This window comes from Lepus europaeus, chromosome 17 (assembly GCF_033115175.1).
Source record: "Lepus europaeus isolate LE1 chromosome 17, mLepTim1.pri, whole genome shotgun sequence".
Classification (NCBI taxonomy): domain Eukaryota; kingdom Metazoa; phylum Chordata; class Mammalia; order Lagomorpha; family Leporidae; genus Lepus; species Lepus europaeus.
This window is the reverse complement of record NC_084843.1, coordinates 40,866,104-41,949,099: the sequence shown is the minus strand read 5'-3', so window position 1 is coordinate 41,949,099 and position 1,082,996 is coordinate 40,866,104. Positions and strand designations below refer to the sequence as shown.

At 41.3% G+C, this 1,082,996-nt stretch overlaps 8 protein-coding genes, 1 long non-coding RNA gene and 2 pseudogenes across 22 annotated transcripts; 4 read left to right on the top strand and 7 right to left on the bottom strand.

The window, feature by feature from the left end:
- Nucleotides 1-44,064: 44,064 nt before the first annotated feature.
- ASAH2 (N-acylsphingosine amidohydrolase 2) lies at nucleotides 44,065-104,769 on the bottom strand. The gene is made up of 20 exons (XM_062214882.1): nucleotides 104,643-104,769; nucleotides 100,817-100,986; nucleotides 98,892-99,041; nucleotides 91,108-91,284; nucleotides 89,656-89,783; nucleotides 88,475-88,552; nucleotides 74,866-74,986; nucleotides 73,230-73,355; nucleotides 67,715-67,801; nucleotides 65,158-65,262; nucleotides 64,968-65,049; nucleotides 59,705-59,820; nucleotides 58,288-58,382; nucleotides 56,429-56,468; nucleotides 55,099-55,194; nucleotides 52,126-52,221; nucleotides 49,930-50,076; nucleotides 49,045-49,104; nucleotides 46,160-46,248; nucleotides 44,065-44,254 (listed from the first exon to the last, which is right to left on the bottom strand). The coding sequence occupies exons 1-20, from the start codon at nucleotides 104,767-104,769 to the stop codon at nucleotides 44,065-44,067; spliced, it is 2,280 nt and encodes a 759-aa protein (XP_062070866.1).
- Nucleotides 104,770-155,097: 50,328 nt separating this feature from the next.
- SGMS1 (sphingomyelin synthase 1) lies at nucleotides 155,098-620,231 on the bottom strand. Of its 9 annotated transcripts, none has more exons than XM_062215295.1 (12): nucleotides 620,169-620,231; nucleotides 618,480-618,847; nucleotides 458,731-458,825; nucleotides 376,797-376,888; nucleotides 322,421-322,463; nucleotides 314,060-314,201; nucleotides 281,949-282,029; nucleotides 200,057-200,910; nucleotides 179,080-179,197; nucleotides 161,162-161,315; nucleotides 157,444-157,610; nucleotides 155,098-156,825 (listed from the first exon to the last, which is right to left on the bottom strand). In XM_062215295.1, the coding sequence occupies exons 8-12, from the start codon at nucleotides 200,695-200,697 to the stop codon at nucleotides 156,646-156,648; spliced, it is 1,260 nt and encodes a 419-aa protein (XP_062071279.1). In that variant the 5' UTR covers nucleotides 200,698-200,910; nucleotides 281,949-282,029; nucleotides 314,060-314,201; nucleotides 322,421-322,463; nucleotides 376,797-376,888; nucleotides 458,731-458,825; nucleotides 618,480-618,847; nucleotides 620,169-620,231; the 3' UTR covers nucleotides 155,098-156,645. The 9 variants fall into 9 exon arrangements, with proteins under 9 accessions (XP_062071279.1, XP_062071282.1, XP_062071281.1 ...); XM_062215298.1 differs by lacking the exon at nucleotides 620,169-620,231 and adding an exon at nucleotides 619,784-619,801; XM_062215297.1 differs by lacking the exons at nucleotides 618,480-618,847; nucleotides 620,169-620,231 and adding an exon at nucleotides 501,159-501,335.
- Nucleotides 563,508-564,299, bottom strand: LOC133775744 (histone H2A.Z-like; annotated as a pseudogene).
- Nucleotides 620,232-620,295: 64 nt separating the features above from the next.
- MINPP1 (multiple inositol-polyphosphate phosphatase 1) lies at nucleotides 620,296-661,027 on the top strand. 2 transcript variants are annotated; one of them, XM_062214454.1, is made up of 5 exons: nucleotides 620,296-620,944; nucleotides 622,996-623,193; nucleotides 629,597-629,694; nucleotides 632,918-633,051; nucleotides 659,658-661,027. In XM_062214454.1, exons 1-5 carry the CDS (start codon nucleotides 620,323-620,325, stop codon nucleotides 660,052-660,054), a joined length of 1,449 nt encoding a protein of 482 aa, XP_062070438.1. In that variant the 5' UTR covers nucleotides 620,296-620,322; the 3' UTR covers nucleotides 660,055-661,027. The 2 variants fall into 2 exon arrangements, with proteins under 2 accessions (XP_062070438.1, XP_062070439.1); XM_062214455.1 differs by lacking the exons at nucleotides 629,597-629,694; nucleotides 632,918-633,051 and having other exon boundaries at nucleotides 659,658-659,761.
- Nucleotides 661,028-745,134: 84,107 nt separating this feature from the next.
- On the bottom strand, nucleotides 745,135-748,468 carry LOC133776218 (uncharacterized). The gene is made up of 2 exons (XR_009868363.1): nucleotides 748,379-748,468; nucleotides 745,135-746,196 (listed from the first exon to the last, which is right to left on the bottom strand). It is a non-coding gene; the product is annotated as an uncharacterized LOC133776218 (long non-coding RNA).
- Nucleotides 748,381-830,530, top strand: PAPSS2 (3'-phosphoadenosine 5'-phosphosulfate synthase 2). Of its 2 annotated transcripts, XM_062215021.1 has the most exons (13): nucleotides 748,381-748,507; nucleotides 798,628-798,745; nucleotides 802,070-802,305; nucleotides 803,732-803,870; nucleotides 804,662-804,780; nucleotides 804,907-805,020; nucleotides 806,592-806,703; nucleotides 811,400-811,414; nucleotides 817,331-817,536; nucleotides 825,268-825,403; nucleotides 826,726-826,994; nucleotides 827,939-828,168; nucleotides 828,736-830,530. In XM_062215021.1, the coding sequence occupies exons 1-13, from the start codon at nucleotides 748,481-748,483 to the stop codon at nucleotides 828,875-828,877; spliced, it is 1,863 nt and encodes a 620-aa protein (XP_062071005.1). In that variant the 5' UTR covers nucleotides 748,381-748,480; the 3' UTR covers nucleotides 828,878-830,530. The 2 variants fall into 2 exon arrangements, with proteins under 2 accessions (XP_062071005.1, XP_062071006.1); XM_062215022.1 differs by lacking the exon at nucleotides 811,400-811,414.
- Nucleotides 830,531-836,654: 6,124 nt separating this feature from the next.
- Nucleotides 836,655-878,349, bottom strand: ATAD1 (ATPase family AAA domain containing 1). The gene is made up of 10 exons (XM_062214641.1): nucleotides 878,279-878,349; nucleotides 873,749-873,923; nucleotides 867,405-867,503; nucleotides 865,675-865,795; nucleotides 860,094-860,294; nucleotides 858,914-859,020; nucleotides 852,558-852,647; nucleotides 849,301-849,351; nucleotides 839,935-840,068; nucleotides 836,655-838,305 (listed from the first exon to the last, which is right to left on the bottom strand). Exons 2-10 carry the CDS (start codon nucleotides 873,908-873,910, stop codon nucleotides 838,185-838,187), a joined length of 1,086 nt encoding a protein of 361 aa, XP_062070625.1. The 5' UTR covers nucleotides 873,911-873,923; nucleotides 878,279-878,349; the 3' UTR covers nucleotides 836,655-838,184.
- Nucleotides 877,777-895,160, top strand: LOC133775789 (uncharacterized). The gene is made up of 4 exons (XM_062214284.1): nucleotides 877,777-878,104; nucleotides 878,439-878,866; nucleotides 879,030-879,157; nucleotides 894,840-895,160. Exons 1-3 carry the CDS (start codon nucleotides 877,777-877,779, stop codon nucleotides 879,117-879,119), a joined length of 846 nt encoding a protein of 281 aa, XP_062070268.1. The 3' UTR covers nucleotides 879,120-879,157; nucleotides 894,840-895,160.
- Nucleotides 895,161-915,041: 19,881 nt separating this feature from the next.
- Nucleotides 915,042-933,973, bottom strand: LOC133775788 (eukaryotic translation initiation factor 3 subunit G-like; annotated as a pseudogene).
- Nucleotides 933,974-933,992: 19 nt separating this feature from the next.
- On the bottom strand, nucleotides 933,993-934,384 carry KLLN (killin, p53 regulated DNA replication inhibitor). Its single transcript, XM_062214283.1, is given in 3 exon segments — nucleotides 933,993-934,142; nucleotides 934,144-934,356; nucleotides 934,358-934,384. Coding segments are annotated over 3 exon segments (390 nt in total).
- Nucleotides 934,385-934,445: 61 nt separating this feature from the next.
- PTEN (phosphatase and tensin homolog) lies at nucleotides 934,446-1,036,386 on the top strand. Of its 4 annotated transcripts, none has more exons than XM_062214638.1 (10): nucleotides 934,446-934,529; nucleotides 936,292-936,386; nucleotides 961,131-961,215; nucleotides 986,102-986,146; nucleotides 992,159-992,202; nucleotides 993,973-994,211; nucleotides 1,013,658-1,013,799; nucleotides 1,019,929-1,020,095; nucleotides 1,023,986-1,024,210; nucleotides 1,029,829-1,036,386. In XM_062214638.1, exons 2-10 carry the CDS (start codon nucleotides 936,308-936,310, stop codon nucleotides 1,030,012-1,030,014), a joined length of 1,212 nt encoding a protein of 403 aa, XP_062070622.1. In that variant the 5' UTR covers nucleotides 934,446-934,529; nucleotides 936,292-936,307; the 3' UTR covers nucleotides 1,030,015-1,036,386. The 4 variants fall into 4 exon arrangements, with proteins under 4 accessions (XP_062070622.1, XP_062070620.1, XP_062070623.1 ...); XM_062214636.1 differs by lacking the exon at nucleotides 934,446-934,529 and adding an exon at nucleotides 934,846-934,936; XM_062214639.1 differs by lacking the exons at nucleotides 934,446-934,529; nucleotides 1,023,986-1,024,210 and having other exon boundaries at nucleotides 935,793-936,386.
- The last annotated feature ends 46,610 nt before the right edge of the window (nucleotides 1,036,387-1,082,996 follow it).

The following is a 1,082,996-nucleotide window of genomic DNA, read 5'->3' as shown; positions in this document are numbered from 1 at the left end:
ACTCTCATGCCAGAAACTGTGAATACAAATACGTACAAATGTACTTGAAAATTTTTATGGAAAATGTTTTAGTGCAAAAAAAAAATCTTGAAACCCATTCATAGCTTTTCCATAACATGCATTTCCATGGATTTTTGAGACATCATGTTTCTCCTTCCTTACCTTAGTGGGGCACATGGTCAGGTGAACCATGTGAATTTTTTTCAAAACTGGGCATAAGTTCATGAGCTCATAGGCTTCACCACTTAGAACCCCAATTCAACTCTGACTGAAGCCTCAGGTTTCCACTATTATTGTCAGACACTGAGTTGGCACCGTCCTTTCAGAATGACTTAAAGATGGATTTGATGATCGATTTAACACCTGCACTACTATTGTCATTTAGGTAAAATGAGTTCTCAAATAGCTTCTCCCAGGAGAAATATAAGGGACTAGACTACACAAAAATTGGAGAAGAAGGTTTAGTTAGACATCCAAAGGAGTTTTAAAACATGGAATTGAAGAATTCACATAATGACTTTTAATGTTAATGAGTGGGCAACCATACTTTTAATTTACTTGAAAACATTTTGATCATTAGCTAGTTCTGTTTTCTGAATATATTTGTCTTTACAAAATCTACTTAACAAGCCTTATCCATAGCTATCTTTTCTCACAATAAATGACTTGCAATGAAATATATGTACTTTTTTATAAATGTCAAATTTGGCATTTTCTGTTCTAATTCCTAAGATATTTTTGGGCTCACAGATTTCAGAGAAATCCACTTAAATGAATCATCATTACCACTGGTTTAGATATTTAATAGAATTGTTGTATTTTTTTTCCCTATTCTTTCATGGAATTCTTCTCTTTACCCTATTTTTCTGACAGCAAAATAGCAAGACATTATTATACCCCCTTTATTATCCCCCATCTCTTCCTGCAAGGCAAGCAATCACCAAAAATGCATTTCCAGTTCCAGATGTTAAAAAATCTCTTGCTTCTTTTCCTTTTTGTTATTTTTATTTATGTGAAGTTAGCTAGCTAAGGTACCAGTGAGAAAAAAAAGCAGTATTAAATAATGCACATAAAGCATGTATTTTTGTACTTTGAGTACAATGTTTTATAGAACTCTGTGGTCTAACAATGTTAAATAAAATTATACTACTCATTTATTGGGAAAATAATCACTAGTTTGGATGATATGAACAAAATAGTCACTTTAGAATCACAAATCACACGAAAGGAGAATGCAATGCTGTGTAATTCCAGGATGATGATATGATTTTAATGGAATCTGCAAGTACCATTATAAAGTTTTACAAACCACCAATATGAGTTTCTGACTCATTTTTTCTTTCCTAAAAAATAAAGTTTTGCATTCTTGTCTAAGTAGCTGAATATTAATAATCCATAACTACAATGTGTTTGGCATAGCTTCTTTGCATCTTTTGTGTATAATTCCCTCTGAGAGTAAATGTAAGTAAGTGTGTTGTTTTCTAATCAATAAAGCAAACAAGAGAAATACTCGGATACTGAAATAACAACAAACCAGGACTCCAGAAAGGGAGCTGGGCGCTGAAGTCAACATGTGTGCTGGGCTCATCTGCTGCTCCATGATGGAGGAGGGCAGGAGGCTGCACACAATGACCCCTGCCCCAAATCCAGCTGCCTCTTGCTGACTGCATTTGAGCTGAAAGTGGCTGTTGTGGCTTTAAAGGGTGGAGCTAAGAATGTTTCCTGTTCATTGTTGAAAAGTTGTTACAAACAATAAATGGAGAATTTTGTGACCAAAACCATATATAGTCCACAAAACCTAAGATATTTACTGTCTAGCCCTTTAAAGAAAAAGCATGCTAACTCTGCACTAAGCCAGTACTACTTATTTTCCTGTCAGTTGCATGTAGCATCCCACTTATAGTTACCAAATTCTGAATTAGCTAGATCAAGTTCAGCTGGCAGTGACAGAACCCTCAAACAGCAGAAGTTTAAGAGCAATTTTTTGTCTCTTACCCAAAAAGTGATGATTCACATTGTCATGAGCATGGATTAGTTGTGGTTTTCAAGAATTGTTTGCTTAAATTCTATTTTTTGTAGAGGCAGTGAGATGAGAGAGAGAGAGGAAGAAAGAAAGAGAAGAAGAGGAGGGAAAGAGAGACAGAAAGATGCTATTCTCTGTTTTATTCCCCAAATGCCTGCAATGGCTGGGGTTGGACCATGCTGAAGCCAGGATCTGAGAACTCCATCCAGGTATCTCATGTGAGTATCAGGGACTAAACTACAGGAGCCACTACCTGCTGCTTCTTAGAGTACACATTTGCAGGAAGTTGGATCAGGAAGTGGGGTCAAACTCAAACCCACACAGTCTAATATTGTATGCAGGCCTCCTAAGCAAATGTCCATGCTAGACTGATTCTTACTGTTTTACTTCCATGGTCTCAATCTCATTGTCTAAGATTTATATCCCAAGTGAAAGGATGGAGGAAGGACAAAGAAGAGGAAAGAACATGTACTAGCTTTCCCTTTAGGAGAACTACTGGAAACTGCCACACAACACACTGGTTAAAACTTAAACACCTGATCACACCTAGCCTCAAGAGAGGATGGGAAGTAAATCATTTATCCAAGCAACCACAAAAGTTTTTTTTTTTTTTTTTACTATGAAAGAACATAAGAACAAATATTGAAGGAAAACTCTTAGTCTGCCATAAACATCTACAAATGAGGAAGATGTAAACAAGATGATGCGATCATGTGGCACTGGAGTTGGCACATAGTAGGTGCTTATTAATCTTGGCTTGCCCTCATCCTTTGACAGACTAAAAGAAAGCTGCCAACTCACACTCGAGTTTCCTGTACTACTGTCACCTACTGAAAGTACAGCTACAACCACCGACCCTCCTGGCATGAACGTCATTGTGTAATCCCCACCCCTTGTGTGAAGCTAGGCCTAGGCACTCCATTTTAATCAACAATATGGCAAAAGCAATAGAATACCACTTCCCACGTTAGACTGTTAAAGATTTGATTTCCATCTTGATGGCTCTTCTTGCTTGTCCACTGGGATGAAGCAAACTGCCATGTTGTAAGCTCTGCTTTTGATAGGGACACGTAGCAAGGAACTGAAGCAGCCTGCAACCTGCAGCCTGCAGCCATCAGCCTGGGGAACACCGAGTCCTGCCAACAACCATGTGAGGGAGCTTGGAAGCGGATCTATCCTCAAGGGGGCCTTCAAGGGACTGCAGCCCTGGCTAATGCATTAAGTACAGCCTGTGCGCCTCCAATGCAGAGCTAGCTGTACCTGGCTTCCATCCCAGAAACTGTGAGAAAACAAATGCTGTCTTAAGCTGCTAAATTTCAGAAGAATTTGTTAGGATGAAACAAATAAGTAATACAACAGTGAGAAGTTATAAAATTGCAAGGAATGAATATATGTTTATCACCTGAGAATGACAGCAATCGTTAACTATTCTAACAGTGAAAACATACAATGTTATAGTCAATGCAATTGTGCTTATCATCTGGCAGTTACTGAAGTTGTGCAAAACCAGAGAAAGGAACTCAACTTGAGTTTATGAATATAATCAGTACATGGGAGCATATGCCCAAGACTGGAGGATAAAAGTTAAAGAAATTATAACTACCTGATAGAGAAGAGGTACTCAAAAATGTTGGTTGAGTGGAAAGAAGAAAGGAATGGGAAAATGAATGGAGAGAGGGAATAAAGGGAAAAAATAGAGGGAATGGGAGAAGAGGAAGAGTAGAAAAGGAAGGAAATGAACAGAGGGCAAAGGGGACTTTGTGAAGACTCAGGATGATATTAAGTAATGGCTGGTGATTAATGCCTTTTGCGCCCATATTTAAAACAATCCTGAACAAATTTCCACTCGTTGACCAATGTCATGGTATGACTATCTTTTAGATACAAGAAGGTTTCACGGAGAAAAATAGGTCTAAAATTTCCAAAGACACCTGCCCTAGTCTTAGTGAAGAGAATAAACTCTAAGCCAAGAGTCCAGGATTTCAGGCCCAGTTCAGTCACTTGCTGGCTGTTCTTACACCTGGCTCAGGGTCTCAGATGCTATAAAGGAAATTATCGATTAAAACATGTGCTAACAACGACAGGCAGGCCAATAGTGTTTCAGTGCACAAAGTCCACATATTATTACCACAATCCTTGCTTCCCTGCCACTTGACAAATTTTGTCCCCCTTTGAATTCTCCTCCAAGAATCAATATGATAACACATTCCAGGGAATACAAAATCAGACACATGGGCAGGCACCCTTCCCTCCAACATCCTGGCAGACTTTCATATCTGACTCACTGGTCTCCCACTGATCTAAGTAGTAGGCTCAGAAACCCTTTCAATACACAGGGCTCCAGGTAGTAATCGTCATTGAATGATACCACAATAAATTTCTGCCTTCCTCTAATGATACATCCAGAAAGCTAACGTTCTTATTAATACAACCATTCACAGATATCTCATTTTTAACAGTAAAACCTTCCCACAAACAATAATCAAAGTGTTGTACTACTGAATTAACTACAACTTTTTTAGCTTGTGTGGCTACACAAATATTTTAGGTATTACCTTCCAGCTCTTTCACTGTATTGTCTTCCTTTCTCAGCATGTCCATCTTTCTATCATAACTTCAACAAAGGTATTAGGCAAACATCAAACAGATTTCCTTCAAACTTTTCTGGTTGTGAATTTTCAAAAAAATTAACAATTCAAAAAAAATAGGCAGAGTTTTTGAAAGAAGTGAAAAAGTAAAGAAAGTGATTCATGCTGGTGCCGGCACACTGGGTTCTAGTCCTGGTTGGGGCACCGGATACTAGTCCTGGTTGCTCCTCTTCCAGTCCAGCTCTCTGCTGTGGCCCGGGAGTGCAGTGGAGGATGGCCCAAGTGCTTGGGTCCTGCACCCGCATGGGAGACCAGGAGGAAGCACCTGGCTCCTGGCTTCGGATTGGCGCAGTGCGCTGGCCATAGTGGCCATTTAGGGGTGAACCAACAGAAAGAAGACCTTTCTCTCTGTCTCTCTAACTAACTCTGCCTGTCAAAAAAAAAAAGAAAGTGATTCATGACAGAGGCACTGCATCATGGAGAACCAAGAGAAACATGTGCCCTCATCCCTAAAATAAGATGAGTAAGATGAAGATGGGGAGAGAGAACACTAAGAGATCTGAAGACCAAAGCATGGGGAGTCTGGATCCTATTTTCAAGGAGAATTTGTTATGATAGCCAGAAGGTAATCAGATCTCAATGAATAGCTACAGCACAAGTTCAAGCAGCCTTAAAAACATGTCCAAGTCCCAAACATGGAAGGTCTTCCAGAAGGGAATGAAAGAACCATAGGGACAGAGACTTTGGCCTTCTCAGATACAGTCACTATGGCCCAGTACGGGGACCAGATTCTCCATTTCCACTACAAAACTTGTAGCCCAATCTCAGGATTGCAGGGGAGAATCTTGATCAGTTTTAATTTTACCCACTGCACAAGTTGAGAGCTCAGGTGAGCTTAGTTGAGCTAAAGAAATACAAAGTGACTGCTTCTCTCTCATGTTTGTGTTGTAAAATGAGACCTGTCACCTCAACATGGCTCCCATGGGCCTTTTTAACCCAATGCTTTCTTGCAGAGCAGCATAAGCAAGGCTTTGGGGCCATTTAGAACTGAGTTTGCTCTGCCAATTACTAACCTTACCTCGGGACAATCATTTAAACTCCCTGATTTGGTTTCTTATCTGCTGAAGAAAAACTATAATACCTCCCTCATAGGGATACTGTGAGGACTGAATGAGGTTCTACCTCATCATCATGGCTGGCATGGTAAGCACCAGGTAAAAATAAAAGGCCTTCGCAGAGTTCATGAAAAAAATGGTGCATGGATTTCAAAATATTTTGTGTCAGAATAAACGGATTTTTAAATTCTATTTTCCGCAAACTTTTTAAAGTACCCTTGCAAGGGTACTTTTTGTTAGAAAAAAAATCTATCAACAAAGCCTAGTAAGATTCTGATGACAATTGCCAGACTCTTTTCTTCAAGGAACAGGTTAAAATGCTCACAGACTTCTTGTGCTGTTTACACTGAAGTAAGTTCACTGCAGCCTTTTTCCCACTGATTTTGATAGAAAACTTTAGCAGGCAGGTTGGGGTGGAAAGTCAAAGCATGACGATTCAACCAAAATGGTAGTGACTTTCCAGGGGGATTTCTCCTCTATCTCCATGGGATTTAACCCAAGAGTGACCTGAGTCCCAGAACTGTACAGCAATGCAAACACTAAGACCACGGAGGGAAAGCTCCTTTTCTGCTTGAAAGATGAGGAAGGGGAGCTTCTGAGAAAGATAACGCGATGGGAGAAGAAGCTGCACGCAGAGAGAGAGGGGGATCTGTTCCCTTATTTGTTCCTTTCTTCCTCCCCGCTCCCTCCCTTCCTTCCTTTGTTCTTTCTTCCTCTCTTCCTTTTTCTTTCCCCATCCCTCACCTGGCTGCAGAGCAACACTGCTGAGGTGATGGGGTGGTGGTAGCAGCCCAGGCACCTAAAATTTCTAGGCAAAGGAGTTACAAAAGTTGTCCTGTGAGCAGGAAAGCAAAAGTATGAAGGCACTTCAAAAAGTGGGTCAGAAAACAGGATTAAGGGTCTGATGCTGTGGTTAACATCTGGCATAGAAGGTTAAGTCTCCACTTGCAGCACCAGCATCCCATATGGATAATGGCTCAAGTCCTGACAGCTCCACTTCCCATCCAGGTACCTGCTAATACACCTGGGAAAGCAGTGGAAATTAATCCAAGTTCTTGGGAGACCCAAGAAGAAGCTCCTGTCTCCTGGATTTGGACTAGCCCAGCCCTTGCCTTTGTGGCCATTTGGAAAGTGAACCAGCAGATGGAAGCACTCTCTCTCTCTCTTTCTCTCTCTGTGTTTGTGACTTGCAAACAAACAAAGTATTTAAAAAAATAGGGGCCAGTGTTGTGGCATAGGGGGTAAAGTTGCCACCTGTGGCACCAGCATCTCATATGGGTGCCAGTTCAAGTCCCAGCTGTGCCTCTTCTAATCCAGCTATCTGTTTATGGCCTGAGGAAGCAGTAAAGGATAGTCCAAGTGCTTGGGACCCTGTACCCACGTGAGAGACCTAGAAGAAGCTCCTGGCTCCTGGCTTCAAATTGACCCAGCCCTGGCCATTGCGGCCATCTGGGGAATGAACCATTGGATGGAAGACCTTTCTCTCTGTCTCTCCCTCTCTCTCTTTTTAACTCTACCTCTCAAATAAAGAAAATATTCTTAAAAAAGTAATTAAAATGTAAGATTATTATTGTGAAAAAATTTCAAATTCATGAGTTAATTTTAAATGTTCTTACCATTGAAAAATAGTAAATATTTAAGGTGATGGTGGGCATGTTAATTAGCATGAATTAATTATTTTCACATTGAATTCATAGATCATAATATAACTTTATATCCCATAAAATAATTATAAATTGTCAATTTATAATAACAATTTTTAAATATTTATTTATTTGAAAGGCAGAGTTACAGAGGGGCAGAGACAGAGGGAGAGGGAGAGGGAGAGGGAGAGGGAGAGGGAGAGGGAGAGAGAAGTCTTCCATCTACTGATTAACTCCCCAAATGGCTGCAATGGCCAAATCTGGGCAGATCAAAAGCCAGGAGCCAGGAGCTTCTTCCAGATCTCCCAGGTGGGTGCAGGAGACTAAGGACATGGGCCATTTCTGCTTTCCCAGGCCATAGCAAAGAGCTGGATAAGAAGTGGAGCTGCCGGGATTAGAACTGGCAACCATATGGGATACCAGCACTGTAGGGGTGGCTTTACCTGTATGATACAATGCCGGCCCCTATAATAACAATTTTTAAAAGGCATAGCAAAGATTTTTAATGGGGATAAAGAAGTGAATTTATAAAGAGTTAATTAGCAAAGAGATAACATTGTTAAACATTCATGTAACAAATAACAGAACCTCAAAATACATGAAGCAAAAGTCGATAGAATTGTAAGAAGTAGACAAATGTATAATGACATTTGTAGACAAATGAATAATGACATTTGGAGAATGAAAATACTCCAGTAAGAAATAAAGAGGGACAGGGGACCAGCGCTGTGGCTCACTTGGTTAATCCTCCGCCTGCAGCACCGGAATCCCATTTGGGCTCCAGTTCTAGTCCCAGCTGCTCCTCTTCCAGTCCAGCTCTCTGCTGTGGCCTGGGAAGGCAGTGGAGGATGGCCCAAGTGCTTGGGCCCCTGCACCTGCATGGGAGACCAGGAGGAAGCGCCTGGCTCCTGGCTTCAGATCGGTGCAGTTCCGGCCGTAGTGGCCATTTAAGGGGAGAATCAATGGAAGGAAGACCTTTCTCTCTGTCTCTCCCTTTCATTGTCTATAAATCAAGAAATATACCTCACCAACAAAGACACATGTAGACTGAAACTGAAAGGATAGAAAAAGATATTCCATGCTAATGGAAAGCATAGAAGGGCAGGTATAGCCATCCTCATATCAGACAAAATAGCCCTTAATAGAAAAACTGTTAAAAGAGTTGAAGAACTACACTATGTAATGATTAAGGGATCAATTCAACAGGAAGATGTTATTATAATAAGTGTATATGTACCCAATTACAGGGCACCTGGAGAAGAATTACCCCTTTTTAGGCACTGCCCCAGCTTATGCTAGATAGCACATGAAATGAAGATTTGAGAAAATTTTGACTTTTGGAAGTATTATAGGGACTGAATTGGAAAATTGTATCAGTGGAAAACCTGGGGCAAACCTCAATATTTGATGTTAGCTGGTGCTATCTAGAGCAGAAGTATCAATAGGCTCAGAGAAAAATAACAGACCAAATGGAATTTCTAGAAGGATAGCTACAATATAAGCCAGATGGCTGTAATTAGTCCTTCAGTGAGCAGAGGAAATCACACACCAACAAAGATCAGGAACTTCCATGGAAACAAACCTAAAGAGTAAAGTAAGGGGCCAAAACCAGCCACCCAGAAACTAAAAATTTCAAATGCTCAGATAAAGATTTCAAATAACTGATTTAAGGAAACTCAATGAAATGCAAGAGAACACAGAGAAATTTTTGATATTCTAACAGAGATCTGAGAGAGAAATGAAAATAATGAAACAAAATCATAATAAAATTTTAAAACTGACAATGAAGTTAAAAACATGAAAGAAGGCATCAGTAGCACACTAGATCAAACAGAAGAATCATTGAGCTCAAATATAGACCATCCAAAAATACATAATTGGAGAAGAAAAAAAGAAAAAACAAGAAGAATGAAGAAGGCTTATAGGAACTCTGGAGCAGCATGAAAAAAGCAAACATTTGGCCGGTGCCGCGGCTCAATAGGCTAATCCTCTGCCTGCGGTGCTGGCACACTGGGTTCTAGTCCCCGTCAGGTCTCCAGATTCTGTCCCGGTTGCCCCTCTTCCAGGCCAGCTCTCTGCTATGGCCCAGGAAGGCAGTGGAGGATGGCCCAAGTGCTTGGGCGCTGCACCCCATGGGAGACCAGGAGAAGCACCTGGCTCCTGGCTTCAGATCAGCGCGGAGCACCGGCCGCAGCGCGCTGGCCGTGGTGACCATTGGAGGGTGAACCAACGGCAAAAGGAAGACCTTTCTCTCTGTCTCTCTCTCTCTCTCACTGTCCACTCTGCCTGTCAAAAAATAAAAAGAAAAAAAAAAGAAAAAAAGAAAACATTTGAGTTATTTGGGTTCAATAGGAACATGACAATTCCAGAAGCATATAATGTTTATTCAAAGAGATAATGACAAAGAACTTGCCAAACCTAGGGAAAGATACAAGGTCACCAGTCAGATCCAACTCAACAAAGCTCCCCAAGCTTAAGGAGAAAAGGGGTTTTCAATGCTGTAAGATAAAAGAAGCAAATAACACAATTCTCAGCAGACTTTTCAGCATAAACCTTACAGGCTAGGAGGGAGTGGGATGAGACTTTTATACCACTGTTGGAAAAACATTGCCAGTCATGAATGCTGTATCTGGCAAAGCTATCCTCCAGATATGAGGGGGAAATAAAGCCACTTCCAGACAAACAAAAACTGAGAGAATTTATCACCATCAGCCATGTCCTAAAAGAAATTTTAATTGCATCCCAGATCAACTGGGCCTAACAGACATCTACAGGACAGTACATCCAACCACAGAATACACATTCTTCTCAACAGAACTTGGAACATGCTCCAGCACAGTTCATATGGTGGATCACAAACCAAGTCTCAACAAGTGTAAAAGAACAGAAATCATAGTGAGTGTACTTCTGAACACCATACACTACAAGCAGAAGTCAATAATAAGAAAACCTTTAACAACTAACTAAATACATTGAAATTAAACAACTTACTCCTGAACAACAAATGGATAAAGGAAGAAATCAATGAGGAAAGTTAAAAGCTTCTTGAAATAAATGAAGATGGAAACACAGCATACCAAAATCTAAGGGACATAGCCAAAGCAATAATAAGAGAGAAGTTTATAACAATCAAGGCTTATCGGAGAAGGAGGTACCTTTCTCTGAAGGGAGGAAGGAACTTCCACTCTGCTATGGCCTTGTCTAAATAAGATCAGAGTTGGCGAACTCAAGAGGCTTCCATAGCCTTGGCAGCTCATGACAAGAGCCTTGGGTGATTACTGTCATAAATAAGAGTGTCAATTGTTAAATCAACAACGGGAGTCACTGTGCACCTGCTCCCCATGTAGGATCTCTGTCCTTAATGTGTTGTACTATGAGAATTAATGGTAAAACTACTACTTGAACAGTACTGTGTGACAGTACTACTTGAACAGTATCTTGTGTGGTTGTGTGGGTGCAGTCTGTTGAAATCTTTACTTAGTATATACTAAGTTGATCTTCTGTATATAAAGATAATTGAAAATGAATCTTGATGAAGAATGGGATGGGAGAGGGAGTGGGAGATGGGATGGTTGCGGGTGGGAGGGAGGTTATGGGGGAAAAAGCCACAACAATTCAAAAGTTGTACTTTGTAAATTTATATTTATTAAATAAAAAAAATCAAGGCCTGCATCAAAACCAAATGAACAAAAAAAGGTGGGAAGGAGGGCTGCAGAAAGATCTCAGATAAAACAACCTATCACAGCCCTTCAAGGAACCTAGAAGAACAAAAACAAATCAAATGCAAAATTAGTAGGTAGGGAGAAATAATAAAACCCAGAGTACAAATAAATAACATGGAGAAATAAAAAATACAAAAACCCAATGTAATAAACACAGTTTCCTTGTGAAGATTTTAAAAAAATGATAAACCCTTAGCTATATGAACCAAAAAAAAAAAGAGATATAAAAGGTCCAAATATATAGGATCAGAGATGAAAGTGGAGACAATATAACTAACACTACAACAATGCAAAGGACTGTTAGAAGTCACTATGATCAACTACATAGCAACAAATTCAATAACCTAGAAGAAACGGAAAAATTCTTAGAGACATATACCTTACACTTGAATAAAATGGAAACAGATTATCTAAATAGACTAATAAGGGTTATTGAGAATGAATTAGCTATTTAAAAAATCTCCCATCAAAGAAAAGCATGGAACAAGATGCCTTCACTGTTTAATTATACTATTTAAAGAATTAACACCAGTCACTTTTTAAAAAAAATCATTTTTTAGTGTTTAACAGGTTCAATTCAGTACATAGACATAGTTCTGAGAATATAAATATGTTCCCTTTCCCTCTCCCTCCCTCCCCTACTCTGCATCCCCCAATTTCCACCCCTCTCCCTTTCCACTTTCTCATCAGCACTTTGGAGATAACATAGTGATTTACATTGCAGTAAAGGACTTAATGCTCTAGTAAATAAAAATTTAACAAATAAAAAGCAAAAAGACCCTAGTGTAGCAGAAATGTAGGCAAGGGCTATAAACAATAATCAAATGGAAAAGTGACTGTTTCAGCCATATGCAGTAAATTTTAATGTAATCACAGATCATCAAAATTATAGTATAATATTCTCTTTTTTAAAAAAATATTTATTTATTTGAAAGTGAGAGTTACACAGAAAGAGTGGCACAGAGAGAGATATTCCATCTGCTGGTTCACTCCCCAGATGTCTGTAACTGCCAGGGCTAGGACAAGCTGAAGCCAGGAACCATAGCTTCTTCTGGGTCTCCCATATGGCTGCAGGGGTCCAAGCACCTGGGTCTTCTGCTGCTTTCCAAGTCCATCAAAAGGGAGCTGGATGGTGTTCCAAGTGGTGGCTTTACCCAGTACATCACAGTATAACATTCTTAACCATTAGTTTGACAAATGATAAAATAAAGTTTGACGAAACTCTATTTGCAGTAGTCCTGATACAAGCAGACATTTCTCTCTCTTTTTTTTAATTTTAACTATCACGTGTAAGGGAGAAAACACAGTATTTGTCTCCTCTGCATTTGGCTTATTTCACTAATAAAAAGCTCTAGTTGCACCCATTTTGCTGCAAATGGTAGAATTTCCTTCTTTTTAATAGCTGGATAGTAGTCACTCGTGTTTATATGCCACATTTTCTTTAGTCATCCATCTGATGATGGATACCTTGGTTGAGTCCCTATTTTGGCTACTGCGAACAGCGCTGCTGCAAACATGGTGGTGCAGGTATCTCTCTAATACAACATGTCCCTGCTTTTTGGTTAAAAACCCAGAGGGGGATGCTGGATCATACGGCAAGTCTATTTCCAGATTTTTAAGAAATCTACATAGTGTTTTCTACACTAATTTTCACTCCCACCAACAGCATATAAGTGTTCCCCTTTCTTCACATCCTCACTAGCATTTGCTAATCTCTGTATTTTGGATTTCAGTCATTCTGACGGGTCAGGTGGTATCTCCATTGTTGTCTTGATTTACATTTTCCCTAAAGACTAATGACGTTGAGCACTTCTTCATGTATTTGTTGGCTATTTGTATTTCTTCTTTTGAGAGCTATTTGTTGAGGTCCTTTACCTATTTCTTAATTGGATTCATTTTTTTTGTTGTTGTTGTTGAATTTTTAAGTTGCTGGTATATTCTGGATATTAATCCTTTGTTAGATGGGTGGCTCACAAATATTTTTCCCCATTTGTTGATGTCTCTTCACTCTGATGATTGTTACTGAGATTAATAAAATCCCATTTGTTTTTGTTTTTAAAGATTTATTTATTTGTTTATTTATTTGAAAGGCAGAGTTGCAGAGGAGCAGAGGCAAAGAGAAGTCTTCCATCCACTGGTTCACTCCCCAGTTGGCCGCAACAGCTGGAGCTGCGCCGATCCGAAGCCAGGAGCTAGGAGCTTCCCCCAGGACTCCCATGTGGGCCCCTGCCACAGCAGGGGGAGCTGGATCAGAAGTGGAGCAGTGGGTCTCAAACTGGCACCCATATGGGACGCCAGTGCTTCAGGCCAGGGAGTTAACCCATTGTACCACAGCACCGGCCCCAAGGACGAGATTCTTACAAATGTATTCTATGAGGCCAGCATTACATAGATACTACAATCAGACAAGGACACAACAAAAAAGAAATCTACAGAAAGCTACATCAATATCCCTGATGAACATGGATGCAAAAATCCTCAACCAAATACTAGCAAATAGAATCCAACAGCACTTTAAAAAGGTTATTCACTGTGATCAAATGAGATTCAGGATGCAGGATGCAAGGATGGTTCAACATATGCAAACCAATAAATGTGATACACCTCATCAACATAATGAAGGGCAAAAACCAAATGATCACCCCAATAGATGCAGAAAAAACATTTGATAAAACATAACATCTTTTGATGACAAAAACTCTAAAAAAGTTAGGTATAGAAAGAATCTACCTCAACATAATAAAGGTCATATTTAACAAGCCAATAGCTAACATCATATAGAGTGGGGAGAAGATGAAGACTTTACCTTTAAGATCTGGAACAAGACAGGGATTCCCATTTTCACCATTTTAATTCAACATATTCAACTCAGTACTGAAAGTCATAATATAAGCAATTAGGCAAGACAAAGAAATAAAGGGCATTCAAAGGAGAAAGAGCAAATCAAATTGTAATTGTCTTTAGATGGCATGATCCTATGTAAAGAAAACCTTGAAGACTCCATACAAAAGCTGTTAGAACTAAAAATTAACAAAGCCTCAGAATAGCAAGTCAATGTACAAAATATTATTATATACCAATAGCGGACCAGCTGAAAAAGATCAAGAAAACAACCCCATTTCCAACAGTTACATAAAAATACATGGGAATAATTTTAGCCGAAGAGCTGAAGGAACTCTACAATGAAAACTATTAATCTTTGATGAAAGAAATTAAAGAGGACACAAGAAAAGGAGAGTCATATGATGGTCACAGACTAAAAATTAAATTAAAAGATATATACTACCCAAAGCAATTTGCAGATTCAATTTATTCCCTGTAAAAATCCAATGATGTTTTTTCACAGAACTAGGAAAAATACTACTAAAATTTCTATGAAACCACAAAACACTCCAAATAGCCAAAGCAATATTGAGCAAAAAAATGAAGAACGCTGGAGGTATTACATTATTTCACTTCAAAATATATTAAACAGCTACTATAACTAAAATAGCATGATTTTGGCATAAAACAGATCCATAGATCAGAGGAACAGAGTCAAGAACCTAGAAGTAAACTCAAGTACATTCAGAAAACTGATCTTTAAATAACAAAGTTCCTAAAAACATGCATTGAAAAAAATGCCAGTCTTTAATAAATGGTGCTGGAGAAACTGGATATCCACATGCAGAATAATGAAACTAGGTCTCTCTCATCAAGTACAAAAATCAACTCAAAATGGATTAAAGACATAAAATAAGATCTGAAACTAAAATTATTAGAAGAAAACAGGAAAAACACTGCAAGACATTAGAATGGGAAAGACTTTTGTATTAGACTCCAAAATAAAGAAAATACAAGTCATACATCTGAGAGAGGGCTAATATCAAGAATATACAAAGAATTCAACTCAGTAAGAGATAATAATAATAATACAATTTAAAAATGGGAAGTACATGCAAACATATGTCACATAGGAAGACATACAAATGGCCACTAGGTACATGTAAAACATGCTGAATATCACTGATAATCAGGGAAATGAAAATAAAAACCTCCATGAAATATCACCTCACTCCAGTAAAATTATCTATTATCAAAAAGACAAAAGATATTGTTTATAACCACTATATATATTCCCAATAAACAAGGCCCTTTTGCTTTTCACTTCTTTAACTTCTTATTTGGTGAAGTAGTCTTTTCCCTGTAATATTATTTAAAATGTTATATCAAAAACAAAGGGAAAAGAAAAGAGGGTGGGAGGAGGAGGAGAGTGAGGGAAGGAAGAAGGGAATATCATATGTTCTTTTTTTTAAAACTTTTATTTAGTAAATATAAATTTCCAAAGTACAGTTTATGGATTAAAATGGCTTTTTCCCCCAAATAACTTCCCTCCCACCCACACCCCTCCCATTTCCTGCTCCCTCTCTCATTCCATTCACATCAAGATTCGTTTTCTTTCTTTCTTTCTTTCTTTCTTTCTTTCTTTCTTTCTTTCTTTCTTTCTTTCTTTCTTTTTTTGACAGGCAGAGTGGACAGTGAGCAAGAGAGAGACAGAGAGAAAGGTCTTCCTTTGCCATTGGTTCACCCTCCAATGGCTGCCACGGCTGGCGCACTGTGGCTGGCACACCATGCTGATCCGAAGGCAGGAGCCAGGTGCTTCTCCTGGTCTCCCATGGGGTGCAGGGCCCAAGCACTTGGGCCATCCTCCACTGCACTCCCTGGCCACAGCAGAGAGCTGGCCTGGAAGAGGGGCAACCGGGACAGAATCCGGTGCCCCGACCAGGACTAGAACCTGGTGTGCAGGCACTGCAAGGCGGAGGATTAGCCTGTTGAGCCACAGTGCTGGCCAAGATTCATTTTCAATTCTATTTATATACAGAAGATCAAATTAGTATATATTAAGTAAAGATTTCTTCAGTTTGTACCCACACAGAACATAAAGTGTAAAATACTATTTCAGTACTAGTTATAATATTACTTCACATTGGACAACACATTAAGGACAGAGATCCCACATGAGGAGTAAGTACACAGTGACTCCTGTTATTGACTTCACAATTTGACACTCTTGTTTATGGCGTCAGTAATCTCCCTAGGCTCTTGTCATGAGTTGCCAAGGCTATGGAAACCTTTTGAGTTCGCAGACTTCGATCTTATTCCAACAGGGTCATAGTCAAAGTGGAAGTTCTCTCCTCCCTTCAGAGAAAGGTATCTCCTTCTTTGATGGCCCGTTCTTTCTACTGGGATCTCACTCATGGAGATCTTTCATTTAGGTTTTTTTCTTTTCTTTTTTTTTCCCATAGTGTCTTGGCTTTCCATGCCTGAAATACTCTCATGGGCTCTTCAGCCAGATTCTAATGCCTTAAGGGCTGATTCTGAGGCCAGAGTGCTGTTTAGGACATCTGCCATTCTATGAGTCTGCTGTGTAGCCCGCTTCCCATGTTGGATCATTCTCTCCCTTTTTTATTCTATCAGTTAGTATTAGCAGACACTAGTCTTGTTTGTGTGATCCCTTTGACTCTTACACCTATCAGTGTAATCAATTGTGAATGGAAATTGATCACTTGGACTAGGGAATATCATATGTTCTTACTACTTGTCTACAAATCACATTGAATCTGTTAATAGCTAGTTGAAATTGAAATAACAAAAGATAACAAGTGTTGGCAAGGGCATGGAAGAAAGTGAATTCTTTCTCATTATTGTTGGAAATGTGAATTCGTATAGCTATTGTGGAATATCTAAATATATAATATCTAAATATATAATATCTAAAAATATAACTACCATTCAGCTATCCCATTTCTGGGTAGAGATGCAAGCACAATGAAATCCACCTGTCAAAAAGACATCTTCATGCCTACGTTTATTGCAGTACTATTCACTTAGTTAACAAATGGAAATAACCTAAGTACCCATTTACTTATGAATGGATGAAGAAAATATAGTACATATAAACAATGACAGCAATAAAAAAGGATGCAATCTTCTCATTCACAACAACACAGATAGAACTGGAAGTCTTTACATTAAATGCAATAAACCAAACAGAAAAAGATAAATATCATATGATCTGGCCGGCACCGTGCCATAACAGGCTAATCCTCCACCTTGTGGCGCCAGCACACCGGGTTCTAGTCCCGGTTGGGGTGCCGGATTCTATCCCAGTTGCCCCTCTTCCAGGCCAGCTCTCTGCTATGGCCCGGGAAGGCAGTGGAGGATGGCCCAAGTGCTTGGGCCCTGCACCCGCATGGGAGACCAGGATAAGCACCTGGCTTCTGGCTTAGGATCAGCACGCTGTGCCGGCCCCAGCGGCCATTGGAGGGTGAACCAACGGCAAAAAGGAAGACCTTTCTCTCTGTCTCTGTCTCTCACTATCCACTCTGCCTGTCAAAAGAAAAAAAATCATATGATCCCACTCAACTTTGAAGTTTCAAAAAATGTGATCTCATAGAAGTTAAAAAATGCAAAGATGGCTTCCAAGAGACTAGGGAGGACAGTGGAGGAGAAATATGGGGGAAGACTGATTGATAGGCACTAGGTTATAGCTAGACAGGAATTAAGATGTTCTGGGTTCTTCTGCATAGCAGGGTGACTATAGATAATGTTAATGTACTGTATATTTATCTATAAAAATAAAACTATAAATTAGGATTTTGGACATTTTTAATATGTCCAAATAAGAGATGTATGAAGGGATAAATATATTTACCTGACTGGACATTACACAGTGTATACATGTATTGAAAGAACACATAGTATCATATAAATATGTATGATACTTATGTCTGTTAAATTTTTCTAAATAATTAAAATAAAAATAGGAAGATATTTCAATGGACATTTCAATGAAAGAGTTACACAGATGGCAAACAAGCACCTAAAAAGAAAGCTCAGTATCATTATCATTAAGAAAATGAAATTAAACTCATAATGAGTTAACTCTATACATGTATTAGAGTAGCTAAAGTTAAGTATACTTACCCTAAAAAGTGTTGGCAATGATCTGGATGAACTGGAACTCTTGAAGCCTGCTCTTAGGAATGTAAAATGATGCAATGACTTCAGTAAGCATTTTGGCAGTGTGCTAGAAATTTATATGGACACTCAACTTGTGATCCAGCCATTCCATTCGTATATATTTACCCAAAAACATGAAAGCACATTTCCATACGAAAATTTCTACATGAATTTGCTAGCAATTTTCTATGTAGTAACCACAAATTTATGCATATAATGGAATACCACTCATCAAGAAAAAAAAGAGTGAATGAAATTGCAAATAATTTGAATGGTTAAAAGAAGCTAAACATAAAATAAAACATAATACGTCATTGTATTTTATTAAATTCTGGAAAATGAAAACTAAAGTGAAAGAGAGCAAAATGGTAGTTTCCTGAGTTTTGAGTTGGGAAGGGCAGAAAGACTACAAAGAAACATAAAGAAAGAGCTCCACATAATGATAATATTCACTATCTTGAATGTGGTGACATTCTCACAGGTATATACATATGCCAAAACTTATGAAATTGTGTGTGATTATATATGTAGAATGGTAATATATCAACTATACCCCAGTAAAACTGTTTAGAAAGTTAAACATATTCCTATAGTATAATCCATTCCTAGATATTGACCTGAAAGAAATGAAAGTGCACAAGTACACACACATACACACACAAACTTTCTGTATATGAATGTCCATGGCAGCTTTATTGTAATAGACAATAACCAAAATAAGAAACAAAACAAACAAACAACCCCAAAGATCCATCAGATCCATCACCTAGTGAATTAAAAAAAAAAAATTGTGGTGCTTTCACGCAATGAAACTTGACTTGACCAACGCACAGAAATCAACAGCATTCGTATACACAGATAATGCCAGGGCCGAGGAAGAACTTCTAAGATCAATCCCATTCACATAGCCACAAAAACAATAAAGTACCTTGGAATAAATTTAACCAAGGATGTCAAAGACCTCTATGATGAAAATTACAAAACACTAAAGAAAAAAATAGAAGGTGACACAAAAAAATGGAAAAACCTGTCATGCTCATGGATTGGAAGCATCAATATCATCAAAATGTCCATTCTCCCAAAAGCAATTTACAAGTTCAATGCAATACCAATCAAAATACCAAAGTCATTCTTCAAAGACCTAGAAAAAACCATGCTGAAATTCATATGGAGAAACAGGAGACTGCGAATAGCTGAAGCAATCCTTTATAATAAAAACAAAGCTGGAAGCATCACAATTCCAGACTTCAAGACATACTACAGGGCAGTTATAATCAAAACAGCCTGGTACTGGTACAAAAACAGATGGATAGACCAATGGAACAGAATAGAAACACCGGAGATCAATCCAAACATCTATAACCAACTCATATTCGACAAAGGACCTAAAACCAACCCCTGGAACAAGGACATCCTCTTCAACAAATGATGCTGGGAAAACTGTATGTCCACGTGTCGAAGTATGAAGCAAGACCTCTATCTTACACCTTATACAAAAATCCACTCAACATGGATCAAAGAACTAGAGATACACCGCGACACCATGAAACTAATTGAGAGTGTATGGGAAACCCTTCAAGATATTGGAACAGGCAAAGAATTCCTGGAGAAGACCCCAGAGGCACGGGTAATCAGAGATAAAATAAACAAATGGGGTTACCTCAAATTGAAGAGTTTATTTACAGCAAAGGAAACAGGAAAGTGAAGAGGCAACCAACAGAATGGGAGACGTTATTCGCAAATTACACAACAGATAAAGGATTAACAACTAGAATCTACAAAATGATCAAAAAACACCACAGAATCAAAACAAACAACCCAATAAAAAATGGGCCAAGGACCTTAACAGACAGTTTTCAAAAGAGGAAATCCAAATGGCCAACAGACACATGAAAAAATGTTCAGGATCCCTAGCCATCAGGGAAATGCAGATCAAAACCACAATGAGGTTTCACCTCACCCCGGTTAGATTGGCTTACATACAGAAATCAACCAACAACAGATGCTGGTAAGGATGCGGGGAAAAACGGACACTAATCCACTGTTGGTGGGAATGCAAACTGGTAAAGCCACTATGGAAGACAGTGTGGAGAGTCCTCAGAAACCTGAATATAGCACTACCACAGGACCCAGCCATCCCACTCCTTGGAATTTACCCAAGTGGAATTAAAGCAGAGGAAAAAAGAGCCATTTGCACCTCAATGTTTGTTGCAGCTCAATTCACAATAGCTAAGACATGGAATCAACCTAAATGTTCATCATTGGATGACTGGATAAAGAAACTATGGGATGTGTACTCTATGGAACACAATACAGCAGTAAAAAACAATGAAATCCAGGCATTTACAACAAAATGGAGGAAGCTGGAAAACATCATGCTAAGTGAAATAAGCCAGTCCAAAAGGGACAAATATCATATGTTCTCCCTGATCGATGGCAACTAATTGAGCATCTAAAATGATATCCATTGAAGTGAAATGGACGCTATGAGAGACAATGACATGATCAGCCCTTGTCATGACTGTTGAGGAACAACTTACTATTTTATTCCTTTTAGTATTTTTGTTGTTGTGGTTGTTGTTGTTGTTGCTCTGTTTGTTCTACATAAGACCACTGGTTGAACTCTGTAATCAATGCACAATCATTCTTAGGCGTTTAAAATTAACAGAAAAGTGATCTCTGTTAAACATAGGAGTGGGAATAATAGAGGGAGGAGATATATAGGTTGGCACATGTTCACTCGGACTTACCTCCAATGGTGGAACTAGAAATGTGCCAGGGGATTTCAAATCAATTTTACCAAGGAGGCAGGTACCAATGCCAGCACACTTGGTAAAGTGATAAGTATAAATACACAACCGATCAAAAAGATAGGGTATGTGTCGAAGAGATTTCACAAATAAGACCAGTGTAAGCAAATAATGAAGGATAGAATTAAAAGGAGAGAATGATCCTGAGGGGGAAGCAGGACACACACCAGACTCATAGAATGGCAAACGCCCAAAACAGCACTCCTGCCTCAGAATCAACCCTTGGGACATTCAGATCTGGTTAAAAGGTCCATGAGATTCTCACAGGCATGGAAAGCTATGACACGGTGGCAAAAAACAATCTAAATGAAAGACCCTGGTGAACAAGACCCCAGCAGAAGGAACAGGCCATCAAGGAGAGAGGCGCCTTTCTCTGAAGGGAGGAAGGAACCTCCACTGTGACACGGCCTTGACTAAACAAGTTCAGAGTCGGTGAACTCAAGGGACTTCCATAGCCTAGACAGCTCATAGCAAGAGTCTCGGGTGATTGCTGACGTCACAAATAAGAGTGCCAATTGTTAAATCAACAACGGGAGTCACTGGGTACATGCTCTCCACATAGGATCTCTGTCCTTAATGTGTTTTACTATGAAACTGAAAAACACTACTAATCGAACAATACCCTATACCTTGAGCGGTTGTGTGAGTGCAGCCTGTTGAAATCCTTGTTTAGTATATACTAAGTTGATCTTCAGTATATGAAGGTAATTGAAAATGAAACTCGATAAAGGGTGGGATGGGAGAGGGAGAGGGGAGGGCCACAGGAGGGAGGGAGGTTGGTGGGGGAAGCCACAAAAATACAAAAGTTGCACTTTGTAAATTCACATTTATGAAATAAAAAAAGGAACTTGACAATAAAAAGAATGAACTATTGATATTTGCTATAACATATATGTACCTCAAAATAAGTATGCTGAGTGAAAGAAGCCAAACAAAAGCGAGTACATACTGAATGATTCTATTTATATAAAATTCTAGAACATGCAAACTCATCTGGTGTGAGAGAAAGCACATCAGAAGTTATCTGAGGGAAGGCTTAGGAGGGAAGGATTACCAAGCACCACTAGGAAACTTTCAAGGGTGATGATTTTTTTTTAATCATCTTGACTGAAATGATGGTTTTGTCAGAACAGATATATGTCAAAACAAGACAAATTGTATGTACAATTTTATGTGCAGTTCATTATATATCAGTAATACTTCAATATAAAAATACAGACTTTTTTTATGAAATAATAAAAACACCATGGTAATTAAAGAAATGAAGGGGTGAGGATTCTAGTGATCTTAATACTTGCAAGCAGCAGCTCATGGGCCAAGCATTTGACCTACCAGTTAAGACACTGGTAGGGACCCCATTCCACAGTGGAGTACATGGGTTCAATCCATGGATTTGGTCTAGCTCTGGATTCCAGCTATCTACTAATGTACACCCTGGGAAGCAGAAGTGATGTTCCAAATTATTGGGTTAATGGCACCCATGTGGGAGATCCGGATTGCATTCCTGGTTCCTGGCTCTGGACCCAGCCCAGGTCCAGCCATTGTGAACCAGTGAATAGGAGTTCTCTCTTCCTCCCTTTCTCCCTCCCTCCTTTCATCCCCCTCTTCCTTTCCCTCTCCAATAAATAAATAAATAACTTTGAAAATATTTATTTGTTTCAGAGTGACACAGAGGGAGAAGAGACAAAAGGAAAAATCTTCTAATTACCGGTTAGAACCGCCAGTTCACTCTCCAAATGGCCCCATCAGCAAGGGCCAAGCCAAAGCCAGGAGCCCAGGACTCCATCCTGGTCTCCTACATGAGTGGCAAGGAGCCAAGTACTTGGACCATCTTCTTTGCTTTTCCAGGTACATGGCAGGAAGCTGGATTGTAACCAGCAGCTGGGACTGGAACCAGCACTACAACATAGGATGCTGGCATCATAAGCAGCAGCTTAACACACTGCCTGACAACGCAGTTTCTATATAAATAAATTTATACAAAAGTAAACTATTGGCTCAGCCACATGGCTGTGTAACCATCAGTAGGTCCCCCATGCCTACTTCTGTGACATGAAGTAGTTGGACTCGCTCTCTAATACTTGTTCTAACAATCTATGCTACTATTTTTAACATTTAATGTGTAGTTATTCAAAATATTCAAAACAGACTTCACAGAAACTGCCATGGAGCTTCCTTGGGAAACTTGAAATTTCCTGTCAACTAAAGAAATAAGAAGACTCGTCCTCCACATTTCCAGGTCCTTGGGGAAGGGACCACATCCTCCCTGAACTGGACAGGCTCCCAGAACAAGTGGCTCAGGTAGTAACGTGATGTCAAAGGAAACTTGATTCACTCTTCTCCTGGTAGCTTCTACAGGTCTGCATTTTCACTACCACAATCCCACAAACAACTTTCTACTGTTTTAATGAGAATACAACCAAGGAAATCTAGAATTTAGACATAATTCCTCCCTCTGACCTCTTCATCCTTTCCAAAGGCAGTGAGTAGTATGAGCAATGCTAGCCTATATCCTCCATCTAAAAATTTAAAACTTCCGTGTGTGTGTGTGTGTGTGTGTGACCGCGCATGCACATGGGGTTACATTACGACTTATTAGCACTCAAAGTGAGCTCTCTTGGCTTGCTTTTTCTGATAAGAGCTGGATTAAGTCATGACCCTGGCTTGTCTTACTGATTTCCTGTTACAGATTCTGGACTTAATTTTCAGCTTAATGTGTCTCTATGAAGAGCCTTGGGAATCGCATTCCGTTGTTCAACCACAGTCCCATCCCCTCAGCCAAATTCATGAGATAAAACATTGATGAGATAAAACACTCGATCTAGCCTTGATGTGAAGGCCAACATATTTTGTGGTCTGCGATTAGTTCAAGTGTAGGACAGAGTCAAAGTCAGATAATGATTCTTCTCAGTGCTGCTGCATAGTAGAAATTTCCTAAACACATGTAAGGTGGAAATAGCACTACAGTGGCTGGCTAATTGCCAAGGACCAACCTAATAAAGTGACCCAAGTTCTAGTTTCAGGTTTGCTAGCAGCTTAACCTGTGTCATTGGTCAAATTATCTTAGGTATGTTTGGGTGATTGGATTCTTCCGTCATAAAAATGAGATCAAGCAATCCCAGACTCCTTTGCCTTACGGAATCTGGTAGGTAACTCAAATGAGTGAAGCACCCAGTGGGCCTCTAGGGAGTCTCAGCTATGATCAAACTGAAGACTATACCTTCTGCCCAAATGCATTCAAGTTCAATTAAAACCGAGAAACATAAAATATGTGTAAAATAGAACTCACTGACCAGAGCAGACAGTTCTTGGAGCCTGGTCTCAAACTTAGAAACAACACTACTAGTCAAACAATACCCTATACCTTTGTGAGGGCAGCCTGTTGAAATCTTTGCTTAGTATATACTAAGTTGATCTTCTGTATATGAAGGTAATTGAAAATGAAACTCGATGAAGGGCGGGATGGGAGAGGGAGTGGGAGAGGGGAGGGCTGCGGGAGGGAGAGAGGTTGGGGGGGGGAGCCACAACAATACAAAAGTTGCACTTTGTAAATTCACATTTATTAAATAAATAAATAAATAAAAGATCAATAAGAGTCATTCCAGTTCTAAAAGCCTCAGGCTGCCCAAGTCCAGGTGCATTGGGCAGTATGAGTACAGCAGTTTAGATCAAGTGTGACATCCAGTGGCCTCCTTGGCTAATGACACGTAAAGGCTTTCAAATATCCTGGGAAAGTCTGGCCTCACTGGCACAATTCTTGCTGAAAACTATTTCAATCAAAGAAAAGAAACTGAAAGTAACAAGCACTCACCACCGGATTGCAGGAACTGCAGAAAAGACTCTTACCATCTGTTCTACCTACAATCCATAGGAGCTGTGAGACCAATATTGTTATCTACCAAAATCATAAGGAAACGGAGCAGTGGGCATTTGGCACCATGGCAAAGCCATCACTTGGGAGGCACACATCCCATTTTGGAGTGTGTGGTTTGAGCACCGGATCAGCTTCTGCTCCAGCTTCCTGATGGTCTGCACCTAGAGGCAGCAGATGATGACTCAAGTGAGTGGATACCTGGCACCCACATAGGAGACTCAGACTGATTTCCTGGCTCCTGACTATCGCCTGGGCCAGTCCTAGCTGTCGTGGGCATTGGGGAGTGAACCAGTGCATGCGAGTTATCTCTCTTTCTCTCTCTCTCTCTCTCTCTCTCTCTTTCACTCCTCCTTCCCTCCTATCCTCAAATAAAATAAAAATAATGACAGAAAAAAAACATCTTTAAAAGAAACAGAAAGACACATAGAGGATAAATAAGTTGCCCAACCACCTTACCAAGCCTGTAAACTAAAAATTTTTAAATATAATCTAACTTCACAAACCACGCCAAGCATCTCCCTGAGACTTCAGAGAACATGTTTTAATTCTATAAATAAACATTAAGAAACAATGTTAAATGATGCCAAAAAATAAATAAATAAAAAATACATAGCTACTTAAGAACAGAGCTGGGACTGGAACCCAAAACTCACAAAAGCTGAGTCTATCTGCCAATTAATTACATTTCCAGTCCAGTTGAGATATATCCTTTACCTGCAGACAAGGCTTCTAAAGCACAAACTGTGGTCACAAGGATCTGTTACCTCTCCCGAAAAAAGAGGAAGAGTTACCAGTAAACCCCCTTTCTGACAACTAGGAGACTAGAAGTGAGCCCAATTACTTCATGCTTACAATTGACAGCACAAAGAAGACAAAAAATAATAATAACTTTAGAAAATAAATTTTGCATGGGAAGCTACTGCTATTACCACAGGGACAAATTAGCTACAAAAGTTTCATCCTATACAACTTGGCACAATAGTTATCATCCATAATGATGACTCTAGGTCGTTAAGACATACTCAATTATTTTTAGAATCTGAGAGTCCTATGTTTAATGAAGTAAAAAAAAAATAATCTAATTTAGAAAGATTTAAGTTTCAAAATTATGAGAGTGAACATTCTCCTTGCAGCTAAATTGCTTATCTTGAAGACTGTCTTTGGTTTGCTGCATTCTAAACCCTTAAGCATAGTCTATAGGAATAATCAGAAGTCACATCCTATCCAGGCAGAAATTTTTATGTCATTAGTCATTGGATTAGCCACAGATACTTGGAATACTTTTCCCAGATAAGAACTATTTGCAATACCCACCTCCTGTTTTGCACTGATAAAAACTAGTCCCGTTCAATTTAGTCTCAGAGGAAAGTCACATTGAACAAACTAGTTACATGAAATTCATCTTGACTTATATTTCCCATGTGATTTTGAAGAGTATTCAAATACCAAGCCCCAGTAACCTTGGTAAGAAACAAAACAAACAAACAAAAATCTCTCCTCTCCATTTGCTTGCCTCCCATACTGCATCTTCACTGGAAATTACTCCTTCAAAACCCCCAAGAATGCTTTCTCTGCTTCTCTTGCAACCATGCCTTTTCCTCTGCCTGGAATTTCTCCCTGATGTCTACCTCTTTTCTTGTCCCCTTTATCTTCTTAGCCATTCCATTTTGTCAAGAGTTAACCCCTGCTTTAGAATGCAACATAAATACAATAACATCTCCTATTCAAAGAATCCCCTGATCCTCCCACCTGAAAATGGATTCCTTTCTATTGCATTACCATGACATTTTTAGTTCCTATGCAAGAACACTAGGCAGCCTCAAGGATAACAACAGATTGAGAGCTGCCAATTTTATTTTTTTTTACCTACCGTTTATTACACCCTTTCTGTATGTCAAGCAATGTCCTATGCATTTCTTATGAATTAACTTAATGAAGTCCCACATTTTATATGAATTAACTCATTGAGGTCCCACAGCTTCCCTATGAGATACTTACTTTGAAACTCATGATTTAAGATGTGATACAGAGGGCTGAGAGATATTAAGCGCCTTGCAAATGATCACATAGCTAATAAGTGACACAGCCAAGCTTTAAACCCAGGAACCCTGACTCCAGAGCTCAGTTATTAACCAGTGTGGGGCCATGAAGTGATGCCAGTCAGAGTTCCTTTAAGGGAACTTGTCATGGTGGGCATAGCTGGATCCACTATGTTACTCATGCCAAAAGCACACTCCCCCACCCCCCACCCCCCGAGTTGCACTCAGACCGACTAGGCACAGGAAAAGTACTAGAACTGAGCCATTCTGGGCATCCTGGCCCCATGCAGGATCTGCTTTATCAAGTATTCTTTTGTGAGGGACTCGTTATCAACCTGTCCAATACTTTCTCAAGGCTGCACTCGATCTGAGGCTTTTCCTATTTAACCGTTCCTTCTCCCTGTCTCTCCTTTCACAAACACCAGATCTGCACTGCAGCCTGCAGTTTCACTAATCTGGTTCTGATCCTTTGCCACTTATCCTTAACAGGTATGTTCCCCCCCAGGAAACCTCCTGCGTGTCTAATCTCATCTTGGCTTCTGATTCTGGAAAGACACAGTTAGTACGAGAAGTGGTGCAGGGAAACAGGTGATATAATAGGTTTCAGTATTTGCTTACTTGCCGCCTATCTGGCAAGAAAGACTCCACCCCCAAATAGATGCAGTGCACAGATGGTCCCTGGAACCAAGGTAGCAGCCCAGTTGCTGAAGATTTCACTGGTATTGACGTCAGAACGTGTCCTTGTTGGGGGAAGTGCTCTTGACAGTTCAATGATTCAGGTATTTGAAAGATAAAAGGACAGGGAATAATTTCTACAAGGACACCAGAGTTGGGCAGTAGTTGCCAAGATATGTAACACTCCACATGGTGAGGGTGGCTGACAAAGAGCTCCAGGCTGAGCAACCCAGAAGGCCTCTCTGGTAGCTTACCTCTCACAGTAGGAAAGCAGATGGGAGTGGGGATGTAGAATATAAACTATATTGTATAACATATGTGAGACTCTCAAGCACCCTCTTCCAGGTTCACAAATTATGTCAATTGCTTTCCTATGTGGTTATCTTTGTGTTTATAGGCTTTGTGTTTATAGGGCTTATAGGCTCACAGTAAGTTGAAATAAGGGAAAAAGATATTCAGTACCTAATATGGGTCTCAATTCAGTCCAGAAAAGTAGGTTATTTCCTGTTGAAATGTGGAGAAACTGAGACTCAATGTCACATTGAGGGAGGAACAGAGCCAGGATTCAAAGAGCCCTTCTTGCCCCTTCTCATATGCTGAAGACCTGCTCTCAACCACCTCATATATTAAGGACCCAAAATGGTCCACCTAAACACAGCTTCTGGAAAAGTGACCTTCCAGAGTTGTCTGCACTTTAATATCTGTTCCTCTTTAGCAAAGTACAAAATCTATGATCTCTGCATGAGAGTGACTTTGAAAATTAAATTCTGCTTTAATGGCTAGAAAACAGAGCCTAGTACAGCTCTGGGGAAGGACTAGAGGTGCTCTTAATCTTATACAGATTAAGAATTCTCCAGAAATGCCCTTTCTTCCCAGGTGCCCTTCCAAACAGAATCAAATTTAGTAGTACATTGTGTGGACTGTGTTTTTGACGAGAGACACACAAAGACCACCTTTCACAAGCAGGACAGAATTTCTAGGATCGAGAATGAGCAAATCATCTGATTCTCCAAGAAGAGCCTTTGCAATGTCTCTAACCCAGGACAAGGCCAGCGGACACAGAAAGTTCTTGTGAGCTTCCTTGTCAAATAGAGCACACTGTTCTCGGCTATGTGAAAACTAACAGGACCTGCTGAGAGGCTGTGTATCTGGTGGGGACAACATGAGCTCAGGCCACAGGGAGGCCTGGGTTTCAGGGCCAGCACTGAAACTCTCAAACTGTATCCTCTGCACAGGTCGCTTCCAGTCTCTCAACTCCAAGTCCCTTCTCTGTGAAATGAGGATAAAATCACCAAGCTTTAAAAAAGATGTAGATAAATTAGCATATATGAAACACCTAACATAGTGTGTGTCATGTAAAAGATCAGTATTGGAAATGCTTCAACTATATTTAAGAAGCAGTAAGTTAGACACACACACACACACACACACACGTCTTGCCTCCAGAGTTCTTCAAAATCTATGCTATCTGCATAAGCACTGTGAATCTGTAGGAGGGACTGAGTATACAGTAGTCCCCCCAAATTACTCAATCATGGAACATTTTTCATGGCTCTAAAGTAAGCAATGCTGGGAACACCAAATTGGAGTAAAAGCTAATCAATCTTCGATAAACATTACCGTCTCCCTTCTTCTCCCACCCAGACTGCACCTCCTAAAAGCTTAGTCCTAAGAAAAGGTCAGCCGAAGTGAAATTCTGGGTTTGGGGTTTCTAATATTTAACTCCTTCATGTAAAATGCTAATTTTAAAGAAGGAAACAAGTGATTCAACAAGCATTGACAATATATGCATGATTGTTATTGATATTAAATGAAAAATCATTGGGGGATCTTCTCAAAATGGTGCAGTCAAAACATTGTGCTGTAAATGTAGCTAAATTATAAGATTTAAATATGTGGCCTTGAGAAGGGCATCATGGCACAGCAGGCTAGGCCACCACTTGGACATTGTCTGTTGTATCAGATTTGAGTCCTGATTATTCTACTTTCCATCCAGCTTTCTGCTGATGCAACCTGGTAAGCAGCAGATGATGACCCAAGTCCTTGGGGCTCTGCCACCCAAGTGGGAGACCTGGACAGAGTTCAGGGATCCTGGCTCCAGTCCTGTCTGTTACAAGCATTTGGGAAGTGAACAAGTGGAAGAAAGATATTGGTATTTCTCCCCCTCTCTCCCCCTCTCTCCCCCTCTCCCTCTCTCCCTCTCTCCCTCTCTCTCTCTCTCCTTCTCTCCCTTTCTCTCCTCTCTCTCTCTTCAAGTAGATGAAAATAAACATTAAAAATGCAGCCTTAAATCAAAGCAAAAGATTTCTCCTTGTTGTCACCTGGCATACTTTTACATCCTTTATATTAGTTCCTGATTGATTCAGTAGATGGCACTACAGATTTAATGTAGGGAAAATTCAGCAACTGTAGATTAATCCTGTGGTGACTATCCTGCTTTTTCTACCCTCTCCAGAGTTTCAAGCTGTCCATCTGCCCAAAGGGAACATGTGTATTTTTATCTGGTATTAGTGTAGATCAGTGTTTCTCAAATCTTTTCAGGAATTTAATAATTATCTGTAAAATTTTTATAGTGTTATATCTTGATTCCAAGAAAAGTCTTAGAATATTTATTTGAGCATACTATAGACTTTATTGAGTACATCCTCTATGCTAGGCATTTTGATAAATGTTTAATGCATATATTTCATTAATCCTAACCACCAAGAAATAAAACATTATCTTATATTAATGATGAAGAAAAAGCATAGAGCACTTATAAACTTGCCCAAGGATGCACAGCAGATAATGGATGAGGATGATTCCCAAACCCAAGCCACGTAGCTTCCAGGTCCACCTTTGTAATCACCACCCCATTCTACTCCTTAAAGTAGTATGTCTCTGGTACAGGTTCCTGAAGAACGAACTGAGAGGAGTTCAAATGTTGATGCTTTGTGCTGTGCAATGACCAACTGATGTCAAAGCATCTTCTCAGATGTGAACTTTGCAGTGGAACAAACCAAGAAGATAGATTAATAGGAGTCATCACAATTCAGAAGGACATCAAAAGTAGACTCAGAAAAACCCACACAAGAGCAGCCAGAACTATAATCACAGTACAAGTGGCAATTTCATTTCAGCAACACAGCATCATGCAATCACATTGAACAACTGCTACTACTTGATTCTTACTGGTTCATGGTTTTCAGTGTATTTAATATTTTTTAAAATCTACTTTGCCTTCATAGTTATTGAAGATTGATAAGTAAAACAAATTTATGCCTAATTTAACAAATAATTTAAGAATTTTATGGGAAGATAAGAAAACCATGAGGATTATCTTTTCCTGTTAACTCTAGTTCATTTCTCATTCACTTTTGAATGTAGACCTAAGGACAAAGATGCACCAACAGACCCTGTATATCCCAAAGTGTGCATTTCTGGTCCCTTGAGTGTAATGTCCAAAGACCGGTGTTCCTTGACTTGCCTGGTGCTCTCTGGCTACTTCTGTCTACACAAATTAGACAGATAACCATGCATACAGGTATTCCAGGATCATAACTATTTTTCTCTTATTTTCTTAACTCCAGAAATATAACTAACTTGTCCTCAGACCTAGCCTACCATCCCAGGTGACTATCCTTTTAAATTAATTTCTTTTTGGTTAGAAAGCAAAACTTCAACCTCAAAGATACACTAAGGCCTGAACAAAAGATTTACTTCTCTCTTCTATGGAAAACTAAAAATCCTTAACGCCTTCCTAGAGAGAATGGCATAAAAAGAAATGACAAGAAGAGTGACAATGGTCCCTTCTCCCAACTTGTCATTTGATTCTAGATACACAGCAGATTCACTTATTTTATTTCGGAAGTAATTCTTAAGAGTTCTTCATCAGAAATAGTTATTAGACCATGTTCCAGGCACTGAGACCATAATAGGGAAAAAACAATGCCGTAGGTCAATTTAATAAGTTGATAATTATTTGGAAGGAAATAACAAAGCCTTGAGACTCCAGAGGAGGGAGCTTCTTTAGATTGCATTGTCAAGGAAGATGCCTCTGAGCAGGGAGCTTTCTGCTAAAGTATAAGGAGGATGCAGTAGAAATATTGGAAAGAGCATTACTCTTAAAGGAAACAACAAATGCAAAATCACATTATTGAAAAACCAATAGAAACTATGAAATATAATGCTACCATCTTTCACAGTCTTATCAGATAAATGGAGTAACAATCAAAAGGTAACAGCCTAGAAAGAGCAGCTGATTTTCTAGGGAATCAATAGAGACAAAAAGTCTAACTAGAACGATATTCATCAAACAGACAAACAATATCACTAAAGAGCTTAATCCCAAATTAAATACATACACACATATACACACACACACAATCGAAACCACCAAACCCAGATGGCACCACAGGGGACTTCTAGATATCTTTAAAGATCAGATAACTCCAAAGAAACTTAAAATAGTCCAAAATATAAAAAAGAAAACCATCAAAATATATAAAATATGTATAATATTGACACCAAAACCTAGCATATAATAAATATACTCAAAACACAATGCAGGCAAATATCACCTACAGATATTATTGTAGAACTCTTATACATTGAAGGAGAGCATTCAATAATAGTCTAAAGAATACACTACTACAAAATGGATGTTATTCCAGGAATGCTAAGGTAGACCAATAATAGATGATACATTAATATTGATTATCACACCATTAAAGATAAGGAAGAAAATTATGCAGTTACTTCATACATGTCAAGAAGACATTTGACACAAAGCAACACCCAGTCATTTTAGGAAAACTCAGTAATTTAAGAACTGACGGATAGTCCCTTAATATGATAAAGATAAGTGCCTCAGCCAAAAGCCAACATAGGGAAGCACAAGAACAAGACCAGAATTCTCTCTGTCTCCATTACTCTTCAGTACTATACTGGAGAGCTTAACTAATACGATTAGACAAATCAAGTAGAACAAGAATCAGAAACAGAGAGCAAGTCCTATCTCTACCTGTAGGTGGTATGTTTAGAAAAGTCAAAATAGTCCATGGAAAACCAGTACAAACTATAAGAAAATTTGGTAAGGTAACAAGATATAGTTATCATAGAAGAAATCAAGTTATTATACACAGAGATAATAAATTGTTGGAATATATATTGAAAGAGAACAAAAATAACAACAAAAGCTAGATATAAATTTAGCAACAAATGTGAAAAACTCGTATGAGGAAAACTAGAAACATATGAAAAGATATTTAATAAAATTTTCTTTTATATTGTGGATAAAAGGACAATATCATAAAGATGTTGATTCTACTTGGTTGATGTTAAAAATTATTATGTGTCAATAATTTGCCTTCAGTCTTTTCAGAAACCTAAATAAAAAAAAAATCCCAGCAAAAAAAAAGAAATAGGTTAGTTAAGGGAGGAGAGGGGAAAAAAATGCTTGAAACATTCATTGGAAACAAACTTATCCAGCAGTGATTAAAGAAGTCTCAATGTCAACAAAGAAGAAAAAAAAAAAAGAAACCTAAATGAGTAGATTTTAGAGTTCATACGGAAGACGAGAGAAGTTTGAATATCCAAGAGTAAACAGAAGAAGAGCAATTAAAAAAAAAACAACCCTAGCAGATAGTAAAATATACTACAAGTCTCTATATTTAAAATTGTGGTATTATCACATTAAAAATGCTGTATTTTAAGAATGACATCAAAGACAAATAAACCAAATGCTATGTATAAAATTTGTTCATCCTCTGATTAGATAAACCCAATATAAAAAGACACTTTATAGGCAACTAATAAAATTTGAACACAAACTGAGTAAGAGATGAAATTCAAGGATTATTGTTAACTTTGTTAAATATGAGAATGGCCTTGTGTAAAAAGAAAAGCAAGTATTTCTCTATTAAAGACTTAGTTATTTACAGGGAAAATATTCCAGTATGACCCCCTGATGCCAGAGAACAGTGAAGCAATAGATGAAGGTGGATGATGAGGTAGGTAGGCAATCAGCACACTCCTCTCCCTACCCATGATCCCTTGCTGGCTTTGTCTCCATGTAAACACGAAGACTAACTACATGATGGCATTTTCATTATTTGCAGCCAAGCTTATAACACATGTGTAAATTTTCCCAAATAAAAGGTTTTCTTAGTTCTCAAAATAGTCCATCTCAGTTCAGAATCACGGTGTGATTCTCCCAATGCTCACACCATGGCGGGGGCCCAGAAAAAATAATCTCTAGGTGAAGATCATCAGACTCCTCTGATTGGACTTTACATCCTCCAACCAAGAGGAAACATTTCCCACAGGACCCCGGTAAATTTTATGTGAAAAGATGGACATTGAGAGCTTGATGTTGTGGCATAGCAGGTTAGCCCATCACCTGAAATGCCTGCCAATTCAAGTCATGGCTGCTCTGCTTCTGATTCACTGCTAATACACCTAGGGAAATAGAGGAGAATGGCTCAAGTACTCGGGTCCCTGCCACCCCTATGGGAGACCCAGATGGAGTTTCTGGCTTCTGGTTTTGGCCTGGCCCAGTTCCAGCCATTGTGACCATTGAGGGAGTGAACCAGCAAATGGAATACCTGTGTGTGTGTGTGTGTCTCCCTCTCTCTTTTACCTCTGCCTTGCAAAAAAACAAGGAAATAAATCTTAAAAAAAAAAAAAAAAAGATGGACACTGAAGTGTTAAGAAAATAGAGTGTCCTGTAATGATTTTCTCTTCAATAGGGTTTATAGAAAATTTTCTGTTCATAAAAGCATTTCCTGTAATAGGAACTAGTCACCTATTTAAATGTGAAGCAAATTGCCCACAAGAAAGAAAACCTCACTGTTAACTACTTTGAACATTTATAAAAAATCTACCTTTCTAGAGTGTTAGCACAGTCATCACAACCTTAACCTGGCCTACCAAATTTTTAAAGTCAGTCATGATTGTGGCTTTGTCTGCACGTAAACACAAAGATGAACAACACAGTGGCATTTCCACTATTTTCACCTGAGCTTATCCCACATGCATAATAAATGGTAGAGGAAAAGACAAATTCAGTTCAAATGCCACTGAGAGTGAACACGCATAATTACATTGGTCCTCATTCTGTCATCTTACGTGTATACAGAGAGTTATTCATTGTCTTACCTACAACCCATGGCAGATCAATTTCCAAAACTGTTGAATGCTTACCCTGTATGAAATAGAGAGATGCACCCAGCTGATGTATTTGGCTTTTATGATATGGTAATTTGTTTCAGAATGTCCTGACAGTGATAGATGCTACTCATAGGTAACCAATGACAAATGAGATCAGTAGCCATAAAATGCCCAAATTATTCTGAAAAGTAAAGAACAGACAAAATCACTAGGTCCTCTAGAGTAGGAAGCACCCGGGGGCTGGCACCGTGGCGCAGAAGGTTAATGCCCTGGTCTGAAGAGCCGGCATCCCATATGGGAGCCAGTTGGAGACCCAGCTGCTCCACTTCTGATCCAGCTCTCTGCTGTGGCCTGGGATAGCAATGGAAGATGGCCCAAGTCCTTGGGCCCCTGCACTCATGTGGGAGACCCAGAGGAAGCTCCTGACTCCTGGCTTCAGATGAGTACAGCTCCGACCATTGTGGCCAACTGGGGAGTGAACTATCAGATAGAAGACCTCTCTCTCTCTCTCTCTCTCTCTCTCTCTCTCTCTCTCTCTGCCTCTCCTCTCTCTGTGTAACTCTGACTTTCAAATAAATAAATAAATCTTAAAAAAAAGCACCCAGGAATCTCTTTTGGTAAGTGCTTGAAGGGCTGAAGGGTGGGGAATTAATCTACTGACTAGTATATTAGCTTTCTAATAACAAAGCACTACAGATTGGGAGGCCTAAATAACAGAAATGTATTATCTTTTTTTCTGGAAGCTAGAAGTCCAAGATCAAAGTATTGGGAGGGCTGGTCCTTTCTGAGCACTTCAAGAATCTGTTCCCAGCTTGTCATAGTTTGCTGGTGATCTTGAGCATTGCTGTGGAGAACCCACTCCAATCTCAATCTTCATGTCCACATTTGGTTCTCTCTCTGTGTGTCTCTCCCCAAGCAAACTTTATATAGAGACATCAGTCATAAACTCACCTTACTACAGTGTATGACATCTTAACCAGTTAAATCTACAGTGACTTTATTCCCAAATAAAATCTTCCTCTGAGCTTACGACTTCAACATATCTTTTTAGGGGGATACAATTCAATCCTCAACAGCCAGAGTGTACAAAAAAAATCCAAAAAGCAAAAAGAAGTCAGCACACAATTTTGCACAGGTCAGTTAGTAAAGATCTGCTTTCTGATTTTATACAAATATGTTGATATTCCTCCCAGCCACAATAGAAGAAAGTAAAAATTATAGCTTTCATGGGGGTGTAATCAGTGTATTATTTAGAATAGAGGTTCCAGCTCCTCAGATAGTGAAATGTTATTGTAAGAAATGAGATGGGCAAAGAAGGAGGTACCTTTCTCTGAAAAGAGGAGAGAACTTCAACTTTGACTATGGCCTTGTCTAAATAAGATTGGAGCTGGCGAACTCAAGAGGCTTCCATAGCCTTGGCAGCTCATGACAAGAGCCTCGGGTGATTACTGATGTCATAAATAAGAGTGTCAATTGTTCAATCAACAACAGGAGTCACTGTGCACTTACTCCCCATGTAGGATCTCTGTCCTTAATGTGTTGTATTATGTGAATTAACGGTATAACTAGTACTCAAACAGTACTTCATACTTTGTGTTTCTGTGTGGGTGCAAACTGATGAAATCTTTAATTAGTATATACTAAATCGATCTTCTGTATATAAAGACAATTGAAAATGAATCTTGATGAAGAATGGGATAGGAGGGGGAGTGAGAGATGGGATGGTTTTGGGTGGGAGGGTGGTTATGGGGGAAAAAAGCCATTATAATCCAAAAGTTGTACTTTGGAAATTTGTATTTATTAAATAAAAATTAAAAAAGAAATGAGATGAGGGGCTGGTGCCGTGGCGCAGTAGGTTAATTCTCCGCCTGCAGTGCTGGCATCCCATATGGGCACAGGTTATAGTCCCGGCTGCCCCTCTTCCAATACAGCTCTCTGTTATGGCCTGGGAAAGCAGTAGAAGATTGCCCAAGTGCTTGGGGCCCTGCACCCACATGGGAGACCGGGAGGAAGCTTCTGGCTCCTGGCTTCAGATCTGCATAGCTCCAGTCTTTGTGGCCACCTGGGGAGTGAACCAACCGAAGGAAGACCTTTCTCTCTGTCTCTCCCTGTCTGTAACTCTACCTCTCAAATAAATAAATAAATAAAATCGAAAGAAAGAGAGAGAGAGAGAGAGAGAGAGAGAGAGAGAGAGAGAGAGAGAGAAAAGAAAGAAGAGAAGAAAGATAGATGGAGCTTCATTTTCCCTCAGTTAATCATCTGAGAATCAGCAGCCAGCGGATGATTTGATTAACTTAAGCTATCAAGGACCCAGACATGTGGTATATTGTTGCCACCTTTAACGTGAAGCTTCCTCTCTGGGCTCAGATGGCTGCTTTAGCTCTGGCCATCTTGCTCATCCCACAGCTATTAGGAAGGGAATTGGGGTAGGGGATGTTGCACATCCCTTATTTTTGAGAGCACAAGTGGGAAGGAGAACACAGCATTTCTCACCCCTTTTAAAAGAACTTAGCCAGATGGCTATCCTCAGTTGTCAGGTGCAGTCCTGGACTATAGCCCCCATAGGAAGTACAGTCCTATTCTCACAGCCAATCAAAATCATCACGATGGTGGTCATCATTTGGCATGATTGTTATGATACCACTTGGAACACCCACATTCAATATTGGAGTGCCTGTGTTGGAGTCCCAACTCTGCTTCCAATTCCAGCTTCCTGCTAATGTGCACTGTGGGAGGCATCACATGATGGCTCAGGTGCTTCAGCCCCTGCCAACCATGTGGCAGACTGAATTCCAGGCTCCTGGCTTTGTCTGGCCCAGCCCACCTGTTGCAGGCATTTGGAGAGTGAACCAGTGGATAGAAGACCTCTCTCTATTTCTGAAAGACAGAGGGGAGGAGAAGGAGGGGAGGGGGGGAGAAGAGGGGAGTGGAGGAAGGGAGGAAGGGAGCAAGGAAGGAAAAAGGAAAGGAAAGGAATGGAAGAAGGAAGGAAGAAAGGAAAAATGAAAGAACATTAAAGCAACACAGACTTTAGAAAATTAAGAAATAAAGCCATCACTGTGGAAGAATGGAAAAGTAGCCATGGTGGGTCATCTCCTTACAAACTCTCCATTCTTGTAAACTTGCTCACCTTCACATTGTAAAGGCTTGTGCAGTCCTTATTTCTTAAGTTTCTCCCTAACACTTGATATATATTTCACCTTCTTGATATTTTCTCTCAACTCTCCTAATTATCCTTACTGTTTCTTCAGTGTTTTCTGGTTCTCTTCCTCCTCCTTCCTAAAGTAGTTGTTTCCCAAAGGCCTCTCAACCCAATCTTTTCTTCCTATGAGCTCTCCTTTACAAAGTCATCAATTAGTTTGAAGTTGATGCTTCCGGTATCTCTGATCTTGTGCTGCACCTTCTCTGCAATGTCCCCATTCCACGTTTCACACTCTGTGTTGCATTCTGCTAATTCCTCAGAGTCTCAGATACCTGAAGCTAGATTAAACAATAGCTTCCTGAAATCTGCTTCCTTTTGCCCCTACTCTCATTCATATTGTTACTGTTGCCCAAACAATGTTTCACGTCCAATAAGTTATGTTCATTTTAACTCCAGACATTCACACCCCCAAACTATTCTCATTCACTCCTGAAGTCATTATTCTGGTTCTGAACTCCGTTATTTCAGTCTTGCCTGCTTAGCTTCAGTTCTGTCCCCATCCTAATTCTTCCTTCACTAATATCTGAGATTTCAAGGTACCACTTTGAAAAAAACAAATCAAGGAGAGCATAGTGCCATTGGAGCCAGTTATGATTCAGTTCTCAATGGAAAAATTTTTATTTCCTATGATTTTTCAGATACTTACATGCATCATATTACAGAATGCTCAGTGACAGTTAAGGAAATTAAGAGCTGAGTAAATCAAGCACATACCATTTACCAGGAATTGTGCCAACAGTTTTACCTCATTTTAATTTCATAACCTCAAAACATAAGTGCTATTACTATTCTCTCTTTAAACATTAAAAAATAAGTTAATATATAAAGCATAAAAATTGTATGGATGTCATATCATTAGGTATATAGTAATAAATATGCCTTCTCTGAATTATGCCACATCTGTCAATATACCCTCCTTTCTTCATGGTATGATCATTGTCATGAATCCCTCATTTTATGATATTAATATCCGTTTTCAAAAAATAGTATATATGTGTATGAATATAATATATAAAAAGAAAATGAAAGTCTAAAAAACATGAAGTTGCTTCCCTCATTTCTTAAATAAAAATAGAAAGAAGGAAGGAAGAAAAGAAGGGAGGGAAGAAGGGAGTGAGGGAAGAAGGAAGACATTAGTTGAGATGAAGAAACTGAAGCTTTACAAAACTAACAAATTTACTCAGAACCTGATAGTGGTCAAATGGTGACACTAGGATTTGAACCAGTTATTTTCCAGATTATCTTCTCTTAACCATGAATTTAATCTCACAGAATTTAGGTCATTATTACTATAACCATTTCAGAAACTAATAACACTACATAGTCTTCTCAAAGTCACAGCCAAATTCAATCTCGTATGAACCAGACTCCAAAACCCATATTTTTCCTTCTACTTTATACAACTTCCCATGTATGCTCTATGGGTATAAGCTATTCCTCAGGCTTTATGAGACTTACTGCATCTGAACCACTGAGGCCAAGAGGAACTGACAAAAAGAGGCAATGAGTCGACGCAGCACCATCCACAGTTCTGGAAAGACATCCAAAGAGTTTGCATTTCTCATCATGGTAGCTTCAACTTCATAAAATCACACATGCTAGCGATGGGAATATCACTTAAGGATATCTTTCTCTGCAATACCATCTCATTCCATTGCCACTTAGGGGATACAGTATCTCCTGCTGAACAAGCTTGCTCTAAACTTGTTTTGCTGGCATATTAAGTTCTGGTGTCCATTTAGCTTTTTCTGGTTTGGAGCAAAAAGTAATTCTGATACAGTCAATATTCATCAAAACAGAGAATATGGGAAAGTCCATGTTATCAGATACCCAGTCCCAGTGAACGAAGTAATAGATCACTATTCTTCTCTAGCTAGTGTTGAGCCATTACCGCTGCCACCACTCCCAGGTTCTAGTTTGTTCTGTATCTTAAAATACCGCTGCAGTAACATTATGCAGGCAATTAAAGTACATGTCAATGGCTCAATTTTTTAGTATTTACAAGTATGAAGGATTTCAAAGGTACTCAGAAAATGGAAGTAAAATATTAGTTTATTTTGGGTCAAAACAATTTGAAATCCATGCATAGTTTTTTTTTTTTCAATATATGCATTTTCCATTAATTTTTTGAAGAGAGTCAGGCTGGGATACAGGATCTCATGTAAAGGTGCCTTCACTGGCAGTACTTGCCATTTCAGTGGGTCTTAAATAGCAAAAAGGTGTCACATATTTAGCTAGATGAGATAGAAAGAAGCAGAAGAAGTCCCTTATACAGTCAATTCAAAGAGACTCAGTTACAGGCCACCAAGACAGCCAATATCACTGGAAACTTGGGACCAAAATCAATTTCCTTGGTTCTAAAAGTGGATTATATTATTTGAGCAAAGGACAAATACATTCAAGAACACTTGTGTTATAGGCAAACAGTCTCAAGGAGGGAAAATACTAACACAAAGTATAAAACCAAATTATGATTTATGAAGACAAAGTTCAATGCTACATATCTTCATGTATAATCTAACTATAGCCTTGAAAAACTACTTGATAATCTATTGTCTACTTGTGCTGTCTGCTTGTCCAGCACACATGCATGTACACACACACACTCCCTCTCCCTTCCCTTCCCTTCCTCCATTCCCCCTTCCCTTCTTCACTCTGTCTCATCCAACCTTTCAAATAAATCTTAAAAGAAAAACATCAATGACATCCCTGATTGGCTGTATCAAACATGAATTTCAATCAAACCTGAATTTATCACCTCAAGATTTCTTGCAATATGAGACTGTAAATATCTTTATGTTTAGATCACTGATGATCAGGGATTTTCTATTCTAACAAAGGTGTGGAAAATATGTACATTTCCCTCTCTGGCATCATATCAGCCTGAAATTCCAAAAGCCAGTATGAAACAGCAAGTTTGATTGGATACCCAAGAACCAAAAGCGTCATCGGAAAGAACTAAAATTCTTTCATCTAGTGATGAAAACATTTGAGAAAAAAAAAAATCGATGTGCTAATATGAGAAAAAGACAATAAGCTTGCCTATATTAGAGGAGAATAAAAAAGAAGGAAGACTGGAAAAGATTATTCACAAGTAAACTCATTTTGGTCGCTTTGTCATAAGTAGCTCATAAAGCAATGTTATAATAAAATGCCTGCCTAGAACACTAGCAGTTGTCCTTACAGTAAAACAATGCCAACATATGAGCATATTTTACCTGCGGTAGATCTTCAGAAATTGAGGAAACACTAACAAAGAAGTGATTCCATTATGTTGGAGTGGCTATTCTTAGTCATTTTTGTCATTTTCCACACTGACTTACATATAAATCATCATATTTTGTTCCTCCTATTTTTTGAAGCAGATTGTTCACTTGCGTATTTCACCACTCATTAGAAAATACTCTCAAGTGTAATTCTTAATTTATTACTAAATATTCTACTGAATATTGAAAATTTAAAGAATAGTCATTGAAAAATATAGACCTAGAAGTGGAAATATTCACTACTCTTTGAAGAAGTCACAGTAACCTAAACTTTAAAATAAGCAGGGTACAAAAAATAAAAATTTTGATAAGAGAAACAACATCTGCTTGAAAATACTCAGTTTTCCCACCAACGGAACCCACTACTATCTACCCTCTCCACCAGTTTCAGCAGTTTCCTTCCCATAGTTTTGCTCCAATGAGCCTCTCTCCAGCAGCAACCACAGATGCAAAATAAGGTCTAAATTTTTATATTAATATATGAAGTCAGTTGCTTTGCAGTGTTCTTTTATGCTCAAGTGAATAACTGTGGTATCTACAATGCATGGATTTGGTTTTATTTTTATGCAAAAAAAAAATACCCACAGAACTGTATGGTCTGGAAGAGGTGAGAGCCAGTACAAAAATAGGTACTATTGGTTCTCTGTGGCTGAGAGTACCAGTCGACAGAGGGTTGGTACACAAGAATCAATAGATGTAGTGGGATACAAAAATATCAGTAGGGTACAAAAAGACCGGTAGGGCACAGTAGGGTGCAGAAGGTTCTGTAGGTCACAGTAGGATACAAAAGCATCAGCAGGATGCAGTACAATCAGTAGGGTGCAGAACAATCAGTAGTACACAGTAGGTTTCAGAAGTATCAGTGGTTGATATCACTGGTGCCTTGATATAGATGTCAGCAAGAGGGAATCTTGGGCAGATAGAAAAGCCTCAATGAGAGGAATGGAGATAGTGGAAAATAATTCATAAATTTTTCTGCATAACAAGAAATAATGTTTAAGACCATTCCATATGTTCTTTTGTATCTAGATTGACTATTGTCAGAATCACCTGTTCTTTTAGGCCTCTGAACCTTTACCCTAAAGTTGGTGCTACTATTAGATGAAATGCTCACAACTCTTAGAAATCTTGGTTAGCTAATTCTCCAGCAGTTAACTTGCATAGAAAGAGCCTCTAGAGTACTGATTCAACAAATTCTTTCATGTTCTGGAATCATTCTAATTCAAGATACAGTTAAGCCAAACATCAATTGATGTTAGTATTATCATTATTGCTATCACTATCATTTCAAACCTTAGAGTTTATTTTTTAAGTAAAGGTTGTTTTTTCCTTAAAATGCTAAAGCTTTTACACACATAAAAAATGTTACTTGGGGCCGGCGCCGCGGCTCAGTAGGCTAATCCTCCGCCTTGCGGCGCCGGCACACCTGGTTCTAGTCCCGGTCGGGGCACCGATCCTGTCCCGGTTGCCCCTCTTCCAGGCCAGCTCTCTGCTGTGGCCAGGGAGTGCAGTGGAGGATGGCCCAAGTGCTTGGGCCCTGCACCCCATGGGAGACCAGGAGAAGCACCTGGCTCCTGCAAAAATAAAAAAAAAAAATGTTACTTGGAGTTTGGAATTTGAATGTGCTAGCTAACAGGTCATTTTAAGTGCAGTTATCACTTATAGGCAATCAGGTCAGATTGTCATATCTCATTCTTTGGTACATTAGGCTAGGTATAATGTTCACTGCTGACAAATAATTTTAAAAACTGTACAGAATTTGCCTCCAAATTAGAGTATCCAACACAAATGATATACAACTTGAAGATTACTAATTTTTAAATGTCTCTCTGGAATTATTATAAAAAATTGAATATTTTTCCATTAAAATAGTCACTTTTGACACAACATAATCTCATTGCTTATCAAGACCTAGGAACTAGTATAATACAGGGGGTGTAAGTCTAAATAAATATACTATAATTGAATGATCCACAAGTGAATGAGTGAGCAAATGAAAAAAGAACAGATAAATTAGTTTAGAACCTCCCCATTTTGGACTGCTTTCCCAAGCCAGTAATACTGTCATTTTACTATCAGCACTAATGCAAAAGCTTTATGGTTTTAGGTGAACTTGATTTATGAAAAGAGTAAAAAAAAATCACTTAGAATAAGTCCTGGGAATGAGAGACATAATCCAGTGAGATAAGGACACTTAAGGAAACAGAAGGCATGATCAAAACATTACAAATGTGACTTTTTTCATAATTGGGCTCTGAAGACAATTTCAGTAATGACTTGAGAATTAACAACTCTAGACCAAGCAAGTCAACTCCAGGGTAACTGCTTTGAAGAGCCATGCTCATCTGAATATAGAAAAGCTAGCATGCTAATTTCCTGTTTGTCTAATTGGGTGAATACATTTATGGTTAAGGTTTATATAATATTTTTCAAATGGAATTGGAAGAAAAGGTCCTAGAACATTATTGTAATTTTAATTCCACAAACCTCATTTTTCCTATTTGTAAAATACAGGATCAAACTATACAATGTCTATAAAGGTTTTCAGGGTGAACATCCAAGGATTCTATAAATAAACAGGTTAAATATTGTTCACACAGCTTTGAATACTCTAACATTTTGGAAGTTTCATATTCAAGGGAACTGTTCTTCAAACAATCACAAGACCTCAAGATAAACCATGCTTTAACTTGTAGACCACAGGGTACAAGGCTGTTGGGCAAGAAAAAAGTGCATCAATGGGATTTTTCTCTCCCAGTCCCTGTCCCTCCTCCTATCAGTCTCCCTTTTCCTCTCCCTCTCTCCCTCTGTCTCCCATCCCCAGTCCCATTAGCAGTAAATTATCTGTCCCTACACAGGGACAATTATAGAAGTCAACATGGTGGTTCACACTCATGTGAAATCATATAACATACACAGAGAAAAGCTAGCCTTTAAATGACATGTCAACTTTCCTCTAAGTAGTTACAACTTCAAAAGCAGAAGAAGTGCCTTCAAAGGAAAGTATGACAGCTGGCTTCAGAAGTTCCTGCTTCCGATTGTGTCCGAAATATCTTATTCTGTAGATCCCAGGCTGGGCAGTGTCAGGAATATGCCATTCTATCGTTGCATTGCTCTGACCCAGTAATCCCTTGTGCCAATAAAAACTGTTGATAGAAAACAAACAACAAGCACAACCCAATTTTACTCTTAAGAATGTGTCAGTAGAAAAATGTGATTATTCATTCAATGAAAATTAAGGGAATCCATACAATGAGCAAGGCACACCTCTAGACATTGAGGATACAGCAATAAATAAAGACATAAATATTTTTCTATAAGAGGAACTTTAAAGAATAGGTATTTGTAGAAACATCTTTGTCTTATCTTTCTGACAACCTAACTCTATCCACTCACAAAGTCTCACTCGATATTCAGAACACAGATATCTCCTGCTTTGAACAGCCCTTATCATACTCTGTATAAACCTGACACTTATTTTCACATCTAGATTAATGCATTAAAATGCGTATTTGATGAGTACATGCACCACCCTATTCTGAAAGCACTAAGAACATAATAGCGACCAAGAGAGAGAGATGATCTAGAGATGGCCTAAAGCGTCATAAAGCTTGTGTTCATGTATTAGTGCGGCGAGTATGGCAATAAACAAAACTACCAAATAAACCAATAAATCTTTACGCAAAGGAAAAAATAAGATAGAAATCTCCATAAGAAGGTATCATTTAAATGGAGTCCATAGAGGTCTGGAGGAAGAATATTTTAGGAAGAGGAACAGAGAATGTGTCTGAAGTAGGAATAAACATGATGTGACCAAGGAACAGAAAGCGGGTCAGTAGAAACAGGGTATCCTGAACCAGGGAAGAGTGGCTGAGATGAGATAAATGAAAGAAGCAGAATCGTATTAACTCCTGTAGAGCACAGCAGGAGCTCAGATTCTCTTCTGAATGTAGTGAGACTCTACAAGCTATCAGCTAATATCCTCAGTTAGGCAAAAAGCAAATCCTGAGAGTGCAGAGTGTTTGCTCAATATATGACATTTCTCAGTGATAGCTCAGTGCTCTCAATAAATAGTAGTTGCTTTTGGTGCTGATAAACAAAATGTATACCTATCCTTAGCATTGACTATTACTCTGATTTTAGCCTTTGAAACTATATCACCTTTTTTATTATCTGTATAACATTTTTTTTTACCAAAATAGTACTATTTTTCAAAGTCACCTATCCTCTAGAATCCTAAAGACAAAGCTATACCTGTATAGCTATCAAGTGTTCACAAATGGTCTCATGCCTATTTCCAGTTAACCACATGAGCCAAACCAACATAGAAATAATCACTTGGTTTAAGGCAATCTGAATTAGACATCAGGTGCCAAAAACTTCACCTACTTCCACCCCACTCTCTTGTGGTATGAAATGTACAGATTTGTGAGCAGATATATTTTCTTATTTGACACAATGTCAACTCTTCAAAATATTACTTTGCTGACAATTTTGATAACAAAAGATCAATCTCTGAGGAAGCTCCACATGAACCTGTGACCTCCTTGCCTGAGTCACTGATAGTTAAACATCAAGCCTCCTGTGTTTCAGTGTCCCAAGTGATGAATCACTGGATATACAAAATATGCACCACATGTTGGGAATAGATTCACTATTTTCCCACTTGCATTGCCAGACTCTGCAGAGCCACCTCAGCTTCTTCACCCAACATTCCTTTCAACCAATTTGCAAGAAGGCTAGGGAGATTTGGGGATAATATCGTAACCATGGAAAAACAAAACTAACAAGATGTCTATAAGAATGGAACTATAAGCTCAATAGCCCCTATTCTGACAAAAGTATGTACAGCACATTGTTTTGTTTTGTTTTGGAGAAAAATATAACCAAAATGGAGTTTAATAAATCAACTAAATACAGTCAAATTGCCTTCTTGAAAATTTATTATCATTAATACCAGGAATTAAATCAGTCCACTCATTTGTGTTCCCTGCACTATTAACAAATGATGTTCAGGGCTTGAAATACAAATATTCAATAGATACACTCACCGAGTCTCCCATGAAGCATCATTATACACTATGTGCCACGTTGCTGAAGCATCCTCATATTTTTCTACAGTGAGGAAGGTTGAGTGGGTCTGAAATGTAATTGATATAACTGATCAGGAAGTGCACACTCACAAAAAAGGATGACCTCTACAGATGCTCCTCTTTGTGATCATACACTAAACAATCGACACCAAACAGTCTGTGCAATGTCTTCAGAATGCCAATTTGCCAGCCTATTAAAAACCATAACATTTTTAGAAATGTGAAAGAAGTATAATTAGGGAGCTGATAACCAATTTTAGAAACTAGAGCAGAGAAAAAATTGGGAATAAAACTTAACTTTAAAAAGATATAAGCCATACCTTTTCATGACATGCTTATTGATTTATACTCCGAGATTTTCTCTAGTAACTTGAAGATATAGGAGGGAAAATGCTAAAGTTTCTTTATCTTTCTATCTCTGGGTAAGTGAATTATTAGTTATTCCACCTCCCCAAGTGAAAGAAATCAAAAGAACACATAAGTCTTCCTTGTCCTGGGATGCATTTTGTCACAAGTTCCTACAAACCACACCTTAAACAGAGTTTATTTCCCTTGCCATAATAGAGCAATTGGTTTCAGTTTCAAATAAAGCACACATTTGAACGATGGACAAGTTAGTAAATTTAAGAAGCTATAAATCTCCAATTTACCTCAAAATCTTCCAGAGCATGATCCATAAAGACAGGACTTGTGCCTAGTTCACCTGTAGCCATCACAGTCCTTTTTACCTGTCATTTACTGGTCCTCAAAATAACCACTTTCAGGATGGATCATTTATTTACAACTGGGCCACGGAATTGTTCAAGATTCTTCTCTAATTTTTCAACCAATAGATTATATTCAATTGAGAAGTTTTCATAACCATGGTGACTTGTAAAGAAACCTATTTCTGTCCATTAAGATAGGCATGACATTGGGAATGCAATGGATGGAGCAGGAGATACAGTGGGCTCTACTGATTAGGTCTAGATACAGATGGGAGAACAAGTCTAGACCACTGAGTATCAGCAGCAAAATGGGACTGTCCCTTTCCCACCTCCTTAACCACAATTTCTCCCAGATGCATAATTACATAATACAAGTTAATTAATCTCTCTAGAGTACAGTTTATACATCTGTAAAGTACCCTAAAATGCAACTCACTAGGTACAGGTGAGGATTAAAATAGATTGATGACATACTGTACAAGGGAGCTGCAAAAAGTTTGTGGAAAATGGAATAGAACAATAATGCGCATTTTCCATGAACTTTTTGAAGCTCCCTCCTACATAAAGCACTTCGTACCTGCAAATGGTGACCATTAGATAGTAATGATGATGATAACAATGACAAGGACGATGAAGATGATGCGGTGATTGTTGGTAATATAGTATGTTGGAAACTATTTTACACCAAGTTCCAGAGAATTCTTAGAAATTAATTCTGTTCTCATTATATTGCTTTAAGCATTTTGTTTTCTTACCACCCCACAGCAATAATGATAGTGATGTTTCTCCATCCTAAGGATAGTAGATGGCAGCTAAAACTGTGGTTTTGAAACAGTACTTTTATGTATTCAGAAAATAGTATTACAAGCATGTCGATATTCAGCTACAGCTTGACTTCCCAGAAAAATTATTTCAAATAGGTGCATACTGATTCTCCAAGCAATAGAACATTTCTCCCCAGTGTTATGCTTGACAATGTCATATTGCTGCAATTGTTACCATGGCAAGAGTGATATTTTAACAGAAATGAGAAGGCCCATTCTGAGTGAATGTGTCCTCAGCTATTGTAAAATAATATAAAATCAGTTTCATATGGCCACTCTCTTTTTCTACAAATTTCCTTATTGTTTGAATTTTTACAAATATAATGTGTCCAGTTATTGTTTGTGTAGTTATAAGAACAGTTAAAGCCAACTGCAGAAGACTAAAATTGCTTCTTTTTATTACTATACATATTATGTATGCATATTATTTACAATATACACAAGAAGAAACAAAAAAAGCCTGAAATGCTTTGTCACAAACATTAACAATGATTATCTCTGAAAAGTAGATGTGGGGAGAAGGGTACTTTCACAATCTACTCTAAGTACTTCTATCTTGTTTGGTTTTACATTGAACACATATATCTCAGGTAATTTTTCAAGATTAATATATAAATGTCATATTACTGCCAGTAGGAAAGAGTGAGGAAATAGTTACTATAAGATAAAGCAAAGCAGATGGACTAGGACTCCCAGACCATAGAACAATCATTGAGATATCCAGTCATTCCACAGCTGTAGAGGTTAAGACCAGCGGTGGCAGAGTGGGGGCAGAAGCACAGGACTACACAGGAAAAAGCCAAAGACACAATTCATCTGTCTTGTCTCTTGACTTTTTTTTTTTTTTACCAAATTTAGAAGAGTTCTCTGTTTGTATACAAAAATGGGACTATGTTGAAGTTAACATCGTCTCAAAAGATGATGCAATCCCATGACAGGTCTTCAAAAGATTTCTGAGAATATGTATTTTTAGAAATTATGCATGAACTTCAAATTTTTCAGTGCCAAAATAATCTTTTAAGTTCACTTTCCATAAGCTTTTAGAAGTTCTTTCATATATGCATTGTGCTATACTTATAGGTGATTCTAAAAAGAGCAAGCTAAATGTTTCCTATGTGCTTTATTCTAGACTCAATTCCATATCAGCTTTGCCCATTGAATATTTTCTCACATCTGAAAAATAATATAGAAAATAAGTTGGCACTTTTTACCATTATGTTGTTAACCTTTACATGGATGTTCTCTAGAGTGAAAGAGAAACTAAAAAGGATTCAAATTTCCAAAAAGATAATCATTGATTCTCAATTCTTACCTGGTTTTCTGCTGAATTCTTTGGGTTAGCACCTACAAATACAACTTCAACAACTTCTCCCTGAAAACAAAAACTTACTTAATGACTTCTAATAAAAGCATTTTTGCCATACTCATATTTGAGGCATTATCTATTATCTGTTCTAGGATTCTGGATTCCTGTGAATATTCTTTTTTATTTAGTCAAAGAAGTGTAAGAATATTAGAGAAAATACCCTTGCAACAGTGGGCACAAGACTTTTTGGCCAAGGAATTCACTCTCAGCTGATCTGGTTACAGATCTAGAGCTATCATTACAAAATACATGATCAAAAAAACCCTATTAGAACTAATGAATGATTTATCAAAGTTACAAGATACAACATAATATAATAATACAGATGCTGCTTCATTTTTATGTGCTTTTCCTATCTTTGATTTAAAAGACAGTTTCTCTTAGCTTCAGTTAATGGTTCCATGACTGTACATTTGAGAAATGGAATCTGATTACAAAATAATTCATTTTAAAAATTAAAAGAACAAATAATAAAGGAAGGAGGAAGGAGGGCAGGAGCATGGACAGAAGGGAAGTGAGGGTGAGAAGTATCACCATGCTCCTGAATCTGTTTATATGGAATATATGCAATTGTTTACTTTATATAAAATAAATAAGTAAATAGATAAAATAAAAAGGGCATTATTTGAATTTTAGAAATCCAATTTTGCATAATTACCCCCATAAAAATATTTTTTCCAATCACCACTGTAGAGATAAATACAGATATCCAAATGAGCATTGTGAATGCACAACTGTGGTATAATTAGAATCAGCTACATTAAATAACACCCCTGCCCTCACCCCTCAAAACAGGCCTCTGAAATATTATAAGACCCCTCTGAGTCTTACCACTCTGTATTCAGGTTTTGCTGGCTGTAGGACATCCCCAAAATTTCTGCCTAGTGGTGCTCTATCCGCAATATTAGCAATTAATGGGCTTATAAGCTGTGTGAAAAACGGAGGCTCGGGGCCTCGGCTCAGGTTGGCTACTGTGTCCTGGAAGAGAAAGCATTTGCTAAAGTAGTGCACAATATCAATGCGAAGACCCTTTACCCAGCCCTCTAACCCCTAAGAAATCCTTTCACCAAAGGAAGTATGCACACACAGACACACACACAGGCTCACACTCCAAGAGCTAACAATTTTGAACAAAATGAGGTGAATCTTGCTAGGATGTGAGCCTGTAAGTGCATAATTTAAACTTTTGTCACTATTCCCCTAGACAGAACAGTCCAGCAATCAGAGTATAAGCTTCGAATCTGTACTACTCAGGTGTGAATTTGGGGCAGCTCTTTTTAAATTTTGTGACTTAGGAAAGGAGCCTAACACATGATAAATCTTTACAAACCAATACATAATTAGCCTTCTAATTTTTAAAAAGGATTGAATTTCTTTCACCTAGAGTTAATACCAAGGTTTTTCCTGAATCCTTTTATGCTAATTAAGAAATATAATGAATATACTTTCAAGATCTACAATTAGTCTACATCTTGATGGATTTAATCTGTTTTCTATAAAATTTACCTTTTTGACTTTGTCATCAAAATGCAAATCTTGATTATTAAATAACACATGATATATTTATAGTTCTTTAATCCTCATATTATATATTTAATCTTTATAACGCCCATATGAGATGGATGTGTATTGTCATTTTCAGTTTGCAAATGAGAAAATAGCCTTGGAGATACTTAGTGAGTTGCTTCCAAGATTACATAGCTAGTCCTAAGATGTATGACCGTGAAGTTGACCATGGAACAAATTTATGCAAAATGAATCACAATTTTCTTTACTTCATTTCACTATAAAATGTGAAGAATCAATTTCTACAGTAAGAATGTCAGCTCTTTGTCCATGAAAGTTAAATAGCATAGTTATGTTCAAGGATGGGGTAAAGGTTTACACTTTTTTGTACAACATAGATATCCTACAAGTAAGTTGAGCTTTTGTGATAAAAATAAAAATAGTTCTATTTCAAAGAGAAAGTAACAGACCTGAAACTGAGATGAACAGTATGACAAAATAATAGCCAAATCATTAAAATACCAGCAGAGTAAGTACATTGTCCTGAAATTTCAAGCACACAATCAGCAGGTAATGATGAGAACAAATGAACTTCCCAATATTCAACTGACTTGACTGCAGAAACAGCAAATTCATTTGTTCCAATCTAACATATCCACACTTGCTTTAAATGAGCTTAATTGCTTTAGCTATGTCATATTTATGTCTCCATTTTTATTTCGGTGGATATGTTATTATATAAAGGCCTGTTTATTACTGTAAGCTTTTTATCGTGTTTGTTGACTAATCTTCTGAAACCACAACTTCAGCTTCATAAATAATTACATCCCAATTGAAGATTTCTTCCACTGTGTTCCTTTAAATCAAGTTAACTCATTCAGGTGTATACATTTTAGGAATATATAAGGTGTGCATTCCAGGGTGCTATAGTATTTCACCAAATCTAAGCCTCCTTAGATTATAGCAACTTATTTTTTGGATCATCAAAGAAGTAAAAGCATACTACTAATTATAATAATATTTCTGATTGGAAGATGGATCTCAGTTTCAGAGATGCTATAATGTGTGAAATGAGCATCTTAGGATTAATCTACTCAACTCTTGGTGTGACTGGACAGAATCTGGTGAGGATTCAATGACAGTGGTTCACCTCCAAGTTACAATTACACTGAGCCTGATCGCTTATCACCTTCAAGTCCATGTGCTCATCGGAAAACTGGAGGTAATGATATCTTCTTACTTTACATAATGGCTATGAGGCATAATGAGATAATATATATGAAAAAAGGCTGCCACACAAAAGGATGTTAATAAATCTGAATTTTACTATCAGTAAGATTTTTCTTTTCTTAAAGATTCTGTATAGTTCCAATTTTTTAACTACAAAGATTGTCAGACATACTGAACACTCAAAGCTAAGGTTCTCTTCTGCTTCTCTCTGTATTTCCTCACTCTGAAGCAAATACACACATACACATACATATACACATACACATATCCAAACATACAATATTATCTTACTGTAGCAATGGCCTTAGCAAGGCCTCTGAACAGCTGGATGTAAGCAGAAAGAGTATGTGGTCCATAAATTGTAGATGCTGCCTCGTATCGCTGAGCCTGCAGGATAAGCAAGGAGAGGTATCTATAGTTCTCCAGATTTCAACCCACTTACAGTGGTGTAACATTTCAGGAAGCTAATGCCTGAAAATTCCACATTACTCTAAACCAGCGTAATCTTCAAGATTATTGTTGACAAAAGAAGGTATAGGCATTTCCATTTATCCACTAAAGTAAGCTGCTCCCATCAACTACTTGTTAAAGGCAGTGGGTCCTCTTTGCTTAAGCAATTTGGACCTTCACTCCATTTTCTCTGGAAGATGATGTGAGTTTCTGAGCTTTCACCCACTATAAGTACTTACATAGTAAATGTTTCCCCAAGGGAAACATCAAGAAGAGAGAGAGTTAATGCCAACTCTCAGGTTAGCTTGAAGTTGGTGGTCCTCTCTGGAGGACATGGAACCCTTCAGAGAGCTATGAAAAGAGTCAAATGCTTCTCCTTTAACCTGGGGACCAAGACCACAGTTCTTTCACATGAACCTCAAAGTCATCAATTCTAAAAGGAAATTCATGGCTCCAGACATATCAGCTTCCCCTGCAACATTCTGCATCATGGACAATGCCTATCTCTCACACAAGGAAATTGCATTAGAAATAATATTAGACTTGTCTTTCTCTTTTTTCCTATATCTTATAAGTTTCCAAATCAAGTCATCTGGGCTCCTAAAAAATCTCTTGAGGGGCCAGTGTTGTGGTACAGTGGTTTAAGCTGCTACCTGCAACACCAGCATCCCATATGAGTGCCCCAGCTGCTCCACTTCCAATATAGCTCTCTGCTGATGAACCTGGGGAAGGTGCAGAAGATGGCCCAAGTGCTTGGGCCTCTGCCATTCATGTGGGAGACTTGATTGGATTTCTGGGTTCCAGACTTTGGCCTGGCTTAGCTCCAGCCATTGCAACCACTTGGGGAGTCAATCAGAAGATGGAAGATCTCCCTCCCACTCTTCTCCCCACTCCCCCATAACCTTAAATTTCAAATAATTTTTTTTAAATCTCCTAAGTTCATCCATTTTCCTCTGATTCTACTACTTTTAGTTTTGCCTAAACCCTCATCTCCACTCAGATCTTAACTACAGCATCTTATTCTGTTCTCTCTCCTGGCAATTCACTGCCCACATGGCCATTCTAGTGACTTTTCCAGATCTCAGGTATGATTACAGCATTCTCTCTCCTACTGCAATACCCCAAAACCTTGCCTACCGAGTCAAATCAATATAGCATTACATACAAGACAATTCCTCAACTCACCCCCGTCTCACACGCTAGCCTCTGTCTCATAACCATTACCCTCATCAGACTTACTCCATGATACTCAGTGAATTATGGTTACGAAGTGCCAATGTTGACCTTTGCATGTATAGTTCCCTCTATAGAGAACATCCTTCTCATTTGTATTTGCCTGACTAACCCTCACTTGTTCTCAAGGACTCAGATTGATGTTTACTTTCCCTAAGGTCTGCCAGTCCCCATCCTTAATACCCAGCCTGGCCTGGTAGTCCTGCGCTGTGGTCGTAGCACCTGTGCATGCCTTTCATGGAACCGTAATCATCTGCTTTTCTCTCTATTAGACCATGCACTTCTAGTGGTCTGGGCAGCAATGCAGATTATTTTCAGTGTTCTACCCCAGAAAGTATCCAGTGCAATGTCTCATAACATACATCTGTGCAATTAATGTGTGAATTAAGCTATTAATTAATTAATTAGTAGTTTTTCTGGTAGGAGCTTGTCCCTCAGCCAGAAGGCAGCTAATAAGGGTTCTTCATTTGGGGAAGGCAGTCTGCTGAGATTTTTGGACACCTCTCAGAATAGTTGTTCTAAATGCATAAAACACCTAAGATTGATAAAGAGAATCGACTAGATTGAAACATATTTATTAAACTACAATAAACCAAGCTTGTGATATTTTAAGGTATGTGTTTCTTTACTATGCGAATGAATAACAAGATCTAGAAGCAGATCTAATAACTGCTTTGATTTTAAAATAATAAAAGATATTTCCAGATACACAAAAACTGTATGTGACACAAAAATATTTGTGGTTCCTACTAGTGACAAAGTCACCGCTAATATTGTTGGCTGTCTATATTAATAATTGAAGGAAATGGTAAAAACAGAGAATCATGAAGAAAATTTTGTCATTGTCCCTATCCAAATTTACTCCAATTAAGAAGCTATATTTGACAGGATTTTCTAGAAAGCAGTGACCCTCAGAGAGCAGCAGGCACAGTCCTCTTTTGGTGTCAGTGAATTCTTGTCAAGGGGCCCACTATATGCCTATGTGCTGCTATATCAGCAAGTATGTCAGAAATCATTACTGTTCCCATGCTTTTAACTACTATTGTTTAAAAAAAAAAAGTACTTTTGTTGTTCAACGGACTATTTCTAAACAAAGAAGCATGACCAGCCACAAGTCTCACCTAAACTCAGGGAGTCCGTTTTCAAATCTAAACTGTAGTTATGGTAACATCTTACTGCAAGGCGAGCTGTAAGGATTGCTTAATATCATACCGTCAGCGTACTGAACTAGTACATTCAATAAACCGCAGCTGCCACCAAGAGTGTTGTCCCAAGGTTTTACTGAAGAGCAAGACACCAGATGCTTTATGGATAGATTTAGGATGTTGTACGTCACAAGCCAGGCTTGTTACCAGTGCCCCTGACAAAATAGCCAATTTCAGGAAACGTGGAAGTCAGTGGAACCAGGATTCTAGCCTGAACTTGGAAAGGATGAACATGGAACTCCAAAAACCAAACTGTGACTTCTCATTCCCTAACTTTCCTACCTAAAACAAAATCATCTCTCAGAAACATGACTGGGGACATAATTGTGTTGACAAAGGTATAATTCATTTACATGATGAGAAGTTTGTACTTTACCTGGTATTCTTCATAAGTGGTAATGTAATGTGTATAAACATTGCATAGTCCTGAAATAACAATAGTCATATTCTTCATGCCATAAGATGCAAATTCCTAGGAGGGAAAAGTAGAACTAAGTAAAATCACACCTTATCTGAAAGTATATTATCATCCTAGAATACTAAATTCACAGTTATTGATGTGAATGGCTAATTTAAGATGATACTCAACCAAATTCTCCCCAATGGCTAAAAATGCCTAAAAGCAGAGGCATCCAAAAATCCCTGAGGAGAGGTATAATCATACCTCTGCATTATTTTCTGGTAATTCAGTGGCTCTTTGAACATCTTAATGATCATATTTGCAGATGTAGGACCTTATCATCAAAAGAGAGATTTTTTAAACCCATTTCCTAAAAATATATAACAGATGTATAATATCTAACCAGAATGGTTATTTCAATGTCCAAGAAACAAAATATGAATTGAAATGTCAGTTTAGAAGTATTTACAATACTCTTTGAGCACAAAAAAATCATTACTAGAAACAAAATAAAGCACTCCCAAAATGTCAAGCATTTTATTGGTACTATTCACAGAGCTTTAAGATTTTAAGGTACTTATGGGACTACTTACTATTTTATTCACAATATTATTACCAAATTTTAAATTATTAATACATACATTCTAATAAAATATTTTTAACTTGATAATGATTTCTTGTATTTTTAAGTCTGGCTCTCATATCACCAAAGTTCCCTATCCACTTCTAGCCACTGACTTCAAGAAAAGTGAAACTTCCATCATGTTAGGAAAGATTAAAAGGTACCAGACCAGGGCCAGCCCTGTGGAGCATTAGGTTAAGCTGCTGACTACAACACCAACATCACATATCAGAGCACTGGTTTGAGCCCAGGCTGCTCCACTTCCAATCCAGATTCCTGCTAATGCATGTGGGAAAGAAGCAAATCATGGCCCCAGAATCTTGGCCCCTGCCATCCATGTGGCAGACCTGGCTGTTGTTCCCAGCTCCTGACTTCGGCCTGCCAAGATCTGGCTGTTGTGGCCATTTGAGGAATGAACCATCAGATGAAAGATAACTCTGTGTGTGTCTTTAACTCTGCCTTTCAAACAAACAAATAAATAAATATTGTTCAATAGAAATATCAAATCAAAGGAATAGGGAATCCTTTCTTCTTACCTGAAAATTAAAGTGTAGCTATTTCACTTAATTTGTACAAAATTACCTAAAAATTATCTCTATTTGATCTTAAAGTTGGAAGCATATTATCCTTAGGTTCACATTAAAGTTAACTTGTATTTCCAAATCTTGTGAATTATAGACTTACTGCTTGAACTGCCTCTCGAAGTCTTCGTCCAGACATGGTTCTGGGTTAAGAAAACAAAATTATGGTTCCCTATTTAGAATGTGTGCAAAATATGCAGAAAGAATTGTAGTGAAAGCCAAAAAATTACTCAGGATCATTACATGGTAGTAAAATATGTAGGAATCCAATGATGATACAGAGCTAACGTAGAGCTTTTTTCTCCCTGACTATCCTATCCTCAAAGTCAAATCCGAAGCTGGAAACAGTTAACCAGACCAAAGGAGGGAAACAACCAACACAGTCACTGACAAAAGATTACCATCATTTTCCATCTGTTGATTCAACAAAAGCACATCAGGTACTTCTGTATTAGTAACAGCTCAAGCACATGGAGAACATACTAGTCTGTCTTCAAAGAACTTATCATTTCATTAATTCATCCAAGTCTTCAATAAAACATTGAGCACCTACTCCATCCCAGTCCACTTCTGGGTGTTAAGCATTACACAGCTTGGGGCTTACATTCTAAGGAGGTGAAATGGCCAACAGGCAAATTAAAAGTCAGATGATGGTAAGTTCTATGGAGAATAATAAAGCAGAGTGAGGATGAAGGAAAGCGGGTGGTGGCAATCACTGGGATGAGGATAGTGGTGTTGTGGTAGTGGCAAAGGTAACGGTGGTAGTAGTGGTGGTGATATGGTCATGGTGGCAGATGAAGGCTACTTTATATATTGTGAACAGGGCTCAGGGCACCACTGAGATTTGAGCAAAAATCTGAAAGGAATGAAAAACTTGGCCATGGCAATAGCTGGATGGAAAGTACTCCAGGCAGAAAAATCCTTAAGTTCAAAGGCCCTGACACAAAACCAACCTTGGTGAGTCAGAAAAGTGCAATGAAGTCAGGGTGGCTGAAATGGGAGCTCGTGAAGAACTCAGGTGGAAGAGTTTGCTGAACAGCAGATCAGGTAAATGTGGATTTACTCCAAGGGTTTTCAGCAACAAGTAGCATGACTTCACTTATGTTTTAAAAACATTAATCTGGCTGAAACGTTGAGGAAAAAATTATACATGAGTAAAAGAGGAATCACATAGACCTCCAACATAGCAAGCTACTGCAATGATCTGGGTGACAAGAGAGTGGAGGCTTAGGCAAGGGCACTAGTGATAGAAAGTTATGGGTAGAATATTTACAACTTGCTGAAGAATCAAAAAGAGAGAAAAGGAGTGTGGGGGGGCATTCAGGGAAAACTCCAAGGTATACAGCCTAAGTAAGAGAAATACATAAAACTGTCACTTACTGAGATGGAATACTTCATAAGATGCAGATTTTAGACATTCTCCATGCTTTTAATACCTAAACTGATTGCTTCAAGTACCTATATTATTTTAATATGGAAGGATACATTTTTAAACTTTCATGTTTGCTTCAAGTTCCCCATTAGTAATAAGCATAGAGAGAATTAGCCCTCTGAAGCCCCACCAGAAGAGGGTAGAAATACTTGTCACTGGTGCTGAACATAGCACAATAGGATACAAAGGGGTCAGTACTTAACTATCTTCCCAGAGAAAGAAAGAGGAGAGAGGGAGAGGGGGAGGAGGATGGAGAGGGAGAGGGAGAGGGAGAGAGAGAGGGGGAGGGGGTTAGAGGGAGAGGGGGAGGGGGAGGGGAGGACAGGGAAGAGAAGGGGGAGGGGGATAGAGAGAGGGAGAGAGAGAAAGGAAGGGAGAGGGAGGGAGGAAGTATCATATTAGAACTCTGCAATGAACTGCACTGAATCTGTTCTCTTTGTATTAATTTAACATTACTTGAGAATTGATTAAAAACAAACCCAAGCAATAATGCCAACAGAAACATACACACACAATAAACATGAACTTACGTAAACTCCCCAGGGATGGCAGTTATGGCCAAGGACCCAACAGTAATAATCTGAACATCAATGATTTCTGGATGCCAGGGGTGAGGTTTTGATAGCTGAGAGCCCAAAACAAAGAGAGTTGTGTTAGGAATACTATTCTTTCTGTGGTCAATAGATAGATGCGGGTCACAGATGTTCCTTAATTAAAGGATTTCAATATTTCAAGCTAGTTTTTGATTTTTCTTCTTACTATAATATTTATTTCTAATTTATGATATTTATGATATAATATTGAGTATTCTACATGAGTATTTATGTCCTCATTAGAACATGTAAATCTCTTTTTTTTAACTTTTATTTAATGAATATAAATTTCCAGTGTACAGCTTATGGATTACAATGGCTTCCCCCTCCCATAACTTCCCTCCCACCCGCAACCCTCCCCTCTCCCGCTCCCTCTCCCCTTCCATTTGCATCAAGATTCATTTTCAATTCTCTTTATATACAGAATGTGCTGTACATTGTGATTTAATGCTATAACTAGTACTCAAACAGTATGTTTCACTTTGTGTTTCTATGTGGGTGCAAACTGTTGAAATCTTTATACTAAATTGATCTTCTGTATATAAAGAACATGTAAATCTCAAATGCCAACGTCCCATTAACCTAGATTTAAATGAAGTTTTCAATGGATTTTCAAAGTCACAACATATAACAGATAAGCAAGGGCACTTCTACAGTATTATGTATGACTGTCTTTATACATAAAGAATAAATGAATTCCATTTAGAATAGTGTCAGATTAATGATTTATCTTTGTGCTGCAATAGCACTTCAAGTTTACAGTTCCCAAGTCTTGCCTTATTTTCTCCAAGAAAATCTATCCTCTTCTAGAATCTGTCTCTCCGTTCCTCTTTTCTCTTTTCCCTAAGAACTTTAATAGAATATTAGAAAAAAATTTTTCTACTTTTCAAATTTTCTACCTTAATAGTCTGATTTTTATGAATACCGGAATGATCCTTTGGCATTCAGAATGTGGAAAATGTATGCTCAAAGGAATGGTAAAAGAAAAGTCACTTCAGTTAAAAATGTTTCCTGAATTATGAGGAACCTGAGACATGAACATGTTTCTCTTTATATAACCTGAGATTTTTTTCCCTCTATATAGAATTTGGTATGGATCTCCCTCCTGGAGCCCACATAAATGAATGCTGATTAAGGCAATGTTAATTATATTCTTCTTTTGCTGCTGTTTCAATTTTTCATTTACTTATTATACATGTAATTAGGTAAATGAGTATTTTAACAATCATACTCTTATTCTTTAGAGTTAGACTCATAGCATTCATATTTTACTATTAAACTTACCATTCAATATTGAACAGTTCAGAAATAAAAAAAATATAATAATTTAACTACAATCATCAAAATACATTACCTCACCAGTATGAAGAAGGATTGGCTTTGGTTTTTGACATTCTTTGATTTCTTCAGATGGCTTGCCCAGGAGCTGGTCTCGAATGGTGTCCCAAAAGGGATCCCCTTCTTTCATCCCTATTAGGAAATTCTATAATTAGTAGGATTCCTTGAACCACCCCTCTGGAAAAAAAGGATCAATATTCAGATAAATATTGTACAACAATCCTTTCAGGAGTTTCAAAGATTTTATTAAGGTGTTGCTGAATGATTTCAAGCAATAACAGAAAAATAGAAGAGGCAGAATTTCCCAAAGATAGCCATTATTTTAATTAATCCTCAGAGTGCTTAAGAAAATAATAGAATATCCTTTTTCAAATCCTTAAATCTTTATTTCTGTTGCTCTTGCTCATCCATATTGCAAGTAAAACCAAACTGATATGAATAACTGTAGATATGTAAACTAAATCACTTTTGCCTTTTTTGAAAACTATAAATGACACCTTCAACTCACAGTACTGGTTTTTTGGTTCTTAGTACCTGAAAGAACCTTCCCTGAATCTCTATTAGTTAATCTACACACATACACCACAAGCAATAAAACAAAAAACTAGCCTAAAATGCAAAATCTGAGAAACAGTTTTGCCATCTAACAAACTATGAATTGAGAATCCATAATCCATCATGAAAACAGAACAATTACAACATCTATGTATTAATGAAGGAGCACCAAGTACAAGAACTAAAACTGACAGAAATGAAGGGAAAAATAAAAAATTCAACAATAATAATGGAAATGTCAATAACTCATTTTCAATGACTAGCACAATAATACAGAAGAGCAAGAGGAAAATAGAAAACCTGAACACTAGGAACACCTAACAGAAAGCCTTTGGGATGCTCCCCTCCCAAACCCAACAACAAAATACACATTCTTCTCAGGTTCACATAGACCATTACCCAAACAGGCAGTGTGCTGCTCATAAAGCATGACTCAGCAAGTTTTACAGGGTAGAAATAATACAAGGTATTTTGCCCAACAACAACAGAATGAAACTAGAAGCAAATAACAGGAAAAAATGGAGAAATTTGCAAATACGTGAAAATTGGGCAACATGACCCCCAAAAAACTAACGATGAGAAGAAATCAAAATAAAATATGAAAATATTTTATGATAAGGGAAAAGATACAACACATCAAAACTCATTACATGAAGTGACAGCTGTGCTTAGTGGCAAATTTATAATTATAAATGTCCACATGGAGAAACAAAAAAAAATCTCATATCAATACTCTAACTTATACAAGATTGAAAAAGAGGAAGAGGAGCAAATTAAACCAAAATCAAGCAAAAGGAAAGAAATAATAAAGATTAGAGACACAATTAAACAGAGAATCAAAAAAGTATTTAAGGAAATGAAACTAAAATTGAGTTCCTTAAAAAGTCAACAAAATTGACAAAGCTTCAGCTAGACAGAGAAAGGGAAAGAGAAAGAGAAGACTTAAATAATTAGAAACAGAAATATGAGAAGACATTACCACTGACTTTAAAGAAAAAATTCACATACATATGCATAAGATAGTATGAGTAGTTTCATAACATTATACATAAATAATATGAGTAATTGTATACCAACAATTTAGAAAGCATAAATAAAATAGACAAATGTTCAGAAAAACACAAAATACCAAAGGTGATTCAAGAAGAATTAGGTGGGGCTGGCGCTGTGGTGCAGCAGGTTAACACCCTGGCCTGAAGCACCGGCATGCCATTTGGGTGCCAGTTTGAGATCCAGCTGCTCCACTTCCAATCCAGCTCTCTGCTGCGGCCTGAGAAAGCAGTGGAAGATGGTCCACATCCATGGGCCCCTGCATCCACATGGGAGACCTGGAGGAGACTCTTGGCTCCTGGCTTTGGATCGGCACTGCTCTGGCCATTGCAGCCAATTGGGCAGTGACCCAGAGGATGGAAGACCGCTCTCTCTCTCTCTCTCTCTCTCTCTCTCTCTCTCTCTGCCTCTCCTCTCTCTGTGTAACTCTGACTTTCAAATAAATAAATAAATCTTTAAAAGAAGAAGAAAAAGAAGAAGAAGAAGAAGAAGAAGAAGAAGAAGAAGAAGAAGAAGAAGAAGAACTAGATAATCTAAATTTAAACTCCACAAAAAGTAAAGAGATTAAATTAGTAATATTGTGTATAGCACACTACACCCATCAGTGTGACTAGAAATAACAAGTAAGATAATAACAAGTATCAGAAAATTTATGAAAAAAATCAGAACCCTATAAGCTGCTAGTGAGAATGTAAAAGGATACAGTCATTTTATAAATAGTCTGGCAGTTCCTTACACAACTAAACACAGAATTACTGTATGATGCAGGAGTTCCACTCCTAGGTATACACCAAAGAGGAAAAAATGAAAATATATGCTCACACAAAAATCTGTATGTGAATATTTATAGTAACATATTTGTAATAGCCCCAAAAATGGAATGATTCAAATAACTATCAACAGAGAAACATATAAGCAAAATCTGGTATTTTGCTTTAAGTAATATCACTTTGATTTGTGAAATATCACTCAGCCATAAAAAGGAATGAGGTACTGATACATGCTACAGCACAAAAGAACTTGGAAAGCATGATGTTAATTGGAAGCCAACAAAAAATGTCACATATCATAATTACATTTACATGAAATATTTAGAATAAAAAATGCAGATACAGAAGGATTAGCGGTTGCTTAAATCTAGGGAAGATGGGGGAGTGAAGAAGTACAATAGCTACCAGATACCATCAAATTACTCAAGAACATTGGAGACACTATGCAAGACATTGGCATAAGCAAACACTTCTTGGAAAAGACCCTAGAAGAACAGGCAATCAAAACCAAAATTGACAAGTGGGATAACTTCAAGATGAAAAGCTTCTGCACTGCAAAATAAACACTCAGCAAAGTGAAGTGAATGGGAGAAAATATTTGCAAACTACACAACTGATAAAGGGTTAATATCCAGAATCTATAAAGAGATTATAAAATTCAACATCAACAAAACAGTCCAGTTAAGAAATGGACAAAGACTTGAATAGGGATTTTTTTTTTTGACAGGCAGAGTGGACAGTGAGAGAGAGACAAAGAGAAAGGTTTTCCTTTTTTCTGTTGGTTCACCCCCAATGGCCGCTGTGGCCAGCACGCTGCAACCGGTGCACTGTGCTGATGTGAAGCCAGGAGCCAGGTGCTTCTCCTGGTCTCCCATGCGGGTGCAGGGCCCAAGCACTTGGGCCATCCTCCACTGCACTCCTGGGCCCCAGCAGATAGCTGGACTGGAAGAGGAGCAACCAAGACAGAATCTGGCGCCCTGACCTGGACTAGAACCCGGAGTGCTGGCACTGCAGGCAGAGAATTAGCCTATTGAGCCACGGCACTGGCCCTGAATAGGGATTTTTAAGAGAGGAAATTCAAATGGCCAACAGACACTTAAAGCATAAAGAATTTCTTTGCAAGTGATGAGCATGTTCTTAAACTGATAATGGTGATGACTGTGTATACCTGTGAATTGGACACTCTGAGTGGACTATATGGTACATGAATTGTAACTCAATAAAGCTGTTTAAAAATAAACATATATTATTACAGAACATTAAACCAGTCTGGATGACGATTAACAGGAAATATGACACTGAATATATCAAATTGCAATTGTATTCATTAATCTTTAGTTTCAAAATATACATAAAAATAGGGGCTGGTGCTGTCATAGTAGGTTAAGCTTCTGCCTGTGACACTGGCTTACCCTATCGGTGCTGGTTCAAGTCCTGGTTGCTCTACTTATGATCCAGCTCCCTGCTAATGGCCTGGGAAAGTAGTGGAAGATGGACCAAGTGCTTGGACCCCTGCATCCACATAGGAAACCTGGAAGAAGCTCCTGGCTCCGCATTGGCCAATCTGTATTTGTTGTAGCCATTTGATGAGTGAACCAGTAGATGTAAAACTTCTCTGTCTCTTTTTCTCTCTGTCTATAACACTGTCTCTCAAATGAATGCTCTTAAATTTAATAAAAAATAAAAACAAAAAAGTTAGGACAAAAATACATAAATAAAAGATAATTAAATAAGTCAAAATGTTTCCTGAAGGAGATACTCTTTAATGTTTTCTACTTTCTCTATAATAGATATTATTACAATGATAATCAGGATAAAGGTGTAATAGCTAAATAGTCAGTCATAAATGTGTGAAAATACGCATGGGAAGAAGACCTGATCCACAGGCCACAGTCCTGAGCAAATCCTGAATCCATTAAAGGAATCTGAGACACACTAAGTAACCAAATGGAAGAGCCAAGTCATAGAGCTGAAGGTTCCTATTTATTGAACAATAATTCTCTTCCCTCCCATTAATTCCTGCATAGCTCCAGCCCAGTTTACAATTATTCATCTTGCCTGGCATATTTATAGCAACACTATTCACAAAAGCCAACATATGGTATCAACCTGAGTGTCCACCAACACATAAGTGGATGAAAATATGGCAGTTATATACAATAGAACCCTATGCAGTCACAAAAATGGGTGAAATACTGTCATTTGTGGCAACCTGGATGGACCTGAATACTATAATGTGAAGTGACACACACCAGGCAGAGAAAGACAAGTGTCACCTGATTTCACCCAGAGGTGGAATCTAAAGAGGCTGAGTTTGTAGATGTTGAGTAGTGGCTACCAGAGGCTGAGGTGCAGTGGGGAGAGAAAGCCATGTGGGAGACCCGTTAATGGGTACAATGTCACAGCCAGACAGGAGGGATAAGTTCTGGCATGCTATCACATGGAAGCGTGACTACAGTCACCAATACTGTTCCAAAATTCAAAGTGACTAGAAGAGAGGGTTTTGAATGTCCTTGTCACAGAGAAGTGGTAGATGTTTATGATGATAAATGACCTAATTACCCTGACACAAAGTATAAATGAACTGAGACTTCACACTGAACCCCAGAAAGATGTATAAGTATTGCCTTTCAAGGAAAAAAAATCATTTTAAGAATAAGTAAAATAATACATTTGAATTGACTTCCATTGAAACACCCTGAAATAAAAGAGCATTTGTCTCTGGTTATATCCAGATGGAAGCCATCTCAGGTTATTGGGCTTGTACATACAAACCTGGAAACACTGCAGATGCCTGGGCTTAAAAATAAAAATAATAAATGTACTGGCTACAGTGAAATCTCATTAAACAGACCCTGCAGGTTCAGAACCCAACAGCAGAGGTCTCGGGGGATTTCATCTCACCCTGTGTAAAATTGAGGCCTCCAACTCCGTCAATTGTGCCAGCCGCAAAACTGTAGCCCAGTGCCGGTTTACAGGTTTTTACCTAAGGAAAATTTTCCAAAACAAGAAACAGAATTTAAGGTGTGTGTAAATGAGGTCAACCCAGAGCCTTACCCTTGTGGCCTAATCAGGGTGACTCAGTGATACTTACTGCATGTGTGGAATTGAGCCAGACAGTCACGTCTGTCATATTGACCCACTGGTGGGCTGAGGTCACTGGTCCCCTCACCTCCTGGGAGGCAGAGGTATACAGATCCTGAAAAAGCCACACAGGTTTACTTTCTCAGGCAGAAAAGCTGTAACCTGATTAAGTAGCAACTTGAAAAAGCATCTCGCAGCAAAGAAGTAGTCACTACTGCTGTGGATCTTCTGACCAACCCCAACGGCTCCCTATGATTTAAAGCCTCTGAGACTGTGCACCTGCGTCTCCTCCCCACAAATTGATAAAGGCTGTGGCACAGAAAGCCCCAACCCCAACTGAAAGACAGCCAAGAACATCTAAGATTAGGAGTAGGTGAGCCAAATTACTTTCTTTATAAGAATGAGGGTGTATTTTCAGTTATTATTCTTTATGTATTTGTTTGGTTTGTCTTTTTGAGAGGCAGAGAGAGCCCCTATCTGCTGACTCACTTCCCAAATGCCCACATCAGCTGTACCTGGGTGGGGCCAAATACAGGTGCCAGAAACTCAACCCAGGTGTCCCACGAAGGTGACAGGAACCCATCACCTGCTGCCTCCCAGGGTAACACCTTAACAGAGAGCTGGAGTCAAGGAGCTAAATCTGGGACTTAAACCCAAACCTTCTGATGTGAGGCATCAATATCTTTTTCTTAAGATTCATTTATTTATTTTGAAGGGAGAAACACAGAGAAGGAAAAAGGGTTGGGGGATAGAGAAGCATCTTCCATCTGCTGGTTCAATCAACCACAATGGTCGGGACTGGTTCAGGCTGAATCCAGGAGCCAGGAGCTGCATACTTGGGCTATCCTCCACTGCTTTCCCAGGCACATTAGTAGAGAACTGGATCAGAAGTGGAGCAGCCAAGGACTGGCACCCATATGGGATGCCGGCACCGCAGGTGGAGGCTTAACCTTCAATACCACAGCACCAGCCCATGAATATCCTCACTGGTATCTTAGCCACTAGGGCAAAAGAGCATCCCTCAGGTCGCATTCTTACTAGACTTCTCCTCAGAATCCCAGAGTCCACCAACAGGACCGGTAACATCTAACCCCTCATCTAACATCTAACCCCTCATCTAACGACTCCCTCATCCCTGTCTCCACAGCCACGTGTGGCTGTCCAGACAAGTCGTTGGCAACACCAGCTGTGACCGGCCTCTCCAATTATGAGGGAGAGTTGTGCCCTGCTGTGAATGCAGAATGTGGGACAAATCTCTCTGGCTCCCAGGCCCAGAATAGCAATAAAATTTCTGACACTAAAGCGTGTCATGGACACACACCTTAAATAGAATCTCTTAATTTAGAATAATCCACTCTTGATATCACAGTAATTAAAAAGAAACTACAGCAATTAGGCTGGCTGCTGTGTTTTTCAAGGTGCTTTTGTTCTTCCTTAATTGCTCCTGAAACAACTTGGAACCCTTGGAATAAATTATTAAGCACACACACACACAACAAAGGTAGAGGTGAGCTAAAATATACAGCGATTTAACTGTCTCTGTCAGGGACATCTCCGTCTGAGATCACCTTTTCTCTTTTCTCTCAGAAATTTGTTTCCGCAGAAGCTGATACGAAATGTGAGAAGCGGAAGATAAAATTTGGGAGATGGAAGAGAGCAGAATTAGTTGCTGTAATCTCACCACAGATCAGATTCTCCCTTCGTCAGAAAGTTGTTCTTTCAGAGGGAAAGAACTGATGGATATTTTTATCACATTGGAGAAGAGTACAGACTGGTGGAATCCAGGGTCCACGAGCATGGACTTAGTTCACTCCGTTTCACCTTAACACCAAAGGGAAAATCTAGAAGTGGACAGGTGACTTTTTTTGCAGAAAAAGGCCCAGAGAGTTCCAGGACTTTAGATCAGTCCGGCCTATCTGATGCCATGTTCTTTAGAAATCTTAGAATCCACCCTGCTGCTGTCTAAAGCAATCCCCCTGGCTTTCTAAGCCTCCTATCATGGAAAGATTTCCAGATGGCTTGGTTTTAAAAGCATTTCCTATCAGAAGTCACACCCAGGCAGTGACAACTCCTGTGTGGCTTGAGAAGGCGACCATCCAAGCAGACACCTCCCAGACTCCCTGCTGCAACCCGAGCTGTTGCTGTCTTCTGACAGTTATGGGCTTCCTAGTGCACGGTGTCAGTGACTTTGGAACAATTCTAGGGGCTGCCATTGTGGCGCAGTGGGTTAATCTGCTACCTGCAATGCAGGCAACCCACAAAGGTGCCAGTTCATGTCCTGGCTGCTCCACTTCCCATCCAGCTCCCTGCTAATGTGCATGGGGAAACAGCAAAAGATGGCCCAAATTCTTGAGGCCCTGAAACCATGTGGGAGACTAGGAAGAAGCTCCTGGCTCCCGGCTTTGGCCTGGCCCAGCCCTAGCCATTTTAGCCATTTGGGGAGTGAACCAGCAGAAGAAAGATCTCTCCCCACCCCCCTCTTCCCCCAACTCTGCATTTCAAAATAAATAAATAAACCTTTTAAAAAATTTTAAGTGAAGATGAAAGGAGTTCAGTGTATGCCATACCTTTGCTCTCTGATATATGATTTGTCCTATAATTTGTGTGCTATCAAACATATCCTGGCCAGGTCCCGTTGCTATACACATATTAGGCTGCAACAAAATGAGAGAAGATGCATTTTTAGGAAAATAAGGGATTATTTTAAGCAATGGAAAATTACAACTGAATATAAGCAAATAGTTTTTTTAAGCCACAGTCTAGCATTTCTTTTCAGATATTTTCTCAATGTAAAACAAAGAGATACAAAATCATATAGGAAATGAAAATAGTGAATGTCTGCAGCAAGTATTTATTTCAGAATGTTTTTTAAGTTAGGAAGTTGAGGCCCAAGTTGGTAAAAGATTTGTGGGACATTATACAGTCAGTATCAGAGACAAAACTGGAAGCCAGTCCTTCCCATTCACGCATCTTTCTACTGATTTGCTCTTACCTAGGACTCCTGCTCATGACTGTTTTAAGTTGAAACACAATCAAAATGATATCGGAGCAACTAGCTGGCCCCCTGGAGAAAATAATAAATAAATCTGGCTCTACATCCTACTTCTGACCTGTGAAAAATGTTAACTAAATGATTAAGTATTACAGGTGGAATAAATATGCTAGAAGAAAATTCGAGTCAATGTATTTTATAGTCCGCAAGTATGGAAGATACTACTGAAAATAATAAACAATAGGCTTAGTAAATTTGACAGTTTAAACATTTCCAATGTCCCTTGTCAGGGTGGGGGACACAAGTTAGGCTGAAAGACAAATGATAAGAAGGGGACTAGGAGGATTGCAATGATTATAACAAAACTAAGACTTTAGCATATTCGGAGCTTTAAAAACTCAAAAAAATAACCTTATGAATACCTTTTGATTCATCCATATTAAGTTGGAGTTTCTCTTATTTGCATAAAAAAGAATCCTAATGGATGCACCATGGAATAGTATCAAACAAGCAATTACCAAACAAAATGCAAAAGGCCATTTGACATTAAAATATGTTCAATCTCATGAACAATAAAATGAATATTCAAATTGTGTTGGCAAAGATTATAACAATCTTGGTTTGGGTGAAGCTCTGGAGAAACTGTCATTCACATATGGTAGGTGGCAATGTCATTGAGGGAGTGCACTTGGGAAAAAGTGCAGGACATGTTAATCATGCTTTATCTTTGACAGCAAATGCCCCTTTAAGAATGTGTCCTAAGCTGAGACTCACACATGTGGAAATACGTATGACAAGGATAGGGATCTTAGCATGCCTCTATGAAGGAAGAAAAGAAGGGAGAGAGGACTTGCGAAAGAAAGGAGGGAGGGGAAGCAAACACCATCCACAGAGGACGGGTTAATGACACTGCAGTACTTTAGATGGGAAATCAGTTATTTTAAACAGTGTTGCACAGCATGGTTATTGGAAATAAGCTAGCAGGTCACAGTACAGTTTTCAGTGTGATCTAATTGGTGTAGAACTGTATGTGTTATCTACATAATGGAAACAAAAACTCTCTAAAAGATCACTCATAAAACTCTAACAGTAGTGAGCACTGTGTGCTGAAGGTTGCTGCTTTAGGTTAAAATTTTATTCTCTGAATTTTTCAATATTAAGTTTTTTTCGCAAATGTCATTTTTCAAAAGATTCAAGCTATTTTCTAATTTAAAAAAAAATCCTTCCTAAAGAATCCACATCAAAGCAGAAGGTGTGGCAATGTCTGCCCATTTCCCTGTTTCTCTTTCCTAAGAAAATCCTGATTTTCAGAGAGACATCTCTCCCGGTAGCCAGTATGACTCAGAAGGAGCTGACCCCATTCCTGGGCCCAGATCAATCTAAGCAATCCCAGCAGCTCCCTAGATGTAGCCAGAGACTGCTTCAGGAACTCCAGCTTATGCCAAGTAAAACTACCATTGCCTCTAGCAACTGTTTAGACCAGAGATGGGCAAGTGACATAAGTTGCCCCAATCAGGCTGAAGAGAAGAATATTTATTCCATGGCTGGATGAGTGGTTTTCTCTCTTTCCCTCTGTAGTTGAGGGGAAGGCCCAAAGTCTGTCTTACACTGCCGGCCATCCTGCAAACACAGGGAAGCCAAGAAGACACGTGGAAGGAACAAACTTAGAATTCTGGTTCATGGGGCTGTGGTGAGGGTGATATTTTTGTTTCATTTTTCTGATTATAAAAGTAAAATATACCCACCATAGAAAAAAATAGAAAAATTCATGAACAATAGCAGAATAAAAGCCATCCAAAATAGTGCCAGAAAGAAAGACAGTAACAGTCCAGATTGTTTCATTTTGTCTTTTGACTATATTTACTTTCAAAACAGCATTCATAATAAATATGCAAAATGTTTGCTTACTCAGCATTGAGCAGTATGAGTCCTTCTCTCATACTATTCAATATTTCAATATGACATTAAATTTATGCATAATTTTCTATTGCAAACAAGTAACACCATTTGTTTAACCATTTACCTACAAATTTTGGAAGCTCACAGATGATCTTAAAATTTACTGCAAATTAATAATGTGTGAAAGTTTGCAAATAAAGAGCAATAAAAAATTTATAATAACAGTAGCAATATATAATATGAAATATAAATTATTGAAACTATATTGCTCACTGGGTGGGACTGACCAGGCTGGAAATAGTATATTAAAAAAGTAGTATCACAGGTGAAATGTCCTGTAAACAGAATGAATAAGACCCCAGTGTTAGTAAAATGGTGCAGTAAAGTGAGAACATAGCCTTCCTCTTGGGCACGGTCTACCTCACGGAAAAAAAAAAAAAAAAAAACTATCAGAACATGCTTGTGACTATAGACTTCCAGTTTAGACCACCAAAGATTAGAGATGGGACTTGAGCATCCCCTTGATTTGCATCCTCTTAATGGTTTCCTCTGGTCTGCTTTAAAAAACCAGGAGGAAGAGAAGGCTAGGCATCAGAAGCAATGTAAAGGTAGGTGGCAGGCCAATTAATGGCTGCTTTGCACAGTGATCTGCTCTCAAGGAGACCTAACAGCCAGTCCACTGTGTTGGTTTTCAATGTGGAAAGCCAGGGCTTCAGCAGAAGTCAGCTTATGAAGAGCCCTGGCAGCTCTGCCAGCCAAGAGTTGGGTCACTGGAAATGGACCTGCCCTGGAGTCAAAGGGTGCCCAGGTCAGAGCCACAGATCTTCTGGCTCTAAGCTAAAAAGCCCTTCACTCTGCCCAACTTCCAAAGTGACCAGCGCTGCTGAGGGATGGCCAAGTAGGGTCAGGAACATGGCAGGCAGAACTGTAAATTTCCTGTTAGAAATGCCACCTGCCTTTACCTGGCCAGCTCTCCTCCCAGGCCAGCCATGTAATGGAAGTCAACAGTGTGCCTTCCTAAGGAGATTCACACCTCCCTTATGATGGACCCCATGTGGAGAGACAGATAGCTCTGTCTTAAAGCTCACCTTTAATGATTAATTAACTGATTAATATCAGTTCCCTTCTGTCAATTTATTTGCCTTTCAATCAGAAAACTTATTGGTGGTTTAGACAACACCTTTCTTAGGACCTCCAATAATAACTCTGTCCTTTGTTCTAGACCCTGTCTAGCCCACTTGGGGCCTCATTCCTTTGGAATCATAGCTTCTTTCTTGTATTAATGGTTTTACTCCCAACCCATGTGTATTGATGGTCCTCTCTCCAACTTAATGTTGTATGATTGTTCAGAATTTTTCTACAGACAAACCCCTCTACCCATAAGAGAGTGGCCTTTCTCCCCGTCTTGGTTGGGGTCAGCTTCATAGCCTCTCTCCTCAATGGTGATCTCGGGAACAGCTTTGGGCCACAGTGTTATCTTGTCTCCAAAACAACTCCAACAGTTACCAGAGGAGGTCACTAGGTCCATCAAGACCTCAACTGATGCCATCTGACATCTCCAAAACCATATCAATTCAGCAACTGGTGTGGTACTACAGAACAGACTGACCTTAACTCTGTTGTTAGTATGTTAACCAATCGGGCCAGGTAAAACCATGTCCATCAAACAGTCTTCTCTAGGGTCCAGCGACGCCCCTGATTCCTCTCCTCTGTGAAATCCTCTCATTACTTAGTTAACGTCACTCTTAGGACCTTTGGCAGCTATTGTCACTCCTGTCTGTTTAAGTGTTTACATGAGGTGATAATGGAAAAAACCAAAGCCTTCACTCATCAGGCGGTCAACCAAATGCTGCTACAGGCATATACTTGGTTCCCCACCCAGAGATTGCGACTTGAGACATCGCCCCATGCCAGCAGAAAGTAACTCGTCACTCCATGTCTGCAGGAAGTAGCTCTAAAGACAGATCATCATCCCTCCACTCCTCCTGGACTTTTGGGGCTGATGTAATCCCATATAACACTTGCTTCATAAAAGGGGGGGGGGGTATGTTAGTAAAATGGTGCAGTGTTGTCTGTGGCACAATTTACATCGCAGACACCATCCTAGGCGCTAGTCCCCACTGCCATTGCTAGAATCCAGGTGACCAGATGGCCCAACAACTAGTGTCAGTTCTACCCCCACCCTAATTTGGTTTGCTGCTCCTACTTCTCTGCCTCCCAGGCCCCGACAAAGGTAAAACAGGACCTGCTTCCCACATATGTGCTCTCTTGATCTCTCTCTGTCTCCTGCTCTCTTTCTCTCCCTCGACTCCTCTCTTCTTCACCCCTCCCCTCATGGCCAGTAGGAATTTCCCAATCAATAAACTCTATACCTTACCTCTGGTGTTGGTATGGTTTGTAGTGGTCTTACAACCAGAAACTAGCACCTGCTGCTCATGTCAACTTGAAAACAAATCCAAATGAACACTGGGTAAAAGCAGTTAATAAATGATCATATACTCATACTTATTGTTTCTAAAAAATTGACCCATAGATCTGGATATAGGAATAAAAGCATTGCTAAGATACATTAGGCAAAAATTTCAAGTACTAGGCTAATAAAAATCCATAAATAAGTCACCAAATTTTGTTTACAATATATGTACAAATCCATAGGAAAAAATCTTAAGAACAGTCACCTCTGGGAAGGAGAGAGGAAAGAGGATGAAGAGAGGTTTTCAATTTTTACCTCTCATTGTCCTTCTACCTTGTTGGAATTTTTACAGCAAGATTTCTTTGTAATTTTAAAAGGAAAAAGAATTTTGATTTTATATTTATAAAAAAACCTACAAACTTTATAATCAGTGAGAAATGCCTCAGCAGGCAGTTTTTGGCACAAATCTAAGCATTTAGATATGCCAAGCAAAATGTTTCAGACTGTCTGAGCTTGAGGAAGGATACTTAAACTCTGACATTCACTCAATTATCTCAGCATGCCAAAAAAAAATCAATTAATCACATGTCTTATGGAAAAGCATTACTTTACACACAAAAAATTTAGTGAGTTTGGTCAGGTACATTTGAGAAAGCAGATGCTAGGAGTAAAGAAAACAATGCATACGTGAAGACAACATATTAGCATATGTGATTAGTCAAATATGAAGCATATATGAGTTGCAAAACCAAAGATTTCATATACCATAGTTACCTACCCCACCAATAGGACAACTACTATTGGCATTATCACAAGACTCTCCCGTGTTGATGCAATGTGGGCCAACAATGTTGGAGGACACATCTCCTAGGTTTGATGAAGCAAAAGCTGCTACAAATGGTCCCTGTCAAAAGAAACATGCAAGTGCCTTTGATTCTCTTACTTCCTGCAATGACTTCCATTAAAAATGCAAATATTCAATCTGCTCTGGCAAACTATTCAAAAATCATTTGCAGACAATAAAAAAAGATGTACACTATTCTGAGAACTTATTTTATTTCTCAAAGGTTCTCCTTGAAGTCATTGTATATATTATTATGGAAAATAATCCAATTATCAACAAAATTGCTTTAAGGAGGAGAGTTTCAAATGTATGCATCAAACAGAAATATTTTGACAGGAAGCACACTATGTAACAACAAATTATAAAGTGCTGACCCATCAATCTAATCTCTGGTGATTTATCTGGAGCTCAGAGATCCATTCGGCTTTTAAAAATAAACATCCTATTGGCTTGAAAAGAGAAGAGCTAATGCAGATTTTCCGGTTGCAAAACTAATCCTAAATATACTACCTGCCATCTGGACCTGCCCTATGTATATCTTATCTCTAACTCTTCAACCTGATTAGAGTGGTGCAGACGAACAACATCAACCAAGCTGGCCTTCACCTTAAATGTCTTAAATTTTCTTAGGGAAACAAATTATTAAGAATTGGAGATAAGTTTTCTTTTTTTGATACTAAAAAGATAATTTACCACAAAGTGTCTAGCATCCAGTGACCATAAATGAGAACTTCTTTTCTTTTCCCTGTCGTACAGACTACAGTGAGAAAATCAAGGGAGTATTGTCAACAAAGGATCTAACGAGCAGACTGAATGCTAAAGGAGTTAACATCTTTATGATGGAATATTCTAGGCAAGCACTTGGGACTCCATCCCATCAGGATGCACAGCGAGCATCAACGCTGGAGTCAAGTAGAACAGGGTCTCTCTCCACTTAGCTATCTTCCTTTACTAATTTATCCAAAACTGAGAATCTCCTGGACTATATGGACTGGTTTCCTGGCCTCTCTTGTCTTACCTCATCACTCACCGAGTTTCAGAGTTACAAAAACAAGTCTGACAGATTAAGACTGTCTCTGACTTAAATCTAATTGCAGAAAAATAGAACAGTCCTTGAGAGGAATTTCATCAAAGAAGAATGTTTTGGACCAGTGAAAATAACTCATCACCTGTCCTCATTCAACGTTTTTACACCAATAAGAAAATGCATAATAGCTTCATAGCTCTAAAAATAAAAGTAAAATTTGGCACATTTTATCAAGCCTCCAACTTGATCAGAAACTTTTACATATTACAGAAACCTTGAATTTGCCCTTCTTTACCCAGCTAATTATAACTTCATGAAATCATCATTATGTATAGCATCTGCCACAAAAATAAAATGGTTTATCACTTTAAATTTTCTTTCTCCTATTAAGCAGGACAATGTATTCTTTCTCTCCAAGCATATATGTACATGAGGTCCATGATGTTACTCTATTCTATTGATTTTATTCAGCTATTCTCAATACTGCCTGAATGATGGCACTCAATGGACAAACATGATTCTTTCAAGAACACAAAATCTCACCTGCCCAGGTAGATATCCTCTGTTCTTCTCCTGCTCAAAAAGGTAAGATGCATAGCCCATATTGTCACCATTTACAAGATGGTTGCTGTTGTTCATGCTGACTGGATGGATGGCAAACCAGCTATAAAAGAGCAAGAATCCCTAAGTCATCAAGAAAACAAGAGAACTAGGGCCAAAACAGAGAGACTGGAAGTTTCCATATTTTCCAGCAAGAAAAAATACATTAAATAATAGACATTCCACATTTAAATTATTTTGTTTTCAATGAAAATGAATCACAAATACGGTACTAAAAATTCTTGGAACTTGCTTAAATAATACTATAGGACTCTGTTTTCATTAATATTTCATCTTCTTGTTCATCACCATATGCTTTTCACAAGAACCAAGGCTGTTGAGTTACCAGATGACATAATTACAATTATCCAAGTGAATCGAATCCAATTCACTAGAAATTTACTGAGGGTCACCTGTCTGCCAAGCAAGGAATAACCTGTGGTTAACTTACAGACTCTCACAGGAAAGAAATGTGAACAAATGGATTTATTACAGTGTGACAAATATTATGAAGAAATAGACATAGTGTGTTTGGAGAGCGCAGATGACTAGCCATCAATTCTTAAAGGCATTACAGGGAGATGGAACATTGGAATAAATGCACAGAGGTTAATTCTGTATATCCTCAAGCAAAGTAATACTTTGTTCAAGTATAGGGCTGTGCAGTTTATAAACTAATTTTGCATCTGTTACTGGCTTTTAACTTTACAACACTGAGGGATAAGCTGTTTTACCTCCAATAGATGAGTCAGAGAAGCAAAATGATAAACCATTTGTCATAGAGGACAAGGACTCAAGTCTTAGTCTCAGAATAGTTTCTCCAGTGACCTTGTAGGATCAAACCTCCATACAGGTGAAAAGGGAATTTACAGAATGAAAGTCAGTAAAGCAGACTAGCTGGAATGCTTAAGGAAAGAGAGACACCAATTCATGATCATTTAGGAGGTTTTTTTTTTTTTTTTTTTTTTAAGGTCTATTGTTGATTCAATTCTTTGCTCAAAAAGTTTAAACATTTTCACTTACATTCCTATCTAAGCAATATAATGCACCCAAAATAAACATTTACTTAATGCTTAAGGATGTTTTAGGACTTTAAGATCATCTTTCAGGATTTAGTTGTTACTGCCTAATAGTCTACATAGGTCAGAGGCAGACACTCCATAGCTCAGTAGGAATGAGCAGGCAACAAAACTGAGTTACCGTCATTGGTACAATAGAGATTAGTATGGCATTTGGAGATCTCCAAGCACTTGAAAATTCTAAAAGCCACAGCCTCTATTCAACTTCAACCAAATGATGCCCATATGATAGGATAAGCCATTGCAAGTGGCTATTAGAGTTTTTTCAAAAAGAGCCACAAATTCATGTTAAAACCTTAAAAATCTTCAAGAGGTAAAGGACACAGAAACCAAGGAAAGTAATGGCTACAAATTAAGAGACTTAAGACACATACCCAACAAATACAGTCTGAAGACTATTTTTGGATTCTGGTTCAATTAAAACACCAGTAAACAAGGACTGGCTCTGTGGCACAGTGGGTAAAGCTGCCGGCGGCAGTGCTGGCATCCCAAATGGGCGCCAGTTTGAGTCCCAGCTGCTCCACTTCTGATCTATCTCTCTGCTATGGCCTGGGAAAGCAGTGGAAGATGGCCCAAGTCCTTGGGCCCCTGCACTCACGTGGTACACTCCAAAGAAGCTCCCAGCTCCTGGCTTCAGTCTCTGTCTTTCTCTGCTCTGCCTATCTGTAACTCTGCCTTTCAAATAAACAAATAAATCTTTAAAAAAATACAGTAAAAGGCAAAGACTTCACCGATATGATCAGAGAAAAATGAACACATACTGGGTATTAAGTCCTATGAAGAAATAGTTTTAATTTTGTTGTGTAATTCTTGTGGTTACATTTTTAAAGGAAGCCTTTATCTGATAGAGATGCACACTGAAATATTCATGAATCAAATGTATGATACCTGGTATTTGCTTTAAAATACTCTGGCAAAACAGCAAAAGAGAGGGTAGGAATGAAACAGATGGCAGAAGGTCACTAATTATTGAAGCTAGACAATGAGTACATGGAAATTAATCACACTAATCACTCCAATTTGGCATGTACTTGAACAATTCCATAAGTTTTTTTTTTCATGTTGGCATCCTTTCTGAATTTTTAAAAATATACTGTCAAACCAAATCACTACTGAGTTGGCTGAAGTCAGTCCCCTCAATGCCTGCTTGTCACTGTGCAAAGGTATAGAAATTGAGACTGAGGGTATTCTAACATCATGCCCTAGAAGTTAATTGGCATAATTTTTATATTTTAGATCTTTCTATTAGTTGTGGTTTTTTTTCTTGTCTTTTTTGTGTGTGTGTGTGATTTGTCTCTTAAAACTCAAGTACAGGAAAAATTCTAGTCAACTACTATTTTCAAGTTAGGTAGACTTGGCTTTTGGGAGTTTCACCCAGTTAAATTTGTAAAGAAAATATGGTAATAGCCATGGCAGTTCCAGGTATCCCCAACCACATATTACTGTGTGATGTGATTACATTGAGGTCAGCCAGATTCAGTCACATTACAATGTTCATTGCAGTCCAAAAAACTCAAGGAAAAATTTTCTCAACATCACCTATTATTCAGCACATATTAGGCAAAACACTTTATATGTAACAGTCCTTCAAAAATTTATCAAAAGTGGAATTAAAAGACAAGTTCATCTTGAAATTCATGCATAGTTTCTTCATCATGTGCATTTTTCATGGACTTGGTGAAGACCCCTCATATATGTTCTCATTGTATTCTTACAAGAGCACTTTGAGTCAGGTACTATCATTATCCTCATCCTTATGACTATGGAAACTTAGTCCCAAAAATACGAAGTAACCTGAGGAAGATCACAGTCATAAGCTAAAGAGCAGGGCCATGAATCCAGGTCTGTGAAACTATCTGTATCCTCTCATTCACTATGGATACTGGTTGTGCTTCTCCTTACCATTGATTCACTCATTGAGCACACTTTTAGTTAACTGACTCTGTGCCAGGCACTGGGAACAAACACAATGATGCAACATCTTGCCTATGCAAAATTCTTCACTTAAATGTGACATTTAATCTGAGACTTAAAAGTTGAGTAAAGACTTAGTAAAGGAATCGTTAGAGAAAAGGCACTCCTAATAAGGAGATATGAAATGTATAATGTGTTCAGAGAACGGATAGGTAGATTGGCCAGTGCTAAATGGATATGGGCATGGGAAGATGGCATTCATTCAATCAACATGAATTTACTGGAAGCCAAGTATGTGGTTGGCAATGGGGAGAACTCAAAGGAACATAGTAAAGACTCAAGTTTGTCTTCAATCATCAGAGAAGTTATAATTGGGCACCATGGTAAGTATGGAGGAAGCAAATCCAAGAATTGTTATAATTAGGCCATAAAGTTCATTTCTTAATTATTTCATTTATTTTAAATCTTAGAAAAGCAATTGAACTTTTTCCCTACAAAACTGAAAAAAAAAAAGTTCTTTTCAAAAATTATTTGAGAGGCCTGTATGTGATGCAGCAGGTTAAGCTGCCACCTGCAATGCTGGCATCCTCTATCAGAGTGCAGGTATGAGTCCTGTCCACTCAGCTTTCAATCCAGTTCCTGCCTAATGGACTTGGGAAAGCAGCAGAAGATGGATCAAGTACAAGTGCCTCTGCCACCTATGGGGAGACATGGATGGAGTTCCAAGCTCCTGGTTGCAGCCTGGCCGAACCCCAACCGTTGTGGCTATTTGAGAGGTGAACCAGGAGATGGAAGATCTCTTTCTGGTTCTGTCTCTCCCTTCCCACCCTCCTCTCATTCTGTCTTTCAAATAAACTAAATCTTAAAAGTGACTTGAATTGCGGGAAAGGAAGATGATGTATTTGTTCTCCTCTGTCCTTTGAAATGTGTGCTACTGAAGTTAGGCTTATCACAGTGACTAAAGCACTATGGTAACAGATGAATATTTATAAAGATACGAGGAAAAGTAGTTATTTTAATTTAAAATGATTATACATATTATTTATCTGGTCAAAAAATTCTTCAAAGTGAAGTTCAAAAAAAAAAAAAAGGAAAAGCTTAATTTCAGAAGAAGTTAAAATGCAGACATAAAAGGATGAATATATCCTTAATAATAAACACTTGAAAACATGATTATGTCACAGATATATGTAAAATATGAAGCAGAACTCCACCTGAATCCACATGTAATAATCAAAAGCACTGAGGAAAGTCAAAAGATTGAGGATCTTATCCCAGTTTGTGAAAAAGTTAGTTTACATTTCTGGATTTCTCTTACCAAGATCAAAAATAATAGATTTCAACTACGCTTTGTGAATCAGTAAGCAGTATATTAATTTAGAGTCTTATAATTATTTTTCTCTAGTGTAATAGGAGCATTTGGAGCAAAGATCTCTAGTGCCTGTTTTAATTCAGACTCTGAAACAGGATAGAAAAGCTCCTTGGGCTGGTGCTGTGGCGTAGCGGGTAAAGCCGCCGCCTGCAGTGCTGACATCCCATATGAGTGCCGGTTCGAGTCCCGGCTGCTCCACTTCCAATCCAGCTCTCTGCTATAGCCGGGGAAAGCAGTGGAAGATGGCCCAAGTCTTTGGCCCCTGCACCTGCATGGGAGACCCAGAAGAATCTCCTAGCTCCTAGCTTTGGATAGGCGCAGCTCCAGCTGTTGTGACCAACTGGGGAGTGAACCAGCAGATGGAAGACTTTCTCTCTCTCTCTCTCTGCCTCTCCTTCTCTCTCTGTAAATCTGACTTTCAAATGAAACAAATTAATCTTTTTTAAAAAAGGGAAAAACAAGAAAAGCCCCTTAAATAATCTAAAAATAAAAGCCCACCCCAGGCTCCATTCTGTCAGACTTGGGCCACCGTGCCAGCACGTATGTCGTGCTCTGTGCAAAGGTGACTGACAAAAGGGGTAAGTGGGGAGAACGTCTAGTCTCCCCTCAGCTTGTCAGCCAGGATCTGTCACCCCAGGAAAGTATGCATTGTGTGACTTACACCAAGGCCCTTCATGTTAGCTGTGGTCCTCTCCGACCTAGATATCCATGAGAAGAAAATAGAACATCGTTTTTTTGTTTTTTCTTTTTTGACAGAGTGGACAGTGAGAGAGAGAGAGACAGAGAGAAAGGTCTTCCTTTTTCCATTGGTTCACCCCTCAATGGCCACTGCGGCCATTGCACTGCGCTGATCCGAAGCCAGGATCCAGGTGCTTCTCCTGGTCTCCCATGCGGGTGCAGGGCCCAAGGACCTGGGCCATCTTGTACTGCTTTCCCAGGCCACAGCAGAGAGCTGGACAGGAAGAGGAGCAGCTGGGACAGACTCCGGCGCCCCGACTGGGACTAGAACCCGGGATGCCAGTGCCGCAGGTGGAGGATTAGCCTATTGAGCTGCAGCGCCGGCCTGAACCTCATACATTCATTCAAAGGTGGTCTGCAGGCAGATTCAGAGTAACATGGGAGCTCTTTGGGCAAACACAGTATAGAAGGGGCCAACGTGACACAATGAGTGAAGCATCCCACATTGGAATGTGGGTTGGAGTCCTTGCTACTCTGCTTCCTAGGCAGCTTCCCACTAATGCACTGGGGAAGGCAATGGAAGGTGGCCAAAGAAGTTAGGCTCCTGCTTCCCATGTGGAAGATGAAGACGGGTGGGGTTCCTGGCTTCTGGCTTTGGCCTAGCATAGACCTTGCTGTTGCAGGTAATTGGATAATGAACCAGTGGATAAAAGATCTCTCTCAATCTGTCTCATCCTCTCCATGTGTCACTCTACCTTTCAAATATATATCTTAGGAGGTTACAGTGGACTAACTATAGGATTATCCACCTAAAATTCATGCCTACCCAGAACCTCAGAAGGTAACTTATATGGAAATAGGGGTTTTTGTAGATATAATCACAGTATAAAAATCAATTAAGATCAGAACAGGTTAGTATGAGCCCTAAATTCAACTACTGATATCCTCATAACAAGACGAAAAGAACAGAGAGATACCCAGAGACAAAGAAAAGGTGATGTGAGGAAGAAGTCAGAGCCTAGAGAGAACAGTCTACAAGCAAGGATTGATGGAAACCACTAAACACTAGCAAAGAGGCATGGAACAGCTTCTGCTCAAAGACTCCAGTTGGAACCAACCCTGCCAACATCCCAATTTGGGACTTCTGGCCTCCTGACCTATGAGAAAAGGAGTATCTGTTCTTTTAAGCTACCTAGTCTGTGTTAACATCGGGCTTCTGCAGGAAATGAGGGATCGATATTCTAGTTACTAAGAATACCATGTCTGGACTGAAACACTAGTTACTTAACGTATTTGAACCTCACTGAAAGTATCTGTAATATAATGAAAATAATAGTACCCCACAGCACTCGACAAGTAAAAGAACTAATACATGTAAAGTGCTCAGGGCAAAGACCCACCTACACTTAGAATAAATGTACATTATGATTATGTTAATGATGCTGATACTAATGTTGCACGTTGAAGATGATAATCATGGTGATGATAAGGGAGTTTATATATTCATATAAATGATTCATGACTTTAATACAATGTTAAAATATATGGAAGGTGTGTGTGCATACACATATTTTACACAATCAACACATGTATATTCATATGCTATGGGCATAAAGTGATTAAATAAGGATGCCCAGCCCTTTTGTGGTAGAGACTTGAGTATTCACAATGTATTTACAGACCCTTCTGTTTCCCAGCCCCACCTGCAGGGTGGGGCATGTGACTGGTTCCGGCCAATAACATGGGTACAGAAGAGAAGCCAATCTTCACTAGACTTTGCATAGGTGGGAAGTAAGTCTTTAATGCAGGAAGCCACTGGCATTTCACGTTCTGTCTGTTGTGGCATTCACTAATTACCTTGATTGATATACCTCTGTCACCTCTCTCACAATCCTCCTCACCCACCCCCATTGTAAACTGGGAATTAGGAAAGGATGTTACACTGTGTTATACTGGGAGGATTTGGGTGCCCAGAATTTTATACAAAAGGCAGCCTGAATTTTAAACCAACAGAGGCAATGAATAAAGATCGGGCTACCAGATTAGTCAGAGACAATAAACCATCACCAGAGGATCCTTCTTAAGTTACAAATACACCTGTGGGCCCCATGGACAGCAACCTGAGAACATGCCTACCACCTCTATCCCACAGAAGAGGTTTGCATTCCTTTATCGTTTTTGCATTCTTTTTGTTATCTTCAAAACATCTGCATTTAAAGGCCCCTCTCAATAACAATATTATAGAGATAATCTGATTTGGGTTAAGGCAACCAAAATTCCCCGAACCTTAACTGGTATGATTAAGTGATCAACAAGAGAAAAACAGGAAAAGGCCAACAAGAGTATTTTCTTTTTTTAAATTCAGCCTAACTAGGAATCAAAGACATTTAAAGGAAAACAACAGCAATTTGGCTTTTTTGAATATTTCACTTGGCAACAATTGTAAACATGATAATACTGAGATTGGCAGGAATATGCAAAACAACATTCTGCTCATGTTTGTGAAGCAGAAACACAATCCAGCAAAATCCAGAGGGCTGTTTGGCAATTTATAGGAAAATCTTTAAAATATAAACATGTGCCTTGGCTCAGCCATCCCACTTCTAAGAATTCAGCTGAAAGAAATCACTGACAATTATATGAAAGTGCTAAAAAAGTTTACGGAAAAAAACGGAAATAAAAGATAAATCTAGAGGTGGCCATTTAGCCAGATGGTTAGGGTCTCAGTTAAAATGCCTATGTTCTTTGTCGAAGTGCCTGGATATAACATCTGGCTTTTTGACTTTTGACTCTAGCTTCCTGTTAATGAGGATCCTGGGAGACAGCAATGATGATTCAAGTAACTGGGTTTCTGCCACCCACATGGGAGACCTGGATTTGAGTTCCTGGTCCCTGGCTTCCACCCAGTCCTGTCTTACCAGGAGGGTCAGAGCTGTTGTGAGTATTTGGGGAGTGAACCAGGGAATGGGAGCACTCTGTCTCTCTGCCTCTCAAAGAAATAAAATGTTTAAGGGAAAGTTTACTTCGGTGCAAAAAAAAAAAAAATGAAATCCATGTATAGGTTTCTCTGGTATGCATTTTTCACAAACTTTTTGAACTATAATATATAAGAATAATATACCTTTTCAAAAGCACATATCTCAATGTATTTGATAGCAAAACTATAAAAAACAATTATTAAATGATAGTTGGTTAGTTCAGTATATTATAATACATATAACGGAACACTCTAGAGTAATTTCTAAATTTTTTTTTAAAAATTCTGGCAAGTATTGAAATATATTCATAAGGAATTGAAAATGGAAGAAAATACCAAACTGTATGTACAATAAAATTCCATTTTGAAAAAATGTACTGAGATGTTTATCTCAAGATTATGATTTTTTGGCATCTTAATCTTTTCTTATTATTAAAGATTTCAGAAAATAAAAGAACAAAGATTCGAACAAAAACTCTTGATATGGCAGCAATGTAAACTATGGGTGATAATGATATGTTAATGCAGACTCATCAATTTTAACAAATGTATTCATCTGGTGGGAGTACTGATAGTGGGAGAGGCATGTGTTAGGGATGAGCATAAATGGCCACACTTTGTATTTTCCACTCAACTTTGAAGTGAACCTAAAACTGCTCTGAAAATTAACTTTGCAAATTAAAAAATAATGAAGTATTAAAAAAAAAAATGGAGGTCCAGCCATGATCCAGTACCATTTCTGCCATTTTTCTGTTGATTGAAAGTAGTCCAGGACAGACCAATTGAAGGAGGCACAATGGTAGGGGATAATTTCATGTGTACAGTTTTATTTCATTCCCTACGCCTTCAACAGTGTCTCCAACCCAGCAAAAACACTTTAGTGTTTCCATTCCTCTTGGTCCAAAGAACAAAGCATTTATCAAGTCATCTTGTTAGGCAGGAAGTCAGATATGGCCTTATGTGTGTGTGACAAAGGCCTAAAGAGAAGATGTCTATGTCCAGCATCTGCATCTCAAAGTCATCCCAATAACGTTTCAGGGGCAGCCCAGTGTTTGCGTCCTGCTCTGCCCCCTTCTACCCCATAACCTGCCAGGTGGAGGTCCCCACCCCTTCTGCCTGATAATCTTCCAGATGCAGCCCAGTATCTGCATTTTAAATACCCTTTTCCGGATCCTGATTCTCTAGGGGGTCTTGCTCACCCTTCCTCTAAACCCAGGGCAGTGCCAGCTAGGCTTCCTCCTGTCTGATACCTTCAGGGAGAAAACTCAGATAGGAGTTTTTTTAGTATTTACATCCATAAAGTTTTTTGTTTCAGGAGGAGATGTGTGAAGACAATGACCCATCTCCTTAACCATTTCCCTCAAACCCCCCCCCCCTCCTACCCCCTACCCCGGCCTCAACTGGACTGTGCACTCAGCCCTCTGCCTCCAGGCTGAGCCACCCGCCTGACCTGGTCAGGTGTATTCTCCACTCAACCATGTAACTTCGCTCTTCCCCAGTCTGAGCGACTGGGCACTCTCTCTCAGGTTCTGTCTGGAGAGGTGCCCGTCTGTTCTTATGGATGTCCCTACCCTAATAAACCTTGCTATTTTACTTCCCACTACTCTCTGTCTCACGCCTGAATTCTTTCTTGCAGGAAGACAAGAACCCTGCCATTCACCGGTAACAATCTAACATTTAACTTTATCTCACAACATGTTGCCCCATTGTCTTCCATACACCAGCCACCCAGATTTCCTATCAGTTCTTTAAAAAAGCTGTAGGGCTTTTGTACATGCTTCTTACATATGCTAAATGTTCTTTTCCACCAGCTAACTTGCCAGTTAATTCCTACTCTTCCTTTAGGATTTGATACCATTGACTTCCTTATGGAAACCTTTCTCAATTCCTCTGAAAGATCAAATTACTTTAATATACAAACATTCCTTTCTCAGAACCTAATCCACATGTAGTTTAATTGTATAATTATATAAATCTTAGCATGTAACTCAATTACAATTTTACATGGATTGGACGACACTTTGAATGCCTTCTGTCTCATTAGTAGACTCTAAGTCCTGTAAGGACAACAGCTCTGTCTACTTGTGCTCATCAGGTTGTCTCCAGTACAAGTGCAGTTCACGACACATATACATTAAGTTGATTGTAATCTCTGTAATCACTGTGAGAGGAAGATGTGATAGCCACATTTGGGCAATATGAAAACTGAGTCTCATAAAGTTTAAGGGATTTGTTCAAGGAGCACAGATATTTGATTGCAAAGTATTTGCTATCTGATTTCAGCCTGAAGGAATGCATCATTCCAAGAACTAGAAAGTACTGTATGGCACGTAGTACTTATCTAGTACAGACTTATTGAATGAAGACATTTTTCAGCAATGAAAGAAGGAATGAACTACAAACTGCAATGTGATTTTTCAGTGTGAAGAGCATGGTTTTGACTATGGCTCTGGGCAGGGCTCCTCTTTTTTTTTTTTTTTTTTTTTTTTTTGACACGCAGAGTTAGACAGTGAGAGAGAGAGACAGAGAGAAAGGTCCTCCTTTCCGTTGGTTCACTCGCCAAATGGCCACTACAGCCAGCGCTGCGCTGATTCGAAGCCAGGATCCAGGTACTTCCTCCTGGTCTCCCATACGGGTGCAGGGCCCAAGCATCTCCACCACCTTCCCAGGCCACAGCAGAGAGCTGGACTGGAAGAGGAGCAGCCAGGACAGAATCTGGCGCCCCAACCGGGACTAGAACCCAGGGTGCCAGAACCGCAGGCAGAGGATTAGCCAAGTGAGCCACGGCGCCAGCCTCCTTTCTAATCCTTTGTGCCTCAGCTGAAGGTTGAACTGTATGATTTCCATGCTCTGAGATTCTGTGCTGCCAAACTCTCTCACCTTGGGCTTCTAACAGCAGGCACCTGCACGTGGTGGCAGAGTTACTTAGCAGCCCAGATTTGACTTTGTGCTTTGGATCATTTTTAATGTATTCAAACAGCAATTATCACTATGCAACAAGAGGGAATTCCAGCAGTTACATCAAGATAACATATGGTGGCTATAGAAGCAATGGAAAGTTACTGCAGGATGTTAAAGCAGAAGGAAAACCTTACTATAACCCTGACAGGTGACTCTCTAACCTGTAGATATGTAATATAGTTATATGCCAGGGAGTAAAAACATCTGGAAAGCATTTTGGAGTTTTTGGTTCCTGTTGTCAAATGATTCAGAAACTAATAAAAGGGAATCATGAATGCCCAGGTAATTCATTTCTGGAGTTAAAGGGAAACAAAAAGGGAAATTATTTTCTCCTCCCAACAAATTTGGGGTACTCAGTCTAACTAGTCAGAGGTGCCCTTCTTCTAGCCCTCTCCTAGTCAAATTCCCCACTGAAGTTCATAACCTAGAGCTGCTAGCTTGACTTCTCCCCAGCTCCCTGAGAAATCCCATGACTCCTCCAAGGACCAGCTCAAAGGTCATTTTCTCTTGGAAGTTTCCACAAGGCTCTTGAGATGAGTTCAGTGCTACCTCTTCCAAACCCCTGCAGCACTTATGTACACCCACTCAATAGTACTGTTGACCAACTGATTTATGTGAGAGTTATTTGTCTATCTGCTTGTCTCTGACTCCTGTTCAATCACCCCACTAATCTGCAAGACCTTTGAAGATAAGAATGATGCCTTATTTATCATAACACATGCCAAAAACACAGTTGCGTGTCTGAGATTTAGGAAGTCTATTGAGTTCAATTCTAGACGGCAAATAATAAATATTTAATGTATTGTAATGGACGAATGGATCCTATTACAGCCCATATAGCCAAGTTTATCGGGAGTTTTTTTGACCCCACTTTAGACACAAAAGAGTGACTCCAATGCTAAGAATTTCAAGCTGTCTGATATGGCAATAATGGAGTTGTTAAAAAGAGAAAAAATCAGAGTGTATTCCCTACCATTTAGCTAAACTGATTAAACTATTGTTCTGTGCCAGAAGCAGAACTAGAGTTTTGTATGCATTACCTCATTTAATCCTCAAACAACCCTAGGAGGCATTATTCCTAATTTCAAATAGGATAGTTTAGGTCTATGCGATTAAGTTATTTTTGCCAAGCCAGAAGCCTAGTAAGCAATAGACAGGGCTGAAATTTGAACCCAAGTCAACCTCACTCCAAAACTTGAACTCTTTTATCACCAAGGCACTCTCCACCTAGTTTTAGGGCCAACCCTGGTATGTGATGAACTATGAGTCATAGTCCTTATTCTTCTTCACCATTTCGTTACTTCTAACTTACCATTAACCTTACTCACACACAGTCTTTCTCTTGGATACTTCATCATTCTACTTGGAAGTCCCCTCATCACCTCTCTAGCATTTACTACCAACATTTTAAGGACTCTCTTCACCTAACAATATGCTCAAAAATGCTTAAGGATAAAAAAGTGGTCACCATCTAAAGCCACATGGCCAATAAGGGTAAGATCCCAGAATGAACCCAAGTCATGTGGTTCCAGCACCCAAGCACCATCCTTAACTTCCTTAGAGCATTTTTACATTGTTTGCAAACCCACAGGTCAAAGTGTGTAGGGCTATGTGAGTCACTCAGTCAGTTTCTGAGTTCCTCCAATTATAATAACCAAAATCACATTTGTAAGCAAATGCCTTCATTTCAAAGAAAACAAAATCCATGTGTTTTCCTGTATGCTGCTGTGGTCAGACAACAGTGGTCAAATGGGCCGTGATGCAATGTTACCTCATCCGTCTTCTCCAGGCGGTCTGGGTTCTGCTCTTATTCCTAACTGGCAAAGCCCTGCATTGGACTTAGTCCTTTTAGGAAAACACCGGTAACTAATCTTAAACCTGTAACCTCGTGCCTGGTTGGTCATTATTTTCTCATTTTATCAAAAGACAACCATCTACCATCACAGAATTTCTACACAGAAGCTCTTAATGAAGTACTAATGTTTACTCAGCTTTTGTATCAGATGCCAGACACTGTGCTAAGCTCTCACCAAGATCCCTTACATCATCCTTCTGTTAGCCCTGTTGTGACGAAGAACTAAACTCTACGAGGCTAAGAACTTGGCCCAAGGCCCTGTGACCAGGTTCCATCTGAACCACTCAACTTATTCACAGAATCTGCTGGCACTGTTCCAGTCTCCTTTTCCCCTTGTAATTAAGGAAAGAAAAGATATCCAGATTGAACTTTAAAAAGAAAGAAAAAAGGAGACCAGGCACTACGAGTGTGTCTTGCTTTGATACACAGTTCTCTGCAAATGAAGACACTGACTCCAGTTCTCTGCAAATGAAGACACTGAGGGGCAGTGGTAATGGTTGAAGTCATCAGGTTCCTGCCACCCACATGGAAAATCAAGACTGCAGGCTCAGCTCCCAGCTTCAACCCAGCACGGGCTGATTCACCCTGTTTGTTGTGGGGATTTAAGGAGTGAACCAGAAGAGAAGAGTGCTCTCTCTGTCCATCTGTCTCTTTCTGTCTCTCAAATAAATAAAAATCTTAAATAAAGGAACAAGATTAAAAAGGAAATAGAGTACCTGATAAGGCCCAAGTCGTCTCCATTCAAATCCACCATTTTCAAGACAACCATTTCTTTGTCTGTATTTGAAGAATACCTAGTCAGTAAAACAAATGAATTTAGTCAATTGTGTTGCATCCTGGCCCTCCTGTATGACAAATAATAAAAGCTGACACAAAAACAAAAACATGTTTCAGTAACTGAGACTCCCTGGCAAGCAGTAATCCTGCGAACTGTATTCCCTGTCTCATTCCTTGGCTAAGGAAATGGTTTACAATCAAAGTTAGGGGCACTAAGTCAACCAATGGGACCTGAAATAATATATGTAATGTTATACAACATATATGTATTTCTTATCAAAGGGAAGTATCTTTGAAATTCTTACCTATAACAATTTTTATAAGAATTTCTTAAAAAGACCAGAGAGTACACAAAGCCAGATCACTCAAGATTTGCAATATAAATGTTATTTTATGTCCTTTCAAGAGAAATCAGATTATGTTTTCTAAAAATAAACTCCTTTGAAAGCTTTGAAAATACACAGACAAATCTAAAATGTCAAGTGGAAATTGAGATATTATTTTGCACTGCCACAGTAGTCACGTGCTTCTTTTCTATCACAAGTCAACATCATCATTAAAAAAAAAAATCATCATCATCATCTTCCCCTCGTCTTTCCATTCAATGTCATTGGTTTTATTTCTTGTTCTTTCTTTCAGATTTTTTATTCTTTTATCTTCTCTCTCTTGTCATAGTCTCCTGGACTGAGATGATTTCTTCTAGATAACATGTAATAAAAGAGCTATTCATTAATTTCACAAAGACATGATATGCACATTTTTATCTCCTTTTTACAGATGAAGAAGCTGAGAGCCAATAAATTAAGATAAGTGAATCACTAAAGGTCAGATGACTAGGAAATTATAAAGCTAAACAGAGACCACATCTGTCCTAATTGCAAAGCCTAGAGCCCTTCAAATATCCACACAACCTCTCAGAGTCAACAAAGTGGAAAGTGATGCTTGCTTCTGAATTTACTTGTTTTCTGCTTGACTTAGATTACAGCATGTTTTAAAATCATTTTAGTTTCATCGCCTACTCAGGATCCCACCACATTCAGCAAGTAGTAACCCTGGACTTGGACCTGTGGCGATTCCCTAAGGGAAACTCAATGGTCTTGTTTTAACAATTCTTGCTCACCTTGCTCTCTCTGACTGTGGATTCTGAAGATAAGAATAAGGGCTTCGGTTGATCTGTGCACCATCCACAATTCCTTTATTGATGAAGATTTTGCCTGGTTTCATATTTGTATGTGCTATCTCAATGCTCTGAAAGTCAAAAAACAAAAAAAGGAGTTGTGAGCTTAGAAGTCCCGTTGGGCATAATGACTTAGTCAACATGAACAGAAGAGCACTGGGAACAAGTTCTTCTGTCTCTAATCTGTCTCCCCTGTGGGATAAAAGTTAGAGAACCATTTGGGCAGTGATTGGAGGTGAACTGAAATGGCCTCCAGGGTTGAGATAGAGAAAGGGATGAGGATAGGGAATCACAGTGCTGAGTAAGGGTTAATCTGAAAAGAGTTCCTTTTCCTTGGTTCGCAGGACTATTGAGCCATGCACAATGAGCAGTTTCAGATGGCCAAAAATGTGAAGTTTGACTCCTACGACACTGGGACAAGATGTGTTAACATGTAAGCGTCCTCCTTACCCCCACCCCACCACTCTATAAGGCTGAGTTTTTCAAAATTTTTTGCCTAAGGGCCACAATAAGAAATCATCTTGTCATCACAACTTAATTCACATAGAAATATATGCACCGTAAACCAAAAGTTCACAGGACAAATATTCTTACTATGTATTAGATGTATGTTATCTTCCAAGCTGTTTTACAAAAGTTCTCTTTTAAGGAATGCTGATTGCAATCACTGAAACTGACTTTATAAGCCATTAATACATTGCTCCCCACAGTTTGAAAAATATCATCATAAAGAAATTTCTGCCTTTGCTGTTTGGATTCCTAAAATGTGAGGGTGACATTGTGAAAAAAAGAAAATAGAGAGAAACTATGCCTGGAAGGCAAAGGAATAAAGAAAACAGTGATCAAGAATCCTATGAAAGAAAAGAAAAAGCTGGAAGACAAGGGAGAGAAAGTACAAGCTACCCACACTGGGAATGGGAAAGGGGTAACAGGGTGATGGTTAAAGCACCAATAAGGTCTATATTTGCTCTAGAGTATTTGAAAAATCAGGATACATGTTCATAAGTTGGATCTTCTTTGCTGTTTGGGAAATGCAAGGAAATATTAGAGTTGTTTTGTAATTACTTTTCGTTCCTTGATTGGTTTCATTTCATGTGACTTTGTGCAGACCATGGTAGACTTTATAATCTGTAACAGTTGCATACAAAATGCTTTAGATGACTACACAGGGCAGTAAGCCATAGAACCCTCCTCTTCCAATTATCAATGCTACAGGCCTAACAGCCACAGGCCCACCAGAAGCTGAAAGGGAATCAGGAAGTAGAAAGCAAGGCAGGTGCCAAGACTGTGCTCAAATTCACGTTCCACAGAATGTCTCTCCTTTTCACATCAAATCACTCCTAAAGCACTTGAGAACAGGGTAGAGAACAGTTACCTCTGGGGCTCTTTGCCTACCTTCATAATGCCATTGACCATGTACTCAAAAGTTCGATTGCTAAATCCTTCGCTGGCGATCACAAATACAGTGTATTGGAAATAGCCAGCAGGACCTGAGTGCGTGTGAGTGCCACTCAAGATAACATTGTCTCTTCTGTACAGGGAGCCATATTTGCTTTGTAGTCTGTCCAGGACCTTCAGAGAAACGGAAAAGAATAAGAAGAGAGAGAAAATAGGATTCAGAATGAGAAAAGGCTCACCTTCAAAGTGGCTCTTCATCCGTGCTTGAGTATCTCATCCTAGTAATATCAATAGTAATTGCAATAACTTAACATTTCATAGATTCTTGTATGTGCAAGCACAATACTACTTTATATACTTTGTCATTTAAAAATCTTTATAATAACCTCCAAGAGGTAGCTATTGTTAAACACACTTTTTGACTGAAACATTGAAGTATACAGAAGTTATAATTGCCCACTAATCACACAAGTGGTAAAGCTAGGCTCCAGATCCAAGTCTTTCTAACTATAGGCCAAGTAGTCTTATTCTATATTCATTCAACATACTGTACTAATATGTACGCAATGTTCTAAGCACAAGAGACATATGAAATTTCAACCTTGAAGATATTTTTATTCTAATGAAGAAAGATAATAAACAAGCAAATGTATGATAAATAATGTATATTGATAAATGCTATGGAGAAAAACATTGCTGGATAAGAAAAAGCAGAGTGATGGGTGTTACTGAGGCAAGATCTTTCTCAAGAAGAGTCGTCTTCCTGCAAAAGCTTAAGTGAACAGCTATTCATACAATAGTGGAGGGAAAATCATCCTAGGCACAGTGACCAGGCTTTGCAAAGATCTGTTAGCTACTCTATTGCTTCACTTCCCAAAAGGAAGAATTCCATATTTGCTGACACAGACCACCACACTGACTGGGCTAGGGGAAATCAACCACTATGACGTGAGGACACCTCAGCAATCCTGTGGAGAGGAACCATCTTGTCAGCACTAACTTGCCAGGCCCTCCGGTGAGCATCCTGAGAAGCACATGCAGCTCCAGTCAAGCCTTCAAAACCCTGCAGCCACAGCCAACACCTGAGTGCCACTTCATGGCCCCAAGTGAGGTCACAAGTAAGAATCGTGCAGTGCAGCCACTCTGCGATTTCTGACCCTAGAAACCCTGAGAAATAATATAGGATTACTGGTGCTTTATAAGTTTGGGGATGAATTCTTGTACAGCAATAGATAGCTAACACAGAAACTTGGTGTCAATTGAACTAGTCAATCAGTGAGCACCCATATACATGACTAGTGTCTCTATATGAAATGCACATACTAACAAAGAGAAAATCAGTGATGTTACTGATTACCTATTTCTGATTATGCTTTAATTGGTGGTAATCTGAAAGTCTGGTCTTATTATGACTTCTTTTTAGATCATTAAAATGATCCAACAAAAGAATCAAACCTAAGGCAACCAACAGCAATGCTTACCTTGAGTGTGACTATTATGGATTCAATAGAATTTAGCTCATGCATACATGTAAACCTCAAGGTCTTATGTTAACAGTTAATGGCTAATGCCAGTGGTTCATGGATTCGGGTGGAAACATGATCCAATTACAGCAACTTAAGGTGGGGGTCTTTGAGAAGTGAGTGGATAGGATTAGCTTACTAGAGTAGAGTGCCATGATCAAATCATGATGGCACAAGGACAGACACACTGAGGGTGAAGGATGGCTTTGCTTCATGGCTTGCCAAGTGATCATCCCTCTGCACTCTCTCAGCCATTGGCAGCCTTCCCCAAATACCAGACTAATGGAGCTGTTCAGTCTTGGACTGTGAACCTCCAAACTATAAACTTCAATAAACCCTCCCTCGTAAGTGGTTCCTCTCAGGCATTTTAAAGTAAAGAAAAGCTAGCTAATAAAGTGGCATAGAGAATTTCATAAACTGTCTCTCAGAGGACATGGTTACAAAAGCCCTCATTTGTATTGTTCGCTAATGTGGTGATATAAATACTACCACCTTGGTCAATTCCAAGCTGTCATGTTCAATAGCCAGCTCACAGCACTCCTCAGTCTCTAACCATCCATCGTCCTGAGCTAGTGCAAGCTGATTCCAGAAAACCATTATTACATGAAGCTGCTTACATGTTATGCACTTCACATTCATGAAGACATTCATTCAACCTCTTCTGCTTCAAATGGAGAGCTCCACCACTCTAATTCCAGGCACGGACCCACCAAAGCAGAAAGCAGATTTTATATGCCATCTTGCCTCACTAACCTATTCTTGCCCCAAAGCCCAATTATTGGGTTGCCATGGCCATATAAGCAATTCTATACTACAAGGCAAATATGAAAAGGAAATACGATATAACCAAGTCACACTAACAACCCTGTAAGCAAATAGTCTTCATTCTCCATCCTAAAAAGTTGCTATGTTAAATCTGTTTTATCCTAACTCTAGTCCCAACTCCTTATCACTCACATATTCTCCCAAAATATGAGGGTTCATCATAAACATTAATAGAAAATGTGTATTACCAAAAAATTAGGAAAGGATTTCCAAAAAATTTTGTACCAAAACTTTTTTAATTTCTTTTTTCCATTAACTTTTTGAAATACCCTTACAACTAACACACTCATGAAGGAGAAACAGCTACAAGAAAAGGAGAAATAATCAATGAAGGGACATCATGAAAGTTGAAGTCAAAAGCTGATATTCTGAAACCATTCTGCAACCAAGATGGAAGGGTTTTGGGAAAAAAGAAAAAAAAAAAAAACACAACTCAGCTTTAAAGCTCTCTTCATCCCGCCCATTTTATACCTAAAGGACTGCAATTTAAGGAATTAAGAATTAAATGTATTTTTCATGTCTATCTAGTTCTTAAAAAGACAGAAATTATGTCTTGAATTTCAAAATGAAAAAAAGCACTTCAAATAGCACACAGAAATTTTATCCTAAACCACAGTCTCTGATATGAAGCCAGACACATGGGTCTCCTGGAAAAAGGAAAAGGAATCGAAATTAAAAACTTAATCATACACTAATAATGCCAGCAAACTGCCATTACAAACAGCACGGCTACCACTCCATGAAAGGAGGGATATTTTAACACAAAACAGAGCAGATATATCGGTGTCTATAGCTCACTTCTTTGTCTTCAGGGTTTTTTTTTTTTTTTTTTTTTTTTTTTTTTTTTTTTTTTTTGACAGTCAGAGTGGACAGTGAGAGAGAGAGAGACAGAGAGAAAGGTCTTCCTTTGCCGTTGGTTCACCCTCCAATGGCCGCCACAGCCGGCACGCTGCGGCCGGCGCACCATGCTGATCCGAAGGCAGGAGCCAGGTGCTTCTCCTGGTCTCCCATGGGGTGCAGGGCCCAAGCATTTGGGCCATCCTCCACTGCACTCCCTGGGCCACAGCAGAAAACTGGCCTGGAAGAGGGGCAACCGGGACAGAATCCGGTGCCCCGACCGGGACTAGAACCTGGTGTGCCAGCGCCGCTAGGCGGAGGATTAGCCTGTTGAGCCACGGCGCCAGCCCTGTCTTCAGTTTTCATTCTGTTTCCTGATGCTGACACTCTTGGGATCAGGACACAAAAACTGTTAGAAAGTCATTCTGTTTTCCTGCTCTGCCTCACTGCTCAGAGATCTTCCCTAATCTCCATTCCATGCTGGAAATTTCATCAGTCCAAAAGCTGAGGCTGCAAACCTACCTAATGCCAGGTGTTATAAATAAACTTAATGGCACTTACTTAGCTACACTTATTTTTTCACACCTTCCCTTGGGTTAACTTAGGATAACTAAACGGATTCATTTTAAAGTCCTTCCCACTGGGTCTTAGATTGCATGGGAAAGTAAAAATAGCAAGAGGTCATTAAATGATATCCATTGACTCCATGGTACCTACAAAACACACATCAAACCCCTCCCCCCTCCCCATTCCACTCCAAGTCTACTTTTGACTCTTCTTTGGCTGCTAATGACCCCACCATTCTCCTAAGAATGACTTTGACTCCTAAGAAAAGCAGTATAGCGAAGGAGTAATGAGCAAGGGACTCTGGCACCAAGAAGTCCAAGACTGAATCTCAGCTCTGCCAGTTCCCCATTGTGTAAGATTGGGTAAAGCATTTAATCTTTGGAAAGTTAGTTTACCAATCTGTCAAATGACAAAACAACAGTAAGTCCCTCAAGGAATTGTTTGGGGGATTTAACAAGTGAATATATTTCTGGTACTTAGAATACTACCTGGCGCATCATGAATACTATGCCCGTGCTAGATTTATATCTGTTCATCTTTAAACCTCATTAGCACTTAAATTCACCTTCCAAAACCCTGTAGTGTCACTGCTATCCCATTATTGGTTCAAGATGTTGGGATACAGGGAAAATTGTCAGGCTAAGTTTGAAAACCCTTCCTACAACTCCAGCTCCCTTTTCTTGTATGTTAAGCCCTCCAACACCTCATATAGCTTCTATGTGTTTAATCCTCTCTATTTGAATGACCTAGTATAACTGCTGCTTTCCTAACTGGACCCTCACCTATGGAGCCTCAACACTAATTTAAAGAATCTGCCATTTGTGTCTTCAGCTCTGTTTCAACTTTATTTCAGTCCATATCAAAAATCACTGTCTGATTAACCATTCTAAAGCATAATTATGTTTACATCACTCCGACACTCAAAAGTTTTCTAAGACAGTTGGCATTTGACCTAATGGTTAAAATGCTGGGTTGGAACACTCACATTCCACACTGTTGTAGCACAGTATGTACAGCTGTTGTAGCATTTGGGAAGTGCACCAGCAGCTGACAGTACCTTCCCCACCCCTCCACCTCTCAAATATACAATTAATTAACTTTCAAAAAATTGTTTTTAGTTTTATAAAACTCTATGTTATCTACAGAATTAAAAATAGTCTGACAACTCAGACCCTCCACAATTAGACCAACACGCATTCATTCACATAGATTTCCCACTATACACCTCCATATATCCTCATACAACTTCTCTTGTCACCTCAAATGGGTCTCTATCCCTTCCTTGTACCTTTCTGTTTTCATGTTATCCCCTTCATCTGACCTCTCTCCCTCCCAAATTTTGACTGTTTAAGATTCTGCTTACTCAAGTATTATTTCCACCATGAAAATGTTTTCCTAATTTCCATTTCTTGAATCCCCTTGTGACGATCTTAAAGACTATATTCCACAAATTCTTTGACTCTTCTCCCTTTGAGAGATAATGGCACTATGGCCCAGCAGGTAAAGCCACAACTTGGGATACCTGTATACCACACTGGACTCTAGGTCTGGCCACTCTGCACGTCTAAACCAGCTCCCTGCTAATGCATCTGCGAGGCAGCAGATGATGACCCAAGTACTTGGGTTCCTACCACCCACCTGGGAGACCTGGATGGAGTTCATGGTTCATAGCTTTTGCCTGGCCTAACCCTGGCTGTCTGTTGTAGGCATTCGGGGGACTGAACCAGTAGAGGAAAGGTTCTCATTCTCATCCTTATTATTTCTCTTTCTCTCTCTCTCTCTCTCTCTCTCTCTCTCTCTCTTATTCTTTCAAGTAAATATTAAAAAGAAAAAAAGAGCTAAAGCTTCATTTGCCTAATCTTGACCCTGGCCACAGGGTCCTGTTAATAAACAGAACAAAGTGAAAGTAATGGGTGTAACTGACAAAACTAGGTCATAAAAGGCACTGTGGCTTTGTCCTTGCCCTTTCTCCTGGGTCACTCACTCTGGAGAGTGAGGAACTGGGCCTTCTGTGCACAGCCAGAGTCGTGAGCCATCTGAGAAGCAGATCTTCAAGCCCAAGTCAGGCCTGCAGATGGCTGCATCCTTTGCCACCATCATGACTGCAAAAGAACCTAAGCCAGAACCACTCAGCCAAGCCAGTGCTGAACTGCTGACCCAGAGACCATATGGGATAATAAATGTTTATGGTTTTAACCACTGTGTGATGGGGTATTGTTACACAGTAATAGATGACTAACACACCACTGTACTTTTCTCCATTGAGTTAGTTATCTGTGTGTTGCAGTCCTTCCTTTCTTGCTATCCCCCAATCTGTTAGTGATCTCACAGGGGACATGGATTACCAATGTGGTTTCTGAAGTGAATAGTGAATGCCTTACAAAAATGCATTGTTCTCCTAACAGAATAGAAAAGTGTCTTTAAAGAATGTGGGCTGGGGCCGACACTGTAGCATAACAGGTTAAAGCCCTGGCCCGTAGCGTCAGCATCTCATATGGGCGCCGGTTTGAGTTCCAGCTGCTCTACTTCCAATCCAGCTCCCTACTAATTCGCCTGGGAAAGCATCAGAAGATGACTAAAGTGCTTGAGGTACCCATATGGGAGACCTAGAAGAATCTCTCAGCTCCTACCTTTAGCTTGGTCCAATCCCAGTTCTTCCAGCCATCTGGGGAGTGAGCCAGCGGATGGAAGACCTCTCTTTGACTCTACCTCTCTCTGTAACTCAGCCTTTCAAATAAATACAAATAAATCTTAAAAAAAAAAAAAAGAATGTGGGCTCTGGATTTACCTGCATTCAGACCCCAATTCTACCATTTGCTTAACTGTGAACTTTGAACAGTTACTTACCTTCTTGAAGACTCAGTTTCCTTATCCATAGAATGACAGTTACAAAAGAGGAACCTTGGAATTGTCAATGTATGAGTAGTAAAAACACTTAATGCCACGCTCATGTTCCCACAGATGGGAGAAGCTTCCATTCTACTCTCTAAGAGGGAACAATCTTGGAGTAATACCATCCCACCAACACTCATATTGGCCTTGCACACAGCAGAAGGAGCAAAGTGGTGAACTGGTGATGCTGATAGAAACTAGCACAGCATAAATGACAATTATGGTCACTGTTCCAGTCAATGGTCCGCCTTCTGTTTCTCACATACATGAACATATGAGCAGACATCATCAGGATACATTCTCTTTGTGAACAGATCCCATGCAGAAAATATAACCTCATCAGGGCTTAAAAATCAACCTAAAGAGCTAGAACTAGAAGTCCACATCCATTACTCTAGTTCTCTCCTTCTCTCCCCCACTAACCCTCTCCTCTCCTTATCTCCTTCTCTCCCCTGTCCTCCTCTGCAATTTCTTGTAGGCCCCAGGCAGCCCAGGACTCCCCATGTACCTTTCTTCTAAGCTCAGTTGTACCTGGAGGTAGAAAACAAGGTCCAAATTTGAGATAAACATAGAAAAGCCTGCCATATTCTACCATGCTATGAGAGATTAAGAGATATTCTTTTTTTAAATGTTTGTTGTAGAAATTTTCAAACCCACACAAAAGTAACCTGAGTAATATAATGAACTCTCATGTGCTTATCACCGTATTCTGCAATTATCAATTCACAGGTAGCCTCGCTTCAGTGCTGCGTTTTCATTCTCACCTAATTCATTGCATCTGTTCTCAATAGTCTGAGAACCTGAAAGAGGAGTGAGTGATTAACTGGCACTCTCAACTGTCTAACAAGCAGGTTAAGTGAGAGAATATACGTGAAGGTCACCTGGAACAGAACAAGCTTTCAAAAACATATTAGCATGAACAATGACGATAAGCCCTCAGCAGAACTGAATGCAAGTTTTGACCAAGATAACTTAGATTGAGAAGGTAAGGATCATTCTCCTTGTAAGATTGGCTGCTGGACTGCCAAGAGCTTCTAATGTTAAAGGTAGCAGAAACTCACTGGAACCAAAACCCATTACATTCACCCACAGACTTGTCTCTAACCCCCTCGTTTCTTCCTCCCCTCTGTCACTTACCTCCAGCCTGAGTCGTTGCGATACCATGCCTATGTCAATGCTGACAAACACCACTCGATTTGACCCATTAGGTTCCGCCATGATGAAAGCCCGGCTGTACAGCCTCGTGAGGATGCCCCGTGCATTCTGGCCACTTTTGGCATAGCCCATCTAAAGAGAAAGACAGAATCAGAGCCACACTGTCTCACTTCCCTGCTACCAGAATCTGGGCAGGGACATAGAAGAATAGACTACTTCGGGCAAAGGGGGAAGATCCACATGACACTATGACATTGAATGAGAAAACACATGTGTTTTCAAGAATAAAAAGAGAAGAAGAAAGCCAGAACCATCAGAGAATCTTGATTGGTTGGGGGCACATTGTGGCGTAGCTGGTAAAGCCACCACCTATGACACTGATATCTGATAGCATCTGACATGGGTGCTGGTTGGAGTCCTGGCTGCTCTGCTTCCAATCTAGCTCCTTGCTAATGTGCCTGGGAAAGAAATGGAGGATTCCTCAAGTGCTTGGGCCCCTGCACCCATGGGTGACCCAGGAGAAGCTTCTGGCTCCTGGCTTTGGTCTGGCCCAGCTCTGGCTGTTGCAGCCATTTAGGGTCTGAATCAGCAAATTGAAGATCTCTCTCTCTCTCTCTGTCTCTCTCTCTCTGTGTGTGTGTGTGTGTGTGTGTTACTCTTTGTAAACACTGCCTTTAAAATAAATAAAATAAACTTTTTTAAAAAACAGAAAGGCAAAGTATTGATCCAATTGGCAAAAGCTACTCATCGACCCATGGGCAAGGAGGGGATTGCCTGGCTCTGGAATTCTATTACTGCATTAGGGACCTTCTGGGGCCTTTCTGTTCTTTGAAACAGAAGCTTTTCTCCTGGATTCCCAAGGCACTACAGAAAAAATATATCCCCTACCTCCACCCTATATTGCCCAGCAACATCCTGGAGTTGGGAGGCATTCTCATGTTGGTTGTTTGCCATGTGATTTGACTTTCTGAAGAAAATGGTATATTTATGATTAAATAATATTTCTGAATGGCCCTTACCTTGAATTCTACCTTGTTATCACTCCCTAAGCCAAGTCATGTCTATTCTATGCCCTTTGTCTCACTATGTCACAAATCCACCAGTAAAAGCTATGTCCATGTCTTTAAATGTGGCCTGTACTGTTTGCTTTAGCTGTCATGGAAGTGTTCATTTAGAGTTCACATTCCAGAACACTAACTGGTAAAAGGGGAGAAAATCCCATCATGCAATGTCATGCTCAGGTTTCCTAGGGAAGCACTGACGTCAATGAGTATTTCAACCACCATAGGCAAGATGTCTCATGCTAATAGTCATCAGGCCACACTGGACCTGATTTGGTCTGCACAGTGCTGACTCAATCTAGGTTTCCAGTTTTAACTAGAATTGCCTACATTTTACAGGTGACAGGTTTAAATCGGCACATCTTCAATACAGAGATTTGTCTGGCTTCTCCCGAAAACACTGTCAGATAGGGCGGCCCTAAGCCCACATTCATACATGGCAGCAATCAGCTATAGCCATGTACTTTCTTTCACTTTCTGTGAACTTTATTCTACCAAGTCCTCACCACTTCCTACTACTGCCTTCCCCAGACTGAGGATACAGTAGACATTCTTCATCTTACACTGGCCTGGTTCAATCATTTGTGACATCTGCCCAACCCCTGCAGTATTTGAGTCTGCCTGCCCTGCCCCTTCCACTCATAAAATATGTGCAATTGTCTTTACAATGGAGTGATGATTGAATAAGTTTCCTCTTATTCAGAGCATGATACTCATAGTGCTAGACAGCAGCAAATTCAACAGAAAAGCTAGAAGATAATGATGATATGATAATCGGAATAAATGCAGGATAAAAATAACCAAATTCCTTTTTCAGCCTCCTTGAAGAACATGGAATTTACCTACCAAATTGATATCTGATACTTGTCCTGTGCAGTCAGCTCGCCCAACACCAATATGGTAGCCACTGAAGTTCTGAATCTCCGGGGTGCAGGTCACTGGAGCAGATTGGGTGGCCGCAGGGCCCTGTGTGGCTGGAGGGCTTTGGCTGGTCGAAAAATCAAGGTTTCCTGAATCTAAAATGCAGTCAGATATTTGAGAAATAGTTCAGCCCACTTATTTGTCAAATAGAATATGTAAGTTTGGATTCCTAAGGAAAAATTATTTGTATATTCTCTTATACGTAAGTTGCACAGTGAAAACTCTCAGTAACTCATTTGAAATCATAATTCTAATCAAGATCTCTTTCTTGGACTAGAGATATTTCAGACTACCAACCAAATGGCCTGCACCTTCCCATCATGAGCCATTCCTTGTCATCCCATTCCTTCCTCTCACTTCCGCTGCTCTTCTTTTCAGGGATCAGTTCTACTGTGATCTACTAACCCCAACCTCTGGGGATTTTCTGCTTCCATTCTTGTCATCCAGACCCCTCATTCCTTTCCTCTCCCCCAACCAACCTCCAACAACCCCACAGAGTCAGTTTCCACCTCCCCAGGAGCCAGCTCTGCTCCTCATCTCCAGGATGCCCCAACTCTCTCTACCCTGCTCCGATCTTCCTTGATCTTTTAATGAATTTTATTCTTAATGCAACCCAGAGCTCTATACACTTGCTGACTTGGTTATACCTTATTTTAATTACTCTTGTATCTGTATATCCACATCTACATATGTGTATTTATTCACACATACATTTCCTATTCTAACATGAATATCAAGGGAGGCAGAATGACATAAGAAGTCACTTACTGGGGCCAATATTTTTGTATAGCAGGCTAAGCTGCTGCCTACGATGTCCCCATCCCATATGGGCACCAGTTCGTGTCCCAGCTGCTCTACTTCCAATCCAGCTCCCTGATTAATGGCCTGGCAAAGCAGTGGAAGATGGCCCAAATGCTTGGGCCTCTGCACACACATGGGAGACCTGGAAGAAGCTTCTGGCTCAGATGGGCTCAGCTCCAGCCATGAGGCCATTTGCGGAGTGAACCAGCAGATAGAAGACCTTTTTATCTGTTTCTCACTCTGTCTTAACTCTACCTCTCAAATAAATAAATGAATCTTTAAAAAAATATTAGTCAGTTACCAGAAACAAACTGCCTGACTCTACCACTAATTAAACTGCTTAACAAATTTCACCCTAATTTGCTCATCTATTAAATGAAGATTATAATAACCTGTCTCCTAGCATTGTTATAAATATGTTAATTTAACAATAAATGTGTTAATACACATTAAGAATGTAGAAAAAGGCGAGTGTACAGCTTTGGTTTTCTTTACATATTTAGACATCCCATATACACAATTTAGTTGTTTGTTCTGTCCCCTGCCCTAGAAAACAGCCAGGAGTAGCCAGGGCAGCACATGTTGCTGTCATAAGGCATTAGCGGCCTTACAGTACTTAGATAAGCAGTTAACAGCTGACTCCTACTGAGATTCTAGAGCTCTAGAGCTGAAAATAAAATTATAGATCACCTGGTCCAGTCTCCTCAGTTTTACAAATGAGAAAATGAAAACTCAGAAAAGTGATTTAACCAAGATTCCTTGCAGACATTTAATCTGTGCTCAGCCCAGGACCTGGAGCTCAGAATCTGCTATTTAAATTTTAGATAGGGTTAGAAAGCTTGTCTTCTCATCCCCAAGCCCACACTATTTCATGACATCAAATATTGCAAAGAGGAAAAAAATACCTTTGCTATTGCCTCAATGCTATTAAGATAGAAATGTAGCACCAACTAAAACCAAACCTAACCACTTAGCCAAGGGCACACTCATTGCACTCTCGGAGTCTCAGTTTTCCCATATATAAAATGACACTGAAACTAGAACTCACCTTTGGAGGAACTTTGTGAGAATTAGACCAGAAAAGTGCAAAGAGCTCTTATTATAGTGCTATTTATAAAGAAGCCATTCAATAAGCAGGAACCACGACTAAGTGAATAGTTTCTCTCATTATTAAAACCTGCTGGCATCTCAGCTCCTGATTCTTGAAGAGCTAAAACTAAATGAGGCCTAAGGGTCCTTTAATTTCCAGCAGCCCAACACCTGCCTGCTCTCTAGCACAGAGTCTTTCTCTTCTTCTATATTTATAAGGAACGTGAAGAACAAGGACACAGAGAACACACTGGACGAGGGAGAGAACATGAAAAGGAACACAGAGGTGAAAAATGTCATCGCCATTCTCTCTAGCCGGAGGCCAGCCCCCTCACCCCACCCCCTCCTTACTTTGTCAGCATTCAATCCCTGTCTTCTTCACTCACTTAACAGGAATTTACCCTGACATGGAAGCAGAGGTTCCATTAAAGAACTACTGCCAATAATGCCCATGAAAGTGGCCTACAATTTTCAATATTGTACATATATTATATATGTATTATAGAATATATTATATATTATATGTAATATAATATATAAATATATATATGTTTGTGTGTGTATGTATCAGAAGATGTGTAAAAATCACAATTTCCAGCTTCTTTTGAAAAGCTAAGAGACCTGAGACTATGTAACATGACAAGAAGCAGCTAACAATCAGGAGGCGCTATGAATGCCTTTCACAAACTCATACCTGCGCTATCTTCCTGTTCCACCTCATTTACAGGACCTCATTGGTCCTTGTAAGGGTTTGAGTTTGAAATTCCCTTCTCTGGGCCAGCGCCGTAGCTCAACAGGTTAATCCTCCACCTGCGGCGCCGGCACACTGGGTTCTAGCCCCAGTCAGGGTGCCGGATCCTGTCCCGGTTGCCCCTCTTCCAGGCCAGCTCTCTGCTGTGGCCAGGGAGTGCAGTGGAGGATGGCCCAAGTGCTTGGGCCCTGCACCCCATGGGAGACCAGGAGAAGCACCTGGCTCCTGGCTTCGGATCAGCGTGGTGCGCTGTCCACAGCGGCCAATGGAGGATGAACCAAAGGCAAAGGAAGACCTTTCTCTCTGTCTCTCTCTTTCTCTCTCACTGTCCACTCTGCCTGTCAAAAATTTAAAAAAAAAGAAATTCCCTTCTCTAAAAGCTTTTCATAAACTGAGTGAAAAACTCAGCAAATCATTCATTCTTCTTTCAATCATTGGAGACAAGGATGTCAACAGTGAGACAAAGAGTCTAAATGATTAGAGGCAAAAACTTGGAGTACCTATTGTGGTGCAGCAATTTAGCCACCCCTTGAGACACCTGCATCCCATATCAGAATGCCTGGAATGGAATGCCTCCTCTGCTTCCAATCCAGCATCCTACCCTGGGGGGCAACAGATTGTGGCTCAAATACTTGAGTCTCTGCCACTCACGTGGGAGAATGGTTGCAATTCCTGGCTCCTGGCTTCTGCCTGGTCCAGCCCCAGCTGTTGTGTGGAATTGAGGGGTGAACCAGAGGAAGGAGGAGATGTCTCTGTGTATGTGTGTGTGTGTGTGCGCGCTACTGTGTCTTTCAAATAAATGAAAATGAATACATAAACTTTTTATATAAAGTGGACATTACTGGGCTTGAAAAACTTGAACTATGCTTAGATCAGTGCAGGTCAGAAAACCTATTAACTGGCAATTTGAGAACAAAGGTACACTTGATAAAGACTGATATCAAAGCACACAGGGCAATGCATGTCAAAGGAAAAAGGGAGATAGCCACCCCAGAGGGCATGAGTACACAATGAACTACCAGCAGACACCATGCCTTATCGGAGGTCCCTGATAATCAAGAAATTTGCCCAGGCCTAGGAAGAGCATCCCAGAGAGCCTATGAAACTTGCCTTTGTTGTTTTCAATGGTTCCACTGGTGATAAACAAGAGGCTGAGAAGGGCCACGGTAATGGCAGCCATCATCACAAGGAGGAAAATCAGGAATGCCTCCAACGCAGAGAAACTTCGCTTGGCCATTTTTCCTGAGGCAAAGCAGAGATGGGAGAAAAAATGGGAAAAAAAGAGAGAAAAAGAAACACAAGTTAAAATGCATACAATGTGGGGCCGGTGCCTTGGCTCACTTGGTTAATCCTCCACCTGCAGCGCTGGCATCCCATATAGGTGCTGGGTTCTAGTCCCAGTTGCTCCTCTTTCAGTCCAGCTCTCTGCTGTGGCCCGAGAGGGCAGTGGAGGATGGCCCAAGTGCTTGGGCCCTGCACCCGCATGGGAGACCAGGAAGAAGCACCTGGCTCCTGGCTTCAGATCAGCATAGTTCCGGAAGTAGCGGCCATTTGGGGGGGGTGAACCAACGGAAGGAAGACCTTTCTCTCTCTCTCTCTCTCTCTCTCTCTCTCTCTCTCTCATTGTCTAACTCTATCTGGCAAATAAATTTTAAAAAATGCATACAATGCATATGCTTCAAGCCTCCGAAGACTAAGATGTCTTAGCTCTTCCATATTAAGATACTACACTAAGGATGTCAAACAGAGAGAATATATACTGCTAGTTCCATATCCCAAGCCCATAGCAGACTAGCCCAATCAATTATAGCACTCTTTTTGAATAGCTCAGATATAGTTTCCAAATCCTACTCAAAAGAGTACTGTTCCTGGCAGCCACCACTCAGGATTTGGCATTCCTTGACTATTCACACTGCTTTCATTTATGGCAAAGTTGCTGTTTATGGGTCTGAGTTGGGAGCACTTTTGACACAAGGACGACTGATGGACGCGTGCTGCCTATACTCAGCAAAGTCATATTGGGACTGCAGGTGAACCCTGTGGTTACAGACTCAATAGAATTGTCCTCACCACATGGAGGTGAAACACAAAACTTCCACCCTTAAATTCGATTTTTAAACTTTCAGTTACTATCTGGTGGGGACAAGGCATGGAAAGGGGGCTGGCATCTTTGGTCTCAAGCCAGGCACTTGCAAAATTTCCTTTAAGTAATCAGAAGGTTCCCACACAATTTGCAAACTTTGTGTCAAAGGATGAGGATCAAGAAGGTCCCTGTGCTCTACAAAAGCATAAACTGGCCTAAGAGATTCCTTAAGATCCTAAAAGCTAAAACCCATATAAAGTAATAGGAAAAGCATTACGATGGTGGTTAAAAATTAGACTCTGAAATCTCACCCCAAAGTTTAAATCTCACATGTGCCATTTATGAAATGAGCTTGGAAAATCTTCCCCTGAAACTGAGCCCACTTGTAAATATGGGTATCATGATGACGATTCTAGTACCTATCTGATAAAGTCCCTATCAAAATAAGACGAAATGATGTAAGTAATACTGCTTCTGTTGAATGGAGTATAAGAAGTAAAGAAAATGCTAGCAATTATCATCAGTTTCCAAAGTAGCAGAATCAGTACTCCTCCCTGTTTTCAAGGAGTTTATGGGAGGCTAGAATTAAAGGATTATTAGAATCCCAGCATTTGCCTTCCACATGGATAATTGTGGCTAAGACTTTGCTACTGGAAAGAGATGCGAAATGGCAACACAAAATGGGTAATACATGGCCCATACAACTTTTTGTTTCAATTTTACTCAGATAACAAGGTAAAAGAATGCATTCAAGGGCTAGTGATGTCACACAGTGGGTTAAAGCCCAGTGCAGGCATCCCACATGGGTGCCAGTTCAAGTCCTGGCTGCTCTACTTCCAATCCAGCTCCTTGATAATGCACCTGGGAAAGAAGCAGAGGATGGCCTAAGTCCTTGGGCCCTGTTTCTGTGTGGGAGACCCAGAAGAAGCTCTTGGCCTCAGATGAATTCAGCTTCAGCTGTTGTGGCCATTTGGGGAGTCAATCAGCAGATGGAAGACCTCTCTGTCTGTCTGTCATTTCTCTCTCCCTCTCTCTGTAGCTCTGTCTTTCAAATAAATAAAAAACATAAATCCTTTTTAAAAATAATGCATTCACAGTTTTATCTTAAAGAAAAAGTTTACATTTACGGATGTGAAAATTAATTTTTTCTTTTAAAGTAATTCATAAGATGGCAACCCTGAGCCAGATTCCCAAGCACAGAGAGTTTGCTCAACTAAAATTTGCTAGAACAGAGTAGTTGCTGTTCCCTTTAGACAGAGCAGATATTCTTCAACCTGTGATAGTCCCTACCCAGAGGGTCATTTCTAAGTTATTGCCAGCTCTATAGGTATTTGTTTTCACAATTCCTGGGCCTGGAGTGAAATATCAGTCTAACAGCAGACATTTCAGAGGTGTAGCTAAACTGGGAGTAGACAAAGAAACTGGAAATAGAAGGCTTTCCTCATCTATTTGTTACCACCATGATCATATTCACCACCAAGAGCAAGGACGATTTTAAAAGTAGGGCAAAACAAGGTCAGTCTGTGTCTTGGTACCAACTTCCATCATAGCTCCAGGATCAGGAAACACTTCCAAGGAATGTTTCCAACTCTCTGATGATCCAAAGAAGCTTACTAGTCACTAGGTGGTGGTTCCGAAGGAAACTTCCAACCCAGTATGCCCAGTTCTCGCTCAAAACTTTGGTTTCTATGAGGCTTATCATTAGCCAAGAAGACTGAAACTGGACCTCCAAACCTCAGACTCCATACAGATCATGTATTCAATGTGACCACATAGTAGGAGCCCATGCATCAGACATACATGGTGTAAAAACTAACAAAAAAAGGAAAAAATTATACTCTGTGTGTGTGTGTGTGTATGGAACTGATTACTGCCTTGTATACAAGTCAGTAATGGAACTTGATTTCAGATTAGACTGTCCACCTCTTATTTAGACTTGAATGACCTCATGTGTTCTACCATTCTATTGACTTCCCAGAATTGCTGCCATTGGTAATACATTCTTTGTGCCACTTTAGCCGACTCAACCTCCACCTTTAGGGAAATTAGAAAATGGGTCAACACTATTTCTTTCTCCCTGGTGATTAAAACCTGCATTTGAATTTTTAAAGTAGATGTCCTGTCTGCCTTCTGAAGGGAAATATATCTTATAAGCCTGCAAACTCAATGATAAAGCAGTCATGATACAATAGCAAGTTATTTGCCATAGGGCTACCATACCAGGTACCTGCTTTTCAAGACTGAGATAGTAAAAAATAGTAATTCAACAAAATGCCTTTTCAAACTATGAAAACTGGGTGATTTTTTAGGATTTTGTTAAGTTCTCTGAGACAGTAAGATGATTCAAGATCCCCCATCCCTAGGAAACAGCAGCCGTCCTTACCTGGTTCCACCACTCACAACAGCTGCCACATCCCAGTGAAGCAGGTGGCCATCCAGAATCTCGCCCCTGTTCACTTGCACGTTACAGGGTTTAGACCTGTCACAGCACTTTCTGAAATTTGCTAAGAAGAGATTTTCACAGTCAAGTCCAGGACACTCAGAGCTCTCGTTAGCATATCTGTGGGCTTGGTACAGTTTGAGATTAAAGTGTATTGATAACAAAGGACCTATGTGCAAACTGTCTTCTGGGAGAGCCTGTTATCATCGGAGAGAGAGAGATGTCGGAAGACCTGCTGAACTGAAGGTCATGCCAATCTTTGCACAGCTCTTCCAGCAAGACGTGTCCTATGCCATATCTACAACCCAGACCACAAATCTTACACCTGTTTACCTGTGGTAAACCGGCCAATCAGCCCACCACCAAAAGCAGTACTTATGTACAGGAGAAACTGATGTGGGTTATGTCTACCACTGGACAGTATTCATACCAATTTCAGAACAGAGACGTGATCTCAATGTTTAGCCATTCATTGAAATTTTGGATTGACAAAGAATGTGAAAAATAAACACAAGAATACAATAGGGTAAGAAGGCTATTCAATCTCTAAAAATTACACTAAAAAAATTTTAATAACAAGACAAGAAAAACATTACCAAATATTAAATTAAGTTAACAAGACAATTTGATTGCATTTTTGTTAAGTATACATTATTTAATTATGTGTGGCTACACATACTAAAATAAAGAGCAACAAAATGTTAAAGAGGAATTGTCTGGTGATCTCGGGCAGGTTTTGTTTTTATCTTTCTGCTTCCTGATATAACCATGGACCACATTTGCAATGAGGACAATACAGTGTTTTACTTTTTTAAAAAATATTTTATGTTATTTATTTTATTTGAAAGGCAGAGTTACAGAGAGGCAGAGGCCGAGAGAGAGAGAGAGAGAGAGAGAGAGAGAGAGGTCTTCCATCCGCTGGTTCACTCCTCAGATGGCTGCAATGGCTGGAGCTACACCAATCTGAAGCTAGGAGATTCTTTGGGTCTCCCACGTGGGTGCAGGGGCCCAAGGACCTGGGCCATCTTGTACTGCTTTCCCAGGCCATAGCAGAGAGCTGGACCAGAAGTGGAGAAGCTGGGACTTGAACTGGCACCAATATGGGATGGCGGCACCACAGATGGCAGTTTTACCTGCTACACCACAGTGCCTGCCCCAGTGTTTTACTTTCTCTTAAAGTATTTATACTATAAAACAGTACAAAGTTAAACAATGGTCCATCAAGACCAAGAAATAGCAAGAAATAGGCTAGCCCTCCTCCTTTTTGCCTCCTCGTAAGCCCAAACTGTCCAGGAATCACATCAATGAAAGCCATGCAGAGTTAGGAAAGAGATGAGTCCCCCAAATTCCAACCAAAATATTAGCAATGTAAGTGCCTTCAGATAAGGTATTCTGCAATAGATCTTAGAAAGCCCTCTGTTACTATAGAGGGGAAAAGATTAAATGATAGTATTAACAGGGTTGTTGTCGGCAGTGCTGGTGGTAAATTTACACTATAATTCTTAATTACAAGCCACATAGACCAAATCTAGCTGACTTGATCCCATAGAAGGAGAAATAAATTCATTGGAAGAGAGCAGGAAAACTAAAGATCCAGGCTTAGAAATGCTGGCAATGAGGGCAGTTCTGCAGATCTAAGGAGTAGGAGCTGTGAGACCATCTCTCTTCAGGGCATCACCCCTGAGTCAGAGGTACCCCAATAATTATAGGTCTTTGTGTTACTCCACTTAGGAGTCAGTTCCTGAAAGAAGCACCTGACTGTTCTCGTTTGGATTATATACTGATCCCTTTGCTTGTGCGGCTACTGACATGGAAATTGTCACAAGAACATACCCAAAGAAGAAAGGAAAGTTCTCCAAAACAACTAGATGGACCAGGTGGTGGACAGATGAAAACAACAGATAGCTTCTAGTCACCTGCCACCAGACTTTTCCTTTGCCCACCCTTCTTCTTTGCAATGGGAGCCCTCCAGAGTGGCCATGTGGTCTCTTCCAGATGTCCCCAGCCCTCTTCCCCATAAAAAGAAGCCATGGTCCATTCACAGAATCCTGCTCAGTGACCCACAACCTAGACAGATAAGATCATTTTAAGCAAGCTTTTAGTAGACAATAATGAGATAATGTATCACCTCTCCCAGAAACATTCAGAGGTCCATACCTTGACAATAAAGGGATCTGAACTGAGTTGATGCCGAGTCCTATGGCAGAGCCAGTGAAGGTAAGATGTTGAGACCAGGGGACTTATGATGCCCATCAAAACATCTGGCTTCTATAGACAGGAACAAGACAACCCTGAAGTGAGATGGAGATAAAGTCACTATAAACACTTTAATTCATGTAGCTGTTTTATTCCTGTCTGAATGACTCTCACAGACATCCTAGTAGCTAGGATAAGCTAACCGTCCTTGCCTATACTCCATCCTGATGCATTCACTCACGTAGACATACTCTACCCATTTTACAGATGAGGCAACAGTTATTGAAATGTTAAATGGTTTGTAGGGCAGGAAGGGAGGAGTAAAAGGGAGCGTGATTCAGCAATTCAGGATGCAAGCTCAAGTCTCCAGGCTACCAGACAAGACCTCCTGCCCCTCACCAGACTCTTAGTGTCCACAGCACATTGACCCAGGTCCTGGCAAGGCAGCCTCTGAGGAGAAGAAAAGACCATGTGTTCCCTCCTCCTTAGCAGTTGGTGAAGCAAAGCTCTCTCTTCCGCTCTCAACATCCTATCACAAAGAAGGAAATTACCCAGCTCAAAGTCAAGGTAGCTGGAAAAAAGTTAAATTCAAGCAAAAAAAAAAAAAAAAAAAAAAACAACCAACCAAAATCCCTCAAACTCCTAAGCTATTACCCAGCAACCACTACCATCATATATTCTCAATATCTTACTTAGGCCTACCAGGTCAGAAATTTACAATCATGGTGCTCATTTCATTATCTCCATGTTAATGATCACATCTAATCATTCCTTAATTCTTGGAGTAATTGGAGATTAAATTACGGTTAGAAAACAGAATGTTTCCTGAAGAATCCAGCTGTCATCTCTAAATGCCATTTTTTACTCAAAGGAGCCAGAGATACTTGGACAAATGGCTGGTTTTCAGTCTAGGGCAGGAATTATATATATATATGTATATATATATATATATGGAATATTTTAGTGTACTAGAACTCAAAAGGCTCATCAAGATTATTAGAAGTGTGACAAAAGAACTAATGAGGTCTCCACTAACCAAAGATAACGGCAATGAATTAAAAACAAATCAGATATGCTTAAATACATGATGTCATAATACTTTATTAGTAGTATTAGTAGTATTGAAAGGCAGAAAGAGAGGGATCTTCCAACTACTGGCTTATTCTCCAAATGCCCACAGTAGTGGGACTGGGCCAGCTCAAAGCCAGGAGCTTGGAATTCAATCTGAGTCTCTCATGTCAGTGATGGGGACTCAGCTGGTTGGGTCATCACCTCTACCTCCCAGGGTGCACATTAGTAGAAAGGTGGAATTGGAATCAGAGCTGAGGTTTGAAATCCAGCGTTCCTATATGAGATGTGGGCAACCCCAATGATGTCTTAACTGCCGTACCAAACACCCACCTATAATGATACTTTTAAAAAATGGTAGAAAATCAATTTGTTGCTCTGAAGTTTGGTTTAAAAAGTGGGCTGGGGTAAGGGCAGGTGTTGTGGTACAGCAGGTCAGGCTACCACTTGGGATGCTCACATGCCTCCATTATTAGAGAGCCTGAGATTGAGTCCCACCTCTGCTTCTAACCCAGCTTTCTTCTTACTGTGTACCACAGGAGTCAACAGATAATGACTCAAGTATTTGGGCCCCTAACATCCATGTGGGAGACCTGGTTAGAGTTCCTGGTTCCTGGCTTTGGCCTGGCCCAGCCCTGGCTGTTGTAGGCATCTGGGCATTTGGGAAGCAAAAAAGTAATTCGAAGACATCACTTTCTCTCTCTCTCTCTCTCTCTCTCTCTCTCTCTCTCTCTCTCTCTCTCCCTTTAGAGTAAATTAAAAAATATAAATAGGGGCCGGCACTGTGGCGCAGGAGGATAATCCTCTGCCTGCAGTGCTGGCATCCCCTGTGGGTACCAGTTCTAGTCCCAGCTGCTCCTCTTCCGATCTGGCTCTCTGCTATGGCCTGGGAAAGTGGTCAAAGACGTCCTAAGCACTTGGGCCCCTGCACCCATGTGGGAGACACAGAAGAAGCTCCTGGCTCCTGGCTCCTGGCTCCTGGCTTTGGATCAGCACAGTTTTAGCCATTGCAGACATTTCGGGGGTGAACCAGCAGATGGAAGACGTTTCAGTCTCTCCTTCTCATTGTCTATAACTGTGTCTTTCAAATAAATAAGATCTTATATACATATATACATAAATAAGTGAAAAGGGAATAAGAAACAAGAAATCTAGAATGTACTCTTTTTTTTTTTTTTTTTGTATAAATGTACTTTGAGGGACAGTTTCTCACTGTGGAAGTATTGCAGCCAATAAACAAGGGGGGAATGATGGCTTTTAGTAGCAATGTGTTTTGTAAATGCTACTGAAAAGACAGATCTAGGCAAAGATCGACAACAGCTGCTTATGTCACCAAAAGAGAGATTATCAGACACAACAAGCCTCTGGAAGGCTTAATGATCAAGTATTCTTACCAAAAAGTCAAATTCAACTCAGATCAGCTGCTATATCAAATGCCTGTTTATAGAAATCAAAAAAAGACAATTGAATATGTTCGAGGACAATATAGGATACAGACAGCAAAACCCAGACTCTGAGAAACTCTATTTTGTGAACCACCCAGTTTGTTTAAAAACAAATTCCAAGTGGTAGGAGAGAAAAGAGGAGGAGGAGGAACAAGGGGTCAGGTTAGAGTGCCAAGAATAAGAATGGGGAGGGAAGAGAATGGTAGGACAATGGGAGAGGAGGAGCTGGGGCAGGAGAGCGCCCAGGGAAAGGAAGGGAAAGAGAAAAAAGAGAAGAAGTCTGTATAGTAAAAGAGCTGCGAGACATGCCAATAAATTCTATGTTGTAAGCTCAAAATCAGCATTTGGAACCCAGTTGGAAGTAGTTTTTCAAACTGAGACAATCAGGGAAATTTGAATGCTGAAAAAAATTGAGGATATGATTTACTTGTTTATTTGTTTTAGGCAGAATCTACCCTTTTTCTTAATATTTATTTATTTATTTGAAAAGCAAAGTTAGAGAGAGACAGAGAGAGAGAGATCTTCAAATCTGCCAGTTCACACTTCCCAACGACCAGGGCTGAGACAGACAGAAGCCGGGGTCTCCCACGTGGGTACAGAGGCCCAAGGATTTGGGCCACCTTCCACTACTTCCACAGTTGCATTAGCAGGGAGCTGGATCAGAAATAGAGCAGCCAAGACTTGAACTGGTGCCTGTATGGGAAGCCATCACTGGGGACAGCAGCTTAACCCGCTGTGCCACAGTGCCAGCCCAGGAATTAGTAGTTAAAATGTTAGTGTACTTAACCAAGATAACTATTGAGGAATTCTGGGAAAGCCCTCCACTCAGCAGTATCCCAGAAATAGTATAAGGGGAGGAGAAACAAGGGACTCATATTTATGTCCATAAATCCCCAGGACAGGTTTCTCACTCTTCTGAGATATCTGCCTGACCTATCAGGTAAATGTCTCTTCATTTTTCAATAAACTATGCTGAACTTACAAATAAATAAATAAAACGCTAGTGTCATGGTAGTATTGTGATTATGCTTTGTAAAGAAAACTTTGTCTTTTAGAGAGGTATTCTGAAACAGATCTTTTAAAAACTTTTTAAAAAATGCAAAAATAGGTTGGAAGGAAGGAAGGGAGGAGGGGCACATCGAAGACGGATGAGGACTACGCTTTTTCTTCAACATGCTGCTGGATGAGAGAGGTAGGCCCAAAGCCCTGTTGCAGATACAGTGGACTGCTTCGCTCCACACACATGCCAGATCCTTCCAGTGCACAGAATCTGGATCCCCACTTGCCGGGATTTAGTTTCAGTTCCACCTTTCAGATGCACTGATGTGAGACTTGGATTCAGAACTGAGCCACTTGGGGAGAGAAGCAGGGCGTGGGCCACCGGTTCTGCTGGTCTGGAGCAGGGCAACGTGGCTCTCAGCTCACAGCTTGGTGGCTCTGTCCAGAACTTATTTTGACCAAAGCAGCTTACCCCTGAGCAGCTCTGTTCTGCAATGTAAGCTGGGGAATTGCTCCTGAGAGCTCTGCATTGCCAATGATTCTGAGAGTTCTATCTGTGAAGAAATCTTTTGTTTTTATGCTCCCTGGAGTAGACTGTTACCTCCAACCAAACAACCTGTCCACTGTCAGTCTCACAGCAGCGAGCACTGGACCTCACTTTGGAGAATACACGCATTCCACTCCACTGGACACTGCCTAGGCCAAGCTGCCTATGGGAGCAATTGGCTTAGAATTTAAGACACTTGAGTTGGGACGTCCACTTCCAATAATTAGAATGCCTGGGTTCAAGTTCCAGCCCTACTTCTGATAGGAGATTCCTTTTTTTTCCCCCAAAGAAACCTTTTATTTAAGGAATACAAGCTTTATGCATTTCATAAGTGCAACTTTAGGAATATGGTGATTCTTCCCACCATACCCACCCCACCACACTCCTCCTCCCTCTCCCATTCCCAGTCCCATTCTCCAATAAGATCCATTTTCAATTAACTTTATGCACAGAAGACCAACTCTATACTAAGTAAAGAGTTCAACAATTTATACACACACACAAAAACTGTTCCTCAACAGTTGAGACAAGGGCTGTTCAAAGTCATTGCATCTCGAAGTTAATTCCACTTTTTTTTTAGACACTTAATTAACTTTAAAGAAGCACCCAAGAATGATACATCTTTTGCAAGCACTCAGACATAACTATAACTTATGGGACATAAAAATATCCGCCACTTAATACATTAAAACAAAGTAAGTCCTTAAGAATGAGTTTTATCATCAATTAAGGAAGCACCTAAGAAAACAAGCAATGGAGTTACACACTTAGGCATAACTAAAACTTCTGTGACAAAAGAATATCCTCCACTTAATACACTAAAATGAAATAAATCTTTGAGAACAAGTTTTACTGTTAACTCTCATAATACAACTCTTTGAGAATAGAAGTCCTACATGGGAATTAAGTGCACAGTGACTCCTGTTGTTAATTTAACAATTAACACTCTTATGTATGACGTCAGTGATAGCCTGAGGCTCTTGACAGGAGTTTCCAAGGCAATGGAAGCCTTTTGAATCCACAAACTCTGTCAATATTTAGACAAGGCCATAAGCAAAGTGGAAGTTCTTTCCTCCCTTCAGAGAAAAGTACCTCCTTCTTTGATAACCACTTCTTTCCACTGGGGTCTTACCCACCAAAGTCCTTCATGTAGGACATTTTTTGCCACAGCATCTTGGCTTTCCATGCCTGAAATGCTCTTGTGGGTTTTTCAGCCAGAACAGAATGCCTTAAGGACTGATTCTGAGGTCAGGGTACTACTTAAAGTGGCTGTCATTCTGAATCTGCTGTGTGGACTGCTTCCCATGTTGGAGCATTCACTCCTTTTTAATTCTGTTATTATTGCCAGACACTTAATCCTATTTATATGATCACTTTAACACTTAAGATGGAATTTTTACCACCCTGCTTGAGGAGATCTGGGGTCCCATGGCAAGTTTTTAAGCCATATCCTTAGAAATAAGTCAGTATGGATTAAAGACCTAAATCCGTGACCCAATACCATCAAATTATTAGAGAACATTGGGGAAACCTTGCAAGACACTGGCATAGGCAAAGAGTTCTTGAAAAAGACCCCAGAGGCACAGGAAATCAAAGCCAAAATCGACAAATGGGATTACATCAAATTGAGAAGTTTCTCTACTGCAAAAGAAACACTCAGGAAAATGAAGAGGCAACTGACAGAATGGGAGAAATTATTTGCAAACTATACAACTGATAAAGGATTAATAACCAGAATATATAAAGAGATCAAGAAATTCTACAACAGCAAAACAAACAACCCAGTGAAGTAATGGGCAAAGGTCTTAAACAGACATTTTTCAAAAGAGGAAATCTAAATGGCCAACAGACACATGAAAAAATGCTCAGGGTCACTAGCTATCAGGGAAATGCAAATGAAAACCACAGTGAGGTTTCACCTCACCCCAGGTAGAATGGCTTTCATTCAGAAATCAACAAACAACAAATGCTGGTGAGAATGTAGGGGAAAAGGTACCTAGATTCCTTCTAAAGCACTCTGGAAGGCAGCAAGTGATGGCCAAATACTTGGGTCTCTGCCTCCCACCTGGGAGACCTAGACTGACTTTCTGACTGTTGGTTTTGACTGGGCCCAATCCCTGCCATTGTGGGCATTTGGGGCAGTGAACCATCAGATGGGCAATATGTCTGTCTCTCTCTCCCTCCCTCTCAAATAAATAAATAAGCAACTTTTTAAAAAGTGGTAAGCAGTGTGGCATGAGGAAGTTTTTCAATGGACCTAAAAAGAAATCAGTTTTATCTACACAGGGTTGCCACGGTGGTAGCTTATCATCTCAAGAGTCATGTGTAAGACTGAAAATTCCAGGGCCAGCACTGTGACATAGCAGGTAAAGCCACTGCCTGCAGTGCCAGCATCCCATATGGGCTCCAGTTCAAGTCCCATCTTTCCTCCTCTGATCCAACTCTCTGATATGGCCTGAGAAAGCAGAATAAGATGGGCCAAGTCCTTGGGCCCCTGCATCCAGTAGGAGACCTGGATCAAGCTCCAGGCTCCTGACCAGCCCAGCTCTGGCACTTGCAGCCATTTGGGGAATTAACCAGTAGATGGAAGACCTCTCTCTCTTTCTCTCCCTCTCTGCCTCTGCCTCTCTGTAACTCTGCCTTTCAAATAAATAAGTAAATAAATAAATCTTTAAAAATAAGACTGAAAAACCCCTCTAACCCCAGAGCAGTTCCATCATCAATTAACTACAGATTTACCTTTCGCTTGTGTCCATTCAGCCATGACCTCAATGCCCAAGCAGTATAAGAGAGGCCACTTCTGTTCCCAGCAGGAATGAATGTCTCTTATGTACCCACTTCTGCATCCATCATATGTTGAGCCCAGATTGCAAGCAGGTATGTACCCTAGGACCTAGGACTCTGGAGGCACATGGGAGAGTACAGCTCTGACCACAGAAGCAGGACACAGAAAATGACGGGGCATAACAGAACAGCATACCACTGAGCTCCTTCCGCCAGGGAGTCCACAAAGCCCATGTTTCACAGCTAAGGGAAGAAATAGATGCTGAAAAGCTTTCTGCTTTTCTCAGAACAGGGCATACCAGTTACTCATCTCAAATGTAACACATCACTGCGTTCAATACAAGGAGAAAACATGGGACATTGAGGGTATGGGAAGGAATGGAATTAACACCTGAAGGTGAAACATTGCTGCTTGTTTTTTCTTTAATTCCTCTGAGCTTTTCTTTATTAAAAAAAGAGACTAAGAAGAGCTTACATCTTGTTAAAACGTCAAGGATATGACACAAAGTCATGATCATGGAAATAAAAGATAAGTTAAATTTTGATGAAATTTTTTAAAAAATTCCATGCATGGTTTGTTCACAATATGCACTTTCCATGAACTTTTTGAAGACTCTTTCTGTGCCTGGATTTCAAAAAATTTTGCACCAAAATAAATTTACCTTTAATAATTAAAATTCAATTAACACCAGTACCATGCTGTTTTGATAACAACTGCCCTGTAGTATGTCCTGAAATCTGGTATTGTGATGCCTCCAGCTTTGTTTTTGTTGTACAAGATTCTTTGGCTATTCGAGGTCTCCTGTGTCTCCATATGAATTTCAGCATCATTTTTTCCAGAGCTGAGAAGAATGTTTTCGGTATCTTGATTGGTATTGCATTGAATGTATAAATTGCTTTTGGGAGAATAGACATTTTGATGATATTGATTCTTCTAATCCATGAGCATGGAAGATTTCTCCATTTTTGGTATCCTCTTCTATTTCTTTCTTTAAGGTTTCATAATTTTGATCATAGAGATCTTTAACGTCCTTGGTTAAGTTTATTCCAAGGTATTTGATTGTTTTTGTAGCTATTGTGAATGGGATTGATCTTAGAAGTTCTTCCTCAGCCGTGGCATTGCCTGTGTATACAAAGGCTGTTGATTTTTGTGCATTGATTTTATATCCTGCTACTTTGCCAAACTCTTCGATGAGTTCCAGCAGTCTCTTAGTAGAGTTCTTTGGGTCCCCTAAATAAAGAATCATATCATCTGCAAAGAGGGATAGTTTGAGTTCTTCCTTCCCGATTTGTATCCCTTTAATTTCTTTTTCTTGCCTAATAGCTCTGGCTAAAACTTCCAGAACTATATTGAATAGCAGTGGTGAGAGTGGGCATCCCTGTCTGGTACCAGATCTCAGCGGAAATGCTTCCAACTTTTCCCCATTCAATAGGATGTTGGCCGTGGGTTTTTCATAAATTGCTTTGATTGTATTGAGGAATGTTCCTTTTATACCCAGTTTGCTTAGGGTTTTCATCATGAAAGGGTGTTGTATTTTATCAAATGCTTTCTCTGCGTCTATTGAGAGAATCATATGGTTTTTCTTCTGCAGTCTGTTAATGTGGTGTATCACGTTGATTGTTTTGCGAATGTTGAACCATCCCTGCATACCAGGGATAAATCCCACTTGGTCTGGGTGGATGATCTTTCTGCTTTCTGGTGTGTTGTTGCATTCTATTGGCCAGAATTTTTTTGAGGATTTTTGCATCTATGTTCATCAGGGATATTGGTCTGTAATTTTCTTTCAATGCTGCATCTTTTTCTGGCTTAGGAATTAAAGTGATGCTGGCTTCATAGAAAGAATTTGGGAGGATTCCCTCTTTTTGATTGTTCTGAATAGTTTGAGAAGAATTGGAGTTAGTTCTTCTTTAAATGTCTGGTAGAATTCAGCGGTGAATCCATCTGGTCCTGGGCTTTTCTTTGTTGGGAGGGCCTTTATTACTGTTTCAATTTCTGTCTCAGTTATGGGTCTGTTTAGGTTTTCTATGTCTTCCTGGCTCAATTTAGGAAGGTTGTATGTGTCCAGGAATCTGTCCATTTCTGATAGATTTCCTTGTTTGCTGGCATACAAGTCCTTGTAGTAATTTCTGATGATTCTTTTTATTTCAGTGGTGTCTGTTGTTATGTTTCCTTTTTCATCTCTGATTTTATTGATTTGGGTATTTTCTCTTCTCTTTTTAGTTAGTTGGGCCAATGGGGTGTCAATTTTGTTTATTTTTTCAAAAAAACAGCTCCTCGTTTGGCTGATTTTTTGTAATGTTTTTTTGGATTCAATCCTGTTGATTTCTTTTCTGATTTTAATTATTTCTCTTTTGGTGTTTAAATTTTAACTGAAAAGTGATCATGTTAAATATGAGAGTGGGAAAAAGAGAGGGAGGAGATGTACAATTTGGGACATGCTCAATCAGACTTGTCCCAAATGGTGGAGTTAGAAATGTGCTAGGGGATTCCAATACAATCCCATCAAGGTGGCATGTACCAATGCCATCTCACTAGTCCAAGTGATCATTTTCAGTTCACAATTGATCACTCTGATAGGTCTAAGAGTCAAAGGGATCACACAAACAAGACTAGTGTCTGCTAATACTAACTGATAGAATCAAAAAGGGAAAAAACGATCCAACATGGGAAGCAGGATACACAGCAGACTCATAGAATGGCAGATGTCCTAAATAGCACTCTGGCCTCAGAATCATCCCTTAAGGCATTCGGATCTGGCTGAAGAGCCCATGAGAGTATTTTAGGCATGGAAAGCCAAGACACTCTGGAAAAAAAAAAAAAAGACCTAAATGAAAGATCTCTGCGAGTGAGATCCCAGTGGAAAGAACAGGGCCATCAAAGAAGGAGGTACCTTTCTCTGAAGGGAGGAGAGAACTTCCACTTTGACTATGATCCTGTCGGAATAAGATTGAAGTCGGCGTACTCAAAAGGCTTCCATAGCCTTAGCAACTCATGACTAGAGCCTAGGGAGATTACTGACGCCATAAACAAGAGTGTCAAATTGTTAAGTCAACAACAGGAGTCACTGTGTACTTATGTCTCATGTGGGATCTGTCCTTAATGTGTTGTCCAATGTGAAGTGATGCTATAACTAGTACTAAAACAGTAGTTTTACACTTTGTGTTTCTGTGTGGGTGCAAACTGATGAAATCCTTACTTAGTATATACTGAATCGATCTTCTGTATATAAAGATAATTGAAAATGAAAAAAAAAAGAAACCTGGTGTTAAATTGGAAATTGCATAGAAAATTAATCAGTTTTTTAAAAATATCATGTAAGATCTCTGTCTTTAATGTACACTGTTATTTAATGCTATAACTAGTACTCCAACAGAATTTTTTCACTTTGTGTTGCTATGTAGGGGCAAACTGTTGAAATCTTTACTTCATATATACTAAACTGATCTTCTGTATATAAAGAGAATTGAGAATGAATCTTGATGTGAATGGAAGGGGAGAGGGAGCGGGAAAGGGGAGGGTTGCGGGTGAGAGGGAAGTTATGGGGGGGAAGCCATTGTAATCCATAAGCTGTACTTTGGAAATTTATATTCATTAAATAAAAGTTTAAAAAAATCAACTAGAAAAACAAAACAACACACAAAAAAATTCAATTAGTAATTCAGTTAAATTTAGAATGGTAGTTTCTGTGCATTTTAACCCCTGTTGCATGGTTATCTTTTCTGGATATATTTCCCTCATTTAGTTCTAAAGATTTCTACATTAGAGTTTGAAAAACTCAGCCCTGGGGGAGAAGGAATTTTGCTATTTTTCCACAAATCCTGAGGGTTTAAAATCTAGATAAACTGAACTTGGAAAAACCTCCTGTTTCTCCACTGCTAGATAAACTGTTTGGGATTGTATAACTGTTTTTCAGAGTATTTGGAAATTTTTCTCTGATGTTGTATCTTTTTTCAAAGCCACAGGTAATAATTTATTTCATTTGGCAGTGACAAATTTGAGCTGTTTGACATACGAGATTACAAAGTCAGATTGGGAGAAAGCAGGCTGAAGCTTTCTTGATCATAATTTCAGGGACAGAGTGAAAATAGCATTTGATATAACTCTTGCCCTCTACATAAATCCCAGATGCTGAGTATCTCCCACCTACACTGTGCATATTTGGAAAAAGTACCACACCCCTTGATAGAACATTGACAGAAAAGATCAAGAGAAGCAGAAAGCAACTTGATTTTTATCACAGTACAGCCTGACTCAATCACTGTTCTCTCTGGTCACCTCAGGAGAGGGAGAGGAGAGCATAAGCAGAGTTAGGCATAAAGGTGAGTTGTCTTTTTCTATTGAACAGAACCAAGCCTGAGGAGGAACCCTGCCTGGAACCAATTCCGTCTTCCATACCTACAGCAAATTCACAGAGAATCCCCCCTTAGATCAGATAGGAAGCAAAAATGGAGAGACACTAGACCATCCCTAAATCAAAGAGTGAACACACATTAACACTCACATTCTCTCTTGCTGCAATTGTCTAACTCCTTCCCAAGGACACTCCACCTAAGACCCAGAGGGAAAACAAAACAAAACAAAACAAAACAAAACAAAATTCTTGTGTATCAATCTCTACAGATAAGGCATGCAAAAGGACTTAACACTCTGGGTTTGTTGCTGATTTGCGATGGTGGTAAGAGCTAGATGACATCTGAAATACCCAGGCTTAAAAACAGGACTAGGTGTTTACTTGATGTTCCCTCCCTCCCAAAGAGGCCAGGACTAAGTTGTGGTGTGAATTTTAGGTTCATATGGAACTTGGGTCCTGAAGGGCTAAGGTTAGGGTAAGAAGTTTTCATTGGAGCCTCATCAGGGGGTCAATCAAGGGAAGCCTTTGATAGAAAACCAAAACGTGAAAACAAGTGGCTTTCAGATACCAAAGGTGGGATCTATCTTGTATGTCAGAGCCAAAATGGTGCCAGATATGGATGGAATCTAGACTGAAGTAGTTGAGGTGAAGTCTGAAGGGACTGGCAGTTGGGGCCTTCATCACCTACAGGTAGTGCTCATGATTCCATTTTATGGGTCAGGAGATTATAAGATATTTGTGTGGGTTGGGTTGCAAGATAAGAACAGGCAAACATTGAAACAACAACACACGAAGCTCTAGCATGTAGCTCCTTACCAAGCCAGGGCAAGAAGAAAGGTCATCTTCTTAAAATAATACACAATAAAATGAAATAAACTAGTTGAACTCTTAGTGTTTCCTGAATCTGTTCTAATAGTACATGAATTGCCTCATGTAATACAGTAATCATGTGAGGATGGCACCATTCCTATCTCCATGTCTATATCGAATTAAAAATGAAAAATTGAGTCACAGAGAATTTAATATATAGTGAAAAGTCACTGCCAAGTGGGATTCAAAACCAAATCTGACCCTCAGGTCCTCTAGCTTAACCATAAACTAGTCATTTCCAAGGAAAGTACCTATCATTTCTAGTAGTATCACAATTGATGTCCTTAGAGAAACAATAAGATAATACATGCAAAGTAGTCAAAACCACAAAGCTATATAAGAAGAAATCAAACATTTAGAAAGAGGCCTTGTGAGAAGAGAGAAGGATTCTGAAATCATCCAGGCCAACCTGCCTTGTCATGGAGATAAAGATCAGTTACTTACCCAAGGTCCCTGTAGTGGAGACTTGTAGCACCCATTCATCTGCTTCTCTACTCCTTCAAGGGTGTATGGCAAGGTTATGCTTTCCAGCCTCTAATAATTACTGGCCAATGGGCTGTGAGCCGTGGTGACAAGTCACCTCTGGATTGAAGGATTTAACACTGAGGCATTTGAGAGGGGGTGTGAATTCTGCATGGTCTCTCTTCCCCTGCCACGGTGAAGACGCCTGGTAGTCAGGTGTCCCAGATCCCAGGTTACAAAATTCTTGAGTAATCACTTAGAAGAAACCCACCTCAGAGAGTCACCCAACCAGGAGTGGACTTTGCAGAATAAGAAACTAATGTTTATATGGGTAGCAACTAGATTTGAGGAGTTTACTTATACCATAACAAATTTCCTGTCCATCCTTAGTTAAATTATAACACTTTTTTACAACTTCCTTCAACCTAATAAACATCTCCGATCCAATGGTTTTTAGTTCTACTGTTCAAATTATATTAAAATCTCTCTAATTTAGAGATGGAATTTCAAGTAATCTCAAATCTAAGATACATTAGAAAATAGAGGAAATAACCATAAAGGCCTACAGGTCACAGAAATTGATGGAGTGAAGTCCATATATTTTATACCACTGAAGAAATCCTCAGACACATTTGGATCATGGTCGTTTGTAATTCACATTCAGTTCTAACCAGCTACTCTTTTTTTTCCAATTCTAAAAATTAAGACAAATAAGTTCTCTGGAAGCAGGACACAGGTAACTGAAGAGACAGCTGAGAGAGACTCGGGTGAAAATGACTAAGCCCAGGACAACAGTCAGTGGTCACAGTGGCAATCTGGGTTATTTTAACAATGTAAAACAGCAGGATATGTAAAACATTTGAAAAACACTTTCTTCCAAGATGTTTTTTCTTTCAAGTTTTCGTGTTTAAGTGAAAGGACTTCAAATTGTAAAGCTATCAAACATGTAAAAGAGACAAGGGCAAAGAGGTAACTGAACATCCCTCCCAAATGCTATAGTGTTTTGTTTGGGTGGGCTTTAGGGAGTTTTAAAAATTTTCTTCATTTTTATTTTACCATATTTAATTTTCTTCTGCAATGTCATGTATTACTTTTATGATAAGTGAATGTTTTTAAAAAGATGCATTCAATATAGAATACAGAATAATACACAGAATAATTCCTCAAGCAGGCTTTAAAAAAAAGTGTCAACTACATTACCCTATTCATGTTTATCATCAAATGAAGAATAACCACCTCTTAAAAACAGACTTCCTGGGGCTGGCACTGTGGTATAGTGAGTAAAGCTGCCACCCCCAGTGCCAACATCCCATAGGGGCACTGGCTGGAGTCCTGCTGCTCCACTTCTGATCCAGCATTCCTGTTGATGCACCTGGGAAAGCATTGGAAGATGGTCCAAGTGCTTGAGCCCCGGCACCCATGTGGAAGACCTAGATGAAGCTCCTGGCTCTTGGCTTCAGCTTAGCCCAGCCGTGGCCTTTGGAGCAATTGGGAGAGTGAGCCAGCAGATAAAAGAGCTCGCTCGCTCGCCTACTTGCTCTCTCTCTCTCTCTCTCCCTCCCTCTCTCCCTCCCTCCCTCTTTGTAACTCAGAGAGTTACAATAATAATTACAAATAATTAACTAAAAGTTGATTTTAAAGTTTAAAATCATTAAATGACTCTTTAAAAAAAAAAGCAGACTTTGTATTTCTTTACTTGGAAGTGTGAGGAGGGTGTGTGGATATCAGACTTCATCTTGGGCTGAGTGTATAGGACTTCTAGAAGTTATGAGGTATCCACCAATTTAGCCAGGACTAATGGATAGAGTGAGTTCTACCTGCTTGTTCACTCCACTAATCAGAGAACAGGCTGATCTTCCTTTTTATGCCTAGGTAAGCTGAAACTTAGAGGCACCATAAGAGACAAAGGTTCTTCTGAATTGGGTAATTATACTGGTATTTGCATAAGAGATTTGATAATGTAGGGTTGCATGGAGTAGTCAAGCCTGTTGTCTTGCAAATGAGTCCAAAGTCTAAGACACATTCCAATGTGTCAGTTCTAGGGTTAATATATTCAAAATATGTAAGTGCTGGGTCAGCCTTGGCACTGACAAACCAGAGCAGATGCCACAGTAAACAACTGATAGACTAGTACTGAAGCATTCCTGCTGAACATCAACCAGCTGTGGGGGAATTCCTTTTTGAAACCTGGAATTGAGCATTGGATGAGGCGTTTCTTTCTTCAAAGACTCAATCATTGAGTTACATATTTTATAAATAGAATGAGTAGTCATGTGCACGCAAGCACACACACACACACACACTCACAAACTCCCCACCCTGACCCCAACCTCAACTCACTGTTCAAAAATCACTTCAATCCATCATGAAGGACATAGGCCACCAGTAACAGTTTGATTTAGTTTTAAAAGCACCATTAAAGGAGAAAACATCAGAAAATTGGCATGACGTCCTGACAGGCTTGCCAGCACTGCTGGGTGAGGACACCTCCAGCCAAACCACAATTACTGCAGGAACAAAACTCAATGATGTGATGAAAGAAAACATCTTGCTCTAGTTTAGGCAGGTTGTAAGCCCACTTATCCTTGAAGCCCTTTTGGAGGGAGAAAAGACAAACCTAATTTGTAGAGGAGAAGTGTAAGATCGTAAGAAATGCTTCCTTACCCTTCCTTACCCAAGACAGAGACTGCCCACATCATATTTGTATTTAAGGCAGAAGTGAATAAATGGGCACATTTACCACCGACTCTAAGGGTTGTGTGCTTTACAGCAGGTGAGTGTGTGAGGGAAACGTGTAGGTTCTGTCTGCAAGACAACAGCACAGATGTGATGATAAACAACAGGTTTGAGGAGGCAATGGGACCAGTAATGACTGTCACAGCCAGAAAACATGTGCCCAACCTAAAGAGCATACCTACCACTCATTGGTGCCATGAGGAAATGCAGGCTGAATATTGATGAATCTTCCCAATTGCTGTTATTATTTATTTATTTGAGAGAGCAAGAGAGAGAAGAGAGTTCCCATCTACTGGTTCACTTCCCAAATGACCTCAATGGCAGGGGCTGGGATCGAGCTGGAGCCAGGAAACAGGAGCCAGGAACTCTATCCAGGTTTCCCACGTAAGTGGCAGGAACCCAATTACTTGAGCTTCATTCCCAAATGTGCATTAGTAAGAAGTTAGAGTCAGAAGTCAGAGCTGGGCATTGAACACAGATACTCCAATAGGACATGTACATCTGAACCACTAGGCTAAATGTCCACTCCAGATCTTCTTATTTATAATGAAAAGTAAATAATAGATGTTTATTTCACATTTCTTGATTCTCAAATGTAGGCAAACAAGTTTCAAGGGAAAACATCCAAACCTTTCCTCCATACTTCAGGTCAACGTTAAGTAGGACCAGCAGTACATAAATTGCAAACTCTATTTTAATCCAATCTTTCCTTCATCCTGAAATATTTTCTGAGTATCTATGGAGTACCAGACACTGTGCTAGGAATAAAGGATGCAGTTCATAAGACAAAGTTGCTACCCTCAACAATCTCACAATCTTATGTGAGATAGAGATGAAGCTCAAGAACTGACTTGTAATACCAGACTATGAGGACTCATAAGAGGGAGGCCTAAAAAATGGGGTTTCCAGAATAGGGCTCAGAAATTGTTTTGCTAAAGAAGTAATGTCTGAATGGAGACAAAAAATGGTAACTATTAACCTGATATATCAGTTAGCTTTGGCTGCATAACAGACCATCCCAATATTTAATATCCTAAAATAGCATCAATTTATTTTGCTCAAAATTCTGTAGGTTAATAGTTTGAGGTGGGACCAGCTGGGCAGCTCTGATCTAGGACTTGCTAATGTATCAGCAGAGAGTTGGTGTGTTGGTTGGGGGTTGGCTGGGAGTTGGTCTAGGATGGTCTTCTCTTGGGCAATTTGTGTATGATGCTCATGGTCTCATTTCCCGCAGGTGAGCCTGGGCCTTTTCACCTGGCATCCGGGCAAGCTTCTGAGAGAATGAATGGGAAAACGCAAGCCTTTTTGACATCTAGGCTCAGATCTGGCACTGTGACTTCCTCTGCATTCTCACAATCAAAGCAAGTTCCAGGACTAGCCCAGGTTCAATACTAGGATAATGGTCTTCACCTCTTGATGGGGAGTCACGTTGTGAAAGGTGTGGTTACAGGGAGGGGTGAAGAACCACAGCCATTTTGGCAATCTACTTCACCATGTAAGAAGTCATGGCATGTGCAAAGACCTGAGGATAACTGAGTGAGAAAATGGAGTTTGGGAAACTCCATGTTGTTTGCTGTCATAGGAACAGAGAAGACAGAGAGAAGGTATGACAGGTGTGGTCAGAAAAAGGCAGATTGTAAAGATCATAAAGGACCTACTATGTGTGCAGCCCAATGATACAGAGTTGGAGGAGAGCAGGCATTTATTCTATTTTGTGGAGCAAACTGTTGCCCAATTCTACAATTGAAAATAAAGCCAATTAAGGGGAAATAAAAAGTTTTTCTTTTCTTTTAAAAAAGGTGCTTTGTACATGCTGATGGTCTATATGGGAATTATAAAATAAATACAGGGTAAGGTTAAATACATTTTTAAAAAATGATTAAACACAAGCATCCTAAATCAAATGCTCTGGGGGCTTAAAAAGAGGAGGCATCACATTTAGTTTGAAAAATGAAAGAAGGTATCATTAACAGGGTAGAATGCAAGCTAAATTTTGAAGGACAGAAACTTTGCCAGGCAGAGAAAAGGAGTGATGGGGTGAGCATTTAAGCACAGCAGGTTAAGCAGCCATTCACTATGCCAGGATTCCATATTGGACTGCCAGTTCAAGTCCTGGCTCCTACACTTCCTTTTTTTGAATGTATAACAATGCGGGTTTTTTTCATAAATACAACTTTAGTAATATAGTAATTCTTCTCATTGTACTCACACTCCCACCCACACTCTCACCCCTCTTCCTTCTCCCTCTCCTATTCCCATTCTTATTTTTTTCTAAGATCTATTTTCAATTAACTTTATACACATACAATTACTATATACTAAGAAATGAGTTCAACAAATTGTAGGAAAAAAGAAAAACAACTGTTCCTCAGCAATTGAGACAAGGGTTGTTCAAAGTCAGTGCATCTTTAAGTGCTAATTTCACTTCTATAGATTAGCTTTTAGGTGCTCTATTATCACAGATCAGAGAGAGCATATGGTATTTGTCCTTTTGAAACTGACTTATTTCAATAAATATGATGTTGTCCAGTTTCATCCAATTTGTTGCAAATGACAGGATTTCATTGCTTTTTTTGTTTTTTGTTTTTACCACTGTGTAGTAGTCCCTGGTGTACATATCCCATAATTTCTTTATCTAGTCTTCAGTTGACAGCATTTGGGTTGATTCCATACCTTAGCTATTGTGATTTGAGCTGCAATAAACATGGGGGTATAGATAACTCATATGCTGATTTCATTTTCCAAAGGTAAATTCCCAGGAGTGGGATGTCTGGGTCATATGGTAGGTCTATATTCAGATTTCTGAGGTATCTCCATACTGTCTTCTACAGTGGCTGGACCAGTTTACATTCCCATCAACAGTGGATTAGGGTACATTTTCCCCCACATCCTCATCAGTATTTGTTGTTTGTTGATTTCTGAATGAAAGCCATTCTACCTGGGGTGAGGTGAAAGCTCATTGTTGTTTTGATTTGCATTTCCCTGATAATGATCCTGAGCATTTTTTCATGTGTCTGTTGGCCATTTAGATTTCCTCTTTTGAAAAATGTCTGTTTAAGACCTTTGCCCATTTCTTAACTGGGGTGTTTGTTTTGCTGCTGTTGAGTTTCTTGATCTCTTTATATATTCTGGTTATTAATCCTTTATCAGTTGTATAGTTTGCAGATAATTTCTCCCATTCTGTCAGTTGCCTCTTCACTTTGCTAAGTGTTTCTTTTGCAGTGCAGAAGCTTCTTGATTTGATGTAATCCCATTTGTTGATTTTGGCTTTGATTTCCTGTGCCTCTGGGGTCTTTTTCAAGAACTCTTTGCCTATGCCAATGTCTTGCAAGGTTTCCCCAATGTTCTCTAGTAATTTGATGGCTCCTACACTTCCAGTCAAACTCACTGCTAATGTGCCTTAAAAACTGCAGATGATTGTCCAAGTATGTGAGTCCCTGCCAGCCTCATGGGAGACTCAGATGGAGTTCCCAGCTCCTGGCTTCAACGTGGTACAACACGGACTGTTGTAGCCATTTGAGGAAGCAACCAGCAGATGGAAGATATCTTTCTCTCTGTCTCTCCCTCTCTGTCACTCTGCCTTTCAAATAAATAAATAAATCTTTTTGAAGACATGAGCCAAAAGATGAACATTAGCCAAAGTGTAAAGGTAGGAAAATTCAAAATGCCCAGAATAACAAGTAGTGTGTTTTTATCAGCTGAGAGCAGCAGTTTTCAGTCTTTTTTTTTTTTTACCTTAACCTTCTAGAAGATGTTCACATGTATCAGTTTTCCACATTTATACCCTGATTATGCCAGGGTTAAAGCACAATGTGGGGCTATGTATAACTGCCAGTTCTCTGACTGTAACCCCACCTTCTCTTGCTAACTGATCTACTGTGACACTGAGAGTGAGAGCCACACCACTGTAGGCTTTTGTAGAGAAGCAACAAAAGATGGTAGCTGAGAAAAAAAGTTACAGAGAGAGCCTTGAAGGGCTCAAATGACAGGCTAAGGAATTTATTTTTATTTAATAAATGACTTTCTATGTTTATTTTCATATACTTGAGAGGCAAAAGTGACACACAGAGAGAAACAGAGAGACAGAGAGATATATCTTCCATCCAGTGGTTCACTCTCCAAGTGCTGGCAATAGCCAGGATTGGTCCAGGCCAAAAACAGGGGTCAGAAACTCCATTCCAGTCCCCAGCATGGAAATGGAGACTCAAGGGAGCACTTGAGCCATCATCTGCTGACTCCCAGGGTGCATTAACAGGAAGCTGCATTTGGAGGGGAAGTAGCCAGGATTCAAACTGGTGCTCCAGATATGGGATGCAGGCATCCCAAGTGGTAGCTTAACCAACTACAAACACAATGATCATCCCAAGACTAAGGAACTTAAATGTAGTGAAGTCCTTGAATGTATTACAGTATGATGAATAATTAGAGCTGCATTTTGCAAACATTTATCTGACAGAAGTGAATAAAATAAAGTAGGGAGAAGTCAAGAGCTGATGCTTCTTCCCCATCCCCTAGCCATGGTAGACATCACTAATTGATCAGGAGCCTTTTCCTATGAAGTAGAAATAAATCCTCCAAATTCATCACAGTATAAAGCTCTAGTGGTGGAGAAAGGAGAATGGAACTAAAAAGCAACCTGAAACCTAATAGTCACCCTTGGGCTGGAGACAGGCTGCCACTTAAGAGGTGAATACTACACTCAGGAGGGAAGCAGAGCCAAGGTGGCCTCTGCAGGTGGCAGGGGAAATGACAAGGGGGAATGTTTTGAGGAGTAGTGGTAAAGTGTGTCAGTTGGACTTGGAATTTCCTGAACATGGGGAGTGAAAGAGAGTTGCAACCAAATATCATTCTAACTTTGAGGTTCTGAGAGAATCATTGTGCCTCTAACACAAAAAGTAAGCTGGAAAAGCAAACTGATTGTGAAGGGGTGAAGTTTACCTGTTTGGTATGAACATCAGGTCTCAAAGCATCAGGATGAGGGCTGAGGCTGAAGTTTGTGACAGTAAGCACAAAAAACTAGAATCTCACGACTATAGCACTTCTCCCAAGATGCTCAGGGGCTTTGAAAGAATGTGCATGGGAGAGAAGCTGATTTCTTATTTCCTGGCAGAACCAAGGATAGGGGGCAAGGTGAAGCAGAGGATGTGAAAGAGTTTCTTTTCTCTTGCATGAGCAACACCAGAAGAGAGAGGGGGGAAATCCAGTGCATTGCATGCTGGTCCGTGGCTGCCCACGTGGTGTCCTTCCCTACTTTGCAACCTCTCTCAGTATCTCAGTTCTGATGCAATGGAACATGTGGGAGACTTGATCAAGCTTTGCAATTCGTTGTTCTGCAGCTTCTAGCTCAAGACAGTTTTCCATACATCAGAAGTGGATACTCACGGGCAAAGGAGGGGAGCTGAATTTAACTCATTCTCCTTTCAGGGATACAGTAACGAATTTTGGTTAGACTATGGGTTGTAAATTAAGATTTCTGGAGTTCATATCTTGACACTACCCCAAGGAAGTCACTTAACGTCTCAGCATGCCCATGCTTCCATCTGTAAAATGAGGACAATATGCCAGTATCTACTTTTTGTGAGGACTAAGTGAGAAATGCATGTTAAGTGAACTCAATTATTAATATGATTTCTTCACAATTACAGTTTTTAGTATAGATACTGTTATAAGGTGTCAATGAATAGTTCTTCTTATACATTAATAGAATCCATGGGGAGTTTTCATAATTTTCTAAGAAAAAAATTCCCAATTGGTTTAACATAGCTGGATAAAGAACTTCAAGGACTTAGAAATGAATGAATGCCACCTATAAAGGTAATTCCTAGAGACTTTTCTAGTCTCTGAGAAGAAGTCAGGTGATTCTGGCCATACAGTGAGTCCATTACAGGTATCAAACACACCCAGTCTCCAAGTGTATGAGGTTAGGAAGTTAGACTTTGGCTAATGGCCTTCCAGATTTGGGCTTGATAAATTTCCTGTTCCTACATCTTTTAACCTAGAAACAAAAAGGAGCTAGAAAAGAGTTAGAGCATGTTTTACTTCAGCTCCAAAATTTATTTATAAATTCTTCCTCTTTATAATATAGCATCACAGAGATGGAATTTGGTGATCCAGTTAGCACAATTCAGAGGTCTGAGCATTAAGAAGAGCAGTAGCCAGCCTGGGATGAGAGACATCGCCACAATACTCTGCATTTTCAAACTATTGGATATGTACTGCCAAGCAGAAATTAATCTTGTGCCTATCATAATATTCCATAACAATGCAAAGTAATTCTTTTACTGGAGTCATGTTTCCTTTCCTATTGTCTTAAAATAGCACATCATTTCTTTATCAAAGAATCTTCTACAAGTATTGGCAGTAGAGTGCTGTAAAATTTAAAAATGGGTTCTCCAGGGGGCTGGCGCCGTGACTCACTTGGTTAATCCTCCGCCTGCGGTGCCGGCATCCCATATGGCCGCAGGGTTCTAGTCCCGGTTGCTCCTCTTCCAGTCCAGCTTTCTGCTGTGGCCCAGGAGGGCGGTGGAGGATGGCCCAAGTGCTTGGGCCCTGTACCCGCATGGGAGACCAGGAGAAGCACCTGGCTCCTGGCTTCAGATCAGCATAGCACTGACCGTAGCGGCCATTTGGAGGGTGAACCAACGGAATGAAGATCTTTCTCTCTGTCTCTCTCTCACTGTCTAACTCTATCTGGCAAATAAAAAAAAAAAGTCCTGGTGCATCACATTTGCCAGTTTCTGTGGTATAAACACTTCTGCTGATTTCCAAAAGGACCAAAGGAATCAGGGAGAGTGAAGTTGGGAAGATCTGCACACAATTAGCTCTAATGAGCCAATAAAGCTGTCTGTCAAATCCCACTGTTTTTGTCAATCCACCTCTTAAGCCCAAACAACTGTAATCTCAGACTTGCCCTTGGGGCTAGGGAGCCCACGTGGGGCAGCAAACAAGACCGGATTCTCCAGGTGGCTGCCGAAGCCATGCCCAGTCAGTGCAGACTGCTTTGTTTTGCATCATAAATATGTTTTGAGGTTTTTCTTTATAGCAGGTGCTCTTCCCAGAGCACACCAGTCGGAAGAGCAATCAGGAAATGCGGGGAACAATACAAACAACATTGAAAATGGTTCCAGGAGGTTCTCTGAGGCCCTCTGGGACCTGGCATCTTAGCAGAGTCCCAAGAAGCTCATGTGACCCTCCTGAGAAGACATGAAAATTCTCCTTCAAGGTCACCCATGCCATTAGTTGCACTGCCCTCTTATGGCTTCAGTGTCACATGGTGATGACAAATCTGTGAGTGTCGAGGTGTGTGAAGAAGGCTCACCGGATCACAGATGCAGCTGTTCCTGGAACCCACCTTTCAGGAGAAATTTGGGACAAATCCTCTCCTGCTGAGTAGGCAGATAGCCGAGTAGCACAACTGAGTCACAGCCCAAGAGTGTTGCAGGGAGCCTAGCTGTCAGAGTTCCCTTGTCTCAGGGATGAGCCCCTGAGCCTCACATCTCGTGAGGTGCCCACTGCACCTGAAACTAGCAAACTCCTGGTGCCTGCTCTGAGGGACGGTTCAGATGAGTCTGGTTCCTCCCCACCCCCTGCGCACACTGGAGCTAGTCTCTGTCCTCCCCTTCTCTCACGCATTACTGACTTGACCTGGTCTCTTTGTGGAGAACTGGGCACTTCTTTCTCTGAGGGCAGAATGAAGAGACTCACTGAGTCGCACTGCAGAAGGGCTTTGGGAAGGTGCATTGTGGAAGGACTTTCAGAGGCAGTCCTTGGCATCTCTGCTTTAACCAGTGAGGTGTCACAACTGGTTTCCAGCAGCAGCAGCAATGGGGTTGAGCTGGCCTTTCCTCCTCTCCTACCAAGTATCTACTTTGCAGGACTGGGGAAGGCACATGGAGAAGCATGCAGGAGTGCTGCCATGTTCAGAAGGTGTTAAATATTAGAAGGGTGATGCCTCCAGACAGATTGCTTAGCCAATTTCTTCCTCTTAAACCTTATACACTCTCCCACTCCAGTACTTACTACTTGATGAGTATGTGTTTCCATTAGCTGATTTGGTGTTACAATGCCATCTTATTCATCTCTGTTCCCAGGTCCACCCCAGAGATTGGGATCCCAATTTTCTAAATGAAGCAAGGAAGTCCAAAGAGCTAATAAGTTGCAGACATAGGATTTCAGTCACGTCTTTGATTCCACCTGCAGTGGTCATCCACTCTGACGTGTGATATGCATTCAACAGAGGTCTAATAAACCCAGCAATGAATAAGCCCTCCTCCTCTTTAGCCGTTACTTCAGAAAACATTGATCTGCTGTTGTATGTCCTATCCTCAGATCGCTGGACAATTACTGAACACATCAAAGAAATCAACCAGCTGGTTCATAGCGAGTGGTGTGGAGACTGAACCACGAAACTGCAGTAAGAGGGAAAAGTTAGGAGGATGCAGGGGCACCAGACAAAGAGTCAACGTGGTCAGTCTGAGGTCAGAGCATTTCCTAGCCACTAAGGCTCATCTCCACTCAAGGATAGAACACGCCAGAGTTCTTCACAAGTCTTTGCTCATAAGACCTCTAAAATAATTTTATAACATTACTTCCAATCTAAAAGATGACATCTAAAACTCTTTTGTACATAGTAGTTGCGAAAAGCTATGTTATCAAATATATCAGAATGCTAACATATATAATATGCATACTTCAGTTTTCATATATCAGTACATCAACTTTATGTTATTATGCACATTTTAAAATATATTCAGGCCAAAACCTTGAACAGCAGAATCAACTTATTAAATTTAGAGAAAATATTCACCACAAACTCTAATTAGCCAAACCAACTTCATCATCAAATCAAGCAGCCAAATCAGCCTGCTGTTAGAAAACATTTGAGTTCCTTTTTTGTTTCCAATGAACACATTCTTACATCCTCCCTGCCCCCATGACAACCTTCTCACTCCTTCCTGTTATTCTACCGCAGTTGGAGAAACACAGTACTTCTGCCTCAGTGGGAGACCCAGATGAAATGAGACATGGTCTGTTTCTCTTTGCTTGGCTCTTATAGGGCTCTCCCTCCGGAGTGCCGGATTCTGCCGTTACCCCTCTGTGTGATGCCAAGGCACAATGCCCCTTAGTGAGATTCCAGATGGGTGAGAAGGTTTCCCTTTCTGAATCAAGCAGGAGAACTCCCCAGATGAATTATTAGGTGAAAATAAACAAAATAAGGTTTTGATAGGAGTTCAAACGGAAGCTGAAGATCTGGACATGGATTTGCTCAGGTGTTAACAATGCCTGTGTGCCCCTGGAAGTCTTCAGCCTTTTGCTTCCATCACCAAGACCTGTGTTTCCCAGATGCTGCTCTTACCTCCCAGTGGCCATCATCCAGGGCTCACATTCCAGCTGTCCCTGACTCAGTTTGCTCTAGTTGGCCTGGAAGGCTACTTCTAAGGTACCCATCCAAGTGTCTCTTGCTCAGCAGACCTCAGCCTTCAGGCCCCAAGCTCTGAATTTCAAGTTTTTACCACCTTTTCCTTACCTTAACAAACTTCCATGACTTTAAGAAGAAAGATTTTAGACACATTAAGCTGATTTTTATGAGAGTGCCTACAACCAATAGCCTGCCCTAGTTTGGAGGTAGTATTTGCATTTTCTCAAAGAAAATCTTTCTTATCAAAAGACTCAAGAGTTGGTTGGAAATTCAAACTAATCTAAGAGAATCTATCGGCATTGAAAAGGAAACATTCTGGATGACTTCAAGACATTTTAACAGCCGTTTTGGTTACTGTGCCAGGAAGCAGTGACTTGTGGAGTGGGGTCTATGCCTGACAAGCAACATCAATTTTACATCTGCACGGGGTACTAATTCTGGAAAAAGTCATCAGTGTCCTGTAATCAGTTGGTGCCTGATACTGCAGCATCAGAATGGAGACAGAGTGAGTCCCAGCAAACTTTACTCAAGCCCCTGCATCCCTAGAAATTCCATGCAATTCAAGTCTTTTGAAAGTACTTTGTTCTGTTCCATTGCAGGTCTTAGATATTTTTTAATTCGATAGGATAGAGAATAGCATCCAAATAGGTGGGGAAAGCCATGTGATCCAACCTAGGAGCCTCATTAAAAGCACGGGGATTCTGAAGGTTATTTCCCACCACGTTGCATACACCGAGACTGAAGTAGTCAGGCTGTGAGGAAGAAAAAAGCCACATCCGAAATAACGCCTCTCTCACTCAGGCATATGGTAAATTCTGAGAAGTTTGCTCTCCAAGTCTAAGGATTTGAATCTTGCCTTCCAAAATGGGGTAAGAAAAATGGATTTCTGCCACTTGGCGCCACAATTCAATAAATAACTCTTGAAACCAAATCCATAACTCTAAACGTAGATATGAAGATTTATAGAAAGAACAGCAAAAAAGATCTTCTGAATTCCACTGTAACCATGACATTCAAACGACCTGACCACACAGCACCGGAATTCAGATCGAATTAAAGAATATCTGCCATTGCAGTCAGAACACAAATGAGCTCCCCGACTCCCCTGCACCCCTATTACTTATTTTCATGATAAACAGCAGACTAACAAACATCTGTGCCTTCCCAGTGTCCAAGGGATCTTGTTTGCAAACATGAACAACCATCTCTTTGTTCTCTCTGGAGAAAACAAAACACTATCAATCAGAGCAAAGCTACATACCCAGACCTGCTGCGGCTGCTGCTTGCTCAAAACCGCATGTCATTCCCCTGCAAGCCAGAGCACTAGGATGCCTGCGTATCCTCTGCCCCTGCTCTTCCGAGCAGTGCTGCAGGTTAACTCTTGGAGGCTGGATGCTCTAGCCAGGAAAGCCAAGGCTCACCAATTTAACCACTTGCACGCTGACTCATGCACAAGGCAGGACACACCCCAGCCGAGCCTGCTGCTGGAGGAAACCTTGCACCATCCTTGGAAGGTCACACCTGGAGGTCTGCATTTTGCACCCTGCACAAACACAGTCTGGGAAGCAAGCAGTCGTTCATTTTCTCAGACTGACTTGCTGGTCCTCATTCACTTGGAAAAGATTCAATTCTTTCTCTACCACATGAACCACACATCACACAGAGGAGACTTTACAGGACAAAACAGCACAGATAGGTAAGTTAACACCATACTGGATGAATGAGTTCAGCTCTAAGAGAGTAGATGTTCCCACTGTTCTAGAGATTGCTACCAGATGGAGGAAATTGGTTTCATGTAGTTACATTGGCAGTTAGGGAAGCAGGTAAGACGGTGCTTATATATTCCCTGGTATTCTTCCAATACAAAACCAAAAATCAATTTCCTGTAGGATTGCCTCTGTTTTAATCTACCTGGGAGTTGCCTGGTCCCTAGGAAAAGAGTTCATTCTTCTGACCTTTTGCCCTCCATTAGCAGGTATCCAAGGCAGGAAAAAGGAGGCAAAAATGTGTCTTGTTTGATCAGTTCCCTAATGTCCACTTCACCCCATCCCTGCCATCACACATAAGGCTCAGAAGCACAAAATTTCCCAGGAGAAGTGGTGTTGCTTTTCCTTATGCTTGATTGGTGTGTGATTTAAAATAGCAGTTAAAGGTGCAACACCTTGCCTCTCAGCCTAGGGCAAGTTCTTGATTTTATTCAGGCCATGACAGAGTATGCTATGGGATTCAAATGGAAGTAGTAGTTGGGGGCAAGGCAGGCAGGGTGGTACAAGGGTTAGGAAAAAGATGAATTGTTTAGGCAGGCATGAAATTGACATGCAGCCCTGTGGGAACTGGAGGTTAGGGAGTTAGCACAGGTTCCTTCTTCCCAGCGACTGGAGCTCCAGGGCTGCCAGCTGAGGTTTATCAGCTACTAATTGGGCTCCAAGGCTCTGGGGCCTCCTTTGCCTCAAGTGCACCTACCTTGGGAGCGGAGAAGCTCCAGGGAAGGGGGAGCAAAACCATCTGTGTCATAATAATAATGTGCTAACAAAAGCAGCAGCTATTATGTTGAATGCTTACTGTATGCCAACAAATGTGCTGAAATGCTAATTCTGCAACAAAATCTATGCTTCCTTCTCCTTCCTGGCCTTCTCTATCTGCAGTCAGGATAACCAAGTGACTGAAATCCGAACAATGGGAAGAGAGCAGAAGTGCTCTGCACCAATCCCGTTACTGGCAGGTTCCAGGCACAGACTTGGAGGGGGAAATCCACAATGCCCCTGAGGCTGTGGGGGGAAGAAATGAAAAAGCCTCCACCAAAAAGCAAAGAGCCTGTGGAAGAGAACTGCTAACCTTTCCATTATTTTTAAATTACAGGTGAAAACTTGGATGACAACTTAACAATGTGTTTTTTCAAAACTCTTAGGGATTGTTAGCAAAACAATTTGAAGACCACTTCTCTGCAGAACCACCACATTTCTTAACCAGCTATTCACACTGTCCCTAGAGCAAGACCTTTGCTTTATATTTGCCTCTGGCCCTTCTCCTAGTCATTATTTCATTCCGGTCTTATGGGTCCCTTTACAGTTCTTAAGTACACTGCTCTTTCGCACCCCTGCTCAAAGTTTTACCTTCCACCAAGACACTTTGCCAGCTACTTACCTCTTAGCTGAATCTAACCTCAATGACAAGGCAGTTTGGAAACATGGCGGAAAATTCTTTTGACACTTGGTCTTTTGAGGGGTGGAGATCTTTGTCTTCTTTTTTTAATTTGGGTGGGCTTGTGACTGATTGTTACTGCCAGGAGAGAATGCAGAAGGTGATGCAATGTGACCACTGAAGCTGGGTCATAAGGTTTTGCAGCACCTGCCTTGCTTCATGGAAAACTCACTCTTGGAGCCCTGAGAAATCATGTGAGAAGCCTGGGAATTCACACAGAACAGATCACATAGACATGCTTTGGTCACTGTCCCAGCCTAACCCATCCTTCCAGCCATCCCCGCAAAAATGCTAGATGTGTAAATGAAGCAGTATTCAACCTTCCAAACCAGTCCATCCACCAGCTAAATACCATGGAGTGAACCCGATCAACACAACATGGAACAAAAGTGTCACCCAGCCAAGTTCTGCTTGAAATTCCTGACCTACAAAGCTGTATGTGGTGATAAAATGGTTGTTGTTTCACATCTCTACGTTTGGAGTAGTTGTTGCCAGCAAGAGATAATAAACACCCTCCTTTAGGACCCAAGAGAGGTTCCATGTTTAAGAATATTCCCTAACCATTCTAATACCACATCTTGGAATTAAGCAATCTGTTTTAAATTAATATTTTTAAATAGAGTTGCCCTATTCCATCTGAAGTCCAAGCTCCTTTTATTGCATTATGTCTCTTTATAGCATCTTATATAACAGGCCTTTGATGAATGGCTGGTGATTGGGGAATGCTATCTGTGTAACTGGAGGCATACCTAGGACCAAGGTGGGAACATGAGCAGGGGCTGGGGTAATGTGCTGCTCCCTATCTGGTTTTTGCTCTCTCTGGACACCAGAATCTTGACTGTAATGGTCAAGTGGTATTTATCCAATCCTGCACTTATGCATGCATTTACTAAATGTCTACTATTTGCCAGGCATTTTTAAGACCCTGGTGATAGAGCAATGAAGACCTTCCTTTCATGGTACTTCCATTACAAATGGAGGAAGACAAAAAAAAAAAAGTTTACTTTCTTAGCTTTGTGTCAAGAAGAACAGAGCAAGATGAAAGGCAGGAAAGTTGTTTTAAACAGCATAATCAGAGAGGTCTTCCCTAATAAGGATATTTTAATAGAGATTTGAAGGAAGGGGAAAGAAAGTTATAAGTCATGCTTATGCCTGAAGAAAAGTATTCCAGGAAGAGGGAGTAGTAAGCACAAAGTTCTCCCAGAGAAGACTCTGCCTGATGGTTTGGAATTTGAAAATGTGGCCAGGGTGACTTGAGCAGAGAAAGCAAGGAAGCAGCGGGAGGCTATGTGGTCAAGAAATTGGTGGCGTCTGAAATATCCAAGCAAGAGACTCAGACCAGAGGCTGGAAGCGGGGGTGGTAAACTGGTCACAGTGTGGATCTGTTCTAAAAGCAAAGTCAACAGGCTTTCCCATGGGATAAGGATGTGAGTGAGAAATAGGAGTCAAGAACGATTCCAAAGCAAAAGCCAATAGGGTTTTATTTGGCAATGGCCGAGACTGGGTCAGGCTAAATCCAGGAGCCTGAAGTTCCATCCACGTCTCCTATGTGGGTGGAGGGTCTCAAGTACTTGGGCCATATTCCGATGCTTTCCCAGGCACATTAGCAGGGAGCTGGATGGGAAGTAGAGCGGCCAAATACCCAAACTGATGCTCCAACAGGGGATGCCAGCATTCCAGACAGTGGCTAACCTGCGGTGCTAAAATGCCAGCCCTAACTTCATTTTTTAGATAATCAATACAGTTTCTTCTTTAAATATTTGTTCTAAGTCAAGAGTGAACTCATCTAGACTTCTAATTTTATTTTTCACTTCTAATTTGGTGATGTGTGATATAGCCCCATTTCCTCAAGGCCACTCTCTTGATGCTGCTGGTATTCTTGATGTGGAAGCTCATTACTCAGAGACATGTAGTTTTTACTACATATATGAGGTATATAAACACATATACATATATACACACATATATAAACACATATATCATATGTACACATATGTACCTTGCTGTATGTAATATGTTGGTACAGTTTAAAAAGCTTTTTTTATCCTGTAAAAAGGATGGCATTTTGCCTAGTGTGTAGGAAGCCCACATCCCTTATCAGAGTACCTGGGTTTGCATCCTAGCTCTGACTCCCAATTCTAGCTGCCTGGTAATGCAGATCTTAGGAGGGAGTGGTGATAGCTCAAGTAATTGAGTTCTTGCCACCCACATGGGCCACCTGGATTGAGTTCCTGGCTCCCTCCCAGCTTTGGCCTGGTCCTTCTTAGCCGTTGGTGGCATCTGAAGAGTGAACCAGCAAATGGGAGCTCTGTGACACAAGCTGACAAAAATTAGGAAGGTTATTAACTCATATAACTAACAGTGCAAGGAAGGCAGCCCCAGAATTGGTTGTTTCAGCCACCAGTGATATGATTAAGGACGTAGGTCATTTGCTTGTACCAGCCCTGTCCCTAGAGTTGCAGAAATTCTAAGCATTACATCTAAACACAACCTTACCAGGAGAAAGAGGGTATTTTCATGTGTGGGTCTCCACATAAGATCAAGAAAGCTTTTCTAGAAGGAAATCAGCTGACTTCCTGTGAAGGTAAACATACTGACACATTACCTACCAATTCTACACCTGGATATTCATTCATGAGAAATGAAAACATTAGTGCATACACACATGTGAGCACACAGACTCTGACATACAGAAAATCTATACAAAATATCCTCAGTTGTGTGGAAACAATCTGATTTCAGTTTATAGAAAAGCACATAAACAAACAGTAGCACATTAATGTAATGAAATGTGGCTCTCTAATTAAAAATACGAATTTGTAATACACAATATAGATAAATCTAACAAAGACAGAGGGAAATAAGTCATACACAAAGCATGCATTTATAATCCATAGTAGGAGGGGAAAAAAACATGATGAGGGGGAAAAAAAGGGTGGATACAATGGATGTTTACTTCCATGAGGGGTGAAGTGGAGTGCTGGCCAGCACTACCTGGGAGGAGGCCTAGGGATATTTCCGGGGAGATAGCAGTGTTCTCCTGATAGGTGTTTAGGATACACAGCTGCATGAATTTGTTAAAATACCACATGTGGGACCGGCGCTGTGGCGCAGCAGGTTAACTCCCTGGCCTGAAGTGCCAGCATCCCACATGGGGACCGGTTCAGTCCCAGCTGCTCCTCTTCCAATCCAGCTCTCTGCTGTGGCCTAGGATAGCAGTAAAAGATGGCCCAGGTCCTTGGGCCCCTTCACCAGTGTGGGAGACCTGGAGGAAGCTCCTGGCTCCTGGCTTTGGATCTGCGCAGCTCCAGCCATTGCAGCCATCTGGGGAGTGAACCAGCAGATGGAAGACCTCTCTGTCTCTACCTCTTTAACTCTTTCAAATAAATAAAATAAATCTTTTAAAAAAATACCACATGTACACTTAATATTAGGTATTTCACTGTCTGTAAATTTTACCTCAAAGGAAAAAGAAACTTAACAAATTTTTCATCTTAGTTGAAGATGCGTATGTCAAAGTAAGGAGAAGGAAATCCTTATCTTCAAATTACCTTGAAATGCATCCAAAAAAATAAGACAGAGAGATGGATAACATCTAAACAAATGGATTGATAAGTGGTAAAGGAAGTACAGCAAAAAAAAAAAAAGGTAGAAATTAGATGTGGTTATGGCAATTGTTATTGTTAAATTCTTATAAATTTGTCCTATACTTAGAAATTTCATAATAAAATATTAGAGGCAAAAGGGGTTTGTACAGAAAGGGCTAAGGTCAAATAAAGATGGAAGGATACTGGCCTATTGAAATTTTAAAAGGTTTCTTTAAGGGAAGATTTGTCAGTGTTAAACACGCTGATAGGCAGGCTGGTTTTATATACTTGTTGGTCTGCGTGTGTGTTCCCTGAAGGATTTTTATTTCCCATCAACACCATACTGAAAGGATAGAGAACACAGAGTCTGTGTTCTCCAGCACCCAGTGTTCACCTGCTGTCCCCCAGTGCTTACCACTGAAAGACTCCCTTCCTTGGGGCTTCTGGTCCCATCCCACCAATTCATTTCCCCCAGGTTCCTGGGCATACAAAAGAAGCGGCTCCAAGTCAGAACAGAGCCAGCAGGTCTTGTGGGTGAGCTGGGCGACTTTCTTTCCTGCTCTGACCTCATTTTAGAATCAGGAAGCCTGCCATCAACTTCTCATCATTGTTGTCAAGGAAAAGACTTGGATGTGGGCCCCCTTCAGTTCCAAGAAGAAAATGGATTTTCTGAGGCCTGGGCAAGTTCATTGTTGTCACTGTTTTTAATTGGTGATTTAGCTCTGAACATCTTGAGAATTTAAGCCAGTTTTGCTAGCTCAGATCTGCAGGAAGCCCAATTGTCCCAGTTCTTCATTCTAGGCATATGTTAAAGTGACATTTCAGATACCTTCCCATCTAATTTCGGTGACTTTTTGTTTGAATTTGCACTTGGTGAATGCTAATAGTACGTGGGGGTTATGCGTGCTGAATACATTGACATTTTCTCTCCTGGAGGAAGAATCGTTTTCTCCCTTCTCACACACCCCAAGAATGTTCACTACACAGCACCGTTGGGCACAATTGGAACAAAGGATTCTGGGACAAGACCTTCTGGCTATATTCTCCCTTCAATCTCTGCCCTGCTGCAGTTGGATCCCTCTGTGCTAAGGTACCAGGAGACCCTGGGAAACCTCATTAAGCAGCTACTTGCCCTGGGGGCTTCAGAGCATCCACTGTAAGTTGCATGGGAAGGGTGATAGATCAACCTCCGTGGAGTCATCTGGCGTCAGCTCATGAGCACAGGAATGTGCACCCAGATGAGTGCCAGTGATGTTTCCAAAGGGAACAGGTGCCAGTGGCACTAATTGGACACCGTTCTTTTTCAAGCCATTTTCTGTACACGCTCATCCCTGGAGCCTGTGGAGAAACGGAGTTAGCGAATGCCTGCAAATTCATCTGCTGGCCTCTGGTATGGAGTCCATGAGGCTTACTGAAGCAGATGTAATGTGCTCTGCTAACGCTGCCTGCTGCGAAAAGGAAGTTGGTGTTTGGAATACACACAATGTCCTCAACGCTTACCCACTGCCTGTCCTGTTTCACCGCCCAGCCCACCACAGCCCAACAGCACGCAGACATCAAAGGCTCCCCTGGCCAATAGGGCACATTATGAACACACTTTCTACAAGCAGGGCCATGATGGGATTATGGCCTCTTGAAATGCAAAACCAATGACTGCAGAGAAACTTTCAAACAAACATTCTAACAACCAGATTTTGTTTGTTCCAAAATGAGTTTTGCATTTGTTTTTTGTTTCTTTGTTTGCCAAAACATCCTACAATATCAGTAAATTGCTATACATCCACTAAAGGAAGACAAGATAGGTGCGTTGTGGCCAGTGTTGTAGTACACCAGATTAAGTCACTGCCTAGGATGCTGGCATCCCATATGAGCTCCAGTTCAAGTCCCAGCTGTTCCACCTCCAATCCAGTTCCCTGATAAGGCACCAGGAAGGCAGTGGAAGATGGTCCAAAACCTTGGGCTCCTGTTACGCTTGCGGGAAACACAGACTGAGTCCCAGGGTCCTGACTTTGTGATTGTGGACATTTGGGGAGTGAATCAGTAAATGGAAAATCTTTCTCTCCCTGTCTGCCAGTCTGCCTTTCAAACAAACAAACAAACAAACAAATAAGGTATGCACCTTTCCATGGTTGTAGGCTCTTCATTAGAAGAGAATGGAGGGACCAGAGCTGTGGCGCAGTAGGTTAATCTTCCGCCTATGAAGCTGGCATCCCATATGGGTGCCAGTTCTAGTCCCAGCTGCTCCACTTCCAACCCAGCTTTCTACTATGGCTAGGAAGGCAGTAGAAGATGGCCCAAGTCCTTGGGCCCCTGCACCCAAGTGGGAGACCTGGAGAAAGATCCTGGATCCTGCTTTTGGATCCGCACAGCTCCAGTTGATGTGGCCATTTGGGGAGTGAACCAAGAAGAGCTTTCTCTCTGTCTCTCCCTCTCACTGTCTATAATTCTACCTCTCAAACAAATAAAATCTTTAAAAAAGAGAGAATAGAGAAGAGATAGTATACTATGTAACCTTCCTCTCTTCCCCTCGCATGCTAATAAATACTACTAGCAGGAAATAATTCAAACAGTTCTTTCATGAGATTCACAGAGCTGGCAAGTGGAACAGAAACCAGGTGCCAATAAATCATGGTGGGCACATGCATCTCTGCTTCATTGCTTTCCTAGCTCATCATCTAAAGACCTGTGTCATGCTATGTGAGGGTCCATCAATATTTGAACATCAATCACCCACACATATCAGAGAACTATTTTGCCAAAGACACTAAGATATAAATGTGTCCAAAATAAGAGTGTATATTCAGAAGTTCAAATAAAGGTTGAATCTAGCTGGAGTCACCCTTCCCATTGGTTGGAACTTCTTTCTTGGCTTTACAGAGTGGGGCTTGCTCTCTCTCTCTCTTTCTCTCTTTCCTTCCCTCTTTATAATAATGAACAGTGGGCCTTCACTGAGTACTTAGCCAGTATTCCCAGGCCATGACTCCTCCACATTATACTCCAAGATGCATAGAATTGTCCCTATTTTCAAGTGAAGAAACCCAGAGAAGATAATCATTTTCCCAGGAGCACAGCGGCCATAAGCAGCAGAGCTGAGATTTGAATTTGCATCTGAGTTCCCAGGACATACCCTTAGGGATACATCTGGTTTCCTCTACCTCCTTCTAAAGTGTCTGCCTGCCACCCCTCACCCCAATTACTTTCTTTCTTCATAAAACAATGAAGTCATTCGTTCATTGATTCCTTTAACTTTCCAATCTGTATTCAATGCCTATTATACAAGTTAAACAGAAAGATATTTCCTTTAACCATTCCCACAAGCCTTTTTGGTTCCCACAGACACACAGGTATTTACACAACCCACTATGGTCTGGAGATCCATTCCATTCCCATAGCGCACAAAGATAGCCATTAGCACTGATTTCAAGGGTTTCTTGTTGTGAAGGTGTAAACTAGAGCAGATTCCAGGATCACATCTCTGGGACATTGATTGTTGTAGCAATGCCTTGAATGAGCCATGTCCTTTTAGCAACTGTCTGGGTTTATATTTGGAAATGACATCTCCAAGCACTACCAAGTCTTACTTAGACTCAGATCCATGAGAAAAGATTTGGATGGAGCCCTAAGAGTGAAATAAGTGTGCGTAGTGTCCTGTTTGAAGTGATTGTTAGAAATAAAGTAGATTGGGGTAGCTAAAGGAAGAACTAAAGCAGGAGGTTAGCCTAGCAGTTAAGATGCTGAGGTCTCCCAGACCAGAGTCTCTCTGATACTAAGCTCCAGTTCCTGAGTTCAGCTACTAGCTAAGGCCGATTCTGGGAGCCAGTGGTGATGGTTTAAGTGATTAGGTTCCTGCCATCCATGGGGAAGATGTGCATTGAGTTCCCAGCTCCTGGCTTCTGACCCAGCTCAGTTCCAGTTGTTGCTGGTACTTGGGAAGCGAACAAGTGCATGGGAGCTCTGTGTTGATCGGGGAGGGGAGGGGAGAGGGAAGAATGAGAATGAGAATCACTGCTGCTCTTTCATACTTCCAGTAGAAAATGCTTTGGCTAACCCAAGTTAGTTGAGACTCTGTCGTGGGTCACATAAGTACCATCCCCTGACAATAAAAAGCTTCACCCAAAAGAATAAGAAAAAAGAGACTGACTCAACAAATCGAAAACATTGTACACTATAACCTTGAGCCAGCATTGTACATACCAAAATAGGTCAAGCATTGTAGACTATAGGCACCTGATATGTACTCTTAGTGTCCTGAAGTTCCTTCTAAGCAACTGTATTTGGTGCTAACCAATGTTTCTGACAATTCTTTCCAAGGCACCAGCTTCACACATAACGCACTGCTCTCAGACATCTAGAGTAGTCAAAACAAAGAAAGTATTTAAATTCTGCTCTTCACTTTAATGTTGGAATTCTGTTGGCTTCACTTTAATGTTGGAATTCTGTCAAATAAATGATTTTTCTTGCTATAGGCTTATTTCTAATCTCAAGGGACCACTTCCACCTGGAGAAAAGGGATGTTGGAGGGAAATCCTGACACACTTATTTTCCCTTGGCCTAGAATTTCCCATTACACCAGAAGCTGGGTAGTTATGAAATTGCCTAAAAGGAATTTTTTCATTAAGCTACAAAGATGGCATTTTGGATATTCTTTGCCTACCTTGTCAGAATGATCCCATACACCTAAGTTATTGAGTTATTATTAAAAGAAAATGAAGGGAGTGGGAGTTTAGCCTAGTGGTTGAAACACATCTCACATTAGAGTGCCTGGTTTCAACTACTGGCTCCAGTTCCTGAGTCTGGTTTCCTGACAGTGCAAAACATGGGAGGCAGTGGTGACGGCTCAAGTCTCTGGATTCCTGACACTCACATGGCAGACCTGGATTGAATTCCTAGTTCCAGGCTGCAGCCCTGGCCCAGCCTCAGGCATTATGGACATCTGGAAAGTGAACCATTGGATTGGAGCTATGTGACTCCACTTCTTAAATAATAAAGAAGAAATGAAATCCCAAAATGGGGTTCTGTTACTAGCTAAGGCGTTGAACAGTTCAAAGTCTTTATTGTGACTCATTTCAATTTCAAAATCCTGAAAGTTCCTGATGATCTCCAAAGTTCTATCTTTTTTTTTCCCACATTCTAGGGAGAGATGCAACCAGCAGCCACCTGGACTGGTCTACTGTAGACCACCTGGACTACTGTAGAAGCCTAATAGCTCAAAAAGTACCCAATGGTCACCTTTGCTTCATTTTAATAAGCTCTCTTGTCACATCAGAACTTGAGTCTTATTACTAAAACATACAAACTATGTTGACAGATTTCTGTGTCTGCAAGGACTTGTACCCACCCCTACACGTGATGACATGTAGAACTTCCCCTCTTATATATTCACTCCCCAACTCCTCAAAAAAGAAAAAAAAATAAAAAAGGAAAGAAAGAAAAAAAATATATGCCCATCTCCCCTGCTCAAGGAGGCACAGGTTTGGAAGCTGTTTCCCAGGCTTTCCTTTTTGTAGTAAAGAAATGACTTTCTGGCCAGCACCGCGGCTCACTAGGCTAATCCTCTGCCTGTGGCACTGGCACCCCGGGTTCTAGTCCCGGTTGGGGCACCGGATTCTGTTCCAGTTGTTCCTCTTCCAGCCCAGCTCTCTGCTGTGGCCCAGGAAGGCCATGGAGGATGGCCCAAGTCCTTGGGCCCTGCACCCACATGGGAGACCAGGAAGAAGCACCTGGCTCCTGGCTTCGGATCGGCACAACACACCAGCCATAGCAGCCATTTGGGGGGTGAACCAATGGAAGGAAGACCTTTCTTTCTGTCTCTCTGTCTCTGTCTGCCTTTCAAAAAAAAAAAAAAACAGAAATATATAAAATTAAAAAAAAAAAGAAATGACTTTCTGTGACAATTCCTTTGGGTATGTTTCTTAGAACTCACTAGGAAGTGGCACAAAGATTTGGGGTAGGTAATTATTCTACTAGGGAAAACACTAAAGAATTGAAAGAGTGAACTCATTTATGGAGAAGAGTGGTATCCATGGAAGAGAAACTGAACAGTACCTTTAGGTCTTGGATCACCCCCATGCCCTCTCTGGTAAAAGTATAGGATGAATGGGCTGGTGGTGTGGTGTAGTAGGGTAAGTTTCTCCTGGGTTGCCAGCATCCCATATGGGTGCCAGTTTGAGTTCCAGCTGCTCTACCTCCAACCCAGCTCCCTGCTAGTGGCCTGGAAAAGCAGAGGACGATGTCTCAAGTTCTTGGGCCTCTGCACCCACATGGGAGACCTGGAAAACGCTCCTGGCTCCTGGCTCCTGGCTTTGGATCGGCGCAGCTCCGGCCATTGCAGCTATTCGGATGAACCAGCAGATGGAAGTGGAAGACCTCTCTCTCTCTGTCGCTCTCTCTCTCTGTCACTCTCTAACTCTTCCTCTCAAATAAATCTTAAAAAAAAAAAAAAAAAAAAGGGCCGGCGCCATGGCTCAACAGGCTAATCCTCCGCCTTGCGGTGCCAGCACACCAGGTTCTAGTCCCGGTTGGGGTGCCGGATTCTATCCCGGTTGCCCCTCTTCCAGGCCAGCTCTCTGCTGTAGCAAGGGAGTGCAGTGGAGGATGGCCCAAGTGCTTGGGCCCTGCACCCCATGGGAGACCAGGAGAAGCACCTGGCTCCTGGCTTCGGATCAGCGCGGTGCGCCGGCCACGGCGGCCATTGGAGGGTGAACCAACGGCAAAAAGAAGACCTTTATCTCTGTCTCTCTCTCACTGTCCACTCCGCCTGTCAAAAAATAAAAATAAAATAAAAAATTTTAAAAAAGAGTATAGGATGACTGGATGGAAAGTCTCAGAGTGGACACTTTTGTTTTGCTTCTGCCTAGGGCTGGGACTTACAGACATGAGACAAACCCAGAGAGCAACTTCCTTTCGGGGAAGACTTTTCTGCAATTTAGAGCAGGAGAAATAGGAATTCTGTAAATTCCAAGACTCTCCTAAGAAAAGTTATTCAGGCCTGTGCTGTGGCACAGTACACAATGGATTAAGCTGCCGCCTGCAAGGCCAGCATCCCATAAAGGTGCCAGTTCTAGTCCTGGCTGCTCCACTTCTGATCCAGCTCCCTGGAAATGCACCTGGGAAAGCAACAGAAGATGGCCCACGTACTTGAGCTCCTGCATCCATGTGGGAGACCTGGATGAAGCTCCTGTCTCCTGGCTTCCACCTGGCCCAGCCCTGGTCTTTGTCTCTTCCTTCCTCTAACTCTTTCAAATAAATAAATATTACTAAAGAAAAAAAAGAGAAAGTCATTCTGGGAACAGCAAAGTAATTTCCGTTGGCAGCTAGAAGATATTCCAATGTCTAAACATCAGCTCTCTTTGTCCAGTGCTGAAGACATACGTATCTAGGTGTCAAAGTTGAAGAGGAAGCCCAGGGCATCAAACGAGATTTTCTGAGTGTTACACATCAGGCTAAAGTTGACCTAAACTTATTCCCATGGAAGTTTCTATTAAACAAAAGCTAACACAAAGAACTAAAAAACAGAGCCTGGAGCAAAAGGAAAAACAAAGGGATAAAACCAAGAATACAGATGCATACTCTGAAATTGGGCAGCTGTTAGGGATGGACAATAAAGTAGACTGAAGTTCCCAAACATCAAAGCAAAAAGAAAACACATTTAGTGTAAAACTTAATGTCCTGAGACAAAAAACAAACAGTGGCAGGGAAGGAAATCAGCTCTACTTTGTATTAAGGCTAAGAAAATTTACTGCCTCTGATGTAATACAGCAGTAGTAAACAAGTCTCTTAGAATCCTCTTCGATGAGTTTTAAAAGGGCCTCACTTGTTGATCTGGCCTGACTGGGGTTGTGGAAATGGTAGCAACACAGAATATCTTGGCGTGACTCACTGCAGGTGATCTTTCATAAAATTCTGTCTTCGTGGTGAGCTACAACCGAGCTTCCGAGCGAAGTGCAGCAGCTGAATGAGGACATACCTGTTGACTCTGTACCAAGAGCAATCCTTGCCAATTACAAGGCACCTCCGCTTCTGTCTGGATAATCAACCCTAGGGCAAAGACGGGATTTTATCCTCTTAGTGAAAACCAGGGCACAAGCCACTACCTTGAGGTTCCAGTATTTACAAAAACACCCCGATGCCTTCTGAAGCAAAGACAGGACAAACTGCCAGGCGTAGCCTCAAACACCCAGTTGTTGATAGTTGAGGCTTGAATCTCACTACAAAGGAGGCTCCCTCAGAGAAATTTTCCATGATCTTTAACTTATGTTGCTATATTTCATGGTATATATTCACAGCTCCCATCACAGTTATAGGGTTTTGATAATTCCATTTCCAACTGAGTCTTTGAGAGGTACTATTTTCCCTTGATGAAGTTATTTCAGGAACATGGTTTTTCATAGAGCATTATGTCCCTACCTCTTTGTGTTAAGCCACTAGGTTTTCCCTGGACACTTGGGCTTGTACATAGCCCCTTCCTGCGAGTCAGTAGAGCACAAAGGATCTGATAAGCCTCAACTTCAGTGCATGTGGATCAGCAGACAACTGAATATAACCTCTCCATTTTTACTGTTTTCTCAAGTTCTTTCTGGACATGTATGCTGAATTGGAAGTGGTGACAGCAGCCTCAAATAGCCATTTTTAGTTCTTCAGCTACTGTTAGGACAGGAATTTGTACACCCAGTTGTTACGGACCCCCTTTAGGTAACTGCTTATTTGTTGAATTCCAAAGGTATTTGACCATGAAAACTGTGTCAGCAGGGCTTCTAGTATCAGCTTCAACATGGATAGAGAAGGACATCCACTCTCTAACACTTAGAATAAGAAAAAGCTGAGAAATGACTCATGCCAGCAGCAGGCATTTGGCCCAGGGTTAAGATCCCTGTGCCCCACACTGGAGTGCCTGGGTTTGATACGTGTCTCTGGCTCCAGCTTCTAATGCAGACCCTGAGAAGCAGTGTTGATGGCTCAAGGAACTAGATTCTTCCTACTTCATGTAGGAGACCTTGAGTTCTTGGCTCCTGGCTTTGGCTTGGCCCAGAAAAGGTTGCTGCAGGCATTTGGAAACTGAACCAGTGGAAAGCAGTGGAAGATGGCCCAAGTCCTTGGGCCCCTGCTCCCACATAGGAGACCCAGAAGAATCTCTTGGCTTCTGGCTTCAGATTGGCACAGCTCTGGCCATTGTGGCCAACTGGGGAGTGAAGAAGTGGATGGAAGACCCTTCTCTCTCTCTAACTCTTTCAAATAAATAAATAAATAAATAAATATTAAAAGGAAAGAAAGAAAGTGAACCAGTGGACCAGTGGATGAGAGCTCTTTCAAAAAAAAAAGCATTTTGGCTGGTGCCACGGCTCACTTGGCTAATCCTCCGCCTGAGGTGCTGGCACCCCGGGTTCTAGTCCTAGTTGGGGTGCTGGTTCTGTCCTGGTTGCTCCTCTTCCAGTCCAGCTATCTGCTGTGGCCCAGGAAGGCAGTAGAGGATGGTCCAAGTGCTTGGGCCCTGCGCCCGCATGGGAGACCAGGAGGAAGCACCTGGCTCCTGGCTTCAGATCGGCACAGCACACTGGCCGTAGCAGTCATTTAGGGAGTGAACCAATGGAAAAGGAAGACCTTTTTCTAACTCTGCCTGTCAAAAAAAAAAAAAAAAATTTAAAAAAGTGTCAACTGGCCCTTTTAAAATGTTCCACAAAAAAAAAAAAAGCATTTTCTTTTTTAAAAAATATTTATTTATTTATTTGAAAGTCAGAGTTAGAGAGGGAGAGACAAAGAGACATCTTCCATCTGCTGGTTCGCTGCCCAGCTGGCCGCAGCCCCCAGGTCTGGGCCAGGCTGAAGCCAGGAGCTTCATCCAGGTCTCCCACACAGTGGCAGGGTCCCAAGCACTTGGGCCATTTTCCACTGCTTTTCCCAGCTGAACTGAAGTGCAGCAGCCAAGATGCAAACTGGCACCCGTATGAGATGCCAGCCATTGCAGGCAGCAGCTTTACCAGCTATACCACAATGCCAGCCCCAGAAAACATTTTCAAAAACTGACCCATCATAGAACTGAGGCCACAGGTTCAAAGACCAAACCCAGAACTGGAGAGAAAGGCTTACTCAGTGTCATAGCCAAGATTTGCTTACGTGGAACAAAAATCAACCACGAGCCCTGCTCTGAACATCTCCACGGTAATGGATGAGTTGCTGGAAGCTGCTCCTCTTACTCCATTCCCTTCTGGTCTTTTCACGAGACTCTGGGAGAAAAAACAGAGTCAAACAACAGGGGTTAAGGCTGCAAAGAAACATATTGCAAATGCTGCAGCCAGGGAAAGAAGTAGGGGATGGCTAAAGGGAACATTTAACGCCAGGATTTTTTTTTTTTTTTTTTTTGACACGCAGAGTTAGACAGTGAGAGTGAGAGAAAGAGAAAGGTCCTCCTTTCCATTGGTTCACCCCCCAAATGGCTGCTACAGTCGGTGCTGCCTATCCGAAGCCAGGAGCCAGGTTCTTCCTCCTGGTCTCCCATGCGGGTGCAGGGCCCAAGGACCTGGGCCATCCTCCACAGCCTTCCCAGGCCACAGCAGAGAGCTGGACTGGAAGAGGAGCAACCGGGACAGAATCCGGCACCCCAACTGGGACTAGAACCCGGGGTACCAGCGCCGCAGGTGGAGGATTAGCCTAGTGAGCTGCGGCGCCAGCCAGTGCAAGGCTTCTGAGTGTCAAGTCTGGAGACGCAGGCCTACTGAAAGACTTAATCAGGAGGTTTTAAGACAGCCTCAACCCACTCACCCTGTACCTTACCACCATACCAGTGGTCCTCCAATGTGAAAACCAGTGGATTAAACAAGCTGCAAGACACAGAATCTGAGAGGCCTATTCAACGTAGGGGAGGTCAAAGTTAAGAGGGGTAGTCAAAAAAGTGACTAGAGGAATTTGGAGCCTCTGGCACCTAGAGCTACTCCAAGCACTGAATAGAGCCCAACTCTCAGACTAACAAATCCTCACACAAAAGGCCTATTTACCTCAATTCCTCTCTCCCAATACAGTATATTCATTGCTCACCCAAAATTATGAAGCGCGCCGAACTCCAATACAAGTATCAGAATGAGACCCAGATAAGGCACAGACATCAGAATTACCAGACAGGGAATTTAAAATCACCAATCATCACTTTAAATGTGAAAGGGCCCTCTAATAAGAGGGACCACTTCATTTCCTTCTGACTTGCACCCTGAACTAGAAGCCACATTATTTATGATACCAGCCAGCGAGTAGGAAAATCAACAGTTTCAATTTGTTCAAAGAAAGAAGATAAAAGAAGATCAGTATCAAGCAATCCAAGCCACATGTTTTCTAATTAATTCAAAATCTGGTTGACTTTCTGTATGTGGTGTTCACATTAGGGCTGGCATGCATTCTCATTTTATGTGGTACTGACTACGTTTATGAGGTATTTATCTAATTAATCAATTTTGAAATGTGCTTGGGATACAAAGAAAGCAGTGATTAGGAAACTGGCAAAATTCTCAACATCTCAATATGTCAATTTCCTACCATTTCATCCACAGATTTGTGCCCTTAACTACCCCAAGGCAGATTTCTGTCAGTGCGTACTCTTACTGTAGGCTTTAGGGAGGCTGACAATATTGGTGGTGTAGGGCAGAAACTTAGATTCCAGTTTCACCAATTACCAGTTGCATGCCGTTGGGCAAGTTCTTTAGTACTTCTGAGTCACCTTGGTGGGTGGTTTATGGGTAAGTTGCAGGTAATACCTACCCCTTGTGGCTGTGTAAGGGCTAACAAGCAACACACTTAAAGTAAACCAAACGAACAGACGCTGTGGCCTATGGCCTTAGCTTAGGAAACTAAAACACACTCTGGCAGTTGTTACCAAGTGTACTACAACTGTCCAGAACACAACGGTGATTTCTTTTTTTTTTTTTTTTTTGGTCAGGCAGAGTGGACAGTGAGAGAGAGAGACAGAGAGAAAGGTCTTCCTTTTGCTGTTGGTTCACCCCTCAATGGCTGCTGCGGCTGGTGCGCTGCGGCCGGCGCACCGCGCTGATCCAAAGGCAGGAGCCAGGTGCTTCCTCCTCATCTCCCATGCAGGGGTCCAAGCACTTGGGCCATCCTCCACTGCCTTCCTGGGCCACAGCAGATAGCTGGACTGGAAGAGGGGCAACCGGGACAGAATCCGGCGCCCCAATCGGGACTAGAACCAAGGGTGCTGGTGCCACAGGTGGAGGATTAGCCTATTGAGCCGCGGTGCTGGCCAAGGGTGATTTCTTTGTCTTTCTTGGGATTTGCAGACTAAAGAGCCACAAGACACTGTCAATTCAAGAATCAGCAGTCAGGCATGAAGATCAACCAGCAGGGTGGATGTCTTGGTACATACATGGTAGGGAAACTCATAATAATGAATTTTTTATGTAATTTTTCAACTTTCTTAGAAAACCAAGAAACTAGTGTTAGCAAGTGTTAATTCATTTTTAGTGACTCAATTTACATTCCCTTTCAATATGAAGCACCTGGTTGCATAGCTAACTACAGACCCATCCTAGCATGTCATACCCGTTTTCTTTGCCATATCAGGATTAATAAACATCTTTCTCATTTTTAAAAAGTTCTTTTCCATGACTGCTGATTACCAAAGTACTATTACTCTATCTTTTCTGATTCACTTTTCCTTTCCATCTAAACTGGGAAAGCTACATTACTTTCAGTTACAGGGAGAAAAATTAAGTTACTAACTTGGTTAAGAATTCAGGAATTCAAAATTATTTATAAACAATAGTTTACAATTTGAATTTAACATCTCTGTACTTCTTTTTAAATATACTGAAAAAAAAATACATCCAATCTGTAAAGGACAGAGATTAGAATTCATTCTAAGGAGGCCGGCGCCGTGGCTTAACAGGCTAATCCTCCGCCTTGCGGCGCCGGCACACCAGGTTCTAGTCCCGGTTGGGGCGCTGGATTCTATCCCGGTTGCCCCTCTTCCATGCCAGCTCTCTGCTGTGGCCCGGGAAGGCAGTGGAGGATGGCCCAAGTCCTTGGGCCCTGCACCCCATGGGAGACCAGGAGAAGCACCTGGCTCCTGGCTTTGGATCAGCGAGATGCGCCGGCCGCAGCGGCCATTGAGGGGTGAACCAACGGCAAAAAGGAAGACTTTTCTCTCTGTCTCTCTCTCTCACTATCCACTCTGCCTGTCAAAAAAAAAAAAAATTCATTCTAAGGAATCCTAAGGAAAAATTCAAAACCAGATGATTATTAAAAGATCCTGTGTCAAATACGCAAATTCAGTGAAGCAGTTGTGAAGCTTGGATTCCTGTCTTGCTTCAACGACTTGACTTACAACTTCTATGGAGAAATGCAAACACATTAGTCATAAGAGCCATTTATTTTAAGTATCAGTTTTATTAAAAAGTGCATTTTGATTAATTTATGGTCTAGATAAGCTGTAAGATATCAGTATACTCTCTGGAATAATAACTTTACAAAGATTTTAAACAAACAAAATTTTAAAAGCCTTTTTATTTCCTTCACCATTATTGTTTTACAATACAAATATCACCTTGTGAATACACAAAAGCAAAAAAAAACCCTACAGAAGATAATTCTGTTGCACATAAAATACAGAATGGATATATATACTTCTTCATTCTTAAAAAACTATTGTGTTCTCCACATTGGCAAGTATAGAATAGAATACTTCCCCAAACATACGCATGTTAGGAGTGAAACTTAGAATTACATGCAGTTTCTGCACAAATATATTTTAAAGAAATAGATCTCTGTTTTGTTGTTCACCAACAAAATTGCCATGAGTGTATGGATAACTTATTCGTAGCTGTCAAGTTTTAGGTAAGTGATCATTTTCAAAACTCTCTTTAAAAAAAAAAAAAGATATTCATGGCTGTTTTCATTGTGTAGTTAAAATCAAACTAACTATCAACAGATGACAAAATAATTTAAGTGGTACAATGTCACTGCCACCTGCTCACAATATGTGAACTGGCTCTGATTCTCTAATTAATATCCCCATTCTTCAATTCAGAGCAATTTTAAAACCATAAGCAGTATTTGATTAATTTAGCTATAAATGCAAAATTTAGTAGTGTATACATACATTTATGTTTTCATGGAATACTTTATTTTAAATAAAAACATTTAAGATTGCCTACTGACCATACAATCAAGACAAGAAAAGGCACTAGAAACATAGACAAATTTCTCTCCCAAGAAGCATTTTATATTTTAACTCTCTTCTCTCTGACAAGTAAAAATCTTTAAATTTGGTTTTCATAACATCATTTTGAAAAATAAAGTTAGGAAATACTTAGAAAATCACTTTATAACAGAATCTTTTTTTTTTTTTTGCACTTTTTGACACACTATCTGTATTGATTTTACAAAACCCAAAGTTAACATACCTTTCTGTGTCTGTCATTTTTATTTGAATATCGGTGCAACAGGTAGAAAGATTTCAGAAGCGAACCCCATTCAGGTACTTAGAAACCTTCATAGAGACATTTGCTAGAAAATGGCTTACAGCCCAATCTTTGGGGCAAGAGATATGAAAAGTATGTTTTCCCAAGAAAATAATACGCTTTATTTCCAGATGTGACTGGAAAGACCAGAACTTATGATATAAAAGCTTACATTTATGCTGCTGCATCAGATACAAAGGAACGTGGTGGTTGTGGGTTATTATGCAAATCCCAGACTATGAACAGGAAATGTGTACAGTGCATGATAGGTTAAATTTTCTTTATTGTTGTCCAACGCAGGTCCTTTGGAGAGAAAAAAAGATCACAGTGCTGACCAGGTAACTCGATAGGTTAAGTCAAGGTAACTGTTGAAAGGTAATAGGATAAGGGAGGTGTTTATTTATGGCATCTTCTCTCATGGAGTTCTTAGCACTTCGGACAGTTCTTCTTCCCCCGATGTATACAGCTGTTACGTGTCGTTCACCAGTCGGCTGTATTTAACTTGCCTACTGAGGTGCACCACAGGCCAGGGAAAGGGCCAATGGTAAGATCGAGGTACAATTCCTTGGACATTCTTTTCAAAGTACTGAAATGGCCTGTACCACCACACCCTGGCCAGGAGGTTCATCTGGGAAGCTTCCTTTAGCACCTAAGATAATAAAGAAACAAAATCTTTTGATTCAAGTTTAAATACTTCCTCTGTTAAAATTCACAAGCACCGCAGACCTGTCCCATGCTCACCAAAATGCTTCACTCACATTATCACCATTTCTGCCGCTCTCAGTGCTCATCTGGAAACTGAAGCCACACCACAAACAATCCCAACTCTCGGTGCCCATGGAGAACTCGTGACTCACTTACCCGGCCTATCAAAACCTTAGCTTGCTTTTTATTTATTCACTTGCTATGCTAAATACGGAAAGACTTAATTGTTAAAGTATTATACTGGTGAGGGGACCAAGGTAGAGAGAAGAGGATGGGAATGGAAATCAAGCAATGAGTGGACATGGGCTTAGAAAATATTTTTCATGGATAATGAGTGTGACACTATTCTTGAATGAAGTAATCTCCTATTTCGTTATATTAACACATTTTTTCCTTCTTGATTCAGAAGATGATCCATATTGTAGAGGACAATATATCCGTAGTTGACAACACTTCAACAAACATTTAAGACATCTGCAGGTTTGTTTGTGTATCCTTACCCCCACCCCTTGGCCCAAGCAGGGAGTAAGAGAAGCTAAAATCCAGTGGGGGCAAAACTCACTTGCTGATTGGCCATAGTGTGATACCACCAGAAGAGTCTCGTGGTGATATAGTACGCCACCACCACGTCCACAGTGTAGTGGTCATGCGCTAAGAGAATACAGAAGATTCCAACTACGCTGAGAAGCCAGCAAATCCAGTGGTACCACCAGAGTCGTCGGGGGGAATCTGAAAAGAGGAGACATTTGCAATAGTCCCATTATTACAATAATGCTAAGAGTACCCAGCCATACCCCTACTATGACTTCTGAATCCAATTACCTTGAGTCTTTCCTTTTCTTCTTTTTTTTTAAGATTGATTTAATCATTTGAAAGGTAGAGTGACAGAGGGAGTATGAGAGTGAGAGTGAGAGAGAGAAATCTTCCATCCGCTGGTTCATTCTCCAAATGGCCGGAAAAGCTAGGTCTGAGCCAGGCTGAGCGAGGAGCCAGGGATTCCATCCTGGTCTACCATGTGGGTGACAGGGGCCCAAATACTTGAGCCATCTTCTATTGCCCTCCCAGGTGCATTAACAGGAAGCTGGATCAGAAGCAGAGTAGCCAGGACTTGAACTGGCATACAGAAGGCTGGCATCATAAGTGGCCACTTAACATGTTGCGCCAAAATGCTGGCCCCAGATCTTTCCTTTTGAAAGCATACTTCCTGGGCTAGCAAATCTTCAGGGATTTTACTTATGCATAACCAAGGTTAGAATGTAAACAACTTTTTTTCATAAAATGATTTCACCAGAAACAGTAATTAATATCTGGTTATTACTTGATTCACATAATGATAAATATAATTTAAAGATGAGCCTAGCCAATTAAGGACATGACAAACCATGCTCCATTAAAAAACAAACAAACAAACAAACAAAAACTGTTTTACCTGTAGCTAATTTGGAGTTAATGCTCTGTATAAGAATCAAAACCTATGAGCCCATAGAACCTTATACATGGACAAAGCAATTATAAATGATTTAATGGTCTTATCTTCTTTCCAAGTTGTGTAGCCTCCTACCAAGCTGAAGGTCTGTGAGACTTCCATGTCTCAAATACAATTAGAAGAAACTGCAAAAAATGCCTAAGAATTTTAGTCCAAAAGAGTCTTCCCAAAAAAAGGACACTAAAAGGTAAGTATTTGTCTGTACACCCTTTGGGAGATCACCTGAGAGAAACAACAACAGCTCCACCACTGCAGGCCTTTCTACCTTGCATTTTCAATGGGTAGAGGGCCTGAAGTTTTTGGCAACATGTTAGAATGCTATCTACCCTGCCCACACCAGGGGAGAAAGTTCCAGTTTTCCTGGGTTCTCAAGGGGTACAGGAATCAAGTCATTCCTTCAGTCACTAGTCAGTAAGCATCTACCATATATCAGGCACTACTCTGGGTACATAGATCAATGAGGAAGAAAAAAAAAAGTGTGCAAAGAGCCCGCCCATGTGAGGAGATCCCTTCCTGGGAGGGAAGACAGGAGATGATGATTACAATAAATAACTAAATTGTATACAATATTAAAAGTTATTAAAAGCTTTGGAAAAAATAAAAAGTTGAGTATAATTAGGGGGATCAGAAGTAGAACATGAGAAGTACAGTTTGCAATGTTCAATGAGGTGATAAGGGCGGGAGTATCTTCCAGGAATACTGGTATTGGGTACCTTACCGATACAACAACAAAGGACACTCATTCTTTGAGCAACTTTCCTGGTGTTCATATAGGCCATCTATTTTAATCTTAGTCCTCAGAATCTCTTCTCCATCCATGAATAACTCATCCTAAAGATGAGGAAACCAGGACCTAAAGAGGTTAAAGGTCTTTTTCCAGGGTCACACAGCTAGTAGAGGATAGCACCAGGATTCAAAATCAGAGGTTTGTAACCCACTGCCTCTGTGTTTCCCGGTGTGGCACACTGCCTGACCACCAAGAAGGTTAAGCTTTGACCCCACTGAAGGACTTCAGGTATCAACCAGCAGGGACAGGCATGCCTTCCCAGGGTTGCTGATACCTGGCTCACAGCTTCCATTTTCCACACCAGGGTACATATGATACACGGGCTAGCTCAAGCCCTAAACATTCTGAATAGACACAGCTAGAATTCACTCTATTTGCTCACATACTAAGCACAGGCAGAAAGAACATCTATTTGCCCTTCTCTCTCTGTGTGTCTTAAATCCCACATGTTCTCCTCTTTCTGTGTTCCCTTACCTTAGTTTTTCAAGACCCAAACTGGGCTTTCACCTCTGTCCTCTGCCCCATGGTCCATCCTATTTTGTGCTACCTGTTGGATCTTCTTGGTCAGTCTCTCTCAGGACCCCTACTTCTCTCTAGCCTGAAGCCATCACGCTAGGTCAGCCCATTGCCTTCCCTTCCCTTGATTTCAGCAGCAACAAATCTCACTTTCCTCCTGACCTCCTGTCTCACCTCTCTCCAAGCCACCCTGAAATCTGCTGCCGCAGTGCTGTCCTCGCCTCTCTCTGAGAGACAAATAAGGCGCCACTGATCCTCCACAGGCACCGTTTCCATCACATGGCAACTCGGACTCCTCATGGCTTAGGAAACCCTCCACGACCTGGTATTCCTACTTACCCCGCCACTCCCATTCCTCAAAATGATCCCTATACCACGTAAACCTCCAGAAAGTTCCATATGTGCCCAAGCTACCTCCAGATTGCAATGTGCGCCTTGTTTTGTGAGCAAGCCTAGAGCAGCCTGGTTTAGTTTACTGCTGTTTGTGGAAATGGACTGTATAAGGCTCATTAGACTGTTTTTTCACAGTAAGGTCGAGAACAACTGAATTTTCTATACACTGAAAAATGAATTAAATAATCAGTGGCTCATTTACAGCAATTCAAATGCAAAAACCAGAATCTCAAGTCTCAAAAACATGTTTTAGGAGAAAAAAGTGCCATAAGAACATATAAACATATATACATGTATAAATATGACGCATATATACATGTTACCACTTATGTAAGTTTTTAAAAACCACAGAACAACACAGAAGTACAAAAAGATGCTGGGAAATGATAAATGAAATGAGAGAGTGAAAAGATGAAAAGGCTTTAATCATATATTATTATTTTACTTCCTCTTTAAAAGAGTTATTTGAATTGAATATAGCAACATGCTAATATATGAGTATCTGAAATCTGCACAGTACATAGTTAACTACTGTATCTTTTGTGTGTTTCATAGTAAAATATTTTAAGTATATCTCTAAAAGGAAATTCCCTACTTCGTGTTTCTGTCACCCACGGGCTCAGGGGCTTTCGAGGGCAGAGATGTCATAGGACCATCCCGTACCCTCAGCCTACAGCACCGCGCAGGGGCACAGAAGAGTGGCTGCTAAGCTAACACATGATCCACCACCATCCCACTGGGTCTGATTCTGGATTTTTGTATCCTCGCAGGATTCCCTTCTGGTTCCTTACAGTAGCTGTGCAATTAGCTCACAACACAACCTGCGCACTATGCATAATTGAAATTGCTTTCACCCCAACATTGTAGGTGATGCTCCAGGAAACCAAGACACTCATCAAGAAGGGCAATTACATCCTTGCTTCCACATTTTTCCCTGGGTGCCGGCTGTGTGCCAGGCACGGTGAGGAGATGGAGCTGCTGTCTTCCTGAAGCCCTCAGTCTGGCTTCAGCACCTCCTGAAAACGTGGTTTACCAAAGACCAGGGACCAGGGAGAGGGTAGGGGAGGAAGTGACAGTGCAAGGCCGTTCTAGACTTACACTCTTTGATAAATAAGTAGGTAAGTGTGAGCATGACCGTGTGGCCGCTGTATAGGTAGTCCCCGCACATGTTGTGAGAGCCAGTGATGGACAGGCCACCTCCAGCAATGAGCTTCATTATTCTCCGCAGTTGGGCTTCCCAGTCTCCAAAAAGCTGGTGGGAAAAAAGAAAAGAAGGTTCATTTTTAGTCTATTTGAAAGTATACTCCAGGGGCCGGCACTGTGGTGTGGCGGGTAAAGCTTCTGCCTGCAGAACCAGCATTCCGTATGGGTGCTGCTTCGAGTCCCAGCTTCTCCACTTCTGATCCAGCTCCCTGCTAATGTGCCTGGGAAAGCAGTGGAAGATGGCCCAAGTGGTTGGGCCCCTGCACCCACATGGGAGACCTGGAAGAAGCTCCTGACTCCTGGTTTCCAATTGGTTCAGCTCCGGCCACTGCAGCCACTGGGGGGTGAACTAGTAGATAGAAGATCTCTCCCTCCCTCCCTCCCTCTCTCTCTCCCTCTCTCTCTCTCCCTCCCTCCCTCCCTCCCTCTCTCTCTCTCTCTGTAACTCTGCCTTTCAAATAAATAAATCTTTTTTTTAAATGAAGACATGCTCCAATTATGATTTGTATCCAGAATTAAGCTTATATTAAGACACTCTCCAGCAGAATCTACCCACTCAATAGTAACCATCCACGAGTAGCCTTTAATAAGTACAGTCCAACAGATCAAGCATGTGGCTTCAGAACTTTCCTGAGATGTTAGAACATGAATAGCACATTTCAGCAGATGTTTGTCTAATTTTTTTTCCTTAATACACTGGCAGAGAAAAACTGATTGATTTGGTTTAACTGTCATTTTGAGAAAGGAAAATTTAAATTTCCAGCCTAGGAAAAATTTAGAGATGCATTTTTGCCATGCTTGGCCTAGGATAACTGTCTACTAACTTAGCTGAAGCCACTGGAGGCTGGGGTAAATCAAATGTGTCATATTTTTTGGTGATTTTGGGGACCACACTGAACCAAGGGACAGAGCAGGCTGTGCTCTCAGTCTTCAGAAATTATGTGCGCAGCATTGGATGTTTCTCCTTTTACTCAGGGTGAGGAGTCGAGGGAATCATAAATTTACATGTCTATGATCTAAGTCTGGACCAGACACTAGAGTAATAAATGACTTAAAAACTCATTCATTGAGACTTTTATTTGCTCTGTCAAATATAATGTGTGATTGTCTACATGTTCTTTTGTCAGCACTTGCAATTTCTCAGTGGCCAACGCAAACGTCATGATCCCTTTTGGACATTTAATTGATAATATTCCAGATCTGGGAAACACACACGTCAGTGAATTTCCCTTTAAGTTTTTTTTTTTTTTAAGATTTATTTATTATTCGAGAGACAGAGTTACAGAGGAGGAGAGAGACAGAGACAGAGACAGAGACAAAGAGATTTATCTTCCATCTGCTAGTTCATTTCCCAAACAGCTGCAACGGCTAGAGCTGGGCCAATCTGAAGCCAGGAGCCAGGAGCTTCCTATGGGTCTCCCATGTGGGTGCAGGGGCCCAAGCAGTTGACCGGCATCGGCTGGCGACACAAGCATAGGCTTAACCTACTAAGCCACAGTGCCGGCCCTGTAATTTCTTTTAAAAAGTTACTAAGAGGTCTAGTTACGGAGGCAGGTGGAATACAGAACACAGAGGATATAAATCTCAAACCCAAAGGGGTCACACTGAAGGCACGGCACAATACAAAAAGACCTGCTTAGCAAGACTCAGCATCACCGGATTTCAGAGACTGGGGACTAAGAAGAGATCCTAATGTTTCCAGGGATGAAAGAGAGGCTTCATACGAGGGGTGGTTAGAATGAGACTTTTCAAAAGCAACACTGGAGAACAAGACTTTGGAAATATGTGTTCAAATTCTGAGGGAAAATGATTTCCAAATTGGAATTCTATGCTTATCTGTATCACAACTAAGCACAGACTCAAGGATAAACTAAAGCCTTTTTGTACATGCAGGTTTGAACAACATCTACCACCTGTAGACCATGTCCCAGAAATCACCAAGTATATGTTCTACGAAGCAAGGGAGCAAACGTAGTGAAGAAATCCAAGGACAGGCAAAGACGCCAGCGAAGGGACAGCTGGGAGCAGGGGAGCAAGTCAGGTGCTCTGGAGGGGACGTCCGGGAGGTGAGACCAGCCCACAACCAGTGCCTTTGACGGGATGGGGAAGAGTCATCACGTGCAGACAAGTTCATATAAGACGCTACAGCGAGGCAGCTGCCAAGTCCACAGGAAACAAAGTCCAGCACAGAGAACCAGGAGACGGCATGGCAAGGCTGTGAACAGCATCTACAGAACTGAGTAACGCAAGCCCCGGACTGTGAGCCAAACTAAGGACAGAGAGCTGCACGGAGATGACAAGAAGCTTGAATGCAGGCAGCCACGACGGCAGGAGAGAGGGGGAAGGGAAGGAGAGGGCAGAGGAGGGCAGGAAAGCTGTGCCTTGCACAGCGGGACATCAAGAATGGAGACAGCCTATCTTCAAACGTCACCGAGCACTGAGATTCCCAAGTGGCTTAGGGACGTCAGAACACACACACACACACACACAGACACGAAACATCTGTGAGCAGAGTTAAAGACACGGAGGTAAATACCACACGATGCAGGTAAAAGGCTGGGAAGGAAGTGAGAAAAGGGGGCTGGGACAGAGGACGACTGCTACTCAAAACAAGGGGTGAGGGACCGTTTTAGTTTTGTAACTGCATGCAGCTATACACATGACAAAATTTTTAAAGTTTCAAATGAAAAGTTTGCCTAGTTCTGCCCTAACGATGGACACCTCACAGGAGACAATGACGGCAAACATGCTTCATCTTCCTTACTGGAGTTATTCCTCCAAAACACCCTCCCTGTTTTGAGAGCTATAGATCGTGTTCCTAAGACAGCATCAACCCATAATTCACCCTCTCATCCTAACAAGAAAATCCGTGCAGGAAAACTGAGCCTGTTGAGGCATGGGATGAGAAACTAAGAAGTCAACACGGCCGAACTCTTTACCTAGTATAGAGTTGATACTCTGTGTATAATTGAAAATGGAACTTAGTGGAGAATGGGACTGGGAAAGGGAGGAGGAGGAGGAGGGGGTGGGGAGTGTAGGTGGGAGGGCGGGTATGGTAGGAAGAATCTAAAAAAATAAATAAAATAAAATTTATATTATAATAAAAAAAGAAGTCAGCATGGAATCATGGTAAATAGAGAGAAAACAAAACTACATTTCTTGCAGACGTTCTGAAAACCCCTCCGCTTTTTCTTTTCAAATACAAGCATTGTCTCAATCAGCTCTTAGTAAAGATAAAGCAAACTGTTGCAAGGAAAGCATCTTTAAGCTTAGAGGGAAACAGGAAAAGAGGGTAGATATTTATAGCTACATCGAAAATTCAAATTATGTTTAAAAAAGCAAGAAAGTTCAAGAAAAATTACAAAACAATTACAGCAAGACATGTTAGTATCTTTTTTGTGTACACAGCACATAGATATCAAGTAAAATAAGACCAAGTTAGGGAACAAAATTCAACAAAGGACAGAGGAAGTGACCAGAGGAGGCAAAACCACTGTCAAATACACAGAAATAAAACTCATTGTGGGGGAAGGGGTGGTGCTGTGGCCCAGAGGGTGAAAGCTGCGGCCTACAGTACAGGCATCCCATATGGGCGGAGGTCTGTGTCCCGGCTGCTCCACTTCTGTTCAGCTCCCTGCTAATGCACCTGGGAAAGCAGCAGAAGATGGGCCAAGTCCTTGGGCCCCTGCACCCATGTGGGAGACCCAGAAGAAGCTCCTAGTTCCTGGCTTCGGATTGGTTCAGTTCCGGCTGTTGTGGCCATTTGGGGAGTGAACCACTGGATGGCAGACCTCTCTCTATTGTCTCTACCTCTCTCTGTAACTATTTCAAATAAATGAAAAATAAATTTTTATAAGAAAATTACAGTTATGAGATAAAGTTTTTAAAAAATAGAACAGAAGCTCATGTTATCACAAATCAGCAGAACTTTTTTTTTTTTTAAGAGAGCTGAGAATGAGGCAGGTGCCATGACAATGATCTCCTCAACCAGGTTCCTCACAGGAGTGGACAGGTGAAAGCAGAGGCACTCTACAGAGCAGTACAAGGAAGAGCAGGCCCTGGAAAGACGCTGGAGTTAAGTTCACTGTGGGACCAGAGGGAGCCAGACCATCCCAAGCCCTGATTTCCTCACCCACATCTTGGGATGACAGATTTATCGCCACTGGAAAACAACCCTCTAGGAAAGTCAGCATCTACAGTTTACCAGCAATGCCAACATAACCTCTGTCGCAGTAACACTAGAAGTGTATCTCAAATAAATGATACTGGATATGAAGGAAAGCTTTCCAGACAAATAACACATGACTATGACATTATGTTATAAAAACAACAAACTGGAGACAACCAACAGGAACTGCTAAGTAACTACTCTCTGGGTATTCACAGCCTGGTTCCGGGAGAGTATTGGCAAGACAGAAAGCTGCCGTAAACACATCCTTAGCCCTGAGCTACACTTGCTGTCCTAGAATCTGAGGTGGCTCAAACACACATCAAAGGTGGACAGCACTGAACCAGGCTACAATGCTGAAAAAATCATTAAAGCACACCTGCACGATGACTGTGTAGGAAACTCAGATCATAAATATGCTCCTCTGGTTTCCAGGCTCCTGGCTCTGGCCTGCTCCAGCCCTAGCTGTTGCAGTCAATTGGGAGTGAGTCAGCGGATGCACGATCTCTTTCCCCTTCTTTCTTCCTCCCCCTACCTCATCCCTCTCTATCATTCTATCCTTTAAATAAATAAATCTCAAAAACAAAACCAAAAACAACTATGCACAGAAAAAGAATAGGACGTGACATTCTAAATACTAACATGATTGGCATGGACATTGGTAGGATTTCTACCAGTCTGTCCCAGGGCAGCTTCCCTTCCTCTTTTGGGGCAGAAAGAAAGGGATTCTTGGAGCATTTTCTGTCTGTGCCTAGGGTGTGGTTCTGGGATTTGCAGGAGACAAAAACAAAACAAGATAGGAAACTCAAGGCTGGACCTTTCCAATTACGCATTTTGGCTTCCTTCCTGAACCTGTCACTTTTTTTTGAGTCCTCCAGGAGCTGCTCCCTTTATTCTTGCAGCGTCTCCGGCTGCATGCAGTGCAAAGGAGGGATGGAATGTGCTTTCTCCACTGCAACGAACACTAGAACTGCTGCCCTGCCCCCAGCACCGAGATATCTGCGTAAAGGCTCTCAGCGGACACTCCAAAGCTGTGACGAGACAGTCTATCTAAATTAACTATGTGAATTTTGGTTTCCTAGGGTCATAGAAAAATCGATTCTCAATAAAAATAAAGCAACTTGGGGGCCGGTGTTGTGGGGTAACGGGTAAAGCTACCACTTGCAGCAGGAGTCCTGGCTGCTCCACTTCCAATCCAGTTCTCCGCTATGGCCTACGAAGGCACTGGAAGATGGCCCAAGTCCTTGGGCCCTTGCACCCACGTGGGAGACCTGGAAGAAGCTCCTGGCTTTGGACAGACATAGCTCCGGCCAATGTAGCCAATTGGGGAGTGAACCATCAGATGGAAGACCTCTCTCTCTCTCTCTACCTCTCCTTTTCTTTCTGTGTAACTCTTTCAAATAAATAAATAAATCTTAAAAAAAATAAAGCAACTTTCCTCCTATTTAAATGAAGTCAGTAACTGACAAAATCAGGTGAGCAACGCCAAAGCACAGAGAGAAACTGAGCAGAGGGAGGGTGGGCCACCAGGGAGCCTTGGCACCAAGGGCTCCTCGTACCATTGAGCCTTTGCTTGTCAGAGGACAGGATTCGCCCAACAATTTCTCAACACTGGATCACACCATGGTCCTCACCACTGTCTGCAGATGGCCCCTGGGCACTGCTGCTTTCTAGTGGTACTTAAGGAGCAGGGGCACTTACTGCACTTCAGCCCCTCCTGCGAGGAGCAAGTGTATTGCCAGACCACCCTGAACACACCCGATCTCATCTGGAAGGAGGAAGAGGAAAGCTGGAACTAAAAACCCATCAGATAATGCTGCACAGACCCCAGTGGAACAACTCTGAATGTGAAGGGGCAGAAATGCTCTTTAGGATAACCCTGGACTCTTCCTAATGCTTCATCTTAGGGTAGCCCAGAGACGGCAGCAAGGCAGCTCCCACACCAGCCCTAGGCTTGCCAGTGTCATGGCTGGGGCTAGCATCCAAGCCCTCGGACTCCTTTTAGGTACTGTTGGCAAAACTACATGGTACCTCATGCACTGCCAGTCCCTCACACTCTTGGATAAACCAGGAGCTGAGTACATATAAAGTAACCATTTCTGCAGCAGCCAAGGTCCCTCAGGGAAGTGATACACTCCCGACACCACAATCCAACGACCAGGAACAGCCGGGTAGCCCTCAGAAAACACATTCATTCAGGTCTCCTACCTACTAAGGAGAGTCATTTGGTGTTGTTTCTGAAGGATGGTCTTCTTCCAAAACACAAAACTGATTATCATCCATGAAGCACCCCTCCCCGCAAAAAAACTGCCTGTAAACAGCTTGGTCAAGGATCAGAGCTTCTGAAGGAATCGAGCAGCATGAACACAGCTGTAAAATCCTCACCAATCCTTGTGCTGTGCAGCCTGCAACTGAGAAGCGTGTGTACATGCTGCAGTTTCGCTCAGCATCAGCTCCCCAGTGACCAAGGTCTCAAACAGCAGGGCGTCGCCACCCTCCCGGATTTCAATCCGTGTGCAGTCCTCTTGACCGATGACAGGTACTTAAAAATTGGTCTAAATTAGGAAGATTTCCTGTAGCCTGACCTCGGAGCCCCACTGGGAAGGCAGTATGTCTAAAAGTGTGACCAAGGCTTTAGATTTCATAGCAGCAGGGAGAGGCTCAAAGCAGCCCCCTACCAATTCTCCTGCCTTATTTTATTAGTTGGCTGGGCAGTAAGAAATAATAAAATAGGCAGGTAGCTTTTACAAAATAAAGTGATACCTTTTCCTTGCACAGACATTCACACCTTTTTGATAGCTTCCCACTGGTTATCTTCTATCCTCACAAGCCTGCCAGTTCATCACCATGGATGCTCTACTCACTTTACAGATGAGGAAGTAAATAGAAGTCCACCTAGCAGTACCTAAGGGCTGACAGAAGTAATTCAGGAGGACCAGAGTCCAAACGTCCTACCTCTCAGCCAGTCTTGCATTTAAGTCCCTACAAAGAGCCTGCTCTTGTTGCTAACACCTTTTTAGGATGACAAGGAGTGTTCAACAATAGACAATGTCTCCAAGGTCACTTTGTGCCATTGTTCTGGTAAATGTTAATAAATTTTATACATGTAATTTAAATGCAAAAGTTGATTGCTAAAGCAACATTTATTCATTACTCATTAAAGATCTATTTTTCATAAGGCATTTTCTACTTAAATCAAACTTCCCAATCTCTATAGAAGTTATTTTTATGGGAGTCCTTCACAAATAAATTGCACATTTTCTGCCTTCTGCAGGCATTCTCAATTTGATTTTTAACTTTCTTTGCTTTATACTTAGATACACTGGTCTTAAGTTTACCTTTTTTGTTGACAATTATTTATTAACATTTGATTTTGACATTGTTTTAAATTTACAAAACAAAAATTGTAATATAGTAACACAAGAGTTCCCATTCAATCTTTTCCCCACTTCCCCTATTAACATCCCATGTTAGCGCCTTTGTCTAAATTTAATTTTGCAAGAACAATAATGAGCACAAATCTGCCAACCCCAGTTTTAGGTTAACCATGTAGGTGGCTCCAGACAAACCACTTTACCCATTCTAGCCTCAGTTTTCTTACTTGTACAATGGCGAGAATAACACCTCCTCATGCTTAACCCCCACTCACCAGAGTGAGAGAAAACGTTACAAAACAGCAGCATTACTATCACCAAGCTAGATCAATCTTTTTGGAAGTTCTTATGTGAGGACGTAATGCCTGATAGGCAACAGGGAATTGAGATGATTCTCCTTAAACACACAGCCTTGCAGGATGACCTTCCATGATCATTCACAAGGACTCTCTGAACTATCCCTCCATATGGTAATTGCTTTACTTTTGGAAAAATGTGGGTTCATCCACAAACAGGCTGACCATAACTGATCTGAAGTAGATCTCACCATGTACTCTGTTTAGAACCTTTTTTTAAGACTTTTCCTTCCATTTACCTCTTTTAGACCCTCTCTACTTCTGTATTCTCACATGTACCCATTAATCTCTATACTACATAGGCTTGGAGGGGTGGTACTACTTGAGTAATGATTAGCAATAAAACATTAATTCCTTAGCATCCTCTTGTTCTTCAGCAAAAACTGTTCCATAGGGGCTGGTTTTGTCACACTGTAGGTTATGACACAGCTGCCATCCCATATCAGGGCATGGGTTCAAGTCCTGGCTCCTCTGCTTCTGATCTGCATTTGAGCCAATTCGGCTGCTTTCCCACGTGCATTAGCAGGAAGCTGTATCAGAAGTGGAGCAACTGGGTCTCTAACCCACCCCCATATGGGATGCTGGCATCGCAGGTAGAGGCTTAACTTGCACTCCACAATGCTGTCCCCAGCTTTTTTCTTTTAGATATATTTATATATTTGAAAGGCAGAGAGAAAGGAGGGGGGGCGGAGGGAGAGATCTTTCATCTGCTAGCTTATTCAAATGTCTGCAACTGTGAGGTCTGGACCAGGTTGAAGCCAGGAGCCAGGAACTCCATCCAGGTCTCCCAGGTGAGTGGCACGAACCCAAGTGCTTGTGGCATCATCTATTGCCTCCCAGCCACATTAGAAAAAAGCTGGATCAGAAGTGGAAGTGGGATTCAATCCTAGGCATTCTGATATCAGATGTAGGCATCTCAAGTGGTGGCTTAAACCAGTGTATTACAATGCTTGCTCCTGCCCCCAAATCTAAATTTAAAGAACTATATAATGAACATCACAAACCCTTTGATTTGGCTCATTAATTATCAGCATTTTGCCATATTCTCTTCTTTTTTCTCCAGGTCATGTGAGAATAGGTTGACTACATTACTAACATTTCACTTCTGACTATAAAAATTAGGACATTCTCTCTTCCATAAACACACTCACAAAATTTAACAATGATGTACAATTACCACGCTTAATAGACAGTCCATATTCATAATTTACAGTTCCAACAATGCCCTGTAGGGTTTCCTTCTTCAATCAAGGCTCCACACAAAGAATATACATTGAAGTTTCTTTTTTTTCTCGATCAATTACAATTCTTCTGTTTTTGTTTTGTTTTTCATTACACTGATGGTTTTGAGGAATACAGCCTGGTATCTTTGTAGAATAGCCCTCAATTTGGTTTTATAGCAATGTTGCCTTTTGTTTAAATTCAGGTTACCTCTTGTTGGCAGGAGTGTTACCAAGGTGACGTTGTATCCTCCTCAGTCCAGTGTGTCTGGAAGCACTGGAAGTCATCTTTTAGGCCACTGGTTTGATCATTTGGCTATGGAAGTGCCTAACAGACTTCTCTCCTAAGTGCATACATTTATTTCTGAATAATTAATAAACAACTTGTGATGTTTTGAAGTTATATAAATATTATGATTTTTAACCCTTTATTCAGTAGCATCCACTAGTGACTATGTCCTCTTGAATTATTACTACAATGATTGCAAACTAGTGTTTTTACAATTTTTTTATATTAGTTGATTTTTTTTCTCTAAAGAGCCTAATTCTCATTTATTATAATCCCACACTGTCATTATTCATGGCGATGCTCAAATGTAGCCAATGGGAGCCTCTCCAGCAGGACAGCATAGCTGCCGAATGGAGCCTACTGGTGCCCTGAGGTGCCTGGGAGCTCTGGCAGCCTGCCCCCGATCAGAGGCCCACTGTCCATCCGCTTGCACTCCGACACCCCGGATAATGTTTCCCACACACTCACACGCTGTTCTTTGAGGCTCTCTGGAATTCCTCAGTGAATGCTTTCTGACTCTGGTGGCCTCTCACACTAGACAGCTGTTGTTCTCACCTTCCCAACGTCTCCCAAATTCACCCCTCTCTGCCCTGTTCTGGGCCTTCCTCACCTCTAAGTCAGGCAGCCATGCAAAAGTATCGCTTATCTTCCTCATGGGGAGAAACAAGAACAGACACTTGGCCAATCTTTTTGCTTCTGCCACTTAGCACCTCTGAGGCATGAGGCAGGTCAGTATCTCTGAACCAAGTACAATTCCCCCCCCACTCAGTGTCGCAGGAATGAAATGACAAGACATTTAGAATCGTATTTGGCACAAAATGGGTGGGCATAATCTGGCACCACTGCAAGTCCGGTTCCTCCCTGCACCCTTCCCCAATGCCCTACTATCTGTATTACTGGAGACATACGCTTCTGAAAGACAGATCATATAATGTCCCCTGTTGGAATCTTTCCTGGCTCTCAAAGTCTAAACTTCTTTGAAAGGTCCCACAGCCGCTGCCTGCATCCTGTCTTCTGGCTAAGATCACATGCCCAGGCACATCCAGCTTCACCTTATTCCTCAATTCCCTTTTACACTTTTATGTCCACCTGGCAAACTCATTTTCTCTCTGCATTCCACTTGGCTTACTCCTGTTCATCCTTTTGAGCCTTGATCATATGGCACCTCCATTGCGAGCTCCACAAGTCTACTACAGGGAGCTCCACATGTCTACTACAGGGAGAACTGAACAAGCCAGAGAGTGATCTGCTGAGTCAAACATTAGTTCTGGCTCCTGGGTGTCCATTTGTAAGAGAAGGGGATGCTTGTCTTACATGTAAGTGCATCCTTAAAATTCACCCTTATTGGGGCTAACATTTGGCACAGCAGTTAGACACTGCTTGGGATGCCTGCATCCCAAATTGGAGTGTCTGGATTCAGCTCTGCTTTCAATTCCAGCTTCCTGCTAATACCCACTCTGGAAGGCTACATGTAATGGTTCAAGTATTTGGATCTCTGCAACCCATATGGGAGACCTGGACTGAGTTCCAGCCTCCTGGTTTCCGCCTCACCCGGTTCCCACCGTTGGGGGCATCTGGACAGTGAACCAGCAGATGGGAGCACTCTCCCTCTGTCTCTCTGCTTTTCAAATAAATAAAAATTAATCAGTTTTGTCCATAAAGAGCAGGTTCTCCATAAATGTTTAGAAAATAAGTAACTTGCTTGTTCAGCAAATGAAATCAGGTCAATATTCTGCCTGACTCACACTCCCAGAGAATAGTGGTGTCTTCCCTTCAGTAAGGAAACCATTTAGAAATGTTAAGGTCTACACAATTATGTGCAAATGTACGTAGCAAATGTTAAATAAAAGGAGACAGGAATAATAACTGTATGGATAGCATGACAAGAATTATGTAAGAAATATGCTAAAGGACTAATATACTGAAATATTAACAGTATATAGAGCCATGAGTGATTCCAAAATTTTTTTTCTCTCAATATATTGATAATGAACATGTGCTTTGCTTACAATGGAAAAAAAAAACCTTTAAGAGACAGAAATGGTTTCATACAGAAAGATAAAAGGGAAAGTGAAGAAGAGACTTGGGATGGGCAAGGCTATCAGAAATTATATGCAATAAATAGAAAAAAATGAGAATAAATAAAGAGGAAAATGGTACTGATATTAAGAAACTAGGAGGCAAGCAGGAAACTAGATAAAACCAAACACTGGCGATTTCAGTTCCTCAATGCACAAGGATGGCGTGAAGTTGTTTTGGTGATGGAACAGGAGTCAGGCTCTGAAAGGGTCAGCAGGAGCTGATCAGAATATCCAAATCTGTCAGTGAGAAGGGCACCTGGAATATTCCAACTGCCACCTGATAAAGGAAGAAGCAAGGAGAGGAGGTGATGAAGCCCTGAACAGAAGTGAGGCTTTTGCCTTGTGAGACTCAGCTCCTGCCAGGAAAGGGAGCCAGCAGTCTGATGATTAGTATTTCACTGCTCAGCCACAGCTCGGCTGATGGGCTCACATCGCCCTAATCCGCGCTCCGCTCAAGAGCAGACAGTGGCAGAGAGCAACACCAACGGGGCCTTCTGCTGCTGCATTTGCCACCCCCACGTGACTGGTGTCCGAAAGTGGGCTGTGTTCATGCATTCAGGGCAAAAATAAGTCTTTCAAGTTGAAGAGAATGTCACCAGAAACGCCACGGCAGACTAGTGCATCAGCCAGCGAAGTGCTCTTGCTGGAATGCAATCTCTTTCCAAAGGTTTTCAAATCTAAGGTCACCATGGAAACCATAATACAGAATGCATTATGGTATTGCTTAGTATTAAATGAACTCATGTGATTCTTAAAACTTGACTTGAAAACTCTATGTTACTCCTTTTCTTCCACTGGCATGAAGCTATCTGTACCTGGGGGCTGGGTGAGTATTTTTTTAAAGGAGTTTGCTAAAACAAAATAAAAACTTTTCACTGGAAAGTTCTGAACACCAAAGAATTCTTACATGTTTCTGTCTCATTTCTTTACTGAATCATAAATGTTCACAGTTGTAACCAGAGAAGGGGTTGTTTTTAGGACAGAATGTATGCTCCTGGGAGAACAGCTGTAATGGACTGATGCGGGCTAATGAAGGAATCGAAAACTTGGCGAGCTCCAGCTCAGCCCTGCATGTGTGTTCCCTAGAAAACAGCACAAGCACTTCCCAGAAACTCATAATCGGGGAAATGAGAACGCCTCCTCCCCTTTCCGCGCCGCCCAGCGCTCATCATCGTTGCAGTGCCATCGGAGGGGAGGCCTATCCTCCTTCCCTCCTGACCATCTCACCATAATTCCTCCAAGCAGTTACATTTTGTGATGTGATCTGCTCTAAGATGAATGAAGAGTAAGACCAATTTCCACAATTACTATTGCATATTTGTGGGAGCGCTCTTCTTAGAACTCATGTATTTTGAGACTTGATGTGGAGAAAAGCACTAGGTATGCTACAATTAAGGGGACTACTTGATGGTGGAACAAAGCTTAAGTTCATGTGACTTAAACAAAAAGTCACATTCTTTTTTTTTTTTTTTGACAGGCAGAGTGGACAGTGAGAGAGAGACAGAGAGAAAGGTCTTCCTTTTTGCCGTTGGTTCACCCTCCAATGGCTGCTGTGGTAGGCACACTGCAGCCGGCGCACCGCGCTGATCCGATGGCAGGAGCCAGGTGCTTCTCCTGGTCTCCCATGGGGTGCAGGGCCCAAGCACTTGGGCCATCCTCCACTGCACTCCCTGGCCACTGCAGAGAGCTGGCCTGGAAGAGGGGCAACCAGGACAGGATCGGTGCCCTGACCGGGACTAGAACCTGGTGTGCCGGCGCCGCAAGGCGGAGGATTAGCCTATTGAGCCGCAGCGCCAGCCCAAAAAGTCACATTCTAAAGGTCCAATCTCTTGCCTCATAGTCTGGTGGAGACTGAGTAATGTCAGAGTATCTACCAACTGGCATGTCTTAAATAGTGTCTCAAATCATGAGATACTCCGTACTGAAAGCAACATACCTTTCGTATCCAATCTCTAGGCCATTTATTTCATACCCACAGCTTTGAGCCTCTCTCTATTGTATGATGATCACAAATCACAAACATTTAGTTTCTAGCTCTAGTTTTCCCTTCAACTTTAGACCTATGTTGCCTACTGTCCTAGACAATACCACTTAACTGTTTCACACATACCTTCAGCTCTGCATGCTTAACCCAAGACTCTAGTCCCTTTCATCCCATCTTGTAATCACTCCAGTGATAAAACCCAGTCTCTGAAATCTTCCCATCAAGTCTCATTCCCTATGTCAATTTTCTACCAGGTTGAACCCATCTGTCCTCTTAAATATTACTCCAATCTGTCTCTTCATTCTTAGAACCAGTGGTTGAGCATTTGGAAATTGATTAAATAAGGGGAACAAGTCTGTACTGGTGATTTTTTTAAAAGGTTTATTTGAAAGGCAGAGTTACAGAGAGGCAGAGAGAGAGAGAGAGAGAGGCGGGGGGGGGGGGGGGCAGAGAGAGAGGTAGTTCTTCCATCTGCTGGTTCACTCCCCAAATGGCTGCAATGGCTGGAGTTGGGCCAATCTGAAGCCAGGAGCTTGGAGTCTTCTTGGGTCTCCCACAGGGGTGCAGGGGCCTAAGCATTTGGGCCACTTCCCACTGCTTTCACAGGCCATAGCAGAGAGCCAGATGGGAAGTGGAGCAGCTAGCGCCCACATTGGATGTCTACACTTCAGGCAGTGGCTTTACCCACTATGCCACAGCACTGGCCCCTGGACTGGTGATTTTAAGGTGCTTCCACAAAGGCAGGAGCTTTATCTACCTTGCTCCACTCTCATACTAAAGCAACTCAAACATCCACATGCTTGCTACATCAGCTCCCACTGGATGACTGAAGGGTCTGCAGCAGGATAACAACCCCAAGTTCTCTTCTGATTTCTGGATGGCATCTTATATCGACAGTGCCCCTGGATACTGTCTCCCTTCAAGTTGACAACTCCTTAAGACAGATTTTTTTAAGTGTCATTAGTTTGCTTTTTGTTTATTGTGGGTTTTTTTTGCCAATACAAGAATTGAGGCTCTGAAAAGTTTAAAAGACCTGCCCAACACATCTGCCACACAGTTAGTAAGAGGTCTCACAAGACCACCTTAACCCCGATTTCCGTGTTCTCTTCAGTACTAGATAAGTTTGTATTTTAGAGGGGTTAATAAGTCCTCTTTTCCATGCAATGGTTTTTTCTTTTTCTTTTTTTTAAGATTCATTTATTTTACTTGAAAGGCAGAGTTACAGAGAAATAGAGAGAGAAGGAGAGATAGAGAGATTTTCCATCTGCGGGTTCATTCCCCAAATGGTCACAGTGGCTGGAGCTGGGCCGGTCCCAAGCCAGGAGCTTCTTTGGGGTCTCCCATGTGGGTTCAGGGGCCCAAGCATTGGGCCATCTTTGGCTGCTTTCCCAGTTGCATTAGCAGTGAGCTGGATCAGAAGTGGAGCAGCCAGAGTCTCAAACCAGTACCTACAAGGGATGCTGACACTGCAGGTGGTAGCTTAATCCACACCAATCCCCCATGCAATGGTTCTAAGAGACATTAATGATGTGGATATCAAGCTGAACATTGGATTGGGTGCCTTGCAATAAAATTCCTTTCGGTTCTGGTTCTCTAAGACCCAGGTGAGACTGTCAAGTGCACAAAGTTGGTCTCTGACTTCTCTCTCAAGTACTGCCCTTCTTCCCTCTGACACTGATCTCTAGTCAGTATGGATTCCTTGCCTGACTGCTGATTTCTTAAGCTTGACTTGCCAAGCATGGGGCAGTACCCAGCCTTCAAGGCCTTTTCCAACTCTTTGTTGGAAATCTTTTCAATCTACCTGCAAAAGGAATCTGAATGTAATCTGAATTACTGAATGTAATTAAGTTTCAAGAGCCAAACTGCAATTCAGAGGAACTATGGAGGAGAGAGGCACAAGCTAACTGGCACCATAATGAAACAAACAGGTAAAGCGCACCACATGTTCTCCATGACAACTGATCTTATCTCCACAAGCTGCTGGCAGGGAGGGAAAAAGGAGAAGGACTGCTCTAGAGTTGTAGACTGAAGAGACAGAACTAGCAGTTGTAAAGGCTTTAGATTCTAATTTAGTTAAACCAACTTTAATAATAATTCAAAAGGCATTTTAGAAATCAGTATTCTCCATGAACTGGTATTTGTGGATATCAAAGAATTAGTATTACTTTGGTTGAATACCATTAGCATTATGACTATGCAATAAAATGTTCACAGTATTGAGATGCGTACTAACTTACACAGAAATGAAATAGTGTTGCCTGGGAGTTATTTTAAAATACATTAAAAAGAAAAAGAAAAAATAGACAAATACTGCTAATTATTAAATCTAGCTGTTGGGCATACAAGGGTTCCTGATGGCAGCTTTTCCACTTTGGTGTACATTTAAAACTTTCTAGAATTGTGAAATTGTATCCTGAATCCTTTCTTCCAAGAGTCCTATTTTACCAAAGAGGGAATCAGATTTAGTGAGTTTTAACCACTAATTTTTGCTAGGATGTGCTAGTATTTCACTCCCTTCTGTCATGGAATGATGGGCTCAGTGGGGATTTCTGGCAACACAATAAATAAATGACACATTTGAGTTGAGCATTTGTGCACTGTTCCTGCTGTTACCTCTGCCTTTACCAAGACAACCACAAGCTATTCTTAGCCACAGGATCTTGGTGAGATAGACCAGTGATTCATGCTCACGGCCTAAAGGTTCACCACAGTCTGGGCCCTAACAGCAACTGGGTGGAATTACAGAGGTTCTCAAGAAGCAACAGGGCTAGACTAAGAGAAGCAGAAGGGCTGCACAGCACAGCCCCTCAACTTCTGAGTCCATTTTCAGTGTGTACTTAGCCAGAACCCATATTTGACATTCTATCCCCGGCAGTCAAATTTCCCAATGCACAGACTTTTTAATGTAGCTGCACTGAACTTAGACATGTGTCAACAACGTCGGTTCACTACCGACAAAACGCTGCTTTTATCAAGCCAGCCTCCCAGCGGGAGCCTACATCACCGAAGTTTCAATGATACCATGAGATTTCTTGCGACCCAGGAGTTGAAGATGAGCAAGTGCTTGAAAGCTTTCATAGAGGATGGAAAAGATGTGAGGCTGGCTTCTTTGGAAGGGCTCAGGAAACAGCAGGAGATAGAGACTAGCAGGACTGCTGACACAGAGGAAAGGAATGTTGGGAACATTCATTCTCCATGACAGCTTCTCTAGGGTAAAGGAAGCAGCGTTTGACAAAAAACAGACAAGAGTTAAGAATCTAGCCACTTGTGGAGGCACAAAAATAGCTCTAGGAAGGAAGGAGGACCACAGTACACAAACTAAAGGGACCCAACTTTTTCTATGATCACGACATCACTTAAAAACTCCAGGGAGGTTTTTTTCAGCCCCATTTCCAAAGCGTCTATCAGAAAGAATTTTTAAAAAAAAGAAAAAGAAGAAGGAAAAGAAAAAAGAAAGAAGGAAGGAAGGAAAGTTTCTTTCAGAAGGTACAAAAGCACAGAGGAATGAGACTGAAGGAGACTGAAAGAGTATGGCTCTTTTGCCAATATAGGTGCAATGCAAAGAAATAATGTCAGACACAACAAAGTCTTCCACACTTTCTCCTGCTAACATCAAGACAAGAAATTAGTTTCTTCTGTTTCTTACTGTATTACCAAGTTTTAATGTATGCAAACATTTTAAAATTTATAACCTTTGCTATTTCATAAAGTTCCAACCAGCTCCCTAGTTAAAAATCCTAAGTAAATTTTAGGGGGTAAAGAGTGCCATGGGGATCTGATGGGAAGCTAGAAATTGTAAGTGAGAAACAAGGTTTATTTTTAAAAAATTTCTATCCTACTAGAGAAGATCAACAAGGCAAAAGGTACCTCCTGACAATAGTGATCTTATTTGAATTGGTGGAGTGTTGCAAAGGCATATGGATATTTTTCTCCTGCTTGCTCTACTATGGAGATTAATAGAAGGAAAAAGAAAAAAAAAATCATTTGAGATTGAGCTTTCCATCTAAGAGAGGAAGAAAGCACACAAAGGCTCTGGATCTGTGTCAGGGGGGAGTGCGTGATATTTTAGAAGTCTGGCAGGAAACCAAAGTGCTACACCCACAAACAAAGCTCCACTGCTTCTAACATGCTAACTAGCCCACAAATTTCCCCAGCTGGGAAGCAGTGTCAGGACTTGGAAATTGTGAGATGGGTGAGGCTGCCTGGCCCCACTGCTCACTAACACTCCAAGATGAGAATGGAGGGACTGTACTTTGAAGAAATTTTCACTTTTGGCCTTAGAGGGCCCCAGGGCAAAAGGAGAAACAAACAGAAAGGAAATTACAGTGAGGAACAATTTACCTTCGGAGAACAGTTGAAATGCATACCGGGTACTGGGAGTGTGGTTACATACATTGTAATACACCGATACAGGTACAGCGTGCCAACTATGCAGAAAAATCTTCTGCTAATAATAGACCTAGAAAAAGGGAAAAACAGGGCAGATTCTCAGTCAAGAAGTTCTGCAGGTTCATTAACTTTATGTTTGCAATGACCCAAAAAGACAAACAAATCCAAAAAACTACTTGCAAGCTTGAAACCAGAATGCTATAACTATAAAACAGCAGATTAAGAAAAGGAGTTGCAGAATAATGTGGGGTGTGTGTGTGTGTGTGTGTATGTGTGTGATTTAAAAAAAAATACTTACTGGCCAAAAGAGTTTAAATCACTGTCAATTGCCCAGGTTTCATGAGGGTTTCATGAAACGTTAAATGTTATCTTGAGTTGACATTCAACTGATACACAAGTGGACCGAACTCTGTCAGGTCAGGCCCACTGAGTATCTACAGCTACACATTTAGAGAGTTTTTCTGTCAGAAAAGGGAAGATGTTCAGAAAACCTGAGTAACAATAGAATGAGAATTTAAAACATTTATGCCATTTAATGAGTCAAAGTCATTAAGAAATTTTACTCACACACTTCAGACACTGATTCTCTGAGGCAAGGTGATGCCAAGAAAAGAATCTATTCAACAACATCCAACTCCCATCCTAATCCCTAAATACTATATAGCTGCAGGACAGAAAAGGAAATTGAGATTCAGAGAAGTTATCAGTAAAATAAGATTAAGAGCATTAAGAATAATGGATGGAAAATCCTTACCATAAGGTAGGTATAAATGGTAGCTATCAAGTGTGTAAGTTATATGGATGAATACAAATGTAAGCAACAATTGGAAATACTTTTATAAGTGGATTGCATTAAAATTATGTTGTATACACAGCTAAACATGTATACTGAATCTGATAACTTCTCCTAATAAATATCAAATTTACTTAATCTCATGAAGGTAAACCTAAGTGAGTCCTGGACAAGAACACTCCTTCCTTCTCTCCCTTTCTCCTATTCTACTCTACCACAGGCCAGGCCAGAATCACTATCCTCTGGGTCTCTTCTTCTGCAACCTTGGGGAATTCAAGTTTCAAGTTTTTCTTGGCCTAAGACCACCTGGCTTAAATAAACAAGAAAAATTCAGAAACAGTAGATAGGCCTTCCTCTTACAATATTCAACATTCAGTCACTCTATAATTGTATGGTATCGGTATATTATTATGCAAGACAGGCGTGCCTACTGAAGTGTGGTAGTGAGAGGAGCATTTGTCTCACTTGAATAAAAGGAACAAAGTGCTACCATTACTTGAGTGAAAAAAAAAGAAATTTTAAAAAGCATGCAACTATATCCATGTCACATTCCAACCTACTCAGTCCATGTAATTTCACTGGGCTTTTTGAGAAGAATTTGGGTATTTCATCACCATACCTAGACTTCTACAACTAGGTCAGAACTGTTTACCATGGGAGTGGTCTATTTTCTTCTAGTGAAGCTATGTATGACACCTCCAGACACAAGAAGGTATTGACATTAAGCTGTCTTAGAAAGGTACAAGTCTCTAATTTCAAGTACAATGAAAAGCACTTTATAATTGAACAATACAATGAGGGACAATACCCGAGGAAAAATACTAGTCTATAAATGCCTTTGTTGAGAATACCAAGAAAGAAATACCACCATGAGTTGGACAGTAAAATTGTCATCTTTCTTAAAAACAAAAAGTTCCCTTTAGCCATCCTCTATAAACAAGTAGGAATTGTTTGCAATCTCACTTGAACTATACAAAAAACAATCAGGACAGGGGCTGGCACTGTGGCATAGTGGGTAAAGCCGCTGCCTGGAGTGCTGGCATCCCATATAGGCACCAGTTCAAGTACTGGCTGCTCCACTTCCGATCCAGCTCCCTGCTATGGCCTGGGAAAGCAGTAGAAGATGGACCAAGTGCTTGGACCCCTGCACCTGCATGGGAGACCCAGAACAAACTCCCATCTCCTGGCTTTGGATCTGCACAGTTCTGGCCGTGGCGGCAAACTGGTGAGTGAACCAGCAGATGGAAGATCTCTCTCTCTTTTTCTGCCTCTAATTCTGCCTTTCAAATAAATAAATAAATCTTTAAAAAAAAAGAAATGCTCAGGAAAAAACTGTCAAGTCTATATCTGTTGACCTTTTTAAAGGAAGGATAATAAAATTATTGCATTTGGAAAGATTGTGAGCTTAAAATAATTTTGCCTGATCATTTCATAGAGAAAGATAGATATAAACCCCAATAAATACTTCTGTTCTTTAAAGTTACCTTTTTAAAAAAAAAAGATTTATTTATGTATTTGAGAGGTAGAGATACAGACAGAGAGAGGGAAATACAGAGAGAAACGTCCTCCATCTGCTGGTTCACTCCCCAATGGCCCCAATGGCTGGGGCTGGGCCTATCTTAAGTCAGGAACCAGGAGCTCCTTCTGGGTTTCCCATGTGGGTGCAAGGGCCCAAGCACTTGGACCATCTTCCACTTCTTTCTCAAGTCATAAGCAGAGAGCTGGATCAGAAGAGGAGCAACTGGGACATGAACTGGCACCCATTTTGGATGCTGGTGCAACAGGTGGAGGCTTAGCCAACTACGCCACAGCGCTGGCCCCCAAAAACTATTTATCTCAAATTTGAATCACATGTGAGTACCAATGAAATTATTTCATAATTATCTGAGAATGAATAAAAGGAAAATATTGATGGCTCAGTCCCATTTAATATTTGACTTGAAGTGAAAAACTCAAATGAAGTTATCCTTGTGAATTTGTCAATGTTGACAATAGGGTAACAAGTTGGATGTGGCTGTTTCTAACAATTTTTTGATCTTTAGAATTTATTTAAATCTTTTTTCTTTTCAAAATTGTTTTGTATAAGGTTAAACAACAATCTGTTATCATAAACTTAAAAAGGCAGAACAAAAAAGTGTTTCAAAGAATTGTATGAAACTGTGGATATTCATTCCCTTAACCAAAAAATCTCATACATTTAGAATTCTTATTTACTTAAAAGTTTAAAAGCTCGACATGTGTTATAAAAGAAAATCACAGAAGAAATACTAATGAGCTATTACAAGGCTTGAAGCAAATGCCAAAACAGAAGATGCATGATGGAATTCTCAGAAGCACAGGACACTCTGCTGGGATGCACGCCTCTCCTTTCATGTTGGGGAGAAGTCTGCTTCCCCCCTGCTCACACTTTACAGTGACTATGTCTCCGGGACCTGTGCTTGGCTAGTTAGCTAGTCTTCTCCCAAACTTGTTTTTGGGCGCATGTTCATTACCACTTTTTCTGGGAGCAAAGAAAAACACCTATGAAATCTAATGTCAAGGGAAGATGAATAAAAGTACTAATATTCTATAGAGTATAAAGGTTTGCTATAACGGTAGACTATTTCCAGTACAGGTGACTTAGTTAAATATCTTAAATATCCCCTATTCAAAAAGGAAAAAGTGCTCAGCACTTGATTAAGATTAGTTTTAAAACAGCAGAGGTAGGGGTGTGGGTTCGGTTAAGACATCAGTTAAGATGCCCGTATCCCACATCTGAGCACTTGGTTGGATTCTCCACTCCACTCCCAATTGCAGCTTCCTGTTAACGTGCACCCAGGGAGGTGACAGGTGATGGCCCAAATACTTGGGTTACTGACACCCACGTGGGAGAACAAAATTCTAGACTCCTGGCTTTGGCCAGACCCGGCATGTGGGAAGTGAACCAGTGGATGGGAGCTCTATCAGTTAGTGTCTGTCAATCTCTCTCTCTCTTTACCTCTTCTCCCTCCCTCCCTCTCTCCATCTCAAAAAACAAACAAACAAACAAAAAAACCAAATAAGGTAAATAGCAGTATTACAATGTTTTTGGTGTTTGGTATGACAGTCTAAAATTCTAACATACAAATGGTGAAAGAAACTAAGGTGCTGGAGTGAGACTGAAATACAGGGAGGTCTGTTTTACACAACTTGTCTCTTTCAACAACTCCACAGCAGGCAGACAGACCAATTCTTCATGCTCAGACCTGGTCTCTGAGCTGTTTAAGGAAGCTGTGGCTTTTAGAAACAAACTGGCTCCGATATACAGCAGTGGAATTAAACAACAACTGCAAATCCGGGGCAGCACACAAGGCAAAGCACATGCAGTGGAACCCAGAGACGAGGAGATGGAAATTCATGCAGTGCCATGAGAGCCGGTGCGCGATTCAGCCAGTGACTTCCGTATGTGAAACGTGGACAATGCGTCATCGAGCTGTGTCTGTACTCAGGTGCTGGCTCTAACTCTAACACTTAGTGACCTTGGCCATCTCGATCAATTTCCTTCAAACTTAGCTTCCTCAACAGCGAGGGGAGAAAATGGACACTGCTTATGAATCAGAGAAATGGACTAGACATTAGTAGAAAGGCTATGAAATAGGACCAAGAATGGGGCATTGGGCTATTCATTACCTATACTTTCTTTAAACATTTGCTTCTAAATGTAAGAGGTTAGAAAAACAAAGTAATTTTCTTTAGAGCCAATGACCACACAACTAAAACCTTGTTGTTGTTGTTGTTGTTTTTACGGATATATTTCTTCAGGGGTGGTATGAACAGCAGCAACTGTTTTGCCAAATTTCTCCTATACGCCAAGCTCTGGCCCACTCAGTTCTTAAAACAAGCCAGCAATGCACGGCTATGATCCTGATTTTACAGCTGGGAAAACTGTAGCTCAGAGAGTTTAAATGGAAATACATCATGCAAGACAAAAATATCCAAGAAACTGCTTTACATTATGGAAGAAATCCCAATTTTGATGACCTATGGATGAACATTCTTCGTATTTCAGTTATATTACAAAAGCTACTTGACTCAAATTTTCACTAAGTTGGTGTTTTATGTCCTATTTTATATTGACCAGAATTCTGTAAAATAAGCAATTTGATACTTTAATAACTATATTAGTCACTAAAGTACTGAAAAGAATCCTTCTACTAACATAGACATCCAAAATCAAATGTCACTTTTTCACTGTTGACACCTGTGATGAGTTAATTTGCTAATTACTACTTTTATACGTTCAGTTATTGAGCAGTATCATCCATTTCTCAACATTCTTATCTCACCTGAAACTCCAAATTACCTTCTTTCTACATGTTGTCCCAATACTGCTTTAGCCACTGGCTAGGGTCTGAATGTCTGTTCCTCACAGGATTAGTGCCTCATAAAAGAGGCCTAGCCAGCCTCTTCCACCATGTGAGGACACAGGTGTTCTCAGTGAGCCAGGGAGGGGCCCTCAGATGCCAACCAGTCAAAGCCTTGCTCTTGAACTCCACAGCCTCTGGAACTGTGAGACGTCAATTTCTGTTGTTCACAACCAACCCAGGCTATGTTTATTTTGTTAGGGCAGCATGGACATATCTCCCCAAAATTCATGCTGCAGAACAGCAGCCAGACTCCTGACAAGGCTCCTCCATGAGCCCCCAAATTCCCACATTCTATGGAAGCTAACTTCTTTCCACCCATTAATTCATTGCTATTAGCTCACAATGCCTTGGATTGTGAACGTCGCTCGCCACCACTGTAAGTCCAAACTCCCCAAACTCCCTGCAGGGCTCCAATTTGACATGACTCTCAGCCACCTCTTCTGTCTAATATCTCATAGACAAGAATTGCTTGGCCCAGGACAAAAGGAATCGATCATGTTCCCAAAACACAACCTCAGTTTCTCCCACATGCCTGCCAGTCTCCTCCCCTGGTTCCCTCATTATCCTGCCCTCTTACAATCCTATCCATCCGCTTCATGCCTTCGAGAAGTTCCCATCTGGACAGAGCCACCTCATCCTCTGTTCACTCTGGCACTTTGTTTCTATTTCTGGAACTCTCAATAGTGAGATTGGTATCGTCATTACCCACGAAGGCGATGTCCCAATCCCTTTATCAGAAAAAACTCCCACAGAGCTGTACCCTCATCATCCTATAGTCCCAGTGAGACGTGAGTGATCTGTAATACAGGGAATACCATACAGCTCCATTCTGTGGCGCTTGCTTTGTGTTCATTCCCTGTGATAGTCTTTTCCTATTTATCTCCATGTTTGCCCTGCAACCTTTCTCCTATACCTGCCCTGATGCTCACTCTGCAGTCACATTTTGATTTAAAACATTCACCGAGACCCCTCCCCTCAACAAGCAGGAAGGTAAAGCCCCAGAGACGGGGACTGGGCTCTGCTTTCTCTCTTCTCTCCTGTGTCCTCATGGTCCTGTATGAGTTTTCCAGCCAGTCTCAGCAGTTCCAGATAAAAGATTATGAAAACCCAGGGTTTATTTCAGGGCTTTAGGAAAAAAAGTTCCAAGGCCAAGTTAGTAAAACAAATAAAAGAACAGGGTTAAATGTCACAGAGAAAAAAAAAAGTCAAACTTAAGACTCCTGGAAAATTGAGAATTTGTTTCATATTTTTGGGCACCCACTGAACTCAGGGAGGTTGGCAGTCTGATGCACACCCAAGCAACTAGCTCAGTAATGTATTCATACACACAGTGCTTGCCTTTTTAAAATTCAACTCAAAGGCACTTCCATCTTTGATATTCATTATTTTACCCATATTCCTGCAGCACACATTACTGTCCCATTTTATAAAAGGAAAAATCAAGGTGTGAAGAGTTTAAGTACTAGGCTGGGGCCATGGAGTCAATGACAGAAAACCCAGGTCTTTAGGTTTCCAATAAGCTGCTTTACAAAAAAAAAAAAAAAAAAAAAAAAAAAAAAGCTTAGTTTTTTTTCTCCTAAATCCTGTGTAGCAAGTCTGTAATATAGTCCAATAGTTGACTAGGTTCAGGAAATAATCCATACTGGTTTGGGAAATCTGCCAAGAATAGACCCCATTGTAAAACTGTTCCTAGCCGGCGCCACGGCTTAATAGGCTAATCCTCTGCCTAGCGGCGCCGGCACACCGGGTCCTAGTCCCGGTTGGGGCGCCGGATTCTGTCCTGGTAGCCCCTCTTCCAGGCCAGCTCTTTGCTGTGGCCCAGGAGTGCAGTGGAGGATGGCCCAAATTCTTGGGCCCTGCACCCGCATGGGAGACCAGGAGAAGCACCTGGCTCCTGCCTTCGGATCAGCGCAGTGCACCGGCTGCAGCGTGCCGGCTGTGGTGGCCATTGGAGGGTGAACCAACGGCAAAGGAAGACCTTTCTCTCTGTGTCTCTCTCTCTCTGTCCACTCTGCCTGTCAAAAAAAAAAAAAAAAAAAAAAAAAAAAAAAAAACACTGTTCCTAAATTGTCTTTTAAAAAACTATTATTATTTCATGGGTTACTATAACATAAATTAAGAAAAAAAGTTACCCCATGAGATACTAAAGAAAACATTATGTACTTGAGACAATGAGTAATTAAAATTAGGTATTCTCCAAAAAATACCACATAAAATTGTACAAGACAAAAGGAGTAGTATTTCTTTTTGATATTTTAGTCTACCAACAGAAGTACCACAGCCAGCAGAAGTGATCAATTAGTGTTTGCTCTTTGGTGAGTGGATTATCCTTAAAATTAACACACTCTCATTTTAACAGAGTTTCTCAAACAGTAACAACCATATATATCACTAGCAGTTGCTAACACGCATTGAATTCTAGGCAAAATAACTAGCATGGTGCAACATTCAATATGTATGAGCAGCTATTATTGTTAGGTATTCATTCATAGAATGTGTGTGTGTATGTATGCATGTGTGTGTGTGTTTTCTAGGCATTACTGTAGGCAGTGAACAGAATGGACAAGAAGCCTGCCTCATGGTGGTTATTTATATTCTTGTGGAGGGGACAGACAATAAACAAGTAAAATACACAACATGATAGATACAGGACAAAAGGTAAAACAAAGCCAGAGTGCCACTGGGGAAAGGGAGGTCACAATTCAGGGCTTACCTGGTCAGAGAGTCTCCTCCTTTGTTAACCATGAGGAGGTCTGGAGGGGAGATACCATCGACCACCATGGTAGGTATCTGCTGACCCGCGAGGGGTTCAGGGAGCAGAGAGCATCAGGCGACGAGGCCTGGTAGGACTCCTCAGTCACCAAGAGGACACTGGCTTTCACACTGGGTGAAGTTTACATACTTGAGTATGTAAACTAACCCTGGCAGGGCCATGTTCTGCGTGTGCCCAACAGAGACGTGGCTCGGGGGCTCCAGGAGCAGACACAGAGATTATCTGCAGGAAGCTCCTGCAGTATCTCAGGTAAGAGATGGTGGTGGTCAGACTTCGGCTGCAAGGGGTGGTGAGAAGGGCAAAACCTGCAGAAACCAGATGTGGAGTGGAAGAGGTATCAAGACAAGACCCCAGTGTTCAGCCTGAGAACCAAGAAGGCCAGAGATGCCGTTAACTAACACGGGGGCAGGAGTGGCCGTGCTGGGAACCACGAGGATGCCAAGTTCTCTCAAATGCTTCAGACGAATGATCTCATTCAAGTCTCACAATCAGCGTAATATTCCACTCAATATATGTTAGCAACTATTATTTGAGAAACTATTACAGTCGGTCCTCTCTAAGCTGGGCTCTGCATCCACAGACTGACCCAACTGCAGAGGGAAAACACCCAGTGAACTAAGTGTGTGCAGACTTTGCCATCCTTGTCATCATTCCCTACACAATATAGCACGCCAAATACCGACACAGCATGTACACTGTACTAGGTATTAGCAGTCATCTCTGGACCACATGTGTACGTTATCTGCAAATCCTATGTTATTTTATGAAAGGACTTGAGCATCCATGGATTTTGATAGGTGCATAGAGTTCTGGAACCAATCCTCTGCTGATAATGAGGAACAACTGTCCCTCATGGTATAGGTGAGGAAGCACTGCGACTATAGTAGCTAAGAAATCTGTCCAAAGTTACTGTAAGGGGGCCAGCACTGTGGTGTAGAGGGTAAAACCACTGCCTGCAGTGCCAGCATCCCACATGGGCATCAGTTGGAGTCCTGGCTGCTCCTCTTCTGATCCAGCTCTCTGCTATAGCCTGGGAAAGCAGTGGAAGATGTCCCAATCCTTGGCCCCGTGCCCACGTGGAAGACCTGGAAGAAGCTCCTGGCTTTGGATAGGTCCAGCTCTGGCCATGGTGGCCATCTGGGGAGTAACCAGCAGATCGGAGATTTTTCTCTCTCTGCCTCTGCCTCTCTGTAACTCTGCCTTTCAAATAAATAAATAAAATCTTAAATATTAATTAAAATAATAAAAAATAAAAAAAGTTACTGTAAGTAGGTAGCTGCCAGAATCTAAATTAAGGATGATCTTCAAGTGTTATGATTTACAATAAAACCGCATGCTTAACTCCCTCTGTCATGGAAACCAACAGGCTAGTAGAAGATGTGGTGACTCCTAAATCATATCACGAATAATCAGACATCAGTGATGGTTTGCTAAGAAGTGGGAAAGAAACAATCCCTGGGCATCTCGTAAACAAGAGGAAAAAGAGAGCATCTAGAAATATGCATATACTGGTACACAGACTACTTGTTTATGAGCATATACAGAAACCTGTCAATAGAGGTATGAACCTAAATATCAGAATTATTTGTCCCTGGTGAGTGACAGATCTCTTCTTTCTGCTTGTTGTCTGTTGTTAGAATATCTGAGAATGCTGCATTTATAAATAAGTTTATTTGGCTCATAGTTCTGGAAGCTTGGGAAGTCCAAGCTCCAGCATCTGCTCAGCATCTAGTAAGGACTTAACGCACTGCGATGTGGCAGAAGACGAAACATTGCAAAATCAGCAAGTGTGCTGGTGAGTGTGGCTCTCTTCCTAAAAGGCCCTGGATGCGGGGGTCCCCACCCTTAAGACCTCATCTAATCCTACGTGTATTTCAAAGGTTCTACCTCCAAATATTACCAACATACTCATAAGAATTTGGAGATTATGTTTCCAGCACATGAACTCTTGGGGGCACAATCAGGCCATGATCTTTTTTTCTAATATTTAAGACTACACAATGGGTCTTCTAAAAGTTCATGGAAAATAAAGATTTTGAAAAAAGTTATATGTGCTATTCAAAATGTTTTTTCTCCAAAATAAGCTTACCTGTTAGTTCTAATTTCCATGAACTTTTAGAAGACTCCAAATACACATGGATTTCAAAACTTTCTGCATGAATATAAGCTTATCTTTTTTTTTTCTTTTTATAGATAGAGTTAGACACACAGAGAGAAACAGAGAGAAAGGTCTTCCTTTCATTGGTTCTCCCCTCAAATGGCCACTATGGCCGGAGCTACACTGATCCAAAGCCACGAGTCAGGTGCTTCCTCCTGGTTTCCCATGCAGGTGTAGGGGCCTAAGCACTTGGGCCATCCTCCACTGCCTTCCCGGGCCACAGCAGAGAGCTGGACTGGAAGAGGAGCAACCGGGACTAGAACCTGGCACCCATATGGGATGCTGGCACCACAGGAGGAGGATTAACCAAGTGAGCCATGGTGCCGGTCCCGCTTATCTTTATTTTTAAAGATTATGTATTTGAGAAGTAGAGTTACAGACAGTGAGAGGGAGAGACAGAGAGAAGGGTCTTCCATCCACTGGTTCACTCCCCAAATGGCCGCAATGGCTGGAGCTGAGCTGATCTGAAGCCAGGAGCTTCTTCCAGGTCTCCCTTGAGTGTGCAAGGGCCCAAGGACTTGGGCCATCTTCTACTGCTATCCCAGGCCATAGCAGAGAGATGGATCAGAAGAGGGGCAGTCAGAACTAGAACCAGCACCCATATGGGATGCGGGCACCGCAGGGGCACACCAGCCCCTAAGCTTATCTTTTAAATCCACATTCCATTAATCTTTGGAAATACCTTCATACATTACTTAGTATTATGAATAAAAATTAATTCATGAAAACTATCATTTACTCTGAATCTGTTATTTTGCGCGTGCTCTCTCTCTTTTTCCTTTTTATCTTTTCAGTTCAAAAAGGACCATTGTAATAATATTTATGGTAACTTGAAAGTCAAATTGCTGGGACTACTAAATTTAAGAAGTGACCCAGAGTAAATTCTCTTTCAATATATTTCAAGGGTTTAGGCCAGTAATGGTCATGAGATCTAAATTGGAAAAAATGAGAAAATGTGAAAGCAGCTAAGATTACTTGCTAGCTAATGTGAAAAAAGAAGCAAGCAATTCTATGAGTCTGTTGTGTATCCCGCTTCCCATGTTGGATCGTTTTTTCCCTTTTTGATTCTATCAGTTATTATTAGCAGACACTAGTCTTGTTTGTGTGATCCCTTTGACTCTTAGACCTATCAGAGTGATCAGTTGTGAACTGAAATTGATCACCTGGACTAGTGAGATGGCATTGGTACATGCCACCTTGATGGGATTGTATTGGAATCCCCTGGCACGTTTCTAACTCCACCATTTGGGACAAGTCTGATTGAGCATGTCCCAAATTGTACATCTCCTCCCTCTCTTTTTCCCACACTTATATTTAACAGGGATCAGATATCCTAAATAGCACTCTGGCCTCAGAATCAGCCCTTAAGGCATTCGGATCTGGCTCAAGAGCCCATGAGAGTATTTTAGGCATGGAAAGCCAAGACACTCTGGAAAAAAAAAAAAAAAAACCACCTAAATGAAAGATCTCTGCGAGTGAGATCCCATTGGAAAGAACAGAGGTACCTTTCTCTGAAGGGAGGAGAGAACTTCCACTTTGACTATGGCCCTGTTGGAATAAGATCAAAGTCGGTGAACTCTAAAGGCTTCCATAGCCTTGGCAACTCATGACTAGAGCCTAGGGAGATTACTGACGCCATAAACAAGAGTGTCAAATTGTTAAGTCAACAACAGGAGTCACTGTGTACTTACGTCCCATGTGGGATCTGTCCTTAATGTGTTGTCCAATGTGAAGTGATGCTATAACTAGTACTAAAACAGTAGTTTTACACTTTGTGTTTCTGTGTGGGTGCAAACTGATGAAATCCTTACTTAGTATATACTGAATCGATCTTCTGTATATAAAGATAATTGAAAATGAAAAAAAAAAAACCTGGTGTTAAATTGGAAATTGCATAGAAAATTAATAAATTTTTTAAAAATATCATGTAGGATCTCTGTCCTTAATGTGCTATACATTGTGATTTAATGCTATAACTAGTATTCCAACAGTATTTTTTCACTTTGTGTTGCTATGTGGGGGCAAACTGTTGAAATCTTCACTTCATATATACTAAACTGATCTTCTGTATATAAAGAGAATTGAAAATGAATCTTGATGTGAATGGAAGGGTAGAGGGAGCGGGAAAGGGGAGGTTGCGGGTGGGAGGGAAGTTATGGGGTGGGGGGGAAGCCATTGTAATCCATAAGCTGTACTTTGGAAATTTATATTCATTAAATAAAAGTTTAAAAAAAAAAAGAAGCAAGCAATAATCTGGGAGCACATCTACCACTGAGTCCCTGGAACACTCTTCCCCACTCCACATGATGCCCCCACACCCCAGTAAAAGAAAGGAGGACACAAGGCAGAAGCCCAGAGGATCTGGGGAGAGAAGGGGCAGGGAAGGTCCCAGGAAAGGAAAGGAAGGATCTTAGCCCAGGCCCTGAGCTTGTTCAGAGATAGGTCAGAATTGATGGGAGGGTTCAGGACTTGCTAGAAATAGGAGGAGTGGGGAGTCGGCATAACTGTCATACATGGTCAGTGGTCTTCAGTGGGGAAGCATGACCAAAGCTGGTGGCAAGGGTAGTTCCAGAACTGGCATGAGTAGGGCCTATGCCACACTGAAGGGTTACAGTACATGGCAGCTAGGACAGAGCAGAGCACATTTTAGACATCTTACAGGGAAGCGGCCAGATGTGACAATGTTCAGGATGGCAGGGCCATTCTGGGGCACATCCAAGTGTCTTTCAGATGGAATCCAACACTTAAACCTTAATCTCAGAAAAACTGATGTTTTTCTTCTGTCTGTCCTATGTACATGGATTCTATGCCAAGGATCTGCTAAGAAAATATGCTGATGAGGACAAGTGCTTGTTAAACCAGGGAATTTCTAGACTGGATTTATACTAAGAGCACATAGTCCCAACATAGGCCACAGTAGGACACTGAACAACTCAACAGCTTCTGCGAGTCTCCGTTACCTTCGCTGACAGAAGAGAACAGCACTACTTAAAGACTGACTCAATTAAGTGACACAATGCATGTGAAGAAATTCTTGACACTCAAACCAAAACAGCTTTGGAATCTGTCTCCTCAATAGGGTGAAAATGGTTTCTGACAACATGTATGAGAAAGAACAGAATGAAACAGATGTTGAGTAAGTATACAACTAACAGATGCAGCTACAAATGTAGAAGGAATAGAGACTAAGAGATGAGATAATGACAGCTTGTTGGCCAATTAAGTAACGGGAGAGGTGTCCAAAAATGCTACAGGCACTTGAGGGAATTTTGCCCTCCTGAGAGCTTTTTACCTGGATGGAGTTTAGACAACACGTTTTCAAAATGTAAAATACTTCCCCAAGAACAAAAATCCCCCAGAATATCATTTCTGTGCAACTGTTTTGCTTGTTGCTGCATCCCTAGCACACAGTCTCAAATAATTCTTGGTCAAGAGCTAAAAATAAAGGCATTCTGAAGTTCCATTAGAGACTAGCCTTGTGGTCTACAGTAAAAGGCTAATTTATAACAAAGTGAAATGATCTCAAGGGGGGCTCTTCTGGAACTTACAAAATAAATTCTATTTACTAGGAACCCTGAGAGACCTGCTTCATATCCCGTATTCCATGTCAAGTGCTTTTAAGAACTTTACCTAATCACATCCATCAATGATATAAAAATAATGGCAAAAACGTGACAGTATCTATGGTCGTATAAACTACCTTTAGAATTGGAAGAGGAAAAAATATTCTAATCTAACCAAGTAAATGTGAAAAGAAACAGTGTCAGTTAAAATAGAGTAAGACGCCGGCGCCGCGGCTCACTAGGCTAATCCTCCGCCTTGCGGCGCCGGCACACCGGGTTCTAGTCCCGGTCGGGGCACCGATCCTGTCCCGGTTGCCCCTCTTCCAGGCCAGCTCTCTGCTGTGGCCAGGGAGTGCAGTGGAGGATGGCCCAAGTCCTTGGGCCCTGCACCCCATGGGAGACCAGGAGAAGCACCTGGCTCCTGCCATCGGATCAGCGCGGTGCGCCGGCCGCAGCGCGCCAACCGCGGCGGCCATTGGAGGGTGAACCAACGGCAAAAGGAAGACCTTTCTCTCTGTCTCTCTCTCTCACTGTCCACTCTGCCTGTCAAAAAAAAAAAAAAAAAAAAAATAGAGTAAGACAAAAAATAGATGTTAGTGGAGAGCCTGGTCTGCAGAATAAAACACAAACCCAAAACAATTAAATTAGCATAAAACAGAAACAGCTGCCAATCAGTCCAGTGACTATGGTCCTGGAAATTAGATTTCCTTCAAATAAGAGACGTAAATGCTATGTAGGCAGACGCCAACAAACAAGGCCCCCAAAGCACAGCCTTTACCAGAGATTAAAATACAAAGTGAGTGTTTCCCAAAATGACTGAACATAACATATGCAACCCTGGTAAACATCTTAAACTGACCCTTCTCCAGGCCCTCCCCAGTACTCTCAGAGTACAATCTCAGAAAAGCCACACTGGAAAGTTTTATCTGTTCCTTCCTGCAGGATCAACAAGGCCTATGAAGCAGTTCCAAATATAGACATCACGCCAGGTCCTACGCAGGATCTGTCAGCACCATTTCCCTTCTTCAGTTCCTTCCCTTTTCGGCATGGGGTCAGTTTGCAAAGAATCCACTCGGTGACCATTTCCATTCTCCCTGAGGACGTCAATGTTTACGGATGAGAAAGTTCTGCCCTAACACCCAAAGCCCTCTCCCATTAAGCTCTCTGGACTCTATCCTGTATCTCCACTGTCCAGTAGTGCCCTTCTCTCTTCTTCAAATCTTTTCGCCCCCAAAGGATCAGTATACCTCCACAATATGTAATCATTCCTTACACAATCCACCCTACCCCCACCCTATTCTAGTTGATTAATGGGGAATCAGTTCTATCTCTCCATTAAATCCATTTCATAAAAATCAAGGGACCACAGAGACTCAAAAGCCTCCTATGAGAAAGACATGCAACAGAAGCCAGTCCTGTGGCTATATATAAAAGATAAGCAGATCTAAAAGTGTAACAAAAGTCATGGTTTCTAGAAACAGCCCATCCTCCTCACCACCCAGCACAAAACACACTCATCACACAACATTAACAGTCTAAATTGCCTTCCTCTCCCACCACCTGGACTATTGCAATGGCATCCAGACCAGTCTCTTGTTTTGACTCTTGCTTCCCTACTCTATTACGGCAGCCATAGTCATTTTCTCATTGCATGGATGTGTTCGTGTCTTTCTCCTCCAGTGACTTACCATAGTTGTGATAAAATCCGCACTCTTGACCCAGGATGGTCCCCTGATCTGCTGCTCCCAAACTGCTGACTGCTGACTTCCTGTGTCCCAGCACCCCCCAGCTAACCGGGCCACACGAGCCTTGCTGGTGCTCAAGCAAGCCGCAGACATCTGCATTCACTGTGTCTCCTGCATAGGTGTCCCTTCCCTCAACGCCTGCAGGCCTTCCTCCTTGTTTGATCCAGCGTCCGCTCAACAGTGACCTCACTGTAGGCCTTTGCTATTCACTCAATCTGAAATGTCCCCCGCCTCCACACTATCTCCAATATTGGCCAGCCATTTATACGATCTTACTCTTCTCATTTTCTCTCATGCTAGTTGGTATCATAGTTTGATTTGTTCCTTGCCCTGGCCATAATATAACCTGGAGAAGGGTGTCCTCTAATCAGTGGCTAGGAATTGAATGGGTTTTAAATGAGCATTTTCTATGTGTTTCTGTGTGCCAGGCTCTGTATCAGGCACAGTGGAATAAAGATGAATGAGGGATGGGATCCAGTGGTTTTCTCTTGAGAAACTGAGAATCCAGCAGTGAAGAAACTACACACACACACACACACACACCCTAAAAGCCTGGAATGAGATATGAGTACAATGTATCTGTGGAAAAGTGGGAAAGAAGGTAGGAGAGACTGGGACTGGACTGTGAAGAACCTCGAGCTTCATGCCAACAGAGCTGGTTCTTCATCTAAAGCATCCCCACGGGGCATTCTATAAGAATGGAAAGAGGAGATGGGCCTGAAATCAAAACTGGCAAAATTAGAACTGACAGTACTTGGTGACTCTGGAGAAAAAGCAATGACCACTTCTCCTAGGTTTCCAAGAAGTGTCACTGGCAGACAGGGGAAGAATAAGTTGGAAGAAGTCACTACCAAGTCTGGTTTTACATAAGTTGCATTGGAGGTACCGATAATCACCATGCCACATGGCAATGGCTTCCCTGCTGTCTAGAAAACCTGTGACTTGGAAATTCTACTATGTGGCTGCTTGGCCACCTTTTGTCGAGGTTATCCAGGGTCCCAGTTGAGTTCGGCTACAAGCATCACACGCAGCAGGCACCGTGTTAGCCATGATTCAACCATGCAAGAACGTCCTCAAGTTCTCAGGCTTTATCAAACATGAAGCTTAATTATTCTTCATCATGCTTTCTTAAAAGAAGAGATACCTGTTTTGCCATGAAGTCTGACACAGATGTAGAGACTTCTCAGGAAATTTCCCTAGTCACTGGCATAAAAGTCCAAATTTAAAAGGGGATACTACTTTGTTTACAATTTTAAAAACTAAAGAAGTTCTCAAGAAAAGTATTATTGTGGCTTGACTCTGCAATGTCATGGAAATCCCATGTGGATATGTGTGTATATAAACATATACACATACAGACATCAGGACAGATGTTAAGAATGAAAAGAGGGGGAAAATTTTCCAGTACAAAAAAGCAAAACCTACATTAACAGTAAAACAAAACTGAATGCTACATAAGGATAGAACCAAGTGTCACAATGTCATAAATTCAGTATATCAAATATCTGGTTAAAGTGTTTTTTTTAAAAAGATTTATTTTATTTATTTGAAAGACAGCGTTACAGAGAGAGAGGGGTCTTCCATCCACTGGTGCACCCCCAGATGGCTTTAATGGCTGGGACCACGCCTATCCAAAGCCAGGAGCCAGGGCCTCTTCCAGGTCTCCCATGTGGATGCAGGAGCCCAAGGACCTGGGCCATCCTCCACTGCTTTCCCAGCTCGTAGCAGAGAGCTGGGTCGGAAGAGGAGCAGCCGGGACTAGAACCGGTGCCCATATGGGATGCCAGCGCTGCAGGCCAGGGCTTTAACCTGCTGCGCCACAGCGCCGGCCCCTGGTTAAAGAATTTGTTGCTTGGAATGTTGCTCAAACATCTCACTTCCCAATTAAAAAGTCTTCCTCTACAGTTTCATCCTCTGATTCTTCTCTAAAAAGTGAAAAGGAATAGGCTGGTTTTTTGTAAGAGCTTTAGGATTCTCAAAGTCAAAGTAAAATATCCCAATGGGACAGTCTGAATTCTGAGACACTGGTAAAGTGTGCTCTGAGGTGGCCAACCTCTCAGGTTGGGGAGAAGGGTCAAGACTCCCAAGAGTTGCACACAAAAAGAGGATGTCAATTCTCCTTAAAAAGAGTATCCTATAACCAGAAGTATCCATTTCTCCAAAATACTAGCAAAATAAAACTGCTACACTGCAACAGCCAGTCAACTAGAAACATGGGGGTCTCCCCAACACTACAAAACATCTCAATGTTCTCTACAAGAACCAGGGAAAGGTAAGGTCATCAATATCTACCTTTTCCACTTGCCCATTTATATTTTTCTCCATGTCTCTTAACAGGCCTGGTGGGCCACATACCTGAGGACAGGTTTCCTGGAGGGAGACTGGAAACCTGGGATGTGTCCCGTGGAGGGAGAAGGGGTAGGGGTATTCAGAATCCTTTTACCAATCTGCTTCCATTTTCCATGTTCCTAACCCTGCCACACGTAGAAATGAGAGAGAAGACTTTAAAGAACTCTTAAATGTATTCCAGACAAAAATGCTAAGAACCTGATAAAATCCAAACATAACTGGTCCATCCAGTAATGTTAGGACCAGACAGAACACAGTTGTATACGACAATGGAAATCTGTTCGACTGAGAGGCCCTAATTTGATCTGCCAGGTCAAGGCTGGGGCCAGAGCCCAAGCTGCCTGTTTCCCGGCATGAGGTGAATTTTTTCTAAGACACAATCAACTGGTCTACTGCTGCTCAACAATATAAAGAAATAAATGACTAGTTCTGGCACTAAGGACCAGAGAAACATGGAATTAGACAGCTTAAAGATAATGAGAGTGAGAAAAATTCTCTGCTGGGAAAAATATACACAGCAATACACCTTTAAAAAAATTAGTTCTGTGGCTGGTGCTGTGGCGCAGTGGGTTAAAGCCCTGGCCTGAAGCGCCGGTATCCCCTATGGTCACAGGTTTGAGACCCAGCTGCTCCACTTCTGATCCAGCTCTCTGCTATGGCCTGGGAAAGCAGTAGAAGATGGCCCAAGTCCTTGGGCCTCTGCACCCGTATGGGAGACCTGGAAGAAGCTCCTGGCTCCTGGCTTCGGATCGGCTCAGCTCCGGCCGTTGTGGTCACTTGGGGAGTGAACCAGCGGATGGAAGACCCCCCCCCCTCTCCTCCCTCTGTGTAACTCTGACTTTCAAATAAACAAAATTAAAAAAAAAAAAAATTAGTTCTATGGCGAGGACATGTGCTTTGTTAAAGAATAACATTTTTTTTTTTTTTTTGACAGGCAGAGTGGACAGTGAGAGAGAGAGACAGAGAGAAAGGTCTTCCTTTTGCCGTTGGTTCACCCTCCAATGGCCGCCGCGGTTGGCGCGCTGCGGCCGGCGCACCGCGCTGATCCGATGGCAGGAGCCAGGTGCTTCTCCTGGTCTCCCATGGGGTGCAGGGCCCAAGGACTTGGGCCATCCTCCACTGCACTCCCTGGCCACAGCAGAGAGCTGGCCTGGAAGAGGGGCAACCGGGACAGGATCGGTGCCCCGACCGGGACTAGAACCTGGTGTGCCGGCGCCGCAAGGCGGAGGATTAGCCTAGTGAGCCGCGGCGCCAGCCAAGAATAACATAATTTAAAAGTTATAGCTTTGTGAATGATTCGGACTTGTACATGGTATGCCTTACTCAAACTTATACTCAAGGGCAGTAAATTCTTCCAGAAAACAAGTTCACAAAAACAAAACAACAAACATCGGAAAAAACTCAGGAAGCATTAAATTGAGTTGGCCTTGTCTTTGTGGAAAAAAAAAAAAAGTACTGGCATTTCTTTTAAGGGGCATTTAGGGAAAAATTTAAAAGTCAAAAAAGCAAGATTGAACCTTAGTAGCTGAAATAAAGTAATTGAGGGGCCTCTGCTGTAGCATAGCCGGTAAAGCCGCGGCCTGCAGTGCAAGCATCCTATATGGGCGCCAGTTCAAGTCCTGGCTGCACCATTTCCAATCCAGCTCTCTGCTATGGCCTGGGAAAGCAGTAGAAGATGGCCCAAGCCCTTGGGCTCCTGCACCCATGTGGGAGACCTAGAAGAAGCTCCTGGCTCCTGGATTTGACCTGGCCCAGCCCTGGCCATTGTAGCCATTTGGGGAGTGAACCAGCAGACAGAAGACCTCTCTCTCTGCCTCTGCCTCTCTGTAACTCTTTCAAATAAATTTTAAAAAATTAAAAACAAAATAATGTATTTGAGAAATTCTGAGCATGTCATATAAGTCTATTCCTATTTTTCAGCCTCTTAAAACTAAAGCAACAAAAACAGACTTTCCGCCAAATCAAATGCAGTCCAGATCCTTAATTCTATTTCAAATTTTGCTTAAACTCTAGGATTGTCAAACCAGCCCCAAATATACAGTGGCTACTTAAGTGCCTCTCTTTGTACTTGTGTAAGTTAAGAGGGTCCTTCCCCGCAGAGTCAGGACTTGCATTATTTCCTTTTATAGACATATAATTTATAAGGTTAAAAAAACACAGTCCTTATAAAATATACTAGGACAAAACTGTTCCTGTCAGAGAAAGTTGACCAAGGATTTATGGTCTGTTTTTGTTTCCTTAAGATGATTAATATTCAACCAAACCGTGGATCATGAAACACATTTGACCAAAAAGAAATGTAGTCCTTAAACAAATTGCTTCCAACCTCTGTGCAGGGAAGCCATAAGAATGTTCCATTGAGGAGAGAAATCACACACCAACGACAAGGGTACTGTAGGTTTAATCTGCTATAGGCAACCCAAGTACTCAGCTTTCCTGAGGCAATCCATGCCAAGTTTTGAGCAAGGGATGTGAAAACTGTGTTCACCTGATGCTAAAAAGAGGTGCCTACGTACAATCCCAATAAACTAGAACAGAACAGCCACATGCTGCCTGAAGTGCCACACATTCTAGAAGATGGAAATCCAAGCAGGTTCATCTATATCACACCCACCCAAGCGACAGCATACCCCGAGGACATCATTTTCCCAACAATCCCAGTCACTCTGGAATAGCTACTCTAAGTTTTCTGTGTGAAATATCTTTATGTGCATATGGCTAAGGTCCAGCTGTCTGACTGTGGGAAAAGCTACCCAGCCAGTCATAGGGCTCAGGCCAATCATCAACAATTTCATGGGTTAACAGCACCAATCAGGACTAAGTGGTTTATCTGTTGTTCAACAAGCTGTACTTTCTGAAGATGTTTGAAGGTTTTCATTCTTCGTAAAAATAAAAAGTAAAAAAGTAAAAATAAAAGCATCATTTCTAATGGTCCTACCCATTATTCTGTATAAAACTGGCAACAAATACTGTACTTCCTTAAAGATGCCAGAGCCTAATTTAGTTCAACAGGATGTGTTGTTCAAAAATAAAAAGAAAATAGGAATGAATATACTTTAAAGCCAATTGCTTGGTAAATGTTAACTTCCAAATAACAGTTAGATGTCTGTAATGCAAACCCTGCCATAATTGAATCTCTCTCTCTGCGTTTTACTTTACTTACTTGTATTTTAAGAGCAGCCACTGAATTAACCAGAGTCCTACAAGGATCATGCCGTTAATTTCACAAATAGAAAAGGCCCACTGCACCCGGTTAAAATGGTCAAAAAACGTGTCCGGTAGTGGAGGCTGCACCTCCTTAGGAGGTACTCGTTCATGGACGACCGAGATCATCACTGTGGTGAGAATAAAACAGGAAAGTGCATAAAGAAAGGCCAGAAAAGTCTTGCCCCACTCCATGGGGTACTGGGAGCGCTCTGGTTCTGGCATGGGGATCTTAATCATCTCTTTCCTATACCCATTTGGCATCCCATTGGGTTTACTCTTGATGCTGAAGCTGCCATCAGGGGTGGGAAGATCTACACCAATGTTGAGGTGCCCGTTGGCATGGCCGTTCTTGTGTGCTTCCATGTGGTGCTCCATTTTCAGGGTCTCTATCATGTCCAGGAGCCGCTGCCCGTTGTCGGAGGAGACCCGGCACAAGGGGGGTTTTTTGAAATCCTCCTGGGTTAGGTTGATCAAATCCCGGCCTGTAAAATGTCCCAGAGGCTCACAGTATTCTGGCATGGCATGCTCCAGCAGCCAGTCTGCCACCTTCTTGGGTGACCAATAAACCACTTCCTTCATTGTACTGGCAGACGACATGCAGCCTCCAGCTCGCTCTCGGCAGGTCAGCAGTCACTGTTCCTACAGGGCAGGACACTGTCCCTCCTTGGCTCATTCATGCTGTCAGCTCCCATGAGCGGAGACTTGTTTGGCAAGATGGTCAGGGCAGGTATTAAACACCTCATGTAGCTGTCCAGGGTTCCTGAGATCCCGAGCACTAATTCACCTCATTTTTCAACACGAGTCTTCCTTCTGTAGAGGCAAGAGAAAAGATCAAGATGGTGGGACTTCCAAATCAATCAGCTCAAAATGCAAAACTTTAGAGGTAACACGGAAAATGGAAACTCTATGATTGGTAAATCCCACAGTATTCAAACACATATTATTATTATTATTTTTTCCCTAGGGACCATGGATTCCCTTGTTACTAGTCTTCCCTGACACTTCATCAAACTGGATTTGAACATGGATAAGGTCAAAGGGGACATGTTCTACAGGACTTCCAAGGGTACATTTTCTAGGAAATAATTCAATGGTGCTTTAGAACTGTCCACACAGACCAGGAATTCCCTTTGGACTTATATGCTTCTGAGATAATCTGAAAGAACATGGCAAATTTGTTTATCATTCTATCTGGTGAAGACCGCTTTACAATGTACATAATCCTCAGCAACTTAATACAAAGGGCCTTCAAAAAGTTCAGGAGATATGTTTATAATGAACAAAAAACTAGTTGTACACTTCAGTCTTTTTTGCACCAAAATAAACTTATCTTTTAATTCTCTCTTTCCACAAATATTATGAAGAAGATTAATAGGAACACTGAACTTCAAGATTATTTGGCCCAATAATTCTGTACTCCTTTATGAAAAAAAATCACTGAATTCTCTTTTCTAGATGTTCTCAGGTCCTGACTATGTAGGCGTTATCAGTGCAGGTGTTTGGGTTGAAGGACAGGTGGAAGGAAGGGCAAAGGTCCTGCCTGCTCTGTTGATCTTTCTACTCCGAGCCCCTAGGATTTCTGTGGAACCATAGTTAGAGAATCCAGGATCTGACCTATCTCCCCATTTATAAATGAAGAATCTGACTTCTAGAAAGGTCAGGGAACTTGCCTTATTTCAAATCACTTATTTCAAGTCACTTTTCAAGTGACAGAGAACCTAAACAAAGGAATTAAAAGTTAAATTTCTGACTCTGGGTTCACTTTATTTATTAAAATACTCAGCCAATAATATGGCAGTAACTAAATACATTCTGATGTCCAAAAGCAGGATTAAACCATTTATAAAAATGTATAAATATAAAAATATTATAAATGTAGTATATATTACCCTTTCACACTGACACTTGGTGAACTCAACAGTGCATAAAACAAATGGAAAGAAATACATCAGTTATTAATTGAGGTTAACATGATGGTGATTCTTGGAGTATTTTCTACTTTTGTTCAAACCATTTTTCTTTAAAATGAAAAACAAGAAAAGTTCACAACAAGAGCCCTGACTCCCCAACAAAGCATCATGGTTAATGGCACAGGGCCTGTGGCAGCAGCCCATGCATAACCCATTAGGCAAGCTTCAGTTTTTCCACCTGTAAAATGGGGAGGATCATCAATGTTTCCCTTACAGCGTTGTCAGTGCTTAACTATGAAAGTGTATTTGAAAGCTGATGAAATGTAACCAGCTTTCAAAGCAGTGCTTCTGAAAAGAGTCTGCCAGTACACATACCAATCTTTTCCTTCTTCAAATTGTCTATGAAATCCAACAGCCACTGTCTACTCTATCTCACTATGAAAATACCCTCAGCACCAGGGGCTGAAATAATCAAACATTAACTACAAAACAAACAGCACGGACAGATCTGCAGGTTTAAGAGCTGAGAATGACTAATGACACTGGCTCCTTAAGTAAGTTCTTGTGGCGTAATCACCGGATAAAATGTTCCATGCTTTATTAAAAAAATCTAAAGCCAAATAAGCCTAGGAACTGCATAGTGAAATCTCTCTTGGCAACAGCAGTACATTAATAGGATGTTAAAAGCTCAATGAAATTTTCCAGTAAAGAAACTTCTCACCAGGATTTCTCAAATTGACTCCATCAAGGCTGTCTTACATCTTCATCTCTGGCTCATCCCTACTAAACCCCAAAATTTGACTATGGAATGAGGACAAACAGTATGTTTCCTGCTCATTTCTTCATCCAAATAACAACCAATCAGTGGCAGCAGCAGCTTTCAAAGATATTCCAGGATGTACAAAAGAACTGGGCATTCCCTCTGGTGAGCATCGCCAGTGTCATGCACCCTCCCCAGCACCACTTCTTGTGGCTAGGTGTCTGTCTAGACTTCCCCAGGAACCTCTGCAAAACTGTGGAAGAGCTATAACCTCCAGCACCACCACATGACTCACATGTCCAGGGCTCAGGAGGTACACAGTCAGTGTGTGCTCACATCTCTGAGAATCTGACAGAACCAGCAACGCGTTTCACGATTTTATGGAAAGCAAACCAAACCTACTGAAAATGCCACTGAGGTAAAACAACTGCTTTTAAACAACCTGGATGGTCATATGCCTTTACTCTAATTGCTCATAATGATAACTTGGTGGGCATTAACATTTTGCTCAGGCTTCATAACACACAACTATCTGTGGGTACTTTGCCAAGAGTGCAATAAAAATCAAGAATTCATGCCATTTTGAAACACCCCAGCTGCCCTGTTGTAAAAGTTTCAATTTTAGATAAAGGTCTATACATTTACTAGAACCTTCTACAAAAGTCAGTTATAAGCTAATTGACCTTTTAAGACAATGCAGCTCACTGAAATACTCGTGAGATAAGTTTTTAATTTTTCTCTATCTCAATTTGGATAGCTCCTGGATGCCTTTCTCCAAACCAATCTAATAAGCTTATAAATTTGTTATTCAGCATTTGGAGAGTTAACTTAAATACGCAGAGCCCACAAAACTGTATGTATCTGAGCAACAAAAATGGTTATAGTACCAACCACTCAGTTTCAGCTGAAGAACTTACAAATTTATTTGAATCTGCAGTGGAGGAAGCTTAAGAAGATTACTTTTGATGCTTTAACCTTTAAATTGCCCTTTATTTTAAACTGTTATAAATGCAGTGCTCACAATTCCACAGTCCTTCTCGGTTAGTAAATAAAATCACTGTGTATGGAACAGGCTCCTTCAACTAAGTGTATGCTGACCTGCTTTGCTTAGATATGAGAAGGGCTTGCTGAAATCTGCATGTTTGTCATCTGGTCCACTCGGGCTGTTAGGCCTCATGTGATACATCATCTGCTCTCCTCCACACCTTACTTAATAACGCTTAACACTCAGATTTTGCAATATCTGAAATACATCCCTTCTCAGAAACCACCCTGTAAGTTACCCAATGGGTAGTCTCTCTCTCAATGTTCCTTCCCAAAATATAGGCACTTCCCCTGGAATACAGTGGCTCTCAATGTTCCAAAGGGAAAGAGATGAATTTTGGTTGACACGGTAGATATAATGTCAAGAAATCAGCCATGCCAGATGTATGCCAGAAATCATAACTCTAATTATTCTCCAAGGGCATGAAATATAAAACTGTTTTGTCCATTTCACAGAGTCCTTAACCAGCATGTAACCAGAAAGCCCAAAGAATCATCTACTATAGCAAAAAAAAAAAAAAAAAAAAAAAAAATGGGGCAAAGGGCATTATGGCACAGCAGGTTAAGCTGCTGCTTGAGATGCCTGCATCCCATACCTGAGTACCAACTAGAGTCCTGGCTGCTCTGCTTCCAGTCCAAGTCCCGGCTAACGCACTTGGTAAGCAGCAGACGATGGCTCAAGTAGTTGAGTCCCTGCCACCTGCATGGAAGACACAAATGGAGCTTCTACTGCCTAGCTTTGGCCTTGCCAAGCTCTGGCTGTTACTAACTTTTGGGGTGTGAACTAGCAGATGAAAGATCTCTATCACTCTGCCTTTCAAATAAATAAATATTTCTTAAAAAGAACTAGAAGCAACCTAAAAGTTCCAAGGTGGTAATTAGAATATCATTACACAATAGAATGTTAAGGCTCTACTACAGATTGTACTGTGTTTCTATATTTACAGGGATACATATTTATAGTTTTGTTAAGTGAATAAACAGATTACAAAACACAGTATCATTTTTGTAAATATCATAGGGAAAAAGTCTGGAAGTCTATATAACAACTTCTTAACTGTTAGCTTTGAGTAATAAGATTATGAATAATTTTGATTCCTTTTTTTACCCAGTATTTTCTGTTTCTCTGATAAATATATATTACTTGTGTCTGGGGAGGGGATTGGTGTTTTTAAGTGTATTCTGTTTTTTAAACACATAGGCTGTGTTTTAAAAATAAAAATCAGTGCTTCCTACACTAGCTTTCTTTAAAAATATGAAATGGGCTTGCAGATTTCTCTAAGTAGTTGGAACATTTGCCCTCTGTGCATAATTAAATTCCCGAATCCTTCATACTGGTCTTGAGAATTGAGTCCAATCACCAACAAAGATGAAGCTAAAATCTGAATCTACATGCGTAATTTCAGTCTTAAATATTCCCCCGAAAACCACCATCTGAATTACAACTGTTCTGTCATCTAGATTTTCTTCCATATCCATTCATCCATGTCATTACACAGTAGGAAAAAACTCTGTCATCATTACCATAAGGACAACTTTGCATAGCTCTGCTGATAACTAATCATGACAGTTTTCCCACGGGATTTCACTCTTAGATCTTGCTCTGAGGATAATCTATTCTCATTCAATGGACGAACTGCCTCTCTGGGTCCGAAACCAGCAGGACTATTATAATATTTGCCTAGTTAATCTGCAGAACTTGGGCACAGATCTTTTTAGCAGCACTCAAGAGTGTTTGAGCAGAATCAGTGTTTCCAAATCCCATGAGCTCTCCCACAAGCTGATGTGCACAGGCTGATCTCATTTGCCCTGAGAACCCTGGGAAAGACTAACACAAACTCTCTATTTCCAGTATAAACATTCTGTTCCTTTCTTTTCTTTCCATTCTTATTTTTTAAAATGGAAGCTAAAATGCTTCTAATTTACTGCTCATTTAGCTGGAACAAAAAGATTTTGTGCCTCTGAATTAGTCATAAAAGTAAATCAGGGTTGTGAGAAGTCCAATGTTTTAGGTAAAGGATGTGTTCCATGCTTTACTCTGCTGTTCCGAAGAAATTTCACCCTAGTCTTGTAGGGTCTATCAGCAGTGCCCTTGGCTGACATTGTTCTACAGTAAAAGGAACCCTCAATTCCCACAGAGCTGCAAAAAAGATTAGAAATCTGATATGAAATTAGTGGGACTATATTAACTGGAGCTTTTCAAGGCCTCTATGGGAGAAAATGCTCAAGTCCTTGCTCTGTTCTTCCCTTCCCTGCAGAAAATCCAACACTGATCAGTCAAGAGATTGGGGGTAGAGTAGCAATCAGATGTTGGAGATGCTGACAGAGCCAGCGTCAGGAGAGACAACTGAGGTCTCCTTGCCCTAACTTTTCTTTAGTCTTTAGGCATCTGTCTCCTCCCACATTCCCAGACAAAGCTGACAAAAATGGGGCCAGGGAAGGAGGGTGGGAAAGGCTGCCCAAGGAGGTCATTCTACCAGACTGTCAACTTGGGATACCTTCAGGGACCAGGCACGGAAAGTCAGTCTGGTCACAGAGAAGAACAGGGAAAAGTGATAACAGTGACAAAAGGGACAGGGAAAACCATTCTCAATGCAGTGATATTTCAATTTGCTAAGTGACAAAAATAAACCAAAAACATGCAAGCTGAATGTGGTCTATGGATCGCCACTTTGCAACTTCACTCACTCTCCCACCCACTATGTCTAATCCACCATTAATTCCTGGAGATCCTACCTCGAAGGGCCTCTCAAATCTGCACTCCTTGTCCTATCCCATCTGCTTGTTTTGGTTTTTGCCTCTAGCCTGGCTCAACCACAATCCAACTGGCATCCTGTTCTCAGGTGGGCCTTTCAGGTGCTGTGCGTAATCCCAGCTCCTCACCTGACACTCAAGAGCTGTGGTGGCTGCCCTCAACTCTAGGGACAATGTTCAGACTCCTTGGCCTGGCCCCAAGGCCTTCCATGATACAGCTATTTCTTTACCTTTACCTTCCAGTCTTTCCCTTCAAGCTCTGGTCCTATGTTACACCCATACTCACGCAATTCATCTGTTTCCCTCTCAAATCATTCACTGCACACTTCGCCAGTTGTTCTTCCTACCTCTCAAACCATTCGCCACATACCTTGCCAGTTGTTCTTCCTAACTTCTGTGACAGTACTTAAAAAGTTTCTGGAGAGTACAATTAAAAGTAAGTTTAGGAACTGGTGTTGTGGTACAGCAGGTTAAGCCACTGCCTGAGACACTAGCATCCCATGTGGGTGCCGGTTCAAGTACCAACCGCTCCACTTCCAAAACAGCTCCCTGCTAATGTGCCCAGAAAAGCAGCAGATGGTCCAAGCGCTTGGGCCTTTGCCACCCAGGAGACCCAGATGAAGTTCAGGCTCCTTACTTCAGCCTGATCCAACACCAGCCATTGGGAACATTTGGGGAGTGAGTCAGCAAATGGAAGATCTCTCTCTCTCTCTCTCTCTCACTTACTCTGCCTTTCAAACAAATAAGTAAAATTTTAAAAGAACTACATAAATATGATTGCTTAAAATTTAATATCATAATAGGTTTCAAGATACAGAAAAGAAACTACTTGTGTATCGAAAGAAGAATAGTCTAAAAGCCAAAGTGGGAAAGATAGAAGTGAACGTTTGGGGTCCAGAGGGACACTAGCCTTAACTCCAGGTGCTAGGGATGGGATCTCAATATCCCAGCCAGAACAGGGAACAAGGCCTGTGGCCAGATTCTGGAAGGGAATTGGCACTAAAACTCTTAAATAAAGCAAGGACCCTTTTAAGACCAGAAAAATTCAACCAATGAATATGGCACACAATGTGGAGTCCAAAGACAGCAATATGGTGGGAGATTTTCATACCAAGAAATTAGTGTAAATGCAAAAACGCTCTTGTAGTCCCTAGTAAGCAAGGCTCACAGGACTCCCTTGGGGAAAGCAACCCTGCAGGGGATGGACAGAGTTGAACATTGTAAGTCATGAAAAAATGACCGACCAGGAGAGAGATTTGGCTGGTAGGACAAGCAAGAAGTTTATGAAATCATGAATTTGAAGAAAGAAAACAGATCTGAAAAGACTGAAAAATTAATATAATAATGAGATAAAACAAAGAACTGAAACCATAAGGAAAGAACATGACGTGATTTAAAAAGAAAATATTTAAAGACAGAACAAGAAAATCCTATATTTTCTCCTCTAGCTTATGTTCCACAGATAACTCAGAAGTAAAGACTTGAGAGTAAAGCTTCCTTTAGAAGGGAACCGGAAGGACCCATCAGCAAAAACAGTAAGTATGTAAATACAGTGGCAACTGGCAGTTTTTCCAGACCTCAAAGATCCGGAGCAATCCAGCACCCCATCTTCTTTATTGGTGGAGAAAGAGAAAGAGAAATAGAAAACTGAATCCAGTCCATCAAAAGAGGATTCAGATTTCAAAAAAAAATGTGCCCTGACTCTGAAAACTCCCCTGAAATGTTATGAAAGCAAAAATGGCAAAGTAAAAAGAGGAAAAACACAACTTACGAAGTTGGGAAGCAGGTGGACTCATGATGAGTGATCCGGCAGACCCAAGAACAAGAACCTGAAGCCAGCAAAGCGGAAAGACAGGAAGCAATGGGGTTTATGTATCAGAAGCCTTAGTAAGTAGATGAGGAATGGGTGGCATCAGGTAACTTTTTTCTTTCCAAAGAAACCTTTTATTTAAGGAATACAAACCTCATGCGCTTCATAAGTACAGCTTTAGGAATATAGTCATTCTTCCCACTGTGTCTGCCCTCCCACCCACACTCCCACCCCTCTTCTTTTACTCCAAGTCTTATTTTATACTAAGATCTATTTTCAATTAACTTTATACACCAAAGATTAAGTTTATAGTAAGTAAAGAGTTCAACAATTTGTAAGAGAAAAGGAAAAGAAAAAATAAAGAAAACTTTCTCATCAGTTGATACAAGGGCTGTTCAAAGCCATTGCATCTCAAAGTTAATTTCACTTTTTTTTTTTTGAAAAACATAATTAAGGAAGCACCCAAGAAGGATAGATCTTTTGTGAGCACTTAGACATAACTGTAGCTTATGAGATGTAAGAACATCCTCCACTTAATACGTTAAAAAAGAAAGTAAGCATTTGGGAACATGTTTTATCATTAATTAAAGAAGCACCTAAGAAGACAAGCAATGGGGTTGGACACTTTGGCATAACTAGAACTTAGAGACATAAGAATGTCCTCCATTTAATAAACTAAAATGGAATAAATCTTGGAAAACAAGTTTTACTGCTAACTCTTCTAATACTGCTAACTCTCCTAATAACTCTCCTCTTTGAGGGCAGAGGTCCTGCATGGGAAGTTAATGCACAGTGACTCCTGTTGTTAATTTAACAATTAGTACTCTTACGGTTGATGTCAGTGATCACCTGAGGCTCCTGACATGAGCTGACTAGGCTATGGGAAGCCTTCTGAATCCGCAAGCTATCAGGTAACTTTTGAAATAGAGCTAAAAACAGAAGGATTGACTGAGAGCATTGAGGAAGGTATGGCTAGAGTCTCCCTCTTCACAGCTGGGTAGTCACCTTTGCTGCACACCACAGAAGACGGAAACTGACTATCTGGAAAGAGAAGCGGACAGTCTCTAGAATATGGGATGTCAAACACAGTTGAAAACAGAGACCCCTTGCTACAAACAAGGGCACAAGTTACAAACAGATGTTCAGGTAGGATCTGCCCTCACCTGCAACCTCACTAGGCACCTGGAGTAACTTCCAAGAGAAAGATAAAGAATACTGACCATCTTGTGTTGAAACCCATATGCAGAGAGCTTCCAAACAGCTTTACTAGTCCCTATTTCAAAACACAAATCACAACTAAAACAAAAAGAAATCCAGACATTAGAAGAAGCTTTGTGATACATACAAAAGCTAGAGATTAAAAGAACACAAAACCATTGAAAAATGGAAGAAATATATTCCCAAGGAGTTAGGTTTTCAACAGTAACAAGATGATACCAAAGGAAGGACAAAGAATACTAAAAAGAACCATCTCAGAAATTCATGGTAAATATGAAAAATTCAATAGGAAACAAAGTTGAAAAAAATCTCTTAGAAAGTAGAACAGGGGATGGAGTAGGGCATTGGGATCATATTAGCATGCAGAAGACGCCACCCAGTTCCTGGGAGAACACATTTGAAGGGGCACAGATTCAAAGACTTCACACGAAGAGTACTGGGGTTTTCCCAGGCAGATGCTGATACAGCCTTGGACCAGAACAGCAGCAGAGGAGTTACAGAGCTCTCTGCAGATGCTCCTGGGAAAGGAGTGGAAGATGGCCCAAGTCCTTGGGCCTCTGGACCCATGTGGGGACCAAGAAGAATTCCCTGGCTCCTGGATAAGGCCTGGCCCAACACCCTGGCCATTGCAGCCATTTGAGGAATGAACTGGCAGATGAACGACATCTCTCTCTCTCTCTCCTTCCCCTCCTCCCACAACTCTGCCTTTCAAGCAAATAAAATCTTTTTAAAAAGTAAAAAAACAAAAGCAAACAAAACTATGGACTGGGACAGGCGTGGCGGCACACCATGTTAAGCCTCTGCTTAACTCCGTGAGACTTTCTAAGACTGATTTGGGTACTCCGTCACCATGTCTAACAAAGATAATAAAATGCAACAATTGTAAAGTACACTTTCGGGTTTTTAAATTGGAGGCTGCCTAGAGCTGGTAACAGATTGATAGAAGGCTAAAACAACATAATTTCTTGAGTTATATAAAAAATTCATAAGTACTATGTACAATTTAGTCAGTTTTTGTAGCCACTGAGGATCAGAAATACCCACTTAACCAAAATCTCACAGACAAAATGTCGACCAAACTACATTGACAAAAATAAACTTGGCTCACTGAGGTGAAAGGAAATCTAATTTAAGGACCATGACCCTTGGGACTAACACTGTGTTCCAAAATTAGCAACAAATCATAGGTCCACATAGGAGAAACCACATTCAAGTGTCTCCCTAAATAAATTCCTAATACTCATTTTGTAGACAGAAAAGTTCAAACTATTTTCTGATCACAGAGCATTCAATGGGAGTAAATTCTAAATTGATGGCACTTTGGTGTATATTGGGGGGCACCCATGGCCATCTTCCCACCATGTACGGATCTTCCTGTTGCCTGGTCTCCTATAAGTAAAAAACAATTAAGATTTTTTTTTTTTTATTTCTCCCAAACTTCTATGGTCCACCTTTACCAACCTTCTTCATCTTTTTTTTTTAAAGATTTATTTATTTATTTGAAAGTCAGAGTTATACAGAGAGAAAAGGAGAGGCGGGGGGCTGGGGGTGGGGGAGGGTCTTCTATCCACTGGGGGAGAAAGAGAGAGAGGTCTTCCATCCACTGGTTCACTCCCCAATTGGCTGCAATGGGTGGAGCTGTGCTGATTCGAAGCCAGGAATCAGCAGCTTCTTCTGGGTCTCCTATGCGAGTGCAGGGGCCCACGGGCTTGGGCCATCTTCTACTGCTTTCCCAGGCCATAGCAGAGAGCTGGATCAGAAGTGGAGCAGCTGGGACTCGAACTGGCGCCCATATGGGATGCCAGCACTGCAGGTGGCGGCTTAAGCCACTATGCCACAGCACCAGCCCCTGCCTTCTTTATAACTGACTGACAACTGCTAGCAGCAAAGCTCAACTGCCCAGAAGGGACATTCCTGACTCATGAAACAGGTCTGCATGGAACACAGGCTGTGAAGGGACTACATCAGGTTTGGAATAAGGTACATCACCACCAGGGGGCAGCATAAAGTCAATGAAATAACATCCCAGCACTCATTTCCAGTTAAAACCAATGCTGGAGTTAACTTCCAGCAAACGTCCTGGGCCAAATGACACCATTAAATAATGGAATTGCAAGAACTAGAACCCTGTTTTCTAAGTCATCAATTGATGCTCTCTCCACCATACCTGTGAGATCTTGTCACGCATCCAGTGACTATAATTAGCAACATGGCCATTTTGAGTTTTTCTTTCAAACTTGATGCCCTTCTGAGCTATCCTGCCCTCCCACAAGACTGCTGAAGGTGTTAAAGAAATAAACATTAAAGAGCACACAATTTAGCAGAAGGACTTATCCTATTGCTATAAATATTTACTGCTGTTTTTATACAAAATTTTAACAAGCTTTATTCTCTGGTGTCCATGATTATAACTTAATGCAACAAATTTAGAACCATGCAACTAATCAAAGATGACTGACAGATTGTAAAGAATTTATAAGAAAATGATCAAGAAAGGCAGCAAGATGGTGGAATAGGGAGGGAGTTTACTGCTCTGGTCTAGGGAAAGATAGTTAAAAAAAAAAAACGTGGAGAAAGTGCAATTTCAGGAAAGAGTTAAGGTGAAAACAGCAGAGGAAACTCCATGCAAATCAGAGGGACACTGTAGATCTACATGGAGGGTGTGGACTACACAACTCAGAACCAAGCAGCTGAGAGCCCCAGCACCAGCTCCGGATAGTGAGGTGAGACCAGGCGGCAGCAGCCCAAGCCACTGGAGATAAAGCTGAGGGAAGAGCCTGGTGTGAGTCTGGCGTGGAGCCCTGTGGGGGACAGTGTAATTGCCAACCTAGAGGGAAAAAAAATGGGGCACGTTTCTCTCTCCCTGACCACCTGGCAATGATGTCCTGTACTAGCTGAGAGTGGGTAGGCACCATTTTGAACATATGTAACAGCTGCACAAGCTTCTCTCCCTGTGCCCAGCAGCCAAGAGGAGACAGGGGCCTGGGAGCTCGTGACTGTGGCAGCCTTGTGTGCTGGCACTGTGAAAACACTGAGGCTGTGTGTGGAGGAGGAGGGTGAGCCTGGGACTCTGGGCAGTCACTGGGGATGGCTCAACACACTCAGGGCTCCCTGATTCCCTGGTGAGGATCATTGCTGCAGGATCTGTGCTCATACCAAGGACTACATGGATCCTTTGTGTGGTTCTAGTGGCAACAGAGGTGGATATCGTACTCAGTGGGGCTAGTGCCCAAGCATTGGTCTCCTTGGAGGAGAGCATGAGATTAGACCAACAGAGCTGAGCAAATCTCCCCTCTTAGAAGGAAAAAAAAAAAAAAGAGAGAGAGAGAGAGAGAGAGATTTACTCCTAATTTGGGAGTCACCTTGGATACTCCCCTCACCCTGGAGCACTGAGCAGAGCTCCCTGGCCACACCCAGCACACACCTCACTTAGGGTATTCACTCAAAGAGCAGACACTCCACTAATCCACAGAAGCATAGTCCAAAGATAAAAGACATCACAAGGGAAAAAAAAATAAACCAATAAGAATCTCCATAAATGCCTAAAAATAAATGCAGCAATTCAAGAAACAAGAATAGGGAAGACAACATGATGCCCACAAAGGACTACAACACTTCAATAATAGAATGTGAAAATGAAAAGACTGATGAAATGCGAGAAATGGAATTCAAAATTGATTGTAAATAACTTAGAAGTAATCAGAAGCAAATCCACAAACTAAAGATATCTATACATGATATGAAAGAAATTTTTTCTCATGAAATTGAGATTTTAAATAACAAAATACTGGAAATGTAAAATCCAATAAAACAAAAAATGCAGTGGAAAGTCTTAACAACAGAATCAGTGAGGAAGAAGAATGAATATCCAAGTTAGGAGAGAAACCTCTGGAAATTTTACAGTTACAACAACAAAAAAAGAGGAAATTAGAAAACGAAAACAAACAAACAAACAAACAAACAAACAGTGTTGGAGATCAATAGATACTATCAAACTACCCAACATACAGGTCTTAAGAATTCCTGTAGGCATGAAAGAGAGAATGGATTAGAAAGCCTTTTGGGTGAAATCATTACAGAAAACTTCCCCAATCTGGAGAAAGAAAGGGACGTCCAAGTATAGGAAGCATATAGGATCACTAATAGACATGACCAGAAAAGATCTTGCCAAAACACATTGTAATCAAACATCACAGTAAAACATAAAGAAAAGATTCTAAAGTATGCATGAGAAAAAGAACGGATTGCTTTCAGAGGATCTCCAATTAGACTCACAGCTGACTTCTCATCAGAAACCCTACAGGCTAGGAGAGAATGGCGAGATATATTCTAAGCCTTAAGACAAAAAAACTGTTAACCCAGAATATTGTACCCTGCAAAGCTCTCATTTATGAATGAGGGTGAAATAAAGACCATATGGAATGCCAGCACTGCAGGTGGGCTTTACCCACTACACCACAGCGCTGGCCCCTACTCTTTTTCTGTAACTCTTTCAAATAAATAAATAAATAAATCTTAAAATAAAAAAAAAAAAAGATTGACAAGCACATCCAAGAATTCTATACTTTTAAAAAGCTTTGAACATTAGAGAGAGCATTAAAAAGCTAATTGAAATGTGGAATTAAGAAATGAATTTATTTTGGTGTGACAATTTTTTGAAACTCATGACCACTATTTGAATAATATATTTTTTTCCATCAACTTTCTCGGTGACAACTGAGTGCCAAAGGGGAAACCTGTTAAGTGAAATGGACACTATAAGCAACAATGAACTGATCAGCTCCTGTCCTGACTTTAGATGTACAATGTAATACTTTATCCATTTTAGTATTTGTTGTTATTGTTGTTGTTCTAGTACTATTGGTTGAACTCAGTAATTAACACACAATTATTCTTAGGTGTTTAAATTTTAACTGAAAAGTGATCCCTGTTAAATCTAAGAGTGGAAAAAGAGAGGGAGGAGATGAACAATTTGGAACATGCTCAATCGGACTGGCCGCAAATGGTGGAGTTAGAAACGTGCCAGGGGATTCCAACTTTTTAAAGATCATTCTTAAGCATGGATTTCAAAAATTTTTACAGCAAAATAAACTCATGTTCTAACTCCATTTTCCACAAAACTTTCAAAGTACCCTCAAACAAGTTCACTGCGTTATGTTGCGCTGAAATATTTAAGGTTCAAAATGAGTTATATTTAAAAGTATTCACTGAAATCACACCATTTACAATAGATCTCTAATGTCAACATAGAAGTGATATCAAGTGTATAAACCATAGATCAAAAAAAAATGAAAATGTATAAACATTGCACACAGGATAAAACATTTTATTCTGCCTTAATTGCAAATATGAAGAGCTTTTAAAAATCTGATTCAAAAAAGGTCTTTAAACAAAGATTACAAATAGGCCACACACACACACACACAGACACACCCCACTAATAACTGGGGAGAGTACAATCTCATCATTTTAAAAAAACAAAAATTAAGCAAGAGCAAGATGCAATTCTTTAGCTATTCAGTTGGTAAAGATGGAAAACAGTCGTATCAAAAGTAATCGGTGTCACAAAAGGATTCTAACTTTTCAATATATCACAAGTCCACCTACTTCACTTCCAATGCAGCCTCCATGGTTCAGATTAATACCACTTTCCTCTGAAATCACCGCTAAAGCTTCCTCAGTACTATCCTGGGCAAACTCCACCCCATGCAAACCTTAACTGCATAAGGCAGTCAGAAAACTTTTTTTTTTTTTTTTGGGGGTGGGGGGCAGGCAGAGTTAGACAGTGAGAGAGACAGAGAGAGAAAGGTCTTCCTTCTGTTGGTTCATTCCCCTAAAGGCTGCTACGGGCAGTGCTGCACCGATCCGAAGCCAGGAGCCAGGTGCTTCCTCCTCATCTCCCATGCAGGGGCCCAAGCACTTGGGCCATCCTCCACTGCCTTCCCGGGCCACAGCAGAGAGCTGGACTGGAAGAGGAGCGACAGGGACTAGAACCTGGCGCCCATATGGGATGCCGGCGCCGCAGGCAGAGGATTAGCCAAGTGAGCCACGTCGCCGGCTCAGAAAACTTTTAAAATGCTGTTTCCCATCTTTGAGATCTTGCAATGACCTCCTGCTGTTCTTAGAACAAAATCTAGAAATAAATTTTTTAAAAACTGCACTAAATTAGAAACAGTGACTTGATCACCCCTTGTCCTGACTGTTGATGTACAATTTAATACTTTATCCCTTTTGGTATTTTTTTGTTGTTGTTCTAGTTAATACTATTGGTTGAACTCTGTAATCAACACACATTTATTCTTAGGTGTTGAAATTTAACTGAAAAATGATCCCTGTTAAATATAAGAGTGGGAATAAGAGAGGGAGGAGATGTACAATTTGGGACATGCTCAATTGGACTTGCCCCAAATGGTGGAGTTAGAAATGTGCCAGGGGATTTCAATACATCAAGATTGCATGTACCAATGCCATCTCACTAGTCCAAGTGATCAATTTCAATTCACAATTGGTCACACTGATAGGTCTGAGTCAAAGGGATCACACAAACAGGACTGGTGTCTGCGAATACTAGCTGATAGAATCAAAAAGGGAGAGAACGATCCAACATGAGAAGCGGGATACACAGCAGACTTGTAGAATGGCAAATGTCCTAAACAGCACTCTGCCCTCAGAATCAGCCCTTAAGGCATTCGGATCTGACTGAAGGGCCCATGAGAGTATTTTAGGCATGGAAAGCCAAGACACTCTGGCAAAAAACAAAAACAAAAACAAAAACAACAACAACAACAACAACAAAAACCAACCCTAAATGAAAGATTTCTGCGAGTGAGATCCTAGTAGAAAGAACGGGCCATCAAAGAAGGAGGTACCTTTCTCTGAAGGGAGGAGAGAACTTCTACTTTGACTATGACCTTGTCTAAATAAGATTGAAGTCAGCGAACACAAGAGGCTTCCATAGCCTTGGCAACTCATGACTAGAGCCTAGGGAGATTACTGATGCCATAAACAAGACTGTCAAATTGTTAAGTCAACAACAGGAGTCACTTTGTACTTACTCCTTATGTGGGATCTCTGTCCTTAATGTGTTGTCCAATGTGAAGTAATGCTATAACTAGTACTGAAACAGTATTTTTACACTTTGTGTTTCTGTGTGGGTGCAAACTGATGAAATCTTTACTTCATATATACTAAATCGATCTTCTGTACATAAAAATAATTTAAAATGAATCTTGATGTGAATGGAATGGGAGAGGGAGCGGGAGATGGGAGGGGTGCGGGTAGGAGGGAAGTTATGGGGGGAGAAAAGCCATTGTAATCCATAAACTGTACTTTGGAAAATCATATTTACTAAATAAAAGTTTTAAAAAAAGAATGGCATCAAAGAAGGTATCTTTCTCTGAAGGGAGGAGAGAACTTCCACTTTTACTATGTCCTTGTTTAAATAAGATCGGAATTGGTGAACTCAAGAGGCTTCCATAGCCTTGGCAGCTCATGACAAGAGCCTCGGGTGATTATTGACATCGTAAGTAAGAGTGTCAATTGTTAAATCAACAACAGGAGTCACTGTGCACTTACTCCCCAGGTAGGATCTCTGTCCTTAATGTGTTGTACTATGTGAATTAATGGTATAACTAGTACTCAAACAGTACTTTATACTTTGTGTGTCTGTGTGGGTGCAAACTGTTGAAATCTTTACTTAGTATATACTAAATTGATCTTCTGTATATAAAGATAATTGAAAATGAATTTTAATGAAGAATGGGATGGGAGATGGAGTGGGAGATGGGATAGTTGCGGGTGGGAGAGAGACTATAATCCAAAAGCTGTACTTTGGAAATGTATATTTATTAAATAAAAAATTAAAAAAAAAAACCCTGCACTAAATTGTCACATGTAGTACAAGACCCTCTGCCTTTGGACAGCTGAGTCCTCTCTGACCACACTCCACACAGCCTACTACCCCCTACTGATCCCAGACCAGTTCACTCCTGGGGGCCTTTTAACATGTAGTTACTTCTACCTGGAACACCATCATCTCATTCTTCACACGATTGGCTTCCGATCAACTCTCAGGCCTCCACTCCTAGGCTGTCTCTCTAGGCCTTCTCTGATCATTTCCTTTACCTGAGTCCATTTTGTGCTGCTATAACAGAATAGAGGAAATTGCCTAACTAACGAAGAACAGAAATTTATTTACTCCAGGCTGGCAAGTCCAGTATCAAGATACCAGCATCTGGTAAGGGTCTTGCTGCAGCAACATCCATTGCAGAAATCAAAGAGAGGTGGTAGGGGTGGGGGTACAGAAACTCACGCCTTCATATGGAATTCACATGCACAATATTGGCAGTAATCCACTCAGGAAGGCAAGCTCTCAAGACCTCATCACCTAGGGCAGTGCCGAGGCTCATTTGGCTAATCCTCCGCTTGCGGCGCCGGCACCCCGGGTTCTAGTCCCAGTCGGGACACCTGATTCTGTCCCGGTTGCTCCTCTTCCAGTCCAGCTCTCTGCTATGGCCCGGGAAGGCAGTGGAGGATGGCCCAAGTGCTTGGGCCCTGCACCCGCATGGGAGACCAGGAGAAGCACCTGGCTCCTGGCTTCGGATCGGTGCAGTGTGCCGGCCATAGCTGCCCTTTGGGGGGTGAATCAACGGAAAGGAAGACCTTTCTCTCTCTCTCTCTCACTGTCTAACTCTGCCTGTCAAAAAAAAAAAAAAAAAAGACCTCATCACCTATTCAACGCCCCTCCTCCCAACACTGTTCCTTTGGAGATTAAGTTTCCAATACATAAGCTTTGGGTGACATGTTTCAACCACAGCACTCCTACCTGTATCACAGTCCTTGTTGAACATCTGTCTGCCCTACCAGAATGGAAGCTCCTGAGGGAAGCTCTTGGCTGTGCTCTTCATGATCGTATCCCCAGGAGCAACCACACTGCCCAGCACACAGCGGACACTCACTAGCTATTCTGTGAATGAACTAGGGAAGAAGGGGGCCAACTACTTGTGATGCTAAGAATATGCTTTCTCAATTCCAGACTCTTCACAGTGTTAGACTAACCAAATTATTCTCTCTCTTTTTTTTTTTTTTACAGGCAGAGTGGATAGTGAGAGAGAGAGACAGAGAGAAAGGTCTTCCTTTTTGCTGTTGGTTCACCCTCCAATGGCCGCTGCAGCCGGCAATCTCGCTGATCCAAAGGCAGGAGCCAGGTGCTTCTCCCGGTCTCCCATGCAGGTGCAGGGCCCAAGGACTTGGGCCATCCTCCACTGCCTTCCTGGGCCACAGCAGAGAGCTGACCTGGAAGAGGGGCAACCGAGATAGAATCCGGCGCCCCAACCGGGACTAGAACCCGGTGTGCCGGCACCGCAAGGCGGAGGATTAGCCTGTTAAGCCACGGTGCCGGCCTACCAAATTATTCTCTTTAAAATTCACTTTTCTCCACCTATAAAAATGAGTAGTAAACCACTTAGGGATTTCATCAAAATAAATTTTTAAAAATTAATCTCAACAACATAGCTAGTAACTTTCTGCTGGGGAAGAATGTTTCCTTTAACCATACCATTTTTTTGTTCTAGCCTTGCTGTTGTAGCACAGAAAAGCATCAGTGAGCCCTCTCAGTCTCTGCTAACAACTTCATTTCTCAAATACTTAAAAGGAATCAGCTATCCAATTCTTACACTAAATGAGGTCTGGAAAGGTTTCCCAAATTTTTATTCTTTTTTTTTTTTTTAAAGGCAGAGTTACACAGTGAGAGAGAGAGAGATAGAGAGAAAGGTCTTCCTTCAGTTGGTTCACCCCCCAAATGGCTGCTACAGCCAGCGTGCTGCGCCGATCCAAAGCCAGGAGCCAGGTGCCTCCTCTGGTCTCCCATACAGGTGTAGGGCCCAAGCACTTGGGCCATCCTCCACTGCCTTCCCGGGCCACAGCAGAGAGCTGGCCTGGAAGAGGAGCAACTGGGACAGAATCCGGCGCCCCAACCGGGACTAGAACCTAGGATGCCGGCGCCGCCGGCAGAGGATTAGCCTAGTGAGCTGCGGTGCCGGCCCCAAATTTTTACTCTTTGTAAAGGAAACAAAATTCAGAGTCAGTGCTACAATATAAAAGCTAATCATTTTTGCTAAATAAATAATTCATTAAGGAAATAATTTATCAAGAAAGAGCCCCCATGAAAATTGCTGCTCATCCTGTGGCTTTCTGGGAGTCAAAGCATGCAGCTTACCTTGCTAAGCATCAGAATCAACTCTGAATCACACAGTGGTTCTCGGTGGCTGTGGATGAGTACAGGAAAATGCCAGAGCTGTGCATGCTAGACTTTGGTGTGTCTGCTTCCCCATCTTCCCTCCCCCTGGATTTCACATGGGCTCAGATTCCAAAGCCTGCCCCTAGGGAGGATCTGGGAGTGACCCTGCCCATCTCTGGCACCTCAGGCAAGCCTGGAAATGCAGGCTTGGCCCAGCTTCCAGTCCCACTCATCAACCCTTCTTCAAGGAGGAAAAACTCCTTTCCATTCCTGGCCCTTCCTCCAGTTTAGGGGTCGGATGGGGTGGAGGTGCCCCAGCTGGGCTCCGCATCAGCAGCCAGAGACCTCATTACCACTCTGGACTTGTTCTGCCATGGATCCTTATGCGGTACAGGCTGGGAAATTTTCATCCACTGCACCCAATTAAGCCCTTCCCTTACTGGCGGGGCTCCCAGGAGGGTCTAAGGGTGCAGTGATGCCTGTCGCGGCAGCACTCTAATGATCCACAGAGACTAGAGCTGGGGCCGCTGAGAGCTGGAGCTGGAGAGAACAGTGCTTCTCAAAGTGAGGGACCCGGCTGCAACATCCACACCACCTGCAACCTGTGGGAAACAGAAATTCCTGGGCCTCATCAATGACCTAGGTAACCAGATACCTTGCAACCTGGAACACAGGTATTAAAGCTATTTAAAGTAAAAAAAAAGCTTTTGGAGCCAGTGCTGTGCATAGTGGGTAAAGCCACTGCCAATAACACTGGCATCCCATAAAGGTGCTGGATCAAGTCCCAGCTGCTCCACTTCCAATCCAGCTCTCTGCTAAATGCACCTGGGAAAGCAGCAGAAGATGACTCAAGTGCTTGGGCCCCTGTACTCCCACACGTGGAAGAAGCTCCTGGCTCCTGGCTGCAGTCTGGCCCAGCTCTGGCCATTGCAGCCATCTGGGGAGTGAAGCATCAGATGGGGGAATCTCTCTCTCTGTCCCTCCCTCCCTCTCTCTCTAACTCTGCCTTCAAATAAATAAGATAAATCTTAAAAAAACAAAAAAGATTTCTTTTTCCCATTTTACTTAAAAGGGAGAGAGAGATCGTCCATCTGCTGCTTCACTCCCCAAATGCTCACAACATTGGATCGGGGTGAAGCCAGAAATGATTTAGTTTTAGATAAATTTATTTAGCCAAAATGATTTAGTTTAGATAAATCAAAATTTATCACTTCAAATTTCTACAATGTTAAATTACGTTTATCCTCCCCTTCCAAATTGTATACACAGCCATTTCCCCTCCTAAAATTAAGCCCTCATACTTTTCAAAGTCACTAAAATCCTCCTCATTGGTATCTAATCAGATTTTTAAGGGTATCACATGTAAGGGGAAATACAGACTAAACATAGGACCTCCCAGATGTTTCCCAAAAACGTCTGGAGGTGTAATTTCAGTATCCTTTTGGGATGAGTTGTTCATTAATCTGTAGCAGCAACTGAGACATTGGTAGGAATAATACAAGAATCACAGACACACCTGAGTGAACATAATACCAAGATGGTACATCGCTAATTATTCCTCACTTATTAAGTCCTGGATACTCAAAGAGAACTGCAGGTATCTCTCTCCCAAGTTGTTTTGTCAATGCCCAGAGTTCATGAAATGTTCTACTTTTCATAATTTTCTAATATATTGGTACCTAACTCACTGGACAATAAGTCTACTTCACAATGAGAGCATTATGCTTCTATAACCTGAGAAGGCGACACAGCTCATTCAAAGTACTTCAAAATCTTGTTAGATAATCTAAAGCTGCAAACTGGGAGATCAAACAATTTAACTTTCAAATGTCATCCATTATTTCAGTATAAAAGAGAAATAAAGAGCAAGGGAAAACATGGATTTCATTTGTAAGAGAGCCAAACACCAGTCATGAAGATCAAAACCAGAAAAATGACTACAAACAGCAATTATGTACTACACCTGGAGGAAAAGCATCTTTCAGTAAGGAGGGTAAAATATAACACTGAAAAATGCCAAATAACGGCTTTTTAACTTGTTGCTGGAAACCATTTTCTTACCATAAAGTAATTTAGTAGCAGTTTATATCCTGATCCTGTTTTACTCCTGTGATGGAGGATTCATACTAATAAATAAAAGGGTCTCATGGCCTAAAATAAGTTGTTTTTATAGAGCTAAGTATATACCATAGGGAGACCCTGTTCATTAGAGGAGCTTGATCATCTGCATTCAGAGAACAGATTAACAAAGCACTCTGCCATGGCCAGAGCCACATCCATTTCACTAACAGCACAACTCAAATTTATCTTCTATTTACAAACCTATTGAGCTTTTCTCTTTGGTATAAAGAAGCTACTACTAAGGAGCTAAGGAATACACACACACACACACACACACACCTGCCAGAGAGTCGAATTAAATAAAACTAAATATTTATTAAGCAACTGTTGTGCACAATGCATCTGGGCATTCTGTGAGCCAAGAAAAGAACCATGGTATCCATGGCTGCTGTCTAACTAAGCTAAAATGTCCAAATGCAAGCTCTTGCTCTTCTCCCCCAAACTCTTCCTCTTGCATGCCTTCTTCAGCTTAGTAAACGGCAATTCGACCTTTCATTTTCTTTGGCAGAGACTCTCGGCTAGTGAATGCTCACCTACTGTGTGCACCTCTGCCCACTCCAACCCCAATCCCATCAGCTTTACCTTCTAATCATACTCACCTCTAACATCCTTGTCATATGGTCTTCCTGCTTCCTCCTGTGTCCCCTCTGCTCAAATCGTTTCTTTGTCAAAACTGTGTGTATTGGATCTCACTCCAAGTAAAAAATCAAAGCTCTTACTCATGAGGCCCCACAAAATCCGTGAGATCTGGCTCCTGCTACCTACCTGACCTCATCCTCTTCCCTCCCCTCATCCTCACTCATCCAGCCAACTCGTTCTGCCCATGTGCCCGTTCCCTCTTCAACCACACTAGCCATGTCACTGTTTCTCAAATAGCCACACATGCATCTATACTTGGGGCCTTTGCACTTGATGTCCCTACGCAGAAGTCCCCACAGCTCCCTCCTTTGCCTCCTTAAAGCCTCTGTGCAAAAGCCCTTTGTATCCATCCAATCTTCCTTGACTACCCAGTTTCATGCTAATGTTCAATAAAAATTATAAGAGGTTATTCTTTTCAATTAAGCTGCTGCACTAGGCCTCAAAAGACCAGAGGAAAAATCAAAATGGAGTCACTCATGCTAAAGTTTTATTAAACTGAGCTGTTCACTTTCCTTTCCGAGACAATATTAAAGAGTTAACAGCCAAATTTCCTACATGGGCCAGTTTAAACTGGAGTGATACCAAGTTAATCCTTACATAAAAGTTACCTGAAGTAATATGTTAACTGACCAATTATTTTTCTATTGTTTTGTCACATTGTCCCAGCCTTTTAAAGGAAGTAACTTTCAAATGACAAATCTACTTTTTTTCCTGTTTTCTCCAGCCTTTCTCAGTGTACAAAACCAACCTCTTCTGCTCAGCCTGTCAGAACATTTATTTTGTTAAATGAAGCACTGCCCAATTCTAGAACAAAAAGTAAAGTACTTCAAAATCTTGTTAGATGATCTAAAGCTGCAAACTGGGAGATCAAACAATTTAACTTTCAAATTGCATCCATTATTTCACTATAAAAAAAAATAAAGAGCAAGGTAAAACATGGAGAGAAATAAAGAGCAAGGGAAAACATGAGAGAGAGGGTTGGAGGGTTGTAATTTAAGGGCACAATCCTTGAGATGAAAGCCCACCCTCTTCCCAGTTACAGAGGAGAGTATGAAGATATCAAAGAAAAGACTGAGCTGTGAACAACTTATTTTGCCCAATATTCTCAAGACAGGGTGGAAAGTGAGGCACTGGGTGAGATTAGCTGGAGAAAGGCTTGCCTCCCCCTGCTCACAGCCTTGCTGAAGCTCAACACTGAAGTGGGAGAGGGGAGGTAGTGTAAGATGGAAGAAGGCAAGCTCTAACTTGCCCAACCTTAAAAATTTGATCATAGGTGACGGTGTACACCTCAAAATAGCAAGTAACAGAAGAAAGAAGTGAAGACTTATTTGTTTTGCTGCTGTTGGGTTTCTTGAGCTCTTTGTAGATTCTGGATATTAATCCTTTATCAGTTGCATAGTTTGCAAATATCTTCTCCTATTCTGTCAGTTGCCTCTTCACTTTGCTGAGTGTTTCCTTTGCAATGCAGATGCTTCTTAGCTTGATATAATCCCATTTGTCTATTTTTGTCATTATAGCCTGTGCTTCTGGGGTCTTTTCCAAGAAGTCTGTGTCTATGTCAATGTCTTACAGAGTTTCCCCAATGTTTTCACTAGTAATTTGATGACATCAGGTCATAGATTTAGATCTATCATCCATTTTAAGTTATTATATATGAGGTGTAAAGTAGGGGTCTTGTTTGATCCTTACACATATGTAGACCCAATTTTCCCAGCACCATTTGTTGAAGAGATTATCCTTTCCACAGATTGATTTTGGCTCGTTTGTCAAAGATTAGTTGGTTGTGCATGTATGGATTAATTTCTGGGGATTTTATACAGTTCCATTGGTTTATATGTCTATTTTTGTGCCAGTATCAGACTGTTTTGATTACAGCAGCCCTGTAGTATATCTTGAAGTCTGGTATTGTGATGCCTCTGGATTTGTTTTTGTTGCTTACGATTCTTTAGTTACGGGCCAGCACCATGGTTCACTTAGTTAATCCTCTGCCTGCGGCGCTGGCATCCTATCTTTAGTTATTTGGGGTCTCTTCTGTTTCCAAAAACATGGAAGATTTTCCCATTTTTTTTGTATCTTCTATTTCTTGAATTTTTTACGATTTTAATTGTAGAGATTTTTCACATCTTTTGTTAAATTTATTGCAGGTATTTAAAATTTTTGTAGCTACTGTGATTGGAATTGATCTTCCAAGTTCTTTCTCAGCCATGGCATTGTTTGAGTATACAAACGCTATTTTTATGTGTTGATTTTACATCCTGCAACTTTACTAAACTATTTCATGAGTTTCAATAGTCTCTTACTGGAGTCTTTTGGTTCTCCTGTATATATATATATATAGAATAATGTCATCTGCAAACATGGATAATTTACCTTCTTCCTTTCCAATTTGTATCTCCTTGATTTCTTTTTCTAGCCTAATGGTATGGCTAAAACTTCCAGTACTATATTGAATAGCAATGGTGAAAGTGGTCATCCTTGTCTGGTTCTGGATAGAAAAGGGCAAAGGACATGAACAGGCATTTTTCAAAGGGTGAAATTCAAATGACAAACAGACACATGAAAAAATGCTCAGGATCACTAGCCATCAGGGAAATGCAAATAAAAACCACAATGAGGTTTTACCTTACCCCAGTTAGAAAGGCTATCATTGAAAAAAAAAAAAAAACAATAAATGCTAGAAAGGATATAGGGAAAAAGGTACACTAATTCACTTTCAATTGGAATGTAAACTAGTACAACTATTGTGGAAGATAGTATAGAGTTCCTCAGATATCTGAAAGCAGACCCACTATATGACCCAGCCAACCTACTTCTAGGAATTTAAACAAATGAAATGAAATGAAATGAGTATATGAAAGAGTTATTTGTACCCTCGCATTTATTGCAGCTCGGTTCACAATAAGATATGGAATCAACCCAGATGTCCATCAACTGATGACTGGACAAAGAAAATGAAGTATAAATGCACTATGAAACACCACCTAGATATAAAAAAGAATGAAATCCTGTCTTTTGAAACAAAATGGATGCAACTGGAAACTATTACATGAGATATAATAAACCAGTCTCAAAAGGACAAATATCATGTGTTTTTTTTGAAATGTGGCAGTTAATTTAGAATACAAAAAATATATAGGAATGAAATGGTCATTTTGGGATATGATTGCTGTTTTTAACCCTTGTTTATACTTCTGTGGAACTGTGGTCTTCCTACTTTTTATGTGTTAAATATTATGATTAGTTGCAAATTAAGCCTATGAATATAGAGTGGATTAAAATTATCTTTTTGCGGGGCCGGTGCCGTAGCTCACTTGGTTAATCCTCCGCCTGCGGCGCTGGCATCCCATATAGGCTCCGGTTCTAGTCCTAGTTGCTCCTCTTCCAGTCCAGCTCTCTGCTGTGGCCCTGGAAGGCAGTGGAGGATGGCCCAAGTGCTTGGGCCCCTGCACCCGCATGGGAGACCAGGAAGCAGCACCTGGCTCCTGGCTTCAGATCAACACAGCTCTGGCCGTAGCAGCCATTTGGAGAGTGAACCAACGGAAGGAAGACCTTTCTCTCTCTCTCTCTCACTGTCTATAACTCTACCTGTCAAATAAATTTAAAAAAATTATCTCTTTGCAAAAACTGATGAAGAGGGGAGGGGAGGAGGAGAATTGTGGGGAGCAGGGAGGTGAGGAAAGTGTAGTCATCTTCTTGGAAGTTACTTATTGAATGCATAAAATCTGTTCTCTTTATATTAATAAACAAAATTTAAATAAACAGATTTTTTAAAAAGCCTTATTAGCATAGAATGAACAGAATATCATCCCTTTCTACTAACTAGCTTTCCTCACAAAATGTTTTTGTACTTCTTTTTACTCTGTTACAAGTCAGAGGTTTTATCTTTCATTTTTCTTCCATTTATTTATTATTTTTTAAAGATTTTTATTTATTTATTTATTTATTTGAGAGGTAGAGTTACAGACAGTGAGAGGCAGAAAGAGAGAGAGAGGTCTTCCTTCCATTGGTTCACTCCCCAAATAACTACAACAACAAGAGCTGTGCTGATCTGAAGCCAGGAGCCAGGTGCTTCCTCCCAGTCTCCCTTTTGGGTGCAGGGGCCCAAGCACTTGGGCCATCTTCTACTGCTTTCCCAGGCCACAGCAGAGAGCTGGATTGGAAGAGGAGCAATCAGGACTAGAACCAGTGCCCATATGGGATGCTGTCACTGCAGGCAGAGAATTTACCTATTGCGTCACAAGGTCAGCCCCTTTCTTCCATTTATAAGATGGATTTAATAGCAAAATCCAAGAGAATACTTGGTAAATTTGTTTTTACAAGGTGAAAGCACTTTCACCTTGTAGTGCTACAAGTCACAGCCCAATACGGTGTATGCAGTGTGCGGAAAGAGAAAAATACACATTAGACTACACACACACACATACAAGATACTGCTCTGGAGTGAATTATCTGCAGCCAAGTTCTAATGCTGCGCTATGTTCATGCTGGTTTCTCCTTTACAGGGGTCTCCTTGTGACCGTGGACCTGAGAGTTCCTCAACCTGAAGGCTGTTAGGTAAGGCAGTCAGTTCTCTAAAGTGATTCTCCCAACCCCTATGGGTAGGGATTTATTAAGATGGGCAGCTCTATTTACAGGTTTCTATGTAAAGAGGCCACTCAACTCCAGAGTGATCATGCCACAGACCAGGAATAGAGAAAATTATCAGTTGAACAACTTCCTGCAATAGTCTCCTTTGGAAGGTTCCGACACATTCTGGCTGCCTAGTGGGTCTTTTATCCTCAGCTGTATGCTTTTCTTACAGCAGTCACTCCTTCCTAGTCCCTACATTCCACTCAGATAGCCTGGGCACTCTGGGTTAAACTGCAGCGGGTTGAGATTTGGGGAATTTCTTAGGAGGTTTTTCCTGTGCGACTGTGACAACAAATAAAACTGCATGGGAGGCTTTAAACAACAGAAATTTCTTCTCACAGTCTGGATTCCAGAACTCTGCAATCAAGGTGTTGGTAGGGCGTGCTCCTCTGCAAGCCCTGTAGCAATACCCACTCCCTGCCTCTCAATCATCTGGCATTCCCCCGGCTTGTGATGACATCACCTCCATTCCTGCCTCGGACTTGGCACTGGCTTCTCAGGGTCTCAGCCTTCTCAGGTCTCAGCCCCGCTTTCACAAGAACACATGTGACTGCATGCAAGGTCTCCCTGGATAATCCAGGAAAAGCTCTTCTCAACAGCCTTAATCACATCTTGCCCGAGGAGCTTTACTCCTCTCCCAGGATATCCAGAAACCAGTTCACAAAATATTTTCAGAGATTTTGTTTCTACATCAGATTTCTTGGCTATAATTTATATATATATATATATGTATATATATACATATATACATATATATATGTCTTTTTTTTTTTTTTTGACAGAGTGGATAGTGAGAGAGAGAGAGACAGAGAGAAAGGTCTTCCTTTTTGCCGTTGGTTCACCCTCCAATGGCCGCTGCGGCCAGCGCATCTCGCTGATCCGAAGCCAGGAGCCAGGTGCTTCTCCTGGTCTCCCATGCGGGTGCAGGGCCCAAGCACTTGGGCCATCCTCCACTGCCTTCCCGGGCCATAGCAGAGAGCTGGACTGGAAGAGGGGCAACTGGGATAGAATCCAGCGCCCCAACCGGGACTAGAACCCGGTGTGCCGGCGCCGCAAGGTGGAGGATTAGCCTGTTAAGCCACGGCGCCGGCCTTGGCTATAATTTCAAGACAAATGTATCCCCTTATAAAGCCATGTCTGTATTTATGCATTTCACGTGCATCTTTTACACTTCATTAATGGAGTTCCTCTCTCTCTTTTTACTGATCCCTCTTACTTAGGGCAAAATGATCCATACAAACAACTCTTCTTAAACTAAGGGCACACCAGAGAAAGATGCGCAGACCTAGACTAAGAATTTTAACTTTAGTTTTATATTTCATGGAGAGCCTAGTTTGGAAAACATACTCTCGATACAGACACGCATATATAGACAGGCAGGGACTGACAAGAAAGAGTCTGAAAGTCTGTCATAGGTAAAGCTTCTTCATTCCCAGCCAACCACAGCAGTAAACCTGAAAATGCTTTAAGAACCACTGGAAAGCACATCTGTATAAGAACTGGAAACTTTCATTCAGAAGTACTCCATACTTGCATGCAAATACATACTCAAACTAAAAGTTTCAGCTGATGAGTACAGCATTTAGGACCAAAAACAAGGTTCTTAATAAGTATTTGTTAAATGGATGAATAAGTGCAATTAATCATTATTAATGTGTACCCAATATGAGCACTTCCTCTTCACAGCTTACTTAGTTCCCACCTGATGGTTATTATTCACCTTTAAGAAATAAAATCAGCATCTACAAGAATGACACACAGTGCACCTGGACTGACTGTATTATTCTCAAATGACAGAGAAGGATTTGTGTTGCCAAACCGCCTATTGTACACTTACTATTGGAACATTATGCATCCCTGACAATGAACAATTCACAAGCTAGGCAGGGAAACAAGGAAAACATGTTAAAAGCAGTATACATGGAATAAAATGTGCCAAATGTGAAACTGTAGATAAGTACAAAGATACATATTCAGATTAACTAAAGGCAAAATGTAGGCGATCATCTTTATGTTAGGAAGGAAAATTATTTACCAAAATCTGTAATATGCTTTCTGTCCAAGAAAGTCAATTTCTTGCGTTTAGAAACACTGAAACGTGAGTCAAGAATGTTCACTGCAGCCCTATTTATGGAACAGAATTTCCAGACCTCTACAACACACTCTTCACTGTAGTTCCAATAAGTAAATGTGGTGCCTCCTCACAAGAGCATAGGACGCAGTCATTTCTAAGAAGGTATATGCATCCATACCAGCATGTTTGTGATCCAGCAATACATATATTATTTTTAATGTGTTTATCAGATGTGTGGTCATACACATTTACATGTCTGCATGTGTATATGTAAGCGTACAAAGTCGAGAAAAATACATACCCACAGGCTAGGGCAGGAGGGAACACAGATACACAACAAGAGAATAAAGGGAATTTCACTTGTTCACACTTGATTTGTATATAATTATGTATCATTCTTGGCTTTCAAAACAACAGAGATTAGAGAGAGAACAGGAGAAAAAGGGGAGGGGAGGGAAGAAGGATGGGATGGCCTAAGAATCCTTGAGCCCCAAATGAAGTATGTCCTTTTTAAAAAGTGGCCATTGGGAACAGCTGCCATGCAGTCAGGAATTCACCTTGTCTTACAGCCCTATGTCCTTGGGATTTCCACTCTCCACCCTCTGAGAAAACCTGTGTTGCTTGGGAGCTGCCCAAATCTTGCTGGTTGTGGCAATCATGGCAGGAACAACAGGAAACAAAAGCAGAAGGCAAGTAAGAAGAACAGCTCGATGCCCTCCTTCTAACCTTCTGCAGGTCCTGCCTCCCCAGTCCTGGGGCTGAGGTCACCCATCCATTCTGAGCCCTGCAGTGTGAGGAAGAGAAAAAGTTTCCAGCAGACTCCCTGCAGTGTCTGGGCATGTTTTAGAAAAACCCACCCATCCAGGGCTTATCATAGTCACCAAAAGAAACCTTTGTTTCTATTCAGGATCTGAGCTGAACCAGACAGGCTTCCAGTATACACACTCTCTTATCCTGTCTTTTTTCCAATGTCCTGAGCAGTAAAAACATCATCAGTAGAACACAGCGGCCACCCACTCTAGAGCAAGTCCCTGGGAAACCAGGCCAGAAGGAGACCTGGGTCTTCTCAGCTTAGCCAGGCCCCTGAGCTGCTCCCAGCCTTGAGTAGAGGCGGCAGTGGAGTGAGGCGCCAGCTACTCAAGACCATGCAGAAACGCTATATATTGGTATCCCAACCGACCACCTCCCTATACCCCCACTATTGTTATTCATGAATAATGTCATCTGAATTGGTTCACATTATTTTTTTAAACCAAGCCTTGTTCTAGGCAACAGTATGGGTGAAAACAGCTGTTGAATGCACTGTCAATATAATTTTTAAAGTAATGGGTATTAAATTTTACTACTAAGCACCCATGTCTCATGGTATATGAAACAGCGTTTGAGTACACTGCTCTAAAAAACTCATTCGGGGAGAATGTTCTGAAGTGCAAGCAGGAACACCACAGATAAACTCTCGGATGCCCATCTAAGCAAAAGTGTGGTGCTCCCGCCTATGACTGCACAATCTGCCTTTAACCAAAAAGGTACTTGTAAATGGATAAAGAAGGGGCCGAGCTCTGCATCGGTTTCCTCTATCTCTATCCTCAGTTTACTTCAGATCAAATTGCTTTTGGCCCTAGGGACACATTTTCGTTCTTTAGTCTTTCAAAAAGATAGGTTCAGGTGCAGTGGTTAAGATGCTGCCTGACATCTACATCCCATATTGGAGTGTCTGGGTTCAAGTCCCCGCTCTGCTCCAGATTCAAGCCCTCTGCTAATACACACGCTTGGTGGCAGAAGGTAGTTGGGTTCCTGCCACATACACGGGAGAGTTGGACTGAGTTCTTGGCCACTGCCTTGGCCTGGCCGAGCCTCAGCTGTTGTGAGTTTGGGAAATGAGTAAACTGATGGGAGACTTACCTGTGTCTCCCTGACTTTCAAATAAAAATAAAATAAAAAGATTCAGTTTGAGATGATGAAAACATTCTGGAGATGCACAGTGGTCATGGGTGTGCAACAACACGAATTTACTCTATGCCACTAACTTGTGCACTTAAATGTGATTAAAATGGCAAATTTTATGTTATGTATTTTTTACCACAATAATAATTTTAAAAAGAGTTGCTTATACTTAGCAGATGAACTGAGGAGTTTGCAAAGAATCACCCCACAGCAGGCCTGGGAATGTTCTAAAAGTGGCCAGGCACAGACTACGTGAGCATGTGTGATTAGCCTGCAAAGGTTTAACTACAGTGTAGAAGAGAAAATAGAGTGATTCGGAGAAAGAGTAAAATGCAGCCAGCTAGCTGGCTAGATGTGGCATTCCTTTGCTGCTGCAAGATTTACGGAAGAAGACAGGGGTATGGTGGGGCAGGGCAGGAACTCCCCCCACTCTCCTCCAGCTGCAGAGCATAAGGTGGGATGCAGGTTATCTGTTTTGAAAATACTTTCCTGAGACAATGGAGGTTGCAGTTAAGCCATGAGATTAGCAACCAGACTGTTAGGCCATTTTTAAATGGTAGTAGCTTTAGGAATGAAGAATTGGGATTAGATTTCATTGATTCTGACTTGTGAGCTTCACTTCGTGGAGGAGGGCTACTTAGGAAGGCAGAAGGTTTATTTCAGTTTGAGAGGTTCACAGTTCAAGACTGGGAGGCCCCACTGGTTTAAGCATCTGGTAAGCAAGAGCATGGCACAATCACATGTGAGCCAAGCAGCAGAGAGAGAAGTTATGCCAAACCCAGTTTAAATAAGCAACCCTCACTGGGGCTGGTGGTGTGGTGTAGTGCATTGAGCCGCTGCCTGTGATGTCAGCATTCCATACCTGCTCCAGTTCAAGTCCTGGGTGCTCCATTTCTGATCCTGCTCCCTGCTATAATGTACCCAGTAAAGCAATGAAAGATGGCCTGGGCCAGTGCCGTAGCTCACTTGGCTAATCCTCCACCTGTGGCGCCGGCATCTTATATGGGTGCTGGTTCTAGTCCTGGTTGCTCCTCTTCCAGTCCAGCTCTCTGCTGTGGCCCAGGAGGGCAGTGGAGGATGGCCTAGGTGCTTAGGCCCTGCACCAGCATGGGAGACCAGGAGGAGGCACCTGGCTCCTGGCTTCAGATCGGCGCAGCTCCGGCCATTTAGGGGGTGAACCAACGGAAGGAAGACCTTTCTCTCTCTGTCTATAACTCTGCCAAGGGAAGGGAAGGGGAGGGAAGGGGAGGAGAGGAGAGGAGGGAAGGGACGGGACGGGGAGGGGAGGGGAGGTGAAGGAGGGGAGGGAGAGGAGGGGAGGGAAGGGACAGGATGGGACAGGAAGGGGGAAGGGAAAGGGGAAGGGAAGGGGGAAGGGAAGCGAAGGGAAGAAAAGAAAGATGGCCTAAGACTGTGGAACCCTGCACCCATGTGGGAGTCCAGATGGAGTTCCAGGATTGTAGCTTCAGCGTGGCCCAACCCCAGCCACTGCAGCCATTTGGGGAGTGAACCAGGAGATGGATGATTCTCTCTCTCCCTCCCTCCCTCCCTCCGTCCATCCAATTATAAATAAATATTTAAAACAAAATAAGCAACACTCTCATGGAGACTGCCTTCCAAGGGCAAGGCTCCAGTGACCTAAAGACTTCCCACCAGGCCCACCTCCAAGAGGCCATAATTAGAACAAGTCTCCATCCTCAGTCCAATAACCATTAATGTAAGACTTGGGGATCCAAGTCCCCAACACATGGGCCTTTAGAGGACATCAAAACTATTATTCAAAAGCCAAAATAGTTAGTATCAGCAAGTCTCAGGTGGGAAAAAAAACACAGTAAGAAATTAATCAAAGTACCTTATGAGCTAAGTATTCTGATAAGCAATCCATCCAATAATACACTGTCTTCCTGAAAAATGTTCAGGGAAGTGGAGAAACACGTGGTATTCTATATAAGTTAATTTTAAGCAAGTTTACATTTAGTATATGTATGGCACAATTTAGGTATCGATTATCAGATATATACCCATAGAAAGTAAGAAATTGCATACCAAACTGACAAAAATCACTCCTGGGGACTTAACAATTCTATGTTTCCTTTCACAGTTCAAAATTTATTGCACGAACACTTTGTACTTTATAGTCAATAAAAGACTATAAACATGATAAGATGTTTTAAAGTTAGATGCCCTCCCCCAAAACACACACACCCACACCCTATCCTCTATTACAAACAGAAACTGAGAGCAGAGACCTGGCAAGCTGACAGACTAAATTTAGCAGTCAGATCTAAGCTACAGATCCTCTCAGAAACAGTCCCTGAAATAGTTCTGGTCTTATGAAAGGAAACTTCACAAGCCTACCACTCTGGGCTTCACTTTATGAGCCTCTAGTTTTATCAAATGGTCCCAGGAGTTGATACATTATTAAAAACAGCAGCACAACACGTGAGCTGATGTCATGTCCTGGCATCCAGCAACTTGCTTTCTGTTTCAATGAAACACCTAACACTTGTGAATCAATTTAGCAAAGGTCAGAGGCTTTAGAAGAAGCTTAATAACTTTAGGAGTCATAAAGAAGGGTGCAAATAAATAAATCTTTTAAAAAATGATTCATTTTGAAATAATTTTAGATGTACACAAAAGGTACAATAACAAATACAGAAAACTGAGGCATACCCTTTACTGTTTCCTCTGCATCGACAACTCAGATAACACAGTAGCACAGGGCTCACAACCAGGAAACTAGCAGTGTCATACCACAACCAACTAAAGAACACATCCTATTTGGATTTTACTAATTTCCCCCTAACATCTCTTTCCTTTTCCCAGAACCATGTTGCTTTCTGTCTCATCAAACCCCGCCTACCTCCAGAAGTACCTCCCTCTTTCCTTGCCTCTGACACACTTTGACAAGCTTGAAGACTACTAGGTATTTTGCAGAATGTTTCTGAACTTGGGTTTCTCACACATTTTCTCATGCTTAGAATATTCCAGAAGTGCTGCTATGTTGCACACAGAGATCACACAAAGGGGGTTATGCTGGTTGTCTGTCTTATTCCTGTGACACTGACCTTGATCCAGTGTTTAAGGTGATAACCTCACAGAGTTGTTTTTACAAACATGACTCTGGAAAACAGAAGTCTGATCAGTGGCAAAAATTCGAATGGGAAAGCTCAGACTCAGAACAGAAGTTTCAGAATCAGGTAGACAGACTTGGGTTCCTATACACCTCCTTCTAGTTTCTGCCATGTGACCATGGGCAAGTTTAACTTCCTTTCTCCTCTTTCCTCTGGTGTACCATAAAAACAAAGCTACCTGTGAGCTGTTTTCTAAAACTGCTACAAAGATGAAATCAAATAATACAAGTGAAGCACCCAGTGCCTGTAATTTATAAGTGTTACATGAAATCAATCACGATTATTACTTGAGATCTGAGAAGGAAGGTGATTTGGGGGCAGTCCGGGGGTGGGATGGGGGATATCAGACAGAAGGAGAGGGCACGGGAGAGCCCCAGCTAATAGCTCCTCTCTTACTCCTTATCTCATCTTTTCCTTGCACAAACAGGTTTTATAATTAGAGCCCAAGAACACAAAACGTATTCAGACTAGCAATTAATCACAAGATGGCAGAGTCAAACCCTTGCTCCATGCCTTAGAAGGTCCTCTCTCATTTGTTAGCTCTTGTAAAATCACTACCCTGTCTTGCATGGATTTTTGGGCTGTGACACGGGGCATCAAAACTTTTCTTCTGCAGCTTGCCTCTGCTGTCTAGATGCTAAGGCAACAATTCTAGAATGCCTAACTTATGGAGGTAAAAACATCTAAAAAGCAATCCTTCCTTTTAAAATACAAATCTAACCCTTGAGAAAACAGGAAATAAAAACTAACATGGAGATCTGGAGAGGCAGTTGAAATTTTTAAACACTCTTCCATCAGGCTACATGAAGAACTATGACTAACCTCTGCCCCACTGCCTTTGTGGATTTAACCTCAACTTTGGAAACCCAAGTCATTATGTATAAACATGAGAGTATAATAAGGCTGGCTGCACTGAAGGATGACTATGACTTCATATGGCTTACAAGGGAATTACAACATCACTATGTGTTGAAGCAATTAAGAATCAAATGTCTTTCTCTATAGGCTTCTGTCATTTCCATCCCAAGCTCTTCAGCATCCACACCTTGAAGACCAGGAACTTAACAGCCATTTATGCTTTCCCAACACCAAAGTAGGAACCTATAAATTAAACGTATGCATAGTTCTTGGCATAAACCAACTGGGCACAGGAAATCAGTGCTCAGTTTCCTGGGCCAGGATCAGGAACACGAGCCCATTGATTCCTCAATGACTTTGAAGAGCACGCCAAGTTCAGAGGTCTACACTGCAGTTCAGGCAGACAACTGAGGAAGAGTTAAGAGTCCAAGTTCTCTTCTCAGCACATCCTGTCCTGCCTGTGGGATGCAGGGTCCATCATTTCCTTGCCTTCCCACGTTCCTGCTCCTCTTCCTCCTAGCAAGGAGGAAGAGGTAACAGTTAACTGTCACTTGAGCTTTGTTCAGGAATAAACTTGTTAAAAATGCAAAGCAATCAGAGGTTAGGGACCCAGGCCCTGTGAAATGAGATACTCAAGGTCACAAACTGTCACAGACCCCAACATTAGGCTCCCAAGCCTGTGCTGTCCCTCACAGGGAATGTCATCACTGCTCTCAAACTTTCACATATTGATGCTCTATTCCACTTCCTTAAAATGGGGTGCACTAGGGCTGGCATTGCGGCACAGTGAGTGAAGGTGCCACTCCTGATGCTGGCATCCCGTATCGAAGTATGGCTGGAGTCCTGGCTAACTGGCTTCCAATCCAGCTTCCTGCTAACATGCCTGGGTTGTTACATGGGCTCCTGCCAGCCCTGTGGGAGACCAGGATGGAGCTCCTGGATCCTGACTTTGGCCTTGCCCAGCCCTGGCTGTTGCCGCCATCTGGGGACTGAACTAGTGGACATTTACTCTGTACTCTGTCCTTCTCTCTTTCTGCCTTTCAAATAAAGAAGTAAATCCTAAAAAATAAATAAATAAAAAATAAAATAAAAAATAAATAAATAAAAAGATGAGGTACACTGTAAGCATAGCATGAGATGGTTGTTTTTAGTACTAACAATCCCCCCTCCTCCCGGCTTTCAGGTACACAGGGATGGATCAAACATCCTCCCATGGCTCTCCTGATGCTCCCACTGTTCCAGGCTCATATGCTGCACTAGCTGGGAGACAAGGGCAGCTTCCCTGCCAAGCCTGAGTTGGGGACAGAGCCGTCCTTTCCATACTGCCTCCCATTCTGTAACTACCACACTATTCCTGAGCACGACCCACCTGTGCTACAGCCTGGGACACATCTGAGGACAAACCCTGCCCAGAGCAAGAAACCGAGTGGAGTTGCAGTGTCCTTAACACCAAAGCAAAGTTATGGAAACAGTGCTAGAGGACTCTTTGAAAGACTACCCAGGGTCCAACAGCCCTCAGCAAACACATACATTCGCCAACCTCTCAGGCTCCCAGTCCGGAGGGAGCTATCACAAGATCAAAATCCCAACTTATGAGTGTTTGTGTAAATTTATCTTACACTCTTTCTTTAGAAAGGACTTTCCCGCTATTATCATAAAAACAACATATTCTCCTTGTAAAAAGATTCAAATAATACAGAAGCATATAAACTTAGAGCAATCTTCTTCAACTTTACCCTACAGAGAGAACTGGTGCTAACAGTTTGGTATATATCCTTCAAAACAAGTTTAATTGTGCAGTGGAAATAGCCAAGGTACAGATTTTTATGTATTATATGTGCAAGAGGAAGGAAGGAGATATACTGATACACCTATATGCTATTATGTATTATATATATAGTTATTATGTATCATGTATTATGTATGTTAGTGTGTGTGTGTGTGTGTGTGTTTTAAAGGGCTCCAAAAGTCAACATCCATTGCCTCCAGGGAGTGGAGCTGGGTGACAAGGGTGGGAGCTATGCCTGTCACTGTATTTTTTTCCTCACACTGTTCGAATTTTGTACCATGTGAATGTATAATCTACTCAAAATATTAACTAAGTGAGTTAAATATTAAAACAAAGAAAACACTGCACTGGTTGAATGTGTAAAACAGTGCCTTGCATATAGCAGACACTAAATAAACCCTGCAAAATCAATGAAAAGAAACCAGCCTCTATATTTGAACATAATTGGAATTATACTACTCAGACGACACCTGTGGTTTTAAATAATCTACTAGAAACATTTGATTACTGATATGGAACGGCATTGATGAGCTGTTTCTACAGGGGAATGGTACAAATCAAGAATGAAATAATTTTAGATATCACCTACCAACTGGCAAAAACATCAACTACCATTCTGAACATTTTCTGTTAAGACTCCTATGGTCTGAGGGTAAACACAGTTGTCAAAAGCCTGTGCACATGGCCCAAAGAGGCTAATATGGGGTAGTTTTTTACATTTATAGATTATCTTGAAACTTTACGTTCTGTGTTTTTCTCTATAATACAGTCATGATTCTACTACTACTACTAATAATAATAAAAAACTCACTGTCTTTGCTTAACCTCAGCCTTTAAGAAGCATGTGCTCTATGTGGCATGTTGTTTCACACCTCTTGGCCTACCACCTCCTATCTGGGGGAGTTGAAGCACCCTAACTTGAGAGTCACAGATGATGGCTGAATCTTAAAATTTTACATAAACTGGGATCATCAAAGCAAAATGTTTTACCCCAGGTCACAGGACAGACCCCAGCAAAGCTGAGACTAGGCACTGAGAAGCAACTTCTCAGTGGGGACACACACACACAGCTCCTAGCCAGTTCTGCCACTTAATAGCCCCCTGATGTCTCATCCAGTTCAGAATACCCCAGCCTGTGTTTGCCTTCTCACTACAACTGGCTAACTCAGCCTAGCCATGCATGCAGAACATAAAATATCTACCAAGCTTGACATCTCATTAGATTTCTGTGATGTTTTCTGTTTTCCAAAACCAATCTGTGTGCATTTTAGCAACCATTTGGCTGTACCATTTGCATTCTGTTAATGTATTAATTTCATATCTGCTTTAAGTATTTGTGTGTAAAAATCAAAACATTGGTTTGACAACATTTGGTTAACCAATCATTTTGTCTACTTTGTTTGAAAAGAAAACTGCCTATTGTTTAAAAAATTCCAAAGGGGCAGAGGCATTGTGGTACAGCAGGATTAAGCCTCTACTGTGACACCAGCATCCCACATTGGCGTGCTGGTTAGCGTCCTGGCTGCTCAGCTTCCAATACAGCCTCCTGCTAATGTGCCTGTGAAGGAAGCTGAAGATGGCACAAATACTTGAGCCTCTGTCACCCACACGGGAAACCGGGATGGAGTTGTTGGTTCTTGGTTTTGGCCAGGCCCAGCCTTGGCTGTTGCAAACCCTGGAGAGCAAATCAGAAGACAGAGATTTCTTTTCCTTTGTGTCTCTCCCTCTTTCTTTCTGCTGCTCTGCAGAAATATAAGCGTTGTTTTTTAAAGATTTATTTATTTGAAAGAGTTACACAGAGAGAGGAGAGGGGGGCGGGGGGGGGGGGAGGGTCTTCCATACAATGTTCACTCCCAAGTTGGCCGCAACAGCCAGAGCTGCGCCGATCCAAAGCCATGAGCCAGGAGCTTCCTCCAGGTCTCCCACGTGGGTGCAGGGGCCCAAGGACTTGGGCCATTGAAATATAAGTATTTTTAAAAATATAATTTCCCTTGATTTTCACTAGCTTTTCTTCATATTTTCCAAAGCAACTTGAAAAATTACATTAATCCACTTTACATTAAAAAAATCCCTTAATGGGGCCAGCACTGTGACATAGTGGGTAAAGCTGCCGCCTCCAGTGCCGGCATCCCATATGGGTGCTGGTTCAAGTCCCGGCTGCTCCACTTTCAATCCAGCTCTCTGCCATGGCCTGGGAAAGCAGTAGAAGATGGCCCAAGTCTGTGGACTCCTGTATCCGCATGGGAGACCCGGAAGAAGCTCTTGGCTCCTGGATTCAGATTGGCACAGTTCCAGCAGTTGCAGCCAAATGGGGAGTGGACCAGAGGATGGAGGACCTCTCTCTCTGATTCTCCTCTCTCTGTGTAACTCTGACTTTTAAATACATAAATAAATCTTTTAAAAAATCCATTAAATAACAGTATTGAATAATAAAAATTAAGACATTGGTACTGAAATTATGTTCAATTCCTACTTAAACTATTTGGTACTGTAAATATGTGTAATGTCTCTACATGAAATGCATAAACCATGTTTTAAGAAATACACTGGGCTGGCGCCGTGGCTCAACAGGCTAATCCTCTGCCTTGCGGCGCCGGCACACCGGGTTCTAGTCCCAGTTGGGGCGCTGGATTCTGTCCCGGTTGCCCCTCTTCCAGTCCAGCTCTCTGCTGTGTCCAGGAGTGCAGTGGAGGATGGTCCAAGTGCTTGGGCCCTGCACCCCATGGGAGACCAGGAGAAGCACCTGGCTCCTGCCTTTGGATCAGCGCGGTGCGCCGGCCGCGGTGGCCATTGGAGGGTGAACCAACGGCAAAGGAAGACCTTTCTCTCTGTCTCTCTCTCTCACTGTCTACTCTGCCTGTCAAAAAAATAAATAAATAAATAAAAAGAAATACACTGGCCAGCCCCGTGGCTCACCAGGCTAATCCTCTGCCTGCGGCGTCGGCACCCCGGGTTCTAGTCCCGGTTGGGGCGCCGGTTCTGTCCTGGTTGCTCCTCTACCAGTCCAGCTCTCTGCTGTGGCCCGGGAAGGCAGTGGAGGATAGCCCAAGTGCTTGGGCCCTGCACCCGCATGGGAGACCAGGAAGAAGCACTTGGCTCCTGGCTTCAGATCGGCGCAGCACGCCGGCACTACAGCAGAAAACAAATGTGAACTGATGAATATATACGTGTGTAGGTGTGTGTATGCACAGACATCTTTGAAAGAAACAAAGTATAGAAAATTTTAGATTGCTATTCTAATAACTTCCTAAATAAAGCATAAATCCCTAAAGAATCATTCTACTCCCTCAGGGGATTTAAACCAATGGAATGTTCATGTCTATAATAGTTGAAAAATCTTTTTTTGGAATTCCTCATTTTCAAAGAAACTGAGCAATTTGGTGCTGGCGCCAAAATTTCTATAGAGGTAGAGAAATTTTGAAATAGTTTCTCCTTTGGATAAAATATCAAATACAGACATTTTAGGCTCAAATAAATTCACTCTACCATGACAATAACTGGAACACCAATGTACAGGTCCCTGACAATGCCTAGAGCCCAAGTTTGGAGAAGCAGAGGACACAGCTAGAAACCAGTGTCACTATGGAGAGAGTATGTCAGGAATCAAACAGCACCAGGAGAGGCTGTGCTTGCTGTCCTGGTCCTGCCATGGAATGGGATGCAACAGGAATGTGGGAACTCCTCCAGTGCCTTGTTAGAGGTATTGTGAAACTCTCAAACATCAGATGCCACAAGTGTGAAGATATAAGCACAGGGCTAGGCATTTGGCACAGTGGTTAAGACACCAGTTGGGACACTCATCCTATACTGAGTGCCTTGTTTGACCTAATCCAGTTTCCTGCTAATGCACACCACGAGAGGCAATAAGATGATGGCTCAAGTACTTGGGTCACTGCCACTCACATGGAGACCAGGACTGAGTTCCAGCTCCAGGCTTCAGCCTGGTCCAGCCCTGACTGTTGTAGTTATTTGTTGAGTCAAACAGCAGATAAGACATCTCTGTTTTTCTCTGTCTTTCAAATAAATTCAAATTCCAAAGCAACTCCTAACACATTCCGAAGAGACAGACATCTAGGCTACAAGACAGAAGGCCCAAAGTCAAGTCACTGTCCTCTCATCTTTTTCTTCTCTCTTAACTGGAGGAATGTATTACTTTTCCTTATTTGAAATGCTATTTTGCTATTACCTCAAAATGTAATGTATACGGACACTATTTTTTTTAGAAAAGGAATTTTTCACAAATACATTATTGTTGTACTCAAAGAAGAGAAAGTCATAGGTGATTAATCTGTGATGTCGACAGTCTTCTTTACCTAGAAAAAACACAGGATCTTAGCCACATCCTCTAGAGAATCCTATAATCAAAACTATATTCTTTTGTGAGTTTAAGGAATGATGCGAATTACTACAACTCAGACTTAATCTACATTTAAACACAACATCATGTGATAAGCCCAGCCTTCTACCTAACTTGACTAGACAAAGAGGCACTAGCACCTCTAAGTTCCACCTGTCACTGAAATGTGAACCCCAAACCAGCAGGCCAACATCCTCAGGACCTCTGCAGACCAGCCCATCAAGCACCATGCAAAGGACAGTACGACCAGAAGAGTGCACCTCTGTAACCTCTGAGTACAGTCCAGGTGTTATTTCAGAAACGAGAGGCAGAGAAGTCAACAGACAAAAGGTCAGTTAACTGAGTAACAAACATGAGGACAAAGTCTTAGAGTGAAATGGTACGATGTTCTAGATTTAATTTCAAATACTGCCTCCTGCTCCCATGAACCACAGAGATCTGATGACTGATACTGGCTCATAAGGTCATGGAGTTCATTTTACTATTCACTCTAGCTTCTGTATTTTGTTCATTATCATAATAAAATTGTTTTTAAACAGAAAATCAATCTGGTAAGAACCTAATTTGTTTTAAAAAAAAAATAATGCACATATAGAAACATAAAATACACAGGAAGGAAAGAACCAAAAAGTTTATGGTGGGTGGTGGAAGAAATACAGCAAGTCAGCTGCCTCCACACAACCACGAAGCAGGGAGCTGCTGCTCCCAGCAGCAGCAGTTCTTCCTGCCACACCTCACACCTTCACCACCATGCTTGTGAACCCACTTTCAGCGAGGTGGGACCTGAGCTGGTAAGCGCACCATACCACCTTCCTATCACCTCACATGGTTGGTATAGTTTTACCCACTGGCCCCCTCCTGAAAGAAGAAGAAACTACATCCAGTTTCTCAGACTAAAAACCACAGGAAGTCCATGGAAGAAAAAAGAAAGGCAAAAAGATCAAACCCTAATGTACCAGACTGTCACAGATGGAAGATAAAAGTCACAGAAGCCAAAACCAATACATGCCAGTTAGAGGGAAGACGCTTGTACACACTGAAGTTTTACTCTACTTTCTTACCCTGTATTTCCCCACTCGCTCTGTGTTTCCTTTGTAGCTCTAGAGGCAGATAAGACAGCCAGGAAATATCTGAGAAACACCACAATGGCAGATATGGAGGCAGGGCAATTTGACAGTATTCTTAGAAATTCCATTTTGTGAACTCACTGATTGATTACTCCATTGATCACCAGAGCCGATAAGGGCACTACATTCTTAGACTAATTGCCAGGGGTATCTTTATAGAGACTGTGGACCTTTCCCAGTATCCAGCCTCCAAAGAGACAAAAGAATATCATGGAAAAATATTTTTAAACTAGTGTGGACAACCAAGATTCAGCTAGTAATAGCTTTGGCTGAGCAATCCAGCTTATGATTTTGTAGGTGAGCCAAAAAAGGGCTGAAACCCAAACCAAGGAGACTTCTCTGATTTTTTTTATGTCCTAGCAACAACATGCTGCGTTCATCTTCCTAGAGAGCAAGGTACTCATCCCCCAAAAGTTGGGACTCCTGACCTTTGCCATCTGAGACTTATACCCTATCACTATATCGATACCTAAAACAGAAGGGAACAACCATGTAAGTCAACCCTCCGAGCTGAAGGGGAAAACTTAACATCCACTCTGACATCCTTCCTTTCCAAGTCTTAGAAGTTTGCTTTTCTTAAAAATCAGTCCATTCCTATTTTATAGGTAATATGAAGCTTAAGGTATTTTTCATTTTGTGATATTTCTACTTTGTTTTGGTACAAGAAATCCCCAAGCCAAATGTGCCAGCCAAATCCAGCAACTGGACTGAACCTAAAGATTCAATGCTGATATATGACTGGTCCTAAAGCAAAACCTTCTTCACGTACCATGTAAGTTCCTAGTTTAGGAAAGACAAGTGCCAGGGACAGTAATAACGTTTATGTGCGTAAAGCATAAAGGACTGAAACCATAGGTGCAATCTGTGGCATATTTTATAACACATGATAAGGCAGGATCTATCCCTTATTAAAAAAAAAAATCACACCCAGTTGGAAATCCAATTTGCAGTTTCATTATCCACAACCGACAATATTGTGAGTTTTCTCAGAGGGTGTGGTCTTTAAACAGGTTTGTACAAATTCTGGTGCCAGGAACCATGCAACAGAAATCAAAATATATCTGAGGTTATAGTAAATAAATATGCAACAGCAAAAGACTTTAAGTTTTGCTTGCTTGATTTATATCAGCCTATCTTTTGTCTTACTCATACAATTTAGTTTCAGGGGCAGGAAAACAATTAAACTTTGACTCCAACTTTCGAGCTGTTAGATCCACTCTAAATTGGTCCTCCCCCTGCCCTCCCCTGCCTGCCAGGTTTTGCTTTTCATTCAATACCGAATTATTTACCACTAATAACCAGTACGAATCTTTTCTACCTAACCTAAAAGGAAAAATTCTGAAATTGATGACTATCAATACTTCTTAAAGTAAGTCAAGTAATTAGCAAACTTCTAAAGCCCTGCCTGAACTAATTATCACATTCAAAATCACTTTGCAATCTGCACAGATTCTTTGGAGCTATTACATAACAGAGCTTGGTGGAAGCACCACTCAGGTGGCACTTGAGTAAGCTCACCTCTGACAAACCTTGAGATGATGGCAAACTATATTTCCTGTTCTCTGGTCATACATCTACCTTTTGGTGATTAGACCCAAAGAACACCTTCATGGGTGTTATGGTTTGGATGTGGTTCATGAGTTGAAAGCTTGTTCCCAGTGCGGCAATGCAGGCAGGTGGTCTGGGCCTTTTAAAGGTGAGGCCTACTGGGAAGATGTTAGGTCATGAAGAGGATTGAGGTTTCTAGTTTTTATAATAGGGAGCCAGGTCTTGCCTGGTCACATAAGCTCTTCCTCTCACACACACTTCTGTATTTTGGATGCCATCCATCACAACCAGAGTTCAGACTGGTGGGAGTGCAAGGTCTTAGACTTTACCTTCCAAAAACACAAGCTAAATAAACCTCTTTTCTTGACAAAGTAGCCTGTCCCAGAGATTTCCTAGTGCTAACAAAAATGGACCAATACAATGGGTTTCTGTTATCGTTTGTATATTAAAAGTTTACAATCCTAGATGCCATTCCCAATAAAAATCAAGTTAAACAAGCTGGGGGTGGGGGTGGGGTGGTCCATGGGTTAAATGAAGTGCTTTTAACCATCCAGGAGCAGGGATGAAACTGTACAACAGTTTCAACTATAACAAATCTCTACTTACTACAACTGAATCAGTTAATCCCTCGCAGAAGCCTGCAACTCTTCCCACACTTGAGACTTGGCTATGTTTCCAAGCCTGTGTATGCAGGTTGCTACTTGTTTGCTATCATATGATAGCAATTAATCAAATATTAAGTAATCAATGAAATATGAATCTGAAAAGGAAAGAGCTGCTAGTTCCATAAACTAAACTAAAAGGTAAATACCTGGAAAAAGACTGCTACCATACATGGTGTGTTTAAGACAGCTTAAATAATTTTGAAGTGGGAAAAGTGACTTAAAATGTTGAAAAATTCATGATTGGGATGCTTCGAAAGTTTGAACATTCTGGCACCAATCTAAAGAAACAGACGACATACTGTGTAGCTGAGGCATTATGGGTGTGGTTTGCACAGTAAAGACAACAAATAGCACAAATCAGAGGATTCATGTTCAAAAAAAGAATTATTGAGGCTACATATAAGAAAGATAATCCTAAGGACTCAAATTTCTAAAATTCACAGCAGAAATTATGGCAGGCATGTATCATTTTTTTATCATTTCCATCTTTGATTGATTAAGCATCAAACTATGGGTCCCAATTATACTGAAGACAGAAACCAAGCCAAGGTCTGGACCATCCCATTACATTTTCTCCCTTTCCTTGATGAAACCACTTAGCAACAACAAGTGGAGGATAATGTGCCTTGAGTCCTTTCAGTGGCCATGCACTTCAGAGTCTATGTTTCCCTACAGCCCTAAGAGTGGAGCTTCCAGTCCCACCCTTCAGACTGCCCAAGTTTAAACACTGCCCCTTCTCTAGTACCAACCTTCGCTATCTTAGGTCCAGGCATTCTAAGCTGGGAGGCGACTCTAGCAGGGTACAGGCCAATTCACACTACATGGTAATTCTCTTTCCCTAGGATTTCATTTCACAAGCTCTACCATGGTCAGCATCTATAATGGTAGCAGTTCTTAAGTAAACAAAAGAGAAGTAGAAAATCGAGGACTGTGGGAAGGGAGAGATTTGAAAACCACAGAGAACAAGGAACAAGTTGGATTAATTTTTCAACATGGAAAAAATTATTTATTTGAAAGGCAGAGAGAAAGAGAAAGAGACAGATACAGAGATCTCCTATCTGCTGTTACATTCTCCAAATGCCTTTCATCAGCCTGGACTGAGCCAGGCTGAAGCCAGCAACCTGGAACTGAACGTGGGTCTCCCATGTGGGAGGCAGGGACCCAAGCAGGTGAGCCATTACCAGCTGCCGGCCGGCCAGGGCTGCGTTAGCAGGAAGCTACAAAAGGGCACTCCACTACAGGGCTGCAGGTGTCCCAAGCAGCATTTAAAAGCTGCACCAAATCCCACGCCGACAAGTTAGTTTTACAGCAAACAAGTTACAAACCAGACTTAAACTCCAGCCAGTTTCCTTGTCTACAAAAACATGGATAACATCATCTAATCCATAGAGTTAAATGAGAGAGTAGCAAAGTACCTAGTACAATAGTGGCACACAGCAGGAGCTCCACAATCTATGGCTGCTGTCAGTAGGCTACCTTCTCACATGAAACTCCACCATACCCCCTACTCTATTTCACAACTTGTTCCCTACTCCAATTTCAATGCCCAAATGTTCTCTTAAAAGTAGCTGGTCCCCACCTCTCAGTGGCTCCTAAAAGCAGTAGTTTCAAAGGCTCTCTTACAAAGACAGTGTGTGGGCAAAGGTGTTACTACTTGAAGATAATGTCCTCTGCCTCTCAGCACACTCTTCATAGTTTTGCAGGACACTCCAAATGTAATTATCAGTTAATTTATTAAATTTACTCAAAATTAATTTACAGTAAGAGCAAAAGCAAAAGCAAAAAGCCACGTTATTCTCTTCGTACCACAACTGCCAACCCATTCTATCCCAGTGAATCATTATGAAAGATCTCTGCTGTGCTTATGAGATTTAGAGCTCCAAGTTGTGCATTGTTGGCCAAGAGCAGATTATTGCCCTGCAATGGTTTGCTGCACTCTCTGGTCTAGACTTCACTCAGTGCAGGTGTCTTTATACTGTCACCCCCATTTCAGGAGAAGGATCTTGAATCTCATATACACAGGCACAATAAAGCAAGATCAGGATGTTGAAGAGCATGGGAAAGAGCAATCACCCGAGCCATCACCTGCTGCCCTCCAGGGTCTGCATTAGTAGGAAGCTGGATCAGGAACCAGAGCCGAATAGCAAACTCTGGAATTCCAACTTGGAGCAAGGTGTCTTAGCTGGCATCTTAACTGCTAGGCAAACGCTTGCGTCAGAAACCGATTTTTAGAATTCTGAAGGACAAAGTTTATTTACATGTCTGTATCTCTACTTCTGTGTTCCTAAGTTATCTTTTTAAGATAATCTTCAGTTGCTACATATTGCTTTGGTGTTCCCTTTAGAAGACAAACAGCAGCTGAAGAAGCTGTCTTTCTCATTTGCCAAATATGGTAAAGTGCAACCGCTGTTACCTAAGCAACCATTCAGGATTCAAAGGTGTTCAAGATAAATCTGTTATTTCCTCTAAAGAAAAGCTTTTTCCTCCCCAGGTGTTAATTACTGATCCACAAAGAAGCCACCAAAAAAAGGGGGGGGGGAGTTTATGGGGCCCATGACAGCCAATGGTGACAGAAATCTGTCTCAAAGAAGTGGAGTGGTCTGAGAGCTGTGCTACCAAAAAAACCACCCCACTTCTCTGCAGCAGCCGTCTTGCGAATACTTTCTGCAGACTGGGCGCCTTTCCCCTCTCCCCCAAAATATTTGTTTTCAGAGGCAGAGGCAGACAGAGAGCTCCCCTCTAGTAACTCATTCCCCAAATTCTGGCATGGCTGGGGCTAAGCCAGATGGAAGCCTAGAGCTGGAAACTCAAATCCCAGTTACATGTAGGTGGCAGGGTCCCCAACTACTTGAACCATTGGCTGCTGCCTTCCAATGTGCACGTCAGCAAGAAGCTGGAACTGGGAGTGGCTCTGGGATGTAACCGGTATTCTCATAGGGGATGCGGGTGTCCCAAGTGGTAGTGAAACTGCTACGCCAAATGCACCTTAAGCCTTTCAAGACTACACAGAGAAATCTTTCCATCCCCAAACTTTGTACTCTGGCATGCTACCAGTCTAGAATATAGTCAACAACATTCCACCTGGCTTTTTTGTTTTGTTTTGTTTTGTTTTTTTGGTTTTTTTTTCAGGAACAAAAGAGACAACAGGCTTATTGATTATTTCTCTATACTCTCTGAGCTTAAAAAGTAGAGGGCTCTGGAAAAGAGTAATTATCCACTTGAAATGACAATTAAAATAAATATGCATGCACTTCAAATAGAAATCTCAAAGCAGACTACAAAAATAAAATAATCAAAGTACAAGTGCAGAGAGTAGGCATCTAAAATACTTGTGGGGAGCAGGTGCTGTGGCACAGTAGTTAAGCTACTGCTTGAGACACCTGCAGCCCATATCGGAGTGCCTGGGATCAAATCCCGCCTCTGCTTCTAACCCACCTTCCTGCTAATATGCCTGGGCTCAAGTACTGAGTCCCTGCTACCCATGTGGGAGACCTGGATCCTGGCTGCTGTGGCTCTTTCGGGAGTGTACCAGTGGATGGAAGATACCTGTCTCACTCTTGCTCATTCCTCTCTCTCTTTATGCCACTTTTCTATTATCAATAAATAATTGCTTAGAAACAAAATGCTTGCTGGATCTACAGAATGACTTCAAAACCTGCTTGATTCAAAATTGTTATAATAGCAATAAAATAGCAATTAAAATTTTAACACAATGAAGTTATTTAATCCAAAGCAGTTGTGCAACTTTTCTAAGTGATGTAGAGATAACACTTAGTGCCAGAAACAGGTTTGGATTATCAGTGAGAACTTCTTAGCGTTACTTCTCACATGGGTGAGGCTGAAGGATGTTTTGGTAACATGTTTTCTGTGAAACCAACTCACATTTAAAGTAAGCCAAGAGTTTCAATCACAATCAAGCCATTACATGAATAAATTATTTAAACAAACTGAAAATCATTCAATGGTTCGGTTTTAATATGCAAGTTTTCCTGAGGAAGCCTTACAGCCAGAGGGGCACCGTTTCTCTGTGAAATGGGAGAAAAATTCCCCTTGGAATAAAGTTACTCAAGATGGTACTCAGTCCTAATGTAACTAACAGTTCTAACCAGGAATTTTATACAGGCCAAATTATTCAAAAGAATAAGATAAAGAAATATTTACTCATGCACATCAAATTCTTCTAAGTGACAGGTTACATGAAATGTACAAGACAGGCAAAAGTATACCAACAAAAAGATTAGCTGGTCGTCGGCATGGGAATAAACTATCAAAGAGGAATCTTACTTTACAGATGAAAATGTCCTAACACTGGCTCACAGGGCTGGATGCAGAACTCATTCAAGGGGCTGGCACTGTGGCGCAAAAGGTTAACACCCTGGCCTGAAGTGCCGGCATCCCATATGGGCGCCGGTTCGAGTCCCAGCTTCTCCACTTACAATCCAGCTCTCTGCTATGGCCTGGGAAAGCAGAATAAAATGGCTCAAGTTCTTTGGACCCTGCACCCATGTGGGAGACCCGGAAGAAGCTCCTGGCTCCTGAATGGCACAGCCAATTAGGGAAGTCAACAATCTGATGGAAGACCTCTCTCTCTCTCTCCCTCTCCCACTTTCCCTCTCCCTCTGCCTCTCCTCTCTGTGTAACTCTGACTTTCAAATAAATAAAATAAATATTTTTAAAAAAAGAACTTCTTCAAGTTCCTACAAATCACTGAACTGTACACTTAGCAAAAGTGACTTATATGGTAACTTAATAAAGTTTGCTTCTTTGTTTAAGTGACAGTTTGATCATTTGTATGTAGCATTTTGAATGGGACTGGAAAGTAAGTAATGAAGTGCTGAAATTCCCAGTTTTGAGAATGCTCCTCCCATACCTTCAAGTAATTTGAATTTCAAAAGAAGGAAATTATAATACTTTCATGCAAAGAAATATTCAGCTATAGAAAATGATGTAGGGAAAAATATCTACAGTAAAGAATGGCACACTGGGAGCAGGCATTTAGTACAGCAGTTATGATGCTGCCTGGGATGCCAGCAACCCATTCTGAAGTGCCTGGTTAAGTTCCAGTTGCACTCCCAAATCCAGCTTCCAGCTTATGCGAGCCTGGGAGGCACCAACTAATGGTTTAAGTACTCAGGACCCTGTTGTCTCCATGATATACTCAGATTGAGTTCCTGGCTCCTGGCTTTGACTGGGTCCATCTCTGACTTTTGCAGACATTTGGGAAGCAAACTGCTGGATGGAAGATCTCTGACTCTCTGTGCGTGTGTATGTATCTCCACCTTTCAAATAAGTAAAAAGTAAATTTTCAAAAAATTAAGTGGTACACTAAAAGAAATGATGGTGTACCCATCACACAAAAATGGTACATTCCATACTAGGCAGTCAATTTAAAAATGTGGCAGATTACCTACAACAACATGCATAAAAATATGTCCAGAGTATATGGAATACACAAGAGTGTTTAACAAAATGGTGTATATAGGATTCATGTGAAATGGGTATTGATTACCTATGTATGTACAGTGTGCACAAATGCACATTGGGAAAAGATAACAACACCACTTGGTTGTTCACTGTCCTTAGCCCTTGGATGGAGAAGCAGGAGAGGAGATGCTGGAGCCATACAGAGACTAGCTTTAAGTCTCAGCTCTTCTATTTACTTGTTGTGAGATCCTGAGCAGATTATTCAACTTCTGGGTTAGAATTTTTTTGCTTATGTACATTAAGGATAATAACAGCACCTACACCATAGCTTGTGAAGTATATTATACACCCAGGGCACATACAGTGAGTTATTCTCTGCTAACTTTAATCAGCATGTATACTGTGTCTTTTTATTAAGATGAAAATAGAAAAGCAGCTTTACTGGAGGGGGTAAAGAACACAAAAACACAGGCACTGACTGTTCCTGTACTCCTAGTATGTTCATTATCAGCATGTGAGCAGTATTAGGCAACCATCAGAGACTGGACAGATGTGAAACCCTGCTTTATGGCTAACATTGATGTAACCAACCTCCCTAAGGGCCACAGCCAGGCCAGAGAGTCCTGGGCAGGAAGCTCCCAAGTGTCATGGTTCAAGTGTTGTGACAGCAGTAGGATACCGCTACCCAGGCAACTGCACTGGCTCACGATGGCGATAATTAGCGTGTATGGCCAGACCAATGACAGAGGACTCCTGAAACACAAATGCTCTGATACAAACACATATGCCCAATAATTGACCTCAATGGGACTTCTGGTCTCATCTCAAGACATACAAAATAAACCAGGGTCAATTATCTGAAACTTGAGCCAACAACAGGAAAAGTCATTAGTTGTCACATTCTAATAACACAGAGTAAATCACTGCTTTGCTGGACGGCAACCTCCACTCTTGCCCTATTTCCCATACCACATGTTGGAAGAGGTATTTCCAGGTTTGGATAGTCTCAAAAAGATTTTCCAGTGGCCACCCTCACAGTATGTGCAACACTATATACCCTTTCTTAAAGGAATAACTCATTTTTGAGTGATTATTGTGTATCAAATTTACCTATTCCTCTACAAAGTTTTTCAATCTCCATTTATACAAATGAAAAAACCTGGGGCTCACAGGCTGTGCCTCTTCCCTGGGCCCAGCAGTGAGTGGCAGCACTGAGAATCAACATTTCCAAAGCCTCTGCTTTGCCCCTCAACAAATTTCTGGAGCTAGACTCTGAAGCGGTTCGTGCATCCCAACTGCAAAGCATCCCTCCAAAAGGTCCATCTACCACTAAAAACCACCGACAGAAATACTGCAATAAAACTCCTGAAACTGTTCTGAATGTGTCTGATATCTGTCGCAGCCGATACCAAAATCTTGTTTTTCCTTTTTTTTTTTTTTGTCTTCTCCAAGGCCAAGTTTTCAACAAAGCACCAAGGTCTTCCCCGTAGACCTGTCCTCACCAAGTACAACAAATCACAGAAACTCATGCTTCCAGAACTTCATTTTTCAAAGTAGGTTTTATTGTCTTATTCATTTACATTCCTGTACAAAACACCAAAGACAAATTCACAAATGAACGTCTGTCAGCCTCCTTTAGTAAACTGGATCTATAAACTAAAGCTGAAGCGGCAAGGTGGGCCAAAGCCATAAGAGACTATTGGACTCAAGGAATCATTCGTGAGCTTTCCTTTGACACATGGCATTTTAAGTATTCTCCTTTATCCTTCATTTCAGTGTGGTGTTTAGAAAACTGCCATGACCAGACTACAATAAACTTGTCTGGCCCAAAGCCTAACTAATAGCAGCATTCATCAATTATTTCATCAGTCCACACTGAAACGGAGGCTTAATAAGCACCACGAGGGTTCAAAACAACAGCAGCAGGTTCTCTAAGGTTCTGGCATCCAATTATTTTTGCTTTGAATGAGATAGAACAGTAATAGAAGTCAATGCTTACCATTTGCTTTCTCAAAAATGAATCTATTTCCCTACTGTGGGCTTTTATTTCAGTAAATTCAAATTAAGAGCTGGCTGCCTTATGCAACTGTGTGGAGTAAACAAAGCTATGAAACATCTAATCTCAGGTCAGACGGCAAGAGAAAGAGGGCATGATCCTATCAGAACCAAGGAATCAGTGTCAGGAAATGCTAAATACCAAACCAAGAAAACACTGCATCACAATATTGTCCCTTATAGGATATAGTTAAAGAGCTTTCCATATGCATAAGTAAGTATATAGAAAGAGATTATTTGAATTGTCAGGAAACTCTTAAACTCTGCTCTGGAGATATTCAATAAGGAACCAGCAAGCTATTTTCTCAAGATTGAGACTGAATCTAAGCTTACATAGTACATGTAACAAGTCATTTGTATACTCAATCTTTGTTACAATCATTTTACATGTTCAAAGGGAAAGAAAGTGTGCTCTTTGAAGCAATCTGGAGAGAAATCCATTCATCTACAAATATCTTATTCCTAATGAGTGACATATGGTTTTAATAACACTAGTAGTTTTCACAACACTACTCCCAGCAGAATAGATAGGATTATCTCTCACTGCCCAATCTAGACAGATAACCATGTAAGCACAAAGACAGAATAGGTTAAATCAAATAACCCTTGACACAAGTACACTGTTGCACACTCAACGTTCTATACAAATATCTTAGAGTCCACCCAGCTGACAGGAACCAGAGTAGGGTTATGAAGACAGGAAATGGAAGTGTTCTGGCTACATGCTAGTAGTACATTTGTGGAGCACATGTGTATCAGGTTGACTAAGGTTATTCCAAAGTGAATCTTTACTTTTCTGTGTTCCTGCTCATTCTCCTCCCAATAGTCCTTGTACCCATCATTCCACACAGTTTTATGAGCCAGGTCTTATTCTACGTGCTCAAGAGTCAGAAGGGAGAGTTACCCACAACTTTTGGTTGCAAGGAATGATCTCATCAGGTGGCTAAATTCTGAAGATTACAGACAAGGAGCTCACAAGCTGGCTTACTCTTAAGAGACCCAAGAAACTAATGAAGGTCCACCAAGTGCAAAAGGAGAAGGACACCAGTGCCTAGTATTCCTTCAGAACAGTCTTGGTGTTGGTGAGATAATAGGTCTCCATGGAACAGGACATATCAGGATCAGCACGGATAACCATTAGTCCCAAACTATGACTACACATCCTTAAAAATAGCAGAAAGTATGACCAAATTTCCTCAACCTACACCCTTCTTTTTCTTCTTTTTCAAACATGCCTAGTATTCTCTATATCATAATAAAAACAACGTTTTAGAGGAAAATCAAAGATTAAAGAAAACATGGGGGAAGTATTTGCAAACTGTGAAATAATACTAATTTCAAAATGGATTTAAAGTCAGTATGATAAAGACAAGAACACATAGGGAAGAAAAGTAGGAAAAACAAAGAATAGGGACAAAGAAGAAGCACAAAACAAAGGCCAAGAACAAAGAGTTGACAGAAAAAAAGTGAATGGCTAACAAATCTATGAATAGATCCCAGCCTTCACTCAGAATTTTAGATAAGCAAGCAAAAACAGAAACACTGTTTTTAATTCATCAGATTGTCAAAAATGTTAAACCTTGGTGATATACAATGCTGGTGGGGAAAGGGACAGAATACAACCTTGGCTAACGATACCATGAATATTTCAAAATAACTAGAAGGGAGGATTTTGAATGTTCTCATCACAGAGAATACGTGGATGAAGTAATGGATATGCTAGATACCCTGATTTGATTACTACAAAATGTATATGAATCAAAGTATCATACTCCATCCCAGAAATACATATAATCACTATGGACCAATAAAAAACAATTCGTAAAGGTAAAACAAAAAGGGTAACTTTTATAGGATATAATTTGGCAATGTCTATCAAAATGCATTTGCCCTCTGACCTACTAATCTCATTATCAGGAATTTAAGCAACAGACATCAGCAAGATGTTTCTACACAAGTATTTATACAAAGGCAGACTATAATCAGTCCAATATCTAAAAACAACACTCCTTACAACCTGGTAACTACTAAAATAGCTAGAAATAAGGCAAAGGTGAAATCAATATTGTATATCCATTTAATGAAGTGTTGTATATCCATTTAACGAAGTATTATACCATCAAAGTGAAGAAGGAAGATTTCTATGTGTTGAGGGGAAAAATTTCTAAAATACATTAGGGAAAGTACAAATAAAATCTACAGAACAATTTAATCCCTTTTAAAAAAGGGACACAATTTAAAAAAAAGTGGCACAATAAGTTAAGCTACCACTTGGAACACGGACATCCCATATGGGCGAGAAGGGTCAAGTCCCAGCTGCTCTGCTTCTGATCCAGCTCCCTGCTGATGTGTCTGGGAGGCAGCGGATAAAGACGCAAGTACTTGAGTTCCTACTACCCAGAGGGAGAACCACATGGATTTCCTGCTTCCTGGCTTTGGCCTGCTGTATCTCTGGCTACTGCAGCCATTTTGGGGAGTAAATAATGGGATTTAAGATTTCTGACATTCTCCCTTTCAAATAAATCTTTCTTTAAAAAAGTATAAAAGACAGAGAGCCACATAATGCAAGTATGTGCCAAAAACATTTTCCTTTCTAGAAGAAATCACAAGAAATACAATATTTATATTTGAGGCTGGCTTTAACATCTCTTTCTGTATTTTGGCCTCCATTTGTACACTAACCACGTGTAAGTACTGTTTTCATTTATTTTAATGCCATCATGGTTACCTGAATTTAAGATGATGGACAATTATCTTCCTGTATACTCTGTTTTCCACCAAATTTAATTAGAATAAAAATCAGAAAATGTAAAGCATTTATAGTAAACCTTAACATCTGAACCTCCCCAAACAGTAAATGAGTTTAAGTATTTTTAGGAGTACTCCAAGGAAGAGAACAAGAGGCAAAGTGGAGAAAAAGAAGTCAATGCAGGGAGACAGAGATAAGATGTCAACCTGGGTTCAAGGACAAGGCTGAGTATTTCTCCCTTTCTGATGTTTTAAGCAAAATGATAAATTATGCATTGCATGGTGTTTTGGAGCAAGAAGCCACAAAGAAATCTAGCTGTTCAAAGCTGTGGAATGTGGAAAACAACCTGGAGGGAAAAATCTTTCAAAGTCTTTCTGGAAGAACCATCATCTCAATTCATGAAGAAACAGTAGAGAAATGCACTCACCAAGTAAAAACAAAACCTATTGTGTACAAATAAAACCAAAATCCTAGGATACATTATGAAATCCTTTGACAAATATTTATAAAGCCTAAGAGATAAAATTCCAAATTGCTTTATTTCACATGCAACTGTAATCCTAGGGTGGGCTGCACATCTTCACAGGCAGTGAGCAGAGAGCTGGGAACATCCCCCAGCTGGAGGTCACCTCACGGATGCAGTGCTAGCATCTGATCAGCCAGCCATTTGCCTAACATGGGAGGGGCAAACAACAAAAGCAGGAAATTTAATCCTCAACAGTCCTTCAGTGCAGAGTTACTGCATGGGTAACATGGCAAACAAATGTAACCATAACATGCTCATAGTGTGAGGAAAGTAAAGAAGTATCCCTGGGAGAAAAACCCACCCAAGTTCCTATAAATACATCTTGGGCAAGTGTCTAGCTGAACAGAAGAAAAATAAAGGCTCTAGAAGGGTGCCCTTTTTCCTCCCTGTCCAGCATTCAACTTACTGCCTCTCAGCTGCAAATTCACCCTTTGCTGCTTGATCTGCAAAGAACAGATCTGGGCTTTTCCAGATTTGGGATTTTGTTTTTGTTATAGTTGGTTGTTTGTTTTGAGAGAGGGAAGAGAGAAAAGCCAGAAACTCAGTCCAGGTCTTCCACATGGGTGGCAGGAACCCAGTGATTTTAGTAACCTCTGCTGTCTCCCAGGGTCTAAATTAGGAGTCTGGAGCCAGACGCATGAATCAAATCCAGACACTCTGTGAAGTGGGACACAGGTATCTTAACCGCTAGGCCAAACACTCATAAAGTATTATTATTATTATTATTATTACTTTTAATTTGCTAGTTAGCATTCAGTTCTGTCAGTGGAAGGCTCTGGAGAGACACTGCTGGAGGAGGTTTTGCTTTCAGGCTCCAGTGTCATCTCCCAGCAGGCTTGTACAGCACATGTACCTTCTCCAGCACCTGGTGCTGTCACCAGCAGTTTCATAGTACAGTGCCTCCAGTCAAACACTTCCCTGTGAACAGCATTCCCTGGTACTCTAAAGGCTGGATTTCTAGCGACTTTGTAAAGGTGGCTTATTACCAAGTTCCACTGGTGTGGCACCACAACTTTCATACACATTAGCAGGAAGCTGGATCAGAGGTGGAGAAGCTGAGGCTCAAACAAGGCACTTAGATACAGGATGCTGAAGTCCCAATGGGTGACTTAACAACTAGGCCAATGCCCACCTCCACAATTTTTCTGCCAGGAGCCAAGGCCATGTCTTCCCCAAAAAAGTATGGATCAAGATCTTGATCTCAGCACTGGGAGGAGGAAGAGGGTGGTCTCCTTGGATACTCTACCTCGGTCATGGTCAGGGGCAGCAGTTGTTACCGCTATCTGTTCTTCTGTACCCTATAGAATTCTGTTTACTTACCAAACTATCACCGCTCCAACCCCCTGTTAACAGTTCCTAAGTCTTACCAGTAATCTTCCCCTGATCAAATTATTGTGTGGTTTTATTGACTGTGTCAGATAAAACTGATACAATCCTTTTACCTACTAGTATTCCTGAACTAGGCTCCACAGCAAGGTGCGCAAGTAGAAGAAAGAGCAAGGATTTATATTTTTTGAGTTGTGTCCCTAGCTGCCTGGCCTTTAACTACCTAACCTCTAGCAGTTTGCTAAGCATCAATTGATGTGTCAATGAAAACTCAAAGAAATGCATAATCCTGAACACCTGAACAAGAAATGGAGCTGCTGCCAGGAGCATGTCTCACCTGACCCTCTGATCAATGTCCGGATCTCCTTTGTGGCTTCAGCCCCATCTGCCCCATCTCCAACAGCAGCCTCCTCCCTTTGTCCCTGCAGCCCTTGGCTGATGGTGACTTCCTGTGACCACTCATCTCTTGGCTTTTGCAATTTCTTGGTTTCTTCAGTGCACTGTGTTTGGCTTCCCATTACACTATCACTTTGGAAGTAACTCCACTCAATTCCCTGTTTTAAAGGTGGCTTTTTCCCTTGGTTAGGACCTGACTAATCAGAGAGAATGGCTGTATATACAAATGTCCAAGATTGACTCTGTTCTTGAAATCCATCATGCCCTGCTGAGAGCCACAGTTTAAACTTAAGGAAACCCAATATACTTTCATTTGGCCTCAAAGAACCAGAGTTAAGCCCTTGCAATGTATTGATTTATATAGGAATTCCTTTAAAGTGAATCTAATGCCTAATAGTTATTTTATTTCAGGATGAAACTTTGTCTAAATTACCTTTCCCAAATTTTTATTCATCCATTGAAAAATTCATTTTACACAAGCAGCTCCCTTATTTAGCTAGACTACAGCATAAGGCTGAATGGAAGAAGTTTCTGAGATGATGGAAATGTTCTGTTTCTGTTCTGCTCAACACTGTGGCCAGTAGTCATGTGTGGTTATTGAATGCTCAAAATATGGATAGTGCAACTAAGAAATGTGTCAATTTTAATTGATTTAACCAGGCAAGCATTTGGCCTGGTGGTTAAATGCTCTGTGGGACACCTGCATTCCATATTAGAGTGCCTGGGTGGGATTCTTAGCTCAGCTCCCAATTCCAGCTTCTTGCTAATGTGCACCCAAGAGGAAGCAAGTGATGGACCAAGTAGTTGGGTCTCTCCTACTCAGATGGGGAGACCTGGAATCAGTTTCTGGCTGCTTTAGGAAGTGAAGCAGCCTATTAGAGTGTTCTTTTTCTCTCTCTCTCCTTTACTCTACGTTTTAAATAAATGACACACATTTTAAAAATAAAGAAGTATCTCCAGTTGGCTACTGACATCCATACTGGACAACAGAAGTCTAACACAGGGTCCTATATATTACAGAAAAGACTTCTGCTGCTGGTGCTGTTCCTGTGTGCTTTGCCAGGGAATGGGTGGAGTGTAGAGAAGCAATGGTTAAGTTACCAGCCCTTTTATTCTATTTGGCTTAAAAATATTATAACCAATCTAGCCTACCTACCCCATTCACTTCCAACCATAGCTACCAGATAGAGAAAAAAACCCATTTGAACACAACAGTAGCTCCAGAATGAAGGGTCAGGAGGAAACTTTGTTGTTGGAAGAAAGGAGAAGGCTGGAACCTGGACCCAGTACAGGGAGGTGCTGTCTTGAGAAAGAGGCAACATTAGAATTCTTGCTTTGTTTTTCCTGTTCTTCACTCCGGTAGGAATAACACCCTGTTTATTCCCTAATGAACTGTCCCAGTGCATTCCGTACTCTTCCCAAGAGGATCGCCTTGGAGTTTTACTGGGTATATATGGCTTTCTCATGACCTCTCCCCATCTATGCGGGCACTGTAAATGGAAAGACACTCTCGTTGATCTCTCTGATGTGTAGTCCCTGAGGTAACCGTTAACTTCACTTCTCTAACCTTTATATGGACAAAGTCAAACTAAATGACATTAGGTTCTCAATGCTTCTGAGAATTTTGCCTAAAAGATGCTAAGGATTTATGGAAGTAGCTCTTCTAGAACGTTAGAATCAAATTGATCAAATTACTGATCAATAAAAAAAAAATGACTTGCTACCAAAACCACAGAAAAGTGTCGGTAGTAGAAATATAAGAACATTAAATGGGGCCAGCACTATGGCGCAGTAAATTAAGCATCTGCCTGCAGTGCCGGCATCCCATATGGGCACCAGTTCGAGTCTTGGCTGTTCCACTTCCAATCCAGTTCCCTGCTGATGGCCTGGGAAAGCAGTAGAAGATGGCCCAAGTGCGTGGGCCCCTGTACCCATGCGGGAGACCAGGAAGAAGCTCCCGGCTCATGGCTTCAGATCAGCTCAGCTCCAGCAATTGCAACCATTTGGGGAGTGACCCAGCAAATGGAAGATCTCTCTCTGTCTGTAACTCTGCCTCTCAAGTAAATAAATAAATCTTAAAAATAAAAAAAAAGAACAGTAAATGGATGGTCATTTACAAATAACTTTCAAAGTATCACAGCTTCTAAGAACTCAAATGCCCCAGAAATTACATACAGCCTATTATCCTGAGAATTAAATAAAAGCATACATCAGAAATCTACAAGTTTTGCAATACAAAACCCCCACTGAAAAATTCTGGGAAATTTTGGCTATGAACTGTTCTCATGGGGAATTTCTATAGCTTTTAGGAAATTTGTCCAATTTAAAGGAGAATTATAGGACATGCTAACTAGCAAAGTAGGACTCAGTTTCCCTTGTAATTGTAACCTTAACAATGTACTCTCTGGTTTGCTTTACTCATGCTTACATGAGTCACTCCCAGAGCAGCACAGCACAGCTCACCTCACCACACCACACCACACCACACCACATTTCCAGCATGAGTAAGCATGCACTCAGGAACACTCATTTTTCTGCTCAGCATTTTCTAAGTCGCACAAAGACAGTATTTTAAAGGTCATCACACTCATGTGTTGCAAGTTGAACAGAAAAGGACACTCACAAAGAAGACACAAAACCCTGGGGAAGGCAGCCAGTCCTTGGAGCACAGCATCACTTTGGTGGATTCAGTACAGTCCAAGGTTGGCCCTTAATCTTGCAAATTCATAAACATGATGATCCAGAAAGGGCTCGTGCTAACAACATTCACAGTGACACTAAAGGAAAAATGCCAATTTAATACCTTCTTGTGTTTCTTGTGAGAAACAAAAACCATAATGTAGGTTGGATACCAGTATTGGTGATTCTGTGTATCTCTCAACAGCATAACTACAAGAGGAGGGTAAATTACAATCAGACAAATATACAGTAGGCACAAGGCTGAAATACATTCTGTGGTTTCCTGATGTGGCCTGACACCATGCACTGTGAGGTTAAGATAGGCTCACTACTGTACACTATGAGGGCACGACCACACTTGAAGTCAAGTTTGGAACCCAGGCAGCCTGGTTTCAAAAGCCAAAAGAGAGACTCACCAAGGGGTAAGGTCTGGCTGGAGCCTGATGACCCCACACTGGGGTGCCTTCTCTGTAGGCAGGCCTTTCAGATCCAGTTTCCAAGTTTCACTTGTTTAAATTCCTCTTCAAATAAATTCCCATTTGGAGTAACACATTAATTCCTTTAATTCTTTTATAATTCTGCTCTGCAAGCCATTTAATTGCTTTACTTACTTTGTGTGTCTTTGCTGTGATCCATTCATGACAGTTTTGTTTTATAGGGATTTTTTGGGGGTAGGAGGGGGCAGTGGTTTCTGATTTTTTTTGTCCAATAGAGGGGAAAGGATCTACCTTTTGGACCCCATGTAAGGCACATAAACATTGCGCCTGTGCTAAGAGCCAGTAATTCCACAGTGGAATGAAGGCTTGAGGAATTTCAGAAAAAGGTGAGGAACCTCTTGAACAGAAGAACTAAATTTATTTCCTGTATTTGAACAATACTTTAAATGCCAAGCTTAAACTCTAAAAACACCCAAGCTAACAGATCTGTGACATGGGTAATGAGGCATACTGCTCCACTGGACCATGACTTAAATCTCTTTGTTCTATGCCTACAACACATACGAGCCTTTTGGTGATATCTTCACTTCAAAATGCAAAGAAACCCATTGTTACATTTGTTTACTCGGTTTAAGTCTAGAATTTGAGATTTTTAAATGAAATTTTGCAGCATTTTACCAAATTGATGCCTGGAGTCTTACAAATACATAATCAGACATCAATCACTTTCAGCAGCACATGGTAATCTCTTGTCTCACTCACATCTGAGAAATCAACATTAACAGAATGTACCTAAAGTGCAGAAATCATCCACCAGGTCTCCAGAACTGTGATCACAGGCACCATCTACAAGTATAATTTGCCCAGTCCTTCCTTTTGCTTATTATTGATCTGAGTTTAAGCTTGGCTTGAATGCCAAACTCTTGGCTTCTGACCCCATCGAAGCATGCAGCTTTGTGTGACTAGTTCAGGCTTCTCTGCTGGAATCACTAAGTTCTGTTGAGCTTTGGTCAATACTGCTTACCCAGCACTTCAGGGGCAGTGCGAGGCCCTGAGAACGTGGGAGACCACCTTCTGGCTCTCTATGATCACAAGGGTAAAGTACACGTGAAGGTTAGCTTAATGAAAGCTCCAAAAACGAACCGAGCTTGCTCTGTGTTAGAAATTTCTCATTCCACTTGCCATTGGGCCTGCTGGGCTTCCACCTGGGCTGCCACCTCTGGGTGCAGCCAGGAACTCAGGAGAGGCAAGCTGCTGACGGGAGAGGACACTAACATTTCACCCAGGTGAGGGCTGGTTCAATTCACAGGTTTATGTGAGGCTTACACAATGCAGTTCTAATGCAACAGGGACCTTGAGAAACAAAATTAAGGGCAAACTCTTTAAAGAAAAAAAAAAAACTCATTGAGCAACTGCAGTTCTCCAACCTAAGAGCCTTTTCCTAAGCCAGCCAACCTCACTGCTGAGCCCCTTACTCATGCCTCCCTAGAAAATTAACAGAACTGCAAAACCAGATGAACCATGAGCATCCAAACCCCAACACACTCACAAAGTCACACCGTTAAGTCCGTAACATGCACTGTCGACTAGTCTTATGGAGAAGCCACACACTGCTGTGGGTTGTTACAGAGATACAAGCATGGCGGGCCTCCAGACTCCAGTTCCACAGCTGCCACACATGTGGACATGATCACATGGAAGAATGAGCACATGAACACTTTATTTGCAGGGGACAGAGGCAGTGCTGAGGACAGTAAATCAGTAAAACAAAATCAACATATTTGCACATACGCTGGTTGGGTGTGTTGCTTATTTCTTAAGGCACTGTAAAGTGTATTAAGAAACATCAATACTAAGAGTAGGATAAAAACAGAATTATACAGCCCAAGAACAAACATTAGAAGTTTTTACAGTGGGGCAATTCACAAACACGAAAATTATATTATCAGCTAGTTCCCGACTAATCCCCTCCAACAATGCTTCTTACCTAAGGATACTGTTCATTGTCCTACATCTCCAGAGACATTTACCTCTCCTAAGATTTCATCCCCTTCTAAATACAAGAACCTTTTTCATGTTCCATCTCTTACCTACTAAAAAATCCAACTTCCTTATCCATCTTCCCTCCAAATCTTCCATTTTAATAAACACTACTCAACTCTATTAGCCTCCAAAAGAATGTAACTTTAAAAAACATTAGCTTTCATTTACTACTGAGTCCAAGGAGATGTTACCAAATTTACATACATATCAGCACATTTCTCTCAAGTCCATGAAGTAGGGATGTGGTTCTCACAGATAAACGAAATTTGCCCCAAATCACACAGCAGGTGAAATCAGTAGGGCTCAGATTTGAGCACAGAGTTATCCGACTACCAAATCATTGTAATATAGTCCTCCAGGGAGTGGGGCAAAGATATTTTGGTATGCTGCTGCTGCTAAAATGTATGTGCTGTATATATGTGTGCATTTCAGAATACATTTCCTCTTCAAGGTGCTTTCATAATCATATTCTTAAAGCTACGCAGTAGGGCCAGCATTGTGGCATAGTGGGAGGGACTGCAGCCTGCAAACACTGCTGGCAGCCCATAGGGGCGCCAGCTCCAGTTCCAGCTGCTCCACTTCTGATCCAGCTTGCTACTAATGGCAAGTGTTTGGGCTCCTGCCATGCATGCGGGAGCCTTGAACAAAGGTCCTGGCTTCAGCCTCATCCACAGTTGGCTGTTGAAGTCATCTGGGGAGTGAACCAGTGGATGGAAGATTTCTCTTTCTCTCTGTAACTCTTTCAAAATAAATAAGTGAATCTTTACAAAGATGTTTTAAAATATTATAAAATACTACAAAAGTTTATATAACATATTATATTATAAAAATATATCTTAAAATATTATGTAAGAAAGACTTTTTGCGCCCATGTGAGAGATCTGGAAAAAGTTCCTGGCTCCTGGCTTTGGCCTTATCCAGCCCCGGCCACTGTGGCCATACAGGGAATGAACCAGTAGATGGAAGACCTCTTTGTCTCTGTCATTCTCTCAGATAAATAAAAATAAATCTTTTTTTTTAAAAGCTACTCAGTAACACCGCTAAACGAAAGATCAGCATTCAAATTTCTCAAACAGAAACACATATATTGAACTGCTAAAAGCCACGGTTTCTCAACAGCAATGCTCCAAACATGTTTTACAGGATAATTCTTTGTTGTGGGGACTGCCCTACGTACTCCAGGCTTTTTCAGAAGCACCCCGGGTGGAAGGTCTTTGGCTGGCTGTCTCTCTCTCTCCGCCTTCCAGGAATTTTTTTTTAAAAATTTGTTTTAAAGAAGGAGTATCCCTTACCTTGACCCACTGATTGCCAGTAGCCTAACACCCTAGTCCCAGCTATGACAATCAAAAATGTGTCCAGATATTGGTAAATGTTGCTTGGAAAATAAAACAGTACCCTGTGATAAACCACGGAGTGAGGTCAAATGCCCAAGAACATACAAATCATGACTGTAATGATTCCAGGAAAGAGCTTTGCCAAATCCTAGGTAGGGTAGAGGTCTCTTAACACCTTTCAAGAAAGCACCAGTGAAACTGAACAAAATGTACAGAATTTAGAATAGGACCATCTCTATTTCACTACATTGGAAACACTAAATAAATACCGTCTCAGCTTTTACACTAAGGTGAACATGCCCAGTGTTTCTGGACCAATGTCCAAATAACGGTTTCTACCTAGACCCTCTCCTAAACGTGATAAGCCCAAGCTGGCCAGACGTTTAAGCTCAGATGCAGAAATGTGCACAACACTGCATCAAGCAGTAGCGGTCAAAGCAGTAAAAGCAGTAGCAAGAACAAAAGACAAACAGCTAACATATCATTTACTATCAGACCTCACGTGAACTGTTTAATCATTCAACATCTTCAACAGCCTTATGAAGTAGGCCTGACTATTACCTGAATTTTATGAATGAAGAAACTGAGGCAGAGAAAGGTCACATAACTTGCCCCAAGTCTGGCTCCCGGATCAAGATTCTGTTCTTAAGCACTACCTACAATGCTTCTGAGAAGTGTGTAGAGTTGTCACCTCCTTGGTTGTAAATACTCCATCTCTAGTAATGTGAGTTTTTCTCTATGCTTATCAATTGCCCTGGTCAAGGCACCCTTCTGTCACCTTGCTCAAGTCTGATGTGACTCTGCTGATCCTCCCTCTTTGGAAGCAATGCACAAATCCACTTATCTGCCACCCAACTCTTATTTTCCACTTTAAAAACAAGAACAACAAAAAAGATGGGGGCCAGTGTTGTGGTGCAGTGGGGTAAGCTGCCACCTATGATGCTGACATCCCATATTGGAGCACTGGTTTGAGTCTTGCTGCTCCACTTCTAATCCAGTTCTCTGCTAATGTGCCTGAGAAAGCAGAAGATGGCCCAAGTTCCTGGGCCCTTGAATCCACATGGGAGAACTGGATGGAGTTCCAGGCTCCTGGCTTTGGCCTGGCCCAGTATGGGCCATTGTAGGCACTTGGGAAGTGAACCAGCAACTGGAAGGTATCCACTCCACCCTAGTATACTTGTCCAGTAACTAGCAAAAGAAGAAGAGATTAACTGGATATTGAGGGATCCTCAGCAAACATATGCTAGATACTGAACAACATTTTTTCCTAAGTGATCCAGATCCATTTTTCAGAAGTGTGACTTTTCATTCTGATAGACATCAACAGAAGCTCTGAATCACAAATTATCAGGATTTACCACTTTTCATTTTTGAAAATTGAATCTTCCGGTACAATTCCCCCTCCCTACCATTCTTCCAAGATTACTCCCAAGTGGTATATCATCACACTGGCATGTTCTCTCAACATTCTCAAGAACTCAAGTCACTGAAGGCAGCTATGATATAGAGACTGAAGCAGGAGACCACACATCTCTGCTCCGCCTGGCAAGGTGGGTGGGTGTTCTGTGTCAACCAGACAGGGAGGGCACTGAGGTAGGGCTGGAGCAAGCCCCAGGCCTGGAAGAGATGCAGGAGTGGATAGCTGTTCTCTTGCATTCTGACATCTAACAGATACTCCCAGCAGATGGATTCTCCCAGAACTGGCTGGCCCTGGTGAGACAGTCTTCCCTAACTCCTTCTTTTATTAGGTGAAGTTTTGGCACATAAAGTGTGCCTTTCATCTTATCACCATTCTTTAAAAAGGGATTTTTTTCTTTTTCCTTTTTTTTTTTTTTTTAAAGACAGGCAGAGTGGACAGTGAGAGAGAGAGAGAGAGAGAGAGAAAGGTCTTCCTTTACCGTTGGTTCACCCTCCCATGGCCGCCACGCTGATCAGAAGCCAGGAGCCAGGTGCTTCTCCTGGTCTTTCATGGGGTACAGGGCCCAAGCACTTGGGCCATTCTCCACTCACTCCTGGGCCACAGCAGAGAGCTGGACTGGAAGAGGAGCAACCGGGACAGAACCCATTGCGCTGGCGCCGCAAGGTGGAGGATTATCCTATTGAGCCGCAGCGCAGGCCAAAAAAGGGATTCAACATCAACCTCAGTGCTAACAAAAACTTAAGATCAGTTCAACTGGTATATAAAATATGGCAGGGCTGCCCTCCTGCAAGATTTAATCACTGGATTCATCCAGTGCTGGGTTTTCCCATCAGAGAGCCTGATTTGTACTTTCTGGGGGAGCAGGAAGAATACATTCAGAACTACAAGGCATTCAGGAAAAGAGCAGCAGAAAATCAACAGATTGGCAGTTCTAAGGCAGACACGTGTGTTAACTGGCTCGTCCAAGAGTAGGGCTTGCTCAGTTAATATTTGAAAACCACAAACTTCCAGAGTAAATCTACCATCCCTTGAACTTTGATATTTTGGCACTGCGATAATAAGGAGCTTTTAAATTACTTAAAAATTTGCTTTGAACCAAGAATGTCCTCTGGATCATTTCACACAGAAAAATTAACACTGTTTTAGGAGTGATTGGAGCCACATGGGAAAACTAACAACCTTTAAATGCCAACTTCTAATGTAAACTAGCTGTGAAATTTAGAGTAGGTTATATAACCTTTCTGAGACTGTTTCACCATAAAGTAGGAAATAATTCCTCCACCTTTTAGCACTGATGTGAAAACTCAAGGAAGTCACAGGTGCAAAGAACTTCAGTGTCTAAGACCTGGAGAGCCTGAAATGTTCAGCTTTGTCACAATCATTTGGTGAAACTCAAAAAAAGCCCAATTCAGTTACCCTTTCAGATTCTCAGATATCTTAGATTGCTTAAAGTATTTTCTCATTTTCACCACTTGAGGGGGCTTTCCTAGTTGCCCCTTGAACTTGAGAACAAGTGGCCTTAGGGCCACTTCTCCCAGCATGACACTGTTTATTGTAAGAGGATTCCAGGCTGTCACTTTTCACACAGAGGCACTTTATCAGGTAAATACAAAGCAATTGAGCTTAACAATTAGCTTGTGAGCTTGAAAACAGTGTTCCCAGGAGTTCATGGCTGTAACTCAGATTTCAACAATTTTCATTATTCCATTTAGAAGTTACTTCTTTCTAGTGAAATTTCCCGCATAACTCTAAAAAAAAGAAAAAGAAAAAAGGAGATCGGGAAGACTTTTCTTTCCCCCTCTCTCCATGACAGCCTGCCTATGGACTGCATAAGGCTATGTATTCAAAAACACACATGTGCGATACCTCTCATAACCTGGTAATTTACGCTCGTAATCTTATCACCCTGCTTACAATTTTCCGGCACCCTTTATGCTACCAGAACAACATCAACCTGCCTCTCCACTCACCACCAGGTCCCTGGTGATGATCATGTCTCTGTCACACTTGTGTGACCTTACTTATCCCAACACTGCTCTCTCCATCCCCTACTTCCCAATCTCTGCCAAGTCACTTGTACCATACAGATGCGCTCCCTAATTTTTGGCATAGGAAAGCAGATTTTTTTCAAAGAAGCTCAGTTTCTTTGTACATCATATCAAAGTGATCACCCACTTAAATGAATTAAAAGTGGGATGATAACTTGTAGCACTGAGAGGCAAAGAATTTGTTAGGGCTCCCGATTCCTCTGAGTCTAATTTAAGTTAACAATTACACATAGCAAAAGCCAATGGGGGAGGGGAAGATGCCATGCACTCTTTTCCATGAATTTATTTCCACAAGTTCCACAAGAGCAATTACCTGGGTACACTCAACAGAAAGCACAGCAAGAACCAACCAACCTGCTCACTCCAAAACAAGAGGAGCACGTGCTTCCCTCCAGCACTTGACACGGGGCTCACTCAGGAGCTGGCTTCTAAGCACCTGGAGAACTTTAGTGCAGGCAGAGTTTTGCCCTGGGTCCGCAGCTGAAGGAAGCGGGGAGTCCCAAAAACCTGGTCACCAGACTATACAAACCAGCTCTCTCAAAACCTCCATTGGGAGGCTGGTAACCTCAAACTGAGCCACCCTGATCCCTGGCTATTAGATCGCAGCAGTCGCTTTGCACAACACTCGGTCCCTGGCACCCCCGTGAGCACCTGCGCGGGGCGTTCCCAGGTGCAAACCGCCCTTGCTGATTGTACCCTTAAAGAAGCGGGATCTCGTACAAAACGAAGGTTCCTTTCTCTTCTCCGGAGAGACCCAGCTCGGACTGTGATGGGGTGTTTTCTGGAAGGCGAGAACGGTTGTTTCTTCCCTGCTTTTCATCAGGTCCCACCGCTTGAGTGCCTCCCTGGAGAGCATTTTAATGAACCACTACATCCCAGAAGGAGCAACACTTACGGTCTCGTCTCTCCACAGGCAGCGTCTCCTGGAAAGTTCCTTGCGACTTGCAAGTTGCGCGCGCTGCCTGCCCCGGCGCAGACCGCAAGGCGAAACGTGAGCAGCGAAGCGCAGACCTTCTCCCCGAGTCTGCCCGGCCGGCGCGGTCCCCCCACGGCGCGCTCGCCGGCGCCCGGGGCGGGACGGCGGGGCAGCGGGCGGACGCGCGGAGCCTCTCCCCCGGGAGCACTGCCTGGTGCTGTGCCGCTGAGCTCCAGCAGCGAGGCCAGCGGGTGTGGCCCGACAGCAGAGGGTTTTTGGAATGCAGGGTGTGGCCCTCTACCGAGGCAAAAAAGGAGTGAGTCAGCCCGTTCAGTCCTAACCAATAAGCACGTTCACTGTCGGTGAAGGCGGAACTTTCCCTTCTTGATTTATATCAGACTTAGCAGCTTTTTACATCCTTTTTTTGGTTTGTTTCGTTAAGCCTTTTAACAATTTTACTGTAACTTCCAGAAAACGGTAGGTTGCCTTTTAAACACTCTTAAAAAACAATTAACCACGTTATGATACATACGTGACCAGTGGATGTACATTAGGGTTCTATGGGTAAAAATTCTGGAGTGAGGCAGGGGTGCAGGTACAAAGCGTGTAGGATCTGACCTCTGAGACTGTATGACCCCGTTCAAGTTCACTGTCGGCAGCCAGGCAGATGAACTGCCCATCTAGTTATGTGAGGAGATTTTATGTAATAATACAAGCAAAGCGTTTAGCACCATGCTGGACAGAGAATCCAAAGAATTTCAGAGCTGAACTGTTTTTTTGCTTTTCCTTGGTCCTAGTCCTTCATTTCACTGCTGAGAAACTTAAGAATTCTTGCTTTTGGTTTAGGATCCTTAGACTTGATACTATGATGCAACAGAAATTTTATTAGCAGCATAAGCCGACAGTTAAGCCAACTTTTTAGAGTATGATTTTGGAACTACTTTATCTGGGTCACTGTGCCTGAAACATTATTTTGGAATAAACACGTTTAAAAGAAACGTTAAGTAGTACAGAATTGGCCAGTTATAGGGGATGACAGGACTTCTCTTGCTGAGGGCTCATTAAGACATGAGTTTCTTCATAGCGCTGGTCAAGTTTCCACAGCGGAAGAAAAACTCTTCTTCACGTTAACAAAAACAAAACAAAACAAAACTTTCTCTTTGGAGCAGATCTCAAATTCAACTTCCTCATATGTGCTTGGAGCAAGATTTCTTTAAAACGTTATTTTCTCCAGAGCAGGACAGAGTGAGGCAAGCACAGGGCAGCAGAAGCCCAGGGCCCGTGCCCAACCCCAGCTCAGCCAGTAAGTGGCTAAGGGAAGTGCCTCATTCCTCGCAGAGCATCCAGCAGGAGTTCCCCAGCCAGGAGATCAAGCTGTGGCCAAAAGGAGCAAAAGCTAGGCCGGTAGCTAACAGGACCCCAGGAGGTGAATTTTGGTCTGTATCCTAAATGACAAAGCTGACAAACGTCTCTTGACTCTCATATTTCTCATAAAGGCAATCCTATTCTCCTAGACACTTTAAGGTAAATTCTGGAATTACCTGAGCTCCCCCCCCCTTTTTTTTTTAAGATTTTATTTATTTGAGAGGCAGAAATATAGACAGTGAGAGGGAGAGACAGAGAGAAAGGTCTTCCATCCACTGGTTTATTCCCCAACTGACCTTGATGGCTGGAGCAGAGCCAATCTGAAGCTTGGAGCCAGGAGCTTCTTCCGGGTCCCTCACATAGGTGCAGGGACCCGAGGTCTTGGGCCATCTTCTACCGCTTTACCAGGATAAGACAGAGAGCTGGATCAGAACAGCGGCAGCCGGAACTAGAACCGGCACCCACATGGGATAGCAGCACGGCAGGTGGAGGATTAACCTACTGCGACACAGCGCCAGTTCCTCCTCTCTCTCTCACTATCAAGAGGTGTAATAATGGAGGCTGCTTCCACATTGTACCATTTTTCCCATTCCTGGTTCAGGCATTCGTCATCCCCTGACTCCAGGGGCACTGAAACTGAGTGGATCCTAACCTCTGTTCCAGCTCGCAGGCCCCACCTCCTGTGCCTCCCCACGCATCAGAACCATCACATGATAGATGTCAAAGTCCAGCGTGCCGTCATGTCATAAACCTTTCCTCTCTACATCAGATAAAGAACCGTAATTTTAGAGTGTAGATCAAAAGGAAAACAATTTGCTTCATGGACAACTTTACGCAAACATTCCCATAAAATTACTGTTTCTTTAAGAGCACTGATTTTCTCTTTGTAAGACTATCACAACTAATTACACTGGATGAACTAATAATATGTTGGCTGCTATACCAGGGACAGCAGCTCTTTAACCTGAGAAGACTACATAAAACCCACGTGTATATGAAGTATGAACAACTCAGCAAAGTTCCTAACACTGCAGTCTGAAAAATACAATGGTGTGTGTGTGTGTGTGTGTGTGTGTGTGAACACACACAGATGTTCTGAGATGGGGCACAGGAAGGGCAGGATAGCACATATAGATGCACCCCCATTTATGATGGTGTTATGTCCTGATAAATCCATTGTTAATCCAAAGTATCTTCAATCTAAAATGCATTTAATACATTTAACCTCCCAAACATCACAATGTTAACACAAAACACTGTAAAATACTGGCTACCCTTCATAATCACATGACCTGCTGGGGGGCGGTCAGCTCACTGCCACTGCCCAGCATCATGAGAAAGTATTGTGCTGCATCTTGGTACCCATGACAAGAACAAAATTCCAAGTATACTTTCTACTAAATGCATATGGCTTCCATATCACTGCAGTCAACATGTCATCAATTGAACTCTCCTGAATTAGGGAACGTCTGTAGTTTGTTTAGGACCCAGCCAAACTTAAACTTCAGAGCAGGTGCTCCATCACAGAAGAATAAGACTCCAGAAGAGTAGTGCCAAGCACTTAAAAGATGTTTCTAACAACCTTTGGTGCTTCAAAAAACACCATTAGCAATGTGGTCAGAACATTCTCATAAGAGAAAAGGAGTAATCATTTCTGGGATGCCTTTGGGACTTCAAGTCAAAACGTTAAGGTACAAGGCTGCTGGAAACGTTTATTCCAAAAAAGTAGCAGTTAATCCACAGTCTCACTGCCATCAAATTCAAAACCAGGCTTCCACCTCTCCAATCCCTGCTCTTAAAAAAAAAAAAAAAAAAAAATCTTCTGCCCAATGCCCCAACTGGCCCACTTGCGTTCTCCATACCATGCCCTCCTTCTGAGAAGGACCCTCTCACCTTCTTTTTACTAAGTGTCCCATTCCAGGTCCAAGCAATCTCTCCTCCTGAAGCCCTCGCCCCTGTAGCCCAAGCCCTGAGGGTCTCTCCTCTCCTCCGAGTGCCTTCTTCATGCCCCCGTTTTACAACTAACTGATGATGTCTGCACCTCCCTGACCTTTCGCTCTCTCACCAAATAACAAAAGCGCACCTGAGGCAGAGACTGTGTTTCCGAGGCTCTGTGTCCCCCAGCACCTCGCAGCTTCTGAATAAATAGTCAGTGTTGTTGATAGAATAATGGTTAAGTTATATAACAGCCACAAAGGACAAAAGAAAACTTTCCCTTTGACTGCTGACATGTCAAGAATAAACAAATATTATAGCTGTTCAAACCAGTTGGCAAGCAGCGCCCAAGCAGCAGATGCGTTTCTGTGTTCTTCCCGACATGTTCCAACAATGCAAAGTGCTACTGAGAAAGCAAATCCACACTTCCTAAAAGGAAGTGGAGTTTACAAAACAGTGTCATCACACAAAATCTCAATTCCCCTAACCATGACCCCCTGAAGAGAACACAGGCCCAAAAAAAAAAAAAAAAAAAGGCATTCTCTTTACATACATACATACATATTTGACAATTTTGCCAAATTACTTCATGTACACGTCCTAACACCAAACACCTATGTGTTTACCTACAAGTGCTCTTAACCATAAATGGTAACAGAGGACAGTTCTTGAAGATAACTCAAAACTACCAGAACCATCGTGAGGTAAGCATCTGTTTCAATAAAGTCAAAAGCTTTAGGGTGTTTCCATTAAAGCCTGTATCAAGATCATTACCCTCCCACTTCCAGTCAGTAGTATCTACGGATGGCTACTGGTGCAATTGCTTTTATAGAGATGAGAATAAACATAACCACTATTCTCCAAAAGCTATGTCATAAATCAGATGTTCTGCTATGCAATTAAATGCTTTATTATAATTGCCCATGACAAAGACACTGACTTCCTAAATAAATATTCCAAATATAAACAATCAAATGGATTAGTCAGCACTGTTCAACTGGCAGTTAATAGAAATGGAACTTGAAGCAGCACAGGCAAAAGCAAGTTGGGACGGACTGATTCTAAATTACCAGGTTGGGGGCTGGTGCCCAGGCTCACTTGGCTGATGCTCCGCCTGCGGCACCGGCATCCCATATGGGCACCGGGTTCTAGTCCCGGTTGCTCCTCTTCCAGTCCAGCTCTCTGCTGTGGCCCGGGAAGGCAGTGGAGGATGGCCCAAGTGCTTGGGCCCCTACACCCGCATGGGAAACAAGGAAGAAGCACCTGGCTCCTGGCTTCAGATCAGTGCAGTGCGCCGGCTGTAGTGGCCATTTGAGGGGTGAACCAACGGAAGGAAGAGCTTTCTCTCTCTCTCTCTCTCTCTCTCTCACTGTATAACTCTGCCTGTCAAATTAAAAAAAAAAAAATTACCCAGTGACAGGAAAGACAGAGGGGTAAGCTAGGCTTTAGGGCCCACTAAAAACAGAACTCCATGAGGACAAGATGGCATCTTGGCTTCCAGAGGCTGGCTTTGTTCTCCCTTCCTAAAGTTTGCCTTCTATTTAACTCTCAGTTCTGCCGCTAAGAGGTACTATTAGTCCTCTTTTACACAGCTGTAATTATCAAAATTTCCAAGAAAAACTCACATTGGTCCAGCTTAGAGCATGCACCAGCATGCACTGGCTGGTCTACACTGGGAACACCTAGTTAGACTGGTAGCAAGAACGAACAGTAAGTTCTCCAAGAAAAGGTAGCTTCAGTTTCCCAAAGGTAGGGAGAAGGGCTCATTTGTCTGCTGAAAAACTACCTATCAGGAAATTCCATTTTATGCCTAGTGTGAGAGCTTATCCAAGCAGTCTTCAACCTGGTAATAAATTACCTTCTAGAAGCTCTCTTCTAGAATCTAAAGTCAATGAACTCTTATGTGGCACTTAGAGTACATTCACTTATGACAAGATATCTACATTGTAGATTATGGCTTCCTTGGCCAGTCCTTAAAAGCCTATTTAAGTCATGATTTATCTGAAACATAATATCAATATTTCTAATATTGTGTGCAAACTCAATTTCAACATTGCTCCTGAAGGAAAATGTATTTGAATTTCCAGCTAGAACAAGGAAAACAAGCTCAATTTAATTCATTAACTGAGTACTACTAAACATAGTATCTTCTGTTTTACCCAAGTATTTTACATGTAATCCATATGTAACAATGCAAGGCAGGTGTTAACAGCTACATTGAACCCATGGGCAAACTGCAAATCAGGAACACTATAAATGCCCAAGGCCAACTGTCAGTTTTAGGCCAAGCTAGCTTCAAAGCCAAAAGTCTGGCACCAAAGCTGGGACTACTGCATTTAATACTCAGAGCAGCCAGACAGGAGGGAGCTTACAGTGAGGAGACAGTGAGAATTTCAGACTGAATGCTTAAAGCAATAAAGTACTAGTAGGCAGTCCCATGCACTAAGCAGACTTGTACCTTCTATTTTCTAACAGGAGGTATTTCACTATGGCTGAATAAAAGAAAATATTTCTCTAAGTAAGTTTTAAACTACCCTGACACATCTAGTTACAAGAAGGTCAACTGAAAACCAAGGATTTGCACATAGTATTTTCATTTAAAAAATCTATTTTGTCCTTTTTAAAAAATGTACCACCTGTATTAAAATACATGCCTAAAGTGTTTTAAAAGAAAATATAAACTGGAAAAACTGACAATAAAGTGACTCAGATCTGCTAATATAAATGAAATGGACATGTTTAGCAGTGTTAACTGTTTCATGCCTTTAAAAAATAAGTTTGGTTATTCAGTATTTACAGCCCCAACCTAAGCTGACCATTTATGATAAAACATGGCTGCCATCTGAGGACTCCTTCCCCTGTCTGACCTCATGAAGCTGACAACCACTTCTTCTTCTTCTTCTTTTTTTTTTTTTTTAAATAAAGAATTTTTTTTTTAATTTGAAAGGCAGAGTTACAGTGAGACATAGAAAGAGAAAGAGCTTCCATCTACTGGGTCACTCCCCAGATGGCCACAATGACTGGAGCTGGACCAGGCTAAAGCCAGGAGCTTGGAATTGCATCTTGATCTCTCATGTGGGTGGCAGGGGCCCGAGTACTTGGGCCACCTTCCATTGCTTCCCCAGGCACATGAGCAGGGAGCCATATCAGTCGTGCAGTGCAAGTGTCACAATGCTGGCCCCATGACAATCATTTCTTTCCATGTTTGTTGGACAAAGTATTTGAAACCATGACCCAAGACATGGCTTCACTAACAATCCCATGCCTTCTGAAATCAAAGTAGAGCCAAGGTCAGAAGTAATAACAAACAGCTGAATTTAGCCATGAACGAAGAGGAACAGCTAAACTGTCTTAACACAGAAACTACTAGTCAGAGAAGGCTCTATAAGCTCTGTGGTCCAAAGTCAGGACTAGTCATTAAGAAAACAAAATTACCGGCGCCGCGGCTCACTAGGCTAATCCTCCGCCTTGCGGCGCCGGCACACCGGGTTCTAGTCCCGGTCGGGGCACCGATCCTGTCCCGGTTGCCCCTCTTCCAGGCCAGCTCTCTGCTGTGGCCAGGGAGTGCAGTGGAGGATGGCCCAGGTCCTAGGCCCTGCACCCCATGGGAGACCAGGAGAAGCACCTGGCTCCTGCCATCGGATCAGCGTGGTGCGCCGGCCGCAGCGCGCCTACCGCGGCGGCCATTGGAGGGTGAACCAACGGCCAAGGAAGACCTTTCTCTCTGTCTCTCTCTCACTGTCCACTCTGCCTGTCAAAAAAAAAAAAAAAAAAGAAAAGAAAACAAAATTAAGTAGGTCTCTTTGACACATGTAAGGTCAATAAACATGCAACCTGAAATTGTAAGAGATCAACTCCAAATTATTCCAAACTGAGGCCAACAGCAATCGATTCTTCCATGACAGAGCCTTAAGCACCCTAAAAAGAAAACAGAAGGAGCTTCCCAATTAACAACAATGAACTTCACTTTATATATTAGTAAATCAAATTCACTAAGGATTTCATATTTTATAATTTGTTATGATGTAGAGCTACTAGAGAGAGAGCTCCCATCTATTGGTTAACAGCTGGGACTGGGTTAGGTCAAAGCTGGGAGCCAGGAATTCAGTTCAGGCCTCCCATGGCAGAAGCAGAAACCCATCAGTTGAGCCATCATTGCTGTCCCCAAGTCTGCATTAACAAGAAGCTGGAGTCAGGAGCAGAAGCTGGGTATTGAACTCAGGTACTCTGATTATGGAATGCAGGCGTCTTAACTGCTAGGCTAAGGGCTTAATTCTGTTGTAACAGTGTGTTAAGTAATTTATCTGACAAGAAGAAAATTAACATGTCATCTGAAATTAAAGAACTTACAATATACAAGGGTACTGCCAAAAGTACAAGAAAATGGGATTAAAAGACAAGTTTATTTTGATGTAAAATGTAAGATCTATGCACAGTTTTTTATAACATATATTTCCTGTGTACTTTTTGAAGATCCCTCATATTTCAAAAAAGGACACACACACTAAACTTGTCATGGAGTCAATACCAACTTATTAAAAGCTACAGTTTAAGAATATGGCAGTTTAGCATGCAGTACAAACTGATTGGCACAATAAATATTTGCTAACAGAGAGGGAGAAAGGGAAGATAAGCTGATCTAACAGAAAGCAATGAAGCTTGGAGAACATCTTAGGCCAGCCTACAATGAGATGGGGGTACCTATGGGAACGGCGTTTATTGATTACAGCAGGGGGCTTTCTCTCCCTTAGCACCTGGCACTTACCGCCAGATTTTCTAGCTACATGGATCCACAGGAACCAGTGTACCATAATCTTAGATTCCTGAAGAGAAATCCAGACCTTGATGCCCTGTGTTCTATAAAAGTGTGAGGAATAAAATCAAGGGTCATCCTGGTGAAGTCTCAGGACTTGCCCAAGGCCCCAGCAGCACTGAGGTGGGCAATGTGTCCAACAACATATGCACTCACCCACCTTAAGCAAGTCAATCTTAGCAGCCTCTGTTCCACCTGCAAAATGGAGATAATCCTAGACTGGCCCTAAGAAGGTTGCAGTGAGAATAAATAAAATGATGCATTTTAAACACATAAGCCACGTATTTGTACAAGCACTCAGTAAATGTAGTGTTATGGTACTTGTTCCTAATCTACATCTTTCCCAGATTATCTTTAAATTTTAATCATAATCTGTTACAATTTCTTCAGTATAAAAAAAATTTATTGATGTTCCCTTCACTTTCCAAAACCTCTAAATATTTTTCTACACACACACACACTTTTACCATGCCCTCTATTACTTGTTCATGCTCTGGTTAGTTTACTAAGGTTCATGAGAGTTTTAAACAGCCTCATCTCAGGGCCTAGGGAAGCAGGTTAAATTGCCACCTGTGCCACCTGTGGCACCCCATGTTGGAGCACATATCTGAATGTAGGTTCAAGTCTCAGCTACTCCACTTCTAATCTAGCTCCTGGGTAATGCACCTGGCAAAGCAATAGAAGATAGCCCAAGTACTTAGGCCTCTGCCATATTGGTGGGAGACCCAGATGGAGTTCCAGGCTCCTGGCCTGGACCAGCCCAGTCCTGGATGTTGCAGATGTTTGGGAACTGAACCAGTGGATGGAAGAGCGGTCTCCTCTGTTTCTCTGTCACTCTGTTTTTAAAGAGAACAAAATAAATCCTAAAAATAAAAATAAAAGACCCAGTCTTTCTGGAAATTTCAAAGTAAGACTGTTATTTTTATTTCTTCCCAAAATATGGATAATTAAGGACAACTGAAGATTTTCAGTAATTCATTTAAAGTATGTCATGGATTCCAAAATGGCTCCCAACTGACAATGAACAAAAGCTTACCATCAAATAGCCTCTTGTCTTCCATCTCCAGCTCTAATTAGCACTACTCCCCTTCTCTTTTTGGGATCTATTAAATTACAATTCTTTGTTTAATAATTTTATTTGAAAGAGCTAGATAGAGACAGAGAGACAGAAAGAGATCTTCCAACTGCTGGTTCACTCCCAGTTGGCCACAATGGCCAGCGCTGGGCAAGGATGAAGCACTTGACCCATCTTCCACTATGTTCCCCAGGCCATTAGCAGGGAGTTGTATTGGAAGTGGAGTAGCCAGAACACAAATCCGTGCCCATGTGGGATGTCAGCTTTGCAGGAGGCAGCTTCACCAGCTACGCCATAATGCCAGCCCCTAAATTACAATTCTAACCTTTCTCAAGAATGTTTCTGGAGTGTCCCCTAAGCACTGCTCCCAACTGCCTACAAAGATTCTGTACAGGGATGGGAGTTTATCCTTGCAGCTAAGACGCCCACAGCTCATTTTTGAACACCTAAGTTCCGTATCTGATTTCAGCTCCTGACTCCAGCTTCCTGGTAATGTAGACCTTGGGAGGCACCAGTGATGGCTCAAGTTACTGGGTTCTTGCCACCCATACGTTAAGACCTGGATTGACTATCCAACTCCAGGCTTTGGCCCCACTATAGGGCTGTTTCAAGCATTTGCAAAATAAACTCAACAGATACATGCATGTTGGTGGTCTCTCTTGAAAGAAAGGAAACAAAAACAAAAACAAGGGTTCTTTACAGATAATTAGATAAGTGTACCATGTTGGATACACAAAGATGCTCCCCACAGTGGCTTAATAAGGATGAAAAGTTGAAAATCAAAATGTGCAGTATCAGAGAACATTTTAAATCACACATGAGCACACACAGAATGTTATGTAACAACAACAACACTTATACAGGTTACATTTAAAACAGGTGTACACTGTCTCAACGTATTGTCAATGGAAGCAAACTTCAAAACAATAGTTATACTTTGACCCATGGGGCAAGGATGTCTAATCTAGGTATAGAAGAATATGACAGAAAACAAAAACTCTTAATGATAGCACTGACAGGTATTCATAATACTGATGAGTTTTTTATTTAATTATTTCTACATTTTTAAAAGTTTGTCCCAATTAGCAGTGTTCACATCTGTAACTTAGTAAAGGGCATTTTGACAAAAAGGCATCACCTGTTAAATAATCCAATGTCACCTGCTCCTAAAGCCCTCCCTGATCCAGTGCATTCCTCTTGCTACTCGGATCATTTCTCTCTCCTCTATGTCCTATGAATTTATGCAGCTTCTACAATATCTACCGCATTTGATTTGAAATTATCATTTTCTATCTTCAGGCTTGATTATCAGCTCCTAAAGTATAATAAGTCTGCTTTAGTTGTTTTGGAATCCACTTTTAAAACCTGTGACTCCTAAGTACCCAGCCAACCTCAGGGTTTGTCAATCTGAATATAATACAAGACTGTAAAGGTTACACGTCTGAAGACTATCTACCCCTCACAGCTCTCAGACTGAAAAGTCATTTATACTGGGGATGTTCAGAAACAGCCCAAGGTCCATTCTAGGGAAAGAGATGGTAATGTTTGTAATATTTGTGAATATCAGAAATTTTTTATCTATGGCAAAATTTCTGTAATTGCTATTCCCATGTTTGCTTTTAGAGTTGCAGAAACAGCCTACTGAACTTGATGAAGCCTCGGGGCATTATTCATAACCTAAAGGCAGGTCTCTCAGATTTAAGCATGAGCCTTCACATGAGATGTGCAAAAATTACTTTTGCAATGCCTAATAATCCCCTGACTCAGTGGAAACTATAAAGACCTTTTGTTTTAAAAGGAAATAAAGCATATGAATGCTTTGTTAAGTCTGATTCTGGGACCTGGTACAAATCAATGTTTTGAAATAACCCAGGCATTTTTTTAAGATTCAACAAAGAGTTTTAAGAACTAGGTGGGTGAGTGCAAAAATAAAAACAAGCACCACAATCTCACCTGATACTTAGCAATTTCAGGCTTCAACTGTTCCTTTCTAAAAGAGAAGTAAAGGAGAAACTGGTCCCAGAAAACACTGAGATACCTGATCCACTTTCCTTTCTTCCTCCAGTTTACTTCCTAATATTTTCATCAAGCCAAGATGAACTTCAAACTGCCTGGGTTTTGTTTTGTTTTTTGTTTTGCTTTGTTTTTCTCTTTCAGGAGGCAATTCACTTTTCATAACCTGTGGTGTTTATTGGGAGCAACCCTGCCTCTTCCTCCCAGAATTCAGATCTGAGGGCGCAGGGGAAGGAATAGAAAGGAGTGGAGGAGGTCGCCAGCAGTCTAGCCTATCTCCCTGTGTTCCCACAGCCCGAACAGGTAAAGGATGAAGCCCAGTCAACACCTCAGAAACTCTGATCAGAGTCGTAAGAAAATAGACATAAATTCTAAATTGGTCCTGGTTTACAAGAGCTCTTCAAAAAGTTAACAGAAAACATGTACTATGAAAAAATAATGCGTGTATTTAAAAAATTCCCATACCACAATAAACTTCAATTGCATTTTTCTGTGAGTTTTAAAAGTCCCCTCAAGAGGCCGGTGCAGTGGCCCAGTGGGTTAACGCCCTGGCTTAAAGCGCCGGCATCCCATATGGGCGCCGGTTCGAGACCCAGCTGCTCCGCTTCCTGTCCAGCTCTCTGCTATGGCCCAGGAAAGCAGTACAAGATGGCCCAAGTCCTTGGGCTCCTGCACCCACGTGGGAGACCCAGAAGAAGCTCTTGGCTCCTGGCTTCGGATCAGCACAGCTCTGGCCATTGTGGCCATCTGGGGAGTGAATCATCAGATGGAAGACCTCTCTCTCTCTCTCTCTCTCTCTCTCTGTGTGTAACTCTGACTTTTGAATAAATACATAAATCTTAAAAAAAAAGGTCCCCTCAGATGTTCCAATTTCAAACTTCACAAGCACAAAAACTTTCATTACATCAAACATCAATTTAAACCAAACCTTGTTTTATGAACCAAAGCAAACTCAACATCTGCCAAGACAGATAATTGAAGAATTGTGGCTCCCAAATGTCTTTCCAACAGGAAACCTACAATTAGTTGTGCTAGACCCAGCTCATGTCAGTTTGCTGGGGCCAAGTGTTCATTTATCAGGATTTTTAGCATTCCAATTATAAAACATGACCATCCCTAAAAGTTAAATTAAGTAAAATTTTAAAATGTTAATTTATTAAAAATAAAGGTAATTCTCACAACTCATCACTTTTTAATTATTTTACTATTATCTATGCTATTGCTGTTATTTGCAACTAATGTATGTGATTGATAGAAAACTATTTAATGGCATGCTACTTCTTTCAATGACTTTCCTTCACAGCTAGAAATTAGCCACAGTGGCAGTATTTACATTAAGGGAATTGGCAAACACTAGAATCCTTTCTGGCAGAGTCTTCTTGTTAACATTTATCTGTATACACTATCTACACCGTTAACCATCACTGAATTCTATCTGGCTGAACTGTGCAGGCAGAATAAAGGCTTGTAAACTGTAAAATCATGATATACATGTAAGGAAAGAAAGTAATCTCATTTATTGCAGTCCTATAATGCATCAGTCATGGCATAAAGTATTGCCCACAGCTTCTCATTTCTTAGAAGTTCTTATCAATTCCAATATACACATGAGTCAACTGAGGTTTTAAGAGGCTGAATAGCTACTAAAAAGTACAAGAGCAAGAGTCAAAACTAGGGGGGCTGGTGCTGTGGCATAGCAGTTTAAGCTGCTGCCTACAGTGTCAGCATCCCATATGGGCACCGGTTCAAATCCTGGTTGCTCCACTTCCAATCCAGCTCCCTGCTAATGCACCTGGGAAAACAGTGGAAGATGGCCCAAGTGCTTGGGCCCCTGCACTCACATGGGAAACCTTTAAGAAGCTCCTGGCTCCTGACTTTAGTCTATCCCAGCCCTGGCCATTGTGGCCATTTGGGGAATGAACTAGCGGATGGAAAATTTCTCTCTCTGCCTCTGCCTCTGCCTCACTGTAAATCAGCCTTTCAAGTTAACAAATCTTAGAGAAAGAGAGGAAGAGAGAAGAGAGAAGAGAGAAGAGAGAGAGAGAGAGAGAGAGTCAAAACTAGGAATTTCATACTCAAAGTATCTGATCTTTCCACTAAGCTAACCCATGTATTCATGTTATCATTATAATGAAACCAAAACCAACCAACTATAACTGTTAGATAATTAACAAACATTAACGGCTTCTGATGTGTAAAAGTGACACACATAAGATATATGTTGCAAATATAGACAAGTATCTTGATTTTATTCATATTCACCAAGCTTGCTCATATTTATTTCTAAAATGCACCCACAAAAGGTATCTGAGTAAGAAATAAAATACAAGGAAGTGCTGGGACCAAGAATTCTGCATTTCAGAAGGATCATTCCAGGTTTAGCTATGGACCTTGTGAAAGTCTTCCTTAATCACTTTTTCAGGTACTTATGTTCTACCCATAAAATCAATGTATCCAGCTTGAAATAATATACCCTACACCAAAAAAATTATGTGCACACAGTATTTCTCAAATGTTACCATCAATTTTCTTGAGTGTTTGGGTATTTACATTCAAGGTATTTTCCTTTTATTACTTGAAGTTAGTTGATTATAATATCTTTTTTACCATGGTTTCTTAAAGAAAATTCAATCAATGGTTGAAAGAATTTCAAAGGACTAGCCAAAATGTACTCACGGATTATTTTTAAAAATTCTTGTCATCTTGGCTTCCTATAAGCTACTGGCTTCTCCCATGGTTCCAGTACATTTCCATCACCTGTCAGGAGAAGAAAGAATCTGATTAGCTGCAAGTCCCATAAAAGCCGTCTCTTGGTCTCCACTACATTTGCCTTTTCTTTAAAGTACAGTCCTCTTTTTCCTTCTTTTTCCCAAAAGCAAAATGGAAGGAGAGGACAACATAGGTCACTTAAAAGAAGACAAAGTTAAAGGACAGTATTGCCACCGTTGTGATGAGGAATCCTTAAAATGCCTTCCATTTTGTGTTCAGGAAGTGATTTTCGGTCTGTTTCCCAAATCAGTAGAATAACGCACTTCTCTCTTCATGTCTCCTTCCCTACATCCTCATCCTTACTTATTCTCAAAACACAGTGAATAAATTGCCTGGGAGGATTAGCTTAGTGCTTGGCCCTGTTCTGAGGCAGGCAACGAGAGCCTCCCTCTCATTCTCTCAAACACCCCTGGAGCAGCCAACTCCACTCCGTAGCCAGGACAATGGCTGCCTGCTTCTGTCTCTGTTCCCACTTCTCTCCAATGGTCACTGGAGGACTAGGACAGGGTTCCTAGTGTTGAATTCATGTTTTAGTTTCAAAGCAAGTGGTACTGACACTTCTGAGTTCTCTAATCCTGCTTTATTAGTAATTAAGCTGATTCCCTTTTAATTCTTGCTCTCTTTCCCAAATTATTTAAAATGTATAGGACAGGGAAGATGAGTAACTGAGAAACCAAAACTACCACCATCTCCCAAAACTCATCACACAATTAAAAAAATCTTGGTTCAATGTCCTACCACTTACTAGCCATGTGACTTGGGGGAAAATCATCCATGTTTTCCCAGCTTCATTGTCCTTATTTCTTTTTTTTTTTTTTTTTTTTTTTTTGGACAGGCAGAGTGGATAGTGAGAGAGAGAGAGACAGAAAGAAAGGTCTTCCTTTTTGCCGTTGGTTCACCCTCCAATGGCCGCTGCGGCCGGCGCATCTTGCTGATCCAAAGGCAGGAGCCAGGTGCTTCTCCTGGTCTCCCATGCAGGTGCAGGGTCCAAGGACTTGGGCCACCCTCCACTGCCTTCCCGGGCCATAGCAGAGAGCTGGCCTGGAAGAGGGGCAACCGGGACAGAATCCAGCGCCCCAACCGGGACTAGAACCCGGTGTGCCAGCGTCGCAAGGCGGAGGATTAGCCTGTTGAACCACGGTGCCGGCCTCAATATCCTTATTTCTAAAAGGCAATGAACTACTGTCTACCACACTGTATGGTATTGAGTATCAAAACAAAATGAAAGAAATAATCCCCCCCAAGTCAAGTATGCTTTGTCCAAGGAAGGTTATCATCCCAGCACAAGGAACACCCAATGCTTAATGATGAGAATTAACACACTAAGTGTCCAATTCATCAAATATCAGATTCATATAATTCATGGAATAATGGAAATGCCCAGCCAAGTGCTTTCTTTTTTCCAAGAGGAAGCCATTTAGCCTCATATTTTTGCTTTTTAACTTCATAAGATTTTAGGGTCAACAATCTATGGGTAAGACTCTTGCTTTGTTTCTTTTCACAGAAGGGACCCAAAAAAAAACAACCCACTTCCATCAGGTATTGCAACTATTGCAGAAGAGCATCTGACTCCAAGTAGACGACAATGATTTAACAGCAACCTACGTTAACACCTGAGGAGTCAATGTTAACTCAAACAGAAGACTAATATGCGAGGGCTTTAACAATTCATGGAAAATGAAATTAAAAAGTATATTTTGGTGCAAATTTTTTTTGAAATCCATGCATTTTTCTCATAAAATGTTTTTAATATCCCTCTCTATAATTCTAATATGGCTCCATCCATACACTGAGGGAATGTGAGATAGTATCACCTCAGTTATCTGAAGAACAGAGAGAAACATCAAGTCATCCAAACCATAAGAGGAGCAGGGTAATGTACAAATAAAGAAGAGAGGGAATGGAACACACTCCTATAAATCTACAGCTTCCTTAGCAACAAAGAAAGAATTTGCCAACATTATTAAAATAGCTGGTAAGAGCCAGAAAGTCAAAGACCAGCAGAATACACCCAGCTCTGAGAGGAAAATGCTCATTGGCTGGCTATGGCTTTATATGCTGGGCCACAACCCGTGAAGTCATTTAAAAGCATGAGGAATGCAGTAAGGTCTCATACAAACTTAAAATACATAGGCATGAACTACACACTGCCATTTAACATTGCACAGTAATTTACTCTTTCCAAAGGCTCTAGGTCTGTAACATAAGGACAATAATACCTACATTAAAGAGCAGTTACAAAAAAGAGATAACGTATGAACAGTGTCCAATAGACAATAGGTTCTCAAAAGACACCTGCAATCATTGTGCCTCCCAGGACAATTACAGCAGAGTCTATTAAATTCTTGGTTACAATTGCAATTATGGTATGTAGTCCATTACATTCACAGACTTCTTCCCTAGGAAAACATTTTAGAGAGAGATGCAAACCATACTTTTGACATCAATGTAAAGTTTTTCTAACCTGTTCTGAATGGAATGTTAACAAAAACCCCCCACCTTCATTGACTACCATGTACAAACAGAAAGCTCACTGCATGACAGTCAGCATTCCTATTAAGACTTTTTAGGGGGAAGGGGGTGATAGAATCTCTTTTTATACATGTTTACTTATTTATTTTCTTCTACTTGAAAAGCAGAGCAAGAGAGAGAAAAAGACACCATCCATTAGCTGCTTCACTCCTTAAACGCCCACAACAGGCCAAAGTCATGAACTGGAACTCCTAATGGGTTTCCCACATGAATGGCAGTGGTCCAAGCACTTGAGCCTGCCTCCCAGGATGCATCAGGTTGGATGGGAAGCAGAGTGGTGCCTTAGTCTGCTGTGCCACAATGCCTGCCCTGATGATAAATTTGTAGAGAGAATGGCTCATTTCCATCAGTGCTAATTCTTCTGGTGTACACTGTAATGCTGAAGACTCTACAGGTATGTGTGGGGGATAAAGGCCACAATGATGATGGCAAACAGCCCACCACCAAGGCTGTCCTCAGCACCATGTAGGGTCACTAACAACAGTTGAGATCTGTCGGCTTTGAATGGGTGTATCTTTTAATACTCATCAGGGGCTGGTGGTGCTAAGCTTCTTCCTGCAGTACTGGCATCCCATATAGGTGCCAGTTTTAGTCCCAGGTGCTCCACTTCTGATCCAGCTCCCTGCTACTGCTCCTGGGAAAGCAACAGAAAATGGTTCAAGTGCTTGGGCCCCTGCACCCACGTGAGAGATCTGGAAGAAACTCCTGGCTCCTGGCTTCAGTCTGGCCCAGGCCCAGCTACTGCAGCCATTTGGGGAGTCAACCAGCAGATAAAAGATACCCCCCATATTCCCCTCCCCCCATCTCTCTATCTCTGCCTTTCAAATAAATAAATAAAAATCTTTTTTAAAAAAGCCAATAGAGGAGTAAAAATGAAATACATACAAAAAAAGAAAAACAGTATCTGTCAGGTATGGTCATACCAACTTTTAAACAGCAGGCTCTGAACTCTTATATCTACAACAGTACTCCTTTAGCCCTTCCATGTGATCCTCTTCCGATCTCACTCCCATGAAGGCTGACTGCTTACACTAAACTGAGTATAATTTGGTACTCTGACAGCAAATGTGCACAAGAAAATCTGTCTCACTGTGTTTGATTCTTGAACAAAATTCACTTAATGTATTGGGAAACATTTTAGTAGATCAATGCAAAGAAGAAAAATTCAGTCCAAATGATGGTCACTTGCCACTAATGTGATGGGCTAGTCAAAGGAATTACCAGTGACATCAACAACCAACTTTAATGAAGTGCCTGCTGAGCTGAAGAAACAGAGCTAAGCAGTGGAGTAGGAAGCGGTTATAAGAGAACTGAGATGAATTCATTTAAAAGAATGCACAGCAATGTTAGCATGGCTGGAATATAAACCATTTAGCTCATGTTCTTGAAGAGAGCCATCTAGGAGGATCAGTCTTGGCTAAGATATATTAAAAACCCAGCTCTGTCTAATCACACTTATTTACAATGTTAGGGTTCCAACCATCGTGGAAAAACATGGCTAAAAAGAATGCAGTACGGGGTCTGGAGTTTTAGTGCAACCAGTTAAGCCACCACTTTTGACACTTGCATCCCATATCAGAGTGCCAGTTACTCTGCTTCTGATCCAGCTTCCTGTTAATGTGCCCGGGAAAACAGTGGAGGATAACCCAAGCACTTGTGCTCTCATGACCCATGTAGGAGACCTGAATGGAATTCCAGGTTCCTGGCTTTGCCCTGGCCCAGTCCTATCTGTTGCAGCCATTTTGGGAATGAAACCAGTAGATCGAAGATATCACTGTCTCTGTGTGTGTGTGTGTGTCTGTCTGTCACTCTCTGTTCTCTGCCTTTCAAAAGAAAAGAAAATACATTCCAGGGGAGTGACAGAGGATCCTGTGAGGCTGTGGTAAAGAGCTGCTTGGAATCCCCACGTCCCATATCAGGGTGCTGGTTCATGTCTCAGCTCCTCTATTTCCAATCTAGCTTCCTGCTAATGTGCACCCTAGGGAGCAGCAGGTAACAGAGTTCAAGTACTTGGGTCCCTGCCATATATGTAGAAGATACCAATTGAGTTCCAGGCTCCTGGTTTCAACCTGGCTCACCCCTGGCTGTTATGGGCATTTAGGGTATGAATCAACAGATGGAAGAATCAGTCTCTCTTGCTCTTGCTCTCTTTCAAATAAAATGAAAAAAGTAAAGAATATTTTCCTTTTTTGAGTGAACACTCTATCTTCTAAGACATGGACAAGTATGCTCCCCTATGTGGAAGGAGACTGGCCAGCCAAGAGTGTCCAAAAGCTATGTGCACCTAAACCTAGAAGCTATTCTGGATTCTTACCTTCTTTCTCTTGAAGAGCTAGTTCACTACAGGGCTTGGGTTCCTCAGTGAGAGACAATGTTGTGTGGTCATGAAAAACATGTGCTTTGCAGTCACACCTAATTCGATTTTCCAATTTGACCCTGAGAACCTTGAGCCTGTTGATCAATTTTTTTAATACCATCAACAAATAAACCAAAGGGAACTTGCTGAAGATAATAAACACCAGCAGCTGGGATTCAAACCTAAGCATCCAATGTCAGTCCTGTTCTTAACCAGCACAGGGACTGTCTTCTCTGCTGTGAGGAAGAGCCACACCCAAAGACACAGGTGGAGAGAAAAGCAAGAAGCATCACCCAGCAGATGACTTTAGAGGAAAATCACCCAAAAGAGCAGCGAATAGGCCAAAGAATAAAAGAAGGGAACCTGGTAATGACTCTAAAATTGAACAATGCAGTGAAAGCAAGACATCTTAACAGGACAGCAGTGTATGGGGCCAGCGCTGTGGTGTAGCATGTAAAGCCACCACCTGCAGTGCTGGCATCCCATATGGACTCCAGTTTGAGTCCTGGCTGCTCCACCTCTGATCCAGCTCTCTACTATGTCCTGGGAAAGCAGCAGAAGATGGCCCAAGTCCTTGGGCTCCTGCACCCACATGGGAAGACCGGGAAGAAGCTTCTGGCTTCAGATCAGCACAGCTCTGGCCATTGTGGTCATCTAGGGAGTGAACCAGCGGATGCAAGATACCTCTCTCTGCCTTTCCTTCTCTCTCTTTCAAATAAATAAATAAATCTTAAAAAAAATAAAATAAAAAGGACATCAGTGTAAAGTTAGCTTGCTTTGGAATTCAGCACCTGCTTAAAGAGAACAGTGACCAGCAGACAGCAAAAGCTAAAAAGACCTCACTTGGGTCCTTTATGCAAGAAACAAACATCCAGGAGCTGGCGCTATGGTGCAGGTTAATGCCCTGGCCTGAAGCACTGCCATCCCATATGGGCACCAGTTCTAGTCCCAGTTGCTCCATTTCCAATCCAGCTCTCTGCTGTGGCCTGGGAAAGCAGTACAAGATGGCCCAAGTCCTTGGGCCCCTGCACCCACATGGGAGACCTGGAAGAAGCTCCTGGCTCCTGGCTTCAGATCAGCACAGCTTCGGCCACTGCGGCTAATTGGGGAGTGAATCTCTCTCTCTCTTTCTCTCTGCCTCTCCTCTCTCTGTGTAACTCTGACTTGCAAATGAATAAATAAATCTTAAAAAAAAAAAAAAGAAAAGAAACAAACATCCATGTCTCAGGGCCTGCAAGGCATGTGAGCTACTTCCTAAGGCTGAATTGCTTTGTTTTTGCTTCCCTGCATTTCTATAGCAAAAAAGAGGAGGAAAAAAAAGCACCTAGGGCTGTTGAACTCTGTTGGCCAGAAGGAAGAAAAAAAACTTAAGGGATGAGGAACACAATCCCACTGGGGTAGGGGCATGCAAAGAGACTAAAGCCAAGAGCAGCCTCAGGTGGGGCCAACCCTGAAGTGGTCCCTGGATCTCTGTGTGTGTCTGTTTCTGCCTTGGGGAATAACCTCCCGTTAGGAAGGGAAAGGAATGTAGAAGGGGAATGTGGTCCATGTGCCTGGCACTACTGCGTGTCCTTCTGAGAGATGAGAGGGAAGGAAGAGAAGGCGCGGGGTCCAGGACCCAGCAGAGTGGTCCTGCCTATATATCAGCACACACCTTCCTCTTCAACTATCTCTGATGCAAACCCTCCATGTCATCCCTTACCCCACAGGCCTTTCTCATCCTGTCCTTGTCATTTGGAGGATATAATAATATGCTGTTTTTACCAATGAAATAACAAATCTTTTAAGTGGTTCTCAGACTTCCTGGCTAGCTTCAGTGGCTATTCAGCATGCCAAACACGGACACATTTAGAATAGCCAAAGAATTCTGACCATTTTATGGGCTACACCATGACTTCACCCGTCATAAAACAAGTTTCTAAAAGATTTATTTATTTGAAAGGCAGAGAGAGACAGAATTCTCTCATCTGCTAGTTGACTTCCTAAATGCCTGCAAGAGCTGGAGCTGGAGCTGGAGCAGGTTGGGGACAGGAGCCTGAAACTCCGAGTCTCCCACATGGGTGGCAGGAACTCAAGTGCCTTCCCGGGAGTGTTAGCAGGAAGCTGGATTGGAAGTGGAATAGCTGGGACTCCAACCAGATATTCCAAGTTGTAGTTTAACCCACTGTGCCACAATACTCACTCCTTTCATAAAACAATTTTAACAAGAGTATTTTTAATGTGACAGATCAGACTTAAACACTGTTTAACACATGTGTTCAAAGAGAAATGTTGGAGATGTTCTATATTAGTTTTGAGAACTGAATGCAAATTAAAACATCCAAAGTCTAATCTAAATTTTCCTAATAGAGACTTTTTAAAAAAACAACATATATATTCTTAAATCTTCTGAACTACTAACAGTTTCTACAAAATTAATTCAAGTAACAATTCTCAACCACATGGTAGACAGCTAAGACTGACTCACTGAACCACAGACCTCATACGTCCACAGATGCCTGGCTACAAACAGAAACTGGTTAGAGAATCTTAATCATATCATTGAAAGCTTCAATACTTCACTGATTTCTATGTCCAGCTTCTCCCTCAACAGGGATGACAATGCCAAGACCCATAGAATCTCAGAGACTTGTCCAGGATCACTATGTTAGCAACACAATTTTGGCCTCCTATTTGCGTCCACCAAACTCGAGTGGTAACACAAGAAATACTGAAACCACACAGCAAAAAAGAACTAACTTTTCATGATATTATGAGCTCCTATCTCTAAAAACTAAGCCTTGTGACAAGAGGGAGAAAGATAACGCTGCATAAAGCACTCATATGAAATGTTCGATCCATTTTCAAAAACAATGCATGGCATTTTCTAAATAAACTGAGATGCTCCTAAAATAGGCTGCCTCTTCTCATGAATGATCTGCGGCTTTTTTAAAATGAATATTAAGTAGGAATGAAAATCAAAAAGGGCTGGCATAGAAACTTGTGTAGGCACGTCTATTCTGTTGCTTTATATATCTGAATTCTTATATTTATCAACTCATTCAGCAGATATTTAGGAAACATCTAAGATTCCAAAGCACTGTGGTACGTGCAGTGTGGAAGAAGCTTGTCTGGACACAAGCAAAGGATGCTTACAGCATTTACAGCAGAAGTAACCACATCTAAACAGACAACCAATGCAGAAACATTTCCCGTATTTACTTTGGTAGGTTATTAAGAATGTAGGCCAGAACTCTTTTCTCCTTGAAACATCCATGTTTAAAATAAATAGCAGAGCAGACATGCAGCCCAGCAGTGAAGACACCCATGTGGCACACTGGAGTTTCTGGGTCCAATTCTCAGCTCTGGCTCCTGACTCCAGGTTGTAGCCAACATGCACCCAGCTGTGAGGAGTCAAATAACTGGGTTCATGCCACCTTCATGTGTGACCTGACCAGGACTGCATTCCTGGCTCCTGGCTCCCGGCTCCCGGCTCTGGCTCTGGCCTTTGCAGGATTTCGGGGAAGTGAAGGCGCTCTCTTTGCTTCTCTAATAAAAACAAAATCAAAATAGCAATTCCTTTTTCTAGGTAATGATATGCCCCTAAGGTAGCAGCGGGAGTTTTCAAAACAAAGGGTTCAAATACCCTCAGATGATCCCCCCCCACCCCCATCCCAACGACTGTTAAGGAATTTTCTCTGAAGCCTAAGAGCATTTTTTTTTAAACAAAGTGGCCTTTCAGCCGGTGCTGCAGCTCACTAGGCTAATCCTCTGCCTGTGGCGCCAGCACCCCGGGTTCTAGTCCCGGTCGGTCGGGGCGCCAGATTCTGTCCCGGTTGCTCCTCTTCCAGTCCAGCTCTCTGCTGTGGCCCGGGAGTACAGTGGAAGATGGTCCAGGTCCTTGGGCCCTGTACCCACATGGGAGACCAGGGAAGCACCTGGCTCCTGGCTTCAGATCGGTGCAGCGTGCTGGCAGCAACGCACTGGCAGTAGCAGCCGCTTGGTGGGGGTGGGGGTGGGGGGGTGAACCAATGGAAAAAGCAAGACCTTTCTCTGTCTCTCTCTCTCTAACTCTGTCAAAAAAAAAAAAAGTGGCCTTTCATTTTATTTTTTATTTATTTTTTATTTATTTTTTTATTTTTTGACAGGCAGAGTGGACAGTGAGAGAGAGACCTAGAGAAAGGTCTTCCTTTGCCGTTGGTTCACCCTCCAATGGCCGCCGCGGCCAGCGCGCTGCGGCCGGCACACCGCGCTGATCCAATGGCAGGAGCCAGGTGCTTAACCTGGTCTCCCATGGGGTGCAGGGCCCAAGCACTTGGGCCATCCTCCACTGCACTCCCGGGCCACAGCAGAGAGCTGAAAAGTGGCCTTTCATTAAACACTGTCCCTCCTAGTTTAAAACAAACTAAAAATAAGGGCTAATTTTTTTCCCTGCAGCCAGCTGTTGTCTCTCAACAGGAACCTACACCTTGACAGAAATTACCATAACTTGGACATTATTTAACCTTTCCCTATTTTAAGTGCACCTGAATCCTTTGACCTGATGTCTCTAAGACTAATACTACTAAAGGTAAAAACAGCACAAACTCTCTATCACATGCTAGGCTTGTTTCTAAACAAGCTAATCCATGGGTGCTATTTCAGTTCATCTTGCTAATAGCGCCGTGAGGCATGTTACTACTGCTATCCTAGTTCTACAGATGAGGAAGCTGAAACAGACTTGCTGAGAAAACAGGCAGTTATTTAGCAAATAACAATGAATGAAATGCATGCAATGCATCCATTCAACAGTGAGTGGGCAGGCTCCACTCCTTGTTTCCTAGCTTCATTTGGAAGACTTCCCACTGGCTTAACAGCCTGGTCTTCCCCCACCTTCTCGGTGCAGTGGAGAATAGCTTACGTGGGCAGCGCATTTAGGAGAAGGGCCAGCCTGCCCATGCATTCCATGCTGCTCTCTCCCACTCTGTGAGGGGAAAACCAGTCCCACTCAAGCAGGAAACACCAGAAAATCACCTGGCCACAATTTACCAACAGTATCTCAACCCTCTAACTCCCAGTGGTCTATCCAGTGGTTAAACTGGATAAGAAAGAAAAGTGTTCTTCAACTGTCCACTCTCCTAATTCTAACACAAAATAAGTTTGCATTTATTCATTTATTCATGAGACAGAGCACTCCCATCTACTGGTTTAATCTCCATAGGCCCACAACAGCCGAGGCTGGACTGGGGCCAAAGCAAGAAGCCAGGAACTCAATCTTGGCACCCCACAGAGTGGCAGGGACTCAATTATTTGACCTATCACGGCTTCTCCCAGGATCTGCATTTAGCAGAAAGCTGAAGCCAGTAGACAGCCAGGAGTCAACACTCAGGCACTTTTATATGGCATGTGGGCTTCTTACTAGGCATGTAACCACCAGCCAAATTCCAGTTCCACAGATAGATAAGCTTTAATACCAGACTGGAGTCTACAGAGGGGATCTTCAGTGAACCTGTTCCTCTATCTAACTCATTGCCAAGTGGCATCTAAAGGACAGGTTATTCCGTTATTTTCCTTACTATCTTTAACATGAACATACAATTTCTTTCCAAATAAATAAATGGACAGCGGTTTAGTCTTTTTCTATTCTAGTACCATAAATTAAAGTACTAGAAAATTCCATAGCAATATTTTCATTTTCACAAAACAAAGTACTTCAATAGTGCATGTTATATGCCTAGCAAAGTCTATCTTAAATCACTGTATGATACTTCTACCATAAAGTACAGTGACAAAAATACTACCTATAACTCTAATATAGGAATAAAAGTATCTCTAATCTCTAGACTTAACATTTGATCCTTCCTGCCACCCTCAAAACGCTGTGCTTCTGGTTTAAAAAATATAGAAAGACTTTCATACAATAACACTGATTTGTAGTTACAGTAATATTTAATGCAAACAATTTGAGCTTCACACTTTCCTATTCAAAGTGCATTTAATAAGAACGGTTTCTTCATTGATATCTGAGCAAAAATTAAAAAAAAAAAAAAAAACAAGCCACATTTAGAAGTAAAATTCAGGGACCAGCGTTGTGGCGTAGCGGGAAAAGCTGCTTCCTGCAGTGCCGGCATCCCATATGGGTGCCAGTTCGAGTCCCAGCTGCTCCACTTCCCATCCAGCTCTCTGCTATGGCCTGGGAAAGCAGTAGAAGATGGCTCAAGTCCTTGGACCCCTGCACCCGCGTGGGAGATCTGGAAGAAGCTCCTGGCTCCTGGCTTCAGATAGGCACAGCTCTGGCCATTGCGGCCAATTGGGGAGTGAACCAGTGGATGGAATACCTCTTTCTCTCTCTCTCTCTGCCTCTCCTCCTCTCTCTTTGTAACTCTGACTTTCAAGTAAATAAATAAATCTTAAAAAAAAAAAAAGAAGTAACATTCATTTTTTCATAGATGCATACAGGTGAAGGAAGTCAGCCATCCAGCAGTTTCAGGAATAAATGACAGGCACACTCACACTTCGGTGCTCTGACCCTTACAACAACCCTGATGGAGGAAAGCATCGACATTTTTTGAAGAACAACCTGACATTTTCAGAGAAGCAAAGAGACATTCCTGAGTTAACCCATTTCTTAAATGGCAGGACTCAACTTTATTTTTTTCATGACTTATTTTATTTCAAAGGCACAGAGAGAGGAGAGAGAGAGAGGAAGGAGGAGAGAGGAGAGAGAAAGAGAGAGGGGAGGGGAGAGGGGGAAGGGGAGGAGACAGCAGGGGAGGGGATGGGAGGGGGAGAAGAGAAGAGAGGAGAGGAATCAGAGGAGGAAGAGGAATAAGAGGTAGCCGAGGAAGAGGAAGGAGGAGCTGGTTCACTTCCCAAATGGCCACGATAGTCAGGTCTGCACCAAGCTCAAGTTAGCAGCCAGGAACCCCTGGTCTTCCATGGGAGTGCAGCAAACCAAGTATTTGGGCCATCTTCTGCTGACTTCCCAGGTACATTAGCAGAAAACTAGATTGGAGAGGCCAGCGTTGTGGCCTAGCAGATAAAACCTCTACCTGTCATACAAGCATCCCCTATGGGTGCTGTTTCAAGTCTTGGCTGCTCCAATACTGATCTAGCTCCCTGCTAATGCACCTGGCAAGGCAGCAGAACATGGCCCAACTGCTTGGGCCTCTGCACCTACATGGGAGACTTGAATGAAGTTTGTGGCTCCTGGCTTGGGCCTGGCCCAGTGCTGGCTGTTGCAGCCATCTGGGCAGTAAACCAACAGATGGAGAATCTCTCTTTCTCCCTCTTTCTCCGTAACTCTTTCAAATAAATCCATCTTAAACAGACAGACAAAACCTGGATCAGAAGCAGAGCTACATGGACTCAAACTGGAAGCAGTGGCTTAATCCACTGTGCCACAACATTGTCCCCAGCTCTCAACTTTAAATACAGTTCTTAAACTGGAGTGAAAGTTTTTGCTTTTTCTCTTCTTGGCCACTAAAAATCAGGAAATAAGGGAGAAAGACTGATGTGGATGATGGAATGTGCTCCATCATCCCTGTTTATGTATTTATTAGCATATCCTGGGTTGATCACTAGGAAAGGAGAGTGGGGAAAAAAAGAAGCAATGAAAGAAAGACTTGGGAGCCAGCATGCACCAGGCATCAGTTCAATTCCAAGCTGCTCCACTTCCGATCCAGGTCCCTACTACTGCCCCTGGGAAAGCTGCAGAAGATAGCCCAAGTGCTTGGGCCCCTGCACCTTCATGGGAGCCCCAGAGGAGGATCCTGGCTTTGGTCTGGCCCAGCCCTGGCCATTGCAGCCTTCTGGGAAGTGAACCAGCAGAAGGAAGACCTCTCTCTCTGCCTCTACCCTCACTACCCCATCTAACTCTGCCTTTCAAAATAAATAAAATAAATCTTTAAAAATAAAAACGAAAGAAAAAAGAGGGAACAAACACCAACCAGAAGAGAAATTACAGGACACATTTGGTTACGCATTCTGCTGAGACCAGCGCTCAGCAAGTGTTTTCTGTAAAAGGAAGAGCAAGAATTTTAGGCTTTGCAAGACTTACGGTATCTTTTGCAAATATTCAATTCTGCTGTTACAGTGCAAAGATAAACCTCAAATGATTGAGCATGGTTGTGTTGCAACACAACAGTATTTATAAAAACAAGTCTCAGATTCAGCCTCAGGCTATAGTTTGCAGCCACCTGGCCTTCACAGGAAACCTACTTCATAGAAGCAGCAAAGAAGATGGCATGGCCAACATAAGAAATCTGGAGATATCACAGCCATTTAGCTGACAAGAACCCTGCGGTATGTGTAAAATTAATTAATTTTTATCTTGGTTTCATCCACAATCCCTGGCTTATGACTCCCCCCGCCAAGACAAGCCACAGAAACCAGAGTTTCTCTTCCCCAAGGCAGGTCATAGAAACTTCCTCCACCTAAAGCTGGCCAGAAAGCAATCCTCTCCCTACCCTAACAGTAGATCAAGTAGATCATAAGACCCTCCTCCTTCCTTAGGGTCCTGCCCCACATCCATGAGGAAGGACTGCTCAAGAATCTCAACAGACAGGCCTTGCAGGGTTCCCCAGCCTGGTCCGTCAGAAGTCATGCCTGAGCAATGAGGTCTCCATTACAACCCCACAGGAGAGGGCATAGAGAGCTTCTGGATGGTTCAGCGTGTGGCAGTTCCTGAACTGTGAAGCACCCAGAGACAGAGCATGAAAGTTCCATGCCCCTTCCCTCCAATCTCACTTGATAACATCTCTTCATTTGTATTTGTAATGTCCTACGTAATAAACCAGTAAATGTAAGTGTTTTCCTACGTTCTGGGACCTGCTCAAGCAAACGAATGGAACCCGAGGAGCGAGCTGCGGGAATCCTGACAGCATCTAAGGTGGGATAGGACAGTTTCGGTGACTGAGCCATTGACCTGTGTGACCTTATACTACCTACAGGCAGACAGTGCCTGAAGTAAACTGAACTGGAAGACACACAGCTCGTGACCACATAGACAGCTTGCTACTGGTTGGCTGGAAGAAATCCTCACATCTTTTGGAGGTCCAGAAGTCTTCTGTTTGTTGCTGTGTGAAAGCAGTGGGAAAAGGGTTGGTTTGTTCACTACATCCTCAGAGATGCAATTCCCATGATCACCTTGTCTGGGGATGCTCAGCAAGGCCGTGTGATTAGAACAGCAATGTATTTGCTCAGTGTTATTTTACCCAAAGCTACTAACATTCAAAGAACCAGTCTGCAAAATATTTTTAGGCTATGATTCCCAGAACTGTTACACCCTTCCTCACTACTACTGTATATGGATGTATATGGGGAAAATCACTCCAATGTTCCAGAAGCAACGAAAGACAATGTTCTTGAATGGAGACGACTAAATGAATCTTGGTTTCTGTCTGACAGTTCCCCTGACTTTCCTTGACTTTCCCTGCCCCGTTTTTCTACATAACTCCTTATTTAGGAGTCAATTTAAATATCTTTTCCTCCAGAAAGCTTTCCACAGACATCCCGGATAAGGTCAAGATACTTGTCATTCATTTCTCTGACAATGAACATCCTTACTATCAGTATCCATATAATAATTCCTTGTTCAGTGTCCCTGCTAGATAGCAAACTTCCAGAAAGTGGCCCTGATAAGTGCCCAGGTACATGGCTGATAAGGAGACATATCACTTGATTATCACTTATCACTTGACTTCAATACATAGGTGATCTTGCTGAGCCACTTTGGGACTTTCTCAGTTGACAGCCTGGAAAGGGTGGTAAGGCCAATGAAAGAGGCTGTGTCTAGGTGCCAGTAGGCAAACTGCCCCCAGACCTAAAAAAACTAAGGGCAGGCCACCCATTCTTAGGTTTGTTGGAGTAGAAGCTACAAAAGAGTTTCTCTCATGTTCTTTGACTAAAAAAAAAAAAAAAAAAAAAAAAAACCAAGCACTCTTTCAGTGAATGATACAATCTGCATTGTCCTAAGTCCTAGGATATTCAAAGTTATTTGGCTACATAGATTTAAAGTAAGTACCTGTGCAATTTGTTTTGGCTCAAGATACTTTGTTTCCCAACCTTAATCAAAGTACATCTCAAAATCATGCAGTGCTTAAATAAATATTTACACCATAAGTGCACAAACATTTGCACAAATATAGAACTGTTTGGGGGCCAGCACTGTGGCATAGCAGGTGAAGCCACCACCTGCAGTGCCTGCATTCCCATTTGGGTGCTGGTTCAAATCCCAACTGCTCCAATTCCAATCCAGCCCTCTGCTACGCCCTGGGAGAGCAGTAGAAGATGGCCCATGTCCTTGGGCCCCTGCACCTGTGTAGGAGACCCAAAAGAAGCTCCTGGCTCCTGCCTTCAGATCGGTGCAGCTCCAGCCATGTGGCCATTTGGGGAATGAACCAGTGGATGGAAGACCTCTCCCTCCCTCCCACCTTCTCTCTCCCTCTCTCTCTCTCTCCCTCTCTCCCTCTCTCCCTCTCTCTCTGTAACTCGGCCTTTCAAATAAATAAATCTAAAAAACAAATACTGTTTGAACTAAGTGAGGGAAGAAAAGGCAGTTTATAACAAACACTCTGTGACCTGCTTTTATAAATTAAAACAGAAAAATGATTTAAAGGATATATATTCCCACAAAGTAACTGTTTCTGTAGAGGGAACAGGTTTACCATAATTTAACTTTCTTCTTAAACTTTGAAGTTATACTATCAACATATTTTTGTAAAGAGCTTCTAACAGTTATTTCAAATAAAAAACTCTGATCAGACAACAACTCAAAGATGTTTTAAAAAACATGACATACAGGGAATACATGAAACAGGGCAATGCTGTTGTTGTTTAACTGAGCTTTGCTTGATTGCCTTAGATGCTCATCCATTGAAACTGGGACCTTAATGATGCACCTTACCACTCCAAGCAACAACAGACAAAATCAAGAAAGGACCTATGCTAACAGTGCTCATTTCATTTCAAACTGCACTCTTACTTTTCCAGGTGCATGACGTCTTTTAAGTTGGCCTAATTTCTCTGCTTCTGGACTCTGAGAACTGTGTCAACAAATCTGGCTGATTTTAGTGAACAAAATGTATTAGGGGCTGATAAGAAACTTCAAAAGTAAGCTCTTCTTTTTTTATTTGAAAAGCAGAGTAAGAGAGAGAGAGAGAGAGAGAGAGAGAGAGAGAGAGACACTAGTTGAGCAAAGAGAATGACTCTGTCTACCTACCTATACCTATCAATAAATACCACTTTTGCTTCAAATCAGACACAGTGCTCACGATGTTTAACTCATTGTGCTAGGAGCTGGAAGGCTTCCTAATACCAACAATAATTTCCTCCTAGAGTCACCTAGGGTAATGGAGAGCACACAGATTTGACTGTGACAGATCTGGGTCTGAAAGCAGAGGTTCAGCTTTTATGAACTGGACAGGGCTGAGTAGAGGTTTTCTGCAGCACAGGAAAGGATCAGGGCCTTGTTGTGTCTCTTATCCCCTTTCAGAGGGTGCTGCTGTCCCAGATACAGCAGGGCCCCCCACCTCCCCTCCTTATGTCTTTATCTGGATGTTTTCCTTCACACAAATGCCTTTCCTGGTCTCCCTATTTGATACAAGGTTTTCCATAGACATAATGCAAAAAAAGACAGTTAAGAAAGAAGAGACAACTGGTTGGTAGCAGATATTATCTTGAAATAAGAGGGTGTATCAAACTGACAAGAATTTATTTAAAGAGAAATGACACAAGACAACTGATTACAGCAAAAAAAAAAAAGGAAAGAAGAAATATATAAATTCATGGACTGAGATTCTTCTGGATTATTCTACACAGCAAAACTAAAATATTTACACCCTCCATTAGCAGAAACAAAGTTTAGGGGATTTGAAAACAGATTATGAATTACAAGTAGATGCAGTTGATGTGTTCCTCACACCCTGTCACCCACCCACAACCAGGCTAATAGCAGAAACAGAAAACTAAGTATTATTTTACTTTCGATGCATTCATTTTGACAACAGCAAAAAGCAACAGAATGTGAAATGTCAGAATGATAATCATGCCTTCAAGTATTTTTCTTCACAACTGCTTTTCTTTGTGGGAGTTTGTAAATGAACGCATTAATAATTAATAGTTTTCAACCAAACATCTTAGAAAAAAAGGATTCCATAAATGAGTTATCTTTGTTTTTATTTTAGTTTATTTCCCAAACTAATGAGTATAAATAAATATGTAAAGTCAACACAAAAACATTTTAGTGTGATATAAAATAATTATCAAGAGTGCCCCAAGATCTAAAATTCCCTTTAATAAAAAAAAAAAGGAAAAAAGACTTATCCACATTAAGAAAAGTTCCTTGGGATAGGCATTTAGCCTAGTGGTTGGGATGCCTGTGTCCCATATTGGAATACCTGGGTTCAGTACCTCGCCCTGACTCCTGACTCCAGTTTCTTGCCGATGTAAACCCTGGGAGGTAGCAGCAATGGCTCAAGTGGTTGAGATCCTGCTAGTCACACGGGAGGCCTCCATCTGGCCAGGATCAGCCTTGCCCATTGTAGGCACTTGGGGGATGAACCAGTGGATGGAAGCTTTCTCTCCCTCTGTTAATCTGCTTCTCTGCCTCTCAAATAAATTTAAAAAAATTTTTTTAAATAAAAAAGAAAACTTCCTTCAACTTTATTAAAAATTAATAAACTTTCCTTGTCAATTTATTCAATTCATTAAAAATATAATTTATAGAGGATGGTGTTGTGGTACAACAGATTAAGCCATTTACCTGTGATGCCATCATCCCAAATGAGCACTGATTTGAGTCCTGGCTGCTCCACTTCCAATTCAGCTAACTGTTAACGTACCTGGGAAAGCAGTGGAGGATGGACCAAGTGCTTGGGCCCCTGTACCCACGTGGGAGACCTGGATGGAGTTCCAGGCACCTGACTTTGGTCTGGTCCAGCCCTAACTGTTGCAGCCATTTGGGGAGTGAACCAGCAGAGGGAGGATCTCTGTCTCTCTTTTTCTCTGTGTAACTTTTCCCTACCAATAAATAAATCTATTTAACACACACACATACACACACACACACTTCATATTATTTTCAGAAATGCCCTCATTACATGAAAAATTCAAACAACAGGGCAGGTGTTGTGGTGCAATGGGTTAATCTACTGTTTGGGATGGCCACATCCCACATCCGCAAGCCAGGTTCAAGACTGGGCTATGAGATTTCCAATCCAGCTTCCTGGTAAGGGAGGAAGCAAATGACCAGAAATGGGTCAAGTTCAAGAGAGACTTTGATAATTTTAAGATGCAATGTATTCCCTGGGAGATGAAAATCAAGGACATTGAAAGTGAGTATTTTCATACCATTGCCTTTTTTTTAAAAAAATAGCATTTTTTTTTATTTGACAGGTAGAGTTACAATGAGAGAGAGAGACAGAGAGAAAAGTCTTCCCTCCGTTGGTTCACTCCCCAAATGGTCGCAACAGAAGCCTCCTGCCCTGGGAGGCAGCAAATGAAACCTTAAATACCTGAGTCCTTGTCACCTACATGAGTTCCTGGCTCTTGGTTTCGAAACAGTTGCAGAAACTGGGCATTTGGGGAATAAACCAGCAGATGGAATACCTCTATCTTATTCTCTCTCTTTCAAGTAATTTAAAAGTCATTTTAAATATAAAAAATGCAGGGGTCAATATTGTGGTGTAATGGCTAAGTCACCACCTGTGATGCTGGCATTCCATATGGGCACCAGGTTCAACTCCTGGCTGCTCCACTTCCAACCCAGCTCCCTGCTAATGTGTCTGGAAAGGCAGCTGAAGATGGCCCAAGTACTCAGGCCATTGTGGGAGACCCAGAGGAAGCTCCTGGCTTCTGGCTCCTGGGTTGGCCTGGCCCAGCCCTGGCCATCTGGGGAGTGAACCAGCAGATGGAAGATATCTCTCTGTAACTTTACCTTTCAAATAAACAAATAAATACATCTTTTTCAAAAAACATAAATGTGATAAAAATATTTCAGAGAAGTTTATGTCTGCAAACTTTGGACAAAAAAATAACAAATGGATGATTTGAGTTAAATAAATTTAAAACACAGAAATATTTATAACATGGGATGAAACTCATTTTCCTCTCTAGAAACCATCTCCAACAATGCTAATCAATAATAAACATTACAGTATTTAAAAATAAGGCAAAATGCATTTTTCATGACTTCCTGTGAAGACCTGTCAGGCAAACATAATTTACAAAATGAAGACTTCCAAATACAGCTAATGAAAAAATAATAAAAAAACTGCTGTAGGGACCGGCACCATGGCATACTACTAGGTTAATCCTCCGCCTGTGGTGCCGGCATCCCATGTGGGCGCCAGCTCTAGTCCCGGTTGCTCCTCTTCCAATCCAGCTCTCTGCTGTGGCCTGGCAAAGCAGTAGAAGAAGGCCCAAGTGCTTGGGCCCCTGCACCCGCGTGGGAGACTGGGAAGAAGCACCTGGCTCCTGGCTTCAGATTGGCACAGCGCCGGCCATGGCGGCCATTTGGGGAGTGAACCAGCGAAAGGAAGACCTTTCTCTCTGTCTCTCTCTCTCTCTCTCTCTCTCACTGTCTTTAATTCTACCAGTCAAATACACAAATAAATTCTTTTAAAAAATTAAAAAGACTAATTATTTAAAAAACTGCTCTAAGCACTCAAAATATTAATTTTAACATTTCTAATCATAATGTGGTCTTATGTAAGCACTTGGCTGACAAATCATGCTATCAATCCCGTAAGCATGTTTACCACATTATGCTTCTGGGTCCTTTCATGGTAAATATTTAAAACACACCACTAATTTAAAAAATCTCAAAATATATACTGTACCAGGCAACGATTATTACTACTCTGATGGTCACAACTTGAGTATTCTACCAATATAAAAATCAACATTCATTCCACTTAATATTTGCTCAAAACCACAGTACACATTTTGAAAAGTTACTTACTAGCTTAAGCCACACAAAATATTTGTTACTTCCCAGAAATTATGTTCTTTTTTTTTTCTGACAGGCAGAGTTAGACAGTGAGAGAGAGAGAGAGAAAGACAGAGAGAAAGGTCTTCCTTCTGTTGGTTCACCCCCCAAATGGCCGCTACAGCTGGCGCACTGCGGCTGGCGCGCTGTGCCGATCCAAAGCCAGGAGCCAGGTGCTTCCTCCTGGTCTCCCATGCAGGTGCAGGGCCCAAGGACCTGGACCATCCTCCGCTGCCTTCCCGGGCTACAGCAGAGAGCTGTACTGGAAGAGAAGCAACTGGGATAGAATCCAGCACCCCAACTGGGACTAGAACCCGGGGTGCCGGTACCGCAGGCGGAGGATTAGCCAAGTGAGCCGTGGCACCACCCAGAAATTATGTTCTAATGTAGCTATGTAGACTGACAGGTAGGCAAGTGTAACATGGGATTCTGAAAACAAAAAAGAGTAATGGTCACAACAGAGCATGTGATTCGTTTTGGTGAGTGAGTGGCACACAGACATACTGCACACTGTCACCAGATATCAATACATCATATCATGTATACTTTTACTCAGTGCTCAGAGTATAGTCAGTTGAAATTTCAAATCACAAAACTAATTCTGCAGATGTGTGAATTGTACACTTAAATCATAACATTAAAAATATCTTCTCAGGGGGCCAGCATTGTGGCAAAGCCAGTCAAGTTGCTGCCTGCAATGCCATATCCCATGTGTGCTGACTTGTTTCCTGGCTGCTCCACTTCCAATCCACCTCCCTGCTAACAGCCTGGGATAAACAGTGGAAAATGGCCCAAGTCATTGTGCCTCAGCCTTCCTCGTGGAAGACCTGGATGAAGCTCCTGGTTCTGGCTTTGGCCTGGCCCAACTCTGGCCATTGTGGCTATCTGGGGATTAAACCAATGGATGAAAGATCTCTCTGTGTGTCTCCCCCTCTCTCTATAACTCTTTCAAATAAATAAATCTTAAAAAAAACCTTCTTGATATCAATTTTTCTTTAAATCATGGGCATATTCTGATAATTCCAAATATTTTCACTTACAAATACTATCCCACTAATTCAGAATCAATTGAAATATCCCTAAACATAAGGACAAAAGGAATCAGAGCCTCTCACAGGACATTGCTATATGGACCTACAGAGGATAGTGGATAGCGTGCAACAAACAATATCCCTCGCAGCTGAGCCATTAACTCAGGAATCCATTCCTATTTAGAAGGGTAAAACTACACAGTAAATCATTAGACAATGAATCAATAATTCAACAACAACAACAAATTCTCATTTCAATAAAGAAAATCTCCAAGACACTGAGGTCTCAACCAACTCAGAAAGTGTATTACAAGGGATTATTCTGCACTTCATTCTTAACCTAAACCAATGGCATATAGCAGATATTCAAAGTAAAAGAGGAGGCAGGGCCATACTAAAGTATTTAATAACTTTTTAAACTCTGCTCAAAGGTATTTCCACCTTGTCTATCTGAAGCACTACTAAAAACGGAGCAACAAAAACAGTCTTCCATTTTTGCAGAATGACACACTAGATACTTTAAACTACTCTCCTTACAACAATAATCAAAGAATAAAACAGCACATTTTTAAATACACCAATGAGGTGACAATAAAGCAAAGGATAAACAGACCAAAACAAAGTAAAAATGAGAATGCTGGGAGCTGTAGAAATATCAAGGCAAGACTCTGGTCACCTTAAACTTCCATTACAATGATAACATAGAACAAGAGGAGAGGAGAAAAAAAAACTAGGATTGCTCAAGTTGGTAACTTAACAGGCCCTAACACAGGACTGCAACCTCACAAAATTAAACCCTCAGTATAAGGGTAACCAGAAATAAACTTGCTGAACCAAAACAGAAATCAATTTTTTTTTGACAGGCAGAGTTAAACAGTGATAGAGAGAGACAGTGAGAAAGGTCTTCCTTTTCCGTTGGTTCACCCCTCAAATGGCCGCTATGGCCTGCGCCAATCCGGAGCTAGGAGCCAGGTGCTTCCTCCTGGTCTCCCATGAGGGTGCAGGGCCCAAGCACTTGGGCCATCCTCCACTGCCTTCCTGGGCCACAGCAGAGAGCTGGACTGGAAGAGGAGCAACCGGGACAGAATCCAGCACCCCAACCGGGACTAGAACCTGGGGTGCTGGTACCGCAGGTGGAGGATTAGCCAAGTGAGCCGTGGCGCCGGCCAGAAATCGATTTTTAACCCTAGCTTCTCTGGTGAGTTGGGGCAAGGGTAGTGGAAATTTTCTCTTGAGAATTCTTAACAACCAGTATCCATGCAGTTTTGTAGTCATGCTGTATGCTTCAAAAAACTTCAAGCACATCATGTAATTTTAAGACTGTCCAGACTGATAATGGCACCTGGCAGAAGCCAACATACGTATGCTTCGGAAAAATCTACCTTCATTCTACGACTCAAAAAACTTGCATTGATAAAACTTCCAAGGAATATAAGTTCCTGGTCAACACACGAAAACATAAGGAAACATGACACCATGAGTGAGAACCAGCAGAAACAGAAGAGATTTCAAGTACTAAAACTGGAGGTGGGCATTGTGACACACAAGTTAAGATGTCTATGGGATGCCTGGATCCCATATCAGAATGAGTATGATCAAGAATCTGTTTTCCTTCTGATTCAGCTTCCTTCTTGCATGTACTCTGGCAAGCAGCAGATGATGGCTCAAGTGCTTGGGTCAAGGCCATCTAGATGGGACTCCTGGATAGAGTCCAAGCTCCCGACTTCCATATAGTTCGGTCTCAGCTGTTGCAGGCATTTGGGAAGTAAACTAGCATGGAAGATCTCAATCTTAATCTTGAACTTGAGCTTGATATCTCTCCCTCTCTCTCCCTCCCTGTGTCCCTCCCTGTCTCTCTCCTTCTTTCAAATAAATAAATAAACGAATTTTAAAGACTTTTTAAAAATCCTAGAACCGTCACTAAAATATATTTAACCTATTTCAATAAGTAAGAGAGAGATATCTATTTAAACTGGACACTGAATATCAAAGAGGATTCACAAAGGGAATTTTAATGCAATAAATGGATGAATTTTCCAGATACCTTGATCAAAGGCATTAAAATGAAGGGGAATAGAAAATCTGGATGTAGTTGAAAGTCAACACTAGGTAACAAAGCAGGGGTAAGCCTGGAGAAGCAGGTTAGGGCCAGATCAGAAGGAATCTCAAATGCTAGGCTAAAGAGTCTGGTCTCTAGCCTGAAACAAAGAGGCAGTTATCCCTAAAGGCTTTAAAGAAGGGAACAGAATTAAGAATGTAGCATCAGGGGGACAGTGCTGTGCATAGTGGGAAAAGTCACCACCTGCAGTGCTAGCATCCCATATGGATGATGGTTCTAGTCCTGGCTACTCCACTTCCAATTTAGTTCTCTGCTATGGCCTGAGAAAGCAGTGGAAGATGACAAAAGTCGTTGGGCACCTGCATCCATATGGGAGTCCTGCAAGAAGTTCCTGGATTCAGATTGGCCCAGCTTCACTGTTGTGGCCATTTGGGGAGTGAATCAGTAGACTGAAGACACCTCCCTTCCCTCCCCTCATCCATCCATCCCTCCCTCCCTCCCTCCCTCCCTCTCTGCCTCTGCCTCTCTGTAAATATGCCTTTCAAATAAATAAATCTGAAATCTAAAAAAAAAAAAAGAATGTAAAATCAGAAAATCAAACCCATCAGCTAGACCAGGGGCAGACACCAAGGGAGAGGCTATCATTCTAATATTAGACCAGCCTGAGTTAATAAGTGCTTCACTAGGGTGGAAACAGAGCAGTGAAAAGGACCAAGAAGAAAGAAACAGGCAAAGCAAAGACACTCTAAAAGGGGGGAAAAATCAGTAAGATTTAGTGACCTACTTAACATGGGCAACAATGAGTCTAAAATGCTTGAACCAATCCCAACCTTTATGAGCAGTACATTATATCTTGTCCTGAACATATATGAAATCCCTTTTATATGTTATAGCCAGCAATTAATTATTACATTAAAATTATATCTCAACAAACTATTTAAGAAATCAAGTAATCGCAGTTTTCACCATTAAGTGGTTACTCTTGAGAAATATCTGAATTCCTTAATACTAAAAAAACATAGTTTTGATAGAGGAAATCTCACCTCTCCTCAAGGTTATTTAATGACAGAGTTGACCAAAGTAAAATATTTGTTCTGTGGGGCCAGTGCTGTGGCATAGCAGGTACAGCCACCACCAGCATCATATATGGGCACCAGTCCAAGTTCTGGCTATTCCACTTACTGTCCTGCACCTTGCTAATACACCTGGGAAAGCAGTAGAGGATGGTCCAAGTACTTAGGCCCCTGCACCAATGTAGGAGAACTGGTTCCTGGCTTTGACTTGGCCTAGCCCTGGCCATTGGCAGCCAGTTGGGAGAGTGAACCAGCAGATGGAAGATGTCTCTCCTTTTCTGTAACTCTTTCCGACAAATACATAAATCAATTAAAAAAAATGCCGTGTAAGAAAAAAACAGCCAGGGCCAGCACTGTGATGCAGCAGATTAAGCCACTACCTGCAATGCCAGCATCGAATATCACAGTGCCAATTGGAGAAGCAGCTGCTATGTTTCCAATTTGGCTCCCTCCTACTGTGCCTGGGAAGGCAGCAAATGGCAGCTCAAGTACTTGGGCCTCTGCCTGCCACGTGGGAGACCAGGCTGGAGTTCCTGGCTCCTGCCTTTGATCTGGCTATTGTGGCTATTTGGGGAGTAACCCAGCAGGTGGAAGGTCTCTAACTTGCCCTCTGTCAAGCTGCCTTTCAAATAAATAAATCTTTCAAAGCAAAAAACTAAAAAATAGCCAACAAGCACACAGGTTACATATTTTAGACCCAATCTATAGTGAGGTTCTTAGCCCAAAACACTGCTGCTCTATTTGATTTGCCTTGTGCCATCATATCTGAAATGTTATTTATCTACTGCTTTATTACTGTCTCCCTGAACCGCCATTCCCTAACCCATGGGACTGTAAGTTCTACAAGAGGAGACAGTATGTCTGCCTTGTTTGCTATTGTATTCTAGTACCAAGAATAGTGGCCAGCACAGAGAAGCTGTTAAATAAATGAATGACAGAGTGAATGAGTATACCCAGGCCTGCAGCATTTCACAGTCCCCGGGGTGCCATTTGTTCCCATCTTGTTGATTGTGAATGTCACCCCAATGGTCATGCAGTGCCCAAACTGTGGCAGGAGACAGGCCAGGAGCTGTGGCAGCCAGCCAGAGAACAGCTCAGGCCCATTTGATTCTAATGGGTCCTATTACATTTGCAAAGTGAGAATAATTTACCCCTCTTCTGAAGGGGAAAACAAAAATTTTCTCTCCTGTTTTCACCTCAGGTCTAAATGCATTTGTTGAGTAACTGATGATGTATTCACATCAAGGTCTTCATATGTGGATATCGCTGCATCAACTGTTCTGTCTATAAACACCAGATACTTTGAACAGTTGATTAAGGAGTCTGAGCATCACATGTAAATTAGTTGATGCGAGTTCTCTAGACAATTCCTCAGTCTTTGCTGGTTAAAAATATCTTTAGAGAAACTCCTTTGGAGATAACCGAGCTGTGGTACAAACGCTGCTCAAGTTCCTGATTCGGGAGGGGTCCATTCTGTGGTTCACTAGTACCAACCTCCAGAGTAAGGGAGCCCACCGAGGAGCCAGCACTGTAGCACAGCAGGTAAAGCTGCCGCCTGCAGTGCCAGCATCCCATATGAGTGCTGGTTCGAGCTCTGCTATGGCCTGGGAAAGCAGTCCTTGGGCCCCTGCACCCGGGTGGGAGACCAGCAAGAAGCTCCTGGCTCCTGGCTTCGGATCAGCACAGCTCTGGCCGTTGCGGCCATCTGGGTGGGGAGTGAATCAGCGAATGGAAGACTTCTCTCTCTCTCTCTCTCTTCTTCTTCTTCTTTTTCTTCTTCTTCTTCTTTTCTCTCTGTGTAACTGTGACTTTCAAGTAAAATAAATAAATCTTTAAAAAAAAAAAAAAAAGAAGAAAGAGCCCACCTAAAATGTTTTCAAAGGGTTTGGAAGTGACTCATGAGGAGTTCACAGATCTCAGGCTGGATTTCATGTACCCCACAATACTCTCTGACAAAGATAACCTTGTCCTGTGGTAACCCACATCATCTAGAATACAGAGTCCAGTCTTCCAGGCCTTTGAGAGTTTCAACTTTGTACAGCTCACCAGCCTCAATACCAATACATTACTTTCTACCACCATCACTTGTGGCGCTGACACTGCATCTCTCCTAACTGCAGGGTTTCCAAGTTACCTCCATGGAAGTCACCTCCCTCAAAGCAGGTCAGTCCGTGTGAATGCCAACTGGAGAGCCTAGGAGAAGCACCAAACCCACAGAGGCCAATGTCACCACCAGAGAATTACAGGTATAATGGGAACTTGGAAGTGAGACTCTGTGCCTCGATGTTGTCACCCTCCCAGAGGAGCTACATGCCACAGTGATTAACACAGTCTCTACTTTCTTAGGGAGCAGATTGCTTTCTTTCAAAAAAAAAAAAATCTGCAGAAGTTCAATGCATATGACACAGGAAAGCAGAGCTATTGGTTGAGGGACAATAAGGAGTTCAAAGGTCTTGTCCTCCTCCCTCAGCCCTTTGCCCCTGACTACCTCACCCCTTCCCCATGGCAATTTGGAATCACAAAGACTTTAAAGAAAAGCAGTGGTGTGGTGAGGACCAGGAAGAAGATTTAATGTATTGACCTAGAGAGAACAGGTGACATGTTTTACAGTTCTAGCACCAAATGAGCCTTTTCTAAGGTTGATAATTCCAGCCCCTAGGCTACAGAACTCTTCAGTCCAGAAGAAGCCAAATCTGCACTGTGTTGTGAATGTCTCTCAAAAAATTAGAAAAAAAAATAATAAAGGTGGGGCAGGCGCTGTGGTTCACTTGGTTAATCCTCTGCCTGTGGTGCCGGCATCCCATATGGGCGCCGGGTTATAGTACCAGTTGCTCCTCTTCCAGTCCAGCTCTGTGCTGTGGCCCGGGAGGGCAGTAGAGGATGGCCCAAGTGCTTGGGCCCCTGAACCTGTATGGGAGACCAGGAAGAAGATCCTGGCTCCTGGTTTCGGATCGGCGCAGCACCGGCCGTAGCAGCCACTTGGGGAGTGAACCAGCGAAAGGAAGACCTTTCTCTCTTTCTCTCTCACTGTCTAACTCTATCTGTCAAATTAAAAAAAAAAAAGGCAAAAGTAGCATCACTCATGAGGTGTGGGGATTTCCCAGGTGAGTGGAGTGGAGCTGCTTTGGCTCAGGGTTTCACCCATGTGAAATACTGAGCCAAAAAAGAAGGTAGGAGAAGGTTTCATTAACCATGATAGTCACTAGGAGGGCAAAACCACCTGCAAGTCAGGGTTTGAAAGTTTCATTTAACTGTGAAAAGGCGGAAGCTACTTGTCACAGATGGACCAAAGAAAGAAAAAGGGAAGTTGCAAACGTCTTTCAGTCAAAGGAGAATTTCAGTGCTTCATTCATGCACAATACTCATACTGGGAAATTGACAAGTCAGGTTCTTTACATGGTGTGACAGATGATGTGATGAAAACTCGTCAATTATTTGATAAGATGTGTGTAAACAGGTGGCAATTATGAAGCTCTTGTTTGTTTTAATACCTATGCTGATCATGATGGCCTATGTTGGAAAGGTTCTCACTGAGACCAGGGAGGATAAGGTCTGTCTCATTTTATGGGATAGCACTACAGATACTGTTACCCCTAAGGAAGAGCCACTGAAAGTTTGTTAACAACAAAATATTTAGACTCATGGGGGAAAATTCTGCAGTTGTACTAATAAGCAAAATCGTATCTGGAACCCTATGATTGTATATTTTTAAAAAAGCATACATATTCAGAGATAAATAGTGGAAGCATCTGCTTCAAAATATCATTAGTGGCTGTCTCCGGTGTTTTCCATTTTGTTGTTTAACCTTTTCAATATTTGCCAAGTGTTCTGTACAGAACAAGGAGGAAAATGTATTTAAAAACAGAAAGAAATTTCAGTTATTGAAAAGATATAGTAGCCTAACACTGTTAAATTCTGAGGTTCATCTAGAAAAGCCAGAGCTGCCCTTCACCGTGTGATTGTGTGGCTTTGGAAGAAGCAGCTGTTCATGCACCTGCCACGGTGAACAGAGCTGAACTGCTTCAGCAGTGTGGTGAACACAGAGTGGGGAATGAGGCACAGACTGAGGCCCACACCTCCCACATCACACAGGGGCTCAGTCCACCAGGTAACAGAGCTGTCACTGTCCTGAAGCCCCATCACCAAGCAGCACCACACAGAAGTCTTCCCTTCTATGTGGATGGGGCTTACTTCACTGTTTTAGAACTACTGTTGTATGACTGTAAACTAAAACAAAACAAAAATTCTTAGACATGTTAAGATATCTCAATGCCACTCCTGGGGCAGGTGTCATGTAGCTGCAATTTGAGTTAATGCTTGGGATGCCTGCACAGCATACTGGAGTACCTGGGTTCAAGTCCCACCTGTGCTGCTGATCCAGCTTCCTGCTAATGTGCATCCTGGGGTCAGCAGGTGATGGTTCAAGCCACTGGCTCCCTGCCACCAACATGGGAGACCCAGATGGAGTTCCCGACTCCTGGCTTTGGTCTCACCCAGCCCTGGCTGTTGTGGGTCTTTGAGAAATGAACCAATGGGGGGGCGGAGCCAAGATGGCAGATAGTAAGGACATGCGCAGATAGTCTGGGAAAATAAAGTTTCATAAAAGTGGAATTACTGTAGCCTCAGGAAAAGACTCAAGAAAAAACTGCAGAGGAAACGCTTCCGGATCTAGTAGATGTGACACAGAGGACCTACAGGGAGCCCACCGCGTGGAAGCCCAGCTGTGGGAGCCAAGCCGCAGAATCTCGCTAGCGCGGGAACGAACGGAAGGTAAGACAAAAACCTCAGAAACCCGAGACATTTGGTGGGGAAAGGCAGAGGCCTCTCTCTCCACTCACCTAACAAAACAAAGAGCAGGCGCCATTTTACATATGTAAAGCGCCAACGAGTACACAAACTCAGTAACTTTGGGACTATAGTGAAACTTGAGAACACACTGAGGGCTGCATAAACTCTTTGTGTGGTCCCAGGGGTAGATCAAACGAATACTCACAGAGGCCAGATTTCAACTACCCTCAATTCCACTCAGCTGTGCGGAATTACGTCCCAAATGAGTCAAAAAAAAAAAAAAGAGAGAGAGAGAGAGCGAGAGAGAGCGAGAGAGAGAGAGAGAGAGAGAGAGAGAGATCCAGCAAGGAGCAAGGGAGAGAACAATCTGGCTGAGTCACTTTTTGCACAGCCTTAAACATGAAGAATCAAGCAGAGCTCTCTGGCCAAGCCCATCACAGCCTCTAAGGATCCATCAAAGCAGACAGCCCACATAGAGGCATAGTATAACGAGAAAAAAACACCACAGCAAAAACAAAAACAAAAACAAAAAACATAAATTATCTCCAACATGCCAAACAACAAACATAGAAACCGAGGTAACAAGAGCAAGGAAGACACTATGATGCCCCCAAATGAACAAGACACCCCAATGCAAGATTATGAAGATGAAGAGATAGAGGAAATGCAAGAAGTGGATCTCAAAACATTGATAAGAACATTAAGAAGTTCTCAAAAACAAATTCTTGAACTGCAGAGAAATGAACCAATGGATGGAGAATTAATAATCTGGCTGTCTCTGCCTTTCAAATAAAAAACATAGATACATTTCAAAATATATATCACTGCTTTGTGTAACCAGTGAGGCAGTGTAATTGTCAGAAGCAAAGTCCATGAAATCAAACAGACCCAGGTTCAGATTCTGGCTCCATCACTTCCTACCCACATGAGCTTGGGCAAGTTTCATGATTTTGTAAGCCTCAGGCTGCTCATCTCTCAGTAAGACTCACCACATCTGCCTCCAAAGATTTTATTGAAGCTTTAAAGTATTTACCAATATATGCAGTATCTGCTGATTTAATAAAAACACTCTAGAAATCTAAACACATATAATTTTTAAAACAAGTAACCCCTTACTGAAAAAAAATGGATACCATATATTCATAAACTTACAAACTTAAAATCCATTCTTCATGGCATCTTCCCAGCTACACTCACTGAAAGAAGTCACAGAACTCACACTGAGCATGTGAATAGATCTCTGTTTTAAAGGTTTCAGGCTCTTAACCCATCCCGTGAAGTTCTGGAGAGGATTTCTGGCACCATTTTATCCTTTCTCTTCACTAATTCCATACTGACAGGAACCAGGCAATCATACAAATGATGTCACAGACACACTCAAGTACATTAAGAATAGAGAAGTCCCTGTCTGCCTCCCATACAGGCCTCAGAAAGGTCAGAGCAGTAAAAGTATCAGAGCCCTGGTTACAAAGAGGCGTATTTTAATGATGTCACATACTAATAATATACTCTCACTAAAATCTTGAGAACAATGTTGAAAATATTTAATAGGCTACTAATTAAATATTGCAAATATAATTATAAGCCAAATCAGATGTCATAAAATGAAGAAAAACTAGCAAATAATAGTGAAAAAAAGTCGAGCAGATTTTTTTTATTTGAAAGTCAGAGTTACAGAATAAGAGAGGCAAAGGTAAAGAGAGAAAAAGTATGTGCGTGTGTGCACATGCAAGAGAGATCTTCCATCTGCTGGTTCACTCCCCAAATGGCCATGAATGGCCAGAGCTGGGCCATGCTGAAGCCAGGAGCTTTTTCCAGGTCTCCCATGTGGATGAAGGGGCCAAAGAACTTGAGTCATTCTCTGCTACTTTTCCAGGCACATTAGCAGGGAGCTGGATTGGAAGTGGAGCAGCTGGGACTTGAACCAGCACCTATTTGGGATGCTGGCACCCATAGTGCCAGCCCCCAAGCAGAAGATTAAAACTCAAGAATTAAAACTCAAGATAGTGGGGCCAGCATTGTGGTGAAGTAGATGAAGTCACAGCCTGAAGTAGAGGGATCCCATTTGTGTGCCAGTTCCTGTCCTGGCCGCTCTACTTCTCATCTAGCTCCCTGCTAATCTGCCTGGGAACAAGCTCCTGGCTCCTGGCTTTGGATCAGCGCAGCTCCGGCCATTGTGGCCATCTAGCAAGTGAACCAGTGGATGGAAGACCTCTCTCTCTCTCTGCCTCTCCTCTCTCTGTGTAACTCTGACTTTCAAATAAATAAAAATAAATTTTTAAAAAAAATGGCACTTCACAAAGGGGGAGACAGCATCATATAGAATTTCCACAATAACATGGTTTGGGGTAGGCCAGTTCCAAATCCCATTTCTGCTACTTTGTCTCAGGGAAACAGTAGGGTGGTTATTTAAGTACTTGGAACCTCAGATTCCTCACCTACAAAACAAGACTTGCTCAAAGCTTTCATGATGGTGTGACTATTCAAGACATAAAATACTCGCACAGTGTTGTGTATGGTGAATGAGAAAATTTAAAAGTCCCAGAAGGATCAAGGTGACACAGAACATGCAATAGGCTAGGCTTTTAGAAAAGAGCCATTGCATCAAAAGCCAGACATCCACTGAAGGTCACAGTGTATGAAATAATGGGTGACCCTGACATTGACGATAAACATCATTGAAGAGACAAAACTTTAAGACTACATTTAAGAAAATGAAGTCAATTCTGATTAATATTTCAACTTGGAAGGGTCAAGGAAGGCAAGCAGGCCAAAGTACAGGACTGGCAGGGGATGGGTCACTCTGATGCAACTGTCAGCCAATCAGAAAAGGCCTTGATGATGGCCAGGGTAAGAGTAAAGCTAATCAATAACAGTTGGTTCAAAGGGCACAGACTTGCTGAGCTATTCCAAGACTTCTCTACAGCCAGGAAGAAGGGGATGAGGTCTTTGGCTAGAAATTTGCCAACACTTTCATGTGGCCCGAGTCTAAAGTTACCTCTATGCTTCTTACTGTCCTGCAGGCCAAGGGAAGGACTCTGAAGGGGCTGAATCAGGGCTGCTCCCAGGAGTAAAGAGCTACACCCCAGCACACAATCAAATATGCGGAAAAGACATGGGTGAATCTGAGGCCAGAGGGTCTGCCCTAAGAACAGTCTCCATTCCCTGGGAATGATTCGGCTGGGTTCTCACCACAGAGCAGGGATCCATCAAGCGCTCCAGCACTACATACCTCCAACTGCTACTGTTCGCATTTATCGATAGGCTCCTTTGAAATTATTCGCATGCACGCTTCCTGAGGCAGGGCCTTGTCTTGTATTTCATAGGCTTCCCAACCAGACACTTTTATGCATCCCAAGAACTCAATGGTGTGCCTAGAACAGAGGAGTAATTGAAACATATTTATTTTGAACTAATTCTAAAGCTGCAAGAAAATATACAAGCTTGTATTAACCTGGGAACAAAAAATTCACAATGGACCTTACCCATCTACCCTTCTTTTTCTTTTTTTAGCCTTTTAATTTTTTGTAGTTGAAGTATAACATATATGACACAGAACTTACTCTATTTTTTCTTAATTAAAAATTAACTTTTTAACCCTCTACCACTTACGGGTGTTTCTCCTTGTATGTATTTCTCTACTATTTTTAATTATCAACAAATAATTATTATCACAGATTTAGTGGCTTCAAACTGAAAACTGATGACTGAGTTACCTCTTACTTACAATAAAGCCATAGGGGTCAGTGCTGTGGAGTAGTAGGTTAAGCAGCACCCCATATGGACACTGGTTTGAGCCCCAGCTGCTCCACTTCCAACTCAGCTGCCTGCTAATGGGCCTGGGAAAGCAGTAGAATAGCGGGTGCGTGCTTAGGCCCCTGCACCCACATGGGAGACTTGGAAGAAGCTCATGGCTTTTGCCTGGCCAGCACTGGCTGTTGCAGCCATTTGGGGAGTGAACCAGCACATGGAAGACCTATCTGTTCCCCCCCCCCCCCGCCGCCCCACCTCTCTGTCACTCTGCCTTTCAAATAAATAAACTTTTCACTCTGCCTTTCAAATAAATAAACTTTTTTTTTAAATTATTTATTTGAAAGGCAGAGTAACAGAGAGAGGGAGAGAGAGAGAGAGAGAGATTGATTTTCCATCCACTGGTTTACTACCCAAATGGTCAAAATGGCCAGAGCTGAGATATTCTAAAACCAAGATCTGGGAGCTTCATCATTTGGGTCTCCCTGCTGGGTCCCAGGGCCCAAGCACTTGGGACATCTTCTATTGCTTTCCCAGGCACATTAGCAGGAGCTAGATCAGAAGTGGAGCAGTCAGAACTTGAACTGGTGCCTATATGGGATGCCAGTGCTATAGGCAGTGGTTTTACCTGTTATGCTACGGCACGTCCTTAAAATAAATCTTAAAAGGCCGGCGCCGCGGCTCACTAGGCTAATCCTCCGCCTTGCGGCGCCGGCACACCGGGTTCTAGTCCCGGTCGGGGCACCGATCCTGTCCCGGTTGCCCCTCTTCCAGGCCAGCTCTCTGCTGTGGCCAGGGAGTGCAGTGGAGGATGGCCCAAGTCCTTGGGCCCTGCACCCCATGGGAGACCAGGAGAAGCACCTGGCTCCTGCCTTCAGATCAGCATGGTGTGCCGGCCGCAGCGCGCCTACCGCGGCGGCCATTGGAGGGTGAACCAACGGCAAAGGAAGACCTTTCTCTCTGTCTCTCTCTCTCACTGTCCACTCTGCCTGTCAAACAGTAAAAAAAAAAAAAAAAAAAAATCTTAAAAAATAAAGCCATCTCCCTAGGGTCCAAACACTAGTCTCATAGGTGACACCAGCATTTACATATGCTTGTGAGTGGGTGTGTAAACACCAGGAAGCCAGAGATGATGCTTTACATAGGACAGAAAACAATGTGTTACTCACTTAGTTGCTCAGTCTTAGTAATTGGTACTTATATGTAAAGGAATGTGAAATTTAGTATTGGCTAAAACGTAGGATTCCTGAGGCCAGCAGTGTGGTACAGTGGGTCAAGTTGCCACCTGCAACGCCATCAAACCACATGAGCATCAGTATGAGCCCTGGTTGCTCCATTTCCAATCCAGCTCCCTGCTAATACTCCTGGGAAATCAGAAGATGGTACAAGTGCTTGGTCCCTTACTCCCAACATGGAAAATCTAAACGGTGTTCCTAGCTCCTGGCTTTGGCCTGGCCCAGCCCCAGCTATTGTAGCCATTTGGGGAATGAGCCAGTAGGTAGATGATCGCACTCTCTCTCTTTCCCTCCCTGTCTGTCCTTCTCTTTAACTCTGCCTTTCAAATAAATAAAACAAATCTTAAACATATGGATATACATTTATACTAAAAAATACTACTTAGGGGTAAAAAAGAAAAATGAAATCCTGTCTTTTGCAACAAAATAGTTGCAACTGGAAACCATTATACTTAGTAAAATTAGCCAGTCCCCAAAAGACAAATACCATATGTTTTCCCTGATCTGTAATAATTAACAGAGTATCCAAAATGTAATGTATAAGAATGAAATTGACTTTCTGAGATTCGATGATTGTTTATAGACCTTGTCTCTACTGTTGAGGAACAGTGTTTTGTTTTTTTCCTTCATATTATTTGTTTAACTCTTTACTTACTGTAAGGTTAATCTTGTGAGTATAAAGCAAACTGGAAATAGATCTTAGTAAAAATTAAGAGTGGAAATAGGAGAGAGAGGAGGAAAAGGGTAAGAGTGTGGGTGGGAGGGAAAGTACAGTGGAAAGAATCACTATGTTCCTAAATTTGTATATATGAAATGCATAAAATTTGCATACCTTAAATAAAGTTTTTTTAAAAAGGTATTGCTACTTATTTTGATCACACTCAATTTAATCAAGAAACCTTTTTTTTTTCTTCTTTTTTTCCTCCTTAGGAACTTCTAGGTACAAACTTGTAGATTTAATTTTATTAAATTAAAAAACATTCTTAGAACAAAAGAAACTACTACTCTTTATCATCCCTAAGGACCTAGCTATACTAGGCAATTCCACCATTTATTTAATTTTTTTTCCTATTTGTAAAAAACAGTGGTATGTCTGCAAATAATGAAACACAATCCTTAACAGCAGTTATCACAAACTAAAACCAAAAAAGAAAAAAACCTGTTAGTACCTTGCTACATTATCTTAAAAATGTTCAATTAAAGTTTCAAAGTAAAATATATTTACATAAAAGGACATTTCTTAATGATACCAACTTAGAGTTTATAAACGCCAAGATAAAACCAAGGGTTTTTAAAAACTATACCTCAGTACTGTATTGCATTTTAAAACCTGACTAGGTTTCATAATACCTAGAAGAACCTCAGTGTATTCATAATAATGAAGCACTACTTGCGAGGGTAAATAACGCTATCTTGGGCTGCTGATACGAACTGGATGCTCGAAAGAAACTGGTTAATGAAAAGAAAACAGAGAAATAGACTTAATTATTTTTGGGATACTGGACCTAATGATAGGAAATATGAGTCATCATTTTTAAAAAGTCATTTAAATATCATTTAAGAAAGGCATATGGGGGTCAGTGGGGGAAAGCTGCCACCTGTAGTGCCACCATCCCATATGGGTGCCGGTTTGAGTCCCAGCTGCTCCACTTCAGATCTCTGCTACAGCCTGGGAGAGCAGTGGAAGATGGCCCAGATCCTTGGGCCCCTGCACCCAGGTAGGAGACCTGGAAGAAGCTCCTGGCTTCAGTTTGGCAAAGCTCCACCCATTGCAGACAACTGGGAAGTGAACCAGAGGATGCAAGACCTCTCTCTGCCTTTCCTTCTCTCTCTGTGTAACTCTTTCAAGTAAAATAAATAAATCTTAAAAAAAAAAAAAAGCCATATGGATATGTGGGTTATAGATGGCTAATGGGACATACATACTTATCTCTGCTTCCTGATTAAAGCTTCAAAAAATGATAGGAAAGAGAGAAAAGGGATCTAAGTCCAGAAGGAATTTATATTAGAGCATATAATAGACACTGGGGGAATTTCAGAAGTGGAGAAGCAAAGATGACTACAGGGCAGAGCAGAGCAGGCTGGAAACTCACTGCTTGGGAAGCAAACAAAACCCAGTAGATGATTCCAGAAAGACTCAGAAAATGGAGGTTGTGGTTCCTCGGAAAGACATGATAATGGGTAGGAATGAAAAGTCTGGGGTGTGAGTTTAGTCTGGGGGTCAAGAAACCAGTTGGAATGCCTGTATCCTACATCACAGAGCCAGGGTTTGATTCCAGGCAGCACTACCACCCACGTGAGAAGATGCTGAGTCCCCAGCTCCCTGCTGCAGCAGCTAAGCCCCTGCTGCTGCAGGCCTGTGGGAAGTAAACCAGCAGATAGGAATTCTGCCAGCTGTCAGTGTCTCCCTCTGTCTTTCAAACAGATAAATATGTTTGTTAAAAGATGAAGTCTATTTAAAAGTCTATATAGAACAGGTAGGCCGTTACCTTATACCCTAAACATAAATTACCTCAAAACAGATAAAATCGCTAAAAGAAAGACCTGAAACTACAAAATTTCTATAAGAAAACATGAGAGAAAAATTTCATGACATTGGATTTGGCGATGATTTCTTGGATGTGACATGAAAAGCACGCATGTCACAAAAGCAGAATAGACAAATAGGACGATAATAAACTGCAAAATTAACAGAAACCACCGCCACAGTGAAAGACAACCTATGGAACAGGAGAATATATTTGCAGACCACTTCTCAGACAAGGTATTCATATCCACAGTATATGAAGAATTCCTACAACTCAACATCCAAAAACCAAAGAGCCAGATTTAAGAATGGGCAACGGACTTGAGTAGACACTTCCCCAAGGGAAAATACACAAGCAATCAACAAACACATGACAAGATGCCAACATCACTCATCACTGGGAAATGTGGATCAAAACCACAAAGAGGCTTTACCTCATACCTGTTAAAAGGGCCATCACAAAAAACAAACAAACAAACAAACAAACAAGAGTTGATGAGGATATAGAGACACTGGCATCCTTGTACATGGTAAGTAGAAAGATAAAATGGCAAGGGTGCTGTATGGGAAACAGTCTGATTGGTCCTCAAAAAATAAAACTATATGATCCAGTAATCTACATTCTGGTATTTTTATGTATCTGAAAGAACTGAAAGCAGGATCTTGAAGGGATATTCACACACCTGTGTTCACTGCAGCATTAGGTACAATAGCCAAGAGATGGAAACTACCTAAATATCCATTATGAATTGATGGATAAAAAATGTGGTACATACATACAACAGAATAGTATTTAACCTTAAAAAAGAAAATCCTATCATAAACTGCAAGATGGATGAACCTTGAGGACATCATGCTGAGTGAAACAAGCCTGGCACAAAATGACAAAAACTTTATGATTCCACTTATACAAGTTATCTATCAAAGTCAAAAACACACAAACAAACAGGAAGTAGCACTGCAGGTAATTGCCAGGGGCTGGACACAAAGAAAGAACAGTTACTATTCAATGGTTACAAATTTTCAGCTTTCCAAGATGAATAAAGTTCCAGAGATCTTCTGTGAAAAAATGTGCAAACTATATACTTTAAAATGACACAAATAAGGGGCCCCGGCACTGTGGCGCAGCAGGTTAAGCCACTACCTGGGATCCCATATGGATGCTGGTTTGCGTCCGCAGCAGCAGGAGATCCAAGCGCTTGAGTCCCTGCATCCATGTGGGAGACCCCGATGAAGCTCCTGACTGCTGGCATCAGCCTTGCTTGGTTCTGGCGGTTGCAGCCACTTGAGGAGTGAGCCAGCGAATGGAAGATCCCTCTCTCTCTCTCTCTGTAATTCTAACTTTCAAATATATGCACACATATTACAAGACCAGTGCTCTAACTCCTGAACTATGGAGCCAGCCACATAAATAAATATTTTAAAAAATGGTTCAGATGGTAAATTGTATAGTTTTTATACCATAAAAATATTAAGAGATGATCATGGAACATCTGGTAGGCCTAATGTAATCACAAGAACCCCTGCCAGCGGAAGAGGCAGACAGGAGACGAGGTCAGGATAGCACAGTGTGAGCAGTAACTGAGCCATCATTGCAGAACGCAAGTAAGGAAGAGAGCAGGAGCCAAGAAATGCAGTGAGCCCTGGCAGCTGGGATGAGCAGGGGAGCCAGGAGCCTCCGGAAAGGAAGGCAGCTGCTGGCAAGCCCCGGAAGTCGATAAGTAGGTGCTCTATCAAGAAGAAATAGAGAAAAGAAAATAAAAAGAAAGGAAGGAAAGAAGGAAGGAAGGGAAAGAAAGAATAGGGAGGAAAGGAGGGAAAAGAAAAAGAAAAGGAACTGAAAGGCTTAAGAACCCCAGGTCCTCTCCCAACCTAATAGAGCAAGGCAAACCATCTCTCAGGGAGGTCACGCTCTGGAGACAAGGGCACAGGACACAAGCAAGGCTGAAACAGGCAATGAGAGGTAAGTGTCTGGCTCCCTTCCCCTGGCTCTCCTCTGCCAAGTCCTCACCAGCAGGCTGAGACACCTCAGAAAGGGAAACAGAGGTTTTCTTTTTGGAGTTATCTGAAAGGCACAAGGAAAAAAGATCAGTTGATTCCAATGAGTGGGAGTCACCCACTAGCATGGCCAGATCCCTGCCCAAAGATCCCAGGGGGAAGCCCCCCAGGGAACCAGTTTCCTGTCCACTTCTTAGTGTCTCAGTCTTAAGAAGGAGCAGACAACTAAACCCTCACCATTCATTTGAGAAAAGCCTCTAACATTAAAATCTGAGAAAAAAGCTAGCATATAGAAATGGAGAACACACAGGGAAATGTACAAAGAATAAAAGGAAACAGTGAGATAATTCAATTCAGAAGAGAAAATACTGCAACTATGAAACAAAAACAGGACCCTATTTTTAAAACAAAACAGAGGATCCAAGAAATCAAATTCAAAAATAAAATCTTGTTAGTAGAAATAAAAATTTCAATAGACACTTAAGAAAACCTCTCTGAAGGTAGGAAAAAAAATAGAGAGATGGAAAAAAGCTAAGATAAAAAAGTTAGAAAATCAGAGAAACAGACCAGTAGCTCTGAATATCCAGACTAACAGAAAACACATAAAGGGTCAGAAAAGAAATTACCAACAGTAAAAGCAAATTTCCAAACTGAAAGATAAAGCTAAGAAGCACACACACACACACACACGGAAAAATATGTCAAATGTTCCAATATGAAACTTCAGAATTCTGAGGATAAAGAGAAGTGTTGAACAATTTCCAGACACATGAAATGGTTCACACACAATCAACCGGGCAGCAGACTGGCCAGAGACATCTCAACTTACCTGTGGCTCAGCCATAAAGAAATAAAGTCATAATAAAGTTACATTAATATTTATTAAACACTAAGTGGAAATGACTGCATTAAGAAAATGGAGAGATGGCCGGTGCCCCGGCTCAATAGGCTAATCCTCCACCTGCGGTGCCGGCACCCCAGGTTCTAGTCCCGGTCAGGGTGTCGGATTCTGTCCCGGTTGCTCCTCTTCCAGTCCAGCTCTCTGCTGTGGCCCGGGAAGGCAGTGGAGGATGGCCCAAGTCCGTGGGCCCTGCACCCGCATGGGAAACCAGGAGAAGCACCTGGCTCCTGCCTTCGGATCAGCGCGGCGCACAGGCCGCAGCGGCCATTGAGGGGGTGAACCAACGGAAAAGGAAGACCTTTCTCTCTCTCTCTCTCTCTCTCTGTCCACTCTGCCCGTCAAAAATAAAAATGGAGAGACAAAAAGAGGAGGTATGTACTAAGGGTTGTCTGTGACAGGTGTATCTAGCAGGAGATCAATGTATGTCTAACAATTTAAAAGAAATCAATAAATGGTGCTTAAAACACATAGTGTGTTGTTTAGAAACAGGTTGCTGAATACAAGAAATAGAATTGAAAAAGCAGAAAAGTGCTATCTTTAGACAATGGGACAAAAGACTTATAAAAAGAACAGGGAGTAGAAATTACAGTACTTTTTGAATTATTAAACAGTTGTTTAATAAATAAAAGAATGAATGACAGAGATTGGTTAAACAAAGCAGTTGTATGAACTGTTACACAGCACAGATATCTTCAATAGTAAGCTACACCCAAAAAATGAAGACATGCATTCCCAAATATTATGTACATGGTAACTTGTGGTGTGGAATAAAATGTCCAATTACAGCATCACACATGAATTTCAAAACTGCTATATTACAAATAACTAAAACGATAACAGGGTGTGTAAAATGGTGTTGAATTCCTACAGAATGTCACTCTAATAAAGAAGAGACTGATGTCAAATATGTATTCAAAGAACTGGAAGAAAGTTACTGTGGGGTAGGAAAAAACATTAGTTATATAACATTCTGTTTTACATAAATACATGATTGTTGAATATATATTAACTATATTAATTAAATGGTATAAATGTGTTTGGTTATTTCTTCTATAGATCTAAACTATGTCTTATACATTCAAATTGGCTACAAAAAATTGTTTAGAACTTCTGGTTGAGAAAACAACACAGAAAATAGAAACTAAGCAACAACATACATAAAGTAGTTAAAAATTTATTTACCTGAATCATGTTGTTATTTTTCTTCATCAGTCTTCTTACTAATCTAGAAGAAAATAATAAACAAATTAAAGAGCATTAGTCTTGTAATGAGGTGTTTATAAGGAAAAAAACTACAATGCAAGGTAACTATTATTCATTTCTTGGTGTGTATATATATGGGGCAGAGCATGTTCTCTCCCAATTCCCAGTTCATTTCCGGCTGCCATGGTGTTCACCATACGCCTCCATTAGGCAAAGCCAACCAGATATCAGCAGGTAAATCCAATGTGAATAAAAAAAAACACCAAGGTCATCTAATGGCATGACATGAGTTTTTAAATCACATACCTTGTACATTATCTCATCTCCAGTCAGATAAATGATTGGTATTTGACAATAGAGAAAGGCATTCCTAATCCATTCTCTGCTTCCATGCCTTCCAAAGACCCTTATTATGTTGGGTCTTAGATCTAGAACATTATTTTTTAGTTTTCTAATTTATTCCTGCAGCTTTATCATCAGTGGCTTGGGATGCTTCAGTCTGGTATTACCTCACTCTCCAAAGCTGGTGCTGAAGCTCTTGGCTGCTGGGGTCCTGAGTTGTGTGTGTTCACACCCTCCACATAGATGCACACTGTCCCTCTAATTTGCATGCTTTCCTCTGCCATTTTCTGCATAACTTCCCTAAAATTGCATTCTCTCCACATATGTTTAACCATCTTCCCCTAGACTAGAGCAATAAGCTCCCTCCCTATTTGGCCACCTTGGTACCTCTCCACAATCATATTTTCTCAACAATGCCTTCTTATTTCATGAAATACTTTCAATGAAAAATGAAATATGACCCTCCATCTGTAAAATATACATGTGAATTAGGATATCTGCAGAAGGGAAAAGGGGCTCTTATAAAAATTAATAAACATCTCTATTAACGTATGGCATACAGACAGAAAAGTCAAGACATCTTGAATCATGTAATAATAAATTTTCCTAACATGAACACTACTCGCCCAAAAGGTCACCATTAACCTGACTTCCAATATTATACATTAGTTTTGCCCACCGGGCAAAGTATTATTATTCAGGGAATTTCTCTGAGAGCCTACCAATCCCTGTGACAAGACAAATAAAATGCTTTAAGGAGAGAAAAGCAAGTGGTAGCTGACTGCAGGATGGCATTATTTCCAAAAGATGTTAATTTGTGTGAGAAAGGTGTTTTCGTTGGCTGGTTGAGATCAACTTGCAAGTGCTTGAGACACAGAAAAGTTGTTTTATGGTAGAAGTAGAGTGGAGAGGACCTGGTACAGGATGAAGGTACTCCTGGAAGTCAGGTGAGGGGAGGCAACAGAGGAGGAAAGAAGAGAACCAGAGAAAGCCTTGTCTCTTTTCTTTAGGTACAAAAACACCTACCAGATGAGTATGTGCTACAAGCTAGAACTGGTTACTAAGGTATCACTGCACCTGATCTTCCACATCCTAAGGAGTGTTTCACTGCCCCAGCCCACAGAGGATGACAGAGTCTCACGGCAGCAGTGTGCCCTCTGAAGTTTTAACAGTTGGTCAAACAAAGCTATTCCTCTTCCCAGCTTATATGAAGGGCTAGAGATGTCACCCACAAAATGAGGAATGTTCACAGAAACAAAACCATGTCATCAGATAAAGAACATGTCAAATCATCCCTGCCCACGAAGCACTGAAAGCATTCAGGATCCAAAAGTCTTCTGAATTACCAGAGAGTTGAATGGTTTTGTCACTGGTAAAGTGGACACATTCATCTTTCTGCATCTGAAAGGAGAGTTTCATAAGAAAGCATCACACTTCATGCAGGGGCAAATTATCACCATAGACCTACTGAGGAACCTGAGAATGCCACCTTTGAATGAAAAACCACACTTGCATGAATATTTATTTCCTACAAGTATATCCAAAATGCAGGGACCAAAAGGAAAACACAGATCAAAAAGGGAACTTTCTGTTCTGCTACCTTAGAGAGCAAGGAAATTAAGACATATCTAAGGTCCTAATGATGTACAACTAAAAAGGTCTTCTTGTTATCCTCACAGAGCAATATGTCAGCAACGATGACATGGCTTTCAGACATCACAGAATGATGATGAGAAGTCTGGAGTGTGTGTTTAGTCAAAAAAACCAAAATCATACCATGGAATGAAGCTGGAAATCAGCAATTCAAGAACCTCTAGAACATATGCAAAAACATGGAGACTGAACAACATGCTCCTGAACGAACAGTGAGTCATCGAAGAAATCAAAAGTGAAATCAAAAAATTTCTGGAAATTAATGAAAACAACAATACATCAAAACTTACAGGATACAGCAAAAGCAGTGTTAAGAAGAAAGTTAATAGCAATTAGTGTCTATATCAAGAAATTGGAAAGGTACCAAATATATGAACTATTAGTGCATCTCAAGGACCTAGAAACACAAGAGCAAACCAAACCCCAAAATAGGAGAAAAGAAATAATTAAAATTAGAGAAGAAATAAACAAAACTGAAACAAAAAAAAAATTTAAAAGATCAGCAAAATGAAGAGCTAGTTTTTTTTTTGAAAAAATAAACATTGACACACCACTGACCTAACTAACCAAAAAAATAAATAAATAAATAAATAAAGAGAGGGAGAAGATCCAAATCAATAAAAGTAGAGATAAAAAAGGAAATGTAACAACAGACACCACAGAAATGAAAACAATCATCAGAAATTACTAAAAAGATTTGTATACCAACAAACAGGGAAACCTAGAAGAAATGGATAGATTCCTGAACACATACAACCTACCTACATTAAGCCATGAGGACACAGAAAACCTAAACAGATCCATATCCAAGACAGAATCTGAATCAGTAATAAAGGCCCTCCCAACAAAGAAAAGCCCAGGACAGGATGGCTTCACTGCTGAATTCTACCAGACATTTAAAAAAGAACTAACTCTACTTCTCAAGTTATTCAAAACAATTCAAAGGGAGGGAATCCTCCCAAATTCTTTCTATGAAGCCAGCATCACCTTAATCCTAAGCCAGAGAAAGATGCAGCATTGAAAGAGAATTACAGACCAATATCCCTGATGAACACAGATGCAAAAATCCTCAACAAAATTCTAGCCAATAGAATCCAACAACACATCAGAAAGCTCATCCACCCAGACCAAGTGGGATTTAACCCTAGTATGCAGGGATGGTTGAACATTCACAAATCAATCAATGTGATATATCACATTATAAACTGAAGAACAAAAACCATATGATTATCTCAATAGACGCAGAGAAAGCATTTGATAAAATACAACACCCTTTCATGATGAAAACTTTAAGCAAATTGGGTTTAGAAGGAACATTCCTCAATACAATCAAGGCAATTTATGTCAAACTCATGGCTAGCATCCTATTGAATGGGGAAATGTTGGAAGCATTCCCACTGAGTACTGGAACCAGACAAGCATGCAACTCTCACCACTGCTCTTCAATATAGTTCTGGAAGTTTTAGCCAGAGCCATTATGCAATAAAAAGAAATCAAAAGGATACTAACTGGGAAGGAGGAAGTCAAACTACCCCTATTTGCAGGTGACATAATTCGATATATAGGGGATCCAAAAGACTCCACTAAGAGACTATTGTAACTCATATAAAAGTTTGATAAAGTGATAGGATATAAAATCAACATACAAAAATCAATACCCTTTATATGCACAGACAATGCCACAGCTAAGAAAGAATTTCTAAGATCAATCCCATTCACAGCAGCTACAAAAAAATATCAAGTATCTTGGAACAAATTTTACCAAAGATGTCAAAGATCTCTATGACGAGAATTACAAAACATAAAGAAAGAAATAGAAGATATAAAAAAATGGAAAATCTGCCATGTTCATGGATGGGAAGAATCAATATTATCAAAATGTCCATACTACAAAGCAATTTACAGATTCAATGTGATATCAATCAAAATACCAAGGACATTCTTCTCAGATATAGAAAAATGATGCTTAAATTCATATGGAAACACAGGAGACCCTGAATAGCTAAAGCAATCTTATGCAGAGATATAAGCTGGAAGCATCAAATTACCAGATTTGAAGAAATACTACAGAGCAGGTATAATCAAAACATCCTAGTAGTGGTACAAAAACAGATGGATAGACCAATGGAACAGAATAGAAATGCCAGAAATCAATCCACACATCTACAACCAACTTATGTTTGACAAAGGAGCTAAAATCAATCCTGGGCAAGGGCAGTCTCTTCAACAAATGGTGCTGGGAAAACTGAATCTCCACATGCAGATGTATGAAGCAAGACCCCTACCTTATACCCTACACAAAAAGTCCACTCAAAATGGGTTAAGGACCTAAATCTACGACCTGATACCATCAAAGTATTAGAGAACACTGGGGAAACCTTGCAAGACATTGGCATAGGCAGAGTTCTTAGAAAAGATTCTAGAGGCACAGGCAATTAAAGCCAAAATTGACAATGGGATTACATCAAATTGAGAAGCTTCTGCACTGCAAAAGAAGCACTCAGCATCTAACAGAAAGGGAGAAATTATTTGCAAACTATGCAACTGATAGAGGTTAATAAACAGAATATATAAAGAGATGAAGAAACTCAACAACAAAACAATCCAGTCAATAAATGAGCAAACTACTTAAACAGGCATTTTTCAAAAGAGGAAATCCAAATGGCTAATAGACACATGAAAAAATGCTCAGGACCATTAGCAGTCAGGGAAATGCAAATCAAAGCCACAATGAGGTTTCACCTCATCCTCAACAGAATGGCTTTCATACACAAATCAACAAACAACAAATGCTGGCAAGGATGTGGGGGAAAAGGTACCCTAATCCACTCCTGGTGGGAATGTAAATTGGAACAGCCACTGTGGAAGACAGTATGAGGATTCCTCAGAAATCTGAATATAGACCTGCCATATGACCCAGCCATCCCACTCCTGGGAATTTACCCAAAGGAAATGAAATCAGCATACGAAAGAGTTACCTGTAGCCATATGTTTATTGCAGCTAAATTCACAATAGCTAAGATATGGAATCAACCCAAATGCTGTCAACTAAAGACTGGATAAAGAAATTATGGGATATGTACACCATGGAATACTACACAGCAGTAAAAAAAAATTAAGTAAAATCCCATCATTTGCAACAAAATGAATAGAACTGGAAAACACCATACTTAGTGAAATAAGCCAGTCCCAAAAGGACAAATGCCATATCTTCTCACTGATCTGTCATAACTTGCAGAGCACCTAAAAGGTAATCTATAGAAGTGAAATTAACGCTTTGAGATACAATGACTTTGAACAGCCCTTGTCTCAACTGTTGAGGAACAGTTTTTTTTTTCCCCACACTATTTGTTAAACTATTTACTTAGTATAGGGTTAACTGTATGTGTATAAACTTAATTGAAAATAGATCTTAGTAAAAATAAGAATGGAATAGGATAGGGAGGAGGAAGAGGGCTAAGAGCATGGGTAAAAAGGCAGGTACAGTAGAAAGAATCACTATATTCCTCAAGTTGTATTTATGAAATGCATAAAGCTTGTATTCCTTAAATATAAGTTTTCTGGGGTAGAGGGAAATGAATAATATTTCACCCTCAGGCTCATCTGCATACCAAAAAGGTGACAGATATATTATACCTCATCAGTGTGTGTGTGTGTGTGTGTGTGTATATACATTTCTGCTGTGGCATTTCTCATTTCTTTTTTCTATATCTTGTTCCAGGATAATTATTTAGATTTTATGATTAAACACTTTTAAAAAACTGAATCAGAAGACTGTTTTCCCTATACAAACCTTATTTAATATATAACTTTTTATTGATGTCTAGATATTTCAAAATAATATTTGATCAGCTCTCTATAATGTAGATTTAAAAAAAAACTACTCAGCATTCTTCCTTGAATTCATTAAGAATTTATACAGTTATGATATAATCAAGGCGTTTGTGTAAGACCCTGAACAATTATGGCACAATTCACCTCAAAATAGCCCTAAATTATAGTATGAAGGTGTTAACTGCATATTGGATAACTGTGAAATCAGATGGCAAAATAGTTGATGGGAAAGCTACAAGTGTTCTATCAATTACCCATTATTCTCAGAACAAAGGGCAATAATAAAGGTATACAGAAACAATGAAAAAAAAAATCTGTCCAAGATCACACCATAAGGAAGTGGGACAGGGTTCCAAATCAAGCCTGCTGGGTGCCTTTAGGACACTGTGTTGAAAACAACAATGCTGGCCCTACCATACATATATCTGAATCTGCTTTTCAATTCCAAATCACTTAGTGATCCCTTTTGCTATTTTCCAGATTTTTTTTATATCAACCCAAGCAAAGGATATTGATACCCAATTCTCCTATGAAATGGAGTAAGTGTCTTGTTAGCTAGTGGTTTGAGGACAGGGAACAAAAACTGGTCTAGCTGGACTCTTTAGAGATGACATCATCGCCAAAGCCACTGCAGCACCCTGGTGATCCTCTTTATATTGGATCTCACACAGCAAATGACATATGCTGCCATAGAGACGTGCCACACAGACGGTGCAAGAAGTTCTTTCTGGGAGTCTATGGTTATGCAAGTTAACTGTGCTACTGTGTACAGTAATACTTTTAGGGGATACGATTACCTAAATTTACTTAAAAGGTCATGGCTCCAACTTTCATTGGGACTGAGTAACATAAGGCAAGAATCTTTGTGAATACTGATCCAATGGCAGAAGTTTAGTGGGAGGAAGGGATAAGATAGGGTATCCTCCCATTTCCAACAACACTAGTAGTGCAACACTCAAGACACCTATGTGTTTATGACTGGTGGGTTCCTCTCAAGAAAAACAAACTGGATTAAGAGATGTTTTTAAGTACAAAACGGGGTGTATGCAAGAGCCAAGGCTGAAGAAGAAAAGGATAAAAGTTTACGAGATTCTGCAAGGCACTGGCAAACTCCCACTTACAAGTTTCCATACGCAGGGCCAGCCTTTCCAAAGGCTACTACTTTCTCTTGCAGCAGGCAGGGCAGTGGTGTCATCCTGGGGGCCCCTCTGATTGACTAGATAGGCAGTGTCTGGCCAGAAACAACACTGGGAGGCAGGGCCAGAATCAACTGCCATTGTCTGCATGGATCATTGACATGGAAATCGTAGCAGATAGCCTGTGTTTTTGACAGCTCTGTCCAAAACCGTATTATTATAGTTTCATTGCTGCTTCTCAGGGGGATAATGGTGTGCTTTTAGACATGAATAATACAGAGACATCAGTAATAGCACAAGATCAATTCAATTATATTTTTCTATTAAAATTGCACTTCACTGGAATAGCAAGAAACACTGAAAACTTTTCCACTCTTACTCATAAACAGTCCGTTATGCAAATTAGAGCTTGGTTAACAGAATATAAAGCACAAAGTTCGTGTTTCCTTCCTTTAATGTCTAACTGTCCCTTTCCTCTGTTCTGAGAACCTTTGCTCTCTCACGAGGCTTCTGACTTCTGCAGAAAGTCTACCTCCAGCTGTTGGTGGCTGCAAGTTGCAGAGGCACACGCTGAAGCCACCCAGGCACTTCCTGCTGTGGGCAGCTGGAACCAGCTCCCTTCATAGGGCAGGCAGAAGGACTTTCATTATACTCAGGGAAAACCTTTGGAGTTTTCCAAAATGCAAAGAATAACACAACAGTAAGCACCACATCCTCTTCCAACCCTTCCTCAAGCCTGCCTCAAGTTGTGATTCTTGGGTAAGTAAAGAGATCTCCTGAGGCACTTAGCTAATGTGTTAAAGAAAAGCCAACAAATAAAAGATCATTGATTAAGTACCAGGGAGTTCAGCAACTTCCCAGCTTGTGTTTCATGGAGCTTTCCTTGTCCTCTGTAAAAAGGTGCATGAATGGAGGAAACGGTTCACCCAGCCACAAAAGATAGATGCACAAATTCCAGTCTACCAACACGCAACAGCCACAGAAGAGAACTTGGGGGACAGAGAGACACGACAGGAAAAGACACCGGGGACACCTAAGGACGTGGTGACTCCAAGAGATGACAGGAGAGTGACAGCATCTATCTCTCAGGAAACGGTGGCATTCGTTCATGGGAACAAAACAAAACTGGTGAAAGCCTGGAAATAAACCCAGTTTTCAGTGAGACCTCACAGCAAACAGCTCCTCTCTCCTTCCCACAAACACTGCTGACACTTGAAGCCTTCATTCAGCAGGCATCTACTGGTGTCAAGGTAGAATTAGAGAGAGGCAAAGAGAGGCTTCCCAGAAGGCACTCACGGTTCAGCGAGGAGGATTACACTGATGTGGTGCCCCCAGTGACATCACTGAATTGGATGCAGCATCAACAATCTCAAGCCCTTCCCTGTAGGGGGATGCACATCACTGCCAGACCTTCCTGGACACGAGTCTTTCTGACCTTCACATACCCTTCCCCAGTTCACTGACAGGAACATGGATGTATGGGACCCAGAAAAGGATGTTTAAGGAAAAAAAAAAATAGGTTTTTACCCAAATTCAATCTTCAAGTTATATACCCTCTCCAAAGCCAAATCACAATCCCTATCTTGCTTCACATAGTCTGCCAGCGGCGTATGAGGTTCCCAGAACTTTTAGTGAGAATTCATAATGGAAGAAATAATGATTGAGGGGCTGGCGTTGTAGCATAATAGGCTACGCCTCTGCCTGCAGTGCCAGCATCCCATATGAGCTTCAGTTCAAGTCCCAGCTGTTCCACTGCCAAACCAGCTCCCTGATAATGGCCTGGGAACAAGCAGTGGAGGATGGCCCAAGTGCTTGGGCCCCTGCAACCACCTGGGAGACCTGGAAGAAGCTTCTGGCTCCTGGCTTCAGATGGGCACAGCTCTTGCCATTGTGGCCATTTGGCGAGTGAACCAGCAGATGGAAGATCTCTCTGTCTCTCCCTCTCTTTGTCTATAATTCTCTCAAATAAACAAATAAATAAATCTTTAAGAAAAAAAAGATCTAACATCCCAACTACTGTGGTGGTAGACCACGTGGGCAATGCCTGCCTCCAGATGAAAAGGAGCATCTGCGCTGCTTTTACATCCCCTCCCACAGATGTGGCCAGAATAGCCTCCCTTGTGTGTTACTTAAGTGCACAGTTTCTTAGGGGCAAAAGCCACACTACCTTTGTGCTAAAATGATCTCAGTTCTCTCTCTTTCTCTGTAACTCCGCTTTTCAAACAAATATTATTTATTCAAACAAATAAATAATATTTTTTAAAAAATTATAACCCAGGGAATGATAGCCATACCTTCTAAAAGTACTTTTGGGGGCCGGCACTGTGGTGTAGTGGGTAAAGTCACTGCCTGCAGTGCCGGCATCCCATATGTGCACCGGTTTGAGTCTCGGCTGCTCCACTTTCTATCTAGCTCTCTGCCATGGAACTAGAAGGTGGCCTGAGTGCTTGGGCCCCTGCACCCACATGGGAGACCTGGAGGAGGCTCGAGGTTCCTGGCTCCTGGATTCAGATTGGCACAGTTCTGGCTGTTGTGGCCATCTGGGGAGTAAACCAGCTGATGGAAAACACCTCCCTCCCTCTCTTGCTCTCTCTGCCTCTCTCTCTCTCTCTCTCTCTCTCTCTCTCTCTCTCTCTCTCTGCCTCTCTGTAACTCTGCCTTTCAAGCAAATAAATAAATCTTTAAAAAAGTAAATAAAAAATAAAAGTACTTTTAAAAATGGGGAGGGAAAGGCAGGAATTATGGCATAACAGCTAAAGCTGCTGCCTGCTTTGCTGGCATCCCATATGGGTGCCGGTTGGAATCCTGGATGCTTCACTTCTGATCCAGATCCCTGCTAATATGTCTGGGAGAGCGGCAGAGGATGGCCCAGGTGCTTGGGTCTTTGCACCCATGTGGAGGACCTGGAAGAAGTTCCTGGTTTCAGTCTGGCCTGGGATTAGCCATTTGGGGAGTGAAACAGCTGATGGAGGATCTCTCTGTCTCTCCTTCTTTCAGTGTCTATCTGCCTTTCAAATAAATAAATAACTTTTAAAAAATAAATAAATAAAATGCTCTTAGTAATCAGTCCAGGCACTAGTAGGCATTCAGCAAAATACTATCATTTTCTTTTTAAAGATTTATTTATTTGACAGGCAAAGTTACAGACAGAGAGAAAGGGAGACACACACACACACACACACAGAGGGGGAGGGGGAGGGGGAGGGGGAGGGGGAGAGGGAGAAGTGGAGGGGAGGGGAGGGGAATGGGAGGGGGAGGGGAAGGGAAAAGGAGGGGAGGAGAGGGGAGAGGGAGAGGGAGAGGGAGAGGGAGAGGGAGAGGGAGAGGGAGAGGGAGAGGGAGAGGGAGAGGGAGAGGGAGAGAGGTCTTCCATCTGCTGGTTCACTCCCCAAATGGCCACAATGGGTGAAGCTGGGCTGATCCGAAGCCAGGAGCTTCTTGCAGGTCTCTCACATGGGTGCAGGAGCCCAAGCACTTGGGCCTTCCTCTGCTGCTATCCCAGGCCATTAGCAGAGAACTGGACCAGAAGTGAGGCAGCTGGGACTTGAATGGACACCCCTTTGGAATACCGGTCCCACAGGCAGAGGCTTAACCTACTATGCCACAGTGTAGCTCCCAACCTATCATTTTTTTTTTTTTTATTTGACAGGCAGAGTGGACAGTGAGAGAGAGACAGAGAGAAAGGTCTTCCTTTTGCCGTTGGTTCACCCTCCAATGGCCGCCGCGGTAGTGCGCTGCGGCCGGCGCACCGCGCCGATCCGATGGCAGGAGCCAGAGCTTCTCCTGGTCTCCCATGGGGTGCAGGGCCCAAGCACTTGGGCCATCCTCCACTGCACTCCCTGGCCACAGCAGAGAGCTGGCCTGGAAGAGGGGCAACCGGGACAGGATCGGTGCCCCGACCGGGACTAGAACCCGGTGTGCCGGCGCCGCAAGGCAGAGGATTAGCCTGTTGAGCCACGGCGCCGGCCCCAACCTATCATATTTTAAAAATGATGACAGGAAAACCTGCACAAGACTTGAGAATGGTCAAAAGAGATTCCTTGGTGCTCCTACACTGGTCAGCCATACATTATCAAGAGGAGCTTCTGGGGATTCCCTGAGAAAGCAGAGCTCAACACACTGGCCGTTCTTTTCACTGGCTACTATTTCAGTGGTTTGAGATAATTCTTATCCACAGCAGTGTATATACATGTACCCAACAAAGATACAATTGATTTCTGCCTGGAAAAACATTTGGACTATTTTCCTCCATAGGTATTACTTAGATTTGATATCTAGTAATAAATTTGTTTCAACATTCCTGGATTTTAATAATCTCAGTTCCTTAAATTCTCCTTTAATTCCTTTATTAACTGGGTTGAATAAAATCTTTTTTTTAAAGATTTATTTAATTGATTTGAAAGTCAGAGTTACACAGAGAGAGAAGGAAAGGCAGAGACAGAGAAGTCTTCCATCTGCTGGTTCACTCCCCAATTGGCTGCAACAGTCGGAGCTGCGCCAATCTGAAGCCAGGAGCCTCCTCTGGGTCTTCCACGGGGGTGCAGGGGCCCAAGGACTTGGGCCATCTTCTACTGCTTTCCCAGGCCATAGCAGAGAGCTGGATCAGAAATGGAGCAGCCAGGACTTGAACTGGTGCCCATATGGGATACTGGCAGTGCAGGCAGCGGCTTTACCCGCTACGCCACAGTGCCAGCACAATAAAATCTTATACTATACTCAATTTACAGCATACAATAAAAGTTGTTGATTTTTTGAAAACTACCCTTTAGCAAAAATGGCCATTTTATTTTTTAAAATTTTTAAATTTATTTGAAAGGCAGAACAACAGAGAAAGGAGGAAAGAGGCAGGGATAGAGCAAGAGTACACCTCTCCACTGCTTCACTTTTCAAATGGTCAAAAACTAGGTCTTGGTTAGGCTGAAGCCAGGAGCCAGGAACTCCATCCTGGTCTCCCTTCTAGATGGTAGGGGTCCAAATGCTTGGGCCATCATCCACTGTCTTCCCAGGCACATTAGCGGGAAGCTAGATTGGAAATGGAGTAGGAATGCCAGCAATGAGTGACTTAAGCTGCTGCATCACAACATCTGCCTTGATGGTCCTTTTTAAATCATTCCATTATACCAATTGAACAATACTTGTTAGAGTTCACAACAAGTGGTAAATGTGTAACTCACCAGGCTGTGAGTAACTGGTCCATGTTATTTGGAAGCCAGATTCTTGAAACCAGAGTGTAACACAGATGATAACAAACAAGTGGTAATGACATCACAACAATTTTACCAGAAAGTTATATGCTCAATTTTTTATGTATGTCAGTCAGTAGTAACTGATGTATAGCCTTGAATTCCAATTACAAGTATCATGTATCTGCTTCTCTATAGATATAATATAAAGAAAATTCAAGTAAAGGTATCAAGATGTTATGGATGTGCATGTCTAAACACAGAGCTAATAATACAATTAGATCCATGCAATAAAGACAAAACAAGGAAAAAATATCTTCATCACAATGTAATGCCCTTGGTAAGTTTTCTGAACTGAAGAACTACATACAAGTTTCATAGGCAAAGTTTGTTTATTCCTCCAAATCTTTAAATTCTCAAAAATAGGGCTAATGTTCTCTATTCATCCTTTGCTAATGCTTCTTTAAAGGGAATATTACAAATGTTAAGAAAAAATAGGAAAAATTGATTCTTCTTTATAGAAACAGTGAATAGGAGGTATATCACTCATTTTTTTTTAAAGTTATAAAAAGCACTTCAACTGAAAATCATTAGGAGTTTCTTATAATATACAAACAAACCTGCTGCATGAAAACACCTAATACAGAGAATTTACACAGCAGAAGCACAAAGATTCTTCCAAGTAACACATCTCCTACTGAGATTAAAAGTTAGGATTTATTTATGTCATCTACAAAAAGTACTTTCTTAAACACGACTTTTCAAGTCTACAAAAAAAATTACTCAATTGGGAAGCCATTTCAAATTTCATGAATACACCAAACTGCCCCTGATGTAATCCCATAACTGAGCTCAGGGAACTAAAGGTTTCATGTTACTCCTATACCTGAACAGGAAGCACCTTGATCAGTCAAGTTTCCTCTTCCTCTTCAATTTCTGTTCTTTCAGGAACCATTCAACTCTCCTTTTTGTCCCTAATTGTCAGTTACATTCCCTTAAAACCCCTGAATTGGCTGCAATTACCCTTTACCTTTGCTGCTGAATTTTCCAGAGCCTTGAAAATGGCCATGAGCACTGTAAATATCCAGAAACGTACTGCTTCTTGCCTCTCCAAACTCCAAGGACCCATGCCTTGCATATTATGAGATCTTCAAACAGCTCATGAAAAAACTGCACGGAGTTCAAATATTTTTGCATCAAAATAAACTCACATTAACTTATTAAAACAGGTCTGAACAGGAACTAGCCTGAGGGAAAAAATAGTCCCTATCAGAATAACATGAATTCTGCTAAACTTGAAGCAAAAACAAACATCAAACTGATGGTAGAGCTTTATAGTAGAATGATGAAATAACTGACGCTTTACAAAACCTATGAAGACAATTTCCCCAGTAAATCAGTTGTTTACAAATAAATCTCTTATTTTAATAAAAGGGACAGACATTTGATGCAGCTCTAATACCACTGCATATGATGCCTGAATCCCATATTGGAGTGCCTGGGGTTAGAATCCCAGATTCACTTTCCATTCCTCCTTCCTGCTACTGTGCACCCTGGAAAGCAACTGGTAATGCTTTAAGCACTTGGGTCCCTGCCACTCACATGGGAAACCCTGCCTGAGTTCCTGGATCCTGGCTTTGGCCTAGAGTAAATCCACAAACATGAGATGTCTCTCTCCATCTCTGTTAATGACTAAAAAATTAAAGTGGAACAAACTCTCCTGGATAAGTAACAAAACTGATGGGCCCGGCTCAAACATGGACAAGAGCAGAGCATTCAATGGATATTTTAAACAAATGGGATTAAGACCCTGAAGCATTGCTTTGAAGAATTAACAGGAGATGAATCATGACTTTATCAGCACAATCCTTAAGACAAAGCACAATCAAACCAATGGTTACCAAGTGGGTAGAAATGGTCCAAAGCCAACAGGAGGGCAGTCGAGAGCAAAAGACATAGCAATGGTTTCTGGGGGAATGCTCAGTGCATTTTTGTTGATTTTCTGGAGAGCCAACAAACATAGCATCTGTTAATTAACAGAGTGTTTCTGAGAAAAAGTTAGAATGTCAGTAGAAAAACTATTGGGAAATATTCAGAGTCTTCCTCCACCATGATAATGCTCACTGACTAAAGCAATATAAGAGCTTCAATGAGAAATTATCTAGCATACACCTCACAGTCCTGATTTGGCTCCTTCTATTGGTTTTTTAATCTTCAAAACATCTTTAAAGGGCATCCATTATATTTCAATTAGCAAAATAAAAAAAGACTACATGGACATGGTTAAATTCCCAGGACCTTCTGTTCTTTAGAGATAGACTAGATGCCTGGTATTACCTCTTATGCAAGTGTCTTGATTTTGATGAAGTTTATGTTGAAAAACAGAATTTATATAGTTTTATTTTTAACTTTTAATCCCATTTTCTGAGAACCCTCTGAAGTCCCCTTAAATATATCATTTCATAATCTTTTCATGTCATTCCTAGGTGGTTAATCTGCTAAATATTCTTCTATACCATTGTCCGGTTATCACCTCATGCTCATTCTCCAACCCCACACACACACCTTTTCTTTTTAGGTTCACTATGAAATTTTTAGAAAACACAACTGGGATTTTACCAAATTAAGAGCACACATATATATCATTTTGCAAATTCTTTTCACTAAGAGTCTATCCTGAACATTTCCCCATCTCCTTAGATATATTTTGGGGTATTTCCTGATTTTTAAAACAGGAACCCCCTAGAATTCTACGTAATGTGGTCTTCATGAATTATCATGAAAAACATTATTATAATACACTATAGTTATGGGAAAAGTTGATGTATACAAATCAGAATTAACAAAGTCAACAAATGCCCTAAATCTGTTCTATTTTTTTAAAATTAATTTTCTGACATCAGTCTCTTTTTCATAAAGGTAAGAAAAATTTAAGATAGCTCTCAATCCAGGCCTCTACCAAGTGAGTTAATAATACAGATTTTTCTGAAAAATGCTCATTTACCATGTAAGATTAAGAAGGAAAGGGAAGAACTGACTTGCATGATTTCAAGTCAATCTCTACAATTTATAAATCACTAATGAAAGTTCTATGTCAACAGCTTCAGTGAACTTCTCTTTCCCACAAGCTGGAAGTTCTCAAAACTTCCAAAACTGCATAAGGATATTTGGCAAAAGTTTATGCCAACACATGCAAATTCTTTCTCATCATTTATCAGAAGACATTTCTGCACCAGCCATAGATTCTTCAGGCGCTATGCTTACCTGACTGTGAACCAATTTCTGGCCCAAGTACCTCCATGAGATAAAAGATGCATTCTAAAAGGATCTAATCGCTCAGCGGCCTTCCTGCATAATTAATCAACTTCTTCATTAAATCTGCTCCCAGAAAACATCCCATGTTCTATTAAACAAATAAGGCCAAACAGTCATGCAAGCAAGGATATGTTTATCAGAACTAACCTCTAACAACTCTGTTCTAGTGGATATAAGCAAGTGATCTGTCAATTACCTTTCACTGAAAACACAGAAAGGCAAAAACCTAAACCTGATTTCATCCAGAGCACTTACAAGTCTGTCTTCTACAATCAGAGACAGTCAACAAATTCTCCAAAACAAGTGAATGTTCTCACAGTAACATTTTTCGTTCACCCAAAATTCTTTTTCTCTACAGGAACCCTCAAGATTAGCATAGAGAAAACTATTCAGCTTGCCTTTTAATTTACTTAAATTCTGAGGGAGCTTGATTCACAAACACCTGCTAGCGTAGAACCGACACATCTCATATAAACATCCAGTTCTGTCAGCATTATAAAGCTGCTTAAATGAGAGACCATGTTTGAAATACCTTTTCCAAAATAGACACAAACTGGTTCTGCAGTTTCATGGTGTGCTGTTTCAACTCAATTACATCAACCCGCCAAATGTCTCCCTTTGAAAGGTCAAAATCACTCACTAGAAAATAAACACAGCTCAGTCAAATACATTTGCCTGAAGCAAACTGGTAACAGGAAGAAAATGGCCCCAGCCTTGAGTTCAGAAACACAGGCAGAGTCCAGTCAGCTGCCAACTTGTTCGTGACATGGAGGTCTTTATCATCTCGGGACCTGGGTGGGACAGTGAGAGAGATGATTGTAATCTACAAAACAGGCAGTTGGGTGAGATGCTGTTTCTCGTATGTGATTCTGTAATACATGATTTGCATTTCCAATTATTCTAATTATTCTAACTATTCTAAATTATGAACAAGAGTTGACTTTGATTACTGTTGATTAAAAAATTGCCATGGGAGGAAATGTAGTATAATGTTGGAAGACAAGCTTTGAAATTAAGAAATGTAAATATGACACCTAGCAGAAGGCATTAGAACTATGTCCCCACATAGTTCTAGATGGCACAGCCACTGGGGTCTCTGTTATTCAGTGGGTGGGATCCAGGGAAGCTGAATGTCCTGAAATGTGGGGGGGCAAGCCCAGGTGTAAGGTTCTCCCTTAAATAGTATCTGTGAGCAACACTCAAGAATCTGTGTTTCAGACCATAAGGTTTCTCATTAGCTGTGTCACCTTTAATGACCTATGACTGTGTCACTTAATTCTAAGCCTCAAGTTCCTCACAAGTAAAATGGGAAAAATATTACTGAGCTCAATGAGATCTTGCAGACTGAAGGAAAACATCCCGGTGTGGACTCTGAAGTAAACTCTGGCTCTACCACTCACTAACTATGGGTGCCTGTATGCTCAGCTTAACGTCTCCAAATTTCTTCATCCACAAAATTCAGGCGAAAAAAATTACAGAGATTTGATAAATAATAGCTCAAGACATGCTAGCTGTTACTAATATCAGTACAGTCCTGATTATTAACAGGGGTACAAGAGGGTGTTCCTTCACCTGGCCTCTGCAGTCCATGTAATAAAAACTAGATACTTTTTTTTTTTTGGACAGGCAGAGTGGACAGTGAGAGAGAGAGACAGAGAGAAAGGTCTTCCTTTTCCATTGGTTCACCCCCCAATGGCCACTGCGGCCGGCACACTGCGCTGATCTGAAGCCAGGAGCCAGGTGTTTCTCCTGGTCTCCCATGCCGGTGCAGGGCCCAAGAACTTGGACCATCCTCCACTGTACTCCTGGGCCACAGCAGAGAGCTAGACTGGAAGAGGAGCAATCAGGATAGAATCCGGCGCCCCGACTGGGACTAGAACGGGGGTGCCGGCACCGCAGGTGGATGATTAGCCTATTGAGCCATGGCGCTGGCCAAAAACTAGATACTTTCAAAATTTCATAACTATACTCATCACAGATCATTCTTGACAAAAACAATTAGGACAAAGGAATAGGGCTTATTCACTAGTGAAATTAGCTGACATTTTATAGCAAACTGTCTTTCAGAACAAATCCACAAGTCCATGTCTAAAACATAAAAGAGATACTAATAGATTGACTAGTGAGGCATAGTGTACACAAACATTTCTAGGTATATTCCACAATATAACTAATAGCCTACAGGATTAAATGGCAAGGCCCAGACTCCCAACTCCAGGTCAAATGCTGAAACATCTACCCAACAGCAACCATAATAATAAACCCAGTACCAGTTTCTCTGAACATCTTCACACCCTCACATTGAGAAAAAACTTTGGAAAGATGGTGAAAACTAAAGATGGTATTCTCAGAAATCCACTAAAATAAACAAGAAGTTTAAGGCCTCCCTACCAGACCAGTTAACATGGATGAAGCTGGGAGAAAGTCTCAAGAATTGATGACACCCAGGTGTCAAGGCACAGAACGACGCAGTCCCTTAGCTGCAATGAGGTACAGAGATCCTCAGAAGCTTAGGATTTCACACTACTGGACATCCAGCACATCGCCATGTTTAAGTATCAAAAGATCTGCCTCCAGTGACGGGAAAGGTCCCCATGCTCACCATGGTTAGCCTGTAGTACTGAATTTTAATGGGGAGCAGGGTGGGGTCAGAACTGACATTGTGCTGTATCTCCAGGGGTATATATGTGTGTGGAGGGGGCTGAATTAATGATTAAACTGTAACTTTATTAAATAAAATTGGGATTAAAAAAAAAACCTTAATCTGGTGAGAAAATATTGAAATAGAATGTGATGTATTTTTATCAGTCCTTTTGCACAAATGCAAGCTGGATGGAAATTGTGTTAACCAAGCTAAATGCTCAAAGATGACCAGTCATTTATGCAATAGCTATTCAAAACCCAGTTTTATAAAACCTGACAGTAAATCTCCCAAGATTTTAAATGTACATAAACTTTGACATAAAAATTGATTTTACAGATATACTGAGGTGTTACAAATGCTTTAATGTCTAAATAAAGGGTTGATTAAAGTAAACTGGCCATTTCATACAATGAAATTGTACAGCTATTGAAATGAATAGTAAAGGGTCAGGCTTTGTGGTACAATGAGTTAAGTCACCACTTGGAACACCTGGGATCAAGTCCTCCTACACTTCTAATCCAGCAGCTGCTAATATGCCTGGGAGGGAGCAGATTATGGCCCAAGTACTTGGATTCCTGCCACCCACATAGGAGACCTGGATGGAGTAGGTCCTGTCTCCTGGTTTTGGCTTGGACCAGCCATAGCTGATGCAGGCATTTGGGGAGTAAATCAGCAAATGGAAGATCTCTTTCCCTCTGTTGCTCAGCCTTTCAAATAAATAAAGCTTTTTTAAAAATGATAGCGATTTCTATGGGCTGACATGTAATCATCTCCAAGAAGAATTCTAAAATGAAAAGAGTAAAGTTTAGAGTGGTGTGCACATTATACCCAGAATATGCTTTCATCTGCAAAGAAAATATATGGAGGTATGCATACGGTAAACGAAACCATCTCTGCAGAAAGCAAGGGAGAGTTGAGAGGAAAGAGAGGCTTTTCACTTTCTGTATCTTTGTTGCTTAGAAATTTTTTAATCCGCCGGCGCCGCGGCTCAATAAGCTAATCCTCCGCCTAGCGGCGCCGGCACACCAGGTTCTAGTCCCGGTCGGGGCACCGGATTCTGTCCCGGTTGCTCCTCTTCCAGGCCAGCTCTCTGCTGTGGCCAGGGAGTGCAGTGGAGGATGGCCCAAGTACTTGGGTCCTGCACCCCATGGGAGACTAGGATAAGCACCTGGCTCCTGCCATCAGATCAGCGCGGTGCACCGGCCGCAGCGCGCCAGCCGCGGCAGCCATTGGAGGGTGAACCAATGGCAAAGGAAGACCTTTCTCTCTGTCTCTCTCTCTCACTGTCCACTCTGCCTGTCAAAAATACAAAAAAAAAAAAAAAAAAGAAATTTTTTAATCCATGTGCATATACCTAATTCTTAATTAAAATCTTAAAATAACTTCATATTTAATAAGAGCAAGTGTTCTCTGAGTTTTTCCTTAATACAGAATCCAGTGTATTGAATGGTAAGCATGACTAATATTACATATTACAGTTCCTTTGTTTCTGCAAAACTGTTAATCAACTTTCCTAAACCTGACTAGATGAGGCATGTTCTTTGCACAGTTGCCTGCAGGAAATGAGCCTACAAACCACTGGAAAAGTCTGTTTTTGTATTCTGGTATAAATAATGGCTGTCATTTTCTAACTGCCTTTATTGTCAAGCAGGTTGTTGTGCCAACACATTGTCTTGCTAAAGTAAACACCACAAAGAGTACTCTGCTGGTTGATAGCTGTTCTTTATTCTACAGCCAAATACCAAGGAGCTGGCTGAACCTGTTCACATCAATAAATATCACGGGACAGCTTACTTGCTAAATAGAATCACTTCCTGCACAACCCCACATCAGACTCATCACCTGCCCCCACCTCCACTGCCACTATCAGACACTACCCAGAAAAGCAACAAGGCACATAGCACTGCTAAATGCCTCCAACTGGCTCCACTCTTCAACAAAACTCAAGCCAACCCAGTTGAAAATGGACAGCATCTGCCATCTATCCCAAGATAGAATAGATATGGCAACAGGTGCCCCATGGTTTCCACACCTCAGTTTAAAGACAACCAACCACCTGTACCTTCCTGTAACTCATTCCAGGTGATCACATGGCCTTGGAAGAATAAAAACAGCAGCCCCCTACTAGAAGCTAGTCCTGGCTACCATCCCTGATCCATTCAGGATGAGCCTCATTCATTCAACATATTTTCATCTGCAAAATCTTGCCAGTAATGCCATCCATCTATAGCTCATAGTGCTGCCATAGGACAGGGCATGTAAAGCCTGGGGCAGGCATTATGATGCAGCAGGTTAAGTCTCTGCTTGAAATGCCCACATCCCATATCACAGTACTTAGGATCAAATCTCAACTCCACTTCTAATCCAGCTTCCTGCTAATGTGCTTGGGAGGCAGTCAGTAATGGATCAAATAGTTGGGTTTCTGCAGTCCACATGGGAGACCCTGATGGAATTATTCCTGCCTCCTGGCTTCGGCCTGGCCTGTACCAGCCATTGTAGGCACCTAGGGAGTGAACCAACACATGGAAGGTCTCTCCATCTTTCCCTCCCTCTATTGCTTGCCTTTCAAATCAAAAATAAACCTTTAAAAAAAAAAAAGGCAGCTGTGGCAAACAGGCAGACCTCTGTGCATGTCAGCCAGCATGGTTAGCATCACCTGTAACCACCAATCTGCAGCAGCCTCCTGTTATGTTTTCTTAATTCCACTCCAGCTTCCACTCCTTTATAAAAGTAATCCTAAAAAGAGGAGTAGGGATGTAAAGATCCTCGTTAGCTCTTCCCTCCATGCTCCACAAAAAGTGACAACAGCTCCTCACTGTCATGAGAGTGAGATCTAGGATCCTTGATGCCAATTTCTCCAAGAGGCACGTTAAGCATCATTAACTAAGGGAACTCTGACTGCATCCCCCTCTTCTTCAAAAGGTAGAGTAGCTTCTGCCAGATGCTCCCAATACTCCTTTGTTTAGATTCTGAATATTCCGTGATAGGGCCCATTCTGCACTAGAGAGCAAGCTCCACTCACCTCAACACTGCTAGTACATATACTGACCCGTAACAAGTACTAGGACCCATGTGTCAATCCAAACAACCCCCAGCAGTGTGAAAGCTAGAAGGCGGGACAAAGGAGCTTCACTGTTCTGTCCCATTAATCTTTCCTGACTGGAGTTTAACACAGTGAGATTCTGTAAGATAAAACCTCAAGTTAAGTGGGTATTAGTTAAATTCCAACCTTCAGTTGAGCAGCTCAGACTAGATGACCCATCAAACACCAGGCTTAACTGAAATGCACAATTTTCGTTACAGGTTTCACTTTGGAGCGTTGTTTTACCTACTGGAATATGAGCCCCAAGTTCTTTCTGCATTTTGCTTTTGCTCTGAGGCTGAGAAAGCTGCTGCTAAAAACACTCAGAGTGAAAGTGTGCTGATACCACCCTCCAGGGAGCCCAGTTTTTCAAAAAAGCCCCACTCATTTTGAATTGGACAGGCTGAGCATTAGAGAAGTAAGACCCTACATTTCAATGACTTCCTACAACCCTTGCTTTTTCCAATAACTCTCCTTTGCTGGGAGAATTGTAATGACTTGAGAAACATGCGACAGCATAAAATCCCTTGTATCCTCCAGAGGGAACATCCACAGCCCATCATTTCCATTCTTTATTTTTCCCTTTTGGTTTTTAACTTTTAGTTTTCTTATTTTAACTTATTTGAAGGGCACAAAACCACAGAGGGATGGAGGAAGAGAAAGATCTTCTACCTACATGTTCACTTTCCAAGTGGCCACAACAGCTATGCTGGGCCAGTCTAGTCCGGAGCCAGAAAATCTATCCTGGTCTCTAACATGGACTGCAGGCAGCCCAAGCAGTTCTGTAACTTAAGTACACTCGCACTGTAGTGCAAAACCATCACCACTGTTCTTTTCCAGAACTTTTCATCATCCCAAACAGGAATTCTATACCCTTAACACTAACTCTCCATTCTCTTACCCCCTAGTTGCAGCCAGGATTCTACTTTCTGTCAATATGAGTCTGAATACTCTGGGTACAAAAAATAAGCAGAACCATAGTGTTTGTCCTTTTGTGCTTGCCTAATTTCATTTAGTAGGCTGGCTTCAAGCTCTTCTATTCTGCAGCATGTGTTAGAATCTCCTTCCTTTCTAAGGCTGAATAATATCCCATTGCATGCATATATCATATTTGGTACAGTCATCCACCAACAAACATCTGGGTTGCTTCTACCTCTGCTGCTATAAACATGGGCATACAAATATCTCTTCAAGACTCTGCTTTCAATTCTTCTGGGTATACACCCAGAAGTAGGATTGCTGGATTATACTGCATCTCTATTTTTAACTTTCGGAGGAACTGCAGCACTGTTTTCCAAAGCAGCTGCACCACTTTACAGTCTCACAAATAGTGTACAAGGGTGCCAGTTTTTCCATATCCTCACAAGCATACTTGTTGCTTTGTGGGTTTTTTTGGTAGTAGCCATCGTAATGACAATCTTCTGTTTAAACTTTCTAAATGGTTATCTGAATTAAACTTATTCATAACTATACAGCTGGTTAAGAATGTCAAAAATTCTGATTTTTCTGAGTCTGCTAAATATTTACCTGCTGAGAGACTTTTTTTAAAAAAATATGCATTTATTTATTTGAAAGGCAGAGAGAGTGGAGAAGGCATAAAGGAAGGGGAGACAGAGACAGAGAGATCTTCCAACTGCTAGTTAACTCTCCAAATGGCTGGAACAGCCAGGGCTGGGCTAAGCTGAAGCCAGAAGCCAGGAATTCCAACCAGGTCTACCACTTGGGTGGCAGGGGCCCAAGTACTTGGGCCATTATTCTCTGATTTCCCAGGCTCATTAGCAGGAAGCTGGATCAGAAGTGGAGCAGCCAGGAGCTAAACTAGCATTCTGATGCCAATGTCACTAGCAACACTTAACCCACTGTGCCATAATGCTGACCCATGAGTGACAAGTTTAGTAACACACACACACACACACACATAAATCTTTGGACACAAAACCATCTTACATTCAAATCTAAGACAATTATTTCTAAAGTTAAGTACTCTTCCTAAATCTCAGTTTATTTGTGATGCTGTTAAGTTCAAAGTTTCAATCTGAAGATTCAGTGATTTAGTTGTTGAAAAAAACTGACGACAGATGAACAGCAGAAAAACTGCCACAGATTTATTCACATGCATAAATAAGCATAGGACCCATACTAAACATGAAAATTCAAACGGGCCAGACGGCTGAGGCTTAAATATCCTCTTCATAGGAGAGAGAGAAATGGGAGATGTAGGCAACTTAAAGGAGTAGTGAAGATTTTCAGGCAGCACTAGGGAACAAGGTAGAATTCCAGAAGAACACATAATTGTCTGGGACAAAGTTCTATGGGTTCTAGGTGTGTGATAGGAGTTTAATTTGCTGTGGTGAATGAAGTTTCCGTAACAAGACACTCCTCAGAGGTTCCAATCTCTAGGTGATAAGGCAGTTTCAGGGAAAGCTCCTTCCTGTGCTTGGCTGGACAGAGGATACAGAGCAAGAGGGGCAGGGGGCAGGGCAGATGCCAGCAGGACAGCCCTTTAGCCCAGCATGCCACAGCACCATACTTCATGGTATCTTTTCTGAGCCCCCAAAGTGCAAAGAGCCACAGAATGGGTGGCATTGTGATATAACAGGTAAAGCTGCAGCCTGCAACACCAGAATCCCATATGGATGCTAGTTTGAATCCCGGATGTTCTTCTGATCCAGCTCCCTGCTAATACTCCTAGAAAAGTAGCAGAAGAGGACCAGAGTACTTGGGCTCCTGTAACCCACATGGAAGAGCCAGAAGAAGCTCCTGGCTCTAGGCTCCTGGCTCCTGCCTGACCCTTCCCAGGCCATTGTGGCAATTTGGGGAGTGAATAAGCAGATGGAAGATTCTCTCTCTCTCTCTCTCTCTCTCTCTCTCTCTCTCTGTCTCTCTCTCCCTCTGTAACTCAGCTTTTCAAATAAATAAATAAATAATTATTAAAGGAAAGAAACAAAGAAAGAAAGGAGCCACTAATATCCATTTCTTAAAAACTTCTGGGAATTAAATTACAAGGTAAGCACTTAGCATGGTGCCTGACACCTAACAAGCACTAAAGAAAGACAGGTGATGACTGCTGGAGTATCACTAAAAATTAAGCCACAGAAAGATCTTGTATTTAGCATTTAAATGCACACATCTTTTCCTCATCTATTCAAGTGATCCACCACCCTCCCCAAACCTCAAGGTTGTCATTGTAGCCAAGATAGCATTTTCTTAAATATCAGCACTTTAAATATTTTTTCCACAATAGCCAGGATGTCAGAAAGTAAGCAGTGATAGTATAGCACAAAATTACACCTTTTTTCACAGTCTGAAAAGAATGGTGACAAGAACTTGTCACATACTTTAAATTATACTAAATCTAATTATAGCAAAAGGGAAGAGCGCACCATGAGACAAGATTGTTTTTCCCTCATCTCTTGGTGAACTAATTAAAAAGTTAATGCCAAATGGCTGTCTTTTAAACGTATGGCTTAGACTATATTTGTATACTGTATTTTCTTTTTTTTAAAGTGTGAGCTGCTGAAGATTGTGTAGGTATCTTTGACTTGGAATCTTTTTCTAGCTTCTCCTGCAAATTCCCAGAACCTGTGGGGAAAGTCTTGGAAACTACTTATTCCAAACTCCCACCAACACAATTTACTAACAAATTATAATAAAATACTAAAAATCCTTGAGAACTTGATACAGTAATAAAAGATATATGCATATTTTACATTTAGACTAATCAAATACATGGAAATAGATTTTAAAATCAAAGTTAAGTCAAAAGTGTGCTAATTTATAATCAAAGCACTTCAAGACCTTTACCTGTGTGCACCAGGCATTTTTCTAGGCTCTTTACATTTATTAACACTTAATTTCTACACAAGGATTCTGATTTGGGTTCCTTTAATACTACAACTCATTTTAAATTACTCCTTAAAATTCTGACATATTTCTTCATTTATATATTCGACAGAGAAATACTCATGCAAAATACCCAAAACCTTAATTATGTGCTGGCTTCAGGTTTCCAGACAATCTTCATCTTTCCATCTTGGCTAATATTAGCCCACACTAACCACTTTCTCTCATCCATCCATAGTGGTTCTAAATATTGGGATGCCCTGATAATGGCCATGGTTCAGGTTTAAACAGGAAAATGGTCTCTACTTCTATTTTGTTCTGTTAAAACACTTTAAAATCACTCTCGTGTCAATAATTAAAAGCATGTAAATATGAAATATTAAATCTTTCTTTGGTGGTTCAAGATTTAAGAAGGGATCTTAGCTGATTTTTCAAAGAACTCTTTAACCAAACCTAGAAAGGCTCAAGGTCACAGTACCAATATTTACCCACCAGCTGGCATTGTGGCACGGTTGGTTAAGCCACCACCTAGGACTCCAGCATACTGGTTCAAGCCCCAGCTACTCCGATTCTAACACAGCTCCCTGCCAATGCACCTGGGAAAACAGAGGAGGATGCCCCCAGTGTTTGAGCCCTTGCATCCATGTGGGAGACCTGGATGCAGCTCCAGGCTCCTGGCTTCAACTCTGCCCCACCCCGGCCATTGTGGTCATTTGAGGCATGAACAGTAGATAGAAGATATCTCTACTTCTCTTTCTCGTGTGTGTGTCCCTCTCTTTGTAACTCTGCCTTTCAAATAAATTTAAAAAAAAAAAAAAGGACATGGGTCTCACTGATTAGTGAGTTTCTTGGCCCAGACAGAAGGCTGCATGCCTCTGACAAACACACTAGCTATTGTTTAGATATGATTTGCTCCTGCTGCAACTCAGGGTGGAGTTTGGGTATGGTTTACATCTCCCCACACCCCCAGCAAAGTTTTATGTGCTGAAATTTCACCCCCATTCTGATGTATTATGAGGGTAGTTCAGAAGGGGGGCCTTTGGGAGGTGATCCTAGTCAACCAGATAAGGTCAACCGAGAAGCCCCTAGGACTGAATACAGTGTTTTTTTTTTTTTTCATTTATTAAACTTTTATTTAATGAATATAAATTTCCAAAGTACAGCCTATGAACCACAATGGCTTCCTCCCTCCCACAACCTCCCTCCCACCCGCAACCCTCTCCCCCCTCCATTAACATCAAGATTCATTTTCAATTCTCTTTATATACAGAAGATCAGTTTAGTATATATTAAGTAAAGATTTCAACAGTTTGCCCCCACATAGCAACACAAAGTGAAAAAAATACTGTTGGAGTACTAGTTATAGCATTAAATAACAGTGTACAGCACATTAAAGACAGAGATCCTACATAATTTTTTTTAAAAAATTAATTTTCTATGCCATTTCCAATTTAACACCAGCTTTTTTTTTTCCATTTCCAATTATCTTTATATACAGAAGATCGATTCTGTATATAATTAGTAAAGATTTCATCAGTTTGCACCCACACAGAAATACAAAGTGTAAAAATACTGTTTTAGTACTAGTTATAGCATCACTGCACATTAGACAACACATTAAGGACAGATCCCACATGAGATATAAGTACACAGTGACTCCTGTTACTGACTTAACAATTTGACACTCTTGTTTATGGCGTCAGTAATCTCCCTAGGCTCTAGTCATGAGTTGCCAAGGCTATGGAAGCCTTTAGAGTTCGCTGACTTTGATCTTATTCCGATAGGGTCATAGTCAAAGTGGAAGTTCTCTCCTCCCTTCAGAGAAAGGTGCCCCAAATGGTGGAGTTAGAAATGTGCCAGGGGATACCAATACAATCCCATCAAAGTGGCATGTACCAATGCCATCTCACTAGTCCAAGTGATCAATTTCAGTTCACAATTGATGGCTCTGATAGGTCTAAGAATCAAAGGGATCACACAAACAAGGCTAGTGTCTGCTAATATTAACTGACAGAATCAAAAAGAGAGAGAAGGATCCAACATGGGAAGCGGGATACACAGCAGACTCATGAATACGGTGGTTTTTAAGAGGGAGAGGGATCAGAAGAGCCACATGAGAGTTCCCTGTCCCTCACCACAAGATGCTCTGCACCACTTTAGGACTCTGCCAGCATGGCCACCACCAGATGTGGCCCCTCAACCCTGGTCCAGAACCATGAGCCAAAACAAACCCCTCTTCTTTATTGCTTACTAAATCTGTGGTAATGTGTGATAAGCAACAACAACAAAAGGACCAATGCAATGCCCTATCGATGCCTGAAATTAGCTTCACCACTCGAAAGAACAGACATCACATTCTCTCCAAAGCTGCAGGCTCTGAATACTTGGCCTCTCTCTTCCTCCTCTTCCCTCTTGGTTTTCGCTATAACTTGACCACCAAGGAAAAACCACTAAGAAACTGGGTACCCTGTCAGTCACTGTGCTTATTTTCTCTCCCTTTTTATTGGCTTTCAGGATCCCACCTCTCAAGGGCAGCCTGAGTAAATCCTTTGGTGTTGACAGCATTCGCCTCAGTCTTCTGTTCAGGTTCAAAGTCATGAAACAGGCAGAGTCTGAATTGCAAAACCGCAGCCTTTGAAGTGGAACTAAGGCCACATAGCCTGGACTAGAATCCAGCTCTCTTGTACCAGTCTATCTTTCTACTGTGTCCTGAGGCACGGCCTAAGCCACCTGGAGATGGCATGGCCTATGAATCCCGACCACTTCTCCAGGAAAGCTAAATCAGACCTTAGCACTCACTTGCCCTCTGCTCCCCCTTTACATATTCAAGCTCATCAATTATCTTCATATCCTTTAGAGCAGTTTTCTTTTCCCAGTACCAGACCATAAACTGCATGTAGTCGTTGCGTCCGTCTAATCTCTGAACTAAAACGCCTCTTCATCTTTTGGGCAACTGATATTTTTGAAGACTGCAAGCCAGTTGTTTTAGAGAATATCCTTCAGTTTGCATATTACTTACATCTACTTCAATTTGTTTCTTCGCAATTAGATTCAGGTGACACATTCTAGTCTGGGGTCATGATGCCCAGGATGTCTCCTTTGTGATATTAATTTGCCTCCCAGTTTAGGGTGTTACCTGGTTTCCCCATCAAATTGGTAATATTTGTAACATTCATCATCAATCAATACATTTATGGGGAGAACAATAACACACTGATTTCAGAAGCTCATTCATTCTTCAACTTGTTTACTAAAGAGTCACAGAGCACCTGTAACTTGCCAAGTATTACGGTGGCATAGAGATACTGCTGTGGAAAAAAAACAAACTCTCTACCCTGGGTGAGTTTACATCCCGCAGGTGCAGGCGCCGGATTCTAGTCCTGGTTGCTCCTCTTCTGTCCAGCAGTGGAGGATGGCCCAAGTGCTTGGGCGCCTGCACCTGCATGGGAGACCAGGAAGAAGCACCTGGCTCCTGGCTTCGGATTGGCATAGCTCATAGCAGCCATTTGGGGGGGGTGAACCAACGGAAGGAAGACCTTTCTCTCTGTCTCTCCCTGTCTCTCTCCCTCACTAACTCTAGCTGTCAAATAAATAAATGAAAAAAAAAAAAAAATACCCTGCTGTGGTCCCCCTCATCCCACTTGCTGTAACTTCTCTTTCTCTCTCCCTCCCCCTTTCTCTCTCTCCCACCCTTTGATAACATTTCCCTAGACAGTCCCTCAATTCTAAGTAGTGGAGAAAGGGAGGGAATGACAAGCTGACAAACTCAATCATTCCAACAAATGAAAACTGGGCTAACAATTATCTGATAAGTAGAAAGGCAATTATTTACATGATCTATTTTATATGTTGCATACAAAACTTTATATGATGTACAAAAGAACTTTATTATATTTAAATTAGGGAGAGCACTTGGTGAAACATGTTTAATTTTTCCTTCTTCTCTGAGTTCATTAAGGGAATTAATTTGCAAAGACAATTCTATGATTCACACACAGACTAAAAAAAAAAAATAACAACAGGCAACTCTTGAGCTAAAGGAGCTTGTAAATAAACATTGAGAGTACAGTACGGACAAAGTGTAAACACTCCTAAGATAAGCACTGCAGAATCCCACCTACATAAATCTGAATCATACTTCAAGGCAACAAATCACCTCTAGGTACTTACAAGGAAGTCTGTCCTGTATACCTCCCACAGAGTTCCCAGAAAGTACATGATATGAGCACCACTTTCAAGAAGCTAGAAAATGTGATAAGATAATAAAATACATGGTCTCATTAGTACATGTATGGGGAGAACAACAACGCACTGATTTCAGAAAAAGGAAAAATATCATAGGGTAACTTTTTAGGTGAGTAGACATAATTACGAAATAATGACAATTTTAAGTGTGGGTATTTAACAGAATTTCACATCTTGTTTCATGGTCCATTTTTGTTGCAAGAAATGATTGCTGAAGGAGGGAGAAAATGGGGTTTTTGTTTCTTTGCACAGAGCCAAGTTTCTGTCTTCACGACATACTATATTTGCATTTTAGAAACATCTGAAGGAAGGCAGTTAAAATGCCAGTTGAGAAATCCGTGTCTAGGAGCTGGCGTTGTGGTGTACAGGATTAAGCCATCACTGGTAATGCTGGCATCTCATTGATTTGTCTCCCGAATAAGATGCTTAGCCCAGATCAGTTTCTCCCAAGATAATGCAAACAGAAAGCAGAAACAGTTGAGCCAAATATGAAGTGGAGTGCACTCAACTATCAGCATGAAACCATGACCCCCCCCCCAAAAAAAATGGCTGCCAGAGTAAATGCTGTCAGTCTTCACAGAATCATGTGAGAGAAAACCAGCCGCACTCCATCTGTGTAGGGGCAGGTGAGGAAGAGGGTAAACCACCTTCCTGAAAATGAGAGCCTGTAGCCACAGAGGTGTGGGCTCCCCTTGAAATGTCTGCAAAATCCTCAGCCCTAGGACTCAACTCTTAAGTGTTCACCTCCCTTTTCATTGGTGGGGCAACCGATTAGTGACCGCCGGGTCCAAAAGGGGAAATGAGCTTGCAAATTTGTGTGAAAGCAACGAAGTGCTGTTTTCCCAGAAGAGTTGAGTAAGAACAAGCTGTTGCAAGTGCAGTGCAGAGAGACATTGCTTCCTGGTTCCCAGCTCTCCCAGGCAGGAAGAGCAGCTCTGTGGGCCTAGTGGACCGAGCTCTGAGAGACTGGACAGGAACAAGGCTGTCAACACGTGTCCACCATGTCACTGCATGTATAAAGAGCAACTTAACGAGAATGCAAAGGTTTTGTGAAGGGAAAGGCAGGCAGCCAAGCCAGCAGAAGAACTTCAGTGACATGCTACTGTCTTGTAACTACACATCCTCCCGTATTCCTGGGAACCCAGGTGCGTACTACATCTGCCTGATAAGAAAGAAGATTCTGAATAAGATGCTCTACCTAAATGGTGACCATACTTCCCGTCTGAAATATGGGACGCAATCTGACAAGTGAGAGCACACATCTGGGATTCATCATGCCAAGTTATCTGAAAGCAGGACAGGCTCATGAAACCCAGGTGTGTTATTACACGGCCTAGGAAGCAAAGTTCCCAGGCCCCTCCTCTGGAGAGCTGAGTCAGCCAGTCTGGGTGGTGCCTGAGAACCTGTGTGATTAACAAGCACCCTGAGGGAATCTTAAATCTCGCAAGTTAGGGAAACAGGGTGAACCAATTATATTGTACCCTCTAACACTCAGTTCACTGTAAGGTAAATTCCACTTAGTAACAGCATCAATTATGACAGCTTAAAAATGGTGACAATAAAGAACATTTGTCTTCTCCTAATCCCCCAAATCACAACACTATTGTGATAATATTCATTTTAAACAAAGAGGCTAAGTAACCCCTTCGAGATTACAAAGCCAGTGATAGAGGATTCAAATAGAGTATAACAGTTCTACTAATGATTATTATATACACCAACTTTCAAGAGCATAGATTCTGTTCCTTTGTTATTTTTTGTTTATTTGTTTGTTTTGAGAAGCAGAGAGAAGAAGGGGCAAAGAGAGAGGAGAAAAGTGGGGAGAGGAAGGGAGAGTGAGCTCCCATCACCAGTTTTCTCCCAAAATGCCTGCCAAGATCAGTGCTGGGCTGGGTCAATATTGGGAGCCAATAATTCAACCCAGGTCTCCATGTGGAGGGGACAAGGACCTAACTACTTGAACCGTCACTGCTGCCTCCCAAGGTCTACTTTAGAAGGAATGCTGGAATAAGGAGCTAGAACTAGGAACACAATCCAACACTCTGATCTGGGATACCATAGGATGCAGCAATTTTAACCACTAGGCTAAACACTCACCACTCTGATCTTATTCATTTCCTTACAAGGAATAGCAGTTGATTTACTGTAAAAAGTCAAAAAGATTTAGAAAATATTTTTGAATTATTAGACTTTTCAAATTACTATCTATGTCTACATTCAGAAATTCAACAATCTCGGGGCTGGTGCTGTGTCATTACTGGGTAAAGCTGCTGCCTATGACACCAGCATCTCATATGGGTACCAGTTCCTGTCCTGGCTGCTCCAGTTCTGATCCAGCTCCTTAATAATGGCCCAGGCAGGCTGGCGCCGTGGCTCACCAGGCTAATCCTCTGCCTGTGGCGCTGGCACACCGGGTTCTAGTCCCAGTTGGGGCGCCGGATTCTGTCCCAGTTGCTCCTCTTCCAGTCCAGCACTCTTCTGTGGCCCGGGAGTGCAGTGGAGGATGGCCCAGGTCCTTGGGCCCTGCACCCGCATGGGAGACCAGGAGGAAGCACCTGGCTCCTGGCTTCGGACCGGTGCAGTGCACCAGCCACAACGCGCCAGCCATAGCGGCCACTTGGGGGGTGAACCTAAGGAAAAAGGAAGACCTTTCTCTCTGTCTCTCTCTCTGTCTAACTCTGCCTGTCAATAATAATAATAATAATAATAATGGCCCAGGAAAAACAGCAGAAGATACCCCAAGTGCTTTGGTCCCTGCACCCACATAGAAGAACTGGAAGAAGGTACTGGCTTCAGACTGACTCAGTCCTGGTCATTATAGCTATCTAGGGAGTGAATCAACAAACGGAAGATCTCTCTTTATCTGTCTTTTCCTCTCTTTAACTCTGATTCTCAAATAAATAAATAAATAAATATTTTAAAAAGTAAAGGAATGAAGGAAGAAAAGAGAGAGAGAAAGAGGAAGGAAGGAATTAAAGAATTCAACCATCTCTGGGGGTTGGCACTGTGGCACAGCAACACAGAGGATTAGGCCATCACCTGTGATGCTGGCATCACATACGGGTGCTAGTTCAAGTCCTGGTTGCTCCACTTCCAATCCAGCTCCTGCTAAAGTGCCTGAGAAAATACTGGATAGCCCAAGTGCTTAGGCCCCTGCCACATGTGTGGGAGACCTAGAAGAAGCTCCTGGCTCCTGGCTTCAGCTGGGCCCAGCCCCAGCCATTGGGGTCATCTAGGGAGTGAATCAACAAATGGAAGGTCTCTCTCCATTTCATCTTCTCTATAATTCTGCCTTTCAAATAATAAATCAATCTTTAAAAAAAAAAAAAGGAATTCAACAATCTAACAAGTTGCTTTTTAACTTTTACTTATGTATTTGAAAGACAGAGATAGAGAGAGAATGCCTGTTGGTTAATTCCCCAAATGCCTTCAATAGCTTGGGCTGGGCCCAGCTGAAGCCAGAAACCAGGAATTCAGTCTGAATCTTCCATATGGGTGGCAGACGCACTACTCAAGAGTCATGACTTGCTTATTCCCAGAATGTACCTTAGCAGGATGCGGGAATCTAAAGCAGAACTGCTACTCTAACTCACGGAATGTCAAGTGGGATGTAGGCCTCCCAACTGGCATTGTAACAACTAGATCAAATGCCTACCCCTCCAAAAAATTATTTTTATTGAATGCTGCCTTAAATTTTTCCCATGTCTATGTTTGCGGTGTATCCTAACCGCCATACTTTTCCCCAGAAGGTGAAAATACGTCATCAAAAAGTCAGTGGCTCCCAGCCGGTGCCGTGGCTCACTAGGCTAATCCTCCACCTGCGGCGCCGGCACACCGGGTTCTAGTCCCGGTTGGGGCGCTGGATTCTGTCCCGGTTGCCCCTCTTCCAGTCCAGCTCTCTGCTGTGGCCCGGGAGTACAGTGGAGGATGGCCCAAGTGCTTGGGCCCTGCACCCGCATGGGATACCAGGAGAAGCACCTGGCTCCTGGCTTTGGATCAGCGCGGTGCGCCGACCGCAGTGGCCATTGCGGGGTGAACCAACAGCAAAAGGAAGACCTTTCTCTCTGTCTCTCTCTCTCTCTCACTGTCCACTCTGCCTGTCCAAAAAAAAAAAAAAAGGAAAGAAATGTAGACAAGAAACCAAAAAATAAAAAAAAGTCAGTGGTGCCTCAAAAACAACTTACTAACTTGAGGCAGGAGTTTGGCATATAGTAATTATTATTATAGTGGCTATTATTATGTCACTTGGGAGCCTACATCCTATATCAGAGTTCCTGGGTTCAAATCCCAGCTCTGCTTTTGATCAAGCTTCCTACTAATGTACACCCTGGGGACATCATGTGATGACTGAAGTACGTGCGTCGTGGCCACCTATCTGGGAAACTGAGTTCTAGGCTCTCAGCTTGGGCCAGGTCCAGCCCTGGCTGTTGCTGGAATTTGGGGAATGAAACAGTGGATAGAAGATCTCTCTGTCTCTTTGTGTCTTTTTCAAATATATAAAATAAATCTTTAAGAAATTTTAAGTAAATAAGCTCACTATTTTTAAAATTAATATAAACAAATCGCAATGTGTTATAATCTAGCCCAAAAATCTGGTATCAGGTTAACGGCTAATACAGATTATCCCTGACTTAGAACTGCTCAACTTACAATTTTTCAAATTTATGATGGCACAAATGATACACACTAAGTAGAGATTGTACTTCAAATTTTGAATTTTGACCTTTTTCTTAGCCAACAATATGCAACACAGTGCTCTCCTGAGATGCTGGGCAGCAGCAGCTCCCAGGCAACCCCAGTACCTTGAGAAACAATAACCAACACTCTACAGTGTACTGTATTAATAAGCTAGGCTGCTGGATATAGGTCAGGTACACTAAAGGCATTTCTTACAACAGTTTTGATTTATTATGAGTTTATTGAGACATAATCACATCATAAGTGGTAGAACATCTCTATTCAAACATTCTTCTCTACTATCTAACACTGAAATCTTAAAAAGAAGGTAGAGGAGGATCAATCTTCTCAGCTCATCCTGCCTTAAGGAAAAAACAAAGACCCGAAATGTTAACAGTGCACCTACACTCATGCCTTCTCAACATCAGGGTAATTTAAAAAGTCATCCAAGTGTGAGAAGGACAGAGACCAGAACCAAAGTCAAACCCATGATTCCTTCAGCAGGTAGTTCTATGAACTACAGATACAGCATGGAACAAAACAGAAACCTTCTGTACCCCAGAAGCTCCCATCCTCTGAGGTTGGCACAGGCTATAAACAAGGAACAAACACAGCAAACAGTCTGCCAGGCAGTGACAGGTGGTGTGGAGTAAAAGAGAATGTGGCAAGGAGTGGAGCCTAAGTAGTCAAGGAATAAGGGGCCACCTAGGCAAACCCCTGAGGGAAATGGGGAGCAGGCCACACAGTATCTGGGGGAAGTGCATGCCCCAAAGAGGAGAGACTGTGGCCCAGCTCACTTCAGTCCCCCTGGCCTGCCATCCTCTGCCTCCCACCCTTCAACCTCAAGCTTGAAAGTCATTCCCCTAGGATGAGGTTTCTGACTTCTCATTGCACATAGCTCCTCCACTGCACCTTCACCATCGCTAAGTCATTGTTTCTGTAACTTACACTCTATCCTACTCCAAGAAACTAACGTCCTTCAGGGCATGAACAATACAGGTTACACTCATTTTCGCATCTCCGATGCCTGCAAACCAGTAGCATTCCATAAATACTGGGAAGAGAATTAATTTTCTTCCTCACGCTTTCGTGTTTTCACCAAGAAACACAGAGCAGTGTTGTCTCACTGTATCATCCAAGCCACACAAATTTCCTCCCTAATAACAAAAGTTGGGAGCTATGAAAAAAGCCTGGCTGAACTAATGAAGCTCTCAACCGAACCGTTGAGAGCGTTTTGTGCTCAGTTTCCTTTCATGTTACAAAGCAGTAACCTGAAAGGGAGGCCAGCAAAGACAGCTGCCCACTCCTAAGATCACCGAGGCCATCACCAGTGCTCCTCTAGGAGCAAATTAAAGTGATGTGCCCGCTTGCCCACAATCATCAAAAACAGAAAGGAAAGGTAATGGGAGCCACTTAGTCTGCCAGGAAGTAAAGGGCAGTGCTGCAAGCCTCCCACATACCCCACAATTTCCACATTGACAGTAGTGTCTGCTGGCTGCACCCTTACCACGGGCTGGACCTTCTAAGTGCTTCCTACACTTGACCCCCCTCCCCCTTGGCCCAACTGAACCTGTGCAACCACACTGCAACCTTCCTGAATCAGTGCTCCACCCAGGAGCAGGAAGTGGTGCTGTCAAGCTCCCAACCCTCCACAAAGCTTGTCAGGAGCCCGTGTTCTAGTATTGAATATACCAGCATCCAAAGCACAAACCACTCAGCTGCTCTAAGCCAAGTTTGCAGGTTCAGAGAGGGCAAGCGACTGGCACAAGATCATATAGCCAGGGTAGATAACTAGGTCTGGACAACAATCAGACCCCTGTCAGGTCATCCTTCTGAGAGGCTGAACCACCTCTCACAGAAGGTCCCTAAAACCCTCAGAATAAGTGCCCCAAGACAAGCGTTCCCAAGGAATACTGCAGTGTTGCGAAAACCCTTAAAGTACTGCTGAGAATTGAGCAAAGGCCAAACAGAAGGACTTTATCATTCTCTGCTGTTGTAGCTGCCATTGGTCTGAATTTGCACAAGAAGCCTCTTGTCTCTGCTCCCAGGCAGCCCTTGAGCAGCAGTAGCCCAGGAACACGGAGGTCCTGGGCCCAGGCCAAGCAGAGCTGAGCTCAATAGGCTTAAAGCAGGCGGCTATAACACTCCTTTATCAAACACTCGGCGATGCCAGAAACACAATTTTGCACACACTATCACATTTCTGTGCAACAGCAGGGCCAGTGTGAGCCAGGGGTCTACTCCTCCACCCTGCATGACACCCTGATTTTTGTGATCCCCACAGCAAATCTTTCTCATTTGAACTGAAGTGAAGGGACTGTGGAACCCACCTCTCCCTCACTGCTTCCCCAAAGTAGCCAGGAAGCAACCAATAGTCTGAGATAATAACACTGCTTACCAACAGCCACAGGCCTTCCAGGCCACACTAAGCTGCCAATCATACACTCTTGCTGATAACCTTTCAAGAAGAAGTCATCCTGAACGGCCTCATGCCATCCAAGGGACTTGACAGCCAATACGGTAGCACCCCAGAGTGCCAACGTCCAAGAGAAATTTCTGTTCAGCCTAGGGGCTCCAAACAAAGAATTGCCCTGGGTACGGAAAGGCCCAGCTCAGCCTGATGCCTGACTAATGTCACACATCAAATCTCATCAACAAAGACTCCTTGCGTGTCTGCTAAACCATTTCCCACTACACTCCCATGGGCCCCAGCCACTAAGCCCAAGCCCCCACGTCAGGCTCAGGCAACACATAGGTTCCCCCAAGGGTGCTATGTAACAGCAGCACTCTATTTACAACTACAGTCACTTAACACGTGAGGTTTTTTTTTTTTTTTAATTGATTTATTTATTTGAGAGGCAGAGAGGGATCTTCCTTCTGCTAGTTCACTCCCCAATGGCCACAACAGCTCGGGCCAGGCCAAAGTGAAGAACCAAGAGCTTCATCTGGGTCTCCCACGTGGGTGTAGGGGCCTAAATACTTGGACTGTCTTCTGCTGCTTTCCCAGGCACATTAGCAGAGAGCTGGATCAGAAGTGGAGCATCCAGGACTCAAACCAGTGCCCATACGGGATGCCAGCGCTGCAGACAATGGCTTAACCAACTACACCACAACACTAGCACCTATTTGTTGGTTTTTAAATAAAATCAAGGAAAAAGTACCCAAAAGCACTGCAGACTTTTTTACAAAAAGATTTCATTTATTTATTTGAAAGGTAGAGATTCAGACAGAAAGAGGGAAAGACAGAAGTCTTCCATCTGCTGGTTCACTCGCCAAATGGCTGCAACGGCTGGAGCAGGGCCATTCTGAAGCCAGGAGCTAGGAGCCTCTTCCGGGTCTTCCACATGGGTGCAGAGGTCCAAGCACTTGGACCATCTTTTACTGATTTCCCAAGCCATAAGCAGAGAGCTGGATCAGAAGAGGAGCAGCCGGGACATGAACCAGCACCTATATGGGATGATGGCTTAGCCTACTGCACCACAGTGCTGGCCCTGAGCACGGCAAACATTTAAAGAGCTGCACAAGTTAAGAGCAGAGCGAAAGTCATCACTCAGGATGCTGACCACGCCTGAGGATGCAGATGTAGGGACACAAGTTTCCGAGGTCTCTTTCCAAGGACGGAAGATGTAGTCTAACACCGAATGAGTCCTAGAGCTGCACCCTGCAGCAACTGGCTCAAGCTTCCGTCTTCCTCTTCTCCATCAACAAACTGGGCTTCCATCTCTCCTGGTGTCACAGTGAAAAATCAAGTGAGAAAAAAGAAGTCACTGCTCCATCATAGTGTATGGCACAGAATCAGTCACCCCATTAATACTCTTTCCTTGCAACACTTTAAAAAAAAAACTTCCTTTCTTCCCTATCGAACATTCCTATTCTTTTCCTGATTATTAATTTCGCAAATTCTTTCAAAATTAACAACTTGGAACTGGCATTGTGGGCAGTGGCTTAAGTCTCTGCTTCCAATGCCAGCATCCTATATTAGAGGGCTAATTGAAGTCCTACCTTCTCTACTTCCAGTCTACCTCACTGCTAATGTGTCTGGGAAGGCAGCAGAGTATGGTTCAAGTAGTTGGGCCCCTGCCACACATGTGGGAGACCTGGATGGAGCTCCTGGCTTCAACCTGACCCAGCCCTAACTGCTTCACCATTTGGAGAGTGAACCAGCAGTGTAATATAAGCTCACTCACTCACAATCTCTCTCCTTCTTTCACTCTTTCAAGTAAATAAATAAATAAATAAATAAATCTTTTAAAACAATTAACAGTCCACAAATCCTCTTATTTCAGCAATTTAATGTATGTCTGCTAAGGACATGGGTAGAAAACTTCCAGTCCTCTGTGTCTGTCAGTTCTGCATCCATGGACTCAACCAAGAGTGAAAGTATTTGGGGAAAATAAATTGCATTTGTTCTAAACATGTATTGACTGTTTTCCTTGTCTTTACTTCCTCAACAACTTACTGTGACAACTATGCACATAGATTTACATTGCACTAGGTTTTATAAGTAGTCCAAAGTGATTTAAAGTACACAGCTATAGTATAATCTGTGGAAGGATGTGTGTAGGCTATATGCTAGCAGTTCACATTTTACATAAGAAACTTGAGCATCCTTAGGTTTACAATAGCCTGGGGAGCGGGAGGGAGGCCCTGGAACTAATCCTCCAGAGATACTGAAAGCCAACTGCTATGTCATTTGCTGGTCACTCCACAACTGTTTGTAACCTTCACTTAAACAAACAAACAAAAAGCAAGACCCACTAATTACAATACTAATATAACACAATTAAAAAGGTAGTTCATTTTGAAGACATCAGTTCTAGGTACAAAACTGTGGATATTTTAAAATTCCAAAAAAAAAAAAAGTCTACATTGGCCGGCGCCGTGGCTCAGTAGGCTAATTCTCCGCCTTGCGGCGCCGGCATACTGGGTTCTAGTCCCGGTCGGGGCACCGATCCTGTCCCGGTTGCCACTCTTCCAGGCCAGCTCTCTGCTGTGGCCAGGGAGTACAGTGGAGGATGGCCCAAGTCCTTGGGCCCTGCACCCCATGGGAGACCAGGAGAAGCACCTGGCTCCTGCCATCGGAACAGTGCGGTACGCCGGCCGCAGCGCGCCTACCGCGGCGACCATTGGAGGGTGAACCAACGGCAAAGGAAGACCTTTCTCTCTGTCTCCCTCTACTGTCCACTCTGCCTGTCAAAAATAAAAAAATTAAAAAAAAAAAAGAAGAAAAAAAGTCTACATTTAGTAGGCTGATTGTCTGAATAGTTTATCAGTCGAGATTTGAAAAGGGAGGAATATAGATTCAAGACTGTGGTAGGCAAAATCATCACCCCAATTCCACAACCTAACCCCCAGAACCTGTGAACATATGTGACCTCACAGGGGTCACAGGGTGTGGCTGATGTGATTCAGTAAGGATCTTGAGATGGGGAAGAGCAACCGGAGTTATTCACATAGGACCAATCCAATCACGTGGATCCTTCAAACCAGGGAACTCTTCCTGGATTTGACCACAAGAGGAAGGGTCAGAAAGAAGTCAGGGAAAGATGGTGGAAAGGGACCTCAGCCCAGGAACACTGGTAGCCTCTACCAACTGTAAAGGCCTTGCCTAAAGCCTAGAACAGGCCGACTGTAACCCAGGGAGGCCCATGTTCTGACCTGCAGGAGCCTAAGGTGATAAATGTGTCATTTACAGCACTCAATTTTGTGGGAATTAGCTACAGCAACAATAGAAAACTAACAGAGAGAAAAAACAGGTTTGTTAACTTACAATTTTAAATCTTTCCGGAGGGTCTGCATCTTTACTGTATTTGCACTGCTGCTATTTTAACTCTTCCTTAGGCTTTCTCCCTTCCACACCACACCCAATCCTACTTATGTGTTCAGAAACCCCCTCAAGAGTCACCTCCTAAGGAATGATTTCCACTTTTGGGCTCTCCCCTGTCACTGATTTTAAGCTGTCTGTACGTGGTTTGGTTTGGTCCATGCTGTTGGATGGGAAATTCTCTAGAAACAAATCTTAAGACACACTTGTCAGTGTAAACTCAACACCCCTTAACTAGCTTGGTGTACGCTTAATGATTGTAAGTGCTTTACTGGATAGCATTAAAGCCAAGCCAACTGAGTAAATCCTGTTTCAAATTAAGAGAGTCTCCTGTTGGGGTCAAGAGAGTTATGATCTCCAGCACATTATCCAGATGTCCGTCCCACAACGGTGGAAATCACATACATATAACTTCTCTGGCTTCACAAATCACACCCAAGAGTTCAGAGTTTTAATCTTTCAAAGTCACAAAGGATGCTGATTATCAAGAAACACAGCTTAAGAGCTCCAGGGCATCAGATTTCCAGTTTGAATCCTCCAGTTGGTGCTGTAAAGATTCTGAGTTATATTTAAATGCGACTACTGGCTATAATATTGAAATTAGATCTCCCGCCTCCCACCAAGTTAAACATGTTGGTTTTCCCAACAGGACATCTTATAATCCTTTCAACAGGCCAGGAGGCGAGGTCACAGCACAGTTGTTATGGTTGAGATTAAAAACAATCTAAAATTCTAACTCTGCAAGTGATGACTCTTTCAATGGCAATGAACCAGGAGAGGAGACAAAGCAAGATTTGACTAAATGCTCACATATGCTGCGGCCACTAAAGCCAGAGCAAGCAGCCTTTGTTTTAACTTCTCAACAGCATTCTGTTACACTGGGCGGGGTGGGGTGGGGTGGGGTGTCATTAGAGCTTTTGCTGTTCAATAATTGTTTTTTTCCTACTGTTCAATCAGAGACAAAAGTACTGAAGGGGCTACACCCTATCTTTCAATCAAGCATCCTGTATAACTGATGACTTAATAAATGCTTATCCAATCACTGACACATGGCAGACAGTGAATTCTTCTTGGTTATTTTAAACCAAAACCCATCATTAAATTTTAATTCTTGTTGTTATTGTTTTCATCGTGCAGTCACATTTACTCAGGTATAATCTGCATGCAGTAATCTACCCTTTTCTTGACAAACACATAATTACCACCACAATCAAGATACAGAACATTTCATTCATCCCAAAAAGTTCCCTGTGCCCTTTACAGTCAATCTTCTCCCACATCGTCTACTCCTGGCAGTCACAGTCTGTTTCCTGACTCCACACCCCTCCCTTTTCTAGAATGTCATTTAGATGGAATCACACAGTATGTAGGAAAGGGTTTGGCTTATCTTACCTAACAATGCATTTGAGATACATCCAAATAATTAAGTTGTTCTTTTACAGAGATGTGCAGTATCCCACTGATAAACATACTAGTTTGTTTATGTATTCACCAGCTGAAACACATTTGAGTTTTCTCAAGTATGGGCAGTTATTTTAAAAGCTAGGAGCAGGCATTGTGATTCAGTGGTTAAGCAACTACTTGGGACACCCACATCTCATATTGGAGTGCAGGATTCCAGTGTCTTAAAGATTATACAAGGTATGAGGGAATGGACCATAAGATAGGTGAGTCTTATAGAAAAGTAGAAAAGTTATCACAGGGGGCTGGCGTTGTGGTATAGCAGGCAAAGTCGCCACCTATGACATTGGCAACCCATATGGTTGCCAGTTCATGTCCTGGTTGTCCCATTTCTGATTCAGCTCTCTGGTAATGTGCCTGGAAAAGCACTACAAGATGTCCCAAGTGCTTGGGCCCCTGCTACCCCCATGGGACACCCAGATGCAGCTCCTGGCTTCAGCCTGGCTCAGCTCTGGCTGTTGCAGCCATTTGGGAAGTAAACCAGCAGATGGCTGATCTTTTCTCTGTTTTTCCTCTGCTCTTTGTAACTCTTATCTGTCAAATAAATAAAACTTGAAAGAAAGGAGGAGAGGAGAAGAGAGAGGAGGGGAGGAGAGGAGAGGGGAGGGGAATGATGGGGAGGAGAGGGGAAAGAAGGGGAGGGCAGGGGAGGGGAAGGGAGAGGAGGAGAGGGGAGGAGAGGAGAAGAAAAGGAAATAGCAGAAGAGGAGGGGAGGGGAGGGGAGGGAAGGGAAAAGGGAGAGGAGAGGTTGGCCGGTGCCATGGCTCACTAGGCTAATCCTCCACCTGCGGCACCAGCACCCCAGGTTCTAGTCCCGGTCGTGGCGCAGGATTCTGTCCCAGTTGCTCCTCTTCCAGGCCAGCTCTCTGCTGTGGCCCGGGAGTGCAGTGGAGGATGGCCTAGGTGCTTGGGCCCTGTACCTGCATGGGAGACCGGGGAGAGTCTCTCTCTCTCTAACTCTGCCTGTCAAAATAAATCAAAAAATCAATCAATAAATAAATAAATAAGGGAGAGGAGTGGCAAAAGGAGAGAAGTTACCACTGGGAGACAAGGGAGAAGCAACCCAGTTCAAGGAGTGGACCAAACAGTAGCAGGTGATGGTTCAAGTACTTGGGTCCCTGCCACCCATGTAGAAGACCTGAATATAGTTCTAGGCTCCTGATTTCAGCCAGGCCCAGCCCTGGGTGTTGTGAGCATTTGGGGAATGAAACAGCAGATGGGAGTTCTCACTCTCAAATAATAACAATAAAAGGAAATCAAACCATTAGAAATGATAGCTTAGAGGCTTTTGTGTGAACAGAGTTTTTTGTCTCTCATAGATAAATATGTAGGAGTGGAATTGCTGGCTTATATGGTACGTATATGATTTTCTTTGTAAGAAAACTACCTGCTTTAAAAGGCAGCTGCCCCATTTTACATTCCAATCAGTAATATAAGAGAGTTCTAGATGCTCTTCATTTTGTCAGGATGTGGTATTACCCAGTTTTGTCTGTTTTTAACCTTTTAATAGGTGTATAGTGGTATCATACTGCTGGTGGGGTTCTTTTTGTTTGTTTTTTTTGTTTTGCAGGGGTTAACTTTGATTTAATAATTCTAAACCAACATAGAAAGCGAAAGACAGTATAGGGGTCAGCACTGTGTTATAATGGGTTAAGACACTGCCTGCAATGCTGGCATCCCTTAAGGCTGTTGGTTTGAGCCTTGGCAGCTCCACTTTTGATCCAGCTCCTTGCTAATGCACCTGGGAAAGCAAAAGAGATGACCCAAGCAATTGGGGCCCCTGCAGCCACATGCAAGACTGGGATGAAGCTCCTGGCTCCTAACTTTGGTCTGGAAGAGCCCTGACCATTGCAGCCATTAGAGAATTGAACCAGCAAATGGAATCTCTCTCTCTGCTTTTCCAATAAATAAATAAATAAATAAATCTTAAAAATAAAAAGGAAAAACAGCAGAGTGTTGCCATGTATGCTTTACCCAGCTTCTCCACCATCCTCTGTAACGTACACAATCACAATACAATTCTCAAAAACAGGAACTTGACACTGAGTACCATGCGATTAAACAAAATATGGGCCTGTTTAGATTTCACTTGTTTTTATCTGTTTTTTTTTTATTGCATATAGTTCTGTAAAACTTAATTGTATGTTTAGATTTGTATAACCATGACCACAATCAGGATATGAATCTGCTCCATCAAAGCCTGTATATATCGATAAACATTATCTGCTGGGGACTTTGATAAGTGATGATGACTTTCTTTTGCCCTTTTCCCCGGCCAAGTTAAAAACCAATGATCTATTCTCAGGCTGCCATGTGCAAACGACAATCGACAGGGACGTTCACCTGTCCATCCTGCTCATTTTTCCTTTAAGAGAAGCCAGGGCCAGTATAGGGAGTATGGATGGAACAGTGAGCAAAAGAACAGATCTTGCCTTAAAAAAAAAAAAAAAAAAAAAAAAACCTTAGTAGGACAGATACCCATGAAATTACAAACTGTGAAAAGTACTTTCCATGAATGAAAAGTAAATAAAAAGTACAATAAAAGATTACACAGAATGGACAATTACCCATGTGAAGTTACCTTAGCACTCATAGGCCCCCCAAAATTTTTCTCCATCCAGCCACCACAGGAAGCCAAACTCACCATGAGAGTGCCCACAGTTCCAGGTGTTTTGCTTTGATTTAGACAAGCCACAGTGAGATCCCAGCAGACTGGGGCACACAGGAACCACCACTGGCTTCTGGCTAACATCTGGTCATGACCCTCTGCTCTTGTCAGAGGGACCTATACTTACAACACCTCTCCTAATAGCCCATATCTAGTTTTGTTATTAATCCCTAACACTATTTGTTCCCATGCATCTCACTCTCTCTTCTAAATCAATAATCCCAATAGTCTGATTCATCTCTGTATCCCCTGGCATCTGTTCCCCAGTTCCCACACACACAGTAGGTAGTCAATAAATGTCTTGAGATTATACAAGGTGTGACTCAGATTATAATGTTCACAGTAGGGCTTTGGGGGAGTAGACTGTAATATAGGTGGGTTTCAACAGGAAATCCACCAATGGGAGGCATGGGACAAGCAGTCCAGTTCAAGAAATGGACCACAGTGTACGTAAATATAACAACAGGATGCCTGGCCACCTGAGAGAGGATGGGAACAGGACCAGAGGATATGGCTGGAAACAGACATGGTCATGCACACTAAAGCTCAGGACCACACCAGCCTGGCACCTGTTGGGAAGCCAAGCAGACACACTCTGCTGGTAGAGAAGGGGCTAGGAGGAAAGGTAAGGGTGAGCTCTGGCTACACGACTTTGTTTGTAAAGGCATTTGCCAAGAGCTGGGCTAGAGAAGACCAGGAACTCAAAAAGAAGCAAGCACTTGCAACAGCTACAAAGGCAGTCAGCTAGGAAATCACTAGGAAATGAAAGCAACTGGGGGGAAAAATCTCTCAGAATATAGGTAGTTATACATATGACTGGTTTTTTCCCCCGACAGGCTCTAATCTTCCCTAAACTATCAGGCTCCATTTCCAAATCCTCTGAACACAACGACTGGCCTGGGTAGACCCCTCCTGCAAGGCCTCTTGCCAGCCAAAAGAAACTCGAAGCCACGGCTCTCAGCTCTGCACTGGTGGAGCCCCCACACATAGAATCTGTTTATATTTAGTGATTGGTAAGCCCAAGAATCTCTCAAATCAAATCACTGATTGCTCTGAAATTTTAAAGTCTCAGAAAATGATTCCAACCTTTGTTTCCAAAACTACCAGCAGTTGCAGCATCACCACACAGCCTGGACCCAAGATTCTTCATAATCAGGATGCTGAGCTTTGCCACCTCCCATGGCCCAGGATGCTCTGTGGACTTCTGAGGCGGCAGGCCCCACAGCCAGCCAGCCCCCTCTCCAGGAACATCTAGGAGTTGTGAGATCCCATACAACCTGAAATATACCCCCAAGATGAAACGAGGATACCCTTCTACCAATTTCACTTATAATTTTTCTGTTACACCCATATGTGGGTAGAAAATGTTACCATTATGTTGCTGTTTGCTAAACACACTGAGCTCCTCAGATCCAAGGTGTGAAGTACCAGCCAGTCCCAGTCACAGGAGTTCAAGCTACACCTACTGCTTCAGCTCTCACTGTGTAACTAAGGTTTCCACAGAGAAAAACTAGTGTCCTGGTCACACCATGCACTCACTGCAAGGTAAAACAGAACCTGGCAACTGTAAGAGGGTCAGTGGCTTCTGGGTAAGACGGCAACACGACTGCCCTTCTGAGCTCCTGTGGGAAGGTCACCAGGCATCGATGCAGGTCTCTGCCCACGGCAAAGACCCCAGCTGTGGCTCCCAAACCAGTGCACCCTCCTCCCACAACAGCTCCTGTCTCCAAAACTGCCTTCTCTGGCTCTATCCCAAATCAAAACGGCCCTATCTCAACCAGTTAGGAAACAACCTACAGTGTGAATGACACAAGGGCTTCAAGGTCATAGACAGCACGTTAATAACCCCTCCCAGGCTCTCACTCACCCAAAAGCTGCATAATAATTAATTAACAGCGAGGATAACACTGAAAATTCATCAAGCACATACTCTTCAATTAAGGACATTATCATTCAGCTTTATACTAAACTCAAAATGAAGCCACATAAGTCCAAACTGCTGAATTGTATTTAAAATCATTTTAAAAAAATACAAGACACTTCTCACAAATACTGCTGTTATTTCACATCAGACACTGGAACTGGGTTATTCTGCAATGGCACAACACTGCCATAAAGCAGCAGAGACTCCGTACGAAATGACCCCAAAGGAAATGTTACACACCCCATGTATTTTCAAACACAAAGAACAACTATGACTCAAAGCTGAGTTTTAAATCTCATTTAAATCCCAACTCTCCTCCTACCCAAGAAAAGGAAACATATTGTTGAGTTCAAAAGGCCCAAACAAGATATCAAAAAGCTCAATGTGAGCACCAAACAAAAGAGATTTTATAGAATTTATCTACAAATGCTAAAACCACAACTATGCCTCTGCCTACATGCCACTGTGTTTTGTCATAGGTATTTCTACCTGATGCAGTCTAAGTGAAATGCCCATTTTTTTCTAGCTATCCAAAGAGCAAGGAGAAAGGACCTAACTTGTTGGTGATTACCAACTGCTATAATTGAATGTGTCAAGAAACTTAATACTCCATTTCGTGTTGTGTTAATGATATTTGGAAGTAGGGTCTTTGGGAAGTAATTAAGATAGGTCCCCCCACGATGGCGTTAGCAGCTGAAAAAGAGGAAGACAGACAGACCAAAGCCAGACCACTCACTAGGTCTTGATGTCCTTCATCGTGACGACACAGCCAGAAGGCCCTTGACAGATGTCCGAGCCATTCCCTCACACTTCTCGACTTCCAGAAGTCAGAGCCAAATACACTTCCTAGATTACCTGGTTTCAGGTATTGATTTGAACAGAAAACAGAGTAAGACATCAAACCTTGGTATGACACATCTTAGAGACTGCTAAATGCCCTTAATATCTATTCTCCCTCTCTTCCTTAATTACAGAACCCCAGGTGGTTTGTTGCTGTTGTTGTTATTTGTTTGTTTTTCTAACTGATACCCAGCATAGAGATCTCAGCTTCCATGCTCTCGCAGCAAGGGGTGGTAACACGGCTGGGAGTTAACCCAACAGGTTTCAAAGAGTGGTCCAGGGCCGTGAGAGCCCCCAAAGCTTTTTTTTAGATAATCCCTGAGGCCAACATGGTTTTCAAAATAATACGAACACAGTATTTGTCTTTTGAATGCTCATTCCTTGCTGAGTACACGCGAGGTTTCTGAGGCCACTTGACAAATGGTAACCACAACAGCCTGAGTGCAGCAGCAGGCTGGACAGTGCAGCTGTCTTCTGATGAACAGATACTAAAGTGACTTACAGAAACGCCAAGGAGACACAGTCTTCTCACGGTTGGAAAATCGTTATTTTTCATTAAAAATATAATTTATGCACATCTGTAATAGATTTATGGTTATTTTTAAATGAATTGATTTTTTTAAAATTTCTCATTTGATTTCTAATATGGAAAATACATGTATTTGCTTCCAACAGCTGTTTAAAATTTCGTGCCTTAAAAATAACACATATTTATTATCTTAGTTCTGGAGGTCAGGAGTCTAAAGGAGGGTCTTACAGAGCAAAAGTCAAGGTGTGGGTAGGCTGGGTTCTTCCTGGAGGCAAGAGAGAATACATCCCTTGAAGAACTCTGAGCTTGTGCTCCACCTTCCAGAAATGGTATCATTCTTTTTAAAGATTTATTTATTCGAAAGTCAGAGTTACACAGAGCAAGGAGAGGCAGGGAGAGGTCCTCCATCCAATGGTTTACTCCCCAACTGGCCGCAACGGCCGGAGCTGTGCCAATCCGAAGCCAGGAGCCAGGAGCCTCCTCCAGGTCTCCCACATGGGTGCAAGGGCCCAAGCAGTTGGGCCATCTTCTACTGCTATCCCAAGCCACAGCAGAGAGCTGGATCGGAAGTGGAGCAGCCAGGTCTCGAACCTGCGCCTATATGGGATGCCTGCAGGCCAGGGCGTTTAACCAGCTGCGTCACAGCGCCGGCACCATAGAAATGGTATCACTTTGACCTCTGCTTCCATCCTCATGTTGCCTTCTCTGTGACCCTCTGCCTCCCTCTTACAAGGACTCTTGACTATATTGGGTCCACCTGGCTAGACCCCATGCCAAGATTCTTAACTTAGTCACATCTGGAGACTCTATTGCCTGGTGAAGTCACATGTTAACAAGTTTCAGGGATTAGAATGAGGATATATTTGGAGGCCATTATTCTGCACTGCTGTAGGCTACATACAACCCATATAAGTAAAACTCCTTGGGGTCCTCAGTATTTTTTAAGTTTAGAGAGGGGTCCCAAAATCAAAACATTTGAGAATCATTGGTTTAGCATATGAATAAGAGTAAGTTGGTTATTAAGTGGGAAAAGGAAAGCTCGGAAAAATTATGTGATTAACCAAAGTCACACAGACTATTAATTGAACTTCAACTTGAGCCCATGCAGTCTGGCTACCAATGAATCTAGTGCAGATCCTTTTGTGCCATGAGGCCAACCACCAAACATCCAGAGTGTAGCAAAGGCAAATAAAAATTATTCCATGGGAATTTTTTCAGGCATCAAATAAAGAGTACAACAACATGTAAATATTCAGATGTAAACTTGGTGGGCAGGAGAGAGAACAAGTTGGAAAGGAAAGCATTTAAAATAATCTGAACTTTTCAAATCCTTATTTAGAAATATACTAATTTATTACCTCACCTGAGAAAGGAGGTCAATGACGAGATTGGCCAAGTGCTCCAGGGCTGAGGCAGGGAGACACACCTAACTCTACTCAGTCCACAGGTACAGGTTTATTGATCAGTGCCCTGAGCCTCAGGAACCAGGCACAGGAAAGCGCTGTATGAGGTTAGACCTGGAGACCACAGCAGATTCACAGTCACTCACAATACTGATGTCAAGCCCCAGTTTTTAACAGTCTAACTGACTGTGACATCTGAAAGATCGCCTTCTTGTGCTGTCTCTCCCAGCCGTTTTGGTGTGACTAGAGTCACAATTCCACAGCTGGAAAGAAACTGCACTCAGCCATGCTCTGTTAAAAACCATGCTAATGATCCAAATCACAGAGTTTACAATAAAATAAAAATATTTACAATAAAAGAGAAGATCTAGAAGGCACAAGGGGCCACATACAGTGTTCTCAAATGAACAGCCTACAGCAAGCCAACAGAATCAGAGGAGCAGTGATTAGGCCCCCGTGCCCAGCCCTGAGAAGTGTACACTTGTGAATGACAGCTCCCTGCCCAAGTGAAGCTTCTCAAGTACTCAGCTAACCCAACCATTTGGAAAGCAAAAACCAGCAGAAGATGCTGAACTGAGAGCCAACAAAAAACATATTTAAGGAACTACTAGGAATTTGCTATCCAAGGTAGAAAGAGCCCCAAACTAGCTAGTTTGATGCCAACATTTTCTACGTGAAAATATGAGGTTAATGCCTATGGAATTTTTCACAGAACCTCTAGTCACAGAACTCAGTATTTTTTACAAACAGAAGAAACTTGTAGCCTATCCTATGATTACATTAGTATCCCTCTAACCTACAAAACATAACCTGCTGTTTAGAGACATCCTAACGTATCATTTCCATCACGAAACCCCTGCACACACCTGTCAAATCTGTACAGCCTCTAAAAAGGTATATAGGCACATATTCTGCTACAGAGTAATTGCTTGACATTAATTTTAAAATAACTCTTTTCATGTGCCAAAGCCCAAGGCAACTTAACATTTTGTAGACCAAAAATTTCATGCCACTTTCTACGCCTATTAAGGAGATGTGGAATGTAAGGACATGGAGCTTACACAAGATGAAGCTGCTAATTCACAACAGCAAACATCTATTTTTTGCACGCCACAGGCATAGTTCCACAACTAAATCTTTTAAATCTAGCATCCCATATAGAAAGAAAAATGACACTTTGACAGAATACAGATTAGAGGCATAATGAATTTATGCTGATAAGTACTCCGTTCTAGTGAGTTATTTCAAGAATAATAATTCTGATTTCCAAGGGAGTAAATGTTCAATAGATTAACCAGAAAAAGAACCTGGACAAAATTGCATAGATATACTATATGGTATGAATACAGATATGGTCTAGTAGTTTTCAAAGAGATCACTATTTCAGTATTTTCTTTATCCTTAGGTGAAATAAAGGAAAGCAATGTACATGTAAAGTATGAAGGATTTAAGAACATTGGTAAAGGCATATTAAAAATCACCTGTGGAGCTGGTGCTGTGACGTAGTGGGTAAAGCCACCTCCTGCAGTGCCAGAATCCTGTATGGGTGCCAGTTCGAGTCCCAGATGCTCCACTTCCAATCTAGCTCTCTACTACGCCCTGCAAAAGCAGTAGAAGATGACCCAAGTCCTTGGGCCCCTGCATCCACATGGGAGACCCAGAAGAAGCTCCTAGCTCCTGGCTTCAGATTGGTGCAGCTCCAGCTGTCGCAGCCAATTTGGGAGTGAACAAGCAGATGGAACACCTCTCTCTTTCTCTGCCTCTCCTTCTCTCTCTGTGTAACTCTTTCAAATAAATAAATAAATATTTTTTAAAAAATCACCTGGGCACTCATGATTCAGGAATTATGGGCATTAGGTATTTTCAAGGTCCTTCTACTATACTATACTACAATTAAATTCTGAATGAACTACTTTTAAAAACACTTAAAAAAAAGATTTTATTTAATTATTTAAGAGGTAGAGTTATAGACAGTGAGAGGGAGAGACAGAAAGAAAGGTCTTCCTTCCATTGGTTCACTCCCCAAATGGCCACAATGGCCAGAGCTGCACCCATCCAAGGAGCAGCCAGGACTAGAATTGGCGCCCATCTGGGATGCCAGTGTCGCAGGCAGAGGATTAATGTACTGCGCCACAGCGCCGGCCCCTAAAAATACTCTTTAATAAAAACTTTTTTAAAAAAAGATTTTTCATTTATTTATTTGAGATGTAGAGTCAGACAGAGGTGGGGGCGGGGGAGCCAGAGAGAGAGGTCCTCCATCCACCGGCTCAATCTCTAAATGGCACCAATGGCTGGAGCTGGGCCAATCCAAAGCCAAGACCAGGAGCTCCTTCCGGGTCTCCCATGTGGGTACAGGGGCCCAAGGACTTGAGCCATCTTCTACTGCTTTCCCGGGGAACTGCAGAGAGCTGGATCAGAAGTGTGACACAAACTGGCACCCATGAGGGATACCAGCGGTTTAGCCTACTACACCACAGCACTGGCCCCTAAAAACTTACTTTTAATGAAGTGGTTAGTTCCAGGTAGAGAAACAAATACAATGAGAATATGGCAAGAACCATGGACTCAAACCTATGCAAAGAGTACTGAAGGGTGAACAAAGAAGGCTGGAGTTACCTGGGAGGCAACTATGAATATAGTGATGGGATGGGGAGTCTAGCCCTCCAGCTTCCAGCAAGGTAGGAAAACCCAACCTGATACCAGGATTCAGAAGGGAACAAAAGTGGTCCCGGGTCGAGAGTGTCCTCCTGGCCCCAGTACAGACTGAAATCTTGCAAAGTAATACTTCAAGATTCCAGGACATAATTATCAAGGAAATGTTAACATGTAAACAAAACTTACCATGCACACCAAGAAAGAAGCACAAACACAGATTTAAATCATCAAGGATTAAAGAGACTGGTATTATCAAATATAGGGTATGAAATAACTGTTGAATGTTGTTTAAAGATTAAAAAAAGTTAAAAAATGAACAAGCAAAAAAAAAACTATCAAAATATATTCAGACAGATTTAAAGCAGAGCTAGAACTTATAAAAATTAAAAAAAATCACTGAAATTAAAAACTCAATAGATGGATTAAACAGAAGACTCAACAAAGCTGAAGAAAGAATAATTGAACTGAAAGCTAAATCTTAAGAAATCATCCAGAATGCAGCAAAGAAAAAACAAAGAAAGCAAACACATTAAAAGACGGGAAGAGTAAAAAGAGATCTAACATCCATTTAATCAAAATAGAGAAGACAACAGAGAGTTAAGAAGAGACAGTATTCAAAAGCATCAATATCTGAGAAATTTTCAGAACTGATAAATGGCATGAATCCACGGACACATGTAACACATGGAATACAAACAGGATTTAAAAAAAAAGAGAGATACATAAATACACTGTAGTAAAACTGCGGGAACAAAGACAAATAGCAATCTCAGAGTAAGTCAAATCTACCAAATAATGGCAAATGAAAGCCCAACAGATGTCCTAATAGCAAAAACAGAAGTCACAGGGCAATACAACAATATGTTCACAATGCTGGAAGAAAATAACTGTTAACAAAGAAGTGTAAGAGCGAAATAAAGGTATTTCAGAAACCAAAATTGACAGAAATTACTACAAAGAAATTGTCAGGAGAGAAAATTCTGAAGGAGAGGACATGGACAGTGTAGAGGAAGCAAGGAGCAAGAAATGGTTTACACATAAAATTGAACAAATATCATTTAAACAATAACAAGTCTCTAATTTTTCTTTTTTTTTTTAAGATGTTTTTATTTGAAAGAGTTACACAGAGAGAGGAGAGGCAGAGGAGAGAGAAAGAGAGGTCTTCCATCTACTAGTTCACTCCCCAATTGGCTGCATCAGCTGGAACTGTGCCGATCTGAAGCCAGGAGCTTCTTCCAGGTCTCCCATGTTGGTGCAGGGGGCCCAATGACTTAGGCCATCTTCCACTGCTTTCCCAGGCTATACCAGAGAGCTGGATTGAAGTGGAGCAGCCAGGACATGAATCGGCGCCCATATGGGATTCCAGCACTGCAGGCAGCAGCTTTACCTGCTACGCCACAGCGCTGGCCTCCCTAATTTTTCTAATACAAATTGTCTAATTGTATGGTGAAACAAATAACAGGACCGAAATACTGGAAAGAACAAATAAACACTGAAGGACAGAGCATTCATTAGGAACCCTATGCATTTTTTATTATTGTGAAAGGGGATCAGAATACCTTATACACAACCAACTTCAAAACTGTTAGGTGTACACAGTGATCTTCCAGAGTAATCATTTTTTTTTTTTAATTTATTTGACAGATAGAGTTAGACACTGAGAGAGACAGACAGAGAGAAATGTCTTCCTTCCGTTGGTTCACCCCCCAAATGGCTGCCGCGGCCAGAACTGTGCCGATCTGAAACCAGATGCTTCTTCCTGGTCTCCCACGCGGGTGCAGGCACCCAAGCACTTGGGCCATCCTCCACTGCCTTCCCAGGCTACAGCAGAGCTGGACTAGAATAGGACTAGAACTCAGCATCCATATGGAATGCCGGCACCCCAGGCGGAGGATTAACCAAGTGAGCCACAGTGCGGGCCCCTCCAGGGTAATCATTATAACAACAGAAATAAAATGTATAATCTCCCAACCAGCAAAAAAAAAAAAGAATGAGAACATAAACCAACAAGATCTTCAACACCCTCTCTACAAAAAGAAGGAACATTAGCAATGAAAATGGACCACACCCACACAGTTAAAAGAAACTGTTGGACTGTCTTTCCAAAAACAAAACAGAAAGAGAAACAAAATGCATTAGCCATACAAGTAAAGACTGAAAAATCTGCTTACATTAAGTTCATAAACATTATTTTTCAAAGATGTTCAATCTTACTACAAAACAGAAAAAGCAAAATAAGACAATAATATGATGGCAATAAAATCCCCCCAGATCCCAAATGCTAGAGGGCAGTGAAACAACAGATCAACGGTGACATATTTTCAAAGAATTTTATTGCTAATTTATTATATTATATATAACTAATTTATTATCATTACACACAACACGTAAACCTTACAACATAATCATATGAAAAGAAGTGCAACCTGTAAAATACCACATGCACTATACCATCTTTATCAAACTTAGAAACAGATAAAACCAAGCAATATATTGTATGTATGTACACACACGGAGAGACATAGTAATCATGTGCTAGAATGGAGAACAATGATTCAAAACACTATTTAGTTCAGCTGGCTTTTATGTTCTAGGTCAAGCTCTTTATCTCATTTCAGACTGGTACCCTGAGCAGCACTGGCCTACACTGTTCAGCTCCAGGAAAGGCAGGCCCGTAACTAATATTCCAAGATCAAAGCCTCAATCAAAAGCAATTCCAGATTAAAGGAAAAGGTCTGGTTCCAAATGGCACTCCCAGGCCTTCCTGGAGCCTTTCTCCCAGGTTCACGCAAGTTCAGAGCCAGCAGCACGTGTTTCAGTGACTCAAGTTGACATGGTTTCCCTGAGTCCTTTGCACATTTCTACCACCCTGGTCCACACTGCTTGCCTCTCCAAGTGGGCTCAGGGGGAACTGGCCTCTCGTATTCTCTTTCCTCTTTCTCCCCATACCACACTGGCCTTTTGCAGCTGATTTTGCCTGGGAACCAAGAAAGTCTGGAAGTCCGTGGAGCGTATCAGAGCCTCAATCTCAGAACAAAGCAAGAGCAAATACAAGGAAGTTCAGATCCAGGAGTTCTTTGAGAATGGGTGACTTACGTGTGTTGTCTTTTCTATACCCTCTGCTGTGCTCTAACTTCACTGTTCTTGAAATTCACAGTCCACAACTCCTTCAGTCCCTGATGTGTTGCCTGGAATAACAAAGGCAGGAAATGAGAAAGGAGGCAACCAGAAGGAACCAAAGCGACCACTGGGGAAACAAACTCTGTCCTTCAATCAAGTAAAAACTTGACCTTTAAGAAGGAAAGGGGCCACCCAAATTAAGGAAAAGCTCCACCTAATAATAAGCCATTTTTCATCTTTATCCAAAACTATTAATAGAAACTTAATGTTTATAAAATAATTATTTATAAAATGCTTTTACATGCATATTCTCTTTTTAAAAAGACATTTATTTATTTGAAAGGCAGACTTACAGAGAGAGAACAACAGAGGGAATCTTCCATCTACTGGTCCTCAATGGCCAGGTCTGGTCCAATTCGAAGCCAAGAGCGCACAACTGTACTCTAGCCTCCCCTGTAGGGTACCAGGGGCCCAAGTACATGGGTCGTCAACCACTGCTCTCCCAGGCACATTGGCAGAGAGTTGGATCAGTCACAGAGCACCCAGGACTTGAACTGGCACTTCGATTAAGGATGCCAGCTTAATCCAGTGTGCCACAACACCATCCCCAAGCCTCAGGATCTTAATTAACAGGCAAGCATTATTTTTAAAGGCAGCAGCTTTAGTTCCCAAAGGGTGGGGCATACCCTCACCACCATCACCATACCTCCCAACACCTAGCACTAAAGAAGATGTAAGCCCAGCTCTAGGACCCCTCCTTCCAAACTCTTCCATGACACCAATAACATGATAATGTCAACTTGAACCTCAGTATCGTCATTTCTTCTAGCACCAGATATGCTTTCTTAGTCAACAGATACTGAGTGGGCTGCTAAGTGATGGAGACATCGCCACAGGATTGCTAACTTTTTTAAAGATTTCTTTATTTTTTATTTTAAAGCCAGACTTACATAGAGAGAACAAAAGACAGAGAGAGAGAGAGAGAGAGAGAGAGAGAGACAGAGAGAGAGAGAGAGTTATCTTCCACCTGCTGTTTCACTCCCCAAATGGCCACATCAGCTATGGCTGGGCCAGGCAGATGCCAGGGGCCAGGAACTTCATCCAGGTCTCCCATAGGGTAGCAGGGGCTCAAGCACTTGGGCCATCTTCTGCTGCTTTTCCCAGGCCATTAAGAGGGAGCTGTATAGGAAATGGAACAGTGGGACTTGAACCAGGGCTCATATGCGATGCCAGCCTGCACAACACCACCAACTCCAGGATGGCTAATTTACCACAGACAACCCCAAGGGTGGGAAATCCACACCAAGGTAGGTAAGAAGCATCTGCATCTTTTTAACACACCCTCCTTTCATAGGCCATAACTCTAATTGCTAGGCTTATTATTATTATTAAATAGTTTCAAACTTTCAGAAAAATTGCAAAATAATACAATGAATGCTCAAGTACCTAGATTCACCTGTGAACATTTAACCCATTTGCTGAATCGTTCACAGGCTCTCTCCACATATACATTTAAAAAAATATATTTATTTATTTGTTTATTTGAAAGAGCCATACAGAGAGAGAAGGAGAGGCAGAGAGAAAGAGGTCATCCATCCGTTGGTTCCCTCCCCAGTTGGAGCTGCACCAATCTGGAGCTAGGAGCCAGGAGCTTCTTCCAGGTCTCCTACACAGGTGCAGGGGCCCAAGGACTTGGGCCATCCTCCACCACTTTCCCAGCCAAAGCAGAGCCAGATCGGAAGTAGAGCAGCCAGAACTCGAATCGGCAACCACATGGGACGCCTGCACTGCAGGTGGTGGCCCCACAGGCTACACCACAGCACCAGCCCCTCCACATACACTTCAGCATTTTTTATTTTCTGAGCTGTATGGAGATAACTGCCATCCATCACAACCTTTTCCCTCTAAACACTGCAGAATTTACTTCCTGAGAATAGGATGTTCTCTCACACAACCACAATGCAGTCATCAACCTTAATAACAGCAATATTTATATAGGACAATCCTTTAATTTACTGTCATGTTCAACTAATCCCAAATGCTCTTTGGGCATTTCCTTTCCCCCCAGTTCAGATTGTAAGAAAGGAATATTATAAATGGCATGCAGCCACCATTTCTTGTCTGCTTCCTTTAACCTGGAACACACAGCCTGCCTCGGTCTTCCGTGACATTGACACACTTTAGATGAAGACAGCCTCTCTCCTTTCTATATTAATAGAAAACCTCCACTTGTGACTCCTGTGACGTTTCCTCAGGTGATTCCAGAAGATTCAGTTCGGGTTGCACATTATCAGCCAGAAAACCACAGAAGTGCCACTGTCTTTTCCAGAGGTCACACCTCAGGCACAAAAAGCCTCCACCACAGACTGATGATGTGCACTTTGATTACCCAACTAATGTGTTGTCCAGTTTCCCCAGGAAAGCTTTCTTCTGTCCCTTGCAAGCAGTAAGTACTCTGGCTGGATCCTTTAAGGCCATGCAAATATTTTCTCTCACTAAAGCTTTTCTCTCAGATTTATCATCCATTGGTGATGCTTGCCTGACTTTAATGCTGTGGTGGCTACAACACACTGATTGTCCCAACTCCAATTCCCTCCATGTTCCCATGCATTACTCAGCATCCTACATTATTTATGCATCTATTTATCTATTTATAAACAGTGTCATACATGAAATTCTATTTTTTCAATGATTTATAATTTGTGTACTTAATTACTTTGGTGTTAAAAATGTCTCAGATGGGCCGGCACCGTGGCTCAACAGGCTAATCCTCCACCTAGCGGCGCCGGCACACCGGGTTCTAGTCCCAGTTGGGGCGCCGGATTCTGTCCCGGTTGCCCCTCTTCCAGGCCAGCTCTCTGCTGTGGCCCGGGCAGGCAGTGGAGGATGGCCCAAGTGCTTGGGCCCTGCACCCCATGGGAGACCAGGAGAAGCACCTGGCTCCTGCCTTCAGATCAGCGCAGTGCGCCGGCCATAGCGCGCCAGCCGCGGCGGCCATTGGAGGGTGAACCAACGGCAAAAGGAAGACCTTCCTCTCTGTCTCTCTCTCTCACTGTCCACTCTGCCTGTCCAAAAAAAAAAAAAAAAGTCTCAGATGGGTCGGCGCCATGGCTAACTTGGCTAATCCTCCACCTGCGGCACCGGCACACCGGGTTCTAGTCCCGGTCGGGGCACCAGATTCTGTCCCGGTTGCCCCTCTTCCAGGCCAGCTCTCTGCTATGGCCCAGGAGTGCAGTGGAGGATTGCCCAAGTGCTTGGGCCCTGCACCCGCATGGGAGACCAGGAGGAAGCACCTGGCTCCTGGCTTCGGATAGGCGCAGTGCACCAGCTGCAGCAGCCATTTAGGGGGTGAACCAACCGAAGGAAGACCTTTCTCTCTGTCTCTCTCTCTCACTCTAACTCTGCCTGTCCAAAAAAAAAAAAAAGTCTCAGATGTAGACAGTGGGAGCTCCTTTCAGCTCACTGCTGTGTCTTTGTGACACACTTCATCTTCTTTTCCTTGCTTCTATTTCCTTAACTTGCTGACATTGAAAAAAAATACATTCTTCGCTCATCTTGTACCTCCTTTGCCTCTGTCCTAGATACAGACACTTCTTCAAAAGTGCCTGGTTCCCTTCAGTGGAGAATGCTCTGAGAGAACAAGATGTGGTGTCACATGTTGTACAGGCATTGACTATTTCTAGTGGTTACTTTCAATTTTGAATATTATAAGTCAGACAATTAGAGGGTACTTGGTTTGGGTCTGCTGGCCAAGTTTTGGTGGATCTTCTCGATCCTGTCTGGCTTGGTTTTATACTTGATCGAAGCAGGTCTTTGTCAGTTTTGTATATACTCCTCCCATAAGGCCAGTCTGAGGTATATGGTCCATATTTCTGGGATGTGGATGTCTTGGTGTTTCACGGCATGGCTGAGGTGCTGTTTGGCAAGGTGCGCCACCGAGGCTAGGCAGAAGCCAGTCTCTCTCGGTAATGTCAAGCACTGGCACTGCCACTCTCCCCTTGGCCTGGCAGCAGCTGCCCCCTGCTAAGCCCCCCATATGTAGGACCCACTCCTCCAGCAGCTCTCTCTTCTCCAGTGCCCTTGTTTGCCAGCCCCTGCAGCAGCTCTGAGCTCCACTGTGTGTCTTCTCTGTGCTATGACACCACCAAGCTCTGCCAGGATTCAGCTCCTTGCACCTCGGCAGGGGAAGAGCACAAGCAGAAAACTAGGGCAAGCTCAAGTGTCCCCTCCTGGGATCCTCTTCTCTAAAGGATCGCAGTCCTGGCTGCCTGAGGTCAGCTGCCAACTGCCACACAGATGGCTGCCCCATTTCCTAGCTGTTCACCACAGCGGGGCAGGACCAGCACCGCCCACGTTTTTCTCTTCATGCCTTTAACATGAAGGCTCTGTTGGGAAGAGTTAAGAATCAAACACTTTAGCATATATGAAATGCTCTTTTTTAAAAAAAAAAGACTTTTTTTTACAGGCAGAGTGGACAGTGAGAGAGAGAGAGACAGAGAGAAAGGTCTTCCTTTTGCCGTTGGTTCACCCTCCAATGGCCGCCAAGGCCGGCGCGCTGTGGCCGATGCACCGCACTGATCCGAAGGCAGGAGCCAGGTGCTTATCCTGGTCTCCCATGCGGGTGCAGGGCCCAAGAACTTGGGCCATCCTCCACTGCACTCCTGGGCCACAGCAGAGAGCTGGCCTGGAAGAGGGGCAACCGGGACAGAATCTGGTGCCCTGACCGGACTAGAACCCGGTATGCCGGCACTGCAAGGCGGAGGATTAGCCTATTGAACCGCAGCGCCAGCCTTAAAAAAGACTTTATTTATTTGAGAGGTAAAGTTATAGACAGAAAGAGAGACAGAGAGAAAGGTCTTCCTGTCCTTAGTTCACTCTCCACAAGGCTTCAACGGCCAGAGCTGGGCCGATTGGAAACCAGGAGCTTCTTCCGTGTCTCCCACGTGGGTGGCGGGGGCCCAAGCACTTGGGCCATCTTCTACTGCTTTCTCAGGTCATAGCAAAGAGCTGGATCAGAAGAGAAGCAGCGGGACTTGAACCAGCATCCTTATGGGATGCAGGCACTGCAGGCAGAGGCTTAGCCTCCTAAGCCACAGCAACACTGGCCCCCAAATGTTCTTTATTTAAACATGTCAAAAAAAACTTGCTTTATAAAAACATGTTTGTTAGGAACACGCATGTTCACTTTGTAGCAACAGAAATGCTCTGTTGCAATGAGGAGATTCCAAACAAGATGAAAGTGAGGTGCCTCTATCCCTTCCAGGAGGTGGACACTCACTTCCATCAACTGGCTAGCCGCCATCTTGACACACACATCCAGGACTCTCTCCAACTCCTATTCCAAAAGGCTAAGCAAAGCACCACAGTCTATCAAGCAGTTACCATGGGTTGCTGTTCTTCATTTTTCTTATTTATGTGCATGTACTCAGGAGCGAGGAGAAGTCTACAGTTCATTTAAACCTTTCTCTGGTATATTTCTAATTGCACTTTGAACTACTGTTGAAAAAAGATCAGGAAATAAATAGTCAAAAAGAAAACTTGCAACCCCAAATATCAAATTCATCAAAATAAAACTGGCAAATAAAAACAGTACTTCCATCACACACAGTGAGAAATAAAGGATTTTGCCTTTCCTTGCACAAGCCGGTAGACTTGTGCCCCTCACATGTGGATACACCCACATGCACAGTGTCCCAAACAGTGTGCCAGGCAGAAACAGGGAATAGCCTCTTACTACTACTACTTGTGCAGATTGTTCTCCCTATTAGAAATCCATGTTACAAATAAATAAAATTAGAAGAAAAAAAGAGGAAATCCAGGTTGTAGTCCATCTGTCTAATTCATTTTCTCAAGAGGAATCTTTTGCCTAACAAGTTATGCCTCTCTCTGATTTCATTCCAGGTCCTCTGGAACTAACACATCAGCATCTGATATAAATGTAATGCCCATTTATCCTTCTGCCCTCCTGTATCCAGGCACGCCCCCATCCAGGACCTCTTCCAACAATCATCCCACCGGTCTCAGTGTCTCCCACAGAACTTGTTGAATTCTGTGTCCACAAGTCACCATATGATCAGCACCCTAATTAAGTACAAATTCTTCTACAGGTGCCCAGTTCTCAGGAAGTAAGTGGGAACCTCTGGGCTTCATAGAACAAGACTTCCACGATCTGCTCCCTGCCCTCTTTTCCATTTCATCTACCAACACTTCATGCCCCACCACCTGTGAAACACTTGTAACCATTTTGCAGGGTGGGTGTCTGGTGTCAAACAAGATAACACTTGAGACCACTGTGTCCCATCATAGTGTCTGTTCCAGCTCTGCTCCCAATTACAGATTCCTGCTAATGTGTACCCCAGGAAGAAGCACATGATGCCAAGTATTTGGGTCCCTGCCGCCCATGTGGGAGACCTGGATTGAGTCCCTATCTTCATCCTGGCCAGTCTTAATTGCTGCAGGCATTTGAGGAATGAATAAGCAAATGGAAGACCTCTCTCTCTCTCAAATAAATTAAAAATAAATAAATATTTAAAGATTTATTTATTTATTTATTTTTATTTTGGACAGGCAGAGTGGACAGTGAGAGAGAGAGAGAGAGACAGAGAGAAAGGTCTTCCTTTTTCCATTGGTTCACCCCACAATGGCTGCTGCAGCCAGTGCACTGCGGCCGGCGCACTGCACTGATCCATAGCCAGGAGCCAGGTGTTTCTCCTGGTCTCCCTTGCGGGTGCAGGGCCCAAGCACTTGGGCCATCCTCCACTGCACTCCCGGGGCCATAGCAGAGAGTTGGACAGGAAGAGGAGCAACCGGGATAGAATCCGGCGCCCCAACCGGGACTAGAACCTGGGGTGCCGGCACTGCAGACGGAGGATTAGCCTATTGAACCGTGGCTCCAGCTAAGATTTATTTATTTGAAAGGTAGAGTGACAGAGAAGTATATTTATGTGTGTATATATGTATACATATATATTCTTTTAATCCTCACATATCCTTTACCATATTACTTATCATTCCCAATTTATAGAAGAGAAATTGAGACAGAGAGAGAAAATGTAACTTACCCCGGATTATGCAGTTTATAATCGGCAGAGCAGGGATTCAACTCCAGGCTGCCTCGTTTCAGTCTTAGGCTCACAACTACCTCATATACCGCCCTACACCTGTCCACCAAGCACTAGAGCAGGGACAGACTATGATAAGGGCTAACCCAGCCAGGATGTAAAAAAAAGTACAGTACTCATGGGTGACATGTGCTACTCGACACATACCAGAAAGCACACAGCCCTATAGCCACAGAATGATGAGTTTACGCACCCAGTAGCAACCCAAAGTTATCCAGCAAACACTCAGACCCGTCACTCTGAGGGACCATCCTCTCAGTTACTTAACACATTCTGAAGGCAAGAAGGAGGGCTAAGAATCTGGGCTTAACAGTCACACAAGGTTGGGTTTCAACTGCAGGTCCTCCAGTGACCTCTCTACAGCCTTGAACAAAATACCTGAGGGGCCCGCGCCTTGCCTCACTTGGTTAATCCTCCGCCTGCGGCACTGGCATCCCATATGGGTGCTGGGTTCTAGTTCCGGTTGCTCCTCTTCCAGTCCAGCTCTCTGCTGTGGCCCGGGAGGGCAGTGGAGGATGGCCCAAGTGCTTGGGCCCCTGCACCTGCATGGGGGACCAGGAAGAAGCACCTGGCTCCTGGCTTCGGATCGGCGCAGCTCCAGCCATAGTGGCCATTTGGGGAGTGAACGAACAGAACGAAGACCTTTCTCTCTGTCTCTCTGTCTATAACTCTACCTGCCAAATAAAAAAAAAATACCTAACCTATCTCTTGTGTGTTCATATCCTTGTACGGATTAATGAGATAATTTATACAAATAGCTTACTTCTTTAACATTAAGTTACAAATAGATAAATAAAATAAATAATAATAATTGCTGCTGCTATTTTATTTCAAGATTCAGTTCTAAGCCATATGGAAAAATACCAGACAGACAGAATCAGTCTGTGAACCAAGAAGGATCTAATCCATAGGATTTGAAAGACATCAGGGATTCATCAAGCTATCAACAATCATTAACTATTATAACTCAAATGTAAGAAATCTGTTTCAAAATGCTAGGGAATAACAAAGTCCTCTTTTTATAAAGAGACAAGAGCAGTTGTGTATTGAAGGCCTACTCTGTCTTTAGTCTTCTCATGGGAATTTCACAGACATCATTCAATCTTAAAACATTCAAAGTTCTGGGCTGGCACTGTGTGGTACTAGGTTAAGCCTCCAGCCGCAGTGCCGCATCCCAGATGGGTGTCAGTTTGAGTCCCTGCTGCTTCACTTCCAATCCAGCTCTCTGCCATGGCCTGGGAAAACAGTGGAAGATGGCCCAAGTGCTTGGGCCCCTGCACCCACATGGGACACCCAGAAGAAGCTCCTGGCTTCAGATCTGCCCAGCTCTGGCCGTTTGGAGAGTGAACTAGCAGATGAGAGACTTTCGCTGTCTCTCCGTCTTTAACTCTGCCTCACAAATACATACATACATACAAAGATTCCTCAAGTGATCCCAATTTCACAGATGAGAATTCTGAGCTTCTCAGGGGCTATGTGATTGGCTCCAGTTCACACCACCAATAAGCAGCAGAAATGTTGCTTAAAACTGAAAGACACACCAGTGAGGCAATCAAGGACATAACCATGGCTGCAAACACAGCCATTCCTCAAAGCATTTCCTTGGCACCAATCTGAACTTCCTTGAGCAACAGGCGGTGTAATCAATCCGTGTTTTCCCATGATGTGTACTGTGCTTCTACACCTGTCACATGTAAATCACCAAGAGGTCATGATAGATCACCCACCAAGGTGATAGTCTACTACAGATCTCAATCTATCATCCAGTTTAGTCCTGATGTCCTACAGAACAGCCTTAACACACGTGGCCAAATCAGTAACTCCTACACTCTTATTTAAGGAAGAAAGCAACAGTTTACTGTGTAAATTCTAGGACTTTAGTCTGCTGCTAATAGTTCTGGAAAGAAATACCATCCCAACGGAATCCATGTTATGGCCACCAATGTGTCCTTACCACAATACATAGCCAAGCATATGAGGGTACTTCAAAAAGTTCACAGGAAAAGTACAATTAAAAGATAAATTTATTATGGTGCAAAAAATTTTAGATCCATGCATTTTTAACAATAAGCATTTTCCACAAACTTTGCTTTTTCAAAAAGGTCTACTTATTTACTGGAAATGAAGAGTTACACAGAGAGAAAGAGAACTTCTATCCACTGGTTCACTCCCCAAATGGTCATAATGGCCAGGGCTGGGCCATGCCAAAGCCAGAAGCCTGAAACTCCATCCAAGTTTTCCACATGGGTGGTAGGGGCACAAGCACTTGGGGCCATCTTTTGCTGCTTTAGGCACCCATATGGGGTGCAGTGACACCACAATGCTGGCCCCTCCATGAGCTTTTAAAAGACCACCTCATAAGCATGGGCTCCAAATTTTTGTTTGTACCAAAAGAAACTCATCTCTCAGTTTCATTTTCACGAACTTTTTGAAGTACCCTTGTACCAGAAGCCTTCAATCAATATGGGTGGATGTTCACATCTTGATACAGTACAAAAATGGAGAGGAGAAAAGGGATGAAGAGTTGCCTCAGAAATGATTACTCATCCCACTGAGGGAAACCGTGGCACCAAACTGCTGTCAGGAATTTAACACTTACAGAGACATGGATTGCAAGGATAAATTTTGTGAATTATGATTTTTTTTTGAATGAGCATATATCACACTCTGGGAATGAAAATGCCTCCTAACTATTCAAACATTTTCCAATATTTTGAAATACGAACAGACCTAAAAGTGCCTTCTAATGCCCTATTTCAGAAATATGAATCAGCCAAGCACCACACTTTATAGACAAAGAACAGGGCTGGGCCAGTTAGAGTTTAACAGAGACAGATCATAAACAAATAATTAGAATACCATACAATTAGCACTTTCAGCAAAGAAGAGCTAAGAGTGGGAGGGTGCAGAAGAGGGAATGGCTAACCTACTGACATTTCAATTCTGTGTTGTGAGAAAGGGGCTTTCTTCCTCTAACCTCCTTAGCTACCTCCTTCAGCAAGCCTACTCATTTAAAGTGACAAAGCATCATAGTCCATCTACATAGTACATTCTCCTAAACATTCAGTATGCTCCTCAATCTTCATCCCCCAGGAACAAAAAAAAAAAAACCTGCATATTGCCTTAAGGTAGTTTCTCAAGTAAGCATATGCCACACTACCACACACAACTTGAGTATTTAGCTGAGTTCTATCCAAATTTTCTGGCCTAGTATTTCCTCCCAAAACCTTTGACTACCTTGTAATCAATTAAACCTGTATGTAATTTGCTATGCAAATATCTTAAAGACTCAGCCAAACAAATGGCTTATCTAGAATTATGCTACTATCATTAGCAGTTCTTTTTATTAAATTAATAATTTTCATTTCCAAGAAAGATTTAAGACAACATACAAGAGAGGACTCATGTGCACTCAGAAGATACAGTCAAAAATGAAAACTCATGAAATAAAGATAGAAGGTAATTTTTCAACCACAAGATAGTATTCTTGGTATGACTGGACATTGACAATGGTTTTAAATTCCTGATAGGAGAGAAGGGGAAATGGGACAGGCCACAGAATTCTGACTGGAGGAAAAACATACAAGGGCTTTACCCCGTCAGTACTTCAAAATAGACTTTTATGAATGTTTTGTATAATACACGCAAAAGCAGCCGTCATGTGGATTTCTATGTTTTTACTAAAAACTATAAGCATAATATTAAAATGGATCTGAGAGAAGAGACACTAGAAAATGTAGAAATAAACACTTGCCTTATTTCAAATTAAAAAAATACTTTTAAGGTGACTGAAAATAACTGAGCAAGATGTCACAGAGGTTGGTCCCCAAAATAGAACCTTCTAGGAAAACCATTTGGATGTGGCCTTTTATATTAGTGAATCCTAGAAATACTTAAAGAGTTCTCTAAAACTTCAATGACAATTTCCTTGTTTAGAAAGTTATCATCCTGCTTGGCTGACCCAGGCACTATTTATATGGTAGCCCCATCATCCGTAGATTAAATCTCTTTTTTTTTTTTAACTTTTATTTGATGAATATAAATTTCCAAAGTACAGCTTATGGATTACAATGGCTCCCCCCCCCCATAACTTCCCTCCCCCTGGCAACCCTCCCCCCTCCCGCTCCCTCTCCCCTTCCATTCACATCAAGATTCATTTTCAATTCTCTTTATATACAGAAGATCAGTTTAGTATATATGAAGTAAAGATTTCAACAGTTTGCCCCCACATAGCAACACAAAGTGAAAAAATACTGTTGGAGTACTAGTTATAGCATTAAATAACAGTGTCCATTAAAGACAGAGATCCTACATGATATTTTTTTTAAATTGATTAATTTTCCATGCAATTTCCAATTTAACACCAGGTTTCTTTTTTTTCATTTTCAATTATCTTTATATACAGAAGATCGATTCAGTATATACTAAGTAAGGATTTCATCAGTTTGCACCCACACAGAAACACAAGGTGTAAAAATACTGTTTCAGTACTAGTTATAGCATTACTTCACATTGGACAACACATTAAGGACAGATCCCACATGAGACGTAAGTACAGTGTGACTCCTGATGTTGACTTAACAATTTGACACTCTTGTTTATGGCGTCAGTAATCTCCCTAGGCTCTAGTCATGAGTTGCCGAGGCTATGGAAGCCTTTAGGGTTCATCGACTTTGATCTTTTTCCGACAGGGTCATAGTCAAAGTGGAAGTTCTCTGTTGAAATCTTTACTTAATATATACTGAACTGATCTTCTGTATATAAAGAGAATTGAAAATGAATCTTGATGTGAATGGAAGGGGAGAGGGAGCGGGAAAGGGGAGGGTTGCGGGGGGGGGAGGGAAGTTATGGGGGCGGGGAGCCATTGTAATCCATAAGCTGTACTTTGGAAATTTATATTCATTAAATAAAAGTTTTAAACAAAAAAGTGGAAGTTCTCTCCTCCCTTCAGAGAAAGGTACCTCCTTCTTTGATGGCCCCGTTCTTTCCACTGGGATCTCACTCACAGAAATCTTTCATTTAGGTCTTCTTTTTTTTTTTTTTTTTTTTTTTTTTCCCCAGAGTGTCTTGGCTTTCCATGCCTAAAATACTCCGTAGATTAAATCTCAAATTTAGAGCAATCCTACAGTGTGCTTGTGCATTCCCTTCATATTTTAAAAAGAACATATTTAAAAAAGAACAGATTATTGGTTGTGCCCTGCTCTCTTTACTCAACTATTATTGTTCCGAATAGTAACAAACTATTCATTTGGGGGAAGTGCTATACTGTACATATCTTTTTTTTTTTATTATGAATTTCCTTATCCTTGTATTTCAAGGGAATCAAATTCATTTTACAGGGACATGGAGCATATTTAAAATGGCTCAAGTGTTGGGGAGACAACCTCCAGATTGGTGCTGCACAGGTCTATCATGTCAATGCTGAACCAGGGCTAAGAGCAAGTCATGGCGGCCGCGGCTCACTAGGCTAATCCTCCGCCTTGTGGCGCCGGCACACCGGGTTCTAGTCCCGGTCGGGGCACCGATCCTGTCCCGGTTGCCCCTCTTCCAGGCCAGCTCTCTGCTGTGACCCAGGAGTGCAGTGGAGGATGGCCCAAGTGCTTGGGCCCTGAACCCCATGGGAGACCAGGAGAAGCACCTGGCTCCTGCCATCGGATCAGCGTGGTGCTCCGGCCGCAGTGCGCCTACTGCGGCGCCCATTGGAGGGTGAACCAACGGCAAAAGGAAGACCTTTCTCTCTGTCTCTCTCTCACTGTCCACTCTGCCTGTCAAAAAAAAAAAAAAAGGAAAAAAAAAAAAAGAGCAAGTCATGGCACTATGCAGCTGACACTTCTCAAATCCCTACAATGTCATTCAAACTAGGGTGTGTCTAACTTCAAACCTCTTAATCTACCCACTCTACGACTTGCCCCGTAAGGGAGGTCTGATGGGATCCACTCTTCCTACCCTGTGGTTTGGCTTCTTTCACATGTCTGCCACTGCCAGGACTCACCCTAGTTACCTACTACTTGAGTGCATGTTTTGGAGGTTCCTACCTGTAATAATCCCACCGCCTCCACTTACTGAGCTCTTGGGATATGCCAAATAGGCTTAATCATAGCCACACCATAAGGCAGGTAGTATTCTACTCTTACAGATAAAGACACTGAAGTTCAGAGAGGAAGTTACCATAAGCATCTTGCAAGTGGGAGAGCCAATATTGCAACCCAGATTCTGAGACCAAATTCTGGTTGGATTTACATTCACATGTACAGGGAAACCCTGTAAAACTCAATTTATTTTTTACAGCTCTAAAGACACTAAAACCTTTTGATTTGTCTGTGTAATCTTCTCCTCAAATTCATTACTTAAAGGTAGCTTTTATGTTCTTTAACTCTAGGTGATAAAATCCAATTTATGTTACTGTTACATGGATCAAGTTTGGGTTTCCTCGACCTACTAATGGCTGTCTTAATAGATGACTGATTTTGAATGTCTAAGTCACTATTTCAATTCAGTTAAGGAATCCACTGAGTGCAGTTACTAGGTATCAAGTGATAAATGCTGACAACAGTCACAGTGAGACAGTTTATAAACAGTTTAAAGCTCCTAGTTTGTGGAGTATACACAATATGACCACAAATAAATAAGAGAGGAACCACACTCACCCAAAGGATAAGATATTGATCTTTATGAAAAGCAATCTGTAGTATTATATAATAATAAAAAAGGCTACTTTTAAATGTTCTTCTATTTTGAGCAAACTATTTCCATTTACTTTTTTTTTTTTTGAAAGGCAGAGTTAGACAATGAGAGAGAGAGAGAGAGACACAAAGATAAAGGTCTTCCTTTTTCCATTGGTTCACCCCCCCCAAATGGCTGCTACGGCCAGCACGTTGCGGCCGGCGCACTGCGCTGATCCAAAGCCAGGAGCCAGGTGCTTCTCCTGGTCTCCCATGCGGGTGCAGGGCCCAAGGACTTGGGCCATCCTCCACTGTACTCCTGGGCCACGGCAGAAAGCTGGACTGGAAGAGCAGCAACCAGGACAGAATCCAGCGCCCCGACTGGGACTAGAACCCGGGGTGCCAGTGCCGAAGGTGGAGGATTAGCCAAGTGAGCCATGGCACCGGCCTCCATTTACTTTTTCTAAGAGCAGAAACACTGCAATCCTTGACCAAAATGATTCATCCAAAAATTCTTTATTTTACTTTAGGTTTTAATTAATTTATTTGGGAGGCAGAGAGACAAAGAAAGAAGAGAGCTCCCATTTGCTGATTCATTCCCCAAATGCTCAAGACACCAGGCAGGCTTGACACCAAAGCCTGGAACCATCACTACTACTTTCCAGAGTTTAAATTAGCAGGAAGCTGGAGTCAAGAGCCAGAGAGTCACCAAACTGATATGGCATGCAGGCATCTTAACCACTAGGCCAAACCTCCACCCCTATTTTTTTAAATTATGATATAAATGGTAGATTAATGAGTTTTCCTGTAAGTCAAAGTTGTGTTAAGATGTGATTTCTTTTTACTTTAATAACAATGATCCTTTGCTCTGGTTTTCCATACAGTTATTCAAAAGTACTCAAAAATATTGGTCAGTAGAGAATTACAGGCTACTTACATATATATATGTGTGTGTGTGTGTGTGTCAGAGCAATATATGCATATATATATATATATATATATATGCATTTGACAAGCAGAGGCACAGAGAAAGAGACAGAGACCTCCAATTAGTTCACTCACTCCCCAAATGCCCATAAGAGCCAGGGCTGGGTCAGGCCAAAGCTGGGAGCCCAGGGCTGAATCTGGGCCTTTCACATGGACGGCAGAGACCAAGTACTTAAGCTGCCTCCCAAGTCGTACATTAGGAGGAAGCTAGAATGGGAAATGAAGCCAGGACCCACACCCAGGCACTACAATATGGGACCCAGGTGTCCCAGGCTCTCTGAAAAGACAGTGAACAAATACATTTGCTAATCACCTCCATTTTAATTTATGAATTTAAAAAATGAGAAATAAGTCTTTCTTTCACTAATCTTATTTGTATTAACAACTGTTAACATACAGTATTTTGTGGGGCTGGCACTGTGGTGCAGCGGGTTAACGCCCTGGCGCAGCGGGTTAACACCCTGGCCTGCAGAGCCAGCATCTCATATGGGCCCCAGCTGATGTCCCAGCTGCTCCACTTCTGGTCTAGCTCTCTGCTGTGGCCTGAGAAAGCAGTAGAAGAAGATGGCCCAGGTCCTTGGGCCCCTGCACCCATGTGGGAGACCCAGAGGAAGCTTCTGGCTCCTGGCTTCAGATCAGCGCAGCTCTGGCCATTGCAGCCAATTGGGGAGTGAACCATCGGATGGAAGTCCTCTCTCTCTCTCTGCCTCTCCTCTCTCTGTGTAACTCTGACTTTCAAATAAATAAATCTTTAAAAAATATATAGTATTTTGCTTTATCTCTTCAGAACCATTTTAAGATTTATTATTCGTAAATGGATACACACACGCTTACACAATTCTATAATTACGTACAAGGAAAAGAAGCAATTCATGGCCGGTGCCGCGGCTCGCTTGGCTAACCCTCCGCCTGCGGTGCCGGCACACCAGGTTCTAGTCCCGGTTGGGGTGCCAGATTCTGTCCCGGTTGCTCCTCTTCCAGTCCAGCTCTCTGCTATGGCCTGGGAGTGCAGTGGAGGATGGCCCAAGTGCTTGGGCCCTGCACCTGCATGGGAGACCAGGAGGAAGCACCTGGCTCTTGGCTTCAGATCGGTGCAGCACGCCAGCCATAGCAGCCATTTGGGGGGTGAACCAACAGAAAGGAAGACCTTTCTCTCTGTCTCTCTCTCTCTAACTCTGCCTTTCAAAAAAAAAAAAGAAGCAATTTATTATTATACAAGAGAATAGATAAATCTATTTTAGAAACTAACACTTGAATAGAAAAAAACAAGATATAACATTAAACATATATACTCACACACACATGAATAAGCAAGGTAGAAATAGTTAACACATGCATTAAATGAACAATGGTACACTGGTTAATATGATATCCTAAGCACCGGGTGCAAATGAGGAGAGTCATGTATTTTAGAAAGACATAAATTAAAAACTTTTAAAAACCATAAAATGCCTGCAGCGCCGGCACACCGGGTTCTAATCCCGGTCGGGGCACCGATCCTGTCCCGGTTGCCCCTCTTCCAGGCCAGCTCTCTGCTGTGGCCAGGGAGTGCAGTGGAGGATGGCCCAAGTGCTTGGGTCCTGCACCCCATGGGAGACCAGGAGAAGCACATGGCTCCTGCCATCGGAACAGCGCGGTGCACCGGCCACTGGAGGGTGAACCAACGGCAAAAAGGAAGACCTTTCTCTCTGTCTCCCTCTACTGTCCACTCTGCCTGTCAAAAAAAAAAAAAAAAAAAAAAAAAAACAACCATAAAATGCCCCTAAAAATACACAGAATGTAACTTTTTAAATTCTTGTAAAATTGTATATTTACACACATGCATACACACACACAATTAAGTACAGAAGACAATTCAAAGTGCGGAGATCATTTTTTATTTTTGACAGTCACAGACAGAAAGCTCCCAAACACTGTTTCAAATGTCCACAATGACTAGGAGGCCAAAGCTGAGAGCTCAGTCCAGATCCCCCACACGGGAGGAACCTAGCAACCTGAGTTAGCAGCCCTGCTTCTCAGGGTCCACAACAGCAGGAAACTGGAACAGAAGGCTGTTCCAGAGATGGGGAATCAAACCCAGGTATTCTGATGTGGGATGCCAGTATCCTAACTTGCATCTTAACCACTAGGCCAAACACCACCTGTTTAAATCTTTTATCAGGTATATTCAATTATGATTTATATAACTAAAAATATTCAAAATACAGTAGCTGGTATAGAGTGGCCTAATGAATGGACATGAGCTGAATGTCATCTAGTATTGGGGAAAACAGAAATTGAACCAATGCAATTGATATTTTTCCTATAAATAAGCACTTTAGAGTGCTTAATGCTAATGAAAATAAGAACTGACAACATAATTTGTCATTATGTATCAAGAGCCTTACAATGTTCCAATCATTTTACTTAGCTCCAGTTTTAATTTATCTTAAGAAAAAAAAAATAAGAACAATGTTTATCACTGCACTACTAAAATGCAAAGTTATCTAACTGTTCAGTAACTAGTTGTTTTAAAATCTGAAGCCCAAACAAAAATTTTTTTTAACTGAAAATCTCTTTACATTGGCTTTCTATATTCCTGGGCTCCTAAGTTTGGAAACCTACAATGTAGTTGGATGAAGTTTTAACTCAGAATTACCTCCCTATACTTAGTCACTTCTGTGTCACAGCCCCAGCAGAATCAGGGCAGCCAGAGAAAGCAACCTGCGAACATCAGCTCTAGGCATGACTTTCTGGCAAGCCCAGGCACACTGCAGTGCCTGTAGGCAAGGGGAGATGGGTAGGGAGTCAAGGCTGGCTCACAAAACTGCTCCTCCGGCATTGAGAGCAGACAGGCAGCATGGGATGGGATGCATCAGCCAGGACCCTTCATCTGCAGTGCATTACTGACGGCCTCGCCCTATTCTTCCCAAGAGGAAGTGAGTTGGAAATCCTGTACCCCACCCCTTGTTGTATTAATAACACTTCAGGAAGCAGAGAGTTTTAGATAGTAATAAATATTACTAAAGCAACAATAGAAGACGGAGGAAAAGAGATTAAAATTTTTATGTATTTCTTGCAAACATTTGCCATTTGAGTTTTTTTTTTTTTTTTTCTAACAAAAACAGAATCCTAGGCCACAACCAGTCTTCGTAAGTTGGTGATCAAGCAGACAGAAGCTTACTACTATGCAAATTCAGGCCCCCTTTATTATGCTTCCAAAATAGTGAGTATTCCTCATGTGGAAGTGAAGATCCGATCCGGCATTTCTCTGGTGCCTCACCCTGGAGTGTACCTGAAACTCTCAGCTCTAAATTCCCAACAAAAGGCCACTCGATACTCACACAGGAGAACATCTATCTTCACCTCAAGAATAGAAGTCCTTACATGAAAATTAATGTTTTCCTTGGCTAACTAATTTAGAAAACCCAGGGTCAATCTAAATTCAAAATACGTCTTTTAAATCAAGACTTCTGGAGCCCTAACACACATACTGTGGGATGTGAACAGAACATGGAAGCAGCAGGACACACTGACCTGTACTTTTTCATAAATCTGTTTGTCCTAACCCACCCCCTTTTTTTGTTTTTGCTCATGGAACCATCTCATAAGAAGAACGTCCCATAGCAAATTCTGAGAAGTGCTGCTTTGAGTTTACATAGAATAAGACCTAAATTCTTCACAAGCTGACCCATTGATACAGCCCTGTATAATAGCCTAGGCCTTCGGCTGAAAACCCAACTTCTCAAAGTCACCTCTCGCACCTGGACGCTCTCATGCCTCTGGACCTGTTCACTGTGGGGCTGTTCTGCAGCCACACAGACATGAGTATATGATTTTTTGGTAGAAAATTTCCTAGGCAGAGCTTCAAAACAGGAAAATTCAGTTAGTACTACCATATTAGACTTAGTTTTATTAAACATTTCTCTTAAGTATATTGATAGCGCTTCTTTCTTCCTATCCCTTAATTGACCCAAGTTCTTCTCCCACCTACATTCATTCCTTGTAATGAAAACACTGACTTCCTCTGTGCCAACACTAATTCATCCAGAACAAAATGTGAAGGACTAATACTGAATACCCACTACCAGGAATATTCAGATTTAAAATCATTTACTTTTTAATTATTTTTACCTAAAAAGATTAGATTTATCAAGAATATTTGCAGTAAAAAATTGACAAAGCACCTTTTAATACATTAGATCATATCTTTATTTAGTATGTTAAACTGCTTTGTTTTCATTACAAGAATAATTATACATGCTCATGGGAAGCACTGTAAGTACTAAACCCTAAGAAGAAAAACATTACCTGGAATTGCACCACTCAAAGATAATCCAGGGGAACATTTTGATTTATGCCTTTCCAGCCCCCTCATCGTGTTTATATAGCTTCCTTATGAAAATGTTAACCTTGTATGTCATATCATAGCCTATTTTTTCATACATTTTGTCCCATGCCAATACTTTCTTCAACATCATTTTCACAGTTACACAATATTCCAACATTTTGATGAATCATCACACACTGATCCAAACCCTTTTGGAGGCCATCTGAGTTGCTTCCAATGTTCAGTTCAAATCATGCTCACTGAGCAATCTCAGAGCTAAATCTCTCTAAGTATTTCCTTGGAAACTACACCTAGAAGTAGGCTCACTGAGTCAAAGGCTCACATTGTTTCTCATTTGTTCACTCCAGACCTTCCAGGGCACAGTGTTCTCTAAGTCACTTCAGTATTTGCATTTCTTGCAAATGCCTTTTGGCTAAGTTCCCAATCTGTTCCTGTTGGCTTTACTGTTACCAAATTATTACAAGCATTTCAAGTTACTCAAATCCTAGCCCAGGCTATCTGACTTAATGTAAAATGTAAATCCTTTAAGAGTTAAAGCCTTTCTTATCTATTCATTCTTTCTTCTTCCTAATTGTTCATCCAGCTCTCATACCTCTAATATCCCCAACTGAATGACTGATGTGAATCGATAAGTATCTGGGACCTTCTACCGATCTTGTCTGATCCTTAGTTGAGACCGTTTTTCTCCCCACAGTAGCTTTCTGGTCCATGGACAAAGAAACCTTTTCTTCCAAAAAGTCTGAGAGTTTGAAACTTGCTCCTCCATCTCTCAAACCCTCCTACCGCTAAGAATGATAAGCTAGGTTGGTGTCAGCAAACAACACTGGAGGTCTTGTTCCTCACCTCTTTCATGATACTAACAATTTTACTTAGCATCACCCTGTCTTTTGTGGAATCACAGTGTCAGAGGGTGACACAGCTGTGATATTTTTTGAATTAGGAGTGTTTCCTGAATGGAACAGTAACTGGTCAGGATTATCCACTCGTCATAACTTGTCAACATTTTGCCACCAGGAAGAGTGAAGCTGCAAAGTAGAATCCAACAGGACTGTACCATGACTGTCGGAGCACCAAAGTCATCCAGGAAGATGCCTTCAACCGCTTGTTTACCTTCCCTGCACATAAGTAATGTCACACTGCATCTAGAAAGCCACACAAACTCACTGCATATTAAATATCTGGCCTACTATCAAGGAGGCATTGGAGAAGACAGAGGCATGCCCAAAGAGCTTGATTGTTTCTCACTGCGAGTGCCACCAGCATTCTGGATAGAATAACCCCTTCACTGTGTGGGACTGTCCCAAGGAATGGGGTGGGGAAAGGATTTAATGCCCCACCCTCCAGAAAATGAAATGCGCAAGCACACACACACACACACACATATACCCCTCTCATCATCATCATGACCACCAGACATGTCCCCACACATTTCCAAACAGCAGAGTAGGGTTGACATCCTCCTCCTCTGTTTCTACTTGGTGAAACAGAATTAACATTCATGAGATTACAGCACACAGTATTAATCCAGAGATGAACTGTGAGGTGCAAGCAGCAAGCATCACAAAGTGGTCAAAGGAGACCTGGAGGAACAAAGCAAGCTTTGATGTGAACAGGAGATGGGTTACTGGAACCTCCCTCTGGCGTCAAGTCCAGGGTCGCAGTTTGCTGTGAAATGCTTTCTCATCAACACCCTGGACTTCCCCTGCTTTATACTACTTGCATGAGCCAATACCAGCAAAGCCCTGACTCACCAGCAGCATATGCCTGACAAATGGCAATGCCAACTTTCAGAACCCTGTCATTGCTCCTGTCCCTTTAACCAGCACAAGTCTTCTACTTGAACCTTGGACATCCCAGCAGGGCAGGAGAACAATGACAGTGCTGGTGGAGGTGCTGGGCACTGCTGTCCAGCTCTGCTGGGCTTCTCCACACAACTGTCTGTTCACTGCCAGACCAAGGAGATCAGATCTCTCGCCTAGTTCCTTTCTGGCCACGTCAGCTATGGTCAAAGGGCCATTGTTCCCGGAAAGCTAGTGTGTTTAAGCCTCAGGAACAATGCCCCTTGTTAATCTTCTGCACTGTAGTTGAATAAGGTCATTGACTGTTTTTAACTTTAGTCACAATCAATATCACCACCTTTTATTGTACAGTGTTGGCAGTGGTATGTTTTCCGATGATGACTTTGTGCTCAGGTGAGACTGCAAAGGTCAGTGCAGGAGCCATCTGTTAGGGACTATGTTCAAAATGGATTATGGATGGATGTACTATATGCTAGATGTTATGTGAGCCCTGGGTCACAAATTTCTGGAATTTATGAAAAGCACAAAGCATCTTTTTTTTAAAGTATTTATTCATTTTTTATTTGAAAGGCAGAGTTACATAGAGACAGAGGCAGAGAGAGAGAAGTCTTCCACCCACTGGTTCACTCCCCAAATGGCCGCAGTGGCCAGAGCCGAGCCGATCCAAGGCCAGGAGCCTGGAGCCAGGAGCCTCCTCCAAGACTCCCACGCGGGAAAGCACTTGTTTTAAAACACAGATTTCTGGACCTCAGAAAGTCTATTCCCGTAAGTTGTGGGGGGGGGCAGGAAGCTGCAGTTCCTGATAAAGGTGACCCACGTGTGTACTTTGTGGAACACTGCCACAGAGTGACAGTAAACTAAATAAAAAACTTGCTGCAGCTGGTTGGCATTTTATATTCTATCTCCTAGATGTGGATTCTTCCCTATAAAAATGAGTATCAAGTAAAAGTCAAATGAAAACCAGAAAGCAATCTAATTCTGAAAGAAAATTAGAATCCCTGATTTAAGGTTCATGGATCCATAAGCCTATGCAATTAAAATTCACATTTATGCATATATAAGATTTGCATTTTAGTTCCATATAAGAGTACCTGATCACAAGATGATTATTTATATCAAAGCACATTGAATGTAATTATACAACCTTATGTTTAGATAACCTTTGCCAATCTTTCAATATTTATTACTTTATCCTTGTGAAAGCCTATCTTAGCATTGGAAGATTCGCACTGCAGTAACAGAAAAGCTAAAGCATAAAGAGTTTATGCAATGTGTAACACAAGAACCTCAACATCTGGAAGGCTATGTCTTCTTCTGCTAGATTAGAACTGGCAAATAGGATTCATGCCACGTGCCAGTTCAGATAGACCAGTAGATCAGAAACAGCTGTCTAAGCACAACAGGAAAGCCAGACATGGTGTGCTGGGAGACTAGCAGTGACACCTGCGACCCATTTGTGCTAGATATGCCACCTCCCAGAGTATTTAGCAGCATGTATACTATTCATAAATTGCATTACTTTCATTCTCTCTCCCAATAAATATGATTAAGTGTCTCTTGTGTCCTAGGCACTAGGAATATGCCAGTAGAGTGATAAGAACTATGAAGGAGGTAGATATGTTGTGATAAGGTGATTCTAACCTAAGGTTTTCCCCAGCAAAATGAGATTTAAGAAGGAACTGGACAAAGAACATAAGTCACCAAAATGTGAAAAAGGAGAAAAGAAAGAAGAAATGAATGCTGTAAGGAAGTGAGACTACCCCTCTATGCTAGATCACAGGGAGGGAAGAGGAGAGCAGGAGGGTTGGGATGAATGGGCAAAACCGCCAGACCACGGGAGACATTGAGGTATGAAATCCCGACTTCAACTTGAGATCGTGGGGAGTCCTGGAAAGGCTGGGTGTTGAACATTCACTTGTTTCCTGCTTGGCTGTTTTGTGGGAAGGAAGTAATTAGCAGATTTGCATTTCATAAGGAAGACACATAAGGAGTCCCAGCGAATGTGCAAAGTGACCAGACCTGGAGGGCGACATCGAGCTAGTCAGTGATCTGAGATACTTCTTGTTGGCAGTAAACTTTATTCCGTGAAGAATACAGGAAGTGGCAGAATGGTGAGAAACCAAGACATATCCTGACTGAAGTGCTTAGGACACATTCAGTTGGAAACTTTCCAAGGCAACTGGACCAATCAGGGTTGAAGAGCTTCAGAAAGAACCAAGTTGAAAATCTGGGGATTTCAGGCATAGAAAATGATAAGATCAAAACCACAAAATCTTTATCTTCTGTTTTCCAATTCTAGTTAAATTTTGTAATATACACATATAAAGATGAAATCCAACAGAGCTATTATCGGCTAAGTCTCCGATTTTCTCAACTATAGCACTTACTAAAATTCCTTCTCTGATGGCAATTTAACTCAGGCAATCATGAAACTCTTCTGAATGAAAATATTCCTTGAAGATTACCGCACTTTCCTGTCTTGTGAAGAATGGTATAATGAATGACATAATCTCATCTTTGTTTGAAAATGTAACGTCTTACACATCTTAACATCCTCATCAGGAGCATTAACTTTATATTCCAGAGTTCTGCCCACAACGTCACTCTCTCCAAAGCCCTCTGATTGTATGAATAGTGAACCTCTAGCCCAGCTTGCTGTGTCATTGCGCCACACTCAAAGTGCACTGAGAGACACTGCAAATTGCCTCATTTGGGGACAAGAGGAGAGATGGGCCAAGATCTCTGAAAATGGAATAGAGACACTGTCCCTTGGCTGTCACCCACTCTGAGATATGTTTTGGAAAAGAGTTTGTTTCTAATTCAACCAAGAGAACCAAGTAGAGCCTCCAGAAGTCATGACTAGAACCAAACTATGGGGCTCATCCATCATTTTATTCCTAGATCTGAAGCCTTCTTTCTGATAGATAAAATCTAAGTCTACTAGGAATAAGGCACTAGAACTCTTGACAGTTGTTTTGATTTGGAGACGAGTTTCTGATTTCTTGGTACCAACAAGTTTTAACAGGAAAAACCAAGATGCTGGAGTAGGGAAGTGAAAGAGGCCATACACCTCACTCCTTTGCCGAAAAACTCTAATAAAAACCACTGCCTTGGGGCTGGTGCAGTGGCTCACTTAGTTAATCCTCCACCTGCTGTGCTGGCATCCCATATGGGCACCACATTCTAGTCCAGGTTGTATCTTCTTTCAGTCCAGCTCTCTGCTGTGGCCCGGGAAGGCAGTGGAGGATGGCCCAAGTGCTTGGGCCCCTGAACCCCTACGGGAGACCAGGAAGATGCTCCTGGCTCCTGGCTTCGGATCAGCGCAGCTCTGGTTGTGGCAGCCATTTGGGGAGTGAACCAACGGAAGGAAGACTTTTCTTTCTGTCTCTCTCACTGTCTATAACTCTACCTGTCAAATAAATTTTAAAAAATTAAAGAAAAATATCATTGCCTTTCCTTCTTTTTAAAGATTTATTTTAGGGGCCGGTGCCATGGCTCACTTGGTTAATCCTCCACCTGCAGCACCAGCATCCCATATGGGCGATGGTTCTAGCCCTGGTTGCTCCTCTTCCAGTCCAGCTCTCTGCTGTGGCCCAGGAGGGCAGCGGAGGATGGCCCAGGTCCTTGCGCTCTGCACCCACATGGGAGACCAGGAGGAGGCACCCGGCTCCTGGCTTTGGATCAGCATAGCTTCAGCCGTGGCGGCCATTTGGAGGGTGAACCAACGGAAGACCTTTCTCTCTGTCTCTCTCTCTCACTGTCTATAACTCTGTCAAATAAATAAATAACTAAAAATTTTAAAAAAGATTTATTTTATTTGAAAGAGTTACAGAGACAGAGACATACACAGAGCAACAGAGAGAGAGACAGAGACAGAGAGACAGAGAATCTTCCATCTGCTGGTTCACTCTCCAGATGGTTGCAATAGTTAGGAGTGAGCCAGACCAAAGTCAGGAGCCAGGAACTTCTTCCAGGTCTCCCATATGAGTGGCAAGGATCCAACCACTTGGGCCCTCTGCTGCTTTTCCGAGGCCATTAGAAGGGAGCTGGATTGGAAAGAGAGCAGCCATGACTTAAACTCGAACCTACATAGGATGCCAGAATTGCAGGTGGCAGCTTTACCTGCTGTGCCACAAAACCAGCACCTGTCTTCCCATCACCCCTGCCATCAAGATAAGAATCTCAAGACAGCTTTGAAGTTCCAGCAACCACAGAAAACCTTTTTGTGGGAAAGAAAACTGAAGGTAGCCACACCCTGGAACTTCCACTTTTCATTCTTCAAAAACTTGTATGGCATAAAAGAGATTTGTAAACAAACACTTCCAGGTTCCATGGTCAAAAATAGCCGGAAGTACACTTGTTATTTCCCTTAAAATGATTTCTAAAAATTCAAAAAAGATCTTAAGCTTATATATTTACAAATTGCTGTTTTGAAGTGCTGCCATCATTTAATTCTTGGATATTTGTTTAGGAACAGATTATGGGATATCTGAAAGACTGAGATAAAGGAGAAAAACTGAAAAAGAAAATAATGCATACTTGTCCATACCAAAAACAAAAGCAGTTAAGAGAATGAGAATCTACAAATAAAACAAATTTTTAAAAAAGGTTAAAAACAAGCAGAGGCAGGTGTTTGGCACAGTGGTTAAAATGTCGATTGAGACACCTGCATCTCTAATAGCATGCCTAGTTCAAGTCCCAGCTATTCTGTGTTCCCAATCCGGATTCCTGCTAATGCACACCCTAGGAGGCAGCAGGTACTCAAGTAGTTGGGTTCCTGCCACCCAGGTGGAGATCCAGACTGAGTTTCAGGCTCCTGCCTTCAGCCTGGCCCAGCCCTGGCTGCTGTGGGCAACTGGAGAGTGAATCAGCAGAAAGAAGCTCTCTATCTCCCTGCCTTTAAATATAAAAATGAATATCAATATTTTTTAAACTTTATGGGATATGGAAATGGTGTATTCACACACATATATAATCAGTGTGAATAATAACAGCTATGTATAGTCCCTAGAAAATATTACACACTAAAGTCCTAATTTTTAATTGGGTTTGTTTTTCAGCAACCATTCATGCAGGCTTTTTGGTTATTGTAATGTAATGCCAAATGTAAAAAGAAAAAAATTTTCTCTAATCTCCCAGCTTGTTTTGTTTTTAACATGTTAATCTACCTGCTTCTTAGACCGATGGTTTGCTATCAGTACTTAGATTTGAACCTGCTTCCCTTATACCAAGAGTGTCAATATGTCACACTGGTAAATTTTAACATTAGGCCTCCACATCTGATCTTCTACAATCCAGAGAGTACAGGAAAATAAAGTTAGCATTCAAATTATCTTGGAGATCAAGTGCTGACTTTTTGCAAAGCAGTGACTGTGTCAAGACAAACTTAGATTTTTCCATTACAATATGCTCAGCTGGAAAAAATGAGTGTATAGCAAAGCTGGCAATTCAACTCACAAATGACTCTAAACTATGTGGCTGGTTTTCACATCACTTCAAACTGTGGAAAAGGAAGAGGACAGCAGGGACCACAGGCAGTACACTTGAACATGTTCGTATAACAGGCTTAAAGCCTGGCCCTCCATCAAGTTATTTAAGAAAAAATAAAAATAAAAATAAAAATAAAAATAACAGGGTCCTGCACTGTGGCGCAGTGGGTTAACGCCCTGGCCTGAAGCGCTGGCATCCCATATGGGCGCCAGTTCTTCCAATCCAGCTCTCTGCTATGGCCTCGGAAAGCAGTAGAAGATGGCCCAAGTCCTTGGGCCCCTGCACCCATGTGGGAGTCCCAGAGGAAGCTCCTGGCTCCTAGCTTCGGCTCAGTGCAGCTCCAGCCATTGCAGCCATCTGGGGAGTGAACCAGTAGATGGAAGACTTCTATCTCTGTCTCTACCTCTCTCTGTAACTCTTTCAAATAAATAAAATAAATCTTTAAAAAAAATAAAAAGTAAAAATAATAATAAAAAACACAAGATGAGTGGATATTCTCAAGTACTTCAAAATCTGTGGGAAAACGGAATTAAAAGGCTGGTTTATTTTGGTGCAAAATAATGTGAAGTCCATCAATGGTTTATTCATAGTATGCATCCATTTTCCATAAACTTTTTGAAGACCTTTTGTATGTACTGGTTCGAGAAAATTTCAAGCCAAAATAAACTTATCCTTAATTCTTAATCCTTAGTTTCATGAACTCTCACATCTTATCCAGTTAACATATGCATATATCTAGTTGCTAAAATTTAGAGACCACTAGAACAAGGGTTTGGGGTAAAAAACAAATCTACAAGTGAGGCAGAAAATAATCAGGTAAATTCTAGAAAAAGGGAGTTTCTTCTAGAGATTGTGGCCTGTACACCAAATTAACCCTGAAACAAAGTGCAGCTGATGGGACCAGCATTGTGGCACAGCAGGATGAACTGTTACTTGTGATACCCAGCATCCTACTATCAGCATTCCATATCTGAGCACTGGTTCAAGTCCTCGATGCTCTACTTCTGATCCAGCTCCCTGCTAATATGTCTGGAAAGGCAGCAGAAGATGGCCCAAATACTTGGACTCCTGCCACCCATGTAGGAGACCCAGATGGAGTTCCAGGCTCCTGGCTTCAACCTGGTCCAGCCCTAACCACTACAGCCATTGGGGAGTGAACCAGTGGATGAAAGATTGCTTGCTGGCACTGTTTCTCTTGCTTTCTCCCTCTCTGTCAGTCTGTCTTTCAATAAACAAACCTTTAATAAAACCTGTGTGACTGATGTTCCATTTACCGAGGAGACAGTGTAGATAATGGGGTTTTGAGGTCAAAATAACTAGGATTGGAGCAGCTACTTTAGCAAGAAGTCAATGTGAATTAGTGACTCCCAAAAGCCAAAAACCCAAAATACGCTCGAGTTGAAAATGAAAAACTCAGCTTAATGTGACCCAATGACCTTGCTTATGAATGAACTTCACAGATAAGTTTTAAACCACAACATTTTCTTTCATTTAAATGTCCTTGAGATTAAAAAAAAAAATTAAAACCCCTAATCCACGAAGGAATAGAAAACCAGCTCCTACAGAGCCATTTTTAAAATGTAGTTAGTTATCCAACCTCCAAAGGTGTTCATAGGAAAGTCATCCCCAAACATACTCTATGTGCAGCATTACAAAAATCTGATTTTCCAAGAGAGATCACTCTAAGAAAAACTCCCTTGGATGTATAGGTTCTGATTCATTTATTTCTTTAAAAAAAAAAAAAGATTTAATTATTTATTTGAAAAAGAATGAGAGAGAGCGAGCTTCCATCTACTGGTTCACTAACCGAATGGCCGCAACGGCCAGAGCCGGGCCAGACCAAAGCCAGGTGCCAGGAGCTCCATCCTGGGTCTCCCACATGAGTGCAGAAGCCCAAGCACTTGGGCCATCCTCTGCTGATTTACTAGGCACATTAGCAGAAGCTGGATCAGAAGCAAAACAGCATTCGCCTACATGAGATGCCAGCATCACAGGTGGCAGCTTTACCCACTGTACCACAAAACCGGCCCCTGATCATTTATTTCTTACCTGTCTGTTTTAATCACACAAGCTGTCATAATATTTTGAGAATGTAATGACATCAGCAGGCTGCTACAGAATACCAGGAACTGTCTGAAGTACTTTTAATGTCCTGTTTCAGGAAGGATAAAGTCAAGTCTCCAAAGTTGCACAGAGAGGCACAGAGCATATGAACCAGAGCTCACTGTAACAGACACTATCATAAAGCCAGAGCTCTAAACAAGGTATTCTTGCATATGTAATAAAGTCTTCAAAAAGTTCACAGGAAAGGCATGCTACAAAAAAAACTATGCAAGAATTCCAAAAAGCTTACACTAAAATACTCTTTCAATTCCCCTTTTCCAGTTTTTGATATACCCACGTCTATACAAACGTTACACTGACCATGACGCAAGCTTGCTTCAGAGGAGGCAGATATGTTAGCCTGCTTCACTGCACTGGCATTGCTTCTGTATCTAAGATAGGATTTTCAGCAGCAACCAGTTTATTTTTTGCTCAATTCCATTTCTGCTTAACAGAAAATGTAAATCAAAAACTTACTGAAAAGCTAATACAATCTATCAGCTCCAACTGCCAATTCCAGAAAGTAAAACTAAACAGACTCTTTGTGCAACAAGAAACTAAAAAGCAACCCTGCAGTTTCAGGTAGTAAAACATTCTGAAAACATTAAGAGGGACAATCAGAAAGAATGTAAAAGGGGCCAAACCAATTTTTGGAGAGTGCTTGCAGCACACAGCATTTGTCCTATAAACTCAGACCCAATATGCCATGAGCCCCACCCTAAGCACACCTCCCCCTTTTGTTCAAAAAGACATGTTTGCCACTCATTTCCATTTATGTGTCCTATCTGTTGAAGCTACTTTCATCTTTGATTGTTGGCCACCAATAGTTTGGTTGGATTACTCACAGCTTCTACCTGAAAGAAGAACAAGAGAAGCAAAACGTACATAGCCCAGCAGCCACTGTTGCACAAAGGAAGGGATGGTAGCATGCATGCCGTATCTGGCAGAGCAAGAGGCTGCACAACTGGATTTGAGGACTGCAAAGCAGCTATTTCATGGAAACAGCTGGAGAACATCCCTAACCTGCCTCAAGAGGGAGTTGTGCAATATTAAAGCAAAGAGCAGGGACCCAGCCTAACTGAGACTGCTCCTGTCACAGGAGCACAGAGCAAGGGACCACCCTCAGCAATGACCAAAAACTCTTCTCAGGTTTCCGTAAACAGTGAGTTCTAAAAGAGGTGGGCAATTCTGTTGGTTGGACAACGTGGGAGGAGGCCAAATAATCTTTCTGCTCCACAGTTCTCTTGGTTCTGCTTCAGAAAAATCTCCAGCTAAATAAACTCTGTAGAAACAAACATAAGGCACAGCCACTACGGTAAGAATCAATGGCATGTTAAAAGCAGATTGTGCTTAGAACACACAGTGCTTGCTCTCATCCCTTATACCTGCTAGGAACTTCAAAGGTAGGCATTGTTAAGCCTCATTTTACAAATAATAAGCAACTCAGAATTCTTCTTCAATGAAATGTTGTTTCCATCCCAAAATGGGTATTGCTTTTCAGACCAGAGCTTAACAGAGACTTCAGGTTTATAGAAACACACCAGTGGACACACGATGAGGATGCTTTGTTTCACTAAATTAATTCACTCTCAAAGAAGACTGCAAACAAGGCACAGGAGATTTATTCTACTGTTTCTATTGAACCAAATGCACCAGTCACAACAATTGAGGTTGGCTGCAGTCAATAACACAAGATTCTACTCCAGAATCAGGGGGTTTGTATCCAAAAGAGTTTCAAGAATAAAAGGGCCATATGTAAAGGTCAGGTCATACCATTAATTTGGTGAATATGTTTCCCCTCCTATAAAGCACAAAGATTAATAGTAGATTAACTTATGCAATAGCATATGTCCTCCTAGTGATATGCAAACAAAATGGCAAGGTGAAAATGGCAGCAACTAATAAAAAATAAATAAGTATCCCCAGGCTCATTCACACCAACAACTGAGGCCTTAAGAGACCCCCTCTGTGCTGTGAATGATCTCACAAGTACCACCACTGTTAAAAACGACATAAAACCACCACCTCAACAGGGCAAAGCAAGAAGTTCACAAGGAAGAATTGCAAAACTCACTGGAGACACCCTATAAAAATCAAATAAAAAATTCAGGCTTCAGTGACTTAGATTGTATGACCTTCCAAGCTGGGTGGGGCTCAAGTTCATATTTTAATTAATTAATTAATTAATTACAAATTAGTAACCACAGTAAGGCAAAGTAGGTACCTCAAGACAACCTACTTGATTTTATTGTTTGTTTGTAAGCAAACAGATTGCTTAATCACCAGTTCCTCTCTGTGTTTCCCTGACAAAAGAACTTAATGTATACAGAAGAACTTGGTGGGGAATTTACTGATCCCTTGAGTCCTGTTTTCTCTACCATTCCTCAGCCACCCACATCTAGATTTCCTAGCGAAACCACAGCAAAGTCTAGCCCCCCACCCCATCCCATTTATGGAAGACTGAAAAACTAATCCTAAAGCACTGCTTTCATCAGGCCTAGGATAAACCTCTCCCACAAGAGTCCTGCACTATCCATCCTGGAACACTGACTTAAAATGGCACACTTGACCATTCTTTTACCCAAAACTGCATATGCCTCTCAATCTGTGATGCCAGAATACTATCCTACCCCTGTGCTTCTCTGACTGCTCCTCCATCTCCTTTGACAGCTTTCACCTTTCACACACTCTGTGCTAGGAGGCACAGCATCATCCGCTATTTCTTATGTTGACTGCACATGGTGATTCCTTCCAAGAGGGAAATAAAGTATCTAAAGATAAAAATATAAATAAATAGTGAAGAAACCTGACAAACGCTATCTCAGCATGATCAAGGTCAGTATCAATAGTAAGTCATGTTGATATGATTTATAGAAATGAGGAGACTTCAAAAAGTTCATGGGGAAATTCAATTAAAAGGTAAGTTTAAGGGTGGGTATTTAGTACAGGGATTAGGATGTGCTTGGGATGCCTGCCGTCTCATATTGGGTTCAAGTCCCAGCTGTATCCCTGATTCTAGCTTCCTGCTAATGCTCACTGGGAGGCAGCAAGTGATGGCTCATGTAGTTGGGTTCCTGCCACCCAACTGTGAGAGACCTTGATTGAGTTCCCACATCCTGGCTTTGGCCTGGCCCAACCCTGACTGTTACAATCATGTAGGAAGTAAAGCAGCAGACGGAAGATGTCTCTGTATCTACCTGTCTCTCTATCTTTCAAACAAATATTTTATATTTTAAATATAAATAATAGAAAGGGTAAGTTTTTGCTGGTGTAAAAAATTTTTGAACCCCATGCATTACTTTTTTTATAAAACACATTTTCCATGAACTTTTTGAGGACCAGGTGTGATGAAAATGGCACTTCCTTTCTGTGATCTCGCTCACAAAAGCTCATACCCCAAACTATTCACGGAAAAAACATGAGACCAATCCCAAATGAGAGACATCCCACAAAATCCCCAAGCAGTATTCCTCAAAACCATCAAGCTCATCACAAACAAGGAATGCTTGAGAAACAGTCACAGTCAAGGAATCTAAAGAGACATGGCAAGCAGCTGTCACATGGTATACTGAGTAGGACCCTTAAACAGAGCAGGGACATCAGGTGAAAACTAAGGAAATCTGAATAACACATAACTTGAGCTAATATTAATGTGCCAATATTGGATCATTGGATATGACAAATTATCATGCCAATTTAAGACATCAGTGGTAGGGGAAATTGGTCATGGGGATTATAGGAACTCTGTGCTATCCTCACAATTTTTCTATAACATAAACTATTCTAAAATTAAAAGCTTATATTTTAAAAAATTGTCTTTGGCTCCTCCCTTATCCCATACCCATGCTGTTACAGGTTCTGTGTCCAAAATGTCTCTCTCTTCTGTTCCCTTCCCTGTGCCATTGATCTATTCTCTGTATTCAATCCATCCTCCTCAGACATGCCAAAATGAGCTTTCTAACACAAACCCAAGGTTCATATCTCTCTAATCAAACGCGTTTAACAGTTCTTCATTCCCCAAATAAGAGTTGGCAAATTTTGTGTGCAAATGCCCAGTGAATATTTTAAATTCTGCATGACTATCCCACTGTGCCTTTATAGCAGTAAAGCAGCCATGTGCAACAGATGGGTATGTTGTGTTCCAATAAAACTTTATTAACAAAAAAACAAGCAGAAGGCTGGATTTGGCCCACAGGTTGTAGTGTGCCAATCCACATCTAAAGAATCAAATCCAAACCCCCTGGGCTGACATCAAGGAATGATCCACCTTACCTGAACCCTCTCTTTCCAGGTGAGTTCTTCTTTCCTTGGCTAATTCATTTGCTCTCACATGAATACTCTCTACTTAGATGAGCACCCTTTCTCTGTGAAGTGTCTTCAGCTCACCACATGGCAGAACCGTTTATCCTGTATCACAAGTCATAGTATATCTGACCCTATTGTCACTCACCTAGCACAACACCAACTCTTAGAACATCAAATCTGGGGCCGGCGCTGTGGCACAACAGGTTAAAGCCCCAGCCTGCAGCACCAGCATCTCATATGGGCACCGGTTCGAGTCCCAGCTGCTCCACTTCTGATCCAGCTCTCTGCTATGGCCTGGGAAAGCAGTGGAAGACAGCCTAAGTGCTCGGGCCCCTACACCCACATGGGAGACTCAGAACAAGCTCTTGGCTCCTGGCTTCGGATTAGCCCAGCTCTGGCCATTGCAGTTTTCTGGGGAGTGAACCAGCAGATGGAAGACCTCTTGAGAGGTGTCTCTCTCTCTCTCTCTCTCTCTCTCTCTCTCTGTCTCTGTCTCTGTCTCTACCTCTCTCTGTAACTCCATGTTTCAAATAAATAAAATAAATTAAAAAAAAAAAAGAACATCAAATCTTATCGTTTAGATCTGTAGAGTTGTCTTGGTTTACTTCTCTCCAATCAATTTCAAGTATGTTTAAGTCACTAAAGTAAGAGAAAGTCAGTTGAAATATACTCTAAGCTTTCAAAAGACTAGCAGGTACATTCGGGCTTAACAGAGGCTGGCCTCGGCTCCAAAGGAGGAAGCAACAGGGGCGGAGTCCAAAGGTGGTCGCGCAGGAGGAACTGTGAGGGAGAGTGGCTGACCAACGAACACCAGGCACAGACAAGTAAGGGCGAACATAGGAACAGGGAAACCAGGCCCCAAGGGGTGGAGATTGGCACCTCAAAGCCCTGACACCAGCCCACTCAAGTTACAAAAAAATAATAAATAAATAAGTAAAAAATAAATAAACTCTAGAAGGTAGAGCAGCCTGCTTACACTGGATATTGGTACAGACCCACAGCAGCCTATAGCAGAGGGAAATCAACCTGAAAAACAAACCAAAAAGAATGCCGAAAAACAAAACAAAAACCCACAATAAGAATATAGAACATATAAACTTGCCAATGGAGCAAGCTAAACCAACCATAACGGAGGCTGAAGAAGAAGAATTTGAAACCATGTCAGAAAAAGAATTCAGAAAATTAATAACCAGATTACTTAGAAATAATGAGAAACAGATTCAAGAGCTGAACGAAAAACAAGCCCAAGGATTAGAGATCCTAAAGAGAAGCCAGAAAGAAATACTGGAAATGAAAAACTCAACTGACCATATAAAAAACACCGTGGAATCCCTCAGAAATCGAACAGATGAAATAGAAGAGTGAATATCAGAATTCAAAGACGAACTTCCAGAAATAATACAGTCAGTTCAAACTCAGAAAGAAGAAATTAAAAAATTAAAAACTGCAGTCGGAGACCTGAAGATTCAATCAAACGATGAAAGTTCAGATAATAGGAGTCCCTGAGGGGGTGGAAAGAGAGAATGGATTGGAAGGTGTTTTCAATGGAATAACATCAGAAGACTTCAAACAAAGGCAGCTGGATAATAACAGAAAAATTCAGCAGACAGCCAGGACTCCCAACAGGATAGATCAGAAGAGAAATTCACTGCGACACATTGTGGCAACACTCAGCTCAGTGACACACAAAGAACAAATCCTAAAATGTCCCAGAGAGAAACGACAAATCACATTCAGGGGTAAGTTAATCAGACTCACCCCAGACTTCTCATCGCAAACACTACAGGCAAGGAGACAATGGCATGATATATTTCAAGTTTTAAAAGACAAACAATGCCAACCTAGAATACTATACCCTGCAAAGCTATCATTTATGAATGAAGGGGAAATAAAGATCTTCCACGACAAACAGAAATTGAAAAAATTTGTATCCTCGCGTCCAACCCTACAACACTGACTCAAAGATGTGCTGCACACAGAAATACAAAAACAAGAACTTTACTACAAAAAAAAGTAAATGTAGAATAAGCTACAAACAAATTTCAGCTCGTTTCAGGGAAAGTTACTGGGAAAAGACAGTACTTAACAGTAGTCACACTGAATGTGAATGGCTTAATTCTACTACCAAGAGACACAGACTAGCTGACTGGATCAAGAAAAAGAATCCATCTATATGCTGCCTTCAGGAAACACACCTTATCAGCAAAGATGCATGCAGACTGAAAGTAAAAGGATGGAAAAAGATACTCCAAGCTAACAGAAATCAAAAAGGAGCTGATGTGACCATCCTAATATCAGACAAAATAGACTTTAACATAAAAACTATTAAAAGAGACAAAGAAGGGCACTATATAATGATTAAAGGATCTATCCAACATTAAGACATCACTATTATAAATGTATACACACCTAATTACATTGCGCCTGGCTACTTGAAAGAATTGCTAAAGGACTTAAAGGGAGATATAGATTCAAATACAATAGTATACGTTCTCTAGGATTGACCATATGCTAGGCCATAAAGGGAGCCTCAACAAATTAAAAAAAAATTGAAACTATACCATGCATCTTCTCAGACCATAGCACAGTGAAACTCGAAATCAACAACCCAAGAATCTCTACACCATATGCAAACATATGGAGAATGGACAACATGATTCTGAATGAACAGTGGGTCATTGAAGGAATCAAAAGAGAAATCAAAAGATTTCTAGAAACAAATGAAAATGATAACACAACCTATCAAAACCTGTGGGACACAGCAAAAGCAGTGCTAACAGTAAAGTTTATAGCAATTGGTGCCTACATCAAGAAGCTGGAAAGGAACCAAATGAACTCTCCATGCACCTCAAGCATTTAGAAAAACAGCAGCAAATCAAGCCCAAATCCAGAAGGAGGAAAGAAATACTAAAGATTAGAGAAGAATTGAAACAAAAAAAAAAAATACAAAAAAAATCAACAAAACCAAGAGCTGGTTCTTTGAAAAAATAAACAAAATCAACACACCATTGGCCCAACTAATCAAAATAAGGAGAGAGGAGACCCAAATCCGTAAAGTCAAAGATATTAATGGAAATGTAACAACAGACACAACAGAAATAAAAAGAGTCATCAGAAACTACTACGAAGAGATGTGTGCTAACAAATTGGGGGACCTGGAAGAAATGGATGGATTCCTGGACACATACAACCTTCCTAAACTTAGCCGTGAAGATATAGAAAATCTAAACAGACCCATAACCATGGAAGAAATTGAATCAGTAATAAACGCACTACTGAAAAAAGAAGAGCCCAGAACCGGATGGCTTCGCTGCCGAATTCTACCAGACATTTAAAAAACAACTGACTCCAGTTCTTCACAAATTATTCAACACAATGGAAAGGGAGGGAATTCTCCCAAATTCTTTCTATGAAGTCAATATCACCTTAATTCCTAAGCCCAGAAAAGACACAACAGAGAAAGAAAACTACAGACCTATCTCCCTGATGAACATAGATGCAAAAATACTCAACAAAATTCTGGAATATCGAATCCAACTGCACATCAGAAAGATCATTCACCTGGACCAAGTGGGATTTACCCCTGGTATGTAGGGATGGTTCAATATTTGAAAGTCAATCAATGTGATACATCACATTAACAAAATGAGAAACAAAAATCATATGATTATCTCAATAGATGCAGAGAAAGCATTTGACAAATACAACACCCTTTCATGATGAAAACTCTAAGCAAATTGGGGTTAGAAGGAACATTCCTCAACACAATTAAGGCAATTTATGATAAACCAATGGCCAGCATCATATAGAATGGGGAAAAGTTGGAGGCATTTCCATTGAAAACTGGCACCAGACAGGGATGCCCACTCTCACCATTGCTATTCAATATAGTCCCAGAAGTGTTAGCCAGGGCCATCAGGCAAGAAAAAGAAATTAAAGGGATAAAATGGGAAAGGAGGAAGTTAAACTATCCTTATTTGCAGATGACATGATACTATATATAGGCGACCCAATAAATTCCTATAAGAGACTATTGGAACTCATAGAAGAGTATGGTAAAGTAGCAGGATACAAAGTCAACACTCAGAAATCAACAGCCTTTGTATACACAGATAATGCCGTGGTCAAGGAAGAACTTCTAAGATCAATCCCATTCACAATAGCCACAAAAATAATCAATTACCTTGGAATAAATTTAACCAAGGATGTCAAAGACCTCTATGATGAAAAATTACAAAACACTAAAGAAAGAAATAAAAGACAACACAAAAAAAATGGAAAAACCTGTCATGCTCATGGATTGGAAGAATCAATATCATCAAAATGTCCATTCTCCCAAAAGCAATTTACAAGTTTAATGCAATACCAATCAAAATACCAAAGTCCTTCTTCAAAGACCTAGAAAAAACGATGCTGAAATTTATATGGAGAAACAGGAGAACAAGAATAGCTAAAGCAATCCTTTATAATAAAAACAAAGCTGGAAGCATCACAATTCCAGACTTCAAGACATACTACAGGGCAGTTATAATCAAAATAGCCTGGTACTGGTACAAAAACAGATGGATAGACCAATGGAACAGAATAGAAACACTGGACATCAATCCAAACATCTATAACCAACTCATATTCGACAAAGGACCCAAAACCAACCCCTGGAACAAGGACAGCCTCTTCAACAAATGGTGCTGGGGAAACTGGATGTCCACATGTCGAAGTATGAAGCAAGACCCCTACCTTACACCTTATACAAAAATCCACTCAACATGGACCAAAGAACTAGAGATGCACTACAACACCATGAAACTAATTGAGAGCGTAGGGGAAACCCTCCAAGATATTGGAACAGGCAAAGAATTCCTGGAGAAGACCCCAGAGGCATGGGTAATCAAAGATAAAATAAACAAATGGGATTACCTCAAATTGAAAAATTTCTTTACAGCAAAGGAAACAGTCAGGAAAGTGAAGAGGCAACCAACAGAATGGGAGACGTTATTCGCAAACTACACAACAGATAAAGGATTAATAACTAGAATTTATAAAATGATCAAGAAACACCACAGAATTGAAACAAACAACCCAATAAAAAGATGGGCCAAGGACCTTAACAGGCGGTTTTCAAAAGAGGAAATCCAAATGGCCAACAGACACTTGAAAAAATGCTCAGGATCCATAGCCATCAGGAAAATGCAGATCAAAACCACAATGAGGTTTCACCTCACTCCAGTTAGATTGGCTCACATACAGAAATCAACCAACAACAGACGCTGGCGAGGATATGGGGGAAAAGGGACACTAATCCACTGTTGGTGGGAATGCAAACTGGTAAAGCCACTATGGAAGACAGTTTAGAGAGTCCTCAGAAACCTGAATATAGCACTATCACAGGACCCAGCCATCCCATTCCTTGGAATTTACCCAAATGGAATTAAAGGGGAAAAAAAGAGCTATTTGCACCTCAATGTTTGTTGCAGCTCAATTCACAACAGCTAAGACATGGAATCAACCTAAATGCCCATCAACGGATGACTGGATAAAGAAACTATGGGATATGTACTCTATGGAACACTATACAGCAGTAAAAACCAATGAAATCCAGGCATTTACAACAAAATGGAGGAATCTGGAAAATATCATGCTGAGTGAAATAAGCCAGTCCAAAAAGGACAAATATCATATGTTCTCCCTGATCGATGGCAACTAAACAAGCATCTAAAATGATACCCATTGAAGTGAAATGGACACTATGAGAGACAATGACATGATCAGCCCTTGTCTAGACTGTTGAGGAACAACTTACTATTTTATTCCTTTTAGTGTTTTTTGTTGTTGTTGTTGTTGTTGTTGCTCTGTTTGTTCTACTTAATACTACTGGTTGAACTCTGTAATCAATACACAATCATTCTTAGGCATTTAAAAATTAACAGAAAAGTGATCTCTGTTAAACATAGGAGTGGGAATAAGAGAGGGAGGAGATATATAGCTCGGCACATGCTCACTCAGACTTACCTCCAATGGTGGAACTAGAAATGTGCCAGGGGATTTCAACTCAATCTTATCAAGGAGGCATGTACCAATGCCAGCGCAATTGGTAAAGTATAAGTACACAACTGATCAAAAAGATAGGGTAATTGTCGAAGAGATTTTACAAACAAGACCAGTGTAAGCAAATAATGAAGGATAGAATTAAAAGGGAGAGAATGATCCTGCAGGGGAAGCAGGACACACAACAGACTCATAGAATGGCAAACGCCCAAAACAGCACTCTGGCCTCAGAATCAACCCTTGGGATATTCGGATCTGGCTAAAAGGTCTATGAGAGTCTCACAGGCATGGAAAGCCAAGACACGGTGGCAAAAACCATCTAAATGAAAGATCCTGGTGAACAAGACCCCAGCGGAAGGAATGGGCCATCAAGGAGGGAGGTGCCTTTCTCCGAAAGGCCACTGTGATATGGCCTTGACTAAACAAGTTTAGAGTCGGTGAACTCAAGGGGCTTCCATAGCCTCGACAGCTCATGGCAAGAGCCTCGGGTGATTGCTGACGCCATAAATAAGAGTGCCAATTGTTAAATCAACAACAGGAGTCACTGGGTACAGCCTCCCCACATAGGATCCTTGTCCTTAATGTGTTTTACTTAAAAACTGAAAAACAACACTACTAGTCAAACAATACCCTATACCTTGTGCGGTTGTGTGAATGCAGCCTGTTGAAATCCTTGCTTAGTATATACTAAGTTGATCTTCTGTATATGAAGGTAATTGAAAATGAAACTCGATGAAGGGCGGGATGGGAGAGGGAGTGGGAGAGGGAGTGGGAGAGGGAGTGGGAGAGGGGAGGGCTGCGGGAGGGAGGGAGGTTGGGGGGGGAGCCACAACAATGCAAAAGTTGCACTTTGTAAATTCACATTTATTAAATAAATTTAAAAAAAGACTAGCAGGTAACATGTGACTCCATTAGAGCTTCCTAAAGCATATTTTAAATACTTCATGATCAGATGTTTGTAGGTGTACCCTTTGAAACTAAGTGTGTTGTAGCCAATTAAGTTGGAGGAATTCAGAGGTCAACAAGGTTAAGCAGCTTTCTTTGCCACAGGAATTCTCAAAGCCTTCATTGTACATTGTGAACTTTTTTTTTTTTTTTTTGACAGGCAGAGTGGACAGTGAGAGAGAGAGAGACAGACAGAAAGGTCTTCCTTTTGCCGTTTGTTCACCCTCCAATGGCCGCCGCGGCCAGTGAGCTGCGGCCGGCGCACCACGCTGATCTGAAGGTAGGAGCCAGGTGCTTCTCCTGGTCTCCCAAGCGGGTGCAGGGCCCAAGCGCTTGGGCCATCCTCCACTGCACTCCCGGGCCACAGCAGAGAGCTGGACTGGAAGAGGGACAACCGGGACAGAATCCGGCGCCCCAACCGGGACTAGAACCCAGGATGCCGGCGACACAGGCGGAGGATTAGCCTATTGAGCTGTGGCACCGGCCACATTGTGAACTTTCTTAAAGAAGGATATATTACACAACAATTCTCACATCCATTTGACATGAAATTATTTTACGTTTTTAACCTTTGTGTCTTGCAAAACGGCTGAAGTGGTTGTCCAAATTAAGTATAGCTGCTACAAGGCAGGCCAAAAGTTCTAATGCTATTTGCCCTCTTAGCAGGCTGAATAATGGCCCCCTTAGACACACCCTTATCTCCAGAACCTATGAATGTTACCCTAGATGGTTAAAAAAAAAAAAAAAAAAAAGGCTTACCAGTGTGATTAGGTTAAGGGTACTGTGGTGAGATTATCCTAGTGGGCCCCTAAATGCAATTAAAGGTATCCTTAGAAGAAGGTAGAATATGACCTGACTCCAAATGGAACAGAAGGCAGCAATGTGGCCACAGACATTGGTGTAAGGCAGCCCAAGTCAGGAAGTCAAGAAGGAAGGGATAGCAGCCTCCAATAAATTGCAAAAGTCAAGAAAGAGATTATCTCCTAGAACCTGCAGAGGGAACATAGCTCTGCCAACAGCTTGATTTCCATCCAGAGAACTGATCTTGGATTTCTGGCCTCCAGAACTGTCAGAAAATGAATGTATGTTGCCTAAGTCACCAAATTTGTGGTAACTGGTCACAGCAGGTTAAGGAATAAAAATAGCCACAGGGCCAATCACAGCTGTGGTGCTTTTATCTGTGTTGACACTAAATATTCTTAAGTGAAGTCAAATTAGCCTTGTCCACAATTAGGTCACTAATAGCCTTGGTTAGTGAAGTTGCATCATGAACTTAAGGCAGGAGTATTGGTTAATAAATTCTGGACCTGGGTGGAAACCCAGGACTCCAAAACCAGCTTCAACATCTACTAGTTAATTACATGGCCTTGGTCAATGCACTTATCCTCTTTGTGATGCAATTACCTCATCTGTAAGATGGAATGATATTCACAGACTTGCTTTATGGATGAGATCATGTACAAAAAGTACTTAGTTCCTGACATACAATAAATGAAAATTCAGTAAATGAAACTACTATTACATTAAAGTATCACCAATATTAATTGGGGGGTGGGGGTGGGACTCATCACCCTAAGCTAAATCTCAATACAGTCCTTATTTTCAATTTGGCAAACGACAATTTAAGAAACAAAATATTTATTTGTTCACTTATTTTAAAGGCAGTTATAGAAAAAGAGAGGGAGACAGAGAGACAGAGATCTTCCATTCACTGATTTACTTCCCAAATGGCCACAATGGCCAGGGCTGGGCTAGGCCAAATCTGAGAGCAAGAACTTCATCCAGTTCTCCCATGTGGGTGGCAGGGGATCAAGCACTTGAGCCATCTTCCACTACTTTCCCAGGCACAGATAGATATATCTACCCTGGTTGGACATTATACATGTATTCAAGTTTCAAAAACATAACATGAATACATATAACCTTCATCTGTCAGTTTAAAAAAATCTTCAATAAAAATGTCAAATTTTATTCTTCTTGTATGAGTCATCTATGTTAGACCACAGTGCTAACAAAACCTTATTCTCTTAATAACATGCTGCTGATGCTCTACTTGATAATGTTTATGTTAATGCTTAGTTATGCTCACTGTAACAGGTAAAATTACTCTAATAACCTTCAATTTAAAATATGGCAGCAAGGAAGACAAAGGTTCTTGGTATAATGTACAAGTCTTCACACTACCCGTCTTTGGTACCTTTTCACACCTACCACTACGTCTCCATCACCACTTGAGCACCCCTGCTACCCTGAAATACCGACTCCAGCCCACACAGGTGATTTAGGAGTTACCAAAGACCAGGCCTGATTGGAAATACTAGGACACCACTGGTACAGAGGTGCTTGCGACTCAGAATTTTGGTGCCTAAAGCCTTTAAGAGTCTTCTATTAAAAGGGAAGTTTCCCTAGGAAGTTAGTATTTTAATTCTTTATTAGTTACATACTTTAGTACTCATTAGTACTAAAAGAACCAAAGGTAGAGTTGACACAAGGTGGAAAGAGTAAAGAAAAGAACATGGAAAAGAACACCATCTTCACTACACTTTTGGATGCCACAATCAAGAATCCTTAATTATAGAAAATTACTCCTGTGGCTCAAGTGACCTAATCTATATTCTAGAATCCTGGCAAAGCTAGATGGGCTATGAAGACTATGGTTTGCAAGAGAAAACACTTGATACCACCACCACAACAAAAAAATCGCCAAATCCTAATTAAAACACTGGGCCCCAAGAACTTTCAACAAAGAGGAACAAAGGCCTCCCAAACTTCTTGTGCTGTCCTAAGTCAACAAGGCACCCACTAAAAGAGACAACACGTGAACAGAAATTTCCCTTCCTTGATCAAGAGTCACAGCCCCAAGAGCTACCAGGTCACAAAAGATGAGGGTGAAGAAAGAGTGACATCAACACAACCAACACATTCTCCCAATACCCCACCCTTAAGTGCTGGTCAAAGTTGGTCTGTACTAGCAAGAGTGACAAAGAAGCAATAGCAAAGGCCAGGATGTAGGCAGGGAGAGTTCAGCTATAGGACCAAAAGAACAGAAGTCGTGAGCCATCCCTGGAGCCTTCAGAGAAAAGCAGACTCAGCAAGGAGCTCAGAGGGTGGAGGTCCCAGATGGTAGCTGGAGAGAGCTCAGAGTCTACACACTCATTATCCTCAGCAGGCCACTGAGGCTCTATGGAGACACAAGCCTACTATAACTTTAACCAGTTATGTGGACTCAAGCCCAACTAAGGGGCTGTGGAAGCAAAGAAAACCAAGTCACACCTCTGGCCACATTCAACAAACAGGGATAACACCACAGACACAGAACCATACAGCATACCTAAGAGGCAGCAAATAGAGAATGCTGTCCTGTCAGGCCAAGACTGCTCTGGGATACACCAAAACCTCATTAAGGCCTGTAATTCAGAAAAGCAAGCCTCAGCTAAGGAAAAGTTAAAATGGCAGTGATTTTTACAAAGCACCTCCCTTTGTTAATTTTAAAATCAAGGGTGTAAATCCAAAGGCCAATGGAGCCAGGCATGGACAGTAAATGGTTGCAGCTGGCAGCGAGGTAAAAACCAGAAGGTGCACAATCTGGGCAGGTAGCCACTTCACAGCTCTAGCCAGCTGCCATCCTGGGACTGCAGGTACAGGAGCAGGCTGCAGGCACCCCTGCGCAGGCACCTGGTTTGGGGGCTGCCCCCATCACAGTTCATCTAGAGCAGGGGTAGGAACGCCAGGCCTGTGGGCCACATAAGGCCCATGACATCATTTGGTCTCGTCCTACCAAGGCAACTGCAGGCGGGACTAGAAAATCAATAAATCCATAGCAGGTTTATTTTTAAGTTGATAATTTTGTATGGCCCATGAATTATGTTATAAATATCCACATAGCCATTGGCAGAAAAAATAAAAAGATCCCTGCCCCTGATCTAGGGAATCACAGAACCTCTGGCTATTTGGTTGCTTTTCTTTTAAAATTATAAAAGTCATCCGAGGGAATAAATTTAGTTTCAAGGGACATAAATTAAGAAGTCAAAGTCCATCCTTTCTACTTTCCCAGCTGCTACAAGATTAGATTGCTGGGCATTCCTCTTTTTCTAGACACACAAAATGTTCTACAAGTTGCTTTTCTTTACTCAACAATATATCTCAGACATTGTTCCACATCAGTATGTTCAGATGTACTGCATTCTCCTCACCAAGTGCACAGTTAAAACACAGAATTTCAATGCTGGAAGACGATTGAGAGCCTCTAGCCAATCCCTTCCACATAACAGACAGATTCTGCAGGGGTCTCGGGACACCTCTCGCAGCACAGGAAAGACACTGGACACTCCCTACCTGGGGCCACTCCAGCAGGTGTCACCAGCACCATGCCATCATCTTTGCTTTCCAAAGAGGCTGGAGCCTCAGAAAGAATCAAGGTAAAGGGAAAAAAAAAAAAAAGAACCACAGTAAAGGCTTCCCACACGGCAGGTGAGAAACAGGAAGGGGACTAAAATTATCTTAGAACAAAGTCAATGACTGTGATCAGTGAGAAACCTTACATATATCAACTTTGGTTTTTATAATCAGCAAACACCAAGAATCACTCTAAAGTGATCCAAGTCACTAAATTAGAATTCACTTAGTCATATTCTACCAATTTCTAAAACATATTTGAAATGAAGACAATACAGAATTTAATGAAGTTCACCATTCTCCTGCTTCCAGGCCTGGCAAGAGCAGGCTCACCCACAGGCTGCTCATCCAGACCAGCTAGAGCTGTGGGAGTCAAAGAAAGGATGTAGTTGAGGCCTCTGCTTCAAACGTTCCTTAATAAGGGAACATTTATTAAACGGAAGAACTGTAAACTTCATATTTAAAATACAAATTCAGTTAGTGACTCAAGGTACTGAAAAGCTAATGAAGTATTCATACCTTCAGAGATTCCAGCTTCAGTTCCCAAATATAGAAAAACCTCTCTATCTAAAGACATAAACTCTCTAGAGGCCAAAGCCTGCCTGCATGGCTGACTGTTAAAACATTTTAGGAAACTTGACCTCAAACTAAAATCAGCATGTCAGTAAGGCTTACTTAGAGCTTTTGAGAATCCATATTTTTTTAAGTAAATATAAATTTCCAAAGTACAGTTTATGGATTACAATGGCTTCTCTCCCCCATAATTTCCCTCCCACTCTCACCGCCTCATCTCCCGCTCCCTCTCCCATTCCATTCACATCAAGATTCATTTTCAATTATCTTTATATACAGAAGATCGATTTAGTATATATTAAGTAAAGATTTCATCAGTTTGCACCCACACAGAAACACAAAGTGTAAAATACTGTTTCAGTACTAGTTATAGCATTACTTCACATTGGGCAACACATTAAGGACAGATCCCATATGGGAAGTAAGTACACAGTGGACCCTGTTCATTGATCAGAGGAAGCCATCAGAAAAGTCTAATTTCCAGGGGAAGGGAATCAGCCTCTACCTCTTTTTTTTTTTGACAGGCAGAATGGACAGTGAGAGAGACAGAGAGAAAGGTCTTCCTTTGCCGTTGGTTCACCCTCCAATGGCCACCGTGGCCGGCGCACCGCACTGATTCGAAGCCAGGAGCCAGGTGCTTCTCCTGGTCTCCCATGGGGTGCAGGGCCCAAGCACTTGGACCATCCTCCACTGCACTCTCAGGCCACAGCAGAGAGCTGGCCTGGAAGAGGGGCAACCGGGACAGAACCCGGCGCCCCGACCGGGACTGGAACCTGGTGTGCCGGCGCCACAGGCGGAGGATTAGCTTATTAAGCCGCGGCACCGGCCTGAGAATCCATATTTCAAACAAACACAAATTTCAGAAATAAGTTGTTCACGTGTCCTATTAGTACATACATTTTGCTATATAAAAGAGTATTTCTCTATGATTCTTTATCTTAGCTGAATGCAAAGACCAAATGTAATTGCCAAGCTGTAACCAGGAAATATTCCAGACTGTCCCCCTTCCTTCTCCTCCATTCTCCTCTCACACACACACACACACACAACTCCCCTCCCCCCCCCAAATACACACATCTAACCACCTGTCTCTTAATTTCCTCTTCCCAAATCTTTGGTTTAGGTTCTCACAAAATCCCGAGGGGCTGAAGGCAATTGCTTCCTCAAACATCTTTCTGTCACCAGTCTGGCTCTACTCCCATCTGCCCCCTACAAAACTACCTGAGAATCCTCATTCATTCTTTCAGCAAGTATTTACAGAGTTCCCATCAAGTGAGAGGCACTATTCCAGGCACTGAAGATAAAGCCATGTACACAATCAAGTCCCTGCCATCAGAACCACCCCACTGTGGTAACAGGGAAGGGCAAAGAGCCTGGAGAAAAGCAAGCAGACAGGAAGCCAGGGAGTACTTGGGGACTGGGTTACTTTATCAAGAGTGGTGGGCAAAGTGCTCATTCCAAAGGGGACAGGCAAGCATGTCTTGAAAGGAGATGAGGAGTTAACACATTGGGGGAGGAATGTGGATCACGGAGACCAGGGCTGCAACACAGTCACAACTGGGAAGCTTGTCTGAGGTGAAACTAGAATAGTGTGTCCATGCAGTAACTCCTTCCCAGAAGTTCTTGGAAAACTTTCAAGTATTCCAGAATCCCAAGAAAAATCAGTCAAGAAACAGGGAAAGTTGTTAAATTCTGTTTGTTCAGCACTCAACATAGAATCCACTGACATAAAATTCAAATTAAGAGCAGGAAACACTGGCTTGCAGAGTTGAAGGTCAAATCCAACATTTCCAAGAACTGGGACAACAGCGTGCAGAAAACAGGCAGCCTGATCCAACCACTCAATTTTGCTTGTAGCTGTTACCAGGTTCTAAGTGTGTGTTCAGGGTTAGTCCAAATTGCAAATAAGCTGTGTACAGGAAATTTTATACAAACACTGATTCTATACAGTTCTGTTAATCTTGCTGGAAGATTGAAATGTAGCAATATTTAAACACTACTGGGGCCGACGCTGTGGCATAGTGGGTAAAGCTGCGGTCTGCAGTGCTGGCATCCCATATGGGTGCCAGTTAGAGTCCCAGCTGCTCTACTTCCAATCCAGCTCTCCTGGAAAGCAGTAGAAGATGGCCCAAGTGCTTGGGCCCCTGCAACCACCTGGGAGACCCAGAAGAAGCTCCTGGCTTCAGATTGGCACAGCTCTGGCCGTTGTGGCCATCTGGGGAGTGAAGCATCAGATGGGGGAATCTCTCTCTCTGTCCCTCCCTCCCTCTCTCTCTAACTCTGCCCTTCAAAAAAATAAATAAATCTTTAAATAAATAAACACTCTGGGATAACCTTCAAAGGTTTTGTCCAGAATCTGAATACTCTCTATAGGGTACAATTCTTTGTAATCATTAAATTTGGCATTTCTAATTAAGTAATTTTCAGGTATCCATAATAATGAGTAAAGTCTAAGAAAATGTTCAAAGTGTTTGTAGAAAAATAAAAAAAAAGCCTTTTGCTAATAATGTTTTAAAATACAGAAGTATAAAGCTTCATTATTAGTCATCTAGAAAAGCAGAATCTCTGAGCAGCATCCTTTTTGTTTTTTTTTAAAGATTTATTTATTTGAAAGGCAAAGTTACAGAGAGGCAGAAGCAGAGGCAGAGAGAAAGAAAGGTCTTCCATCCACTAGTTCACTCCCCAGATGGCCGGAAAAGCTGGAGCTATACCAATCTGAAGCCAGGAGCTTTTTCCAAGTCTCCGACATGGGTGCAGAGGCCCAAGCACTTGGGCCATCTTCTACTACTACTTTCCCAGGCCACAGTAGAGAGCTGGATTGGAAATGGAGCAGTCGGAACTTGAACTGGCGCCGATATGGGATACCAGTACTGCAGGCAGTGGCTTTACCCACTACACTACAACATTGGCCTGAGCAGCATACTTTTTAAAAGAAATAGATGGGGGAATATCTAGTGCCCCTTATTACATATTTAAGCAATATTAGCTTTTACATGAGGTTGGAAAGAACTCTTTTTTATTTTATTTTAAAAGATTTTATTTATTTATTTGAGAGGCAGAGTTACAGATAGAAAGAGGGAGAGTCAGAGAGAAAGGCCTTCCATCCCCTGGTTCACTCCTCAAATGGCTGCAATAGCCAGAGCTGAGCTGATCCAAAGCCAGGAGTCAGGAGCTTCTTCCAGGTCTCCCACATGGATTCAGGGGCCCAAACACTTGGGCCATTTTCACTGCTTTCACAGGCCATAAGCAGAGTGATGGATCAGAAGAGGAGCAGTCAGGACATGAACCAGTGCCCATATGGTATGCTAGCGCGGCTGGCAGAGGCTTAGCCTGTTATGCCATAGCACTGGCCCTGGAAAGAACAACTCCTGCTCTGGCAAACAAGAATAGCTTATCAACTCAAATTTTTAATGAAGCATTTTAAAAGAAAAATGTGCTTTAACAGTAAGACAAGAAGTTGGATAACGGGTGTTGTAGAAATCAGAACCTGACCTAAAATATGAACAAGTGAAGAAATTCAACAATAAAACCAAATCATGCAACCAGGAAAAAAATGCTTTATTGTTAAAAAAGGGGAAAGAGTTTTTACACCAGTGGGGGACCCAAATCTTTTATATAGTAGGCAGTAAGCATTGCTGACCTTTGTTTCAAAGAACACTCTACATTCTGTCTCATTCTTCTAAGGCTGTTTAGTACAAAAACAACAGAATTATTTCCCACCATAGGTGGGCTGAGAATAGGAAAAAGAAAAATGGGAAGAAGGGGGAACTTGGAAGGTTTTGAGGTTACAGAGGTAACTTACATAGATGTTAACTCAAGTGCTATAGTTTGAACAGGATTTGGCTCCCCCCACCATCATACAGACATTTAAGTCTCAAAGGCTTAAGTTAATGGTACTACAGAGGATGAGGATTCATCCAATTATGGTATTGAAAGATGGAGCCTTACAGAAGTGACTGGATTATTCAAGGAGAGAGGCGCCTTTCTCTGAAGGGAGGAAGGAACCTCCACTGTGACACGGCCTTGACTAAACAAGTTCAGAGTCGGTGAACTCAAGGGGCTTCCATAGCCTAGACAGCTCATAGCAAGAGTCTCGGGTGATTGCTGACGTCATAAATAAGAGTGCCAATTGTTAAATCAACAACGGGAGTCACTGGGTAAATGCTCCCCACGTAGGATCTCTGTCCTTAATGTGTTTTACTATGAAACTTAAAAACACTACTAGTCGAACAATACCCTATACCTTGTGCGGTTGTGTGAATGCAGCCTGTTGAAATCCTTGCTTAGTATATACTAAGTTGATCTTCAGTATATGAAGGTAATTGAAAATGAAACTCGATAAAGGGCGGGATGGGAGAGGGAGAGGGGAGGGTCACGGGAGGGAGGGAGGTTGGGGGGGAAGCCACAACAATACAAAAGTTGCACTTTGTAAATTCACATTTATGAAATAAAAAAGAAAAAAAAAAGTGACTGGATTAGATTAGGCCGTCGGGGTGGAGAGCCCATGATCAAATCATGGTGGCTTTATAAGAGACCCCACAGACATGCATGACCATGGGCCCAGCCTCTCTGCTTTCTGACTTGTGACTCCACCCTCTACAACAGTTCCACACCCACCACCCTCATTAGATGACAGACTAGAAGAGTTAGCCAATCTTAGACTGTAAACCTCCAAAACCATGAACAGAAATAAACCTTCTTCCTCCAAAAGTAGCTTCTCTCAGGTATCTGTTATACTGACAAAGAGGTGACTCATACATTTAGCTGATTAATTTCTATTTATTTATGTAATTCTCACAGCCACCCTAAGAAGCAGATGCTGTTATTACTTCCTCTCATATTAAAAATGAAAACACTGAGACACAGAGAAGGTAGGCTACTTGTAATGCAGTTAAGTGGTAGAGCCACAGACACACCCAGATTCTAGATCCAGGCCCATGCTAGTAACCACTCCTCTTTCCTGCCCCTATACTCCTTCAACTGGACTCTGGGGTTTCTGATTATAAATGACAATTATGTGCTAATGATTCAATCAACTCCCAGAAACCTATTATTATTACTATTTATCTAATTGGGTTTATTTTTTTAAAAAAAAAGATTTATTTATTTATTTGAAAGTCAGAGTTACATAGAGAGAGAAGGAGAGGCAGAGAGAGAGAGAGGTCTTATATTTGCTCGTTCAGTGCTTAATTGGCTGCAAAGACTGGAACTGTGCCAATCCAAAGCCAAGAGCCAGGAGCTTCCTCGGGGTCTCCCACGCAGGTGCAGGGGCCCAAGGACTTGGGCCATCTTCCACTGCTTCCCCAGGCCATAGCAGAGAGCTGGATTGGAAGTGGAGAAGCAGGGTACCAAACCACTGCCCATTTGGGATGCTGGTGCTTCAGGCCAGGGCTCTAACCTGCTGCACCACAGCACCAGCCCCTATCTACTGGTTTTTTAAACTGTAAGTATTTTTTTCACTTATAGGCACCATCTGAGTTTATACCACCATATTCTGAATCTAATTCCTAGACTAGAATTCTCTAGGCCCGCCATAAAAAAGGAACAAGTTACGACTGGTTGCTTACATTTCCTGCCTGAAATAGCCCAGATAAGCAACTTGGAATGAGCCAAATACCACAATGCAAAATAGCATCTGGCATTTTTTCCTGATTAATGGAAGAGCTGGATGCCATCCGTGTTCAACAATAGGAAATTTCAAGGCCTTGGAAAGCTTTCTTGTAAGTACATATTGACCTGGAAGCTACTAAGGACCAGCCCATATAAGTTCATTCAGACAACCCCAGGGTGAAAAAAGAGAATCTTCACTTAAAACAGACCATAATGCCTCGGGACCATGGTAAACATGCAGCAGGGTACACATCACATATCAAAGACCTGTCCCTGTAACTAAGTGGGATGGACAAGAAAGCCCCCAAATGTTGCTTTACTTGGCACAGTACTTTACTTCAACTTTCTTTTCTTTAACATCAGTTCCAACCACCAACAACACAGCCCACCTGCATCCAGCTGCCAGAGGCGCACCTGTGACTATCATTCCAAGTCATTTGGTTCACTCATATCCTATATTTCTACACACAACAAATACCCAGGCTGCTTTTGTTAGGTAGGAAGTCAGATATGAGCTTGTGTGTGTGTGTGACAAAGGCCTAAAGAATTGACATCTAGGTCCAGCGTATGCATCTCAAAGTTATCCCAATAACCTTCCAGGGGCAGCCCAGTATTTGCATCCTGCCCTGCCCCTTCTACCAGATAACCTGCTAGGTGGGGGTCCCCGCCCCTTCTGCCTGATAATCTTCCAGGTGCAGCCCAGTATGTACATTTCAAATATTCTGCTCTGGATCCTGATCCTCCAGGGGGTCCTGCCCATCCTTCCTCTAATCGGGGCAGCACCAGCCAGGCTTCCTCCTGATAACTTCATGGGGAAAACTCAGATAGGAATTTTTCTATTTACATCCAAGAAGTCCTTTGTTCCAAGAGGAGCAGAAGTGGGGAGGCAAGACCCATCTCCTTAAAAAACCCCGGCCTCAATCAGACTTCACGCTCAGTCCTCTGCCTCTATGCTGAGCTGCCCACCTGGCCTGGCCAGGTGTACTCTCTCCACTCAACCATGTAACCCCCAGTATGAGCGACTAGGCACTCTCTCTCAGGTTCTGTCTGGAGAGGTGCCCATCCATTCTTACAGATGCCCCTACCCTAATAAACCTTGCTATTTTACTTTCCACTACTCTCTGTCTCACACCTGAATTCTTTCGTGAAGACAAGGACCCTGCCATTCACGGGTAACACTTTGGGAGTGAAGAAAAGGAAAGGATTAAATACGGTTATTTCTCTGAACGGTGATGATCATCAGATATAGGTATATACTAGAATTAAACCCATTTTGCTAATACAGAAACTGATCCCTCAAATAGTTCAATAACTTCCCGAGGCCACACAGGTCTGAGTGTCACTGCTCCCCTGTACTCACTATTACTAGGAACATTTTAGCAGCTTTTCTCAAAGGACTAAGCCTGCCCAGAGGCATAGGGATACATCTGACAACACAGAGGAATGGATGGTCTCACCTGGGGAGCTCCAGGTGGAGACCCACAGTGTGGAGAAGGTGTTCACCAGGCATGCGGGCAAATACGTACGCAGTCCCAACATTCAGAAGTTTTTACAAGCAAAAGCCATCCCTTCCTAAGTAAAGCTATAAAGAACTGCAATTCAACTATGTCAACAGGAGGAAACACCCAACACCTCTTCCTTAAACACCGGAAAGCTTATGAAGACAGAAGAAAGGAAATAAAGCAGATATAAATAGTTCAGTGAGAATGTCAGTTCTCAGTAGGCACTTTCACCATTTTTCCTTCAATTTGTTACAGACACATAGTCTCATGTATAAATAAGTACCCATTAAATAGATGCGTAATGTTTCTCCTTGCTGACCTAGCAATGTAACTGCCAGGTGTTAATGCCAGGCATTGAGCAAAGCAAGGAAAGAGTATTACCAATGACAGGCCCAAGTCAAACGTATAGAGCGAGAAGGGCTTTGTCCACACATTCCTGGCAGCTTACCCTTCCAGTAAAACAATCCTGCAATTATAAAAGCACCAGGCCCTTTGACCTCGTAATCCCTAACATGCCGCAATTGTTTTAATGAATTCCCTTCTACTTCCCACAATCTGCTTTGATCTAGTTGTGATCACGGTTTCCATATCCTGCTCGCCAGTTTTCCTAACAGCCATTTTAAAAAGCTGCATTACTCAGCAAGGGACCACAGTCATTGAGAGAGAAGATTCCGGCTGCATCTGTTAACCTTTTTATGTTTTATCACACCTTGTTAAATCAAAAATAGTTTCTAAGTTCTGTGGCTAAGCACCGCTCCAAAATGCTAGTGCTTTTATGAGGTGGACAGAAATATTTTAGCCCACAGTTGACTGGTACAGTTGATAGAGACAAAATTAGACTAGGTGGGAGCTAAAAGGCCTGGTTTTTGAACCTTGAACTATTTAACACAACCTTCAGCAAACCATAATTGCTCTGTTTTTCTCACAGGTTTTATGGCATGTTTGCAGTGTTTGTGGCACTAGTTCAAGCATTTTGCAAATATCAACACGCTGCAATCCCTTAACAACCCTAGGAAGTATCTCCACTCTCATTTGACAACTGAGGAAACTGGGGCACAAAGTAATACACCAGCTAGTATCAACCAGCAGAGTGTGAATGGAACACAGACCATCTGGGTCCAGAGCCCAATCTCCTAACCACTGCCACTGCTAGATTAGAGGATTTCTGGGTTTTCTTCCAGCTGAGACCTTTTATGATTCTGAAATTCTAAGAATGTGCTGTGCTTACTCGGTCACATTTATGCCAATTTCTTGAATTTGCTCAATGCCCTTCATGATACATTCTTGATCTTTAAACACTGACAGATTGAAAGCAGCCACCAAAGACACTGACTTCAGACACTTGCTTTAAAGAAAGGTCAAGCAGAAACAAACTAGAAAGCCATGTGGTGCTTCAATTCTGGTTTATTCAGAATTAAACGAACTCAACTGAAAGGTGGAAGGATGCAAGACGCAGAAGCATTTTGCTTTTACAATTACCAAGACTGCAAACACCAGTTTCAAGGCTCTCTAATATTTCAGGTGGGCCTCCCGCCCCCACAAGGATGGAGAGGTTGCAATGACATCTCTAAGCCACCAGAGAGCATATCTTCATACAGGTTCAGAACATTTACAAACAAGCCAAGTTAAAACTTCAGTTTTCCAAGATGGTGTTAAAAACCCACCCACCCTGGGTCTTTAACACCTGGCACTGTGGTATGGTGGGCTGGGTCTGGCCTTCAGCCTGCGGTGCCAGCGTCCCTTGTGAGTGGCTAGGTCGTACTCCTCTTCCGATCCAGCTTTCTGTTTCTGGCCTGAGAAAGCAGTGGAGGATGGCCCCTGCACCCACATAGGAGACCTGGAGGAGTCTCCTGGCTTCCCGCTTTGATCAACCCAGCTCCGGCGTTGCAGTCATTTGGAGAGTGAATCAGTGGATAGAAGACCCCTCTCTGTCTATAACTCTCTCAAATAAATTAAAAAAAAAAAAAAAAAAACACCCTGGTTTGGGTACCTTTTTATCAAATCAATTAAGTCTGAAGTCTACCCTTTCATGTCTTCTATGAAATCACAGTCTCACCTCAATCCAGCTCACCCCTTGCCCAAATGAGTGAATAAAATCACCACCTTCCAGATCAGATTCTAGGACTCCACTCCGGACAAAACCCGAGTTATCTCATTAAAATGCAGATTCCTGTCCTCTACACCTATATAGATCATGGTTTTGTGAGTGTGGGCTGGAACTCAGGAATCTACATTTTGTTAGGACTTATTTTTATTTATTTGAATGTCAAAGTTGGCGGCGGCAGGGAGTGGGGGGTGTCTTCCATCCACTGGTTCACTCCCTAAATGGCTGCAATGGCTGGAGCTGGGCTGATCAGAAGCCAGGAGCCAGGAGCTTCTTCTGGGTCTCCTTCATGTGTGCAAGGGCCCAAGGACTTGGGCCATCTTCTGCTGCTTTCCCAAGCTCATTAATAGGGAGCTGGATCAAAAGTGAAACAGCTGGGACTCGAACTGGCGTCCATATGGGATGCCAGTGCTGCAGGCAGAGGTTAACATGCTACGCCATAGCACCAGCCCCCAGTAATCTACATTTGTAACAAACCTCTTCAGGATGTACATTTAAACATACACATACAGACAAACACACATATATACATACGTACACACACACCACCAAAATCTTTCCCAGTGCCTCCCTGACTGGCACAGATGTTTTGTGGACCACAATTTGCAACACTGTGATAGATACTACAAGAACTAAGTTATATTTCCTTTAAATCCCAGCCTAGGGACTGGCATTATGGCATAGCAGGTAAAGTTACTGCCTGTGATGTTGGCCTCCCGTAAAGGCATTGGTTCCTGTCCCAGCTGGTCCACTTCTGATCTAGCTCCATGTTAATGGCCTGGGAAAAGCAGCAGAAGATGGCCCAAGTGTCTGGGCCCCTGCCACCCACATGGGAGACCCAGATGAAGCCCCTAGCTTCAGCTTGGCCCAGCCAGTATGGAAAATCTCTATCTTTCCTTCACTCTCTGTAACTCTTTCAAAACAAAAAAAAAAAAATTTTTTTTTTTTAAATCCCAGCCTAAATACTGTCTCCACAACTTTTAGGAAAGGGAAGGTATTCTGTGTCCCTCTTTCCCTGTGCACCTGCTGGTGATTTCAAGAGACCTCCTTGTCCTCAACTGGCAACAGGATTAGCCCTTGCTAGTGAGCTCAAGCTCTTCTAAAAAGGAAACCCTCAAAGCTCCTAGTAGCTTCAGCAACTCATTCTCAGCATCAATTACCCACCCTGAAAGCATGAAAGCAGTGGTTTCACTCTTGAACTAGTAAGTAGCTCACCAGGTGCTGGCTTCCTGTTAAGCATTCCAGGCCTTCTCAAACACATGGCAGCACAAGGTGGGCCACTGGGGCTCATGGCAGTCCCTGATTATCACCACTGCGGAACCCATCATTCTCTAAGCAGATGGGAGGAGGGCACAGCACACTCCCAGACGGTGCCTACAGGAAGCACTCTGCACACACAGGGCAAGCCGTCTTGTGGCTACTGACATAAAACAATGCTGATGAGTTGCTGCTTCTATTAAGGGAATGTATTACACCACAGTTAAAACAAACTCCTCCAAACACTATAATACTGAAAACCATGGTAAACCCTCTGACGTAAGAAACCCTTTTTATGGAATCCATTTCCTGTGCGATCAGTCCCATAGTGACAGGGGTTTCAGTTACAGGAATCCACAGACCCAGGGTTTCTGATTACACTCATGCATGCTTCGGAATGAAGGTAACAGACAATCCACCTCCAAGTGCCAGAGGCAGCCTGGATGCCAGCTCTCAGGGCTCCCAGACCAGCCCTTATGTCAGATCCTGCTTGGTAAAGGACTCCAGGAGACCCAGTGGCTCACCCTGAAAGAAAAGCAGGCACCACCCAGGGCTAAAAGACATCAGACATAAGGCCAGACAAAATAATACGTCGTCCAACCTGATGTTAAAGTGCTGGATGCAACACCCTTACTTTCCACACTCCTGGACCAGTCACATTAGCATGAACTTTCACCACTACAACAACTTGGGAAACTACATGAAGAGAGTCCACTGGCTTTCCTGAGGTCACAGATAGAATACTGTTAGACAGTCAACCAGGGAGAAGGGATCTAGCACAGTGAGAGACAGAAAGCACATGCTGCAGGGAAGTGACTAGTCAGAGCAAGGAGTAGTTACTCTGGAGAGAAGGGAAAGGGTCATGATGTTGATGGGTGTGCTCCTAGACCTGCAAGTCCTTCTCAGGGCTTCTAAAGAGGCAAACAGTGCAGTAGTCAAGATGTCACTTGGGATGCTTGCTTTCCATATTGGAGTAAATGGGTTCTAGGACTGGCTCAGCTTCTGATTCCAGTTTCCTGCTAACGTGCACCAGCAGCAGGAAATGGCTCAAGAACTTGGGTCCCTACCACCCATGTGGGAGACCTGGATTCAGTTCCAGGCTCCTGGCTTCAGCCTGGACCAGCCCTGGCTACCACAGACATTTTGGAAGTGAACAAGCAAATGGAAGACTGACTTCCCCATCTCTTTAAAAAAAATTTTTTTTTTAATAAAGAAGCAAACATCTGTTGCCTGTTCTCAGTGTAACTTGTGTTCCCTTTTGTGGTCATGAATTTTTGTTTTATGTACTTTTAATGAAAGTACACAACATTTTAAAAAAGCATCTGCAGGGGGCTGGCACTGTGTTGCAGCAGGGTAAAGCCCTGGCCTCAAGCGCCAGCATCCCTTATGGGTACCAGTTCTAGTTCCAGCTGCTCCTCTTCTGATCTAGCTCTCTGCTATGGCCTGGGAAAGCAGTAGAAGATGGCCCAAGTCATTGAGCCCCTGCACCCACGTGGGAGACCTGGAAGAAGTTCCTGGCTTCAGATCAGTGCAGCTTCAGCCATTGCAGCCATCTGGGGAGTGAACCAGCAGATGGAAGGCCGGCCTCTCTTTGTCTCTATCTCTCTCCATAACTCTGTCTTTCAAATAAATAAAATAAAATCTTTTAAAAAAAGAAAAAAAGCATCTGCATTGTGACACTACTGCAAGCTCAGCAGTCTTTCCTTTACCCTGAAGACCACACATCCTTCATGGCCACGGGGCCAACAAGACCACAAGCACATGCCGCGATCGGAACTCAGCCATGTTCCCACTGGCAGCCACACACCAGTAGCAGAGTTGTTTACAGGGTTCTCCCAATTCTACAACTCAAATGTGGTAGGGTAGCCAATGTGATACTCTATAAGCAACAGAGAACATATGAGAATCATCCAGTTAATGCAGGCCAATAAAACAGTGTTTAACCCAGTGCAAAAACTGGCAGGGAGAAAGCTTTGAAAGGTTAAACAACAAAAAAGTTAAAAGCTCAATGAGGAGGGACCAACATTGTGACATAGAAGGTAAAATTGACGCCTGTGGTGCCAACATACCATATGGGTGCCAGTTCATGCCCCAGCTGCTCTGCTTCTGTTGGCCTGGGAAACACAGTAGAAGATGGTACAAGTGCTTTGGCCCCTGCCACCTATGTGGGAGATCTAGATGAAGTGAGGAGCCAGGAGCTTTGGCCTGCTCAGCCCTGGCCATTGCTGCCCTCTGGGGAGAGAACTAGCAGATGCAAGATCAATCGATCTCTCTCTCTCTCTCTCTCTCTCTCTCCCTCTCTCTTTCTTTCTCTCTCTGTAACTCTGTAATTCAAATAAATAAGTGAATCTTTAAAAAAAAAAAAAAAGGTTCATGAGGAAAAGCAGAAAAGAGCATATGCCTTCCGCAAATGGGCACGTTACTCATAATACAGGATGGGGACAGTGGGTGTCAGGAAAGGGACAAACACTATAGCCATCCAAGGAAGGGGGAGAGGCACAAAGATCACAAAGGGCATGAGGGAAAAGCTCATTCTGCAGGCTTTTTTAAAGTAATTCCACTGTCTGCCCTCTTCTTACCCTCTGCCACTCTATGACTTTAAACATCTATTTAACCTTCCAAAGCATTCCCTCTGTTTATTTTTTAATCAATAAAACAAGACGTGTATCCATTGTTGCTTACCCTTTTCTTCTCTCTACAGCAAGTAAGAAAGGGACTGCAATCATCTTCCTCAATTCAGCACCCAAGTTTTAGTACACAATGGCTGGCACCCAGCAGACACATAACCAAAACCACTTCGAAGAACTATGCCATAAGAAGATACTTAGACTAAGCCCTCTGTGCCAAACCACTCACTGACATCGAGCAATTTCTCACTGCTGCAAAGCTGAAGATGAAGTCATCAGGGTGGCACTGACTACTACATCTGCTCAGAATGAAAACTAAGCAGCACCCCCGGGACTGGAAAATTGAAAATGTTGCCCTTCATGTCACATCGAACATGTTCATGTTACACCTGGGATATGAACTAGTTAAGATCATGGCCTTGAAAGTTGGGTATAGGGGCTGGCGCCGTGGCTCACTTGGTTAATCCTCCGCCTGCAGCACCGGCATCCCATATAGGTGCCAAGTTCTAGTCCCGGTTGCTCTTCTTCCAGTCCAGCTCTTTGCTGTGGCCAGGGAGTGCAGTGGAGGATGGCCCAAGTCCATGGGCCCTGCACCCGCATGGGAGACCAGGAGAAGCACCTGGCTCCTGGCTTCAGCTTGGTGTAGCTCCGGCCGTAGCGGCCATTTGGGGGATGAACCAATGGAAGGAAGATCTTTCTATCTGTCTCTGTCTCTCACTGTCTAATTCTGTAAAAAAAAAAAAAAAAAAAGAAAGAAAAGAAAAGAAAGTTGGGTATAAATGAGTTAAAACCCAAACTCTACCATCAAGTGTCCTGGGCAAGTAATGTAACCTCCCGGGACCCTCCATCACAAGCCCTAGGAGTGACATGGCCTCCAACTTCTGCCACTAGTCGGCTTCAGAGCCCTCCATTCTTCTCCCCTGGGAGCAACCTGAATGTTAATACAATGGTGTCTCCCTGTTGGATATGAGTCTAAGAGACAGGGCCCCAGTCCATCAGAAATACCAAGCAAGCCATCGCGTCCTCCATGCCTGGCACCCAGCATTCGCCCATGATCATCAGATGCTCCTCCCAGGATTCTGGACCAGGAGCAAGCAGCACAACATGACAGAGGATGCCACTGCTTAACAGTGGGGAGGTGCCCACGGGGTCATCGTCACCAGGGCGTCCATGCAGAGCAGTGGCTTGCTGTTCCAGTGGTTCATCTTAAGCCATGGTTCTGGCTACTTAATACTCCTTCAGTAAATGTGGAATGTTCTTCTAACAAATGCTTTTTCTGCTTCAAGTTGTTATTTGCACCCAAAAACATACAGACAAGGGTGTGAAAATTTTGACAACCTTTGGCTTCCCTAAGTGCAAGAGGATGACAAAAATAAAACATCAAAAGAAGTCAAGCTGGAGAAGTGATAGTTTAGAAAACGAGACTGAGCAAAGATTCATACTACAGAAGTGGCATTCAGTGAGTCCGCACAAGCCACTGTTTTCCCACCTTAACTTTGCTGTTGGTCTTTTGTTTCTGAAACAGACACTCTCTCTATTTGCTTGACACAGTGGTGGATGTTATGTCCAGAAAACATATTGATTTTCTTTGCTTTTCTCTTTTGACAGCTTCTTCTGTTTTCCTATTTCTCTGATTCTTCTACATTGGAAGGCTATGAGTTTTTAAACTCTTCAGCATTCAATCCAGTTCAACAAATCTGTATTAAAGTCCTACTGCGTTCAAGGCACCATAGGTATGCATTTATAGCTAATCTCATAACAAATGGAGACATTTCAGTTCAAGTCTACTGGAAATTCTGTAACTGACATTTAAAATTATCTATTTTTAAATGTCTAACAAATCATTTTGTGAGCCTCTAGGTTCATCACATATAATACATTCCAGCAGTACAAAAGAAAAAGGCTCCAAACAGTGACCCAAATGCCAAGTCAGTAAGTCAACAATAAGCCAAACACCAAGTCACAGACAGGTTGTATCTGACCCACATGGCATGGGTGCTGTTCAAAGTTTTTAATCAGTTACTTACAAATCTGCATCTCCATGAAAACCAAAAGGTCTCCCCTCCTGCCACTCCCTACTGGAGCAGCCACCTGGCAAAGAGAAGCAGGCTCCAAACAGCCAGGGCTCCTGTTCCAAAGGGCACAGAGCTTCCAGTCTATCATAGTGCCCAACCTCCACCGTTACCTAACATCCGGCCCACTTCACCAAGTTGTCTTATCTGCCTGACCCAGATAAATTTGGTCTTCTTATTTTAGACAGATCATAAAGTGGGCTGTGAAAAATAACACACACACACACATACACACACAGCTATTTCAAATGCTTCAAAATTCCATTCTCCAGGGTTAAAAGAGGGGAGAAGATGTCCTTCCTACTTTCTAACAAATAGCCCCTGGATTTTACCCATTCTAGAAATATCAAATTTCCAAAGCACAGTAACTCTTATTTCATTACTGATTTTTTTTTTACTTAAATGTTTGTTTACAGGAACTTATCAAATGTTCTTATGATGACTCATTTTATTTACTATGCAACTTTTCAGGTGTGGGTAGTGGTTTCTGCACACTTGTCTAATTGGTAGCAAAAAAAAAAAAAGGAAAAAAAAGGCAGAAGTAAGACTCTCACAGTATTGTAAACATTTTTGTCTTAATCACCACATTTCTAAAATACACCACCCACAACACCCTACCGTTATCAGCAGAAAGCCTCTAGTACCGCTAGAGCAGGACTTTCACAAGGTCCAAGTAAGTGTTATTTCTTCCTAACTTTCCATTAAAAGGACGCAGATAAAATTTCCCACACTATTTGTTCTTACACAGCAGTACTGGACACAGCTGAAAAATAGCAGCCATTCAATATTGCTTGGGAAACCCATGAACACGCGAATAAAGGAAGGAATGCAGGAACACAAACACCTAGAACATTATCTTTGAGCCAAAGGGACCGTCAGGATCCTGTGCTGCCTACCTTCCAGTCCATCTAGCTAATGGAACTCTCCTCCATGACTACAGCTAGCCAGCCCTATCAGAACACCCGTCATCCCCACCCAATGCATCATGCCAAAGCTCATCTTCCTAAAAGACTACTGAAAATAAACACTGGCTTCAAAAACAAAAGCATACACAAACTGCAGTTTACACTCCTATGAGCACTTTTCCCCTACACAAACAAGAGAAACCAACTGTAAAGAACAGAACTGGTATCTCTTCGTCCACAAGAGTGGGGTCTAAGTGCTACCTGGGGCACTTCAGATGGAATACATAGTGTGGATGGGAAGTATGCTTTTTCAGAAGGGATGAACAGTAATGATGTCAGAGAAGGAAGAACCAGAGATTTCAGAAAAGCACACATTCCAGATTTGGTAAAAGGGTATTTTCTACCACATGTTCATTAAGCATAGACTTTGGAGACAAATGGGCCTGGGGCCAGTGCTGATTTCATCATGTTTTGGAATCTGAACAGGCAGCTTCCTGGCCTGCAGTCTTCATGTACCCGCTGAAGCGGCTGGAGTGACCCCACATTAGGAAGTTGGTTTAAGATCCTGTGATGGGGCCGGCACTGTGGCTTAGCAGGCTTAGCTGCCTGCAGTGCCGGCATCCCATATAGGCGCTGGTTTGAGACCCAGCTGCTCCACTTCCGATCCAGCTCTCTGTTATGGCCTGGGAAAGCGGTGGAAGACAGCCCAAGTCATTGGGCCCCTGCACCAGCATGGGAGACCCAGAAGAAGCTCCTGGCTCCTGGCTTTGGATCAGCACAGCTGTGGCCCTTGTGACCATTTGGGCAGTGAACCAGTGGATGGAAGACCTCTCTCTCTCTCTCTCTCTCTCTCTCTGCCTCTCCTTTTCTCTGTGTGTAACTCTGAATTTCAAGTAAAATAAATCTTAAAAAAAAAAAAAAAAGAGCCCATGACAAGGCTCCAAGATGGCATCCAGCAGCCAGTGTGCCACAGGGTCAGCAATGTGTTTCATCTCCCTGATTCTTTTTCAAGGACATCTGCTACCTTCTAGGAGTAGATGGGTAAACTTCTTAAAAATTCTACATTGGCAAAGTACTGCTAACTGTGTACTCTATGAAGAGATCGTATGAGAACTAATTAAAGTTCTTCTTGGTTTCCAAGCTTCTTATTCCCAGAGGAAAGCCCTGGAAAAAAAATGGAAGGTACTATCCTCATTGTTTTTATTATTGAAAACAGCATTTCCTAATCGCAGAAAGTATCATGTGACAAACATCTTGTCCTGGTCCCTCAGTACCAAAGGTTGAAAAGAATTAGATTGAGTTCAGTTATGTGAAATCACTGAGTCATACAAAACCACTTCCAGGAAGTCCATTACTAAGCCTCAGGTCAATCTCTGCAATGTTAATGATTCAAAGGAAACTGACATTCCTCGTGGACTTCACCTATTCTGAACTTATTCTTAAAAAATGCTGGAAGAAATCAGCATAATGTGGTCCTTTATGTGACTATTTGTAGTGACATTGCATTATACATGGAATTCTTTTTAAAAGAGAGTTTTAAAAGTCCCAATGGGTACAATGAGAGGCAGACACAAGCAAGGTGTGAGCGTTACTGCTCTGCATCCACAGTTCAGGTGTGGTCCTGACAGCACAGTTCCAACGAAAGGTCCCTCAATTCTCTGTTACTGCGAAGGGTAAAAGAAGCCGACTCCATATTCTTCTGGACAAGCTAACTGCCAAACACTCCTTGCCCCTGGCAAAAATTATACCAAGCTCAACTGCCAAAACCAGCCCTCTCTTGCTGACCAAGACAATCAAATTACTGACACAAAGTGGAAAAATGAATGACCATCTAATGCATTCAGTTTGTTTTATAAACAAATTCTTTCTCCTGTACACTCCATGCAGGGAAAGGAAACCTAAAAAGGTAAAAAGATTAAGAAAGACATCTTTATGAGGCTACTTTGCTCATGCCCAGACAGTTCACACTCCCTGCCCCAGGAAAGAGCCATGAACAGACCACTATCAATGTAATAGTTACAGCTTTAAGAGAACACAGTGGACATTAGGAAAAGACAGAGGCTTATGATTCACAAAGATAAGAACCGACAAAAGCACACTGGAATCCTGGTGCACTGCATACAGAGTCTGGCATCTATTCCTGCAGCGAGCACGGTTGCCTGGGAGGGTGGCACATGAAGAGTGGCAGCGTGTGGTGCTAATCGTGTCACGATTCTTTAGTGTCACTGCGGCACAATAATACCTAACAGGATGACAGTCACATCTGCTGGACCCTAAGCACCAGTGTCTACCAGGCATTTCCAAAAGAGATTAGCAGGTGAGTCTGAGTGGACTAGGTGAGAGGACTGCGCCCTGAGGTGGGTGGGCACCATTCACTGGCTAGGGGTCTGGAGAGACTAAATACAGAGGCGAATTCTTCTCTGGCTCTGAGAGCTGGGACACAGCTATCTTACCTCCAACATCAGCTTCTGGCCTTACACCAGTGATGCCCTTGTTGGCACTCAGGCTTTCAGCATGGACCTGAGAGCTATACCCTTGGATTGCCCGGTTCTGAGGCTTCTGGACCCTGGCATGCCAGGGTCTCCAGCCTACAGATGACAGTGAGATTTCTCAGCTGCCACAAACACACGAGTCAACAAATACCCCTTAATATATCCTATTGATTCTCTCCACAGGACCCGGCTAACACAGAGGACACCTATCCCCTTACCTAGAAAGACAACGGCATCAGTAAAGTATTCCCTGGCCTGCTGACCACACTTGTTCTGTAAAGCAGACTCCAGGGCAAAGCCACTGCCTTCAATGCTAGCATTTCTTCTTCTGGGCAAAATGAAGCAACTCCTGAAACTCATCACCAGGATGGGACTGCAACCATGGACCCTAGAGTACTGCAGTACACAAGGGAACCCACCTAGCACAAGCTTCTCAGAAAACACGGAAAGTCTGGGCAGGCCTCCTTGTGTGAGGGTAGAGGATGGTCTGAGGTCAAACTACCTATTCCTTGCTCCCCAACACTAGCATCTGCCAACACCTAAAGAAGTCACAATTCCTTGCCCATGAAACAGTAACAGTGCAGGGTTTCAAGTGTGCTCTGCAGTGCTCTGAGGTTCTCTTCAGACCTGCGGCAGGGGAGAGGCCCTTCCACCACTGCAGCTCCACAACCACATGTTCCTACCAAGATCTCCCATAACGAAGTATTTCACAGTTTCCATTGCTAAAACTGATTCAAAGACCTTGCCAAAATTAATAAAACACACAGAACTGCAAAGATGCCTAGCTGTTTGCTGATTTTTTTTTAAACTAAATATACATAAACTGCGAATGCCTGCCAGTTAGAAAGGCATGCTTTTTGTTTTCCTCTTACTTTAGCTTCCCTTCATCGCTCTATTCTGGTCTTGTTCGCTACCTTCTGCATTTCTCTTTTCTAGTATTATTTATGGAAAGGAAATAAACTGCAGGCCCTGTTTGCATTATTTATAATGATATAGACCAAGGTTTCTTTTTTAAAAAATGTATTTATTTACTTGAAAGGCAGAGTTACAGAGAGAGAGAGGCAGAGGCAGAGGCACAGAGAGAGGTATTCCATCCGCTGCTTCACTGCCCAAACGGCCACAACAGCCACGGCTGGACCAATCCGAAGCCAGGAGCTTCTTTTAGCTCTCCCACGTAGGTGCAGGAGCCCAAGAACTTGGGCAATCTTCTACTTGGCCACAGCAGAGAGCAGGATCGAAAGTAAAGCAGCTCGGACTCAAACCGGTGCCCATATGGGATGCTGGCACTGCAAGTGGTGGCTTCACTCCCTACACCACAGCGCCAGCCTCCGAACCAAGGTTTCTAACATGAACAGAGAACTCTGCAGAAGACACAGCACCAGACTACCTTTCCTCTGATAGCTCTCTGCACACCCCTTTGTCACTGTGGCAGTAAGAATCCCAGGACACACATTCTACTCGAAAACTATGGCCCTAATCACATAACCATCTCAATACATGCTGAAAAGGCACCCAAAATTCAACACTCTTTTCTGTTAAAAACTCTCAATAAAATAAGTATAGAAGCAAACTTTCTCAGCAATAAAGGCCACTAACTCAAAGACCACAACTGATGTCATATACTCAATGGGGGAAAACTAAAAGCCTTTCCTCTAAGATCTGGAACAAAGATGCCCTTACTCACCACTTTTATTCAACGTAAGCCTGAAGTCCTAATCCAGAGCAATTAGGCAAGACGAAGAAATACAAAAGGCACCCAAATTGAAGAAAAAAAAGTAAACTTATCTCAGTTTGCAAGTAATATGATCACATACATAAAAAACCACTCAAGACTCTACCAAAAAAAAAAAAAAAAACAACCCTGTTAGAATAAGAAAACTAAATAAATTTATATGACATGAAAACAATATACAGAAATGAGTTGTGTTTCTATAATCCAACAGTGAAAAACCCAAAAGGGAAATTAAGAAAATGATCCCATTTACAATAGCACCACAAAAATAAAATACTTAGAAATAAACCTAAACAAAGAGGTGATATATTTGTATACAAAAAACCCTAAAATACTAACAAAGGGAATTAAAAAAGAGACATATAAAGATAACCCTAGGTTCCTGAACTACAAAAAAATTACTAAAATGTCCATATTACTCAAAGAAATCTAAACGATCCCTCTCAAAATCCCACAGAAATAGAAGACAAACATGAAGTTCATATGGAAACACAAAAGACCCTGAATAGTTAGATCAATTTTGAGCAAGAAAAACAAAGAACAAAATAATATGGCACTAACATAAAGACAGACATATATAGATCAACTGAACAGGAAATCATCCAGAAAAAAAAAAAAGCCACACATATGCAGTCAACTGATCTTCAACTAAAATGCCAGGAATATACAATAAAGAGAGGACAATCATTTCAATAAACTGTGCCATATCAAAATAAATGAAATTACAATTACTCAAAATGGATTAAAAATTTGAACATAAAATCTGAAATCAGAAAACTCCTAGAAGAAGACAGTGATAAAACTTCTTGACACTGTATTTGGCAATGATTCCTTGGATATGATGTGCCAAACATAAACAGGAATAGCAAAAACAATTAAGTGAGCTTACTAAAGAAAAGCTTTTGCACAGCAAAGGAAACAATCAACAGGGTAAGACAGCAACCGACAGAATCAGAGAAAATATTTACAAACCATACACACACCCATGTATGTGTATGTGTGTGTGATTAGAATACATGACAGGGACTTCAGAAAATTTATGGAAAATGCACATTCTCTTTTAATTCTATTTTTCTCTGAACTTTCTAAATCCCCCTTGTATAAAGAATTCCTAACATTGAATAGCAATAAATAAGTAATTCAATTACAAAATGGGCATAGGAGTCAATAGATATTTTTCAAAGAATACAAATATCCGAAGGCACAGGGAAAAATGCTTAACATCACTAATCATCAGGAAAATACAAATTAAAATCAAAATGAGATATCACCTTACCCCTGTTACAATGGCTATTATCAAAATGACAAACAAGTAGCAGGGAGGTCACAGAGAAATCAGAATCTCGCACAATGTTGATAGGAATGCAAAAGCTCCAGCAGCTATGAAAGGAAGCATGGAGACTTCTCAAAAAACTAAAAACATTACTACCAACTAATCCAGCAATCCCACTTTGGGGCTTAAGTTCAGAAACCATACCAGTTCCTGGCTACTTCCAATCCAGTTTCCTACCAATGTGCCTGGGAAGTCAGTAGCATTTGAATCCTTGTCATTCAAGTGGGAGACCCAGATGGAGTTCATGGCTCCTGGCTTCTACTTAGCCCAGCCCCAGAGGTTGGGGAATCTGGAAAGTGAAGCAGAAGATGAAAGATCTCTCTCTGCTCCATCTCTCCCTCTCTCCCTGTTATTTTGCCTTTCAAGTAAATAAGTAAACAAATCCTTAAAACACACATGCTATGGCCAGTTGGTCCTCATTATGGACCAGCAGTAAATCTCTCAGTGTTGCAACTGTGTCTTCCACACAAGGCACCGCATACTGCGGCGTCACGTGAAAAGCCAGTGCTCTCAAGGATGCCGATTTCAGAGCATCTGACCAGTCATCCTTGTCCCTGCTGCACACTCCTTTTGGCAGAATAGTCAAATTCCAATAATGCTACCCTTTCTTCTTACCACCCTCCAAAAGCTGGGGGAGTCTCACAATAGATAGAATATTTCATTCATTCTTTCTAAAGGACAATTTTTCCCACAGAGAAACCGAGTTGTTAAATCCTCAGCCAGATGAGGGGCCTATTCATGACAATCTCAAATGACAAATGACAAAGCTGTTTTCTGTCTCAAAATAGTTTACATATTTTTTGGATCACAAAAGTCATCTATGTCACAAATCGAATCCTTCATTTTCCAATAGCACTTTTGATGTCCCATATGTTATAATGTATATATATATATGTATATAAGCTTCTCCCAACAGAAGTTTATTAAAGAATATCAATTATAATTAGCACATACTAAGTACAACATTATATTGGCAATAGAACAGAATTTTAAACATCGGTTGTCCTGTGGGCATATAATCTAAATCCAGTGGGAAAGCCTACGTATTTGGTTCTTGCTTGGCTTTTTCATTTGGCAATCTATACATACTGCATGGAGCTGGGATGTCGAGCTCTGGGGGTAAACTGGTTCTGGTGAGATCAGAAACTGGTCATTTTTGCAAATAACAGTTACAGATCTTTTAATTACAAAAAGAAAAGATTTAGTCTCCTTTGCTCGCCTTCACAAAGAATTGAGAAGTCTTTTGGAAGTCACCAGCTTCTTCAGTTAGACTGATAGCAACGAGAGCTATTTTGCTCATGCTTGGGCTATAGCTTTAAAAGGGGGAACTGTGGGAGAGACAGCAGCTGAGAAAATCAACCAGGATGACGCAACTCAGGAAACCCAAGCTGGGCACTAGACAGCTAAGCCATCATCATCTGCAGGGTTCCCTCTTGGCACTGAAAACCCAGGTCTATGTTTGCTAAGTAATGGACACAGCTCCTCCGGTTTCTTTCACCACCAGATACATACAGAAACAAGGACACATTTGGACAGCATCGGCAAGAGTCAGAAGTACAGAGAAAGGGATGAGTTGCTAATTAAACAAACATGTCCTTTTCCTAACATGTAAGGATTCATAATTTAAACAACCAGAAGTCTCTGCAGTACCTTACCACTTCTTCATTTTAATTCCACCTCAAGAAAATAACTGAAATTCACCCTCTACCATCAGCACCTTCAATAACCAGAGTAAGTTACTTTCCAAACCTGGGAAACCTATAAATCTGATTTCCTCAAAGCTTCATAAACAGGCCAATCCTTTTAAACAGAAAGTAATTTCTGTGTTTTGCACATAGCTCTGCACAGCCAAAGGGAAGAATCTTGGGCAAGATTCCACAGCAATCAGCATGGAAGCTGACTGCTTTCCTAGGGATGGAGCTACTGAAGAGCTTTTGAAGAGGGTTCCTGTTATCTAATCAAGGCGAGGGTCAGCAGCAACCATCTCAGTCACTGCACAATAAGACAGGACTTCCTCAGAAGGAAACAAGGATATCTGACAGAAGACACGCAACTTCTGAGAGCACAGGAAGGAGCTGGGTTTATCGCCATCTTCTTGGAACTGTAACTATGGAATGCATAAAATCTGTTCTCTTTATATTAATGAAAAAAGGGCAGGGGGACATTTAGGGGGCAGCATTGTGGCATAGCAGGTAAAGCTGCCACCTGTGACACTGGAATCACATATAGATGCCCGTTCAGTCTTGGCTGCTCCACTTCCAATCCAGCTCCCTGCTATTGACATGGGAAAAGCAGCAGAAGATGGTCCAGGTGTTTAGGCCCCCCTGCCAGCCACATGGAAGACCAGGATGAAGCTCAACAAACCATTCTACCCTCCTAAATTAACCACCTGGTTTTTGTAAAGACCTGCTGTCAAAATTAAAGCTAACAATAGTTTTCTCCCTACTCTGATGGTCTGAACTTCAATGCTTTGTTGAAGCATTTACTAGGGATCAATATCACAAATACAGCTCCACTCTCTATGCTGCATTTATGCCCAATCTCTGTGGCCTGCAGGAATGTCCTTTGTGGGTGGTCAAGGGCAAACAGCATTAAAGCCTATTATTTGGCTTTTCATGAAAGGTTTAATGTGTCAGCTGCATTTTAATCTAAGGATTATACGCTTACCCTCAGAAAATTCCCTTTAGAAACACCAATGAGGTTTTTTTTTTTTTTAGAATTCTTTTATCACAAGGCCCAATTATCATTTATAAATTTATTGGTATTTTAGCACCTGAAATAAGTGCCTTCAGCTGAAAAAAGAGGCAGTTACTGCAGACTTAACAAGAAAGCCAAGGTCTCTGCTGAGACCATCTAAATATATATCATGCCTTAAAAATAAAAGAACACCAGCTAATGCTCACGGCAGCAGGTGTGCAGCTGACCAAACCACCAACACTACAAATCCTGACCTGAATCTTTTAAAACAGTAGATGAACACACATTTAGTTCCTCATCCTCTTAAAATCCCAATAAACAGCAACTATTTCTTTTTAAAGGCAAAAATCTACAAGGAGTGAGAAAACAGGAGCAGATAGCAAAATGTTAAAAACTTTAAAGTTGGAAATCAGATGACAGCAACTGACAGACCCAAAGAAGCTAAATTTTGCAATTTATGAAGCCATATGCTTAATCATAAACAGACATTCAAGGATCATGACACATAAAAAAAGGATCTAATATGAAAGATAGAAACAAATGGGAGGAAAAAGGAACTTAAAGAAAAATTACCCAGAAAAAAGCAAGCTAAAAAGAAAAAGAAAAAAAAAAAAAAAAAAAAAAACCTCAGGCTCACAGAGCTAAGAGAAAATATTCTGTCATAAAATAACAGTATTTTATAAAATAAAAGCATTCAGAGAAAAGCAACAACAAAAGAGTTGTCAGAAAACAGAAAATAAATAAAAGGAAAATTTAATAGGCTAAAAGATAAATTTAAGAAACAGCTTAAGGAAAAAAGCATTAAAGCAGAGACAGAAAATAGGAGAAAAGAGAGGTGGGACAAGGCAACATTCAACAGGATATTCCAGAGCAAGACAACAGGGAAAACACAATGGCATATCTCAAAAGAATTTCTAAAACATGAAGGCTGTGACTTTCCAGACTGATAAGGTCCATGGGACCTCAGGCCAAGAAATGAGAACAGATTCCCCACCAAGGATATGACCATCAGATTTCCCAACACTGGAGATAAGGAGAAGAACCGGGAACCTAGGAGAAAAAGCAGGAAAACAAAGCCACCTTACAAAGGCCTGGGAATCAACGTGTGCCCCATGCCGAGAGACAACAACCAGTGCCTTGCCTACTCCGAGGCTCAGTGATTTCCCACCTGGAATTCCACACCAAGCCAGGCTATGAATTATATATGAATGTGACATTCTCAGGTATATAACACCCAAAAGTCTTACCTCCCATGTGTAATTTGTTAGGATGCTTCCCGAAGATGTGCTCTGCCAAAATAAGGGAATAAAACACGAATAGGAGATGAGGGACAAGGAAGCCAATGCAGGAACACAATAAGAGACATCCCCAGAAGGGAGCCGAAGGCAGAGTCCCAGGAAACAGTGCACAGTAGGCCTACAGACAAGTGGAGTCTAGACAGGAGTGAGGCAGGAGATGCCATGTGAGAGCTCTTCCAGAAAAGGCAATTGTCAAAACACCAGCTGTGTTAAGGTATGGAGAGAAGATTCACATGCAAGGCTATTTGTCATAAAATTAATGCTAAGTGCAAAGAAAGTCACATTGCTAAAAGCAAGACAATTATTAAATCCAAGGAAAATACAATCTACATGCAAGAGACTTCAATCAAAATGTGCTACTAGCACACCTGTGAATCCCATTCACACAGTACCAGGTAAGCAATGAGTAAGAAATAGGGGAGGCAGAGGTGAAACAGCCTAAGCTTGTGAGAGAACACCGCCCTTCAAATACAGAGTGGATATTTCAATCTGCACTCCCTGGCTTTTTTGTACACTGTCTGAAAACTGACAAAACACTTTCACCAGTGGGTAAGCATTTCCCATTTCCCACAGCTCTGCAAACTAGGTTGTTCCCCTCTATACAAATGAGGAGACCACTTCAGGGAAAGTAAGCACCGTGATCAAACCCACACAGAACAGCAAGGTGGCAGAGAAGGGACCACGGGGACAGGGTGAGTTGGAGATTTACAATCTGGCCGATATGAGAGGAGCCAAATCCAGTTTTAGGGGCTCAGCAGTTCTCAAATTTGAGTCCCCCTGACACTCTACTTACAGGAGGTATACGAAGTCATCAAATTCATGAAAACAAAGTCAAATGATGGTTACCAGAGGTTAGTGGAAGGGAGCTAATGGGTATGGTGTTTCAGATCTGCATGATGGAAAAACTTCTGGAGATTTGTTGCACAACAAGGTGAATATATTTTACCCTACTGAAATGTAACACTCTTAAAAATGGTTAAAATGGTAAATTCTTTTTTCACCACAAAAAAAAAAAAAGTCGGCAGGAGAGCTCATTAATATACTGGTTGCTGGCCCCAGCCTAGGAGTTTCAATTCCTCTAATAAGTTACCAGGTGATACTGATGCTGCTGTCCGCAGGCTCCGCATTTTACAAACTACTGCTCCAGTTCAAAGATTCCCAGTCCTGAATGCATAGTAGCTTCACCTGAGACACCAGACTCAGTAAATGAGAACATAAAGGGTGGGAGGGGGTTGGGTAACTGGGCACAGGGTGCTTGTTCAAGCCCTCAGAGTTCTTCAGATATCTGGTCAGTTTGAGAGCTCCAGTCTCACCACACTGGCCCACATCAGTTGTGAGTTTAGTGTATGTATGACTGCTAATAGCAGGCTTGTGGCTATCCAACCATATCTTGGCTATGCCTCCATTCCCTCTCCTACAGAAGAATGTTGCCAAGAATATTAAATAGGATGGTCAACAAAAGAAACCAGGGTGGTTATTACTTTTGTGGCTGACATTACAGGAAATAAGGTCAACCCTATTTTCTTAGCTTTAAAATGGGGTCAGGTTAAAGGCTATGAAGAAACTTTTAATATTCAATCCCAGACTACTTAACAAGGCAAAAGGCTCCCGAGGAGCTCAAAACAAAGTTAAATTAAGAACCTAGTATGATTTCCACAAGTGTTTGGCAAATTTAGGATCGTTCCACAGAATGAGTAGCTAATCCCTTTACTCTCTGAATAGGTGTTGGTATTTGGAATATCCATATCATTGTAAAACCAGGTGTTGGAATCAATACTTAAACACCACCACCCCATCTAAAGAAACAAAAACTATGGTGTTTTCAGACAAAATGTGATGTAAGACTCAGAGCTGAAATTCTTGCAGAATCTACAGGGTAAACAATTTCTTTTCAAAAGAAGTTGAAAATGAAGGCAAAGGCCTAGTTCAGAAGGGTTTATTCATTCAAGAAATAGCTGAGGTCCTCCCACACAAGAGGCACAGTTGCACTGGGGGAGGAAACAGTAACTGCAGGGCACAGCCTGTCATTCAGGGAAGCGGGTGGGCCTGGCCACCAGGGAGCTTTGCCAATACTGAACAGCACCATTTTTTCCTCAAAAGCACCGCAGGGAAAGCCAAAACTGTGTTTGCTGCTAAGTTTTTCCTGCTTCCAGAACTGCATATTTGGGGAGTGTATCATGCATTACGCACAGCGATACTTTAAGCATTCTGTGTCCTGAGTCCACAGTAAATACAAAGAAACCATTGTCACTCCCTCAGAACAAAACATGACCCTCCTGACATGTCTGGGTCACATCAAAGTCTGGGTCCCAAGAGCAATCCTCCTTCATTCATTCACTTGACCAATTCTCACAACAACATTCTCAATGAGGACACACTATTAGGGAGGAAAATGGTGTCTTCTTTCTAGACAGAACTGGCTACACCTAGCAAGCAGCATTCTGCTGTGAGCCCAACCTCTGGGTCAGTCATTATGTCCTCACCACACTGACAGGTTCAAGTCAACTCCCACCACAAAAATCTTTGTTTCCCCAAAAGCTTGGAAGACTGGATCTGATTTAAACAATCAGCAAATATCTCCTGAGTGCATGCCAACCCTTGATTTGCCTGATTGTCCCAAGCATGTACCCACCAAGGGGTAACAATGCCAGTGTGAACTTCCTCGTAGCTAATGTTATCCTGAGCGTATCTGGAGGCTTTCTTCATATGGGCCGTGAAAGACCAACATACAAGGGGAATAGGCAGTAATACACATGGGTACTTCCACCAAACAGGCCTACTTTGCAGTGGTTTTGGTCTCTGCTCCTTGATTTATGATTTATACAAATGACACAGAATCCCAACACAGCAACACATGAGGGGACAGAGTGTTGACCCTCATAGGACACGTGACTTTAGATTTCCACACCTGTCAAATGAAATGGATACTCAGTCCTCTGCTGACTGGGCTGTTTTGAAGATTAGCAACTGTACCCAGAGACAGAGAGACCAGCACACATAAGTCACTGTGCTAAGTGCCCAGCAAATGTCTATTAGTTTGTTCCTCCTAGAACCCTTGAAGCTCAGTGTCTTTATTCCTATTGCACAGTTGAAGAAACTGGGGCACCGAGAGGTTAAATAATTTGTCCAAAAGCTTATGCAGTTTATAATCAAACTCAGTCTGGCACCAGGATCCATGTGCTTAATCACTCCTTTATTCTGCCTCCTTGACACATTTTTCACATCAAACAAGAGAATACACCTGGAAATGCATTGCAAACCATAAAAAGATGCATTAATAATAATTATAATAATTAGGCTACCTTCCTGCACCCACTGACTCTCCTGGTAACTACCTTGATTTTCCTTTGGAGGGAACCATTCCTCACTGCCCATCGACCTGTGCTTCATCTCCAACTGAAGTTGTGATGATCTCAGGTTCTAGGGCTGAAGCATGTGAACTAAGCAATACAGTCCCAACAGGCCCACAACCCTCGCCAGGGTGACTGGCCCAGCACTAGGCACATGGCCAGTAGGGCCAAGAATGTCGCTTATGTAGTAACTTGGATGATCGCTCAATATTGTGGACTGGAGGCTGGTGGGGATCTCCATTTGCAGCCTACTGACACACAACTAGAATGTGTCCTCATGACATTATTTGGATTCCCAGTCATATGTATCCTGAAGGCAGCCCCATCTCTGGGCTTTCAGTTAACTTGTGCTGACACATTTTCACTAAAGAGTTTGACTTGGGTTTTCAGTCACTTGCACCCAACAGAATATGATTTTACTCTATCAGGCTACCTTTATCTGTACTTCAGTACTTTCCCCATCCTTGAAAATAAAATGGAAAGACTGAAGAAGTTTTAATTAGATAGCCTTGACAAAACACTTCTGAGGCTGGAGTTCTTGACAAGAACTTTACATGTTACAAGATTCATCAAAAACAAGATTCATTTTCTCAAATGTTACAGGACAATGAAGCCGATCACCAAATTTGAGAAAACTTTTTCACCATAAAGGGTAAGCCTGCAGTTTCCAACTTTGCAAGGAAAAACAACCATAAACTGTGACATTTATTTTCTGTCTTCTCAATTCTCATTTTACCTCTAAATCAAAGCCACCTTTTTTTAAAGATTTTAATTATTTATTTATTTGAGAGATAGTGTTACAGACAGACAGACAGACAGGTTTTCCATCTACTGGTTCACTCCCCAAATGGCTGCAACAGCCAGAACTAGGCCAATCCAAAGCCCAGAGCCAGGAGCTTCTTCTGAGTCTCCTTCGTGGGCTGCAGGGGCCCAAGCACTTGGATCATCTTCTACTGCTTTCCCAGGCCAAAGCAGCGAGCTGAATTGGAAGAGGAGCAGCCAGGACTTGAATTGGGACCCATATGGGATGTTAGCACCACAGGCAGTGGCTTTACCCACTAGGCTGCATCACAGCCCCAATCAAAGTCATTTTTAAAACATCTTAGAACTTGGCCGGCGCAGCAGCTCAATAGGCTAATCCTCCACCTTGCGGCACCAGCACACGGGGTTCTAGTCCCAGTCGGGGCGCCGGATTCTGTCCCAGTGGCTCCTTTCCCTGTACAGCTATCTGCTGTGGCTCGGGAAGGCAGTGGAGGATGGCCCAAGTGCTTGGGCCCTGCACCCACATGGGAGTCCAGGATAAGCACCTGGCTCCTGGTTTCGGATCAGCGTGGTGCACCGGTGGCTGCAGCAGCCATTGGAGGGTGAACCAACGGCAAAGGAAGACCTTTCTCTCTGTCTCTCTCTGTCCACTCTGCCGGTCAAAAAAGAAAAAAAAAAAAATCTTAGAACTTAAGAAGTAAGAGGTGGCATTGTGAGATAACAGGTAAAGCCAAGGCTTGTGATGCTGCCATTACATATGGGCACTGGATACTGACTTGGCTGCTCCATTTCCAATCCAGCTCCCTGCTAATGGCCTGGAAAAAGCAGTAGAAGATGGCCCAAGTGTTAAGGCCCCTGCCACCCACATGGCAGTCTAGGATGAAGCTTCTGGCTTCAGCCTCATTCAGCCCTGGTTCATATGGCCATCTGGAGAGTAAACCAGCATATGGAAGATCTCTCTGTCTCTGTCTCTCCCTCTATATATATAACTTTCAAATACTATAAACAACCAGGTAGGATCTTCAAGAAGTTCATGGAAATATCTATTATTAAAAACTATGCATGAGCTCTGGCCAGTGCAACTATTTGGGGAGTGAACCAGCAGATGGTTCACTCTGCCTGCCTCCCTCCCTCCCTCCCTCCCTCCCTCCCTTCCTGGCTTCCTGGCTTCCTCCCTCCCTCCCTCTGCCTCTCTGTAACTCTGCCTTTCAAATAAATAAATAAATCTCTTTAAGAAAAAAACTGTGCATGGATTTCAATTTTTTGCTCCACAAAAAGTTATCTTTTAATTCTATTTTTCTGTGACATATCCTTGGAAATGTCCAATCTCACTTCCTAAAAGACCTCTGGGGCTACAAGAAAGCACTGCAGCTTTTATGGTTTATGATGGGTCACTGATGTGATCTGATTGTGTTTCTTGTTTTCAGCAAGTCTGGGGTGGTAAATGGGCAGTCACACAAGTCCCAATGTACACCTATAAACCATTTATAAGCACATATGAAAATGCTGCCTGGGTTAAAAAGATGTCAAAAACATGTTTCAAATTCCTTAGAGAAAGGTAAAAAAAATTTCCATATTTTCTTTGTTCATTGCAATGTCCCCTATAGTCTCCTACAAACTTGTATAACCTTGAGTAAGCAAACAGATAAGCATACCAACAGAGATTAATTTGTTACGCCACATTCCAACTGTATTATCTTGGTTTGCTGTTCTTTCTGTTATTATTTATTACTAAAGCAGCATAAGATTAGAGGTCACTTGGCTTGCTGTGATAAGCACTTCAAAGTTCATCAGCCTTTCTCCAGACATAGCTGTCTCAAACAGTCTGCTGCTACCACATGCAGACATTCGTGACATTTAAGACCCTAATAATCTGTGTGTATGGGGCCGGCACTGCAGCGTAGTGGGTAAAGCTGCCATCTGCAGTGCCAGCATCCCACATGGGTGCTGGTTCGAGTCCTGGCTACTCCTCTTCCGATCCAGCTCTCTGCTATGGCCTGGGAAAGCAGTGGAAAATGGCCCAAGGACCATGTGGGAGACCCGGAGGAAGCTCCTGGCTCCTGGCTTTGGATTGGCGCAGCTCCAGGCATTGCAGTCAATCAGGGAGTGAACCAGTGGATGGAAGACCTCGCTCTCTCTCTGCCTCTGCCTCTCTGCAGCTTTGCCTTTCAAATAAATAAATAAATCTATTAAAAAAAAATCTGTGTGTATCATACTCCATATGCCTCCTGACTGAAGTCATTAGATTATATAGGACACATATTTGTCAAATTTATAAAATTAAGAAAAATAGCCATAATATGCATCTTAAATGCAGGATTTGGTAATTCTTCCATATGATAGTTCTGTTTGATTCACAGAAAGCATAATCCTAGAGTGGGCCTTCAAATCCATAGGAGCCTCCTGCAAATTGTATAAAAGGAAGAACCTTATCTGATCATCACCATCTTATGCCTGAAATGCAACAGCCACTCTGTAAATACCTGCTGGATGGATAGATGAATGCATGAATGTATGAATGCACTGAGACTAAACTTAATGGGCTCAGATTTCTGCATGACTGTAGAGATTATGATTACTATACCCTTGCTCTTGGGAAGTAAAGCAGGAAATGACAACATTTTTTTGGTCAGGGTAAATATTTCAGGTTTTGTTAAATATTTTATGACTTGTGGACCATATGGTCACTGTTGCAATAACTCAACCCGAGTCTCTTTCGCAACTATTCAACTCCATTGTTACAGCACAATATGTAAACAAAGGAACATTTTGTTTGAATAAAATTTTATTTACAAAAACATAATTTGGCCATAAAACCAACCAAATTTCATGGGGGAGCACTTTCTTATAATGAACCATCTATTCCCAACAGACTGGAAATTTGTAGACTTGCTCGATTCAGCCAGACATGTTTTGTCCAACCAAAATTTGGGCAGGGGATATATACTCAATCTCCACAGTGCCCATTATTCCTGAGTAACCCATGCCAATTCAGTCATGTTACCAGCCTTAGCCATGTAAGCCTCTAAGATTATATCCCTGGATTCTAGAGTATAACTGGGATGTGGCCCACTCCTGTGAATCTGTAACCACAAGACAAGCTCCTCAGATGTAAGACCACAATTTTCACCTAAGACCTAATATCAACATCTAATGAACTTTATTTTCTGATGGTCTGTCATTTGATATGTTCTGCAGAGTCTCCCTGGAGAAGCTGTAGATAGAGTAGTAATGACAGAGAAAAAGGTATAGAAAAGCAGTGCCCATAGGGAACAGAGTCAAAAGGGACAATGGTGAGTCACAAGAAGAATAACTTCAAAGGACTGAAGAAACCACACAGGCCTTGAAGTGTGTTCCAATCTCCTAGCTGTAGTTTGGACCCCTTCATGTCACAGCAGAAGGGAGCCTGAGGTTGGACAACTTGGAACTACCTCCACTCTAACTATGATGGGATAAAACCTTATTTAATCTCCATTTATGCTGGAGGCACTCTCAATGGACAAACCCACCGAAAATAACCTGCATCTCATAGAATAACTTACTGTATTCTCATACAATGGAACTCTCCATAGCAATGAAAGTGAACAAATCTTGGGGATGGCATTGTGGCATAGTGGGTTCAGGCACCCTCTATGACAGCATCCCATAACAAGAGTGCAGGTTTGAGTCCCAGCTGCTCTGCTTCCAATCTAGCTACCTACTGATATGTCTGGGAAAGCAGAAGAAGATGGCCCGGATACTTGGGTCCCTGCCACCCACATGAGAGATCGATCCATATGGACTTCTGGGCTTCTGGCTTCAGCCCAGCATTGCCCTGGCCACTGCAGACATCTGGGTTATGGACCAACAGAAGGAAGATTTTTTTCTCTTTCTCCATCTCTCCCTCTCTTTGGCCTATCAAATAATTAAAATAAAACTTTTTAAAAAGAAGATGAATGATATGTAACTATATGCAACAATATGGAGGCATCTCTGTTGAACAAGAAGCAGGCAGAAAAGAGTACAATCTGCATTATGTAACAGGAAACTTCAAACAAACCTGCAGAAAAATCGAATTAAAGATAAGTTTAGGGGGCTGGTGCAGTGGCGTAGCAGGTAAAGCCACCACCTGCAGTGCCGCCATTCCATATGGGCGCCAGTTCAAGACCCATATGCTCCACTTTTGATCCAGCTCTCTGCTATGGCCTAGGAAAGCAGTAGAAGATGGCCCAAGTCCTTGGGCCCTTGCATCCGTGTGGGAGACCTGGAAAAAGCTCCTGGCTCCTGACTTTGGATTGGAACAGCTCCAGCTGCTGCAGCCAAATGAGAGTGAACTAGCGGATGGATGACCTCTCTCTCCCTCCCTCTCTCTCTCTCTCTGCCTCTCCTTCTCTCTGTGTGTAACTGTGACTTTCAAGTAAAATAAATAAATCTTTAAAAAAAAAAGATAAGTTTAGGGGCCAGTGCTGTGGCACCATAGGTTAAGCTTCCACCTGCAGCACCAGCATACCACATGGGTGCTGGTTCATGTCTTGACTGCTCCTCTTCTGATCCAGCTCTCTGCTTATGGACTGAGAAAGCAGTAGAAGATGGCCCAAGTGCTTGGGCCCCTGCCACCCATGTGGGAGACCCAGAAGACACTTCGAGCTCCTGGCTTCAGATTGGTCCAGCTCTGGCCATTGCAGCCATTTGGGGAGTGAACCAGTGGGTGGAGGACCTTTCTCTTTCTCGCCCTTTCTTTGTAACTCTGTCTATCAAATAAATAATAAATCTTGAAAAAAGTAAGTTTGTTTTGATGCAAAAAATTTTTGCAACCTTTTTTTTTTTCCTAATACACATTTCCCATGAACATTTTGGAAACCCCTTGTATTACACACACACACACACACAAAGAAAAGCTAAGAAAGCTAATTTATGCTGCTAGATGTCAAGAGAGTAGTTATACACAGAAAGGGGCAGCGTGTAGGGAGAGGCATGAGGCTGTGAAGACAATGTTCCACCATGTTCTTACTCTGGGTTCTGGATCCATGGGTGTGTACTGCAAAATTATATCGAGTTACACTCTGTACATATGTGCAACTTCAACAGACAGTTCTTAAAAATTACTCCATATCTAAGGGTTGACATTGTGGTACAGTGGGTTAAGCCACTGCCTGGGACACCAGCATTCCATTCGCGTGCCAGCTCGAGACCCGGCTGCTCCACCTCTGATCCAGTTTCCTGACAATTCACCTAGGCAGGCAAAGATGGCCTGAGTGCTTGGGTCCCTGCCACTCATATGGGACATCCGTATGGAGTTCAAGGCTCCTGGCTTCATCCCAGCCCAGTGCTGACTGTTGCAACCATTTGTGGAATGAATCAGCAGATGAAAGATTCTCTCTCCCCCTCTCCTTCTCTATAACTCGTTCAAATAAATAATTCATTTTTTGAAAAAACTAACCCACATCTAAGTGGTCTGAGGGCCTGCTGAGGCCCAGACGCCTTCCCTTCATTCCTCTTCCAAATTGCCTTTTGCCTCATGTGAATACCCACTTACTCCTCCCCGTCTTCCCAAAGCATAACCATACCGAGGCCAAACCTGATGATTCCAAGCTACATCTGACCCCAGACATAGTTCATCTGAACGTATCTTTCCAAGAACCTTTACTGCTATTACTAACCTTTTACTCTAAATCAGAAATGAGAGTGCAAGAAGTTATCATTGCCCTAAATGGCTTTAGTAAAATAGACTTCCCTTAAAATATACTCTCCATTGCAATTCTAGTTCATAAACATCTATAAAGAAATGCTTAGATACATAAGGACCACCTGAGATGGGGCTGTATATAAGCTCTAACTGAGAGTAGAATACAGAATAGTTAACAGCCACCATGCAAGGACTGCAGATAAGTTTGTGTCATTGGCCATAATGGGCAAGCATCTTCAACAATCATCTTAATTGAGCACATCTTTTAGGTTTCACATAAAGTTTCAATTTAGGTAATCAAGTTACAAGGATGGGAATCATTTTTAATCTCTCTAATACTGATTTTAATACACTAACCACAACTTCATTTGATCAGTCATATTCTTTCCACATTCTCCAACAAGTTTAGGTTTAAAAAAATCAATTAAGAGGCCGGTGCTGTGGCATATCTGGTAAAGCCACCGCCTGCAGTGCCAGAATCCCATAAAGGCACAGGTTAAATTCCAGGCTGCTCCACTTCTGATCAAGCTCTCTGCTATGGCCTGGGAAAGCAGTGGAAGACGGACCAAGTCCTTGGGCCCCTGCACCCACGTGGGAGACCCAGAAGAGGCTCCTGGCTTTGGATCAGCACAGCTCCAGCCGTTGTAGCCACTGGCCATTTTGGGAGTGAACCAACAGGAAGACCTTTCTCTCTCTCTCTCTCTCTCTCTCTCTGCCTTACAAATAAATAAATAAATCTTTTAAAAAATCAATTAAGTCCTCTGATCACATTAGATCACATAGACTATTCTATTTGTGAATGCTGACCAGGAAGAAGGCAAGAATGGTAATTGGATCCAGTGCTATAACCATAAACCATTAGCTACAGGGGATGGTACAGCTTACAGCACTGAGTGAAGGAAGTCCAGGAATCCTCTTTAAAAAAAAAAAAAAAAAGATTTACTTATTGATTTTGAAAGGCAGAGGTACAAAGAGAGAGGGAGAGACAGAACGTTTCCACCTGCTGGTTCATTCTCCAGATGGCCACAATGGCCAGGGATGGGCCAGGAGCCAGGAGCTTCATCCAGGCCTCCCACAAGGGTAGCAGGGGCCCAAGCATTTGGGTCATCTTCTGCTGTTTCTCCCTGGTGCATTAGCAGGGAGATTGATTGGAAGTGTAGTATCCGGAACAGGAATCAGCACCAATACGGAATGCCCAGCTCACAGGCAGCAGCTTTACCCTCTACACCAAACATCAGCCTCAGGAATCCCTCTTTCAAACAAAGAATACACAGAGTGCAAATTCTACATCTTCATGTTCAGACAGCTCTCATATCAAACAAATTCACACTGCTTAGCTACCCATTAGATCAATCACTATTTAGAAGCATTTTAATCTGACTTTATTTCTATCAACTCTGAAGGGAGCACAACTCAAAGTTATATACTTCAATTGAAAATTCTGGTTAATTAAAGGATTCTGTGTCACCAGAGTTTATGAATGTTCTAAAATGTCTCTCAAGGGAGAATATCTTTATTTTTAGCAGCTATATTCCCAAGAATTTAGAAGAAAATGTCATGATGTCTGCAACTAACTTTCACACGTTTCAGGAAAAAAAAAAATGTACAAACCTACACACACATTGAAAATGTGGCAAAATGCTAACAAATCTTAACTTTTCAGAGTGAGTACACAGGAACTCATTGTACATTCTTTTAACTCTTCAGAGTGTTTAAAAACTGTTATATAAAAAAGAAATCTTTACTCACCTTTCCAGTGTGGGTGGCTGTTCTCTTTGTCCTAATCAAAAGTCTGTTAAATATGCCCAAAGGCACATTCAGGAATCACTCATGCTGCCTTCACCCTGCAACAATAAGCAGAACAACATGTTATCACCAAGGAGTTTTATTAACTTAATGCTATTCAGTTGAAAAATGTTCTTAATATATAGCAAGCCTCTAGATTAAAATATTGCTATAATTCTTTTTTTAATAGGGAGAAAAATGAAAAGAAGAAAAACCACCCCACTACATATTGACCGTGGGGAACCGTCACAGCCCCACCCTATTTAGGAACTTCTAGAACAAAGAAAACTCCATGTAAATGTCTTTTTTTTTTTTTAATTTGCAGCTTTACTTAAGTATGATTGACAAATAAAACTGCAAATATTTACGGTGTCCAAAATGATGTTTTTGATATACAAAGGCATTCCAAAAACTCTGTAGGAAATGGAACTAAAAAGATAGGTTAAATTCGATGCAGGAGCCTGTGTTACAGCATAGTGGGTTAAGTTGCCACCTGCAATGCTGGCATCCCATAAAGGAACAGCAGTTAGAGTCCTGGCTACTGTGCCTCCAATCTAGTTTCCTGCTAATATGCCTGGGAAAGCAGCGGAAGATGGTCCAAGTACTTGGGACCCTGCCCCCAACATCGGGGACCCAGATGGAGTTCCTGGCTACTGGCTTCAGCCTGGCTCAGCCCCAAACCTTGCAGACATTGGGGGAGCAAACCAATGGATGGAAACACACATGTGTGCACACTCTCTCTGTTCACTCTGCCTTTCAAATAAATAAATCTTTTTTTTAAAACTGATGCAAAAAAATTTGAGATCTATGTGTAGGTTTTGCATAATACACATTTTCCATGATCTTTCTGAGGAACCATCATATGTATATGCTGTTCAATGATTAGCACAATCAAGCTCATTAATATATCCTTCGCCTCACACAGTCACCTCCAGTTTTGTGGTAAGAACAGTTGAATTCTACTCTGTCTGCAAATTACAAATATACAACACATAATTATTATTAAACACAGTCACTTCAGTGTACATTGGGTCTCCCATACATTAGGTCTTCATGTTCTTCACTCTGACTGAATTTCTGAGACCATGCTTTGAAGGCATCCACATGCACTCATACAACCCCATCAGAATTCCTGAATGTTCTTTCAGGCAAAGATCCAATCTAAGGTACATTCAACCACAATATCTACACATTGCCCAGCAACATGGCATCCTGGTCTAGCCTAACAGTCACATCCATACCACCACTCCCACGCCTTTCACTTTGCCATGATCTGTGACATTTGGTGCTCCCCACAGCCCTGTGAGGCGAGAAGACTTTCCTGATGCCATTTTCCAGAGAAGGCAGCAAAGTTCTGAGATGCTGTATGACAAGGATATTCAATAAGCAAACACCAGAAATACTGCTTAAGTCTCTGACCTAAGCTCAGAGTTGTCTCACTCTACAGATCCTCCTCACCACCCCCTCACCTGCAATAGGATGCTCTCCTAAAAACCAAGCCCAGAGCCAAATGGCCAAAGACATCCTCATGTGGAGGATGAGAGCTGTGCCATTGATTCCCTGAGTATATATATTCATAATCATTCTTAATAGTGCCATTAGTGCTACACTCATTATTACCAATTACTGTAATTACTGTTGGTAATTATACTTCCCTTGTAGACACAATAACCCTTCACATATTTTTGGCATTTCATATGTGTGCACTTCACTTTTTCCCCTTCTCAAAAGGGCACTCTGTTGGCAAAATGAAATAAAATAGGCATTACATTGCTCCCCTGGTAATTTTTACCTTCACCATAATAAAAGGCAGTTATCATTTGCTGTTGAAGATTTTCCTTTCATTTTTTACAAAATGTAAACCACAACAGAATTCAATGGTACAGACACAAATCCGTATGGGAGCAGCATCAAAAATAGAGTTGAGGATACATGAGCTATTTCCCCATGCGGGCCTGATATGCCCCTTCATCTGCTCATCACCAAAATTCTGTACCCACACAAGGCTGGGGCTATTGATGTTGAACTTGTCCAGCGCTGGCATACAAAACCCCCAGGAATGCCAATCCAGGACCCTCATGCATTTGGCTTTCAGTCCTGTCTTCTCCACTTGTTAGCTTGATTAATATCGAAAGAACATCTCTGTGCTGCTCCCTCACCTGAGGGTTGGAACATCTGCTCACAGGAATGCTGGGGATCCACAAAGGAGAAAGACCATGACTCACTGCCTCACACACGGGAGCACTTACACCCCCAGGAATACTAACCAAGGAGTTATGCCAAGAGCTACACAAAACTAAAAGAAAAAAAAAACAAGATCTACTGCTCAGAAACTTCAATTTCACTTAAAGATTTTTATGTAGGAGGAGTAAGTAAATGAATCAATAATTTAGAAGTTGTTAATATTGAAACAAATATATATTATGGAGTAGACTGAAATTATTGCATGCATTTTTTAAGTTAAATCTCTTATCCTTACTTGTGCAGACCATTTCCAGCTTTGCTCTTAAATTTAGGGGTAAGAACAGAGGGGTGAACCTTCTGACTTTAAAAAGATGGTCTTGGGGGTCTGGCTGTGGCGTAGTGGGTAAAGCCACTGCCTGCAGTGCGGGCATCCCACATGGGCACCAGTTCTAGTCCCAGCTGCTCCACTTCTGATCCAGCTGTCTGCTATGGCCCGGGAGGGCAGTAGAAGATGGCCCAAGTCCCTGTACCCACATGGGAGAGCTGGAAGAAGCTCCTGGCTCCTGGCTTCAGATTGGAGCAGCTCTGGCCACTGCAGCCATTTGGGGAGTGAAGATGGAAGACCTCTCTCTTTCTCTGCCTCTGTGTCTCTAACTCTGCCTTTCAAATAAATAAATCTTTTTTTTTAAGATTTTATTTATTTTTATTTGAGAGGTAGAGTTACAGACAGAGAGGAAAAGACAGAGAGAAAGGTCTTCCTTCCGTTGGTTCACTCCCCAAATGGCCACCATGGCTGGCGCAGCGCCGATCCGAAGCCAGGAGCCAGGTGCTTCCTCCTGGTCTCCCATGCAGGTGCAGGGCCCAAGCACTTGGGCCATCCTCCACTGCACTCCAGGGCCACAGCAGAGAGCTGGACTGGAAAAGGAGCAACCAGGATAGAATCCCGCACCCCAACCAGGACTAGAACCTGGGGTGCCGGCACTGCAGGCAGAGGATTGGCCAAGTGAGTCGCAGCACCGGCCCAAATAAATAAATCTTTAAAAGATTTTAAAAATAAAAATAAAGATGGTCTTGGAAGAAAATGTGAGGCTATCAGGGATTTTAAATTTTTTTATTTACATAAGGTAAACAGATTTCATATATGCAGATTTCAGAGTGTAACAATACTTACCTACTCCATTCTCCCTCCCGCCCATGCTCCCACTCTCCTTCTTCCTTCCTTATTGTAATTTTTATAATTACATACTTTGAGTTTATTTTATAATCACAAGCTTATGCCTCCAACAAATAAAGAATATACTGGGGCTGGCGCTGTGGCATAGCACGCAAAGTTACAGCCTGCAGTGCTGGCATCCCATATGGGCGCCAGTTCGAGTCCCAGCTGTTCCAATTCCAGTCCAGCTCTCTGCTTTGGCCTGGAAAAGCAGTGGAAGACGGCACAAGTCCTTGGGCTCCTGCACCCCTGTGGGAGACTCAGAAGAAGCTCCTGGATCCTGCCTTCGGATCGGCACAGCTCCAGCCATTGAAGCCAACTGGGGAGTGAACCAGTCAATGGAAGACCTCTCTGTCTCTCTTCCTCTTGTTCTTTTTCTGTGTACTCTGACTTTCAAATAAATAAATATTTAAGAATGCACCAGGGGCCAGCGCTGTGTCACAGTAGGTTAATCCTCCACCTGCGGTGCTGGCATCCCAAATGGGTACTGGTTCTAGCCCTGGCTGCTCCTCTTCCAATCCAGCTCTCAGCTATGGACTGGGAAAGCAATAGAAGATGGCCCAAGTGTTTGGGCCCCTGAGCCCATGTAGGAGACTGGGAAGAAGCACCTGACTCCCATCTTCAGATCGGTGCAGCTCCAGCTGTTGTGGCCATTTGGGGAGTGAACCAGTGGATGGAAGACCTTTCTCTCTGTCTCTCCCTCTCACTGTAACTCTACCTCTCAAATAAATTAAAAAAAAAAAAAAAGGTCAGCATTTTTTAAAAAAATAAAAAGAATGTACTAAGTAGTAAGTAGAAAAACACTGTTCCTCAAGAATATAGACAAGGGCTATAAACAAATCTCAAAATGTCAATTTCACTCATATACATTACATTCTTTTTTGTGCTCTGTATATTAACTACCACAAATCAGGGAAAACATATTTGCCTTTTTGAGAGCAGGGATTTTAATGTAAAAATGGCCCACATTCTGAAGAATTCTCTTTAAAATCAGAAGTAGCAGGTTTTTGCAAGCTCTAGGTAGGCAGATGAAGTCTAGGATTAGGTCAGATCCTCTCTAGACCATGTTTTCTGGTACAAATGTCACTGAAGGTCCTTCCTCATCCTGTCCCACCCACTCCCCAGTCTGCCTTGGACACACTCCTGTCAGGCAGGCTGCTGCCACCGAGGTGCCCAAATCGAGATCACTGAAATTTCCTCTGTTCCACACTGACTGGTAACACATTCAGTATTCACAATAATTCTCACTGAAATGGATATCGGCCTCACTACAAAATACATTTGAAAGTGCCTACTCTTGGAGGCCAGCTTCCATGAGGAACCCCCATGATCCCCTCCCTCTGTGACTAGGCCCCTCCCATGCTCACCAGGTCGAAATGATGGAGTGGCACTTTTGTCTTGGGAGGGAAGCTGTCTGCCAGACATGAGGACACTCGAGATGCTCCACAGAGAGGTCCACGTGGTCAGGAACTGAGGCCTCCCGCACCAGTCCTATGAGTGAGCCCCCGTGGGGGCATATCTGGTAGCCCTAGCAACCCTTTCAGATCTTTCATGGCTGCTTCAGTGGATGTGTTCACCACAACCTCATGTAAGACCTCAAGTCTGAACTCCCCGGCTAAACTGCTCCCAAATCCCTGACCCACACACAGAAGCTGTGTGAGATAAGAGATGTGTCTTACTGTTTTAAGTCGCTGAGTTATGAGTTCATTTGTCATACAATGATAATATAATAACGTGTCAGCTTAAAGAATCGTAACTAAAAGGAATTTCATTTACCTAACACGCAGTTAATTTGTGATTGCATCACCCCCACCCCACACCAACATTCATCACCAGCTTGAATTTTCAGTTGTTCTCTTGCTCTTTTTTAGGGTTTTACCACATCCGTATTCTCAATATGTTACATTTTGCCTGGTTTTGAACCTAATATAAATGAAACCACATAGTAAGAGTATATACAGATTACAAATTTTTTTGTACCAAAGTAATCTCTTAATTCCATTTTCCACAAGCTTTCTGATGTGCCCACATTTGTATTCTTCTAAGATGTGCCTCTTAAGATTCTGATATTCATCCCTTTTGACTCATGTAGTCGTAGTTCATGCATTTTTTTTTCAACACAATACAGTTCTCACTGCATGAACACACCCACAATTTATTGCTCTGTTCTACTGCTCAGGATCCTCTGGGGATTTTTTTAGCTTTTCATTATTTTGAATAATGTTGCCATTTACATTCTAGTGCTTGTCCTAGTGCACATAGAGAAAAGTTTCTGCAGGATATACACTTCGGAAAGGAGAGTCAGCCTTGAGATGGCAAATGATCCACTCCTCTAAGGAATGCCAAATTGTTTTCCAAAGTGGTTGTATACAATTGACTCTTTAGCCGCCTTTCCAGTCTCTCTCCAAATAAGAGGCCTGCTTGTTTTGCTAATTGCCAGGAAAGCTTTCAACCGACAAAAGGGAATGCTTTTCCTATTTGCAGCATCACTACTGCAAATAAATAGTACTCCAAAACACTGACCCAGACAGCTGGAACATATTAGTCACAGGACATCAGTACAGACTTCAGAATAATGATGAGACCCAGCCAGCACCATCCACTGCCCAGGGGAACAAGACAAATGTGATTTCTAGGCCTACGATAAATTCAGAGACTGCTTTCTTTCTGGTAGTTTCACAGATGATAGTCCTACCTTACTGCTGGCTCTTGAAGGTTTTTTTAAAAAAAAAAAAAAAAAAAAAAAACTCACACACAACCCAAATTCAAGATTAAAGCAAGAGAGCTAAGTCATTTCCATGAGATAATGTTTGTTTTTGTTTTAAACAGAGAGCTGTTTGTTTTCATGTTTCATTTTTAAGATGGAATTGTCATTTAACATACTGAATTTTATTTGTGGGAATGCTGCAAAAAATTCCCAAGTATTTTCTTTCCAAAATGTCCTTTGCAGATGTCCTTAATCCAACTTCTTAGGAGGTCACCGCTAATTTTTATGATAATTCAATCTGTGTTTCTAGTGAAAATGTGACAGCAAATGTTTTTATTGGCACTAAATACAAACAATGAGCAATTCTTCCAATATGCACAGGAAGGAAAGAAGAAATACTACCTCAAAGAGGCTCATACCATCTAATGGAAAGAAAAACAAGCATACCAAAGTAGCACAAAGCTAGGTCATTTGAACTCAACCTCTTGACAGTTCTTGTTTGTCGCTTAAAGTCACTTATCTCTCTGATATAGGAAACGTTATTAAACCCATTTTGCAGATGGAGAAAACTGAAACCTAAAAAGCATTAAGTTGTGCACAGTTACACAGCTGATAACTGTAGAACCAGGGTTTTAGCCCAAGCAGCTCACACCAGAGTCCATATTCTTTTTTCTCCAAAAATACTTACTGATTTATGTAAAATACAGAGCAACACAGGGATTATAGGGGAGGGAGAGAGAGACAGAGACAGGTAACTTCTCTCTCCTGATTTGACTTCCCAAATGGCTGCCACAGTGACAGACTGAAGCCAGGAGCCAGGAATTTCATCAAGGTCTCCTACATGGGTGACAGTGACCCACGCACTTCAGCCATCTTCCACTGCCTTCCCAGGCACAGTAGCAGAGAGCTTGTTTGGGCAGAGTGGCCAGGACTCGAACCGGATCTCTGATATGGGAAGCCCTGGTATAGTAAGCAGCAGTTTACCCTGCTGCACCACAACGTGGGCCCTGAATCCGTAAGTTTTAATGAAACACTCATTTCAAACAGCAGCATCTCTTCAAAGAATTCCCAGTTTCCTGGAAATCATCCTAAATTATCTGGCTAATATTTGATTAAATGATGGTTGATTAAGTGATGCATTCTCAACTAGAAGCTGTAAATGACAAAAAAAATCTATTATTATTCTAAACAGTTTCTTCAGACCCACAAGACCAGTCTAAGGCCCTGACATGGTTGCTGCAATAATGGATACCAGTTATTAAGTATCTACAATGTACTAAGCACTTGGTAATTATTAACTGCACAATTTCTAATTCTTCCCACATTTCCCCCAAAGTATGTATTACTCTCATTTTCACAGTTGAAGAAGTGGAGGCTCTGAGAGTTTAGATAACTTGGCCACAGAGAATGAAATATCATGACAGAGACACCATTTGAATCTTGTCTCTGATTGCAGAGTTCATATTCTTTCCACAGTGGGTCCTTTGGACAAAATAAAACTACCTAATCCCAAGGTGTGAGGTAGGCAAGTGTGACCCTTAGGGCCTGGAAACAACCCAGGAGGAGGTGCTGGACTTTGTGGTGAACAGCAGGCAACAGCACACTAAAAGCAAGGGACATAGTCAGAAGACCAGGGCTCATGACCACCTCCTTATAGGGTTACATAGGGCAGGTTCAAATGGCCTCACCAAAACAATGTTTTTATCTGAAAAATGGGGGTATCTTTTGTTTTGATTTGATAATTTTTTTTTACAGGCCACACTTGTATCATGATTTTTTTTTTTTTAGTATTATGACTTCCTCATTCTATTCTACTCTAAACAGAATAATCTTGCCAACTATATCAACCCTTTATGATATGAGGAAAAGTTAGACACTTTTATATAAACATCACGGCTGGAATGGACTCAAAGTAAAATATTTGGCTCATTGAATTTTTCTGTTACTGACTTTAGAAATTCATAAACACTCATTTAAAACAGCAGCATCTCTTCAAAGTATCCCCAGTTTCTTGGAAATCATCCTAAATTATCTGGCTAATATTTGATTAAATGATGGTTGATTAAGTGATACATTCTCAACTAGAAGCTGTAAATGATAAACAAAAAAATACAGCAGCCCCACAAATATCAGAGCTATGAGAGATACAGTTCCTCAATAATGCCCTTTAGTCATACATCACATTAGTTATTTAATATCTGAAATGTGGGTTTAAGAACAGAGAACAGAGCGCCCAGGTTGGCTCCCAGCCATCTCCATGGTAACCTTTTAGCACTGAGGGAAGGATGAGCAACTGAAGCATTGTAGGTCTGCTTTGCACAATGGGCCGATCCCATCTTTCTTGACCAGCTGATATAATCCATTAGTGAGCTACACAGAAGACCATGTTTCTTTACAGACAAAAATCTGTATCTTCTGTCTGTCCTGATAGTCAATTCCAGAGTGGAGCAAGGGCACAAAGAGGCCATTCTCTACATGGTGGCAGCCAGTGAGGGGAAGAAACCACCACAGAAGAGTGGGTCAGCCAGCGCCGCGGCTCAATAGGCTAATCCTCTGCCTGTGGCGCCGGCACACCGGGTTCTAGTCCTGGTCAGGGCGCCGGATTCTGTCCCGGTTGCCCCTCTTCCAGGCCAGCTTTCTGCTATGGCCCGGGAGTGCAGTGGAGGATGGCCCAGGTCCTTGGGCCCTGCACCCCATGGGAGACCAGGAGAAGCACCTGGCTCCTGGCTTCGGATCAGCGCGATGCGCCGGCCACAGCGCACCAGCTGCAGCAGCCATTGGAGGGTGAACCAACAGAAAAGGAAGACCTTTCTCTCTGTCTCTCTCTCTCACTGTCCACTCTGCCTGTCAAAAAAAAAAAAAAAAAAAAAAAAAGAATAGTGGGACGTATTTGAAGAGGACAGAAGCAGCCATTGCTAACACGTCCTCAGCATCTGCCCTGGGCCAGACCATCTGCTCTTCACGTATCCTGCATTCTTCCTTTAAACCCCTTCCTCAATGACCCTGAGAGGACACACTGCAAGACAGATCTCTGCTTAACAGGTAAGGAAACTGACTCAGAGAGGTTAAATGACTTGCCCTCAATTATACAGCAGGTAAATGGGTACAATAATAGGCTCATAACATATGGTAGGAACTTAATAAATGAACCTGGGAGTCCTAGTTAAGATGTATCATTCAATCAACCATTATGTAAAAAAAAAAAAAAAAAAAAAAAAACAGAAAACACTTCTGATCTCATTAGGATGTTACAGAAATAAAATGGGATTATGCATATAAAGTGCCTAGCTCAGTGTCATAATCTTTGGTATATGTTATCATAGGTGGGAAGCAGTGTTATAAAAGCAAAGCATGTTAACTACCTAGAACAGAGTAATCATGAGTACAACAAATATCATAATCAGTCCAAGATATACAAATGGCAGTTGAGTACAAGAAAAGATGTTTAAGATCTAATCATTAGGGAAATGCAAGTCTAAATCAGTGAAATACCACTACATACCTATTAGAATGTCTGCACTTATAAGACTCAATGCAAAATGCTGGTAAAGCAGCAGCTCAGGGGCCGGCACTGTGGTGTAATACGTAAAGCCTCAGCCTGCAGTGCCGGCATCCTATAGCGCACCAGTTCAACTCCCGGCTGCTACACTTCTGATTCAGCTCTCTGCTATGGCCTGGGAAAGCTGTAGAGAATGGCCCAAGTTCTTGGGCCCCTACACCCATGTTGGAGACCCAGAAGAAGCTCCTGGCTCCTGGGGCCGGTGCTGTGGTGCAGCGGGTTCAAGCCCTGGCCCGAAGTGCCGGCTTCCCATATGGGCATTGATTCTAGTCCCGGCTGCTCCTCTTCCCATCCAGCTCTCTGCTCTGGCCTGGGATAGCAGTACAAGACGGCTCAACTCTTTGGGCCCCTGCATCTACGTGGGAGACCCGGAGGAGGCTCCTGGCTTCGGATCGGCACAGCTTCAGCCGTTGCAGCCATCTGGGGAGTGAACCATCGGATGGAAGACCTTTCTGTATGTCTCTACCTCTCTCTAACTCTTTCAGATAAATAAAATAAATCTTTAAAAAAAAAAAATAGAAGCTCCTGGTTCCTGGCTTCGGATCGGTGCAGCTCTGGCCATTGTGGCCCTCTAGGGAGTGAACCAGCAGACAGAAGTTCTCTCTCTCTCTCTCTCTCTCTCTCTCTGCCTCTGCCTCTGCCTCTCTGTAACTCTGCCTTTCAAAGAAATCAATCAATCTTTTTTTAAAAAAAGAGATGCAGCTCAACTCACACTTTTAGACTTCACTGGTAAGAATGCAACAGGTGAACAGGCAAGCAAACCACCTTATATCCCTACAATGGAGTATCCTTAACCAGTTACGTCCCATTGTCCCTGTACATGAGACACCTATAAGAACTTAAATTGGGCAATAAATATACTTATAGTAAATTTGAAATAAATATGTCATTGAAATATCTGCAGAATTGAAAACTTGAGACTTAATGGGTTAATAATAATAAAGAACAAATCATTGATATGTACAACATCATGGATGAATCTCAAAGCATTAAGCTAAGTGAAAGAAGCTGGTCTAAAAATAGTCTAGTCCTTTTCTATGGTATCTGGAAAAAGCAAAAATTATAAAGAGAGAGAACAGATTGGTGTTGCCAGGCATTCAGGGAACGGAGGCTTTGACTACAAACAGGCAGGGCCATGGAATTTGAGAGGGATATTATTGTTCTGTATGTTGTTTGCAGGGGCTACATGAATTAATGTACATATTAATATTCCTAGAACTCACCATGGACCAAATATTTGTGCCCTCTACCCCTAAATTTTCTATGTTCATCAGTATGTTGGTATTTGGAGCTGGGCCTTCAAGGGGTCATTAGGTCATGAGGGTAGAGTCTTCCTGGTGAGCTTAGTGCCCATGTAAGAAAAGTCAAGACAGAAGAGCAAGGCTCTTTCTGCCATGTGGGATTATAGTAGAAGGCATCCATCTGTGAACCAGGAAGAGGGCCCTCACCAAACCCTACCACGCTGGCTGGCACACTGACCATGGACTTTTAGCCTGCAGAACTATGAGAAATAAATGTTTCCTGTTTAAGCCATCCAGCATAGGGTATTCTGTAACCTGAAGTAAGACAAATTATATAGCCCAAAATGTTGAACTTCACTGTTGATAATTTAAAATTATTTTAAGTTGCACTTAAAAATTCTACAAGAATTGGTGGGTCTTGGTGAATGACTGGACATCTGACATCGGTGGAGAAGAGATGGAAAGTCAGAGTCAAACAGCTCTGAAGTTCCCTGACAAAGGAAAAATAATATGGCTGGAGATCCTCAGGAGTCAGGGTGAGAGCAGAAGTCGACAGAGGCTTTGAGAGATGCTGTGTATCAAAGACCTTGGCTTCCTGGGGCCAGCGCCACGGCTCACTTGGTTAATCCTCCACCTGCAGAACCGGCATCCGATGTGGGCACCGGTTCTAGTCCCGGTTGCTCCTTTTCCAGTCCAGCTCTCTGCTGTGATCCGGGAAGGCAGTAGAGGGTGGCCCAAGTGTTTGGGCCCCTGCACCTGCATGGGAGACCAGGAAGAGGCACCTGGCTCCTGGCTTCGGATTGGTGCAGTGCCAGCCATAGCGGCCATTTGGGGAGTGAACCAACGGAACGAAGACCTTTCTCTCTGTCTCTCTCTCTCACTGTCTATAACTCTACCTGTCAAATAAATTTTAAAAAATTTTTTTAAATATTTATAAAGACCTTGGCTTCCAGCCTGACTTTACCAAAGAATAACTCTTAAGTCATGCAAGCCATATCACTTCTCTGAGCCTTGGCTTACCTAATAATGAGGCAAATATTCTTGAAGGTCCTTTCCTCCTACAAACTTCTAAGGTCAATCTTTTTAAGTTATTGAATCTAGGAAAATAGGATAAAGAAACAGAAAAACCTAAATGTGGAAAAAAGAACATACCTCTGCATAAATGCTACCAGAGAAGAAAACAAAGTGAAAATCACCAGCATACATGAATGATAAGGTGATGGCAGAGAAAAAACAGGAGTCTCAGAACACCACCCTGTTGTGTGATAGAACAAAGATAAGTGATGTTTCCAAGTGGGTGAGGGGCAGGGAGCTGGAATGACTCAGACCAATCGTTGAAACAGTCAAGAGGAATAGATGTGACAACACAACAAAACCACACAGACTTTCAAGAGATCCATAGAATACCCAATACAGTAACAGAAAGGCTTAGTGTCTAATCCAAAACTTAAATGCCATTTGAATATCTTGGTTGTGTCCCAATTCTCTGTGCACTTACATTTTCAATCTCACTCTGCCTTTATCTTTGTTGTTAGAAATACAGAATATCATAAAACATATGAATAGTTCGGCTGTGACAGCCCACTGTTAGAGGCTGCAATCTTAAAAATCTAGAAATATCTGGAAATGAAGAAAATGGCCATTAGGTGCTGGTGAGCCAGATTCTGGTCCTATAGAAGTTTATCCAGAATTCTAGAAAACAAGAAACCATTGCATTGTTAAATGAGTTAACAGAAAGTATGCGATTTAAGAAGTATTAAGATTTTATTGTTGTCACTTTATTAGCCTTTGAAGCCGTAAAATAGCTTGGAGCCAATAACATTCCCAAACTTGACCAGCTGAAATGTGACAAAACCTTCATCTCTCTTCAGAGAAGACCTCAAAACACCATTTAATGGGCCTCAGCTATTTCAGCCAAATGAGCCCAGTGAGACATAACCACTCTGAGCACTGAAGGGGATTAAGGAAATTAACAGTTAAAAAGAATACCCACAAGCAAAGTTAGCACACAGGAAACTCTTCCAACACAACTACTTCTGCCAATTTTCCTTTTCCGATGAGCTGTACAACCCGTCTGACGGAATCTGCTTCTAGTAACTGTGAAAGAGCAGAAGCGGCGGGAGACCTCAGCTTGAGGTCTGGCCTCTCCCACCACCAGCAGCTCACTAGACGGGCGATCCTCCGCTTTACTCGTCTCCCTTCTCCATCTAACATTCGGCCTAGATAGTGACACAGCCTGATGAGATCATGTCTGAGGAACCCCCTAGGAGAATACAGGTCCAATGGAAGGTGCTCTCTTGCTATTCTGTCTGGGGAGGGGCAGGCAAAATTCACACACATACAATCACATCCCAACCGCCTCTTTCCAGCCTGCCACATGCTTCTCTTCCATCACAGCTGGGCTACTGAGCAGATGTCGGAAGTGGCAAAGGCGGCAAGGCAATGAGGAAAAACACTTGGGTTACCGAGCTTCCAGCAGCCTGGCTGTGGCAAGATAAAAAAAAAGTCACTACTTTTTTACTTACATTCTATTTATCTTTGTTGAGAGCTTCCTATGTGTCAGGCACCATGCTAGCTACTAAGAAAAAGGAGATTTTTCTTTAAAGAACAAGCTGTGTCCTCAAACATGTTCATTCTGGAAACAGTTGACTAGCCAACCAGCTAAATACACATGGCTAAGAGCTCAGTCTAGAAAGATGAGATGGAGCTGGAGCTGTGGCATAGTGGGTGAAGCTGCCACCTGCAGCACAGGAATCCTATATGAGTGCTGGTTCAGGTCCCAGCTGCTCCACTTCCAATACAGCTTTCTGCTATGGCCTGGGAAAGCAGTGAAGGATGGCCCAAGCCCTTGGGCCCTTGCACCCATATGTGAGTCCTGGAAGGGGCTCCGGTCTTCGGATCGGTGCAGCTCCGGCCGTTGAGGCCAATTGGGGAGTGGGCCAGCTGATGGAGGACCCATCTCTATCTCTCCCTCTCCTTCTCTCTCTGTGTAACTCTGACTTTCAAATAAATAAATAAGAAAGAAAGAAAAGAAAAAGAAAGAAGAGAAAGGAAGAAAAGAAAGAAAGGTAAGACTAAACTAGATGAGTGAAACAGGGGAAAGGCCCTCTAAGGACTTTCTAAGAACAGCATGGGACCACAGGGAAAGGAAGGTGGGTGAGAGGGCGTGACAACAGATAAATGGTAGGTAGGAACCGTGTGTCCAGCTCTGACACTCAGGTTTTCTCCTATGGACCATGGGAACCAAGGAGACATTTTTAGTGGGGATGAACATGATCAGCCTTGCAGTGTAGAAAAAAAACTCATTTAACATTTAACTCATTTAACTGCCCTTAACTGTAAGGGCAGTTGGGAGAATGGAATGAAGAAAGGGCAGGAGGATAGATTTAGCGGGAATACAAGCAGGAATGAGAGTTTGAGAACATGCACAAATGCAGGATAACCAAAAGGTAATATAACATACTCTGGCCACTGGAAGAGGAAGTGTGGATGACTCACTAGTTCAGTCTTGATGGCCAAACAGGATGGTTGGCTTTTTCACAAGATGCAGATTCGGTAGGCAAGAAGAGTTAGCTCTGTGCCTGTGCCGCTCTGCCCATGACCTCATGTATGGCAAATCACTCTACATTTGTGACCAGCATTTAGCTGCCTATTTCAAATTTCCATAGGCAAGAGGACCTCTCAGGATAGAATGGAGTGCCTGGGTAAGAACACAAATCCCTGCTCTTAAGAACTCTAAGGAACCACAGTGAAACCATCCATCCCCCACAGCAGAACCAAAGCTCAGAGAGGTTAAGGGACTTATCCTAGGCCACACAGCCAGAAAAAGAGGGAACTAAACTTTAATCCAGGTGGTCTGTGTGACAGGAAACAAAACCAAAGCGTTTCTCCTTCTTTCACACACCACCCAATACAAGTCTTCTGCCACCAGCTGTTGGAGGACTCCTCCCATGCAGTTCTCCGGCAGACAGACACCAGCTGAGCATCCTCTCACTGCATTCTGACGTGTTATCTGAAGACCATGTCACATCACCCCACCTAAGGGCAGGGTCACACGAGTCCACTCCCTACTTCAGCTGCTAGTCAAGAGCCCCATGTTGTTTTGCCCATGCCCCTGACTGACCAACTGTAACCGAGGGGTCCCCATGACCCTTCCTAGGTTTGGTTAATTTGCTCGGATGGCTCACAGAACCCAGGGGAACACTCACTTTGGTGGACTGGTTGATTACAAAGCACATTACACAGGATATAGCTGAGCAACCAGAGAGAACAGACATACATGGCAAGACATGTGGGAGGCACACTGCACTTCCCTGCCCTCTCTGGTGAGCCACCCTCCATGTATTCAGAGCTGGAAGCTCTTAGAAGCCTACCCTTTTGAGTTACTATTTAGGCTTCATCACATAAACATGACTACAGGAATCACTGGGCACTGGTGACCAATTCCACCTTCAGCCCTTTCTGGTGACCAAGCTACATCCTGACACTAAGCAGGCACCCTGAGCCACAGAACATCTCAACAGCACACAGAAGACGCTCTACCACACTAGAGTCCAAGATGCATGTGCCAGGAAAACAAGGACAGAGACCAGACATACATTTCTCCTGCATCACCATCCACTTCAAGAATGCCAGCTTTTCATCATCTGCCATGCTACGCTGCTCCATTATCTAAGGGCCTAGCACTATACACCATATGTAATAAAGGTTCAACAGCCCTGTTCTCTGGCCTCTTCATTCCCATCTTAATACTCAGGCAGCCCTAAACTTCCTAGTGTTAATCTCTAAAAGCACTAACCACACAGCTGAGCCTTGGCTCAACTGTCCTGAAGTCCTGAACTCAGCTTCTTAAAGTTCATTCCAGTGGCTCTGCCAATGTAAAGGGATGTTCTGGTTTCTACAGAAGCTATTTCTCTCCTAGCTGATAGCATGGCATTCAAAGTTCCCTGTGGGCAGTCCTTACCTAATTGATATTTATACCACTGGCTGGACCTCGCTTGACACTGCCCCCAGCTGGGTGGCTTTCTGTGTCAGTGTTACGTATGGGACAGAAGAGGAAAAAGTGCTAGAGAAGACACAGTGTTTGCTTGGAGCCTGTCACTCACCAGGTACTGTCCTAGGCACAAGAGAGAGTAGGGACTGATGCAAGGTCCCTGAACTTATAGTCCAGTCAAAATGCAAATATATCTGTGTATGTGTATGTGTGTGTATTCGTGTGTGTGTGTGTGTGTGTGTAGAGAAAGAAAGAATGTATCAAAATGTTAGTATTTGATAAAGCTGGGGTTGGGTATGCATGTGTTTACTGTATTATTCTGGTTTTTTTCTGCACATTTAACACATTTTAATGACAAACAAAACTAAATGAGAAAAAGACAAATGGAAGACTCCATTCTTTGGGGTCATCAGACTAATTTTTTTTTTTTTTTTTTTTTTTTTTTTGGACAGGCAGAGTTAGACAGTGAGAGAGAAAGAGACGGAGAGAAAGGTTTTCCTTTTTCCGTTGGTTCACCCCCCAAATGGCCGCCACAGCTGGCACACTGCGCCAATCCGAAGCCAAGAGCAGGCACTTCCTCCTGGTCTCCCATGCCGGTGCAGGGCCCAAGCACTTGGGTCATCCTCCACTGCACTCCCGGGCCACAGCAGAGAGCTGGACTAGAAGAGGGGCAACCGGGACAGAATCCGGCGCCCCAACTAGGACTAGAACCCGGTGTGCTGGTGCTGCAGGCGGAGGATTAGCCTAGTGAGCCGTGGTGCCAGCCCAGACTAATTCATTTTTGAAGGGCTCTGGATGGATAAAATTTTACTGTGATCTAGGTTGTTCTTAATATCATGCTCCACAGCTGAAAAAGCAATTAGCAGGAAAGATAGAAATGAAAAGTTTAAAACTGAATTCTTGCTAAGTCTAGAAAGTCCTCATTTCTACTTCTGTCTCTGGAATGGTAAATAATAAAAGATAATAGAAAGGCACAGCCATTTTCTAATACATTTTTGCCTCCAAAGGGGTAGCCCTAATAACACCCACTACTATGTACCCTTTATCCACAGCTTGCTGGGAGTTGAGATATGGTCCTATTGTAAATCCACAAGGTGAGCATTACCAATCTCATTTTTACAGATGAAGAAATCGACATTCAAATAACCCAACTAATTGCTCAGCATTCACTGGTCCCATCACTAGATACTAGAAGAGCTGGCACTCAAATCCATACCCAACAGAGTCAAAAGCCTTGGTTTTGTTTTTGTTACACCCTGATATATGCCTCTCACTGTCTGGTATTTCCTCTCATTTCTCACAACGTTCTTACATAGAAAGAAATCGCCAATGCGTAGTTTAATAAATTTGAAAAAAAATAATAAAGTCCCAAAAATCCCATTCTTGGGATACACAGTATCAAAAACAGCACCTCTAAATGTTAACTGAAATCAATATAAGAAAACACAGGGGTAAAGAAAACTCAAATAAACAGTATACTGCAGTCATAAAAGAAAACCTGTGTGATGATTTTAAATTGGACAGTCATAACATTTGAAAGGACCTTAACAATGCAATCAGCAACATCGTGAAAGAAAAAAATGAGGTGCTGGTGCTATGGCGTAGCAGGTTAAGCCTCCATCTGCAACGCTGGCATCCCATAAAGAGGCCAGTTCAAGACACAGCTGCTCCACTTTCGATCCAGCTCCCTGCTATTGTGTCTAGGAAAGCAGCAGAAGATGGCCCAAGTCCTTGGGCCCCTGCATCCACATGGGAGATCATCCAGAGAAAGCTCAGGGCTCCTGGCATCTTCCTGACCCAGACCCAGCCATCGCGGCCATGTGGGGAGTAAACAAGCAGATGGAAGATCTCTGTCTCTCTTCTCTCTGTAACTCTGCCTTTCAAGTAAAATAAAACTTAAAAATTCTTTTAACAAAAGAAAAAATGAATTTCTTTTGTTAAAAAAAGATTCCATTCATTTATTTTCATTTTATTTGAAAGGCAGAGAGAGACAAAGACAGACGGAGATGGTCATTCCACTGGTTCACTCCCCAAATGCCCACAACAGCCAAGGCTGGGGCTGAGCCAGGCCAAAGCCAGGAGCCAGAAACTCCACCTCAGCCTCCCACATGAATTGCAGGAACCCAAGTTCTTGATCTAGTTAGCAGCTACCCCCTAGAGTGTGCCTAAGCACGGACAGGGACAGAAGGGGAGCTGAGACCCAAACCCAACTATTCTGGTAGGAGACATGGATATCCCAAGTGATGATTTAATGCTGTGCCAAACACCTACTCCCAAAATAATGAATTTGTAAAGATACTTTCTAATGCTATTTTTCTTTAAACACTAGTCACTGTGAAAAGTATATAAAATTTGCCTTCTGCAAATCTGTCCTGTAGACAGAAGGGCATGTGAGCTGGTTGTGATGCTTTGTTTACTAAACTCTAAAAAAATTAAGAAAAGTATAAAATTTGAAATACATGCCATTGATTAATTATAACAGGAGTTACATTAATCATTCTAATAATGAAGTACAGATCAGAAAGTGAGACAAGTCAGATTCAATCTATACTTCAATAATCCTGAGCCCTAGAGTTTACTTCTAAAATAGAGGCCTTGGTACAAAGAAGGCACACCACTTTTTTCTCCACTCCCTAACACACAGTCTAAGATGTAAGGTCCTCAACTGTTTGACCATACCTCCCAGACAAGAAAGAAATTTCTGGATCACAACAATATAATCAGTACCCTCTTCTGACTACACCTTATGCTCCTGGCCACCCAACGCAAAAGAAAGAGACTGGTCTCCACACCTGAGCCTGCATATCCCAGGCTGCTCAGCTTGTGGGCAGAACCACAGATAACATTCCACAGACATTCAGGCAGAGGTGCATGGCCCAGAGGCTGAGAAGAAACCAGGAAGAAGTTAAAAGAAGCAGAAATGCAGACAGCCTGGAGGAGAAGGAAATGCAAGGAGCTGTTCCACCACAGAGGAGGAGGAAGAGGATGAAGAAGGGCTCAGTGCTGTAGGGTTGGAAATACCAAAATGGCAACCTCAGGGGTGTGGCAGGGGAGGGACAGGACAGAAGGCACAGAGCCTTGAAGAAAAATGCTCTGAAGACATCTGCTCCTATTCTTCTTTCATTCTTATCCTCCAGAGTGATACCTGCTTTCCTCTCAAGCAGCACGCAGCAGTAAAGTCCCAGACCACTGGGCATCTGGCCACCAGGAAGCACTGGCTATCCCCAAGCAGAGCCACAATCAGGACTTACCCAAGTCTTGTAACAGAGCAAGAATTCTGTGCCTCCAAGATCACACTTCTCGCCAGTGGCCAAAAGCAGAGCGTGCAAGAGACGTCAGTGCAGACAAGCAACCATTTGCCTGGGTATCTCGTGCAGTGCCAGGTGAGTTCGCCACATTCGAAATGTGAATGGTATAAAAAAGCCCCAATTATCTTTTTTCCCTGCAATGCATCTCTCTGATTACCTCTTGCATGCTGAAACAAAACAACGTGTTCAGATCGAATTCTGCTTATTCTTTGAAATAAAATATCTGATTGCTAGAATTGCCTAAATGTAAAAATTATACGGCTGTGTTTAAACATGCATGTTATTTTGTTCCAGAGGTCACCTTCTTACATCAAGGACCTTTTTTTATCACCCATTCCACAAAACGGAACAAAGATCACAGATCTACAAATCTACACACTCAGCAGTAAAAAGATCAAGACAGACCCCCAAAAATGAGAAAGGAAGATCCTGCAGCAAGAAGAGAGATTTTATTAGACAAATCCAATCCACAGTGCTGTCAGTGACCTTACAGATGAAATCTCCCCTTTCAAATAGGTCATATGCCTTTAAAAAATGTACACAGTGTAAACAAGCAGATTTGATGGGCACTGCCTGAAACCAGGAGTAATAAGTTGATTCTGATCAGGCCTATAAAGGTACACAACATTTCACTTTGGTGACCACAAAATAGGAAGTTAATCTCAATTTCCTGCATTTCTACACCAAAAAGTGCCTACAAACGCATTGCTGCAGCAGGACTGGGTACAATGAAGCCACTGGACCCCGCCAGCAGCCGAAGCGCATGAGGTGCTCCCTAGTCTCCACCGGGCCTCCCTACCGCACAGACCTGGCAAAGGCACTTGTGAACACCCACACTGCTTGCTGTACACACACGGCTTATAACCCGGAACCTCAGCTGCTTCTCCAACGGACTAATGGTGTGTCCTACACAGAAATTTCACAGCTGCCACACTCCGACGAGCTCAGAGATATGCACACCCCTTACAACAGTCGGATCCACGTTCCCTGAAAGAATTCTGATGAGAATTTAACCAGCTGAGACTGAAACCAAACACTATTGTCAGAGTTCCCTTCCCGAGGTACTGACAGGCCAGAGCTATCAGCAAAAGATAGGAAAACATCAGGCTCTTTTCCAAGTACTCTGACAGGCCTCGCTCAAGGTTGCTGCCAAGTTTGCTGGTGAGACTCTCCTGAAATATTGTGAAACTGCTCTCCTGGCTCCCAGCAGAATGAGTGCCTTCAAGTGCACACCGCTGTCTGTGCAACAGGCATGTCCTTGACCAAACTGGGGTAAGGCAGCCCTCTAGTAAAGCTGATCACAAGGTGGCACATACTTGTGAAGTGCCTTATTAGAGAGAAGTGAGACAGAGACAGAGACAGAGAGAGAACAGGCAAAGCCTCTGAAAGATGGTGGACTCAAACAGATGCTATTTGCACACCAGGTTCACAGCAGCATTATTCATAACAGCCAAAAGGTGCAAGTTACCGCAGTGCCCACCAAAGAATGAATGGATAAACAAAGGTGGGATAGATAAACAGATAGATACATACACACAATGCAGTTTTATTCAGCCTTTTAAATGGAAGGAAATTCTGATACACACTACAATATGGATGAATCCTAAAAATATTATGCTAAGTGAAATAAGCCAAGCCCAGAAGAGTATCTTCCACTTAGATGAGGAATGCAGAACAGTCCAATCCACAAGGGTGAATATCGGATACCGGGGGTAGGGAGAAGGAAGATGTGAATTACTTAATAGGTAGAGTTTCAGTCTGGGATGATGACAAACTTCTGAGATGTATAGTGGTGACTGTTGTACAACAATATGAATGTACTTAATGCCACTGAACTGTACTTTCAAAAATGGCTAAAATGGTACATTTCATGTATGGATGAATACATTTTCCTATAACTTAAAACAATATATAAGATAGGGGTGGGCATTACTGCACAACAGGATAAGCCATTGCTTGGGATGCCCGTAACAGAGAACCAGTTGAAGTCCCAGCTCCTCTGCTCTGATCCAGCTTCCTGCTAACGTATCCAAGCAGTAAGCTGGCACCGCAGCTCAATAGGCTAATCCTCCGCCTGCAGCGCCGGCACACCGGGTTCTAGTCCTAGTTGGGGCGCTGGATTCTGTCCCGGCTGCCCCTCTTCCAGGCCAGCTCTCTGCTATGGCCCAGGAGTGCAGTGGAGGATGGCCCAAGTGCTTGGGCCCTGCACCCCATGGGAGACCAGGAGAAGCACCTGGCTCCTGCCTTTGGATCAGCGCGTTGCACCGGCCGCAGCGCACTGGCCATGGCGGCCATTGGAGGGTGAACCAACAGCAAAAGGAAGACCTTTCTCTCTGTCTCTCTCTCACTGTCCACTCTGCCTGTCAAAAAAAAAAAAAAAAGTATCCAAGCAGGAACAGACAATAGGTCAAGTACTTGAGTTCCTGCCACCTATCAGGGAGGCCTGGATGGAACTCCCTGGCTCATAGCTTCAGCCTAGCCTAGCACCAGTTGTTGCAGTCATCTGGGGAGTGAACCAGCAGACCGAAGATCAATAATAGATCGATCGATCCATCCATCCGTCTCTCTCTCTATATATATATGTGTGTGTGTGCGTGTGTGTATATATATATATATTCATTCATTCCTCTCTGTCACTATGCCTTACAATTAAGTAAATCTTTTTTTATAAATAAATAAAAGATATAGTGTTTAAAATAAAATTATGTGGCCGGCACTGTGGTGCAGTGGGTTAAAGCCCCGGCATGAAGCGCTGGCATCCCATATGGGCGCCAGTTCTAATCCCGGCTGCTTCTCTTTTGATCCAGCTCTCTGCTACGGCCTGGGAAAGCAGTAGAAGATGGCCCAAGTCCTTGGACCCCTGCACCCACATGGAGACCTGGAAGAAGCTCCTAGCTCCTGGCTGCAGATGGGCGCAGCTCCAGCCATTATGGCCATCTGGGGAGTGAACCAACGGATGGAAGACCTCTCTCTGTGTCTCTACTTCTCTGTGTAGCTCTGTCATTCAAATAAATAAAATAAATCTTTTTTTAAAAAAAGCAAATTATATCTTTGGAATACTCTCAATCACATTTTACAAATACTGTAAAACTATATAAATAAAATACATACGCCTATGTGTGGTATATTTAAGAATCAACCAGTGTTACTTTCATTTTCCATTCCTGGCCAGACTATGATCTTTGATCTTAGTCTGGAAGGCCAAGAAGCAGAATGCCTTCTGCAAACATCACTGCTGGCCTCCTGGAGCTGCTGGTGTACACTCAGTGGCTGCATCACCATGTAGGTCACCACACCAGCATGACAACGTCAGTGACAACGAGAAGGCATGTCATTTGAACATTCACTCTTACCATCTGAAAACATTTAGACATTTTCAAATGCTGATGAATGTTCCAAATGCAGCCTGGAATAAAAATCTCCTCCAGCCAATGGCAAACTACAGACACCAAGGGATGTGTTCGTGTATTTCCACAAGGTAGTCAAATATAGGATGGCTGGTTACTATGTATTTTAAAAGGCTGCTTGAATAAAAGAAAGCTGAAACACTGTCCTTTGCAGATAACAGCACTGACATGGCATGCCACTCACAACCATGCTTGCAGGGAAAGTGGTTGATTGTTTCAAACAGAGGGTATCTTGAGAAAGCAAACATTTCTCACTTATTATCTCTGGAAAGTTCTTCTGTCTTCCATCTCCAGGGAAGATGCTGAAATTAGTGTGCAGGCAGTGAAAGCTGAGATAGAGATGGAGATTCAAGAAACAGCTCTGTTATCTTGAAAACCAATTATATCACCCCACCACCACACTTCTAGAACCAAGGATTACAGACACATGTCTCTCTCAGCTGGTTCAGTGAAGCAGCAGAGCAGGGAAAAATAACAAGGAGAATGTGTACCAGGCAACAATCTCACTTCTGCTTCGGAGATGATCCAGATAAATTCCTTCAAGCAGTATACAGAACAAGAGGAAGGATCACTCCAACAAAACTGCACCATCACAGGCCAGGAAACCTCCAGCTCCAGCAGTTAGAGAAGAGAGGTTCGTTATTTCAAAAGAGTCTAGTGAACTGGAGGCACACTACCACTTACAATGTATTATACTGAGAGAGATGGCCAAGTTAATAACACAAACTAAACAAATAAATACAAGTCCTGTACCCCTAATTCAGCTCAAAGTGACCTACCCAATATGACAGGAGTTCACTAAGACTGACGCTAAGAAATTAAGATCTTGTACCATAATGCCAAACTCTATTATAATAGTAATAAAACTGTAATGATGTCTATAAAATTTCAGATTTATACTTGTATGCCAGAAGTCCATTCTAGGACAGTGAGATTTAGCTTTGGCAATACTATTCCTTTTAGCATTCCAACTTTCAGGATTTGGTCAAAATCTTCGCTTGGTACATATCTAACATTTACAGAAAAAAGATCAGTAGGATATACACCAGAATGACATAGTGGTTACCCATGAGTGACAGGGCTATGAATTTTTTTTTTACCTACATATTTTCTAAATGGAAGCCAAGAAAGAGGAAGAGCAGGGGGAAAGGGAGGAAAAAGAGGAAGTGGTAGGGAGGGAAAGAAGGAAAAGAAAAGTCACTCTTAAAGGAAGACCCAAACTTAGGTTAAAAGCCAAATATAGAACAGCCTTGACCAGTAAGCACAGGATATCCACTGCCAGACCCCAGGAAGTGCCATTCACAGAGACGCTGGTGTCAGCATCTACTCCTGTAACAACCATGCCTGCACCACATCCTTAGAGCCTCGCACAGTGCTGGGGGAGAAAAGAAGACAGTGTAACAGGAGGGCCTTGATCGGTATGACACCCTCAAGATACCAGAAAGTCAATGGTTTCAGTTAAGTGATGTAGCTAACGGCAGGTACCTGACAGAACTATACAGTGAGTCTCTAAGTAAGTATCTACCTTCCCCTTTTAGGCAGGCATGCTCAATTAGTTCCTCTAATGGGGGAATGTTAATAAGGAAAAACTCAATGATGCAATTTTAACTTCTTATCCACTTTCACAAAATGTACCTTTCAGATATTTAATGAAAGCTTTAGATAGTCTCCCCCAAAATATACACTTAAATATATACACCTGAAATGATCAAATTGAGTTCAGTGGCTTTATGAAACCCATCCATGGATCCCAATAAGAACTTCAGGACCTTCAAACAAATAATCAAAAGGAGGCTTGAGAAAATCCTAAATGTTCTCATGATCCTGTCTCTGTTTCTGAAACCAAAACGAGGAAGAAGGCCACCCAGGTTGAGAATCTTATGGAAACTCAGAACACTGCCCAGTCAGCTGCTGGTAGCTTTTTATGGTCTTTCAAACTAACTCTGGTATTGCTCTATGAGCAAACGGCAGCAGCGAAGCAAATGTCAAGTCACCAACCTTGTGACTGGGTGGTAGAGGCAGGGATGAGGCTCCTGCCATGCTACTTACGTGTTGACTTGGTTATTGTTTGCCCTATTACCAAGAAAACTCCATGCAAGGTGAAATTCTGCTTTGTTCACACACATATCCTTAGTCTTGTCCAAAATCTAAGCTGCCGGCCCCAATGATCCTGAAAGCCTAGGCTAGAGATGGAAGACATCCACAAAGACTTCTACAAGGACATCTGTGGGATGCTCTCTGCACTTGGGAATGGAGTGTGAGTAATGAATAGGCAGCCCGAGGCAACAACAGGGACAGGTTCTGTAATAAGGCCAGAGAGAAACACAGGGAATGGAGAATACATTCCACAGGGTAAAGCTGGGCACAGATAGGACATTGTCGATGTGACAGCACCAAGTCCTACTCGTCATCCAACCAGCCAAGTGAATCGTCAACACACTATGAGTGGAAAGGGAACAGGTACCCCCCCCTCAGGGGGGATCTCTAGGGTATCCTATGCTGCCTCTTCCCAAGGTCACCTCAGGAACTGCATAGCAACCCTCTGCAGTACTGCAGGCCCATGCCAAGGGTCTTCACATGACAGCACTTGTGACACAGTGGTCCTCTTTTAAACAAAGGAAAGCCAGTGCCCCCAAAAAGGTTTAAACTTGAACCCACTGTTCTGTCACTCCCCAGCTGGCTTTCAGAATCAGGGCCTGGAGGGCAGAGCAAGACGGTGGCACAGTAAGATGCTCCAGTGATCACAGTCCCCAGAGAGACACCAATTCAAAGAGCTATTCAACACCAAACCACCTGCACAAGAACCAAGGAAAGAAACCAAGTAAGAGACCACCATGCCTGGTTTTAGTAGAATAATAAGAAAAAACACAATGAAGAAGGCAGGAAGGAAAGTTGCCTGTATCACTCATGGCCCAGCCTCAAGTCACACAGAGTAGCAGGAGAGAGAATTAAGTTCAGATGGTTGACTTGAAACCCAATACCAGGCCCAACACAGTGAAATCCAGTGCCAGACAGGTCTATAACCTTACCCCCAGGTCAATACTGACAGACTGAGCCTGTGGAACCTTCTGAGCCAGGCAATCAAGGACTTGCCTCCACCACCCCTCATCCAATATCAGGCAGCAAGTGAGGAGCAAGACCCCAGTCACTGAGAGCACAGCAGGAAAAGCAAGCACAGGACTAGGCCTGGGAGCTCAGTGCCAGGCCTGTCACAGTGAGATCCAGCACCAGATAGAGTCCTCAGGCCATGTCTCCAAGTCAGTGTTCACAGAGCCTCTAGGCCCACCCTGGCAACAGGCAGAGACCAGCACCCCAGGGTCAAGGCCATTAGGGTATGACCAGATATGACCAGGCTAAATGCCAGCCTGGGTGGTCAGTGGACTGTCTCCACCAGCCCTCTCCCATCCTGGAGCAGAGTGCAGAGTGAAGTCTCCAGGCAGAGGGGAATAGGAAAGGAAAGTGAGCGTGGGACTTGGCCTTGGAGTTCAGTGTTGGCCCCACAGCAGTGAAACCCAACAACAGACAGAGCTCAAAAGTCCCTACTCCAGGCCAGTGCTGGCAGACAGAGCCTTCAGACCTGCCCCAGCATTCGGCAGTAGAACGGACTCATGTCTCAGCCTGAATTACCACCAGCCATGTACAGGCCTGGCACACACTTCCAAGATCTTGTAGGTCTCCACAGCTGTGAGACCCAGGTGCAACCCAGCCAATATCAGCCTGAACAGCTAAGTGACTGCCTCCTCTACCCCTCCTCCAAACTCGAGCAGATAGCAAGAAGCAAGGCTCCAGTTGCTGGGGAACAGGGTAGGAAAGTAAGCACAGGACTGTGTCTTAGAACTTAGTGTTGTGCTGGTAAAACCCAACACTATGCAGATACTAACAGTTCCTGTCCCCACACCAGTGCCTATAAAATTAGGAGCCTTTGGACACATCTTAGTGCCAGGTGGAGACCCATGGTCCCAGTCAATCAGCCTTATATCCCAGCCAGTATCACCTGTGACTACTAACAAGTTTAAACTCAGCAGTAGGCAACCCTTGGTCCTACCCCCATGCTGTGCTGGTCTTAGCAGGCTGTAAGCTCTGAGTATGACCTAGCATTGCAGCACTGATATCACAGGACTGCCCATATCATCCCTCCTCCAACCCCAAACAGCAAAACACAGAGTAATTGTCTGCTTAGGGAAGAAAAGGGAAGTGAGTGCCAAGCTGCTACCCAAGACCTTCAGACTAGTCCCTCCACAATGAGGCTCAGAGCAGGGCAGAATCCTGGAGGGCCCAGTCACAGGAGAGCAGCTGTGGATGAGGTGTCTGAACCTATCCTAGACTCCAATAGGGGCTGGTGGGATGGACTACCCTTTTCAGATACTCCATCCAGAATATACCAACAAGAAATTTGGAATAAATTTGGGACAAATTTGGCTTGGGGCACCCTCTAGTGCTGAAATAACAACAACACACTAACAGCGGACTCACAGCAAACACGTACTTAGAGCACAATCTAGTGCTGAAATAGCAGAAGTGCCCACAAGCTGAGAAAATAAGCAGACTGCTTAAAATTCCTGGAAGGAAAGGCACAAGCTAAGCCATGCTATGAAGATTTGAATAAGGTTCTAATCCTTCAATGTGCAGATGACACTGTATACCAACAAGCATCAGGAACTTTCAGGAAACCATGACCTCACCCAATGAACAAAATGAGACATCAAAAACTGGCCATGGAGCAACTGTTATCTGCAAACTCTTAAATGCAGAATTTCAAATAATTGTTTTAAGGAAACTACATGAATTTCAAAAAAGGAGATGGAGTTAACATTAAACATTTCTTAAAAACTAAAGTTTTTAAACAAAACTTCAAAATGCAATAGAAAGCATCAATAGCAGAATAGATCAAACAGAAGAAAGAACTATTGAACATGAAGGCAGGCTATTTGAAAACACAGCTGGAGGAGGCAAAAGAAAAAATTGGTGGCATCCCAGTTTTTGTTTGTTTTTTTGTTTTTTTTTTTTATCAGAGAGCCAGTTAGGAGTTTGGCTGTTCCACTCTATGATTCAAGTTCCTGTTAATGTGCCTGGAAAAGCAGCTCAAGATGACCCAAGTACTTGGGCCCCTGATACACATGTGGGAGACTCAGATGGAGCTCCTGGCTCCAAGCTTCAGCCTGGCACAGCCTTAGCTGTTGAAGCCATTTAGGGAGTGAGAGAACCCAAAACTCCATCTGAGTCTCCCTGTAGGTGGCAGGGGCCCAAACACGTGAGTTATCATCTGCTGCCTCCCTGGAGCAGTAAGCAGGAAGCTGGGTGAAAAGCGAAGTAGCCAGGACTCTATACAGGCATCTGCAGTGACAGCTTAACAAACAATACCATGATGTCCATCCCCTCAAAGGGCCCTTTTTCTTCCCCTATCACAAAACTGCCTCAAGAAGTTCAGTACAACCTCAGAGGCATGCCCAGGCAGCCAGGTCGGTCTGCCTGCACCACCCTCCTCCCCTTTTTCTCCCTCTCCTGTGATTAGGACAGACCTGTTTGGGCAGGCGGCCATCGACCAGCCCACACAGGGCACGCCTCTTTTACAACGACACTTCAGTCCCCAGACCTTTCCTCCAGCATGCCAGGCACACGTCCCTTCTCCCTTCTCCACCAGTCACTGCACCTCTGCCCCAGTCACTGCCCTGCCCCATCCTCACTCTCTCCTTTCCCCTACTTCCCTCAAGAGTAATAAAAGAGTAATAAAGTCTTAGGTTCTTCTCCAAAGTGAACGCCCTCCAAAAAAAAAAAAAAAAAGTAATAAAGTCCTACCCCCTTGGCCTCAGGCACACCCACACCTCTATTTCCAGCTCAGTCTTCTGCCCCCACAGGAAGCCTGTGGGCAAAACCTCCTCGCTGGTCCTGCTGTCTCCCCCTGCAGCCAGATTTCCCCTGCCTCTGTCGCTGTGTGAGGGTCACCTCCAGCCAACTGCCCCACTTCTTTAGGAGACAGGCTCCCTGAAGTCTCTCCTCCACCATGCTGCCCTTAGTACTTCCTTCACTCTCCAATCTTTTTTTTTTTTTTTTTTTTTTGGACAGTGGATAGTGAGAGAGAGAGAGACAGAGAGAAAGGTCTTCCTTTTTGCCGTTGGTTCACCCTCCAATGGCCGCTGCGGCCGGCGCACCGTGCTGATCCGAAGCCAGGAGCCAGGTGCTTCTCCTGGTCTCCCATGGGGTGCAGGGCCCAAGCACTTGGACCATCCTCCACTGCCTTCCCGGGCCATAGCAGAGAGCTGGCCTGGAAGAGGGGCAGCCAGGATAGAATCCGGCGCCCCAACCGGGACTAGAACCCGGTGTGCCGGCACCGCAAGGCGGAGGATTAGCCTGTTAAGCCACGGCGTCGGCCTCAATCTCAAATCTTAACTTAAACCTGTGGCTCCTAATTAGGAACTCCATTCCCAACTGTTTTGTAAAAAAGACTTAATTTTATTGACTCAAAAAGCAGAGTGACAGAGAGGGAGAGGGAGAGCTTCTATCCACTGCTTCATTCCTCAAATGGCCACAATGGCTAAGTCCAGGACAGGCCAAAGCCAGGAGCTCAAAACGCCATCCAGGTCTCTCAACGTGGGTCTCAGGACCCAGGCACTGGGGTTATCTTCCACTGCTTTCCCAGGCACTTTTGCAGAGAGCTGGATCAGAAGCAACCAGGATTCAAGCCAGCATTCACATAGGATGCCAGCATTGCAGGCAGTGGCTTAACTCATTGCACAACATCGGCCCCCAATTTTTTAATTCCTCACTTTGTTGTTAATTTGAAAGATAGACATAGTCAGAGAGAGATCTTACTTCCATTGGGTTCACTCCTCAAATACCAACAACAGTTGGGGCTAGGGATGCCAAAGCCAGAGGACAGGAACTCAGTCCAGGTCACCTATGTGGGTGGCGGAGACCCAAGTATTTGAGCCATCATCTGTTGCCTCCAATGGTGTTCACTGGATAAGAAGCTAGAATCAGGAGTAGAGCAGTGACTCAACCCCAGGTATTCTGACATGGGATGCACTGGTCCCAAGTGGTGTCTTCACAGCTATGCCATACACCTGCCCCGGATTTATTATTATCATTTCTTATGCACTCCCTTCATATGAAAAAAAAATTTTCTACCATTTATTTTTCCCCACAGGAAAAGTCAAGCACAGAGAAATTAAACTTGTGTTAACATACACAGCTAGACAGTGAAAATGCAGACAATCTGATTTTACTGGCTTAATTACAGTAGAAAACTATGTTTGCAAGAAAGAAACGCTTTGCTTGCCTCTTCTGCAGCTACTGGGAGGTAAGATAGTCACAACGCATGCAAAACTCAGCACCTGAACACATGGAGCTCTCAAGAAATAGCAACTATCATCACAAAAGTCAAAGTTTGCTCTGTGGCACTTCAGACCATGCTTTTCCTATTCTAACAGCATTGCACACAAAGCCACGGAATGATAAACTTTTAGAATTGAGAGATTTTCTAGGAACTGTGGGCTGAGGGAATTAACTCAGTGGAGAACAGTGTGAGTAAATTTTGTCTGGGAAGGACCGCTGCTCCAGATGTTTATCTGTGCTGGTTATCAGGGCTCTCCTGCTCCCCGTCAGCCTGTGAGGGGATGTGACAGGGAAGACAGGAGGGAGAGATTGCAGGGGAGACTACGGAGACACTCTCAAGTCTGCTCGGTAATTTACTCTGCCAGTTACAAAACACCAGAGAGCGTCTGCTATGGTCTGGGGCCCCTGTGAAGCCCTGAGCTCCAGAACTGAGCAAGATGAAGGGTTAGTGGGATACAGACACGTCCTCAGTTCATGGCATCACCAAGTAACAAATGAGTGCATATCACAGCTGCACACTGAGCCAGGTGGACAGAGAAGGTCACCTGCTGCAGGCTCCCTGTGTCAGCAGCTTGCACAGGAGCAGGTCACTGAGACCCTAGCACAGTGTGAATGAAGCCAGTTGTCCTTTTCAAAGTTTCTGAGTTAGGTTTGAAAGTTATGTAGGTTTCCATTTTCAGTGAGTGTAGGAAGGTGTGTGCAGCAGGCGGTCTTGGGCGATGGGGGATTCAGGAACCAGGACTGTGCTTCACAGCCAGTTGACAGGACCACATGGCAGTTTGCTGTCTTTAAAAAATGTGGCTGGGGGCCAGTACAGTGGCCTAGCAGATAAAGCTGCTGCCTGCCATGCCAGTATCCCATATGGGTGCTGGTTCGAGTCCCAGCTGTTCCCTGCTAATGAACCTAGGAAAGCAGGGGAAGATGGTCCAAGTTCTTGAGCTCCTGAACCTATGTGGGAGCCCCAGATGAAGCTCCTAGCTCCAGTCTGGCCCAGCCCTTGCCACCGCGGCCATTTGGAGAGTGAATCACCGGATGGAAGCTTTCTCTCTCCCTCCCTCCCTCCTTCTGACTGTGCCATTCAAGTGAATAAAATAAACCTTTTTTAAAAAAATGTGGCTGAATTTTACCTATCTCCTAGGAATGCAAAACCTAGAGATTAATGATTTTCTATCAATAAGGCAAATCAGCTTTTTAAAGAAAGGCTCCCTATTAAAAAGAAAGTTGTGTTTTATTTTCTCTCAATTTTTGCCAAGGGCTATACTCTGCTTGGTTCCAATCTCTCATTCCTCTCCCCACCTCCTCCACCCCACCAACTTGCATCTTCTGTGATGCCTTCACAAATAACATGCAAGCTGAGATACACGAAGGTACCTCAAAGTTTGTGGAAAATGGAATTAAAAGGCAAGTTTGGGAAAAAAAAAAAAAAGTGAAATCCCTGTGTGCTTGGCTGTGCCCACTGAGTAGCCTGGGAAAACCCAGGCCCTTGCTTCCTTGTCTGCAAATGCCAAGTGTGGATTTGCTGATCTCGACTCATCTTGTCCCCAGAATCCAGGTGATCAGGAGACACCTGGAAAGAGTGGATCTTGCACTGCACAACGCCCACTGTTTACTGACCCTTCCTACAACAGCTTCTTCCTTCCTTTCTGTCGGCCGGCAGCCATGAGAGGTGAGCACACAAGTCTCTGGGGAAACGCACAGTGGGATGGCATTTGGGCTTTCCTGAGGTCTGCTGCTGGTAGTGCTGCCACCTCGTCACACTCTGACAAGGCAGGCGACCTGGGATACAAGGTCAACCAACGTTACGTCACAGAGATTCGTGTGTGCTCTGGCACACACACAGTTCCCAAGGTGCATCCTACAGCAAGCCTATCCATCACAGTGCTCAGCAGCTACAGTTTGCACGAAGCATTCAGTCTGCTGCCAAGGAGGAAGCTGAGCAAGCCCTGAATTCTTTCTGGCTTCGTGAAGATGCCACATCCCAATTATTTGACGTTATCTTCTTGGATCCATTCCATAAAGCTACCAGAAGGCATTGTGACACCCAGTGCATCACCAAGGCAGTTGTAAGCAGAGGGAAACATGTGAGCTAACACCTGTGGGCCCTAAGAGTCGTGGCCTCGGAAAGGGCCACAAGTCCCACCCCACTCTTGGTGGGCCTCATCATGCAGCCTGGGGCAGGCACAATACCCTCCAGCTTCACGGTTACTGCAAATACAGGCAACATTCATAACATTCACACCTCATCAACAATTTAGGACAGTCACAAATAAATAAAACTTTTTAAATTACATTAAAAAGCTTATTTCTGCACTGCCTTCCCCAGTCCTATGGAGTTGTGTGTCCAAACCACTGTATAGAAACACCAAACATATGCTTGATTTTCCAGCCATTTGTATTGGCCAGGCTGTGACTGATGTCCTTCCTGGCAGGCCATCTCTTTTAAGGCAGCAAAACGTAGACATCCCGTTTTCCAATAGCTGCATGCAGGTATACCAGATGAGCCCATGAAGGTTAGGGGATAACTAACCTCAGGCAGTGGGGTGGGGTGGGGGCTCCCCAGCGAAGCCTGGCAGGAGGGTGATGCTTAAACTGGGAAAGGAGGGCCATGTGAGCAGAGGTAGAAAGCTCTTGTGATTTCTAAATCTGAAAGCATCCCACCTGACTGTCACTACAGGGAGGTGCACACAGCTGGTTCCTTGCTGATGTGGATACAGCCTGTGGCTGCGGTTGGCAGAACAGTCCCTGGGTCATATCAGACATGTATACAACCAGCTGCCGCCTGCCCCAAGCTTCTTGCCTCACAAACTCCAGCAGGTGTTGGCAAGAACAGACTAGGTGTTGTAACCAGCTGTCCAGGTGATCTGATAAACGCTGAAATTTGATACCACTGGCTGAGGCTGATAAACATCCAAGGTCATGGGAACACCGCAGGGCTGACCTGTGTATCCCAGCTCTTTACGTAACTGTGCTGGCTCCCCACCAACTGCACCTACTCTGGGTACTTTTGCCAACTGGCAAAGGCCCCAAACACCAACCTCCTTCAGGACATTTCTTCTCCTACTTTCTCAGGCAAATTATGTGTGCCTCACTCTCTTTATCACCAACAAGGAGAAAATGATAAGAACCATCTTACAGAATCAAGGACTGCAAAAAGTAACTGGTATGTGCTCAACACTCACCCAAATCTGAATCCCTAGGACCACTACATCTCTCCCCAAAGGTCCAACCCAAACTAGGAATACAGCAAAAATAAAACTTGTTTCCTGCATACTTTCCCCTCTGACTTCTACTCTTCTCCATTCCAGAGTTCTGAGCGAGGATTCCCAGGACCAACAAAGACTGCACCTGGTTCCTCTGTCTTTCAAGAATTTACTTGTTCAGTCTACAACCTAAGCACCCACCACAGGCCTGCCTACCAATGTGCAGATAAAGCCCAAACTATAAGACTTCAACCAGGCCTTTCTGGACAAATGCCATCCAACTCTAGGCCTAAAGCCTCATACACAGGAGGAACCTGATGAAGATCAACAAATAAAAACAGTTCATATTTCCATTGGGAGGCACTCGGGAACTAGCAAATATAAGTTTACAGAGTTCTCATGACAACCTTGTAAGGCAGGTTACTATACTCATCAAACAGCTGGGGAAACCGAGGCATGGGTCTTCTACATAATTCCTACACGGTGAGGCCAAGATCTAAGCCCAAACACTCCAATTCCAGAGTCAGTGACCTTACCACTGTACTCTAAGTCAGAGAGCTCCTGGCTATCCAGGTATCTACTAGTCACCTAACACTGATCCCAAAGCATTGAGTTAAATACACTTAAGCCTAGGTACCATATCCATCGTCACAGGATTCAGTACTGAGTCTTCACATGCCAGCTACACCTGGTTTCTCTAGCCCCTTCTTGCCACCCTAATCTAATTCCATCCAAGTCAAATGAAAACTCACCAAGCAGGATTTCTCTCTTCTCACAACTCCCTTGGCACCTCACCACTTAACCCCTAATTATATACCATCTGTCTCATAGAGTTCTCTAATTGTTTCGTATATTATTAGTGCTTTCTTCCCTACTCAACTGGAAAATTCTTTGGAAATGTCCATACTTTCAGTGAAATCCAACAAAACCAGGCAGAAGTATGGGCTTGCACAGGTAGTTAGTGAGTGCTACACCGTTCCTTGGTAGACTTGTTCACATTGGTTTTTTTTGACAGTTCTTGGCTATGAATCCTTAGAAACAGATAAAAGTATGACCTTTATGCTATTTACAGCCAGTGCCAGGGGAGGTGTGATACCAGTATTCTCGGTGTAGCAACTCTGTTTCAAGCTTTGTGCCCCAGGTGTCTCCTACATGATCTCTTCCAAACCCTGAAGCAGCCTTGCAAGGGAAGGTTATTGTTTAAGGAGGAACCTATGGCTGCCACAGGGAAGTAAACTGACCAATGTCACCCAAGGTTGGTGAGGGAAGAAGAGATTTCAAAAGACATACTGCAAAGCCCCTATCTGCCTGCCTTTGTGGGAACAATGACGCTCAGACTCAAATTCTCAAAACAACACATTACTTTTGTAAACACACACATTTGTTATCATTGCAGAAAATTTTCAAACTTAAGTGGCTTTAAGAAGATAGAATAATGACCACATTCATGGATAGAATTACAACAGCAAGATAGAAAAAGGTGCCAAGTTTCCCCATAATAGCCTACACTTGATGTAATGCCAACTGCATCTCCTAAAGTTTGTTGAGAACTTAAGAAGTATTCCAAAATGTCTATGAAGCACAAAGGTTCACAAATAACCAAGTCAAAGTCTGAAAAAGACCAAAGGAGGGTATCATCCTGCCATATAAAATATGCTGCAAAGCTATGACAACAAAAATTTGGGGGTGGATGTTTGGCACAGTAGTTAAGACACAGCTTGGGACATCCACAGCACGCCTGGGTTCAAGTTCCAATTCTACCTCCAATTCTGTCTTCCTGCTAACTTGCACCATGGGAGGCAGCAGTTGACGGCTCAAACATCTGGGTCCCTGACACCCAGGTGGGAGGCCCAAATGGAGTTCCCATCTCCTAGCTTTGGCCTAACGCAGCCCCAGGTGTGGGCATTTGAGTAGTAAGCCAGTAGATGGGAGTTCTCTTTCAAATTTTTAAAATACCAAGAATAATTAAGAATAATTATAGTAATCATAATTTGGTATAGAAACACACATGACTGGAACATAATGGAGAACTAAAAAATAGATTTCCAAGAAGACTTTCAAGATCATAACACTGAGTTTAGTAAAGTTTCAGATTCAGGTGATAAAAAAAGTTCTGAAGATAAGACAGCAGCAATGGTTGCACAAAAATATGAACGTACTTACTGTCACTGAATTGCACAATTTAAAATGGTTGAGTGGTCAGCTTCATGTTGTATGTATTTTACTACAATTCACAAAGATTTTTAAAATCAGTATGTGGAATGAAAGGAGCCAGGCATCACAAAAGTACCACACTGTACTGGTCCATGGAGACAAAACTCTCAGGTTAACTCAAAGTCTGTAGTAATTGCCTGATGCTGGGGGTCGAGGCAGGGACAGACTGTAAAGGAGGCTGAGGAAATGTCCAGTATGTTGGCTCTGGCAGGATCACGGGTAAAGTACACCTGTCAGACATAAGCAAATTGTATACTTTAAATGAATTTGGTTTACATATGTAAATTATAACTCAGTAAGGTCATGTATGTATGTGGGAAGCCAATGAATGATTAAAAAGTTGCTCCACAGAAAAATAAGGGAAGAATACACTGTTCAATAAAAGGGAAAACTGTCCCACAAAATGGATTGGAAAAAATAAAGCTGGGTTTGGTCTTTATGTCATACATGAAGATGAGTCTCAAATACACCTCCACGTGAAAGATAAAATTGAAACAAACAGAATGTCTTTGTAATCCTAGAGTGAGGAAGACCATCTTAAGACTCCTGATGTACAATAACGCTTTGAGCCCAATCAAAATGAAGTATTTCCGCAAGTCACTACTAAGTTAATAGACAGCTGAGACCTAGCACACACAAGAAACATCTGCAAATCAACACGTTAGACAAGCAGAGAAAGGTTGGCCAAAGAAGCTGCCATTGCTAACAAACACATTGGAAAAGCTCCAATTCCCTTCAAAATCACATAAATTGATATTAAAACAATAAGATTTCTCTTTGTGGCCACCAAACTTTATTAAAATGAGGAAGATGGTTAATATCAGACATTAGCAAGGATATGGGCAGTCAGGAGCCCTCAGGCACTGATGCAAGCACAACTCTGAGTGCAATGTGGCTCTCAGCCTTTCCCATCACCAGAATCTCAGGCCCAGCATGTTGGAACACTGACCAATGAGGATGATCCTGGTCTCTGATTCACGAAGTCTAGAATCTGCATTTCTAACAAGCTACCAGGGGATGCTGCTGCCTCTGCTAAGCACACCCACACCCTGAGAACCACTACTCTCAGATAGGCTCACAACCACCCGGAAGAGAATGAGACAGAATGTTCATCGGTTTTGCTGATTGTAGCAGGAGTGGAGATCCATCACTAGGGAAGTGGGTAAGTAAAGTAGTGGACATACAGATCAGCCCTACAAAACTAAAGTGACAGAAATCTCACAAACAAAATGCTCAGAGAAATGCTTTCAGAGCAGCATTTGGTGCGATGGTTAAGATGCCACTTGGGAGGCCTGCAATCAGAATACCTGACTGCAAGTCCCATCTCTACTTCCAATTCCAGCTTCTGCTAATGTGTATGGTTGGAAGCAGAGGTGATGGCTCAAGTATTGGGACCCTGCCATCCACAAGGGAGACCCAGATTGAGTTCCAGGCACCTGGCTTCATCCTGGTCCAGCTATTATGGGCATTTGGGAAGTGGACCAGCAGATGATCTTCCATAAATAAATAAATCAAATAAATCAAGCTAAATAAGAATGTTAAGAAATCCCTTTGGCTTTGATTAATATCTGGAAATTTCCATAACAGACAGTGCTAATGTTGAATGAAAAAGCATAATGAAATCTGTAGCATGGTACCACTTATGCAAATTAGAAGCACACAGGAATTAACTCAACATCTTTAAGAAGACACACACACCCCGGACATGGCCAACACATGTGGTAAGGCAAAGAGGGGAATGGAGTATGAATGAAGGAGGAAAAATAAAAAGGGGGCATTGCACAGTGACAGGATCCTGCGACAAGAACTGAGGAGTGTTAACTCTAAGAAGTCTGAAAAGTAAAGAACATGCAAGTTCTCTAACCCCTCAATCATCTGCATTCACCTACAACAGTTCCTTCAGGTCAAGGCCCCAGCAGCTTTGCTTCAGTAAGCGGGCAGATCAGCTTTCCACCAAGAAGCAGGAGGAATTTTTCTGAAATACAAGCATGGGGAGATTTCAGGCCCCCAGAATCCAGCCCAGCTACTAAGACCTAAATCCTCCCTCTCTGAGATATCGGTTTAAAAAGAAGTTGTGATTCTTGGCTTTCGGCTATGTGTGTGTATCTGTATCTCTTCTGTATGTCTCTGTTCATGTCTGTATATCTGTGTGTCTGTGTCTACACATGAATGTATTAGGTCTATGCATAGAGATAAGGACGATTTGGGAGGGGAAATGAGAGGAGGGGAGAAGAGAGTAGAGCACTGTAGCAGAGAGTGAGCCACACTTATTCATTAGCCACTCAGTTTTGGTTTTATTGAAACCAGAAGCCACAGTTATTAAGCCAAGCTATCTCCTTGAGGCCTCACCCACCTTTCTCTTCCCCTTTCTTCACTGCCCCCCCTCCTCCACCACCACCATCCAATACTGCCTCCCAACCCCATGTCCAAGAGGGCTGATCCAAAACATGGTCCTCTGGCGACTGGGTGGCTGCATCAAGGTGACAGCAAAGCTCTTGGGATGTAGGAGGAGATAATAAACACTTATATTCCAGATCAAGAGCCTTTAATAGAAAACCCAAAGTCTTTGAGGCATGCCATGGCAATTTTTCCAAGAGACTGTTGTGGCTATAATGACCAGCCAGAAAAGTAGACATAAAGGCATCTATAATGTCATGCCTTGCAAGGGCACCTGAGTCACAGCTTATCTAACAGCCACTGAACAGCTGGCCTTACAGAGTGGTTGGGAGGTAAAGGGGAAAATTAGAAAATGAAAATCACCAATGATCAAATTCATGTGAGAAAATGCAACAGGTTCTTCCAGCAACAGCTTTAAATAAAGCAAGCCTGTGCCAGAAACGTTGTATCTTTAGGGGAAGAAGAAACAGCTCAATAATTCGGAAGAAAGAGCAGAATTGCAAAGGTAAGTGGCAAGAGTACACCAGCTACACACACCCTGCCCCCATCCCCAGTGACTGGAGCCTTTATCTTTATGCAAATACTCCCGAATTCTTATAACCAACACAGTGCCCTCTTCTCTACAACATGGCTTTCTCTTTTCATTGGATGATAAAAGACGGAATTCTGTGGAATCATGCTTTGTATAAAAATGGTGTTTTATAAATTAAAGGACATTTGATATACAACAGGAGTACTTCTCCGTTCTAAATACGTATATAAACAGTCATATGGGGGAGTCCTTCAGATTTTCTTGAGATAGATTAGCAAAGCATGCCTGTTCGAGATCTTGAAATTGAGGATCTGTCACAGGTCAAAAATGAAGGGATTTAACCAGATGAAAAGGAGAATCGTGCTTTCAAACTAAAATTTAATCTCTGTAGCTAAACACATGTCTACGGCCAACAAAATTGAGTGTCTATGGTCTTAAGAAAATATAGAGTTCTTTAAGAGTCAAGCATCCATAGGCATTGTTTGTATAGACTTCATTCTGACCACATTTACAGACTTAGAACAAATGAGCAACTTGGTGAGTACTGCAAGCTCTTCCATTATGAAGAATTTTTAAACTTCAGCTGAACAAGCACTTACCAAGTACAAGTCAGGCACTATGCAAAGACGCTAAGGATTCCCCAATGGATGAAGTATTTTAGTAATGCGCCCCTTTAACGACAGTTTACTCTGTCCTTCAAATCAATTTCTTTTTAAAAAGTAATGTTTGCAGGAAAAGGTCCCTATGAGCGCCGAAGAACTGCAGAAATACATCTAAACTATTTTACCAAAAAAGGTCACGTTTCTAGTCTCTGAATCAGAAATGGAAAGAGAAGGTGATTTCGCGGCTTTGCATACCGCTATCTTCTGCACAACTCACTGCCTAAACTGCAAAACTGCATGTTAGCAGCTGCCACCTCCCGCTACCCAGCAGGTCACAGAGATGCAGAGACTCACAAACATGTTTCATAGTGCAAGAGAAGCAGCGAGAGGAAGCTCAAAAGGAGCAGGGCCCCCACACCTGAGGAGGAGGTAAAATCGAGAAAGGGAGCTGCTATAGGCAGAAGGCAGCTCTCAGAGGTTCCCCTGACGTTGGCACCTCTGACAGCAGGCACTGGCTGCTGCTGGCTTGCTTGCTCGCTCCGCCAAGGCACGGCTCCGGAGCTGGAAGGATGCCACCTGCTGAATCACCAAACATCCCTGGGCTTCCCTTGAAGCACTGACCGGACAAACTCCCATCCCCCAACAGGCTTCTCCCGTGGACATCTTACACCCTGACCTAGGAAACGCCCAGCCCTCCCCTCCCTTCCCCTCCCGCCCAGGCCGAAACAGCAGCCAACCCCATTACGTCTGGACGGCCCTCGGCGACTCCCATCGTGTCGCGTGCCGACGTCACCAGCCCCACTCCTCTTTTTTGCCCAGTCCCCTCCGATCGCTCAACAGCCCGAGCCAGGAAGCGTGGGGCGTTCACAGCACACCACGACAGGCACTCACCACTTCCACACCCAGGCAGCCAACCAGAAACACCCCCAAATCTGAAAGCAAAATACCCTGTCCAAACAGCTTGAGAGGTCCAGGAAGGTAAATGTCAAGGGAGCTAAAATAGTAGGCAGGCCCCCAGAACACAGAAAAACAAACTTCTCTTGCAGAAGGCAGCCGGCACCCCTGCTTTCACAAGCGCGTGCCGCTGAAGTCTGTACGTTTTTGAAGGTGAAAAAGCAGCACCTGAGAAGCACCTGCCTGGCTTCTCTCCGCTCCCTGCAGCCACGGCAACTCTCATTCCGATTTTCACTCACAACACCCGAGAGGGAAACAAGCGTTAACCAGAACGCGCCAGCTGAATCCGTTAGCGGGACCGGGGCACCCCACCCGACCACAAGAGGAAGCCGCATGCCCGGGCTTGGCTTCAGCGGTGGGAGAGGCGGCCGCTGCTGTCGCTGCTTTGCCCTTGACAAGACGCCTCGGGATCGCGCAGACCCTCTCAACTCGCGAGGCCAGCGGCGTGCGGGAGACACTCGCCAGGTCCGAGCTGCGCCCTGCGCCCTCCAGGCCTTCCCCAAACGCCGCCCCCACTCCCGGTCGGCGGGGGGACACACCGCGGGGTCTCAGAGCAGCGCGCACGGGCCGGGAAGCTGGTACGAGGCCCGGGGAGAAGCTCGCTCCTCCGAGAAGCGGGTCCCACCTGTCCTGTCGTCGCGGGGCACCGAGGGGCCGCGATAGGGGGACCCGAGACCGTGCGCGCCTGGCCAGCCGCGATCTGGACCCCGCGGTACCAACTGTCAAGCTGCCGCCTGGGCCGTGGGGGTGGGGCCGGGATGTGGACTCAGCCCCTCCGGGTCTCCGGAGCCCAGCGGGCTCCGGCCCGAAGCCGCCCCTCTGCTGGCTTCTCCGGCTGCCCCAGGGGTCCGCTCGCCCCAATCGGACTCCAGGCAGCCTTGCAGCCCGCACGCAGCACCTCTGAAAAGGTGCCCACGGACGCCCCCGCCTTCCTCCCCGTCGCGACTCGGCCAGGGAGTCCCGCCGGCGGCCCGCCCCCTCACAGCCCCGGTCTCGGCCGCCGGCCCGCCCCCCGCGCCCACCCCCGCCAGCGGCAGAGCCGGGGGAGCGCCCGCCAGGTATGCGCGCGGCACGGCACGAGCGAGCTGCGCTCACGCCCCCTCGCCCCCAGGGCTGCCCGCCAGCCCACAGCTGCCCCGCCACAGGCCAAGCCCGCTAGACCGACGTCCGATGGGCATCTTCCGCGACCCGGAGGCCAGCCTTCGCCCCCAGCCCCACGACTCACTTGCATGGGGAGTCGCGGCAGCCGCCGGAATTCCGCTCTCCGAGCCCCCCGCCGCGGAATGCAATCCGGGGCCAGAGCAGCGTCGGGGCTTCGCACCCCAATCGCGTTCTCTGGCCGGCTCGTGGGGCGCAGGGCGAGAGCCGCCTGCCAGGGCCGGCCCTTCCTGTTCGCCTCCTGCCTGCCGCCGCTGCCCGGCTCGCTGGGGCGAACGCCGCCGACTTGCCACCGCGAGCCTCCCGGGCTGCGGAGCATGCCCAGTCCGCGGCCGAGCCGGCCCGGCTTCCCGCGCGACGCGAGTCCGCTCCTCCGGGTGTTCGCGGCGGCCGGGGAGGGGGGCGGGCCGGGCGGGGGACCGCGGGGGGCGCTTCCTGGGGCCGAGCGGGACGCGGACGGGGCTGCACGCCGTGGGGTGACCGGCCTTCGATTCCCCTTTCCCTGTACTCTCAAGGAGCGGAAAACCGGGGAGCCTGCCGCTTTCCTCAACAGTGAGCGAAATGCACGTTCCTAGGGGGCCGCTCAGTGAGGCCCGACCGGAGCCGGGTTTTGCCGTCAGCGGCAGCCGGGGCGGGCCACAGAGCAGGATTCGCAGACTCAGCCCTCGGGGCCTGACTTTGCCAAGTACTCCTGGATTCTTTAGCCCACCGTCCCGAGGGCTGTGCGGCACGCGGTTAGGTCCCCATGGATCACTCATCAGGCAAGGGCGGCCCTCAGTCAACCCTCCCTAGACTCGCCTCTTCTCCTCGCCCCCAAAATAACAGCGCTTCAGCGCCGCAGGCCCAAGAAAATCCGACTCCAGCTGCGTGGGGCGGGCCCGGGCCTCCCAGCCCGATTTGGGCTGCACCTCCTACCCCTTAGAGCTGCAGAGAAAACCCGGAGAGCGGCGACCCACGCGAGAGCACTGCGCATGCCCAGTAGCCGGACCTGGTGCGGGGTCGCCCGAAGGAAGGTCTCCCTCGGTTCCTCGAGCGGAATCCCCGCACCCGGGGTGGGGGCCGGCGGCGGGCAGACTGGCCCTTCGCCGCGGCGCCCTCCCTGGCCGGCCCGCGCAACACTTAGGCCGCCGGAGGCTGAGCCTGACTCGGGGTCGGGCTCGGCTAGCGGGGGAGGGGGCGTGCGGCGGTGTCGCCGTGACACGTGACTGTCCGCCGCGCTCGGGGCAGCCATCTTCCGCGCGGCTGTGGTGCCGCGGGCGATCGGGACGGAGCCGGGAGCGGAGCGAAGGGGAACGCGGCGTGCTTCACCCGGACGCGCCATCCCCGCAGGCTCCTGCCCCCGCCTCGCCCTGAGGTGCCGGAATCGCCGCAGCGGCCTGGGACAGACTCACCAGGGTTGAAGCAAGACGTCCGCTAGAGAGAGAGAGAGCACTACTCCGGCGGCGGGCGGCTGGCCTTTGCTTGTCCCTAGGGTCCCCTTCCGCAAGACGGCAACATACGGCTGCTCCGGCGGGCGCCTCCGGTCTAACCGAGTCCCCGCAGCGGACGTGTGAAGTGTGGGCAGCGACACCTGAGCGGAGGCAGGCTCTGCCCTGTGACGCGGGACTGCACGGCCCTGGGGGCTGCTGGGCCGAGATGGTCACAGTGGACATGGATTGCGCTCCTGCCAGCAGTCACTCGGGTCCGGCCGCAGCAGCATCATCACGTATGGAATCGAACTACGGGTGGGGCCTGCCATCTGATGAGCAAACCTTCCCGGTGGTTCTGATGGACGCTTCTCTCAGCCTCACAGGGCCTGTTTTCTAAAGGAATGCATTGAAATTTTACGTAGTTTGCCCCCCCCCCCCCCCCCAGAGCACAGCGAAAAGGGAGGAACTCAAACTGTCCTGGTGCGGGTTTTTTGTTTTTTTTTTGGGGGGGGGGGTGGTGTTTTTAATCGTACCCTCCACTCCAGCTTCCTCAGCCCTACACTATGTAACTTTTCTCAGTGAGATTGCTACGGATTGCATTTACCCCACGCTAGGGCTTTAAAATAACAGCTGAAATTCAGTTCAGCCACACGTTGGGAGTGTCCGCTGAGGGCAAGACTCTGAATTGCAGTAAACCTAGTGAGTCTACTGTGCCCCGCAGGGGTCAAAGGAAGGCTTGATTTCTTGAGAGGTCAAGTTCTCTCACTAGGGGAGTCCCAGAAAACTGCTAACTGGTTTCTCTCCAGTGTTACTTAGGCAGAATGTGCTGTAAGCCATGGACTTTCTGAAAAATCAGGCTGAAGTGGGCATCTGGTGTAGACTTAAGGAATCTTTTCTTTCTTTTTTTAATATTTATTTACTTGAAAGGCAAGAGTTAGGCCGGCGCTGCGGCTCAATAGGCTAATCCTCCGCCTGCGGCGCCGGCACACCGGGTTCAAGTCCCCGTCGGGGCGCCAGATTCTTTCCCAGTTGCTCCTCTTCCAGTCCAGCTCTCTGCTGTGGTTCGGGAGTGCAGTGGAGGATGGCCCAGGTCCTTGGGCCCTGCACCCCATGGAGACCAGGAGGAAGCACCTGGCTCCTGGCTTCGGATCAGCGTTCGAGCTGGCTGTAGCGGCCATCTAGGGAGTGAACCAACGGAAGGAAGACCTTTCTCTCTGTCTCTCTCACTGTCTAACTCTGCCTGTCAAAAAAAAAAAAAAAGGCAGTTAGAGAGAAGAGGGAGAAACAGAGAGCGAGATCTTCCATCTGGCTGGTTCACTTCCCAAATATCCACAACAAACTAGGCTGGTTCACTTCCCAAATATCCACAACAAACTAGGCTGGGCCAGGGGAAGCCAGGAACCAGGAGCTTACTCTGGGTCTCCCACTTGGGTGCAGGGGCCCAAGGAATTGGGCCATCCTCTGCTGCTTTCCCAGGCTCATTAGCAGGGAGCTAGATCAGAAGTGAAGCATTCAGGACCCATATGGAATGCCAGCACTGTACGCAGAGGCTTAACCCACTGCACCAGAGCACTGACCCCTGGAATCTTAATTCCAATGTATCCATACCACCACCAAAATGTAAAGATAAAATCAATTTTGCAAAATATCAAGAATTTGGATATAAGTAGTGTGGCCAGGGTGCTCACTTTCTAGTTTTCTGTATGTCTGAAATGCTTGAAAAGTAAAAAGCTTTTCTATGAGTGATTTTAGGATGAATACATGGGAAAGAGCAGAACATAGAAGTATTTCCATAAATACCAATTTCATAAAATGATTCAGAGAAAAAGCCATAAGTAAACAGTGGAATGGGAAAAATCTGAAGAGAAATCACAAAAGCAGTAAAAGTAAATTCTGAGGAAGCCATTAAAGGAGACACTTCAGAGTTGGCTGCCCTTGAAATTAATTACTTAGGGTTCTTAATCACTATTATTGTAACCAACCAAACAATAAATTTTAACAAAGATAATTCTGCAGTTCACCAAACCCTAAAGAATTTTACCAGTGCATTTCTTACCAAAATTGTAATAACCATCATTTTTGTTTGATTATGAAATACTAGGATTCTCAAATACATATTATGAACTGCTGTCAAGACAACGAAGAAGCAAAATAAAAATGAATCACCTCCAAGTTGCAATCTGTCATTAAAATATCATGTTAAAATAATGCTAACAGCAAATACTGTGCTAAAACAGCTATACTGAGGTAGGTAGTCTAGTTACAAATGAATGATTCCTCTGCCTTTAGAAGGCAGTCTACCTAGTTTTAAACGTAGCTGTTTCATCCAGTTGCTCTTTGAGCAGCAGCCATCATTCACCAAACCATTCAAACAGTGCTCAGGGAGCCAGGCGGCTTCTCTGTATAATGTGTCTCAGAAGAATCCAGAGGCACATAGCCCGAGTAGCAGAAGCGAGACCTTATGAGTCCTCACCTCCCCACCCCCTTACCCTTTAAACTCGGCTGGCCAACCCACAGCCTGGCTTGCAGACCAAGGCTGACCAGGAAAGCCAGCTGGCCACGACTTGTTTCCAAGTATTTGCCCTCAGGCTTAGATCTGATAGTAGTCAGTTTTTCTGTGTTCATTCCTGTGTCCCTCACCAGGATTTTTGGCTTCACTAACTGCCTTCTATTAGTCAACAAAAAAACAGGAACTTATTTGAAGACACTGAAGTCCACTGGGGATGCAGCTGAAGCCTAGGAAGAGAAAAGAAGCAGGAACTGGAGTATGGACAGGAGCCCAGGAAGTCCCCATCTCTTCCAAACATCTGTTTATCCTGTCTGCCTGCAGTCTAGCTTTCCCTGCCCTCAGTTCACACAGTAGGAAAAGATGACTTGAGAACTCCTAAGTCTCTGTCTCTTCCAGAAAGTAGCAGGAAGGACCCTATTCATATTCATTAGCCCATCTGTCTACTTCAATCCTGCTTCTCCAATGCCCATTGTCCACTTGAACCAATCTTTCCAATATTTCAAGGCCTATCACCAATTGTACCTTTTTCATAAAAATGTCTCTCCAGGACACAAAAGACTACACATTTTGGCATTTATTCATGCTTTTATAGTTCCCTATGGTTCTTGCAGATAAGTTTTAACTCTCCAATTATGTATTAAATGGCCATATCAAGAATATATGAGAGGGCTTCCAGAAGTTGGTGGAAAAAATGAATTTAAAGGTAAGTTTGGGATGAGAGTTTGGCTCAGCAGTTCAGATGTCACTTTGTATACTTCCCACATCTGAGGGCCTGTATCTGAGTCTTGGCTCTGTTCCACATTTCAGCTTCTTGCTAATAAGCACCCTGAGAGGCAGCAAGTGATCGCTCAAGTACTTGGGTCCCTGCCACCCACGTTGCAAGACCTGTATTGAATTCCTGGCTCCCAGCTTCACCATGGCCCAGCCCCAGCAGTTGGGGATATCTGAGGAGTGAACCACCAAATAGAAACTGTTTCTCAAGAAAAGAATTAACTTTTAATTTAAGGGGTTTGGCCTACTGGTTAAGATGCTGGTTGGGATGCCCTTGTCCAACGTCAGAGTGCCTGAGTTCAACTTCCGCCTCCAGTTCTTGACTGCAGCTTCCTGCTAATGCTGACCCTGGGAGGCAGCGGTGATGGCTCAAGTAATTGAGTTCCTGCTATTCATGTGGGACACCTGGATGCAGTTCCTGCCTCATGGCTTTGGCCAAAGCCATTGTGGGCATTTGAAGAGTGAACCAGCAGATGGAAGCTCTCTTACCACCTTTTTTTCTCTCCACCTCCCAAATAAATAAGTAAATATTTTTAAAAGATGTTTATTTTTGGTACCAAAAAATTTTGAAATTCATGCCTACTTTTCATAATATATGTTTTCCATTAACTTTTTGATATTCCCTCATATATTTGTCTTCATCCCTTCAGTGTATCTAGTTCAGAACTTGGCACCAAGTACTTCATAGCAAATGGTTATTTACAGGCGAGTGATGTAGCATAACAGGTTAAGCCACCACCTTCATTGCCAGCATCCCATATGGGTACCAGTTTAAGTCCCAACTGCTCCACTTAAATCACGGAAGATGGCTTAAGTGCTTGGGCTCCTGCACTCACTTGGGAGACATAGAAGAAACTTCTGGCTCTGGCCTTCAGCCTGGCCCAGCCTTGGCTGTTGTGGCCAGTTTGGGAGTTAATCAGCAGATGGAAGATCTCTCTCTCTCTTTCTCTCTAATTCTGCCTTTCAAATAAACCTTTAAAGAAAATTTTAAAAATGTTTATTTAACTTAAATTGATTTTTTTTAACTTTTATTTAATGAATATAAATTTCCAAAGTACAGCTTATGGATTACAATGGCTTCCCCCTCCCATAACCTCCCTCCCACCCACAACCCTCCCCTCTCCCTCTCCCTCTCTCATTCCATTCACATCAAGATTCATTTTCAATTCTCTTTATATACAGAAGATCAATTTAGTATATATTAAGTAAAGATGTCAACAGTTTGCACCCACATAGAAACACAAAGTGAAACATACTGTTTGAGTACTAATTATAGCATTAAATCACAATGTACAGCACATTAAGGACAGAGATCCCACATGAGGAGCAAGTGCACAGTGGCTCCTGTTGTTGACCCAACAAATTGACACTCTAGTTTATGGCGCCAGTAACCACCCTAGGCTGTCATCATGAGTTGCCAAGGCTATGGAAGCCTTCCAAGTTTGCTGACTCTGATCATATGTAGACAAGGTCATAAAAGACAGGGTGAGGATAGTAACCAATGATCCTAAGAGTGGCATTAACCAGGTCTGAACAATTATACAGCATTAAGTGGGGAAGAGGACCATCATTACACACAGGTTGGGAGTAGAGCCATTGGTGGTAGAGTAGAGGTTATGATTACAAAGGAATGAGGGTTTTGACAGGCAGAGTGGACAGTAGAGGGAGACAGAGAGGTCTTCCTTTTTGCCGTTGGTTCACCCTCCAATGGCCGCCGCGGTAGGCGCGCTACGGCCAGCGCAACGTGCTGATCCGATGGCAGGAGCCAGGTGCTTCTCCTGGTCTCCCATGGGGTGCAGGGCCCAAGAACTTGGGCCATCCTCCACTGCACTCCCTGGCCACAGCAGAGAGCTGGCCTGGAAGAGAGGCAACCGGGACAGGATCGGTGCCCCGACCGGGACTAGAACCCGGTGTGCCGGCGCCGCAAGGTGATTTTTTTACTTTATACTTTTCTGCGCTATTTGAAAAGGGTAAATAAACCACTAAGCATGGAAATGTCCTTGCTGTGTTACCCTTTTCTAACTAGCAACCACTCTTTATAATCTGCCATGTACATTTTCAAAGGTTTTTAAAATTAGACATTTATGAGTGGACACTAACCAGGGTCTGAATCAATACTGTGAGCAGGACACTGCACTGGCTGGAATTCATGGCACCACAGTCAAGACTTGGAATTCACTCAATGTGTAACTCCAGGCAAGGTTTAATTATTGTCTCTTAAAATGGAAATAATATGACCTAACCATCTTTGTTTCTCATGGGTATCATGAGAAATAATTAGGTCTTTAATATAAATATATGTCTATAAAATGTTCTATAGCTAATTAGAGGTAAACATAAAACCAGGAGGTCTCGTTCAAAGTATTCTATTTACTGTTGTATTTAGCAATCAGGTTCCTTCAAATACAGATACTATGGCAAACATAGTAGTACTCAAAATAATGAATCCGTGTGGAGGCCTCATCTTCACCAACTCCCATTTGCAAACTAGTCCCGATTGGCCAGCACTAATTGGAAGGTTAAAACAAAAATTATGTCTCCCACGCTAAAGGAGGAGATATTTACATAGCACAATCACACAAATTTTATAGTTCCTGCATAAACTCTTCAAAGGCGCCAAATCTAGGCCATGCTACAGGGAAAACAGCAAGCAACTGAGGACTGGCACTAATGGAATGTCAACAGCACCTCTCTTATTTAGCAAGCTTTTGAGGAACACTTCAAAAATTCTCCTACCATTTCCTTTACAACAAACCAGAGCCATTCTCTCCTCCTCATTGACAGCAGGCAGAATGAGATGCCAACACACTCCAGGACATGGCTGGAAATTTTTGATGAGGGATTTGTTACATCCTGTTAGCTACTGTCTAGACCAAGGTTTCTCAGTCTCATCTCTGTGGACCTTGGAACCAAATAACTCTTGGTTGTAAGGGGATGTCCTATGCATTTAGGATATTTAGCAGCAGCCTTGCCTCAACCAGCTAGCTGCTGGTGACACCTTCTCAGACAATAACAAACAACAACAACAAAAAACAATCCTGGGACCTTAAGTTAATCAAGAATCCTTTGTAGTCACTTGGTAGTTTAATATGCTGTATTTTTTATCACATGTATCTACACAGTGTTTGTTGAGCTCTCAATGCACAAGGCTCAAGATCAAGTACCTCTGTGTATCCATGAAACAAATGGATAGGGTATTTTTACAGATCTCCACAGCAGACACCTGTTTCATTCCCATTCCAATACTTACCCCAGTCAAGGTTGTCAAATATCACCTATTCAAAGTACACACAAAAAACATTCATTGATTTGAAAATCAAATTTAAAGTTGCTCTGTATTTTTATTTGCTGAATCTGCAAACTCTACCCTGATAGACCTAAATTTCATGCTCACCTATGAGCTTTATAACTTAATTAAAAACAATAAAAAAGAGTTGTTGCCAAGGCTTTTAAAAAATACTGATAGAATGAATGGCTTAAGTAAATTAGAGGATAGTAAATTTCTTTTTTTTAAGATGTATTTATTTATTTCAAAGAGTTACACGGAGAGATAAGGAGAGGGAGAGAGAGAGCGAGGTCTTCTATTTGCTGATTCACTCCCCAGATGGCCACAACAGGCAGTGCTGCACTGATCCGAAGCCTGGAGATTCCACTGGGTCTCCCACAGGGGTGCAGGGGCCCAAGGACTTGGGTCATCTTTTACTGCTTTCCCAGGCCATAGCAGAGCGCTGGATTGGAAGTCTGGCAGCTGGGTCCCAAACCAGTACCCATATGGGATGCTGGCATTTCAGGTGGCGGCTTTACGAGCTATGCCACAGTGCCGGCCCCAAGTAAATTTATGTTTTAAAATGTTTATTTTTCTAACAAAAAATGTAGTAAGCACCCAGAATCCATTCAAGGGTTGAGTTGCATTGTGGAAAGACATGAAGGAAACTCACATAAACCTCTGTAACCTCATAGGAAGAAAAGAAACTGAAGTTCAGGCCAACTTCATCATCATTCACCTTACCTTCCCAATTCTCCAGATCTGGTCTTCAGACCAAGAACATGACATCACCTAGGAACTTACAATGTAAACCCTTGCGCCCCAAACCAGACCCACTGAGTCAGAGACTCTGTAAGTAAGTTTTAGCAACCCGTTTTGACAACCTTTTCAGGTGATACTGATGTGTGTTCAAGTTTGAGAACAATCGCTTTAGAGGCCTAGTTTTGACAATGACTGCACAGAGGAAGCACTTAAGAAGTTTGAAAGTACTGATGCCTGCTTCCCACCACTGGAGCTTCTGGTTTAACTGGTATGGGATGCAGCCCAGGCTTGAAGATCTTTAAAAGTCCCTCAGTGAGAACCACTGCTCCAAAGAATTCTCAAATGCTATTAGGAAGTCAAACTCCTGACACAGGAGTGCTTTCTGCTCCTGGCCCAGCCAACGTTATACAAAGGCAGATTGGACAGGCATTACATGTTTTCATTTGGAAGATGTCGAAAGCCAACCAATCCAGATATACTCCTCAAATCCCTAAATTCATTCATTAAGGACCTAGTATGGCCCATCAATACTAAGATGTAATAGAAAAATAATTTCCTGTTCATCATACCCTGTCCAAATATTCATGAGACTCTCAGGCCTTACTTTCTCATGTCTACACTGAGAACAATGTTAGCTCTGCAGAGAATTTGGGAATGAAAGATTTTATGAGTAAAGAAGACAGGGAGATTAATAATCAGTAATTAATAATCAGTAATCACATCTGGGCCTTAGAGTAGTTAGCACCATGGAAGTGACAAGAAAATTTTGACAGACAACATGGTAAATCCACAAATTTCAATGTGGCTTTCTATAATAACTATTTAGAGTGCTTTCTCTTTTCATTCTTTCAAGTGCCTCTGCTCCTGCCACCACCAATTATTTTTCCTGTTTTCAGTGCATGCCTTGGTGATCAACTTCGTTTTTTGGCCAAGCTACCTCAAGCACTGAAATTTGTAGATTTAAAGACAGGTAGTGGTGACACACTGTTTGATTATTCCTGGGGTTTTTCCAGAGGAAAAAGGATTTATTTCTTAAACATGCACATATGGGGCTGTCATTGTGGCACAGAAGGTTAAGCAGCTGCCTGTGATGCCAGCATCTGATATGGGTGTCAGTTCGAGTCCCAGCGGCTCCACTTCCAATACAGCTCCCTGCTAATGTGCCTGGAAAAGCAGCAGAAGATGGCTCCAGTGGTTGGGCCTCTGCTACCCTTTTGGGAGACCTGGATGGAGTTCCTGACTCCTGGCTTCACGCAGCCCCAGCCATTGTGGCCATTTGGGAAGTGAATCAGCAGGTGGGAGATGTCTCTCTTTCTCTCTCTCTCTCTCTCTCTAATTCTGCCTTTCAAATAAATAATCTTTAAGTAAAACACTCATCGAGCAAACCATTCATTTTAGGCCCCTCATGCACCTCAGGAAGGATCCTACAGCTATTCCTGTGAGCAAAAAGTCCTTGAGCCCCAGTAGACTGAGACAAGGTATCTTAGCCAGAACCAGGGAGGAGACTGGGCAGAGCTTCTCTACATCCCAGACTCAAAGAGATTCTGTTTAGATGCAGAGGGGCAAGAATGAAAAGGTGCTATACCAGTTTTCCATCATGGTTGTTAGGGGAAAATGGAGACCAGAATGAAAAGGACTATTCAGAGAAAAAGTTGCAACCATAAGCAGCCTTATAAATGTTCCCAAGCCAGAACCATAAACCCAAACAGCAGAGCTGCCAGAATTAAAGGTGTGTAAAGGGAAGCCCCACTCCTACAGTGATTTACCTCTGGAAACCTTGACAATTTCAGGAGTTATTGCAAAAAGCTTTCCTCACCAAAAGTTTATTTTATACATTCAGTAAAATGAGGCCAGTGTTTTTAAAAGTATAATTTCACCACAAGATAGGGGGACTAGGTAGGGATGATGGTATAGAAACGAAAGGTAAAGGAAATTATTTAGTCTTCCAAGATAGCTGAATAAGCAAAAGACATGCTCATTCTGACCACAGGAAGATAACAGAAGGTGAGGAACTGCATTTCCAGAGCAAAGTTGGAAAGAAATCTACAGTGGAAATTCTACAAAAAGACGACAGACACCATGGAACAGTGGGAGCATTACAATCACATAGCAGTGAGCAGAAAATCGCTGAAGACTCCTGTAGGCAGCAGCCTGAGGGGATGCCATCTTCTTGCTGCCTACAACAAATACACACACAGACTGAAAGTGAACGGATGGAAAAACATACTCCATTCTAACAAAGCAAAAATGAGCAGGTGTGATAGACCTTTTGATAGACCTTATCACAAAAAAAAAAAAAAAAAACAACCTGTTAAGAGACAAACAAGGGCATTATCTAATGATTAAAGGCTCAATTCAACAGGAAGCTCTAACTATTATAAATATATATGCACCCAATGCAAGCACTCCTAACTATTTAACATAAATGTTAATGGATCTACAGGGAGACATAGAGTCCAATACAATAGTAACGGGCAACTTCAATATCCCACTATCTTCAATAGAAAGATCAACTAGACACAAAAATCAACAAAGAAACAGACCTAAATGACACTATGGACCACATGGACCTAACATATCTACAGATAATTTCATCCCACAGTTGAAGAATACACATTCTTTTTATCAGTAGATGAAACTTTCTCTAGAAGAGAACATATGCTAGGACAGAAAGCAAGCCGCAGCATGAATCTTTTTTTTAAGATTTATTTTTTATTTATTTGAAAGACAGAGTTAAAGAGAGAGGTAGAGACAGAGAGAGAGAGAGATCTTCCATCCACTGGTTCTTTCCCCAGATGGCTGCAACAACCGGAGCTGCGCTGATCTGAAGCCAGGAGCCAGGAGCCTCTTCTGGGTCTCCCACGTGGGTGCAGGGGCCCAAGGACTTGGGCCATCCTCCACTGCTATCCCAGGCCATAGCAGAGAGCTGAATCGGAAGAAGAGCACTAGACAGGACTAGAACTGGCACCCATATGGGATGACAGCGCTTCAGGCCAGGGCATTAACCCGCTGCACCACAGCAGCAGCCCCAGGCATGCATCTTTTCTGACCACAATGAAATGAAGCTGGAAATTAACAAGAATCCTGGTAATTTACCTAAAGGAAATGAAATCACCATATGAAAGAGTTATTTGTATTCCCATGTTTACTGCAGCTCAATTCACAATAGCTAAGATATGGAATCAACCCAGATGCCCATCAACTGATGACTAGATAAAGAAAATATGGTGTGTGTGTATATATATATATAATGGAATAATACTCAGCCATAAAAAATAATGAAATCCTGTATTTTGCAATAAGATGGATGCAACTGGAGACCATTATGCTTAGTGAAATGCATCAGTCCCAAAAGACAAATATCTATGTTTGCTCTGATATGTGGTAATTAACATAGAATACAAAGAAATGTATCAAAATGAAACTTACATCTCACGATTTAATTAGCATTCATAGTCCTTTTCTATATGCCTGTGGAATTGCAGTCTTTCTACTTTTTGCTTGTTTACATTATGGTTAGTGGTACATTAAACTTGTAGTTATAGAATAGATTGAAATTATGTTTTTGCAAAAATTAAAGAAAGGAATGAATGAGTGAGAAATGGGGGAGGACATTATGGTTATCCTAGAAATGTATCTATGAAATAGAAGAAATCTGTTCTATGTTAATAAAACTTTTTAAAAAGAAATTATTTAAAGTTCTATTTCCTACACACTAGTATTTGTGGATCTGTGGCCTGAGAATAATAAAATTCCAGAATTTGCAATATCTCAAAGCAGTTTTAGAAAACATCAATTATTGTGTATTGTTGGTACTCAGAGAATGATACTCCCAAAATAGAGCATTTTTTTGGCATACTGAGCAATTTGTTCTAAAGGAAATTAAAAGGCCATAAAAGCAAGATTAGAATCAACATCCATTTAACTTTGTCTTGCTTCTTCTCCCTACCCACAAACATGGGGGTGGAGGGGATCCTCTGAAAGTTCCCTATTGGCCTAAAATCCAGACCCACTGTGGAAGAAACAAATACCTCTCATCCCTTCCCTAAGCTTTCACTAATTGAACTCTTATCTAAGGAAGAAAGACTGAAGTCTGTCAATACACTTAGACTTGTCACATACCATCTTGGTGTAATAAACAGTCATTTAAAACTCACTGTTAGGGGATGGCATTGTGGTACAGAGGGTTAAGCCACTGCCTCAAATACCTTCAGATCTAACTCCCTTGTTAATGCACCTGGGAAGGCAGTAGACAGTAGCCCCGATGCTTGGGCCCCTGTCACCCATGTGAGAGATCCAGATGAAGCTCCTGGCTCCTAGATTCTGCCTGGTCCGGCCAAGACTGCCATGGCCACTTGGGAAGTGAACCATTAGATGAAAAGATATCTTTATTTATTTCAATTAAATAAAATATTTTTAAAAAATTGTTTTCAAAACCTCTGTCTGTTCTGCAACCCTAGGGGCTTTGTCCCAGGCCATTGAGTTCCCTGAAAAAATCATTTACACTGCTCCCCTGAATTACTTCACTCTCTTCTTCCCCTATAAAGTATGTTTCCGAATCATGTTGGGCAGGCATCATTTTCACCTGTATGCTGTGATTGTTTTTCCTCTTTTGCATGTTAAGAAACTTGTATGCCTTTTCCCTATTTCATCTATTGTCAGTTCATTTCAGTGAACCTTTGGAGGGCCAAAGCAGGCCTCTTTCAACCCTACAGGTCTCACACTACAAGTGGTTCAGCCACCAGTTAGGATGCCCACATTCCCCATTAGAGTACTTGGATTCAGCTCCCAGATCCTTCTCCCGATTCCAGCTTTCTGCTAATGTGCACCCTGGGAGGCAACAGTGGTGGTTCAAGTAATTAGATTCCTGCTACCCACCTGGGAGACCCGGATTGCGTTCCCAGCTCCTGCTTCTGCCTTCAGCCTCTTGATTGTTAAAGGCGTGTGGAGAGTGGACCAGTGAAGGAGAGAACTCTCTCTCTCTCTCTCTCTCTCTCTCTCTCTCTCTCTGTTTCCTCTCTCCCTTCCCCCTCTTTCCTTCTGTCCATAGGGGTAGGGGTGTAAATCTTCCTCTAAAAAATGTTGATGTAGTTGCTGAGAGCAGGGGATAATAGGACAGAACAGTGTAAGGCCTAAGAATACCTTGGGATTTTCTGGCTTCCTATCCACTAGGAAGTATCTCAGTCACCCATTAACATTAAGAAGCCACTATGGCTTGATGAACAGCTCAAGAGAGACTCCAGGCAAATGTTGTGAGGTCACAGGCTGGCCTCCAGCTTTTCTCCTTCTCCAAAATCTGTTTTCCTTTTCCTTTCTTTGTTAGCATCTTTTTTAGCTGCATTTGAAACATTGTCTAATATTTCTGCATGAGTAAGAATTTGTGTCATTTCAGCCTCCTTGTCAGTTTCTGTTTCACTGTCATCAAATTTGTTGTTTGAGCATGAAGAAGGAGGCACTGCCATCATTTTCAGATTTTATTCTTATGGGTTAGATCTCTCTCGGAACACTGCGATCTCTACCGCAGTTGAGTAGCTGCAAGGAGAGCTGAGTTGAAGGGAGGCACCTTATCTCCTTGGTGGATCCAGGGAGGCAGGAAGAGAGAGCAGGGAGTTATTCTATCTCCCCTCCACTCACTCCTTTGCTTCACAAATACTAACCACCTCTTGGATGACAGACAGGATTTAAGTGCTAGAGACGCAATGGACAGCAAAAACAGACCTCATGGAGCCTATGGTTTGGTGGTGAGACAGACTTTAATCAAATAAACACACTAATGAATGTCTAGTTGCCCCCAGAGATCCTGATTTAATTGAGCAAGAATAGAGCAGGCATCAATATTAAGCTCCATGGGTAATTCTAACAGGCTGCCAGGGCAGGGAATCACTAGGCGAGGCTACAGGAGTTCTAATCACACAAGTCTTAGTCAAGCATTGCATTTTGATTTAACCTTTTTCTTTTTTAACTTTTATTTAATGAATATAAATTTCCAAAGTACAGCTTATGGATTACAATGGCTTTCCCCTCCCATAACCTCCCTCCCACCCGAAACCCTCCCCTCTCCCGCTCCTTCTCCCCTTCCATTCACATCGATTCATTTTCAATTCTCTTTATATACAGAAGATCAATTTAGTATATATTAAGTAAAGATGTCAACAGTTTGCACCCACATAGAAACACAAAGTGAAACATACTGTTTGAGTACTAGTTATAGCATTAAATCACAATGTACAGCACATTAAGGACAGAGATCCCACATGAGGAGCATGTGCACAGTGACTCCTGTTGTTGACCCAACAAATTGACACTCTAGTTTATGGCACCAGTAACCACTCTAGGCTCCCGTCATGAGTTGCCAAGGCTATGGAAGCCTTCCAAGTTCGCCAACTCTGATCATATTTAGACAAGGTCATAAAAGACAGGGTGAGGATAGTAACCAATGATCCTAAGAGTGGCATTAACCAGGTCTGAACAATTATACAGCATTAAGTGGGGAAGAGGACCATCATTACACACAGGTTGGGAGTAGAGCCATTGGTGGTAGAGTAGAGGTTATGATTACAAAGGAATGAGGCCCAAGTGTGCTAGACAGGGTCTAGAACAAAGGACAGAGTCATTATTAGAGGAGCTAAGAAAGGTGCTGTCTAAGCTACAGTTAAGTTTTCTGATTGAGAGGCAAATAGAACCTGACAGAAGTGGCTTGATAATAATCTGTTGGGCTTTAGGTCTTGTAAGTTAAGAGGCCCAGACCTATCTATCTCTTCACATGGGGTACATCCTAAGGTAGGTGTGAACCTCCTAGGGGAAGACACCCTGTTGACTTTCATTACTTAGCTGGCCTGGGAGGAGAGCTGGCCAGGTAAAGGCAGGTGGCATCTCTAACAAGAAATTTACAGTTCTGCCTGCAATGTTGCTGACCCTACTTGACCATCCCCTCAGCTGCAGTGGTCACTTTGGAAGATGGGCTGAGTGAAGGGCTTTTCAGCTTAGAGCCAATAAGATCTGTGGCTCTGACCTGGGCATCCTTCGACTCCAGGGCAGGTCCATTTCCAGTGATCCAACTCTTGGCAGAGCTGCCAGGGCTCTTCACAAGCTGACTTCTGCTGAAGCCCAGGCTTACCACATTGAAAGCCACTGCAGTGGACTGGCCTGTTGGGTCTCCTTGAGGGCAGATCACTGTACAGATCAGCCATTAATAGGCCTGCCACCCATTGCTTCTGATGCCAAGCTTTCTTTTCCTCCTGGTTTTTGTTAAAGCAGACCAGAGGATGCAAGTCAAGGGAGTGCCCAAGTCCCATCTCTAATCTTCGGTGGCCTGAACTATAAGTCTATAGTCACAGGCATGTTCTGTAGTAGTTTTTCTAAGGTAGACAGTGCCCATGAGGAAAATTATATTCTCACTTTAAAACTTTCTTTCCCTTTGGTCTGAAAGGGAGGTTTTTTCTACTTACTGTTTACATCATTGATGGCGAAGTAAATCTAGCTATGAAATTATAATTTAAGCTCTTATTTTGGCTGTGCTATTACAGAAAAATGTTAGCCATCTCTTTTATAAGGTCTAAAGATTAAATTGTACATCCTACAGATTTCTTCATAATAGAATTAGTTTCCTACCTTGAAGAGAATAGAGAAATGAAAGAACAAGTTGGGCTTAGAATAGAGAAATGAGGGAGCAAGTCCTAGATCACTTGCTGACAATAGCAATATCACATGAATACTTAGCAAACCGTTTCAACCACTAGATAACAACTTATGAAAACATTTACCAGAACAAGCAACCTTCTTTTTTTTTTTTTTAAGGTACTGCAAAGAAGTCATTTAAGATTTGTGGGGTTTTCAAAATTAAACTTTATCTTGAAATAATTATAGATTCATAAGCAGTTTCAAGAAATAATTCGGAGTGATTCTGTTTATCTTTTACCCAGTTTCCCCCCTTAATTACATCTTATAGAACTACAGCACAGGGGCCAGCACTGTGGCATAGCAGGTAAAGCTGCTGTCTGCGGCGCAGGCATCCCATATGGGTGCCAGTTTGAGTCCTGGCTGTTCCACTTTCAATCCAGCTCTCTGCTATGTATGGCCTGGAAAATCAGTGGAAGATGACCCAAGTCCTTGGGTCCCTGCACCTGTGTGGGAGACTCAGAAGAAGCTCCTGGCTCCTAGCGTCAGTCTGGCCCCACTCTGGCCATTGCAGCCATTTGGGGAGTGAACCATTAGATAGAAGATTTCTCTCTTTGCCTCTCTGTAACTCTGCCTTTCAAATAAATAAATCTTTTTTTTTTAAAAAAAAAAAAAAAAGAACTATAGCATAGTATCACAATTCAACTCCTTGCTGATGCACCTGGGAATGGAGTGGGCATTGGCCACACATGTGGGAGACCCAGATGAAGCTCCTGGCTTCCGCCTGGCTTCGCCGTGGCAGTTGCCGCCACCTGGGAAGTATACCAGTGGATGGAAGACCTGGCTCTCTTTCTCTGTCTCTCCCTCTCTCTAACTCTGCCTTTCAAATAAATAAATAAATCTTTGGGGGAAAAAAGTTGAGGAAATTTCTCTCTTCTATTTTTCTGATAATTTTATTGAATTTTATCAAAGTCTTCCTATATCCCTTGATCATGTGAGTCCTCTTTTCCTTAGCATGTTAATATGGTAGGCTAATAGTTTGATTTCAAATACTAAACCAGTCTTGCATCTGCTGGTCACAGTCCATAATTATTAAATATGTAGCAGAATTCTGTTTCCTTTTCTTGTATTTAGCCTAGAGAAGGTAGGGTTATGAAGGGGCTTCTGAGTTTCCTGCTTTTTTAACCTCCAAATCTTGGACACATAGGGCAAAAGATAAGAAGGGAACTTCCAACCTGGTTCTCCTTTGGGTCCCAAAGAGCCTGGCTGTTCCGCCTTCTTTGTGCCTTTTATAGTTGTCTTATGTTTGTTTTTCACCATACTCAGTGGAAGGAGTAGGAAAAAATAAGTCTACTCCATCTTCCCCAAACAGAAGTTCCAGTTTATGTTTTTAAAAGATGCTGGAGGCCGGCGCCGCGGCTCACTAGGCTAATCCTCCGCCTTGCGGCGCCGGCACACCGGGTTCTAGTCCCTGTCGGGGCACCGATCCTGTCCCGGTTGCCCCTCTTCCAGGCCAGCTCTCTGCTGTGGCCAGGGAGTGCAGTGGAGGATGGCCCAAGTCCTTGGGCCCTGCACCCCATGGGAGACCAGGAGAAGCACCTGGCTCCTGCCTTCGGATCAGCGCGGTGCGCCGGCCGCAGCGTGCCTACCGCGGCGGCCATTGGAGGGTGAACCAACGGCAAAGGAAGACCTTTCTCTCTGTCTCTCTCTCACTGTCCACTCTGCCTGTCAAAAAAAAAAAAAAAAAAAAAAGATGCTGGAGGCAGGGAAGGGAAAGCAAAGACCATGTAAAAGGTATTATAGTGGTCAAGGTAAAGGGAGATAGTCCGATGCGGGCTATCCCATCTTCCACCTTTACCCCTCATGTTGCATATAACCTCTGTATATCATCCCTAGATTACTTATAATAACAAATACAATGTAAATGCTAAGTAAATAGTTGTTATACTGTATTGTTTGAGAATAATAACAAGAAAGAAGTCTGTATATGTTCTGTACAGATGTAATTTTTTTAAAAAAATTCAATCTGCAGTTAACTGAACTCCTTGATGTATTACCTGCAGATGCAAGGGCCAACTGTATTTGGCAACAGGATAACAGACTCCTCATGTTTAGGTAAGAAAATTATTAAACTGGCCTCCACAATGCCACTTTCCTTTCAAGCACATATAATTTGCCCAGGTACTAGGACTTGCTTCCTAGATCCTGTAAAAAAATTTTTATGTAAAATGAATAATCAAATGTAGCTTCTTTAGTTTTCTATGCATTGAAGCCATGTCTCATGACTGGGTTTAAATAATTATAATTCATAGGTTTGCAACCCTAGCTCAACATTAGAACCATCGAGGGAAAAATAAAAAATTTCTTGTGCCAGGAGTCCACTCTCAGAAATTTTTATACCATTAGTCTAAGGAAGGACGAGGTTTGGATATTTATTTTCTAAAGAGACATCATCATTCACTAGCTTCCTGAAATAGAATCATTAGCTTATGGAGAAATAACCAGCGGCTGTGGGATTGCTGCCAAATCTATAAAGCTGTAAACCTTTAAAGTTCACAACTGGCTGCCTCTTTCAGTCATTGGGGAACTTACAAGAATCCTGAGGCTGCACCCCAGCTTCACCTCAGGGGCCAGGCTGCACCCCAGACCAATTAAATCATAACCTTCAAAGCAAGAATTTAAGCATCAGCTTGACAATCTTTGTAGCCAAGACTGAGAAGGTTTAAATGGGTGGCTTTCTTATTAAAAGTGTTCCATAAAAGTTAAAATGGAAGATGTTTAGCCGCGGCTCACTAGGCTAATCCTCGGCCTTGCGGCGCCGGCATACCGGGTTCTAGTCCCGGTCGGGGCACCGGATTCTGTCCCGGTTGCCCCTCTTCCAGGCCAGCTCTCTGCTGTGGCCAGGGAGTGCAGTGGAGGATGGCCCAAGTGCTTGGGTCCTGCACCCCATGGGAGACCAGGATAAGTACCTGGCTCCTGCCATCGGATCAGCGCGGTGCACTGGCCGCAGCGCGCCAACCGTGGCGGCCATTGGAGGGTGAACCAACGGCAAAAGGAAGACCTTTCTCTCTGTCTCTCTCTCTCTCTCACTGTCCACTCTGCCTGTCAAAAAAAAAAAAAAAGGAAGATGTTTAGATCTTTGGTTGTGATGGAAATGGATCAATCAAGACATTTCTTTAAATTTCTACTGAACCTCACTATTTCAGTTCTATTAGTTGTCAGTTTTCCTCTGGGGCTTGTGAGAAGACAGTGACTACCCTAGGATACTGGTCATTTCAACACCAGTCTTCCACATGGAAGGCATCTCTGCTAAAATTCATCAAGATGCTGTTGTGTCTAAGTTGTGAAACACACTCCTCTTGGTGTTGACCTAAATTAGACCTCTGGTTAGGAACTTCAAGACTATAATCTATAATTTACTGCATGCTTATGTAATTAAAGGAAAGAACTACCTATCTTATGAAATAGGCAGTGAGTGGAAGGACTTATTTTAGCAGATATTGCTATATACATGAGTGCAGTTAATGAATTTGCTAACAGTTCATTATTTTTAGGAACAAATAGCTGTGCACAACACTAAATCTATGATAGAGTCACCCTTTTTCAAAAGAAATATTTCTTTGTTAAAGAGTGATTTTGTTTAATAATACAAAGCAATTTTCCACAGGCATTGTTCTGAGTTGCCTTTGTTCTTTTCAAAGCAGTCAACACATTTTATAACAGTGAAAATCATTTTAAACCCAATTTATTCCAATTCACTATAAATACAGCTTTGTCTGTGCACAATAATGAAAACAAAAAGAACACCCCCATTTAGTAAAGATACCCAACAATAAATTGGGTTTCAAACTTAGAGAAAGGAAAGCAGTGATAGAAAAGCACTCCACTTTCATGCGGAAGGCAAAAACAGGAAGACAATCTAGATTAAACTGGGCTTTCCTCACCCTCCAGGAGCCTACAACGTGCTTTAAGCCGCTCTTTGAACTTTTATTTCCTTTCAAATTTTACCTTTAAAACAGAATTGATTCTTTATTATTTGTTCCTTAGTAGCAATGATCATGAGTTGAATGAACCCTTTTCCAAGGATATTTACATGCTAAGAATCATCTTTGTTATTCTTAGAATAACAATTGTTAAAAAGGAATAGTCATATCCTGAAGGGAGTGAGTGTTAGTAATCTTGAATTAGTTGGTTTGTCTGGATTCCCAGACTTGCCTTGGGTGGGTGGGGGGAATTATCCATCATATGTACTTATATTTAAAGAGAAATAAGCTACTATAAAATGCCTTAAATGTTCTAACAAAAAGAAAAATAAAATTTAGAATTTTACAAAGAAAAAGGAGTGATCTACGTATCAAAAAGGGAAAAAGAAATATTGTCCAGGCTACCATCTAGAATGAACAACAGACACACGAGATGTGGGCACTCTGAGAGGCAGCGATTATTACAAATTCTCAGGTGTGGTGGTGATTCCGCAGAGATGGTAGAACCCAAGTTAGATGTCGATGGGAAATTTTCATTTCACAATTCAATCCACCTGCATATTTAATTTCACATGGACTAAAAGTCTAGATGATTGATTTATTAAACCTAGACAAATGGATTTTAAGTTTTTGTGGTTTTGCTTTTAAGAAGATGCAGGAGAGGGCAGGTGTTGTGGCTTATAGGGTTAAGCCACCGCCTGCAGTGCCAACATCCCATAATGGTGCCAGTTTGAGTCCCAGTTACTCCACTTCCAATCCACCTCTTTGCTAATGCTCCTGGGAAGGCAGCAGAGGACGGCTCAAGTGTTTGGGTCCCTGCACCCACGTGGAAGACCTAGAAAAAGCTCCTGGATTCTGGCTGTTGCAGCCATTTGGGTGTGAACCAGCAGATGGAAGCTCTCTGTCTCTCCTACTCTCTCTCTCAATCTCTAACCCTGCCTTTCAAATAAATAAATAAATCTTAAAAAGAAGATGTAGTATGAAAACACAAGAAAATTCTTCCTCAGAGGCAGAGACTTTTGGAAGTGAGGAGATACAAAGGTTGTTAATTTTGTCTAGCTTCTATCTATGTAGATAAGACTATCCTTTAAACCTGAGCATTTAATAAATGTCAGCTCTTACTGTCCTAACTTTGAACACTGATACTTTCTTGTGTCACCTCATGGCTTCTCTTGCTCCTCTAGACTGCTGACCCCAGGATTTAACCTTTTTCTCCTCTCCCTTTTTTGGCAGTCACTACCTTTACTTCGGAGTTATCCTCTAATACTCTCTGCAGTCTCATGACCGCCACCACCATCCTGGTAATATTTCTCTGGAAGAGAATATCAAAAGCTGTCAGCCCAGAAATGTTAGCTGAAACAAAGGATTAAAAGACACTGTCAAGGGCGTAGGTGATAAGTCTACTGGTTAAGGAGCCTGCTTCTCATATCAAAGCACCTGGGTTCCTCTCCTGGCTCTGGCTCCTGACTACAGCTTCCTGCTAATGCACAACTGGGAGGTGGCGGTGTTTGCTCAAGTAGTTGGGTCCCTGACACCTACCTGGGAGACCTAGACTGAATTTTAACCCAGCCCCAACGGTTGTGAACATTGGAAAGTGAATCAGCAAACGGAAGTACTCTCTCTCTCTGACTGCCTCTCCCGTACTCTGCCTCTACCAAAAAAATACTAAAAATAAAAATACATGGTCAAAATACATAGTGAAGGGTGAGCGGGAGAAGAGGAAGGTAAGACACACATGGTGTGAATACCCACAAAGCAGGATACAGTAGAAGGGGAAGGACTGTACTGCCACAGCAGCAGGGAAGGACTTCTTTCTGGCTTGTCCTTCTGAAATCCGGACTGAAGCAAACAGCTCTCCATCTCCCCAGTTGGGCACCATATTTCCCCATCTTTAAGTATCTGCTCACTCATGGCTCTACCTCTTTTGTTCATATTGCAGATATCAAAAAGTGCCTAAAACTTTCTTTCTGAGCTACAAAGTCACAGTGCCCTGCCCTTAGCTTGTATTTTCAACTCTTCTATTTATTGATTTAGTAGCTTTCTGGTCCTGGTTTATGTGGTACAATCCTTTGGAGAATCAAGTAGATTCTCCCAATTAGAATCATTACAAGTTCCCTTAAGAAACAATTAGGAAGGTTAGTCCCAAGTGGCTGGTTCCCTCAGTAATAAACACCAACAGGATTTTCAGGGTGCTTGCCAACACCAAGCTAGGGGTTAAATGCCACATTTACTCCTTTATCACCAAGCTTGGGAAACTGTGGGTGCAAGTGAGCACAAATTTGTACTTTATAGGCAATATAGATGAAAACAGAAAAATAAATGCCTCAGTGGAAGACATGGTGGTTAATTAGCGCACAGACTCTGTGGTTAGATGGTGCTGTTTTAAATTCGTGTCAGCTATGGGACTTTGGATGAGTTTCTCAACTTCTCTAAGGGTCAGTTTTCTTGTCTATAAAATGGGGACACTAATAGGGCTTTGGGGAGAATTAAATGAAGTCAGCAGAGTACTTGACACATAGAAAAATTGGCAGCTATTGTCATTGTGATGGAAATTGAAACTCCAACGGATCATTTCCAAAACCAGGACTTAAATAATTACAAAGTTCTACAGAGATGGAAAGAAAGATAGAGGGGAAACAAAGGGGGGAAAAAGAGGTTTTCTTATTCTCAGTGGGCTCCATGCTCTCTTTGCTGCCCAGTTCTTTATACAAGTATAATAGAGACAATATTTTGAAAATATTTTTCTTTCTCCTTCTTAATGAATCTGGTTACTGCTAAGCTATGCCTCACATCAGAGTCAGAGTGGGCCTGCTTATGCCAGCCCAGGGAAAAGGCCTTGCTGAGACTCGGTGAGTCTGCAGTCCCGGCAAATGTGAAGTGGGGTGGATCTCACTGACCCCAGGAACAGTGATGCACTTGAGGAGGCACCTGACAACAGTGGCCAAAGACAAGACCTGCCTTCACATCAAGGGCCATTTGTTCTGCAACAGTGGGGTCCACGCGTCCAGATACATCTGGTAGAGACATGGGAAACAAACAGGGAGCAAACTGGAAAGATGGCAAAAGAGTGGCAAAAGAGCTTTGTACAAAGAGAGGTCTGGTCTTCCGCCCTGAGAGGTAATCTTTATGGCTTTGGAATGTTCTGCCTGAAAAGAATGTCTTTGTTACCCAAGAATAAATAGCATGGCATGCCAGACATGGGCCTCTGGGTCATATACTGTGAGCTTAACTGCTGGGGGGGGCAGGTAGTTAACCTTATCTACTGATGGTCATCCATATCTATATGACCAAGCCCCAGTAGACTCTGGACACCAAGGCTCAAGTAAGTTTACCAGGCCAGCAATCCTCTGTGCATTTTTTAAAGATATATTTATTTGTTTAGAGTTACAGAGAAGGAGAGGCAGAGGCAGAGAGAGAGAGAGAGAGAGAGAGAGAATGTCAATCTTCTATTTGTTGGTTTGCTCGCCTAATGGCCACAATGGCCAGGGCTGGCCAGGTCAAAGACAAGAACTTCATTTGGCTTCCTGGGGTGGGTTGCAGGAGCCCAAGGACTTTGGCCATCCTTCCACTGATTTCCCAGGGGCATCAGCAGAGAGCTGGATCAGAAGTGGAGCAGCCAGGACTCAAACTGGCATGGTGCTGCAGTGTGGTGACTTTACCTGCCACACCACAGCACATTGTCCCACATTACTGCTGGAGAAGTTAACACTGACCACAGCTCCACTAGAAGGGATCAACAGGAAGCTTTGCATTTAGACTCCTGGATTCTGCCTTGTATCCTCTTCCCTTGGCTGATTTCAATGTGTAATAAACCATAACTGCATTTTATAAACACAGTGGTTACACTACTTTCAGTGAGTTTTAAGAATCTTCTTATAAATTGATGCATCTTAGGATGGTCTTGGGGACTCCTGATCTCCACAGATCACAAAGACACTAAGCCAACTGCCATGACTGGTGGGGGAAGATCGTATCTCAGAGCAAATTGAGAGAGCTCATGGCTTATACTGAATTTATGTGGCATTTTATGACTATGTGACCCTACCACTTAAGCAAGTAAGGATTCCTTACTGCTTCAAATGAGGCATGGATGAAGGAAGAAATTGGAGTGGGTAAGTCTTTTTCTCTCAGCATAAAGAAGGGGACAAGAGCACTATCTTCTAATATTTTTAAATATTTGACAAAGGAACCGGAATTAGTATTTACCTAACTGGAGGGTTATATAGGCCCATCTTATGGAAGTTATAAGGGGCCATATTTCAGCCTATTCTAAGCACAAAATTAGTGATGACCAAAGGCTTCTAACAACATAAGGGGCTGGCTGAAAGAGCTGAGTTCTCCATCACCTTGAGGTACAGGCTGGTCTTGAAGGAGAGGATAATGACTACTTGTACTGAGTGTGTGTATGGAGTAAGAGTTTACCTTTGCATTACATTCCAAGCTGAGGCACTGTGATTGGGAAACAAGAGAATGTGACAAAATGGCAATAATTGGTGATAAGTCCATATATAGGTATATTATTAACTTTTATGTAGGTTTGAAAATTTTAAAAAACTGGAAAACAGAAAAGGAAAAACATTTTTTGGAAACTACTTGGTGGCTGAAAATTCTTAATCATTCTAGAAAGAAGCGACTTTTTTAACATTAAAAAAATTAACACTACGATTAAGGATAATGGGTATTACATCCAATGAAAATATTTAATAGTTTCCTATAGTATAACATTACTGGTACATCTAGATATTTAGTTTTAAGTTAGTGACTGCAATGGACTGAATTATGTTCCTTACTCTCTACCCCTGCCTCAACCAGCCCATTCATATATCAAAGCCCTAATCTCCGATGCACATTTAGGAGGTGACTGGGTTAAATGAGATCATAAGCATAGAGCCCTAATTGGATAGGAGTGGTGGCCTTATAAAAAGAGGGAAGGAGGGAGGGAGGGAAGCAGATCTTGCTCTTATTCTCTGCCATGTGAGAACTTGGCAAAAAGGCAGCCATTTTCAAGCAAGGAAGACAGTCCTTACCAGAAGCTGCTGCCAGGATTTACTCTTGAACTTCTCAGCTTCTAGAACTGTGAGAAAATAAATGCCTACTGTTTGAGATTTTTAAGAAGGTACTGAATGAAGTAAGAGTGACCCAGGTAGGTGCCTGCTGATGAAACCAAGATTAGGATTTGCTGTAAGCACTACCTTCTGTACACATATCAACACCTAAGGAGATAAGGTTGGAATTTTACTACAGTAAAAATCCTATCTGTTCAGAATTGTAAACAGGATAGGTGGCATCAAAGGAAACAAACTGATTTCCCTACTCCCTCCTGGAGCAGCACATCTGCTGCTTCCTTCACAACACCATATCTTCAACTGATGGAACTAAGCAAAGGCCCCAGACCTCTCCAACTGATCTCTTCTGGATCCTGATGCCCTACCTCCCTTCCTGTTTCTTGATATCAGCTGACACTTCCATCCTGTTCTCATAAATACACAAGGCATGGCCTATTTATATTTCTTGTTTCCACTGTGTTTCCTGGAGATTTGTTCCCCATGTATAATGTATGTTAGGAGAATGTAACGTGAAGACTCTGTCAGGGAGTTTTTAATAAGAGAGCTAGTCTTTAATTTTGCAGGTAGGGTCTTGGAAAGGAAAGCACATTTAAGTGCATAGGGCCCCTTAAGCTCAGTTCTTTCCCCATATACAGTGTGTGTGTGAGAAGTATAACTTGTCTGCTTTCATGTCTCTGTAACTAACCTATTGACCAGACCTCCAGACTCCAAATCTTCTTTCTTCATCCTTCTATACCATTACCTGCTTCCATCTTTCCAGACTCTGAGACTAATCTTTTCCTTAGCCAGACATGTTTAACTTGCTCCACACTCAACACTAAGTTCTTATGTAAGGCCTCATCTTTACCCCAGTCCTAGCAGATGGAGTTCTCGGCTTTACAACTGAGCTCGCTTCCTTTTTTTTTTTTTTTTTTTTTGACGGATAGAGTTAGATAGTGAGAGAGAGAAAAACAGAGAAACAGAGAGAAAGGTCTTCCTTCCATTGGCTCACCCCTCAAATGGCCGCTACAGCCAGTGCTGCACCAATCTGAAGCCAAGAGCCAGGTGCTTCTTCCTGGTCTCCTATGCAGGTACAGGGGCCCAAACACTTGGGTCATCCTCCACTGCCCTCCTGGGCCACAGCAGAAAGCTGGACTGGAAGAGGAGCAACCAGGACTAGAACCCAGTGCCCATATGGGATGCTGGCGCTGCAAGGTGGAGGATTAATCAAGTGAGCCATGGCGCCGGCTCCCCTGAGCTGGCTTCTAATAGCTCAATCCCCAGTCCCCACGCTATACTTTGCCCTTTCACCCTAATCCCTGTATCCCTTTCTTATCTTCCCAGATCCTCTACTTTCTGGAAATCTTACTGGAGAAAACTGTGGGGGAGAAAGAGCTAAATGAAAGAACATGTAGATTGGCTAAGAGAAGGTTGAGAAGTAAAATCATGTAGGATGTGTGACAGTATAGCACAGTGCTCAGTTCCCTGGGGAGCCATGGATGCTATCCATGTCTTGGGGATTCATTAGGGGGTTCCTTTGTGATCAACATCTGTGGAAGGGAATGGAAGGGAGCAAGATGGAATAGAAAGGGAGAAGTCAAATGACACTGTAGTCCCAAGGTTGGCCTCAGGTGATCCTGTGGGGAGTTCTGAAAATTAGACAAACCTGCAGAGGTGACTTGACTGGGGACCAGCCCAATCTACGTTACCCCTTTTCTATCAGCCACTGGAAGCTCCTCAGATAGGGGCCATGAACTTGAGTCAAGAGGCTTCTCTCCACTGAGACAGTGTCCGCCTGGAGCTGTGGGACGGTATCGTCCAGCAGCAGGGACAGTAAGTCCTAAGGAGACCTGGTCTTTCCTAAGGGAGAGCAAATCTTCCCTGAGGAGGCACCTGTGCAGTGTGTCCCAGCATCCTCTCGCCTGACAGCACCGTCAGAAAGCACCACCATTTCCCCTGCCTAGCACAGCAGCACTGAACCTTTATATCCTCTCATCCCTAATTTAGACATTAGTACAAATCCCAATCCCAAACATCAGGAATTTTTACCCCTCCTGTGACAATCCATCCCCAGAAAAGCTGGACAGACAGCACTGAGAAGCAGAGGAAGAACTGGAAGGGAACACAGTGAAAAGGGGTCAGAATCATCTGTTCCAAGGCAGTGGAATTTCACGGAGCACACACCATGAAGGAGAAAACCCCATGAGAAGAGAGAACTTGGGACAGGGAGACATGCAGACCATCCTGCAACTTAGAAATGACTGTACCAGGAGACAATAGCCTAGAACATGGCCATTATCAAAAAGCAAAAGAATGACGGAAGGGAAAACCAGACAGAAGATTGATGAACAGTAACCATCCTCACCACACTAGGTTAATGGTATCCCTTAGTTCCCTTAGAAAAGAGACAGAGTGGTGGGAGGATGAATTTTATAACTTTCCTTGCTGCACAAGTGATTTGCTATTGTAGGTCCTTAGTGAGAAGGAAAAGAAAAGAAAAAAAAAACACACCAGAATCTCCCATTCATTTGATAAAATTCCTGGTAAATTAGATCCTTTCCCTACATCATTGACAAAGACAGGGTAGTAGTTAATCTGGTCATCTCTGTAAACTTCTGTGTTCAAGACCTCTCCCAAGTATTTGCATGGTCCTGATCTGTTGAGCTAACTCCCATTCTCTTCCTTATCCAGGGAAGACCAACTTAATAGATCTCCTTGTTGCAGAAGAGCATGTTAACTGGATTCACTCCTCCCAGAGTAGGTCACACAGAACACAACAGAAGGCAGGCCCAGGAATGAAATCACCAGAAAGGATAGTTTTAAAATGATAATTGAAGCATGCATTTAGCCTAGTGGTTAGGACATCTGTATCAAATCCCACATAAGAGTGCCTGGGTTTGTTTCCATCTCCAGCTCCCAATGCCAGAAAACCACCAGTGCAGATCTTGGGAGGCTCATGTAATTGGGTTCCTGCCACGCAGGTGGAAGAGTTGGACTGCATTCCTTGCTCCCAGCTCTAGCCCCAGCCATTGCAAGTATTTAGGGGAGTAAACTAGTAGAATCTCCCTCTCTTTCTTCCTCTCCCTCATAAGTAAACAAATAGACAATTTAGGAAAAAAAGCACCTTATAAAAATAATGATATGCTAATATGCCTGGGAAGGCAGAAGACAGTCCAAGTACTTGGGCATCTGCAACCTAAGTGGGAGACCCAAATGGCATTCCTTGTTCCTGGCTTCTTTCTGGCCCAGTCCTTACTGTTGCAGCCATTTGAAGAGTCAACTAGCGGATGGGAGATCTCTCTCTGCATGTCTCTCTGCCTTTCAAGTGAATAAATAAATCTTTAAGAAAAAAAACATAATGACAAAGAAATCAGAAAGCCCAATAGTGGCCAGCACACAGAGCTGTAAGCAAGCTCACCCAGCATAAAAGGGGCGAGAAAATAATTCAAATCTTTGACCCTTTGGGACTTATCCCTACATAAACTTTAAAAAAAAGTAATTGGGGCCGGCGCCGCAGCTCAATAGGCTAATCCTCCACCTGTGGTGCTGACACACCGGGTTCTAGTCCCGGTCGGGGCGCCAGATTCTGTCCTGGTTGCTCCTCTTCCAGTCCAGCTCTCTGCTGTGGCCTGGGAGTGCAGTGGAGGATGGCCCAGGTCCTAGGGCCTTGCACCCACATGGGAGACCAGGAGCACCTGGCTCCTGGCTTCGGATCAGCGCCATGTGCGGGCCACAGCGCGCCGGCCGCAGTGGCCATTGGAGGGTGAACCAATGGTAAAAGGAAGACCTTTCTCTCTGTCTGTCTCTCTCTCTCACTGTCCACTCTGCCTGTCAAAAAAAAAGTAATTAGGGGGGTGGTGCTGTGGCGTAGTAGGTTCATCCTCTGCCTGCAGTGCTGGCATTCCATATGGGCACCAGTTCTAGTCATTGCTGCTCCTCTTACGATCCAGTTCTCTGCTATAGCCTGGAAAGCAGTGGAAGATGGCCCAAGTCTTTGGGCCCCTGCACCCACATGGGAGACCCCTCAAGAAGCTCCTGGCTTCGGATTGGCTCAGCTCTGGCTGTTGCGGCCATCTGGGGAGTGAACCAGTGAATGGCAGACCTTTTTCTCTTTGAGCGTCTCTCCCTCTCACTGTCTATAACTCTATCTTTCAAATAAATAAAATATTTTTTAAAATAATGAATTACTTAACTCTTAAAAATATCTATTATCAAAAAAAGTATCATTTACCAGGTACTATGTGTTGGGTGCTGGAAGAGGATTGGATTTCAGTCTAATGGAGAGGAAAAGATGATAAGCAAATTAAAAAGGAGAATACAAGGGGTGTTGATGGAGAAGAGTACAAGAGACCAAATAGGGTCAGTGTCAAACAGGGTGCTCAGGAAAACCACAATGAGAAGGGGACAACACAGCAAAGGCTTGCAGGAGGTAAGGTAGGGAACTATTTGGGTCACTAAAGGTGGTATATTCCAGGAGAGGGGATGACAGACCACAGGCAGAGAGGGGTATCACTCCTGTGTGTTGAGAAAAGTAAAGGGGCTAGAGCAGCTGGGGTGGAACATGTGTGTGAGTAGCAAGGCTGGCAGGAGGCCCAAGAGGCAGCTGCATGAAGAGTGTGGACAAGGAGGCATGACGAGGTCACCAGATGACCTAGTGTATGGCCAGGCTTGGGAGCTGCTGCTCTAAAGCCCCACTGCCCAGAGGGAGGCCCATGTACCAGTAGCATTGGCATCATTTGCAAGCTTATTAGAAACGCAGATTTTTGGCCCTGCCACTGAATCCCAACTTGGATTTTTTTTTTATAAGATTCCCATATGATTCTTAGAAAGTTTGAAAAACAATGGTGCAGAAATCCATAAAGGAGATGAACCAGGGGACTAGTGCTGTGGCATAGTGGGTAATGCCACTGCCTGCAGGGCTGGCATCCCTTATGGGCGCCAATTTGAGTCCCTGCTGCTCCACCTTCAATCCAGCTCCCTCTTAATGAGCCTGGGAAAGCAGCAGAGGATGGCCCAAGTGCTTGGGACCCTGCACCCACATGGGAGACCTGGAAGCAACTCCTGGATCCTGGCTTTGGTCTGGCCCAACCTCAGCCGTTGCAGCCATTTGGAGAGTTGAAACAAGTGGATGAAAAATTGTGTGAGTGTGTCTTCTTCTCTAACTCTGCCTTTCAAGTAAATAAAAATAAATCTTAAAAGAAAAAAAAAGTAGATGAATCATGGTCTCAGCTCCCTTGGAGAGATAAGAGACCACTGGAGGGATCTGAGCAGAGACGTCCCAGGGAGGGTAAAATGAGAGCAGTTGGAGGGGGAAAGACCCTTTGCCACTCAGGGAACAGACTCCACCAATCTTTTCATGTTCCAGAGAATCACGTTTCTCCAGTTTCTTTTGAGTTCCAGTGAATTATGGGGCTGAGTTTAGAGATTAGAACAACTTCACTTGCTTTCAAAGCATTCTTTAGGAACTAGAGGTGTGTGTGTGTGTGTGTGTGTGTGGTTTTTCTACTGTGGTAAAATATAAGTAACATGAAACTTATTCTAAAGTTTACAGTTCAGTGACATTAAGTGCACACTTAATGTTGTGTAACCATCACCACTATCTCCAGATTATTTTCACTATTCCAAATAGAAACTCTGTGCCCATTAATCAATATTCCCTATTCTCCCCTTCCCTCAGCTACTGATAAACCACTATTCTGCTATTTGTCTCTGTATTTGTCTATTTTAGGTACTTCATCATTGGAATAAGACAATATGTGTCCTTTTTTGTCTGATTTATTTCACTTAGCAGAGGAAATAGCATTTTTAAAGAGAATTTTGATGTTGAGTCTATTCTGTATCTCCTTCCTTGTTTACAGGTGAAGATACTGAGGATATGTACATGTGTCTTTATATCTCTTTGCATCTGCCCAGGCAACAATGGACAGAAAGTATTCAGAAAACAAGTTGATCTGTACTGCATGTGTACAAAGGTTTTTGTCTTACCATTATTCCCTAAATAATACAGTGTAATAACTACTTACATAGCATTTATGTTATATTAAGTACTATAAGTAATCCAAAGATGATTTAAAGTGTACAGGGAGGTGAACATAGGTTGCATGCAAATACTACACTATTTTACATAAGAAACTTGAATATCCTAAGATTTTGGTATCTGCAGAGGTCCTGGAACCAATCTCCCATGAATATTAGGGGACAAGTGTACATTTTGCACACATACACACACATATATGCACATGAGGAGTCTTTTCAAAAAGTTCATGAAAAATGCATATTATGAAAAACTACACATGGATTTCAAAAATTATTTGCATCAAAATAAATTATTTTAATTTCATTTTCCATGAACTTTGTGAAGTCCCCTTGTGTTTATACCTGTACATATATCCTGCCAACAACTCTATAAGGCAGAAACTAGTATTTCCATTTTACAGATGAAAAACTCAGTAAACAATATAGTACACAGGCAATGTAAAAGTTCAAGGGTGTTACGACCAGGTTGTCAGCATCACAAAGCAAAGAGCCTGCTGCACTCCCAGATCTCTGGCTAATGTCCTGACAGAGATAAGAATTATCAATTCCCCAGCATCCATGTCTCCTAGCTCTCCTAAGACTCTGGGGAAAGTGGTCTCAAGGACAAATCCAATTTTGATTGACCCAAGGAGTGAGGGGTTGGTGTTCTATCCTCAAAAGAGAGTAGAAGGGCTGGCGCCATGGCCTACTTGGTTAATCCTCCGCCTGCGGCACCGGCATCCCATATAGGCTCCGGGTTCTAGTCCTGGTTGCTCCTCTTCCAGTCCAGCTCTCTGCTGTGGCCCGGGAGGGCAGTGGAGGATGGTCTAAGTGCTTGGGCCTCTGCACCTGCATGGGAGACCAGGAAGAAGCACCTGGCTCCTGGCTTTGGATCGGTGCAGCGCTGGCCGTAGCAGCCATTTAGGGAGTGAACCAACGGAAGGAAGACCTTTCTCTCTCTTTCTCTCTCTCTCTCACTGTCTATAACTCTACCTGTCAAATAAAAATAATTTTTAAAAAAAGAGAGTAGAACCATAAAAAAGTTGAACAACACATCTTTGCCCTACTTCCTGCTTTCTTTCCCCCCCCTCACTAACTGAAGGCCATTTGGGTTCTACATAAAAAGCTTCCCTGTTCCTCTGGCCAAAGCTGGTCGCTATTTGGATCAGAGATTGGCTGCACCACATTTTTCTATTGCCACATGCCCTAAGGGATTTAATCCTGTTTCCCTAATAATCTCTTTCACACTGACTGGCAAGGAATACACCTTGTTATATACTGTGTCTTCTGTACCTGGGACTGATGCCAAGGCTGAAATGCTGAAAAGGAGTTGTATGTCAGTTGGGGTAGGATATGGGCAGACCACGGAAGACATTTCCCAAGACTTTGTCATCAGAGAGAACCCACTGTTCACAAGGCTTCTTAGCAAAATTATTTGGGGTGAAGGGATGGGAGGGGACAAATTACAGTGACAGTGCAATTTTTTAAGAACTCTGTTTCCATTTACAAGATGTTGTATCATAAAATCAAATCATAAAATCAAAATATGTTCATTTGGTATATTTGTTTTTCACTTCTTACTGGGGGGAGGAAGAAGGAGGGAGATGGTACACAGGAAAAGGCTTTTATTTCTCCCCTGTATCAGAGGCATCATTCTGAATCTCATAGGCCATCACACCATTATGAGTGTTGATTATTTTCCATTGATTCTTCCCTGCCAGGAGATAAAATAAATAAATTTTTGAAACTTCATTCTTCTGTCATGGCAGTTTTTGTTAAACAAATAAAATGCCAAGGCACACGTGTTGAGAAAAATTACATGCTTGAAAATCTGTCCCTAATATTACTTTTGCATAAAGAAGTACTCAACAACTGTTACAGCAGCATTTCTTTTGTTGGTGCTGGAAATAATATATGAATAGCTATGTGAATTGAGGCATTTTTCAAATTTCATGACCACATAAAAAAGCTAAAGGTAGTTCAAGAGACAATGTTGCCATAGGAGTTGCTGGTAGACATTCTGGTTGATTTATTCTATCTTGACAGACAGGCATGATTAAAATGAATGAATGTATATGCTATACATCATCATAATAGCAAAGCACATAGATTACATTATTGATTCTCTTTGGATTTTAAAAATAAAGATTGCTATTCAGATTAACACCATTTCATTATTGCCTGCCCTGCTGTCAAATTAAAAACTACAATAGCTACCTTTATGCTATTTTAAAGCACCATAGTCATCAAAATGTTAACATCTATCACAGTACATTAAAGAGAAATCATTTATGTGGGTGAGTTATACAGTACAGCAAAGGCCTCCCATGGGAAAGTCAATACTTTCATAGACACCTCAGAACCTTATTTGAAATAATTCAGCAACAATGCCATAGCCATTCCCAATTCCACATTTGTTGCTAGAGGCACCTCTCCCCAGGTTTCAAGATTTTGTGTATAGGGCAAGAGGAGTATTAAAAGTATCTGTTATCTTCAGCAAGGTACTTCAGCTTGTACATTGTAAAAATTTACTTAAATTAGCTTACATAAGAAATAAAATTCTTACAGAGATATAGGGCTGTTTCTACACTGGTAACTGGAGATGTAAAGTTTGATCTCATGAGGGATTAAAACTTGGAACTCTAAGGTAAACTCTAAGGTAAACCTAGGCAGCTACATATCAGTTCCCTGTACCCTTCTGAGATTGCAGACTCTTGTATCCAACTTGCTTTGTGCATGGGCATCATTCTCACTGTGAAAATTAAACTTACAAAAGAACAAAGCCTTACTCTAACCCAGCAAACAGAGCCTGCCCCCCCCCACTCCACCCCCACCATCTCACTTACAAGTGTTCTTAACCTGGGTCCATGTGGAATCCGGCAACTTTGCATGAGATTAAAACAATACATGTCCATTTCCACTAATTTCTAACTGAAAGCTGGTGTTTTCTTCAGTTATGAATGTAAGCCACAAACTGCAGCACAACTTGCAGGAGCTGTGATTTTGCCACTGGTGGCCACTATGATGTGCCTCTCAGATCCTCTCTCAGAAAGGAGGGCTTCCCCCTAAGTGCAGGGAAAGCTGTCAGCAGAGCACCCTGCTGTCCGCCCCAGGGAAATGGCCTCAGTTCTAGAGAGCTTCCTCTTGCCTCCTGGGGGCCACCTGTGTTGAGTAACTGATCAGTGCTGGAACACTGGGCCCTCTCCTGACCCAGGGCAGTTTTGGCTGTTGGTGTATTCTTCAGACCTCTCACAGGGTTCACTGAGGCCCTATGACAGCATCATGGCTCACTGTCATCCTGTTTTGCCCCATTCTGCATTGCTTTCCATCTGCCCTTGCAGTGTTGATCCCAGGATAATTTCCCCAAATGCCAATCTCCGGCTTACATTCTGCTTTCTGGGACACAGATCTGTGCTTGTCTGCAATACAAAGGATTGGGATTTTCATATCACATCTTGCTTTGTTATCTTGCAATATATGTACTTATCTTCACTTCAACATTTCAGTCGTTATTAGGATGCTGCATCTTGTTACTTGCTACACTTAAAAAACATTTTGCAATATCAAAATTTTAAAATATTTTCATACTCAGTTTTCAATGTATTTTGTTTTATCTTCCTATGCATCTTACTGTGTGCATTTTAAAATATTAATCTGGCCGGCGCCGCGGCTCACTAGGCTAATCCTCTGCCTTGCGGCGCCGGCACACCGGGTTCTAGTCCCGGTCGAGGCACCAGATTCTGTCCCGGTTGCCCCTCTTCCAGGCCAGCTCTCTGCTGTGGCCAGGGAGTGCAGTGGAGGATGGCCCAAGTGCTTGGGCCCTGCACCCCATGGAGACCAGGAGAAGCACCTGGCTCCTGGCTTTGGATCAGCACGGTGTGCCGGCTGCAGCGCACCTACCGCGGCGGCCATTGGAGGGTGAACCAACGGCAAAAAGGAAGACCTTTCTCTCTGTCTCTCTCTCACTGTCCACTCTGCCTGTCAAAAAAAAAAAAAATTAATCTGGGGCAACCATTTATTTAGCCTGGTGGTTAAGATGCAAAACATCAGTTAAGATTCCCATATTCCACATCAGAGTACCTGGGCTCAATTCCCATTTCCAGTTCCTGACTCTAGCTTCCTGCTAATGCAGTCCCTTCTAGGCAGCAGTGACAGGGTTCCTGCCACCTCCATGGGAGACCTGGATGGAGTTCCCATTTCTTGGCTTCCCAACCCTGGCTATTGCAGGCATTTGTGGAATAGACCAGCAAATGGGAGTGTGCTTTCTCTCTCTGCCTCTTAAATAAATAAATACATAAATATATCACTCTGACATGGGATCCATGCTTCATGATTGCCAATGGAGTCTGCTATGGTTTAAATGTATCCACCAAATTTCATGTATTAGAAACATAATCACCAAAGCTGTCATGAGGGTGAGGCCCCTATGATGCAACTAGTGATTTTATACAAGGAAGAAAGGGCTAAGCAAGCAGACTTGCTCTGTCTCACCACGTGATATCTTCCATCATGCCACGACCCAGCAGCAGGCCCTTACCAGATGCTGAGCAGAAGCCAGCACTATGACCTTGGACGTTCCAGCCTCCAGAATTGTGAGTTAAATAAACCTTTTTCTTTATAAAGTATCTGGTCTCAGTGTGTTCAATTATAGCAACAGAAATGAATTAAAACAGAGTCTATGGTAAGAGGGGGTGGGTGAGTGGGTGATATCAAAAAGCCCTGGGAACTCTCTCAAGAGCCCCTGTTCTTTTCCAGAGCCTTAAGCATCATCCATGTGCCAGTGCCACCTTCATCTTCATCTGCACCTTGGGCTTCACTCCTTCTCCACCATTCCACTGCTCCTCAGCTGAACCCCAGCAACAGCCTTTTAACTCATCTTTACATCATCTTCCCTTGTTTCCATCCATTCTCCACACAAACATCAGGATATAATAAATACTTCCAGAGTTAACTAAAATAACAGTTAATACTCTCCAAGTGTTCACTATGAGCCAGACTATTTGTGATTATTATATGTGATTTTCAAACAGGCCTATTAGTCATGATCACTTATGTCATATTCCATACATATGAAAAGCATTAGAGTCATCAAAATGTTGACATTGGCTACAGCATATTAAAAAGATCTCATTTTGTGGGCAAGTTATAAAGTACAGCAAGAGCTTTCAATGAAAAACTCAATACTTTCAGAGAGATCTAGGTTTTATTTGACATAGCTCAGCATCAATTCTTTAACCATTCACAATTCCATGTTCATTGCTAGATGCATCTCACCCAATACTCCTGCAGATTTCAAAATTTATGATTCTTAGAAAGTCTGGAAAGCACCAGTGTAGAAAGCCATAGAGTAGATAAACCAAGACATTCACTCCCTTTGAGAGATAGACAACTATTGGAGAGTTTTGAGCAGAGAAATACAAATGAGCGTAAATGAGAAAAGATGGAATTGCAACCTAGAGATAGAGGAGGAAAGACCTTTCACAACTCAGGGAAAGGAGACTGCAACAATCACAGTGCCCATTACACTAGCTTCTTTTTTTTTCCTTCTTTTTTGACAGGCAGAGTGGACAGTGAGAGAGAGAGAGAGAGAGAGAGAGAGAGAGAGAGAGAAATGTCTTCCTTTGCCGTTGGTTCACCCTCCAATGGCCGCCGCGGCCAGCGCACCGCGCTGATCCAAAGGCAGAAGCCAGGTGCTTCTCCTGGTCTCCCATGGGGTGCAGGGCCCAAGCACTTGGGCCATCCTCCACTGCACTCCCCGGGCCACAGCAGAGAGCTGGACTGGAAGAGGGGCAACAGGGACAGAATCCGGCGCCCCGACCAGGACTAGAACCCAAGGTGCCGGCACCGCAAGGCGGAGGATTAGCCTAGCGAGCTGCAGCGCCGGCCTACACTAGTTTCTTTTGAGTCACAAAGACTCATAGTGCTTAGTCTATATAGCTTAGAAAAACTTACAGATAAATGGTACATATGTAATTTAATTAATAAATGTTATTACATTTAATTTTTAACAGGCCTGTGAGGTATATAATCATTACCACTATTCCACAGTGTGAAAGCTATGGATTGTGGGGCAGAAATAATTTTTCCAAAATCAAACAACTATTAGTAAGTGTCAGAACCGAAACAGTGGTTTCAAGATCCCAGATCACTCCTATTTTTATAAAGTAAGTTTTTATTATGAAACTTTCAAACATTTGCCAAGTTACAGATAAATGTGTAATCAGCCCCCATGTACCTTTCACCCAGATTCAATAACTTTCAATTTTTTAAAATTTATTTTTTAAGGAATACAAACTTCTTAAGTACTTTAAGAATATAGGTTTTTTTTGGTTTTGTTTTGTTTTTTGTTTTTTTTTTTGTTTGTTTTTTTTGCCAGGCAGAGTTAGACAGTGAAAGAGAGACAGAGAGAGAGTTATAGAGAGACAGAGAGAAAGGCCTTCCTTCTGTTGGTTCACTCCCCTAATGGCCGCTATGGCCGGCGCTGCGCCCATCTGAAGCCAGGAGCCGGGTGCCTCCTCCCGGTCTCCCACGTGGGTGCAGGGACCCAAACACTTGGGCCATCCTCCACTGCCCTCTTGGGCCACAGCAGAGAGCTGGACTGGAAGAGGAACAACTGGGACCAGAACCTGGGCTGCCAGCGCCGCAGTCGGAGGGTTAGCCAAGTGAGCCACAGTATTCTTCCCACCATACCCACCCTTCCAGCCCTCTTCCTCCTCCCTCCCCTCTTTCCAGTCCCATTCTTCATTAAGAATCATTTTCAATTAGTTTTGTACACAGAAGACTAATTCTATGCTAAGTAAAGATTTCAACAATTTCAGGTGCACACATACACACAAACTGAGAAATAGTTTTACAGACAATTTTATCTACCATCCTTTCCCTTGCCATTGCCACTTTTTTCTTTATATCTGAAATGTTTTAAAACAAATGCCAGACATCACAGAGTTTCACCAGGTACAATGGAAGAAGTAGTAGAGCCTAGCAGGGTACTTCAGAAGAACAATGCTTTGAAAAATGTTCATGTGGTTGTACCATTTTTCTTGTTTAAAATACATGAACAGATTCTTATTCTTCATTGGCTAAGTCCTTCACAGGACGTCCAGAGTTCTGAGTCATGTGGCTCAGGTCCACCTCACCAGTACCAGGTAAGGACTATGTTTTGCTCAATAAAACTCTAGGCAGACTGATGATCTGTCATAGCTGACACTTTTTCATTGAGTCAGGGTCTTCCTACAACTTTTCTTAAACCTGACAAGATTTTCTCTTCAGTTCTCCTGTCTAAATGTTCCTTCCCCAGAGAGATGTCCCCTGCTGACTTAGATTCCAAGTTCTCCCCAGTCTAATTCTCTCTCAGCCTCATTCTTTTTTATAACATCATCTTTGATTTCAACCCATTTTTGACAGTGGACAATTTGGTGTTCATTTACATGTTTGTCTCTGATCAGTTTTGCTCACGCATCTCTACTCAGTTTCTTTCTTTCTTTTTTTAATTTATTTGAAAGAGTTACAGAGAGAGGTCTTCCATCTGCTGGTTCATTCCCCAGATGGCCGCAATGGCCAGAGCTGTGCCAATCTGAAGCCAGGAGCCAGGAGCCTCCTCCGGGTCTCCCACCTGGGTACATGAGTCCAAGGACTTGGGCCATCCTCCACTGCTTTTTCCAGGCCATTAGCAGAGAGCTGGATCAGAAGAGGAGCAGCCGGAACCAGAACCAGCGCCCATATGGGATGCCAGCGCCTCAGGCCAGGGCTTTAACCAGCTGTGCCACAGCGCCAGCCCCTATACTTAGTTTCAACACAGTACCTGGCACATAGTAAGCACTCACTAGAATGTAAAATGTGTGTTTATCTATACATAATACATAAATATTTTAGTGAGTATATTCTCATGTATTTTTTCTTTCTCTCTCTCTATACATATATATAACAGAGCTAAAAGTGTAAGTATAAAAGGAACAGCTATATTAAATTTTGAAAACGATAACCTATCTTATTTAAATATCAAATTCTCTATTGTTTATGGCTATATTAATAGATGTGACCATTCTTCAACATGGACTGATAAAAAGATTGATAAATTATTTCAGATTATCCAATAACAAAAAGATATACTCTTTCTATTATATAAAATCTCTCCCCTTTGTCCTCAGAGTTAGAACTTTATAACACACTTCTCTTTTGGTACTATTTTTTTTCCTCAAATATGCTTTGAAGTACCTGAGATCATAAATAAACAATCCATGTGCCTTTCTTGGAAAATTTTATGAGTGAGGTCCTAGAAACAGGTCTCTAAGGGAGTGAGTATAAAATGGTCATTTTCCATTACCATGAAGCACTGAAAGTCTGGCATCTATTTTATCTGAAGCAACTCCCTGCTTTAGACTGCTATCTTGAAATGTCTTTCCAGGCTGAGTGCTGATTGCACTAAGTATAAAATGGAATCATAGCTCATTGCCACATTGCTGTAGTTATTTGTGATACATTACAGGTACTCAACCAAGAGTGCATTTAGCATTTTGGTTTAGTAAACAGGGGAGCATTTGTTAACTTTGCTGTACAACAGTGTTTTTATTAGAAAATTATATACTTTTTAAAAATTTGGAATGGCCAAAAAGAATGAAAATGAAACAATCACCATTAATATTTTATCTTATTTGCTTTCAGATTTTTTGCCATTATGAGTTTTCTTATATTTGATCCTTTTGATCTGTTAATTTTTGTTTACCCTAGTATCTCTAAATAATGTCATAGATATTTTTTGTTCTGAAGAGCCTACTTAAACAAATTGCTTTATAGATTTTGTTACTTAATATAAGTACTTGCTCATAACTTAAAAACTGTTTGAAAACATTATTATAAACACCTATTATGTTCCAAGATATGAACAGGTCACAATTTACTTGATGATTTCCTTACTATTGGGTGTAGTTGTTTCGAATTTGCCACCATTACAATTATGTTAGTTATCCCAAGGCTCTAACAAGTGGTATTTTTTCACTTCTCAGCCTCTCTCATGTATCATCAGAGATTTATATATTTACATATAGATATATAATTTAAAGTATGCCTTAAACTTAGAGCTCCCACCTGGGGCCATCCAGTGGGGCTAGGGGTTTGTGGGCCCCTCAGACATAAGTAAATGCCCTTTACAGGCAGGCTGCCAGCTGTGGCTGGAAAGCTTATTTCCAGACCTGCCGGCATCTCCCCCACTAAAGGGACTGGTTTTCCTCTAAGATATGGCATGGGTTAGTTATCTTGATATTCAACCCATAACTCTGAAAAGCCTGTCTTTCCCTTCACATATCAGACCAGTTTACATGCCCCATTCATCACGGGGCCAGGTAGAGAGTAGGTGGGCCAGCATAAATGCAACAGTGCAACTGAAACTCAAAACTCATGCCTTATTGAATATAAATTAACTCTTTACAACATAGGGGGAAGAAACCTTACTCTCAGTTTCTCATTGAGAGACTTATAGAATACAATTGAAATGATTTTATAAGCATTAAAATTTTACTTCAAACATGGAAAATTAAAATCCAGAAACACTCTAACATCCTAACAAAAAAACACACAACTTTTGGCATTGAATCACGAGAAGTTAACAGAGGAAACGATGCTCTGAAAACTGGACTATGTCTTCCATGAGCAAGTGTTTTGACATTGACATCTCTCTGATTTCTTCATCTTCTTAGTGCATACTCATTGTAAAATATTTGGAAAATACAGATGCAACAGTAATTTGGCTGGGTTACAGCTCAAAGTGTTTAATCACTGATAAATATGTGGCATGAGACAATATTGCCCCCTAGAGGCCCTTTGTGTGCTGCAGCCCAATCCATCATGCAACTGCCTGAAAACACCCCACAGTTTCTTGAAGGTCTGTGGACACTGAAGCACATTTTATGATTTCAAAGGAGGATTAGGAGCCCTGTTGGTCCTGGTTCACAGAGGGCTTCACTAATGAACAGATTTGCCTGATGGTTTTGGGCTCCTCCTGGAGGCTGAAATGGAGGCAGAGTCTTTAGCCTCTGAGAAAAACATTGTACAAGAGACTCTTGTCTATAATGTCAGTAAGACAGTGGTCAGAGGGAGTAGTGTTAGATATGCTCCTCTTAAAGAAGGGGCTATCAAAGAAGGAGGTATCTTTCTCTGAAGAGAGGGGAGAACTTCCACTTTGCTTATAACCTGTCTAAATAATGATGGAGTTTGTAAATACAAAAGGCTCCCATAGACTTGGCAGCCCAAGACAAGAGCCTCAGGTGATCACTGATGTCATAAATAAGAGTGTCAATTGTTAAATCAACAATAGGAGAATTGTGCACTTGCTCCACATGTAGAACCTCTATCCTTAATAAGTTGTACTATGAGAATTAATGGTAAAGCTTATCTTCAAACAGTACTTTATATTTTGTGTGTCTGTGTGGGTGCAAACTGTTGAAATCTTTATTTAGTATAGAGTTGATCTTCTGTATATAAAGATAATTAAAAATAAATCTTAATGAAGAATGTATGGGAGAGGGAGTAGGAGGTGGTGTGAGGGTGGGGGTGGGAGGGCGGGTATGGGGGGGGGGGGAAGAACTGCTATATTCCAAAAGTTCTACCTATGAAATTTATATTTATTAAATAAAAGCTTTCTTTTTCTTTTCTTTCTTTCTTTCTTTTTTTTTTTGACAGGCAGAGTGGACAGTGATAGAGAGACAGAGAGAAAGGTCTTCCTTTGCCATTGGTTCACCCTCCAATGGCCGCCGGCGGCTGGTGCACTGTGGCCGGCACACCGTGCTGATCTGAAGGCAGGAGCCAAGTGCTTCTCCTGGTCTCCCATGTGGTGCAGGGCCCAAGGACCTGGGCCATCCTCCACTGCACACTGCACTCCCGGGCCATAGCAGAGAGCTGGCCTGGAAGAGGGGCAACTGGGACAGAATCTGGTACCCCGACTGGGACTAGAACCCAATGTGCTGGCGCCGCAAGGCAGAGGATTAGCCTATTGAGCCACGGTGCCGGCAAATAAAAGCTTTCTTAAAAAAAGCATTCTCCTTTGAGCCCTAATTCATCTTGCTGTGCCTGTGAAGAATGGAAGGAAAGGTGTTACCAGGAGTCAGATAAAAAGTGAGAATTCTGGTGGCCAAGGTCAAAGAAAATACCCTAGGATAGTGGTTCTGAAGAAGCTTCTGGAAGCATTGGAAGCAAGTTGGAAACAGCACAGCATAATGGTCAACAGAGGGGTGGGAAGAGGAACTCAGATATCAGAGTATGGGGGCTTCAGAGATGCATGAAGCCATTCTGAAATCATGAATCCACTTCTGCTAATGAAAGGCTCCCAGGACCTGACTAAATAGTTGAAGTTTACAAGTGGCGTAGGGCATCTGATCATATGAATACTTGATAATTTTTATAGTTTTTTAATCCATTGCTTAGTGATAGGATACAGAGCTTACACAGAGAAGATGAAAATCCAACCTACAATCCAATCATAGCAAAACAACTATATTTTATCATTTTGATATATTTTCTTGCAGTCTTCTTTATATGAATATTTTGTATTATATACACAATTTTATTTCCTGCTTTCTCATTTATAAATTAAGCATTTTTCCTGTTTTAAAGGTTTTTTTTTTTTTTAGATTTACTTATCTGAAAGAGTTAGAAAGAGAAGTAGAGACAGAGAGAAAGAGAAGTCTTCCATCTGCTGACTCACTACCCACGTGGCCACAATGGCTGGAGCTGAGCCGATCCGAAGCCAGCAGCTTTTTCCAGGCCTCCTACATGGGTGCAGGGGTCCAAGGATTTTGGCCATCCTCCAATGCTTTCCCTGGTACATTAGCAGGGAGCAGGATCAGAAGTGGAATTGCCAGGATTCAAAGCAGCACCTTTATGATATGTAGGCACTGTAGGCTGGGGCCTTAATCTGCTGGTCCACTCCCCAGATGGCCACAATGGGCTAGGCAAAGTCAGGAGTTTTCTTCTGCAAGTCTCCCATGTGGGTGCTGGGGCCAAAACAGTTGGGCCATGCTCTGCTGTTTTTCAAGGCACATTAGCAGGGAGCTGGATCAGAAGTAGAGCAGCTGGAACATGAACCAGTGCCCATATGAGATGTCCAAGTAAAAGGTAGCAGCTTAACCTGCTACACCACAATGCCAGACCCTTGATAATTTCTTATAAAGTTAACACTTATCAAATGACCCTGATAGCCCATTTCAACATGTTTATCCTACAGAAATAACTATTTATGTTTATATAAAATTCAGTATGTGAATATTTATACCAACGCTATTCCTCACCAAACATTGGAAACAACCCAAATATTCTTCAATGGGCAGTCTATCCATGCAACAGAATATGACTGAGTAATAAATAGGTATGAACCACAACAACAATGGTGACTCTAAAAGGTAAGAAGCTTAAAGAAGTCAGCCTCAAAAGATTATAAAGAGAAAATTACATTTGTATGACATTACAAAAAGGAAAGACTATAGATTTAAAGAAAAACAGCTCAGTGATTTCTATATCTTAGAGTGTGTGACTACAAAGGAATAGCATCCTTTTGGGGTTTTGGGGTGATACAACTGTTTTATACTGTATTTATATTCCTGGCAGATGTACCAATCTATACATGTTCTAAAATTCATAGGACAGCATACATTAAAAAGTCAATTTCCACTGGGATCTCACTCACAGAGATCTTTCATTTAGGTCTTCTTCTTTTTTTCTTTTCCATGGTATCTTGGCTTTCCATGCCTACAATACTCTCATGGGCTCTTCAGCCAGATCTGAATGCCTTAAGGGCTGATTCTGAGGCCAGAGTGTTGTTTAGGACATCTGCCATTCTATGAGTCTGCTGTGTATCCTGCTTCCCATGTTGGATCGTTCTCTCCCTTTTTGATTCTATCAGTTAGTATTAGCAGACACTTGCCTTGTTTGTGTGATCCCTTTGACTCTTAGACCTATCAGAGTCTTCAATTGTGAACTGAAATTGATCACTTGGACTAGTGAGATGGCATTGGTACATGCCACCTTGATGGGACTGTATTGGAATCCCCTGGCACATTTCTAACTCCACCATTTGGGGCAAGTCCAATTGAGCATGTCCCAAATTGTACATCTCCTCCCTCTCTTTTTCCCACTCTTAAATTTAACAGGGATCACTTTTCAGTTAAAATTTAAACACCTAAGAATAATTGTGTGTTAATTACAGAGTTCAACCACTAGTACTAGAACAACAACAACAAAAAATACTAAAAAGGATAAAATATTACATTGTACATCAAGAGTCAGGACAAGAGCTGATCAGGTCATTGTTTCTTATAGTGTCCATTTCACTTCAACAGGTTTCCCCTTTGGTGCTCAATTGTCACCGATCAGGGAAAACAAATGATATTTGTCTCTTTGGGACTGGCTTAGTTCACTCAGCATGATGTTTTCCAGATTCCTCCATCTTGTTGCAAATGACCGGGTTTCATCGTTTCTTACTGCTGTATAGTATTCTATGGAGAGAACTTCCACTTTGACTATGACCCTATCGGAATAAGATCAAAGTTGGCAAAATCTAAAGGCTTCCATAGCCTTGGCAACTCATGACTAGAGCCCAGGAAGATTACTGACGCCATAAACAAGAGTGTCAAATTGTTAAGTTAGCAACAGGAGTCACTGTGTACTTACATCTCATGTGGGATCTGTCCTTAATGTGTTGTCTAATGTGAAGTGATGCTATAACTAGTACTGAAACAGTATTTTTACACTTTGTGTTTCTGTGTGGGTGCAAACTGATGAAATCTTTACTAATTATATACAGAATCGATCTTCTGTATATAAAGATAATTGGAAATGGAAAAAAAAAAACCTGGTGTTAAATTGGAAATGGCATAGAAAATTAATTAATTTTTTAAAAATATCATGTGGGATCTCTGTCTTTAATGTGCTGTACACTGTTATTTAATGCTATAACTAGTACTCCAACAGTATTTTTTCACTTTGTGTTGCTATATGGGGGCAAACTGTTGAAATCTTTACTTAATATATACTAAACTGATCTTCTGTATATAAAGAGAATTGAAAATGAATCTTGATGTGAATGGAAGGGGAGAGGGAGCGGGAAAGGGGAGGGTTGTGGGTGGGAGGGAAGTTATGGGAGGGGGGAAGCCATTGTAATCCATAAGCTGTACTTTGGAAATTTATATTCATTAAATAAAAGTTTAATTTAAAAAATTCAATTTCATTGTTAATTTAAAAATTAAATAGGCTTCAAATGTCTTTAAAACATAAAATAACTTTTTAAAAATATTATTTTGAAAGGCAGAGTTACAGAGAGGTGGGGGACAGAGAGAGAGGTCTTCCATCCACTGGTTCATTCTCCAAATGGCCACCAGGACCTCTTCCAGGTCTCCCAATGGGTGCAGTTGCACAAGCACTTGGGCTGTCATTGCTGCTTTCTCATGTGCATGATCAGGGAGCTGGATCAGAAGTAGAGCAGCCTGGACCTGAACCAGTGCCCATATGGGATTCCAGCACTGTGGAGGTGGCTTGACCTGCTATACCACCACACCGGCCCCTAAAATAACTTTTAAATAAGCATTCCACCAAGAGACTCATCCCTTTCCTCCTCCCTTTCCTCTCCCCTTCCCCTGCTGCTGGATTGTTGAATTATTCCTATCTCTGTATAAATATACCTGTATTGAAAACTTTAGGCGCATCAATCTTTGTTCATATTTGAGATGTTTTTGTTAAGATAGACTCCCTGCAGAATTACTGTGGCAATGGCTATAAATACTTTCAGAACTACTGATATCTCTGCCAAACTGCTCTCCACTCAGGAGTATGTCTACTGCCCCTCCCACCGTCAGTGTCTGAGATTAAGTGGCATACACACTCTTAAATATATGAAATTAGAAGAGATATTCAGTGTTGGTTGGGGGAATCGTTGGAGAAGAAAGAAAAACACAGATGGGTTAAGTATCTAGGCCAGGAGAGAAACTAGACCTTCAGACCTAAGAATCATCTGCTTCTTATTTTTACACTTTGACAATAACTCCAACTTTGCTCATTTTGCTGTTTGTTTTAAAATTCATTCTTACTTTCTTATTTTTAATTTCCTCCCCCTCTTTTATTCCTAAAGTAGGTGGAAAGTTGGGCTACCAATATAGTAAGGCTAATATCTTATATAATTAACCTACGAATGTTTCTTAAACACCAACCCTGTGAAAGGCATTGTGCTAGCCAAGATAGGACTAGCTAAGAAACAAAAACACGGTCTCTGCCCTCAGGAAACTTACAGCACAATAGAGAATGGAGAAGTTACTATTACTCCTCTGCCACTTTTCTTCCTCCTAACTTGCTAATGATGACAATGAAAATAACATCAACAGGTACTGTTTAGCTATTTGAATTAAGAGCTTCTACTCTTAGTTAATCAAAGAACACATCCTAGACTATGTGAAATTAAGCCATGCTTTGCAGGATGGGTACATCCAATTAAATGCATTCCAGGTATGGGATGGTCATGTGTAGAGGTAATAGCCTTTGGTACTGGAGTGTGGAACTGTGACTGTTTCCCCTTGATCACTTTATTGTTATACAAACAGCATTTGAAAACTCCTTTCCTGGGGTGAATGGAAGCTGACTCAACAGCCTGTCTCCATGCATCAGCTTGTTGGCAAAAATGGGAAGGCTTTTATTCCCCAAAGCAGTGTTCCTCTTGCAGAGATAGAGATATCATGTATAATAAATTGGGAAAACTTGTGAAACGAAACATCTGTTCTGTATGCTGAAGTGCCAAGGCATTCTCAAGATATGAATTTCCACTCTATATTCTAGGTGCTGTGATAATGAACTGAGAATGAGTTTGGAAGGTTCATCTATTTCCAATAAAAAAGTTCATCATCTCTCTGCAACTTTTGTAATAATTATTTTGGAACAGTTTAGACAGGAAATTGAAAGAGACAGAAGGAGAGGAATGATGACAGAACTCAAGAACTGGTGAAAGAGTCAATAAAGTTAAGGAACATTGAGAAATGAATTTTAATGATGTAATCAACAATGCCTTCAGCTAATTTAACCAGATCAACAAAGCCATTATATTGTATAGATGGTGTTTATTTTGTTACAAATCTATGTGGAATGAAAGATGTATTATCAAATGCACAAATCTCCTATACTTAGGATCTAAAAATTGCATAGATGTTTCAGAAGATAAAATGTGGATATTCTCTTATAGAATTTTTAAAGAACAGGTTTTTTCCCTATTGCAATGAACATTTTATTCTTTCTAACATATTGCTGGCTTTCAATCAAAACCAGTCTCCAAGATTATTCTTAATTTTTTAATATACGATACCAATTCATAGATTCCCTCAGAGGCCAGACATGAAAGGGGTTTTTTTCTTTAAGATTAATTTATTTGAAAGATAGAGTTACACAGAGAGAAGGTGAGAGAATGAGAATGAGAATGAGAATGAGAATGAGAATGAGAATGAGAATGAGAATGAGAATGAGAATGAGAGAGCAAGAGCCAGAGCATCCATCCTATCCAGATGACGACAACAAAACCAGGAGCTTCATCTGGGTCTCCTACTTGGGTGCAGGGACCTAAGTATTTGCACGGTCTTCCAGTGCTTTCCCATGCACATTAGCAGGAAACCACATTGGAAGTGGAACAGCCAGGACTCAAACCAGCACCCATATGGGATGCAAGTGTCACAGCTGGTAGCTTAACCCACTAAACTACAATGCCAACCCATCTAAGTTTTTGAAGTCACCTTCAGGGATAGACTTTTTTCTTATCATATTGCTGCATAATATTGATGCTAATGCTACATCTTACAGATTTCAATAAACCTTTCCAAATCTTACCTCATTTGGACTTGACTAGAATTTGAAGATAGGCAGTAGAAATATTTTTATATACCATTCAACGAAGTGGAAAGAGTCTAATAATGATTTTTCAAGGTCACTTAAAGAACTAAGACATGAGGAGCCGGCGCCGTGGCGCAGTAGGTTAATCCTCTGCCTGCAGCACCGGTAACCCAAATGGGTGCCAGTTCTAGTCCCGGCTGCTCCTCTTCCAATGCAGCTCTCTGCTATGGCCTGGGAAAGCAGTGGAAGATGGCCCAAGTGCTCAGGCCCCTGCATCTGCATGGGAGACCAGGAAGAAGCACCTGGCTCCTGGCTTTGGATCGGCACAGCTCCGGCCATTGCAGCCATTTAGGGGTGAACCAATGGAAGGAAGATCTTTCTCTCTGTCTCTCCCTCTCACTGTCTGTAACTCTACCTCTAAAATAATAAATAAAACCTTTAAAAAAGAGAACTAAGACATGAGCATGTTTACTAGCTGCTGTTACTCCATTTTCCTATTGTATTTTACATTGCATTCTTTTTTTTATTATTTTAAATTTTTTTGCCAGGCAGAGTTAGACAGTGAGAGAGACAGAGACAGAGTTATAGACAGTAAGAGACAGAGAGAAAGGTCTTCCTTCCATTGGTTCACTCCCCTAATGGCTACTATGGCCGGCGCTGCGCCAATCCGAAGCCAGCAGCCAGGTACTTCCTCCCAATCTCCCATGTGGGTGCAGGGACCCAAGCACTTGGGCCATCCTCCACTGCCCTCTTGGGCCACAGCAGAGAGCTGGACTGGAAGAGGAGCAACCAGAACAGACTCTGGTGCCCCGACTGGGACTAGAACCTGGTGTGCCGGTGCCGCAGGTGGAGGATTAGCCTATTGAGCCGCGGCACTGGCCCTAAATAAAAGTTTTTAAAAAAAGAGAGAAACACTTCCTAGTCTCAAATCCCTTTGGTCTTATCTAGTCTCTACATTTCTCCTCCTATTACTGATTGATATGCATGTGGAATCTGCAGTGTGGAGAAGGGTGGTGATGCCAACTGTGAGGTTGGAAAGCCCAAAGGTGCTTCAAGTGGTGGTCCAGAGCATTGTACTGGAGTATCTGAATACACCAGCAACCATCATAAGAGGTGAACCTTAAGTGGGAAGAGACACCAAACTTGAGAACTATAATGTGGGTATGGATCTTATACAGTCTTGCATAGCAACGTAAAGCAGTGACAGCCATGGCCTAGGTCTAGAGTGGATTCCACACATGTGGGCAATGGTCAGAGAAGAGCTTCTAACCAGCAGTGGACCACATCAGCAAGGTTGATGTTGGAGCAAAGAGACCACTGAACAATGGAGAAACAGTGATGCCTGTGTCCCAGCATGAAAAGGGAGGCAGAGCACAGCTGCTGCTTTTCTGTAGTAGCACCCAAAATGACATGAGAGTACAGTTTCCTCCTTACCCTGAGCCTCAGAATCAGCCCTTAAGGCATTCGGATCTGGCTAAAAAGCCCATGAGAGTTTCTCAGGCATGGAAAGCCAAGACATTGTGGCAAAAACAACAACAACAACAACAACAACAACAAACCTAAACGAAAGATCTCTGTGAGTGAAATCCCAGCGGAAAGAAGGGACCATCAAAAAAGGAGGTACCTTTCTCTGAAGGGAGGCGAGAACTTCCGCTTTGACTATGACCTTGTCTAAATAACATCTGAGTTGACAAACCCAAAAGGCTCCCATAGCCTTGGCAGCTCATGACAAGAGCCTCTGGTGATTATTGACGTCATAAATAAGAACGTCAATTGTTAAATCAACAACAGGAGTCACTGTACACTTATACCCCATGTAGGATCTCTGTCCTCAATGTGTTGTACTATGTGAATTAACGGTATAACTAGTACTCAAAAAGTATTTTTCACTTTGTGTTTCTGTGTGGGTGCAAACTGTTGAAATCTTTACTTAGTATATCTTAAGTTGATCTTCTGTATATAAAGATAATTGAAAATGAATCTTGATGAAAAATGGGATGGGAGAGGGAGTGGGACATGGGATGGTTGCGGGTGGGAGGGAGGTTATGAGGGGGGAAGCTGTTATAATCCAAAAGTTGTACTTTCGAAATTTATATTTATTAAAAAGTTAAAAAAAGGAAAAAAAAAGTTAAATAAAGACCTTCCAAGATGAGCAAAAAATGAAACAAATTTGTCATCACCTGGCAAACCTAGCAAATGATACTTAAAGATGCACTACATATAGAAACAGAGGAAGACACAGCATCATGGAAGAATGTGAAGGCAGAAATCCCCCTTGGAAAAGAACCAAGGATATTCAAAACAAACAATAAGACCATTTATAGAAAGTGGCAAGATATATTCATTATTTATCAATAAGAACCTTGAATGTAAATGGACTAAATTCTCCAGTTAAAAAGATACAGACTGGGCCTCCGTACCCACATGTGAGACCTGGAAGAAACTCCTGGCTCCTATTTTCAGTCTGGCCCAGTCCTGGTTGTTGTGGCCATTTGGGGAGTGAACCAGCAAGAGGAATCTCTCTCTGTCATTGTCATTCTATCTTTCAAAAAAAAAAAAAAAAAAAAAACTTAAATTTTTTTTTTATAAAGATACAGACAGGGCCAGTACTGTGGTGTAGTGGGTAAAGCTGCTACCTGTAGTGCTGGCATCCCATACAGGGGTCAGTTTGAACCCTGGCTACTCCACTTCCAATCCAGCTCCCTGCTAATGCACCTGGGAAAGCAGCAGAAGATGTCTTTCCCTCTAACTCTACCTTTCAAATATATAAATAAACAAATCTCTAAAAAAATAAGTCCTATTCACGATATCTACAAGATATAAGTATATTAGGACAAATTTAACCAAGGATGTCAAAGATCTCTATGCTGAAAATTATAAAACATTAGTGAAAAAAATACAACATAGAAAAAAAGTAAAAATCTTCTGGATGGGAAGAATTAATATCATCAAAATGCCTACTTCCCAAAGCGATTTACAGATTCAATGTGATTCCAATCAAAATACCAAGAACATTCTTCGCAGATCTAGAAAAAACAATGCTAAAATTCATATGGAAACACAAAAGACCCCGAATAACCAGTTATTTATTTGTTTATTTTAAAATAAGTTATAGAGGAAGAGGAAGAGATATCCATTTGTTTATTCTACAGATAGCTGCAATGGCCAGGACTGGGCCCAACAGAGGCCAGATGCTTCTTTCAGGTCTCTCATGTGAGTGACAGGAGCCCAAACACTTGGGCCATCTTCTATTGCTTTTCCTAGGCTATTAGTAGGGAGCTGGATTGGAAGTGGAGCACCCAAGAGATGAACTGGCACTCACATGGGATGCCAGCATCACAGGAAGTGGCTTCACCTTCTACACCACAATGCCAACTCCCAAAGCAATCTTAAACAACAGAAACAAAGCCTGAGGCATCATATTACCAGATTTCAAGACATGCTACAGGACTGTCATAATCAAACCAACCTGGTAGTGGCACAAAAATAGACATGTAGATTAATGGAACAGACTAGAAATCCCGGAAGTTAATCTACACATCTATAACCAACTAATCCTAGACAAACAAGCTAAAGTCATTCTCTGAAGAAAGGACAGTCTTTTCAATAATTATTTTTGGGAAAATTGGATTTCCATATGCAGAAATTTGAAACAAGAGGAAACTAGAGGAAAACTGAGAAAACACAGCAAGATATTGTCTTTGGCAATGATTTTTTTAAATAAGACCCCAGAAGCATAGGCAGTAAAAACAAAAATGGACAAATGGGATTATATCAAGCTAAGATGCTTCTGTACTGCAAAGGAAACTTAACGCGAGGAGGCAAACAACAGAATGGAAGAAAATATTTGCAAACTATGCATCTGATAAAGGATTAATATCCCGTATATAAGGAGTTCAAAAAACTCATTAACAATAAAACAATCCAATTAAGAAGTGAACAAAGGATATGAATAGACATGTTTCAAAGGATTAAATGCAAATGCCTGACAGAAACATCAAAAAAAGGCTCAGGCTCACTAGTCATCAGGGAAATACAAATAAGAACCACAATGAGGTTTCACCTCACTGAATTTAGAATTGGCACCCAAAAAAAAAAAGCTGACAAGGATGTTGAGAAAAAGGTACATGGCTTGTGGGTATGCAAATTGATAAATCATTATGGTAAACATTCTTCAGAAAACTAAAAACAAACCCATAAGATTCAGCTATCCTACTTCCAGGAATATATCTCAAGGGAATTAAATCAGCATATGAAAGGGATACCTGCATTTCCTTGTTTATAGCAGCCCAATTCCCAATAGCTAAGATATGGAATCAACCTAGATGTCCACACGGTGTGTGTGTGTGTGTGTGTGTGTGTCTATTACACACACAATGTAATATTATTCAGCCATAAAAAAGAATGAAATCCTGACATTTGCAACAGAATTGATGCAACTGGAGATTATGTTCAGTCAAATACTAAGACACAAAAAGACAAATATCACCTCTTTTATTTGTGGAAGTTAATATACATATAGAGTATAAAACTGTATGGATGCCATATTATTTGATATATAGTTATTAATAGTGCTTCACTGAATCATACTATGTAAATGACAACATCTTCTTTCTCACGTTACCAAAAAAAAAAAAAAAATGGAGGCAGGGAATAGTAAGGACTCTTGGAGTACTAGTTATGTTTTGTTATTAATTTGGGTGTTGGCTATGAGTGTGATCAGAGGACCAAAAAACTCATTTATCTCCACATTTAAGTGCATTTCTTGGTATATACACTCTGCTTCATTAAAATGTTATTTAATAATAAAAACAAGTCTCCCCTTACTTTGACAAACTTTGCAAATAATCACCATTGTCAAAGACTATTTTTCCCTTGGAGACATTGAGGGGGATGTACCTCCCCAGTCCTGAAGTCTGCATTTATGGATACCCCCTTAAGACATCAGATGTACTCTTGGATGGGAGCTGTGGTCTTGCATCAGGTGGGTGGGTGCTAAGGAGCTGATGAACTTTGGTTCAAATCCTTAAGGTGAATCAATGCTATTACTCAAAGTTGAGAAGGCTTGGGTGATGTCTCTCAGGCATTAATGTGCTTACGAATCACCTGAGCATTCTGATTCTGTGGATTCTGACTAGAGCTTAAGAGTCAGCATTTTTAACAAGCTCCAGGTGTTGCATGATACTAGTTCCCTAGACTACACAAGTAACAAGGAGCTGGAGGATACTGAGATTACAATCTACATGTGGCACTCCTATTTTCCTCTTCTTAACCTTTTAGAATTTGTTTTATCCAACATTTTACATGAGATATTCCCCGTGCCATTCATTATTCTTTAGACTCATAACTTTTAATAACTCTGTAGTTTTTAGTCACTTGAATGTGTATTGATTTATTTGATCCTTCACCTTTTGCTTAAAATCTGAAATGCTTCCTGTTTTTATCTATCATAAATTGTGCTGCCATAAGAATCTGTTCATCAATATTTGTTGGCTTCTTTGAAGTCATGTTAGAGTACACCATCAGGTCCAGAAAACTTAAGATGTATAAAACAAAGAAAATCTCTAAAACAAATGTATACACCGAAGGCTCTCAGAAACAGAAATTATGGAAGCAGAGTTTTCATTTTCCTATCATATGTACCTGCAAACTATGTTATAAAGTATAAAGCTCAAAAGTCATTTGAATTTCCCCACAGAAAATATTGTAATTAGGGATTGTGCTCCAAGATTCATAATGAACTTTATGAAGGGAAAAACGTAAGCTGTATAATAATTCAAATATTAAACTTAAGTATATTCTATACACTGGGAATAAACCATATGCACTGGGTTTTTACAATCGCCATAACTTTACACAAAAACTAAAATTCTATCAAACAGGAAATACTTAGCTAATAATTTGGCTTCTCTGGTTACTGCTTCATCCCAACATCCCATCCTGGCTCTAATTAAGGTGACATCTAGCCCAATACATGCCCTTGAATAGAAAAAAAAAAAAAACACTCATTTTTCAAGACCCTTCTCTCCCACTGAAATGTTTTTTGACTTTGTTATATGATACTGTACTCTTGTCTGAAAGAAAACTGTAGCAATAAAAATACAGATGTAAAATATCTACAACGTGAAGGGTATGATAGACATGGCAGCCATGGTGTGCTGTCTGCATCACCAGGCAGAGGCTCCACGCCAGAAAAGATGTGTGCAGAACCAAGAGACAGTGTATCCCATCACTCCTCAGTGTGCTTTGGAGCTGTAACCTGCCACTTTCCTCTTTGGCGACCGCAAAGGAAGCTCAAGACCCGCAACATAGTAAAAAAGAAGGATAAGAACAAGGTCAAAATTTGCTTCTTTCCAGGTCTCCTACCTCGATCTTGTGTGAAGCCATTGTAGGAGCTGAGCAGAACTGATGATCAGGATATCAGGGACATGCAGCTTGCCATCTTAGCCAACATACTGGGTATGTTGTTCCTTTGTTTGCCATTTTCTATCACCATGAGGACGTCAAAATCCCAAGAAGCAAGTGTGAAAGGGGCACTTTCCCTGTCCCAGGGTTCCAGGGCACAGTTCGAGGCAGAGGGACGGTGGGAGGGGCCTTCATATTTTATCCCTTCTACCCACCACAACACACAACGCAGCTACACTGAGTTTTTCCAATCATGTTTTATTTCCTCAACGTCTTGAGGAACAAAAATCAACCACCAAATAAGGCCCACCATTAGGGGCTGCTTTTTTTTTTTCCTCCTACTTCCTCTCTAACACCCTTCCAGTATAAAAATGTGGTTTGTGTGTGTGTGTGTGTGTGTGTGAAACAAATAAATTAGTGCTTCTCAAACTTAATGAGCATATGATGACCTGGGAATGTTGTTAAAATACAGATTCTAATTCAAAGTTGAATGTTGAGATTTTGCATTTTTAACAAGTTCCCAGGTGATCTGGCTACACTTTGAATAGAAGGACTCAAGCAATCATAAATTTGACTTTCCCATCCAGGAAATCTTTGATTAAAATACTGTTACTCTTAGTTTGTTGAAAGAGACTCAGTATTCTTTTTGTTTTGTTTTAAATGCTTTTTAAAAAAATTTCTTTGAAAGTCAGGGTGGGAGGGGAGAGAAAGAGGGATCTTCCATCCCTTGCCTTGCTTCCCAAATGCCAACATAATTGGCTGGGCCAGGATGAAGCCAGGAGCCAGGAACTCCACCCACCTGTGCTTCAGAGGTATGCGGTGGGGGAGAGAAAAGTCTTCCTTCTGCTGGTTCACTCTCCAAATGGGCTGCAACAGTGAGGCTAGTCCGGGCCAAAGCCAGGAGCCCAGAATTCCAACTGGATCTCCTATATGGGTGGCAGGGGCCCAAGTAGTTGGACCATCTTCTGCTGCTTTCCCAGGCGCGTTAGCAGAGAACTGGGTCAGAAATTGAGCAGCCAGGACTCAAACCAGTGCTCCAATATGGGATGCTGGCATCACAGGTGGTAGCTTAACCTGATATTACAACACCCTAATAAGACCATATTTGAATCATCACCAAATAAATGCTATATAGCTTTCCCCTGATATCTTTAGGGGATTGATTCCAGGAATCCTGGTGGATATCAAACTCTAAGAATGCCAAAGTTCCTCATTGAAAATTATATACTACTCGCATATAACCTACACACATTCTCTTGTATAACTTAAGTCATCTCAGATTATTTATAAAACAATGCAATAACTTGCTGTTACACTATATTGTTTAGAGGATAATGACAAGGAAAAAGTCTGTACATATTCAGAATGGATGTAGTTTTTTTTTTCACCAACATTTTTAATCTGCAGAGGCTTGAATCAGCAGGTTATATGGACTTGGCTATGAACCATGAATTGTACAATACCAAGTGTCTCGGGAGTATAGAGGGAGGAAAGAGCTCTGAGGGTGAGGATGCTTATAGAATGGCAGAATGGGAGGACACAGGACACAACCCTGCCCTCCCAGAGTCCCAGCTAAGGCACAAATATAGATGGCACAGGAGGTGAATACCTTAGCTAAGGATAAACCCTCCTGCTCCTCTGGAATTGAGCTTTTTATGGAGTGGAGTGCCTCCTGCCATCAGCAGTGGTTTGCGACCAAAATCAGTCAACATGTGTGTAGATTGTTATTATAATTTTGCCATTTTCTCACCTACTATAATCACATGGCTATATTTTAATTCTAATTTATTGAATTTTATTACTAGGCGTTTTTAACTGGCACTTTAATGATGTAACACCCTTAGCCATTCTCTCACTTACAGCCTCAAAAGGCAGCTTCTGAGATGTCGAGGAATGTATGGCTGTTCCAGAACTTTTCCTCTCCTGAAAAGGCTTTCCTCCTGGTTTCTGCTGCATTCCCCACCTACCCTCTGGTACTGTAGCCGTTGGCAAAAGGCAGTGGTATTTTAGAACAAATTCAGACTCTCTTTGGGAAATCAGTTCCTCTAACAAGTATGTGGTAGCCTTAAGACAGTTCCAGAAAAAATTCTTTGATTCTCCTGCCCTAAAGGGATAGAGCTTAATTCCCTGTCCCTTAGTGTGGGGAATTTCTTCCAAAGATCTTCAAAAGGGATGGAATGTCATTTCTGAGAACAAATTATTAAAAGACTGCAGCATAGTGTGCATTGTGGCTCAGATGCTTAAGCTGCTATTTGGGATTCCTGCATCCCATATTGGAGGACCTGTTGGAATCCGAGCTCCTCTGCTTCTCTTCCAGCTTCCTGCTAGTGTGCCAGCAAGGAAGTAAATAATGACACATACTTGGGTCCCTGCCTTCCATGTGGGAGATCCAGATGGAGTTATGGGCTCCTGGCATCAGCCTGGCCTAACCCTGCCTGCTGTGGGGAGTGAACCAGTGGATGGATGATCTCTCTCTCTCCTCTCTCTTTCTCTCCCCACCCCATCACTTTGCCTTTCTTTTTTTTTCCATTTTTTTATTTAATAAATGTGAATTTACAAAGTGCAACTTTTGCATTGTTGTGGCTTCCCCCCCAACCTCCCTCCCTCCCGCAGCGCTCCCCTCTCCCTCTCCCTCTCCCATCCCACCCTTTATCGAGTTTCATTTTCAATTATCTTTATATACAGAAGATCAACTTAGTATATACTAAGCAAAGATTTCAACAGACTGCACTCACACAACTGCACAAGGTATAGAGTATTGTTCAACTAGTAGTGTTATCTTTAACTCTCATAGTAAAACACATTAAGTACAGAGATCCTACATGGGGAGCATGTGCCCAGTGACTCCTGTTGTTGATTTAACAATTGACACTCTTATCTATGACATCAGTAATCACCCGAGGCTCTTGCCATGAGCTGTCGAGGCTATGGAAGCCCCTTGAGTTCACCAACTCTGAACTTGTTTAGTCAAGGCCATATCACAGTGGAGGTTCCTTCCTCCCTTCAGAGAAAGGTGCCTCCTTCTTTGATGGCCCGTTCTTTCTGCTGGGGTCTTGTTCACTAAAATCTTTCATTTAGGTTGTTTTTGCCACCGTGTCTTGGCTTTCCATGCCTGTGAGACTCTCATGGGCCTTTCAGCCAGATCCGAATACCCCAAGGGTTGATTCTGAGGCAGGAGTGCTCTTTAGGGCGTTTGCCATTCCATGAGTCTGCTGTGTGTCCTGCTTCCCCTGCAGGATCATTCTTTCCCTTTTAATTCTATCCTTCATTACTTGCAGACACTGGTCTTATTTGTGAAATCTCTTCGACACTTACCCTATCTTTTTGATAGGTTATGTACTTATACTTATCACTTTACCAAGCGAGCTGACATTGGTACATGCCTCCTTGATAAGATTGAGTTGGAATCCCACGCAGAAACACAAAGTGTAAAAATACTGTTTCAGCACTAGTTATAGCATCATTGCACATTAGACAACACATTAAGGACAGATCCCACATGGAATGTAAGTACACAGTGACTTCTGTTGCTGACTTAACAATTTGACACTCCTGTTCATGGCGTCAGTAATCTCCCTAGGCTCTAGTCATGAGTTGCCAGGGCTCTGGAAGCCTTTAGAGTTCGCTGACTTTGATCTTATTCCGATAGGGTCATAGTCAAAGTGGAAGTTCTCTCCTCCCTTCAGAGAAAGGTACCTCCTTCTTTGATGGCCCTGTTCTTTCCACTGGGATCTCACTCACAGAGATCTTTCATTTAGGTCTTCTTCTTTTTTTCTTTTCCATGGTATCTTGGCTTTCCATGCCTACAATACTCTCATGGGCTCTTCAGCCAGATCCAAATGCCTTAAGGGCTGATTCTGAGGCCAGAGTGTTGTTTAGGACATCTGCCATTCTATGAGTCTGCTGTGTATCCCACTTCCCATGTTGGATTGTTCTCTCCCTTTTTGATTCTATCAGTTAGTATTAGCAGACACTTGCCTTGTTTGTGTGATCCCTTTGATTCTTAGACCTATCAGAGCCATCGAATGTGAACTGAAATTGATCACTTGGACTAGTGAGATGGCATTGGTACATGCCACCTTGATGGGATTGTATTGGAATCCCCTGGCACATTTCTAGCTCTACTATTGGAGGTAAGTCTGAGTGAGCATGTGCCGACCTGTATATCTCCTCCCTCTCTTATTCCCATTCTTATATTTAACAGAGATCACTTTTCTGTTAATTTTAAACACCTAAGAATAATTGTGTATTGATTACAGAGTTCAACAAGTGGTATTAAGTAGAACAAACAGAGCAACAACAACAACAACAAAAAATACTAAAAGGAATAAAATAGTAAGTTGTTCCTCAACAGTCTAGACAAGGGCTGATCATGTCATTGTCTCTCATAGCGTCCATTTCACTTCAACGGGTTTCCTTTTAGATGCTCGTTTAGTTGTCATCGATCAGGGAGAACATATGATATTTGTCCCTTTTGGACTGGCTTATTTCACTCAGCATGATATTTTCCAGATTCCTCCATTTTGTTGTAAATGCCTGGATTTCATTGGTTTTTACTGCTGTATAGTGTTCCATAGAGTACATATCCCATAGTTTCTTTATCCATTCATCGGTTGATGGGCATTTAGGTTGATTCCATGTCTTAGCTATTGTGAATTGAGCTGCAACAAACATTGAGGTGCAAATAGCTCTTTTTTTCCCCTTTAATTCCATTTGGGTAAATTCCAAGGAGTGGGATGGCTGGGTCCTGTGGTAGTGCTATATTTGGGTTTCTGAGGACTCTCCAAACTGTCTTCCATAGTGGCTTTACCAGTTTGCATTCCCACCAACAGTGCATTAGTGTCCCTTTTTCCCCACATCCTTGCCAGCATCTGTTGTTAGGTGATTTCTGTAAGTAAGCCATTCTAACTGGAGTGAGGTGAAACCTCATCGTGGTTTTGATCTGCATTCCCCTGATGGCTACGGATCCTGAGCATTTTTTCAAGTGTCTGTTCACCATTTGGATTTCCTTTTTTGAAAACTATCTGTTAAGGTCCTTGGCCCATCTTTTTATTAGCTTTTTGTTTTGTTTCTGTGGTGTTTCTTGGTCATTTTATAGATTCCAGTTGTTAATCCTTTATCTGTTGTGTAGTTTGCAAATAACGTCTCCCATTCTGTTGGTTGCCTCTTCACTTTCCTGTTTGTTTTGCTGTAAAGAAACCTTTCAATTTGAGGTAATCCCATTTGTTTATTTTATCTTTGATTACCCATGCCTCTGGGGTCTTCTCCAGGAATTATTCGCCTGTTCCAATGTCTTGGAGGGTTTCCCCTATGCTCTCAATTAGTTTCACAGTGTCGTGGCGTATCTTTAGTTCTTTGATCCATGTTGAGTGGATTTTTGTATAGGGTGTAAGGTAGGGGTCTTGCTGCATACTTCAACATGTGGGCATCCAGTTTTCCCATTTGTTGAAGAGGCTGTCCTTGTTCCAGGGGTTGGTTTTAGGTCCTTTGTCGAATATGAGTTGGTTATAGATGTTTGGATTGATCTCTGGTGTTTCTATTCTGTTCCATTGGTCTATCCATCTGTTTTTGTACCAGTACCAGGCTGTTTTGATTATAGCTGCCCTGTAGTATGTCTTGAAGTCTGGAATTGTGATGCTTCCAGCTTTGTTTTTATTATAAAGGATTGCTTTAGCTATTCGCAGTCTCCTGTTTCTCCATATGAATTTCAGCATCATTTTTTCTAGATCTTTGAAGAATGACTTTGGTATTTTGATTGGTATTGCATTAAACTTGTAAATTGCTTTTTGAGAATGGACATTTTGATGATATTGATTCTTCCAATCCATGAGCATGGCAGGTTTTTCCATTTTTTTGTGTCGTCTTCTATTTCTTTCTTTCATGTTTTGTAATTTTCATCATAGAGGTCTTTGACATCTTTGGTTAAATTTATTCCAAGGTACTTTATTATTTTTGTGGCTATTGTGAATGGGATTGATCTTAGAAGTTCTTCCTTGGCCACGGCATTGTCTGTGTATACAAAGGCTGTTGATTTCTGAGCATTGACTTTGTATCCTGCTACTTTACCAAACTCCTCTATGAGTTCCAATAGTCTCTTATAGGAATTTATTGGGTCGCCTATATATAGTATCATGTCATCTGCAAATAGGGATAGTTTAACTTCCTCCTTTCCCATTTTATCCCTTTAATTTCTTTTTCTTGCCTGATGGCTCTGGCTAACACTTCTGGGACTATATTGAATAGCAGTGATGAGACTGGGCATCCCATTGAAAACACCTTCCAATCCATTTTCTCTTTCCACACCCTCAGGGACTCCTATTATCTGAACATTGCACTGCTTGATTGAGTCTTGTAGGTCTCTGACCATATTTTTTAATTTTCTAATTTCTTCTTCCTGTGTTTGAACTGATTGTATTATTTCTGGAAGTTTGTCTTCAAATTCTGATATTCCCTCTTCTATTTCATCTGTTTGATTTCTGAGGGATTCCACAGTGTTTTTTATATGGTCAATTGAGTTTTTCATTTCCAGTATTTCATTCTGGCTTCTCTTTAGGATCTCTAATCCTTTGGCTTCTTTTTGTTCAGATCTTGAAACCGTTTCTCATTATTTCTAAGTAATCTGAGTATTAATTTTCTGAATTCTTTTTCTGGCATGGTTTCAAATTTTTATTCTTCAGCCTCTATTATGGTTGGTTTAGCCTGCTCCATTGGCGAGTTTATAGGTTCTTCTATATTCTTATTCTGGATTTTCCTTTGTTTTTGGGCATTTCTGTTTGGCTTGATTTTCAGGTTGATTTCCCTCTGCTATGGGCTGCTGTGGGTCTGTACCAATATCCAGTGTAAGCAGGCTGCTCTACCTTCTAGAGTTTATTTGTTTGTTTTTTATTTATTTATTTATTTTGGTAACTTGAGTGGACTGGTGTCAGGGCTTTGAGGTGCCCATCTCTGCCTCTTGGGGCTGGTTTCCCTGTTCCTTTGTTCGCCCTAATGTGTCTGTGCCTGGGGTTCGTTGGTCAGCCACTCTCCCTCACTGTGCCCCCTGTGCAAGGAGTGCCGAGTAGCTCCAGACCACCTTCACTTTGCCTTTCAAAAAGACTGTAACTGCTATCTTGCAGGATGTGTGCTCACTCTTTGATCCTCTTAAATTGCTCACTCTGAGGGGAGGTCAGTTGCCATGTTGTGAGGCACCTGTGGGGAGCGCATGATGAAGAACTGAGAACTGCAGGAGCCATGTGAATGAGCTTGGAAGCAAATGCTTCTCCAATGGAGCCTCCAGTTTACCACTCTCCTGGCAGACACCCTGACTGGGGTCTTGTGAGACTGTATGTCACAACCACCTAGCTCATCTGTTCCTGGAATCCTGACTGTCAAAAGGTGTGAGATGACATTTGCTGTCTTTAGCTGCTGGTTTGGGAGTAATTTGTAGCACAGCAATTGTCAATGAATACAATGTGTCTGGAACAAAATATTTTTTTCAGCCAAGAACCTGCTGTTCTAAGTTCATTGAAACTGGTTCTTCACTGAATAATACAGTGGAAAGTAATATTTAGTGTCAGGGTGAATCCATGGCTCAGTGGATGCAACAGAAATGAAGTGTGTGTGTGTTTTAAAAACATCTTACTTCTTTGGGAAAAAAATAAGCTGTTTGTTGTCATTAAAAACATTTGATATCCCAAGTGCCTCTCTCTCCCATACTACATACTCCAAAGAGAGTAGAAGACAAGACTACAGGTTGATTTACTGAGGCTTCTAGGAGCTGCCCTGTAAGGGAGAAGTACCCATAAGTTAGAACCATCTGGTTTTGAATGACAGAAGCCAGAGTCAAGCTAATAAGCAACAAGATAATTTCCTGGTTTAAATATCTTGGAAGTCTGGTGGTGGAATGAGTTTCAGGACTTCTGTTTACACAGGTTACTGTCTCCCTCTTCTTCTCTACTCTGCCTTCTCTACTTCTTGCCTCATTTTTTTCCTGTGACAGATGGCTTTCTTTAAATCACCAGTAGCCCAACTTTTCATCCTGAGTTTACCTACTCTGGAGGGAAAGCATATAGCTCCTAACATTGATTAATCCAACCTGGGAACACTCTGATTAACTAGCTTGGGTCATAATCAAAGATTGGGGGAAGGGTAGTGGAGATGCTTTGATTGACTGTTTTGATTGGATCACATGGGGAGGGGGTGTGATGACATAGGGGACCCAAGAGGAGCACAGGTGAGAGGGCTTAGTAAAGCAGAAATATAATCACCACAGTCCCTTACAACCTAGAGGCATGACAGAAATAAGCCAATCAGACACACAGCTGTGTGCTGAAGGTTCTTCAGGAAACAGGCCGACCTCAGCAGGAATGGAGTTTTCTTCTAGAAACTCCCAGAACTGGAAGGTTAAATTATTAGGAAGTCATTGGAGAGCATGGCTGGACATCCAATCCAAGTATATTCTATTTAGAGCTGTTCTACTTGTAGGTATGAGAAGTTCTCCACCCAGTAGGTGATAAGAATGAGGTCAACTTATCCTTATATCTCTAAGAGTTTCAGAACACAATGGTATAGCATGTAGAATTGTGGAGGTGATAGACATCTGCTGATTTTTTTTCTTATGTCAGTTTGAAATTGATTTTTAAGATTCAGATTTTATATCAGAAATATGTGAGAATTAAGTAATTTTATTAAATTTTATATTAAGAGTGAAAATATTTTGCACTGGAATATCAGTTCAAGAATAAATGTATGCAAAAATGTACCAACTCCATCCTATACACTAAGAATCAGTGTGTTAGGGGTTAATGCTGTGACACAGTGGGTTAAGCTGCCACTTGCAATGCTGGCATCCTACAATGGAATTGCTGGTTTTAATCCTGGCTGCTCCATGTCCAATCCAGTTCCCTGCAAATGGGCCTGGGAGAGCAATGCAAGATGGTACAAGTGCTTGGGCCCTGCCACCCATGTGGTAAAGCAGAATGCTGTACCAGGCTCCTGGCTTCAGACTGGCCCAACCCTAGCTGTTGCAGTCATTTGGAGAGTGAGCCAGTGAATGGAAGATCGATCTCTCTCTCTCTCTCTCTCTCTCTCTCTTTTTTTTTTTTTATCCACCTAGGTGGAAATAATGTCTGTACAAAACCAAATGTTTGTTACTATAACTTCTGCATCACAATTAAAATCCGAACAGTTTTTTAAAAACAGTCAACTCAGTCAAAACCCACTACTTCAGAATCAATAGTTTCTTGGAAGCCACAGTAACACTTAAATATGGTTAAGACTTGAATGCAGAAATTCGGTTGGTTGGAAAGCTAATTAAACTTCCAACTTGCTCAAATAGAATTACAAAAAGGCAAAATTGTGTTTTTCACAGAGATACAGTCCACTGGAATCACCAACACTGGACAGTTAGAGTATTTAGAGTCCTGAGATAACAAGGAATCCAGGCATCCTTTAGACAGTCTCCTGTCGTCCTTTCTTCCCAATCAGAGACTTGTGGACGTGTGGAATGACACCACCACCAGCAATTGTAGCCTTGATGAGCGAGTCCGATTCTTCATCTCCACGAATAGCAAGTTGCAAATGACGAGGGGTAATGCGCTTTACCTTTAAATCTTTTGATGCATTTCCTGCCAGTTCAAGTACCTCTGCGGTGAGGTACTCCAGGGTGGCAGCGCTGTACACGGTGGCAGCCGCGCCCACACGTCCATGGCTGATCGTCCTAGATTTCAGGTGTCGGTGAATGCAGCCCACTGGGAACTGCAAGCCGGCTCTCTGCGAGTGGGAAACCGCCTTTGTCTTGGCCTTTCAGGAGTCCTTCCCAGCCTTACCGCCGGCCATTTCGAATTCTGCGGAAGCTCAAACAAGCAAGGCAGAGAAAGGGCTAGTCTGACACACAGCGAGATCCCACCACCTACTCCTCCATCGCACCGCGATTCAAACTCCGATCTCTCTTTTCCTATGCCCCCTCCCTCTCCCTCTGCAACTCTGCCTTTCAAATAAACAAATCATAAAAAAGGGATCAGTGTGTTAGAACTGAAAGAAGACTTACAGATCCTGTTTAACTGAGTTTTCTTTTAACAGAGAAGCAGCATCTTTTTGAATGTTCAATGGATATTTGTATTTCTTCTTTGAACTGCCTTTCAGAACTCTTTGCCAGGTAGTGGGTTTTTGGCCTAGTGGTTAAGGCACCTGGGTCCTACATCACAGCACGTGGGTTTGGATTCCTGGCTCCAGCTTCTGACAATCCAGTTTCCTGCAAATGCAGACTCTGAGAGGCCTTGATTATGGCTCAACTAACTGGGTTCCTCCACCCACGTGGGAGATCTGAGTTGAATACCAGCTTCTGCCCCACCCATTCCTAGCTACTGTAGGCATTTGGGAAATGAGCCAGTAGATTGGAGTTTTCTTTCTGTATCTCAGAAAAATAAAAATGTTCTTTGCTATTTTTCTATTGGAGAATTAGTTGCTAGCAAATTTTAAGTATTTTTAACATATAGAATATAAATATACTGTCTGTTACATATAGTGTACAACGTTTTTTTAAATCCATGTTGGTATGCTGTTTTTTTTTTTTCTTTCTTTTTTTTTTGACAGGCAGAGTGGACAGTGAGAGAGACAGACAGAGAGAAAGGTCTTCCTTTGCCATTGGTTCACCCTCCAATGGCTGCCATGGCTGGCGTGCTGCGGCTGGCACACCATGCTGATCCGAAGGCAGGAGCCAGGTGCTTCTCCTGGTCTCCCATGGGGTGCAGGGCCCAAGCACTTGGGCCATCCTCCACTGCACTCCCGGGCCACAGCAGAGAACTGAACTGGAAGAGGGGCAACCGGGACAGAATCCGGTGCCCCGACTGGGACTAGAACCTGGTGTGCCAGCGCTGCTAGGCGGAGGATTAGCCTATTGAGCCACGGCGCAGGCCGTATGCTGTTTTTAATACATAAACAAAGGTTTTAAATTTTTGATTTATTGATTTTTATTTTTATCTATTTGGAAGGCAGAGTTACAGAGAGAGTCAGAGAAAGGTCTTCCATCCTCTGGTTCACTCCCCAAATGGCCACAATGGTCAGGACTGGGCCAGGCCAAAGCCAGGAGCCAGAAGCTTCTTCCTAGTTTCCTGTGTGGGTGCAGGGGCCCAAGTGGTTGGGCCATGCTGTGCTGCTTTTCCAGGTGCATTAGCAGGAGCTGGATTGGAAGTGGAACAGCTGCAACTTGAATCAGTGCCCATATGGGATGCTGGTTTTGCAGGTGGCAGCTTAACCCACTATGCCACAATGCCAGCCCCTAGATTTATTTATTTGGAAGGAAAAGTTAGAGAGAAAGAGAGAGAGAGAGAGAGAGAGAGAGAGAGAGAGAGAGAGAGAGAGAGAATATCTTCCACATGCACTCCTGAGATGGACACAAGGGCCAGAGCAGGCCAGGAGCCTGGAACTCCATCTTGGTCTCCCACATAGGTGGCAGGGGCCTAAGTGCTTGAGGCATGTTCTGCTGCTTCCCCAGGTGCATAAATGGAGCAGCCCAGCTGGCATGCAAAATGCTGGCCCCCAAAGTTCTAAATTTTGCGTAAATTATTTCATATCTGTTTTTATGAGTAAAATTTTTGTGTTTAGATTTAGCATGAATATTTACCAATACCCCAACATATTAAATATCCACTCATGTTTTCAGCTTTTTATGACTTATTTAATTTTTTAAAAAATTCATCTTCAATTATCTGAAAATATTAAATCTCATATTTGTGAGTTAAGCATCTGCCTTCATGTTTCCCAAATGGTTAGCCAAATGTCCCTGAACCATTTATTAAGTAATCCAGTTTTTTCTCATGTATTTAAAATGCCACCTTGAGTTAAATATTGAATTTATTTGAGGTGGCAGAACTGATCAAAACATTTAATAATAGAAAACAATGTTTTATATAAGTAGTATTAACTTTGTAGCTCAACTTGAAGAATGGAAAAAATAGAGTTTGAGCATGTTACTTTTGAAATAGATAAGTTGTGAAAATTATGATGCTTTATTTTAAGGTAGAAGGTAACAATTTTTAAGCTATTTCTTAGGACTTTGTTTTCTCTTTGTATTTCTCCCTCTGTTATCTACAGATTTTCTAGCCAGCTTAACATCTGTCATTGGGGATCCTTTAACCTGAGGAAGGAACTGATAAGAAGCTTTTTTGTGGATGTTAGGATTGAGAAAAAGGGGATTATGCATGAAAGGTTTGAAAAGGGATGCTCATGCCAAAGATTTTAAACTCTATCCACAAGACCCTGGCTGGAGTACTGGTTTGGGTTATACATCATGTCCCCCCAAAAGATGTGAATATGTCACCTCATTTGAAAGTAGGTCATTGCAGATGTAATTAGTTAAACTAAGATGAGGTGCAGTAGAGTGGGCCCTTGATCCAGTGTGACTGGTGTCGTTATATGAAGGCGGCCATGTGAAGACAGAGACAGATAAGAAAATGCCCTGTGATGATGAAGGCAGAGATTAGAGGAGTGCACTCAAATCAAGCAATGCCTTGTAATCTGCTTACTCAGGGATCAGATTTGGCTGTGTGTCAAAGGTTGTTGGCAAACCACCAGCAGCTAAGAAGATATGAAGGATTCCCCCAAGGTGGGAACATAACTCTGTTGACATGTAGATATTGGATGTCTGGGTAACCAATTTGTGCTATTCTGTTATGACAGCCCTATAGAACTAACATAGCCCTCATGAGATTTAATGGCCTCCTGGTTTCTGACACTAATGCGCCCCAAAACACCACTGATTTGAATTGTGTCAAATTGTGAACAATTATAGAACAGGCTATAACTAGAATATAATGAGATATTTGTTAAATAGAGCCCAGTGACTTCATGGCATTTAAGTTAAGTGAATCCCTTAAGATCAGAGCTAGAATAATGATTACAACTGTTGACTCATAAAGTCAGATACCTGAGTACACAGACTTTTCTGCCACTCATTAGCTCTGTGACTTTGAACAAGTTATTTAACCTCTTGAGCCCTCTGTTTTCTCATCTGTAAAACAAAATATTTACCTCATAGGATTGCTGTGAGGTCTGGAGGCGGTAATGCATGCAGAAGTGCTTAGAACATACCTACCTAGCACAGTGTATTACATAATACATTTCCTTCTCCTCCTCCCCTCCTCACTCTCTTCCTCCTTCTTTGTATTACTAAAAGTGTAGCTGATCTTGTTTGTGTGTGTGTGTGTGTGTGTGAGGGGAATTCAAAATGCCATGTTATCACACAGTGATAACAACTTGCTAGATACACATTTAAAGAATCATTGCAATGTAGTCATTTTGCAATAGCAGTTTGGCCACATGACAAGACTGACCCTGGTATGTATCTTTGATTAGCATGATACCTCCTTGCAGGTTGCTAAGGACTGAATTGTGCCTCTCCTGCCACCCTTCTCCTGCTACCCTAATCCTTAATGTGACTTTATCTACAGATAAATTCTTTAGGAGACAAGTAAGGTTAAAGGATTTGTAAGAATGGGGTGCTAATTCTATGGGACTATGGCTTTATAAGAGGAAGACAGAGAAAGCTCTCTCGTTCTTCAAAACACACTGAGAAAAGACCCTGTGAGCACACAGCAAGAAGGTAGCTTGTCTATAAGCTGGGAAGAAGGCCCTCACCAGAAGCCAATCAAGCCAGCACCCTGATCAGCACCCTCTAGACTCCAGAATGGAGAGAAAGTGAATTTCTGTAGTGGAAGCCTCCCAGTATATAGTATTTTTTATGGCAAACTGAGATTATTATTGCTCAGGTCCAACATTCAAAGGGTTATGTGTATGTGTGTACACATATCTACACACACACACATTTATATATATATATATATACACACATATATATATACACACACATACATACACACACATACCTTTTTGGAAATGTCTGTGTGGGTTCTCCATGCTTGCCTGTCTCCTCCTTTCCTATCAGATCTCAAAATTTGGAGTTCTGCAGGGCCCTCTCTGCTATATCTAGAACCTTCTCTAAGTCTTCCATCTCAATCAGGCTCAGGGATTTAAATACCATTGCTATGGTTGGAATATTTGTATTCTCTCTGAAGTTCACATTGAAATCCAACCCCCAATGCAACAGTATTACAAAGTATGACCTTTAGAAGGAGGTTAGGCCATGAGAGCCTTATCCTCATGAGTGGACTAGTAACTTAGAAAATGGCTGGTGGGACCTAACAAGGCCCCCTTTGCCATTCTTCTTTCTACCATGTGAGGATGCCACAAAGATACAATGTCATTGATGGAATAGGCCCTCACCAGACACTGAAACTACTAATGCCTTGATCTTGAACTTCCCAGCCTCCAGAACTATAGGAAATAAATCTCTTCTGTTTATAAGTTGCCCAGCGCATGGTATTTTGTTATAGCACAGCAAACTAAAAAACTATGGACACAGGAATGACATTCAAACCTAGTCCTCATTTCTACCTCCAACTCTGGGCTCATCTAATCAATTGCCTGTCTCACGCCCCATTTGGCATCTCAAATATGAAAAATTCCAAAATAAGCACTTGATTGAACTATCTGTTCCTGTTTGTCAACAATGCCACATCCATGCCAATACCCTCCCCTGAAAGTCATCCTTGATGTCTTTCTTTTTCTTTATCCTTTCTATTTATATCCAATCCACCAGCAAGTCTTGTCAGTACTATTTCCAAATTAGATTTTTATGTTTTTCCCCTTTCTGCCACTACCCTAGTCTAAGCTTTACTCTTATTTCTTGCCATAATGTCCTCAATGATCTCCCTGTAACCAATATTACTGTCTTATAAACTTTTCTCCACTTGGTAGCCACAGTTATCTTTGTAAAATATCATTTAAATCTTACTAAAAACATGTGCACAGACCTTAAGTAGACAAACAGTCCAACTGGAGCTATTACCAAAAGGAAACAAACAAGCAAGACAAATCAATATCTTATAGAGAAACCATTTTTTAAAAAAGATTTATTTATTTATTTGAAAGTCAGAGTTATATAGAGAGAAGAGACAAAGAGAGAGGTAGAGCTTCCATCCACTGGTTCACTTCCCAAGTAACTGCAACAGCAGGGCTGAGCCAGGCCAAAGACAAGAGCCAAAAGCTTCAACTGGGTCTCCCACATGAATAGCAAGGGCCCAAATACTTGGGCCATCTTCTGCTCCTTTACCCAGGCCTTTGCAGAGAGCTAGATTGAAAGTGGAGCAGCTGGGATATAAACCGGCACTTTTATGGGATACCAACATTGCAGATGGTGGCTTTACCTGTTACACCACAACACCGGCCACAGAAAAACTATTTTTAGTACATTAGCTTAGTTTCCCCTTTATTGTTTGTTTATCTCTGGTTAGGTTTATCAAGATCAAATTTACACAGAGTAAAATTCACCAATTTGCCTTTGTTTTTAGGTATAGAGTTAAATGACATTTGAACTGTAACCTCCATATCCAAAATGCAGAATATTTCCTTTCCCCATAAAGCTATATTTTAAAACATAAACTGAATCATGTCAACCCTTTTGGTAAAAAGCCATCAATGGTTTTTGAGTTAGAATAAACTATAGACTCTAAACTCTTTGTTAGAGGCCTGAAAGTCCTACAGAAACCCCTTTCTCTTTGTTTCACTGAGGTCCCCCAATAAAAAGATCTCTCACACAGCATGCCCTATATCCCAATTTTCATTCTGCTTTGTAACTATTCAACTTCCTTTACCTGAAATTATAATCTCCTTGATGTTCTATCTACCTCAGCTTTTCTAACCTCCTTATTCAATGAAGCTTTTGTATCACCTCAAGTAAGTTATCAATTATTCTATCCTGTTTATTCCTTATCACAATTTGGACTGACTTTATTAATTTATGTTTGCTCATTAATGTTTTGGACTTCCAGAATGTAAACAAGATGAAGGCAGGAACCTGAGTCTCTTTTATGCCACACTGTATGCCCAGCTAGCAGGATGGTGCCTAACACACAGGAGGTTCTTTCTGTCAGGCTGGACCATTTAGAATTACCCACATATGCCCATGTATCACCCACAAAAATGGCTTTTCAGTATGGTTAATGAATATTTGCTGCATGAAGAAAGGATCTGCAATTCTGAGTTGCTGCCATCAGGAGACAGTAGACAGTTTCATTCCTGTATAGTTAGAAGGTATTTGCTCTTTTGAGTAATATGATCACTTTTTAGCCTAAGATGCCTCTAGAAGCTCCAAACTGTCATTTTCCAAATAATAATTTTCTATTATGAAGATGTCCATATTTACTGAAATAGATAATATGGTTTGCTAAAATGTAAAACTTAAAGGTAACCTCTCTTTAAGGAAATTTCCTAACAGAAAAGTTTTCTTAACTTTTACATACAATAAAATTCACCCATTTTAAAAGCACAATTTTGAAAGTTTTGACAAATGTAAATTGAGTTATCACCACCACCATCATATTATAGAATATTTCCATCGTGCCCCAAAAGCTATTTCTTGTCCCTTTGCAAATTGGCTGTCTTCTTCCCTAGCTCCAGGCAATCATTGATCTGCTTGCAATCATTATAGTGAAACTGAGTCCCCCACTGTAATGCCTTTGATTCAAACTTTATCAGGCCTCAGTCTCTCTCCCTTAGCTTATAGTTCTTCTGTCTTCACTGTGGTGATTACAAATCAAGCCCTTAATAAAGATTAACTCACTAAATTAAGGGAATGATAGATCAGGATGGCCCTGCAAGACCCCAGATCGCAAGACTCAAAATTCAATTATCATCTCTGTGGTCAACATCCTCCTGCAAATCTCTATTTTCAGTTGTTGTGCAGGATCTACCTATAGATCCTAGACATGCTGAAGCCCACTTTGCCATCACAGCATCTTCAGAAGAACATGCCAGTCTCCCATTTTTGAGTAGTCCAAGGAAGGCTACAAGAGCTGTGGGGCAACCAGAGGGCCACACACCAGCTGCTCATGCTCTGCTCAGTATCCACTCTATTCTAGAAGATTCACAGTCTTTAATCCTTTACAGAGTCCAGTAACTGAGTAATAGCTGCCAGACTCCTTACTCTCGCTTTGCAAATAAACTGCTACTTTCTTCCACTGCCCTGGTGTCAGTGCTGGACTTGCTCAGCATCCAGACCCAGTTCTGGGGATCCTGAGCAGTTTCTCCAATTGGCTTTGGGGTAGTTCTATAACAATATTTTGCTTTATCTAGAATTTTGACCTAATAGGATCACATGTGTAGTTTTTGTGTGTGTGTGTGTGTCTCCTTTTACATCATACTTTTGAGATTGATCCCCACTGTTAATGAGTGTTTTTTTTCTTGCTTACTTTTAACTTTTAGTGAATTTTTGGTGGCATGCATTTCATGAAACTTCCTGAGCTTCTCAGACAGCCACTGTCTTCTTTTGCAGTGAGTTTGATAGCATAGGAGGTGATACTGCAGGGTGACTCTAGGACCTCCTAATGGGGATGTTGTCTGGGCTCCTATCTGCTAGAGGACTTGGCAAGTCTACTTGGCCTCATTTACCCTGCTTCCTCAGCTGCAATGGTGATCATGAGACTTCTGCCTCAGGGTTGCCTGAGGATTCCACTGGTTAATGATGTGAACTGTTTAGTGCAGTGCCTGGCACAGAGAAAGTATTCCATATGTTGTACCTCAGCTAGGTTTTTATAGCTATAGAGAAACCTGACTCTACAACATATCTCTAGCTTTTCTTTTCATTTTCTGCTCAACTGTTTATTCAGCTCACCTTCTCAATTCCTAAATGACAAAGCTTTGGAAAGAGAAAAGAAGACCTAGACTATGACTTCTACTTACTTTTCAGAATTAAAACTTATGCTTTTGGGGGATGGCACTATGGTACAGTGTGTTAAGCCACCATCTTCTGTGCTGGCATCCAATATGGGCGCTGGTTCAAGTCCCAACTGCTCCACTTTCCATCCAGATCCCTGAGAAAGCAGCAGAAGATAGCCCAAGTACTTGGGCCCCTGCATTCATGTGGGAGACTTGGAAGAAGCTCCTGGCTCCTGCCTTCAGCCTGGCCCAGCCCCAGCCATTACAGCCATCTGGGGAGTGAACCAGCAGATGAAGATTCTCTCTCTCTCTCTCCTTTTTCTAACTCTGCATTTCAAATAAATAAATAAATAAATCTTTAAAAAATTTATGCTTTCCTCAATCCAAATAGGCTTATTTGCACTGCTTCTTTACCCCCACTTTCCCATAAATTAACTCTAAGCTTCCTTCCCCTCATCTAATTGCTTTATCTATGTACAGTGCTGATGGCGGGGGTAGGCAGAATTCATTTAGTGGCTCCTAGTAATTGGCCTTCAGATACCAAATTTAAATTCCTTTAAGCACAACAGCAAATTAAACAGAGAATGACTGGTTTCATTCATAGGCATTGTAATTAGATGCAAGAATAGAAGAAGCAGGCTGTTTCAAGTAGTGATGCAATTAACAGAGCACTGGATGGCTTCTATTTCTACTTACTCAGCTCCCCTGAGATTCCTGTGGCTGAAAAGTTGATGACAGTCCTCAATGCCTCTTGTTTCTATGCTTTTATTGCTGCTTTCCACCTCATAAGCCACTGTTCTTTCCCTCCATAGTTGTTTTTTTTAATGCCTCCATTGATTTTTTTTTTATTTTAGACACAGACATACACACACACACACACACAGAGACAGAGAGAGACAGAGACAGACAGATAAAATCTCCCATCCACTTGCTGAATTACTGCTCAAATGTCTGCAATACCCATGGTTGGCCCAGGCTGAAGCCAGGACCCCAGAACACTATGTGGGGGTCTCCTACAATTGTGGCAGGGATCCAAGGACTTGAGTCATCATCTGCTATTTCCCAGGGTGGAGAATTAGTAGGAAGCTGGAACTGGAAGAAGAACTGAGACTTGTACCCAGGCACTCCAATAAGGGATGTGGGCATCCCAAGCAGTGTTTTAACTGCTGGGCCAAATACCTGCCCCTACCTCTAAAGCCTTTAACTCAAATTGTCATAAACTTGCCCAATCTCCTTCCCTCCAGCCTATTTCTATTTTTGACTTAGCTGCTTTTGACCTCTCAGGAAAGAAATAATGGAGGCCTATTTAGCACTTTTATTTCTTTTCCTAGAACCAAACTGGGAACAAGTGTGCCATTCATTCCTTTGGACATTGTCTTGAGTCTATCCTCCCTCTCTGTTTAACCATCACTGTCATCTTATGGTTAACTTTCTGGGTGTCTCCCATTTGGACATGCTACTGGGTATATCAGCACACTTAATCTTCGTAGCTGCCTTCTGAGCAAGTCAGTATTATTTTATTTTACAAATGGACCAGTTCTAAGGGCTGCTACATGATTTTTTTCTCTTTTTAGAATGCCATTCTTCTGCACACTTACAGGATATGACCATTTTTCCAAGCCACACATTGCTTCTTGACACCTTCTTCATTTCATAGTAGTCTCTCTTTCCACTAAATATTTGTTATGCTGCATATCAGTACCTGAAAGTTAGCACACAGTTGTTTATTAAAATGTATTTCTCTCCCATTATGGGAAAGATTCATGCTTATCATGGAAAATTTAGAAGGCATTAAAAAAATCACTCTCTAGATTGCTTTCCATTTAGGATATGCATAGCTTTTCACTGGCCCATTTTTATCTTGTGTTTGTAAAACAACTATTATAAAATATGTATCTCCAAGTTCATCATCAATATTATTACAATTGCTGAATAATAATAAAGTAGATTCACACATATTCTATGTGCTTAGATTAAAGGAGATACAGTATGTGAAAAGAAATGAGTTATTTGTTCATAATAGACAATAAAAATATCACAGTGTCAGTTTATTTGTGCCTTATTGGAAGCTCCAGGGACTGGTGCTGTGGTGTAGTGAGTAAAGCTACTGCCTGCAGTGCCAGCATCCCATATGAGTGCCAGTTCAAGACCCAGCTACCCCACTTCCAATCCAGCTCTCTGCTGTAGACTGAGAAAGCAGTAGAAGATTGCCGAAGTCCTTGGGCCCCTGCACCCGTGTGGGAGACTAAGATGAAGCTTCTGGCATCTGGCTTTGGATTGGCGCAGCTCCAGCCGTTAGTTGGGTGAATGGTGTATCAATTTTATTTTTTTGAAAAAACAGCTCTTCATTTCATTGATCTTTTGTATTTTTTTTGTTTCAATTTTGTTTATTTTTTATCTAATATTTCTTTCCTCTTCCTAATTTGGAGTTTGGTTTGTTGTTTTTCTTTGTCCTTGAGATGCATTGATATCTCATTTATTTGGTACCTTTCCAGTTCCTTCATGTAGGCACCAATTGCTGTAAAATTCCTTCTTAACACTACTCTTGCTGTATCCTGTAAGTTTGTTTTTTTTCTATACAGGTCAGCAGGCCACCTGTAGACAAGAACACAATTTTTTTTTTCTTTTCTTTTTTTTTTTTTTTTTGGACAGGCAGTGTTAGTGGGAGAGAGAGAGAGAAAGGTCTTCCTTTTCCATTGGTTCACCCTCCAAATGGCCACTGCGGCCGGCGTGCTGCGCCAATCCAAAGCCAGGAGCCAGGTGCTTCCTCCTGGTCTCCCATATGGGTGCAGGGCCCAAGCACTTGGGCCAAACTCCACTGCCTTCCCAGGCCACAGCAGAGAGCTGGACTGGAAGAAGAGCAACCGGGACTAGAACCCTGGGGTGCCAGCACTGCAGGCGTAGGATTAGCCTAGTGAGCCACGGCGCCGGCCTCCTTTAAGTTTTGATATGATGTATTGTCATCTTCGTTTGTTTCCAGAATTTTTTTTTTATTTCTCTTTTGATTTCTTCAATGACTCACTATTCATTCGGGAGCATGTTGTTCATGTGTTTGCATATCATCTAGAGATTCTTTAGTTGTTGATTTCTAGTTTCATTGCATTGTGGTCAGAGAAGATGCATGGTATGATATCCATTTTTTTAAAATTTGGTCAGACTTGGTTTATGGCCTACAATATGGTCTATCCTAGAGAAAGTTGCATGCATGTTGAGAAGAATGGGTATTCTGCAACTCTGTGATGAAAAGTTCTGTAGATATCAGTTAGGTCTATTTAGTCCACAGTGTCAGTTAGCTCTGTTGTTTCTTTGTTGATTTTCTGTCTAATTGATCTGTCCATTGATGAAAGTGAGGTGTTGAAGTCCTTTATTACTATTATGTTGGAGTCTATGTCTCCCTTTAGATCCATTAACATTTCTTTTAAATAGCCAGATGCTGTGTAATTGGGTGTATATACATTTATTATGGTCACATCTTCCTGTGGAATTTATCCCTTAATCATTACATAGTGCCCTTGTCTCTTTTAACTGTTTTTGTGTTAAAGTCTATTTTGTCTGATGTTAAGATGGTGACACCTGCCCTGTTTTGCTTTATATTAGCATGGAATATCTTTTTCCATCCTTTCACTTTCAGTCTGCATGTATCTTTTTTGGTGAAATGTAGGCACCAAATAGATGGGTCATGTTTTTTAATCCATTCGGCTAGTCTGTATCTTTTTTTAAATTAATCAATTTATTTGAAAGTCAGAGTTACACAGAGAGACAAGAGGTAGAGAGAAAGAGAAAGAGAGAGAGAGGTCTTCCATCTGCTGGTTCACTCCCCAGATGGCCGCAACAGCTGGAGCTGTGCCAATCCAAAACCAGGAGCCAGGAGCTTCTTCCAGGTCTCCCATATGGGTGCAGGGGCCCAAGGACTTGGGCCATCTTCCACTGCTTTCCAGGCCATAGCAGAGAGCTGGATTATAAGTGGGGCAGCTGGGACTTGAACCGGTGCCCATATGGGATCCTGGCACTGCAGGAGGCGGCTTTACCCACTATGCCACAGTGCCAGCCCCTACTCTGAATCTTTTAACTGGAGAGTTTAAGTCCATTTACATTCAAGGTGACTATTGATAAGTAATGACTTGGCCCTGCCATTTTGCCATAAATATTCCTATTGTTTACTTCAAATTTCTTTTATACTTTTACTGGGGGATTTTCTGTTTTCAAATTTTTCATGATGATGGCTATCTTTCTGTGTTCCCACATGCAGCACATCCTTAAGCATATTTTGTAAGGCTGGACTAGTGATGACAAATTCAATTTCTGTTTGTTATGGAAGGTCTTTATTTCACCTCCATTCATAAATGAGAGCTTTGCTGGGTACAATATTCTGGGTTGACAGTTTTTTCCTTTACAACTTGGAATATATCTCCCCATTCTCTTCTAGCCTGTAGGATTTCTGATGAGAAGTCAGCTGTGAGTCTAATTGGAGATCTGCTGAAAGTAATCTAGCTTTTCTCTCATGCACATTTTAAAAGCTTTTCTTTGTTAGACTTTTGCAAGTTTGACTACAATGTGCTGTGATAAAGATCTTTTCTGGAGCTGACACTGTGTCACAATGGGTTAAAGCCCTGGCCTGAAGCGCTGGCATCCCATATGAGTGCAGGTTCTAGTCCCAGCTACTCCTCTTCTGATACAGCTCTCTGCTATGGCCTGGAAAAGTAGTAGAAGATGGCCCAAGTCCTTGGGCCCCTGCACTCATGTGGGAGACCCAGAAGAAGCTCCTGGTTCCTGGCTCCTGGCTTCAGATCAGCTCATCTCTGGCCATTGTGGCCAGTTGGAGAAAGAACCAGCAGATGAAAGATCTCTCTCTCTCTCTCCCTCTCCCTCTTCTTCTCCCTCTCCCTCTGATTCTCTCTCTGTGTAACTCTGACTTTCAAAAAAATAAAATAAATCATTAAAAAAATAAAAAAAGAAAGCTCCAAAACAGAAGAAAATTTGTCGCTTAGATTTCCCAAGTTTCTTAGGTATACTATGCTTGTACAAAGTGCTCAACCATTTCTTGGCAAACAAGAAGACCATACTGCAGAAAAGAATACTGCCATATGGGGGCAGATGTTGTGACATGGCAAGTTGAGCTGCTGCTTGGGACATCCATATCCCATATAGGTAGAAACACTAATTCAAGTCCCAGCCACCCAGCTTTTGATCCAGCTTCCTGCTAAGGTCCCCTGATAGGCAATAGTTGATGGCTCAAATGCTTGGGCCCCTGGAAGTTCTAGGCTCTTGGCTTCCATCTACCCCAGGCCAGCTATTGGCAGGATTTAAGGGGGAACAATTGAGGAGTGAACCAGGAGATGGAAAATCTCCCTTTCTCTCCCTCTCTGTAGCTTTCTCTCTTTCTCACTGTTGCTCTGCCTTTCAAGTAGATTCAAATAAATAATCACATCTCTGAAACCATATTTTTTTTTCTTCATGCTATTTATTGAACTCTTTACTTAGTGTAGGGTTAATCTTATGAGTATAAAGTATTATGAAAGTAGATCTATGTAAAAAATTAACAGTGGTAATAGGAGAGGGAGGAGGAAGAGGGGCTGGAGCATGGGTAGGAGGGAGGGTAGGGGGGAAGTATCACTATGTTCCTAAATCTGTATATATAAAAATATATCAATTTGTATAGCTTAAATAAAATTTTTAAACATTCAAAATTTGAAAAAAAGAATATTGCCATATAATCTCAGTCCTCAGAAATAATCACCTACAATATTCATCGTCAGTCCATTTTCTTCTAATCTGAACTGTGTTCTTTTTTGTTTGTTTGTTTGTTTTATTTCATAAATGTGAATTTACAAAGTGCAACTTTTGTATTGTTGTGCCCCCCCCCCAACCTCCCATGGCTCTCCCCTCTCCCACTCCCAACCCACCCTTTATCGAGTTTCATTTTCAATTACCTTCATATACTGAAGATCAACTTAGTATATACTAAGCAAGGATTTCAACAGGCTGCACTCACACAACCGCACAAGGTATAGGGTATTGTTCGACTAGTAGTGTTTTTAAGTTTCATAGTAAAACACATTAAGGACAGAGATCCTACATGGGGAGCATGTGCCCAGTGACTCCCGTTGTTGATTTAACAATTGGCACTCTTATTTATGACGTCAGCAATCACCCAAGACTCTTGCTATGAGCTGTCTAGGCTATGGAAGTCCCTTGAGTTCACCGACTCTGAACTTGTTTAGTCAAGGCCGTGTCACAGTGGAGGTTCCTTCCTCCCTTCAGAGAAAGGCACCTCTCTCCTTGATGGCCTGTTCCTTCTGCTGGGGTCTTGCTGAACTGTGTTCTATGTTCTATATGCACACATACAGAAAGCTGACACATAAATGAAACAAATAACAGATACTCAGTCTTTTGCCCAATATCTTATAAAATTCTGCACAAATATCATACAACCTATACAAAAATCCACTCACAATGGAACAATTATCTAAACTCAAGATTTGAAACCATTAAATTACTAGAGGAAAACATAGGGGAAACACTACAAGACATTGGCCTAAGCAATGACTTCTTGGATAACAGCCCAGAAGCACAGGCAATAAAAGCAAAAAATAGGCAAATGGGATTACATGAAGCTAAGAAGCTTTTGCACAGCAAAAGAAACATTCAACAAAGCAAAGAGGCAACTGACAGAATGAGAGAAAATATTTGCAAACCATACCTCTGATAAAGGATTAATATCCATAATGTATAAGGAGTTCAAGAAACTTAACAACAACAAAACAAATAATTCAACAACAAATGGGCAAAGGTTATGAATAGGCATTTTTCAAAGGATGAAATATAAATGACCATCTATGCATCTGCTGAAATGAGAAAAGAAACATTCATGCACTGATTTAAAACAAAGAAAAAAAATACCTTCTTTCTAGCTTTCTAGCTGCACATCAAAAATGTGCAGTTCATACTTGGTGCTTGAAAAATGCAGTAGTGAATGTGGAACCAATCCTGTCTGTATTTGTTTTTCCTTACCCATATTATGTCTAATGTTTGCTTCTTTGATGGTTATATCACCTAACAAGCACACCTGTGGTTGTGAAACTAGTATAGCATATAACAAAAAAGAAAAATCCCTGGTTATTGATACACTAGATTCGTGTTTGTCTTTTTTTTATTTTTATTTTTATTTATTTTTATTTGACAGGTAGAGTCATAGACAGTGAGAGAGAGAGAGAGAGAGAAAAGTCTTCCTTCTGTTGGTTCACTCCCCAAATGGCCACAACGGCCGGCACTGTGCCGATCCGAAGCCAGGAGCCAGGTGCTTCTTCCTGGTCTCCCATGCAGGTGCAGGGGCCCAAACACTCAGGCCATTCTCCACTACCCTCCTGGGCCACATCAGAGAGCTGGACTGGAAGAGGAGCAACCGGGACTAGAACCCAGTGCCCATATGGGATGCTGGTGCTGCAGGTGGAGGATTAACCAAGTGAGCCACAGTGCTGGACATGTTTGTCTTTTAAACAGTTCTAGTTTCACCTCACATGGAATAATCACGAAAATTCTAAAAATTCAAAAGTTAAATAAAAATTTTTATCAGTTGGAAGAAAATAAATAAATACAAATGGCCAAAAGACACATGAAAAGATGATCAGGATCACTAGCCATTAGGGAAATGCAAATGAAAACCACAATGAGGTTTCACATCACCTCAGTTAGAATGGTTATCATTCAAAAATCAAAAGATAATAAATGTTGGGGAGGATGTGGTGAAAAGGTACCCCAACATACTGTTGGTGGGATTGTAAACTGGTACAACCATTGTGGAAGACAACATGGAGATTCCTCAGAAATTTGAAAATAAATCTACCAAATGGCCCAGCAATCTTACTCTTGGGAATTTACCAAAGGGAGTGAAACCAGCATATGGAAGAATTATCTGTATACCCATGTTTATGGCAGCTCATTTCACAATAGCTAAGACATGGAATCAAGACAGATGCCCATCAATTGATGACTAGATAAAGAAATTGTGCTAGGCCAGTGCCGCGGCTCACTTGGCTAATCCACCTGGGGCACTGGCACCCCAGGTTCTAGTCCCGGTTGGGGTGCCGGATTCTGTCCCAGTTGCTCCTCTTCCAGGCCAGCTCTCTGCTGTGGCCCGGGAAGGCAGTGGAGGATGGCCCAAGTGCTTGGGCCCTGCACCCGCATGGGAGACCAGGAGGAAGCACCTGGCTCCTGGCTTCAGATTGGCGCAGTGCGCCGGCCATAGCGGCCATTTGTGGGAGTGAACCAACGGAAGGAAGACCTTTCTCTCTGTCTCTTTCACTGTCCAACTCTGCCTGTCAAAAAAAAAAAAAAAAAAAAGAAGAAAGAAATTGTGCTATATATTCATGAAGGAACACTACTTAGCCATAAAAAGAATGAAATCCTGTCTTTTGCAACAAAAGGTATGCCATTAGAAACCATTATGTTCAGTGAAATTAGCCAGTCCCAAAAAGGAAATATTTTTTCAGGGCCAACTCTGTGGCACAACTGGTTAACGCCCTGTCCTAAAGTGCTGGCATCCCATATGAGTGCCAGTTCGAGACCTGGCTGCTCCACTTCTGATCCAACTCTCTGCTATGGCCTGGAAAAGCAGTAGAAGATGGCCCAAGCCCTTGGGCCCTGCACCTGTGTGGGAGACTTGGAGGAAGTTCCTGGCTCCTGGCTTCGGATCGGTGCAGCTCCGGCCATTGCGGCCAATTGGGGAGTGAACCATTGGATGGAAGACCTCTCTCTCTCTCTCTCTCTGCCTCTCCTCTCTCTGTGGAAATCTGATGTTCAAATAAATAAATAAATTTTTTTTGAAAAAGAAAATATTTTTCTCTAATTTGTTGTAACATATGGAATACAAAAAGTGTAATGTATATGAGTGAAACTGACATCTTGATATTTGATTATTGCTTCTGTCTATTTTCCTGAGGAAGAGTGGTTTTTCTACTTACTGTTGATTGAAGTCTTTATTTAGTGGAGGATTAAGCTTGTGATCATAAAGTGAATTAAACATATGTCTTCACAAAAATTAAAAGAAAAATAAGGAAGGAGGAGAGGGGATATTCTAAAAAGAGGATGGGAAATATCAGTATGTTCTGAAACCTATATATAAGGGGCCAGTGCTGTGGTGCAGCAGGTTAAAGCCCTGGCCTGCAGTACACGCATCGCATATGGGTACCGGTTCATGTCCTGGCTGCTCCACTTCTGATACAACTCCCTGCTAATGCACCTGGGAAGGCAGCAAAGGATGGATTAAGTGTGTGGGCCCCTGCACCCACAGGGGAGACCCAGAGAAAGCTCCTGGTTCTGGACTTCAAATCAGCTCAGCTCCAGCCATTGTGGCCATCTGATGGAGGGTCTCTCTCTCTCTCTCTCTCTCTCCCTCCCTCCCTCCCTCTCCCTCTTTCTCTATGTGTGTGTGTGTGTGTAACTCTTTCAAATAAATAAAATAAATCTTAAAAAACTATATATGAAATAACTGACCTCTGTTCCATTGATATGAATTATTTAATTTGTAAAACAAGACTCTGACACACTCACATACACATACACACACACACACCAGCAAAAAAGAAATCTTGCAGAATAGCTCCCTTAACTATATCTTCTTCAAAAGGATCATATGCAGTAGAGTCAGATTCTCCAGAATAATAAACATGGTAAATATCCTTAATGTGAGAAAATCAGAAGACCTATTGTGTTAATGAATTTAGAATCAAATGAAAATTTCAGCACACTTTTAAAATATATTTTTATTTTTAATTGACATGTAGTAACTGTAAAGCACAATCACTTTTAAGAAATGTATCCTAGAGGGGCCGGTGCTGTGGCGCAGCAGGTTAACGCCTTGGCCTGAAGCGCCAGTATCCCATATGGGCTCCAGTTCTAGTCCTGGCTGCTCCACTTCCAATCCAGCTCTCTGCCATGGCCTGGGAAAGCAGTAGAAGATGGTCCAAGTCAATGGGCCCCTGCACTCGCGTGGGAGACCTGGAAGAAGCTTCCTGGCTCCTGGCTTTGGATTGGCACAGCTCTGGCCGTTGCGGCCAATTGCAGAGTGAACCAGTGGATGGAAGACCTCTCTCTCTTTCTCTCTCTCTCTCTCTCTCTCTCTCTCTCTCTCTCTCTCTCCTCTTTCTGTGTAACTCTGACTTTCAAATAAATAAATAATCTTAAAAAAAAAAAAAAAAGAAATGTATCCTAGAGCCCAGAGGTTCAGTGAGTTTAAGGTTCAAAAGCACTTTGGGAATATCAATTCTTAAATTTTTAAAGTTTTAGAGCAAATTGTTTCTAGGCTCTGAATGAAGGCAAAAGAAAGACTCTAGGAACATGAAGTGAAAATAAATTCCATGCTATCTGCAGTATAGAGTTTAAAAAAGAGAGCTCGAGTGTGAGAGAAACCAAGTAGTCAGTCTTGTTTGTCATACCTACTACAATGACCTCCATTTATTTTCTGTAAAATAAACAGTTGCTAATAATAATTGATATAGCATTTATTTCCTAGGTTCTTTAGCTCTTTTCATGTAGATCTTGAAAAGCCACAAAAAAGCTACATAAGTTTCCTAATAATAATAACTATAGAAGCCCAATATCGTCTCATATTTTTATCTTGTTCTAGTTTTATGATTCCCAAAATAGATATATTATGTGAACACGGAGTTCATGGCCAAATGCCATACTTATTCAGCTAATTATATCCCTGCTTTCACTTGAATAATATTAATTTTCCTATTCTGCTAATAAACCATGTGATAGCAAAATGCCTTTAGTATTTTTATGTTAGGAAAAAATGCCTTTGGCATTTTAAAGAATTGCAAAGCTAATTCAGATAAGGAATCATGTGCATGAAAATAAATGTATTCATATGAAGTGTTCAATAACCAGAAAAAACTGACTTAAATAACTGCATTTCACAATTAAACTATTTTGGGGTTATGGAGAGTGATTTCTTCTGAGGAATAAGGTGTCTGTCGACACAAAGAGCAACTAAAATCATGATGAACAGATATGAATTGGACCCAGCCAAGTAAGTAGCATCTTTAATTTTACAGATGTGGTAGCTCTGAATTGCATTTCAGTACTTATAATGAAATATTGCAATTGGAATTATAGCTTTGTTCTTGAGTGCCATAAATATTTTCCGGCTCCTTCATCCTGAATTCCCTGCTTAATTATCACCTTTTTCAAGGAAGAAAGGCACATAATAAGTGATGAATTTCTACTGAAAAATTTAAGTCTAAAACATACACACACCATCTATTCCGCGTGAATCTGTAAACTATATATAAAAAAGAAGCGTTAAGCCTTATTTCTAAGGAAATTGATGATAATACATTTAGGATAGCACCACATTTTTTTAAAGATTTGCCTTCATAGCTCTATGTCCTTTAGTTTTCATTCTATTTTGTCTGATTCCCCACAGCTGAGCTAATCAGTGGTAGGCTCTATCATCCCGTCGAGATCATGAACCCCATGACAGCAGGGACTAACTTTATTCCTAGTGCCTGTCATATATTTACATTAAATAAATACATGTTTTCAGGCTATACTACTAATCATGGTGAGGGATTTCTTAAACTTACTCCTTTCATTTTATTTATATCCATTTTTTCATACTTCTAGGGATAACTTTTCTTCTGATTACTCTATGATTTGGTGAGCACAAGTTTTGTCTCCTTACCTCATACTATTCAAGGTTATCTAGATTTAGGTCTCAGATTTCAAGTCTCAAATAAGTCCTAATGTGCAGGCTGTCACCCAAAACAGGTTCCTATTGTCCTTGTCAGATTCCTTGATTGAGGGGTGATGGCCACTGTTTCCTTCTCTGGATGCTTAGGAATATGATACGGTAACAATAACCTACTTTTTAAAAAAAAAATTTTTTTGACAGGCAGAGTTAGACAGTGAGAGAGAGAGACAGAGAGAAGGGTCTTCCTTTTCCATTGGTTCACCCCCCAAATGGCTGCTACAGCCGGCACACTGCGCAGATCCGAAGCCAGGAGCCAGGTGTTTCCTCCTGGTCTCCCATGCGGGTGCAGGGCCCAAGCACTTGGGCCATCCTCCACTGCCTTCCCAGGGCCACAGCAGAGAGCTGGACTAGAAGAGGAGCAATCAGGACAGAATCCGGCGCCCCGACCAGGACTAGAACCCGGGGTGCCAGCGCCGCAGGCAGAGGATTAGCCAAGTGAGCTGTGGTGCTGACTGACAATAACCTTCTAAATGTAGTGGTTCATACTGCTCACACTCCTTAACCTTCCATGTACAGTAATACAAAGTGATGGCGTTCAGTTGGTACAATGCTTGGAAAGAATGGTGGCTGTTCTTTCTCCAAACCCAGATCATGTCTTCTCTTTTTCACTTTTCCTTCTACTTCAACAAAGTAACCTTCAAGTGCAGGAGGAAAGCTATTTTGAATTCAAAATTATTATCATATAATTATCTCAAGGTGGAAATGTTGATAACCAGGGAACAAACTGAGGTCTGATGGCTCCACCTGGATGGCCACTGGACAGCTCCCGGCTGGCTCACATGAGCTGCTGATTGACAGCTCCAGCAATCTGTGGTTTGACAGCTGTGGCTAACCTGCCACAGGTCAGCTGTGGCTGGCCCATATACAGCCTTCTTGAATCTGTATTTTGTTAACTCCCATGTATAATGTTCTGAAATATCCTTTTGCCCACAAATCCCAACAACTGGCCAGAGATCCCAAGACTTTTTTAAGCTCTCCTATACTCTTTTAAAATTTATTTTAAAGATTTATCTATTTGAAAGGCAGAGTTAGAAAGAAAGGGAAAGAGAACAAGAGATTGTCCATCTGCTGGTTTACTCCCCAAATAGCTGCGACTGCTGGGCCCAGGTCAGGCCAAAGCCAAGAGCCTGGTACTCCACCTGAGTCTCATGTGAGTGGCAGGGGCAATTCCAACATTGCCAGCAGCAGCTTAATCTGCTGCACTATGATGCCAGCCCCTCCTATCCTCTTTTTGTTCCTCCAATATTTCCTTCTTCCCAATGCTATCAGTTTCATGGCCTCACAGGCCCACCCCAGCATGCACAATATACTATATCCTATACCTATAATTATAAGAGTACTTCAGAAAGCCTGTGAGAAATGGAATTAAAAGATAAGTTTATCTTGGTGCAAAAAACGTGAGATATATGCATGTGAGGGGTCTTGAAAATATTTATGAAAAGTGTACACTATGAAAAAAGTGCACATATTTCAAAATTTTTCACTAAAACCTATTTCAATGCATGTTTTCCATTAACTTTATAAAGCACTCTCATAAAGCAGATAGTAAAACATATTTTAGCTTGATAAAAATTAATATGTATTTATGTATTTTAAAGATAATAACTCTCATTTTTAGTTTGCCACTCTGTTGGTCCAGGCTTACTCCTACCTTTGATCTCCCAACTATTTCTCCCAACTCCCTTGAGATAAAAGACATTAGATGCCAAATCTTCCATCCAGTCCCCTGATTAAGTGATTCTTCCTACAGTTAGCTTTCTTATTCCAGATTGAGTAGTTTTGTTGCCCCCAGCAGACATTTTTTGTCTTGAACATCTGTCATGTTGAAAGAAAGGCACCTCACCCACAGCTGTCCTTATTTTCTGTTTGATGAACTTCCTATGCTTTCAAGTCATGGTGTATTCCTTTTCACTGTGATACTTCTTTTTCCAGAGTTATCATCTGCAGCCAATAATCTTCATTCCTGATAGTTTTCCAGTCCTCTAAGAGGTCTTTCAGATACACATCTTCCTTTATCACTCCTTATGGCCCAGTTTAGGAGAACAGACTTTTACATTATGGTTATTTTATTCTTTCAAGGGTGAGCCTTCTCACAGATATCTGGAACGGCTCAAAACGTTCCTAGCAATTAGTAAATATGTTAGGACATGGTTAGGGAGTTGATTTGTACACACTGCCTGACATTGCTGCTCCAGTTTTAAAGGCATACTAGTATAATTTAAAAACAAAAGAATAGGGGCCGGCACTGTGGCATAGTACGTTAAAGCCACATGGCACCGGTTCGAGTCCCAGCTGCTCCACTTCCGATCCAGCTCTCTGCCTGTCAAATAAATAAATACAAATCTTTCAAAAAAATAATTGAAAGGTAAAAAGATAGAATAAAATTACCCCGAATGTTGGAATCTGGACAAAATATATTTGATGTTCAATTGAATATCAAGATATAGACGGAAAATTTTATGGAAACCCAGTACTTTTACAGTTTCTTTGAATGGTGGCATTGGTTATTAGGTGTCTTTCACTCCAGAATTCCTTTTGATCAGAAGGGTCATGTTATTAGTACTAATTAAATGTGGGTTGTATTACATTAAATACTGAATATTAAAATGATGAGTTGGGGGGGCGTTGCGGCACAGCACATTAAACCAACACCTGGATGCCAGCATTCCATATGGGCACCAGTTTGAGTCTCGGTTCCTAGGCTTCCAATCCGGCTCCCTGCTTATGTGCCTGGGAAAGCAGCAGAAGAGGCCCAAGTACTTGGGCCCTTGAACTCATGTAGGAGAACCAAATGAAGCTCCAGGCTCCTGTTTTTGGCCTGGCACAATGTTGGCCATTGTGGTCATCTAGGGATTGAACCAGAAGATGGAAGATCTGTATGTGTGTGTGTGTGTGTGTTTCTCACTCTCTCTGTAACTCTGCCTTTCAAATAAATATATTTTTTAAATGTATCAGTCATATATTGAACACTGAAACGAATGTAATTCTGCAGTTATGGACACTCAACTAGGAAAAGTGGTTGGCATGTTACACTTCAGTTTTCTTTTTCACATACTGAGTGCTGCTCTGGACAGCGACCTTGTTGTCCATGCAGACAGCACCACCTGCTGATCAGCCCTCGGGGTCTACTCTGAGTGATTTTCTTACCACCTTTCCTTTTCCCCAGGGTCATTCTGGCCCTGCAAGGCTTAAGTCAGTTAAAGCTGGAAATCAATTTATTTAACTGAATACTGTCACACATATCTATAAATTCTTTTTAACCCCTTTCTTCTCAATCTTTAAAGGCTTACCTGTTACATTAATTAGATCTCTTTGATTATTTTTCTTTTCTTTAATAATATGTTCTTTGCTTCTTCTATTTCTCCATTCCTGCTTTTTGTTTTTAAGATTTATTTATTTATTTGAAAGTCAGAGTTACACAGAGAGAGGGGAGGCAAAGAGAGAGAGAAAGAGGTCTTCCATCCATGGTTCACTTCCCAATTGGCCGCAACAGCCGGACCTGCGCCGATCCGAAGCTGGGAGCCAGGAGCTTCCTCCGGGTCTCCCACAAGGGTGCAGGGGCCCAAGGACTTGGGTCATCTTCTGCTGATTTCCCAGGCCACAGCAGAGAGCTGGATCGGAAGTGGAGCAGCCAGGTCTCTAACTGGCACCCATATAGGATGCCGGCACTTCAGGCCAGGGTGTTAACTTGCTTCTCCACAGCACTGCCCACTCCCACCCCCACCCCCGCCTTCCTGCTTGCTAAGAGAACAATGAAATAGCTTTCTCTTTTCCCTTAATACTGGTTTGGAAATTATATACATTCATATGTTGCTTGATGATAAGGTAATGTTCTGAGAAATGCATTGTTAGGGGATTTCATTGTGTAGCATCATAAAGTATACTTGAGCTTACAAAGATGGCTGTGATATCAGTAGAGGCTCTTATCTTAAGGGACCACAATCTTTTTTTAAAGATGTATTTATTTATTTATTTGAAAGTCAGAGTTACTCAGAAAGGAGAAGCAGAGAGAGAGAGAGAGAGAGAGAGAGGTCTTCCATCCAATGGTTCACTCCCCAGTTGGCTGCAATGGCTAGAGCTGTGCCAGGAGCCAGGAGCTTCCTCCAGGTCTCCCACGTGGGTGCAGGGGCCCAGGAACTTGGGCCATCTTCTACTGCTTTCCCAGGCCATAGCAGAGAACCGGATGGGAAGTGGAGCAGCCGGGTCTTGAACCAGTGCCCATATGGGATACTGGCGCTTCAGGCCAGGGTGTTAACCCACTGAGCCACAACGGGGGCCCCCGTATATTTGCTTTTAAAAACTATTTATTTATTTTGAAAGGCGGAGTTACAGAGGCAGAGGCAGAGAGAAAGAGAGGTCTTCCACCTGTTGGTTCACCCCCAAAATGGCCACAACAGCCAGAGCTGTGCCAATCTGAAGCCAGGAGCCTGGAGGTTCTTTTGGGGTCCCCATGTGGGTGCAGGGGCCCAAGGACTTGGTGGCCATCCTCTACTGCTTTGCTAGGCCATAGCAGAGAGCTGAATCAAAAGTGGAGCAGTCCATATGGGATACTGGCACTGCAGGCAGCTGCCTGACACACTACGCCACAGAGCTGGCCCCAGTATATTTGCTTTTGATAGCAATCAATTTGTTTATTTTAAAATGACTGTACAGGAGGCAGCAGTGTGGTGCAGTGATTAAGTTGTCACTTGTGACACCTGCATCTCATGTTGGAGCATCAGTCCTGGCTGTTCTGCTTCCAATCCAGCTCCATGCTAATGTACCTAGGAAGACAGCAAAAGATGGCCCAAGTTCTTGGGCTCCTGCCACTCATGTACAATACCAGGATGGAGTTCCTGGCTTCTGGCTTTGGCCTGGCCCAAACCTGGGAGTTGTGGGCATTTGGAGAGTGAACCACCAGATGGAAGATCTCTCTATTTCTCTGTTCCCCTCTATCTGCTGCTCTTTCAAAAACAAACAAACAAATCTTTGAAAAGCAAAAACAAAATGTGCAAAAACTGTAACCCACTGAACCATGTAGGGAACTATGATTATGTTTTCTTTCTTGGATATGTTTTTGCTTGTCCTTAAGCTATTGTCTTTTTTTTTTAAGATTTGTTTAATTTCCTATGTATTTATCATAAATGTAATCGCAAACCCTCTGCTGCTTCTCCTAACATAATCAGATGTGTTGATTTAATCTTCTTGATGAGGTATCTTTGAGATCCTTCTTCCAGCCTTTCCTTCAGTCTTTATGCCTGACCCATGGCTATCATCTTGGAATTGTCCTTCACCATCACCATTGGTACACCATTTGTTTTCACTTTCCTGGGTATACCTCCTGTATTATATCTCTGGATTCCTACTTTCTTGGTTTAATTTCTGTCTTGGTGAAGATCTTAAGTCAGGGCAGGTTAGGAACCCTTGATGTCACTGCTTTTAGTTTTTTCTCCTGAGCTGATCAGAAAAGGTCCTCCCAATCTCCTGTCTGAAGTCCAGCTATTAATATTCTGGAGCTGGGTAGAGCAAAAGTGAGTGGAAAGAGCTTGGCATCCAACATACAGATTTTCTTTTAATCTTGCGATTTTCAGTCAGGAGCCTCCAACTTCCATCTTGCTTGGGATCCCCATGTTAGAAACTAGATTTGGGCCAGCGCCGTGGCTTACTTGGCTAATCCTAAGCCTGTGGCACCGGCACCCCGGGTTCTAGTCCCAGTTAGGGCGCCGGGTACCAGTCCCGGTTGCTCCTCTTCCAGTCCAGCTCTCTGCTGTGGCCCGGGAGGGCAGTGGAGGATGGCCCAAGTCCTTGGGTCCCTGCACCCACATTGGAGAGTGGGAGGAAGTACCCGGCTCCTGGCTTCAGATCGGTGCAACGTCGGCCGTGGCGGCCATTTGGGGAGTGAACCAACGGAAGGAAGACCTTTCTCTCTGTCTCTCTCTCACTGTCTATAACTCTGTCTCTTTCTCTTTCTCACTAACTCTCCCTGGCAAAAAATAAAATAAATAAATAAAATAAAAAAAAGAAACTAGATTTGCTCTCTCTTGCAAATATACCTCAAGTGAACGCTATTGTGGCTTCTCACTGTTGGAAGAGATCTGGCAGTCTCACTGGTTCTTAAATAAACTTTCAGTGAATCATTCTTATTTTAGTCTCTGCTCTTCACCACACTTCCAAAAGAATCTGATGCTGCCAATTCCTGAGAGTTTGATGATCTTTAGTGCAAAAAAAAAAAAAAAAAAAAAAAAAAAAGGTTGCTTGCTTCTTGGCTTTCCCGCCACTGGCTTAGTAACTTAATTTGGGGTCTTCTAAGTCTTTTATCATTCATCTATCATCTTTCAAGTTTTTAAATTTTCTTGCTGTTTCTTCTCCCATGTAGGCTTTCAAAAAGTTCACTGTCATTTTAATTGGATTTGGGAAGGACAAATTTGGATACAAATGTTTAATTTCCTCTTTACACCTTGAAGCTTCCTTCACTTTTAAAGAAGTGTAGTTTGAGATAATGAAGCCTAAGTTTAATAAAAATATTTTACTCTTCACATCAAAAATGCAAAGTCTTTAAGCACTTTTGATACTGATCATGCCATACATCCTGTTTATTATTTTAATTCTACCACTTGATTACAAACCCAAATTATCCATCACTAGTCCTATAATTGTGGTTTATCAGAGTGTTTTTTAGATAGATCCAGATGTTTATAAATTTCGTGGCTCACCATTTCTTCTTGATTCTGACGCTTTGTTTTTTGGTTCAGTGTTCTTCCAACTAAAAGACATCTTTACCAAAGAGCTCTGTTTCCCTGCCCAGAATCCTTTCAATGGCCTGGTGTACTCTCCTCCTAGTTGCTAGGAATGATAATTGCTAACATCATTCACAAATTAAATTTATAGAGACAGGTATTTGGCCTAGCAGTTAAGACATCAATTGAGGCACCCATATCCCAGATATCCCAGATACAAGTGCCTGGTTTGAGTTCTGGCTCTACTCCTGACTCCTGCTTCCCACTATTAAGCAACCTGGGAAGCAGAAGGTTCAAGTAGATGGGTCCCTGATGCCCATATAGGAGACTTTGATTGAGTTCCTGGCTCTCAACTTTAGCATGGCCCAGCATATGCCATTGTGTATATTTCAGTGTGGCCAAGCAGAAGGGAGTTCTCTCTGAAAAAACTTTTTAAAAATTTCAAAAATTAAAGAACGGGGCCATCAAAGAAGAAGGTACCTTTCTCTGAAGGGAGGAGAGAACTTTCATTTTGACTATGACCCTGTCAGAATAAGATCGAAGTCGGCGAACCCTAAAGGCTTCCATAACCTTGGCAACTCGTGACTAGAGCCTAGGGAGATTACTGACGCCATAAACAAGAGTGTCAAATTGTTAAATCAGGCCGGCGCCGTGGCTTAACAGGCTAATCCTCCGCCCTGTGGTGCCGGCACACCGGGTTCTAGTCTCAGTTGGGGCGCCGGATTCTATCCCGGTTGCCCCTCTTCCAGGCCAGCTCTCTGCTATGGCCTGGGAAGGCAGTGGAGGATGGCCCAAGTGCTTGGGCCCTGCACCCGCATGGGAGACCAGGAGAAGCACCTGGCTCCTGGCTTCGGATCAGCGAGATGCGCCGGCTGCAGCGGCCATTGGAGGGTGAATCAACGGCAAAAAGGAAGACCTTTCTCTCTGTCTCTCTCTCTCACTATCCACTCTGCCTGTCAAAAATAAAAACAAATTTTTAAAAAATTTTTAAAAAATTGTTAACTCAACAACAGGAGTCACTGTGTACTTACTTCTCATGTGGGATCTGTCCTTAATGTGTTGTCCAATGTGAAGCGATGCTATAACTAGTACTGAAACAGTATTTTTACACCTTGTGTTTCTGTGTGGGTGCAAACTGATGTAATCTTTACTTAATATATACTGAATCTATCTTATGTATATAAAGATAATTGAAAATGAAAAAAAAACTTGGTGTTAAATTGGAAATTGCATATAAAATTAATCAATTTTTTAAAAATATCATGTAGGATCTCTGTCCTTAATGTGCTGTACATTGTGATTTAATGCTATAACTAGTACTCCAACAGTATTTTTCACTTGGTGTTGCTATGTGAGAGCAAACTGTTGAAATCTTTACTTAATATATACTAAACTGATCTTCTGTATATAAAGAGAATTGAAAATGAATCTTGATGTGAATGGAAGGGGAGAGGGAGCGGGAAAGGGGAGGGTTGCAGGTGGGAGGGAAGTTATGGGGGGGGGGGAGCCATTGTAATCCATAAGCTATACTTTGGAAATTTATATTCATTAAATAAAAGTTTAAAAAAATTTTCAAAAATTAAATTAAAATATAAATTTATTTTAGAAAAATTCAAAGGTGGGGGTTGTGGCACAGCAGGTTAAGTTGCCACTTGCAGTGCCTACCTTCCATATTGGAATGCCAGTTCAAGTCCAGGCTACTCCACTTCTGATCAAGCTTCCAGATAAGGCCTCCCAGGAGGCAACAGATGATGCCTCATAGGCTTTTGTCACTTTGACTCCACATAGGAGACTTGTATGGAGTTCCTGGTACCTGGCTTTGGCCTGGACCAGCCCTGGCTATTGAGGGCATTAGGGGAGTAAGCCATTAGATGAAATATTTCTCTCTCTTTTTCTCCCCCTTCCTTTTTTCTGCTTTTTCTTTTCTTTCTTTCTTTCTTTCTTTCTTTCTTTCTTTCTTTCTTTCTTTCTTTCCATTAGATGAAATATTTCTCTCTCTTTTTCTCCCCCTTCCTTTTTTTTTTTGCTTTTTCCCTTCCTTCCTTCCTTCCTTCCTTCCTTCCTTCCTTCCTTCCTTCCTTCCTTCCTTTCTCTCTCTCTCTCTCTCTCTCTCTCTCTCTCTCTCTCTCTCTCTCTTTCTTTCTTTCTGACAGCCAGAGTTAGACAGTGAGAGAGAGAGACAGAGAAAAAGGTCTTCCTTCCGTTGGTTCACCCCCTAAATGGCCGCTATGGCTGGCGCACTGCACAGATCCAAAGCCAGGAGCCAGGTGCTTCCTCCTGGTCTCCCATGTGGGTACAGGGCACAAGCACTTGGGCCATCCTCCACTGCCTTCCCAGGCCACAGCAGAGAGCTGGACAGGAAGAGGAGCAACCAGGACAGAACCGGCGCCACAACCGGGACTAGGACCCGGAGTGCTGGCACCACAGGCAGAGGATTAGCCTAGTTAGCCATGGTGCTGGCCCTCTCCCTCCCTTTTAAGTAGATGAAAATAAATAAAGATTTTTAAAAATCAGTAAGCAAGAGAAGCAGAAAATTTACAGCCACAACCATAGCAACAGTATTATGTAACCAACAGCACTTTAAATGTTTAAATTTTTGGAGATCCAAGATGGCTAAATAGGTTACAGCCACACTAACTTAAGCTGTTCTGTGATGTGAAAAGAATAAAGGAAGCAATAAGTTTCCAGGGGCCTGACTGATGGAAATACTTGGCAAAGGAGTGAAAAAATCAACAAAGACTCTGTGGGACAAGAGGAGAGAAGACAGAGACACCACTGCTGCCACCCGCACAGTCCAGCCAGTTGTGAGCCACCATCTTACTATGTCAAAGTAGGAAAAAAATTGCCATGCACCCTGCTCCTCACAGTTCTAGCTGAGAGGGAATTCCATAGTCACCCACTGACTTTTACGTCAGCCTAGAGGGCTGACTGGGGTTAAGCAAATGTTGCACTTAGAGCAGGGAAGCCAACTTGCTTCCTTTCCCTTCCCACTCCCACAGAGTGCCATATTCAGCAGGGGAAAATTGTACAGTACACCTCTATTCTCCTCCCAGCATCACAGAGTCGGGGTAACATGTGGGGCTAAGGACAGATCCCCTGCATCTGTTTTGGGGCATTAGCCCCGGAGCTACACTCACATACTCTACATGAGTGAGGGAGATTCACCTTAGCTTCTGGGGGTTAATACCAAAAGCTGCTCATAAGAAAAATCTACTCCCATCCTCGAAAATCTGGGTAATGACACTGCTATACCATGCAACACCAGGATTTCTTGGTGCCCCTGAAAGCTACCCAGTGGCAACAGGGCAGAACCTACCTGTATTCCACCTCTCTGGACTTATACTCTCCAGAGTAAAATCTCCTCTGTACCTTGTAGTCACCCTCTAGGGCTGGACCAGGGTAAACTTCATATCCCCTAGCCCTAGGACTAGGGCTGTTGGTATTATAAGCCCAGCACCAGTTGGACTCCCTTAGGAGGACCTGAGGAAGGGTCCATTCATATAACACAGTCATATAGCCACAGAAATTGGTGCCACAAACCCTAGCATTACTCAGGCTTGCCAGTAGGACAAGGGGGCAGCTACTCTTGTCTCCCTCAGCACCAAGAACAAGACACTAGCTATCACATTCGCCGGGGAGACTGACACTGAACTCTCTGTGGACCCAAGATACGCACCCAAAGAAACCCTTATTCTTCTCAAAGTCACACTTCTATCCCTATGAATTGCAACAAATTAGGCCACTGTGTCACTAATGTCACTGCTGACATTAAGACAAAAGAAATCACTCAGATACTACACTCCTGGTTTCATCTAGATCCAAAGCCAAAGCAACAAGCCAGTGATATCCTACATTCCAGCTAAATCTTAAACTCTTTTACAATAAAACCTACTCCATACAGAGGAAGAGATGAATACACCATAAGGGCAGGCATCAGTGTAAGGACACAGGAGACATGAAGAAGCAAGGTAGCATGACACCTCCAAAAGAACACAATATTACTACTCCTCCAAAATTAGATCCTGAGCTGAAGAAAATCTATGCAATGACAAATAAAGAATTCAAAATAATGATTGTAAGGAAACTCAGCAAGATGCTAGACAATACAGATAGATTAAGAAAATGAGGAAGTCAATGAGTGACATGAATGAAAATATTACTAAGGAGACAGAACTCATTAACAAGAACCAAATATATATTCTGGAGATGAAATCTTCAATCAGTGAAATAAAAAATATGACTGAGAGCTTTAACAGCAGAATAAACTGAGTAGAAGATATAATTTCTGATCTCAAGGATAAGAAGTTTGAAATAACCCAATTAGACAAAAATAAAGAGTAAACAATAAAAAAGAATGAAGAAAGTCTACATGAAATATAGGATACCATTAAATGACTGAATATTCATATTCAGTCCTGAAGGAGAAGAAAAAGAAAAAAGCATTGGGAACCTGTTAAATGAAATAATAGTTGAACATTTCACAGGTCATGAAAGAGATGTGGACATCCAGATACAAGAAGCTAAAGAATCTCCAGCAGACTCAACCAAAAAAGATCTTCCCCAAGGCATGTTGTCATCAAATTGTCAAACGTTAAAAGACAAGGAAGGAATCCTAAAGACAGAGAAAAGCATCAAGTTATATATAAAGTTACATATAAAGGAAAACCAATCAGATTAACATCACACATCTCAGTGGAAACCCTACAGGCCACAAGGGAGTGGGATGATAAATTCAAGATCTTAAAAGAAAAAAACTTCCAACTAAGAATATTATATCCAGCAATGCTATCCTTTAAAAGTGAAAAAGAAATCAAATATTTTCCAGATAAATAAAAAGTGAGAGAATTCGGCCGGCGCCATGGCTCAATAGGCTGATCCTCCACCTGCGGCGCCAGCAACCGGGTTCTAGTCCTGGTCGGGTGCCGGATTCTGTCCCAGTTGCCCCTCTTCCAGTCCAGCTCTCTGCTATGGCCCGGAAGTGCAGTGGAGGATGGCCCAAGTCCTTGGGCCCTGCACCCACATGGGAGACCAGGAGAAACACCTGGCTCCTGGCTTCGGATCAGCGTGGTGCGCCGCCTGCAGCGCACCGTCTGCAGCAGCCATTGGAGGGTGAACCAATGGCAAAGGAAGACCTTTCTCTCTGTCTCTCTCTCTCATTGTCCACTCTGCCTGTCAAAAAAAATAAAAAAGAAAGTGAGAGAATTCATCACTACCAGAGCAGTCTTACAAGAAATTCTGAAGGGTGTCCTGCATTAGAAGTAAATATGGGATGCCAGCACTGTGGCATAGCAGGTAAAGCCACCACCTGCAGTGCTGGCATCCCATATGGGCACTGGTTTGGGACCCAGCTGTTCCACTTCTGATCCAGTTCTCTGCTGTGGCCTGGGAAAGCAGTAGAGGATGACCCAGGTCCTTGGGCCCCTGTACCCATATGGGGGATCCAGAGGAAGCTCCTGGCTCCTGGCTTTGGATCAGCACAACTCGGGCCATTGCAGCCATCTGAACCATCGGATAGAAGACCTCTCCCTCTCTCTCTGCTTCTGCCTCTCAGTAACTCTGACTTTCAAATAAATAAGTAAATCTTAAAAAAAAGAAAGAAGTAAACATGAAACAAGAAACATATGTCAATGCCAAGTTCAGAGCAGGTAGAAAAATCATTATCCAATCAACAAAATGATAGGTCTTATTTCTTACCTATCAATACTAACCTTGAATGTAAATGGATTACATTCACCCACCAAAAGACTTGGGTTGGCTGAATGGATAAAAATCCATGACCCCACCAAATGCTGCCTACAAGAAACTCACTTCACAATAAAAGATATACACATTCTGAAAATAAAGGGCTGGGAAAAGATATACCAGGCAAATGGAGGCAAAAAGTGAGCAAGCATAACTATCTTGATATCAGATCAAACAGACTTTAAATCAAAAACTATAGAAAGAGCTAAAGGATAGGTGCTGGCGCTGTGGCACAGCGGGTTAACGCCCTGGCCTGAAGTACTGGCATCCCATATGGTCGCCGGTTCAAGACCTGGCTGCTCCACTTCTGATCCAGCTCTCTGCTGTGGCCTGGGAAAGCAGTGGAAGATGGCCCAAGTCCTTGGGCCCTGTGCCCATGTGGGAGACCCAGAAGAAGCTCCTGGCTCCTGGCTTTGGATCGGCACAGCTCCAGCTGTTGTGGCCAGTTGGGGAATGGACCATCAGATGGAAGACCTCTCTCTCTCTCTCTCTCTCTCTCTCTCTCTGCCTCTCATCTCTCTGTGTAACTCTGACTTTCAAATAAATAAATAAATCTTTTTTTTAAAAAAAAAAAGAAAGAGCTAAAGGATATTATATTTTGATAAAAGTTTCTATTCAGCAAGAATACATAACAATCATAATAAATGCATATGGACATAACACAAGACCACCCAAATATAAACAGCAAGTACTATTAGACCCAAGGGAGAGATACAGTCCATTACATTAATTGTGAGTGACTTTGGGCAGGCGCCGCGGCTCACTAGGTTAATCCTCTGCCTGTGGCGCCGGCACCCCGGGGTTCTAGTCCTGGTTGGGGCACCGGTTCTGTCCCGATTGCTCCTCTTCCTGTCCAGCTCTCTACTGTGGCCCGGGAGTGCAGTAGAGGATGGCCCAAGTGCTTGGGCCCTACACCCGCATGGCAGACCAGGAGGAAGCATCTGGCTCCTGGCTTCGGATCAACACAGTGCACCAGCCGTAGCGGCCATTTAAGGGTGAACCAATGGAAGGAAGACCTTTTTCTCTTTCTTACTGTCTAACCCTGCCTGTCAAAAAAAAAAAAAAAATAGTTATCAGCACATGGAACATTTTCCAGGATAGATCACATATTGGGCCACAAATGAAGTCTAAGTAAATTTAAAATGACTATCATACCAAGTATCTTCTTAGACCATAAAGAAATAAAACTAGAAATCAACAAGAACAAAACACTTATAAACAATTGGAAATTAAACAACATGCTACTGAATGATCAATGAGTCATTGAAAGAATTAAGAAAGAATTCAAAAACTTTTCTGAAGTAAATTACAATGAAAACACATTATATCAAAACCTGTGGGATACAGCAAAAGCAGTATTAAGAGGGAAGTTTGTTATATTAAGTGTTTACATTGAAAATAAGTCTCAAAGATCTAATGATGCATCTTGAAGACTTAGAAAAACAAAGACAAACCATATCCAAAATCAGCAGGCGGCAAAAAATAGCAAGGATCAGAGCAGAAATAAATTAAATTGAAACTAAAAAAGATCAACAGAACAAAAAGTTGTTTTTTTGAGAAGATAAACAAAACAGATACACCTCTAACCAGACTAACAAAGAAAAAAGAGAAAAACTGAAATAAAAAAAAATTAGAGATGAAAAAGGAGAAATTACAACTGACAGCACTGAAATAAAAAGGATCACACAAAACTAGTATGAAGTAGTACAATAATAAGCTAGAAAATTTCAAAGAAATGAATAAATTCCTGGACATATAACCTACCAAGATTAAACCAAGAAGATATGGACAACCTAAACAGACCTATAACAAACAGTGGGAATGAAGCAGCAAGCTGGTGCCGCGGCTCAATAGGCTAATCCTCCGCCTGCGGCGCCGGCACCCCAGGTTCTAGCCCCGGTAGGTTGGGGCACTGGAGTCTGTCCCGGTTGCCCCTCTTCCAGGCCAGCTCTCTGCTATGGCCCGGGAGTGCAGTGGAGGATAGCCCAAGTCCTTGGGCCCTGCACCTGGAAGCACATGGCTCCTGGCTTCGGATCAGCGGGATGCGCCGGCCGCTATGAGGCCAACATTACTTTGATACCAAACCAAAGAAAAACATGACAAAAAAGAAAACTACATGGGGCCGGCACTGTGGCACAGTGGATAAAGGCACCACCTGCAGTGCCAGCATCCCTTATGGGTGTCGGTTCAAGTCTTGGCTGCTCCACTTCTGATCCAACACTCTTCTGTGGCCTGGGAAAGCAGTAGAAGATGGCGCAAGTCCTTGGGCCCCTGTACCTGCATGGGAAGACCCGGTAGAAGCTCCTGGCTTCTGGCTTTGGATTGGTGCAGCTCTGGCCGTCATGGCCAACTGGGGAGTGAACCATTGGATTGAAAACCTCTCTCTTTCTCTCTGACTCTCCTTGTCTCTCTGCACAACTCTGATTTTCAAATAAGTAAAATAAATCTTTTTTAAAAAATATTACACATTTCAGGCTGGCGCCGCGGCTCAATAAGCTAATCCTCCACCTTGCGGCACCGGCTCACCGGGTTCTAGTCCCAGTCGGGGCGGCGGATTCTGTCCCGGTTGCCCCTCTTCCAGGCCAGCTCTCTGCTGTGGCCCGGGAAGGCAGTGGAGGATGGCTCAAGTCCTTGGGCCCTGCACCCGCATAGGAGACTAGGATAAGCACCTGGCTCCTGGCTTCGGATCAGCGTGGTGCACCGGCCGCAGCGCACCAGCCGCAGCAGCCATTGGAGGGTGAACCAATGGCAGAGGAAGACCTTTCTCTCTGTCTCTCTCTCTCACTGTCCACTCTGCCTGTCAAAAATAAATATATATATATATATTACACATTTCATGAATATAGATGCAAAGATTCTCAACAAATATTAGCAAATCTAATCCAAAACCACATCAAAAAGATCATACATCATGATCAAGAGGGATTTATCCCAGAAATACAAGGGTGGTTCAATATTTGCAAATAAATGTCATAAATCACATCAACAGAATGAAGAATGAAAACTATATGGTCATCTCAATAGATACACAGAAAGTATTTGATAAGATTCAACACCTCTTCCTTATACAAATCTTCCACAAATTAAGTATAGAAGGAACATTCCTCAAAGTTATAAAAGCTATATATGACAAACCAACAGCCAATATCATATTGAATGGAGAAAAGCTGAAAGCATTTCCTCTCAGATCTGGAACAAGATAAGGATGTCAACTTTAGCCACTCTTATTCAATATAGTACTGGACGATCTAACAAGAACAGTTAGGGAAGAGAAACAAATAAAAGCCATCAAAATTGAAAAAGAAGAAGTCAAATTATCCATGTTTGAAAATGAGGAAGTCTCCAGGAACTGAGAGACTTAAGGTTAACCAGATAAGGAAATGGGATCAAATAAATCAGAGTCTTTGGGGGTAGGGCACAGTTTTTAGATTTCAAAAATTGTGTAGTATGGATTGAGAACCCTGGGTTAAATGACACAGGAGCTACCAAGCAAAAGAGTGGTGGGAAAAGAGAGCACAAAGGGAGTGGGTGATCTTGAGAGATTTACACTGAAGGAGCCATGACACTCTCAGGGCTGTGGAACAGGTAGAAGAGAATGAAGGCACCACGCCCCACGGCCAATTCCCTGTCAACTTTGTATGGTTTGGAAGATTGAAGTCAAAGTCCAGTTAAAGGAATGTGGCTTCCTCTGGACTGTTGATGTGTGACCGGATGAAAGGAGGTAGTTTAAAACTGAACCAACTCTCCCTTTCCCGTTCAGTACCTAGTACTGACATTACATTATTTTCCAAGGTTAAAATGGCAATAGGAAAGTTCAGAAGTGGATTTACCTTCCCTATCTTCTTACAGGCATTGTCTATTTGTCACCTATAAATTATCTCAGTTTGAGCTGACCGCTGAAGACTGGTTAAATTTTGGTTGCTAAGTGTCTGCAATAACCAGGCCACTTATAACCTACCCTGCAGCATTCACAGTGAAAAGATTGCCTATGGGCTACTTATGTGTGACAGGAAAGACCACAGAGACCCTGTCATTGTTATTTGTGCCTACAAAAATAAACTCTGAGGAAACGTTGAATTGAAGCAAGCTTCAGACAAGGCCAGTCTTCAGACAGACTAGAAAGGTGAGATTGCTAAAGATCCTCAGAAAGCTTATGCTTTTCCAGGCCACAAGAACATGTATCTGCTTATGCTAATATACCCACCACTAATCATTCAGACATTACCTAACATGAACACTAGCTTTACTTCAATTTATCACATTAACCAGAAACTAACAGAACCCTGGAAGAACTGGAAACATTAGCAATGTTCTAATCAAAAATAAAAATCTTAGGTTTGGGATACTACTTTGCGCTAGTAAGACTTGACATTGGAAGCCTCCATACACAAGCAAGTCCCCTGACCTAAGTGAGTGCGTGCATGTAAATGGAAAAGAAAGGGAACAATGAAAAAGGATTAGGAAATCAGAATACATTTATTGGTTGATTTATATCCCTTAATCTGGAATCTGCTAGAACATGGTGTAACCTGCTCAACTCAGAGAAAAGCATTGACAGGATTAGATGAAATCTCTTGAGTTCTGTTCCCTAAAGGTTCACATTAAATTTGAACCTTTTCCGGGAAATATGCTAGATACTCACTGTGGGTCAATCTTCAAGTTGATCTTTGTGAATTATATAACGCCCTGGGGATTTGACTAATGGCTAGAAAGATGACTGTACTTTCTTTCCCCTTTGACAGACAAGGGTGTATCACTCAGAACATCCAAAAACACACACACACACACACACACAGTGTGTTCTGGCATGTTTCTAATAATATCAGAATCATCTAGATCAATGATACAAAGAAGATATACTCCATAGTATTTTCCACATGCTGTGCCCAATTCACTATTGCCACTGTTGTGGTGGACACTGGTTTTGGCCAACATAGTGTAATACTCTATTTATTTCAGATTGCCTCAAAGCCTTGTCTGAACATCTTCAGACACTGCTTGTTCCCCCAGCACGTGTTCTCTACTCATCATAACAAGCTAGAGCCTAGAGTTGATCAACTGTAGTGACTTTTTCATCTTTTTTTGTAGCCACCATCTTCCTGCCTTAGGTGCAGGATGGCATCCAATCAAGCACAGCCACAAAGATGGCCAGAGAGTGACAAAGCAAGACTGTGTCTTACTTTAATTCACTCTGCTAGGTATTATGACAAAAGTAAAGCTAAGAATCATAGGGAAATAACAGTAACTTTTGAGGGTGGAGATCCAGAAAACCTCACATAAACCTTCCACAAGCAAAGGAACAAGGAAAGATTTAGTTGGGAGACAATGCTTTTGGAGGAAGAAGTTGTAATGCCTTGAAAACAAATAGAGGGGGTGGGGAGAGTATAGAAAAGAGAGATCTGCCATCTAGTGTTCACCAAATAATGCTTGCAATTGTTGGGGCTGACCAGGCCAAAGCCAGGAGCCAGAAACTCAAGTTCAGATCTTCCATGTGCATGGCAGGAACCCAGTTACTTATGCCATAATTGCTCTTAGCATTAATGGAAGTGGGAATTAGGAGCAGGGAATTAAACCCAGGCACTCCTATGTGGCACGTGGACATCTTAACTGCTAGGCTGAGTCTCCCTCAGAGACTTTTTAAACAGTGGTGGGCCATCAAATGTTTATGAGTAAGGAAATTACATAAGCAGCTATTAACTTAGAAAAATAAATAGGGGCAGAATGGAGCATGTGTTGGAAGGAGATCTGGATAAGGGAGGCTTCCTGAATAGTTTCTGTGAAATATGATAAGGGTCATAGCAATGGAAAGGTAAGATCAGGGATTCAAAAGACATTCAAGAAGTGTAATCCTCTGGGGGCCAGCATGTGTCCTAACAGGTAAAGCCACCATGTGGTGCCAGCATCCCATTTGGGCACTAGTTGCAGTCCTGGCTGCTCCACTTCCAATCCAGCTCCCAGCTAATGCAGCTGAGAAAGCAGTGGAGGATGGTCCAAGTCTTTAGACCCCTGCATTCATGTGGGAGATTCAGAGTAGCTCCTGGCTTCTGCCTTTGGTCTGGCCCAGGCACTGGCCATTGTAGACATTTGGGGAATGAACCAGCAGATGGAATATTTGTCTCTCTGTCCCTCCCTCTCTCTGTAACTCTGCCTTTCAAATAAGTAAAAACTAAATATTGAAAAAAAGAAATGTAATTTTCCAGAAATAGAGAATGAGGAGGAAGAGAATATGGGTGGATACAGGTTACTAAAAGGGGTTGTAGAATCTCTGTCTTTTGAAACTTACACTTAGATACATTGTGTGTTTATGGAAAGTTTCAGAACTGAAAAATCAAAGAAGTGACTGAATAATACCTTGAGGTTTCCCTAGTGCTAGTATCTGTGATTAAAAACCTAGGATCATAAACTAGGAGAAGTTATCAACAATTAAAATGTCCGATATTCTCTCTTCTCAGGGAGGACTCTAATGGTAATGGAATGCTCATTCGACTCCACAGTGACTTCCAACTTTTCTCAAATCCTGGAATATATCCATGTAAAAATAATGCAACTACTTCTTCACATAGAGAGAATTAGTTGTGATTTTATGAAGATTTAACAACTGAAAATGTTCCTATAATTTTTTCATTTGTCCTTCCTGAATCAATGACTCCCTTAGAGTTGTTTCTCTTTTATTCAAATTTTTTTCTTTGCTTTTAAGTTTCACTCATTTTTTTATAAACACTTTTACAAGGGAAATGAATTATGAAAATAAATGATACAAAGTGAGCCACTGACATGTTATACCATTGAGATAAATTATGGTAGGTAATTTTAGTGTTCCAGTTGATAAAAGGGGCTCAGCCAAGCAAGGAAGCTTAGCATTAAGGTGTTGCAAATTGTTATATATTCAGGTTTAATTTTAGAAAAGTGATGATCATGGAATATGCATCATATAAATAAATTGATAAATTACCTTCATCTCTAGTCAACCATTTTATGTCATTTTCCAAAAGATGAATTTTAATGTAATGCAGCATAGATTTATCCTCTGAGTTATCTCTAATTTATATTATTACTACAGCCAAAGACCTCATCAGCATTTTTCATTTCTATTATAAATTCCAGACCACCAGTAAACATTACAAAATCAGCACTAGTTTGTGAAAAAAAGGTACTGGAAGCTGAGAGGGCATCATACAAAACAATTAGTTTGCCCTAAAGGTTTCTCTTTAAGGATGTCTTGAAATAAGGATATATATAATTACTTTTTACTTGAATCTTAGCTGAGTGGGTTTTACTGAATTTTGTTTACACAAATATTCACTAGGTTATTAAAAATTCATGCAACTATTTTATGAGGCACATTGTGTATTTGATTTAGCAGATTCAGAAGTAAATAGCATAGACATCTCATACTTCCTCCTGTGGAGTTTTGTGATCCAGGAAAGAAGAGATGAATTAGATTTATAATATTCAATTCATTTACTTATTTTTGAAAAAATATTTATTTATTTATTTGAAAGGCAGAGAGACAGAGAAATAAAAGAGTGAGAGAGTGCCTCCATCTTCTGGTTCACTCCCAAATGGCTGCAATGGGCAGGGCTGGGCCAGGCCAAAGCCAGGAACCAGGAGCTTCATCTGGATCTCCCACATGAGTGGCAAGGGCCCAAACACTTGGGTAATCTTCCACTGCTTTCCCAGGACATTTATCAGGGTGATAGATCAGGAAGCAAAGCAGCCAGGACTCAAACTGGCACCATATGAGATACTGGTACTGCAAGTAGTGGCTTAACACCCTGCACCACAAGTCTGAGCCCAATTAGGAAGATTCCTAGGAATTTACATGCAGAGATTTCCAGGGTATAATCATATGTGAAAAACAAGGTACAAAAGAATATCTAGAGTAAAGTACTCTGCAAATAAGAAAGAAGTATATACAGGACAATACACATACATCCAAAACCAAAAAGAAACAAATTCTGGGAAGGTAAACCAGAAGCTAACAAGATTAGGTACCTACAGAGGGTAACTAGGACTAAGGGAGAAAACTGAATGAATAGAAATGGGCAGTAATGATTAGAGGGAAACGACACTGTTGGGGTATTCCTGAGTGTACCTGAGTGTATAGCTTTAATTTTTAGAAGCATGGTAATATTTCACATCCTAAAACATTAGCCAAGAGTTTGGGGACTTTTTTCCAGTCTTTGGGTTGCCTTTTCACCCCCCCACCTTTTTAGTAGGTAAAAAAATATTTTTTGAAAGGCAAATACACTGGTTCTGGGGGCGGGAGAGGGAGGAGGAGACAGAGAGAGAGAGAGATACACTCCCATTTGTTGGTTCACTCCCTGAATCTCCGCATTAGCTGGGGCACTGGTAAATAATGCAGTTGGAGCACAGGCTTAAGATCAAATTTAAAACATCTTGCTAGTGCTGTAATGTCACATGTATGTTTATATTATTCAAATGTTTCACAAAAAAATAACATTTGCTAGCTTCTGTCACAGGCATTTCAAGAAAGCAAGTGCCTGATTAGATGGATACAGATGATGCAGAGCAGTGGATAAAAATAGAAGCAATACCAGGATATGTTTCAGCTCTTGATTATCTAAGAATTCAATGACAGGTACCATCAAAGCATCAAGTCAAGATTTTTTTTAAAAAAATTATTGATAGATAATAATCGTTCCTCTTTATGGGGTCGAGTGTCATGCTTTGGTACATTTATACACTGTACTGATTAACTCAAGGGACTTGGCTGAGGTTTTGATAAACTGGTTTGGCCATTTTCAGGATGCCTGAGCTTCCTTGCTGGTTCCTTTCTTTCTGCCTCCAGATTTGGTAGTTTTTTTGAATTCTCTTTCAACAACCTCCTAAATGTCTGTCCAGCTTCCACTCTTCACCTTCTATCATAGAACTCAGAAGACTGAGTAATTCCTCTGTTGGAATCCTTTCATGGCTTCCCTTTGCTCTTTAATAAAGTACAAAATCCTTAATAAGGCTAACAGCGTTCTATAAGATCTACCCTCTGCCTATCTCTTTCCCCAAATCATTTAGAATAACTTGCTATTTGTGTTTCTGTTTTTCCCAGTTCTTTCTTGTGTCTAGATCCAGTTCACAATCTATACTTGGCTTCATTTCTGCTTGGGAAGTTCTTTTCCTGCTGTTTCAACACCCCCGACCCCACCTCCTTTGAGTGGTTCTCTCTTCTTAAACTTTTGCTGGACTTAGTATAAATCTGCTCCACCACTCCTCAGGCTGGAATAATCAACACAGACAGAGTCAGTAGCAAAGTTCACAAAAACTATTTCCCCTAAGGACATGCTATAAAGCCTCATAATAACCCCCTTCTTTGAGTAATTACTGTTTTCTTCCTTGTTGAAAAACTTCTCTAAAATCTATACTATTAAAAACCTTGTTGTTTGAAATCACGTCCTTCCAACACAAGAAAACACTGTACTCTTTTCTGGAGACTCCAAGACACTTAGGATACAGAGACCAAGCTTCAACTTTCAATCCAGGTACAGAGCTTAAGAAAAGGGGGCTTCTGGATGCAACATTCTACCACTATCTTCACTTTGTAGTTTTCAAGGAAGAAGGGCCTTGGAGCTTGTCCAGACCTGATGTAAAACCTTGACTTGCCTGAAGTCTGTCAAAACACTGCTTCATTTAAATTGCATTCAAACTCCATTCTTTCCATGAATCCTATAATCATATTTTCCTTGTTTGGTGAAATGTTCAATGCTCTGTGCATAATCTAATGCAATGAGTCAGTAAATCTGACTTGATAAAACTGTAAGTTGGTCCCTTGTATTTGTAGTCTGTGGTAGGACTAATAGCACGTCTTCGAAGTGCCCTTCATTGATGCTCCCAAGATAAAATAGATCTTCCATCCATTCTATCAAACATCTCTGTTTATCCTTCACAGTATATAAGGGCCCTTCAAGAACTCCATGAGAAATCAGTATTGTGAAACTATGTATATACTTAAAACTTTTTTGCACCAAAATAAAATTGTCCTTTATTCAATTTTCCATGATACTTTTGAAATACCTTGGGGCTGGAGCTGTGGCACAGCAGGTTAATGCCCTGGCCTGAAGTGCTGGCATCCCATATGAGTGCTGGTTCATGACCCAGCTGCTCCACTTCCAATCCAGCTCTCTGCTATGGTCTGGAAAAGCAGTGGAAGATGACCCAACTCCTTGGGCCCCTGTGCCTGCATGGGAGACCTGGAAGAAGCTCCTGGCTCCTGACTTTGGATCGGCAAAGCTCCAGCCATTGTGGCGAATGGGGGAGTGGACCATCGGATGGAAGACCTTTCTCTCTCTCTCCCTGTGTGTGTGTGTGTGTGTGTAACTCTGACTTGCAAATAAATAAATAAATAAATCTGTAAGAAAAAAAGAAGGCAAAGCATATCATTACAACAGAAAAGCAGAGGGAGAAAGGGGACAAAGAAAGAGAGGAGAGAGAGTGCATAATTTCATCTATTTACAGGTAGTAAACTTAACAGCTTGGTGCCATTCTTTCCTGAACACACTCTCTCCCTTTTCCTCTGAACACAATAATCTTTTATCTGAAACAGCCATGTCACCCTTTGTCACTGCAGCCTTGATGTTGTTATTTTCTAAGTTCCAAAGCCTGAGGAAGGAATGGGAAGCCTGAAGCCTCACAAAAGAGCATAGTATAGCAGAACAAGGTGAAATGACTAAAATGAACACCCTACCTCGCAAGTTTGCCTTGAGGTCATTCTGAAGTCTAAAAACTACAAGGTAGCCACTCAGTAAATGGCCATAGAATAAATGAAAAACAAATGAATCAATAAGCAAAATGATTTAGTACATGCCTGTGTTTAATTTCTCATAAGGATGTATTTCTCTGGTAAGGATAAAAACTCAAATTAGTGTTTTCAGTTCATGATGTTGGCTAACACAGACTCCTACTTATCTATTGCCTGACACCTTTCCTTTCTAACAAGGTTCTTCTACTCTGCTGTATTACACTATCTAAAATAGCTACCCTGAGCTGGCTAGCACCTTATCGCTTTGTACTTTCCTCACCTCCTTTATTCTGTGGCATCTATCATCTTGTTTAATCCTAAATGCTCCAGTTATTGCTCAGATATCTTATCATGGGTATTTGGGTGTGAGGGCAGAAATTGCATGGCAGCCAAACATTGAGAACTACAATGCAGCTGACACTGTGGCATAGTGGGTAAAACCACTGCCTGAAGTGTCAGCATCCTACACGGGCACCGGTTTGAGTCCCAGCTGCTCCACTTCTGATCCAGCTCTCTGCTATGGCCTGGGAAAAAAGTAGAAGATGGCCCAAGTCCTTGGGCCCCTGCATCCGCATGGGAGACCTGGAAGAGACTCCTGGCTCCTGGCTTCAGATTGGCCTAGCTCCAGCTGTTGTGGCCAACTGGAGAGTGAACGAGCACATGGAAGACCTCTCTGCCTCTGCCTCTCTGTAACTCTGCCTTTCAAATAAATAAATAAATATTTTTTAAAAAGAATCAAGAAAGATCTTTATGTATGCTTAACTTTTATATATTTTATTATATTATTGAATCAAAACATTTGAAAGGAAAATAGTTGTTGGAGTATAGACTTTGTTTTATAGTCTTATCTATTCATGCTGGAAAAGAGAGGGGCAAGTAATTCACATTTTGAGCATGTACTGTGTACCAAGAATGGCATTAGGCATTTGATTACTTATTTTTTTTTAGTTTTTAGTTTTTAACAGATTCCATGTGCTTTGTAGAGACAATCCTAAGAACACAATGATATTCCCATCCTCGCTGACTCCCTCCCTCCCCTCTCTCCCTTTCACCCTGCTTTCTTGTCCCTTTTAGTTTTTGAGATAACATATTTTAAACTTACATTACAGTAAAAAGGCTTAATACTTCACCAAATAAAAGTTTAACTAATATAAAGCAAAAAGACCTTAGTTTAGTGGGAATATAGATAATGATGATAAACAATAATTTAATGGAAAAATGACCACTTTACTCATATACAATAAATTTTTTAAGTAATCAGGGATCATTCAAACCGTAGTAATATACCATACTTAACCACTGGTGTCACAAAGGTATAAAACAAAGTTTAACAAAACACTATTTGCAGCAATACTGATATACAAAGACATTTCTTTTTCCTTTTTTAAAAAATTTTAGCTCCCACATATAATGGAGAACAAGTGGTATTTGTCTTTCTAGGTTTGGCTTATTTTTTTCAACATGATGTCTTCAAGTTATATCCATTTTGCTGCAAATGGCAGGATTTTATTCTTTTTTATATCTGAGTAATATTCCATTGTGTTTATATACAACATTTTCTTTATCAATTCATCTGGTGATGGACATTTTGGTTGATTCCAAATTTTGGCTATGGTGAACAGTACTGCTATGAACATGATGGTGCAGGTATCTCTTTGATACACTGTGTTCAAGTCTTTTGGGTGTATACTCATTAGTAGGATTGCTGGGTCATATGGCAAGTATATTTGTAGTTTTTAAAGAAATCTCCATACAGTTTTCCACAGTGGCTGCACTAACTTACATTCCCACCAACAGTGTAAAAGTGGTCCCCCACTGTCCACATTTCTTGCCAGTATTTGTTACTCTCCATGTTTTGTATTTTAGCCATTCTGATAACTGTGAGGTGATATCTCACTGTGGTTTTGATTTGCATTTCCCTGATGGCTAGTGATGTTGAGCTTTTTTTTTTATATATTTGTTGGTCATTTGTATTTCTCTTGAGAAATGTCTTTTAAAGCGCTTTCTCCATTTTTCAACTGGATTGGGTTTTGTTGTTTTAAAATTTTTAAAAATTTATTTAGTTTAAGGAATACAACTTCATGCATTTAATATATACAGATTTGAGAACATGATGCTTCTTCCCCTCCTACCTCCCTCCCACCCATACTCCCACTTATCTTCCTCCTCCCTCTTTCCCATGCTTATTTTTTTAGAGATCAATTTTCAGTTAACTTTTATACTCATAAGATTTTTTTTAAAGATTTATTTATTTATTTAAAAGTCAGAGTTACACAGAGAGAGAAGGAGAGGCACAGAGAAAGAGGTCTTCCATCCGCTGTTCATTCCCCAATTGGGTGCAACGGCTGCAGCTGAGCTGATCCGAAGCCAGGAGCCAAGAGCCTCTTTCAGGTCTCCCATGTGGGTGCAGGGACCCAAGGTCTCCAGCCATCTTCTACTGCTTTCCCAGGCCATAGCACAGAGCTATATCAGAAGTGAAGCAGCTGGGACTAGAACCGGTGCCCATATGGAATGCTGGAACTTCAGGCAGCAGCTTTACCCACTACACCACGGCACTGGCCCCTATACTCATAAGATTAACCGTACACCAAGTAGAGAGTTCACTGATTAAAAGAAAAAAAAAGATTAAAAAAAAAAAAAAAACAAGAAAAACATTGTTTCCCAACAGTCAAGGCAAGGGCTGTTTAAAATCATTGCACCTCTAAGTGTCAGTTTTGCTCCTATAGATTACATTTTGAGTACTCTGTTAGTTACCACAGATCAGAGAGACCATATGGTATTTATCATTTTGTGACTGGCTTATTTCACTAAGTATAATGGTTTCTAGTTGCATCTGTTTTGTTGCAAATGACGGGATTTCATTTTTTTCTTTACTGCTGTGTAGTATTCCATAGAGTATCTATACCATAATTTCTTTATCCAGTCTTCTAGTGATGGACATCTGGGTTGATTCCATATCTTAGCTATTGTAAATTGAGCTGAAATGAACATGAGGATACAGATCACTCTTTCATATGCTGATTTCATTTCCTTTGTATAAATTCCCAGGTGTGGGATGGCTGGGTCATATGGTAGTTCAATATTCAGCTTTGTGAGGTATCTCCATACTGTATTCTACAGTGGCTGTGCCAGTTTACATTCTCACCAACAATGCATTAAGGTACCCTCCTCCCTACATCCTTACCAGCATTGTTTGTTGACTTCTGTATGTAAGCCATTCTAATGGGTGTGAGGTAAAAACCTCATTGTGGTTTTGATTTGCATTTCCCTGATGGCTAGTGATCCTGAGCATTTTTTCATGTGGCTATTGGCCATTTGAATTCCTTCTCTTGAAAACTGTCAGTTCAGTTCCTCTACCCGTTTGTTAATTGGATTGCTGATTTTATTAAGTTGCTGATATATTCAGGACATTGTTTTTCAGGTGGTTTACAAATATGTTTTCCCATTCTTTTGGGTGTTTCTTCATTCTATTGATGATTCCCCTTGCTTTGCAAAAACTTCTGAGTTTGATATAGTCCAATTTATTTAGTTTTGTTTCTGTTGTCTGTGCTGTCCAAGAAGTCATCCTCTACACCAGTGTCTTGGAGTGTTTCCTCTACATTTTCTTCCATCAACTTCATAGTCTCAGTTCTTAAATTTTGATCTTTGATCCATCTTGAGTTTGTTTTTGTATATGGTAAGAGGTACGGATATAATTTCATTCTTCTCTATAAAATCAAGTTTTGCCAGCACCATTTGTTGAAGAGACTATCCTTACTCCACTATATGGTCTGAGCACTTTTGTCAAAAATCAGTTTGCTGTAAATATGCGGATTAATTCCTGGGTTCTCTATTCTTTTTCATGTCTTTTTACGTCAGTACCATGCTGTTTTAATTACTATAGCTTTGTAGTATGCTTAAAAGTCAGGTATTGTGATTCCTCCAGGTTGATTTTTCCTGTTCAAGATCAATTTGGCTATTTTTTTTAAAACTTCTATTTAATGAATATAAATTTCCAAAGTACAGCTTATGGATTACAATGGCTTTCCCGCCCCTAAAACTTCCCTCCCACCCACAACCCTCCCCTTTCCCGCTCCCTCTCCCCTTCCATTCACATCAAGATTCATTTTCAATTCTCTTTATACACAGAAGATCAGTTTAGTATATATTAAGTAAAGATTTCAACAGTTTGCTCTCACATAGCAACACCAAGTGAAAAATACTGTTGGAGTACTAGTTATAGCATTAAATCACAATGTACAGCACATTAAGGACAGAGATCCTATATGATATTTTTAAAAAATTGATTAATTTTCTATGCAATTTCCAATTTAACACCAAGGTTTTTTTTTTCATTTTCAATTATTTTTATATACAGAAGATCGATTCAGTAATATTAAGTAAAGATTGCATCAGTTGCACCCACACAGAAACACAAAGTGTAAAATACTGTTTCAGTACTAGTTATAGCATTACTTCACATTGGACAACACATTAAGGACAGATCCCACATGAGATGTAAGTACACAGTGACTCCTGTTGTTGACTTAACAATTTGACACTCTTGTTTATGGCGACAGTAATCTCCCTAGGCTCTAGTCATGAGTTGCCAAGGCTATGGAAGCCTTTTGGGTTTGCCGACTTCTTAGTCTTTTGTGATTCCATATGAAATTTAGGATTTTTTTTTTAGTTCTGTAAAGAATGTCATTGGTATTTTTATAAGGATTGCATTGAATCTGTCAATTGCTTTAGGTAGTATAGACATTTTAATGATATTTATTCTTCTAATTCATGAGCAAGGAATATTTCTCCAAATTTTTTTGTCTTTGATGATTTCTTTCATTAGTGCTTGATAGTTTTCATTGTAGAGGCCTTTCACGTCTTTGGTTAAATTTATTCCTCAATACTTGATTTTTTTTAGTGGCTATTGTGAATTGGATTTGTCTTTTGATTTCTCCTTCTGTGAGTCCATAACTAGTATATATGTATTTTTAAACAGCTACCTCTCATCTGTACTTCAAATCATCAAATATTTGTAATAATTCTCTAAGATTTTTGAATTTCTTAAAAAATATTTTATTACATTCTAAAGTAAAACAGAGAAGATAAATACAAGTAGACCAGGGTTAACCAGTGCCTCTTTAAAGAATTTCTTCTAGATCTGCTTTGTTTGCAAAATTTGTGTGCATACTTATATGTATATATGTATTATGTATATACATGTATGACATTAAATATTACACTTATATAGATAATAACAATTAGAAAAACTTCAACAATACTTGTAGCAATGTTAATTTTATAAACAAGTTTTTAAAAAAGATTTATTTGAGGCAAAGAGAGAAAGAGAGAGAGAGAGAATCTTCCATCCATTAGTTCATTCTCCAAATGTCCGCAAAGGACATGCTGAATCCAGGATCCAGGTGCTTTCCCCAGATCTCCCACATGTGTGCAGATACCCAAGACCTTGGGCCATCCTCTGCTGCCTTCCCAGGTGCATTAGCAGGGAAGTAGAGCAGCCAGGACTAGAACCAGCACCCATATGGGATGCCAAATTGCAGGTGGCAGTTTAACCCGTTATGCCACAATGCCAGTCCTTGAACAAGCTTTTAATGCAGAGAATATTTTTCTTAGGAATTTTAAGAAAGTGGAATCTTCTTTTAAGAACAACTGTTAAGAACATTTGACTCTGAAACACACAATCTAGAAATGACTGTTGTCTACTATTTTCCTAAACTCCCATCTGAACTATGGTCAAGCTATATGGAACCAATCAACATAGGGAATTACCTAAATCAACATTTCTATACATTTAATCAAACCTTCACTCTCTTTCTGGCAACAACTACCCTAGTGTGTCACAGAAAATAACTTGACTCCTGACTTGTTTATTCTATTTTAGCACATGAATTTTATACCACTACAGTATGACTGTAAGTAAATTATTTAACCACAGAGATCCTATTTTCCAGTTTGTAAAACTGGAAAGTGGTATCTACCTGAAAAGGTCTTAAGTATTTTAAAAATAGTCAAATCCTTTAGTACAATGCTTTGTATACTGTGGGGTATACCATAAATGGGTGTATTGTCTACATCATTCATAATCAGGGTTATATCATTCATAATTATGATGGGTTAATATAAAAACAATTACTGGGGTAAACTTTTTAAGGAAGAAATTGAGTTTAGAAGCAAAATTAGTCATTGTGTTTTGTATTGAGGCTGTAAAAAATTATGACAAATGTAATGGCTTAAAATAACACAGATTTATTATCTCATAGGTCTAGAGACTAGAAGTTTAAAATAGGTCAGTGGAGACAGGCATTGTAGTGAAGTGGGTCAATCTATTGCTTGGGATGCCAGCATCCCATATGCCTGGTTTAAGTCCTTGCTCCTCTGCTTATATTTCAGTTTTATGCTAATGCATCCTGGGTGGCAGATGATGGCCCAAGTGATTGGGCCTTTTTTAGACATATGGGAGACTCAGATGAAGCTCATAGTTCTTAGCTTCATTCTGGCTTAACCCTGGCTGTCATGGGCATTTGGGAAGTGAACTAATGGATGAAAGATCTTTCTTCCTTTATTTCTCTCTTGCTCTGCCTTTCAAGTAGAAGAAAATAAATAAATACACATTTTTAAAGATTTATTTATTTATTTGAAAGTCAGAGTTATACAGAGAGAGGAGAGGCAAAGAGAGAAAGAGAGAAAGAGAGAGAGAGAGATCTTCCATTCGCTGGTTCACTCCCCAGTTGGCTGCACAGATGCGAAGCCAGGAGCCAGGAGCCAGGAGCCAGGAGCTTCCTCTGGATCTCCCACGAGGGTACAGGTGCCCAAGGACTTGACTTTCCCAGGCCATAGCAAAGAGCTGGATCAGAAGTAGAGCAGTCGGGTCTCGAACTGGCGCCCATATGGGATGCCAGCACTGCAGGTCAGGGCATTAACCCGCGGCGCCACAGCACCGGCCCCTAAATATACATTTTTTAAAAATGGGTCAGCAGGGCTTCTTTCCTACTGGAGGAGTAGAATAATCCATTTCCTGCCTGCTGCACCTTCCAGAGACTGTCCACATTCCTTGGGTCTAGCCAGGACATCATTTTGACTGTGCCCTCTGTTTTAGTCTCACATTACTGATTTCATAAGGACCCTCAGATTACACTGGCTCAAACAGATAATCCAGGATAACCCTCTTATCCCAAGATCTTTAATTTAATCACATGTGGCTGTTCCTTTTGCCATATAATGTTCACGGATCTGAGGGATTTGGATGTGGAAAACACTAGGGCCACCATTTAGCCCACCAAACCTTCTAGAGATAGACCTGAGATTTCCACAGAATAAAAAAAAAATTCATTCTCTCATTTTCCATTAGTGAAACTTGCTTTTCCTTAAGTGCCACGAGATGATAAAAATAACATTTCTTATTTACCACATTGCTTTCCTGTTTTATTTATCCATGTTTTAGAATTGTTTACTATAGTTTCATAACAAATATGTATCTTGGGTTAAACAGGATAAACTAAGGGGCAAAGAAATTTTTATTTTTTATTTTTTATTTTTTGACAGGCAGAGTGGACAGTGAGAGAGAGAGACAGAGAGAAAGGTCTTCCAGGGGCAAAAGAATTTTAACATTAATCCTACAGGTGAGTTATTTCATAGTTCTAACAATGTACTAATCTTCTTGCAATACCAACTCTTTTTTTCTGTTTGTATGTGTTATAAAATATATACAGGTTGAACATCCAGAATTAAAAAATCTAATTCCAAAATGCTCCAAAGTTTGAAACTGTCTGAGCACCAACATGATGACATTTGTGGCATGGGAAATTCCAAGTGGAAAATTTCACACCTGACCTCACGTGGTAAGTTGCAGTCAAAAAACAAACAAACAAAAAAACACAATTGTAACAAATTCACCGTATAAAATTACTTTCTGTATAAGGTGTATATGAGACAAAATTGGATTTCATGTTTGGACTTGGGTCTTATCCTTAACATATCTCATACATATGCAAATTCCCAAATCCCTAAAAGTCTAGAATCTGAAGCACTTCTGGTCCCATTTTAGATACTCAATCTGTATAATAAACAATTTGCAAATTTCTAAATGCACCATGGCACTAATTGTATTCACAATGATGTAAAATCATCTTCACTATTTCTTTTTTTTTTTTTTTTTTTTTTTTTTTTTGACAGGCAGAGTGGACAGTGAGAGAGAGAGACAGAGAGAGAAAGGTCTTCCTTTTGCCGTTGGTTCACCCTCCAATGGCCGCCGCGGTAGCGCGCTGCGGCCGGCGCACCGCGCTGTTCCGATGGCAGGAGCCAGGTGCTTCTCCTGGTCTCCCATGGGGTGCAGGACCCAAGGACTTGGGCCATCCTCCACTGCACTCCCTGGCCACAGCAGAGAGCTGGCCTGGAAGAGGGGCAACCGGGACAGGATCGGTGCCCCAACCGGGACTAGAACCCGGTGTGCCGGCGCCGCAAGGCGGAGGATTAGCCTGTTGAGCCACGGCGCCGGCCTATTCTTCACTATTTCTAAAACACTTTCATACTACAAACTCTGTACTAAGGAGTAACTCCCATTTCCTCTCTCCCAGCCCAATAATCCCTACTTATTATCTCTATGAATTTGGCTATTCTAAATATCTCATGTATAGTATCATATAGCATTTCTCCTTTTGTGTCTGGCTTACTCCTTTAGCATACTATCTTCAACATCCATCCATGTTGTAACCTGTATGAGTACTTCATTCTTTTGTATGGCTTTAATAATCCTCTGCATGTAAATACCACATTTTGTTTATCCATTTACCTTTTAATGGATACATGGGTTTTTCTACATTTTGGCTATTGTGAAAAAGATTGCGATAAACACTGATGTGTACGTGTTTAAGGTATCATTTTCAATTCTTTGGGATACACATCTAGTGATGGAATTGCTTGGTCATAAGGTAATTCTAACTTGAACTTTTTGAAGAATTGCCAAATTGTTTTCCTCAGTGATTGCACCATTTTACATTCATACCAGCAATGTACTAGGGCCCCGATTTCTTCACATTTTTTCTAACACTAGTTATTTTCTTCTTTTTTATGACAGCCATCCTAGTAGGTGTGAAGTAGTATCTCACTGTGGTTCTAATTAACATGTCTTCATAAGTTTCTTGGTCATTTTCATTTTTTCAGAGAAATGTCTAGTTAAATACTCTGCCCATTTAAAAAGTCTGGTTGTCTTTTTGTTGTTTTTGTACATTGATAGAGATGATCACGTGTTTTTCTCTCCTTCATTCCATCAAGGTAGTATAGTGTACTGAATTTCATGTTGAGCCACTCCTGGCAATTCTAGGATAAATCCCACTTATCATGATATATAATACTTTTAATACACTATTGAATTTGATTTAGTAGTCCTTTGATGAGGATTTTTATATCTATATTCAAAAGGGATACTTGTGAAAAATTTTCATGTCTTTGATTTTATTATCACAGATGAGTTAGAAAGTATTCCATCCTTTTTTTTCTATTTACAGGAAGAGTTTGAGAAGGATTGGTGTTAAGGTTTTTTAAATGTCTGGGAAAATTCAACAGTGCAGTTATCTGGTCCTGGGCTTTATTTGGAGGTGTCTGGTTGCTAGCTGAATGTCCTTACTTGTTATAGCTCTATTCAGATTTTCTCTTTCTTCTTTTTTTTTTAAAGATTTATTTATTTATTTGAAAGGCAGAGTACAGAGAGGCAGAGGAAGAGGCGCAGAGAGAGAGAGAGAGAGAAAGAGACAGGTCTTCTATCTGCTGGTCACTCCCCAGATGGCCGTAACGGCTGGAGCTGCACCAATCTGAAGACAGGAGCCTCTTCTGGGTCTCCCATGTGGGTGCAGGGGCCCAAGGACTTGGGCCATCTTCTACTGCTTTCCCAGGCCACAGCAGAGAGCTGGATCAGAAGTGGATCAGCCGGGACTCGGACCAGCGCCCATATGGGATACTGGCACTGCAGGCAGCGGCTTTACCCACTACATCACAGTGCTGGCCCCTTCTCTTTCTTCTTGAGTATGTCTTAGGAGTCTGTTTCTATGAATTTGTTCAAGTGTAAGTCAGTGTTCATTTGTCAGTAATATAGTAGGTATCAAGAAAAGAAACACAGGGATAGCTCTGTTTCCACAGACCACAATCTAGAACTGGTATTGCTAAGTACTTATCGGATGACATTAGGCAAAGCATCTAAACTCTGACTCAATTTTCACACCCACAACATGATATTAATATTGTTTTACAGTGTCATGGGATAGCTGGGAAAATAAAATGAGATAACTATACTTCATAAAAGCAAAATAATATTATTTCTTTACTTTAGCTTCCCACACTATGTGCTTCTAATTTAATTTATTCACACACCCATTTAACAAGTAGGTCATAAAATCTTTTACAAATAATTGCTAACAGTAAACTTAATGTAAGATATGGGATGAACATTTTCATTACAGTCCCTACACTTGATGTATTAACTAAGGGATTATTTAGCAGAGTCTGCCTTATCTCTTGGAGTATATAATCAGACAAGGCAGTACGGGAAGTAAGACAGGAAGGGTAAGGTGAAATAATAAAGAATGTTGCTTGTGGAGCTATCATGGTTGCTACCACTGAAGTGTGAACTGTCCAGTTTACCAAGTGGTTGCAACCAAGTGTATGAATCCACAGATATCTACATTGCTTTTTGGGCTTAAATAATGTTTGCGTTTTACTACTCAGTGATATGTTAACATAGACAAAACAACTCAGTCCAAGCAAGAAACAAAACCGAACAAAAACTAAGATTATTTGCTCATGCATGGACTATTGAGGCAATGTGAAAATGACATTAAATGAGTAGTAAAAAACTGCCTTCCTCATGAAGAACAACAACAACAAAAACCCAGAACTATTGTTCTGAAAATTCTCTATTTTTTTGAATAAGGAGACATTAATGGCTTTAAAGTCAGCTAACCAATTGTCAGAAAGACCCAATGATTCAAAGAGAGTTTTCAATTTTGGAAAACATTCCAGAAGAAAACAAGATGCTAAAATACAATTGTGATCATCTATGCCTGTTTTTCAGAAATACAAGGGAGAAGATATTTATTTTTACTAGGATTTGGAAATTCATTATTTATCTTTGTGGTGGGATAACAATATATTTTGGACTGAGGGGACTTCTGGAGGAAATTATGTTGCTAAGCAATAATGATAATTTGTCCAGGAAAATCACTATATGGAACAGGACTAGAAAGTGTATATATTCATGGTTTCCCTCTATTAAATGAGAGTAGCAAAGGATATAAATAATTTAAAACTATAAAATTTATAACTAGTTCCTTAGTCTGTGGATGATTTGGAACCAAAACTTGATGAAAAGAATTACCAACCTGAAAGTCCTAGGATGTGTCAGGACATCAGAAGTGAAGCTTTGTCACTGCAAAATAACTCCTCTTGTAAGGCATAACAACTGAAACAATTTAAAATCTTCTCCATGGTTATATGTGGTTCAGCAAAGTTTTCTACATCAATTGAAGCACAGCTTTAGGCAATTCGACTTAGTTTTGCTATGCTGGTGAACAAACTTGGGGATAACCGTCTGTGATGGTGTGATTCCTTTTGCACAAAGGTATCTTACAATACTCAGAGCTTGTGATCCATGTGGCCTCCCCCTTCAAGCAAAGTTGAAGAGCTCAAGCTGCTGAAGCATGGATCATTCATCCACATACACAGACCCATCTTCTGTTGGCTTCTTCTCCTGCAACAGAATGCAAATAAGCACTAAATCAACAACTGACAAATGTTAACAGAGGAATAAGGCCAACAGCAGGGGAGTAAGATAACAGAGTTAAAACTTTCTTGGCACAGGCATAAAATTAGTTGCTTACTGTAGTTGTGAGATAACAGGTATCTATGAAAAACTGACAATTTAGGGCAAAGGATGAAAGACTTAATGTAAACTGTCTCATTAAATCCCCTCAACAATTCCATAGCTCAGGTGTTATTATTCCCACTTTATAGGTAGAAAAAATGCAAAACATTTATTAAGTGATGAAGCTGAAATTTTTAGACCAACTAACTTCAGAGTCAATGTTCTTAACATTCTATTTACATGGAGAACCTCGTGTTCCCCCACAGAATTTAGCCTTTCCCTTTTTCTTCGTTTTTTCTCCATGAGAAAAACAACTCCAACAACGTCTTTAAAAGTACAGTAGATGGTTATAAACTAACACATTATATAAAACCTCATGGAATTTTAAGAGTGGAATGACTATTTTAGAAGTCCTTTGAAGAGTCTAGCAAAACTTTAGGCCAGTGGATTAACAAAAAAAAAAGAAGTCCTGAGGTGATTTCAGTATATAACTACACGGGAAGAGAGTGAGGGCCTGCAGGGGTGGCCGGCCAATAAGGTGAAGGTCTGCTTCACACAGACGAGCTCATGCTGAATAGTGGAGGGAACCTGTGGAGCCATGACTGCGTGGGCCCAAGTTATCAGGATTACTACGTCTCCACTTTCCAGGCCTCGGGGATCAGCAAGCGCTGAACTTCTTGGGTGCTGTCTCCCTGTTTGTTGTTTGTGTCAGCTCTGCTAGTCAGGGTCAAGGTAATGCCGAAAGTTCGGGACTCAAGTTTCTGGAGAAGTAGGCCCTGTCCAAGTTCTCGGCGGAGTTTCAAACTCCGGCGGGTGAACTACCTTGGGCTTCCAGAGGCATCCCGCAGCAAGGCTGAGCCTCTGCAAGTCGGCAAGCACCTCAGGTGGATTTGCTCCCCGTGCTTCAGGGGCTATGTAAGTTCCCACAGAAGCAGGTACGGATGGCGACACTAGACTCAGCTGCTAAAAGACGTTCCGTCTGGCGACCTGGGAGGCTAAGGCGTGGACTGGGCTTCCGTGCCATCCCAGCAAACTACAAACGCGAGGGAAACCTTCGCGTCTGTCGCGGAGGCGTCAGCTAAGAGGAAGCTCGCCCACGCTTCCCGTCAGCCGGCGCCGGCTCCACCTGAGCCACAGCAGCCGCAAGCGCCTTGGGGTTTTTCGCCGGCTCCACCTGAGCCACAGCACCTGTTCCGCCAGCACCCACCTCCCTCCGCCAGCCACCGCCAGGAGGGCGAAGCGCAGCGCATCACGAAGTGGCACAAGCCGGAAGCGGCCGCAGGGCCCTCCCCCTTGCCCGCCGGAGCCGGAAGTGGGGCGTCAGCTGCCGGCGCGTAGCCCTCCGCGGGCCGCACCGCACCATGCTCCGCGCCTCCGGCCGCCGCCTCGGGGCCGCCGTAGCACCTGCCGTGGCGCTGGCTGCGGCGTTGCTCTCGTCGCTCGCGCGCTGCTCTCTCCTGGGGCCCAGCGACCCAGTGGCCTCGGTGTTGAGCCCCTACTTCGGCACCAAGACTCGCTACGAGGATGTCAACCCCGGGCTTGTTTCAGACCCCGAGGCGCCGCGGCGGGACCCGGAGCTGCTGGAGGGCACCTGCACCCCGGTGCAGCTGGTCGCCCTCATCCGCCATGGCACCCGCTACCCCACGGCTAAACAGATACGCAAGCTGAGGCAGCTGCACGGGCTGCTGCAGGCCCGCGGCCGCGGCAGTGCGGGCGGTCGCGACCTGGGCGCCGCGCTGGCCGATTGGCCCCTGGGGTACGCCGACTGGATGGACGGGCAGCTGGTGGAAAAGGGACGGCAGGACATGCGACAGCTGGCGCTACGCCTGGCATCACTGTTCCCGGCCCTCTTCAGCCGGGAGAACTACGGCCGCCTGCGGCTCCTCACCAGCTCCAAGCACCGCTGCGTGGACAGCGGCGCCGCCTTCCTGCAGGGGCTGTGGCAGCACTACCACCCTGGGTTGCCGCCGCCGGACGTCGCAGGTGACCGCCCGCTGCCCCCCTCTGCCCTCCGCCCTCCCCCGGGGCCTGGAGTCTTCCTCAGCCCCAGCCTCTCCTCTGTCCTCCCTCCTTCAGGCTCTGTCCTCGGGCCCGGGATGCTCCAGGCTTGGCTGTCTCCCTTCTCTTACCTGTATTCACTTACTCTTTCACCAGGTATGACTTGAGCACCTTTGTGCGTGCTCTGTGCGGTCGTAGACGTTGGGCATCCAACGGGAGAGGAGGCACAGCGATCTCTGCCTGGACAGTTTTCATCTCCCGTCCCCAGGTGGAACTGCTTCTCTCCCCTGGCTGGTAGTTTCGCAGTTGGACGCGCTTTCTAGAAGTTACGTCTAGAACGGGATTCCCCAGGCATTACTTCTGATACTAGTTGGGTTTTGTTTGCTTGTTTGCCTTAGATCAACAAGCTAATGGTTTATGGTTCTTAAAAATTAGTGTTAAAGTCAGAGTTGAAGTGAGGAACATGTAGCTTCAAAGCCCAAGTGAGAAACTATAGGTTGATTTGTCATTTTTCGGCTGCAGCAGTTAAGCCATCTGCAAGGGGTTTGTTTGTTGACTGTCGTGTTATTTATTGCTCTTTGGATAACTCATTTGGCTGACTTGTGCTTAGTCACTTGTTGAATCATGCCTTTTAATTACAGTTGGATGTTTCCTGTTAACATGGGTGACAATTCCCTATAAATCCCTTAAATTAACTGAATGGTGAGGGAGAACATAGTTGTATAATAGAACTCTTTGAATTAATGAATTGTCGCCTTCAGATGGCATGGTGGATATTGGCACCTGTCCAGTACAAAATGAGGGATCACAATAGTTCAGGATTAGCCCACCTTTCACTATATCCAGTCTCAGGGATTAAATGCTTTGCCTAGCCACTTCATTATCATCCGTAGACAATTGTTTTGCGTGTTGTGTATATCCACGGGCTTTTGAGGGAGGCCACTGAATTAGAGTTTGTATTGGAAACAGAACAATGCCTTTGTTTCTGTTTAAAGAGCAGTAGTTAGGTAAAAACAAGGATGAAATATCCAGACCCACTCAGGAAATCACAGTTTGAGGCCACAGAAAAGGATGACAAATTTCTCTTGTTTTCCTACTCAACATAATTTTTTAAGAACTGTAATCCAGTTAGTAATTAAACTGGGCAGAAATTTCATTTCTGGGGACATAATTAGACATCTCTATTTTTTTCTTTCTTTGCGCACATGTCTGACTCTCCAACACAATGGTGTTAACTATATTAATTTTTCTCAGATGTTATGTACAGAAATTAGATACCTGGTATTCTCATGAGAAATTATTAGCAGATATCCCAGCAGTTGAGTGAGTATGAATGTTTTTCCAATATATATTTGTTGTTGAATTGGGGAAATAATGTTAATTTACTAAATTCTAAATGGAAAGTTATCTGGAAGCTTCAGTTAAAGAATAAACCAAATCAAAAGCACTTAGCACAGTGAAACACAGTCAACTGAAACATTAATGTGTTTTGTGCTGTTGTCTGTGGTTTTGGCCCAAAGCTCAGTCTTTTGTAAAGTTAAACAGGGTTAGGAAAGTTAACTGAGAAAATAAAATACTGTATTTAGACTTGTGTTTGAAATATTAAAACAGATCTAACCTCTTGAATTCTTTTTAACTTTGGAGTTGGGAACTTTGCTAATTTTTAGTTTGCTTTGTGAAGTTTTCTGTACTTTCTGAAGTTTACTGTCTTAGCAGTTTTATGCTTTTCTGACTTCTAATTTTTCTATAAAAATTTTATTATAAAAATCATTTCAACTGTCTTTATTTCATTGTACAGTTTTTTATAACACATTATTAATATAGATATATTTGATGCTCTCTTTAGTCATTTTAGCATATTCTCATGCTCTATAAATACTGTAAATGAGAAATAATTTCACCCTTTTTTCCAGCATAAACTTAGACATGCAGATTAAATTGTATTCATTTTTCACACTTGAAACAAAATTTTAAATAATTTTAAAGTGTCATTTATGTGAATGATTTACACATATGTAAACTTGTTTTCCTTTCAGATATGGAGTGTGGACCTCCAAGGATTAATGATAAATTGATGAGATTCTTTGATCATTGTGAGAAGTTTTTAACTGAAGTGGAAAGGAATGCTACGGCTCTTTATCACGTAGAAGCCTTCAAAACTGGACCAGAAATGCAGAACATTTTAAAAAAAGTTGCAGCTACTTTGCAAGTGCCAGTAAATGATTTAAATGCAGGTATTGTGCTTATTATCTGTCATCTGAACTTTGGTTTAAATAATTTTGAACTATGAAAATGACAAAATGAGAAAATAGTTATTCTTTTTGAGGCCAATTTATGTTAAGAAAATAAGGAGTCAGGAAAAGTATATACCTCATGCTTTGCTATATTCACACTCATATTCTTTAGGTTTTTTGTAAATTGATATAGAAGATTCTTGCTGTACTGGACTTTTTTGGAGGACTCGATTCTAAGTATAAAGCAAGCGTTTTTTTTAGATTATCTTTTCATAAAGTGATACAAGTAGGAAAATCAGGGCCATTATTGTGGCTTACCAGTTAAGCTGCCACCTGTGATGCTGACATTCTGTTTGGGCACTGGTTTCAGTCCTGGCTGCTCCACCTCTAATCCAGCTCCCTGCTAATGACCTGGGAAAGCAATGGAAATTGGCCTAAGTGCTGCTTGGGCCCCTGTACCCACGTGGGAAACCTGGATGAAGCTCCTGGCTTTGGCCTGACCCTGTCCTGGTCATTGTGGCCATTTGGAAAATAAACTAGTGAACGGAAGATCTCTCTGTCTCTCCCTGTCTCTGTAACTCATTCTTTCAAATTAATAAAGCTTTTTTAAAAATAGGGAAATCATAGCCTAATATGTGAGAGGGATAAGTTTTTACAAAGTGAAAAGTAGAGGCATATGTCTTTTGAGGGTTTCATTTACAGAGATGCTGAGATAATCAGTCATAACAAAAGGTATTGCAGTGATTGAGCTATGTAATTTGTCATCCAGATTGTGAACCTTTGAGGGTAAAATAGAATACTTAATAATTGTACAGGGAAGACAGCTAGAAAACTAGGGCGCATGGTCTCCTAGCAATGGGAAATTAAGAAAATAAGATAGATTTCTGTTTCCTAGCGATTTGTTATCTGTAGAGCAAATGTCGACACATGTAAGTGGCTGGATTTCATTATGTTCTGAATCATTTTCCAGAAGACTAGAAGTAGGACATGTTGAGAGGAAAAAAGAAAATAGATTAGAATCTATCCATCTTGGAGCCTGGATGCTTCAGAAGGATCAAAACATGAAGACGTTGGGGGCCGGTGTTGTGGTGTCGCAGGTAAACCACCACCTGCAATGCTGGCATCCCATATGGGTTCTGGTTCTAGTCCCAGCTGCTCCACTCCTGATCCAACTTCCTGCTAATGTGCCTGGGAAAGCAATGGGAGGTATCCCAAGTGTTTGGACCCCTGCACCCAAGTGGGAGACCCAGAAGAAGCTCCTGCTTTGTTCTGGCCCAGCCCTGGCTGTTGGTGCCATTTAGGGAGTAAACCAGTGGATAGATGATTGATCTCTCTGTCTCTCCCTCTCTTAGTAACTCTGCTTTTCAAACAAATAAAACTAATTTTTTTTTTTAAAAGAATATGCCTAGCCTAGTATTTGAAATTGTTTCTTTTTCTTTCCCTAGACTGGCTATACATTCAGGTTACCTCTAGAGCTCTAAAAATTATGTATTTTATTGTGAAATATAGATAAGAATGAAGTCTAATGTACTGAATATCATATATTCACAGTTTAGTTTTACCAAATTTTAACATTATGTTTCAGTTAAAATTGAGTACCAGGAGTGGGCGTTTGGCTTAGCAGTTAAGCATCACTGGGCTAAGAATCCTGGAATGCCTGGGTTCATGTCCAGGCCCTGCTTCCACTCTTGATGCCTGCTATTGTACTCTGGGAGACAACCGGTGATGGCTGAAGTACTTTTGGGTCCTTGCCACCAGGTAGGAGACCTGGTTTGAGTTCCTACCTCCTAGATTTGGCCTGGCCAGTCCCAGCTGTTGTTTGTATTTGGAAAGTGAACCAGCAGGTGGGAGATCTGTGACACTATGCCTTTCAAGTGAATAAAAAGGAAATTGAGGCCCTGTAGTTCCTTTCCTTGATTTCCTTCTTTTTTCTCCACAGGTATTCAGCATCACAAATTTAGCGTTTAAATTTTACCAGGCCAGTTTCTGTATGTTTTTGAACATAAATGGGATATAGTTGTTCAGATATTTAATCTTTTGGGAATAACAGTAGCCAAGTGTATGATTCTGAAATTTGATTTTTTTTATGCACCACTTTTTGTTTTTTATTTAATGTTTTTGATTCTAGTCCTGAGTTTAGAATTCTCTTATTCAACTGTATTGGTATCTAGTCATTATTCTCTCGGTGAGCATTTAGATTGTTGAAAAAGATTTTTTTGTAAAATATTTTTAAGTCTTTGAATACAGGCAAAGATAATTTTTCTTTTGTTAATGGGAACTGAGAGCAATTTCTTTTTGGAGAAAATATATGCATAAGTGGTTGAAATTGTGCATTCTGGATTGTTTGTGTTTATATCTTGACCTTACTCTAGTATTGACCAACAGATTTTTAGCAACTTCCTTAATGTTTCAATGCCATAGTTTGCTTCTTTATAAAATGGGTATAGGAAATACTCTTAACCTCAGAGGATCATTGAAAGGATTATATGTGGTTAATTCATTCAAAGCATTTAGCACAGAACTTGGCAAAGAAACTGCTCAGTAAATATTAGAGCTATTTGAATATATTTTTAAAATTTTTTAAATTTTATTTATTTATTTGTGACAGGCAGAGTGGACAGTAAGAGAGAGAGAGACAGAGAGAAAGGTCTTCCTTTTGCCGTTGGTTCACCCTCCAATGGCCGCCGCGGTCAGTGCACTACGGCCGGCACACCGCGCTGATCCGAAGGCAGGAGCCAGGTGCTTCTCCTGGTCTCCCATGGGGTGCAGGGCCCAAACACTTGGGCCATCCTCCACTGCACTCCCGGGTGAATATCTTTTTTATTTACATAGATGTGTGATAGAGTGAATATTTTCTGTAATTTATTCTTATGTAACAGTGTATATCTATACATACAGACCTGTCACATTCTTTCAAATCATATGTCATTTCTTAGGATATATGACTTAATTTTTGGTTCAATGCAGTAAAAACTTATCAGATTTTACTGCTATAAGAGGCTGGAGCTAATACAATCCAAATTCTTTTTATAAGAAACTAATTTCCTACTGAAGTTTTTTCTAGTTTTTAGCTCTGTCAAATGATTGTTGCAGTGAACATTCTTGTAGTCTGTTATTTACACTTGAGAGTTTCTCTAAAAGATATGTAGTTGTAATTATTGTATTAACACTGATGAATATTTGAATATTTGTTTTCTGAAGGTATAATAAAAATTATATCAACAGTTTGAGAATCATCATTTTCGCATATCTCATCCAACAGTAAATGTTAGTCATTTTAATTTTTCCAAATTTAGTGAAAAATAGCATTTAGCTTTAATTTGTATTTAAAAATGGACATTTTTTCCTATGTTTATTAGATATTTGGTTGCTTCTGAGACTTGTATCTTCCTATCATTACCTATTTGCTTTTGGGTTATTTGTTTATCTCATTGATCATAAGTACCCATTATGTGTTATGAATATATTAATGATATGTTATTTAATTCTGCCTGACAAAAGATTAGTTCTTATTGTATATTCCTAATATTTTCTCTTAATTTGTTGCTTAGCTTAGGTTTATTTAAGGTGCTTTTGATTGATGTTTATATCTTTTATGTAGTCCAATCTTTCTTTTCATTATGGCTTTTATTATTTTGCCTAGGAATCCTCTCTTACCCCCTTATTATTATATTTTTCTGTTGTCTTCCTTTATATTTTTAATATCTAAATCTGATTCATCTGAGATATTTTTGGTGTCCCAAAATATTGATCAAGAAGTCAGAAGAGGGGACTGACGTGGTACAGCATGTTAAACAGCCACTTGTGGCACCAGAATCTCATATTGGATGCCAGTTCAAGTCCTGGCTGTTCCCCTTCCAGTCCAGCTTATGCTAATGTGCCTAGGAAGGCACTGGAGGATGACCTAATTGCTTGAGCCCCTGCCATCCACATGAGAGATCCAGATGGAGTTCTGGGCCGCTGGCTTTGGCCTGGACCAGCCTCGGCTGTTGCAGCCATTTGGGATGGAAGATCTTGATATCTATCTCTCTTTTTTGCCTTCAGTATATAAAAAAATCTTTCAAATCTGAAAAAAAAAAAGTCAAAATGTATCAGAGCTATAACTTGCCAACTAAGATGGTATAACCTGCATATTTTGTAGGTGGGAACACTGAGACTCAAACAGCCTGAATGGCTTTCCCAGAATAATAAATGGTACAATTAGAACTCATAACCTCAGTCTTAATCTCAAGCTTTTTTTTTTCCTCCATACTTTAAAGAATTTTTTGCTGAACTCCTATTTAGTTAATTTCTTTTTGATTAGAGAATACACTATTGGGCCTGACTTTCATAGTTTCAGAACTTGAACTTTGAGTCTAAATGGGCCAAGACCTTTCATCTGCTATACACAGTACTTATTCTAGGTATTGGAATCATGAAACCTTTCTGCTACATAGACAAAAGTTTCTTTAAACTATATTTTGAAAGACAGTGACAGAGAACCAAGAAAGATAAGAAGGATATCTTTAAAAAAAAAAAAAAAGATTTTATTTATTCGACAGGTTGAATTACGGACAGTGAGAGAGAGACAGAAAGGTCTTCCTTCCATTGGTTCACTACCCAAATGGCCGCCACAGCTGGCGCTGTGCCAATCCAAAGCCAGGAGCCAGGTGCTTCTCCTGGTCTCCCATGCGGGTGCAGGGGCCCAAGCACTTGGGCCATCCTCCACTCCCCTCCCAGGCCACAGCAGAGAGCTGGACTGGAAGAGGAGCAACCGGGACTAGAACCTGGCGCCCATATGGGATGCGGGTGCCGCAGGCGGAGGATTAACCAAGTGAGCCAAGGCATTCACTTCCCATCCTCATGGGTGGCTGGAACCCACATTCATCATCAGTTCCTTCCTGGGATGTGTGTGAGCAAAAGTTAGATCAAAAGCAGAGGTAGACTCCATTCCAGACACTTTGATATGGGATACAGGCATCCCAAGTGATGGCTTAATATGACTTAACAATCTGTGCCACAGTGTCCACCCCTGAACAAAATTTTTGGCCCAGAGAAATACACTTTTTTGTACTATATACTGCCTCAGGGGAATTATTTAAACTCAGTGTCAAAAGCATGTAATCTCAATTAGTTTTTGATTAAAAATTTGGTTTTCGGCCGGCGCTGTGGCTTAACAGGCTAATCCTCCGCCCTGCGGCGCTGGCACACCGGGTTCTAGTCCCGGTTGGGGCGCCGGATTCTATCCCGGTTGTCCCTCTTCCAGGCCAGCTCTCTGCTATGGCCTGGGAAGGCAGTGGAGGATGGTCCAAGTGCTTGGGCCCTGCACCCCATGGAAGACCAGGAGAAGCACCTGGCTCCTGGCTTCGGATCAGCACGATGCGCCGGCCGCAGCGGCCATTGGAGGATGAACCAACGGCAAAAAGGAAGACCTTTCTCTCTGTCTGTCTCTCTCACTGTCCACTCTGCCTGTCAAAAAAAAATTTTTTTTTTTGGTTTTTATTGGAAAGGAAGAAAGGCAATAATAATGAAGAAAAGGCAACGGAGGCAACTCCTACAGTTGACTCCTGTATCTCTGGTATTAAGTATCATCCATTTCCCATTGACTAGAGAGCAGCAATGATTTTATTTCTACCAACACTACGTTTTGCAGCCAAAGCACTTGTTTCTTTATCCCTTGTCTTCAATACCAGTGTATCCAAAGGTAATATAATCTATAAATTAGCAGTGTAAAAATCCCAGGTACTACTTCTGAAATTGTCTAAGCAGCTGAAAAACGGATGCTGCTACCATCTTTCTTTCCCTCTTAGTGTGTTCTTATTTTTCTCCATGACTGTTTGTTTCACCTTTCTCTTGCCCCCTCATTACCTCTGCTCTTTCTTCGTCTCTCTCTCCTATAGTCATCTTTTCCCTTTCATGCCCTTTTCTTTATACTTCCTCTTCATAATAATTATGATGGGAATTGTATAGTTTTAAAAGGTGTTCAATAAATTTGTTCCTGATTGTCAAGTTAGGGACTGAAGCCTTTAATTTAGCTTTCCTTCTCCAGCCCTCTAAATTTCACAAGTCAAGTTTTACATAGTAAACCCTTGGACTAAATTTTTTGTTGGGCTTGCTAGGCAAATATGCTGTTAATAAAAAAATACTTTTAAAAGTGTTACTGTTTACAGAAAGGTTTTAGTTTCATTGAAATCTATGCCTCCTCAGGTATGTTCTGGATAGTTCCACTTCTATACCTTTAAATGGTACAGAGCAAGTCTTTTAATTCTTTGATAGCCAGGAAAACCCAAATAGTTTCTTTTCCAAACCAGGGATACCCAGTTTCTTCAGGTGTGCCATACATGGACTTCTATAGATATTTAGCCTTTAAAAATTGTGTGCACTAATAACCCACACATTTTTACCTGTTTTTTTCCTCCCCCAGATTTAATTCAGGTAGCTTTTTTTACCTGTTCATTTGACCTGGCAATTAAAGGTGTTAAGTCTCCTTGGTGTGATGTTTTTGACATAGACGATGCAAAGGTAAGTATTACTTTTGCAGTCTCTTTACATTTTTTTGTATGTTTTTGTTGTTTTGTTACTTGAAGCCACTTTTCTGAAAATAAGTAGTGTTAGGGAGCATAAACTGTCTAATGACTAGCTCCCGATTTTCATTAAAGAGGTTGAAGTATTCAAGCAAGTCTTACCTACTTGCAAGCAGTTTTTGTTCCTAAAACTCTGGAAAACATTTTTTCCATGGTCATTGAATTTCTAGGTTCATACAATTAAAAATGTTTAACCCATCACCATTTTTTCCATTTATTTTCCACTATTTTTATTATAAAAGTAATTTCCATTATTTTTCCACCAATTTACTGGTGGAAGGGGTTGTAGAGATGGTGCAATCCCAATACTTTTTTTCATGGGAAGTCAGAACTCAGAGTGGATTAATGATTTTCTGAAGACTTAACTGTTTTTTTGTGACAGTTTTCCCGAGAATTGAGTTCTGTGTTCCACCTGGTGGTGGCAGTAATTCATTTATAATTCCTGCCTACCTACTTCATTTCCCTTTTTTTCTCTTCATTGGTGTATCTCTGACTTATAGCCTCTGATGGCTCTAAGAGAGGTAAATTCTGGTCAGTTCTGGGATGTTGAACCAGAGAGATGGGGTGAGAGAATGTTAGTTAAGCAATTTTAAGTTTGGATCATTCAAGAAATGGACTTGTGAAACCTTAGTTATCCTTTGTGTACATGTAAAACCTTCATTATTTCATTTGGAAATCGATTATCAACTTCAAAATTTATTTTCAAAGTTTGAGAAGAAGCATACTGTTTGCCAGATAGAGCAGGACTCTTAAGCTGAGAGGTAATTTACCACCTTTTGTGTGAAAGTAAATAGGAGGTTTATGTAGTCACTCAGGGACTTCAGGTATCAGCAGCAGATCAAAGGTAATAACATGATTACTGTGTCAGTGTGAGGGTGGGGCTTACATGGCGAGAGGGGAAGAGAGGGGAAGGTCCCTCTGGGTGGTTGCTGTAGGATGCGGAGGCCCACAGTAAGGAAGAATATTGTATTTGCCTTCAGTGCTCTTGATTCTGGTGACTTCCTTTTTCCCTAACCAGATACCCATTATCCTTGTCATTTCTGTCCATAATGCACTACTTCAGAAACTTCCTGGTCTTCCCTTTCTTGAAGTACTTTGTGCTTAGGGTGATCATGTTAATTTATGTTCTAAATTGGGACACTTTTAAAACTGAAAGGGGCGCTGCTGATAATTATGTCCGTATAGGTATAAATTGAGACTTATGGTTGCCACTCGTGTCAAAATACCTCCTTTTTTCCTGCTCAAGTTGCTTCCTAGGGAAAAACATAGTTGAAGTGATTTTCTATATTGTGTAATGATGGATATTAGCAAGAGGGAAATTTGCCTTTTGACCAAACTTCTTGATTTATTTATTTTATTTGAGATTCAGAGTTACACAGAGAGAAGAGAGGCAGAGAGACAGAGAGAGAGGTCTTCCATCTGCTGGTTCACTCTCCAGTTGGCTATAACTGCCAGAACTGCACTGATCTGAAGCCAGGAGCCAGGAGCTTCTTACAGGTCTCCCATGTGGGTGCAGGGGCCCAAGGACTTGAGCCATCTTCCACTGTTCTCCCAGGTCACAGCAGAGAGCTGGATCAGAAGTGGAGCATCCAGGACTCGAAACAGCACCCATATGGGATGCTGGCACTGCAGGTGGTGGCTTTACTCGCTATGCCACAGTGCCAGCCCCCTCAACATTTTGTTATTATTGGATGCTGGTGTTGTAGGCATTAGCTTAGCCCATAAATGCTGGCCCCTCATTTTGATTTTTAGCTTCTCTATAGCTAGCTAGCAGAGATGAGTAGATATCCAGAAAGGAGCAGGATTCCTTCCAGTTTAGTTGCTCTCCTCTGTGATCCTTTATGCATATGAAAAGACTGACTGTCAAGCCTTGTAGTAATGTTCATACAGCCCAGGGTGGCTCCCCTTAGACTTCATTCACATTGTTTCAAGGGAAGGATTGCTGCTTTTGCTCCTCCAGGTGTTCCATGTGCTTTAGAGATGTCTTCTGCTGGTTTTAATATAAAAAAATAGTTTTTTTTTTAAATTTATTTGAAAAGCAAAGAGACAGAGGTAGAGATCCGCCATCTAGTTCACAGACTTATGGGACTGCTGCATAACTTACTCTTTGGATATTCTGCCCTGCTGATTGCCTTTAATGCTTCATAAACTGAGATCTGACTCCTCAGGTTGTGATCGGTTTGATGTTTACCTTTCAAGCGCTTTTGTGTGCTTTTATTGATAGTCTGTATCATTCTGAAAATGTAAAGGGTGCCGTGTATATTTGTGTATGTGTTTAGGTAATAAGTGGTATTACTGTGTTTATTATTCTTAACCCACTCTTTTTTCATTCAGAAGTATTTCTTGAAAATCTTTCCATGTCAGTTATTTCATTATGTAACTTTTTGTAACTGTAGAGTACTGCATAGAATATGGATATCTTAGTTTATTTAACAGGTACTTACTAGTGGAATTCAGCTGTTTCCAGGAAATTTTTAACTCCTGTAAACACTGCTATCATAAGACCTTCTTGTACAATCATCATGTTTCTCTGTAAATATTACTATATAAGAAGTGGAATTAAATTGATTAGAGTATGTGTGTTTTCATAGACTTCACCGACTTGCTCTCTAGTATGTCTATACCAGTGTACTTTGCTTTCAACAGTACTTATATATCATGTCTTTGATATGCTTTTACCAGCAATTTTGCCAAACTGATAAGTGAACTAAAGTAACGCTTTTTCTGTCTTCTCAGAATTCTTAAAAATTCCCAATTCACTATTGGTATCTTTCTGTGCTGTAATAAATATCATCCTGTGTATTTTTTTCTGTTTTTTTCTCATCTTAATATAATTTTAGAAGGAAAGGGTGATGAGTGCCTGTTCAGTCTCCTGAACTCTCTTGGGTGCTGGGTTATTGGCTGTGTGGATTTACTAACTTGCTTTTGCTCGCAAGCCTCAGCATTCTTCTGATTGAAATATGTGATGCAGCAGTAATCTCAGTCATGGATTGTCAGGGGCAACTCTTCTATGTTTGAGATGGTATAAATAAATCCATGAATATGAGAGGTCTGATGTCTTTTGTGCAAAATGGTAGACGGTGTAGCCTTTCTTTTTGAAAGGATAATTATTAAATTTGGAAATCTGTGTATTGAAATGTTTTTAAATTTTTTCTTTTCAGGTATTAGAATATTTAAATGACCTGAAACAGTACTGGAAAAGAGGACATGGCTATACTATTAATAGTCGATCCAGTTGCACCTTGTTTCAGGATATCTTCCAGCACTTAGACAAAGCAGTTGAACAGAAGCAAAGGTAAAACTTTGGAAGTACATTTGGAGTTAACTACAGAACTTCTGGAAAATCATTTATAATGAATGATAAAAATAGTTTTTGCTTGTGATTTAAAAAATATTTTAATAATTGATACTGTTCAAACAGTACGATTTGCTTGTAATCATACTGCTTATTGTTTTCTGGGATTTTGCATAAAACCGTAGTTCATTTTTACAACAGCACAATAATATGAATATGCTACAGTTTATATTATCTACTCTTGTCAGGGGGCATTTAGTTTATATTTTCTGCTATTATAAAAATATAATTATGGGCCGGCGCCACGGCTCACTAGGCTAATCTTCCACCTGCGGTGCCGGCACACCAGGTTCTAGTCCTGGTCGGGGCGCCGGATTCTGTCCCGGTTGCCCCTCTTCCAGGCCAGCTCTCTGCTGTGGCCAGGGAGTGCAGTGGAGGATGGCCCAAGTGCTTGGGCCCTGCACCCCAAGGGAGACCAGGAGAAGCACCTGGCTCCTGCCTTTAGTTCAGCGCGCTGCGCCGGCCGCAGTGAGCCAGCCGCGGCGGCCATTGGAGGGTGAACCAACGGCAAAGGAAGACCTTTCTCTCTGTCTCTCTCTCTCTCACTGTCCACTCTGCCTGTCAAAAAAAAATATATATATATATTTTTATATAATTATGAACCTTCTTATATGTGGCTGTTGGTTTGACTGTGCTAAATATTTTTGCTTTAAAGGAGAGTTTCTCATCAAAAGGCCTTTGTTAACATTCATTCTTGTAAAGATTTTTCAGTTTTTCTTGACTTGAACTTTTGGTAGAACTTCAATCCCATTTTATTTTATTTTATTTTAGATTTATTTATTCGAAAGGCAGAGGTACAGAGGGAAAGGGAGAGAGAGAGAGAGTGCTATCTTCCATCCACTCCAGTTGGCCAATGTCCTGGGTTGGACTGGGTCAAAACCAAGAGCCAGGAGTTTCATCCATATCTCCAACGTGGGTGCAGAGGCCCTAGCACTTGGGTCGCCTGCTGCTGCTTTCCCAGGCACATTAGGGAGCTGGATCAGAAGTGGAGTAGCTGGGACTTGAACCAATACCCATATGTTGTTGAGATGTAAAGAAACTGGAAACCTCATGAATTGTTGGCAGGAGTGTAAAAATATACTGCCATTTTGGTGAAGTTTGGCTGTTTTTAAAAAAACTTAGACAAAAGAAGGTCCTTCAAAATGTTCATGGGAAAACATAAATATAAGTGTATTTTTGTGCAAAAATATTTTTGAAGTCCATGAGCACTTTCTTTCATAATACATATTTTCTCTGAAGTTTTTGAAGACCCCTTGTACATCCATCCCTGTGACTTAAAAAAATCCACTTCTGGGTATCTGAGTATGAATACATATGTCTATACAATGATTTTTAATTTTTTACAACAATATTATTTGCATCTTTGCTGAGCCGCCCACATGGCCTGGTCAGGTGTAATCTCTCCACTCAACATGTAACCTCCCTCCTTCCTCCTCCCCAGTCTCTCAGGCTCTGTCTGGAGAGTTGCCCATCTGTCCTTACAGATGTCCCTTCCTAATAAACCTTGCTATTTTACCTCCCACTACTCTCTGTCTCATGCCTGAATTCTTTCTTGCGCAAAGACAAGAACCCTGCAATTTCTCTGGTAACATTTTTGGTAACCATGAAGGGATTTTGAAAAGACATCGGAGGTCAGTATTCCTTCCCTCAAGTGGGACCGGATCTGTGGAAGTGACCGTTGAGTGTCCGGCACCCCACAGCTCTCCGAGAACACGGAGTCCCCCCTGGCCACAGCTTAGCTACGGCCGAAACTCCAGAGGGATTGTAAGGAACGGGAGGGCGATTAGGAAGGGCAGTTGGCTGGGAGCCTGGAGACCCCCTGAGCTCGCTTTGGCTTCCCGGCGGCCAGACTGCGACCCGAGGACCAGGTCTCTCTTGGAGGGACGCCTGGTCACGCTGCCTACTGCTACGCGAGCAGGGCTTAGCTTCAGTCGAGGCTAATATTGGCCCTCCAGGTAAACTCGGACAACTAGGTAGTGGGCAATCTTGAACGATAGGAGATTTTGAACCCCACTCTGCCCCCAGACATCAGGGCCTTTCCCTATGTTCTCCTCCAGCTGAGATTCATAGGGGAAGGTGAGGGCAGCCGCTCACATCTTGTCCTCCGTTGCTTTCTGCCTGCCTCCTCCTCCCGGGGCTCCCTCCCCCACTCTGCTCTCTTGATCTCCATTCCTATACATCCAAAAAGCCCTTTGTTCCAACAGGAGCAGAGGAGGGGAAGCCAGACCCATCTCCTTAAAAACCCCCAGCCTCAACTGGACTGCGTGCTCAGCTCTCTGCATCTTTGCTGAGCCACCCGCCTGGCCTGGTCAGGTGTAATCTCTCCACTCAACATGTAACCTCCCTCCTTGCTCCTCCCCAGTCTCTCAGGTTCTGTCTGGAGAGGTGCCCATCCGTCCTTACAGATGTCCCTTCCTAATAAACCTTGCTATTTGACCTCCCACTAAAAAAAAAAAAAAAACCAACTCTAAACAGTTCCAGTGTCCATCCACTGATAAATGAGTAAGCAGTGTGTTGCAAGCATGTGATGAAATACTGCTAAGCAACTAGAATAGAATGAACTGCTAATAAATAACCAAATGGATGACTTCAAAAACATTTATAGTAACAAATGACTGGGTGTTGGATGATTCCAATTATTTAAATTTTTTTGAGATTGATTTATTTTACTTGAAAGGCAAAGTTACAGAGAGAGAGAGAGAGACAAAGAGCTTCTATCCGCTGGTTTACTCCCCAAATGGCCACAACAGCCGGAGCTATGCCAGACTGAAGCCAGGAGCTTCTTCCAGATCTCCCATGTGGGTGCAGAGGCCTGAGCATTTGGGCCATTTTCTGCTGCTTTCCTAGGCACATTAGCAGGGAGCTGGATTAGAAGTAGAGCAGCCAGTACTTGAACCTGTGCCTACATAGGATGCTGGCATTGCAGGCAGCAGCTTAATTCGCTGCATCACAATGCTGGCCCCGATTATTTGAAATTTCTAAGAAGGAAAATATTTAGAGGCTAAAGCAGATCAGTGGTTGCCAGAGTCTGGAGGTGGGAGCAGGATCAGGAATTGACAACAGATGGGTACAGGGAACTTAATAGAGTGCTAAAAATATTCCCCACTGGATGCTGGTGAAGATTACTTGCACAAATGTGTACATTTATTAAAACATCTGCCTGTACTCATACAATTTTAAAAAAGTGATTTTTATGGTAATATATTATACTTCAGTAAAACTTCTAAAACAGTGTGGTCTTTAAGAAAAGTGAAAGGGGAAAAAGAATGAAATGACATTTTTGTAAAAATGGAAAAAATTTTGAGGTGAGGCTTTGTCCCACATGGTGTGTTAAGCCACTGTTTGGAATGCTGCCATATTGGAGTGCCTGGGATTGAGTCCCACTTCAGCTTCCAAACTAGCTTCCAGCTAATGCTCTTGGGGAGCAGCAGATGGTGGCTCAAGTATTAGGCTCCCTGCCCCCCATGTGGGAGACCTGGGTAGAGTTCCTTGCTCTTTGCTTTGGCCTGGCCCAGCCTTGGCTTTTGGTGAGTGAGCCAGCAAATGAAAGAGCTGTCTCTCTTTGTCTATACCTCTCTGTCATGTTACCTTTCAAATAAATAATCACCACCACCCCCTTTTTTAGTGAAGAAAACATTTTAAGAATTTTGTCATTTGAGAGGCTGTTGTTACCATTGTTACGAAGTGGGTAAAGCTGCCACCTGCAATGCCAGCATCCCATATGGTGGCTGGTTTGTCTCCCTGCTGCTCCACTTCTAATCCAGCCCCCTGTTAATGGCCTGGAAAAGCAGCAAAGTGTGGCCCAAGTGTTTGGGCCCCTGCCATTCATGTGGGAGACCCAGATGAAGCTTCTGGCTTCAGATTGTCCCAGTCTTGGCCATTTGGGGAGTGAACCAGTGGATGGAAGATTCTCATTCATTCTTCCTCCCTCTCCCTCTCTCCCTCTCTCCCTCTCTCCCTCTTTCCCTCTCTCCCTCTCCCTCTCTCTCCCTCTCCCTCTCCCTCTCTACCTCTCTCTCTCTCTCCTTCCCCCCTTCCCCCCTCCCTCCCTCCCTCCTCCCCTCCCTTTCCCCCCCACCACAACTCTGACTTTCAAATAAACAAATCATTTTTTAAGAGTTTAATCATTCATAAAAATTGAATCTTTCCTTGAAGTATTTACCAGGATGGCTCCATAATGCTTATGACATGGTGTTGAAATGCTTTAAAATTATCAGTTCACTTCCCTGACTTGAGGGAATATACTGGAAAATAATTGAATTTTTGAAAAGTTAAGTATATTATAGAGATACTGGGTCATAATTTTAAATAGTTTAATTGAGAAATAATTCACGTTATATGAATGTAGTTTACCCATTTAAAGCAGACAATTAAGTGTTTTTAGTATATTCAAAATTATTGAACCATCAGCACTATCTAACTTGAGAACATTTTCTTTATTGCAAAAAAATACCCAGATCTGTTAGCCATCACATCCTTTTGCCATTAGTTCCCTCATATCCTGGCAATCGCTAATCTTTCTTCTGTCTCTGGGGAATTACCTTCTCTGGACATTTTATATAAATAGGATTGTATAATAGGTGTGACTGGCTTTTTTGACAGCATAATGTTTTTAAGGTTTCTTCATGTTGTAGCATGTATCGTTCCTTTTTTGTGGCTGAATAATATTTCATTGTTTGAAAATATTATGTGTCCATTCATCATTTGATGGACATTTCAGCTATGTTTATTTTTTGGCTGTTGTGAATAATGCTTCTTTGAATATTTGTATACAAGTTTTTGTCTGAACATGTTTTCATTTTGCTTGGGAGTTTGGAAGTAGAATTTCAAGAGGAGGCAGTCATTAATTTTGATGATCAGTGATTGTTAAAGAATTAGTTAAAACTGCAGATATATAGCACATTCCTCACTTGCCCTGATTCCTGGACATGGTCAGAGGTGAAGCATTCTAATTTGAGGTTGGCCTATTTGTAGTAATCCACATTGTCTGTTGGAAAGTTTTGTTTGTTTTGCTTTTATCTTAGATTTCCAACTTTTAGCTTATTATTATTTGCTTGTCTCACCCACAAGTGAAGTACGGAAGGAAGAATGAAACTACTTGAGTACTTCATTATGTTAGGAAGTACCTGATTGTGTTTTTTGTATCATTAGAAACTAGTAAGGCTAACTTTCATGCCTGGCTTATGAGATCAATACAGTAATATACTGCTAGAGGCAATGTGATACAGTAGGTAGATGCTTGGTTGAAGTCCTGATTTTGCTTTATTAATACTGCAGGTTCCTAACTTTGGAAAAGGGAAATATCTCACTTGATTGATGGTTGTGCTAATCAAATGAGAGGATATCTATTAAAGTACTCGATATAATATAGCATTATTACTGTGAATGCTTTTTTTTTTTTTTTTTTTGACAGGCAGAGTTAGACAATGAGAGACAGAGAGACAGATAGAAAGGTCTTCCTTCCGTTGGTTCAGCCCCCAGATGGGTGCTACGGCCCATGAGCTGTGCCAGTCCGAAGCCAGGAGCCAGGTGCTTCTCCTGGTCTTCCATGGGGTGCAGGGCACAAGCACTTGGGCCATCCTCCACTGCCTTCCCGGGCCACAGCAGAGAGCTGGACTGGAAGAGGAGCAGCCGGAACAGAATCCAGCGCCCCAACCAGGACTAGGACCTGGGGTGCCAGTACCGCAGGCAGAGGATTAGCCAAGAGAGCCACAGTGCCGGCCAAATGAATTCTTTAGTCAAAACATGTCTTTAGATTTTTTTTTTTCAGAGTTCACTCACCCCTATTTTCTCTGTAACTATTCAGATTTTTTTTTTTTAAAGTACTCTGTAGAACATGTTTTCTTCAAATTTTCGTGATCTTGAGCTCATCTATTTTTTCCCCCCACAGGCAGAGTTAGACAGTGAGAGCGAGAGAGAGAAAGGTTTTCCCTTTCCATTGGTTCACCCCCCCCGATGGCCGCTACAGCCAGCGCCACGCTGATCCGAAGCCAGGAGCCAGGTGCTTCATCCTGGTCTCCCATGCAATTGGTATTTTTTTTTCCTAGTAAGGATCTGGGAACTGAAGTAGAAAAATGGCGTATCTGTGCAGGACTGGGGAAAGTCACGATGCTGAAATGTCAAGGCAGTGAGGGGGTCAGGCAAGGCAGTGGATGTACTTTTCATTTCTTTTTATTGTTTATATTCTGAAAGACTTAAAAATTAATTTTAACACATTATGGAAATGTGTGACTATTTAATTCAGCAGGTGAGGATAAAATGTGAGTGGTTAGCCTGAAGGCTGTATTGATGAGGATGCTCTGGAAAGCCTCTGATAAAAACCCATCCAGTCCAACTTTGGCCAGAAGGGTAACTTATGGCTGCAAGCAGCTGAGGAGTACAAGGGGTGCAGCTAGCTTCAGGAAAGGCTGAATCCAGGGGTTCAGAAAATGTCACTAGGGCTGTCTTTCTCATCCCTGACTCTTCTTTTTTAAAATTTCATCTTGCCTTTTGTTGTATTGGCTTTTACTGTTTTATTTGTGTGTGTGTGTGTAGCAGTAGTTGCCTTTAAATATTTAAACACACAAAGATAGACTTTTTTTTATTTTTTTTATTTTTTTGACAGGCAGAGTTAGAGAGAGAGAGAGAAAAGTCTTCCTTTTTCCATTGGTTCACCCCGCCCCCCAAGTGGCTGCTACAGCCAGCGCGTTGCAGCCAGTGCGTTGTGGCCAGCCCGCTGCGTCAATCCGAAGCCAGGAGCCAGGTGCTTCCTCCTGGTCTCCCATGCGGGTGCAGGGCCCAAGGACCTGGGCCATCCTCCACTGCCTTCCTGGGCCATAGCAGAGAGCTGGACTGGAAGAGGAGCAACCGGGGCAGTGACCGTGGCTCAACAGGCTAATCCTCCGCCTTGTAGCACCGGCACACCGGGTTCTAGTCCCGGTCGGGGCTCCAGATTCTGTCCTGGTTGCCCTTCTTCCAGGCCAGCTCTCTGCTGTGGCCCAGGAGTGCAGTGGAGGATGGTCCAAGTGCTTGGGCCCTGCACCCCATGGGAGACCAGGAGAAGCACCTGGCTCCTGCCATCAAATCAGTGCGGTGCGCCGGCTGCGACGCGCTAGCTGCAATGGCCATTGGAGGGTGAACCAATGGCAAAGGAAGACCTTTCTCTCTGTCTCTCTCTCTCACTGTCCACTCTGCCTGTCAAAAATAAAATAAAAAAAAAAAGAGGAGCAACTGGGACACAGTCCTGCACCCCAACTGGGACTAGAACACAGGGTGCTGGCGCCACAGGTGGAGGATTAGCCTAGTGAGCTGCTGTGCCAGCCCTTGAGCTCATCTATTAATCTAATTTTGTTTATATTGAATGGTGGGGAAAATATTTATCCTTTTGGGTTATTTCTCCTTCATTTGTAAAATTGAAAAGAAAATTCATTCAATATTTTTAGTATGCCAGACAATGTTTTAGGATATGTCGATGACTAAGGCAAAGTTGTTGCACTTGTGACTTTTACAGTCTCAAGATAAAAGAGATGTTTTATAAAAACATGTTTATGTAAGATTGTGAAAGTTAAAGGAAGGAAAGTCTGTTGACTGTTTAAGACCAGAAGTTGTGGGACCAGTGCTGTGGTGTGTGGAACCAGTGCTGTGGTGTAGCATTTAATGCCTCTGCCTACAGTGCCAGCATCCCATATGGGCTTTGGTCGGAGTCCTGGCTGCTCCACTTCCCATCTGCCTCCCTGCTAATATGCCTGGGAAAGAAGCAGAAGACGGCCCAAGTGCTTGGGCACCTATACCCACTTGGGAAACCTGGAAGAAGCTCCAGGTTTCTGGCTTTAGATCGGCACAGCTCCAGCCATTGCAGCCATTAGAGGAGTGGACCAGTGGATGGAAGACCTCCCTCTCTCTCTGCCTCTGCCTTTCTGTAACCCTGCCTTTCAAATAAATAAATAACTGTTTTAAAAAAAGAGAGAGAGGGCCGGCGCTGCGGCTCAATAGACTAATCCTCCACCTAGCAGCGCCGGCACACCGGGTTCTAGCCCCGGTCGGGGTGCCGGATTCTGTCCCAGTTGCCCCTCTTCCAGGCCAGCTCTCTGCTATGGCCTGGGAGTGCAGTGGAGGATGGCCCAAGTGTTTGGGCCCTGCACCCCATGGGAGACCAGGATAAGCACCTGGCTCCTGCCTTTGGATCAGCGTGGTGCGCCAGCTGCAGCGCGCCTTGGTGGCCATTGGAGGGTGAACCAATGGCAAAAAGGAAGACCTTTCTCTCTCTCTCTCTCTCTCTCTCACTGCCTTCTCTGCCTGTAAAAAAAAAAAAAAAAAAAATTAAAAAAAAGAGAGAGACCAGAAGTTGTTTTAGTCTTTGCCTTTTGCGCTGAGAAGGCAGAGTAATTCAGCAATGATAGTGAAGAAACTGGCAGGTGATTTCACAGCTTGACTGTCTGTACTAAAGACTGATGAGGATTTTCAGTTATTTATTTAGTTGAATCAAGACTAACTCTCCTTAAAATAATGAAGGAAAGTATACTTAGAGACTTTTATTGCATTTCTCCCTGAAAAACAGTTGGCACTGACTAGTGCTGTGAGGCACACTTTTGAAGAAAACCAATATATGCTTAGCAAATGTGCAGTGGTGTTTTTTTTTTTAATTAATAGACTTTATTTTTTGTTCACAGCAAAACCAAGTAGAAAATACAGAATTCCCACATACCACACACAGCCTCCCTCACCATGGAGGTGGTGCACAGTATGATAGAATGGTAGTTTTAACAGAGTGTTTTATCTTTGTATTTGTTCCTGATCTGTTTTATCAAAACATTAAGTTTTTTCTTACATGACTGTTAAAGTCCTTTTTTGTTTGTGTGTTTAGAACTTAATCAGTATGTTTTTGAGCAAAATATGAATTGGCAATAGTCTATCACTATACTAAGGAAATGATTTTAGCTTAATTGTGAAGCTCTCAGGCTCCTTTATACTTTCTCTACCCCTCTCCCAACCCTTATTGAGTTGGAACTGTATATATAAGTTACCTTTTTATGTTAACAGTAACTCAGATATTCTTACATGCCCCTACTCAGGGGCATTTTTCCAGTATAATTTATTTTTATTTATTTATCTGAGAGGTAGAGTTACAAACAGTGAGAGGGAGAGACAGAGAGAAAGGTCTTCTGTCCATTGATTCACTCTCCATGGCCACAATGGCCGGAGCTGTGCCAATCTGAAGCCAGGAGCCAGGTGCTTCCTCCCAGTCTCCCACGCGGGTGCAGGGCCCAAGGAGTTGGGCCATATTCTACTGCTTTCCCAGGCCACAGTAGAGAGCTGGATTAGAAGAGGAGCAACCAGGATTAGAACCAGTGCCCATATGGGATGCTGGCACCACAGGCAGAGGATTAACCTACCGTGCCACGGCGCCAACCCCTCCAGTATAATTTTTATAACATGATTTTACTTCACAGAAAAATTGAATATCACAATTAATATTATTTACAAATGTCAACATTTCAGAATAGCTCTCTAAATTCAAAGTCTTTAATTTTTATTAGGATCTTGGCTTTTATTTTCTTCCTTTAAACTATCATTACAGTGGTGGGATTAAAGTTGAAACCAGTGAATTTGCTACCTTTGTAAACATAAACTGTTACTGCTGTTTAAGCAGCTGTGATTAGGAAAAGCAGTTAAATTTACAAAAGAAATGAGATAGCTCTGCATTTTATTTTCTTCTCCCTTCCCCTGTTATCTCTGTTAATATTTTTTTTATCATTTTAGATTAGAGAAATTCAGCAAGTTACTTCCTGTTTTCTCAAAGTAAGACTTTTAAGACTATAATTACTTACTTCCTGAGATCTTCTGTTTAGTCAGGAATATTTCCAGACACCAAAATTAATTGCTATGAGTAATATTTATGTTGCAGTCATTAAATGACTCATATTGACCTTTTTTTTTTAACCTTTTCATCAGTTCTGAAATCTTTGGTGTTTTCAGATTTTGTAACTGAATAAGGATATAACTTTTTTAGATTGTGTAGTCCCGTGTTCTAACATAAGGTGGCAGCATTGAAATAATGTTCAGTGGCATAATAAATGTGTAGCTGTTTTGGTCAGTTAGCTCATTATAAAGAGAGGAACTTGGTCCTTAAAGTTTTTAGAAATGTGTGCAGATTCTAGGTCTTCTTGCTACAACTTTCTAATATCAGGGTTCCATGAATTTTAACTAGGAGTACCAGAAATTTCCTAATATAAGTTGCTGAGAACTACTGGCTAAATAATGTAAAAATTTAAATAACTGTCCTGGCTATATTTGAGCTCAGGTTCAAATGTCCAGTTGCTTTTGGGTAGGTAAGTTTTGACTCCCACTAGGTTGTAGATTTGTCTAAGACATTGTTGCCTCAGTACCTAGAACAATGCATGTGATACAGTTGGTACTTCCTATATGTAGTGAAGGAGTATCTACCATTTCTCTGTCTCTCTTACAGTTCTGTTGTAGTCGATGTTTCTATCATCTTCCAGGAAATCCAAGCCACAAATCTACAAATCATTCTTGGCTCCAGCTTCTCCATCTTCTTTATCTCTCATTACATTTTTCCTTTCCAGTTTATGTCAGTACCTTTTACTTTCCTTCATCCTTGCTGCTACCACCTTAGTTCATATTAGTGAACAGTGGCTGTCTTTTCAGTGATTCCTGATTTCAGTGGTAATTCCTACTCTCCTCAAATACTGTCTGTTTTCTAGGATGTGAATCTGATTGTATCTGACTCCTGCATAGATCATACCATGACTCCCCACTGACTACCAGGATGCAGTCCTCTCACAGGTTTTATGATACCTTGCTGTGCTTTCTGAAGGTGACATTGGTGATAGTGATTTTTTTTTTAAAAGATTTGAAAGACAGTCACAGGCTGGCGCTGCGGCTCACTTGGCTAGTCCTCTGCCTGCAGCGCCGGCACACCAGGTTCTAGTCCCAGTCGGGGCGCTGGATTCTGTCCCGGTTGCTCCTCTTCCAGTCCAGCTCCCTGCTGTGGCCTGGGAAGGCAGTGGAGGATGGCCCAAGTGCTTGGGCCCTGCACCCACAGGGGAGACCAGGAAGAAGCACCTGGCTCCTGGCTTCAGATCAGTGCAGTGCGCCAGCCGTAGCGGCCATTTGGGGGATGAACCAACGGAAAAAAAAGACCTTTCTCTCTGTCTCTCTCTCTCACTGTCTAACTCTGTCTGTCCAAAAAAATAAAAAATAAAAAATAAAAAGTCACAGAGAGGTAGAGACAAAGAGAGTTCTTCCATCCACTGGTTCACTCCCCAAATGGCCGCAATGGTGGGAACTGAGCCAATCTGAAGCTAGGAGCCAGAAGCTTTTTCTGGGTGCAGGGACCCAAGAACTTGGGCCATCCTCCATTGCTTTCCCAGGCCATAGCAGAAAGCTGGAACAGAAGAGGAGCAGCCAAACTGGTACCCACATGGGATGCTGGTGCTGCAAGTGACTTTTTTTTTTTTTTTTTTTTTTTGGACAGGCAGAGTTTAGACAGAGAGAGAGACAGAGAGAAAGGTCTTCCTTTTTTCTGTTGGTTCACCTCCCAAGTGGCTGCTACGGCCGGAGCGTTGTGCCGATCCAAAGCCAGGAGCCAGGTGCTTCCTCCTGGTCTCCCATGTGGGTGCAGGGCCCAAGGACCTGGGCTATCCTCCACTGCACTCCCAGGCCACAGCAGAGAGCTGGACTGGAAGAGGAGCAACCAGGACAGAATCTGGCGCCCCAACCTGGACTAGAACCTCGGGTGCCGGTGCCGCAGGTGGAGGATTAGCCTAGTGAGCTGTGGCACTGGCCAAATAGTGACTTTTAAAATATGTTATAGGTTACTAATTTAGCTCATTAATTTAGTTCAAAAATTTTTGGAAAATTTTACTTAGTACATTTCAAAATGATCAAGATGTAAGTGAGAGTGGGAAGTATCACTATGTTCTTAAAACTGTGTATATGAAATACATAAACACATGAAATCTGTTCCTTTTATGTAAATTATTAAGAAAAATCTTTATAAAATATATGTACAGTTTTAAGAATAATTAAGGTGGGTATTTGGCATAGTTGTAAAATCTCCATTTGGAAGATCCACATCCTAAATTGGAGTGCCTGGGTTCAAGTTTCAGCTGTACTGCTTTTTTTTTAAAAAAAAGATTTATTTTATTTATTTAAAAGACAGAGTTACAGAGAGAGGTAGAGACAGAGAGAGAGGTCTTCCATCCGCTGGTTTACTTCCCAATTGGCCGCAATGGTCGGAGCTGAGCCGATCCTAAGCCAGGAGCCAGGAGCTTCCTCCGGGTCTCCCACGCAGGTGCAGGGGCCCAAGGACTTGGGCCATCTTCCACTGCTATCCCAGGCCATAACAGAGAGCTGGATCAGAAGAGGGGCAGCTGGGACTAGAACTGGCGCCCATACGGGGTGCTTGCGCTTCAGGCCAGGGCGTTAACCCGCTGGGCCACAGCGCCAGCCCTCCAGCTGTACTGCTGATTTCTACTTCTGGCATATGCATACCCTGGGACACAGCAGGTGATGGTTCAAGTTGCTGCCACCGATGTGAGTTCTTGGCTCCTAGCTTCGGCTTGAGCCTGCTTGGGCTTTTGGAGGCATTTGGGGAGTCAACCAACAAGTTGGAACTCTCTCTGTCTTGTCTTTCTCTGTCTCTTGAATAATTTTTTTAAAGGAACATTTATAAAGTGAACAATTACATATATATTAACTAGGTCAAGAAATGGAACACCTAGTACACCTCTTGGTACAACTTTCAGTATATTAAGAAAGAATATCATTCAATTCTGCCTTTATATTAATGGAACCCTACTGTATGTGTTGTTTTAACTTCTTTCACACAGTATGGTATTTGCTTGTTAAATGCATATTATTGTGGATAGCCAAAGGTTGTTTAAGTTTACTGTATTGTTATATTAATTATTCATTATTTCTACAGTTATTTTCCCTTCATACATATTTTTACTTATCTATTACTGAATTGTGTCCAACTTTTTTAGAATCACTTTCACATTTATTTCCATATCTATTTTTGACATATTTGGGGAGTATGCCTATTCTTCATTGGTCCCAAGAGCAGAACCAGGAGACAAATCTTATTTCACCTGACATGCACACACATCCCATGATTTTTATTAATTATTGTTGATCCATAGTTTCATTTTTTCATTAACTGCTAGCACCATCAAGACAGTCACACAGGTAGAATTTGATTGGAGAAGAATGATTAGGATATTCTGCAAGGAAGAGTATGGAGCAAGACTTGTGTGGGACTGAAAATGGGAGTGTTTGGGGGATGCTAAGTAAATTAATTTGATGGTTTGAATTGAGCAACATTTGTAAATAAGTCGTGCTAGGTACGGTTTTACCTGTGCCTTACCCATCAGAGTGTGCTTGGCCTGTCTTCTAGATGCTGGCTTAAAACTTTTATTATTTCTCTCTTAATGTTTGTGTTGGCTTAAACATAGGTTTTGTGGGTTGTGAGATTAGTATGTAGACATCTCTCTCCTTAATTAGAATACTGGCAAATAATATCTATTAATTTTTTTAAATTGGGCATATCTATTTAAATACAGAGCTTTTTCTCAAGTTATTTTTGAGTATCCACTATGTTCAGATTATTATGTAGGTATAGACAGTAGAGGTTGTAGAAGTAGATGGATGTATTTAAATTATCTCAAAAAACTTATGTCCATTGCGGAGGACTTATATAATAGCACTAAACAGGTAAATACAGAAGTGATAAGGGAGGGTTCACTTGAACTACAGGGTTTGTTAAGGGTTTTATGGGAAAAATAGTGAAAAGGTTCATTAAGGGTTTTATGGGAAAAAATAGTGAAACTGTTCGTCAAAGGTTTTATGGGAAAAATAGCCAAAGATTTTTTGACTAATCTCAACAAATCAGATCAGTCCTTAGTATTTGTTTTGATGTAATTCTTTTTACTGTTATTTTGAGGTATAATTGATATAATACTTTAAAAGTGAGCTGTATGTATTTACAGTGGGCAGTTTGATGTGTTTTTAACATATGTATACACTCATGAAATGGTCACCACAATCAAAATAAAACCTCTATCCTCTCCAAACATTTCTTTGTTTCCGTTTTTAATTTTTAATTTTTCTAATCCATTTCCCATTCTGGGCAACTGCTGATTTGCTTTCTGGCACTATAGATTACTCTATACTTTTTAGCATTTTATGTCTGGGAACCATTATAGTATATACATTTTTTGTTTGGCCTCTTTCACCCAGCATAATGATTATAGGATTCATCCATGTTGTTGGATATATGCATAGCACATTCCTTTTTAAGACTGAGTGATATCTATGTGTAGATAGAACACAAATTGTTTTGATAGATATTTGGGTTGTTTCTGCTTTGGGGCTATTACAAATAAAGCAGCTTAAATGTTCTAGGTCTTTGCATGGATATGTGTTTCCATTTCTCTTGGATAAAGCCTAAGGATAGAATGATTGAGTTATATGTAGGTTTTATGAGTTTTTGTTTTGTTTCTTTTTTATTTTGGAGGCAGAAAGAGAGGGACAGAGAGAAAACCAGATTGGGAAAGTTTCTGTCTGCTTGTTTACTCCCCAGATGCCTGCAGTGGCCACAGGTAGGCTGGGCTGAAGCCAAGCACTCAGAGCAGGTCTTCTACACAAGTAGCAGGAACCCAATTACTTATAGCCATCACTGCTGCCTTCCAAGGTCTGCATTAACAGGATGCTGAAGTCAGGAGCTGGAGTGGAGAATTGCACCCAAGCCCTTCAGTGTGGCATTTTAACTGGTATCTTAACCATTAGTCTAATACTTGCCCTTGTAGGTGTATTTTTAACTTTTTATAAAACTTCTGAACTTTACCTATCAGCAGTGTTTGAGAGTTTCAGTTGTTTCATATTCTGGCCAACTGTTACTATGGTAGGTCTTTAAAATTTTAGTCATTCTAATCAGTGCTTAGTAGTACCTGATTTTGGCTTTAGTTTGCAAAACTAATGATAGCGTCTTCACATGTGTTTATTTACCATACATATTATCCACTGTGGTTAAGTGTGTTCAAATCATTTGCCCATTTTTAACTGGAGTTGTATATGTTATTCATTATTTTTATTTATTTTTATTATATATTATATAAATATATATAAATATATAAGTATATATTTATTTTTATTTATTTTTATTATATACTAGATATATAAGTTGCTTGTTAGATTGGTGCTTTACACGTATTTTTCATAGTCAGTGGTTTGCACTTTTATTTTTGATAATACATTTTGATGGGCTGATTTTGTACTGCCATTGAGGAATTTCCTCCTGAGTATCTGTATGGCATCCTATGCATTTTGAGGTTTTCCCAGTCTGACTGAGTGAACATATACTATTCCTGCCCCCGTATTAGCTTTGAGAATTTTTCACTTGTTTTTTTTCCAAATATGTTTCTCTAGATTTGTGATTTTATTATGGGCTTGTGCTGAGCACTATCAACTGAAAACTTGAGGGAAGCCCCTACTGAACTTCTGAGCTTTCTGTCCTATAGCTCTCTTCGCTGGTACTATATTCTTGTCTAAATTCCCACTGCCATCTCATGGTTGCCATGCTGTTTAGGTTACACCTTCTTGTGTCTGCAAACTGTAGGCAGTAAGCTGGGGCACCTCATTTGCTCTCCTTCTCTCTTACTCTATTGAGTGTCTAAAAGTAGTAGTTTAAAGCAGAATGGTAAGTCTGATCCCTTTATTCCATCTTGACTGGAAGCAAAAGCTGGTTTTGCATGTGTGTATTTTTGCTTAAGAAAAAACTTTATGCTGGAGTCCTTTCAGTTCTACATTGCTGTTAAGCTGTTGAATTGATATTTCTTCATATGCTCACTGGAGTTGATATTGCAATCAGAGGTATAAGAAAACTTAAAAAACTTTTTTTATTGGTAATTTTCTTCCCAAAACAGCTCATATCTGGTGGTTCATGTTGCTTATTTGTGCACTTATATAATCTGGAAATTATGTGTTATTTGAAGCTGTATCTGATATGCCTGGATCATGTTTAAAAACACACTCTAAGTAATATCAGTTGAGTGTGAAACATGAATTAAGAGCTTAGAAAGATCTGAGTACATTTGAGGAAAACATGCAATTATTGGTTTTCTGGGTAAGCTTTTAGAATGATTTTTAAGTATTTTCTTTGTGTGTTTTACCTGCTTTGAACATACCCATTATAATCAACTCTGGTTTAACGATGTAATTTCAGACTTCAAAGTAAATATTGTTTTTACTTGGAGATTTTTGTAAAAGAGGGACAGAATTTGAAGAATTACGTTCTAATCTTCCTGGGTAACATTAGGTAGTTCAACCATGTTGTACCTCTTACTTTTTTTTTTAAGATTTATTTTTATTTATTTAAAAGGCAGATAATGGAAGGAGAGACAGAGCTCTTCCATCCACTGGTTCACTCCCCAGATGGCCACAGTGGTTGGGGCTGAGCCGGGCTGAAGCCAGGAACTCGTAACTCCATCAATATCTGCACATGGGTATCAGTAGCCCAGGTACTTGGGCCATGTTCCACTGCCCTCCCTGGCACATTAGCAGGTAGCTGGATCACATTCAGAGCAACTGGGACTCAAACCAGCACTATAGGCAGTGGCTTAACCACTGCACCTCAGCATTGGCCCCTGGTTCTCCTATTTCTAAAATAAGGGGGATTGACCAGATCCCAGCCCTAAAATTCTGTTTCTGTATATTCTTATAGATTATTCATTTTGCTTTCTTGTGTTTGTATTGTTTACACTTTCCAAGTTTTTTTAAACATAAAATATACATCTTTTAAAGTGGTTTTGTCCCGAGTTTAATGCTTTTGTGTTTTTAAATCAGAGTGAGAGATCAGAGTTAAAGATGTCCCATACTGTGCTTTTGTGTTCCCTGTTTATTGGCAATCTATTCTACTAAGAGTCCCAAAGTAAGAAGTCATTACAAGTGGTTAGGTGTAAGTTAAATTGAGAGACGTGACTAATGGAAGTCTGTTGTTGGATCAGATACGGAAAACACCAGCAGAAACAAAGATTCATGAAAATAGGAAAGTTGAAAACAAATTATAGGACCTATGAATTCTTTATTTGCTGTTAAGTATATAAATTTAATACATTAGACTTTTTTTTTTTTTTTTTTTTTTGGACAGGCAGAGTTAGAGAGAGAGACAGAGAGAAAGGTCTTCCTTTGCCATTGGTTCACCCTCCAATGGCCACCGCGGCTGGTGCGCTGCGGCCGGCGAACTGTGTTGATCCAAAGGCAGGAGCCAGGTGCTTCTCCTGGTCTCCCATGGGGTGCAGGGCCCAAGCACTTGGGCCATTCTCCACCTCACTCCCGGGCCACAGCAGAGAGCTGGCCTGGAAGAGGGGCAACCGGGACAGAATCCAGCGCCCCGACCAGGACTAGAACCTTGTGTGCCGGCGCCGCAGGCAGAGGATTAGCCTGTTGAGCCACGGTGCCGGCCTAGACATTTTAAATACAGAATTTATTAGAATAAAAATGGTTACTTTTCTGGAATACATGTGATTCAGGAGATAAAACCAAAGTGGGATGGAATTAGAGGTGCATTATGTCTCAGGATGACAGATTCTAACATATAGCACAGAGATTTTTATTTGTAGAGAGTCTGAACTTCTAAAGTTATTTTCAGGTTTTTATGGGTGTGTGTGTTTCTCTTCTTAACTCCTTTAGTCAAAATCTCAAATGGTTGTGTGCCACTCAAAAGTTAAAAACCACCGATGCAGTGGATATTGAATATGCTTGATCACTGATTGCATTGCCAGGCCCTCCTTAAAAAATCATATACATATTCCTGTTAAAAGTTTGCATTGTGGGACGGCGCCATGACCCACTTGGTTAATCATCTGCCTGCTGTGCCAGCATCCCATATGGGTGCCGGGTTCTAGTCCTGGTTGCCTCTCTTCCAGTCCAGCTCTCTGCTGTGGCCTGGGAGGGCAGTGGAGGATGGCCCAGGTGCTTGGACCCCTGCACCTGCATGGGAGAAGAGGAAGAGGCACCTGGCTCCTGGCTTTGGATTGGCACAGTGCCGGTCGTGGTGGCCATTTGGGGAGTGAACCAATGGAAGGAAGACCTTAAAGAAAAAAAAAAAGTTTGCATTGTTTTGTTAAGAAAAAAGCTTGGTCCGTGTGGTCATGGCACCTTGAACTCAACTGTGTTCATTGAATGGCAGCGTAAAAGAAGGCTACATGGGACTGTTGATAGAGTGGAATATATTAATCTTTGTATTCCCAGCAATTTTATGACAAAATTATATGTATAGAGTCATATAAATAAAAAGTAATTTGTCTCACATTCCTCCCCTTTTTGTCCTCTTACCTACTTTCATTATAATCTTTCTGTCTCCCCCACACACATGCACCCCCAAACCATAAACATTTTCTCCCTTACTCCCTCATTCACACACATGCTCATACCGATTTGCTGCCACCAGTATTTTATGCCTAATTATAGACAGTGTCGGCTTTGAAGAATATTAGGAATGAAATCCAGAGAAGTATTTATGCCATGCTTGGGGTTTCAGTGTTTTTAAAGAGAAACGGGATGTGACTCTTTCATATAGTGAGTAGGCCTTACCAAATGACGTGTATCAGTTCCTAAGAAATGGCTTAGAACCAGATCAAATTCTGTGGCAGATTTACTGTGGGGGCTGGCGCTGTGGCTTAGTGGGTAAAGCTGCCTCCTGCGATGCCGGCATCTCATATGGGCGCCAGTTTGAGTCATGGCTGCTCCACTTCCTATCCAGCTCTCTACAGTGGCCTAGGAAAGCAGTAGATGATGGCCCAAGTCCTTGGGCACCCACAAGTGCATGGGAGACCCGGAGGAGGCTCCTGGCTTTGGATCAGCGCAGCTCGTACCATTGCGACCATTTAGGGACTGAACCAGTGGATAGAAAACTTCCTCCCTCTCTCCTTCCCTCCTTCCCTCCCTCCCCCCCCCCCCGCCTCTACCTCTCTCTAATTCTGCCTTTCAAATAAATACAAAAATCTTAAAAAAAGAGAAAAGATTTACTGTGAGTTATGGCACAAAGCAAAGAGTAGATGTGTTCCTAGAAATGAAAGCAAGCCACTTTCTTGCAGAAATTACTGATTTACTTTGTAAAAACTTGGCAAATACTTGTTATGAAAATTGGATAATAATTAAATACCCTTGTATGTTTGCTTTGAGATGTTTAGAGCTAATAAAAAAAAAAAAAAACAGAAAGCCCTGTTGTAAGTGTGCATACACACTCAAACCCCACAACTCTTTCAGCTTCCAGTAGTAGAATAATCCAAGTCCCAATTTTAGGTGTTCACATATAATTTAAAATAGAAATACGATATGTTTTTCCATTTGACACTAATGCTACTTAACTTTGCCAAAGAAAACAGAAATTTGAGTTAAGTCTTATAAAAGGACAAATAGGTATAAGCATGTGCAGCTGTTTAAGAGGGATTATATTAACCCTTTAAAGGGAACATATTCTTCTTTTGGTCACCAATATTTCCATGGAAGTAGTTAATTTTTAATATACCAGAGTTTGATATTTTGCTAGTTGAGATTCAAATAATGTATAGTAGGAGTCAGTGTACTGCTAAGTCATTCTTGCTTATAATAAAAACATTGTGGCCGGCGCCGTGGCTCAACAGGCTAATCCTCCGCCTTGCGGCGCCGGCACACCGGGTTCTAGTCCCGGTCGGGGCACCGATCCTGTCCCGGTCGCCCCTCTTCCAGGCCAGCTCTCTGCTGTGGCTAGGGAGTGCAGTGGAGGATGGCCCAAGTGTTTGGGCTCTGCACCCCATGGGAGACCAGGAGAAGCACCTGGCTCCTGCCATCGGAACAGCGCGGTGCGCCGGCCGCAGCGCGCTACTGCGGCGGCCATTAGAGGGTGAACCAACAGCAAAGGAAGACCTTTCTCTCTGTCTCTCTCTCTCTCTCACTGTCCACTCTGCCTGTCAAAAATAAATAAATAAATAAATAAATAAAAACATTGTTACATTCTTATTGTAAATGGACCCCTGATTTAAAAGGGCTCTTCAAAAAAGCTTGTGGGAAAAATGAATTAGAAGTTAAGTTTGGGGCAGGCATTTGGTGCAACAGTTAGCATTGTCTCTTGGGATGCCCACATCCCATATGAGAATGCCAGGCCTAGGTTTGAATCTTGACTCTGCTACTGACTCCAGCTTCCTGCTAATGGGTACTCAGGGAGGCAGCTGGTGATGGCTCAAGTCATTGGGTCCCTGCCAACCACATGGGAGACCTGGATTGAGTTCCCAACACCTGTTTTAAACCTGGTCCAGCTCTAGCTGTTGAAGACATTTGAGGAGTGAATCACTGGATAGAAGCTCTGTCTCTGTCTCCTTGTCTTACAAATAAAAAATAATTTAAAAATTTTATTTTGGTGCCAAAAATTTCTGAAACCATGCATAGTTTCCGTGAACCTTGGACGTATTCTTGTTTAGTTTTAAATGGCAGAAAATTTTTAACTAAGTTCTTGAATTTTATACCTCAAAATTATGAGTTAGTTTTTTTTTTTTTAAAGATTTGTTTGTTTATTCAAAAGTCAGAGTTACACAGAGAGAGAGAGGAAAAACAGAGAGAGAGAGAGGTCTTCATCTGCTGGTTCACTCCCCAGATGGCCACAACAGCCAGAACTACTCCGATCTGAAGCCAGGAGCTTCTTCGGGTCTCCCATGCGGGTGCAGGGGCCCAAGGACTTGGGCCATCTTCCCCTGCTTTCCCAGGCCACAGCAGAGAGCTGGATTGAAAGTGGAGAAGCCGGGGCTCGAACTGACTCCCATATGGGATGCCGGTACTGCAGGTGGTGTCTTTACCCGCCATGCCATAGCACCGGTCCCATGAGTTAGTTCTTATAGTTTCTTGGGAGGCTTGAGGAAGAAGGCTGTTTTCTTGGGGATAATAAAAATTGCTTTGTTGTCTTTATTCTAGTTTTCACTCAAACCATTAAGGATTAAGAAATTGAATTCAGAGTAGGAAAAACAAAATAGTGAAGAAAAATGTTTTAACCTTCAATTATTTAAATCCCAAGTTAGTAATTGGAAGTCAAACACCTTTCGTGTTCCAAAATAGGGTCTAAAACATTTTGTAATTTTCAGTTAAATTGTTAGGAGGTTTGGAGCTATTAATCTATCTTCCAATACACTGTTTAATATAGCACTGAATAAATTATGCAAGTTGTCAATGAATGATCAACTAATAGCTCTGCTAGTAATTGATTGGTTTAGCTGCCTGGATTAATCAGTATGGGAAGCATTCTTTTGTAAATGCAAAGCTGTTTTTTGAATATACTGTTGGGAATTGCTTCATTGTTTGACATCAAATGATAAGTTCAAAAAAATGAATATTTTGTCATGTTCAGTTAGAGTGCACAGTGTGATACAGGTTGACACATTGCTTGACCTGATGTATGCAGAATTAATAAGCTATTCAGATAGTGCAGCTTTAGTATGCTGCACCACGATACTGTCAGCCCTGGAGGTCATAGATGGACTTGGGACTCAGCAGTTTTGAAGCGTGTATATGGAATTTTAAGAATTTATTTTCCAGGTGCAGTCCCATCTAACTAAAATTTATCTTCACCTTGAACACTTGACAGCTGATAAAAACATAACCTGGGAGTGATAATGGGTCAAAAGTTACAAAATGAAGTACTGTTTCAGTGTGGGAAAAAAATTAATTCCAAGTTATTTAGTGGAAATACTTTTGAGGTAAAGCAAAAAAAAAAAAACTTAACATTCTTTAAGTTGTGACTTCTTTAAGAGTGTGTTAAATTCTGCTTCTTAACCCTAAAACCTCAACCTAGACATTTAGTAAGTTCTGTTTTGTTTTCAAATGGTGAAATAAAAAAGTTTTATTATAAAAATTATAATATAAAAATATTAAAAAATAATTTTTGTCCCCATTAGGATTTCCATTTAATGTTCATGTTGACAGGATATTTTATAAAGTATCTGTTAGTCAGCTGTTTGTTACTTTACCCAGAATACCCAAGAGAAGCTACTTAGGAAGGAATAAGGCTCATTTCAGGAGGTTCACAGTCGTGCTCAGGCAGCCTCCTAGGTTTAAGCATCTAGTAAGGCTGAAGAATGGCAGAGGGGTGATCACGTGGTGAACCAGAAACAGGCTCTGCTTATTTAACCAACCCTGCCTCTAGTCCTGCCTTCTGAGAGCATGCCTCAAGTGGACCCACACCGCCCCCCCCCCCACTCATCTCCTAGATGGTATAGCTAGATAAAGCCTTCTACCTGTAATCAGTCCATCAACCATTTAGCATTAATCCAATAAACATTAACATAAGGCTTTGGGGAACCAATTTCTATTCTAATCATAAAAATAAAGCATCCTTTATTTTATGAATTATTTTTTGAAATAAAATTTAACCCATGTTTGTAAACCTTCATTGTTGACATTTTTTTAAAAAGTCATAAACCAAACCAATTAAACATTTTTTGTTCTATATCCATTAAAGGTTTGTGTACGTGAATTTAGGAATAAATTTGTATATAGATATATGGTATATATACTTTTGTGTTGCTTTATGATATACTTGACTAGTAATGATATTGTCATAAAGCAAAAAAAAACAGCATCATAATATTAATTCAGTGCATCTTATGTTACAGTGTGTATACACAGTTTTTATTACCAACCAGGTTGAATTCATGGTGGGGAATATAAGGCAATGAGTGCTTTAGACACTGAGAGGGAGAAGCTGGTCTAGATAACCTCACAGAGACATGATGTCTCTAATTTTAGGAAGCAGTTAGTCATGAAGTATGTTCCTGAAGCAAGATTGTTTTTCTCTTCGTTCATCCCCTTATATCATTGATGCTGAGTTTTTGTAGGGCAGTATTTTTATTCAGTTTTTTTTCTTGCTGTGTATTCATTTTGGATTTAAAAACCTGAGGAATGGGTCTTTGCTTTTTTTTTACATTCTTGGAGAAGAATCTTGCCTTATTTAAGAAATAATCCATTTTCTTATTCTGTAGGATTTAACATGAGAGTATAGTCCTCTTCAACTAGTATGTCGAAATACCATGTTTCTCCACTCAGATAAAAACTGATTTGATTCTAAATGATTTAAAATCAGCAGTGGTTTGAAAGTAAACTTTGGGGCTGGCGCTGCGGCTCACTAGGCTAATCCTCTGCCTGTGGCACCGGCACCCCGGGTTCTAGTCCCGGTTGGGGCGCCGGGTGTCCTGGTTGCTCCTCTTCCAGTCCAGCTCTCTGCTATGGCCCGGGAAGGCAGTGGAGGATGGCCCAGGTCCTTGGGCCCTGCACCCGCATGGGAGACCAGGGGAAGCACCTGGCTCCTGGCTTCTGATCGGCGCAGCACGCCTGCCCTAGCGGCCATTGGGGGGTGAACCAACGGAAGGAAGACCTTTCTCTCTGTCTGTCTCTCACTGTCTAACTCTGCCTGTCAAAAAAAAAAAAAAAAGTAAACTTTGGAGTGCTAAATTCCTAAATATTTGTTGTAGTCCAAATATGCAAGTATTGTCTTACACAAGAAGGCATGAAGATTTTTCTTTTGGTGTAAATCGGGAGTGAGGCACCTTTTTTCTGCCAAGGGCCATTTTTACATTTATTTATTTATTTATTTATTTTTTTGACAGGCAGAGTGGACAGTGAGAGAGAGAGACAGAGAGAAAGGTCTTCCTTGGCCGTTGGTTCACCCTCCAATGGCCGCCGCGGTTGGCGCGCTGCGGCCGGCGCACCGCGCTGATCCGATGGCAGGAGCCAGGTGCTTCTCCTGGTCTCCCATAGGGTGCAGGACCCAAGCACTTGGGCCGTCCTCCACTGCACTCCCTGGCCACAGCAGAGAGCTGGCCTGGAAGAGGGGCATCCGGGACAGGACCGGTGCCCCGACCGGGACTAGAACCCGGTGTGCCGGCGCCGCAAGGCGGAGGATTAGCCTAGTGAGCCGCGGCGCCGGCCATTTTTACATTTATAACATCAGTCATGGGCCATACAAAATTATCAACTTAAAAATTAGCCTACTAATTTACTGAATTTTGAATCCTTCCTGCAGTTGCCTTGGCAGAGCCAGACCAAATGATTTTGCAGATCTTAACACTGTAAATTGTAGTTGTGAAACTTGATTTATGGTATGCTTTTGAATTTGAATCTTTGGTACTTTAGGGTAGCTGATGAGTTTTAAAATATATGAAAATATACCATTCAATCAAATGAACTTGTCACTTGAAACCATGTTTACATTTAAAGTATTGCATATTGATATTTAATTTTATTTCTATTTTATTTGAAAAGCAGAGAGAGATTGAGGTGTTTCATCTGCTAGTTCACTCCCAAATGCCTACAACAACCAGGCTGGACTAGACTAAAACCAGCAACTGAGAACTAAGTTAGTGTTTCCCATGTGGATGGTAGGGATCCACATACTTGAGCCATCACTGCTGTTTCCCAGTGTTCACATTAGCAGGAAGTCTGCATTGGAAGCAGAACTAGGATTTAAACCAGGTACTCCACTATGGGATACTGGAATCCCAAGCAGCAGCTTAACCAATGTGCCAGACACTTACCCCCCTTATAAATCTATAGCAGACTAATTTTTTAAGTTGATCATTTTTATGGCCTGTGAATGATATAAATACCTAAATGACCCTTGACTAAAAAGATTCCCCACCCCTTCTTCCCCTACAAGAAGGCCTGTGTAAAATTGCTTTTCTAATCTCACAAGCTCCTTTTCCCTCTGTGTGTGCTATGCAGATATGTGGGGCGTTGCTTGCTTGCTTTTTTTTTTTTTTTTTAAGATTTATTATATTTATTTGAAAGGCAGAATGTGTGTGTGTGTGTGTGTGTGAGAGAGAGAGAGAGAGAGAGAGTCAGTCTTCCATCCACTGGTTCACTTCCCAAATGGCTGCAACAGCAAGGGCTGGGTCAGGCTGAAGCCAGGAACTGCATTCAGGTCTCCCATATGAGTGGGGGGGGCCCAAGCACTTGGGCCATCTTCAGCTGCTTTCTCAGGCACAGTAGTAGGGAGCTGGACTGCAAGTGGAGTGGTGCCCATATGGGATGCCACCATTGCAGTTGGAAACTTAACCCATTATACCACAACACCAGCCCCTGGGAGTTGTTTTCTGAGGTTGCCTGGTTATGTTCTCTCTCGCCTACTTTCATCTGAACTTACTGTTTCCTTTGTCTCTGCTGTTCCCTTCCTGCTTGTCTTGATTCCATTCCCACTAGTTTATGTGTATTCTCTGTGTTTGTGATGTTCACCGGGACCAGGTTTCTCCAAGTCCCTGGCCTAACCATAGGCCTGCCTTGCACTCACCAATACTAGAGTAGGCTAACAGCTTCCTGATTTCAGCTGCTCTCAGATTGACCCCTCTACCTCACTCCCCACCCCCCACCCCACGCCCTTTCCAGCTAATACCTATTGGCTGTTTGGGGTTCTTCTGCCCTCAGATAGCTCAGATACTCTGGTTTCCCTCTGCTTTCTCCAACAAACCCACTGATAATATACAATTCGTGAGACTAAGTGATGGCTAATAGGGAATACTTTTCCACCTTGTTATTTGTAAATGTTTCCCATGGGTTTTGGGTTTTCAGTCTAGTTGATCCAACTGTTTTTTGTGGGAAACCCAGAAGGTCTACAACTCCTGTATCTGTCCTCTTAGAAAATCCGGATGCACTAAATTTTTAACTTGATGTGGGGAGTGGTTGGCAAGAAGTCAGATGGCTGAGTTTGAATAACGAAGTTTACAAATTCTGTTTAAGAACAGGAGTTATATTCTCTCTGTAAAAGTTGGAAAAAGACTAAGCAGCCATTCACTGCTTCTTATAAAAAGAAGCCTTTATCAGAAAAAAAAATCATAGAAAAAAGCTTGAAGAAAAAGAACTGAACTGATAGTGTTGAAAGCAGTTCGTGTTTCTGGCACAGAATAAGCTCCTGCTCTCAGCCACAGAGACAGGGTGTATTCACATGGGTATGCTGCGTCTCTGTCATTCTCTGGCTCTGTGCTGAAGTTTTTGTGCAGATCAGGTCTTGTAAACAGGAGTACATGGATTACCATTCGTTGTTCAGACTTGGTCTTAACCAAAAAAATTACTGAATATTGTTTGTCCTTATTCCTTAAACATAGTAGTAACACTTTAAATTTACTCTGACGGGCTCTATGAAGTAGTCTGTTTACAAAGGGCCAATTTGCTTAGCTTCATTCACTGAAAGGCAGCTAGTATTGAAATGTATGTCTGCTTCAAGTTCTTTTATGTGCAGGACTCTCTCTTTAAACATAAAGGATAATTTGTATGCACACTATTTTAGATGAATTTGCAACATTATACGGTGATCCTGGATTTTGAAACTTAACTTTCAATATAAAAAGTTCAGTTTTCAGCCGCACAGCCGTCTGCTTGCATTACATATAAGAAGATTTAAAAAAAGGTGAGACTATTTGAACTTAACAAAAGAGAATAAAATGGGCAAGTTGCATATGACTTCTAAGTGAGATGTTATGTCCCATGCTTTGAATATATATATTCTTTGTTTTTTCTCAATTGTTTCTTTGAAGGTCTCAGCCAATTTCTTCTCCAGTCATTCTCCAGTTTGGTCATGCAGAGACCCTTCTACCACTGCTTTCTCTCATGGGCTACTTCAAAGACAAGGAGCCCCTGACAGCTTATAATTATAAGGAACAAATGCATCGGAAGTTCCGGAGTGGTCACATTGTACCTTATGCCTCAAACCTGATATTTGTGCTTTACCATTGTGAGAACGCTAAGACTCCTAAAGAACAATTCCAAGTGCAGATGTTGCTGAATGAAAAGGTGTTACCCTTGGCTCACTCACAGGAAACCGTTTCTTTGTATGAGGATCTGAAGAACTACTACAAGGACATCCTTCAGGGTTGTCAGAACAGTGAAGAATGTGAATTACCAAAGGTGAACAGTACATCTGATGAGCTGTAAGCCACTAGAGAAAACTGGTGATTCTTCACCAAACTGTAGGGGTGATTACATGCTTTTAAGAGGTAGGCAATCCTTTGATTACAGAAAGTTTTTACATTTCTTGAGTATTTCTTTTCACAGAAAAATGTTACTTTTTGGATCTGGACATGATATATAAGAAATGATTCTTCACTGGAGCAGCTTCTTAAAGAGAAAAATATCTATTTAATGAAGCAGCTGGCACTGCAGATATTAACAGAAGCGAAATTCTTCCTGTTTAAGAAACCTCACACTGAGATAGGATGTAATTTCAAAATGATACTTGAAAAATGCTTGAATAACAATTAATAAAATATTAATTGAATGACTCATCATTTGGTTGAACTGAGTCTAGGGACTACCAAATATGCTAAAGTTCTTTTTGCCTTAGGTAGGACAGTTCTGGTATTAATTGTCTGTCTTAATCAGAAATGTTGTGATAAACCGAGTATTACTTGGGAAGAAAGCTAACATCTTTCTAGATGAGAGTTTGAAACTTACGGAGCAGAGTCTGATTTAAAGAGACACTTACACTGGAGCAAGATAAAAAGTATTATGTGTTTGTTGGTAGTATTTGTAAAACATTTGAATGCTTTTTCAATAATTCCTTAAAGCTTCTAATAGGTCTTAGGCTGTCTTAAATTATCATACCACTTTTACATAGATAGCAGTGGAAGGACAAACAGAAGAGATACCAACAAGTCAGATGGATGGAATCAAAGTTTCTTAAATCTATTGCTTAGCTATCTTTTCTGTTGTTACTGGCTTCTGTTTTTATATTTTGCTTTATGAAATGTATCTTTTGGTTGTTTGTTTTTTTTTTTTTTTTTTTTAAATAAAGACTTCATTATGGCTGGCTTTATTTTCACGGATTTGAACCTATCTCAGAGAAATAGTTCTGAGTTCTGTCAAATACCATGAGACTGTTTGCTATAATAAAATTCTTGTGACTTTACTAACACAGTTTTTTTCTGCTGTCCTTTTTGAATTTTAATCAATAAAGGGTTGGCATTTCAAGTAGCTATGCAATCAGGCTTTATATGGCAGTTTTCTTCTAGTAAAATTTCCTCAAATAAATTGACTACTAATCCATTTTATTTTATTTTAATTCATGGTCATTTTAAAGATATATTTTAAAGAGAGTTTTAGGATTTTTGTATTAAGATGTGGTTACTATTATCAAACAATTTACAGTAAAATTTCAGTTTACTATAATTTACTGCATGAGTTTTTCAGAGTTTACTTTTGACTGGGCAGACCATAGAAAAACAAACACATATTAAGGATATGCATGTGTTTATGGACCAATTGTCATGTATGACTAAAATTTGAATACTTTCTGCCAAATTTCAGGGTAAAAATGGAAAAATCTCTTCCAGCTTTAATTTTAAAAAGTGGAAATGGGATTTATTTTTAGCATTGAGAGTTAAAATGTTTTCTGGTTAATATTTAATCAGTTGATTTAAAAAAAATTTTTTTTACTCAGTGATGCTTTATGCTAATTTAGGAATACAATTTTAAAAATTTGAATTTTTTTTTCTGTTGATCAGAAAACTTTGTTGCTTTCACTTTTGCAAAAATAAGACTAGGATATCTTTTTTTTTTTTTTTTTAATTTTTGACAGGCAGAGTGGACAGTGAGAGAGAGAGACAGAGAGAAAGGTCTTCCTTTGCCGTTGGTTCACCCTCTAATGGCCGCCGCGGTAGCGCGCTGCGGCTGGCGCACCGCGCTGATCCGATGGCAGGAGCCAGGTGCTTATCCTGGTCTCCCATGGGGTGCAGAGCCCAAACACTTGGGCCATCCTCCACTGCACTCCCTGGCCACAGCAGAGAGCTGGCCTGGAAGAGGGGCAACCGGGACAGGATCTATCTTTTAAAATTAAATTTACCATGGGGTTATGTAACTTTGCCAATACCTTTTTGAATGGATTTCTAAAATTAAAAATAGTAGCACTGATAAGTAAGTAAAAGACTTAAAAGGCAGGGCAGGCATTTGGCATAGTGGTTAAGACTGGTTGAGTTGCCTGGTTCTACACCAGCCTCTGCTGCTGATTCCAGCTCCCTGCTAATATAAATCCTGGTAGGAAGTGGTAATGGCTTATGTGGATTGGGTTTCTGCCACTCAAGTGGGAGACCTGGATTGAGTTCCTGGTTTCAGCTCCACTGAAATAGTTGGGGGCTATTGTAGGCATCTGGGGAGTAAACCAGCAGGTAGGAGCCCTCCCTGTCTTTCTCTCTACCTCTGAAGTACACAAATTAAAAAAAAAAAAAAAAAAAAGATACAAGCCAGCATTTGGGAATTATAGAATATTCAAGGGTATTTCAAAAAGTTTGTGGGAAATGGAATTAAAGATAAGCTTATTGTGATGTAAAAAATTTGTAGTCCATGTATAGTTTTTTTTAATAATATGCATTTTTTAAAAAGATTTATTTATTTATTTGAAAGAGAGAGGGCACATGTGTGCTTCTATCCACCAGTTTACTAACACAAATGCCTGCGATGGCTGTTAATGGGCCCATCTGAAGCCAGGAGCCAAGAGCTTCTTCAGGTCTCCCATGTGGGTACTTGGGAGTACTTGGGCCATCTTCTGTTTCTTCTCCAAGCACATTAGCAGGGAGCTAGATTGGAAGTGGAGCAGCCAGGACTCAAACTGACACCCAAATGGGAATGCAGGCACCTCAGGCAGCATCTTTACCCACTATGCCATAGTGCCAGACCCCATAATATGCATTTTACACTAACATTTTGAAGACCACTCATAAATGCCTCCTTGTAGTCACACTGCATGCCAGCATGTGAAAAACCTGAGACAATCCATAGGAAAAAAGCACAAGTTTCCTGAGTCATTTGAATCCAGTATCCTAATTTTCACTTCTGAAAGACAAATGGAAATCTATTTTTTGTTAAAAATTTACATAATAAGGTATACAACTCTATGCCAAAAATTATAAAGAAGATGCATACATCATTTTGTTGATCACTGATCTTCAAATGAATGGTGTCCATAAAATAGATGATTAGTGGTAAATGCTCTGATGCATGAATATACTCAGTGCTGATTGTTTCTGGAAAATTCTAGTATTCTCATTTTCTTCAAATGTTGTGAATATGTAGATAAAAGAAGAAAAATAGGACTCATACCCATTGTGTTTTGTCGAAGTTAATGTTATAACATTTGTTTTACAACAAATAAGAGCAGTTTTGAGAACTTCTGTGTACTTCCTTGATCTTACTGTCCTTACTCCTTGCTTAGAGGCGACCATCAACATAAAATTCAAGATTAACCTTTCTATTTCATGCTTGATTCTGGAAACTTGTATTGTTGTGGAAGTTTTTAAATTTTCTGTAAAAGAACTTAACTGTGCATATCATTCTTGAATGAATGATTTATTATTACTGCTGTATTTGTTTTCAAGACTTTCTTAATCCTAATCATTTGTTGTAAAAATTAGTACTTTGAATTCAATACCCATTGAGTTCTTTTTATATCCAAATATTAGACTGCATCTGTGAGCATAAAAAATGAATGAGCCTAATTTTATTGAAAGGGGTTATCTTCACAAAACTTGAATTTACATGGTGTCTGACATTAACTAAATAATACTGACTCTTTGAATACTTTATACAATAACAAAGAGTATATAAATTTTATGAGTTATTTAATTTCATTGTTGAATAGAACTATAGAGTCATTTTGATTATATAAAAATGTGTCATATATGAAATATTTCAGGATAGGGGAGTAAGTGTGGTCTTTTTTTGCAAGTGTTAAAAAGGTTGTGATATTCTGGTGCTGTTATTCTCATTTAGGAAATGCCTGAAACTGAAGAATCTCATGGTAAAATCTAAAGATCCTACCCAGGATAGGATATATGAAGAGCTGAACATTGAGAAATAATTTTTGAATAGGAAGGGTTCTTTCGCAATAGGTGACCAAATTACTCTATTAAGCCAAAGTTTAATCCCTTTTGTTCCTGACATTTTAGTTGATTAATTAATACCTACTGACATTAGGTGCTTTTCTTTCTAATCTATAACTTGTGTGCATTGCATTGTGCTTAGTTTCTTCTGATTATATAGTTTCTGCTCTGTCATACACTCATTGATACTGTTTTTGTAAATGATCTTAATTTTGACACTGAAAGCAGAAATCATTGTGTAAGAAAAAAGTGTTTTTTCCAGGTGTAATCAACTTTCATGATATCTCTGTGTTCCATTTGCAAGCTGCAGAACTGATTTTTTTTTTTTTTGCGCGCTCTTGAAGATGTCTTAACACACGACTGATCCAGTAAATGTATAAATTTTGGGATCACATTTCTCCCATGTGGCATTTCATGTGGTTCATTAATGATACTCGGAATTTGACTGTCTTTTGCCAAATATGAGCTAAAAGTAAATTTAATAAAGCATTACTATATAGTATGCTCATATCTAGATTTTTATCTTGAATTTGTATCACAGGCCTCTCCATTCTCTCCTAACCATTCTTTTTCTCTCAGGCATTTTTTTCTGCTCACCTGGCAACCTGTTGTACTCTTAAGGGTCTTCTCAGTCTAGTCAACTATTTTATTTATTTGTATGTGTGTATGTGTTGTGAATGGTTTTCTGAGACAGTTCCACTGCAGGAAAAGATCATACCTGGCAACTTGGTAGATTAACTTTTAAAACTTTGACTATTTTATCATTATTGAGTTAATACATTTTAAGATAAAAGATTGTTAATTTTATTTCTAAAACTAGTCCTAATTCAGTATCTTCCAGGTACTGTATTCTAAAATATCAAACCGTTCAAACCCAAAGAGTTCATGTTCACACTCTTATTTGTTATACTGGAGCAACAAATACTTGTTCATTAAAATGATAGCCTTCTGAATTAGATAACACTCCCAGTATAATAACAAAGCATAATTATAATATTTATTTTACATTATTCCTAAAACAGCTAATATAAAAAATAAAGTTTGGATGAAAGTTATATATTTTTCTTTTTTATTAGAGTTCATCTGACGAAACTTGGTTCTGTTTGTCTTCGTTGAACATTCAAAAGTGTAGGTGCTTTTGCAAACTCAACAAATGTTGTGGAGAAAAAAATTCTGGTGTGGTATAGATTACTTATGTTCTGGTGAAATCTAAGGATTCATATAGACAAAAAATTAATTGGAGACAGGGAGAGCATTCATTTTGCTGTAGCCATTATTGCTCTTCTCTTTGAGAGACCCATTAGGTTCTTTTCCTTATACTTTTTTTTCTTTATTCTTATCTTCCTAAGAAAATGAGAAGAGCAGTCTTGGTGAGACAAGATAGTGCTTATTTTCCATGTGCAGGGCTGCTCCCTCAGGCTCTCTGTCAACATTTGCATTATGGAGATTAGGTTGAGAGCCTGGTTTTCTAATTTGATTACTTTAGTTACAGTTTTGTGTTCTCTTTAATCCACCTAAGTGTTACAGTGGGGAAAAAATAAAGCAGTGGAGTCTGCTTTGCTTGCTACTTCAGTAGATGGGACTAAAAAGAGAAATTGAGATCCTTGTCGTAGGACATTGGAAAAGTGAGATAGAAGCAACACCCCTTTGCCTTTTTCTTTCTGAGAGAAACAGTAAATGAAACTCAGATTGAAGTGTGGATTCTAGAAGTAATGGGATGTTACATCTGCTCGAGTCTGGTGGAAAGGCTTCAGGTTTCTCTAGTGAGGAAAATAGAGAGTGGGCAACACTATGGCACTTTTCAAGTAGGTGCTGCTAATCTTTGCCTCAGTCTCCTGGTAGGTGGGTCAGTAATACTTGCTCTTCAAGTCTAGCTGCCGTCAGCCTAGCTCTTAAAAATAGCTGGAAGCATGACTAGCGCAGCCTTGCAGTCCCTGGGCCAACCTGATGTTTCAAAGCACGATTTTCCTTAACATCTAAAAACTCTTTCATAAGTATTTTGTAAACATGTTTATGGATTTGAGTACATGTATTTACCCAAAGAAAAGTGTGTAGTCCAAGCTTAAGAGAAAATCATCTTGTTACAAAGCAAAATGTAATGAAGTATTTTTGTAATTCTCAGTACTCAGCAATGTACCTGATGTGAATTAGGTTATCTATAAGATAAATCATGTATATTAATTAATAGATGCTATTGAGTAAGAGAAATATCTGCACCTGCCAAGCACTGTAGTCATATATACTCTTATCTGTTATCCCACTTAATCCTCATTATAGCATTATGAAGTCAGTAGTAATGAAACACTTCACAGCTGAGGAAATTGAAGTTGAGAAAGCACTATTCAAATTTGTTATATAGCCGGCGCCGCGGCTCAATAGGCTGATCCTCCGCCTGCGGCGCCGGCACGTCGGGTTCTAGTCCCGATCGGGGCGCCAGATTCTGTCCCAGTTGCCCCTCTTCCAGGCCTGCTCTCTGCTGTGGCCCGGGAAGGCAGTGGAGGATGGCCCAAGTGCTTGTACCCTGCACCCACATGGGAGACCAGGAGGAAGCACCTGGCTCCTGGCTCCGGATCAGCGCGGTGCGCAGGCCGCAACCCACCGGCTGTGGTGGCCATTGGAGGGTGAACCAACGGCAAAGGAAGACCTTTCTCTCTCTCTCACTGTCCACTCTGCCTGTCCAAAAAAAAAAAAAATCTTAAAAAAAAAAGTGGAATTTGAACATCGTTGATTTGGGGCATTTTGGTGTGCAGGTTGTTTCAGTAATGCAGACTGCTTGTTGGCTAACATCTTGGTTCTGCTGGTTCTGCTCCCTACTGCAGTAAAACTTCAGCTATCCTGGAAGTTGCTGCTCTCCCTTGTTCTCTACTCCATGGTCATAATTGCAGAATCCTGGAAGTTGTAGGAAATGGGAAGAAAGTCTATTGTGATCAGAGCCTTGGAAATGGCCCAAGCCCAATCAGCTGACTGCACAATGCACCTATTCTAAAATGCTTTCAGATATAAACAGGAAGGTGGGTCAAGTGAATTGATTCTTTTATTTTAAATGATCCTTTAAAATTCTGTTTTAAGTATTTCTAAGCAAGGCACAATTCAGACTTTTTTTTACTGTGAGCAAAGCAAAATTTATTTTTTTATAAGATTATTTGAAAGGCAGAGTTAGAGAAATCTGCAATCTGCAGGTTCACTCCCCAAATGGCAGTAATGGCTGGGGCAGGACTGGGCTAAAGCCTGGAGCCAGGAGCTGCTTCTAGGTCTCCCACATGGGAGGGGTGCAAGCACTTGGGCCATCCTCTGCTGCTTTCCCAGGCACATTAGCAGGGAGCTGGATTAGAAGTGGAGCAGTTGAACTTGAACCAGCGCTGCAGGAGATGGCTTTACCTGCTATGCCACAATGCTGGTCTCATAATATATATATATATATATTTTTTTGAAATGCAGTTGTTTGAATTCAAGAATAATGGGAACTATACTTATCATATATATTTCCTCTTCCATTGCTTTCATGACAGAACCCTTTTGAGAGGATGGTTTTGGGCACTGGAATAAAATATTTTGTGCCCTCAAATATTTCGGGTACATACTCTGTATTGCTAAATAAGGTGTTATTCCTGTTTTAGAAATAATGCATCTTTGAATGTCCTCAGTCTTAGGAGGATTCTTGATGATTTCTGTGCTTGAATTAGAATTATATGCCTGTGGTCTTTCCTGGCACTCCCATCTTCATTCAGATAACATAGCTGTCATATACTTACGCCAGCCCACAAAGCTTCACTTCTGTAACCTATCAAGTCTATAAGCCAGGCTCATTGAACACTCAAGAGTGACAGCTGACAGTTGCTTTACCAGGTATCCATAATGCAGGATTCTACAGAGGATGAAAAAATACAATTAGCTACTGACTTGTCGGAGGTAGGTTGCATATGTTATCCCATGCCAGCAATCTACCCCTCCGCCACTTTGACCATCATTGCAATAACAATGTGGGTTACAATAAATACCCAATTGTTTTACGTCAGCAGAATCTTGTTACAGACATTGCTAGAAAGCATTTCCCAATCTGAGGACCAGATGGTGAAATTTGACCTCTCGGTGATAACTTTGCTATTTCAAGTGTGGTGTTACCTAGGGGCTTATGTGCTGATATTTCCCGCATATCTACTACTAATTCATTTTCCTGAACCTTGGTTAGGGTGAGGCAGAGGGAGCCAGTCAGGAGAACTGTCCCTTGTCCTTTGTGAAATCTGATTGATTCAATTCCCACCCCTGCTTTTATATAGACCTTCTCTTTCTTTTTCTTTCTTTCTTCTTCTTCTTCTTCTTTTTATCCTCTTCTTTCTTTTTTTTTAATCCTCTTTGATAGGAATCTTCACTCCCCAGGAGATTGTCCACAAAGTGAGGCCCTGTCCTGGAAATGAACTGGTGAGGTTTCAGAGTCCATAAAGCCCCCTTGCCCCCTCTAGCCCTTTTCAGAGCTTGAGGTAAACTTTACAACAGCATATTAGTTGTGACTGTGTGTTGGTTCTTGGTGCTCTCAGTGAGTACCTGTGGGTGACTCAGAGGTCCCTCTCTTTTTGGATCCATCAGCTGCCCATAGCTTCCCTCTGCTTCTGCCCATAAAGAAGATGCTTCATGTGGTATAGGTCTTTGAGCTGTCGGTGGCTAGTCTCTACCTTCTGGGAAATTCTTGGGAATACTTAACTAGTTTTGTTGTGGATATTGTCTAGGTTTCTGGTTTTGCTATTCTGGTTGCTCTGTTTTTATGGTGGGCAATGGGCTTGGGGAAGTTTAAAAAGCCGTGCCATCACTATCATCTCGGAGTTCTTTTAGAAGATCACACACTGAGTACCTTCTAATGTCCTTATTCACCATTCATAGCATTTTTAGGTGAAGTGCCTATTTCAATGTTTTGTCCATTCTGAAAGTGAGTGGTTTGTTGTCATCTTATTGAGATGTTAGGGTTCGTCATAGATTCTGGCTATAAATCACATATTAGATTTTTTTAAAAAAGGGTCATTTTATTTGAAAGACAGCGTTAGAGAGATTTGCCATCCACTGATTCGCTCCCCAAATGGTTGCAATGGCCATGATTGGGCCAATGTGAACAAGGAGCTTCTTCCAAGTCTCCCATGTGGATGCAGGGGCCTAAGCAGGTGGGCCATCCTCCACTGCTTTCCCAGGCACATTACCAGAGAGCTGGATTGGGTGTGGAACAGCCAGGACTTGATCTGGGATGCCAGCATGGCAAGTGGTTGCTTAGTCTGCTACACTACAACACAAGAGAGGGAGAAACAGAGTGTAAGAAATCTTGCATCAGCTGGTTCATTCCCCAAATGGCTGCAACAGTCAGGGCTGAGCCAGCCAAAGCCAGTAGTCTGGAATTCCATCCAGGTCTCCCATGTGTCACTGGCCTGGGTACTTGAGCTGACTTCCATGGCTTTCTCAAGCAGATTGGCAGGGAGCTGGATTGTAATTGAAGTAGCCAGGACTTGAACCAGCACCGATATGGGATGCCCAGCCTTGGAGGCAGCAGTTTAACTCTGCACCACAATGCCAGCCCTATTCCTATCTTCTGTTGAGCACATATATACATTTCTGATCTTGCGTGTGTAGTTCTATTTGCAGTGAAACTGCTAAGTTATAGGGTATTGTGTATGTTCAACTTGAAGTGGAACATCCCTATTCTGAAAAATCTGAAACTTTTTAAATGCCAATATGATGTCATAGGTGGAAAATTTCACACCTGAGTTCAGGTGATGAGTCAGCCAAAACATAGTTAAATGTTCAAAATTTGTTTCATCCACAAAACTGTTAAAAACATTGTATAAAATTACCTCCAGGCTGTGTGTATAAGTTATATATGAAACATTAATCAATTTTGTTTTTACATTTGAACCCTATTCTCAAGATACCGCCTTATATATCTTCAGTTACTCCGTACTCTGACAAAAGTTTCAAATTCCAAACCCTTCTGGTCCCAGGCACTTGGTAAGGGTTGCTCAACCTGTATATCATTGAACAGTGTTCTGAAGTGTACCTCTCTACACTCTCACCACCAATGTAACAAAGTGCTGTTTGGCAGACTTTGTACCAACACTTTTTCATTTGAACCATTCTTGTGTGTTGAAGTATCTCAAAATAGTTTGTTTTTGCATTTCTTTGATGGCTTATGAAATTGACTGCTTTTTCACTTGGCCATTACATAACTTGTGAGGTGCCTTTTCAAGTCTTTCACCCAATTTTTTTGTTAGATAATCTGCCTTGTATTGATTTGTAACGTCTGGTACTTTGAGATTTCACTCTTTATCCTTGATATTCTGAAATTTAAGTGTAGAATTGCCTTTATTTAATATGAGAGGATAGGCTTGAAAACATATACCATTTTTCTAATTCTGCAAGTTGCACAATCTTTCTTTTTTCAAAATATTATTTCTTGGCCATTTTCTCCATTCTCATTTCCTGGAATTTCTGTGAGATTTATGTTGGATTCTTTTAATCTGCCCCCCTCTAAATCAGTCCTCCAGGCTTCTTTGGCTTTATATATTTTTTAACCCTTTGTCTCTGTGCTGCTGCCTGAGTAATATCCTTGCTTTTTGAAAATATTGGAGACCACTTATGAATACTATCTAGTACTTCTGATATTTTCTTGAAAAAAAAAAAAAGATTGATTTTTTATTTGTTTGAAATAGTTACAGGCACAGGGAAGAGACAGAGATATTTTATATGTTGGTTCACTCCCCAAATGTCTGTACCACAGCAGAGGCTTTGCCAGGCCGAAGCCAGAAGCCAGGAACCAGGAGCTTCTTCCAGGTCTCCCACATGGGTGCAGGCTCCAAGCACTTAGGCCACCTTCCACTGCCTTCCTAGGTGCGCTAACAGGGAGCTGGGTCAGAACTGGAGCAGCTGGGACTCAAACCACTGTCCATATGGTCTACAACACCATGCTAGCCCCAGCTGGTTCTTTTTTCATATTCACTTGTTTTATGTCTGCCTCTTTTTGTTTTATTTTTTGTTCTTTTAAAATTGAAGCTAGAGGTGGATGCTTGCTACAATAATTAAAATGCCCACATCCTGTATCAGGAGTCTATGAGTTCAAGTCCAAGCTCTGCTCCCAGTTCTAGCTTCCTGCTCCTGTACATCCCGAGAGGCAGTGGTGATGGCTCAAGTGCTTACTTTCCTACCACCCATATGGGAGACTTGGATGGAGTTCTGGGCTGCTGGCTTCAGCCTGGCCCAGCCCCAAGTATTAAAGGCAATTGGGGAGTGAACCAGTGGACAGGAAATCTCTGTCTTTCCCCTCTCTCTACCTTTCAAATAAAAAATTTTAAAGAGAAAATTCAAGTTAACCTTTGTGTCTTGACCATTCTAAATATTTATTTTAAAGTCTCTGTCAGCTTGTTCCATAAAATTAATGTTATACAGAACAAATTTAACTTCTCATTGCTTTTGTTACAGCTTTTTTTTCTTAGCCAGGTTTTGTCTGGAATAGCACAATTGTTTAGCACAGAAGTGTGTTTATTTTTGTCTTTTTTTCTTTTCCTCATCTTTCTTTCCTCACCTTACCTCTCTGGTAGTTTTACAGTTGCCACAGTCTAGATATGTAGTCCAAAACCATATCTTATAACAGCAATTGGAAACTCTCCTGTGATATCAGGCCTTTCCAAGTCACAAGCTTTGATTCCCAATGCCCATTTGCTACCTATTCTGCCTTCTAAGACCTGCTACTTCCTCTTGAGCCCAGACTATATTGGAAGTGGGTGAGCAGCAGGTGTTTTTCCATACTTTGAATCACTTGACCCTGATTTCAAGCAGTAAGTCATTAATTTCCTATTTCACTTGGGACAGCTGAAGACCCCATCAAATTTCAGAAATTATAGACCAGCCACCAGTGCCTGCTTTCTAGCTGGGAGCATCAGTCCCTCTCAGTGTACATATTATTCTTCTGAGGTTCATGGAATGTGTATCCTATTTTGAGCTCCTCCATATCCTTTAAAAGTTTTTTTTAATCTATTTTATTTATTGCTGTTTGAGCAGAGGAGGTATGTCAAATTGTAAACTTACTAAGTGATCTTTACAAGAAATCTATGTATTTTTAGTTTTAGTCATGACCTCTAAAAAACCTCAGTTTATCTATAGACTATTGAACCATTGCCTTTAAAATCCATTCTAATTCTCAGTTGTATGGTTTATGTAACTTACAGTCTGTGACTCTCTATGTTCACCAATTTTTAGTGCAGGGTACTTGTCACACATGTTTTCTGCTTCCTGACACAAGGGCTGGTTGTAAGCAGCAAAGAATCAAGAAACCCAGTCCACAGCTGCCACATCCACCCATCTCAGCCCTCTAACTAAAAGTTGGGGAGTTCTCTAAATTTTCTTCTAGGTAGAGCTGGCTCTTAGACCATTTTCTCAAATCCCAAAGGTAAGTTCATATGTGGTTTCAAAAGTTGAACCCCTCTGACACAGAAGTCAATTCTCACTAAAGGAGCAAAGAGCAAAGGTTGAGAAAGAAGCTTTTCACCGTGATTATTAGAAACTCAGAAGAGGCCTTAACTTCTTTGCATCTTACCTTTTTGGTCATGTCTGAAAAGAAATTTCCAGAGGGCATATAGAGCAAGTAAAATACACTTGTATCATGAGGACTGGAGATTCCCCCCACTTGGAATTCTATCCTTTATGTTTAAACACAAAAGGTGCTGGTTGAATGAATTAGTTCAGTTTCAAAACCCCAGAAGTAAAAGATGTTAGTATAAGTCTATTTAAATCTAAAAGATTATCAAGAATATGTGAGTGGCAATTTGAAGAAATAGCTGAAAAATTCAAGCCCATCTATGGCAGGCTTTATCTCCATCATACCTGTGGTCCCATCTGGGATCTAACTTATAATTTGGTCAGATAAAAAGCATCTGGAAGAGCATCTTTTTTTTTATTTGAGACACAGGGAGACAGAGCTCCCACAAGCTGGTGTACTCCCCAAATGTCCACAGCAGCTGGCATTCAGAAGGGGGTAAAGTCAGGAGCAGAGAACTCAATCCAGATCTCCCATGTAGGTTGCAGGAGTCCAACTACTTGAGCCATCACCACTGCCTCTTAGGGTCTGCATTAATAGGACGGCGAAATAAGGAGCCAGAGCCTGTATTGAACTCAGACATTCTGATATGGAATGCAGTGATTTAACCTGGGTCTTAACTGCCAGGCCAAATGCCTGCCCCTGGTGGGGCATCTTCTGTCCCTAGCACTTGGCCTCCACCTTGGTTCAGAGCATTGAGTAGATTATAATGCTGTTGGCTTGGGATGGAAAGCAGGCAATTCATTTTCCAAAGCAAACAAGTATGGACTGCCTGCCTGCATCTGTCCTGTCTTCTGCAAACCACGTTTTCCCCAGTTCAGATCAACTAATTTCCTACTTGGGGCCAAATGACAGTCCAGTGGCAGGAGTTTAGAATGACTCAGCAGAGGGAGGGCAGAGGCTTCTGTGTCTTCACAGTCCCTACTCAGGCTTGCCTGGCGACCACTTTGTGACCCAACCTGTGATGAAAAATGAAGGCAGGGAAGCAAGTGAGAACACCTCTCCACTTGATACTTTCCCTCTGTTGTGTTTCTGACTGTGGTTACCTAAGCTTCCCTTCAGCTCCTCCTCTCCTCTCACTCCCTGCCTCAGCTCTGACAGGGTAAGGGGCAGATTCTAGGTACAAAGGGTCAAAGGTGTCTATCTTCTTTATGGTTGTGATGAATTGACTTCTGCAGTGGTGTGGGATTTCCACTTCTGCCACAAGTTCATAACACATGATAGAGGCTCAATAAAAGGGGTTGAATGAATTGAGCAACCTAAAGTTATGAGCTCAGTAGGGTGATTGCTCTTGGCTCTGTCTTTCGGGTATTTTTTTCTCCCTGTGCTGCTCACCTCCTGAGAATGCCTCATTCAGCTGAGCTCTAGATGAGGAATGCAAGCCCTCTGGAGTAAACTACTTCTTTGCGAACTTGCTAATTCTTCCTAGGCTCCTTTTTTCTGTATTGTCAGAGCCAGAGAAACTGGGGTACAGGTTTTGGGAAGAAGAGTCTGAGGAGAGAGGGGCGCAGGGATGGCTTTGCTCTTGAGCCCTAGGCCTGCGTTAAGTGAAAGTGATCTTACAAACTGGCCAGCCCAGGTCTTCAGGCTTGTGCGGGGGTTTGGTCCCAAGGCTTACAACATGCATTTATTTAGCCTTTGTGCTTTTTTGTTTCTTTCAAGAACTTCTAAGGTAGAAAGGAGTCCAAGGCAAGGAAAGAAGGAGAGAAGCATTTGGAAAATCCCAGGTCTCTGCCTCTCTATGTAACTCTCTGCTCCTTTTTCATATGACATTATTCCTGGAAATCTGGGGAAAGCTGTAGGCAGAAGCTGAAATATTGTCCATCTCCATTTATTTCAGTCATGCTAACAGCAAGAAAGTATAGCAAGAGGAGCTAATGGATTGTGTACTTACTGTGGGCTAGGCCTGGACTAATTCCTTGACCTACAGTTTCACTGATCCTTACAGTAACCTTGGAGGTAGATACTGTAATGATCTCCCTTTACAGATGAGCAAAAAGAGGCTTAAAGAAAAACACTTTGTCCAAAGTCAGGAAGTGTTAAGTCTAGGAGCCATGTTCCCCACCATCTGGCTAAGGACCCAACATTCTCAACCATTGTTTGTCTCCTTTCTCCCACATGGATACCATCAACCCAAATTTAAAAAAAAAATCAGAGATTCTCCAAAGAGTAATGATACTTATCTGGGAATTGCAGAGCTTACCACGGGAATATGCATACCATAGTTAACTGTGGGCATATTCAAAGATGTTAGACAAGGGGAAGTTTTTTAAAGGTAGAAATTAAGAGGATTATATCAGATATTTTGAAATTATTATTTTGGCCTCCATGATGAGTAGCAAAGATGACATTAGTCTGAGGTTGAACAGACAGTTGCCAGACAGATATCTTTGTAGAAGTACATTCTTGTAAGGTTGTGGTGACTGTCATTCAGACTTGTGGTTCTGTGATAGTTACTATGACGCAGTCATGTGTAAGGACCATTCTTTCATAACCCTCAAGCTTTATATAATTATTATTTGATAGGGTTGCCACAAAGGACTCCGTTTTGGAATCTTACAGCTTGTACCACCTTCCTTTCACAATACTGAGGAGCAACCAACAATGTGCTTACCATGGCCCAGGCTGGCTGGTATCCAGAAGGAATTTACTTCTGAGGGTAGAAGAAAGTCTCTGTGCCTTGAGAAACACCAACCTGTGTGCACAGTTGATGTGGGATTCCACCATTAGACTTCCTTTTAACCTGAAGCATTGTTCAGCAAGTGACATACCAGGCTGCATCATTCATTTCCTCAGTGTGAAAGAGCAAAATAAATGTTTTCCTGAGTGGACTGTTTATACTTCTGTGCTTCTACCCAATGATAGTTGCCATTTGGATTTCATCATTATTTGTTTTAATAGGAATGGTCTGTTTCACAGTTGGTCAAGAATTTCTAAAACATTTTAAACCAATATAAATAGCAACCTTTGGTAGCATTTATATATCATCGTGGAAAGGATATTAACTCAATAGTGTCCCCCACTCCACCGCCAAGTGTTCGAGAAAGAGAGAGAGAGCTAGACAGAGTGTCTACTCTGGTTTACTCCCCAAATGCCCACAACAGCCAAGAATGGGCCAATGCTGGAGCTGGGAACTCAGTTCAGGCGTCACATATGCATGGCAGAGACCCAAATACTCGAGGCACACTATTGCTTCCCAGTGTCTGGAAGCTGGAATCAGGAGTTAGAGCTGGGCGTTGAAACTAGGCACTTTCGCCAGCGCTGTGGCTCAATAGGCTAATCCTCTGCCTTGCGGCGCAGGCACACCGGGTTCTAATCCCAGTTGGGGCGCCGGATTCCGTCCCAGTTGCCCCTCTTCCAGGCCAGCTCTCTGCTGTGGCCCGGTAGTGCAGTGGAGGATGGCCCAAGTCTTTGGGTCCTGCACCCGCAGGGGAGACCAGGAGAAGCACCTGGCTCCTGGCTTCGAATCAGCGTGGTGCCCCTGCCGCAGCGCGCCGGCCATGGTGGCCATTGGAGGGTGAACCAATGGCAAAGGAAGACCTTTCTCTCTGTCTCTCTCACTGTCCACTCTGCCTGTCAAAAAAAAAGAAAAGGAAAGATACTAGGCACTTTCATGGGATGGGGGCATCATAGCTGCTTGGCTAAACACCTGCCCCCAATAATTATTTTTATCTGGAAAATATATTAGCAAGAGAGCAAAAGAACCTAAATATAGTAGAGGACTCCAATATAGAGAAAATGCTGTGTTTCCGTTCTTACTGAAATAATGCTTTTCTTGCACTAAAAACGAGTTTCAATCCATGTTGATGAGCAGGTCAGCCAAGGGACACGAGCACTATAGTTCTTCTTGATAATCTGATCAGGTACCCTTGGAAATCATTAGTGTCTGTCCCTAAAGGAGGAAAAACAGAGAAGTCCTGTATTCACTAGTATTATATTTTAGATGATTTTCAGAAGTATCTGGAGTATATTCAAGAAAATGAGAATAATAGCCTTATATACCAAGCACATTTATCTTTAGCATATAAAATGACTTAATTTTTCACATAAAACTGGCTTATGAAAGTGACTGGTTTGAACTTAGCTAAGTTAGAAGGGAAAGCTGGGTGTGTTTTTTTTTTTTCACTTCTCCCTCTTTGCCTTCTACGTATTTATGAATGTTTACTCAAATATTACTCAAGATAATTATGCAATCACATGTTACAACTATGTCAAAGGTTACATCATAAAAAACATAATTGGTAAGGTTGTTCCCACTTTGAATAGTAAACAGATTATGGTTTCTGGGATTTAGGTTAGTTTCTTTTTTTCCTGGTTTTGTTTTTAATAATAGGCATTTTCTCTTTTTAAATAATTTTATTTAAGGTATATAAATTTCATATATATAGATTTAGAAACATAGTGATACTACCCACCCTACTCTCCCTCCCACCCATGCTCCCACCTTTCCTCCTATTCCTTCTCTTAATTCCTTTCTTGATCTGTTTTCATATTACTTTATACTCATAAGATTAATTTAAAAAAAAAATGGGGACAGTGCCTGTGGTGCTGGCATCCCATATGGGCACCAGTTCTAGTCCCCACTGCTTCACTTCCAATACAGCTCTCTGCTATGGCCTGGGAAAGCAGTAGAAGATGGTCCAAGTTTTTGGGCCTCTGCACCTTTGTGGGAGACCTGGAGGAAGCTGCTGGCTCTTGGCTGCGGATCGACTCAGCTCCAGCCATTGTGGCCAACTGGGGAGTGAACCAGTGGATAGAAGACCTCTCTCTCTCTCTCTCTCTCTCTGTGTGTGTGTGTGTGTGTGTGTCTGCCTCTCCTCTCTCTTTGTATAACTCTGACTTTCAAGTAAATAAATACATCTTTTAAAAAAAATAGATTAACTGTACACTAAGTAAAGAGTTCAACAAATATTAAGAAAAAAAAACACTATTGAGGGCTGTAAATAATCATCAAAACTCAGAATGTCAGTTTCACTTCTAAGCATTACTTTTCTGGTACTCTGTTACCACAGCCTAGAGAAAACATATGGTATTTATCTTTTTGGTACTGGCTTATTTCACTAAGCATAATTGTCTCCAGTTGCATCCATTTTGTTGCACAAGACAGGATTTCATTCTTTTTGCAGCTGAATAGTATACTATAGTTTACCTATACTGTAATTTCTTCATCCAGTTGTCAATTGATGGACATTTGGGTTGACTCCATATCGTAGCTATTGTGAATTGAGCTGCAGTTAACATGGGGATACAGATAACTTTCATGTGCTGATTTCATTTTCCTTGAGTAAATTCCTAGGAATGGGATCAGTTTTCAGCTTTCTACATATCTCTATACTGTCTCCCACCATGACTGTACTAGTTTACATTCCCACCAGTAATGGATTAGGGTACCTTTTTCCCCACATCCTCACCAGCATTTATTGTCCATTGATTTCTATATGGGAGCCATTCTAATTGGGTTAAAGTGAAACCTCATTCTGGTTTTGATATACGTTTCTCTGAAGGCTAGTGATCCTGAGCATTCTTTTCATGTGTCTGCTGGTCATTTGAATTTCTTCTTTGGAAAAATGCCTATTCAAGTCCTTTGCCCATTCTTTTACTGGATTGTTTGTTTTGTTGTTGTTGAGGTTCTTGAACTCTTTATAGATTCTGGATATCAATCCTTTATCAGGTACATAGTTTGCAAATGTTTTCTCCCTTCTGTTGGTTGCCTCTTTGCTGAGTGTTTCTTTTACAGTGCAGAAGCTTCTAAGCTCGATATAATCCCATTTGTCAACTTTGGCTTTGATTGCCTGTGCTTCTGGGATCATTTCCAAGAAGTCTTTGCCTATGCCTGTGTCTTGCAGAGTTTGCCCAATGTTCTCCTTTAGTAATTTTATGGCATCAGGTTGTAGATTTAGATCCTTGATTCATTTTGAATTGATATTTGTATAACGTATAAGGTAGAGGTCGTTTCATACTTCTGCATGTGTAGATCCAATTTACCCAGCACTGTTTGTTGAAGAGACTGTCCTTTCTTCAGGAATTGATTTTAGCTTTTTTTGTCAAAGATAGTTGGTTTTAGATGTATGGATTGATTTCTGGAGTTTCTATTCTCTTGTTGATCTACAAGAGAATCCTTGCCACTACAAGGATGTTTTGATTATCACTGTTTTGTAGTATGTCTTGAATTCTGGTATTGTGATGCCTCTGGCTTTGTTTTTGTTGTATAAGATTGCTTTAGCTATTTGGGGTCTCTTGTGTTTCCATATGAATTTTAGCATCATTTTTTAGATCTCAGAAGAATGTAGTTGGTATTTTGATTGGGGTCACATTAAATCTATAAATTCCTTTCAGTAATATGGACATTTTGATTATATTAATTCTTCCAATTCATGAACAGGAAAGATTTTTCCATTTTTTTTGTGTGTCTTCTGTTTCTTTCTTTAATGTTCCATAATTCTCATCATAGAGATCTTTCATCTCCTTGGTTAAATGTATTTTAACATATTTATTTTTTTCAGTAGCTATTGTGAGTTGGATTGATATTAGAAGTTCATTCTCAACCTTGGCATTTTCTGTATATACAAAGGCTATTTTTGTATGTTAATTTTATATTCTGCCACTTTACCAAACTCTTTTATGAGTTCCAATGGTCTCTTAGTGGTGTCTTTTATTTCCCCTATATGAAGAATCATGTCATCTGCAAATAGGAATAGTTTGACTTCTCCCTTTCCAATTTGTATCCTGTTTCTTTTTTCTTTCATAATGGCTCTGGCTGAAATTTCTAGGACTATATTGGATAATAATGATAAGAGTAGGCCTCTTTGTCTGATTCTGGATCTTAGTTGAAATGCTGTGTCCTTGCTTTCACAAACGTGATGACTACCTTATCTATAAAATTTGAAGCCATTAATAAAACTTCCTCTACTTCCATTTGATTTCAAAAGGGAGGTTTTGCCTGTTTACTGTTCCTATGACTAAGTTGTATTTTATCAAATGCTTTCTCTACATCTATTTAGATAATCATATGGTTTTTATTCTTCAGTTTGTTAATGTAATGTATCATATTTATTGATTTGCAAATATTGAGCCATCCCTGCATATCAAGGATAAATCTCACTTGGTCCCGTAAATGATCTTTCTGATGTGTTGTTGGATTCAATTAGATAGTATTTTGTTGAGGATTTTAGCATCTATGTTTATCAGAAATATTGGTTAATAGTTCTCTTTCTCTGTTGTATCTTTTCTGATTTAGGAATTAAGATGATGCTGGCCTAAAAGAAGGAGTTTGGGAAGATTCCCTCCCTTTCAATTGTTTTGAATAGCTTGAGAAGAATTGGAGTTAGTTCTTTAAGAGTCTGGTAGAATTGAGTAGTGAAAGCCATCTGGTCCTTGACTTCTCTTTGTTTGGAGGGTCTTTACTACAGAGTCAGTCTCCATCTTGGTTATTGGTCTGTTTAGGTTTTCTGTATCTTCATGGCTCAATTCCGGTAGATTGTATGTGTCCAGGAATCTATCCATTTCTTGTAGATTTTCCAGTTTGTTGGCATATAACTTTAGAGATTCCTGATGGTTCTTTTTATTTCTGTGGTATCCATTGTTACATTTCCATTTTCATCTCTGATTTTATTAATTTGAGTCTTCGCCCTCTTTTTTCGGTTAGTTGGGCCAATGGTGGGTCAATTTTGTGGGGGTTTTTTGTTGTTTGTTTTCAAAAAACAGCTCTTCATTTCACTGATGTTTTGTGTTTTCGTGGGGGAATCTCAATTTTGTTTATTCTCTAATTTTAACTATTTCTTTCCTACTAGCTTTGGATTTGTATGTGGTTGTTTTTCCTGGTCATTGAGATGCAGTGATAGCTCAGTTTTTGGTGCCTTTCCAGTTTCTTGATGTAGGCACCAATTGCTCTAAAGTTTACTCTTAACACTGCTCTTGCTGTATCTCATAAAGTTGACATGCTGTATTGTCATTTTCCTTCTTTCCAAGGATTTTCTTGATTTTCATTTTGATTTCTATGACCCACTGTTCATTCAGGCCCATGTTGTTCAGTCTCCATGTGTTTACATGTGTTCTAGAGATTCTTGAGTTGTTGATTTCCAGCTTCATTCCATTGTGGTCAGAGAAAATGCATGGTGTGATTTTGAATTTTTTTAATTTGCTGACATGCATTATGGCCTAGCATGTAGTCTATCCTAGAGCAAGTTCCATGCACTGATGAAAAGAATGTGTATTCTGCAACTTGGGATGAAAGGTTCTATAGATATCAGGGCCGGTGCCGCGGCTCAATAGGCTAATCCTCTGCCTAGCGGCACCAGCACACCAGGTTCTAGTCCCGGTTGGGGCACTTATCCTGTCCCGGTTGCCGCTCTTCCAGGCCAGCTCTCTGCTGTGGCCAGGGAGTGCAGTGGAGGATGGCCCAAGTGCTTGGGCCCTGCACCCCACGGGAGACCAGGATAAGTACCTGGCTCCTGCCATCGGATCAGCATGGTGTGCCGGCCGCAGCGCTCCGGCCACGGTGGCCATTGGAGGGTGAACCAACGGCAAAGGAAGACCTTTCTTTCTGTCTCTCTCTCTCTCACTGTCCACTCTGCCTGTCAAAAATAAAAAAAAAATTTAAAAAAATTATAGATATCAGATCCATTTGATACATTATGTTGATTAGCTCTGTTGTTTGTTGATTTTTTTTTTCTAGTTGATCTGTCCATTGATAAGTTAGATGTTGAAGTTTCCCATTTCTAATTTCTATTGCATTGGAGTCTATATCTCCCTTTAGGTCCATTAACATTTCTTTTAAATAGCCATGTGCCATGCAAAGCAGGCCACACAGCAGATTCATAGAATGACAAATGCCCTAAACAGCCCTCCGACCTCAGAATTAGCCCTTAAGGGATTCTGATCTGGCTGAAAAGACCAAGAGAACATTTCAGGCATGGAAAGCCAAGACACTGTGGCAAAGAATTATCTACATGAAGGATCTCTGAGTGAGATCCCAGTGGTAAGAAGAGGCCATCAAAGAAGGAGGAGGTATCTTTCTCTGAAGGGAGCAGAGTACTTCCACTTTGCTTATGGCCCTTTCTAAATACTGACGGAGTTTGTGGACTCAAAAGGCTTCCATAGCTTTGGCAGCTCATGACAAGAGCCTTGGGTGATCACTGATGTCATAAATGGGAGTGTCAACTGTTCAGTCAACAACAGGAGTTACTGTGCACTTACTCCCCATGTAGGACCTCTGTCCTTAATGAGTTGTACTATGAGAATTAATGGTAAAACTTGTATTCAAACATCACTCTATACTTTGTATGTCTGTGTAGGTACAAACTGTTGAAATCTTTACTCAGTATAGAGTTGGTCTTCTGTATATAAAGATAATTAGAAATGAATCTTAATGAAGAATGGGATGAGAGAGTGTAGGAGGTGGAACAGGAGTGGGAGTGGGAGTGGGAGGGCAGGTATGGAGAGAAGAACTGCTATATTCCTAAAGCTGTACCTATGAAATATATTTATTAAATAAAGATTTCTAAAACACAGCCATGTGCCCTGTAATCGAGTGCATATGTATTTATTATAGTCACATCTTCCTGTTAAATTGATCTCCTAATCATTAAACAGTGTCTTTTTTGTTTCTTTTAACAGTTTTTATGCTAAAGTCTATTTTTTTCTGGCATTAAGATGGCTACACTTGCTTGTTTCTGCTTTCTGTTAGCATGAAATATCTTTCTATCCTTTGACTTTCAGTCTGCAAGTGTCTTTGTTGGTGGGGTGTGTTTCTTGTAGGCAACAAATAGATGGGTCTATTTTAATTTTTTTTAATTTTTTTAAAATTTTTTTGACAGGCAGAGTGGATAGTGAGAGAGAGAGACAGAGAAAAAGGTCTTCCTTTTTGCCGTTGGTTCACCCTCCAATGGCCGCTGCGACTGGCGCATCTCGCTGATCCGAAGCCAGGAGCCAGGTGCTTCTCCTGGTCTCCCATGCAGGTGCAGGGCCCAAGGACTTGGGCCATCCTCCACTGCCTTCCCGGGCCATAGCAGAGAGCTGGCCTGGAAGAGGGGCAACTGGGATAGAATCCGGCGCCCCAACCGGGACTAGAACCCGGTGTGCCAGCGCCGCAAGGCGGAGGATTAGCCTGTTAAGCCACGGCGCTGGCCCAGATGGGTCTATTTTAATCCATTCAGCCTGTCCGAAATCTGAAAATAGATCTATCATATGACTGAGCCATTCCACTCCTAGGAATTTACCCAAAGAAAGTGAAATCAGCATACGAATTATCTGTACCCCCAAGCTTATAGCAACTCAATTTACCATAGCTAAGATTTGGAATCGGCAGGCGCCGCGGCTCACTAGGCTAATCCTCCGCCTTGCGGCGCCGGCACACCAGGTTCTAGTCCCGGTTGGGGTGCCAGATTCTGTCCCAGTTGCCCCTCTTCCAGGCCAGCTCTCTGCTGTGGCCAGGGAGTGCAGTGGAGGATGGCCCAAGTGCTTGGGCCCTGCACCCCATGGGAGACCAGGAGAAGCACCTGGCTCCTGCCATCAGATCAGCGTGGTGCGCCCGCCGCGGCGGCCATTGGAGGGTGAACCAATGGCAAAGGAAGACCTTTCTCTCTGTCTCTCTTTCTCACTGTCCACTCTGCCTGTCCAAAAAAAAAAAAAAAAAAGATTTGGAATCAACTCAGATTCACATTAACTGATGATTGGATAAAGAAAATGTATATACACACAATGGAATATTACTTGGTCTTAAAAAAGAATGAAATCCTTACATTTGCAACAAAAGGAATGCAACTGGAGATTTTTATGCTAAGTTAAATAAACCAGACCCAAAAAGACAAATACCACATGTTTTATTTATGATAGTTAATATTTATACAGAGAGTATAAAAATTATGTAGAATGGTGAGGACATTTTAGCTTTTTAAAATCAACACCCTTCTGTGGAAGTGCTAATGACAAGACAGAAGCAAAATCAGAGAAACTTGTTGTGGTAAGCAGACTAATAGACCCCCAGTGATGTTCACATCCTAATCTCTGAAACCTATGAATCTGCTATGTTACATGGCAAAAGGCAAGTAAGGTAGCAGATGGAATTATGTTTTTAATCTATTGAATTTAGAGAATCACATTAGCCTGGATTATCCAGGTAGGCCCAATATAATCACAAGGGTCCTTTAAATGTGGAAGAGGGAGGCCTAAGAGAAGATCAGAGTGATGAGAGGGCATGAGTACTCCACTAGCTGTTGTGGCTTTGAAGATGGAGGAGGCTACGTTCTAGGAATGTAGGTGGCCATTAGAAGTAGGAAAGAGCAAGAAAACAGATTCTCTCTTAAAGCGTCAAAGGCTCTTGCTAACACCTTAAGCTACATCAGACTTCAGGCTTCCAGAAATGTGACAGAATAAATATGAAATGTTTTGAGCCACCAAGTTTGTGCTAACTTATTAGAGCAGCAACAGAGAATCAATATAAGTGTATATAACCACAAATTGAAAAAAAAATTACATTACAGATGATATAGGTCAGGTGTGTCAAAGATGAGACGACAGTGGAATTCAAAGCAGCAAATCCAGTTGTGGCCCAGCTGCTGAAACTGAAATGTAAGGATTTAAGGGAGCACTAGCTGATATTAGCCATTCTGTGCGGGTATAAGAGTAAGAGATAAGCCTAAGAAGTTATTGGAGATATCTGGTGTAACTGCTGAGTTCTACAACCAGGATCTGCTTTGACAAGGAATTACTTCAACAGTCTAAATATTGACACCTATCTTGTTTTTTCTGCAACCCTCCTTCCTATCCATGTCCCTAGTCCCTAAATGAGAGGTAAAGAATGTTTTATGTTATGCCAACATTTATTTTCTTTTGTAGGTCAGTTGTTTTTCTGTTATAGAACACTTAAGAAACAAAAAAAAATGTAGCAGGATATATCTGAATGTTAATTTTTTTCATAGAATTTTTCTTTTGCTAGGCTATGTGATGGGCTCTTGAATTCTGCACACTGTGGTATCTCTTCATACCAGAGAACTTTTCCCCTGTCATTAATTTACTGGTTCTGTTTGTTCTGGTCTGTGTTTTAGGAAGAAATACTTTCTTTCTGTTGATTTTCTAGTCTCTGCCCCACATATTTTTCATATTTTCAACTCTTTTTTTCTCATGCTTCTTGGGAGGTCTTCCCAAAGATATTCTTCCAATCACTGCTTCAGTTGTCTTCCCTGTCAGTGTGATGATTTAATTCTGTGATTGTAGTTACAGTGTTTTTAACAGTCACCTCTTTATCTCATATAGTTCTTTTGATTTCTAACTGCATCTTCTGTCTCTCCTTTTCCTGTTTAACTGTATCTCATTTCTTTCTTTTCTTTTTTTTTAAAATTTTTAAATTTATTTATTTGAGAGGCAAAGTTATAGACAGTGAGAGGGAGAAACAAGAGAAAGGTCTTCCATCTGCTGGTTCACCCTCCAAATGACTGCAACAGCCAGAGCTGAGCCTATCTGAAGCCAGGAACCAGGAGCTTCTTCCCGGTCTCCCACGCGGGTGCAGGGGCCCAAGCACTTGGGTCATCTTCCAGTGCTTTCCCAGGCCTCGGCAGAGAGCTGGATTGGAAGAGGAGTAGCTGGACTACAACTGGTTCCCATATGGGATGCAGACAGAGGATTAACCTATTGCACCACAGTGCTGGTTCCATCTTCTATTTCAAAAGATGCACATTTTCCTAAATTTTGGTAGAGCAAGCCCAGTGTTTTCTAAAATTTATTATGTTTCTTGTAGAAATAATTTCCACATGTAAGTTTCTCAGAAAAGTTTGAGTGGGGGCAGGTATTTGGCATGGTGGTTAAGATCCCACTTGGGTTTCTGATCCAACTTTCTGATGTGCACCAAAGTACTTGAGCAGAGGATTGTTCAAATACTTGGGTCCCTGCCGCCCACATGTGAGATCTGGACTGAGTTCCAGACTCCTGGCTTTGGTCCTGTCCAACCTTGGCTTGCAGGTATTTGGTAAGTGAACCAGTGAGTAGAAGATCTTTGTCTTTCAAATGAAATGAAAATAAATACAAATTTTTAAAAGAACAATTTGAGTGCCAGATTGTCTTGTTTATGTTAAATAGGCTTCTATCACCACTCTTTAAAGAAGAGCTGTATTCAGCTTTGGTAAATACCTATAGTTAAGGGATTGTGGTCAGTGTTAGAATCTTCCATTTGCATCCTAGATTGGAGGACTGGATCTGTAAACCACGCTGCCTATCTTCAAATAACTTGTTGCTGTTTATTTATTATTCAGATGTTTGCTGTAAGGCATAGATCCCCTGGACCTTAGGAGCTAGAACTTCTGATCTTCAAAACTGCCCCCTCTCCAAGGGGAACATAACTCCTAGCAATCTGTAGTTCAGCACATAATGACTCCCACCACCACCCCTTTAGAGTCCTTCTGTTACGCCCCAGGCTTCTCAGTCCAGGCTTTGGTGCACGGACATCCTTCCTAACATCTGGCTGAGAACTCAGCTGCATCTTTGGCTCCCATGCCACAGTAACTTTTCATTTCCTTTCTTTGGGTTCATGAGTATTTTAATAGGAAGAAGGTGAAAGACAATCAGTGTTGCTGGATTGCGGCCCTCTAGAAGCCCTGGCTGAGAATCAATGGAAACTTTTTTTTCTGCTGAGCTTTCAGAAAACTTCCTATTTTCTAATTTGCCCCTGCTCCAAAGGATGAACCCTGTGCTCAGCTGTCCTGGCTTCTTCCCCTTCCCTCTGAAATGTCACCCTCATTCCATAGCCACCCTCTTCTCAGAAGTTTTTCAGGTAGGACTCCTACGAAGCTGACACTGAGTTTAGAGGTCAGAGGTTTTCCAGGGAGTGCTTAGGATCAACACCTGTGGAAGGGATGGAAGGAAGCAGCATTAGGCAGAAGTTGAACTGAGATGCAGACCCAATGGAGGCAGCAGGAAAATCTACAGGGAGCCTGGGGCTGGGATGGTCCTTTAGATATCCTTGTTTGGACAAGATTTTACATCCTCAAAATAATCATTCTTTGGATTTGGGCTACCCTTGGAGGAGGGAGGAACCTTGGGTGGGGCAGTTTAAAAGGAATTCTCAGCTATAGAAGGACCTGGGTGACATTGTGGTGTCTGCCTCAATGTCACTGGATAAGACAAAGTTTGGGTCATAAGAACATGAGCTGAAATAACACTGAGTACCACCCTTCATTGGGTTGATCAAGGTACAAAGGCAAGATTATAAACATCTTGCAATTAATTATAGTAAGATAATAACCAGACAGGCTTAAATTAGAACCACAATTATCTAGATTACTTCGGGCTAAAAGCAGATTTTATGACAATTGGTGAATGAATGCAGGCTATCTCTAGATAAATTCACCCTTCAGTAGGAAGTGATTTAACTAGGAGTCACCTGCTTTGAGAGGAGATGAGGAGAATTTGGATTTGCAGAGAGGATTTGTGCTATCTCTATAATCTGCCTACATGTTAAATAGGAGTCTGAAAGTAAAATGATCACAAACTTTAATTGCCTATGTATTCGAGTATTATTTTATTCAACTGTAAGAGAATGCTTTGTATAGTTGAGTCAGCACAGCACAATGGTTGAAAACTGATTTGGTTAATTGGTATACGGTTCCTCAGAGACTGACTAGTGATCAAGTATAAGCCAGCTGTTACTCATATACCTGCAGAAGCCAAAGAGCTGCATGGTAAACGGAATGGCAGATGTCAGTGGTGAACTGGAAGATGAAAACTAATAAAGGTGTGGCCCCGAAGGTGAACATTTGGTACAGGGGTTAAGATACCATTTAGGATGCCCACATCCTATACCAGAGTGCCTGGGTTTAGTACCAGCTCCAATTCTAGCTTTCATACTTTGGAAGGCAGCAGGTGATGAGGTCAAGTAGTTGGATTTCTGTCACTCACGTGGGAGAACTGGTTTTGGCTCCCGAATTTGTCCTAGCTCAGTCCTGACTTTGTGGGCATTTGAGGAGTGAGTCAGTGAATGGAGAATCTGTGGGGGTCTCTCTCTCTCTCTCCCCCTCCTTTTCAAATGAATTAAAGAATATATGTAAATAAAATTTAAAACAAAAAAGTATGGCCCCACTTCAGCATCAGCTGATTCCTTTGTTGATATGGGGATTAGGGCCTAATTTTGCAAACCATTTGATTTTTCAAGAGAAGCTGGAAATCCAGACTTATTTGTGAAATTCATAGGTCTTTGTAGTACAGGAAAGTAACTCAGTTTTTAAAAGAATTCTACTCCCATGTGAGCCAAACAATAAGTATCCCAAGATGAAATCAGGCCTTTGGACTGTCAGACTGTGACCTCTGAATTAAATGTTTCATCAGAAACCTTTTTGGTGAGGTTAGCAGCATTAATGTATAAACAGAATGTTGTATATTTTTGTCTAAGTAGACAGTCAACACCAAGAATAACACTAATATGCATAAAGATTATAACTATCTATTCCTTTTTATTTGTCCAGGATAGCAAAAGACTTTAAGGCTTTTGACTGAAGGCAATTAAAAACATTTAGATACCAGAACTCTGATGCTATTTGATCTTCAAAGTCAGTAATGACAAAGACAGTGTCATTACTGTCATTCAGATTACAGTGTCATCTTCCACTGAGAGTAGCATAGCCCTGCCTGGGGGATTTACTCTTCCACATCCCCATCCTAGTCATGTCATTCTGTTGGAAGCTCCTGTGTTTTTACATTACCTTGCTTTCCTGTTCACGATCATTTGGTCAGGTTCCAAGTGCCTGACCCCAGGCAAACAAAACAGAGCTCACTGAGGAGAGTCAGTCCCTCTCCCAAGCACTAGCAGCAACCATGTGGAAGAAAGTTCTACATGGAAAGTAGAAAGGCCAGCTCACCTGCAGTGAGAAACAGAAGGAGTGATGGGAAGAAAGTGAGTCTTGATTTCATTGGCCTTCCTGGGTCTGTTCTTTCTGAGGGCTTGTTTGTCCTTACGTTTAGTCTGATTGTTCATAAAAAGATACCCAACATCATTTGTTAGTTACCACTCCACAAACACTCACATGGCTATTACAAAAAAGATACAAACATATGTAACTGGATAAGTAGAGAAATCAGAACCTCATTGCTAGTGGGATTATAAGGTAGCACATCCACTTTGGAAAATAGTTTGGAAGTTTTCCAAAAAGTGAAACACAGTAGCATGTGTTGTGGTGAAGCAGGTTAAGCTACCACTTGGGACACTGACATCCTGGAATTTAGTCTTGCATCCTTCTGATCCAGGTTCCTGCTAATGCACCTGGTAGGCAGCAGATGGTGGCCCAAGTACTTGGGTTCATGCTACCCGTATAGGAGACCTCAGTGAGTTCCGGACTCCTGGCTTTGACCTGGTTCAGCTGTGGTTGTTGTGGGCATTTGGGGAGTGAACCAGAGGGTGCAAGATTTTCTCTCTCTGTCTCTTCATCCATGCCCCTCTATATCACTCTACCTTTCAAATAAATAAATAATATTTTTTTAAAAAACATTAAAAGAGTTTCCAGGTGGCCGAGCAATTACACTCCTGGGTATATGCTGAGTTTGGAAACGGGTCCACAAAATATTTGTACATGAATGTTCATAATAGCCAACAAGTAGAAACAACCAAATGTCTGTCATCTGGTGAATGGACAAATAAAATGTTGTAAATTCATAAATTGGAATATTGCTTAGCCATAAAAGGAATGATGTGCTCTCTACAATGTGGATCCACTTTGAAAGCATGCTAAATGGAGAGCTCTTTTATAATCAGAAAAGATCATATATTTCTAAGTATGTTTGTATGAAATGGCCAGAATAGAAAACCTTACACAGAGAAAGATCCAGAAAAGAGATGAGTATTTGCCAGAGACTTAAAGGAAGAGAGAGAGAAATGTGTTTGGGAGTGGTTTAAGGGTAGAAAATATTCTAAAATTGTATGATAGTAAAATTCTCCCTGTACCATTGTACAGTATTTTTATATATATATATTTTTTTTTATTTTTATTTTTGACAGGCAGAGTGGACAGTAAGAGAGAGAGAGAGACAGAGAGAAAGGTCTTCCTTTTGCCATTGGTTCACCCTCTAATGGCCGCCGCGGTAGCGCGCTGCGGCCGGCGCACTGCGCTGTTCCGATGGCAGGAGCCAGGTGCTTATCCTGGTCTCCCATGGGGTGCAGGGCCCAAATACTTGGGCCATCCTCCACTGCACTCCCTGGCCACAGCAGAGAGCTGGCCTGGAAGAGGGGCAACCGGGACAGGATCGGTGCCCCGACTGGGACTAGAACCCGGTGTGCCGGCGCCGCAAGGCGGAGGATTAGTCTGTTAAGCCACGGCGCCGGCCTGTACAGTACTTTAAAAGGGTGAATTTTATGTTATATAAATTATTTATCAATAAGGATATTATGAAAAATGATTAGTCATGCTAGCTTTACAGTAATTTTATCTGTTTTGCAGATAATGTCTGTATGAATATTTCTCTTGACCATCCTACTTAATCAGAAACTCAATAATTAACAAGACTCAACAAACCAATAACTAAAAGCAATTACAACAGTGTTTATCATGTAGAAAGGTGATGATGAGGGACTAAAATCTTGAAATAGAAAAAGGAGCTTAAAATGAAACAAAAAGAAATTATAAGGCATGGGGGGTGGGTCACAGGGAGGAAGGAGGAGGTCAAAGTCCCTGCCCTGGGTGTGCTCTGATTAAGAAAGGGGCTTGGTATCAGAGCTACCTGATCAGTACCTGTGCAGGTGGTTCACTGCCCTAAGAGCATGCAGCTAACAGGTTAATAAGGTCTGAGATTAGACTGTTCTCTCTCCCCAAAGCCATGTACTCTGGTGCAAGATGCATTTGCCCACAGAGGGTACATTTTCATAATCTGCACATAGGCGCATGTTGCCTAGTGCCAGCTGTTGATAAAGACAAAAAAATAATAAAGTAAGAGACAGTAGTGTAAAGGAGGAGATGATCACCAAGGGGTGGGATGATAGGTCTTTATAAAAAAAAAGTGGAACTGGACTTGGGTCTTGAAAAAAGGGTCCAGTTAGCACATACAAATAGCTATAATGAGAACAAGGAAAATATCATGTTTGAGGATTTGAGAGACAGATGATAAAAGCTAAGGTGAGGAGGCTGGAATGCCTGCTGCAGGTTTGAAGAAAAGCATGTATTCATTTAGCAAACGTTTACTGAGCAACTGTTGGGTGTCAGGTACTGGGCATAAACTCTAAGACTAAACCTTCAATAAAACACAGTTTCAGGGCCAGCATTGTGGCATAACAGGTTAAGCTGCTGCCTACAATGCTGGTACCCCATATGGGTGCAGGTTTGAGTCCTGGCTGCTCCACTTCCAATCTAGCTCCCTGCTGATGTGCCTGGGAAAGCAGCAGAAGATGGCCCAAGTCCTTGGGTCCCTGCACCCATGTAGGAAACTTCAATGAAGCTCCAGGCTTCTGGCTTCCTCCTGGCCCAGCTCCAGCCATGCAGCCATATGGGGAATGAACCAGCGGATGGAAGATTCTCTCTCTCTCTCTCTCTCTCTCTCTCTCTCTCTCTGGAACTCTACCTTTCAAATAAATAAATAAATAAAACCTCTTCCCAAAAGGACCAAAAACTAACCAGAAAGGGAAGAAGATGATCGAGACAAATGCTGAGGGTGAAATGTCAAAAAGTCTCTGGGTTCTCTATAAACAGAGCAGAGTGATTCGTGTAGGTAGCATTTTTCATTCTTCAGACAATCAGGAGAAAATGCTGGCTGATGACTGCAGCAGGAAAAAAAGAAGAAAAAAAAGTGATGCAAGTTCTTCCCAAACTAGATAAAGCAGATTAGAAAATTCTGTACTTGAAAATCTTCGGGATGTTAGACCTGCAAAACAGGCTCTACAAGACTGATGTATTTTATGGCTATTCAATTGTCCTCATGGTTTTGTCTCTGATCAAACTGGACATGAAAACATTAGATAAATGGCATATTCTGTGTTTTATTTTTACTTTAATTTATATCCTCAAAATATGTTAGGGAATTCTTTCTCATGATTTCACTGGAAAGCAAAAGAGGATAGATTTCATACTTGGTAGAGAGACACAAAATGTAGTTCACATTCCTGTAGACTCATTAGTTGTTCAATGATGAGGAGAAAGTCGTAAAATTTTCATGTAGTGGAACTATGGGAATTTGTGGAGGTGGCTGCTAAGAGGCCAGTATAATAATGGGTGTTCCTCTATAAACACAAAACACCAAGTGCATTATCAACTGGATTTATACTAATTTTTTTTCTATGAAAGTTGCTGTGTAACATGGGATAATCTTAATTTAATAGCTTCCAGATTCAAATCAGCTGAATATGGATAGGACCTCATTCTCGATCATGAATCCTACAAAGACTAGAAATGATCAATTGAGCAATAAGAGACTTAAACAGATAAAGTATATTTGAGACGGTCAGAGGTTACTTTGATAAACAGATTTCATCCAACTCTAGTTTATATCTCATATCCAGAGTCTTTTCCATAGATAACCAAGAGGGGCTTTCAATCATCTTGAAGCACCAGCTTCATATTGTAGGGATGATATTATCTCACAGAGTGGAGAAGGGATCTAGGCAAGATGAATGTGTGGCATTGTTCAGTACTTTGTAGAATGCTGGAGGCCCCAGGGTTACTTGGTTCTCATCTCTTGTGAAACTGGAGAGGCTGAAATGGAAGGATGTGAAGTGGAAAGGACCAAGGGATGGCCACAAGAAGGGAAAGAGTCAGCCCTTTTGTTGCCTCCAGAAGTTTTTAACCAAGGAAACCAGACTAGACTGTTAATAAACACAGGGCTGGTTTACTAAAGTAGGCTATTAATCCTTTTATAAGAATATAGTCTCAGGACTGGTGCTGTGGCATAGTGTGTAAAGCCGCCACCTGCAGTGCCGGCATCCCACATGGGCGCCAGTTCTTCCGATCCAGCTCTCTGCTGTGGCCTGGGAAAACAGTTGAAGATGGCCCAAGTCCTTGGGCTCCTGCCCAGAGAAATTAAGAAATAACCCATTCTGTCCTCCTTCTAGCCCCTGGAAAATTCTATTTTCTATTCCAATTAATTTTCCTATTTTGTATTTTAAATGGAATCCAAGAAAATTTTACTTTTGTCTGGTTTATTTCACTTCATTTGTTTTTAAGGTTCATTCATGTTGTAAAATGCATGAGAACTTTGTTCCTTTTTATGGCTGAATACTATTCCATTATATGTATATACTACAGTTTGTTTATCTGTGGATGGGTACTTAAGTTGCTTCTACTTTTTGGCTGTTATGAATACTGTTGCTAGGAACATTGATACACAGGTATCTATTTGAGTCCTTGTTTTTAATTCTCTTGGGTTTATACCTAGCAATGGAATTACTAAATCATAATAATTATGTTTAACTTTTTCAGGAACTGCCAAACTTTTCCATAATGGCTTCTTCATTGTACCTCCCATCAACAGTGTACAAGGTTTTCGACTTTTCCATACTCTTGTCAACACTTGTTGTTGTTCAACCTTTTTTTTTGTAAACAGCTTAGTAAGTGTCAGTGGTATCCTATTATAACTTTGATTTACATTTCCCTAGTCACTGATGACAATGAACATCTCTTCATGTTTGTATTGGGCATCTATATATCTTCTTTGGAGAAATGTCTGTACAAATCTTCTGTTTATTTTTATAATGGGTTGTTGTAATTTTTGGTGTTGCATTGTGGGAGCTCTTTACATATTCTGGATATTAAACCCTTACAAATACATTAGTTTCAGATATTTTCTCCTATTTTTTGATTGTCTTTTCATTCTTGTGTAGTGTAGTCTCTGCTTTTTAAAGGAATATCTCCAATTCTTAAATGTAAGGAGGATGTACTACTTTCAAACAAAGAAAAATGCAAGGAAGAGATGGGAATAAGGTGCAAAAAAAGTAGTGGGAGATAAAATAAATGTGTACATACATAAAAGAAGTATGCAATTATCACCTTTCCTGGAGCCCAGTCTTTTAAGAGGTAACAGGGCCTCTGCTTAATTTCATCTGATTTGCTGGAAGAGTGTGATGGTAGGGGCCAGTGCAGTGGTGCAGTAGGTTAAACCTCTGCCTGCAGCACTGACATACTAGATGGGCTCCAGTTGTAGTCCTGGCTGCTCCTCTTCTGATCCAGCTCTATGCCATGGCCTGGGAAATCAATAGAAGGATGGCCCAAGACCAGGGCTCCTGCACCCACGTGGGAAACCTGGAAGAATTTCCAGGCTCCTGGCTTCAGATCAGCCCAGCTCCAGCCATTGCACCCATTTGGGGAGTGAACCAGCAGATGGAAGACCTTTCTCTCAGTCTCTCCCTCTCACTGTCTGTAACTCTACCTCTCAAATAAATAAATAAAATCTTTAAAAAAAAGTGTGTGATGGTAGCAATTGAAAGCACAGATCTTGAGAGTCAGGAAGGCCTAGACTTGAATCCCATTTGAGGTATTTTATAGCTGTGGGCCTGGGGTATGACATTTCATCTGTGAACTTCAATTTCCTCATCTTATAGTGGTAAATGAAATAGTATAAAGAAAGCGTTTTATGTATCTATTGTAAAGATTCAATAAGTGGTAGCTGTAAGTGGCATTATTATGTTGTATAAATGTCTAGTGTTGTCTTTCTCAAACCCTGTTAGCTCTCTTCCATCATTAGTTCTACATAATCTAAAAGCTGATCAATTTCCATTAAATATTCTTCTTCCTATTTATGATTTACCTCACTCACTGGTTAAGCTGGAACCTCAAACCTTAAAGTACTTCCCCTTTGGGCAGGTGTTTGGTGCAGCAGTTAAGATACCACTTGGGACGCCCACATATCCCATATCAGAATGTGGTTTGAGTCATGGCTCTGCTTCTGATCCAGCTTCCTGCCATTGCACGCCCTGAAAGGCAGTGGGTGATTACCTAAGTATTTGGGTACCTGCCATCCACATAACAGCCCTGGATTGTGATTCTGGCTCTGGGCTTCAGCCTGGCTCAGCCTTTACTGTTGCAGGCGTTTGAGGAATGAACCAGTAATGGAAGATCTCTGTCTGCTTCTCTGTCTCTCTAAGAGTCAAAGGGATCACACAAACAAGACTAGTGTCTGCTAATACTAACTGATAGAATTAAAAAGGGAGAGAACAATCCATCATGGGAAGCGGGATACACAGCAGACTCATAGAATGGCAGATGTCCTAAATAGCACTCTGGCCTAAGAATCAGCCCTTAAGGCATTCAGATATGGCTAAAGAGCCCATGAGAGTATTTTAGGCATGGAAAGCCAAGACACTCTGGAAAAAAAAAAAAAGACCTAAATGAAAGATCTCAGCGAGTGAGATCCCAGTGGAAAGAACGGGGCCATCAAAGAAAGAGGTACCTTTCTCTGAAGGGAGGAGAGAACTTCCACTTTGACTATGACCCTGTCAGAATAAGATAGAAGTCAGCGAACTCAAAAGGCTTCCATAGCCTTGGCAACTCATGACTAGAGCCTAGGGAGATTACTGACACCATAAACAAGAATGTCAAATTGTTAAGTCAACAACAGGAGTCACTGTGTACTTACTTACTACACTGTGGGATCTGTCCTTAATGTGTTGTCCAATGTGAAGTAATGCTATAACTAGTACTGAAACAGTATTTTACACTTTGTGTTTCTGTGTGGGCACAAACTGATGCAATCTTTACTTCATATATACTAAATCGATCTTCTGTATATAAAGATAATTGAAAATGAATCTTGATGTGAATGGAATGGGAGAGGGAGCGGGAGATGGGAGGGGTGTGAGTGGGAGGGAAATTATGGGGGGGGGGAAGCAATTGTAATCCATAAACTGTACTTTGGAAATTTATATTTACTAAATAAAAAAAATAATAAATAAATAAATAGTAAGTAAGTAAGTAAGTAAATTGCCTTCCGTTAAAGCACCCACACATATTTGCATATCCTCATCTCTATTTGGCAGGTGAGTGTGGCAGAAGATGAGGAGAGGAGATTAGGGGAAGAGTCTGTTTGCTGGTGCTTTTCTAGCTGTTACTGCACCTTGGATTGCCTGAAGAATTGCAAAAAAGAGGTATGCCCTATATTTCTAAGCTTAATTCAAATGAAATTATTATGCCTGAATGAGCCATACAATGTTCTTTATAGAATTCATTTATAACTATAGTAAACAAGCAAACAAACAAAAAGCCAAAACCTGATTGATACTATGAACATGGCACAAGCAAAATGTTTCAGGTTTTGAGCAAGGAAACATTTACATAGGATTAAGAAACACACAAAAGACTTGGTGGACAAGGGAACTGCTGACAGAAGAAGATGGATGACTTTGATAGATGATGAGGGGATACAAGATTAGTGCTGCAAGTATAGGGAAAGGATCCACAAAGACTTCAAGGTAGAGAGTTATACACAAGTTTGTCTTATTTAAGCTACCAGCCATCCTGTAACAGGGATTTCTAAGCTGGGCTCATCACTGGGATCAGACATATTTAGGTGTGCCTGGGTCTTTAGGCTACCCCTCAGATGATGCCAGTTTGTACTCCTGGTTTTCATGGCTTTGTGTAAACACATCTCTCTGAGTGTGCACTAGACCTGGTGACTTCACCTTGAACAAGAAAGCAGGGCAGAAATAATGGGCTGTCACTTCTGAGATTATAAAAATACTGTATATTCAGTCTTGGACTCTCTCACTCTCTTTTTTGGATCCCTCAGTCTAGGGGAAGCCAGCTGCCATGTTGTACTGTAGCCCTACAAAGAAGCCCACATGACAAGAAACCAAGTATCTCTGGCCAATGGCCAATTAGAACCTGAGCCCTGGTATCAGGCACATGAGTAAGCTTAGAATAAAACCTCATCCAGTAGAACCTTAAGATAATGGGCAGCTTCAAAAGACATCTTTTTTTTTTTTAAATTTTTTTTTAAATTTATTTATTTAGACAGGCAGAGTGGATAGTGAGAGAGAGAGAGACAGAGAGAAAGGTCTTCCTTCAAAAGACATCTTTTAAAAAATTGTTTTTAGTTGGCAAATATATTTGTGGGGGACAATGTGATGTTTCAGCCCGTGTATGTGTGGAATGACCAAATTAGGCTAATAAGCATCCATCATCTCAGTTACCATTTCTTTGTGGTAGAAATGTTTAAAATTATCTTTTTTAGCTGTTTTGAATCACACATTATTAACTAAAGTCATTGTGCTGTGTGAGCTATCACCAGAGCGTCTTCCTCTTATCCAAGTAAAACTTTGTGCTTTTTGACCGCATTTATCCTTTTCCCAACCTCCTCCCCACTACCTAACCCTAGCCTCTGATAACCATCATTTTACACTCTACTGCTCTGTGTGTTTCAGCAAACACCTTGATTGCATGTAGCCTATGGGAGATGCTGAGTCAAGAGCATCCAGCCAAGCCAGGCCCAAATTCCTGATGCACACGTTATGAGAAAATGAAAGTGTTTTGTTCTAACTTGCCAATTTTTGCAGTGATTTGTTACACAGCAAGAGATAGCTTAGATACCAGCCAAACAGATGAATGGATCTGTAAGAAGTCCTTACAGGCCAAAATGATTGTAGATAGGGTATGTCCAGGATGCTGAGGATTCTGCATTAATGAGGAGGTGGGGAGACAAGAAACATCATTCTGTAGATGTAAATCTGAGGTTCACAACTGTTAAGCAGATCGAAGCTCACAGATGTTAAACAAGTAGACTTTATACCCTTTATGGCATGGCTTCCAATTAGGAAGTAAGATTAAATAGATCAAATTGCAGGGATTTACATTGGATGCAATTGGTATTTTTTTTTTTCCTAGTAAGGATCTAGGAACTGAAGTAGAAAAATGGCGTATCTGTGCAGGACTGGGGAAAGTCACGATGCTGAAATGTCAAGGCAGTGAGGGGGTCAGTCAAGGCAGTGAATGTATTTTTCATTTCTTTTTATTGTTTATATTCTGAAAAGTTTGAAAATTAATTTTAACACATTATGGAAATGTGTGAGCATTTAATTCAGCAAGTGAGGATAGAACATGAGTGGTTAGCCTGAAGGCTGTATTGATGAGGATGCTCTGGAAAGCCTCTGATAAAAACCCATCCAGTCCAACTTTGGCCAGAAGGGTAACTTATGGCTGCAAGCAGCTGAGGAGTACAAGGGGTGCAGCTAGCTTCAGGAAAGGCTGAATCCAGGGGTTCAGAAAATGTCACTAGGGCTGTCTTTCTCATCCCTGACTCTTCTTTTTTAAAATTTCATCTTGCCTTTTGTTGTATTGGCTTCTACTGTCTGTGTGTGTGTGTGTGTGTGTAGCAGTAGTTGCCTTTAAATATTTAAACACACAAAGATAGACTTTTAATGTTTAAATTAGATACTAAAATTGAATTAGTATTTTTTCAGCCAATAAAGATAAGACCCTGGGTGTTCTTTTACTTCTCTCCACACTCTGCCTTCCAGCTCTCAGGTCAGTACTATCTGAAGTTTTAGTTTGTTTGTTTTCAAATGCATAATTTTAAAGAGATTGTTCATTTTAATATACCACTATATTAAACATTTTAAAAATTTATTTTCATTTTGTTTGAAAGGCAGGGGAGGGAAGGAGAGAAAAAGAAAAAGGAGGGAAGCAGGGGTCAGAGAGGAGAGGAGAGGTAAGGAGAGGTCTTCTATCTGCTGGCTCACTTAAATGCCCAAAAGCATTGGAATAAGGCCAGGCTAAAGCCAGGAACCCAGAAATCAATTCCTTTTCACACGTGGGTGGCAGGGACCCAAGTCTGGGCCATCACTTGACATTTCCGAGGATGCACATAACCAGTAAGACTGGAATCAAACCCAGGCACTCCAACACGTGATGCAGGTGTCCCGACGGGATCTTAACTTTTGTGTAAAATGTCCACTGCTACTACTGTATTTCTGAGGATTTCTCTCCTGCCTTTGAATTAACTTATTTTCTTGCAGACGCATACTCTAATGTAGTTCTCCCAAAGAGAATATCTGAATGGTAAATGTTCTCAATATTTGTATCCTTGAAAATATCTTTATTTTTCCTTAACACTTGCATAGAATTTTTGCTAGATATAGAATTTTGGATCCAAAATTACCTTCTTTTAGCACACTGACCTCTGGCCTCCAGTGTTGCCAATAATCTCATTCTTGTTCTATATACATATTATGTCTTTTCCTTCTGATAGCTTTGGAAATGTCTACATTATTTCTTGATGCTTCTAGATTCTACACAATGTACCTAATGGCATGTTTTTAATTTCTGTGTTATACACTCAGTGGGAATTTTCAGTTTAAGAACTCTTTTTTTTTTTCCCATAAAGTTTTAGGGCATTCCTGTTAGCCTGACCTCAATTTGACCTCTTCACTACCCTCCCTATTCTCTGCGTCTGACACTCTATTACTTATGTGTTGAAGGGTTTGAATGTATCATCTTCTCTTTGAACTTTTCTTTTACATTTTCATTCTGTTAAACCTCTGTACCTTTAATGTACCAGAGGTACATTCTGGTAATGAAACTTTGTTTAAGCTGCCAATTTACTCATTCCCTCCTTAGCTGTGTAGAAGATGTTGTTAAGCTCATCTATTAAATTGAAAAAGTTTTTTAAAAAAATTTTATTGTATTTTTTGTTTTGTTTTTTTTTTATTATTTTTGTTTTTTTTAATTTTTTTAAACTTTTATTTAGTAAATATAATTTCCAAAGTACAGTTTATGGATTACAATGGCTTCCCCACCCCATAACTTCCCTCCCACTCGCACCCTTCCCATCTCCCACTCCCTCTCCCATTCCATTCACATCAAGATTCATTTTCAATTATCTTTATATACAGAAGATCGATTTAGTATATATGAAGTAAAGATTTCATCAGTTTGCACCTACACAGAACACAAAGTGTAAAATACTGTTTCAGTACTAGTTGTAGCATTACTTCACATTGGACAACACATTAAGGACAGAGATCCCACATGAGGAGTAAGTACACAGTGACTGAAAAACTTTTAACAACCGCATTTCTCTTCTTAGCATTTCTAGCTGATTCTGGTCTCATAATGCATGTTCTAGTTTTGAACATTCTCTTCTTTTCCTGTCTTTCATTTCCACATAAATGTGTATGTTTGAGGATTTTGAGGACATATTCAAGGGGGGATTTGCCCTCCAGCCCAGTATTTATAGGTGCCCAGCAAAAGAAATTTGTTTCTGAATGGATTCAATTGAAATAAAAGTCCAAGAGCTGGAAGCTTCTAGGGAAAGGAAAAGCAAACATACTCACTTTCTTTCTATTTTCCATATTCTCAGACCAGCGCAATAAGATGACCCACAGGGGGTTCCAAAATGCATTTTACCCGCTTAGGAAATAGTTGTAAGAAATTATATTCCTCTGGAGAATAACTAGGAAGCTATTTTCCTTTTTTTTTTTTTTTCAAAACATAACTAAACAAAACCCAAAAGGCACATAAAACAAGAACTGTTTGCTGTGCTCCAAAGTTTGTAGATGAAATATTATGACAAGTTAGACTAAGACAAAAAATATCCAAAGTGCAATGGTTTTGATCCTTGGCATCCACTTAAACAGTGACACAAAACCAGTTACAAGCAGTGAAAATAGATTCTGTCTTTAAGAGCTGAATCAGGAGTCAATGCTATGGTGTAGTGGTTAAAGCCGCTGCCTGTGGTGCCTTCATCCCATGTGGGCACTGGTTCAAGTCCTGGCTGCTCCACTTCCCATCCAACTCTCTGCTATAGCTTGGGAAAGCAGTAGAAGATGGCCCAAGTGCTTGGGCCCCTGCACGCAAGTGGGAGACCCAGATGAAGCTCTTGGCTCCTGGCTTCAGATCGGCCCAGCTGTGGCCATTGCAGCCATTTGGGGAGTGAACCAGCAGATGGAAGACCTCTCTCTGCCTCTGCCTTTCTGTAACTTTGCCTTTCAAATAAATGAATAAATCTTTTTTTAAAAAAAGAGCTGAAATAAGACATCATTAATCAGGTACAGTTTTGAATTTAGAAGAGAATTAATGCACTTTTCTCCTTTACTAATTCTACTTTGCCAGCTGAGTCTCGCTGGAGGGTTGAGTAACTTGAGTTTCTCAAGGCTTCATTGATTGAGAAGCCTCAAGTGTTGCTTGATTTTTTGCTCAATATGGAATAAGCCAAAACATGGTACAACTGTGGTTAGGTGGAATGAGCCTCTATTTAGGCTTGCTATTGTGGAAGCACCCTGTAACAGGCCAGTTTTACAAAAGTACAATGTGTTATTGGTTTGATGATTTCATCATGGTGAACCATAATTCCCACTTCTCCTTTTCCTCCCCAGATGGGATTTTACTATGTAAAGTTTACTTTTCTTGTGATTTGATTTGTTCCTTCTTTCAGAGATAGAACATTTTGAAATAGTCATTAATATATTAGGATTTTGTCTGAAAAGTTTGAAAAACTATGGAAAAAGGAGAAGGCCAGTCAATTTTCTTGCCAAGAGTTTTTTAGCTTATAGCTGTTGGAGCAGCTCACCTTCTGCATCACTTCACAAGCGAAGCAGTTTGCCAGCAATGTACTGGCAGTGGGCAATGAGTCTTAAGCAAGTTTTTTGGGGAAGGCTTGTGATTGTTTTGCTTTTGTTTTATTTTTTCTGTATGTGTGTTTTGGAAGAATTATTCTGTAAAGATGTCATCCCAGAAATAACAAATTTATTAAGAGACAGGGAGCTTGTTTTCCATCATAATGAGTTATCTAGAATGTATTTGTTTGCTAGAAAACCTGTTTTACAAGTGGAATTTCATTGTGTTTGGAGGCAGTTTTTTGTGTCAGATAAATCACCAAAAATGTTTTTTACCTCCTGTTGAAACCACAAATTAAAGTTACTGGATATTCCAAAGTACTTTTAAAAAAGATTTATTTTTATTTATTTATTTACTTATTTGAAAGGCAGAATTTACAGAAAGGGAGAGGCAGTAAGAGATCTTCTATTCACTGGTTCACTCCCCAGATGGTCACAATGGCAAGAGCTGGGCCAGTTTGAAGCCAGGAACCTCTTCAGGTCTCCCACATGGGAGGCAAAGGTCCAACCACTTGGGCCATGTTCTGCTGTCTTCCCAGGCGCATTAGCAGGGAGCTGGATCAAAAGTGAAGCAGCTGGGTCTTGAACTGGCACCCATATGAGATGTCGGCATTGCAGGAGGCGGCTTTACCTGCTGGGCCATAACTCTGGGCCCCCAAAGTAATTTTTGATAGAAACTTTGTGTTAGAAAATTTTTTATGCAGCAAAAGTGATGTGTGTGTATATATATATGTGTATATATATATATATATATATATATACACACATATATATTAAACGTATTTACAGTTTTTATCCATTTAAATGAACCACTGTACAACATGAACTACTGGTCTTATGCACCAACTTAGAATGCAGCTTTTAAAAAGTTTATTTTAAAGCCTCGGAAAATCAAACATACCCATTACCCAACTTTCTCCTAGTCTGTGAAGTGAATCACCTCATTGAAACCTGGTTGTTTCTAACAGATCCCCTTATTATACATTGTCTCTGACTAGTCAGTCTTGGGATTTTCCAAGTGACCATAGAACTGACTCAGGCTTTCTGAGTACTTTGGACTAAGGGTGTTTTTGTTCACAATCCTGAGATTACTCTGATCTTGAACAGAACCAACAGGTTTGTCCTGGCAGATATAAATATTCAACATGTTCCAAATAAGCACACTAGGGAAAGAGCAAAGAAACATGGTGGGAGGAGGCCCTGCCCAAAGTCCATAGTCTCTTCTAACAACATTGCTTGAATCAGAGTCTCTTGGTTTTGGCGAGATGATGGACTGGGCTAATGCCAACTTAAACATTTCGGTATTAGATAAGTTTTCCAGTTGCCATTTACATCAAATAATCATATAAAACTTTGCCTCTCTAATATATGCAATAGAGAGGAGCCATATTATTTTAAAAATGAGAAATAAATACATAAACAACTTATGGGGTTACCATGAGAATCTGAATTATTAATCATATGAGTATAGTGCAAAGCATGTAATAAGCACGTAATAATACTTTGTGGAATTGCTCTCTGGGATATGTCCATTAGCTATTGCTTTATAACAAATTATCCCAAGACTCAGAAGGTTAAAAGAATGATCATTTATTATTGCCTGGAATCCTTTAATCAGGGGCCAGTGGGTAGAGCTGACACCTGCAATGCCGGCATCCCATGGGGTGCCTGTTCGTGTCCACACTGCTCCACTTCCAATCAAGCTCCCTGCTCATGGTCTAGAATAGTAGCAGAAAGTGGCCCCTGCCACCCTTGTGGGAGACCCTGATGGAGTTCCAGGCTCCTGGTTTTGACCTGGCCCAGCCCCAGCAGTTGCAGCTATTTGGGAAACATTTTTTTTTTCCTCTCTCTCTTTTCTATCTCTCTGTAATTCTGCTTTTTTAATAAATTAATAAATCTTTTTTTTAAAGAGGCTGTTAATCAAATGAAAGCTTCTACTGACTGTGGCTGTCTAGACTCATTTATATAGTTTCAGTCCCCTGTGGAGCCTTTGTAGACAGCTCTTCTGATTTTTGGCTGGGCTCTCATAGGTTTAGAGGCCAATAGGATGGCTGATCTGTGGTAGACCTGGCTGGAATAAATTAGCTCTGCTGTATGTAGTTTCTCTTTCTTTAAAAGGCTGACCTGGGCATGTTCTCATGGCAGTCACAGCATTCTGAGAGGTAGATCAGAAGCAGCAAAGTCTCTTGAGGTGCACGCCTGGTACAGATGTATCACAGCATCCACCACATCTTGTTGTCCAGAGCAAATCACAAGGCCAGTCCATATTCAAAGGGGTGGGAAAGTAGACTTTACCTCTCCATGAGAAGTCATAAAGTCACACTACAGAAGGCAATACAGGGAAATTTGCATAATTAGAGCCAGTTTTGTAATCAGTCTACTCCTCTGCCCTCAACTAATATGAGAACATATGTGAAAGTAAGAGAACGGATTTTTAAGCAGCTAAATAATGATGTTTATATTTTAGGTTTCCATTTCCTTCAAATTTTCTGTTTGAAGTTTGTTCTTTGATCCTTTAGTGGCAGCCAGTAGAAGATGTGGCTAACAGGCAAATAGATAGATAGATAGATAGATAGATAGATAGATAGATAGATAGATAGATGAAGGATGTAGGATAGCTTACAGGGCCTGAGGATGAGGATAGGAACACTGGGACATCCAGACCCTAGACAGCAAAACTCAATAGTATATTCAAGACACAGCCATTGGGGTTCAGATTTCCTGGTGGGAAAGAGAAAAAAGGAGAGGGAGGGAGGGAGAGAGAGAGCACGCGAGCTAGCAAACAAGCCAGATAGACACCAGTTAGGCTCTGGGTTAGATGAATTTATCAGTAGGACAGTTAAGGTTACTGAGCAGGGAGTCAGTGCCACAGTAGTGGTCTTAGAGCAGGGCCAGCCTCACCCATGTCTTCAAGGACCCTAGTCTCTCTTCTATTTTCATCCCACTGCCTTCAATGTAACAGTGTTTACACTAGCTTTGACTAGCTGCAGCTCTTGTCATGATGTCTTCACAGGACAGCACCTCCAGAAGAAAGGAGAGACGAGCAAACAAAATAGCTTTCCCTTAACTCGCCTCTCAGCCTAACACCCTTCATGGGCTTCTCATTAGATCTTATTGGGCAGAACAGTGGCTGCAATGGCTGGTACTGGAGCAGGCCGAAGCCAGGAGCTTCATCTCCCTGAACACACATGGGAGACATGTGTGTTCAGGAACCCAAAGACCTGGACTACCTTCCATTGCCTTCCCAGGTGCATCAGCCAGGAGCTGGTTCTGAAGTGGAGCAGCTGGGATTCCAACAGGCACCCATATGGGATGCCTGCATTGCAGGCGGCATTGCTCCACAGTGCTGGCCCCAGAACATGCCCATCTTAAACAATCACTGTAGAAGGGGAACAAGGTTGGCAAATTGGGGCAATTCAATTTTAGTTCAATAGCTCATGTTGGGTTCATTACCACCTGTGTCTGATGTCTAAGGTGCCTGCACTCATATTTCTTTGAGATTATCTCCAATTTTAACCATACCTAGAGTCAGGGTTGCCTTCTTGAGACATAGCACCAGTGTAGCTTCATGGTAAACCCTCATTGAGAAGGGCTCAGTGCCTCGTTTAATGCCTTCTTGGTGCTGTCTTGAAATTCTTAATTTTTAAACAAAGATCCCTGCCTTTTGACTTTGCAATGGGACCCACCAATTGGTTGCTGGTCCTGGCTGGGGTGGGCAGCCCCACATGACTAGTTTTTCCCTGGTATTCTCTTGCTTCAAGCCCACACCCTTGCTTTCTCTCTTGGGTTTACCCAAAGCAGCAGGCACCAGGGAGCATTCCATCAGCTGGTGGACATGGACCGGTTAGAAAGGAGCCATGGACCATTGCAGCACAGAAACCAGTGAAGAAATGTTCCTGTGTCCCATCCTTCAAGGTCACTGTCACTCTACACAGTTCTTAGAAGGTCCTGGTGGAATCTAGCTCCATTGCCCACAGCAATGATCTTGATAACACACCCTTCTTTTGGCTTTTCTTTCTTCTAAGGCCCACTCTCCCTGATCCCTCCCTCATTCCTGGTCCCTGATCATCTTCCAAATAAACACTGGCATACTAGTCTTATCTCAAGTTCTGCCTTCAGGGGAATCAAGCTCAAATAAAATCAAGATTTCCCTGTGGTTTGTTGTATACTCTCTGTATAGTAACTTCCACAAGTAAGAGAAAACATATTTGTCTTTCTGAGTCTGGCCTATTTCGACTAGTGCAGTGATTTCCAGTTCCAAACATTCTGTTGAAAATGTCAGGATTTTGTTTTTTGTAATGCCTAAGTAAAGATTTCTTACCAAGAAGAAAGGTAAATGGCCATTTGCCCCTGGGTTAAGCAACATCAGCAGTGTCTACATTATGTTTGTGAGATAATGGATAGGAGCCATCTCACATCCTGCATCCCTCACTCCTAAAACAGAAGTCAAACACTTACATTGACTACCTACTATGTGCCAGGTACTGTGTTGTCTTTAAATATGTTCTCTTGTTTCAGCTGCACAACAACCATTTGCAGTAGTTAACCACTAGCTCTGTTTTACAAATGAGAATACCGAGGATCAGAGAAGTGAAGTGACTTTCCCAGAGTCAGTGAGTTGAAGACCTAGGATTCAAACACAAGTTATCTGGGTGTCCTTCCCACAATCCCACCCTGCTAGAAGAAAGGACATTGGGTCTGTAGACCAACTAGCTGGTGCTGTGGGGGTGGGGAGGTGCAGCCTTTGGCTGCTCCTACAGAACAAAGCCCTTCCTCAGGAACAGCTAGGGGCAGGTATGCCAGCGAAGAGCAGACTTTCCTCTAGCTTTGGGCTCTGGTATAAAGTACTCACAGCAGGGTTTCAGGAACAGAAGGCTTCAGCCAGCCCATTGCTCATGCATTTTCTTTAAACCAGTGGCAACCTGGCAACAGTATTTTCCAAGCCTGGCTAGACAGATCATTCTATTTTGCTTTGTGACTTTCCAGGGAGTATCCTTCACAGACTCGCTGCTGTGTAGCAGACTACATTAACGAAGTGTTCTGGATAATGAGGTCAGGCAAACATTTGAAGAGACAGATCACAGACTACAGGGACACCACTGTGTTTTTTCCAGGGCAAGCTGGGAAGAAAAATTGGATACTGGGCCAGACGACATCTCAAGGATACAAGCTGAATTGCTAAGGGGTGCCAGCTCCTGGCTAGCAGACAGGGATGTGGCTGAAGAAAGAACTGTGACATTATTATTCTGAAGGGATGTATTTTTAGGACATGGTATAGAAGGTATGACTGTCCTCTGTGAGGCAACACAGAATGGAAATTTGCTTAGTACCATTTGCCACCCCATGATGAAGAACTGAAGCAAATTAAAATTCGTAAGTTGTATCTGTGGTTTCAGAAGATTTTCCAATAGGGACCCTCAGAGTTATTTTTATTATAATCATGTATACACATTACCTCAGTGTACCTAATATAAGGTAAAATTTGGTGTGTCACTACCTCTTGCTGATTTGCTTACATCAATTTCCTTGAGATGTTTTTTCCTATCATATAACAAGACATTAAAGCAGTGATCTCAAACCTCTGTTGGTTGTATCCCCCATTAATGAAAAATCTAATGCCTAAATGTGCAACATATATACATTTCTGTAGTGAGAAAATGTATCCCTGTACTGCTACATTAATGTTTTATGTACAAATCCAAAACAGGCCTGGATTAAATTTTTAATGGATAAGATAAAGATTAAACTATCTTAAAAGTACTTTTAAGTTAGCAACAGTACAAAACCTACCAGTTTTGCTAATGAGATTAATATTATTAAATATACTTCTTTCTATAAAAAATATTTGATACTTTGATTAAAAATTTTAGATTCACTTATTATAAAGCTTTTTTAAAAAGGCTTATCTATTTGAAAGGCATAGTAGAGTTATAGAGACAGAGGAAGAGAGAGAGAGAGAGAGAGCTTCCATCCCCTGGTTCAGTCCCCCAAATGGCCACAAGAGACGAGGCTGGGCCAGACCAAAGCCAGAAGCCTGAAACTCCATCCAGGTTTCCCATTTGGGTGCCAGGGGTACAAGCCCTTGGACCATCTTCTGCTCTTTCCCAGGCACATTATCACGGAGCTGGATTGGAAGTGGAGCAGCCTGGAATCGAACTGATATTCATATGGGATGGCAGCGTTGCAGGTGGCAGCTTAACCCACTGTACCACAATAATACCTATTTTTTAAAAAAATTTTTACTTTTTATATCAGTGAATTTCAATATACTCACAAAGTTGTATAAACATCACCACCATCTAATTTTAGGATATTATTACCCCAAAAAAGAACCCATGCTCATTATTAGTTACTTTCCATTTCTTTCTGTCTTGTGCCCCTGGCAACCACTAATCTGTTTTCAGCTCTTTCATTTGACTGTACTGGACATTTTCCATAAATGGAATGATGCAATGTATGACTTTTAAAAGACAATCTCGGGGGATGGCGCTGGCATAGCAGATAAAGCCACCACCTGCAGTGCTGGCATCCCATATGGGCGCTGGTTTGAGTCCCAGCTGCACCACTTCCAATCCAGCTCTCTGCTATGGCGTGGGAAGTCAGTAGAAGATGACCCAAGCGCTAGGGCCCCTGCACCCACATGGGAGACTCAGAAGGAGCTCCTGGCTCCTAGCTTCAGATCAGCACAGTTCCAGCTGTTGCGGCCATTTGGGGAGTGAACCAGCAGATAGAATACCTCCTCCCCACCCCGCCTCTGCCTCTCTGTAACTCTGCCTTTCAAATAACTAAATAAATGTTAAAAACAAAAAGAGAAATCTGGCTTTATTTCTGTAGCATGGCTCAGTACTTCATTAGTTTTTATGACCAAATAATATTTCATTGCATGGATAGGCTACCTATTCCTTAATCTTTTAATCAGTTGATGGGCATTAGGGTTGTTTCTGCTTTTTGGCTATTGTGAATAAGGCTACCACAAACATTTATGTATGATTTTTGTATAGACATTTGTTTTCATTTTTCTTGGGTGAAAACCCAAGAGAATTGGTGGGTCATTGCTAACTCGATGTTTAACCACTTAAGGAACTTCTAGACTCTTTCAAAGTGGCTACCATTTTACAGTCCTGCCCAAAATATATGATGATTCCAATTTCTCCATACCATTGTCAATATCTGTTGTTGGCCCATCTATTTTATTATAGCCATCCTAAACAAAAGATTTTATTGTCCAAAATAAACTGACTAAAAACATCTGAGTTTATTTTTAGACTATCAATTCCATTCCATTGACTCATCTGGTTTTGTTTTTGTTTTTGTTTTTTATTTGAGAGGTAGAGTTACAGACAGTGAGAGGGAGAGACAAAGAAAAAGGTCTTCCCTCTGCTGGTTCACTCCCCAAATGGCCTCAAAGGCTGGAGCTGCACCGATCCAAAGCCAGGAGCCAGGAGCTTCCTCTGGGTCTCCCACAGGGTGCAGGGGCTCAAGGACTTGTGTTCTACTGCTTTCCCAGGCCATATCAGAGAGCTGGATGGGAAGAGAAGCAGCTGGGACTAGAATAGGCGCCCATATGGGATGCCGCCGCAGGCAGAGGATTAACCTACTGCACCACAGCGCCAGCCCTCTGACTTGTCTGTTTTAATACTTCGTTTTTTAAGTATATGTCTCAGCTGAAAAAATTCATAACTCAAATACAAAACTGCATCATGGTCTACTGTTACTTATCATTTTCAGTCACATCCACCAGTTATGCAAATGATTGGCTAGAGATCAGCTAGTAAGTTTCCATGTTTTCTGATATCTGTAAGTTGTTCTTGCAAACCAAATAGCAAAATATTCCTTTAAAAAAAAAAAAAAAAAACAACTCCCTAGGGACTGGCAGTTTAGCTTAGCAGGTGAAGCTACTCCCTGCAGTGTCAGCATCCCATATAAGTATCAGTTTGTGTCCTGGCTGCTCCACTTCCAATCCAGCTCCCTGATAATGGTCCGGGAAAAGCAGCAGAAAATGACCCAAGGGCTTGGGCCCCTGCTACCTTTGTGGGAGACCTGGAAGAAGCTCAAGTCTCCTGGCTTCAGTCTGGCCCAGCATTGGCGGTTGCAACCATCTGGGGAATGAAGATTCTCTTTCTCTGTAACTCTTTCAAATAAATAAATAAATCTTAAAAAAAAAAAAAAAAGCCTCCCTAGAATACTGCCTTTAAAAAGATATTAAAAACAGGTTAGCATGGAGGCCAGTGCCGTGGCTCACTTGGTTAATCCTCCGCCTGCGGCACCGGCATCACATATGGGCGCTGGGTTCTAGTCCTGATCGCTCCTCTTCCAATCCGGCTCTCTGCTGTGTCCCTGGAAGGCAGTGGAGGATGGCCCAAGTGCTTGGGCCCTGCACCCCCATGGGAGACCGGGAAGAAGCACCTGGCTCCTGGCTTCAGATCCCCGTAGCGCGCCAGCCGTAGCGGCATTTGGGGGCTGAACCAACGGAAGGAAGAACTTTGTCTCTCTCTCTCTCTCTCTCTCACTGTCTATAACTCTACCTGTCAAGTTAAAAAAAAAAAAAAAAGGTTAGAAAATTGTGTTTCTGAAGTTTTTGAAAGGACACCTATGAGAGTTTTTAAAAGGTGTTTATTGTAATTTTAGCAACTAAAACCACAGGGCAATGAAAACCTTTCCCAAGATTAACTTACAGCATGATCTTTCCATAACTCAAGTTTAGTTTCTCAGTTTGTTGTTTTACAGAAGACTTAATTTATTTCTGAAGTGCATGTGCTAGGAAATGTTACAAATGTCAGCTCTGTATTTTTTTTTTGGTATTGTGTTTGCATTATTTGCATCCTCTTCAATCTACAATTTTTGGCAGTAAATTTTTTTAAGCTATGTGTCCATTTTGAGAACATATGGTAGTTAAAACTATACAGGTGTGCGAGGATTTCAGTTACTGTGTCTACCTTAACTATTTTCTTATACCTTTCTAAGGGATAATTCCAGTGTTCCTTCTTAAAACCACTGAGTTGGATAGTATTAATTTTTAGCCTTTTTTGTTTTCTAATTTGTTGAAGACTATAAATTTGCTTCTAGGACCTGATTTAGTTGAATCTACAAGTAGTAGTAGTAGTAGTAGTAGTAGTAGTATTTTTGTAATCATTCACTATCAAGTATTTTCTGATTTCCATATGATTTCTATGTTTATCTATAAAGTCTTTAATAATGCAATTTAAAATTTTTATATATATTACGTCTTTATTTTTTGTTGTTATTGATTCTTAAGTCAGTTGCATTGTTATCAGAAAGATGATCTGCACACTACTGTTCCTTAAATTTGTTGAGATCGGTTTTGTAGCTTAATACATAGTGAATTTTTGTAAATGTTCACCTAGAGTTAGCAAAATGAGAAGTTGTAAGGACAGTCTCTGCACAAGACTGCCCTCACACTAATTACGGGGAATTTCAGGTTAGGGAACAGTTCCCAAGATTGCCCCCACTTCTGACAACTGCAACTTCAGGGGGGTCCCAAAACCACCCTCAAGTTCAGGAATTTGCTAGAAGAACCCACAGAACTCACAGAAAGCTTTATAACTATGGTTATGGCTTATTACTAGAAAAGGATACTGTTTTGGTTATATATTTTGAAAGACAGCAAATATCTGAATTTCTTTTATTGTGTATATACATGCTAAGAATTTGTGACTTTTGATTAAAGTATACACCATTAACCTTTTTGATGATTACTGATTTATTTGTTTTTGCCAATTTATTACATATGTGCACTTTATGAGGGGGCTTCAAAATTCGTGGAAAATGGACTTGAAAGATGATCTGCATTTTCCATGATCTTTTTGAAGACTTCATCTGTTTGCCTCATTTTGGTTCCCTGTCCTCCCACCCCCGCATTTTTCTTCTATTTCTTTGCCTTCTTTTGGATTGATTAAAGATTTTTCTAATTCCATTTTTTACCCTTTATAAATTTGGAGCATATATATTTAATTTGTATCATTTTGGCAGTTACCCAGGGAATTTTAGCATATAGACTTAAAGTATAAATTTTGTAAGTAAATTTCTCTCTTAAAAAATATCTTAGGATGTCTGACTTAAAACTGTATCTTCTAGGTGACATATTGTTAATATCCAGTCTTCTAATTCTCTCTTACTGTTTTTACCCCTAAAAGAATACACTAATTACATTTACCCTAGGCAATGTTTTCTATTCATCCACATATATTTCTGCAGCTTGGGACTTATTGAGTTTTCTAAATCTGAGTCACTCAGTAATACTGACAAAATTCAGACTTTGTTGGATGATTTCATGTCCCCTATTCTTTGTTTTATTCTAGAAACCTGATAAGACATAAACTGGCCCTTCCCATGCTACCCTCTACATCTCAACTTTTCTATATATTGCTTCTTTGTCTCTCTGGGCTATATGCTGGATTATTTTTTATTTATTAATTTATTTTTTCAGATCAGTTTTCTGGATCACCAGTTCTCACCAGAGAGAGAGAGAACCTACAAAGGACAGTGGCCAAACCACATATCCTAGTAGAATTCTGATCCATATGAGAGGCCCAGAAAGCCAAATCATAACCTTTAAAGCAGTCTGCCTAGTACTAAGACTTGGCTGATAACTGCCTACTTTTCTATTTTTAGCTCTGAGCAAAAACCCAGAGAGCCAACTGAGCACAAAGAAGAGAAGGCCAGATGTGTGCCCCAAGCCTGTCGCCTACAGTGCTCATTGCTGGTTAGCCTTCATCTTCCTCTGGCCAACACTTCCAATCAGAGGAGACCTGGTGCTTTCCATCTTTGTCACTATAAAGTTTTTCCACGCACCTGCTTGCAACAGAGCCTCTGCCAAACTCAAGTGATGGTAGCCAGCTCCCTGTTGCATAGTAAGCTCTGGGGCCATGGTCTCAAGTCTTCATCTGGTGGTCTTTGATTCAGCACCACCTAAGGAGAGTCTACTGTTTAATGCTTCCACTAGGTTTTGCTTTTTCAACTTTGGTATTTCTCAGTTTCAGAAGTCACCCTTTATTATTTTTTCAAAACTGTTCAACTTTATGTTCTTTGGCAGCACATCTGTTTCTGTCCACATATGGAATGTTTTATCCCATTATTATAAAATCGGAAGTCGTTAGGGGGGTGCTTTTATCATTTGTTACTTGTGCTGTCTCTCATTTGTGGTAATTTACTTTCTTGAGCATTCTTATTTATTTATTTACTTATTTTTATTTTGAGGCCCAATTTTTTCTGCTGTTTCACAGAGTTGCCTGAGGCCTGACCTCAGGGCACATTCTCTAAGAAATAGTTACTTGTGCTTCTTCTGGGTACTTGAAGGCATCCGAAATTACTTAAAATTAAGTTCTTGTGGGTTTTTTTTTTTTTTTTTTTTTTTTTTTTTTTTTTGGACAGGCAGAGTTAGACAGTGAGAGAGAGAGAGACAGAAAGGTCTCCTTTCGTTGGTTCACCCCCAAAATGGCCACTACAGCTGATGCACTGCGGCCAGCACGCCACATCGATCCGAAGCCTGGAGCCAGGTGCTTCCTCCTGGTCTCCCATGCAGGTGCAGGGCCCAAGGACCTGGGCCATCCTCCACTGCACTCCCAGGCCACAGCAGAGAGCTGGACTGGAAGAGGAGCAACCGGGACTAGAACCCAGGGTGCCGGCGCCGCACGCAGAGGATTAGCCTAGTGAGCCGTGGCGCCAGCCATTGTGGGTGGTTTTGAGTCTACCTCATGACAGTGCATCTACCTCTCTTTGGAGGACACCTAAGGAAGTGAAATCTTATCTCACTGTCCTTGTGCAAATTTAGGAGTCAAATGCATTGGTAATACAGTATGTTCAAAGTGAGTATGTAAATAGACACACTGATGATTATCATCTAAATTCCAAAATGAAGACTAAAATAAACTCTTCATTAAATAAGAAGTGATTCTAATATAGTCTCCTTTTGTAGCATGGAAAATAAGTTTAAATGAGCCTGTATTTTCCCCGGGTTGAAAAATTATTTTTTTTAAAGTGGCCTGGATTGTAGAGTTGAACTCATGAGTTGAACTCTAAGGACTTTGGAGCATATGTTTACTGCCTTTTCCAAAGACATTTCTTTAAATTGTATCACATATCCAAGGTAATTTTCCAATGCTGTCTTGGGACCGATAGTTCTTATAGAAGCACCCCTGACTCTGTGTGGGTGGTATTTGTAATGATGGTGTCTTTTTCTTTTTCCTGCCAATCTTCTGTATTTCAGAGCTCCAGTTCATTCACTAGGGTAGTTATTGTGCTGGTTCAGGCTGTCCTAGAGATACAAAAACAACCTCATGAAGAGTAAATAAGCAACCATGAAAGAGAACTGACTTTGTAACTGTTCTATCCCAGGAGCGAAGTTTTACAAAGCATAAAAGGGAGCAGGGAACCATTCAAATGGAGGGTCACAGAAAGAGCCACAGAGGAGGGTCGTTCTAGCTCTGCCTGAAAGCTAAGAATTGGACAGGGCTGGCTTTCCTGACAGAGATCCAGTTTGTCTTATGGATTAGGCCTGCAAAAGAGCATTCTGCTTGTGACATGAGAGGTAGTTAAGAATTCTAGAGACATTTTTCCCACTGGGAAGAGTGGGAATTGAGGCAGGAAAACCTAGGCTAGATTCAGTTGGCTTAACTGAGGTTTGCATAGCTGAGAAGATTCACTGAACTCCTGAGCTCTCTACCCCTATTGTTTCACAGAACCTGAAATGATATACCTGCTTGTATTTTACACACTGATAACCATTCCCTCCTGTAATATAATATTACTCAAGGCAGTGGTTCTCTCTCTCTCTCTCTCTCTCTCTCTCTCTCTCTCTCTCTGTGTGTGTGTGTGTGTGTGTGTGTTGCCACCGGGGCCTCTTGCTGAGGAGAGGTACAAATAGACAAAACAGTATATGGGGCTGGCGCTGTGGCGCAGTGGGTTAACACCTGGCCTGAAGTGACAGCATCCCATATGGGCGCTGGTTTGAAACCCGGCTGCTCCACTTCCAATCCAGCTCTCTGCTATGGCCTGAGAAAGCAGTAGAAGATGCCCCAAGTCCTTGGGCCCCTGCACCTGCGTGGGAGACCCGGAGGAAGCTCCTGGCTCCTGGCTTAGGATCGGCTCAGCTCCGACCATTGCGGCCAATTGGGAAGTAAACCAGCGGATGGAAGACCTCTCTCTCTCTTTCCCTCTCTGCCTCTCCTCTCTCTGTAGTGTAGGACTTTGGCATCTGACCTGGCTTTGAATCCTGGCCTATTTGCTGAATTGGCAATCTTGCACATATTGCATTCTCTGACTCAGTTTTATCACATGTATGATGAGGATGATTATAATGACCTCACAGAGTTCTTTTAAGAATTCAATGTTTTTAGTGCAGTGGCTGCACATAGTAGTAGTCAGCTACCCTCATCATCCTCATCAATGTTAGCTGACAAAGAATCAGTGGGTGGTAAGGGTGTATGTAGACTTCGAAGGTCACCCTTCTGGGTTATCTGCTTCTGAATTTATAGAAGCAGTTTCAACAGCTTTATAGTTTGTAGATAATGGATCACAGTGTGACATAATTGCTTATAGATATACAAATTCTGTTCTGTCTTGTAGAAGTTCAAATGACTTGCCTTTCCCAAATCTTGTGGAAAAATCAGTTTTGCCTCCCATTTACACATTTGTTTCAGTATTCCTTACCTATAAGCAAGGACACACCTGGAATGTTGAGGACCAGGACACATATTTTGATATAAACTATCTGATATACATTTCAGATTGGTGAATTAAATGGTATACAAATTGTACCTTAGTAAGACTATTAAAAATAGTTAGGTGTGCGTGTGTATGTTTTGTTTTTTGGGTTTTTTTAAAGATTTATTTATTTATTTGAAAGTCAAAGTTACACAGAGAGAGGAGAGGCAGAGAGAGATAGAGAGGTCTTCCATGCAATGGTTCACTTCCCAATTGGCCGCAACAGCCAGAGCTGCACCAATCTGAAGCCAGGAGCCAGGAGCTTCTTCTTTGTCTCCCACATGAGTGCAGGAGCCCAAGGACCTGGACCATCTTCCACTGCTTTCTCAGGTCATAGCAGAGAGCTGGATCGGAAGTGGAGCAGCCAGGTCTCGAACCTGCGCCCATATGGGATGCTGGTGCTTCAGGACAAGGGTGTTAACCCGCTGAGCCACAGCACTGACCCCATGTGTATGTTTTGTTTTGTGTTCATTACCCAGCACTATTCTGTTAGTCTTAGGTCCAATGTGGTTTGACTGCTTGAGAGAAGAAGCAATTCAGGTCACTGGCCTCTCAGAGGATCCCACACATGTGAGTCCTGGTGCTCCTTTTGGTCAGCCTTCATGTGTGGGGCAGAGGACTGGAGAAATTCCACAGAGGAAAAAATGGAGATGTGGCCAAGTTGGTCTCAGTCTGGATGCCAGACCTAAGGGGATTTGGAAAAGGGGAGCGCTTTAAAATGTGAGGTTCTGGAGGGGCTGGGCTGGTATGGAGGTCCCTCAAGCCCCAGTGTAAGGGTAGGTGCCACTACAAAGAAAATATTTCCTCAAAACAAAAATAGTTGCCTTTAGTATTTGTTGGACTTGAATATTATTCCTCCCCCTTGGAATTTGCATAAATACATGCTTACAAAATTGGAAAACTGACTACAACAGAAATAGAAAGAGATTTTGAGTCTAGGTTATAAACCCCTCATCTTCTCTACTCTTGAGTTGTTAACTTGCAAACAGCTTTCAAACTTGCAGTGGTATGCTCTAGGGGTCTTCCACACACACAAATCCTCTCCTAGACTATTTTACACACTAACCAGATCGAATTTCCCCTAGAAGAGACCCTTCCTTGCCCGCACTATTTCCAGTTCCAGGGAGTATTTTACATCTGCCTTGCTAAATACATCTGCCTCGCACTGTTCTTTTCCCTGACCAGCCAGGGTGAACACTATTTTCTTGATAAGCAGTTTGGATGCCTTTCAACCCCCAAGGATGTGCATCAGTCTCCTTCAAATTATTTCCCTTTCCAGACAAGATTGTCCTCTCCAGTACAAAATGAATTTTGAATTCTTTTGCCCTAACTCAGACTGCTTTCCTCCCACCACTCTCTAGAGGATCAATTCTTCCAGCAAGAACATGGAATAAACCATTTCTGACCTGCCACCCTCACCTCCTCCCCACACCCATGCTGGATTCACGTTTGCCTGTGTCACTGCCCCTGTGCCTTTGATCAAGTCCTTGCCTGCACCTGGAATGTCCTCTCTATCACTTGCTTTCCCTGCAAGTCACTTCAAAGGATGTGAAAGTACCAGGCTGATGTCAAGGCTGAGTTAAATGCCACTCTTCCCAGGAAATGTGTCTTGAGATTCCCTGCAGGTAGGACCGTCAGGGCCACATATTGACTTTCCTGAGTCCTGCACACTTTGCCTTTGTGGGCTGCCTCTCACTGTAATGAATTTTCATGGGGCTTAAGGTTCTTTTTTTTTTTTTTTAATGGTGCGAAGGAAAAAACAAAACATTCCTTTCATTGACCCTAAGTTCACTGTTTTTCTCTTGGTTTTAGAAGAAATTATCATTTAGAAGAATTTAAACATTGTGTGGTGTTCTAGGCATTGTGCCCGATGGAGAGTCAGCACTGAGACTGCTTCTTCTGGAGCGTGGAAGAGGTTGCTCAAGGTAGTCACAATCCTTTAGCAAAGATGGCTAGGTTTGAATCCTGGCTCTGCCCCTCACTGAGGTCTCTGTGTCCCTCAGGGGAGTTATGCAGTGTCTTTATGGCTCAGTTGCCTCATCTGTAAAATAGGGATAATGCTGTCGTTTAGTTTATGGGGTTGTGACTGTGGTTAAATGGGCTAAAATGTGCCAAGGCCAATGACTGACACATAACATTGTATGTGTTAGCTACTATCATTATTAATTATTGTTGATATTATGTAGTCAGTTAATATATAGAGAATAAAATAAATAAATCAATGAAAATTATTCTTGTGCCAAAATATTATTTTAAGCAATTCACTCTAAAGAAGTATTTAAAACCTGTGCATAATTAAATTTTTATAAAGAAGGAAAGAGTGGGGCCGGCGCTGTGGCGTAGTGGGTAAAGTGACTGCCTACAGTGCCAGCATTCCATATGGGTGCTGGTTTGAGTCCTGGCTGCTCCACTTCTGATCCATCTCTCTGCTATGACCTGGGAAAGCGGTAGAAGACAGTCCAAGCCCTTGGGCCCTTGCACCTGTGTGGGAGACCTGGAAGAAGCTCCTGGCTCCTGGCTTCAGATCAGCCCAGCTCTGGCCATTGTGGCCATTTGGAGAGTGAACCAGTGTATGGAAGACCTCTCAGTCTCTCTCTCTCTTTCTCTTTCTTTCTCTCTCTCTCTCTCTCTCTCTCTTTCTCTCTCTCTCTGCCTCTGCCTCTCTCTAACTCTGCCTTTCAAATAAATAAATCTTTAAAAAAATAAAGAAGGAAAGAAAACAAAAACCTCTTGGAGATGAGTGTGGTAGTGCAATGGGTTAAACTGTTCCATATTACAGTGCCAGTGGCTGTTCTGCTTCTCATCCAACTTTTTGCTACTACACCTAGGAAGGTAGCAAATGATAGTTCAAGTATTTGGGTCGCTGTCACCCACATGGGAGACCAAGTTGGAGTTTCTGGTTCTTGACTTTGGCTTGGCTTATCCCTGGCTGGGTGTTGTGGGCATTTGGGATATGAAGCAGTGGATGAAAGATTCTCTCTCTGTCTCTCTCTCTCACTTTACCGAAGGAAGGAAGGAAGGAAGGAAGGAAGGAAGGAAGGAAGGAAGGAAGGAAGGAAGGAGGAAGGAAGGAAGGAGGAAGGAAGGAAGGAGGAAGGAAGGAAGGAAGGAATGCTTACAGGAACATAGGAACATACAGTTGAATCTTTCCTCAAGAGTCTCATTCCACTGTCAAATCAAGTTTTTTTGTTTTTGTTTTTTTTGTGTGTGTGGTTTTTTGTTTGTTTGTTTGTTTGTTTGTTTGCAAAGTAATAAGGTTTCATTGGGGACAGGGCATCCATCAGAATGGAAAGGATAGAAAGTGCCCAGTCACTCGCTCTAGGGGAAAGCAAGGTTACATGATTGAATGCAGAGAATAATACACCTGGACAGGACAGGCAGGCAGCTCAACAGAGAGCTGAGCCCGCAGTGTTTGTTTAGACTCCTGGGTTTTAAGGGAGTCTCCTTACCCCCTCCTCCTTCTCCTTTAGGATAAAGGGTTTTGTAGAGAGTAAATTAGAGAATTCCTCCCCAGGTTTGCTGGAGCCAGGCAGAGCAGAAGGGCTTCCCTTAGGGCCCCTAAGTGAAGGTTTTGTTGCCCCATGTTATCAGGTCAGTTAACCCATTTGGTCCTGAGGAGAGAATTCTCCTGGGAGCTTTGACTTTCCAGCCTTGGCTGTTCTTCTTTGGGGGAAGGACTGGGACCACCTGGAAGGTATCAGGATCTGAGCAGGACTTTGAAGTGCGAAATGCTGGTTTCTTCAGGCCCCTCTCACACAAATAGGCTAATTTCTAACTTATTACCTAACATTTCACCCCACAAGAGAAATACCCATAACCTTATGGGGATAAATGGCTGAAGGTCTTTTTTCCATAGCTACTTCAGAAGCTGCCAAATGGGCATTGAGATGGATGTGGGATTTTTCTCTAGCTGTCTGTCCTGTTGTGTTTGAAAGTGGCCTGAGGAAGTGCTGTCCTGCTTGGTCCAGAGGGCTGGTCACCTTGTCTGATGAGGTAGGCTGGAAGCCCTGTCTTAGAAGCACCTGGAGCTGGTGGCTTGTCTTCTGTTGGAGGCAGAACACAGGAAGACATTAAAGCACAGTAGTCTACAGAGAAGCAGAAAGATTTTGGATGCTATGTCGCCGAGGGGAGGCAATGACCAGGATCCAAGACCAGATGCAAAGTTAGGCCAGGTATGTTAGCCTTGTCTGACCTTGTCCTGGAGTTGTCTGACCTTGTCCAAGGAAGCATGGACATGATTTTGTAGTCATCTAGTTTGACTCTAGTTTGGGCATTTTCTTGGGCAACAAGTAGCAGATCAAGGGTCTGCCAGATCAAGTCGGATCACTCTTCCGTACATGCTGACTGAACTGTCTCCTTGTGACTTCCATCCAGTTTTCCTGCTTCTGCCTATTGAAAGGCACTTAGGGCAAAGTCATTCTCTTTCAGACAAGAAGTTGCCAAGTGTTTTCAAATGGGCTCAAGTATTCTTTTGTCTTTGTCTTCCAAGATAGTATCATGCTCTGAGGGCCTTGACTTAAGAACTCTTCATCCTCCTTTATCTTTCTCCACAAGGCACCCATCTGAGGTCTCTCTCTCTCTCTCTCTTTTTTTTTTTTTTTTTGACAGGCAGAGTTAGACAGTGAGAGAGAGAGACAGAGAGAAAGGTTTTCCTTTTGTTGGTTCACCCCCCCCAAATGGCTGCTACAGCCGGCGCACTGCGCCAATCCGAAGCCAGGAGCCAGGTGCTTCTCCTGGTCTCCATGCGGGTGCAGGGCCCAAGCACTTGGGTCATCCTCCACTTCCTTCCTGGGCCACAGCAGAGAGCTGGACTGGAAGAGGAGCAACTGGGACAGAACTGGCACCCCAACTGGGACTAGAACCTGGAGTGCCGGCACCGCAGGCAGAGGATTAGCCTTGTGAGCCATGGTGCCGGCCGAGGCCTCTCTTTATGCATAGTATCCAAGGCACACATGGCTCAGCTCTGCCTTGGCCAGGCAGGGAACCTTGATACTGTCACTTCTTCCTTGTGGTTGCCTTTTCATGTTTGTAGAAATGTAGGTTAAGATTGCTTAAGATGTTTTGGTAGCTGCATTAACTATTGGCTTATATTAAATTAGTGATCAGCAAACCTCAGGATCCTTTTATGTCAATAATTGTCAAGCCAGTTTCCTCTACCCTTTATTTCCATGGTTTATATCATAAACCTGAATGTAGGATTATATCTTATTGTGACTACTTCTAGTCTTACTGCTTTTTGGGCAGTGTATAGCCTATTGAGCATCTTTTGGATCTCTACATTCTTTTAACAACCACATTTGATTTCCCACCAAGCCTTTACCACCTACAAACTTGATGAGCACAGATTTTATCCAAGTTACACACAAAGATCTTGCCCAGGGTAGGGTCAGACCACTGATGTAAGGACTGTCTCTGGATTGACATATTTTTAGGTTGTCCAAATTACCATCATTTGCCTCAAATGCGTTGATCTTAGCTACAGTGTGATCAGGAAAGAATTTTGTAACAAGCCAATTCAAATCAACATTTTGGATGTCCAGGTCTACTCTGCTAACTTACTTAAAAATACAGATTCCCACCCCCTGCCTCTGAGACTCTGACTCAGTTTTCTTTCTTTCTTTTTCTTTTTCTTTTTTTTTTTTTTTCAACAGGCAGAGTTAGTGAGAGAGAGAGAGACAGAGAGAAAGGTCTTCCTTCCATTGGTTCACCCCCAAATGGCTGCTGCAGCCGGTGCGCTGCACCGATCCGAAGCCAGGAGCCAGGTGCTTCTTCCTGGTCTCCCATGAGGGTGTAGGGCCCAAGCACTTGGGCCATCCTCCACTGCCTTCCCGGGCCACAGCAGAAAGCTGGACTGGAAGAGGAGCAACTGGGACAGAATCCGGTGCCCCAACCGAGACTAGAACCCGGAGTACCGGCGCCGCGTAGTGGAGAATTAGCCTAGTGAGCTGCGACGCTGGCCCTCGGTTTTAAGTAACTTTTGAAAATTAGTAATTCAACACCACCCAAAATGATCCTGATCTGATCAGTGCTTTGGAATCCAGTGCTCTTGCAAGGAAGGTGTTGAGGAAGCACAATGGGGAGGGAACAGCAGAATCCTGCTCCCGAGCCTGTGCCTGAAAGCCAAGAGAGCTGTGGCATAAAGACAGGGAATGATGGCTTTCCAGGGAGGACTGCAGCCAGCACCATTCTTCAGTTTGGCAGAGGAGGAATGATATTGTAATGGTTAGATTTATGTACCAAGGTGGCCAGGCCATGGAACCCAGATTTTGATGTGGCCATGAAGGTATTTCTTATATATGACTAAGACATACACTGGTAGACTTTGAGTAAAGCAGATTATACTGCATAATGTGGGTGGGCAGCATCCAATCCATCAAAGGCCTCAATAGGACAAAGGACTGGGGTTCCTCCAAGGAGCAGGAATTGGGCCTCCAGACTGCCTTCAGACTAAAGGCTGCAACATCAGCTATTCCCTGGCTGTGCAGCTGGTCAGCAGCCTGCCCTGCAGATTTCAGACTTGCTAGTCCTCACAGTAGTGTGAATCAGTTCCATATAGGTTCTGTATCTCCAGAGAACCCTGACTGATACAGTGCCTAAAACCTGTCTTTCTACTCTGATTTGCTGCCAGTGCCTGCAACATGCAACCAAGAAAGCTTGGGGAAAGGAAGCCTACACATGCAACCTATGGACCCTCCCTCCTGCCACACGGGGCACAGAGCAGGGAGGAGAAGAGGGACCTGGTCTCTGAGGACTGACTTGAGATGATACCCACAGGTCTGGCATCTTCCTACTGGCTTCAGACATTTCACAAGGTCCCTGACATGCGTGGAAAGGCCCTGCACAGCCATAGCTTTTTTAAATATATTTATTACTTCCATTTATTTTAAAGTTTTTAAATTATTAATTTGCTTAAATTGTGAAATATTTAAAAGATACAGCAGTGTATAGCATAGCAGGCACTTTGTATATACTATACACTATTCATACATGGTTTGGTCTTTTTTTAATTAATTAATTTTAAATTTTTTAAGGTGAGTAAAGTTTATGTATTTCATATATACAGATTTAGGAACATAGTGGTACTTTCTGTCCATGCTCCTACCCTTCCTCCTCCTTCCTTTCTGATTCTTTCTCTTTTTACAATGATCTACTCTCAGTTTATTTTATACTCATAAGATTAACCCTATATCAAGTAAAGAGTTCAACAGATAGTAAGAAGATACTAAGAAAAAAACACTGTTCTTCAACAGTAGATACAAGGGCTGTAAATGATCATCAAATCTCAAAATGTCAATTTCACTTGTGTACATTACAGTTTTAGGTATTCTGTTAATTACCACAGATCAGGGAAAATGTGGTAGTTGTCTTTTGGGGACTTGCTTATTTCACTAATTGTGATATATAGATATAGATATAGATATAGATATAGATATATAGTATGGAATACTGCTCAACTGTAAAGAAGAATGAAATCCTGTTTTTTGCAACTGGAAGCCATAGCTATTTTTTTTTTTTTGACAGGCAGAGTGGACAGTGAAAGAGAGAGACAGAGAGAAAGGTCTTCCTTTTGCCGTTGGTTCGCCCTTCAATGGCCGCTGCGGCCGGCGCACTGCGGCCAGCACACTGCGCTGATCCAAAGGCAGGAGCCAGGTGCTTATCCTGGTCTCCCATGGGTTGCAGGGCCCAAGCACTTGGGCCATCCTCCACTGCACTCCCTGGCCACAGCAGAGAGCTGGCCTGGAAGAGGTGCAACCGGGACAGAATCCGGCGCCCCCATAGCTATTTTGAACTCTGCCTCTCCTTTCTCACCAGCCTCACCTCTGACCTCTACCTCACCTTCCCCTTTGTGTTTCTGCCATAATGCCTGGAAGTGCTCATAGTTCCCCGCTCTGATCCAGTTTCTTTCATGCTGCTGTGCCTCTGTATACACCACTCCATTTGCCCATGCTGCCCTTTGTACCCTGACCATGTGCAAAGTCTTGTTTACTCTTCCAAATCCAGCTCACATATCACATGCTTTGGGAAGTATATTTGGCTTGCCAGTCCCAGAGAATCCACCCAGCTTTCCTCTCTGTTACCTATGTGTGGTTCTCTTATTGCACAGATTATACAAAACTCAACAGTTTATACAGAGATCTGCACCTCCACTGCACTGATAGCACCCTGAGGGCACAAATGGGGTGCCATCCAATCCACTGCTTTGTGGCAGCTTCCAGCTCAAAGCCCCAGCAGTGGTAGGTGAGCACACTGGACAGAGGTGCTGCGAGACAGAGGTGCTCAGGCTTCTCCTAGAGATGCAGACCAACTGCTTGTTTATAAGACAGTCACACATGCTGACTCCATATTTTTCAAATGGAGCCATGCTGAAATTCCTGCATTTCGTACAGCATGCATTGTGAGGCAGCCTAGGAAATGTACAGGAGGTTTATTTATTGGCAAGTGTCTGATGTCAGCCTCACTCATACCAGCTACCCACAGCATGTACAGAAACACCCTGAGCAACATTCTTCAGCTGCTTCAGACAGAGTGAAGGCATAAAAAGCAATTCAATAGTTGGACAAGGCTCTCTTGGTTCCTCTTGTCCTGAGGTCTCAGCACTAAGTCGGGCTTTTCTAAAGCCCCTTTCAAAATGGTCTCGTCACTGATACACTGGAGATTCATTTCATGGAGTTCTATTAAGGCAAGGACTGTACACGACAGACTGTGTGTGTGTGTGTGTGTGTGTTGGGGGATGGGAAGGGAAAACACAAGTACATTTATTTAGTCCAGTTTTTTCTTTTTAGTACAACTGTTATTCATGTTTCCTTGAAATTAACTGTAATATTTAATTTCAGATGTTTCCAAAAATCTCTCTAAGCATAACACAAAATTTCACACTGCCAGTAAATGCTGAAAGGCTGTATTTTGAGCTGAGGTTCATTGCAAGTAACTCCATACTCACTAAGAGTGGGCCTCTTTTTGACTGCTGGGAAGGCTGGGATCAAGACAGAATAACCAATATAATAACAGAATGATGGAGAATAACTTAATTAGATGAAATGCTGATAGATTAGTCAACTCTGTGCCATTTCATGTAAATTTAATGCTTGAAAAATGTTATTCTACACACATCTATTTGGTGGTGTGTATGTACAAGTCACAAAGCTGTGTGATAAGAAATTCAGCAAGACATATCCCTGCCTCCAATAAGCCCACTGTACACGGGAGCACCCTGCACCTCATGGTCAACTGTAATATAAACCATGGAAGAACAGCTTTGCTGGGTGAGCGCAGAAGCTTTGTTTGGGGGGGGGGGGGGGGAGGCGCATTTTAACCTTGAAGAATTGCAGGGTTTTAATAGGTAGAAATGAGGAAGAATGTCATTCTAGAAAATGGGGACAACATAGACTAAGGTATACAGCAGGTCATATGAGAGGTCCCCTTAGTGAACAGTGGCTGTGTCTATAGCATTTGGTGTGTTGGGACAAGTGACAGGTGAAATGGGAATGAAACTCAAAATATGGCTTAGGGGTCATATTCTAAGAGACTTGGATGTGTCTTTAAGAATTTTACTTAGGGGCCGGCACCACGGCTCAATAGGCTAATCCTCCAGCTGCGGCTCCAGCACCCTAGGTTCTAGTCCCAGTCGGGGCGCCGGATTCTGTCCTGGTTGCTCCTCTTCCAGTCCAGCTCTCTGCTGTGGCCCAGGAAGGCAGTAGAGGACGGCCCAAGTGTTTGGGCCCTGCACCCTCATGGGAGACCAGGAGAAACACCTGGCTCCTGGCTTCGGATCAGCGCAGTGCACCGGCCGCAGCAGCCATTGGAGGATGAACCAATGGTAAAAGAAAGTTCTCTCTGTCTCTCTCTCTCACTGTTCACTCTGCCTGTCAAAAAAGAAAGAAAGAAAGAAAGAAAGAAAGAGAGAGAGAGAGAGAGAGAGAGAGAGAGAGAGAGAGAAAGAAAGAAAGAAAGAAAGAAAGAAAGAAAGAAAGAAAGAAAGAAAGAAAGAAAGAAAGAAAGAAAGAAAGAAAGAATTTTACTTAGGAAGCAGTAAGGAGCCATGAAAGAGTTTGGACAAGGATGTGCATAACCTTATTTGTGCTTAGGGTCAGTGATTCTACTTGCGGTCTAGTGGATGGACTTAAAGAGAGGTTAAAGGAAGTGAGCTCTCTTCTTGTTTATAACTTCTTAATACCTTACTGCTTTAATTTTATGACACATTACACATTAACAAGTACAAGGTGTATATCCATGACTTTCTTCCTCTCTCAGAGGCTTTCTGGCTCAGTAAAATCATTCCCTCTGCTGTATGCATTTGGAAGATAACCCCTACAATTATAATACACGTTGCTTCTTGCATTCAGCTGACTTGGGTGTTCTTCCTCTTCTAGTAAAGGTTAAGTATGTGCTGTAAAATACTTACCTAGGTGACCTAAACTTGCTCTCCGAGCTTTTATGTGAAAATATGTGAACTCTTTGATCTAGCAATTCCATGGATAGGAATTTGTCCCAAAGAAACATCCAGGATGGCCACAAAGATTTATGTATAAGGATATCCATCTCTTTACTGTATATAATAATAAAATACTGGAAACAACCTAGGTATCTAGGGAGAGATTGGGTAAATAAGTTATATATATAGTTAAAAGCTTTGTGGACAAATATCTAATAATAAGAGTAAATGTTGTAATGTAGTGCTAAATTTAAGAAGCAGATTACAAAATGGTATGATTCCATTTTTATAAAGTAATTAATAATTCATGGAGGAAGCTCTTCAGGTATTGACTGGATTTATAATAGTGGATAGCTTTGCTTGATGGGATTTTTATGTCATTCATGGTCTTTCTAACATTAAACAAATTTTCTATGATTAATATGTAGACATGAATATTTTAAGAAATAAATATGATAAAAATATTTTGACTAGTGAGGAAAATGCTATTTAAAAATTACTTTCACAACAGGGGTAGAGTATGATTTAGAAACTTTATTACATTTCTTGGTGAGTCTGAGCTTCAGAGTCTGTTTTTACATGAGGGGTTTCATGCAGATAAATTCTAAGATCCTTTACAGCTCTAGGATGTCTTCCTGCGTTATCTGTATCTTTCCACATCCCCACTGCTCTAGGTACAAACCTAATAATAGAACCCATCACTAAGTAAATGATTCTGTTATGTGCCTGTCTTTCTGGGATGGACTGGGAGCACTTAGGAACAGGAATTGTCTCTTTGTTTCTTCTACTGGTTAGGAAAATGCTGGCTTCTAGTGACAAATACATTACTAAACTGACCGAAGCCACAAAGGAAATTATTATTAGTTCTTAGGACCAACAAAATCTTGGGGAAGATTTCTTTCATCTATTTTAAATATTATCTGGATCTAGTATCCAAATGATGGTACCCAGAATCGGTCTTTCCAGGCTCTGTTTTTGTTTCTGTTGTGTGTCCGGTTCCTGACACCCTCAACCATTACATTCTCTTGGCTTTGACCTCTACTCAGCAGAGTTCTTCATCTCCCAATAGTTCCAGAAAAGTCCTAGGATTGCTTTCCTTTGACTCCCAGGTACAAAACTGTGGCCAGGGGCTTAGCCTATTTTAGGCTATCCTCCCATACCTATGGTTGGTGGTCGTCATGGGGGACAGGATGCAAGGCAAGGCTCTGTGGAAGAAACCACATGAAACAAGAACTGGAATTTGGTGGATTCTCAAAGGAAAATCGAGATACTGTCACTAGGAAAGAGGGAAGTGGATTCTGGCCAAGGGAAAATGGCAGCTCGACCTCCCTGTATACCCCTACCACTTTGCACTGTGCCTGCCATCAACTGGGTAAGGACTCAGTAATACTTGTAGAATTAATGAAGAGTCAGAGCAAAGAGACACCTTTTTCTCCCCATGAAGGAACTTAAATCTCAACCTTTCTAATTATCTAGATGTACTTCCAACTCACGTTTTCTGTGATTACAAATTCTTATTCCTATGCTTTTCAAATAATTGGCTTAATCTCAGCCACTAATAGAAATTTGAAGTTATTTTTGTGAAGTCATTTTCCTCTTCCACCTTTACTACATATTCATTTTCTCAGAATCAAGTGAGAATTTTTCTTGGATTAATATAAATAAGCATGACTGATGTAACTTTCAGTTGTAATACAGGCATTATCGGTAACTGACTTATACTTTCTATTTAAAAGACTGTTGGGCTATTTATTTCTGTAGTATGTGGGAAATAATCCAACTCAAATATAGACTGTTTTACTTAATGATTCCAAAACTCTTTTGCTGGAAACAAGAGGAGGAATTCTGTTACTTACCACTCTGTATTAGTATAGATGATACATATATACATATATGTGTATATATATATATATACACATATATATATACATATATGTGTGTGTGTGTATATATATATATATATATATAGGTTTGTTAGTCTTCTAATGGTGGACTTCCATATTGTGATTTTTTTTTTTTTTGACAGGCAGAGTGGATAGTGAGAGAGAGAGACAGAGAGAAAGGTCTTCCTTTTGCCGTTGGTTCACCCTCCAATGGCCACTGCGGTACCGCGCTGCGGCCGGCGCACCGCGCTGTTCCGATGGCAGGAGCCAGGTGCTTCTCCTGGTCTCCCATGGGGTGCAGGGCCCAAGCACTTGGGCCATCCTCCACTGCCCTCCCTGGCCACAGCAGAGAGCTGGCCTGGAAGAGGGGCAACCGGGACAGAATCCGGTGCCCCAACCGGGACTAGAACCTGGTGTGCCGGCGCCGCAAGGCGGAGGATTAGCCTAGTGAGCCGCGGCGCCGGCTCATATTGTGATTTTTAAAAATTTAATACAAGAACATGTAAAAAAACTCAACACAGTACAAGAAAGTGTGTTTCCTTTCATGGAGGCAACCTCTGCTGATCCTTTTTAAGGTATCTTTCTAGAGATGTGTGATACAAATACAAGAAAAAGTACAAATGGTCTTCAGAATGTTCATGGAGAATTCATATAATGAAAAAAAGCATGGATTTTGAAAGTTTTTTTCATCAAAATAAACATCTTTTAATTCTATTTGTCCATGAACTTTTAGAAGTACTCTCCTAAATACACTTATCTCTGTGGCTCCCATGTTTGCTTTTACACAAGCAGTAAGATCAATGCACCTGCTATTCACCTTCTTTTTTTTTTTCTTTTTCTTTTTTCCTTCTTCTTCTTCTTTTTTTTTTTTTTTATGTAACTTGTCTCAGAGTCTCTTCCATATTAGAGCTGATAGCTCCACCTCATTTATCTTAATGACTGTGTGGTATTCTCCATCAGGGTCTCCCAGTGAGTGGCAGGGGCCCAATTACTCTATCTTCCACTTTTTTCCCAGAAGCATCAGCTGGGAGACCCTGGAGCAGCTGGGACTTGAACCTGTGCTCAGATGGGATGCTAGCTTCACAGGCAGCAGCTTAACCTGTTGCACCATAACACCAGCCCCAACTGTACGGTATTCTAATGAAATGATATATCATAATTTTCTTAACCATTCCTCAACTGATGGCTGTTTAAGTTGTTACCTTTTTTTTGCTATCTCATCAGTAAGGACTTCTGCTTCAGCTGACACAGTTTTTGCCTTTTATTAAAAGACATCATCAGTAGCCGGCGCCGCGGCTCACTAGGCTAATCCTCCGCCTTGCGGCACTGGCACACCGGGTTCTAGTCCCGGTCGGGGCACCGATCCTGTCCCGGTTGCTCCTCTTCCAGGCCAGCTCTCTGCGTGGCCAGGGAGTGCAGTGGAGGATGGCCCAAGTGCTTGGGCCCTGCACTCCATGGGAGACCAGGAGAAGCACCTGGCTCCTGCCATCGGATCAGCGCGATGCGCAGGTCGCAGCGCCAGCTGCGGCGGCCATTGGAGGGTGAACCAACGGCAAAAGGAAGACCTTTCTCTCTCTCTCTCTCTCTCTCTCTCTCTCTCTCTGTCCACTCTGCCTGTCAAAAACTTAAAAAAAAAAAAAAAAGACATCATCAGAGAACTTCCCAAAGGGCGATCAAAGATAAAAATAACCAAAAAATCAAAAGCTACAACATTGGCAAGGTGCCATTTTGTGGTCCCAGGTAAATTTCTGAATGCTTTCGTTTCCCCAATAAATGGTACTCTTGCCCTTACACTCTTTTCCTACTCCTATTGGATAGCAAGGGGATATTTTCTTAAATAATAACAACCTCAAATCCTGGAATCCTCCTACTGCTCCAATGTAGACCTTGAAACTCTGTATTCAACTGGATTGAACTGAACTCCTCTCCCAAGCACCCAACTTACTTCTGTCATGACAATTGTGATTTGTGTACCAGGCAACTGGTTTGGTATAGCAGACCTGGGCAGACTTTCAGAACAGTGGCTGCAGGAGAGTCATCAAAATGAGTTGGGCACCAGGCTCCGAACTCAGTGCATACTGATTTACTAATCAAGAGGGGAAGGTTGGAAGCTGCCTCCTCAATCAAAAGCAGCTTGGATCTGGGGGCTGTGACACGCTCTTTGGGAATGTCTTGAGGGTCTTTATTCTAAGGGCAGCTTACTCAGCTCTCCAGTAAATGGTTTCTATAATTCACAGGGAAGTCACAGCAAACACGCAATTTAACTTGCAGTAATTCTACCATAAATTATTAGCACAAAGAGAAAGAGAATTCAAATAATGCTGGGAATGCCCCATTAGTGTACCTGATAAGCATGTGGCGGGCAGTAGGTACAGTCATGCCTGAAACCAACAGTGCTTACTGGCTGGAACCTCTGAAAAGATCATACAAGTGACTGTTAAAGGTTTGGCCCAGAAAGTGAAACCATTGTTCCTGATGGCGGTTATGGGAATGGCTCTAGAGGGAAGTGAGGAATTCATTGAAGATAATTAAGGAAGAGTTGAAAAATCTTGGAAAATTATCTTCAGCACTGACAACACCAAACAATGTACTTGGAACTAGGTTTTGTATCTGAAGGATTTTTAAGGTTATTGTTGTTTAAATGAGGATACTTCAAAAAGTCCATGGGAAAATAGAACAAAAAGAGAAGTCTATTTTGGTGCAACATTTTTTTGAAATCCATACATTTTCATAATATACACTTTCCACAAACTTTTTGAAGACCTCTTGTATATGAATTTCACTTACAGAATCTAGCTTTTTAATCCACATTAAATATGAACCTCCAACACTGGATCTCACTGGAACTTCCCTGAGGCTCACAGAGGTAAAGTAGCATGCCAGATTTCACAGGCCAATAAATAAATGGCAGGGCCATGCTGTTGTCAAGGCCTAAATGCATCCTTCACTGCATCCGGATTTGTAACTCTGTCACTTGGAGTAATAACCTCTCACTAGAATTATGAACTGTAACTAGCAGCATGAGGAGTGACTGGCTTGCCCATGGCAGAGGTATTTCTCAGGACTTTCGGTTTTGAAACAGGACCATTCCAGGCAAACTGTGATGGTTGGTTGTCCTACTTGTTTTTTTTTTTTTTTAATTGATATTGCTGGTTTTATTATTGCATTGTTTTCTGTAGTTTCTTTTTTTCAAACTTTATTTAAGATATACAAGTTTCATGTATTTCGTATGTACAGATTTAGGAACAGAGTGATACTTCCTACCATACCCTCCCTCCCACCTACACTCCAACCCTCCTGCCTCATCCCTCTCCTATTCCCACTTTTAATTTTTACAAAGATCTGTTTTCAGTATACTTTATACTTGTAAGGTTAACCCTACACTAAGTAAAGAGTTCAACAAGCAGTATGAGGAAAAAAGACTGTTCTTAAACAGTAGAAACAAGGGCTGTAAACATCATCAAATCTCAAAATACTCATTTCACACCAATATATCACATTTTAGGTATTCTGTTAGTCACTACAGATCAAAGAAAACGTGATATATGTCTTTTGGGGACTGGCATATTTCACTAAGTTAAATGATTTCTGGTTGCATCCATTTTGTTGCAAAAGAAAGCATTTCATTTTTTTCTTTACAGCTGAGTAGTATTCTATAGTGCTTATATGCCATGATTTCTTTATCCATTCATCAGTTGATGGACATCTAGGTTGATTCTATATCTTAGCTATTGTGAATTGAGCTGCTATAAATATGAGGGTACAGATAACTCTTTCATATGCTGATTTCATTTCACTTGGGTAAATTCCCAGGAGTGGCATGGCTGAGTCATGTGGTAGGTCTTATTCAGATTTCTGAGGTATCTCCATACTGTCTTCCACAGTGGCTGCACCAGTGTACATTCCCACCAACAGAAGATTAGGGTACCTTTTCCCCACATCCTCACCAGCATTGTTGTTTGAAGGATCTGAGCCATGATATGTGACCACCCAGTTTCATAAATGTTCCTATTCTGAATCTTTCCTCTAATATTCTGCAACTTTGACCTTGTAATGCTTCATAGACCTGGGCATAATGCTTTGAAGGTTAAATGGTGCCTTTGGATGAGCTAAGTCTATTAGACCTGAGACAACTCTATTTGCAACTGATCTTGAACTCCATTAAAATCAGTACTTCAAATATTTATTTATTTACTTTTTATAGATCTATTTATTTGTTTTAAAGGCAGAGTTACAGAGAGGCAGAGAGAGAAAGATCTATTCTCTGGTTCACTCCCTAAATAGCCACAACTACCGGTGCTGGGCCGATCCTAAGCCAGGAGCCAGGAGCTTCTTCTGGATCTCTCACATGGGTGCAGGGGCCCAAAAACTTGGGCCATCTTCCGCTGCCAGGCACATTAGCTGGGAGTTGCATCAGATGTAGAGCAGCCGGGATTCAAACTGGTGCCCATATGGGATGCTGACATCACAGGCGCAGCTTTACCCGATGTGCCACAGCACAAGCCTTTTTTTTTTTTTTTAAAGATTTATTTATTTATTTGAAAGTCAGAGTTACACAAAGAGAGGAGAGGCAGAGAGAGAGAGAGAAGTCTTCCATCCACTGTTTCACTCCTCAATTGGCCACAGTGGCTGCAGCTGAGCCGATCCAAAGCCAGGAGTCAGAAGCTTCTTCCTGGTCTCCCACGTGTGTGCAGGGGCCCAAGGACTTGGGCCATTTTCCACTGCTTTTCCAGGCCATAACAGAGAACTAGATTGGAAGTGGAGCAGCCGAGACTCGAATGGAGCCCTTATGGGATGCCAGCACTGCAGGCGGTAGCTTTACCTGCTATGCCACAGCGCCAGCCCCAGCACAAGCCTTTAATTTACTTATTTTAAAAGGCAGAGGGCCGGCGCTGCACCTTACTAGGCTAATCCTCCGCTTGTGGCTTGGGCACCCTGGGTTCTAGTCCCGGTTGGGGTGCTGGATTCTGTCCCGGTTGCTCCTCTTCCAGTCCAGCTCTCTGCTGTGGCCCAGGAAGGCAGTAGAGGATGGCCCAAGTGCTTGGGCCCTGCACCCGCATGGGAGACCAGGAGGAAACACCTGGCTCCTGGTTTCGGATCAGTGCAGTGCGCTGGCCGTGGCACCCATTTGGGGGGTGATCCAACGGAAGGAAGGCAGGAAGACCTTTCTCTCTCTCTCTCACTGTCTAACTCTGCCTGTCAAAAAAAAAAAAAAAGACAGAGAGGCACACAGATAGAGCTATCTCATCCACTGGTTCACTCCCCAGATGCCATGAAGCAGTTGGGGCTGGGCCAGCCCAGATCAAAGTCAGAAGCTGGGAACTCATTCTGCATACTCCATATGGGAGGCAGAGACCCAACTACTTGAGTCATCACCTGCTGCCTCCCAGGGTGCACAGTAGCAGGAAGCTGGAATTGGGAACTGAGCTGGATGGAAACCCAGGTACTCTGATGTGGGATGCAGGTGTCCAGATAGGGTCTTAACTGCTGCACCAAATCACTGCGAAATCAGTAGGTTCATAATGCAGATAATCACTGGCTGGTTCACGTGCTTTACTATTATATTTTCATTATTTGCTAGAGGTTGTGAATTGCAACAAGAGGAATAAAGCCAATGATGAAGTGTTATAATAGGTTTCTCCATGAGAGGAGAAACAGCTAAGAAATGAATGAAGAACAGGAAGTTTTCCAAAGAAGTCACAGAAATGGCCAATATGCACAGGAAAAAATGTTCAACATTATTGCAATCAGGGATGTGCAAAGGAAAATCATTGGATACCACTTCACATTGACTAGTATGACTGTATAAAAAAGACTATTATATGTGTGAGTAGGAATATGGAGAAATTGGAACACTCATACATTGCTGATGGGATTGTTAAATGATGTAGCCGATTTTGGAAATAATCTATCAGTTCCTTAAATGGTTAACCATAGAGTTTATGCCCCTTCCTAGCAGGCTACCTGGAAACATAGTTCAGGAGCTGAGTGTTAGTTCCAGTTGTTAATAGTATTAGAAAAATATCATGGGGCCCACACTGTGGCATATTGGGTAAAGCCTCTGCCTGCAGTGTCAGCATCCCATATGGGTGCCAGTTCGAGTCCTGGCTGCTCCACTTGCGATCCAGCTCTCTGATGTGGCCTGGGAAAGCAGTGGAAGATGGCTCAATTTCTTGAGCCCTTGCACCCCTGTGGGAGACCTGGAAGAAGCTCCTGGCTCCTGGCTTTGGATTGGCCCAGCTCAGGCCATTTGCAGCCATTTGGGGAGTGAACCAATGGATGGCAGGCCTCTCTCGTTCTCTTTCTCTGCCTCTGCCTCTCTGTAACTCTGCCTTTCAAGTAAAATAAATAAATCCTTAAAATAATTGCTTCCTATTAAAATAGATTTTTAAGGTTTGGACCTGAGACTGTTTCAAAAAGTTCATGAAAATAGAATTACGATAAGTTTATTTGGTGCAAAAAACTTTTGAAATCTATGCACATGCAGGGTCGCCAAAAAATTCATGAAAACTTATATTATGAAAAAAAAACTATGCATGGATTTCAAATATTGTTGCACTGAAATAAGCTTATCTTTTAATTCCATTTTCCACAAACATTTTGAAGTAATCTCACAACTCCTGTTATACAAAATTTTTTTTCATGTGTGTCATGCAAGTCCACACATGTTCAACTTATTAGCATTTCATTTTCAGTTCTGCTCATAAAAAACATTCCTAACTTGGATGACTCATTTTGGTAGGCACAAAAATCTCATATACTTCTGTGAATAGAGTAGTGAGAAGGGATGGAAAGCATTTAATAATTGACTTAGATAGGAGGACCTGAATCTCATTTTGAGAAAGCCCTCTTTGCACTTTCCAATGCAGTACCACTCCAGGATAGAATGCATAGTTGTAGATGTCACAGTCCTACAAGTGTTCCCACTCTTCTGTTTGTTCTATGAAATTTACTCAAGCTGAATATGGGGAGGACCAGTTGTTTATGCCGCAAGTTTGAAATACCACTCTGTTAACTACTTAAAAAATATGGAAATATCTGGTTCATATAAAAACTGAGAATGTGTGAGTATTGTGAATTCGTGAATTTCTTCCAGAAAGAAAAAAAAAATAGTGTTTTGCTCCATTCATTTGGAAAAACTGGCTACCCTTCTGAAAGGTCCGTGCCAATAAAATCACAAGGAATGCAGATCTATCTAGAGCTGAGATAAGAGTTTACCCAGGAGGCGAAGAGGAGTAATTTGTTGAGTAATTTAATGTAGTGCATGATCTGATGAGGTATGTGATCTGATGTGGAATGTCCCGAGGGAAGGAGAAAGGGCTGCATCAGGGCCCTCAACAACAGATATGTTACTGTCTCAGGGTGCTCTGGGACAGCAGACAGAGTGAAGTTGAGAGCCCAGGCCTGGTGGGAATCCTGAATGAGCACTTTCCTACAAAGAGATAGGCAAGCCTTGGAAAGGTACTCAAATGCATGCATACCTGGGAAAGTTACTCAAATGCTCAGAGTTCTTCACTCCCCAACTGTGAAGTGGAGGAGCTAACACTCTATTGCATTTGTAGCAATATACATCATATTAATGATCTATTGCTACACCAGATACTTAGTGGCTTAAAACAACAAACATAATCTCGAATTCCCTGTAAATCAGGAGTCCAGGGCAGCTTAGCTGGGTACTTCTGCACCGAGATCTGTCAGAGACTGCATTCAAGGTATCAGCCAGGACCGTGGACCCATCTCTGGCTTTGACTCAGGGTGGATTCACTTTCAAGCTTGTGTGCATGGCCATTGGCAGGCCTCAGGTAGTCACTGCTCCTCCTGGGGCAACTCAAAAGACACCTGGCTGTCCTCAGAAGGAGCCAGAGAGAGAGCTGGAGAGAGTGAGGAGGACGGAGTCAGTCTTTTTGAAATTTTGTTTCAGAACTGGCAACCTGTCACCTTGGCCATACAATAGCACCTAGGAGCCTGTCATTAGTTGGACACAGTCTCAGGGGGAAGAGGGTGACACAACAGGAGGTGGGGGCAAAAGGGAGCATTTCAGAGGCCATCTACCACCTAAACAAGCATATGGCTTTCCTGATGCCTAACCTCAATCCCTGGAGGGAGTTTGCAGCCTCACTCAGGATTAAGTTGATCCTAGTAGTAATCATCTCTGCCCCAGGAATCAGAACGGCTGAATCTGATACCTATGGAGTACCATCCTTGAGTTCTTCTTCTTTGAGGTCAGCTACCTACTAGCTTTCCCATTATTGGGATGGGCTCTGTGGGATCATGTAATTTTTAAAATGAGACATGACAGCTGCAAAGCTGTCAATGTTATGACTCAGAAAACTGAGGAAATATTCTTCTACCACTGAAAGCTGTTATCAGCAAAGAAGTTGCTTATGTCATTAATGAATAAGTGAAGTCCCAGCCTAGTAGCGCTGATGCTAAAAAGAAGTTTAACTTAGTGAATATAATTTATATGAGGGTGAGAAATAGTTTAATGGTAGATCACACATCAGATTTAATGATGCTAAATTTATTGGGAAAAGAGCATATTAGGATGCAGTTCCATTTGTTAACTCTTACTTGAATTATCCCCATAGGTTGGCTAAGAATGAAAGAAGCATTTGGCAAAAAAAAAAAAAAATATATATATATATATATATATATATATATATATATTCTGTGGGAATCAGTTAGCTATGTGGAATTTACAATAGAGAGTATTCTATACTAGGAGTAAATTGTGATCTCCTGAAAGAAGATACAGGCAACAGCGTACCCCTAATCATTCTCATTTTTTTTTTTTTTTGACAGGGAGAGTGGACAGTGAGAGAGAGAGACAGGGAGAAAGGTCTTCCTTTACCATTGGTTCACCCCACAGTGGCCGCTGTGGCTGGCGCACTGTGGCTGGCGCACCGTGCTGATCCGAAGCCAGGAGCCAGGTGCTTCCCCTGGTCTCCCATGCGGGTGCAGGGCCCAAGGACTTGGGCCATCCTCCACTGCACTCCCGGCCATAGCAGAGAGCTGGCCTGGAAGAGGGGCAACCGGGACAGAATCCGGCGCCCCGACTGGGACTAGAACCCGGTGTGCCAGCATCGCAAGGCAGAGGATTAGCCTATTGAGCCATAGCACCGGCTTAATCATTCTCATTTTTACACTGGACATGGCAGAAAGCTAAAGGCAACAATAAATTGTGAAAATTCCTGGTTGGTACTGGTGAGAAAAGTCCTCAAGTTTTAGTGATGTTGAGAGAAGTGATCGAGGAAATTCCAGGTATAGAGGAGGAAAAACATTTTCTTCCACTCTCTTAGATTAGTATCTGGGGCTTCCAATTAACCTGAAAAAAGACAAACTCAGAGAAAAAGTTCATTTTGCATGCACACAAGGGAGAAGGGCTTCACAGAAAAGCAGTAAAAATCCTCGAACGTGTATAAACCTGAAAACTTGTATATCATTTTAACAAAGGATGATAAATGTTGGAGAAGTGACAAGACAAGGAAAAGGGGGTTGGGTTCCTAGAGTTGGTAAATTATGGGAAGATAAATATATGGGGAAAACTGATGTAAAAAAAAAAAAAAACACTACTTTTTTGTCTGTGCAGACTCATTTCAATGCTGACTTTCCATCTTCTATGGTGAGGGTTGCTCTCCACCTTTCAGTTCCGGAGAAGGCAGAGGGGCCACCCTTACAGACAGGAAATTTGTTACTTTTACAAATGGAAGTTTATGCTCTACTTTGGGGCAAAAGCGAGGTGGGCAGAGGATTCCTCCTGCACCTGCTGTTTCTCAAGTAGCAACTCAATCTAGTCAAAAGCTACTTGAATGACAACCTGAAAATTTCACCAAATTCCCATATTTTGGAGCACCTTCAAATTTGGGTGGATATTCAAGTCATTTCTGTTTTATACCTTTTAAACAGTGAAGTAAGCCCAAAGACTATAAAAGAGTTTTCCATCAACCTTGAAACCCTGAATTGACATAAATGTGAAGGCAAATCTAGATGATAACTTCTGATTCAATTCAGTTCTGTGTATATAGTAAGCCTTTCTCAGCACCATACTATGAACTGTTCATGTTGCCCTTCGTACACTCTGACAGTGGTCCACTAAGATAGTAATTGTATGTCAATCCCAAGAGAGGTCACTAAAATTATCTTAGTCAAAATAAGGGATTGGCCGGCGTCACGGCTTACTTGGCTAATCCTCTGCCTGCGGTGCTGGCACCCTAGGTTCTAGTCCCGGTCAGGGCGCCGGATTCTGTCCCGGTTGCTCCTCTTCCAGGCCAGCTCTCTGCTGTGGCTTGGGAGTGCAGTGGAGGATGGCCCAAGTGCTTGGGCCCTGCACCAGCATGGGAGACCAGGAGGAAGCACCTGGCTCCTCGTTCGGATTGGCGCAGTGTGCCAGCCATAGTGGCCATTTTGGCGGGTGAACCAACAGAAAACGAAGATCTTTCTCTCTGTCTCTCTCTCTCACTGTCTAACTCTGCCTGTCAAAAAAAATACATATATATAAGAGATTGCATGAAGGGACTTCAAAAAGTTGTGACAAATGAAGTCAGTAAGTTTATTCGGGTGCAAAAAAAAAAAATAGAAATCCATGCATACAAGGTGTCTCCAAAAGGTTTGTAGAAAGTAAATATTATGAAAAACTATGCATGGATTTCAAAAATTTTTTGCACAAAAGCGAACCTATCTTCATTTCATCACTCCATTATGAATTTTTTTAGTATCCTCATTATTTATTCTATGGCTGTTAGGGTAACCCACAGGATCACAAGAACTTAGCAAGCAAGGTATTTCTGGGCAACTTGAGTCCGACACTAGAAATTTCACACCACTGTGTTCCCACTCCCCTTACTTTTTGTCAGTCCTTAGGAATTTTCCATTCAGGAGAAGATGTGACCAGTAGCATCTCTGGTTTCATACACAGTGTTAACATTTCCTGACTGAGAAGGGAAAGGGCTCCTTCCATAGCCCCGACAGAAAAATCCTGGAAGAAGACTCAAATTCATTCTGTGGCTGCCCTGGGTTATGCTCAGTCTGGATGCCTGCTCTCTTTTAAGATACAGCAGAAGGCCGGTGCCGCGGCTCATTAGGCTAATCCTCCGCCTTGTAGCGCCGGCACACCAGGTTCTAGCCCCGGTCGGGGTGCCGGATTCTGTCCCGGTTGCCCCTCTTCCAGGCCAGCTCTGCTGTGGCCAGGGAGTGCAGTGGAGGATGGCCCAAGTGCTTGGGCCCTGCACCCCATGGGAGACCAGGGGAAGCACCTGGCTCCTGGCTTCTGATCAGTGCGGTGCGCCGGCTGCAGTGCACCGGCCACTGTGGCCATTGGAGGGTGAACCAACGGCAAAGGAAGACCTTTCTCTCTGTCTCTCTCTCTCACTGTCCACTCTGCCTGTCAAAAAAAAAAAAAAAAAAAAAGATACAGCAGAAGGGAAGTTAGAGACCAAAAGAAAGCAATCCTGGTCTTCTGACCCCTTAGGTTTCCTTGGTATGCTCTGTACCAGCTCTGTAATGGAGTGGCCCTCCTGTGTCATCTCTCAAGGAGCTGGTGGAAGACTATTTGCAGGTTAAGAGCCCTGTCCAGGCCAACGCTAGTCTTGGGAACAACTCGGATTCCCCACTCTAACCATCTCAACCTGCCTCTGATTCTGTCCTCCAGGTCACTGGTTCTCTTAAGTGTAGTCTGCACTGTGTTTGTAAGGTCAAAGAAAGGAATGTAGGTTATTATTTTTAAGTAAATAAAATTTAACAAAATAACTGAATATAAGACAAATGTCTCCCAATCCAGAGCATTCTTCTAAAATGGAATCACAGAAGGATAGTAGGATGGGCTAATTCCATTCATAATTTTTTAGAATTACTTTATATATAAGACACTAAGAAACCTGAATAGGAGCTGGTGTTGTGGTGCAGCAGGTTAATGCCCTGGCTTGAAGCACCGGCATCCCATATGGGTGCCGGTTCTAGTCTCGGCTGCTCCACTTCCAATCCAGCTCTCTGCTCTGGCCTGGGAAAGCAGTAGAAGATGGGCCAAGTCCTTGGGCCCTTGCACCCAATTGGGAAACCTGGAAGAAGTTCCTGGCTCCTGGCTTCGGATTGGCACAGCTCTGGCCATTGCGGCCATCTGGGGAGTGAACCAGCAGATAGAAGACCTCTCTCTGTCTCTATCTCTCTCTGTAACTCTTTCAAATAAAATAAAATAAAAAAGAAACCTAAATAAACAGAAATACTGTGTAGCAGAAAGGAAACTTGATCTTTATAGCTCTTCTCCCAAAATTAATGTACACTTTATTTATGAACAATTTCAATCAGAGGCCTTATGTAGTTTCAAGGGACAGGGCAGGGACTTTAATAAAATAATTCAGTAATTATTATGGAAGAGCAAATGGGAAAAAAAAAAAAAAACAAGAAGCCAAACAAAATATCACAAAATTCCAGATTACAAAACCGGGCTGCTTCTTGTGTGAGCTCCCTGGTGGGTAGAAGCAAGGATTTGTGACTCATTGACTGCTGGGGCAGCCCCACCAGCTAATGGGCCGCACAGAGCAAGCAGCACAAGCCAGTGGAAGGATGGATTACATACTCAACGAATAATGGTAGAAGAAGTGCTCCATCATAGCAATACTTTTAAAATATCAGCTCATGTTTACACCTAATATGATCCCATCCTGCACCTTACCCTATCCAAGCAAGACCATTGTAGGCTCAGGGTGGAAAAACAGGGTAACTAGAGTTTCTCTTGATTTTGTCCTAAAGGTGTGAGCCCTTAGAGAAAATTCAGACTAAACAAAGTATCTGGGAGGAAAATCACCTAGGTTTAATGAAAAGTCATCCACAAGAATTCCAGCTAAGTGATCTTCAGAGAAATTCCGGGGTGGGATTTAGGAATGTGTGCTTTTACAAGCACCCCAGGGGATTTCAGAGCACACTGAGGTTGGGGAAGCAGTGGGCTGGATTTTAGTGGCTCCCTACCTGGCTGCAACAGGAGAATCACCTGAGGGTACAACATATGCTGGTGCAGGCCCCAGCCCACAGAAGCCCAGGCAGCAGGTTATTTTCTTTTTAAAGCTTCCCAGGTGATCTTACGACTAATCAATGTTGAGAACTCCTTAAAATTTATTTCCTTCCCCATAACCCTGTAGGACATTTTATACCTGTAAGACGTGGTAAATGTGACAAGTAAATTTTTAGCATATGATACTGGGTTGTTGCCTCAACACACATGGATCTTCTCTTCCTTTTTTTTTTTTTTATTTTTTTTTATTTTCTGAATTTACTCTAAAATATTATAGTGGTTGAATTGCAGGACATTGGAGAGCAGAGGTCTGTGGAATGCGGTGCCTACAGGAGCAGCAGCAGCAGCATTCCCTGGGAACCTGCCAGAAATGGAAAATCCATGTCTCCACTTTAGACCTGCAGAATAGGAAAGTCCTGCAAGGAGCAGCAGTATGTCCTGTAACAACTGCTCCAAGTGACTTGACCCATCCTGACTTCTGAGAGCCAGGGATTCCCCAACAAGAAACTTTAGAAACTGCGGATGCCTGTGACCCCCAGGTTCTGAAGGTCTTAGGCAGGTGTGTGGCTCCTCAGTGGATTACGACATGCAAGCACAGTCTGGGAAGCTGTGGGGCTTCAGAGGCAAGAACTTCCCCTGTCCAGACAGAACTGTCTTTCTAAACTACAAATGAAAAGAAAAACAAGAGTTGTGGGTTTTTTGTTTGTTTGTTTCTAATAAAGACAAGATTGGATTTTAAGAATAGGGAAATTTGGGGCCGGTGCTGTGGTGTAGCAGGTAAAGCTGCTGCCTGCAGTGCCGGCATCCCATATGGGCACTGGTTTGAGTCCCGACTGTTCAACTTCCCGTCCAGCTCTCTGCTATGGCCTTGGAAAGCAGTAGAAGATGGCTCAAGTGCTTGGGCCCTGCACCCACGTGGGAGACCGGAAAAAAACTCCTGGCTCCTGGCTCTTGGCTTCAGATTGGCACAGCTCCAGCCACTGCAGCCATCTGGGGACTGAACCAGCGAATGGAAGACCTCTCGCTTTCTCTCTCTCTCTCTCTGCTTCTACCTCTCTGTAACTCTACCTTTCAAATAAATAAATAAATCTTAAAAAAAATTAGGGAGATTATAGAGTTCAAGCATAAGTTTGTCTTAGCAGTAAATATAATAATTTTGGCCAAATGCACGTTTTTATAATAGGCAGTAGTCCCCAATCGTTATGCAACTTAATAATATCCCTATGACTGTAATTATATTTAGTATTTGATGTTTAAAAGTATTATATGGGGGCTGGCACTGTGGCTCAGTATTTTAACACCCTGGCCTGAAGTGCCAGCATCCCTTATGGGTGCCGGGTTCTAGTCCTGGTTGCTCCTCTTCCTCTCCAGTTCTCTGCTGTGGCCTGGGAAGGCAGTGGAGGATAGCCCAGGTCCTTGGGCCCTGTACCCGCAATGGGAGACTAGGAGAAGCACCTGGCTCCTGCCTTCGGATCAGCGCGGTACGCTGGCTGCAGCAGCCTTTGGAGGGTGAACCAATGGTAAAGAAAGACCTTTCTCTCTGTCTCTTTGTCTCTCATTGTCCACTCTGCCTGTCAAAAAAATAAAAATAAATAAACAACAACAACAAACCAAAACAAAGTATTATACGAAGATCAATAATTGGATTTGATACCATTTTAAATGAATATGAATTTTATTGTTCACTATAGGACTTATATACATTGGAAAAATAGTAACATTTATATATAAAACTATTACTTTTTCAGAAAATGTTAAAATTCATATAATCTCTCATAATACTTTTAGGAGGCCAAAGGCCCATAAGTTGGGAACTACTAGAGGTTTTTATGTGTTTAACCTAAAATAGAGACAGAAAGGGAGAAGGGAGAAAGAGAGGGAGGGACAGAGAGACAAAGATTGTTTTTTTACTCATTTTTTTATGGTGTGAATGCCCAAATTTATACAATCCTTTTGGAAGGTCTAATACCTACTAATGAACTAAGATAAGTTCAACATATTTTATTTCTTTGCAATTTATCTATTTACAGTGTCTATGATTTTCCCTCATAATTATGTAATATTTATTATATCAACACGTTGCTCAGTTATGCTAAAAAACAGTTACTCTATAACTCCATATAAGTTGTTTTTTAAATTAAGATTTATGTACTTATTTGAAAGACAGAGTTACAAAGAGGCAGAGGCAGAGAGAGATAGAGGTCTTCCATCTGCTGGTTCACTCCCCAGATGGCTGCAACGGCTGGAGCTGCACCAATCCAAAGCCAGGAGCCAGGAACCAGGAGCTTCTTCCGGTCTCCCACATGGATGCAGGGGCCCAAGGACTTGGGCCATCTTCCACTGCTTTCCCAGGCCATAGCAGGGAGTTGGATCAGAAGTAGGGCAGCTGGGACTTGAACCAGCACCCATATGAGATGCCTGCACTTCAGGCGGTGGCTTTACCCAACAAGCCACAGTACCAGCCCCATAAGTTATTTTTATCCTTTAATTAATTATAACTGATATATGATATTGGCTCAAATTTAAGCCAAATATCTCAATTTCCACCTTCTTCTTTCTTTCCTTCTTTTTTGCTTTTTATTCCTTTTTATTTCTTTCCCTCTTTATTTCTTTAAAATGTGTAATTCTTGCTGGGTGGGCATGAGACCTAGAAGACCCATATCAGAGTGTCTGGGTTCAACACCTCCCTCTGCCTCCTGACTCCATCTTCCTAAATGTAGATCCTGGGAGGCAGTGATGATGGCTGGAGTACCTGAGTCTCTTCCATACAATAGGAGACCTGAAACGAGTATTTGGCCAGCCCAGTCCCACTCTTTGTGGGCATTTGTGGAGTGGGCTGGCAGATGGGAGCTCTCTCTCTTGCCTTTCAAATTAAAATAATAATAATAATAATAATAATAAAATTCTTAAAGTCTAGCTAAATTTAGTTGGATATTTGCTAACAATCTAATCCTCTCAGTGACATAGATTCTTTCCTTCTACCTTCTAAACATCTTCTAAAAGAACCAGTTGAAGGATGAAATATTCAGCTAATTAATTAACCAAAGTGAATGATTGACCTGACATTAAACTTATGTAACTCTTATATTCACTAAGGGCTTTTTTTTTTAAGATTTATTTATTTGAAAGACAGAATTTCAGAGAGAGGTAGAGACAGAGAGAGGTCTTCCCATCTGCTGGTTCACTCCCCAAATGGCCACAACAGCCGAAGCTGTGCACCGATCCAAAGCCAGGAGCCAGGAGCTTCTTCCAGGTCTCCCACGTGGGTGCAGGGGCCCAAGGACTTGGGGCATCTTCTACTGCTTTCCCAGGGCATAGCAGAGAGCTGGATTGGAAGAGGAACAGCCAGGACTCTAACTGGCGCTCATATGGGATTTCGGCGCATCAGGCCAGGGCTTTAACCCGCTGCGCCACAGCACCAGCCCCTTCACTAAAGGCTTTTGAGAATTGAAATGACCTCCTATTAATGCCCTAATTGCTTCTATATTGTGTAATGTGTGAGTATACTAATAACTGAATTTCATGTTAAAATAATACAAAGTCGATAAAATAATGTTGGACTGGATTCCACCCAAGAAATGGCAGAAGAGCATGACTTTAGTCTGGAAGTGTAGACTTTTCCTGTGGCTGACTCAGCTCTCTGGACAATATCCTGGTGATGGAGTCAGTATTGCCCTTATAATATCTGGCTGCCAATAGTTTTCGTCTGTGAGCTGTGCTTGGGTCCTCAGAGGTAGGCTGGGACACTTCTGGAAAGAGGCACAAGGAACAACAGGGTAGGAAGCAAATACTTCATGCAGCCAGAAGCATCAGCCCAGGCAGCTTGGTCCATCAGTAGGTTGGCACATCACTCTCCTGTCTAGCTTCCCATTATCCTTGAAAACACCGGTTAGATATCACCATCCACAGGAATCTCTTCATGATCCAGCAGTCATTGCTTGTGTTTGTGTGTGTGTGTGTGCATGCACACCTCCCCTATTCTTCCTAATATCCCTTGATTTCAGCACTTACCACTTTCTCCTGGATTTATTCATGTACATATCCATCTCTCCCACCTGACAGCAACTTCTATTGCTTGACCTGGGAAGTGTCTACTAATTATTACTGAAGCAATGGAAGACCAACCATGTGGCTGACACACTCCGATGGGCATAAAAAGGAGAATGTGCGAAATCATGTTGCTACCTGATTGTGCTCAGCATCTTCTATTACATCCTTTCTCACTCTTCTATTATGTCACCTAAAATCAGCAAGACAGATGCTTATAATTTTCTGAACATACCATGTTATTTCATGCATCTCTCTGCCTTTAAATTTTCAAATTTACATACCACTCACTTTGGTGAGAGGAGAGTTGGCAAAACCTTACCATTTTTTAAAAGTCTCACTCAGTTCATATATTATCTTACCTCCAAATACGACATCATTCACTCTCTCTCATTATCTTTTCTTTTAACTGACTGACCTGTATAATCCACATTTTCTGTTTCTTCTAGAAAAATACAGTGACTGAGGTTCACAGCAAACTGAACATTTTTCAATAGTAGGATGCACTGACATGTCCACACACTCCTGTACCTAAGCTGAGTGCTTGCAGGTGTCATTGTGTTTGTTCTCAAACCTATTTATGCCAGTTGTACTTGTCAGTATAATTTAATTAATTAGATGTGACTTAAATGAATAGGACATGGATGAAAAAAAGAGTTTTGTTTTCCATGAAAACAGATTGATGCTTTGGAAAGATAAGCTGCAAAGTTGTACTTTTGGATTAGCTGTAGGCAAGAAAACAAAGATAGGGGAGCAAAATGTAGCAACACTGAAGGAATCTCCTCTCAGATTGTTTCTTAAGGGTTAAGTTAATCCCTAACTTAACTTTATAAAGCTCCAAACTGGAAATTATTGAAGATGTCCAATGAAAGTGATTTATGGAACTCCTACTTGTAGACGCATACCAAAATAGAAGCCCTTCATCCCATATCAAAAGATTAGTGAAGTGTATGTGTTTTAAGCAAAATAACATAAAGTCATACATGTATCATTTTTGTTAAAGATTGATTTATTTGAAAGTCAGAGTTACTGAGAGAGGTCTTCCATCTGTTGGTTCACTCCCTAATTGGCCGCAATGGCCAGAGCTGCACTGATCCGAAGCCAAGAGCCAGGAGTTCTTCCGGGTCTCCCATGTGGGTGCAGGGGCCCAAGGACTTGGGCCATCTTCCAGTGCTTTCCCAGGCCATAGCAAAGAGCTGGATAGGAAGTGGAGCGGCCGGGTCTTGATGCCGGCACTGCAGGCTGCGGCTTAACCTGCTATGCCACAACACCGGACCCACTTGTATCATTTTTATTTTCCTCAATCATGTGTTGAAATGATAGGGAAAAGAATACTGTCTCCTTCTATAGTGTGTGTTTCTTGAAAACAGGGGCCATGTCTTGCTCATTGTGGTAGCACCTGTGCTGGGAAGAGTGTCTGGATGCTAAAGGACTTTGACCACATGAGTCTTTGCTCAATGGAATGCTGCCCATTTTTATACTGGGGGCTTTAAACAATTAGGTCTCTTTTTAACGTTTATGCATTACAACCACTAGGGGGCAATGTAGTTGCATTCCTTTATAACTACCATCCCTGGGCAACGCTCCCATGCTAGATTCCCCAAAAATATGGTGAACCTCCCCCAACATGCACTACACCTCCCCATTCTTTGTGTTGACCCCATTTATTTGGAGAAGTGACCGATTCCCACTTTCCTAAACAAAAGGATCACTCAGTGATCACTACTACATTAGGTTATTGAAGCCTAGCCAGTTTCTGGAAGAAAGAAAAGAAAATAGGGCCAGTGGTGCTGGTGGTGGAGGGGGCACAGCCCTCAGGTAGATAATTGGCAGTAGTGTTGAGGATTATCAGTTGCTACAATGTAGTGGGCGGTGTTTTACAGGGGAATCCTGAAGGAACACTGGTGAGGAAGTTATGGAAGATGTATCCACTTGAACAGTGAGTCTTCTCCCAGTTCCCAAGTGCCAGAATCACAGACTCCAAAAACTAAGTTTCCAGTTGTTCATGTGTTTTCAGAAGGAGTGTCCTCTCCTAGGACCAAGAGGGTAGCTGGAGGAAAAAGAATTCAAAACATTAAAAAGAATGACACTCCCCCTCCCCCGGGAAAGTAAGAAAGAATTTTTGTTATTACTTTTCAATAAGTTACCATGCTGAATTATGACTAAACTGGTGATCTGTGATATAAAATGGTCACCAACAACCCTGCTTCGGATCCCAGGAAGCCAAGAACTCCAATTTCACAAGTCTTTGAAATAGTAAAAGACAAAAAGAAAAATAATTTGTTTCAGAATACTCCTTGAGAATGAATTAAATCTAGAGGCTGAGTGATTGAGTAGTCAGAGCACTTGGGGCGTTGGCAAACCCAGGTTTGTGTCTCATTTCTGCCTCTAACTAATAACTGTGGTCAGATTACCTCCCTTCTCTGAGCACCTGTTTTACTTTGCTCCTATGTAAGATATAAGGATAGGGAAATTGGACAAAGCAGTCTCAACAGTCATGTATTTCCCAGATAGAAACAATCATATATTTCTTTTCCAGGAAGTAGCCCATAGGGATTTGCCCTTAACTTCCTTCTGTTTCAAGTACACAACTTTAAAAAAGAAAAAACACGGCAATCATGCAAACAGCATGATTTCTCAATCCGCACTTAATTTACCACTCTTAGGGCAGGGTCTTGCAGGGTCTGAGATAGGGATGGAACTTTTTCCAATGAAACAAGAACAGGATGTTGCTATTTAAACTTCACATAGTTCAGAATAGGCTAGTTTGTGCGCAGAACAAAAAACTCCAATCCAGAATTTGCCCCCTAGCTGCTCACTGGAAGGCAGTGATTAACCTAAAACGAGTAAGATAGTAAGTAGAGTGCCACCTCAAGATTCTATGGATATGCAGGCTGCATTTTCAATTTTGACTCCTGGTTTATTTTTTCAATGCACCTTCCTACGGGGATGGGGCAGTCCAAATGAATACCCCATCTTCAAGTCTGGAAAGCTGGCAGAAATACAGTTGGGTATCAAAGAAAAGTTCCATCTCTCATCTCCTCACAATGTAGCTTCTCCAGCCCTTGCATAGAAAGAAGACCAGAGTTAGAAGTATGGCTGTCGTGTGTCTGCTTGGTTCTTCTGAAGATAACTGCCATATTGATCTGGGCATGGCAAAGGGTAGGAAACCAGTGGCAGTCCTCAAAGTGCTTGTCGCTATAGCTCCCTCTGTTCCTTACCTCTGCTTGTCCTGACATTTGCATTCTTTCAAAGGGCTGCCTCATACTGACACCTGATAGAACCTTGGAGCCCTAGGGTCTGGACCATGGGCCTCTTCAACTGGTGCCTGCTTTCTTCGCTTCTCCACGGGGTCTGTCCCAGTTGCTGAACACACAGTATTCTTACTACTTTCCAGGATGGACTGGCAGAAGTCTCTGGACTACCATTGGCCAGGGCCTGAGGCTGGCCTTGCTTAACTGACTTTGTAAGGATGGGTGGGCAGTGAAGGGCGTCTTTGTTGTGAGCTGGCTAGGAGTGAATGCATGTACCTGCTTAGCACGAGGCCTGGTGCACCGTGAGCAGGCCTTGGGTGATGGTGTGGAAAGCCTGCCCTGTAGAGGCTGACAGCCTGGGTATGAATCCCCTTGCTTGGAATGTAAGCTTGGCAAGGTCCGAGATCCTCAGCTGCCTCGTTTGTAAACTAGGACTTGCTGCCTGAGGCAGGATGGCACACATGTGAGGATCAAGGCAAAGGCCAGCAGGGTGCAGTCAGGATCAATACAGGGCAAAAGAGTTTTCCTTACTGCACACGGAGGGCCGCGCGTCGGTGCCCTCTTAGCACCCTGTCAGCGACCCCTGCGTCTTCAAGCACCTTTGCCCTCAACCAGATACGCTCCTGGGACCCAGAGGCAGGGAGGCTTCCATGAAGAGGCCGCCAGGGTTGGGTGGGAGGTGGAGGACGCTCTGGGAAACCCTCTGGGGAGGCGAAGGTGGGGGCGAACTTGACCCCGTGGCGCGCTGCGGGTGTCCGTCTGCGGCTCGGACTGCTGGGTCCAGCTCGGGACACGGTCGGAGGGGCTCGCGCCCGCGAGGAAGGGGCCGGGCCGGGGACCCCGCCCAGGCGGCGGCCGGGTCCCAGGGGCTGGGCGCAGCTGGCCGAGCCGACGGGGCGGAGAGGAGCGACGGGAGGAGGAGTAGGAGAAGGGGGCTGGTCAAGGGAAGTGCGACGTGTCTGCGGAGCCTTTTTATACCTCCTTCCCGGGAGTCCAGCAGCCGCCGCCGCCGCCGCCATCCGTGAGCCCTCGCGTCGCCGCCTCAGCACCCGGGCTCCGCCGCCGCCGCCGCCTGCCAGCATGTCGGGGGTCAAGAAGCAGAAGACGGTAGGCTCCGAGGCTGCCTGCCCTCCCCTCGGCTCCGACCGCGCTGCTCCCCCGCCCCCGGGGCCTCGGGTCCCAGCCTCCCCGGGAGGAGCCGGAGGAGGAAGAGGAGGGCGCCCGCCAGGGGAAAGCCAGAGGGCGCGGCTGGGTCCGGGATTCCCGGGGCAGCCCGCGCCGGCCGGTCCGGCTCAGCGCCGCGCCTCCGCGAACCTGGGCGCGTTGGGGGCGCGCCTGGGAGAGACCCCCGCCCCAGAAACTTGCGGAGCCTGTGCGGAGCGGCAGCTGGGATCAGAGATAGGAAAGCTCTTCTCTTTCCCCAAGAGCTATTCTAGATGCGCCTTTTCTTCCGCAGACGTCGGCGAGGGCAGAGTGGGTGGTGGGCTGAGCCGACTCCGGTTCTGCCAGGTCTCCTGGCTGGGCACACGTCAGCGACTGCCACTGGGGTTCTGTCCGTGGAACCTCCTTGCGGTGGACCTTCATGACACACGTTCGTACAGAAAATTGCAGCTGGAAGGCTCCCTGGAGCAAAATGCATTTCTACACTGGCAGGATTTAACCCTCTGGCTTGATTCCGCTCCTTACTGGCAACGGGGTAGCAACTCTAGTTCAGCTAGAGAGAGCGAGCGAGCGAGCGAGCGAGAGAGCGAGAGAGCAAGCGGGCGTGGGGGGTCTTTGATTTGGTGAAGAAGGGGCTGTTTCGAGGAGGCGTGGCTTTCCACAGAGTTAATCTGAGCTGTCTCCTTTTAATGCGAAATAGGAGGGCGCCTCAAAGAGAAAAGTTCCTTTCCCATTTAGCATGCAATGAAGGCTCCTATACATTTTGCATCTTTAAAAATCGTAGCAGTTCTATTTGTTAGTCATACCCCAGTAAAGCTGGGGACACAGCAGCGGTAGTCATGGACTGCCAGCGTTGGAAGGAGCCTCACAGACTGCGTGGCCCACAAGCCTGGATCCAGCACCCCTTTCCCCTCATGCATCCCTCCCCACCCCCCCTTCACCACCACACTGCAAGCCCCAGATGACTGTTGTGGTTCCCATGTGGGTGGACCTCCTTCTGTTAGTTAGAATTGTCTGTCACATAGGAGGTGCCCAATAAATGTTTATTACCACTCTTATACAGTACTTACTACTGAGATATCTTTGAGATATGTGGAGGAGAGGTGAAGAAGATAAGAAGTAGGGAAGGGTTGTTGGAGGACCCATGTCAGGGCTGGAAGTGCCCATTGAGCAGCAAGGGAAAAGGGTGGGGGCTCTGGCGTCCGTTCGCCACGTGGAACCAGCAGGAGGTGTGGCATCAATTTGAGGTTCAGCTACCTCTTTAGGGGTAATTTTATTTTAAAAAATTTTTTTAAGATTTTATTTATTTGAGAGGTAGAGTTACAGACAGTGAGAGGGAGAAACAGAGAGAAAGGTCTTCAGTCTGTTGATTTACTCCTCAAATGGATGCAACAGCCGGAGCTGTGCCGACCTGAAGCCAGGAGCCAGGTGCTTCCTCCTGGTCTCCCATGTGGGTGCAGGGTCCAAGCACTTGGGCCATCCTCCACTGCCTTCCCGGGCCACAGCAGAGAGCTGGACTGGAAGAGGAGCAACCGGGACTAGAACCAGTGCCCATATGGGATGCCGGCACTGCAGGTGGAGGATTAACCTACTGCGCCATCTCGCCAGCCTCCCTTTTTTTTTTTTTTTTTAAGATTTTAAATGTTTTCTTTTTAAAATTCAGTTGTTTATTTGAAAAGCAGAGAGAGAGAGAGAGAGAGCTCTTTTATCTGCTGGTTCACTCCCCAAATGCCTGCAACAGCCTGAACTGGGCCAGGCTAAAGCCAGGAGCCTGGAACTCAATCAGGTCTCCCACGTAGATGGCAAGGACCCAAGACCACTGAGCCATCATCTGCTTGCCTCCCACTTGTGCTTTACCAGAAAGTGAATTCAAATCAGGACTCTGGTATGGGACAGGTGTCCCAAATGGCACTTAACTACTGTGCCAAACACCTGACCCAGTGGGTGATTTTATTATATTGGTTTTTCTTATGATTCATTTTATTGAAAGGCAGAGTAACATAGAAAGATATCTTCCATCTGCAGGTTCACTCCCCAAATAGCTACTACGCCAAGAGCCAGGAACTCCACCTGAGTACACCATGTGGGTGGCAGGGTGGTGAGGACTTGGGCCATCTTTTTCTATTTTACAGGCACATTAGCCGGGAGCTGGACCAGAAGCAGAGTAGGAGGGACTCCAGCTGGCACTCAGATATGGGATGCAGGCATCCCAAACAGCAGCTTAAACTTAAATGCCCAACCTGGGGTTGCTTTTAAAGTGGGATGACTCTCAATATTATATTTTAAAATTTTTAAGTAAAAATCACTTGCATTTTGTTCCCATTTCATTAGTTACTGTGAGATCCTAAATGGTGTCCTCTAAATGCCGAATTTTTAAATCAGTGGGATTTTAGTTCTTGCCTTCCTTCTCACATCAAGAATTCCTTGTGAGTTCTGATGTGGAGGCATTTGTCAAGCATTATTGATAAAGGGATGGGTGGTCTGTCTGCTTGCCTTCAGTCAGCCAGAGCCTATGAAGTGGAGGAGTTGAGGACTGGGGCTTTGCACACCCAGGATGGGTATTCTGCACATTCTGAAGGAGTAAGAAATTTTAGGGCTGGGGTTTGATCTTTGTCATCACACATTTTGCACCTTCTGTTTTTTGTTGAGTATGTGTTCTCTATAAGATTAGGTTAACACCTGACACAGCTAACTGAAACGGGACTTCTGAATTTGCAGTTTGTCTAGCAGTTATAATCCAGGCACCAACACGGGTTCCCAGAAAGGTCCTAATGGTGCTTATTGCAGCAAGCCAGCTGTTAATACAGATATCTCTTAAGCTTTAAATGTTAACTCCAAATGTGTTTTGAAACCTGGCAGGCCAGACCAAAACCTACCCACCTGTGTGACCTCTGAACTAATCAATCATTTGAGACGTAAGTCTTGCCTGCCTGGGGAGCTAGCATGGAGTGAGGCTAGGCTGGCCTTTTGAGGGACTTTCAGGAATTATTATATCATTTTCAGCATTGGCAGAGAACAGTTCACACAGCAGCAACTTCAAATGTTTGTGGAGCCCCTACTGTGTGCCAGATGGCATACTGGGGTCGTCTTTCTCTGGCCTTTTTAGGCTTTTAGTTCAGATCATTCCAGGAAGTGTGTAGATTCAGTATAAATGAAAACATGCAGGATGATTTTTGTCATAAGTTTGATAAAAAAAAAAATGAAGTGTTCTTTTCTAAAGCAAGGTAGCATATTGCTTCTGTGCTAGCCATCCTTACCAGACACACCCCGCCCTCTGCCCACTACTCTGGCCACCCACACGCACAGACACCCAGGAGGAGAGAGGCCGACTGCCTAAAGAGGACTGGAGAGAAGGGAAGACAAAGGCTAGAGCCTTTCTTCCCATGGCATTTCTTGGATTGCATTTCTCAAGATCTACAGAAGATACTAGGTATTCCAGAGAAACTCAGTCTAAAGAAGTCAACCGAGATATTCCATTATTTTCTAAAGGATCAAATGTGCCAGTGGGTGGGAAGGAATGAAGGGAGAGTGAAAAGTATAAAGCTCTCCATAGAAGTAAAGAATCATCTACTTCTTCTTGCAAAATTCCATAGCCACTACATTATTTTCCTGGAAATAGCTACTTTTAAAGCTATTGAATGCACTACCCAAGGCAAGACATGAATTTCTAGATGTGCAACCATTGAAAGGAGGGGTGACCAGTACCTCTTGGAGACCAGGCACTAAGATATACCTTGAATTTCATCTCATCCCCACAGTGGCCCTCCGCTCAGAACACTGAGCCTCATCTCTAGAGAAGGAGAAATGCCAAGGGCAGGGCATAGTTTCAATTCAAGTCTGTCCAACAGGATGTAACCTCTCTGGCCCAAAGCTTCCTCATCTGTAAAACACAGATAGTACTGACTTCTATCATTTGTATTATACTATACAGTCATGGTTTGCCATACCTAAGAAAGCACATGCTAAACTGTTCAGAAGGCTCAGTAAATGACAACTGCTCAGAGGTTTAATAAGAAAATAAACACAGGAGTTTGAAGGTGACTCTGAATCCTTACTCTGAAAAGCTGTGTAGAAGACACCTGATGATGGTTTGTACAGACACACCAAAGTAACCCAATTACTTTATGAGCAAATTTTTGCCAACAACTTTGGTAAAGAAAGGCAATTTATGTGTAAGTAAATATTGAATTAACTTCTCTCCACCCTTCCTGTTTCCTTCAACTGTTTCCAGATTTACCTTAAAATCAATGTTTCCCAGTTCATGCTATTATCCCTAAATCACCATGCTAGATCATCTGTTTGGACTTCAGTACACTTAAAGATGAATGCAGTTAACTCTAGGATTTACGCCTCTTGGATAGAGCTGTCTCTGTCTTTCATCACTTTTCTGTTGGTGCAAGTGGCTCTGTGGTTTACTCATGGCGTTAATTGGGCTTTGCTCTACCCTGGGACCTTCAGGGAATGAGGATCTGTGAAAGGAACCCATGATGTCAATCCCAGTCCTAAGAGATCACTGTTTGTTTCAAAATCTATCACAGAATCATAATGGGTGTTCATTAGTCTTTGTGTTTGGGAGTCCTAGGAAAACTCAGAAACGAAAGGTAAATAAATAGACTAATGGTAGCTCAACCAACCTTTCAGCCCCTGGGTGATTCATTCATATGACAGCTAAAAGAGCATATATGCCCATCACCTGACGTGGAGTAGGTGCTTAATAAATATTTGTTGAATGAATACATAGCTCCAGAATTTATTAGAAGATGAACTTGCTTTTAGGATCTGTACTTTTCTTAGCTCCCTCGCTCTCCCCTCTTATCTGTCCCTGTGTGCTTGGTTATTGTTGACTTGGGATTTGTCATTACTGCTGAAAAAAAATTGCAAGGATTCTTCAAGGCTTAGGATAAATGGCCTTGCCCCCCCCCCCCCCCCCCCCCCGCCATCAAGGGGGATTTGCTTTTGTTTCTGCCAGGTGCCAGGCAGCATTTCTAGTCTGGGACCCCTTTAACTTATATGCAGCACTTTTTTTAGACCACCCAGGTGGTGTGAACCTGGGTTGTAATTTTGCACACAAGGGCAGGCTTGTGAATAAAACTTACAGGACCTACCTCCCCCTTTCGTATACTTTCTGTGCCGAGGCAGCTGTCTGGGGTGGGAGGGTCTCAGAGTGAGGGCTGGGTTTGTTCAAGCTCACCCTTATTTGTGAAGAAGGCCTGCTTATTCTCCCCACTTGTGTGAGTTCTGGGCTTTGATTTCTGTTCCACCTTCCCCACTGAGGCTGTCAAAATTGCTTCACATGGGCTCCTGTCAGCAAATAGGCCCCTATAGGGATAAAAGGGCTTCCCTGCCTGCTTCACTGTGAATTCTTGTGTTCCCCCGGAGTTTGGCCTAAACAGTTTCTTACTATTTCATCAGCTGTTTGCTATTTTTCATTAGATTATTTGATATAATAACCAGGGTTTTTAGCTGTTTTCAGTAGGTGGGTCCATCACCTCTGGAAACACAGACCTCACCTCTTGGCAATTCCTAGGTATCATTACCATTTCACACTGTACGTGTACTGCACTGTACCTGTATCACTCTTACCATTCGGAAAACTTTAAGAACAAATGAAGTTAAGTCAGGTAAGTAGTCAGAAATCTTTAATTTAATCCTCTTTCCTTACAAAGTGCTGCAGCCTGGGTTTGGGAACTGCTCACCACTGCCATCTTGTCCTGGTGACCTCTGGCTCTGATAGCAGCCTGAGAGATGTGCCTGTCCTTGGCTGATCCTCAGTGTGGATCCAGCTCGAGTTGCATTCCTGTCTGAAAGACCCCTTCAGTCTCATCAGCTCTCTTTGAGTGCTCTTCCAGGTACCCACAGTCATTGTGTTGCTGGCACTGTGGGAGAAACTTGGTGGGGCTGGTTTAGGCTGTTGCCACTTGCCTGCTACTCCCAGGAGTGTGGGAACAGGGCTCCTGCTTCGGTGTGACCATGCTGGGATTTTGAGGAACTCTGGGTGCTGCTGAAGCCACCTGTGCCTCTTTCCCTCTGAGATCAGAAGCAAACCCAGTATCCTCTGCTTTCAGAGCCCCCTGAAGCTATTTGGCCTCCTCTCTTCCCCTAAGCCTTGCACTAGGTCTAAGACACCACCCTTTTTTTCAGATTCACACTAGTGTCTAAGCTCCTTTTGCTTCTTTTCTCGTAAAGATGAAAGAAAACTATCCAGGAAGGTTGCTTGGTTTATCATAAGCAATGGATTTGTTACAGATTTGGTCTTCTTCTTACTCTTTTCTTGCCTTTTTGATCACCAATTTTTTTTTTTTCCAGTTTAGCACAAATTGCTGTGCACAAGATGAAATTTTTTTTTTTCTCTGCAAAAGAACCACTATAGTAAAACTTGAAATATAACTTCCTTCTGATGACACATGGTGTGCCAAGTGACTTCCATCCGTTGGTGACTTCCTTTAAAATCTTATCAGCAATTCTTTTTGTGTTTAAAATTGGTTCCTGAAGTTGATTTTGCTGTAATTGGTATTGGGGGAACATGACTGCAACATATGCATGACAAACTCAGTCTGTCTAGCACCATGTATTAACCTGTGATATTTATAAAACTTTTCTAAAGTAGTTATGTACATATATCAATTGCTGCATCATTTAGAATGCACATTTCTTTGTTGTAAATATCCAGTTAACATATGCTTTATATGTTTGTTTTCTTATGAAAAATAATGATTTTTGTCCACCAGGCATCTATATCACTCTAATAGTACTATAATTATTGTTTTTTAAAATTTGTGCCAGGTGTATGCTTAAAATCATTCAAAGACTTTGCAATTTAAACCACCTATAATAAAATCTGACTTTTATACGTATAGGCTTCATTCTTCTTTTTTTTTTTTTGACAAAGAGAAAGGTCTTCCTTCCATTGGTTCACTTCCCAAATGGCCGCTATGGCCGGTGCGCTGCACTGATCCAAAGCCAGGAGCCAGGTGCTTCCTCCCAGTCTCCCAAGCAGGTACAGGGCCCAAGCACTTGGGCCATCCTCCACTGCCTTCCTGGGCCACAGCAGAGAGCTGGACTGGAAGAGGAGTAACCGGGACTAGAACCCGGAGTGCTGGTGCCGCAGGCAGAGTATTAGCCTAGTGAGCCGCGACGCCAGCCTCCAAGTACTATTTTTAGATAATTTGTGCTTTCCCAATTTCTAGCAAAATTGGCAACTCAAGATTAGCAGTGATTTTTTTTTTTCTTCGTAACTTTGCTAGTGCTAGAAACCTAGGTTAACTTTTTGGTTCTCTATATCCCGTACACTACTTTGATTTTCCAAAGGCTTCTAAAATCCTTTCTCTCTTTAATTCTTGGCAAAACTGTCATCTACGTGTATGTTTGCTTTACTCACTAAACAAATCTTTGTTGAATGATCAAACCAGGAACTCTGCTTGTCACAATTAACTGTAGCTACAAAAGCCTTCTATTCTTTATATATTTTAGTTCAAACTATCTTTAAGTCTTTTCTAAATACAGCATTTACTTTTTCTAATTGAAGCACCCCACCCATAACCTTTATATTCTATTAATTTTCTGCCCAGTAAGTCTTGAAGTGGCCTCAAGCCAGAGGCAATAAAATTCCCAACTGACTTTTCTTACATTTTAAAATCTTTTTTTCTACTAAGTGTTCAACTAAGCTTTGAAACTATTGATTTCTTATTCAGGCTGTTCCTTTTTTAAAAGTGTGTGTGTGTGTGCATGTGTGTTTGTGTGTATTTAAAGAGTTCCAGGATTTTATTTCTGGAAGAAAAATTAAGAGTATACCTTCTTCTTCAAGCCTTTCACGTTACAGTTGATAAATAATGTGGAGGAGTGGAGTGGGGCTCTACAGTGCCTTCCTGGCTGCCTGGTTGATGCTCCACTAAGCTAGGACCCTGATCACCTAACCACATACCCCTTGCTTTTCTCTCTCACCTGTCCTTAAAGAGTGACCCTGTTCGTTTTCTACAACTTTGCTTCTTCTTTAACTTACCCAGAAATATTTTCCAAAAATAAAATAAACACTCCCAGCTGGCTTATCCAGGAGTTGCACTGCATCTTGACTTAGTTTTAGCACTTTGTTCTGATGTTCTGTAGATAGACAATACAGACCAAAAAGCAATATTTGAAATATGTGACTTTGTACTTTTATAGTATTTTTGATTGGCTGACTTTGTTCCTCTTTAGAAAATTCAACCCACTCCCCCCAATACTCATGCTTCCCTAATCCTTCTCCAACAGTTTAATTATTTTATCAAAAAAGAAATGTCAGTGATAAATAGCAGGCAATGCAAAAACAAAACAAACAAAAAAAACCAAATGTGTAAGACGCAAGTTGGACTAAGTTCGATTGTACATGAAAGCCTCCGTTCAATTTTCTCTCTCAATCCACCCGTTTCCGTTGTTTCTCAAGTTCCTGAAAGCAAAGTTGTTTATGGTAGTGGTGTGGTCCTGCCAGGTCCATCCACCTATATCACTGAGTCCCTCTAGAGAATCTTTTCCCACACTAAATGTATAATCAGAACTCTTGGAAGAAACTCTTGGACCAGCAGGCACTAATATGACAATGTTTTAAGTGGTCACTAAAAAATAAAAGAAAAAAACTGCATTTATTCCATGTGTTGAATGAGATCAAATGAAAGCTAGTCATTAAAATTCCTACTGTGGAATATGCATATTGATCTGAAGTTTTGCTTTTTTTTTTTTTTTAGAACTATTTAAAAATAAAATTCTTGCTCTCTTGTGATCTGGTATTTGTCAGCATCTGTTGAGCATTGATGCATCTGACACCAGAGGTGGACTGTCCTGTGCACTAACTTATTTAGTCCTCACCATCTCATGAACAAAGTCTGGGAACAAATAGTCAGAAGGGAACTCGTTTAACTGAAATGAGTCTTTAGAGAACTCCGCAAAGGAGAGGCTAAAATCTCATTAGCTTCTCTGTGCTTAAGAAGTTGTTTAGGCCGGCGCCGCGGCTCACTAGGCTAATCCTCCGCCTTGCGGCGCTGGCACACCGGGTTCTAGTCCTGGTCGGGGCACCGATCCTGTCCCGGTTGCCCCTCTTCCAGGCCAGCTCTCTGCTGTGGCCTGGGAGTGCAGTGGAGGATGGCCCCAGTCCTTGGGTCCTGCACCCCATGGGAGACCAGGATAAGTACCTGGCTCCTGCCATCGGATCGGCGCGGTGCGCCGGCCGCAGCATGCCTACCGCGGCGGCCATTGGAGGGTGAACCAACGGCAAAAGGAAGACCTTTCTCTCTGTCTCTCTCTCACTGTCCACTCTGCCTGTCAAAAGAAAAAAAAAAGTTGTTTATTTCATAGAGGGAATGAAACTTAATGCCAAGTAGCAAACAGCTGTGTTAGGTAACTAGTAATGTCTTACTGCTTCATTTGTAAAATATTTTGGCAGCAATCTACTGCTAATAGCTCAAGATAATAATAATGAGTTCTATTTAGGAACATTCCCGAGCACTTAAACAAAAAGTAAATGGCAGAAATTAGCAAATTCATGTTACCCTCACAGTCACACACATTTCTTTCCTTATGGTGACATAAGATGAGTAATTGGAGAATGTTCTTTGTTCTCAGGCCCAGCAAGTGTGATAATAGGTTTATTGCTTAGCTTTACCACTATGTCAATATTCAACAAATGTGAACAGAATGATTTGTTTCCACTAAAGCTGCTAATGCTTCAGTCAAGTTGTAACTATGATTTGTAGATGATAAAAGGAAAGTAGGCCACCAGTGAATTTTTCACACTGTTTAAATTTGTCCCAGCTGGAGCTCAAGGCTTCAAGATGTTGGCAGTAAGATAATGCTTCCATTTCATTGGGATCAATGAGGAGTGCCCAGAAATTGTGAGACTGTAAAAGGCATCTTTTGTGAAGTTTGGAAGAAAGACGTGGGGAGTTGTTTCATTCTCTTATCGCAGATCAGGGAAATACAAGTTTTCAGCAGTGCTGGGCCAGCATCCCAATGATAAGGACTCAGAAGCGCTGGATTGCCATTCCCAGGAGATCACTGTGTAAAGGGATAGAGTCTATGTTCAAGTCGAGGAAGGCAGCATCAGCTGAATGTGTTGCAGGAGGGAAAATTGAAGTCTTTTAGAGGAGAGGTGTTGGTGACACGATTTAGATGAAGAGAGCAGTGGTTACGGCATAGAATTGTAGTCATAGTATCATAGTATCTCTGTCTTCACAGTGGTACACAAATCTCGTCAAAAGAGAGAGTAGTGGGGGCCGGCGCCGTGGCTCACTAGGTTAATCCTCTGCCTGCGGTGCTGGCATCCCATATGGGCGCCGGATTCTAGTGCCGGTTGGGGCGCCGGGTTCTAGTCCCAGTTGCTCCTCTTCCAGTCTAGCTCTCTGCTGTGGCCCAGGAGGGCAGTGGAGGATGGCCCAAGTGCTTGGGCCCCTGCACCCGCATGGAAGACCAAGAGGAAGCACCTGGCTCCTGGCTTTGAATTGGCGCAGCGCGCCGGCCGTAGTGGCCATTTTGGAGGTGAACCAACGGAAGGAAGACCTTTCTCTCTGTCTCTCTCTCACTGTCTCTGTCAAAAAAAAAAAAAAAAAAGTGTCGTGTGCACAGTTAACCCCATTTAATGAATGGGAAAACCTGAGTCATCATAAATACCTGGGTTACTGCATTTTCTTCACAGTGTTTAGGCTGTGATTAAAAGGAGCCTTTTAGGCATCACACTATGTACTAATTCCTATTGCCGTAATAAACTCCCTTGGGCACCTTGTGTATCTAAACAGGTTCCTTTAGTAAGGGATGGGAAGGGGCATTTATCTAGGGACTCTTCTTCCAGTAACCCATGTCATCCGCACAGTAGCCTATGAAGAAGTTGGTATTCTTATTCCTATGTCATAGTTGAGCTCTCTGAGGCTTGATAAGGTTTAATAAATTGCCTTAGGAGCTAGAACATGAATACCATCTTTGCAATCATTCCATTTTGTTTTTCTGCTAATGTACGGATATAGTGCATACTAAGATGAAGATTATTTTGATTATTAAACTCACATTTTAATGTTGTCTTTGTGGATGCAAATTAATGCAATGAAGAAACTGAGAGAATGGTATGGTCACTGGGAAAGTGATTTTCCAGAGGTGCTTTTTGGAATGTAGTATAATCTTTAGAAGATGTGAATTTTAGCAACTTGCTGTTAAAAGGCAATAAATGTTAGTTTGGGTGAAGCTCTGTGGCCAGTTTTGGGAACAGTGGTCTTTGGAATCAAACCCAGTGTTTCCCCTTAATAACACAAGGCTTCAGTGTTCTAGTGGGTGAATGCGTGCTCTCAAGAATAAGTGTCCTTAGAAATAGCCGCAGTGACTTACATGTAACGCTAGACCTCGCCTTGGTCATTAGGCAAGCGCTGCACAGTCGAGCATTCATGAGTTACAAATTCTCAGAGCCCCACGAGCTATGCGTCTCTTCTCTGGATATACTGGAGCTTTCACTGGCATTTCCACAACTCAGCGCAGAATTTTAATATTTCATAGATCAAGGAGCTGGTGTCATCTGCACAGCTTCATTACCAGAACCAATTGCAAAAGAATATTTTTAACAACATGCCGAGTCAATAAAGCACAGCCTATGGTAGAACATCAGCAAGGATAATGTTAAGAGTGGGGTGAAGACCTTCGTCGAGCACTGTAATTGAACAGTTCTGGACACTTTTTGAATGTAGTTATACAGTTCAGGAGCCGTGCTTTGATGTGTGTTGTATTTCCATGAGGGTGAGTGCCGACTCCCTGCATAATAGCAGGGTTCCCCAGGGTAGGCATAATCTCTTTCTTTCATCACACTCATCAAGGCTGATTCATACAGTTATTAATTATTTTAGCAGCTCTTCATAATGGGTAGTTATAAGTATTACAAATATATGTGAGGACACTAAATTAATTAATTATTAATTATTTTAATTATTATTTTAGAAGTTCTTCATAAGAGATAGTTATAAGTATTACAAATCATATATGAGGACACGAAAGTAAAGAGATGGGATAAATTCCACGTGGGCTTCTTGTGGGCCTGATAGTAACGGAGAACTCCAAATATGCCAAGTTCAGTGACTTAGTCCTGTGTTTTGTCTCTAAGAACATACAAGCTCAGTGATACTTGGATGTCATTTGGAATGCAGGGTTTTTGATTGGGATTATACCAAGTGAATTGTGTGCTGCAAAACATGATACGGCCTCATTTTCACTGGGAGATCTACTGCTTTAAGTGTTAGATATGCGTGAATTAAGTGATCTAGTGAATCATACTTATTTTTATATGTACTTCTAAAAAATATAATCATTGAAATAGAGTAAGTTATACATTCAAGTTTTCCTACCTTTTGTGTCCATATATGTTTATTTTAATGAGGACATTGGGAATACAACCATTTCTTTGCCAGAGGAAGCTTCTGGCTCCTGGCTCCTAGCTTTGTACGGGTTCAACTCCAGCCATTGTGGCCATTTGGGTAGTGAACTGTGGCCATTTGGAGAGTGAACCAGCAGATGGAAGACCTTTTTCTCTGTCTCTCCTTCTCACTGTCTGTAACTACCTCTCATATAAATAAATAAATTCTTTCAAAGAAAAAAAAAAAAAGAAGTGAACTTGTGGCTCACTTTCATTTTTTGTACCAGCTTCATACTTGGGCCATTTCAATTTATGTGCCTAGGTTGTTTTTTCTTTTTCTCATCTAATTCTTCTTTTTTATACTCCTTTTTTTTTTTTTTTTTCGTTGACAGGCAGAGTTAGACAGTGAGAGAGAGAGAGACAGAGGGAAAGGTCTTCCTTCCGTTGGTTCACCCCCCAAATGGCCGACACGGCCGGTGCGCTGCGCCAGTCTGAAGCCAGGAGCCAGGTGCTTCCTCCTGGTCTCCCATGAGGGTGCAGGGCCCAAGCACTTGGGCCATCCTCCACTGCACTCCCGGGCCACAGCAGAGAGCTGGACTGGAAGAGGAGCAACCAGGACAGAATCCGGCGCCCCAACCTGGCGGAGGATTAGCCAAGTGAGCTGCAGCAGCAGCCTTTTTTCACTCCTAAAAATTATTTTTTATTTATTTGAAAAGCAGAGACAGAGAAAAAAAAATTTCCATCTACTGACTCACTCCCCAAATGCCCAAAACAGCTTGGAGTAGGCCAGGCCAAAGACCAGAGCTCAGAATTCCATCTGGGTCTCCTTTGTGGGTGGTGGGATCCAAGTACTTGAGCCATTATGTGTTGCCTCCCAGGGTGTACATAACAGGAAACTGGAGTCAGAAATGGAGCTGAGACTCCAATTCAGACACTCTAAGCAGGATATAGGCATCCCAACCAATGCTGCACCAAAGGCCAGCCCCTCTAGTCCGCTTCTGATTCATGGGTTTTTGCTATGTTTTATGTATCTTGTAAGTCACTGTACATTTTAAAGGAACTATATAGAACATTTAAAATGTATAAATTAATTGAATTATAGTTCTAGAACTTTCACAGAGTTCCCTGTTATCATCCTCCATTGGAGAGCCTTTTCCCTTCTGCTGGTCACATCCAGGGTTGGATGTCTGCAGCATGTAGAACCAGCACGTGAAGTGTTCACCAAGGGCCTGGGGTCTAGTATTCCACCCTCCCTGGAGGCTTATGAATAAACCTCTTCAAGATGAATAAAGACTTAGAAAGAAGTTCTTTATTGCAGAGAATTCAAGAAGATTGTGAAATCCATAACAGAAATTAACATCTCCTTCAGCTATGACCAGAGGCAACTGATGTAGCAATATTAGCAGCCTTTATGACCATGTCACCAATAGAAACCCAGATCATTTCATCACATTGCTTTATGTTGTTGCAGATATTGCAGAAGATCTATGTTCTTTATTACTGCAAAGTTCAGATTGTTATTACAGCTATCTATCTATAGTCAGAACTTGTTATTTAATGCATGGTAAGTAAGCATGTTTATTACCATGCTATAATTTTTAAAAACTATTTAGCTAAACTCTTTTTTTTTTCTTCTTTTCAAAACTTTGTATGTTATGCATTTAGAAACCTTTTTTTTTTCCTGGAAGGGAGTGCACATGCTGGCTTCAAAAGGTATTTTTTACTAAAAAATGGATAAGAAACCTATTTGCAAGGCTGTACCCATGTGTATAACTTATGTGCACACCCTCACAAGTTGTACATCCAGTTTTAGGGGGTTCATGATCCCTTCTTACAAGGCCAGATTCTAGGGCCTGTAATTAAGAACTCATGCCCTGTTGGCTAAAATTCGTGACATCAGGTTATATGAAGAGGAATTTTCTTTCTGTTTTATGATTTTGGCTTTCTTTTTAGACCTCATTCAAATGAATTACTTCTAGGAATGGACTTATAATACCCTCTTAGTCATAGCATCAATCCATTGGCTGTTTCAATTTAGTATTATATCTATCTTCCATAAAACAAGCAGTATATTTGTTCTCATAAAATAGTTATCTTGGCTTAAATCATGATATACTCTTGATATTTTTTGCCCAGAAATTAAAATCCTACCACTTCACACTGTTTGAATTGTAATTTGCATTAAAAAGATGTAAGTGTCTGGATTTCTCAAAACTTGATGTATTTCGTAAGTTTTGTGTTAGATGAAAAGTATAAGTGCCACCATACATTTATAAAATAATAGCATGTTGTCTGTGCCTTGAACATTTTTGTTGTTTTTACATGGTCAGGCATATTTACTATTCATGAATAGGAAAGCCGAGGTTCATTGGAAAAAATAGTTTTCTGATACTATTTTAAGTGCTGTCAGTCACTGCTTAGAATTCATTTACACCTGTGTGGATCTTATGCTTTTTGTGTTCTATTTATGACACTGGTATTCTGAATGCTTCTCTTACTTTGCTGAGGTCTGAGTGGGGCTCTTAGAGATTATGTTGTCCAGTGTTTCTCAGCTCTGCTAAACTTCACAAATATTGATGCCTGGATCCCACTTCTCATTGAGCTGGTCAGTGTTAGGGTGCTGGGGACATTCTGGAGAAGTTGCCTGTGGGGTTCCTCAGTTCAGCCAGGCTTGAGAATGATAGTCTGGCCCAATGCCTTTATACAGAGGACCAAGGGCCACCAGCAAGTTAGTAACAGAATGATATCGGCCCTGTCTAAAGTTTCTTCAAAAGCGTGAGGTCATGTACCAGCAAATGCATCTTTATGTGAACACTACATTCCTCATGGAGTATTGAAAATTAAATATCCCAGCTCAAACATTTCAAAACGAGCTGTCCTTACCCTGTTTTACCATTACCAAATGAATAGAACTTTCTGGAAAAACCTGGAGACCATCCTTTCTTAGCTGCTCTTGGCTATGGTGACTATTTCTGGGAATTTGCCCCATTCCCATGTCACAATTGGGAGCATGGCTTAAGTAGGTGGTCTGTAATTCTCGAGAATATTAGGTCTCCAGACCTCACTGTCAATCCTTGCATGTTAGAGTGGAATTAATCTTAAAGGATCCCCTTGTCCCATTCCATAGACATGAGTGTTAAAGACCCATGTTTGAAGAACTCTCCATGAATGAACTTGCCTTTTATTTGTGAGTTAGCAGTGGTTTATCTAGCGTTTCTGGGAGAAATGTGTAAGTATCTCATGGGCAGAAATGCTTCCCATCTATGTTTCATACCAAGCGGCCAAAATTACTTGGACTGAATCTACAATTAATTTCTAATCTTGGTACCTTTCACCTAAGCTAATAGATTTCTTGCCTTGGTTTATCTGCTCATGGGTTTTAGATCAACTTTATTTATCTCATAGGTTTAAAAATTAATAATTTATTGTCTTGTATAGCACTTATCCTCATAGGAATTATTTTATCTTAATGAGGTAAATAAATGAAAATGCACATATTTAGGCTTAACAAGGTGACTCAGCTGATGGAGATTCTTTTTTTTTGGATTAATTTATTTGAAAGGCAGAGTGACAGAGAGGGTGAGACAGAAAAAAGTTGGCAAGTTTTCTGATTTAGTTTTTTTTTAAATGACAACTTGTTTGTACTTTATATTTCCTTATATATTATTTTGAAGTGAATTTGGTTATAACCATTTTGAAAGTGATATGCTCATATATATTTAACCTAAAGCTATTTTTCCTTTCCTTTTAGTTTTCCTATATAATGATCAGGATGGAGAATACATTTCAGGATATTTTGGGCCCAAAAATGACAGAGACCAGCTGGCTTGGCTTTTTGTAACCAGGGTGCATGTGGAGGCAGAGGGAGCTATCTGCTAAGCTCTCTCAGCCAGCCCTGTGTAGAACAGTGTAGAGAACTAAGTGAATTGCTTCCCAAGGAAACTTTGTGTGCCTCTTTTGGGTAGCTTCACTTTCAATATTTTGTAGAGCTAAGTCCGTTTATCAAGTTATACTAGGGAGCTATCCACTATCTACAGGATAACAACATTCACTATATAAGGTATGTATTATATGGATGTATGTGGGTTGTACTTTGAACCACTCTATGTCTAAGGCCATAGGTCAGTACCTGCCAAGGATGGAGATTTTTTTTTTAAATGGGATCACAGAGTTGAGAAAGTGATCTTTTTCTTTCTTTCTTTTTTTTTTTTTTTAGAAAATATACTTAGCTTCTTAATAAAAATAGCATTTTACTTTCTTTTAGATTTTTATTTATTTGAGAGAAATAAGTGCTCACAATGCTGGGGCTGGGCCAGGCAGAAATTGGTCTCTTCTGTGAGTGGCAGGGACCCAACTCCTTGAGCCATCACCTGCTGCTCTTAGGATGTGCATTAGCAGGAAGCTGGAATCAGGAGCCGAGCCTGGGCTGAAACCCAAGGACGTTGGTATGGGATGTGGGCATCTAAATCACTGCAGCAGATGCCCGTGCCATTTGAATATATATTTTAATAATGGACTTCAAACAGAAGATATTTATGGAATAGAGATTTAAAAATTGAAAGGAACCGTACAAATTGCAAGAAGAAAAGATGGATCTTTTATAATTTCAATGGAGAGTACCTTTTTAAGTGTAACACAATTTCAGATACCATAAAAACATTGTAAATACATTTTTCAAAACTTATTTGTTGGAATTTTTTAAAGTTAAAACAAAGTCGAGAGACAACAACCTGAGGGGTAATTTATAGCATGTAGAATATATGACTGTTTTCCAAAATATATGGAGCCAGGGCCGGCGCTGTGGCGCAGAGGGTTAATCCTCCATCTGTGGTGCCGGCGTCCCATATGGGTGCAGGTTCTAGTCCTGGCTGCTCCACTTCTGATCCAGCTCTCTGCTATGGCCTGAGAAAGCAGTATAAAGTGGCCCATGTCCTTGGGTCCCTGCACCCATGTGGTAGACCTGGAAGAAGCTCCTGGCTCCTGGCTTCGGATCGGCTCAGCTCTGGCCCTTGTGGCCATTTGGGGAGTGAACCAGCAGATGGAAGATCTTTCTCTCTGTCTCTTCCTCTCACTGTCTGTAACTCTACCTCTCAAATAAATAATCTTCAAAATATTTAGAGCCTCTGTAAATTAATATTTTTAAAAAAACAATGCAATAGTAAAAATGTTGGGAAAGGATATTAAAATTCACATAAAAGGAAATATAAAAGGCTCTTAGGCATATTAAAATGCTCAATCTCATTCATTTTAAGAAATGCAAATTAAAAGAATAAAATTTAATTTTCACTTATCAGCTTGGCATAGGTAAAAGCTTTAGCTGACATGTTGTACTGGCAAAGCTGTGAGAGTGAACAGGCACTCTAATATATTGCTAGTAGAGATGTAGGTTAGTACAGCCTCCATAGAAGCTGTTTGGATTTACCATCAAAATTTAATTGAAAATGCACATATCCTATGAACTAGCAACTCAGATTCTAGCGATTTCCCTGAAGATCTTGCAGATGAGAAAAATGATCTGCAAGGATATTTTTGACATCATTTACTAAGAAAGATTGGAAACAATCTAAATGCCATTCAATAAGAGGATTGTTTAAATACATACTCTGTTCTGCTTCATTTTTATGGTATATCCATGGGGTGGACTAATTTGTAACTGTTAGAAAAGATCAAAGTATCCTGTATAGGTACAAATATGGAAAGATCTGCAAGCACTTCATTAAGTGAAAATGGTACAGTGCAAAAATTGAAAAACAAAATGAAAAAAGAAAGAGACATCTGTCTTAATATGCATAGGCTGTGGAAGGATAACTAGTAAACTAATAGCATTATTGCCTCCAGCAAAAATAACTGAGTGGCTTGGTAAGAAATTTACTTTTCAAAGATATAAAATTTGAAAATATATGTAGATAATGGATGTGGGATTCTCTTTAAAAATTCATGGAAAAGTTAGTGTAATTTCATTAACAATTATGCCTGGCTTTCAACTCTTTTTGCACAAAATTAAACTATCTTTTCATTCTGTTTCCCATGAACTTTTTGAAGTACCCTCAAATATAGTCAAGAACTGTGAAGGGTCTGAGATATTAACCCACTGATCATCTAATAAGTTACCATGGATGACAGAAAACACAAGTCTTGTGGATCAGAGACAAAGGACTTTATTACTCAGAGCACAGCAAGCATCATGAGCATCAGCATGCATGTCACTTTCCCTCACTCCCGACTACCATGGGGGCAACTGGCTGTATCTAGATGGAGGGCCACACAGGCATTACAGGAGAGGAGCCCTAACACTAGGGAACCTGGACCTGAACCTGAAAGGGCAACAAACAGACTAGCACTTGGCTCTAGAGGAAAATGTTGTCTCTGGCTTCCAACTTTGTTCACTATACAAACATCCTTGAAAAATACAGTCTGATTGAACGGTATTTAGCACCCTACTCACAAGATGGGACAGAGACACAGAGACTCAAGGACAATTGTCTGCCTCTTAACCTATTTGTAAATGTGTGTGTGTGTGTATACACACACATGATATATACACACATGAGGTTGAAAGGCTCATAATAGTCCTGATGGTTTGAGTCTTTTAGCTAAGTTGTATGGAGAGCATATTCATTAGTTATTGGTTAGATTCTTAGGTGTGGGTGTGTTGTCACCTAACTGCCTAGATCAAAGATTGCTGTGGTCAAAAACTCTACTCTTGGCTGGCGCCGCGGCTCACTAGGCTAATCCTCTGCCTTGCAGCGCCGGCACACCGGGTTCTAGTCCCGGTCGGGGCACCGGATTCTGTCCCGGTTGCCCCTCTTCCAGGCCAGCTCTCTGCTGTGGCCAGGGAGTGCAGTGGAGGATGGCCCAAGTGCTTGGGCCCTGCACCCCATGGGAGACCAGGAGAAGCACCTGGCTCCTGCCATCGGATCGGCGCGGTGCGCCGGCCGCAGCGCGCCAGCTGCGGCGTCCATTGGAGGGTGAACCAACGGCAAAGGAAGACCTTTCTGTCTCTCTCTCTCTCACTGTCCACTCTGCCTGTCAAAAAAAAAAAAAAAAAAAAAAAAAAAAAAAAAAAAAAAAAAAAAAACCTCTACTCTTATACCTGATCCACTATCTACAAGGGCAAGGTATTGCTCAGGAGAGGTCCCAACCAAGAGTGAGGCCAGGAGTGAATCAGCACGGCTCTCTCTGCACTACTGTGACTAACAACTCAGGAGTCAGCAGCATCACCTAGGGAACCCGAGTTATTAAAGGGGAACTTGTAGTACTCCCGGATTTTGGAACTCGACTTACTTTTTTCTTCAACACTGGAGTGAGCTTTCCTTTCTTTGCTCTCACTTTAGCTCAGTTTCACACTGAAACCAATTTTAAGTCTGTGCTGTGCAAGCATGAATTGAAGTGGGGGGAGGGCTTTCTTGACTTTGGCACCTGGATGCAGAAGTACCTCAGAAACAAGCTTTCATTCATCAACAAAAAACACTGGATTTCTGTCTTATGGTTCAGGGTGGGCCAGCGGGAGCTCGGGGCCTGTGAAGGGATGAATTAGCATCCTGTTAGGAAGGTGCTGGAGCCCCCTGAGCCACCTTGAATGCCCTCTGTTTTTACAGCAGCAGTGACCCATATTTTTAAACTTTTTATTTTTGTGTAGTTTACACATAAAAAATATATATAAATCTTAGTGTGCTGCTCAATGACTTTTCATAATGTAAATGCACTTGTGTAACCAGCATCCAGATTAGGAAACAGGATACTTCCTACATCCCTGAAGCCCCTTCAATCACTCCCTTACTCTCCTAGGAAACCATTCTCCTTAGCTTTGCCTGTTTTGGAACTTTTATAAAAGAAATGATACATTATATACTCCCCTGTGTATGGCTGATTTTGTTCCAGGTTCTATTTCTGAGAGTCATCCATATGTGCATGGTTGGAATTTGTCCATTCTCATTGCCGGATAGCAGTGGCTCTCAACTGTGGTGAGTTTGCCCCCTCCAGGGCGGGGGTTCATTTGGCTGACAATCTTTGGAGACATTTTTATAGTTGTCAAAACTGGGAAGCAGGGAGAAGTTGCTGCTAACCACTCTACAATGCACAGGACAGCGCCACAAAACAACAAGAAATTTTCAGGCTCAAAATGCCAGTAGTGCTGATGTTGAGAAGCCCTGCTGTGTAGTATCCCGTCATGTGACAATTCCACAGTTGATTTATCTGTTTCTTAGAGCCTGAACTTGAGCATTCATGAGTATGGCACAGCTCAGCCACAGTTTTGAAATTCTTCAGACCATGCCTACTACAGTCTCATCAGAATAGGGACTAACAAATGGGAGGAGGTTTTACAAAAGTGTGAGTCAAAAGGAATTATTGTGTATGGCTTTTGTCCTCAATAAAAATTGTGTATTTTGGAACCACTGTTAAGAATTTGAAGAAATTCTATTTTTTTTAATTTTTATTTTTTTAATATTTATTTATTTGAGACTCAGAATTACATACAGAGAGAGGGAGAGACAGAAAGAGACGTCTTCCATCTGCTGGCTCATTCCCCAGATAGCTGCAATGTGAAGCCAGGAACCAGGAGCTTCGTCTGGGTCTCCCACATGGGTAAGAGGCCCACGCATTTGGGCCATCTTCCACTGCTTTCTTAGGCCGTTAGCAGGGAGCTGGGTCAGAAGTGGATCAGCTGGGACACAAAGTGGTGCCCATACAGGATGCTGGCACCACAGGTTGGAGCTTAACCTACTATGCTTTTGCGCTGGCCCCTGAAGAAATTCTAAATGAGAAAATGAAATGGGCTATGTTTTTTCTTGGCCGGTGCTATGGTAAAGCCACAGCCAGCAATGCTGGCATACCATTTGGGCGCTGGTTTGAGACCTGGCTGCTCCAGTTATGATCCAACTCTCTACTATGGCCTGGGAAGGCAGTAGAGGGTGGTCCAAGTCCTTGGGCCTCTGCACCTTCAAGGAAGACCCAGAAGAAGCTCCTGGCTCCTGGCTTCAGATCACTGCAGCTCTGGCCATTGCAGCCTTCTGGGGAGTCACCTGGAAGACCTCTCTTTCTGCTTCTGCCTTGCTGTAACTCTGCCCTTCAAATACATAAGTAAATCTTTTTCTAAAAAAGAGGTTTTCTTCCAAGAATTAAAGTTTTTTTTAAAAAAAAAAAGCTTTATTGAGGAGTAATTTACATGCTATAAAATTCACCCCTTTTAACTGCATAATTCCTAGTAAATCTACAGAGTTGTGCAAGCATCCCTACAACCTAATTTTAGAATATCCCATCACACCAAAAGGATCCCTGCTGCCTGTTTGCAATCAGACCTATTTCTACCCCAGTCCTAAGAAACTTCTTTTGGTGTCCAGGTGTTTTCCTTTTCCAGATATTACCTATAAACGGATAATACAATAGCTGATCTTTGCATTTGATTTTTTCACTTAACATAATATTTTCCTTTCTGTTTTTCTAAATATTTATTTATTTGAAAGGTAGATACAGAGAGAGAGAGAGAGAGAGAGAAACTCTTCTATCCACTGGTTCACTTCAACAAATAGCTGCAATAGCTGGGGCTGGTCCAGGCCAAAGGCAGGAGTCTGGAACTCCATTTGGGTCTACCACATGGGTGGCAGGGGAAAAGCACTTGGGCCATCATCTGGAATCAGGAATTCCTAGAGGTGAAACTGCCTGTGTAGGATATGAATTTGTGCTCCACACCAGTGGAATGGGGTGCCCCAGTGGTAGTTAATGTCTGGCCTCCTTCATCCTTCCGTGAGGGTGTTCAAACAGTGGAAGCCTGTTCTCAGCCATGTGGGATTGGGTGGCTTCATCGAATGGAAGTTGTTCCTTTTATATACCAGAGTAATTATGTGGTAGGTGTGAGTGTGAAGAAACTGGGGGAAAATAGAGTTGGTCTTTTGAAAAAAATACAGTTTATACTTTAAACTGACTGATGCTTTGTGTTTTCCTTTCTCCTCAGTCACTGAACCTCTCATTTGCAAAAGAATAAATAAGGGATTTTTAACATTGTGGAAAGATACCTGTGTCCCTTAGTATTACCTTCCCAAGGGTTTGTATACATAACATTATAAATTCAATAGGGAAAAATTGAGCTGCTCAAAAAATTAAAATAAGCAAATGTATTTTTAAGAACTTCCTTTCCTCCTTATTTTATTAAAAAGGAGGCCAAACTATCCCAGAAGATGCAGGCCATAATGTTGAAAACCTAATAGTGTTACCCAAACTTATTTGACAAATAGCCAGTCCTCTACTTCTCCACCCTGCCCACGTAGAAAACATAGTAATCTCTCATGAGATAAACAGAAGAAAGCAGTAGTGGAGTGTCATTTACAGTTTGTTCCTTACTTTTATTATAGTTTAAGCTCTCATGAATCAAATCGGTTATTTGGGGTAAACATTTGGAGAGGTGATTAAACAGCTGCTTGGGACTTACTGTATCAGAGTGCCTGAGTTTGAGTCCTGGCTTTGTTTAAGATTCCAGCTCCCTGCTAATGCACACCCTGAGAGACAGCAAGTGATGGCTCAAGTAGTTGGGTCTTTGCCACCCACAAGGGAGGTCCAAATTCAGTTCCGGGATCCTGATGTTGGCCTGGCCCAGCTCCATCCCATTGTGGACTCTCTGTCTGTTCGTATCTCATTCTCTACCTTTCAAATAAAAATAATAAATAATTTTTTAAAAGTTGCTGCTTCTAGTTTCAGGAGTCTCAGACATTACTTTTTTAAAAAAGTAGTTATTTTAGATGAAAAATTAAGTGATCCTTTATTCCCATTCAATAAATCTCAGATTTTTATAGTGTCCCTGGTGAGGTAGGTTGGCTCTACTATTACTGACATAAATAATATGACATCTTACACACCCCATCATTCAACTGTTTTGAATGAATTATTTGTCATGAAACTTTATCCTCAATACTTTATGTACCGAGTTTAGTTGAATAACTATTTGTTGTGTTTAGTGTGTGTGTATTCAGATTCAACCTGAAATTCTCAATTCAGAAACCATGAAATCTCTGTCAATAACAGAAAAAAAAAATAAAGTTTAATTTTGAGAAATGTAAATGTCATCCATGCTCTTTAAATATTTTATCTGGCTCGTTTGATTACATTCAGACCTACATTTCTGTCTAACCTTAACTAATGACCTGTTCATTAGAAAAGGAAAGCAAGAAAGAAGGAAGGAAAAGAAAGAGAAAGGGGAGGGTGAAATAAAGAAGAGAAAGGAGGGTGGGGAAGGGGAGTAGAGGAAGGAGCGAGGAAGAGAGGGAAAAAGAAACAAAGGAAAACTTTGCTCACCTAATCCAGGTTTCCATTTTGGTAACCATGTCCAAAATAAACTCACTGTTTAAGGTTTGCTAGCTTAGCTCCATCTTGCTGATTTTCCATTTGGATCAAGAAAGCTTTTATCTTTGGCAGATTTAGTAACCCACATTCAAACAAGACAACTTTTAAAAAGATATACTCTGGACCGGCGCCGCGGCTCACTAGGCTAATCCTCCGCCTTGCGGCACCAGCATACCGGGTTCTAGTCCCAGTTGGGGCACCAGATTCTGTCCCGGTTGCCCCTCTTCCAGGCCAGCTCTCTGCTGTGGCCAGAGAGTGCAAGTGGAGGATGGCCCAAATGCTTGGGCCCTGCACCCCATGGGAGACCAGGAGAAGCACCTGGCTCCTGCCATCGGATCAGCACGGTGCGCCTGCTGCAGCGCGCCAGGCGTGGCGGCCATTGGAGGGTGAACCAACGGCAAAGGAAGACCTTTCTCTCTGTCTCTCTCTCTCTCTCGCTGTTCACTCTGCCTGTCAAAAAAAAAAAAAAAAAAAAAAAGATATACAGTTTCTTGTGTGTCATTCATACCTTAATAAAGGTGGGGAATGAATGATCACATTCTTTATATTGCTAAAGATGAAAAAAAATTTTCAAGCTAAGAAAAAATACACTCAGGACTTCCTATGGCTGTAAAAGTACCTACACTCAATTGGAATTGTTCTCTATTCTTGAGTAGGAGTTTTAGGGTTAAATCTTTAAGATGGAAGCTTCGTATTTGATAATCACACAGATTATTTGTATTAGAGAAAAGTTATAAAGCATAGTATCTAACAGTATATTTCAGAAAGAAAGAAAATTTCACCAGAAACAAGCCTGAAGTGGTCGATTCCAATGCTCAATGTCGACCCATCTTCCTCAAATAAAACTGTTGCCCACCATGTAGATTTTAGAAGACATGCTGAGTGGCTGCAAAGCTTCCCTTTCACCATCCTCTGTGTAGACCTGTGGAAGGCCCTTGGTAGAGTTAGAAGAAGCATACAAGAAAACAAGGGCAATTTGAGACATTGCAAGGTAGAGCCAAGCCAGGAAAGGTGAAGCATCTGGGGGCCTCGTCTCCATCCAGGGAATAGGGATAAAAGGCAAAGAAAGTTTGAAATTCTTGAAGGTTGTTTATGCTTTCTCAGTAGATTCTTTGGTAGTGCAGGGTATTCCAAGTTGTGTAGCTTCTCACATGCAAACTAGGCACAGACCTACATTGAGTCCACAAGTATTTGTTGAGAATCAGTTCAACAGTGTGGCCTTGTGTATGTATTTCCAAACAGGGCTCCATCGTGTAAATCTGCCCTAGTGGGCAAGGCTGCTGTATGATGATCCAGTACAATGGTGATTGGAATTGTCAATGTTTTATCTTCTATGTGGATTCATGAAGGTTGAATCACATGGTCAGGAAATCAGACTCACTCACTCATATCTATTTTAAGCTCCACTTATTCAGATGAGATATCTTCGAGGTAGTGTCTTCTGTGTTGCTGTAACAAAATGCCTACAAATGCCTATAAATGTACTTTATAAAGGAAATAGGTGGGTTTTTTGTTTGTTTGTTTGTTTGTTTAGCTCACGGTTCTAGAGCTTCCAGAGTATGATGCCAGCTTGTGCTCAGCTCTGGTAAGGTCCTCCTGGTGGAGGACATCACAGTGATGGGAGCCTGTGTGAGAGATCACATGGGGAGGGAACAGGCTCTCTCTTTTTACAACAACCTGTTCTCAAGGGAACTAATCCACTCCCATGAGGCAAGACATATTCTCAGAGAGAACATTATCCATTCATGAAGATGGAGGCTCCTTGAAGTTGCCTTTTACCACCTCACCATCAGCACAGTGGGCACCAGGCTTCCAGCACATTGACATATTCAAACCCTCCCCAAACCATGGCAACTTTGAATCTACTACCTCCCTAAGAAAGAGAGAATTGCTTGGTAGCCTGCACAGCCTTTTTGCATCCATTTATAATGATGTGGTATCAGTTCATGTTGTCAACAAAGTGCATAAGTGTCAACAAGAGTTGCATAGGATTTTTTTTTTTTTTTTGACAGGCAGAGTGGATAGTGAGAGAGAGAGAGAGAGAGACAGAGAGAAAGGTCTTCCTTTTTACCGCTGATTCACCCTCCAATGGCCACTGCGGCTGGCGCGCTGCAGCCGGCGCACCGCGCTGATCCGGAGCTAGGAGCGAGGTGCTTATCCTGGTCTCCCAAGGAGTGCAGGGCCCAAGCACTTGGGCCATCCTCCACTGCACTCCTGGGCCACAGCAGAGAGCTGGACTAAAAGAGGAGCAACTGGGACAGAATCCGGCGCCCAGACTGGGACTAGAGCCTGGTGTGCCAGCGCCGCAAGGCGGAGGATTAGCCTATTGAGCTGCAGCGCTGGCCGCATAAGGATTTTAATGCATGATCAATGAAGACTGAAGCCAGCCCGTCAGATCAATCTGTTTTGTTTTGTTTTGTTTTGTTTTGTTTAATCCTTGCCTTTCCCTACAGGGGATGGGATTTTGGCTAGCCAGGGTGGATAATTGTTACAGGAGTCTCTGTATGTGTGAAAGTCTCTGTCTGTGATGGGGTATGTAGTTAAACCATGTTAGACAACATGATTAGACCATACTGTCATGCCAGTTGTAGTTGCAAAAGTAAGCCATGTTTCTCAGGCTCTCCTGCCAGCCTACTAACCTGCATGTAAGTTCCCAGGGAGCAGCTCCACATGTGCTTGAGACAGCTCCCTTTCACACTGTATCCCTGTCAATGCACAGGCAGCCCTCTCACAATGTCTTCATGTCTTTGCACACCTTAGATCACTTGCCTTAAGATAAATGGAATCATACAGTTGTGCTCTTTTGATTCTGCCTTCTTTCAACATTGTTTGTAAGATCCATCCTTATTCTTGTATATAGCCATCCTTTGCTCATCCTCATTGCTGTGTAGGATCCTGTTATGTAAAGACACTTGATTTATTTACCTAGCCTGCTGTGGACTGGTAGTTCAGTGTCTTTGAATATTTATAACAATGCTTTAAGGTAGGTGCTATTATTCTGTCCATTTTACAGACAGAGCGACTGACACTATGAACATCTTTAAAATTCGTCACTTCAAGTCATATAGGTCATTTTATTTCTAGACCAAGCCTTGAGCCCAGGTAGCCACTCTCCACTGTCACTCTTTTATGCCTTCATGAGTGACTGAGCTCTTTAGTGAAGCAATCATTTGATCTGTTTCTCTTTCTTTTCTCCCTCTAAAGGATTCAAGTGTGAGGTTGTGGGAGCTGGACCAGAGACAAATCCAGGTCACCTGGCTACACATTTTTTTTTTTTTTGACAGGCAGAGTGGACAGTGAGAGAGAGAGAGAGAAAGGTCTTCCTTTGCCGTTGGTTCACCCTCCAATGGCCGCTGCGGCCGGCGCACCGCACTGATCCGATGGCAGGAGCCAGGTGCTTCTCCTGGTCTCCCATGGGGTGCAAGGCCCAAGGACCTGGGCCATCCTCCACTGCACTCCTGGGCCACAGCAGAGAGCTGGCCTGGAAGAGGGGCAACCGGGACAGAATCCGGTGCCCCGACCGGGACTAGAACCTGGTGTGCCGGCGCCGCAAGGCGGAGGATTAGCCTGTTGAACCACAGTGCTGGCCTACCTGGCTACACATTAACTCATCCCTACCCCTGGGAGTAAAGCTTTGTTCCCAGGTCATATTTTCTATGTTTAGAGTTAAGGGGAGCCCGGTTAGTTTACCTGATGTGTCCGAAGCCCAGGTGAACCCTTTGTGGCCTTATACTGGGCCTTTCATCTAAAACCTGAGTTTAGCAGTCTTTTTGTTAACACATCTTTGGTTCTTTTAGCAATTCTGTCAAGTGGAGGATTATATTATATATTTTTTTTGTTTTGCTTTTCTTCAAAAGAAATGTCAACTCATATTTATGTTTTTGTAGAAAATTCTCATGTTTCTTGTAGTTGCTTCCTGGGAAACATTCAAGTGGAAGCCACAGCTTTACATTAAAAACAAAAATCAGTTTCCTAACCTGCGTCAGGAACTCAGAACCGAGAGGTTTATGGGAGGTAGTTCTTGGCCTCACCTTGGATAGAAATGGAAGGGTATAAATAGGGCCACCGACTGCCAAATTCCATTCCCTGTGGGATGTGAGGTGTTCTGCTTCACCATCTTGGAAGAGGGCAGAAGTCTGTTGGATCGGCCAATGACTAGCTGTTGGTGTAATGATGAAAGAAAGCGTGGAGAAGGCCTACTCCTCCTCCTCTCAGAGTCCAGATGGCCCCTAGAAGACAAATCAGGCACCTTATTTCCTCCAAAATAAGAAGCAATTCTGGCAGGTTTTGAGTCTTTTTTTCTTTTTGAGTTTCAAAGGTGGTTGTGTATGTATGTATAGATAGGTGAAAAAAATTATTTTCTAAAGGCATTTTATAAAAGCTAAATGTTCAGGCTATTCTCTGTACAACTTTGTCCTTTCCTTCCAGACACTCCTTTCTTTTCTTTTCTTCTTTTTTTTTTTTTTTTTTTTTTTGACAGGCAGAGTTAGACAGTGAGAGAGAGAGACAGACAGAGAGAAAGGTCTTCCTTTTCTGTTGGTTCACCCCCCATATGTCTGCCGCGGCTGGCACGCTGTGCCAATCCGAAGCCAGGAGCCGGGTGCTTCCTCCTGGTTTCCCAAGTGGGTGCAGGGCCCAAGCACCTGGGCCATACTCCACTGCCTTCCCGGGCCACAGCAGAGAGCTGGACTGGAAGAGGAGCAACTGGGACAGAATCTGGCGCCCCGACCGGGACTAGAACCCAGAGTGTTGGCGCCGCAGGTGGAGGATTAGCCTAGTGAGCCGTGGCGCCAGCCATAGATACCCCTTTCTATTGTGGAATCTGTGAACTGTGCCAGCCAGGAGGACAGTGGCAGTTTAAAAAAAACAAACAAACAAACCCAACAACCAGAGGCCCTTTTATTCATTGACAGATAGAGGAGGGAGAGGGTGCAGCATTCCCTTCTCTTCCTCCCAGTATCTCCATGTAATTGTCATTACGCCCTATCCACATGCTCTGTCCTGGGCTTGTGGATCCCACTCAGCTACCTGCTAACTGATTGTGAAACTGAAGATTCTTTCTCTTTAAAGATTTTGTTTGTTTAAAAGGCAGAGTGATACACAGAAAGAGAGAGAAACAGAGAGAGAGAGAGAGAGATCTTCCATTTGCTGGTTGACTCCCCAAATGGCTGTAACAGCTGGGGCTGGGCCAGGCTGAAGATAGGAATCAGAAACTCCATCTAGTTCTCCTATGTGGGTGATAGGATCTCAAGTATGTGGGCCATTATCCACTGCTTCAAAGGCGAATTAGCGGGGAAGTAGATCAGTAGCAATGTGGCTGGGACTCAAACCAGTACTCTGATATGGGATGAAAGCATTCTAAGTGATGGCTTAACCTGCTGTGCCACAATGCCCACCCCAAACTATAGATAATTGAGATAGCAAATATAGTTCTCCCATAATGTAATGTTTTTAGCAGATAAAATTTAGAACTAAGACCTGTAGAGCATCCCCTCCAATACACACAAGAGAAAAGAACCACTCCTTTTAAAAGAATCTCTGGGGCCAGCACCTGTGGTGCCAGCATCTCACATGGGTGCCTGGTTCTAGTCTCGGTTGCTCCTCTTCCAGTCCAGCTCTCTGCTGTAGCCCGGGAAGGTAGTGGAAGATGGCCTAAGTGCTTGGGCCCTGCACCAACATGGGAGACCAGGAAAAGCACCTGGCTCCTGGCTTCGGATCAGCGCAGCGCGCCGGCCGTAGTAGCCATTTGGGGGGTGAACCAATGGAAGGAAGACCTTTCTCTCTCTCTCTCTCTCTCTCTCTCTCTCTCTCTGTCTAACTCTGCCTGTCTAATAAAAAAAAAATTTCTAACAGTAGAATTTTGTAAATGGAGTACAAAAGGGAGTGAGACACAGAGAGAAACATCTTCAGTGTTTGTATATACAATGCAGGTAATAAATTCAAGAAGAGCTTATTTTCTGAGAAGTAAATCCTTAGAATGCCAGGTGAAATATAGGATATCCAGTTAAATTTGAATTTCAAACATCAGTGAATAATTTTTAGAACTAAGTATGTCCCAGATATTGCAATTACTACTTGCCAAGCACTTTCAGCATGATGGTGGGACTCAGAGGTGAATGTGGGAGTTGTGGGCCTTGTGTGTGTTTCTTTGACAGTAGTAACCATAGTCTCTAGAACACTCTCTGGCATATAGTTGATGCCCAATAAATATTTTTTTTTCAAAAAAAAAAAAAAGAATAAAAGAAGTATGCAATGAGATGAACTGAGGCTGGTTATCACCTGGGTGGGAATACGGCTAGGATATATAAAAAGATAATGCGACTAACACCATCTTTTTTTTTTTTTTTTTTTGACAGGCAGAGTGGACAGTGAGAGAGAGAGACAGAGAGAAAGGTCTTCCTTTTCCGTTGGTTCACCCCTCAATGGTCGCTGCGGCCGGCGCACTGCACTGATCTGAAGGCAGGAGCCAGGTGCTTCTCCTGGTCTCCCATGGAGTGCAGGGCCCAAGGACCTGGTCCATCCTCCACTGCACTCCCGGGCCACAGCAGAGAGCTGGACTGGAAGAGGGGCAACCAGGACAGAATCTGGTGCCCCGATCGGAACTAGAACCCGGGGTGCTGGTGCCGCAGGCGGAGGATTAGCCTATTGAGCCGTGGTGCTGGCCAACTAACATGGTCTTATTTTGTATTTTAACTGGTAAATTTACTTAATAGATTTAACCACATAGATAAAGAATTCAGGTTCTAAATATGTAAAAGAGTACTACTTCTTCAAAGAGAAATAATCAGGGCCAGTGCTGTGACGTAGCATGTAAAGCCACTGGCTGCAGTGCTGGTATCCCATATGGGTGCTGGTTCGAGTCCCAGCTGCTCCACTTGTGATCTAGCTCTCTACTATGGCCTGGGAAGTGGTAGACGATGACATAAGTCTCTGGGCCCCTGCACCTGCATGGGAGGCCTGGAGAAATCTCCTGGCTCCTGGCTTCAGATCATTGTGGCTGTATGGAGAGTGAACAGGTGGGATGGAGAACTTTCTCTCTCTCTCTCTCTCTCTCTCTCTCTGCCTCTATGTAACTCTGCCTTTCAAATAAATAAATACATAAATCTTTTTAAAAAAGAAATAGTCAAACAATAAATTGAATAATCTTATCCGAATTTTATATAATCGTTTCAATTATCTGATTTAAACTGCTGTGTTAGATATAATGTTCTCTTTTTCTACAAAAGCTTTTATTCCATTATTCTAATAAAAAATGTCACGCATCTGCCAGGGTTGATTTTTATAATGGGAAATGGATGTGTACTAATAGTCGATTATATCTGGAGCTTTACTGTAAAGTAAAAATTAGTGTACATTTGGTTTGTATTTTCCTTCTAAGGAATTTATACATCATTATAGTACTTCCATTCTTAATAGCATTACAGATATGCTAATTAATATATATTTTTTCATTGTAAAAATTAGGCACATAAAGCTTCTCATTGTTAGAGTTTGTTTTACTATTTTTCAAAATGTAATGATGAAATATAAATAGATTTAATATAATACATTTATCAGATCAGATTTAAAAGTTTAAATGTATGATTTATAGCTGAGACTATATGCCTTCTCTTTCTTCTTCAGAAGAAAAGCCTGAAGAACTATAGAAATTTCTAAGGAACAAACCCCAATCACTCTTTCTTTTTAGGACTGCCTTGTAAAACTGACCAAAACAGCCCCTCTATTTTTCTGACTTGCTCAAAGTGGTATTCACATTCAGTCCCACTGTCTCCAAGCAGTAGTATAGCCAGAACAACTGGAGTCCCAGCCTGAAAGGAAAGATTAGTAAATTTGACTACTTTAGAATAAGACCAAAAACTGTATGGCAAGGACCCCATAAACAAAACATCAGCATGAAGAGGCAAAGAAGTGATGGGAAGCTTACCTAATAAAGAGCTCTATAAATTGTAAGACCAACAATGCAATAGAAAAATGAGTAAACAGTATGAATGAGGGCTCAAAAGGAAGAAAATGAAAGTCATAAATTTAATTAAAATGTATAACTCCTAATAGCAGATATTCAAACTAACATCACATTGATATATCAATATCAGTTTTCTTCTCAAATTGGTAGAAGCTCACTTTGTAGTAATACTGTTGAGAACCTAGAACTCCTATCTATTGCTGGTGGGAGTATAGGTTGTTATAATCTTTTACAAGAGGCAATTTCATTATATATATCAATATTACAAATGGCTATACTGACTGACCTAGTAATGCCACATCTAGAAATTAATCCCACAAAAACATTTCACACACAAGATATTAATTATAAGGTTAGTAATTGCTTCATTGCTTGTGATAGTAAAATCTTGGAAACCATCCTATTTATCAAAAAGGTAGTAGTTAAGTATTGTATATCCATACAATAGAGCATTATGTAAGGGTGAAATTGATATGAAAACTCCTTGTCCTGATGTGGAAAGACTGGCCAAGATAGATCTGGAAGAGCAACGTGTATAATAATGTGTAATGAAGGTGCGCATATCTGTTCAAGAAACTGATAGGACAGACAAGATATGAGTAGACGTAGTTACCTGTTTTCAGAGCTGGTGAAAATGGAGGCTGGAGAGGGGCTGAGTATAGAAGCAGTACAATTCTTTATGCCTTTTTGTGTGTCTGTTTTCACATGGATATGACTTATTCACCAATTAAATAATACAAAAGAGGAATGGCATGTACCTAGGCAAGAGGGAGCTTGAGTATTTGAGGGAGTTTCAGGGTCAGGCTGACTGGTGTGTAGAATGTGAAGCTGGGGAGTGGTGAGAGATGAGATGGGATGGTGCAGGAGATGCCACAGAGGAGGCCAACCGACAAATGGTGCCAGAGCTGGTAGATGAGCAAGAGTCAAACCAGCTAAGCAGGGGTGATTTCTGCGAAAGCTTAGCAGGAACAGATGGTGCCAGAGAAAACCTGCGGAGGGAGAGGAAAGTGGGTCAAGTGCAGCCCAGGAAGGGCTCTGGGGTAGAAATACCCAGGTGATTTCCAGGGGGCAGGTCTAAGTAGATAGAATTGGGATGAAGTATAAATGGGACACATGTTTTCTAGAACCCAAACAGTGTTATCTGGTAAACAAAACAAAAGAAAACATGGCTTCCTTTGGCAGCATTTATGCACTCCTGTGTTTTGTCTGCCAGCCCAAGGACATCTTTATAAGGAAGCCACAATAAGTTCCAACAATTTATTTGTCCTCTGTGGTCTTATTTCTAAACTGAGTTCTTAAGATCCCCCAAAGATGGCTGAGCTTGGAGTAAGAAGACTTGGATTTGAGACCATAAGTGACCAATTGTATGGTGTTGGACAAAGTACTTAATGTCTTTGAGCTTCAGTCTTGCTGTCTGTGAAATGGACAGAATGAGGCATGCCATAGTCCACTGGGTTTAGGGAGGCTCCAGTGTAGCTTCAGAAACAAAGTTTCTGTAACAGGTCAGGGGCTGATTCCCATTGCTGCTTTGCTTTATATACTTTAGTCAATAGACACATGAGCATTCTGTCCATTAATAAGAAGGGCATGCAAAGTTTGCTGGGTGCTGTGTAAGAAATAACAGGTCATGAGGACATGTCTTAGCTGGGAAATAAATGAGAATGCCTCTGAATTTTGAGGGAAGTCAGTAGATTTCTTTTTAAATTCATATTTATTTATTTTCATTTTGTTTGAAAGAGAGATAAGGCGAGATCTTCTATACACTAATTCACTCCTCAAATGCCTATAGCAGCCAGGGCTAGGCCAGGCTGAAGGCAGGAGGCTAGACCTCCATCTAGCTCTACCATATGGGTAGCCGGGACTCAGGTACTCCAGTCATCATCTGCTGCCTCCCAGGATGAGCATTAGCAGGAAGCTGGATCAGAAGTGGAGGAGTTAAAACTTGAGCCAGACACTGTGTTACGGGATGCAGGCATCCCAAGTGGCATCCCAATGGCTGCACCACACACCTGCCCTGTTATAGTCTTTCTACATCATTTGTTTCATGGTGGGGGAAACCTAGACAATGGGATGCATTACAGCTATCTAAATACTTTGACTGTTATCATTAAGTTAATTATTGTTATTTTAGTTATCTTATTCGTAATATTTTAATTATCATCAATACCAACTGTTTTTCTTAGTCTAGCCAACATTTATTGAGGGCTTAACTAGTGGCTAACCCTTGTGCTATTTTTATGTACATTTTCTCATGTAATCCTCATAAGAGTACAGAAAAGTGGCACCTGTTATTAAATTTTTTTATAAATGGAGAAATGAAGAGGTTAAGCAACTTGTTCAAGGGCATGCAGCTGGCAGAATAAGAATGCACAACAAGTCACTCTGACCTTGGTGTTCATATTCTTACCTATGTGCTATTCTGATTTTTCAAGTGAACATCCACCTAATTGAGGGAAATGAGGTGGGAGGAACAAGAGTCTTTGTCTTTCTACACAGATTTTTTTTTTTTTTTTTTTTTTTTTTTGGACAGGCAGAGTGGATAGTGAGAGAGAGAGACAGAGAGAGAGAAAGGTCTTCCTTTTTGCCATTGGTTCACCCTCCAATGGCCGCTGCGGCCAGCGCATCTCACTTTGTCTGTGTCTGTAGTGCTTCTCCTGGTCTCCCATGCGGGTGCAGGGCCCAAGGACTTGGGCCATCCTCCACTGCCTTCCCGGGCCATAGCAGAGAGCTGGCCTGGAAGAGGGGCAACTGGGATAGAATCCGGTGCCCCAACCAGGACTAGAACCCGGTGTGTCGGCGCCGCAAGGCGGAGGATTAGCCTGTTAAGCCACAGCACCGGCCTACACAGAAATTTTAATATTGTTGAATTCATGTTACAGTACTAGCAAGTATGGCTGATCTCAAAGCCATAGGTCCCCCATTCTTATCACCTAATTCTACCACTTTGGCACCCATGTGCTTCCAACACCTTCTGAGCACCTGGCCCTCCTCCTTTGACTGTAACACACATTTGAATAACTAACCAAATTTACCAATTATCATGGGCAAAACAAATTACTTTGATACTACACTTGATCTTAGCCAACAGGCTGAGAAGCAGTCACAATAAATTTCTTTGAATGAAATAATTAACATTTGTTCAGTAAATTTTAAATCCCTGCAACATCCTAGGCACATGGATTCAAAAACAAATGTAAGTGGAGTAGCCCTTACAGATCTCCTGCCTGATGGAGCAGACACATCAGCAAATAACTATAATTAACCTGAGGCCACTAATATTGGTGAGAATTCCCTAGATTTGCCTAAGTGTTAAAATCACTCAACATACTTTAAAACAAACAAAGCAAAAGCAGTTTCTTGGGCCTTAACCGAGACCAGCTGATTTAGAATTTCTTTGGCAGGGACCAGGAAATATGTATTTTTAACAAGTGCCCTAAGAGAGTCTTTACAATTAGGTAAGTTTGGGAAATGAGATCAATAGAAACAGGATACCATGTGATCAGAGGAGGAAGTTGCTAAGTCTGTCTGTGGGTGGGAAGATTAGACTCACAGCAGTGTTAAGGCCACACCTTGGTGATTAAGCAGGCAAGGAAAGAACATTCCAAGCAAGGAGCATGCTTCTAAGTGAAGGCCTAGAAGCATGAAAAAGAATGGCTTCTGGGCTGGTGTATGGGGTTTGTGTGACTGCCAAGAGGGGCAGTAGGTAAAGCTGACAATTTGGTCATAGTCCCAATGTGAAGTCTGTGGATCCTACCCTAAAAACCACAGAGATTCCTGCAGAATTTAAAATAATTATCCACTTATTTATTTGAAAGAGACAGACAGACACAGAAAGAGATGTCTCCCATCTTCTGGTTCACTACCCAAATGCCTGCACCAGACCAATGCCAGGAGCCAGGAACTCGGTCTTGGTCTCCCATGTCGTTAGCACAGACGCAACTAAATGAGGCATTACTTGCTGGAAGTTGGAATTGGGAGCAGAGCAGCTGGGACTTGAATCCAGGCACCCTAATAGGTTCCACAAGCAGCATGTTAACTGCTGCACCAAAGGCCTACACTCACTGCAGGATTTTTTTTTTTTTAAGATTTATTTTATTTATTTGAAAGACAGAGTTATAGAGAGAGGTAGAGATACAGAGAGAGGTCTTCCATCCGCTGGTTCACTCCCCAGATGGATGCAATGGCTGGAGCTGCACTGATCCGAAGCCAGAAGATTCTTCCTGGTCTGCCATGCGGGTGAGGGCCCAAGCACTTGGACCATCCTCCACTGCCTTCCTGGGCCACAGCAGAGAGCTGGACTGGAAGAGGAGCAGCTGAGACTAGAACTGGCACCCATATGGAATGCTGGAGCTTCAGGCCAGGTCTTTAACCTGCTGCGCCACAGCGCCAGCCCCTTCTGCAGGATTTTAAGTAGGGGGATTTTACTGATAGAAAGAAGGGTGGTCTGATAGGAGAAAGATAGGGAGTCCAATTTGAATGCTGCCAGGAAGGTTCCCAGAACCAGTTAGCTAAATAACAGTAGAGGGATGGTTTGCAGGATATTTCTTAGCTAAAATTCATAATACTTGTTGATATTTGGATTTTTTAAAAATGAAGGAGCAAAGCAGTTGGATGACTCCTGGCTTAGATAATGGAGAAAGGCCTGGGTCGTTGTCATGGAAGAGAAATATATGGAGAGGAGCAAGTGTTGGTGACAAGAAGATGAATTGCACTTAGCTCATGCTGAGTTTCAGTGGCTCTGAGGACCATAGCTATAAGACATTTGAATATCTGAAGATAGAGGTTTGAGAGCCTTCAGCACATCAGTGCTAGAAAGCCTTGGGTGAGGTGCATATCACCAAGGACTGTATGAAGAATAAGCATGAGGGTGCTGATGGCAAAACTGTGAAAAGTCTGTTCCTGTCACATTTGGAGTGCTTTGTCTGTGTCTGTAGTGAGGTCTGTGAGAATATTGGCCACAACAAGTCTATCTTTAAGAAGACTTTTGTACATAACACACAAGTGACTGTCACTTGTTGACGTGTGTTGAAATGTGTCACTTTATTTGTTGAGCATCACTGAAATACAAGTGCTAAGGATGACTAGAGTTTGTTTAAGGAAATACATGTCAATCAACTAACAAAACATTTTTTAAATCTTCTATTATTCATTCAACAAATATTTCCTGAACACTTAATACAGTCCAAGTACTCCTCATTTGCCACCTGTTTTTAATCCTTGAAACAATTATCAAGAATTATAGTCCCATGATTTTATAATATTTAGAAAGGTTTAGGCTTCATTTGTTCAAGGTTCCTGTGGAGCCAGAATTTGAACTGATTCTATACCGTTCAGCCTTGAAATCCTTATAATTTCCACTTAGCTGGGCTATTGAAGGAAGTCAAGGCTGTATGATCTCTGGCCTTTACCATGCAGGCTTAACAATGAAATATAAAACATTGAGGTTTAAGTGTACAAATCTAAAACATAAGGCATAGTCTGAATAAGTGCCACCAGATCTAGGAGTTTAGGCAAAGATATCCAAGAAGGCAGCTTGAGCCTGTGCAGTTTTTGCTGGCTGCAAAAGAGACCATGTGTGGATCACTGAAGGCTTGGAGAGACACTGTCAGGTAGGACAACCTGAAGGAGAAAAGATACAAAGCCAGCTGTGTTCAGGAAATCATGAGTAGACCTGCTGCCTGGAAACAGAAGTTCTGTATCGGAGAGTAGCAAATGTGGTTGAAAAGGAAAAGGAGCCTACAAGCAGAGAGCCTTCAATTCTAGGCTGAATGAGGCCAGTGTTTGGCCTAGTGGTTGAGCCACCAGTGAATATGTGAATATGCCTGCATCCCTATTGCAGTGCCTGAGATCTATACTTGCTTCTGACTCTAAACACTAGCTTCCTGCTTATGCAGACCCCACGGGGCAGTGGTGATGACTCAAGTACCTGGGGTATTGTAACTCATGTGAGAGACCTGGATTGAGTTCTGTTGTGGACATTTAAGGAGTGAAGCAGTGGATGGGAGCTTGCTGTCTCATCTGTCTCTCTATCATTAATAAAATTAAAAATCCCAAGCTAAGAAGCAGGACTTTATTCTGGTAAAAGGAAACCAATGCAAGTTTTGAATATAGAAGTCACCCAGTTTCAGGATGTTTTAGAAAATGAACCTGAATGCCAATTGGAAGACTAGAGCTGGAGATCAGTGAAGGGACAATGGGCCAAGGCAGGGAAGAATATGCAGTGGATGCTCCAAGCAACATTCACGGGAGACTGCTCAGGAATAAAGTTACCACAATCAACCAGTCAAGAGGGATGTCCCTTCACAGCAATGGCAGGCTGTGCAGCCAGATGGGTAAGAAGATAAGCAAAAGCCACAACCGGAGAAGCAGTGCATAGCATCGGGGCCGGGGGCGTGGCGGGGGGCTGAGGACTAAGCTACAATCATGTCCTAGTCCACGCAGGTTACAATAACAAAATACCATCAACTGGGTGCCTTATAAATGACAGAACCATATTTCTCGGGGTTCCAGAAACTGAGAAGTCCAAGATCAAGGTGCTGGAAGATGCGGTCTCTGGTGAAGGCAATCTTCTTGCTGGAACTTACATGACAGGCAGCTCTGTGTTACCTCCCTCCTCCCTTTTTAATGATTTATTTATTCATTTGAAAGGCAGAGTTACAGAGAGAGAGAGAGAGAGAGAGAGAGAGAGAGAGCAAGCTTCCATTTGTTGGTTCACTCTGCAAATGGCCTCATGGAGCAGGATGGTCTAAAGCCAGGACCCAGGAGTTTCTTCTGGGTCTTCCACATGGATGGTAGGGGCCCAAGCACTTGGGGCATCCTCCACTGCTTTCCCAGGCAGCTGGCAGATGGATTGGAAGTGGAGCAGCCAGGACACAAACCAGTGCCCATATGGGATGCTGGCATCATAGGCAGTGGCTTAACCCACTACGCCACAACTCTGGCCCTTCTAATTCCATTCTTGAGGGCTCCCAACCCCACCCCCATAACCTAATCACCTACCAAAGCCTCGCCTAACTCCATTACATTGGTGACTGGGTTTTCAACATATGAGTTAGGGTACATACATATTCAGACCATACCAGTCTGTAAATGAAAAATGTCCCAAGGGCACCCAGAACAGCTGTTGCAGAGCCTGATAGATTGAGGCAACTGCTTCCAGACCATTAAGGGGACTGCTCACCACATGCTGTGGAGATTATCCTGAACCCTGAACCCCAAAGTGGAAGTCATTATGACCAAAACATTAAGGGTAAGAATTTTGGCAATGGAAGTTGGAAGAAGCCCTTATGTGAGAGGGACCGTGAGGAAAGACTGGACGGGACTTGTAGATGGCTGGTAGATAATTAGAGAGGAAGATGAGCTGAGTCTTAAACCCTTAAACTCATTACAGGAGCAAAAGTATTACAAAGTTTAATTTGGAAACTAGTTATTTAGGCCTCATAAAATTTTGTCATGAAGAACTTTTGTCCACAGGAGATGTTTTAAAAATTTCCTATCACAACCACTTTAAAAACAGCATTCTGGGGCTGGTGCTGTGGTGCAGTAGGTTATTCCTCCACCTGTGGTGCCAGCATCCCATATGGGTGTTGGTTTGAGTCTCGGCTGCTCCTCTTCCAATCCAGCTCTCTGCTGTGGCCTAGGAAAGCAGTAGAAGATGGCCCAAGTCCTTGGGCCCCTGCACCCACATGGGAGACTAGGAAGAAGCTCCTGACTCCTGGCTTCAGATTGGCACAGATCCAGCCATTGCGGCCATTTGGGGAGTGAACCAGCAGATGGAAGACCTTTCTCTCTGTTTCTCCCTCTCACTGTCTGTAACTCTACCTTTCAAATAAATAAATAAAATCTTTTAAAAATGATAGCATTCTGACCTCAGAATCAGACCTTAAGGCATTTTGGTCCAGCTGAAAAACCTATGAGAGCATTTCAGGAATAGAAAGCCAAGACACTGTGGCAAAAAAAAAAAAAAATCCTATATCAAGGATCTCTGTGAGAGAGACCCCAATGGAAATAAGTGGCCATCAAAGAAGGATTACTTTCCTCTGAAGGGAGGAGAGAACTTCCACTTTGCTTATGGCCTTGTCTAGATACTAATGGGAGATTGCGTATTCAAAAGACTTCTATAGCCTTGGAAGCTCATGTTAAGAGCCTTTGGTGATCACTGACATCATACATAAGAGTGTTATTGTTAAATTAACAACAGGAGTCACTGTGCACTTACTTCCCATGCAGGACTTCCATCCTCAATGAGTTGTATTACGATAATTAACTGTAAAACTTGTTCTCAAACAGTTTGTGTGTGTGTGTGCAAATTGTTGAAATCTTTACTTAGTATAGAGTTGGTCTTCTGTGCATAAAGTTAATTGAAAATGAATCTTAATGGAGAATAGGACTGGGAATGGAAGAGGGAGGAGGAGGTGGGGTGGGAGTGGGAGGGCGGATAGGGTGGGAAGAATCTCTATATTCCTAAAGTTGTATTTATGAAATTTTTACTCATTAAATAAAAGGTTTCATTGGGGAAAAAAATTTCCTATCATGTTAGGAAATTGCAACCCCTAGTATAACCATGAAATCCATACTTCACCCTCCTTCACCACCTTCCCACCTGTTTCTCAGTAGCAGTGTGAGATATTTCCACCCAAGTCACTGATATTGGCTTTAGGGCAGGAGGCCATAAGATTGGTAACATCTCTCCATGTGTAAACCCCTCCCTGAGGTCCTGGGAGCAGCTCCACACACAGACATTCCCAACACCCAGCTGTGTAATTCTCTATCTGGGTTCTATGCGATTTCAGGATTATTTGTTCCAAAACTCTTCTTTTACCATGCAATAAACTCTTAGCTGCTTCTCTTCCTCTGTCCTGTGTCTGACACAAAAGACATAGCCCTTTTGAGTTTTCTCCCTGCAGAAGTTTCATATCCTTCTTTGCCTCCTTTCTCTTTATTTACTCTGATCCCTCTTGGGTAATTAAGGGCTACATATGTCGTAATAGTAGGTTTGGACATAGAGAGAGCCAAATGAAGGTTATTTTCATCTCCATTTTGGAGAGACAAAAGGGACTCAGAAAAGGGCATAGTTAGGCTTTGCCAGTTTTCTCTCAAATTAGAGTCTCATTTGTAATATTTTTAAATGATGTCCATAACACCGTGGGTATGTCCACACTTGATATGTGTGTTCCCAGTTGCTATGTCCTATGTGTTTATTTTCTGTCTTCTGCTTTACTCCGAGATAGGCTTGCAAAAAGGATTTCTCAAGCAATTTAACCCTTAAATTAGAAGTAAAATAATGAAGTTAGGTACCTATTTTAAAAATATGATAGGGAAGCATAAAAAAACTCCAGCAGAGCAGAAGCTAAAGTGATTATGAAATACTTGGATATTCATGATCTTATTTATTGCTAGAGCTTAATGAAATGCATTTTAAAAATTATTTTCAGATTTACAGAAAATTTGAGATCATACAAAGAGTTCCCATCTATCCCTATATTTAGCTTACCATAATTAGTAACTTCTACACTGGTATAGTACCTTTTCACAAATAATGGGCCAAAGATACATTGTCATTTACAGAAGTCTATACTTTGTTCAGATTCCTTAATTTTTACTAATATCATTTTTCTGTTCAAGAATCCTTTCTCACATTACATTTGGCTGTCAAGTCTCCTTTGGCTCCTCCTGGAAGTGATGATTTCCTAGACTTTCCTTCATTTTGATCTTTCCTTGGTTTTGATCTTGAGTACTGATTTTGTAGGTTGCTCTTCTGTTTGGAGTCTGTGTAGTGTTTTCCTTATGAGTAAAAAGGGAGCAGAGTTATGTAAGCTATGAAGGTTGGGCTGGCTCAGGTTCCTGCCCAGTAACCCAGTATACATTCCGGCTCATTGGCACCTCCTAGCAACTTCCCCAAGTGGGACATGACTCTTTACCTAAGGAATGGTGCTTCCACTTGGGGACTGGGTCCATTCCTTCTGCTTTTCACCCACTCCAGGGAGATGAAGTTTTAGCCCAGTCAAACACAGAGCCTTGACCTGAAGGGTGCTACAGATAAGGGACATGCCTTTGTTTAGGGAGCAGGCAGTGGACAGGGTGTGCTCCAGGTGGGTTTATGTACCAGCTGGAGACTGGAGCAAAGGAAGAGGCATGTGTGTGTCTTATTTTTTAAGATTTATTTGTGTATTTTATTTGAATAGCAGAGAGATAGAGAAGAGAAATCTCCCATCTGCTGGTTCACTCCCCAAATGGCAACAGCCAGGGAAGAAGTAGGCCAAAATAAAGAGCATGGAACTCCATCCAGCTCTCCCATGTGTATGGCAGGGGCCCAAGCACTTGAGCCATCTTCTTGTGCCTTATTATATATTATCTTGTTTAATTCTCAAGGTGGAGCAGGGGTGGTGACATTGACACTGTGGGGCAGCAGATTAACCTGCTACTTGTGACACTGGCTCCCCATATTAGAGAGCCTGGTCCCAGTCCTGGCTGTTCTGCTTCCAATGCAGCTTCCTGCTAATGAGCCTAGGAAGGCAACAGTTGATGACCAAAGTACTTGGTACACACCTCCCATGTTAGAGACCAGAATGGAGTTCCTGATGTCTGACTTTGGCTGAGCCCACACATTGCAGTTGCAGCCTTTTGGGGAATGAACCAGAGCATAGAAGATTTCTCTCTCTCCCCCTTCTCTCTCTTTCTCTCTCTCTCTCTCTCTCTCTCTCTCTCTCTCTCTCTCTCTCACACACACACACACACACACTTTTTCCTTCTCTACCTGTCTCTCCCTCTTTCTCTTGCTCTGCTTTTCAAATAAATGAATCAATTTTAAAAGATTCTTAATGAGGAATTGTGACACAGAGCTCATCCATTTGGGACTGGAAAATCGGAGTTCTGTCTTTTTTTTAATTTAAAAAAAAAATTTTGACAGGCAGAGTTAGACAGTGAGAGAAAGAGAGAGAGAAAGGTCTTCCTTCCGTTGGTTCACCCCCCAAATGGCCACTACGGCTGGCACGCTGCGCTGATCCAAAGCCAGGAGCCAGGTGCTTCCTCCTGATCTCCCATGCAGGCGCAGGGCCCAAGGACTTGGGCCATCCTCCACTGCACTCCCGGACCATAGCAGAGAGCTGGACTGGAAGAGGAGCAACTGGGACAGAATCCAGTGCCCCAACCAGGATTAGAACCCAGGGTGCTGGTGCTGCAGATGGAGGATTAGCCTAGTGAGCCGCGGTGCCGGCCAGGGAGTTCTGTCTACACGAGACTAAGACCTGGACTTAACCTATGTGTGTCCTCCATCTTCCAGATACAGGAGCTCAAACACATTCCTGACATGTTGCACGTAGCTATCAGATCTGTGAATGGATCACCATGCCCAGCCTCCCTAGCTCCCAGATTGGGTGCAGTACGTGGGATGATGCATGTGAAAAAGGAGTTTCTACTGGGGGCCTGAAAGGGAGATAACTGAGGTTGCTGCTCTCTGAAAACTCCTATTTAAACGAATCATCAGACTGCACACTGAGGAATGGGGAGGTTTGAAACACTTTTAATCCAGAAGAGAACAATGGAAAAGATAGCCCAGTAGCAGTGAGGGCTGAGTCCAGACAAAACAGAATGGAGTTGTAACCGGAGAAGTAAAGCACATTTGTTTGCACCCTGTGGGTGAACAGGGGGGTGCAGAGGGAATTCAAAAGCACTGGCTCAGTTTTTATTGAAGATATCGTGTACAACTCAAAAAAAAAAAAAAAAGTAACAAAAAACAACCCTTTGAGCATTGCAAAACCCGGCCTGACTGTGTGGTTGCCAGCTTCCTCCTTCCCTCAGGGCTTCTCTTTCATGGTGACCCTTACTGCGACACCCAGCTTAGATTTGGCTCTGGGGATGCTTCACCCCACCATGAAACTATTTGAAGTCTTTCCCCTAGGTTGTTCTCTGGTAGTCATCAAAGTGAAGGCTGAGGCTCTCTGCCATGACCCAGGGTGCCCCACCCTGAGTTCCAGAAGCCACTTGGGCACGCCCCTTTCTGCACCACCAATGGGAGTGAAGGGTGGGCCTGGCAGACACACACACTGTAGCCCTGGCCCGTGTGGCAAGGCCTTTGACTCTGATGAACTCACAAGTCAAAGGTCAGCATGCTGTCTTGGCAACAAAGCGTTCGTGGCTCTGAGACAACCTGGACAAGGGCAGCATCAGGTAGAACAAGAGCCTTCAGATGGGTGCACATCAGTGTGGAGCACTTCCTGCTGGGCCTGAACAGTCAGAGCTATGACAAGAACAGTGTGCATGCATCTGTGTGTGTGTACAGCTCTTCCTCCTTAGAAACTGCTGTCCTGTCCACTGCCAGATTTGATCACAAGCCCTACCCCCCAAGTCTTGCCTTAGAGTAGACTCAAACTAGAACCCTTCTAACTCTGGGTGAGTTAGACCTCACACCCCCACCATTTCTCCACACTATATTAAATGCCACCTGGGACCAATATTCAACATCCTATGGAGCTTTTGGTATTCCTTTTCAATTTTATGTACTTAATGATCGTATTTAATCCTTTCATGTTATAGATGAAGCAGTGGAGGTTCAGAGATGTTAATAACTTATTCCAGGTCACAAAACAAGTAGTCTGCTAAGCAGACTGATAAATCCAGGTTTGCTTGACTCTGAAACCCACGTTCATGCTATTCCTGTGCATGTGGGAAGGACTTTTTCTGGGCCAGTGACCTGGAAGAAGCTAGGAATTTTTGCAATTTTTTCCCCTTGGGGGCCCAGAATAGAAATGTGCCACCAACTTTGTGGTTTCTGGGCCACTTTCTGCTGAGTGTCAGTGTTAAATAAGTTGGTGAGGATCTGTGCACTCTCTATGCACAGGGAGGCAGGCATGTTTTCCTGTACCGTGTTTTTGCTTTCCTGTTGAGAGAATCCTTTCTGTGATAGCCACTTTCTTTCCAAAGCATAGAACATCATATGCTCTTTAAGAGAGTGTAAAACTTTCAGCAAGGAAAAGTTTTTTGGCTCTTCTACCCACTTTGCAGTTCAAATATCATTCAAAAACATCTGCTTCTATTTTATTTGTTTGCCTTTCGCAAACCATCAAGGGTGCTTTTAAAATAAATAATAATGACTGCAGAACCAGAAGAGCCAAGTACCTGGCCATCTGAAAATATTTTGTTCTTTCAACATTGCTGGAATGATCAAAAGCTGTACAAAAACCATGACTAAGGTACAGTGAATAGTAGTGGGTGTTCGGTGCAGTGGTTAAGATGCCACTTGGGATGTCCAAATCCCATATTAAAGTGTCTAGGTTTGAGTCTTGCCCCTGCTTCTAATTCCAGACTCCTGCTATTGTGCACCCTGCGAGGCAGGAGGTGAAGGCTCAAGTGCTTGGGTGCCTCTCTCCTATACGGGGGGCTCAGATTGAGCTCCTGGCTCCTGGCTTTGGCCTGGCCCAGCCCTGCCTGTTGCAGGCATTTGGAGAGTCAGTGAACAGAAAATCTCTGTGTGTGTAACTCTTTACCTTTCAAGTAAATAAAAATAATTTTAAAGATGCAGCTATTGGCCGGCACCTTGGCTCACTAGGCTAATCCTCCCCCTGCGGCGCTGGCACCCCGGGTTCTAGTCCCGGTCGGGGCACCGGTTCTGTGTTGGTTACTCCTCTTCCAGTCCAGTTCTCTGCTGTGGCCCGGGAGTGCAGTGGAGGATGGCCCAAGTCCTTGGGCCCTGCGCCCGCATGGGAGACCAGGAGGAAGCACCTGGCTTCGGATTGGCACAGCACGCCGGCTGTGGCGGCCATTTTGGGGGTGAACCAATGGAAAAGGAAGACCTTTCTCTCTGTCTCTCTCTCTCTAACTCTGCCTGTCAAAAAAAAAAAAAAAGATGCAGCTATTAAATATCTAAATTTCAGGGCCATTTCTGTGACGTAGTAGGTTAAGCATCTGCCTGAGGCACTGGCATCCTATATAGGTGCCAGTTTGAATCCTGGATGCTCCACTTCAGATCCACCTCCCTATTGATGGCCTGGGAAAGCAGTAGAAGATGCCCGATTGCTTGGTTCCTGCACCCGTGTGGGAGACCTGGAAAAAGCTCCTGGCTCCTGGCTTCAAATTGGCCCAGCTCCAGCCATTGCACCCGTTTGGGAGTGAACCAATGGATGGAAGGCACCTCCTTCTTTCTCTCTCTCTGCCTCTCTGTAACTCTGCCTTTTGAATAAATAGATAAATACATCTTTTTTTTTTAAAGAAAAACCTAAATTTCAGAAGTTAAATATTATATTAGAACATTTCCTTTAGGTGAATTCTGAACTGTTTTTGAAAATGAAGAACTTGTTGGCAATGCAATTAAGATTGTAACAAAGTTCTCACAGAAGATTGAGTCCAGAACTTAGCTCTTTGGAAAAGAAGCAACCACAAGAGAGAGAGAAAAAAATCTCTGTAGACAAATTAAACTTTGGTGGGTGTTCATGTGCACAGGTGGGCAGCAGCACCTTAGATTTAAAGTCTGTAATTGGGATCAGAGTCCTTTTCCATAAACACAGAAGCATTGAACAGTATAATTCCACCATCTGAAATCTTGTGTATTTTCTTGTTTGCTTACTTTCTACATGGCCTGTTTAAATGCTGTGTGGTGAAATTAACATACAATCAAGTACACATCTCAAATTTTATGTTCAGTGAGTTCCAACAGTGTAAACACCATGTGCTCAGACCATAATCAAGACGTACAGCAGTGCCATCACCCAGAGACAACTGCTGACTTAGGTAGTTAGTTTCTCTATTTGAGAATCCCATATAAAACCACATAAGGTTTTTTTTTCTATAAGGCTTTGTGACTTAACATAATGCTTCTCATTCATTATCAGCCACATTGGCTGCATCAGTGACCCATTTCTTTCTATTACTGAATAGTGTTCCATTCTAGGAGTAGTTTGGGATTTTCTTTTATCTTGTTTGTGACTGTTTCCCTATTTATAGACATTTGGCTATGTCTAGTTTTTGGCCAAATAAAATGTCTGAGACCTTCCCTGCACAAAACTTATTTGTGGACACATGTTTTCATTTCCTTTGAGCAGATACCTATGGTTGTAATGCCCAGCCCCCAAGAGAGATAAATGTTTAGTTTTGTAAGAAAGTTGCACAGCCAGTGCCGCGGCTCAATGTGCTAATCCTCCACCTGCGGCGCCGGCACACTGGGTTCTAGTCCCGGTCGGGGCGCCGGATTCTGTCCTGGTTGCCCCTCTTCCAGGCCAGCTCTCTGCTGTGGCCAGGGAGTGCAGTGGAGGATGGCCCAAGTGCTTGGGCCCTGCACCCACATGGGAGACCAGGAGAAGCACCTGGCTCCTGGCTTCGGATCAGTGCGGTACACCGGCTGCAGTGCGCCAGCCGCTGTGGCCATTGGAGGGTGAACCAATGGAAAAGAAAGACCTTTCTCTCTGTCTCTCTCTCTCACTGTCCACTCTGCCTGTGAAAAAATAAATAAATAAATAAAAAGAAACTTTCACATTTTGTTTCAGGATGATTGTACCACTTTACATCTCCATCTCATATGAACACATGTGAGCAAGTCCTTGTTGCCATTAGATGTGATCAGTGTCATGTCATTTTTATTGTAACTTGCATTTCTCAGATAACTAAGGACATTGAGCACTGCATGCTTCTTTCCTGATCATGTGTCTGTCCTCCTTTGTGAAATGACTGTTCAAACCTTTTGCCTATTTTTACAAATTGGGTTGTCTTTTTATTCAACAGTTGCAAATGTTCTTTATGTATCTAGAAATAGTATACAAAGAGTATACATACCTTCTTCCCCCCCCCCCCCCCCGCCCCAGGGAATGGGACCCAATTACATGACCTTCTTGTCTTTCTCCCCAAAATGATGGCAGGGATCCTTCTTGGTTAACACTATGTTCCCCGTCTCTAGAACTGCTCTTGGACTATGATAAGAGCTCAAGAAACTTAATCAAAGAATCAGTGAATGACAAGGTGAACTGACTTTTAGGCCTGATATTCAAACACAATGCTCTTGAATTTAGTGGCATCAATTAGCAAGGAAACAGAGAAAAAAGAATTTTACATGTTATCCTTCAGCTATGAAGAACACTTGGTACTAAGAACACAAAATACCTTCAAGAGACTTGTTTGGGGGCCGGCGCCATGGCTCACTGGGCTAATCTTCCACCTGCAGCGCCGGCACCCCGGGTTCTAGTCCTGGTCGGGGCTCTGGATTCTATCCCGGTTGCTCCTCTTCCAGTCCAGCTCCCTGCTGTGGCCCGGGAGTGCAGTGGAGGATGGCCCAAGTCCTTGGGCCCTGCACCCGCTTGGGGGACGGACCAGGTTGGGGCACCTGGCTCCTGGCTTTGGATTGGCACAGCACGCCGGCCGTGGTGGCCATTTTGGGGGTGAACCAACAGAAAAGGAAGACCTTTCTTTCTGTCTCTCTCTCTCTCTCTCTCACTGTGTAACTTTGCCTGTCAAAAAAAGAAAAAAAATAGGAGAGAGAGAGAGACTTGTTTGCCCAGGAGAAATACTGCTAGGATATCCCATGGAGTAGCCTAATTTGTCGCAACCTAGGAACCCTCTCTCAAGCGAAAGCTGTCACTGTTCTCTGTCCCGCTGCATTGTTTGACTGTATTCACTTTCCAGACTTGGGTTCTGACCCAGTTTGTTTGTGGATGATCAGAGCATCTAGTTTTGGAGAGTGTTAGGTAACCTAACCCAGCTGATCCCACTATGCCTTCAACCGCCTTCCTCTTGACTGCCTTTCGAATACTGATAATGCCAGATCTTGCTGCCTGGCCCTTGGCTGGATTCTGTCTCACTCGCAGGCCCACCCCATGGGAGTGCTCTGCCTTTCTTAACTCCCTTCTGCAAGGGGCAGCAGGAGAATCCTTCCCTCTAGATCTTGAAGCCATGTCTCCCTGGTCCTAATCCAGCTGGGCTCCAGTGGGTCATAACCAACAGCATCAACATCCATAGAGAACTTTGCCATTTAGGAGGATGTGCACATCATATGTCAAGCAAACCTTCAAACTGTCCCTCTTGCCACCACTGCCCCACCTCAATCAAAGGAGGTGGCAAAAAGAGGTGACTCGATTTGGTATAGAATTGCTCCTAGTATGGCTCAGAATTTTCAAGAGCATTTAGGTATCCCCCCCGCCCAAAAAAAAAAAAATTGTTGCTTTCTTAGCCCTGATGGCTCATCAATTTTTAAGGTTCAGAAACCTGGATTACGTCTGTAATTTGAAATTCAGCTACCCCACCACAGACAGATATAGGCAATGCTCAACCTTTTTGTTTAACTGTCATTATGGTGTCTTCCACACTTTGGATCATATATTATTAAAGACAAAAGAGCTAAACCAAAAACTGTGTTTATTGGGTCATTCTATTCATTGGATACACTTTGCAGTTTGAGATTAGAATCATGGTTAGATTGCTGTGACCTTACAATGCTGATTTTATTACAGTCAAAATAAAGACATTTGATATTTGAATTAGTCTCCAAGTCTAATAACTGGGGCGTTTCCATTTCTGCTGAGCTTTTGAAAGATTAGAAGGTTCATGCATTGACCCTTGGGGAAGGGAACACCAAGTTTAGTTCTTGATAAGAAATAGCCAATCCTCTGTGCTCACAGACGAAACTCTTTACCTTGCCTCATATGTCTGGGTAGGAGCAAGAGTTATGGCCGATTTTAGTCCTGCTGCTCTCATCTGGGCCTCTCCCTGGCTTTGTAGAGACTTTGGCTCAACTGGTCCCACCCTAGCATTTCCTCAGCTGCTGGAGCATTTAGACTTTTCTCAGTTCGAATCCATAGGACTTGGGGGAACATGCATTTATGGAAGCAGAGATCCCCCTAGCCATTTCCTAAGGTCCAGAAGTTAAAATGTTCTGAAACCAGACATCTTAATAGCATTAAAGATTGTCAAATTGGAGTTAAATTCTTGAAGGATCCTAATGGGCACTTTAAAGGATGTTTGTTTCTAAATTAGTAGAATTAATAACTGTTACTCTATTTGCCAACAGTAGAAGATGAGGTAGAGTTGGGAAAGACTATGAATGTAATCTGTTGTGCATTATAATTTTATTAGCTGTTTTAACAGCTTATGTTGCCTAAGCCCATGAACTATTATAAAGTAATATTAAAAAAACAATTACTTTTTGGAGAGAAAAAGTCACAAATAACATTAAGTGAAAGGAGTGGAATGAAGAAAGCAGGTATATACACTCACTGTGAGAAATATATCTATGTAGCTATGGCTCAAGGTAACGCGCAGAAGTAAAAAAAGATTTTATTAGGAGGGACAAGGGTGAGTCTTTTTAAAAATATCTTTCATGTAAATTATTGCATATGTCAGTTTTGCAATTTAAAAGTTAAAATGGATTTATATTACCCCAGTAGCAAATATGTATTTTATTAATAAAATATTGTGCTTGATATTATTTTTGTTTTATAGGAGAGCCAGCAGAAATCCACAAATGTAGTCTATCAGGCCCACCATGTAAGCAGAAATAAGAGAGGGCAGGTGGTTGGAACAAAGGGTGGATTCCGAGGATGTACCGTGTGGCTAACAGGTAAGCCATGTTGAGAATATATCTAGCTATCTATCTACGTCTTGTGTGTGTGTATCAGTGTTTTAATTGAAAACAGATGTGAGATGCACAATTTTAAGGAGGACAGATTAACAGATTGCACATGTTACATGTTTCTTTTAACAGCAGAAGTAGGCTGAGAGGTATAGTAGAAGGACAGGTTGTCAATTCTAACTCTACATCAGTGAGAAAGAGAGCAAGATCTGACCGTAGAAATAGTTGAATCAAATCACAAAAAAGCAGATAACTGTCAGTTTTCTCCTCATTGGCAGAAAGGATGAGGCAAGTCAATTATAGCATCCCTTTTCAGCCCCAAGGAACTTAGTCCCTCTGTGTGCTGGCCATTACAATTGGGGCTTTCCTACCTTGATGTCAAGCATTTGGCCATCTGGAAGATTTTGGGTGTTCAGAGATACTTTCTGTGGTTTTCTGATGTTCTGATATAATAAGGGAGAATCTTTAAACCGAACAAATATAAGGATCTGTGCTAGGAAGAACACCAGTGATTCCATGTGGCTGAGAATTTCCTCTTGGGAAGAACATGCACCCACCGAGGTGATGTAATGAATCCCCCTTTTCTTGTGTCCTTATAGCCACAGAACATCAAAGGTGAGGGTTAGGAGCAGAACTGCAATTAGAATTTCAGCCTCCCCCTCCCAAGTCCTGGCTGTTACGTTATACTCTGAGTACAAAGTAGAGAAAGCCATTCCTTGGGGAACGAGTCTGACAGAGCCTGGACTCAAAAGGACAAATCAAGTTGATTTCATGGACATGACTTTTCAAATGGAGATGAGCCCAGATGTAAAACTAAGTTTATTTAAAGTACAAAATCAGTGCTTACACAGGCTGATGTAGTCTAACCTGGATAATTTTCAAGAATATGGCAAGCAGGAAGCTGCCATGCATTTTTGCTTGATGTTCTGGGTCTTTTTCCTTTCTTGTCCAAATCAGCCTCATTATTGCCTTTTTAGAAGTATTTTCCTAATGTCTTTGGTTTCTTGGTTCCATTCATACCTAAATTTTGCCTCCAGCGTGAAAATACACAGGGCAAGGAGCCTGCTAGATTGCAATATGCAGCATTCACCTGTCACTATTCCTGAAATATTTGTCCCAGCTCCCTCCGAGAGACATGATTTGAGGCAGTAGGTACAGCTGTATTCCAGAAGTTTCCCTCTTTTTGTATGTTTTCCTTCATAGGAGGTTTACTGGCAAAAATAACTTTTGTGTTCAGACATATATACAAAGTTCATTTTTTTCTAATGCAGCTTCCTCTTGAAGAGGAAAAGAGCACAGCGACAAGAGGAGAAAAATCTAGTGTGGATTTCTTCTTTTCTTTTCTTTTTTTTAACTCTTAAAAAAATCATCTTTGAGGCCAGCATTGTGGTACAGTAAGTTAACCCACCACCTACAATGCCAGTATGCCATATAGGATCCCAGCTTCTCCACTTCTGATCCCAGCTTTCTGTTAATGTGTCTGGGAAAAGCAGCATAAGGTGGTTCAAGTGCTTGGGCCTCTGCCACCCACATGGGAGAGCCAGATGGAGTTCCTGGCTCCTGGTTTCAGCCCAACATAGCCTGGTTGTTGCGGCCATTTGCAGAGTGAACCAGTGGATGGAAAATTCTCTCTCTCTCTCTCTCTGTAACTCTCCTTTTCAAGTAAGTAAATGAATCCTTTAAAAACTGACCTTTTATTTATTAGTTTTTCATTCTTATGCCACAGAGGTATAATATTGACCAGAGATATTGGAAGACACCAAACACTTCAAATGCAGAGACAAAAATTTGAACCCCAACTGTTCCTGGAGCAGTGTGACTTTGGACAAGCTGGTTTACCTCACTAAGCCTCAGTTTCCTTATGTGAAAAATGAGAATAAAGATAGCACCTGTCTCATGGAGGTGTTGATAGAACTAAATGAAACAAGGCGTAAGTGCCTTGGCCCAAAGTACAGTTCTCAGTGGGTGTAACTAATATGACCCCAGTGTGTTAAAATAAATGTGCCAGCTAGTTACATACAGTTACTGTGATTTCGGATTTAGCATCCCTGCTACTGTAACACGAAGGGAAGTTTCTATTATTTATCACATTTTCTATTGCAAGAGAGCATTACAGAGATGCAGAAGTCCTGATTTCCCTACACTGCAACCTGACACAGATTCCAAGAGGAATTTAACTCTTAAATCTTTATCAAAATGAAATTGAGTAACACAATCACAGACAGTGCCATCAACAGTAACGTAGCTCAGTTCATGTAGCCATTTCTTCTAAGGATCCTCTGTCCAGGCCCAAGGCATGACTTTAAGATGTAAATAAGATAGGCAGATCATTTACTTACTTTTTAGAGCTCTCCTTTTTTTCTCCTAGTCTCTTTTCCTCTCTCTGTCCTCTGTCCCTACTTTTCTCTTACTCTTTCTACCGTTTTCCTCTCTTCTTCTGCCTTCTCTTTATTAACCTCTTTGCCTATTTTTCCCCTCTGAAGAGTTTTCCATTTACATACTGGGCACTGTCTGACAGCAGCTTGACACCAAAGAATGTTCTTCAGGATCAGAAATCCTTAGGACAACTGGAATTTTAGAATTCAGGGAAGTTCAGATTTTGAGTTTGTAAGTAATGTGGGCAGGTTGCATTTCTTTCCCCTTTTCCTTATGTTTTTCCTCATATAGAAATTATGAAGTGTGCTTTTTCAGTCATCGTGCTTTGAAACCATGCTGGCAAGCACATGGTAGCTCTATTATTTAGGCCTAAGAGTTTAAAAAAAAAATAGAAAAACCTACAGCCTAGTTCAGGATGGTACATATTCATATTTTGAGCGTCATTTTGGAAAAATCTTGGAGCCAAATGCATGTGGTTTTATGGGCTCTCAGGTAGGTGAGCTATCTCCCTACCCCCGCAGCTGATCGCTGTCATATGAGCGGATATGAGACTACTGTTTCTGCATCTCTTGGTTTTCGAAGAGAATCCAGAATCCAGATTAGTATTCATGACTTCCTAATCTTGAAAGCATTCTGCAGGCAAAAGAGAACATACTGAGGACCATATGTAGTCCCCAGGTCTCACTGTTATGAAACTTGCTCACTTTGAAAATTTTATAAATATAATCAGAACAATTATTTCAGAATTTGAAAAAGCAACACAAGTACTTGGTTTGTAGTAAATTATACTTTTCCTAGGTTTTAATGATTTTGATTTGAGGTCACTCAAGTGGTTGTAATGAGGAGCAGTTACACTGAAAAGTGCAGGGTCAGCTCAGAGCTTCCCACCTTAAACAACCTGAGACAATGCCAGTGTGTCTTGCCTATTCTGCATAGGACTTTCCGGTGCTGGGAAAACAACGATCAGTTTTGCCCTGGAAGAGTACCTCGTCTCCCAAGGCATCCCTTGTTACTCCCTGGATGGCGACAATGTCCGTCACGGGCTTAACAAAAACCTTGGGTTCTCTGCTGGAGACAGAGAAGAAAACATCCGCCGGATTGCCGAGGTGGCAAAGCTATTTGCCGATGCCGGTCTGGTCTGCATTACCAGCTTCATCTCTCCTTTCGCAAAGGTAAAACGTTCTGGGGAAGAGGCATTTAGGCTAGCAGCGAAGGCACCTGCATTCCATATCAGAGTACCTGGGTTCAATTCCCGGTTCTGGATGCTGACTCCAGCTTCCCACCGAAGTGGACCCTGGGAAGCAGTGGGAATGGTTCAAGTAGTTGGGTTCCTGACACCTATGTGGGAGGCCTTTATTGCACTCCTGGCTCCTGGCTTTGGCCCCAGGCAAGACCTGGCTGTTACAGGCTTTGGAGGAGTGAACCAGCAGATGGGGAACTCTCTCTCTCTCTCTCTCTCTCTGTGTGCGCGCGCGTGTGTGTGTGTGTGTTTCTGCCTCCTCAGAATAAAAAAAAAAATCCAAAAAGCTTTGGCATTGCACACAATTCTCACAGACAGTGCAAATACTCTCAAACTGCTAGGAGAAGGAGTGGGTGCCTGGGAGGGTACAAAGGAATGTTATAATTTGCATTTTGCTGCTGTTTCTTCCTCCTCTTACATGCTCCCTCGTCTCCTCTATTTAATATTAGCCATATAAAGAGAGTTCCTTTACTTCCAGATGCAAGGTCTCCAGTTGACAGGAACCTTGTCACTCTCACAATTATAAGGGATATTTGGTCAGAGTTGAAAAGAAGAAAAAAGTTAAACAACACAAACTGTAACACTCTGCAATCAAGTGTCTGAAAAAGAGTATTTAGTTGGCTAAAGAAAAGAGCAGTTCACTTCCAAAGCATCAGGTTATGTGTGCTTAGTGTTGACGTCACTGAGGTGGTGTGACACTCTTGTTTTTAAACAGGAAATTTCTGGGAGCTACAAATAATGTGCTATTTGCTTTGAATCCATGAATTGGATCCAGCGCTCTTGTATTGCCAGGGTGTCCTGCTAAGAGGGGCTGTTTTCTGCGTTTTTTCTGAATGCTCCTGGGATAGCTGTGTTTACCAGAGTGAAGCTTCTGGATTTCCTCTAAAGGTCACTGCAGAGAACTAACCCCGGAGTTATCTCGAGGTTATCAAGCAACAGAACACACAGTGTTGTGTGATTAAAAATCTCATTGTGAAATTTTGTCTTGGTCCATTTTCTGTTGCTGTAACAAAATACCACAGACTGGGAAATTGATGAAGAATAGAGGTTTGTTCAATTCAAGGCTGTGGATACTGGGAAGTCGGAGAACGTGGCCCTGACATCTGCTTGGCACCTGGTGAAGGCCTTGATGGGGCATCATAACATCGCAGAGGACAGAGCACAGTGAGACAGAGAAGCCGTCCGGTCCCACCCATCCTGGGGGACTGACCCTGATGCCTTTAACTAGTCGTAATTACCTCTCAAAAACCTCACCTCCAAAACATAAATTTGGGAATAGTTTCCAAGACATAAAATCTGGGGGACACACTCAAACCACAGAAACCTCAGTTTACATTCTTAAGTGTATTGTTTTTCAGGATCGTGAGAATGCCCGCAAAATCCATGAATTAGCAGGACTGCCATTCTTTGAAATATTTGTAGATGCACCTCTAAATATCTGTGAAAGCAGAGACGTAAAAGGCCTCTACAAACGGGCCCGAGCTGGAGAGATTAAAGGTACGGGAAAGAGCTAGCGGCCCCTTTGCCAATCACTCAGACTGCAGATACTTCTTACTCTGTCCTCAGAGTCTGTCTGAAGTTTCAAACTGTTTTACAGAATTGCATGTAATATACACAGCTTTTTATAAAGTCATAATATGTCCACTGTGTCTGTGGGCTTATTAAAAAGTTGGGTTTTCTTTTGTTCTTGAAGAACCTCAGCCAATAGCAGTAAATACCGAGAACTGATATAGATCAGGGCTGTGTTTCATAGCTCCCCCTTCCTTACTTTTCCTTTCAGTCCTAATCAGTTGTCAAGGGCTTGGACTTAGCCAGATTTTGTTGATGGGTTGGGCTTTCCATATTGAAAATACAGCTGTATATCTTCTTACCTATAGTTGGAGGTCAAGGATGGTTGTTTGATCTTTTCAGTTATAATCTGAATTCTCGGTTTAACACATTGTTCCATTCCAACACGTTATGCCTTATTGATTAAAAGGATTTTTCTGGGATGTTTGGCCCAGCAGTTAAGGTAATAATTAAGTCTCCTATTAAGAGCACCTAGGTTTGTTTCCCAGCTCAGCTCCTAATTCCAACATCTTGCCAGTATAGACTCTGGGAGGCAGCAAGTGATGGCTTAAGTAGTTGAGTCCCTATCACTCAGATGGGAAACATGGATTGTGTTCCCAATACAGTTCTTACCATCATGAGCATTTGGGATGGTCCTGTCTGTCTCTGCCAAATCAATCATTCGTACAACCAACCTGTCAGTACAGATGTGATTTTTTTTTTACTCTTATGCTTTGCAGGATTTACAGGTATTGATTCTGATTATGAGAAACCTGAAACTCCTGAGTGTGTGCTTAAAACCAACTTGTCCTCAGTGAGTGACTGTGTCCAGCAGGTGGTGGAACTTCTGCAAGAGCAGGTGAATGGGCTAATATCTCTCTTTTTTAATTTAATAAGAGTCATGGAAGATAATCTATGCTTCTTTTACTGAAGCTTTCTTTTTGTAGTTTTCACTTCAGTTGTTATTGATTCTGCTTCATTTCAGAACATTGTACCCCATTCCGTCATCAAAGGCATCCACGAACTCTTTGTGCCTGAAAACAAACTTGACCAAATTCGAGCTGAGGCTGGAACTCTCCCTTCACTGTCAATTACCAAGGTAAGAGGGTCCATTTTGATCAAAGGAGAATCAGATTCATTGTCTAACTTTATAACCCTGTTACAATTACTATTAATAGGGAAGGCATAAATAAGGGACGTGTAAAGTCTATGAAGAAAATCACTTCATTTTTGCCATTTTTTAAAACCTCTTGTACAAGCCACTCTCTCACCAAGAGTTGCCACAAGGCACTGCTCAATGCCATGTGTAGAGCCAGAACAGGGAAGTAACTTATTTATTTGTATAGGGCACTTCTACACAGCTGTCTTCATACCTTCAGCAAGGTGAGGGTTAGGCATCAGGCATCATTTGTTGGCAGTGACTAAGGAAAGTTTGCCCAGAATGCAAGTGGCTTCTTGGGCAAACACAAAGGCATTTGAAGAAAACAAACAAACAAACAAACAAAAAACCCTGATCTAAAATGATCCAAATGCCTCAATCTTTTCTACTCTGTGAATGACATTCTTACTTCACCAGTACAGTGAAGTAAGTCTGAGGAAAGAGTACAGTCTGAGGAAAGAGAGAGACAGCTTTGGTTACATTGATTTTACTACCTGGATGGAGTCAGATTCAACCCCAGTGCTGAATTGCCTGCAGTGGCTGTTTTATGAGTCAGTATTAGATGGTCTATAGAAGGTGATCAAGTGTGTATTGGAACCTTTTTATTACTCATTAAAGCAGTGGAGATTTCTAAGAGGTAGGATAAGTAGGGAACCTGCTTCGGCTCCTAAAGAGCCCATACTCTGATAAGTCATGAACAATTTATAAACAGTACATCCAACTCCATAAAATAAATTCCGAGCACCCTGAAACTCCAGGCAGATAGGTAGACACATAGTTATAATTATAGCATGGCATTTTAGTTCCAATAACAGAATGTTCCACAAGAACTTCAAAGAATCCAATGATTATTATTTTTGGTTTTAGGGACAGCAGAAAAAGTTTTAGAGCAGTGACCCGTGAGCCAGGTTTTCAAGGATGAACAAGAATTTGCAGGTGGGGAGGAGGCTAGGTAAAGCACAGGCCTGAAAACCACATGTATTTGGACTACACATCGTCTGTCATTGTTGATGTATAGGCCCTGACTGGGGAGTGGAAAGAGATAGAAGTCCTGTGAGTCCCAGGGACTGGAGTTTGAAACATTTTCAGTATCTTGCTAATAATCTGGGACCCTATCCTATAGCCAATTATCTGCCCACCTGGTGGAGAAAATACAGCCAAACCAGAATTTTTGTGGAATGAAGAATGAAAGGAAGAAGGTTGGGGGAGGGGAGGATAGATGGAGAGAGAGAATCAACAACTCATTTGCACATTGTGGGAATAGATACAGCCTAAAGTGTTTGAGTAAATCATCTCAAATTGAAATCTTTTCATCACTCTTCGACAGGAAAGTTCTAGACTTCAACCTGTCTGGCCTTTTGATTGTAGGTCAGCGTTAACGTGTGGGAACACTTAAAGCATAAAAGGTTCTGGCCTCAATCTCCTGTCAACTGATATGGAAAGGATTGACCTGGGGACAGATGATGGAAGACCAACTTAGGGAAATATTCACTTGCTTTGGTGTTTTGCAGCTGGATCTCCAGTGGGTCCAAGTTTTGAGTGAAGGCTGGGCCACGCCCCTCAAGGGTTTCATGCGGGAGAAGGAGTACTTGCAGGTTATGCACTTTGGCACCCTGTTAGATGGTATGCTTTTGTTTTTGTTCTTGCTTTTTGTTTGTTCTTTATTAATGAAAGAAAATTATTTCCCAGAAGTTTTCACAGGAACAAGAAATGTCCACCTTTGGCTTGTCCATCTTATTGCAACAATAGTTACATCATTTATGGGATGCTCAATTCTGTTATGCATAAGCTTTCATTTTAGAATTTTTTGTTGTTGTTCTCAAAGGATTATTGATTTTTTATGGAACTGAAAAATGAAGATTTTCTTGCACACAAAGCCAAGAGAAGGTTAATTCACTTTCCCTTCCACCTGCTCCTTGCAGTTCCTGATGTTCAGAGGGTATCAGTCAGTTAGAAGTACCACTGCCAGCCGCTAAGAACAGTGCTGGGGCAGCCAAGGTGAGCTCAGCACACTTTGTTGACTCACTTGGCACTTCCCATTCTCCAGACTGCTCCTGCCAAGCATTATTATGGCAACTGCTTTCCTTGGGGGAAAACTTTAGTGTTTGTAGCCATACATGGAACATGCATATTGGGATGATTCCATCTACTACGCTCTGATAGGAGGATGTTAGGGCTTTCTGGGCACACATTAAGCAGTTTTTAGAAACTACTCTGGTCAAGGCCAGAATTGTGTGTCATTCAAGAGAATTCCTGTTCCTTCTATGACCATTTTGTTCCTAGAACCGCCAGAGCTTATCAGTTATAGCTTATCTTCGTCAATATTTTGGGGAATGGCTGCCAAGTGGGGAGGGGACGGTGGTGGAATCACACTGGATTTGCAGTGCTGAGCAGGACTCCAAGTCTTTGAGGAACAAAAGTCAAATATGTTCTTTCTTGGAAAAGATGTTCATGCTTCTGTCCTAGGCCTGGGCCGTTGCCTAAGGAATGAGATATAAAGTCAGGCTCAGAACTTAAACACTGATCAAATATTCCTCGGCTGTAACTGATAATGCCCCACAATACCTTTCTTTTTCAGATTAAATAATATTCCAAAGGACACTTTATTTACCCTGCCTAAACAATAATAAGAAGGCATATATGTGCCATACTTCTCTGTTCCCAAATTATCTTCTCAGGGATAATTTCATGTGATCCTCACAAAAGCCCTGGAAAATAGGCAATTCTTACTGCCCATGTCACATATAGGAAAACTGACTTTACCTTAAGTGATTTGTTCAAGTCAGCGTCCATTACCCCTCGAAGCCTAGCCCAGTGCTCTTTCCATAGTAAGCCGCTCTCCTGATGTCCATCGGAATAGAATCTGCAAGGCCAGGATGTGTGCACAAGGAAGGCTGACATTTATCTTGATGCCTTACCTTCCACACATGCTGAACACAAGCTGCATCAAGTCAGTGTCACTGGACAAATAAGAGGTTGACTCTAGGCATCCACACCAGAGCTGTGGCCAAAAGACAAGTGAACCACAATGAATGAGGGGGATTCATTGTAGACACTGCTGTTGACCTTCAACAAGTCTTTGTTCCATAAAGAAAAAATAGCAGGGTGGTAGGTGTAGTCACAGAGGTCATTGTTAGTTGGAGTTGGGATCCACAACTTCTGTGTGGCAGATGCAAAAGCATCCTGGGTTAGGCAAAACCAGTTTGTGTTTTGAGAAGGAGGGGAGAGGGCGTTTTCTTGGGTTAAGACTGTAGAGCTTTTGATGGATTCTTAAAATATTCTATGATCCAAAACTATAAAGAACATCTACATAGATAATTCATCTGGATAATATAAGCAAAATCTCTCCCCTCCCCTCTCATACCACTTCGGTTTCATTTTATGGGCAGAACACATTATGTTTCCATTTCTTATGTGCTCCTCACTACATTGATATGGATGAAGCATTTATTATAGAGATATCTGCCTACCCCAACCCAGCCCACCAGCCTGGGGATATAAATGAGGTCTCTTTCCCATTAACACTTGAATCCCACTAGTTTGAAGCCCCAATAAGCTCACATGGAAATCCCAATCCTTTCCTAAGCCTACATACAGTGGGAATTCCAAAGCAGTGAGGTTCCTGTGCTCCCGAGTCAGGCCTCTAAATGTGTGCTGCCTGCTGTGTGGATCTGCGTGGCTTTCCTGTGCCCACAGTGGTGCAGATACTGCCCAGGCACTTGGCCACGAAGGTTCTTGGTTCTTGGTACTCACCAGGCTGTGGCCATCTATGGATTCTATCCCAAGTGGGAAAGGCAAACTTCCCTTCCTCCTGCTGACCTCAGTAGAGGATACTCTAGGAGGTTGCATGAGACCCACAACACTAGAGAACTGAGTGAGACAACTTTTATAATCTGTATGGACCCGATTATCCTCTTGTAGCTCCCGTGTGGCTATGTCAATACCAGATGTTGTGCAGTTTTCATAACCTCTTACCTGCTTCCAACTTGCAGGGCCTGTTGCTTGGACTTCCTGTAAGACTCCTTTGTTTCACTATGGGAATTCTCTACTGGCTAAATCATCCACCTCTGCACCCAGAGAACATTGGACATAATTCTGCAACCCCACCGAGGGCAGGACTCCATGCTCTGCACACCTTCTAGAAACTTCCCTTACCCATATGAAATATTAAAAATAGGTAGCAGGGGTATGATGTCCTGCTTACCTCTATCATTCTCTGTATCACAATTTAGTTTTGGCCTCAGTAGAGGAATAATATCGTAGTGAGTAAGAATGTGAACTGGGGAACTCAAAATGTCTGGATTCTGATGTCAATGAGTAGCTATAACCTGGGCCATATAAGTATATATAGAGAGTGCCCTCATTTGTATATTAGAGATGTTAATAACAATACCTCCCTTACCAGGGTATTGAAAGTTTAAGAGACTGCCTGATCCATTAGCAAATGTTCCATTCATGTTAGCTATTGTCACGAGCAAACCCTGATTGTACACAGTTAAAAGAAATTGGAGTCCTACAAGGATGAAGTAGCTTGTCTGGAGTCATGTCAGTTTGGAAGTAACACAAATAAGATGCTTGCCCACTAGCTAACAAATATTTATTGAATGCCCCTGTATGCCAGGATTCGTCTAACTGCTATGATCATGAATCAGATGTAAGCTTGCTGGGACAGACAATACAGCTTGTCTCTGAGCCATAGACCAGTGTGTTCTTCTCATCACAGCAGTGGTTGTGAAATTTTTCTTTGTAAGCCAGAGAACTCTATTTTCTTTAATTTTAGAGTATTTGCATATACATAATGATATATCTTTGGGATGAAACCCAACTCTAAGCACAAAATTCATTTATGTTTTACATACATCTTACATACATTGCCTGAAGGTAATTGTATACAGTATTTTTAGTGCACCTGCTTCTTGACTGTGACCCAACACATGAGGTCAGGTGAGGAATTTTCCACTTGTGATGTCATATCAGTGATCAGAAAGTTAAATATTTTGGAGCATTTGAAATTTGAGGTTTTCAGATTAGGGATGCTCAACCTATATATACAGCAGGTAAAGTGGAGTTAGTCCCCTTGGAGAAGATGGGGGCTTGCTCTCCCTTCCAGCTGGCTGGCAGCCTGGAGGGTATCTGGGGAAGCAGACTGAAGCCTACTGCTCTGGACATAACCATGGCAGCATTTCCTGGCCTGAGGACTTTTGGACTGAGGAGACATAGTTAAATGCTAAAAGCTGATTTGTTTATATGTCAGAAGGCTGGGCAAGAGATCATTTATATTGATATCATTTAATTTTAATGAATTCATGAAGATTTGAGTCAACACCATTGACAATTCAAAATGATTTCTGTGGCCACAAACATGTGGCCAATTTTGTCTATCATCAAACAGTCACAAAGATCTAGTCAATTACAATCTTCAGGCAAACATTTCTTTTTGTTCTTACCATGTCTACTAAAGATATTTTTTAGTTTTAATTTTCTTGAATGTTTACATTTTCCCCTAAACCTAAAAGTAGAATGACTTAGTTACTCAGTCTTTTTCGTGACCTCTGAACATCTGGGGTTCTAGAATGGTCTAGGGCAGTCTACTTCTACACCTTCTCCCAGAGCCAGAGTGGAAGCCATCATATGTTTGGTGGTGATGGCATCATATATGTGCAAGGGAGGACTTCTTGCTGCAGTCGGAGGGGCTATAAGCATATATTATATGTAGTTATTTAAAAATAGATAATTATCTGAAGAGTGCATTTGGATTGTTTTAAACAGTATCCAAATAAATTCTTATTTCACCTGCTTTTCTGCTGTTATATGTTTTTCATTTATTTTTTATTTTTTTATTTTTTGACAGGCAGAGTGGACAGTGAGAGAGAGAGACAGAGAGAAAGGTTTTCCTTTGCCGTTGGTTCACCCTCCAATGGCCGCTGCAGCCAGCGCACCGCGCTGATCCGAAGCCAGGAGCCAGGTGCTTCTCCTGGTCTCCCATGTGGGTGCAGGGCCCAGGCACTTGGGCCATCCTCCACTGCCTTCCCGGGCCATAGCAGAGAGCTGGCCTGGAAGAGGGGCAACCAGGACAGAATCCGGCACCCCAACCGGGACTAGAACCTGGTGTGCCGGCGCCGCAAGGCGGAGAATTAGCCTTTTAAGCCATGGCACGGGCCTGTTTTTCATTTTTAAAAATAGCATACTGAAGTGCCCCATAGCTTTATATGTTTGTGTATGAATTTTCATAATAGGAATTTGTTCCTTAACATTGTTGCTTTTAGATTATTTTGGAGAGTTCAAAACTTGTTTCTTAATTGTATTTGTATTTCTCTAGGTATCCTCCATCATGGTATGTACTTGAACTTCACAAATAGTTAAATTATTATGATTAGATACATTAATTTGAAATGGTTAAGAACACATCTTTAAAAGGATCTAAATTAACCAGCTGTAATTCCTATCAGTTCATCATCCAACCAGTCATAACACAATAACACTCCAGTCTTCTGCTGATTGGAGTCTAAATAATGAAAATTTCTGAATGAGATGCAGCTGCTATTTATAATGTTGTATTTGGCTGACAAAAGTAAACTTTCTAAATAGTTGTACATTTTGTTCCTGAGTTTCTAAAATTCTGTGATTCTCTTCCAATGACTGTTGGTCTTTGTTGAGTTTCACAAATCTGGAATTTTTAAAAATTGCATTTATACAACATTTTTAATTGATGAAGGCTAAATTCATTTTGGATGCAATTTAAAGTGGATGCACCTGGTTGGATTGTGTATAATTATACTTCATCTGTTTGCAATGTGTGATTCTGCATGAATTTAATTTCAAGCTATCATGATTGATAGTTATCAAACTGGGAATACATATACACTTGCTGTGACTTAAACTTCTGCATCGTACCAGCACAAAAAGGTAAAACTCTGAAGATATCATCTGTCTCTGGTGTTTTCATCATCACTGTTTTTCCTTAAAAAAAAAAGATAGCTAAGCAATAAAGAATAATTCAGTTTTTGCCTAGAGCCCCAAGTAACCAATAAGCACATCTACAATAAAACAGAAGCTTTGAAAATAAAAAAAGAAAAATTATAATCAAACAGGAAGTTATCTTTTGGATTTACCATGTTTAAAAGGAAAAAAAAAAAACACAGTACTCTTCTCAAGAGAGATTCCACAGTCGGATTATGAAGGTAGCTCCTACTAGAGCTAAAGGGTGTGAAGAAAAAGACTTTGAAAGTCCCCATCCATTTTTAAAGCTATGGAAGATGTTTCAGCACAAGTAAGTGGTTAAATTTGTTCATGTATTAACAAAGCTGATAGAGAAAGTAGGGAAACCTTCATAAATCTGTCTCTCCCTGCGTGCAGTTGCAGCTACAGGCATGGGAAATCAGTTGGCGTTATTATTCTGTGAAACTCCTTTCCATAACCTCACCCATCCTGACTACCCATGGACGAGTGCTGCTTCATCATTTTGGATTTGCCCTCAAGGCCAAGATGCTGCAGTAGGCAGGAACCCAGTGGACTGAAGGAGCCATTTGCAACAGCAAAGCCAAGTATCCCTTGGATTTCAACCCAGAATCCTTAACGTGGTGGACGAGAAGGCTGCAGGGCAAGGCTTCCTCCAGGGGCAACAGCTCCAGCTATACCTTTTTTTTTCTCTTGATCCAGTCTCTCTTAACCACCAGAGGCTAATACCATGTCTTCCTCTCAGCACTGTGATTGGTAATCAATCCACAGAAATTGCGATTTCTGATTCCCACATCATCATCCACACTGTTTGTTGGGCTCTCTCCCTTTTCTTCACCTGGACCAGGCATTGGACTTCATCATCTGCCATCAACCTCCAGTAATCTGGTGCCTTGGGGCTGGCGCTGTGGCTCACTTGGTTAATCCTCTGCCTGCGGCGCCGACATCCCATATGGGTACTGGTTCTAGTCCCGGTTGCTCCTCTTCCAGTCCAGCTCTCTGCTGTGGCCCAAGAGGGCAGTGGAGGAAGGCCCAAGTGCCTGGGCCCCTGTACCTGCATGAGAGACCAGGAGGAGGCTCCTGGCTCCTGGCTTTGGATCAGTGCGGCACCAGCCATGATGGCCATTTGGGGAGTGAACCAATGGAAGGAAGACCTTTCTCTCTGTCTCTATCACTGTCTGTAACTCTACCTGTCAAATAAAAAAAAAAAAAATCTGATGCTTTGTACTATGCCCCCTCACAGCAGCCCAGGGGGGTATGTACTATTTTTAACCCAGTGAGAAAACTGGGTTCAGAGCAGTTGAATGATTCACATAGTAAGTGGGAGAACTCCCAGCTTTGAGTTCAGTGTTCTCTACAAATGAATGCCTGTGAACACTGAAACAAAGAGTTTTTTGAGTGATAGAACCATTGCTGTCCATGCACAGTATTTCATTTGTGGATAACCTATGGTCCTAAAGCATGTTGTAAGATTTTATTATAGATTGCACTCCTTTGTTACTGGCAGCTTCTCTCTCTATCCTGTGACATTCTTTATGTCCTGGTGACATACATTTGTAGAGTATTTAAAAAGGGAGGAGTGACATTCCTAGAAAGTTGTATTTCACAGCTACTGGAGGGAGCCTTATTTATGCTTCAGAGGAGTAGAACTTAAATATTTTAACTCTGTCAAAGCCATTATGAATATTGGATTTGAACATTCACCTTAAAGTATTTCATTAATCTATGGTACATTTCCTTGAATCCATTATTAACTGCATTTGTTTTCTCTGGAGTCGAATGTTTTTCTTTACGTACCTTCCTTTCATTCCATTCTGAAGCTTGTGCTTGAGAATCCCTGCAAAATTTTCCCTGATGTTTTTTTATGTCACATACTTACTTCACCGTGGGTCCTCATTTTCTCACCTGTAAATACAATTGAGAGACTGACATATATGGGTTTTTTTCTTTTATCTTTTTTTTGGGGGGACAGGCAGAGTTAGAGAGAGAGAGGACAGAGAGAAAGGTCTTCCTTCCGTTGGTTCACCCTGCAAATGGCCGCCACGGCCAGCGCTGCCCCGATCCGAAGCCAGGAGCCAGGTGCTTCCTCCTGGTCTCCCATGCGGGTGCAGGGCCCAAGCACTTGGGCCATCCTCCACTGCTTTCCTGGGCCACAGCAGAGAGCTGGACTGGAAGAGGAGCAACCGGGAGAGAACCGGCACCCCAACCGGCACTAGAACTTGAGGTGCCGGCGCTGCAGGCAGAGGATTAGCCCAGTGAGCCATGGCGCCGGCTGAGACTGACATATTTGTTTAGAATATTAGGGCAACATTGCAAATGGCAAGGGGAAACAATTTTGTAATTTTAAAAAATGTCTGGCATCAAGAAAATGATATCTTTAGAGAGAGAGTTTAGCTTAGTGGTTAAAATTTCCACAGCTCGCAAAAAATGACCTAGATGAAAGACCTCGGTGGGTGAGACCCCAGTGGAAAGAAGTTGTCTTCAAAGAAGGAGGTACTTTTCTCTGAAGGGAAGAGCCTTATCTAAATACTGATGGAGTTTGTGGATTCAAAAGGCTTCCATAGCCTAGACAGCTCACGTCATGAGCCTTGGTTGATCACTGACGTCATAGATAAGAGTGTTAATTGTTAAATTAACAACAGGAGTCACTGTGCACTAACTTCCCATGCAGGACCTCTATCCTCAAAGAGTTGTATTATAATTATGTCTAAGTGCTCACAGAAGATGTATCATTCTTGGGTGCTTCTTTAAAGTTAATTAAGTTTCTAAAAAAAAAAAAAAGTAGTGAAATTAACTTTTGCAATGACTTTAAACAGCCCTTGTCTCAATTGCTAAGGAAGTTTTTTCTTTTTCATGAAAATTGTTGAATTCTTTACTTAGTATAGAGTTGGTCTTCTGTGTACAAAGTTAATTGAAAATGGATCTTAGTGGAGAATGGGTCTGGGAATGGGAGAGGGAGGAGAAGGTGGGTGTGTGGGTGGGAGGGTATGGTAGGAAGAATCACTATATTCTTAAAGTTATACTTATGAAATGCATGAAGTTTGTATTCTTTAAATAAAAGGTTTCTTTGGGGGAAAAAAATTCCCAGAGCTCATACAGGAGTACCTTGCTTCAATGCCTGGCTGACTCCAGCTTCCCACTGATGCAAAATCTGGGAGGCAGCAGGTGACGACTCAGGTAACTGGGTCCCTGTCTCTCACCTGGAGACCTGGGTTGTGTCCCCACATGCTGGCTGTGGCCCTGGCCCATAGTGTTGCAGGCATCTGGAGAGTGAACCAGCAGATGGGAGTGCTCTCTCTGCCTCTCAGATAAGTACAAAATAATTTTTTTAAAAAGAAATGAAATATTTTTAGGAAACCAATTTTTTCCCTTTAGATCTTGAACTAAGTACTAAGGTTCTTGGGGTACCCCTTCATCCCATATTGGAGTGTCTGAGTTTGAGTCCTGGCTCCACTCCTGATTGATTCCAGCTTCCTGCTATTCTGCACCCTGAAAGGCAGCAGGTGATAGTTCAAGTAGTTGGATACCATGCTTTGCAGAGACCTGGATTGAGTTTCTAGTTCCGGACCTCAGCCAGGACCTGGGCAATGAGGGCATTTAGAAAGTAAACCAGCAGAGGGAGGGGCCGGCGCCGTGGCTCACTTGGTTAATCCTCTGCCTGTGGTGCTGGCATCCCACATGGGCGCTGGGTTCTAGTCCCGGTTGCTCCTCTTCCAGTCCAGCTCTCTACCGTGGCCCAAGAGGGCGGTGGAGGAAGGCCCAAGTGCCTGGGCCCTGCACCTGCATGGGAGACCAGAAGGAAGCACCTGGCTCCTGGCTTTGGACTGGCGCAGCGCCAGCCATAGTGGCCATTTGGGGAGTGAACCAGTGGAAGGAAGACCTTTCTCTCTCTCTCTCTCTCTCTCTCTCTCTCTCTCTCTCTCTCTCTGTCTATAAATCTATCTGTCAAAAATAAATAAATAAATAAATAAAAATAACAAAATAAAAAAATGAAAGTAAACCAGCAGAGGGAGCTTTCCCTATGTGCCTATCTTCCTGCCTTTCTCTTACCTCAAACAAAACAAAACAAAACACAAAATCAAAAGCTGTCTTAACAAAATTTCTCCTTTTTCCAGGTATATCAGTGCTTTTCTATTCAGGCTTCCACATATTGAATGGGGTCCACTCATATTTATGGAAGGTGATTTGTTTTACTCAGTACACTGATATTAATGCTACTGCCACAGGAACATCTAGAATAATGTTTGAACAGATATCTGGATACTGTAGCTTACCCAAGTTGAAACATAAAATTATCATCATAGTTTCTATGTCTGTTTTTTTAAAAAAAATAGTTTTCCCATGTTTTCTTTTGCCATCAAGCTGTTGTTTGACATTTCTTGCTGCAGAAGATATGTCTTCTCTGAACACCACATTCCATACCTTCTAACTCTTTATACTCTATACTGAGAAATCAGAGCATCTCATTTACTTAAATCCTTTTTAAAGAGACTCTGCATAAAAGTGAGAGGGGCCTGCTCTTCAAAGAGAGCAGGGTTTTTAAAGAGAGTGGGTTTTTTAAAGTTTATTTATTGGGGGGCGGGGGCAGATATCTGCTGATTCACACCCCAAATGACTACAGCATCGAGACTGAACCAGGCTGAAGCCAGGAGCCCAGAACTCAATCTAGGTCTCTCACTTGGGTGGCAAAGACCTAAGTACTTGAGCCATCACTGCTGCCTCCCATTAGTAGGAAGCTGGAATTGGAAATGAAGCTGGGACTCAAATCCAGGCACTCTGATATTGGATACAGGCATCCCAAGCAGCATCTCAAACATATAATAAACTGTCCAACATTGTTATCTGGTTCATTTAGAAGAAAAACTAGAGGCATTTTGGGGGTTTTTATTTTTTTGGTTGGTTGGTTTGTTTTTTGCTTTTATCTTGTTTAATTGAATTTTTAAAAACTTAATAACTTCCTGGTACATTGAGATCAGGATCAAGATTTATAAAGAGAACTCAGGAGGGAGACATCTACTCCTTGTTCTCAAGGTTAGGTCACTTACTGAAGCCACCTCCATGATTTGAAACTCAGTCCTCTTTCCACATATATTCTATCTCCTGCTTTGGGAAGCCCCTCAAGGACCCTCACCATTGCTAGAGAACTGGTGCAGCCGACACAGCCACGCTGACTTTGGGTCTTAATGTCTTTTGAAGAAAATCTCTGACGAGGACACTGTTCACATCTCAGCCTTCCTTAAAGGATGGCCCAACTTATACCCAGTACTCACGGACCACATGGCTCTTTCCACAGATGGAGTGATCAACATGAGCATTCCCATCGTACTGCCCATCTCTGCAGATGATAAGACACGGCTGGAAGGGTGCAGCAAGTTTGTCCTGATGTATGGTGGACAGAAGGTGGCTATCTTACGAGACCCTGAGTTCTATGAACACAGGAAAGAGGAACGCTGTTCCCGTATGTGGGGGACAACGTGTGAAAAACACCCCCATATAAAAGTAAGTTGCAAAACCTTTGGAAGGGCTTTTGTGTTCTATTTTAACTTAGGATGAAATAATCATTTTTAATTATTTCATGGAGGACTTAGGAAAATTGAGGCTAGATGGAAGGTTCCATTTTTGAGGTAGATTTGCCCTGACAGTGCTTTTTAGAAAGGCAGTCTACGATATTTTTGAAAGCAATTACTTTTGGACAGTCTTGAGTTCTAAAAACTTCTGTTAAAGCATTTCTGTGAATTTCACAATTTACAAAGAAATGTTTTTCCATTTGATGACTTATCTCACTGACCTCTTAAGTTAAATAGAATGAGGTAGTTAATTCGGACATCATGAACAGAGGACCCAAATCATAGCTGTAGCCACACAGAAAATCAAAGCTAGAGCTTGACCCTATATTTGTCTTGAATAAGCACTAGGAAAATAAGTATCCTCATGGCCGGCACCGTGGCTCAACAGACTAATCCTCTGCCTAGCGGCGCTGGCACACCAGGTTCTAGTCCCGGTCGGGGCGACGGATTCTGTCCCGGTTGCCCCTCTTCCAGACCAGCTCTCTGCTGTGGCCCGGGTGTGCAGTGGAGGATGGCCCAAGTGCTTGGGCCCTGCACCCCATGGGAGACCAGGAGAAGCACCTGGCTCCTGCCTTCGGATCAGCGCGGTGCTGCGGGCATTGGAGGGTGAACCAATGGCAAAGGAAGACCTTTCTCTCTGTCTCTCTCTCTCACTATCCACTCTGCCTGTCAAAAATAAAAATAAAATAAATAAGTATCCTCACACAGAATGAACTCAACCAACCACTGGAAAGAAAACTCAGAGATTATTTCTATGGCCAGGGTATGGGTCAATGACATCTTTCAGTACACAAAAATCAGGACAGATACCACATTTTCATCAGTGGATATGCTTTTTAATTGAAAACGTTTTCCCCTTTTTATTTATTTGAATGGTAGAGGGAATGAGAGAGAGAGAGAGAGAGAGAGAGAGAGAGAGAAAGAGAGATAACTCTGTCTGCTAGTTCACATCCCAAATGCACGTAATATCAGGGACTGGGATTGGCCAAAGCTAAGAGCCAGAAATTCAGTTCAAGTCTCCCACCAGAGTGGCAGGAACTGAATTATTTGAACCATCACTACTGCCCCCACCAGGGTCTGCATTAGCAGGAAGCTGGAGTCAGGAACCAGAGCCAGACATTGAACTCAGGTGCTCTGATGTGGAACCCAGACATTGTAACCACTAGGCTAAACACCTCCCCAGTCAGTGGATATTTTAAAAATTAAAATAAAAATGTGTTCATCACATTAGCCTCCTTTAAGGTCTACCCTGCCTAAATGCAAAATAAACTGGAACTCCTTGGACTCCTTCACTACTTTAAAATTTTTTTCATTCATTTGATAGGCAGAGAGATTCAGAGAAAGGGATAGAGAAAGGGCTGTCCTCTGGTGACCACTCCTCAAAATGACTGCTGTGGACAGCTCTAGACTAGGTCAAAGCCCGAAGCTGGAAACAATCCAGATCACCCAGGTGTGTGGCAGGAACCCAGTCAGAGCTCAGCATTGAACCCAGGTATTTAGATATGGGACATGACAGCTTAGCCACTTGTGCAACATTGTTATTAGGCCAAATGCCTGCCCCTCCCCTTTACAACTTCTAATTGTTGTTGGTAATGGGATGGGATTGGAGGGAGATATTATGGAATTGCTGGGGGTGGTTTATTTGCCATAAAGAAAACTGAAATTGAATGCCAAAACTCTCCAAGATAAAGGCATTAGGGTAGCTATGAAAGAAGACATATGCTACTAGTTTGACTTCTCAAATTCCCCAGTAGGAGTTCCTGACGTTTAGCAGATTCACTGGGATCAAGAGCAGTTTGAGGACTAAGAGACTCTGAAAAGTCTTGCGACTGGACAAAGCACATTGTCTTTCTGGGCCTCTGTTCATTTACACAAGGAAAGGCCAGACTCAATATAACTCTAAGGTCTCTTCCAGTCCCATGGCCCTACAAAAAATTATGGGTTCCCTCATCTCCTGAATTGTGAAATACTCCAAATAGGAAGGATCTTTTCACAGCCCCTGTTGCTGGCACATCTAGTGGCCTTCTTAACCAGAACACAAGAGGTCAGTGGCCAAGCAAAGCAGCTTTTGTACTTACTGGACACATCATCAATCCACCCTGAGGATAAGCATCTTTAATTTTAACATGCATCCAGACCAAAGCCAACTGAACAGTTTTACTCAAAGAGGCTGACACAGCATTTTTGAAATTACTGGCCATGGACTGTGAGCTCTTTGAAGAATATTGTAGTCTGGGCTTCAATTATGTCTCTGGTCATTTCTTTACTGATCATAATCTTATGGCCTTGAGATCTTATCTTCACTCAGTGACCTAAAGAATAGCAGTCTTTCATTATACCAACTCAGATATTTTTACACTTTGGGTCTACCATCCACGTAGATATGACGAGCACTAAACAATGAAAGCTGACAGTGCTCTTAAATGATTGCTTCTTTTCACCTTGTTTTGCAATGTATGTCAGCAGTTGGAGCTCAGAGTTTCCTAGGAGCCAGGGAGAGTGCTGGCGTGACTTGTTGCTTTGACAATATTGTGACTGTCCCATTTGGTCATTAGAGGGCTTCTGTAAATGTATTTTGTGAGCTAATGGTGAGAAATGGGCCATGGATAACCAGGGGGAGAAAGCTACTCATCCCACATACAGTATGCTTGGATTGTTGACAGTGTATTTACCAGACATACCATATGTGAGTTTTATTGGGAAAAGAACTCATTGTGGGTTTGTTTGGGGGCGAAAGGAGTACCCTGAAATTCACAGGAATGCTTTAACAGAAGTTTTTAGAACACAAGACTGTCCAAAAGTAATCGCTTTCAAAAATAATCATAGACTGCCTTATCTTTCCTTGTGGCTCTGGAAATGATGTTTGTGGAAAATGTTCAGTCACCAAGCCTGTGGTCTGCCTGTACTCTACAGGTCCTCACTGAAGTCTCTTCTAATTCTTCCCCCCAGGGGCTCTCCTTTGAGTCACTAAATATGGAATCATGTGACAGAATCACAGCTGAAATCTTGAGGAGCAGGTGACACTTGTAAAACAACATGCTTGGAGGAGCCCTGTTGCCCTCCATCCATGGCTCTCCCATCTTATCCTAACAGTAATTATTTCTCATTAATGCTCTTGTCAAGAAACTCAGACACATCACTCCCACTTACGGATGTAGAAATCAAGAAAGTAAACTGTGACTTCCCAATGAAGGACAGGAATAAGACGTCTTATATCCTTGTCTCAGCAGTGAAGACCATATATATGGTCATATAGATCCAGGGAATCATCTGGGAAGCTATGACAACCACCCGGGACTGCATGCCACCCTCAGATTCTAACTCAGCTGGGGAGGGATCAGGCTTGATCACTGGTGGTTCTGAAGTTTCTGCTGATTCTGTTGTTCTGAGAAGGCTGAGAACCACTGTACCAAATCATTATTTGGTGCTATTTCCTATATGGCTTCATCTGGGTGCATCCTGTGAGCACCTTAGACTCTACCTCTCCTGGGGCCCTATTTCAGTGACAGCTCCACCATCCAAATGGGGGCCTATTGGACATAACATAGAATACCATCAACATTATTTTCTTGTACTCTTGTCTTCTGGTCACCAATTCTTGACAATTTTGCTTCCTAGGTTTACTCCTCCTCTGTTTCATCTGGGCCAGGACATTTCATCTCTTCCGTTTCTTGCTTTACTCCCCCTTTCAGCCTTTCTCCCTTGTTTGGCTAAAAGAACTCTTTAGCTTTTATTTGGGAACTCCTTTGCAAAAATATGACCTGTCTTATAGCCTCTTACCTCCTCCACCATCCTATATATTCTGTCCTCTGGTCATTGTGGAGCCTTGATTAAATTGTTCACTTACTTTTGCAGCTGCTCGTTCAACCAGACATCATTCCTTCTAGCCCTGGCTCCTCAGCACATTTCCTCCACTCCTCCTCCAAGAAGTCAGCCCTGACCACTATGATCCATAAGCATGACTGGGTTCCTGACCACATCTGTGACAGGTGGCTCTGTCACAGGTGACTCAGCTTCAGAAAGACTGCTGTGTGTACTTGAACTCTGCCACTTGTCCTCTGTAAAACTGTCTTCTCTGATGTGAAAATAAGGAGAGTAAATCCACTTGAGCTCCAGGTTCCTTATAGTTTTAGATCCCATGACTATGATAGATGCAGCAGAAATGAATACATACTCTTCCTTTGTATCACATTACTTTTTCTTCTTCTCCATTATCTTCTCTGAACCTTTTCGTAATCACCTTACCTTCCTGATAAAGCCATTTACACTTCAGCCGACCTTTTTCTGGTCTTTCCCTTCTTTCTTCATCCTGACCTTTGTACCATCTCACCCTCTGCTGCAGCTCTCGTTCGAGTTTATACATTCCCTCGCCTTCTCCAGACAGTCTGAGTCCCTCTCTCCTTGCTCTCTTTAAGCCAGTTCACCACAGCCCAGTTTTCATACTAGCGTCTGCGCTCATCTTCTCCTCCATCTTACATTCCTGTTGTCTTTGACTCAATTCCTCTTTCAATAATTCACTGGATTCCCTAAGATATTCCTCATTTTTCTTGGTGTATCCATTTCTGCAAATCTCCTAGCTGTGGCCCCTCTTCTGCTTTTGGAAGGAGGTGGGGACTAGTAAGTCACTAAGCCCTGGATAATCAAGCAGAACCACTGCACCTCCCTTCCTGATAGCTGGAAAGTTCCAGGGATAGTTGGACCACCTGAGAGAGACCTGCATAGTTTCAGCATTGCTCTTCAGATACATTTTTAGGTTGAATAGTGAACAAAGTTGGTTCAATTCTGCCCTCACCATTAGCTAGAGCAATACAGTACTAGGTGGACCTCTAGCGTTCAGAATGAGTTACTGCACACACACACACACACCCCGCAAGGATTTGGGGTCCTCATCAAAGCACTGTGTCATCTGACTCGAAGCGATGAGGAAAACAAGTGTAGGTACGGGTGTTTGAAAATATTCTTGTTTAATGATTTTACTGAGTACATAGTTTAGGAATGGTGTCATAAAAACACAACCAACCCCTTGCACCTCAGGGTATCAACCTCAGTGCCACTGACATTTGGGACTGAATAATTCTATGTTGTGGGGGTTGTCTTGGCAATGGAGGCTATTTAGTAGCTTCCCTGGCCCCTGCACACTAGATGCAAACTGCATACCTTCTGCCACTCCAGTTGTGACAATCAAAGTATCACTAGGAGAGGCAAATGGCCCTCCATCAAAAACAACTGCTCTAACCCACTCTGGAATGCAGACCATTCATTGTAAACCCCACTTTCTGACCCTAACAGGAAATGTCAAACAGATCTTTGTCATTATCTCCTTTGTGTCTTCTTACTGGGTATTTAAATCAAGAGGTTCTTGCCCTGGTTTCCCTCTTCTCTGCTAAGGCAGTTAGGGGGCCTGATGAGGGGAAAGGTGGTCACTAGTTACATAATTAACTGAAGAATAAGACTTCCTGTAGCATTTTTCTCAGTGACTCGGAGAGACTATATGCTTCAAATTCAGATGGGACAGTTAAATTTACAGACTAAACAAAGGTTGTCATGTTTGTTTGTTTGTTTTGTCTTTGTTATTTTGACATTCTTCACACCAGGTCTACCCCTAACTTTTACGGGGTTTAGTGCAAGAATATAAATGGAAGATCCACATATAGTATTTATTTTTCACACATATTTTAAAATTTGAGAGTCAGAGAGGTTCCCACCTGTTGGTTCACTACCCAAATGCCTGCAATGACTGAGGCTGGGCTGGGCTTAAGCCAGGATTGGAGGACCAAACCAGGTGTGTCATGAGTGGCAGGGACCCAATTATTTGAGTCATCAACTCTGCCTCCTAGTGTCTGCAATAGCAGGAAGCTGGAGTCAGGAGCTGAAGCCAGGAGTTGAACCCAGGTACTGCCATGTGGGTACTGGATGTGGGTACCCTAACCACTGTCTTAATTGCTAGGCTAAACGCCTGCCCCTATATACCATATTTAAAAGTTAAACATCTGAGACCAGTGTTGTGGTGTAGCAGATTAAGCCTCCGCCTGTGATGCTGGCATCCCATATGTGCACCAGTTCAAGACCTGGCTCTGCTTCCGACCCAGCCCCCTTTTGTGCACGTAGGTTCCAATTTTCTCCACTCCATTTGTTGAATAATCTGTCCTTTCCTTTAGAGTGGTGCTTGCGCCCTTGTTGAACAGCATTTGATAAAATGAGGTTTTAGTCTGCGTTTAAGTCCTGGTGTGCATTTGGCTGCATTTTCCTGCTCTTTGGAAATTTATTTTTGTTTTTAAATAGGTTGTAAATGAAGGTTCATCTTTATGGAAATTCTCAAGAAATTGTGCTTGATAGTAACCAACTGGTAGAGAGCTTGTCTGATTTTCCTTCCAGGCCCTCCATTTTGGATTATTGAAAACAGTCTAAGACACACCAGACTGTACTAGGAATGTGCTAGCAGTGGTTTTCAATCACAAAACCCTCAGAGTCTCCACAACCCTCTCCAGAAAATCTCTAAGCTCAAAACTATGTTCATGACACTAAGTCATTATTTGCCTTTCATTTTGTTGACATTTGCACTGCTGGTCCAAAAGCAGTGGAGAATAAACTGCTGGCACCTTGAACTTGAGACAGTGACCAACTGCACTTGTAGTCATTCCTCTTTATCACCATGCACCTGCAGTAAAAACAATGCTGGTTTTACTTAAGAATGTTCTTCATGGAGCTGTAAAAATGACTATTACGTCTTGACCCTTGTATTTTTAATAAGCCTATGTCTTTTTAATACTGCTACAAAAGGAGAAATGTGTATTAAAGTACTTCTGCTGCATGTCAAGGCTAATAGTTGTCTCAAAGGAAAGTACTTGAATGATCATCTGAGCTGAGCAAAACTAGTTACCTTTTTCCCCCCACAAGATACCATTTTTCCTTGAAAGAATGAGTTACAAACTGTTTATTTCGATTTGGGTCTTTGGCAGACATTTTTCAAAACAAATGAAGTGAAGCTATCATTTCAAGGAAAATAGCTGAGAGTAGTAGTTGTCAATGATAAACTTTGAGGTTTAAAGCAAAGAAATTCTGGAAAATTTTAAATCACTACTGAGCTTGGTTGGTTGTTTCCCAATATCTAGAAAATGTTCTGATGAGACTAGTAGTGACATTAAAAACTAAAATTAATTTTTTATTCAAGTCCTTTTCCAACTTCCTACTTCTAGTTGGACTTTCTTTACATACTTGAGCCCAAACAACATATTACTCAGGTTAAATGCAGATCTGAGACTCTAGCTCTCTTCTATTAAGTCAGACATTAAAGGATTTGCAAATGTGTAAATTAATGCCATACCTCCTATTTTTGGGTGTAGGGGGGATGGGAATAGCTTTTTTTTTTTACTAAAAGTTACACATTTTAATATATAATAGGTTTATCAATGTTAATTTTAACTGAATTAGTAGTTTGTTTTAATTTCTAATATAAAATAATATATAACACCCACATGAACAAACTTTCTTGGAAGGGCAGTGTTTTCAATAACTTTTAAGAGCATAAAGAGGTGAAGAGACCAAAGAGTTCAAGAAATATTGAACCAGAAATGCTGTTACTCATGGTTGGTTCAGAGGAAGGATTCATATAAAAACAGAAATCACTGTGAATCATTGACAACTTCAATGATGTTCTTTCTAGATGGTGATGGAAAGTGGGGATTGGCTGGTTGGTGGGGACCTTCAGGTACTGGAGAGAATACGGTGGAATGATGGGCTGGACCAATACCGTCTGACGCCTCTGGAGCTCAAACAGAAATGTAAAGAGATGAATGCTGGTATGTAGGCTGGCTCTGGTTCATTTGTTAATACTCCTCACCACCCTCTGGTGAAAGAAGACATCAGAAATCAGCATTTTTACAGTCTAAAAAAAAAAACCTGAAAATATCTTCATGCTGATCCAATACAGAAACAGTGTTTTTTTTTTTTTTTTAAGTTGTACCACATTCATATGCCACAGTTAAAAACACACCAACACAGAAAGGTATCTACAAGCGTATCAAGCAAAAAAGCAAACTGAAGAACAGTATGTATAGCATAATCACATTTTGGAAAACAGATAAAATGTAACTAATTTTTTAAAAAAATATTTATTTATTTGAGAGGCAGAGTTACAGAAAGAGGGAGAGTCAGAGAGGAAGGTCTTCCATCCACTGATTCACTCCTCAAATGGCTGTAATGGCCAGAACTGGGCTGATCCAAAGCCAGAGACCAGGAGCTTCTTTCAAGTCTTTGGGTGGGTACAGGGGTCCAAGCACTTGGACCATCTTCCACCGCTTTCCCAAGCCATCAGCAGGGAGCTGGATTGAAAGTAGAGCAACCAGGACTTGAGCCAGTGCCCTATGGGATGCTGGTGCCATAGGCAGAGGCTTAACCTACTATGCCAAAGCGTCGGCTCCCGATAATAGGTTTTAAAATTCTAACCTGCTTCTGTGTATAGAAGCACCAAAGTCTCAGGCAACACATACACTTCTTGGGAGTTGAAGGAAGGTAAGATTTTCACTCTATACATTTTTAAAAAGAGAAAAAGTAATGATAGGATTCTCAGTATTCTTTTTTATAGTCTATTTTGGTCTATTTCTCAGTATTTCCGAAATTTCCCATAATGAATATATATCAATGATGTTTCATAACCAGAAAAAAAACTAAGGTTCTTGTGAGTCTATCATTAAGTGGAATAATTTTGAAGATTTCTTTAAAGTTAAATGCTTTTTATATCTGTAGATTGTTTTCCTTTGCATAGATCACAAGAAACATGATTACTCATCCCCCTGAGGAAGTGAGACAGGAGCAGGGTACAAGAAGACTGATGATAGCCCTGCCTGAGCCTTGGTTTGCAGAAAAGGCTTCACCAACAAATGTTTGCATTCCCGAGTCAAGTTCATGCTCTACTGTCTTTGCATCTTTTCCCTTTCTGAGCAATCTGATATTGGTTAGTGCTCTTGGACTAAGACCCATAAAAACTCAAGTTCATTTTCCAGCTGATTATCAAAAACAACTAGATTTAACGACTGTATGAAACATTAAACATAGCTGTACCTTCTTATGGACAAGTACCCAGAATTTCTTTGACCTTGGCTTTCCTGCTTTTGTTTCCCAGATGCTGTGTTTGCATTCCAGTTGCGCAATCCTGTCCACAATGGGCATGCTCTGTTGATGCAGGACACTCGCCGTCGGCTCCTGGAGAGAGGCTACAAGCACCCCGTGCTCCTGTTGCATCCTCTGGGTGGCTGGACCAAGGATGATGATGTGCCACTGGACTGGCGGATGAAGCAGCACTCAGCTGTGCTTGAGGAAGGGGTTCTGGATCCCAAGTCAACCATTGTTGCCATCTTTCCATCTCCCATGTTGTATGCTGGTCCCACAGAGGTAAGAAACCCCCGGAGCTGGGCTGTAGGACTTTACAGGAAATTGTAAATGAATCTCTGGGTTCCTTTCTTCCTCATGAGCAGATTCTAGGATCTTCTAGATGCTGTTCTTTATCCAGCTTAATGCTGTTAGCATTTAGTATTTGTAAAAATGCTTGAAACATCAGATCAAACCTCTACCCACTGCTTTTAAGAATATTGCATTTGGTGTGTGAATGAGGTAGATAATGATGCTTAGCCGGACCACTACCCTAACATTCCATTTCATTAGTCCCAGTTACTCTGATTCACCATGCTCCGTGAGCTACTTCAGAAGGGATAGGATGCCTTAAACAGATAAATTTCACCCTTTCATCATAATATAATGAGCTTATCAGAGATTTCCTTCATGCCCCTGTACCACCATGTAGTGGATTTGAGTGAGTCTAGTAGAAGTAGTGATGAATTCAAAGGGTCTCAACCCTGTGGAATGCCACACATGGATTTTAATGAATTAATTTTCTTCCATCAGAGCAAAAACTCTCCTCTCCATCCATTCTATTTCTGTCTGAATTTTAAAAAGCAAATGTTGTGATGAACTGGAATCAGTGTCTAAACATGACTGGCAATTTGCTCGTTATTCATGGTCAGATAGTCCTATTTGCAGTTTGTAATTTCTTTTATCTGAATAAGGGAAAAAATTCACACTATTCTGTAGAATAATAAGATCTGAGTGTTCCCGAGCTGCTAGTCTGTCTGGAGAAGGGATGAAGAATAGAACCTGGAGCTCTATGAGGGAGGATTTGTATCTTTGAAAGCTCCTGGCCTATCCAACATTAGCAAGCCTGAAGAAGTGAGCAAGGAGCCTTAGAACCTCACTGACTTTCTTGTTACTCTTACCAGATACCCACCACTGAATTACTTTCAAAGCAGAATAAAGCTTGTCCTTTATGTGATGTTTCCTAGGTCCAGTGGCACTGCAGGTCCAGGATGATTGCAGGGGCCAATTTCTACATTGTGGGCAGGGACCCGGCAGGAATGCCCCACCCTGAGACCAAGAGAGACCTGTATGAACCCACTCATGGGGGCAAGGTGTTAAGCATGGCCCCTGGCCTCACCTCTGTGGAAATCATTCCATTCCGAGTGGCTGCCTACAACAAAGCCAAAAAAGCCATGGACTTCTATGATCCAGCAAGGTATGTTTTCGGAGGAAGATTCTAGAACCAATGTCTGCACAACTAGAATGATGAGGCAAAAATCTAGAAAAATCCAAAGCACTTCCACATGCCACCAACTGGAATGAGAATCCCTTCAATGTCAAAACATACTCTTACACAGTTTATAACCTTAAAGTCTTTTGCACAAATCAGGTAGTCTAAAAATACTTCTCTTTCAACATGCAAGCTTGAGCATGCACCAAGTGCCTGGCACATTAAGTGACGAAGAACTGTAGAAAAAGGAATTCAGCACACCTTTTCAGTGCATTCAATCCCTGTACTGGGAGTCTCAGAAGTAGGCTGAGAAATAGAATTCTGAGTCTCTGGCCTCAAGACTCTCCATGAACAGAGTAGGTACACAGTAAAGAAAGTAGGTAGCCACCATTATTTCCTGCAAATTCCTGAAGATTTAGAGAATTGCCCATGTTTGAAGATGCTGCATCTTAGAAAAGAAAAAAATGTCTAATAACCCATAAACTATTCTAGGAACCTTTAAAGCAGAAGTTATTCATGTACACTGAATTCTCTGTTGCTACCCTGTGACAGGCACAACGAGTTTGACTTCATCTCAGGAACTCGTATGAGAAAGCTTGCCAGGGAAGGAGAAAATCCCCCAGATGGCTTCATGGCCCCCAAAGCGTGGAAAGTCCTGACAGATTACTACAGGTCCCTGGAGAAGAACAACTGAGTGCTCTTTGGCTCCAGAGTTTCTTTCTGAAGTGCCTTTTTGATTACCTTTTCTATTTTTGTGATTAGATGCTTTGTATACAGGTGCTTCTCAGTGTGACTGATTTTAAAGTTTATATTTTATGAGGTAAAAATCGTGTCTATAAAGACAACTCAAAAATATATGTTAAAGACAAACTGAAGACTGAATCTTAGCCGGTGAAAGCAATATTGTTAATACATTTCAGAATGGAACTAACTGTATTCTCTACTGCACTGAGCAAGTAGGGCCCAGATTGCTTAAAACAAAACAAACAAACAAAAAAACAAACTTTTGATCATGTGTCATTTACTTGCCAAAAAGTTAAGCATATTTTTTTCCAGCTTAAGTGCAAACCTGCACTGTCTGAATGTCAGCAATAAATGGGCAGCTTCTCTACAACTGATACCCCCCACCTCCCTGCAAAAAAAAAAAAAAAAAAAAAAACATTACTTACCCTAAATGAGATGAGGCTCACGTGGGTATCTTGTTTATATTTTACCTCATGCCTGTATACAGCCTTACTGCCCATTATCTGTGTTGGAGACCTGACCAGAGAAACCAAACTTGTGATAATGTGAATTTAATCACAGTGACTTACGAATAACAACTCCAGTTAAATGGTGACTTTTAATAGTGTGGCGTGTTACCATGGAAGGATTTGCACACAAGGGTCATATAGTCTTGGTAATGTTGTGGAAGGTTATTTTTCATCTTTGCTGTGGTCACTGTGTTCTACAAGACAGGCTGGGCCTGTCTGACTGTACAGCATCAGCAATAAACCAAAAATAATTCACACTACCAAACTAGCAAGGTGCTAGAACTGGAGAGACAGCAGTAAATGTTGAACACAAACCTTTCATTTTACAGAGGAACACAGCTGAACACTGTAATACAATGCAAGGTTGGCATTATTAGCAGGTACTGGTGGTGCTAAATGAGCACCCAGCCCACCTGACTCCCAGTCTGGTTGTCTGTCTACCCTGGACGATATAGGAGCCAAGTCTGATTTCCCCTCAGGTGCTTCACAAAGCTTTTTGAACAGAGGATGTGTCCAAAGCAGCCTTCTTGGGTATCAAAAAGTCCAGAATGTTCTAAACTCCCCTAAGTTTATTGCAATGGGGAAAAAAAAAATCTTTACATTTCTCCAAAGACACAAGCTGTTTGAGATACCCTCTGATGGCTTTATTTCCTGAGAGGCAATCTTTTGTACTATAATTCATTGCTGGCTAGGCATTATGAAAACACAGCACCTTTTATACATAGATCTCTCTGGAAGAGACCTAAACAGGAAAGAGAAAACTGTGATTTTTTTTTTTCATATACTCAGTGTGTTTTTAAGCTATTCTTAGATGAAAAATCTTCTTTTGAGAATTACTTTCAATGGCCACAGCAGTTTGTCTTTAGTAGTATAGTACCTATATTCAATTAACTCATAGGTACTCATTACTGCCTTTTTAAAAGACAGCATATTTATTGAAACATGAGACAGCTTGTAGTGCCTTAACCAAATGTATTTTGTGATTTTTTAAAAAATCTATTTAAAACTGCTCTGCTGCTCTGTTACCACACTTAATGCAAATGTCTGTTTCTATGTACAACCTATGCTTGTTCTTATTTTAATAAATTTCTCAAAACAAAGGCTGAGTCTCATGTCCCTAAACTGGGTGGGATTGCCCACACGATTGCTGAGGGCCTTGTGGTTTTATACAATCAGAGACAGATAGTAGTAGCAACTCTAAGGCCATAGTTAAAAAACCGTTTGCCCTTGTTTGTGTTTCCAAATTGCTCTCTAGATGTCAAGGACACATGGTCTCAGGCAAGCACCGACAGTGTTATTTTCATAGGTGACTGGGTTGCTCAGGGACCTCAGCAGAATTCCTTGCAGGACTGGACATCCTTCCCACCTCCATTTCAAGAGATCAAACTATCATGCAACGCCTCCCTTTCTCTCCAAGGAATAGATCTTGTTCTTGGACGGTGTCTCCAAGGAGTTTCATCAGCAGAGCTGGAAGCAGCTGAAATTTTTTCTTATCTTTTTTTTTTTTTGACAGGCAGAGTGGATAGTGAGAGAGACAGACAGAGAGAAAGGTCTTCCTTTTGCTGTTGGTTCACCCTCCAATGGGCGCCGCGACCGGCACACTGCAGCCGGCACACCGTGCTGATCCGAAGGCAGGAGCCAGGTACTTCTCCTGGTCTCCCATGGGGTGCAGGGCCCAAGCACTTGGGCCATCCTCCACTGCACTCCCGGGCCATAGCAGAGAGCTGGCCTGGAAGAGGGGCAACCGGGACAGAATCCGGCGCCCCGACCAGGACTAGAACCCAGTGCGCCAGCGCTGCTAGGCGGAGGATTAGCCTGTTGAGCCATGGCGCCAGCCTTCTTATCATCTTAACACCTCCATTAACCTCAGCAGCTGGTACTTTTGTATGCAGAAAGAAATGATACGTTTCCACATATACTGTTAGGCCTGGCAGCTTTTTTTCCCTCCTTGAGTTCCTGATTCACTTCTGCCTTGAAGGCTTCACATAGCTTTCTGCTACCAATTCTTCCAACAATAAAACTGGCCAAAGAACAACTCAAAGCTACCTTTTGTATCTTACTTCTCTAGATCTTACTTGGTGACTCCTAGTACTAAGTAGGAGAAAGTAAGACAGGCCATGTAAATACACTGTGTATAAATACATGAATATGTAGGTGGTGCTGAGCGAGCACGTCAAAGTATTTAGGGTGGGGAGAAAAAGATCCTGGACAGGCACACTTGGCAGACCTTAATACATCAACACTTTCATTAGGCCACCTCCATCCCATCTCCCCTGCACAGAAGAAACAAATCTAAGTTACATGAGAATCATAAGTTCATTCTTTTCTGCTCACTTTCCTCTTTTCTATTAGGTGTCTTTTAAGTCTAGCACTGATCTTCAACATAACTTTCCCTACAGGCAGGAAATCAAGGAATTAGGTGGGCACCAGATCAGTCTATTCTTGTCTAAAAGTCTGCAATGAACAATAGTGAAGCTTCTGCCTTTGAGATTTTTAAATGATACAGTTTTCCACTATCTATGAATATGCACAAAATACCAAGAGCTGAATATACAGTTATTCAGAGTAAATAATATTCTTCACATAGGACACATTTAGTTCTTTGGTGAATATTAATTATTACTGGGCCACTCTTAGTTTACACTTACATAGTATACATTTACCAAATGATGAGAGACATGTAAGCATTTCACAATATACACTCCAAAGGACTGCCTACTTTTTTTTGCTTATACTGTAGCTTTATTGAACTTATTAAAAATCAATGGGTCAGTGGCTAGAGTTTGGACATTTGGGTCTGAAAGAAGAAAAATCTAGACAAAATAATACTTTTCTATGAGGCTTGGAAGAAAATCTTTGGGAACTGACTTCTGGAAAGAATGAGACCCTTTGAAGGTAAGCAAAGAGCCTTGGCAGTTTTTTTCTCCTGGAAGTGGACTCCTGGATCTGGCCTAGATGGAGATAGTTTACAAGGATGAGAATTTAGCCAAGATGCAGACAAAGATGTACTGCTGAGATAGACTGAAATCTGGAAATACCATCTGCCAGAGCAACCTGCTTTAGGCTAGAAGATCCCCCTTCCCTGGATTTTGCAAAGAAAATGGGGGATGAGGGACTGTAACTTTTGTGCTGAGTGACTGAATTCTAGAACTGTCAAAATTTAGTAAGTGGAAGCATAAACATCTGAACCTGTGACCTAAACCTTTCCAGCTCAAATACCAAGATCAAAAGGCTAGTGTAGGGGTGGGCAGGGGTTTGGCTAAACCCAGGCAATTCCATTTAATTAATGACACAAACCCAGTACAGACTCTGGCAGGAAGAGGAATGACCAGCCCTTCACCTATCAAGGGAAAGGCCTGGCACTCCCGGGAAATAAACAAAAATCACTACTGTTCTCTACAGCTTCCTGTGACCAACTAGACATTTGTCATTTTTGTTTGTCCACTTCCTTTCCCCACAGTACAATTTCCTTTGAATGATTACCTCCTTTTGCAGTTAGTCTTGCTGAATTGGTAAATCCAAACACTTGCTCTTAAATAAGCCAAAGGAATTCCTGGAGAGTCCTTCTCTCAAAGTGTCAGGACTCCCAGTTGTGGGTTTTAATTGGATTTGGGCATTCGTGAAAGAGCAATTTAAACAGCATATTTAATCTAGTGGAGGAATAGAAACAAGATTATTGAAGTTTCTCTTAAAAAAAACAAACAAACAAAAAAAAAACTTCCTGAAGCTTCCACAGTGTCTATCCTAAGTTTGATTCTTTAGCCTCCCTTTGATCACATTAACTCCTCTTTCCTTCAAGTAAATGCTTTATTGCTTAAGTTGCCTAGAATTGGTTGCTTCCAAAAGAATTCTAACTTTGTATCCTTTCTATCTATGACTATGGCCAGGCCATAGATGACCCACACCTCCCTCACAGGTTTGCTAAGGACTTTGTTTTACTGGATGATATAGCCATCCCCATTCTGTGTATCTTAGTCACTCTATTTATTTATTTATTTATTTATTTTGTTTTATTTTGGACAGGCAGAGTGGATAGTGAGAGAGACAGAAAGGTCTTCCTTTTTGCCGTTGGTTCACCCTCCAATGGCCGCTGCGGCCGGCACATCTCGCTGATCCGAAGCCAGGAGCCAGGTGCTTCTCCTGGTCTCCCATGGGGTGCAGGGCCCAAGCACTTGGGCCATCCTCCACTGCACTCCCGGGCCATAGCAGAGAGCTGGCCTGGAAGAGGGGCAACCGGGATAGAATCCGGCGCCCCAACCGGGACTAGAACCCGGTGTGCCGGCACCGCAAGGCGGAGGATTAGCCTGTTAAGCCACGGCGCCGGCCCTATTTATTTATTTTTAATTTGACAGAGTTAGACTGTGAGAGAGACAGAAGGGTCTTCCTTCTGTTGGTTCACCCCCAAAATGGCCGCTACGGCCAGCACGCTGCGCCGATCTGAAGCCAGGATCCAGGTGCCTCCTCCTGGTCTCCCATGCAGGTGCAGGGGCCCAAGCACTTTGGGCCATCCTCCACTGCCATCCCTTCCAGTCCAGAGCTGGACTGGAAGAGGAGCAACCAGGACTAGAACCCAGCGCCCATATGGGATTCCGGTGCCACAGGCGGAGGATTAACCAAGTGAGCCACAGTGCCGGCCCCTCTTAGTCACTCTTAAAATTTCTGGAAGTTATACCTTTTTTTCAGAACGGTATGACACAGCCCACCATGTTCTATTTTTAATTTGAAGTCTGCACGTCAGTGATTGTTTCAATGGTTCGGTTTGAGCTCCAGGACTGAGCTGTCACAGTTCACAGGTCTGGATTCTTGTTGCATTCCACCCCCAACACTAACATTCAATGAACTTACATCAAAGCATCCAGCTGGTGCTCAAGTTTTAATCATGCAGAATGTTAGAATTCATTCAGTATCTGATTTTAAGCGAAGCTAAAAAAATTTTAAGAAACTATCTTACCTGTTTTCTTTGTCCAGAAGAAAATTAACATTTGTCCACAAACAACACAATTTCAGTAGGAAAATTCCTATAATGAGATGCTGCTGCCACTTCTACACAAGCGCACTCACAGTGCTCCTCAACCAGCACCATGCCCAAGTTATAGCTAATAAGTGAGGTTAGGTTACTGTGGTTCACAAAGAATATTCCAATTACTCCAATCTAGCTCTCAGTAACATGATAAATTCTGGGTCTACCTGCACATGGAGGGCTGAATGACACAGAAAGGACAAAAAATGGTAAAGAGACCAACTTGACTCAAATACTGAGTTTTTAAACTCCATTTTAAAGGTGTAGGAAAACCTGAGACAACCAGGCTTATCAAAGGCTTTCCAATAATGAGGCTTTTAGAACATCACACAAGTAACCCTTTCAATCTCAATTCCTGGAGTATAGGCCTATGGATTACAGAAATGGTTTACATTGAGCCTGGTCAACAGGGTATGCATATCAACGTGTAGAAATAATATTAATAATAAGGTACTTGGGCTGGCGCCGTGGCTTAACAGGCTAATCCTCCACCTAGCGGCGCCGGCACACCAGGTTCTAGTCCCGGTTGGGGCGCCGGATTCTATCCCGGTTGCCCCTCTTCCAGGCCAGCTCTCTGCTATGGCCCGGGAAAGCAGTGGAGGATGGCCCAAGTGCTGGGGCCCTGCACCCCATGGGAGACCAAGAGAAGCACCTGGCTCCTGGCTTCGGATCAGCGAGATGCGCCGGCCGCAGTGGCCATTGGAGGGTGAGCCAACTGCAAAAAGGAAGACCTTTCTCTCTGTCTCTCTCACTATTCACTCTGCCTGTCAAAAAAAAAAGAAAAAAAAAATAGGATACTTAGCATTTGAGCAATAACTCTGTGCTAGGCAATGTGCTTAGTACCTTATATAAAGTTACTTCAAAGTTTATGGAAAATGTATATTATGACAAGATTATACATGGATTTCAAGTTTTGCACCAAATAAACTTTTAATTCCATTTTCCCAAACTATACTTCCTATCTTAAGTACCTTCCTATGCATTATCACATTCAATCCTTTAAAATGGGTGTCAATGTTACTTCATTTTATAGATGAGAAACTAAGACTCAAATAGGTACCCAGTCCAAGGACATACAGACTTGAATAATCTGATTCTGGATGCAGTACTCCTCACTGTTAGACACAATGAATTATCTTAGATCCTAGAATCCAACTACATATGTAAAATGTCATCTCTAAAAGAAGACAGAGAATATTTATCAGTAATAAATTCTTGGAAATTACAAGAAACTAAAGTGTCTTCAACTGCTTTACAGCCTTAAGGTGCCTACCTGGGTTATGGTTGCTGGGATTAGTGCATTTCTTTTACTTCACTTGATGATTAAAACCACACAAATTTGCTAGTGTTCTGGTACAGCAGTTTAAGCCACTGCTTACAAGTCCACAATCCCGTATCAAAGTACCAGTTTGAATCCTGGCTGCTCTACTCTCGATCCAGTTTCCCAACAATGTGCCTAGGAAAGCAGTTTAAGATGCACAAGTACTGGGGCCCTGCCACCCACATGGGACACCCAGCTGGAGTTCCAGGCTTCTAGCTTCAGCTTGAGCCAGCCCTGGCTGTTGTGGTTTTGTGTGGCGTGAATTAGCAGATAGAAGATCTCTGTCTCTCCTGCTATCACTCTCAAATAAATAAATAAATAATAGATAAATATCAAGAGAGCAGGAGAGACAGAGAGAGAGGTTCTTTTGGGTCTCCCACGTGGGTGCAGTGCCTCAAGCACTTGGGCCGCCCTCTACTGTTTTCTCAGGAGCATTAATAGGGAGCTGGATCAGAAGTGCAGCAGCCAGAACCTGAACTGTGGTCCAAATGGGACGCTGTTTCGCTGGTCCCAATAAAGAAATATTTTAAAATATTTTTTTAGAAACTAAACAAATGTAGTAACTACTACTACTACACTCTGAATTTGAGAAAATGAAAAGTGTACAATACATCACCCCTTATTTTCAAGCAGTAAATTATCAGATAAAAGTTAAATGATTACTGAAATTCACATTAAGATAGAATGATTAAAGTAGAACGTTATGTTGTAAAAGTGTGAAATCTCCGTATGAAGATAAAAATCGTCGAAACACAGCTCTACAAACTTAAAATACCCCAGAAAATTTTAAATGATTGGAAAAGACCAAAGATTAAAGGTAAAAAATTAATGAAGAAGGACCCTTTTATTATACATTTATAAAATAAGTCTAATATAGTTATTAAAAATGGGACAAAATTTTTATTTTTGGTATCTTGTATTTTGCATTCCATTTTTTTCATCATCTTCACAATCTTTCATAATTTGCTTTTTGTTATCCAAAGCATTCTGCAACTTTTTCACCAGCAAAGTACAACTGAAGAATAAACTATCATAAGTTCTCAGGAAAGACATCAGAGAAATTAATCCAGTAACTCATGAGTAAAGACTGAGAGTTCAGAGAAACACAAAACAAGAACATGAAGCATGGTTTAATCTTTCTGATGGTTCAGAAGGCACAAGATTCTGCTGTGCCATTTTCTTCACACTGGGTTTAGGTGCCTATAACAGAATGATAGTGGAATTTTGAAAAAAAAATTCTTTCATATGTGGTTCACATAGCATCAAATAACTACAGATACAATATGGGAATTGTGAGGTGTATATTTGTTCTTAACTAGGACACTATTGATAATAAGAAACTTTAAAAATTCTAGTTACAAAATGAGTATTTTTTAAGCACATTTAGCAACAGCTACTTGTTTTCAACTATCATTTCATTTTTGGTGACCAAATTATATGTGACCATAATTGAAGAACATATAACTTAAAATAACATTTAAAAGAAAAAGAAACATGGTTACAACAGAATTCTCTGTTAAATGAAGAAAGGAAAGTTACATATATGTACTGAAGGGCACTGATATTTCTCAAACCGATTCTTTTAAAAGGCTTTTAATCTACCCTCAAGTAAATCAATTTAAAACAAATTAAAAAAAAAATCTACTCAGCTTAGTGTGCTTGCAGAAACAAAGAACTCAATGTTGATCACATGACCACCTAACAATCATTTGATGCTGATTGCTGAACAAGATTGATTATCCTAACAACCATATGATTAAGCCACATGTATATATTCAGACGTGGCTAATCCAGCTAACCAACTGCAGCAGAGAAATGCTCAAATTAAAAAGGCTGAAACAAATGACAATTGCAAATGGCTGAATCACTGTACCTTTAGACACAACCTTAAATCTCAGTTTTGCTATATACTATCTGGTACTTTTGGATTCAGTAGTTGGGGTTAAAAAAAAAAGTTTCTGTATTCAAACATATCTACAGAATGTCAATATAAAATGTGTGGATATATACATTTAATACACATACACACTCACATACACTCACACAGACTCACACATCTAGGAACCAGCACCTCTAACCACATCCCCATTTCTCACTAGACCCAATGAATCATTTGTTATGTTAAGACCAGCTTAGATTCTATAAGGCTGTAACAACATATGGCTAAAGAGGTCAAACACAAGCACCCACACTCAGGCTGAATTAAATTGTTCCTCCTCATGATTTCTGACAAGTAGTAATACCGTTTATATAATAGTTGTATCTCAATAACTTAGAATTCAGAGTATAAAACCTCACATATAGAACTCCCTCACTGTTTACAGAGCACTCCTCCCATTGTATTTCCACTAGCTGATAAGAGGGCACATCAGACTAGATCACTGAACTGTACAAATGATCTTTACTCTTAATCTAAACAAACATGTGTTAAAACATTCTGAAATGCTGCATCCTTTGATTTCTTCATCTTTTCAATTGCCCGATGTAGGTCCTGCTGCTGCACAGGCCGAATTTCATCTTCATCATGGCTACGATGCAAACAAAACAACCAAATATTCATAAATTTAGATGAATGTGGTAAAAAACAAATTTGTTTTCAACTGCATAACATGTTGTAACAATGAAGTCTTCTTCCCATTCAAGATCCCAAAAAAACAATTAACAATTTCAAATTCTTCCAAGAATTATCTACAAACACACAAGTCTTAAGAGATTTTAGAAAGCACTGACTGCTAAGAGCCAGGATGCTAAAATGGTGAGCTAAAATCAAATACTTCATACCAAGAAAATAAACACAAAATATTACTATAAGGTGAAAATGTTAAACGGTATAAAGGTGTGTCAATTTATCCAAATGGGAATACAGAAATCAGAACTTATTCCTATTAAAACTGGAATTAAAAAATAGCATTCTTATGTATATACTCATGAATATGTTTAGCTTTTATGAACTCAAAGTAAAATTCCTTCCTTTTAATAAAAACCCAACTAATCCAAGTCTTCTCCACTCAATGAGAAAAATAAAATTCAGTATTTTAAGTCTCTTTGTAATTCATAGATACATAGGGAAAAATATTCAGGAAAAATGCTTTGATAACCAAAACCTACCAGCCAGATTTTTCATATGAAAATGTAAACTCTTCAGGACTTTGAGGCAGCAGAAAAATAGGTCTTTTATTATTAATGTAATTTACTTATGAGTTATTATTCCTCTTAACCTCTCCATGACAGAGCCCGAAGGAGCACTCATAATGGGTCTGGAACCAGTGCATGTGTAGCTGGTAGCTGACACGGTAGCTTCTGTGCATACTTTCCCTTACCAAAACTAAAAAGTCAAAAAACTTGGTAAAGCTTGCCAGAGGAATACTCTGTAATTAAATATGTGAATACAATAGGCAAACACCACAGAAGTAAAAATCTCAGCTAAGGTTATATACTTATATAAGGTTATACACAGTTGAATACTGAGAAACAAAGGGATAAACTTTGGAGAATTCACTCAACACAAACTCCCAAAGCAAAGTGTAACACTAGTTCAGGGCAAGTAACCTTTGGAAAACTTCCTTAAGAGACGTGTTCACCAAGACTGAATCATTCCAGTCCTGTAGTGTCTTTGCTGGAATAAAGCCAGCAAAAAAATAGTTCAGGCCCATCGTAGTTTGAAATCGGTGTCAAGTAAAATTTGTGGTAGCGACAAATGGTAGTCTGTTTAGTGAATACATAACTGCTAACAAGTGGAAGACTATGCCCTCAAGGCCCCCACAATTACATGTGCAATTTCTGGAAGACAAAGCATTCATTTCTACGTGTAATGGAATTTAAGAGGCAGAAGCAATCTAGGGGTGCTAGAGAATCTTGTTGCCTAATAGAAATGAGCAAGCCCAAGTTTCTGTCAGCTTTATCAGTAGAAATTCAGAATTTTTTGTTCATTGCCAGTCCTCTTCATGACTCTTCCCCATTCATTTTCAGAACTCCCTTTTAGAAAAACGGCAATAAAAGTGAATGTATGTGAGGGGATATCTATTAATCCACATTTACCTTTTATTCCATAGGCAGGGTTCCTATATAGCAAAATGAAAGGAACTGTTCTACAAGCTCGAAAAGATCTTAACAAATACTGGAGATTACTCTAAGAAATCATATATAAAGAAACATACCTTTCTTCTGATGTGGAATTAACATATTCCCTGACACAGAGGAGGGCAGCATCCCTACACATCTCTTTTAAGTCACTTCCTGAAAACCCATCAGTTTCCTGGGCAACTTCTAACAGGTCTACATGCCTATCCACCTGAAAGAAATAGAAAACACGCTTAACAAACATAATGCATACATACTACAAATGGCTCTTCTAAATATGGCTTAAAGTTTCAATAGTACAATAGCATGGAAGAGAAATATTAAATAGTATTTTCAGTTTATAAAAATTTTTTTAAATCATAGGAGGTTAGAAACTTACAATCTAATTTTCATTATCTTTTATCATTACTGAGACAGAAGTTAAATCTTCCAAAGCACACTGTGGAGTGATAGGGAAGAACAAACATTCAAACACTGAAGGTATGGAGTTGACTCTTTTCTAGAACATATTGAATATACTTACCAAAGAACCTGCAGTATTGAGTCCAGAATCAATCAAAAGAAGAAAAAAATTTACTCCGAGGCAGAGGCAGAGAGAGAGAGGTCTTCCATCTGCTGGTTCACTTCCCAGATGGCTGCAATGGCTGGAGCTGTGCTGATCTGAAGCTAGGAGCCAGGGGCTGCTTATAGTTCTCCCACATGGGTGCAGGGGCCCAAGCACTTGGGTCATCTTCCACTGTTTTTCCAGGCCATAGCAGAGAGCTGGATTGGAAGTGGAGCAGCTGGGACTCAAACTGGCACCCATATGGGAATGCCAACACTCAACGTGGTGGCTTTACCTGCTATGCCTCAGCATCAGCTCCTTAACCATTCCTTTTAACTAAAATCCTTTAATTTTTTTACTACTTCAACACTAATTTAGCATCTATAGTTTTGCTCTCCAACTTAAGCTTTGTGTCAAGCAATTAAATATTGTCCTAGCAACTTATACGCTTGGGATAATGTAACTCACACTAGATGTATAGATTAAGAAACAAAATGAGCAATGGCGGAATAGGGAGGGAGATTACTGCTCTAGTCTAGGGGAGGATAGTTAAAAAGAGGACAGAGTGCAATCTCAGGGAAGGGTTAAGGAGAAAACAGCAAAAGAAACTCCACGCAAACTGGGAAAACACTGTAGTCCTACATGGAGGATGTGGAGGACCTACGTGGAGGGTAGGGATGCGCACGGCTCGGGACCCCAGCAGCCAAGAGTCTCAGCACCAGCTTTGGAGTGAGGTGAAACCAGACTGCAGCAGCCCAAGCCACTGGCAATAAAGCTGCAGTTTCGAAAAGCATGGCTTGGGCCTGGCTTGGAGCCCTGTGGGGAGACAGTATACCTGGCAACCTAGAGGGGAAAACAGGGGGCACATTTCCTTCTCCTTGACCCCTGGCACTGGTGTCCTGTAACTAGTCCAGAGAAAGCAGGCACCATCTTGGACATATGTAATAGGTACACCAACTCATGTCTGCGCAACCAGCAACTAGCCAAGAGTAGACACCTGATTCTGGCTGGGAGAACTGACGGGGGACTGGCTCTTAGTGACTGTGGGAGCCTTATGTGCTAGGACTGTGAAAACACTGTGGCTGTATGGAATGACACAGGGTATGCTAGGACTCTAGGCAGTCACTGTGGGTGGTTCCACACAATCAGGGCTCCCTGATTCTCTGGTGAGGGGTCACTGCAGCAGGATCTGAGTTCACACCAAGGACTACAAAGATCCTTTGTGTGGTTCTTGTGGCAGTGAAGATGAAAACTGTACCCACTGGGGCTAGCACCCAGACTTTGATCTCCTTTGAAGAGAGGAGATGAGTGTGAGAATACATCAACGCAGCAGAGCAAACCTCCCTTCTGATGAAAATAAAAGAGATTTACCACGCTCAACTTGGGTGTCACCCTGGACATTCCCCTAACCCTGAAGCACTGAACAGAGCTCCCTGACCACAATCAGCACACACCTCTGGATATTCACTGAAAGAGCAGACACTCCACTAAGCCAGAGAAGCATAGTCCAAGATAAAAGCCATCACAGGGGAAAAACAAAAACAAGTATCACAGCCAATGCCTAACAAAAAATGCAGCAAGAAACAAGAATAAGGAAGACAACATGATATCCCTAAAAGAATACAATCCTTCCTTCAATACTAGAATGTGAAGATGAAGAGACTGACAAAATGCCAGAAACAGACTTCCAAAAATTGATGATAGGATTACTTAGAAGTAATCAGAAACAAATTCATGAACTAAAGAAATCCATACATGACATGAATGAAAACTTTTCCCATGAAATTGCAATTTTAAAGAGAAATCAAAGTAAAATATTGGAAATGAAGAATTAAATAGAACAAATAAAAAATACGGTGGAAAGCCTTAACAACAGAATCAGTGAGGCAGAAGAAAAGAATATCCAGGTTAGAAGACAGACCTCAGGAAATGTTATAGTCAGGCAAAAAAAAAAAAAAAAAAAAAAAAATCAGAAAACTAAAAAATGCAGTTAAAGATTTATGGAGTTCCTGAAGGTATGGAAAGAGAGACTGGATGAGAAGGCCTTTTTAGTGTAATAACAACAGAAAACTTCCCTAATTTGGAGAAAGAAAAGGGATGTCCAAGTACAGGAAGCACATAGAACTCCTAATAGACATGACCAGAAAAGATCTTCACCATGACACATTGTAGTCAAACTCTCCACAGTAAAATATAAAGAAAAGATTCTAAAATGTGCATGAGAGAAATACCAGATTACTTTCAGAGGATCTCCAATTAGACTCACAGCTGACTTCTCATCAGAAACCCTATAGGCTAGGAGACAAAGGCGAGATATATTCCAAGTCTTAAGAGAAAAAAAACTGTCAACTCAGAATACCATACCCTGCAAAGCTCTTATTTATGAATGAAGGTGAAATAAAGACCTTCCATAACTAACAGAAATTGAAAGAATTTGTCACTACTCATCTAGCCTTACAAAAGATGCTTAAGGATGTGCTACACAAACACAGAAAAATGGTCATCACTACAAAAGAAGGTGAAGGCAAAAAAATCTCCCAGTAAAAGAAATTCAAAGTAAAAAATAGGAGTATTTATGGAAAAATGGCAGAGCCAAGTCATTACTTACCAATAGTCACCTTGAATGTAAATGGCCTCACCATTCCAGGTAAAAGGAACACACTGGCAAAATGGATTAAAAAACAAAACCCTACAGGTTTTTTGCTGCCTACAGGAAGATGTGACTACTGTAAATATATGCACCTAATTACAGGTCACCTGGCTATTTGAAAGAAATATTGATGGATCTAAAGGGAGATTTAGACTCCAATACAACAGTAATGGACACTTCAATACCCCACTTTCAGCAATGGACAGATGAACTAGACAGAAGATCAGCAAGGAAACAACATAGTTAATCGACACTATAGACCAAATGGACCTAACAGATATCTACAGAACTTTTCATCCACAGATACAGAATACACACATTTTTTACCAGTGCATGGAACTTTCTCTAGGATTGACCACATGCTAGGCCAAACAGCAAGTCTCAGTAAATTCAAAAAATTGAAACCATATCATGCATCTTCTCTAACTACAATAGAATGAAGCTAGAAATCAGTTACAGGCTTCTGGCTTTGGCCTGGTCTAGCCCTTTTCATTGTGAGCATCTAGAGAGTAAATTAGGGGACAGAAGATCTTTCTCCATCTTTCCAGCTTTCACATAAAATGAAAAAAAAAAATTTAATGAGGTTTGAGAACTGGAAAAAATACTGAAATAAATTGACAGACTTCAAAGACAGCTCAAAAGAGCATTACTTGCTTATGTGTATTAATTATATCTATCACTGGTGGTATATCTGTTAATATGCATGCATGCTACACATTTTACATACACGACTCAAGATCTCAAAATGATTTTATGAGACTACTGGCATCAAATTTCTAACTGAGAAAAATGAGGAACAGAGATACTAAACAATCTTTGTATTAGGTCCCACAGTAGGGAATATAGAAAACCCTCAGGTCTGTCTCTGTAGCCCATGCTTGTTAACTATTCCTGCTGTTAAATGAAAAGTCAAAGTTCAGGTAAGTTTGTATAGGGAGAAGAAGTTACTTCCTTACATTACAGATAAGATATTTTCATAGGGTATATATTTTATTATTGCTAATCCCTTTTATACTTAAAACTTGAAGCCAAAACCAACCATTACACAATCTTTTAAGAAGAAGTGAGTAACATTAAGGAGTACCTATCATTAGAGAATTATAAAACAGTGGGACACAGTATCATTTCAAATGCCTCCATCATTTCTTTGGAGAAGAAAAACTCAAAATATTAAAGTCTGGTGGCATATTTGTATCACAAAACCTTCCTCTGCTCAGCATGCATAAGCAGGATGGTGCTCACTTTAAAATTCAGGTGCTACTGAAGTGAGGTATCTTTTAAGAAAATTAAATGAATTTCTTTCAGATTTTATTGAAGTAGCTATAATTCTTCAGCATAAAAATACAAACTAGTAGGTAATGAGATGTTCTCATGGTAGCAATCACCAGAAAGCATTAGTATTTTGTATCATAAAACTCCCTAGATTAATCCTTTATGCTTTCATGAATAAGAAATAGAATGCTAAAAATCGCCTGTATCTATTACACATTATTCTAAGAGTTTCCAAAGACACTACTGTTTTAAAAAGCAGAATATGGAAATCAATGTTCACATTAGACATAATAAACAATTTCGTAAGTGCAAAAATTAATGGAGTGTGTAAAGTATGGGTACGCAAAGAACTTAAATTTCATCATTTATATTTACCATCTACATAACATAATATCTACACTAGATTACATATATGTGGTTCAAAAATTTTCTAACTTCCAGTTATGAAGTATAACCCTTTATTAAGATATTTTTAAAATTAAGTAACTACATTAGTTAAAGTGAGGTCTCTGTGAAATTGTCAACTAACTCCTAATGTCTGTTAAGTGTCTAGCCACACTATAACCATTCTAAATCAAAAGAACTTGCTAACTTATCCCCTTTGTTTTTTTCTCTAAATTCTTCACTGATGACTATCCTTGTTAAAGGATTACCAATTAACTGTGCCTTATCTAAACAGTATTATGACCACACAATGTCTTTTTGAAAGCAACTATCAAATATTCAACTAAAAGGCAAAATTTGTTGACTTCTCATTTATGATAGGAGTTCCTTACCTAGAACACATGGAGGATTTTAGCAAATTCCTTGAAATTATACAAAATACCTCATGCACACATGTAGCACTCTAAGGAAAGGTTATATATGTTTTTATCTCACTTTTACATTTTTTAATTTATTATTTCTTTGGTTTTTAAAAAATAATTTATTTGAAAGGCACAGTAATAGAGGGAGAAACAGACACACACACAAAGAAAGAGAGAGAGAGAGAATATCTTCTAACCACTGGTTCACTTTCTAAATGGATGCAATGGCTAGAGCTGGGCCAGGCTGAAGTCAGGAGCCAGGAATTCAATCTAGGTCACCCACAGGAGCTGCAGAGACTCAAGTACCTGAGTCAACACCTGCTGCCTCCCAGGGCAGGAATTAGCAGAAAGCTAGAATTGGAAGCGGAGCTGGGACCCAAACTCAGGCATTCCAATATGGGATGTGGATATCCAAAGGCATCTTAACTGCTACTGTCCCTAACCTCATTCTTAAAGGGCTCTATGACCCCCATAATGATTAATAACAACTAATCAAATATTTATAATTTGCTCAGTTCTTTAAATTTCTGAATATAGTATACATTACTGCTACGGTTTGGGGCAGAAAGATACTTAAAAAAGATCTTAATTCTGGCGCTGGCATTGTGGTGCAGAAGGTTAAGCTGCTTGTGATGTTGGTCACTGGCATCCCATATGAGCACCAATTCAAGCCTCAGCTGTTCCACTTCCAATCCAGCTCCCTGATAATGTATCTGGAAAAGTATCAGAAGATGGCCCAAGTGCTTAGACCCCTGGCACCCACATGAGAGACTCAGATGGAGTTCTGGGCTCCTGGCTTTGGCCTGCCTAAGCCTGGACCCTTGCGGCCATTTGGTGAGTGAATCACAAGACGGAAGATCTCTACCTCTTCTTCTGTCATTCTGCCTTTCAAATAAAGTTAAATCTTTTAAACACAGATCTTAATTCTCTTGAATGACAATCCATCAAAAACACTATGTTTTTTCCAAAATAAGACAAACTAATTCTAACTTTCATGCAGAGAAAGGTGAAAATTAACCCCTGGCTGGGGGAAAACAAGGGTTAACTAGCCTTACTAAATAGTGAAGTGTACAAAGTCTCCAATAATTAAAACAGTGATCCAAACAATAAAGCCAATGTAAATGAGAATCTGGTAAAGATGGTATTCACAGTGAGAAAAAAAAATTGCCTATTTAATAAATGGTGTTGGAACAACTAGGTTTCCATCCAGATAAACAAAGCAAAGTTGGATTCATATACTACATTATTCAGGTAATGTCCAAATATATCAAAGATTTAATCAAAAAACACAAAACCATCAAGGATACTCAGATAACATTTATCTTCTGATGGAAGAACAAAATTAAGAAGCAGCCCTGTCTTTATTCTCTTTCTGCAAACCCAAACTTGAATCTCATCCAGTCCATTTATCTAACTACCAAATTTAGAGGAACAATTACTGTGCAATTAGCAAAATTCAGATTGTGGGAAAATCTAGACAAACTCAACCTAGTTCCTTCAACAAATATTCCAACAGGGAGAAAAAAAAGGGAAGAAGCAATAGCCTATAATTAAAAGAGTTTAAAACTATCAAGTAATTGAAAATTAAGAATTCCATATAGACTCCAAGTAAACACAAATAACATGGTTTTAAAAACAAAGATATTTAATTGACAATTTGAATCTGTACAAATACAAGATAATAATATTGTCAATTTTTGTTGAGTTATAATATTAATCTCTTAATTTTAGAGGTACAACTAAAATATTTACAGTGAAATATGATGGGAAAATATGGGAAGTTTGGAAATAGGGTATGGATGGAGCAGAATTAGCCAAGTCATTTCCTGGAGAAAAATAAACTACAGAAATTTAAGTATCTTTGACTATGAGAATCTATTTAATGCAGTGAGTTCTAACAGTGAGTTTAGATATCAAGTTGAGAAACAGGAAGACATTATTCAAATATGTATATTCAGCTAAATGGATTTAGGAAAACAAGTATCAAGAGGTTAGAAAATATGAAAAATGCTTTTATAAACTTGGGAGTAGAAAATATCTTGAAAATTTTTTTAAAGATTTATTTATTTGTTTGACAGGCACACACACACACATACACACACACACAATCTCCAACTGCTGGTTCATTCCCCAGATGGCACAATAGCTGGAGCTGGGCCAGGCTGAAGCTAGGAGCCTGGAACTCCATTTGTATCTCCCATGTGGATAGCCAGAGCCCAAGTACTCAGGCCATCTTCCTCTGCTTTCCCAGGCTTATTAGCACACAGCTGAATCAGAAGTGGAGCAGTTAGGACTTGAATTGGCACTCAGATTTGGGATGCTGGCATTGCAAGCAGTGGCTTAACCCACTGCCACAGTGCTGGTCCCTTAAATTAATATTTATAAAACCTAGGGGTAGTCATTTAACCTTCAGTTAGACACTGGGTAAGATGACTGTATCTCATATCAAGAGTATGCGAATTTGAAATGGGTTCCAGCTCCTGACTCCAGTTTCATGCTAATGCAGACCCTGGATGGTAGGGGGTGATGGCCCAAGTAATTGGGTTCCTTCCACCACAGCCTAAGCTTGGCCCAGCCCTGGCCATTACAGACATTTGGGAAGGAAACAGCAACGCTCTCTCTCTCTCTCTCTCTCTCTCTCTCTCTGTGCCTATCTGTCTCTGTCTCTCCAGTCTTGCCAATAAATAAATATATTAATTCATAATAAAAAAATCCAGCAGCCATGAAAAAAGGAAAATATCCCAATAAAAGAAGACAAAGAAAAAATATTTACAAATCACACTGATAAATGGCAAATCTTCCTAATATATGGAATTATAAATCTATAAAAAAAACTACAGTAGAAAAATAGACAAAGAATATAAACACATATTTCATAGAAAAAAACAATTAAAGTAGCTCTTAAACATATATACTAATACTTATTTCATCCCTACAGAATGAAAATAAAAACTTATGAGATAACCATTTTCTATCATGTTGGTACAAAGTTCCATAACACTTTTCTGGTAAGGCTGTAAGTAAAGAAGTACTACCATTAAAGAAGTAATACTCTAATATTACAGGCCTAAGGATAAATTGGCATGAGCAATTTGGCAATAGCTACCAAAATTATAGAAATAATTCTTCTTCTGAAAAATTCACCATACTAATATTCCTATACAAGATGGAGGGCCAATGCTGTGGTGCAGCAGATTAAAGCCCCAGCCCGCAGGACCAGCATCCCATATGGGCGCCAGCTGGAGTCCCAGCTGCTCCACTTCCGATCCAGCTCCCTAATGCACCTGAGAAAGCAGCAGGATGGCTCAAGTCCTTGGGCCCCTGCACCCACGTGGGAGACCCAGAAGAAGGAAGCTCCTGTTTCCTGGCTTCGGATTGGCTCAGCTCCAGCCATTGCAGCTATTTGGAGAGTGAACCAGCAGATGGAAGACCTCTATCTCTATCTGTATCTACCTCTCTTTCTAACTCTTTCAAATAAATAAAATAAATCTTTAAAAAATGAAATGACATAATGCACTAAAAGTTATTCAATGCTGCATTTTTATAGCAATGAAAGGCCAGAATTAACCCAAATGTCCCTCAATATGGCATTGATTAAACAAATTACGGTGTATTTGTACAATGGAATTTTATGCGATTTGAGGGGGGAGGAGTATATAGAAACTATATGCCAATATGAGAAAAAAAATCTCAAAAGTAAGTGACAAAAAGAATGCACAGGGAATATAGTTTATGTAAAAAAGAATAACAGCATATTCTAAGTTGTTTATATAGGCATAATGCCAACCTGAAAGAATACAGAAGAAAAACAGGGGAGGAAGGGAGACTTTTCTCTGTGTACTATGTACCATTTGAAATTTATTTAAATAACAAAACAAGGGGGAAAAAGCCTCTTCACAAAAATATATGTATTTTCTATAGCCAGAGAACAGTGTGAAAAATAAATATTTGAGTATTTTAGTCTATAGACACAGAAACATGTGAATCTTTAAAAACCCAGGAGAATTATGCTGAATTAGTTCAAATATATCACAGTTGTTAATGTGAACAGCCAAAAGTTTTACAGTAATTTAGGTCAAGTTCAAAGCTACATTTCTTCATTTCTCTTTAAAGTGACTTTATGGACACAAATACATTTATAGTATGGAGAAAATTAAAATTTTCTACTTACATTTTCATTTTTCAAGATAAGCTTCAGAATTGCTTCTCTTTGTTTTAGAGCCTAAAAAGAGGATAATATCCAATTAGCATTTTTTTTAAAAAAGGGGGAGGGTGGATCAAATCATTTTGCTATTATTTATTTGCTGAGAATACCTATAGGAAACAACAGTAACTCTGATTAGGGTCAAAGTGAGGTCTAGATTTGAGACTCAGCTCAGTTGTCTTCCTGACCTAGATTTCTGATTCTCTATCCCCAGTACCTGGCACCATGTCTGGGAAATAACATGTCCTTAATGATGATTATCAAGTGCATGATATATGACTATAAGACCTATGACTAGAAGGTCTTTCCTTTATAGCTCTTCAATATTCATTTAGAAAATTTACGAAAAGTCATCACTGCCATCAGATTTTTTAACTAGAAGAGATGGTAATAATATACCTTCCGTACCTCCTTTTCCAAAATTCACTTATTGTCAGTGAATTGTTCATTAAATACTAGTGAAATTTTATATAGTGGCAGGAATATATTTGTTGACATGACTATCAGCTTTTCACTCCCATGATGACTCATTTTATTACCCGGTAACAGGAACTGCACTTAATTCTAAGGACTTTCTTACATATGGTAAATATAGACACTTTTAAAATTATTGTGACTAATTTCCTCCTTTTAGGATTTATTTATCTCAGAATTACAGAAAGGGAGAAATAGAGAAAAAGAGAGAAAATCTTCCATTTGCTGACTCACTCTCCAAATTGCCCCAATGGCCAGGGCTGGGCCAGGCTTAAGCCAGGAGCCAGGAGCTTCCTCCCAGTCTCCCACATGGGTGCAGGGACTCAAGCACTTGGACCATCCTCCACTGCTTTCCCAGACACATTAGCAGAAAGCTAGATTGGAACCGGAGCAGCCAGGACTCGAACCAGTGCCCATATGGCAATATTGGTAGGCACTGCAGGTGGTGGCTTAACCCACTATGCCACAGTACCAGCCCCTGAATTCATCCTTATTCCCATCACCACTGACAGAATAGAGCTGGCTACAATAAGTATCAAATCAAACTGCATGAAAACACAAGACAAAATCCCTGCTGTTTGTGTAATTCAAGTGTGTCCAGCAAGAAAGTTAATTTGGTTTGTTATATGACCACCAGTAACCACTTTTGTTTACAAGCATTTAACTTGTACAGAATCAAGAAGCTAACATTAATCAGGGTAGCACTGTGGCATAATGGGTTAAGCTGCTGCCTGTGGTGCCAGCATCCCAAATGAGTGTTGTTTCAAGTCTCAACTGTTCCAACTCACTAGGAAAGCAGTGGAAAATGGTCCAAATGCTTGGGGCCCTGTACCCATGTGGGAGACTTGGATGACACTCTTGGCTCTTGGCTTCAGTCTGGCCCAGCCCTGGCTGTTGTAACTATTTGGAGAGTAAACCAGCAGATGGAAGATCAATCTCTCTCTCTCTGTCTCTGAAACTCAAATAATAAAGTAAATAAGACTGAAAAAAAGGGTAGCTAACATTAATCATATACTATAGTATATTATATATAAATCATATAGCAGGTATGATTTATACTATATATGACTTCTATATAGAACAATTTATACTATTCATATGTAGTATATGATTTATATTATATAAGAAAAAATTAGCATATAATAAATGTATGTTCACTAAAAAGAGAATGAATGGGGTTTACAAAATTCTACTTTCTATGTTAATAGTAAACTAATGTATAACAAATGTGATGAAACCTGTTACAATCCACTGTGATAACTTATACAATATATTAAACTTAGCTACTTTCCTTATCGATGTTAGTCTATAATAGATCAAAAACTTCAGCTGTTTATTGTACTATAATTCCTATTAGAAAAAAAGGAAAATGTTTGATGTAAAGCACACAAAATTCACCTGAACCAGCAGTAGTCCATGTTTCCAGTCTCCTTGGTGCTCTATCTGCACCGGCCATAAAATGCACCACTAAGCTGTGCTTCCACTCCTTGGTGCTGTTCATTCTGACAGGAAAGCTTTTCTTTGTTTCATTTGCCTGTCAAATTCCTACCATCTTTCAAGGCCCACCTGGATTCCATAAACTCCACTAACTCTCCCCAGAGTCACTAATTTTCATCATCATCTGAGACTCTCAGTTCCTTAAACAAATCTCCGTAAATGCACTTTACGTTATGTATTTATATTGTCTGCCTTCCCTGCATCAGAATCCTTTGAAGACAGGGACCTTGTTCTGTTCACTAGCAGGTGTGTGACACATATTAATGCTCATTAAGTATTAATCATATTAAATAAGTTCTATAGTCTTCTACATTAAGTTAAAATTATTCTTCATTGATTCATGAGGTACAATTTTTAAGAGCAGTTAAGCATATGCATATCCTCAGAGAAATCAGAGATTGTAGTTGTAACCAACATATCATGGGAGTAATTTTATAGAAGCCATAATGAATCTTTAGGAAACCATGTTTATTGCCTCAACCTGATCTGTTAAGTTACAGAATATAAGTTGGACAAATGGTTTTTAGCAGAAGATTATAAATGGAGCTTTTATTTATAAGATTATAAATGGTACTTTTATTTCAAAATCTGAAACTATGTTTCTCTCACTGACTAGAAATATAACACGCTGATTGTACAGAACATATGCTTTAGTATAAAAACCTGCTTTTTAATCCTTAAAAGGCCCACAGAATTCAAGATTTCAGGATTGTGTGCAAAAATTATAGATCAATAAGTTATAACATCTACTTGAGGATACTTCTTAATTAACAAAATGCTAGAAAAAAGGGAGCACTGGTTACATATTTACACATTTATATTCTTAAGTTACAGAATATCCTAGCTACTAGAATCATTTACGTTGGCAACTGGGAGTACTGATTACATTTGGCAAATACCTCCATCTCCCTCTCTTTATTCAGTGCTACTCCCAAACTATAATTTAGATTTTCTTATGTTATCTTCCTCCATAGATGAATTGTGAAAGTAAATCGCAATCCTAGGCCGGGTAAACCTAAAATAATTGTAAAATTGGTAAAAGGAACAAATAACACTGCTTTTAGAAAAGAAAAAAGAAAAAAATGCAAGGAAGACAATGTGAAGGACAAAGAAGTAATTGTGGAGTTTCCTGCCCCATTCTTCCTGTCTGTTATAAATCTTATAAAACTCAACATTCCCTTCTTTAAAATAGTGAAGACCTATTAAAAAGATGAATTTGTAACCATTCATTATTATCAATCAAGACCACCTACAGGCTGGTTGATATGAAATCTTGTAGGCATTCTTCTCATGATAGCCGAGTCAAGATCCTGAGGGCGATTAGTAGCTCCCATCACTATGACCTAAGTATATAAAGAAATGTAAAGTGTTAAATCTACCAACAGTAGTCCTTGAAGTCATTATTACTAAAGCTTAGAAGATAAAAAATTAAATAGCTTTTAAAATTAAATCATTTTTAAGAAATCTGACTTTAATACACTATCAAACATTTATAGATTAAAATTGAACTTAATTCTAAATAGATCAAATAAGCACTAGAAAGACTAATACATTTCACTGAACTTCTACAAACTAAAATATGTACCACTGTTATAAGTACCTTTACTGAACAATTATAAGAATTTTAAAAACTACTATTATTTTGTAAAAGATGGTTGCTCAATGAATATATGTTAAGTGCCGGAAAAGCATTGGGTTATCACTTGAGTGTAGTTTGTGGGAATACATGCGGGGAGGAATTCTTCAAGTTCTGTAGCAGTATTATTGTGAAAAGAATCATTTCCCTTTAAGTCCAAGGATTCTGGCAATACAGATAAGTACTCTGTCTTTAGATTTCATCCTACCATCTCATGGTACTAATAGCACTGCTAGTGGTATCTGCTGAATGCTAAATAAAACCTCAAGCAATTCAACTTTAAACAAAAGCAATACAATAAAAGCAAACATCAAAAACCTGAATAGACTTAAAAAGAAAAAAAAAAACAGTGGCACTGTCAACTTCTGGTTCTATGTCACTTATTTAGAAAGAACATAAAAATGAAAAAAAAAATCAACTTCAAAAATCAATACAAACAGGGGCAGATGCTATGGTGCAGTAGGTTAAACAGTGGTCTACAGTGCCAGCATCCCATATGGGTACAGGTTCAAGTCCCAGCTGCTCCACTTCCAATACAGTTCCCTGCTAACGTGCCAGGGGAAAGCAGCAGAAGATGATCCAAGTTCTTGGGCCCTGCCGCCCACATGGGAGACCTAGATGAAGCTACTGGCTAGTGGTTTCAGCCAGCCCAGTGCTGGCCATTGTGGATATCTGGAGAGTGAATCAGCAGATGGAAGATCTCTCTCTCACTCTGATTTTCAAAATAACATAATAAATAAATCTTAAAAAAAAAAAACCAACACATTTAGAAAAAGATAAACAAAAGTTCATTTCTGAAGGGTATCAATATTATCAGTACTGCTGATACTTCAGTATAATTTAATAGCACACATGTGCTATCCAAAATGAAATTCATTGGTATTATATGCAAAGACAGTTCTCTAACATTATTTTATTTCTGCCTAAGAGATTTTAGATTTCTGAAGTAGCCTGAAAGTTAACTCTAGAACATGTTAAAATATCCACCAAATCTTATATTCTACTTCTACTCTCTTTATATGTAATGACATTCAAGAGCCTCAGAGCCAAATTACTTTTAATTAATCATAAGAGTTTGTCAGCTAGAGGGAAAGAATATAAATTTGAGAAATGCTAGTTTCACAACATTTTACCATTTTTATTTAGATTAAGTCCTAGAATCAAAATACTAATATTTTGTTGACTTTCTACCACTCGGTAAGTTTAATAAGAAAAAATTTTTTTACTAATGTAAAACAAGTCTTAAAAGGGATCAAATGGACTAATTACATAACAAGGATGAATGTAAGGATATTGTGTATAGAGTATAGTAAGTGTCAAGAGAGACTCAAAGTGAAGTTTGCTGAAGACTGTCACATTCAGTTATAGAGAATTACAAAAGGCACTGGGTACTACGGTTGAGACAGTGTTTTTAAAAAAAACTGAAAAATGGGATACATTTTTCAGAAACACTGTAGGTAAACAAGTAACCTAAAACAAGACAAAATAAAAAACCCAGTACAGAAGATGAAATGCTAGAATACAGAATCAAGGAATCCAAATAAATCTAACACAAAACTGTCTAATGAATACATAAAAGACAATAACATATTCAGGATGAAAAAGCAAGAATAATTGAAAATACCTGTAGTCTCAAAGAAGTAAATTTTAAAGAATACTTTTAAGGGGTAAACCAGAAGTTTTACACATATCTTAATTCTATATTGTACAAATGAGCTAAAATTAAAAGTGTAAAGCAACATTAATGTTCTAATACTGAAGTAACAAAACCAACATACCTTTTAGTCATTATTGTTAAAACTCTCAAAAATCTTAACATGAAGATTTTGAAATAATTTTATATTCAAAATAATCATTTAAACTAATGCATCAAAATTCTAACTCTGCCAATGAACACCCTAAAAACAACATTGCATCTTAAGTATCTTATCTCTCAAGAGGAAGACTAGGTCATCAGTTACTAAGGTTTTCAGTAATGGTGGAAGCTTTCATTGGGTCATTCACTAATTTTGTTTCCTATAACCTTACAAGAAAATTGGCTAGGTACTAGATTCCATCTATAGTCATAAAAAAGACAATTTTAGAGAAAAGTTAACTGATTCATATTAAAGGAAATGTCTAAACCTATTCTGAAAATTATTTATATCAATTTTAACCTCTTCAACACACAAATAAGTAAAAAAAAAAAAAAATTGCTATTAGTGTAACAAAGAACTATGGATCTAAAAGTCCAGTACTAAGGTGTACCCTGTCAGAATCACCCAGAGCTGTGGAGCTAAGGATGAAGTGGCTCTGGGGCATACATCATCCAATAGCTTTAAACATTTTTACTTTATTTTTTCAAAGATTTACTTATTCATTTGAAAGGCACTTACAGAGAGGGATGGGGGGAGCCAGGCAGACATCTTCCATTTGCTGATTCATTCCCCAAATGGGTGCAATGGCCGAGGCTAGGACAAGCCGAAAACTCCATTCAGGTCTCCCATGCAGGTGGCAGGGGCCCAAGCACTTTTTAGCAGAGAGCTGGATAGGAGGCGGAGCAGCTGGGACTTGAACTAGGGCACAGTGCTTGTACGGGATACTGGCGTCACAGGTGGTGTTTTAACCTGTTGCGCCACAATGCCGGCCCTTTTAAATGGTTTAAAACTGCACTGTGATAAGCTATAATGTAGTATTAAATATCTGCTTTTACATGAGCTAACTATCAATGTCTTAACTGCTTGAAATAACATTGCTTACAATGATAATTAGTTTTTGGCAACCTGTAAACGACTTCTACTGACAAATCCCATAAATTTATCAGAACCTATTAATAGAAAAAATTTCTGTTAATGTCACCCAAATTTATGTTTTACTTTCTTCTCTAACCATTCAACAAAGCTAAGGGCTATTTCCTTCATAATAAAACTATACTTTTTTTTTTAAAGATTTATTTATTTACTTGAAAGTCAGAGTTACACAAAGGAGAGGCAGAGAGAGAGAAAGGTCTTCCATCTGCTGGTTCACTCCCCAGATGGCTGTAATGGCCAGAGCTGCACTGATCCAAAGCCAGGAGCTAGGAGCTTCTTCCAGGTCTCCCACATAGGTGCAGGAGCTCAAGGACTTGGGCCATCTTGTACTGCTTTCCCAGGCCATAACAGAGAGCTGGATTGGAAGTGGAGCAGCCAGGGCTCGAACTGGCACCCATATGGGATGCCAGGACTACAGGCGGTGGCTTTACCCTCTACTCCACAGCAATGGCCCCTAAAACTATACTTTCATAAAGGTATCACAGAGCAAAGACATACATCTTCATTTTCTTCTTGACAATGTTATGGTTCAGGCTCCTGATTTTTTTTTTTTTTTTTATTTGACAGGCAGAGTTAGTGAGAGAGAGAGAGAGAGAGAGAGAGAGAGAGAGAGAGAGAGAAAGGTCTTCCTTCCATTGGTTTACCCCCCAAAATGGCTGCTAAGGCCAGCATGCTGCGCCGATCCGAAACCAGGAGCCAGGTGCTTCCTCCTGGTCTCCCAGGCGGGTGCAGGGGCCCAAGCACCTGGGCCATCCTCCACTGCCTTCCCGGGCCATAGCAGAGAGCCAAACCGGAAGAGGAGCAACCGGGACTAGAACCTGGCACCCATATGGGATGCCGGTGCTGCAGGCGGAGGATTATCCAAGTGAGCCATGGTGTCAGCCCTCCAGGCTCCTGATTTACCAACCTAAGAAATCCTTAAATTCTCTGGCCAAAAAACATATAAAACTAAAAAATATATTTAAAAAACTCAGAGTAATCTGTAAGTCCACAAAAAAATAAAGGAATTAGCTGAGGCCAGCAATAAAGCCTATGCATGAGGGGTAAGCAAGGGTGGACCACATACCATGTAGGTACCTACTGATCCCAGAAAGCAGGGTGTGTCCTTGACACCTTACAGATCAGAGCCTACTCTACTGAATGCCAAGAATTGTGAATTACTATAGCCTAAGAAAAGAGGTGAAATGTTAGAAAATCCATTCAATAGAACCTGGCTTTAGGTCTTAGATAGAGACAGACACACACACGTGCACATACACTCTGAAACTTCATGGCAAGAGCCTGTCAAAATAGACCTAGGCAACTTGAAAAACAATCTAAAAGAAATTCTAACACTGAAAAATATAATATTTGAAATAATAAGTCAATGAAAAGATTCAACAGCAGAAGGGCTTAAACGGAATGAAGAATTCTCAAACTGGAAGTGGTAAAGAATTTACCCAGAACACAGCACAAAGAAACAGAAAATTTGAAAGAGAAGCTAAAAGGCATGAAATACAAATAAAATCTTAAATATGTACAACTGACATTCAAAGAAATAAAACATGGGGAACAAAGAAGAACCAATAATTGAAGAAATAAACATAAAATTTTAAGAAGTGATGAAAGATGTGATTCTAAATATAGTATGCTTATAAAAAGGCAAAAACATAAAAAAGAAAATAGCTACTAAAGTTAAGACAAAAAACTGCAAACTTCTCAGTGAGATATAAAAAGGTGATTTATGAGGAAAAAAAAGGAAAAACGGTTGTAGGATTTCCTTCCAGTAACATGGTAGAAAAAATAAACATACTAAATGAATTTTAAAAATTTTTTAATGTGATATATATACAATGCAATATTATTTGACCATAACAAAAGAATGAAATCCTGTCATTTGCAGCAAAACGGATGGAAATGGAGAACATCATGATAACTGAAATATGTCAGACACAAAAACAAATATGCCTTCATATGTGGAAGCTAAAAAAATCTGAACAATTATCAGAGACTGGGAGGGATAGAAGGGAATAGAGGTAAGTTGGATAATGGGTACAACTAACTCAGAGTTAGAGAGGAGGAGTAAGTTCCCAGTGCTGGTACACAGCATTGTGGAGTGACTATAAATCACAATTACCCATCAGAAGATACTTTATGAATAAACATTAGAAAGGAGCTCCAAGGCTGTAATCATAAAATAATGTCAAAAAGAAGAAAACAGATTGCCTTGACTTGATGAATACGCATTGTACACATGTATTGAAATGTCACACTGTATCCCACACACATGTATAGCTGTTAAAAATTTTTATTAAAATAAAAACTTTTAAAACAAAATTTCCATTGAGCTGGCAAGAAAATAGACTATTTAGAGGTTAAGAACTAAGTGAAAGTGAGAACCAAAACAGGAAAATTGACAAATGAAGCTGGCTTTCTCTTTGGGGGCCTATCAAGAGAACTGAGATGTGGTTTTCACAGCCTTGGAGGGAAAAAGAGATAAAGTCCAGGATAGAAGACCATCTTGTGTTTTAAAAAAAAAAAAAAAAAGGTGGGGGGGGGGTGTCTTAAGGGAAAGCACATACAACATGATGTAACAAAGTGTGTAGGGGACCGGCTGTGGCAAAGCAGGTAAAGCCGCCTCCTGCAGTGCTAGCATTCCATATGGGCGCCAGTTCAAGTCCTGGCTGCTCTCACTTCCAATCCTGCTCTCTGCTGTGGCCTGGGAGAGCAGTGAAAGACGGCCCAAGTCCTTGGGCTCCTGCACCTGCATGGGAGACCTAGAGGAGGCTCCTGTCTCCTGGCTTCGGATTAACGGAGCTCCAGCCATTGTGGCCAACTGGGGAGTAAACCAGCGGATGGAAGACCTCTCTCTCTCTGCCTCTCCTTCTCTCTCTGTATAACTCTGACTTGCAAGTGAATAACTCTTAAAACCATTTCCTCTTCCTTGGTACAGTGTTTCTGAGAATTCCAAGGAGAGGTTTTACTCTAGCTGTTTTTATATTTTCTATTGCATCTGTTTCAGTCACTGAGGAAATCCATCTATTAGTATTTTGTTAAACATGAAGTCTTCAAAATGGATGAAATTAATACATATCCTGTCTTTCAGGGCCCTCATCACTTAATGGTAAGCATAAAAGCTATGCAAAAAAACCCACTTTTATACAAAAGTTTAACAAGTAGCCCACCAAATTTCCTATAAAAGTACCTGGCAGCTGTGATCAGTATCCAATCCATCCCACAGACTCATAAACTGAGCTTTCATCATGGCTGTAGCTTCATGGTCAGAACTTGAACGGTTTCTTAGAAAGGAGTCTAGAAAACGGAAGTCATTAACTTTAGAAATAAATAACGAATTATTTACTTCATATAATTTCAAATTATTTCATTAAAAACTAACTACTTCACAAGAGATTACAAGAAAAGGGGATTAATTATGCCTTTTCAGACATTATTCTGCTATCTCAAAACAATATTTGTAAGTTATTGGGCAAATTAAAACACAGTTCACAATCTTCATTTTTCCCTAAAAATGCATTCATGCCAGTATATATAAGAGAAGTAAATGATCTGATGCTGAGAGGCTAAAAAATGGTCAATTAGAGTCTTAAAGGAAAGCTTACATGCGCGTTGCATCTCCCTTTACAGGTCCTCTGAACACTATGTGTTGATAATAATGGTGTCACATGCTTTTTCCTCACATACTTACCAGGTAATAAACAAACACAACATGAGAAACTGTCTAATACACAATTAACTGGGAAAATCTAGGACAGAAACATTAAAAAACAAATATACTAGCATACATGTATATATTCATGTATGATATACATAGTAAAAAGCTTTGTGGGGCCAGTGCTGTGGCATAGTGGGTAAAGCTGCCACCTGTGGTGCTGGCATCCCATATAGGCACTGGTTTGAGAACTGGCTGTTCCACTTCTGATCCAGCTTTCTGCTATGGTCTGGGAAAGCAGCAGCAGATGGCCTTGCGGCCCTGCACCTGTGAGAGACCTAGAAGAAGCTCTTGGCTTCTGGCTTTGGATCAGCCCAGCACTGGACATGGTGGCCATTTGGGAAGTGAAGCAATGGATGGAAGACTTCTCTCTTTCTTTCTCTCTGTTTCAGCCTCTCTGTAACTCTGCCTTTCAAATAAATAAATGAATCCTTAAAAAAAGAATTCAGCAACAAGAAAACAACCCAATTTTAAAATGGGTAAAATATCTGAATACCATGCCATAGAAGAAATCCAGGTAGCAAATAAGCATATTAGGATGCTGGTTATGTCTTTTATTTTATTAATAGGATTTAATAAATGTTAAAAATTAGATCTGGTTATCTAAATACCACTTTTAAAAAGGCTCTTTCAAATACTCACATAGAAAACATACCTATTTCATCTATAAAGATGATGGATGGCTGTAGCTTTATGGCAAGAGAAAAAACAGCAGCAGCCAACTTCTGAGATTCTCCATACCACTTATCAGTCAGTGTTGAAGGCTGAAGGTTAATAAATCGGCAGCCTGCTTCTTTGGCTGTTGCCTTAGCAATCAATGTTTTACCACAGCCTGGAGGCCCATAGAGAAGCACACCTAGAAATTAATAGTATTTCGTTAATTTATATGATAATCAATATAATGTTGATTCTGCCCGCATATTTTTTCCCAATATTCAATTATGCTTTTGTTAATTTTGTTATTCAACTGTAATTTTACATAGAAGAGAAAGCAATAAAAAGAAAGGTTCTATGTTCTTTTTTTTTTTTTTTGACAGGCAGAGTGGACAGTGTGAGAGAGAGAGAGAGAGAGAGAGAAAGGTCTTCCTTTTTGCCGTTGGTTCACCCTCCAATGGCCGCCGCGGTAGGCGCGCTGCGGCCGGCACACCGCGCTGATCCGATGGCAGGAGCCAGGTGCTTCTCCTGGTCTCCCATGGGGTGCAGAGCCCAAGGACTTGGGCCATCCTCCACTGCACTCCCTGGCCACAGCAGAGAGCTGGCCTGGAAGAGGGGCAACCGGGACAGGATCAGTGCCCCGACCGGGACTAGAACCCGGTGTGCCGGCACCGCAAGGCGGAGGATTAGCCTAGTGAGCCGCGGTGCCGGCCTAGGTTCTATGTTCTAAGTTCAATGTTACTAAGGACATGTATTTGGGGATTTCAGCATCCATGTGCCTCCTCCTTTCATAAAAGGAATACTAATGACACCTTGAAATCTAAATTCACCCCATATATCAATGGTGGACAAACAAAATCATCTAATGCTCTCTACCTTTATAAGCTAATAAATAAGAGATGAGACAACATCAAAACAGATGGTTGCAAATATCACTTTGCTACTGCTCAGAGACATTAGCCAAAAGGATATGTGCCTTTTTCCAGATAATGATTTTTCCTAAAAGGAAAATAAATGATCACTTTTAATTTCCAAAGAATAAAACTGCAGTTTTAAAATATTATTTATTTTTACTGAGAGAGACAAAGTCCCCATCAGCTCCCTTTCCAAATGCCTGTGGGCTGGGCTAAGCTAAAGCGTAGAGCCAGGAGTTCAGTCCAGGTCTCCCATATGGGTAGCAGGGATCCAACCACTTGAGCCATCACCTGCTGACTCCCAGGATGTGCATCAGCAGGAAGATGGACTCAAACACAGGCACTCTGATATGAGAATCCCCACCAATGTCTTAAGTGCTGTGCAAATGTCTGCCCCTAAACTGTAATTTTAATCTACTTTTTCCTTTGACAGCAATTTTTTGCTAAATATAACTTACAGTAATAACTTTAACATACAAAGGATCTAAGAGTTGGTTGTTTCCAACAACCTAATAAATTTTTTCATATTGGGCACTTCAAATTAATGCTCAAACTTCTTCAAGCATACAAAGATTTTTCTGTTGATATAAACAGTTCTTTAAGATTCAAGCCAGGGGCCGGTGCTGTGGGTGTAGCAGGTAAAGTCGCTGCCTGCAGTGCCAACATCCCATATGGGTACCAGTTCCTGTCCCGGCTGCTCCACTTCAATCCAGCTCTCTGCTAAGGCCTGGGAAAGCAGTAGAAGATGGCCCAAGCCCTTGGGACCCTGCACTTAAGTGGGAGACCCAGAAGAAGCTCCTGGCTTTGGATCAGTCCAGCTCCAACTGCTGCGGCCATTTGGGGGAGTGAACCAGTGGATAGAAGACCTCTCTCTTTCTGCCTTTGTCTCTCTGTAACTCTCCCTTTCAAATAAATAAATAAATCTTTAAAAAAAAAAAAGCAAAAAAAGATTCAAGCCATAATACCAAATAACTCAAATTTAATTACTTTAAACTTTTCTAAAGCAGATTTTAAAATGTAAATCCATAAGCTCTGACGGAACATGTTAATATTTTCAAGCAACCTTTAAAATTTTTTATTTATTTGAGAGGCAGAGAGACAGAGACAAGGAGAGAGAGAGACCACTCCCATTTGTTGGGTTCACTTCCCAAATGGCTGAGGCTGTACCAGTATGGAAGCCAGGAGCTTAGAACTCAACCATGTCTCCCATCTGGGTGGCAGGAAGCCAAGTAATTGAGCCATCACCGATGTCTCCCCGGGTCTGTACTAGTAGAAAGTTAGATGCAGGAACCAGAGTAGGGAATCAAATCCAGATACTCTGATATAGAATACAAACATCCAGACAGGCAGCTTAACCGCTAGGCCAAGCACTTACCTTAGTTTCACAATTTTTAATTAAGTTAATTTAGGAGCTTAAAATGAATTTAAGATGATTACAATTTAAACATCTTACTGACACATTCCTTTGGGATGGCCACATGAAAAAATAAAGAATAGAAATCCAGGTGCCAGCACTGTGGCGTAGCAGGTAAAGCCGCCGCTTGCAGTGCTAGCATTCCATATGGGCGCCAGTTCGAGTCCCGGCTGCTCTCACTACCGATCCAGCTCTCTGCTGTGGCCTGGGAAAGCAGCAGAAAATGGCCCAAATCTTTGGGCACCTGCATTCGCATGGGAGATCTGGAAGAAGCTCCTGGCTCCTGGCTCTGGATCAGTGCAGCCCTGGCTGTTGTCACCATTTGGGAAGTGAACCAGTGGATGGAAGACTTTTTTTTGTTTTTTTTTTTAAGATTTCATTTATTTATTTGAGAGGCAGAGTTACAGACAGTGAGAGGGAGAGACAGAGAGAAAGGTCTTCCTTCCGTTGGTTCACTCCGCAACGGCCAGAGCTGTGCCGATCCGAAGCCAGGAGCCAGGTCCCTCTTCCGGGTCTCCTACACAGGTGCAGGGGCCCAAGCACTTGGGCCATCCTCCACTGCTTTCCTAGGCCATAGCAGAGAGCTGGACTGGAAGAGGAGCAGCAGGGACTAGAACCCGCACCCATATGGGATGCCGGCACCACAGATGGAGGATTAACTGACTGCACCATGGTGTCAGCCCCAGTGGAAGACTTTCTTTCTCTCTCTCTCTCTCTCTCTGCCTCTCTTAACTCCATCTTTCAAATAAATAAATCTTTTTTTTTTTTTTTTTTTTTTTAAAGACAGGCAGAGTGGACAATGAGAGAGAGAGAGAAAAAGGTCTTCCTTTGCCGTTGGTTTACCCTCCAACGGTTGCCGCGGCTAGCGTGCTGCGGCCAGCGCACCGCGCTGATCCGATGGCAGGAGCCAGGTGCTTCTCCTGGTCTCCCATGGGGTGCAGGGCCCAAGTACTTGGGCCATCCTCCACTGCACTCCCTGGCCACAGCAGAGAGCTGGCCTGGAAGAGGGGCAACCGGGACAGAATCCGGTGCCCCGACCGGGACTAGAACCCGGTGTGCCTGTGCTGCAGGTGAAGGATTAACCTATTGAGCCGTGGTGCCGGCCTATATGATTGTTATTTATAATTATTCATTAAACTGTTTTAGCCCCATTTTTACATGTATGTTAAGATTAACTGATTAAGATTTATGCCGTCTCATCTGACACATTATCAGGGAATCTAGCAATAGTATTTAAAGTGGCATCTTTTATATCTTTTGCTTCAGTGATCTCCACAGTATTAATAAATATGAAGGGTGATTCTGCAAATCAATGTGAGGCATAGGCTTTACTAGTTTTGCATCCCAGGAATTAGTTTCTTGAGCTTAATCAGATACCTTTATAATCCATTTCTACAAATAAACACTATGTTTTATAAAGGATTAAAAATTCAAACATCTAAGGTCATCATTGTGGAGTAGCGGGTACAGCCGCTACCTTCAATGCTGGCATACTAAATGGTACCAGTTTGTGTCCCTGCTGCTCTACTTCCAATCCAGCTCCCTGCTAATGGCCTGAGAAAAGCAGCCAAAGATGGTCCAAGTGTTTGGGCCCCTGCCGTATACGTGGGAGGTCTGGATGAAGCTCCTGGCTCCAGCTAGGCCAATCCTGGATGTTGTGGCCATCTGGAGAGTGAACCAGGGAAAGCAAGACAGATTGATCTCAATCTCTGTCTTTTTGTCTCTCTTTCTTTTCTCCTTCCCTTCTTCCCAGCCCAACCCTCACCCTGATCCTCCCCTCCCCATAAATCTACATTTTAAATAACAATTAAAAAAAAAATTCAGGGGCCAGCACTGCGGCATAGCAAGTAAAGCCACTGCCTGCAGCACCGGGTTGAGTCCTGGCTGCTCCACTTCTGATCCAGTTCTCTGCTAATACACCTGGGAAAGCAGTGGAAGATGGCCCAAATGCTTGGCCCCTGCACCCATGCGGTAGACCTGGAAGAAGCTCCAGGTTCCTAACTTCGGATTGGCTCAGCTCTGGTCATTGCAGCCATTTGGGGAGTGAACCAGAAAATGGAAGATATTTCTCTCTCTGTCTCTCTCTCTCTGCCTCTGCCTCTAAAATAAATAAATAAACATTTTTTAAAAAAATTCAAATCCTTTTTAAGATGGATGGTTTTAGCTGATAACTACAAGATACATACAAGAAAAAATTTAGCTTGAAGACGGAAAGTACTTACAAAGAATAGATCCAAATTTGAGACAATCCTCATTAGCAACAAATATACCATCTTATCTGTGACCAACCTGTAAGTTTTCATGCAAGCCCTATTTGAACTGTATTTAAGAAGACTTAAGTATGATTAATAATTGCATGAAAAAGAATAAAAGGATTACATTTTAGGATGCAATTATAAGCATCCCTAGTTCAGTTCTACATTTTCAAAGTGATTACTAAGTATAACTTAGGAAGTTTCCCCTCAAAGAATTGTATTTCATTTTTAGTTAATTATTTCCTATAAAGAATCACTGTACTCTAAAAATAATGAAGAACATTAGGAGGAAAATGAAGTACTAGAATTATGAAATAACAAAAAGGATGTCTTAACTTGAAAACAAAAAGAAAAACCCATATTGTGACATTGAACTTTCTTAAATCTTAACTTTCCAAATTTTAATTTATTTGGAAGTAATAAAAATTACTTTGAAATAAGGGAACTACTTTGACAGGCAACCACAGAGAAAGGAATTTATCTAAATTTCAGAAGCTGAAGAACTAGTAATTATTTTAAAACTATTATTTCGTGGTGGGCATTTTGGCACATAAGGTTCAGACACAGCTTGGGACACCTGCACTCCATACAGGAGATGCCTGGTTCAAACGCAGCTACTCTGCATTTCCCATCCAACTTCCCACTAATGTGTCTGGAAAGCAACAGACATTGGCCCACACATAGTTGACACAGCTCCTGTCAACTATGTAGGAGAGCCAGATGGAGTTCCTGGCTCCTAGCTTGGACCTGCCACAGCCCCAGCTATTGCTGACTTTCAGGTAGTAAGCCAGGGGATGGATCACCTCTTTCTCTCTGTGTCTCCCTATCCCTCTATCACTTTCAAATAAATAAATAAACAAGTCTTCATAAAAAACAACAGAGTTCAAGGACCTCAATATTCTTTCAAAATCAGATTTCAAAAAAACCAGTTCTATAATGGCAAAATGTTTCATTTAGGCAAAATGTTTATATTTAGGCAAATATAAATTTTTACCATACCCTTTGGAGGTTGCAGAAGTCTAGAATTCTCAAACAAATGCTTCTTTTTGATAGGTAAGATAACTGTGTCTTTCAGATCCGTAATGACATCATCTAAACCTGCTATATCACTCCAAGTAACCTGGGAAAAGTTATGGTCAATATGAATTTTACAAATAATACACATTCACAACAGTAAAAAAGTTCCTCCACAAATGGCAAACCTTAATCTGATGATTGCACACAAATAATAAAAAGACTAAAAGTTATATATTAATATGAGTAAAAACCTTCCACAGCAATAATGAAATTAATTGCTATGACATTGGAAAAAAAGAATTTAACAATCAACTTCCTACTATTAAAAAAAAAAAAGGCACTAAATCAGACACAGGGGCCGGCACTGTGGTGCAGCGGGTAAACACCCTGGCCTGAAGTGCTGGCATCCCATAAGGGAGCCAGTTCGAGATCCGGCTGCTCCATTCTGATCCAGCTCTCTGCTATGGCCTGGAATGGCAGTGGAAGATGGTCCAAGTCCTTGGGCCCCTGCACTCATGTGGGAGACCCGAAAGAAGCTCCTGGCTCTGGATCGGCGCAGCTCCGGCTGCTGCAGCCAACTGGGGAGTGGGCCATCGGATAGAAGACCTCTTCCCCTCTCTCCTCTCTCTGTGTGCAGCTCTGGCTTTCAAGTAAATAAATAAATCTTAAAAAGAAAAAAAAATAGAGAAGAAAAACCTTCTGATTCAACTTTAAGAGACAAAAAAAAAAAAAAGCAATCAACCTAGCTTTAATCTAGCATAATAAAGGGGTGGGAGGCAAGGATCAGCCAGAAACTAGTTTATGCCATATTTACTTTCTTTACAACTAAAAAAGAAACAAAAAGAAAAGGACAGTAAAGAAAGCAAAGTAGAAACCAGCAGCCAAATCTGAAAAAGAAATCATACACTTATTGTGGCTGCAACAACATATTGTCTATTTTAGTACAGTTACTCAGATTTGTAAATTCATAAATCAAATTCAAATAGAGGCCTTATTGTAGAGTTTGTACATGTCTCTCTATATACATTTATTAAAAAATTCTGTAGATTTTATTTGCTAGATTTGGAGATGAGAATATTATACTCTGTACTATTTATATGAATATAATAATATAGTCAATAAATACATTCTAGTATATTTATAGCAGTGATTTTAAAATTCATTTCAGAACTCTGAGTTTATACATTATCTGATGCTCAAAAAAAATCCTTATTAACAGGTATTGTTATATTGTCCTCAGGTTATACATAAAGAAACCACGACTCAAACAGAAAATCATCTGGGAACTTAGATTTTGGGAGGGCCCCACCACTTCCCAACAAGAACAGCTCACTGTGCCTAACTGTTGATGAAAATGATAAGGGTTTTGATAAGTATCTGTTTGGTAGATGTATGTGTGTTTCCAGGGCAGATAATTTTGCATGTGCTGTCACACAACTTGCTGATGTAATAATAAAGCACGCTCTGTATTATTCCACTTGGAGAGAAGTCTTAGAATTTTGGACCTGGCTTCCTCCAGTCTGTACCTCATGCCCTGTTTTCTCCACTGATTCTGCCCTGTATTTGTCTGGTATAACAAACCATATCCCTGAGTAGGACTATATGCTAAGTCCTACAATTTCTCCTAGACAGTCACTGAATCTGGTCATGATCTTCAAGACTATTGACATGAAACACCAGACAAAATAAATTTTAACATCAAAGATACATACATGCATGTTAAGAGGGTCTACTAGATGAGCAGCAATACTCATTTCGTATTCTGAAAGCTTCACATTTTTCACACCAATTTGCTTCATCAATTTTTCTGCCTAGAAAGAAAAGAACAAGCAACCTCCTTTGGTTTGATATTTAGATACTGGCACTTCAAAACAGACACATGTAAACTCTAAATAGCAAAGGACACACATACAAGAATTTTTCCAGGATATTCTATGCCCCCTAATCCTAGTATTCCCTACTGTGAGGCCTTAGGTGAAGGAAAAAAATTTGAAGTTTCACTCCACAGAAATCAAAGCAATTTAATCAGTTCTTAAGAAATGAGAAAACAGGATACATGATTGAAGAGATCATGTACTTCCAAATATAGCTTCCCAAGCTTTGATGAGACCGTAAGGTATAGTTTGGTTTCTCTTTCCTAGCAGGATTATCATGACAGGGATAGGTGAATCTCAAGAAGACCAAGGAGTTAAGGATACCAAGGAATGTGCAATTAGAGTTTCTTTCATTAAATTAAGAGAGCATCTGAAACAGATACTCAACTTCCTTCAAATTATCTAGATAGCTGCAACTGGTGCCCAACCATATCTAATTTCAAATTGTCTTGAGATTTTGTTCTTTTTAGCTGATATCAATTCCTAGGGCTAGTAAACCAGAATTAATAAAAGTAATTCTAAATTAGAAATATGCATGTAGATATTCTCAAAGCAGGCCAAAAGTAACATTAAATCTATGAATTCTAGCAATGAAACAAAGCTTTCAATAAAGATAAGTATACTGAATGTGCCAAACATGTCAAAACAATAAATGGATTAATTCAATGAATCTTCTTAGTAATCCTATAAAATAGGTACAAATTTCCCTCTATCGCAGAAAAATAAATTTAATTTATTATCACTTGTATTTAAACGCTAGAAGATACCTTTTTCTAGACACCCAGAGATAGCAATCTTCTTTCAGGATTACTGTACTTGTATCTCTTTTCTGATTTTATCACATGTATCCTGAAAACCACTGCTTAAAATGGCTTTGTCCTATGGCGCTTTTGTACTGTGTTTATGTAAGTAACCCAACAATGCACTGAGTTCTTCTTCCTCCTCTTGTTTTCTTCTTACTGCTTTTCTTTCCTCAACACCTTTAATTGCTTGTTCCTTATGAATTTCATATCAATTTTACTGATTTTACAAAAGATTCAGCTCCAATAAACCCTGATTCTGACAGCCAGATAACCAGCAATGCAGAGCTCAGTGGTTTTCTGGTGTTAACAAAGGCTCCTTCTTCCAAATTTGCATGCTGTGATGGCTGCTCTTAAAAATACCTGGCAGTTGGCCGGTGCCGTGGCTCAACAGGCTAATCCTCCGCCTAGTGGCGCCAGCACACCAGGTTCCAGTCCCGGATGGGGCGCCAGATTCTGTCCCGGTTGCCCTTCTTTCAGGCCAGCTCTCTGCTTTGGCCCAGGAGTGCAGTGGAGGATGGCCCAAGTGCTTGGGCCCTGCACCCCATGGGAGACCAGGAGAAGCACCTGGCTCCTGCCTTCGGATCAGTGCGGTGCATTGGCCGTAGCGCGCTGGCCGCGGCAGCCATTGGAGGGTGAACCAACGGCAAAGGAAGACCTTTCTGTCTCTTTCTCTCTCACTGTCCACTCTACCTGTCAAAAAAAAAAAAAAAAAAAAAAAAAAAAAAAAAAAAAAAAAACCCTGGCAGTTGAAATTTCTGGATTTTAAAGGTTTCAGTATATATCCTTCACAAAATATTTCAGCTATTTTTTTCTCAAAGTAACAGAAAACAAGTTTTGAAGAGTTATGATGTAATGACAGGACTAAAAATAGGAAGACATTAAGTTAAATAACTAAGGACACAGTATGTGACCTTCCTGTGTCTAAAGAATTCTTAGTACTGAATCTTTCCTGGACTTTGACTACTAAACCACAATCACAGGAAATTTATAGTCCTATTAATATATAAAATATATTTATAGATGCTCAGAACATTAAAACTTATTCACCACACACTTTAAAGTTCTTAAATAATGTACACATTCCAATTAACCCAACCCATTCTTTCACCACATAGCTATCAAAACTCTACTACATCTAAATATAACCTAACAGCAGCATGTGCCTGTGCCTACAAAATTCATGTCAGTATAACAAAATCCATGTCAGTATATCTCCTATCACTACCAATTAAATATTCCACCTTTCACAAGCTGTAAACTTTCTTGGCTTCAGGCTACAAATTATTTATAAATACCCTATTTAATCTAACATAAAGTATTTCTAGGTTACAGTTCCTGCTTTGAATGCAACTATCTCATCTTTTACCTCTCATCTGAAAACTGTATTGCTTTTAAAATGAAATGTGGTGCACAGATTAAATAACCTGGAAATGTTCTATACCTAAGTTTTTAGATTCTGTGTTCTCTCTGTGTCCACAAAAGCCATACCTTCCTCCTCCACATTCACACCTGATCATTGCCCTCAGTGCAATTCTCTTCTATTCACCACCTAAATAATCCCTCATCTGGTAATACTTGACTTCCTAGATGATACTCTTTATGACCTTTTCTCCTTGACATTTCCATAACAGAATATTTACAACCGTCTTTTGCAATCTTCTCTTTTGGTTACAGTGACTTACCCAAGCGACTATGCAAACAAAAAGATGTGGCGTATAGTCAAATAATCTCTGGGGTTTTAAAAAATTATACTCCTCATGAACTTTCACAGTTTGTTATTTTTCACCAGAACATAGGCATTTCAGTTGAGAATATCTTCCACAGAAAGCACTATTGTTTTATGTACTTAGGGTATGTTTATGTAGAAAAGACTATTACCAGTACCTTACACTATCAGGCTTTATTCTTACTCCTCAGGTCATTATTTGATTTTTAGAGTTCTCTTGTTAAAAACTGGATAGATAAAAACATATCTTTAGAATATTTAAATTCTTTATCCCTATGAAGAATCACAGCATAACCAATAATCATCCAGATTTGAGAAAAAGAACATCACTCATCTTTCAATTCTTTCTATGAGTCCCCCAATAAACATCAACTTCTCTTGTCCCTCAAGAGAATCCTAAATTTAAATCATTTCTTGCTTTCTTTTTTATATATAATTTAATCATGTTTGATTCTCTGAAGCTTAATCTTGCATGTTTTTAAAACTTTACACAGAAATCACAATGTATGTACTCTGTCTTCTCACCCAACACTGTATTTCTGAGTTACTCATGTGTCTGTTGAGCAGATCTCTTTCAGTGACTTTTTTTGCTGAGTTTTTTGCTCCAGCATATGTAGGAAACAAGAATATGCCACCCTAAGATATACCACTTTGGCATAAAAATTATTTTGAGGGGCTGGCGCTGTGGTGTAGCACGTAAAGCTTCCACCTGCAGTGCTGGCATCCCACATGGGCGCTGGTTCGAGTCCCAGCACCTCTACTTTTGATCCAGCTCTCTGCTGTGGCCTGGGAAAGCAGCAGAGGATGGCACGAGTCCTTGGGCCCCTGCACCTGCATGAGAAACCCGGGAGAAATTCCTGGCTTCTGGCTTTAGACAGGCACAGTTCTGGCCGTTGCAGCCAACTGGGGAGTAAAACAGTGGGTGGAAGACTTCTCTTTCTCTCTCTGCCTCTCCATCTCTTTCTGTGTAACTCTTTCAAGTAAATAAATCTTTGAAAAAAAGATTATTTTGAGTTGAAGGCAATCCAGAAGAAATGGATGTAAGAAAAGCTCTCTTCCCTCCCCATATTTGCCTAAAGCAGGACATAAATTTACTACTGTGCCCCTTCTTCCTTCTCTACAAAGAAAGTCAAAAGCTAATCACAGAAGAGAAGTTTAGACCCTTGGAGATATTCACCATAAGAATCCACATAATCAACTTTCCCCACTAGTCTTTATTGATATTTGTTTCCATACCTCTGCCTTCCAAGGATTTGTTACTTCTAGATTCAAGGTACTTTTCTTTAATCTGATCACTTCTCTAAAAATGTATTGTTCTATTGCTAAGATATAATCTCTGTGAATCAGGTTCTTAACTAATAAGGTTATGCATCTTATGTTTTTTGAACACTATAGATTCTCTTTTTTAAGATGTCTGACCATTTTTCAAGTTTTTTCTTACTGTTTCATATGCATTTTTTATATATCCTAAGACAAATTGTTTAATATTATAAAATAGGAAACATTGATATATAAACACTTTATATATTCTTAATTCCACAGTAAACCAACAAAGTGGGTATTAATATTATTTCTTTTAGGCCGGCGCCGTGACTTAACAGGCTAATCCTTCGCCTTGCAGCGCCGGCACACAGGGTTCTTGTCCCGGTTGGGGCGCCAGATTCTATCCCGGTTGCCCCTCTTCCAGGCCAGCTCTCTGCTATGGCCTGGGAAGGCAGTGGAGGATGGCCCAAGTGCTTGGGCCCTGCACCAGCTTGGGAGACCAGGAGAAGCACCTGGCTCCTGGCTTCGGATCAGTGAGATGCGCCGGCCGCAGCGGCCATTGGAGGGTGAACCAACGGCAAAAAGGAAGGCCTTTCTGTCTCTCTCTCTCTCTCACTATGCACTCTGCCTGTCAAAAAAAAAAAAAATTATTTCTTTTATATGTAAAGGAACCCACTGTATGGAGAAGTTAAATAAAACTCTTCTTTTCAAGAGTGTCTTGTCTTTACAGATATTTGTTCTTCCATATAAATTTTGGAAAATACACAAAGCTGCTGATGTATTTTTGCTAACACTAAAATTTAAATTGGCTTCAATAGTTTTATTACTTTTTCTATGAATGTGTTGTACACCTTGTGTTGTCAGTTGTTTTACACTTTTGATGCTACTATAAATAGTACCTTTAAAAATACATTTTCCAACTGTGATGAATATACAAATACATATACAATTGATTTTCATATACTGATTTTTGTACCCAACAACTCTGTTAAACCATCAAGAGGTCATCTCTCTCATGATGGCATCCTCAACTGCTTCAACCACTGGTGATTACTCCTTTTTATGAAAGCCATAGTTTTTGTCTATAGTGCTCATTAGGCTACTTACTACTGTAATTTATAATATCATGGATAAGTCTTTTGTCCCTACCATGGGCAGACACAGTATCTAACACTTAACATACCTGATATTTAGAACAATACTATACACACAGTTTTCTATAAAGGCTTAATGATAATGGTCCACTCATGGAGTACTTAATATCTATATTTGGCTATCTGTATATCTTCTACATGTATATTACAGGAGATCCTGGAAGCCAAGAAGAAAAATAACAAAATTCTCTTTGTTTAAGAAGTCATATCCCTACTTTCAAAAATGCTGAAAATGATACAACTTGTCAATATTTTGACCTCAAACTGATTTTCATGATTCAAATGGGAGGAAAAAAAGCTATGTACAGGTTGTGAAATGTATATAATCAAATAAGTTTTTAAGAAACTTTACACTGAAAAAAAAAAAAAGAAATTTTACACTGATCAGACTTTCCAGAGTGTCATGAATATATAGTATGATGACATAATCTACAATTTGAGATAACTACATATAATTAGATCCAGGGAATATATACTTTCTGTAGTATTTCTGAAACTATGGTTTTCACTTTTTACTGATTTATGCAATGCTGTAAAGCAGTCATTTATTTACATCAGTATTTCCCATACTAGCCCGTAGCATTCTGAAAGATCAAGATTTATTCATCTTTTTACCTCAGCACCAAGCATTTGCTATGAATGCAACAAATGTTTATTGAGTGAATCAGTATCATAACACATTAAGTTAAACCTAGAAATCCACAAATATGAACATATTGACCTTAAACTGCAAGAAAAATAAGACTCTTTTAAGGCTTTTATTTTTGAGGATGACTAGAAACCAAACAAACAGATATATCATCCTAATAAAGAAATGACCACAAGAGGCAGCAGCTGAAAAAAGAAAAATTATATCATATTATTAATCAATGACTTTTAAAGCAATTCCCTAATTAGATTTTATTATAGCTTATGTAAATCTAACACTGACAGCTTGTCACAATCATCCGTATTTCAAAAGTCATCCAAAGGGAAATACATGTTACTGAAGATAAACATTTTTCAGTCTGTTAAAAATGTTATCATTTCCTGTTTACAAGCTGACAGAAAATTTTAATGAGGATGTTCACCACAAAAGTTAAATGACTTGAGAAATGAATATATTAGGAATAATGAAATTAAGTATGTGGGCTAACACATTCTGATATAAGTCTTTACCACTCTGCTATGTTCTTAGGTTGGGGAAAATATTTGCAGCCACAAGAAAAATGATATTCAAATAAATTTCAACCATACCTGTTTCTGAGCTTCTACTTTTTGCTTTCTCGTTGGATCAATTGCATCTACCATCCATTTGATAGTAAAGTATGTTACTGCACCAAATATTGTCAAACGGAAAATTAAACCGACAACTTCATTCCGACTCAAGGGACGAGAAAAGGCTTCAGCATGTACCATCTTGATTGTTAACCTTTAAAAACAAACAACGTTACTAAGTAATAACCATAGTCACTAAATTGGGAGAGTGATAAAGTTGCTTATACTAAGCAAGAAAAACTAACTTCTAGTCAAATTCAAATATTACCTTCTTTGATAAAAGTGTTTCATTTTAAGGAGAAAAGAATTTTTAAATCTTAACAAGTACATTTAGGTAGATTAGAAATGGGTTTATTTAGTAGAATTAATAATTCCATTTGAAAAATGCAGTAAATGTCTTCAAGTGTTTATTTTTTCAAATAGGCTTTAAATAACCATTCAGAGAGTCTAGAAAAATAATGACTATAACATTAATGCAACTGATAACAGGAAGCCTCACTATGAAATAGTTTACTAATAAAATGGTAAGAATTTCTTCTATTAAGTGTAATGTATACAGGGTAATTTTTTAAAGTGAAATTCAGGGGGGTGGTGTGTGGTATTGCAGGTAATGCCACCACCAGCACACTGGCATCCCATATGGGTGTGAGTTCAGGTCCAGGCTGCTACACTTCCTATCCAGCTCCCTTAATGTGCTAGAGAAAGCAGAGGTGGATGTCCCAGGTCCTTGGGTCCCTGCACTACATGCAAGACCTGGTAGAAGCTCCTGCTTTTGGTCTGGCACAGCCCTGGCCACTGCAGCCATCTGGAGAGCAAACCAGAGGATGGAAGACTTCTCTCCCTCTATAACTGTGCCTCTCAAATAAAATACATGTTTAAAAAAAAAAAAGTTAAACTCAAACTGTGAATTGATACACTCTTCCTTCATACCTACTTTTAAAGGTTTTCACAGCCTACTTAAATTGAAATATGCCATTTTCTCAAGTAGTAAGTGACATTAAATTTTTGGAGCCAGCATTTTGCTCTCCCAAATCCTGCTATATAATATAAAGCAACAGAACTTCAAAAAAGTTTGAGCCAAGAAAACAGCCACAAGAATACAGCACTTACTCAAAACACAAATAAAATAGGAAGTAAAAAGCTTACTTTTACATACAAGTATATACCCAAGTAGCTACACCAAGAATGAACTCCACTATCAAAAGCAGTAACTACCCAGAATAAGTTTGTTAGGGATGATGCAACTATCACATTTTGGGAAATAGGATCTCAGCTCCAAATAATGACATTAAACTCTCAAAATAAGACTATGTTGAGTGCTATGGGATATATAAGGAAAAAAGAATATATAGCTTGTGCTCATGAAAATGAATAAATTAGAATTTGTACAGATGGCTCAGTGATATGTAAAAATTAGGTATTGCAGGGGCCGGCACTGTGGCGCAGCAGGGTAAGTCATGGCCTGCATTGTGAGTGCCAGTTCTAATCCTGGCTGCTCCTCTTCAGATCCAGCTCCCTGTTAATGCCCCTGAGAAGGCAGCAGAGGATGGCCTGAGTGCTTTGGCCCCTGCTACCCACATGGGAGAATCCAATAGTGTACAAGCTTCAGCCCAGTGTGGCCATTTCAGGAGTAAACCAGTGGATGGACAATCTCTGTCTCACCCCATCTCTCTCTAACTCTTTCAAATAAATAAGTCTTAGAAAACAAACAAACAATCAAAACTTTAAAAATATTAAGTCCTGCAAAGATTCAAATTATTATTTCTCAAAAATATTCTCTAAAATCATTCTCCCCCCCCCCTTTTTAAAATTTGTTTGTTTATTTGAAAGTCAGAGTTACACAGAGAGAGGAGAGTCAGAGAGAAAGAGAGAGGTCTTCCATCCAATGGTTCACTCCCCAGATGGCCTCGCCGGAGCTGCGCTGATCCAAAGCCAAGAGCCAGGAGCTTCTCCTGGTCTCCCACGTGGGTGCAGGGGCTCAAGGACTTGGGCCATCTTCCACTGCTTTCCCAGGCCACAGCAGAGAGCTGGATCAGAAGAGGAGCAGCCTGGACTAGAACAGGCGCCCTTATGGGATGCCAGTGCTTCAGGCCAGGGCGTTAACCTGCTGTGCTACAGCTCCGGCCCCTCTTTCCCTTCTTGTTACCACTAAATTAAAGATCCTCTTCACTCCTCTCCCCTGGAATAGTACCGACAATTTTTAATTCCTCCTACATAACTTCCCTCCATTAAAAAGTATTTACTTCCCCCAATCAAAAGATTCCGGAACTTCCCTCCTTACAGAACTCCAAAGCAATCAACTTTATCCTAACCTAGGTCCAAAGAGTGACTTTTGAGCATTCTCGCACTACCCTTTCTCCAAAGGAACTCTCAACAGCTGTTGAGTGCCAGCTGAAAATGCCATACATACTTCTGCTGCAGCATATCTGCTTTGTATCCTGGATGAACCATGTCCCCTCATTTATCTAGGGGCAGTCAATTTTACTCAAACTTCAAAAACCAATTGTATTTACTCCACAAAATCTCTCAGATTATATAATCCTTGGTATTATTCATTTGGCTCTATTACACTATTTTTAAAAATGGCTTGTTTTCTTTTTAATAATTATTGAACTTTATCCTACTCAACTACAGTTTAAGTCCTTATAAAAAGGATTTAGATTTTATCCATCTTAATAAATATCATGCACAAAATAGAGGTTATTCAAAAATTAGCTTTCAAAGAATATACTTCAACTGAAAAAAAACCTCTCAAGCATCCCAATAGTCACTGCTAGATTTCCAAAGGATTTCTAACAGTCAAGGTTCCAAAGTTCTCCATGATCAGACATCATTCATCTCACAGGAATTATATTACTGAATTTAAACTTAACAACTCAATAACTGAATACCTTCATTCTGGATGAAGACATTCTGACTTATAAAAAATGTTAAGTGATCTAATTCATTCAATAAGCATTTATTGAGCATTTACAATTAATGCCTACAATATACTGGACATACAATGGCCAAGATACTTAAGAGCACACTGCCTAATTATTACCTAATTATAAAGAAAAAAAAAAGTGCTAGAAGAGAGAAGCCACCTAACTAAAAACCTCTCCTCATATAACAAATCAAGGTTCCACCAGCATGGGTTAGAAGAAATGCATTCTACAATATTCCACTTTTTTAGTCTTTATTCCAACAAAGTTGAAAGTTCAGGCAGAATGTTTGGCATCATTATGCTGGTAATATTCATTGCTGAAAAATCACCCAATATACAAGATAAGGGCTTTATTACTCTGTGAAAACTGATGACATTCCAATATAACGTTTCTTTCTTTGAAGTTTCATTCAGGGGTGATAGAACTGACATCTACTGGACGTTCACTGAACTACATGAACAAAGTAGGTCCATTAGCAGTAAACTCCCAAATCGTGAAGATAGTAACAATTTTTAATCCTACAAAGAATATCAAGACCCCAAACCGTTTATGTATTTTCCTACTGTGAAATTAACTTTGATACAATATGGACTTCGGTATACTAATGTATATCTAGCAGTCTGTCTTTCGAAATGACTTCAAAATCCTGAAACAAAACTGAAACTTCTTGATGATAACTGCATATATTTTGTTGTGCAGTCACTTACCAGTATCACTTATATGACATTGATATACTTGCACTGAAGGCAGTTGTAGCCTCAATACCATTACAGCAGAACATACAATAAAAACTGTGCATACAAATAGGAAAGTATTTCAACCCTGTACAAACGTTGGTTCAATAAATACACAAGCATGTACAGATACTTCGTACTATGCACAACGAAGAAGCATTCAGAATTATTTACTAGGCAAACAGAGATACCAGTTTTATTTTAAGGAGCTCTTTCCATTTCACGGTGTCATCTTTGAAATCACACTACCTTGAAGGGCCGAGAGCTTATTGTAATATGTCACTTTCAATTCGCTGCAGTGTTTTACAATGGGCTTTTCAGACTCCAAAGTGCCAGGTTTGCAGCCATGAACACTGCCTGGACAATGAAGGCCTGTCAACCTTCACACAGAGGACAGGCAGTCAGGAACACCGCCATCCTCTGCGACAGCGTGCTCGCTCCTCAAGAGCCACCCCCGTCTTTGCACAAGGTGATAGTAGCGCCTGTGCGACCATCAGACCCGGTTCATTCCCGCAGCTTTCGCCCGGTTCCGAAGTCACCCGGGACGACCGCAGGCCTCCAGAGTGACAGGCTGCCCGTAGAGATACAGCACGAGTCTCGGGGGCCGCGCCAACGGAGACCTAGGGGCACAGGCCGGGCAGGAAGCCAAGACGAGGCCCGGGACGCCCTTGGAGGTTAATCCGTACGAGACCAGGGCTGCGAGGCGCTGGGGGGCGGCACTGAGGTAGCGCGTGGTAGGAGAGCGAGGTGACCTTGCTGCCTGGGCTTCCCGAGCCCGGCCCTAAGGGAGCAACACAGCAGCCTTCCCCTTACCCCTCGAGGCCCCCCGGGAGCCCGCTACTACTCACCCCGGGACAGAAACAGCGGCTGGAGCAGCCCTCAGCTGGCCTCGCACAGGAAGGAAATGCCGCCTGGGACAGAATACTTCCGGCGCGAGCTCGTGTGCGCCGAGCATGCGCGGCCCGTGTGCACCGGCAGGAAGGGGGCGCGTTTGGACGGTTTGACTAGGCCGGGGAGCGGCGAGGGAGCGAGGTGGCGCACCTGACGCGCACCTGACGCTGAGGTTGCCACCCTGCTGGGCTGAGGCCTTCCGAGAAGCCGGTGTGTCTACCAGCAGCGCCGGCCCAGCTCTGACTTTAGCTAGCGAGTCTCAGAGATGGACTTTGGGAAGGCAGTCGTCGCCTCAAATCCCAGTCCTGCTCACGTTTTCTCTGGGTGCGACCCTGACACATCGGGGCGCCTTCTTGAGAGGGCAAAGAAATCCCCCCCCCCCACCCCGACTCGGGCTTGATCCTGATTCTCCGCCACCACGCTTCGCAAACCCTCGCGCAGATTGCGTCTCTGTGCTTTCGTCCAAGCGCCGCCGCGCGCGGCCACCCCGCACCCCTCACCATCTGTTTTTCGGTTTCTGGGGTGACTTCCCCCTCCTCCCGCAGGTCAGTGCTGAGAAGCACCTGGGGGTGGCGCTTCGCAACCCTTCAGCTGAACGACTTAGCAACCCACGCAGACAGGCTCTGCGCTTGGGACGGAATAGCGCGTCCGGTAACAATTTTGCATGTTAGTGACTTCCCTTTTTCTTTTACCCCTTCCCCTTTCCAGAATGAGCGACGTGACATGAGAAGTCCCAAGAGAGCGAATCTGAAACCTGCGCCTCCTGAATTCAGATTGCTGGGAGGCGAGATGAGTTAGACTCTGTCCCCAGATACAAGCAACACCACTTCCTTCAGGTAGAAGTGAGACTATGAAAGAATGTCTCCCTGTCTGACTCAGGAAGGCCCTTTGTGCCCCTCAGCTGTAGGCATCGCCTTTGATAGCTAAAGAATTCTGCAGCTTGATTGTTGAATTAGCAAATGCCACCGTTGTTACAAGCTTGTAATACTGTACTGAGGAGAATATGTACAATTTAGTGAATGTCTACTAGCAGCCGGGCAATATGCTGCTTTTTATTTTGAATATATAATCTAAATTCCTCAAAAAAAAAATTTCTCAGATAGCTATCATTTTCTCTGTTTTTATGGATGAACAAATTTTAAACCTTAGGAATGAATGTTCCTGTGTTCATGCAACTAGTAAGTGGCACAATTTCAGTGGAACTTAGTCTAATTCAAATCGTACATAGTTTTCGTTTCAGAGTGATTTATTAAGTTTTAAAATCTGGTTGTAAGAGCTAAGAATGTGAAATAACAAAAATTACAAGGCTTTAAAGGATAAGGGTGGGTTGAAAGTGATATGTGAATGTTTAAAATCTCTGGTTAAGTTCATCGACAAGAATCAGAACGAAATTTAAGTGTTTCGTGTTTTACATCCATTCCTTTTTGCCTTTGAGATTTTTGTAAATATGTGTGTGTGTACATTAATAATATGATTTTAAAAAATTTGATGTGAAGCTGGGTTTGGGAGCACCAGAATGGTTATCTGGAAAGGGAGATAGACCTCAGAGAAGAATAGGAGATTTATGAGACCAGAGTAGTGTTCTCAAGAAAACCGAGGTCATCAGGGCCCAGATTTCCTGGAAGAGATTCTCCACTGTGTGCCTGGGACGATCACAAGCTGGGTCATTGCTTGGAAAGTTGTGAGGATGTGGTTTGACAGGGCTGAAAGGGGGAGTTATGGAGGAAAGAATTTTAGGTTTTGTGGCCCACTAGAGTAAACATACCCACCAGAAAGGAAAATTAGCAGAGAAATTCAAGATAGTAATGGATTTCCGTCATTTATCAAATGAAACTGGTTCAGCTGATAATGTAACCTGCCTTGTTCTAAAGACCAGGGTGACTAACCTTCTGAGTTTGCTTGAGACTAAAGGGATTTCTGGGCTGTAGGACTTTCAGTGATGTAACAGAGCCTCAGGCAAATTGCAACAAAATGGTCACTCTACTAAGGATATCCTAAATGAATCCTACAATGAGGTGAAATTCCCAATATGGTTACATCTAGTTTCAATTCACCTCCTAATACCCCAGAAAGGAAAATATTGGATAAATTAATCAAGGCTGACCAAGAGTCTGCATGTGCAAAAAATACATGCTGCTGCTCATTCCCTACTGCTTCCCAAACTGTGGTTTGGCTATAAACCAACTGCCTACACCTATATTTTTTGGTCCTAATATTTTCATTTAGCAAACCCTCAGGAAGCCTCTTACATCCAGGTTTTAAGACATCAAATCACTACCTTACCATGTATCATGTACATTCATTTGCAACAAACACTAAATCATCTAGGTTCTTCCAGAACAGAGCAGAGTGAACATATGCTTTTCATCCCAGGATAGCTTTATATAATCCCTGGCAACACAAAATACCATATTTGGTCCACAGTAGGGGCCCAATAAATAATTATATACAATATTAATCAGGAAATTATAGCAACAGTTTTTTATAGACTTTCTGGACCTTCTCTCTTTGTTGGAATGGAGATGTTAAGAATAATTATTATATTTACTGTAGAAAGATTTTAGGTGTGTGTGTATGTATATTGTACCAGTACCTCTGAAAACAGTGGTGACAGACAGGTGGGCATTTGGTGTGGCTATTAAGCTGCTGCTAGGATGTCTCCATACCATATTGTAGTGCCAGGTTCAATTTCTAGCTCTAATCCCAATTCCAGCTTGCTGCTAATGCACTCTGGGATGCAGCAGGTATTGGCTCAAGCAGCTGGATCTTTGACATCTATGTGGGAGACCTAGATTGAGTTCTGACATTTGGGGAGTGACCTAGAGGATGGAAGATTTCTCTCTCTCTTTCTCTCTCTCTCTCTCTCTCACAGACACACACACACACATTTGTCTCTTTGCCTTAAAAAAAAAAACAAAACAGTTATGGTAGTTCTCCCCAGTAACATCAACTTCTGCCCTTTTGTTATTGAATGGCATGTGGTTAGTTTACTGTGGAGCACTGAATACCTGATGGGAGGAGGAAATTCCTTAGATTATCTGTTCTTGAATTTCATCAGGTATAGATTCACTTGGACAATTTAGCAAAATGCAGATTCCTAGATCCTAACCTTTGAGACTCACATTCAACTGCTATAGGTTTTGGTCCAGGAATCTGCATTTTAGTGACCATCTGTGATCTCTACCATGTGAGAATACACCAAGATTTCTGTTTGCAAGCCTGGAAGAGTGCTCACACTGGATGCAAAATCTTGCACCCTGATTTTTTACTTCTTAACCTCTTTTCTGTTGTTTAGCCAATCAGTCCATCCATTTATCAATCAACAAGCAAGTGTCTGGGATGATTCAGATATAGGTCATTTTGGACCACACTTTGAGAAATTGTCTCAGTGAGTAAAGACTTTAGAAGTATTTTTATAAAAATATCTACCACCCCAGAGAAATGGCCTTTCTGGTCATCTGAACTATTTTCAGATGCCTCTCAAATTAAATAAAGAAATCAAATCAAGGAAGCCCTCATGATGAACTTAGCAGCAAAATCCCTTTTTGAGAAAAATAACTGAAATCTTTGAATAAGTAAACATGGTAAACTTCATTCATTGTTCATTAGAAATTCACTGGGTAGTGATTTATAAGGAGCAGATACTAAAACAACATAAATGAAATTATATAGTGGTAATTACACCAGTGTAATAGTTACTTGGTAACCTTGGTTCCTTTTAAGATATTTAGCTGAGGCCGGCGCCGCAGCTCAATAGGCTAATTCTCCACCTGCGGTGCCAGCACACCAGGTTCTAGTCCCAGTCGGGGCACCGGATTCTGTCCCAGTTGCCCCTCTTCCAGGCCAACTCTCTGCTGTGGCCCAGGAGTGCAGTGGAGGATGGCCCAAGTGCTTGGGCCCTGCACCCGCATGGGAGACCAGGAGAAGCACCTGGCTCCTGGCTTTGGATTAGCATGGTGCGCTGGCTGCAGCACACCGGCTGCAGCACACCAGCTGCAGCACACCGGCTGCAGCAGCCATTGGAGGGTGAACCAACGGAAAAGGAAGACCTTTCTCTCTGTCTCTCTCTCTCACTGTCCACTCTGCCTGTCAAAAAATAATTTAAAAAAAAAGGGAAAAGATGGAATAAAGACAAAAGTCTGGAAAAATTAAAATTCCAATAGATTGGAGGAAATAGAAAGATGATCGGATAGCTCTAGTCCACAGAAAGCACTGAGGCCCAGCCATTTGGTGTGGTTACTTCACCAGTCGGGATGCTGCACCCCGTATCGGAGTACCTGATTTGAGTCCTGGCTCCTCCTACTTTGATTAAGATTCCCGCTAATGAGCTCCCTTCCCTGGGAGACAGCAGATGATGGCTCAACTTCTTGGGATCCTGCTACCCATGTGAGAGACCCAGGTTGAGTTCTGGTCTCTTGACTTCAGCCTGCCCAGCCCTAGCTGTTGCTGGCATTTGTAGCATGAACCAACAGATGGAAGATGTATCTCCATCTTGTCACTGTGTCTCTCTTTCATATAAAATAAAAATTTAAAAACACCTAAATATTTAAAAACATAAATCTAAAAGATAGTAGCAATGTTCAGAGAACATGTTGTAAATCTACTTCCCATGCTTTTTGTGTGTTTACGCGTGATTTTAAGTGAGTGTATGTAAAAATGAGCTATATGTAATTTTCTTGTGTTAGCAGAAGGGCACTAATCCCCAAACAATCTTATATTTCTTTTTTTTTTTTCGATGTATTTATTCAAAAGGCAGAGTTACAGAGAGGCAAAGGCAGAGAGACAGAGAGACAGAGAGAGAGAGAGAGAGAGAGAGAGAGAGAGAGAGGCTTCCATCCACTGGTTTACTCTCCAAATAGCTGCAATGGCCGGAGCTGTGCTAATCTGAAGCCAGGAACCAGGAGCTTCTTCTGGGTCTCCCACGTGGGTGCAGAGGCCAAAGGACATGGGCCATCTTCTACTGCTTTCCCAGGCCACAGCAGAGAGCTGGATCAGAAGTGGAGCTGCCAGGACTTGAACCAGCGCCCATATGGGATGCCAGCACTGCAGGCAGCGACTTTACCCACTATGCCACAGCGCCAGCCCCACAATCTTGTATTTCTATGTAATCCTTTGTCCCAGTCAGCGCTGCCAATTGTTTTTCACAGCTTCTGCTACCAAAAATATTTCTAGAATTTATTTACCTAACATCTACAACATTTTGTTGTTTAGCTTTAATAAATAGTATTTAAAAATGCTATTCAAATGGTACTAATCTGTGGAAAGTCAAGATTAATAAAAAACAGAATTGCTTCAAGATGATTTTTTAACCTTAAATGTAGCTTCATTAGCAAAAGTTTTAAGGCATTGGATGAAAGAGTCTTTGGAGGATTCATTTCAGACCCTTAAAATGCCCCCTCCATATGGTCTTATAAATGGGGGAGGAGGTAGAAGGGATTGGGCAAGAATAATAAAGATATGAACTTATTAGCCAAAAAAAGAAGAACCAGTAGTTCAGCTGTTACTTCTCAATTCCTGTAACAACAGATTGATAGATGAGGCATAAAACAATACCAGATGCTTTGGTTTCCAGGATGCACTGGGCTTCCCATCTTTTATAACCTGCAGCAATTTTTGCTCTAAGTAGGTCACTTGCTTGCTCTCATTTACCTGATTCTAGGAAAATGCCCTTGGAAGTATCTGGAAAATAAAATGTACTTGTGCTCAAAATTTCAAAATTAAGATTGTATAAAACTTTCTCTTCCCCAGAACAACTTATAACCTTGAAACATATGTAAAACTGAAATGGACAAGAAGAATTAAGATCCTTTAGTTTCTAAGTACAAATAGACTAAAATCTGTATTCATTCTGTTAGCTCCTGTAATTCACTGTGCTTAGCACTGGTATGTTATTCCATTTACAAAGTTATAGTTGGAGTGTATATTCTCCTATTGAATATGAACTTCTTGAGAAAGGAGGGTGCCTAGGACAGAGGAGGGATCTTACAAAGTTTTCACACTAAATAAAGCTTTTCAGGCCCCATTCCTATAGATTTATCCTGAATGGGGCAGGGGAGGGGGGCCGGGAGGAAGGAAAGACAAAAGATCCAAAGATAGGGAATGTAGAAAAAAATCACCTTACTGACCATAATCATATAGTTTCCCTGTCATGACAGATCTACTCCTGATGTGTACATGATAAACCAGTCCAGTCAGGGACAGTCTTGGTATCTACAGGGTTTAAGAACATGGACTGGGACCAGCATTGTGGTCTGGGAGGCTAAGCCTCCGCCTGTGGCACTGGCATCCTATATGGGAGTTGGTTGAGTCCTGGCTGCTCCATTTCCAATCCTGCTCCCTGCTGATGGCCTGGGAAAGCAGTAGAAGATGGCCAAGTGCTTGGGCCCCTGCACCAACACAGGATACCCTGAAAAAGCTTCTGGCTCCTGATTTCAGATCGGCTCAGCTCCAGCCATTGCAGCCTTTGGGGAGTGAACCAGGGGATGGAATACTGCTCTCTCTGCCTCTCCCTCTCTGTGCCTGTAACTTTGCTTCTCAAATAAATAAATAAATCTTTAAAAAATAGAAAAAATAAAAAGAACATGGACTTTACAAGCCTGAGCTTGAATTTTAGATCTGCTATTTACTCTCTGTATTACTTTTGACAAGTTATTTGTGCTCTCAAACCTCCATTTCCTCATAATGAATATGGGAACAGTAACAGTACACCTACTATGGATTTGCATTGAGAATTAAATGAGACAATGCATGCAAAATGTGGAGCTCAATGCCTGGCACTTAACAAGTGCACAATAAACATTCTGGTGTAATACCTATGATAATATTTTTATTTGTGCTCAAAAGTCTTTAAAGACAATAATTCTTTGTTCATATCTCCTTTGCATTTGCATGAAGACTTTACCCATCACCTTTTCAAACATGATATCTTGTCTGAAATGTTTGTCTTCTCTGGCTTGTAAAAGAGGCTCTGCGTATCTGTCCCCTGACCTCTTGACTCCCTCATTCCCACTTAAACACAATTGTCTGGCTGGGAAGTACCCATCAAGAGTTTACAAACTGTTTTTGATAACTATTTAAAACCTATAAGATTTCATCCTTATGACCCCAAAATAATTAAATTTAAAATAATGATCAGTAGGCCGGCGCCGTGGCTTAACAGGCTAATCCTCTGCCTTGCGGCGCTGGCACACCAGGTTCTAGTCCCGGTTGGGGTACCGGATTCTATCCCGGTTGCCCTCTTCCAGGCCAGCTCTCTGCTATGGCCTGGGAAGGCAGTGGAGGATGGCCCAAGTCTTTGGGCCCTGCACCCGCATGGGAGACCAGGAGAAGCACCTGGCTCCTGGCTTCGGATCAGCACGATGCGCCGGCGGCAGCGGCCATTGGAGGGTGAACCAACGGCAAAAAGGAAGACCTTTCTCTCTGTCTCTCTCTCACTATCCACTTTGCCTGTCAAAAAAAAAAAAAAAAAAAAATACTGATCAATCCGTGTGGCTATTTCTCAGTTCACTGAAGACCATCACGTTGGCTGTTATTTCCATCTGTATCTGTATATAACAGCCGCTTTTTTTTTTTTTTGACAGGCAGAGTGGACAGTGAGAGAGAGAGAGACAGAGAGAAAGGTCTTCCTTTTCTGTTGGTTCACCCCACAATGGCCGCAGTGGCCGGCACGCTGCGGACGGTGCACTGCGCTGATCCGAAGGCAGGAGCCAGGTGCTTCTCCTGGTCTCCCATGCAGGTGCAGGGCCCAAGCATTTGGGCCATCCTCCACTGCACTCCTGGGCCACAGCAGAGAGCTGGACTGGAAGAGGAGCAACCGTGGCGCCGGCCTTTTTTTTTTTTTTTTTTTTTTTTTTTTTTTTTTTTTTTTGATAGGTAGAGTTATAGACAGTGAGAGAGACAGAGAAAGGTTCACTCCCCAAATGGCCACCACGGCCCGCGCTGCGCCAATCTGAAGCCAGGAGCCAGGCTTTTCTTCCTGGTCTCCAGCGCGGGTGCTGGCGCCCAAGCACTTGGGTCATCCTCCAATGCCTTCCCGGGCCACAGCAGAGAGCTGGACTGGAAGAGGAGCAACCAGGACTAGAACCGGCGCCCACATGGGATGCCAGCGCCGCAGGCGGAGGATTAATCAAGTGAGCCATGGCACCGGCCCTACAGCCACTTATTGAGCTTACAGTCCATGCTGTCATGTAGTTCTAAAGACTAAAACATTTTATAAAAATTTAAGTTCTCATATAACTGTTATTGGTTTTTTTAAGCTAAAGATCTGTTCCATTTTTCATTAGTTGCTTAGAGATATCTTCCTTACTTGGGTTGCTGAGTGGGTTTTGTACAAGAAAATTAGTTCAATAGATTAAAGTGAGATGCTGAACCAGACTTGAGATTTCAAAAGTCAATACTTGGCATATCTTATCTATTGTCTGCAAACTACAACCTTATGATACCCTTGGGGGCTATCAAGACATCAGACCTGTTATTCTTCACATAAAATTATTTGAGCACAACACCTATATTTTTGATTGCCATATATAATTGATAGAAACATTCCCCAAATTGGAAGTGGTTTCCTAAGCAAAAGAATTGATATATTCTTTCCAGGGCCTGACTGCACACCTTTCAAAGGTAAAGACAAGGGCAAAACTGGCTAATATAGGTGTTTAAAATGAAATAACTACTGAGCCTTTTTCTTTCACCTAGAGAGGCCTTGCAGTAGTGTCATGACAAGCCAATGCAGGATCTCTCTTTCCTCCCTTTTTATTGTCATTGTTTCTGGAACCAGAAAAACAAAACAAAGGGATGGGGGTGGGGGGGGGTGCCTGTAATTTGAGTTCCAGAAGTACAGGAAACAAATTAAGTATACTAAGTTGGCAGAGCTGAAATTTCCATTCAACTTCAAAATTGTATATTCGATAGCGTTTCACAAAACTTTCTATTTTCTAGCCTGCTGCTTGTTAAGTTTAAATACCAGCACATTCTGAGAGTTTTGACTGCCCAAGTAAGACCCAGTGCCAGAGGCATGTACACACCCATTTCGGCATGTACACACCCATTTCTTTATGTCTTCTGAGTTCTCAGGTTAATGAGAGATCAGAAAAGAGAATAGGATAGGAAAGGAGACAAAGGCTGACTTCCCAACAATGTTTTCTTTCCTTAGGGTGTTTTATAAAAAGGTGTTGATGATTCTAAGCAGACTAAAAGCAGCTTTAGAATTCTGTCTAGGTTTTCTTGAGCCTCTTCAGCCTCTTACTGGACTGTGTTGTATCTTCTGTCTTCCAATCAATCCATTACTTAACCCTCCTTATGCCAGCAAGACTGCCTTTCCATAGTCTGTCATCATGTTTTCATCACAGGCTAACATTCAAGAATCTTCTTAAATAAAATCTTTAAAAAAAAAAAAGGGGGGGGGGGGAAGTGTGCTAATGCTGTGGCACAGCAAGTTAACACCCTGTCCTGAAGCGCCAGCATCCCAAATAGGCGCCGGTTTGAGGCCCGGCTGCTCCACTTCCGATCCAGCTCTCTGCTATGGCTTGGGAAAGCAGAGGAAGATGGCCCAAGTCCTTGGGCCCCTGCACCTACGTGGGAGACCCGGAGGAAGCTCCTGTTTCCTGGCTTCAGATTGGCCTGGCTTCAGATCGGCACAGCTCTGGCCTTTGCAGCCAACTGGGGAGTGAACCATCGGATGGAAGAACTCTCTCTCTCTCAGCCTCTCCTCTCTCTTTGTAACTCTGACTTTCAAATAAATAAATAAAATCTTCAAAAAAAAAAAAAAAAGAATCTTCTTCCTCCCTTCCCTCAACCCTTCCTTGAGACTCTTTGAAATAAATAGGTAAAGAAGTCTAGGTGAATAGTGTAAAGCCATGAAACATAAGATTGTATTTTTGATGAATAGTCACATTTCTTCAGTTTAGTGAATGACAAAGATTCCAATACTTGAACCCATATTCATAAGCCAAAAAGAGAAGACAATTAGAAAATCTCTATAAGTGTCTACCATTTTCTCCCCATTCCATGGGCAGGTGGGGGCCCATGACACTCTACTTTAATGATTGTCCCACATATATCTATTTCTTTACCAAATACAGGGTATAGCATATCAGGAAGGTGAAGAACAAATATACACTCTATCCAATAAATGTTTTGAAGTATCTAGGAAGAAGATTATTGTTGTTTTAATTCAGTGTTAAATACACTATTGTATTACTTACCATTACTAAGTACTATAATACTATAATATTACATGAGTAGTATAATATAAGCCTTATATATTATCATACTATTATAATACTTAGGTAATATAATGCTAAATATTACTTATAAATTAATGTTTTATTCAGTGTTCATATAGTATTTGAGAAATTCTAGATTATGACAGCACTAAATGGGAGAACAGGGTAGCACTATGACCTGTCGCATGTCAGATAGCTTTCCTGGATTTCTTCCTCTGAAATTGAGATGGTCCAACCAATTTTGTAATTCTATGATTCATTCTGACCTGAGTGTGAAGGACCTTTTGTTCAGATTTTCATTCCCTTTGGAACCCAACAAAAAAATGCTAATTTGAGCTCTAGGTTTGGGAATATATTTTAAAAATTAGAATATTACAGGGCCAGCGTGGTGGCATTCCGGGTAAAGCTGACTCCTGTGACATCAGCATCCCATATGGGCACTGGTTCGTTCATGTCCCAGGTACTGCACTGCTGATACAGCGCCTTGCTGATGGCCTGGGAAAAGCAGCAGAAGATGGCCCAATTTTGGGGGCCCTTGCCACCTACATGGGAAACCTGGAAGAAGATCCTGGCTCCTGGCTTCAGCCCAGTCCAGCCCTGGTCAGTGCATCCATCTAGGGAGTGAACTAGAAGATGGAAGACCTCTTTCTCTGTCTCTCCCTCTCTCTGTAACTCTGCCTTTCAATCAATCAATAAATCTTTAAAAATTAGGAAATTATGAAGATTTCTAAGATTTCTGTAATAATCTTTAGTCAACCACCATTTCATCAGCCATGGTTTCATTATAATACGGTTTTATATTATACACTTAAATTTTAAAGTCCAAGATGTCTACGTTTATATGTTTGAGGTTACATCCTTTAAAGCAAAGGCTTTTTTTTTTTTTAAAGATTTATTTCATTTATTTGAAAGTCAGAGTTACAGAGAGAGGTAAAACAGAGAGAGAGGTCTTCCATCTGCTGATTCATTCCCCAGATGGCCACAACGGCCAGAGCTATGCTGATCCGAAGCCAGGAGCCAGGAGCTTCTTCCGGATCTCCCATGTGGGTGTGGGGGCCCAAGGACTTGGGCCATCTTCCACTGCTTTCCCAGGCCATAGCAGAGAGCTGGATAGGAAGAGGAGCAGCAGGGACCTGAACTGGCACTCATATGGGATGCTGGCGCTTACAGGCCAGGGCTTTAACCTGCTGTGCCACAGCACTGGCTCCCGCAAAGACTTTTTAACTACAGTTATCCCTATTCTCATTCCCACCTCCACCCCAGCCTTATGGTCACATCTATGGGATAATGAAGTTAGAAGAGGTCTGTTCTCCCCACCTCCACCTTCCACCCTCCACAGATGACAAGTGGAAGATAACAGTACAAAACTGCACCCAGAAAAATCGTGCTCTTCATTTGTGGAAGAATGCTTCCAAAACCTGAACAAATGATACCAGCAAGAAAGCAATTGCAAGCATTAAGTATCAATACACATAGTAAGGGCTGGATCAAAAACTTTAAGGAAAAAGTTTGGAGATTATGAAATAAACTCATCTGTCACAGCAGATCATGACTTTCAGATGAGCTCATGAACAACTGAGGGAGACAATCTTTTCTGCTTTATTACTAATTTCATTGTTTCATTCTCTTGTAAATTCCCAATTTTCTTGAGCTTTCCAAGCATGATTTTATCTAACATGACACTTTTCAGGAATGTAACCATCTCCACTCCCAGTTGATGAGAGATTACAGTAACATTCTGAAAACAATCATGTAGATTCTTTTTTTTTTTTTTTTTTTTGAACAGGCAGAGTGGACAGTGAGAGAGAGAGACAGAGAGAAAGGTCTTCCTTTGCCGTTGGTTCACCCTCCAATGCCCGCCGCGGCTGGCGCGCTGCAGCCGGTGCACCACGCTGATCCGATGGCAGGAGCCAGGTGCTTCTCCTGGTCTCCCATGGGGTGCAGGGCCCAAGCACTTGGGCCATCCTCCTCTGCACTCCCTGACCACAGCAGAGAGCTGGCCTGGAAGAGGGGCAACCGGGACAGAATCCGGTGCCCCAACCGGGACTAGAACCCGGTGTGCCGGCGCCGCAAGGCGGAGGATTAGCCTGTTGAGCCACGGCGCCAGCCAACAATCATGTAGATTCTTATGAGTCATATTTTAGTTGAGAATTAGGGAAAAAGAACAGAGAGATAAGGACATGATTTATCACTGCATATGTGTTCCTTTACTGCTTTCATCAAGAGAAAAAACATTTTACCTCTTTTCTTTGTTTTGTTTTTTAAAGATTTATTTATTTGAAAGGCAGAGTTACACACAGAGAGAGAAGGAGAGACAGAGAGAGATCTTCCATCCACTGGTTCACTCCTAAAATGGCTGCAAAGGCCAGGACTGGGCCAGGCTGAAGCCATGACCCAGGAGCTTCTTCTGAGTCTCCCACATTAGTGCAAGGGCCCAGGGACTTGGGCCATCCTTGGCTGGTTTCCAGGGCATTAGCAGGGAGCTGGATCTGAAGTGGAAAAGCTGGGACTCGAACTGGTACCCATTTGGGATGCCGGCACTGCAGGCTGTGGCTTTAACCGGCTGTGCCACAGCACTGGCCCCTGTTTGTTTTAAATATCACTCTCTAGAGAGTTAACTCAGGAGTATGAAACTCCATACCTTTCTGCACAGTCCACTTTATTGTTAATTCCATCATCTGTTTAGATACTGAGTGGTGTGTCAGCTTGGAACATGTAACTCTCATAGAAATAACAAACCAGCATCAAGAAAGATTAAAACACATACCATCTTTTTCTTTGAGAAAGACACATGCTCCAGTGTTACAGAAATTGTTAGGGAAGACCTGGATACATTTCTAGGAGGGTAAAATTTCAACAAATCACAGACTCTTAGGATTGATCAAAAGGAAAATTAAATGTCATTGAATATTCCACCAAGGGCAATGTAGAATTGTAGAAAGTGTATGTGCTATGGTATTAGAGGACCTGGATCAAGTCACAGCTTGGTCACTTAGTAAGTGTATATTTGGGACAATTTATTTAACCCCTCTGGGCCTTAATTACCTCATCTTTATAATCTATGAAGATGTCTATATTATAGTGTTGGTGAGAGGATTGAAGATAATGAATGTAAAGGATCTGAGGCAGATATAATATTCACTAGGAAATGACTTTAGTAGTATAATCATATTGTCACCTTAAATGCCCGTTGAGCTTATTTGAACATTACTGATGACATGGAATTCACTAACTGCTCCAATAGCCCTTTCCACATCCAGAGGACTCTAGTTTTAGTTCCTATTTCTGGGTCTTTTTGCCTAGAACTTTTATCTTGCTAATGGAACTACATAGATTGTCTGTTTAACTAAATTAAGTGTGAATCTAGAATCTAGAATATATATAATATATATGTATTCAAGAGTAATCAGTGTGGGTACTATAAATTTATCAACACACTTCAGTATCAAACTGGCTTCCTTATGCTGACACCTATCTTTTGATACCTATTGAATTTGCTGTTCATTAAAGCCTCTTCATCTTCTTCACTATAACTATAGCCATAGCCTTGGCAGTACATGCTGTACCTGTCACAGTTTTTAGGGACAGACTCAAGTGCAAAACCTTACAATTAAATCTTCATCTAGCTAATTAATAATTTGGTAAAATTCCATGTGAATCACACAGGCATAATTTGTGTATTTAATCAGTTATGACGCATGGCATACATATTAGGTAGTGTGACTGACAAATGAATAAGAACTGAGTACATTTTATTTAATAAACACTTTAGTAGTTCTTATTACATGCCATCCACTCCTCTGAGTGCTTTATATATATTAGGTCATATAATTCTCATAACAACCCTGTGTAGTAGTTACTGTTCTGATCAGGCAACTGAGACCCAGAAAGATAAAATAGCTTGCTGAAGGTCAAATAGAACCAGGATTTAAACTAAGCTGTCTAGTTAAAAATCTGGGTTCAAACTCATAATGCCCTGTTCCAAAATTTAAAAAAAAATTTGAGGGACAGGCATTTGGCTCAGTGCTTAAGACACCACTTGGGACACCTGCATCCTGTATCAGATGCCTGGTTTGAGTCGTGACTCCTCCATTTGTGATTCTTCTTCCTGCTAATTCACACCTGGGAACTGATGGTTCAGGTATTTGGATATCTGCCACCCATGTGGGAGCCCCAAATTAAGTTCCAGACACCTGGCTTTGGCCTGGCCCAGCCCTGGCTGTTGTGGACATTTGGGGAGTGATCCAGCAGACGGAAAAATCTCTCTTTTTCTCCCTGTTTGTCTGCCTTTCAGGAAAAGTAAAAATAAATTGATAAAAACAATTTTTAACAATTTTAAAGCTTTTTAAATATGAACTGTTATGGCTTCTTAAAGGTAAGAAAAGCATGATTGAATTACAGCTATTGGTTCTGCAGCTTCCAGACTTTACTAAAGCGCTATTAGAAAATATCTTCTGTGTTGCTATACATTTGATATGTGAGAATACAAAATGTTAACTGGAAACAGTATCTCACTTCATTCTAAGCAAGACTACATTTTGTCTTGCTTAGAATGAAATGAGATATTGTTGCATTTTATATTTCAAGTACATATACAAGTGAGGTGGACTTAATGCCTCCAAATTTTTATTTTTTATATGCACTTACTCTGCTAAAATTATTTTCAAATATTACAACAGCAACACATCATATTTGCATTTTATTTTTGAATTAACATATAGTAGGACGTGCTATGTGTTTGCACAGTTCTATGAATTTTCATACCAGAATAGATTTATATAGGCACTACCACAACCAGAGAACAGTTGCATTACCCCAAAAAGAAAAAAACACCCTGTAACCCCCTTGTAGTGCCCTCTCAATCATCCCAACACCTGGCAACCACTAATATGTTCTTTGTCATTATAATTTTGTCTTCTTGAGAATGCCAAATAAACAAAATTATAGAGGATGAAAGCTTTTGAGACTGGCTTCTTTTACTAGCATAATATGTTTGAGATTCATCAAAGATATTATATATATCAAGAGCTCATTCCTTTTTATAACAAGCTAGTATTCGATTGAATAGATATACCACAGTTTTTTCATTCATTCACTGAACATTAAAATTGTTTCTAGTTTTGGATAATTATGAATAGAGCTGCCATAAACTTTGTGTAAGGATTTTTCTCTGGATAGAAGTTTTGTAATTCCTTAGGATAAACACCTTGGGGTGGAACTGCTAGATTATGTAACAAGGATATTTTTAGCTTTATAAGAAATTGTTAGACTGTTTTTCACAGTGTCTGTGCCATTTTGTATTTCTACAAGATTGTATCAGCAGTCCATTTGCTCTTCATCCCTCCAGCTCTTGGTATTATCAGTATTTTTTACTTCAGTTATTCCAATAGGTATCTCACTGTTTTTGTTTTGTGTGTGTGTGTGTGTGTGTGTTTTTTTTTTTTTGGACAGGCAGAGTGGACAGTGAGAGAGAGACAGAGAGAAAGGTCTTCCTTTACTGTTGGTTCACCCTCCAATGGCTGCTGCGGCCGGCACACTGCGCTGATCTGAAGGCAGGAGCCAGGTGCTTCTCCTGGTCTCCCATGGGGTGCAGGGCCCAAGCACTTGGGCCATCCTCCACTGCACTCCCGGGCCACAGCAGAGAGCTGGACTGGAAGAGGGGCAACTGGGACAGAATCTGGTGCCCCGACAGGGACTAGAACCCGGTGTGCCGACGCCGTAAGGCGGAGGATTAGCCTTGGTTTTGAATTTATTTGTAAGGGAGGGAATGAGGGAGGGGGGAAGGAGAGAGAGAACGAGAGAGAGAGAGAGAGAGAGAGAGAGATATCTCCCATATGCCTGCAACAGTCAGGGCTGAGCCATGTCAAAACAAGGAGACAGAAATCAAATTTAGGTCTCTCACATAGGTAGCAGGGACACAGTTACTTTTGAGCTTCCCAGGGTGCACATTAACAGGAAGCTGGAGTTAGGAGTGGAACTGGGGCTCAAATCAGGCACTCCAATATGGGACACTAGCATCCCAAACAATATCTTAACTGCTACACCCAACTTCCCTGCCCCCTCTTTGTGGTTTTAATTGGAATTTTCCATAATGATTAATAGCATTAACATGCTGTTTCATGAATTTATTTGCCATTCATTTATCTAGTTAGGAAAAATGCCTGCTCAAGTCTTTAGCCTGTTTTTAAACTGAGTTGTTTGTTTTCTTACTGTTGAGTTTTTAGAATTCTTTATATATTCTATACAGAATGTCTTTGTCAGATGGATGATTTCCTTAAGTTTTCCTCTATTCTAGATATAAAGACTTTCTTGGATATTAAATTTGCAAAATTTTAGGGCTAACACTGCGATGCAGTGGGTTAACGCCCTGGCCTCAAGTGCTGGCATCCCATATGGGCGCCGGTTCTAGTCCTGGCCGCTCCTCTTCTGATCCAGCTCTCTGCTATGGCCTGGGAAAGCAGTGGAAGATGGCCCAAGTCCTTGGGCCCCTGCACCCACATGGGAAACCTGGAGGAAGCTCCTGGCTCCTGGCTTTAGATCGGCGCAGCTCCAGCCGTTGCGGCCAAGTGAGGAGTGAACCATCGGATGGAAGACCTCTCTCTCTTCCTCTCCTTCTCTCTCTGTGTAACTCTGACCTTCAAATAAATAAATAAATCTTTAAAAAAATTTGCAAAATTTTTTAGTTTATAATTTGTCTTTTTATTCTGTTACTAATGCCTTTTGTAAAGTACCCCACACACATTTTAAAATATATTTAAATTAATTTTTAAATTTATTTGAAAGGCAGAGAGAGAGGGAGAGAGAATTCCCATCTGCTAGCTTACTCTCCAAATGCCCACAACATCTGGAACTGGACCAGATCAACACAAAGAGCTGGAACACAATCAAGGTCTCCCATGTGGCTGGCAAGAATCCAACCATTGGAATCATCACCACTGTCATCTAGGGTCTGCAGTAGCAGAAAGCTGGAGTCAGGAGATTTATCTGAGCATCAAACCCAATTATTCTAATGTGGAACAAGAACATCTTAATTGGTGTCTGAACTGTTCAACTAAATCCTGCCCCATTTAAAATTTTTGATTAACACATAATGTATGGGGTACAATGTCATATTTCAATACATGTATGTAATGTGTAATGATCAGGGTAATTGGCATATACATCACCTCACACATTTATTATTTGTTTATGTTGAGAACATTCCAAATCCTCTATCTTAGCTATTTTGAAATATATAGTTAGGGGACCAGCATCATGGTGTAGCAGGTTAAGCTACTGCCTGTAACACTGGTGTCTCCTGTGGGTGCTGGTTTGTGTCCTGGGTGCTCCACTTCTGATCCAGCTCCCTACTAATATGCCTGGGAAAACTGCAGAAGATAGCCTTAGGTGCCCGAGCCTCTGCCTCCCAAGTAGGAGACCCAGATGAAGCTCCTGGCTCCTGGCTTCAACCTGGCACAGCCCTGGCTATTGAGCCCACTTGGGGAGTGAACCAGCAGATGAATATTCCTTCTCTCTCTCTCTCTCTCTAACTTTGCCTTTTGAATAAAAAAATCAGTCTTTTTTTGTAAAAAGAAATATCCGATTAGATGTTGTCAATTCTTGTTACCCTATTGTGCATTAAAATTTATTTCCCTTCTCCAACTGCTCCCTTAATGATTCCCATTAAGAATCTTTCCCCCATCTCCCTTTTGCAAAATTTTAAATATTGATGAAGTCAAATTTATAATTTTTTTCTTTTTGTGTTATATAAGGAATCAGTACACAATGATAGGTCATTAAGATTTTCTCTAAAGATTCTAAAAGTTGTATATTTTATATTTTACATTTAGATATATAATGCATTTTGAATTAATATAAAGTATGAAAAATTAAAGTTGAAGTTCATGTTTTTATGGGTCAGAATCATTTGTTGAAAAAGACAATCCTTTGGACCTTTGCTGAAAATCAATTGTCCTCATTTATGTGGGTCTGTTTCTGGGCTGTTTATTCTGTTCCACTGATCTAAGTGCCTATCTCTTCCCTAGTACATACTTTCTTGATTCATCTAGCGCTTTTTTTTAAAAAAAAAGTATTTATATTTGTTTGGAAGGCAGAGAAACAGAGAGAGAGAGACAGACACAGGGAGAGATAGACAGACAGACATATTCACCCACTACTTCATTTCCTAAATACCAGCAACAGCCAGAGTTGGACCAGGCCAAAGCCAGAAGTCTTGATGTTTCAACTTGCCTTATGATGTCATTTCCCTCTGTTTAGTAATTCCTTAGAGTAGATCCATTAACAATTCCATGTATTTTCCTTGTCTGAGAATTTGTTTAACTTCATTCATGAGTTACGTTTTTGTGAGATACAGAATTTTGATTGACGTGTTTTTGCTTCACTTTGTTTCTTGCACTTTAAGTTGTTCCACCCTTCATTGTTTCAGATGAGAAATTTGTAGTTGTTCAAATTGTTTTTCTTCTATAGTAATGTGATTTTTTTCCCTTGTATCTGCTATCAAGAATTTTTTTCTTTAATTTTCAGTAGGTTGATTTTGACATGTTTGGGCATGGATTGCTTTGAATTAATCCTTCTTGGAGCTTGCTAAGTTTATTTAACATGTAAAGTTATGTTTTCCACCAAATTTTTGGAATTTTCAATTATTTTCAATATTTTTACTATACTAAATTCTCTTATTGTGGTTTCAATATCCATTCTTGAACTCATAGTAACATGAATATCTTTTGCTACTTTTGAAGATCTTTTGCTACTTTTCCAGTCACCCCTGAGATGATGTTCATTTTTTCCCCAATAACTTTTCTTTCTGCTTTTCAGTCCAAGCAATTTATATTGTCTATCTCAAAGTTTGTTGACTCTTTCCTCTGCCATCTCTTTTCTGTGACTGAGTTCATTCGATGTGGTTTTTTTTTTTGTTTGTTTGTTTTTGTTTTTTTTGATAGGCAGAATTAGACAGAGAGAGAGAGAGAGAGAGAGAAAGGTCTTCCTTCCGTTGGTTCACCCTCCAAATGGCTGCTACGGCCAGCGCGCTGCGCCAATCCGAAGCCAGGAGCCAGGTGCTTCCTCCTGGTTTCTCTTGAGGGTGCAGGGCCCAGGCACTTGGGCCATCCTCCACTGCCTTCCCGGGCCACAGCAGAGAGCTGGACTGGAAGAGGAGCAACTGGGACAGAATCCGGTGCCCCGTCCGGGACTAGAACCCAGGGTGCCGGCACCACAGGTGGAGGATTAGCCTAGTGAGCCGCGGCGCCAGCCTCAATGTGTTCTTTATTTCTGTTATTCTATTTTTCAGTTCTGAATTTCAATTTAATTCTTTTTTTTTTAGACTTACTTATTTTATTTGAAAGTCAGAGTTACATAGAAAGAGAAGGAAAGGCAGAGAGAGAGAGAGGTCTTCCATCCACAGGTTCACTCCCCAGTTGGCCACAATGGCCGGAGCTGTGCTGTTTCAGAGCCAAGAGCCAAGAGCTTCCTCCAGGTCTTCTCATGTGGGTGCAGGAGCCCAAGGACTTGGGCCATCTTCTACTGCTTTCTCAGGCCATAGCAGAGAGCTGGATCAGAAGTGGAGCAGCCAGAACTTGGATGCCAGCACTGCAGGAAGCGGCTTTCCCCACTAGGCCACACCGCTGGCCCCTTCAATTTAATTCTTCATATCTTATTCCTTTGTATTCCTTTCAAGAATATTTTTGCTTAAGTTCTGGTACACTTTTATAATAACCGTTTTAAAAACTTGATCAGCTAATTCCAGGATCTGTGTCATCACATCATTGGGCTCTGTTAATTCTCTTTTCTGAGTTGAGATTGAGATTTTCTTGGGTCTTTGTGCATCGAAAAATTTTGAATTGTGTCCCAATATTTAAAATGTTATGCTCAAGGATTTCAGATTTTGTTTAAATCCTATGGAGAATATTAATACTTCTGCTTCAGCAGGTAATAGACCTGTGGGTAGAGGCCACAAGTTCAAATGATCCTTCTCTGTGTTGTTGTTTCAATGTCAATTCTGCTTTCAAAGACTTTGCTGTGATATTTCGATCTATCCTCTCTGTGTACCATCATTAAATGTTCAGTGTAGGACCTGTGTAGTGGTCTGTTCTTTAGTTCAATCTCAAAGTCTTTTTTTAAAGAAAGATTTATTATTTGTTTTTCTGGAAAGCAGAATGGGAGAGAAAGATACACATACACACACATACACACACACACAAAGAGAGAGAGAGAGAGAAATCTTTCATCTGCTGCTTTACTCCCCAGATGGCCACAACAGAAGGGCTGGGCCTGGCCAGAGCCAGGATCCGACAGGAATTCTATCCTGGTCTTCCACATGGTAGCAGCAACCCAAGTACCCAGACTGTCATCTGCTGCCTCCCAAATACATAAGCAGGAAACTGGATCAGAGGCAGAGATGGGATTTGATCCCTGGCACTTTGATATAAAATGTGAGTATATCAAGTGGTGGTCCAATTTGCTATGCTACAACATCAGCCCCTCAAAATATTTGATATGCTGTAATGATCATATCTGTTCTTGTACAGCTTGAGGTCTATAGTTAATAACCAACTTTGTAAGTTTCCTGAATTCCCACCTCTCCATCTCTTGTACTTTCTGGTGCCTGGAACTTCATTTTTCAGTCTCAAAGCCAGAAAGCTAATGCTTTAGTTACCCTGTTCTATCATGGTTTTTGTTTTAATTATTTTATTTTATTTGAAAGAACTACTGAGAGAGAGAGGGAGAGTCATAGAGTCAGAGAGAGGTCTTCATTCTGCTAGTTCAACCCAGGTGGCCACAACAGCCAATGCTGAGCCGGGCTGAATTCAGGAGCCAGGAGTTTCTTCCAGGTCTCTCACATGTGTGGCAGGGGCCCAAACACCTGGGCCACCTCCTACCGCTTTTCCCAGCCCATTAGCAGCGAGCTGTATTGTAAGTGGAACAGCCAGGACACAAACCGGTGCCCACATGACAGCTGGTGTTGCAGGCAGTGGCTTTACCTGCTATGCCACAATACCAGCCCTAGCTACATACTTTTTTAGACTTACGCCATTGTCTCGAATCTAGAGCCACATAGTGGAAGAATAAAGGCTAAAAGCAACTTGTATTTGACCCAAAATCCTGAAACTCCATCTTTTCCATAGAAGAAATTTCCCATCACTCAGAGATGTTGGAGTGTGTGGGCTCCCACTGCCATTGCCATCATTGCCACTACTGGGCTGGCAGGGTGGTCTGGAGCCTGGAGCACTATAGAATAGAGAACAAAAGAACAGAGTGGCAGATTCCAAATATATTCTCTGAGTGTTAGGAGATACTTTTTCCTGTCTCTTGAACTAGAACTTGAGCACAACTCCTGTAACTTTCTCTGTGACCTGATGCCTGTTCAGAATTTCAGACCATCTTACATCTGCGCTAAAGGATTCTGGTAGGGAAAAAACAAAAATGAAAAACTCACTGCTGATTTATCATTGTTTTGAATGCTGTTCTTCTTCCCACATTCATCTGCTACTTTTTATCTTCCAGAGTCCTCAAGTAGCTGTTCCATGCATTACATCTAAATTTTATAGCTACAGTCAGTAAAACAAAGACAAGATTCAGTGTGCTTACTCTGAAATATGTCATGTTTGCAAAATTCAGAAGTTGAAGTCCTAATTCCCAATGTAATGGTATTTGGAGATGAGATCTTAGGGAGGTAATTATCGTTAAACGAGGTCATGTGGGTGGGGCCCTCATGATAGGACTCATGGTTTTATAAGAATGGATAGAACAGAGCCTATGTCTCTCTCCTCCTTGTGAGGACATCAGAGAAGGCAGCCCTCCACAAGCCAGAAAGAGAGCCCTTACCAAGAACCAAATCAGATAGTACCTGGATTCTGGGCTTCCCAGTCTCTCAAACCATGAGAAAATAAATTTCTGTTGTTTGTACCACTCAGTCTATGTTTGTTATAGTATCCTGAAAAGACTAAGACAGTTGCCAAAATATTCATAAGAAAATTTTATGGCAACACATATTGTGCCAATTCAGTTACTACTTTTTCTTATATTTAGCTGAACTTCCAGACCAAATAATAATAATAATAATAATCCCCCACCTAGTCTGTTAGCTTGAGAAAAATAATTTTGTATTGTTTAACTATAAGACCTCAAATATATACATATATATATGTTAAATTAATTTATTGCTTGATCGATCACAAGACCCTTTGATTCATTTGTTTAATGGTTTGCTGTAGATAATCTCAAGGCTAAGTGACCTAGGTCTTGCTTGGGCCAATTTTTTTTTATTTTTTTTGTCTTTGATAAGCTTGCTTCAAAGAGAACTTATGGTTAGAAGATCATAGTCCATTTATCTCACATATACCCCATTAAAATATAAGAAATAAGAATAGTGTTGAATACACAGAATGGAGTAGAAGAAAGATAAAGGAGTTCATATTCTGCAGAATAATAGTTCTAAATACATTCATATTTTATAATAAGTGAAACATGAATAATTCTTGACCATCAAGAAAGAAGGACAAGTCTTCACAATTGGAGTGGAACTGGGCTAGAACTGGGCTGTTGTTTCAAGTGGGGCGAAGACTCTAGACTTAGGTACTTTGGTACCTAAGGCAATTTCATGTTATGCTCTACTGCTCTCCACCAGATGTCTTCTTTTCCTCACTCCCCTCCCCCAACCTCCCCCTTCTGGTAATCTTTTTCCATCTCATCTGTTCCCTTTTCTCTTTTTGCTTCCTCATAGTTTTTTGTCCCTCTGAACTTAGGTTAATCAGCACAGTAGGATTTAAAGAAGCTGCTGACCCTTGAGAGAAGTGTCTACGTTTAGCAATCTCCATCTCCCATCTCTCCCTTCTATGCTGCCTTCCCCTTTCTATTCAGCCTCTCCATATTGTTCTCCTCAGGGCCATGCTGTATAGCTCTGCCATTCTTGGCAAAAAGACATGAATTAACTCTGACTCCCTTAGGAATAAAAAGGTTATTTCTGAACCCAGTTCTAAAATAAGAATATTGTAATTTTTCTCTCCCACACTAGAGTTTTATAAAAGCATTATATTGTTCCAGAATTAATCAGGATAATTGATGAAATTAAACCTCAGTTATAATTTGGCCACTTCTATCTTAGAAAAAATTGAAAGATAAATGTAAGAAAATGATTTGATCAGAATTAATTTGAAATAGAAAAGTTACTCTTTTGAATAAAATTTAATTTCCACATGCTAGGAAATTTTGGTTATTTGGATATGTTGCAACTGAGGTGAAAGGTGCATCAGTGGGTTCGGTTGGTAATTAGCAAGGCCTCATAGCATACTACCTTTGTTCCCCTTCAGGGCAGAGAATATCAACTAAGTCTGACACTTCCTCTGTTCATGTTCCTTTTGGGAAGCAAAAGAGGGAAATAGTGATTAAAGACTTTCCAGATAACATCCCATACCAAGATTTAAGAAGAAAAGCTTATATAACATGATATGAAAAACTAACATATAGACATTATTATTCCAGGACCATATTATATAATTGATAAGTAGTAACTGTATGTTTATGTTTGTATTTGAAGAAAATGAGTAGTTTTTTAGTTATTGAGTTTATGAATGCTTAGCTGAATATTTATCTGATATGAAAAATGCTGTAGGCCTTATGGGAAGTACAAAGGTAGAAAAGTTTAATATATATAGATCTCTCTCTCTCTCTCTCTCTCTCTCTATATATATATATATATATATTCCTCTAAGGAACTTTAATAGAAACAGAAGCAGCTTCACTGAAGCAAAAATGAAGATGTTATTAAGAATTATCAGGGCTTAAATGAGAATCTAGATGAAGTTTTAACTCTAAATATTACTGTACCTTCTGACAACTGTGAATGAGGCTGGTTCTTGGGGAGCCGGTGTTGGCTTGCTCTCTGCACAGTTCAGCTGAGTCTAACATTTTTCTAGTTTTTAAGAGATATTTTCCAGGGAGCTATCTAGTCCATGGGGGAGATGACAGTTCCAGATGCTGGTCTCCACAGAGAACTTTGAATTGGGGGAGTGGGGCAGAGTTAAGAGATTGTATGCATTCTTGCTCATGTCACAATGTTGGTCCTATGACTTAAGAGAAGCCTGCTCAAATGGGATTGGGTTATTCTCACAATACCAAGCATTGACTCTAGAATTAACTTAGAGGCAAACACAGCTCAGTTGAAATATTTTTTTTTTTAAGATTCATTTATTTATTTGAAAGGCAGAGTTACAGAGAGGCAGAGACAGAGAGAGAGAGAACCACTCCACTGGTTCACTTTCCAACTTTCCAGATGGCCGGAGCCAGGAATTTCTTCCAGGTTTCCCATGCAGGTGCAGGGGCCCAAGGACTTAAGCCATCTTCCACTGCTATCCCAGGCCATAGCAGAGAGTTGGATTGGAAGTGGAATAGCTGGGACTCGAACCGACGCCCATATGGGATGCTGGCACTGCTGGCAATGGCTTTACCTGTTGAAATCTTTAACTAAAACATTGGCATGGCATAAGATTAACTAATAAAGCCAGCGCCGCGGCTCACTAGGCTAATCCTCCGCCTTGCGGCGCCGGCACACCGGGTTCTAGTCCCGGTCAGGGCACCGATCCTGTCCCGGTTGCCCCTCTTCCAGGCCAGCTCTCTGCTGTGGCCAGGGAGTGCAGAGGAGGATGGCCCAAGTCCTTGGGCCCTGCACCCCATGGGAGACCAGGGTAAGCACCTGGCTCCTGCCTTCAGATCGGCGCGGTGTGCCAGCCACAGCGCGCCGGCCACGGTGGCCATTGGAGGGTGAACCAACGGCAAAAAGAAGACCTTTCTCTCTGTCTCTCTCTCTCTCTCACTGTCCACTCTGCCTGTCCAAAAAAAAAAAAAAAAAGATTAACTAATAAAAGACACAAAACTATTTTGAAAGTTCTGTTTTATTGGGACGTTTTGAAGGACTATCTCTGCCCACCCCCACCCATTTAAAGTTGTCTGTAGAGGCCAGCTCCTGGAGCTGTCATCTTTCCCATGGCCTAGATAGTTCCCTGGAGAAAATCTCTACAAACTAGAAAGAGCAATCCTTATTTTCTTACAACCTATATTCTATTTGTTTATACCTAATCACCATTCATTCAGCATTTACAGAAAGCTTATCACATATTAAACAATATACAAGGTGTCAGAGGTGGCAACAAAGAAAGTACAACTGAGTGAGTTCTAGTATCTGCACTCAGTAACAGCTAACTTCCATAGTGCTTACTGTTCCAGGCTTGTTCTTAGTGATTATAAAAGAGCTTCAAAAAGTAGAAAAATGCAATTGAAAGGTAAGTTTATATTGGTGCAAAACAATGTTGAAATCTGTTTGTATGAAGGGTCTTCAGAGAGTTCATGGACTATATTAAAATATTTCATAATGCATATTGTGAAAAAAACTATGCATGGATTTCAAAAATTTTTGCATCAAACAAAACTTATTTATATATCTCCCCACTCAATTCTTATAACAACTTTATGAGGTGGGTACAATTATTGTCCCCATTTTACAGATGCAGACAGTGGGGTACAGAGAGATTAAGTAATTTGTTAATCACCTCACAACTGGTAAATTACAGGGCAAATTTCACAGCAAACTGGCTTTTGAGACTTTTTATTAAAGATTTTTATTTATTTATTTGAAAGTCAGAGTTACACAGAGAGAGGAGAGGCAGAGAGAGAGGTCTTCCATCCGCTGGTTCACTCCCTGATTGGCTGCAACGGCCGGAGCTGCACTGATCCGAAGCCAGGAGCCTGGAGCTTCTTCTGGGTCTCACATGTGCAGGGGCCTAAGGACTTGGGCCATCCTTTAGTGCTTTCCCAGGCCACAGCAGAGAGCTGGACAGGAAGAGGAGCAGCTGGGACTAGAACCAGCGCCCATATGGGATGCTGGTGCTTCAGGCGAGGGCTTTAACCCTCTGTACCACAGCGCCAGCCCTTTGAGACATGTTTTTAACCTCCATGCTAAATAGACTCTAAAGGAATTTGCAATCTGAATATACACAACAAATACCTCCCCTAACAGAGTATGATGTTGGGGAATGGTGGATAAAGAAGCAAAAAAAAAAAAAAAGACTCAGATTAAGTGTTCCCTATAAACCAACATAAAGAGTGTCCAACTCTAGAAATGCACCAGTAGTCTGCTCCAAGGAGAAGAATGAAATGTGGAAGTAGTAAACTTTTAAGAAGTTAGAAATATTTACAGATGGCAATCCAGTTTTTGTCCAGGGCTACAACTCTTATTCTACTGAATCACCTTTTCACATATGAGAGTAGTTCAAAAAGTTCATGGAAAATGTAATGAAAAATAAGGTTATTTTGATGCAAAAAAGGTTTGAAATACATACAAAGTTTTGTCATAATAGGTATTTTCCATAAACTTTTTGAATATTCCTCATGTACAATATGGGGGTTAATAAGCACAATTAATGCAGTAATATTTCCTTTCTTCCTTCTTACCACCTCTGGCGGAAGTACCTGCATGAAGGTTGAATTCGCTACTGAGGTTTGAATCTGTCTAGGCATGTCTGGTGAACTGATGGGGTGGGTCTACTTAAGAACGCTTACAGTGTCCTAGATTCTTAGGGAGAAACTTCATCAGAAGGTGGAAAATTTCAGAAATGCTAATAAAGTTTCAGATGTAATAGAAGGACAATTTTAGTACTTGTGGTAGAAAAGCTATGTAGGGTCAAATTGTAAGAAATACTTGAGGGATATTTAAGTAGCTGATGCCTGTAAATTCTTAATATTCAATCAGTAAATATTGTTATTACTTGCATGATTTGTGTCCCTGTACTCTCCTTATAGAAGCAGTTTGTGGGGACCTGTGAGAGAAAATATAAACGTGCCAGGTGTCTTCATAAGGCTACAAATGCCTTTTAATGACCCCATACATTTTTTAATGTTATCAACAAACACTAGTAATAAACATTGATAGTTATCTTTATTGCTCTTAATGCATCCCATTTTATATTATTACTAATTTTAATGTGGTCAGGGACAAAATAGGGCTAAATTTTCAAAATATTCAAAAGCCTAGGTAGACTTCTCTAAATGGAAAAAGATGAATGAAATTCATATGAATAGGTAAGGAAAATTTTAAAAGATTCATTTATTTGTGTGAAAGTCAGAGTTACAGAGAACAGGAGAGACAGAGAAAGAGAGAGATCTTCCATCCACTGGCTCACTCTTGACATGGCCATTAGCGGGGAGCTATATCAGAAGTGGAGCATCTAGGACGTGAACTGGTGCCCATATGGGATGCCAGAGTGGCAGGCAGCAGCTTTACCTGCTACACTACAGCATCAGCATTCTTGGTAAGGAACTTAATTTTTATTACTGGGCATTATGTATTTTGCCTTCTTATAGAAATGGACTCCTGATTTGATTTTATTATCGGAGAATTAAGTGCTTGCTAAGACACTTTTGTCACTATTGGATATTTGCTAGATCACTTATATTTCCTCCACTGAGCCTTCCTGTATAAATAACTAAGTGTCTTACTTCCTCTTTCCAGGTACGTAGAAATTTCAAATAAATATTAAAGAAATTCTTTTCCGGCCGGCTCTGTGGCTCAATAGGCTAATCCTCCACCTGCGGCGCCAGCACACCGGGTTCTAGTCCCGGTCGGGGTGCCGGATTCTGTCCCAGTTGCCCCTCTTCCAGGTCAGCTCTCTGCTCTGGCCCGGGAAGGCAGTGGAGGATGGCCCAAGTGCTTTGGCCCTGCACCTGTGTGGGAGACCAGGAGAAGCACCTGGCTTCTGGCTTTGGATCAGCACGGTGCGCCGGCCGCAGTGGCCATTGGGGGGTGAACCAACAGAAAAAAGGAAGACCTTTCTCTCTGTCTCTCTCTCTCACTGTCCACTCTGCCTGTCAAAAAAAAAAAATAACAAATAAATAAAAAGAAATTCTTTTCCCTCCTAATTGGTTCTTTGATCCTTTCCATCTCCCCTTTCCTCTCTAAAAGAGCAGGGTACTCATTGTTGCCTTAGCTAACCATGGATCATAAGTGTGTGACCATGTTATATACTCACTCGAAGTTCTTTGCTTCAGGGCCAAGATTTAGGTGATGGCTTACAGACTTTTTGCTTCCTGGACTTGTTGCTCTGTTGTGAGAAAAATGACAAATGACAGAATGATGTACCCGCTATAATCTGAGGATCAGATTTAATTAGTATCTGTTGATAAATGATCTAATTCACTTTAACCTGTTGTACAGTATTCTATCCTATAAAAATATCACATTTTATTTAGAGATATTTATGGACATTTATGTTCTTTTTTGCTATTTTAAATAATATTTCCATGAATATCCCTATACAATGTGTTTTTGTATGCACATGTATGAAAGTTTTGCTAGAGTAGATGTCATTAAACATTTTTGTTAGCTTTCCCCATAAAAGGCTTGGAAAAACTTTTTCTCCCTACACATTTTAGAATTGGAATTAAAGTTATGTGAGCTGTAAATGAAGTAATTTCCTTGTAATGTAAACATTAACATTTAAAAGTAGAATGCTTAAAATGTATCCAGTGGAATATAAATACCACAGTAATTTGATACTCCTCATTATCCATCAAAACCTAAACAACATAAATGGGCTTCTCTTACTATGGAAAAATTCACACTATTCTTTGTTTTTTTTGAACTTGAATTTTCTTTCCCATTCTGCCACCAGTTTTTATTTGAATATAATAAACAGTATGTGTGAATTTTTAAAAATATTTATTTACCTATTTGAAAGACAGAGTAACAGAGAGAGAGGGAGAGACAGAAAAATATTTTCTATACTCTGGTTTACTCCCCAAATGGCTGCAATGGTTGCAGCTGGGCCAGGTCAAAGCCAGGAGCCAGAAGCTTCATCAGGGTCTCCCACATAGGTGGTAGGGTCCAGGGACTTGGGCCATCTTGCCCAGGTATTTTAGCATGAAGTTAGATCAGAAGTAGAACAGCTCAGACTTGCATTGTCACTCATATTAGATGCTTGTGTTGCAGAAGGCAGCTTAACCTGATGCGCCACAATGCCAGCCTCATGAATCTTTTTTAAAATAAACGTATCAAGCTCAGTTTGATAAACGGTTCAGTTTTTATAAAACCTACACCTGTCTAGAATTACACATTACACCTACATGCAGAGGGCTTACCCAAGACTAACTCTTTAATTGACCAATCCCCATTCCACAATCAAAATCAAACTTGTTGTACTTCTTAGGATGGACCAATTTCTTCCATCCAATTAGGTCTTACAGCTAGAAATACATATCAGGCAGCCTCTTAAAACCTCTGTAATCCCCTTGAATCTCTCACCTCTATCAGGATGGCCTTCAACCAGGTGAAAAAGGTCCTCATTTCAGCCCCAGCCTTTTCTCTCCACAATCCCTTTAAAGTCTAATTTACACGTAGAAACAAAAAGGCGTTTCAGGGGCTGGTGCTGTGGGTTGCAGCACCAGCATCCCATATGGGCACCAGTTTGAGTCGTGGTTGTTCCACTTCTGATACAGCTCCCTGCTAGTGCACCTGGGAAGGCAGAGGAGGATGGCCCAAGTGCTTAGGCCCCTGTACCCATGTGGGAGTTCTGGATGAGGCTCCTGGCTCCTGGCTTCAGTCTGGCCCAACTTTGGCCATTTTAGCCATTTGGGGAGTGAACCAGCAGGTGGAAGATTCTCTCTCTCTCTCTCTCTCTCTCTCTCTCTGCTTCTCCTCTGTAACTCCTACTTTCAAATAAAGAAATAAATCTTTACCCTCCAAAAGTGGGGGATTTCATACTTGGACTCCTTGCCCAGTTTTCTGGCCCTTGTATTCATCTGGTAGCTTATTTCTCAAAGCAGTGGGATGAAACTGCTGGGCTAACTTGTTTATTCAGCTTTCCATAGCTTCACAACTAATATTAGAAAGCTCAAAATTAGTTCTTTCTCAAAATCTTACTGTACATACCTCACATTCTATTCAGGCCCTTTTATCCCACCATGTCATGTCCATGATTTTGGTTACTAGTTTATGAACCTTTCATGCCACCCTTCTACAGAATCCTAATATTACAATCCAAGTATGTCCTTCTCTTAAAACAGCCCTTCTTCTTCTGACTCCTACCCTCATTGACTCCAAAGACCTCCAAAACAACTGTGATGACATCCTTGATTAGCTCCTAAGCTCCTTTCCCAAAATCTGTGATTCCCCTTTACCTAAACCCACCTGCCTCCCCCTCTACACACACACAAACACACACACTGTTTTTAGATGGGAGCTCAACCAAGATTAATGCCTCTTCTTTGGCACTCTGTGTCATTGTTACTGTTGACGCTGTCCTAGAGTCAAATCCTTTAATCATCAGGCACAACCTCACAACATGCAGAGCTTTTGGCTCTTACCTGAGCCCTTGCCCTGATCAAAGGTCTAAAAGTAAATATATACACAGACTCCAAATACACCTATCGTTTCATGTGGTCTCATGCCCCACTTGGCAAGAAAGAGGATATATTACAACTCAGGGCTCCCCCATCATCGATGGCACCATCATTTTTTTTTTTTAAAAAAAGATTTATTTTATTTATTTGAAAGAGAATTACACAGAGAGGTAGAGACAGAGAGAGAGTTGTTCCATCTGCTGGTTCACTCTCCAATTGGCTGCAACGGCTGGAGCTGCGCCGATCCGAAGCCAGGAGCTTCTTCCTGGTCTCCTACGTGGGTACAGGGGCCCAAGCAATTGGGCCATCTTCTACTGCTTTCCCAGGCCATAACAGAGAGCTGGATTGGAAGAGGAGCAGCTGGGACTAGAACTGGCACCCGTATGGGATGCCAGTGCTTCAGGTCAGGGCGTTAACCCGCCATGCCACAGTGCCGGCCCTGGCACCATCATTCTAAAACTACTCCAGGAAGCAACACTCCCACAACAAGTAGCCATCCTCCACTGCAGGGGACATCAAAGGAAAATCTCTTTCACTGCTCTGGGAAACAACAAAGCATACAGGGAAGCAAAATACCAGGCTGCCTAGACCTACTTTCTGCCATCTTTCTTGGTCTTAGCATTTCCATTCTAGCCTCCTTTTTCTCTACAGGTCAGTTACTCAAGATGACCAGTTTCTTAAAAATGGTCAGCTATCTCTTCTAAAAAGGCCTTTGGCTTTCTCACTTCCCTCCACAAGCAATTTCATGTAGGGAGCAGACCTCTTACTCTCCTGCTTTCCTATCTTATTGATTAACCTTATCTCTTGAAACCTCTCTATTAACACTTAATCAGTCCTGTCCCGTTTGCCAAAAGGCCTTTCCCCATGATCATCTGAGACCCTACTCCACCAGGCAAGAGGGCAAATTACTGGACAAGACTGGCAAATGGACTTTACTTATTTGCCTCCAGTCAAAAAGATAAAGTATTTACTTGTCTTTGTACACACCTTTTCCGGGTGGGTGGAGGCTTGCCTTTTGCTCATCAGAGCAGATACAGTGATAACCTTTCTTGTGGAAGAAATCATCCTCCAATTTGGCCTCCCCACCTACATTCAGAGATACTGGCTTTCATGTCTCAGATTCCCCCTGGGGAATATTCACTGCCTTAACCATAAGCCTAGACATTCCATATCCTCTGTTGCTCACAATCCTCAGGCAATGGCCTCATTAAGATCATCTCAAAAAACTCATGCCCCAAACCAAAGCTGCTTGGCCTTCTGTCCTTCCCACTGTGTCTTATGCAATTTCACATCACACTATACCCCCTACACCAGCTTAGCCCTTTTGAATTCATGTATGATTGCTCTTTCATTTTAGGCAATTTTCCCTCTTGACCTTCCTCCCTTAGAAACTACCTTCTAGCATTGGCACAGACTCACTAACTGCTTTACTGTTTCACAAATTACTTCCTCCCAAAGCCCTACCCTGACCTTTCTCCATTACAAATTAACCCCAGGGACTGGGTCTATATAAAAACCTTCAACCCAAAGCCACCCCACCCCAGCTGGAGTGGGCCTTAGTCGGTCCTTTTAACTACACTCATGGCTGCCAAACTGCCAGGATTTCCCTCCTGGGTTCACTTTTCCAGGTTAAATGTTGCCCCAACCCAGGAAGATAACAACCAGGATGAGGCCCCAAAGAGGTGGTGATCACAAGCAAAGACACCCACAGCTCTTCATCTCAGTGCTATTCCAGAGGACTCTGAAGAGGAAGACATGACTGCTCACAAAACTGTGACTGCCCCAAAGTCTGATCCTGGATTTTCCTATGATTTTGTCCTGACCCTTCTTGAAAGCTGCCATTCCCCCATCCAAACAGAACAGGAACATTTTCCTCCTGGGTGATTTTGTTGATCATGTGTTTGAGTGCCTTTCTGTTTGGTTGGGTTTTTCTACTTATCCTGAGCTCTAATATCCAAAAGATGATTTTCATACAGCTTCATTGACTGCTTCCCTGTCTGCCTCCTATCCGGTTCCCCTACAGGACTTTCTTGCCACAGATCATTTGGAAAACACACACAGTCTTACCTTTTCAATTTTAAATAATACAAATACAAATCTTGCAAAGGACTGCTAGATATGCCTCTCCTTATCTTCCTTGGCTTTTGTCACAACCTCTGCCCCTCAGTTCACAGGGCACACTTTTCCATTAAAATGGAAAGCAGAAATGCAAAAAAAAAAAACTCTTCTTGGAAAGTATCTCATGGGCCAGGTGGGCCAGACCGTTAAGCTCTTTGAAGACTATATGTTGAGTATCAATAGATTCCCATATATTAAAATACCCATCCTTGGCCTGGTTACTGCCAATATGCCACTCCTAATGAAGGCCCCTTTTTGCATCACAAGGGGATGTTTGTCTCCCGGGGTGGGTGGTGGGAGGGAGACACTGCACTGGGTGATAACTCTCCTGAGGTTTGTGATGTAATCATTGAGATTACTGGTCTCTCAGACCACCACAGTCACTAGATTATTAGGTCTCCCTGCAAGACTAACAGCAAATTCACACAACAAGTCCTGTTCTTAGTGTCTCTCACTCTCTCCATACCCAGCTCTTCTAACCCTGACTCCCAGCTCTCTGTAGACTGTCCCTCTACACAGCATGGGTTCTTTCCCTGGCAATCAGCCTCTGTAACTCAAATGATGCAGTGCTTTCTTCCAAACACATATAAAAATTCTGATTGGGTCCTCATAGATACCCACAAACATTTTATTCTTTAAGAAAATAAGCTAAAATAAATCCCTACTACCCCTCACAGGTGCTACATTGGCAGACGCAACATCTGGAAGAACAAACCAGGAACAGCATGAGTCACTTATCTATTTCAACATTTGTTTTCCACTCATCTGACAACTTGGTTCCATAAACAGGGGATCTTTTTCCTTTGTGGACCAATACTTACCTCTGCCTCCTCACTAACTATACCAGAACTTGCACTTTTAACTTTCTGTCTCCGAATGGTAATGTGGCTCTGAATAATCAATTCCTACTGGTTCATCTAACCACAAATATTTGCCATAAAAGAGCTGTCACCCTTAAACCCCTCCTAGCCATCTTATAAACTGATGCTTGGGTGAGCATGGTAGGTATGAGTGTTTGTCCCATCCCTCTTCTACTAACAAACCCTTTCTAAAGATGTGCAAGACATCTTACATGAAATATCTCAAAGTTTAAGACCAAGTTGACTCCTTGGCAGCAGTAACCTGACAAAACCAATAGGACTTGAACCTGTTAACAGCAGAAAAAGGAGGGTCTCTATCCTTAGAGAAAGAGTGCTGTTTCTGTGTTAGTCAGTCTGGTTTTGTCTGGGATGTTGAATGCGAGCTGGATCTGAAACTCAACAGCGGACATCTGATTCTTGGAACAACTGATTTTTTCAAATTAATTTATTTATTTGAAAGTCAGAGTTACACACAGAGAGAAGGAGAAGCAGAGAGAGAGAGAGAGAGAGAGGTCTTCCATCCGCTGGTTCACTCCCCAGTTGGCCGCAGTGGTAGGAGCTGTGCAAATCTGAAGCCAGGAGACAGGAGTTTCTTCTGGGACTCCCACGTGGGCGCAGGGACCCGAGTGCCTGGGCCATCTTCTACTGCTTTCCCAGGTCATAGCAGGGAGCTGGATCAGAAGTGGAGCAGCCAGGACTCGAACTGGTGCCCATATGGAATGCCGGCACTGAGAGAGGCAGCTTTACCTGCTACACCACTTTGCCGGCCCTGGAACAACTGAATACAAAAACCTACCTGGCTACCTTGTCACTTCCCTCAAAGCAATTTTTTTTTCTTGTATCTTTAGGGCCATGCATTCTTCAGCTACTACTAAATGATTTGTTCATTCATGGGTTCAAATTGGACAATGTCTTCTTGCTAAGAGGTATCTAGTACCAGTCACTGGACTGTCCTCAGTCCCAGCACTAGGAGAGAGAGAAACCACTTTTCTGACAAAGCTCCCTCTCAGCAGGAAATAGCCATGAAGACTGTTGGTGTCCCCATTCCAGGGTTCCTGTTCCCCAAAGACCCTTTTCTATGTAACACCAAAAGTGTTTTCCTCTATCCCTATGTATTAAATTACTGGAGTTGTTAAGACTTGTTAGGTTGTTGAGACATGAATGGTTAATCCCAATCCAATGAAACTGGGTACAAATAGATAATCCAAAGACTAGTGGAATTTTCATTGCCTGGCATTTGGCTGCCCCAGCACCGGCTTTTGCAAGGCCCTCACCTGGCCATTCCAAACTGCTTAGAAGGTACATCGTAAATACGTGACTTCACCAACAGGCCTTTCTGCACATTTCCCACCCACCTTATCAGGGTTGATGTGGTACTCTGCACATCCATATGACCCCTCCCAACAAGTAGGTTAAAAGGGGCTCGGGGCCGGCACCTCGGCATAGCAGGTAAAAGCTGCTGTCTGCAGTGCCAGCATCCCACATGGGTGCCGGTTTGAGACCCAGCTGCTGCACTTCCAATCCAACTCTCTGCTATGGCCTAGGAAAGTAGTAGAAGATGTCCCAAATCCTTGGGCCCCTGCATCCCTGTGAGAGACCTGGAAGGAGCTCCTGGCTCCTGGTTCCTGGCTTTGGTGCGGCTCAGCTCTGGCCATTGTGGCCATCTGGGGAGTGAACCAGCAGATGAAAGACCTCTCTCTCTGTCTCTCCCCCTCACTGTAACTCTACCCCTCAAATAAATACAATCTTTAAAAAAAAGGGAGAGGGCACCATTGCCCATTGCCCACTGGACTGAAAACCTCACTTTCAGATCTCACCACATTGTCTCTCATAAATAAAGCCTTTTGTGCTTTGGTTGAATGCATCTGCACCTTCTTTGGGCTCAAGGAATTTTACAATCTAGCAATTCATTTGACCATAGTGTTCATACGAAAAATTATTTTGTATTGAGGTATCCTTAATTATTTTGAGTTATAGTTGATCAATTAAAGTGCTTTAGATGTTAATAGTTGTTAAAGATAGAAGAAATCACCAGTGCCTTTTAAAAATTGGTTTGTGTATTATAATTGAATTTTCTGTATTTCTATAAAGAAGTTCAGCATAAGATCATTTATCCCTAGTAGTTGCTTTATATTACAAACACTGAGGGACCGGTACCATGGCACAGTAGGTTAATCTGCCTGCGGCACTGGCATCTCATATGGGCACTGGTTCTAGACCCGGTTGCTCCTCTTCCAGTCCAGCTCTCCGCTATGGCCTGGGAAAGTAGTAGAAGATGGCCCAAGCACTTGGGCCCCTGCACTCACGTGGGATATCCAGAAGAAACTCTGGGATCAGCTCATCTCTGGTTGTTGTGGCCTTTTGTGGAGTGAACCAGCAGGTGGAATACCTTTCTCTCTGTCGATCCTTCTCACTGTCTGTAACTCTACCTCTCAAACAAGTTAATTTAAAAAATTAAAAAAAAAATACAGTCCCCTTAAATTAGTAGATGGCAATTGGAAATAATTTTTAGTAACATCAGTCATTTATTTATTTTTGATAGCATATGGTGACTTTAATGAGTAGATATGTTTTACTGAAGTTTTTAATGTGTATGTTTTTGATGATGAGCAGTTTTATTTTTATTTTTATTTTTTTATTTTTATTTTTTTACGTTTTAAGCTTTTATTCAGTAAGAAAGATGCATAGGAGAGTGAGAGCTTTATTTAAGAGAAAGAGGTAATTAGGGGTTCATACCGAGCACCAGAAACCAGCCACGTGGAAGAGCATCTAGGCCAGAAAGCCTAGAGCATGTGGCCCGAAGGCCATGCGCCCTGGAGGCGTGGGGCTACAGCAAGCCCCTTCCTAGCAAGAGGCCAGGGAAAAAGACGATGAGCAGTTTTATTAAAAACTGTTGCCATGATCATATTAAAAGGCAAGATAGTATTCAAGAGTCAGCACAGCTCACTGGTTTCATTTCAAGCACTAGAAACAAGACTTTCTGCTTCTGAACCTAGTTTTACCTTTTGCTTAGCTGTGCCATTGCAGGATTTTTTTTTTTTTTTGAGCTCTTTTCCTGCAGTCAGAGCCTCCCTGCCCCCAGAGGCTACCTTTTGTCATGAAGGGCACAAGTGGTGGTGGTAGCAGCAGCAACTGGCTTAGTTAATGGATGGCTTGGCCTATTCCATGTTGAGAATGAGGTGGTTATAGCCGAAGCCTGACCCCTTGGCGATGGTGTGGGTGGCGTCCTGGTGGTGGCAGAAGCTAAGTAAGGCAAAGCCCTTAGACTAGCCAGTGGTCTTGTCGTTGTCCAGGGAAATGTAGCTGAAGGGCTGGAAGAGCTCCTGTAGGTCAGTCTGATGCATGTCCTCAGACAGGTTGGTGATGTGGATAGTGGCATGTGGGCTGTGTGGCCTCTCTATGGTGACTGGTGCGTCCCGCAGGCTTGGAGGCACGTACTTGCCCGTCTTGTTCTGGGTAGCCTGTACAGGCTCCAGCTCTCCGAGCAGCTTCTCCTTCTTGCTGGTGAACAGGCCCAGCTGCTTGGCCAGCTCCTTCTGCATGGGCCCCAGTGTGTCCCTGTAGGGGTGGTGGGTGGTTCAGTGGTCCCCCTTGCAGATGCGGCAGGACACGATCTTCTGGCACTTGAGCTTGTTCATCAGATCCTCCTCCTCCTGGCAGTTCAGGTCCTCTTTGCTGGGACATCACTCATTTATTTAAAAGCTTTCCCAAATATGTGCCATACTGCATGTGGTAACTTTAATGATATGTCAGTGGACAATTTGAATAAGTCTTCAGTATACCAGAAAGAAAATTAAATGAAATACTCTAGCTTCAGTGGATTTGTTAGTAAAAGCATTTGATTTCTCAGCACGAATATCACTATTGGGGAACACACAGCTGTGCTCTGGGATCCATAGGCATTGTTTTCAGGACCTGGATGATACCAAAATATAAGAATGCTTGGGGCCGGTGCTGTAGTGCAGTAGGTTAATCCTCCACCTGCAATGCCAGCATCCCATATGGGTGCAGGTTCTAGTCCTGGCTGCTCTTCTTCTAATCCAGCTCTCTGGTGTGGCCTGGGAAAGCAGTAGGAGATGGCCCAAGTGCTTGGGCTCCTGCACCCACATGGGAGATCAGGAAGAAGCACCTGGCTCCTGGCTTCAGATTGGCAGAGTTCCAGCTGTTGTGGCCATTTGGGGAGTGAACTGGTGTGTGTGGGGGGGACTCCAATTGAAAAGGAAACAAGGCCGTTAAACCTTTGCTCGAATTTGCCACACTTCCGCATTCCAGTGACTCAGCGTTTCCAACCAAGATGGTCCCCAGGGGAGGTACCTAGCATGACAGGAGACTTCCGTACTCGTGAACAGTATGTGTCCTCGGCTGTGATTGGCCCTTGAGGATGTGCCCGGCTCGTGTCCTGCCTTACCTTTCAGCTGGTTGGCTCAGTTCCCTTGTGCCCTGGACAGCCCCCTTTCTGTGTCTATAAAAGCTTTTCCCCCTCCCAATAAAGTCAAGAACCCGGCTGTGCCCTGGGCGTTGACTGATCTCCCAGCTCTGGTGTGATTCCTTTGCCGCTGACACTCATCATCCCGCTTGGCTGGGCCGAGCTCCCCAGGCTGGCCCTGAGGAGCTCTATCAGACCTGCTGCCCTGTGACGAGCAGCAAACCAGCAGATGGAAGGCCTTTCTCTCTGTCTCTGTATCTCCCTCTCACTGTCTTTAACTCTACCTCTCAAATAAATAAATAAAATCTTTTAAAAAAAAGAATGCTCAAGTTCTCTAAAAAACCTATGCACAAATAACTTGAATGTTTTATTTATTTTTAGATTTTATTGCCATTTTATTTGAAATGCACACACACACAGAAATAGAGAAACAGAGATCTTCCATCTTTTAGTTTGCTCCCCAAATGCCCACAATAGCCAAGGCTGGGCCAGGCCAAAGATAGGAGCTGGAATTCAATTTGGGTCAGCTACATGGGTAGAAGGGAACCAAATACTTTTTTGTTAAGATTTAACTTATTTATTTGAGAGGTAGAGTTACAGACGAGAGAGAGACAGAGAGAAAGGTCTTCCCTTCATTGGTTCAATCCCCAAATGGCCACAATAGCGGAGCTGAGCTGATCCAAAGAGCTTCTTCTGGATCTCCCACGTGAGTATAGGGGCTCAAGCACTTGGGCCATCTTCCATTGCTTTCCCAGGCCATTAGCAGAGAGCTTGATTGGAAGAGGAGCAGCCGGGACACATACCAGTGCCCATATGGGATGCTGGCACTGCAAGCAAAGGCTTCGCCTACCACGCCACAGTGCCAGTCCTGTGCACCAGAGAAATGCCAGATTACTTTCAGAGGATCTCCAATTAGACTTACAGTGGACTTCTCATCAGAAGCCCTTCAGGCTAGGAGAGAATGCAAGATATATTCCAGGGGCTGGCACTGTGGTGCAGTGGGTTAATCCTCCGCCTGTGGCGCCAGCATCCCATATGGGTGCCAGTTCTAGTCCTGGCTGCTCCTCTTCTGATCCAGCTCTCTTCTGTGGCCTGGGAAAGCAGTTGAAGTTGGTGCAAGTCCTTGGGCCCCTGCACTCATGCAGGAGACCAGGAAGAAGCATCTGGCTCCTGGCTTCGGATTGGCGCAGCTCCGACTGTTTCAGCTACTGGGGAGTGAACCAACGAACAGAAGACCTTTCTCTACGTTTCTCCCTCTCATTGTCTGTAACTCTACCTCTCAAATAAATAAATAAAATCTTTTAAAAAAAAGATATATTCCAAGTCTTGAGAGAAAAGAACTGTCAACCCAGAATACCGTACCTTGCAAAGCTCTCATTTATGAATGAAGGTAAAATAAAGACCTTCCATAAAAAACAGAAATTGAAAGAATTTGTCACCACCTGTCCAGCCCTGCAGAAGATGTTTAAGGATATGCTGCACACAGAAACATGGTCATCACTATGGAAGAAGGTAAAGGAAGAATATTTCCCAGTAAAAATACAAAGGAAATCCAAAGTAAAAAATTGAGATATTTATGGAAAGATGGCAGGGCAAAATCATTACTTATCAATAGTTACCTTGAATGTAAATGGTCTCAACTGTCCAGTTAGATGACACAGACTGGCTGAGTGGATTAAAAAACAAAACACATTCATTTGCTGCCTACATGAAACACATCTCACCACCAAAGATGCACATAGACCAAAAGTGAAAGGATAGAAAAAGATATTCTATGCTATCAGAAACCAAAAAAGAGCTGGTGTAACCATCCTGATATCAGACAAAATAGACTTTAACACAAAAACTGTTAAAAGAGACGAAGAATGGCACTATGTAATGATTAAGGGACCAATTCAATGGGAAGATTTAACTATTATAAATGTATATGCACCTAATTACATGGCACCTGGCTATTTAAAAGAAATGTTAAGAGACCTAAAGGGAGACATAGACTAAAATACAATAGTAACAGGGGATTTCAGTACCCCACTTTCAGCAATGGACAGATCAACCAGACAGAAAATTAGCAAGAAAACAGCAGAGTTAATCACACTATAGACCAAATGGATGTAACAGATATCTACAGAACTTTTCATCCTACAGTTGCAAAATATACATTCTTCTCACCAGTGCATGGAACTTTCTCTAGGATTGACCACATGCTAGGCCATAAAGCCAGTCTCAGCAAATTCAAAAAAATTGAAATCATACCATGCATCTCCTCGGACCACAATGCAATGAAGCTGGAAATCAACAATTCAGGAATCTCTAGAACATACTCAAATACTTGGAGACTGAACAACATGATCCTGAATGAACAGTGGGTCATAGGAGAAATAAAAAAATTTCTGGAAACAAATGAAGACAACACCACAACATATCAAAACTTATGGGATACAGAAAAAGCAGTGTGAAGAGGAAAGTTTATAGCAATTGGTGCCTACATCAAGAAATTGGAAAGGCACCAAATAAATGAGCTATCAATGCAGCTCAAGGATCTAGGAAAACAACAGCAAACCAGACCCAAAACTAGTAGGAGAAAATAAATAATTAGGGCCAGCACTGCGGCTCAGTAGGCTAATCCTCTGCCTTGCGGCGCCGGCACACCGGGTTCTAGTCCTGGTTGGGGCACCAGATTCTGTCCCAGTTGCCCCTATTCCAGGCCAGCTCTCTGCTGTGGCCAGGGAGTGCAGTGGAGGATGGCCCAAGTGCTTGGGCCCTGCACCCCATGGGAGACCAGGAGAAGCACCTGGCTCCTGCCTTCGGATCAGCGTGGTGCGCCAGCAGCAGCATGCCGGCCGCGGCGGCCATTGGAGGGTGAACCAATGGCAAAGGAAGACCTTTCTCTCTGTCTCTCTCTCTCACTGTCCACTCTGCCTGTCAAAAAAAATAAATAAATAAATAAATAAATAAATAATTAAAATTAGGGAAGAAATCAACAAAATTGAAAACAAAAGAATACAAAAGATTAGCAAAATGAAGAGCTAGTTTTTTGAAAAAATAAAATTGATACACCATTGGCCCAACTAACCAAAAGAAGGAGAGAGAAGACTCAAATCAATAAAATTAGAGATGACAAAATGAAATATAACCACAGACACCATAGAAATAAAAAGAATATGAGAAATTACTACAAAGAGCAGTGTGCCAACAAACCGGGAAACCTAGAAGAAATGGATAGATTCCAGGACACATACAACCTACCTACATTGAGCCATGAAGACATGGAAAACCTAAACAGACCCATCACCAAGATGGAAGTTGAATCAGTAATAAAGACCCTCCCAACAAAGAAGAACCCAGGACCAGATGGTTTCACTGCTAAATTCTACCAGACATTTTTTAAAAATTTATTTTATTTATTTGAAAGACAGAGTTACATAGAGAGGTAAAGACAGAGAGAAGTCTTCCATCTGCTGGTTCACTCCCCAGAGCTGCGCCGATCTGAAGCCAGGAGCCAGGAGCCAGGAGCCAGCTTTTTCTGGTTCTCCCACATGGGTGCAGAGGCCCAAGGACTTGGGCCATCTTCTACTGCTTTCCCAGGCCACAACAGAGAGCTGGATCAGAAAAGGAGCAGCCAGGACTAGAACCGGCACCCATATGGGATGCCAATGCTTTAGGCCAGGGTGTTAACCCACTGCGCCACAGCACTGGCTCCTCTACCAGACATTTAAAGAACTAACTCCAGTACTTCTCAAATTATTCAAAACAATGGAAAGGGAGGGAATCCTCTCAAATTCTTACTGTGAAGCCAGTATCACCTTAATTCCTAAACCAAGAAAAGGCACAACAGAGAAAGAGAACTACAGACAAATGTCTCTAATGAACGTAGATGCAAAATCCGCAACAAAAATACTAGCCAATCGAATCCAACAACACATCAGAAAGATCATTCACGCAGACCAAATGGGACTTAGCCCAGGTATGCAGGGATGGTTCAACATTCACAAATCAATCAATGTGAAAAATCACATTAACAGTAGATTAATCCTTTGCCTGTGGCGCCAGCATCCCATATGGGCGCAGGTTCTAGTCCTGGCTGCTCTTCTTTTAATCCAACTCTCTGCTGTGGCCTGGGAAAGCAGTAGAAGATGGCCCAAGTGAATGGGGCCCTGCATCCACATGGGAGACCAGGAAGAAGCACCTGGCTCCTGGCTTTGGATCGGCACAGCTCTGGCTGTTGCAGCTATTCGGGGAGTGAACCAACAGAAGAAAGATCTTTGTCTCTGTCTCTCTCTCTCACTGTCTGTAACTCTACCTCTCAAATAAATAAATAAAATCTCTTTAAAAAATACAATACCCTTTCATGATGAAAACCTTAAGCAAATTGGATATAGAAGGAACATTCTTCAATACAATCAAGGAAATTTACAACAAACATATGGCCTGTGTCCTACTGAATGGAGAAAAGTTGGAAGCATTCCCACTGAGATCCAGTTATCAGACAAGGATAACCACTCTCACCATTGCTATTCAATCTACTCCTGGAAGTTTTAGCCAGAGCCATTAGGCAAGAAAAAGAAATCAAAGAGATACAAATTCAGAAGAAGGAAGTCAAACTATCCCTATTTGCAGGTGACATTATTCTATATAGAGAGGATCCAAAAGACTCTACTAAGAGACTATTGGAACTCATAGAAGAGTTTGGTAAAGTAGCAGGATATAAAGTCAATACACAAAAATCAACAGCCTTTGTATACACAGACAATGCCAATGCTGAGGTTGAGCTTCTTCTTCTTCATTTTTTTTTGACAGGCAGAGTGGACAGTGAGAGAGAGAGAGACAGACACCCTTCAATGGCCGCTGTGGCCAGTGTGCTATGGCTGGCACACTGATCCGAAGCCAGGAGCCAGGAGCTTCTCCTGGTCTCCCATGCGGTTGCAGGGCCCAAGGACTTGGGCCATCCTCCACTGCACTCCCGGGCCACAGCAGAGAGCTGGACTGGAAGAGGGGCAACTGAGACAGAATCCGGTGCTGCGACTGGGACTAGAACCCGGTGTGCCGGCACCGCAGGCAGAGGATTAGCCTATTGAGCCATGGCACTGGCCTAGGTTGAACTTCTAAGATCAATCCCATTCAAAACAGTTACAAAGAAATCAAATGCCTTTGAATAAACTTAACCAAGGGTGTCAAAGATCTCTACACTGAGAATTAAAAATCATTAAAGAAAGAAATAGAAGATACAAAAAAAAAATTCCATGTTCATGAATTAGAAGAATCAACATCATGAAAATGTCCATTCTTCTGAAAGCAATTTGCAGATTCAATGCAATACCAATCAAAATACCAACGACATTCTTCTCAGATCTGGAAAAAATGATGCTGAAATTCATATGGAAACACAGGAAATCTTGAATAGCTAAAGCTTATACAACAAAAAACCGGGAGGCATCAGAATACCAGATTTCAACACATACTACAAGGCAGTTATACTCAAAACAGCCTGGTGCTGATACAAAAACAAATGGATACAACAGAACAGAATAGAAATGCCAGAAATCAATCGAAGCATCTACAACCAACTTATATATGACCAAGGAGCTAGAACCAATCCCTGGAGCAAGGGTAGTCTCTTCAACAAATCATACAGGGAAAACTGGATTTCCACATGCAGAAGTAAGAAGCTGGACCCCTACCTTACACCTTACAGAAAAACCTATTCAAAAATGGTTTAAAGACATAAATCTATAACCTGATAGCATCAAATTATTAGAGAACATTGAGGAAACCCTGAAAGATATTGGCATAGGCAAAGAGTTCTTGGAAAAGACCCTAGAGGCACAGGCAGTCAAAGCCAAAATTAACAAATGAGATTTCATCAAATTGAAAACCTTCTGTACTGCAAAAGAAACAATCAGGAAAGTGAAGAGGCAAATGACAGAATGGGAGAAATTATTTCCAAACTATGTAACTGATAAAGGATTAATAATCAGAATATATAAAGAGATCAAGAAACTCCACAACAACAAAACAAACAACCCAGTTAAAAAATGGGAAAAAGGCTTAAACAGACATTTTTCAAAAAAGGAAATCCAAATGGCCCACAGACACATGAAAAAGAGTTCGGGATCACTAACCATCAGGGAAGTAAAAATCAAAACCACAATGAGGTTTCACCTCACCCCCATTAGAATGGCTTTTGTACAGAAATCAGCAAATAACAAATGCTGGCAAGGATGTGGGGGAAAAGGTACTCGAAACTGCTGTTAGTATGAATGTAAACTGCTAAAACCACTATGGAAGGCAGTTTGGAGATACCTCAGAAATCTGAATATATACCTACCATATGACCCAGCCATCCCACTCCTGGGAATTTACCCAAGGGAAATGAAATCAGCAAATAAAAGACTTATCTGCACCCCCATGTTTATAGCAGTTCGATTCACAATAGCTAAGACATGGAATCAACCTAAATGCCCGTCAACTGAAGACTGGATAAAGAAATTATTGGATATGTACTCTATGGAATACTATACAGTGGCAGAAAAATGAAACTGGCCATTTGCGACAAAATGGATGAACCTGGAAAACATCATACTTAGTGAAATAAGCCAGTGCCGAAGTGACAAATACCACATGTTTTCCCTGATCTCTGATAACTAGTAGAGCACCTAAAAGGAAATCTTTAGAAGTGAAACTGACTCCTTGAGAAGCAATGACTTGAACAATCCTCATCTTGACTCTTGAGGAACAGTTTTTTTTTCTCGTCTTCATGTTAGTTGTTGAACTCTTTACTTAACATAGAGTTAATCATATGTGTATAAAGTCAATTGAAAATAGATTTCACATCTCTGTGAGTGAGATCCCGGTGGAAAGAAGGGGCCATGAAAGGAGGAGATACTTTCTCTGAAGGGAGGAGAGAACTTCCACTTTGATTATGGCCTTGTCTAAATAATGTCGGAGTTTGTGAACTCAAGAGGCTTCCAAAGCCTTGGCAGCTCATGACAAGAGCCTTGGGTGATTGCTGACGTCATAAATAAGAGTGTCAATTGTTAAATCAACATCAGGAGTCACTGTGCACTTGCTCCCCTTGTAGGACCTCTGTCCTTAAAGTGTTGTACTATGAGAATTAATGGTAAAACTTATCTTCAAACAGTACTTTATACTTTGTGTGTCTGTGTGGGTGCAAACTGTTGAAATCTTTACTTAGTATAGAGTTGATCCTCTGTATATAAAGATAATTAAAAATGAATCTTAATGAAGAATGGGATGGGAGAGAGTGTAGGAGGTGGAACAGGAGTGAGAGTGGGAGGGCAGGTATAGAGAGAAGAACTGCTATATTCCTAAAGCTGTACCTATGAAATTTATATTTATTAAATAAAACTTTAAAAAAGAAAATAGATCTCATAAAAAAATAAGAATGGGGAAAAAGATTTATTTATTTACTTGAAAGGCAGGGTTACAGACACACACACACACACACACACAGATGTTTCATCCACTGGTTCACTCCTCAGATGGCTTCAACATTTGGGACTGGTTGTGGCCGAAGCAGGAGCCCTGAGTTTCATCTGTGGACCCAAGTACTTGAGCTATCATCTATTGCTTTCAAAGGTGTGCATTAACAGGAAGTTGGATCAGAAACATAGTAGCCAGTACTGAAACCAGGCACTCTGAAATGGTATGCAAGTGTCCCAAGCAGCGTCTTTTCGTGCTCCACCAAATGCCTGCCCTCTCTAGATTACTTATAATCCACCTAATACAACATAAATGCTATACAAATAGTTGTTATAGTTGTTTAGAAAATAATGACAAGAAAAAACTACATGTTCAGTTCAGATTCTATGTTTTTTCCAATGTAGTTGCAACCCACAAGGGGTTGAACCATGAATGCAGAACCGTAGAGGGAGGACCAATTGTCCTCGCTTCAGCATTTAGATGGAGAGGTGTGAAGAGGGAGAGGGGTGAGACAGAGATCCCCCACAGTCACTTTTCTACACTGGTTTCCAGGTACTTATGAGCGAGAATATAAGGAAACTAAAGATCAGGGATTGATTCCTTAAAGCTAAGTGCCTTGTTTTCCATTTTGAAAGCCACTAGTCTGATGTTTATACTCAAAACCAAAATGGCTGACATTGTGTCTCCTAAGCTGTGTGACTGTTTCACCAAAGCCACATCACTAAGGACATTTTCTTGCCTCTCAAGGATTCCAGAACAAACTTTCTGAAAATCCATATATTTGCATCTTAAGAGTTATCTAACTTTAGGAAAATGCCACAGTCACTTCATTTAAGTAAGTGATGACCAATGAGTGTCTATGAAAAACTCTGTTTCTTTCTATAATTTGGCTTGTGACAACCTCAGGACATATTTTATTCATGACTTCCACATTTCTTTCTTTAAATGGAACTATTAGTTTACACCAAGCAAGATAGTACACTGTCATTTGTTTATATTCTGTATGTTGAAGCACAAATGCCTGTCAGGCCTGGCCTTCCTCTTGTAATTGCAAAATAAACAGCTTTCTCATGGAGAAAGTTACTAGAAATATTGCGTACAGTCTAGGAGAACCAGGGTTCAGGCCTGCCTAACCTACTTTCTGAAGATAAACCCAAGCCAAACAAGCTATCAAGGCAGCTTACTCTTGGGGCAAAAAATTCCTGACTTGTAAATTTATGGATGTGATTAAAAAGGAAAGTAATTTCCTTTTTTTTAAAAAAAATTATTTATTTATTTGAAAGAGTTACACAGAGAGAGAAGGAGAGGTGGAGGTGGAGGTGGAGGTGGAGGTGGAGGTGGAGGTAGAGGTAGAGGTAGAGGTAGAGGTAGAGGTAGAGAGAGAGAGAGAGACATCTTCCATCCGCTGGTTCACTCCCCAGTTGGCCGCAGTGATCGGAGCTGCGGAGATCTGAAGCCAGGAGACAAGAGTTTCTTCTGGGTCTCCCAGGTGGGTGCGGGGGCCCAAGCACTTGGGCCATCTTCCACTGCTTTTCCAGGTCATAGCAGAAAACTAGATCAGCAGTGGAGCAGCTGGGACTCGAATCGGCACCCATAAGGGATGCTGGCACTGCAGGTAGCAGCTTTACCCACCATGCCACAGCACTGGCCCCATGAAAAGTACATTTCTCTCTCTCTCTCTTTTTTTTTTTTTTTTTTTTTTTTTTGACAGGCAGAGTGGATAGTGAGAGAGAGACAGAGAGAAAGGTCTTCCTTTTTGCCATTGGTTCACCCTCCAATGGCCGCTGCGGCCAGCTCATTGTGCTGATCCGAAGCCAGGAGCCAGGTGCTTCTCCTGGTCTCCCATGCGGGTGCAGGGCCCAAGGACTTGGGCCATCCTCCACTGCCTTCCCGGGCCATAGCAGAGGGCTGGCCTGGAAGAGGGGCAACCGGGATAGAATCCGGCGCCCCAACCGGGACTAGAACCCGGTGTGCCGGTGCCGCAAGGTGGAGGATTAGCCTGTTAAGCCATGGCGCTGGCCGAAAAGTACATTTCAAAACTAGAATAATAGTCCTTCTCCAGTAGAACATAGTTTAATTCTACTCTAAATACTGAGAAAATGTGTGCCAAATTCAAATCTTAAGGAAAAATTGACTAGTTAATAGGACAAACGCCTCAACATTGTAAAACAAACAAGATTTGAAGTGCAGACAATCCTATTTTAAAATTAGCAAGCCCACAAGAACACATTTATAATAAGGCACAACTTAAGTAAGGCATCCCTCCTACTTGGTTCAACAAGTGATACAGGAAGAAAGTGGTCCTGTGAATTCCAGTAGCCAATGACCTAGGGCTGTGGTCTAAAAGGCAGCCAAGACAAAGGTATTGCACCCAGAAAAGAAATTTCAGATAAGACCCAGGGCTCAGAACCATGTACATGAGGATTTTTTCCCCTCTGAAAAATGAACCATTTCTACCATTAGCTTTCTCTCAATCCTACAATTTCATGAAATTTGTTAAGGAATTTGAAATATTCCCAAATTAGTTTTTAAGTAGCATGAATACAAATATATATTTTTCTCCTAGGGCTTCCTGCAATACACAACCTGTGTATCTTTTAGGGAATGTAACACATTGAGTACACTTAAGTAGCCAAAATCCACAAAACTGTTGTTTTTTGAAAAGATAAAGTTTCCAGTCTAAGCTAGATCTAAAAACATTGGGTATTCCTATGGATTCTTTCTGAAGTTCCTACAAGACAGAAAAATCTAAATAAAACAGGAGTAAAATGCCTATTGAATTATTCTATTAATCCCAAGACATTATTTAAATAAGAAACTTATAACTCAGCAGAGTTAAATAGGAAGAACACATTCAAATTTAAATAGCGGTTTACTATTAGGTACCAAGACCAGGCTCAAAAACATTAAATAAAAAATATTACATTTATGTGGTTGAAAATCAAAAGGCATTGATATGATGTGAATTGATGTTCTTACAGTTGTGTAACTCTGCAGTCCTGTATTACCTTCCTCCCTAACTTCCCATACATAGCAGTTTCTTGTATATTAATAATGGGGATTTTGAAATATAGAGGTGAGGAGTAGGAAAATGGGGACAGGAAAAAAGAAAAGTGAGAGAGTAGGAGTAAAGGACAATGGAAAGATGGAGGAAAGAGGAGAAAAACTGAGACGTTATATAAAGGATCAGCAACTTTCTCCCAGCCCTCTCTTGCAGTTATCCATTGTGTATTTTCAAATTTTGCATGTGAATAGAAGAGAAAGAAATGGGAAGAGTAAAAGGGGATAAAGGAGACATTTACCTGGAGAGGGTAGTGGCGAGTTACTGGGAAATTTGATCCATGTGCATGTATTTCTTGAATAAATTGAATTGCTCTGTCTTTGCATATCACTTTTTATGTAGCCTCAAACAAATATATTCTAATATTTTGCCATCTAGGTCTTGAGAAAAAATTCAAAGCTATTAGGCATACTATTTGTGGAAGAAAGGAAAATTTGTAATCCTCTACCACCTCATACCGGAGACAAATTAAACTTCCTGCAGCACCAATTGGCCTGGTGAACTTGTCTCTGATTGTAAAGCGGTCTATTAACTGATTTTGAGGCACGATGAATGAAGGACTCCCATTAATGCTGTGCGTCAGCATTTTTGTTGACACCAACTCTTCAGCAGGTGGCAGCGTTCTCCTTGTTCCCAGGGGGTTTTGGTGTTTCCTTCCTTTCAAAAGAGCACAGCCCTCACTGTCCCTTTTTGCTGAGCCCACATAAAAAGGTTGTCTCCTTTTTATCCTACTTTGGAAGATACTCTTCCACTAATTTTAGAAATGGAGAGTGAGAAGCAAACTTTTAACTGGTGGCAATTCAAGTTCACGTTTGAACCTGAAGGCCCTAATCTTCATAGGCAAATTTTAGGACACAAAAAGACATATTGTTGACTTATCCCATCTTTCTATGTTCTAAACACAATTTATGACCTCTACATAGGCAATCTAACTTTTCCCTTTGTTCACTCCCAAATAAGGCTTGAAAATGGCATTAAAAGTCACCCCTAGTCAAATTTCTCTAATTCATTTGTTTAGGTTTCTGTAAGAGCTAAGTTTTCTTCCCATCTTTTTTCAATGATGGGGTGTCAGGAAATTTTCCAGGCTCCAAGCCAGGATCCTTTAATGAGTTGTTACGCAATCTGGGTTAATAACACCCTTTGGGCTTCAGTTTCTTCATTTGTAAAATGGGATTGGTGAACTAGGGGATCTCTAAGATTTCTTTTAGATCTTAACACTATCACACCGTAAAGTAATTGCCATTGCCTTTAATCAAGTACCGTGGTGATACTGTGGTATTATATAATTGTTTCTGGAGGAATATTTCTCTCTCTTTTTTTTTTTTTTGGAGCAGCAAAGTTTATTAAATAGTACAAAGAGTGACACATAGACCTAATTGACAACTGACCTAGGGAAGATACAGTATTCAACTCATCTACTATATGACATCTCCATTTATGGAAGATACTCCCATGTATTTTTTTATTTTATTTTATTTATTTATTTGACAGAGTTACAGACAGTGAAAGGGAGAGACAGAGAAAGGTCTTCTATCTACTGGTTCACTCCCCAAATGGCTTCAAAGGCCAGAACTGGGCCAATTCGAAGCCAGAAGCCAGGAGCCAGGAGCCTCCTCCGGGTCTCTCACCGTGGCTGCAGGGGTCCAAGCACTTGGGCCATCTTACACTGCCCTCCCAGACCATCAGCACAGAGCTAGATCAGAAGAGGAGCAGCCGGGGCTGGAACCAGCGCCCATGTGGGATGCCAGCACCTTAGGCGGAGGATTAACCTGCGTCACAGCACCGGCCCCTCCCATGTATTTCTATGGTGGAACAGACTCTAAACAGACTGTTAGGTTTTTTTTTTTTATTATTATTAAACTTTTATTTAATGAATATAAATTTCCAAAGTATAGCTTATGTGTTACAATGGCTTCCCCCCTCCCATAACTTCCCTCCCGCCCGCAACCCTCCCCTTTCCCGCTCCCTTTCCCCTTCCATTCATGTAAAGATTCATTTTCAATTCTCTTTGTATACAGAAGACCAGTTTAGTATATATTAGGTAAAGATTTCAACATTTTGCCCATATAGCAACATAAAGTGAAAAAACTACCATTGGATTACTAATTTTAGCATTAAATAGCAATGTACAGCACATTAAAGACAGAGATCCCACATAATTTTTTTTTCAATTTAATTAATTTTCTATGCCATTTCCATTTTAAAACCAGGTTGTTTTGTTTTTTCATTTCCAATTCTCTTTATATACAGAAGATCACTTCAGTATATAATTAGCAAAGACCTCATCAGTTTGTGCCCACACAGAAACGCAAAGTATAAAAATACTGTTTCAGTACTAGTTATAGCATCACTTGGCTTTAGACGACACATTAGGGACAGATCCCACATGGGGTGTAAGTACACAGTGACTCCTGTTGCTGATTTAACAATTTGACACTCCTGTTCATGGCGTCAGCAATCTCCCTAGGCTCTAGTCATGAGTTGCCAGGGCTATGGAAGCCTTTAGAGTTCGCTGACTTTGATCTTATTCCGATAGGGTCATAGTCAAAGTGGAAGTTCTCTCCTCCCTTCGGAGAAGGGTACCTCCTTCTTTGATGGTCCCGTTCTTTCCACTGGGATCTCACTCACCGAGATCATTCATTTAGGTCTTTTTTTTTTTTTTTCCATGATATCTTGGCTTTCCATGCCTGCTATACTCTCATGGGCTCTTCAGCCAGATCTGAATGCCTTGAGGGCTGATTCTGAGGCCAGAGTGTTGTTTAGGACATCTGCCATCCTATGAGTCTGCTGTGTATCCCACTTCCCATGTTGGATCTTTCTCTCCCTTTTTGATTCTATCAGTTAGTATTAGCAGATACTTGTCTTGTTTGTGTGATCTCTTTGACTCTTAGACCTATCAGAGCTATCAATTGTGAGCTGAAATTGATCACTTGGACTAGTGCGATGGCATTGGTACATGCCATCTTGATGGGATTGTGTTGGAATCCCCTGGCATATTTCTAACTCCACCATTTGCGGCCAGTCCGATTGAGCATGTTCCAAATTGTTCATCTCCTCCCTCTCTTTTTCCACTCTTAGATTTAACAGGGATCACTTTTCAGTAACACTAGGAATTCCTTAGTGTGGCTGGCACCGTGGCTTAACAGGCTAATTCTCCACCTTGCAGCGCCAGCACACCAGGTTCTAGTCCCGGTTGGGGTGCTGGATTCTATCCCGGTTGCCCCTCTTCCAGGCCAGCCCTCTGCTATGGCCCGGGAAGGCAGTGGAGGATGGCCCAAGTGCTTGGGCCCCGCACCCGCATGGGAGACCAGGAGAAGCACCTGGCTCCTGGCTTCGGATCAGCGTGATGAGCTGGCCGCAGCGGCCATTGGAGGGTGAACCAATGGCAAAAAGGAAGACCTTTCTCTCTGTCTCTCTCACTATCCACTCTGCCTGTCTCTCTGTCTCTCTCTCTCTCACTATCCAATAGTGTGCTTATTTATTTAAAAATAAAATTAGAATTGAGCTTATGCCAGGTTAATTGATAATCTTTTGATAATATTTAGTTTTAATTCTATTGGATAAGTCACCTTTTTGCCTTATTAAAATAATAAATGATCATTGTAAAAAATTTTTAAGCAATAAATGAAAAGAAATAATTGGAGATAAGTGTTATCTTCTCTCTGCTATTCTTTCATGAATTTGTGTAAAAATACATAATTTTTCTTTCATTGAATTTTAACAAAAATTTTGTGGAATTTATTAACCCTAGAGTATAAATATACATGTAAAATAAATGGTCAACAAAAAATTACAAGATTAAGGATCAATACAGAAAAGATTTAGCTGCTAATCCAATTGTCAGCTGATAGTGAGGATTCTTAGATGATAGCGATGCTAGGTAAAGTTGACCTAACAGTACAGAGAAAACTGTTTTATTTTTGCTTTTGTTGCGATTTTTAGGAGTCATTTATATATGAGAGATGACCACTAACGTCCATCCTTCCATCCCTGTACATGCATTTCCACCTTCCCACCACAAGGTGAAGCCTGTTTCCCTTCTCTTGAATCTTGTGGCCAACAGAAGGAGGCAAAAATGATGCTAATACAGTTCTGGGCCTAGACCTAGACCTAGCAATTAAAAAAAAAAAAAAAAAATCTATTTTGTGAGAGACTGCCACAGAAAATAGCTCCAGGAGAGATTTGGGGCATGGAAATCATAGACAATAATGGAGCATTCTCTTTTATGATACAGTTACTCAATCGACCCATAGCAGTGTCCTCTGGAGAACGTTTTGGGTAAACTGAAGAACAACAATATTTGTTCCTAGGACAAATGAAATAAAGGAAAAACCTTCGGACCCTTGGAAGAATGAGACCATTTAAATTCATGCCAGTAATTATTATATTTTTCTATCCTGATTATTTGGAAAACACTGGCTGGCTAAACAGATAAAAATAGAGAAGATTGCTTAACAATTAAAACCATTGACTTAAATCTCTTTTTGAAAGGTCAGTGTGTGGGAGATGAGAAAGGCGCTATAGCAATCACAGTGTTCACACAAAAGACATTTTAGCTACAGGATCTAGAAGAGCACAGCAACTATTTATATTGTTCACATCCAGGGCTGGGTCATTTCATGTATCAAAGAAAATAGGAATTTGGGGCGGTGTATTCTTTGGGTGGAGTAACAATACAGTTTTGGAAGCAGCTGTTAGAAACTATAATTAAAGCTGGTTTATCACGTCCACTAATTATTCTATATAATCTCCTGAAGCTTTACATCAATCTCCTTTTTTTACATTTTCTGTTTCTCCCTAGGTCCTTCTGAATCTAGACAGGTTAAGAAACAAAGTACTTGGAAGCCAGTATGTTGTAATAGCTGGACATTCAAGCAGCTATTTTCAACTGAACCTAAAATATATTAAAATTTTTTTCTTTGCATTACATCAGGTCAGCTATTTAGAAATTTCAGTTCTGTCTCTAGGTTAAAGGAGCCCTTAAGTAAAAGGAGAAAGTGAAGAAAAACAAACACTGAAGAAAGATCCATCAGTATTTCTTTCAGGAACATAACCCTGGGAAGGGAAGGAGGCTTTTATTCAGCAGGTCCTAATGACCACCTCCTGCCGCTGTCAGGATACTGAAATAACTGCCAACGTCGGTGATCCTTTCATTCACCACTAGAGAGAAGCAGAGGGACCTGATACTCAGAGAAGCAGCAAAACCCATTTTCCACTTCCCTTCAGCTGGAAGTGCTTGTAGGCTGTTCTCACATTCCAGCACTTCCTCTCCACTTCAGAATAACTCTGGGCCGTGGGAATCAAAGAGGATCCTCTCTCCTGATGCCTGACATTATCAGCTAAGATAGAAATAAACCCCGTTTCATTTTCTTGCAAGGAAGCAGACGCTGTGAGACTAATCACCACCCAGGGTAGGCTCCAGGGGAGAGGCAGAGTAGAGCAGTGCTAATAGCAGGTACTCTGGGGACAGAGACAGGCAACCTGAGAAACAAATGTGGAACGCTTAACCGTCCGCAATCTACCTCCCCTCATTTAACTGTGTCTTCATTTCCCCTTTTCCTCCCAAGCAGCAGTTGATACCCATTGAGCACAGCTCTCCTTTTTACCATGCAATACCTAAACATCAGGGACTTCTTAGCCCAGGTTATTTTATTTTATTTTTACAGGCAGAGTGGACAGTGAGAGAGAGACAGAGAGAAAGGTCTTCCTTTTGCCGTTGGTTCACCCTCCAATGGCTGCCGCGGTAGGCACGCTGCGGCCGGCGTACCGCGCTGATCCGATGGCAGGAGCCAGGTGCTTCTCCTGGTCTCCCATGGGGTGCAGGGCCCAAGCACTTGGGCCATCCTCCACTGCACTCCCTGGCCACAGCAGAGAGTTGGCCTGGAAGAGGGGCAACCGGGACAGGACCGGTGCCCCGACCGGGACTAGAACCCGGTGTGCCGGCGCCGCAAGGCGGAGGATTAGCCTAGTGAGCCGCGGCGCCGGCAGCCCAGGTTATTTGTAAAATAAAGAAATCTCTAGCTCACACTAGGTTGTGCAGACAGGGTTTCCATCTTTGGAAACCAAAGGAGGCCTTTTCCTTCTTTCCAGATTGCTCTGCATTTCCTTTTGCACTTAGGATCCCTGCCTCCCTGGAGCTGACCAGAAGCATGCACAAAACCAGTCTCCAATAAATATGAGCAGCGAGGCTTCAGAGGGTTGCTAACTCCTGCAGTGCTATCTTAAAAGGATGTTGTATATAAATGCAGTTTTATGTAGCCTCAGAGGTCCCTAAATATCCCCGGTTTAATTAGCAGTCCTGGAGTTAGGTAATGGCCTGTGGCTCTCTGAGCTGGGCCTCCTGAGGTTTCTAGTCTTCAGGGGCTGCCTGTAATGATGATGTGCACATTTACAATCTTCTTCTTCATAAGAAAAATCGGCTTTAGACCTTTCTAGGTATCTACTCACCGTTTATCTCAACACATGTGCCAACTGATTCCCATTTTCTCAAATGTCAAAAAAACAACCTAAGGCTTCAGCCTGGTCTTAAAGTCAGATACTTCTGAACTCAAATCTTCCCCTGGAATTCTACTTTCCTGGAGCGGGGCGGCGGGTGGGGTGGGAGGAGAGTGGGGGTAATGAAAGAGAGAAAAAAAAAATTCGTAGGTTGGTGTTGGTTGACGCCCCTTCTCCTTTTGAAGCTGACTGATGTGCGTATTTTGGGGAGGGGGTTGAGGAGGCGCTCTAGGTCTAAGCATTTCTGAACCAGCTCGCTCACTGGATAGGTCAACCGCGGGGCTGCAGAAAGACTTGACAGGTTTGTTCTGGGCATGCTGCCACGGACTAGACCAGATAAGGCACTTGGCTGAGTCTACAGTAGGTGGGGCGTGCTCACCAGTGCAGGGGTAGCGACTCAAAGTTTGTTGCGACACCTGCAATCCAAGCAGCAGGCGCAGCGGGAACGAGCCTTTGGCCCCGACAGCACGGAACCAGAAGGTTCACCCCAACCGACGAGGCAGATGCGCCAGATCCCTCGGGTCCGGCCCCTTTTCCCACGGTTGAGAACGAGCAGCGCTTGTCAGTCCACAGCAGAGAGAGCTCACCCCGTGGGTAGCAGAAGGGTGGGAGCAGCGGTGCACGGGCGCGGAGGCACGTGCTTGCATGGGGATGCCTGCCCAGCAGCTAGCCCGAACAGCGATCCTGCGGAGGCTCCACTGAGCACCCCAACCCCGTCCCTCTGCAACCTGGGAGGGTTTGGGGGTGCTGCCCGCGCCAGGCGGGAACACCCCGAGCGTAGCTGGCGAAGCACTTGCCTCCGGAGCTACGCTTGGAGGAGTGGGAATTTGGAAAGTTCCCCAACTAGGAGCACACGTGACCCCTTCCTGAAAGTAGTTCCGACGGTGGCCCGGGTATCCTTCCACCCCCTTTTGAACCCTCCTAGGGCTCCTCGCCCCGCCCACTCGCGGGGCTGCAGCTTCCTACCGTCCTGAACGCCGCGCCCGGGCCGGCAACCTGGGCCTGCGGCGTGCACCGGCCGGCCCGGCGAGCGCGGAAGCCGGCCGCGGGCGATCCATCGTGCCAGGTTTTCTCAGCGGCCCGGAGAGTGGGCGGGGCGAGGCAGCCTCTGCGGACCGAGCTCGAGTTCGACGCCGCGAACGGACCCGGAGCCCGAGGGGACAGATGCTCAGCCCTCCGGGGGCGGCGGAGGGGGCTGTGGGGGTGCGTCCCACTGGCGGGGATCCTCTTTAAGTCAGGCGGCCCTCGGGCCCTGGGCGTTCGGGGAGGGGGGCGACGTGTGCGCTCTCAGCGCGCCCGGCCGAGAGCTTTCGCTTTTCGGGCAAATGAACCGAGGAGCCGGGGCAGCGAGAGGTGGCGCGGTGACAGGCGCCGGCTGAGGCGAGACACCATAGGGGGTCGTCCTTTGTGCTGAGGCGGACACCCTGAGGACCCGGGGGCGGCGGCGGCGCGGGCGCTCTAGGCAGAGGCTGCGACCGTGAGATCCCCGCGAACCGCCGCGGTCGTCCACAGCGGGACAAACGGAGCGCGCGTTCGCTCGCCATGGCGGGGGAGGGGCGTCCTCGCGGCGTGTCCCTAGACACTGACCCGCGCGGTCCACCTGTGCACAGGTAACCCCACACTGCAGTCGGCGACACCGCTTCACGCACCCGTCTCAGTTGTCACCATCCGCCTAGCCTCTGCCCCCACGCCGCCCCGCCGCAGTCTGCCCTGGCTCCGGCCGGGCGTCCGGGCAGGGGTCGAGCTCGTGCCCCCGCCCCGAGCCGCTGCAGCAGCAGCCGCGGCAAGTGCAGCTACGGCCGGGCGCCTCGGAACAAGCCCGAGCGAGCCGCAGGCAGTCACACTGGGCATGCTCAGTAGCACCAGCAGGTCGGGGGCCCTGCGCTCGCACCTGGAGCTGCCGCCCCCGCCCCCCACCCCTCCCCGGCGCGGCCCGGCCCTCCCCTCCCCCGGCGCGGTCCCGTCCGCCTCCGGCTCGCCCCCCGCCTCCCCTCGGGCTCCCGAGGCGCCCCGGCTCCCGGCGCGGCGGCGGAGGGGGCGGGCAGGCCGGCGACGGTGATGTGGCGGGACTCTTTGTGCACTGCGGCAGGATACGCGCCCGGGCGCTGGGACGCGGCTGCGCTCAGTTCTCTCCTCTCGGAAGCTGCAGCCATGATGGAAGTTTGAGAGTTGAGCCGCTGTGAGGCTAGGCCCGGCTCAGGCGAGGGAGATGAGAGACGGCGGCGGCCGCGGCCCAGAGCCCCTCTCAGCGCCTGTGAGCAGCCGCGGGGGCAGCGCCCTCCGGGAGCCGGCCGGCCTGCGGCGGCGGCAGCGGCGGCGTTTCTCGCCTCCTCTTCGTCTTCTCTTCTAACCGTGCCGCCTCTTCCTCGGCTTTTCTTGCGAGGGAAGGTGGAAGCCGTGGGCTCGGGCGGGAGCCGGCTGAGGCGCGGCGGCGGCGGCGGCGGCGGCACCTCCCGCTCCTGGAGCGGGGGGGAGAAGCGGCGGCGGCGGCGGCGGCCGCGGCGGCTGCAGCTCCCGGGAGGGGTTCGGAGCCGCCTGTCACCATTTCCAGGGCTGGGAACGCCGGAGAGTTGGTCTCTCCCCTTCTACTGCCTCCAACACGGCGGCGGCGGCGGCGGCACATCCAGGGACCCGGGCCGGTTTTAAACCTTCCCTCCGCCGCCGCCGCACTCTCCCTGGCCCGGGCTCCGGAGGCCGCCGGAGGAGGCAGCCGTTCCGAGGATTATTCGTCTTCTCCCCATTCCGCTGCCGCCGCTGCCAGGCCTCTGGCTGCTGAGGAGAAGCAGGCCCAGTCGCTGCAACCATCCAGCAGCCGCCGCAGCAGCCATTACCCGGCTGCGGTCCAGAGCCAAGCGGCAGCAGAGCGAGGGGCATCAGCTACCGCCAAGTCCAGAGCCATTTCCATTCTACAGAAGAAGCCCCGCCACCAGCAGCTTCTGCCATCTCTCTCCTCCTTTTTCTTCAGCCACAGGCTCCCAGACATGACAGCCATCATCAAAGAGATCGTTAGCAGAAACAAAAGGAGATATCAAGAGGATGGATTCGACTTAGACTTGACCTGTATCCATTTCTGCTGCGGCAGCTCTCTGCCTTTCTGTCACTCTCGCATAACGTGGGAGTAGACGAGTGCGAAAATGTTCCGTAGTTTGGGGTAGCTGTAGCGTTGAGCCCTGGTCAGATTTCCAGAGCATGGATTTTTGTGTGTCTTTTCGGGTGTATTCCGCCCAGGGTGTGTTCAGCTAGATGGAACTCGTGCCTGGTTGCAAGTGTCAAGGCACTGATTGGTTTCGTAGTGCATGTATGTGGTCTCTTCCTAAGGGCCATTGTCCGTTAATGCCGAATACTGTACACTGTTGATGGATTAGTGGGCTCGGTAATCCGGTCTTGTAGGTGAACGAAAAAGTAGACGCTTGGAGACTGAGCATATTTCGATTCAATCTTGTTAGGCCCTAGATCAAGGGTATAGATCAGATTAAAATGAAAATTAGTGTTCCGCGTCCGCATATTGCATCAGAATCGCGCAGTGATTTGTTTTTAGTTTCTCGGGTTGCATTGTTAGATTCTTTTAAAAATGTGAATTATGGACTGATTGGTGTAAGTTTAGAAGCAAAACCATTTTCAGTATATGTGGTGTGCGTGGGGAGGGCAAAAGTAGGTTTGTATGTGTAAATGAAGTTAATTACAGCTTGCAACTTTACTTAGAAGTTTTGTAGTTTGAAATCAGTGGTGCCACAGTGCACCTTATAAGGTTCTCTTTACTAAATCTTTGTTCAGTTAGCCGTTTTCTCTCCTAATGGGTGATGTAGGATCCGGAGTAAAATTTGCATTTCCAGTAGCGTTTTATGTTGAGTGCTCTTTTCATGATGGAATGGAGACTGAGTAGTTTTTGATCCCAGATGATAATGTTGTGCAGGTTCAAGGGAAATGTGTGTAGCAAGTAATAGTTGCAGAGATTAAACCTCAGTTCTCACTTGAAATGTAAGTATTACTGTGATGCCAGAATTAGTACTCACCTTTTTCAGGTTTCAGGTCCTCTGACACCTTTTGGGTATCCGTTAATTCTACTCTGATTTACGTGCAATGTCAAATATAATCTACTAGCTAATATCCAGAAATGGTACCAAGAGCGATTACTGCAGCTCCAGATTGTAGGTGTGTTAGCTTTTTTTTTTTTTCATACGGTGGATTGAATGTACTGAGTCAGCTTGTTGAATAAGACAGAAACCCAAGAATTTCAACGATGTGTAGTTTTGGTTGTCTAAAAGTTAGGCCTTTGTACTTCAAAAGTTAGTGGTTATAGAAAAGCATTAGTATTTTTTGCAGTTTCAAGTGCAACACCTTGGTTTTGATCAAGGATGGGGATAGAGCCCTCTTTTTTTTTTTTTTTTTTTTTTCAGAATGGAAAGTATTGACAGGAATTGAGAGTTATTGGTAGACCAGGAGTGTCTAAGATGTGTGAAAACAATTCAGTTACTGGTCTGAGGTGAGCGAAGCATTTAAGCTCTGTCAAGGCCTCTGTTAAAGACCAAAAATTTGGTGATGTAAATTTTAGCAGCGGACAATGTTTAACGTAATTGCATAAGTTTTTATAGGGTATTCTTGATAAAATCTTTCCTTAACAAATAGCAGTATATGTTTTGTTTAAAAGTAGAGCTAAAGTGTCCACATGCTCTGCTAAAAATTGTGGGGAAGATTTTTTTTTTAAGAAAATGTTTTGTATTGAAAGATTTCATTCCTTGGGATTGTATCACCTGCACTTAATTCTGCCAAAATTTTTGTTTCAAATGAAGATAAAACTTAACTGTAGAAGTAGCTTCACAAAACTTAGTTTTCTGTTAAGTTAAAGACAAAATTTTAAAAGAGTGTTTGGAAATTTTGGAGTCTGAATTAATTGAAAAAACATCACCAAGGCTGAACTTGATCCTCTTGCCTGGAAGATAATTATGGAATTTTTTTTTCTGATTTATGACTTACTTCATGAGCAGCTTATTATTAATGTGAATTAATGACTATCATCTAGATATATAAGATCAAACTATTTAATATTTTTTAAAAACCTCCAGTCAAAAAAATTATTAGAGTGCTCTCTGGTAGACAGATTTCTTCCAGCATTCAAAGTATGTTTATGCTGTTTTTTACTTTTCTTATTTGATTTAAAATTGTAACAGTTGCGAAACCTTAAAATTACTTTCCCAGGTTCTTTTATGTGATCCATGAAGTGATTGGTAGTTTCTCCTTTAATTTCAGAGTACCAGGACCTCTACACATGATGTTTATGTGACTTAGAAGTTTCTCTAAAACTATGCTTTTAGAGAATGCGTAAAAAGCAGTATCAAAAATTACATCAAATGACTAATAAAACTTAATTTCTAGAGTTGTGGTTTTATTGAGCCAAATGTTAATGACGAAAAAAAGTCAGTAGGGAAAGTCAGTCAAGTCCTCGCTTTTTTGTTGCATTTCCTATAATTCTGATATACCACATCACTTTGGTTCTCTTGCTTTCACTTTAGTGTTTTCTGTTTTGTGTATGTGTTTGTGTGGAGGATGGAATTAAAATGGTCATTGAACCCTTCATAGCAGGTTGAACTATCTGTTTCATCAGCTATCCTGTTAAAAGTTAAATTCCTTTATGAAAGTAGTAATTAGAGTATTTTTATCTGATAAAGGTTAATCAAGAGATTTCTTAGAGGAAGATTGAAGAAGATAGGACAGTTTTAAGATATTTTTGCAAAATCAAATTCTAAAAACTTGGGTTTTATTCTTATAGTGTTAGTCTGGAAAGCAGTGGTAAATGTGAGGCTATAAAAATTTGGTGTCATCTGGAAAATTTAGGCTTCTGTTGTATTTTTATAGTTTAATAGATTTGCATCTTTCCAGATACTAATCTCCATTGGCAATATTTTTAACTTGTACAGAGTATAATGACTACTGAAGTTAGTGATAATATCTACTAAGGTAAGTGATTATTGAAGTTAAAAATGAGGTTTTAAGATTATATTCGCAGTCTTTATTTTGTATTGTTTTATATCTGCTAAGCTGTATTTCTTTCCAGAAAAATGTGACTGTACCACCTAATTGCTGTATAATTTGTCAACTTCATTTTCCATTAAGCTTACTCAAGAGTAAAGCACATCTGAAAGGAGTAGTTTATAGTGTATGTGACTCTTAGTATAAAAAGGGAATTATATAGCTATTCATTGTAAAAGTTTGTACAACAGTATAGTAATCAGTGTAAATTTACATATGTTGCTTATATTATGATTCGAGAAAATACGTTGAGTTATAACCACTTTAATTTTTAGACTTAGTTTTATACCAGTAGGAAAAGATGCATTTGTATGTATCACCTTTAAAATTTTTATTTAAATAAAATCAGAAAGGTGGTGATATTAAATTTATATGGAGCAGTTTATCTGCCTTTTCATAATAACGACATGTGTAAGCTTCTTAAGTGTTAAGGAGTCACTTTTAGGAAGTTTAGAAAGTCTTTGATTCTTATTTTCAAATCTTTTCATTTTAAAATTTACCCCCTTTTGCTATTTGTTCATGGGTTGGTAATACTTTTTAAGAATTTTAATGCCACTTCGGAAGTAATCACATCATTTCAGTGACTTTTAATGGAGATGAATTCATTATGGGAAAATCAGTTCAGAGTTTCAGTATTAATTCACTTCCATTAAACTTTCTATTAAAATTTTAGTCTTTTTAATCTCAGTCTTTTTAGTAAGACAAAAGTGGAGTTCATGTTTTTATACTGATGTATGTCAGTTCAGTTAGTGGAGGGAGATTTAGCAGTGTGAATGCACATGACAGTTTTAGACTTCCTTGAGATGTTAAGCCTCTGCCATACTATAAGGATTTAGCTTCTGGAAGATATATTGTTAACATAGCGTAAGAAATTTATTTGGTATATTTTTTTTTCTGTAGATGCCATTGGTTTAAAAAGCAGTTCTACTGTTTTGCTACATAGAACTCATTACTCCTTACTTTTGTTGTTTTCTTCCCGTCTCTGTTTTTGTCCCTCTTTTTGTTTTTAGATAAGTTTGATCTTCTAAGTCACCATTGGCTAATTCATTTTGTGGCTCTAATCCATTAAGAAAAGATGTTTGGGTTTTGTTCTAAAGATAGTGACTTAGGATATTTATATCAATTTAGGAGATTTAGGTCAAAAGTATTTCTGTAACTATTTGGTTTTTACAATTTTTTCTCTTTGATAGTTTTCAGATTAATGCACTTGCCACCAGAAATACCGATAATGTTGAGATTAGACTAAATAAGTTGGTTAAAATTTGCTGATATCCATAATTCTTTTTTATAGGCCATATTTCTGCCATATTTATTCTTTGCTCCATGATTAAAAGTATTTTGGTCTGTGAATAATGGTTCTCTTTGTAAGTATTGAATATATGCCTTCACTAATATAAAAATACTTTCATTTGTCAGGAAAGGTACATTACCATATTGGTTTTGAATATTTAAATACCTTTCCCCTAATTTTTTGAATTTTCTTCATTGGTGGCAGAAGAAGCAGTTTCGTTCTTTTAAAACAGTTCGCACTGGAATAAAAAAGGCTATTGGCAAATATTAATATATGAAGAGTAAACATAATTTAGAGGTAAATTACATTTGGATGATGTTTTAATTTAGTTCATTACAGTTAAGACAGACTTCACTTTCAGCAGTTGACAGTAGGATATTGGTAGACAGACATCTTTGAGGTAGTAGGTTTACACTTATTAGCAGTATTGAGAATAATGAGAGATGGATATTGTGACTACTTGTCAGCAAAAGAATACTTCTGACCTATACATATTATGTGGAAAAGAAAGTTGTTTATTGTATTTTAAGTAATTATACATAGTTATTGTCCATAGCGAAGACTTCAAATGTGAGCAGGAATCTAACTTAGAAATGTTTGAATTCTGTGTTATATGTAAATAAATGCAAAGTTAGCAAACCCTCTGTCTTAATATTCTGGATAATTAGTTTTCTCTTCTTTAAATAAGAGGTTAATGTGGAGGATATTGTTTTATGATTTTTAAATATGGTTAAATCTATTTTAGGTTAAAGAATTGAGTCTCACTTCTAACTACACTTTAAATGTATACATTGTTTCATTTTAAATTTTAGGCAGGCAGTGTGGGCTCTGGAGGCAAACTACCAATGTTGTAATCCTGGCTCTGCCACTTAGTAGCTAGATGACTTTTGAGTAAGTCACTTAACCTTTCTCAATATATTTTATCTATAAAATGGAGATGATTATTGGTACCTACACATAAAGCTTATCTTGAAGAATAAATGACATAATGTAAGTAATTCACTTAACATAGTACCTGCCACATTGTAAATAATTAAATGGCAGCTCTTGCTCTTAAAAATTATTATTTCAAATTAGCCTGTGTAGAGAAATTATTTGTATTTTTGTTTGTAGGATGAGAAGAAGTAATTGCACCTGAAGTTATGAATTGCTTTACATCTGTCCAAGATAAAAGTGAGATGCCTGAGCTTTTCTGTCTCCCACCCCCAATAACATGAAAACAGTGCTTTGCCAGGCTTATTTTGTCCATGTTGTAAAATTTATTCAGCATTTTGGCATAATTTATGAAAGATATTGCAGGCTTGAGTTGAAACTTTTTTTTTCTTTTTAATTTCTGTAAAAGAATTAGCATATATCTTTCTCAGTTTTAGATGTTAGTTGTTAAACAGGTTCAAGATTTGAGTGCTTTTAGATTATAGGAGTATTCCTAAAAATAAATAAAAATAGAGATACTCCTTTAGGAGCTCTGGCTATTAACATGTCTGTGATGTTGCTGTATTGTCACAATGTAAAGCTGTGCTCATTTAAAGTGTTGACCAAAGAAAAATAAATCATACTAACCAAAAAACATTTGCTTTAAAATATTAAAGTAAGTTAAAAGCTTCCTATTATAGTGTAATAAAGTAGTATTTTAAAAGTAAAAATGAATTATGTTAAATATTCTCTAGTGTTCAGTGTGGTCAATTTAAACATTTTTATTGACAGTAATCTCTACCTCAAATGACATAAAACTATGATACATCTAAGAGTTATGTAAACTTTTTAATCAATAGTATAATTTTTAGCAGTTCTTTTTAAGTTCAACATTGTGGGAGAGTCGTGCAGTTCTGAATGCCAACTTACATTTATTACAGTAAGGTTTACATTTAATAAAATCTGTAATACATTAATATGGGAGTTTAAATTTAGTGTTAAACCTGCTATTCTGTCCTATTTTCACATTTATTCAAGATTTGCAATATAATTTAGGCCCTAGAAATGGGGAGAAGGAACTGAAGGACTTTTTTCTTCATAAACTGTGTTGTCAAGGATGGAGAAAGATAGAATGAGCTTGTGATCTGCCCAGTAAAGGCTATTACATATGCAGAGGGATAATTTTTTCCCCCTTTGCCTGCATAAGTATTGGCTTCTCAGCTGTAAGGCACTGTCCTCGATAGTGAAGCCCTTGATTTTCAGTGAGTTTTTTTTGCTTGTTTGTTTTGTATTTCAGAATGAATGGCAGTCTCTAATTATATATGTAACTATTTGATTATATGACTCTTATGTATTTTGTTGTATGTTTTGTAAATTAGCTGTATTTTGATCTCAGTCTAGGTTATAGAATTGTGCATTTTGATATATGAGAATAGCTGTGTTGTCCAAATCAATCTGTATCTGTCTCTCTTCCATGCATCTATTTTTTGCTTTATATGATTACCTAAATCTTACCTTAATGTGGTAGTATTAAAGCCCTTCAGAATAGCTTCAACTATTATATCCTTTAATTTTTGTAGCTATTCAGGCTGAAGTACAATAAAGCCCTTTCTTTTTTAATAGTGATTGCAGAGATTATACTCTGCTAATGCTATATGTTTAACATTTTCAGTCTCCTGAAGAGGATGTATTTATTTAAGGTATTGTGAATTGTACTGTGTTTTGAATCAGATTTTTTAAAATGAGATGTAATCTTTAGTTGATTAATTTATATATTGAAAGTTGCAAGCCACTTTTTTACTGTGAAATAAATGCAAGATTTCTTTTCCATGTAAAATTTTCTCACTCTTGAATTAGATATCTTTTTGAGTTACTCTGAACTGATTGAAGATGAAGTAGAATTGAGAACTTCTTCAAATATGAAATTTGGGGGATACTTTCTTCTTTTTCTTCAGTGTGTAAGTTATAAATTACTCTGCATCTGTCTGAGATAAAGGTGAGATGCCTGAGCTTTTCTGTCTCCCACCCCCAATAACATGAAAACAGTGCTTTGCCAGGCTTATTTTGTCCATGTTGTAAAATTTATTCAGCATTTTGGCATAATTTATGAAGGGTATTGCAGGTTTGAGTTCAAAACTTTTTCTTTTTAATTACTTTAAGAGTTAGCATATATCTTATTTGTTTACTGTTTTTTGATTAACGTAATCCTTTCTTAATCATTAGCTGATTTGATTTTGCAAAGAACAATGAAAGCAACCTAAGGCATGCATTGCAGGTATTACTTTCCTCACTATTTTGCAGTTTAAGAATTACAGTTCCTACAGAATCATCAGTAACCTGTTAAAGATTAGTAGAAGATTGAGTCCAGTTAAGGGTGCAGGGTTTTTTGGGCACCTGGTGCATTATTTTTTTGCAGTTACATCAATGGTTCTCAAACTTCCATGTGTGCCAGAATATACTGGAGGACTTACTCTATCCCCAGAGTTAGAATTTAGTAAGTCTGAGTTGGGGTCTGAGAATTTGTATTTCTGACAAGTTCACAGATGATGCTGGTGCTCTGGAGATCGCACTTTGAGAAAAATCTGTATTGCATTTTCTGCCATCAATCAAACCCTAAATATGTTATACTCTTTCAGATTAATGCATTAGCTCATTTCATAGCTGAAAACTCTCAGTAGCTCAACTTAGAAAACATCCTGATTTTAAGATGAGGCAGCAAGTTTAGAAAAGCAGCATGGTGGAAAGAAAGGAAAAGATATGAAGTCACCAAGACTTAAAATCTAGCTTAAATTTCTGCTCAGCCACTCCTCAGTTCTGTTTTAAAAGACACACTACTTAACCTTAGTGAATCCCAGTTTCACATCTCTTATGTGGGGTAAAACTCCTTAACTCACAGAAGGTTTTTAGAAAAGGTTTGTATTTGCAAGTATAGATTAGGTATCTTCAGAGTATTGGTTGCCAGTTGTGGACGATCCCCTCTGATGTCTTCTGGGACTTTTGGCAATGTCTTGAGGCATTTTGGTGGTCATAACAAGGGTGACAGGGCATGCTCTTGGCATCTGGTTAGTTGAGTCTGGGATGCTGGGAAACATGCTGCAATGCATGGAACTCCTCCCTCCCACTCCCAACAAAGAATTATCTGGTCCCAAATACTGTATACAGTGTCTGATACATAACAAGTATTGTTTTTGATCAGAGTAATTTTGCCCTTAGGTTGTGATATTTAAGAAGGTCAAATTGCTAATAATTGATGGAGCTAGGCCTAATGTCTAGGTTTTCTGACTGCTGCTTGGCCAGTGTGCTTTATAATAAGAACTTTGTCCAGAAAAGGTATCCCTGGTAACAGAAAAGGTTTATTTGAAAAGGGCTCATGTGTTCTTTGGCTGATTGTGAAAGTGTTGCTTTGAACCTCTGCTAAGAAAAGGTTGGAAATGTTTTCAATAAACATTTGTAAGCATAATGTAGTGTATGTGATATTCCAGAGAATGTTACGCAGAACTGCTAACAGAATGATATGCTTTATTAAGAGAAAGCAATTAAAGATTTATGTCAGTTTTTCTTAAAGTGATATTTTTTCCTGTAATTATGTAAAGGAGTTGGGAGTTACTTGGCTCCAGATATACTTGGCTGCTGTTTAATCTTTAATCTTTAATCTTACAATTTTTTATTTTACAGCTACTTTTGTTATAGTCGGATTTGGTGAAGTTAAATGTACTGATGTAAAATGGCAAATTTCTGACAAGTTATAAAAACTTACTAAATCTTCTCAGATAAAAAGTAGGACTAAAGTTCCCTGATGCCTGTGTTACATTCTTTTCTAGGCCCTAAATTTGCTGTCAGCCTAGTGAATTAAAGTACTTATCTAAAGTAAAAACTTGTATTAATGTGAAATTTTTAGGGAAAAGTTGGAATGCAGTTTTAGATTAGTCTAGAGATGGGAGGCTGCCAAGGGAATAGCTTTAGTGCATTCTAAATTTTGTTTTGTTTTGTTTTTAGGGCAGACAAGCATAATTACGAAAGTGTTCTAGGAATAGATTGCTTGCTATCATTTTTTTCTTTTTGCTTGATTTTACAGTTTATTTTGCTTCTCATTTTACACATGGAGAATGAAATGTCAAAGCCTTATTTTTAAAATTCTCATGAAAATTAGGTTTTGACTTAGTATTGTGATTCTTTTTGAAATTGCAAGAGATATTCAGATATATTGATAAATATTTTAAAACTGGGATGGCTTTTCATACGGTAGCTTCAGATTTATTAAGGAAAGCAAATTGTACCCATTGCTCAAATTTTATTGAAAAGGGCTTATGGTATTTATCTTAGTATATGAATAAAGAACTCTATTTGCTTACTGGACTTAAGAAAATTTCCTATAGAAACATGACTAAGAGAATTTAAAAAATCATCCAGTGGCCTACTTAGCTAAAACTTCATGTGTTCATGTTAGCTTCCAGTTTTGTTCATATTGCATATATTTTATAATCTTGTTCCTGGTGAACTGAATTGGTGATTGGTGTTTTTTTTTTTTTGTAAAGCACAATTTTCATATTGCTTCATTAATTGCCTTAATTATTTTAAATGGAGAAATCATCAGAAAAATATATTATTTTCCTGTTATGAATTAAGCTTGTTTGCATTTTGGCTTTTTTTCCTCTTTTCCTCTTTTCCTTTTTTGATTTTTTTTTTCTTTAGAGTGGATTTAAGAGGACAAGTTATTAGGATAATTTTATTGATTTTGATTTACAAAAATTATAATCAGTTACACAAAAAGAGCTAAAATATTGGAGCCTTGTTGTTTTGTATAATAACTTATAGGAAATCTGCATATTTAAAAGTACTCAAAGCATATTTCACTTAAGTAAGATAAAATTAGACTTGTTGAAATATTTTTGATCTAAAATAATAGATGCTTTGATCTCTTAATTTCTTTTCCTGTTGTAGGAATGTTAGGCTTCATTGTAATCAAAATGGATATAGAAATAATTTGAAAAAAAACCATCACATCATTTTATACTACAGTGATGATAATTCTGTTGCTTTCCTTTGTTAATCAGAAAGGGATATTGGCTTTGTAATGATGCTACTGCTCCCTGAAACATAATTTGAATGATATGGTTTATATTTGCCTAGTTGCCTAGGTAATTGATGTGATATTAATTGATCAGGATTTGCTGTGCATTCACATTTAAAATCAGTGCTAGCTTTGTGGTCAGAAAATGGCATTTGTTAGTCATTTGTCAGAATTTTATTATTTTTCTTAATATTTTATTTTTAATTATTTTACTAAAACAAATAATCTTATCATTATGGCAATATAATTCTTTATCAGTGAAATATGTTTATTAAGATAGTTAAAAAGATTAAAATATTGAGGTAGAAACATATTCTTACCTTTTTAAAAACCTGATTGCTTTTTAAGGGTAACATTTTTCCTAATTAGATAAAATTGTTTCAACTTTTAAGGAAATTTGATATAGGTTTGGTAGATAACTCCTTGGATGTTAATGAAAACATAGTGATAATAAAAATGTTGTGGGTGTGAGTGTATGCAAGTATTTTTTTTGTAAACTTCAGAAGCAATCTAGCATTTGAATAGCTTCCATGGATTAGTTAGTAGGAAGCTTATGTAAAATAAATTAGTATACTGAAAGCATGGTACAGTTTCTTCTATCTAGGTCGTGGTCAAGACTGTGCAATACCATAAAATTTGCTAAGGTGCTAGCTATTAAGGCTATTTGGATTCTTTTTATACTGAAAAGGTCACACAGATTGTGATTATTGTGTACTGTCCAAGAACTAAGGCCTACCATCTGTTATTCAGATGTAGGAAAAAGTTAAGATAATTTAGTGATATAAGTGATTTTGACACCTTGGTTTTTGGTATCATCTAATTATGACTTTTTAAGACTGATACCAAATTTTAAGCTTTTACAAAAATGAGGCTTAATGGTTTATGCCAGTGTTTATCTGCTGAAGTAAAAAGATACTGGTTCAGAGCTAAAGGTGATGTAGTAGAAGACTGACTTGTCATTGGAAACATCATGTTTTAACTTGAGATATTAAATTACACAAGATTTTGATATTTTTAAAGTATAGTTTTCCTGGCAAGCTTACTTAGGAATTAATTTTTGAAACAGGGAATTAATTTTGTAAGAATTCCTTAAACATTTACTTAAAAAATTTTTCAAGTTCTCTGCCTTCTTCTCCTACAACTTAATTCTTGTCTGTATGCAAACAAGCTTTCCTATTTAAAATTTTGTGCTGCATTTTGAACCACTATAGAAATTGTTTCTGTAACTAACTTTCTTTTCACTTTCAAGAACATGAACTTACCAAGATGTATAGAACTCTTTGAAAAAGCATATTTGGTTTAATAGAAACTGGAATGTGATTGATTTTAATCTATTTTGTATTATTTATTATGTTGACCTTGTTTTTATTTTCTTGAGAAGTTTCTCATGAAATAGTTAATATGATCAAAATATTTTTTAGATATGCTTTTGAATTTATGTGTGTGTCTGGGGCCTATATTTTTCTTAAAAGAAGCTTGTCAATTTTCAAGCTAATGCCTGTGAAAAAAGTAGATTATTTCAATAGCATCAGTTTATAGACTTTGTTCAGTACTGAATTGTGGGTCATGAAAAGAATGATATCCTTTTGGACTGTTTTTGAATGGACAGATAATGTATGCACAGGTTATCTCATACTTAAGTGAGGCATATAAATAGGTGAGATTTTTATCCAAATATTAGAATATTAAAAGTCATTACCTATTTTGTTTATTTAATAATATTTAAAAGGTATGAGATAGTTTTTGTATTGTTTTGATTCTTGTCTCATCTAACTATTGGTCTTTCTGTGTTTCTGTTTACTAAGCTTTATATATTTTAAAAGCTCATTTACTAAATTTTTGCTATATTCTTTGAATATAGAGATGATACAACAAATCATGATCAGTGATTTTGTTTTTTTCCCCATTTGCAATAATTGAACTCAAATTAGTATGGTATCCTCTCACATTTATAGATAGCTTACTAAAATTAAGGTTATAATTATGCAAATCAAGCAGTGTAGATTTACATATACCAGTATACTTTAAAATTGCATATTATTAAATTTTAAAATACATATTTTGCCTAGTAATTCAGCATGTGTAATTTCAGACTGTTTTGGATAATTCACTACTAAAGCAGTTGTAAAATTGATATAATGATTTAATACCTTCATTGGAAGTAGGAATCATTATCAAAATGTTAGAACAGGACAATTATAAAATCAGTAATATGATTCTTTTTAATTTAGTAGTGAGTGACAATATGCATGGCTTCATATTTTAAAAGTCATATATATTTCTAGCTCATATTGGTTTTTCTTGCAGGCTAAAATATTGTAATTAGGCAAAGTTGTTTTTGCCAGTTGAAAAAAAGTAAGTTGTCTTCAAATGATTGCCTGGCTTGCAGTATAGAATGGAGACTTGCTTGTGTTAAAGCCAAATATAAAATGAAGCAGTCTAGCACACATTTCTCAAATGGCTTCAGATTAACAGACTTTGAAAGGTAAATTGTTGTAGAAGCAAATTTAAAAGTTTAGTAGATTGGGCTTACTAAGAAAAAGCAAGCCCACTTGCTGCAGACATACTTGTATTACAACATTGTTTTCTTAATTCCCGTATGTAGTAAGCTTTGAATATTGGCTAGTTCATGATTACATCTTCAGGATAAGTGCAAATGGAAATTTTGTAATCTGTTATATTTTTTAGAATGAGTTAACATTGAGTGAATTGGTGCTAAATATTACTGGGTCTTTGTTCTCAATCTACTGATATATCACACTTCTGTATTTTACCTGTTTGGACATCTCTTTTTGCTCTAAAAGTTAGTAGTAGTACATCTTTTTGCATAATTATAGGGTAACCACAACCTGGGTGTTTTAAGATTATTTCTTCTAGTAAAATAAGCAGAATGATAAAACAGAAGTTAACTTTTAAATCTTAACATTAAATATAAAGATTTGAGCCATAAAGATACTCTTTTATGAACTTTATGATAATACTGGGTCAACATTTTAATTTTTACAGTCTTTCATAGGTTTTTGGTTTTGATGGAGGAGATTATTAAAAGTTAGCATTTGGTTTAGTTCAAGTATATGGTACTGCAGACAAATGCATCTAATGCATGTCATTAAACTGATAATCTTTTTGAATGCTGTTATGAAAGTTATGTCCCTATTTTGTTTGCTTTGTCATTAGTGGTCAGTCCTAGATAATTTTTAGTGGGAACACAACTGGAGAGAGAGAGAGAATGTGTATGTATGTATGTATTTTAACAGTAACAGAGTTCTGAAACAGGAAACCATGCTTATCATATTCATCCAGAGACCTAGGAAGAAGGTGATTGTTTGGTATACTCGTTAAAACCAGTTTGTTGGGCAACTTAAATTTTTAGAGGTTCCAGATGTAGACTTGAGCAGTTGTAGATATATAATTTCATAATTAACAGCTACTATGAAGTGGAAAATGATTGAATCAGTTAATCAGTTATCATACTTTGTTAGTATGTAAATTATACTTTGGTTTCTGGCATATTGCTAACATTATCAGTGACTTAAAATGCTTTCCTGAGGTTTAATTTGCTTATGTTTAATTGATCTTTATAGAGTATTTTGATTCTTTAAAAATTAAAATTTTTATCAGAGGGTAATCTTTGTATATTTCTTGAATCAGTTAAAAATTCTTTAAGGAGTTCTATTGGCAAAAATGTTATATTTGAATACCACTGGAAATTATCTTCCCATTTATTAATATTTATATATACATTGTTAATGTTGTAATCTGGTTTCATGCTGTTTTGTGGTCTTTTGAGAAATGTAAGTTTTATCCATATATGAGTAATTTTAAGGCTATATAGGTAGTATTTTATTAGGCTGTATTAAATTTCATAGCTTTCTTACTGTATTTTTTGCAGTTGATTTTTTTTCCTTTTGTAAATAGGATTGTTGTGAATATCTTTGTAGCTTCTTTTTTTTTTTGTTTTTTCTTCGAGTATATTGCTAGAATGGGATTTCTAAAATAAAAGACATAACAGTTTTAAAGTTCTTTGTGACAGATTGCAGATTTCTTGCTAAGTGAGCCAGTTTACAGTACTGCTACTAAGAAAAAATAGCAGTTATTGATGTTACTTTGAAGAGTGTGATGTTTCCATGAGAAAGTTAGATCTAAATTTCTGTTTCACAGCAAAAATATGTGCAAATCTTTTAGTCATAAGTTCATATAATATGAAAACATGAAAAAATGTGAGGTTAGGCTCATTTGAAGAAGTAAGAAACTTCGGTAGAGTTCATAGATTATTTGGCAATCAGTTTTCCTTTTGGGTTGGCACTGCTGGCAGGTAACTGAAAAGTGTTAACAAGAAACTAAATTTTATGCTAAAGTGAATTTAAGTTCATTAAAATCTTTAAATTCCTTTTTATTTGCAATTTGATTATAAAAAACAATGTTGACTTGCTTTGTACTAAGGTGTTTAAATGAAATTTAAATAATAGGGCATTTTAAACTCATGTAACCTCAATAATAACCCATTAGTTAACAATTATAGAACCTTTTGCTGTTTTATAGATTTAAAGATATTTTCAGATATCTCATTTGGTTCTTAAGTATGAAGATGTTAAAGTGAGTGATAATATTTTATAGAAGAACAAAACAAAAATTTTTTAAAGATTTATTTATTTGAAAGGCAGAGCTACAGAGAGAGAGCTTCCATCTGCTGGTTCACTCCTCAGATGGATCAATAGCCAGAGCTGGGCCAAGATAAAGCCAGGAGCCAGGAGCCTCGGGCCTTCTGCAGGTCTCAGACGTGGGTGCAGGAGCCCAAGGAACTGGATTGGAAGTGGAACAGCCAGCCCCAGAACAAAAATTTTAGACTCAAAGATTGAATGACTTATCTGAAGTCAAAGGCTTTAAAGTTGAAAAGCTGAAACTGGACTCTGGATGTTCTGTGTTAAATGATAGTATTTATAAAGTGCTTAGCACTGGGGCAGACACCTAGTAAATATTTAAATGTTCCTGTGTTGTTCCTGACTATTCCTTCTTGATTCTTTTTTTTGTTTGTTTTTGTTTTTTTGACAGGCAGTTAGACAGTGAGAGAGAGAGAGAGAGAGAGAGAGAGAGAGAGAGACAGAGAGAAAGGTCTTCCTTCTGTTGGTTCACCCCCCGAATGGCCGCTACGGCCAGCGCGCTGCAGTGATCCAAAGCCAGGAGCCAGGTGCTTCCTCCTGGTCTCCCATGTGGGTGCAGGGCCCAAGCACTTGGGCCATCCTCCACTGCCTTCCCAGGCCACAGCAGAGAGCTGGACTGGAAGAGGAGCAACTGGGACAGAATCTGAAGTCCCGACTGGGACTAGAACCCTGGGTGCCAGTGCCGTAGGTGGAGGATTAGCCTAGTGAGCCGCAGCGCCGGCCTCCTTCATTCTTAAAAACTCACTTTTTTGGAGTGCTCTTAACATTCATAGTTGAAGCTTTTGTTCTCATGCCCCCATTTATCTTTAGAAAATAAGATTTTTTTTTAATTTTTTGAAGTAATATACTTTATTTATTTATTTATTTATTTATTTATTTTTTGACAGGCAGAGTGGACTGTGAGAGAGAGACAGAGAAAGGTCTTCCTTTTGCCGTTGGTTCACCCTCCAATGGCCGCCACGGTAGGCGCGCTGCGGCCGGCGCACCGCGCTGATCTGATGGCAGGAGCCAGGTGCTTCTCCTGGTCTCTCGTGGGGTGCAGGGCCCAAGGACTTGGGCCATCCTCCACTGCACTCCCTGGCCACAACAGAGAGCTGGCCTGGAAGAGGGGCAACCGGGACAGGATCGGTGCCCCAACCGGGACTAGAACCCGGTGTGCCGGCGCTGCAAGGCGGAGGATTAGCCTAGTGAGCCGCGATTTAAGCTGTGTTAATTTGTTCTGTACAGAAAGGATTATATGCTTTTATATATTAGAACAAATTGTTCTTAAATAATAAGCAATTAGCACTTTATCAACTGGAAAAGTGAAGGAACTGCTATTTCTGCTTTCTTCTCAATTGAATCTTGAGTTTACAAACCATAGCCATCATTAGTGTTCGGCTTACTTAATAGAGAAAAATAAAATCTAGAAAGAAATAAAAAATCTTTGTTATATGAAAGTCCATTGGACTGGCGCAGTGGGTTAATGCCCTGGTCTGAAGCACTGGCATCCCAAATGGGCACCGGTTCTAGTACTGGCTGCTCCTCTTATCCAGCTCTCTGCTAGGGCCTGGGATAGCAGCGGAAGATGGCCCAGGTCCTTGGGCCTCTGCACCCACGTGGGAGACCTGGAGGAAGCTCCTGGCTCCTGGCTCCTGCCGTTGCGGCCATCTGGGGAGTGAACCATTGGGTAGAAGACCTCTCTCTCTGTCTCTACCTCTCTCTGTAACTCTGTCTTTCAAATAAATTTAATAAATTAAAAAAAAAATAGTCCATGAGAATAATACTTGAAGTATAATTGGAAATGTTAATGGATATAACTGTGACATACTTGGAAAGTATTTGTTAAATCTATTAAAATTTGTTAAGAGAAATGTAAACCTCAAGTAGCTAGCTTATTAATAGCTAAGTTTCTTTCCCCCTCACGTGACCCTTAACTGTATGTTGTTGAAAGTACTGACAGAAGGCAGGGAAGAGGCTCCAACAGTTCCTGAGAAATATTGAATAGTAAAGCTGCTATCTGCCTATCTTTTCTTGTTAGTTTTACTGTATTCCTTCCCTCACTCCTAGTGTCAATTGAATTCAGTGCTCTTTATGAGCCAGGTAACTTCAGATTTGTTTTTGGTGCTTTTTGTTTACTAATTTCTAAAGCTGAATGTCACTTTCTATTTTGCCAGTCATGTATAATAAATATGTTATAGTTTCATTCGGTTATTACAACTTTTAGTTAACTATAAAGATCTATAGAAATAATTTTCCTTAAAGTAATTATAGAGATCAGAAGTGGTTATTGGTTTGTGTGTAACACTAGGTTGTTTAGAGATAGGCACACTTCTATCAGTAATATTGACCACTGCAAAGAAACTTTTACAACCACTTCAACTTTTAGTAGTCACCATACTTAAAGTAACATTCAGTATATATGTTAGGAACACATTCTTAATAAAGTTTAGCCAACTATGTTTGGTTATTATTCCCTATTTGAAAATTGCATTTAAATTTATATTATAAAACTAGACACAAATGCCAATTTGAGATAAGGGGAACACTTTATTTAGATTTCAGCTTGGAAGTTGTTTAATAAAATATTTTGTTAGATAAAAGAGGGTATTTATGTTTCAGGTCATGATTGGATGCCTAGACCAACCAATAAAAATTTACCTAGCCTGTAAAATAGCCACATTATTTTAAGATAGATGGTTCACTTATAAGTTATGGATTAAACTGACTTTGTGAACAGACTTTAGAACTAATTAGCATTTATTAATTTTTTTTTTCTGAGACGCTCTGTTCTGTAGTGAGAAGGGACTGTTGCACTGCTAAAGACAAGACTAATCAAACCTGTTACATACATTTATCAAAACTCACCAGCCTAAGCACTTAAGATACGTGTTATTTTATTATACACAAATTATACTTCAATTAGAATAAAGAAATAGTAGTATGTTTGCTTAGAGGTAGGAGGGAGGAAACGCTCTTCAGTGTATATAATTTCTGTGGCTGTGGTTAGCATCTAACCTGGGTAGAATAGAAAGTACCATGTATGCATTTCTTCCAACTTCTCCTTACTGCCTACTCAGTATTCAGTAATAGTATCAGAAAGATCTTTTTTTTAGAATAATATTTTATGTCTGTTCTTAAGTTATAATAAAATAGGTACTTAAAAGAAAAATTAATATAATAAAGATTTCAAAGAGTTAAAGTTTGTTAGGTTTTGATGTTCTTTAGAAAGATTAAATTATTCCACAAATTGCTTTCAGTTAAAAATTAGTTATGACAGGCCCTTAAGAAATGAAGTTCTACCATTTGTTCAATTGATAGGCAGCCATCACTATGTTGTAAGTATCATTTCCATATTCACTTATTTAATCCTCCTGATGTCCCAGTATGACAGGTATCTTTATGAGCCTCATTTTACTTAGGAAGTAGGCATGGAGAGAGTATATTAGTTGCTCAGAGTTAATATAGTAATTGAAGTTGGGTTTTAAGTCCAAGCAGTTTGGCTCTAGAGCATGGTTTTAAACATCATACCACCTAGCCTGCAAGTGGATTTACAGATGCCAGAAGTATTTTGGCTTCGTTTAATGACCAAGTTAGGCTTTAGACTTATCAATTAAAATTCATGAAATGAAATTTTAATATTAAATACTTCTTGTTCAGAAGAATATCTGGTAAATGTAGGTTAAGCCTGTTTTGTATTGAAAGTCACATATGCTCATTATTTACAGTTATGGTTTCTGCTGGGTGGAGGATTGGTTTCAGGACCCTCCCTCCCATGTCAAAATTTGTCCCTTATATAAAATGGTGTTGTATAGCTTAGGCACTTCTCCTGTATACTTAAACCATCTCTCTATACCAGCACCCATATGGGATGCTGGCATTCATTGTGGGCGGTAGCTTAACTTGCTTTGCCACGATGCCAGCCCTGCCCAGTTGCTTTGACTGTTGATTTCTTCATCTGTGAAATACTAATATTACTCTGTAGGAATGTTAGATTAAATGAGAATGTGCTCAGATTTGGAATACTGTTTGCCAAACACTCAACAGATACTAGAGTGCCTCTGTCCTTGTGATATATGATAGATGTCCAAGTCTCAAGTATCAAAACCGTATAAATAAGGAAGTTGAGAATCTAAGGAAAATGACACCTTAAAAACTGCATTTCTGGATTCTATTTAAAAGAAGAAACAGGGCTACAAATAAGACTTGGTCTGCAGGGTGCTGCCCTGTTGATCCTGGCCTTTGGTTCCTTGTATATGTGATTTATTGCACTCCCTGCTATGGCTTCTGAAAGACTGCACCTAATCTGTCAGTCCTGCCTTTTTCTCTATAGCTTTCTTTGTGAGCTACATTAGATTGCTTTTTCTTAAATATGTCATGTATTTATGTATCTCTGCTCTAGCCTTTGCTTGGAACATTGTAGCTGATCTTGTTTCTTCCTCTGTCTACTGATTTCTGAATTTACCTGTTAAGGATTATTCAACATACTAGTGAAGCTTTATCTGTGCTTCCTCAAAATTAAATGCTCTTTAGCTCTTAAAATATTTGATCTTTTATGTCATAGGACCTTTGGAAAAGTTGTTGATCTGTGTGTGTCTGTCTTCCCTGATAGAATGGGAACTCCTTGAGGGCAGTATTTGCTTGCTTAGTCTCATATTCTTCAGTGTTCCTTGCACAGAATGTTGATTAATTTAAACAATTTGAATAATTACATGATTATGTGAATGAATAATTTGAATAATGTGAATGAAGAAGAGGAGGGCAGCTGAGTTTAATGAATAGATGATACCCATTTTTGTATAGTTAGGGACAAATAGTTTTAAAACTAAGTTAACCATATTCTTTGCAAATATTAATTGATATTTGTAGTAAAGGATAAATTTGAGCTTAGTCCTGATTAGAATGACCACATCTCAAGGGGCTTTGTACTTCTGTGCTTTTCTGTAAGGAGAAAATCTTACTAGCATTCTCACTGAAATGAATGGTTAGGTAGGTATGTTAGTGATAATAATGATTCTTTGTTGTTTAATAAAATGTAATTCTTTTTGCATTGTTCAAAAAATAATCAAGGTATTTCAGGTTTTTTTTTTTCTTTTTTTCTTTTTTTTTTTTTTCTAAATACATTTTTAACTTTTTGGATGCAAATTCCAGAATGGTGGTAGCTGCACCAACTTTGGGTTCCCTGCTGCAGCTTCACCCCTTATGTTTTTCTATTATTCCCTGGCTTCCTACATTGGTGCTCCAGGCACAAATTACTAGGTAAAGACTGTAGAGTTTCAAGAATTGCATTGCTTTGGGCTTCATTGAACCTTTGCACTCCTGTTTTTTTCCCCCTTGTGAATGCACATAATACACAAACATTGTGATAACTGAATAAGAATTATATGTTTAGGTGAGCTGCCTTCTTATGTGATCACAATAGATGATACCAGCATGTGTGATGTTAAAATGATAATCCTAATGGTTTCCTTTGGAGTCTTTAGAATAAAAATCTTTTGAGGTTGGGCATACATTTGTGTGTTCTTGAAATGACAAACATTGTTTCTGGCATATAATATTATTGAAATCTTAGATGCTTTTATTATAAATTCAGCATTTTAAAAATGTAAAAATCTAATTCTAAGTCATACATGGCAAGATAGTATTTTGGCATGACACTTTAAATAGACATGGAGATAATTATAAAATATATGTCATTTTAAAAACCTGTTAGAGAAACATTGCCAGGTGCATAGTAGCAAAAATAGAAAAAAAGCAAGAATGAGGAAAATATATGTATTCTCAATACCTAGAGATTTTTATGTTTTGTCTACATGTTTGTATGGATATGTACATATTATTTTATCAGAATGGTATCATGCTTATACATTCTGTTTTGAAACCTGCCCCCTTTTAGGCTATTCTTCCTTTTCCATTTCAGTAAATTTTTGCTTCAATAGCCAGATCATATTAAAAATTTTTTAGGTGACTTAAAAATGTCCTTTATGGCTGATTTTTTTTTTTTTTTTTTTTTTTTGACAGGCAGAGTGGATAGTGAGAGAGAGAGAGAGAGAGAAAGGTCTTCCTTTGCCATTGGTTCACCCTCCAATGGCCGCTGCGGCGGGCGCACCGCGCTGATCCGGAGCCAGGAGCCAGGTGCTTCCTCCTGATCTCCCATGGGGTGCAGGGCCGAAGGACTTGGGCCATCCTCCACTGCACTCCCAGGCCATAGCAGAGAGCTGGCCTGGAAGAGGGGCAACCGGGACAGAATCCGGTGTGCTGGTGCCGCAAGGCAGATTAGCCTATTGAGCCACGGTGCCAGCGGCTGATTCTTTTAAAATAGTATCCAGACCAGCAATGTGCCTGTGAAATTGACTGTTAGAAACCTTAAAAATCTTTAGATCGAAGGCAGCTGCCCTTTTTACCCATTCTTTTTAATTTTTTATTTTTTTGACAGAGTTAGACAGTGAGAGAGAGAGAGAGACAGAGAGAAAGGTCTTCCTTTTCTGTTGGTTCACTCTCCAAATGGCCGCCGCGGCTGGCATGCTGCGTCGATCAGGAGCCAGGTCTCCCATGCGGGTGCAGGGCCTAAGCACTTGATCATCCTCCACTGCCTTCCCAGGCCACAGCAGAGAGCTGGACTGGAGGAGGAGCAACTGGGACAGAATCTGGCGCCACAGGCGGAGGATTAGCCAAGTGAGCTGCGACGCCAGCCTGTTCTACCCATTCTTATCCCATTTTTTTTTTTTTTAAGTGCTACATGTTGAAGAGAATCTGTGTTGTGTCCTACAGACCTTTTGACTGTGCCCACTTTACTCATAATGTTTGGCTTTTCCTATAAATTAAAATTTCTATCTAAAGGTTTGGTGAATTTAGATTAAAGACACTTTGCTATCAGATAATGCTGTGTCCTTTACTTTGTATTATACCAATTGGTAAATGATCCTTACTCTTGATGCAGGCGTTGATAATTAAAATTGGGTGGCGATAGTCTTTTCTGCAATTGTACAATTATATTTGTCTCTTTCATTAGAAAGTATCTTGTGTGGTACTGTTTGGCTCTATAAGAAAGTTAAGTTCCTCATCAACCACTTACTGTTAGTTCAGCATTATTTGTTGATGTTTACATACATCACTAATTTCATTAGGATTTGTAGAATATTAGGTTATTTTGAAAAGTTCATGGAAAGATGGAATTAAAAATAAGTTTAGCTTGGTGCTAAAAAATTTGAACTCCATTCACAGTTTTTTCATAATACGTATTTTCTATCAACTTTTTAAGGAACCCTTATATGACTTTTCTAAATCTATCTAGCTTCCCTGCAAGAATTCCTACATGAATAATTCATTTTTAAAAGTGAAGAATTGTTCTGGTACCCACCTTAAAAGGTGGTAAGTAAACGAGTTTTTGTTGTGGTTGTGTTTTAGCTTTTTTTTTTTTTTTAACATTGAGTTATCTTTTTAGGTTTTTGTTTTATTCAGCATTTTTTAGTTTCACTTTAATTTTTTTTTCATGTTCATTTTATCACAGCTAGTCACTAGGACCTCCTTTTTCCTAGCTTTTATGTCCAGATACAGAGCATTAACCTCATTAAGCCCTCCTGGCACAGAAAGGTAGCCTAGGTTCTCCCATACCTTCCTGTCCCCAGACATGGCATCAACTCTTTTTTCTAATGAATTTGGTACTTTTTAGGGTATTATGATACCAGAGCTGAAGATACAGATTCTAGGAGTGTGTATTGCTGTGAGGTTGACATTATTTATAGGCCATCTCAGTGAAAAGACCCCGAAAAATAGATTTTATAAATATAAATTCATATTCTTACTGTAAATTTTTTACTTGATTTCTTTGATTTTATAATGTTATTTTTCTTACACTAAACTTGAAAGTTAAAATAATTAGCATAATGTCAATGCTGATTCCTATACTGTACAAGATATTTTGAGGACATCAATGGTGATATTATTAGAAATAGTAAGAACTATGAAAAGAAGGTTAAAATTTATATGTAGTTCTTTCTGTTCTTAGAACATTCCCTTTCAGGCTGGTATTGTGACACAGTGGATTAAAGCCGCTGCCTGTGACACAAGCTATGAGTGTCAATTCAAGTCCTAACTGTTCCATTTCTGATCCAGCTCCTTGCTGATGCTCCTAGGAGAGCAGAGATTATGAGGATGGACCAGGGGCTTGGGCCCCTGCCACGCTTGGGCCCTCCCTGCACTTGGGAGACCCAGATGGAGTTCAAAGCTAGCTTCTGCCTGGCCTGGCCTTGACCGTTCTGTCTATTTTGGGGAGTGAACTAGCAGATGGAGGATCTTGTTCTCTCTTTCCCTCTTTGTAACTCTGCCTTTCAAATAAATCAATCTTAAACAAACAAAAAAAATCCCTATCAGAAGTACAGTAAAATTTCAGTATCCAAATAATCCTTGAAATAAATTCTTTCTCCGGGTTACCGATATTTAATCAGGTATATTTGTTTCTGCCTATTTTCAATGTGTGACATTTTTTAAAGAAAGTTTTTTTTTATGATTTTGAGGTCAACATTATAAAAAAAAAACATAGCAGTCTTGATTTTACCTATTCTGCTATGATTCTCTTTTCCTTTTTTATGAAACAACCATTTTTTTAAGTTTCTCATTTATCATGTGTGTGTATGTCTTGAGAGTGTTTGAATTCAAGCAAATATTTGTGCCTTCTGTGTAAAATGTACCTTGTACACTCTGCTGGGTACATTTTTTTCTTAAAATATGCAAATCTCTCCAGTCAACGCATAGTAATTTATAACTAGAACATATAGTAGAAATGTAACCTTAATTTATAATGTCAAAATAAAAGTATTCAGTAATTTGACAACTATTTTTGGATCAAAAAATACTGAAATAGTGCATTGTGTTCAATAAGTAATAATAGTGTGAAGGCTACAAAAAGTGAAAGTTCTAGAAAATTGTACTGGATTAGGTGAATTTTGAGTTGTATTTGGAAGGTAAATGGATTCAGAAGTAGAGATCTCCAGAGATGGTATTGCAGGGAGCCTTTAGACAGATGGCTTTGACTTCAAGAAGGATCTGGGTCAGGAAATCATGAATAAGGATTTAAGGAGCTCAAGAAAAAAATAAAGCCATTATAATGAGCAAGAATCAGGGAAATGTGGATTGTTGATGATTTTTATAGTCAGTTGGATATAAATTTTTCTTAAATATGAAGGTTTGTTTTGAATGCCAACTATAGTTTGTAATGTAATTGAATATAATGGGTATGCTAAATATGGATTACATTGATTAGGAGTAAAAACAGTAAAGTTTTTACTTCATTTCACTATTAAGAAGTCCAACATAACAAGGGCTGGAAGAGACCTTAAACCTTATCATCATGTGGGGTAGGAAATCCTGGGTCTAGATAGTTAAGCGACTTGTTCAAATTTTACGGCTAGTTAGAGGCACACCTAACTTTCTGAGCCTCATTGTATCTGTTTTTTTCTACACCATGGTTTCTTTTCTTATACTGTCTCTTCAGGCATATGAAGATGTTTTGGTTTTGGTTTTGCTTTATGTCCCATGATTTACAAAGAATGAGATTTTTGTATTTCTTATGTAGTTAAATATAATAAATGTAGAAATTGTTTTCCCTTAGGCATATTTTTAATGTATTAAATAGAGGTGTTTGAAAATTATTTTGCCATTTAATTGTCTGAGGATCTTTTTTGAAATTAATGTATTTACGAGTATTTCTTAATTATAAATGACAGGTTTTAGATAAATGCATTTGGTGACCATTTATTTCTATAGCTTTATCTTTTTATAATTAAATGTAATTAAATGTTTTAAAATTTGTATATATTTGTATCACTACATATTTCGAGCATTTCCTTAATTTAAATACTCAGATATTTATCCAAACATTATTGCTATGGGATTTCCTGCAGAAAGACTTGAAGGCGTATACAGGAACAATATTGATGATGTAGTAAGGTAAGAACTCTTTGGAGTTTTTATTTCATATATTGATGTGTTACATGCATATTGTATTTTTATTTAGAAGAGATTTCTATAACTACAGAAAAAGATACATAAGAGGTAAATTTTATTTTATTATGGTGGTGCTGTATTTAACTTTTTTTTTTTTTTTTTTTTTACTTCATGGTCCTAGCAGACCTCAGTGTGTATAATTATTTGGTAAGACCTAACCTCACATACAGTATTCTGGATTCCATAAAATGCCTCTCACCAGGCTAAGGCCTGGCTTCCATTATGATGTAATTTTTGTCTTTTGTTTCACAGTTAACAGTTAGACTTAAAACCTTCAGTAGAATTATTCACTTAAGCTTCTTTAAACAAACATATAGGTGACAGATAGCCTTTTTATGTAGAGCAATTGTTAAGAGGCATAAGTGCTCCAAATACCTGAAGAAGTGTTTGGTACAAAGAATATAACAAAGAATTGTTGAACTTACCAAAGCCTAAATTAATCACTTAGGATTAATTAAGATAAGGATTCTTGCATAACTTTCTAAGTATAATTATCACTAAGTTCAGAATGATATTTATTAAGGCTCAATTAAATTTAAGTTTTGGAATTTATGACCTATATGTTATGTTTTATCAGAGAAGGAATTTATGTCTACTGTGCAAATAATAAAGTTTCTGATTTCAGAGCAAAAGTATATATGTGTGAATAATTTAAATTATCAGTGCTTTAATGGTTTTACTTTCACTGTTTCTTAAATGTCCTTCCTGAGACTTTGAATTTAAATGTTTTATGATTATGAGAATTAAAGGTAATAATGAATGGAAAGCACTTTGTAATCTATAGAGCATTATACAGATGTAGCATCTGTTTATAATTGTTAAGTGAGTATATAATGCTACACCTTTTCATAAGCTAGCTGTAAGTTGTTTTCTAAGTGATTGATTTTTAGCAACTTGTCTAGAACTGCAGTATATTTATGTTTTTATATTTTTGAATTATTTCCTATTGTATTTTTATAGTATTTATATTGTTTTTAAAATTGAATTTCAGTATTTACAAAAACACTGCCTACTTCTTTGTAGAATCTATTAAAACTGTAAGTGTCAGTGGTACTGTTTAAGAACTTGAAAACAAGGCCAGTGCCGTGGCTCACTAGGCTAGTCCTCCGCCTAGCGGCACCGGCACACTGGGTTCTAGTCCCGGTTGGGGCGCCGGATTCTGTCCCAGTTGCCCCTCTTACAGGCCAGCTCTCTGCTGTGGCCAGGGAGTGCAATGGAGGATGGCCCAAGTCCTTGGGCCCTGCACCCCATGGGAGACCAGGAGAAGCACCTGGCTCCTGCCATCAGATCAGCGCGGTGTGCCGGCCACAGCGTGCCGGCCGCGGCAGCCATTGGAGGGTGAACCAACGGCAAAGGAAGACCTTTCTCTCTGTCTCTCTCTCTCACTGTCCACTCTGCCGGCCAAAAAAATAAAAAGAACTTGAAAACAGAGAAATAAATTTGCTTTTTCATAATTAGGCAGGCAACAGTGGAAGGATGCCTGACATTGCAAACCGGTGGAAACAGCATTTGATGTAACTGAGTCAGTGATGATAACACATCTAAAGAAATGCAATGGGGGCTGGCACCGAGGCTCGCTAGGCTAATCCTCCGCCTGCAACACCGACACCCCGGGTTCTAGTCCCGATTAGGGTGCTGGATTCTGTCCTTGTTGCTCCTCTTCCAGTCCAGCTCTCTGCTGTGGCCTGGGAAGGCAGTGGAGGATGGCCCAAGTGCTTGGGCCCTGCACCCACATGGGACACCAGGAGGAAGCTCCTGACTTCGGATTGGCGCAGCACGCCAGCCGTGGGGGTGAACCAATGGAAAAGGAAGACCTTTTTCTCTCTCTAACTCTGCCTGTCAAAAAAAAAAAAAAAAAATGCAATGGGCCATAGAGAAAAGAATGAGGGAAGTAGATTTTGAATCAAGAGACATGAAAAATCTGGGAAATGAGTGGGTACCTCAGAATCACCAGACATATATTCTCTGCTGTGGTACAGAAATGTTTATTAGGGGTCTTTATGGCCTGATGAAATATCTCACAGGATCATCTGTTTCACAGTACTGTAATTGTATATTCAGCTAAGTATTACGTCAGCAAAGCCAGGTTAGTGCTGAAGTTAGACCTAAAAAAGCATGAATACTTTGATACAGAGGGCAAATTTTTTATTGTTGTAAGGATATCATTGTGGTAAATTAATCTAGCCTGCTAATTTTACATTGGTCTCTTCTGAGTATGAAATAGTCACTGGAGATGACTGATCATCTTTTAGATTATTGTTAGTCCAGTTGCAGTCTTTTTGTAGCTTTAGGTTATCAGACATTAGATTATATTAAAAAATACTGTGGTCCCTCAAGATCCTTTTGACATTATGCTTCTGAATTACAAGATTTACTTATTGAATTGGTAATCAGTATTCAAGACCAAAGGTTATTTTGTTTAGCTTTATCTGGTTTGTTTTATCTAGCCTTTTTTTTTTTTTAAAACTACTATTTCTAAAAATGTTTTATGTCCAGATTGTTATTTAGTGAATGATTCTGCTAGCCAAGTGATCTTGCCACCCCTTATGGTAGTGTTAAAATAATCAGTTGAATATGAGAATTGTGCTGTTCTTGTTTTTTTTTGGGGGGGTGAGTGGGTGGGCAATAAGTGGAAGTAAGGGTTTGATAGCTTCTAATGCTTAGTACCCTCCCCTTCGTGAGAGGAGTGATGAACGATAATCAAGAAGGAAAATGTAGTTTTTCTTATAAACTAAATGAAAATAAATGCCTAAGTAATTTCCCTGTTAGAATTAACCTTACCAAGGAATTGGATGTGTTTCATACCTAAGTTGGTTGATTTTCTTGTTTGGTTCAAACTATTTTGGGGATAATAGTAATAATCAGTAGTGATTTCTTTTTTGGTTCAAAGCTGATAATGTCTCAGTGGAAAATGCTTGTTTATTTTCATACATCTTTCCTTTTCTGTTAAATTATTTTCAGTTGGACTTTTCTTTGGCCTCTTTATTGGGATGTAAAAGGATATTTAAAATCACTCTTTTTTCTCTAATTGCATTTTCCCTGATTTTCTTCCAAGTAGGAAATATTGCCCAGAGGTAAGACTTTGTTGTTGAACTACATTATAGGCTTGAGTAAAATAAATTCGAATTGCAAATATTTCCATATTTAAATTGACTAGTATTATTTAACTATTTTAGAGGGTATGGCTTATGCTGGCATGAAATTTTATACTTAAGTTACTCAAAGTACTTTTGATAGAAATATTTAACTTGTTTGAGAGTAATTTGTAGGTCAGGAAATAATATAAAAAATAAAAATGTTTGAGGAGGAAAAGTGAGTCAAGCTGAAATGTTTTACTTTCTTAACTGTAAATGTTTCTCTTAAGAAGCTGTTAGAATTGATAGGGCAGGGGAGAGACATCTCACACAAGGGAAGTTATAGGGCTCTTTAAAAATTCTTTTTTCTTTTTCCTCTTACTATTTACTACGTTCCTTCCGTTTTTCTTGCCATTAAGCTCTTGCCCTGACCTGCTGGTAATACGAAACATTTTTATTCAGATAATTGATTATTCTTTGATATATGCGTGCTAATGTTACCCTCAGGCGTTTATTGAATTTGTCTGGCTTATATGTTATCAGGTGTAAATCTCTGTGGTCTTTAACAAATTGGTGCTTCAGATGCTTAAGAGGTGTAGCTTGAGAACTGTTCTTTCCCTAATAAATCAGGAAAATGTAGGTTTAATATAGGTGACCTGACTTTCTTACTGCAGAAAATTTAATATGCCACTCTGCATTGTAAATCTCCCTAGAGTCAAGAGATTTTCGTATGCTGCTTTTCTTTGCTTTTCCCTCATACCACCTCTTTTCTTTTCTTTTGTAAGACTTCAGATAGGCCAGCGCCATGGCTCAACAGGCTAATCCTCCGCCTAGCGGCGCCGGCACACCAGGTTCTAGTCCCGGTCGGGGCACCGGATTCTGTCCCGGTTGCCCCTCTTCCAGGCCAGCTCTCTCCTGTGGCCCGGGAGGGCAGTGGAGCACCGGATTCTGTCCCAGTTGCCCCTCTTACAGGCCAGCTCTCTCCTGTGGCCAGGGAGGGCAGTGGAGGATGGCCCAAGTCCTTGGGCCCTGCACCCCATGGGAGACCAGGAGGAAGCACCTGGCTCCTGCCTTCGGATCAGCGTGGTGCACCGGCTGCAGCGCGCCAGCCGCGGCGGCCATTGGAGGGTGAACCAATGGCCAAGGAAGACCTTTCTCTCTGTCTCTCTCTCTCTCACTGTCCACTCTGCCTGTCAAAAAAAAAAAAAAAAAAAAAGACTTCAGATAACATCTCTCAAATTATTCCATGGGCCATAATTTGGAAAATGCTGAAAAATTTTAAAAAGATGCTTATAAAATATTTTCTCTTTGTCTGAATGTATAGGAAATAATTCACTTCCTCTTCTTTATTGCAGTTTTTGGTGGGAAGATCCTATATTTATTATAAGATTGATGCTTACAGAGCTTATTCTTTTGATGAATAGTAATTTTTAAAAAAGATTTATCAAAGGTTGGACATTTATTCTAGCAGTTAAGATGCTCACTTCCCTTGTCTATCTTGGGTTTCATAATGGGCTGTAACTCCTGGCTCCAGCTTCTCGCTAATATTGACTGACCTTGGGAGGAGTGGTGAAGGCTCAAGAAACTGAGTTCTTGCCACCCATGTGTGAGCCCTGGATTGAGTTCCCTGGCTTTGACTTGGTACAACTCCTGATGTTGTGGGCTTTTAAGGAGTGAAATAATAATAATAATAATAATATTCTCTCTCAAAAAGGAAGAAAGAAAAAAAAAGAAAAATTTAAAAAAGAGACATCCATTATCTTGTATACCCTGGATTTATTTACCCTGATGTAAACTGCTATATTACAGATTCAAGAGCCCACGTTCTGCCTTTGTGCTGTTATATACATTTTATTCCTGAAGAAACTGCTAACTTTTTTTTTCAATTTGTTGATCTCTCAGTCACCTTAATTGTTTATTGATTTTGAGTAAGAAGAAAGTGTTTTTCTGACATTATTATTGGCTATTCAGTTAAAAATTTGATTATTTTTTATATGAGATTATTTAGAGGCAAACTTTGAAATAATTGAGAAGAATATTTCTTATATTCTCCCTTTTTAATAATTCTGACTCCATCCCTTAAATTTCTTCCTTTTTTCCATTTTTATCTTTATTGAGGTGAAATTCACATACCACAAAATTGACAGTTTTAGAGTGTATACTTCAGTGACATTTAGTTCCCTCACAATGCAATCAGAAGTGGTACAATACCACCTCTATCAAATTCCAAAACATTCTTATCACCCCAGAAGAAAGCACTGTTTTCATTGGCTGCCTCCCACTTCTTTTGTTAGCCCTATTTCCTTACAAATAGGGAGCCTTGATGGATTAGCCAATGTTTATATTTTAGGCACCAGTCCATATTTTTGGTATTTTAATAATAGGTAATATTTATTGTGCATTGAGAAGAGTAGTTAAAAATTTAATGGGAAAATGGAATTAAAAGGTAAGTTTAGGGGCAGACATTTGGCCTAATGGTTAAGACTCTGGTTAAGACCCTTGCTGTCCTGTATGGGAGTACATAGGTTTGAGTCCTGGTTCTGCCTTGTAAGTCCAGCTTCCTGATAATGCAGTCTTTTGGTGGCAGCAGGTGATAGTTCAGTTACTTTGGGTCCCTCTGACCAGGGTGGAAGCCTAGTCAATTCCTAATTTGGTCTGGTCCAGTACCAACTGTTGCTGGTATTTGGGTAGTGAACCTGCAGATGGGAGCTTTCTCTGTCAGTCTTTCTCTGCCTCAAACAAATAATTTTAAAGTAGCCTTACATTTACATACTATTTACTTGTATAACTGTTGTGTAAACAGTTTACATGTACTATTTTATATAAATCTCTACAGTAAATCTATCCTCATTTCATAGATGGTTTAAAGAAATAACTTCCACAAGTGCCACAGCTGTTAAGTAGTGAGGCTGAAGATAAGAGTTTAGGTCTGTTAGATTCTAAAGCTGGGCAGGCGCCGCGGCTCACTAGGCTAATCCTCCGCCTGCGGCGCCTGCACCCTGGGTTCTATTCCCAGCCAGGGCACTGGATTCTGTCCCGTTGCTCCTCTTCCAGTCCAGCTCTCTGCTGTGATCCGGGAAGGCAGTGGAGGATGGCCCAAGTGCTTGGGCCCTGCACCCACTTGGGAGACCAGGAGGAAGCACCTGGCTCCTGGCTTCAGATCGGCATAGCGCCAGCTGTAGGGGCCATTTGAGGGGATGAACCAACGGAAGGAAGACCTTTCTCTCTGCCTCTCTCTCTCACTGTCTAACTCTGCCTGTCCAAAAAGGAGGAAAAAAAAAAAAAAAAAACTATGATTCCAAAGCTGATTTCTGTAATAACCACATCATCTTGTATTTTAGAGAACAAAATCTCCAAACTCTTCAACTAACCTAGCCTGTTGATATCCTTTGGTACACAGTGTTGATCTGTACCCCATGTTTATAATTGGAATTTATTGCTTATACTTGTATTTAAAAAAAAACAGGAAGTTGAGCATAAAAAAACTATTTCTAGCATTTTTTTGAAAGTTGAGGGGTCTGCCAACACTGGTTCATATTCCTGTGTGACAGTGATCAGTTGAAGTTGCATCATGCCTGCATCATGACAGTTTCCACTGTCATCGAACAGCTAATTATTGGTTGACATTTCTCATCTTCTTCTTGCTTTCCTTAAGTTATCTGATCAGCATTTGAGATTATAACTTTGATTCTGCATAATTCATAGAATCAGTAATATATGTTTTTGTTTTAATAGTATATATACAACCTGCTTCAGATACTCAATAGAGTATTATATAATGTTGTATGTGAACTGTATCATTTACAGTGTACTGTAAAACCCTTGTAGAGATTTAGTCTCTAATTAACAAGACCCATAAATAGAAAAATGAAGCAGAGGAAATCAAGGAAATAATACTGGAAAGTTTCTTTAGGATTTGAGTTCCAGATTTAAAAGACCTACATAGAGCCAAGCAGTCTAAGTGAAAAAAGTTCATACTAGACATATTGTTGTGAAATTTCTTTTAAATACCAGAAATAGAGACTATCTCAAAAGCTTTGAGGATCATTTAGAAAGTGTTAGAAATATGAATAGCATCTAAGTTCTTGCTAGTAGGATAAAAGGTTGAAGATGGTAGAAGTTCTGCATTCAGCCTAAAATTGTCTTCAATCAGTCAGATGGTGGGGGAGCAGAAAACTTTATGACTCAAAAAAGAGCATATTAAAGAAAAGCATTTCTTAGGCAATTACTAGAAGATACGCTCTAGCAAAACAAGGGAATATATCCAGAAAGGAAAAACAAAGACTTTCGTAAACACAGAATTCACTCAGAAACAGGAAAAGAAAGTCCTAAGATGACATGTGTGCCCAATGCTAAAGAACTACCAGTCCTGTTTGAAGCAGGCAGACAGAGGAATTAAGAAAATTGAACACATGGGTGGCTGTTGAAATATTTGGGAGTGGAAATTCAATAGATTCGTTAAAAACTAAACAAATTAGAAATAAGACCATTCATTAACATTGATTGATTGATGTAACCCAAAATTGTGATGTCGCTGTGTTGGGGGGATTAAGAGAAGTGAAAAATAAGCGTGTGGGTACTACTAGTATTGTAAACCTCTTCTACTGTGCAGAAGTGTAGGTAATAAATCTGTGAGAAGCAATGTTAAGCATGATATTTAGAAATATTGTATTAAATACAGGCAAAAAGAATCAGAATCGTTGAGGGTGGAAACAGGAATAAGGATTTGAGGATAAGTAGGGCCAGAGATGAGCCATTTTTTAAAAATGTGGTATATATTTTGTTGATATGAAATGAAATTTGCCATTTAACAGTTTTAAAGTATGCAGTGCAGTGGCATTAAGTACATTCACGTCATTGTGTAACTGTCACCACTGTCTAGCTCTTGAACTTTTTCATCATCCCATGCTAAAATGCCAAACCCAGGATATTTTTGTGACTGGCTTATTTCACTCACTGTTTTCATTAATATCCTTAAGGTTTGTTCGTATTGTGGCATGTGCTAGAATGTTATAAAAGCTGAATACTATTATTGTTATAAAAGCTGAATACTGTTTCTTTGTTTACACCACATATTGTTTATTCATTCATCCATCAATGGATACTTGGGTTCCACTGTTTCACTAATGTGAATAGTGCTGCTGTGAACATGTATGTACACATATCTGCTTTAGCATCTGCTTTCAATTCTTTTGAGTGTATGTACAAAACTGAGATTGCTGAATCGGGCGGTAATTCTGTGTTTGAATTTTGAGGAACCATCATACTGTTTCTTACAGGAGCTGTACCTTTTTGCATTACCATTGCATGGCATTCTGATTTCTCCATATCCTCACCAGCACTTGATAGTTTTTGCTTTGCTTTTGTTTTTAGTAATAGCCATCCTAAAAGGTGTGAAGTGATATCATTGTGGTTTTGGTTTGCATTTTCCTGATGATTAGTGATGTTGAGCATTTTGATGTGCTTACTGGTTATTTATATTATCAGCTTTGGAGAAATGTCTAATCATGTCTTTTGCCCACTTATGAATTGAGTGGTTTGATGTTATTTTTGTTGTGTTTCATGACTTCTTTATATATTCTGGATATTAATCCCATATCTCATATATATATATATATATATATATATATATATATTATTGCAAGTATTTTCTCCCTTTGTGTGTGTGTTTTAAGATTTATTTATTTATTTGAAAGGTGGAGAGAGACAGAGAGCGAGCGAGCCTGCTTCCATCGGCTGGTTTACTCCCCAAATGGCTGCAACAGCTAGGGCTGGGCCATGCTGAAGCTAGGAGCCAGAAACTTTGATCCATTTTGAGTTAATTTTTGTAAATGGTGTTAGGTAAGGATCCACTTTCACACTTTCCATGTGAATATCTAGTTTTCCCAGGGTACTTTGCTGAAGACTCTCCTTTCCTCTACTGACTGCTCTTGGCACTGTTGTTGAAAATCTTTTGACCACACATAAGAATGTTATTTTTAATCTCTTCCATTCCATTGGTTTATGTGTCTGACTTTAATGCTAGGACCACACTATTTTAATTACTGTAGCTTTGTAGAAAAGTTTTAAGTTACAAAGTGTACATTCTCCAACTGTTTTCTTTTTTTTAAATATGATTTTGATTCCTCAGAGTCTTATGCATTTTGGATTGGATTTTTCTATTTTTGCCAAAAGCATTCTTGGGATTTTTTTCCTTTTTTTTTTAGGATGAATTTATTTATTTGAAAGGCAGAGTTAGAGGTCTTCCATCTGCAGGTTCACTCCCCAAATGGTCACAATGGCCCTGGCTGGGACAGGCTGAAGCCAGGAGCTGTTTCCAGGATTCCCACATGGATGAAGGGGCCCAAGTACTTGGTGCCATCTTGCACTGCTTTCCTTGGCACATTAATAGGGAACTGGATCAAACGTGGAGCAGCCAGGATATGAACCAGTGCTCACATGGGTTGCTAGTGTTGCAAGCGGCAGCTTAACCCACCTACGCCACAGTGCCAGCCCCATCTTGAGATCTTAATGGGAACTGCATTAATCAACAGATCGCATTATATGGTATTGACATCTTAACAATATTAAGTGTTCTAATCCATGAGCAAGGAATGCCCTTCCACTTATTTATGTATTCATTAATTTCTTCAGCAATGCCTTGTAATTTCCAGTGTTTCAGTATTTCATCTCCTTGGTTAATTCTTAAATACTTTGTTTGCTTTGATGCCATTGTAAGTCTGTTCCCTTAATTTCATGTCTCATTATTCATTATCAGTGTATAGAAATGTAACTGATTTTTGCATATTTTGTAATATTTTGGATAAATAAAAATAAATTTTGCACATTCTTCTTCACTGAATTTGTTTTTGTTTTTTTGGTGGATCATGTCATCTGCCAAAAGATTATTTTTACTTCCTATTTTTCCAGTTTGGCATGACTTTTTTCTTACTTAATTGTTATCTTGAACATTAAATGCTATGCTGAATAGAAACCATCCATCTTGTCTTGTTTTTGACTTATACCATTGAGTGTCATGTTAGCTGAGTTTTTCATATATGTTTCTTAATTGTATTGGGTTTCTTTTCTTTTACTCATGGTTTGTTGAGTTTTTTTTAAATCATGAATAGGTATTGAATTATTTTCAAATGCCTTTTTTTTACCAGTGGAGGTGACCATGTGTTTTTTCCCTTCTTTCTGTTTAATAAGATTATCACATTCTCTCATATGTTGAACCATCCTTGTGTTTCCAGGAATGAATTCTACTGGATGCTTGTGTTTAGTCCTTTTAATGTGTTGCAGAATTCAATTTGTTAGTAATGTGTTAAGGATTTTGCATCAATGTTCATAAAGGATATTGGTTGTATTTGTAGTGTCTTTATCTGTATGGTATCGGGGCAATGTTTGCCTCATAGAACATATTAGGAAATATTCTTTCCTTTCCAAATTTTTGGAAGTTCAGGAAGAATTATTAAGTCTTTAAATGTTTGCTAGAATTCACTATGAGTCATCAGGTTGAGAAGTTTTTTTGAGAAACAGAGCAAAGGTTTTCATATTCTGTTCACTCCCCAAATGCCCAGGAACCAGGAACACAATATAGCTCTCATATGAGTGTGGCAAGGATGCAACTACTTTAGCTACCACCTGATGCCTCTCAGGGTACTTACCAGCCAGAATCTGGAATTGGGATTGGAACCAGAACTCAAACCCAGGCAATCTGACACAGGATGCAGGCATCCCAGCTGACACCTCAGCCACTATCTCAGATACCCCTGACTAGAGGTCTTATGTCTATTGAGATTTTCTACTTGAGCCTTTAAAAAAAATTAGCTTGTTTCATCTGATGTTAATATCTACTCTCGGGGGGGGGGGGGGGGTGGCGCTGTGGCACAGTGGGTTAACGCCCTGGCCTTAACCACCGGCATCCCATATGGGCACCGGTTTTAGTCCTGGCTGCTCCTCTTCTGATCCAGCTTTCTGCTATGGCCTGGGGTAGCAGTAGAAGATAGCCCAAGTCCTTGGGCCCCTGCACCCACGTGGGAGACCCGGAAGAAGCTCCTGGCTCCTGGCTTTGGATCGGCGCAGCCCCAGCCGTTGCGGCCATCTGGGGAGTGATCCAGCAGATGGAAGACCTCTCTCTCTCTCTCTCTACCTCTCTCTCTGTCTTTCAAATAAATTAAATAAATCCTTAAAAAAATATATCTACCCTCACTGACTTCTGAAAATTAATTGCATAGAGTATAGCTTTTTCTGTCCTGTTCTATTTCAACCTATTAATGCCTTTGGATCTAATATGGATTTCTTGCATATAGTGTATAGTTGGGTTGTGTTTTTTTTCATGTGTATTCTACTAGTCTCTGACTTCTAATTAGAGAGCTTAATCTATTTACACATTTATATTACTTGATTTTTGCCTTTTTTCTTTTTAAGAGGTGGGTGGAAAAGCAAGGTTTATTGAAAGGCAAAGAAATAATTCACACTCAGATGTAAGTGCAGGGAAACTCATGAGAGAGAATTGTCCCTATCAGTATGCTGGGGTCTTCCTCTTTATAAGATAAGGTGTGGTGTTTGGGGCAAGGCATGACTGAATGTTCGGAGGAGATAGGATTTGGGGTGGTGCACCAGCACACATGGTGGTCTGCAGGAAGGTGTCATGGCATTGGATGTGTGATGGAAAGTGAGGCGTAACTGTATGATGAGGAGTGGGCTTGGCAAGTCTTCATCCATGTTGAAATAGCATGGGAGGTGATGGGATTTGGGTGGTGTATGCAGCTTGGGTGTCGAAGCTCATTAATTCCTTGCCACTCATAGCTACCTGCACACTCATATCTTTCTCCCTCTCCACCCCCAGAGATTTTTGTCCTTTAATCTTTTTTTTTAAAAAAGATTTTATTTATTTATTTGAGAGGTAGAGTTACAGACAGTGAGAGAGAGAGAGACAGAAAGGTCTTCCGTCCTCTGTTTCACTCCCCAAATGGCCACAACAGCTGGAGCTGCGCTGATCTGAAGCTAGGAGCCAAGAGCTGCTTCTGGTCTCCCACGTGGGTGCAGGGGCCCAAGGACTTGAGCCATTTTTTACTGCTTTCCCAGGCCATAGCAGAGAGCTAGATTGGAAGAGGAGCAGCCAGGACTAGAACCGGCGCCCGTATGGGATGCTGGTGGCACAGACAGAGGATTAACCTGCTGGGCCACAGTGCCGGCCCCTGTCCTTTACTCTTTATGCGAGGTTAAGGGAGGAAGGTAGGTTTGTCTTCTGTAACTTCTTCATGCTGTATCAGGTCATTATTCCTTTCTAGCCAGAAAGGAAAATCCATTGCCAACTGAGCTAGAGCTTTCATCTGAGGTACTAGAGATTTACCGCCAGGTTGCAGTGGCTGGAGTCTCTCCATGGCTGTCATTTTTGTATGGATATATTGAATTCAGGAAAAGATAATTTTGACAATTAGGATAAGTTTACATGGGTCTCAGGTTTCCTACTTGAAATTTATTAAGTGTTTTGAATATTTATATTGATACTGTTCATCATATTTAAGAAGTTTTTTGATCATTATTTGTTAAAAAAAATCTGTCTTTCTGGAATTCCCAGCATACATGTATTAGTCTACTTGGTGCTGTCCCATAGATCCATTAGACTTTTTACTTATTTAATAATTTTTCTCAGTTCCTCAGGCTTGGTATTTGCGTTCCGTATTCCTGATTATTTTTTCTGCCTGCTCAGGTCTGCTTTTTGAAATCTTATAAAAAAATCTTATTTGTTATTTGTTGTAGTTATTATGCTTTCCAGTTCCAGAATAACTTCTTTATTCTTTTATTGATTTTTCTCTTTATTGATATTTCTGTTTTGCTCATACATCATATTCTTGAGATTAACTTTGTCTTTCTTTATCTTTTTGGACATCTTTAAGGTAGTTGTTTTAGGCAGACCCAAATGGGTCCAGGCTCCTGACTTTCACCTGGCCCAGCCCTGGTCCTTGTGGCCATTTGGGAAGTGAATCAGCAGATGGAATATCTGTCTGTTCCTCCTCTCTCTGTGTCTTTGTCTTTCAAATAAAATATGAAAAAAAAAAAAACTTTTTAAAGACAGTTTTAAAGTCTTGGTCTTGTAAATTTGCCATCTGTTCTTTCAGAGATGTTTTCTGTTGATTTCTTTTTTCTCCTTTCTGGTTTTGTATGCCTTGTGATTTTCTTTTTCCTTTTGATTGAAAACTGGAACTAGAATCTTGTGGCATGCTAATTCTAGAAGTCAGATTCTTCCCCTACTCCAGGCTTTGCTGCTTTTTTTTGGGGGTGGTGGTGTTCATTTGTTTGGTTTTGTTTGTTTTTCTGTTGTAATATAGCTGTGCTGGAGATCAGCTTACGGTGTAAATTTAAGTTCTTTACAGCCTATGTTTTTCCCTGGGTATACATAGTGACTCTCTAAGTTCCCTGATATGGAGTTCTATTCCACTGTTTCCGTCCTTAAATATCTTAGGCTGTGGATTTATTTGAAAGAGTTACAGAGAGAGGTAGTGACAGAGAGAGAGGTCTTCCCTCCGCTGGTTCACTCCCCAGATGGCGCAACGGCCGGAGCTGCGCCAGTCCAAAGCCAGGAGCCAGGAGCACACACAGTCCCTTAAAGCTGTGGGGGTTGCAACACTGGTGTCCTACTTCTTTGTCACTGTATCAGTGATCCGAAGCAGCAATTACCAATCAGAGCACATATTCATGATATTAGAAGGTCAAATCATATTGCCTGCCTTGGCTTCCCAAGCTGGATATAGACCATTCTAGGATACATCCGTAGCTGGCTGTTGTGGGGCTAGAGGCGAGGGGTGAGTAACGTACTAGAAGTCTGAGCTGAAGTTAGCCCCAACTAACTTCCATTTACTGTTCTTGGAAACGGGTAGCTTTGAATAGATACCACAGTTCCAAAAGAGTTGTAGCTGACAGATTTTTATTTTTTTATTTTTTAATTTTTGACAGGCAGAGTAGATAGTGAGAGAGACAGAGAGAAAGGTCTTCCTTTGCCATTGGTTCACCCTCCAATGGCCGCCGCAGTGCGGCCGGTGCATTGCGCTGATCCGAAGCCAGGAGCCAGGTGCTTCTCCTGGTCTCCCATAGGGTGCAGGGCCCAAGCACTTGAGCCATCCTCCTCTGCACTCCCGGGCCATAGCAGAGAGCTGGCCTGGAAGAGAGGCAACCGGGACAGAATCCGGCACCCCGACCAGGACTAGAACCCGGTGTGCCGGAGCCGCTAAGCGGAGGATTAGCCTGTTGAGCCAGCCGTAGCTGACAGATTTTGTTAGTACATTTATTGTCTAGGATGGGAGATGGATTCCTGGTACTTCTTTCTCTGTCACCTTTGACTAATTTTTTAATTGGTAACTTTATTTTAAAGAAGTTTTAAAGAATTATTTTATTTATTTGAAAGACAGAGTCACAGAGAGAGGTAGAGCCAAAGAGAGAGAGGTCTTCCATCCTTTGGTTCACTCCCCAAATGACCGCAATAGCCAGAGCTGAGCTGATCCAGAGCCAGGAGCTTTTTCCAGGTCTCCCATGTGGGTTCAGGGGCCTAAAGAATTGGGCTATCCTCTAGTGCTTTCCCAGGTCATAACAGAGAGCTGGATCAGAAGTGGAGCAGCCGAGGGTCGAACCAGCACCCATACTGGCACTGCAGGCTGGGGCCTTAACCTACTGCACCACAGCACCAGCCCCTTTATAGCATTTGAAGTAAATATTAATATATTATTTTAACAGAAATAATTTTAAAATGTATTTTTGCAACTTATTTAAATATATTTCATAGGAACTGTTTGAAGAGAGTAAAAAACTTAATTCACAAATCTGTCATTAATGAATTTATATTTTTATACACTGAAATTACTTGAACTATGGTAGTTATAATATTTATTTTATATATTATCCAGGTTTTGGTGATATTACCTGTCTGCTTTTGTCTTAATTTTTTAGACTCTACTTTCTAAGTGTCTACGGAAAATGTTTCCCATTTCCCCTTGGAAAGTGCTATTTTCTTGCTTTTTTCCGCCTTTCTATTGTGTTAGACTTTTAAGACAATGAGCCAACTGTAGGCATGAAATCCTTGGGAGGAGAAAGGAGGAAGTGGGAGGGACAGCCATAGTGAATGTTTCCCTAAGTAATATCCAAGTTCTTTGAGAAAATGTAGTTAACCAACCCCCCTTTTTTTCTAAATGCTGTTTTATCTTCTTTTAAGTAGATTGTTTATTCTCCTATAAGTCTCAAATCATAAAGTTTAAACATCAAAGGAAACACATAAAAAAAGTATAATTTCATCAACTCTCAAAGCATAGGAAAATAATGTTAAAGAAGCCAGGGTTCTTGATTGCAGATGACACAAAGTGACTCTAATTAACCAGAAATGGACTCTTTTGAAAAGTATTAGGTAGCCTATGGCTTGAGAACCTGGGAGATAGGTTAAAAGCTATGGGAAGTAGGATGTGGCCAGGAGGTTGAAATAGGAGCAGTTAGGCTTACCACATTGCTGCTTGGGCACCCTCTTTACCTGGTGTTGCTGCCATTACAGGATACTGGTAACTGTGTTCATCTACTTTGAGCTTGTCTGACAATCTGTGAATAATCTCTTCGTGTCATGTACCTTGTCCTTTCTCACTAGGATTCATTCACTAGAGAGATCTAGTTCTTTTCAGGCCTCTACATGTAATGAGAGAAAAATGAGGAAAGAAGTATCTGCTTCTAATCTCTTGAAATTAGAATGAAATTGAAATTAAAAATGAAATTGAAATTAGAATCTCACCAAATTAGAGTAATATTTGATTGCTCAACAGCTTAGAGGTGACAAATACCTTCCACAAATTTCTTCTACTTTATACCCCCTAATCCTTAGTCCTTCTTGCTAAAAATGTTTGCGATTAAAATTTTCATATATTCTTTTAGAAATTGCTTTCATTGTTTATACACTTTTTATAAAAAGTAAAGGGAGCACACTAAACATTGTTTACCTTTTTTCCATTTAATGTACTTTAGGAGTTTTCCTTGTTGTCATGGGCACCTATCTGATATTTTATTTTTGGTTTTGGATGGATGTAATTAGTTACTACCTGATATGATGATTACTAAAGAAAATTTGATGCCTCTGATAACACATAACGAAACACTTGGGCTACCATTTGAAAGATAAAGTGATAGGTTCAAGGCACCCTTTAATGGCACATTGTTTAATAATTAAAAAAAAAAATCTTTATGTGATCTTTATTGGTTACCTTTTACTCCGTTTTATGACCGTAATAAACAGTCTCTGATGATGAATGTATAAGCTGTCTCCAATTTTATGCCATTCAAAATAGTCTTCTAATAACAGCTTCATATAGGTATCTTGGTGTTCTTTTGCGCATATAGGTGAATTCTTAGCAATGGATTTGCTAGGTCCATTGGGTCCATGATTTAAATTTTTGCCTTCAAAATGGTGTTTTATACTAACATCAAAATGTTTAAGAGTACTTCCTCCATCCTTCGCAACCTTGACCAACTAAATATTATTGCAGTTTGTAAAATTGGTACCTTGTGATTTCATTACATTTCTTCTTCTTCTTCTTTTTTTTTAAATTTATTTTATTTATTTGAAAGACATCCACTGGTTCATTCCCAAATGTCCACAATGGCTGGAACTGAGCTAATCTGAAGCCAGGAGCTTCTTCCAGGTCTCCCACATGGGTGCAAGGGGCCCAAGGATTTGGGCCATCTTCCGCTGCTTTCCCAGGCACATTAGCAGGCAGCTGGATCAGAAATAGAGCAGCTGGGACTCGAACGGGTCCCCATATGGGATGCCAGTACTGCAGGCCAGGGCTTGACTCACTGTGTCACAGCGCCAGCCTGATTACATTTCATTAGTTGTGAGTTTAAGCAACTTTTAGGTGTTTATTGGCCTTACATATTTTTTGAAGGTATAAATATGTTTACTGCCCTATGTTTAACTTAATTTTCTTTTAGTTTGTTTTTTCTTTTTCTTTTTTATTTTTTTTGACAGGCAGAGTGGATAGTGAGAGAGAGAGGAAGGTCTTCCTTTTTGCCGTTGGTTCACCCTCCAATGGCCACTGCGGCCAGCGCATCTCACTGATCCGAAGCCAGGAGCCAGGTGCTTTTCCTGGTCTCCCATGCGGGTGTAGGGCCCAAGGACTTGGGCCATCCTCCACTGCCTTCCCGGGCCATAGCAGAGAGCTGGCCTGGAAGAGGGGCAACTGGGATAGAATCCGGTGCCCCAACTGGGACTAGAACCCCGTGTGCCGGCACCGCAAGGCAGAGGATTAGCCTGTTAAGCCACGGCGCTGGCCTCTTTTTTTCTCTTTCTGTCTTTCTGTCTGTCTGTCTTTCTGTCTTTCTTTCACAGGCAGAGTGGACAGTGAGAGAGAGAGACAGAGAGAAAGGTCTTCCTTTGCCGTTGGTTCACCCTCCAATGGCCGCTGCGGCCGGCGCATCTCGCTGATCTGAAGGCAGGAACCAGGTGCTTCTCCTGGTCTCCCATGCGGGTGCAGGGCCCAAGCACTTGGGCCATCCTCCACTGCACTCCTGGGCCACAGCAGAGATCTGGCCTGGAAGAGGGGCAACTGGGACAGAATCTGGTGCCCTAACTGGGACTAGAACCCGATGTGCTGGTGCCGCAGGTGGAGGATTAACCTATTGAACCGCAGCGCCGGCCTAGTTTGCTTTTTCTTAATGATTTTTGTGAATACTATAAAAATAAATAGCTAATATGCTTTCTTGAGACAATCTTTGAATGTCCTGCCGTTTTTGCCATTTGAATTTTGTAACTACAAAGTTCAGATTAGGTGGTGAGAGTAAAGAGCTTGATGGGGTAACTTTGGCTTGAATTACTGATTGTTGACTTATCTGCCTTATATGTATAATTACTATTAAATATTTTTAGTTGATAGCAATTAAGAAATATTCTGTAAGAAATAGTCTTATTTAAGTTAGGAACTAGAAAGTACTTTTAATCCCCCACCCCCCAAAAAAAAAGTCCTGATGTCCTTAAAGGAATATTCTCTTAGAGAAGATGAAAGTGAAAAGGGAATTTAATAGTTCCTGCTTTCTGCTTTTTTCTCTGTCTCGAACAATATATAGCTGTCTAAGCTGTAGAATTCCAATTTTTTTTTTGTTCTTTTTGGTCTGAAATTCTTCCTTCCCCCAAGCCTTTTGTTTTTATCATTGCTGTGTTCCTGTATATATGCTGTTTTGTATTCATCTGTGATTATTTCTCCCCTTTTTGGCAGTTATAGGTATTAAGTCTGAAAGGTACATCTCAATTTTTGGGTAAATTCTCTGCACCTATGTTGGTTATTTAGGAAATTATATTTTCTTTGTCTTTTTAAAACTAAAGTTATTTTTTGTATAGAATTTTAGTTTATAAAACTTCTTCATAATCTTTCCTTTTAGATTGAGTCATGAATTTATAGACTGTTATTTAAATGAAGCTTTTGAAATCTGTTGTTTTACTGATCAGTATCATATCTAACTTTGCCAGTGTTTCCTTCCTTGTCTGATGTGAACTCTAAAATTATATGAATACTTTCTCCCTGTTTCCTGGCATTTCCACTCAAACTTGTTCCTCATTCTTGCTTAGAAATATGTTCAGAGTTGTAGTTTCCTTCTTTATTCTTATTCTAATAGTAAAAGCAAATTAGTCAAGCTTATTTGTTAGAAAATAATTTGTTGGAAAGCTGCAAACAGTTGGAAATATTTTAAGTAGGTATTTTGTCAGTTGTGGAGTCCCCAATTTTTGTAGTTTTTTCCCTCTGTTCCAGTTTTATGCTTTATTCCAAGAATATACCTATTTTTATTACCTGACTAGGAGGCACATGTTCTAGTAGATTATTTTCAGATACTTTTTTTTTTCAATCTCTGCTATGTTAATATGGTAGCCTAGCCTCAAGTACTATTTATGATTATGTTTAAGTTAATTATAATAATGTAAATTTATTCATTTGTACTAGCTATATTTCAGATGCTCAGTAACCTAAGATGGGGCTAGTGACTACTGCACAGCACAAGTATAGAACAGTCTCATTATTGAAGAAATATTGGTTCTTTTGCTCAGTGCTTTTCTAGACAGTGCTATTCTTCTCATACTAAAAAGCTCTACTTCCTGAAGGTGATATATACCTCTTATTTTTTTAAGGTAAGCTGCTTTTTTTAAAGAAAGCTTTTTAAAATAAATATAAATTTCATAGGTACAACTTTTGGATTGTAGCGATGATCCTTCCCCCCATACCTGCCCTCCCACCTCCTACTGCTTCTCCCATCCCATGCTTCATTAAGATTCATTTTTAATTATCTCTAGATACAGAAGATCAACTCTATACTAAGTAAAGCTTTCAACAGTTTGCACGCACACAGACACACAAACTATAAAGTACTGTTTGAAGACTAGTTTTACTGCTAATTCTCATAGTACAACTCATTAAGGACAGAGATCCTACATGGGGAGCAAGTGCACAGTGACTCCTATTGATGATTTAACAATTGACACTCTTATTTATGACATCAGTGATCACCCAAGGCTCTTGTCATGACCTGCCAAGGCTATGGAAGCCTCTTGAGTCCATAAACTCCGATAGTATTTAGACAGGGCCATAATCAAAGTGGAAATTCTCTCCTCCCTTCAGAGAAAGGTACCTCCTCCTCCTTTGATGGCTCCTTCTTTCCACAGGGATCCCACAGAGATTTTTTTTATGTAGTCATTTTTTGCCACAGTGTCTTGGCTTTCCATGCCTGAAATGCTCTCATAGGCATTTTAGCCAGATCCAAATGCCTTAAGGGCTGATTCTGAGGCCAGAGTACTGTTTAGGGCATTTGTGATTCTATGAATCTGGGTAAGCTGCATTTTAAAATGGATATTTATAAATCAGAGACTATTCATATTACCTTTAAAAACAACTTTATCGAGGTAATTTATATGCAACAAAATGTACGTTGCCCATTTTAAGTGTACAGTTCAATGAATTTTGATATGAATATACACAACCTTTTCAATACCACTGCAATCAAGATTTAGAACATTTGTATTAGAAAAAGTTTCCTCATACCCATTCGCAGTCCACAAATCTGGTCCTAGGCCATCTTTAATCTTCTTTCTATCACTCTAGATAAGTTTTACCTAATCTAGAATTTCATGTAAATACGATAATACAATATGTACTTTTTTTGTGTCTGGCTTCTTTCTATTAGCAAATTTACTCCTGTTCTTCCTGGTATCAGTATAGTAGTCCCTTGCTATCCACGGGGGCTTGGTTTTAGGACCCCTTACAGACACCAAGATCTATGGATGCTCAGTTCAGGTCTCTTAAAGAAGGTGGCATATAGTTTTACACAATTCTCCCGTATACTTTAAATCATTGCTAGATTATTGACAATATCTACTACAATGTAAATGTTATATAAGTAGTTCTGTATTGTTTAGGGAATAATGGTACATGCTCAATACAGATGCAATTTTTATTAATTTATTTGAATGGTAGAGCAAGCTCCCACTGGTTTATTCCCCAGATGGCTGTCATAGCTGAGGCCAGAGCATGAGCCAGGAATGTAATCCTGGTCTCCCACAAAGGTGGTGGAAACCCCATTATTTAGGCCAATACTGCTGCCTCTCAAGGTCTGCATTAGCAGGAAGCTGGAGTCAGAAGCTATGAATCAAAGCCAGGAACTCCAGTGTGCAGCCCAGGCATCATACTAGGCTAACAAATGATACTAGAATAACATGGTAAAAAAAATGAACCTTGACTGATACTTTTCATCATATACAATAATTAAAATCATATGTATAGGCATAAAAAATTAAGGTAAGATTAAAACTGTAAAGCTTAGAGATAAAAAGACAGGAGAAAAAAGTACATACAAAATTAACCATAGAAGAAAAGAATGGACACATTGGACTTCATCAACATTAAAAACTACTCTTTGAAAGATACAATTAAGGAAAAAAAAAGCAAGCACAATCTTGGGAGAAAATATTCATGATACATGTGTCTGACAGAGTACTTGAATCTACGGTATATAAAGATGGTCTTACAGCTTCATAGTGACAAGATAATCCTGTAAGAAAGTGCAAAAGATGTAAATAGAAACTTTACAAAAGACATATAGTCAATGAGTGTATGAAAAGATATTTAAAATCAGTCATCAAGGGAAATGAAATTTAAGACACAATCAGATGTTGTTTCATATTTAATGAAATGGGTAAATCTTAAAGGGTTAACAAGGGTTGGCACAGATGTAGATCAACTGGAATTCTCATGCATATTGATAAAAGTACAAAATGATACTTCTTTGAAGAAATGTTTGGCTGAATTTCTTTAGCAAGTTATAAGTAATTTCCTCCGTTGCTTTATTTCCCTTCATTTTTATACTTAGACAATAGATTTTCTTGGATACTTGGAGTAATTTTTAGTGGAATTATATAATGCTGTTAACTTTGATTTTCTGTTTAACGTGAGGTAATGCAGGAGAAAGCAATACTGTATAAGTAAGAGTTACAAGTACATTTTCACCAAGATAGTTAGTTACTACTTTTCTTGTATCGAAAAAATATGTAACTGATAATTTAAACAATCTGAAACTGATGGAGACAGCAGTTAAAGGTTAGAATGTTTGGAGATCACCTGTTATATTTTCAAAAAAGATCCAGTTCAATGTAGTACTAACAGTAGTAGTACATGTAGTTATACTAGGTTCTAAGAGAAAATGTCGATTAAACATGAATACAGCGTGGGAAATATATATGATTACCAAATAATGAGTAAGTTACAGAAAAATATAGCAAATAAGTAATTATTTTGCTTTTTCAGATGCTAATTTTTCTTTCCCACATTTTTAGGATTAGTGGAAGCTATCCAATATTCTTAGGCTGTTTTATAAATGGGATACCTTAAAATAAAAGTTGGTTCTCCACCGGGTTTCTCAAGTTTCTAGGAGCATTCTTGATTGTGATTGTCAATAGTTGGATTTTTTGTTGTTGTTGTTAACCACTGTTGTCTACAAAAGTGCTTGTCATATGGCAGATGCTTAATAAATATTTGCTAAACAGATTTTTGGAGAATAAAATCTGTCATACCTTTCCTATGTAGTCTCCAGTTTTCTGTTGAGAGTATCCAGTAGATTTTTCTACTGTACTTTTGCAGTCTAGAATTTCTTCTTTTCATAATCTGTATTTTTTGAAACTTTTCATCTTTCAATCTTAGTAGTTATTTTTTCTTTATATCCTGTATGTATTTATAATAGCTGCTTTTAAAATCATTGTCTATTAATTGTGTTATCTGATTCATCTTGGAGTCTGATTTTACTGACTTACGTTTCTCTTTTTTCCCCCCTTGGTTATTGGTCATGTTTTCCTGCTTTACCTATCTAGTCAGTTTTACTTATATGTTGAATGTTAAAAGGAATGTGGATTGTTATTTTCATTAAAGGTGCCAGGTTTCATTTTGGCAAGCATTTAAATTAATAGTAGATCTGGTATAGTCAGGGTTGGTGTTCTTTTTGTAGGCAGGCCTAATTCAGACTCGTCTTTTGTCCTAGGGTGTGGTCCTTACTGCTAAGACTTGGCCTTTCTGTAGTCTTAGCTAAATGTCTGGGGTGCTCAGTGAGGTCTCTCCACTCTGACAGGATCAGAATTCCAGCTTCTCCCAGTAATGTACTACCTTTGGTGTCCTCTCCATTATGCTTTCAGATCCTAAACATACGTAGCCCAACCCTTAGCCAGAGACCTGAGGTGAAGTCCATCAAACTTCTGTGACTCACTTCCTGGGAATCCACTCTTCCCTAGGACCCTGTTTGACAAACTGAAGCTACCTTAGCATCTCAGAACTCTAATCTGCCTCTTCAGTGAAAACCTTTTGTGCATAGGAGTTGTATTTCTTTTTGCTGCATTAGAAAAGAGCCTCCAGGCTTACATTTATGAGGGAACCACCTCATGTTTCTTTTTCCTTAAGGATCATGGCCTACCTCTAACAATTGTAGTTTGATATAAAATGGTATCATTTCTGTCATTGACAGAGTTACATGTGCTGCTTTTATACTGTGTCATTTTTTTAAAATTCAAATTCATGGACTGTTTTTCTCTTCATCTCACACATATTTATAGACTTCTTCTCCTTAACTCCTCTTTCCATTATTTACAATGTAAGTTTTGTTATAACATTATTGAGTTTTTGTGTAATTATAAACTAGGAAATGTAATCCATAGTTGAGTGATACTGGATATTGTCTCTCCTTTTGTACATTTTGTTTTCCCTGGAATTACAGTTGTGTCTTTCATTTTACTTTTTTAGCTATCTATGTTCTTCATTTTAATTTGTTGACAAACATGCCTCTAATTCTGTAAATCTCTGAACATGCTGAGCACATCTTCAGGAGCCTTATAATCTGCCCTAATCTAGATTAATTATTCTCTAGGCTTGCTATATATATATGGCTGTTCGCTTGAGATACCCCTTCACCATCATTATGATTTCTTTCCCTGTAAGTTGGATTCTTCAGTTACTGGCATCTGTCATCTTCTTTCATGGATTCACATTCTTGTGGTGTTGGAGCACCATCTTCTAAAAACTTCTTGAGAAAGTGTACAGGAAGCAAAATTATTTGAGATTTTGCCTATTTTGAAATGCCTTTATTGTATGCTCTCGCTTGACTTATAGAATGTCCTGATATAGAATTTTAGACTGGAAAATTTTTCCTCAAAATCAGAGGTTTTGCTCCATTGTTTTTCAGCTGCTAGTGTTGCCTTTAAAAGGGGGTAATGGTATTTCTTTTCAGGTAGCTTTTACAGTCTTCTGTTTGCCTCTTTGCGATTCAGAAGCTTCACAGACACACATGCCTCTAATTTGGGCCTGCTTCTATCAATTTTGCTGAGTATTCACGCACCCTTTCAGTTTGAAAAGTCTTTCAGTTTGGGATATTTTTATTGAATTGTACCTTTAATTTCTTACTATTCTTTCTTTTTTTGAACACATAATTATATGTTCAACTGCCTGAACTCTTTTTTTTTTTTTTAAGATTTGTTTATTAATTTATTTGAAAGAATTAGAGAGAGGAGACAGAGAGAGAGAGAGAGAGAGAGAGATCCTCCATCCACTGGTATCATTCCCCAAATGGCCAAAAAAGGCAAGGGCTGGACCAAGCCCAGCCAGGAGTGAGGAGCTTCGTCCAGGTCCTTCACTTAGGTGCAGAAACCCAAGCACTTTGGCCACCTGCTGCTTTACAGACACATTGGCAGGGAGCCTGATTGGAAGTAGAGAAGCTGGGACTCGAACTAGCCTCCACATGGGATACTGGTGCTGCAAAAGACAGCGTAACCCACTGTGCCACAGCACTGGTTCCCAGCCTTCTGTTTTTCATTTGACTTTTTTTTCTGTTTATTCTGATAAATTCAGTTTATTCTGATAGTTTTTGTTTTTGTTTTTTAAAAAAGTTTTGGTTGCTTATAACTGTTGCAAATCTGTATGAAGTTGGTGAATATGTGCGATAAATGCTAATGTTGGTTTTTAAAGAAGATATTTCTTAATACTCAATCTTATTATGTTAGGCTTAAAACAAGATTCTGAAGATGTTCATTCTATTGAAAAGCTTTGGCTTTACTTCAGATTGTATAAATCTGTGTAATGTAATTATTTAAGAATGATATAAGTACTAGTTTAAACCCATTGAGGGACTACTCATTTGGGTTACTTGGTTTCTCTCAGTATTACTGTAATTTCAAATGTTAGCTGATTTTTGTTAATGGTGGCTTTTTGTTTGTTTGTTTTTGTTTTAAGGTTTTTGGATTCAAAGCATAAAAACCATTACAAGATATACAATCTGTAAGTATATTTTCCTATTTGTATGCTTGCAAATATCTTCTAAAATAATTATTAAGTGAAAGTTATTTCCTTATTAGAGTAAGGTAAAGATATATTTTAAGAGAATTGTATTTTTTAAACAATTAGTTCAAGAAGTCTGAGAGCATTGTTAGATCATTTAGAAAGTGTAGTGATGAGGTAAAACAATGTTGGCACAGACTCATGTTACTTGATCTGCTTTAAATGACTTGGCCTCCAGCCCATCTTTGAGCTGGTAATCGTGTGGTAATTTGAAGTGTAATTCACTACAGAGCTCTGTTAAAACAGCATTAGTGACATCTGCCATGGAAGTATTATACAGAGTAGATATAATTTTATTTATCTTTTTTCTCTAGGTCAACTGAAACAGCTATGAGAGTATTATCTAACTGTGTATAACAAATAAGTTTTCTAAAATTATTGAATTGGATGATTTCTCTTGTTTGGGGCAGTGCTTTAAGAATTGCCCACCTGATAGAGCTAGTTGACCTTATCTTTTTTTTTTTGACACTGGGAATATAAATATGAAAAAGAAAAAGAAAGGAAATACTTTACCATTTCTTCCCTTGAAAACTGTTTTTCCTTCCCAAAATACTGACTATATTCTAATTTTTTTTTAAAAATGGCACATAAGATATGTTCTTTTTCTACTGGTCTTTGTTTTTCCAGGAAGTATCTATAAATTATACAATAGGAAAATTTTCTTTATGTTAAATTATATCTACTGATACACTCTTGCAATTTTTCTGCAGAGTTTAATTTATCAAATGTTAAGAGCAAAATTTTCTTCTGGCCCCAGTGGTCATTTAAATTTCAACCAAAAAAAGGTGAAAGATTCTCTCTGCCTTCTTGACTTGTGTGGTATTCTTTTTCAATCTTTAATTTAGTGATACTTCTCTTCTGATAAGACCGCAGAAGTGCTCAGTACTTCTAGTGAGCTTTCATGGATTTCCTCAGATTCACAAAGGAGCAACCATTTTGTTGTGTGCTTACCTCATGCTATACATAAAATGTGGAGGGAGGGTGCTACAAGGATGAATAAGACAAAATTCCAGTCCTAGAATAGTTATAGTCTTATATGAAAGGTAGAGAAAATATTACAGAAGTAAGTCTTGTAAAGAAGAAAGCAATGAAAAGAACAGCAGAAATAATGATGAAATCCAATAGGAAAGTTTTCATAAAAGAAGGCATATTTAATGCAGTGGGGTCTGGAGTGGGAGTGGGAATAGAGACATGAAAAAAATCGGTGAAAGTTTGCTGTGGGTCTCTGAGGAGAGGAATGATGTAATTGATGGAAGGGATAGTAAATAAGCAACTTGTTGGCATACTAGTACTTAGAAATACGGCAGGATTGTGGTGTATGCATGTGGTGGGGTGGGAGGTGTTGCTGTGGTAAGAGCTAACAAGATACAAGAAAGTGAGAGATGCTTGAGGTCAGGTGATCCCAACTTAAAAATAATCTGTGCTTTTAGGGGTCTTCCTCTTTTCCTGAGTAATTTCTCCTTCAGTGAATCTTGTTGCAGATGCCATAGTGTATCTTTGGAAGAAAATAAAAACTACAAAGCTTTGAACTTTCTTAACAGTGGGATTCAGAAGTTGAGTTAAAAAAAAAAAGTCAAGGACTGTCAGAAGTTTAAATCCATTCAGAAATTGAAATCTATTAAACCTTTTTTTAAAGATTTATTTTATTTATTTGAAGGACAGAGTTACAGAGTGAGGTAGAGACAGAGAGGTCTTCCATCCGCTAGTTCACTCCCCAGATGGCCACAATGGCTCCAGGCACTTCAGGCCAGGGCTTTTACCCACTGCGCCACATCGCGGGCCCTAAAATCTATTAAATTTAAAGGCATTTTGCAGGCTTCCACTCTCAGAATTAGAGATTTAGAGTCCCATAAAGGTGGTTGAGAGACACTGAAGACAGATTCTGCCTTTGTCAAAGTTTTATTCCGCTTTAACATATCCAAAGAAAGGGAAGGAAATTCTTTTCATTCCTGTATGTAGTGGCTTCCTGCTTCTAGAACTGAACTCTTAGGCTTGTACTAGCAGTATTGTAGATCATTTATATTGTTTTGGTTAAAGTTGTCATAAGAGGATAGCCTGGGAACTCGACTATCTGCATGTTTTTGTATTTCCACACATAGGGCTCCCAAGTTAATGAACTATTAGTTGAGAGAAGCTTTTTTTTGAGAATAGATTTTAAACTATGTTTAATTCCCCTTCCCCACGTGGAATCATAGACTTTCAGAACTGGAAAATATCTGAAGATCATTTAGTCCAACCTTCTCATTTTACAGATGGGGAATCTGAGGCCTAGAGAAGTTAAGTGAGTTGAACAAGGTCATACAGGTACATATAGTAGCAGATCATCCACTGTTTTTACCAACATTCCCTTTATGTTTTGTTTTGTTTGTTTACTTGTTTAAACCTCCCCAACTTTGTTCACTTCAAAAGTATCTGGAACTATCAAATTGTAGCATATTTCAATTTCTGATGTCACTTTACCATCTGTTTTCTTTCCATCCTATTTAAATATCTGGTTCTGGGTAAGTCTAGCAAGCATCAGGTGTCTGTATTTTATAGTTTTTATTTTTAGGATAGAAATACATACGATATGTATGTCTTTGCAAGCATATATAAATTTGAAGATCTTAAAGTACTGAACTATGCATACCCGTATTTATTAGTATGTTAAACTTTTTATAGCATTTTTGAGATATAGAGTCCTTCATCTTGACTTTCTAATAATTAACTGCATCTGTTTATGTCTCTGTAGTTTGTATAGGCATTTATTAAGTTATTTTAGGAAAGAGTAAAACTCATATTGACTACATTCAGGCATACTGCTACTTTGTTAAATTAATCATTTTTTGTGCAAGTGCTTTTCATTTTGTTTCTTCCTTAGTATAATCTGTATTCTTACAGGGTTGGGAAAGAAGGGGAGATAAGGACTAAAGACATGTATAGTTTCTGCCTTGTGAGAAACTTAAGTGTTCACTGGAAACTAACTTTTTAAATGTTTATTGTATTTCACTGCATATTCTGTTTAACACACTCCATCATTTTGTGATCAGTCTTTGGGTATTATGAATTTTATGTATTAAATTTTCTTTTGAAAGATAGGCATAACTTTATTGAAAAAAGAAGTCATTCTGTGGCAAGTCTCACTTCTCTGGAAGCTTTTCCTGTCACTCTTATCCCTTCATTCTCTACTACTGCTTCATAAAAACTCTCTCAGTGGATCTTCATTTATCTTGTCTTATATAACCCTTATGAAGTAATGATAAAAAAGTAATGATGTATTTTGAGTTTATTTAAATGGTTAAATCCTATTTTCCATTTGTGTATCTTTAATTTTAGTTTACATATATATCACAAAAAATTTAAAGGAAACTGATTTCGTGTAGGTAGTGCATTTATCTGAGAAAACTTTAATTAAGAAGACATTCTTTATCTTTTTACTGTAACAGCCTCTTCACCGAGTGCTGTCATCACTAGCAGTTCCAGCAGACTGTCCCATACTTACCTGTAAAGATTTTTGTAACTTTTTTCTTATTTTTATCACTGTTTGGTGGTTCCATCTTTTGTGACAAATACTGCTCTTATAGGAAGTCAGCCAAATTGACTAAAATTTATTACTTTTTTTTTTTTTGTATTTAAAACTGTTTTGTATTTTTTAGTACAAATGGAAGTTTGAAGCAGTGGTAGAAAAAGTTAGACTTCTGTAATCAGACACTAAACTTGAGTTTGACTTTCCATTTACATGTTATGATTTAGGGGGAAGTTGCTTAGTGCTCTTCTAAATCTTAGTTTTCTCATGTAAAATGAGGATAATATTATATATGATCACATGGTTCACATGGTTGTGAGCTTGAAGCAAAAAACATAGAAATTACTTTCTTTGTAATTTGGATGCATCTAGTAGACACTTAGTAACCATTATTTCCACTCTCCCCTCTTTATATTCATCTTAAAATTTTTGAGCACTGGCCGGTGCCGTGGCTTAACAGGCTAATCCTCCACCTTGCGGCGCCGGCACACCGGGTTCTAGTCCCGGTTGGGGCGCCGGATTCTATCCTGGTTGCCCCTCTTCCAGGCCAGCTCTCTGCTATGGCCCGGGAGTGCAGTGGAGGATGGCCCAAGTGCTTGGGCCCTGTACCCGCATGGGAGGCCAGGAAGAAGTACCTGGCTCCTGGCTTCAGATCAGCGTGATGCGCCGGCTGCAGCGGCCATTGGAGGGTGAACCAACGGCAAAAAGGAAGACCTTTCTTTCTGTCTCTCTCTCTCTCACTGTCCACTCTGCCTGTCAAAAAAAAAAAAAAAAATTTTTTTTTTGAGCACCATTTTTAAACCAAAACATTTTGAGATCCTGAGAAAATATGGAAAGTTTGGAGAAATAAAGCTGTCCAAAGCTGTTTATTTTCTCTTGCGCTGTCATGAGACCAACGTCTTAGAATTATTTCTTAGTCCTATATTCCATCCACCTTCTAATCCATATTCTGTTATGAATTCTTCATTATTGATCTTGTCTTCGCTTTAATCTGTACCAAAGAAAAGTATAAAAATGACAGTTTTCTTGGTCAGTCCCCTTTTTCTTGCCTATCACATTTTTCATATCAGTGAGTATGAAATTATTTATCCAGGATGCCTATACATGCATTTGTCATTACTAAATAAATTTTCTGTCTACCAAACTCAATATAATAAATTAAAGCAAGGAGGAAAAGCTTAACTTGTTTTGAGTGGTAATATGAAAGTTGATTTATTTCAGGTCTCACCAGTTAGAAACCAGTGAACTGCAGTTTGCTTATAATTAACTCAGTCTTTGTGAATTTGATTTTGGAATTCTTTGAAGTAAAGGAACCATATAGATGTTTTTAGGATTCCTAAATATATAATACAGGTCTACAGTCACTTTCTTGAAATTCTTTGGGCCAGTTGTGTTTCACTATTCAGCTTTTCAGTTTTCAAATGTTTGACTCTTTTAAGTGTGTTGATTAAAGACTATGCAATCTCATACTCTCAGATGGCATTCTACTGTAGTTGAGCCTGTCATAAACTTAAAATGTTAGATGTTTTGAACTGTGGGAATATTGGAATTGTAGGTTAAGGAGCAGTAAACCTTTATTCTAAAATGCTAAGTTTATATTTAAAATAATTTTTTGAAAATCTGATTTGGGTGATACTTGGATTTACCAGGATGGTGCTGATCACACTGACATATAGACTCTCTCTCAGAACCTGTTAATGATTAACATTAAGCATGGCCCATTAGTTTCGAGTAAAAGACAAACATCTCTACTGTTACAGACGCAAATACATTTATTACATTCTCTAGTAATGCTATCAGCATTTTTACGATTCTGTATTGATTTTATTAATTCTTTCATTATTTTCAAACATTATTAAAATTTTTAACCTGAGAGCTTATTAAAAAAATACAACTATTGACTTCTCAAAAGGTAAAAAGATTTGATTTTACAAAATGTAGATTAGTGCCACTCAGTTTTTCTCTACTTTTCCTTTGCCATTACGCTTTTACTATTTTAACATGCATCTTTTTAGTAATAGTTGAAGAATTGGATATATATGCTCCACTGTGAGGTAAAGATAATGTCAAAACTAGTTTATTATTTCCAGGTACTTGTCAAATCAAAAATGCATCTCAATAGCCTACAAAAATTCCATACAGGAAATTTGAAGGTGTAGATGCAGATGAATTTGCAGCATTGTGTTAGCGATATCACAAGTTTTGTAATCAAGTGCATAAAGTCTAATGATATACATTTAACCTTTTAAGTTTCAGTTTCCTTAATTATAAAGTAGGAATAATAACAGTACCTACAACAGGATTGTTGCAGTTAAATGTAGTCAGTATGAAAGACTTAGCTCAATACCTGACATATTATAAGGTTCAAGAAATTTTTTTAAATATTAATACTCTTTTCCTCCAAGTACAAAAAGTAACTTTCTATCACATATAAACTTTTCTTTTAGATGTGCTGAAAGGCATTATGACACCGCCAAATTTAACTGCAGAGGTAGGTATAAGTATATTGCTTTATGTTTAACTTAAAATCAATAGCCTATATAATTAATCATTTATTAACTGAGATGAATAATATGTCTTACGGATGGTCTTTGACAGTTTGAAAAATATTAATTTTGCTATTATGTTTTAGGAAACAAAGTATCCCATGAACTTATCACTATGGGGAGGCAGGCAGAAGTACAGAATGATTTTAAGAATTAGATATTCCTACACTAAGAAATAATAAGCAGGGGAATCTACCTTGTATTTAAGGCATCTGATATGACAGTAAGTGTGATCATAGAGGAAAAGTAAGACTACTTAACTCTTTATTGAGGAATGACTTAAAAGGTGGTGAAGGTATAACATGGATCCTGATGAATGAAAGCAGGAAACTACTTTAAATGAGTTCTACTAGGCACAGGTAAACTCTAGCACAGAACCTGCAGAAACTTTCACTTGTATTTGTAGAACCCCTTAAACCATGAGGAAATAGGAGAGTTGAGAAGCATAGCTGATGCATGGTCAAAATGAGAAAGTGAGTGACAAGAGCTACAGATTGATTTACATATTTGCCATTGATCCCTGCTGATGCTGCAGCATGGACTTTCAAATACTTGCTTGAGAATTCTGAAGTACTATGAGAGACAATAGAGATTTGCCAAGAATATTTCCTTTTTTGTTGGACTTAGGCTATTGCTTTCTAGGCAAAGCATGCCATGTTTTAAGGTTTATCTAGTTTTAACAGATTTTCCTGCATGTTTTTTTGTCACTGGAAAAGTGACAATGGAATGACTAAGTACAGATCACTAAGTGAAAACTGCCCTAACTCCCTGTAATAGTAATTATTGTCCACTGCAAGAGCTGTCCCATCACAGTAAAGGACTTACTAGACTGTGTTCTGTAGCACACTCTGGTGATTTGGTGGAAGATACACTTTTCACACATTTATATGACACAGAGAATGATTAGTATGTTAGATATGAGTCAGGATTTTTAAGACTCTCAATAGGCTGGAGCCAAGGAAGATACTAATCGGATAAAATTTGGTAGTGATATATCTAAAGTTCTATTTCTAGACAAATTTTTTAAAAAAGAAAGCCTCAATTTTGACTATAGGAAACAGAGAAGTCATAGATTCTTAATAATTCTTGTGAAAAGACCTGCAGCTTCATTTGATAAACTTTACTACAATTGTATATTTTTATAAGTAATTATTTTGGTTTTTTTCTGTAAATGCCTTTAAAGTCCTGTTCGTATACCACTAACATTTACAAGACCACCTCTAAATAACACATTTAACATTACAAAGCATAGTTTATATATTGTAAAATGCAGTTTCTTTCAGTAGTTGATTCTATTAATAATCTATACTTTTTTTGAAATTTTGTGGTGATGTAAATATTATTACTAATTTGGTTAGAAAATGCATTGAGAGTCTGATAAAAGGCCATGTGACATTTCATTTTGGGTCCAGCTCTACTTGTGAGAGGTTGTGATATGTGCAACCTCTCCATTTCACATCGTTTTCTTCTGCATGAAGTAGGGATAGTAATACTTGGCCTCCCTGTCTAAGGTGGTACATTTAAGAGTTATGAAGGAAGTATTTTCTATTCAAAACTTAGAAAGTTAACAGGCAACAGATTATTTTTCTCTAGAATTCAGTTTTTCTTATAAACGCCTAATTAGTTTATATGCAACATTTCTAAAGTTAACCTATTTTTAAATAAAAATTCAGAAGAGATATTTTTCTTACTCTGAGGTTATCTTTTTACCACAGTTGCACAGTATCCTTTTGAAGACCATAACCCACCACAGCTAGAACTTATCAAACCCTTTTGTGAAGATCTTGACCAATGGCTAAGTGAAGATGACAATCATGTTGCAGCAATTCACTGTAAAGCTGGAAAGGGACGAACTGGTGTAATGATTTGTGCATATTTATTACATCGGGGCAAATTTTTAAAGGCACAAGAAGCCCTAGATTTTTATGGAGAAGTAAGGACCAGAGACAAAAAGGTAAGTTAAGTTTGATATTTTCCTCTCCCTAGATCTGAGAATTTATCGGAAAACAGATTTTTTTTCTTTCCTGGACTTACTTTTTTCCCCAACTTTATTAAGGTATAATTGAAAAATAAAAATTATACATATTATATACGTATATGTATGGTATCTAATGTGTTTTGACATATGTATTTATGTATTATGGAATAATTACCACAATCAAGCTACTTAACATGTCAATCACTTCATAAAGTTATCCTCCACACCTTGCCCCATGGTGAGAACATTCATGATCCACTTTCTTAGCACTTTTCAGGATTACAGTACATTATTATTATTTTTTAAAATATTTATTTTATTTATTTGAAATACAGAGTTACAGAGAGAGGTAGAGCCAGAGAGAGAAAGGTCTTACATCGCTGGTTCACTTCCCAACTGGCCACATTGGCTAGAGCTGAGCTGATCTGAAGCCAGGAGCCTCTTCCAGGTCTCCCAAATGGGTACAGGGGCCCAAGGACTTGGGCTATCTTCCACTGCTTTTCCAGGCCACAGCAGAGGGCTGGATGGGAAGTGGAGCAGCCAGGACTCGAATAGGTATCCGTATGGGATGCCAGCACTGCAGGCGGCAGCTCCACCCGCTGTGCCATAGCACCAGCCCCAGTACAGTATTATTAAGTGTAGTTACCATGTTGTTCAGTCAATTCCAGATTTTGTTTTGTTTAACTGAAACTTTGTACCCCATTTCACCCCTCTCTTCCCTCCAGCTCCTAGAGAATAGCTTTTAAAAAGATAGTTCCTAATCTGTGTTTCTTCCTTCTAAATTTTGAAATCTTGTTACTGCTTCAACTTCTAAATAAGCAAATAATGTATTCATTGATTTGTTTTTTCTGTTCATGCTGCCATATTCATATCAAGTTTGCAAATCTCAGCCATTAATTATATTGGAGGTTTGGTCTCTTAAAATCCTAATAAAGTAGCATTTTTAAAAAGCAAGCACAGTAAAAGTAAGCTTGATATTTCTGAAACTTGCTTGAGAATTTAATGCCCTTGAATAATAATCTGGATGCCATTACCTACTAGAGTCAACCTGTACTTTTATAATAAATAAAATAATCTTTGATAAGTATATTTATAAGTATAGTTATAATCACATTGGTCAGAGATTGAATATTTAGAAAAGACTATATTAAGAATAAGTGGCAAATGTAATTTGTAGTTTATTTGAAAGCAAACAGCAAATTCTTGGGAAAACTTTTACAGTGATTTGTTAAGAGATGGTTTTGAATGGTTTGGATGGTAAATATGAAAAAACTTGTTAATGTTTGATACAAACAGATTTTGTATATTTCTCCATTCCCTAGAAGGACAAACCCTTTTTTTTTTTTTTGACAGGCAGAGTGAATAGTGAGAGAGAGAGAGACAGAGAGCAGAGAGAAAGGTCTTCCTTTTTGCCGCTGGTTCACCCTCCAATGGCCGCTGTGGCCGGCGCATCTCGCTGATCCGAAGGCAGAAGCCAGGTGCTTCTCCTGGTCTCCCATGTGGGTGCAGGGCCCAAGGACTTGAGCCATCCTCCTCTGCACTCCCGGGCCATAGCAGAGAGCTGGCCTGGAAGAGGGGCAGCTGGGATAGAATCCGGCACCCAAACCGGGACTAGAACCCGGTGTGCCGGCACCACAAGGTGGAGGATTAGTCTGTTAAGCCACAGCGCTGGCCCAGAAGGACAAACCCTTAAACCACTCTAGATGGATGGGAAAACTCAGGCATGGAGACAACAACAACTTTATGCAGAAAATTTATCCTAGTTTCAGTAATTTTTGTAATTAGGAAAGTTTTCCTCCAAGTTAAGCTAATTTCTACTTTATTCAACTTCAAAACAAAAATAGAGGTGATGATATCCATCATTGATTCCAGTTCCTTTACTGCTTCCTCATTGCCTTTTTTCTAACTCTTTGTGTGTTTGTAGCTTTTTTGGGTTATAGGTAGGGATGCCAAATTATTGGTGATTGCTTGCAAAATTGAATCTTATATTACTGAATGTTGGAGATTATGGTAGATTATATTCATGCATTCTGTTTGCACACTGAGGTGATAGCACTAGAATTAATTGTAGAGCTGAGAATATGAAGATGTTTACCTTTGTTCATCCCATTTTCATCTAGAGAGAAGCAAATGCCTTTGTTGATAAAAAGTTCGGTTACTTCAACATATATGAATAAATGCAAGAGAGCATAGAGAAAGAGATTGAATGAGAAGAAAAGCATAGAAAAATGAGTAAAATTAAAATACAACAGCCAAAGCAGTGGTTAATAAATAGCAGACATTTTGGTAATAGAATTCAAGCAAAAAAATTTTTTTCTACAGATTTATTTATTTATTTATTTGAAAGAGTTACAGAGAGAGAGAGAGAGAGAGAGAGAGAGGTCTTCCATCCAATGGTTCACTCCCCAGTTGGCTGCAACGGCCGGAGCTGTGCCAATCCACAGCCAGGAGCCAGGAGCTTCCTCCAGGTCTCCCACGCGGGTGCAGGGGCCCAAGGACTTGGGCCATCTTTAAAATTTTGTTGGGGCCAGCAGTGTGACATAGCTGGTAAAGCTACCGTCTGCAGTGCTGGCATCCCATATGGGTGCTGGTTCAAGTCTCACTTCTGATCCAGCTCTCTGCTATGGCCTGGGAAAGCAGTAGAAGATGTCCCAAGTCCTCGGGCCCCTGTGTGGAGAGCCGGAAGAAACTCCAGGTTCCTAACTTTGGACTGACATAGTTCTGGTCGTTGTGGCCATCTGGGGAGTGAACTAGTGGATGGAAGACTTCTCTTCTGTCTCTCTGCATCTGCCTCTTTGTTACTCTGCCTTTCAAACAAATAATTTAAAAATTTTTGTTTGCAGTTTTAATTGCACAACTTTTTAAAATAAAGATTTATTTTATTTATTTGGAAGGCAGAGTTATACACAGGCAGAGGCAGAGAGAGGAAGAAAGTCTTCTATCCTCTGGTTCACTCCCTGGATGGCTGCCTCTGCCAGAGCTGAGTTGAGCCGTTCCAAAGCCAGGAGCCAGAATTTTCTTCTGTGTCTCCTATGCTGGCAGAGGGGCCCAAGGACTTGAGCCATCTTCTACTGCTTTCCCAAGCCATAGCAAGGAGCTGGATTGGAAGTGGAGCAGCCATGACTCGAACCGGCGCTCACATGGGATGCCAGCATTGCATACAGCAGCTTTACCTGCTACACTACAGTGCCGGCCCCACAGACAACTTCTTAAAAACAGAATGTAAGAGGAACCCATGTAAGGATTATTCTTTTTCCATGCAAAACTGAGTGACTACCACTGAACAATAATGAATAAATATCATGGTATATATTACTGAAATTAATCTTTAGTTCTGTTCAGTACTAAATTTCAATGAAAGGGCTGTTATTGTTTACCTTTAAAATAAGTTAAAAGTATATCATTATCTTTGATATTAAAAATTATATCAAACTTGATATCTGAACAAGTTTGACTTGATTTTTCATGCAAACAAAAGCTGGAAACCCTATTTTGCAAACAGTATCTGCAGATTGTTTTGCTCAGTGAAAGTGCCCTTTTGTCAAGAAATAAGAATTCTCTGTGACTCTTCAAATAAATTCATATTGCATTATTTTCCTTGCCTTCAAGTTAATGAGATCCTTTTTTGGCAAGATCTGTATCACTGATGCTGTTAGAAAGGAAAGGATTATGACTCTACATTTCAGTTTTAAGGTTGAAGAGTTGAACTGTTTAAGAGTTTGTATTTTATTCAGTGTAGAGCAGGATCTGGCCATAGAATTTGTCTTCTGAAAGCCAGCGAATTATATGTCGCATAGAACTTAATAGTTGTTCCCATTTCTTGACAAAAACCTCTTGTGGAACTTCTTTTTTTTTTTTTTTTTTTAAGATTTATTTATTTATTTTAAGGCAGAGTTACAGAGAGGCAAAGAGAGAGAGAGAGAGAGGTCTTCCATCCACTGGTTCACTCCCCAAATGGCTGCAATGGCTGGAGCTGGGCCTATCTGAAGCCAGGAGCCAGCAACTTCCTCCAGGTCTCAGGGACCCAAGGACTTGGGCCATCTTCCACTGCTTTCCCAGACCATAGCAGAGAGCTGGATCAGAAGTGGAGCAGCTGGGACTCAAACCTGTGCCCTTATGGTATGCTGGCACTGCAGGTAGCAGCTTTACACACTGCATCACAGCACCAGCCCTATCTTGTGGAACTCTTGATTTAAAATTTTAGCTTTTGTGAATTTGGCAACTTCCACAACAGTAGATTTTCTCATGACAAATCCTCTTGCATAGGCTGTGATTCAAACCTTGGCACTCATGAAGCAGTAGAATACTTTCACAACAGTAGATAAGATTTCTTTCAGTATTGATCAAAGAGTCTTTCCAGCCCAGTGCATGCTGATGAACAAAGCAGTGAGTGACAGTGACTTAGCTTGTTCTTTACTAGAGCAACAAAACCAAAAATGTTTTCAGACATAAAGGTTTACTGTCTGTCTACAGAATACTAAGATTTCTTCAGGAGAAGTATGTTTTGGCAAAGAAACTTGACGATTTTGGAAATGTTAATGACCCTTGAAGTTTCTAAAAAGGACTCAAAAATAGGAATTATTTTTTAATTGTGTCACCATGCATACATTTGAAAAAAGCTAGTGGCTATACTGAGAAGTCATATGCTGAAGAGGAGTGATATTTAGAATACTTCTGACTTTTTTCATAATTTTAGAAAAAAAGCAAAATTTTTTGGAATGAATGAAATTATTTGGTAGAGGTATTGCAAAATTTTACTTTCCTTTACCAAATTATAAATATATTTGACTTTCTCTAAGATACTTACCTTCATCATATTCGACTATGTGACTTTTCTGTTTGTTTGGCATTATAGTCAGTAGCCTAGTAAGATACTTTAATGAAGGATTTTGAGTTGGGGCAAATAAAGGTCTAGGTTTTTTTAACTAAACTGTATTCTCTCCCTCTTCTCAATGCCCACATATATATGTATATATAATCCGTCTGATATGGGTACTTTCTTTTTTTTTTTTTTTAAAGATTTATTTATTTATTTGAAAGAGAGTTACACAGAGAGAGGAGAGGCAGAGAGAAAGAAGTCTTCCATCCACTAGTTCACTCCCCAGTTGGCTGCAATGGCCAGAGTTTCCGCCAATCCGAAGCCAGGAGCCAGGAGCTTCTTCTGGGTCTCCCACGTGGGTGCAGGGGCCCAAGGACTTGGGCTATCTTCTGCTTTCCCAGGCCACAGCAGAGAGCTGGATTGGAAATGGAGCAGCTGGGACTGGAACTGGCGCCCATGATATGGATACTTTTCTTGGAATAGCTGGCTATATGCTGTTGTGGGCAAAAAACTTGGCATATAAGAAACATTTGAGATACTCCATCTCATTATGTTCAGTAATTAAAAATCAGCCCTGAGGCCAGTGCTGTGGCATAGTGGGTTAAGCTTCTACCAGCAGCACTGGCATCCCATATGGGCGCCGGTTCTAGTCCTGGCTGCTCCTCTTCCGATCCACTCTCAGCTGTGGCCTGGGAAAGCAGAATATAGCCCAAGTGCTTAGGCTCCTGCACTCTTGTGGGAGACCCAGAAGCTCCTGGCTTCAGATTGTCCCAGATCTAGCCGTTGCAGCCATTTGGGGAGTGAACTAGCAGTGAAAGACCTTTCTCTCTGTTTCTTCCTCTCTCTCTCTCTCTCTAACTCTACTTCTCAAATAAATAAATAAAATCTTTAAAAAAAAAAACCAAAGATACTTATATCATTATTATTTTTTTTTTGTTTCTAGTTCAAATTAGGTCCAAGACAAGTCTTCATAATCAAAAAGTGATTTAATTTGTCAGTGAGAAGATATGCTATTCATCATAATTAGGTAATGTGTCAATTCAGTTTCTCTCTAAGGTGAGGAGAGGATATTTGCTGAATTGGCAGGGGATGTTGTTGTAAAGTAGGGTCAGAATAAAAAGAAAGCAAGAGAATCATTTGTAGGGGGAAAACACATATAATATCCTTAATTTAATTTAATTTTTTTTGTTTATCTTTTCCTTTTTTTTTTTTTAAAAAACTTTTATTTAATGAATATAAATTTCCAAAGTACAGCTTATGGATTACAATGGCTTCCCCGCCATAACTTCCCTCCCATCCGTAACCCTCCCCTTTCCCACTCCCTCTCCCCTTCCATTCATATCAAGATTCATTTTCAATTCTCTTTATATGCAGAAGATCAGTTAAGTATATATTATGTAAAGATTTCAACAGTTTGCACCCACATAGCAACATAAAGTGAAAAATACTGTTGGAGTACTAGTTATAGCATTAAATCACAATGTACAGCACATTAAGGACAGAGATCCTACTTGATATTTTTAAAGTTTGAATATCCTTAATTTTAATTATAGAACAGTATCAAGACTGAAGAAAGTTGTGTTCTGGTGATGTTTATACAGAAGTAAAATCTTTTTTTTTCCTCTTTGTTTTGGAGAGAGAGAAGGCAGTCATCATATTTTAGTAAAAGAATTTGTAGATTTTGCACTCTTCTCAAAATAATCTGTCTCAGAGTTTTGATGTTTCCTCATCAGATATGGTACAAATGAAGTTGCAAAGTGATGAAAGTAAGCTGATCATAAAATGTAGCATTATGTTACTATATGCCCAAATAATTCCTTAGGTTTTAAATGTCAAAGAGAAGTAAAACAACTGATAGATAAAAAAAAAGTTCTGAGAGTGACATAACCCATACATTGAAGGCAGAATTATATATGTCAGTATTTATAGGAAACTAACTACCTTATACTTCCCCAGGAGTCATTCAGGAGTGATTTATTTGTGTATTTGGTATTTTGCTTTATGAAAGTGTGGGAAATTATTCCAAAGCAAGCCATCAATTTTTTTTTCTATGAAAGCTTGCTGCAAGGCACTTTCTGGCGTTGCTTCTTATCTAACCCTGTGCCCTGCTGTCTCCATGTGCACTTAAGTTTCAATATTTTAATAGACAATTTACACATTTATTGTAAACCCTGAAGAAAGAGATAAAACATTTTATGAATGCTGGTAACTGTGTATTTTGGAAGGATTTCCTAAACTTCTGAGTTTAAAGAGCTAAACTTGTACTACATGACAGACTTACCTAGAATCACTGCTACTCTTTCTTTCCATTGCCAACCCCCCTCTAGAATGGTATCAGGTAAAGTAGGCTTAATTTTCTTTTTCTTTGTTTCCAAATCAACTTTCACAGATAAAAATTCCTGTATACTATGAACAATGTACATAAGTTCATTGAACTCTTCTTCTTTGAAGACTAAAATCTAGAAAAAAAAGTTGTTGATCTCAAAGTTTTTTTATTTTTTTTAAATTTTAATTTACTTATGAGAGAAAACTTCTGCCTGTTTGCTTACTCTCCAAATGCCTGTGATGGGCTGGCTATGAGCTGAAGCCAGGAACTGGGAACTAAATCCAGGTCTCCCATATGGTTGGTAGAAATCCAACTGCTTGAGTCATCACTACTACCTCCCAGGATATGCATTATTAGGCAGCTGGAATCAGGAGCCAAAGCTGGCTGTCAAATCCAGACACTCCAGTGTGTATGTGGGCATCGGAACTGACAGCTTAACTTCTAGGCCAAATACCTGCCCAGAAACTTTTTTGTTTCTCTGGGGAATGAATTTTTATGTCCTATTATTATAATTTGGTTGTTTGTTTCTTCCTGTTTCCTGAATTTCCCCATATTGTAACCTAAAGACATTTTCTTATTTCTTATTCATTTGTAACCAAACAGGTAAGGCAGGCACTGTGGCATAAGATCTCTCTCTGTTTCTCCCTCTCTCTCTAAAGAAAACAAAAAACAAGCTATACTTTTTTTTTTTTTTTTTTTAGATTTCTTATTTAATTCAGAGAGTCACAGAGAGGGAGAGAGAGAGGGAGAGACAGAGAAAGATCTTTCATCCACTGGTTCACTCCCCCAATGGCTGCAACAGCTTGAGCTGAGCTGATCCGAAGCCAGGAGCCAGGAGCTTCTTCCAGGCCTCCCATGTGGGTGCAGGGGCCCAAGTACTTGGGCCATCTTCCACTGATTTCCTAGGCCATAATAGAGAACTGGATCAGAAGAGGAGCAGCTGAGACTAGAACCGGTGCCACAGACAGAATATTAACCTATTGTTCCTAAGCACCCAGCCCTATAATTATTCTTAAAAACAAAATCCTGTTATAACATCCTTTTTATTTATTTATTTATTTGTTTATTTGAGTTGCAGAGAGAGAGTAAAAAAGAGGTCTTCCATCCACTGTTTCACTCCCAAATGACCACAGTGGCAAGGACTGGGCCAGAAGCCATGAGCTTCGCTGGGTCTCCCACATGAGTGGCAGAGGCCCAAGCACTTGGGCCATCTTCTGCTGCTTTCACAGGCTACCACAGGGAGCTCGATCAGAAATGGAGCAGCTGGAAGAGAAACCAGGGACCATATGGGATGCTGGCGTTGGCAGACAGAAGCTTTACTTGCTACACCACAATGCCAGCTCCAACATTCTTATTTTTCTAGCATATTAATTCTGATGCACGCTATTTAAGTGTTTTATCCAATTTGTAGATTCATAAAATTGTGGAAAATTTTATATCTTGAAGGATCCAAGCAGCAATTTAATTCAAACTCATTCTTGTGTAAATGATAGAGACCTACAAAGATGAGCTCGTCCTATGTTATTTACTTTCTCTGTGTAATAACTCAAAACTGTATTTCCTAACCTTAAACCTATTGTGTTTTTCTACTGCACTACATTTTGATGTCCAAATTTTTACATATTATTTTGACAGCCAAGGTTGCTTTATAATGTATAAGGAGCACTTTCTCAGTTCTAAGTTAAAGAAGCCCAATTGACAGTAGCTTAAACAAAAGGAGACATTTACTGACATATATAATTTAAAAGCTCTGACCTATAGGTAAGTGCTCAACAGATGCCAGGAGTCTGTCCCACCTTATCTTTGATCTTCTTTCTTCTGTATATACTTTATCTTCATAGAGACTCTACAAATAATAGCAAGGTGGTTCTTAGTAGTTTCTGTTTACGTTCTACCTTCTTCAACAACTACAACAGAAAAGAACTACAATTTGAGCAAAAATTCCTGGATTGGGTTCTTATTTCCTTGGATTGGAAAATGTGCCTATTCCTGAACCAAAAATTTTGGATAAGGAATGGAATTCTCTAATTGGGTTGTATATCTTAAGCTGAAGAATAGGGCCCACCCAACACCCTCCGATTCAGGGAAAATGATAGCTTTCAAAGAAAAATCAAGAAAAATAAAGTATGTGAGATGGAGAGGAAAAAACAGTTATCTGCTTTGCATTTTCAAGGATTCTCTAGTTTACACATTATTGCTTTTTTTGTTTGTTTGTTTTTGGGACAGGCAGAGTGGACAGTGAGAGAGAGAGACAGAGAGAAAGGTCTTCCTTTTCTGTTGGTTCACCCCTCAATGGCCGCTGCAGCCAGCGCACCGCACTGATCCGAAGCCAAGAGCCAGGTGCTTCTCCTGGTCTCCCATGCGGGTGCAGGGACCAAGGACTTGGCCCATCCTCTACTGCACTCCCGGGCCACAGCAGAGAGCTGGACTGGAAGAGGAGCAACCGGGACAGAATCTGGCGCCCTGACCAGGACTAGAACCCAGAGTGCCAGTGCCGCAGGTGGAGGATTAGCCTAGTGAGCCATGGTGCCGGCCAACACATTCCTGTTTAATATATGACCAAGAATTACTTAGAACTGAACCATCGTAGTAACTCCAAGTTTTGGAGATTCTTCAGAGATGGAAGAAGTAAGAGCCCAAAGAACTTATGACTTCATTGATATCACAGTTAAAATGCCTCCTACAAGTACAATCCAGGACATCTAAGTGAAAGTTGTAGATTCGGAACCACATTTAGAGCCAGATCCTGGTTTTCAGCAAGGTAATTATGTACAGTGGAGCTGTTCTCTGATCCTTAAAAATGGAAGTGATAATACCTATCTTGTAAAGTTATGGCATTAGGAATCTATCTGGGGGCCGGCACTGTGGCATAGCGGGTAAAGCCGCCACCTGCAGTGCCAGCATCCCGTATGTGTGCCTGTTGAAGTCCTGGCTGCTCCTCTTCTGATCCAGCTCTCAGTTGTGACCTGGGAAAGCAGTAGAAGATGGCCCAAGTCCTTGGGCCCCTGCACCCACGTGGGAGACCTGGAAGAAGCTCCTGGCTCCTGGCTTCGGATCGGTGCAGCTCAGCCATTGTGGCCAATTGGGGAGTGAACCAGCAGATGAAAGACTCCCCACTTCCCCCACCCCACCCCGTAACTCTGACTTTCAAAATAAAATCTTTAAAGAAAAAAAGGAATCTATCTGAAATATTGGCACATAGCCATATTTCTTCCTTTGTTGAATTACTTTCCTGTAATCTTATTGTGATCATTCTGAGATGCAAAATCTCTAAGCTTCAAGAAAACACTGTTAGGTTGAAACATCTATCTACATTATTTATGAGTTTAGGAGCGCCAGGGAAATGTTACTGAAGTAAAAAATTACTTTTTTTTTTTTTAAATAAGGATTTATTTATTTATTTGAAAGGCAGAAGTTACAGAGATGGGGAGTAGTTCTTCATCTGCTCGCTCCACAAATGGCCACAATGGCTGGAGCTGGGCTGGTCTGAAGCCAGGAACTTCTGGGTCACCCACATTGGTGGCAGGAGCTCAGGTACACGGGCCATCTTCTGCTGCTTTCCTAGGCACATTAGCAGGGAGCTGGATTGGAAGCGGAGCAGTTGAGACTTGAATCGGTGCTCATATGGGATGCTAGTGCCACAGCTGGCAGCTTTACCCACTATGCCACAATGCCAGCCAAGAATTATATTGGTAACTGAAAACATTTAAATTGTGAGCTCACCTTAGAGATGACCTGAGATCATCATCTGAGATGGAAACACAGATTATGAATAAACCATCACGTACCCTGTGTTATGGTGTTAAGGTGGTTTTTCTGTTCTAGTAGTAGTAGTATGGCAGTGTTCTGGGTCTAGAAGATTGTATAACCTGTACTTATAAGTCTTCTTTTAAAGACATTAATATAAGAGATTTATATAAAACAACTCAGGTTTTAAAATAAATAAGTAGGGGCCGGTGCCATGGCTCATGTGGTTAATCTTCCACCTGTGGCGCCGGCATCCCATATGGGTCCTGGGTTCTAGTCCCAGTTGCTCCTCTTCCAGTCCAGCTCTCTGCTATGGCCCGGGAGGGCAGTGGAGGGTGGCCCAAGTGCTTGGGCATCTGCACCCGCATGGGAGACCAGGAAGCAGCACCTGGCTCCTGGCTTTGGATTGGCACAGCACCGGCCGTAGTGGCCATTTGGGGAGTGAACCAATGGAAGGAAGACCTTTCTCTCTGTCTCTCTCAAATAAACTCTGTCAAATAAAAAAAAAAAAATGAGTAAAAATCTCTGTATCTGAGTAGCATTTAAAGCAAAAAAGTATAAAACTATATAAAAAATGTCATTTTTTAAATCAGTATAGTGTATATTCTACCTGGAGACTTAGCAATTACAAACTCATCTGTGCTAAACTCAGCATCAGAAGCTGCAAGAAATTAAAAAAACCTGGTAGTAAAGCAATGATAGTAGAAACTAATATGCTCCACAAAGGCACAAAGTTAGATATATAGGTGGCTTCAGTAATAAAATTCACTCATAAAATGTATTTTTTGTCATCCATAGAAGTTATCAACATTATTAATTTATTAGGCCAATTAGAAAAAAAAATCTTTGTAAGTGACCTATTAAGCCTCATTCCTTAATTGCAATTCAGTAAAACTAGAGATTTTTTTTTAAAAAAAGTTTAATGAAAGCCATTTATTTATTTTAAAGAAAGACTGATACAGAGAGTTAGCGATAGACAGATCTCCCACCCACTGGTTCACTCCCCCAAATGCCTGAAACAGTCAGATCTGGGCCAGGCCGAAGCTGGGGCTTCAGAATTCCATCTGGGTCTTTCATTCTGGTGTCAGGGGCCCAAATACTTGAACCATTATCTGCTGCCTCTCAGCAGTCATTGGCCGAAGTTGGATGGAAAGCAAAGTATCTGGGGGGCAGGCGTTATGGCATAGTGATATTTAGCCTCTGCCTGTAATACTGTTACCCCATTTGGGTGCTGGTTCCAGTCCCAGCTGCTGCACTTCCAGCCCAACTCCCTGCTAATGTGCCTGGGAAAGCAGCAGAGTATGGCCCAAGTGCTTGGGCCCCTGCACCCGCATGGGAGACCAGGAAGCAGCACCTGGCTCCTGAATTCAACTTGGCCAGTCCTGGTTGTTGTGGCTGTTTGAGGAGGGCACCTGCAGATAAAAGATCTCTTTCTCTCTCCATCTCTCCCTCTCTGTAACTCTGCCTCTCACATAAATAAAATAAGTCTTTAAAAAAAAAAAAAAAAAGCAAAGTATCCAGGACTCAACCACCTGCATCCCATACCGAAATGGATTCCAGTATGGGATGCAGGTGTCCCAGTTGGTGGCTTTATGCACTGTGTCTTAATGCCCTCCTGGTATGATTAATTTTACAAAAGTATAAAAGGGTGGTGAAAAGGGTCTTTGGAAAATATCATTCAAAAGCTGATAATCAGTTGGCTTTGGTAAAATTACAGAAAAGAAACTGAAATAGGCCAGAGATACTAGAATTGATATTTTGAGTAGAATTTCAGAGTCAAAAATCTGGATATGGGTAACTGAATAGATTTGTAGCAATCAAAGGTAAGTACTCTAAATGAACTTAATTTGTGGTTTATCTCCCATTCTGTATATGTGCATGTGTACTTGTGTATGTATATGTGTTTATGAACTTTGTGTGTGTGTGTATATACAGATAGTTAATAGGCTGACTGGTGTACCAATCTCTAACCACTGCTCTGTTGCGTAGACCTTCACCATAGTGTTGGGATCCCCTCATTTCACTTTTCGACCACAATGTGTTTCACCACTTTCTCTCCGATGTCTTTCTTCCAGTAGGAAGAAGATGGCAAGATGAGTGGAAGCTCTGGAGTTTGAGTGCTGGGATAGAATCTAGTTCCATTTCTTATCACATGTATGACCTTACCTCATCTGTCATACAGTGTTACTAGTAATACCTACCTTACCTGGTTTTATGAGTATTAGATATTTCTGAAGCCATTTACAAGAATGCAGAGAAGATGATAAAGGCTCGTAAGCAGTGGTGGTGGAGGTTCTTAGGAAAGGTTTTGGCCTTGGGTGCTGGACAAATTAGTGATGCATATCATTGGTAGAACTAAGAGAAATTGGTCTGTACAGAAATAAGGAAGTTTTTTTTTGTTTGTTTGTTTTACAGGCAGAGTGGACAGTGAGAGAGAGAGACAGAGAAAGGTCTTCCTTTTCCGTTGGTTCACCCCCCAGTGGCCGCTGCAGCCGGCGCGCTGCGGCCAAGCACCGTGCTGGTCCGAAGCCAGGAGCCAGGTGCTTTTCCTGGTCTCCCATGTGGGTGCAGGGCCCAAGGACTTGGCCCATCCTCTACTGCACTCCCGGGCCACAGCAGAGAGCTGGACTGGAAGAGGAGCAACCGGGACAGAATCCAGCGCCCTGACCGGGACTAGAACCCAGTATGCCGGCGCCGTAGGCGGAGGATTAGCCTAGTGAGCCGCGGTGCCAGCCAGAAATATGGAAGCTTTAACTTTTGAACTTGTATATTTTAAGTATTCCTGAGATTTCCAGGTAGAAGCATCGAGCTGGGGCTGGTGCTGTGGCACAGTAGGTTAATCCTCCGCCTGTTGCGTTGGCATCCGGTATGGGCACCAGTTCTTGTCCCTGCTGCTCCACTTCTGATCCAGCTCTCTGCTGTGGCCTGGGAAAGCAGTAGAAGATGGCCTAAGTGCTTGGGCTCCTGTACCCACATGGGAGACCAGGAAGAAACTCCTGGCTCCTGGCTTTGGATCAGCACAGCTCTGGCAGTTGTGGTCATTTGGGGAGTGAACCAACAGAAGGAAGACCTTTCTCTCTGTTTCTCCCTCTCATTGTCTATAACTCTACCTCTCAAATAAATAAATAAAATCTTAAAAAAAAATGCGTCCAGCTAAATGCTGGAAATTCTGCTGAGGTAAAGTGGGAATAATGTCATATTGAGAGAGATTTCAGAGTTACCATGTATGATTGATAATCCAAGTGATATATTAGATCATATTGACATAGAAAGGGGAAAATATTTTAGTTTAGGAACAAAAGAAAAGACAGCCAATGAGAGTAGAAGAAACCTGTAGAGAGGAAGACCTGACAGAAGCAAGGAAGTTTCAGAGTGGCTGCAGAAAGGTCAGCCAGGATGAGGGTAAGAAAACAGTTGGAAATTTGCTTGTTAAGAAATCATTAATGACCACTCAGAAATCAGCCTCATAATTGCTTTCCTTGATTTGGGAATGGAAGCTTCACCTTGAAATTTTGTGGTTATATTGAGAGGAAAGATGATAGTTTGAGAGAGATAAAAAATCTGGGAAGAATATGGGGTTTTGATGTTTGAATTGTTTGCTAATTTTGGATTAAGAATAAAGGCTCTCTGAGCCTGTTTTGAGGCAGATACAGTTAGAGAAAAAAGACAAATGCTGTAGAAGAGGTAATTACTAAAGCACTTGCCCAAAATGGACCCTTATGGAGCACCATGAAACACTTACACAGTACCGAGACTGAAGAAGAGATCTTATGGGAGAAGGGAATTTTGAGTGTGTTCACAATGGGTAGTATCTGGGTTTCTGGTAAAGTAGTACAATCAGAAATCATTAAGGACGATATATCTAAGTCAGAATAAAAAAACATGAGGTGAACAAAATGCTGATATTATGGTGGTCAATAGTTTAGTTAGAGTATACTGAAAGAGCTTTGAGTGATACTTGAAACAGAAAGCTTTGGAAAAGTTGGCTGGAAGGAATAGAGGGAGGAATACCAGATGTAATCTTGAGTTCCACTTCTTGATTTGTGACCATAAAGGAATTGAAGACACAATGACTGACTTTGGAGATGATGGCTAGAAATGTGGTGCTAAGTTAACCTGAAGAATGCTCGGTTTAACTAAAACTAGAGTCTGTTGAAAGTTAATATTTGAGGAGAAAAGGTTGAGAATGTAAGTAATTTTCATCACTGTTAAGACTGGAAAGCGGAGTCACTGGTAATAGAGTAGAACTGTATCTTTGGGATATAGTTATAGACCTGTTATAACTTGGGGCCGACGCTGTGGCACAGTGGGTTAACGCCCTGGCCTGAAGTGCTGGCATCCCATATGGGCGCTGGCTCTAGTCCTGGCTGCTCCACTTCTAATCCAGCTCTCTGGTATGGCCTGGGAAAGCAGTAGAAGATGGCCCAAGTCCTTGGGCCCCTGCACCCACGTGGGAGACCAGGAAGAAGCTCCTGGCTTCAGATCAGTGCAGCTCCAGCTGTTGAGATCATCTGGGAAGTGAACCATCGGACGGAAGACCTCTCTCTCTCTCTCTCTCTCTCTGCCTCTGCTCTCTCTGTATAACTCTGACTTTCAAATAAATAAATAAACCTGTATAACTTAAAAGTTCTTGGTTAGTGATTAAAACTATTATCATTCTTAATTTAAATGAAGAATGGAAATTTGAAAACAGTGTTTTTAATTTTCAGTAACTTTAAAGTCCAACCGTCTTTTCATATGCAAAAAATAAATTATTGAGGAGAACTTTAATTTCTTATATTTTAAAAAGATAAAAAGATATGAATTGAGTCTTCATATTCAAAATACTATAAGTAAACGATGCACATACAGCATTGTTTTCAGTATACATTCAGGAATTATGTTTGAAATTTTGTAGTTGTATTGTTAATTTATTATGACTTCTTAGTCATTTTTTTCAAATCCTAGATTAGGAGGTGATTGATATATTTGTGAATTCAATTTCAGTAAGTGTACATCACTGCTCAGAGAGAAGAGACTAGAGTGAGGAGGACACATTTAAGGTTGTGGCCACATACATGCAGACCTTACAACTTTTTAGTTTTGTTAGAATGCTGAATTTGAGATGCTGACAAGTAACAGTTATATATAAGAATTGCAAAATAGTTAATATATGGGAGACTAATAATTTTATTAGTAAAATAAGACTGATGAAATTTTAAAGTGCTCTTTTTTTGGTGTTTTTGTGTCAGGAATTTTGGTTCAGCTGTTATTCACACATAAATTACTTGACCATAATTGATAGCTATTACATTCATGCATTCTATGTGTTTACCTAGACTTTTTGGTAAAGATTAACTGTGTGTATAAACTCTTGCACTACAGATATAATTGCTTAGTACTTTGAAAAAAAAAAAAACTTTGAAAACCTTTTTATTAATGCATATAAATATATAGGAAAAATGAAGATAAAGAGAAAAAAATCATCTGTTATCCACAAAACTCCAACAAATGACTTGACTGCCTGATCTTGTAGACTGGCATTGACTTTAAGAAAATGTGGGCCGGCACCGTGCCTCACTTGGCTAATCCTCCGCCTGCGGTGCCGGCATCCTGGGTTCTAGTCCTGGTAGGGGTGCTGGTTCTGTTCCTGTTGCTCTTCTTCCAGTCCAGCTCTCTGCTGTGGCCCGGGAAGGCAGTGGAGGATGGCCCAAGTGCTTGGTCCCTGCACCCGCATGGGAGACCAGGGGGAAGCACTTGGCTCCTGGCTTCGGATCAGGGCAGTGCGCCGGCCATGGCGGCCATTTGGGGGGTGAACCAACGGAAGGAAGACCTTTCTCTCTCTCTCTCTCTTACTGTCTAAGTCTGCTTGTCAAAAAAAAAAAAAAAGTTTACTTAGTATATTTTATGTAACTGCATTTGATGCTTAGTCCTCATGAAAATCCTGTTAAGAAGGAAGGGTATATATTTTTACTGTCCTTGTTTTCTAAAGGAAACAAATTAGTGTTTTGACTGCATTTGAATCCAAGTCTTCTAACTATGGAATGTATAGTCTTTTTTACTGTAGCTAAAATCTGAAATCATTTTTCATGCTTTGAATTGGTTTATAACCATTTTTTGACATCTACATCTGTCTAGATAAAGATATTTAGTTGTTTGTGGTAAAATCATGCTATAGGGGGAAGAAAGATACTTGTGTCCAGAGTTTTTCATGCATTAGAGGGATTTAGATGCCAGGTAGCCTAAAGAGAAACATTGCAGGGCCAGCGCTGTAGTGTAGCAGGTAAGGTCGCTGCCACCTGCAGTGCTGGCATCCCCTATGGTGCTGATTTGAGTCATGGCTGCTCCACTTCCGATCCAGCTCTCTGCTATGACCTGGGAAAGCACTAGGGGATGGCCCAAGTGCTTGGGCCCCTGTACCCATGTGGGAGACACAGAAGAAGCACCTAGCTCCTGGCTTCAGATCAGCGCAGCTCCGGCCATTGCGGCCAGTTGGGAAGTGAGCCAGCTGATGGAAGACCTCTTTTTCTCTCTGTCTCTCTTTCTCTCTCTCTTTGCCTCTCCTTCTCTCTCTGTATAACTCTGACTTTCAAATAAAATAAATAAATCTTTTTATTTATTTATTTTTTTTGACAGGCAGAGTGGACAGTGAGAGAGAGAGACAGAGAGAAAGGTCTTCCTTTTGCCGTTGGTTCACCCTCCAATGGCCGCCGCGGTTGGCGCGCTGCGGCCGGCGCACCGCGCTGATCCGATGGCAGGAGCCAGGTGCTTCTCCTGGTCTCCCATGGGGTGCAGGGCCCAAGCACTTGGGCCATCCTCCACTGCCCTCCCTGGCCACAGCAGAGAGTTGGCCTGGAAGAGGGGCATCCGGGACAGGACCGGTGCCCCGACTGGGACTAGAACCCGGTGTGCCGGCGCCGCAAGGTGGAGGATTAGCCAAGTGAGCCGTGGCGCCGGCCTTTTTTTTTTTTTTTTTTTTGACAGGCAGAGTGGACTGTGAGAGAGAGAGACAGAGAGAAAGGTCTTTCTTTGCCGTTGGTTCACCCTCCAATGGCCGCCACGGCCGGCGCGCTGCGGCCGGGGCACTGCGCTGATCCGAAGGCAGGAGCCAGGTGCTTCTTCTGGTCTCCCATGGGGTGCAGGGCCCAAGCACTTGGGCCATCCTCTACTGCACTCCCGGGCCACAGCAGAGAGCTGGACTGGAAGAGGGGCAACCGGGACTAGAACCCGGTGTGCCGGCGCCGCAAGGTGGAGGATTAGCCTGTTGAGCCGTGGCACCAGCCAATAAATCTTTTTTTTTTTTTTTTTAAAGAAACATTGCAATTTTTAAAAAAGATGTACTTATTTATTTGAAAGGCAGAATTGGAAAAGATAGAGATTTTTCTATCCACAGGTTCATTCCCCAAATGGCTGCAGTGGTAGGAGCGTCATCATTGTCTCTAAACATGGGTGGCAAAGGGCCTAAGTACTTAGGCCATCTTCTGCTGCTTTCCCAGGTTCATTAGCGGGGAGCTGAGTTGGAAGTAGAGCAGTTGGGACACCACCTGGCCCTCATAAGTGAAGCCTGTGTCTCAGGCTGCTGCTTTACCCACCACGCCACAACATCAGCCCACAAATTTTTTTCATCTTGAGTATGCTTTGCTTAAAGTACAGTTTTCTGCAAGTCACTTTCAATTGTTAGACCTCTTAATGTTATTACCTGCCTTACATTTCTAATTAAAATGTTTTAAAGTCACATTATGTGATAGGAAAAATAAAGCCTTAAGTGAGCACTTCATTTATTCAGCATCATTAGTGAATGCCTTGTTGTACACATTAAAAATTTTTCTGTAGAGCACTCAGATTCCCCCTTTTAAATACTGACTTATTGTATATATTTTAAAAATTTGTAATATTTAAGCACTTTCTAAAACATACTTTGCTAGCTTCTTCAACCAAAGAGATGTCTATAGCACAAAGATGTATTTTTTGGTTAGTGGATTGTTGCATATGTACAGTTGCATCAACTGTGTGCTCTTCTGTGTTTATGGGTCTCTAAGGCCACCATCACTTTTTGCTACTGCTGTTTCTGCCTCTTACAGGCCTCTTTCTAGTTTACTTATTCTGATATGTTTTTCTCTGGAATATAGGTATTGTGCTTATAAGTAATTATGTGTTTAATAATAAAAAGATTCCTAAATCCTTGTGGGGAGCCCAGTAATATAAAGAGTATAACTAGTGCAGAGGCCTTTGACAGTTATTTTTGATATGCAGTGGCCTTTGTTTATTGGGTTCTTGAACCAGATATTATTGTGATCTTTGAATAAATGAGATGTTATAATAACTGTATTTTAAAGAAGAAAAGTTATTCTGATACTTTTTTTTTATTGGTGTTACTCTGATTTACTCAAAGGTGGATTTATATATTAATCATTTCGGATCAAATTTCTGATGTATATATGTGTTCTTCATTGGGTACAGCTCAGTTAATTTAGCAATTTAGTGAAATATCTATAATGGAACTTTCCTTTTGAATTTGGCTTCTCTCTCTCTTTTTTTTTCTGTCCACCAGGGAGTAACTATTCCCAGTCAGAGACGCTATGTGTATTATTATAGCTACCTGTTAAAGAATCATCTGGATTATAGACCAGTGGCACTGTTGTTTCACAAGATGATGTTTGAAACTATTCCAATGTTCAGTGGCGGAACTTGCAGTAAGTGCTCTAAATTCTCATCCTTCCATGTATTGGAACCCTTTTCTTAACGTATCTTGAAGCTTATAAAAAAATCTAAAAAGAAATTTACCACATTTGAAGTTTATGCAGGAGCGTATATTTCTGAAGTATCTGAACTAATAAATTAGTTCCGTTGTTCAGCTCATTGGATTAAAGAAGCTAAGAACAATGGTTTTAATATTCTTGAAGCCAAATTATATTTATGAAAGAAATATTCTGTACTGTAGCCACCAAGTGCAGCCTGAATTTTGATCAAATGACTACAAAACCTGTTGCATCAGAGATGCAGCATGAGAGTTGCAGTGGGATTCAATTTACTGATCTTGGAGCAGGAATGAGTTCTTTAATAGTTTAGGAAGACCTGGTATTGGCAGTTTTGGTAAGAAAACAATGGAAAGGAGACATGGCAATAAGCTGAAGTATGAGTGAAGGATAGATTGCCTCTGAGTGTGTAGAGTATCAGGGAAGCCTAGGCTTAGATAATTTTAGCTAAATTTCAGTCTAGATCTGTTAATTAACAATGTAATTCTGGGAATGTCATCTTCTGTTTGAATTTGTCCATCCATAAAATGAAAAGAATTTGAAACTTCCTGCATAAGTACTAGGTGCAGATGTCACTGATGTCTGCCTTTAATTTATTTCCGTCTCTGACTCTACTAACCTGTATAAACCCAAATCCGTTATCTTGATCCTGTTCTGCTTCTTTGTTATTCTAAGCCAGTATCTCTAGCTAGACTAATTGAAAGCGTAATACCTGAACCCAATGGGAGAAAATACAGAAGGAAATATTACACAGCCCATAAAACACTAGATGATTGCTCTTTTTTCCTGTAATGGAGTTTCATAATACTGGAACTTAAATACCATCTTTGCAATGATCAGTCATGTTCTCATGTTTAAGAAATACATTGTACTAGCATTAAGGTAGCACTTCACTCTTTTTTCTTTTAAGAACTCTGATACTTTGGTAATATTTTCAATTTGTTATTAATTTTAGTTTTCAGTTTTGCTCCTTAAAAATATTTAATTTAAAATGTTTCTATTCCTAAATCAGTTTACACCTAGAAAATTAATTGTTTCATGTTGCTTATCTTAGGGATAATCAGTGTCATCAGATCTTCCCTGTTTTCTTAGAGCAATGTAACTTTATCAGTTGCCATAAATTTATTAACATAGCATGTTGAAGGCTTCAAAAGAACCTCATTGATTTATTTTTTTTTTTCATTTCAGTAATTATAAAAACTGCTAAGTCCAAGGCACTGGGTTGTTGAAAGTGATTGACATAGGAACTTAAGATTCATGGAGTAGAAGGGAAAAATACCTCATGTTCTTTTAGTAGTATGGGTATCAGTCTTAGAGCGCTAAGAAAGGTATAAAAATATTAACAGAGATGGTAAGGGAAAAAGAATACTCAGTTCAGTAATCCTAGCTAGTGTGATTTTTTTTTTCACATTGGCCCCTCTATTAAAAAATCTCTTCTTGGTTTTACATTGCCATCCAACGTTTAAACCCTGGTTTGTTCCTGCTGACCCCTTTCCCCCTTTCTCATCTTTTCCTTTTTTGGTCTTGCAGTATGTCCTTTAACTTCTAGTCTTTAAAATTATTGACTATTAAAATCCTTTTAGTCTCTCCTAATTTTCTAGTTCCCTACTTATGCACTGTGATTTAAAACTGTGTAGTGAAGCTATGTTATATAAATAATGTTGACAAATGGAGATTATATGTGTAAGTTATTATGCTGAATTCACCAAAACAGCTCTGGGGGTTGTCAAACAGTTTCATAAAGGAAGTTCACAGATCTTTATTGAACACTGGAGAAAGCATACAGTTTAGATGACATTAATGCTGAAGGAAGTATTAACAGGCAATAGGAAATAGCTTAAATTGAAGCACAGCAGAAGGAAATGAGCTGGACAAAAAAATGTAATGACATAGAATAGACTAGGAATGGAATGTGTGACTGACTGTTGGAAGATCTTAATGGGGATGTCAGAGTTGATTTGATAAATACTTTGGTGTCTTGATAATACTAGATATTTATAAAGGCAGTTGTTTAGAAAGTTTATGATTTTATGGGAGAAAAGTAATATAAAGGAAACCAATAATGTGAGTTGTCTTAAGCCAAATGTACTAGGGCAGTCAAGTGAAAGTGATTAGTTTTGGGGGATGGGAGAGTGTTGTGAGTTTTTTGTTTTGTTCTTGTTTTTGTTTTGGTCAGTTGTGTCTGAAGATTTTGTTGAAGTTTTGGTCCTGGTCAAGTGAATGATTCACAGACAGGAAAAGAAAGAAAAATGAGTTTGTGAATTTGAGATTTGGAGACATGAATGTTGATGTTGGTTTTAAAACATGCTTTAAATCTGATGAAAGTCAACTGTTCACATTAAGATACTCTGGATATTTAGAAGTAAAGGTTCGAATCTAGATTAAGAGATATATTCTTATATTTTTGGAAGCATCAACAAAGAATAATTAAGCCTTTCATGTAAACATGGTATGGACTAAGTGGAAGGCATGTAGAAAAGTTGAGGGCATGGAATGACAACTTGGATTAAGGAGAAGAAAACAAAACTAGAAATGAAAAATATGTTGTGCAAGGGTGTCACATGGTAACAGTCCTTCTCTCACTTGATTACTGTCTTAGTATTTCTAAGTGAAGGAAAAATTATTATATTCTAAATATCTAAAAGGGTTAAAGTGTTAATTTAAAATGATCAATGTGGTTTTCTCTAAAGACTATATCAATATGTGTAACCCAAGAAAATTTAATTAAAAATTTAAATTAAAAATTAAAAATTTAATTTAATGTTTTAATTCTGTGGAGTTTCTCATCTCTTTAGAACACAAGCATATCAAAGGATATATATGAGAATTGTATGTTAGAAGTCAACAGAAATCATATGAATGTTGGACTTCTGTTAAATTAGGATTATTTATACAAAATGACAATGTAGACAATTTTTCTTGGTGATGATTTAAAATTTTTATTTATTTTAAATTTGTTCATTTATTTATTTGAAAAGCAGAGTGACAAAAAGGAAAGGGAAAGACAGAGAGAGAGAGAGAGATCTTTCATCTGCTGGTTGACTCCTCAAATGGCTGCAGTGGCCAGAGCTGGACCAGGCAGAAGCCAAGTTCTGGGAACTCCACCCAGGTCTCTTGAATAGGTGGCAGAGGCCCAAGGACTTGGACCATCCTCTGCTGCCTTCCCTGGAGCACTAGCAGGGAGCTGGCTTAGAAGCAAAGTACCTGGGACTTAAACTGGTACTCTGATACAGGATGTTGATTTTAAGAGGTGGCTTAACCTTCGTCATGACAACTCCTGGACCCTACCTACTGTGTTTTTAAAGGATTTATTTATTTGAAAAGTAGAGCAATAGAGAGAGATAGAGACAAAGAGATCTTCCATCCACTGGTTTACTATCCAAATGATTATAACATCCAGGTTTAGTCCAGGCTCAAACCAGTAGTCTGGAACTCTATCCTGGTCTGCTACATGAGCGATAGAGACCCAACCAAGCACTTGGGCCATCTTCCATTGCCTTTCCAGAAGCGTTAACAAGAGATGAGATCTAGAAGAGAAGCAGCTGAAACTTGAACCTGCACTTGGATATGGGATGCAGGCATTGGAAGCCAGTGGCCCCTTTTAGTCATCTAAGGAAATAGTTACTAAAACATTTTTAATGTAGTTTTTAGGGGAATTTCTAAGTAATATTGATTTGTAACTAGCTTATGAATTGTTTACATAATTCTAAAATTTTTGAAGATCTATATTTTACTGTAGTTTAATCAAGATCTCACTGTTAATAGGATTATCAGATTCTAAATTAATGAAGTTTATGTTAATAAGTCCACAAGACATTTTTATCCTGGATAATTTTATCACAGCTTTGAAATTAAACCTGTTCATTTGCTGCTTTTTTAAGATTTATTTATATATTTGAAAGAGTTACATAGAGAGAGGAGGTGGCAGAAAGAGAGAGAGAGAGGTCTTCAATCCACTGGTTCACTCCCTAAATGGCCACAGTGGCTGGAGCTGGGCCGAACCAAAGCAGGAGCCAGGTGCAGGGGCCCAAAGAGTTGGGCCATCCTCTACTGCTTTCCAAGGCCATAGCAGAGAGCTGGATCGGAAGTGGGGCAGCTGGGACTCGAACCAGTGCCCATATAGTATGCTGGCACTTCAGGCTGCAGCTTTACCCACTATGCCACAACGCCGGCCCATCATTTGCATCTTCAAGCTAGACTTCCCAGTGAAATTTCTCAGTATTACATGAAATCTTGTAAAGTGGCTAATTGCACTTTGAGCCTTTAATCAAAGACGTGAAATTTATTGACATATTGTTGGTATAATATTTCCTATTTTTGAAGGTAGATTTTTCTCATGATAAATATCTTACAAACATATTATCAAACATACTGTTTCTTATGTGATTGCTGATACTGTATTTCATAGATGAACCACCAGGTGTTTATTAGACCAGAACTTTAATTTGTCTTGGTTTAGCTTTTCCTTGTTCTCAGTTGTTGATCACACTGATAAAAATGTGAGACTTTTTTTATCTTTAAGGATGATGAGGCCTTTTAATGCTGAGAATTTTGTTTTATACCTTTAAACGTGCATGCCATATACACTTGTTTTTCTCATACACTTTATGCAAGTGTGTGCTTCCGTTTTTTGACTATCTTTGTTACCTTTCAGACCTACTTCTTACCTCCTAGTGTTAGTCAATTTCTTTTTAGTGAACTCCTCAGCATACTACAGATAAATTATACTGTTAGATTATTTGAGAATTTAAGTTTTTTAAAGTCCTAAGATCTTAACCTGTTAGTCTTTCATTGCTTTCATTAATATCTTTAGCTGTAAATGAATTTATGAGTAAATTTAAAAAATGAAGTACACAATCTACTGCTTCCATATTTTACTACCGTTTAGTTGAAATGCTAATATAATATCATGATGAATTTTGAGAAGTTATATTTTGCCAATTATTTTAAAACAGACATGGCCAAAACCTAAATAGTTGTTAATGAAAATGGAGTGTTTTGGAGGGAAGAGAGGTTGTGTTGCAATTTTCATTTGAAGTCTGTTGCATTTCTTTGCAGACATTTCAAATCTCTTCCTTTGAGTTTCTCATGATGGTGGCTTTATAGAACTTTAAAAATAAAATGTGGTCTATTGGTAAAATGAATAGTGGTTAATATTTTTATTAATATGCTTATTTTTATGGTACCTGTTATAACTTTGATTTAGATTATATTTTATTTCGCCGGCACCGCGGCTCACTAGGCTAATCCTCCACCTTGCGGCGCCGGCACACCGGGTTCTAGTCCCGGTCGGGGCACCGATCCTGTCCCGCTTGCCCCTCTTCCAGGCCAGCTCTCTGCTGTGGCCAGGGAGTGCAGTGGAGGATGGCCCAACTGTTTGGGCCCTGCACCCGCATGGGAGTCCAGGAGAAGCACCTGGCTCCTGGCTTCGGATCAGCGCGGTGCGCCAGTTGCAGCGCGCCTACTGCGGCGGCCATTGGAGGGTGAACCAACGGCAAAAGGAAGACCTTTCTCTCTCTCTCTCACTGTCCACTCTGCCTGTCAAATAAATAAATAAATAAATAAATAGATTATATTTTATTTCTACTTGTAACATGTATGTTTTTTTATTTAGTAATTTTTTATCTGCTAGAGTGTTCAGAATACCACAACAAATACTTGTTTAAAAATTAACATTTATACAGTTCACAAATGTACCAGAATAGATTTTATATCATTTTAATGCTTAAAGTAGTTTATGTAATTTTTAACATAAATTTCATATAAAGTTTTGATATCACCGCATTATTAGAAGTCTAACTTTAGAGCTTAATATTCATGGAATGGGAACTGATTTTTATACTAGTGATAGAACTCTATTTTAAATGTACTAATTGCAGAACATTCTTGTATAGACTATATTTTTGCCATAGTGTATTTCCATCAATTTGTCTTTGATGAGGATTACACATGCAGAATTATGGTTTTGTGTAAATTGCTAACTTTGGTCATTAAAATAATTTTTAACAGTTTAAAAGTTAGAAGCATTTTCTGTGTAATGATACTAGTATGTATTTAACCATGCAGATCCTCAGTTTGTGGTCTGCCAGCTAAAGGTGAAGATATATTCCTCCAATTCAGGACCCACACGACGGGAAGACAAGTTCATGTACTTCGAGTTCCCTCAGCCGTTGCCTGTGTGTGGTGACATCAAAGTAGAGTTCTTCCACAAACAGAACAAGATGCTTAAAAAGGTTTGCACTTTTCTTTTATTGGGGTTAAAAGCCGTAGTAGCCATACCTTGAAGAGTAACTTCCAATCTCTTGCTTAAAGGCTTTGGTTAAGCAGAAATCACTCTTTAAAGATAAGTGATAAGATTTATGATATTTATTGAACTATAATTAATTTTCTACAAGATGTGCAGATATAGACATACTAGTAAATAATCATGTTAAAAGGAAAAGACCATATGACATTGTAATATGAGATAAATTTTCCATAACTTAAGTTATGCAAAGAAATTTTGTAAAAATATTAAAGATTATTTACATAGCACATCAGTTATCCTCTTTTAAAGGATAGTTAATTGAGAAGAAATTAGAACGAGACTATAAATTTTTTTAAAGATTTATTTATTTATTTGAAAGGCAGTGTTACAGAGAGGTAGAGGCAGAGAGAAGTCTTCCATCCTATGGTTCATTCCCCAAATGGCTGCAACAGCTCAAAGTGAGACAATCTGAAGCCAGGAGCCAAAATCTTCCTCATGGTCCCCCACACGGATGCAGGGGCCCAAGCACTTGGGCCATCTTCCACTGCTTTCCCAGGCCATAGCAGAAGGCCGGATCGGAAGTGGAACAACCGGGACCTGAACCGGCACCTATATGGGATGCCGGTGCTGGAGGTGGAGGCTTAGCCCACTGCATAACAATGCCAGGCCTGAGGGTGTAAATTTTAAAAATGTTGTTATATGTAAAGACACAGACTCCTTTTCTCCATTTTGGTTTATGTTTCTTGGAAATGGGTTATTGTATGTTTAGTTCCCCAAGATTTAATGAGTGTTTAGTTTTTTGATTAAAGAGAAATAAAAGTATGAATAGGAAGTAATAAGGAGTGAAAAAATGGAGTTTACTTAAATATGCATTTAGAAAGAGCAGTTTGTACTTTATATTCTTTAGAAAAGTTCAAGAGCTTATTGTAAAATAGACTATCTTGTTTAAAATATTAAGTGTGAACATTTAAAGCAGATCTAAGGGGGCCAGCACCATGGCATAGCGGGTAAAACTGCCTCCTGCAGTGCTGGCATTCCATATGGCTCTGGTTCAAGTCCCAGCTTCTCCACTTCCAATTCACCTCTCTGCCATGGCTTGGGAAAGCAGTGGAAGATGACCCAAGTCCTCGGACTCCTGCACCTGCGTTGAAGACCCGGAGGAAGCTCCTGGCTCCTGGCTTTGGATCAGTGCAGCTCTGGCCATTGTGGCCATATGGGACTGAACCAGTGGATGGAAGACATCTCTCTCTGCAACTCTGCCTTTCAAATAAATAAATAAATCCTTTTTTTTTTTTTGGACAGGCAGAGTTAGACAGTGAGAGAGACAGAGAGAAAGGTCTTCCTTCCGTTGGTTCACCCCCCAAATGGCCACTACGGCCAGTGAGTTGTGCTGATCCAAAGCCAGGAGCCAGGTGCTTCCCCCTGGTCTCCCATGTGGGTGCAGGGCCCAAGCACTTGGGCCATCCTCCACTGCCTTCCCTGGCCACAGCAGAGAGCTGGACTGGAAGAGGAGCAACCGGGACAGAATCCAATGCCCCAACCAAGACTAGAACCCGGGCTGCTGCTGCCGCAGGTGGAGGATTAGCCAAGTGAGCCAATGGCACCAGCCAATAAATGCATCTTTTAAAAAAGTAAAATAATAAAGTAGATCTAAATCACACACTTTTCAGAGAATAATGGAAGATATAATAAACACTACTGCCTTTAACTGCCTTGTTAAATATACTAGTTAGCATATTGCCAAATTTTAGAAATTGTCATTATAGGATTTATTTAGTTTCCTTGATTTTTTTTAAGTTTTTCTTTTGAAAGAAAGTAAGTGGTTTCATTAGATACTATTTGGATTTATCAGAATAAATATAATTTCTTTTACCTAGAATCTAAGTAGCTGGAAAAAATCACAAACTGTTAAACTGTTTTTTTTTTTTTTAACCAGAAACTCATTTCTGACTCTTCTATATAAATGGAAACTAAATATATCTTAATAACTGAAAAATTATTCTTGAGAATGAAAGAAGACTGTGTACACATAAAATTTTTATCTTTTGCCTTTAAAAATAGGCATCTGCATCACCATTTCCCTTTAAGAGTTTACTAATTATTTCAGTTATTTTCTATTTTATGCTAATATATGTAAAATTAAAGATAAAACAAAAATATTTATAATAAATTTATGTATCTTGGATTATTTTACATAAATTTACATTTTATATGATTTTTCTCCCCCTGCCTTATTTAAATGTTTGCTGTGATTTAAATAACAATTTTTATATAATCATTACACATAAGGAATACAGATTTTTTTAAATTTAAATATTGCCTTATGTCTCCAAGTAAAATAAAATTATTAATTCAGTGACTTTGCTAAAATGTTTGAAATTTTTAATGAAAAGACTTAAGATTGCCTTGTTAGGTTTTGTTAAAAAAATACAATGAAATTTAAGAGATTGGGGCCGGCACCATGGCTCACTTGGTTAATCCTCCTCCTGCGGCGCTGGCATCCCATATGGGCATCGGGTCCTAGTCCTGGTTGCTCCTCTTCTAGTCTAGCTCTCTGCTGTGGCCCGGGTGGGCAGTGGAGCCCAAGTGGGGAGCACCCACAAGGGAGACTAGGAGGAAGCACCTGACTTCTGGCTTCGGATTAGCGCAGCACCGGCCGTAGCAGCCATTTTGGGGGTGAACCAACAGAAGGAAGACTTTTCTCACGGTCTCTTCATCTCACTGTCTATAGTTCTACCTGTCAAAAAATAAATAAATAAAAAGAAATTTAAGATAGAAGATGCTTAAGAATCTTATCTTCTTGGGGGAAAAAAACAAAATTTGAAAAACATAAGATTTAAGTGGCAATTTAAAGCAGTAGGCTATAATATGTATCAGTTGTCAAATGAGACATGAGCCAGATCTCCATGTTGATCAAGAAAGGTTTGAAATGAAGCACTTCTGTGGATTGTTAAGAAAGCTTCATATTCTTTTTTTTTTTTTTTTTTTAAGATTTATTTATTTTATTTGAAAGGAAGAGACAGAGAGATAGGTCTTCCATCACTTCCCAAATGGCTGCAATGGCTGAAGCTGGGCCCATCCGAAGCCAGGACCCTGGAGCTTCCTCCTCCAATGTGGGTGCAGGGGCCCAAGGACTTGGGCTATCTTCCACTGCATTCCCAGGCCATAGCAAAGAGCTGGATTGAAAGTGGAGCAGCTGGGACTTGAACCAGAGCCCATATGGGATGCCAGCACTGCAGGTGGTGGCTTTATCTGCTACGCCACAGTTATTATTATATTATAATATATATTATAATATATTATTTCTAAGAAGTGATTTTTTTTAGAATAGTCATTTTAGAAGAAAAAGAGATCAGAAGATTCCCTCACCCCTGGCATCTTTTATTCTGAAGGTTTTCAGGCATACATTATCATGTAAGAAACTGATGTTACTGTGTTTGTATTACTGTGAAATAAATCTGCTGTTTAATCAGACAGTTGCACTAACTTTCCAGGAACTTCTGTTAAAATAAATCTTGGATTAGATAGCTGATTGAAATATAAAGAAAATTAAATCATACCTGAGTTTTGTTTATACCTACACATAACTGTAAACATTTCTAAAGCTAATATTAGAGTAGATAAAAGTTATTTTACATAAGACTTTAAGGTAGTTCTTAGATATTATCTAAAATTTGAATAAAAGAAACACAAATGAATTAGAATGTAACAGATAACCTGCAGATTAGCATATAATAGTGGTATTTTTGTTTACCTTTATTAAGAATATCAAATGATGCATAATTTTGTTGACTTCTTGGGGCAGATATTGAATATAGGTGACATGTTTTTCTCCAACAAAAATTTAAAATTAGACATTTCTTTCCTTTTTTTTAGGACAAAATGTTTCACTTTTGGGTAAATACGTTCTTTATACCAGGACCAGAGGAAACCTCAGAAAAAGTAGAAAATGGAAGTCTTTGTGATCAAGAAATTGATAGTATTTGCAGTATAGAACGTGCAGATAACGACAAAGAATATCTAGTACTTACTTTAACAAAAAATGATCTTGATAAAGCAAATAAAGACAAGGCAAACCGATACTTTTCTCCAAATTTTAAGGTCAGTTAATAACCCTTTGTGGAGTCAGTGGTTACATGCATACGTGCCTGTTTTATTCCAGGTGTGCAGATGAAGAACTTGGCTGACTGATTTTCAAATTAAATGATGTATTGTTTAGAAGCAATGTTTATGAAACAATAACCTGAATGTTTCTAATGAAATATCAGGATACATAAAGAGTCAAAGAAGCTGCGTGTTTCCTTCTCCTGTTGTTTGGTGAAATCTGGGACAGAGGTGTGAGAGGGGAGTTAAGTGAATGGGTTATGAAGTAGAAATGGGGGAATTTGTTCTCTACTGCTCACAAATCGGCTTGCTTCTTTCACTCTTTTTTACACTTTTAAAAGACATACTAGGTACTTGCATAATTTAGTGTGGTTCCACCTCCTTTGTTACCTCTATCCATATTCTTTTTTTTGCTCTCTGGGATTTAGTCATAGTGGTCCAGCTTCAGTTCTTGCAAATACTGTTTCTGCCTCTGGTCTTACAGTTCTTTTCCTTCTTCCTGTACCTTTCCACCCTAGCCTTTTCCCTTACCTTCATATAGGCCTTCTCTCTTTTTTTTTTTGTTTTTTTTTTTTGACAGGCAGAGTGGACAGTGAGAGAGAGAGAGAGACAGAGAGAAAGGTCTTCCTTTGCCGTTGGTTCACCCTCTAATGGCCGCCGCGGTAGCGCGCTGCGGCCGGCGCACCGCGCTGTTCCGATGGCAGGAGCCAGGTGCTTATCCTGGTCTCCCATGGGGTGCAGGGCCCAAACACTTGGGCCATCCTCCACTGCACTCCCTGGCCACAGCAGAGAGCTGGCCTGGAAGAGGGGCAAGCGGGACAGGATCGGTGCCCCGACCGGGACTAGAACCCGGTGTGCCGGCGCCGCAAGGCGGAGGATTAGCCTGTTGAGCCACGGCGCCGGCAGGCCTTCTCTCATTGTCCTCCCCTGCTACTTCTTTCTCAAATTCCTCTCTGGTTCCTCATATTATGTGTTAGAATTAATTGGTTTGTTTCATTTTTGTCTGTGATGTATGTGTGTCTTTGAGTGTGTGTACTTCTATTTATAGGCGTGAACTCTTTTTTTTTTTTTTTTGGACAGGCAGAGTGGACAGTGAGAGAGAGAGAGAGAGAAAGGTCTTCCTTTTGCCGTTGGTTCACCCTCCAGTGGCCGCCGCGGCCGGCGCGCTACGGCTGGCGCATCGCACTGATCCAAAGCCAGGAGCCAGGTGCTTCTCCTGGTCTCCCATGGGGTGCAGGGCCCAAGCACTTTAGCCATCCTCCACTGCACTCCCGGGCCACAGCAGAAAGCTTGTCTGGAAGAGGGGCAACTGGGACAGAATCCGGCGCCCTGACCGGGACTAGAACCCAGTGTGCCGGCACAGCAAGGCGGAGGATTAGCCTGTTGAGCCGCGGCGCCAGCCAATAGGCGTGAATTCTTCAGATTAAAATATCTGACTTGTAAACATTCTCAAATAATAGTTCATCATTTTTTTCTTTCCTTTTGCTATTTTTTATTCTATTTGATTTTCATCTTTTTTTTCTCAAAAATTTATTTATTATTTTTTTATTTGAAAATCAGAGTTACAGAAAGGGAGAGACATAGAATCTTTCATCCACTGGTTCACTCTTCCAGTGACTATGAAGCCAGGAGCCAAGAGCTTCTCCCAGGTCTCCCTCATGGGTGGTCATCATCTGATGCTTTTCCCAGGCCATTAGCAGGGACCTGGATCAGAAGTGGAGCAGTCATCTGGCACCCACATAGGATGCTGATGTTGCAGGAGGTTTTAACCCATTACAATTCTGTTCCCTGTCCCCTTCCTTTTAGCATATTTTTTGTTTCCTTTTTGAGTATCCTTATTTTTTTAATTCCATTTTTATAAATGTCATAAACCTAACCATAGCATATAAACATAAAAATATTGCTAGTAATACTTAAAGATGTGTAGGGTTACATGTTTTAAGTTCAAGTAGATAAAATATTAAAAATCTTTGTATCTTAAATTTAAATGTTTAGAAGTTTGTTTTAGAATCCATCAGTTGGGGCCAGCGCTGTGGCACAGTGGGTGAATCCTCTGCCTGCAGTGTCGGCATCCCATGTTGGTGCCAGTTCGTGTCCCAACTGCTCTACTTCTGATCCAGCTCTTTGCTATGGCCTGGAAGAGCAGCAGAAGGTGGCCCTAGTCCTTGGGGCCCTGTGCCTGCGTGGGAGACCTGGAAGAAGCTTCTGGCTCCTGGCTTCTGATCAGTGCAGCTTTGGCCATTGCAGCCATTTGGGGAGTGAACCAGCAGATGGAAGACTTCTTCCCTGTCTGCCTCTGCCTCTTTGTAACTCTGCCTTTCAAATAAACTTTTTTTTTTTTGTACAGGCAGAGTGGACAGTGAGAGAGAGACAGAGAGAAAGGTCTTCCTTTTTCCATTGGTTCACCCCCCAATGGCCGCTGCGGCCGGCGTGCTGCAGCCGGCACACTGCACTGATCCGAAGGCAGGAGCCAGGTGCTTCCTCCTGGTTTCCCACGCGGGTGCAGGGCCCAAGCACTTGGGCCATCCTCCACTGCGCTCCCGGGCCACAGCAGAGAGCTGGACTGGAAGAGGAGCGACCGGGACAGAATCCGGCACCCCAACCGGGACTAGAACCCTGTGTGCCAGCGCCTCAGGCGGAGGATTAGCCTATTGAGCCGCGGCGCTGGCCTCAAATAAATCTTTTAAAATAAATTAACTGGTTAATAAATAAATTTTTTTTAAAAAAGGGATCGATATATTTTCATCACCTTTCCCAAAATTTGCATTTTTCTCAACCATTAACTTTTTGTATTGTTTTTAATTTTTATTAATATATGGGAAACAGATTTCATGTGTTTCATAGGTATAGTTCTAAGATGATAACCATACTTCCCTCCCAATCATTAACTTTTTAAAATTTATTTTGACAGATAGAATTAGACAATGAGAGAGAGAGAGAGTCTTCTGTCTGCTGATTCACTCCCCAAATGGCCGCAGTGGCCGAAGCTGAGCTGATCCAAAGCCAGGAGACTTCCAGGTCTCCCACTTGGGCACAGGGCCCCAAGCACTTGGATTATCTCCCACTGCTTTTCCAGGCTATAAGCAGAGATCTGGATTGGAAGTGGAACAGCAGTGACAGGAAACAGTGCCTATATGGGATGCCGGTGCCACAGGCTTAACTTACTACACCACAGTGCTGGTCCCCCACCCCCAACCATTAACTATGTTTTTTTTAAAAAAAGATTTATTAATTTATTTGAAAGAGTTAAACAGAGAAGGAGAACTAGAGTGGGGAGGGGGTCTTCGATCTGCTGGTTCACTCCCCTATTGGCCTTAATGGCCGGAGCTTTGTTGATCTGAAGCCAGGAGCCAGAAGCTTCTTCTAGGTCTCTCATGTGGGTGTAGGGGCCCAAAGATTTGGGCCGTCTTCCACTGCTTTTCCAGGGCATAGCAGAGAGCTGGATCAGAAGTGGAGAAGCCAGGACTCGAGCTGGTGCTATAGGCGGCAGCTTTACTCACTGTGCCACAGCACCAGCCCCCATTAACTTTTAAAATGTCTTTTTTGCTCTGGTTTTGTAGTTTTCTGTTTTAATACCTCAAGAAGTTTTATATTTCTGATTACAAAAACTATTTTTAGTAAACCAGTGTATTGATACATATAACATGGTAAATGCTGTGAAAAATAAGAGATGAGAGAGAGAGTAGTTTTATTGGTTTCGTTTGTTTTGGCTAGCCTGATTAGAGAAGATCTCACCAAACTGTTGACATTTACGTGGAAGCCCTAATTCAGATGAATGAGATATACCAGTATCAGGGAAAAGAGAGAGGAGAAGATGCAAAAACCTCGAGATAGGAGTAGCTTAATTTATTTGAGAAATGAAAAGTCAGTGACTAAAGGAGAGTAGAAAAGAAAACCAGTCCATGTGTGAAAATATTGAAATATTTTTCAGCACAGAACTGGTGTAATCTAAATTTTATCTTTAAACATTGGCTCTACTCCCATAAAATATGGACAGACAAGGAAAGTATTTGAGAAAAAGGGGCAAGACTTTGGAGATAGCTCAGAGTCTGTTAGAGCAGCTTAGTTTTGGGAGAGTTAGTAATTGTTTGGACATAGAATAGTGATAGTGAAGGTAATACGCTGTCAGATTGGTATGTGTGATATTTTGAAAGTAAAATTACAGGATTTACTGACAAAGTGGATGTTGGTATAAGAAAAGAAGAATTGATAATGACTTTTTTTTTTTTTTTTTTTTTTTTTTTGACAGGCAGAGTGGATAGTGAGAGAGAGAAAGAGAGAAAGGTCTTCCTTTTGCCGTTGGTTCACCCTCCAATGGCCGCTGCGGCCGGCGCATCTCGCTGATCCGAAGCCAGGAGCCAGGTGCTTCTCCTGGTCTCCCATGCGGGTGCAGGGCCCAAGGACTTGGGCCATCCTCCACTGCCTTCCCGGGCCATAGCAGAGAGCTGGCCTGGAAGAGGGGCAACCGGGATAGAATCCGGCACCCCAACCAGGACTAGAACCCCGTGTGCCAGTGCCTCAGGCGGAGGATTAGCCTGTTAAGCCACAGCGCCGGCCATGACTCTTGAACAATAGGAGAGGGTCTATAGTTAGAATGAGCAAGGGATCTGGAGTCAGATTCATTTAAATATCACACATCCATACTTACCAGATATGTGACCTTTTGCAAGTTCCCTAACCGTCCCAGGTCTTGGCTTCTTTTCCTTTAAAATTGAAAAAACTAATATGTGGAGTTGTTTAGATTGATTAGTTTGGCCATACATGTGAAAGCCCTTGGCCCACTGTTTAGACAGTGTATGATGTTAACTTCCCTCTCCTTTCCTTAGGTGAAGTTTTTAGAGCTAATGGATCCTGAGTTTCACTATTGATTAGTATTTTTTATGTTTGTTTAGTATTGTTAGTATGGAAAAATACTCTGAGTTTCAGACAGGTATTAAGAGAAACCATTCTTGGGCCAGGTGGCCTTGTGATTAAGCTGCCAGTTAGGATGCCTGCGTCTAAGAGTGCCTGTGTTCAAGTCCCACCTCTGCTTCCAATTCCATCTTTTTGTTAATGTGCACCCTGGGAGGCAGCAGTAACAGTTCAAGTATTTGGGTCCCTGCCACTTCTGTGGGAGTCTTGGATTGAGTTTGTGGCTTCCAGCTTTGGCCTGGCCCAGTCTTCTTCATCATGGGTATTTGGGGGAGTAAACCAATGGATGGGGGCTCTGTCTGCTTGTCTCTGTCCTTGTTTCTGTACATCTGTCAAATAATATTTTTAAAACAGAAAAATACATTCCTGTGGAACTCAGCTATTTTTGAATTGAATTTTATGATTGAAAATTTACTCTGTGAACTGTTGATCTACATTTCTTTTGTAGAATTACTAATACATGCAGCTTATGTTTCTTAAAGATTAGTATACAAGTATTATTACCCAGTTTATCTTTTCAATACATAGAAAGAAAATGTAGAAAATCTTAGTAGGAAGAGGGCCACTTAAAAGGCACTTGCCTTTTAAAGATCATATTTGTTACAGTACTTAAAAATTAATCTGTTAAAAATATTTTATCTAAATAATTTAAGATTAATCATATTTGTGGGTTTTCATTTTAAAGTTTTCTCTTCTTTCTCTAGGTGAAGCTGTATTTCACAAAAACAGTAGAGGAGCCATCAAATCCAGAGGCTAGCAGTTCAACTTCTGTAACGCCAGATGTTAGTGACAATGAACCTGATCATTATAGATATTCTGACACCACTGACTCTGATCCAGAGAATGAACCTTTTGATGAAGATCAGCATACACAAATTACAAAAGTCTGAATTTTTTTTATCAAGAGGGATAATGCTCCATGAAAACAAACTTGAATAAACTGAAAATGGACCTTTTTTTTTTTAATGGCAATAGGACATTGTGTCAGATTACCAGTTATAGGAACAATTCTCTTTTCCTGACCAATCTTGTTTTACCCTATACATCCACAGGGTTTTGACACTTGTTGTCCAGTTAAAAAAAGGTTGTGTAGCTGTGTCATGTATATACATTTTTGTGTCAAAAGGACATTTAAAATTCAATTAGGATAAATAAAGATGGCACTTTCCCGTTTTATTCCAGTTTTATAAAAAGTGGAGACAGACTGATGTGTACACGTGGAAATTTTTCCTTTTATGTTCTGTCACCAATTTGAAGTGGCTAAAAGAGCTTTGTGACACACAGGTTCACATCCTACCCCTTTGCACTTGTGGCAACAGATAAGTTTGCAGTTGGCTAAGAGAAGTTTCTTAAGGGTTTTGTTAAATTCTAATGCATGTATTCAGGTAAGGGGAATGGAGAGAATGCTTAGAAAGGAATCTTATCTCATGCTGGACTCTGGACCATATACCATCTCCAGCTATTTACACGCACCTTTCTTTAGCATGCTATAGTACTAATCTGGACATTTGAGGATTTGGCCACTGTCACTGCTTGTTGTTTGTGCATTTTTTTAAAAAGCATATTGGTGCTAGAAAAGGCAGCTAGAGGGAGTGAATCTGTTTTGGGGTACAGGAATGAACCTTCTGCAACATCTTAATCCACAATGAAGGGATATAAAAATAATGTGGTTATAGATAAGAAACACAGCAACAATGACTTAACCATATAAATGTGGAGGCTATCAACAAAGAACGGGCTTGAAACATTATAGAAATTGACAATGATTTATTAAATATGTTTTCTCAATTGTAATGACTGCTCCATCTCCTGTGTAATCAAGGCCAGTACTAAAAGTCAGATGCTATTAGTACCTACATCAGTCAACAATTTATACTTACTTTGTTAGTTTTCAATCATATACCTGCTGTGGATGCTTCAAGTGCTGCCTGCAAGCTTCTTTTTTTCTCATTAAATATAAAATATTTTGTAATGCTACACAGGAAATTTCAATTTGAGATTCTACAGTAAGCGGTTTTTTTCTTTAAAGATTTATGATGCACTTATTCAATCCAGTAGCTGTCAGCCGTCCCACCCTTTTGACCTTACACATTCTATTACAATGAGTTTTGCAGTTTTGCACATTTTTTAAATGTCATTAACTGTTAGGGAATTTTACTTGAATACTGAATACATATAATGTTTATATTAAAAAAAGACATTGTGTTAAAAAGGAAATTAGAGTTGCAGTAAATTTCAACACTGCACAAATAATAAGGCATATAATTGTTCAGTAGAAATTGTCCAACATTTGCTTTATTGATTTGCTATTGAAAGAATAGATTTTTTCGGTGTGCAGTGTTGAATCATTTCATAGTGCTAGAGTTGGGACTAGGGCTTCAATTTCTTAAATATCATCATTCATTTGATATTGCCAGACTGCATATGATTTCAAGCAGAGTACAACTACTATTGTGACGGTAATGAGAAGAAACTATGAAAAAGGATATTTTTCCCCAGGAATTTGGTGTCTTTCAAATTATACCTTGACCTTGACATTTGAATATCCAGCCATTGTATTTCTTAATGGTATAAAATCCCATTTTGAATAACTTATTGGTGCTGAAATTGTTCACTAGCTGTGGTCTGACCTAGTTAATTTACAAATACAGATTGCATAGGACCTACTAGAGCAGCATTCATAGAGTTTGATGGTGAATAGATTAGGCAGAACTTCATCTAAAATATTCTTAGTAAATCATATTGACGTATTTTCCATACCTCATCAGTTCCACTCAACCAATAAAATTTTTAAATTTTTAACAAAGCTCTTAGAATTTACATGTTTATATTTAAACATTGATACATAGAGTATTGACTGCTCATAAGTTACATTGGTAAAGTTAGAGACAACCATTCCTAAGATCTCACCATTGAAATTTGTATATCACCTTGTCTTTCATAAGAGCTGAAAATTGTTGACTAAAATGAAAATCAGCTATTCATGTTTTGAAGATATTAATACTGTTATTTGTTACAGTTTTGGGCACAGCATATTAAAATATAACTTGTATTGTTCCAGTATGTAACATGGAGGGCCAGGTCATAAATAATGACATTATAATGGGCTTTTGCACTGTTATTATTTTTCCTTTGGAATGTGAAGGTCTGAATGAGGGTTTTGATTTTGAATGTTTCAGTGTTTTTGAGAAGCCTTGCTTACATTTTATGGTGTAGTCATTGGAAATGGAAAAATGGCATTATATATATATATATATTATATAAATATATATTATACATACTCTCCTTACTTTATTTCAGTTACCATCCCCATAGAATTTGACAAGAATTGCTACGACTGAAAGGTTTTCAAATCCTAATTAAAACTTTATTTATGACAGTATTCATAATTAGTCTGAAATGCATTCTGTAGGTAATCTCTCCCAAGTTTCTGGAATGTTTTCTTAGACTTTTTGGATGTGCAGCAGCTTAAAAATGTCCGAAGTTACTTGAAGGCATCACTTTTAAGAAAGCCTACAGTTAGGCCGTGTACCATCTAAAGTCCTTTGTAGCTCCTCTTGGACATTTTTGCCATAATTATAAAAGGGTAGTTGAATAAATAGCATCACCACTCATTGCTGTGGCACAGGTTATAAACCTAAGTGGAGTTTACCGGCAGCATCAAATGTTTTCAGCTTTAAAAAAATAAAAGTAGGGTACAAGTTACATGTTTAGTTCTAGAAAATTTGTGCAATATGTTCATAACGATGGCTGTGGTTGCCACAAAGTGCCTCGTTTACCTTTAAATACTGTTAATGTGTCATGCATGCAGATGGAAGGGGTGGAACTGTGCACTAAAGTGGGGGCTTTAACTGTAGTGTTTGGCAGAGTTGCCTTCTACCTGCCAGTTCAAAAGTTCAATCTGTCTTCATATAGAATATATATACTAAAAAATTTCAGTCTGTTAAACAGCCTTACTCTGATTCAGCCTCTTCAGATACTCTTGTGCTGTGCAGCAGTGGCTCTGTGTGTAAATGCTATGCACTGAGGATACACAAAAAAAAAAAAAAGAAAAAAAAAAAAGAAAAAAACCAATAATGATGTGTACAGGATAATGCCTCATACCAATCAGATGTCCATTTGTTATTGTGTTTGTTAACAACCCTTTATCTCTTAGTGTTATAAACTCCACTTAAAACTGATTAAAGTCTCATTCTTGTCATTGTGTGGGTGTTTTATTAAATGAGAGTATTTATAAATTGTTTAAATCTATTGAGATTTTTAAATCACGGGCAGCCAAATGTGATTAAGAAATTTTCTATATGTTCATTTTTCTGCTGTCCTTCAAAACCTACTATTAGAAAAGCATGCCCTTTGTCAGCTTGGGAGTAGAGTATTTGTCTACTCATGTTGAAGACATGCACTTTTAGGGTCATAGTTACCACTTAAATTGTTCCAAGCACATTAAATAGCATTTTAACCTTGAAAAAGTTCGAGGTTCTTAGAAAATTTTGCATATTTTTGTTGTATTTAAGCTAGTTGTTTGAAGATTAATCCCCAGAATGGATTTGATACCTCAAATATTAATTTTGTGGCTTCCCCTTTTTTCATAATTCTATACTTTGCCATCAACATGCAGTATGTTTCATCTATTCATTGTGACTTGTGCCATTTAAAAATTGATATTGCAGAATAGTCTAAAGACTTTGTGTACTTGAATTTATTATTCTAATACTCTTGAAAGCTTAAAGACTGTAAGACATAGCAGTTCAGCAAAGCCTAATAGGGTAATAAGTGAAAGTGTAGCTTATGCAAATATTTTGAAAATAAGGCAGACCATTAATATAACTGAAATTCAATGTTATTTCAAAAGTTTACATTTTCTCCATGTGACTTGTTAAAAGTAAAAGTGAGTAATGTGTAATAATATAGAGATGTATAGGGTGTGTACACACTTTTTAGTTTTTAGGTTTCTTAGGTATAAGTATAGTTGAAAACTATACTGAAGATTTCAGGTATGTTGATTTATAAGAAGATATTTGGGTGATGTTTGAAAAATGGGAAATTACTGGCAGTTTTGTTTTATCATGTCCTCACTTCACTGTAATATGAGGTGTCTTGGTTCAGTGAATGCCATCACCATTTCCATTGAGAATTTTAAAATCACCAGTATTGAACATGCAGGCTTCCAAAGGCTTCAAAAAAAAAAAAAAATCAAGACCCTTACATCTGGTTAATTTGCTATTTTCATGAAGCACTTCTGGTTCTTTCATTTTTGCCAGATAATTAGCCACATATATAAAACATAATCATAAATGCCATGTTTATGTAACTTTCAATTAGTGCTCTTGCTAGTGCAGAGGAAAATGTTAGTGGGGGAAAAAAAACTGATATAAGGAAATACCTAAAAACTAGCCAACAAAGTAATGGGGAAAAACACTTAAAAATGAGATTAGAGACTGCTAGCCTAACAGAATTCCATGGCTATGGGAGGCCTAATGTGTAAGTTGTTCATTGGTCTTTTATTTTAGAGCAAATCGTTCTCTTAATGACGACACTATATTTTTTCCCCATCTTTCAAAGAGCTCTTCTGTCAGAATGTAGTTTGCCACTCTGACAAATTCATGTTAGTTCATAGCTTTGCCAAGCGTAATGTGAAGACAGGAAAGAACAAAGTAGTTTCAGTGGTGATAGACTCTGGTTCTTAGGTTAGCTATTTTGAGACTACTCTCTCAACACAAAATAACCCCACATACCCCCGCCACCTGGAGACATATCCATCGTTAGTACTTTAGTGACCATACAATCATTTTTTTCTTTATGTATATATTCTTTAAAAATGAAATTATGTGTGTATTCTCAAAGGCTTTAGCTTAGTATTTCCATCATGTCTCTCTAGAATGTTCCATTGCCTTGGAAAATGGACAGTGATCTGATTATTTCCTAATGCTACAGATACAGGTGCTCTGCACTTATTGAGAGTCCTTTCCAATTCAGTGGGTTAATAATGAATGTTTAGTTATTGGCTTAAAGGTGATAATATGTCAAACAATTACTTTATTTAGCATGACAAGCTTAGCATTGTGGATATTTTTCTTCAAAAACCATTTTAAAATAGAAAGTGTGAACCACTATATTGGTAATGAACTTTATCACCTTTCTGTTTCCCTCATAGATTGGAAAAGAAAGAAGAGCTTTTTCCATTTATATAGTTTGCAAACAGTTGCTCATTTTACAGCAAATTAGTTTAACAACAGCCAACAGCAAAAGGCAAAAAAAAAAAAAAAAAAAAAAAAAGCCAAACCCTATTTCATGAATGGTTCACCTTTTAACTCTGGAGCTTTAGTATTATAATGGGCTTAGAACTTGCAACTCTTTTTCTTGACAATTACTTGAGAAATTTGTTGAAAAAACATTTAGCTGAGGGCAGTCTATGACTTCTAAACCAATGCATTGATATTTTGAAACATTTTTACATATATCAGTGAAGTTAACTACCATCTTTGAGCATTACCACATTTTAAAATAAAAGCTGCATATTTTTAAATGAAGTGTTTAACGAGGATTTATATTTTTTGTTTTTAAAATTAAAATAATTTATATCTTTGTTGTATGTGGGTTCCCATCTGTCCTTATAATGGTTAGTGATTTTGTTTGTGTAGAGTGGAGCAAGTCTAGTGTTCCAGTTTTCCAAGTCTGTTTACTTCAGTAAAATTCTTAAAATGTTTTAGATGTGATTTTCTGTAGCCTATCATTTATTGGCTATTTTTGTGCACCTTTAGGGTTTTCTGCCTACTCTATATGGTTGTCCAAATGATATCCCATGTTTACAAATGCCCTTTCAGTTTCTATTTTGTTGTTCCATTAAATTGCCCTCATGCCCGGATGGGCAGTTGGTAAGTGTGTGCATGTGTGTTTGTGTGTGTACATGTGGTATGTATGAATGAATTAGGTTTTCAAGAGTGCTAGACACCAACTTTAGAGATTAAATAGTCTGATTCAGGCAAGCATTTTTCACTGGAATTTCACAGTTCATTGTAATAAAAATGTTAACCCTGGATGATCTTTGAAACACAGTAGTGAATTCGGATAGTAATGAACTTGTTAGTAGCATCTTGATGTGTGCATTAATGAGTTATTTTTAAGTTGTGCATTAAACCAAAGTTGGCGTATTAGAAATGTTTATATCAAGTTCCATTTGGCTACTGATGGACATAAAAATCGAAATGCCTTCCTATGGAGAGTATTTTTCCTTTAAAAAATTAAAAAGTTTACTATTTTGACTATTTTGTTTTAAACTTTTTATTCACCCAACAAATATTTATCAGGTGTTTGCTATATATATAAAACAGGTGTTTGGAATGCATTAGTGATCAAAACAGACACTCCCCATTCTTTTCAAGAGTTTACACTCCAGTAGAAGAAACAGACTTTACCAAAATAATTAGAAACAGAGATAACATGCTGTGAAATGAGATGCATTTGATAACGTAGTGCTCACCCAATGTTCCATATACTTCCCTAAATTTCCAACCCCTTGGAGTTGAAAGTGACTTGACACTGAAGTAAGGGCCATGCAAAAAAGATCCCCAGTACCACTCAGTTTCACTGCTGCAATGCCTTTCTTGATGGTGCAGCTGTCGTTGAGTTAGTATATGGAGCAGAACTGTCCCAAGTTCTCCCTCACCCCACACTGAACTTGGTATACATTAGCATGAGTAAGAAACTTAATTTACACAAATATTTTGGGACAATTATCACAGCATAACTTACTATATCCTGTCTAATACATGCTTTGGAAAGATCAGGAACGATTTCTTGAGCAATGAAAAGGGTGTGAAGCAAAATGAAAGGAGACGTTTTTAAACAACCTGGTGCAAGAAACTAAATTGCAAGTCATTCAGTAGTCATGGAGCACCTTGTATGTGTCATGCACTGTTCTAGATGGTTGGGATGTTGGGGGATAAATAGCAGATCTCTTCCCTCCTGGAGGTCACAATTTAGCGAAAGAAAACTGACAATAAACCATACAGATACTATCTATAGGATGATAAGTGCTGTAAGGAGAGTGGACGATGTGGAACAGTTAGGGAGATGACTACAGGGTGGAGAGGCAGTATGGAAGGGGTTAATCCAAACAAGACCACACTTGGAAGGTGAGATTTGAACAGATGAAACAGCGGTATTGGAGTTGTCATTCACCTCTTCACATAGCACAGTGCACTCAGAACTTTCTGAAGAATTTAGTCCTCACTTTATACAGCTCTCTATATTGATTCCTGAGATTAACTGGCATTTCTAGAGGGGAGATTTTTAAGAATAATATGACCCCAAAATAGTCACTGTGTTCTAAAACATTTTTTTTAACTGGTTTGGCAAAATATATATCATCTGTTCCTCTTCATTCTCTGGATTGAGTTCATTTTTAAATTTTCAAGTGTGGATGTATGTATATATTTTGAAAATATCACTTTTCAGAAGAAGTAGTTATGTCATAACCTTAAACATTTTTGTAAAGGAAATGTCATTTATGATTTGTTGATGGGAAACAAGTTATAAATTGTGTTATTTGAGAAACTAAGAGAAGGCGTGAGATTTATGGTCTAGTGTTATATATTTTAATTATTAACCTGTAAAAGAAAAGCTCTGGGAAAGATCCCTAACTAAATAGCAAAGGGCTTTTTAAAATTTATTTCACAAAAAGAGAACCCTGGAACTCCAAGAAGTGTAACTTTGTGATCAGGAGGAAAAATATGTAATTAAATTAATTCAATACAGTAGGATTTGCAGTTATTTGACAGGACATTATTTTTGCTAGCTCATCAGTTTCTTCCATTTGAGTAAGCACATAAAATCTCAAGAATTCATGCCTTCCCCTGTAGAGTATTAACTTTTTTTTTTTTTTTTTTGACAGAGTGGATAGTGAGAGAGAGAGAGAGGTCTTCCTTTTTGCCATTGGTTCACCCTCCAATGGCTGCTGCGGCCGGCGCATCGTGCTGATCCGAAGCCAGGAGCCAGGTGCTTCTCCTTGTCTCCCATGCGGGTGCAGGGCCCAAGCACTTGGGCCATCCTCCACTGCCTTCCCGGGCCATAGCAGAGAGCTGGCCTGGAAGAGGGGCAACCAGGATAGAATCCGGTGCCCCGACTAGGACTAGAACCCAGTGTGCCGGCGCCGCAAGGCGGAGGATTAGCCTGTTAAGCCACGGTGCCGGCGAGTATTAACTTTTATAACTCTTCATTTTAAAATAGATTTTAAAAGTTTTTAAAAGACATTTTCCTGGGCAATTTGCATTTTGTTTTTATTTTATGTCTAATAAGGTTTTTTCTTTTGTTTCTTGTCATTTCACTTTCCTTTAGAAAGGATTTAAGCTACCTGAATAAGTTTTCCTAGTGTGATATATTGGATATATCCTTTAGTTTTAGCAGGTAGGGTAAAAATTTACACAGAATGTCTTCCAAACCTGCATCACTTGAATTTGAAAGTACATTCCAGTCGACTTATGAATTGCTCTTTCAAACATTGGAAAATAGGCCTCTAACCTAATTTTCAAGGAAATAGCTCCACTCTCACTGTAGTGTTTACTATTTTTGAAATATCTGAGGGTAGAAATAATTCAGTTATTTGCATGCATGGATTTAAAATTTTTTTGTACCAGAATAATCTTTCCATTTTCCATGAACTGTTTGCAGTCCCCTTGTTTACCCAATTAAATGTGACCTGTACATGTGAAATTTAGCAAAACTGTAAAAATAATCTCTTAAGTATGCCAATACTTCAGGAAAATTTAGAGCTAAAGTAGTCCAAATTCTTGATAATAGAACGTATAGTGACATATGGAAAAGCTATTAGGAAATCATAGTTTATGCTTCTCAATTTTAGCCATGTTTTTGAAATGAGATCTGATTTTCCAATCCTTTTTACCTATAAGGAAGAGACATTTCAGTTTCATGAATACAGAAGAAAATTATGAAGTTCTTAGTTTTATTCAGTATTTCCATGAAGATATACATTGGCAGGAAAGCCCAACATTTTACATGAATATTTTTAACAAGGGAACTACAAGTGATTCTTCAGTTATTGAATACTTTGTTTACTGTGTATGGCCATCATAATTCATATTAATTTATATGACTATTAGTACTATATATTAAATTAATGTTCAAAGGGGAAATATTTAGCGTTTGATGAAAGAATAGGCATGAGGTAAAATTTCCTTCGTCAGACTCAGCGGATGTTATTTCATGTGGTTTGCTGTCTGTGGAGAAGAGTGAAGCCATTGTTTCCATAAAAATCCAGCCAGGGGGCGTGCCTTTAGAGTCGCTGCTTGGGATGCCCATATCCCATGTGGGAGTGCCTGGTTCCACCTGGGTTCCTCTGCGCTCTAATACACCCTGGGAGGCAGCAGATGATCGCTCAAGTACCCACATTGAGTTTCTAGCTCCTGACTTCAGCCTGGCCCATCCCTGGCTGTTGTGGGCAATTGGGAGCAGGGAGGTTAAGAAGGTGGGCGGGGCGAACCAGCAGATGGAAGATTTCTATCTTGTCCCTCTGCCTTTCAAACACAATGAAAATAAATAAAATCTAATAGGGTTAAAACAAAAATATCACTATGAGCATGATATACTGAGGAGAACCTCTATAGAGGCACTTGGGAGCCTGGTGCAATTTTTAAAAAAAATTTTTTTTTATGCAATTTGAATCTCTCTACAAAGTGAAACACAGTTACACTTCAGAAAACCTGAAGGCACATATTTAAAGTTCATAGCGGGGCTGGTACTGTGGCGTAGCAGGTAAAGCCACCACCTGTGGTGCGGGCATCCCATATGCACTCTGGTTCATGACCCCGCTGCTCCACTTCCTATCCAGCTCCCTGCTATGGCCTGGAAAAGCAGAGGAGGATGGCCCAAGTCCTTGGGACCCTGCACCCGCGTGGGAGAACAGGAAAAAGCTCCTGGTACCTGGCTTCGGATTGCGGCAAATTGGGAAGTAAACCATCAGATGGAAGACCTCTCTCTTTCTCTGCATTTCCTTCTCTCTCTGTGTAACTCTGACTTTCAAGTATATAAATACATCTTTGGAAAAAAAATAAGTTCATAGGAATTCTCTAACATCAGCTTGTTGTGACATGGGGAGCTGGGGTCCCCAGTTGGGTCTATTCCAAGTTCTTGTCTCAACGTAAGAGATGAATTCAAAGCAGAAACACAGTAAAAGAGCAAGATTTATTTTAAAATGTGTATATTCAGAAGTGAATGCACCCAGCCTCACTCCATGAGGAGACAGAGGTGTCCGCTGGTGCTGCTGGCTGCAGTTGTGTCCCCCTCTGAAGTTTGGGTACCCCTTTATCAGGTAGAGGTGGTGGTGTCCGAATTGAATATGCAAATGAATGGAGTTGGGTGGGGCTTAAGTGTGCTGGCGATCTCTCAGAAGGCTTCACTTGGAGCTCCTCACGTGGTCATGCATACGTTGGAAGAGTGAAGCACAGGTGCATTGTGGGAAATGGGTGTGGCAAGCCAGCATGGAAGAGGGTGGGATTTTAGCAGTGGCTGCTGGAAGTCCCAACTACTTTGTTCACTAACTAGCTCACTGCTGAGCCCATATCAAGTTCACCTACTTAGAGACCTAAACAAAGATGCACAGAGGGAAAGGAAGCTGAAGCAAAAAACCGAAGACAAGAAGCAAAGAGCCTGAGGAGGGTCCTAGGTAACGCTTACTATGCTTAGTGCTGAAGGGATAGGAAAATACTCTATCCGGTTTTGTTGTGCTCATTTCACATGCCTTACTCACCTTCTTTTTTTTTTTTTTTTTTTGGACAGGTAGAGTTATAGACAGTGAGAGAGAGAGACAGAGAGAAAGGTCTTCCTTCTGTTGGTTCACTCCCCAAATGGCTGCTACAGCCAGAGCTACGCCGATCAGAAGCCAGGAGCCAGCTGCCTCCTCCTGGTCTCCCACGAGGGTACAGGGGCCCAAGCACTTGGGCCACCCTCCACTGCCCTCCCGGGCCATAGCAGAGATCTGGACTGGAAGAGGAGCAACCGGGACTAGAACCCAGCGCCCATGTGGGATGCCGGCACTGCAGGTGAAGGATTAACCAAGTGAGCCACGGCACCGGCCCCTTACTCACCTTTCAAGGTAGATGATTTTACCTCATTTTATGCACAAAAACTGAAAATTGGGGCCAGCGCTGCGACTCACGGATAAGGGAGCGCGTTTTCAGCGCCGGCATTGTGTATGGGTGCTGTCGGAGTCCCGGCTGCTCCACTTCCCTTCCAGCTCCCTGATTATGGCCTGGGAAGGCAGTGGAGGATGGCCCAAGTCCTTGAGCCCCTGTAGTCATGTGACAGACATGGAAGAGGTTCCTGGCTCCCGGCTTTGGACTGGCCCAGCCTGGGCCGTTCTGGCGGTTTGGGAGTGAACCAGTGGATGGAAGATTTTCTCCTTCCCCTCCCCTCCCCTCCCCTGCCTTTCAAATAAATACATCTTTAAAAAAAAAAAAAGACTGAAAATCAAGAGACTTATATTAGCCAGGTCTCACAAGTAGTAAGTAGAAAACTGGATTTGAACTGGGGAAAACCTATTATTTTAACCAGACTGTGTGTACTGCCTCTTTCTTACAGAGAGTCAAATTTATTTACAAAGCAAACAAAAAACAAAAGCCTAAAACAGCTTACAGTTTGTGGAGTCTTGCCAATAATTTTGAGTACTGACAAAAGAAAAGCAAAATCCAGTGCAAGGTATAAATCATATAAAATGAACAGCAAAAACAAAAATATCTAACAATTGTTCAAGCTATAAAAGAGAAAATAAATATGTATCTTGAAAAGTTCTTAACAGGTAAGATGGTAAGATGTTGGCATATATTTGTATATCAACACTCAGAAAAAGAGCTCTTGGATTTGCTAGTTGTGTATGAAATCTACTGAATAAACTTGGACTTATTTGCTTGAACTAGCATGCCCAAGCTGTTTAAAGTGATTGGATCTCACTTGAGCAGGCCAATAAGCCTATCCACCACATGTGTGTTGCTTGCCCACTGGGTCGTGTTGGGTCTTAGTCCACCCATACAAGGATGGACTGGGTCCGAGGAAAGGTAAGCACGCCGCTCGCCCGTTCCCCAGCCTCCTGGTCCCGGAGACAATCAGACGCAGCGGGGAGCCAAGTCTAGCAAGGACTCAGTCACCTTCTGCATAATAGTACCTTTTATAACACAAAACTGCAGAGTCATTGGGGCAGGGCTAAGGACCAACCAATCACTTAAAAAATCACCTTATGGGGGGATTTCTATAGGACTAGCCCTATGTCTATACACTTGTTACTAGTTTTGTTACCTCCCTTGTTGTTGCGCAGCCAATTAGTTTTAGTGGTAAACAACTTTGGATTCCGCCCATCTTACTTCCTCTGGGCGCCATCTTACTTGGCTCCAGCTCGGGCGGGGGCACCCGGGCCGGGCCTGGCCTGGCCTGGCCTGGCCGCGCTGGTGCCCCACAGATTCCCCCTTTTTGTTTTAGCACGCAGTCCCTGTCTTAGGTTGCCCCCAGCCGTCCTTGCCCTTACCCGTCATTGGTAACCCAGGCAGCTTGGCCATGAGCCCTGTCTTAGGTTGGTGCAGGACGCTGGGTGCTTTACCCGTCTTGGGGTGTCGCGTGACTTGTAATTATGGGGGCGTGGTGAGCTTTCTCCACCGCCTGTCTTAGGTTGTTCCGGTCCATCCGGAATCTTACCCGTCATTGGCAATGTGGAGAGCACCGGGAGCGCTTCCCCAGTTCAGGGGATCGTAGCCCTCTGTGGCTAGCAGCCTCTGGTAATGAACCTCAACCTGTCTTACCCTTGTTGCCTCTATGCGCTGTTGTATAAACTGTATAAGCCTATTCATTATGCATGGGCCAATAGCAAGGATTAACAGCAGGGCAAGAAACAGTCCAAGAAGAGAGAAGAGGTAGGGAAAGAGTCCATTAAGGCTCGTCCAAAAGAGGCTTTCTTGGAGTTCTCTTCATCTTTTTCAGGTCCTCCTGAAGTGTTTTGATGATCTCGTTTGGGTCATCGAATCCCCCGTCACTGGGCCGGGCACTTCAGGATCACAGCGAAGAGTAGCGTCCACATCATTGCCTGCCTTTGGATTTCGATCTCCATCCATTTCTGGAAGAGGAAAGACAAGGGAATCTCCCTCAGGGGCAAACTGCTCCCTGGGTGGGTTGTTACTTGCATCAGGCATAGGCCGGATATTTCTGGCTGGTATTCAAATTGGAGTCAACTCCCCTATGGGGAACACACAGCCAAATCCTCTTCCCAACTGAATCAGTGGGTCAGGCCCTCTCCAGAGTCGGGTGAGATGGTCTCTCCATCTAACAAGCGCCTGAGGTTTAGGGGTTAAATGTCTGCAATGTTTTTGGAACCTTGACTCCCTTGACCCTTTCTCGAAAAATTTAAAATATTGATGGTAAACAAGGCCTTATGTAACTGTAGATGGGGGGTAGCCACTCCCCCTTTTTGTTTTAATAACTGTTTTTTGAGGCATTGATGGTTTTTTTTCCACCATAGCCTGTTCCTGTGGGTTGTAAGGAATTTTAGTAGAGTGTTGAATCATTTTACATCTTGGCAGCACTTTTAAACACCCCAATTGGTTATTATCTCTGTAAGATGAGAGATATATCTTTTGATATCTCCAGGGGCCCTTTTGAAGATACCAAAAGTTCAGAGAATTTAGAACTTTGATTTTTAGAAAGTTTGTTAAAGGTGCCAAGAGAATTTAGAGTATCTGGTTAGAATAGAATTTTTTAACATCCTGAAATGATAACCCTTCATTAGACAGGGTGATCTTAACACTTTTAGAGCAGATCTAATTATAACGATATTTAACAATGTTTTTTATTAATCTGAACTTAACAGAGACAGTAGAGTATACACTAGATTACCTTGGAAACCAGAAATAAACACCTTGAACATAAGAGTTAGCACACAAAATCCGCACATAACTCAGAACTATTTAACAGAGCTAAAAAGGAGCTAACTTTAGAAATGGCAGAGTAACCCATTAAGCAGACACTGTTAAAATAGACGTTACAGTTTTTGCAAAAACAGATTCCAAGATTTACGACTTGGACCATTTTCAGATATTTACTAACATTAGTGCACATTTTTTACTTCAACTTTAGGTCAATGTAATTTTGGCATTAGCACGTAACTTAAAGAAAACTCTGTAAACAATTTTAAAGTTGTAAACCTTTTAAAACCTTTCATGACTTGCTCACACCTTCTGAAACTTTATACCTGTAGTTACTTTTACATAGTCTTGAATTGTCATGTATGGACAATCTATGACAATACATGCTAACAAACTCAAAAAGTCTCTCTTATCGAATTTAAGATGTGAAAAGTACACAATACATAAGACACTGAGTTATTAATGAATACCACACCATTAACTCCTCCTGGACAGCAAACATGGACACTAGTACATGTTTACAACTTTGAAAAGATCTTCATCGTTAAGAGAAACAAGTTTAAAGCATAAAACCAAGCAAGTGAGCTACCAAGCAAACCGAAGGGCTTTGGCATTAACTTAATTCTCTGAACCAATCTGTATTGGCTTACTTTAGTTAACAATATAAGGGCTTGTATACACAGAATTTACTCTCACTTTTATAAGACCACTCTAGCTGGAAAGCAAAAACATGAATACAGCACAGGTCTGACATTATTCACAACATTTTAATATACTTTGCATAATTTGAATTGACTCAAACAGTTGTTACTTTAACAAATGTAGAGTCCCATCCTTTGAGAGTTCCAGGGATCCTACTGGAAGTCCCAAAGTTGTTAGACTCCATTTGAGAATTTAAACTGTTAGAGAGTCCAACCGCTCAGCCAAAAACTAGTACGTATAACCAAAGCTGTGGGGTAGATCTGATCAGAGTTAGGTAATCACTCAAACATTAAAGACAGACAAATCCAATAAAACACGAAACCTTCAAGACACGTGCAAACTCTTAGATAAGTTAACTACAGCAGCACAGAAAAGAGCTGGTCATCAGCATAGGAGCCCATTGCTTAGGACAGGGAAACACATCTGAAACAAAGCGGCAGGGAATGAGAGACTTCCGTAGTGCTGGAGAAAAAGTCTTATTAACTGCAAATAAAGACTCATTAGGTTGGAAAGGGTTAATGGATTGAGGTTTTTGTTCTTTTAAGTAAGGCCAGTGGTAGCCAAAGGCATTTTTTTTTTCTTCCCCCTCCTAGTGAGGACAGCATTGAATTGTAAATGGAGAGGAAAAAAGCAGTCCAAGGACTAGTCTCCCCTAGAGTATCTGGCTGTGGCCTGCAAGGGTGTAACAGGCTACACTGACTGGAAGAGAGTGCAGAGAAAGGCCGTGGTCCCCCATTTACAGGGAAGACTGTGCACGTCGGGGTCTAGCAGGACTGGCTGTGGGGTTGGGTAGGCACGCTGTTTACAAGATGGAGGCGGGCTATTCAAGGGAGGTGAATAACCATAAAGGGGTGGCCACATGGGCGGAATTGGAGGCGCAGTGCGTTGAGGCAGTGTTGGGCTTTTAGGGGTTGCCACCACACCTGAAAGTTCCACCTTAGTTTTAACTGCCTCTGGGGATTTATGAGCCTCCCTCAGGCCAGCGCAGGCCACCCAATGATCAGCATTTATTCCTTCCCAAACAAGCATTTTAACAAACTGGTCCTGAAGGTCCCCAGCCAGCAACTTACAACGGAGACTGTGTTCGACTCTAACTACAAAATTTGGCAGTGACTTTCCTGGCTTTTGTCGCACCCCCACGATGGGAGATTCGGTGGGCCCCTCATCCAGCTTGTACCAAGCATTAAGTCCTGCCTGCCTCACTTGTTCACGGTACGGAGCAGGCAGCGCAACTTGCTGGATCCCCGCAGAGAATCCTTCCCCCGCCCCAGCCAGCATAGCATATGCAATGGGGATAGCTGGCTGGGCTGTTTCCTTAGCTTCGGCACTCACCCTGCACTCCTCCTTAAAGAAGGTGCACCACTTTATGAACTGTGAACTTGTGAGGACTGCCTTGGCCACGTCCAACCAGTCCTTGGGGACGCATGGGTGATAGGCTATATCTTGCAGCAGGGTTTGGGCCCAGGGGGAATTTTCTTCCACCACTGCCTTGAGAAGCTCCTTTAAGTCCTTCGCTTCCCAGAGATACCACTCCAGAGCTCTGTTGCCGCCTGGAGCTAAATTAACAGGGTAGGCCTGAGGCAGCAGGTTCCCTGGCCCAGAGTTCACTTCCCTATGCTGCTTTATGTATACCGGATAAGCTTCCGCAAAGGTCGCCTCATTTCTCCTCTCCCCTCCTGGGCAATCATAAGTGCACCGATCACAAAGCTCCCTCTGTGGCTCTACATAGGGGGAGGCCTCTTCTGCCCCGGGGAGGTATGGGGGTGGTCCCGGCCCTTCTAGGGTGGATGGGCTAGGTGGGACGATTTTTACTTTTGTTTTTACCTCAACAGTTCGTGCCTCCACAGGCTCTCTGCATTCCTGATCAAACTTAGCCCATTTTCTCTCCCCGCCATCTTCCTCTGAGGCTTTAGGCTCTCCCAAGTCTTGCACTTCCTCTTTCTCCCTCTCGCCTTCCAAAGCTAGGGTTATAGCATCTGGGTGGAAGGATGCTTTAAGGGCGGTATCAAAGTGTCTCTCCCTCTTAAGGGTGAGTGTTTCCACCCATGACCAAGTGTTCCAAGAAAAGAGATTGGCCGTCTGAATCCAAAGGGCCAAGGTTATGACAGCTACCCAGACACTTTTTAACATATAGCGTAAGGCCTTTAAGGCCAGGTCCTTTTGGGACGAAACTGCATAAACCATACTAAGGTTTTCACTTACCCTGAGAGACCGCTTAGCCTCGGCCGAAAAGTAACTGTTCATGCCGCACGTTGGGCGCCAGATGTTGGGTCTTAGTCCACCTGTACAAGGATGGACTGGGTCCGAGGAAAGGTAAGCGCGCCGCTCGCCCATTCCCCAGCCTCCTGGTCCCGGAGACAATCAGACGCAGCGGGGAGCCAAGTCTAGCAAGGACTCAGTCACCTTCTGCATAATAGTACCTTTTATAACACAAAACTGCAGAGTCATTGGGGCAGGGCTAAGGACCAACCAATCACTTAAAAAATCACCTTATGGGGGGATTTCTATAGGACTAGCCCTATGTCTATACACTTGTTACTAGTTTTGTTACCTCCCTTGTTGTTGCGCAGCCAATTAGTTTTAGTGGTAAACAACTTTGGATTCCGCCCATCTTACTTCCTCTGGGCGCCATCTTACTTGGCTCCAGCTCGGGCGGGGGCACCCGGGCCGGGCCTGGCCTGGCCTGGCCTGGCCAGGCTCATGCCCCACAGGTCGAACTAGAATTGCAATAGTGTAGGTGTCAGAAGAGGTCATGAATTTTACAGTTTAGACTGGAGAAACAGTGAACTGCACGTGCAATGGCTTGACCACATAGAAGGACCACATAGAAGAAAAAGCCTAGAGCAAAGTAAGTGATGGAAGAGCAGCGAAAGATAGATTTTGGAGAAGTAGGTAGGGAAACTTTTGGTTTCAGCCAAGGTAGAATAAAACCACTAAAGCCTATCTCTCCGTAGATGACTGCTAAAAAATCTTTGGAACAAACACAGAAGAAAAACTAAATGTTCTGAAGACTAAGCTAAAGCAGGAAGATTATGAAGGAGAGTCAAACCTAGGAAAAGCAACCTATGTGGAGACGTTTCCCATTTGTTTTTCTTTTTTCTTTTAACAGCTTTGTCCCAAGGACGAGCCACAGTTATGGAGCTGAACAGTGGTGGTGTCACGAGCTGCTACAACAAATCCAGCTTTCCAGCCGGAGGAGCCAGGGAAAGAGTCTGCTGTGGGCCAGAGGGCGCTGGGGAGGGGCAGGGATGAGGAGGAGACTGGGGAAAATCCCGAGGGGGAAGATCTTTTAATTCTGTGTTTCAGCTTCTGCAAGTCCTGGGTTCACCCTTGGGTGGGCTTGTTCAGGACAGATCCAAAGAAGCAGAACATACAGTTTATACAACAGCACATAGAGGCAACAAGGGTAAGACAGGTTGAGGTTCATTACCAGAGGCTGCTAGCCACAGAGGGCTACGATCCCCTGAACTGGGGAAGCGCTCCCGGTGCTCTCCACATTGCCAATGATGGGTAAGATTCCGGATGGACCGGAACAACCTAAGACAGGCGGTGGAGAAAGCTCACCCCACTCCCATAATTACAAGTCACGCGACACCTCAAGACGGGTAAAGCACCCAGCGTCCTGCACCAACCTAAGACAGGGCTCATGGCCAAGCTGCCTGGGTTACCAATGACGGGTAAGGGCAAGGACGGCTGGGGGCAACCTAAGACAGGGACTGCGTGCTAAAACAAAAAGGGGGAATCTGTGGGGCACCAGCGCGGCCAGGCCAGGCCCGGCCTGGGGGGCTCCGCATGTGCAGCTGCCCCCGGGTGCCCCCGCCCGAGCTGCGCAGAACAGAGCCACGTGGAGCCGAGTAAGATGGCGCCCAGAGGAAGTAAGATGGGCGGAATCCAAAGTTGTTTACCACTAAAACTAATTGGCTGTGCAACATCTGGGGAGGTAACAAAACTAGTAACAAGTGTATAGACATAGGGCTAGTCCTATAGAAATCCCCCCATAAGGTGATTTTTTAAGTGATTGGTTGGCCCTTAGCCCTGCCCCAATGACTCTGCAGTTTTGTGCTATAAAAGGTACTATTATGCAAAAGGTAAATGAGTCCTTGCTAGACTTGGCTCCCCGCTGCGTCTGATTGTCTCCAGGACCAGGAGGCTGGGGAACGGGCGAGCGGCGCACTTACCTTTCCTCGGACCCAGTCCATCCTTGTACGGGTGGACTAAGACCCAGCAGAAGGGGGTGAACAACTGCAGCGTGAACACGATGAAAGGACAGACCTTGGCAGACAGTCCTGACTCCCAGGGGCCCTGGCCTTTTTAAATTTTAGGAAGGTTAGGGATGGAGTTGGGGGTAGGGAGTAGCAGGCAGAGGTAAATTTCTGGAACTAGTCTTTCCGGTGGCCTTGGGAGGTGGGGTATGAAGGTAATAAGATGTGAGACCCAATTGAGATTCAAGGGCAAGGAATAAATTCCAATGTTTATCTTTTGGGCAATGAAGGAGAATGGCTGAGGCTTATGTTTTTGTCCCATAAAAGGCAACAGCCACATCAAGGAAGGATTTGTCTTTTTTTTTTTTTTTTTTTTTTTTTTTATGTGAGAATGACAACATAAAGCAGCCCAGATAAGGTTCACAAGGTAACAAATAAAAGAATCCTAAGGTACTTCTAGGAAGACACTGGAATCAGCATAAGAAAGAGCCACTTTGGAGGAGGAAGTATTAGCAATTATCCTGAAGAACACTTGAACATAAAATTGTAAATTCTTTTAATTTCCTCTACTTACTCTACTTCCAGGGCTACTGTAGTTCTTTTTTTTAACAAAACATGCAATACCTTAGCAATGCTACAGTAGGATGCCTAGTGGTGTTTGACAATGTAACCCAGAACCAAGCAGTGGGGACTTTTCCCAGTTTTCTCATCCCAAAAGCTCAGTAACAACTAGTAAAAATTAAAATTTTCCCATTGATGATTTTTAAATAGCTTTTTCTTATTCATTTCTCAAAGTGTAGTTTACTATTTTATTGAAAGTTTAACTTACTATTTTGTTCCAACAGTTCCACTGATGCTTACTGATCAGTGTTCACTTTTTTTTGCTTATTACATAACCTATCCTAAATGTATCTAAAAATACCAATATATAACTGTAATCCTTAGTGTTGTTGGCCACTTGCAAACTGTTTTGTATTTTTTTAAAAAAAATATGTTTAGGTACTTTCAAAATTTCTATTTATTATTTGAGCAGTTTGTGGAAAAACAGTTGTTGCTACCACCTATATTTACATTTAATCAAGAGGTCACACAACTACTAAGTACTCATAAGGTACCTATGCTTGGGTAAGAGCAGACTATAAATACACAGTGTAATTCATCTGCCCTAGAGAGATTAGAATTGCGAGATAAAGACCAAAAGCTACAATCATAACATAACGCTCATGCAGATCATATATATGTATAAAAGGTTCTGTGAGCATATGGATGGGTATAATTAATTTGGGCTGAGTGGGAAAGCAAAGGTTCTATGAAGTGCAACATAAACTATGTTTTTCCTGAAAAACTCTAAATCATCCTAAATGTCACAATCTTATTTCTTACTTTTATTCCAACGTTGACTTATCAAGTAGAATATTCAACTAAAATGATATCCTGTTTAGATAGGTAATGTGTCATTAGTCTGGGCTTGTGTTTAGAAAATAATAAAAAATGCATTAAATTAATGGAAAAGTTAATTTTTATCATTTTCATGATGGATTCAAGGAAAAGTAGATGTATAAACCCAGATATGTCTTTGTGTCTGCTGTATCAGAAGTTCTTTATAATATGAAATTAAATTAATCAATTCCCACTTTCTGCATAGGTTATTATTATTTTTATTTTTTATTTGACAGAGTTATACAGTGAGAGAGAGAGAGAGAAAAAGGTCTTCCCTCCATTGGTTCACTCCCCAAATGGCCGCCATGGCTGGTGCTGCATCCATCCGAAGCCAGGAGCCAGGTATTTCATTCTGGTCTCTGACGCAGGTACAGGTGCCCAAGCACCTGGGCCATCCTCCACTGCCTTCCTGGGTCATGGCAGAGAGCTGGACTGCAAGAGAAGCAACTGGGACTAGAACCCTGCGCCCATATGGGATGCCGGCACCGCAGGTGGAAGATTAACCAAGTAAGCCACGGTGCCAGCCCCTGTATAGATTATTATCTCAGAGCAATCCTTTCCAGTTTGAGATTGCTAAAACATTCAGCCTGAAAGCTTTTATCATTTTATTAAATTACAATAAGTCCAAGATGGGTCCAAATAAATGGAGTTACATTTTGCTTATTTTAACTAAATTTCAACAGATCCAAAAGCAAGTTAAAATCCTGTAATTTTTCTATTGTCCTCCATAGATGGCTTATTTATATCTATTAATATAAAATAAAGTACCTAACAAAAACAAGCACTGTATGTATAGATTTGTGAGGATGTTTATGAAAAAATTAAAAATGGGATATGTTGAGCCATCAATAATTTACCATGAAAATGTTAAGCTTCAGGATTATATTCATGCACATAATTTTAAATTGAAAATGCATAAGAAACAATTCCTATTTGAATTTCATACAAGGAAAGCACAGCATAGTCCAGGTGCAAAACTTTAGGACTGCCATACAATTTGTTCAAATTTTATTCAAATTATTCAAAGATTAAACATACTTTCTCTTCTAAAAAAAAAAAAAGAAGCAGAACAAAGATTTGGAAAATGAACAGCTTAGAATCACCACTCACAGGGTTTAGGCAGAACTGGCAGTCTGGGCCTACCCATGTTGACTGCCTGAATTGATAAATCTATCAAACATGTTCCAGAAAATTCTAACAGGACCCACAATCTATACAACACAGTTTCCAACATTGCTTAACTGGAAGAACCAGGAAAATATGACCGTTTCCTAAGGAAAAAGACAATACAGAGATGCCAGCTCCTGGATAATCCAGGTATTAGGATGAGCAGATGTAAAAACAGCTATTATAATCATGCTTCATTAGATAAAGATAAATACACTTGAAATGAATGGAAAGATAGATATTTTCAGCTGAGAAACAAAATTCTAAAAAGAATCTCAAGGACATCTTATAACCAAAAAGTCCAATATCTGAAATTAAAAGAACACATTAGATGGGCAAGAATGGAAAGAACAGAGGTAACACTCAGCAAACTTGAAGATGACCTGATACATATTCATAATTTTAGAGACTTTTAGAGTCTTAAACATGGATAAGGCTTTGGAAAACAACACTTCTGGCTGTAATCAGCTATGGGGAGTCTAAATAAGATATTAATCCAAGTGCATTTATGTGACACCCACAGATACATATGATGAAGTTCCAGCTGTTTGTCAGTTACACTGAGTCAGCAAGTAGCATTATGATGGATACAACCATGATGGTTATGAAAATTTTCTGTTAACAGTGTTATACAGCTTAGTACGTGAGAACATGTTTCAAATGCTCTCTTTGTGGCTTACAATGTCCAAGGTGATATATGCATTGACAAAGAAAAGTTTGCTGATTGGACCCATTACGTATACTTGCAGTAAAAGCAATTTTGAAATGTAGTGGAGTCATCACTAGGTAAATTTTCAAGCTCATCTTCAGAGTCAGTACCTGGTAATTGCTTTGCTCACCTGCTCACATTAGCTGTTTAACTCAGCGTTTGTAATAGGACCATTTTCCAAAAGTGATGTATGAAAAAAAAGTCCTATTAAAAGTGACCTATTATATAGGTACAATGCATGCTTTAATGTTATAACAAAAAAAGATGCAGTGTTTAATGCTGCGATTACCAAGGAATCTGTCATGAGAAAACATCAAAGTGAATATAGAGATAACCTGACTTGGTATTAGATTTGGAGAAATGACTTCCTATGAAGAAAGGGAATATCAAGGTTTTCCGTTACTTCCCATTGTTAGATTAGAATCATATTACTATTAAAGGTAATATAAATTCTTGCAATGGTGATGATAATTCTGGGTTTAAGAGTTTAACAAATGTTTCCATTTAATTCTCATAAGATGGGAAGTACAATTATTTCCATCTTATATGAGGGTACTTTAAAAAGTTCATGGAAATGAGTAACATGAAAAAATTCTATATGAATTTCAATTTTTTTGGTACCCAAAGAAACTTATGTCCATTTCCATGAACTTTTTGACATACCTTCATACACAAGGAGCAAAGGTACATAAAGGTTCAATGACGTGTTGAATATAGCAGACTTGGTAAGTGGCAGAGCCAAGATTGAAATCCAGGTCAATTTGATTGCCAAGCCTGGGCCATTAACCACTGTGCTATATATGTTCTTCCTATAAAAACTTAATGAGACCTTTCATCTTCTTTAAAGAACATAGTCTTCAAACTGGAAGGGGTAGAACAGTTGTATAAGCCGCAGTTTTCAGGCTTTGTGGTTTCAGGAGTCCTTTACACTCTCAAAATTTATTGAGTACCTCCAAGAGTTTTGTTGTTCCCATTTACCATATTAGAAATTAAAGCAGATACTATTTATGAACTGATAAATTTCTATTAATTTAAACATAATAATAAGTTCATGTTAACATAAATAACATATTTTAATGAAAATAACTACATTTTCCAGAACAAGTTTTACTGAGAAAGGTAGCTTTTTTTAAACAGTTTTTCAAATCTCTTTAATGCTTGCCTAATAGAAAACAGTTGGATTTTTGTAGTTGCTTGTGTATTTGATCTGTTGTGATATGTTGTTGTGGCTGTAGTATATGAAGAAAATACGTCCTCACACAGATGTATACTTAGAAAAGGTAGATATTTTAAGAGTCTTTTCATATAACTATAGATATTCTTATTTAATACTATCAAATTGATCAAGTTATAATTTCTTTTTTTTTTAATCAGGACTTGTCATTTTTAAAAAAAGATTTATTTATTTATTTGAAAGTCAGAGTTACAAAGAGAAAGAAGGAGAGCCAGAGAGAGAGAGAGAGAGAGAGAGAGGTCTTCCATCTTCTGGTTCACTCCCCAATTGGCCGCAACAGCTGGAGCTGCACCGATCCGAAGTCAGGAGCCAGGAGCTTCTTCCGGGTCTCCCAGGTGAGTGCAGGGGCCCAAGGACTTGGGCCATCTTCTACTGCTTTCCCAGGCCATAGCAGAGAGCTGGATTGGAAGAGGAGCAGCCGGGACTCATTTGAACTGGCACCCATATAAGCTGCTGGCACTGCAGGCAGCAGCTTTACCCACAATGCCACAGCGCCGGCTCTGAAAAATCTTTAAATACTAGGAAACTATCAAGTTCATGTGGCTGAGAAAAGGTTTGGAATGTATTAACTTTTGCTTGAAAGCTTGAATTTTGTCACCAATAGCAAATATTGGGAGTCCAAAGGGCGCCAGTATCTTACAGGGCCATGGGCCACACCTTGAGGATCTGTCATGAAAGGGGTTTCACTTGGGAGATCCAAGTAAGAGAAAATTTAGCTAAAAGGCCCAAAAAACCAAGTTTTCAGGGGACTGAAGGAATTTGAAAAACATGAGATCTCAGAGCCACTGATAAGTGAAGAGATATAGGAGAGAGTTGAGACACACAAAAATGAGGAAAGATTGCCTTTCCACTCCAGAGGATGGGTTCTGGGTACCGCAGGCCAGTCTGGTTAGCGCTTATTCCCAGAGAAAGATGGTAGTATTTTGGCAGCAGGTGGTTTAAAGACACAGAAAATATTCAGTGATTATCAGATGTCAATGAGGGTACAGTAGGGCCATCTCAAAGTCATTTCTAATCTCATTTTCCCTTTGTGATCATCTGGTACAATGCTTTATGTAATGTACATACTAAAATGTTTCAAGAACTACATAAGAGAGATTAAACAATAATTTGTACAGAATGCTGTTTATGCAAACTGCACAAATCTCCTCACTAAAAATCCCTTATAGAGTACTTGCTGTGCTCAACATGCTGTTGAGCAACGGGCTGGCTAAGAGGCATGTATGAAGAAAACTGAAATACTTTGCCTTGAGAACAGACGCTCAAGGGTCCTTGTAAGTGTCATGACAAATGCCACACTTGCCTTGGGAGAGGAGGTAACATTACCTAATAGGAAGAGCAGAGCACGAGGGCTTAGATTATTTGAGTGCTCATCTTGACCCTTATCAGATGGCCTTGGGCATATTGCTTCACTTCTAAACTTAGGTTCTATGGCTGTCATATTCAAGAGGTGGGAAAGAACATCGCTAAAGCCCTGGAAGGTTAGAGCTGTACCGTCTCACTCCAAGGAACCTAACCAGAACTTGTGAATGAAATGTTGGAGAAGCCATGTTTGCCTCGTGAGTAACTTTCTAGTTATGTTCTATCTGATACTGGAGCCAGGAGGGGCTATGGAACACTTGAAATTTGACTTGTCCAAGGTGAGATTTACTGTCAGGATAAGTTACACACCAGCTTTTGAAGACTTAGTGTGAATAGTAGCATGTAAAATTTTTCATCAATAATTTGATATTGATTATATGTTGAAATGATAATACTTGGTATATATTGGGTTAGGTTGATATGTTTCAAAATGAATTTTAGTTGATTATTTCAGTGTTTTAAAATATGTAGATACTGGAATTTTTTTTTTTTTTTTTTGACAGACAGAGTGGATAGTGAGAGAGAGACAGAGAGGAAGGTCTTCCTTTTTGCCGTTGGTTCACCCTCCAATGGCCGCCGCGGCCAGCGCTTCGTGCCAATCCGAAGCCAGGAGCCAGGTGCTTCTCCTGGTCTCCCATGTGGGTGCAAGGCCCAAGGACCTGGGCCATCCTCCACTGCCTTCCCGGGCCATGGCAGAGAGCTGGCCTGGAAGAGGGGAAACCGGGATAGAATCCGGTGCCCCGACCGGGACTAGAACCCGATGTGCTGGTGCTGCAAGGCGGAGGATTAGCCTGTTAAGCCACGGCGCCGGCCGATACTGGAAAATTTTAAAATACTTGTATAACTTGCATTATATTTCTATTGGACAGGGCCAATAGAAATTTAGCTGATAAAATTTCTGAGTAAAGAAAGAAAACTGAAGAGGAACTTAATTTTACATTTAGGTTTCCCAGGTGAGGTATGTAGGCAGACATTGCCTTTCACACAAGAGAGCCTCACAAAAGACTGCATCTGGTGTACTTTTGATTTACACACATCCTTGTGTTGTGGGTCTGTGCTCAGGTTAATGTTTGGGCTTTACAAGCCTGATGAAGGATTTGTCAAGGTGGAAGGCGTGGAGAGGACCAAGAGGGAAGCTGGTGGCTGGATGGCTTTCTGTCCGCCCTTCCTCTTTTCAGTGATGTGATCAATATGTATTCATTGACTGAATGAATGAGTGTTCCAGATATGTGTATAGGAGCTGGCATTGTGGCGCAGTGGGTTAAGCCACTGCCTGGAGCACCAGCATCCCATATGGGAGCAACAATTTGATTCCTGCTTGCTCTACTTCTGATTCAGTTCCTTGCTAATCCTCCTGGGAAAGCAGCAAAAATGGCCTAAGTACTTGGGTTCCTTCTACCCACGTAGAGACCAGGATGGAGTTCCAGGCTCCTGGTTGTGGCCTGGCCCTGCCTTGGCTGTTATGGTCATTTGGGGAGTGAACTAGTGGATCAAAGAATTGTCTCTCTCTCCCTCTCTCTCTTTCAAATAAATAAAATAAATCTTTTAAAAGCAACAACAACAACAACAAAAATAAGTGTGTATATATATATATATATATATATATATATATTTAGGTAAAGTAGAAAGTGCATTGTAGTCTAGGGTTCAGGCTTTTGTCTGGGGCAGGCCACCAGTTTGACTGTCAATGGCACTGCTTTCCAGATCCATCTCTTCTGGGCCTCAGGTTCTGTATCTGTAAAATGTGGGGCTTGCATATACAATTTGGAATACAGTGCAGTAGATTTCCCTAGAAACATGACTTCTAAACGTGTTTGGCAATGCTTTTGTATAAATCACATTTTGCAAGACACAATTACACACAATAACAAAAAATCCTTTATAAAGGATCTCACCTGTAAACAGGTTGTTAAACATGTTCTCACTTCCTTGACTCCTGTCACCACCCATGCACATGTGTTTGAAGCAATTGCAAGCTGCTTGTGATTAAAGCAGATTTGTACACTGGCTGGATAGCCTGAGCAATTTGATCTTGTGGTGGGAGAGCTACTTGTGAAGAGCTGTGAACTTCACATTCAATAAGGACTTGTTAGATGCAAAGTGATCCAAGGGTACTCTCTCCTCTTCTGCCCTAACCATGACCTTAACCATCTGGTAGCATGAAAGGGGGGAAGTATTTAACCCATACTTCTGCAGACTCTCAGTATATTAAAACCTAGGGCTGAATGGTGAGTAGGAATTATTTTTATTACCCAACACTCCTTGGTATCCATTATACTCCGAAGATCAGCTCTCTCCCATTCCCTAGACCTTCCCTGCCTGCTCGGTCTATCCCTCCTACTTCCTCTATTCTCTCTCTCGAAGAACCTATCCTTGTCTTCTGCATGGACAATATTAAGACTATAATACTGTATCCTTGTCCTTCTTGTCTTTATTATTAACCAGCTCTCTACCTCCATCAACCTGCCACCCTCTAATTTTGAAGAAAGAAAACAACTGCTCCCATTCTTGTTTAAACAAGCTAACTTTCCTACTGTTTGTTTACTCCTTCTTTCCTAGGAAATGATTCATATTTTATCATATCTTTTTTTCTTCCTATTTCAATGTTTTATTCTTCTTTGGGGATCACTTCTTAGAGATGTAACTATTCTTAGCTTTACTCTCTCTTTTTTTAATAAAGGGCGAAGAAAGAAAATCTTCTCTATCATACATTCATTTAGTTGCCACTCTCATCTGTCCTTTAAAAATCAAATTCAGGAGTAGGCATTTGCATAGTGGTTAAGACAGTGCTAGAGATGCCTGGGTCCCACTTCAGAGTGCCTGGGTTTGTGTGCTGACTGTGCTGCCCCTTCCAGCTTTCTGCTTTTGCATCCTAGCAAGGAGTGATGATGACTCAAGTAGTTGGGAGACCCATATTGAGTTCTTGGCTCCTGGTTTTGTCCTGACCCAGTCTTGTCTCTTATGGAAACTGACAGTGATCCAGCGGAGAGATATGGGAGCATGTGCTCCACTAAAGAGGAAGACGTGGGATCTGCCAGAAAAGCAAAAGGAAGTTCTAAGATAGGTAGCAGGCTCAGAGAAAACCAGTCCTCACTGAAACAGGAACAGGGAGTCCTCTGGGAGAAAGTTCACTGGGGGAAAAAATGAAACAAACCTATTTGAATGAAGGCAGAAGTTTATTGACAGGTAGGTGATATAGATGTTAGGACATTTAAAAATATTTTATTTATTTCAAAGGCAGAATGATACAGAGAGAGGGAGAGACACACACAGAGAGAAAGAGAAATCTTCCATCCATTGGTTCATTCCTAAATGGCTAGGACTAGGCCAGGGCAAAGCCAGGATCCTGGAACTCCATCGAGTTCTCCCACAAAAATGCAGAGGCCCAAGTGTTTGGATCATCTTTTGCTGCTTTCCCAGGTGCATTAGCAGGGAGCTCGATTGGAAGCAGAGCAGCCAAGACTAGAACAGAAGCTCCAATATGGGATGCTGGCTGGCATCACAGATGGTGGCTTATTCCACTGCACCTCAGTGCCAGCCCCTGTTGGAACATTTCGTATAAATAAATAAATAAATAAGTAGAGAGAGGGAGGGAGAGAGATACATTGAAAATCAAACAAATAAGATGGGGATGATTATCAACTCCAGGAATAAGGAAGTGATGATTAAGATTGGATGTCTGGGAGCTAAATCTTCATTTACCCTAATGGGAAGTCAATAGCTATATCTGAAACCTAAAATTGATGGATCAATAGATAGAACCGAAATGTTTAGATAAAACTATAGAGGCAAGCACCAGGGAATACAAGAATCATTAACGGAGCTGAGATATTGCCTCTAGTTAGTAACTGGAGCACAAAGAGAGGTAGAAGGAAGGAAGAACCTGTTATTTTTCATTATAAATGTTGTGGTACTACTTGACATTTAAAACTATAAGCATTTGTTATTTTAATAAAAATAATTAAAAATTAGGTAAAATCTTTTGTCTTTTTATTTTTATTTTATTTATTTGACAGATAAGAGTTAAACAGTTAGAGAGAGAGACATAGAGAAAGGTCTTCCTTCCATTGGTTCACCCCCAAATGGCCACTACAGCTGGCGCTATGCTGATCCAAAGCCAGGAGCCAGGTACTTCTTCCTGGTCTCCCATGGGGGTGCAGGGGCAAGCACTTAGGCCATCCTCCACTGCCCTTCTGGGCCACAGCAGAGAGCTGGACTAGAAGAGGAGCAACTGGGACTAGAAGCTGGTGCCCATATGGGATGCCGGCGCCGCAGGCGGAGGATTAACCAAGTGAGCCATGGCACCGGCTCCTTTTTTTTTTTTTTTTTTTAACATTTATTATTTGAGAGGCAGAGTTACAGATACAGAGAGGAAGTGAGAGAGAGAGAGATAGGGTCTTCCATCTGGCTGGTTCACTCCCCAAATGGCCTCAATGGCCAAAGCTGGGTTGATCTGAAGCCACGAGCCAGGAGTTTCTTTCGGATCTCCCACGTGGGTGCAAGGCCCAAGCACTTGAGCCATCTTCCACTACCTTCCCAGTCCATAAATAGAGACTAGGATCAGGAGTGGAGCAGCTGGAACTCAAGCCCGTGCCTGTATGGGATGCTGGTGTCACAGGCGAAGGCTTAGACTACCATGCCATAGTGCTGACTCCAGGTATAAAATTTTTATTTCTTTGTTCTCCAGGATTATAACCTTTGTCTTCCTTGACACCAACAGTCTCCACACCAACAGTCTGCCTTGATGATTTCTCCTGTTCATGGTATTAACTGTTATTAGTATTCTCTGATTTCTGGCTGCCAGAAAAGCCTGTAGCCCTTTCCAGTGAACACTGAGTTTTACTTTTACATTTCAGATAATTTAAGATTTGGTTGGGGGGCCGCTGCCGTGGCTCGCTTGGTTAATCCTTCGCCTCCGGCACTGGCATCCCATATGGGCTCCGGGTTCTAGTCCCGGTTGCTCTTCTTCCAGTCCAGCTCTCTGCTGTGTCCCAGGAGGGCAGTGGAGGATGGCCCAAGTGCTTGGGCCCTGCACCCCCATGGGAGACCAGGAAGAAGCACCTGGCTCCTGGCTTTGGATTGGCGCAGCGCTGGCCATAGTGGCCATTTGGGGAGTGAACCAACGGAAGGAAGACCTTTCTCTCTGTCTCTTTCTCTCACTGTCTAACTCTATCTGTCAAATAAAAAATAAAAAAAGATTTGGTTGGGGTAGGGTGATAGGATAGGTATGGATCTTGATTTTTATAGTCACTTCCAAATAATTCACCTCTCTTGTCCTAAAGAAGATAACTCCTTCTCTGAAATTCATGCCATGAGACTTTACCATCCAGTATTGCAATTTCCTAGTCACTATGTCTTCTTCATAAACAACTTTAGTATTTGGGTCTTGTTTTCCTACCCACTTCTTTTTTTAAAATCATTTACTTTTTTTAAAATCTTTTTTCCCCAGAAAACTAGTATTTAAGGAATACAAACTTCATGCATTTCATAAATACAACTTTAGGAACATAGTGATTCTTCCCACCGTACCCACCCTCCCACCCTCACACTCACCCTTCTTCCTCCTCCCTCTCCTAGTCCCATTCTTACTTTTTACTAAGATCTATTTTCAATTAACTTTACACACATAACATTAACTCTATACCTAGTAAAGAGTCCAACAAATAATATATATATATATATATATACAAAAAAAACTGTTCCAAGAGAAGGGCTGTTCAAAGTCATCTCATCTCAAAGTGTCACTTCCACTTCTGTGGATAACCTTTTAGTACTTTATTATTTTCCACAGATCAGGGAGAACATATGGTATTTGTCCTTTTGGGGCTGGCTTATTTCCCTAAGTATGATGCTTTCCAGTTTCATCCATTTTGTTGCAAATAACAGGATTTTTTTTTATTGCTATGTAGTATTCCATGGTGTACATGGAATGCTTTCTTTATCTAGTCTTCAGTTGGTGGACATTTGGATCTTTATCCATAATTTCTTTATTTAGTCTTCAGTTGACAGATGTCTGGGTTAATTCCGTATCTTAGTTATGTGATTTGAGCTGCAGTAAACATGCAGGTACAGATAACTCTTTCACATGCTGATTTCATTTCCCTTGGGTAAATTCCTAGGAGTGCCTACCCACCTCTTAATCCCACCATAATTCCTGGTAGATTATCTATCCAATTCCAATGTTCCATTACCAGTAATGTTTTCCTTCTGTCTACCTCAGCCATCTGCTGATTCACTCCCCAAATGGCTGTAACAGCTAGGGCTGGGCCGGGCTGAAGCCAGGAGCCAGGAACTTCATCTGGGTCTCCCACATGGGTGGCAGGAGCACAAGCACTTGGGCCATCATCCACTGCTTTCTCAGGCGCATTAGTGGGAGCTGGATCTGAAGTGGAGCAGCCAGGACTAGAACTGGCACTGATATGGGATTCTGGCGTCACAGGTAGAAGCTTAATCTGCTATGCCACAATGCTGGCCCCTCACTTTCTCTATTACTCCTACTCCAGAATGTTTTCAACCTCAGGACTTTTGCTCCATTGATCCTACATATTTTTATTTCCCCCTTTATATCCATTTTGTAGTTTATTATAATGGCTCTTTTGCAGCACATTCTTAATTTCTTTGACTTTTTCTTAGTCCTTTGCTTGGCATATCAAAGATCATCCATGCATTGTGTACCTGTGTCTCTGCAGCTACACTATTTCACATCTTCTCCAAAACTCTGAAGCCTTGGTCAGTAACTAAACTTATATTTTATGAACAACATTGAAAAAGCTTGCATGGAGATAGCCATAACTCATACCACAAGACCTACCAACTTGTCAGATTCAATACCCATGCTCTGTGTCTTTCCTCTCAGAAAAAGAGGAAAATTATTGCTCATTTCAAAGACCTACCTTTTAAGATTGGCTGGAATTCTATCTCCTAACAGTGGTTTTAAGCCTTTTTACTGTAATCGTCTCCTCTCTTTCATCAGCAATTCTTCCCTTTATGATTGATTATTCCCATACAAAGAGCTTGGGTATTTTTACTGAGTAAATTTCCAAATACTTAGCATAGCATACATGATATAGCTGCTATATATAGAGAGGAACTTCAGCAACTTGCTAAATAATATCTGCAAAAAACCTATAGCTAACATATGTAATGATGAAAAACTAGATGCTTTCTTACTAGGATTAGTAACAAGCACTTGAGCCATCATCCACTGCTTTCTCAGGCACATTAGTGGGAGTTGGAGAGAAATCTGAACCCTCTTATCACTCGTTTTCAACACTATACTAGAAATCCTGGCTAACCCAGTAAGACAAGATAAGAAAAGAGATATAGATTGGGAAGGAAGAAATAAAACTGTCTTCTTTTACATACGACATGATTGTCTTAGTAGAGAATAGAAAAGAATCAACAACAACAACAAAAACTTCCTGAAACTAATATGTGATATTTAAGATTGCAAAATAAAAGATTAATATACAAAGGCCAATTTCTTTTCTATATCCTGGCAGTGAGCAAGTGGAATTTGAAATGAAAAAAACACAATACCATTTACATGAGCACCCCTGAAAAAATGAAATACTTAGATATAAATGTAACAAAATATGAAAAATATTTATAAAAGGAAATCTTTAAAACTGATAGAAGAAATCACAGAACAATATAAATGGAGAGATAGTCTGTGTCCACAGATAGGAAGATTCAGTATTGTCAAGATATTTGTTCTTTCCAATTTGAGCTACAGTTCAATGCAATCCAAATCAAAATCCCAGCAAGTTACTATGTGGATACTTCACAAAGTTATTCTAAAAGTTAGGTAGAGAAGGAAAAGACCCAGAATATCCAACATGATATTGAAGGAAAAAAATAAAGTTGGATGACCCACATTTACGCAATTTTAAGACTTACTATAAATGTATAGTAATCAAGACAGTGGAGTGCTGGTGAAAGAATTCACAAATAGACCACAGGGAATGGACCAACAGCCTCAAACACATAAACATAACAAAATCAGTCTTTGACAAAGGAGCAAAGGCAGTAGTCATATTATTGGAAACAAGTCAACTGATAGGAACAGATCCAGACACAGTAGAGATGATGAAACTAATAAAGAAGTTTAATGAGTTATTATAGATTTTATAATATGTTAAAGGATTTAAAAGAAAACATAACATAATGGCATGATAAATAGAAGATATTTTTGAAAGATGTAAATAGGAACTATAGAGCTGAAAACTACAATATATGAAATAAAAGTGTGTTGGATGAGATTAAGATCAATTAGAAACTACTTGAGAATATGGTAGTAAGTATTCTCTAAAATAAAGCATAGTGGAAAAGGCTGAAAACAAAAATGATTCCAGTTTCAATGAGTTGTGGGGATACCAGTAAACTAATAATATCTAGGATTGATGTCACAAAAAGCAAAGAATAAAGAGAGCTGGAAAATAGTCCAAGAAATAATAACTGTAAAACTTATGAATTTGATGGAAATTATATGCTCTCAGAGCCAGGAAATTCAATGAAACTCTAGCAGAATAAGCATAAATAAAACCACATGAAAGTACATCATAGTCAAATTGTTGAAAATCAGTGATAAACAGAAAAATCTTAAGAAGTTTTGGGAGGAGGAGATGCATTACAGAAGAACAAAGATAAGAATGACAGTATGCTTCTTATCTTAAACTATCTAGGCTGAAAGACAATAGCATGATATCATCAAAGAGCTGAAAGAAGAAAAAAAGTTGGCGACATAAACTCTGTGAAAATATCTTTCTCGAAAAATGAAAGGGAGTAGACTGTTTCAAAACAAAGACAACAGGCTGGCGCCGCGGCTCACTAGGCTAATCCTCCGCCTTGCGGCGCTGGCACACCGGGTTCTAGTCCCGGTCGGGGCACCGATCCTGTCCCGGTTGCCCCTCTTCCAGGCCAGCTCTCTGCTGTGGCCAGGGAGGGCAGTGGAGGATGGCCCAAGTTCTTGGGCCCTGCACCCCATGGGAGACCAGGAGAAGCACCTGGCTCCTGCCATCGGATCAGCGCGGTGCGCCGGCCGCGGCGCGCCTACCGCGGCGGCCATTGGAGGGTGAACCAATGGCAAAAGGAAGACCTTTCTCTCTGTCTCTCTCTCTCTCTCTCTCTCTCTCTCTGTCCACTCTGCCTGTCAAAAAAAAAAAACAAAAAAACAAAGACAACAGAAAGAATTCATTGCCACAAGACCTGCAGAAGGACAATAGCATAATGTTTGTATTTACACAAACATTATGAAATCAAGAATACTAGAAATAGCAAGACTATAGGTAAATAGAAAAGACATTTTCTCTCATTTTTTGGCCTTATTAAAATAATTGTATTGGGATTTTTCAGAGAAAGAGACACAACAGGATTTGTCTATGTGTCAATATTGATATTGCTATCTATATCAATATAGATAATAGATAAGGATTTATTTTTTAAGATTTATTTATTTATTTGAAAGGCAGAGTAACAGAGAGGCAGAGGCAGAGAGAAAGAGAGAAAGAGGACTTCCATCCACTGGTTTACTCTTCAAATGTCCACAACAGCCAGAGCTGGGCTAATCTGAAGCATGGAGCCTGGAGCTTCTTCCAGGTCTCCCACGTTGGGCACAAGGGCCCAAGCACTTGGGCTGTCTTATTCTGCTTTTCCAGGCCATAGCAGAGGGCTGGATTGGAAGAGGAGCAGCCAGGACGAGAACTAGTGCCCATATGGAATGCTGACACTGCAGGTGGAGGCTTTGTCCACTATGCCACAGCACCAGCCCCAGCTTACTTTTCATATAAAATACAAATAGGTAAAAATGAAAGAATAAGAGAATATTTACCATACAGCTGCTAGTCAAAAGAAAACTGGTAGGTGGGCATTTGGCACAACTGTTAAGATGCTGCTTGGAATTCCCAGATGCCATTTGGAGAACTTGAATTTAAGTCTCAGATCCACTTCTGATTATAGTTTTCTGGTGATGTGCACCTTGGAAGGTAGCAGGTGATGCTCAAGTACTTGGGTCTATGCCATGCAAGTGGGAATGAGTTATGGGCTCCTGGCTTTCACCTGGTTAGCCCTGGCTGTTGTGAGCATTTGGAGAGTGAGCTGATGAATAGAATCTTTCTGTTTCTCTGCCTTTGAAATAAAAATAAATATTTTTAAAAAAACAAAGCTGGAATGGCTATATTGATATCAGACAATGTTAACTAAATACAAAATATTTTTTTTTGTTTTTGTTTTTTGTGTGTTTGCTTGTTTTTTTGACAGGCAGAGTGGACAGTGAGAGAGAGAGACAGAGAGAAAGGTCTTCCTTTTTCCATTGGTTCACCCCACAATGGCCGCTGCGGCCAGCGCGCTGCAGCCGGTGCACCGCAGTGATCTGAAGCCAGGAGCCAGGTGCTTCTCCTGGTCTCCCATGCGGGTACAGGGCCCAAGGACCTGGGCCATCCTCCACTGCCCTCCCTGGCCACAGCAGAGAGCTGGACTGGAAGAGGAGCAACTGGGACAGAACCAGCGCCCTGGCTGGGGCTAGAACTGGTGTGCCGGTGCCGCAGGCGGAGGATTAGCCTATTGAGCTGTGGCGCCAGCCTAAATACAAAATATATTTTTTTAATATATATATATTTTTTGACAGGCGGAGTGAATAGTGAGAGAGAGAGACAGAGAGAAAGGTCTTCCTTTGCCGTTGGTTCACCCTCCAATGGCCGCTGCAGCCAGCGCATCTCGCTGATCTGAAGCCAGGAGCCAGGTGCTTCTCCTGGTCTCCCATGCAGGTGCAGGGCCCAAGCACTTGGGCCTTCCTCCACTGCCTTCCCGGGCCATAGCAGAGAGCTGGCCTGGAAGAGGGGCAACCGGGATAGAATCTGGCGCCCCAACTGGGACTAGAACCCGGTGTGCCAGCGCTGCAAGGCGGAGGATTAGCCTGTTAAGCCACGGCGCCGGCCCTAAATACAAAATATTATAAGAGATAAACAAGGACATTTTGTACTAATAAAGGGATCAATTCACCGAGAAGCCTTAACTATTTTGAATGTACATGCATCTAATAAGAGTTTCAAATATATGAAATAAAACTTAATAGATCTGAAAAAAGAAATAGACAAATCCACAAATTTTTTTCTTTCTTTTCAGCTTTTATTTAATAAATGTAAATTTCCAAAGTACAACTTTTGAATTAGAGCAGCTTTCCCCCTATAACCTCCCTCCCACTGCAACTATTCTATCTCCCACTCCCTCCCCCATCCCATTCTTCATCAAGATTCATTTTCAATTATCTTTATATACAGAAGACCAACTTAGTATATACTAAGTAAAGATTTCAACAGACTGCACCCACACAGATACATGAAGTACAGAGTACTGTTTGAGTAGTAGTTTACCATTAATTCGCATAGTACTACACATTAAGGACTGAGGTCCTACATGGGGAGCAGGTGCACAGTGACTCCTGTTGTTGATTTAACAATTGACACTCTTACTTATGATGTCAGTAATCACCCGAGGCTCTTGTCATGAGCTGCCAAGGCTATGGAAGCCTCTTGAGTTCACCAACTCCGATCTTATTTAGACAAGGCCATATCAAAGTGGAAGTTCACTCCTCCCTTCAGAGAAAGGTACCTCCTTCTTTGATGGCCTGTTCTTTCCACTGGGATCTCACTCACAGAGAACTTTCATTTAGGCCATTTTTCTTTTTGCCACAGCGTCTTGGCTTTCCATGCCTGCGAAACTCTCATGGGCTTTTTAGCCAGATCTGAATGCCTTAAGGGCTGATTTTGAGACCAGAGTGCTATTTAGGGCATTTGCCATTCTATGAGTCTGCTGTGTATCCTGCTTCCCATGTGGGATCATTCTCTCCTTTTTAATTCTACCAATTATTATTTGCAGACACGGCTCTTATTTATGTAATCCCTTTGACACTCATATCTTTTTGATCAATTTTGAACTTAAACTGATCACTTTAACAAGTAAGATGGCATTGGTACATGCCACCTTGATGGGAATCCACAATTATAGTTGAAGATTGCACTTATGAATATGGAATAAGCCAAAGTTATAAAAATTTAACTAGTTTCAATTTATTTTGAATGGACATTACATTCACATGGTTTAAAATCAGAATACATAGTAAAAAGTTCTACTTTTTAAGGCTCCAAGTTTCTGAGAACACAAGTCAAAGAAAATTTCCAACTTGCTTTTTGTTGCCCTGAACTGTGAACCCTACTCTTGTTAAAGTCACATCTTTCTAACTCTTAACCTGGATCTCTTTAAATTAAGAGATTCCAACTGCATTTCCACCTTGTCACACATTCCTTGGCTAAGTCTCCTTGGAGATGGCTTTTGTCACAATTTTTTATGTATTGTGTATAGACATTTAAATCAGTGGACTTTGAGTGAACATGTGTAAAATTTTTATTTTTTGTTTTGTATAAAGGATATCACACTGTACATATTTTATTCCAGTATTGGTATATATGAGGGTACTTCAGAAAATTCATGGAAAATAGAATTAAAAGATAAGTTAATTTTGATACAAAAATTATTTTGAAAACCGTGCATACTTTTTCATAACACATTTTCATGAACTTTTTGAAGACTACTTAAATGCAAGGATTTCAATAAATTTTTAGTTTTCTTATATTTTACTAATATTATATTAATATTAACTAATATTTTATTTCCATTTTCTATGACATTTTTGAAGTATTTTCATAAAACTCAGCACTAGATAACCTTAGGGTTTGGCACTTAGTACATAACTTTGTGGATTCTTTTTTTGTTTGCAGTTGTGCTTGCTGAAGCTTGAAATTTGTCAACAAGTCTCAAACCCCCAGGGAGATTGTATTTGAACTTTTTTCCTGAGATGTAATTCACAAACCATAAAATTCATCCTTTTAAAATGTACCTGTCAGTGATCTTAATATACCCAGAAAGTAGTATAGCTATCACCATTTAAAAAATTCCAGAACATTTCCATCACCTATATCCATTAGCGTTCACTCCCCATTTCCCTTCTCCCAGTCCCCTGAATAACAATAATCTACTTTATGTCTCTATAGATTTGTCCATTTTGGACATCTCAAACAAATAGATTCACACAAAATATGGCTTTTACTGTCTGAGTTCTTTCACTTTGTATAATGTTTTCATGTTTCATCCAGGTTACACTTGATTTCTTTTTGTGGCTAAATAATATTTCATTTTGTAAATATATTCAGTTTTGCTCATATTAGAACTTTAAACGTCCTTATTAACAATATATAACTGAAAAAGGTTTCTTTGGGAAGAAAACAAAAAACAAACAAAAACAATATAAAACTGAATTAATACAAGACCAGATGATGTTATCTGGTATGTACTAAAATATAAGCCCCTTTTAAGTTGTGAATTTGAAAATTTCTACTTTCAATATATTGCATATTAGTACTTTTTACAGGAATATTTAGACATAAGTTAGGCACATTTAGGAGAATGAAGAAACCTTGCCACACACTTCTTGGGAAAGATAGTACCTTATGAATAAGTTTCTGAAGATTTTCTCAGAATTGGAAATCTCTAAGAGCATTAAAAAATATTACCAACTCATTTGTTTTGAAACCAGGGAATAAAGCCAACAACATTCCACAAAATCCAAGAATTTCTATTAGCTGTGGTGAAACGGGACCACACTGAAGTGACAGAGAAGGAAGGGAATTCTGGAAATCCAGTTGAAACCCCCTAATTTAAAGAGATCCAGGTTAAGAGTTAGAGAGATGTGACTTTAACAAGAGTAGGACACACAGTTCAGGGCAATGAAAAGCAAGTTGGGAATTTTCTTTGATTTGTGTTCTCAGAAACTTGGAGCTTTATGTGAAGGCGTAGTAGGACTTTCCCAACCAGGAGCGGAATCAATGCCTACTTTCCCATCACGAGGATGGGAGACTATTCCAAATGTGTGGACTATCAAACCTAATCATCACTTAGATGTGGAAGCCTGCCTTTATAGGACAGAGGATGAAATAGGGAAGTCCAATAGCATGGACAAATTCCCCACCCTTGCCTGATCCCAGACAGGTCTGACCTAAGTTCTTTCCAGGTTTCTTTAGACATTTTTTTTTTTTTTTGGAATGATTATGAGTTCACACATCATCCACCCTTTAGTAGGATTTAAGAGTTTTTAAGTGGTGTTCAGGATCAATGAAAATATTCAAGGGAATCCATTTACGCCATTTGGGGTAGATGTCTTGTATTTATATCCATATTTCTAAATAATATATCAATACTCTATTTTAATTTTAGAGATATATTGTAGATGCCATTTAGTGCACATATTTCTCATCCTCCAATTCTCATCCCTTTCTCTGGTCTAGTTATATTCGCTGTTTTTAGAGAGAAACTTTTTTTTTTCTTTTTCTTTTTTTTTAGGTTTATTTATTTATTTGAAAATCAGAGTTACAGAGAGGGAGGGAGAGACAGAGAAGAGATCATCCATCCACTAGTCACTCCCCAGATGGTCGCAATGGCCAGGGCAGGGCCAGGCTGAAGTCAGGAGCCAGGAACTTCTTCCAGGTCTCCCACGTGGGTGTAAGGGCCCAAACGCTTGGGTCATCTTCTGCTGCTTTTCCCAGGCCATTAGCAGGCAGCTGGATTGGAACTGGAGCAGCTGGGACATGAACTGGGACCCACATGGGATGCTGGCATCACAGGTAGTAGCTTTACCTGCTATGCCATAGCACCAGCACCACATTCACTGTTTTTAGTAAAATCACTGTTAGTTATCTATACCATGGGACTCAATAAATATTGCTCTCTGCTTTGCCAAGTTTATTTACTGTTTCTTTTCTTTTTCAACTTTTTGTTTTTCCTGCAGTTAGTAATTGGCTATTTTTTTTTCTTAGTACTTGTACCCTTGGCTAATTTTTCTCTCTCCTTTCAGTAAAATGTGCCTCATAGTCAAACCTGGCAGGCACCTGTCCATTCCATTTATTTTGGGGACACATTCCTTAATCTTCATTGGTTGCTCTCTAGGCCTGCTATCCTGCTATCATTCTGGCATTCTTCTTTGCTTTTCTCCTGTGTTAGATTCCCTAGCTACTGACTCTTGCTCTTTCTTGGTTTAAACTCTGTTTTAGTGATGCTTATAATTCTAAAGCTTTCTGAGAAAAGTTACAGAGAGAGTTAATTTTTTTTTTGTTTATAGTTTGCAAGTCTGAAAAGATGTTTTTAACATTCTCATACCTGTTTGAGAGTTTTAGTTAGATATTGGCTTCTGTGTGGAAACTCATTTACCCTCAGAATTTGGAAAATTGCTCAATTTGTATTCTGAAAATTTATTTAGATAATACTCTAAAGTAGAAAATGTTAGTAACTAAAACCTATTCTGACCACTTTATAAATACAAATTCATCTAATCTTCATAACAACACAGAAGTATATATTGCAATTTTTTTAAACTTTTATTTAGTAAATATAAATTTCCAAAGTACAGTTTATGGATTACAATGGCTTTTTCCCCCCCATAACTTCCCTCCCACCCACACCCCTCCCATATCCTGCTCCCTCTCCCATTCTATTCACATCAAGATTCATTTTCAATTATCTTTATATACAAAAGATAGATTTAGTATATTTTAAGTAAAGATTTCATCAGTTTGCACCCACACAGAACATAAAGTGTAAAATACTGTTTCAGTACTAGTTATAGCATTAATTCACATTGGACAACAAATTAAGGACAGAGATCCCACATGAGGAGTAAGCACACAGTGACTCCTGTTGTTGACTTAACAATTTGACACTCTTGTTTATGGCGTCAGTAATCTCCCGAGGCTCTAGTCATGAGTTGCCAAGGCTATGGAAGCCTTTTGAGTTCCCCAACTTCGATCTTATTTCAACAAGGTCATAGTCAAAGTGGAAGTTCTCTCCTCCCTTCAGAGAAAATTACCTCCTTCTTTGATGGCCTGTTCTTTCCACTGGGATCTTGCTCGCAGAGATCTTTCATTTAGTTTTTTTTTTTTTTTTTTTTTTTTTTTGCCAGAGTGTCTTGGCTTTCCATGCCTAAAATACTCTCATGGGCTCTTCAGCCAGATCCGAATGCCTTAAGGGCTGATTCTGAGGCCAGAGTGCTGTTTAGGACATCTGCCATTCTATGAGTCTGCTGTGTATCCCACTTCCCGTGTTGGATCGTTCTCTTCCTTTTTTATTTTATCAGTTAGTATTAGCAGACACTGGTCTTGTTTATGTGATCCCTTTGACTCTTAGACCTATCAGTGTGATCAATTGTGAACTGAAATTGATCACTTGGACTAGTGAGATGGCATTGGTACATGCCACCTTGATGGGATTGTATTGGAATCCCCTGGCACATTTCTAACTCCACCATTTGGGCAAGTCCAATTGAGGATGTCCCAAATTGTACATCTCCTCCCTCTCTTTTTCCCACTCTTATATTTAACAGGGATGACTTTTCAGTTAAATTTAAACACCTAAGAATAATTGTGTGTTAATTACAGAGTTCGACCAATAGTATTAAGTAGAACAACAAAAAATACTAAAAGGGATAAAGTATTAAATTGTACATCAACAGTCAGGACAAGGGCAATTTTTAAAAAAGATTTATTTATTTATTTCAAAGGCAGAGTTATAGACAGAAAAGGAGAAACAGAGAGGTTGGTCTTCCATCTGCTGGTTCACTCCCCAGATGGTAGCAATGTCCAGGGCTGGACCAGGCAGAAGCTAGGAGTCATGATCCCCAGGGGGTCTCCCACATGGGTGTAGGGTTCCAAATACTTGGTCCATCCTCTGCTGCCTTTCCCAGCCATTAACAGGGAACTGGATCAAAGTGTAGCAGCCAAGACATTAAACAGTACCCTTATGGGATGCTGAGTTGTAGGTATCATCTTAACTCTCTGTAATACTGCAATATTGTAATTACTGCTATTTTGTTTGTTTGTTTTCTCATGAAGGATTAACTGTGCAAAATCATGTTGCTAGTAGGGAGTAAAGTAAAAATTCAAGCCCTGGAAGCCAGGTTCCTAACTTTTACTCTATGCTGCTGCCCCTGCTCTAATTGTTGTAAAGTGAAACAGCATGTTAATTTCTGTTTCTTTTATGGAAACTTTTTTTCTCTTTGGATGATTGTTGGATCTTTTTATTTTTGGTGTACTAAAATTGCACAATCGTGTGTCATAGTTATCTCTCTCTCTTTTTTTTTTTTTTGACAGGCAGAGTGGACAGTGAGAGAGAGACAGATAGAAAGGTCTTCCTTTTGCCATTGGTTCACCCTCCAATGGCCGCCGCGGCAGGCGTGCTGCGGCCGGCGCACCGTGCTGATCCGATGGCAGGAGCCAGGTGCTTCTCCTGGTCTCCCATGGGGTGCAGGGCCCAAGTACTTGGGCCATCCTCCACTGTACTCCCTGGCCACAGCAGAGAGCTGGCCTGGAAGAGGGGCAACCGGGACAGGATCGGTGCCCCGACCGGGACTAGATCCCGATGTGCGGGCGCCGCAAGGTGGAGGATTAGCCTAGTGAGCCGCGGCGCCGGCCTCATAGTTATCTCTTAAAATTAATTTTGTGTAATAGTAGACATTTTAATTTACAGTTCCATTGTTCTTCAATCTTGGGAATTAAGTGTCTGCATATGTGTATAAAATCATTTTCTTTCCACCATTCTTTGTTCTCCTTTTCTGGAACTCCTCTCCTGGTGACTACCTTTAAATTTTTTTTTTTTCTTTTTGTGTTCCTTTCTGACACATGGAGAGGATGTTCTTGATTGTATTGTCCAATCCTATTTATTAATGCAAGCAATAGCCAGTCCTGGGCCAGGCCAAATCCAGGAGTTTGCAACTCCATCTGTATCTTCCATGTGGGTATTAGTGACTTAAGTACTTGAGCCATTACCTGCTGCCTCCTAGGGTGTGCATTAGTAGAAAATTGAAATTGGCTTTCCATAGCCTTGGCAACTCATGACTAGTGCCTGGGGAGATTACTGACGCCATAAACAAGAGTGTCAAATTGTTAAGTCAACAACAGGAGTCACTGTGTACTTACGTCTCATGTGGGATCTGTCCTTAATGTGTTGTCCAATGTAAAGTAATGCTATAACTAGTACTGAAACAGTATTTTTACACTTTGTGTTTCTGTGTGGGTGCAAACTGATGAAATCCTTGCTTAGTATATACTGAATCGATCTTCGGTATATAAAGATAATTGAAAATAAAAAAAAAACCAACTTGGTTTTAAATTGGAAATTGCATAGAAAATTAATCAATTTTAAAAAAATATCATGTAGGATCTCTGTCATTAATGTGCTGTACATTGTGATTTAATGCTATAACTAGTACTCCAACAGTATTTTTCACTTTGTGTTGCTATGTGGGTGCAAACTGTTGAAATCTTTACTTAATATATACTAAACTGATCTTCTGTATATGAAGATAATTGAAAATGAATTTTGATGTGAATGGAAGGGGAGGCGGAGTGGGAAAGAGGAGGGATGCGGGTGGGAGGGAAGTTATGAGGGGGGGGAAGCCATTGTAATCCATAAGCTGTACTTTGGAAATTTATATTCATTAAATGTTTTAAAAAAATAAATAAATCTGAACATAAAAAAAAAGAAAATTGAAATTGGAAGCAGAGCTGGGACTTGAACCTAGGCACTCTGGTGTGGAATGCAAGCATCTCAAGAGGTGTTATAACTGCTGCACCAAATGCTTGCTCCTTGTCACTTTTTCTAAGAATGACCTTTTGGTTATATTTTCATTTTCAGGATCTCATTGTGTTTGAAATTTTATGTGACTTTCTGTTTTTGATTTATAGACACAATATATTCCAATCATTCTGACGAGGGTAATTACATTTTTTTTTTTTTGATTACAACATTTCTTCTCCTTTGTACTTTTTTCCTCTCTTCAATCCTTTGATAGCTCCTTTGGGTTTCTTTTGTCATATTAGTAGAAATGTCTGGAGGTGCTTGATTGTCCATTCACACTACAAAGCAAGAGATCCAAAATCCAGAAGCTCTATTTTCAGTTATAATCCCTCTTCTTTTTTTTTTTTTTTTTTTTTTGACAGGCAGAGTGGACAGTGAGAGAGAGAGACAGAGAGAAAGGTCTTCCTTTTGCCATTGGTTCACCCTCCAATGGCCGCTGCGGCTGATCCAAAAGCAGGAGCCAGGTGCTTCTCCTGGTCTCCCATGGGGTGCAGGGCCCAGGCACTTGGGCCATCCTCCACTGCACTCCCTGGCCACAGCAGAGAGCTGGCCTGGAAGAGGGGCAACCGGGACAGAATCTGGCGCCCTGACCGGGACTAGAACCTGGTGTGTGCTGGCACCGCTAGCACACAGAAGCACTCAGAAGAGTTGAAATTTGTATTTTTTTTTTTTTCTTTCCCATTTCCTTGTTTGGAGGGAATTTCTGAGAGGAAAAGTGTACAGAGGTTTCCTGAGTTTGCCATTTAAAATGAAGTCAACCACTCCTTCTTCTTGAAAGATCTTTATTTTTTGACTTCTGTAACCCCCAGTCTTCAGGCCCTCCCCTTGTCTCTTTCTTCCTCACACAACATACCATGGTTTTGGATTTCCTCACAATGTGCTCTTTGGCTACCTGCTCACCTTCCTCTGCGCTTGGACCCAAGGTACTTCAAGTCATTCAACAGATGGTATATGTCATCTGTATTCTAATTTATATTTCTACTCCATATATCCCCTTAGATTCTCAATTTGTCTGTGTTTTCACATCCATATAAAATTTAGCGTGTTCAAAACTGAACTCTAGATTTTCAGCCATGAATTTGTTCTTTCTGGAGTCTTTCACATCTCAGTAAGCCACTCACCATCCATCCACTTGCTCAAGCCAAAAGCCTAGCGATTTATTTGTCTTGTTTAAAAACTACCTTCACACCACATTTAAATCCAATCCATTCAGTCCATTCTAATTCCAAAATGTGATTTAAATCTTTTGGCCTTAATCCAAATGCCTGTAATTTCTTATTTGGATTACTGGTAGAGTTTCTTTTCTTTTTTCTCTCTCTCTTTTTTTTAAAGATTTATTTTATTTATTTGAAAGAGTTTACAGAGAGAGGTAAAGCCAGGGGGGGAGAGAGAGAGAGATCTTTTGTCCACCAGTTTACCCCCCAAATAACTGCAATGGCCAGAGCTGAGCTGATCTGAAGCCAGGAGCCAGGAGCTTCTTCTGGGTCTCCACGTAGGTGCAGGGGCCCAAGGACTTGAATCATCTTTCATTGCTTTCCCAGGCCATAGCAGAGAGCTGGATTGGAAGAGGAGCAGCTGGGACAAGAACCGGAGCCCATATGGGATGCTGGTCATGGCGGGGGGGGGGGGGGGGTTTGGGAGGAGCCTTAACCCACTGTGCCACAGTGCCGCCCCCTGGTAGTTTCTTAACCAGTCCTCTGCTTCTACTTTTCTCATCCGCCCCCTCATCCCCTATTCAGACAGCAGTCCTTGTGAACTTGAAACATCAGTCAGACCAGGTCAATCCCTTTCTCTAAAGATTCCTAGGAATTTCTAGCATTTACAAGAACATCCAAACTGTACAAGACTGGCAATGAGTTGGTTTTTGCCAATAGCTAATCTCCAGAAGAGTGATGAAGTGAAGAGAACAGCTGCTCCATTTCTGATCCAGCTCCCTGCTTATAGCCAAGAAAAGTTCGTGGAAGATGGCCCAAGTGTTTGGGCCCCCACCACCTACTTGAGAGAACCAGATGAAGCTCCTGGCTCCTGGTTGTGGCCTGGCCCAGCAATGGCCAGCTGTGGCCATCTGGGGAGTGAACCAGAATATGGAAAAATCTCTCTCTCTCTCACACTGACTTTCAAAATAAATAAGTAAATCTTTAAAAAAATAAAGACTAGGCCGGCGCCGCGGCTCACTAAGCTAATCCTCCACCTTGCGGCGCCAGCACACCAGGTTCTAGTCCCGGTCGGGGCACCGATCCTGCCCGGGTTGCCCCTCTTCCAGGCCAGCTCTCTGCTGTGGCCAGGGAGTGCAGTGGAGGATGACCCAAGTCCTTGGGCCCTGCACCCCATGGGAGACCAGGATAGGCACCTGGCTCCTGCCATCGGATCAGCGCAGTGCGCCAGTCGCAGCGCGCCAACCGCGGTGGCCATTGGAGGGTGAACCAGCGGCAAAAAGGAGGACTTTTCTCTCTGTCTCTCTCTCACTGTCCACTCTGCCTGTCAAAAAAAAAAAAATAAAGACTAACATGTAAGAGAACAAATATGGCTATAACAGTTATGATGGTGACGTAGTAGCAACAGAAAGCTAAATCAACATGGCAAAGACTCAAATCATTGGGTGAAAGATGAATAAAAGAAATTCTTCAGAAGCATAGAAGCAAAGTCTAGAAAATTAGAGAATTAGAAGGAAATAAGTGGATTCAGAAGACAATAGTAATGGCATAGCCTATGGATAATTGGTGACCTTGAAAGGGAGATAACAAGTGTTGCAAACATGTTTCTGAACCCAATGATCCAGATACATCAGTGCATTACATAAAATTAGTGTGAAAATTAATAACACCTAGAAATGAAACTATAAGTTCCTGAGAAAACTCGTATTTATCACTGGAATGTAAACTTCATAAAGGTAGGGGCTGTGGGCATGTTGTTTCCCACTCTGCCCTCTGCACAACATAGTGGGTTCTCAATATATAACAACCAAATTAATAGTTAAAAATCCAGCTCAATTTCTCTCAAAAGCTTTTTATAACTTTCTTAGGATTCACTTGTGCCTGATATCTCTCTCTCTCTCTCTCTCTCTCTCACACACACACACACACACACACATTTTGAATGATTACATTTGGTTGACTTCATTCAAACTTCTGTTCTGTAAATGTGGATTGTAGAAAGTGGAGAAGCATCTATAAATATTTGTAAACAAATAATTCTATACACAGCCAATTTGTCATTCATAAAGGAACAGTGTGCTATTCTCAGGCACTTGAAGAATCAAAATACATACTACCTATTCTGGAAAAGTATCTCCAGGCAACTGAAATTTTAAATATAAATAAATAAAACCTCCTGAAGGGGGAAATTGTGGTCTCTAAGGGCTGGTGATAGTAATGATTCTTGGAAGTATTATCTTTAGAACAAGGCAAATGAAGTTGTGATTAAATATGGTTACATAGGCCACATTATTGTAAAAGAGGATTCACTGTGCAAAAAATAGTGCATACTATAAAAATGTATATAATGTTAGCATTAACAATAATATGCAGGGACAGAAATCCCAAACTTTACCACTCTAAGGCTTATTTAGATGGCAGGTAGAAGGGAGATGATAAGAGGGAACACCTTTCATAGGAGATACCAATAGATATATTTCATTGATGATATAGATGGATAATATGGATTTAAGCATTTTTTAAAGAAATTGTTTGAAAGGCAGAGATGGAGGCACAGAGATAGAGATAGATGGAGATAGAGAGATCTTCCATTGATTGGCTCACATCCTTAATATATGTAAAAACCTGGGCTGGACTGGGCCAAAGCTGGGGACAAGGAACTTAATCTGTGTCTCCCACATGGGAAGCAGGACTTAACTACTTGAGCCAAAAATTGATGCCTTCCAGGGTGCACAGTAGCAGGAAGCTGGAATCAGGACTCAAATCCAGGTACTTCTAGTAAAAATGACTTGTTTGTATGACGTATTTTATTTTAGAAATCTATGTCCATATACAGGTGCTCCTCTATTTATGAGGTTACACCCAGATAAACCTGTTGTAAACTGAAAATATACTAAGTCGAAAATGCTGAACATTCTTTCTGGCAACATAACATACTGTAGAGTGTTGATTGTTCACCTTCATGATTGCAGGGCTGACATGGTCTGTGAGTGGCTGCTGCTGCCAGCATCACAAAAGAGCATCATATTGTATATCACTGGCCCAGGAAAGGTCAAAATCAAAATCTGAGGTACAATTTCTAGTGAATGCATATCACTTTTGAACCATCATCAAGTAAAAAGAAAACTAAGTTAAATAAGTTAAATGACTGCAATTTGAGGACTGTCTTATGCTAATATACTCATGTAAATGAAAAGAAAACAAGATAGAGACTAATAGTATTTTTTTCCCTTGGGTAAAAACATTTCTAGTTATCAAGAATTTTACTTTTATTGATATGTGTTTTCTAATGTTTATATGATGAAGATGTATGGCTTGTATATTTTTAAAAAGGTGAAAGGGAGAGTTGGTCCATCTATGCTAAACGAAATACTATTAGAAAAAATATGGACTATTAAAAGAGAGAAGTGATCAGTAGGAAGGAAGAAGTGTGAACAGAGGAAACATAAACTTCAATATGTTTTCAGAAGCTTTATTAAACTTCATGAATTGAAGGAAGTCCAAAAAGGTAAATTATTAGTTCATATATGGAAAAGGAAGCCAGTATAGAATAAGACTAAAATGAAAATTATCATCACAGGCAGAAGGAATTCCCAACTATAGCATACCACAAAGTAAAACATAAAGAGAAATAGCTCCCAAAGGAATATAAATATTAAAATTAATGCTAACCCTGGAAGGATTACATTACCACACTATTGATTTTGGAAAATGAGGAAAACTTCAAGCCTCTTGAAATGATAAAAGACACTATGATGTATTAAAAAAAATCCTGTGGAATAGGCATATTTGAGTTAGAATTCAGCATCTGCTGCTTAACCAGCTTGTAACCTAATTACTTAAAAGGCTCTGACTCTCAGTTTCCTCATCTATAACCTATGAATAATGTATTAGTTAGCTTTTGTTACTACAACAAAATACCTGAGGCAACTAACTTCATAAAGAGAAAGGATTTAACCAAAGGTTAAGTGTATGGTTTTGGAGGTTCAAGTCCAAGATCAAGTGGCCCTATTGATTTGGTGTCTGTTGAGGATGGTGGATGGTAATGGTGACCCCTGTGTGGAGGAACCATCACATGGTGAGCCTAGAGCCAGAGGAAGCAGCTGGGCCCAACTTAGGCTTTTCTAACCAACTCTCTCATGAGAACTACCTTTTGTAGGGTACACTGCAATGTCCTAAGTTCTTCCCATGAAGCCCATCACGTAAATATCATGGTTGGATGAAGTTTCTACCCTCTTAGTACCATTAACTTATGATTGAGATTTAAACATCCGCATGAATTTGGGAGCCAAATAATACTCATACCACAGCAGGTAACAAGTGTTCTTTGGTTGACCGTTCAACTGAATCCTCCAAAGAAAGCACATGCTCATATATCCATATGTAAGTCTGTGCATATGTATGAATATAGGATACATGTGCATGTATGGGTAGCATCAGACTCAAGTGACTCTTAAGGAGGTTAGAGAAAGCTTTTAAAGAAATTTGGGCTGGATAAGGATTAGTCTGGTATATGGGTACATGTATTGAGTACCTGTTGTATATACACCACACACAGGAAGTGTAGGGAGAAGCAATAGAGATAAGGTCTTTGCCTTCATGATGCTTACATTCCAATAATGAGTCAGAATTTTCTAGGCAAGGAAAGTATCTCTGAGATAGAGAATAATGAAGGTTGATTTACATTATATACAGTACAAATAATTTTAAAAAACCTTTTGTCAAATCAGTTTTTTTTTACACAGAATGTATGATTTTATTAGAAATGTACTGACTGCTAAACATCCATTTCTTCCATTGAATATTGCATTTCTACTTTTCGTAAGCACTGGCTTTGCCTTAGTAAGGCTTCAATTCACTGCATAAATGTTCCTGCCCATGTTATAGTACCTACCAATCTATCATGAATGATGTATCTGGTGAGATGCTAACTTGTGAACAGTGTTCATTGTAAGACACAACAGATCAAGGTAACAAGTAAACCTTATTTTGGGGTGGAGAGGGATGATAACAATACATAACTCAATCTATTTAGAAAGTAGATTTGAGAAAGAATGCAAGAAATAAACTGGGAAGCTCAATTAGAGAAGATTGAACAAATACAGGTCAGTTTTGCTCATTTCCTTAGACAGGTTCTAATGATTTCCAGGGCATTTGTCATCTTCCACTCTCCTGCTCCCTGCACAGTCACCACTTGTCCAGGTCATAGGAGTCTCAGACCACAATAGCAATCACGTGTCTCCTCCTGCAATGCCTCAGGAAGCAGCAGCCCCCTGGGGAGGCTTCTGAGGGGCAGATGGGAAGGCACAGCGGCAGCTGCATTGGAGCCTCAGGCAATATGGTCGTCACCGAAGCACAGAGATGCGGAATTCCCCACTTGTGTAAAGCATTCTGTCACATTTGCCCCCAGACTTGCGTTCTTGTGAACCTAAACTTCTTACAGCAATTTCTCCTAGGTAGCTTTTTCAGATTTCACATCCCCATTTCTGCTTAGACCCAAGGAAGACCATGCACAGAATGCTCTTCTCAGTCTGGCCCAGTCCCTTTGGTGTTAGCTTTTGTCCTTGATCCAGACTTGAACTCCTCTGTTCTTTTGCGTTGAAAAGAACGTTTATACAGATGACAGACAACTTCATCCCTTCATTAAATTTGCTCAAAAATGTCTGGATTCCAGCATAACACAGCAAACCAGTCTAAATTGTTCACTAAAACCTTTAAAACACCCTTTATCTCATATAGCAGCTTGTATCCACGAAAAATGTATTCATTCAACACACACTTAATAAAAGTCTTCTATAAGCTCAATACTCTGACAGGTTATTTAAGGAGGACATTTTAAGAGTTTGTATTTTTTTCTGAAAGGAACTTGTAACCCAGGAGGAAAGCTAAGACATACCTAGTAATGTCTGTACTAGAGTGTAAGATATTAGAGAATGGACTACATTGAGGACAGAAGGATTTTATTGAGTCCGGTGACACTGAGGAAATTTCAGAGGAGATACTGACATTTGAGCCAGATCTTGCAGAAAAGCTGCAGTCTTGACATACTACTCCATGGGCAGTAGAAAGTGCGATAAAGCACACTCCCAGAATAAAAAAAAAAAAAAAGGATGAAAAAAGATCAGAGAAGAAAAGTAGCAAGTTACCAACAGAGAGTAATTGGATGTCGTCACATCAATAATCATCAGAGCATCACTTTTTTCTTTTCTACATAATTTCAAAGACCATTGCTTGGAAATGATGATGTAGGCATATGGAAATGAATAGGTGACTATGGAAAATTGGTAAAAATCTGATTTTTAAGAATTTATTTCTGCCTATCTGCCTTTGACCAGGATTTCTCAAAGCAAGTGGGAAATTAGTACCCAAACACTGAGTAAGATGTTCATGAGAATGTCAGGGAGCCTATTTATCAAACTTAATTGACAACTGATGTTTAAAAGACAATAGAGTAATTCTCCTAATTTAACGGGAACATATTGCTACTTAATGCCAGAAGAAGAAGAACTAATATATGCAAAGGCCTGTAGAAATGAGAAATATGGACACAATAATCCTCTTTTTGTCTCAGGAAAATGTAAAGTAGTGCCCCAGGGATTGTTGGCAAATATTATCATCTTTGAAAGCTACTGCTTAACACAAATTCCGGGAAGCTGGAGGCTTTTGGGTAATATGAATCACAAGGAAAGAATGCCGCATTTTGTGGTCGAACTTTTAAATGGAATACTGGTTGAGCTTAGTAAGAAGGCCAGGGGTCAGGGTTAGTTTGGAAGAATTTCCAGCCTGTTCCTACATAGTGTCCTGACTTTGGCTTACTTCTTTCTTGGTTTGCCTGATTAGAATGTTTCATGTGAGTGGGAGCCACTTACATCTCTAGAGACGTGGTTCTTTTTCCATAATATATAGAATTATAGGTGCTTGAAGTTTGCCTGACTTAAGACAGAGCTTAGTAGAGCTCCACTCGTTATTTCAAATGAATATTTATGAAGCACTGATTGCATACACAGCTCCTGTCTTTGAAAATTTTGATTTAGTAATGATATATCACACACACACACACTTAAATACTCATATACAAAAGGGCTTCAAAATTTCATGGAAAATGGAATTAAGGGATAATGTGAATTTTCCACATAATCTTAGAAGTTCCTCTGTGTTTATATATTATATATGTAAATACATATGTAAATATATGTATTTATATATCATGATCCAGTTATTAAAACAGAAATCACTCTACTTTTTATTTTTATTTTTAAAACTTTACTTGAAAGGAAGAAAGAGAGAAAGACCACCCCTGAGTTCACTTCCAAATGTCCTCAACATCTGGGCCAGGCCCAAGCTAGGCTAGGAGTGAATAACTTAATCCAGATCTTTCATGTGGATGCCAGGCACCCACTCACCTGAGTCATCACCTGCTGCCTCCCAGGGTACACGTTGGTAGGAAGCTGAGATTGGGAGAAGAATTTTGATTGGAAACCAGGCACTTCAATGTGGAAAGCAGGTTCCCAACCTAGTGGTTTAAACATTAAGCCAAATAGCCACTCCTACTCTACGTTTTAAATCAGAGGGAATTTAATACAAGGAATTGGTTTTCTGAGCTGCAAAAGAGGATACTAAGGTAACCCAGGGATTAGTATGAGCAGGAAATTTCTACTGCTCTAGGGCAGAGGCACAGCTAGAGGAGATAGTATTGTTAGAATCCAATCCAGGTGTAAGAGCCATGTGTTGAGAACTAGAACCTCAAGGGCCTGACTGGTGGAAGCTGGTCCTCAATGGTGGCACAAGTGGGGAGGTGGGGAGTGGCTGGTGGGTGGGTGGGGGATGAGGGTAAGGAGGAGATGTGCTATTTCTGCTATTTCCAGAATGTAAAAGGAGGCTGAGGGTGAGGGGAGAGCAATGTTTGTCTACTTTAGTCCTTGAGCTTTCTGTTCTTCCTCCAGTGTCCTTCACTGGTCTAACCTATCGAGAGTGAGAGCAAAGGGAAGCTGAGAAAGGTTGTTCTTTGTAACACAGCAGAGCAGGATAGAGCAAGTCCATTAGTGAGCATTAAAAGAGATGTGTAAACAGTGACCACCATGTGACCAGTACTGATGCAGCTTCCTGAAGTTCAGGCCATGGGAGATGGCATGAATCTCTGTGGGCTGGGGCTGCTCTCTGAAAAAGATCCTATTTGAGCCACTTTGTCCTGAATAGAAGGTTACTTGTAGGAAAGGAGCAGAGGGTAGGGGACCAAGGGCATGCCGAAAGAGGATAACAGACTTGGAGGATACAAGCTTATGTTCCTGTCAGGGAATCACAAATGGCTC

Excerpts from the sequence above, each read along its gene's own strand:
- PAPSS2 (XM_062215021.1), top strand. The coding sequence starts at position 748,481 with ATGTCGGGGGTCAAGAAGCAGAAGACG. Across the intron at positions 798,746-802,069 it reads ATGTACCGTGTGGCTAACAG|GACTTTCCGGTGCTGGGAAA; the intron begins GTAAGCCATGTT and ends TATTCTGCATAG. Across the intron at positions 803,871-804,661 it reads CCGAGCTGGAGAGATTAAAG|GATTTACAGGTATTGATTCT; the intron begins GTACGGGAAAGA and ends TATGCTTTGCAG.
- LOC133775789 (XM_062214284.1), top strand. The coding sequence starts at position 877,777 with ATGAACACTGCCTGGACAATGAAGGCCTGTCAACCTTCACACAGAGGA. Across the intron at positions 878,105-878,438 it reads GGCCCGGGACGCCCTTGGAG|GCCGGGGAGCGGCGAGGGAG; the intron begins GTTAATCCGTAC and ends CGGTTTGACTAG. Across the intron at positions 878,867-879,029 it reads ACTTCCCCCTCCTCCCGCAG|AATGAGCGACGTGACATGAG; the intron begins GTCAGTGCTGAG and ends TCCCCTTTCCAG.
- ATAD1 (XM_062214641.1), bottom strand. The coding sequence starts at position 873,910 with ATGGTACATGCTGAAGCCTTTTCTCGTCCCTTGAGTCGGAATGAAGTT. Across the intron at positions 852,648-858,913 it reads ATACTGATCACAGCTGCCAG|GTCATAGTGATGGGAGCTAC; the intron begins GTACTTTTATAG and ends TTATATACTTAG. Across the intron at positions 838,306-839,934 it reads AATTCCACATCAGAAGAAAG|CCATGATGAAGATGAAATTC; the intron begins GTATGTTTCTTT and ends TTTGCATCGTAG.
- SGMS1 (XM_062215295.1), bottom strand. The coding sequence starts at position 200,697 with ATGTCGTCTGCCAGTACAATGAAGGAAGTGGTTTATTGGTCACCCAAG. Across the intron at positions 161,316-179,079 it reads ATTTCAACTGTTCTCCGAAG|CTTTTTGGAGACTGGGAAGC; the intron begins GTAAATTGTTCC and ends TTTTCCCACCAG. Across the intron at positions 156,826-157,443 it reads ACACTATGGCCAATCAGCAA|GTGCTAAAGGAAGCTTCCCA; the intron begins GTGAGTTTTGCC and ends TTATTATCTTAG.
- ASAH2 (XM_062214882.1), bottom strand. The coding sequence starts at position 104,769 with ATGGCCAAGCGAAGTTTCTCTGCGTTGGAGGCATTCCTGATTTTCCTC. Across the intron at positions 89,784-91,107 it reads TGGTCAATGGCATTATGAAG|AGCATTGAGATAGCACATAC; the intron begins GTAGGCAAAGAG and ends TTTGACTTTCAG. Across the intron at positions 59,821-64,967 it reads AGGCCTCAATTTTACACAGG|GGATGAAAGAAGGGGATCCC; the intron begins GTGAGATGAAAT and ends ATTTCCTAATAG.
- MINPP1 (XM_062214454.1), top strand. The coding sequence starts at position 620,323 with ATGCTCCGCGCCTCCGGCCGCCGCCTCGGGGCCGCCGTAGCACCTGCC. Across the intron at positions 623,194-629,596 it reads AGTAAATGATTTAAATGCAG|ATTTAATTCAGGTAGCTTTT; the intron begins GTATTGTGCTTA and ends TTCCTCCCCCAG. Across the intron at positions 633,052-659,657 it reads GCAGTTGAACAGAAGCAAAG|GTCTCAGCCAATTTCTTCTC; the intron begins GTAAAACTTTGG and ends GTTTCTTTGAAG.
- PTEN (XM_062214636.1), top strand. The coding sequence starts at position 934,869 with ATGGCGGGGGAGGGGCGTCCTCGCGGCGTGTCCCTAGACACTGACCCG. Across the intron at positions 936,387-961,130 it reads ATTCGACTTAGACTTGACCT|ATATTTATCCAAACATTATT; the intron begins GTATCCATTTCT and ends TTAAATACTCAG. Across the intron at positions 994,212-1,013,657 it reads TAAGGACCAGAGACAAAAAG|GGAGTAACTATTCCCAGTCA; the intron begins GTAAGTTAAGTT and ends TCTGTCCACCAG.